Source organism: Pleurodeles waltl, chromosome 6 (genome assembly GCF_031143425.1).
Source record: "Pleurodeles waltl isolate 20211129_DDA chromosome 6, aPleWal1.hap1.20221129, whole genome shotgun sequence".
Lineage (NCBI taxonomy): Eukaryota > Metazoa > Chordata > Amphibia > Caudata > Salamandridae > Pleurodeles > Pleurodeles waltl.
Window position 1 is genome coordinate 278,105,574 of NC_090445.1, and position 1,153,433 is coordinate 279,259,006.

Sequence of the window (1,153,433 nt, forward strand, 5' to 3'; positions counted from 1 at the left end):
GAAGTCGGGCGGCGTTGTCCTTGCGAGGCCGTGCGTCGAAAGTTTGGTCTCACGGCAGGCGTCGCGTCGATTTCTCCTTGGAAGTCGGGCGGCGTTGTCCTTGCGAGGCCGTGCGTCAAAGTTTCGCACTCACGGTGGGCGTCGCGTCGATTTCTCCTGGAAAGTCGAGCGGCTTTGTCCTTGCGAGGTTGTGCGTCGAAGTCTCGATCGCCCCGAGGGCGTCGCGTCGATCAGCGTCGGTGTGCGGCGTTTTTCTCGCCGCGAAACAAGCTGTGCGTCGAAAGTTTCGGCGCACGGAGCGTCCAAGTGAAAGGAAGAAGTCTTTTTGGTCCTGAGACTTCAAGGAACAGGAGGCAAGCTCTATCCAAGCCCTTGGAGAGCACTTTCACAGCCAGACAAGAGTTCAGCAAGGCAGCAGGGCAACAGCAAGACAGCAGTCCTTTGTAGAAAGCAGACAGGTGAGTCCTTTGAGCAGCCAGGCAGTTCTTCTTGGCAGGATGTAGTTTCTGGTTCCGGTTTCTTCTCCAGCAAGTGTCTGATGAGGTAGGGCAGAGGCCCTGTTTTATACCCAAATGTGCCTTTGAAGTGGGGGAGACTTCAAAGAGTGGCTAAGAAGTGCACCAGGTTCCCTTTCAGTTCAATCCTGTCTGCCAGGGTCCCAGTAGGGGGTGTGGCAGTCCTTTGTGTGAGGGCAGGCCCTCCACCCTCCCAGCCCAGGAAGACCCATTCAAAATGCAGATGTATGCAAGTGAGGCTGAGTACCCTGTGTTTGGGGTGTGTCTGAGTGAATGCACAAGGAGCTGTCAACTAAACCTAGCCAGACGTGGATTGTAAGGCACAGAAGGATTTAAGTGCAAAGAAATGCTCACTTTCTAAAAGTGGCATTTCTAGAATAGTAATATTAAATCCGACTTCACCAGTCAGTAGGATTTTGTATTACCATTCTGGCCATACTAAATATGACCTCCCTGCTCCTTTCAGATCAGCAGCTGCCACTTCAACAGTGTATGAGGGCAGCCCCAATGTTAGCCTATGAAGGGAGCAGGTCTCCCAGTAGTGCAAAAACGAATTTAGGAGTTTTACACTACCAGGACATATAACTACACAGGTACATGTCCTGTCTTTTACCTACACAGCACCCTGCTCTGGGGGATACCCAGGGCACACATTAAGGGTGACTTATATGCAGAAAAAGGGGAGTTCTAGGCTTGGCAAGTACTTTTAAATGCCAAGTCGAGGTGGCAGTGAAACTGCACACACAGGCCTAGCAATGGTAGGCCTGGGACAAGGAAAAGGGGCTACTTAAGTGGATGGCACAATCCGTGCTGCGGGTCCACTAGTAGCATTTAATCTATATGCCCTAGGCACCTGGAGTGCACATGACTGGGGACTTATAAGTAGATTAAATAGTTCAATCAGGTATGATCCAAAGTTATCATGTTTACAGAGAGAGAGCATATACACTTTATCACTGGTTAGCAGTGGTAAAGTGCGCAGAGTCTAAAAACCAGCAAAAACAGTATCCAAAAACGAGGAGGGAGGCAGGCAAAAAGTTAGGGGTGACTACCCTAAGGCTGTCAGGTCTAACATGTGTCCCCCCCAGCTGAAAGTGGGGAGAGCTACCCGACCTCCTGGGAGCTCTCATCGCTAAGGCGGAAGTACCTGGAGAGACCATCAGCATTGGCGTGGTCAACCCCTGGGCGATGTTCCACCGTAAAGTCCATCCCCTGTAGGGAAATGGACCACCTCAGAAGTTTTGGATTCTCACCCCTCATCTGCATGAGCCATCTGAGGGGCCTGTGGTCTGTCTGAACTAGGAAGTGAGTCCCAAACAGGTAGGGCCTCAGCTTCTTCAGCGCCCAGACCACAGCAAAAGCTTCTCTTTCAATAGCACTCCACCTCTGTTCCCGTGGTAATAGCCTTCTGCTAATAAAGACTACCGGTTGATCTTGGCCCTCCTCATTTAGCTGTGCTAGGACTGCCCCTATGCCATGCTCTGAAGCGTCTGTCTGCACGATAAATTCCTGGGAGTAGTCAGGGGCCTTGAGCACGGGGGCCGTGCACATGGCTTCCTTTAGGGCGTCAAAGGCTTTCTGACAAGCCTCTGTCCAATTCACCAACCTAGGTTGCTTCTTGGACGTGAGTTGTGTCAAGGGGGACACAATGGTACCATAGCCCTTGACAAACCTGCGGTAGTAGCCGGTGAGGCCTAAAAAGGCCCTCACCTCAGTCTGGGTTCGAGGTGGTTGCCAGGCCTTGATAGTTTCGATCTTGGCCTGGAGTGGCTGCACCTTGCCACCACCTACTAGGTGTCCCAAGTACACCACGGAACCCTGCCCAATCTGGCACTTACTAGCCTTGATGGTCAGGCCTGCCTGTTGCAGGGCCTGAAGCACCTCCTTGAGGTGGAGCAGGTGTTCCTCCCAGCTGGAACTGTAGACAGCTATGTCATCCAGGTAGGCTGCACAGAAGGCATCCTTGCCAGCCAGGACCCCGTTAACCAACCGTTGGAAGGTAGCGGGGGCATTTTTCAATCCAAACGGCATCACCCGGAACTGGTAATGGCCGTCAGGGGTGGAAAAGGCGGACCTTTCCTTAGCCCCCTCAGTCAGGGCGATCTGCCAGTACCCTGAAGTAAGATCAAACGTACTCAGGAACTTGGCAGCGCCTAGCCTGTCCACGAGCTCATCAGCTCGGGGGATGGGGTGAGCATCAGTCCGTGTGACTGAGTTGAGACCCCGGTAGTCCACGCAGAACCGGAGTTCTGGCTTCGCGCCTGGGGCAGTAGCCTTGGGGACCAACACCACTGGGCTGGCCCAGGGACTACTGGACTTCTCAATAACCCCTAGCGTCAACATCTTGGAGACCTCCTCCTTGATGCTGGCCTTCACCTTATCTGACAACCTGTAAATTTTGTTTTTCACAGGGAGACTGTCACCGGTGTCAATATCATGAACACAGAGGTGGGTCAGTCCCGGAGTAAGGGAGAAGAGGGGGGAGAACTGCTCTAACAGCTCATAGCAGTCTCCTTTCTGGTTTAGAGTCAGGGAGTCAGACAGAATGACCCCGCTTACGGACCCATCACCTTCTTGGGCAGAGAGGAGGTCAGGGAGAGGTTCACTCTCCTCTTCCATTCCTTCATCTGTGACCAGAAGCATGTTGATCTCCGACCTCTCAAAATGAGCTTTTAGTCGGTTCACGTGGAGCACCCTTAGGGGGTTCCTAGGGGTTTGGAGGTCCACTAGGTAAGTGGCCTCCCCTTTCCGCTCCTTTACTTCAAATGGGCCAGACCAGCGGTCCTGGAGAGCTCTGGGCTCTACTGGCTCCATTACCCACACTTTGTCTCCAGGTTGAAACTCTACCAGAGTGGCCTTCTGGTCATACCATTGTTTCATCACCTCTTGACTGGCCTCCAGGTTACTTTGGGCCTCTTTCCAGAAGCGGGTCATCTGATTGCGGAGGGCCAACATGTAGCTGACCACGTCCTGAGGGGGTGTCTTTGGAGAGTTCTCCAATCCCTCCTTGACAATGCTTAAGGGTCCCCTGACGGGGTACCCATAGAGAAGCTCAAAGGGACTGAACCCTACCCCCCTCTGGGGGACCTCTCTGTAAGCAAAGAGAAGGCATGGTAAGAGGACGTCCCATTTACGCCTCATGGCCTCAGGGAGGCCACCAATCATGCCTTTCAGGGTCTTGTTGAATCTCTCCACAAGCCCATTAGACTGGGGGTGATAGGGTGTGGTGAACTTGTAGGTTACACCACACGCATCCCACAGATGCTTCATGTACGCGGACATGAAGTTAGTGCCTCTGTCAGACACTATCTCCTTGGGGAATCCCACACGGGTAAATATCCCCATCAGGGTTCTGGCTACCACCGATGCAGTTACGGTCCTCAGAGGGATTGCCTCTGGGTACCGGGTGGCATGGTCCACCAAAACCAGGATAAACCTGTTGCCTAAGGCAGTTTTGGGGTCCAAGGGGCCAACAATGTCGACGCCCACCCTTTCAAAGGGGGTGCCAACGACAGGAAGTGGAATCAGGGGGGTTTTAACCCTCTTTCCTGCTTTACCACTAGCCTGGCAGGTAGGACAAGCCCTGCAGAACTTGTCTGAGTGTGTCCTCATTTTGGGCCAGTGAAAGTGGTTGACAAGCCTGTTGAAGGTCTTGTCTTGTCCCAAATGTCCTGCCAGGGGAATGTCGTGAGCCAGACCCAGTAGGAAGGCTCGGTAACATTGGGGGACCACCAGCACACGTGCTGCCCCAAAGACCGGAACCCTAGGCTCACTGTAGAGGAGATCATTCTCCCAATATAGGTGGTGATTGCCAGAGGCGTCACCTGCTGCCTGGTTTAAGGCTTGTTTCCTCAACCCTTCTAGAGTGGGACACTCTTTCTGCGCCTGGCAGAATTCCTCCCTGGTGGGTCCACCCTCAACTTGCCAGCCAGCAAGCTCCGGTAAGTCACCTAGGGTGGCAATGTCTTCCCCAGTTGGCTCGGGAGTCTCCTCCTCAGGAGCCCCGTCAGCCACTGTGGGAACTTCTGGGGCCGGTTTCCCGCGCCCCTCGTCCCTCCTCTTGGCAGCTCCCTGGGCCATCGTTCCAGGCTCCAGGTGCCCTTGACTTCCCTCTCGGTCAGCCATGGACCGGGTGGTCATGCAGACCCACTCAGGTAACCCTAACATCTCCAGGTGAGATCTGAGCTCTACTTCTTTCCAAGCAGTATGCTCTAGATCATTGCCTAACAGACAATCTACAGGCATGGCAGGACTCACAGCTACTTTCAGAGTACCAGAGACCCCCCCCCACTCAAAGGGAACCCGAGCCACCGGTAGGTGACTCTCGCGGTTGTCAGCGACTATGACCTGGTGGAATGTATTCGGGATTATCTGCTCTGTGGACACCAGCTGACTCTTGATAGTAGTCATACTGGCTCCTGTGTCACGCAGAGCCTCCACCTTCTGCCCATCAATGAGGACCCACTGCCGGTACTTGGAAGTATTTTTAGGCATGTGGACCTTGGACATCATTTCTCCTTCTCCCAGGGACACTAGGGAAATTTCTACCTGCTCCCCAAAGCTAGTGGGGTCCATCTCCCCCCCGAGTGCTACACTAGTCAACCCAGGCGCCTGTCCGGTAGTGGACGGTGCCCTCTTGGGGCACTGTGGATCGCCTTTGTAGTGACCATATTGGTAACACTCCATGCATTTGGGGCTAGATTTTCCTGACCTGTCAAATGTCCCTGGTTTCTTCCCAAATTTGGAAAAGGAAGGGTTGCCACCCCCTCCCTGGGAATTCTTTTGGGGGCCTTTAGAGAGTTCCTTATCTGTAAGTTTATCTCCCCCCTCTTTCTTCTGTTGGGAACCCTGACCACCTTTGTGGGAGTCCCCCCCAGGTACCTTTTTGGACACTCTGGTGCTAACCCAGAGGTCCGCCTCCTCAGCAAGCTTCCTGGGATCAGTCAGCTTACTATCCACTAGGTGCTGGCGCAAATCGGTATAAGTAACATTAAGCATATGCTCTCTCAGGATCAAGTCATATAAACCTTTATAATCTGCTACTTTGTTGCCCCGCACCCATCCATTCAGTGCCTTACTAGAGAAATCAAAGAAATCTACCCATGTTTGTGTGGTTTGTTTGGTGCTGTCCCTGAACCTCTGACGGTATCCCTCAGGGGTCAGCCCAAACTTGGCAAGTAAAGTGGCTTTCTGGAGTGGGTATGTGTTTTGATCCGGTGGATCCAATGTGAGAAGTGTGTCCCTCCCCAATGGCGGCACATAACCCCACATAGCTACCCCCCATTGCCCTTCAGGAACCTCATGAGCCCTTAGTGCAACTTCATAAGCAGCTAACCATTTATCTATGTCATCTCCCACCACAAAACTGGGCACCACATTTTTGGGTATACGAACCTTCTTTTCTCCAGCAGGTCCTGTCTGTATGCTGCCACCATTATTGCTGGATTCAGACTGTCTTGCCTTGATCTCCAGCTCCTTGAGACTCAGTTCATGAGCCAACAATAGTTTCTTTTCAGCCAACGCTCTTTCAGCTTCCACTTGTTTGGCTGTTCTTTCAGCTTCAATCTGTTTGGCTGCTCTTTCAGCCTCAGCTTGTTTGGCTTCTCTTTCTGCCCTCTTCTCCTCCTGTTGTGCCTCAATTTTCAGTTTTGCCATTTGCAATTGGAACTCCCTTTCTTCTCTCCTTTCCTCTGCGGTCAGGCTTTGCATGGAGACACTGCCCCCTGGTCTGGAAGGGTGCACAATTGCAGTGGTAACACCATCCATAGATAGTGGAAATCCTTCTGAGGGGCCATTTTCTGGCTCCTCTTCCTCATCATCCTCTAAATGGGCTTCTGCCCAGGCCCTCAGCGCCACTTGAAAGTCCTCCTTTCTGGAGGCCCCTTGGGTGGGTACCCTTAATGCCCTGCAGAATCCTCTTAGTTGTTTGACCGTGTATGTATCCAACTGGACTAGGTCAAAGTCCCCTGTCTGAGACCCAGTCAGAGACATGTTGAGTGAGGATTTAGTTTTTGAAAATTGTCAGGAAAAAAAACGGATTTTCAAAAAGAGATAAAAACCAAGTTGACCTTCAACTGTGGGTATGTAGTGAAATACTTAGCTACTGTATGTCACTGCACAAATACAAGTCCTATCCCACCGCTGCCACCAATGTTAGAAATGGGGTTTCTGGTTGGCAGTCAGGTTACCTCCTGTCCAAGCAAAAGCCCTCACTCTAGTCAGGGTAAGTCACACACTATCCAAGATTATCCTGTGCCCACCCTCTGGTAGCTTGGCACGAGCAGTCAGGCTTAACTTAGAAGGCAATGTGTAAAGTATTTGTGCAATAAATCATACAATACCACCATATAGCACCACAAAAATACACCACACAGTGTTTAGAAAAATATATAATATTTATCAGGATAATTGTAGGTCAAAAAGAATAAAGTTGCAATGGAAAATTGTAGAAATATCACAGGGAAGTGATATAGAGTGTCTTAAGTCCTTTAGAATGCAATACAGTGTCTTTCAAGCACAAAGTACCTGGTTTCTGGTGGAAAATCTCCTCAGAGGGCCACAGGAGAAGAGATGCGTGGAAAAAGGGGTGTGTGCGTCGATTTCTCCTCAGCACACACAGACTTGCGTCGGTCTTTTCCACGCGGGGAAGTCGGGCGTCGTTTTCCGGCGCGCAGACAGTCTCTTTTTGTGGATCGCGGGGATTACCAGATGTCCCGGGTCTGTGCGGGGATTCTCCTGCTTGTTTTCCGGCTGCGCGTCGTTCTGCGGGGCTGCGCGTCGAAGTTTCGATCTCACGGTAGGCGTCGCGTCGATTTCTCCTTGGAAGTCGGGCGGCGTTGTCCTTGCGAGGCCGTGCGTCGAAAGTTTGGTCTCACGGCAGGCGTCGCGTCGATTTCTCCTTGGAAGTCGGGCGGCGTTGTCCTTGCGAGGCCGTGCGTCAAAGTTTCGCACTCACGGTGGGCGTCGCGTCGATTTCTCCTGGAAAGTCGAGCGGCTTTGTCCTTGCGAGGTTGTGCGTCGAAGTCTCGATCGCCCCGAGGGCGTCGCGTCGATCAGCGTCGGTGTGCGGCGTTTTTCTCGCCGCGAAACAAGCTGTGCGTCGAAAGTTTCGGCGCACGGAGCGTCCAAGTGAAAGGAAGAAGTCTTTTTGGTCCTGAGACTTCAAGGAACAGGAGGCAAGCTCTATCCAAGCCCTTGGAGAGCACTTTCACAGCCAGACAAGAGTTCAGCAAGGCAGCAGGGCAACAGCAAGACAGCAGTCCTTTGTAGAAAGCAGACAGGTGAGTCCTTTGAGCAGCCAGGCAGTTCTTCTTGGCAGGATGTAGTTTCTGGTTCCGGTTTCTTCTCCAGCAAGTGTCTGATGAGGTAGGGCAGAGGCCCTGTTTTATACCCAAATGTGCCTTTGAAGTGGGGGAGACTTCAAAGAGTGGCTAAGAAGTGCACCAGGTTCCCTTTCAGTTCAATCCTGTCTGCCAGGGTCCCAGTAGGGGGTGTGGCAGTCCTTTGTGTGAGGGCAGGCCCTCCACCCTCCCAGCCCAGGAAGACCCATTCAAAATGCAGATGTATGCAAGTGAGGCTGAGTACCCTGTGTTTGGGGTGTGTCTGAGTGAATGCACAAGGAGCTGTCAACTAAACCTAGCCAGACGTGGATTGTAAGGCACAGAAGGATTTAAGTGCAAAGAAATGCTCACTTTCTAAAAGTGGCATTTCTAGAATAGTAATATTAAATCCGACTTCACCAGTCAGTAGGATTTTGTATTACCATTCTGGCCATACTAAATATGACCTCCCTGCTCCTTTCAGATCAGCAGCTGCCACTTCAACAGTGTATGAGGGCAGCCCCAATGTTAGCCTATGAAGGGAGCAGGTCTCCCAGTAGTGCAAAAACGAATTTAGGAGTTTTACACTACCAGGACATATAACTACACAGGTACATGTCCTGTCTTTTACCTACACAGCACCCTGCTCTGGGGGATACCCAGGGCACACATTAAGGGTGACTTATATGCAGAAAAAGGGGAGTTCTAGGCTTGGCAAGTACTTTTAAATGCCAAGTCGAGGTGATCCCACTGAATCTAATCCTATACTCCTCAGTGGAGAATCCAAAGCCCTCAATCAGGGTACCCTTCATGAGGTCATAAGATTCTGCATCTTTTTTAGAGAGTGTGAGGAGTCTATCCCTACACTTTCCTGTGAACATTTCCCAAAGGAGAGCACCCCAGTGAGATTTGTTCACTTTTCTGGTTTCACAAGCCCTCTCAAAAGCTGTGAACCATTTGGTGATGTCATCACCATCTTCATATTTAGTTACAATCCCTTTGGGGATTTTCAACATGTCAGGAGAATCTCTGACCCTAGTTATGTTGCTGCCACCATTGATGGGTCCTAGGCCCATCTCTTGTCTTTCCCTTTCTATGGCTAGGATCTGTCTTTCCAAAGCCAATCTTTTGGCCATCCTGGCTAACTGGATGTCCTCTTCACTGGAGTTATCCTCAGTGATTTCAGAGTTGTTGGTCCCTCCTGTGAGGGAACCAGCATCTCTGACTATTATTTGTGGAGTCAGGGCTTGAGAAGCCCTGTTCTCCCTAGATAGGAGTGGTGGGGGGGAATCACCCTCCAAGTCACTATCATCATCCTCTGTGTTGCCATCCTCAGAGGGGTTGGCTCTTTCAAACTCTGCCAACAGCTCCTGGAGCTGTAGTTTGGAAGGTCTGGAGCCCATTGCTATTTTCTTTAGTTTACAGAGTGACCTTAGCTCTCTCATCTGTAGATGGAGGTAAGGTGTGGTGTCGAGTTCCACCACATTCACATCTGTATTAGACATTATGCTTCTAAAAGTTGGAATACTTTTTAAGAAACTAAAACTAGTTCTAGAATCTAATTCAAACTTTTACCAAACTTTTAACTCTAAAAGAAAATGCTAACAGGGACTAACACAAGGCCCTAGCAGGACTTTTAAGAATTTAGAAAACTTTTCAAATTGCAAAAATCAATTTCTAATGACAATTTTGGAATTTGTTGTGTGATCAGGTATTGGCTGAGTAGTCCAGCAAATGCAAAGTCTTGTACCCCACCGCTGATCCACCAATGTAGGAAGTTGGCTCTGTATGTGCTATTTCAAAGTAAGGAATAGCATGCACAGAGTCCAAGGGTTCCCCTTAGAGGTAAAATAGTGGTAAAAATAGATAATACTAATGCTCTATTTTGTGGTAGTGTGGTCGAGCAGTAGGCTTATCCAAGGAGTAGTGTTAAGCATTTGTTGTACATACACATAGACAATAAATGAGGTACACACACTCAGAGACAAATCCAGCCAATAGGTTTTGTTATAGAAAAATATCTTTTCTTAGTTTATTTTAAGAACCACAGGTTCAAATTTAACATGTAATATCTTGTTTGAAAGGTATTGCAGGTAAGTACATTAGGAACTTTGAATCATTTCAATTGCATGTATACTTTTCAAGTTATTCACAAATAGCTATTTTAAAAGTGGACACAGTGCAATTTTCACAGTTCCTGGGGGAGGTAAGTTTTTGTTAGTTTTACCAGGTAAGTAGACACTTACAGGGTTCAGTTCTTGGTCCAAGGTAGCCCACTGTTGGGGGTTCAGAGCAACCCCAAAGTTACCACACCAGCAGCTCAGGGCCGGTCAGGTGCAGAGTTCAAAGTGGTGCCCAAAACGCATAGGCTTCAATGGAGAGAAGGGGGTGCCCCGGTTCCAGTCTGCCAGCAGGTAAGTACCCGCGTCTTCGGGGGGCAGACCAGGGGGGTTTTGTAGGGCACCGGGGGGGACACAAGCCCACACAGAAATTTCACCCACAGCGGCGCGGGGGCGGCCGGGTGCAGTGTTAGAACAAGCGTCGGGTTCGCAATGGAAGTCAATGAGAGATCAAGGGATTTCTTCAGCGCTGCAGGCAGGCAAGGGGGGGCTTCCTCGGGGAAACCTCCACTTGGGCAAGGGAGAGGGACTCCTGGGGGTCACTTCTGCAGTGAAAGTCCGGTCCTTCAGGTCCTGGGGGCTGAGGGTGCAGGGTCTTTTCCAGGCGTCGGGACTTAGGTTTCAGAGAGTCGCGGTCAGGGGAAGCCTCGGGATTCCCTCTGTAGGCGGCGCTTTGGGGGCTCAGGGGGGACAGGTTTTGGTACTCACAGTCGTAGAGTAGTCCGGGGGTCCTCCCTGAGGTGTTGGTTCTCCACCAGCCGAGTCGGGGTCGCCGGGTGCAGTGTTGCAAGTCTCACGCTTCTTGCGGGGAGATTGCAGGGTTCTTTAAAGCGGCTCCTTTGGATAAAGTTGCAGTCTTTTTGGAGCAGGTCCGCTGTCCTCGGGGTTTTCTTGTCGTCGTCGAAGCAGGGCAGTCCTCAGAGGATTCAGAGGTCGCTGGTCCCTTTGGAAGGCGTCGCTGGAGCAGAGTTCTTTGGAAGGCAGGAGACAGGCCGGTGAGTTTCTGGAGCCAAGGCAGTTGTTGTCTTCTGGTCTTCCTCTGCAGGGGTTTTCAGCTAGGCAGTCCTTATTCTTGTTGTTGCAGGAATCCAATTTCTAGGTTCAGGGAGAGCCCTTAAATACTAAATTTAAGGGCGTGTTTAGGTCTGGGGGGTTAGTAGCCAATGGCTACTAGCCCTGAGGGTGAGTACACCCTCTTTGTGCCTCCTCCCAAGGGGAGGGGGTCACATCCCTAATCCTATTGGGGGAGTCCTCCATCTGCAAGATGGAGGATTTCTAAAAGTTAGAGTCACCTCAGCTCAGGACACCTTAGGGGCTGTCCTGACTGGCCAGTGACTCCTCCTTGTTGCTTTCTTTGTTCCCTCCAGCCTTGCCGCCAAAAGTGGGGGCCGTGGCCGGAGGGGGCGGGCAACTCCACTAAGCTGGAGTGCCCTGTTGTGCTGTGACAAAGGGGTGAGCCTTTGAGGCTCACCGCCAGGTGTTACAGCTCCTGCCTGGGGGAGGTGTTAGCATCTCCACCCAGTGCAGGCTTTGTTACTGGCCTCAGAGTGACAAAGGCACTCTCCCCATGGGGCCAGCAACATGTCTCTAGTGTGGCAGGCTGCTGGAACCAGTCAGCCTACACAGATAGTCGGTTAAGTTTCAGGGGGCACCTCTAAGGTGCCCTCTGTGGTGTATTTTACAATAAAATGTACACTGGCATCAGTGTGCATTTATTGTGCTGAGAAGTTTGCTACCAAACTTCCCAGTTTTCAGTGTAGCCATTATGGTGCTGTGGAGTTCGTGTAAAACAGACTCCCAGACCATATACTCTTATGGCTACCCTGCACTTACAATGTCTAAGGTTTTGCTTAGACACTGTAGGGGCACAGTGCTCATGCACTGGTACCCTCACCTATGGTATAGTGCACCCTGCCTTAGGGCTGTAAGGCCTGCTAGAGGGGTGTCTTACCTATACTGCATAGGCAGTGAGAGGCTGGCATGGCACCCTGAGGGGAGTGCCATGTCGACTTACTCATTTTGTTCTCACTAGCACACACAAGCTGGTAAGCAGTGTGTCTGTGCTGAGTGAGGGGTCTCTTAGGGTGGCATAATACATGCTGCAGCCCTTAGAGACCTTCCCTGGCATCAGGGCCCTTGGTACCAGAGGTACCAGTTACAAGGGACTTATCTGGGTGCCAGGGTGTGCCAATTGTGGAATCAAAAGTACAGGTTAGGGAAAGAACACTGGTGCTGGGGCCTGGTTAGCAGGCCTCAGCACACTTTCAATTCAAAACATAGCATCAGCAAAGGCAAAAAGTCAGGGGGTAACCATGCCAAGGAGGCATTTCCTTACACAGACCCCATTAATTTGAACTGTTTACCATCGATATACATCTTATAACAACTAATGTTGGTAACGAAACAGGTAAGTACCAGGGGCTTAAGGTTACATACCTCTCGTAAGAAGAACTGGTAAGATAAAGAGGCTAATTGATAAGAAAGGAGTCATAACAAGGAAAGGTAGAAAAGAACTCCTCGGGCCCAAAGGGCTGAATTTCGAAGAAAGAGTGAACATGGAGTAAGGAATAGGGTCCAAGGCACATCGAGTGGAGCGAGTGATCTAGGGAAAGGAGTAGCCAGCCAAGATCAAATATGGTGCAACCCCTGAACCCTTCAAGAGATAAGGTAAGCTGAAAAGTGTGGTTCCTAGAGTAAATCAAGGGAGGGATGCCACCCTAAACAGCCCTGGAAGAGTGGGTTATCCACTGTGGAATCGTGAACATAGTGGAAGTGGGGGTCTGAGTGATCTGGAATAGAGATTAGGGACTTCACCCAGTAGGGTAGCTTTGTCTTGAAATATAGTGGTGTAATAGGAAACTTTTAACCCAAAATTCCTTCAAAGAAATGTTGGGAATGTATAAGATTATATGCCTGCAGGAGACCTGGTTGTGCGAAGCACCTGAACCATTAGATGGGATCCTAATGCTTTCAAAAGTTGCAAGGTGTCTGAGCTTATGTCAGCCTTCGGGTGGGCTACTTACGCTAGTTTCAACAAAAGTAGCTGATAAAGTGACCATATTAAAGGTTAAAAGTGAATGGATATTGGCAGGTCAGGTAAAGATTTATAGTAACACCTTAACAAGATATGCATAATTGTGATAAATATATATATATATATTTAACTGCTGGAGACTTAAAGAAGATATGCACAGAATATCCTACCCAGCTGATAACTCTTCTAGGGCAGTGGTTCCAAACTTTTGACTTCTGTGGACCCCCACTTTATCATTACAGGAACCCGGGAACCCCCACTGAATCATTACTGGAATCCGGGGACCTCTCACTGAGCCATTATTGAAAGCTGGGGACCAAATCTGTTAATATTATTTAATTTTCTAAGCAGTCACGGAGCCCCTAAGGAGGCTTTGCAGACCCCCGGGGGTCCCTGGACCACAGGTTGGGAACCACTGTTCTATGGGATTTTAATTGCAAACAAAATCCAACATCTAGTGATCGAATGTACAAAGATCTGCTGTCTGTTAGCCAGGTGCCTCTGGCCATCATCCTGAGAACTGCTCAGTGTGTGATGCTGCTTTGAAAAGTCCTTAGGGTCAATAGAGCTGTTTTGTGTAAACTGTTGAGTAGATGCAAATCGTCCAGCTGTTTAGACCTTTCACATAGGCAATCAGGGTTGCCTAATTGACTATTTTGTTATTAATGCATGACATTTTTCCTCTGATGAAGGGTTTGAAGTGTTGCATACCGAGCAAAGTGATCACAGTCCCTTGTAGTTAATGTTAAGTGCAGGATAACGTGAGCAAAGACATAAAGACATCATGATGCAAGCTGAGTATCCTAGATGCATTACAACACTCATATCAGATGAAAACCTAAAGGTACTTTATGATTTTATGTTAGATCAAAAGTAGCCAGAGGTGTTGGAGGCCCAGGACGATTTTTTAACATGATATCACGACTAGTAGGACAGGTCATTATTTGTCTGAGGGGGAGATTCAGCTTCAGAGCTCGGAAGGAGAAAAGAAAGCAAGTCACTCAGTGCAGGAGGAATGATTGGTTTAATAGGGAGTGTGGGAAATTAAGGCAAAACAAAGAAAATGAGAATCAAAATCAAATCAAATCAAAAACATTTATAAAGCACGCTACTCACCCGTGAGGGTCTCAAGGCGCCAGGCGGAGGGGGTTACTGCTGCTCGAAGAGCCAGGTCTTGAGTTGCCTCCGGAATGCGAGGTGGTCCTGGGTGGACCTGAGGTTGGTGGGGAGGGAATTCCATGTCTTGGCCGCCAGGTAGGAGAAGGATTTCCCACCTGCCGTGGTGCGGCGGATGGGAGGGACGGCGGCGAATGCGAGGTTGGCGGAGCGAAGTTGACGGGTGGGCGTGTAGAAGCTGAGGCGACGGTTGAGGTATTCAGGTCCCTTGTGGAGGGCTTTGTGTGCGTGGGTGAGGAGCCGGAAGGTGATCCTTTTGTTGACGGAAAGCCAGTGCAGGTGTCTCAGGTGGGCGGAGATGTGGCTGTTGCGGGGTATGTCGAGGACGAAGCGGGCGGAGGCGTTTTGTATTCGCTGCAGATGTTTCTGGAGTTTAGCGGTGGGTCCTGCATATAGGGTGTTACCGTAGTCCAGGCAGCTCGTGACAAGGGCGTGGGTCACAGTCTTTCTGGTGTTGGCGGGGATCCAACGGAAGATCTTTCAGAGCATGCAGAGGGTGAGGAAGCAGGAGGATGATACGGCGTTGACTTGTTTGGTCATGGTGAGAAGAGGGTCCAGGATGAATCCGAGGTTGCGTGCGTGGTCTGAGGGGGTTGGTGCGGTGCCAAGGGCCATAGGCCACCAGGAGTCGTCCCAGGCGGACAGGGTGTTTCCGAGGATGAGGACTTCTGTTTTGTCTGAGTTCAGTTTCAGACGGCTGAGTTTCATCCATTCTGCAACGTCTTTCATTCCATCTTGCAGGTTGGTCTTGACACTGGTGGGGTCCTTGGTAAGGGAAAGTATCAGCTGAGTGTCGTCGGGGTAGGAGGTGATGTTGATGTTGTGTTTGCGTACGATGTCGGCGAGGGGGCTCATGTAGACATTGAAGAAAGTCGGGCTGAGCGAGGAGCCTTGAGGGACGCCGCAGATGATCTTGGTGGGGTCTGAGCGGAACGGTGGGAGGTAGACTCTTTGGGAGCGGTTGGAGAGGAAGGAGGAGATCCAGTCCAGGGCCTGTCCTTGGATACCGGTGGAGCGGAGGTGGGATATTAGGGTTCGGTGGCAGACGGTGTCGAAGGCAGCCGAGAGGTCGAGGAGGATGAGGGCGACTGTTTCTCCGTTGTCCATCAGAGTTCTGATGTCGTCTGTGACTGAGATGAGGGCGGTTTCTGTGCTGTGATTGGCTCGGAATCCGGACTGAGAGGGGTCGAGTAGGTTGATGTCTTCAAGGAAGTTGGTAAGTTGCTTGTTGACGGTCTTCTCTATGACTTTGGCAGGGAAGGGGAGGAGCGAGATGGGGCGGAAGTTCTTCAGGTCGCTGGGGTCTGCCGTAGGTTTCTTCAATAGGGCGTTGACTTCTGCGTGTTTCCAGCTCTCGGGGAAGGTGGCAGAAGCAAACGAGCTGTTGATGATGGTCTGGAGATGCGGGGCGATGATGTTGTCGGCTTTGTTGAAGATGAAGTGTGGGCAGGGGCCCGAGGGGGCACCGGAGTGGATGAAGTTCATGGTAGCTTTGGTCTCTTCCGTGCTGTTGTGAGTCGAGGCGTTGAGGGTGATGGCTGGGGTTGTAGGTTCAGTGGTGGTTGGCTGGGTCTGGTGTCCGAAGCTGTCGTGTAGGTCGGTGATCTTATGATGGAAGAAGGTGGCGAGGGAGTTGCAGAGGTCTTGTGAGGGCGTGATGGCGTTGGCGTTGGCGTTGGGATTGGAGACCTCTTTGACAATGTTGAAGAGTTCTTTGCTGTTGTGAGTGTTCTTGTCCAGTCTGTCTGTGAAGGAAGTTCTTTTGGTGGCGCGGATCAGATGGTGGTGTTCGCGGGTGGCGTTTTTGAGGGCAGATGTGTTTTCTGCGGTGTGGTCCTTGCGCCAGGCTTTCTCGAGGGTGCAGCAGGTTTTTTTAGATTCCTTGAGGGTGTCTGTGAACCAAAGAGGTTTCCTGGTGTTGGTCTGTCTTGGGAGGCGTCAGAGGGGTGCGAGGTTGTCTGCGCAGTTGGTGATCCAATGCGTGAGGCGGAGGGCTGCGTCGTTGGGGTCGGTGGAGAACGTGGGTTGGTTGTCACTGAGAGTGGAGAGAAGCTGTTCCGCAGGGATTTTGTTCCAATGTCTGCGTGGGATGGATTGTGTGCGGAGGTGGCGAGTCTCACGTCGGAAGGTGAAGTGGACACATCTGTGGTCGGTCCAGTGTATTACGGAGTAGTGGCTGAAGGATACGTGGTTGCTGGCGGAGAAGATGGGGTCGAGCGTGTGTCCGGCGATGTGGGTGGGGGTGTTCACCAGTTGCTTGAGACTGAGGTTGGCGAGGTTGTCGAGCAGGGCGGTGGTGTTGGGGTCGTTGTTCTGTTCCAGGTGGAAGTTGAGGTCACTGAGGAGGATGTAGTCCGGCGAGGCACGGGCGTGTGGGGAGATGAAGTCAGTGATAGAGTCGCTGAAGAGGGCGCGTGGTCCAGGGGGTCTGTAGATGAGAGTTCCTCTGAGGGTGGTCCTGGGGTCGGTGTGGATCTGGAAGTGCAGGTGTTCGGCGGCGAGGGGGGTGTCTTCGGTGGAGGTGGTGACGTTGATGGAGTCCTTGAAGACGATGGCGATTCCTCTACCGACATGGTTGGTGAGGTCTCTCCTGAAGATCTTGTAGCCGTCGGGGATGGCTATGGCGATGTCAGGGGGCAAAGAGGCGTTCATCCAGGTCTCAGTGATGAAGGCGACGTCCGGTGCGGTGGAGTCTAGGACGTCACATAGTTCAATGGCGTGCTTGTGGACGGATCGTGCATTGATCAGGATGCATTTGAGGTGGTTGTTGGCGCGTGGGCTGGCGGGAGGGGTGGTTACGCGGTGAAGGTGAAGGTGAGTTTGCAGGAGAGGTATGCGAAGGGTCAATGGGTGCGTTTAGGGTTGGCTTGGAAGCAGGTACGGGAGCTTGTTTAAGAAAACGGGAGATTGTTTTAGAAAACGTATGACCTTGTACTAGGTGGTAACCTCAGCTTGGCAAATATTGAATATAAGAATCTATTAAGAAAGCAGAAAAAGTATTTTATAGGTAAAAATTGGCAAACCGTGTTTGAGGTAATTGGAACTAATAACATTCAGAAGTTCTAGCAATTGTTGCATGAAGGAAGAGGATAAGGGAAATGAAATTCTTGGTAGGTGAAGATGACTGGGTTCATCACCTGGGTAATATATATGGTAGTGATGATGATGAGGTGAGTCCGAAAACAAATAGTGAGGTGGGTGATGACATTGGATTAGATTTTTCACTTAAGAGGATAAAAAAATTATTCTCTTCCTCAAGTTAACTAAGGCAACAGGACCAGACAACCTCCCGGCAGCAATATTAAAAAAATGATGTGGACTGGTGGGCAAGTTTCTGTCATGTCATCTTCCTAAAGGCTTTGGTCTTGTGGAGTTTTCATGACAGTTGGAAAGGCGATGATTAGGCCTATCTATAAGCAGGATGATGCTACAGCAAGAAACATCGGCTGATCAGCCTAGTGGATGTGAGGGAGAAAGTTTTTTTTTCCAAACTGTTATTATGCCTGATGAAGACCTGGGTGAAAGAAAATGACATTATTCCAATTGAACATTGAACATGAAATTGTGACAACAATATAGTCCAAAATCTAATTGTCTAGAAAAACCACCTGCTAATTCAGACCATACAGTATCTGGAAGTTTGGATATATGTAATTCTTTGGTATTGCTTTCACTTGTAGTATATTGACATAAATGACAAGCTTATATAGGCCCTCATTCTGACCTTGGCGGTCGGCGGAGAGGCGGCGGTCGGACCGCGAACAGACCGGCGGTATTAAAAATGGCATTCTGACCGCGGCGGTCACCGCCGCGACCGACCGCCACTTCCCCACTCCGACAGCCACGGCGGTCATGACCGAGGGGCTGGAGTCTGCGCACTCCGGTCCGGCGGTCGACCCAAGACCGCCAACGGTATCATGACCCTGCTTACCGCCGCGGTTTCTGGCGTTCGGGAACCGCCATGCGAACCATGGCGGTAGGCACTATCGGGGCCAGGGAATTCCTTCCCTGGCACTGATAGGGGTCTCCCCCACCCCCCATTGCCCCCCCGAGTCCTCCCCCCACACCCTCCACCCCCCTGCCACCCCCCAGAGGTGGTACGAACCCCCTCCCCACCCCACCCCGACATGCACATACACGCACCCCGACATGCACACACCCCCAACATGCACATATACACACCCCCTACACACACACATACACAACGGGGACACATACCCGCACACATACATGCCGACATGCGCACCCGCCGAACTACACACATTGCCCATAGGCACAGCAGCACTCCCCGCCCGCATGCACGCACTCACACACCCCCTCTACACACTCACACGCACACCCCCATGCACGCACACATCACACAACACCCCCCCACCCCCTCCCCTCACGGACGATCAACTTACCTTGTGCGTTGGTCCTCCGGGAGGTGACAGGAGCCATGGGGAGGTGACCGCCAACAGAAGACCGCCAACAGAAGACCGCCACACAGAAATGTGGGTCGTAATTCTGTGGCCGGTGTTCTGCTGGCGTGGCGGTGGAGGTTGACCAGTCTCCACTTTCCCGCCGACCGCCCGTGTGGCTGCTGGCGGTTTTCCGGCGGAACGCTCCCAGCGGTCAGAATGCGCACAGCGGCATACCGCCGCGGTCGGCGGTCTTCACCGCGGCGGTAACTCGGCGGTCTCGCGAAAAGACCGCCAAGGTCAGAATGAGGGCCACAGTCTCTTTAACCTGACTGTCAAGTCTTGGAAACCACATTTTGTCACACAAGAAATTCTTGGTTGGTGATACTTTTCTATGACTTTCATGAGACAAATCAATTACACATTTTATAAAGTATGGGATAACTATTCTAGTATGTCGTAAGAGAATACCAGACAAGGTTACAGTTAACGCTTGTACATTATGAAATGCAAGTATATATTTCTTGTTTATCCCAGGTTGAAAACATGTTGCATTATTATATTCATCCATTTATTTGTAGTTATAAGTTGTCCTATCTCTTCAATAGTGTTATCTTTCATTCACTCATTTAATAATTCTTGTTCTGAGACAGTTGCAGGAATTACTGATTTCATTATGGAACATACATACTCTTCAGCTTAATTTTCTTGTTTCACTTCAATTTCAATTGGATATCTGGACAAGTAACAATCATTCAATGCAAATAGGCATTTTTGCTTTAGGATTTCCAAAAAATAGTTGTCAATGCTTGATTGTCTGTGAGCACCACAAAAGGTTTTTCCATGCGCTAAATTATGATAATGTTCACAAGCCAAAACCACAGCCAAACTTTCTTTCTCAGGCTGAGAATCCTGTTTTTTCTATATCAGTTAAACTTCTACTAGCATGTAACACTACAAATCTCAGAATTTCTTTCCAGGTTTATGTTGTACAGGAATGGTGCATAATCCCACAGGACTAGCACCTACTATCAACTCTGTATGTAACTCTGGGTCAAAATATTTTAAGTTAGTTGCTGATGCTATATTATTTTTAATCCTCTTAAATGCATGCTCATAATCTTCATCCTGTTAGAAATGGGGTCTTTGGTTGGCAGTCAGGTTACCCTCTGTCCAAGCAAGGACCCTCACTCTAGCCGGGGTAAGTCACACACAATCCAAATTATCCTGTGCCCACCCTCTGGTAGCCTCACACTGAGCAGTCAGGCTTAACTTTGAAGGCACCAGTCCCTCTCCAGAACCAGTGGAGACTGTTATCCACTTGAGAGACTGTGGCTTTGCACTCCCCAGGATAAAGCAGTGGGCAACCCTCCCACTGGAGAGACTTGAGAGACTGTGGCTTTGCACTCCCCAGGATAATGCAGTAGGCAAACCACCCACTGGAGAGACTTGAGAGACTGTGGCTTTGCACTCCCCCAGATAATGCAGTGGGCAACCCACCCACTGTAGAGCCTTGAGAGACTGTGGCTTTGCCCTCCCCAGGATAATGCAGTGGGCAAACCACCCATTGTAGAGACTTGAGAAACTGTGGCTTTGCACTCTCCAGGATTGAACAGTGGGCATTGAGCCCCCTCGTGGATCTGGTGTCGTGCACTCATCCGGCTGAGGTGCCCCCCCTTCCCTTCCCCCTGAGGTGCCTGTTGTTTTTCTATCTGATGCCCCTGCAGTGTTCTCTCTGTTTTGATCTGGTATCGAGTGTGGGCCTCGCCCATGCATTTTGGGCCCAGTGGTCCACGGACTATAAATGGTGCAATACCTGGACTACTATTCTTGGTGTGTATTTTGTTAATAGTGTAAATATGTATGTTTTTGCGTACTGCATTTTAATAGATTACAATGGTTACACTAATTTCCTTTTGTCTTTGCATTCTTCCGGGGGAGTTGGGGAGTGTAACTATAATGTATAGATATGTATTAGTGTGTGTGTTGTAGTGGGTGTGGGTGGGGGTGTTGCGTGTCCCTGTTTTTTGCCTCCACCCTCCCCTGTGTCGTAGGTGCAGTACTCACCGTGCTCTTCGCCGCCGGCGTTCGTGCTCCTGGTACAGGAGCAGGAAGACTATTGCAGGTAAGATTTGGAGTTCCGGTTCCATGGTGTCCTCATTGAGTGTGATGAGGTGAGCATTTTCCCTTCGAAATTCCTGTTTCCACTGTGTTTTTATCCGTGGTGAATCCGCCCCGGAAAAGGTGGCGGATTGGCCTGTCATAATAGTGTGGGCGGTACATTGTCTGAATGTATACCTCATCCATTTGTGTGTTCACCATTGCTGTTGAGCTTTCACCTTCTTCTAACATTCTTTTTCTTTCTTTAGTTTTTTTTTTTTTTAAATCAACTATATTTGTGGAATTACACGATTTACACAAATATTCATTATCTTGCAGAGAAATGCACTTGTTTCTGGGTGTTTTCAAGATTTATCTGGGTTCAAAATGGCTCCCTTCATAGGAATACATTATGATGTACCTGATTTAAAAATGGCCGCCAAGATTTGCGCAATCTTGTGTTATTTGCCTGAGTTCGAAAAGGCCGCAGTATATGGCATTTGTAGTCTTGCTAGTTTCCTTTGTGAAGGCGTGTTACTTCAATTAATCTACACGCATGCAAGCACAATTGCCAATTCAGTTCACTAAGAATTGATTTTTATGAGTTTAAAACTGATTGTTGTTTGCATTCTTTTCGCTGAGTGACTGATTTCATCAGCAGTAGGTGTGCACATCAATCGGGTACATCTATTTCAGTAATTCTCCTTCACTCCTGTGTCAGACACAACGTGGTGTTCAATTGGTGCTCCATACCAATTTGTAATGTTTCTGGAACTTATAACAATGAAGCAGAAGTTGCAGGAATGGTGACGTTTATTGAACACAGGCACAGGTTTTCTAAGTGCTTCCCTGGAATAATAACTGAACCACTTTGAAAACTAACATTCCATGTGTGACTATGACATCAAACATTCTAAACTAAATTACTACATTGCAATGCATAACAATTACTGGTCAAATGTTTTATCAAAACACAGACAGAGATAGGTATCCCCACAGGGTAATGCATGATTAACACTGCCTCTTTAGAATACAGCACCAGCAGTTTAGAGAAGGCCCACAGAGAAGTAATACAGGATCTAGTGCTAGCCTTATTCTTAGAATGGAGACCTTAACACAAACAATCACTTGCATTTGGATCTGAGATCTCAATATTTCAAACATTGAGCTAAGGAAAATATTGTAAGTCCCGGTATGGCTTGCTATCCCAATGCAGCTATACCAAGCCCCCTGAATCAGCAGGAGATCACTTAGCAAAAGACAGTCAGGGTGATAGAGCGAACCGTGGTAACAATTTACCTGTGTTCGGACGCTCTTTAGGCCGATGAATCTTTTGACTAAGTGGGAACTCTCTGTACTATTAATCGATCAGTCGCATCAAATCAATAATCAATAACGTACATAAGCAATACCTTGATCAACATAACACTTAATGATTAATCCAGAATACATTTCGGCGAACCCTGACCTTTCAGTCAGGAATAACCACACCAGTTTATTGCAAAGTTAGTGAATTTATTTCCCTATATTAACAAAGCTAGCACGATATAGATGTGTCTCAACACCAAATGATAAACATAAATGAACATTAATAGCTGTCCATATTGTCGAAACAAGTGTAATCTATGTAGCATTTGAATCACAAGGCATTCGATAATGGCAATGCAAAGCACTAATACGATAATCTGTAATGAACTAATTGCGTACATTTAGTCAGCATAACAAGATCTCAAATTGCATCGTGCGATATATGGAATCCTCATCTAACTTCAAATTAGCATCGGCATGTGGGACTTCATGCAAAAACAATTTATCAACATAAATTTAGAAAACTCCTATCTAGGGATCTTATCAAAAATCAGCAGTTGGTTACCTAAAAGAAACACAATGCAATTTTACAGTTTCCTTTCATATTTACCAATTACGATCAGCATACAAGGAAGTCTTCGTCTCACAGGTACCGTTGCTCGATCAGCATGGGACGGGACAAAGGGGCAGGGGTGGACGGGGCAATTGCCTCACGGCGGCAAGTTAAGACTACTACTTCATGCAAAGGGCATTTCAAAGTTAAAGTCTCTAGGGCAAAAATCATTAAAGTCTCTTTCTCTCGACTAGAGAAAGCATCAAAGTCTCTCAAAATGGCGTCGCAGCAAAGTGGGCCATAATAGCTACGAAGTCTGCAAAATGGCGGGATGTCCAATAATGGCCACTTTCTTCTCGTGCACCTGGGTTTTATAGGCAACAGTTCGAATCCAGTAGGGTCTCCATTGGAGGGTTCATAGGTTAGCTTCAAATTGTCCAATCAAAAACGACAGTTCTCAAGCTTTTACTTAAGCATACATTATCCTTGGAGATGGGTACGCAAATCGCAACATTGTCTACCAATTAGCTCACTTTCAGAGCCTCCATTGTCCGCACCTGCAAGTCGACCTTGAATTAAAGAGAAAATATGCCATGCTGGCACGAAACTTTAAGATAAGCATGTGAACAGTTTCTGTGGAAAAGTACAGCTTCAAGCAGAAATACACGTTTAATAGCACATTGGAAAAATACGAACATCTAAACCGTGAGACCAGGCCACTAGGCCAAAGCCTCCTCTAAAGTAATGCTAAGCTAACGTAGTTCAAACAAGCAAATCGAAGCACACGTTTATGATTATGTCAGATTAGTGCAATTCTAATACACCACGTTATATATAAAGCACGCGTATAATGTTGGCAAACTACTCTGAGGGCACATTTTGTCCCCGTACAATCTTTATTAGTTCGGTTAAAGTCACACATGATTATTTCACACTACGTTTATGCGTTAATAAATCAAAACTTTCATTTTCTGCTTCATCAATCCCTCCTCTGATGACTACTTGTCATCACACAAATTATGCCCACAAATTTTATTCCATTAAAATTCTGTCAGTTCCCTTTTCCTTTTAGTTCCCCTAGTTTGTGCTTTGTATTCTTCTGCCATTCTTTTCATAATTTTCTCCTCCTTTCTTCTTTTAATTCTTTCCATAATCATTATTATTCCCCTTTTTATTCCCCAAATTCCAATTACACATATTATCACTATTAAAATTCCCTCTATTATTTTTAGCAATATTCCATTCCAAATTCCCCCAATCCAATGTCCCACTGAAGCAAGTCCTTTTCCAACCTTCTCCCACACTCCTGGTTCTTTCAGTTCCTTCAAATCTGCACTTTCTTTTGTTAGATTAGCAAGCATAGTTTTAATTTTCACACTATTGTCAGGTATATAGGTACAACAGTGTCTTGCACCAAGCATTTTGCAAACACCTCCATCCTTTGCTAAAAGAATGTCTAAAGCAAGCCTATTTTGAAGAGTCATAGCTCTTTCCGCTGCAAGTTCAGCATCTATCAGGATTATAGCACCTGAAAACTTTGTCAACATGTTATCCACTATAGTAGACAACTTTCTTATTTTGATGGAATTCAGCACAACTCCCAATGAAGGAATCATGGCTCCAAATATATCACCTACCACAGCAGCTGCGGTCTCTCTTTTCTGGATACGATGGGATCCAGATGTCTTTTGAATCATCGATAGGTCATCCAGTTGATAAACCTTTGGGAACACTATACCCAAATAACATCTTCCCCACCATCCCTTTGGAAGACGATAATAGGCATTATACCCACAAATGTAATATACACCAGGAATGACAGGGTCAAGTCCGTCCATCATGAATGTCCATTTGGCCTTAAAGATAAACGTGTGTTTACACTCACTCGCCCCTACAAAAATGTTGTCATAATAAGATTCACCTCGATATATACAAAACTTCCCTACATGCCAAGCATCTAAAGCAATTTTCCCTTGTGTCTTTATGGCAGCAAAATCATAATTATCTACTGAAGTCCTCTTATGTAACTCCTTTTCTAATTTCGCCTTCATTTGAGCCCTTCTATCATCTGTGCGATCTAAAAAGCTTATTTCTACTGCAGAGAGTGAGCAGGTAAGGTTTTCCCTATGAGCGTGAGCCGTTTCAAAAGGTAGCATTGGCTCGAAAAATTCCCTCATAATTTTTGCATCCCAATCTTTTGCAGTCTGGCTTAGCTGCGCTATTATAGGAACATAAGCAAAGGTAACATCATAATTTGAGTAAAAATACTGTATGTTAGTTTGACCATAAAACCTAGACATTACTATACTACATGTAATCCCGTATGTAAGAGGCATGTGGTGATATGTCACCCCCTCCTTCACTGATGTCGGTATCTGGGTACATACATAACAATCTTTCGCATCCATTGTCTCAACATATTCTGTTAGTAAGCGATAGAAAACATTATACGAAAGCTCTTTCCTTTCATGCAAGAGTCTCTCATCCAGTGCTAGCCTTTTCAATGCGGTTAGTTCAGTGACAGTAACAGGAGCAATAGTAGAAGCCTCAATATTCTCATTCTCACCCTTTCCATGCATTCCAAGCACAATTGCCATTATTATTAGTACACACGTAACTACCAAGCCTATACACACATATTTACAATATTTCTTTCTATTGTTTTGCGTCATGATCTGTATAGAATCAGAGAGTTAGAAGCACTTATAAATGAAACTATTTAGCAATTCAGTTACAAAGCTGAGCGAGCGCAATGTTCACACCGTCTTCTTCAAGAGGCCAGTCACTTATCGGTTAGCAGCATTTGTCTCGATTCGGCAATAACTCAGTCCTTATCGGTTTAGCAAATGTCTCAACTGGTTGTTTATTTCACGTTATATTGTAGCAAGCGATATCATTTATCACCCCTTCAATCAACACTGTCCATGAAACTTTTCTTTTCTATTGGTATCTCTTCCTCTTCTTCGTTCTCGATGCTTAGAGATACAAACTCGTCAGTCCAATCGTCATTGACTGCATATGCCCATTCAGGACCGGAATACCTTCTGTTCGGTATCCTTTTCCTTTTCAATTTTGCTTCTCTTTTCGATTCTGCCTCGCTGGTACTTTCCTCTTTTGTCAAGTCTTTTTCTTCACTCGAGGTTGGTACCACGACAGACACTTCTTTCCTTTTCTCTTTTACTTTTGGCCTTTCTCCGTCGTTCAAACCTTCTCCAGACTTTTGTTTTACTGGTGATATACTTAGTCTCCTCTTTGCACTGTGTCCATTTGATGGACCTGCGACCTTTTCTGTAGAGGTTTGAACTTTTTCGTTCTGCTCTGCCTTGTCCCCTCCTTCAGGGGAATCGATCACGTTCTCCTTTTCTTTTTCTGTATCGTCTGTTTCTGGGAAAGCCCTCCTCTGATCAGGCTCCCCTGCTTTTTCACCTTTTTCGAGCCCTTCGTCACCGTTACTTTCGTCAGGCTCTGTATCACTTTCAGCTGCTTCAGGTTCTTTGTCACCTTCAGCTGCTTCAGGCTTTTTGCTACCCTCAGCAGCTTCAGGCACTTTGTCACCTGCAGCTTCTTCGTCGCTGTCTGAACTTTCTCCTTGTTCTTCCCCAAGTGAGTCGGACTCTTCGTTCTCCAATAATATCTCTTTTTCTCCTGCTGCTGCTTGTTCGCTTTCAGTTCGCTTTTGTTCTGTCTCAGCACTCGGCACTGTTTTATCAGGCACTGGCAATTTCAGCGCTTCAACTTCCTCATCTGTGGGACACAGCACCTTCTTTGTGTGACTGGCGTGAATCCAGTTGGGAACCCCCGCACACTTCACAGCGGTAGTTGTCGTCAAGATCACTTGGAAAGGGCCTTTCCAACAGGGTTCTAGGCACGACTTCCTCACGTGCTTCTTCACCACGACCCAGTCACCTGCTTTCAGTGCGTGTCCTGGACCCTGGATCGGTGGCAAGGTGGTTGCTTCCACCTGGTGAGAGAAAGAGCGAACCACGTCAGCCAGTCCTTTGCAGTAGTCTAACACCATATCATCTGTAATATTCAAAAGCGCATTTGCGGGAACTGCAGGAAGTCTCATAGCCCTGCCCATGAGAATTTCGTGCGGAGACAATCCGGTTTTTCTATCAGGAGTGTTTCTCATTGACATTAGCACTAAGGGCAATGCATCAGGCCATTTCAAATGTGTTGATGCACATATTTTCGCCATTCTTGATTTCAGTGTACCATTCATCTGCTCCACCAGTCCTGATGCTTCAGGGCGATAGCTACAATGCAGTTTCTGCTCAATGTTCAGCGCTTCGCAAAGTAACTTTATCACCTCGTTGTTGAAGTGACTTCCCCTATCTGATTCTAAAGAGATCGGGAATCCGAAACGTGGTATCAACTCTCTCAATAATAGCTTGGCAACTGTAAGGCTGTCATTTCTACGTGTGGGGTATGCCTCAATCCAGTGACTAAAAATGCACACAATCACCAACACATATTTCAGACCTCCATGCACAGGCATCTCAATGAAGTCCATCTGCATACGACTAAAAGGTCCGCTTGCCCTACCAATGTGACTCGCGTTCACAACCGTTCCCTTTCCTGGGTTCATCTGCTGGCAAGTGACACATCGATGGCAAACTGCTTCTGCAGCTTGACGAAATCTGGGGTTAAACCAATCAGTTTTGAACAATCTTATCATGGCATCTCTCCCTAGGTGAGCTTGCCCATGATAGAACCGCGCAAGCTGTGATAAGAGACTATTTGGCAAAACAAATTTTCCCTCATGTGAAACCCATAACTCGTCTTGTCTCTTTATACATTGTGATTTAATCCAGGAATCTCTTTCATCCTCCCTGACATTATTCTGTAGTGCTTTTAGTTCCTCTATTGTATCTACGACCTTCAAGGCAAATGCTTCAGCTGGTTCGAGTTCTGGCTCACTTATTGAGTTCCATTCATCTCTCAGTAATATACAGTTCAAGGCACAAAATCTTGCGACTTGATCTGCATATGCATTTCCCAGAGAAACATAGTCCTGTCCTTTCGTGTGAGCACTGCACTTCACCACTGCAACTTCAGCTGGTACTTGAATGGCATGTAACAATTCCCTTATTCTTTCCCCGTTTTTCACTGGGGATCCTGAAGAAGTCAGGAAACCTCTCTGTGACCATAGTTGTCCAAAGTCATGCACAATCCCAAACCCGTATTGACTATCAGTGTAAATGGTGACTTTCATCAATGCAGACAGTTGACATGCTCTGGTGAGGGCTACAAGTTCTGCTACTTGTGCAGAATAGACTCCTTGAAGCCATCCCGCTTCCAAGACCCCTGTTACAGTGCATACAGCGTATCCTGCTTTTAAAATCCCCATCCCATCTCTTAGACATGAACCATCAACAAAAAGAATTTGGTCATTTTCATCAAGTTTAGTATCCTTAATGTCCGGTCGGGGTTTTGTGCAAAATTCAGTCACCTGAAGGCAGTCATGCTCGACGTCTTCAGCGTTCTCAATTTCGACATTTTCTCCAGGAAGCAAAGTTGCTGGATTCAACGTAGTGCACCTTTTCAGCTGCACATTCGGTGAGCCCAGAATAATCGTTTCATACCTTGTGAGTCTTGCTCCAGTCATGTGTTGTGTTCGGGAGCGGGTCAGAAGTATCTCAACTGAATGAGGGACCATGACTGTTACTGGGTGTCCCATCACTATTCCTTCACTCTGAGTGAGGCTGATACCAACTGCTGCTACGGCGCGCAAACACCCTGGGAGTGCTGCTGCGACCGGATCCAAAGTAGCTGAAAAATACGCTACTGGTCTGTTTACGCCACCATGGGCTTGAGTCAAGACAGACAAAGAACATGCATCACGTTCATGACAAAACAATGTGAAAGACTTTGTGTAATCAGGCATACCTAAAGCTGGAGCCCTACACATGCATTCTTTCAATTCAACAAAAGCATCCATCTCATCTCCTTTCAGCTCAATTTGATCCAAAGCATCCTTCTGGGTCAGTTTCAGTAAAGGCTTCGCTAGAGTCGAGAAGTTGGGAATCCACTGGCGACAGTAGCCCACCATTCCCAAGAATTTCCTCACCTCCTTTCTCGTCTTGGGCGGACTCATCTGAAGTACACTTGTAATCCTTTCCTTCATTATTCTCCGTGACCCTTTCTCTATCTGGTGACCCAAGTATTTCACTTTCTTCTGACAGAACTGCAATTTGGAAGGAGACACCTTGTGTCCGTTTCTTCCCAAATGGTTCAACAGGGCAATGGTATCGGCTGTGCAGCCACTTTCTGTCTTTGATGCAACCAGTAAGTCGTCAATGTACTGTACTAGGGTTGACTCGAATGGCAACTCTAACTCTTCCAAGTCTTTCTTTAGAATCTTATTGAAGATTGACGGTGACTCAGAAAACCCTTGAGAATTCGACACCAACTGTATACTCTGTCTAGGAATTTGAAACAAAAGAGAAATTGACTGTCCTCATGAAGAGGCACAGAAAAGAATGCTTGTGTCAAATCGATGACCGAGAACCATTCGGCATCGCAAGGAATTTGAAACATTATCACAGCTGGGTTCGGTACTACTGGGCAGCATTTGACTATGATGTCATTTATTTTCCTCAAGTCCTGCACGAGTCGGACCTTTCCACTTGGCTTTATTAGTCCCATTATCGGTGAATTACAGGGACTGCTTAACACTTCTTTCAGTACCCCCTGTTTCACAAATTCGTCAATGAGTTGGGCAACTTTCATGAGGGTATCTTGTGGCATGTGGTATTGTGGGGTCTGGGGAAAGATCGCATTGGGCTTTACCGTCACTTTCACTGGTTCCACTCCTTTCATCAATCCCACCTCTTTCCCTGTCATGTCCCACACTTCCTTTCCAACTGTTTCTCGTAATTCGGCTGGAATATCTTCTTCAGTTATCATCGGGAAAAGACAAATCAGAGGATACTCTTCATCCACCGTTTCCATTTCATCCCCCTCTGCACTATCCTCTTCTTCCCCATCACTGTTTGTCTGGATTGTTATTCCTTCGTTCGAACACATGATCGAACATCCCAGCTTGCACAATAGGTCTCTCCCTAACAGCGCTATTGGGCTTTAGTCACATATCACAAACTGATGTACCCCTTGATAGTTACCGATGCTGACTGGTACCGGATCTGTTATTGGGTTTGTCAGGTGCCTGTTTGCTACTCCCACCACTTGAACCGTCCTCCCTGAGAGTGGCAAATTTGGTACTTCACTACTCTTAACAGTTGAACGTGTGGCTCCCGTGTCCACCAAGAATGAAACACGATGACCCATTACTCTTCCCTCTACGTACGGACCCTTTTGATCAACTTCTAAGGACGCTGCAAGCACACAATCTCCTTCTTCTTCTGAGCTTTCACTCTCCCATACATTGTTTATTCCACTCTCACTGTGTAGTGGGAACTGTTGTACGGTGCCATTTTTACTCATTAACTGACCCGAGACCTGTGGAGGAACCATCACTTGCTGCTGACTCATTGGTGCCAAAGGTATTTGCATTTGCTGATTAGGTACCATGGGTAACTGCTGTTGCATCGGCTGCATTTGCGTCATCTGCATACGAGGCATCTGCATCTGCTGCGGCTGCATAGGTTGTAATCCCTGCAATTGATTTATGGTCTGAAAATTTGGATTTGGACCTCTCATTTTCGGTCCTCTCATTGTCTGAAATGCATTGACATCATTGTTTTGCTGACCAACACCTGCACCTGCACCTTCCTGCACCACCATCGGGCACTTGCGTTTCCAATGACCCACAATTCCGCACACGTGACACGGCATCACTTTCTTCATTGCCTGCACACCCGTCACAACAGTGTTTAAATCCGGACCATTATTCGCAAAACCTCCTCTGCCTCTGCCTCTCGCCTGTGGCTGAAATGCCATGTTTCCCTGCAACTGCGGCTGCGGTTGCGGTACCTGCTGTTGGAACCCTTGCATCCCTTGCAAACCTTGCAGACCCGTCTGAGCTGCTTTAAGTTGCATCATCATCACCTTCTCTTTCAGCTTTTTCTGTTTCACCTCAATTTCGTCGCTACAGTATTTCGCATAAGTCAAGACCTCATCAATCGGTTTAGACTGCCAACAAATCAAATGCGACTTTATCATCTGACTTATTTCTGGTCTCAGCCCTTCCACAAATCTGAACACAAAATGAAGCATATCTTTCGCCTCGATTGTTTCCGTGCCACTGTAATTCTTGAACGCCTTCAACAACCTCTCATAGTAACTATGAATCGATTCTTTAACCTCTTGGGCAGTTCGATCAATCTTCTGCCAATTCACATTTTTCGCGGCAACCTTCGTCTTCAAATGCTCAATCACCTTATAGTACAAGCTCATCACCATAGGTGATGGTGCACCCGTCTCCCTGTCTCTCTCTGGTTCACTTGTCGGCCAACCTACAGCTCTTTTGCAATCCTCCCACAAATCTGCCGGAACCACGATCTCAAAGAGAGTGTTCAGGTCTTCCCAGAGACATTTTGCAAGCTTCACAAACCTATCAGTCTGTTGATACCATTCAATCGGCTTCTCTCTCAGTTTGGGAAAATCATGCGTAAATGACTGAATGTCGCTTCTGTGCCACGGTACATGTACTAATTTTCCCCCTGCTGTCTCCCTCATTGGTAACATTGTTACTGTCTCGCTGCTTTGTGGTCTCTTCTCATTATGCTCTGTAGCACTGTCCCTCCTCTTTTCCTTTCTCTTTACCCATCTGCTTTCCCACTTGTCTAAGCACCTCCACACTTGTGCACTCTGTAGCAATTCTCTGAGGTGTGTCTTCATGCCTGCTGACCTCATGTGTTCAAAATCTGTGGTCCCAAAATCCAACCTATAGCTTCTGCTCAAGTGTTTCATCTTGTCTATGTCAACCCCGTTTCTGTCAGCTGCTTCCTGCAAGCCCTTATGTACCTTGTTCACTTCCTTCGTAATCCTGGGACATAGATACCTCAGTTCTTCTTCCGTGTAGGATTCTAGCCTATTTACACCCATAGTCCCTTCCACCAATTCTTGTGCTTCCATGTTCAACCTGACCCTATTCATATAGTCTTCTCCTTTCCCACTGGCTGAACTTTGTGTGGAATTTAAACTGTTGAACCACTGTGTCAGCTGTTGCGCATTTACCCCCATCAGTGTAGCATTCACATCGACTGCCATTGATGGTTGCGGCAGCTTTTCAGTATTCGATGTTAAAGGTATTATCAGTGGGGGGCTCGACCTCACCAGTGTAGACTGAGCACATATGGGACTAAACTCCATCAAGGATCCAGATCCATTTGGCTGAGCCGCTATAGGAGTTATCCCTGGAGTGTTCTCTATGCACCTCCTTTCTGTCCCCTTCTGTAGTATTGATCCCTGACCGCTCATGCCTAAGTTAGGCTGGCTATACAGAGGTACCGGTGGACCTACAGTAATGGGTAGTGATATCGCGTCTGGGTTCTGTCCATATCCCATGTTCTGAGGCATGTTCATCCCCATACTATGGGTCATCATTGCCGGCATGCCCATCTGACCCCCCGTCATCTGAGCATGTGCGTTTCCTCCCTGCATCTGCTTTTGAGGCATCATAAACTGAGTTGATCCAGCCTGTATCATTGTTGGGTTGTGACCATTCTGTACTCCCCTTACTGTTTGTTCTAGAACCATTCCTGCACCGTTGTCACTGCTGTAGTACCCTGGCATCTGCGGTTGATAATTTTCTGCTGGTTTCATTATGGGCACATCTGGATATATTCTCCTAACCTGCGGTATCTGCGGGGTGAACAGTAAACTCGGGTCCTTAGATCCCGATGGCGCTCCTGAACTCTGGGTTTCACTGTTCTGTACCAATGCCGGAGGGGCAGAACTGGTACTTGGACCTTGTCCATTCTCCGCATAAGGTGGTGGACGGTCGTTCAGCAATTGCATTATTAACTCCTCATCCTCTAACTCCTCTTCTCTTCTCAATTTTTCCTCGTCCTCTCTATCCTTGGAACACTTCCTGTCTGTCTTACAGGTAGCTTTCTTACCTGTCTCCTCTTCCTCCTTAGTAATTGCGGGAAACAATTTTATTCCCTGCAATACATCTGACCTCCACACCTTCTGCGCATTATCCCACCTAGCATCCGCTAGTGTCTTTTCTACCTTCCTCATCCTTGTTTCAAACTTATTCTTCTGTTGCTGTCTAGCCATTAATTCCCAGATCGCTAGAGCCTCAAACTGGGCTGGCCTTGGAGGCACCTTCATGTCTTACATCGTGAATCTCAAATTCTCTAGGATCCTTATATTGAATGTCCCATGTATCGGGAACGCTACGCTCCCATGTTTCTCTGTCAGTTTGTGCCATTGCTTTAGCCAAAGACACGGAGCTACCCCTTTTTCCTCCATTACAATGTAAGCTGGAGTACCTTCGGGCGGCGTCTCCTCTCCTACACTCGCTTTAATGTAAGACTCCCCCTTCATCGCACTCCTAAATGCTTTAAGGAATTTCATTTTCTCGTCTTTTATTTCACAAAGTTTATAATCAATAGGTCACTTTTATTCCACAAAATTCGTAATCAATAGGTGACTTTAATTCCCGGAATACTCTTCGCTTGCCTTTCCCCTTCCAATCGAGCCCCACGGACTGCGTCCAATCCGTGCGTGACCCTTCTCTCCAACCAACCTATCCCAGCGCGGCTCCTAGTGACGTCACACTCACACACACTGCGGCTGACAAAGCCTCGCGGCTAGTCTTCCTTCACTCACCTCCTCCCGTAACAACTTCTTGCATGTATCGCGAGCTACCAAAAACTAAAACAGATCTGTCGGTTTACTACAGGAAGGGTAACACAATCGCTTCAGGACCTTAGGGACCTTTCACTAGCCTCGGCCGCTATTCCGTCTTTCTCGGTCCCCACGTTCGCAAGCAAATCTGACCTGCAGACCTACTCTCGACTTGTCAATGATCTGTTCTAGTGCACTTAGAATCTTGCCAAAGCCCGAAGTCGAAGTTCCTTTCACTCCCTAACACACGTACCGACTCGTTGACCACGCCCGATCAACCTACTAAACCGCCCAGACCACAACATGGATCAACATACTCCGGAGTCTCTTGACCTCGCAGGGCCCGTCTCAACAACAACAACCACGTGGACCTTTTTTATGCACAAAGCGCCACACGCACATGAAGTTCGACGACTTCCCTACTCTCACACCCGGAGCCGCACCTCCGATATCTCTATGAAGTTCGACGACTTCTCTACTTCTACACCCGGAGTCGCACCTCCACTATCCTTAAAAAAGAAAAAAAATCCTCGCAACCTTTTCACACACCCTGCGGCAATAAGCTGTGCAAGCGCAAAACCCTAACTTCACTCATACCATCACTAGTACCGCCAACGCTGTTTCCACACCTCCGTTCTCTCCATTCGCAAGCTCCGAGATCCCGGGAAAGTCGCGGTGGACCTAGCCCATCATCATTCTGTCAATCAGTTTTATCCAAGAAAAATCTAATTCAACTTCTCGAATGAGGCCTCAAAATGCGTAACCGTTAATTCAACACCATGTATTTTAATAGTACAGGGTCCCAAAAGACGAAACCGTCCTCTGCTACCATCTACTGATAGAGCGAACCGTGGTAACAATTTACCTGTGTTCGGACGCTCTTTAGGCCGATGAATCTTTTGACTAAGTGGGAACTCTCTGTACTATTAATCGATCAGTCGCATCAAATCAATAATCAATAACGTACATAAGCAATACCTTGATCAACATAACACTTAATGATTAATCCAGAATACATTTCGGCGAACCCTGACCTTTCAGTCAGGAATAACCACACCAGTTTATTGCAAAGTTAGTGAATTTATTTCCCTATATTAACAAAGCTAGCACGATATAGATGTGTCTCAACACCAAATGATAAACATAAATGAACATTAATAGCTGTCCATATCGTCGAAACAAGTGTAATCTATGTAGCATTTGAATCACAAGGCATTCGATAATGGCAATGCAAAGCACTAATGCGATAATCTGTAATGAACTAATTGCGTACATTTAGTCAGCATAACAAGATCTCAAATTGCATCGTGCGATATATGGAATCCTCATCTAACTTCAAATTAGCATCGGCATGTGGGACTTCATGCAAAAACAATTTATCAACATAAATTTAGAAAACTCCTATCTAGGGATCTTATCAAAAATCAGCAGTTGGTTACCTAAAAGAAACACAATGCAATTTTACAGTTTCCTTTCATATTTACCAATTACGATCAGCATACAAGGAAGTCTTCGTCTCACAGGTACCGTTGCTCGATCAGCATGGGACGGGACAAAGGGGCAGGGGTGGACGGGGCAATTGCCTCACGGCGGCAAGTTAAGACTACTACTTCATGCAAAGGGCATTTCAAAGTTAAAGTCTCTAGGGCAAAAATCATTAAAGTCTCTTTCTCTCGACTAGAGAAAGCATCAAAGTCTCTCAAAATGGCGTCGCAGCAAAGTGGGCCATAATAGCTACGAAGTCTGCAAAATGGCGGGATGTCCAATAATGGCCACTTTCTTCTCGTGCACCTGGGTTTTATAGGCAACAGTTCGAATCCAGTAGGGTCTCCATTGGAGGGTTCATAGGTTAGCTTCAAATTGTCCAATCAAAAACGACAGTTCTCAAGCTTTTACTTAAGCATACATTATCCTTGGAGATGGGTACGCAAATCGCAACATTGTCTACCAATTAGCTCACTTTCAGAGCCTCCATTGTCCGCACCTGCAAGTCGACCTTGAATTAAAGAGAAAATATGCCATGCTGGCACGAAACTTTAAGATAAGCATGTGAACAGTTTCTGTGGAAAAGTACAGCTTCAAGCAGAAATACACGTTTAATAGCACATTGGAAAAATACGAACATCTAAACCGTGAGACCAGGCCACTAGGCCAAAGCCTCCTCTAAAGTAATGCTAAACTAACGTAGTTCAAACAAGCAAATCGAAGCACACGTTTATGATTATGTCAGATTAGTGCAATTCTAATACACCACGTTATATATAAAGCACGCGTATAATGTTGGCAAACTACTCTGAGGGCACATTTTGTCCCCGTACAATCTTTATTAGTTCGGTTAAAGTCACACATGATTATTTCACACTACGTTTATGCGTTAATAAATCAAAACTTTCATTTTCTGCATCATCAAGGGCAAAAACGATTTCCATTTAGAAAACAACTCCAAGAAACCTTCGGGTTCTATATCAGAAACCAATGCCTACCTGACTCACCCACTCCGCTTCCCTATCCCCTGGCATTACAGCCATAGGCCACCAACTTCTCAATCACAACAGGTATCTATAATCTCCAACGACCTTAGCCCTGTCAAAATACTGCTTCTAGAAACACCCAACATAACCGCTTATACATTCATTCTACATAGTTCATTGCACAAATAAAGATCCGTCCTTGCCCATCACGTTGACCTCACAGGGATTATTCATGACCTTGACCCTGACCATGTAGTTTTACGTGGTTCATTCTTGGTGAATGCTTATGGAGACACTGCCCAGAAAATTAAATTTATGGTTGTTTTAAGATTATCGATTTAACCCAGGGTTATTCTTCTCGGGGGTCCAGTGAAAGGGGTGTTTATACAATTCTTTAAATTGGTAGTTCACCCAGATCCATTTTGCATTGTTGTCAGAAATTACCAATTGTTTTTTTCTACAATGCCCTGGGCAGGGAAAGGCTTTTATATGATATACATAGGAAATAGCAGTGCTTAATTTGTGCTTGTAGTTTCCGGTGCGGGGCACAGGTATTTATTTTTGAGGGCCGGGGCTTATTCTTCTGCCTAAAGCATTTGCTGCGAGCAAAAGACACATATGGGAAAGACTGAGGAAGGGGAAAACGAAAAGGTGTCACAAAGGAAGAAAGTAGAAAGCTGCAAGAGTGAGCTGACGGGGGAGGGAGTGGCTTTATATGGATTGAAGAGTCCTGAGGTGGCTTCAGGATTACGCCGCCTCGGTATTCCGTGTTCCCACATTTAATTGCAGCAGCCGCGTGTTTAAGAAGAGGGCTTTGGGCACCGGCACGTTTTTATTTACAATCTAAGCACTGGGAAATAGGCTATTTTCGAGTGATTTTGGCAACTGTGCGTGAACTACTTCCAAAAGAACAATATGAATACAGATATCTAACCCATTCATAAACAATAGGACTGTTGGCGAAATAACAAGAAATAGACTCAATTCATGTTTTCTACCTAATAGGTTTTATATTAATTGATTTCAAATGCTATTTACTTTTAGAGATGCTACACGAAGTTAAATCTTGCTTTACACCTTAAAATAATAATACTTTTCTGTGGAGGAAACAATGGAAGAGGAGATGGGGTAGGGTATAGACACAAATCATTCCTTTTGTTATGTTCAATATACAATGATCATATTGTCTATGAACATTTTTTGAAAGGTTTAAATTATGATTATTTTTTCTCATAATCCTGTTTTGTATACTAGCACCTCCTAGAGGCAAGACTGGAAACTTTTTTTTAGCATCTTAATAGAGTTTTTGACAGTCAGCACCTCTTACAAAGGTGTACATGATGCATAGGTAGATCACCTGCCGAGCATGGGTACAGTCCTTCTACAATTCCCTTTTTAGGGGCGAGCGCAAAGCGCTCCATCCCCAGTAGTAATCTCTCTTTGGGCTTCCAACCATGCCCATGTCACGGCAGTCACTTTCATTGGTTTGTGGGCTTGCCTTTTAAAATCCGCTTGCTTTCATTTGTGAAAGGCATGCATACGTCATGCCTTTTCCAGTGTTTAGCCCACCTACACAGCACCGGTAAACTACTAAAAACATTCAAGGCTCGATTTTTTTCAGCATGGTTTCCAGACTACTTTATCGGTTTATTTTCCACGCAGCGCGATCATGCTGGAGGTTTCCATAGCGCGATCGCGCTCGGTTTTTCCATTTTCAATTTCAGCACGATCTCGCTGCATTAGTTTTTTCTTTTAATTTGTGTAGCAAGAAAAGTCCTGTTAGGAGTTAACAACGCTAATAGCTTTAACTCGAGCAAACGCGAGACCCGTTGCCTTGAAAATGCTTGTTTAGAAAAGAGTCAGTCAGTGTTTTGTTTCTGATAGCTGAAGGATTGGTGGAAAGTTACGGAGAATGGAAGAAAACCATAAGTTTATTTTATTACTATTTCCTCCCATTCTTAACCTATAGACAGACTCAACAGCAAAAACTCTACGGAGAAGGCAGCATCGGGCAGTTTAGGCTCAAGCAACTTACTGGTAGTTTGTGCACAGCTTCAGAAAGAAGCAGTAACAGCATATTATCTACAAAATCAGTTAGGGATATCCAGTTTACATATATTTCTGACTGTCGGGTGTGGTGAAGGTCACTGAAGCTGCATTGCCACTAGAAGGGTGTGCTTGTGCACTAGATAGTGGCTCTGTCCTATGTAGAGTGTAGCATAATACAAATGAGAATTGTGGCTATGATAACGTCTTTGTTTATTCCATGTTTCCGTTATGTTTTTTTTTTACTATAGGCATCTGATCTCTCCATTGACTGTTATTTCGGCCACATGAGCACTGTTTTAAAAGGTTAGGTGATTTTATTTTTAAAACTATTACTATGGCTACACAACTGTCAGTGTGCAGAACTTTTGAGCAGTTTCTTTGGGTATACATATTGGAAGGAGAGAGTATATGTTAGTTCCACTTAGTTAAAAACATAGGGACATATTTACAAGCCCCTTGCGCCACCCGAGTCATTTCTTTTACGCTAAGCTGGCGTTAAAGAGGTCTTTCTTCTGCACCATATTTACAAAGGGGCGCAATGCATGCATTGCGCCACTTTGTAAACCCTAGCACCACATTATGCCTACATCAGGCATAATATATGCAAGAGGGGCATTCCGATGCAGGGATGCCTGAAAAAATGGCACTGTGAAGTTTACAACATTTCACTGCATCATTTTTTTCATCATTTTTAATGCCTGCTCAGAGCAGGCGTTAAAATGACGCACCCATATGAACCTATGACCTCACTGTGCTTTGTTGCACTAGCTTACATTTTTTTTGATGCTAGTGAAGCAAAGCACCATAATAACGTAAAAAAATGTTGACGCTATTGTGCTAACAACTTGTGCACTGTATTATAATTACAGCACAACCATGGTGTCGTTAGGTGGCGGTAGGGGGTCACAAGAAAAGTTGTGCATCGGGACCGATGTGCCCCTTTCTTGAAAATCTGCCGCAGAGTATTTATGTGTTTCAGGGAATATTAAAGCTGTATAAAATGTTATACACATTTTACAGTAACTTCTGATAGTAAGATCACTACCAAAACAATGACAGCATTGAGTTAGCCTGATCTAAGACCCCTCCAGCATCTGGGGAGCAAGCTAGGTCCTGCTGCAAATATTTTTGATGCAAGGAGCCTAGGAGTCGTCACTGTTTTCCTGGAGACCTACCCAGGATTTGAGGTGCCATCAATAGGTTTGTAAATGTCCGAGGAGCCCAGCGGTTACCTTGAAGTCAGACATGAGAAATGTGACCATACCAATAATTGCAGTGACAGTATAGAAATGCATTGAAGCAAGCTTGCTGCTGCTTATGTTACTAAGGGCCAATGTTGCAGGACCTCCTTAATATCGGACCCCAGTCACAAAATCAGCCCCCGTCCTTCCAGCCTCCTGGGAAAACGTCGATGCCTACTATGTCCAGTCTCGCCCTAGTGACATGTGCTTAACTATTTTATCTATTTATTGGTAGCCTCTTCCTGACTCTTTTTATACAAAATGCAGAGACCTCAAACTTGGATAGATCTGAATAGTTCAAGAATGCTTTTACATTTCAGAGTATCATATACTTTACCATTGCCAACCAAAGACTTATCCTACCCCACCCCTTAGCCGCCCAAAAGCCCTCATCCCTCCTTCCCACACACATTTTTAGTTGGGTACACCACAGTGCTTGCTGGGAAATCTCGGCCTCACAGCCCTTCAAATCTCAACAACTAAGCTACACCTTGATGAACGCTGTGTCATTTATAGGCAAAGATACCTGAAACTAAATACACTACTGCTACACTACTACAGTACTGCTTTTGTTTCTATATATTTTAAATATTTTGGTCCGCATATAAATTGAGTCTGCTAAATGCATTTCAGAAGAGACTGGAAGCTTTTACTCTTTCTGATCCAAGTTGTGTGAATCACTTTAGCGACCTGGCATGTATTAAGCTCGTATCTAATGTCTGTATGCATGATCTAAAACGTCTATTGCGGTCTTTTGAATTGTTTATAGCATGATTATGTCTTTGAAGATATTTTGATTCTGATCGAAGAGGTGTGGATGATAAAAATTCTAATAATTTTATTTTGATTTAGAAACTGAGGCATGGAATCTAACACAGGGTTATATTTGTACAGTTCCTGCAGAATAGGCATGCATGTCATCCTTCAGCTTTGACATTTAGGGGCATATTTTTAAAAAAGTCAGCACTGCGCCACCATGTGTGTGGCACATTTAAAATACGGTGCACAATGGCGGTAGTTAGGGGACTAGCATCTGACGTTTTGACACTAGTCCAGCACTTTGCAAGATTAGCATCAAAAATTAGGACGCAAATCCTGCAAAGCACCCAGAGGCCCATTGTAAGCAATGGAAGCCTCCATTTTAACAGTGCCAAAAAAATGGCGCAAAAAAATCTCTTAGATTTCCTTGCCCCATTTTTTGGGCCCCCCTAACAAGGGAACACCCCCTTTGGGTACATTATGCTTGGCAAAGGCATAATGTAGCTCAAAGTGTTACAAAGTGGTGCAATGCATGCATTGCGCTACTCTGTAAATGTGGTGCGGCCTTTTTGGCCCTCTAACGCCACATTAGGGCCAAAAAATGACACTAATGTGGCCTTAGAATGCTGCTAGGAGCTCTTAAATATGCTCCTTAATGTTAGCGCATTAATTTGTAAGTGCCATTTTGGGTTGATGTTATGACATGCATCTGCTCTGCGTTATTGTGCACTAGGCTGCCATCATTCTCAGGGCGGATGGTGTGTTTCATTTGTTTCTCTATATTTAGCTCCAGATGATGGACAGTTGGCAGCTCCTAATCATTTCCATTCCTATGAGCTTTAAAAGAAAGACTGGCTTTAGGACGATAAACAAGGGAATGGGTTTTGTGAAACTGTGGAAACTAGTTGCAAACATCCCATTGGTTCCTCCAAAATCATCTGCCTTACCCTTAACCTTAGAGCACCCTCAATGAAAAACAAATAAACAGAAGCAGAAAAGCTGTCAGATGCAGAAAGTTTTCACTGACCAGTACAGCGTCCTAAATTGCTACAAAAAACTTTGGTACAGTTCGCTAACTCTGCAGCTATAGCAGTCTGGCAGCTCATATGAAGCAGAGTTCAGCAGTGCCAAACCTTATCTTATTTATTTATTTATTTATTTAAGAGTATTTGTAAAGTGCTGCTTTCATCCCAGAGGTAGTCCCGTGGTGCTAAACGTTGCATAGAACAAAGGATGACCATTTGAGAAATTGGAGATTATCTGTTGGAGAATAGCTAGGTTTTTTTTATGGCCTTCTCAATCTTGACTAGAGATGTAAAAGTGCAGAACTCTAGACTGATTTTGTTCCAGAGGGTAACGCCCTGGACCCTGAAGCATTATACACTTTATTTGGAATGCCTAAAGGCATATATCACCAAAGTGGCTTAACTGTAACTGCTAGATCTTAGATTTCATGGGGTATCTTTGAATGTCAATAGCAATTGATATTCCTATGGTGTTCCATGCAGTCTGAAGGCAACCTTGCATGCCCTGTGATGCCTAATTGATCCCTGATCCCTGATTTTCTAAACAGTATGCCCTCATTGACTGTCTAGAAACCAGCTACCTTTCCTTGATTTTATGCTTGTCTGTGACCATGTACAGCACTCCACTGCCTTTACGCTAGGTTTGTGCTATAGAAATGCAACATATATACAAGGGTCCACAAGGACGGGTGATCTAGATCCAGAGGGATCTTCTTATAGTAAGTATCAGGCTTCTGTGGTCCTGCTCACTCTTTTAGTATCATACAATGAGTTAAGGGGAAGAGAGGAGACCAGTTTTATGGACCGACTGGTGTCAACTGCGTGGTGTACTGATACATTAGAGCGCCTGAACACAAATGAGTCCATGGTCAATAAGGAAGCGATATGGAGGGCAAAGACAAATGTAAACACCAAATTTTCAGTGCGCATTTGTTACTGAAGAGATATTAAATGGAGGCTATTCCAAAACATATCCTGTACAGGGAATTGGAAAGCTATGTTCTTCACTGAAAAGTCACTAAGGACAGGAAATGATGCTTGGTTTTGGCGAGAAGTAAATTTTGCTGAAAAGTATTCAATGAGAGGAAATGAGCAAAACCTGCAGGTATTTACAATCTACAACAACCTTAGCCCTGTCAAAATATTGCCCCAAGAAACACCCCCACATAACCAATTATACATTCATGCTACATAGCTTAGGGCCAGATGTAGCAAAGGGTTTTTCCCATTCTGTGTCAATGGGAAAATGTGTTCGTACATATGGCCCTTATTGCCCAAATAGAGATTCATCCTTGCCCATCATGTTGACCTCGCAGGGATTATTCAAGACCTTGACCGTGACCACATAGTCTTATGTGGTTCATTCTTGGCAAATGCCTGCAGAAACACTGTCCACAAAATATAATTCATGGCTGGTTTAAGATTATCAATTTAACCCAAGGGATCCAGAATTAGTTGTATTTAAATGGGGGGAGGAGCCAAGATGGCGACCGGGATGGACGGCTAGGGAACGCGCTCCATCCCGGACTCGCTTCTAACATCCTGAAGTGCGCCCCCGGGGCGGAAACAGCACACGGGGGTGCAGGAACAGCCTCCGGGACACTGGCGCGTCTCACTGGTGCCCAGAAACGCTGCTTGAGAAGCTCCCGAACTGGAGATCGGACACCGGCGCACGTGGCGCCTGCCATTACGGGACCTGGAAGAGTCCTGGGAAGAGCCCTAAGAGCCCTAACAGCCACCGCGAACATCTAGACACGGGCGCTCGCCCTCGCACGGGGGAGCCGGCGCTCCATGCTTACCTGCGCCAAATCTACACTGCGGGGCACGAGATGCGAGCGGACGGCCCGCCCGGAACATCGCGATCCGCACCCTCAAGAGACTCCGAACGACGTGCTTGCAGGGGCGCCGGGGCATTCCTCGGCCCCTCGGTAGGCAAGAAGTGAACAGCGACGGGGCAGGGTGGGTCGCCCAGTCTGGACCCCCTGCCTGAACGGCAAGCAGAGATGAGCGCACAAGAACCCTACCCAACAATCGAAATCGGGACAACAAGTCTCTACAACACTGGACGGTAAGAGTGGGCACGGGGGGCATACCGTGGCCCACACCACGGAAAGAAATAGCACGGGCCTGCGCCCCACACCCTGCTTGCGCCCCCCTCTCTCCTCCTCCTTGCTTCCGTGTCCCCCCCCTGGACAGAACAAAGGGGTGTAAATTTGCAGGTACTGGCACCCTTCCGAGCAGCACATACCCCGAAAATCCAAAGGGGGTAGAGGTGGACTGGACTGGGGCGGAGAACAGTGTATGCCGCCCCAGGTCGCGCAAGGCAGCTAGCTTTTCCCAAAGGCATTGGGGGCCCCGGATACTGATCGTACGGGGCCATCCCCTGAGACCTATTGGCATTGGCGCACTGCCCCTCAGGCATCAACGCCGTCACTGGATACCACGCGCCCATTAGGGCCTCTACCACCAAGTCACACAGCAACAACACTGAGCAACAGCAAAACATATACAAGCCTTCACACAAAAAATAAACTTTAACAACAAATCATAGGGGCTGTCAACGAGTATGTTTGGAGGACCCCCCCTGAAATACCCCACATTCAGAGAGGAGCAAGCCGCAGGAATCCAAACACACGCAAGGCCCTATCAACGACCACACCCCCCTAATTAGAACTTGAGAAAACAGGAGCAAGCTCACTGCTCCAGCGCAAGGAGCCCGGAGTGCGACTCACGGCACAATAACCCCCAGCAAAGTTCCGCCACAACCCACTAACTCCACTTCAGACACACACAATGGCGGGCAGGCTTAAATCAGCTAAGAATCAAGATTGTGCAGTGCATGGACCAGTGCCCACTGACCAACAAACAAATCCGACCCTATAATCACTGGAGAGCACGCTTATGTCTCAATCTACGCAATTAGAGAAAGTACTTCAGGCAATTATGGACACCAAAACGTCCTTGGAAAACAGAATAGATGCAGTATCGCAGGATCTGAACCTACTCAGGGTAGACCACCGCAAACTGTTAGAAAGAGGGGTTGGCCGAACTATCTCCTACCGCTCAGGACAACCAGAAGCAGATTCAACGCTTGGACGCGGAGCTGAAAGCGCTATGAAGAAGGGCAGAGGAGGCTGAAAGCAGATCGCGCTGAAATAACATCCGTTTCTTGGGATTCCCCGAAAACACGCAGCAACAAAGTATGGAAATAACATTAGAACAGTGGCTGATTAAGGAGGTGTTAAACGGGGCCTCATCTAAGCTTTTCACAGTTGAAAGGGTACACAGAATCCCGGGCAGGCCCCCGCCACCGGGGCAACCCCCCAGGCCACTGATTGCTAGATTCTTAAACTTCCGGGACCGCGATGCTATCCTACAACAGTTCCGCAATAAAGGACCGTACAAATACAAGGAATTTACCATCAACGCCTACCCCGACTTCACTCAAGAGGTGCAAAGAAAACTTAATTCCTATGTAAAGGTCAAACAACGACTGCGCGAACTTAGCATCAAATACGCCTTAATGTTCCCAGCCAAATTGAGCGTGATATCGGAAGATCATGTGCTCATATTCACTTCTCCGGAAGACGCCTGGACATGGTTACACACTAAAGGGCTTGCACAGATGTGCGAAGACGGTGGGGAGGGAGATGAGTGGTCGCTCTCGACATCAAGGAAGCGCACTAAGAAACGCACAAAGGTTCAACCATCTGCGGAAAGAGCAAAGGTTCTGAAGGAAACCCCCCTGCTGACACAGAATAAATTTGAGTTGATAAGAGAGACTCCTGAGATCAGCATAGACTCGGACACAACCAGCTCTGTTTCAACCATAACAGGGGAGGCGAGGGGACCGAGGATCACCCCCAGAACAGCAGATGACCTTTGACTCTGTACTACAATAAACAAACCTATTTCAGGACTCAGAGATAACAGGATCGGCAGACGAGGTGGAACCTGGAAGGACGTGGGTCCTAACAGCAGGAACACTCTCTAAAACAAAGAGTATCTTTTGCATAAAACTACGTTTGCCCAGGGGTGGCCGCGTCATAGGGGTAGGGGTGGTGCCGGGTGGGGGGAGAACCTGTGGTGTCCACACGCACCGGGGGCGCACACACATAAACAATAGCAGACAGAGTCTGTGGTCTGTCGCGTGCCCTTTAAATGAGCCGCAACAGTCCGTTACGACAATACCACCACGGATATCCAGAAGGATACAGGTTTTTTATATATACATGTGTTAAGTAGTTACATAACAGTTGTTAGGAGAGTGGGGGATTCAATAGGGGGGGAGTGTAGGAACATGTTAGTCAAAATGCACACCTCGGTCACATCTCAAACAATCGGAACCACTGCGAGACGCGCACACAGTAGGCAGAACTATCAGAGGGGCAGCAAGGGGATAGCCCACAGTCCAAGGCGGAGAAAAAAGAGACAGGCTCACCTCACAACCCCTAATGGCACCACAAATTAAACGCAATAGTAATCAATATGACATAATGACTTGGAACGTGAGAGGTATGGGCACGCTGAACAAAAGATCTCGAATTTACGCACGCCTTAAGCGTTTGGGTACACATATCGCTATTCTCCAAGAGACACACTTAACAGAACCGGCTCTACGAGAGATACGCGCAAAATGGGGAGGGCAAATGGTAGGTACAACATATTCAGCATTCGCAAGGGGAGTACTGATATGGATCGCAGGGGGCGTCCCATTTCGCCAAACTGCACATAAAATAGACCCAGGGGGCAGATTCGTAGCAGTGGAGGGCCAGTTAGATGGCAGGCAGCTCTCATTGGTTGGCATATACGCCCCGAATGGTGGCACAGCAGGATTTCTGAGCACACTCACGCCGTCATTGCTAGCTAACCCACTATCCCCGGCTATATGGGGAGGGGACTTTAATAGCACTCCGGACCCCGCATTGGATAAATCCAACCCACAAGGGGGTCCGAGCACGAAGAGGAGCACTACAAGTCCATTGCAACACTGGGCAGGTGACATGAGATTACACGACATTTGGCGCATAAGACACCCCCAGCAGAGGGAATATTAATTTTATTCACCCCCGCACAAAACATACACCAGAATAGATATACTTTGGGGAACACAGGACATATCTGACCTGATAAACGAGACAGAATATCTAGCGAAAACACTGTCAGACCACTCACCACTGAGAGCAACACTAAACTGGGGTAGGAGTCAATAGGGGATCTCTACTTGGCGCTTACAAGCAGAAGCGCTACAAGACCCGGCATTTGTAGATACATTGGGCACCACACTATGCCAGTATTGGGACACAAACGCCTTCACTGCAAATTCACGGGCGGTGGAGTGGGCTGCACATAAAGCGGTGATCAGAGGCCAGTGTCTCTCCGTGGGCTGTGGAGTGAGGCGCACACTGAGTGCAGAAATTGCCAAATTAGAAAAGGAACTAAGAATTACTGAAATAGCAGTTGCCAGGGGCGAAGTTCCGTATACAATATTAAAAGCAGCCCGCACAAATTACCACGAAGCAGATAGTAGACTTCGGTGCCATGATTATAATCACCACTTAATGCGCTTGCAATCGGAAGGAGACAGATCTGGGAAAATGCTGGCATGGCTACTGCGGGAAGACAGACAACACTCTCCCATCGGCGCTATTAGAATAGATAACAACACCACGGTCACTACACAAGTAGAGATAAATGGAAGGTTCAAAGAGTTCTACGGAAAGCTATATTCTAAACGCACCTCGTGCACAGCCACACAATTTGAGTCTTTCCTGGGGAGCTCCCTATTACCGCAATTATCCCATACAGACAGGGACACACTAGAAGCCCCCCTTACAACAGGGGAAATAGACTTAGCCCTGTCGCAGATGCCCAGGAATAAAGCGCCTGGAATAGATGGCCTCCCAATAGAATACTACTCCACATATTCGTCCTGCCTAAAGCCCCAATTGCTGAAAGTGTACGAGGAGGCGTGGGCTACTGAATTACTGCCCCCCTCCCAGAGAGAAGCCATGATAGTGGTACTCCCTAAGCCGGTGCGAGACCCCACAGATGTCAAATCTTACAGACCACTCTCGTTGTTAAATTTAGACTACAAAATTCTGGGTAAGATACTGGCAAACAGGCTCGCCCCCATCATACACACCTTAATTCACGTTGACCAAAACGGCTTCATTCCGAAGCGTAACACCTTCCTAAATATCCGTAGGCTCCTGAGTGTAATGGGTGATGCTTCCCCTGATGCACACGAAGAAATGGTGCTCTCACTGGATATTGAGAAGGCGTTCGATACACTGGAGTGGGACTTCCTTCTGGCCACAATGAGACAGATGGGAATAGGCCCTAATTATATGCGCTGGGTCCGCACATTATACTCAAATCCAAGTGCTAGAGTGAAAACGGGGGGAGTGATCTCCGACAGCTTCTCAATCTCCAGGGGCACGAGGCAGGGTTGCCCCCTCTCCCCATTATTATTTGCCATAGCTATGGAGCCATTGGCGTCTAAAGTGCACACCATGGCAAATGACTGGGGCATACATAGAAACGGTACATACCACGCAATTTCGTTATATGCCGACGATGCACTAATATACACCCGGAAGGGCATGGAGTCATTGCCAGCCATAATGTCACTCCTAGCTGAGTTTGGATCGATATCTGGTTTAGCAGTAAGCTGGGAAAAATCGTGTGTGTTCCCGTTGATTAGATGGCCACCAGGGAAACAGGAAGAGATCCCAAGCGGACGCCTGAAATGGTGTTTCGAAACATTTAAATACCTAGGGGTTCAAATATATCATAAAGCAGAGGACCTCAGAGACGGCAACCTAGGGAGAGCGCTGGCCTCCATCAAGGGCTCCCTACGCTTCTGGAATAAATTACCACTATCCCCCCCAGGCAGAGTGGCGGTAGCAAACATGCTGATCCTGCCCAGGTTGCTATATTATTTTGCGGCCTTGCCAGTCACACTCCCACTAAGTTTTTTCAGTAATCTAAACACAACGCTGCTACAACTCATATGGGGAGGCGGAAGAGCGCGTGTGGCTCTAGCCACACTGCAACGACCGGTGGAGTTGGGTGGAATGGGAGCCCCAAACTTTGAATTCTACTATGCAGCAGCACAACTGCAGTGGATACAGCAATGGTTTCATAGACCAGCGACGGCCGAGTCTGTATGGCTGCAGACTCGGCTAAAAGGAACCCATCTACTGTCATGGCTGTCCGATAGACATTCCAAAACTGAAAACATCAACCCGTTGCTTGCCGTGGCGTATACTTGCTGGCGGAGATATGCCCAGAAGGGTCAGGGTGCATTCCCATACACCCCGCTAACTCCGCTGGAATGTCTCTCGGGACGGTATAGGATTGATCCGCACTCACTATCGCAGTGGCTAGAGGCGGGAATACAGACAGTGGGGGACTGCTTCGAGGACGGCAAACTAATGTCGTTCGAAGCCATCCAGGCCATCACTGCAGTGAACCCCGGTCAATTCTTAGCATACTATGCAATATGCCACGCAATCAAGAACACGTGGGGAGCTGGCGACCTAGAACCAGAGTCCTCTCCCATAATACATTATATTCTGCAAGGTGACGCACAAACCAAAGCAATATCAAGCCTGTACAAGGCACTCAGGGAATACCCGGAGCCCCATTTGGAGAGGGCCAGGAAGAGATGGAATACAGTACTCCCTATCCATGTCCCTCTCGAAGACTGGCCGAAAGCACTATCCTATGCTCGGGGTGTATCAAGGAACCCCAGATTCCGATACACCCAGTTCAACTTTCTACATCAAACGTATCTTTCACCGGCCAGGCTAAAACGGATGTTTCCGGGCACGCGCCCGACGTGCCCCAGATGCCTGGAACCATCGGCCCACTTCTACCACATGTTATGGGACTGTCCCCAAGTGCAAACAGAATGGGGAAAGGTGGTGAAGACGACAACAGAATGGACGGGGCTAACGCTGGCAGCAGACCCCAGATCTTGCTTACTGGGAGTGAGGTCCGGTGCAAAAAAGCATAGACATCTATACAAGTTTGTACACATGGCGAACTTGATGTACAAAAGATTGTTAGCAATGCACTGGAAAGCACCCAATGCCCCTGACCAGAAGACCTGGCACACCCTCACACTCCGCTGGGCCCGCACGGAGCTTCAGGTGCTAAAAAAACTGGCACGGAATGGCTAGCCACACACAGGTAGCGACACTTGGGAAACTCTGATAACCAAACTCGAGACAAAAAACGATAATAAACCCCCATGAAGGGGGCGGCAGAGCACAGCAACTGAACACCAGGACTACCACCAGAAATAACAGTATAATGTGCCCAACGGGATAAGTAAATAGCTAATGGGTATACTCCCCCCACACCTCCCAAAGTCGCGACTATTGAGAGCTAGGGCAACAGAGTAGGTGTGTAGGGGAAGGTAAAGAGGAAGAATTAGCTATATTCTTCACCTACCCATCCCGATCACATGTTAGAACGCACTCAACCACCCCTGGGAACTGACTCAAAAAAAAAAAAAAAAAAAAAAAAAAAACGGAGTACCACAATAGCCGCAAACAGGACCTCTCCGTGTAGCAACAAAATATAACACAACGAGCAAAGCAGTGGGTAATAATTTCAGAATGTAATGAATGCCATAAATGTTTCTACAGGTGTGCAGGGTGGGAGGGGGTTTGTTTAGTTTTTTGTTTGGTTCTAAGTAATTTCAATCAGATAAATATGATCCTGTAACATATTATGCTAACAGCTTGTATTGTATATCTGCTATATAAAATTAATAAAACATAAAAAATTATAATAATAATAATAATAATTGTTGTATTTAAATATCATTTGGCAGCAGAATTCTGTGCTTATAGTCCTGGATTGTGACAACCTTAAGGCTGGCGCAGTCAAGAGAAAACAAACTCTTTGTAATGAAGATAACTTGTCTTAAGTCCAGAAGAAGGTGGTTGGAAATCTATATACTTACCGAAATGTGCATTTGCTTTGAATGTGTTTTGAGGCCCCAGCCATGAAGCAACAACCACAAAAATTAACTATCTCTGTGTTGTGTTGCAAAGGACTAGATTTGGGAACAACTCGTCTGAGGTTGTTTGAGTGGGAATGAATGGTGTGTGTGCCATTGTGTGAGGTGAAAGGGGTCTGTGATGAAGAAATAATGTTTTTAGTAGGCTATCTTTTAATTTTGTTGTTAAGATTTTTGTGGCTATACCAATGCATGCAATAAGCAGCAAGTTGTAAGGGGAACAGTGCCTCTATAGGTAGGGTACACCTTGAGTGGAGTTATGTTTACTTTTCATTCTACATGGTTACTCACAGGGCTGGGCATACAAGGGTCACAAATAAGAAGACTAGGACTTACTGTAATAAAGATGCCTAGCAAGTAACCTGGGCATCATTGGGGTGAAACTTTTTGTGATGTAAATCACTATGGTTTTTTGGGAGGCCACAATGGGTGGGTGAGGTCACATCTGCTACTGCAACATGTTTGGTGAAATTAGATAACTGACAGCTATGACATGTAAATTGATTGTCATTATGAGACTTACTGCAGATGTTGAATACTTTAATCCATTACTGCACAATACACTATACTTCTCATGAGCACAATTTCATAATCAATATGTTGGGAAATGACCAAAATTTGTGTAGTATTCCCCCAGATTTCTTCCTGAACTGCTTTTGTTGGCTTTTGGACTATGCAAACTTCACTCCTGCTAACCAGCAATAAAGTGATGTATTCAACCTAAAAACATACTGAAATGAGCATACTCCTGATTGCCACGTTTAATTTAATCATACGTTCCTAGTATATTGTACCACATGTACCCAGAAATGTAGATGTTATTAGTGGGCTGCAGCACTCACTGTGCCACTCATTACAGTAGAACTTTAACCTATGTCTCTAGGCCTTCCGTTTCAGCCTTACTGTGCATTTTTAAAACTGCTAATTGGACCTGTCAAAATCACTCTTTTGACAGGCCTCAACCTTTCTTTTACTTATGTATAAATTAGTCCTAAGGTAAGAATTATTGCCCAATAAGGCAGGGTGCATTGTATTTAAAAGCAGAACATGTAGAAATTAATGATACACATGTCCTACAACTGAAAAGGGCTTAAAAGTAATTTTCACTGTGGCAAGGTTAGCTGCCCTTTACAAAAACATTCTATTACATTATAACACTTTTCGACTTGGAAGCTGCTAAAAATAGAATTGAAGGACTCATTTTAATGCTTATTGAAACGCCAATGTAATCATGTATTCAGGTTTAAAATAGCTATGTTGGAAAAAGTACTTTTAGAAAAGTTACCTCTCCCAGCCTAAACCTCTGAAGGCCTTTCTGCCTGCATTCTATTGTCACCTGACTGCTATTGTCTCCCCTGTGGTGAGGGGTGGACTGCTCCCATAGAGAGCTTTGGTGTGGGGAGGTGTTGGTCTTCTCTTGACAGGATGGTATGGGGGATGTGCCCAAGGACTATTTGAACTTAAAAGAAGCCTACAATGTCACAAGCAGATGAACCTGATAGAAAATGCGGAGGGGCTTAGAGGATCCTTGTTGGCACTAAAGTGTCAAGTCCTGTTTGAATGTCATATCCTGCTTGACAGGTAGCTGGGGCTTTTTATATGAACTTGGGTGGCGCACTTAAGATATCCCTCCCCTGTCACAGGCAAATGTGAGTTGACACTTGGGCAGGGCCTTGCTGTTGTCTCCCCAGCCGGTTAGACCCCAATCACAGTGGGCCTCTTTTGACATTATGTGTCACAGCCTGTTTGACAGGTCTACTGGGTCTACATATCACATTTGGGGGGCAGTTTAAAGTAGGGAAACTGAATGCTAAAACAATTTGTGTGCGTCAACTGTCTGGTTCCTGAAAGCTCAACTTTCTTATACTCAACTTCAGTCCATGATGTTGCTGTGGATACAAGTACTGCAGCAAACTAGATGTTGGTGTTAGATGTGGGAGGGCACTAGGATTACCATAGTACACTCCACACACACACACACCTCAGAGCCGAGGTTTAGTGTGGCCAAAGACTTCAGCTATTTGGAAATGCCCAAAGTGGGTAGGGTTAGCCCTGGGAACCTTCACCACATTAGATAAGGCATCCTCATGAGTCATTCCCATCCACTAGCTCATGCCAGGCATAAATCTGGCACCTCCAAGCACCCACTTCAGGAAACTCCTGGAACTGTGAAAAATCAGAAGGACTGCTCTGCTATCTGAAGAACCTGAAGGAAAATTAGACGTGCTTGCCTTCAACCCAGGACCCTAGATGTGACTCCAAGGGCAGTTGGCTGACATCTTGTTTGAGCTACAGGAGTAAAACAAGCTCCAGAGGCCTTTTCCTGCTTTCCAGCTGGTCATTCCCAACTGGACATGACCTAGTCCGCTCTGCTAGCCTCTGTGAAAGTAAGTCCTGACCCCCTAGTACTGTCTCCAAGGTCCTGAACCCTTAACTGAGGTGACAGTGTATTCCTTCCAGCCTAACAAAAAGCTTCACCAGACTCAACGCCGGCAACCTTCATCGAGGGCTTCACCAGATTCAGCACCAAGCAACAACCAATTGACTGCTTACCCAGACTGGACGTCAAGCATTACCCAATTAACAGCTTCACCGGATTCGATGCAACCCAGCATCCGAGCAATGCTGATAACCTGTTATCCTGTTTTGACCCCTTTCTTGGATCTAGTTGGCTGTCTGGCCCCGATGCAGACTTTCACCTCCACAAATGTTTCTATGTGGGAAGATAACTTTGTGATCAGGACAAACCTGGCTCTTGTATCTAACTTGCGCTGCATTGTGGTCGTTCTTAAATCTCACCCTTGTCCCAGTTGCCTTTGGATGGCACTTAGGGGGTCATTTTGACCCTGGCGGTCCGAGACCGCCAGGGCTAAAATGACGGAAGCACCGCCAACAGGCCCTATTACGACCGCGGCGGAAGCGCCGCAGTCGCACCGCCGGGGCCGGCGGTTTCCCGCCGTTTTAGCCCTGGCGGTGATAATCCTCCAGGGCAGCGCTGCAAGCAGCGCTGTCCTGGGGATTATGACACCCCTACCGCTAGCCTGTTTCTGGCGGTTTACAGACAGTGAAAAGCGCGACGGGTGCAACTGCACCCATCGCACGGCCGGAACACCGCCGGCTCCATTAGGAACCGACTCCTATGTTGCGGCCTCATTCCCGCTGGGCCGGCGGGCGCAAACTTGGTTTGCGCCCGCCGGCCCAGCAGGAATGTCATAATGGGGGCCGCGTGAGTGTGGCCGCATTGGCGGCCGCACAGCGGTTACCACCTGGCCAAGGTCGTAATGACCCCCTTAGTGCTATTTGGCAATATTTTAAATATAAATTTTAAAAATCTCTGGTAATTGAACTTTTGTTGTTTTGGTGTCATTTAATTCATTAAATATTCTCTGGTTTTCCAAATAGATTTGGGATTTTTCTTGTGCTGTGCATTCACTTTATTACTACTTAAGTACTGCATAAAAACTTTACACATTGCATCTAAGTTAAGCCTGGCTGCTCTGTGCCATAGCTATCAAGGGGTTGCGCATAATTGTATTCAGTGAGTTTTGTGATGCATCCTGACAAGGACTGTGATTATCATTTCAGGTGGGTTTTCACCCCATCAACTAATATCCTACTTTCTTATAAATATTAATCTCATGCCCTGTCTGTTTCTTGCCTTAAGAAGAAACAGAGAATGTTCATAGTCTACATATTTGGCTTTAGCTTACTCTGTACAACCTCACAGTGTGTTTTAGACAGTGTACCAATTGTTAATTTAACACCACCTTTGCTTCTATCTTTATATACATCTCGCTGGAACCACAACAAGTAAGTACAGCATAGATGATATTTGAGGGATAAGAGTTATACTAACATTGGCTGTTATCACTGCATGAACCCGCGATCAGTCCTCCACCTGCAAGGGGTGCATGAATAGGAGAAGGGCAGAGGCTGTGGTGCCAATGGAAGATGGTATAGGATAGAGCGAAAGAGGAGTGAAATGAGGGCTATCCCGTACTGGCTTCCTCGTCCTCTCATTGTCATTTCCATTTCTCCCAAATCTACCAATATAAGTATTATCAACAACCAAGACCTAGCAGTATGACAAAATTATGTAATGGTGGTTCTACCATTCTACTAAAGTAAGCTAGAGAGGACCCAGTGAACATTCAGTGAAGGGGGTGCATGCTGCGTAAGACAAGTGCAAGCATGCATTTTATCAGTTTATATGCTCTGAATTAGGAGCTTTTAAAGTTATTTTTAGTTATGGTATTAAGTGGCAGTGTACCTACAAAACTGATGGGAGGGAAAGCACCCACATAAGATCAAGAGTCACTACATAAGCATCTTAAATCCTTCCCTGTCACTGAGCCACCTCTATGCTTTGATAAAGGCAATTATCTATAACACCAGGCTTCTGACATTCCTAGATTCAAATTATTTTTCAGGGTATTAAAAGATAGAAACCTTCCAAAATAGAGTGACAGAGTGAATATATAACCCATACACTTATTCCACCACACCTTCCAACAGACTTTTTTGTTCTTCACTTTTATCTAAGAAATATTAAAGGAGAATAGTGTAATCTGTGAAAATAAATTAATTTCAAATCTGCCGCAGATCTTCCAAGTAAATAAATCTTAGCTGAATTTTCTACCAAAGCCATAGCATATGTTCATGGCCTTCAACCATTTTGGAACGTATCTATAACAATACTGAAAAAACAATGAAATATTTACAATGCCATTAAATGTTTAGTATGCTATATGTTCCTATCCTACATAGTCGGTAACCTGTGTATAGGTATCAGACCCCTTTGGTCATCCCCAGATACATACTTGATTAAGTGCTCAAAGAATGGTAAAACGTTTGACCGAATTGTATGGAACACATATAAAATCTTATTGCGCTATAATATTTTAACAAGATTAGGTTTTGCCCATGAAGCCAAACTCAGGAGCTTTGATGTATTCCTCTTTCAAATCAAGTATCAAGGAGCCTAATAAACAATCTACACCAGATAATAATCGACAGCTTTTCTTTTCCTTTTTTGCTCTGATGTGCTCCCAATCAAGTGGTTGGGTAATAGTTAATATGAAAGTCCTGCAGATGGTCAGAGTAAGTGACTCCCTAAACAGTATGCTCAGCCCCTTTAAGTAGTTGAAAAGCAATCCCTCCCTTGTACAGTATTAATTCAGTTTTTCTTCACATACTTCGCTAAAATGGGCCACCAGGATATGAGCTATGTAAATATTAAACCATTTGAGATAGTTCAATACTCTTCTATTCTTAATGGGGTTAGTTATACAATTTCATACAATTTCCATCCTATGATATAACATTTAAAAGTAATCATCACTGAGACATAATAAAAAGCATAAACATAAACTCATCAGTGAAATTCTGTTTGGGTTTAAGGATAAATAACTTACTTCGGTCAACAGTATATACGTGCTTGAAAGCTCAGTGCACCAGATATTGGGTGTGTTTTAGTGATATCAGCTTAGCACAATTCACATCCAAATTTCCACAATAATGACATTTTCGTGGTGAAAAATTATCCATAGTGCTCCTAGGTATAAAGGTGTGTTACTGAAAAATGACTTGCCTGTCGATGCGTTATATAGCAATATGCATTTTGCTCCATTGACAAGTCTCAATCATAGGTCTGGACAATATTTTGAGTCTGTATTGCAGGCCATAGTACATTTTAAACACATATTAAACACATTAAGCCATCCAGAAATTGAATTATGGGCCTCTTAATACACAAATCCTCTCGACCAGCATGAAGGGATTTTCTTTCTGTTGTTCTGTTTGTGCTGTGCAGGAGACAGTCACCTAGGCCACTTGTTAACTCTGTTGTGCAGGTGTTGCGTTTTGGGCCGCTTCCTTTCGCAGGCACTTGGTCTACCTGCACAAGTGAGCTACCATTTTTACCAGAAGACATGTGGAAGAGTAGATTAATAGGATATTTGCAATTACCAATTGGATTTTGCTGCATTTGTGCCTTCCAAATGTAAGCCAGTGTGTAAGAAAGAAGGCAATTTGAAAAATACCGGCTTAAACATATGCTTCGACGGGTGCCTACAAATTCAGAGATTTAAAAATAACCACTGTTCCTAAATTCCATATCTTGTGCCCATTTCAGAAATACATAGGTTTCCTTGATACCTATATTTCACTCTACATATTTCACCATATGAATTGGTCTATACTCAGTACACAATGAAAAAACATTGTACGGTGCAGGTGATTTGTTGGCTCTGGGTACCTCGGGTTCTTGGAGAACCACCAAACCCTATATATCCCCACAAACAAAATTGCCTATTGAATGTTATGGTACACTGCTTTTGTAAATCGGCCATCGTGACAAAAGGCTACAGATGAAAACACTGTCACAAATGGCTGTTTTTCCTACTTGTTTTCAATATTTCTTTATTTCGACTCAGTTTCTTTGGGTAAACCTTCTGGGATATACACATACAACTCCTTGCTGAATTCAGAGCTTTGTCCACTTTCCATAAATATATAGCTTACCTGGATCACTCATGGGTTTTACACTGTTTCCACCACAAACTGGTGGTAGGTTCAAAGCACAAAAATAGGAAAAATGGACTATCTCTTTGAAAAATGTCAAAACTGTGGTGAAAAGTTGTTTTCATTAGTTTAGCATGATCAAGAAAGCTGGGAAGATAGTGACTTAAGCACAGCAAAATTGTTTATTGATGTAATTTCTATGAAAACAGGCACTTTTATCCAGAGCAGTTTTTCCTATTTTTCCCCCAAACCTCAAAATTAGGCAATATTTTGGGTATTTTCTTGGCCCCCCAGGGGAATCCACAAACCCTTGGTACCTTTAGAATCCCCAGGATGTTTGGAAAAAAGTACACAAATTTTCCATGGATACCCTTTGTGGGTAAAACGTTATGGAGAACTAAGCATGAATTACCCCAAATAGCCAAATAATCGCTCAGTACATGGTGGGAAGGCCCAGCAGCTAAGGGGTTAAGGATAATTAGTTCATCAACCTTCTAATGCCATAAAGCCAGCTTCATGCAGCTCTTGTGCCACTGGGGTGAGGACACAGGTGAATGCAGTCACACTGTTGTTCTCTCAGAATGAACACGGAAGGCCATGAAGTAGATGTATAGTACCAAATAGGAGGCTGTCTTGGTTATATCCAGTGAGATGTACAGAAAGATACCTAAAGGGCTTTTTCATCAGAAGCCTTTCTGTGCAAGTTGATGTATAGAGGAGATGCAAGTTTGAGAGAGTCCTAAGAAAGATGGCTGCTTGGGTTGGACCATTTCTTAATCATGATAAGGCCAGCAAGACATGCCAGGTAAAGGGGTTCTGTAGACAGGGATGTCATTAGGAAACTATCCTTCAGGACATAGGACACCAGGGGATGTTTCCAGATGCCGCACTCCAGAGTGAAAGGTGTGCTATGAATGCCTAATGGTAGCAAGGGCTCCCACATCCTGCTTCAAGCACCAATGAAATTAAGCCTGACTAGTTGACTTGTAGGTATGTACGATTCCTGTAGACTAACCATCAAACTTCACAGTGTCTTACTAAATTCTACACCAAGTCATGGAGCTCAGGAGATCTGCCACATGATGTGCTTAGTTTGCAAATAAACAATTGCCCACGCCTATGTTATTGCTCAGGAGGCCACTGCATATTGCAGTACTGACAGTAACTGCCATCACTGTCAAATGCCAGTATAATCGTCACACTCCTGTAAATGTGACAGTTTGGACAATTCCAAGCCACACAAAGTAGGAAGATTAGCTTGGATGCTCTAGAATATTTTTTTACATGTGCATTTAATTGTTAAACTGATGTGCACCATACAGAAATAGACAGAGAGTGCCACCATGTGGTGGACTGTCACAAAAAAGTGCTGGTGTTAACAATTAAGTGTTGGCGATGAGCACTGGATAACACCAACACAAATTAGGCACAGGCCTCATGAAAAGACAGAGGTGCCTTTGAAAGATAAGTTTGTGGGAAAGGCTATCTGAGCAGAGGAAAATGGACTAAAAGAGAAGAAGGTAAGGACAATTATTATTTAGTCAAGGAAATGAGTGACCCAGGGTTTTGTCAAGGGCATTTAGGAGACACATCTCCTCACAAAGAGATGGACCCGTAAGAGTACAGAAGCAGGAGAGGAAAGAAATAAGGACAAACATCCAACTAGTCTTGGACGAGTTCCAGCTTCCAGGTCACAAACTTTAGAAGTTGCCAGTTAAGATAAATTGCAAAAAAAGGTCCAGGAATGCCTAAAGACTTTTTGTGAATTATTGTGAACACAACCCGCAGATCTCTTTTGGTCCAAAAGGGAATGTGTCCTTTTTGGAGAAAAGGAGAACTGGCAAGTGCCCCTTACTCCCCTTCTAGCCAGTTATGCTCTGCTGGATAATTCCATCTTATTTATATGGCTGTATTTGTTTCCTCAAACACACAACAGGTGATGGGAAAAATGCTGGCAAATAGCCTAACCACTGGCAATTGCTCAAGTTCGTATTCCAACCCATCATTTTTTGCCCAATATTCCACTTCAAATTAGACCCAGCTATATGCCAATCATCAATGGTCCTGCTTCAGTAGGAACAGCCCAGCCCAAACTGCCAAGGTAGGTCCTCTCTGAACGGAACACAAGCAACCTAAGACCAGTTTCAGCCTATTTCAGCTTCTTCAGTTGGGTGCAGCTTTGAGCAGCTTGAACTGAGTCATTAAGCAGCTTCCCACAGCAAGTTGTCCAGGTGTCCAACCCTGCTGCTTCCTCTGTACATTATATACTTTTATCACTATTAGACCTGTCTTCCCCCAATGTTTTTGCCTGCTTGCCTCCATCTTGTCTGGATTTTTGCTCTGTTGGCACTCTATGCACTTTACCATTGCGAACAAGTGCTAAAGTACACATGCTCACCCCCCTTAACATAGTTTGACTGCCATCCACCTGAGAAGCATATTTAATTCACATGTAAGTCCCTTGTAGAGTGGTATACCATACACCCAGGACCTGTAAATCAAATGCTACCAGTGGGCCGGCAGCACTTATTGTGCCACCCACTTAAGTAGCACCTTAAAACTCGTCCCAGGCTTGCCATTGCAACCTGAGGGCAGAGTCTCACTGCTATGTTGAATTGGCATTTTAAACCCCTTGTGAAGCCTTACACTCCTCTTCTATTTCATATGCCACTGCTGTGTAATTAAGAGGTAGGACATATACTTTTCGGTTTTACATGTCCTAGTAGTGAAAAACTCCCAAATTATTTTTCTCAGTACTGAGAGACCTACCCCTCCCTTAGAGTAACACTGGGGATTCCTTAATAAAATTAATAAGTTGTAATTCCTAAATCAGATGTGGTAGATATATTATGTTTGGTATCTATGAACTTGTAATGAGAAACTCTCTTTAATGGTAAAATGTAATTTATCATTACAAGTTTGAAAATGCCCCTTTTAGAAAGTTGGCATTTTCCTGCCCTTAGCCCTCTGTGCTTGCAGCCTACCTTAGGTCACATGACTGGGTCTAACTGACAGTTGAGACTTTGTGAATTCACCCCAGTCATACAATAGAGGGATTAGCAGAGCCTGAGTAGGCCGTTAACTGACTTGATGGAGGGGCGGAGCTCAGTACAGCTCAGCGTGCAACTCAATCGGCTGGGCTCTGCCACCACACAAAAGGCCTTACGACCGTGTATTGTCAGTGCAGACAGCTATGAGCCAGGGCAGGGGTTGTGGGAAACTCCTGGAACTTCAGAAAATCCTCCTGAAACCTTCTCCCAACTTCTAGGAGCAGGACACTGCTGTATATAAAATAAAAATATAAAAGTATAAAAAATAGGGCTCTCAGACCTACTTCTCAGTTCACTACTGGACCAGCAAGAGGACTCTCAGAGGACAGCCTGCTGCTGTGACCTGCTGTGCATCCTGCCAAACTGCTGCTGTACCTGGAAGGACTTCTTTGCTGCCTAGAGCTTGCTGGAACTTTCAGAGGCCAGCCCTGCTATACACCCCTGTATCACCACCTGCACCCTGGACTTCAGAAGTGACTCTAAGGGCTAGTTTAGCTGGTCTCCTTTTCTGAGATACAAGGACATAACAGGCTCCCACCATCTTAAACCTGCATCTGGACCCAGCTTGAATGAGGCCTGAACCCCCATTCCTGGACCCTTGGTTATGGTGCTAAAAGTGACCAGGTGGCCAATTTCCAAAACTCAGGACTTGCTATTCTGAACCTTAAACTTTAAAAATTCAGAACTCTGGTTCTACTAATTGGATTTTCATGGGTTTGGTGTCAAATACTTTATTAAAATGGTCCCTATTGTTCTAAATTGGTTTGCGATTTTTATTGTGTGGTGTTTTCACTGTGTTGCTGTTTGTGTATTGCATAAATACTTTGCCTCCAAGTTTCGCCTGACTGCTTTTTGTGCCAAGCTACCCAGGGTTAAGCACAGGTTAAATTAGTCCCTTTTTGTGGTTCACACTACAAAGGATTGTGGCTGTTGCTTGACCAGGGCTCGCACCCCAGTCAACCAACAGCCCAATTTCTCACAATCACCAATAATAGCTAATATCTAATAGAGCAAGGAGGGCTCACTCCTGCTTTGCTACAAACGTGTCCCACATGGATTTGGGATTTTACAACTACCTGTTGATCCATATGTACATAATATTCCCAAATTAATCAAAATGTCCTTATGCTTGCCATGGGGGTGGGGATGCTCTAGGTCCTGGGAGGATAGAAAAGCTGTTAGGGCTTTAAGGTTGGGGTGAGGCTTGAGGTCATTAAATGTCAGTCCCCACCTAATTTTCTTTATTGAGTTATGTTGGAAGTAAACTTCTCCAATGTATCCCCCAAGGGTACAGACAGATTAATTGTAGTGTAGTTTGGGATAGGGGCATGGCCCAATGCCTATGTGGGCCATGCCACCCCTTCTAAAAAAAAACTAAAAAAAAAGGTGTTAGTGGGCTTCAAAGGGAACATTGTCCTCTCTTCCACTTGGATCAGTGTGGCAGAGGAGTTATGTCCCAGAGAACCGATGAAAGTGAAACCAGTCTTTGCCTAATGGTGACGACTGGTTTCACTTTCAATTAGTGTGAGCTACAGTGCTTTATGTGCATTGCGTGTCACACAAGGGAAGCACTTCCTAATGTTATTTTTCATAAACAATATATTTCTTGTGCTAGCACCAGTGGGATTTTCTGTAGCAGTGCAAGGGGCAATGTGTTCCATCCACAACATTATGAAGTTAATGCTGTGGATGTGAAGGGTTTGTGCGCTGTCTTAAAAGTTTTCAATACAAAACTCACTATATTGTGTATGAAGCATAGTCTGTTTCAATAATGATGAAAATCTTATAGTGCCATAGAACTCTTACATTGGATGTAAGACTGCTGGGTTTGGGTGGCAGCAGCACCTGAAATCCTCAGTGGTTGGGGGCTGTTGGCCTAACCATTTCGGCTAGCAAGCAGCACTTCACCAAATCCTGAAAAATCTGAAAAGTAAAGGTGATTTGTGGCAACCTAGAAAACTTAACACTCTGACTTCTGAGGAAAGTCGCAGTTGGCAGATCCTGCCCCTTTCTCTCATTTGCACAAGTCTCACACAAGCAAAGGCAGACAAAGAGAAGTAGGTCAGTTTTCAATGCATTTACCTTAAGAACTGCACTCTATGATAAAACACATGAGCTTTGATTAGTAGGAGGATGAAACATATCACAGTTAGAATTGTGACCATAAGTGAAAAACAGATGAACAATCCCAAATCCTGGAATAAACATGTCTAAGAATTCCTACCTACACCCCTAGCTTCTAAGTGAGAGCATAACAGTGATAGCTTTTTCTATCTGTACTAGTCCATCATCTTTTAAGGGGGCTTCTTGAGTAGAGTAGTGTGGAATAAACTATCTATAATCCCCAACCATCCCTAAGAATGATCGTATGACACATTTTGACTTTGGGGGTAGTATCTTCCTGATTTCCTCGGCTTTGTCCAACTAAGGTCTGATGTTTCCATTTTCAATAACGCAGCCTAGGTAGTTAATGGAATTGCGGGCTAGGCTGGATTTTTCTGGATTAGCCTTTATGCCTGCCTCTTGGAGGTAATATCAAACAGCTGCTAACTGTTCTAAGTGTTGGTCCCATGTATGACTATATATGACTATATCGTCTAGATACGCAGCAACATATTCATGGTGAGGCTTTAGCCCCATATCCATAAGGCGTTGAAAAATTGCTCGGGCCCCATGTAACCCAAAAGGCAACTCTGTAAATTGATAAAGACCTGAAGGGGTAGAGAATGCATTTTTCTCTTTGTCTTCGTTATTTAGGGGAATCTGCCAATACCCTTTCGTGAGGTCTAAAGTAGTAATATACCGGGCATCACCTAAGCGTTCCATTAGTTCATCTACGTGGGGCATGGGGTACGTGTCAAAACTAAAAACAGCATTAAGTTGGCAGAAGTCCATTTAGAACCAAACAAACCAATTTGGTTTCGGCACTAAGAAGATTGGGGAACTCCAGGGACTATTTGAGGGTTCTAGTATCCGTGCCTCCAGCATTTCTCTTACTTATTTTTCTACCACCTTTCTTCTTGCTTCTGGACACGGTAGGGTTTTTGTTGTACTATTTTCCCTCCCTCTGTCTGGATGTGGTGGTGTAGTAAAGAGGTTTTCCCGTGAATCTTTGAAAAGACGCCTATACGCTTTTAGACAATCTCCACTATTTGTGTCCTCTGTTTCAATGATAGGTTGAGACCAAGACACGGCAGAATGTCCCTATTTTCTTCCGACAAAGGCAGAAGGGGTATCTCAAATTTTTCAGTCCTGGTAATGAGGAGGTTGGAATAACGCCCGGAGAGTTGACAGTCATCCTCTTCTCACATTTTCAACAGATTGATATGCTCTGAGTTTTTCTTGGGTGTTGGAGGTTCTCGATTTCATATGTGACTAGGGTTACCCAATAACCCTAAAAGGACCCTGCCACTTGGCCAACACTTGGTTTTCTGTGCTTGGCAGGAGAACAAGGACCTTACTACCTACCAGGAGGTCTCTTCGTCTTTTCCTATATCATATTGTTTTTTTCTGTTTTTCTTGGCTTCCTTCTAAGTGAACTATCACGTCCTCCCATATCGTGTGTAGGTTCTCTTTCAGTTGTTTGGTATAAGTAAGGATATCATGGGCTTCCTCTTCCTTTTCCTCCCATTGCTCTGCTGCCATGTCTAGGAGAGTTCTTGGCTGCCGGCCAAAGAGCAACTCAAAAGGGTAGTACCCGGTAGATGCATGCACAAGGGTTCCTATGGAAAAAAACACAAGGGGTACGTTTTTATCCCAGTCCTTCCCAGAGTCCGATATAATCTTTTTTAATGGGGTTTTGAGGGTTTTGTTGTACCGCTCGACCAGGCCGACCGTCTGTGGGTGATAGACAGGCATACATATCTGTTTTACCCCAAATAGTTGACATATCTCAGCATTCAGACGTGACATGAAGGGGGTACCCTGATGGTAAGGAGCTCCCGACGGAACCCTATCCTAGAAAAAAAAACAATCATAGCATGGGCGATGCCCTTGGTAGCCATATTGGTTTGGGGTATGGCTTCTGGGTACCGCGTAGCGTAATCAACTAAGACCTGTATATATTGATGTCCTCTGGATGAGGGCACAAGGGGTCCTACCAAATCCATACCTACTCGGAAGAAAGGAGTCTCAATGATGGGTAAGGGGAATAGCAGGCTTTACTGGGATTTACCATTTGGCATTTTGGACATGAGTTACAGTGTTTCCTTAAGTCTGAATATATTCCCGGCCAATAAAATCGACAGAGGAGATATTCTTCTGTCTTTTCCCTCCTGTAATGTACACTCCTTACCCGTCCATGTGTTAAATGCAGTACCTGTTTCCGAAAGGTGTGAGGCACGACTAGTTGGGTTTTGAGTTTTTCTTTCTGTTGAATCGCTCTATACAATAACCCGTTCTTAACCTAGAAATAGGGACCCACGTGGGGCTGGAGAAGGCAGAAGACCAGGCGTGTTTCAGGGAGGGGTCCTCCCTCTGGCATTCTCTGAACTCCCCTGAAGTGGACAGGACTCTCTTCTCTGTAGAACCAATCATATGATCAGTAGGAGGATATTTCTCATAGAATGTTCTATTTTGTATTCTCTTCTGCTGTTTTGTTAGTTTTATTTTGTCCTGACCTGGTTCTAGAGGGGATGTGGAATAAGGAGAGCCAGCCAACCACAAACTCATAGGGTCATGAGCGATTATGGATTCCAACAGACTCCGGAACCCCGATTAATCAGTCCCAATAATTTCGTCTTCCATTAGTTGCGGAATACCGCCAGCTTTGATCTTCTATTCCCTGCCTCTCCATTCAATTGTTATCTCAGCCACAGGATAGGTCTGACTATCCCCGTGTACACAGCTAATGACTATAGATTCACCCTTGATCCACTGCTCATCTGACACCAATGTCACATTGATCACTGTTTGGCTACATCCTGAATCGACCAAGGCTCAAACACCTTTGTGATTTACCATCATTTGTTTGGAATATCGAGAGGTCTTTTCACCCGACCACAAGACTCTACCTTTGGTCAATCCTATTTCCATTGGTTCCAGACTAGGGTTTTTGCGGGGACAGTTACATGCAATATGGCCCCATTCTGCACAGTTATAGCACTGAGGTGCTTGAATGGGCTCCCTGGCTGGAAAACGTCCTGCAGGATTGACCTCTTAGGGATATCGGCAAAGATGCTTCGGAGTGGAAATTGGATGAGTGTTCTTAGGAGAGGGGGTTATCCCTTTTATCGGAGCCGCTCTGAAATCAGGGGCCCTATGAAAAACATAGGCCAACTCAGTAGCGGTGGCTGCTGTAAATTCCGGACGTTGTTTGATCCAGTGTAATGATATGTGTGTTTTGACCACTGACTCCATGTTGCACTTAGCCTAGCAGCACACCATCACATTAGTGACTACCAACTTCATTTTGCCTATTGACTTTATTTTAGCATTAGCCACTGCCATGTTAAAAGCTGCAAATAGTTTTCCACTTTGTATAATGTGCTTGTGTTTTTATTTCTCGTGTTCTTTCCCACCAAGGGCTTAGGCTGATAAGAATGTACTAAACGGCAGGGGACGGTCTTGTTTTGAAGTGGCACCTTGGGATTGTGGCCAAGTCCTGACGTGTTATTTTCAAAGCTGGCCTAAAACAATCAGCATTTTTTGAATAAATGAACTTCTGCAGTGAGAGTGAGGTTCTAGAATTTTCCTCTCTTGTTTGTTCAAAGTATAAGAGGCCAAGACCAGATGGACCGGGGACAGACAGTGTTTTCAGATCTCAGGCAGGCCCAGGACGCTGGGGTGTGCCATCCTTCCCAAGAGGATAATTGATCTCTCTCTCTCCTCGATCGATTCTGGGGTCTGGCGATCTGATGCTGAATAGGAGGGAGATGAAGCAGTTGTGCCCGTGCCTCATGGTGATGCATATTTTTTAATTCATTATTTGCTTTGTATTATAATATAGATACATAAATTTGCTGTGTATATTGCAGTGGAGAATAATTTCTACATGTTTTAATTTCAGTGCTGTGACCATTTTTAAATGTGTGCTTTCAGCATGCTAATCTCCTTTTACGAACCTTGCGAAGTGAAATAATAAATGTCTTCTTTGGGCTAAGAAGCGCATTCCAGAGATTTTTGTCAGTGCCTGAGTGTTTCAGCTCAGTCATTAGTGAAGCAAAACTTCCAGTTGTGGATACTACTGGGAAGGGCTTCTAGATATTGTTCTAACAGTATGGTCTGGATCACCTCCTCCTTGGTACTTTCTGTGGGGGTCAACCACTTAAGTCCTGCTTCCTGGACACTATGGAAGAGAGTCTGGGGATTTTCTGAGAGATTCCATCTTGTTCTGCGGAACCGTAAATGATAGTTCTCCTTATCAAGGCCAACCCTTTTCAATACGGCTTTCTTCACCTCATCGTATGGTGTGGTTCCTCCTGGTTTAATGGCTTGATAGGCAGACTGTAAATCCCCAGTCAAAAGGGGAGCAGCATACCATCCACACCGTTCCTGAGGACAGCTTTCAGACGTGGCCACTTGTTCGTAATTGGTAAAAAGAAAATTTTGTAATACCAAATTCGGGACGTTCGGTGTACTCTGGTAACTGCTATGTTGTCGGTAAGTTTTTGTTGGGGGTTTTCATGCACTAACTGATTGTTAGCTATGATAGTGGCTTGAGTTTTTAATACACACTGTAGTGTTTCTCTGTCTGTCTGGGCTTCTCTTGCTTGCTCTTCCCATACTAGTTGGAGATGTTGTTGTCCGTCCGCTAGGTGAGCGATTATATCTTCCAGACACAGTATGGCCGCCATAGTTCCTTCATATTCTAGGCCAAATCCCATTTCTGACACCAATGTCACAGGTTCCTCCAGTGGGGGAAGGGGGAGGAACGCTGTTCACCTCAGGGAGGTATTCTTAAAGCGGTGCTTTGTATCTGAATGGGTACAGTTTGTCTGTTGTTGTCGTCTTCTTTTGTGGTGTTGCCTCTTGTGGTGCTTTCCTTTCCTGGAGTTCTCGACCTCTCTCCACTGTCACAGGTCCGATGGTTCAGGGAGCAAAGAAAAAAATAAGAAGAACGGGGTCAGGTATTTGTTTCTTAGCTTTACCGCTATCTTAGTAATTACTATTTCCACGCAGAGTGGAAACAAGGGGAGGGGTGTGGGGTAATAGAGCTTTGGTGTCACCCGGTTTGTGCTGATGCTTAAAAATAGTGACCCACGATACACCACTGTGATATGGTTTGTTGTGCTGTGCTAAGGTCCTGGATTGGATTATTCCCTCGGGCCTTGCCCCATGTGTTTGGGCCTTTCGTCTTTCCCTTCTTCCCTACCCTCTTTAGTACTGATCCCAAATGGCCACGCCAGCCGTCACGTATCTGGGTGAGACACGTCCCTCCTGGTACATGGCGGATCCCTCCCCATCTCCCGGATCCCTCAGCGTCAGCCTGCCACTCCTCAGCTCTTCCTTCAGTCTCTGGGTAGCTTTCCTTTCCTGATGTTGTCTTCATTTCTTGCCCATCTCTCTCGGGAATCTCCTCTCCAGCCTGCTCTTCTCCGTCTTGTTCTCCTTCCTCCGTTTTCGCATCCACCTCTCTCTCCGTGTTCGAATCCGCGTGCCCTCCTGTCTCCCCGGCAACGTTTTCTCTTCTTCGGCAACCTCAACACACACCCCTATGCGACTCAAGTTTGTCCCCCTGGGCACTGGAGAGATGGCTCAAGGCTCTTCCGCCCATTTCCATTTTCTTCGTCCAGTGACTCCCTGTCACAGTAGCCTTTTAAAATATATCTCTGTCCCGAGGAGAACAGTACCCTTTTGTCACCCCAGAATTCTTGGAGCTCTGACAGGGGCAAAGGAAAAACTTTGCAGAACTAGATGTGGGGCAGGGCAAGGAGTTTCCCCGACTTCGGAGGCTTGCACTAGATGAAAGTATTGGACCTCCTGAGTCACTCTTCAGTACACCCCTTTACCAGTAATCACTATGGAAGGAATGCATTGTTCCCTAGAGGACTGATCTGCTGCTTGAGGCCTGGCTTGTTCCCCAGAGGAGTGCCCCGCTGCTTTCAGACTACTGCCCTGCTGGTTGAGGCTTGCCTTGTTCCCCAGAGGACTGCTCTGCCACTTCAGCCCTGTCCTGTTCTCTGACAAGGAAAAATTGTCCTGCTCCATTCATTCCAGGCTAACATGAGTGACTTCAAGAGTCAATTGGCTGACCTCTTGTTCTGTACTACAGGGACACAACAAGGTCTGGATGCCTTCCGAGAACTGCACAGCTGGTTTTCTGAATTTGGACCTGACTGGACCGCCAACTTCTTGTCCATTCTATAGTAAGTCCCTGATCCCTGAGAGGTGCCTTTCCAAGTCCTGGACCCTGGGCTGGGATCAGAGTGTACTCCTCCACAAGAAAAGGTGATATCCTGAAGTTTTGGGCTCTGCACGACTGGGCTCATTTGTGCCAAGACTGTCACCTGCGATGACCACCAGCGTGAAGCTCCGGGGAACCCAACTCTTAGCGTTATGTTGACCGCCAGTGATGACCAGCAACGTGAGATTGTCACTTTACGCTACAACAACAACAGCCTGCTGTGACCACCGAAAAGGAGTCCCAATAACGACCATCAGCAACACTTGACTGGCTCTTCACGCTACAACAATGACAGCCCTCGACCCCTGGCCTGCTCTTTGCACTGCAGTGCCGACCATCTGCGGTGCTCTACTCTTCAGGGCCTTCTCCACCACAAACTAGACTCTTCGCACCAGATTTTGATAAAGCAACTTTTTCAGTGAGACTAACCTAGTCCCGGTCTCCAGCCTGCACTCCATCACCATTAGCCAGCGCTTGAGACTTTACTCTGGTCTAGCATGAGCAGAAGACCCTGAGTGGCAGTGTTGGACCTGGCCCTTTTTGGAGGGTCATCCCCAATCTTTTTTCCTCTTTCCTCCTATTTTATTTGACCAGTTTTTGTTGGTTTGAGGACTCTGGGCACTTTATCACTGCTAACCAGTGCTAAAGTGAATATGCTCTCTGCGTAAATTGTATTGGTGATTGGATTTTCCATGACTGGCAAATTTGATTTACTAGTAAGTCCCTAGTAAAGTGCACTAGAGGTGTCCAGGGCCTGTGAATCAAATGCTTCTAGTGGGCATGCAGCACTGGTTGTGCCACCCACATGAGCATCCCTGTAAACATGTATCAGACCTGCCACTGCAGTGTCTGCGTGTGCAGTCTTGCACTGCCAACTCGACCTGACAAGTGTACCCAATTGCCAGGTCCTAACCTTCCTATTTTTATACATGTAAGGCACCCATGAGGTAGGCCTTAGGTAGCCCCATGGGCAGGATGCAGTGTATGTTAAAGATGGGACATGTACTGATGTGTTTTACACGTCCTAACAGTGAAATACTGCCAAATTTGGGTTTCACTGTGCAAGGCCTATCTCTCTCATAGGTTAACAAGGGGGCTGCCTTTAAATGGAGATAGAAATATGGAGTTTGGGGTCTCTGAACTCACAATTAAAAAATACATCTTCTAGTGGAGTTGCTTTTTAGATTGTTAGTTGAAAATGCCACTTTTAGAAAGTAGGCATTGTCTTGCTTAAACTATTCTGTGACTCTACCTGTTTGGGGATTCCCTGTCTGAGTCAGTTTGACAATTGGGCTATCTGTGCATCTCCTCTAGACAGTGACACAAAGGGTGATGGGGTGTAGCCTGCATATCCCGATAAGCCATCTGTGCTAGAGTAGAGGCAGGAGTGGTCACTCACACCTGAAAGGCCTGTGTTTGCCCTCACACAATGCAGTCCCCAACCGCCTGGTGTGTGTCGGAGCCTGGCCTGGGCAAGGCAGGATCTTGTGAACAACAGAGACTTTCATACTTCAAAGGCAGAAAGGGGTATAAGTAGTGGACCCAAACCCCAGACTTTAGATTTCTTCAAGATCACTTCTGGAACCAAGAGGAACTTCTGCCTGTAGAAGAGCTGAATAGCTGGGGAGAAGTGCTGCCCTGGCCTGTGACTGTGCTTTGTTGGGCTTTCCTGTAGTTGCTGCTTCTGCCTTTGAAAGGGGAGAAAGCCTGGACTTTGTGGTATAATTCTGCTTGAGAGGAATCTCCGAGGGCTTGGACTGAGCTTGCCTTCTGTTCTGAAGTCTCAGGGCCATCAAAGACTTCCTCTGCCAGCACCTGGACTCTCTGCTGAGACTCCTGCCAAGTGGTTCCCAATCCAGTCCCTGGGTTCTTGAAAGGAGAAGCTGGTGGAAAACCAAAGAAAAAACAAATTGACTGACTTTGGATGACTCCGGATGATGCCGCTGCCGAATCCTGTGATGCCGCCTGTCAGGAAATGGCTCCCTGTTGCAGTTACCCCCCCCCCCCACTTTTTGCCTGATACTGATGCTGACTTGACTGGGAAGTGTGCTGGGACCCTGCTACCCAGGCCCCAGCACCAGTGTTCTTTCACCTAAAATGTACCATTGTTTCAACAATTGGCACACCCCTGGCACACAGATAAGTCCCTTGTAAAAGGTACCAGTGGTACCAAGGGCCCTGTGACAAGGGAAGGTCCCTAAGGGCTGCAGCAAATGTTGTGCCACCCTAAGGGACCCCTCACCTAACACATGCACACTGCCATTGCAGATTGTGTGTGTTGGTGGGGAGAAAAAGGCAAAGTCGACATGGCATTCCCCTCAGGATGCCATGCACACAAAATGCTGCCTGTGGCATAGGTAAGTCACCCCTCTAGCAGGCCTTACAGCCCTAAGGCAGGGTGCACTATACCAAAGGTGAGGGCATAGCTGCATGAGCAATATGCCCCTACAGTGTCTAAGTCTATTCTTAGACATTGTAAGTACAGTTGTGGCCATATTAAGTATATGGTCTGGGAGTTTGTCAAAAACGAACTCCACAGCTCCATAATGGCTACACTGAATACTGGGAAGTTTGGTATCAAACTTCTCAGAATAATAAACCCACACTGATGACAGTGTTGGATGTATTAAAAAACTGCACACAGAGGGCTTAAAGATGCCCCCTGTATTTTACTCAATTGTTCAGTGCAGGACTGACTGGTCTGTGCCAGCCTGCTGCTGAGAGACAAGTTTCTGACCCCATGTGGTGAGGGCAGAAATAAAGCCTGCTCTGGGTGGAGGTGCTTCACACCTCCCCCCTGCAGGAACTGTAACACCTAGCAGCGAGCCTCAAAGGCTCAGGCTTCGTGTTACAGTGCCACAGGGCACTCCAGCTAGTGGAGATGCCCGCCCCTGGACACAGCCCCCACTTTTGGCGGCAAGTCCAGGGGAGATAATGAGAAAAACAAGGAGGAGCCACCCACCAGTCAGGACAGCGCCTAAGGTGTCCTGAGCTGAGGTGACTCTTACTTTTAGAAATCCTCCATCTTGTGGATGGAGGATTCCCCCAATAGGATTAGGGATGTGCCCCCCTCCCCACAGGGAGGAGGCACAAACAGGGTGTAGCCACCCTCAAGGACAGTAGCCATTGGCTACTGCTCTCCCAGACCTAAACACACCCCTAAATTCAGTATTGAGGGGCACCCCAGAACCTCGAAATCAGATTCCTGCAACCTAAAGAAGAAGAAGGACTGCTGACCTGAAGCCCTGCAGTGAAGACGGAGATGACAACTGCTTTGGCCCCAGCCCTACCGGCCTGTCTCCCAATTTCGAAGAAAACTGCAACAGCAATGCATCCAACAGGGACCAGCGACCTCTGAAGCCTCAGAGGACTGCCCTGCACCCAAGGACCAAGAAACTCCCATGAACAGTGGCTCTGTTCAACCATCTGCAACTTTCTTGCAACAAAGAAGCAACTCTAAGGACTTCACGTTTCCCGCTGGAAGCGTGAGACTTTCCACTCTGCACCCGACACCCCCGGCTCGACCTGCGGAAAACCAACACTACAGGGAGCACTCCACGCGACTGCGAGTCCGTGAGTAGCCAGAGACAACCCCCTTAGCCCCCACAGCGACCCCTTCAGAGGAAATCTAGAGGCACCCCCTGACCGCGAATGCCTGTAACAAGGGACTCGACGCCTGGAACCAACACTGCACCTGCAGCCCCCAGGACCTGAAGGAACCGAACAGTGCAGGAGCGACCCCCAGGCGACCCTCTGCCTAGCCCAGGTGGTGGCTACTCCGAGGAGCCCCCCCTTGCCTGCCTGCATCGTTGAAGAGACGCCCAGGTCTCCCAATTACTTCCTATCTAAAACCTGACACCTGTTTGCACTCTGCACCCGGCCGCCCCTGTGCCGCTGAGGGTGTACTTTCTGTGCCTGCTTGTGTCCCCCCTGGGTGCCCTACAAAACCCCCCTGGTCTGCCCTCCAAGGACGCGGGTATTACCTGCTGGCAGACTGGAACCGGGGCACCCCTGTTCTCCATTAAAGCCTATGTGTTTTGGGCACCTCTTTGACCTCTGCACCTGACCGGCCCTGAGCTGCTGGTGTGGTAACTTTGGGGTTGCCTTGAACCCCCAACGGTGGGCTACTTTGGACCCAAATTTGAACCCTGTAAGTGTTTTACTTACCTGTGAACTTAACAATTACTTACCTCCCCCAGGAACGGTTGATTTTTGCACTGTGTCCACTTTTAAAATAGCTTATTGCCATTTTTGCCAAAACTGTACATGCTATTGTGATTATTCAAAGTATAGATTACCTGAGTGAAATACCTTTCATTTGAAGTATTACTTGTAAATCTTGAACCTGTGGTTCTTAAAATAAACTAAGAAAAGATACTTTTCTATATAAAAACCTATTGGCCTGGAGTCAGTCTTTGAGTGTGTGTTCCTCATTTATTGCCTGTGTGTGTACAAAAAATGCCTAACACTACACTCTGATAAGCCTGCTGCTCGACTACCCTACCACAAAATAGAGCATTAGAATTATCTATTTTTGCCACTATCTTACCTCTAAGGGGAACCCTTGGACTCTGTGCACACCATTTCTTACTTTGAAATAGTGTATACAGAGCCAACTTCCTACATTGGTGGATCAGCGGTGGGGTCTAAGACTTTGCATTTGCTGGACTACTCAGCCAATACCTAATCACACAACTAAATTCCAAAAATTTTCATTAGAAACAGATTTTTGAAATTTTAGCTATTTTTCTAAATTTTTAAAAGTCCTGCTAGGGCCTTGTGTTAGTCCCTGTTAGCATTTCTTTTAGAGTTTAAAAGTTTTGTAAAAGTTTGGATTAAGTTCTAGAGATAGTTTTAGATTCTTAAAAAGTATCCCAACTTTTAGAGAAATAGGCCCTCATTACAACATTGGCAGTAAATCCTGCTTACCGCCGTGCAGAAGACCTCCAACACACCGCCGCGGCCGCGGAAATCCACCACAGCTATTATGGCCCACAATTCGGAATCCGCCAAAATCTAAACACCCACACAAGTCCGCCACACCAAATGTCAGTGATAAACTGGCGAAAACAAAACCTCCACCGTCACGCCAACAGAAATACACCCACACTATCACAACCCACGAATCCACGCGGCGGTCTTTCAACCGCGGTATTCCATTGGCGGTACACACAGCCGCGCTCAAAATACACACACATTTCCAAAACACAGCCACATTGGACAACTCCAAATACACACACCTGATACACATACACACACCACTCCCACACACTCAATACAATATAAAACACACACCCACATCACCCACAAACCCTTACGACAAAAATTCACGAACGAAAGTCAGAGAGAGACAGCACCAGCAACAACACTAGCATACACAGGCACACAACACCATCACCCACAGAACTTCCACGCACCTCACACAAAACCCCGCTACATATCAGCACACTTATCACCCCACATTCCACCCCAAACATCACCTACACCACCCCATGGCACGGCAAAGACACCCCAGCTTCTCGGAGGAGGAGCTCAGGGTCATGGTGGAGGAAATCGTCCGGGTAGAGCGACAGCTATTCGGATCACAGGTGCAGCACACCTCTATTGCAAGGAAGATGGAGCTATGGCGAAGAACAGTGGACAGGGTCAACGCAGTGGGACAGCCCCCAAGAAATCGGGAGGACATCAGGAAGAGGTGGAACGACCTATGGGGAAGGTGCGTTCCGTGGTCTCAAGACACTACCTGGTGGTTCAGCGGACTGGCGGCGGACCCCCACCTCCTCCCCCACAACTAACAACATGGTCTTGCCGATTCTGCATCCTGAGGGCCTCGCAGGAGTAGCTGGAGGAATGGACTCTAGTAAGACAAATCTTAACTATTACATCCCTCACCCTACCTGCATACTATCACATACCCCCACCCTCACCCCCAGCACTCCAACTCCTCACAAATGTCCCAACATCACAAACCACCCATCCCAACATCAAACCCTGCATGCAACAACAAAGCATGGACACCCATCACTAAAGCATGCCCACTGCACATACCCAAACACCCCCCTAAACCATCATCACACGAGGTCTAACACAGGAATGCTAGGACTGGGGTACACGGTCCCCTACCCTTTGCACACCATGACACACACAGATGTAATAACCATCCTTTTATACCCCTGCAGGACCCCTACCCAACGTCACAGGACAGGAGGGTCCACACATGTCCACACCACCAACAGAGGCCCACAGTGATGGCAGCACCTCTGTCCAACTGGATCTAGATGAACAGCCCGGCCCATCGGGGACCTCTGGACAGTCGGTTCCCCTCACACAGTCACAGGCCACTACAGACCTTCCCCCTTCTGGAAACACCAGTACAGCACCCACCCAGCGGGCCCATACCTCCGTCCCCAGGACACATCAATCAGCTGTGTGTCCACCACTACAGGGAACCCAGGATAACCCACCACCCCAACAACAACAGGGACCTGGGAGCAGTAGTAGTGGGCACACGGTCCAGGGGACAGAGGCCCAGGAACATAGGGGAACTGGGAGGGCTGCTGTGCGACAGGGGGCGGACAGGCCAAGGGAACCCACTCTCCACAAGGCCCTCTCCTCCATCATGGGAGCCTACCACCACTCCCAGGAGACGATGGCAACGGTACTGGCCATGTTTCAGGAGACACAGCGCCTGCAGGAGGAACAGTATATGGGTTTCAGGGAGGAACTTAGAACCATCAACTCCACCCTGGACACCATCGTAGGGGTACTGAAGGAACTCGTGAACACCAAGAGGGACACTGTGGCACTACAAGGGGCCCCTGACACTAGCCTGGACGATGAACTGCCCACCACCTCTGCCGGCGCTAGTGGACAGGACGCCCCGCCACAGGACCACCACACCAGCACCCCACCCCCTGCAGAGGGAGAACCACCTTGCAAACAGTCCCTGAGATCCAGGAACAAGACAGAGAACGATGCCAAGACGCCCGCCAAGAAATGAGACCACCCTGATTGTCATCCTACTGTCCCATTTTGTCACCCTGTCCATACTTAAACTGCCCCAGCTCCACTTCCTATGCCCATATGGGCAGTGCACCTGTGAGACTAATAGACTGGACTCTGCCATGGACATTCCTCCACCATCACCCCTCACCATTTTACTACCCCCTCAAATATTGAGCACTTAAATAAACACCCTTAAAGCACAAAACAATCTGGAGTCTGTCTGTGATTTTGAAATAGTGTATTAGCAATTACAGTGGCTAAATGTTAATTCAAATGTAATGTCAACATACCTATGTCACACAGCTCTAGTCCATGAGGAATCAAAGCAGATGTCACACAGTGGGACCCACATCTGTGAAATCGTAAGGGAAAGTGAAAACTCAGGGACCATACACTGGGTGAAAACGACAGACAGTAGAGAGGCAGTAGTGTTAAAGTACATGTAGTAGGCAGGTCTGTACTCTTACCTGTGTCTCACTGGAAATATTGCTAGATCACGGAGTCCCTGTTGTTCATGTCTTCTTCCTCTGCTTCCTCGTCTTCACCGTCCACAAGCTCCACAGCTGCAACAACACCGCCATCTGGACCATCCTCCTGCAGAAAAGGCACCTGTTGTCACAAAGCCAAGTTGTGAAGCATACAGCAGGCCACGATGATCTGGCACACCTTCTTTGTTGAGTAGAATAGGGATCCACCTATCATATGGAGGCATCGGAACCTGGCCTTCAGGAGGCCGAAGGTGCGCTCGATCACCCTCCTAGTTCGCCCATGGGCCTCATTGTAGCGTTCCTCTGCCCTTGTCCTGGGATTCCTCACTGGGGTCAGTAGCCATGACAGGTTGGGGTAACCAGAGTCACCTGCAAATGGCGAGGGACAACTGTTAGATACACACTAACCTGTAGGGATATCACCAGACCCAGACAACCATTCCCACTGTCTTGCTTCCAGGTGCTCACCTAATAGCCACACACAGTGCCTCTGGAGTTGACCCATCACATAAGGGATGCTGCTATTCCGCAGGATGTAGGCGTCATGCACTGAGCCAGGGAACATGGCATTCTCATGGGAGATGTACTGGTCTGCCAAACATACCATCTGTACATTCATAGAATGATAACTGTTCCAGTTTCTGTACACCTGTTCACTCCTGTGGGGGGGAGGGACCAAAGCCATATGGGTCCCATCAATGGCATCTATGTTGGGGATATGTCCCAGGGTATAGAAATCACCTTTCACTGTAGGCAAATTCTCCCCCTGAGGGAAAACGATGTAGCTCCGCATGTGTTTCAGAAGGGCAGACAACACTCTGGACAACACATTGGAAAACATAGGCTAGGACATCCCTGATGCTATGGCCACTGTTGCAAGGAAATGGAGCACTGACAGCACCTGCACTTGAGGGGGGATTCCTGTGAGATGGCGGGTAGCTGACATCAGGTCTGGCTCCAACTGGGTACACAGTTCCTGGATTGTGGCACGGTCAAGCCTGTATGTGATAATCACATGTCGTTCCTCCATTGTCGACAGGCCCACCAACGGTCGGTACACCGGAGGATGCCGCCATCTCCTCACATGTCCCAGCGGACGGTGCCTATGAAGGACAACAGCGAGCACAGAGTCAAACAACTCAGAGGTACGTACCCACAGCTTACACAAAACACCATTCATACTCAAAAAGTGGCCTGTATGTGTGTTGAGTCTAGGCCTAGATATGTGTGACGCAGGTGAAATAAAGCCATGTGGGCCCCTGAAAAGGCTGCTGCCTGACCTCTAAAGTGGGACAATGGGATGTGAGGTAACTGCACTGGTGTTGTACACCGTCATGGTAGGCGGTCGAAGACCGCGGCGCAATGCTACATAGGTTAACATTGGACCCTATGGGTCCCAGGAGCCAATGACGATGTACGTCGGCAGTGACGGTACGCACCGCTGCGGACGTGACCGCCATTTTCTATCTGTTCAATCACTCGATACCTGATCTTCGACAGGAGAGGACCTACACTGCAAGTGCTGCTGTGACCTCGGTCTGGAAGAGACAATGGCTCGAGTGTCTGGGGAAAGGGCCCATGCCTTTACATCGGAGGAGTTGGAGAAACTCATGGACGGGGTCCTCCCCAGTACACGCTACTCTACGGTCCTCCAGACAAACAGGTAAGTACACTGGGAGCATGATGTATGGCCTATGCCTGTGTGGAGAGGGCTGGATGTAAGAAGGAAGGGGGAGAGTGCGGCGTACATGAAACAACGGTGAATGCATGTGCCACATGGCAAGGGTAGGGATGGGGGCCAATCACTTTGACGGTGCAGTTGGTAATAACTTTCTCTTCCCCCTGTACAAATCATGTAGGTCAGCGCCCACCAGAAAAAAGATATTTGGCGTGCCATCGCCAAGGATGTCCGGACCCTGGGGGTCTACCACAGACGGAGCACCCACTGCTGGAAAAGATGGGAGGACATTCGCCCCTGGAGCAAGAAGACGGCGGAGGCTCAGCTGGGGATGGCCTCCCATCGTGGGAGGGGTGCCCTTCGCACCATGACCCCCCTGATGTTCAGGATCCTGGCGGTGGGGTACCCGGAGTTGGATGGGCGGTTGAGGGCATCACAGCAGCCACAAGGGGGTGAGTACACTCTCATTCTGCTGACTTTGCGTGCAGTGGAGGGGTCTGGGTGGGGGAGGTGGGCTGTGGGTTTCCCTAGGCCAGGGTGAGTTCCGTAGGCAAGGTCCCTCCGTAAGGCAGGCCATGTGGCACCCCACCCCACCTCTGTAGAGTGGCAAGTACACCTAGTCATGCCCCTGTGTCATCCATGTGTGCAGATTTCGTTCATAGCCTTGTAGGCCATTTCCCAGGAATTGAACAGTGGAGCCCAACAGCGCGGCGTAGTGCAGGGGGCTTCTGTGTCTGTCATGTCCGCCAACGGTAGCGATAATGCATGCACTCAACATGTTTTTCTTCTGTCATCCCCCCCTTTTTGTGGTCTCCCTGTTCTTGTGTGCATTAGCATCATCAGGTGGAGGAGCAGTGGCACCGGAGCACCAGGGGGCTGCATCCCACATGGCCATGGAGGGCCACACTACGGACTCGGAGTTCACCAGTGGGACGGAGGGCGAGGGGAGCTCCACGGCGGGGACAGGAGCTGAGACCAGTGACACGGACTCGTCCTCTAATGGGAGCTCCCTTGTGGTGGCGGCAACATCTGTGTCCCCCCCCCCATCTACAGGTACAGCCGCCACCCCCCCTTCCAGCACCGCCCTCCCAGCAGCCCCTCAGCCTTCGCCCCGTGCCCGCTCACCCGGGAGGGTGGGCATCATCTTTGCCCCAGGGACCTCAGGCCCTGCCCCAGTCACCCCTGCTGCCCTCAGTGAGGAGGCCATTGACCTCCTCAGGTCCCTCACTGTTGGGCAGTCTACCCTTTTGAATGCCATCCAGGGTGTAGAAAGGAAGTTACAACAAACAAATGCATTCCTGGAGGGCATTCATTCTGGTCAGGCAGCCCTTCAGCGAGCTTTTCAGACTCTGGCCTCAGCACTGATGGCAGCCATTGTCCCTGTGTCTAGCCTCCCCCCTCCAACTTCCTCCACACAGACCCAATCCCCTGTCCCTCAGCCTGTCCCAAGCACACCTCTAGACCAGCATGCACACACGTCAACACACAAGGGAAGCTCAGGCAAACATAAGCACCACACATCCCACAGGCACTCACACATGCAGACACACCAACATCCACTGCCTCCACTGTGTCCCCCTCCTCCTCGTCTCCCTCCTCCCTCCCTGTCTCGTCTACACTCACACCTGCATGCACTACCTCTACAGTGTTGGAAAAGGGGTTATTGGTAAGGGCAGGTAGGTACCTACACTTAGCAATAGGCCACTAACCTCCACTAAGGTCCAGTTAGGTCTCAATAAATTAACCCCAGCTCAACCCTTGGTAGCTTGGCAATGAGCGTCAAGACTTAACTTAGGAGACAGAGTGTAAAGCATTCAAATATTACAAAACAGTAATTAAATAAAACACAGGAAACAGTTTAAAAATCCAAAACCAATTTATAAAAATAGATTATGGGGGTCATTACAACATTGGCGGTAAAAGCCGCTTACCGCGGTGCAGAAGACCGCCAATACCCCGCTGCGGCCGCGGAATTCCGCCACAGCTATTATAACACACATCTCGGAATCTGCTGAAATCTAGACACCCACACAAGTCCGCCACACCAAAGGTCAGTGTTAAACTGGCGAAAAAAAAACCTCCACCTCCACGCAAACAGAAACACGCCCATGCTATTACGACCAACGAATCCATGCGGCGGTCTTTCAACCGCGGTATTCCACTGGCGGTACACACCGCTGCGCTCAAAATACACACACATCTCCAAAACACCGCCACATTGGACAATTCCAAATACACACACCTGATACACATACACACACCACTCCCACACACCCAATACAATATAAAACACACACCCACATCACCCACAAACCCCTACGACCAAAAATTAGTCACGAAGGCCAGAGAGACAGCACAGAATAGACAATCCCACCACACAGAGGCACACAACACCATCACCCACACAACATCCACGCACAAAACACCATACACCACTACACATCAACACTGACACCGCCCCACACATCACACACACCACCCCATGTCACGCCAAAGACACCCCCGCTTTTCAGAGGAGGAGCTCCGGGTCATGGTGGAGAAAATCCTACGTGTAGAGCCACAGCTATTTGGCTCACAGGTGCAGCACACATCCATAGCCAGGAAGATGGAGCTATGGCGTAGAATAGTCGTCAGGGTCAACGCTGTGGGACAGCATCCAAGAAATCGGGAGGACATCAGGAAGAGGTTGAACGACCTACGGGGGAAGGTGCGTTCAGCGGTCTCCAGGCACAACATCGCGGTTCAGCGGACTGGCGGCGGACCCCCACCTCCTCCCCCACAACTAACAACATGGGAGGAGCAAGTCTTGACCATCATGCATCCAGAGGGCCTCGGAGGAGTCGGTGGAGGAATGGACACTGGTAAGTCAAATCTTAACTATCATATCCCCCACCCTACCTGCATGCTATCACACACCCCCACCCTCACACCCTCCCCTATCACCCAAACTCCTTACTAATGTACTAAGAACACAAACTACACATCCCAACACCAAGCCCTGCATGACACAACTAAGCATGGGCACCCATCACTAAAGCATGCTCACTGCACATTCCCATAACAACCCCTAACCATCATCACACAAGCCCCCACACAGGAATGCTCGCACTGGGGTACACGCACACCCACCCATTGCACACCATGACACACACACATGCAATAATCATGCTCTTATGCCCCTGCAGGATCACAAAGGACCGTTACCACACCGGAGGGTCCAGACAACTCTACTCCACCCACAGAAGAGGCCCACAGTGACGATAGCAGCTCTGCCCTCCTGGATCCTGATGACCAGCCCGGACCATCGTGGGCCTCGGGACAGTCGGTTCCCCTTGCACAGGCACAGCCCAACACTGACCTTCCACCCTCTGGTAACACCAGCACAGCACCCACCCAGCGGGCCCAAACCTCCATACCCAGGACAGGTCAATCAGCTGTGTGTCCACCACTACAGGGAACCCAGGATAACCCACCACCCCAACAACAACAGGGACCTGGGGGCAGTGGTAGTGGGCACACGGTCCAGGGGACGGAGGCACAGGAACACAGGGGAACTGGGAGGGCTGCTGTGCGACAGGGGGCGGACAGGCCAAGGGAACCCACTCTCCACGAGGCCCTCTCATCCATCATGGGAGCATACCACCACTCCCAGGAGACGATGGCGACGGTCCTGGTCAAGTTTCAGGAGACCCAGCGCCTGCAGGAGGACCAGTATTTGGGGTTCAGGGAGGAGCTCAGGACCATCAGCTCCGCCTTGGGCACCATCGTAGGGGTGCTGAAGGACATACAGCAGACCTTGAGGGACACCGTGGCACTCCAAGGGGCTCCTGACACTAGCATGGACGATGAACTGCCCACCACCTCCGCCGGCGCTAGTGGACAGGACGCCCTGCCACAGGACCACCACACCAGCACCCCACCCCCTGCAGATGGACAACCACCACGCAAGCGGTCCCTGAGATCCAGGAACAGGACAGAGCAAGATGGCACGACCCCGCCAGAAAATGAGGCCATCCTGATTGTCCTCCCACTGTCCCACTTTCTTACCCTGTCCATACTGAAACTGCCCCAGCTACACTTCCTATGCCCATATGGGCAGTGCACCTGTGTGATCAATAGACTGGACTCTGCCATGGACATTCCTCCACCGTCCCCCATCACCATTTTACAACCCCCCTCCATCTTTGAGCACTTCAATAAACACCCTTGAATCACAAAATAATCTGGAGTCAGTCTGTGAGTTGGTTAATTTGTATAATCAATGACAGTGTCAAAATGCGTACACTATTGTAAAGCCAACATACCCAGGGATGTGGAATTCCTACCGCCCGACGCCAGGGACATCTTGTTTGGGGTCAAGGGCAACAAGATTTTATGTTTACTTTGTCCTTGGGACAAGTAGACCCAACCCTCTGCAGCACAAACCCTTTGGCTGCCTGTTTACAGAGAGTGGAACTCTCTGCAGTTGAGGTAATGTGTTTCCAAAAGATAATGCTGTTCGAACTTGTATTTATGGTTCATTATTTGAAAACCTTCATTATTAGGGTGAGTGCTGTAAATAAATGTTTTAATGTCACACTTCACTATACACATGTTTGAAAAGTTTAGGCTATGATGCTAAGTATAATGCTCCCAGAATGCTCTCTGATTATATGCAAATGAAGTGTCATTTAGTAAAATGTTTTGATGCATGCTAGTATTTCCCAAAAATATTTCTAATGGAAAATCAGTGTAACCATTTTCAACACGATTATGGGAAGCATGAAAATAAACAAACACTGACAAAGCCAACTGATCTGACATATTTTTATAAGTCTTTTAGTTTCATCAATGCGTGTCTTGTTTTGACATGGCTTTTGTAACACTTTATTGTTGTGGGAGCTACCAGGTCCTCAACATTGTAACAAACACTGGCAAAAACCCCCCAAAACGTTTTTGAACTCTAAAAGCACATGTTGCCACCAGTGGCATAACAAAGGCCCTGCAGCCGCCCTCCAGGGGGCCCCTTCAGCACAGCACCTGCCCTGAGTGAGTCTGGAGAGGGGGCTCCTCCATGTTCTTTGCAAAGGGGCACCCTCCAGTTTCATTACGTCACTGATTGCCACTGTAGTTCCTGACACTGAACAAAACTACTTTGTGTGCCAATATGCTCCTTGTGGAAGAGAAGAATGCGATCACTCACAGTAAAGCCAGCTGAAAGAGAGAGAAATAGAAGTTTAATAAAAACAAAATGTCTTTGTTAACACCAGACCTAATTAGGGACCAAGACCCACATGTAGGTAGCTTTTTGCATGTCGCAAACAGCGACTTTCGCTGTTTGCAACGTGCAAAAAGCACATTGCGATGCACAAACCCAGTTTTGCAATTCGGTAACCTGGTTACCGAATCGCAAAACGGGTTTGTGACTCGCAATTAGGAAGGGGTGTTCCCTTCCTAATTGCGACTCGCAGTGCAATGTAGGATTGTTTTGCGAATGCGGGCGCAAACCAATCTCAGTTTGCACCCATTTCAAATGGGTGCTAACACTTTCACTCTGGGACCCCTTCCCCATTGTGAATGTCACTGTAAACATTTTTACAGAGCAGGCAGTGGTCCTGCGGACCACTGCCTGCTCTGAAAAAATGAAACGAAAACGTTTCATTTTTCGTTTTTGTAATGCATCTCGTTTTCCTTTAAGGAAAACGGGCTGCATTACAAAAAAAAAAAACTGCTTTATTGAAAAGCAGTCACAGACATGGTGGTCTGCTGTCTCCAGCAGGCCACCATCCCTGTGAGGCCGCCATTCGCAAGGGGGTCGCAAATTGCGACCCACCTCATGATTATTCATGAGGTGAGCATTTGCGAAGCCCTTGCGAATCACAGATGGTGTCAGGGACACCATCCTACATTCGGATTTGCGACTCGCAATTTGCGGGTCACAAATCTGAACCTACCTACATGTGGCCCCAAATTCTTAAAGAAAGTCACAAAAGTGCACCCATGGTATATGTCGTACCCCTATAAAATATTTGTGAACTGTATTTTAGCATGGGTAAATACGCATGTGTAGATTTGCTCATGTGAAAATCTATTGAGCATTTGCAAGTTCATTTTCCCTCCAGCCACTTTCTTTCCAACCATGGAAGAAGTTCTAATTCTGCCATTGTCAGGAGTAAATGTCCAACCTTTCTTATTATGGGAAAATATTAGAGAGAAGCTGGTGAAAATCTTTAAAACATGCAGGTTAGTAGGTTTGCAGACTCAAAGGCATTCCAGCCCTGGAACTATTGCTTACTGCTTCCTCCAGCCCCAGTATGCAGATCTGCAGAAAGGTGGAAAAATAAGGAAATTGCTACAGTAGGGATTGAAACTGCTAGTATTCAAGCCCTACTATTGTAGTAGCCCTGGCATAATCAGAGAGGCTATTATCAGAGCTCTTACATAATGAGATTGCTGCTATAATTTGGCGCCACACTACATGGCACCAAAGGGACAAGTAGATCTTTTTACAGGACAAGTAGATTTGAGAAGCAACCTGTCCCGTGGACAAGTAGATATTTTAATAAATTCCACACCCCTGATACCTATGCCACACATCACAAGTCCTTGAAGGATGCAAGCAGATGACACACGTTGGTAACCACACCTGTGAAACCGTAATGGAAATGTACAACTCAGTGACCAAATACTGCTATTAAGTAACAGACAGGATAGAGGTAGAAGTGTGAAAGTGAATGTAATGTGAAAAAATGTTTTTCTCACATGTGTGTCACTGGAAATATTGCTGTATGACTGACTCCCTGTTGTGGTTGTCTTCTTCCTCAGCTTCCTCCTAATCACTGTCCACAGGCTCCACAGCTGCCACAACACCGCCATCTGGACCATCCTCCTGCAGAAAAGGCACCTGGCGCCGCAAAGCAAGATTGTGAAGCATCGAGCAGGCGATGATGATCTGGCACACCTTCTTCGGTGAGTAGAATAGGGAACCACCTGTCATATGGAGGCACCTGAACCTGGCCTTCAGGAGCCCGAAGGTGCGTTCGATCACCCTCCTAGTCCACCCATGGGCCTCATTGTAGCGTTCCTCTGCCCTTGTCCTGGGATTCCTCACTGGGGTCAGTAGCCAGGACAGGTTGGGGTAACCAGAGTCTCCTAATAGCCACACACGGTGCCTCTGGAGTTGACCCATCATATCATGGATGCTGCTATTCCGCAGGATGTAGGCGTCATGCACTGAGCCAGGAAACATAGCATTTACCTGAGAGATGTACTGGTCTGCCAAACATACCATCTGTACATTCATGGAATGATAACTCTTCCGGTTCCTGTACACCTGTTCACTCCTGTGGGGGGGACCAGAGCTACATGGCTGCCATCAATAGCACCTATGATGTTGGGGATATGTCCAAGGGCATAGAAGTCACCTTTCACTGTAGCCAAATCTTCCACCTCAGGGAAAATGATGTATCTCCTTACGTGTTTCAGCAGGGCAGACAACACTCTGGACAGCACGTTGGAAAACATAGGCTGGGACATCCCTGATGCCATGGCCACTGTTGTCTGAAAAGGGCCACTTGCAAGGAAATGGAGCACTGACAGCACCTGCACGTCCGGGGGATTTCAGTGGGATGGCGGATTGGTGACATCAGGTCTGGCTCCAACTGGGTACATAGTTCCTGGGTAGTGGCACGGTCAAACCTGTAGGTGACGATTAAATGTCGCTCCTCCATTGTCAACAGGTCCACCAGCGGTCGGTACACCGGAGGATTCCGCCATCTTCTCAATTGTCCCAAATGACGGTGCCTAGGAAGGACAACAGTGACCACAGAGTCAACATTTTTCCAGGTATGTACCCACAGTTACACAGAAGACGACACCAAACACAAAACCCTTCCTGTATGTGTGTTGAGTGTAGGCCTAGCTATGTGTGACGCAGAAGTAAATGAAGCCATGTGGGCCCCTGAAATGGCGACTGCCTGACCTCTAAACTGGGACAATGGGATTGTGGGGTAACTGTGTTGCCGTTGCACACCGTCGCGGTAGGCGGTCGTAGACCGCGGCGCAATGCTGCATTGGTTAACATTGGACCCTATGGGTCCCAGGAGCCAATGAACAAGTGCGCCGCCGGTGATGATACGCACCACCGCGGACGTCACCGCCATTTTCTATCTGTTCAATCACTAGATCCCTGATCTTCGACAGGAGAGGACCTACACTGCAAGTGCTGCTGTGACTTCGGTCTGGAAGCGACGATGGCTGCTGCGTCTGGGGAAAGGGCCCCTGCCTTCACTTCTCAAGAGTTGGAGAAACTAGTAGACGGGGTCCTCCCCCAGTACACGCTACTCTACGGTCCTCCAGACCAACAGGTTAGTACACAGGTAGCACGTTGTATGGGCTAGGCCTGGGTGGAGAGGGCTGGTTGTAAGAGGGAAGGGGGCAGAGTTCAGGGAACATTAATGCATGTGAATGAATGTGCCACATGGCTAGGGTAGGGAGGGGGGACACTCACTTTGACGGTGCAGTTGGTAATGACTTCTCATCTTCCCTTGTGCATGTCATGTAGGTCAGCGCCCACCAGAAAAAGGACATTTGGCGTGCCATCGCCAAGGACATCCGGACCCTGGGGGTCCACCAGAGACGGGGCACCCACTGCCGGAAAAGATGGGAGGAAATTCGCTGCTGGAGCAAGAAGACGGCGGAGGCTCAGCTGGGGATGGCCTCCCAACATGGGAGGGGTGCCCGTCGCACCATGACCCCCCAACATGGGAGGGGTGCCCGTCGCACCATGACCCCCCTGATGTTCCGGATCCTGGCGGTGGCCTACCCTGAGTTGGATGGGCGCTTGAGGGCATCACAGCAGACACAAGGGGGTGAGTACAACCTAATTCTGGTTACTTGGCGCGCAGTGGAGGGGCTGTCTGAGGGAGGAGGGCTGTGGGTGTACCTAGGCCAGACAGAAATACGTAGGCTAGGCCCCTCAGTAATGCAGGTCATGTGGCACTCTACCCCACCGCAGTAGAGTGCCAAGTACAGGTATACATGCCCCTGTGGCATCCATGTGTGCAGATGTCCACCATAGCCATGTAGGCCAGATCCCAGAAATTGCATCTGTAGAGGCCAGGAGCACGGCGTAGTGCAGGGGGCTGCTGTGTCTGTATTGTCCGCCAACGGTAGCGGTATGCCATGCACCCAACCTGTCATTCTTCTGTCTTCCCCCCCCCCTTTTGTGCTCTCCCTGTTCTTTTGTGCATCAGCATCATCAGGCGGAGGTACAGTGGCACCGGAGCACGAGGGAGCTGCATCCCACATGGCCATGGAGGGCCACACCACGGACTCTGAATGCACCAGTGGGACGGAGGGCGAGGGGAGCTTCACGTCGGCCACCGGATCACCAACCAGCGACACGGACTCGTCCGCCGATGGGAGCTCCCTTGTGGTGGCCGCACCATCTGTGCGCCCCACTTCTACAGATACAGCCGCCACCTCCCCTACCAGCACCGCCCTCCCAGCAGCCCCTCAGTGTTCGCCCCGTGCCCGCTCACCCAGGAGGGTGGGCATCACCTTCGCCCCAGACACCTCAGGCCCTGCCTAAGTCACCCCTGCTGCCCTCAGTGAGGAGGCCATTGACCTCCTCAGGTCACTCACTGTTGGGCAGTCTACCATTGTGAATGCCATCCAGGGTGTAGAAAGGGAGTTGCAACACGGTAATGCATTCCTGGAGGGCATTCATTCTGGTCAGGCTGTCCTTCAGCGAACCCTGCAATCTCTGGCCTCAGCACTGATGGCAGCCATTGTCCCTGTCTCTAGCCTCCCCCCTCCAACTTCCTCCACCCAGACCCAATCCCCTGTACCCCAGCCTATCCCAAGCACACCATCAGACCAGCATGCACCCACCTCAACACACAAAAGTAGCTCAGGCAAACATAGGCACCACACAACCCACAGGCACTCACGCAGGCATCACCCACATACAGACACAGCAACATCCACTGCCTCCACTGTGTCCCCCTCCTCGTCATCTCCCTCCTCCCTCCCAGTGTCGTCTACACTCTCACCTGCATGCACTACATCTACAGCCACTAGGACTCGCACCACAACATCCAGCACAACACCCCGCTCACCTGCAATCACCACCTCCACTCCCATTTACACGTCCCCTGTGTCCTCTCCCAGTGTGTCTGTGACGCCCCCTCCCAAAGAACACAAACGCGGGCACCCACGCACCAACATCCATCCACCTCACGACAGCCTCCAGTACCTGCACATGCACCTGCACCCAAAACACCTAAAGTGACACCTCCTACAACCACCTCCTCTTCCTCCACTGCCAGACCCCCTCCAGCTACCCATCCCAGGGTACATCAGAAACTGTCCCTCTGCAAAGTTGACCTTTTTGCCCCCATCCCCCTCCAATTCATCAGTCCCGTCGTAGCGCCTCAGCCAAAAAGCCTCCAGTACCAGTGGTGCGTGTTCAAGGTATGTGGAGTGCACCGGCCACCAGGGCAGGCAGTGTGACACGGAGCCAAGGCACTGCCAGTCCACCCCCTGTAAAGGCTCTGAAGTTGGAAAGTGGCCGACGGGACCGTGTGAAGACTCCTGGAGGCAACTCACAGGGGTCCCAGGGGTATTGCAGAGTCAGCTGTGACTCCTCCAAAGGTGGGGAAGGGCCAGAAGAAGTCTGCACAGCCTGGTGTAAGCATCACGGCGGAGAAGGGCGGCATCCTTCCCGGCGGCCGGGACGCCACCGCCAGCACCGTGGTCACTGGTCAGGAGACCACCGCCACCGCCGGAGTCAGTGCCCAGGAGGGCCCAAGTATCGTCACTGGTCAGGAGAGCACCGCCGGAGTCAGTGCCCAGGAGGGCCCAAGTATCGTCACTGGTCAGCAGACCACCGCCACCGCCGGAGTCAGTGCCCAGGAGGGCCCAAGTATCGTCACTGGTTAGGAGACCACCGCTACCGCCGGAGTCAGTGCCCAGGAGGGCCCAAGTATCGTCACTGGTCAGGAGACCACCACCACCGCCGGAGTCAGTGCCCAGGAGGGCCCAAGTATCGTCACTGGTCAGGAGACCACCGCCGGAGTCACTGCTCAATAGGGCCCAAGTATCGTCACCGGTCAGGAGACCACCGCCAGAGTCATTGCCCAGGAGGGCCCCGGCAGCCACAGCCCCGCTGGGCAATGAGGGACCGTCATGCCACACACCAATGCCCAGTCCAGAGAACGTCATGCCACACACCAATGACCAGTCCAGAGAACGTCATGCCACACACCAATGACCAGTCCAGAGCCCGCCATGGCAAAGCACTGCTGAACAGTCCAGAGACCGCCATGGCAAAGCACCGCTGAACAGTCCAGATCCGCCATGGCAAAGCACTGCTGAACAGTCCAGATCCGCCATGGCAATGCACCGCTGAACAGTCCAGAGACCGCCATGGCAAAGCACCGCTGAACAGTCCAGAGACCGCCATGGCAAAGCACTGCTGAACAGTCCAGAGACCGCCATGGCAAAGCACTGCTGAACAGTCCAGAGACCACCATGGCAAAGCACCGCTGATCAGTCCAGAGACCGCCATGGCAAAGCACCGCTGAACAGTCCAGAGACCGCCATGGCAAAAAGCACCGCTGAACAGTCCAGAGACCGCAATGGCAAAGCACCGCTGAACAGTCCAGAGACCGCCATGGCAAAGCACCGCTGAACAGGGCATGCACCGCTGAACAGGGCAAGCACCGCTTAACAGGGCCTGCACCGCTGAAGAAGGAAAAGGGCGCCACATCAAGCATCGTTATCACATGTGCAGCTGGGACGGTGACGGGACAGGAACTGTCACGGGGAGACTAATCCAGTCTGGGCACCAGTCCCCCTCCAGAACCAGTGGAGGGATCCATCCACTACCTCTGTCCTTCACAGGATGAAGCACTCTGGGCACCAGTCCCCCTCCAGAACCAGTGGAGAGATCCATCCACTCCGTCTGTCCTTCACAGGATGAAGCACTCTGGGCACCAGTCTCCCTCCAGAACCAGTGGAGAGATCCATCCACTCTGTCTCTCCTTCACAGGATGAAGCACTCTGGGCACCAGTCCCCCTCCAGAACCAGTGGAGGTTGTTATGTACTTGAGAGACTGTGGCTTTGCACTCCCCAGGATGGTCCAGTGGGCAGCCCACCCACTGTAGAGACTTGAGAGACTGTGGCTTTGCCTTCCCCAGGATGGAACAGTGGGCAAACCACCCACTGTAGAGACTTGTGAGACTGTGGCTTTGCACTCCCCAGGATGGTACAGTGGGCAAACCACCCACTGTAGAGACTTGAGAGACTGTGGCTTTGCACTCCCCAGGATACATCAATCAGCATGGAGCCCCGTCGTGGATCTGGCTTTGCACTCATCCGGCTGAGGTGCCCCCCTTCCCTCCCCCCTGAGGTGCCTGTTGTATTTCTCTCTGATGCCCCTGCAGTGTTCTCTCCGTTTGTGGACAGGTATCTTGGGTGGGCCTCACCCATGCATTTTTGGACTAGTGGTGCACGGACATTGATATGTGCTTATCTGCACTACTTCTCGTAATGTATATACTTTTGAATGATTTTATAATATATCTGTATATATTTGAGACATGTATATTGCTACATTACAATGTTTGAACTGATTTTGTTTTGTCTTTGCATTCTTCTTGGGGGGTTGTGGGTTGTTACTGTGATGTTTCTAAATGCATTGGTGTGTGTGTGTTGTAGTGGGTGAGGGTGGGGGTGGGGGTGTCGCGTGTGTGTACCCCTGACTTTTGCCTCCCCTATGTCGTAGGTGCAGTACTCACCGTTGTCTTCGCCGGCGCCGGCGTTGGTCTTCGTAGATGAGTAGGAATACAAGGGCCGGTAGGATTTATAATTCCGGCTCCATGGTGTCCTCCTTCCTCGTGGGATGTGTTCAGGTGAGCGTTTTCCCAACGCAGAAACTGTTTCCGCCGTGTTTTTATCCACGGTGAATCCGCCCTGGAAAAGGTGGCGGGTTGTGATACTAGGGCAGTACATTGTCTTCCGCCTGTCTGTTGGCGGTGACCGCCGCACTGCTTGTCTGTACCGCCGTGGCGGGCGGTGTGTTAAAGTGGCTGTCTTTGTTGGCGGTTTCTGCCAGGGTCATAATTCCCTTTTTTTGTCCTCCGGGCTGTTTGCGGTATTACCGCACCTTTAACACTGTCCGCCAGGGTTGTAATGACCCCCTATATTTTTATCTTTAAAATGACACCAAAACTAAGCAAATTGGATAAGGGGAACCGGAGATATGAATTTTTAAAGAATTTCTTTTTTTTTTTGCGCCTAGAAACAAAAAGCGCCAATCGGGTCATCTGGTTGCACCTCGACCGGGGCAAAGTCAAAGTTTAAGGCCGACTGCGATGGAGCCCTGCTCGGGTACAGGACGCGGGAGGCCTCGGTTAAAAGTTTACCTTCACACTTAGGGGGTTATTACAACTTTGGAGGAGGTGTTAATCCGTCCCAAAGGTGATGGTAAAGTGACGGATATACCACCAGCCGTTTTACGAGTTCTATAGGATATAATGGACTCGTAATACGGCTGGTGGTATATCCGTCACTTTACCGTCACTTTTGGGACGGATTAACACCTCATCCAAAGTTGTAATAACCCCCTTAGGGGGTCATTACGACCTCTGCAGTCTTTTTGCAAGACCGCTGAGGGACCGCCGTGCGGAAGACCGCCTGTGCAGGCGGTTTGCCGCTCGGCGTCGTTATTCCGACTTAGAGCCGCCAACAGCCATACTTGCGGGCGGCGGGGAAGTGGAGGTTGCTCCACCTCCACGCCAACAGAACACCGCCCAGCGAATCACGTCTTGTGATTCGCCGTGGCGGTGTTCTGTTGGCGGTGTGGTGTCGGCAGAGCTGCCCCCATGGCTCCCGTCCCCTCCCGGAGGATCGACGGACCAGGTAAGTCGATCGTCCGTTAGGGGAGGGGAGTGGGGGCTGTTGTGTGTATGGGAATAAGTGCGTGTATGGCTGTGGGTATGTCTGTATGGATGTGTGCGTGTATGTTTGAATGTCGGTGTGCGTGTCTGACTGTGTGTGTGGATGTAGGCATGTATGTCGGGGTGTGTGCGTGTGTGTGTTGGTGGTGCCTGCATGCGTGTCAGGTGTGTGTGTGAGAAATGTTATGTTGGGGGTCAGGGTGGGGAGGGGGGCCCTGCCACATTTGGGGAGTGGCAGGGGTGGTGGGGGGTGTAGGGGAGGGAGTCGGGTGTGGGTGTGGGGTGACAGAGACCCCTATCAGTGCCAGGGAAGGAATTCCCTGGCACTGATAGTGCTTACCGCCATGGATTTCATGGCGGTTGAAACCGCTGGAAATCCACGGCGATAAGCCGGGTCAAAATACCGCCGGCGGTATACTGACGGCCGCCGGGCTGGAGACCCAGGTCTCCAGCCCGGCGGTCATCTCAGCCCTGACGGGTGGGACGGAGAACCGGCAGTTGACCATGGCGGTAACCGCCATGGTCATAATACACCAAGGTAAGACCGCCAGCCTGTTGGCGGTCTTACCGCCGGTTCTACGCCATCCACCAGGGTTGTAATGACCCCCATAGTCTCTTTTTCAAAGATTTTCTTCAGCGGGACGAACCTGACAGTCCAATCCGACCTCCTGGAGCCCTTCTCCGGATACGCGATGCGGGAATCCTCGGTGGAGACTTTTACCTTCGGACTTAGCCTCTTTTTCGAGGTGAAAATCCTTCGACCGGGGTAAACCTGGATCTTGATCCGACGTCCCTGGAGTCCTCCTCGGATACGCTGGCTGGAAGGTCCCGGTCAACTTTTTACCTTCGGACTTAGGTGGTCAGTACAACCTCGGCGGTCTTTTCACAAGACCGCCGAGGGACCACAGTGTGGAAGACTGCCAGTAGTGGCGGTTTGCCGCTTGGCGTATTATGACTGTTGGCTGCTCACCGTCTCTTTTCCGACGGGGAGCTGCCAACAGCCATACTGGCGGCCGGCGGGGAAGTGGAGGTTGCTCCACCTCTACCGCCACGCCAACAGAACACCGCCCACCGAATCACGTCCAGTGATTCGGCGTGGCGGTGTTCTGTTGGCGGTGTGGTGTCGGCGGAGCAGCCCCCATGGATCCCGTCCCCTCCCGGAGGATCGACAAAACAGGTAAGTCGATCGTCCGTTAGGGCAGGGGGGTGGGGGGCGTTGTGTGTTGTGTGGGTGCATGGGGGTGTGCGTCTGTGTATGTAGAGGGGGGTGTGAGTGTGTGTATGCTTGCGGGGGTGTTGCGTGTTTAGGAATGGGTGCGTGTATGTCTGTGGGTATGTCTGTATGGATGTGTGCGTGTATGTTTGAATGTGGGTGTGCGTGTCAGACTGTGTGTGTGGATGTATGCATGTATGTCGGTGTCTGTGCGTGTATGTGTGTTGGTGGTGCCTGCGTGCGTGTCGGGTGTGTATGATTGATGTCATGTTGGGGGTCGGGGTGGGGAGGGGGGTCCTGCCACCTTTGGGGGATGGCAGGGGTGGTTTGGGGTGTAGGGGAGGGAGTCGGGGTGGGGGGTGGGGGAGACCCCTATCAGTGCCAGGGAAAGAATTCCCTGGCACTGATAGTGCTTACCGCCATGGATTTCATGGCGGTTCAAACCGCATGAAATCCACGGCGGTAAGCCGGGTCATAATACCGCCGGCAGTATAGCGACACCCGCCGGGCTGGAGACCCAGGTCTCCAGCCCGGCGGGCGGAACGGGGAAGCGGCGGATGACCATGGCGGTAACCCCCATGGTCATGATACCAAAAAAAAGAACGCCAGCCTGTTGGCGGTCTTACCGCCACTTTAACACCGTCCGCCAGGGTTTTAATGACCCCCTTAGTCTCTTTTTCGGAGATTTTCTTTACCGGGACGAACCAGCAAATCAGGCCGGGTCGCGGTTGAGGCAAGCCGGCTACAGTTGCCGCGGCGGGGCGGTCCCTCTATGGAGCTTTTTTTACAAAAGTTTTCCAAACTTCTCCAAACTTCTGGGGCTTCTCCCAGATGTCCTTTTAAGGTTCTTTTGAGGTCCACAGCTCACCCCCAAGGGTCCAGAAGTTCTGAGATGGTCCATGGGGGGTGTGGGCTACAACTCCCAGAATGCACCTGGCGCAAACTCCTTTTTGGCCACTGGACAGTGGTCAGCTGGTCACTTTCTTCAGGAGTTGGTGCAGGGGACTCTGGTTAGCAATTTTTCACCTGTAGCAAACAGGGAGTCCCTCCTTGAACCAGTTGAAGCCAGGCAAAGTCCTTCTTGTGGTGAAGCCCAAGTGTGCAGCTGGTGCAGTCCTTCTGAGTGCAGGTTCCAGGTGCAGGTCAGGGGTCCAGCATGGCAGTCCTTCTTCTCCTTTGGTTCTTCCTTGTTGGAATCTGATGGGGATCTGACGTGTGGGTGCAGGTCTGCCAGTTTTATCCTTGCTCCTGGGTCAAAAGCAGGGGGTCCTGGTTCTCCAATCAGGTGCAGGGTCCTTCCCCCTGTGATGAACACTTCCTGGGAAGTGTGGCAAAAATCAATCCCAGGAGGCAACATTCTCCAAAAATCCATCATGGCTGAATCTGATTTTTGGAGGTTACATCTGGCTGAGCCCACCCACTGGTGTGGCTAAAAATCATAAACACACCCCTCTCCTGCCCTCTCCTAATCTAATCAAGGGGGCACCTAGTTGTCTGGGGTTGCAGGATGTGGGGGTGTTGCTGGTTGCTCCAAATGTCCTTCTCTGCCTTTGAAGACCAGTTTGGCAGCCCTCCCCCTTCCTGCCTCTCCATCTGCTGAGGGGAGATTCCCTCCCACAGGCACATTCCTTTGTGTGAAGCCAGGCCACTTCACACCTCATCAAGCAGCCTGGCCAGACTGCTAGAGCCTGGCCAATCAGAGCACAGCAGCAAAAACAATGCAGGGCTGAAATTGGCAACTTTTCAGGTAAAGTTTAAAACTCTTTACCTGAACATGTTATATTAAATCCCACAACTGGAAGTTGTGGGATTTATTACAACAATTAATTTGATACCAAATTCTTGGTATGCATAATTTAAGGAGACTTAAAATAAAGTCTCCCCATTCTAGCCTATGAAGGCCATTTACTACAATGAGGGAAAAACGAATTTCGCTGTTTTTACCTCACCAGGGCTTACAAAACTATTTTTATAAAGTCCCTGCTTATAGTTACAGGGCACCCAGCCCTAGGGGCACATAGGGCACACCTTAGGGGTGACTTATATGTAAAAATAAGGTAGTTTAAGACCTTGGAACTACTTTTAATTCCAAAGTCGAATTTGCATCTAACTTTAATTTAAAAGCAGCCAGCAAGGCATAGGCTGCACTACCTATGCTGTGGTCCCTAAACCTACATGCCCTACCATATACTAGGGACTTATAGGTAGGTGCACTTAGCCAATTATAATTAGCCTAGTTTGCATATCCATTTTACACAGAGCACTGGCCCTGGGACTGGTAAGCAGTACCCAGGGCACAGCCAAGAGTCAGTAAAACACCAGCAAAAAGTGAAAAATGGGGGCAAAAAGTTAGGGGGCCTCTGCAATCAGCCCTGTTTTCTCACACAAGCCCCCCCCCCCAGCCCACACGCCCAGGAGACTCAGCCCAACCCTGGGAGAGTCTTCCTGGCTTGTTAGGCGAGGAAGACAGTGAAAAAAAATAGCTGTCCCTTTGCAGGGCCTACTCTGCCTTACATCCTCCTGCCATGGTCACTCCCTCTGGGTAGTGAAGCCATCCCAACAGTGAAAGGACCCATCTCAAACTGAAACTTCCCTCTAAAGGGTCTTCCTCCTCTCTCTCTGCCAATTTGGGTAGTGAGGTGCCCACCTCCCCTACTCCTAACTTTGCTAGGGCAACACCTAACTTACCCAAAGAGGTCACCCAACACTTGACCAACCCCACCATGACCAACAGGGTCAGGGGGCCTACTTTGCTATTGGCTCTGGGGTCTGCCTCCCAGGCCAAGTACAGTGCTGCCAGGAAGGCTAGCACCCAGCAGAGGCTACTGACAGCTGTCAGTACCCAGAACCACACTCTAAGCTCTCCACTGACAGGTGGCTGAGCTGCTTTAGGGGCAACTGTGGGGTCCTGGCACCCCTCTTGCTGTCTAGAGTGGGGGGCTACCACCTCCTGTGGCAGACACCCTCCTTCCACTCTCCCTTCTGTCAGTGCAGGGGCAACACCTTGCATCTGGACAACTGCCTGACTACTCAGGACTTCCTTGGGGTCAGGTGAGGCCTCACCAGTGCCAACTCTGGGCTCCCCCCCTACTGGGGCAGAAGGCCTTTGGCTCCCTGGAACTCTCTTTAAGAGTGGCCTACCCTTCCTTTTCTTCTTTCCTTTTCTTGGGGACCCCTGTCTCCTAACTGTAGGGACTGACTCCCCAGGACTTTGGGTTGGGGGTGCGCCCTGGGGGCGACCACCCCATCTGGGACCAGACTCACCTCTGGGAGCTCATTGCCCAGGATACAACCTAGGGGGAGGTCAGCACTGACTACCACCCTAAACCAGTCAAGGATACCCTCCCTCTCTAGGGGTACTATGGCTACAGGTTTGGAGGTGACCTCCCCTGTGGCTATCCTGACTTTCCTGGTCTCTCCTGGGACATAAATGTCTGGGGTCACTAACCGGTCACTCACCATAGTGTGACTGGCACAGGTGTCTCTCAGGCCAGTGGTAGGGATCCCATTCACCTGAATGGGGTGGAAGTGCCTACTCCCACCCTCAGCGATCACCAGCTTACCATCTGGTCCTGTCTCCCAGCTCAATGCTAGGAGGACTTCATCATCTGAGGAGTCCTCCTCCATGGCTACACTGGACAGCCCAGTGCTAACCACCTTCTTAGGACAGGCTCCTCTGAAGTGACCTGTTTGCTGACAGTCAAAGCAAGCCTTACTGTCCAAGAGCTTTTTTAACCCTGGGTCTCCCTGTCTCTGCTTGTCAGAGTGGGAGTGGGATTTACTCTCCTCCTTAGGGTTCTGGGGTACAGAGGGAGTCTCTGTGGTGGGCTTACCACCTCCCTCCTTAGGTTTTTGGGGACCTGACCCCCCCCTTCTTGGAGTCTCCCCCCTGGGACTTGACAACCACCCTGGTTCTCAACCACTCATCAGCTGCCTCCCCTAGCTCTCTAGGGTTGGTCTGCTTAGAGTCCACTAGATGCTGGCGTAACCTTTCTTGGGTACAATTGGTCAAGATGTGCTCTCTCATGATCAGATTGTATAACCCCTCATAAGTATTTACTTTGTTACCAATAATCTAGCCCTCTAGTGCCTTAAGTGAGGTGTCTACAAAGTCAACCCAAGACTGGGTACTGACCTTCTGGGTGTCCCTGAACTTCATTCTATACTGCTCTGGGGTCAGACGAAACTTCTTGGCTAAGCACCTCTTCATACTAGAGTATGAATCTGCCTCCTCCCCCCTTAAGGTCAGAAGCCTATCCCTCCCTGAGTTGGGGACCAACTCCCACAAAAGGGAACCCCAGTATTGAGGCCTAACCCTTCTCATATGGAATGCCCTCTCAAAGGCCTCCAACCACTTGTCTATATCATCCCCCTCTACATAAACAGGAACCACCCCCTTGGGTAATCTGGGGCAAAACCGCCCACCCATGGACACCACAACTTCTCTGTCGCTGCCACCATCTCTTTTCTCTCTCTTTGCCCACTTTTTCTTTTCTAGGGCCAGCTTCTGTGCTTACAAAGCTATAAATGCTAGCTGGGTCTCCAGCTCTCTTTCTCTGAGGGACAGGTTCTCTCCTCCTGAAGGGACCCCCTTCCCCCAACTAGCTTTGGGACTGCCCCTAGTGACTGTATGTAATGAGGACCGGTCTTCCTCATCCTCACTTAGGCTCAGATGCCCTCCCTCCCCTGAGTGGTGAGAGCTAGCATCCTCCCCTATTTCTCCCTCCTCTGGAGCTTCCTCTGGGTCTACCTCTTGGGCCATAGCCCATGCTGTCAGGGATTTGATCAGGACATGCTTCCTGAGGTCAGTGGTTGCAGGCAACCATCTTTCAGTATACAACCCCCTAATCTGGACTACTGTCAGTGTTGGTAGGCTAGCCTAGCCAGATCAAGCTCCATGGTTCCCTAGTTTTGTGTCAACAAAAACTTTTTGCAAAAATTGGAAACAAGAATTTCGAAAAATCACAAAAATTCAATAATTGAAATTAATCCAAATTAAAAATTAAAAAACTATTTTTGCACTAGGACAATTTAAAGGATTTTTAATTTGTTTTACTTAAAACTGTAACGTGATACTGAACACAAGTACAGGATCTCACCGCTGCCACCAAAAATGTTGGAAAATGGGTTATTGGAAAGGGCAGGTAGGTACCTACACTTAGCAATAGGCCACTAACCTCCACTAAGGTCCAGTTAGGTCTCAGTAAATTAACCCCAGCTCAACCCTTGGTAGCTTGGCAATGAGCGTCAAGGCTTAACTTAGGAGACAGAGTGTAAAGCATTCAAATATCACAAAACAGTAATTAAATAAAACACAGGAAACAGTTTAAAAATCCAAAACCAATTTATAAAAATAGATTATATTTGTATCTTTAAAATGACACCAAAACGAATAAAGTCGGATAAGGGGAATCGGAGATATGACTTTTTAAAGATTTTTTTTTTTTAGCGCCTAGAAACAAAAAGGGCCAATCGGGTCTTCTGGTTGCACCTCGACCGGGGCAAAGTCAAAGTTGAAGGCCGACCGCGATGGAGCCCTGCTCGGCTACAGGCCGCAGGAGGCCTCGGTTAAAAGTTTACCTTCACACTTAGGGGGTCGTTACAACCTCGGCGGTCTGCTTTGCAGACCGCCGAGGTTGCGGGAGCCAAAATACCCCCAGAGCTGGCGGTATGGCTGGCTCCGTATTTTGACTTTTCCGCTGGCCCAGCGGAAAAGGCACATCAACATTGCCGCTGGCTCGTAATTGAGCCGGCGGCAATGCTGATGTGCAGCGGGTGCAGTAGCACCCGTCGCGCATATCACTGCCGAAAATGCCAAGTGCATGGGCAGTGCAGGGGCCCCCAGAGTCCCCTTACCGCCAGCCTCTTCCTGGTGGTGCAAACCGCCAGAAACAGGCTGGCGGTAGGGGAATCATAATCCCCAGGGCAGCGCTGCCCTGGCGGATTATCGCGACCGCGGCAGTACCGTCGCGGTCAAAATATGGGTTTTCGTACCACCAGCCTGTTGGCGGTACGAACGCCACATTAACCCTGTAATGACCCCCAGAGTCTCTTTTTCGAAGATTTTCTTCAGCGGGACAAACCTGCCAGTCCAATCCGACCTCCTGGAGCCCTTCTCCGGATACGCTATGCGGAATCCTCAGTGGAGATTTTTACCTTCGGACTTAGTCTCTTTTTCGAGGTGAAAATCCTTCGACCGGGGTAAACCTGGATCTTGATCCGACGTCCCTGGAGCCCTCCTCGGATACGCTGGCCGGAAGGTCCCGGTCAACTTTTTACCTTCGGACTTAGTCTCTTTTTCTGAGATTTTCTTTACCGGGACGAACCAGCAAATCAGGCCGGGTCGCGGTTGAGGCAAGCCGGCTAGAGTTGCCGCGGCGGGTTGGTCCCTCTATGGAGTTTTTTTTACAAAAGTTTTCCAAACTTCTCCAAACTTCTGGGGCTTCTCCCAGATGTCCTTTTAAGGTTCTTGTGAGGTCCACAGCTCACCCCCAAGGGTCCAGACGTTCTGAGATGGTCCTTGGGGGGTGCCATGTCCCTGGGAGTGAATAGTGGACTCCAAGTGCGCAGCGTAGTGCAGGGGGCTTCTGTGTCTGTCGTGTCCGCCAACGGTAGCGGTATTGCATGCACTCAACATGTCTTTCTTCTGTCTTCCCCCCCTTTTTGTGGTCTCCCTGTTCTTGTGTGCATTAGCATCATCAGGTGGAGGAGCAGTGGCACCGGAGCAGGAGGGAGCTGCATCCCGCACGGCCCTGGAGGGCGACACTACGCAGTCTGAATTCACCAGTGGGACGGAGGGCGAGGGGAGCTCCACGGCGGGGACAGGAGCTGACACAAGCGATACGGACTCCTCCTCTGATGGGAGCTCCCTTGCGGTGGCGGGCCCATCTGTGCCCACCACATCTACAGGCACAGCCACCACCCCCCAACCAGCACCGCCCTCTCAGAAGCCCCTCAGCGTTTGCCCCGTGCCGGCTCACCCATGAGGGTGGGCATCACCTTCGCCCCAGGCACCTCAGGCCCTGCCCCAGTCACCCCTGCTGCCCTTAGTGAGGAGGCCATTGACCTCCTCTGTTGGGCAGTCTACCACTTTGAATGCCATCCAGGGTGTAGAGAGGCAGTTGCAACAAACCAATGTATACCTAGAGGGCATTCATTCTGGTCAGGCAGCCCTTCAGCGAGCTTTTCAGACTCTGGCCTCAGCACTGATGGCAGCCATTGTCCCTGTCTCTAGCCTCCCCCCTCCAACTTCCTCCACCCAGACCCACACCCCTGTACCTCAGCCTATCCCAAGCACACCATCAGACCAGCATACACACACCTCAACACACAAGGGAAGCTCAGGCAAACATAAGCACCACACATCCCACAGGCACTCACGCAAGCATATCACACATGCAGACACACCAACATCCACTGCCTCCACTGTGTCCCCTTCCTCTTCGTCTCCCTCCACCCTCCCTGTCTCGTCTCCACTCACACCTGCATGCACTACATCATCAGCCACTACGTCCATCACCAGCACACCCACCACCACACCCCGCTCACGTGCAGTCACCACCCCCACTACCATTCACACGTGCCCTGTGTCCTCTCCCAGTGTGTCTGTGAGGCCACCTCCCAAGGTACACAAACGCAGCCACACACCCACCCAACAGCCATCTACCTCACGACAGCCTCCAGCCCATGCACCTTCACCCAAATTCAGCAAACTTACATCTCCTACAACCACTTCCTCTTCCTTCACTCCCAAACCCCCTCCAGCTACCCATCCCAGTGTTCCTAAGAAACTTTTCCTGGCCAACCTTGACCTCTTTCCCTCACCTCCCCCACCCCTTCAGTCTCCTAGGGCCTGACTCTCCAGGTCCCAACCTAGCACCTCAGCCTAAACATCGGCGGGACCAGTGGTGCCAGTAGTCACCGGATTCTGGAGTGCACCAGGCAGCAGGGCAGCCAGTGTGGCAAGGAGCCAGAGCACGGACAGTCCCCCACCTGTCAAGCATAAAAGGTTGGCGAGAGCCAGGCGGGAGAGGGGAAAGAAATCAGCCACCAAAGCCGTTCCCAGGGGTACAGTTGGGAGTGTAGAGACAGCTGCGACACCACCCAAGGCGGGGAAGGGGCACAGTAAAACCGGCAAGTCTGGGAAGATCAGCACAGCGGACCGCCAGCAGCAGCCCCACTGCCCAGGACAAGATTGCCAGCAGCAGCCCCGCTGCCCAGGACAAGACCGCTAGCAGCAGCCCCGCTGCCCAGGACAAGACCGCCAGCACCACCGCAGGACAGTGAGCGCCAATGATCACAACGCTACTGAGGCCACCACGGGCAGGATGAAGCACTCTGGGCACCAAGCCTCCTACAGACCCAGTGGAGATTCACATCCACTACCTCTGTCCTTGGCAGGATGAAGCACTCTGGGCACCAAGCCCCCTCCAGAACCAGTGGATAAAGGCATCCACCTCCTCAGTCCTTGGCAGGATGAAGCACTCTGGGCACCAAGCCCCCTCCAGAACCAGTGGAGACTGTTATCCACTTGAGAGACTGTGGCTTTGCACTCCGCAGGATTGAACAGTGGGCAACCCACCCACTGTAGAGACTTGAGAGACTGTGGCTTTGCACTCCCCAGGATTAAACAGTGGGCAACGCACCCACTGTAGAGACTTGAGAGACTGTGGCTTTGCACTCCCCAGGATTGAACAGTGGGCAACCCACCCACTGTAGAGACTTGAGAGACTGTGGCTTTGCACTCCCCAGGATTGAACAGTGGGCATGGGGTCCCCTCGTGGATCTGGTGTTGTGCACTCATCCGGCTGAGGTGCCCCCCCCTTCCCATCCCCCTGAGGTGCCTGTTTTATTTCTATCTGATGCCCCAGCAGTATTCTCTCCGTCTTGTTCGGGTATTGAGTGTGGGCCTCGCCCATGCCTTTTGGGCCCAGTGGTCGACGGACTATGATGGTGGAATCCCTTGGACCTGTGTTCTTGGTGTAAATGTATATATATGTAAATATCTGTGATTAATGTAATTGAACATATAACAATTATTCAACTCTTTTCCTTTTGTCCTTGCATTCTTCCAGGGGGGTGTAACTGTAATGTATCATGCTGTATTAGTGTGTGTGTTGTTGTGGGTGGGAGTGTTGAGTGTGTGTGTCACTCTATTTTCCCTCCCCCCTCCCCTGTGTCGTAGGTGCAGTACTCACCATGGTCTTCGCCGCCGGCGTTCGTGCTCCTGGTAGAGAAGCAGGAAGATAAAGGCTGGGAGTATCTGAAGCTCCGGTTCCATGGTGTCCTGATTCCTCGTGGGGTGTGTAGAGGTGAGCGTTTTCCCTTCCAAGTCCTGTTTCCACCGTGTTTTTGTTCGCGGGGAATCCGCCTTGGAAAAGGTGGCGGATTGGACTGTTGTAATGCTGTGGGCGGTACATTGTCTTCTGCCTGTCTGTTGGCGGTTACCGCCGCGGTGTTTGTTTGTACCGCCGTGGCGGTCGGAGTGTTAAAGTGACTGTCTATGTTGGCGGTTTCCGCCACGGTCGTAATTCCATTTTTTTTTACTGCCGCTTTAACACCGACCGCCAGGGTTGTAATGACCACGTTAATGTCCAGCACAAGCTTGGTGGTGGTATCATCTTTGGTGAGTACACTGTTTGGAATGGGGTACACCTTTACATCTCTTGTTTCTGTACATTCAGGACACAGAGTCAATTGCTCAGGTAGAAGGGCTGTGCACTATTCACAGGGAAGGAATATCAATGATACTATGGTTCTGGATTTCAAATACGGCTTAAGTTACTGAGTACAAGAGTCTCAAACTAGTATGACATGTGACCACTTGTTTTATGATTGCTTTTGAACGGGGGTGAAGGTTTTAAGGGGTTCACGTTTTCAAGTCAGTTATTGGCATTCTGTAGGCACTTTTTCCTACTTTGAAAAAAATATTTAAGATCTGTTACAAGTGATTACACAGTTGTACACACATTCCTCAGGCACAGAGTGTACACAGAAGTAGTTCTGATTATTGTATCATGTAAGCAGTAAATCCACCTTCTCCTTTCCTTCAGCCTCCAGAAGAATTGCCTATTAGATGAAGGAATGGTTTAAGGCCTTTAAAGAGTGCCTGGAGGGAATAGACAGTTTTTAACTTAAAGCTGATAGTAAGAGGTACCTCTGTAGGAGAGATGGGGCACGAAATATCTGAACACCTGCCAAAAGTAAAAATGCAAGGAGGTTCATAGTTAGATGGGTATCTGGAGGTGTTGGTCATACTAGAAAGACACCTTTGTATGTCTGCCAATTTATTTGTGAGATGTCAAAAGTTACTTGCTCCTAGCTATCATCAGCTGGAACTGAACCCATCCTACTGGTACATAACAACCTTCTATGCCCATCCTGGTCTGAGGAGGTACTGGCAGTTGAACTTTGGCTTATCTTTGACCCTCAAAGTCTTTCAAAGTTCAATCAGGCAGATGAGGTCTGGCCTACCTGGAGTTCTGAACATAAGTGATGATACAACACAAGAAGAACATCACCAGCAACTCAAGGCAACTGTTTGACATTGTCTGGCGTACTACAGCCTGACACTACACAACCAAAAGTGCTCCTTCTTTTCTCTGGAGGGCCTGCAAGTGGACCCTAAAAAGGCAGAATCTTGTTATGCTCAAAGCGAAAAAGAAGCTGTGGCCATCCACAGGGGTGTCACCACTTTCATCTCTACTTCTACAGAAGACGGATCAGAGTAATCAAATACCACATACCGCTTGTCACATTCTTTGCCAGCACATCCAGGCATCCCCTGCTTAGAAATGAATGGTGGGTGGTCAAAATGCAGCTGTACATCTCTGAAGTTGTATACAGGCCAAGGGCAAGCAACCCAGCCGACTTCTTGTTACATCACCCAGTGAAGCACAGAGGGAATGGCAAGGAGGAGGATGAATAGGCCCAAGACTTTGTGAAGTTAATGAGATAGTGGTGGCGGGGGCCTACCCCATCACCATGACTCTAACAGAGAGACAATCATCAACCAAAGAAGCTTGCATAAAGAAATGGATGCACTGCACAAAAAAACTCGAAAGTCCTTCTTAGACAATGCAAAGAGGTGAGACCTGCGGAAAAGCAAGTAATGACTCAACTATGGAGGGTTGGCGGGCGTAGCTATGCTGCTGAACATGGCGGCTGCTCTATGAGAGAGCTCTGCTGCCCTTGCAAGCTATCCGTGTTAAATTGTCGCTCCAATGGACCCTTGGCCAAGTTGAGCACACAGGCAGCTGCCCTTCTCACTGGCAATGCTCAGACTGCTCTGGTTTGGCATACGGTTGCCTGGGATGAAAAGGCGGTCACCTGCAGTGCTAGCCTGGCCCGGAAGGTGGAGGGGTCTGCTGCCACTTGGGGGCCCCCACTGCAACGATAAAGCTTTCTGCGGTTGCAAGGCTGGGCCAGAGGCCTCCATCCAGGAGGGTGGGGCCAGAGCCCTGAAGCTGGGATCGTGGATGATGAAGCTGGAGGCGCCTGCTTGAGGGAGTCTAACTGCTGAGGGGGCCTGTAGGCCTTGAACTGTGCCAACTGATGAGGCATTAGGGTTTTACCGGGGGCAACTGACTTGGGAATGGAGGACAGTGCGTGGTGCCTGCTAACTGGTGAGTGCCAGTGGGGAACTTCCCTCCTTCCCCCTATATAGACTGTAACAGAGGGGAGAGTGTGTGGGGGTCTGCCGCGTTTGCAACATAAGAGACAATATCCCCTTCCAAACACAAAAAGCGTACCCCAGGGAGAGGAAAGAATTGAGGAGCGGACGGAGTGTCTGACCTGGCCGTGCGGGGGTGGGGGGGCAGTGACAAGGGGACAGGACACTGGATGGTGCCCCGGAGGTAAAGCAGCACACAGGGGAGCTTGAGGGCCCCCAAGTAAGGATGATGAAGGGCTAAAGGAGTGAGGGGCTGTCCTGTCTCTTGCTAAGAGAGGAGGGGCTCCTCCAAGGCAATTTGCTGTGCGGCTGTGACCAGGCCTTGCTGGACTTCCTAAATGGAGTGGTCGGGGAGGGTGCCCAGTCCTTGATGTTTCTGCGCCTTCTGAGGGTGCACAGATATCCTGGTGGTTCTTGGTGACGGGGCCCGTGCCACAAGCCTCGCGGTCCCAGAGGAAGCCTGATTTTGGGGTTAGCTAGGCCTCGAGGGCTCCATGGAAAAGAGAGCACGCGTTTACCCTATACCCTACTGTTGCTTGGAAGGCAGCCTCGAGTGAGCTACGAAGGAGGCGCTCGACCCTGGCTGCAGTGTGGCACTTGATAAACCAATGCCTGCTGCTGCCCAACAGAAAATCAACAAATATGCTAAACATAATGTCCCTGCGGGGAGGCAGGGCCAGCGGTTCGGGGGGTGGGGTGGACCTTGCACTAATCCAACTAGACCTTCGATATTCGCATTCAAGCACATATCCATACACGCATTCACAACAACATTCATACACGCTTTCAAGCATGCATCCATACACGCATTCACAACATTCAGACACGTATTCATACACGAGTTCACAACATTCATACACGCATTCAAGCATGCATCCATACAGCATTCACAACAAAATTCATACATGCATACTCACACGCATACTCAGATGCATACACACTTACATGCAGACACGCACTTACTTCAACATTCAGACACACATACAACCATGCATTCACACATTCATGCACACACGCAGACACCAGACACTCATACATGCACAAACAACACCCCCCACTCTCCTACCACCTGCCCTGTCGGATGGTCATCTTACCTCTCCTGGGGAGAAGGTCGTATGGCAGGGAAGGGGCGCATCCACCGCCGACAGCACCCTGCCAGCAGGACACCGCCGGGCCGTATTATGGCCCTCCACCCACCAGCACGACTACTGCTGGATTTCCACCCAAAGTGTGGCGGAAATCAGGCAGTACCTGTGACATGGTGGGTGGGAGACCGCCAGCACTGGCAGTCTCCTGGCACCCGCAGCTTTGGTGGTCTTCATGGAACACTGCCAAAGTCGTAATGAGGGCCTTTATCAGCGAGGGGTGTACGTAGTCTGACTGGACTAATAGCCATGCTTTCTTTTGAGTTGGGGTTGAGTTTATTTGGGTAGAGGAGGGTTCCATCAAAGGGAGTGATACACATCACGTTGGCCTGGTTGACTAGGTAGCTAGTTGCACCACAACAGGTACTTCCAGTTCACAAAGTAAGGCAAGGGAGCTGTGGGAGTGCAGGCTGGTGGGCAGTTGAGGTGTTGTGTTTCTTTTTCAGGTGTTGGTGTTAAGCACAAGTGCACTCTACACAAACACTGGCATTGGACACAGCATTTCGACACTTGTTACATAAGGCAGACCTCACCTCACAATGGGCTAGAGGTACTAGAAAGGCGATCCCAGCTAATCTTAAACTTGTGTTGTGGAATGTAAATAGGTTATTGAACAAGGTCAAAAGAGGGACGAAACCTTAGATGGGGCTGCGGGAACAGAGGCAGACATTGTTCTTCTCCGGGAAACCCACCTCCTGGGTAACAGGTATCCCTTTCTGGCCCAAAGGCGTTATTCTCAGATTTATCATGCTGGCTTTCACAAGCGATCCAGGGGCACTGCCATTTTGGTTAGGAAACATACTCCATTGGTAATTTCCAAGGTGTAGCAGGACGGCTTGGGCCATTATGTGCAGTCATGGGCACCCTAAGTGAGCCAAAGGCATGGACTTTTGCATGGGCATGGAAGGCCCAATTTTCATGGAAAGAGGATGCCCAAAGAAACATTGCAACATAAGGATGGGATGGGCAGAATTTAGAGTCATAAACCTAGAGCCTTTCCCAGATAAGCCACGGACTCAGAGGGGCACACCGGGTCAATGCAAAGGAGGGGCACTTGGGCTGTGGGCGAGGGAGGGGGTTGCAGACATTGATTCAACAAATGCTCTGGTTCACCCTACTAAATGAATATTGCTGCCATCTTGATGTGTTGTATTATTGAACGTAAGGCTGTGTGCTGTACATGCAACATGGAACACTGATTTCACGTTGGTTGTAAAATCAATAAAATGTTTTTTTTTAAAACTATAGAGGGTTTGTGACAAACTCAGAAGCACAGGAGAAAGCCTCCTACTACTACGAGTCGGCACCTGGTAATCCCATGGAGACTGTGCAGTTGAGTAGTTGATCTGGCACACCCAGGTCACCAGGGTGCAGCAAAAGTCAAAATGAGACTCTGGACCATGAAAGGGGGTAGTTAAGAAGAAAGTGATGTGTTGCCACTCCTTCCAGACAAAAGGACATGGGGCGTGTCCAGCCCTTCTAGCGAAAAAAGAGCATTGCCCTCATTCATGGACCCACCTAAGTATGGACGTAGGGAGTTTTCCAGATGGGTGGATCTCAGCAGTATTTCGGGATAGGCACTCCAAATAGCTGGTGCTTGATATGACACCATCCACGGCATTTCCAAGGGTGAAATCCATTCTGAAGAAAGTATTTGTCATGTTTGGTCTCCCTAGCGAAATAAAGACAGATAATGGATCACCGTTCCAAGGTCAGGAATTCAAAGACTACTTGTTTGGTCTAGGGATCCATCACAGAAGGATAATACCCCGATTGGCAGAAGGATAACACCCCAATAGCCTAAGGCCAATGGGGAAGTTGAGCATTTCATGCAAACACTCAGTAAGACACTTCGGGTTGGAATGGCCCAATGGGGAGACCCAGAATACTGCCAGCACAAATTCCTAAGAGAAAAACTGATACACCCTTCACAGTACCACCACGTGTACCTATTGATCTCCTGTTTAGTAGGTCACTCCGAGACTCCATTCCTACATACCCCGAGTGGCGACCAGCCCAGTGGCGTAAGAAACACCCCCGATACCCCTGCAGTGCAGGGGGCCTCAAGCTCCAGGGAGCCCCTTCAGCAGAATGCCCTGGCCTGAGCGCTCCAAAATGACTTTGGAGGGGCGCCCCTCCATGTAATTTTCAGGGTGCCCCTGAAGTATCCTTATGCACACTGAACCATCCTCCATGGATGAGAGGGCAGCACAGGACAAAAGGAGAGCTAAGAATTACCAAACCAAGCCGGTAAAGGGGGTCAGACGCCTCCTCACTGAAAATGTGAGACTGGGTCCTTATGCGAGATTGACACGGGAGGGGGATTTGGAACACTCTTTGAAAGTGACCTGTGGCAAGTGACACAGGTGCAACGACCCGAACTTGACATGGCTTAAAAAAGTGAACATTGGCAGCAACCCTGCCATGCTCAGGGACGAAGCTTCTGAAAGCGCCTAGGGCCCAGGTGCCGAGAACACGCCAGAAGGCAAGACCAGTGTCCTGAAAGGTATACCACCATCAACCGAACATGGCAGGGAGGGGGCATAGCTTGGTCAGTATGAATGGGGAATGGGGTGTTAGCTTAAGATTTCCCGACAATACAAATTTTTCTAGCTGTTGCGTCAAGAACTTTTCAATTCTATTAAGGACACAAAGGTGAGGATTATGCTTCTCTTTCTATGATTTTAATTTTTAGCAGCCAATTAAAAAACAAAACAAAACATCACATCCTGTGGCACAGTATCACATGACCACCACAGACCCTAGCCCTATATAAACCCCTTAGGGATACAACTCCTCCTCTTTCTTTGCAAGAGTCCAATAACAGTAAAAAGTCTCATGAACAATTCCCAACAGGAGAAAGAAACTGCAAACCACACAGGACCACAACGTTCCACAGAAAGTCCAATCAACAACAGGACCAACCAAACAGCTCCAAGGCAGAGATCGCCGATGACAGGAAAAACATCAACTTCAGAAGAATCCAGAGTCACTTGTCTTCATTACCTAGAAGTGAACAAATAAATTGTGCCATAAACACTAGACTATGCCCATTGGCTTTACATATCATTTCAAAAGGGACGGGTAAAAAAAAGGAGCACAGCATGAAATTAAAACATATCAATAACATGCGTGACATAATTATACAAAACACTTTTTGAAGGGAGGGATAATCCTTGCCTCCGTGTCCTTAATAGAATTGAAAAATTCTTGACACAACAGCTAGAAAAAAATGTATTCTATGTCAGGACTGGAGTCTCCGATTATGATAGTTTAAAGCTGATATAGAACAATTGTTGCGATGTCTAAAATAGGCTTGAAGTAAAAAGCTTTAAAGGTATACTCAGGCAACCAGTCAGACTCCCTCAAAATGTCCTCTAGGCAAGATCCTAAAGAAAACGCCTCAGAAGCCATGGCGCCTCTCGCAGAGTGGGCCCCAAACCGAGCGATATCAATGCCCTCCCCACTCATAAGCCACTGCATCCATCTAGCCAGAGTGGCTGAAGATACTGGGCGGAAAGGCTTTAACAAAGACATGAATAACTGACTGCCCATATCAGAGTGAAATTCAGCTGTACTTACCTCATAAGCGTTTAAACTTTCACATAAATTATAATTATATGGGAATCTAGGATGAAATACTAACCTAGTATTACATTTGGTATGGTGAGAAATAGTAAAGGATACTCCCTCAGGAGAAAAGACTCTGCCTGACAAGTCTAAAGCCCTTATGTCAGAAACTCATTTGCATGATACCAAACACAACAACATAAAGTTTAGCAGATAGCTGCTTCCTGGACAGGTACTTGTTTGCAGGCCAAGATTCTAAAAAACTTAATACAATGTTAACATCCCAAAGGGTAGAATAACGTGGTTGAGGAGGATTAGAAAAACGAATCCCTTGAAGAAGTTGCCACACAATCGGAAGCTCACCAATAGGCATCCCTTCTATAGGACAATGACCTGCTGAGATGGCCGATCTGTAATTGTTAAAATATCTGTAGGCCATACCCAAAGCAGTCAAAGGAGACAAAATATTGAGTATCAAAGAACAATCAGCTGAGAATGGATGAACACATTGTTCACTGCGCCAAGAACGCCAACGCTTCCAAGGGGATGCATTACGCTTGTGAGTGCTAGGGGTCCAGGACCTCGCGATGAAATCATGAGAGTCGCGCGAAAGGCCTGGGAGAGACCATCGTTCCCTGAAATTCTCCACGCCACGAGACTCAGGGAGTGCAATTGTACTAGAGGATAGGGAAGACCCAGTGGATCTAGTAATAGGTTCCAATGATGCAATAGAATAACTGGAGGGGAGCAGGCCATCTCCAGAACTACAGGGAACCAAGCTTGAGCTCTCCAGAGGGGAGTCACAAGCACCAGTGCACCAGTTCTGCTCCCAGATGATGAACATGAGTCAGAACTCTGGATATCATCATGAATGGAGGGAATGCGTATCCCAGAAACTGGGAGTATGTATGCAGAAATGCACCCGTTGTCTGAGCCTCCGGATCTGGGCGGCAACTGAAAAACCGATCCAACTGCCGGTTGAGGCGAGACGCAAAGAAAGCTATTGCAAACGGGCCCCACAGACGTTGGAGAGAATAAAATATTCTCGGGTGAAATCTCCAATCGCTGGAGTCTCGAAGGTAACGAGACTGCCAATCGGCCACTGTATTGCTCTGACCCGGGAGATAATCCGCTATTTCCGAAATCCGATATTGAAGTGCCAAAAATCCTTGGCAATCTCCACTAGAAGGCGAGACCTTGTCCCACCCAGCCTACTGACATTACGGACTGCTGAAATGTTTTCCATCTGGAGAAGGATGCAACAATTTGACTTCTCCGGAGAGAGACAGCAAATCACAAAAGAACCTGCCAAGAGTTCCAAGCAATTGATATGAAGGTCCAACTCCTCCCTCGACCAATGACCCCCCGTGACTATTGAGCCGCAGTGAGCTCCCGGCCCCAGCAGCTGGCATCGGATTCAATCACGATCTCCAGGGATAAGCCAAAGATCACTCTGCCATTCCAAGCATCCATATGATTGAGCCACCAACGGATCTCGGTCCTGGCCTCGAAAGAAGAGGGCAGAATAGCTGAGGCCCTTCTGAAGATGGGAGATCGTCAGACGCTGAAGGGCCCGGTAATGAAGAGGACCATGAAATATACCCTGAATGGACAAGGAAAGGAGGCCCACCATCCGAGTTAGGCACCTCAAAGATACCATCTGTTTGGACAACAATCTCCTCAATTCCTTCTTTATGTTGCAGACTTTGGAAGGAGGAAGGATCAATTGAGCTAGGACCGAGTCTACATGAAAGCCCAGAAACTCCAACCTCTGGGAAGGAACCAAGATGGACTTCTGACTGTTGAGCATGAAGCCCAAATCCTGAAGGAGGGAAATCACCCACTCCAGATGGGTCATCAGAAGAAGAGGGCAGTGAGACATGATGATAAGGTCGTCGAGATATATGATCAGACGAACCCCTTTGGCCTGAAGGTATTCTGCTGCATCACCTTTGTGAAAGCCCAAGTTGCTGACGACAGGCCGAAAAGAAGAACCTTGTATTCATAATAACGGCCTTGCCATAGGAACTGCAGAAATCTCAGATGAGGAGGAAAAATAGGAATGGTCAAGTAAGCATCTTTTAAATCTATGCGGATCATCCAATTTTTTTCTCTTAGGATGTCCATTAGTAAGTGTATGCCCTCCATCTTGAAGTGGCAATTAACGATCCAGCCATTGGAATCTTTTAGATTTAGGACTAGATGGAAACTGCCACCCTTCCTTTCTACCAGAAAAATTGGACTGAGAAAACCGTGAGGATGAGGAGATGAGGCCACTATGGCCCCTTTGGATAGAAGCACCGTGACTTCCAGAGAGATGAACTCCTGATCTTATAGGGAAAAAAACATTTCTGACGGAAATACCCCTGAACAGGGGAATCGTAAAATTCCAGTTTGAAACCCTGAATAGACTCTAGAACCCAGGGGTCCTGTGTGATCTTTTGCCAACCGCGAACGAACAAGGCTGTCCAACCCCCCAGAATTACTTCTGAGAATTACTTCTGAGTCTCACCTGTAGTACTGGGCTTCTGATAGGTGGTGTAGGATCCCTTGGATCTTCCTCTCCTGAATCGATTGCGACCCCCACAGGACCTGGTGGGGTAGAAGGTGGAGGAGGAATCCTCATATCCTCCCCTTGGGTGTTGGTAGGAACCTCGTGGCGGCCTTGATAATAATTACAGCCAAAGGCTCGCCCTCTGTAGTGTCCGGCCCTGGAAAAAAGTGGGCGAAGAACCTTCTTTATGGAGCCTTGGGCCTTGTCAAGGTTAGCATAAGTGGAGGCGAACTTAGAAAGTTCCTTGAGAAAAGGAGATCCAAAAAGCCGACCCTGCGCCGAAGGACCTGATTCAGAAGAGGCAAGATCAGTCACTTTGGGATCTATATTGATTAAAAAGGAAGGCCGCCGCTCACTGGATATGGCGCAGTTTGCGTTTCCCAGAAAGCATAAGGCCCTCTGGGCCCAACCAACCAGAACTTCGGGATTAACAGGAGTACTCAATGCCTTAGCCTGAAAACCCAGCTCCAAAATCTTGGTGAGGGTGCCTGAGACATCCAGGAATTTGTCCTGACAACCTCGCCAGGCATGATCAATGCCCTTTTTAGGGTCTTTAGAGAATTTCTTAAGTTAGGTTACCAGGGTGGGGTCTATCTCCGGAGTCTCAGTAACTTTTGAGGGAAAATTAAGCCTAGGACAGTCAGATGACAGCTGAGACCAGACATCTTTATCAAAATAATGGAGAATGTGTGCCTGAACATACTTGGCCACTTCCGAAGGCGGAGTACAGGAGGAAGATCTTGGATGAACTATATCTTCTGGTTCAAAAGTAAGTACTTTCAAAGGCTGAGAACACGTTTGAGTATGACAGGATTTGGCCTTACGCTTATGAGGAGGAGAATCAGAGTCCCTCTCCGGTTTGTTAGAGGAAGACGAGGAATTGCAATCCCCCTTACTCTCATCTCTTAGATGAAGTGATTGTGAGGATGAGTAACCATGCTCTTTATTCAAGGATTGTACGAGTTGTTCAAAATCAGCTTGTTGAGTGTTTGCAACAGAACTTGAGTCAGTAGGATCTTGTGAAAAATGTAGCCCTTCCTGGCTGCTAGACAGTGGGACCCAGCCCTGCTGCTCAGCAAAACCCAATAGGTGATGTTCAATCGGCTGAATAGCTTGGGCCAAGGTCACGTTGACAGTGCGCTGAACACCAGCATCGAGGGCATAGACAAGGTCTTGCTCAAACGACCCCACAGAGTCATCATAAAAAGTAGCCTCCCCTGATTCTCCTTCATAGCCAGCCATGGCATAAAATTTAAGGTCACCAAAGGTGAGAGTTTTAAAATGGGCAGAGGAACTGCCAATTGGAACTTCAAATGAAGAGGGGAGGCAAGCTGATAACTTTAAAGCAGGCTGATATGCTCAGGGAAGGCCCCAAGCCAACAGTAAAAAGTGGAGGGAGGCCTGCTTACATAGAGGATATTCCACTGATAAAGTGGCATTCCAAAAAGGCAAAGGCTAGTAATTGTTATTATTGCAGCCCAAAAGTGACAGACAATTGGGCGTATGACGGAGAGCAGAGGTGAAAACCTGTAAGAGACAAAACACGCTTCTCTCTCGTGTTCCTAGCCCCAGGGGAATGAGCTGACAGAGTCAGACTCAAGCAAGCACGTGCCCAATGCAGGCAAACCAAAAATAGAAAGAGGACAGCGCGTCAAGCAAGATGCGCTGTCCTCGCTCTCCTCCTCCCACTCCACATATAATAAAAGGCGAGGGTCAAGGAAACCCTCGCGGGGAGGTAAACGCTCCCAACCGGGACGCGCGCAAGGAACGCACGATAAAGATCGGAAGCATCCGATCGCAAATCACCAAGTCGGAACAGGAGCGCGTTGCGAGCGAGCGGTAATTGAAATACACAAAATCGCTTAAAAGCAACGTGCATCCCGTAGCAAAAATAAACACATTAATATTATAATTGACACTTAACTGTCTGCGAAGCAGCAAAGAAAGAGGAGGAGTTGTATTCCTAAGGGGTTTATATAGGGCTAGGCTCTATGGTGGTCATGTGATACTGTGTCACAGGATGTGATGTGTTGTTTTGTTTTCTAATTGGCTGCTAAAAATTAAAAGTATAGAAAGAGAAGCATAATCAGAGCCTCCGGTCCTGACATAGAATCACGCTGGCACATGACGATAAAATAAATTGTAAAAAAAAAAGCAGGGTGCACAAAAAAAAGGGGCAGTGGAAAGGGAGGGAAATTTGTATTGGTTGGTGTACTAAGTGAGAGAAAACGCATTATTTAGTGACATAACCAACATTTTTTAAGTCTTTCTAAACAGAGAGAGGGACAGTGTGTGTGCGTTTTTGTCTGTGTGTGTAAAAAATCCTGGTGAAATTCGACAGATATCTCACCATACCCGACTGGAAGCACCTGTACCCAAGGATGTATCACAAAATACATTTGGGGGTGTAACTTCACCGCCCCCTCCCCCCTCGAAACTACGCCCCTGAGACAGGGAGCAACATCCCAGCATCAGATGGCCGTCAGGAGGATGAGCTGACACGGAGGATGCGAGGGTGCAGGAGTGTGTCGAGCAGGGGAAATCACTAGATTTGGTTAAAACACTAGATTGTTTGCTGGATAGAGTGAGACTTTCCGTCACCTCAATGTTTGCACTGAAGGCCGAATACGATAGGGTGAAAAAAACAGCGTAACGTTCTTCAAAAAAGGGGGAGAGTCAAAACATGGGGTAATACAAACTGTTTTTTCATGGTGGGAAAGTGCACTGGAAGCGGGGCGCTGAGGCACAAGGGCGTGTTCCTCGTTAACAGTGGACGGGAGATATGTGCTGAAATCTGCACTATATCGCACGGGGTGCCCTTTGGTTGTCCGCGGGCGGGGGCTAGTTATTCGTGTGGTGAGCTGCGATACAGAGAGACGAGCTGCGATTTAAAGTGTTGGTGACTTGTGTACGCTAAAGGTTTTAGTGGACTCGAGGTGTACAGGTGTCCTGTAGTAAAAAGAGTTTCAGCAGTAGCAAGCACGAGGTTTCCAGGAGGAGGGCTGAGGGGAGGGCACACTGTTGTTGAAGCAGCTTCCTGGTTTGAAGATGACACCAGGCGTAGCACCAACTTTCAAATAACTTCCTATTAAATAAACACCTCCCGCCGCCTCCACTCACACAGTGCGCTGAGCTCAGTAGTGGGGAGATCCTCTCGGCCAGGGGTCAAGCACCCCCCTTGTCGAGACATAGCCGGAGCTGGGCTAGTGCCCTCGAGAGACCGCGCTCCTGACTGAGCGGAAAGGCTCTTGAGACCGTCAGCCCGCCAGAGGAGCGGAGCAGCGCCTGAGTTCCGTGAGGGAGCCCTTGTTGGGCTCTCACCTCCCAAGCGGCACTTCCCTGACAGAACCGGGCACCGGACAGTAACGGCAGTTCACCCATGTCCGCGGCACGAGGAGCGGTAGGGGGGTTCCCCGCCCCACTGCCCCCACCTGGCAGCCCCCTTGCCTCCGCGCTGATGCAGGGTGCCCCGCCGGCGCAGGGCTCGCCCCCGGGGACGCTGCGAAGCCCAGCCGGACCAGGAGGAGGAGGAGGGTATCGGCCCATGTTGGGCCCCGCAGCGCACTACCAGGTAAGGCCCACGTGCGTCTCCGTCCGAAAGAGCCGTTTACCAGAACGTTTAATGTCAGTCATTGCTTCCACCTGCTTACCTGCGATTCCTCTCTGAACCCACCTACCGATGTACACTAATTGTACTGTGTGTGCGCGCCTAGCCAGTCTCCCCTCAGTGTGCCGTGACTCACTGTCCGCCCACCCTATCTGTCTGTCCCCGCTTCGGCGCAGACCCATTTCTATGTATTTGTGTTCAGCTACACGTGTTGTCGCCATCTATGCCAACCGGTGGCCTCGCTTGTGTGTGTGTGTTTTTGTTTACTACGAAAGCTCACCAACACCGCCCCAAGCCGGGCCTTCTGCATCCAAACCCATTTGCACAACATACATTAAAAGGACGCCGAAAAAAGCTAACAATACATTGATATGTTTTACTTTCGAGAAGACGGACTGTGTGTCCTGATTAGGGCCAGTGTCTACTTCTTAAGGAAGAAGTAAAACCTAAATGAATACTAGTTTCTCCTAATCCGCACGAGTGTCTTTTTAGGCGGTGCAGTGTCTCCTGAAAAAAAGTATGTTTGTTGATAACAGGGTGAGGAGCTGTGTCTCCTCACGAGTGGCATTGTCTTCTAATAAGCGAGTACCATATCCAGATGACAAACAATGACTAAAGCTGTCCAAATGTCCTACACAAAGCGCAAATCCCATAACACTTGATAATAAGCATATTACAGGATGATTGTCAGTACTTCCTACAAACAACAGTGACTCCTAAAAATAGATTACCTCCTGAAGGATAACAGGGTTTACTCTGATGACTAGTTTTCCTAAGATGTAAAGGGGAGGTCTTACAGGACTTATTTCAGACTATCAGTACACAGCATTGCAATAGTCAAAATAGAGTAGCATTAGCAACAAAGCCACTAGGTAATCTGTAGCCGAAAACTGCTCAAACCTAGATAAAGCAGTCTGGACAATCTGATAAACATGCTTTGGATGAGCCCTTCTCTGATGGGTTGCTGGATTGGCAATTCAACAGCACTAACAGACATGACTGGCCTACGTTAATGGAACACATTAGAGCACTGCATTTTGGGGTTATCTCTGTGGACCAAGAGCTCTAAAGTGACGCAGCGGTTTAAGCGCCTGTCTCTGCTCTTGGAAAAAAGACTGATTATGAAATGCTGAAATTCTCCACAAACTCCAAGGGTAGATAGATACCTGATGGGAAGAAGTTTTACACTGGTGGTTGTCAGAAATTGAGGCTCTGAGGAGAGAAGAATATCGAGACCTACGTAAAAAAAAACCTTATCATTCAAATGGGACACGCTAATGGAGGGGTTCCGAGCTCAAACTTCGGAGCCCTGGGGTGTAAGGTGTCCTGCTGTAACTCTGATCACCATACCAGGAATCTCCTGTGGGTGGGCAGCTCCACCACTGACGATTTCTAATTCCGAAATTGCTACATATAACCTGTTGGGCACAAGTACCCCACCTCACTATATAGTGTATTTCATGCCTTGTCTATTGTAGCCTAAACAAACTCTGTATGTTTATTACCTTTGAAATATGTCACTGTATTACATGGTTCAATGTGATATATCCTTATTGTATTAAAGAAATGCAATAACATTTGTATTTAAAGAAAAAGCAGAGTCTGGACTAAGAAGGAAAGAGGTGTTTGGTACAGATTCAAAGGACATACTATCCATGGTTCTGGTTTGTGTCAACTATGGCTGTAATAAGGCAATACTTACTTTTATGCATTTTTTTAAATCTGTATGTTCCAGTTATAGAGATGCAGATGAATGGGAAAGGAGGATCAGGTGCCCATACGCCAAGATTGTGTTTTCTGAAAATAAAATTCATCAATGATAAGTCAGCCAAGTTAGAGAGAAAATTCTGTCCCAAAGTTGTTGTTACATGTCAGTAAAAATCAGGTGGTTGTGAAAGGGCAGACATACTGTAGCTCTGAAGTCCAGATACGGTCCTGATCCTGAGACCTACAATTTGGGTTAATTATGCATTTTCTTCATCTCTCTCATTAAAAATATCTCCTATGGTCAGTGTGTTGCACTGGAAACTCATAACAGTTCTACTATCTCACACATTGCTCTAATCTTAACGTATGATGGCCCAGCATTGAGAAACAGAAGGCTGCAAGCAGCTATTTGATTCCTTACAATGCATTTGTCCTTTACTATTGAACTAGCTTTTGTGAGCATGAGAAGCATAATTCACTAAGAGAGCCTAAAAAAAAAAATGTGTTCCAAAACCTTATATCTGTTCATTTGTTTATAACATATGTTGTCCTCATGTTGATTGCTTGTTGTTCAAATAAATGAGACCAGTAGTCTTTCAAAGCGTAAGTATTTAGATTTTTATAGAAACTAAACTGGTAAATTAGGAATCAAGAGTTTGTTGAAAGCTGAAATCAATGAATTACGAGCTGTTGATGAGGAGAAAGTGGTTTCCCGCATCAAAGCAGAATATTTCATCAGTAAAATTGGAATGAAAAATGTTTAAATGAGGTAAACAACATGAAGGTTAGAAAAGAATATTTAAATATCAGTTTGCATAATCTCCAATATTGGTTGGTTACAGCAGTGTGGGAAAACTAGTGAGAAGCAGGAGGACTTGTTTCTGCTGGTTATTAAAACATTAAACAAATGGTATTTGCATGGCATGCCCACTGCTTGTGAAGTGGAATTTATTCCACACCATTTAAGTGATTTATATTAGGCCCAGAATAGCTGATTCTTTAGTAGCGCATGACGCAATGAAAGCTTACTTCACATACTGTGTGTGCAATGATTTAATTGAATGAATATCTATTATGTTACATGGTTTGATTATACACTAGCTTTTTGCCAATTACTTGAACCCTTTGTGCTGTTCGGTTGCCAGTGGAGGTTGTCCTCTGCAATTGGTGGCTTTTGTTTAGGATTAGCATCTAAATGTAACATTGGTAAGTTGTCTGAATACTGCTTGAATGCAGATTTACCTTAAATAAATGAAAGACAATAGACGTCTGTTTGGCAAAGCAGGAACAGTCTGTTTAATTAAACGCAACGGACCGGTAGAGTGCAGTACAATGTCGGGGTCTGATGACTGTCTCTCAAAGTTACAGAATTTTGAGAGTCTTTTTTTTAATTGTCCTGTGGCGCAGCAAAACGATTTAATGCATTCTTTGAAAAAAGGAATCCTGGCCTAGTCACAAGTCCATAAATTTGACCATCTGATAAAGTGTTCAGGTGTGTCTCGACCTTGCATGGATGTGGTGTGGGCCAGTAGGTAACTTCCAGATGTCCGGCATGGGGAGTGTGTTATCCCTGTGTGTAGTGTGTGTGGTGTGCTCTGATTGACTGTGTGTTCCGAACCTTATGTGGCATCTAACTTTATGGTGTTTTGGGAACGTGCACCCCCCTCCCTCTGCCAAAAGTATTTTATTGGGGGCAATTTCCTAGGAACTTTGTGGTGTTGCTACCTAGCTGGGGAATCAATCTGGGTCTTTCCTGTTTTGCATTTTTGTCTACGGGCTACGTGTCCCCCCACCTTGTGATCTGTGAATCAATTGCTTCAGGCCTAGGTAGCCTGCTTGACCATGTTCTTTTGGTACGGGGTTGACAGGGAGGTCATTTTGGGTGGAATCGACAAGAGCAAAACAATTGTGTTCTTATGCTGGTACATATTGTGGTGAATCCAATTTAGTTTTTATTGGGACTCAGTAATTTAGCTTAGCCCTTTGGCTTGGAGGTCTTTTAACCTACTTGGTGTGCTCTGTTTTAATCCATTAATTTTATTATTTCTTTTAAGATGGCTGCCATTCTTTATAGTTATAAAAATGTTTTGATTTGCTTTATCAATTCACACTGTGAAGGGGTCTCTATCAGCGTCATAATCAAGTTATGTACGGAGGTATTCATATCATGTCCCTTTCTCACTTATGTGTGATAGGACCATAATGTACACTTGTTGGGGATTGTTTACATAATTGCCACCACAAGTCTGCCTCCTTATCAATTGTTTGGAAACATACCTGTGCCAGGGGTCCTGCATGATCTGTATAAGTACATCTCACACAGACCAAGTTATCCGAGGGATTCCTTCTAGATGCCATCTACACTGCACGTCACCTTGCTGCAGAACTAAGCCTTTGTGTCACCACAGAGTCTGACATAGAGACCTATTTTCAAGGTAACAAGGGTTGGGGTGCGTTTCTCATGGACATGGTACTGGCAGATTAGGTTTACCTCACCTAGTTCTCATTAGGTTAGAGATTAGGTTCTCCATGCTAGGGATTTTACATCTCATGTTTATTGTAAGGTGGTGGGGGTCTTTGTGTTCACAACTCTCATATTCACAAATATGCTTCTTTTACTGTTCGTTATCCTAATCATTGCAGCTCATTAATTTTATCATAGATTGCAGTCTTTTCAATAAACCTACTGAAAGCTCTTCTGCATCTCCTTTATTGCCTGTGTGTGTCTGAGATTTGTTGGTAACAAGAGAAAATGCTAACTTCTGTTCCACCATGACTTCCCTGAGAAGTCGCAATCTAGAGTCCATGCGTAAGGCTGCTAGAAATCACCTTTTCCTGTTTGGGATTTTGGTGAGGGACTGCTTGTGAGGTGGGAGGGTTGGGCCGACAATTACAACTTGTTGTAGGAGTGACTCAGTCACCTACAAAAAAAAGTGCTATCATCCCTAAACCAACAGTCTTGTCTTGGACCGAGAGTCCAACTACACCAATATCATGACATTGTTATTATGCATATCAACCCAAAATGTTAAGAAGTCTGTTGGGTGTATTTCTGTGTAAGTGTTTTGGTAACCCCAATGGAGGGTGGTGCAAACGCAAGAGTACAGCCTTGTGATCTTCCTCCTAATCTTAATATGTTAGAGGCTGGTAAGAGTTGGTTGATATGTTTTAATGTTTTAGATTGATCAATTTGAGTACACATAAGGTAATAGTCAGTGGAGTGGGACCATTTGTTGCTAATGTTTGAGTATGCATAGGCATCAGTATTCTTACAAGTTACAGATGACCTTCCTTTACAGAATACTCATGAAGTATTTCTGGATGCAGTTACATTGATCTTCTGCTGATCTGCAGTAATTCCCAATTTATTGAATGTCTGCATACAAGTGTCTGCCATTTCTGTTGGTGAGCCATAATTCATTGCATGTCTACTCACAAATGTCTGCCGTCAGCCTAAACAAATGAGATGGGGATCCACTGCTGTTTGAGTTGGCTGTTTCGCTGCATGTCATTACAGACTTTTTATCACAAGCTTTATCTAATATTACCTATAAAAGTATTGACTGCAACTTTAAATAATCTTTCTTTTACACCATTGTGCTTGTCACATATCTTAAGCTATTGTGAAAGTAGAACTATACCATAGTTCATTTTATGGACCAAATAGTTCCATACCCTGCTGTGATGTGATGAATTGAATTAGTGACTCCATCGTTTCCTTTGAAGTACTGAGTTAACTCAACCTTCCTCTGTGCCAACCAAAGTTTTTTTATCAGTGGCATGCTGAAACATCAATTACCAGAGATAGAACGATTGACTGTCTGTAGTGATTACTGTATCCATGTCTTTTGTGATGGATGAAACCAGCATTTTGGCCTAATGTCACTCAAGAGTTGAGCTTAATAATGTACTGCGCCAATCTTTGTTCAACTCTTCTATGCAATCCTTTAGGGCCTTTACGTGTGGCTCTTGTTTTGTTGTTTGTCTATCTTTTATGCAAATATTTGAGTGTTTTATTTTGCTTGTTTTGGAAATTCGCAGTCAGTACAGTTTAGTTTTCAGTAAATGTTTCCATTTAGCTAACCTGTTTCTCCTAGTTTGCCTCGTGTATGTATATTGGCACAAATATATTTTTGTATTTTTCGTATAATTTATGTTTATAAAGTTATTATTCGATTTATAAAAATTCCAATAATATTACATGAAATTATTATATACCATATCTTCTAACATTGATGATGTACATGACAATGTGGAATTTGATTCATACCCACATTTGAATTTTACTTGCATATCTTGTATGGGAAGCATTTTGGGCCAGATGTATCATTTTATCCAATAGCGATTACCTAATTGCGATTTTTTGTGAATCACAATTAGTTAATCGCTATTGGAAAGTATGAAACTCCAGGAGTTTCATACTAAGATTCGCAAGGGTTCGCAAATGGACCTACTTCATCAATCTTCATGAGGTAGGTCGCAATTTCCGAGCCATTGTGAATGGCTATATTCACAGGGATGGTGGCCTGCTGGGCTCAGCAGACCCCCATGTCTGCGATTGATTTTCAATAAAGCAATCTTTTTTTTTTTTTTTAATGCAGCCCGTTTTCCTTAAAGGAAAACGGGATATGTTTAAAAATGAAAAGTTTTCTTGTTTCCTGCTCTTAAAAAAAAACGTTTTTGCATGCATTCACAAAGGGGAAGGGGGCCTATGGGGACCCCTTCCCCTTTGCGAAAGGGTTACCACCTACTTGAAGTAGGTGGTAACTGCGATTGTTTTTCGACTGCATTAACGGTTACAAAACAATCATACATACCTCTGCGATTCGGTATTAGGCAGGGACGCCCTTGACATGCCCCTTCCTAATACCGAATCAGAATGTAGTCGCAAATCTAATTTGCAGTTCGGTAACAAGTTACCGAAGCGCAAATTGGACTTGTTACATACCAAAATGCATTTTTGTGATCACAAGTGGCACGTTGGGCCTTTTGCGATTGCACACATGTTTGATAAGTCTGGCCCTTAGTGCCTAAATATACTTTGATTTTTGTAATTATCTTACTTAAGCAGATAAACTACTGTTTCATGTTTCTAATATCGATGTGCCTTAGCCTTGTGTGTCGTTTGGCTTTGCCCAAGTGTAAAGAGTTATGTAAATTGTTAGAAATTGGGTTTCTGGTTGGCTAGCGTATGCACCTAAGCCAGGCAGAACCCACCCACTCTAGTCAGGACACGTCCAAGATAACCCCTGCTCACCCCCTTGCCGGCCACAGTAGAGTGGTGTGTACAGGCTGTCTGAAAATTATGCACAAAGCCCAACTGTCACTCTGCCTTGACGTGGATTGAGTCAAGCTGCAAAACACCAGTCATAAGCACAGAGAACTGCTCACTTTCTAGAAGTGGCAATTCTGTGATAGTAATAAAAAAATCCACTTACACCAGTAAGCAGCATTTCTCACTACCATTACAACCATACCAAACATGCCTACGCTACCCCTCCTAAATCAGACAATACCCCCTACACATAAGGCAGGTCATTTCCAATGCAATCCTATGACAAGGCAGCACTCACAGCAGTGAGAAACCAAATAGGCTGTTTGTCACTACCAGGACAGGCCTCGCAACTAGGCACATGTCCTGCCTTCTTCATACATAGCACCCAGCCCATAGGGCTAGATAGGGCCTACCTTAGGAGTGACTTACATGTTGTAAAAGGGGAGTTCTGGGCCTGGCAAGTAAATTTAGATGCCAGGTCCCTGTGGCAGAAAACTGTGTACGCAGGCCCTGCGCTAGCATGCCTGAGACAGGTTTGAAAGGCTACTTCAGTGGGTGGCGCAAACAGCGCTGCAGGCCCACTAGTAGCATTTAATTTACAGGCCCTGGTTATAGAGATACCACTATACAAGGGACTTACAAATAAATTAGATATGCCAATTAGGTATAAGCCAATCATACCAACTTTAGAAGGGAGAGCACCTGCACTTTAGCACTGATCACTAGATAAAGTGCTCAGAGTCCTAGAGCCAACAGTGAGAGGTCAGAAAAAATAGGAGGAAGGAGGCAAAAAGTCAGGGGATGAACCTGCCACAAGGGCCAGGTCCAACATAAATCTAATGTAAGTCTTCATTTGTGGAGGTATAGAACATGTACAACAAAAGAAAGGGTAGCAAGAGTTGCATAGGTGCACTCTTTATCGAATAACACTATTTATAAACAGAGCCTTTAGGTTATTCGTAGAGAGTGCTTGGCAAGGCAAGTGAGCAGCCACACCTATGCACTCCAAGTTGAGTAAAATCCCAAGGCTTTCAAAATTGTCCTTGCAAGCTCACCAAAAAGGATCTGATAAGTTCTTATCATTCATTAAGCACAATTCTTCTTTATTTTCTTCTTCACAGATAATCTTTATCTAGCCAACATGTTAATCAGGTGGGCATAACTGCATGATTTCCTCATGGCTTGTTTTATGCATTTATTTTGTGTATCCATGAAGATAAAGAGAGCATAATTCATGGTAGGCGTTCTATTATCAAGCCAATAATAAAACAATCTCTTTCACTAGCGTGGGGTACTGAGGGCACACAGACACTGACAGCACTTACTTACAATGTAGTACTCCACCCTAGCGAAAAAACTGCTTTATTATTGAATTGACAGCACCTCTAGACTGAGATGGGACCATTGCAGCGCTGCACATTGAGCAATGAGGAGCTTGAGGGACTGTTCCCTCAAGGCTTTGGGGTGCATGGTGTGGCAACTGGCGCAGGTCTTCGCGTCGTGATCAAACTCCAGTCATCAGAGACACACCAACTGTTGGTCTGTCACTGACATTTGCCAGTGACGGGCACCACATGGCTTGAAACCAGATTTTCTCATGGACATAACTCACACACTAGGTGACAAGTCTCTGAAACTATCTCGACAAAACATGGAAAAAAGGTCAGTCAAAAAAGTCTAGGAGTAGCTTTTCTCTAGATCTGCACTGACTGGTGTGGAAAGAAAAGAACTGATGTCAGCTCTCTGGGGTAGCTCCTATATAGGTATCACGCATATCACTTCTGACACGGACAACACTGCCTCCACTTGGAGCAGAACGACACCACCTACTGGTGCGCAGGGGCACTGCTCACAAAAATATTCTGAATCCAGTTTAACGCTTGGGGATAAGTCTTAATATAAGGAATCTGCGGCTAAACGTCTCTATCAGATTGAAATTGTTATATCCTGCATACACATTGTGTTCTCCTATTCCAAGTTAATTGCTGAAGAGAGGAAAAGTTGAAGGACAATTTGGATAGGAAGAAACAATTCCGATTAGATTATTATTCTGTATTTGGCCAAATATCCAGTGGTCTTAGGCTTTTAAGGTTGGCTGACATGTCTTCTGTTTCCTGCTGCAAACTCTCTTCCACTTTGAATTGATTAGTTCGTCTGTTCCTGTTGGTACTCATCCCTTCTGGATGGTTGACTCTGAATGTAAGCAGGCAAAATGGCATCACCCAATAAAATGTTACTGTAATCAGCGAATAAGTCTTGTCGGATGGGAGGCATATCATAATTGTGAATGATTCTTACATCAAAGTTAGTGGCCAGAGGGTGATGACTCATCGCCCCACCTGATGCTGTTCTGTGGGCTGATCCTGAACGCCCTTCTATATCCATGTATTCTCCTTATTATTTTATGTATTATGAGTCAAGCAGACTTCCAAAGTGTTCTCTAGCGTATCTGATCACATGAGACTGGCATACGAACCAATAGCATTTTGCTTCATTGTTTTCAAAATACAATGCAGGAATCAAAGTAATTTGTTTTTTAAAAGTTTTAAATGTGATAGTGTATGCTTTGTTTCTTTGCTAGACGTAAAAAATGTAGACTGGATGAAACAGAGCTAGAAAGGAGGAAACAAAATGAGAGCTAGAACAACAGAAATTGTTCAATAAGGGCTAATATTGAAAAGGCAAGCATAGCCACATGTTGAAGAACATATTCATTTTAGGGAAGTAGTATGTGTATGCGAATGGGACAGATACAGAGAGGAGGCACAGTGACACCAAGCACTGCATTGGCATGCCATCACAAGTTGATTTAGCATGAAGTAGGGCTTAGATACGGTGTTTGTTAAACAGCAGTAATGTAATACATTGTTAAAAAATTATGGGGGTTATTCTAACTTTGGAGGAGGTGTTAATCCGTCCCAAAAGTGACGGAAAAGTGACGGATTTACCACCAGCCGTATTACGAGTCCATTATATCCTATGGAACTCGTAATACAGCTGGTGGTATATCCGTCACTTTACCGTCACTTTTGGGACGGATTAACACTCCTCCAAAGTTAGAATAACCCCCTATATTTTTTGTATTCCTAGCTAGAGCTCACCAAGCCCAAGAACCACGGAAAACGCACTTTCCAGTGACTTAACAAGGCACCAAATGCAAGTACATAAATCAACATCTCAGGTCAGAGGACCAGTAACTGGAGTACCACTTCTACCCCAAAAAGAAAATCAATACCAACTCTAACTCCTCATAAGCTGTCACACACACTTGCAAACTTTGAGTAGCATATTTTGTCAGTCTAAGAAAAGGAGAAACTAAACACACAGCTTGTTTAAATCTCTCAAAGCTCAGATATCATGTACACAGCGAGTTGATAAAAAAATTAACACACAGGGCAGGCTCCTGAGCTAGCCGATGAAAAATAAAACAATAGCTTGCTATTGTTTTATTTTTCATTTTTCATCTGTTGGCTCAGTCAGCAGGACAGGATGGGACTGGGCCACAGGAGGTGGGAGGAGAATACACTAAGTGAAGCCTGCCAAACACACATGCGCACTTAGGTTTCTCCAGCTGGAGAAACAGCACAGACCCCAGGACTGTGTCTGAGCAGCAGTGACTGCCGCTCAGACCAATCCTGACACTGCTTACATGTTATGTTTAGCATGTGCGCAGAACCAGGATTGCTGGGGAGCCTGTGCTGGTCTCCCAACAAATGCTGGGACACCACAAGAGCAGCGAGGCAGTAGGAGGGCGCAACAGATGACAGACATGGCAGCGCGGCGCAAGGTAAGTGTTTTCTTAAAAAATGTTTACATCGTTGTCCCCTACCTCAGCCCCCTTGAGATATGCGTCGACCGCTGCTGTAAACACATACCTCACTGCCAGCAACACCCTCCTATAAAAGTGAAACATCAAACACAGTGAAGCAACTGGACTGTAAAGTTGCGATTAATAATCTTTAATTGCAACAAAACACAGAAAAAAGCAGTCATCTTTACCTACCAACCTTGTCTCCATAGGATAACAGAAATACTTGGAAAGAACAGCATATACATCACATTATCACATCCACCAATACACAATAACTGACCTGCCAATTCACACAGTGCTACTGTGTGTCACACGATTTCGGCTTCCTTCACATGGTCACCGGTTGAGGAGCCAACATCACTGTAAACAGTGTTTTCCAGCTTGTTTTCTGAGTCGGTAAGCAGCTAGTGTCCATTAAGAAATGTGAAAACACCCCACGAAATCGGTGCCAGATGCAATTACCTTTTTTTTTGTGAGAGGGTGGGGAGATTGGTGAGGGCACAGCGCCTCTTAAGTAGCTATCTGAACGAAGCCATGCCCCCTCCAAGGCCCGCCCCTCCTTACATGAGGACTTTAATTCGTAAGTTGGCAGGTATGCGATAAACCAATGGATTGGAGGCATGGCCAGGTGCCGAACATGGTGGACATTTGATCTCTAAGCTCAGGCTTGGAGACTTAAACTTCCACCTCCCATCTCCATGCTCCAGGGTATAATTTACAACATCAGTGGGCCCTCCACAGACTGAAGGCAGCACCTGACAGTGGTGACGTTACAGGAGCTGTCCTGGCCCTCCACCTGGCCAAGCAGCTTGAGAAGTGCTGCACTCATGACATTGAGGCCTGCGCTGGCCAAACCGGAAGGCAGCCGGTTGGGTGAGCAGATACCTACCCACCAAGCTCCAGGGATGTACTGGAGCTGATTCCAGACTTTTGCCTGGCTGGGAGCTGAGGGAGGAATGAGACCATGACCCCAGACCTACCTGACACACTATCTGTGTGGGGCTACGTACAGCATAGGAGGCAGACCGTTGGGTGGGAGGGGCGTGGTGGCAAGGACTGCATACCGATCCTCCCCGATCCCCTCTAGCTTTCATTGAAGTCATGGTAGACGGGTGGTGACTGGTGCAGGGTCCGCCAGGAAACAGCCAGTGTAGGAAAGTAGCCTCTTTCTAGCTTGGTTGCCCCCACTTTTGGCCTGTTTGTCAGTCTGTTTGACTGTGTCTACAGGGATCCTGCTAACCAGAACCCCAGTAGTTATGCTCTCTCCGTTAAATTTAGTTTAACTGTTATCACTGTATTTCACACACAATTGGCACACTGGTGACCCATTATAAGTCCCTAGTATATGGTACCTTGGTACCCAGGGCATTGGGGTTCCAGGGGAGCCCAAGCAATGGGTTCTGCAGGACTGCCATTGCAGTCTGTGTGAAAAGGTGCAAGCACCCTTTCACTACCACTTTTCACTACACTTATGTCACCCCTATGGCAGGCCTTCCTGCCCAGAGGGCAGGGTGCCAAGTACCTGTGTGTGAGGGCACCCCTGCACTAGCAGAGGTGCCCCCACGAACTCCAGGCCTATTTTCCCAGACTTCATGAGTTCGGGGATGCCAATTTACCTGTGTACTGGACATAGGTCACTACCTATGTCCAGCTACATAATGGGAGCTCCGAACATAGGCATGTTTGGTATCAAACTTGTGGACTCATACCCTGAGACTTTTGCAAGCATTGGTTGTATGATTCCATGCACTCTGAGGGCTCCTTAGCAGACTATTGCCATTACAGCCTTCTGAAGGTTTCCAGGTAGCCCTTGCTGCTGCCACCTACCAGACAGGTTTCTGCCATCCTGTTGCTTGAAAAGCTCGAGCCCAGGAAGGCAGAACAAAGGATTTTCTTTTGGAGTCGGGTGTTACACTCTCTCCTTTAGGAAATAGGTGTTACAGACTTTGGAGGGGTAGCCTCCCCAGGCCACTGGAAATTCTTTGAAGGGCACATTTGGTGCCCTCCTCGCATAAACCAGTCTACACCATTTCAGGGACCCCCAGTCTCTGCTCTGGCGTGAAACTGGACAAAGGAAAGGGGAGTGACCCCATCCATCATCACCCCAGGTGTGGTGCTCAGAGCTCCTCCAGAGGGTCCCTGGTTTTCACCATCTTGGATTCAAGGTTGGTAGGGATCTCTGGGAGCATCTGAGTGGCCAATGCCAGCAGGTGATGTCAGAGCCCCCTCCTGATTGGTGGTCCCCTTCCAGGGCTATTTAGGGTCTCTCCTTTGGGTAGTTCCTGATTCAGATTGCAAAACTCCAGCAGGAATCCTCTACATCCTCCACTTCGACTTCTGACCGTCAAAACTGCATCTGGACTCTTCAGGACCCTACAAGCTGCAACAAAGAAGCAAGACACCTTCTGCAACATTGTATCGCCGGCTTCTTCCAGCAACTGCAACATTTCCCTGGTTGTGCATCCTCTGAGGACAGTCCGTCTTCAGCCTGAATCAGAAGAAAGAAGGAATCTCCCTTGGAGCAAAGGAGTCACTCCCTTTCTTCTTCAGGCACCAACTGCGACGGCGGCCGGCTGCGTGAACCCCCTCTCCTGCTGAGTTGCCTTGATCATGCATTACGGGTGGTGGGCTGAAGTGGTCCCGACAGTCCTCTCTTCCAACTGTCCAACTTGGGTGAAGGTAAGCCCTTGCCTGCCCACTCAGGACAGTACCCCCATGCACCGCATCCTTTGCAGCTGCCAAGGCTTGTTAGCATCCTTTCTCCAAGATCTTCAGGCATCTTGAAGCTCCAGCCCCCAGCACTCCTTCCTGCCACGCACAGCACTCTGAGTGGTTCTCCTGCAGCGTGGGAGCCTTTCTCGTAGTGCTGCATGGGCCTCTTTTGTGACTCTCCTGTCCTGGTCCTGTGGGTGCTGCCTGGGCTTTTGTGGGCTCTCTGTGTTGCTGATGGCCCCCTCTGGCTCCCTTTCCTGGGTAGAGTCCACCTGGCCCTTCCTGGTCCCCGTAAGCTCCACTTTCCGCTAACTGTGAGTTTTGCATGTGCCAAGGCTTGTTAGCGGAACACAACAATGCAAACCAGACTGCAATCCTCCTTCCGGCGTGGGGCATCACCTGCACCCTGCAGGAACCCAACTTAGTCTTCTTGGGTGCAGTGCTGACTCTTCTTCTTCACCGGTGGTTCACTTCTTGCACCTTCATCCTGGTGAATAGGGGCTCTGGTCCAGGAATCCACTGTTGGTATCTTGCAGTCTATTCTGGGTTTTTGCAGTATTCTTCTTTACTTCGCTGTGTGTGTTCTGGGAAACTTACTGTGATTTACTCCTGTTTTACTGGTCACTGGGTTGGGTTGTGGTACTTACCTTTGGGCTTTCCTATTACTCCCAGCTCCCCTCTACACATAACACTTACCTAGGTGGGGGACCAACATTTTCACATTCCACTTTCTTAGTATATGGTTTGTGCTCCCCCAGGCCCATTTCTTCCTATTGTGATTTTCACTAATTGCACTGTTTTCTGACTGTTTATATGTCTATTTCTGCAAACTAGTGCAAATAAATTGTGTATTACTTACCTCCTAAGAGAATATAGGGGGTTATTCTAACTTTGGAGGAGTGTTAATCCGTCCCAAAAGTGACAGTAAAGTGACGGATATACCACCAGCCGTATTACGAGTTCCATAGGATATAATGGACTCGTAATACGGCTGGTGGTAAATCCGTCACTTTTCCGTCACTTTTGGGACGGATTAACACCTCCTCCAAAGTTAGAATAACCCCCATAGTGTCTATAGTATTTTTGGTATTTGTGTCACCAAAATAAAGTCCCTTTGTTTTTGTAACACTGAGTGTTTTCATTTATGTGTGTAAGTACTAAGTGTGACTACAGTGGTACTGCATGAGCTTTGCATGTCTCCGAGATAAGCCGTGGCTGCTCATCCACATCTACCTCTGGAGAGCCTGGCTTCTAGACACTGACTACACTACACTAATAAGGGATACCTGGACCTGGTATAAGATGTAAGTACCATAGGTACCTACCACACACCAGGCCAGCCTCCTACAGCCAGTGTGGACACCGGAGGACCTGGAGGCTCCTTGCCATCGCCACCTCAGCGAGCGCTCATAGCAACAGGCGCCAGAAGTAGCCATGGGAAAGTAGTAGGCGAAAAGGGGTCACAGGTAGTGTGCAGGTGCCGCCCAGTAAAGCCTGCACCATTTATGCACTATCCCACTGTGAACCAGCACAATGAGACCTGGGCCTCAAGGCCCCTATTGCAGCATTATAGTCCCCCAGCCCCTGGCCTTCACAGGGCAAGCAACTTTTATCCCATGGTTTACAACTCAGGGTTTGGGGTCCAGGCATTATGGCAGTAAAACCTGCACAAACATGCTGACCACAACACCTCTGTGGCACCTCCTCCTGCTTCGAGAGGGACCCCAAGACTGTACGTGGATCCCTGAACTAGAACAGACTTACGTCTCTGGGGACAGTGCCTGGACCATGCAAATTGGGGACGCTATGCCCGCCGGGCCCCTCAGGTGCCAACTAATGCATGATTCGACCCTGTGCCCTGAAGCCCACTTTGGGCACCCACCAGCGCAGCAGTCAGTAACACGCATCCTCTACTAGGCCCCATACAGAGTGTTGGGACTTTAGAGGCAAACCATGAAGTAAGAGTGCTCCATTAAGACTATGCTACAGCAGGCCTCTATGCTCCGACACATGGTGGACTCATGTAAACGCACTGAGTCCCTGATAGGTAACAGCAGACAAGAATCTGCTATGTCAGATCCAGGCATAACAAAGATATTCCCCCCCCCCCCCCCCCCCCAGCTGCTTTTCAGGCCCTCTAGGACGAAATCCTCACTCTCAAAACTGACCTCCATAGCAACTTTCAAGAGGTGCTGAGGGATGTATCCGACTTAGGCTCTAGAGTAGAGGAAGTAGAGAAAGGCCTACATGAACAGGTGGATGATTGTGAAAACCTCCAACAAGTGATGCTTGTCCTTGAGCAACAACACCTGCAACTACAGAACAAATGTGAAGATCTGGAGAACAAATTGCACTGAAATAACATCCACGGAGTTCCTCTGGAGGTACAGATCATGGACCACTCCATGTATGTTCAGGACCTGTTCGACGCTATAGTAGAGGATCAGACACACCCGATTGCACAGAACATATAGGGTGACCTTGGGGCGGTTGAAAGGGAGCCTTCCCCAGATGTCCTCACGCGGGCCCATTTTTTCAAAGATAGGGAGACCCCTGTGGTGAAGATGTGAGAGAGGGTCTAGGTCTCCTTCAATGGTGCCATGTACTGCTGTTCCAGGATCTGTCACTGATCTCCCTGGCCAAACACAGGTCCTTCAGACTAGTTACAGACTTTCTGAGGACCAACAGGGTCAAGTATCAATGCGACCACAACTACCGACTCTTTTCCAGTGGTAGGGTAAGTCTAGGTCCCTCACCTTGAAGGAGGCGGCCCAGGAGACTAACACCAACCCGGTCTGCTCCAGAGCCTTACCACCAAGGTATTGTGCTTCAGCTCCCACTAAGACAGCAGGGGTTCCAGTCTTATTTAGAGATGCCCCAAAATTCCCACAAACGACAAGTCCTGACTGACGACCAAGGGATATGGCTACCGGAAGTGGGGGACTAGGAGGGTACCCCCATAACAATTGGTAACATTTACTGCCCGAATACAGGCCAGCAGACATTCTTGATTCCCATAGCTCAAAACTTTGCCGGTGCCACAGACCATCCCCTCTTAATCCGGGGAGAACCCAACTGCGTCTGACACACAATACCTGACAAGTTCAAACAGAGGGTGGAAGGTACACCAACCTTATCAGCAGCAGGTAAAGCAGTCCTTTATGAACTGGCCTGATTGAAGCATGGCGCTGTCGCCACCCATTAAAGACTCACTTCTTGGTGATACACAATACCTTTGTCATGATCAACTATCTCCTCCTGGATCAAAGACTGGTGCCCCAGGTTGAGGATATCTCCCAAGAGATAACAGCCTGGCCCAGGTTATTTTATGCTGGCCTAGCCACAATTCAGTGGGCAAACAGGGTTCCTGAAGACTAAACGACTTCCTCCTAAGAGATCCAGTGGTCTGACATGATGAGATAACAATCCAATACCTACAATTTAACCGCACCGGAAAAGTGGGATGGGTGGTGATGTAGCTGAAGTATTATTGCTACTTTGATATCACAGTGACCGTGAATATGTGTTTAAAGTTCTAACAAGTTAACTGTGAAGTGGTGCACTGAAAGCCTATATTAGGGTGCATTCACTGTAGAATAGTAATCTAAAAGTGATGTGGTATAGCCCTAAAACAATTGTTTATATGTTTGTTTATGATGTTGATTAATAATTTTCATTAAAACATTAATGAGTTTCTAAAAGGTAATGTTTGAAATGTTACATGTTAATGTTGAAAATGCAGTTTCCCATTATATTTACTGGAATGTATTAAAAAAGTTATTTTGTTTTAAATCCACTGTAACATGAACACTGACAAAACCTTTTAATGAATTAATGATTAATTCATAATGTTGAATGTTATATGTGCTTCTGATATAAATGAATGTGACATTTAAATTCACTTTAGTTAGTCAATGTGAGGCCTGCAAGGCCCTGTTTCATAAAATACTTGGAAAAATGTTTAGTTGTTCTTGCTAACATCACATTTCTTTCACTCTTCGTTGCCATAGAATGTTAGCTTGGAAATAGATGTCTTATTGTTTTATGCATAGAGAGCCTGAGAAAGTAACCTTGAAATTGAAACATTGAGAAACTGTGGACATGGAAGCTATACAATTGTTTCAAATCATACAGGAAGGGAAGATGGATGCATTTCCCATGTTGGTAATGGGAATCCTTGCTGATGTTTCAAATGACTGTCATATGATGGACTATGATTGGACAGTTTAACCTTCTGATTCCTGTGGTGTAATTGATTGTCAAATCATCATGCATTCTGGACTTTAATTTACCATTCCCTAACTGGATCAGCAGCATATCCCATCTGGACTTGGACTTGGGAGCTACAGACCTCTTTGCCCTCGGCCCGTACCTTTCCCAGTGCTCAGATGAGAAGACTTTGGATCTGTTTTAGATTTCGGCAGATGGGTTACTCCGCGACAGCGGTGACGAATATCACGTCTGCAGAAATCTAAATCAGGCCCTTAGATTTGTCTTTTGTCCCATGAGAAGACTCTTGACCGAGCTTCTGACATGCTGACACCTTTCATTCTTACTTACTTTTCTCCAACTTTGTTTAGTTTTATCTTGCCCCAAATGTTTTTTTTTCAAATTCTTTTTGTCCTTTATTTCTTTTTGTTTTTTTCTCCTTATGTATTGTAGCCCAGCACTAGCAAAGATTGGACTTTGTATATTTAAGTTATTGAGATTTATGCAGATGCTTAGAAGGACTGGCCAACATTTATTCTCAGAACACCAGGTTCTGGTACTTATATTTTCTATTGCTTTAATAGAACTCTTAGTTTGTTGGATGTTAGTTAAGCTTTGAATGTTTCCCAGACTTGGACATCAAATGGTAATCCTGTATCTTTACAGTTTTGTAGTGAGAATTGTCTACATTAATTTGAGTCTGAGCTTGTAATAAAGCTCTTAACTTTATTGCTGACTTGGATTTTTCTTGTGCGGTCACATTGGTCAAACTGTAAAATTGAAATGTTAGATTTGATTGTGCATGCTGACTCTGTCTCCACCCCTTCTTCTAGGGATTTTGATTGTGCATGCTGACTCTGCCTCCACCCCTTCCGCTAGGGTGAAAAGATTCATTGACCTCATTTGGAGCACCCCTGAGATGTTCCGGCAAATCTGGTATCAGAGGATGGTGCCTCCCTTGAGGGGGGAGTCAAAGATTATGCATAGTGTTAGGAAACTCTAGTCTTTGTCTTATTATGACATTTTTCAAACCCAGCCCAAATTCTGATCTCTTGGTTCGTTCGGAAGATTAAAGGAGTTTCAGCATTGTTCCTTGGCAGCAGATGTGTGAGTATTAATAGGGTTTGTGTTTGCATTGCTTTAGCTAAAGATTGTGGTGAAGTGTGATGTTGTGAAGAGTTTTGCAGAGTTTTCAAAGTTTTGTGTGAATGTGGCACTTTCTGCTAAGCAGTTGTTTAGGTTAATGGGTCTGTTGTGGCCTAAGATCACCGGATAATGCAGAAGTGTAGAAGACACTTGGTTAATTTATTTTCTACTTTGTCATGAGACGTCATCATCAGTGCCAATAGTATTGGTGGTTGGTATTCGTGTGGGTGGATGGTATTAGTGAATCCTGAGTGCACATGAAGGGCCGGCATCAATCGCAGTGAGATCCGCTGGTTGGGTCTCATTTGTTGTGTAATTGTGAAAACATAGTCGGAAAGCATATCTCCGTATTGTTTTTGAAGTATTTGGTTACTCTATCCTATAGTGAGCAGACAGTTGTTGGTATTTGCTCACAATGTTTTGCATTAGGTTTCGGTGAAGAGTGATTGTGAGAGAAATTGTAAAGGAGGGTGAGCTGCTGCGAGGAGTGAGACTGACGTCGCTGTGTGTCATGCTAGAATAGGTAGTTTGGTTCGAAACCGCTCATATTGGTGGACCATGTTATAGAGTTTTACACTTCTATTGGTTGTTAACATCGAAGAGAGTATTGTGGGAACAGAATTACTTCCTGATTTGAACGAAAAATAATTTGCTGAATTATTTAATTTGAATGAAAATGAAGTTTTTTAAAGCATTGAAAAACCTGACGAAAGGAGAAGTATTTGTCCGGGTTAGAGAGATAATAGGGAGCACACCTGAAGGTACTCCAGGTCGTTATGTGTTGTCTGAAGTAGGTCTTCATGCATCTGTGTGGCTTGAACAGTGGCATAGACATTTTCCGACTATGGAAAATTCAATTTGAGAAATATTGAGAATATGAGACCAATGTTAAATGAGATGAGCCAACCTCTGACACCCACACAATTTTAAGTGCTTACTACTTGGGAACACATAACCCATCAATGACAGAAAGAGAAGTATGAATGCAGAATGAATAAAGCAGTAAGAACAGTTGCAGATGCAAGTAGGGATATTCAGCAAAGAGATTGGAGAGCAGACATAATAGAGGGAACTAGATTATATCCTGCTATAACAAAGTAAGAAGTTAAAAGCACTAAACCAAAGAGTAAGAAAAAGACAGAAAAAGCAGAACAGGCACAGAGAAAAAAGATGATTGCTGAAACCTATGAGAGTGATTTGGATGATGATTTTTTAAATCAGATACTGTTAAATCGTCTGCCTCTATACAATTTGGAGGAGATAGACGTGTCAATTGAAACACTGAAGAATGTGACGTTGATGTGCCAACTGCATCAGTTGAACAAAATCCTAGTCAGGCAGTGCGGAGTGCAAATTTGATTCAAACCACACAGAGTTCTAATGTGAATCAGCTAGCACAGAATGTTAATTTGAATCAGCCTGTGCAAACTTTCAGTCCAAATCAGTCTATGCAGAGTTTAAACTCATATCAGACAGTACATGGTTTCAATACGCAGGACAAAGTTTAGTAATTGTATTGCAACGCTGCCCTCGTGGATGAGGACAGCCACCACCTCCAGACCACCGGGATCTCCGATCCTGATGGAGCTGGCAGTTGCCTGGCGGCCCAACCTCCAGGCTTGTAATATGACCGCCAGACTGATAATGACCCCCACTGTGTCCCCTGAAGTTTGGGACTTGTCAGGGAAAATTATAGAACTCATTAAAGAAGTTAAGCCTATCAAGATTACTGTGAAACCGAATGATGTGTACCCGAGTATTCCTCCGTACAACATGATACCTGATACCATTGCAGGAATTACCCCAATGATTGAGTCTTTGGTCGAACAGGGAATTCTAAGTGAGATAATGGGAAGTCCATGTAACTCTCCCATTATGAGACTACAGAAGCCCAGTGGAAAATATCTCATAGTCCAGGACCTTAGAATGGTGAATGAGATTGTTCCATGTTGTCCTGTGGTACAGAATCCACCAGTGATTTTATTCCAAATTCTATGTGAAGCAGAGCGCTTCACCATGATTGACTTGTGCAAAAAAAAAATCTCTATACTGCTGCATGAGGAGAGCCATTTTTTCTTTGCGTTTTACTTTTCTTGTAAAAGGATCTGGAGTCTCTTAAAATGCCTTTTCATTCAGTTCTGGTTCAGTATATTGACAACCTACTGGTGGTGTCAAATACTCACGAAGCTTGCAGGAAAGATACAATTGCCCTGTTGAACCAGTTAGCTGAGAATGAACATAATGTTTTCCTGACTAAATTGCAGTTCTGTAAGAAAAAAAGCTTGTTCTTGGGGCTCCACTTTGAGAAAGGTGCAAGGAAGGTGTCACAATAAAGAATCTCAGCAATTCTGAAAATGAATCCCCCAAAGGCTCCGAAAAAGTCAGGATGTTCTTGGGAATGGTTGGCTACTGTCGCCAGTGGATTCCAAATGTTTCCCTTTTGGCCAAGCCTTTGCAGAGGCTGACACACAAAGATGTGTCTGATCCGGTACCGCTGGATGACAACTGCATATGTGCCTTCACAGTGCTGAGAGAAAATCTCTTTTGTGCCCATGCTCTGGGAATGCTTTATTATAATAAATGTTTTACTTTGTACTGCTGTGAGAGGGAGTGATGCGCGCTCTCAGTTTTGACTCAAGTGCATGGAAATGCCAAGAGATTAGTGGCTTATTTTTCTGCCACTCTTGATCCTGTAGCTTTGGCTTTGCCTAGCTGTCTTAAGTCGGTTGCAGCTGCTAGTGTCCGCATTGAAAAGTGCGAAAGCATTGTCATGGGTCATCTTTTGAATGTTTTTGTGCCCTACTCCAATTAAATTTTGTTAACCGAAACTCAGCACTTGACTAGTGCGCGTCTAACCTGGTATGAACAAGTCACAATGGCTGCGCCAAACATTTCTCTTAATGCTCTACTTTGAACTCAGCAAATTTATTTCTCTTGCCTGTAAATGAGAACAATGTAAATGATTGTACTGATGAAATTGAGCATGACTGTCTAAATGTCACTGAACTATGCACCAAGCCAAGATCTGATATCCAAGATATTCCCCTACTTGAATCTGATTATGTAATGTTTGTTAATGACTCCAGTTTGAGAGACAGTGATGGACCCTGAAGCTGCCTATTCAGTCTGTACAGTCTCGGGTGTAGTTGAAGCCTCCTGGCTTCAATTAGTCTTTTCTGACCAAGTAGCTGAATTAGTTGTTCTTAGAAGAGCATGCTGTGTTTCTGAACAGCTGAAGGTTACAATTTTCACTGATAGTCAATATGGCTTTGGTGTTGTTCATGATTTTGGCCTGGTGTGGTCCCAGAGAGGCCTCTTTTTGTACCCCCATACAGAATGGAGAAAAGGTTGTGAAGTTGCTTGCATACTGCAAAGCCACTGAATATGTTACTCTCTGCAATAGTTGTGCCGATGTGGCGAGAAACTGTACATTACATTATATTGACTTTCATAGTGAGTACAGCAATGAGGTAAATATTGAGACAAGTCACAATCTTCTGTTAACTGCTATTGATTTGTGGGAAGATTTGAAGATTGCAAGAAGAAATGTCTGATGAAGAGCAGCAGAGATGAATTAGAGCAAGTTGTGTCAAAAGAGATGAAGATGGTGTTTTGGTTTAAATGATGGAAAAGTTGTGATGCCACCTAATGCTAGGCATTACCTTGGTCCAGCTCATGGTCATGATGCTATGGTCAAGATGTTTAGGCGAACTTGGTTTAATCCCAGATTCAGCTTGATGGCAGAAGCCCTTTGTCACAGATCTGTCTCATGTCAGGAGATGAATGTAGGCAAACGTACAGCAGTTACACTCAGTCACATAGATAGGTCAGGAGGTCCTTTTAATCCCTCTGGTGTCCTGGACGTAACGTTTACATCCTGGGCAGCACCGCTCGGGTGCCCAGGATGTAACCGTTACGTCCAGATAGGAGCCCTCGGGGGAAAAGCTAGCGCTCCCCCAGAGGGCCTTGCACCCCCCCTCCCCTGGGCAGGGATGGAAGGGGAATCACTTCCCCTTCACCCCACCCCGTGCCCCTCCTGTGGCATCTGATGTCATCACCACACTATCGCGTGCTGACCTAATTAGAGGCCTACCCCTCCTCGCTGGAAGCTCAGCTTCCAGCACTGAATGGAGGAGAAATGCAAAAGCATTTCTCCTCCGATCACGTGGAATGGCCGAGAGAGGCATCAAAGGAAAGGAAAGGCCTTTCCTTTCCTTTGATGTCTTTCTCAGCATTTCTGCTCCCCAATCGCCATGGGGGAAGATCGGCCTATTATAATTAGGCCAATCTTCCCCCAGTGGGGGGGCAGAAACCGCTAGACACCAGGGATAATTTCTTTTTGTTTACTTTATTTTTTTTATATGTGGGGAGCGACCCCTTGGGCAAGGGTCACTCCCCTGGGGGCAAAATTAATTGTAGACCATTTCTGCCCCCCCTGGGGGGCAGATCGGCTTATTTTTATTAGGCCAATCTGCCCCCAAGGGGGGGCAGAAACCTATAGACACCAGGGAACTTTATTTATTTATATTTATACATAAAGGGAGCGGCCCCTTGGGCAAGGGCCGCTCCCCAGGGGGGGCAATTTATTTTTAGGCCATTTCTGCCCCCCAGCGGCAGATCGGCCTATTATAATTAGGCTGACCTGCCCGGCGGGGGCAGTAACCGCTAGACACCAGGGCTAATATTTTTTTTGTTTACTTAATTTTTTTTATACCTGGGGAGCGACTCCTTAGGCAAGGGTTGCTCCCTCTCCCCTTAAGCGAGGGTCGCTCCCCTGGGGGCAAAATACATTTTAGGCTATTTCTGCCCCCCTGAGGGGCAGATGGGCCTATTTCTATTAAGCCAGTCTGCCCCCAAGGGGGGCAGAAACCATTAGACACTGTGAATTTTTTAATTTATTTATATTTATACATAAGTGGGGTGGCCCCTTGGGCAAGGGCCGCTCCCCGGGAGGGGCATTTTATTTTTAGGCCATTTCTGCCCCTCCGGGGGCAGATCGGTCTATTATAATTTGGCCGATCTGCCCCCGGGGGGAGCAGAAACCACTACAAACCACCAGGACTAAAAAAAAAAATGTTGTTTACTTAATTTTTTTTTATATGTGGGGAGCGACTCCTTAGGCAAGGGTCGCTCCCCTAGGGGCAAAATTAATTTTAGGCCATTTCTGCCTCCCTTGGGAGCAGATCAGCCTATTTGTATTACGCCAGTTTGCCCCCAAGGGGGGCAGAAACCACTAGGCACCAGGGATTTTTATTTTTTTGTGTCAATTTCATGCAGTGGGAGCGACCCCTTAGGCAAGGGTCATTCCTCTGGGGGCAAATTTATTTTAGGCCATTTCTGCCCCCCTTGGGGGCAGATCGGCCTATTTTTATTAGGCCGATCTGCCCCCAGGGGGCAGAAGCCACTTAGGCACCAGGGATTGCTGTGTGTGTTATTTTTGGGCAAGGGTCACTTCCCATGGGGACACATTACTGTTGGTCATATCGGCCCCCCTTGGGGCAGATCAGCCTATTTGTGTAAGGCCCATCAGAGACCAGGGAAGATTTGTTTTCAAAATAAGAGGGTGGGGGTATAGCCATACCGCCACCCCAACGAAATGGGGCCAAATTTGTTGTGCCCACTAGTGAGGAGATGGGGCAATTACCCCCGATCTACACCCCGCGGGGGGAGGCAGAAAGTCTACTAGATGCCAGGGAATTAAAACACAAAATAGTGGGGTGGTGTTTACCAACCATTATGGGCACGGTTATGCCCCCACCCCAACTGAACGGGGTAACAGTCTTTCAGCTCTCCCCCGCAAACTAAAATATCTTATCACATGCAAGAGGACATTTGAATTTTTGTGGTTTTGATTTTACATTTGGGCCATGAGAGCTTGGCTAACTCTCAAAATTGTCCCACTTGGAATGGTGAGGGCTGCACTTTTTGGACTTTGGGACGCTTCCATGTAGAAAAATCCACAAGACCTAGACACACCTGACACCTATATATCTGGGTAAGTTCAGGGTGGTGTGCTTCACATGCACCCTGTAACATTTTCTTACCCACAATGCCCTGCAAACCTCCAACTTTGCTGAAAATCACACATTTGTTTCTTAATTTTTGTGAAGGAACCTTTGGAATCTGCAGGAATCCACAAAATTCCTACCACCCACCATTGTCTCATCCATACCGATAAAAATTCTGCCCCACTTCTCAGCCTAGAAATGTTTTTTTTTTTTTTCGAACTGCTGCTTTGGTTCCCCCTCAATTTTGACATGTTTTTGGCTCTTCCCTGTCACAGGCACTTGGCCCACCTACACAAGTGAGGTATCATTTTTACCAGGAGACAGAGGGGAACGTTGGGTGGTAGGAAATTTGTCTGGGTGCGGTGATCCCACACAGAAATGTGGAAAAAAAGTGATTTTTTTTTTTAGCTAAATTTTAAGGTTTTCTGAAGATTCTGGGTAAGAAAACACTGGGGGATCCACGCAAGTCACACCTCCCTGGACTCCCTCGGGTATCTAGTTTTCAGAAATGTCTGGGTTTGGTAGGTTTCCATGTATGGCTGCTGAGCCCAGAATCTAAAACACAGGTGCCCTCCTGCAAAAACAGGTAGTTTTGTATTTGGTAATTTTGATGTATCCAGATAGTGTTTTGGGGGATTTCCTTTTGTGTTTTTTGGCCAAAGTTTGAGGTTTCCAAAGGATAATGGGTAACAGAACCTGGTAAGAGCCCCACAAATCACCCCATCCTAGATTTCCCTAGGTGTCTAGTTTCAAAAAATGCACAGGTTTGGTAGGTTTCCCTAGGTGCTGGCTGATATACAGATCAAAATCCACAGCTAGGCACTTTCCAAAAAACACATCAGGTTTCAATGTAAAAATGTGATGTGTTTATGTTGCGTTTCCTGTCACAGGTGTTAGGCCTACCCGCACAAGTGAGGTACCATTTCTATTGGGAGACTTGGGGGAACACAGAATAGCAGAACAAGTGTTCTTGCCCCTCTCCTTTCTCTATTTTTTTCCATCCAAATGTAAGACAGTGTGTAAAAAAGACATCTATTTGAGAAATGCCCTGTAATTTACATGTTAGTATGGGGACCCCAGAATCCAGAGATGTGCAAATAACCACTGCTTCTCAACACCTTATCTTGTGCCCATTTTGGAAATACACAAGGTTTTCTTGATACCTATTATTCACTCTTTATATTTCATAAAACAAATTGCTTTATATCCGGTATCGAATGAAAACCCATTGCAAGGTGCAGCTCATTTATTGGCTCTGGGTACGTAGGGTTGTTGTTAAACCTACAAGCCATAGATATCCCTGCAACCAGAAGAGTCTAGCAGACGTAACGGTATATTGTTTTCACAAAACTGACATTGCAGGAAAAAGTTGCAGTGTAAAACGTGGAGAAAAATGGCTAGGTTTTTTAAGCTCAGTTTCAATATTTTTTTAATTTCAGGTGTTATTTTCTGTAGGAAAACCTTGTAGGATCTACACAAATGACCCATTGCTGAATTCTGAATTTTGTCTTCTTTTCAGAAATCTTTAGCTCTCTGGGATCCAGCATGGGTTTCATACCCATTTCTGTCACGAACTGGAAGGAAGATAAAAGCACAAACAATAGTAAAAATGGGGTATGTCCCAGTAAAATGCTAAAATTGTATTGAAAAGCTGGGAAGATGGTGATTTTAGCACCACAAACCCTTTGTTGATGCCATTTTCAGGGAAAAAAATCACACGCCTTCTTCTGAAGCCCCTTTTCCCATTTAAAAAAAGAAAAACACTTTTTTCTGTCTTTTGGCTAATTTCTTGGTCTCCTTCGGGGGAACCAACAAACTCTGGGTACCTCTAGAATCCCTAGGATGTTGGAAAAAAGGACATAAATTTGGCGTGGGTAGCTTATGTGGACAAAATGTTATGAGGGCCTAAGAGCGAACTGCCCCAAAGAGCCAAAAAAAGGCCTGGCACCTGAGGGGGAAAAGGCGTGGCAGCGAAGGGGTTAACATGATGCAACTCGATTTTATTGAGTTATCCGTGTGCAATGGACTGAGATATGTCTTGGTCATTAAATGCATTTTCTCTCATTGGGTTGAGGCTTACCCGACCAGGAGAAATGAGAGTCTTACAGTAGGAAAGCTGTTGCTTCGTGAATTAGTACCTAGGATTGGATTCCCAACTTCATACCGAGGGGCACACTTCAGTAGTGAAGTCCTGAAATGACTGTGTGGGGCATTACAAGTTGAACAAGGATTACATTGCAGTTACAGGCCAGAAGAATCCAGATTAGTGGAACAAGTAATGGAACTTTGAAGTCTCAATTGGCAAATGTTTGTGCTTCCACCTCATTGAAATGGCCTTATGCTTTGACTCTTGTTTAGATGAGTTTGTGCAATAGTCCAGACTGAAAAACAGGATTGTCTCTGCATGTAATTCTCACGGGCCGTGCCATGAGATTACCAGCTGTGCCTGCGAATGCGCTTGTGAACATTGCGGATAGCATGGTAACCAATTATTGCAAAGGACTGGCTGATGTGATTCGTTCTGTCTCTCCTCAGGTTGGAGAAGCTTTAGTCCAGCCACAGCAGATATTGTGCCATGATCTGTGTCCAGATGGCTATGTGATGGTGAAAGAGCATGTTCCGCAGTTCTGCTTAGAACCGCGTTGGAAGGTTTTTTTTCCAGGTCGTGCTGGTGACTACGACAGCTGTGAAGTGTGCTGGGCTCCCTAACTGGAGCTGTGCTGCACAAACTTGCAACATTTCAGTTCCCCTTGAAGAATCAGTACCTATCCCCGTAGGGCCGGTTACAGTGAGAGAAAGGGAGCAGGTTAGTCAAGCTTTTGAGGATACACATGTAACTGAAACAGCACAGTTGTGGTCGGGGGGTCTGAGTGAGTCAACAGCAGTGGTTGGTACAGAAGGGTTGAGAGAGAAACATTTGGCTCTACAAAGCTCAGATGATAAAGAAGGACCTACTGTTGTAGCAAAAAGAGCTGTGCCTGGAGACCATTGGCCAAGTGAGCAAACCATGCCAGTCCACGAAGCTCAAAACAAAGGAGAGCGCCTTGTCAAAGATATGCAGCACCTGAATGGACATATTCTGCAGCAAATGACTGGGAGAGGGAATTTGCATTTGTTTTCACAATATGTATCCAGTTGAGCATTTTTTTTATTTGGTCTTGTTGCAGAGCTGAACTTTGAAATTTCATTGCCACTTGGCAGACTGAGACATAAAATCTTGGATTTGATTATTAGTGATTATGAACTGCGCATTGTTAAGAGACATTTGAACTTCAATTAAAGGCGTTTGATGGACTTATAGCAATTTGCTTTGCTCACAAATGAAAGGACTGGAAAAGAACTGAAAGAGACAGTTGTTAATTTTCTTGCCGCTATTTGCATTTTTACATTTGTTTTATTTATTTTTCAATTTTTATTTCTGATAATCTGTCTAAACATAGAGAACTCATTGAGTCCCCTACAAACAAGAGTAGTAAACTTAGATTTCTGTGCGAAGTAATGCAGTATGTGGGTACTGTTACCAGTATGAAATCTAAATGTGAAAGCATAAACTTTACAAACAAGAAGGAGGCATAGGCAATTTTGTCTATCTGTAATCAAATAAGTTATTAGATGAATATGAAGTATCAAGGACATTAGCAAGAGGAAAATTAGTAAGAAGAAACCACATTAATTCTCTTTCACTCTATCATCAGAGCCTCACTATAATCCAGTAAGTTGAGTGCATTTTCCCAATAGAGTATTGTGTATTAACCATTGTTCGTAAGATATTGTTTAACTTTTTCATTCAACAAAGAATTTAAGAAAATATTCGAACATAAAGACAGAATATTTCGGTAAAATATCAATTAATTTGCTTCCATACTCCAACCCAAAAACTATGATTATATGGGCATAGAAACACTTGAGCTATTGATACATAATCAACAATTTATGTCAAAATCACTTTTATCTTAAAAAAAAAGAAGAAATAACTACCAAAGTGCCTAGCTGCGGATTTTGGTCTCTAGCTCATCCAGCACCTAGCCCTAGGAAAACCTAGCAAACCTGGACATTTCTTAAAACTAGACACCTAGGGGAACCCAGGATGGAATAACTTGTGGCGCTCTCACCAGGTTCTGTTACCCAGAATCCTGTGCAAACCTCAAAATTTAACAAAGAAACCCACTTTTTTCTCACATTTCGATGCTGCAAAGTTCTGGAATCTGAGGGGAGCCACAAACTTTTTTCCACCCAGCATTCCCCCAGGTCTCCCAAAAAAAATGGTCCCTCACTTGCGTGGGTAGGCCTAGTGCCCACGACAGGAAATGCCCCAAAACACTACACACTGTAATTATCAAATACAAAACTACCTGTTTTTGCAGGGGAGAGGAACCTGTGTTTTTGGTCCTGGGCTCAGCAGCCATCTAGGGAAACCTACCAAACCCAGACATTTCTGAAAACTAGACTACAGAGAGAGTGCAGTGATGTGTGACGTGCGTGGATCCCCCAGTGTTTTCTTACCCAAAATCCTCAGCAAACCTCAAATTTAGCTAAAAAAATCTAATTTTCCCACATTTCTGGCTGGTATCACCGCACCAGCACAAATTTATTACCACCCATTGTTCCCCTCATAAAAATTATACCTCACTTTTGTAGGTGGGCCAAGTGCCTGTGGCAGGGAAGAGCCAAAAATATGTCGAAATTGAGGGAGAACCAAAGTGGGTCCGAAAGGGCAGTTTGAAAAAAAACATTTTTAGGCTGACAAGTGGGGCAGAATTTTTATCGGTATAGATGCGACAAAGCTGGGTGGTAGGAGTTTGTGGATTCCTGCAGATTCCGGAATGGTCCCTCACAAAAATGTGGGCAAAATGTGTGATTTCAAGCAACATTTGAGGTTTGCATGGCATTGTGGATAAGAAAATGGTGCGAGTGCATGTGAAGCACACCACCCTGGACTCACCTAGATTTGTAGTTTTCAGATGTGTCTAGGTCTCATAGATTTTTCGTCATGGCCGCATCCAAAAAGTACAGCCCTCACCATTCCAAGTGGGACGATTTTGAGAGTTAGACAAGCTCTCATAGCCCAAATGCAAAACCAGAACCCCATATAATCAAATGTCCTCTTGCTTGCCGCTGGGATAAGATCTTTTAGTGTGCAGGGGTAGAGCTAAAAGACGTACCCCCTTCAATTGGGGTGGGGGCTTAACCATACCCATTCTGGTTGTTAGCCGCTATCCCACTATTTTTAATTCCCTGGCATCTAGTAGGCTTTCTGCCCCCACCCCCAGGAGTAGATTGGGGGTAATTGCCCCATCTGCCCATCGGTGGGCAGAATAACTTTGTCCCCATTTATTTGGGGTGGGGGTATGGCCATACCCCCACCCTCTTTTAAAAAAAAAAAAAATCTTCCCTGGTGTCTGGTGGGCTTTCTGCCTCCCTTAGGGCCTTCCAAAAATAGGCCGAACTGCCCCCCAAGGGCGGCAGAAATGGCCAACAGTAATGTGCCCCCATGGGGAGCGACTCTTGCCCAAGGGGCTGCCCACCCAAACAAAACACACACACATTTATCCCTGGTGCCTAAGTGGTTTAGCCTAATATAAATAGGCCGATCTGTCCCCAAGGGGGGCAGAAATGGCCTAAAATAAATTTGCACCCCCACCCAAGGGAGCGACCCTTGCCTAAGGGGTCGCCCCTCATCTGTAAAAAAAAAAAAATAATAATAATCCTGGTGCCTAATGGTTTCTACCCCCCTTGGGGGCAGATCAGCCTAATTAAAATAGGCCGATCTGTCCCCAAGGCAGACAGAAATGGCCTAAAATAAATGTGCCCCCTCCAGCCCCACCAGGGGAGCGACCCTTGCCTAAGGGGTCGCTCCCCATCTGTAAAAAAATAAAAATCCCTGGTGCCTAGTGATGTTGACCTAATTAAATTAGGCTGATTTGTCCCCAAAGGGGGCAGAAATGGCCAAAAAAAAATTGCCCCCCCCTTCAAGAGAGCCACCCTTGCCTAAGGGGTCACTCCCCACATGTAAACGAAAGAAAACAATAAAAAAAAAAGATCCCTGGGGTATAGGCCCCAGAGGGGGGCAGAAAAGGCCTTTAAAAAAAAATGGCCCCCAGGTGAGCGACCCTCGCTCAAGGGGTTACTGCTCTCTATTGTTTATATGTAAAAGAAAAAAATCCCTGGTGTCTAGTGGGCATTTCTGCAGCCCGATCGCTACACGATCGGGCTGCAGAAATGCTCAAAGATACATCAAAGGGAAGAAACGGCCTTTCCTTTCATGCCTCTGCCGGCCCCCACCCCCCTGATTGGGTGATAAATGCCTTGCATTTCTCTTCCGTCCACTGCGATGGGAGCGGCCTCTGATGAGGTCAGCTCGTGAGCGTACGCTGACGTCATCAGATGTCACAGTGGAGTTGGGGTGGAAGGGGAGGCGATTCCCCTTCCATCCCTGCCCCTAGGCTCCATGAGCCAGTCCCTGGACATAACGGTTATGTCCTTGGTGCCTCAGCGATGTAGCCAAGGATGCAACCGTTGTGCCCATGGCGTGGAAGGGGTTAAGGATGGAGTGATTTTTAATGCTGGGTTAAAAACATAGAATAAAATATATCAAAAAAATTTCAATTTGAATTAGAGCTGCGTGTGTCCAGATTAAAATATTATTTGTAATTACTCAAGCAAAGAAAACATAATAGCATAGAGCCTATCAGGACGTAAGGCTTCAGTTGGATGTAACCAATTGAAGCCAAGAGTTAAACATATTATTAATTATCATAATATTATCCACTAGCAACAAATTTGCCTTTATGTTTTATAGATATGATCAGGCTGGCAGCACTGCTAGAACAATCATAATGAAACAATGTATATGTTTGCCACAAACCACAGGTAGCAGTGCAGCAGAGATTAGATCGCTGTTCCTGGCAAGTTCAAAACTGCAAATCCTACATAGGCCTGCTGTCCGTTGCAACTTCAAAGCTTCAAATCGTACATAAGCTCTCTGGCCTTGGAATTCAATGCCGGATGTGGTGCTCTGCAAAATCCTTAACAAACCTGTAAAGAGTTTTCCCATGCCAAGAGCAGGATAAGTGATGGTCTGGTTTCTTCAGATCGAACAAAGCACAATAAGCAACAAGATAGGGGCACCATAGGTTACCACAAATAATACTTTTTCAAATTCTAGGTATTATTCCTCCACAGTGAATCATATGACAAGTTTGTATTAAAAGTGTGCAACGGCATTGGTCTGCTCTCATTCTCCCGCTTAGCACACACGCCTAGTCGCAGTTTGCTTTTCCTTGAACTGCTGTTGTGCAGAGCTTGATATTTTATTGTGCTCATTGTTAGTGTGTGCTCCTCCCTTGGGGTCTTAGATTTCTTTGCTCACCTCTCTCTTCTGTGAGCTGCAATCCCCTTAGATTTTTGCTTCCTTCCAGCAAGTGCACTTGGTTGGTTGCGGATCATTTGTCAAGAGCTGAGAGCTCTTACTCTGCCCTGATGTTCTTTCTCTCTCCCCTTGTCTTCTGGAACCATCTCACTGGTTGAACTGGTGTTTTTCTAATGTATAAGGCCACAGGCGCCTATTTAGAGAGACCCACTACACTTACACTTCAGGGATGCTCTTATTCCTCCAGCATAAAACAGCGCTAGTGGGCACTTACTTTTTCTTTAACTGTTCTTCTTCTGAGCTAGATATTTTATTGTGGTTATTGATATGGTATCCTCCTCTTCTGGGGGCCTCTATTTTGATCTGTTTTTCTTCCTTTATGTCTCTCTTCTGTAAACTGCTTTCGGTGCATTTTTCCCGCGAGTGCACTTGTTTGGTTTGGGATGTTTTCTCCCGACCAGAGAACTCCTGCTTTGTACTTGTCTCCACTCCGATAACTGTCCCTATCCGTTTGTCACAAACATGGCTTTAGGAGCCAGATTCACCTTTACCAAACAGTAGGATCTATCTTTACTTGAAGTTGGTCTTGAGAAGGTTACACTGAAAGTATATAATAATGACGTCCAGACTATATTGGATTACTACTAGTGTAGGATAAAAAAATCACAGCATCATCCATTTAGTAATAAGTTCAAATGGTACAACCTCACAGATTAGCTATAATTATTTGCATTTTCACCAGTGCTTGATACAAATCATTAATGTTTTGACGCTTCTGACACATTTTACTTTATGTTTGATCTGGACTTTGCTCTCTCCTATCAAGTCTCATACACCTTTGTCTTCTATTTAAGAAGTATTTAAAATATATTTGCCTTTCTCCAGTTTGAGGCATGCTTTCCAGTGATCCACCCGAAGCCAGTTTATTTTTTGACTGTAGTTTTTTTGATGTGTAGTGCTGCAGGTGTCTATTTGGAGGCAGTTGCTGAAAAGCCATAGTAATACCGGGCTTCAGCTAATACAGAACTCAGCGGCCATTTCCTTCAAGGACTACCCCGTAAGGCGTCTATTTGTCATACCCTGGAAAAACTTTGCTAGCTTCTTGTGACCAAAAGCACCACCTTCTGTCATCAATGTATGGACAAGGCGTGGACCCCATTCAGAAGTCTTTTCCAGTCTGTTATTCTTCACAAATTATCCAAAACAATTTTTAATGTTTATTTATAAAATTTTTGCATTAGTTGTGAACCACCAAAGTTTACGCATTTCTTATATTTCTTGGAATGGAAGTAGAGTAGCAAATCAGTCATCCCAGCATATGCACCTTCCTCATTGTTTGTTAGACTCGAGTTAGAATAGTAAAGGTGAGCCCCCCGCTAATGTATGCACTTTCCCCAATTTTTGTTAGGATGGAGTTACAATAACAAGTCTGAAAATTCCAATTAATGCACTTTCCTCAGTGATTGTTAAATTAGAAATAAAAAGCAAATCTGATGATCTCAATGTATGTATGTTCCCATTGTTTTTGAGACTGGGCTTAGAAAAGTGTATGTACCCCACTCACTTTCACCCTTCCCCCTCAAGACACCCCGGACCACCACTATGGCCCTGATTACAAGTGCAGCTGCTATTTATTGCACCTGGTAATTAATGAGCCCACAGGATTCGTTATTTATGGGGTGAGATAAAAGCACCTATAAAAAGTTTCTGAGAAATCACATGCAGAATTTGGTGTTTAACGCACAAAAATCCATGTGATTTGGTAATTACAGTATGTTTTTTCCTTGTTAAATTTCAGCAGGTTTGATCTTCCGAAACTTAATGATGGTTGAGTCATTTAAAGCATCCGATTATTATCAAGAGATGAGAATCCACGTTTGGTGTCTCTGGAATCACAATTTAAAATCACAATTTATGGTGAAGTCAGATTTTAAATTTTAATTCTGAAAATGCCACTTTCCGAAAGTTGGCATTTACTTACCCTAAATCATGTAAGTAGTGTCTGCCTGTCTCTGAATACATGTCTGGGTGGATGACGTCTGGGTTCTTGTGCATTCCCTGCAGACAGCCACACACAAAGGGAGTTTATGTGTGACTGAGTGGCCATGTGCATGTTGATGTGCTGTCCTGGGCAGGATGGGAGGAAGAAGCTGACATGTACACCTGAATGGGCTTTGCAGACACTGAACATCGTGATGGGTGCTGGTGCACACTACGCACTACAGCATTGCCCCCAGCTCTATTATGAGCCTGCGTCAGTGTTGCAGGCCGTTTCCCGCTGGGCCAGTGGGAACGGTGTTTCTGCCCACTGACCCAGCGGGAAACTCTTAAAGGGGCCCGCTTTAAGGCGGCCGCACTGGCGGCAACCTGGCGGTCAGGACTTCGGCAGACGGAAAAGGCCGTCCGCCTAAGTCGTAATGACCCCTCATTGACAAACCCAAAATCCTGACAACCATTGTCGAATCAGTTGGCTTGGCCAGTGTTTCTTTATTTTCATGGTTCCCCTAATCCTGTTGAAAAGGGTTAAACTGATTTTCCATTACGAATATTTTTTTTAAATACTAGTGTGCATCAACACATTTTACTAAATGATGCTTCAAAGAAATAGTACCTAAAACTTTGCAGTAATTTATTTTCCTGCTTGCTTTTTTTCGGAGCGTTTTTTTAACAACAAAGAGTCATCAATCTCGCTTACAAGCTTCTGCAAACATTTGCATCTAATCAGAGAGCATTCTAGGAGTCTTATATGTAATCTCATATTGATAAACTTTCCAAACTTGTGTATACATTTTTTACTGGATCCACTGTCAGTAGTGCAGTCTGACCTTACAACATTTATTTAGAGAGCTCACCCTAATAATAAACATAAATGAACCATAAATTCAAGTTCGAACAGTTTTAATACAAGCGCAAATATATTACCTCAGCTGCAGACAGTTCCCTTCCCTTTAAGCTGGCACCCAAAGGGTTTTGTGCTGTAGGGGGTTGGGACGACTTTTCTGAATGACAGAATAAACATGAAAACTTATTGAACTTGACCCTGCCCTATATGTCCTAGGTGTCCTGCTATAGAAATTCAACACCCCTAGAATTATTTTGTGTGGTGTTTTCACTGTTTTAAGTGTTGCACAAGTACTTTATACATTGCCTCCTAAGTTAGCCTGCCTGCTCTGTGCCAAGTAACCAAAGGGTGAGCATAGGTTAATTTATGGTGTGTGTTTCACTTACTCTGACCAGGATTGTGGTTGCTGCGTGGACTGGGTGCATACAGCTGCCAGCTAGCAACCCAATTTCTAACAGGTATCGCAGCCATTATTCAAAAAGTCTCATCCTTCGTAATACATGAAATAACTTTCCAGTAAAAAAGAATATTTCAGCATTTTTTAAAGGTTACAAAACGTGTGACTACATTCTTGCTTTGAATTTTGATAACTATGTATAACAATGTTTGAAAGTTTCCAGTAAATCAAAATGGTTCTGCCTTAAGCAAAAATGCTAATGGTCACTGAATCTTTCATTAGTACAGTAATCCAGTACCAATACTAACTGCCAGACAATTCGCAAGGTCTTGTCTCTATTTAAATACCCTTGTATTACACAAAAAAGTGGATAAAATGCTTAAATACATCTCAGCCCTGGTAAATAATTACTCAGGGTTGCAACCCAGTCCATTGTTATTTTGAACACCATACCACCTCCGTTTGGACCAAGCCATATGCAAATCAAATTTGAAACTCCCCTAATGGTAGCAGTTCAGACCAAACTGCCAGACCAGGTCCTCAATGAACCTGAATACAAGTAATCCTGGTCCAGGTTTGCCCTGAGTGGGACTCATCAGTCCTGTGTAGCTTGGTTCCAGTGGGACAATACACATGCAAACCACATCTGCACATACCAGTCGCAAGTGGGGCGTTGCAGTAGAGTGTTAAAAAAGTGAGCAATATAATGCTTGAATTAATCGCAGTCACTGGTAATTACCCTGGGGCATCCCAGTCCATTGTTTCTTTTGCACGCCAGGCTACCTCAGTTTGAACTCAACCATATGCAATTCAGTTTTCACCCTGCTCTAATCAAAGCAGTCCTGCCTGAACGGCCAGGCCTTGCCTGAACTGGAACAAATGCAGCCAAAGACGGGTTTTGCCCTGATTGTGGCTTATCAATCGTGTGTAGCTTTGTCCCAGTGGTACACTGGGCATGGGACCCACCTCTGGGCGTCACAATGAAGTATACAGTAAAGTGATAGATAGACTGCTTGAATTAATCCTAGCCACTGAGAATTACTCAGGCTGCATCCCAGTCCCAGTCCATCTTTTCAGTTTGGACCCAGCCATATACAAATTAATCTTGACCCTGCTCCAATAGGAGCATTCAAGCATTCTTCTCACTTTCTTTTGTGTGTTTCATGTAACGCTGTAAGTTGCTCATGTTATGCCCAGCCATGGTTCCCATGCTTACTCCGGCACTGGAACCACGGTATACCGACTGATGAGCCTCAAACAGGCCTCCGTTTGCATGTGTTCCGGTTGAGGGAGGGCCTAGCCTGGCAGTTCAGGTTGGACTAGTCCTGTTGGATAAGGATCAAAACTGTTTTCAATTTAAATAGACATCATAAAGCTCAAACTAATGCTGTAGCTCCAACCAATTGAGTTCCCATCTCCAGTCTCTAGAGTTTCTGTTGAATTTGACAATCTTATTTATATCAGATTCTGGTAGATTTTAATTTCACTATTGTCCATGGCTTTGCAGAACCTGTGGAACCACCCTCCAATATAATTTACAGAACAGCAAATATAGAATTACATACTTAATATTTTGCTCTAAGGTGGCGATTCGTATAGTTGCTTAAGGACAATACAAATCTGGATTGGTAAAGTTTGGGTCCCCTGCCTTGAATTCTTCTGAAAACAATCAAAGATGTGTCATAAAGGTTACATCAATTTAGAATCTTTGGTACATGGGTTCATCCTAGAATTCATCTGTTTATTATACGAAGTGTGGCTCTAAAGGCTTTTGTCAACAGCCCTAAAGAAAAACTACCATACTTCTGGCCAGAGTCTACCAATGTTTTTGCTAAGCATATTTAAATAGTTTTATTTGGCAGCCAAAGCTAAGCTGTATGTCACCCAGAAGCGCATTATTGTCTACAACAGTGATCGTGTTTCCCACGTAAACCATTTTCAAATGTACCTTTTATATCCAAAAATCATAAGTTATGTGTAACAAATTCACCTATTCTGCATGCACGTCCAACATTTTCAGACTTTTTTTTGTTATTCTGTTTTTGCTGGTATAAGGCATTTCCACCGTGACACCACTTATCAGCACCACAGTGTGTGTTCTCTTGCCTTAAGAGGTTAGTGTTAAAATTGTTTTCTACCAATTCAGTCTATTTTGCTTCTCTTCAAGGCCATGGAAGATGCACAGAAAATGCTCATATGGCATGGAGGTTAAATGTCATATGTAGGCTATAGTGCGTATTTACACCACCCACATATACAAAAGAAAGAAATGTTTGACAGGAGTACAATTGTGCTTTGTATCAACTTCAGTAAAAAGCACTAAAGAATCACATGGCAAGGAAAAATGTCTTTGCCGTGCAGGGAAAGCCTACTTTTAAATATTCAAAACTCACACATAAGGTATTGTAGGCTACGAGGCAGGAGGCTAACATATACATATAGGGGACACTACATATTGGGGTCAGGGTGCTCTCACAGTGAAATAAAACCCAAAAGCTACTTAATTGCGTAATCTTTTAAAGACTTATCCCTGAATGGGTTTAGGTGGGTTTAAACTTTATTTCCAATCTCCACATAGGAAAATCCTAATAATTACTTAAGTTTCAAAATCCGATTTAGTGGTGAAATCACATTTTTGATAATGTAAGTGTAAAGGTAACTTTATAAAAAATATACTTTGTTGTGAATGACCTAAAACTGGCCTAAAACCAGTTGTACTACTAGCACCCTCCAGAGCTGGAGAACACATCTGTGGCTGGAAGAGCTAACCACTCTGGCTCGGAGGACAGTAGACTGAACATGAGTTGAGGAAGAGAAGATGGGTGTTAACTGCTAACCACTTAGCAGGGATTAAGCTGCCTGAAAGGGGACAGTAACAGTTGGTAGAACAAAGGGAAGAATTAACACTACTTATTTGATTTGAACTAGGTTGGACATTTTTATTGTTTTGTTTCCTTGATTTTAAAATTGATGGTAGTGCTTGAATGTAATACACACTTCTCTGCGTATAGCCTGCCTCTTGTGCCATGGACTTTAAGCAGAGATTATCTTAGAAATGTGGTATGACCTAACCAGAGTGGATTTATAAAAATTATATTGACATCACTGGCTCAAATTAATAACTCTATTCTGCAAATTGTGTTTTATCATTTTATCAATTAGATTCATATCTGAAACTCACAAACTGTACAGAGAGGTTCTTTACTATTACCCATGCGGACGGACCATACTTAAAAATACATTTCCTCCTAACTAACTTGGAAGACATTGAAGCACACATTATCATACTCTTTGGTTCTATGCCATGTCAAGCTTTAGTTCAGTGAGCTGTCCAAAACTTCCCTTTATGGATTGTGGGAACAGTTCTTGCATTACCTAACAGGTTGCTGTTTTCATGTCTGAAATCAGTTTAACTAGTGAGTTTTTATTTAGGTTTTATTTACAATATCATTTTTAGAGAATGTATATTTTTTGGTCCTGACATCCTTGGCTTGGTTTTCCCCCAACTTTTGGCTTCCAGCCTCCTGTTTTTCTGACTTTTTGTTTTTTTCTGGCATTAGGACTGTACACACTTTATCACGGCTTACCAGTGCTAAAGTGCTTGTGTTTAAACATGGTAACATTGGCTTACACCCTGTTGGACCTGGTCCTTTCTGCAGGGTCACCCGCAGACAGGTTGCCTTTTTGCCTCCACTTTTTCCTGAATTTGTTTTTGTTTGCCTTCACCACAACTAACAGTGCTAAAATGCTTGTGCTCTCTTCCTAAAACCTGATTTAATTTGCTTATACCCAATTGGAATATGTAATTTACTTGTAACTCCCTTGTAGAGTTGCACACCATATGTTCAGGGCCTGTAAATGAAATGCTACCAGTGGGCCTGCTGCACTTATTGTTCCACACACCTAACTAGCACTCTAAAACGTGTCTCCGGCGTGCCATTGCATCCGGAATGCATTGTCACATTGCCATGTTGACTAGACATTTAAAACATTAAGACATGTACTATTATGTTTTACATATCCTGGTAGTGAAAAAACTCCCAAATTTGTTTTTCACTACAATGAGGTCTAACCCTTCCATATATTAACAATGGGGATTCCTTGCTACCATTAATAAGCTGTAACTCCTAATCGAAAGGAGATGGACATGTTATGGTTGGTACCTATTGAATTGCAATGTTAAAACCTCTCTAATGGTAAAGTCTGATTTTTCGTTACAGTTTTGAAAATGTGATTTTTAGGAAGTTGATACATACAAAAGGACAAGCAAATATACCTTTGTAGGCTTGGGTAACTGCTGTCAAGAGAGTGAAAGTGCCAACAGGGGATCTATTCAGACATACATTTTAAATCATTTATTTAAATGTTTCATTAAATTATTAAGATGGGCAAAATGTCACATCCAAGCTTAATTTAGTAGTTACCTTACACAAGAAAAATAGGTCAAGAAATTCAAATGCACAGGTGTATACACAGATGTTTGATTTGATCATAGTTTCATTCCCTTAAGAATAATATGTCCTGACTATGGTCTCATTGATGATTCACTACCTAGACCGAAATGTTGACGCATAACCCAACTTTCCTTTACATTCTTGTTTATATTGATTATGAGCCCTGTATATTGGAGCTGGGCACTGCCCCACTTACACCTAAATAACCTGTGCTCTACCTTCACACAAAGGGCCTAACAACAATGTATTGTCACTGCGACCAGCTTGGAGCCAGTACAGAGGAGTCAGGAAATTCCAAGTACTTCAAAGAACCTTTCCGGTACTACACTATATTTGTGTACACTATATTTCATCAAGAAGAGATGCTGGGGTGCACCATTGCGCTCCGCGTAAATATGGTGAAGGGGGCCCAGGACCCCCTCCCTTCGGTGCAGAGCAGGTTGGGGAAGTGCCACCGTAATCTCACACAATAGCTCCCCCCCACCTATCCCTTCACCCCATTCTGCAGCTTGCCCGGCAGTAGCACCCTGACGCATCTGCCTGCTGGAACGGGCAGACTGGAAATGCCGAGCCAGCTCCTGTGGCAACACAGGAAGGTGCTGGCCATGTAGGGACCCGACGGGAGTGTCCAGGGGTGAGTTCCATGTGCCGCTCCTCTTCTGCAAGCACTGTCCTGGAGCGAAGGTGTCCGAGTGGGACCGGACACTCCTGAGGCAGGGATCCCCACTGGCAGCACTGCTGCAATCCCCAGCACAGCGGGAGAGCTGCTCATAAAGTATGCACGCTCCAGCGAGGAGCACTCCATAATTTCCCTGTGGGGCCTGGACCATGGTTTAACACAAAAGCTGCTTGTTTTGGGCTTGTGGTAGCCCCAGGAAGATCGGGTCACCAACAACATGTCACAAATGGATGGGGGCTGCAGGAGGAGGGCAACCTCCCCCCTAAGGAGTTGCCCATCATTCCCAACCAAGGTTGGGTGGGACTTGAAAATAGTAACCCCACAAGGGCTCCAATGTGTTTTGAACCTAGTCCTAGCTGGAACTTTTGTTTCAGGGTGGTGGGATTGCACCCTCTAGGGAGGAAGATCAAGGCTGCAGTCCTGGTGGCCTGAATGATGATAATAACAGGATTGTTATAATGGTGAACACCCTCTAGAGGTGAAAGGCTGTAATTACAGGAGTTTTTACAGTAATGAAGTTCTCTAGAGACTATAGTTAAAAGTGAAGCATGTTATGCTAAATGTGTTTTAAAATTCACAGACACCTTCTGGGGTGAAAGATGGTATTATATCCTAGTTAACAACCAAGTGATGTCCTTTAGGGACTGTGACAATTGTGCATCATTTTTATGTTGAATAATTCAGTGTGGATTATGACGAACCTTGGCCTGCACCTTTTAGGGGTGTGGGTAGACTGTGTAGATCATGTTGAGAATAATCCTATCAATGCCAACCACTCCAGCCTCCTTAGGCATGTTCCTTGTGGATGCTTATTTGAGTAATGAGTCTGACAGCCACAGGTGATCAAAGTAGATGTGCTTCATTGCCAGTATCGGGTGCTCTCACTCCCAAGTTACAGTCAAATATTGCATTAGACTACAAGTGAATGTTCTGCCATGTAGCTTCTTGGTTTCTATCTCCCTTTAGGAGAGAGAAGAATGATTACACAGTGTCATCCAAGAGTAATTCCATCAACTTGTGTATATTTGTGAATTGTTGCACAGTACTGAGTATTGTGTGTGTGTGTGTAATAAATGTACTTTTACTTTATCAAAAGAAAAGCACAGACTGAAAAATCACCTAAAGAGTGTTATTCTTGTGTGCCTGTGAATGGTGATTACTTGCCCACACCACCTCCCTTGAGTAAGCCTTGGACTACTCTGCAAAGCTACCTTATGAGAGTCAAGCACTACAATGGGGTGTTTGGTTCCCAGTGGTGGTCGAGTGTGGACCCATTACTTGTGCAGGCCACAGAATTAATGACTCACCCCCCAACACCTACCGCTTACCTTTATCTAAGGTACTAACCCAGAAGACAGCCAAAGTAAAGGCAACTATTAGGCAACCATAAACTGGCTTGTTCTCTGCAAGTACCGTGAAATTAATGCAGTATACTGCGGTCTGCTATATCACAAACTTTTAGTGCCTTGTAAGTCCCATGCAGATTAACCTATTATTATGGAAAATCCTACAAGGATTCTTTCCACACCAAAATTGTATTTCCTTCTAAATTCATGAAAATGCATTCAGACATTTTGGTGCTATGTCTGCCTAAAAAGTCTATAAAAATGTAATTGGTTTAAAAACGCGTTTTGGGACCCTGCACTCTTTTTATCTCTGCCTCAGCTTAACAAATCACTGTGGAACTTTGCATCATCCGCTAATGTAGAAAAAGAAATTGGTCTGCAAAGTTTTGTGGAGATTCATCAAACGGGGCCAAAGTTATTAGGAAGCAAAATTCAGAGGAATTCCTATCTCTGGGAGTCCTAAGTATAACTACAGAGGAGCTACAACAATATATATATATATATATATATATATATATATCTATCAGTTACTTTAAATATACTTACACATGAGGCATCTATGTGTTAAAAACATGTATAGCAAAGGCTGCGTAGTAAAGGCAATGCAAGGTAAAGGGATCATTGTATAGGCTGCTTTCCAGTCACAGGGCTTTGAGTATTTTCCACATTCAATCTATCAATCAATCAATCAAGATTTATATAGCGCAGCTAATCACCCAAGAGGTTATCCAGGGGCTTGCAGGTCCAAGAGGCTTATTTGAACAGCCAGGTCTTTGGGGCCATTCGAAATTCTGAAAGTAAGGTGATGGTCTGGAGGTGTGCGGGGAGGCTGTTTCAGGTTTTTGCTGCGATGTGAGAGAAGGAGCGTCCTCCACTTCTGCTTTGGTAGATGTGGGGAGTATGGGCAAGTGAAAGGGAAGCAGAGCATAGTCTTCTTAACGGTTGGTGGAAGTTCAAGCGGTGGTTAGTGTGCGCGGGTCCTCGGCTGTGTAGAGCCTTGTGTGCCTGGGTCGGAAGCTTGAATTGGCGTCTCTTCTGTATGGGAAGCCAGTGGCGTTGCCTGAGCTTCCTCTCAGCATGCCTTGATGGGGTGCCAAAAAATACTGGAACTGAGTTAAATGTGCAGGTTGGTGCCTAATATATTTTGGTGACCTCATCTCCAGAAGCTACACATGGCGCTGCTGGGCAGTCTTTTCTTAAGACATTTTTTCCAGAACATTCTAAAGCCTCAAACGAGTATTTATAAGTTGAGCAATCTGCAGGAATATTTCTCATCAGAAAGATTGTTACTGAAGGTAAGCAACGTTTATTGCGCCCGGTTTCTTCTTTATTTTGAATAAGTCGGTCAATTTCCATGCCATTTACATACATATCATATCTGTATCAGTTGCCCTTGGTGCCACAAGACATGCCACCCCTAGGCACCCTTTCTCACCGCAGGCTACGGATTATCGGGTTAATGCTTGTCTGACAGAGTAATGGTATTTATGTTGTGCTCACCTCTGCAGAAGGTCTCTCAGCGTTGATTTCTATACACCCCCGAAAAGACTTTGCTTGAACACAAGGAGCCTTGCTGCACCTCTCAAGTTTGCTAGGACATCATATTCTAGTCCTAAGCTCTCAAGCAAAGGGGCCTTTGAATGTAAGAGACTACGGGTCTCATTATGAATTTGGAAGTCTTTTGGCAAGACTGCCGAGGTGGTGGCCACAAAAGACTGCCTTGCTGGCAGCCATCCGACCGCCGTATTAAAAGTCGCACTGTGAAGTCTGCCCAAAAAACAACCAAATTTCTGAAAAGGCCAGGTCACTGGAGAATGGAAAGGAGGCGGTCCTACCACCAGCTCCACCAGCCCGACAAAAATCCTCCCATCAGATTACAAGCCACAAATCACAGCAGTGGTTCTTCCTTTACAGAATACCATTGGCTGTGCAAAACTACAGCGGTCGAAACTCACTTCTGTCAGAATACCACACCACGTTGGATAGTTTGAATACCCCACACCTGATACACATCCACACACCCGACACACTGCACTATATAACACACCCCAACACAAGCCACAGTCCTTTGCAATCAAAACGCTACACACAACCACAGACAACCAACGTCCCAAAGAGTTCAAATTAGCAAAAATAGGAACCCATTCACACGTCACTATGCACACATTTAATACCTGCACAACATACAAAACACACACATTAGTACCACACACATTCCACAACACCCATCACCCACTCACACTACAGCACCTACACCTCACCATTTACCTAACTCTGCACCCATTCACTTTGAACACAACCACACCGTCTTCACAACCACTACCATGTCACCACAAAAACACCCACGTTTCACTGATGAGGAGTTGAGGGTCATGGTGGATGAAATTGTAAGGGTAGAGTCTCACCTGTTCAGAGCACAGGTCCAACAAACATTTATTGCCAGGAAAATGGAATTGTGGCAAAGTATAGTCGACATGGTCAATTCTGTAGGCAGTTATCCACGCACAAGGGAGGACATCAGGAAGAGATGAATCGGCCTCAGGGAGAAGGTACAGTCCATGGCATCCGGGCACCAGCTAGCGGTGCTGAAGACTGGTTGTGGGTCCCCACCTCCTCCCCCTGTGTTCACATCTTGGGAGGAGAAGGTCTTGAACATCCTGCATCCTGAGGGCCTGACAGGAATACCTGGGGGAGTGAAGTCTGGTAAGTACCAACAACTTTCATGTCACACAATTGTCTTGTCCTGCATGCTCCCTTGCCGCCTATACCCACCCCAATTTACACACCACCCACTAAAAATCTGTCCTAATCACCTAATACCTCTCCCTGGCATGTCGCACATCCAATAAACTCATCTAGCCCCACGCCCTTGGAAATGGCATGTGAAGTACTGGCTAAGTATAGCACTACAACTCCCAGAATGCAATATCCCAACATACTCAACACCATTACACTGCACCAAATATTACTTGTCATGCATGTCAAACCAGTATCCTTTCTAACCCATCTTGATTGTTCTTGTGTGGAACGGTACATGGAACTCACAGCAATGCAATGGCTTACTCACACTAACATCCCAAGCAAAACACAGCTATAGCTGAATGCCCATATATAATGGCCACAGATCAAAGATCCCAAGCTGGAAATACAGGGAGTGCAGAATTATTAGGCAAGTTGTATTTTTGAGGATTAATTTTATTATTGAACAACAACCATGTTCTCAATGAACCCAAAAAACTCATTAATATCAAAGCTGAATATTTTTGGAAGTAGTTTTTAGTTTGTTTTTAGTTTTAGCTATGTTAGGGGGATATCTGTGTGTGCAGGTGACTATTACTGTGCATAATTATTAGGCAACTTAACAAAAAAAAATATATACCCATTTCAATTATTTATTATTACCAGTGAAACCAATATAACATCTCAACATTCACAAACATACATTTCTGACATTCAAAAACAAAACAAAAACAAATCAGTGACCAATATAGCCACCTTTCTTTGCAAGGACACTCAAAAGCCTGCCATCCATGGATTCTGTCAGTGTTTTGATCTGTTCACCATCAACATTGCGTGCAGCAGCAACCACAGCCTCCCAGACACTGTTCAGAGAGGTGTACTGTTTTCCCTCCTTGTAAATCTCACATTTGATGATGGACCACAGGTTCTCAATGGGGTTCAGATCAGGTGAACAAGGAGGCCATGTCATTAGATTTCCTTCTTTTATACCCTTTCTTGCCAGCCACGCTGTGGAGTACTTGGACGCGTGTGATGGAGCATTGTCCTGCATGAAAATCATGTTTTTCTTGAAGGATGCAGACTTCTTCCTGTACCACTGCTTGAAGAAGGTGTCTTCCAGGAACTGGCAGTAGGACTGGGAGTTGAGCTTGACTCCATCCTCAACCCGAAAAGGCCCCACAAGCTCATCTTTGATGATACCAGCCCAAACCAGTACTCCACCTCCACCTTGCTGGCGTCTGAGTCGGACTGGAGCTCTCTGCCCTTTACCAATCCAGCCACGGGCCCATCCATCTGGCCCATCAAGACTCACTCTCATTTCATCAGTCCATAAAACCTTAGAAAAATCAGTCTTGAGATATTTCTTGGCCCAGTCTTGACGTTTCAGCTTGTGTGTCTTGTTCAGTGGTGGTCGTCTTTCAGCCTTTCTTACCTTGGCCATGTCTCTGAGTATTGCACACCTTGTGCTTTTGGGCACTCCAGTGATGTTGCAGCTCTGAAATATGGCCAAACTGGTGGCAAGTGGCATCGTGGCAGCTGCACGCTTGACTTTTCTCAGTTCATGGGCAGTTATTTTGCGCCTTGGTTTTTCCACACGCTTCTTGCGACCCTGTTGACTATTTTGAATGAAACGCTTGATTGTTCGATGATCACGCTTCAGAAGCTTTGCAATTTTAAGAGTGCTGCATCCCTCTGCAAGATATCTCACTATTTTTGACTTTTCTGAGCCTGTCAAGTCCTTCTTTTGACCCATTTTGCCAAAGGAAAGGAAGTTGCCTAATAATTATGCACACCTGATATAGGGTGTTGATGTCATTAGACCACACCCCTTCTCATTACAGAGATGCACATCACCTAATATGCTTAATTGGTAGTAGGCTTTCGAGCCTATACAGCTTGGAGTAAGACAACATGCATAAAGAGGATGATGTGGTCAAAATACTCATTTGCCTAATAATTCTACACTCCCTGTATACTCCCCTGGTTTGGAAGGTCAGATGGATGGATCGATGGATACACATGCAGTACATCCAGATACAGGTCAGTGTCCATTGTTAACTCATCTACTGTGTTCCTAGGAGGACACTAATGTGCATGGTACAGCTCTTATTTGTGCCAGCTATCATGCCAGACAGTTCACTAGGCAACAGATGTGAACAACCATGTCAATTATCAGACATTATCAGATGCCTTCAGCTGTACAGTCACTACCAACATAGTTTACCAACATAAAACATGGTGTATGGAATTGAAGTTACAGAGTTTCATGTTGTACCGAGTTACATAGTGCATCAGCTGTCAATGTCCTTTCTGGGGATCGTGTTAAGGCACTGTCTGAATCTCAAACAACTGCTACAAAACCCCCATTGTAACATGAACTCTGTGTTCCACTCTCTCCCCAGATAACCTTGCCATTGTCACCATGGAGAGGACACCAGAGACTGTCTCCACCCCTCAAGATAAAGGCCCCAGTGAGGACAACATCCCTGGGTGTCCGGACACTCACGAACAACCTGGCCCATCTGGGACACTGGTCAGTCAACATTTGTCAGCCTCACCCTGCCCACATCAACTCCTCCCAGCCCTGTTGCATCTACATCACAGGCAACCATTCACCCCCATTTTGTGCCCCACAGTACAGGTACCTGAGTCTCATCTTGCCAGCCCTGACAAAGATGGACCTGCCTGCCACCACTAGGAGTGGGCACACTGTGCCAGGGGCCCAGGCACATGGGGGAAGAGTGTGGGAGGGATGCTGTGGGCCAGAGAATGGGGTCTAAAAGGGGCACTACTGACCAGGAAACCATCTCCCATGTCTTGGGAGCCGACCAAAGTTTCTAAGACATGATGGGCCAAGTTATCACCATGTTGGGGGAAATCCAAAAGCTGCAAAGCGACAACCACCTGGAAGTCATGCAGCAGTGGCAGGCACAAAATTCCCACTTGGCTTCTATTGCATGGGTGCTAAGAAACATTAATACCACACTGAGTAGGTTTTGTACCCAAAATCTGGCCCCTTCCACTGGCAATGATACATCAGGCCCTTCTACATGTTCAGCTGCTAGTGGAATGGAGGCCCTGCCAGGGAAAGGACTTTCCTAAGGCACCCCACCCTCTGTGATTGAAGGATTTCCCCCTCCCAGATACGTGGACGTCCAACCAGACATCCAGCAGTAGCAGATGCCAAGACCAAATCCACTTCCAGGCAGTAAACCTCTCCTGAATTGTTCCCCTTCTGTGTCAAAGGTACACCCTGTTGACTGCTCTGTAACCAATCTCCATTTTCCTATGGTGCAAGGACACTGGATATGTGTTCCCAAATGGTATAGCAGCTACCACAATGGTCATCCACCATGACTAAACCTATCACCATTTTTTGTGTGTGTTTTACGTTAATAGCCACATATGTTTTTTGTATTTCCACTATAAATCACACTTAAACACAGATCCTGTGTATGTCTCATTTATCAACCATGTACAATAGTTCTATATGACAGCTCTAGTCTAATCATGTCCCTCTGTATTGTACACCCATTGTTATGGACCTCATACGTGGACTTCATCAGCAGGAGACTCATTACAATAGGATTGTAACAGGACAGATTTCAAATAGATTGTAAACTACAACTACACACAATCAGTGACAGATATGCTAACAGCACAAAGAGCATGACTGAAAGTAGCATCAGGATGTCTGCTAAGGTGTAACACAATGCTAACCTATGTGATACAGAAGTTAGGGTCATGTAACTCTACCCACAAGGCAGGAGGCATACAGATTGGTTCTTTATATCACCTGGAAAAGCCTTATCATGTACCCATACCATAGCTTCCAAATATACATATCCCATGGTACAGACAGAGATCAGTACTGGTCTACTCATTCCTGTAAACTTTCACTTACATTGGTCACATACCTGTAGGCTTGTCATTCCCCCTATGTCAGTCCACAGTGACATGCATAATGGTTTGCGAAGTAGGAGCACACTGACAGCTAGATTCAAGGTAGAATACATACAACTGTTACCATTGTGAAGAGAGAGGCTATGCTCCTACATTTACACTTGAGCCAGACACATATCCAGACACAAATGACAGCATTTGACAATCTCCTGTAACCTACAGGTGACCTTGATTGGAAAACACTTTTCCACCCCAGTGTCCTGACAGTCTAACAATGTTAGTCACACTCCACACAATCAAGACTCATAGTACCTGGTATCAGCCATGTCCACTTCTCCTGCCCGTCTGCAATTCCCATCTGATTCTGACAATGTCTGTTGTTTGCCAAGGTTTATGAGCCAAACAGGCTAATCTGTGTTTGTAAGAGAAGAGTTATGGGACAAAGCAGAATACACTCCTCAAATCAGAGAAGTCATGTCCGCAAGTGTAACTTTTCACCTGCTATAACAATACATGATACTGTAGACCACTCTGTTCTATACACAATACATATTTTTAGTTTGCATACACAACTCATTCTTAGGCATTGGAGCTATCTACAACCCCACAGGTAATGCAAGGAAGGAGGTGACATGCTACCCACTTACTTCAGGTTGCAATTTTGAACCGCAATATTACGTCTACTTACATACCTTTTAGTCAGTTGAAGTACTGATTGATGAGATCTGCCTTAGAGTCTCCTGCTTCATCTTCCTCTGGCTCTTCATCACTTGGCAAATCTGCATGTCGACCCACAGGTTCTGCTAGCTCCTCCTCATCTTTTATAAATGGTATCTGTTGTTCCAGGGCAAGATTGTGGAGCATGCAGCAGGCAACTATTATTTGACATAACTTGTTGGGTGAGTAGAGGAGGGCTCCTCCTGATCTGTTCAAGCACCTAAATCTTGCCTTCAGGAACCCAAAGGTCCGCTCAATGGCACGCCTTGTCCTCCCATGGGCCTCATTGTAGCAGACTTCCAGTGACGTGGTTAGGTACCTCACTAGTGTCAATAACCAAGGTCGGTTTGGATAGCCAAAGTCACCTGTAAAGAAATTGGTAGAACAACACACAGAGATATGAGGGACATGCAACATTGTGATGGCAGGAGACATACATTGCAAACACACATTTCAGTTGTAACGTACCAACCAGCCAGGCCCTCTCTGTGTGGAGCTTTGTCATCAGGAGTGGGACATTGCTGTTCCGTATGATGAAGGAATCATGGACTGATCCTCGATACTTAGCACTGACTTGTGAAATGTACTGGTCTGCCATACACAACACCTGAACATTTATGGAGTGGTAGTTCTTCCTGTTCCTATACACCTGTTCATTGGCACTGGGGGGCAACCAAGGCAACATGGGTGACATGTGGTGCCAACCACATGTGGAATGTGTCCCATAGCATAAAACCCTCCCTTCACATAGGCCAAATTCACACGTTGGGGAAACCTGATGAAACTTTTCAGGTGTTTAAGCAATGCACAGAGTACATCCCTCAAAACCAGACTAAACAGGGGCTGAGACATTCCTGCAGTTAGGGACACTGTATTCTGAAAGGACCGAAGAATTGTAGCACTGACAAGATTTGAACGGTCCCCTATAGGGATTGCGAATGGTAGGCATCAGATCTGCACATTATCTACGTTTTCAAAGCACATGGGAATATCTGAGTAGGTGTACATTGGTTTCACCACATATCCTCCAGTAACACAGCATTTACTACACAGATGCACAAATTGACAACTAAACATGAAGGCAGTAATTACAGTTGTACTGCAATATATGGGGTATAGCTAATAATGCAGATAATAAAAATCTTACATACATAAAATGTGCTTGAAATGGCAGACACCTGTACTATACATATGGAAGTGACCTAAGTCTGCCAGTGGAAGTCGTAATGGGCTGTAGCTGGTCACAACCGCGGTGGAATTAGCCATTGGAAGACATTGCTGCCTAAAGCAGACTTGGGGTAATGGCGTTGTCCGCCAGTGGTGACGGTCATGTACATGGCAGACATGAGCGTCATCTTCTGCAGTATTGCTCACTTCACTCCTGACACTGCTGCCAGCAAGAGCTCCACTACGTGAGCTGCTGTGTACTGCCTCTGGGAGCTATCATGCCACGTCCAGCAGGTGATAGGACCCCAGTCTTCACCCCTGAAGAGCTGGATAAGCTTGTGGCTGAGGCCCTACCCCTGTATGAACAGCTATATGGTGCACCAGAGGAGCAGGTGAGTCCAGTGCCATACAAGTGTGTGATAGGTGTGGTGTATGATGGTGTACCTGAAATGTAAAGTAGTGAATATGTTGATGCATCCAGATGATAATTTGTAAATGAGTGTGAGTTGAGAGGATGGGAATGTTTGCCTATTTGCTGTCACTGACGTGTACTGTCCTCTACTATTGGTATGGTGCATGTGGACATGACTTTTTCTTTTTGTCTGTGTCATCCATGTAGGTCAGCACCCGTCGGAAGAAGGGAATTCGGTGTGCCATGACCAAGCAAGTGCGGACCATGGGGGTTCACAGCCGGCAGAGCACCCACTGTAGGAAGCAGTGGGAGGACCTATGTCACGGGTCGGGAAGACCGCAGAGGCCCAGCTGGGGATATCCTTCCAACAAGGAAGGGGTACCAATCAGACCTTGACCCCCCCAATGGCATGCATTTTGGCGGTGGCCTACCCTGAGGTGGATGGGCATTTGAGGGCAGCACAGTAGCCACAAGAGGGTAAGTACTAACAGAACCCAGGTACTTGCCTCTGAAAGTTTAGTGTATGATGTCTAAGTATTGCAGCTGTGACGATGTGCTAAGTGTTACAGGTATGGCGACTACTAGGAAGACATGGTACTACAGTTGCCAACATACAAACACAGATGTGGCCATTGTATTGTGCATGGGAACATGCTAATTACCTTTGTCTACCAATTAGTATGACTACATGTGGAGATGCACATGTGACTGTGTCATATGTGTGACTCTACTCACCCATACATGTTTGTAACCTGCTGTGTCTTCCTTCCCACCTAGTGTTCTCAAGTCCGTTTACCCAAATGGTAAGTTGTATAGCTCTTTGGTCTCTGACCACTCCTATTCCACTGGATCAGCTCTTTGTGCAACATTGGGTCTGACTGATGAGTAACCGGGCCAAGTAATCCTGTGTCCTGAAATAGTTGGACACTTTGGGGGTCATTACGACCCTGGCGGACGGCGGAGAAGCGGTGGTAAGACCGCCAACAGGCTGGCGGTCAAATTTTTGCAATTATGACCATGGCGGTCACCGCCATGGTCATCCGCCTCTTCTCCGTTCCGCCCGCCAGGGCGGAGACGACCGCTGGGCTGGAGACCTGGCTGACCGCCATGGATTTCATGCGGTTTGGAACCGCCATGAAATCCATGGCGGTAAGCACTATCAGTGCCAGGGAATTCCTTCCCTGGACTGATAGGGGTGTCCCCCACCCCCACTCCCTCCCCTACACCCCCCACCACCCCTGCCACCCCCAAAAGGTGGCAGGACCCCCCTCCCCACCTATACCCCCAATATCACATCACTTATACACACCCGACAAGCACGCAGGCACCACCAACACACTTACACACACACACACTGACATACATGCCAACCGCCACACACACAGTAAGACACGCACATCCACATTCAAACATACACGCACACATCCATACAGACATACCTACAGACATACACGCACTCATTCCCAAACACACAACACCCCGCAAGCATACACGCACTCACACACCCCCTCTACATACACATACACACACGCACACCCCAAGCACGCACACAACACCCAACACCCCCCCACCCGCCTCGCCTAACGGACGATCAACTTACCTGGTCCGTTGATCCTCCGGGAGGGGACGGGATCCTAGGGGGCTGCTCCGCCGACACCACACCGTCAACAGGACGTGATTCGGTGGGCGGTGTTCTGTTGACCTGGCCAGTATGGCTGTTGGCGGCTCTCCGTCCGAAAAAGGACGGAGGGCTGCCAACAGTCATGATACGCCGAGCGGAAAACCGCCACCTCTGACGGTCTTCAGCACGGCGGTCTTCACAAAAAGACCGCCGAGGTCAAAATGACCCCCTTTATGTCAATCAGGCTTTTGGTATGGGCAACTTACAACACTCCCTCTGAGGTTTGAGGAGGTGTCCCCATTGTCATGTCAGATTCATACATTGGAAAATGTGAATTTGATCAGGGTGGACATCATACAATGTGAAATTCATGATGACAATAATACATTGATATTTTATGGCATTACACTGACGTGTACAGATACCTTTTATCCTAATGTATTTGGTGTTGAGAAGGTAAGTGGCTAGACTGCTGAACACTTAGCCGGTGTATATTGCCCCTGCTACAAAGGGCAATACCATATCTATATGACTGCAACATACGCTATTTGCTGCCTACATCATGTGTCAATTGATACTTTGTGCCTGATTTGGTGTTGAAACCTCTTTTTTGCCAGACTTAGCTTAGCAAATCTGAGGCCGTTGGGACAGTTTTGGTAATAGCTCTGTTCATTTCTACCTGACTTAATGGTGTAACAGGTGTTTCATTTCATATACACATGTTGGTGTTGTGGGATATGTTGTCATTCAATTTGCTTGACTATAGGTGTATGTGTCATTCATGGGTACATTAGTAATCAGTTGTGTAAGTGTTAGTTCTGGACTCAGGTAGTAGAAATCATGTCTGGACAGTTGTTAGTGATGTAGGTGTTCAGATGCTGTAATGTAGAGGTTTCAATTCAGCATGTATGGTGGAATGCTATGAGCCCTTCATGCACATAGTTTGGGGTCCATTGTATTGTTGGTGTTATTATGCTCCCTGTGGTTGTCTGTGGATGTATCCTGTGTGCTAAGTAGGTGGTTGTTGCAGTACATAGAATTGTTGTTTATGTGACAATGAACTAGATAAGTGGGTCCAGAAACTCCTAATCAATATTTTCCTAATATTTAGATAGATGTTTCAATGACATGCTATGTCATTTTGAGATGCACACCGGGTATTCCCTATGTAGTGTCTTCATCTGAGATGTTTGCCATTGTGTAAGTTGTGTACAGAATGATAAGTTAGGCAAGTGATTGGAAAGCAACATGCTGTGTCGTATTTGAAGTGAAATGAGTTTACTTTCATGGAACATGACTACCGGTGATGGATTGGGCGGGTGTGGAGTAGGGGATGCATGATATTGTGTTGTCAACTGCATTTCCTTAGACTCATTTGATGATGGACAGTGATGCTCTGCATGGGGATAGATTGGAGAAGTATCCAATCCAACTTGTGCATGATGCTCTTGAGTTACAGCTGATTTGATGGGATGGTGATTTAGTGGTCAGATGGTTGGTTTATGTTGTGGGTGAGACTGTGGTCATATGGGAATGTTAGCAGTATCTTGTTATGACATGCTGTAGGCTCTGAATGGTTTCTAACCGGGGCTTTAGTTGACATAGATGAGTTATTACTGTTGTCAATGTTGTAATGTGTGTGTGTGTCAAGAATGTGATGACCCTCTCTATCTCTCTCTTTCTGTTCATCAGCATCAGCAGGCGAAGGAGATGGGGCACACCTGAGTGGGGAAGCTGCTGGCCACAGGACCCGAAGTGCTGAGACCACCGACACCAAGAGCCTCTGTGGCCCAGAGGGCGAGGGGAGTGCCATGGGGAGACATGATCCACGTCTTCATCATCGGAATCCTCCTCCAGTGGACATTCCATGGCAGTGGTGGACCCATCTGGGAACACCTTAATACCATCTCTGTCCGCCACCCCCTTTACTGCCACCGCCCTCCCTATAGCTCCCCACCAAGTTGGCCGTGCCAGCTCACCCAAGAAGGTAGGTGTCTCCTTTGCCACAGGGACCTCTGTCCCTGCCTTTGTAAGCCCTTCTGCCCTCAGTGAGGAGGCTTTTGACCTCCGGAGGTTGATCTCTGTGGGTCATTCGACCATCATGAATGCCATCCAGGGTATGGCAATTCAGATACAACAGAGCAATGCGTTCCTGGTAGGCGTTCACAGTAGACTGGCTGACCTACAGAGATCCTTTCAGGCTCTGGCCTCCACACTGATGGCAGTCAGTCATACTTTGTCTTCTGTACTCCCTCCACCTTCCTCTTCCTAATTCCAAACCCCTCTTCCACAGCCAAAGCAGACAGACAGACAAGCATGTATCCACCTCAACATCCAAGGGTAGCTAAGACAAACACAAGCACCACAAGACACACTTCCAGCATGCACACAAGCAACATACACCTGCACACACATCAACAGTCTCAACCTGCCTTGATACCCCCACCACCACCAGCATAACTGACACAACACCTGACACATCTGCAGCCACCACACCAACATTCACAGATTCAGCCACTACTCCTATCCTACCCACAGACAGCACAACAGCAGACCCTCAGACACCCACCCCAGTCACCACATCCGCAGACACCACGACAGCAGACATGCCTACATGCAGCACATCCACCATACCTGCAGTCAGCACCCCAACAGGCACTCACTCACCCACCCACCACGGCATCTCCCAGTACCTCCACCCCCCTCCTCCCAAGACACATAAACACCCACACTCACCCACCCAACAGACACCCACAACCCACAAGCATACCTCGCACAAACATGCACCCAAGACATCCATGCCAACACCTCTTACAACCACTCCCTCTCCCTCCACACCCAGACCCTTTTGCTATGACCATCCCCGTGTGTCTAAGAAAGCTTTTCTTTCAGAGCTTGCCTGTTTCCAAACTCCTCTCCCACCCTGTGATACCCCTAAACGTTCAGGGTCCTCCCCAAGTCCAGTCCTTCCACCTCCAAGCCCTCCCCTGCCTCCCTTGCAAGTTCCCATACCCCTCCCCCTGCCAAGAAGTCTACCCCTCCACCGAAAAGCCAGCCCGCCCCTAAACCTAAGTCCAGGCCAGGTCCAACTCCCCCCCCCCCCCCAAGTCTGATCCCAAAGACCCCCCCCCCTCCAAAACCCAATACCCCCCTCCACCGCAGACGACCCCTGAGGTGCCTGCCTGCCCCATTGATGGCCCCTTCCTGTGGAGGTTACATGGCAGTCAGGAGTCAAGTTTGGAGCACACATCTGTGCACTGTGTGCATGCAGCATGCCTGCATTGTGGACTGGCCTTTGTTAATAAGATATTGTTTTTTTAAATAATTACTTGAACCAACCAGTGGTTGGTCTCCTAGCTACATCTTTGTTATGCATTTCTTTCCCTAGTATGGAGGTGTTCCTGCCTGACACTAGTTGTGTGTGTGTGTGTGTTCTTCTTGGGCTAGGTGTGTTGTTTGTGCAGTATGTGTTGTTTTGTCCATTGTTTTTGACCGAAAGTGGTTGGGTATGTGTTCTGTCATGGACATTTGTGTGTTGAAGGGATTAGTTGTGTTGGTATTGTGTGTTGGTGTGTTGATGTGTTTGTTGGTGTGTTGTGTGGCTTTGTGTACATTGAGTGTTTGAGTGTTATGTACATGAAGTTCTTTATAGGTCTATCAGTATGTAGTTTGATTGTGTATTTGTATGTGTGTTTTGCGTGTTGGTGTGAAGTTGTGAAGTCAGTGTGATGTGTCCCTGAGTAGTCTCCCCTGTGTGTCCCTGCAAAGTGATTGTAGTTGGTGAGGATGTGATGTTTTTCTGACATGTTGTGGTGTGTGTTAGTGTGTGAGTGTGGGCTTATGCGGTGTTTCCGTGCATACCTGTGTGTGTTTGTGACGTTTGTGTGTGTGAATTTGTGTGTGTGGTGACCGTGGCATGTTTGTTGTGTATTTGCGAGCTTGTGTGTGGCTGTCTGTGAGTGTGTGTTGTTGTGCAGTTACGTGTGAGTGTCGCCCTCGCACCCCCTTTCTGAATGTGTGTTGTGTGTGTGTACCAAAATTGTTGATATACAACAGGAACAGGTAAGAGTGTGTACTTACTGTTGCTGTTGTCATTGTCGCAGATTCCGTAGTCGTTGGGGAGCAGGAGTAGCGGGAAGACGTGTAGTCCAGATTCGATGGTGACTCCAGACGACTATGGCTTCCTGAAGGTGAGCGTCTCCTTTTATACAGTTGGTTTCTGCCTGGGTTTCCTTGGTGGTGGGAACCACAGCAGAAACCTTGGCGGTGTGCAGCCTCGTAATCTGTCCAGTGGAAACATGGTCTCCACTGGCCTGTAGGTGACTAATGTCGTCCTTGGCAGTGCCGCTGGTGCTTTGGCTGTATTCTGTTGGGAATACCGCCATGGTCATAATTTGGCGGTCATCTCCGCCAGCCTGTTGGACCACTACCGCCAACATGGCGGTCCTCGGACCGCCAAACTCGTAATGAGGCCCTAATTATTCTTTTTGCCAGTGTGGTTTGTGAAGTCACCTGCATATTTTTGCTCGGTCACTGTACAACATGCATGCAGTCCCACTGTTACAGGGGTATACAGGCCTCCCTATTGTAGAGTATTTGAGCCACCCTGCACTGGAGAGTAAAAATATCACTTTGCACAGGCTGGGCTGTTCAGAGGCATTAAAAAGAAAAAGCACACCTCCATGCTGCCATTCCTTAACATCAACTAACCAGCACACTGCAGTTTCTTAAAATCAGTAGGTCTGGGAAATATTTTAATTACGCTGGCGAAATTTCCTCGTAGTAACTGAAATGTCGCACTGTGCAATTTTGTGAAGTAATTTTTAATCAAAAGACTCGTTCGCCTAGAAAATATCTCGTCAGGAAGCATTATTTCCTCTACCTCTTAAGATTTTTAACCTAAAGTGCGCGGTTGCGTGAAAAATAATGGGAGATACAGACAACCCATATTTCTCCTTAAGAGTATAATTTTGTTAAATTTTTATGGTATTTCATGAAATTTTCCAGGAAAAAAATAACACAATTTCACTCATCTCATGTTTAAAAATCAGCAGTCCCGCTTTCACTGTTTCTTCAGTATAGCAGCGAAATTCTAAATCGCTAAAAGCTGGATATTCTTTCCATTGGACGGGAGAAACACAAAAGTTCGCAAAATGTGTTCTGCTTCTCGGTGAATATTTGAAGATGTTCTTACTTCCTTGTTGTTTGAGTTCCAGCCGCAAGTTCTGAGTACAGTACATTGTGTTGGAGCCAAAGGTACATGTAGAAACGCTTCCATTGGAAACAGCCCGTTTTAAACTAGCAAAACCTGTTTTGCGATCCTCAAAAATAAATAATTCATAACATATAGGTCATGAACATTTTTTGGGGAAGTAGTTGCTAAGTGAAAACAAATCCGAATAAATTGTGTGTGGAAAAAATACACTATGAAATGCCTTGGCATTAGATGTGTAATTATCTTTTTCGTCCAATATTGTATTTTCATGACACATGCAAATCTGCGCAGTGATAAATAGATTCACAAAATGTTAAATATGTAAACACCCTCAGGCCCTCGGTTCGAGTGGCTCGGTGTTTTACTACAATGTTTATCAACCCATTAAAGTCCGAATCTGCGTGGGGGTGAAGATCTCAAATGTGACAAATTGCAACCTTTGCAGGTTTTTCCCCGTTAAAGGGGGAAAGGTGTGGCTTTTGACTCTGCTTCAGGTATTAATTACAACTGAATCTTGAGTTTTCGATACAGTTATTGCGAAACAAATCAGACACCAAATTCCACATCCGTGTTCTGGAAATGTTTGCTACTGTAAACACATTCCTTCCAGTGCAGACAGAAAGAGTGAATATTAGAAAACATATATTATCTATCGTTGTACTTGGCCAGATGCGTTTTTAGGTTCTAGCCTGGGAGTGCATGCACTTGCGCATTCGTCTCGCTTGCGAGACTGTTGTGTTCAGTAAGGGGCTTAGAGCCACTCAGTTTCTTCTCGTGGTTTCTTTTGTTTTTGCTCGTGGGCGCAGTTGTCGAAAGATGACAACTTGTTCGAAATATGCGAGACCTATTGCATTGCAAATGCTTGTTGAGGCAGAGAAGCTCAGTCAAGGTCGTCGAACTTCATAAGCCGGCATAGCAGTGTAGCATAGTGACGTAGTTCTTTTTCACCTCCAATGATCCATACTTTTTTCTCTGTTAGAACTAGTCCTAAGATCCCTCCTGTTCACAACACCTTCCCACCTCAGGAGCAGAATGCACACGCATGCCTACTGCACGTACGAACACAAACAACTTTGATCTGAAATGTTATGAAGCATACTGACCGTGTCACTAGGTGGCAGAGTATCCCAACGGTTGGCAATAGAAAGAACACACGAGTCCAAGTAAAAGAGTGAACATCAATACGAAGGTATTTTTATTCTATAATCACTTAAATGGAAATTAAACGTGTTTTCTACAATAATTCCTTGATAACCCACTCCATGGCTAATGTTTTCCACTTGAGCGCTCCTCTTTGAAGAATGTCACCATGGTTGAGATTGCTGTGAATGTATTTTTTCTGTGGCAAATAAAGCATCACTCTTGCTTACAGGCTTCTGCAAACATTTGCAACTAATCAGAGAGCACTCGGGGAGCATTATACTTGGCCTCTTATTGTTAAACTTTTCAAGTGTGTGTACTCAATTTTTTTTTACTGGAACCGCTGTCGGTAGTGCAGTGTGCCATTAAAAAAGTTTATTTACAGTGCTCACCCTAATAATGAAGGCTTTTCATTAATGAATCTTAAACAGCATTAAAAGATGGACACACATATTCCCTCAAAAGCAGACAGTTCCTTTCTCTGGCAGCTTTCTAGTGTAGCAAGTCGTATCAAACAAAGTAATGTGAAGGGTTAAAACTGTCACTTAGAGATGTCCATCAGAATATTAAATCCCTAAATCATCCTCCCCCAAATTCAAGGTCCTCTGTATTTGAACTTGATCAGAATATGGACATTTAAAGGATTTTAACTTTTTAGTGCTTGTTAGGAATGGGGTCTCTAGTTGACAGTGGTTTGCACCCTCTCCAAGTAGAGACCCTCGCTCTAGTCAGGGTAAGGGAGCCACACAGAAAATTTCGCCCTTGGACGATGTTGGGAAAATCCAGATGTACAGTGATCATAGAGCTGTGGTGGAAAAGGCGCTGCGTCGATGCTACAGGCACTGCGTTGATTCTTTCTCCACAAGGCAGGCACTGTGTCGATTCCTCAGCTGCAAGGCAGGCACCGGGACAATACTTCTGCCGCAAACCAGGCAGTGCATCAATTTTCAGCCACAGCATTCTGATGTGTTGGTTTCCGTCCTCAGGATGCCAGTTTCCACTTCCAAGGGCCGAGGAACTGGATTTGGCACCAATCGTCAAATCAGGACTCTCAGTAGAAGATCCCAGGCACTGGCAGATAAAGTCTTTGATGTCCCTCAGACTTCCTAACAGAAGGGAAGCTCAGTTCCAGCCCTTGGAGAACCTTGGAAAGCAGGATGTAGAAAGCAAATTCCAGTTCTTTCACTCCGAGGATAGAAGCAGCAAGCACTATGCCAGCATGACAAAGCAACACGCAGAGTGACAGTTCCTCCTGCAGTATCCAGCTGTTCTTCCAGGTGGAATCTCCTCCGTCCGTGTTCTAAAGTTGTGGGGTCAGGAGTCCAATACTTATACTAATTTCTGCCTTTGAAGTAGGCAAACTTCAAAGGAAAGTCTTTGTAGTGCACAAAACCCTGCCCCTGGCCCCAAACACACTCCAGGGGATTAGAGATGTTCTTTGTGTGAGGACAGGCACAGCCCTATTCTGGTGTGTCAGATCCTCCAACCACTCTAGCTCAGGAAGACCCATCAGGATATACAGGCCACACCTCAGCTCCCCTTGTGTGACTGTCTAGAGTGAATTCCCAAACAGCCCAACTGCCATACTGACCCAGACGTGTATTCCACTGGCAGGCAGAGACACAGAATGATTAAGCAAGAAAAATGCCCACTTTATGAAACTGGCATTTTAAAACTTACAATCTAAAAACCAACTTCACCAAAAGATGTATTTTTAAATTGTGTGTTGAGAGACCCCAAACTCCATATATCCCTCAGCCTCCAATGGAAAATTACACTTAAAAGATATTTCAAGGCAATCCCCATGTTAACCTGTGGGAGAGATAGGCCTTGCAATAGTGAAAAACGAATTTAGCAGTATCTCACTATCAGGACATTTAAAACACACTAGTACATGGCCTACCTTTTAAATACACTGCACCCTGCCCATGCAACTGCCTGAGCCTACTTTAGGAGTGACTTACATGTAGTAAAAGGAAAGGTTTGGGCCTGGCAAGTGGGTGCACTTACCAGGTTGAAATGGCAGTTTAAAACTGCACACACAGACATGGCTGCGGCAGGTCTGAGACAAGTTTATAGGGATACACGTGTGGGTGGAACAATCACTGCTGCAATAGTAGCATTTTATTTGCAGGACCTGGGCACACAAAGTCCACTTCACTAGGGACTTACTGGTAAATTAAATATGCCAAACATGGGTAAACCAATTATCAATACAATTTTGACAGAGAACACTTGTACTTTAGCACTGGTCAGCAGTAGTAAAGTGCCCAGGGTCCTAAAGCCAACAAAAACAGGTCAGAAAAAATAGGAGGAAGGAGACAATAAGTTTGGAGATGACCCATGCGAATGGGGACAGTACCAACAGTGCTGGCCAGAGACAGCTTTATCTTTTTCCCAAAAGCGATAGCTTCAACCGACAACATGCTTTAGAGCGGGGCAATAGGTCAGTCATATGTTGATTGGCCCAGGTAATAGCCATTTCTTGTTATTAATTCTCAGTTATGGCATATGGAGTTTTCACCACTTTACCAGCCTTCAGCCACATAATTGGTCTAGTAGTGACAGGAGTCTGCATTATAAGTGAAACACTTGAGTACACTTTTAATAGCAGTGAGCCAACTGCTGCATGGGAGGTGCAGCGCCCAACACTTGGCACCAGTCTGAAATGCTTGACTACTTAGAAAGGGTGCTTGTTTCTCATTGAAGTGCAGAAATCCTTGTAAGACATACCTGCCTCCTATTGCAGTTGTAGCCACCCCTGAAACAAGTGAATAGCTGCTGTTGGACTGCTGTAAGGCTGTAGGGTAGATAGGATTTCCCACCTCACGCCCACTGTCGCCACCTTATGGCTCACGCTATGTCATAGGGTTTGAGTTCTAAATCCCTGCCTTGCATTCGTCTGCCACTAGTGCTGCTGTAGCTGTCTTCAGCATCATCTGCAAATAGCCATGTGTGCCCCCACACACTGCTGCAAGATACCCTGATACATATTTGACAGTGCTGAGAGAACTTCAACATTTTCATGTGTGGAATGGGCTACCAAAAGACTTGGACACCTCCATGGCAGTCCACTCTGACTGATTGCATTGTGTCTAGGAAGAGGCCAACAATTAGTGGAAGACCTAGCATCAACTGGCTCTTGTGTGTCACATATTGATGAGCCCATATTAATCATACTTGGTTGATTTTTTACTGTCAGTCATAATATAAAGATTTTCTCCTCTTCACGTGCATACAACTGTTTAATTGGCCAGCACCATTTGAGCAACATAATAGTTGTTTTGTGTGTATGTTTGTTAATTAGTATGTAAGCAAGCATTTGAAGACCTGCAATGGCTTCTCGCCCATTTTTTAGTGTAGGTGTTGAGTGAGGGACTTGTGTTTCCATCTACTGTGTTTTGTTTTATGAGCATTTTTCTTGTGTAGCTTTCTTATTCATTTCCATCTCCTGGCATCTTCTGAGTTGTCTCATGTCTATGTTATCAAGCCCTCTGTACGTGTCTCTTTTTCCTATCCCCACACCTCTCGTTTTTTTCTCGTGCCCACTTACCGCCTGAGTCCATGCCATGTGTTTTTGTTCAAAGAGTGGTCACTGGCGGGGGCTGTAATAAAGGTATTGCGGGTTCAATACTTTTTAACCTTTTTTTATTTCCTAACAGGACTCTTTATGATAGTGCCTGGAATAATCTGAGTAGCCTCTGCAAGACATTCATTTTTTTTATAATCGCAACTCTCCCCATCTGTACAATATATAGTTATCCTATTTTCCTTAGATCCTGCTTAATATCACCAGTCACATTCAGTAACCTAGCCCTAAATAGGGTTTATAGTAAGTGAGTGATGTATTTGGCCCTTAGTCCTTTTTAAGGAAGAGACCTAGGGCCAGATGTAGCAAAGGGTTTTTCCCATTCTGTGTCAATGGGAAAATGTGTTCGTACATATGGCCCCTAATTTCTTCACTCTTCAAAGAGAAGTTCATCTCTTTTGTTTTCTGTAGTTGTGAAGCCAATGTTTTTTTGACTTTCAAGGTAGTTCAGCAATATAACTTTCTGGTGCTGTCATAGCTATAATCCTTCATCAAACATATGTGACTTATTCTCAAATCCTACCTTCCAATAACTCCTTACTCTAGCACCCAAAAGATCTACAAGAACGCAGAGAGAGCAATAAAGTGATCTTTGAGTTGTGAGGAGACCATTTTCTACGGAATATACTTGGGGCATGTTTTTCACCCTCATCATTTTCATTGGAAATGTATTCAATAGTTTCAAAGGGCCTGATTTAGATATTGGCAGACGAGTTATTCCATCACAATGTCGATGGACATCTTGTCCGCCGAAATCTAAATCCCATTATATCCTATGGGATTTAGATTTCAGCAGACAGGATATCCTTCACCGTTGTGACAGAGTAACTGTTGTGATGTAATATTGTTCTTATCATTATATATTACTTTACACTGTACTATTTGGGTGTTGAATTATAGGTACTGAATAATCATTTAATTAGAAAATGTTGTTTGATGTTTATTGGTATGCACATTATCACTTATGTATCTTATGTTTATCTTTTTTTTTTTTTTTTTTTTAAAAAGGGAGATAATGTTATGAGGAGAACCCACATCCATTCTTTTGCCAGCATGGTTATCCAAGTCAATTCGGAATGAGTACCTGAGAGATGGCGCGGATGCTGTCATATTTGTGGTTGCTGGGACAAGATAGAATGAAAAGTAGATATGATTTCATAAAAGCCACTAAACAACGAGAGTTACATCGGGGAGATTTAGTACGTCTGAAAACCAGTACGTTTGTAAGGAAAGGGGAGGCTTGTTATAGTGAGTATGTGAGAGTAGAGAAAACTAATGGCAATGCAGTTATGGTGGAAGGTGGTTGTTGGTGGAACATGGCTAACATTGTAAAGGCACAGGAGAGGTGTCCAGCGTAAGGTCCTGGGATGGACTCCAAGGTACCTGTGGAAAAGCGGTTACGCAAACCTACCCAAGAAAGATTTGTACCATGGAAGCTGAGGCAAGACATATGGTTTTAGGGTATTTCCATAAAGTTATTAGTATATTTTTTTTTGTGGTGTTCTTATCATTATATATTACTTTACACTGTCCTATTTGGGTGTTGAATTATAAATACTGAATAATCATTTAATTAGACAATGTTGTTTGATGTTTATTGGTATACACATTATCATTTATGTATCTTATGTTTATCTTTTTTTTTTTTTAAATGATAGATAATGGTATGATGTAATGTTGTGATATATTAATTGAATGTAACGTGTGTAAGGTTCCACCTCTGGCTTGCCCTGTGTTCGGAGGTGACAGTAGACGGCACTGCGCTGAGTCAAGATGTGGCTCTATTTGCGTGCTGAATAAGCTTGCAATTCTTACCTATATGAAGAGTTTCCTTTGCTAAGGCACCACAAACTCTTCTGCCAATATCTAAATCAGGCCATAGCCTTTCAGAACAGTTCACTCCCAAACTCAACAGTGAGTTATTCCTCTGAAGTGAAAAGCCACCTGTACAGTGGGCATCTCAGCCAGAAACTTAGTTGTGAGGAGGTTCAGCAGAGGGGCAGAACAACCCACTAGTTACTCTTTCCCACTCCTTGCCACCGTCACTTACAACGTGCCCCTTTTACGGTCAGTTGTGAGCACTCGAGGTGCAGTGAAATGGCGGAGTGACCCCTCTGGGAAGCACTGCTCATGTTTTTTGCTGGGACAGTTCAAGTCTCTCTAGTTCTGAGGTGTGATATCTTCCCACCGGTCTCATGGATCATGCCTTGTAAGACGGCGCAGTACAGCATATTTAATGTGGTCAGCAGCAGTCGTGTCATGTTCTAAAGGTGCTGTGTTGCAGCATGTCCAGAACAGCTGACACCTCATGCCGTCTGTTTGGCCCTGTTTCCCTGAAGTGTGTCGCTACTTAGAGAGAGTAGAAATACTTTTTCCCCACTTTATGTCTAAGGGGTGCAGAGGAACCTCGATGAGGAGAATAGCGTCTCTCCATGGATGCACGGATGTGATACAGCACCTGGGGGAAACCTCATCTCGGTCAGCTCGATCTCTCATATTATCGTTATGCCATAATATACATTTATACTACTGTGTGAAGTATTGATTATTTTGTATCCCTCATTTTGGTAAACTCGACCTTTCAAATTATCCTTATGCCACGTTATACCTATGTGAAGTATTGATTACTTCGTATCCTGCCGCCTACTTCATATCCTTCCATGTTCAACTTCATATCCTGCCTCCTACTTTATATGTCCTGCCAGGTTCAACATAAACAAGTACGTTTGAGACAGTTCTGCATTACTGAAGGTGAAGTCTCGGTGGGTACTCACCAGATTGAACTCACATCGTTCTGTCCATCCCCACAAAGATAAAACGGTTTTATGCTGGTCAAACGTTGCATCTTACTAATATTCTTGAAATTAACTCATTCTTTCGGTTAGTGACGTTTGAATGTACCCATTGTTTAGTCATTGGACAAGAAAGGATATTTATAATTTACATATCTTGGACCCCACATTAGTCTCTTTACACCAGAACAAAGTGTTATGTGAAAAATGACCAACTTAAGAGTGAAAATTGTATGTTAGGGAATGTTTCTAAAATAGGAAAATGTGCACATGCAAAGGTCAAAACATTGTGTCATCTGTCAACAATGTGGACATGTTGCGAAAGAAAACCAAGGTATCAGTTCCACAGGGTTGGCTGATGATGAATGTTTCGGGTTGTTTTTCTTCACAGGATAACATTTTGGGAAAGCAATGAGTGAGAGAATGGACTGAGGAGAGAGATAGTTATTTTTACCACAGGCTTGGAAGCACGATCTGGCCAGATGCTGCTGGAGTCCCTCGGTGAATAGGGCTAGTACCAAAATAAGAGACAGATTTTCAGACTTTAAATATCTACTTCTGCTTGTTCTTTAAAAAAAAAAATTCTGTGTGCAACGCATAAACGATAGCAATTTTGAGGACCCGTGTTAGTTATGCTGTCCCGTTTTATGTTCTACTTGACAGACATAATATCCATCAGTTGCTGGCAAATCAGCTTTTCAGGTTAGTTTTCGTTTTCGAAATAGCATGTGAGAAAAATAATTACAGTAGTGTGAGAAATTGAAGCAGCCTGCCTTGTTGCTTCTCTTCTACGCTTTACCTCCTTGTTACTCCTTCTTATTCCTTGTTCTTTCCCTTTGCAGCATGCCAACTAAAACAAGCATTGGCATAGCCAGTAGGTCTTGCCCTTGGGACTTTATAAGTGTTTAGCCATGCAGCACATTATTCTGTTAACAGTCCGGTCATTCCCCCACTTAATATAGTAATCTGTTGTTTATTACTATCACTGAAAACACACCTATGTTTATGGAGCCTTACACCAGGTTTTATATACATCACATCTCAACCTCCTTGTATTTATGTTACTATTATGTTGGTTAAGAAAATTCAAATGTGTGCATGTTCAGATGTTCTCAAGGAAAACCTCTGTTCCTCACAGGAGTTCTGGGAATGGGTGTCTGCTGCTTCTTTTAGGGATCCCCCACATACCATACATGTGAGTAGAGGTCTCTGTGAAAGGAAGTTTGTACATTTTAGTATCTAGTCCAGTTTATTGGTTTGTGATTCAAGTAACTGCGTCCATGAGTGAGAGAATGCAAGCATTAGGAACTTTGGGCCAGATATAGGTATATTCCAATTTGCGACTTGCAAATTGGAATGTAGGATGGTGTCCCTGACACCATCTGCGACTCGCAAGGGGGTTGCAAAGGCCCACCTCATTAATATTAATGAGGTGGGTCGCAATTTGCGACCCCCTTGAGACTCGCAGCACTCACAGGGATGGTGGCCTGCTGGAGACAGCAGACCACCATGTCTGTGAAAGTTTTTAAATAAAGCAGTTTTTTTTTTGTTATGCAGCCCGTATTCCTTAAAGGAAAACGAGATGCATTACAAAACTAAAAATGAAACGTTTTTGTTTCATTTTTTCAGAGCAGGCAGTGGTACATAGGAATTTTTTTAATGCCATTCACAAAGGGGTCGCGAATGGGTTAGCAATCATTTGAAATGGGTGCTAATTGCAATTGGTTTGCGATCACGTTCGCGGTCACAAAGCAATCTGACATTGCACTGCGACTCGCAATTGAGAAGGGGACTCCCCTTCCTAATTTTGACTCGCAAACCAGTTTTGCGATTCGGTAACCAGGTTACTGAATCGCAAAAAGGGTTTTGTGCATTGCAGAGTGCAGTTTGCACGTCGCAAACAGTGAAATTCATTTGCTACATCTGGCCCTTAATTCTTGCCAACAGCCTGAGAAAGCATGTAGAGTGCATGCACAGACCACTCAACCTTTTGATTTTTCAGGGCGGTGACACTGAGGTGGTCATTCAGAGATTGGTGGGTGGCAGAAGCAGTGTTTCTGCCCACCGGCACTCCGGTGAAGAGGGCCTTAACATTGACGCCGGCTCGGAATCGAGCTGGTGCCAATGTGGCGGTGCAGCAGGTGCAGCAGCACCCATTGCACATTTCACTGCCCATAATTCGGGCAGTGAAATGCACAATGGGGCTGTGCATGGGTGCCCCTGCACTGACCATGCCAAGTGCATGGGTCCCCAGGGGGCCCCAGGCACCCTCATTCCACCGGCTTTTCCCATGGTGGTGTAAACCGCCATGGGAAAGGCTGGCAGAATGGGACTCGTAATCCGGAGGGCAGCGCTGCTTGCAACCCTCGGGACTGCCAGGCTGCAGGCTGACTGCAGCCTGGATGTGTCGGCGGTTGGACTGCGGCGGCTCAGGCTCGGTCAGAATGGGGCAGATCAGACCGCCACTACTGCGGTGGTATGACAACTACACCGAGTCTGGCTGTCTCAAGACGGCAAGACTCTGAATGACCCCCTGAATGTTTTACGGATTTAATAGAGATGAAAGCATGTTTTGAGTTTGAGCAAAGTGATCATATCAACACCTGTGTGACTGTGGTGGGTGTGGTGGTGGAGGGTTTTGTAAGTTTGAAGAGTGTAGGTGGGTCTGTAGAGGGGGAGCCTTCAAGATGAAGCTGAGTTGAATAGTATGCTTTAGTTTCAAAGGTTTTCTTTCTCCGCGGAAAAAAGTAAAACAAAACAAAAAAAATCATAATCCGCAGTGTTACATAGAACTAGGAGTGTGTATTTTTTGAGGGGATTCCAGTAAGAGCAGTGTCATGGCATTGGAGTTCACAGTGTTGCAGTATGCATGCTTTCTGACTCCAGTAATATTACAGCATTTTGGGGGTGCCTTCACTACATGCAAGATACACAGTTGTTGGTAAAATCCAAAGAATGCAGGTGAATTTTTGTTTTAACAGTAAATCATTTGCTATTTGAGTGTTTGGGACATGCATGGGAACCTGTGGTGAAGCAGGTTTTGAGGGGCTGGGTCGGGTGGCAACTGGGAAGTGGGGGGTTCTTGTTCGTATAATGGCTTTGCTGTTTCCTGACAGTGGGGTTAGCACAAGATCGGTCGCTGAAGTGCTGCGCATTCCAGCTCTGGGCTGACAGTCCTGCAGGCACTGTGCCTGACGTGCAGTGGAGGAACGTGGGGGGTCCGAGCAAAGGGGTCTCCGTGGCCACACATAGCTGGGCTTCTGTGCTCAGCCACCACCTGCTTCCTCCCTAGTGTTTCGGAATAGTTCCTGGTGAGCACCGTCCTATCTGCACTGGCTGTGGCCAGCTACCCAGCTTTGCACCGGCAGCGAGGTGCCTGGGAACGGTCTGCTTGTGAGTGCAGTCAATGCCAACGCCTTTGTAAGTATTGACAATGCATCTTTGAAGTATCTGAGCACCGTATCTTCCACTCACTCTGCAGGAAGTGCACTGTGGTGCCACCGTGCCACGTTCCGACTGTGAGGTCACGAGGGCCCCTGAAAACAAAGGTTCTAATGTGTCATGGAGTCATCGTGAGCAGTGGAGGTGGGCCTTCAACGCTGACTGAGATAGCTCAGCATTTAAATGAAGACTTTTGAAAATTAGCTTTTTTGCTATTTGTTGATAGCCCATTCTTCACAGATTGATGGGTGCTGGTGGTGAGAGAGGGAGGGTTAGAGTGAGAGAGAGAGGGGGAGGGCTAGAGGGTGTGCGAGTTGAATGCCATGTGTTGAAAGCGATTGCAGAGCCGGAAAGAAGAAGCAGGAGGCGGAGGAGGCAGCCGCAGCCTGAGGAAAGGGAGTGAGCGGCAGTACCAGAGGAGCCTGAGAGAGCAGTGGGGGGAGTTCCTAAACCTTTTAAAAACTAAAGTACAATGGACATGAAGCAGCCGAAGTCCTTCCTGTAAAAAAATCAAAAAAACACAAACACTGTTTCGTTGGAGCAGACACAAAACAGTAATGGAATTAACAATTGAGAGAAAACATCCAGCGCTCGTTCATGCTTTTAGACACAGTAAACGAAGGGGGCTTTGTGTTGAAACAAGGAGCACAGTGCCTGTGTAGATGCAAGTTAGGCACCTGGCAGGAAAGGAACAAAGGAGAAGTCCCCCAAACCAACAGATAACCAAGCAAAGTGCAAGGTTCTGGTACTTGGCTGGTGCATTGTGGGAGGAAACAAAAGCCAAAAAGGAAGGACAAAGAACAAGGATTGCTCATTAGCAAGCAAGGATTTTTAAAGGACATTCACATAGGCAAACGAAAAGAAATAGGCAGAGTCAAACCAAAAAAAAAAGCATAGACATGAGTTTACTAAGCGACAGCGTAAGAGGTGTGTAAGCTCGAATTTAAGAGGAACTAAGTTTTCTTTATAATTTGGATCTCTGCACTTTAGTATGCTAATAGTGAGAAGACCTGTTTTGACTTTATGCAGTAAAGGCATTCTGCGGGGACATTTAACACCGTTCAGCAGGCACTTAACATTTTCATCACTACATGGAACAACTCCTTGTTAAAGAAGCACTAAGGAGAGTAAATAATATAACTGGAAATTGCAAAAATTCTCAGATGCCTTATGAACATTCTAAAGAGGAAAATTCATTTGCTACGTTTCAATACGTCAGATGCTTGAGTTGCCCCAATTTGCTGGTAAGCCAAGTATCGTGCTCTACATTCAAGAGGTCTTCACACACATCATCTCTTTCTTATTTAGTTTGATTTGCCCGATTCACAAAACGAAATCTTTCCAATAGTAATATTATCTATGAGGTACTTCTGGTATGTACTACATGTGTATTTTTTTTTTTATTTACAAAACTCTGTTTGGGAACAGATGTTCCCAAATAGTACTCAACGTTGTACTCAACTTGTGCGCCACACGGGTAGTATGTGTCCAAATGTTTTACCATAATGTCATTATTGAATGGCAAAAATGTGGGTTATTTCCTCAAACATATGTGTAGCAGAGAGACAGTAAAGGATTGGCTAACTAAGCCTGTTCGTAAAGGATAACACAAAGACCTACTCAGGAAGCACACTTGCCTTGAAGTAAGTCACACTTTACACATGGACCACGCAGTTTAATTTTCAAAAGGGAAGCCTATATTACAGTGAGTACATGAACTTTTCAACCAAAGACTAATAAAAAGAAATGTCAAGAATCAGAAATGCAAAGTTTTAAAACAGTTAATATGGCCATCGTGTTGACAACATAAAAGCATTCTTAAATAAGTAGTGGCACGGCAGGTCTATCTGATAATTGTATAACGCCGTGGGATTTTATCTAAGCACTGACAAACTAAATTGCAGTCCTAGCTGTCAATTCATGGGAATGAAAGTGAGTGTTTGGTGGTGTATTGGTGGGTATTAAAAGAGTTGGTAGACAGGCTGAAGTGAGACAAATAATAAATAACACAGGAGAGGACGAGAGAAACCTGGTGCATAAGAGAGTAAGTAAGGAAGTTTTATTCCGATTAATTGAAATGATAAACATTTTTTGAGCATCACAATAATTAAATATTCAAAATTTCAGTATTTTGTTTCTAAAAAGAATAAAAATAGAGGCGTCAGAAAGCGCCAGAATTATAAAAACAGATGATGAATTAAAACAAATAAAAAGTCTGTGGTCATAGAGAGGCCTTCTGGTGCTTCTGAAGGTACATAACCACAAATTGCGTTATCTCTCAAAGAAAAATTGCAACAAGATTTAGTGCAAAGGAGAAAATGCAAGTGCTAACGGTGCTATAAAGTGCAGGTTTATGAGTTTATAATGTCAAGTGCTGCTCAGGGGTGGTAACTTGAGACTGGTCAATCAGCTCAGGGTCTGTACCCTGAGGCTGAATGGGAGTCAGGGGTGAGTCCTCCCTCCCTCTACTCCTCCATGAGTCCTCTGTACCCTCTGCTTGGAAGTGGTTTTCAGGGTGCCCTTAGCAGCCAGCCCTAGTGGCTCTTTTGTCACCAGTGTGAACTCACTCCCCAGAAGGCAGTCTGTGGGCATCTGGGGACTAATTACCCTTCCCCTGGTCACTTCCCCACCCTACTCTAGGGATATCAGGGCCATGGGACAGACGAAGACCTTGTCCTGGCCCTGGGTTACTCTATAAACCTGACCAGTGTACTGCTCTGGGGAAACTAGCCTTTCCACTTATATGGTCTGGCTGGCCCCGATGTCCTTCAGAGCAGTGACAGGGACCCCATTCACTTTGGTCTGGTGGAAGTAACGACTTCCCCCTCAGGGATCTCCAGTCTACCCTCTGAGTTTACTCCCCGACTAAGGGAGACTAGGGCATCTTCTTTCTCCTGCCCTTGGGGATTACCTCCCCCTAAGGCCACATGAGCCACTCCTGTGGAGTTCCGACCAATGGGTGGTTTCTTTGGACAGAAAGAGTCCCACTGCTGGTGACAAGTGGAGAACAAACAAAGCATCAGGGTTGGAAATGGAGTGCCCTGGGCCACTGCCCACCAGAAACTCCCTCCTTCTCAGAAGGGACATGGGAACCCCTTCTTTCCCCCTTATCCTGATACTTGACTGTGTCTCTCTTGGCCTCCTCTCCTTCTGCTGGGAGGAATCTGAGCCACCTTTCCTGGAGTCACTTCCAGGTACTTTTTGGAACACTCTGATACTGACCCAGAGGACCACCTCCTCAGGAAGGTTCCTGGGGTCAGCAAGCTTGCTATCTACCAGGCTTTGGCTCAGCACAGTAAAACAGTTATTGAGCATGTGCTCCAAATGAAATCCTCTACCTTGCTGCCCCTTACCGAGCCCTTCAGTGCCATGCTGGCATAAATTATGAAGTCCACCGAAGTCCACTTTTGCCTTCATTTCTCAGGGGTCAACCCAAATTTGGAAAGGAGAATGACTTTCATGGGGGCATACGTGGTCTGGTCCTTTACCTCTAGTGTCAGGAGTGTGTCCCTCCCCACCGTGGGCATGTGGGTAGCAACACCATTGCAGACTTCATTGAGCCCATATCCTTAGACTCCAAGGACTACATCTTCCTTTGCAACCTATATTTCAACATTGACGACCCTGACAACAACACTGCACACCTCTTTGGTGGTATGAGCAGCCTCGCATTGACCAAAATCATCCGCGACTCTACACACACCGCAAGACACATGCTGGACACTATTTTCACCTCCAGCCACCGTGTCAAATACAGCCACGTCACAGAACTCACGTGGACCGATCACTCCATCTTCCACTTCAGCATCCCCAGCCCTTGCACCGCCACACCTAAAATGACCAGAGGCCCCCACCGAAAGTGGAACAAAATCTCAGAGACAAGCGAGACAGATCCTCCCAACTCCTCCAACCCTGCTACTGACACTAACCTTAAACAGGAAGTGAAGATCTTTTAACGCCTGGTTTACCAATTGAACCAACAGCTTCTTCTCCATCAAAAGCAACATCCAAAGAATATCCTCCGAAAAGGCCAGCTGCTACACCTAAGAGCTCAGGACATCGAAACGAGACAGCAAACAGCTGGGGAGGAAATGGCACACCAGGAAGGTCACCTCTGACAGGACAGGCTTCAAGACCTCCCTCAAACTCTACCACTGCCTGCTTAGGAGAATAAAGAAAACTGCCCTACTTGCACGTATTGAAGCCATTGCCAACAACACGAAGGAACTTTTCAACATCGTTAAGGAATTGTCCAACCCAGCTGCCAGCGAAAACAACATCACACCCTCACAGGAACTGTACGACAACCGCGCCGACTTCTTCCACGACAAGATTGCAACCATATACAGAAGCCTTGAACCCACACCTATGGACTTCTTTGCCTGATACACCATCACCTCAACCAAAACGAACTACAGACTGACCAACTGGAACCTCCTCTCCACCCAGGACACCATCTCTACCATGAAATCCATCTACTCAGGAGCTCCCACAGACCCATGCCTGCACCACATCTTCAACCTTGAAAGCCAAAGAATCAGCCAGGAACTCACCACCCTGCTCAACACTTCTGTCACCACCTTGACCAAAGTCGGGCCACTTCTCAAAAAACCCTCCGCTGACCCCCAACAAACTCAGAAACTAACGGCCAATCTCCCTGCTCCCATTCCTATTGGAAGTACTGGAAAAGATCATCAACAAGCAACTTATGACACACCTGGAGCAGACCCAGCTCCTCGATGCCTCCCAAACCGGCTTCTGTAGCAGTCACAGAAATGAAACCACCCTGATCCCGGCCACCAACAACATCTGAACACTCATCGACTGAGGAGAAACAGCAGCTCTGACCCTCCTTGACCTCTCGGCAACTTTCAACAGTGTATCCCACCACACACTGATTGAAAGGGGATGTACTCAGATGGATCTCCTCCTTCCTCACTGGAAGAACCCAAATGATCCACCTCCCACCTTTCATCTCCAAACCCAAGGAGATCACCTGCGGTGTCCCCCCAGGGCTCATCCCTCAGCCCCACTCTCTGCAATGCATATATGTCTCCGCTGGCCAACATCGTCTGATCCTATGGTCTCAACATAATTTCCGATGCAGACGACATCCAACTCATTCTCTCACTCACTCACAACCCCACGACCACCAGAACCAGCTTCCACAGATGCATAATAGGCGTCGTCGACTAGATGAAGAACAACTGCCTGCAGCTGAACACAGACAACAAAGAAGTTCTGATCTTCGGCAGCACTAGCAACACATGGAACAACTCCTGGTGGCCAGCAGACCTAGGACCCGCACCCGCTCCCTCCTCCCATCTCAGAAACCTTAGAATCATCATTGACAACAATCTCACCATGAAGTCACAGATCAACGTCATCTCCTTTGCTTGCTTCCTCACTCTGCGAATGCTACGTAAGATCTTTAAGTGGATTCCACTACATGTACTGTGACATAGGCTATCATCACCAGCCGACTGGACTATGGCAACACCCTCTATGTAGGAATCATCACACACCACCTACAGAGACTTCAGACAATACAGAATGCCACAGGCAGACTCATCCTTGGCCTTCCCCAACTAACCCACATCACACCTCACCTCAGGCAATTCCACAGGCTCTCCATGCAGGAAAGCTGCTGACTCACGCCCACAAGACTCTACACAAGCAAGGACCAGCCTACATTCACCACAGCCTGAACTTCCATCAACCGTCGAGAAGACTGCGCTCCGCCTCCCTCTCTCTTGCCCATACTCCCCACATTTACCAAAGCAGAAGTGGAGGATGCGCCTCCCACATCACAGGAAAGACCTGGAGCAGCCCCCCCGATGCAACTCCGGACCATTACCTCACTACCGGCCCTTATGACCTGGCTGTTTGAATAAGCCTCTGGGACCTGTAAGGGACTGGATACCCTATTGGGCGATTAGCCACACTTTATAAATCCTGATCGATTGCATAACTGATGGCCATAGCTACAATTAAAGACTTATCCCACAGGTAGACAACTTTTTCTTTGAATAAATAATAAAGTCCCTTTTTTGGCCTGGGACTTTGAAACCTTTCAAACTTTTTTCACTTCCTGGCTCAGCAGGACCAATCTACTTGGTAAATCTGACCAGGGTTCATTCATTGCACCTAGGTCCTTTTCTACTGTGACCATTGACCACAATTGGCACTTTGCGCTTCTTGGTGCTTTTCCCTTTTAAATGTTTGAACAATGATACCTCTGGTTTCTCTTATTCGATTTTTGTCATGTTGGTGTCATTTTGTTCATTACATTTTAGTCTATATTTGCAAATTGGAGTGTGATCTTTATTGTGTTGTGTTTTTTACCTTTAACTGCGTTGGTGCTTATAAATGCTTGACAAACGTTCATTGAGTTAAGCCTGTATGCTCTGTGCCATAGCTACTGGGGGTTAAACTCATGTTTAAGTTACTGACACTTTGACTGGCTCTAACAAGATAGTGACTTTGTTACTTGTGCTGGATGCCAATCCACCCCAACCTATGAACCACCTTCTCAGCCAAACCACAGTAGAACAGCAAAAAAACAAAACGATTCTCACAATAATGTATTGACTTGCGTCCATGATCGTCGTGAAATGTGAATGACATCACCATAACTTTCCAAAGTTGATATTAAAAAGTAGAATAGATATTGTCACATAGGGGCAGAGTATAATGCTAGCACTGATATGTAAAATGCATGCTTTGTTGACTTCAAAGAGCAAGTACACAAAGTACACAAATAGTCATGGAAGGGATGGGGGGGACATTGGGGTTTGATACAGAACACACCCAGCAACAGCCACAGCTGAAGCACTTATTCCAAGTCATTAATCTAATACTAGCACAGCCCATAGGTAAACTACACACTATTCAAAATACTTTCCCAAAGAGTCAGGAACAGGCTATGAAGCAGTGTCTCAGATCATCAGAAACAACTGTGTTGAGAGATATTCTATTGAGACGAAGGAGTGACTAAGTTGTGTTGGGAGATATATATATTGCCTCTTCCACACATGATCCTAGACATGATTGGGGAAGAGGAGCTGAAGCTAAGACCAGCAACAGCCTGCTCCGGTTCCATTTCTTTCATTGTCAAGGTACTTACTGAACTGCTGCCTTTTCAGGCTTCTGGTTTCCTCCAGAAGACCAGTAACATCATAGTAGGCATCTCCCACACCAGGCGATACATGTGGCTGCTTCTGGTCATGAGATGTATACACAGCAGTGTTCATGAGTACTACACCATGCCTTTGTCACGGCTTCCCAGACAATCATGTGAAGGAGCAGTTCTTAGATGTACCCTTTTTTACGTATGTGGTTGGAGTTGTCAACTTTACACATTTTGCAGTGCAGTCTCGAAGGCTGATTATACATCTGTTTCACAACCTAATTCACGCTTTATCAGTGTGCCCAATATCTAGGATCATAGGGAATACTTTGCGAATTTTCCTGGTGCAACATACAAGGGCTTCATATTTTGTCAGTCTTTGATTTCCAGCAAGTAGATGTTGCTGACTATGGTCTGAGCAGGAAGGTGGAGTCAGCTGTGAGTCTTCCTAAGCACCTAGGACGAGGACCTTTCGGGCATCAGTCAACACCTGTGAAGTAGCTACCCAAAGAATATGCTCATAAGGTAAAATGTCCGTTGTGCCCTGGAGTCCTTGGCTTATAGATGAGGGCTGGGTGATGGCGTAACCCTCGTTGTCCTACGTGATGTGGCTTGCAGTAAGGGTGGTGCGTGTATTCTCTTTATCAACTGCATATCAACCTGGCCCAAAGGTGGAGTGTTTCTGTGTGTCCTGCAGTTTATCCAAACATGCAGTGAAAATAAATAGCAGATGCGTATATGATGCAAACATCATTAGTGTTCACATGGATTTGTGGTATCTCCTGTGAACCAGATGCACAATGCCCACCAAGATTCATTGAAAGGGTTTATTCTCTTTCAAATATGAGTCTAAAAGATAGGTTGGACGATAGGGAAGACAGTATGGATGATGGTATGAGGTGAGGCACCTACCTGGTTCTGCCGCAGGTATACCCTGTCAGAATAATTCCAGAAATAAAGACGTGAAATGCTGTACGGTGGCAAGGGCAGGAGTGGGCAGACAACAGTACAAGGATAGACAAGAAGGTAACCCAGGGGATGAGTGCATTGCCCCTTAACTGTGGATCCATGATACATGAATGTGCAGCCTACTCAAGCTAAAAGGGTGGTTTGTCACATAAGATATGTCGTTGATGGATAGTGATGATAAGATAGGTGTGGCATGAAGGGCATTATTTGTTAGGGAGTGAGTTAAGGATACAGGGTGTAAACCTCATGCTGAGACTTCTAGCCGTGACTGAGCTGGAACTCCGCTACTGTGGGTTCCACTTTCTGAAATTATAGAAGATGTGAAAAACATACTATGTAACATACTCCAAAACACTAATCAACTCATTGACTGAACTATTGCAAAGTCTTCTAGGTAGCCTCCCTCAATAATACTTTGCACCACTAGACACGATCCTAACCTTTACTACCTGAACTATGTGCCATTTACCCAAGTGTACCCCACCTCTACTTTATGCCATCTAGCAACTGGGTTACTGTAGACAGCTATGTCTTGCCTACTGAAACCTCTAGCTAGTAATGTCGTCGCGTTAGTTAGATGTGTTGGCATCGCCTATCTCAACCACAGAACTGACGCAGTTAACCCATGTATATTGTCTTCTGAGCTATATTTACAGTCCCATGTTTGTTGATCTATGCACCATCATCAATGCTGTATGAAATATTCGTAAAGAAAATGTAGTTGCATCAGATAATTGCGCAATAAATATAAATGTTAAAACAGTGGCTTCCCCATGCTTGTTAGAACGGATGTTGTTCAAAGCAGAGGCATTAGTTTTGTCAGTTGTTTGTTATGGCATTCTAGATGCTTATGAAAGTGGCCTATATCAAATGTATGTCTGCTTACGAGTCCTTATTGAATATAGGTGAAAATCTGGAGAGGAAATAAATAAATAAAACGGTGCTAAATATCCACCTAGAAATATGCATTGAGAACATTCCCTTCTTCCTTCTAGTTTGGCACGTCAAGTTCTGTTAACGGTCGGGGGGTTGTGCAGTCTAATTAGATGTTAGTAGCAAGTGTTGAACTCACCGATCCCTTATGTCAGCCTATGAATCATGATCTCTCTATTTGTAAAGCTGGCCAGTGTTTAACAGTGGTACCTTGTGTGAGATACTCTGGCGCGTGACCTACAATAGGTTTATTATAAAAAAGAGTACTAATAAATACATGCATTTTCAGTAAAGCAGTTTGTAATGTCACTACAGAACCTAAGAAGATGTCCTTTGTATTGTTGCCTGCTATTCGTGTGTCGATTTGTTGTCAGGTTTGAAAAACAATCTTCCATGATTGACTTCTGACTGCACCGGAACTGCTGCTCATTTAGAAGTAGGACGCATAGGACTGGACGTTGATATTTGTGTGTATTGTCGAGAGGTTAGAATGTAAGTTCTCTTTGTTCCGGTTTGGCTGCCAGTCAGTCTTTTCGCGGTAGCTTTCAGGTTTGTTATGAAATGCTGGTATTGAGCCAACCGATGCAACGACTTATACTGGAAAGATCACAAGATCTGTTCTGCGTGTGTTTTTAACGAACACTGTGGAACAATGAAAGCGCTTTTCTCAGAGTGAACGTCACTTTGCAATTTGTTGGTTTGAATATTTGTGGAACTAAGACATGCTTTCTCTTTCAATAAAGACTTTGTTTTAACTTTTACAGACATAACTCATTCCCGCTCAGCCTCGTGGCGTGCTTGTCAATTACACAAGAAGACTATTTACAATACACGCTTATACTACAGCACAGCTTTACACCAAAGTTCAAGGGCAATGGGTTTGAGATGATTAACTTAAGGAACAGGAGTAGTTACCCCTAAATTAGAGAAGAAGATTTTCTTACAACCTTTCGGATTGAGAAACTTCTTAAAACGTCTAAATATGGAGCCACTTACTTCCACAGAAAGTTTCAAGCACTGGGTTTGACATTACCTAATCGGTAGATGAAAATGTCCCAGAAGTAATCTTCCTTTTTGTACTTAGGAAATCTAGGAAAACGCAGTCAACTTGATTTGAACCAAGGAGTCAACCACCAGTAGGATATGGGGCAGTTTTGCACATTCACAGTGCTAATGAGGTATCATAATGTTTAGACCCGGCATCCTTGGCCTACTAACTTGGCTTATTCCCAATTGCCATATTTAATTTACTTGTAAGCCCCTCGTAAAGTGGCACAAACCACTGTGGTTGTGAAAAGCACTAACCTATTCATAAAAGTCAAAGACAGGATGAGGACACTGGCTTTTTGACTAAATTATTCATGAAGCATGACCCAAGACATCAACAACCACCAATGTTTGCATTCCAGTAGGATTTGTATATTAGAGATAATAGCTTGAGGTAGGAGTGTGGCATAGCAGCAGCCAGTCAATACAAGCAGGCCTCATTCAGAAGACTGGGTGAATATGCAAATGTTTAAGTGAATGCTTCATGTGTAGTAAATGGACACTGCTGGTGCATCTGTCCTTCCAGAGATCCTTTCTCATCTCCCCACAAACTGCGTATGCTATAAGGGCAGGGCACACACTGATTGAAACATTTGTTCCATTATACAGTAGTAATTGTTGGAGGGCTGAAAGAGTAAGCTGGCCTGCTTCCCAACAAGGATGTAGAACTCTGCAAGCAGAGTTGTATACGTGGCTCTGAAACAATAAATCACAACAGCACTCATGTTTAATAGCTACCTGTACCTGACCTGAGCATTTGAAGACTAGAGTGATATACCTTCTAGCTCAGCTTCACAGCTACATCAAATCAAATCAAATCATTAACATTTATAAAGCGCGCTACTCACCCGTGCGGGTCTCAAGGCGCTAGGGGGGAAAGGGGGGGTTATCGCTGCTCGAACAGCCAAGTCTTTAGGAGTCTCCGGAAAGCGGAGTGGTCCTGGGTGGTCCTGAGGCTGGTGGGGAGGGAGTTCCAGGTCTTGGCCGCCAGGAAGGAGAAAGATCTCCCACCCGCCGTGGAGCGGCGGGTGCGAGGGACGGCAGCAAGTGCGAGGCCAGCGGAGCGGAGGGGGCGGGTGGGGACGTAGAAGCTGAGGCGTCTGTTGAGGTATTCCGGTCCCTTGTTGTGGAGGGCTTTGTGTGCGTGGGTGAGAAGACGGAAGGTGATCCTTTTGCTGACTGGGAGCCAATGCAGGTGTCTCAGGTGTGCGGAGATGTGGCTGTTGCGGGGTACGTCGAGGATGAGGCGGGCCGAGGCGTTTTGGATGCGTTGCAGGCGGTTTTGGAGTTTGGCGGTGGTCCCGGCGTAGAGGGTATTGCCGTAGTCCAGGCGACTCGTGACAAGGGCGTGGGTCACGGTTTTTCTGGTGTCGGCGGGGATCCAGCGGAAGATCTTGCGGAGCATGCGGAGAGTGAGGAAGCAGGCGGAGGACACGGCGTTGACTTGCTTGGTCATGGTGAGAAGAGGGTCCAAGATGAAGCCGAGGTTGCGGGCGTGGTCTGCGGGGGTCGGTGCGGTGCCGAGGGCCGTGGGCCACCAGGAGTCGTCCCAGGCGGACGGGGTGTTGCCGAGGATGAGGACTTCCGTTTTTTCAGAGTTCAGCTTTAGGTGGCTGAGCCTCATCCAATCTGCGACGTCCTTCATACCCTCTTGTAGGTTGGTCTTGGCGCTGGCGGGGTCCTTGGTGACGGAGAGTACAAGTTGGGTGTCGTCGGCGTAGGAGGTGATGATGATGTCGTGCTTGCGTACGATGTCGGCGAGGGGGCTCATGTAGACATTGAAGAGTGTCGGGCTGAGCGATGAGCCTTGAGGTACGCCGCAGATGATCTTGGTGGGTTCTGAGCGAAACGGAGGGAGGTAAACTCTTTGGGAGCGGTTAGCGAGGAAGGAGGCGATCCAGTCCAGGGCCTGGCCTTGGATCCCGGTGGAGCGTAGGCGGGTGATTAGGGTGCGGTGACAGACGGTGTCAAAGGCAGCCGAGAGGTCGAGGAGAATGAGGGCGACTGTTTCACCGTTGTCCATCAGGGTTCTGATGTCGTCTGTGACTGAGATGAGGGCGGTTTCCGTGCTGTGGTTGGTTCGGAATCCGGTTTGTGAAGGGTCGAGCAGGTTGTTGTCTTCCAGGAAGGTGGTCAGCTGTTTGTTGACGGTCTTTTCTATTACCTTGGCTGGGAAAGGTAGAAGAGAGATGGGGCGGAAGTTTTTCAGGTCGCTTGGGTCAGCCGTAGGTTTCTTTAGTAGGGCGTTGACTTCAGCGTGCTTCCAGCATTCGGGGAAGGTAGCAGAAGAAAAAGAAGAGTTGATGACGGTCTGGAGGTGCGGGGCGATGATGTCGTCGGCTTTGTTAAAGATGAAGTGCGGGCAGGGGTCCGAAGGGGCGCCGGAGTGGATAGAGTTCATGATGGATTTGGTTTCTTCCGTGTTGATGTGGGTCCAGTTGTTGAGGGTGATGTCCGGGGAAGCGGGTTCAGTGGTGTATGGTTGGGTCTGGTGTCCGAAGCTGTCGTGGAGGTCGCTGATCTTGCGATGGAAGAAAGTGGCGAGGGATTCGCACAAATCCTGTGAGGGCGTGACGGCGTTGGCGCTGGCGCTGGGGTTGGAGAACTCTTTGACGATGCTGAAGAGTTCTCTGCTGTTGTGGCTGTTTTTGTCTAGTCTGTCGGTGAAAAAGTTCCTTTTGGCAGTGCGGATCAGGTGGTGGTGTTCGCGTGTAGCGTTCTTGAGGGCGGTCATGTTGTCAGCGGTGTGGTCCTTGCGCCAGGCCTTCTCAAGGGCACGACAAGTTTTCTTTGATTCTTTGAGGGTGTCAGAGAACCAGAGAGGTTTTTTGGTGTTGGTCTGTCGATGCGTGCGTTTGAGGGGAGCAAGGTTGTCAGCGCAGTTGGAGATCCAGTTTGTGAGGTTGAGAGCTGCGTCGTTGGGGTCGGTGGTGAGGGTGGGTTGGTTGGCGGCGAGAGCGGAGAAGAGTTGCTCTTCAGGGATCTTGTTCCACTGTCGACGAGGGATGGGTTGAGTGCAAAGGTGGGAGGTCTCGCGTCGGAATGTGAAGTGGACGCAGCTGTGGTCGGTCCAGTGTAGGGCAGAGGTGTGGCTGAAGAAGACGTGTTTGCTGGCGGAGAAGATAGGGTCGAGCGTGTGTCCGGCAATGTGGGTGGCGGTTTTCACCAGTTGTTTGAGGCCGAGGTTGGCGAGGTTGTCGCACAGGGTGGTGGTGTTGGGGTCGTTGTTTTGTTCCAGATGGAAGTTGAGGTCGCCTAGGAGGATGTAGTCCGGTGAGGCGAGGGCGTGCGGGGAGATGAAGTCGGCGATGGCGTCGCTGAAAGAGGCGCGAGGTCCGGGAGGACGGTAGACGAGGGATCCTCTGAGGGTGGTCCTTGGGTCGGTGCGAATCTGAAAATGCAGGTGTTCAGCGGCGAGGGGGGGGTCTTCGGTGGAGGTGGTGACGCTGATGGAGTCTTTGAAGATGATGGCGACACCTCCTCCTACTTGGTTGGTGCGGTCTTTTCTGGAGATCTTGTAGCCTTCGGGGATGGCGGTAGCGATGTCTGGAGCAGAGGAGGCGTTCATCCATGTCTCCGTGATGAAGGCGACGTCCGGGGCTGTGGAGTCCAGGAGGTCCCAAAGTTCAACGGCGTGCTTGTGGACGGAACGAGCGTTGACCAGGATGCACTTGAGGTGGTTGATGGCGCGTGGGCTTGTGGTCGTGGTAGTTGCGTGGTGGAAGATGCGTTTGCAGGAGTTGCAGGCGAAGGGTCCATGGGTGCGTTTGGGGTGAGCTAGGAAGCAGGTTTTGGAGCGCCCTGGGTTGAGGGCGTGGAGGGTGGTGGGGTCGTAGCGGATCAGCGGGGCTTGGGGGAGCTGGGGACCAGGGGTCGTGGCGCTGGGCGCGGGCCAGGCGCAGACGGGCGCAGACGGGCTTGCCTCTGGTGCGCCTCCGGCGCGCCAGCGGCGTGCCCGCTGCGCGCGCCCGCTGCGCAGTCGCGCAGCGGCCGCCATAAGAGGTAGGAGGGGGGGGAGGGGTCAGCTGGGGGCGAATGGGAGCTGGGGGGCGGGGGCGTGCAGGAGGTCGCGGCGGGAAAGCGCGAGGGAGGGGGGGGGACAGGTAGAGTGAGAGGAGCTGGGGGAGGGGGTTTAGGGTGGAGGAGGGTGAGTGTTAGGAGGTTTGGAGATTAGGGAGAGAGATAGGAGTAGGGTTGTGAAGATAGGGGAGGGGGGGTTGTAGAGGTGGGTGAGGGAGAGAGGTAGAGTGAGAGGATAGGGAGATAGGTAGTAGAGGGGGTGGCGGGAGGGGGGGAGAGATAGAGAAATAGATAGAGAAAATAGATAGAGAAGTCGATAGATAGGGAAATAGATAGATAGACAGATAGGTAGGTAGGAGGAGGTGGAGAGTGGGGGAGTTAGATAGTGAGATAGGGAGCTAGAGAGATAGGAAGATAGGAGGAGTGAGGGAGGTAGATAGCGAACGGGTTAGCTAGGGGTGAGAGAGGGGGAGGCGAGTGAGGGAGGGGGATGAGGAAGGAGCAGGAGGGCAGGCTCGGGGGAAGAAGACGGAGGAGGTAGAAGAGCCGAAGACAGGAGAACAGAAGACAGAAGAACAGAAGACAGAAGAACGGAAGAGCAGAAGACAGAAGAACAGAAGATCGGAAGATCGGAAGAGCAGAAGAACAGAGAAGAACAGAGAAGAACAGAGAAGAACACAGAAGAACACAGAAGAACACAGAAGAACCGAGAAGAAGAACACAGAAGCACAGAGAAGAACAGAGAAGAAGAACACAGAAGACCGGAAGAACACAGAAGAACAGAAGGGAAGAACAGAAGGGAAGAACAGAAGAACACAGAAGAAGATTGCAGAGGGGGAGCGAGGAGGAAGAGACAGAGAGGAGGAAAAGAAGCAGGAGCAGGAGAGAAGGTGAGTGGCGCGGGGCAGGGCGAGGGGCTGGGAGGAGGGGGGTACTTACAGTTAGGTGGGTCTCAGGAACACAGGAACTCGGGAACTTGGAGGAGCTGCAGCGGCAGGGGGAGCGACCTACCCTTGGGTAGGTCACATAAAATTGCTAAGTAGACTTAAGGCCTGATTTAGAGTTTGGCAGAGGGGTTACTCCATTACAACGGTGACGGATATCCTGTCTGCCGAAATATGAATCCCATAGGATATAATGGTATTTAGATCCGCTCCGTGGTGGTCTCCTCGCCAGGAGTTTGGCGGACAGATGTTTCCGTCCACCAAACTCCTAATGAAACCCTAAGCAGGATAACTCCAGATTTAAGATACTCAATCATCATACGATTATGTAAGGTAGTATGAACAGTGGTGTCCCTGTGAGTTGATATGTATCAGCCATACGACACAAAAAAGTTAAAGCCGGAATCTGCCAAAAGCATAGCTAAATCAAATGCAAAAGTCTGACAGCTCCCTTGGTTACCTATTTTGTGGAACACAGTCAGTCTAACAATGATATTTAGTGACAGATCATCCAATTATGTCCCTGTGATGGGTATACTCAGGAGTTACTTAATAAAGCTGAATGCCCCTGGATCTTCAAATGCAGCATTAAAAATGCAGGAATGGAACAGCATTATTTAAATCCAGTTCAGCACCAATTGGGATTGTCCCGAATTGGTTATTTTGATACCATCATGGGCTGCTCTTTGCTGCGCAGTTAATTTTTGTTCTTTGTTGGATCTTTGCCTTTGTTATGATTAAATGATTTTTACAACTGTTGTACTGTACTATTCTTATATTGTTCAACAATGTGGTGTTCTTTCAAGTCGCTATCATGATTTTACTTCACCCTGTTTTATTTTGGAGATCATTGGTGGTATTATAGTATTGCATGCCATAAGATATATGTCAATATTTAATAATCATGAATGTCTGTTATTTATGAAACAGACTATTAATGCAATTCATGAGTTTCCCATATCAAATGCCATCTCTTCGTTCAATGTATTATTTTATTGATTGTATTTCAAAAATTGCAACTCTCAGTCTCATTGCATACAGGCACCCTGATTCTGTGTAAATATGATTGGTATCACAATTACTACTCTTTTTCATCAGATTGTTTCCCTCGAAGATAGAGGATTCTTAGTGGAACATTACCTGGGAAGCACAAAATACCAATAAGACAAAGCACAACAAAGTTCATTCAAACCTCTCTAGAACAGGGCTACCAGAGGACGCAAATGCTTGCAAGGGGTTAGATAATGCATATCATATAAAACTGCCCATTGCAGGCCACATCCCAGCACAATTCTCATTAGAAGACAGCATTCAGTGATTGCCCACATTTATCTACATGAAAAAGGATTACAGGACTTACTCAACCCAACCTAAGGGACCGCAAAAAATGATCCCCCCCCCCATCAGAAGCTATACATAGAGAAGACAATGAGATGGTGACAAAGAAAGTCCCCTGAGAATAATTTATAACATGCCTCCCAAATCTCTGTTACACTCCAAAACTCCTCACAGATCACAAGAATCATGCAGGAAGTTAAGTTGATGGGGAACAGAGTAAGTTCAAATGAAGACGTCATCAACAATTCATGCAGCAATGGTAGACACTCAAGCTGTCAGTACAGATCTGTTCACTCAGAGTGTGATGACCTTGAGGATAAGTCAAGGAGAGATAGCGTAAGGATTAGAATGCAAGAGAATACATCAATTGAAAGCAACATTGAGACATTCTGCACTGATCTCTTTTGTCACATTTAAGAAGAAAAAGAGGATTTCAGCATGCAAATTGTAAGAGTGGATAGTGTGAATCCACACTCAGTCACACAAGGAACTTGTCCCAGAGACATACTAGTGAAACTGCCTTCATCTCAGTTGAAAGACAGAAACATCCTTAGAATGGCTAGATGTGTTAAAGACATGATATTTGAAGACTGCACAATGCCTGTATTTTCAGACTTATCACAAACCATGCTAGCCAAAAGGAGAGTGATACAAAAGACTACAGGTGAATTCCAAAACTACCAGATTAGGTTCAGATGGGCCTACCCCTTACCATAAGGCTTTCTAATGAATGCTAATACCCAGGCTGATGTGACTTAAAAGGCAGAAGAGGGACGAGAGATATTGGACACTTCTCCTACAGCACCCATTGGAGAGAAAGAAGGTGCCACAAGACATTGTAAGACTATGTAAAAGCACCACTTCATATGCAAATCCAGAAACTAGAGCTACTCATTGATAGAAAGACTTGGCATGGCCAGAGTAAAGGAGGGCAGCTCCCTTAGGGATGGGAGGGAGAAGTCTGGCTACAGGTTGGAGCACATTACCAGTTCTGGGGTGTAGCAGTACCCTACCCAGAGGTTTTTCTCTATAGTGCAGGTGAGATGACAGCCTTAAAAGTGTGGCACGGATGAGAGATTTGAATCCGATGCACACACTGGAGCACAGCAGACAACCACACAACAGATATTTGGTGGGGGATGTTAAAAAAAACGTGATTAAATCAAAGCTGAGTTTGGTTTACTTGACATAAGGAGGATAACCTATCGAAACGTTAGAAAAGTCACATTCTTTTCAAATGTGCACTGGTCCTCCTCAGTGATCGTAGAGGCATAGGGCTCAGCTGTGGTGCTGTGAACTACCTCAGCAATAGGTTTTGGCATGATAGTGGTGTCAGATCACACCCCAGTAATTTGGGATCGTGGTTTGAATTATATCCTCAAAAAAACAAATTGTGATGCATTCACCACACACTGTTAAAAGGTAGCATTTTTGTGAGAAAGACTGAGTCAAACAAATGAAAAAATGTTTCACTCAGAATGACAATAGGACAGTGACATATGCAACTACATGGTGTCACGTAGGCTCTCATTATCCTAATGAGACTACTGGATTTTGAGTGGCAAGATCGTTCACTGTGTGGGGGACTAAATCTGACCCACGGTGAAGGACCCTTGTCACTCTAAATCCGGGTTTTGCTCCGGCTAACTAGCAGTGCCTTATCTTTCCCAAAAGGAAGAGACAATTGGGTAGCCGAGCGCCTGACATCTTATAGTACTTCCCAGGGAAGTCGTGGTCACTCAGGTAACAACTGGTTCTCTCATACACAGTATGGTCTCATATAGAAATGACAAAGGCAGTTTAAGTTTTAAAGATTGGTTTAATAAAACAACTGCATTTTAGATAGCAAAGCGTGAGCTGTGATAACCAGAACGACACAACACAGTAGGATTAAAATAGTAACGATGAGAGTGAAGCACACGAATAAGGCTATCATAGTGCAACTAGATTATGTTCTCTTTAAGTTATATTCTGAGCAGCACAGCATGTGAAGCTCTAAGCCTGCCTTTCAGGTTCCCCCGGGAGGACATCAACCCTCATACCTGAGCAAAGGCCTGTAATCTGCATCAGCATCTGCAACGGGGCAGTCAGCATCTAGTTGTAGGTTCCTGTCGGAATCTCCCTCTGACGTGTACTAGGACTAGGAAGTGTTTTTATAACTAACACGCAGATGTTCTAAGAAAATGTCCCTACATAAGGATGTGTATTTTCTACGAATACTGGAGACTAAACTTCTACCACGTTTACTGGCAATGTACCAGGCTGTAGCCTTGACTGAAGCACAGGGCGATCAAGAATGCATTATTTGAGAACACAGTGCTGAACTAAGCTAAACAGTGTGATAGAAGGAAATTAAAACAAGACCGTAAAACAGGTTATTGTAAAATAACAGTGCGAGGCTGAATAAAATGTATCTAGGGCAAAGTGTTCAGTGGCCTAGCATGTTAAACTAACGTGCACAAGGCTATATTGAAAATGGCTACACTACACCCTCCCCTTGTCGGTAGAAAGTGGTTTAAGCCAAAGCTAAAATGCCCTAAGCTAAAACATAAGTAAAATCCTATTCAATTTTAACAAGTTAAGAGGACACACAAGCATAGTAATTTGCAATTTAAAAATGAGCATGCAGCCAAATGCCGAATTCAAAGCATAACGTCAATTTAGAATAAGTCCAAATCAAGCTTCGATCACGGAAAGCAGGAGATTCTGCACCTCGGCAGATGACAAAACTGGAAAATCTACGCCAAAGACTATCAAGGAGCAGGTGTGTTCCAGAGCCCCAGTGTCAACCAAGGCGGCATCCCATGCAGTGCCTATAAACGAGTTAATATCAACTTCCTCCAGGAGGGGTATCTCGTAATCAGCTTCTCTAAGCAAACGCAGCCGCAGCGCGCATTTCTGGTAATGAACCCTCATCGAGAACATCAACAGATCAGCATCAACCACTGGGGGTGTTGCTGTGAGAGACAAACGTCCAGTGCATGTTCAAAAGAGCATCAACGGCACCGAAACACGGGCTGCACACAATCCAAAACAGGTCTGAATGACAAAGACCAGTTACACTCCAAATGTTCTAGGAGTGTTGCTACAAAGTGCTGCATCATGCTTTCATGATACAGCTGCGCTGATGGGAGTGCCCACATTCGTCCTTGTTGCGGCGGGACAGCCATTGCGGAAAAACAACAGCAAAATGCCGGCTAATAAAGCCAAAGTTATCGGAAATCCCCCAAAAATGCTTCCGAAAATGGAATGAATAGCCGAAGGTATTAATCCGAATATTGAAGAAAAGGTGTGAACGAAACCAATACCAACAGCTTTGAAAAAATGTGCTAATCCAGCCGTGCTGGATGCATTAAATATACATCCCACGAGTTCACCAAAGTGTCTCGGAAAGTTTGTATTTAACAGGGACTGTATTTTCGATGATGACCTTGCCACCTGAAGTGCGTAGGTCTCACGTGCAGATGTAAGGGCCACATGCTTCTGAAACAATAAAGCCTTCAGTCTGCTTAACTTGTCAAAATTCACCTTGGAAGTAGCAATGTGAGGCCAAATATCTGCTACCTTCCTAATTTTAGTGGGGGGAAACAACACGTTCCCGCAGCAAGTAACGACCTTAGTGACCGAAACAATGTAAACTATTCCAGCCCGCATACCACAACAGTCTTCACTATGAGCAGGACGTAGCTGCCGTTTGAAAGCACCTGGAACGTGCGTCTAATCAAGGGGACTGGAACTCCCTTCAGATAGCAAGCCAAGTTTGCAACCGAAGCATTTCACTCCCCATGCAAGGACAGCTGCTTACAAATCATCGAAAGGCTGACTGAAGTCTCGCATTCACTACCGCTAAGAAAGACCTCTTTCATGCCATTGAGGCATTTGTATGAGAAGGGAAGCTCCCACACCTCATGGATGTAACTATCTCCCAACTTTTCATATCTGCCTACCGGAAAAGGTTTCAAACAAGAAGTGAATTGTAATGTAGAAATAGGCAGATTAATAACCCCATGTATCAAACACTCAGCTGAGGGAATCTCGGCCACGGTAAAAGGCAATCTTTCTAACTTTTCAGTGTTGAGCATGACATAAGTCGCATCTTTCTTAGCCATTAGTTGATGTTGTTGCGTCAAATTAAAGGAAAAAATATTTCCCTGGCACTGATGTGCTGCCACGGAACGCGACCCGCTTCCAATGTCTGAAGCATCCAACCCAACTGCATAATGGACCTGTTCTGACTGTCCATGATATAAAGAAGACATATCAGGTCGTATAATGTCTATAGCAGAGGAAACAATGTTGTTAATTGTATATATCCGGTCGGACAAGGTGTGAATTCCATTATCCACAACAGCTAATGCTTTTTTCAGATTCTCCTGATCTATCTGCCTTAACCGGGCTGCAGCCTCTTGTTGAGAAAGTTTCCATATTTCATTGTATACTTCATACAAGAAACGCTTCCTACATGGTGTCTTCTGGCCTGACAAAAAGTCTTGTAAGTCAGTGTTATTAGACAGGAGAGTGAGATGTGTCTTAACTGCATCCAGCGAGGACGATTTAAGCCATTGTTGGCACAATTTTCCTACACCATATGTTGTAATTATTTCAGCATGTTCTGGTGATATATAGCGAGGGTCTGACCTACTCGTTCGGAAACCCCCCCGAGGAGGTGACAAAACGTTGATGACACCCATTGGTATCCATTGGCCACAATAACCACCCGCCTGGACGTATCAGTGAAGTGTTAACTGTACCCTTCTGGACCCATTCAATAAGCTCACTAAAGGTTGCATTTGTGTACTGTTGCCAGTTATTAAATTTTGCAGTGGCAGGTATACTGGGCATGTTCAATTCTCTGATTGTAGCTAAGCCTAAGCAACTGGTCTGTTGTACTGTTTCATTTAAAAAAAATCATTTGAACAGGAATGAGACATGCTCTAAACAATGTTTCTCTACCCTTTGTTTGCCAATTTTTTGTTCCCCAAACACTTTTCAAATCAAATTTTTTTGACCAAAATTCATAACCTTCTATTGATAACCGGGAAAGAAAGGAGTCCGAATATATAAATTTTGTGTTGGTCAACAACATTTGTTTATCCCTAGTTGGGGTTATTTTAAAATAATATGACTCAGCATTCTTTGGATGATGCCCAGAAAAATACGTGAATTTATCGGAATATGTTTTTGAACTCCCTTGTGGGGGAGTTGGGCAATGTTCCCATTGCGTATAGTCAAATATCATTTTTGGACTGCTCGCTTTATGTATGAAATGGTGCCCATAATAATTATAGCAAAACATGTCACCATAATTGTCTTTAAACTGGTAAACATCCTCATTTTCATAGACAGTATAATATTGCAATTCTGTCATCATTGAGTCAACTGTTTTCACATCCCAATCATCAGATACAATGCCTGGTATTACTATATCATTCATAGATAACTTTAGCACATACAGTATTTGAATTATTTCAGTGGGACCGTATATATATATATAAACATTACTTTATCCCACACAATCCCATCTGGAATTGGCACTGCAGAAATGTTCACAAAGGACAAGTCTCTTCGAACCTTATGTGATGAAAAATGTAGTTTCAACACCTCCTCCACCTGTTCAACCGCTGATCTCTAGGGAAGAAAATGACCATGTATCAACAGAAAAAAGGCAATAACAAACCCAATCCAAAGAAAAAATGCTAGCATAGTCAATAAAAACCACAGATAGTTCCATGGAAAAACAAAATATGTATCTTTAAGCCAATGTATCAGCTTACGTGAACCTGACAGATCAGCAGTCGAAGAGGCAAACAAGTATGATATGCCGTTGTTGTTGTCGGCAAAGTAAACAGAGGCAATTCGTGCAAAAGGTGTTGCCGTAGTCAGTGGAGGAGTTGGTGTTTCCCGCGGTGGCACACTGTAGACGGCACCATCCGTCACGTTTGTAGTCATGGTGACTTGATCAAATGTTTCTAAGTTGGCTGTTGTTAGTAGAACCAATGCAAGGTCATCATCCACCCTCCCCAAGCTCGGAGAGTCAACAGTGTTGGTATAGACAACTTGAAGCAGAACTTCTTCTCCAGTAGTGAGAGGGATTCGGGAACTACTGGACGTTCCTCTTGGTCGGCTGTGCGGAATCGGCCACATGTTGTAACTTGACATTGTCAATAGAAACAAAGCGATTTTCTTTGGCACCTGGCAACGGGGGTAGAATAACAGTTCTGGTTCCGTGTATCCCCAATACAGGGACTGGTCCACGATAAGAAGGGCCAAATTCTTTTTTCACCGCAACCTTTTCAGGCACAAGATCCCCAACCCTGGGAATCCAGCCGGTAGGTGTTACTGGCACATCCTTAATTCCTGTGGGGGCAGCACTTTTAGAAGAGTTATTTTCACAGAACTGCTGTAATTCCTGTAAAACAGTGACACGATAATTTATGTCAAAAGGTGTTTCCGCCGCCTCCACACCAGGCCCATCAAGATCCGGAACAAACATTTGTGTTCTGAACAGGCACTTATATGAAGTACGACCCCCCAGGGACCTTCTAGGCAGGTTATTTAGTGCTCTCTGAACTCCATACAGGTGGATTAGCCAACTATGACCCGTACCTATGACTCTGGCTGTTAAGGATTGCTTTAAATCACGGTTGAATCGCTCCACGACAGAATTTCCCTCGGGATGAAATGGAGACGAGTACTAGAGCTGGACCCCCAACAAAGCCATGGTGTCCCTGAATGCCCTTGAGGCAAAAGCAGGGCCCTGGTCCGAATGGAATGCCGCAACTGCATATGTACCGACAAAGACTCGCAAATCTTTAATAACAGTCCGAGCGTCAGCGGAGCGTTGTGGCCACACCCACACAAACCTGGAGCAAGAATCTACAGCGACTAGTATTTATTTGTATGCACTATCCGGTGTTAGTGGACCGCAATGATCCAATTACACACATTGTAACGGTCTGTTTGATATTAAGAGGGGTGTCTGCGGCGGGCGCTTAGCTGTTGAAACTTTAATCTGTTGACAGATGTCACAACAAAGGACATACTGCTTAGTCTTTTTATAGAGACCGGGCCACCAATAACGTGCCTGCAATAGCGAAATAGTGGCAGCCACGCCAGCATGTGCAGATGCCACTCCCTCATGCGCTGCTTTAATCAATTGTGGTCTTACATCTTTATTGGGGATGTCGCATACGCCTATGCTCGGAATTTTAACTTCAGCGTTCAGCATAATTCCCATAAATTATTGGTATTTATTGGGAAATCCCTTAGGATAGGGTGTGCCATCAACCGTAGCTTTTATGGCAGCCATAAATGCCTGTGTCTGGTTTAGAACTCGAACGAGTCACTGCAGCACTGCCGACTTTGCGGCTTCATCAGAAAAGGTATTCCCAACAAAGTGTATTCCAACGCTCTGGTGCCCAAATGTATGCACAACATGGACTTTGGGTAGCGTCTCTTTCAGGTCTGCTACCTTCCCCCACAGTAGTCTGTGTTTTATGGTGTTGCCTTTCGAATCTCTGAACCTATTCAAGCGCCAGTCATGCAGGTATTCATTAAAGGATTGGACGCAATAATATGAATCACAAACAATCAGCGTGAACTGTGTCGGATCTGAATGTTCTAGTGCCATTAGCAGAGCTTTTAGCTCAGCCAATTGTGCTGTACAATCCCTTAAGGTCTGTGTATAGTTATGTTGGGGACAGAATTTCTCCCCCTCCATGTAGCCACTCACAACCGCACATGTAGCAGAATATTGATGTTTAGTTCCAATCGCTGGTTGCGCAGAGCCATCGGTGTACATGACTACCTGATATTGATCAGTAGGCAACGTGTCAGCGGGAACTGGCTATTCAACTTCATATTGTAAAAATTCCTGAGTTTTTAACTTTGGGTCAAAAATGTAGTCTACATCAGTGGCTGTTAAAGACGTAGCCCATTGTATCCATCGTGGGTGTAATGCTTTCGCTTTCGGGATGCTAGCTTTTGTAACAGCCTCAAGGGCCAGAATAGGAGAAACAACAATAATGCGTTTTCCCTGGGCAAGAGGTCTCTCTTTAATAACCGCCATCTGCACAGCAGTGAGAATCTTCTCTGTGGGTGCAAATCGTTGTTCCGCAGCCGAATACTAGTGCGACTTGTATGCAATCGGGACTGTCTCACCTTCACTAAATGTGACATAAGTAAACCCAATGGCCCCAGCTATCACCCTGATGACCAAATGTGTCTTATTGTCCCGTGTGTATAGATGTTTCGCTGCTAGCATATCTGCTTGTAACTCCCGTAGAGTATGTGTATGTTCAATTGTCCAGAATTTTCTTGAAAAATCAGGATGTATCAATTCATTTAAAGGTTTTATGCGTGTAGCATAATCATGAATGTATGTTCTGCCAAAATTTAGAAAGCCCATCAATGATTGGAGTTTCTTAATCGTATTTGGTGGTTGCAATTGTGCACACTTTTCTAAGAATTGTGGCGCTAGGCTCTTCCCTTCATTTGACAGCTCATATCCCAGGAACAGGATGCTGAGGAAGGCAATTTTAGATTTTTTTAAATTAAATTTGTAGCCAAGTTTAGCAAACCCTACAACAATCCGGGGTACCCGTCTTAAATGTTGTAGTAACTCGTCATCCGTAAGATATATATCATCCACATATGACAACGCTTCAGGGTCCAACTCGTGTAAAATAGCAGTCACACGACCTGCAAACAGTCCTGGGCTGTTCTAATACCCCTGAGGCAAACAACTGAATTTTTTCTGGGAGCCTAGTGCGCTAAAGCTTGTTAAGTCTCTGCTTTCAGGCGCTATATTCTGGCAGAAGAATCGATTTGAGATATCCAAAGTTGTTTTATATTTTTTTCGCACAATGTTGCTCATTAGTGCAGTGCTATGCAAATTTTGTATAGCATATGTACGTGTATGTCCGTTCAAATGTCTGTAGTCTTAAGCTATTCTATATGAATGGTCTGGTTTAGCTACAGGGAATAAGGGATTATTCATCGGTGAGACACAGGGTTCGATCACCCCCTGGTATTCTAATTGTGTAAGTATTTCTCTCACCGGTGCCCTTGCTTCATGTTTTATGGGATACTACGGTTGTGGCTGAGGTTCACCTTTAATGGGAATTACATGGTATGGAGAATCCCTGTCCCACCCTACGTGATTTCTATATAACACAGGTGCCTGTGCGAGAGCCCATTTTATAGAATAGGACTCCACGAGTTCCACTGGAACAAGGGGCGAGAAGGAAGGTTTAATAACCTCCTCCCTGGCTGGGCAGGTTCGGACGAAATCAGGCGGCCAATCTTGTTCGGCCAGTAAACTATCATATATTTTAACTACACAATCCCAAAAGATCACGTGTATGGTGCGTTCAATGTCTCCTTCCAATTGTAAAGTTACTCCATACACCCTATCGGGTTCGGAGACACACATATCTGCTGTTTCTACTTGTATGAAGTCATCACTTGCTTTCACCTCCAGATGCTCTAGAAGATTCCGGTAAACTATTGTGACCTCTGCCGCGCTGTCTAGCAGTGCTAGAGCCCAGTTCTTGTTCTTCAAGAGAACCCTTTTCCTGAGTGGCATGTCTAACTGAGACTGCTGCCACTTTTTTCTTTTTAAACTGTTGTTTTTGTTGCACCGGTTTCTCTTCCTTTTTGACAGAAACCTCCGAAGAGCGTTATGATTCCTGTCTCGGTTTCACGTACTCTGTTCTCCGCTCTGATCGCCCACCTCTCTCATTTCTCTTTTCCGATGAGTGCTGAAAGGAACGAGATTGGCGTGTATCAGTATATTGATATCTATCAGGCGTTTTTATATTCTCTCTATTTCTGATATTATACCTATTTTGCGGGGTCTCCGTACGTGGAGATTTTCCCCTTTCTTTTTTAGGTGTTTGTTGTTTTTTCTCCCAGCGCTTCTTATTACCCTCAGGTTGTTGTTTTGTATTGTCTTTATTAACTGTCCCCTGAAATTGAGGTTTTAGTGGTCTAGCCCGATACTGGAATATGTTTCCGCTATTATTTTTGGCAGTTCCCGCTCCTGATCTTATTGCGGAACGTCACGAGACGCATGCGCACTGCAAGTGCAACTGCTTCCCCTTTAAGATTGCTTAGGATTATTGAAGAAACTGTGGCAAAATTGCTCATAAGTTGCATTCCTAAATCTAAGGCCAGAGCAGGCCCGTATTCATCTTGAATTTGTTTCAGCACTTCCGGTAGGTTGGCTAGTGTCGGTGTACCGTGTGCTGTTGTATAGAGCGCGGCAAATACCGTGCCCCATGTATTACACTGTTCCACTGTGGGAACCATCCCAAAGGGTAAGCACATAGTTAATATTCTATGTTTGTCCTGAGGTCCCGTATGGGGAAATACCGTCTCCAGCGTATTACTTTTTTGTGCCAGCCAAAACGGAGTCGCTCTCGTTTTGCTGGGACTTTACCCATAATAGAGTTTACAGTCACCGGATTTATACCTGGTGTAACTGCATGTGGTTGTGCTGGAGCAGCACGCGCTGGGTTTGTATTTAGTGTCTGCATCACAAATTGTACTAATCGTCTATATATTGCCGTTAATTCAGTATATAAGCGTCAAACCTCAGCTACCGCCATGTTCACAACCGCAGGATGAGGTGTATATGTGGCCTATAAAGGCCAGGGAGGACCTTCATTACTTAGTGGACCTAACCTTACTGGTAATATTGTATGGGGTAGGGCGCCATCAAGCCAATTATTATGTTCTTGATAAGATAGAGTTATCTCTAAGTATGCGTACACCCTGTACTGCCCAGGCGCGTTCGCAACTGTATATGTATGGAATGTATTTGTGTTCCCATCAACTGCTGGAAATGTGACCCAAGAATAGAATAGTTCCGTTCTATAAGCTGCATGAGCGTCCACCACAAATGTGACTGGACCTTCCTGTGCTGTAAGTCCATGTGCCAATAAATGTGTTGTAAATGGTTGTCTCATATTAAGAGCTATTTGTACAGCCTGGGGATTTGCCATTATAAAGCATCAAAGGTTCAGAGAAGGCACACCAAGACAGGGTCTTTATCCTTTTAAGGTTCAAGCTTCAACAACCACCCGCTGTAAAATAGGGTTACCTATACGGCAGTGGTGGAAATCCTCAGTACCACGGACGTCTCCGTATACGGAACTGAGGGGTCATTACATTATATAAGACCGAGATATATCAGTGGACCCGAAAATTAGAGCCTGACCAAACGTTGGCGGCACCATGTCACGTGGGCTCTTATTATCCTAATGAGACTACTGAATTTTGAGCCGCAAGATTGTTCACTGTGTGGGGGACTAAGTCTGACTCACGGTGAAGGACCCTTGTCACTCTAAATCCGGGTTTTGCTCCGGCTAACTAGCAGTGCCTTATCTTTCCCAAAAGGAAGAGACAATTGGGCAGCCGAGCGCATGACATCTTTAGTACTTCCCAGGGAAGTCGTGGTCACTCAGGTAACAACTGGTTCTCTCATACACAGTATGGTCTCATTTAGAAATGACAAAGGCAGTTTAAGTTTTAAAAATTGGTATAATAAAACAACTGCATTTTAGATAGGAAAGCGTGAGCTGCCATAACCAGAACTACACAACACAGTAGGATTAAAATAGTAACGATGAGAGTGAAGCACAAGAATAAGGCTGTCATAGTGCAACTAGATTATGGTCTCTCTAAGTTATATTCTGAGCATAGCATGTGAAGCTCTAAACCTGCCTTTCAGGTTCCCCCGGGAGGACATCAACCCTCATACCTGAGCAAAGGCCTGTAATCTGCATCCGCATCTGCAACGGGGCAGTCAGCATCTAGTTGTAGGTTCCTGGTCGGAATCTCCCTCTGACGTGTACTAGGACTAGGAAGTGTTTTTATAACTAACACGCAGATGTTCTAAGAAAATGTCCCTATGTAAGGATGTGTATTTTCTACGAATACTGGAGACTAAACTTCTATCACGTTTACCGGCAATGTACCAGACTGTAGCCTTGACTGAAGCACAGGGCGATCAAGAATGCATTATTTGAGAACCCAGTGCTGAACGAAGCTAAACAGTGTGATAGAAAGAAATTAAAACAAGACCGTAAAACTGGTTATTGTAAAATAACAGTGCGAGGCTGAATAAAATGTATCTAGGGCAAAGTGCACAGTGGCCTAGCATGTTAAACTAACGTGCACTAGGCTATATTCAAAATGGCTACACTACAATGGGATGCTTTCAAGGTGGTGCAAAGGATGTATATGACACCCAGTGATGACCAGAAGCAGATCTGAAATTCCATGCAAAACTTTGAAAAAGGTCTTATATTATCAGAACAGCACCCTGGAGCTAAGGGAACAATAGGCTCCTTAAGTCAGTGACTATATATTAAGAACAAGTTAAACACATCACTTGCTTAGAGAATCAAACAGCGGTTTTGAAACTAAAATAGTGCTTTTATGAAAAAAAGCCAAAAAAACAGATACATTACTGGCGGCCAGGTTGAAGACAAATAGGGAGAGCACTCCTATCCCCAGTGCATTTAATGAGAAAGGAATCAAAATAAGCACACGTTATGAGAAGAAGAGGGAGTTTGGAACATTTTACATAATTAAGGCATACCAAAAATAACACAAGAAAAAGAGCAACGGGAAATACTCATAACTGATGAGGAGCTCAGAAACAATATCATACTACTTCAGTTAAACAAAGCACTGGGCCTTAGCTGTATAATCTCTGAAAGATCTAATGCTGAAGAAGAAAAAAGTTACTTTACTGTACTTACAGTCCTCCAGCATTAGTATCTTTCATAGATTTACATGCCCCACTCACCGTTTATAGCTACCAGTACCTGAGGTAGATGGGTTTCAGAAGCCTGACAGTTGTGCCTCTGAGGAGAAATTGAGCTACGAGCCCATCCAACTGATTGGCTGGAATTTGGGTCATAAAATTAGGTGAATGATCGATTAGTAATCAATAGTTGTTTTCAAATTTGTTTTTAGTGTTAGTTTAATGTATTGGGATACCACTTTGTCAACATTGACTACTGAGGGCTCCTAGCCTAGAATTGGGGAATAATTCAAGCATGGGAATCTGTGAGAGAGATCCATGCTCGTAAGTAACTTCTTTCATATTTTAAGCCAAGCCTGCATAACACTGGAAAGAAGATCTCTTCGGCACTAGAGAGCGCAAATCATATGAAAAAACAATTAACCTTCACAAGATGAACATGTGGGGTTTGGTTAACAATTTAGAACGGATATATTGCTGTATGTATAAGAAAGGCTTTATTCAGGGAAACCCAGTCATAGGGCAGTGCCATCAAATCCAAGCGCAAACTGTGTTTGTTCCCTGAACAAACCAACTGATAAATGCAGTGGGTCAGTAAAAAGATTTTAAAAATCTAACATTTGTATGTCATCAATTCTGCTTCACGTCAATATGGAGAGTGTCATTCACCTGGCAATCTTGAATTCAGACAGTTGTAGCATAGCTAATTCGTTTTTGTCTTGTACATAACGTCCAATGTATAGCTAATCTCAAAACACAAATTTATAATGCCTTTGCCTGTCCACTGGAAACCCTGATACCTATTTGTGGCTCAGCTTTCTACTGTGTTTGGACATTCATTAGTTGATCAGATGATATGCCTGATTATCCAGTATACTTTGTGCTAGGGGGTCCTTGAAATTTTGAAATGTCCGTTTTATCAGTCACAGCACTTGAACATTAGTTTTTCCTGACCTTGGTTCTGTATCCTCTTTCATATTTTGCTGTACAGATGTTCGCCAACTCTACTTTTATTTATCACATTAAACAATGAACAAAGTGCATGGCAGTTATAATCCAGTTCATAATAATAGAAAACGTACAGTATCAAGAGTAGGGGAGGGGAGTAAATAATATACCAGAGATTTTCTAAAAGATTGTTGTCTCTTATGCAATGCAATTAAATCAATCATTTTCAGCCAACCGGCCCATTATGTTTGTTCTGGACATCTGGTATTTTACCCTTTGCATTAGCTGCAGCCTGCTAACCGATCCCAACTACCTGTGTACTGGTTAAAATGATAGGCAATTTTCTTTCCAATTTACCATAGTAGTTACTTTGGTACGCCTACCATGTGCATACAACTTCCGTACACTTTTCACAAAGTACAGATATGGGAAAGAGGAGTGAAAGGTATATTTGTCCCATCATCTTCTAAATTATAATATGATTTTAGATTAAATATTTTCCTAATGTTCCTAGAAGCCTGTTTCAGACATACCTTCTGCTATATAAAATGTATTGTGACACATCTGTAATTGTTAATGGGAAAGTATTATCATAAACACATTTGTAGCATATAGATTTCCTGTGATCAATGGACTTGTGGTGATATTAAAATTATGTTATCTAATAGATATGAAGCATTTTCTGCCTCAGCTCAAATGCAGTTCAAAGTGTGCATTTATGTTTGTCTCAGGCAACTCTTGATTATCTGGTTTTCATGGCACATTTTACCCCACTGGCAATTTAAGGAACTGGTTGCATGATCCTCTGGTTAAGAGGGGGAGAAACCTGACATCTCAATAGTGTGGATATTTGTGACTGGATAGATTATCACTAAACCTTTTAAATTCAGAAATCAGACCCAGAATCTACATTGATCAATCTACTGTATGTGCCCTTGATCAACTCAGAGTAAATTTCCTCTGACACTGAGAGAGCTAAACTTGTAGGATCAGTAGTGTAAGGAGGTCGAGGGCATCTCTATACAGCTTAAGCAGAAATTCACCAATTTGTATTTTTGGTGCAGGATACTCTGGATGGTACTGATGTCACAAATCATCATGCATTGTATCTGCTGCAAACTCGTAATGCGAACCCTGAAAATTCTACCAATATTGATTAGATATTACCTGCAAAAACTGACATTTTAAAAACGATCTGTTTAGCCCACTTAATGGAGAGAATTTCCCTAGTTCTGATGAAGGTAGTAGGCAACCTCCTACAACACTGACAAATTCCTGCCTACCTCCCAGAAATCATTAGACAGTTCTACTGACTTCTAATTTATCACAAGGCTAATAGCTCGAGTTTTCCTGAATCAAATGCCTAATGGAAATGAAGGTCCTGCCAGTAAAGCCTATGGAATGTTCTGTCTTGACTTTGTGACTTTGAAGGATGCAGAATATCTGTACCAGAAGAAGCGGACGCCTGCCCGAGAAAATTCCAGTATAATCATTGGAATGCTTCTTTTTTTTTTAAAATGTGTTTATTAAGTTTTTACAGGATAGAAAAGCAAACATAAAAACAATATAATATACTCATATGGAGAGAGAAATAAAAAAGAATGATTAAATAAATGGGAAAAGTTACAGTTAGGGCAGACGACAGTTTGCGTCTCGCCAAGTCAGAATAACAGAACAGTAACAATGGGGGAAAAACTGAGATGGAGTAGGGACAAGGGGTGAGGACGCAGGCATATACTAGAGGAAAACCGATAAGTGATGTGTGGCGGGATGTACAGGGATGCCATAACGCCACCATGTTGCCTGGCTAGTATATAATGGATTGAATTTAGACAGCGGGTGTGCAGCTGGTGCGTTTCATAAATAAAGAGGAGGGGTGTAATATATCCTTGGCTCTGGAGAGGGCGAAATGAATTGTGGGGGAGCATGTTCAGTGGAGTGTTAAGCCAAGGGTCTCAGCGTGACAGGGTCGCCCGGGGTGATGAGATGCACAACTTGTGACATTAGGGTATCCCATTCCAGAGAGATAGGACATCTACGGATATGATATGCTTCATCAAATCGAAGAGCTGTACCCTCTGCGGTTCCCCATTTCCTCATTGCACCCTGCCATGCTTAGAAAGATGGAGCAAGAGCAAGTGAGGCCTTCCAGTGTAGAGTGAGTGTCCTTTTAGCTAATAACAGGGCAATACTGGCAAAGTGTGTGCAAATGATGTGTTGTTTCCTGCTTTAAACATGCCAAAGGCACTAGTCTCCCTAGAATTTAAGTCCGTGAGCTTGGTGACCTCCTGCAGGATGGTATGTATGCTCTGCCAGTAAGCATGGAGGGCGGGGCAAGACCACAACATAGACCTGTAGCTATGCAGCACTCGACTGACATCTGGGGAAAGCTGGATGCGCTGTTGTGAAATTCCGGTTGAGTTGCGTGTGAGTGAGGCATGCCCGATATAAGAAATGAAAATGTATATTTTTAAATGTTGTGTTCTGTGAAACTGTATGTGGGAAGGTCAGTCACTGCGCCCACTAATTATCATTCAATGCCCTCCTTGTGTCGTCCTCCCACTTGGCGCAAAGGGGAGGCAGTGAAATACCAGTATGGGCTTGCAGCACCCTATAAAGCTGCTTAATTAGTCGTCGTCCCTCACCCATCGTGTTTATAGCTTGACTCACTGAATGGACTGCAGGTTCCTCATCTCTAGTCTCCTACAATTGGAGACAGGTATTATGAAGTTGGCGACAAATGAGGAACTACCCTGTTAGGAAACACATTTTTCCCAGAGTTGCTTGAATGTAAGAAGATGACCTTCGGAGAATAAATCTTCCACTGTATAAATAGCACAATTGTGCCAGCTTGGCAAAGCTGAGGTCGAGTAAGTGCCCAGATACTTTGGAAGTCCCACCAAGGAATGGTCCTGTTAATACACTTGGAAGTGACACTAATTTGGAGTGAACGAGGGGGGTCTGGTGTCTGATGAGGAACTAAGAGATATCTGACTGTGGGGAAGTGAGGGGTGGGGAATGGCAGCAGGTTTCACCTAAATTTCAGCAAGCAATCCATCTGGTCACCCATTGGAGTTGGGCTGCCAGAACGTACGCCCCAAAGGAAGGGGCGCTCAGTCCTCACTTTCCCATGGATAATTCCAGTTTCTGTAGAGCTATTCGGCGGTGACTGTTCCCCTCAAACGAGTGACATAAGTAAGGAATCAAGATCCCGAAAGAAGCTGCGGGTGGGATCATTAGGATGTTAGCAAAATAATACAAGAGGCAGAGCAGGATGACTAGCTACAATAGTGCAATTCTACCCGTACTGGCTAGGGGTAATTTAGTCCAAAAGGATACTAATGATTAAATGATGCCACTTAGTGAAATTATGCCATTTAGTGAACTTTGGGCCAGATGTAGCAAACACTTTGCGACTCGCAAACGGCGAAAATCGCCGTTTGCGAATTGCAAATGCACGTTTGCCATGTAGAAATGCATTTTGCGAGTCGGAACCGCTTCGGAAAATGCATTTCGGTGTTCCCTTCCTATTTGCGAGTCACAGTGGTATGCCATTCCATACGCAGTCGCAAATGGACTCGCAGTTACCATCCACTTGAAGTGGATGGTAACCCACTCGCAAACGGGAAGGGGTCCCCATGGGACCCCTTCCCCTTAGTGACTGGACCCAAAAATAATTTTTCAGAGCAGGCAGTGGTCCAATGGACCAATACCTGCCCTGAAAAATATAGAAACAAAAGGTTTTGGTTTATTTTTCAAAGTGCAGCTCGTTTTCCTTTAAGGAAAACGGGTTGCACTTCGAAAAAAAAAAACTGCTTTATTTAAAAGCAGTCACGGACATGGAGGTCTGCTGTTCCCAGCAGGCCTCCATCCCCGTGAGTGCCCTGAGTCGCGACCCACCTCATTAATATTAATGAGGTGGGTCTTTGCGACCCCATAGCGACTCGCAGAAGATGTCTGAGACACCTTTCTGCATCCCAAGTTGCGACTTGCAATTTGCGAGTCGCAGGGATTTTTTGGTTTTGCGAGAGGCCAGTCACAGCTAACATACATGGTTTGTCCTTTGTCACATGTTGCCTAACATTGTTTCCAAATGTGCCTATTAACGGCTACGGTCTCCAGGAGATTAGAAGCTAAGACCTCTTCCATCACAGAACGGGGTCATGTGACTGTGTTTGAGACTGCTCATATTCCAACATTACAATTGAATCTACATTGTGGCCTCCAGTCAGCAGACACCCAAGTTGAACAGCACATCAGTAATGCAAGACAAGGCCCACCTCCATCTTCTGCTGGCACAGATTGGCAACAGGATTGAACACTCACACATCATTCATTCACTGCCATCAAGACTGGCATAGGTAGACACTATTGGGAGGGGATATGGGAGTGCAGTAGCCTACTGCAGGACCATTCCTCAGCACATGTGCAAGAGGACACCCATCAAGTCCCAGCAACACATACGTAAAGGATAAGACAATTTGGACACCCTAAAAACATATATGATTGTTACCAAGAAAACACCATCAGTAATCCAATAAGAGAAGAGCAGCATTTTCACTATCTAGCACTTAGACTATCGAGAGGCAACTCTAGGTGACCTGAAAATCACAGATTAGAGCTTGAAGAGAAACATACCTCAATAAAATAATCCATATTTTACACGCGGAGCCGGGCAATTTACACAGCTGCTATTGATTAAGGATGCTGAATGTTAAAGGTTTACAGTCCATTTGAAGCCATTCTAAAATGTTGCCCACTTGCTGCCAGTCACTTTGATGCCCCCACAACAAATCATTTTTACATAAGTACAGAGGAAATTATAATAGTTTTTGGGGCATTTTTTATAAGTGCTTCTGAATAAATTATACTACTAGAAATCTGACCAATAGACTAGTAGTTATTTTGAAATACAATAACTGGGGGCTTCAGCATTATCAAAGTGATATGTGCTTGAAAGTAATTGTAAAAATATTTCTGATGGATACACCTACCTGTGGATTCCTCACCTAAAGAATTCTCCCCTCGCGCCAGCCTTGACGGAAATTTCTTCCAGCTCTGCACGTCGACGATGACGTCACAATCGCCCAACTCCACGCAACGCCGTATGACGTCATCCAGGCAATAAGAAGCCCTCGTCGACATGCAGACGTCAGTTCCCTTTGTTCCGTGCCTCCGAGTAACGGTTTTTCTTCGAGGCTCACAGGGAGCTACAGTTGCGGTTCGACGGTTACAATGTCGCAGCCAAGGAAATCAAGCTTTAAGCCATGTAACCAGTGCGGGGTCGGATGTCGGTTACCGATCCCCATGAGAATTTCCTCTGGTGCCTTAGCTCCGACCATGAGGTCGAGTCATGCGGCTCCTGCCAGCGCATGAACCCGAAGGCACTCAAGGAAAGGGAGGCAAAATTGTTCTTGGCCCGTTCCAAGAAAAAGAAGGAGAGGCGTTATCTGAGGGAGTCCTCTTCAAGATCCTCGAGGACTCATCATCGCCATGGTTGCTCTCGGCGCCGTCACGACTCCCGGCGCCGATCAAGTAAGGGACGGTGCAGGTCCAGATCGGCAACTCCGTCAGCTCTGCGCCGTCCGACGTGGGAGATTAGCCCGACCGTCACCCCTCCACCTCTTACGACCCCGACTTCACCCGGGTCGGTTTTTGAGGTCGAGCCTCTCCAGAGGCCAGAGGGTTCTCCTAGTCAGGAGTTACCTGGCCCTTCTACGGCGTCTATGCCGGCGCCGGTGCAGCAGCAATACCCGGCTTTCCCGACTCCGGGAGTGGATCCTGCGGCGTTTTTGAACGCCATGTTTAACATTTTTTCTACCATGGCGCCGGGTGGAGGTCAAGCAGGTCCGTCTGGCCCTTTGGCCTTTAATTTGGGCGTTCCGGCGTCTTACAAATCGACGCCTTTCACGCCATTTTTGTCTGCTGCACCTGAAGCGTCGCCGATGCCCTTGACGTCGCCTAGGAGACCTACTACACCTGCTACGGCGCCAATGAATTTGCCTCGGATCCAATCCACAGTCAAGGTTCCTGTGGAGCCGGAGGGTCCGGCATCGGACGGATCCGAGGTTCGACGCAGACGGAGATCTTCGGCGTCGGCCGACGCCTTATCAACGCCAGGTCTCGAATCTAGGCTTCGATCCAGACGTCTGGCTTTGCGCCTTCTGGAGGAGGAAGAATACAGCAGACAGCACCTGGAAGAGGGTGACATTTTGGAGCCTTCCGGTGACTATCAAGGACTTGATACTGCGAGTAGCATAGATACCTCCCCGGAGTGGGATCTAGCTTCCCCTGGAGAGTACACTGAGGAAGCTGCATCTTTCCACGTGGTAATTCGGAAGGCTGCGGACTTCTTAGATCTCCCTCTTCCAGCTGCGGAGATAAAGAGGAACCTGTTGACGGAGGTATTGCATCCAACTTCTGTGACGGCAGAGCCTCTCTTGCCGTTTAATGATGCTCTTCTTGAACCTATCAAAGACATCTGGAGAAAACCTGTGTTTACAGCTGCTGTCAACAGAGCGGTGGCACAACGCTATCGGGCGGCACCAAGTGATCCTGTTTCCCTCTCCAAGCACCCGAAACCGGAGAGCTTAGTAGTTCAGGCCTCCTGTTCATCCAGGTCCTCTCCTGGCTCATTTCCCGGAACACCTGCGGACAGGGAATCAAAGAAAATGGACCATGCTGCCAAAAAGGCCTTTTCTTCATTTAGTATGGCCTTAAAGTCAACCAACATGACCTGCATTTTGGGACGTTATATCCATGCCCTTATGGAGGAAGCAAAAGGCCATCCGAACTTGTGCCAGGAAATGTTGCAGTTGCTCAGGCGGCAGCAACCCAGGTGATCCAGTCTGGGTTAGACACTTCAGACTCAGTGGCAAGAGCTATGGGCACGACCATAGTTTCCAGACGACAATCTTGGCTGCGGTTGTCTGGCTTTTCATCAGATGTACAGGCGACTCTCCTGGATCTGCCCTTTGATGGAGAGAAGCTCTTTGGAACAAATGCGGATTCTGCTCTAGAACGATTTAAGGAGAGCAGAGCCACAGCGAGGTCGCTAGGGCTTCAGTCAGCTGCCTCATCCTCCTTTAGAGCTTATAGGAGGTTTAGGGGTTTTGGATGTGGTTCCTCCTTTCGTGGCAGATTTCAAGGGCCACAACAAACTGCAAGCACCCGGCCATACAGATCTTTCAGAGGCAGGGGCAGAGTCCGAAGAAGAGGAGCCACCCAGCAGCACTCTGCCTCTTCCTCTTCCTCGGGAGGGGTGCAGCAAGGAAAGAAGCCGTAGTCCTCCTCCACTCCCTGTCCACTTGTCTCCGGTAGGGGGGAGACTTTCCCATTTTCTTCCGATGTGGGAGGTTATAACAACGGACTCCTGGGTCATCGACATTGTGAAGAAGGGGTACGCTCTTCCCTTTCGGGAATTCCCTCCTCCCTTCCCTCCCCACCCATCCTTCTGTTTGGAAGACCACCTTCTGTTATTACAACAGGAAGTGTTGTCCCTATTGGCAAAAGGCGCAATAGAGTTGGTTCCCGAGCAGGAGAGGGTTCAGGGCTGTTATTCAAGGTACTTCCTGATCCCCAAAAAGGATGGTCGGTTGAGACCGATTCTGGACTTGAGGGCTTTGAATTGGTTCCTCAGGCAGGAAAAGTTTAAAATGCTGACCCTTTCACAGGTTCTTTTGGTGTTGAACGAAGGAGATTGGATGGTGTCTGTCGATTTGCAGGACGCATATTTTTATATTCCGATCCTCAAATCGCACAGGAAGTATCTCCGGTTTGTGGTGGGATCGCAGCAGTTTGCGGTCCTCCCGTTTGGTCTTACTTCAGCACCTCAAGTCTTCACAAAGGGGATGGCGGTGGTAGCGGCAGAGCTCAGAAGAAGGGGGATAGCGATATTTCCCTATCTGGACGATTGGTTGATCAAAGCCAAGACGCTGGAGCTCGTGCGGCGTCATCTCCAGTCGACAACTCAGTTGTTGTACGACCTGGGTTTTTCAATCAATGTGCCCAGATCTCACCTGGAGCCCTCTCAACGCCTCCTGTTCATAGGGGCAGTATTGGACACGACATTGAATCGGGCATTTCCTCTGCCCAGCGGGTTCAGAACATCCATGTGTTGATTTCAATGTTTCGAAATGGAGCAGTAGTTCCAGTCCTCAAGGTCCTTCGTCTGCTCGGTCTGTTCGCTTCTTGCATACTGCTGGTCACTCATGCATGCTGGCACATGAGGGCTCTTCAGTGGTGCGTCCGCAGGCAGTGGTTTCAGCACAAGGGAGATCTCGAGGAATCGATAAAGATCTCCAGAGACGCTGCAGTGGATCTTCAGTGGTGGACGGCGGTCGACAACCTGTCACAAGGAAGGCCGTTCTCGCTGCCACCACCAGTGGCCACAGTAGTAACGGATGCTTCCACTCTAGGGTGGGGAGCTCATCTGGAGGACCTGGAGGTCAAAGGCCTTTGGTCTCCAGTGGAACAGAGTTTTCACATCAATCTGTTGAAATTGCGGGCAGTACGTCTGGCTCTCAAGGCCTTCCTCCCCTCCATTCGCGGTCAGTCAGTCCAGATCCTAATGGACAATACTACTGCAACGTGGTATATAAACAAGCAGGGAGGAGTGGGATCGTATCTTCTCTGCAGAGAAGCTCTTCGTCTCTGGTCCTGGCTTCAGGATCACAAGATCTGCTTGGTAGCACATCATTTGGCCGGGGCTCTGAACGTGTGTGCGGACGTTCTCAGTCGATGCAACTCGGTCGACCACGAGTGGCATCTTCATCCAGATCGGGTTCTGTACATATTCCAGATGTGGGGATATCCACAGATAGATCTGTTTGCAACTCAAGAGAATGCGCAGTGCCCGCTGTTTTGCAGCCTCCAGTATCCGGTGTAAGGAGCTTTAGGGGACGCGTTTCAGATGTCCTGGAAGGGTCAGTTGCTTTACGCGTTTCCCCCCATACCCTTGTTTCCTCGAGATGTGAGGAAGATCCGCCAAGACCGAGCCCAGGTCATCTTAATAGCTCTGGAATGGCCAAAAAGGGTGTGGTATTCAGACCTTCTCAAACTCTCCCAGTGCCCTCCGCTCCTTCTCCCTTACAGGGTGTACCTCCTCTCGCAGTAGCAGGGGCAGATTCTACACCCCCACCTCCAGAGCCTGCACCTTCATGCCTGGAGATTGAACGGGGCAATCTGAGTGCTTTTTCTCTCCCACCAGAAGTGGTGGATGTTATTTTATCGGCCAGGCGACACTCCACCAAATCGATCTATGCAAGTCGTTGGGCTAAATTTGTATGCTGGTGTGGAGAGAACAGAATTGATCCCTTAAAGGCTCGTTTGTCTGACATATTGTCATTTGCTCTTTGCCTTGCACAGAAGGGTTGTGCGGTTGCCACAGTCAAGGGTTATTTATCTGCACTGTCCGCTTTTCTGTGCCTTCCTGATCAGCCTTCCTTCTTTAAATCTCCTATTGTTTTAAGATTTCTAAAGGGACTTACTAACAAATTTCCTCCATTACCATTTGTTATGCCTCAGTGGGACCTTAATTTGGTATTAACATTTTTAATGGGGTCCCCATTTGAACCAATGCATTCTTGCTCTTTGCGGTTGCTAGTTCTCAAGACTGTGTTCCTGGTGGCCATAACATCGGCCAGAAGGGTCAGTGAGCTTCAGGCTCTTAGTGTAGAGCCCCCATACCTTTCTTTCTATAGGGACAAAGTGGTGTTAAGGACCAAGGCGGCTTTCCTCCCGAAGGTTGTTACACCCTTTCACCTGGGGCAGTCTATTACTCTCCCTTCCTTTTACCCTCCACCTCATCCATCCAAGGAGGAAGAGAGGCTCCAAGATTCAGTACATATCTGTCCTCTCCCCCTGCGCTGGCACAGAAATTGCTGCCTAGTGCTAACTCAGGCACCCTTGCACTATAGTGCAAGAGTGCCTGCGGTGTAGGGAGGATTGTTTTTGTGCAGGAAGGGACACCTACACAAAAACAATCACAGGAGGTGTTTTCCTCTATGTGCGCTGCAGAATGCAGCTTACATAGACAAGGAAGAAACGGGGAGAAATAAAGATATTTATCCCCATTGCGTCACTCTTATGCCACCCCTGAGGTGGCATGGGAATCTGACACATTTCCAGACTTGTAAAGCTGGGAATGCATCAGATTCCTATGGGTTCCATGGGTTCTGTGTGGAAACACTCCAAGCAATGCCCCTTTCATGCACTGTTATGCTTGAAAGGGGTCCATATATACAAGGCTACGAAGAGCCACTCAAGGTGGCTTTGTGTGGCACACTGCGCTACCATAACGTAAACAAAATGACGCCCTGGTGGCGCAGTGTGCCACTAGGGCCTCGTAAATGAGGCCCTAAGACTTGGAAATACTGCTCGGCATATGCTTGTGCACACATGTTTGCAAGCTGCTGAGTGAACTATTTATGGATGTTTTTTAGATAGCGTCCTATTCCAGTTTCAGTTTTGTGCCAACTTTCTCATGTGATTTTCAGCAGGGAGTAATGACACAGCCAAAAGGCAGGAGAAAACAAACTATCAAATTGTTTCTTGACTTGAAAATACACCATTCTAGTCAAACAAAAACATATGAAGTCCATCAGTGCACCATCGAAACGCTTCGGCAGCTTTGGCTTTAAGCTTTAATAATTGTTTCCCGATTTTTTAAAATCCTTACATGCTGTACATTTTAAATGTTAAGATGACAGTAAAATTGTGCAGGGGAAATGTAAAAGGGACCAGTGTGTTGAACCAAAACGGGTAAAGAGTGCAATGGAACAAATAATGTACTTTCTTATCATGAATTAAGAGTGTGTCATGTTGGCATTTTGAAAATATTGACCTAGATTTCACATTTTCGTGGGGATAAAATCTCAAGCTTTCATGGAAACTGTCTTTTGCTGTTCTGCTAGTTAGCCAAGTACACGTTGTTCATATAACATCTGGGGATATTGAATCAATCTGGCCCATTTGCATAGCTGAACGTGCAGTGCTTTTTAAATGATCAATTTTACAGTTTATATATGCCTCTGAAGCAAGACCAACTATGTGTGAATAATGTTGGATTAGTTCTTCAAAATTTCCTACAGTGGGTTACATGAGAACCAGGTTGAGGTAAAGTGGTTCAGTAAGGAGAGAGCCATTGTTTGCCCATTCCTTTGCGAAGTAATTTTTTTATTGATTTTTTTATGTCCCACACATACTCGGCCTCAGGTTTATAGAAATGGACAGAAGTAAAGTTCCCTTGGCACGACATTTAAAGCGCTTCAGTTCACAGGAGTAAAGCGCACTTGGCATGGTATTCAAAGCGCTTCAGTTCACAGGAGTAAAGCACACTTGGCATGGTATTCAAGGCGCTCCAGTTAATTTAAGACGTTAGTCCGGAATGAGTGAAATTTACCAATCCATAAATGCAGGAAGATATAAAAATAATACAGCTTATATAGAAATAATGATCAGGCAAGACATTTTACAGAAATTATAAGGCATTTAACAAAAAAGGGTGAAATGCAGGATTCCAAAAATGCAAGAAGATACATGGTGACAGAAATATACAGTCATAGCGAGTTAATGTATGGCACTATCACCTTCATTAAGAGTTTGCTAGATTTTGATACAAGGCATACTGGGTGTTGGGGGGACGGGCTCTCTAATTCTAGATGGTATTTCCACTCCACTCTTCAGCTATTACAAGTTACGGAATAGAAACTAAATGGCCGGACTTGGGAATAGTTGGTACTTTGCCATTGGTTCTTCCAGATTCCATGGACATATCCACTGACATATTCCTTCTGCTGAGAACAGACTAAAGACAAGCATTAGCAATCTAATAGGTCTCCGCAATCCGAGCGCTATTGGCGTTGTCAATGACAATGTATTTTAGCAATGTGTTGTGGAGTGGATGTATGTGGTGTGTAGTGGAATTATGTAGGTTGGATTGGAATTGTTTGTTGTGGAAGTGTGGCATGAAGTTGTGTGTTGTTGATTGGAGTTATGTGTATTGGAAGTAGGTGGCATGGTGGTGTGTTACTGGAATTCCTTGCTGTCCCTGTTTTTTTTTTCACTAGAGCATTTTTTTAAAGTCCAGTACAGGCTTTCATAGTGTTTTGCATAATAGCGAAACCAGTTATAGGATGGTGTGCTGCGCAAGGACAGCACCTGCTCTCTTCAATCTTTTGTGACACTGCTCTGTAAAGAGGGGAGAATGCTGATCTGAACTGTACCGGTGGAGACTGATGTAATGTTTTGTTGTGAGTATTTTTTCCAGGTCGAGGCGGGGCTCAGTGACACTTGCCGCCATAGAACCCTTATGGCCAGTGTTGTGATTATGAGCTTGGCTTTACAAGGAATGCTGGACAACAATTATGGCCAGGGAAGAGATGCATGTTCGGACGGAGGGAAGTTTGAAACGTGTTTCACAGACGGCAGTTTATGTGGTAGATTATTAAAACAAAAATGTAGTTGCGTCACCATTGTTGGCTGACATTCAGACAATTAGAGGGAAAAAAACTGTGAATTGGAGGTTTAAACAAGACAACGGGAATGGCTTATCGATTTTAGTGCTCTGAAGCTACCTTTTTTTGTTTTACAAGATCCCAACAAAGCCCAAAACGTCAGAGCAAGGCACAGGCGTTGCTTGACAACCCTTAGATAAGCCCATCTAGGAAGGTGGTGGCTTGAGTGAAGCATGCTCACTGTCAACACTTGATATTTCACACAATCCAGCTGATTTCGGAAATCAAATAAATAAGGCTCGTATTAAATGCAATCAGCCCATATAAAAGGCAGGCCAGCCAACACCTTCTCTGCCTGCTGATGGTAAATATATCCAGAGTGAAAATAATTCTTGCTTAATTATAATAAAGCTCTGTGTCACAGTAAATGATGCTTGCTGAAACCCAACTCCCGGCTTCTGAGTTCAGATATGCTAGCGCGCCTTGTCCTTAGTAAGTAAACTTACTAGGGGACACGTATAGGTCGATGAATCTTTTGGATCGCATAGAGTATCCTAGCCAGGTGGTGACTAGTGAAAAAATTAACAACAAATCCAACCATGCATGTAATGCCAAAAGTCTAGTCTAACAATGAAACACCATCACTCACAAGAAGGTTAGTTCGTTTTATTCCCTATTGATTACAAATCTAATCAAAACCTTTATTCAATGAATCCATGATTAATTAAACTTTATTAGCATCATGAGCAATAATTCATACGGATTTTATTTATAATCTAGGTTTGGCAAATTCCTAAACATTGAATAATTCAGCAATGTAAGTCAGTCAGTAATATGTCAAAGTCACCATTTCGTCACCCTTGTCAGCCTACCTATCTCAGATTAGCATCAGCATGTGGGTCTTCATGCGAAAAACAATGTAGCCAAAACCAATAATTTGGAAAAATCTTACTAAAAGAGAAAAACATTTCTAAGCAGCTCAATTGGTACCTAGCAGGAAAAAGCACACATTAGTCAGACAAGCTATAGCTACCTATCCAAGATAGATCAGCAACGAGTCAGTCTTCGTCTCCAGGTCATCAGTCATCAGTTAGGCTTGAGCTCACAGGGAGCAAGCCCAAATTTCAACACTTCGGACAGCGTTTCCTGACGTCATCAACTTTCGCCTCCCCGTTCTGATTTCTCTTCTCGTGTCATGACTTTTTATTAGGGTCTCTCAGTCCGTCCCACAAATTGCTAATTGGTCAACCTTATCAGGGGTTATGACTCTAACCTATAGTTTTTGTTTACCGCTTGTCTTATGTTATTTCGAGCATGAAGTTCCATTAACATGATTGGTCCTTCTGTCGATGAGAACATTATCCGGCTTTTCAGGTTACAAAGTTGTTGCCCCCAGCTCTTAGTCAGTGGTTCCATTGTTCAAGTCCTGGGAAAGTACATTTAGCCTAGTCTACACATAATTGTATCAATTTGTTCTGATCGTCTCCTGTCCGCTGGCGAGTTTGCAGAATTTCTGTCAGAGCTCATTTTGAACTCTGTACAGTTCAAGGTCTCTTTTCTCCTGTTTCCAGTCCTCGGCAGTTCATTGCGTCTCCACGTTTAAGCAAGCAAGGCACAGCGCTGACCAGGCCTCTAGTTCAGCTAAGTTAAGAATACGAAACATGAAAAAACATAGGTAATATCATCAATTATGACATATTATTACATGACTCTATAGTTTTCACATTATTTTAGTACTGTTAACACACATGGTGACCACTCCCCATGGGCACACTTTACACATTCACGTTATTTTCATTTATTAGTTTAAATTGTCATTATTTCTCATTAGTATGTATACACAAATCATTAGACTATTCTCATATTAGCATATCTGCTGCAACAGTCCCTCCTCTGATGACTAAATATGTCATCACACCTTTCTTTTGGCAATCATTACAAATTACTCTCAGCTACATTTTGATCTCTTCTGTTTCTATTTTCCCTATAGATTCTTCTTCTGGGCGGTTCTTCCCTCCTCTGATTATTTTTAGCTCTTTTTAACTGAATTTTGTGCCATAATTTACAGGCACCCCATAATCCCAATATAGCAATGATCACAATCAATATTCCTTGAACGATTTTCCACAATATCCCACCCCAAATTTGACTAAACCAATTGCTGGTTGTGACAAATCCGTTTCCCACTTTTTCCCAAACTCCTGGTTCTTTCAGCTCTTTTAAATCCTTACTTGCATTAGTTAAATTAGTAAGCAGATCTTTTATTTCTTTCTCATTAGCAGGTATATAGGAACAACAGTGCTTCTCATTAATCATCTTGCAGACTCCTCTGTCTTTCGCCAATATTATGTCTAAAGCAAGCCTATTTTGAAGCGTCATAGCTCTATCCGCAGCTAATTCAGTATTTAGTAAGAGTATAGCGCCTGTAAAATTAGTTAACATATTATCTACTATAGTTGACAGCTTTCAAATCTTGTTTGCATTTAATATAACTCCTACTGAAGAAATGACTGCTCCAAAAATATCCCCTACTATTGCAGAGGCTGTTTCTCTCCTTTGTCTCACTTGGTGTAACTCAGTCATTTTCGGTATTTTCTTCAAATCATTTATTTGATAAATCTTAGGGAACACTATTCCCAAGTAACATGTCCCATACCATCCCTTAGGAAGACGGTAATAAGCATTAAGTCCACATATATAATAGATCCCAGGAATCACAGGGTCGGCACCAGTCAACATGAACGCCCATTTACTCTGAAACCAAAAACACATGCCTACATTCACTCGTCAGTGTGTGACTTTGGCCTATATATACAAAGCTTCCCTACATGTAGTTTATCTGAAGCTAAATTCCCTTGTGTTTTAATGGCAGTATAAGCATAATCATTTTTGTAAGGACTTTTCTCTAATCCTTTTTCTAGTTTTTCTTTTAGTGCTTTTCTCCTGTCATCAGTATGCCTAATTAAGCTTTTTTCCATAGGTGTTAATAAGCAAGTTAAATTGTTACGATGCGCATAATACGTGCCAAAGGTTAGTGTAGGCTAAAGAATCCTTTAACTAATACTATATCATTATCTTTAGCTACCTTACTCAAATATCTAATTATAGGAACAAAGGAAAATACTAGGTCATAATTAGAATAGAAATACTGAATATATTCTTAATTATATAATCGAGTTAGTAACAGACTACAAGTTATACCGTAAGTCAGAGGTAGACTATGGTAAGTGACCCTTTCTTCCACAGAGGAAGGAATTTGCGTTCACACAAGACAATCCTTTGCATTCATCGTTTCCACATATTCACTCAATAAACGATAAAAGACGTTAGAAGACAGCTCTCCCTTTGCGTTAGTATAATCATGCAAATATTGCTCATTTAATTTAAACTTTTCTATAGCTGTTAGTGTAGTAGTCTCATGAACAGATGTAATTTTTGCTTCTTTCATCTCATGAATTGACATTCCCACAATCATGATTATAAACAATATTCCACACACAATCGCCATTCCTACACTCAAATATCTACAGTACCTATTATGCCTAACGTTATTATCTGAACTAGCTATGATCTGTAAAGAATCAGAAAGCAGAATTTTAACTCTTAATTAATACGCAACACAAAAATAAAAAATATCCTTCTTCTCTTCATGCTTCAATTTCACATAACAGGACCCCTTTACTTCCTTTCTCAAAATCGGTTAGCAGCTGGTCATCTCCGGGTTTCTAAGTGTCATATCAGGTTTTTAATGTCTTTTCCGGTAGAATCAGTAATCTCAATTTATTTTCTTTGTTCAACAACACAGTCTATTGATTTTCTCCTTCAAGTTGCATCAAAATACTGATTTGGAACTTCTCTATCAAAACAAAAAGACATAAACTCGTTTTGCCAATCACTTGTTGCGTCGTATGTCCACTCTAGTCCCGCGTATTTTCGACTTGCCACTATCTTTCTTTTCAACCTCCTTTCTCCAGTTAGTTCACCATCGCTCAATTCATCTTTCTTTGTGGTGTCTAGTTCTTCCTCTATTGTTTCATTTATCACCAAGTCCTTTATCTTGCCTATTTGAGACTCAGGCCAGTGATCTCCTTTTCTTACTCCTTCTGTCAACAATTTCTTCACAATCGGACTTTTCTCTTTCACCTTGTCTGACGTGCCTTCTCTTGATGGACCTGCAACGGGTTCAGGAGGAGTCAGATTACTTTTGCTTTGACCTGCCTCAACTCTTTCCCCCTCAGCCTCTGACACTAGATCTCCTTGTGTTTCAGTCCTTTGTGTTTGCGTTAGCACTTCTCCTGTACATGGATCTCTTGTCACTTCTGCTGCGTTGCTTTCTCGTACTGCCTCTTGATTTTCCACACCCTCGTCTCTCACTGGGGTGATTGATCCTTCTTCCACCAGCTCTGGGTCCCCTTCCGGCTCAAACTGTTCTGGCTCTGGTTCAGGTAGAATTATTTGTTTTGCTGCTGTTGGCGTCCTCAGCAACACCTCTTCATGATCTTGAGGACTCACCACCTTTTTTGTATGGCTTGCATGTATCCAGTTAGGTAATCCTGCGCACTTCACAGCTGTGGTAGTCGTCAACACCACTTGGTATGGACCTCTCCAACGTCGCTCTAGACAAGTTTTTCACACATGCTTTTTGATCACGACCCAATCTCCGGCTCTCAGGTTGTGACCTGGGTCATGGATAGGTGGCAGGGTGCCGGCTTGTACCTGCTGAGAAAAAGATCGAATCACATCAGCTAGACCCTTGCAGTAGTCCAACACCATATCATCTGTAATATTGACAAGAGCATTTGCTGGTATTGCTGGCAGTCTCATTGCTCTCCCCATAAGAATCTCGTGTGGGGACAATCCTGTCTTCCTGTCAGGTACATTTCTCATTGGCATCAACACTAAAGGCAATGCATCTGATCATTTCAGATTTGTGGCAGTGCACATTTTGGCAGTTCTTGATTTCAGGGTACCATTCATTTGTTCTACCAATCATAATGCCTCTGGACGATAGCTGCAGTGTAGCTTCTGTTTAATGTTCAGTGCTGCACATAAGAGTTTAATCACTTCGTTATTGAAGTGCGTTCCCTTATCTGATTCTAAAGAGATCAGAAATCCGAACCTTGGTATCAGTTCTCTAAGGAGTAGTTTTGCAACTGTGAGACTATCATTTCTACTTGTGGGGTCGCTTCAATCCAATGACTAAACACACACACAATCACCAACACTTACTTCAGTCCACTGCATGCAGGCATCTCAATGAAATCCAATTGCATTCTGCTGAATGGTCCTCCTGCTCTTCCAGTGTGGCTCAAATTTACCACTGTCACTTTTCCCACGTTTAGTTGCTAACAAATCACACCTCTGTGACTTACTTCCTCAGCTGCTTGCCTACATTTCAGATTAGACCAATCAACTTTGAACAATCTAATCATAGCATCCCTTCCAATGTGTGCCTGACCATGGTAATACCGAACCATCTGAGACAGCAGGCAATTCGGCAATACCATCTGGCCCTCCATAGATACCCAGATCTCATCTGGTCTCTGTACACATTTAAGCTTGGTCCACAGCTTTTTCTCTTCATTGTCTGCATTTTCTTGCAGTTTTTAATTCCTCTAAGGTGTCAATTAATTTTAATGCAAAATTTGGACAACTGGTTTCTTCTTCTTGCATTAGTTCCCACTTATCCTTAAACAATATACAGTTCAAGGCGCAAAACCTTGCAAGCTGATCCACATATCCATTTCCCAAGGAAACGTAGTCTAGTGTTTTCTGGTGTGCACTGCATTTCACTACAGTAATCTTTTCAGGTAATTGTATCCTGTCACCATTTCGTACTGGGGTTTCACTGGAGGTCATGAACCCTCTTTGTGACCACAATTGACCAAAATCATGAACAATTCCAAATCCATATTGACTATCCGTGTATATTGTCACTCGCAGCCTGGTAAAGACATAATATGCTCTAGTACAAGCCACCATTTCTGCTACTTGTGCTGAATTTACACCAGGAAGCCAAGATGCCTCTAGGGTTCCTGTAATAGTACACACAGCCTATCATGCTCTCAAGGTGCCTGTTCCATCTCTGAAGCATGAGCCATGATCAAAATCAATTTGATCATTTTCTTCCAATCGAGTATCTCTTATATCAGGTCTAGGTTTTGTGGAAAATTCTATCACTTCAAGACAGTTGAACTGGGGGTGTAGGTGGTACCCCAAACAGAGCATCGTCTTCCAAAGCGAATTGCATTATATACTGTTACTACTTACTACTACAACTTCAGATTGTGAGCGCCATTCCCATATAACCACCTTGCTTATCCCCCTCTATACTTCCAGCCTTTAGCAGGGACAATTTACTTGGTGTATCTGACCTGCTCTCCATCTTGGTCAGCCTCAAATCTCGCCTAGGTTCCAGTATACTGCAACCTATGACTACCAAGGGCACTTTTTCAATTTTTGGTGCTGTTTTCACTTAAGTCTTTAAGAAGTCAGGCTTTAGTCTATTTTTCTAAATTGTTGTAAGATTTTATTGTGTTGTATATTTTAGTTTTTAACTGTTTTGGTACTTCTAAATGCTTTACACATTTTCGCTCATTTTAGCATGTATGCTCTTTTCCATGGCTACGTGGAGTTGAACTCAGATTTAAACTATTGAAACATTTGACTGGACCTAGTAAAATAGTGACTTTATTACTTGTGTTGGACACCAAATCCACTAGTAAACCACTTTCTCGCAGTTGGTATGATTAGTTGGATTTAAATGTTTTTAAATGTTTTTAAATTTTAAATTGAGTCATTTAAAATTCCAATGCCAAGGCAGAGTAGGTTTCTTGTGAAGTCAGGAAGGGTTGTGTACACCTTCCAGGTTACCCTTTGAAATCCAGTCAGGGTAGGGACACAACTTCACCCTAGCCATCATGTCAGAAAGATCCTCACCTCTCCACACCAAGGCCTTTTGCCCACCTTTTGGGGAAAGTACACATCACACTACAGTAAAGCCATTGACAGGCAGTAGACCTTGGACACTAGCAGAAAGGCATATTTGCCTTAGGAAGGATAATGCCAACTTTCATAAAAATGCCATTTTCAAAATAGTAATTTAAAATATGACTTGACCATTAGGTTGTTTTTTACATTTCTATTCCAATGAGTCCTTGAATAATTTTTTCTAGGTAGTCTCAAACTGTTATATTGTAATCCAGTGCTGTGGGTGAGCCAGTCTTGCTACAGTGAAACATTACTTTGGAGGTTTTTCACTGCCAGGTCATGTAAAACTGAAGTATACATTCTACTTTTTAAATACCATGCACCCTGTCGCATGGACATGTAGGGCCTAACTTAGGAAGATCTCGGCCTGGCAAAAAGGTTTATTTTGCCAGGTGGATATGTCAGTTTAAAACTGCACAACAAGATGAAAGAGCAGAACCGGTTGTCTGTCATGAGTTCCTTTAGGTAAACCTGAGGATAGATTGTTAGGGACTGATGGCGATGCGGATATAGTTGCAACCACAGATGAGGTGATGTTTAGTGATGGTGAAAAAAACTTGCCCTTAAGGGTATTAAAGGGGAATACCTTGCCTAACATTGAATAGTGGATGAATTGGATGTGGATGGAGATTTTCTTCTGAAAGATAAAAAGTATGTGCCTCCCGAGGGAAATGGCCAAACCATACTTAATGTAGCTCATTGTGGCAGTCACAAACTGGATTATTATTTGGGGTGGCTGACTGACACCCTCAAGGAATAATCACAGTTCTTGTCAGGGGGAATCCTTAATGTGACTAAATTAACCTAAGCTCAACCCCTTGGTAACAAGTATTTCTCTAGTACTAAAACAGTAAGAGTCACATAACTAAGCAACAAAAATCTCAAACTGAATTAGAAAAATATAGTAATATGTGATAAATTAAATGACACCAAAATTACAAAACCGAAAAGGAGAAGCAGAGACATTAATTTTAGAAAATGTAAGTGAAAATAGCACAATATAGTGCAACTATACAATGATAGTCTATGGTTGCTGTAGTATTGGACCTAGCTGTAATTTTGGGATGACCATGAAGGATTGTGCATCAGATACATCAAATTGCATCATCTGGTCAAAGATTTTACCTTCTTTCTTCAGTTTTAGACCATTCCTACAAATTAGGTAGGACTGGGTATTAGGTCAATATGACCTTCTTCAGGATATAGGGACTTAGTCCATCTATACCATCAGAAAATGTTGACACAATTCCTAGCAAGCTCACAGTGGTCCAACTGAACCCCTGACCTTCCCCAGGATACCAGATGGTATCAGCACCCTTGAACACGACCACTCTTCTTTCATGGAAATTGTGGTGACAGATCTACCCTTTCGTTGTTGCTATGCATGCCCTAGGTAAACACAAGAACGATATGAAAATGGCTTTTTAAACATTTATTTAAACAATCATAGTGTTGTATGGAAAGCATGAGCTGCAATTATTAGGCAGATGAAACAAAGCATTGTAATCATCATTATGTGAATGGTGAGAAAAGACAGTTCAACCATGGTAAAGTTACTATGTTGTTACACTCCTTTCTACTACCACCTACACTATTGAGAGGATAGCGGGGGTACCCTCAGTCAGATCCACTGGGATACTGTAACCATCCATATCTGGGTATGTGGTGCTAAGAAGCCGGTCTCATGTAGAGAAGGCTATCGTCCTTTGCAGGCTAAAGGTTAGGCTCATCAGGACTGCATCGCAGTCACAGTGCACCACATTCCAGGATAACCCCAGCAGAAGTGCTCCTCTGGCGAATGTAGCGCCGAGGCTTTTTATATACTGAAGTTCAGAGGAGTCATCACTGCCCATTAAGGTCTGCCTATTGTTTGCTCTTGAGAGGCATTTCATACATCGTTCAAACCTATGCAAAGTTGAGCACAGGCTGAGAGCTGGCAGACACATGATAAATAGCATTCTGACAGTTCAGGCAGATAAAGGATAACTTTCTAAAGTTATTTTTCTTTAATATTCTTTAAAAATCCAACTTCACCATGGAATTGGATTTAAATATAAAAAATAGTTGTTAAGTGTTTTTCTAGCTAGTCCCATTCATGAGATACTGTATTCATATTTTAATCTGTGCTCTGAGTTTCTACATAGGAGAGTGAAAATAGCTTTTTGGGCCTTGTCACTCTAGGGACATTGATAATAGTTTTCTACATGTCCCACTTTTAAACATCAGGGACCCTACCTTGTGGGTTACAAGGCCTACCTAGGGCTAGCTTACTAAAGGGATGATGTCACTTGGCAAAAAGGGTTACTTTAACATGTCATATTGCAGCTTTACACTGCACCAGTCTGCCTATATTACTAAGCCTGATGCAATGTTTTCTTTTGTCACACCAGTGGATGGCACAATAAGTGCTAGAATTCCACAGGTGACATTTAACTTTTCATGCCATAGGTGCACTTCCGCACCATATACTGTGGCAGTAAATATGCCAGTCAGGGATTAACCAATTTCTCCATGTCCATTAGGGAATCAGAGCACATATACTGGACAGAAGTGCCCTATTGTGCAGAGTCTAAAGGCCAGCAGTACAATAGGGTCCAACATAAGTAAACATATCTGACTGCACAGGCTGGGCAGATTTCCTTCAGTGGTCAACCCAGAATGTTTATATGAAGAGGTTGTCAAGGAGGTCTTTTTGGTGGCGGGGAATTGATAGGTTTGTAGAAGCGCTGGTAAGAGAATGTGACATTTGTTCTGATGGTGTTCCCATCTATTAATTTCAGCAATGATTAAGAACTTCCTTCTGAAGGAGAGGGACTAGGTGGCTCAGAAATGGCCCGCATCAGTTCGGTTCATTCTATCAAGGCCTCCGCTGATTTATTTTCCTTCCTTAAAAGTTGCATGTGGGACTCCTCTACCGCAGCCCATTCTAACATATCTTGAATCGTGGATTCTTTAGGAGGTGCTCCAGGACTTGTCCAGTGAATGACAATGCGACTCTTAGCCAGCATTGTCCTCAGTCTGAAAAGCTTCCTTTTCATACCTTCATACCTTTTCTTGCCCCTGCTCTTTTCAAGACACCCAATATATGGTGCTTCAGTGTGGGAGTCGTACCCCCTGGGATGTATGTACCAATTTTGTGGGCTACCTCCAACTACAAGACATTTATAATAGAGCAAAGCCAGTCCATGTGTCAGACGTCAGCCTCGTTCTGGCCACATCTGCCAGAACTCACTGAGGAGGATGGGTAAATTTTATGGAATTTTCACTGGCGCATAGTATGGCAAATGTATGTAATTCTGCTGCACTAGTTTAAAGAGCGCATTGCTGAACACTGCCTGAACCTGTCCATTCCATGTCCGTTTGCTTGCAGTTCAAATGGTCGCGCCATTTATCCAGTACCTACCAATTTTTCAAAGTGGAGCGGTCATTCCAGTCCTCAAGGTCCTTCGTCTGCTCGGTCTGTTCGCTTCTTGCATTCTGTTGGTCACTCATGGTCGCTGGCACATGAGGGCTCTTCAGCGGTGCCTCCGAAAGCAGTGGTCTCAGCACAAAGGAGTTCTCGAGGGATCGGTGAAGATTTCCAGAGACGCGGCAGTGGATCTTCGATGGTGGACTGCGGACGGCAACCTTTCCCAAGGAAGGCCATTCTCGCTGCCTCCTCCAGTGGCCACAGTGATAACGGATGCTTCCACACTAGGGTGGGGAGCTCATCTGGGAGACCTGGAGGTCAAAGGTCATTGGTCTCCAGTGGAACAGATGTTTCACATAAATCTGTTGGAATTGCGGGCGATACGTCTGGCTCTCAAGGCCTTCCTCCCTTCCCTTCGCGGTCAGTCAGTTCAGGTCCTGACGGACAACACTACCGAGATGTGGTACATCAACAAGCAGGGAGGAGTAGGGTCGTACCTTCTCTGCAGAGAAACTCGGCGGCTATGGTCCTGGGCAAGGGACCATCGGATTCACAGCTCACAGCTCCTCCTTCTGTGCCCACTGGACTCACCACTGACTGCACCTCTCTGTAGGGGACCTGCTCATCTGTCCACACTTCTGAGCTGGTCAATGAGGATCTGTCACCACCCTCTGATGGAAGATGGCACCTTTTTTTCACCTGATTGCTTCCTCCACCTCTGCCGTTGGGGCAGAGAACGTTATTTTCTATGGTCTGTGGTAGCACACAGACTTTCTGCTCTTCAAAACTCCATTGGAGTACTGGAATAAAGATGCCAAGCAACTAACCCAGATCTGCTTTACACTTTTTCCCCTTGAGCCACCCTTATTTGTCAAAATTGGGCGTGTGATGATGGTGTAGGCATCAAATCTCTTGAGAAACTGGCAGATCAGGACCAGCCAAGCTACATGTCGAACAGCGTGCGTCCCAGGATAGTCATGGCCGAAATGACCTCTGCCGTCTTTGGGTCAGTGCACCGTTTATATAATAAACCATAATACATTGGAAATACAGTTCTGATGCAATCATGTGTCTAGCTGATAGAAGATGTCTCCTCAACGGGAAATACAAGGTAGCTTATCAGGTACCGCATTTTGTAGCTTTGAACAGAAAATACTAATTATATGTCATGCAAAGTCTAACTTAACAAGCAGCGTGTTCCTTGCTTTCCTGGAATAAAAGCAAACTGATAAAATGTGTAAAAGCCATTGCAAAACACATCCCTACTAAAATGAATAAAATGTGAATATACATGAGCCGTACAGCTAAGCCAAAACATGGGTAGCCAACCCAGGTCCTAGCGGTCCTCACAACATGCCTGCAGTAGTTACCAGAGGCTAGAAAGAACAGTCTCAGCAGCTGAGAAAAGAGGTATTACTAATTTTTCCATCTCTAGAGGACTAGGAAAAGGTGCTGAGGGTTGGCCTGGAGGTTGCATCCAGAAGGGCAAGAAAACCAGGTTCATCCCATTTGCAGCTTTTTGCCATACTGACAACAAGTTCACCTGGAACTTGCCTCGTGGCTCCCTTGCCGCCCTACAACTTCCAGCCTTACGCTGCAGGTGAATATTGATATCCAAAATTCGACCAAGTCCCATGATAAAATCATTGATAGTGATAAGGCCACATACCCAGGTCAGAGAGGAAGCGACCTCGGCAAGTACTACATGCAGCTTCCTTCTGATTTTAGATTTTGGCGCCAAAATCAACGGGAGCTTGACATTGATGTATTCAACTTCCAGGGCCCTTCACTGGCTTCAGCCTTAGACCTTGCCTGCTGGGGAATTATGACTTCCAAAAGGTAGCGTTAAAAGATAGAAAGTTTGACCAGGGCAGTCTTTCTTCTGTATCCAATCTCAGTTTCATCATGGTCAGCCAGAAACTGCACAAAGGTTTTGGTCAACCACAAACTGTTTCTTCTGATTGGTGCTTTATTTTTCTAAGTCACTTTTTTTCTTTTCATGTTTTAAAAAAACATATCTCCAGCTCCCATAATACTATTTTATTAACATTGATGTCTGCTCACTACATTTTCGCTATTCTGCTGTTTGATGTAGGAATTTAAATGTGTTGTTTCTTGACTTTAAACTTGTTGGTACTGCTTAAATGTAACATACTTTTCTGGGGAAATAGCTACTGCTTGGGCTACAGCTACCAGGACTTGAGCGGGGTGTCCCTAAGACTTGTGTTGAGTTGTAACCACTATATCTATATATTTATTAAGTTGGTAAGACCACCCTCCTACCTTGAAAAGTTAATAAAGAACTTTCTGATACTTTTCTGTTAATTGTCCTTGTTTCTTTCTTGATTCTTCTTGTTTTTTTTCCTCGTTTAGGCACTTCAAAGTGGTTTTGAAAACATTATTCAAACCAATTCAGCCAAATCACATGAGTCTCCCATGTAAAACGTCTCATTACCCATAAACTGATTCGTGGGGTATAGTAATGCAAATATTTCACAGTAGAAGGGCATATCTTCGGGAAGAAGTTGGGGTGTTACACCCCTTGCCTTGAGGAATGAATTATTGGTTTGATGATGTGGTTTTGAGACTCCGTGCTGAGTGTGTCTGTGCCGAGCTACACTTCAGGTCAACCACATTTGAGGCACAGGATCATTTCCCACTGAACCTTTTGAAGTGTTTGGTTTGACCTTCCGCTAGTCCCCTTACTGCCCACCACACAGCAGGCAAAAACAGAGCAGCAGGTTTAAGTGACTTGAGAGCTAGCTGATGGCTCATCGGAACCTATGCTTTTCACTAATTCTGTCCCATCAACATCAGTTATAATTTGTTCTTTTATTTGTTGATCAATATCAGGTACTTGGAGGCCAACAGACGTCAAAATATAGTCACTAAGATGGAAAGGGAAAGAACAAGAGAAATACTAATAAGACCTTATTTAGCAGCCATTCTGCTTTTAGGTAATGGATCTTGTGCCAATCATGGCAAAACATTGCATAGGATGTACAAGAAGAAGGGACTAGAGGGCTGGCATGTAGAATTGCCCTGCAGATGGTTAAGAAGGAGTGGTTTGCAAGCGTCATGGATCATGAGTGGAGCTTAAATAGCTTAAATTCTGATTAATTGTCGTTTTTTAAATTGGTGCAATAAGCAGCATATATATCTTCATCCTCTTCCAACGATTGATCACCTGTAAGCAAATTCACGTGTAAAATAAGACAAGACAGATTGTAAAACAATCGAAAAGATCTTGAAAAGCAAATAACTTTAAACCTGTGTAACAACATGCACATGAAAATAAATACCAAATACATGTGTCGAACAGTAAAAGAACACAAATGAATAGCATCTTGTGAAATTCCAATAGACAGTTAGAAATAAAGTACATTTTTAGCTACCTTCCTTCTTGGAAACCTGTCACTGTGTTTTTGGGTCTGGGCTTTAATTAAGCATAGCATGCTTCATGGAAGTTGTAGTCTCCATTTTCTTTAGTTAACAAATGCATTTGCTAACGGTTTGTAAAGGGAAAATATAGGTCTGAATCCACAGAGCTGGACGGAGGTCAACTCGCATTTATAGGGGACAAGCGTATGTGCTTCGTTTTACTCTTATGTTTTGCTCTTTCATACCACTTAATTTATAGGCCCTGAAGAATGTCATACATCTCTTAATAGATTAGTAAGAATGGCAAACACATATTCCCCCCTTATCACGGTTAAGGTGAAGTTGTATGCCCATCGCTTTCTCTGTTTTTAATGTGCACCTCGGGGTCATTCATAAAAGTTCCGATTCTGTCCACTGAGAGGCATTTTAATCACTTTTCTTCTTCATCATTACACCCTGCTCAGCTTCACCCACACAAATAAAGCTCACGTTGGGATATTACCCTCATAAGCATTTTTCCATGAGCTCCTCTCCAGTTTTGTGAGAGTTGTAGCAAACACTTCTAACCAAGTTGATAGCAGTGTGAGGAGAAACCCGATGAGGAAGCATGCTGCCATATGGTAGTTGAGAATTGTCTGTCCTTGTAACAGAGATTTTTGTAGGTTCTGTGTGTTTCTTTTTCATTACTCTAAGAATACTAAAGAGGGCTAATATGACCCTTTAGTTGTTTGACTCAATTAAACCCATTGAATCTTGTGTGTGTTAGGATTATATTTGGGAGCAATGCAGGTTGGGTCTTTCAATGCTCCCTTTTGGTCTTTGTTGTGTTGCTGACTTTACTGTATAGGCCCTTGTTCAGTGGCAACTCAAATTTCCATGGTTATCAGCGGTGCTGCAGCAAATCAAGGATTTCAGTAAAGACACGCTGAGGCTTTTTAGCATGTTAGCGGATCCCTCTGGTGCGCTTGCTTGCCCCAAGGAGCTGAGAAAACACCCAAAAGGGTGTCTACTAGAACAAGTGGGTGCCTCAGCACTAGTTGGTACCTGCGGATATGCTCAGGACTCTGGACTAACTTCAGTAACCATTACCTCTTGAGTGCCGCAGCCCACATCGGAATGTGATCCTCTGTTTCCAATGCCAACACCATCAACTCCGGACGACGACGATCAACCCATTGTGCTGTCAGGTGCTAAGGCAGCAACACCCTGACCAAGGCCACATACTCTTTTATCTTAGCTGCAACTTCTTTACCACCCTACTGATTCTGATTCAGTGCCTCTTCTTTCTGGAAGGACTCATGTCCTTCATGAGTTACATGACACAAAGCTCTGAAAATGAAGCCTTATGATGCTTTGAGATGACATTGCCTAGCCTTATCTAGAGGACAAAAGGTAGGGAGACCACCAAGATGCTAGTGGTTTGGATACCTCACCAGACACTGGACGAGACCCCCCAGCCTCCTACCACAGAAGCCAATGCCTCCTTTGCAATAGCTATGCAGAGGGCAGCTGAGTTGAAAACCAGTGTTCTGACAGAGATGTTAGAAGCCTGGCCAGTTAAGTTCTGAGCCTCTACTCCCATTCAATGAGGCTCTTATGGTTAAGCTCTTAGGTACCTGGGTCAAAGTCTGGTCAGGCTCACCTGCCCATTGCCAGACAGCATCACCCTGCTCCGGGCGACCCAGATTTCTTAACGCTGCACCACAGTCCTGAGAGCCTTTTGGTGCAAGCTTAAGCCAGTAGAGTGAGTCCGAACTTGTTTTCCACTAGTCCCCCTGATAGGGAATCAAGAGGATAGAAACTTTTGGTAGGCATTTTTTTTCTTTACAAGTTTGGCCCTGGGCTCAGTGAAAGCCAGCTGCCTCTTAGGCCGCTTCTCTCTAGCCTTGTGGGACTCCGTGGCCCAAGTATTGCCCATGGTCCCGGAAGAAGCCTGGGCCATACTTTTCCAGGCCATTCAAGATGGTCATTATGTGGACAAATTCACCACTGGCTATGGACTAGATGCCATGGCCTCCTTCAACAAGGCTATTGGCACCAGTATGGCCATTCTTAGGGACGCCAGGATGTAGTCAATTGGCTTTTTGGGAAACATTCAGGGCAGTCTTGTAGAAAATGCTCTTCATGGCTCATGACTTTTTGGGGATAAAGCAGACTCGGCTTTAGCGCGCTTCAGAGATAGCAGCACCATACCTGCCTCATGAGCTTTTCAGCTCCTCTGCGCCGGGCACACCTGCAGTTTTGCCTCTCCATGCTATGGTAGCGGCCTCCAATGCCACCAACAGTCCCACCAGTTGAAACAACTACCCCAACCTTTTTCATGGCTACAGCCACGGTACCCACAGGAGGGGGTAACCGGGACAGTGCACGACCTAGTCTTCTACCCTTCCCACAGCTGCCACCCCTCCCAAGCCTCTTTACCACCCCTTGACAGCACATAGCCACCCCGCTCAGTGGTAGGATCCTGCACTTTCGGCCAGGGCGGCAATAACTTCAGACAGGTGGTTCCTTCAAATTGTTCAGCAGGATTACACTTTACCATTCCTCAAGACCCTACTGCTCCTTCCACTATCCCCATACTGGTTGACAGAGGACCACCTGCCACTCTTGCAGCAGGAAGTGCAGGGTATTTTGGCCAAAGAGAGGGTACCGGACCAAGGAGTTCGTTGTGGTTCTAATTCCTGCTACTTCCTGACCCTCCATCCCATTTTAGACCTTTGCCCTCTCAATTTCTTCTGGAAGAAAGGCAAGTTCAAGATGCTTACCCTAGCCCAGGTCTTATCTGCTCTCGACCCTGGAGGCCGGATGGCAGTGCTGGACCTGCAGGACGTTTATTTCCTCATTTACGTCCTGCAGGGCTGTAGGTGTTACCTGCGGGTCATGGTAGGCCATGAGAATTTTCAGTTCACTGTGCTCCATTATTGCCTTACCATACCAGCACCCCTCCGATGTTCATGAAAGTGATGGCAGTAAGAGCAACGCATCATCAGAGGTCGGCTGTTCCATTTTTTCCCTGCCTCAATGACTGGCTGGTGAAGGTGGGCTCGTCCCAGGCAGTCGTCAACCACTTGCATCCTACGGTGAACCTCTTGACATCTTTGCAGTTCACTATCAATGTGCCGAAGGAGAAGACTCCTTCGGCGACTCTCCCCGTCTTCTGAGCCATTCTGGACACAGTGCAGTTTCACACCTGCCCCCATAGCAGAGAGGCAAGGATATTCAGGCTATGATTTCAGATTCTGTTCTTTATCTCAGTGACGATTACTCTGTTGCTGCTCAGACACATGGCCTCCTGCACCATGATGGTCAAGCACAGTAGAGGGCATATGCAGGCTCTGCAGTGGGATCTGACGTTCCAGTGGGGGGCAGAGCACTAGGGTTCAGATCTTTCTGAACTGGTCCAGATTTCAGAGGAGACTGCAAAAGATCTGCAGTCGTGGCTGCAGGAAATGCAGGACCACGATTGGGTCAGCGGCAGGCTCCTACCTTTACCCCACCCAGAGGTTATGGTGGTGACTGATGCATCACTTTTGGACTGGGAAGGGAGAGATGGAGATCAGAGACATCTGGTCTTGGGCGAATGCCGATCTCCATATCAACCTTCTAGATTTGAGAGCCATTGCTGCCCTCTATCAGAGGGAAGCTAGTACAGGAGCTCACAAACAACACCACAGCCATGTGATACTGCAATAAACAGGGTGAGGTGTGGCCATGGACCCTGTGGTAGGAGGCTTTGCAACTCTGGACTTGGCAGGACTGGCAAGAGATTTTTCTGGTGACACACCACTTAGCGGACTCCCTGAATGCTAGAGTTGTGTCAAATGCACATATTTGCAGATACTTACAAATGCATTTACAAAGGAGTTTTTGACACGGAGAGCCGGAGTGAAAAATCAATGACCAAAGGTCTGTTTATTTTTGCTGCAGCAAAGAGGACAGGTTTACCACTGGCATCCCAGGCCCGAAGTAAAGTGTGCTAGCATAAAGCGTTTAACAGTGATATTTATACTCATACATCAAAGGATACATAAAATGTGTAAATAATGATATACGTCATACAGATATTTTAAGGAGTTAATCAGTTTCCACACACTGGTTCCATTCCCAGCTTTGTCCTTGCCTCCCTTCTGCAGCTGCCTGACTCCCCACATTCTTGAGACCCTTCAAAGGATTACGTGGTTCAAAGGTATAGATATCAGCCTTTCCCTCCCCAAAATACCACAGCCGAGGTCAGTTAGTTATTTGAACACACAATTATAATGAGTACAGTGCCCCAGTTAGGGAAAGAAACCAGCTGCAAGCCTATGGCGTGGAACCAGGCTTATTTTACCTAAACAAATATACATAAGATAACATATGTGATAGACAGTGCGTTCAGAGACAACAAAAGCTCAAACTTACACGTGTAAAAGAAACGAAGCAATTCAAAATGAATTCTAACAATCGACCCTTTTTGAGTTTTTTTTCTTCTGAACATAATAAACGTTTTGAATAGTTCTAAATTTCCTCATATATGTTGAATTTTACTCCTACTTCATTGAAATTTGCATTCATGGGGACATAAACAACCGATGGGTATGAGCAACCAGTATCTGTAGTGAGGATAGTGGGGTCAATAGCCATTAGGGAATTTATCTCTTCTCTCTGCATCATAGCTCGATTGGTTTCTAGTATTTTCACTGGCGGAAATTTACACAATTTTAAACAGGAACAGAGAGCAGGTAAGCACTGTACTAATAAACAACTTAATACAATAGCTATTATTATAAAAAGTATGTCTTTAAACAACCAGCCCCACCCCCCAAACCAAGACCATAACCATGATAAACTCCAATCACCTCCTTCATATTGGCCCCCCTTTTCAAATACCTGTACTGCTTCTTTTATTTTCCCAATATCCAATTCTATCTCTGATGACTTGTTGACAAAATAACAGCACTTTTGCTGGTACTGATGTTGGATTAAAACACATACTCCTCCTTGTTGTACTGTAATCAAGTCTAGGGCAAGCCGATTTTGTATCGCCAATTGGGCTGCAGAGTTTATCTCTATCTGTATACTTCCTATGGCCTCTCTGGTGGCATTAAATGCAATGGCTAATTCAGCTGACATATTCATCATTGCCAGTTGTAAATCGAAAATTCCAAATCCTGGAATAAGAACATGTAATACTTGAAATACCCAGTTCTTTCGCTCCTCCAGTATGGGTGTCCCTCGTTTGTACCTATGTGCAAAACTCCCCATGTTAAGGGGCTGGGAAGATGATATATTTGATATCACAGTAATGTTGGGTGCCAAATATGCCAGTGAACATATCCCTTCCCAGTTTAAAGGTAGTACTTTATATGCAGTTCTTCCACATACGAAGTACATGCCTCCCTGGATTTGTGAATTTATAATGCTGTATTTTATTCGGGGCAATCCTACACCCTCTGGGGTGTCATGCTCAGAATTATTGCAATATTTGTAATCTTCCCAGATTGTATTTAGCAATGATACATTTGCCCAGGGTGCAACATATGAACATCTAGCCGTCCAGAGGGGGCCAAGGAAAACCCGGGACAATATTACAGGTGAATTTTTCCCATTTCTATCTTGTTCTCTGGAGGGATCATATAACAATCCTTCTGGATCTACTAGAATCTCATTTTCTCCCACAGTCAGGTTCCAATAATTTACAGTGTAATTTTGATGAGTCCCATTAATTAACGCTGTCCAGTTTCTGTCTATTTTCTCCTCTCCTTCAAGATCCCAATTCCCTGTTTTTATATCAAATAACAAAGTGTAAACACACTGTTCAGGAGGGATCTTTCCCATGTATTTTGCCTCTGGGTTTTGCCCATAAAAATAGGTACCAAAACATATGGGAAACATTTTAAGTGTGGCATTCTCTCCAGGCATCGGGGAGAGCTTGTATTCTGCCTGGGTATTAGGAAGCACCGCACACCTAGGGTACCATTGATATTCTTGTTGGTCACATCTCCAAGTGGTATTTGGTACAAGACACACTTCCCCTCTTTCATATTCGCTTGGTGATACTGGTACTTCATAAAGGCCTATAGGATCCTCGGGGTGTCTAGACAAGTGCCGGCAAATCCAGCAGTCAGTGAGACTTAATGTCTCCGCTAATTTTCCATGAACCTTTATCAATGGATGTAAGGTAGGATTTTGCAACAATGATGCAACACCACTGGACATTATACATATTAACATAAGGGTCACTAGGTACTTCATTATTGTTTTGTAGAAATAGTTATAAGGCCACTCTTCCCTATTCTCTAGAGGGATATTTGTCCTGCCAAATGGATATATTTTCATAATTTTATTGTGCTCTCCTCCTTGGTCCTACAACCTTTCTATGATACCGTTTTACTCGTCTCAACCACCTACGCGTGTTCAAAAATATACCCACACAATTACCAAATATGTAAATGCAAAATATTGATATCACTATACTAATAATCATATACGTATAGATACAGATAAGTAAATTTTCCTTCAATGTTCACACCCACTAGGGTTCAGCACCGCCGTGCTTTCCACTCTAGCAGTTAGGCTGCACCGGTTGGTCCATGAACAAGTTTTTTCAAATACAGGACAATAGATGTTGGCTTGATCCTAGGTCCCTTATCTTCTCCTTTTCAAGTTTTAACTCCTGGTGAGTCTCAACTCCCAGTGAGTAAGTCGCAATACTTCAAAGTTCGTCTTCAGTATAGTTTGTCAGTTTCGTTCAGTGTCTCAGCAAAAATGAGGGCGGAGGCCAGCAATTTTCAACCAGATCAGTGATGTGCTTGGGTATTAAACAGAAAAAGGGCACCTTTTTTTTTTTACCGCTGGGACTACAAACCGCACCAACCCTAATGGCTGGCCGCTTCCGTAGAACTGGTACTTGGTTTTTTTCTCGCCAGTCACAGAACTGTTAACTCCATTTACCCACTGCTTGAATAGCGTTGCACAAGCTGCATCCCACTATACTTGTGTTCTCGTTGAGACAATTGTTCTGACCAATGTTCTGGTGTCGTTGCACAGGCTAGTCACCCGTGTTCCTGTTCATGCTGGAAATTTAGTCATCACAGTCATTTACAACCTCGTCGCCCAAAGTGTGCGTAACAACAGTGAGGATAGCTCGTTTTAATGCTGGTACATCAATGGCATCGGAAATGCCGGTGGCGGTGAAAGCGGGGAACTGTATTTCATGAAGGCAAGCGTGCCGTATTCTGCTGAGCAAAGGATTCCTTGGCCATTCAGAAGAGACCTCAGTTTGCAGTTCCAAGCTAGGAGCTATCAGGGTGATGTAAATGTAGCTTTTCGTAGGGGTCACCACCTTACGCACCTTCAAAATTCTGTTCATTTAGATGGGCGAGGACGCAGGTTGTATCGATGAGTTTGTTGATCTTCAAACAGTAACTCTTCGTCACTGGGCAGCTGTGTCACCTCAGGAGCAGAAGTAGCACTTGAAACCTGTGGAGGTGTTTCCTGTCTCCCTACTTTTCTGTAACCAGGAGACAATGGTAATTCTGCTGTTAGAGTACTTTGTAGTGGAATTGGTGCACGCTTACAGTGGCTAGCATGTATCCAGTTTTTCCTTCCTTCCACTTTCACCGCTGTCTGTGTTGCAAGCAGTACCTGGGCTGGCCCCCGCCACCTGGGCTGAAGACTGTTGGTTCTTTGAAAATTCTTTGTCATAAGCCAATCCCCTGGCTTAAAAGGGTGACCAGGGCCTTCAAGAGGAGTCGGTAGGCTGGCCTTGACCTGTTGGTGGATCAAACGCAAATCTTTAGTCAATTGTTTACAGTAATCTACAAACAAAGGATATTGCACTTCAGAAAGCTTCTTTGGTCGTGGTACCCCCCAGATATTGGCTGGCCTCCCCATGACAACTTCATAGGGGGATAATCGTGACTTGCTACTGGCAGTCATCCTGATGGACATTAATGCTAGGGGCAAAGCATCTGGCCATTTTAAGTTGGTCTCAGCACAAATCTTAGCTATTTTGCTCTTCAAGGTGTAATTATACCTTTCTACAAGGCCCGCTGATTGTGGGTGATTTGCAGCATGAAATCGATGTTTGATGTTAAGGGCGGTACAGACCTTCTCCATTACCTCATTAGAAAAATGACTGCCATTGTCACTCCAGACTAATCGTGGCAATGCATATCTAGGAAAATATTCTTTTAGTAATATTGTGGCGGTAGAGAGGGCACCATTGTCTTTTAATGGGTAGGCCTCTATCCATTTTGAAAACATGCATACTACCACTAACACGTATTTCAGTTTGTTACACGGTTCCATGTCTATAAAATCCATCTGTATAGCTTCAAAGGGGAGATCAGGAGGGGCAAAGTGGCCAGGGGGCGTAGGGGTCCCTTTTCCTGCATTGTGCACTGCACACACCATACAACTTTTAACCAGGTTATTAGCAGCTTTGGATATCAGAGGATTACTCCAAACATGGTCCAAAGTTGTCTTGATGCCTTGGGCACTGATGTGTGCAGGACTGTGGGCCATAGTAACCATAGCGTGTACATAACAATTAGGTAACATCCATCTTCTTCTGTCTGTGTCATCTGTGTAACAACCCTCACTGTCTAGTCTACCGTTCTTCTCCCACTGTTCCCTTTCCTCTGCTGTTGCTTCTGCTTGAATATCTCTCACACACTGCATGGTATTTTCTAATACTTCGTTCTGGGGCTCTCCCTTGATGCTACTCTCAACATATGCATTGTCAACTGGTGCTCGTGCTGTTGCTTTCGCTGTAGCATCTGCAAAAGCATTTCCTCGTCCTATATCATCAGTAATTTTTTTGTGGGCACTACACTTAATGATTGCGACCTGACGGGGCAGGCTGAGAGCATTCAAAAGTGTCACAATCAAGTTGCCATGCTGAATGGTAGTGCCATGTGACGTGATAAAGCCTCTATTCGCCCAGAGTCGCCCAAAATTATGAGCTACTCCAAACGCATATTGGCTATCAGTGTAGATGTTAACACTAAGATGTTCACTTATTTCACAAGCTCTGGTGAGGGCAATTAATTCTGCAGCCTGTGCCGAATTTTGCGGGATTCTATGAGATTCAACCACTGTTTTGACTGTGGTGACGGCATAGGCTGCAGTGGTCGTACCATCTGGTAACTTGAAGCAAGACCCATCTACAAACAGCTCTCCCTGTGGGTCAGATAGGGGAGTGTCTGTTAAGTCTACCCGTCCCTTGGTTTCTTCCTCAGTGGCAAAAATGCAATTATGATCAAATTCCACATTGTCCTGAGGGAGGGGTAGTAACGTAGCTGGGTTCAAGACATTGCACCGCTTCAAAGTAATATTTGGACTGAACAATGTTAATTCGTAACCCGTTAGAGGAGCACTGGTGAGGTGCTGCGTCTGTGTCTTGTTTAACAAAATATCAACGGCATGAGGAACCATCACAGTGAGCGGATTGCCACCAACAAACCCTTCACTTTGTTTCACCGCAGCTGCTGCAGAAGCCACTCCTCTAAGACAAGTAGGCAAAGCTTGCGCCACAGTGTCCAAGGTGGAAGAGAAGTATGCACAAGGGCGTTGTCTCCCACCTTGGTCCTGTGTCAAAACAGACAATGTACAGCCATGCTTTTCATGCACAAATAAAACAAATGGTTTGCTGTAATCCGGATTACCCAATACAGGAGCAGAGCACATCGCCTTTTTTAATTCTTGAAAAGCCTCCTCACATTTGTCAGTCCAAGGTACAGGAGAGGGCACATCTGAAAGTGTCAGAGCAGTCAATGGTTTTGCTATAAGTGAAAAATTTGGAATCCACTGTCTGCAAAAGGATGTAAATCCCAAAAATGCTCGGACTTCAGAAGGGGTGCGTGGTGCAGTCATTGTATGAACCAGTTTAATTCTGTCTGGATGTAATCTCCTTCCCTCCTTAGAGAGGAGGTGTCCTAGATAGGTGACCTCCTCTCTACAATACTGCAATTTTGGAAGGGACACCTTATGGCCCAGAGGTGCTAAATGATGTAATAATGCAACAGTATCAGTCTTACATTGTGTCATGGAATCTGAGGCAATTAAAATATCATCAATGTACTGCAACAATGCAGAGCCTAAAGGTGGATTGAATTGGTCTAATTGACGTTTAAGACATTGACTATATATGCTCGGGGACTCAACAAATCCCTGAGGAATTCTTGTCATCGCGAATGATCTACCAAAAATCGCGAAGCTAAACAAATATTGAGATTCTTCGGCAATTGGAATGCTAAAGAACGCATTCTTCAAATCGATTACGGTGAAAAAACACGCAGAGGGTGGAATCATGGTGAAAAGACTATTCATGTCTGGGACCACGGGAAACTGGGGAATTACTATTTTATTAATTTCTCGGAGATCAATAACTAATCGATATACTGTGTTATCAGTAAATGATTGCTCACCATCTAATCTATTAGCATCATTTCGTTTCTTTACAACAGGAAGGATTGGACTGTTACATGGGCTGCTCACTATTTCCTTTATGACACCTGCATGCACAAGATCAGATATGACTGCCTTGAGCCCTTTTTCGCTTGATTTAGGTAATTTGTATTGAGGAACACGAGGTAACCGGGCACCTGGTTTGATTTTTATTACAATAGGGTCGATATCCATAATGCCTACATCATTCTTGCCTTTGGCCCATAAGCGAGGGTCTATTTCCTTTAGCTCTGGGGGTAAGTCGTATTCCTGTGAGAACATGCACCGAGTTGGGGAAACACTATCCATAGTTACATAGACACCATCCATTGAACAGTGAATAACTGCATTTAATTTCTTTAACAAATCTAATGCAAACAAGTTTTCATTGCAACCTGATGTTAAAGAGAGTGGCGTGTGTACTGTAAATGGGCCTACAGTTACTCTCATAGGTGTTGAGATGGGGCTCACCACGGGGATTCCAGAAATCCCAATTGATGTGGTATGAAGCCCAGACAGGGGAGCCCCGGGGACTGCAGAATGTGCAATAGATGTTCTGGTGGCACCAGTATCTAGAAGAAACTTATGGCCCTCTCCTTCGATTTTTACATCAATGTAGGGACCATTTTGATCTACAGGAATACTTACTCGCCCCTGGCCCTGTCTGTGGCTGTCCTAATAATTGTAGGATTCAGAAAAGAAATCATCAGCATAATATTGTCGTTCAAATGCATTGTCAAAAATATTAGTGTTACGCGGAACCTGATTCTCATTCTGCGAATTCTGATCAGTTCTACCTCTTCCTCGTGCATTACCTGCCGCGTTCCCTCTATGAAGTGACATACTTTGTCTTCCTTCCAGTAATGGGCAAGTATCACGCCAATGTCCATCCTGCTTACAGTAGGCACATTGGTTGATATTTAATCGGCGGTCTTGGGGTGGTGCAGATGCACCTCGGCCTCGACCCGTCCCCTTGGTGGGCCACCCCTTTGCTGAGGGGTTGTATCCCGCTGAGGGTATGCCTGCTGTAATAATACCTTTTTCTTCAATTCTTTTACTGACTTCTCATTCTTTTCTAATTCTTCCTTGTACCTGCTCTCATAGTATTGTGCCATCTGCAAAATCTCTGCCTGTCCCTTCGTCATCCACGAACTCTCTGTTGCTTTTAATTTTTGTGATATTTCAGGTAGAAGGCCATTAACAAAGCGTTCTACAAATAGTGTGACACCTGTTACGGTGGCGAGGTCTTGACCGCTAAAATCTATGAAAGCTTGTTCAATTCTAGTAAAATAATCTGGGACATCTTCACCTATTTTCTGTTTATAAGTGGCAAGTTTTCCCCAATCCACAGTCTGAAGAGGTATAACAGTTTCTAACTTAGTCAATATCCGGTTAGGTAAATCTAAAATATCCTGATGCGGCAGGGTTCCTGGTGCCCTTTGTGCTTCTCGTGCTTCTAAACCCCCCCATGTATTTCCCAAAGTAGGTGCATCATCTACTCTTCTAATTTTATGCCAAACTTCAGGTCCCAATAAAACACCAAAAAAATAGTCAATGTCTTTGAGTGTCATGGTTGTGGTGGAAATGGCAATTCTAAGGTCCCGATAGAATCCAGCTGGATTCTTTCGAGGGTCTGGCAAGTCTTTCTTTATAGCCATTACTTCCTCCCTTTTCCATGGTATATGGACAAATTGGGCCACCGGCCCGGGAGCTGGTTGTCCGGCGGCAGCTGCTGCTGCAACTGCAGCTGCAGTGGGCATATCAGGGTGCACTTCCCTCATTGGGTACCCCTTGTCATATCTATTTAGAACATCTTCCCTGGCTATGACACAAATGCGTACTCCCTCATTTATGCTGTTACTATCAAGAATACAAGCCACACTGTCCCGCCATAATTGGTTTAATTCTTGTTCATAAGGGAGAGGGGTAGAATCTGTAATACAAGACTTCCAATCCCTCTCCAATTTTTCAATCATATACAGCAGTGCTAATTGCTGTCCAAAATGTGACATCTGTTGTATTTTGTCCATAATATCGGTGTGGGTGTAAATAGGATGTGACATCCAGTTCTCTGACTGATTCTTGATAACCCGTTTTTCCCCATCCCCAATAGTGGAGCGGGTACTAGGGGGCGAAATCGACTTAATAGGTGTGCTCCATATGGGTGAAAGTGAGTGTATGGCTGTGCACTGTCGGCGTTGTCCATTTGGGGTATTAGGGGCAGGGAACATTATTTGTAACCTTGCAGTACTGGCTGATAGTGGTGGGGCAGGTGGTGGAGGGATTAGGACTTGGGCTATTGGGGTAGCTTGGGCTAGAGGCTGTGGTGGTTGTGGCACATGCTGCTGTAGTGGTGCACCTGGATTTCCCAAATTGTGTCCTTGCCCTTGCTGCTGTTGCTGTGCCACCATCATAGGTTGGGCTACTGCAGGGGGTGTGTAAGGTGGAGGTGCAGTAGGGCTATTATCTAATAGCTGTAGCATTACCTCATCTTCCTCTAATGCATGTTTGGTTTCTGTTGGCTTTGATACATAACTTCCCTCCACCTGAGCCCTATGGACTCTATCTTCAGATTCAATCCCTTTCTGGGTTTGGGACTGGTGATAAAGGGCGGCCTTTTGCATGATGGTTCTCCTATTTTCCCTCTCTATCAGTTTATCTGATTAAATTTTTCTTTTATTGGCCTCCATTTCCCATTTTCTGTATACCTCAAACATATGTTGTCTAGCCTTTTTATGAAACAAACATTCCTGTAGGTAGGTTAGTTTCTTTAAATCAAAAGACCCATCCTCTGGCCACTGGAGGTCAGGACAATGTCTAGTATATCTGCGCCATATGCTATTATACAAATTATTCTCTAAACCATAATCCTTTAACATGTCCCACCCTGGTGTTCCCTCTTTTGGGATCGGTTGCTTTTTATCTAAACGTGGCACATGATTTCGGCGAAAACAAAGACATAACCCTTGCCAACATTTCTTATTTCCCATATCTAACCTTTTAAATTTTCAAAAGACAACACACACACCAAATTTCAAAATGCAACATGTACCAAAGAAACCCTTGTTCAAATGTGCACCAAAGAAAACCTTTTTCAAATGTGCACCGAAGAAGAAAAAAAACCCTTTTTTTCAAATATTTACCAACTTACAAATTGCTCCAGGCCTGGGCAAATTACTCAAACAAGAAAAACACGTGTAATACAAATTGTCAAATGGTACCTTGTACAAATGCAAATTTACCAAGAACTAATCATTCCCAAAAATGATAAGTTATCCAAAAACAATTATTCTCTCAAATGCAAGTTGAAGCAGACAAGTAGCCAGCGAGGAACAGTCTTACCTGACTATCTGCTTTTCCTGGATTTCTCTCCGGCCGCCCGTGTCAGACTAATCAGTCAAGATAAACACCGATGTTTTCAGGGACTTCGCTGGGACATCATGAGAAAGCGGGGAGAGGCCTGCCCGGTGGATAAGATGCAGCTGCTTTTGAAACTAAGTCTTTGTGCAGGGGCCCCTGGAATCTACACCTCCGGAACGGCGTCCCCCCACTGGCAGCACGTCTCGTGACAGAGCTACTGAAGATATCCACTGGAAGGTCCCTGTTCGGGCGCCAAATTGTCAAATGCACATATTTGCAGATACTTACAAATGCATTTACAAAGGAGTTTTTGACACGGAGAGCCGGAGTGAAAAATCAATGACCAAAGGTCTGTTTATTTTTGCTGCAGCAAAGAGGACAGGTTTACCACTGGCATCCCAGGCCCGAAGTAAAGTGTGCTAGCATAAAGCGTTTAACAGTGATATTTATACTCATACATCAAAGGATACATAAAATGTGTAAATAATGATATACGTCATACAGATATTTTAAGGAGTTAATCAGTTTCCACACACTGGTTCCATTCCCAGCTTTGTCCTTGCCTCCCTTCTGCAGCTGCCTGACTCCCCACATTCTTGAGACCCTTCAAAGGATTACGTGGTTCAAAGGTATAGATATCAGCCTTTCCCTCCCCAAAATACCACAGCCGAGGTCAGTTAGTTATTTGAACACACAATTATAATGAGTACAGTGCCCCAGTTAGGGAAAGAAACCAGCTGCAAGCCTATGGCGTGGAACCAGGCTTATTTTACCTAAACAAATATACATAAGATAACATATGTGATAGACAGTGCGTTCAGAGACAACAAAAGCTCAAACTTACACGTGTAAAAGAAACAAAGCAATTCAAAATGAATTCTAACAGTTGTTTAACTAATCCATCAATGCCTTGCGAATCACAAATGGCATATACATCTGGAGGTGGCACAGGGTATTTTCTGTGAGTGGGATGAACCCTAGCCTGATCTTTTCACCACTGCTGAGAACATGTGTTGGACCTGGCCCTTTTTGCAGGGTCAACCCCAAACTGTTTGCCTTTTTCTGACCTGTTTTTGTTGGTTTTAGGAATCTGGGCACTCTACCACTGCTAACCAGTGCTAAAGTGCATATGCTCTCCGTCAAAATTGTATTGGTGATTGGGTTATCCATGACTGGCATGTTTGTTTTACTAGTAAGTCCCCAGTAAACTGCACTAGGTCCTGTAAATCAAATGCTATTAGTGGGCCTGCAGCACTGATTGTGAAACCCGCATGAGTAGCCCCGTAAACATGTCTCAGACCTGCCACTGCAGTGTCTGGGTGGTCAGTTTTAAAATGCCAGTTCGACCTGGCAAGTGCACTCACTTGCCAGTTCCACATCTTCCCTTTTACTACATGTAGGTCACCCCTAAGGTAGGCCCAAGGCAGTCCCATGGGCAGGGTGTTTTACATGTTCTGGCAGTGAAATACTGCTAAATTTGGGTTTCACGATTGTAAGGCCTCTTTCCCCATAAGTTAACATGGGGATTGCCTTGAAATATCTTATAAGTGTAATTTTCCATTGGAAGCAGATTGAGATATGGAGTTTGGGGTTCTCCAAACGTATAATTTAAAAATACATCTTTTGGTGAAGTTGGTTTTTAGATTGTAAGCTTGAAAATGCCACTTAAAAAGTGGTCATTTTCTTGCTTAACCATTCTGTGCCTCTTCCTGTTTGTGGAATACACCTATGGGTCATGATGACAGTTGGGCTGTTTGAGAATTCACTCTAGCAGTCACACAAAGGGAGCTGAGGTGTGCCCCGCGTATCCTGACGGATCTTCCTGGGCTAGAGTGGTGGGAGGAGCTGACACTTACACCTGACTAGCGCTGTGTCTGTCCTCACACAAAGCAGTGCCAAGGCAGGAAAGGGCAGGGTCCTGTGCACTACAAAGACTTTCCTTTGAAGTTTGCCTACTTCAAAGGTAGGAATGAGTATAAGTATTGGACCTCTGAGATCACAACTTTCGATACCTTCTGGACTAAGGACATTCTGCCTGGAAGAAGATCTAGATGCTGTTGGAGGGACTGCCTGTCACTTTACTGTGCTGGCCTGCTGCTTGTTGCTTCTGTCCTGGGAGTGAAAGGACTGGACTTTGCTTTCTACAGCCTGCTTGCCTGCACCAGGAGGTGTGGTCCCCGGTGAGTGCAACAGTTGCAACCCGCAACGCAGGCCCGACACTGCTGTAGTGTCTCAAAAATCCTGCCACAACGTGAGTCCGGACTGCCGTGTCCCTGACGTCCATGACACCTGACTCCGACTTAACCCCCCTAGCACCTTTGCCCCATGGTGTGATTGCATAACCACGAAATTGACACCTCGCATCTTGACTTTCTGGATTCATCAACCCCACCGGATCATAAGGAACCAACGCCACGTCACCTCCCCTGCATCTGTAAGTGAGCGACGCATCACCTCCCCAGAAGCAGTAAGGAACCAATGCCGCACTGGCTCCAGCGACACCTCACCTCCCCGACTCCCGTGCAACATCATTGTTTTATCGTTTTCACAGGTACTGTACCTGGGGTTCATGCAAATCTGTAACCGGCCCGCACCCCCTTAAGAGTGGCATCAGACTCCGTCAAGACATCATGATAGCCCCAGTTGGGGCTATTGTATTTCTGTGCGCGATGCTGAAGTTTAATCTTTGAAAATTCATATCTTTGCTTGTGTATGTTGGATTTTTGATGTTTTGGTCTTGATTTATTCAGATAAATATTGACCATTTTCAACTAGTGTGGAGTGCATTTGTGGGGGCGTGGCCAAGAAGCCGAAGATGGCGCACGCATAATCCCCTCGCTCCGGAGGGGCCTGTAATTATCTGGGTATTGCGTGCCGGCCCCGGGGCAATCTGTGTTGGTGCCACGGTGGGCGCCAGAGGGGACCAGCCTCAGAGCCCTGTTAGGACTCTGTCATGTGGGTGTGAACTGGGCCGGCGGAGTGAAGAGCCAACGGCCTATCCCTCGGCTGGAGCCAGGGACTCGAGTGGAGGCGCGGGACGGCTCGGGACCGGAGCTGGCGGCTCCGTGCGCCGAGGGAGTGCTGGGGCGGTCCTGACCGCCAAGGAATCATGGGCAAGACAGAGAAGCGTGGCCCCAGAGTGGGTAAGCGCGGAGGGCGGCCCTACCGGCCTGGGCCTGAGTGGGCGTCGTAACATCCGGGAGCACCGTGAGCGGCTGTATCCCGCAGAGTAGCCAGAGACTGGGAAAAGGAGAGGTGGCGCGGACCCGAGTGGGACAGAGGCCGGCCTGCGGACGTGCCAGATGGATGCCGGGGGCGGCGTCGACCGCCCGGGAGCAGCGGCCATGGCAGACATGTGCTGCCCTGGAAGGTAGGGCGAGGATGGAGGCCCCACCAGCCCAAAGTCAGGGAAGGAAACCAGCGGCCTCCTGATACAAGGCGGGCAGACCAGGACCCTGTGTAGGACCGCCGGGCTCTGCTGAAGTGATGACTCGAGGAACCAGACGGGGGGCCCCGCGGGGCCCGGTCGGCCTCTGACGCGCCGGGTGAGTACCCGGGGCGGCATTATACGCCAGTGGGACAAGGCGAGGACTGAGGAGCGTGGCCTTCCAGGGAGGGGAGAGTGGCGGACGGCCCGACAGCCCAAAACAGAGGAGTAGCATCGGTGATCTCCTGGTGCACGGCGTGGCAACTGCGACACTTGGAGGGATCTTCCGCCCTGGAGGTGAGGCATATGTGGTCTCCGGACCGCGCCCCGGTAAACACCGAGCGGGGGGACACCGGGGTCACCCCAGCCACCCATGGAGGAGAGGAGACCTCAAAGCGGGCTCGGGCGGGGCACCAGCGTTCTGGGGGCGGCGCTGGTGAGTCGACATTGGCGTGGATTGGGGGAGCGGTCGTGCCGTGTCCCACAGCGCCTCATTGGGATTTGACAGGCCCCTCTCCCTGGGGAACGGGCAAGTAAAGTCGGCAAGGGGGTGATCTGGGAACCCCCTGACGAGGCCCGGAAGGGTGCAACCCCCTGCACGCACTGAGAAGGGGTGCGGTTGGGCCGGCCTGGGCCTAGAGGCGGCGGACTAACAACGAGGAGCCTCCCGTCCCCGTGGAGCTCACAGCGGACCCACTGGAAATTGGTGACTACTAGAGGGGTAACTCAGAGGGTCTGGTGGGAGGCTAGTGGGGAGCTGTAGTGCGGCCTGAACCGGGCTAATAGCGGAGGCCACGGGTGGAGGAGAGATCGCAGTAACAGTCTGGCCCCCGCCTTGGTCCCGAAGGCGCGACCCCTCATATATTCAATGTCCCCCAAGAACCGGCACAAGAGTAGAATCATGGACAGCACAACGCCCTCTGAGCGCAAAGGGGGGACCCGGAGGACTCGTCACAAATTAAAGTACAGGACACCCTAGACAAAATACTAGGGGCAATCGAAGACACAAAGACAACGCTGCGGCACAACATCAATCAGGTTGCAGTCGAAGTGGGTCTCTTGAGGGCAGACCATCACAAACTTGCGGACAGAGTCAAAGAAACGGAGACCACACTGGCGGAAATTGCACCAAAACAACAAAAAAAACAGGCCGAGGTGACATGCCTCACGGACAGAGTGGCACGCCTAGAACAAAGGGCGGAGGATGCGGAGGGAAGAAATCGGAGGAACAACGTACGAGTGGTTGGCCTCCCAGAGGGGGCAGAGGGCACGAATATGGTGGAATTCCTCGAGAAATGGCTGTGCACAGTGGGGCACCGGATCGCCTGACCTCCTTCTACACACTAGAACGAGCGCACCGGGTGCCCTCGAGGCCCCTCGCACCGGGCAGGTCCCCGAGTAGTGATTGCCAGATTACTACACTACAGAGACAGAGACATTCTTCTGCAGAGGGCCAGAGAGGCAGGCTCGTTTAAGGTATCGAATGGGGAGGTAACGCTGTTCCCAGATTTCACATTGGAGGTTCAGAACAAGCGAGCTTCATACATGGCAGTTAAGAGGGCTCTAAGGGAAGAAGGGATCCAATACTCTCTGCTTTATCCGGCCAGACTGAAAGTGATACTGGACGGTAAGACTGCATTTTTCCAATCCCCGAGGAGGCGTGGGAGTGGCTGGAGGCCCATGGGACACAACCGAGGCGCCATCCGGCCAGGAGCGGGTCCCGCCGGGGCCTGAGAGGGCAGCGGCCCAGGAGTCGCGCCTGCTTGGCGCCAACGCAGAAGCAAAAGGAAAAGGGCAGGAAGGCGGCACTGGAGGCGGCAGCCCGCATGAGCGGATAGGGGTCCCCCCCCCTGGAGGGCTCCAGAGGAGAATCAGTTGACACTGTGATGTCCTCGGCCGGGGACTCGGGCTGCTCAGCGCGGGCTCCGAGGGTAACCCCACAGACAGCGTACGACCTTGGATAACTAAGCTTACAGGAGAGCCCTGGGGCAAGGTCAAAAAGGTGAACATGAGGCCCCTTTGAACACGGCCCACCCCAACCGGAATCTCGCCCGTTCAGTCAGACTGGCGAGAACTGCAGTTAAAAGTTTGAATAAGTTGCACTGTTGCACAGTTTTCTGGGCAACCTACTGTTCGAGAGGCGCCCTGGGGAGGGGGAGTTGGGATATGCAATTGCATGTTATGATGGCACTGTGGGAGATGTGTTTTGTTTATAGCCGGTGTCCGATAGAACGCAAGGGGAAGTCGGCAACTGGGGTAGGATGGGGAAGTTACAATAAGACTGAAACACCAACATGGCAGAATACAATTTCCTAACATGGAACATCCGGGGGATGGGCACACCAACTAAAAGGCATAGAATACTGTCTTACCTAAAGAGAAGGGGCATACAAGTGGCAATGCTGCAAGAGACTCACTTAGCAACTGGAGCGGTGGAGAAGTTACGACGCAGATGGAGGGGGCAGGTGTTCGCTACGGAATACTCAGCATATGCAAGGGGAGTAATGATATGGGTATGAGCAGGGGTCCCCCTTGAGGTAGAATCATCCAACATAGATCGCGAAGGCAGATTTGTGATCCTGGAAGGGAAGCTACACAGCACTCCAATTGTCCTGAGCTGTATACACGCTCCTAATCAAGATCAGGTCCCCTTTATGACACGGTTGTCGAGTCACCTCACCCGCCAGTGGATAAGTGAACTTCTAGTCGGGGGAGACTTCAATAGTGTATTAGACATAGATATGGACAGGTCCACGCCACCGCTACAGGGTGCAGTGACCAGTAAGATAGCCAAAAAGCTGAGAGAATGGTTGGATTCTTGGGGTCTTGTGGACGTCTGGCGGGAACAACATCTGAATGACAAAGACTACTCGTACTATTCGGGCCTCCAGCGGGTCCACACCAGAATTGACAGAGAGGGATGTACAGCAGCCCTGGCACGGGGAATGACCCATTCAGAATACCTCTGACGTACTCTGTCCGATCATAATCCCTTACTACTGACATGGAGGGTGACAGAGGACAGGCCCCCCCATCCCGTCATGGAGACTGGCCCATGCGGCACTCAAGGATCAAGCGTACAGAGACGCCCTGCGACTGCACCTGGCAGACCATATTAAGTCCAATAAAGTATCTACCTCCTCTAGGTCCACGGAGTGGGAAACACTTAAAGTGGTGACAGGGGTTATTGTCTGGGACAGTCGGTCGGGGTGAGCCATACACTCGAAAGGGAACTGACTAGCCTAGAGAAGAAAATACACGAGGGGGAACTGAGACAGGGAATGGATGCACAGGAGAACGAGGAATACAACCTTGCAACGAGAACCCACTCCCAGGTCCAAGAACAACTCAGATGCCACAATATGAAAAAATATTTCGCTTCATTACAATCTGAGGAGGGCAGATCAGGGAAAATGCTAGCATGGTTGGTGAGGCCAGGGGGGGACAGTGAGCCCATAACGAGTGTGCTGGATAAGGAAGGGGAGTGTAGACTTAAGCCGGGCCCTATAAATGACGCATTCAAGGAATATTACACCCACCTGTATGGGAGGCCTAGTGAACTTAGAACGGAGGCCTTTGATAGTTTTCTACAACAGATCCCACTGACGACCTTGGCGATCGAGGAGAGGGTTAGGCTGGGGGGACCAGTGACGTTGGAGGAGGTCAGAGAAGCTATAGCGCAACTGGCCTCTGGGAAGACTCTGGGAACGGACGGCCTCCCTATGGACTTTTATAAAAAAATATGAAACACTGCTGGCCCCCCAGTTAGTGGAAATGTATACGGAAGCGTTACAACACGGGGAGCTACCGAGTACTCTGAGGGAGGCCTTGGTGGTCCCACTCCCAAAGACAAAATCCAAGGAGGCATCAGTGACCGACTTCCGCCCCTTGTCAATGCTGAACAGTGATTTTAAAATACTCAGTAAGATCATGGCCAACCGTTTGCTTTGCCACATACCCACACTCGTGCACGCAGACCAGAATGGTTTTTGTCCCGAATCGTAGTACCTCCCTGAACCTGAGGTGACTTTTCGCTATTCTACAGATGCCCAGCGAGGTGAAACCCCCATCTGGAGTTTTGCTCGCGGTGGACTTCAAGAAGGCTTTTGATTCGATCAGGTGGGATTACTTAAGTGCCGTGATGCTCTGAATGGGGCTGTGCGAGGGATGGGTAAAATGGGTGGACTTGTTATACGCGTCCCCACTAGCAAGGGTAAAGACGGGCAGGACAGTATCTGATACCTACCCAATATACAGGGGAACCAGACAGGGATGCCCCTTGTCCCCACTATTATTCGCCCTGGCCATTGAGCCCCTGGCGACCCAGATGCGACGGGATGGCGCAGGTAAGGGAGTAGAATGGGGACAATCTGAGCATGTCATCTCATTATATGCTGACGATATACTCATTTACCTTAGGGACGGTGAGGGTGGACTCCCAAGGGCCTTGAGGAAACTAGAAGATTTCGGGACACTGTCAGGACTACGCCTCAACCGATGCAAAACATTTGTGTTTGCCATATTACCAAGTTACAACCGTCCTATAACATGCCCCGGGGATGTGATCTGGGCCCCACGTACCGTCAAGTATCTGGGTATACAAGTATTCCATGATATGGGGGATCTTCGGGATGGTAACCTCAGTAGGGCACTCCGCTCCTTACGGGCCTCTGTTGGGTTTTGGCGATCCTTGAAATTAACGATAATGGCTAGAATAGCGTTATCTAAAATGATCATGCTCCCCGCCTTCTCTACTACTTCGCTAATTTGCCACTACTGATCCCATCAGCGTGGTTCCGCGAATTAAACACCCTTCTTAGGGAATTTATATGGGATGATGGCCGAAGACGCACCGCGCTCTCGACCCTTGCAGGCTGACCCATCTGGGAGGCCTGGGTGCCCCAGACTTCGAAGCCTATTATTTGGTGTCCCAATTACAGAAGGTGGCCGGATGGTTTGCCGGTACGGGACAACTGGACAGGTGTACCACCCATGTAGAAGTAGACATAAACCGGATTATTGCACGCATGACAAATAGGAAGATTACCCCCAGATGGACAGCCTGATGACAAGAGTGGCGGTGACGTACTGGAAGAGATGCGCGAGGAGGGTCGGATTGGGCCCGCCATACTCTCCGGCACTGCCGTTATCGGTTCTTGTGCTGGAAGCGGGGGGGAAGAGCCCGGGGGCACGGGACTGCGACCATGGAAGAGAGCGGGAATGGAAACAATTGGGGAACTCTTCTGAAAAGGGGTGCGGAGATCCTTTGCTGATCTCACAGGCGGAGGAGTCCCCCACGGCCAGTTCCTACTATTCCGAAAGCTGGTACATACCCTGAAAGAGCACTGGGATACGATTAATGCAGAGCCAACTACCCACAGGGTGTTACATGTCCTGTTGACATCCGGAGAGGAGACCCATCTAATTACTAAACTATACCGGGTCCAGATTGATGATGCATTGGACCCACTGCGGCCTCTAAGAGAGAGATGGGGAAGGACGTTGGTAGGAAAGTGTCGGAATGAATGGAGTAGGGAATTGGCCTACCCCCAGGTGGTCTCCCGCAACACACAACTGGGATACATTCAATACAATTATTTTCATAGGACGTACCTTACCCCACACCGACTGTCGCTAATATATGGTGGAACCCCCAAGACATGCCCCAGATGTGAGGACTTGGACGCTGACTTTGACCACATGGTATGGAGCTGTCCAGAACTCCAGCTGGGCTGGGTGGCAGTGATGGCTGACCTGTCGAGATTATTTGAGATGGACCTGTCTCCGACCCCCACTATATGGTTACTGGGTGTCAAGATAGGACTGCCACAGGGGAACGTAAGTGGTCGCTTCCAGGACCTGGCTTTGGTCCTCTATAGGAGATTGATCACGAAGGGTTGGAAAGCCCCAGGACATCCCCCACTGACTGAGTGGAGACGAGACGTGACGAAATGGTCTAGAGCCGAACTGCAGGTCCTGAAAGGCAAAGAAGCGAGAGGCCTCCGACAAAACCCCATTGCCTCAGTGTGGGAAGACGAGATGGGACTGCATAGCGAGGGGGATGGGAACACCCATGGAGGAACCAACAGGAGCAGGAGTCTAAGAGGGCAGAAGGAAGGGAGGGATGATATTACACCTGCCAGGGTGAGTCTCAAGAGAGGGACAACGAGACCAAGAGAGAAGCGGGTACAGTGGTAGCGATCGGACTAAACCGAGGGCACTGGGGCGTGTACAGGTTGGATATGAACGGCCACCTACTCTTTGAGGAGTGAGGGGAATAAGACAATAGCACCATCCCACACCCCGGTGGAACCCAAGAGAGGCTTACCCCAGCAAATGTAATTACCTACTCAACACAGTGCCATCATGTTTAAATACTGTTTAATATAAGTTAAGTCTGTTGTGTAATCATAAAAACAAAATGGTATTATAGTGCTTATGTGAGGAAAGTACAGCCAAGAGGCGATAACGCACTTGGTTCTGAGACAGTTTAACTCTGAATCATAGACATAATGTATAATGTGATGAAAATCCCAGAACATGTAACAGCCCGATGTGCTATCAACATTGTTAACTGTGAACAAGATGAGAACATGTTTTGCCATAATCTGATATGCGCCTGTAAGACAGCGATTTGTTAATAAAAATATATTTTTAACATTTTTTTAAAAAAGAAAAAAAAGTGTGGAGTGCATTTGTGATGTTTTCAATGTGTTACTTTGTGTGTATACAAATACTTTACACATTGCATCTGAGATAAGCCTGACTGCTTGAGCCATGCTACCAAGGGGATGAGCAGGTTATGTTAGCTGCGTGACTCCCTTACCCTGAATAGAGTGAGGATTCCTACTTGGACAGGGTGCAAACCATTGCCAACTAGAGACTCCATTTCTAACAATATGCAATACCAGTGCTTTGGTGTATTGGATTGTCCATGACATCTCTCGCCTGGGGACGTGTTTTGCATTCAGTGAACTTCTGGCCTTCTGTACACTTACATTTGATACCGCTCCTGCCCGACTTCTGAAGAAGATCAGGATCGATTGGGCTGAAGTTATCCTAGTGGCTTTGGAATGGGCATATACAGCATGCTCTCTCTAACCTCTGGGCATGAGCATTTGACCTTTCTCCAGACGTTGTTGACGTCATCTTGGCAGCCAGGCATCCCAACCAAATCTGTATAAGCCTGCCATTGGGATAAGTTTGTCGCCTGCTCGACCCACTTCATACCAAACTGTCCAAAGTGGTGTTGTCTGTGTTATCCCTAGGCCATCAAGGCCTTGCTGTGGGCATTGTTAAAGAGCACCTGTCAGCTCCTTTGCCCTTTATATGGATGCTGGACCGGCCCTCCTTCCTTAAATCACTTGTTGTGATGAGTTTCCTTAAAGGATTACAATATATGTTTCCCCCTTCTCCATTTGTTATGTCCCAATGGGATCTAAATTTGGTCTTCACATTCAACATATTTGCCCCATTTGAGCGTTTTCAAAATTGTTCTCTTCAACTCCTTGCCCTCATGACAATCTTTCTTGCTGCCATTAAATTAGCAAGTTACATGCCATGACTGTTAACCTGCCTTACACCACTTTCTACCCACACAAGCTGGTTCTGTGTAGAAGGAGAGACTTCATTGGCTGAATTTGAAAAGGGCTCTCAGCTTTTATATTAATCACACCAGAGAACATCGAGCGGGCAATCAACTCTTTATCAGATTAACTGTGCAAAGAAAGGCTAAGCTGTGCAGAAGAGGACCATTTCTTGCTGACTCGTGGTCTGCATTAAAATCTGCTATGCACTGCCAAAAAAGCAGCCCTCTGAAGGCTTGTGGATTCTGTTAGACCTGACAGCCTTAGGGTGGTCACCTCCACCTTTTGCCTGCCTCTCTCCACTTTTTGACACTGTTTTTGCTGGTTTTAGGACTCTGCGCACATTACCACGGCTAACCAGTGCTAAAGTGCAAATGCTCTCTCCCTTAAAACATGGTAACATTGGTTCATACCCATTTGGCATATTTGATCTACTGGTAAGTCCCTAGTAAAGTGCACTACATGTGCCCAGGGCCTGTAGATTGAATGCTACTCCTGGGCCTGCAGCACTGGATGTGCCACCCTTATAAGTAGCCCCTTAACCATGTCTCAGGCCTGCCATTTCAAGGCCTGTGTGTGGAGGTTCACTGCCACTTCGACTTGGCAGTTAAAAGTACTTGCCAAGACTTAAACTAGTTTTCCACTGCTGTGAGGCCTGCTCCTTTCATAGGCTAACATTAGGGCTACCCTCATAAACTATTTGAGTGGTAGATTTTGATTAGAAAGGGGTAACCAGGTCATATTTAGTATATTTGGCCAGAATGGTAATACCAAATCCTGCTGACTGGCGAGGTTGGATTTAATATTACTATTTTAGAAATCCCACTTTTATAAAGTGAGCATTTCTCTGTACTTAAAATCCTTCCGTGCCTTACAGCCTGTCGCCAATCCATGTCTGGGCTGGGCTGGTTGACAGCTTCCTTGTTCATTTCACCCAGACAACCACAAACACAGGATGCTCAGTCACACCTGCACACATCTGCATACTGAATGGACCTTCCTGGGCTGGAAGGGTGGAGGGCCTGACACTTACAGTTCAAAGGACAGTGGCCTGCCCTCACACAATGGACTGCAAAATCCCCTACTGGAACCCTGGCAGACAGGATTGTACTGAAAGGGGCCCTTTTGCACTTCTAACCCACTCTTTGAATTCTCCCCCACTATAAAGGCACATTTGGGTATATAAACTGGGTCCCTGACCCTACCAACTCAGACACTTCTTGGGAAGACATTCTGCACCAGAACCTGCAACCTGACAAGAGAAGCTGCCTGGCTGCCCAAAGGACTCACCTGGCCTGCTTTGCTGTAAAGGACTGCTGCCTTCCTGTTGCCCTTCTGCCTTGCTTGCCACTGGCTCTGCTGAGAAGTGCTCTTGGCTTGGCTTGGATTAAGCTTGCCTGCTGCTTTCTGAAGTCTCAGGGCCAAAAAGACTTCACCTGTTCACGAAACTCCTTGTGCAATGAAAATGGACGCAGAGCCGAACCGGAACAACAACACCCAACTTCCCGAGTGAAGAATCGAAGCAGCGTCTACCTTGCGACCAGAAAATCGATGCACAGCCTACCAGATCAGCATGCAGCCGAACCGGAATGACGCAGTCCGACTTCCTGAGTGACGAATCGATTCAGCGCCTGCTGTGCGACATCGCAATACCGGAACAACGCAACGCCTGTAACCTTTTCCCGCACGCCCATGATTTTCCTGCATCGTTCCTGGGTGTCAAAATGATCCCCGCATCGCAGTGAGGAACCAAGTCTGCGCACCAGAAATCGACACACAGCCCCTTGCAGCATCGTTTTTGTTGCGTTGAAAAATCAAACGTACACCCTATTTTTCTATACATCTCCTCCTCTGCAGTCTCCGTGTGTGTTATTTTTTACGCAAACCAGGTACTTTGTGTAAACAAGAGACATCTGTTGATTTCTAGTATTTAAGACTCTTTTTAATCCTGCAAAAGTGATATCTCAATTTGTGCTTATTGAAACTTTATCGTTTTGACCTTAATTTAATCAGATAAATATCCTATATTTTTCTAAACCTGTGTGGTTTATTTGTGTGCTGTTTTCATTGTTACTGTAAGATTTACTGTATGATTTATTGCACAAATACTTTACATATTGCCTTCTAAGTTAAGCGTGACACTCAGTGCCAAGGTACCAGCGGGTGGGCACAGGATAATTTGGATAAAAGGGAACCCGCATGAATTGTCCACATTTATGAGGAGACCAGGAAGTCGTTCAGAGGTAGTTAGTGCCCTCACATTGTCTCCCAAATCTCTTTAAAGGACTTTTAAATAGTACCATGTCATCAGTGTATGATGAGATTGAATGAAGCACACAATGCATGGGAATCCCTCACTCTTGAGAGTCTTGTTGCATGTACAGGGATAAGGGACAGCCTTGTTGTGTTCCATGTGGCAGCCTGTCCAAGCACTCGCAGTGGGTGATGAGAATAACAGGTTAACCCCTTTTAATGAAGGTTGGAGGAATTCTAAGACGGGTTAATGCTGCCAACATGGAATGCCACCCCAGAGTACCAAAAGTCTTGTGGACATCCAGAGATATACAGCCAACATATGGATAATGATCCCAAACGGCCTCCATTACACTAAAAAGCCAATGGATGTTTAAGGAGTGGTTGCATCATGGGACAAAGCCGTTCTAACTTGGATGAATCAGTTGTGGTAGCATAGGGAGTTTTCAGCAGGCTAGTATTTTACTCAGTATATTGTACTCTGTGTTTCGAATTGAGAAAAGTCTATGAGGTCTATGAGAAGTAGGTTCAGTGGGCACCTTTCCAGGATTTAAGAGAGAGATCACTAATTCTTCCCTTGTGGTGGACGGGAATCAACTTTCTTTCACAGAGGAGTTCTATAACATCTCCAGTTGGGGGATAAAATGGGTTAGTCCACTCAATGAAATGCGTTCACACTACATGTGTGAGGGAACGGAATGTGGATGAGATTTGTTTTGCTTGGAGGTCCTTCCTTGGTATGTGGTAACATACCAGATATGGCTTACTCAGGCACAACCATGGGTCCATGGCCAGCCACAGATGTTGGTGGTAGCCTACATTACATTGGCACAGCCCTTTGAGTGTAAAAGTGTAAAATATTGTCCAGAGTTGACAGTTGACCCAATACCATCCACACAGTATGTACTCACACATACCAACTGAGTGATATGGTGTCACAAATGTCATTGCTAGCTCCATGAGTGCATGTCACAGTGGAGGGAGCATTGTGTACATGTGTGATGACAGTGTACCCAGTATGTGTACACAACACATGGATCCTGAAGATTTGGGAGTGATCCTCTACAGTCCAACTACACAACTTCCTGCACTGCACAATATCTCTGGGAAGGGAAATTAGTACACAATATTTGGGCCATCCTTCACTTTAAAATTCCAACCCAATAGACATGCACCCAAGTTGCCTGGCAGGTACACATTCACACTTGTATCAAGGGTTATAGGGGTTCTTCATTGCATGCCAGGTTGTATTTGTGTGTACTGAAGAACCTTCCAGCCAAGGTTGCAGCCTCAGAGATACAGTAAGTGATAGATGTGTGGCACATTACGCAGCACACATAGGACATGGGAGTGATTTTGATGATTACTGTTCATTTGGAGAGTTACACGTCACTTGCCTGTGAGCCGTGCTTTTTCACCTTGCACCTAATTCCTGGTGTGGGATCCATGACACACGTGATGGACAGTGGGTGTCACATGGGGACACCCTCTCAATGGACATGGAACACCTCCCTTGCACACAGTGATGTTAGCCATAATTTCTGCCTGCCATGCATTGCTTTGTGCCTTTACACCATGCAACATCTGCAAAACTGGCTTTAGATGTATTCACAGTTTGCAATGCATATGTAACATGAAGCATGGTGCATGCATGTGGAACAGAGCACTGAAGTCCCTATCTGTATTGGCAGACACTGAGATGTGTATTGTATCACCCATTTCTAATTGTTCGTGGGCCTGTTAGGTACTTGAGTTTTGCCTACCTAGGCCATTTCTATATTGTCCAATCTAGAATCACTCATGATTGCGTGCTGGAATATTTATGCATCATGCACTCTGCCGGGGTATTTTGCCTGCCCATTTGTAAATATCCCACAATGGTCCATTGATGGAGTGGGTGTGTTTCCTGTTGCTGTAGAGATGGGCTGTTGCAACAGGAGGAACCAATTGCAGTCTATGGCACCCAGCCCATGTGGGAACCCAGCAACTGCACAAAATCCTTGTTTGGTCTCCTGCTGCAGTTGCTCGGTGTTGGGGGAGGGGGTGTAGCGGGGTGGAGGATGGATGATAGTATCCAGGGCAGAGGGTATGAATGAGGAGAATGATGGCTGAGAGTTTCCAGACACTCAGGCTGCCGATGTCTGGCAGGACCCCGGGCCAGGATGTGAAGTACGGCCATGAGCTTTGTGGAGGGATGTTGATGACCCTGTCCACTGTTGTCTGGAGTCTTGGTGCAATCAGGTGTAGCAGATGTACTATGGACTCTCTCCTCAGACAGTAATGGGTAATTACTTCTTCCTGCCTGAGTCCAAATAGCGGCGTTCGCTGTCGATGTATGTGCTCCCTTCTCCTGCACTGCCTCCATGGTGCAGGCGATTAAGATAGTGGTGGTGATGGTGGAGGTGACGGTGGTGGCGGTAGTGGTCTTCTTGGGGCTCCAAGCTGCAGTAGGATTAGGTCCATGGTGTCCTAGATTTTGCCTGAGTGATTTGGGTATGTTCTCATTATATATCTGTGCGAATGTGTAATTGTTACGCCAGGTCTGATGAGGCATTAATTTTTTCACACATCTGAAGTTGCAATGTCAGTGCGCTCATTATATGTTTTCTATTGAAAACGACAGAGTACAAAGCTGTGTCACTGGTCTGGGAATGATTCTGCACACTCCGTGGAAGCGTTTTGCCAGCGAGAACACAGTGAAGAAATGTTAATATCTGTGTATTTCTTTTCCCAAGTGTAGGTATTGTTTGTGTTTGCTGGAGCATGGATTTATGCATTGATTGTTATGCTATTGTGATGCATTAGAACATGTATGGACACAATGGCTGTGGAGCTGTTGTGGTGTGTTGGAGCACGTACATGAACAATGGCTGTGATGCTGTTGCAGTGCGTTGCAGAGCGTGAATGGTTGGAAAGCTGTGGTAAGTTTGAGCTTGAATGATCATAACAGCTGTAGTGCTGTTGTGGTCCTTAGAGCACGTACTGGTCCCATGATTAGCTTTTGGGCATGCAGTAGAGTGTATGGATATTATTACAACATGTACCAGTAATAAGATGTCACACCGGTGTATGTGTGTATTGTTGGTGGCTCTTGTAAAGGGACGGGGATAGTGTTAGTTGATCTTTTGAGCGGAAACTGAGTGTATATGAATTGATGTAGAATAAGGTGGTATGATAAGGTATTAATTGCAATGTATTTAGCAGTGTTTGTGTGGTGCATGACTGCTGGCATAAAAGTGATGTTTAGGTTGTCTTTTGAGCAGTGATGTGGGTTGAATGGATGGTCTTGCTTCTGTTTTATTTTGTAAGGAAAGGGGGTGTGCAGTATCCTTGCTTTATATATTAGCAGTCCTTTTGTAGCCTGGCTATGTGCTGTGATGTGAGTGGAATTCTGGAGTGAGGTAAGATTAGAATTTGGATTATGTCAGCCAGTGTCTGTGAAGACAGGAATGGCAGCTGGTATGGAGGCTGAGCAGGAACATACTTGGCTCAATTGTTATAGCATCATTTACATCCATATTATGTTGACCTGTAACCTTGCTTACTACATAAGATAGCTATGAGAATTCTGAAATCTGTACCTCCTTCTGGAATTCCTCATTTTGCTACAGGATAGGATTGCACCAAAGGATGAAATGGGGGTGCAGAAACTGCACTGTTTCCAACACATGATCTTTCCAAAGAAAGCAGTTTTTGTCTGAACAAGGAGAGTGAAGTATCCCATCACCCAATAAAAGTGATTATGCATTGACATCTATCTTTCTTCTACTGCAAATGCGATTTCAACAGCAAGGTGCCTAAACCTTTTGTGTGGAACTGTTTGTGTGCCTATATGTTTGTTGATGATGTGTCGGCCTTTGTGGTTTGATATTCATGGGTACCTGGCTATCCTGGTTTACTCTGGCATCCCTCTAGCATTCCTACATCTCTCCTCCCATGATTTATATGTCCTCCCCTGATGCCTACTTCTCTCTCATGCAGCTTATATTATCTCCTGCTTCCTCGTGGCCTATCAACCATGTACCATTTACGGCACGATATTTTTTTTCACTGGGCTCTTTCCTCGTTATTTTCGCCTTGCTCCTACCACTCCGCTCTCCTGTGTCATCTGGAACTTCGAGATGGCCTTAGAACATGATAAAACCCTATACATGCAGTCAGCTTAGCATAACTAAAGTCTCTCGTTATGTGTGTATTTTTGACTGCATGCCAGGTGGTCTATGTGCCATGGTGTCCGTAGATGTATGTGCGAGGCAGTCTGATTGTTGCTTGTCTATGTGCTTGGGAGACACAAGGTATATGCAGCTATATTGCTCTGTCTGAACCTTTTCAAGTGTATGTTGTGCGTCAATATCTGAATGGATTCTGTGCCTCTGTCTCCAGGCGCAATGTCTCCAGGCGCAATGCACTATCTGATAGCTAAACCCTTTGGTTTTGTCGGTACCTGTTTGAGGAAGTGAAGCAGGTTGTCAGTGATAATATCAAAAGCAAATAACGTCCATCTTCCTATGTTTGTTTATCTCTGGAGAATTAGGGAACAGGTGTATAGTGTTCCATATACCCGTAGATTTTCACAGCTGTCCAACTTTCTGGCTTTGTCTGACTAATGTGTATATATGTATTTTTTCTTTTTTCTTCTTAAAAATAAATGCTAATGAATAGAGGAACGCTGTGTTTTTTTCCCTTAGTTTTGCGAGTAGAGCAGTGGCCCATGTGGAATATAAATAAGAAACTGTTTGCCTTTTAAATCCGCAAATGTTATGTTATGGGTATTTGAATAGTACAGAACTCACCTGGCAGGGAATGCTGATGGTGATACAAGAGCTTTATGGGCCAAGCCAGGGCCGAGGGTGAATTAGTTTACAGTTTCCATTCTGAAGCTCTTTGTGTGGGTTGTTGGGAGAGGTGTGGGTACAATTTCGGCAGGCGACTAATGGAGTACTACAGCAAGGTGTCTATGCGGAAGATTGCTGCTTCTGTCATGTCTGTTTTGAGCGTTAGGAAGTTGTTTTCATAAGCTGGTGGCTTCGATCCTACAGGCAGAGAAATTGGTGTAGGTGTCTGGCATCTTCTAGGAGAAGGAGAATATGAGCTGGGTATCATCAGCTTAGGATATGATGCTGATTCTGTGGGCCATGATGATGCTGGTGAGTGGGGTCATGTAGCTGTTGAACAGAGCGAGCCGAGTGAGGATCTTTGTTCAGCTTTGAGGAGGAGTTTGACGGATTCTGAAGTGAAAGGGGGCAGACTGACCGACTGCGTGCAATCCACCAGGAAGGAACGTACCTCAGTTCTAATTTTATTTCAGTTTTGCACATCTACAAATCGTGTGATAGTTTGCATGTATGAATTTGACTGTCATAGCTTCAACCTACCTTCATTACGAGTTGAGACGAGCCGATTTTCTATATAGAATTCTTCTCTGCCTGATCATGAATGCCCTTGGGTTTTCACATACAGTTTTCTCAAGTATGAGAACACCAAACACAATTTTACGGATCAGAAAAAATCAGCCAGTAAAATCACTTTAGGCCTTGTCTCCTGACCTCGCTCAACTTTCTTCTTTAGTAAGAGATTATATACAGAATGAGGTATCAGATCAGTACTCATGAGGCATTGCATTGTTTGTAGTGTCAGTCTCAGTACTGCACTTCCCATAGGGGAGCCATGGTGAAATTGTTAGCCAACAGCATATAAAGTTTTGTCTGTTTGAGGCAGCTGATATCAACTACAACTTATATGAATTCAGTTGAGGAACCTCTATTTTTAAAATTTTATGAGGGTGACCACATCCGTCCTTCAGCCATTACTTTCTTGAATTATCATTTGAATCAGCATAGAAAGTAGGCCAATGAAACATTGTGCCAGCAGAAGATGGTATATGAGCATGGAACCACTGACAGCTTCGGGTTCTGATCTCCAAAACTGTTTAGACTCTCCAGGTCTGTCATTTTATGCTCAGCCCTCAGCACAGTGCTGGACTAGTGAGTGACAGTGTACCTAATATTCCTCCTATCGAGTCATGCACTAAGCTTAGATGAGGCAAGTGCCAGATTTCATGGAGATTCTGATGAAAATGTTCATGCCCAACTCTCAGCACAGGGGTCACTAGTGAGTAACCCTGTACCTACCACTCCGCCTAGCAAGTTGTGCACTAAGCTTTGATGAAGCAAGTGCCAAACTTCATGTAGATTCTGTTGAAAGTATTCAATTAATCTGCATAGTAGCAGCTCGGTATGGAGTCAGAATCAGGCAGAGTCACACACTGAACTTGTAGACAGACCAGGAAGCAGATATCTACAGTTCTGATATCTACAGTTCTGATAGGGATGTTCCATACAAAGTGGAATTCTCATTTGCGCCTCCTTATTCTAAAGTTTTCTAGTTAAGTTCCTAAAGTGTCACGAAAGAACGCTACATCACTGGAATATCACAGCTCGGGATTGCAAAACTTTAAACTCTAAGTTGGGAAGGTAGCTTTTCAAGGGTTTCTGACCCTGGTGCATTATTTTTAATAGCTAGCACTCATTTGGATTTGGAAGTACCGCTCTGTGCAGAGCTTCTGACTAGCTATATAGCTGTATTGGATTGCACCAAACAGTTACATGCCAAATGCACACAATCTCTTAACATGCCCACACTAGTGGCGTGGCCAATGAACATGGCTGACGGGAAGCGCTTCTAGTGCGCTCCCGTCCGCGGTGATATCCTGCCGTGATCCTGAGGCACCCTGGGGCTGGGGGAGCCAAGTTCCTGGATCGGGAGGACATCTGGTGGTCGAGGGCGTGTTCGGAACCTGTTTCGGGCTGCGACGGCGCGGAGACGGCGGCGCTCGCGCCGTCCTGATGGAGCGGTGTGGGCCGCGTGGCCCTAATCCTTTTTTTAGAATCGTGCAGAGAGGTCCTGGGGGACGGGAGGGATATTGAAGCCCCCCCCTCTGAGCGCACAGGGGTTGCCTTCTGCGGCCCGTACTGGAGGTGCTATAACCTGCGATTGCAACGTGAGGAACGAGGGGCCCGCCTTCTGGTCTTGCATCTGGGCTGGCCTGTGAGCCAGGAGGATCGTAGTGCTGCTGCACCTATTGGACTTGAGTGGCTGCGGGCTCGGGAGGTGTGCTGCTGTGCCCCCCCTGAAGGCCTGGAGTGATGCTGCGGCCAAGGTTCCTGGAGGTCTTCCTGGTCATCATGGTAGAGGTGTCTTGGTGTCTCCGTTTCTGCACTATCCATGGCTTCTGCTGTGCTTTGGTCCCTATTCTGACCCTGTTGGTCAAAGTTACCTGTGTGCCTCGCAACTGCTGGAGAGTCTGGTGGCCATTTGATCTTCTTGCTTGGGTGGGCACTGAACTTCCAAGGAGTGGAGTGCTGCAAATACTGTTTTGATGGAGCTCTGCTGTCAGGAATCTGAGTGGGGCGGCCCTACGCATTTGGGGCCAGTGTGGAGCAGCATGGGGCGTCACAGGCGGACGGTAACACTATGGAATAGTATACTACCCCTGTTGCTCTCCCGCAGCGAACGGCTAGATTGGAGGTGAGCGGAGATGTAACCGATACACCATTGAGTGCTGGTGAGCCGTCGCGAGCGGAGCTACTTGCGGCCATTCAGGGCTCCCGGGTGGCACTTGAGGGCAAAATAGAGACAGTTGCGGTGGAGGTCAATTTGCTAAGAGCGGCCCTGCGGAAGGTATCGACAAGGTGAAGGCGGCGGAGGGCTCCATTGTAGAGCTTCAGTCGGAGGTGGGGACACTGCAGACGCAAATGGCGCAGGCCACATCTACGGTGGGACGGCTTGAGGCGCGGCTGGAGGACACGGAAGGGAGGTCCAGGCAGAACAATATCAGGTTGCTGGGCTTTCCGGAGCGTGCGGAGGGGTCTGCCACGGAGTCCTTTGTGGAGAACTGGATCAAGGACGTATTGCAGCCGGCTGGGCTATCTAGAGTCTTTGTGGTGGAGCATGCCCATCGGGCCCTCGTTGCGCCTCTGCGGCCTGGTGCCCCGTCTAGGGCCATCATTGCACGCTTGCTTAATCACAAGGACCGAGACTGTATTCTGCGCGCTGCACGGGAGTCGGATAAGGCACTGTACGAGAACTGCAAGATCTCAATTTATCCGGACTTCACTGATAAGGTGCAGAAATCTCGTAAAGGATTTATGGAGGTCAAGGCGAAGCTCCGAGCCACGAGCATCAGATACATGCTCCTGTATCCGGCACGTCTGAAGGTCTTGTCAGGTGGCAAAGCACACATTTTTGAGCACCCTGAGGAGTTGTGGCGTTGGCTGGAGATGTGGGACAAGGTGGCCCCTAGTAGGCAGGATGGGTTTGGAGGCGTCGCCCGACGGGCCTCTGGCTCGGAGGGCCGGACTGGAGATCACATGGTTCTGGGCGCCTTGTGGAGTCTTGCCACAGGGTTGAGGTTCAGCAGGATGGCACAATGGCGGTGGTGTCTGCTGACTCGGATGGGTGCACAGCCTCAGAACAGAACTTGGAGGCGGGCAGGGGCGCCAATATGACCTGACTGTTAATTTTGTTGTGTTGTTTCTCATCGGTCCTGAGGAGGTGATGCGGGACTGGGTGGGGGCTGACCCTCAGGGGCTATTGGTGCTTGGTTCTCAGGTTCAGGGGGGTACTGAGTGTTTCCTGTTTGATGCCGGGGGGAAGTGGTCACTCCACAGTTGTGGTAGGCCATTTGGTAGGGTGGGGGTTAGGTTGCGGTCCTGGCAGCATTTACGGATTGGACTCACAATGCTGAGCAAGTAGTGGCGGGACTGGAGCGCTCGGTTACTTTTTGGAATAAGTTGCCCCTCTCTGTTATGGGTCGGGCCGCAGTAGCAAACATGGTGTTTTTGCCCCAGTGCCTTTGGTACAGAACTCCTTGTACCCACTGCCTGCTTGGCTTTTTCGACTCTTGGATAGCCTGTTGATTTCCCCAGTATGGACGGGCAGGCGAAGCAGGGTGGCGTTGTCTGTGCTGCAGTGTGACCTGGGGGGGGTGGGGGTCTGACGATCCCCAACATCAGATATTATTATTATGTAGCGCAGCTACAATGTGCAGCAAAATGGTTGTCAGAGGTTGATATTTGGGAAAATGGATTGTATGCTGGTGTGTGCGATGGGCGGTGTTTGGCGCACATTCTCATGTCTGGGGGCAGATCAGACCCTGCTGCACCTTATCTGGTGAGGACTACTGCTGGGATTTGGGAACAGGTGGTGAAGCAGGTGCTCCGGCAGGCTCCCTTTGAGAGGAAATTAAGGATATGGGATCTTTTTCCATTTCGGAATATGGCAAGGACAATGTTGATGGAGGCCTGGCGATTGGGTGGTTGTGAGGTGGTCGGTGACCTGTACCCTAATGGTGAATTTCTCTGATTTTCTGAGGCTCAGGATTTGTTTGAGTGGGGCCCTGGCCAGTTCCTGCAATATGCAAAACTTGAGAGTGTAACCCGCGAGATCTGGGATGGTTTCCTGTTGGCCCCCAGGGCCTCCTCGATTTTGATTGGTCTTCTTAATTGGGGCGATGATACGCACTTGATTGCTCGGTTCTACAGGGCACTACCGGAAGATCACCGGCCGCGATTAGCGCGGGACGTAAGGCGTGGGAAGCTGATTTGGGGCTGCCTATTGAGGATGCTGACTGGGATGCGGCCTTATCATTGGTGCGAACGGTCTCATGTAATCATAGGTTTAAATTGCTGCATTTCAGCTTTGTGCACAGGACATGTATCACTCCCAGGAAACTAAATAAAATAGACCCAGGTAGAGGGGCCTGTTGTTCTCAATGTGGTAAGCTTGGTGCTTCATTCCTGCATTTGGCATGGTCCTGTAGAGCTGTACATGTATTCTGGCAGGAGGTGACGGCAGCGATCACTGAGGCTAATGAGCTTGAATTGGAGGCCACTCCGTTGTTGTTTCTCCTGGGTGTGGTGCGCAGATGGCGGGGTAGAGGGGTTGTCTGCAGGATGGTACAGTTAGCATTAGTACTGGCCAAGCATAGAGTAGCAATTGGCTGGATGAGCGCGCTGACCCCTGCGATTTCTGACTGGCTGCAGGATCGGCAGGAATGGGGAGCAGCGGAGGAGCAACACATGCGCATAACAGGTAGCGATGAAAGGGCGCTTACTGATGTGGCTGCTTGGGGTGCACTTCTAGAACGGTTCGCTGATGAGGAGGAAGTCTGCTCTGTGAGTAGCAATGTAGGGGTGGGTGACGGGGAAACACACTCTCCCTCTTAGCACTTGTGACGACCGAATGTGGAATTGATCTATCTTGACTTGTTTATGTTATCAATGGCCTGGTCTCATTAGGATGTGGGGCCAGTTCCTGGGATTGAGGACCGGACCGGGGGATGTGGTGATGTCTTTACCGATGATGCAATGCTGTATGCGCCCTTTGGGCATCCTTATATGTCTGTGACATCTTGCTCTGCTGTAACCTGCACTGTGTTGATTTTTATGTTGGTCTGTAATTTTTCATTTGGAAAAATAAAAACAGATAAAAAAAAAAAAAACATGCCCACACTTCAGACATGTCAGTGTGGCTCGAACTCTTTAAAAACTGCTGACTAAGGAGTTTTCTTCTAACACAGAAAAGTGGATGGTAGGAATGCTTGGAAATAGTCCAACCACTGGCAATCACTCGGGGTAGCATTTCAACCCCTTTTTTGCTATCCATGCCATCTCAGATTAGACACTACCAAATGCAAATCAGCCTTCGCTTCATTCAGCTCTAGTAGGAACAGCACAGACAGAACTGCCAAGCGAGGCACTCTCCAAGCCAGAACATAAGCACTCAACACTGGTTTTGTTCTCTTCAGCCCGGTTTAGCTTGGTTTCAGTCCCACAGTGAGAACAGGACCACCCTTTGCATCTGCAGCATTTTAAGAATTCAGAAGCTCATGCTGTGTTACAACTTAAGAGGTGCGATAATATATAACACCATCTTTAGGTTCCAATGAAACTAGAAATCAAGTTGAAAACATTGGTCATTGTCCACGATACTAAATATTTGAGCTGGAAAAGAAGATAATTCAGTCCTCGTTGGGTTTTCTTCTCGGTACAGCTCAGCCTCATCAGGTGGTAGTTCCAATGTATAGTAATGTGAGATCTGGGCGAAGGGCACACTGCAGATCTTCACAGTGGTTCTGATACTATCAGGTTTGGCTTTCCCAGGTTCCCAATGTCCACTTTGCATATCCAGTCCTGACATATGCAGTGCATTCGAATAACAATGTGCAAACTTGGTAACAGTTTATGGCACCCATGTCTTCTGGTCATGACATATGCAGTTCATCGAATACCAATGCATCAACCTGGTAACAGTTTGTGACACCCAGATCGCCTGGGCTTCTACAATCAGGGAGCCATATGTAGTAATCATCTAAGAAGCTTTCAGATCCTGCCATTGATGCACTAGAAAATGCTAACCAAGTGTGAAGCAGGGGGAGCAAACCCTAATGGGTTGATTCAGACTTTTAACCCCTTTGCTGCCAGGCCTTTTCCCCCTCAGGTGCCAAGCCTTTTTTTGGCTATTTGGGGCAGTTTGCGCTTAGGCCCTCATAACGTTTTGTCCACATAAGCTACCCATGCCAAATTTGCGTCCCTTTTCTCCAACATCCTAGGGATTCTAGTGGTACCCAGACTTTGTGAGTTCCCCAGAAGGAGGCCAAGAAATTAGCCAAAATACAGTGAAAATTTCGTTTTTAAAAAATAAATGGGGAAAAAGGGCTGCAGAAGAAGGTTTGTGTTTTTTTCCCTGAAAATGGCATCAACAAAGGGTTTGCGGTGCTAAAATCACCAGCTTCCCAGCTTTCAGGAATAGGCAGACTTGAATCAGAAAACCCAATTCTGCAACACAATTTTGGCATTTTACTGGGACATACCCCATTTTTACGATTTTTTGTGCTTTAAGCCTCCTTCCAGTCAGTGACAGAAATGGGCATGAAACCAATGCTGGATCCCAGAAACCGAAACATTTCTGAAAAGTAGACAAAATTCTGAATTCAGCAAGGGGTAATTTGTGTAGATCCTACAAGGGTTTCCTACAGAAAATAACAACTGAAAAAAAAGAATATTGAAACTGAGGTGAAAAAATCTACAATTTTTCTCTACGTTTTACTCTTTAACTTTTTCCTGCAATGTCAGATTTTTGAAAGCAATATATCGTTACGTCTGCTGGACTCTTCTGGTTGCTGGGATATATAGGGCTTGTAGGTTCATCAAGAACTCTAGGTACCCAGGGCCAATAAATGACCTGCACCGGGTTTTCATTCTATACCGGGTATACAGCAATTCATTTGCTGAAATATAAATAAAAAATAGCTATCAAGAAAACCTTTGTATTTCCAAAATGGGCACAAGATAAGGTGTTGAGGAGCAGTGGTTATTTGCACATCTCTGAATTCAGGGGTGCCCATACTAGCATGTGAATTACAGGGCATTTCTCAAATAGACGTCTTTTTTATACACTCTCTTATATTTGGAAGGAAAAAATGTAGAGAACGACAAGGGGCAATAACACTTGTTTTGCTATTCTATATTCCCCCAAGTATCCCGATAAAAATGATACCTCACTTGTGTGGGTAGGCCTAGCGCCGCGCGACAGGAAATGCCCCAAAACACAACGTGGACACATCCCATTTTTTGACAGAAAACAGAGGTGTTTTTTGCAAAGTGCCTACCTGTAGATTTTGGCCTCTAGCTCAGCCGGCACCTAGGAAAACCTGCCAAACCTGTGCATTTTTTAAAACTAGAGACCTAGGGGAATCCACGATGCGGTGACTTGTGGGGCTCTGACCAGGTTCTGTTACCCAGAATCCTTTGCAAACCTCAAAATTTGGCTAAAAAAACACATTTTCCTCACATTTCGGTGGAAGAAAGTTCTGGAATCTGAGAGGAGCCACAAATTTCCTTCCACCCAGCGTTCCCCCAAGTCTCCCGATAAAAATGGTACCTCACTTGTGTGGGTAGGCCTAGCGCCCACAAAAGGAAATGGCCCAAAACACAACGTGGACACATCCCTTTTTTTTTTTTTTTTACAGAAAACAGAGGTGTTTTTTGCAAAGTGCCTACCTGTAGATATTGGCCCCTAGCTCAGCCGGCACCTAGGGAAACCTACCAAACCTGTGCATTTTTGAAAACTAGAGACCTAGGGGAATCCAAGATGGGGTGACTTGTGGGGCTCTGAGTAGGTTATGTTACCCAGAACCCTTTGCAAACCTCAAAATTTGGCTAAAAAAGCACATTTTCCTCACATTTCGGTGACAGAAAGTTCTGGAATCTGAGAGGAGCCACAAATTTCCTTCCATTCAGCGTTCCTCCAAGTCTCCCGATAAAAATGATACCTCACTTGTGTGGGTAGGCCTAGCGCCCGCGACAGGAAATGCCCCAAAACACAACGTGGACACATCCCATTTTTTGACAGAAAACAGAGGTGTTTTTTGAAAAGTACCTACCTGTAGATTTTGGCCCCTAGCTCAGCCGGCACCTAGGGAAACGTACCAAACCTGTGCATTTTTTAAAACTAGAGACCTAGGGGAATCCAAGATGGGGTGACTTGTAGGGCTCTGACCAGGTTCTGTTATCCAGAATCCTTTACAAACCTTAAAATTTGGCTAAAAAAAACAAATTTTCCTCACATTTCGGTGACAGAAAGTTCTGGAATCTGAGAGGAGCCACAAATTTCCTTCCACCCAGCGTTCCCCCAAGTCTCCCGATAGAAATGGTACCTCACTTGTGTGGGTAGCCTAGCGCCCACGAAAGGAAATGGCCCAAAACACAACATGGACACATCAAATTTTTTCACAGAAAACAGTGCCTACCTGTGGATTTTGGCCTCTAGCTCAGCCGGCACCTGGGGAAACCTAGCAAACCATCACATTTATGAAAACTAGACACCTAGGGGAATCTAAGATGGGGTGACTTGTGGGGTTCTGACGAGGTTCTGTTATCCAGAACCCTTTGCAAACCTCAAAATTTGGCCAAAAAAACACTTTTTCCTCTCATTTCAGTGACAGAAAGTTCTGGAATCTGAGAGGAGCCACAAATGTCCTTCCACCCAGCATTCCCCCAAGTCTCCCGATAAAAATGGTACCTCACTTGCGTAGGTGGGCCTAGAGCCCACGAAAGGAAATGGCCCAAAACACAACGTGGACACATCACATTTTTTCACAGAAAACAGAGGTGTTTTATGCAAAGTGCCTACCTGTGGATTTTGGCCTCTAGCTCAGCCGGCCCTAGGGGGGGGCAGAAATGGCCTAAAATAAATTTGACCCCCCATCCCCCCGGGGAGCGACCCTTGCATACGGGGTCGCCCCCCTTGCGTGACGGCGCAAAAAAAAAGATCCCCGGTGCCTAGTGGTTTCTGCCCCCCCTTGGGGGCAGATTCACCTAAAATCGGCCGATTTGTCCCCAAGGGGGGCAGAAATTGTCTAAATACAATTTACCTCTCCAGGGGAGCGACCCTTGCCTGAGGGGTCGCTCCCCATCTAAAACAAACAAACAAACAAAAAAAAAACCACTAAAACAAATTTAGCCCTGGCTCCTAGAGGTTTCTGCAGATCGCCTAATAACAATAGGCGATCTGCCCCCCCTGGGGGCAGAAATGGCCTAAAATAAATGTGCCCCTCCCCCCCCCCCCCACCAGGGAGCGACCCTTGCCTACGCAAAAAAAAAGATCCCTGGTGCCTAGTGGTTTCTGCCCCCCCTTGGGGGCAGATTCACCTAAAATCGTCCGATTTGTTCCCAAGGGGGGCAGAAATTGTCTAAATACAATTTACCTCTCCAGGGGAGCGACCCTTGCCTAAGGGGTCGCTCCCCATCTAAAACAAACAAAAAAACACTAAAACAAATTTAGCCCTGGCTCCTAGAGGTTTCTGCCCCCCCGGGGGCAGATCGCCTAATAACAATAGGCGAACTGCCCCCGGGGGGGGGGCAGAAATGGCCTAAAATAAATGTGCCCCCCCCCCCCCCAGGGAGCGATCCTTGCCTACGGGGTCGCTCCCCTAGCGTGACGGTGCAAACAAAAAATCCCTGTGCCTAGTGGTTTCTGCCCCCCTTGGGCCCAGATTGACCTAAAATCGGCCGATCTGCCCCCAAAGCGGGCAGAAATGGCCTAAATACAATTTGCCCCTCCAGGGGAGCAACACTTGCCTAAGGGGACGCTCCTCATCTGTAAAACAACAACAACAAAAATCCCCGGTGCCTAGTGGTTTCGGCCTAATTAAAATAGGCTGATCTTCCCCCCTTGGGGGCAGAAATGGCCTAAAATAAATTTGCCCATCAGGGGAACGACCCTTGCCTAAGGGGTCGCTCCTCTTACGTGAAATTCACGAACAAAAAAAAAAACTCCCTGGTGTCTAGTGGTTTCTGTCCCCTATTTTTATGAGGCCAATCTGCCCCTAAGGGGGGCAGAAATGGCCTAAATATAATTTGCAACCTATGGGAGCTACCCTTGCCTAAGGGGTCGCTCCCCACGTCTAAAACAAAAAACTAAAGAAAAACAAAACAAAAACAAAAAATTATCCCTGGTGCCTATAGGTTTCTGCCCCCACCTGGGGGCAGAAAAGGCCTTAAAAAAAAATGCCGCCCCCCTGGGAGCGACCCTTGCCCAAGGGGTCGCTCCCTCATGTCCATTTCATTTTTTGAAATAACATCCCTGGTGTCTAGTGGGCGTTTTGACAGCCGGATTGCTTTCAATCCGCCTGCCAAAACGCAGAGAGAGACTTCAAAGGGAAGGAAATAACTTTCCTTCCCTTTGAAGCCTCTCTCGGCCTCCCCCACGTGATCGGAAGAGAAATGCTTTGCATTTCTCTTCCGATCGCGTTGGAAGCTGAGCTTCCAGCGCGATGGGAGGAGGCCCTGTGACTAACAGGGGGAGTGGGGGGGGGGGTCGGGGGAGGAAGGGGATGGGATTCCCCTTTCAGCCCTGGCCTTTGGCCCTCAGGTGGAGCGCTAGCGCTTCCCCCGAGGGCCGGTCCCAGGATGTAATGGTTACGTCCATGAGGCCACACGGGCGCAGCCATGGATGTAACCATTACGTCCGTGGCGACGAAGGGGTTAAAAGGAATTAGTCACGTTTACTAGTGTCACTATTCTAGATCCTCTTCCACACAAAACCTGCCTTAGGACCCCCTCTACAAGTGGACTGGAGTGGTAGCCCTGAAGGGAGTACTGCATCAGGCAATTACAAGTGGCCAACTACAATGACCTTGCCTTGGTTTATCAGGTCTGCACAGGAAAAGGACTCTATTTGTTCAAGTGCAGTGGCCCAATATTTGGTGTGAGGTTCCTGGCTGGAATCTAAGATTCCAGACACCCCAATTTTGCCACAAAATAACAGGGAACATAGCTTGATGCCCTAAATGTCCATTACCATAATGGTAGATGTTTTTCAGTCGTCATCATGGAAAGAACCACTTTAAGTGAAAATCTTGCGGATGGAAATTCCACCATTATTTTTTTTGGGTGATGGAATTTTCTTTATTAAATGTAGGGCAGATCGTTATGCCCTGAAGGAAGCCACCCACCCGATTATGTTTTACCAGATGCAGATATCTACCTACCTGGTTAAACCTAATAAGTTTATTGTCTGATTTCATTTCCCCCCTATCCAAAGCAGAATTGAGGCACTAGACCAAGTAAATCTGGGTACTCATTTTATTGCCTCAATTTCTTCAAGAAAACGGATAGTGTATGGTTATTGTAATAGATATACCAGTGGTAATCTTCATCTTCATTTACTGGTACGGCTTGTAATTGGGGCCATAGTTGGTATACTTAGTTATCACTTAGACTCTAGCACCTGCTTGATGGTGGCCTTTCACATGAGTTAACATTCTCATAAATGCTGGCAGACAGACACCCTGGCTGTTCCATAGATGTTTCTACTTCAGTAAGTTTGTGGCTTGCAGGGTCCAGAGTTTAACAACTTTGGCAAGATGCTCAACAGCATGACAGGTCCAAATGGGGTGCTTTGATCAACAGATGTGCAACTGAAAGCATTGTCAGTGAATTCGCCTTAACAACCTCCTCTAAGTAAGGCTAGAAATTCCCTAAACTCTCAAAGATCGTAATTTGCATTCCTTCCAGAGGGAAAGAGAAAAATTCACATATCCAACACACTACTTCAGCGTATGCACCTTGTACTCAGAATAGCACAACATTTTTAAGAGACATTTTGAGTTTGGTTATTGAGTTTACACTGTGTTCCTGAATCATACTCTTTGAAATGCTTTATAATTCATCTGCAGTAATTTATTTTTTAATCCTATCCCTCCTCCTTTAGGATAGATTTTTAAAAAGTTTTTTGCGATTTTATTTGCAAGATCTGGAATATACTTATAAGTTACCTACGCCAGTGGTTCCCAACCTTTTGACTTCTGTTGACCCCCACTTTATCATTACTGGAACCCCGGGACTCCCACTGAATCATAATTGGAATCTGGGGACCCTCCACTGAGTCATTACTGAAAGCTGGGGGCCTAATCTGAATTAATATCATTAAATGTTTTAAGCAGTCGCAGATCCCCTGTGGAGGCTTTTGTGAACCCTCAGGGGTCCCCGGATCACAGGTTGGGAACCACTGACCTAGGCCATGAACCGTCATAGACAGTCTATTTATTATCGTGTGTTTAGGAATATGTATGCAACAACTAAGGCTTAAAACAGGAGGAGGATTTTATTTATTTTTAGTACTATTCCTGATACTTGAACCAATTCCTTGGTTAACCTTCCACTGTAAACTCAGCTTATTTTTCCGTTTTGTGGCCTGTAGCGTCTGGGAATGGCTCCAGGAAGTCGCATGCCCATACCAGGATTGCAAGTTGGACCTCCTCCTGGATCTGCCTACGGACCTGGTTCTCCGATGAGACACGGAATGCCGCAGATGATGATGGATCCTTTTAGAAAGCGACTTACAATGCCACAAGGCCAACAGCCTCTGCCAGGCCAACGACGCAGGTACCGATGACTAGTTTCTTCACTTCATCAAAGATGTGCAATGACCTGTATAACTAATTATTAGAAATGTGACCCAAATATGGCAATTCAATATTGGTGGATCGCAGCTAGTACCCATTGATGAATTTGAAAAAGATGAAAAATGCAAGTTGCAGTTGTGTGTAATTAAATATCAATATCATTTCAACAACTTTTCAGTGAAACAACGATCTTCCCCCATTAATTATTCTTAACAAATCCACACTCTAGGAGGTGTTGTCTCTTTTCCCAAAATGCCTGAATGCTTCTGAAAACAGGTATGTACTTTACAGTGTAAGACAGTGCCTTATCTCGTTATTTTTTACGAACACTCCTATAATGCTTCAGTTCTGCTGTCTTTCATTCTGTATATGCTTCTTCATTAAATACGGTTGCTGAAGCTTAGAAATGTATGTTTAGCGTTCTATCCCTCTCAGTTCTGGTTTACTAATATGGGAAAAGAGTAATTCTTATAGTATGTACAGATCTGCTCAGCTGTTAGTAAGTGAGCCATTATGATGTCATCCGGTATTGCGAAGAGCTCCCTTTCAAACCATTCAAACCAAGTGCCACATCTTCTACTGATTACAAAGATTTCTTTTTTGTAGATGCAGTACTTGGCAATGTTTTTAGTTAGTTAATCATTTGCAAGGTTAATTTGTTAGAGAAAATGTATTAACTAAGATAAGTAATCATTTGTCAACTGTATTGTTTATTTTATATGCATTGTTCATTCATGTAATCTAACTTGCCCTTGTGTATATAGGATCAAGGGGGGAAGTAATTATTCAAAATTTGGTTGGTCTTAAGAGTAGCTTGTTTTACATAACACAATTTCTGAAATGCTGATTGGATTCTGCCAGTGTAACTTTATTAGTACATCAATAGTGCCACTTCACACCTTGCAAAGGGCATGATTCTCTACTCCTCTTGTTTTTTTTATAAACAGCTTTTAATTGATTTTCCAAAACAGATGAATAAAAGAGCACATGAGAAAGTCCCACCATTTCCCTCAAACCCTCTGATGTTTTGGAGGACAACCTCTCGCAACATAGACTATTCCTGTTTTGCACAACAGTCCATTGCCAACTAGGGTCCAAGGTGCTATATTGTTCCAGAGTTTCTTAATATCTCTTTTGCTGAGTAGTTCCAAGTCCCAATCAAGGTATGTTCTACTCTGGGCCCTCCCAGGTCTTCCAGGATCCCCAGTATGTCCAACCAGAGGGATGGATCAATCGATCGGGCGAGTACTCACAATAGAGTATGTAAGATATTCAGCAATGATTGAAGAGCTCCATATCATGTGATAAAAGTGGGAGCAACAAGAGCATTCAGACGTGCCACACCTTTGTGCTCGTCATAACCTCCAGGCATGACATTGGTGGCATGGAGATATTTATGCTGTATAAGCTTGAGTCGTGAGAGGATGGTGAGTACCCGTGGGGCCATACATGCTTCCCGTGCATCACTGTAAGCCAGCGTGCCAACCGAGCAAGCCCATTTGGCTTTAAAGACCCCAAACAGGTCCAGGGAATTATTAACTTGTGATTTATCGATTTTGGAAATACCACTTTTCCCAAAGGCCCCCACAGGGACACTGGCCTCGAGTGGGCTATATTCAGGAGCTACTGCTTGGGTGCCACTATGCTGTGCAAGTGTGTGCGGTAGTGGCAACTACCTGTAGAACTGGTACTCATGAAATTTGAAATCCGACTGGTGTTCTGTGAAGGACCTCATCTGGGCGCTTCATCAGACATCCCCCACCTTCAATATACCGATTAGACTCCATTTGGCAAATCCCCCTAGATATGTACTATGTTCTAGCTAACAGCCTTGCCATAAAGGGGTCTCCAATGCGATTTTCCATCCCACCCGGTCCACCTGAGAGCAGACCCCCATGCTAAAAGAACCACCTGTGTGCCCTCAGGAAGTATCCGAGGGACAGGGGAACTGTACAGCATACCCATGATCGTATCATATCTCATATGGGCCACTTCTAGGCAGAAGTCAGAATCAAGCACTCCATCATTTAACTAATCGTTTACCATCAAAATCTGAGAAGCCCAGTAATATAAACCAGTATCCGCCTTAACCATCACATCATCATAGGTCGATTGTATACATTTACCCCTTGCAGTCCAGGGCGGTCCTCCAGCCTACAGAAAGGAATTAATTTTGGTAACGAGGTTATGGACCCAGGCCTGAAGGATGACCAGTGGGACATTTTACAGCACATAAAGAAAGCATATCAGGGCCAGCATCTTTAACAGAGCTTCTATGCAGAATATATTGAATGGAAGCTTGTCCCGTCTTACAAGATCCTTCTTCTGGTGAAACTTTAGTGTGCCAAGATTAAGGTGGTCATTACGATCTTGGCGGTGTGGCCCGCCATACTGGCGGTGGCAGGCAGCCCTCACTCACCGCCAGGCTGGCTCCGTCAGGCAGCCTGGCAGTGGTCGGAATCATTATCCGACAGGACAGCGGTGCTGCCCCTCGGATAATGATCCCTAATCCTCCAGCATTTCCCTGGTGGGAAAACCCACCAGGGAAAGGCTGGTGGAGGGGGTGCCCTGGGGCACCCCTGGGGGCCCATGCACTTGGCATGGGCAGTGCAGAGGCCCCTGTGCAGTGCCCCATCGCGTAGGTCGCTGCCTGATTTTCGGATAGTGATGATCTGCACGACAGGTGCAGCTGGACCCGCTGCACAGAGGCATTGGCTGCGTCTCCATGTAGAGCAACCATCAATGTCCCGGCCAGGCATTCCTCTGGGCTGGCGGGCGGAAACACTGTTTCTGCCCACAGGCCCAAAGGAATGATTTTAATACGGCTGGCAGGTATCTGGAGGCACTGGCGGTCAGTAGTTTGACCGCCAGCATGAACACAGTGGTTTAACCGCCGTGTTCATTATGAGGGCCTATGTCTGAATGTGAGGTTTTGATCTAGGGCGATATGAGCAAGATGGCACCTACATTTGGGAGGAGGTGCTTATGCTCCATTGCCATGTTCATTCTGTGTATACAGTGCCTGGGGCTTTGAAGGGGGTATACAGCCGCATTGGTCTGGATAGACCAGACAAGAAAGCACCTGAAGTAGTATACTCACCAGGACCTTAGCATACAATTTTATCTCAGTGTTGATATAAGATGATTATTGGCGGTAAAACACCAAGCAGTCTTCTGACTGGCTTGGGTTTGGATGGCAGTAGTTGCCAAATTTAGACCAGTGAGAAAACTTCTGAATTTCCTCAAAATACATATCTAGTAGGAGCGGGAGGAGGAGTGATTCAAATCTACAGTAGTACTCAACTGGGTATCCATATGGTCCCCGTGTTTTGCAGAAGTTCATCTCCTTCAGTGCTGTTTCCATCTCAGCTTGTGTGATCAGCTGCTGCAATGGCACTCTTTCAGTAGAACTCAACTGCGGCAGAGGGAAATCCGCTATAAACGGGGAAGAGTGTTCACGAGGTGGGTGCTCTCACTCCCCATAGAGTAAGTGGTAGTAGCATGCAAAGACACTTGCAATTTCTGCTGCAGTGTAGATCCAGTTACCCTCACGATACAAAATATGAGGAACAAGTCTAAGGACCAGATCTATGGTGGCTAGCCAAAACAACAGTTTACCAGATTGGCCTTTCCATTCGTACACTCTATGGAGAAACTGTCCAATGTTGACAGGCCTCTTCAAGACAGCATCGTCTCAGGGAAACTGTTGATAGCTAAGCGGCATTGAATTTCCTCATTCTGATGGCCATTGTTATCTCGTTCCAGGGCCAAGCATTAAGGTGCAAAATGGGACCGGAGGGGTAGGCGAGTGTCCAAAGGTGGACCACCACAAGGGCATGATGTGAGATGCCCATAGGTAGAATGTGGGCAGCCGTTCTATTGATCATATCCATAGCTGGTAGAAACAGTAAGTCAATAAGGGACATTGTATGGTGTGCTACTGATGATTGTGTAAAGGCATGAGACTGCAGGTTTCACACTCCCCAAGTGTCACATAAACAAAGGCCCTCCATCCAGTCTGCCAGCCGTTCTATCCTACCCTGCTTTGCTTCCCTGGGGGCTGTGGAATACATGTATGGTATCAACACATCATTAAAGTTTCTACCAACTACAGTAACCCCCTGAGGGACCCAAGCATTAGCTGTTGGTTGGCCTCAAGAGTGTCTTTAACTAGCATCTGAGAGACAAATGTGCACAACAAGTTAAGCTGATCACTGTCAAAGGATCCTTCAAGGGCCATGTACCTCCAGAGAGGGGTCTAACTTAATATAGGCAACTGCAAACAGCAGGTGTTTAAGCAAAAGATTCACTACTCCACTGGATCTCTTGGTGTACTCTGCATTATACACCCCATGTAGGAAAGTACCCTCTTTTTGGCATGGTTGCCCTCATTTTCTGCCTGATGTGTGTTTGACTGTGTTCACTGGGATCCTGCTAACCAGGACACCAGTGATTATGCTCGCTCTCCTCTAACTTTTGTCACTGTTGTAGGAAGTTGTCTGTATATACTATTTCAAAGTAAGAAATAGTGTGCACAGAGTCCAAGGGTTCCCCTTAGAGGTAAGATAGTGGCAAAAGTAGATAATTCTAATGCTCTATTTTGTGGTAGTGTGGTCGAGTTGTAGGCTTATCAGAGGGTAGTGTTAAGCATTTGTTGTACACACACACGCAATAAATGAGGGACACACACTCAAAGACTTATTCCAGGCCAATAGGTTTTTATATTGAAAAATATATTTTCTTAGTTTATTTTAAGAACCACAGATTCAAGATTTACAATAAACACTTTAAATGTAAGGTACTTCACTTAGATACTTTAGGAAGTTTGAATGACAACAATATCATGTACAGTCTTTGTAAAAATGTCAATAAGCTATTTTTAAAGTGGACACTGCATAAATCAACAGTTCATGGGAGAGCTAAGTAAAGGTTAGATTAGGAGGTAAGTAAAACACTTACAAGTCTCAGTTTTGGGGCATAGGGCGGCCCTCCGTTGGTGGTTCAAGGCAACCCCAAAGATACCACACCAGCAGCTCAGGGCCGGTCAGGTGCAGAGGTCAAAGAGGTGCCCAAAACACATAGGTGCCTATGGAGAATAGGGGAGCTCCGGTTCCAGTCTGCCAGCAGGTAAGTACCTGCGTCCTCGGGGGCAGACCAGGGGGGTTTTGTAGAGCACTGGGGGGGACACAAGTAGGCACACAAAACACACCCTCAGCAGCACAGGGGGGCCGGGTGTAGTGTGCAAAGCGGGCGTCGGGTTTTAGATAGTAAATAATGGAGAGACCCGGGGGTCACTCTAGCGGTGCAGGCAGGCACAGGGGGGGCTTCTTGGGACAGCCACCACCTTGGCAAGGCAGAGGGTCACCTGGGGGTCAGTCCTGTGTCGAAGTTCGGTTCCTTCAGGTCCTAGGGGCTGCGGGTGCAGTGCTGGTTCCAGGCGTAGGGTCCCTTGTTACAGGCAGTAGCGGTCAGGGGGAGCCTCTGGATTGTGTCTGCAGACGTCGCTGTGGGGGCTCAGGGGGGGTCTTATCTGGTTACGCACGGGCTTGCAGTCGCTGGGGAGTCCTCCCTGAGGTGTTTGTTCTCTGGATCTCGAGCCGGGGGCGTTGGGTGCAGAGTGTGAAGTCTCACGCTTCCGGCGGGAAACGCGCACTCCTTTAAAGTTGCTTCTTTGTTGCAAAGAAGTAGCTGGTTTTGAACAGGGCTGCTGTTCACAGGAGTTTCTTGGTCCTTTAGTCCAGGGCAGTCCTCTGAGGCTTCAGAAGCCTCTGGTCCCTGTCGGATGCGTCGCTGGAGCAGGCTTTCAAAGTTGGGGACAGGCCGGTAGGGCTGGGGCCAAAGCAGTTGTCATCTTCTTCCTTCTCTGCAGGCTTGTAGGTCAGCAGTCCTTCTTGTTTCTTCAGGTTTCAGGAATCTGATTTCCTGGGGTCTGGGGAGCCCCTAAATACTGAATTTAGGGGTGTGTTTAGGTCCGGGAGGGCAGTAGCCAATAGCTACTGTCCTTGAGGGTGGCTACACCCTCTTTGTGCCTCCTGCCTGTGGGGAGGGGGGCACATCCCTAATCCTATTGGGGGAATCCTCCAGACTCAAGATGGATGATTTCTCAAGGCAGGGGTCACCTCAGCTCAGGACACCTTAGCGGCTGTCCTGACTGGTGGGTGACTCCTCCTTGTTTTTCTCATTATCTCCTCCAGCCTTGCCGCCAAAAGTGGGGGCAGTGGCCGGAGGGGCGGGCATCTCCTCTAGCTGGGATGCCCTGAGGCACTGTAACAAAAGGGGTGAGCCTTTGAGGCTCACCACCAGGTGTTACAGTTTCTGCAGGTGGAGGTGAGAAGCACCTCCACCCAGTACAGGCTTTGTTTCTGGCCACAGAGTGACAAAGGCACTCTCCCCCATGTGACCAGCAACATGTCTGGTGTGTGGCAGGCTGGCAGAAACTGGTCAGCCTACACTAGAAGTAGGGTAGGTATTCAGGGTGCATCTCTAAGATGCCCTCTGGGTGTATGTTACAATAAATTGCACACCGGCATCAGTGTGCATTTATTGTGCTGAGAAGTTTGATACCAAACTTCCCTGTTTTCAGTGTAGCCATTATGGAACTGTGGAGTTCGTGTTTGACAAACTCCCAGACCATATACTCTTATGGCTACCCTGCACTTACAATTTCTAAGGTTTTGCTTAGACACTGTAGGGGCATAGTGCTCATATGCCCTCACCTGTGGTATAGTGCACCCTGCCTTAGGGCTGTAAGACCTGCTAGAGGGGTGACCTACCTATGCCACAGGCAGTGTGTGGTTGGCATGGCACTCTGAGGGGAGTGCCATGTCGACTTAGTCATTTTTCCCCCCACCAGCACACACAAGCTGTGAGGCAGTGTGCATGTGCTGAGTGAGCGGTCCCCAGGGTGGCATAAGACATGCTGCAGCCCTCAGAGACTTTCCCTGGCATAGACCTTCCCTGGCATCAGGGCCCTTTGTACCAGGGGTACCAGTTACAAGGGACTTACCTGAGTGCCAGGGTTGTGCCAGTTGTGGACACAAAGGTACAGTTTAGGGAAAGAACACTGGTGCTGGGGCCTGGTTAGCAGTGTCCCAGCACACTTTCAAATTATAACAGCATCAGCAAAGGCAAAAAATTAGGGGGTAACCATGCCAAGGAGGCATTTACTTACACAACCCCCCCCCCCCCCACCAAATGAAAGAGGATGAGACTAACCTTTCCCTAGAGAGTCTTCATTTTCTAAGTGGAAGAACCTGGAAAGGCCATCTGCATTGGCATGGGCAGTCCCAGGTCTGTGTTCCACTATAAAGTCTATTCCCTGTAGTGATATGGACCACTTCAACAGTTTAGGGTTTTCTCCTTTCATTTGCATGAGCCTTCTGAGAGGTCTGTGGTCAGTTTGAACTATGAAGTGAGTACTAAAAAGGGATGGTCTCAACTTCTTCAGGGACCAGACCACAGCAAAGGCCTCCCTCTCAATGGCACTCCAACGCTGCTCCCTGGGGAGTAACCTCCTGCTAATAAAAGCAACAGGCTAGTCAAGGTCATAATCATTTGTTTGGGACAGGACTGCTCCTATCCCATGTTCAGAGGCATCTGTTTGCACAATGAACTGCTTAGAGCAGTCTGGAGCTTTCAAAACTTACCTGAGTGCCAGGGTTGTGCCAGTTGTGTAGACAAATGTACAGTTTAGGGAAAGAACACTGGTGCTGGGAGCAGGGTCCCAGCACACTTTCAAATCATAACTTAGCATCAGCAAAGGCAAGGAGGCATTTACTTACAACTGTATACTGGTAACCCAGTATTTCACTGAAAATTGGCATACTGGTGTCACGTAGGATCTCATTATTCTAATGAGACTACTGGATTTTGAGCGGCAGAATCGCCCACGGTCTGGGTTACTAAGTCAGACCCACTGCAGGTGACACCTGTTGCGCCAATGCGGGTTTTGCTCCGGCTAACTAGCAGTGCCTCATCTCCACCCAAGGGCAGGGATGACTGGGCAGCTGAGCGCATGACATAATTGGTTTCTCAGGGAAGCCGTGGTCACTCAGGTCTCATCCGTTTCTCTCACTTACCTTAGTCTCATATATAAAATGACAAGCAGAGGCAGTATATGTTTCAATAATGGGTTTAGTAAAACAACTGCATCTTAGATAGCAAAGCATGAGCTGCAATAATCAGGGTGACACAACATGACAGTATTAAAACAGTGACAAGAAGAGTGAAGCATAAAAATAACGCTATCATATTGTCACTGCAGTTGATAGACCAACTCCTACCTAGGCTATGATAGAGCACAGCATGTTAAGCTCTAATTCTGTCCTTCAGGTTCCCCTGGGAAGGCATCATCCCCCATACCTGAGCAAAGGCCTGCAGTCTGCATTAGCATCTGTAGTGTAGCATTCGGCAATCAGCATACAATCGTGGTTCTCTGGTGGGAATCTCCCTCTAACGTATAAGGGAAAGGTAAGTGTTTTATAATAAAACAACTGATCTTCTGATAAAATGTCCCTACGTAAGGATGTGTGTTTTCTACGAATGTCGGAGACTAAACTTATACCACGTTCACCGTCAATGTACTGTGCTGTAGCCTTGGAAGAAGCACAGACTGAGCAAGATTGTCTTGTTTGAGAACAGAGTGCTGGCCTAGGCAAAAACATTTAGATAAACTGAAAATAAAACAAAACCGTAAAAGTGACTACTGTAACAATAAAATAAAGCTGAATAAAATATATCTAGGTTAGAGTGCACAGCGGCTTGGTCAAGTGAGTTAAAATAACGTGCATGGAGCTATAGCTAAAATGGCTACACAACACTGGTGCCCCCTTATAAGTCCCTAGTATATGGTACCTAGTTACCCAGGGGATTGGAATTCCAGAGGATCCTTATGGGCTGCAGCATTTCTTTTGCCACCCATAGGTAGCCCATGCAAAGGCTTCTGCAGGACTGCCATTGCAGCCTGCATTAAAAGGTGTATGCACCCTTTCACTGCCATTTACACTGCATCAGGTCACTTATAAGTCACCTCTATAGCAGGCCCTCCAGCCCTGACGGCATGGTGCAGAGTACCTGTATGTGCGGGCACCCCTGCACTAGCAGAGGTGACCCCATGACCTCCAGGACCATTTTCCCAGACTTCGTGAGTGCGGGGACGCCATTTTACGTGTGTACTGGACATAGCTCACTACCTATGTCCAGCTACATAATGGTAACTCCGAACATTAGCATGTTTGGTATCAAACATGTTGGAGTCATACCCTAATGCTTTTGCAAGCATTGGTTGCATGATTCCATGCACTCTGGGTGCTCCTTAGAGGACCCCCAGCATTGCCATTGCAGCGTTCTGAGGTTTTTCAGGCAGCTCCAGCTGCTACCACCCCTCAGACAGTTTTCTGCCCTCCTGTTGCTTGAGCAGCTCAAGCCCAGGAAGGCAGAACAAAGGATTTTCTTTGGGAGAGGGGTGTTACACCCTCTCCCTTTGGACATAGGTGTTACAGGCTTGGGGGGGGTAGCCTCCCCAAGCCTCTGGAAATGCTTTGAAGGGTACAGGTGGTGTCCTCTTGCAATATCCAGTGTACACCTGTTCAGGGACCCCCAGTCCCTGTTCTGGTGCGAAACTGGACAAAGGAAAGGGGAGTGACCACTCCCCTGTCCATCACCATCTCAGGGGTGGTGCTTAGAGCTCCTCCAGGGAGTCCCGGGGTTTTGCCATCTTGGATTCCAAGCTGGCAGGGCACTCTGGGAGCATCTGAGTGGCCAGCAGGTGACGTCAGTGCCCTCCCCTGATAGGTGCATACCTGTTTAGATTACCAATCCCCCTTTCAGGGCTATTTAGGGTCTCTCTCTTGGCTGGTTCTTCAGATTTGGATTGCAGACTCCAGCAGGAATCCTCTGCATCCTTTACTTCACCTTTTTACCGAAGAAACTGCATCTGGACCCCCCAGGAACTCTACAAATTGCAACAAAGAAGCAAAGACGACTTCTGCGTTATTGTATCTTCAGCTCCTGCCAGCAACTGCAACTGTTTCCAGGTTGTGCATCCTCCGAGGACAGCCTGTCTTCAGCCTGCACCAGAATGAAGGAATCTCCCTTTGGAGTGAAGGAGACCCTCCCCTGCTTCAGCAGGCACCCCTCTGCAGCGACGACCGGTGGTGTGGGTCCCCTCTCCTGACGAAGTGCATGGATCCAGCATCACGGTTGGTGGACTAAAGTGGTCCCGACGGTCCTGACGTCCAACTGTCCAACTTTGGGGGAGATAAGAGCTTGCCTCCCCTCGCAAGACAGTACCCCCTTGCACCGCATGTTTTCTAGTTGCCAAGGCTTGATGGCATCCTTCCACGAAGTTCTTCGTGCACCGTGTAGCTCCAGCCCCCAGCACTCTATGCTGCGACGCACAGCTTCATGATGCCACTCTACGCACTGCCCTTGCCTGGGTGGGAAACTGACTTTCGCATTCCACTTTCTTAGTATATGGTTTGTGTTCCCCCTAGGCCCATTTCTAACTATTGTGATTTTCACGATTTGCACTGCTTTCTAGCTGTTTTTACAGCTATTTCTTCATACTAGTGTACATAATTTGTGTATTACTTTACCTCCTAAGCAAGTATAGTATCTGTGGTATTTTTGGGCTTTGTGTCACCATAAAAAAGTACCTTTATTTTTGTAACACTGGGTATTTTCTTTCATGTGTGTAAGTACTGTGTGACTACAGTGGTATTGCGTGAGCTTTGTATGTCTCCTAGTTAGGCCTTGGTTGCTCATCCACACTTCCCCTGGAGAGCCTGGCTTCTAGACACTGTCTACATTTCACTAATAAGGGATAACTGGACCTTAGGTACCCACCACAAACCAGGCCAGCTTCCTACACTCTATCAATGCGAAATATAGGAAGAAAGGGGTACTTAAAGCCCATTAAAAGGGTTTCTTGCAGCATAAGGACTGCTGGCTCATGTCATACTGCAAATTTAAGAACCTCTTCCCTTTTGATACAGTCATTAGGGCTGTTCATGTTCCAAATCATAACTGTAAAGTTGTGCATCGTAGTAGAGTATAAATCAGTACCTTCACCAGTAGTGAGAGGAGAGGATTATGATCAGTGATGTGGCAGTGAAACCCATTCAACATGCTACGTATGCAAGTGGTGTGTGAGATATATGCCTTGTGGTGAGTGAGGAAAGGCTGGTCCTGTGCTGAAACTCAATGAACATGCCTCGAAACAAACACCTAAAACCCTTTCCCCCCAACAACCACATACTTACACCCCAGAAGCAACTGTCACCCTAACACTAAACAATCAAAATAAACTAGGTGAGAATTTTATCTGAAAACCTTCTTCCTTTGTCACAGCTAAGGCCCTGCTAGAAACAACTATTGAGCTTTAGGTGTGCTGCTGGCATTTAGAACTTTGAACAAGTAGGAATTAAGTTATACTGGTAGGTCTCCAGCAGGGTTCGCCAATTCAGTTGTCTGGAGTGAGGGAGATGAGTCTAATGTTCTGTTGGTTGGGCCCCATCTCCTTCTGAACTTGCAAGACCCCTAGGTCGACTGCCTCAGTCTTCTTCCCTGGGAGGAGCTTGGTGTTCTGAAGCCCCCAGAGTGGTACAGGGTTTCATTTTACTGCTCTATGTTTAATCATCCAATCACAGGCCACCTCCGGACATTAAAAAAAGAAAGAATTAGAGTTGTGGATGACTTTGCGTTTGGCAGGGTATAATAGAATGTACTGGAATTTCTTCACTCTCAGTTTTTCTGACAATTGCATAGGATTTGCATTCATATTATAGTTGTCATGTATAATCTGGGAAAAATCCAATGCAGTTTGACTGAAACCTGAGGTCCCCACTGCTCACACGCTCTGAAAGATTGCGCCTCTGTTGTTTATAGTTGAGCAGCCTTGCAACAACAGGTTGTGGCTGGGCATCTAGTGGGGTCCCCTGCCTCAGGCCCCACTCTATGACAAACTAGCTGGAAAGGCAGTCATTGGGGACCAAAGGTGAAATCTACTGTTCCAAGAACCTCTGCAGTGTCAACCCCTACACCTCCTCGGCCCAACATAGCCCAGATTGCTCCTACATACACTGTTCTCTGTGTCTTCGCCTGATCCTCCAAAGTTTCTGATACCTTTGACAACTGCAGTACTGTCAATTTGAGCTAATGCACTGTATCTTCAAGTTCAGAGATCCATCCTTTAGTCTTTGAGACTCTGTCCACTGCATTACATAGGTCTTACAGAGTACTGTACATTCCACCCTAGCCTCACCTGTCTTCGACTCTAAAACCTACCTAGAGGCTGGATGGCACTAGTATCACCCCGACTTGGAAAACCCTTTGTGTGTCTGCTAATGATCAATCTTTGATTATGCCTGCAAAGAGGCAGGCCTGTCCTGCCCCATGGTGCCTGTTTCCAAGTCGGGGGTCACTTAGTAGGCATAACCAGCATTTAGAGAAGGTACTAGTGTCGGAACACCACTCAGCAGTCAAGGTCACCACTAGCACCAGTTATGAAGGCACCAGAGAGGAGAAGAGAGATGTAGGAGGGAGGGAGGGAGATGGAGCAAAGCACACCCCGTCCCTCTGCCTTGTGATGAGGGTGTGTGCAGATTATCCACAAGTAGCTGAACACCAACTAGCCCAAAAGGAGTCAAGTAGGTGAGCCAAGAACCCTCCAACCGGTCCTCTCCACCTCCAGAGCAGGCCACCCTCCATTCACCAAGGACAAGCCACAATCAGTCCAGCCCAGGATCCCCCAACAATTCAGGGCTAAGGTTCTAGGAAAGACTGAGCTCACCCATGGGCCCTATTGTCAGCAAAGGGGGAGAGTCCCACCATAGCAGTCACAAGAGGAGGCCAGCTTCATTCAAATGTGATCCCTGTGTTGAAGGTTCCAAGAGGGACTGCAAGAAGCAAAGGTCCCCCCCTCCTCCCTATGAGAAGAGCAAACCAACACGAGGCAGAAGAGCGTTCCAGGGGAACATCTCAACCTCCACACATACCACCCTGTGCCTATCCGCTGCCTGGCTCAAAGTATCTGACAGGTGAGGTAGAGGTCCAGTGCTCCCAAGGCACCCTATCAATCCAATGCCATTCCTAGATGCTGCAATCACACACGCAGAGCCGGGGGCCCAGGATCCCATGTGGCCACTTAATCAGGGCTCCCTAAAGCCTGCATGACCTCCTGTACAGGCCCCTGGTGGGGCTTCTCCTTCAGGGGAGTTTGGACACACCTGCTGATCCTTCCTTGTCAAAGCGGCGGGCACCGTCAAGTGGAATTTAGGCTTCCTTCGGGCCTGCCTGCAGTGGTACCCTGACAACAGTCCCCAGGAAAGTGTCAGTAACCAGAAAGACAGAGGAATAGCAGTCGGGCCAGTGGAAGCTCAGGCAAGGACATCTACCATGTTTGCCAGTCAGGCCACGCCCCGCTCTCTACCTTTTTTAAGCAATAAAAGGTTTAACCTTTGGAATGGGTGCCAGACCTTTCCTTGCTTTCATACTGATGTGCCTCTGTCAGACTGTTACTTGATTTAATTCCATACTTGTTCCTTATTCTTGCTGAGTAGTTCTTATGATATTTTACTCCTGGCTTCTTGGAATATTTTTGGAAGTTGACCTTATGTTATCCGCTTGCTTATTGTGAATTATTGAATTAACTAACTGTTAGACTTGGCATCATTGGCATAGTCTTCCCTAACTTTCTGCCTCTACTTCCAAGGTTGTTTCTGTGCGCTTGACTCAGTTTTTGCTGTTTTTGTTTGCTTTGGACACTTTTATCACTGCTAACCAGTGCTAAAGTGTAAGTGTTCCCTGTATAAATTGTATGTGTACATTGGCTATCCATGATTGGCATATTTGATTTACCAGTAAGTCCCTAGTAAAGTGCACTAGAGGTGCCCAGGGCCTGTAAATCAAATGCTACTAGTGGGCATGCAGCACTGGTTGTGCCACCCACATTAGTAGCCCTGTAAACATGGCTCAGGCCTGCCACTGCAGTGTCTGTGAGTGCAGTATTAAACTGACAATTCGACTTGGCAAGTGTACCCACTTGCCGAGCCTAAACCTTCCCTTTTTATACATGTAAGGCACCCCTAAGGTAGGCCCTAGGTAGCCCCATGCGCAGGGTGCAGTGTATGTTAATAGTGGGACATGTACTTATGTGTTTTACATGTCCTGACAGTGAAATACTGCCAAATTCGGTTAACATGGGGGTTGCCTTTAAATCTGATTAAAGCCCAGATTCCCTTTTGGAGCAGATAGACATGTGAAGTTTGGGTCTCTGAACTCATAATGTAAAAATACATCTTTTAGTGAAGTTGATTTTTAGATTGTATATTTGAAAATGACACTTATAGAAAGTAGGCATTTTCTTGCTTAAACCATTCTGTCTGTGGCTCTGCGTGTTTGTGGATTCCCTGTCTGGGTCAGCTTACCTCCTGTTGCTGAAGTCCCAGAAACAACCAAGACCGCTCTCTGCCGGCACTTGGGCTTTCTGCTGAGAGTCCTGCCTGCCAAGTGGTGCCCTAACCTGTCTCGGGGCCCTTGAAATATGCAGCTGATGGAAAAGGACAGAAATCCACGCAAAGACCGGCGTGCGGGGAAACTTTCGACACACCACCCGTTTTGCGGTTGAAAAAAGACACGCCTTGCGGCTAAAATCGACACTCCACCTGCAGCGTGGCTGGGAGATTAGATTAACACAACGTGGCTGGAGAAACGACACACAACACCCGCAGCAGCTGCTGTTAACGACACAAGCCCCAACGCAGTGCGGTTTCTTGAAATCAACGCAAAGCCTGGCTGAACCAGAGGTGCTCGTCCGGAACGACGCATCACTCTCTTGCGGGGGAGAAGAAACAACGCATGCCGACCCGACCGGAGGAGGAATGACGCAAAGCTCTCGCTTGCGAGTGAGAAGTCGACGCATCGCTGGCCTTTTCTGATGCTCAGGCTTTTTTGTTTTGATGCTACCCAGGTACTTTTGTTTGCTAACAGTGGTCTCACCGTTTTCTAAAGGATTTAAGACTCTTTTGCTTTTTAAATTCAAAACTTGACTTGTATATGTTGGATTCTTGCCGTTTTGGTCTTGTTTTGTTTAGATAAATATCATCTATTTTTCTAAAACTATGTTGTGTCATTTTGTAGTGTTTTCACTGAGTCACTGTGTGTGTTGGTACAAATACTTTACACCTTATTTCTGAAGTTAAGCCTGCCTGCTCGTGCCAGGCTACCAAGGGGGCGAGCGGGGGTTAACTGAGGGTGATTCTCCTTTACCCTGACTAGAGTGAGAGTCCTTGCTTGGACAGGAGGGGGTAACCTGACTGCCAACCAAAGACCCCAGTTCTAACAATAACCAATTGTCTTTTGCTTTCTATAATTATTCTAAGCTTTAAATAAACCTTTGTGGCTTGGACTTGAACATCACAATTTATTTTAGTCGTTTTTTCCTAATAACATGTCCTGAATTATAAAGTGATTTTCCTGGCTACTATGAGGTGGAGGGAAGTCAGTCTCCTTTACAAACATACACACTAAAGGCTAAAGTCAGTCCTACAGTACATTGTTTCAAGACACTGTGATTCGAAAGGCACATGGCTTGTTAAGCTTTTTATTTCAACATTTCTAATTGAAGATTAGCACACATAGGAACAGAGTGATTTTCACCCTAATTTCCTGTTATATCAACACTTATTCTTGTGTTCAATCTTCCTGCAACAGAGGTCTTCCAACTCCTTTCATGACATCAATTTGTCCAACATCCTAGACACCATACTTGTCCTTAGGCTACCCAGGAAAAAGCCTAATAAGAGCAACCATTCTTCTCAATAATTTAAATGATGCTCCCCAATCGTGGCATGTGGAGCATTCGATTTTTTCCTTCACGTGCTCCTTTGCATGCAGACCAGTAGCCACAGTTGTTTGTTTGCCTTCCTTGATAAACGTGTTCATCATTTTCACCACCTCATTTGGTTGCGGTTAAGAAAGACCAACATAGATGTGCACAGTACCCATTGGCTCCAGAAAACCGATTATCCTTCCTGAGACAAACTGTGCCCCGTTAGCTGACCCAATGACCTTTGTCATACGCTCCAATACAAACAACTTAATTTAGATTTTGATAGAATTGTGATGGTTCCTCTTTTAAATGAATAATGTGTCCATTTTGAGTAATAATCAATAATCACGATTAAATAATGTGTTTGTGTTCCAGTAAACATCAAAACGGCCGTAAAAAAACAATAGCAATCTTCTCCAATGGCCTTCTCGCAAACGCACACTTATCAAGGGTGTCTTAGCAACTGACAAGTGCTTATTCAACAGTATACACGCCCAACAGAAATTTACAGAAGATTCCACCATGAAATAACATCCATCCATGGCCACCATTAATGCGACCCAAGAAGGTGTCCTTCATATGCACACTGTACGATATGCTTCCTCATTGAATAAGACTGAACAACTTTTTCATCTATCATTATAGTTTCCCCCTCTTCACAAAGTTCAGCACTGATTTGATTGAAAACACACATTTCCTCATACTAAGATCTACTGTTTGATGGACACTCTTCTCAAATACACCTTGCCACACCCTGATACACTGTCACTCTTCCAATTCTTCTCCCAGTCGTCCGCTTTAACAGCAAGCTTATTTTTTTAGTAGTGTAGCCAATGAATAACATAATCCGTTTCTTCTCCTAACAGAGGCATTTGAGATAAGCAGTCTGCTTTTACCATTGAACCACATGGATTATATGTAATTTAAAAACTAAACTATTGTAGTTTACAAATTAACCTCACTGATCTTGATGAAGCATAACTATTCCTTTTTCACACTTTACGTTAACTAGTGGTTTATTATCAGTATATAAAACTTACATTCTCCTGGCTGCATTATTATATACTGCCTATACGTAAGTCAAGGACTTCTATTCAATTTTGCTGGAAGGTAATGCTGCTCCTTTCAGTATGTGTAATATAAAAGCTACAGTTCTGTTCTTACCACCCACCTGGCACAGCACAACACAACACCCAATCTAGTTGTACTAGCATCCCACCACCATCTACCATTACAGAGCATGTTTTCCTGCAACAGATAGCCTTAATTTAAGTGTACCCTTAATGACCTTTGTCACACATCTAAAAATAATTTCCCTGCTAAAACATTTAGGGGGTCAATACAACCCTGGCGGTCTTTGACTGCCAGGGTTGTTTTGACGGATTTCACCACCTACAGGCTGGCGGTGAAATCCTGGGGATTACGACCGCGGTGGAAGCGCTGCGGTCGCACCGCCAGGACCGGCAGTTTCCCACCACTTTTGTCCGGGCGGGAGTAACTGCACCCGTCGCACAGCCGCAACACCGCTGGCTCCATTTGGAAGGCAGCAGTCCCAGCCTCATCACAGAGTGGGATGGGGTCAGTGAGACTGCTGACCCCACCCCACTCTGTGACGAAGTGTCACTGATTGACACTCGCCCTGGGTGCTTCAGGGCTTAAACCTGAAGCGCCCAGGGTGAGTGTCAATGGGTGACTCTTTCCTCGTCACCCAGGGGAGGGCCTCGAGGCACCTTTGCTGAGCCGAGGAGGTCACGCCCATAGGAGCTCTGACCTCCTAAGCCCAGCAAAGTTCAGCTCAGGCAGCCAGGAGTCTGCGTAAATCGCGCATGGCTCACTCCTGGCTGCCTGAGCTGAAAATGAAGAGTGTCTGTCAGGCTGGCCTTTGTTCAGCCTGACAGACACTCTTCTTGAGGGGCAAAAGGTGCAGGTGTGTGGCCCCTCAGCCCTAAAGGACGGGCCTCCACTCGGTGTAGAATTCTTATAGCCTGACGCCCAGGGCATATAGTTTGGGGTCAAGGACAACAGGTTTTCATGTTCATTTGCAAGTAGGCCCTACCCCCTGCAGCACAAACCCTTTGACTGCCAGTCTACAAAGAAGGAAATTGTCTGCAGTTGAATTAATATTTGTGTCTATAGTTAATGGTGTTTGAACTTGTATTTGTGGTTCATTAATGCAAAGCCTTTATTATTAGGGTGAGCGCTCTAAATAAACATTCTCAGGTCACACTACACTACTGACAGTGGTTTCAGTAAAAAAGTGTGTACATAAACGTTTGAAATATTTAACAATATAAGGGTATGTAAAATGCTCCCAGAATGCTGTCTGATTAGGTGTAAATGTTTGCAGTAGCTTCTGGTTCTTTGCTTTCAAAATAAAATGTTCAGAAAAAAATGCTAGTAGGAAAAAATGTTTTGCTAAATTAGTGTGAACTTTTAGATACTATTTCTTTAAAGCATCATTTAGTAAAATGTGTTGATGCATGCTAGTATTTTTTTTTTTAAATAATCATAATGGAAAATCAGTGTAACCATGTTCAACAAGATTATGGGAAACAAGAAAATAAGCAAGCACTGGCAAAACCAACCAATCTGACATTGGTGGTCAGTCTTTTGGTTTTGTCAATGTGTGTCTTGTTTTGATATGGCTTTTGTAATACTTTATTGTTGTGGGAGCTGCCAGGTCCTCAGAATTGTAACAAACATTGGCAAAAAGAAAATTAGTCTCAAAAAGCACACATTGCCATAGTAGTTGCTGGCACTGAACAAATATGCTTTGTGTGCCAATACGCTCCTTGTGGAAGAGTAGCATGCTATCACTCACAATAAAGCCAGCTGATAGACGGATAGAGAAAGAAATAGAATTTTAATAAAAACAAAATGTCTTGTTTAAGGCCAAACCTAGTTAGGGACCCAGTTCTTAAAGAAAGTCTAATTAGTGGCTTTTATGAATTCACAAGGATTCACAGATATATACCAGGAAATCGTACTCCTCAAACTGTATTTTAGCACGAGCAAATATGCATGTGTAGATTTGTTCATGCGAAAATCTATTGTGTGTTAACAGGTTTAGTTTTCCTACAACCACTTTTGCCCAACCCTATAAGAACGTCTACTTCTGCCTTTGTCAGGAGTAAATTCCTAACCTTTCTCAGTAAGGGAAAAGATTAAAAAAGAGCTTTTTAAAACCTTAAAACATGCATGTTCGTAGGTGTTCATGGTCTCAAAACACTCCAGCCCTGGAACCATTGCTTACTGCTTCCTCCAGCCCCAGTATGTAGATCTGCAGAAAGGTGGCAAAATAAGGAAATTGCTGTAGTAGGGCTTGAAATAGCTAGTTTTGTTTGCCATACTATAGTATGTGTCAGTGGTAGTACAATCATACATGACTTTGAATGTTCTAGGCCCAAAAGGGCTTTATTTTAGCTGCGTCCTGCCTACAGTCTCCTCTTTGCCAATGTAAGTCAGTGAGGAAAATCAATTCCCTAGGTTTGTTTTTTCAAAATCTTCATCTCCATCCTTCCAAGTTCAAAATGTTGTCAAGTAAGGTACATTGGACCTGCACTCAAATAACAGAAGTCAGGAGCGAGATGGGCAGGAGCACCAAACTGACCTTATAGGGCAAGGGTCAGGGTTTGCAGCAGCACAATACAACACACTGGGCAAGCCGGATGGCAGTGCACCGCAACGGACCATGGAAACCAATTGGGAGGGGACAGGGCCATGCGCATGGACAACAGCGAGCAGAGGGGAAAGAAACAAGGGCAGCAAGCTGACCATACCGGACAGACAGAAGAGACAGTTGCAGTAGAACGGACCATTCAGGGCAGGAAGGAGGGTCTGGTCCATGGACTCGAACAACAGAGGGTAGGGAGGAGGTGAATGGGACAGCAAGCTAGCTGTTATGGTCTGGTGGGAAGGGCAGTGGCAGAACAACGGCAACACAGGGCTGTAATTAGTGAGCAGGGCCTCAGACTTGGACAATGGATGGCAAGTAGGAGTGGGGGAAGAAGCAGCAAGCTTGGGTGGGGGCAGCACAATGCCCGGACAGAAATTGGAAAGGCAGGTAATTCTGCCTGTTGTTGCAACAGATAATGATTTCCAAAAGGTAAGTTGTGACATAAGTAAGGATAATGCGTTAATAAAGTTGGCATCTAATAAGGCTTGGTTGGAATGGTTGGAATTATATATGTTAATTTCCAAGTAGTGGAATTTTATTGGTTTCTATTTAATTGTCTTATTTCCCAATCTTCATACTACGTTTCGTACATGAAGGGTTTAATAGAAAGATGTAGGACATAGATCAATTAATACTTAAGCCTGGTGCAAATTAAAAGATGTTTAGGATATATAGTATTAGGGATATGGATGTCATCACATGCTTTTGAATATACCATTGTGTCATCTTCATATAACAAAACATTATGAATTGTATCAGAGAGAAGAATGCCCCAGTTGTAACCTGCCAGTCAAAGTTTAGGAGCCATGGGCTTTCTAGCAAGAGAAATAGGTATGGTGGCAGCATGCCCTAGTGACAGATGCCCCATCACACTCCCAATGACTGAGACACAGGTCTACAAGTCCTAGTTTTAGCTATTTATTCAGTATACAACAGTTGAATCCAACAGCGCAAATTAGGGCTCATCCCAAACCTAGTCATGGCAGTGAACCTATATTTTCAACTAAGGGTGTCAAAGGCCTTTTCTAGCTCCAATACCTAGCAAGCTGCACACAAACAAATAGACACATCCTCTATTGTTTCCAACTACAATAAATCCATTTTATCAGGATTGATCAGTGATGTTGGTCATTACCTTGCAGTCATTGTTGACTGTGGATAAAACCCTGTAAAATGACACCCTGAGCTGGTCTCTACCTGGTTTAGGCAAAGACACTTAGCGTGCTTCCACAGTGAAGAGGTGTTGGGTGGGGTAAAATGCAGATTTCACGAAATGTGTAAAGAGTGGAGCTAAATTAGGTACCAATAGTGAGATACAGGAGTTGCAAAATTCTATACATAATCTATCAAGACCTGGCGCATGGCCTATGGGTGTTCCTTAACTGCTCCCAAAACCTCTTACACTATGTTCAGGTCTTTCATCACTATGCTCTGGGGCAAAACCTGAACATTTCAGACCCTATTAATAGCTGGACATGAACTTGGATGAGCCATATGTTACTGTGCTATACATTCCAGTGTAATATTCATGAAATACTGAATTAATTTCAAGTTAAATATAGACTGCTATATTCTGAAAAGAAATATGGTGGCCAACGTTTGTTCCTGTCTGGTAAGAGAGGAGTATAAGAGCATTCTGCCAGTTTTGTATGACTCTGAGTGCGACCTGGCCTCATGAAATTTATATTCAAGAGACCTCAATTGTTCTATTGAAATACGTAACTTTGTTGGGCTTCTAACTAGGAGATATTGCCTGCTTCACCCCGATCTGTGCTAGTTTGGAGGCACCCCAACCGATCCTCTAACTTCTCCGATTCACATATTGGAGTTTTTATTGTCCCCACTGTAGTTTGTATATATATCCTCCAATTACAATTCTAAATGCCTTCTACTCTGTCAAGGAATATGTAGCTGTGTCATCTTTGTTTTAAAATAAATCATAGTGCCTTATTTGATGGAACCCCCTAATGGCTAGATTCTCTAGCAGGGTTGACTGCAATTTCATGTCGAGGCTTAGTGCATTTCAGTAAGCAGGAAGTTATAATCTGATACAGATTTACATAAACATTAAGTGAGGGCCACCAACTTCTTTGTCCTCTGTACAGAAGAAACCAAGCCCAACCTTTCAGGACTCCTCTCAGGCCACGGACAGCAGGTTCAATTCCCTTCTGATCCTCTGCAGATCCAGAAAATGAGTACCTAGAGGTGCTACATTTATGCCTGGCACAAGCCAGTGGGTGGAAATGACTCTTGGACATGCACTAGCCAATCCGATAAAAATTCCAGGGGAAAACCCATGCCCACATTGGCCATTTTCAAAATGGCAGAAGTCTACAGCCACCCTAAATCTGGGCTGTGGATGCTAGGTTGGTTGACATATTGTTAATTGTGGCTTATCGTCTCTCCAGTTTCTGCTCACATCAAATGTGCTCATTTCTCAGAGAAATATGTGAATTCAAATGGATGCCAGAAAGAAGTCGCCTTTGAAGGGAAGAAATAATTCTAGAATTCTACAAAAACAAGTTGCATGTGCTCATTCACAAAAGGTCCGAGAATTTGAACCAGTCAGGGTCCTGATGAGAACCTGACAGTATTAAGAGGTTCAAAACACATCGACGGATATACTTGGGGAGTTCCTTTATGGATTTATGTTGTACAGTAGACAACCAAAAACGTTATATGAATTGTTAAAGTCTACTGTAACAGGACTGGTTAAGAACCCCCAGTAGACATTGAAAGAAGAAATGCACTAACACATGTAATGACAACCTTTACATTTATTTGTTGACTGGTCAGAGGAATAAGTATCGATGTTTGTTACTTTGTGAGGTTTTATGTTTGAATTGTGTTTAATGTTTTTGAATAAGGTGGATGTGGTTCAACGGATACGTTTGTGTTCAAAATATTTTAGAATATTTGAAATCACAAGTGACTAAACATACATGTCAAGAAAATTAGTAGATTATAGCCAGGGTAATTTGTACTGTATAAAAGTGGCATTTCTAAAATAGTAATATTAAATCCAACTTTACCAGAAAGCAGGATTTCGCACTACCATTCCAACCATACCAAGCATGACACTGCCACTCCTTTCAGATCAGAAATTACCACTTAAAAGTATATAATGGAATTTTCAACCCTGCCCTATGAGGGGAGAAGTCTTCACTGTAATGAAAATGAAATAGGGTGTTTATTACCAGCAGGACATGTAAAATATAAAGGAATATGTCCTGCCTCTTACTTACAAAACACCCTGCCATATGGGCTACCTCTGGCCTTCCTTAGGGGTGACTTCTATGTAGTAAAATGGCGTTTAAGGCTTGGCAAGTAGTTTTAATGCCAAGTTGAATTGGCAGTGAAACTGCACACACAGGCCTTGAAACTGCAGGCCTGAGTCATGGTTAAGGGGTTACTTTTATGGATGGCACAATCAGTGCATTTAATTTACAGGCCCTGGGCACATATAGTGCACTTTACTAGGGACTTATAAGTTAATTAAATATGCCAATTGGGTATGAGCCAATGTTACCATGTTTTAGGGAGAGAGCAAATGCACTTTAGTACTGGTTAGCAGTGGTAAAGTGCCCAGCATCCTAAAACCAACATAAATGAGGCCAGGAAAAGAGGAGGAAGGCAAAATGTCTAAGATGACCCTTCAGAGAGGGCCATTTTCCAACACTTAATATGTGTGTTTAGAAATCTTTGGGCTTTTTTGCGTGCAAGTTTCTCTTGGGAGCTAGCTCAAAGGGACGGGCTGATTTTTCCACTTTCTTCATAGGTTTATATGATTTTTTTAAAACCAGGAAGTGAAACAGTTGAGGGTTAATTTGTGGTTAGACAAAGTGTTTTTTCTGTGTTTGTTCTGTAAGGGCTTTGAGGTCTGATATGGCGATTATACACACCACACGTGGACTATGTGTGTCTAACATTCACCTGGGCTTTCTTTGGCTTGAGGCTGTTTTTGATGCTACTCCACTGTTTCAAACTCGGTCACCAGCAAAGTAAATTCCCACTCCCTTTACATTTTGCTTTCAGTGTAGCCCTTTAGGGCATCTACTCAGTAGACATTAGTCGCAGAAGTTGGTTTGTGAATTTCTTTGGAATAATTCCTTACGGATATTTTTATTAATTGTGTCATGTTTTTCTGCAGTGTAAAAAGAAGAAAAATGGCAGATAAGATTCTTCCTCAGAGGGCAAGTAATATTTTTTTCATCCAATTGTTTCTTGCACAGTGTGTTATTGCATGTGTGAAGGTGCTAAAACACATAACAAAACTATTTATCTTTCTAGTTTAACACTGAGTCTTTGCATCATTACATTCAAAAGAAAAAAATAATTTGTACTAACAACTAGACTGAGGTTTGAGGAAAGAATATAGAGTTCTACCTGGTCTTCAGTGTAAGTAGCCACTTTTCTTAGTTGTAGGTGATATATATATTGTGTCACTCATTCATGTCCTATTTCTCTGTGTTGTGTCTGTGACACATAAAAATCCGTGAAAAGAGTTAAATAAAAATATAGAAAATGACAGATTTTTTGTTAGCATCAAACAATGTGTATTGATTAACTGCATGTTTCTCACTGATCAAATGCCATAGACTGAAGAGTAGCATTTTTCACATTGTAGTGTACCATGTGCAAATGCCATGCTTATCACTGACAGTGGAATTTCTAGGAATGTTGCCACTAGAAGGCTCATAGCATACACAACCTTACTTCCCATTTGTCATTGATTTCAAATCTTTTTTTATTTTTATAAAACAGCTTTATTGATTTTATTACTGAACAAAAAGCCAACACAGCAGAACACCACTGGCCACAATACACATCCTCTGAATGAGCACTACACAGATAAATCATTTGCACTGGACTTACAGTCCCCATATATTCAGCATAAAGTCTTGGGTGCGCTACCCCCGCTCACGCCTAGGGATCACACCCCAAGTCTTCCTCCCAGGATCCCGTCCATCTCCCCCACGGCCGCTCATATTTAGCCGGACAGCCCCGTGCTTCGTACACCAGTTTTTCTTGAGAGGGACACCAGTCCACCTCTCAGCGCCACTTCGCCAGCGTAGGGGCCGACTCCGCTCTCCAGCCTGAGGCAGTGTCCCTTTTGGCCACCAAACAAGCCATCCCTACAAAAATGCGCTCTGCCCTGCTGGAGCCCACTCACTCGAGAACCCCCAGCAGGACAGGTATGGGGGAGGGCTCCATCTCCTCCCGCGAAACCCCTGACACCTCTGCTAACACTGTGCGCCAGTAGGCAACGATCTCGGGGCATGTCCACACCATATGAAAAAAGTCTGCAGACGGGCTCGCACACCGTGGGCACTCCGCTTGCTGCCTTAGGCCGGCCGCGTGCAGCCTTCCAGGCGAGAGATATGCTGCATGAAGAAAATAAGTCTGCACCAATCTCAATCTGGAGGACATAGTCAATAGTCTCTGAGCCATCAGGGCGTCTCTCCAAAACCTCCTCCGTCATCAGACCCACCCAGTGTTCCCATCTGGCACGAAGCGTGTCAAGTGGCTGCGATATATTAGTAGTCAACATGCAGTATATACGCGGCACCCCCCTTTGCCAAGGTGTCCCATAAGTGTCTCGGTTTCCACAGGACTAAATTCTGGGAGAACCGACCCGGCCTGAAGGTGCATTTGAAGGGCATAACGGAGCTGCAAGTACTTATGGAACTGGTTCTGGCTTAGCGAGAATTGCTGTTGAAGTTCCTGGAAGGACCGCATGCGCGTGCCCGCCCAGATGTCTCCAAGAACTGATATGCCTATGGAACCCCCGGAGCGCCGAGACCTCCCTCAGCCAAGCACCGTGCCACAATGGGGTTTGTTGGGTAAGCCGACGCCACCACCCCGACGCGCGCTGCGCCGCCTGCACCCTATAAGCACCACCCTTGTCACCTCAGGAATCCCACGGGACACAGGGTCCCCATAGAGCATCCCGAACAAGTCAGGGAAACCAATGGACAGGAGCTCCAGCTGATAGGTGGGGTCTGACCATCCACCCCCCAGTCAGTTGTTAATTACCAGCAGGTTCATTGCCAAGTGATAAAGGTGAAGGTTGGACATCCCCATTCCACCCTCGTAGACATCCCGCTGGCAGACCCGACGCTCCAAGCTCAGACGGGACCTGTGCCACAAAAACTATTGTGCCGCTGCATCCATGCCGGCGAACCACCGTCTGGGTAGGTGATAAGGGAAGCTTTGAAGTAGGTAAAGAAACCGGGGGAGGACCATCATCTTATAATGCGCGATCCGCCCGAGGATATTGAGCGGAAAGGATCTACATCTCTGGAGGTCCTCCATAACCCGCCTGACCAGAGGCTTGACATTCAGAGCCCATGCCAACTCCATCAACAGAGCTATATGGATCCCCAAGTACCAAAAGCTATTTCGTTTGATAGGAATGCTGTGCTGCCAGTCGTAACAATCCCTAGAGTGGTTCAGCGGGATCAATAAAGATTTACTAGGATTAACCACTAGACCTGACGCTTCTGCGAACAGCCCCAGAAGCTGCATCACCCTGGGACCACTGCTGGCCGGGTTAGCCTTGTACAAAAAGACATCGTCCGCATACAACGCTATACGGTCCTCCCTCCTGGTGGGCCACGACCATCCCTCGACCAGGGGGTCCTCCCGAATTAGTTTTCGCCAGCAGCTCCATCTCCAAACCAAAGAGGAGCGGGGAGAGGGGACAACCCTGGTGGGTCCCCCTGTGAATAGGGAACCGATCCGAGACCGCCCCATTGACCTGCACCCAGGCTGACAGGGTAGAATAAAGAAGGCCCACTAACGCCCAGAACCGCGGCCCGAGCCCCATCCTCGCAACGACACAACATAGGTGCGACCAATCTACTGTGTCGAATGCCTTTTCAAAGTCCACCAGCAGAAGCGCTAGTGGAGGGGTAAGAAGAGCCCTGTACCAGGGCTACGTGCAAGCGACTGATACAGTGACAGGTACTTCTGGCAGGCATGAAACCGCACTGATCCTGGTGAACCAACGCGGGCAGCACCCTTTTCAATCTCCGGGCCAATACTGTAGAGAAAATCTTGAGCTCCGTATTGAGGAGTGATATGGAGCGGTAAGCTGAGCAGTCCCGCAAGGGAGGCCTAGTGTAAGGAAATGCCTCCTTGGCATGGTTACCCCCTGACTTTTTGCCTTTGCTGATGCTATGTTTTGAATTGAAAGTGTGCTGAGGTCTGCTAACCAGGCCCAAGCACCAGTGTGCTTTCCCTAACCTGTACTTTTGTATCCACAATTGGCACACCCTGGCATCCAGGTAAGTCCCTTGTAACTGGTACCTCTGGTACCAAGGGCCCTGATGCCAGGGAAGGTCTCTAAGGGCTGCAGCATGTCTTATGCCACCCTGGAGACCCCTCACTCAGCACAGACACACTACTTGCCAGCTTGTGTGTGCTGGTGAGAACAAAACGAGTAAGTCGACATGGCACTCCCCTCAGGGTGCCATGCCAGCCTCTCACTGCCTGCCTATACAGGTATAGATAAGTCACCCCTCTAGCAGGCCTTACAGCCCTAAAGCAGGGTGCACTATACCATAGGTGAGGGCACTGTGCCCCTACAGTGTCTAAGCAATACCTTAGACATTGTAAGTGCAGGGTAGCCATAAGAGTATATGGTCTGGGAGACTGTTTTACACGAACTCCACAGCACCATAATGGCTACACTGAAAACTGGGAAGTTTACATTTTATCGTAAAATACACCCCAGAGGGCACCTTAGAGGTGCCCCCTGAAACCTTAACCGACTATCTGTGTAGGCTGACTGGTTCCAGCAGCCTGCCACAACCGAGACATGTTGCTGGCCCCATAGGGAGAGTGCCTTTGTCACTCTGAGGCCAGTAACAAAGCCTGCACTGGGTGGAGATGCTAACACCTCCCCCAGGCAGGAGCTGTAACACCTGGCGGTGAGCCTCAAAGGCTCACCCCCTTTGTTCCAGCACCACAGGGCACTCCAGCTAGTGGAGTTGCCCGCCCCCTCCGGCCACGGCCCCACTTTTGGTGGCAAGGCCGGGGGAAATAATGAGAATAACAAGGAGGAGTCACTGGCCAGTCAGGACAGCCCCTAAGGTGTCATGAGCTGAAGTGACTCTAACTTTTAGAAATCCTCCATCTTGCAGATGGAGGATCCCCCAATAGGATTAGGGATGTGACCCCCTCCCCTTGGCAGGAGGCACAAAGAGGGTGTACCCACCCTCAGGGCTAGTAGCCATTGGCTACTAACCCCCCAGACCTAAACACGCCCTTAAATTTAGTATTCCCTGAACCTAAGAATTTAGATTCCTGCAACTAACAAGAAGAAGAGGACTGCTGAGCTGAAAGACCCCTGCAGAGGAAGAAAAGAAGACACCAACTGCTTTGGCCTCAGACTTACCGGCCTGTCTCCTGCCTTCCAAAGAAACCTGCTCCAGCGACGCTTTCCAAAGGACCAGCGACCTCTGAATCCTCAGAGGACTGCCCTGCTTCAAGAAAGACAAGAAACTCCCGAGGACAGCGGCACTGCTCCAAAAGAACTGCAACTTTGTTTCAAAGGAGCAGATTTAAAGACCCCTGCAACTCCCCGCAAGAAGCGTGAGACTTGCAACACTGCACCCGGCGACCCGACTCGACTGGTGGAGAACCAACACCTCAGGGAGGACCCTCCGGCGACTCCGAGTCCGTGAGTAACCAAAGTTGTCCCCCCTGAGCCCCCACAGCGACGCCTGCAGAGGGAATCCCGAGGCTCCCCCTGACCGCGACTGCCTGAACCTAAAGTCCCGACGGCTGGAAAAGACCCTGCACCCGCAGCCCCCAGCACCTGAAGGAACGGAACTTCTGTGCAGGAGTGACCCCCAGGAGGCCCTCTCCCTTGCCCAGGTGGTGGCTACCCCGAGGAGCCCCCCCCTTGCCTGCCTGCACCGCTGAAGAGACCCCTTGGTCTCCCATTGAAATCTACAGAGAACCCGACGCTTGTTTGCACACTGCACCAGGCCGCCCCCGTGCCGCTGAGGGTGTACTTTTTGTGTGGACTTGTCCCCCCCCCCCCCGGTGCCCTACAAAACCCCCCTGGTCTGCCCTCCGAAGACGCGGGTACTTACCTGCTGGAAGACTGGAACCGGGGCACCCCCTTCTCCATTGAAGCCTATGCGTTTTGGGCACCTCTTTGACCTCTGCACCTGACCGGCCCTGAACTGCTGGTGTGGTAACTTTGGGGTTGCTCCAATGGTGGGCTACCTTGGACCCAAACTTGAACCCCGTAGGTGGTTTACTTACGTGCAAAAACTAACAAACACTTACCTCCCCCAGGAACTGTTGAAAATTGCACTGTCTAGTTTTAAAATAGCTATATGTCATTTATGTGAAAACTGTATATGCTATTTTGCTAATTCAAAGTTCCTAAAGTACCTACCTGAAATACCTTTCATTTAAAGTATTGTTTGTAAATCTTGAAACTGTGGTTCTTAAAATAAACTACGAAAATATATTTTTCCATATAAAAACCTATTGGCCCGGAATTGCCTTTGAGTGTGTGTTCCTCATTTATTGCCTGTGTGTGTACAACAAATGCTTAACACTAACCTCTGATAAGCCTACTGCTCGACCACACTACCACAAAATAGAGCATTAGAATTATCTCTTTTTCCCACTATCTTACCTCTAAGGGAAACCCTTGGATTCTGTGCACACTATTTCTTACTTTGAAATAGTATATACAGAGCCAACTTCCTACAATACCCAATTGGCCTATTTATTTTACTTATAAGTCCCTAGTAAAGTGCACTATATGTGCCCGGCCTGTAGATTAAATGCTACTAGTGGGCCTGCAGCACTGACTGTGCAACCCACTTAAGTAGCCCCTTAAGCTTGATGCAGGCCTGCTATTTCAAGGTCTGTGTGTGCAGTTTCACTGCCAATTCGACTTGGCATATAAAAGTACTTGCCGAGCCTAAAACGCCCCTTTTTCTACATATAAAACACCCCTAAGGTATGTCCTAGGTAACCCATAGGACAGGGTGTTGTGTAGGCAAAAGGCAGGACATGTGTCTGTGTAGTTTACATGTCCTGGTAGTGTAAAACTCATAGGATTCGTTTTTACACTGCTGTGAGGCCTGCTCCTTTCATAGACTAACATTGGGGTTGCCCTCATACATTGTTTGAGTGGTAGCTGCTGATCTGAAAGGAGTAGGAAGATCATATTTAGTATGGCCAGAATGGTGATACAAAATCCTGATGACTGGTGACGTTGGATTTAATATTACTATTTTAGAAATCCCATTTTTAGAAAGTGAGCAGTTCTCTGCACTTAAATCTTTCTGTGCCTTACAATCCACGTCTGGCTGGTTTAGTTGACAGCTCCTTGTGCGTTCACTCAGACACACCCCAAACACAGGATACTCAGCCTCACTTGCATACATCTGCATTTTGAATGGGTCTTCCTTTGCTTTGCATGTCAAAGGACAGTAGCCTGCCCCCACACAAAGAACTGCCACATCCCCTACTGGAACCCTGGCAGACAGGATTGAACTGAAAGGGGACCTTGTGCACTTCTAAGACACTCTTTGAAGTCTCCCCCACTTCAAAGGCACATTTGGGTATATAAACAGGACCTCTGCCCCTACCAACTCAGACACTTCCTGGAGAAGAAACTGGAACCAGAACCTGCATCCTGCCAAGAAGAACTGCCTGGCTGCCCGAAGGACTCACCTGTCTGCTTTCTGTGAAGGAATGCTGCCTTGCTGTTGCCCTTCTGCCTTTCTGCTCTCTGGCTGTGGTAAAGAAGTACTCTCCAAGGGCTTGAATAAAGCTTGCCTCCTGTTCCCTGAAGTCTCAGGATCAAAAGGACTTCATCTCTAAAAGAAGGACTCCTTGTGCAGCGAAATTCGATGCAAAGCCTGCACCGCTGTGAAAATTTTACTGCACGCCAAACTGGAACACTGCAGCCCGACTTTGCATCGAGAAGATTGACGCAGCACCAGCGTAGCGACCGGAAATTCGACGTACAGCAGAATGGAATGCCACACAGCCGAACCAGAATGACGCAGCCCGACCTCAAGAGAGGAATCAATGCAGCACCTGCCGTGCAGTAGAAAATTTGGTGCAACGCCCACCAAATCGAAGCAGCTCCTGTGACTTTGTCCTGCCAGCGCAGGAAATCCACGCATCGTCCCCTGGGCGTCTGAAAACCCTGCAACCCGAAGAGGATCCACGACCAAGCGCCGGAAATCAACGCGCAGCCGTCCTTGCGTGAAAACTAAATGGTGCATCGCCGTGTGTGGCCCGAGAAATCGACGCACACCCCTTTGTTTCCACGCATCACCTCCTCTGCGGTTCCTTGCAGAGATTTTTCACGCGAACCAGGTACTTTCTGCTTCAAAGAGACTTTGTTTGCTTCTATAACACTTAAGACACTTTATATAACTTTTTAGTGATATCTCAACATTTACTTATTGCATCTTTAATCGTTTTGATCTGCATTTATCCAGATAAATATTATATATTTTTCTAAACACTGCGTGGTGTGGTTTTTTGGTGCTGTATGGTGTTATTGTATGATTTATTGAACAAATAGTTTACACATTGCCCTCTAAGTTAAGCCTGACTGCTCAGTGCCAAGCTACCAGAGGGTGGGCACAAGATCATTTGGATTGTGTGTGACTTACCCTGACTAGAGTGAGGGTTCTTGCTTGGACAGGGGGTAACCTGACTGCCAACCAAATACCTCATTTCTAACATAAATTATACTGTCTTTTAGTGTAGTATTTGTATGTGGTGTGTATTGTACTCATGTGTATAGTATTGGACGTGTTAGTTGTTTATTTGTGTTTTGTGGAATTTTATGTTGTTTAGGGTATTTATGTAGTAGAAGTATGTGTTTTGGTGAATAGATAGTGGTGATAGTTGTAGAGAATAGATAGAAAGGAAGTATGAAAGGGATAGGTCGTTTTTTGATGTAATTGTTATTGATACTGAGAAAGTGGAGCAGTAATAGTGTGAGAGCAAGAGAGAAGGAAGGTGAGAGGATGTTATAGATGTTTAAAGAGGGACCTTTTCTGTATGTTGAAGAATTGTTAGAAGAGGAGGAAAGCTTGTGCTTGAGGGAAGGAAACTTTGAAAAGGGACGTAAATAAATTGTGTGTGAATATTTGAAGTTAATGATAATAGTGAAGTGAGAATGGTGTATGAAAGAGAGAGATAGATGAGTGAGATAGAGCATAAGAGAGGGAGATAGGTATATTATTGTGCAGAAACATATACAACTTGCACGTCACACCAGGCCAGCAAGATAGCTTGCAGGAGTGATGTGCCTGCTGCACTGTGTGTGAGTAAAAGAGACGGGAGTTGACATACCGACCACAGGTCAGTTGTAAAAGCCAGTAATATGAGGATGAGGTGCCTCCTGCGCTTGGAAGTGGGGGCGGCAGTGTGTGTGTGAGCAGCAAAATAGATATACTGGGAGCAGGTCACACTTATGAATCTCAGTAACGTATGGTTGATGTGTTCCCACACACGAAAGCCAAATATATACCTTAAGTAAAGAACACACAGCGTTAGCTCTCTTGTACACAGCTGCTTTATCTCCTTTTATCATATGAAGCTTTCAGCAAGTGCTACTTCAAGGCATTAAGGGGGTCATTCTTCCCGCCGCCCGCCAAGCGGGAACTGCCAGAAGACCGTACCGCGGTCAAAAGACCGCGGCGGTCATTCTGAGTTTCCCGCTGGGCTGGCGGGCGACCGCCAGAAGGCCGCCCACCCGCCCAGCGGGAAACCCCCTTCCACGAGGATGCCGGCTCCGAATGGAGCCGGCGGAGTGGAAAGGGTGCGACGGGTGCAGTTGCACCCGTCGCGATTTTCAGTGTCTGCTATGCAGACACTGAAAATCTTTGTGGGGCCCTGTTAGGGGGCCCCACGACACCTGTTCCCGCCAGCCAGTTTCTGGCGGTCAAAACCGCCAGAACCAGGCTGGCGGGAAGGGGGTCGGAATCCCCATGCGCCGCCATGGAGGATTCTTCAGGCCAGGGGAAAACCGGCGGGAAACCGCCGGTTTCCCTTTTCTGACCGCGGCTTTACCGCCGCGGTCAGAATTGACCTGGATGCACCGCCAGCCTGTTGGCGGTGCATCCGCGGTCCCCGGCCCTGGCGGTCTATGACCGCCAGGGTCGGAATGACCCCCTAAATCTCCTGTGTTCACTTTCTCAACCACAAAAATTAAAAGGAAAGTCTGTTCCAACTTTTCCTGCGCACTTTTCAACACAACTAACCTGTAATATTTTAACAGTTAATAGCTGTGCTTCATGTCTGCTATGCCTTTTGCTATTGCTAATAAGGCGTCTTCAACTATTTTGCTACAGAAGAATATATATTTAAATTAGTGCGTGTTAGCAAATGGTTGTAATAGTTATGTTATGTGTGCTACAATGTAGCAAGTGCTTTCGTTTCAGGTTGCCTTCACTACTGAAATCAATATATTAAACTGCCAAGCTTTTTGTTGACGGTATTAAAGAAAGGCAAGAACACAATAAAGCACTGCTACATTGTTGCGCACAGAAAATAAACAAATAGAAGTATGCTCTATTTCCATTTGAAATTATAACTTCAAGTCCAAAAGCATACCACCAGTTTGTCGAAATCAAGCTTTTAATTATAAACAAATAACGTTGCCTTTAAGCTGCTTTTACACTATAAACTAATTAGAAGGTATTCACACAACAGGAAAAGTGCGCTTAAAAGTCAGGAGTAGTGTGATACATTAGAATTTCTTATCAACGTGTTGTGAAAGGAAACCGAGACGGGATAATCAAGCGCAAATAAGGCTTGGCTTAAAGATCCCTATCTTTTTGTCTGCCGCATCTGTGGGATACACATTGACTCAGTTGCCAGAAACAGCAGGAAGTGAAACTTCCTACATAGACTGTAAGTCACTACTGAAGCTGCCCAAGCCATCTAGGAAGAACGTTACGCACACTACAGTCAACGAAAAAATGAAAACTTAAACTAAACTGACATTTTAAAAAAAATTCGAAATGTATTAAAAAGCACATTAGTAGGCAAAAACGTTTTTAAATTGGGTATTACAATGGTTACAGCCAAAACAAATATTTGAATTCATTTCTAAGACAGTGCATAGTAACTATTTGTTTAGCAAATTATTGTATATATGCTACAATGTCGTAGCGCTTTCTTTCAGGTCGCCCTCACAACCAAAATCAGTGTAGTAATAAAGCGCTGCTACATTTTAGTATTATGCACCAATTCATCAAAATACAGACATGTTCCTTCCACCTAAAAAATATCTTCAACGCCCAAGCCAAAATAAAGTGCATGCACATTTAACAAATTATTGAAAACAATATAAGAGCGCTTTCTTTTAAAGTTCCCTTTAATGCACCTACTTATTCGTCCTCTCCACTTTGCAAATACAATTACCAATCCAGCGTTCCTTACAATTTCCACATTACAGTAAAATTAAAAAATACAGCTATTGGCAAAATAAGCAAAAATCAGCTAAATGCATGCTTATCAAATTATTTTAAATATGCTACAATATAAAAGTGCTTTCTTTTAATGTTCCCTTTAATGTATCGACTTTTCCATCACACTATAATATTTACAAAAAAGGTGGCTTTTCATTACGCACAAACTTATCACAATAGAAACTTGTTCCTTCTATCAAAAAAATATCGGCAATGCACAAATGCATTTTTAGAAACCCAACAAAAAAAATTTCATGCACAATCAACATAAGCAAGCAAAATGAAAAAAGTAGTTTCAAAACAAGTACTTCAACCCACTGTGGAAAGTTTACTGTAGCTAGGCGGTGCTGTGTAGACGTTACCAAACAACTAAAAGGAGGGACTAAAACCCAAATTAACCCCTACAAAAGAAGAATTTTTATAAGACAATCGAATAAACCAATGAAAATTCAATGGTCAGACTGTCAACTCACATACTGATTACTAAATGTCTTGGAGAGACAGCGCATGTAAAACTTAAAAACACATGCCCTGCTTTTTAGGGTCGAGCCTGCGTCGCATGCGCTTGTGCATGTGTTTCGCTAGCGAGACGCTTTAGGGATTAATAAGGGCTCGGAGCCCCGCCCACGTGACATCAGTGTCTTTCATTGGTTCGTGGGCTTGCCTGTTAGAATCTGCTTGATTTAATTAGTGGAAGGCACACATACGTCGTGCCTTTTCCGGTGGTTAGCCCTCCTCAAGCGCATCGACCAAGTACAGAAAACATGCGAGGCTCGCTGTTTTTCATTCGTTTTGTGGACTACTTTTTCTCTATTTTCGCAACACGATCCTGCTTGTTCATTTGGTTGCATCCGGTATTAACAGCGTGATATTGTTGCCGTAATAATTTTTCCATGCCTGTTAACGCGCCATGCCAGGTGTTTAATAAGACTGCCTTTCCTTCTCTTGCTCGCTCCCTAATAGGAGCAAATATGTTCGCCACATTTGCCAAGCCATAAAAAGTGTGTTGCCCTTTTGAAGTACTGTTCTGTGAGACGAAATAGTGTCTCTTAAATATAGATGGTTCCTGAAGATTAAATTGGAACATTTAAGACGGGATGCATATGTCACTGTTCGTGTTCTCAGCACCCAGCCACCTGTGCAGGACTCTCCTGACCATTTTAAGGAAGCGTCAGATGTTTTTTTTCAGGAGACAGTCATGGATTTTTTCAACATTACCCTCTTGCAAATCTTTACTTTTTAATCTCCAGCAATGAACGTGGATTGAGTTGGCACAGCAACAAACTAAAACTTGACTGTCTGGAATGTGGAGAGAAGGGTGCTCCTTGCAGGTCATCACAGAAGTTCTGCCAGCGTTAACTGTTCTATAAACAAACGGGCCCTGCTCAGTTGTTTTTGCTCACCTATAAGAGGAGGAGCAGGCTGTGTGTAGGCATTAGAATTTGGCATGGATGCTTTGTGGATAAACAAGATCACGTGATCACTCTGCACTGTGGTGCCTTTCCACTCAGTTCAAGCCTCTTTTCCCTGGCCTAGTTGGCATGCCAAAAATACCATTCCCTTTAAAGCCCTTCTCGGTTGTTGTCCACGTTTAATTGTACCTGGTCTGTGATCAAGGGTCCGAGGACAGGAGGACTTGCCATACGAAAGTCCGACTGATGCAGTGCAGGGTGCAGTTTCTGTTGCTTTCCAAAAAACTACGATTTTGTTAGTGTATTTTTCCTGTTTTCTTTTCACAGTTTTTTATTTAAGGGTTGCTTCTTAACGCTGCTGCACAGAGAAGTTACCATAGGCACATGCCCGCGTAAAGGGCATCCGCAACTGGTTTTCTGTATCATACCGAGATCGCCCCTTGGCAACTGTGAAAAGAGCAAAAGCTCTATTTATAATCTGTTGCTAAATCTGGATATCTGTGCTTGTCCAGAAAAGAGTCCGATAAGTAGGTGTGGTCAATACATTATTGTTTTTCCTCCATAATATGAAGGAAATAATTTGCAAATCATTTAGCAGGTCATACAGACACCAGCTCATGTTTGGTGGTCTCTCATAGTGCATCAGATGTAGCATGCATTTTCAGCACCCCGAAAAAACTCTGTATTATCTCCTGGTTGAGGTTTAGGGGTGTAATGTAGTCTGGTGGACAGAGGTTGAGATTCAAGAGCTGTCTCGAATGCCACAGTTTTCATTTCTCTTTCTTTACTTAAACTCCCTGATATTTTAATACTGTCTTATTTTACCTTTAGGTAACTGACTCAATCCTACCTTTCTGGTTGGCTGCTACTCTTTTTTTTTTTTTTTTTTTTTTCAGCTCTTGGTTTGTCAAATCGTTGAAGAACTTCTGTGGAGTTGCACCCTTGAAGACTATCTTCTCGGTTATTAATGCTTCTCCAACGACGACGGAAAAGATTCATCCATTATATTTTCTCTACTAATTTTAGTCAGAACAGTGTAATGCCTCACACGAAACATACTGATTTATGTTTTAATCTGCACACAATAAATCACAGTACTGCTGCTGGCTGTGTGCTCAGTCTGAATTGGACAGCCATGCTGTTTCTAGGGGCGAGCGCAAAGCACTCTATCCCTCTTCTAATCTTCCTTTAGGGGGATTTTAACCACACTCATGCTATGTCAGTCACTTTCATTGGTTTGTGGGCTTGCCTTTTAAAATCCGCTTGCTTTCATTTGTGAAAGGCATGCATACGTCAAGCCTTTTCTGGTGTTTAGCCCCCCTCGAGCGCACTGACCAACTACTGAAAACATACGACACTCCATGTTTTCCCCATGGTTTCTGAACTACTTTTTCTCTTTATTTTGCAGCATGATCACACTGCGTTTTACGATTGCGCTAGTTTTTTTTTCTCATTTAATGTGGCAAGAAAAGTCCACTTAGAAGTTTACAACGCTAATAGCTCTAACTCGACGCAATGCGAGACCCGTTGCATTGCAAAGGCTTGTTAAATACAGTGCACCCTCCCTTGTGGGCTGTTTAGGACCTACTTCGGGGGTGGCGTACATGTATTATAAAGGAGATTTTAGGCCTGGCCAAAGGTTTATTTTGCCAGGTTGATTTGGCAGTTTAAAACTGCACTAAAGGCAGCAATGGCATGTCTGAGACATGGTTTAAAAGCTTTAGTGGGTGGCACAATCAGTGCTTCACCTTACTATAGCATTTAATATACAGGCCCTGTAGGTTTGCAGGAGGTAGTGCGGAGAGGTTCAAATCCAACACATTCATAATAATTTACAGGTTTTAGGAGGATCATAGAACGCTGGAGATTCCAGTTGCAAACAAGTTTCAGCAATTCCACCCTTACCTGGGGTATGGTATGTTTTGTGAAATGTATTGTATAGTTAGTTTATGGAGCGGTTTTTGAACGATGTATTAAACATTCTGCTTTATGCAAGCGAAAACTAAAAGGAAAAAATCTTGCAAAGTAATTGTTGAAATTTAATAAATGCTTATTTAAATATGTATATAAAGTTTAATAAATGACAAAGGTAATTTTTAAACTAACTATGTGAATATTATTTAGTATACTAAACATTTTTTAACATAAAAAGTTTTAGTGTTTTAAAGTGTGCAAATAGCAAAGTTTGTGAAAGCAGGCATTGTGATTGTTTTGCGAACATAAAAAGTTACAGTTTCTACGTGAGAAACCTTTATGAATCAAAAACACCACAAAATGCATCACTCTTGCCTCTAGCACTCCCTGATACCGCTGCCACCATTCCTCCTTGTTTCCCTCAAATGACTGAAACTCCAACCAGGCCAGATGGTAGCTCCTCCGAGTGGACTCAGCTAAGGACTTCTCGACCAGCCTAACAACTGTCATGCCCCCCACTCCCAAATCTCCTCTGGAACAGCGTCTTGCATTTGTCTGCACCAGGAGCCAGGCTGTGAAAAATATAGCCACTGTGAATGACATTCAGTCTAAGACAAAGAAGCGTGAAATCCATGACATTTTGCTTGTTCACCAGTTCAACCACTGACATGTTATCAGTATGAAACATCACCGTCCGGTTGGCCAGCTCAGCGCCCCAAACCGCAAGTGCCACCAGGAGTGGAAAAAACTCCATGAAAGCTATGCCTCACCCCGTTCCACCCATCGCTTAGGCCACACTCCAGAACACCACCTGCCGTCTCCAAACAAACTGAAACCAGAAGCCCCCGGCCGCATCAGAGAATATTTGAACCTGCCAAACTGTATCCTCTTCCTGGAAAACCATGGAAACCCTGTTAAAGTTTGCAAGGAAAGCCTCCCATACTCTGATGTTCTCCCTCATGCTCATGGAAACACATATCCTGCGATGTGGTAACAACGCACTTGACATGGCCAGTACCATTCTCCTGCAGAAAGTCTTTCCCCTCGCACCACTCTATATGCAAAATTAAGAAAGCCAAGCAGTTGCTGCATCACTCTTAACTACACCTTGTTCAGGGCCAGGACTTATCACAGGAAGACCACAATCTCCTCCACTTTCTCTGTGGGTGGTCTCGCTGTTAGGGCCACCGTGCCCAACTCGATGCCCAAAAAGGTCAAAACCCTGCTAGGGCCCTCTGTTGCGTTCTGAGCCGAAGGAACTCCCATCTCTCCTGCCAGTGACTCAAAACACCTCAACGCCCTGGCACCTGCACCAGACCCATCCTTACCCACAAACAGGAAATCATCCAGATAATGAGACACTGCCCAATGTCCGCTCACCTTCGTGAAAACCCATTGCAGGAAAGCACTGAAAGCATTGAACAACGCACAGGAAACAGCACATCCCATAGGACACATATATGGCCACAATCATTTGGACCCCGAATAGAGAAAAATCAACTTAGTGAATGGGCAGTAGCCTGAAAGCCACCTTGGTGTCACACATTACTAACTCCAATCCCCTGCCACACTTCCGGATAAAGCAAATGGCATCATCCACTGAAGCATAAACCACCCATGTATCCTCGGGAGCAATGAAATTGTTCACTGACACACCTTCCGGCCAGGTCAAATGATGGAAAAGGCGAAACTCCCCTTTCTTTTTTATAGTCACCATTCCTAATGGCGAGATCATCAAATCCTCCATGGGCCACTTGTGAAAAGGGCCCACAATCCTCCCCTCACTGACTTCCTTACACAATTTTTCAGCCACCACACAAGGGAACTCCATGGCTGACTGTGCATTTTTGGCCCAACGCCTCCCTCTTGGCCCTTGATAACCCACCCTGAACCCCTCTCTGAAACACCACTCCATCTTCAATGCTATCTCTTGATCAGGGTATTGTCTCAGCCAAGGCTGTCAATTGTGAAGCTTAATTGGTGTAGACGTCCTTTTGCCCAAGTGCGCCCTGAGCCCCTCGCCCCCTAGATTCCCTTAATTGTTCTGCTGGACTGGCCAGCAAAAAGCACTGCATAACCAGGTGCTTCCCTCTGCACTTTGACAATTTGTGTTACATTAGCAGAGGTGTTGCAAGCAGAAACCCTTATTGAAGTGCCAGCAGGCTCTCTGGTTGAACACCAGGGGTCGCTGTGTGCCACCTCCCCCAGGGTTAACAAGACAAGGCTGAAAAGTATTGTAAATCACTGGGAGGCCACTTGCAGTATGCGTTGATAACTGACTGCTATGACGACATCCACTGCATCCAGTTTAGAATCTATGTCTCCCCAATGTTTATTAGGCTTCATACTCACCTGTGCACAAAACTCTAAATCATAACAAAGCCACACATTGCCCCCAAAGTTCATCTGTGCTTTCCGGATAACATCCATGTATTTGAAAAGAGCAGTGGCCCTATCTGGGTATTTGTCACAATAAATGCTTGCATATATTAAAAATGCACATGTCCAATTCTCCTTCGTAATGAGTACAAGGGGCCTTCATGCTAACTTCCACTCTAACTCCTTGGACTCTTCCTTCGCCTGTACATCCCTGTGTAACAGCTTAAACACGTCCATGTATTAATGCTTCCATATCCTGTTCTTTGTTTTGTAAGTGACATGAGACTCAAGCGGCATTGCCAACCCGGTGTAGGGGAGCCACTTCCTGTGCCCCCCCTTCCTTGTCTTCACTGTCCATGTCCCCTTCATTTGCTTTTCCCACTGCCTCAGCATCTGTCCCTTTGTCCACTTTTGCTGCCTCTTAAAAGCCAGCAACCGTCTTTGGCCCTGCCTCTTCAAGTACTGTCCCTTCACCTACTCCCACAGATTTGTATTTTACAAGATGTGTGCCACTCTGTGGGGCCTCCCACGTGGACCCACACTCCCCCTTACCTTTCAGACCTTCTTCCGGTTCCTTTGGCCCCTTTTGGCCATTTCCTCAACCATCTTTGAGGCTCTTTTCTTTGGTTCAGTTTGTTGTACTGGACGTCTCTAATATATCAACTGACAAGAGTGATGCACCGCTGCTGCGCCCTCTGCCCTATCATACCACCTTACTCACCTCTGTATCACGCACCACCCTTCTTCCCACTCATCGTTGTCATTATCATAATCAAGCTCCAATGCATCATCTTCCTCCCAGTCACGCATCACCTTTGCATTCTCATCATCCAACTCCCATGCTGTGCCCCCCTTCCATCTCCGGACTACTCTTCCTCTTCATTTGCCCTACGCATTCCTAAGAGCTGTCCCTACAAAGCCTCTCCCACCGGTCCTCTGTTTCCACCACCAGCCTACGCTGCTCCTTTATTCTGGCCTCAATGTCCACCGTGGACCAATCCGTGCCCATGGCAATTGTTTTCTTTGACACCAGTGTGCCCAAATCTGTCACCTGTGTGTGGACTCCCTGGGCATCCAGGATTCCCTCAGCCCCAGTCAACACTCTTTTGGGCCTCTGCCCCCTTTACTGTATGCCAGGTTCCCCCTGTGGGCCTACCACGTTTGGCCTTTCTTTTGCCACTGGGAGCCTGGCCAACTGCCCTCCCATTTCCCCTGACTGACCCAGCTGACAGGTCATGGGGCTGGGCAGCTTCATCTGACAAACCTTGTCCGTGCCCCTCATCCCCTCCACCTACAGCCTCACAAGTCTGCTCTCCTTCATGCTTCTCCCCTGCCTCAGCCTCCACAGGGCCACCCTTGTTCGCCTTCCGAAACCGCTCGCTGCCCTGCCACTTCCCCTGGGTAATTTTTTAGGCTGGCGGTGTGGACGCGCTGCGTTCCCACCCCCGCTGCCTTCCCGCCCGCTGCCTTCTTCGGAACCATTTGTTTAGCTTGCCGCAGCCCATGAAGGGTGTGTCATCCCCTCCCAGTCCTGGTTGAGGACACCAGGCCTCAAGAAGTCCATCCTACCTGTTTCACCTAAAACGCAGAGCGTGGCCTGCACTGCCTCCGCTTGCGCGCTGCCATCCATAGCAGGGCCGCGATGCTACGCCCAGCCAAACACCCAAAAAGTTCCTGCAGTGCAAGAACGTTGCCTCAGGAAGAGGTTGACCCCTCCCCATCTCACTATGTATATCCCTTTCCTAAAACCCTCCCCTACCAACCCTCACTCATCCTGTGCTTATGACGCATTCCGCGTCATGAAGAATCCTGTGGAGAGAGTAGGCTGTGCCTGTTGCTCTCCACTGGGCCCTTCATTGTCAGCATCTTCTGGCCCTCAGATGGCAGAATACCTCCCTGGTGTCTGTATAGGCCAGCGTCTAGTCCAGCAGTGGTTTAGCAGTTTGACTCTTTTACCACCACGAAATCCAAGCCAGGCTGTTCTTGCCTGTTGTGTGTTCCCGCTCAAGCAGCAGGCTGCAGCTGGTCAAGGGAAGCTCTCACATTTCTTTTTTCGCAGGCTTTGTTGGATCAATATAACCCAAGTCCACTGGGGTGAGACACAACACGTGTTGAGGAAGTCCCACAGAGAAGAGAGCATTAGGATTATGAAGACTATCTTCAGTCAGCAGGGAGCTCCCTTAGAATTATTCTCATGGCAACCATGACACAGATTGCCAAGACAGAGATTGTCAGTGACAGGTAAGAAGCTTTTCCTTATTTGCTTCAGTTAGCCAAATAAATAGTAGAATTGATACTTGCATAGTCTTAAGTGGCAAACAATGAGTTCTAGTAGTATTGAAATTAATCAACTCAGACTCTGACAGTCAAGGTCAGAAAAGGTATCTCATTCATCTCTTTAGAAGGGGTCTCCAACTTAAGCCCCTCGATAAACACGAGTTTGAGATAGCCAGGAAAAGCAATCAAGGATTCCGTGGGTACACCTGGGTACACCTTTTCTTTCAGCCTGTCAGTTCTGCGTGATAAAATGTGGAATTGAGAAGAGAATCTGTCTTGTAGTTTGTTTGAATTTTGCTCACTTTGTTTTCAAGATACGAGATCTTGTTCCGGAATCTCAAGCCTACATGGACTTACTCGCATTTGAACGCAAGCTAGACCAGACCATTGCCAGGAAGAGAATGGAGATACAGGAAGCAATCAAGAAGCCTCTAACGGTAATTTTTGACTTGTATTTGATATGGTTCTCAAAGTCTCAGTTTCACCATTCTGTCAATATAATGCAATATGTGTGAGTGTGTGTGTGTATATTTTGTGTGTGTATGTGTATGTGTGTGTGTGTGTGTGTGTGTATATATACAAATATATATATATTCACTGTTTTACGGGTCCCGCTGTCAAAACCCGAAGTGTTTGCAGTGGCTTGACTTGGCTGCAGATGGAGCAAACAGCTATGTCATGGGATTGGCACCCCGTGACATAGCAGAAGCTGGCCCTGGGGAGTGGCGGTCCCCAGGGCCATCAGTGGCTCTTCGAGGGGGAGTGTGACCCCTCTTCAACAAGGACATAGCCCCGGAGTTTAAAAAAAAATATTTACGCAGGGGGGTGGTGGTCCACAGGGAAGCGGGGGGGCACAGGCCCCCGTATATTCAGATAATCAGAAAGGAAAGCCCTAGGGAGCTGGCAGTACCCAGGGCAGCGTGGGAGGGGGCACTGCCCCCCCTGCATATTTGGAAAGGAAAGCCCTGGGGAGGTGGCGGCCCCCAGGACAGCGGGGGCCACAGGCCCCCGGATATTCATAAAGGAAAGCCCTAGGGAGGTGCAGTCTCCAGGGCACGCCCTTCCCCCCTGCATATTTGAAAAGGAAATTCCTGGGGAGATGGCGGTCCCCGGGGCAGCAGGCAGGCCGCAGGTCCCCGGGCATAGATAAAAAGGAAAGCCCTGGGGAGATGGCGGTCCCCAGGACAGCAGGAGTGCCACTGGCCCTCCCCTCATATAATAAAAACGAAAGTTCCGCCAAGGTGGCGGTATATATATCCACAAGAAGAGAGCCAAAAGTCGTGTTGCCTGCAGCCTCATAGGAAGAGAAACAGCAGCTAAGGGAGCGAACTTGGCATAAATCCAATACACCAAACTTCTCAGCACAATAAATGCACACTGATGCCAGTGTGTAATTTATTGTAAAATACACCCAGAGGGCATCTTAGAGATGCCCCCTGAAAACATGCCCGACTTCCAGTGTAGGCTGACTAGTTTTTGCCAGCCTGCCACACACCAGACATGTTGCTGGCCACATGGGGAGAGTGCCTTTGTCACTCTGTGGCCAGGAACAAAGCCTGTACTGGGTGGAGGTGCTTCTCACCTCCCCCTACAGGAACTGTAACACCTGGTGATGACCCTCAAAGGCTCACCCCTTTTGTTACAGCGCCCCAGGGCATCCCAGCTAGTGGAGATGCCCGCCCCTCCGGCCACTGCCCCCACTTTTGTCGGCAAGGCTGGAGGAGATAATAAGAAAAAGAACGAGGAGTCATCCACCAGTCAGGACAGCCCCTAAGGTGTCCTGAGCTGAGGTGACCCTTACTTTTAGAAATCCTCCATCTTGTAGAAGGAGAATTCCCCCAATAGGATTAGGGATGTGCCCCCCTCCCCACAGGCAGGAGGCACAAAGAGGGTGTAGCCACCCTCAAGGACAGGAGCCATTGGTTACTGCCCTCCCAGACCTAAACACAACCCTAAATTCAGTATTTAGGGGCCCCCAGAACCTAGGAAACTAGATTCCTGCAACCTTAACAAGAAGAAGGACTGCTGACCTGAAGTCCTGCAGTGGAGACGGAGACGACAACTGCTTTGGCCCCAGCCCTACCGGCCTGTCTCCCAACTTCGAAGAAAACTGCAACAGCAACACATCCAACAGGGACCAGCGACCTCTGAAGCCTCAGAGGACTGCCCTACATCAAAGGACCAAGAAATTCCAGAGAACAGCGGCCCTGTTCAACAATCTGCAACTTTCTTGCAACAAAGAAACAACTTAAAAGACTTCACGTTTCCCGCCAGAAGCGTGAGACTTTCCACTCTGCACCCGACGCCCACGGCTCAACCTGCAGAAAACCAACACTACAGGGAGGACTCACCGGCGACTGCGAGCCCATGAGTAGCCAGAGACGACCCCCCTGAGCCCCCACAGCGACACCTACATAGGGAATCCAGATGCTTCCCCTGACCGCGACTGCCTGTAACAAGGGACCCGACGCCTGGAACCAACACTGCACCCGCAGCCCTCATGACCTGAAGGAACCAAACTCTCCAGTGCAGGAGCGAACCCCAGGCGACCCTCTGCCTAGCCCAGGTGGTGGCTACCCCGAGGAGCCCCCCCTGTGCCTGCCTGCATCGTTGAAGAGACCCCCTGGTCTCTCCATTGCTTTCAATACAAAACCCGACGCCTGTTTACACTCTGCACCCAGCCGCCCCTGTGCCGCTGATGGTGTACTTTCTGTGCCTGCTTGTGTCCCCCCGGTGTCCTACAAAACTCCCTGGTCTGCCTCCGAGGACGCGGGTACTTACCTGCTGGCAGACTGGAACCGGGGCACCCCTGTTTCCATTGAAGCCTATGTGTTTTGGGCACCTCTTTGACCGCTGCACCTGACCGGCCATGAGCTGCTGGTGTTGTAACTTTGGGGTTGCCTTGAACCCCAAACAGTGGGCTACCTTGGACCCAACTTTGAACTGTGTAAGTGTTTTACTTACCTGTGAACTTAACAATTACTTACCTCCCCCAGGAACTGTTGATTTTTGCACTGTGTCCACTTTTAAAATAGCTTATTGCCATTTTTGTCAAAACTGTACATGATATTGTAATTATTCAAAGTTCATAGAATACCTGAGTGAAATACCTTTCATTTGAAGTATTACTTGTAAATCTTGAACCTGTGGTTCTTAAATTAAACTAAGAAAATATATTTTTCTATATAAAAACCTATTGGCCTGGAGTAAGTCTTTGAGTGTGTGTTCCTCATTTATTGCCTGTGTATGTACAACAAATGCTTAACACTGCCCTTTGATAAGCCTAGTGCTCGACCACACTACCACAAAATAGAGCATTAGAATTATCTCTTTTGGCCACTATCTTACCTCTAAGGGGAACCCTTGGACTCTGTGCACACTATTTCTTACTTGAAATAGTATATACAGAGCCAACTTCCTACAACGGGGTACTCCAGTTATTGATCAAGGCTTTGGCCAAAATGCATCTGTCGTGATTTGCAGTAAACAGTTTGACTTTGGAGTACCCTGTTTTGAACAAGGTCTCTCTTTCTGCTGTGTGTATCTCTCTCTTTCTATCGATAAATATACGTATCAGTTCCCTTTTTCCCACGCCATTGACGCTAATGTTTTTTTTCTACTCTCCGTTGTGTTACTGCTGTTTCCAGGGAGATATTTTTATTGCAACAATGTCTCTGCCTAAATCTGGCTTTAAGCCTTGTAGGGAGTGCGGGGGTCATATGTTGATGACTTACGTGCATGAGAACTGTCTTTGGTGTTTGAGTTGGAACCATGACATCAGAGGATGCTCGTCTTGTCAGAGCATGAATCTGAAGGCTGTTAAAGAAAGAAAGGCAAATCTATTTCTGTCAAAGGCAAGAAAGGAGAAGAGAGGCTGTCGAAGATCCAGGCCTCAGGAGGAATCTTCGTCACATAGATCTTCGAGATCGCACAAGAAACGACGCTGTGATGGTTCAAGGCATCACTCCCCTAGAGATGACAGCCCTCGATAGGTATCCCCGGCTTTGAGATCTTTGCGCCGCACGACTTGGGAAGTGAGTCCCACTCTCTCTCTCAACAGAAGTCACCTGAGGTGTCACCAGCTCCCGTCTTTGGTGGAGATATCGGCGTCACCTTCGAGTCCTATGGCTCAATTTTCTCCTGAATACACACAAGGTCAGGAGTTGGAAGATCAGGTGGCAGGTTAAGTTCAAACTCCACAAAGGGAACAAGAATATCTGGCCTTTTCGTCTCCGGGAACGGATCTGTCTGATTCCTTAAATGCTATGTTTAGCATTTTCAATAGAGCAATGGACCCCTCTGTTGCGCCTGCTGGACCCATGGCTCCTTTGGCATTTAATCTTGGAATACCGGTGCCGTACTGAAGAAGACACCACCTCGGTTGGACATGGCGGTGCCGTCGGTACCAATACCGACATCTCGACCTGTGTCAACTCAATCTACTATGACGTGGAGTAAGGATCCTGCACCGTCTCCGACTTCGCCTTTGCCACAGCGGGCTTTATTGACGTCGGTAAATTCTCTATCAACACTGCGCCTGGAATCAAGGCTGAGATCAAGGAGGGAAGCTTTGAGGCTGATAAAGGAACAGCAGCATTTGGAGGAACAGCAGGAGCTGGAGGAAGGAGAGATACTAGCACCTTCCCGCGACTTTCAAGGGCTTGAGACAGCAAGTGGGCTTGATACATCCCCTGAGTGGGAATTGTTATCCCCTGGGGTTATGCTTCCTCTGGAGGTTACTTCGTACCATGGAGTAATTAGAAAGGCAGCAGAACTTTTAGACTTGCCTCTGCCTGCTACAGAGTTAAAATCTAAGATTTTACCTGAGGTTCTCCATTCTTCTACCTTGTGATCAGAACCCCTTCTTCCATTTAATGACGTATTGTTGGAGCCAATATTAGATATATGGAACAAGCCTGATACTACTACTGCAGTTTCCAAATCCATAGCTAGGAGGTGCAGAGTTGCACCAGGTGACCCACAGTTTTTGAGTCATCATCCAACTCCTTAAAGCTTGGTGGTCCTGGATCATTTCCTACAACTCATGCTAATAGATAATCTAAGCATATGGAACAAAGTTGTGAGCAGAAGGCATGCATGGCTCAGAGGATCGGTGTTTTCTTCTGATGTACAGTCCACTCTAATGGATCTTCCATTTGATGGCCTCAAATTGGCCAAAAAAGGTGTGGTACACAAACCTTCTTCAATTCTGATTGTGCCCTCTTCTCCGTCTTCCTCACAGAGCAGACCTCTCGCAGTTGCAGGGGCAGGTTGTACGCCCCCACCTCCAGAGCCTGGATCTACATGTCTGAAGATCGAACATGGCAATCTGAGTACTTTTTCTCTCCCCCATGATGTGGTGGATGTCATTTTGTTAATTTGTTAAATGGTGTGAGGAGAGACACATTGATCCTTTAAAGGCCCTTCTAGCTAATGTTTTGCAATTTGCTCTTTCCTTGGTGTAACAAGGTTGCACAGTTGCTACAGTGAAGGTTATCTATCTGCACTGTTGGCTTTTATCTGTTTACCTGATCAACCCTCTTTATAGTCAGTATATAGTATTAAGGTTTCTTAAGGGTTTAACTAAGTTTCCCTCCACTCCATTTATAATGCCTCAGTGGGATTTAAATCTAGTCTTAACGTATCTGATGGGCTCACCGTTTGAACAATTGCCCATTGAGACTTCTTACGTTTAAGATTGTTTTTCTAATAGCTATCACATCGGCTAGATGTGTTAGCTAGCTTCCAGCTCTAAGTGTAAAACCCCCTTTTGCTACCTTCCTTGCTCATAAAGTGGTTTTGAGGACCAGGATGGCTTTCCTACCTAAGGTAGTGACACCTTTCCATTAAGGACAATCTATTACCCGTCCGTCCTTTTACCTTCCTCCCCATCCTTCGAAGGAGGAGGAAAGGCTGCATTGTCTAGATCCGAAGAGAGCACTTAACTTCTTTGTTGACAGGACGAAAGACTTCAGGATGGATGATCAGCTCTTCGTGGCTACGTGGGCAGGATGAAGGACAAAGCCGTCCACAAAAGAACACTATCAAGGTGGGTCATTCTTTGCATAAAAATATGTTATTCCCTAGAAGAAAAAGATCCTCCTGAGGACATTAGAGTTCATTCGACCATAGCTAAGTCTGTCACTTCTGCTTTGACTAGAGGTGTACCTGTTGTTAACATTTGCAAGGCAGCAACTTGGGCTTCCCTCCACACTTTCCCAAAACAATACTGCTTGGACTCTGAAGTGAGAAAGAACTGTCATTTTGCCCATTCAGTGCTGCAGGATTTCTTGGTATAGCCAGGCAGGCACCCACCTCCGAGTGCGGGACTGCTTTGGGATTCTACTCCAAAGGTGAGGAATCCACAGATAGATGTATCCATCAGAAGAACAAGTTACTTTCCTTTGATAACACTTTTTCTGGTGGATACAATATGTACCTGTGGATTCCTAACAGTCCCACCCACCTCTCCGTTGCCTGTTTATATATCAAGAATATTATAGGTTGAATATATTGTATACATATGTAACTCTGGAAAATTATATATTCAGAATGTATGTACTGTGTTGAGTTTGCATATGTTGTGCTTGTGATGTTGGTGTTTTCACCCGTTGACTCAAGGGCACATTAAAAAAAAGTGGAAAGAAAAGATTCACATTAAATGCTGGTGCATTGGGAGTATTCAGAAGGTGCGGAATCCACAGACCGGTACTGTATGCACCAGAACAAGCTTTACCGAAGGTAAGTAACTTGTTCATAAATGCCAAACCAATCCTTAACTCCCTTAGGGAAGGCTCTGCTGCTCTCGAGTTGCCTCCACAAGTATGTTTATCCGCAATTACTAATGCCCACTATTAACACGTTTCAGCCATCTCTGCAGCCTTGTTCACATACAGAGGCGCCTTTTTTAGGGGCTTTTTCATCACTGCATGCACAGGATCACCATAAACAATAAAAAAAATACTATGACACATCTCTTTTTCTTGTCTCGAACACTCAACATAATGTGTCAAATTCATAATTTAGAATAAAATAAAGTATTGCAACAGATGAAATCAATATGAAAAAATACATTTGGAAAAATCAGTCGAGAGAAAAGACAATTCATCACTTGTCAGTCAAGTTCAATAGTATGATAGTTTAACATACTTGAAGGATAAATCTATATTTCCCATTCACCAATTTCTTCTAATTACATGGCTTGATATTTATGTACTTACTACTATAAACAAGTAATAGCCTTTCAACTCTATAAATTTAAGAAGCAAAATAAATTAATTTAGTTCCCTCTCATTTAGTTTTGTTTCTTTAATAGAACATTAAAATGTCAAGTGTTCTCCACTGTCGTCTTATAGGGCCCCAGTGGGCTTCACCCACTCTATAAACGATGACATGTCTCTTTTCTTACATCAAATTCCCTACATAACATGTTGAATTAATTACTCAAAAAATAAAGAATAAAGACCATCAAAATGAAAAAGATCATCCTGAAGCAGTACAATATATAACTCATCATCAAAGTGCAAAACTGCGATAATGTGACATACTTTACATCATTTTGTTACTTTTTAATAATTATAGATCTAGGTGTCAAGTATTCCCAACGCCCCAGTGAACGTCCCTCAAGAATATCAAGCATAGTCACTATATTTACATTTTTCAGCCTCCTACGAATTGAGAGTCCAACTCGATCATGATCTATTTAACCCCTTTGCTGACAGGCCTTTCCCCCCTCAGGTGGCAGGCCTTTTTTTTGGTTATTTGAGGCAGTTTTCACCTAGGCCCTAATAACCTTTTACCCATACAAGCTACCCCCCCCAAATTTGCATCCTTTTTTTTCCAACATCCTAGGGATTTTAGAGCTACCCAGAGTGTGTGGGTTCCCCTGGAGGAGACCAAGAAATTAGCTAAACTACAATGAAAATTTAGTTTAAAAAAAAAAGGAAAATAGGGCTGCAGAAGAAAGCTTTTGGTTTTTGTTCCCTGAAAATTGCATCAACAAATTGTTTGCAGTGCTAAAATCACCATTGCATCTTCCAAGCTTTCAGGAACAGGTTGACTTGAATCAGAAAACCACATTTCTTCAACACAGTTTTGGCATTTTTCTGTGACATAGCCCATTTTTATTATTTTTTCTGCTTTCAGCCTACTTCCAGTTAGTGCCAGAAATGGGTGTGAAACCCATGTTGGATCCCGGGCAGCTAAACATTTCTAAAAAGTAGACAAAATTCGGAATTCAGCAAAGGGGTCTTTTGTGTAGATCCTTCAAGGTTTTCCTACAGAAAGTAACAGCTATGACAGATTTTTTAAAGCAATACACGTTACGTCTGCTGGACTCTTCTGGTGGGGGGATATACAGGGCTTGTAGGTTCATCAAGAACCCTAGGTACCCAGATCCAGTGAATGAGCTGCACCTTGCAATGGGTTTTCCTTGTATACTGGGTATACAGCAGTTAATTTGGTGAAATATAAAGCGTGAATAATAGGTATCAAGGAAACCTTTGTATTTCCAAAAATGGCACAAGATAAAGTGTTGAGAAGTAGTGGTTATTTGCACATCTCTGAATTCTGGGGTCCCCATTCTAACATGTCAATTACAGGATATGTATCAAATAGATGTCATTTTTGCACACTGTCTTACATTTGGAAGAAAAATGTAGAGAAAGACAATAGACAATAAAACGTGTTCTTCTATTCTGTGTTCCCCCAAATCTCCTGATAAAAATGGTACCTCGCTTGTGCTTAATGCCCGCGACAGGAAAGAGAACATGGACACATCACATTTTTACATTGACAGTTGACGTGTTTTTTCCAAAGTGCCTAGCTGTGGATTTTGGCCTCTAGCTCAGCTGGCACCTAGGAAAACCTAGCAAACCTGTATATTTTTGGAATTTAGACACCTAGGGGACTCCAGGATGGGGTGACTTGTGGGGCTCACACCAGGTTATATTACTCAGAATCCTTTGCAAACCTCAAAATGTGGCAAAAAACACTTTTTCCTCACATTTCGGTGCTGCACAGTTCTGGAATCTGATACGAGCCACAAATTCCCATCCACACAGCATTCCCCCAAGTCTCCCGATAAAAATGGTACCTCACTTGTGTGGGTACGCCTAGTGTTCGTGACAGGAAATGCCCCAAAACACAACAAGGACACATCACATTTTCCCAAAGAAAACTGACCTGTTTGTTGCAAAGTGCCTACCTGTGGATTTCGGCCTCTAGCTCATCCAGCACCTAGGAAAACGTAGCAAACCTGAACATTTCTGAAAACGTGACACCTAGGGAAACCCAGGATGGGGTAACTTGTGGCGCTATCACCAGGTTCTGTTACCCAGAATCCTTAGCAAAACTCAAAAAAAGTACTTTTTCTTCACATTTTGGTACTGCAAAGTTCTGGAATCTGAGGGGAGCCACAAACTTCCTTCCACTCAGCATTCCCCCAATTCTCCCGATAAAAATGGTACCTCACATGTGTGGGTAGGCCTACTGCCCACAACAGGAAATGCTCCAAAATACTACGTGGACACATCAAAATTATCAAATACCAAACTACCTGTTTTTGCGGGGGCGGCACCTGCATTTTTGGTCCTGGGCTCTGCAGCCATCTAGGGAAACCTAGCAAATCCAGACATTTCTGAAAACTAGACACCCTAAGGAGTTCAGAGAGGTGTGACTTGCGTGGATCCACCAGTGTTTTCTTACCCAGAATCCTCAGCAAACCTCAAATTTAGCTTAAAAAAATCAAATTTTTCCCACATTTCTGTGTGGGCTCACCACTCCAGCACAAATTTCTTACCACCCACCATTCCCCTCAGTGTCCCCAAAAAAATGATATCTCACTTGTGTAGGTGGGCCAAGGGCCTCAGAAAGGGAAGAGCCAAAAACATGTTGAAATTGAGGGGGAACCAAAGTGGGTCCAAAACTGCAGTTTAAAAAAAATGTTTTTAGGCTGACAATTGGGGCAGAATTTTTATCTGGAGGTTTGCAGGGCATTGTGGGTAAGAAAATGGTGCGGGTGCATGTGAAACACACCGCCCTAGACTCACCCAGATGTTTAGTTTTCAGATGTGTCTAGGTCTCGTAGATTTTTGTACATGGCAACATCCCAAAGTCCAAAACGTGCAGCCCTCACCATTCCAAATGGGACGATTTTGAGAGTTAGCCAAGCTCTCATGGCCGAAACGTAAAACCAAAACCCCAAATAATCAAATGTCCTCTTGTTTGCTGTTGGGATAAGTTTTTTTAGTGTGAGGGGGGAGAGCTGAAAGACTGTTACCTCGTTCAGCTAATACTGGTTGGTAGCCACCGCCCCACTATTTTTTTTTTATTCTTTAAATTCCGTGGCATCTAGTAGGCTTTCTGCTCCCCCGGGTAGTTGATCGGGGGTAATAGCCCCATCAGCCCACCGGTTGGCAGAACAACTTTGTTCCCATTTATTTGGGGTGGGCCATACCCCCACCCTTTAAAAAAAACTTCCCTGATGTCTGGTGGGATGGGCCTTACAAATATAGGCCTATCTGCCTGCAAGAGGGGGCAGAAATGGCTAACAGTAATGTGCCCCCATGGGGAGCAACCCTTGCCCAAGGGGCTGCCCCCCCAAACAAAACAAACACACCAATCCCTGGTGCCTAAGTGGTTTTTGCCCCCCCCCCCAATGGGGGCAGATCGCCTAATAGAAATTGGCCGATCTGCCCCTGGGGGGGTGCAGAAATGGCCTAAAATAAATTTGCCCCCCAGAGAGCGACCCGTGTCTAAGGGGTCCTATCCATCTGTAAATAAAAATAATAATAATTACATCCCTGGTGCCTAGTGGATTCTGCCCCCCACTGAGGGCATATCCGCCTAATTAGAATAGACCCATCTGCCCCCAAGGAGAGCAGAATGGCCTAAAATATATGTGCCCCCCAGGGGAGCGAGCCTTGCCTAGGGTGTCGCTCCCCATCTGTAAAAAAAAAAAAAAAAAAAAAAATCCCTGGTGCCTAGTGGATTCTGCCCCCATCGGTCTAATTAAAATATACCGACCTGCTCCCAAGAATGGCAGAATTAGCCTAAAATATATTTGCCCCCCAGGGGAGCGAGCCTTGTCTAAGGGGTCGCGCACCATCTGCAAAAACTTTTAAAAAAATCCCTGGTGCCCCGGCCTAATTTAAATAGACTGATCTGCCCCCAAGGAGGACAGAAATGGCCTAAAATATATTTCCCCCCCAGGGGAGCAACCCTTGCCTAAAGGGTTGCTCCCCTGGCTTGAAATTGGTGCAAAAAGAAAATCCTGGTGTCTAGAGGTTTCTGTACAAATAGGCCAATCTGCCCCCAAAGGGGGCAGAAATGGCCTAAAATAAATGTGCCCCCCCCGGGGAGCGACCCTTCCCTAAGGGGTCTCGACCCTTGTGTGAAACGGACGTTAAAGAAAATCCCTGTTGTCTAGTGGTTTCTGCCCCTTCACCCTCCCCCCCCCCCGCGCGGGAAGATCGGGCTTTTTAAAAAAAGGCTGGTCTGACCCCACCCCCGGGGAGGGGGGAGGGGTGGTCGGAAAAGGCCTAATATAAAAATGCCCCCCTGGGGAGCGACCCTTGCTTGTAAACACACAACAACAAACACAAAGAAACACAAAGTCCCTGGTGTCTAGTGGGCATTTGAAAGGCCTTTCCTTTCCTTTGATGCCTCTCTGCCGTCCCCCACCCCCAGATCGAAAGAGAAATGCAAAGCCTGAACTGGTTTTTATATATACATATATAAATAAATACACAGTGTATTTACATCTTAGAGTTACTTGCCACATGAGACCCCGATTAGAAAATGAACCAAGACTGTACATTCAGGCTACTAGATGCTTTTTTAACGTGCAGAATACTACATCCCATATTACAGTACAGGATTACAGTACAATGTAAATGTAAACTCATCACCTCTGATTTAGAGGAGAAGATATACAAAATGGTAGAGCATGCAGCGCCGAAACCAAATCTTCCTAAAATGTGGCATGCTATGCTTTCGTCCCCTGCACTGGCTCATAGCTTTCAATCATACTCAAAAGGTGTGTGGATGTGATGTGCGGCATAGGGATTTTCATGGAAAGTCCCCTTCCAGTACAAAATCCTATGCCTATACAATTTATAGAACACTCCCTCATAGGATGTGTGCTGTACAGTGCAACATCCATACAATGAATTAACTGTTAGTAGAAATAAGAAGATTTTTCTGATGTTGTGCCTGTCTCAAAGAGTTTTGTTTTATGCAAAACCCTGCCTAACATTTTAGTAGAATGCTTTATTTTAAAAAAGCGTGGTTGGTTATGCTTGAACACCCAAGTATCATCCATTGGACACCCCCTTGATGAAAATTAGCTGAAAGCAGAGCACAAGTTCAAGTTCACATTTATTTTGTTTAGATAGTCTTTAAAACAATAAATACATATATAAATATACAGAATTATAAAATCATACTCCCCCCCCCTCCCCAAGTGCAAAAGTGCAAGTGCATCAGCCCGATTATATTTTTTTTAAATTGGTTTTAAAAACACACAACAAACCCATAAATATGCAAGCAAGTAATAAAAGATGAACATTAAAATTTTGAAATCCCAGGGCACATGTACAATTATTCACAGCATTCAAAAGTACATTGAATTTCTCTGGTCTTAAATAGAGCACATTCAATGCAACCGGGAATTTCAGAAGTAATAGGTTTAACTGGGCATTAGGCAAAGCAGCTATTTATGGGAATAGCCTCTGGTTATGCCAAGATTCCAGCATATAATTTGCTGAGGATTTATTCATTAGATACCCTAGTTCAGGCAGCCTTGACTCTTTTTTGGAAGCTCTTTTCAAGTCACCTTTTGTAAAGAGAGAGGCCTCTGCCAATTCAAACTTTTCCAATTTTAAATCTACTCCTGGCCTGCACCGCCCATCGTAAGTCACTGTTTACAGTTTCCTTTGCACACAGGCATGATACCTTTTTGCCTCTGAGGTCCGCATTCTATCCCCAAACCTCAGGGTTGATTCATAGGCCAGGAAATTCCAAGCCTGCAAATCCCCTTCCAATCTTATTGCAGGGGCCATCAAACAATTGGGCCGACCAAACAGTTTTGTCAAACATTTGCCCTTCCCCTTCTCCCACCTTGTCTCAGAGCTTAAGACCACTAATGCAGCCCCACACAGGCCTTGAGCGGGTACCACTGCATTATAGGCAGTTACAAGCGGAGACCAAGAGGGACCACCAAATAAGTTCTTAAAGCACACCAGCCCCCCTGTAGTCGAGACTGACTGTATCTCCACAATTTCTTTATGTAGGGCCCAATTCAATTTCTTGGTAAACATAATTCCTAGATATTTATAAGATGTAACCATCTTGGGCTCCTCTCCCTCTAGCACCTAAGGTGAAGTTATTTGCAGATGATATGATTTGGTACCTCCATGCGGATTCACACAACATCGATAGAGCTTTTTCAAAGATCAACCTTTTTCAGACTTGGGGGGGTATAAAATCAATTGGTCTAAATCAGAGGCTTTCTTGTATAATGTAGAAACATCAGTCCTGCCAAAAGATATCCGGTAGTATCTTCGTCTTACAGTCCTATTAGATATTTAGGTATATATGTGTCCAGGGACTTGGCAGATTTGTTCCAGTTGAATTACGCAATGGTTTTTAAAAAGATTAAAGGATTACTCTTGCAATGGCAGGAATCTACCATGACGATTATAGGAAGGACTGCACTGATCAAAATGATGATTCTTCCATGGTTAGTTTTTGTTTTCTCTAGTGTAGTTCTGAGAGTTCCTTAAAAGTTCTTAAAGCACACCAGTCCCCCTGTAGTCGAGACTGACTGTATCTCCACAATTTCTTTATGTAGGGGCCAATTCAGTTTCTTGGTAAACATAATTCCTAGATATTTATAAGATGTAACCATCTTGGGCTCCTCTCCCTCTAGCACCTAAGGTGAAGTTATTCGCAGATGATATGATTTGGTACCTCCATGCGGATTCACACAACATCGATAGAGCTTTTTCAAAGATCAACCTGTTTCAGACTTGGGGGGGGGGTATGAAATCAATTGGTCTAAATCAGAGGCTCTCTTGTATAATGTAGAAACATCAGTCCTGCCAAAAGATATCCGGGTAGTATCTTAGTCTTACAGCCCTATTAGATATTTAGGTATATATGCATCCAGGGACTTGGCAGATTTGTTCCAGTTGAATTACACACGGGTTTTTAAAAAGATTCAAGGATTACTCTTGCAATGGCAGGAATCTACCATGACGATTATAGGAAGGACTGCACTGATCAAAATGATGATTCTTCCATGGTTAGTTTTTGTTTTCTCTAGTGTAGTACTGAGAGTTCCTTAAAAGTTTTTTCACAAGTTGGATCTACTAATCTGACAGTTCATATGGAACCACAAGAAACCTCAGTTACAGTTAGAAAAACTAACTTTTACAGTGGAAGATGGGGGTCTGGCACTCCCCAATTTTCAAATTTATTACGAGGCTACTATACTTGATTAGGCTTCAAGGGCTGCGCAAATCTTAATTTTTAACTTAATCAGATGCTGGCAGAAACACACATGCAGCTTTCTCGATTTCTTAAAATTCCCTGCTTACCAAAATGGGTAAGATATAAATTGGCGGTAATGTTGCAGTTTAGTATTCTACAAATACTGGCAAAGTACCAAATTCATAAGACCCACCCGATAATCCGAGTTAGGGATGTATGAATGATAGGCTTCAAACTTAATCTACGAGATTTCAGGCATGGGAGGAAGTAGGGATCAGGACCCTAGCGGATTTTTATACAGGGGACCATATCAAAACATGGGCACAATGTGTAATGGGACAAAGGGACATCCCAGAAAATTTTAAATTTTCTTACTGTCAAATCCAACACTTCTTACAAACAACGGAAAAAGTAATAGATAGCCCTAATGAAGCTATTGGTTAGGCTTTCTATAAAAATCAAGTAGGCATTGGCAGATGGTATGAGACACTTCAGGGTGGGCACTCAAACAAGGCAATCTCCCAACATTTGGTTAGACTAGAAAGTATTACCTGGTTTAAAATAGGAATGCAGCAATGGCGAAAATACGACAAGGTGTCTCAAAAAGCACTTAGTGGTTTTTTTTTTAAAAAATCGATCTGTATTCCAAATGGTTGCTTTATTACACCCCCTCCAGAATCAAGGAAATGCACCCGGAGGCATCAGGTCGGTGTCCACGTTGCCAAAAGACCCAGGGGGATTGGCTCCATATGTGCTTTGCATGCATCCACCTGGTAGGATATTGGGAGGCGATTTTTCAAAAGATCAGTACCATGATATCGTACGAGCTAGCCCCTAGCCCATTAGTGGCATTATGGGGTATTACACAAAGCACAAATTTGCCCAACTCTTCTAGACATATAATATTTGTGGGCACTTTGATTGCCAAATCACTGATTCTCCAGGCGTGTACCTCACCAGTGCCCCCCACGTATGCGGCATGGCAGGCAAAAATGGAGGCAACACAGGCAAAAGAAATATTGTATCCCCAACGGATTGGAGCATTTTGAAGATACCAGGGCATATGGGGGAAGATGAATAATTCAGAGAAGGAGTAGGTTTGTGGGCGGAAGCTGGGATCAAGTTACAAGATTTTTCTCATGGACATAGTGGTTTAGATACTTCTGAGACAAGGGTATTGGAACGTATGAAAGTTCCTAAAATCGATTTATAGATAATATTACAAGGTCAAGTGTTGCTTTACGTTGTAAGATTTATGTTCGATTGATTTGTGTAACGTGATCCCATCTGCAGCAAAAAAATTTTTTTTTTTAAAGATGTGACCATCTTCCTGCTCCCCAGTGACCAGTTAAACAGTTTAATATTTTTCCAAAACATCATAAATGTTGTTTTTTCTCAGGTTGACCTTCAAGTTATTTGCCTCACAATAGTTATTAAATGTGAGCAATTTATTATGAAGGCCTATCTAAGTCAAGTCAAGAATGTCCAGGTCACCTGCGCAGAGGAGGCATGAAATATGTCTAACCCCCCTTTTTTGGCATGAGGAGTTAGTATTGGCCAAGGTACCTTGGAGGGCTGCAAGAAACAAAAAACAACACAGGTGCCAGAACACATCCCTGCCTCAGCCCATTATCCAGGGGGATCCCTGCCTCAGCCCATTATCTAGGGGGAAAGCGGGGCTTGATTTGCAGCTCAGAAAACAATTATGCTGGAAAGTAAAGACCCTTTCTGATGGATACAACTACCTGTGGATTCCTCACCTAATGAATACTCCCATGGCGCCAGCATTCGACGGAAATCTTCTTACTAGTCTCTGCACGTCGACGAGGACGTCACTCTAGCCCACGCGACGCCGTCTGACGTCATACAGGCAATAAGAGGTCCTCGACGACGTGCCGACGTCAGTTCCCTTTTTTCCGTGCATTCGAAACGGTTATCTTCGAGGGAGCAACTGTTACTTTTGTGGTTACAGTGTATTTTTGCTGCGTAGTCTTTCGCTGTGGTAATAATGTCGCAGAGAAAGTCTGGATTCAAGCCTTGTCGTGAGTGTGGAGGCAAGATGTCAGTGACGGATCCTCATTCCGATTGCCTTTGGTGTTTGAGCTCCGACCACGACGTCTCGACTTGTGATTCATGCCAGCACATGAATCCAAAGGCCCTCAAGGAACGTGAGGCGAAGCTGTTTATGGCGAAATCGAAGGAGAAGCATCACAAGAAGTCTTCTTCACCAAGACATCGGCGTCATCGAGACTCCCGGCGCCGTAGAGAATCTCGGCGTCATTCAAAGGAGACTCGTTCCAGGTCTTCGGATCGGCGCCGAAGGACATGGGAGATCAGTCCCACGGTTACGCCGCATCCTTCGACGCCGTTGCCCTCTCCGGCGTCTCCAACTTCACCTGGACAGGTGTCGGTGATTGAGGTATTGGAGCCTCAGGTGTTTTCTCCGGCGTTGCAGACGTCGAGGCCGGCGTCGGGGTCGCCTCCGAGACAGGCACCCCAGTATCCGGCTTTTCCCACCCCTGGAGCCGATAGTTCCGCATTCTTGAATGCGATGTATGCCATCTTCCAACAGATGGCTCCAGGGGGTGCTCCGGCTGGGCCTTTGGCCTTTTCATTGGGTGATCCTGCGCCTCTTCGGCTGGCACCCTTTATGCCCTTTCTCCCTTTTGGGAACGTGGGCTCGGCGCCAGTGTCGGCGCCGGTGGCCGCTCCGGTGGCTTCAGAGGGATTGGCCCCGGGGATTTCCATCCCGTCGACGTCGGGATTTCGGCCTGTGACTCCGGTGGGTCCATCTGCTTCGACTGCTCTTTCGTCGGCGCCGAAGTTACCTGTGGCGCCGGACGCGGCGTCGGTGGCTTCTGAAGATCGGCGCCGATCTTCGGCGGAGGCATTGTCGACTCCGCGTATTGAACAACGGCTTCATTCGAAGAGACGTGCTCTCCGTGTATTAGAGGAGCAGGAGTACCAACGAGCCCTGGAGGAAGGAGAGCTAGAGGACTCGGGTGATGGGCTGCGTGGTCTGGAGTCGGCCAGTGGGCTGGACACTTCCCCTGAGTGGGATCTTTCGTCCCCGGGAGAATATACTGAGGAGGCTGCTTCCTTTCACGCAGTGGTACGGAAGGCAGCTAGTTTTTTGGACCTGCCTTTGCCGTTGGTGGAGGCTAAACAAAACCTTCTAACAGAGGTGCTACATCCGGCCTCAGCTGCGGCGGAGCCTCTTTTGCCATTTAATGACGCTCTGCTGGATCCGGTTTTAGAGGTGTGGAAGAGGCCGGCATCTTCCCCAGCAGTTCACAGAGCCGTGGCCAGGAGGTATCGGGCGGCTCCGACTGACCCTGGTTTTCTGTCTAGGCACCCTACGCCGGAGAGCTTGGTGGTGCAGGCCTCCTGTTCATCCAAGTCAGCGCCTGGTTCTTTCCCGACGGTGCCTGGGGACAAAGATTCAAAGAAACTAGAGGCGCAGTCCAAGAAGATTTTTTCGTCCTGCAGTCTGGCGTTGAAGGCCACCAACGCAACCTGTATCCTGGGGAGGTATATTCATGCTCTGATGGATGACATTTCCTCATCATTTACAGAGCTTCCCGAGGGTCTTTTGGATGTTGTTTCAAATGCCCAGGCTGCTGCGACCCCTGGATACGACCGACTCGGTAGCCAGAGCAATGGGCACAACTGTGGTGGCAAGGAGGCAGGCCTGGCTCCGTAACTCGGGCTTTTCTGCGGATGTACAGTCCACATTGTTGGATCTCCCGTTTGATGGGGACAAACTGTTTGGAGCCAAGGCTGATTCGGCCTTGGAACGTTTTAAGGAGAGCAGGGCCACGGCTAAGTCGTTAGGGCTCCAAGCTCCTTCTTCCACGGCCTCTTCCAGATTTTTCAGGTGGTTTCGTGGATTTGGGCGTGGCTCTTCCTCCTCTTCCTTTCGGGGAAGATATCAGCAACCTGCCTCTTCCCATCCCTATAGATCTATTAGAGGGAGAGGTAGGGTCCGCACCAGAGGAGCCTCTCAGCAGCACTGTGCCTCTTCCTCATCCTCTGGCGGGGTGCAGCAGGGGAAGCAGCCTTAGGCTTCCACCATTTCCCACTCACTCCTCTCCTGTAGGGGGAAGATTACAGCATTTTCTCACCAAATGGAAGACTGTTACAACGGACACTTGGGTTCTCAGTATTGTGGGAAAAGGCTACACCCTTCCCTTTCGGGAGTTCCCGCCCCTCATCCCGCCCCGCCCTTCTTATTGTTCAGAAGAACACCTCCTGTTGCTAGAACAGGAGGTACAAGCCCTCCTTTCAAAGGGCGCGGTGGAGTTGGTCCCAGAGCAGGAAAGGGTTCGAGGATGTTACTCAAGGTATTTCCTGATTCCCAAGAAGGATGGTCGTTTGAGACCAATCCTGGACCTGAGGATCTTGAATTGGTTCCTCAAGCAGGAAAAGTTCAAGATGCTGACCCTAGCACAGGTGCTTTTGGCGTTGAACAAGGAAGACTGGATGGTGTCTGTCGACTTGCAGGATGCTTACTTTCATATCCCGATACTCAAGTCACACAGGAAGTATCTCCGGTTTGTGGTGGGATCGCAGCACTATCAGTTTGCGGTCCTTCCGTTTGGTCTTACTTCAGCACCTCGAGTCTTCACGAAGGTGATGTCGGTGGTGGCGGCAGAACTCAGAAGGAAGGGGATAGCAGTATTCCCTTACTTGGACGACTGGTTGATCAAAGCCAAGTCCCCGGAGCTTGTGTCGCATCATCTGCAGTCAACAACCCAGTTGTTGTTCGACCTGGGTTTTTCGGTGAACGAGCCCAAATCTCACCTAGAGCCCTCTCAGCGCCTCCTGTTCATAGGGGCAGTACTGGATACAACATTGGGTCGGGCCTTTCCTCCGCCTCAGCGGATTCAAGATATTCAGGATTTGGTTCCAATGTTTTGAAATGGAGCGGTAGTTCCAGTCCTCAAGGTCCTTCGTCTGCTCGGTCTGTTTGCCTCCTGCATTCTGTTGGTCACGCATGCTCGCTGGCACATGAGGGCTCTTCAGTGGTGCCTCCGAAGGCAGTGGTCTCAACACAAAGGGGATCTAGAGAGTACTGTCAAGATCTCCAGAGATGCTGCTGTGGATTTGAAGTGGTGGATTGCAAGCAACAATCTTTCACAAGGAAAGCCGTTCCAGCAGTCGCCACCAATGGCCACAGTCATAACGGATGCTTCCACTCTAGGGTGGGGAGCTCATCTGGGGGATCTGGAGATCAAAGGTCTTTGGTCTCCAGAGGAACAGATGTTTCACATCAATCTGTTACGGGCTGTACGTCTGGCTCTCAAGGCCTTCCTCCCTTCCCTTCGTGGTCAGTCGGTACAGGTCCTAACGGACAATACTACCACGATGTGGTACATAAACAAGCAGGGAGGAGTGGGGTCGTACCTTCTCTGCAGAGAAGCTCTTCGACTATGGTCCTGGGCAAAGGACCATCAGATTTGCTTGATAGCAAACCATCTGGCCGGAGTCTTGAACGTGCGTGCGGACAGTCTCAGTCGCCAATTCTCGGCAGACCACGAGTGGCGTCTCCATCCAGATCAAGTCCGTTTAATCTTCCAGAGGGGGGGGGGTTTCCTCGGGTAGATCTGTTTGCCACTCGAGAGAACGCGCATTGTCCGTTATTCTGCAGCCTCCGATGCAGGGAGCGTTGGGGGACGCGTTTCAAATAACCTGGTGCGGCCAGTTGCTTTACGCGTTTCCTCCCATACCCTTGATTCCTCGAGTATTGAGGAAGATTCGCCAGGACCGGGCTCTAGTCATCCTAATAGCTCCGGATTGGCCAAGGAGGGTATGGTACTCCGACCTTCTCCAACTCTCAATGTGCCCTCCGCTCCGTCTCCCTTTCAGGGCAGACCTCCTCTCGCAGTCGCAGGGGCAGGTTTTACACCCCAACCTCCAGAGTCTGCACCTACATGGCTGGAGATTGAACGGGGCAACCTGAGTTCCTTCTCTCTCCCGCCTGAGGTAGTGGATGTTATATTAGCGGCCAGGCGACACTCCACTAAATCTATCTACGCCAATAGATGGTCTAGATTTGTTGCGTGGTGTGGAGAGAGGCAGATTGATCCTTTGCATGCTCATCTATCGGACGTTTTGTCTTTTGCTCTGTCTCTAGCGCAGAAAGGTTGTGCAGTGGCTACCATTAAGGGTTATTTATCGGCCTTGTCAGCCTTCATATGTCTTCCAGACCAACCATCTTTATTTAAATCCCCTATTGTTATCAGATTCTTGAAAGGTCTTCTAAATAAATATCCTCCAAAGCCATTCGTTATGCCGCAATGGGATTTGTCCTTGGTCCTGACTTTCCTTATGGGGTCCCCTTTTGAACCTATGCATTCTTGCCCCTTAAGGTATTTGGTTTTAAAAACAGTCTTCCTGATAGCTATAACATCAGCAAGGAGAGTGAGTGAGTTGCAGGCCTTATCAGTAAAGCCCCCTTATACAACTTTTTATGGGAATAAGGTGGTGTTGAGGACCAAGGCTGCTTTCCTCCCGAAGGTTGTTTCACCTTTCCATTTGGCTCAGGCAATTACTTTGTCCACGTTCTATCCTCCGCCTCATCCTTCCAAAGAGGAAGAAAGACTGCACCGTCTGGACCCAAAGAGGGCGTTGAGCTTCTTTATTGATAGAACAAAGGATTTCAGGCTGGAGGATCAGCTGTTTATTGGATACGTGGGCAAGAGGAGAGGAAAGGCAGTCCACAAGAGAACACTATCCAGGTGGGTTGTTCTTTGCATTAAAATCTGTTACTCTTTGGCAAAGAAGGATCCTCCTGAGGGCATTAGAGCTCATTCCACCAGAGCTAAGTCGGCCACTTCGGCCTTGGCCAGAGGTTTTCCTGTGGTCGACATCTGCAAGGCCGCAACTTGGTCGTCCCTTCACACTTTTGCAAAACATTACTGTTTGGATTCTGAGGTTAGAAGGGACGGCCATTTTGCACGGTCAGTGCTGCAGGATTTCTTGGTTTGACCATTTAGGCACCCACCGCCGGGCGTGGTACTGCTTTGGGACTCTATTCATTAGGTGAGGAATCCACAGGTAGTTGTATCCATCAGAAGAACGAGTTACTTACCTTCGGTAACGACTTTTCTGGTGGATACATTAGCTACCTGTGGATTCCTCACGGTCCCACCCGCCTCCCCGTTGCCTTTCTGGTCTTACCAAGTAATCCTTGAGTACGCTCCTCTTGGTCTTTGAGGGTGCAATAGATGTTGTATATATTATATTTATATATATGTATATATGTATATATCTTTGTGTATATATATTTTAAAAAGAGAGAGTTATATATATATATAAAAGATTTACAGTTATTCATGCAATGTTGTGTATTTTTACAATGTAATGGGATGTTGCCTTGCTCTTTCATTGCATTGCCTGGTTGTTCTCATGCACGTAAAAAATGATTGGTAATGACGTCGGCGTGGGCTAGAGTGACGTCCTCGTCGACGTGCAGAGACTAGTAAGAAGATTTCCGTCGAATGCTGGCGCCATGGGAGTATTCATTAGGTGAGGAATCCACAGGTAGCTAATGTATCCACCAGAAAAGTCGTTACCGAAGGTAAGTAACTCGTTCTTCAGGACCTTACATCGCTTAGGGCCATATGTACTAAAGCATTTTCCCATAGACACAGAATGGGTAAAATCCTTTGGTACATCTGGCCCTTAGTGTCACTTTATGTGATTTTGCGGTGGCGGCGCAAAGTCATGATTAATCTGCTCCAAACTGTTTTCTTTTGAAAACAACACTATCTTACACATCTTCCTTAAAGCCAGTAAACTTTGTTTTATTGTTGTCTGTTATTTTTCATTAAGCCCTCACTAGCAAACATTTGTCTGCTCACATCTCCTGTTCAGTTCACATCTTTTACAAGATGCTCTGATTTCGAATCCCTCATTCTGCTAAATACCTAATGGTATTCCTCTCAGCGTTCGTTACGACTGCTCCAGTGTCTTTCTTCCAGTTGCCGGTTATAAAGAAATGACGTCAAAGCAAGAATGTAATAATTACAGTCAAGTTCTGATGTCACAAAGCTCGCTGCCAGAACCAGCCAAAGGAAAAGGCAGGTCAGATCACAGAACATAAATCGAAACATGGCATTTGTTTATTCTGCTCATTTTTGATAGCTGTACAGTGACCAACCGAAAAAGGACATTTATGCCATCATATTTTTTGTTGCTCTCCTAAGGCAGTTAGAATCTTTCTGCATGTTTGCACACATTCCAAAGCTACTGCGCTTTAAAAAAAAACAAAAAACTGACATGTATGTAACCTGTTGTAACTTTTTTTCCAACAAATATCTAACAGCTTTTATGATGTTTCGTTTTGCACAAGATATTCTACTGTTATTCTTTATGTTTGCGAACTTGTTCTCTCTTTCTTATGAAAGAGCACACATCAAAGGTTTAAGTGTTTTGCTTTAAAGGTAATGGTGTGTCCATGTAATATAAGGAATAAGATACATCAAGCCATTCATGCTAAGGATATTACAAGTCACCTCGGAGTTCCATAACTCTAAAGAAACTAGGTATACAGCCATGTTCCTCTATATGGTCATATAATTCTTCACTGACTTGCTATGTCATTATATTGTGCGGCAGAGGGTACTTTATCCCATATATTATTTGGTTTCATGGCAAAGAATAACCCAGTCTTAGATGCCCTAGGTTCACATTTGTCTTCACTTACTGATGTCAAAAGAAATTGTGAATTTTTAAAATGTCATCTTGTCCGATATTTATGAATTGTTATAACAGAAAAATATGTACGATTTAACTTGTCATTGAATGGAATGTTTGTAGTCAAGAGACTGGCGACCAACAGCAGCTCTGTAAGTAGTCCTGCGGACAAGGTGGGGAAAATAACTGTCAATATGAGTAATATCAAAGAGTGCACTCTTTTTAAGAAAGATCCATCGAAGGAACTTAGTGGAAAAATTCAGCAGCTGAACCAACAATTCAGGAAAGTCATTTAAACCAACGTCGTCCCTATATTTTTCAACCAACTGATGTGAATCAGCCATGGCTTCTGCAATTAATTTAACCTTTGGATTTTCTGGTTTAGAATGTGTGGGAAGAAAACATTACAAAGGATACTCCGGTGGACTATGTGGGACACTAGGCAGCTTCCTAAAGATGGGATTTGAGCATGAATAGCTTTTTATGTCGTTAAGTATTGCGCTAAGAAAAATAGTAAATACAATAATATCACAGTACAATATTACACCAATTCATACAACAAACATGGCAATAAGTGGCAAATTGCCTACCGAATGGATACCTAAAAGTACCACTACTGAAACCATTAAACAACCCCCACAAGTATGGAAATGCTTATGCATAATAACAGCATATATCATTGATAGAAAGAAATACTTTACGAAGTGCTGTTAAAAAACAAATACGACTTTGCTTTCTGCCTTTGCTTAAGTTTGTGATGAGAAATTATAAATTTGGACTGTGTATCATGTTATAAACAAGCCTTGGCAAAGCCGAACGTTACCACCTGGGAAACCTATTGTCTTAGCCATTCAGTCAACTATTTAGAGATGTTTTTGTGTGCAATACAAGTAGGAAAATCAGAACGTGCCAGTAAACATGTAGCAGTCCTTTTTATCTGACTATCGTCTTGCTTATTATGTCTTTATTTCTGCAAAATCCACAGCAAAAGCGCAAGCTTAGAATCTATATCTCAAACACCTTTGCTCCAGGCAAGCCCGAGGGAGATGAAACGGAAAAGGTTGCTTCGTGGGAGCTCAGAGTGGAGGGAAAACTGCTGGATGATGTAAGGTTTCTTAATTTATTTGCTCTTTCTCCTGCTATTTTGTCCTGAAATTTCACGATCAGTCGCTGTCAGTTATTACATTTGATCGTGTTTGCTGTAATCAAAAAACTAGGGGACTTCAGACTCTGGCCAGAGAGTACTTTGTGGACCCACCCCACCTGAATAAGGAGGAGTATTTAAAAGACTGATTATGATGAAATCAAAAATGCAGAAGCATGTTGTTTATAGCTTCCGGTGTCTAAACCTTCTCAACTAGGTTTCTTTGTTTTTTTAAAGAAGAAGGCTCCTGCCATATTTGACCTATAGATACTTAAAACTATGTAACACTTTTTAAGCAGCAGTGTCTATTTGACTTTTTCCTCACACCAGCTACTACCATTGTTGAGACCTCCTGGCTTCCTATAATGATCACGATTTCGATTTTCTTATTTCGTACAGCTATGCAAAAACGGTTTCATAGCGATAAAACACCTGACCTCGAAATATAGGACCATAATCGGGAAAACAGTGAAAAAGAAATCCTGAAAACTGAAATCAGGACATTGTAAACCTTTTTACATAACCGTGTTTTCCATTTACAAAGCCATTTATAGCTGTAGGCCTTCAACAGCAACAAAAGAGTACCTGGCAAGCGTAAATGTCTTTAATATGCAGTAACTCTCAACTTCAAGTATGTAAAATCGTGTATTAGTAAACCCCAACCAAAGGGTGGGGAAAGGGAGGAACAATTTGTGGTGTGCCACAAGTTTGTAGGATCACAAAATCTTGTCCTACCCTTTCCTAGCCTAGAAACGGTCACAGATTTACATTGCCCTAGAATAACTCACCTAACTGGGTTGGAAGTGAAACGGGTCACCCACCTAAGTGGTAAGGGTGTACAGGAAGGGTTTTTTTCTTGGGAAAATGTTTTTCCTGGTAGTCAGAAAGAGACGAAAAATGTGCATTTGCACATTGACTGCCACGCAATGGTACATAATTGTACACTATACAATTATGCACTGGGGAAAATAGCAGGCTTTACAAAAATCATGGGACTAGATAGTATCCTTAGCACAGATTTTCCGATGTATTGTAAGAAATTGGAGTATTAGTTGAGGACAGTGAGATCCCACCTCAAATAATAACCAGAGTCCGTATCAGGGTGAACCACAGAAGTCACTAGATAAGCCTGTGCTTAACACTCTGGTAGCACACAGTAATCTGTCTTAACTTGAGGGCAATGTATAAAGTATTTATTGCTGTATTCAAATGGTAGTAATGTGAAAATGCAACACAGAGCTAAAAAAGGGCAAGGTGTTGCAGAATTGGACCATTTCTCAATGTATTGTACTTTGCATTAAGCTTTGCTACACACTACCTGAAAAGCAGCCTCTTGATAGCATCCTTCCTCACCGGAAGAACCCAGAGAATCCACCTTTCACCTTGGAACCTAAGAACATCATCTGCGGGGTCCCCCAGCGCTCGTCCCTCAGCCTTACACTGTTCATCCTTTACATGACCCCCTTGGTCAACATTGGCGGAACCCACAGAATGAACAGCATATCCTATGCAGACGACACCCTGCTCATCCTCTCACTATCAGAGGGCCCCTCCACCACAAAGACTGGATGAATAACAAGTGCCTAAAACTCAACACAGACTAAAGAGAAGTGGTGATCTTCAGGAACAACACATCCCATAGAACAACTTCTGGTGGACTACCGAACTAGGGGCAGCACCCACTCTGATAGACCAGGCTTGCAACATTGGCATCATCCTGGACAGCAAGCTCATCATGAAAAACCCAATCAATGCAGATCTTCCCCTTTGAGGAAAGTAGGTCGTTATACCTGGCACTTTCCCTGATTGATTTTACCTGGAGATAGGTCCCAAATAATGTTGAGTGGGATAAAATTTATCAATCTGGCACTTATAGTCAATTTTAACTACACTTGTTCTAGTCCTCCCCACATCTCACTTTTTCCCGGTAACCATGAGCAAAAGATCTCCGGCAGAGAGTGCTCCTTCGAGGCCCGTCAGGCATTGCAGTGCTGGCCTGACAACGAGCAATGCCGGATGATAAATCATGTCACCTATTGGTGAGTAAGGGCACTTGCTTCTAACAAACTAATGTGTTTTGATGACCTGGTGACTCCCCACCTAATTTGTTGCGTGGTGTCCAATATATCCGAAGAGTGTACTTTGATAGTATTGCTTTACGACCTATTGGGAGGGTGTACTCTGGACCAGACAATACCTCCCCTTTCACACTTGTAGCTCTCAAGGAAGTTACCAGCCAGCCTCTACTGAAATATGCCTAAAAAAGATTTACAGGCCTAATCCTTCCAGTCTATCAAGTTTTCACAGACCACAGTGTAGGCCTGATCAGTTTCACTATATCTCTAACAATGTGCACAGAGCATAAGAAATGTCAGCAATCCACATCTGTCTAGGGGTTGCAGTGCTCACCTACTCTACCCTTTCAAGTTCCTGGCCATCCAAAATGGAACATATAGGCCTCTATGTCATGTATCTTGCACAGTCACATATACATTTCAGCACGCACATAAAAGTATCACAAGCTGTCACTATACACAATTTATGCTGGCCAAGGGTGGGCTAAGTACACAGTTGCTGAACTTTACATGAGTATGCACCACTCTTATGACACAAGTAAAAGGGCCTGTTTGCACTACTAATTCCTACTAAACACAAAATTGGTATGCTGCAACCACTGGACTTGTGTTTGTTCATTTTAGTTAAGGGCAGTAGCCCTCTACCACTGTGGGGGTAGTGACTGGCGCCCCTCCTGGTCTAAAAAGACCATATTACCTTGAGACAGGCCCCCCCACGCATGATCCATGTTTGCGAATGACCAAATATCCTTACCGGGGAAGGGGTTCATATATCTAGCTACAGCACTCAGGGCAGTAATGCATGTCCATCAATGTGCAGGGGACTTTTCTGTCTCAACAACTAGTATTAAAGATAAGTAATTTATCCTCAAAGTTTTTCCAGAGTAATTCATTTGTTTGGTTATGTTTTTTTAATTAAGTTGTGTTGTTAAGTCATCCTTTTATTTATTTATATATATTTTGTGAGGTCATGAGCAGTGTACTTCTGGAGCACAAGTTATGGTTTTCATGGCACGTGTTATAGTTATGTTTGTGTACCTAAACATAACTGGGCAGCTTCAGAGTTTTTCAGTTTTATGTGGTGACCAAAACTGCACTGTGGTTTAAATGAATTTCGGAGGTTGTTTAAAATATATTTTAATGCTTCATTTTATCTTAACAAATTGTTCTTCAGTTATTTAATTGTTGGATGACATACTACATCTACCTTCTATACAACAAACACCAATTTCATATGGCCTTTGATCTGAGTTTTTGTGACTGTGTCCTGTAGTTATTTAAGGCAACATGGAGTGCGATCTCATTGCATGGTTCATGGAGTGTATGAGTGTAGGTTTAGAATTTGAGCTAGGTCCAAAAGATCCAGAACATTCAGCTGTTATGACAAAACATAGGACTTTAACTTTGTAATTTAGTATTCTAATTTCATCCCACATTTGCTCCACTTAACATGTTATTTTAAATCACGAAATGTTAAGGCTATGTTATGATTGTCTCTGCTCAGAAGTCCATAATGTATGTTTATAAAAAACCTAGCAAATAATACAGTGATGTTATAGTTTGAATGCACAATCTAAACACTACAGAAATTCACCAGTTGTACTAATCTTGCAATCCATAACTCAAGTTTGTCTTGACCTCACATATGACATCAAAATCTGAAGAGACATCATTGACGGCATCTAAAATGATATAATTGATGGCATCATGTTTGACATCACCAATGACATTGGCGTTGATAGTACTGTTGTAGTAACATATAGTTTTGGATCCACATAATATAATGTTGTACACTATGTCACCTTTCGTCCACAACCATCCTGCTAAGAGGTTGTTTTGGGTAACAAATAGACTTAACAATATTTTGGATTGATTTCAAGATTAACAACAACTGGTTGTTATCACTTAACCATAGTTGATGCTGCTTCCTTTGTCATTTACACCCATGTGAGAATAGAAAGGGACTTTTCTGTCTTCCAGTTGATTATATACTGAAAAGGGAAAAATATTGGACTGGTCGATGGGCTTCCAACCCATTAGAGGCACAGAATCTGCGTGTAGATCTTTGACAGATCATATTGTATTTATTCTGATTGAAGACGTTGCAGTTGCACTGATCTTAGTAGATCTGTCTGTTGCTTTTGATACTGAAGACAATCAAGTATAATTATGTAGACTTACCGAGGTGGGGATCAAGGTCACAGTTTGGAATTGTCTTAGATCATTTTTGGGTGGATGCCACTAACCCTTGAGACCAGCTACGTTTAGGTCTCTTTGCAAACAGTAAAATGACATTGTGCTGCAGGGCTTCTTGCTATAACCCTGTCTCTTCAACCTGTATGGCCAGCCCCTATTACCCATTGTTTATTCTTTCAACTGTCAACCACTTTCATACGTGGATGACACACACTTCTTAATCTAGCTGGGTCATCAAACATCCTTTTCTGCAACATGGCCACCTGTCGCTTTTAAAAGCTGTTGTCCGTCCACTGCTGAACCACCTCTAGAGCTAAATGCTGGCAAAAGAAAATGTTTATTTTTTGGGTAGTGACTCAGTTGAAATAACTGTTCATGGACCAACTTCATGGGTGGCCCCCAAGCCCTCAGTTAAAGGTAAAATTCCTTGAACTGGATCTTGATCTGCTTCACCATACTAAATGCCTTTAGGACAATTCTTCCTTGTCTCGTTAAGAAGTAGTGGGTGCCAATAGCATCATCTGCATTATGTCCGGATCGAGATATTGCAGTATCCTTTACCAAGGCCTTCCTCAGGCTTAAGTGGAAAGACTCCAGTTTATTCTGAACTATACAGAGAAGCTGGTCTTTAATCTAAAGAAATTTGACCGAATATCAGCAGCAAGAAGCCATCTGCATTCAAGCAGGCTACTGTGCTGGAGACCTAAAACATTCTATAAGGATGGTAGCCATTAGGGAGCTTGTGAGATGAAGCACTATTTTTTTTGTTTGGATCTATTTGATCGGTTCTGAACATATATATATTAATTAATGACATTGTAGTGTGTATACAGGTAAATGAAGTGGCGTACAGTAGTCTGAACAGCAGTTTTTTCATGGAGGATCTTACAGTTGCTTTCAACAAATATATGATTGCCTAGGTGATCTATTACAAGGTGTTACAGATTGTTTATTGGTGGAATCCAGAACAAAACAAGAAGAGTAAAACATAAGATATAAACGCAATAACAGAAATATGCTGTTTAAAAAGCCATTATATGGTCATTCTAATTGGTGAATGCCTATTGTGAGTTGAAGTACTATTGCCTTGAAAGATCGTTAAAATCATCAGGGCTGCCCTTACTGCACATCTCATGAATAGGCACAGTGTGGGTTGATCCTTTCCACTACTAGGCTGCCAAATTGTGAAATGACCTTTCCACGACCATAAGACAAGTTTCCAACTATCTGTCCTTCAGGAAAGCAGTTAAAATGCTCCTGTTTAATGAAATGATGTTGCTGTTCTCTGGATATTGCAGTTTCTTGTGTTTTTTCTTTAGTTTGCCTTGCTGTAGTTTTAGTGCTTAAAATCCACTGAGGTGGTGTATGCTGCGCTCGTTATGTAAATTAGTTAATTAATCAGTCAGATGTGCTTTGCTGTGAAATATTATCTGCAGGGATTGGCCTCTATGAACTTGGTGTAGAAGCAGTACTTGTAGGTGTATGCTAAGCATAATGTTTGTGAACCTAATTGTTTAATCTTAAGGAATAGTATAAATAGCATTGTATTTTGCCAAGTACAACAAAAGGTCATAAGTGATTTCTAAGACTTTGCACTCCTGCTGATACATGACTGGGGATTGCCACGCTTCAGTCCTTAGTCATGATGATTAGAATTGTGGATTTTTACATAGGAAGTCCTGCCCTACATATTCAGTGAAATCCACAACATTGTAAGCAATTGTAGTATTTCTTTCAAAACGGGGTGGTAATTAGTGTTTTTGGACTGCAGAGCCCCACCTTAAGACTGTAAGCAGCACAAAATATGCTCAACTCACAAAAGACTCCACTTATACCCCACTTTGTACGTAACCATCTCCTGAGCACTTAAAATATTCAACAAGCTTTCATTAAAAAAATATGTTTAACTGTTTATAGTTTTGGGATGTCCCTTATTCTACAGACTCTGATATCAGACAGTGGCATGTCACATAATCCACAAGAGGTAATTCTAAATTCACTATTGAAAGCTAACTGGTTTTGTTTAAAATATTGATCCTTGCATTCTTCTGACTAGATCTCTGTACTGTATTGGTGATACACAGATCCGTTTATCTTTACAGTGTTTGGTGACATGGGTATTTCATATTACCAAAATCAAAACTTTTTCGGAGACAATAGAGGAGAATAAGATCCAGTGGAAGCAGACAGTGGAAACCACCACAAATAATTCCAGCTGATTGAAACCAAACATGTTTTAATTACAATACAACTGGAAGACGAACAACAGAAAAGCTTTACAGAGTCCAATGTTTGGGGCTCTATTCTAGAAGGGCATAAGAAACAGCATACATGGATGACAACATGCACATTGTGTCACCAATCTTATAAGATGAGGAAAATCTGAATTATTATTTATTTAGTACCAGCTCCATCTGGGCGCACCACATCAGTATGCATGGTCAGTCATACATAAGACAGCTGAAAAAAGATGCCAAAAAAATATACCAAGTAATCTTCCACATCTCAGCGACCATTTACTCTTCCTAAAGCAGTGAGGTTTCCACAAAAGTGCCTTGCGCTGACAGGTTTCTGGTAGACATTTAGCACACGTGAAGGGGTAATCGACTGAATGAATGTGATTCAGGCCATAAAATCATCACCTCTGGATAATCACTTTGAAACCTGAAATGTAAAAAAAAAAAAAGTCACTGCTTTGTTTTACAATATTTTTATATTTTAGTACACATTATAAAAACTAGTTTAAAAATTAAAACAAGCACTGGCAAAGCCAATATGCCACGTGTTAGACCTGGCACTCTTGTGTAGGCCCCCAAACTATTTGCTTTCACTTCTCCTATCTTCGCTGAGCTTTAATTTGTCAAAATTGTTTTTATTAAGTTGAAAGCCAGTACAGAAAAGTGTAAGAACATATCTCAGTTGCCCGTGTCTAAACATGGTAGCTAGTAACAGTGCACAACATGTAGTGAGACAAAGAATGTCATCCCACGACCGTCATTCTTTATATGTTTCAACCATTTTCACTAAATGGGAATAAAAAAGAACACAGACAAAACTCAACTAAACAAACCTAATGTGGGTTTCGGTAGCTGGGTGCAATTCAGTAGCTGTTATCTGGTATTAATACACTGTAATAGTGTAATAACTCTTTATTAATAAGTCTCTAAGGGCTATTCCTTAGCTCGTGTCTCAAGTTCTCCTGTAGCAAAAGAAGGACAAAATCAAGAAAGATGAGTCTCAACTCTCTATAACTGAAACAAATTTAAGCCCGAACAGCGGGGGCCTCACAGATAGATATGATACTAGAAGCTCCCTTTTGCATTTGAATATGCCTGCCATCCTCCCCAATGTTGATGCCCACCAAAGGCGAGCATGCCACGGAGTGAGCTCCGGGCCTCCCTTCTTTTTCCAGGCCACCGCTTTTGCCATTTTAGCCACGCATTGCCATTTTAGCCACTCCCAGGCAGAGCCAAAGGATTGCCTTATTACTACTTGTTTGGTATTGGAGTGTGTTGTCCCATAGCCCCAAAAGGACAAATCTCACAGTGTGTGGAATCGGGTAGCATAATATATCTTTAATGTGTGTAAGATTTAATTTCCAAAAAGGGTGCATTACGGGGCAATCCCACACTATGTGACGAAAATCCCCTTGTAGCCCACACCCTGTAAGCAAAGGTCAGAGGTATCAGGAAATATCTTGTTAAATTTATTAGGGTATAGATGCCAGTCATACATGATCTTATAATGGGCTTCTCTTAGGGCCATGGATCGATTGCATTTTAAAACATCCCAATATAATTTATCCCACTGTGTATCTGAAATGTCGTTTCCCATTGTGTGCTCCCAGAAGGTGAGTTGTCGGGGTCGTACTGGGGTGAGCGTAGTAAGGTGTAGAGGTATGTTATAGTCCCCCAAAATGGGTCTGCCCGACGGACAAATTGTTGAACTGTAGTTAATTCACGTGCAACTGTTAGTTGGTTCTCAGGTTTGAGTGCCCCGTGCCGCAAATGTGTATAATGGTAAAACTCTGTGTGGGGAAGATTAAAGTGTCTTTTGCAATTGTCAAATGTTAATATGTCCCAATTGTGAAAGAGGTTGGCTAATGTAAGGCAGCCTCCTTGCCTCCACGCATCAAAAGGCCCAGCGGGAAGGCTGGGTTGTAATGTATCTACGAGGTGGCGAGGGAAAGGTCGGCCAGCCTGTTGTTTTAGTCACCTTATCCCAAACTTTTAGAGTTCTTGTCGGTGTGCTAAAGTAATCATTGTGGGGGTGGTCAGATTTTGGCTTCCAAAGTAAATCCCATATTACCCTCCCCACTATGGCACGGTCCATGTGTAACCAGTGCTTATTCGTTGCTGTAAGTGACTACTTGGTAATAACTCTTAGTTGGGCTGCTTTATAGTTTAACAGGAAGTCTGGGAGCCCATGGCCCCCGATTTTCTCAGGATTTGTAGCACTTTATATTATAATCTAGCTCGGCTTTTCTGCCAAATGAAGCGTACGAAGATTGCACGCAATGTCGGGAAAAATGATGGGGAGACTGAAATAGATTGAAAACCCTGGTTAAAATAGTAATTTTTATGGCATTGATCCTCCCTAACCATGAGATGTAGGACGGGGTTCATCTTTTCAGAACCTCTTTTATGCCCACCAGCAACTGAGGATAGTTTGCCCGAAAGAGATCATCTATTCTTGGTGTCATTTTAATACCTAAGTAGGTTGTCTACTTCCTCGCCCACTGAAAGGCCGTAGATGCTGCAAACATTTCCGTTTCTGGTAGTGGCATATTTAGGTTCAACATATATCATTTAGTGAAGTTAATTTTGACCTTTTCAAAGAGCCAGAGTTTGTCCTGGAGGGAGGCAAGCAAGGAGCCTCAGTCGGTTATTGTCAAGAGAACATCTTCAACAAAAAGTTAAATCATATTCTCTGTCGCCCCAAATGTTATCCCGTGAATGGTGGGCGACAAGCAAATACATGCTGACAAAGGTTCTACGCTAAGTGCAAACAACAAGGGGGATAAGCAGCATCCCTGTTTTGCCCCCCTTGTCAAATGGAATGGTGGTGCATTTATACCATTTACCAAGATTCTGGACTGAGGTGCAATGTAGTTAGCTCTAATCATCTTAATAAATTGATCACAAAACCCTTATCGTCAAAGAGCATGGGACATGAAGGCCCAATCGACCCGATCAAACTCTTTCTCTGCGTCTAGACTCAACAAAATGGCTGGGGCCATTTCTTATGAGCCTTCTCAATCAGATGGATCACCCTACAGATGTTGTTGTGCGTTGCGTCCTTTAACAAACCCAGATTGGTCCGGCTGGACCAAATCTGGTAGCATGTCTTCTAGTTGAGACGTGAGAATTGTGGAGTAAAGTTTTGCATCAAGGTTTAGGAAGGCTATGGTCCTGTAGGAGCTGCATTCGTGAGGGTCTTTTCCGACCTTGTAAAGGTCTCTGAAAAAATTCACAAATATCTTTGCTTTTTCCGTGTCTGAGCTGGTCAGTTTGTTTGTGGGTGACTTATATAACCTACCAAATGTGCATAACGGTCTGGCACGTGGGTGCTTATAAACTGTTTACGCAGCAGCAGTGCTACTTCACAGTGACAGTAGACCACAGCACCTTAGTAGTCACAGTGTTTCTACTCATGGGAGGATATAAACGTTCCAATGAAAAAGGTCACACAGTTGGTCAGTTTTGTTTTACTTGAAATAGGTTTATAAAGATACACTTAAGTCCAAATAATCGCGCTGCTCTTGGCTTTTCTGTTAGCACTATCCTAGTGGGACAAGATAGCAGTATTCTTAAGTCATATGATATTAACATTGAACAAATGCTTGGGAAATCCATATTGAAAGACAGATCCATGCCGATATTTAAGAAAGAGAAGACAGAGGTTTTCAAAAATATTTGAGAGAAATTATTTTCCTCATAAATTTACACCGGAATGGAGGATTATGTATTCGGTTTGAAATATCAGGACATGCATGCAGCACAAGATACCTCAAAAAGCTTGTGCAAACTCTTCGCCATGCCTAATAACTCACTGAAACAATGTTTCTCCAAATTATTCCCAAACAGGGCTGCTACCTGGCTGTTTTTTTGTTTTTACTGGCCTGGGCTGTATTTTAATGTCCACGACGGTAAAAATATTAGGGAAAAACATTAAAATACTGTATGTTTTTCTCTTTGTAAGCATGAAACTAAAAAGCAAACACTTGAAAAAAAGTTACAAACAAAAATGAAAGCTGCCCAAATAGCTTCAGAATGATGTTTTAAGCAAACAGTGGGATAACTGCCATGTTTCCAAAGAATCTTGATGATTTTACACAAAATATTGTCCACCTAGTAGCTCTTGGCTCTTCTTTACCAGCAAAACAAGAAAACAAATGGTCAGTATTTATTTTCTAAGAAATTGGGCGACCCTACGTAACTCTGAATTAATACCAGGTGTATCCTTTGAGGCAACACTGTTAATGGAACCGTGATGTCACTCTAAATGAGAACTCGTGGTGTGAATGTGTGATGAGAAACGGACAGACCACCTTAGTGGTAGATAAATGAAGAGGTTGTGAAGGCTTCCTTAACTTTCTTTGATATAAATACAGTAATAAGCCACAGTCTGATATATCCCTGCTTTAGCATGCTTTTTTATAATCTCGTCAGAATCCACATGTAGAATTCAAAATCAAACAAGCACACTGGCTACTAACCATCAATAGACATAAAAGAACTTACAGAGAATCTGAAATTATGATTTTTTCACTTTGTGTCCAGTTGCATCAGCAAAAAAGATACTGTTGAATTGCACCTCTCCAAGGTTGAGGCTAAGGGACTCAGTAAGTGCATGGATGCCACTGAACTGAGGATGTGAAAATAAAAAATAAAAAATGTGTCCCTTTTATTATTTACAAAAACACACAGATGGGTAAAGAATAAAAAAAAATGCTTTCTTTGAATTTCAGGTTGCTTATTTCTCCGGAGACTCTATTACCTGCATTGAAAGTTATTGTTAGAGTCTGATAAAATGGGAAAAGGTTTCGGGCCAATGAACTACATACCGTAGACAATAAGGGGGTGTCATAGTCGTGCCAATGCTAGGCACATGAAGGGGTTTAGAGCATATCCTGAACTATACTACGCTGTGACTGTTGTACAATTGTATGCCATTTCCAACTCTTTGACTTTATTGGATGTCAAGGACGTGTTATGCTTTTCTCATTGTAATGCTAGTCGGGACATTGATTATTTGAATCTGTCAGTGAATGCTAAGCAACTGTTAAATAAAAGGATTTCTTAAAAAATTCCTAGTTGGCAGCATGCATTCAATAATTCTAATTGAACATCAGGTACATATATTCTTTTCACCTTGTGCTGCATCAGTCTGCTAAATGCAAAACACAGCTCACAATCCCTGGTGCTGATGTCCTAATGCCAGATTTGCAATGTAATTCCCTTCTTTTCTGGGTGCTGAAACAGAGGTGAAAAGGTGAAGATTAAATGGCAGTGTGTGAGCTTAGTCACAGCATAAGGTGGATCTTTTGGAGCGCAAAGTAAAGAATTCTGATGTATGCTAATTTCTCAATCTTCATTTAAACAGGCCCTACAAAGAAGATCACTTCTATTGACAAGCTAGCTTGAATCCAGTGGCACAGGAAGCCCGAGACCCATGTCTGTTCTTTTTGCATTTGTCTCCCCAAGTGGGAAGGGTATGCCCAGACGTGGGTCCCGTGCTCACTGCACCACTGGATTCAAGCTAGCCTAGCTGATGAAGGGTGATACCCTGAAACCGGTTCTAGGATGCTTGTTTCCGGTCCAGGGAGGACTTGGCTTGGCAGTCCGGGCTGGACTGTTCCCATGAAGAACAGGGTCAAGACTGATTCGCATATGGCTGTGTCCAAACTGTGGTGGCGTGGTGAGCAAAGAAACAATGGATTAAACCCAGATCTCTGTGACTAGGGGTGAATGTTTGCATTGTTCAGCATTCCGTCCATCAGCTGTTCTTTTTACTTTTAGAAAGTTGCCATTGTCTTGTCCTAGCCATTTGTGTTTTCCGCCAGGCCAAATGACTGTGAATGGCTCTGCTGTTGAGGTTTGTGTATTCCTCCCAGACAGTGATACAAAGGAGACTAGGTGAGGACAGGATGGGCCATCCTGCTAGGATATCTGGGGCCGGAGCTGTACCCTGCCACACTTATACTTATGCTTGCCCACAGCACACAAAGGAACCTTTTTGTGGGTTGTGTTTTCAATTTCTTATTGTTTGTGTGCTGCATAAATACTTTACACATTGCCTCTTAGTTAAGCCTGATTGCTTTTCTGCCAGGCTACCAGATGGTTAAGCACATGTTATTTTAGCGACTTTTTGTGGTTCACCCTGGCAAAGATTGAGTTTATTATATGAGAGGGGCTTCCATCCCTCTCACCTAATACCCACTTTCTCACACCTCACCTTTAAAATGTGAGGGATACGATATTGGCTTTTACTTTTTGTGAATCATTAGATAAAATTATTTTAAAACGTCTAGTGGTTCATCAACTTGCGTGTGGATGCAGCTGGGGCCTTCTCTGAATATGTTTTCTTTATTGCTTGATGAGAAAACTGTTTCACGATGGGCAGCTGTTGCACCATGGCACATGAGCACATATTGCCAATCATGACAATGCTTTGTGAAAGAAAAAATATTCGAAGATTGCTGCATGTGTACACATCATAATACACTTCTGGCAATATGGTCTTTTCCTTGTAAGTTTACATTACTGTTAAAAGATAGTAAATGAAATTACCAAAAATTAAGCACAATATCTAAAAAATAAATGGGGTGAGAGGAGTGGCCTTGTGGAAGAGTACTGCTGTCAGGCCCTCTGAAAGAGGAAAAAGATTTTCTTCAGAACAAAAATCTGTGGGGTGGGGAGTAACTTTGAGTACCCTAGCAGTAGTGTGCATCTGCCAATCAAAAAACATGTAAATAAGGCACATATGATTCATAATTCTTTTGTTGCCTTTCCTTTTTAATTTTACATAGTAGCACTTTGGCCATATCCTTCAACGATCATCCAGTAGAGACAAGGCCTGAATCACAAAGTAATTTGCTTCTGTAAACCTCCATTTATGGTCGAAAATGGCTAAATTTACGCCTCTCATGAATCAATAATAGGATACCTGTTGATGTAACAGTTTAACGACTTTCTAAATGTGTACCATTACTTTATACAACTACGCAGTAGTAAACTCATAGGGTTTGGGAGGGGCAGAATTTGGTCATGGTTTACCTTAAGAGTTTGTGGATGCCTAAAACTGAGTTTGTGGCATTCACAAACTCCTCTCGGACCCTTTCTCAGCCAGGACATGATTAGCAGAGGCCAGGAGCAGCACTTCTCACAGGATGGGAACAGGGAAACACATACAACTTTAGTGGGGGCACGAAAGAGGGTTTCTTCAGAAGGAAAATAATTTCTCTGTGGGGAATAAAAAAAGTGCAATTTTGCAGCAGACATTGTTTCTGCCTTTGCAGAGTTACTCTTGCATTTAAGTCCATGTCATGCAAATAGACGATATAATTCCCACTAGTACATCTGGAAAACTAACTAGCACAGTTTTCCAGGCTTAGTTCTGGAAATGTTTGTGAATTCCTAAAAATCATATAACTACACAATTACGAGTCATATGTTTACACATGTATGAATGAGCATGTGAATTCCCAAAGGTCATATATTTTCACAAGTACAAAGAAATACGTCTACGTTTGTAAGTGTACAAATATTCTTTCTGAAGAAGGCCCATTGTCTTTGCAGTGAATTCTGACCAACCAAAAAGACCGTAGACCAGTAAAGACTGGAGGAGGGCAGTCATTAACGAACAAGGGCCCATATTTATACTCTGTTTGCACCGGATTTGCGTCATTTTTTTTTTAACGCAAATTCATATTTATACTTTGAGGCTAGACCTGTCTAGCGCCAAAGTTATGGGGTTTGAGTCATTTTTTGTACGTGAAAACCTACCTTGCACAAATTACATGCAAGGTAGGCGTTCCCATGCAAAAAATGACTCTAAGGCATGTACCCCTTATTTATCCTCTGGCGTCAAAATGACGCACAGGAGGAGGCGGGCCTTAAAACATGGCGCCGAGCTGGATTTGCGCTGTTTTTTAACGCCTGGGTCAGGGCACTGCCATGGCAGTCTTTAGGACAATAGCGTCACAATTTTTACATTATTGTGGTGCTTTGCTGCACTAGAGTCAAAAATGTTGACACTAGTGCAGCAAAGTACAGGGAGGCCCATTGATTAAAATGGGTATGTCATTTTAATGCCTGTTCTGAGTAGGCGTTGAAAATGATGAAAAAACGGTGCAGTGAAATCTAGCAAATTTCACTGTGCCATTTTTTCGGGCCTCCCTGCGTCGGAACGCCCCTCTTGCACACATTATACCTGGTGCAGCATAATGTGGCGCAAGAGTTTACAAATATGGAGCGGGAGAAAGGTCTCCTTAATGCTGTCTTAATGACGGTAGGGCAGCTCAAGTTGCCCCTCTTGCGTACATTATTCCTGGCACTGGCATAATGTGGCGCAAGGGTTTACAAAGTGGTGCCCCCACTTTGTAAATACTACGCTGGTGTAAGGCCTCTTTAACGCAGCCTTAATGACACTAGGGAAGAGCAAGTTAGCGCTAGGGCTTGTAAATATGCCCCTAAGTCACTTATGCAAATATGTAGCCAGAAATTACAACCTGTGTATTGTGTGTGTTTTAACAAAGAAGATTCTGCATTTATTTTACATTGTTTACATCTAAAAGATTACTTGAATTAGTAAGAGTAAGAGACCAAGGGGCAGATTTTCGTGAGACCCTTAGCAACCCCCTCCCGCCACCACGTGTGCGCCCTATTTAAAATACGGCACACCATGGCGCAGGGTAGGGGACAATAGCATCAATATTTTTGACGCTATTGATGTGCTGTTCAGGGTTCGCGCCAACCCTGAACAGTACATAGGTGCCCATTGTAACCAATGGTGTGCCCCTTTTTAATGCCTGCTCTGAGCAGGTGTTGAAAATGCTGAAATAATTGTGCTAAGAAATCTTTTAGATTTCTTAGCGCCATTTTTTCAGCCTCCCCTTGCATACATTATGCCTGGTACAGGCATAATGTGGCGCAAGGGGTTACAAAGTGGTGCAATTCATGCAATGTGCCACTTTGCAAATTTGGCGCTGCGATTTTGGCCTCATTTGGCCACATTAGCATCAATAAAAATGACGCTAATGTGGTGCAAGGAGGTGCTGGGCCCCCTTAAATCTGGGCCCAAGAATTTATTAGTGGGCAGTGATGTGCTTGTGAATCTGTTGCCAGTTATTGTGCAGAATGCAATACCTCCTACTATATGAAAGAAATATTGCCAGTGACCTTGAAATTTCATGACCTTATGAAGGAACTTTGGTCTCGTTCCTTTGTTTGGACATGGAATTCCTTGCTCACTTGCAATGTAGAAAGAACTTTATTCCATATATAAAAAAATAATGTAATAAGTAATAATAATGGATGACAATTGTAAACCGTTAATACTCATTTGTATCGCATTTCTTCTGACACTGTTTTAGCCACGCAGCTTTTGGAGAAGGTATATTAGTAGGCAATTTAGTTAAAGGTACTGAATGAAGATTTCAAACATATTTTGGTTTCTTTATCTATCCATACATTTCATCTAAATGATCCTTATTTGTCTTCCCTTGCCACCCTTTGTATTTTTCAGACTAGTAAACTAAAAAGGAAGTTTTCCTCTTTCTTCAAAAGCTTAGTTATTGAGTTGGATAAAGAGTTGTATGGACCAGACAACCATTTAGTTGAGGTAAGAGGTGTCAAACTAAACATAAGGTTATCTATATGTGATCCAACTGAACGATCTGTAACTGTGATATTTCAATAATCCTTCATGCTACATATTGATGTTGACAGCTCTTTTTCACAGATAAATCAGGAGAGTACAGTGTAATGTTTGATGCATCTGTGAAATTGTAAAACTGGATAGGTATGGTTTGTCTTAAAGTACATGGTTCACCGTATTTCAGTATTCATCCTAATCCATATTCAAGAGTTTAGAGTGATTATCAATAACAGTTCTAGATAACCGAAGGCGTTGGTTAAGTTTAATGAATGCATTTTGTTAGCATGTCCTGTGTTTTTATGTGATATCTAGCTAAAGGTCACTAATTCTGCCTCTTTCATAAGCTCTTTAAAAAAAATAAAAATTGTATATGAATTTGACAAGTTCAAAACATACAGATTGCATATGGTAATTGTCCTAGCGGACACCTAGTTCAATATACCATTCATCAAAATCACAGAAGATTTCAGTGCGTAAGGGCTGACTGTGTGCATTATCAGTTCAGAGTGCTCCCATGTGCTCTGATATCAGCACCATGAATTTTTAGCAATTGTACAAGTCCGGTAAAAACTTGGTTAAGTTGGCATCTACCAGTATTTGGACGATTGGCTGATCAAGGTTCCCTCCTATGTTCAAGCTTCGGCAGTGGTGCAAAACACAGCATCTCTCTCCTTTCTTCTCTAGGATAGGCAATAAATGCAAGGAAAACAGTTCTGGACCCTTCAAATTCTATATTGTTTCTGTGGGCAAACATCAGCCCTTTTCTTATATAAACTTCCAGCACATAGTGTCTCATATTTAGTGACAGAACAGGGTAGCTGTAAGGAAATTGAAAGTGCTGATAGGATGCATGTCGTTATGTATCCTTTTGTTCCTCAGTATCATCTGAAGATGACACTACTTCAAGAAGAATGAAATACTCAGCGGTGTCAAAAAAGGAGAAAATTGAAATATGTCACAAAATTAATTAAAAGGTCACATGGTGGGTAAAGGGGGACAACCTTTTAAAACGTCTGTTATTAGTTCCCACAAAGCTTCTTCTAATTTGTAAACAGATGCAAATAGTTTGAAGAGCGTAGTTGAATGGCACATGTGCCACTGGGAAATGGTTTCAGTTGGAGTCCAGTCTTCACATCAACCTTTTAGAAATCAGGGAAGTGAGATAGGCCCTCAAGACGTTTCCTCTTCAGGTTAAGAATTTTCAGTTGTTGATTCGTATGGACATCAGTACAACAATGCACTACATCTGCAAGGGGCAGGGGAAGGTTAACAAGGCTCCTCCTTTTGCCATAAGAAGCTCAGAGTCTTTAGTTATGGGCACTGAAGAACAGAGTAGACCAATATGTGGAACATGTACCTGGAATACGTATTCTGGTTCTCTATGTCATCAAATTACAGACACTCATGAGTGGGAGTTGCATGAGAGTCAACTGAATCTCATTTTCAATCAGAAAGGGACTACGGATTTGGACATGTTTGGAACATATCAAAATCCCAGGAGTCCTTGCTATGCAAGCAGTGGTTCTTGTCCAGGATCCAGGGGACAAGCGTTTGGCTTTTTCTCCAATCCCATTAATTCTCAGACTTCTTTACAGATAAGAAGGGAGTCCTGGAGGGCGACAATGATGCCCAGTGTGACTGAGACAGCTGTGGTTTTTAGAACTGTGTAACATTTTAGTACAAAATACAGTGCAACTCAAGTAGAATCTGCTTCTCTTGGCATGTTTTTAATGTCCTGATTCTACATCACGATCCTCGCTACTTCCAGCTAAAGTCTTGGCTCCTCAAGACTTAGAATTTGGTACTTTAGACATTCCTGATGACTGCAGGAAATTGTTAAAAGCTGATAGAACACCTTTCACTCTTTAGTCATACAACCTGAAGTGGAAGACGTTCTTCTTTTGGACTCAAGTCAAGAATTTGGAACCTTTAAAGATGTTGACTTACCAAATACTCCCTTAGCTGTTGCATCGAGCATAAGCAGGATTGAGGTTTTCTTCTATCAGAGTTACTTTGTCAGCAGTTTTCCATTATTTAAGCGCATCTGGTCAACCATCTTTACTCTGAGAGAGGATAATCAAGGACTTCATGAGAGCTTTGTTTCAACACTTTTCCCTAATGTCGATGAGTTCTCCGATATGGGAGCTAAACACTAAAACTATAAAAGAAACCACCCTTTGATCCTATTCACAGGTTCTCAGACCTTGCATTGTTTTTGCTGATGGGACCATGGGAAGACCTAGCAATGGCAAATTACATGCTTATTCCATGAAAGGATTGGCTGCTATAGCAGATGTATGTGCTGGAATAAGTCTTAAAGACACATGCAATGTAGCCACATGGAAACGCACTACCATCTTTCTTTGCGAGCATTACTCTATCAACAAACTTGAAGGCTGAGACAGTGGTAAGATAAACAGATTTATGCCATTTATATGCAACGGTGAACCTTATTCCCACCTTCTGCTACATATATTATAATGAAATTTGATCAAGGACTTTTGGTTAACCCTCATTTTTCTTAATTTTCATCAGCTTTTGAAAGTCTTTCACGCAACCTTACTCCACAGTCTTTTTGGAATTGGTGTCTGCAAAAATGCAGTCAGATGGTTAGAGGCTTTCTTTTATTTATGTTCTCAAAAGGTCATCCTTTCGCCATTTATGGCAGAACGCACCTCAATAAAATGTGGTGTCTGACAGGCCTCTTCCATCAGCACCATATTATTCAATACTTACCTACTACCATTAGCCTCTGTAGTTCAATCTTTTCGATTTGAGAAAATGCCGGACTACGATGATAAAACAAATTATTGTTTCCTTTTCCAAAGAACCACACAGGCCAAATCGAATTACTGGTCTTGCATGAGCACAGTTGCCTCCTATTTTTTAAAATATATTTTATTGGGATTTTCCATTGTTCAAAAAAGAAAATTCGAAGTCAACGACACAGTATAATTTGCTCATATACAGGCCGGAATAATAACATCCAGTACTAGAATTAGTGAGTGGTACATGCATTACAATTACCAATTGGAGTTCCTTCAGAACATAAATCACTTCTTAGAATAAAATATCAAAAAACATAATCGGTAAAAAGAGTATGAGGTGGGGTCAGAGGCTAAATTGCTAATGATGGAACAGTTGTGCATGGCGGGATAATATCCGACTAAAGAGTACAATGTCCGGTATCAAAGTCAGCGTGTGACAAAGGGATGTTGTGCGGGAGACATGGAGTGCTACTTCTGTGTAGTCTCGGGTGATGTGTGAGAGTGGATAGGGGAGTGCGTGTCCAGATGGCTCACACAGAAGAAGCCAGTGAGGTGGAGTCCGGTGGTTGGTCATCTGAGGGAATGAGGTGTAGAAACTGTGAAAGACATGTGTCACATGCAGGAGGGATAGAACGTCTGTGAATGCTTTGGGATTCTTCATAACGGAGAGCTGTACCCTCTGCAGCTCCCCACTATCGCTCACTACCATGTCTCTAACGGCAGCCGGTGGGTGCTTTCCGGTGTAGGTTAAGTGTTGTTTTAGCTAATAACAGGGCTGAGCTAGCAAAACGGGTATGGACAATGTGGTGTTTCCTACATTTTAAAATGCCAAGGGCGCAAGCCTCCCAAGAGTTAAGGTCAGGAAGTTTGGTGACGTCCTGTAATATGGAATGTATACCTTGCCAGAAGGTGTGAAGAGCGGGCATGACCATAACAAAGATCTGCCTCATCCGACCTACAGCGGGGGCAGGTCTATTAAGTTGTGATGGGGCTAAATAGGCATGGTGTAAAACATGAAACTGTATATTATTAAACCTCACATTTCTCGAGACATTGTGTGGGAACGCCAGTGCCCAAGCCCATTCCTTGTCATGTAACACCCTCCCTATGTCGTCTTCCCATTCAGTGTGCAAGGTGGAAGGGGCCCAATGAGATACTGATGTGACTACAGATCGCTTTGTAGAGCCACGTCAGCCATCACCCATGGCAAGTATGGTTTGTAACACAGCATGAATGAGGGGTTCTTCATCCCTAGTCTTCTACAGCCGGTTTTGTGAAAGTTGGCAACTGGTAAGGAATTGACCAGCCGGAAGGTCAAAGTTCGTCTGAAGCTGCAGAAATGAGAGCAGGTGACTGTTCAAAAACCAATCACCAGCTGTGTTGAGTGAACCATTCTGCCAGCTATGCAATGTCCCAGCAGAGTATGAGCCTGGATAGCGTGAAAGGCCTACCAGGGGAAACTCGGATCAAATGGGATGACGTCTTGTAAGAGTGACAAGCCTGCGGAGACACTTAGAGGCAATATGTACTTAGAGTGAACAAAGAGAGTCAGTTAACAACCCCGGGAGCAGGAGGCCTCTGATGACAGTGCGGGAGGGGAGTGATGACCGGTTTCACCAAGGTTTAGGCCAGCTATCCATCCGATTACCGACTGTAGTTGAGCTGCCAGGAAGTGCATGTTAAAGAAGTGGGCACGCATCACCCCCTCATCAATTGGCAATTGCAGCTTCTGCAGGGAAATCCTGCAGCGTCCATTTCCTCAATTTAATTAAATGAACAAAGAGTCAAGGTCTATAAAAATGTTCAGAATGTGGAAATGGCACCGAAGGTTGTGGGATGTGCTGCGTCCAGGGACAAGCTTGCTTTGATCCTAATGGATGAGATCTGACAGGATTTGGGCATACTGAGCAGATCATACATTTCCCAAGATCTTGTAATCTGTCCTCTAACTAGCAATGGGGCAGTAGTATGTTATATCACTAATATCCTAGTGGAGTTTGGGAATGGAGACAAGCAAGGACTCCTTGAGCGAGGATGGTAATTCACCCAGCCGTAGGTTCTGATTGTATATAGTAGCTAGACGAGGTTCAAACGTTTTGATTTACGTATTGTAATGTTCAATGGGTAGTCCGTCTGGGCCCGGGGTTTTATTCCTGGTCAAGTCCTGGATCGCCTGTTTGACATCAGCCATGGCTGTAATGGTGTCCAAGGCGATATGGATAGTTGCGTCAATGCTAGAAATAGGAAGGTGTTCAAGGAACAATTCTGTAATATCCCGGTGGTCCACACTAGATGTTTTGCACATATGGGAGTAATAACTGTGGAATGCTGTGAGGATGTCATGTTGCGTATAGAGCACTACACCAAAAGGAGAACAGAGTTCAAGGATGGGGGCTTCCCTCTGTTCCTGGCAGATCAGCCAAGCAAAGATGAGTCCCAATTTATTACCTTTCATATGAGATTTAGCCACATAGGCGGTGAAGTTGAAGCAGCTCAAGTGCTCCAAGAGAGAGGCACGCTGGTGTCTCGTAGGTTCTCATTAGGGTAATGAGGCTACTGGATTTGGCCAGTAGAATCGCCTATGTTGTGGGTACTGAGTACAATTCCACGCCAGGTGACACCTGATGATTGTGGCAACTGACCTCATGGTAAGATAGACTCCCCAGGGAATCTTGGTACATCAGATCGTATCCTGTTCTCTCAGTTACTAAGATCTCAATCAGGCAAAGACAACAGAGGCAGAATATATTTAAACAAGCATTTAATAAAATATCTGCATCTTAGATAAAAGCATATGCCTAGCAATGATGAGAATAATAAAAGATAATAATAGGAGCAGGCATGTGACTAAAAATGTAAAACACAAGAACAGTCCTACCATGCTGTCTAAAAAGGGGAGTGGATCTATAGTCCCTCACCTACCCTAAGTATGAGCACAGCATACTAAGGCTAATCTGTCCTTTGGGTTTCCCCCTGGGAGAATATCATCCCTCATACCTGAAGAAAGGGCCTGAAGTCTAAAGAGACACCGTCCCCATCTGGATCAGGGCTCGGTCGTCTAAGCAGGTAGCTGTGATGAAGCTTGCAGCCATCAGCATACAGTCGTGGTCATTGGCTGGAATCACCCTCTAACGTGTTTGGGACTAAGGGGTGTTTTATAATAAAACAACTGACATTCTAAGAAATGGTCCCCACGTATTAGTGTTTGTTTTTCCGTGAATGCTGGACACACAGCATACCACGTTTGTCGGCAAGCCTATCTTACTGTAGCCTTGGAGAAAGCACAAAGTGAACCATATGTCCCACTAAGAACACAATGCTTTCCTAGGCGAAAGAACAATAAGATAGAGAGAAATAAAACAGCACCGCAATGAAGCTATTGCTAGAAAAATCAAGCAATGCCGAATAAAATGTAAACGGGTGAAATTGCACAGCTGCAGGCCTAGTTGGCTAAAACAACTTACTCAGAACATGACTAAAATAGCTACACAACACTGGTGTTATCCTTTCCAGTACAGAAAGATGGGAAGAGTTCTGTTCAGCTTGGCGTTCCAACAGGGACTCCAGCAGCCCCTGCCAGGCAAATACCATGGGTGACAACCTTGAATGCGTCACATTCAAGGAGTTTGTTGGAGGCAGTGCCATCCTTCTCAGTATAGAAGTTACAAATGTGGGAAGTCTGAGATTCCCAGAAGGCATAGTCCTGCTCTAAGCATTCACAAGATAGATGCCAGGTGGGGGTGGAGGTTGATGGGTACCCCAGTGTAAATCTACAGTGTGGGCATCATGGTCGGAAACAACCCGACCTAGGTAGTCTGCAGTTTGTAAGCAGCCTGTGTGTGTGTGGGAGCACGGTATGTGGTCTAGTCAGACGAATAGATTGTCAGGTGGGGAATAGAAGGAATAGACACAGGTCGTACTGTTGAGGGCTGTCCAAGCATCCACCAGCATCCAGTGCCATTCCTAATCTGCAAACCGGCTCAAGTGTGTACGGAGGAGAGCATGGAAGGGGTAGGTCGGAGCAATCTAGCTGAATATTAGGGACACAGTTGTAGTCCCCTCCCAGGATCCGTTGTAGTCCCCTCCAAGGCTCCATTGTCTTCTGGGATAAAATAGCAGAAAGCATCATCCAGCAGGTGTCTTGGTCAGCGATGGGCGCATATATGCACCAGACTAAAACTGGAAGGTTATTAAGGCTGCCCTCTAGAAAAACATATTGCCCACTTTTATCAATTATAGTGTTGAGTGCCTAAAAGTGAGTCCCCTGGGCAAATCCATATTAATGTGCCCCTGGTGTATGCCGAATACGTGGTGGCATAATTGGAACCTTGTCATCGTTTTTGGAGTTGGGGCAACTTCGTAGAAGTAGTGTTTCTCTTGCAGGATGGTGCCATTTGGGAGAAGATTAAATGGAGTATTGCAGTATGCATGCTCCATACATTAAGGGTGAGGAATCTAGTGGAGATTTCAGTTGCCATTGTAGGGGTGGTGGGGCCTGGTGGCGGTGATGCAGTGCATGGGTTTTACATGCCTCAGTGTACCCCTCTGGCCACATCTGCATAAGTGTCATGTTGTGATAGCGGTGTGTGCCTTTGTGGTTCTTAGTGGGGAACATTGAAGGACAGGGGAGCAACATGTCATTTTAATCAAAGAGAGCCTTCCGCAAAAGACAGAACGGGTGTTGGTGAGAACGAATTATACTAAGTGGGGGGCAGCCATGATGTATGATAAGAGTGGGCATAACAGGCCATCCTAAAAATGAGCTAGTGCAGTGGGGCCCAATAGTATAAATGCCATGAAATATGGCAGGTGTGTCAATGCCAAACATTCACGCGAGTGGCAGGGAGCACTCTGAAATAGATGTTTCTGCTGTCTGAGGTGTCACCAACGGGAGAGCAGGCGAAGGCAGGGTGGAGACCTGGAACGAGTTCAAGTCAACATCTGTAGAGAAAATGTGGAGACCGTTGTCTATGTCTGAATGAGCAGTCTCCCCATTCAAGTGTGAAGCAGCCACCAGAGCTTGTTATCAATTCTCAATCATTTGCTCCAGATCTGGCACTGTCAGTGGGGGTGTTTGCAGTGCAAGGGAGTCTCCCCATGAGCAGATCCTGTGCCAGTGCCAGCACCTCTAGCCTGGCTTGTCTAGAGGTGCTGGCATTGGGGCATGGCAGGGAGGTGTCAGAGTTTCTGTCCAGCCATTCCCATGTCTCCTTTGGTTCAACAAAGAAATGAGTCTTGCCTTAATGTATGATTTTGAGCCTTGCGGGTTGAAGCAGGGGGTATTGAACCCCTAGTTATCTGAGACATCTCTTGGCTTTGAGAAACATGGTTTGTTGGCATTGAACTGCAATTGTATAATCCAAGAATATCCTAACATGTTTATCCTTCAGTAAGAAGGGGCCCTGCAGATGGGCCACACATAGCATGGCATCCTGGTCCCGGTAGTCAAGGAGCTTTGACAGCATGTGCTGAGGCTGCATTCCTGGAGTGGCTCGCATCATGCTGGAACGCAGTGTCCCCATTCCAGTGAGAAGAGGAATTGGGGTCTGAGAAATGAAACCAAGTGTCCAGGGATTGTAGAGGGTCTTTCTCCTCCAACTCCTCTGGAAAGCCAATTTTTCAGATATTGCTCCGACATTAGCCACCTTCAGCGTTATCGGCAAGTTCTTCAAGTGTACGGATTCGATCTTGCAGGTTATGAATAGCTTGTGCATTGTCAGAGGTTTGAGGTTGGATTATAGCTAGAGTTCGTTCCCCCTCAGCTATTCAATCCTTTAGTTTATAGTGATAATCTCTGAGAAAGGACAGTTCCGGGCAATCTCCAAGGATTTGCAAGAGTTTTCGCTGACAGCCAGAAGTTGGTATAATCTGTCCTGTGGGGGTTGCGAGGTTATAGCAGATGGGTCTTGTTGGAGGGTGTCAAAAATTGTGGAGGGAAGGGGGCCTGGTTGCAGTGTTTACAGGGTTGACACAGGCGTTTTCAGGCATCTCATGGTTCGATACGGCAGGACAGTGAAGTTATGAGAGGACTCTCCCCTATTGCAAAGACTGGCGGAGGCAGTCACTAGATCAGGTGATGGCAGCCTGAGTAAATGCGAGGACAGTGCCAGGACATTTGTTCCATGGTGGGATGAAAGTCGCTGCACCGAGGATGTCAGGAATGTTCTGTAGAGTAGTAAAGGCAGCAGAGACTGCACGTCCGGTCTTCCGTGCCCAGACGTGGACACCAAGGTCTTCAGTTCCCACAGCCCCTCCGCCTCAGGGGGCTGTTGTTAGTGGCAACTGAGGGATCAGCACACAAGAACACTCTTCACGGTCCTGTCTAGAATGAGGGCAGTGTTCATCAATGCACTTCCTATGAGTCATCCAGGAGGCCTCATTGGCTGGGGCGCAGGCTGGCTCATGAAGGTGACCCCAGGTGGAAGAAGTCCCCCGCAGAAGACGTGGAGTGTTGTCAAAGGCACATTGGTGTATCGGGGGGAGGGGGTAGGAGTCGTGGCAGGCAAGGAGGTATCAATATATATGGGCTTTCCCTGGGTCAGACAAAATGACGGGACCTGGGTGCGATCGTACCACAGCCCCGGCCCCAATATCTCTGTCTCAGTAAGTCACTCATTCAGTGCCTAGACCCCTCCTGGGATCCAGAGAATCCCCCCACCCTGCCCCTCAGCTCCCCCACCACCACCGCCCCCTGTGCAGGGGCAGGGCAGCCTTCAGTGGGCCCACGGCAACAGGTGAAAGAGCTGTAGTAGAAGGGCAAGTCACCCCTAAATACCTTCTCGTGCTAGGGTGTATAAAGATGCTGAGTCGGGGAAGAGGGTGAGCGTCCCAAAGCGGACCAGGCCCAAGAGCAGGGGGTAGGGCTGCTACGGGGGTGGCGGAGCAGTCCGCGCCGTTCCAATAGTGAATACGCCCACCTGGCTCCTACCAGGCAATATAGGCTGGGCCTCTCCGATGCACGGCTCCTTCAAGTGAGGCGCTATTTCACCAGTTCGTCAGGGGACCTCCACCGCCAAATCACAGCAGGTGAGGGCGCTCTGGTGCAGTCAGGCCCTCCGGTGACTGGTCCGCGGGCCTGTCCTGCAGAGTCAGGTATGTTGAGATGTCAGGGACTGTCCCGCAAGGCCAGGAGAGCCGGTGTGAGAGGCTGGAGTCCGGAGAGAGATCAGGGGGCCATCACATATTAGCCGGATTTAGTCACTGCACATGGGAGTTGAGGGTGAGCGCTTGAAGCTAGACCTGGCCAAGGTGGGGGGGGGGGGGCAAGGCCACCACGGAAGTGACGAGGCAGTCCGTGCCACTCCAATAATGTCCACATGCAGCCGGGCTCCCACCTGGTAATGCACGCAGTGCTCCCTCGCTTTGTTGACCCCGAAGTGTAGGTACCAGACCCCAAGTCCAGCTGGGAATCACCAGGTCTGAGCCGCCCGCTTCCGGGGAATTCAGCAGTCCGCCATTTTGTCACTGCATTGCATTCCCAGATCGAGGAGTAGTCCCCTTTGCTCGACTCTGGACCTCAGGAGCCACGACAAGCAGGGAGCCCTACTGTCTATGCTGGTCTGCACCACTGCTCAGTCGTGTGCAAATGGATGCTGAGCCCCAGGGTAGGTTTTAGCAATGATTGCAGGGTGTATAGAAGTGAGTGTTGCTAATGCACATCTGCCATCTTCGCCTGTTTGACCACGCCTCCAGCACAGTTGCCTCCTAGATGCAAACAAAGTGCCTTAAGCTCAGCAGCAAATAAAAAAAAAACTTTTTGGATAGCAAGCCATTCAGTGGTCACCGGAATGGTGGCTACTAGAGCTCCGATCAACTCTTAACCTGGAATCATCAGCCCAAAACCTTGGCTTCCTAGTGGACACTAACTCTCTTTTAAAAACCAGGTGATTTAAGAACCAGGTGAATTAGGTGGCCAGAACGTGCTTCTCAGTACTATGTACACTTCTCGGTGCTACGTACACTGAAGAAATTCCTTCCTCTGCTCTCAGACTAGGTGAGATGTACACACCAATTTCCTTACGTTTAGACTAATGTAATGCAATATATCTGGGCTCAGCTAATTATTATATACACTGGCTTAAAGCAGTCGAAAACACATCATATTCTTAATTTGCTTCCCTCATCTTCGGTTTTTATACACCTTAAACCTCGTCATCAGCTTCCTATAAAGAAACTTTCAGCTTTTAAAACTTCCCTACCGTGGACATAAAACAATCTGGATCTAGGTACCTCGGAAATATCTTCAACCTTTACCTTCAATTCGTACTCTTAGATCATCACGAAAAAAAATCTGGAGATTCCCAACATATGTAAAACTCATTGGTTTGGCCGCTCTTTTTCTTTTCTCGCAGACTTTCTCTGGAACCAGCTATCTCTAGATCTCGAACATCTATCTAATCACCTCTTGCATCTTAAAAACCTGGCTCTTCTGCTCACCCCTCCAAAAAAATAGGTTCCTTCTCTTTTCCCTTCAGTTCCAGGACACTCATGTGGGTAGTCATGCTCTCTTCAAAACTCATAATAATGATAACATGATGTAGATTTATATTGTATGTAATTTACTGCAATTATGGTCTGTATTTAAGTGTTAAACTACGACCCTTCCAATGCTAAAGAAAAAAAGATACATAGGTATAACTGCAGTGCTTCAGCATTGTTTAGTTGTGATAGCTTCCATAGATGTACATGCAACAACTTATTATAAATGTTAATATTTTGGTAAACTCTGAAAAATCTGGCACTTGTAGCTTTTGATGGGTTTAGAGATGACTGCATACCTCTCTGATTGACCATACTTTGGGTTATAAAAGGAGGTTGATAGGTTGTATGTCGTCTGTAGCTTTTCTAAGATTCTGTGTCAAGATACACTATTGTAGAATATTGGCTACCGAGTGTTCCCAGTCTGACTGTGAATCTATGAAAGATACCAATGCTAAATAACCGCAGCTAGACATAACTGTTTTCCTCTTCATACATCTGTTAGGGCCGATATCCTTTTCTGTGCAACTTTGCTACACTCCTGGTTTAGCTGGTTATAGCTCTGTTTAAAAGGAAGATGCAGATCATTTTAATATGGAACATAGACATATGTCATAAAAATCACATTTCTGATAGGGACTTCTAGCGACTGATTGCTCGTCTTTTGAATATTCCCCAGATATTAGACTGGATCAGGAAACTTTTTTTCAGTACCTCTGCGCTTCAGAAGTTGGTGCCCTGGGACTCCAAACTAGCACCATTCCAGAAATGATGTGGACAGCTATGTAGACACCTCTCCTACATGCTGTCTGTTCCTTTCTTTTTACACCACCAGACGTGGATTTGGAGTTTCCTTCGAGTCTCTCAGAAACATAGTATGCAGCAGAAGTCACCCCAAAAAACTACAGGTTTCAAGCCCTCTAGGGAATGCCGCAAACAAATATCTGTGACAGATCCCCCCAAGGTATGCTTGTGGTGCAGGGGGTTGATTCCAGGGCCAGCAGCAATTGAGGGCTGATGAATCCGAAGGCCATTTGGGAATGGGAAGTGAAACCCTTTGTTTCCAAACATGAGACAACTCTGCATCAAGGCCACTCCAAGTCACACTCCTTGTCCAAGGTTCAATCACAGTCTCATTCCTGGAGTCATTGGAACCGCTCAAGAAGCCAGTCTTTGTCACGCTCCAAACATTTTGGTAAATCTAAAAAGAAACAAAGTCAAAGGAGGATTCTGCTCTCTTGCTCCACTCCCTCTCCTGAGTGGGGGCAGCACTACTCTTCTTGATCTTGCTTCTGAAGTCGACCAACTTCGGGAGCAGTTCCAGCAACTTGTGCCGGGACAATCTGAGTTTCTAGGTCAGTCTGCTTAAGATCAAAAAACTCCATGCAGAAATGCTCCGGCTTTTCAGATACCTACAGACTCCCTCTGGTGCGCCTCAAGGTCCCAAGGATCCACAAGTCTCTTCATCTAGAGTACAATTGTCGGGTTCACCATCCAGGTCCATCTTGCCTATGGCTCCACTGTCAACTTTGCTTCTAGTCCCAAGATCTGTGCCGGACCCATGTTCCTCAAAGCCTATTTGACTCCATTGATGCTGGAGGAGGACCCAATCATTCCCTCTGGTGTAAATTCTAAGCCGAACCAACCTCAACCAAAGTTGTGCCAAAATGCATGCAAGTTGTCTCTTCCTCCATTGGAAATACCAACACCGCAGGCAAGGCAGCCCACTTTCCACTCCCTCATTGGCACCGATTGTGATGAGTGTGACCAGGGTGATAAGTTGGCTCAACTCTACAATGATGACAATTGTACAATGATTTGGGGGAGGCTAGTGGTCTTGATACTTCTCCACAGACAGTTCTTTTTTCACCCTGACCAGCCACAGAGGAATCCACTTCCTATGCTATGGTTATGCCTAGGGTGGCAAAGTTCTTGATCTCCAGCTACCCACTATGGAGCTAAAAAGCAATGTTCTTACTAGGGTCCTGCAACATGGCGAGACCTCTACTGAGCCGCTTCTCTCATTTAATGAGGCACTGATGTACAACTTATTAGGGACCTGAGCCAAACCTTGCTCTGGAGCCCTGGTTAACTGACAAACTGCCACAAAGGAAACATTTGGCGAGAGAGTCTTCACCTCCACCAGCCTAGCCCTCTGCTCCGTCAATGCCAGCTGCTTGTTTGGGTGCTACTCCCATGCCCTTTGAGATTCTGTGGTGCAAGTAATTCCTGGTGTGCCTAACAGACTTTGCTCTGTCCTGGCTGAAGCAATTCAGGATGGTAGTGATGCGGCCAAGTTCACAACTCGTAGTGGTTCAAACACCCATGATTCCATCTGCAAGCTGTGGCAACAGTGTTGCTATTCACCCCCATGCATAGCTGCAATCAACTGGGTTCTTCGGTGATGTCCAGTCCGCCCTGATGGGCATGCCCTTTGTTTCTGAACTTGCATCAATTGATCAAATTGGTTAATTAATAACAAAATCTAGGTTTAGAATGGCTGGTTGTCAGTTTGCCGACCGTCTCCTTTGCGAGTTTGGCACAGCTTGTTTCTTCAGTAGACTCCGTTTAAAATACTCCCATAATTGCTCCTGGAGTGCAGTTTGAAGCGATGCATGCTCTGTTTCTCAAGAGCCAGTTTGTAATCAGTGTTTTACAGAAGACGGATTTGCTTGAATCAACAGGAATCAATTCACTTGCTATATCGATTCCGCCAATCATGTCCACAGCGGTATGTTGTTTAAAGATGAACATCTCCAAGTGATATTGTCTCCACCCTTTATTTAAAAAAACAAAGGAGCTGCACGCAGATGTGCTTCCTCAAACTGAGGAACAACGTCAAGGGAAGGCTGTAAGGGTGGAGTCCGGCTTTGTAACTGGGGGCCAGTTTTACAAGAGTGCTGAAGTATCTGCCCTCACTAACAAAAGCAGCAAGCCAGCATAATCCACTCACTCTCGTTTCCAGCCTCCTGGGGCCAAACAGTGATTCACACTTGCACTCAACGGCAGTTTTTGTGGGGGCTGGTCTGACAAAATTGCCAGGACTGCTTTGGTTTCCCAGTAAGGCCCTGAACAGAGTGGTGATAGTCTTGATGCTACGTGGAGATGGGTGAAATAAGGGCACTGTAGGAAGTTGGCTCTGTATGTGCTATTTCAAAGTAAGGAATAGCATGCACAGAGTCCAAGGGTTCCCCTTAGAGGTAAAATAGTGGTAAAAAGAGATAATACTAATGCTCTATTTTGTGGTAGTGTGGTCGAGCAGTAGGCTTATCCAAGGAGTAGTGTTAAGCATTTGTTGTACATACACATAGACAATAAATGAGGTACACACACTCAGAGACAAATCCAGCCAATAGGTTTTGTTATAGAAAAATATATTTTCTTAGTTTATTTTAAGAACCACAGGTTCAAATTTAACATGTAATATCTTGTTTGAAAGGTATTGCAGGTAAGTACATTAGGAACTTTGAATCATTTCAATTGCATGTATACTTTTCAAGTTATTCACAAATAGCTATTTCAAAAGTGGACACTTAGTGCAATTTTCACAGTTCCTGGGGGAGGTAAGTTTTTGTTAGTTTTACCAGGTAAGTAAGACACTTACAGGGTTCAGTTCTTGGTCCAAGGTAGCCCACCGTTGGGGGTTCAGAGCAACCCCAAAGTCACCACACCAGCAGCTCAGGGCCGGTCAGGTGCAGAGTTCAAAGTGGTGCCCAAAACGCATAGGCTATAATGGAGAGAAGGTGGTGCCCCGGTTCCGGTCTGTTTGCAGGTAAGTACCCGCGTCTTCGGAGGGCAGACCAGGGGGGTTTTGTAGGGCACCGGGGGGGACACAAGCCCACACAGAAATTTCACCCTCAGCGGCGCGGGGGCGGCCGGGTGCAGTGTTAGAACAAGCGTCGGGTTCGCAATGTAAGTCAATGAGAGATCAAGGGATCTCTTCAGCGCTGCAGGCAGGCAAGGGGGGGCTTCCTCTGGGAAACCTCCACTTGGGCAAGGGAGAGGGACTCCTGGGGGTCACTCCTGCAGTGAAAGTCCGGTCCTTCAGGTCCTGGGGGCTGCGGGTGCAGGGTCTTTTCCAGGCGTCGGGACTTAGGTTTCAGAGAGTCGCGGTCAGGGGAAGCCTCGGGATTCCCTCTGCAGGCGGCGCTGTGGGGGCTCAGGGGGGACAGGTTTTGGTACTCACAGTCGTAGAGTAGTCCGGGGGTCCTCCCTGAGGTGTTGGTTCTCCACCAGCCGAGTCGGGGTCGCCGGGTGCAGTGTTGCAAGTCTCACGCTTCTTGCGGGGAGTTGCAGGGTTCTTTAAAGCTGCTTCTTGAAACAAAGTTGCAGTCTTTTTGGAGCAGGTCCGCTGTCCTCGGGAGTTTCTTGTCGTCGTCGAAGCAGGGCAGTCCTCAGAGGATTCAGAGGTCGCTGGTCCCTTTGGAAGGCGTCGCTGGAGCAGAGTTCTTTGGAAGGCAGGAGACAGGCCGGTGAGTTTCTGGAGCCAAGGCAGTTGTTGTCTTCTGGTCTTCCTCTGCAGGGGTTTTCAGCTAGGCAGTCCTTCTTCTTGTTGTTGCAGGAATCTAATTTTCTAGGGTTCAGGGTAGCCCTTAAATACTAAATTTAAGGGCGTGTTTAGGTCTGGGGGGTTAGTAGCCAATGGCTACTAGCCCTGAGGGTGGGTACACCCTCTTTGTGCCTCCTCTCAAGGGGAGGGGGTCACAATCCTAACCCTATTGGGGGAATCCTCCATCTGCAAGATGGAGGATTTCTAAAAGTTAGAGTCACCTCAGCTCAGGACACCTTAGGGGCTGTCCTGACTGGCCAGTGACTCCTCCTTGTTGCTTTCTTTGTTCCCTCCAGCCTTGCCGCCAAAAGTGGGGGCCGTGGCCGGAGGGGGCGGGAAACTCCACTAAGCTGGAGTGCCCTGCTGGGCTGTGACAAAGGGGTGAGCCTTTGAGGCTCACCGCCAGGTGTTACAGCTCCTGCCTGGGGGAGGTGTTAGCATCTCCACCCAGTGCAGGCTTTGTTACTGGCCTCAGAGTGACAAAGGCACTCTCCCCATGGGGCCAGCAACATGTCTCTAGTGTGGCAGGCTGCTGAAACTAGTCAGCCTACACAGACAGTCGGTTAAGTTTCAGGGGGCACCTCTAAGGTGCCCTCTGGGGTGTATTTTGCAATAAAATGTACACTGGCATCAGTGTGCATTTATTGTGCTGAGAAGTTTGATACCAAACTTCCCAGTTTTCAGTGTAGCCATTATGGTGCTGTGGAGTTCGTGTTTGACAAACTCCCAGACCATATACTCTTATGGCTACCCTGCACTTACAATGTCTAAGGTTTTGTTTAGACACTGTAGGGGTACCATGCTCATGCACTGGTACCCTCACCTATGGTATAGTGCACCCTGCCTTAGGGCTGTAAGGCCTGCTAGAGGGGTGACTGACCTATACTTGCATAGGCAGTGAGAGGCTGGCATGGCACCCTGAGGGGAGTGCCATGTCGACTTACTCGTTTTGTTCTCACTAGCACACACAAGCTGGCAAGCAGGGTGTCTGTGCTGAGTGAGAGGTCTCCAGGGTGGCATAAGACATGCTGCAGCCCTTAGAGACCTTCCTTGGCATCAGGGCCCTTGGTACTAGAAGTACCAGTTACAAGGGACTTATCTGGATGCCAGGGTCTGCCAATTGTGGATACAAAAGTACAGGTTAGGGAAAGAACACTGGTGCTGGGGCCTGGTTAGCAGGCCTCAGCACACTTTCAATTGTAAACATAGCATCAGCAAAGGCAAAAAGTCAGGGGGCAACCATGCCAAGGAGGCATTTCCTTACACAACCCCCCCCCCAAACGAAAGAGGATGAGACTAACCTTTCCCAAGAGAGTCTTCATTTTCTAAGTGGAAGAACCTGGAAAGGCCATCTGCATTGGCATGGGCAGTCCCAGGTCTGTGTTCCACTATAAAGTCCATTCCCTGTAGGGAGATGGACCACCTCAACAGTTTAGGATTTTCACCTTTCATTTGCATCAGCCATTTGAGAGGTCTGTGGTCAGTTTGAACTAGGAAGTGATTCCCAAAGAGGTATGGTCTCAGCTTCTTCAGGGACCAAACCACAGCAAAGGCCTCCCTCTCAATGGCACTCCAACGCTGCTCCCTGGGGAGTAACCTCCTGCTAATGAAAGCAACAGGCTGGTCAAGGCCATCATCATTTGTTTGGGACAAAACTGCCCCTATCCCATGTTCAGAGGCATCTGTCTGCACAATGAACTGCTTAGAATAATCTGGAGCTTTTAGAACTGGTGCTGAGCACATTGCTTGTTTCAGGGTGTCAAAGGCCTGTTGGCATTCCACAGTCCAGTTCACTTTCTTGGGCATTTTCTTGGAGGTGAGTTCAGTGAGGGCTGTCACAATGGATCCATATCCCTTCACAAACCTCCTGTAATACCCAGTCAAGCCAAGGAATGCCCTGACTTGAGTCTGGGTTTTTGGAGCTACCCAGTCCAGAATAGTCTGGATCTTGGGTTGGAGTGGCTGAACTTGGCCTCCACCTACAAGGTGGCCCAAGTAAACCACAGTTCCCTGCCCTATCTGGCATTTGGATGCCTTGATAGAGAGGCCTGCAGATTGCAGAGCCTTCAAAACCTTCTTCAGGTGGACCAGGTGATCCTGCCAGGTGGAGCTAAAGACAGCAATATCATCAAGATAAGCTGTGCTAAAGGACTCCAAACCAGCAAGGACTTGATTCACCAACCTTTGGAAGGTGGCAGGGGCATTCTTTAAACCAAGGGCATAACAGTAAACTGATAATGCCCATCAGGTGTGGAGAATGCTGTTTTCTCTTTTGCTCCAGGTGCCATTTTTATTTGCCAGTACCCTGCTGTCAAGTCAAAGGTACTTAAGAATTTGGCAGCACCTAATTTGTCTATGAGCTCATCAGCTCTAGGAATTGGATGGGCGTCTGTGTTGGTGACAGAGTTGAGCCCTCTGTAGTCCACACAAAACCTCATCTCTTTCTTTCCATCTTTGGTGTGAGGTTTGGGGACTAAGACCACTGGGCTAGCCCAGGGGCTGTCAGAGCGCTCAATTACTCCCAATTCCAGCATCTTGTGGACTTCCACCTTGATGCTTTCCTTAACATGGTCAGACTGTCTAAAGATTTTGTTTTTGACAGGCATGCTGTCTCCTGTGTCCACATCATGGGTACACAGGTGTGTCTGACCAGGGGTTAGGGAGAAGAGTTCAGGAAACTGTTGTAGGACTCTCCTACAATCAGCTTGCTGTTGGCCAGAGAGGGTGTCTGAGTAGATCACTCCATCTACTGAGCCATCTTTTGGGTCTGATGACAGGTGATCAGGGAGAGGTTCACTCTCTGCCTCCTGATCCTCATCTGTTACCATCAACAGATTTACATCAGCCCTGTCATGGAAGAGCTTAAGGCGGTTCACATGGATCACCCTCTTGGGGCTCCTGCTTGTGCCCAGGTCCACCAGGTAGGTGACCTGACTCTTCCTTTCTAGCACTGGGTAAGGGCCACTCCATTTGTCCTGAAGTGCCCTGGGAGCCACAGGCTCCAGAACCCAGACTTTCTGCCCTGGTTGGAACTCAACCATTGCAGCCTTTTGGTCATACCAAAACTTCTGGAGCTGTTGGCTGGCCTCAAGGTTTTTGCTTGCCTTTTCCATGTACTCTGCCATTCTAGAGCGCAGGCCAAGTACATAGTCCACTATGTCCTGTTTAGGTTCATGAAGAGGTCTCTCCCAGCCTTCTTTAACAAGAGCAAGTGGTCCCCTTACAGGGTGGCCAAACAGAAGTTCAAAGGGTGAGAATCCTACTCCCTTCTGTGGCACCTCTCTGTAAGCGAAAAGCAGACATGGCAAGAGGACATCCCATCTCCTTTTGAGCTTTTCTGGGAGCCCCATGATCATGCCTTTTAATGTCTTGTTGAATCTCTCAACTAAGCCATTAGTCTGTGGATGGTATGGTGTAGTGAATTTGTAAGTCACTCCACACTCATTCCACATGTGTTTTAGGTATGCTGACATGAAGTTGGTACCTCTGTCAGACACCACCTCCTTAGGGAAACCCACTCTGGTAAAGATACCAATGAGGGCCTTGGCTACTGCAGGGGCAGTAGTTGACCTAAGGGGAATAGCTTCAGGATACCTAGTAGCATGATCCACTACTACTAGGATGTACATATTTCCTGAGGCTGTGGGAGGTTCCAGTGGACCAACTATGTCCACACCCACTCTTTCAAAGGGGACCCCCACCACTGGAAGTGGAATGAGGGGGGCCTTTGGGTGCCCACCTGTCTTACCACTGGATTGACAGGTGGGGCAGGAGAGGCAAAACTCCTTAACCTTCTGGGACATATTGGGCCAGTAGAAGTGGTTGACTAACCTCTCCCACGTCTTGGTTTGTCCCAAATGCCCAGCAAGGGGAATATCATGGGCTAAGGTCAGAATAAACTCTCTGAACGACTGAGGCACTACCACTCTCCTAGTGGCACCAGGTTTGGGGTCTCTGGCCTCAGTGTACAGGAGTCCATCTTCCCAATAGACCCTATGTGTTCCATTTTTCTTGCCCTTGGACTCTTCAGCAGCTTGCTGCCTAAGGCCTTCAAGAGAGGGACAGGTTTCTTGTCCCTTACACAGCTCTTCCCTTGAGGGTCCCCCTGGGCCTAAGAGCTCAACCTGATAAGGTTCAAGCTCCAAAGGCTCAGTTCCCTCAGAGGGCAGAACTTCTTCCTGAGAAGAGAGGTTCCCTTTTTCTGACTGTGTTGCAGTTGGTTTCCCAACTGACTTTCCTTTTCTCTTGGTAGGCTGGGCCATTTTTCCAGACTCCAGCTCTACTTTTTCACCCTGTGCCTTGCATTGTGCTCTTGTTTTTACACACACCAGTTCAGGGATACCCAGCATGGCTGCATGGGTTTTTAGTTCTACCTCAGCCCATGCTGAGGACTCCAGGTCATTTCCAAGCAGACAGTCTACTGGGATGTTTGAGGAGACCACCACCTGTTTCAGGCCATTGACCCCTCCCCATTCTAAAGTTACCATTGCCATGGGATGTGCTTTAGTCTGATTGTCAGCGTTGGTGACTGTATAAGTTTTTCCAGTCAGGTATTGGCCAGGGGAAACCAGTTTCTCTGTCACCATGGTGACACTGGCACCTGTATCCCTCAGGCCCTCTACACTTGTCCCATTAATAAAGAGCTGCTGCCTGTATTTTTGCATGTTAGGCGGCCAGGCAGCTAGTGTGGCTAAATCCACCCCACCCTCAGAGACTAATGTAGCTTCAGTGTGACACCTGATTTGCTCTGGGCACACTGTTGATCCCACTTGGAGACTAGCCATTCCAGTGTTACCTGGATTGTAGTTTGGAGTGGAACTTATCTTGGGACAGGCCTTGTCTCCAGTTTGGTGTCCAGACTGACTACAGTTTCGACACCAGGCCTTTTTGGGATCAAAGTTTTTACCCTTGTACCCAGGATTGTTTTGTGAAGAGGCTCTGGGCCCACCCTCCTGTGCAGGTTTTTGGGGGCCTGTAGAAGACTCTTTACTATTTTTATTTTTGGCTGTCTCACCACCTTTCCCCTGGGGAGGTTTTGTGACCCCTTTCTTTTGGTCACCCCCTGTGGAAGTTTTGGACACCCTAGTCTTGACCCAATGGTCCGCCTTCTTTCCCAATTCTTGGGGAGAAATTGGTCCTAGGTCTACCAGATGCTGATGCAGTTTATCATTGAAACAATTACTTAACAGGTGTTCTTTCACAAATAAATTGTACAGCCCATCATAATTACTTACACCACTGCCTTGAATCCAACCATCTAGTGTTTTTACTGAGTAGTCTACAAAGTCAACCCAGGTCTGGCTCGAGGATTTTTGAGCCCCCCTGAATCTAATCCTATACTCCTCAGTGGAGAATCCAAAGCCCTCAATCAGGGTACCCTTCATGAGGTCATAAGATTCTGCATCTTTTCCAGAGAGTGTGAGGAGTCTATCCCTACACTTTCCTGTGAACATTTCCCAAAGGAGAGCACCCCAGTGAGATCTGTTCACTTTTCTGGTTACACAAGCCCTCTCAAAAGCTGTGAACCATTTGGTGATGTCATCACCATCTTCATATTTAGTTACAATCCCTTTAGGGATTTTCAACATGTCAGGAGAATCTCTGACCCTATTTATGTTGCTGCCACCATTGATGGGTCCTAGGCCCATCTCTTGTCTTTCCCTCTCTATGGCTAGGATCTGTCTTTCCAAAGCCAATCTTTTGGCCATCCTGGCTAACTGGATGTCCTCTTCACTGGAGTTATCCTCAGTGATTTCAGAGTTGTTGGTCCCTCCTGTGAGGGAACCAGCATCTCTGACTATTATTTGTGGAGTCAGGGCTTGAGAAGCCCTGCTCTCCCTAAGTAGGACTGGAGGGGGGGGAATTTCCCTCCAAGTCACTATCTTCATCCTCTGAGTTGCCATCCTCAGAGGGGTTGGCCTTTTCAAACTCTGCCAAAAGCTCATGGAGCTGTACTTTGGTAGGTTTGGGGCCCATTGCTATTTTCTTTAGTTTACAGAGTGACCTTAGCTCTCTCATCTGTAGATGGAGGTAAGGTGTGGTGTCGAGTTCCACCACAGTCACATCTGTGCTAGACATTTTGCTTCTAAAAGTTGGAATACTTTTTAAGAATCTAAAACTGGTTCTAGAATCTAATTCAAACTTTTACAAACTTTTAAACTCTAAAAGAAATGCTAACAGGGACTAACACAAGGCCCTAGCAGGACTTTAAAGAATTTAGAAAACTTTTCAAATTGCAAAAATCAATTTCTAATGACAATTTTGGAATTTGTCGTGTGATCAGGTATTGGCTGAGTAGTCCAGCAAATGCAAAGTCTTGTACCCCACCGCTGATCCACCAATGTAGGAAGTTGGCTCTGTATGTGCTATTTCAAAGTAAGGAATAGCATGCACAGAGTCCAAGGGTTCCCCTTAGAGGTAAAATAGTGGTAAAAAGAGATAATACTAATGCTCTATTTTGTGGTAGTGTGGTCGAGCAGTAGGCTTATCAAGGAGTAGTGTTAAGCATTTGTTGTACATACACATAGACAATAAATGAGGAACACACACTCAGAGACAAATCCAGCCAATAGGTTTTGTTATAGAAAAATATCTTTTCTTAGTTTATTTTAAGAACCACAGGTTCAAATTTAACATGTAATATCTTGTTTGAAAGGTATTGCAGGTAAGTACATTAGGAACTTTGAATCATTTCAATTGCATGTATACTTTTCAAGTTATTCACAAATAGCTATTTCAAAAGTGGACACTTAGTGCAATTTTCACAGTTCCTGGGGGAGGTAAGTTTTTGTTAGTTTTACCAGGTAAGTAAGACACTTACAGGGTTCAGTTCTTGGTCCAAGGTAGCCCACCGTTGGGGGTTCAGAGCAACCCCAAAGTCACCCTACCAGCAGCTTAGGGCCGGTCAGGTGCAGAGTTCAAAGTGGTGCCCAAAACGCATAGGCTATAATGGAGAGAAGGGGGTGCCCCGTTCCGGTCTGTTTGCAGGTAAGTACCCGCGTCTTCGGAGGGCAGACCAGGGGGGTTTTGTAGGGCACCGGGGGGGACACAAGCCCACACAGAAATTTCACCCTCAGCGGCGCGGGGGCGGCCGGGTGCAGTGTTAGAACAAGCGTCGGGTTCGCAATGTAAGTCAATGAGAGATCAAGGGATCTCTTCAGCGCTGCAGGCAGGCAAGGGGGGGCTTCCTCGGGGAAACCTCCACTTGGGCAAGGGAGAGGGACTCCTGGGGGTCACTCCTGCAGTGAAAGTCCGGTCCTTCAGGTCCTGGGGGCTGCGGGTGCAGGGTCTTTTCCAGGCGTCGGGACTTAGGTTTCAGAGAGTCGCGGTCAGGGGAAGCCTCGGGATTCCCTCTGCAGGCGGCGCTGTGGGGGCTCAGGGGGGACAGGTTTTGGTACTCACAGTCGTAGAGTAGTCCGGGGGTCCTCCCTGAGGTGTTGGTTCTCCACCAGCCGAGTCGGGGTCGCCGGGTGCAGTGTTGCAAGTCTCACGCTTCTTGCGGGGAGTTGCAGGGTTCTTTAAAGCTGCTTCTTGAAACAAAGTTGCAGTCTTTTTGGAGCAGGTCCGCTGTCCTCGGGAGTTTCTTGTCGTCGTCGAAGCAGGGCAGTCCTCAGAGGATTCAGAGGTCGCTGGTCCCTTTGGAAGGCGTCGCTGGAGCAGAGTTCTTTGGAAGGCAGGAGACAGGCCGGTGAGTTTCTGGAGCCAAGGCAGTTGTTGTCTTCTGGTCTTCCTCTGCAGGGGTTTTCAGCTAGGCAGTCCTTCTTCTTGTTGTTGCAGGAATCTAATTTTCTAGGGTTCAGGGTAGCCCTTAAATACTAAATTTAAGGGCGTGTTTAGGTCTGGGGGGTTAGTAGCCAATGGCTACTAGCCCTGAGGGTGGGTACACCCTCTTTGTGCCTCCTCCCAAGGGGAGGGGGTCACAATCCTAACCCTATTGGGGGAATCCTCCATCTGCAAGATGGAGGATTTCTAAAAGTTAGAGTCACCTCAGCTCAGGACACCTTAGGGGCTGTCCTGACTGGCCAGTGACTCCTCCTTGTTGCTTTCTTTGTTCCCTCCAGCCTTGCCGCCAAAAGTGGGGGCCGTGGCCGGAGGGGGCGGGCAACTCCACTAAGCTGGAGTGCCCTGCTGGGCTGTGACAAAGGGGTGAGCCTTTGAGGCTCACCGCCAGGTGTTACAGCTCCTGCCTGGGGGAGGTGTTAGCATCTCCACCCAGTGCAGGCTTTGTTACTGGCCTCAGAGTGACAAAGGCACTCTCCCCATGGGGCCAGCAACATGTCTCTAGTGTGGCAGGCTGCTGGAACTAGTCAGCCTACACAGACAGTCGGTTAAGTTTCAGGGGGCACCTCTAAGGTGCCCTCTGGGGTGTATTTTGCAATAAAATGTACACTGGCATCAGTGTGCATTTATTGTGCTGAGAAGTTTGATACCAAACTTCCCAGTTTTCAGTGTAGCCATTATGGTGCTGTGGAGTTCGTGTTTGACAAACTCCCAGACCATATACTCTTATGGCTACCCTGCACTTACAATGTCTAAGGTTTTGTTTAGACACTGTAGGGGTACCATGCTCATGCACTGGTACCCTCACCTATGGTATAGTGCACCCTGCCTTAGGGCTGTAAGGCCTGCTAGAGGGGTGACTGACCTATACTTGCATAGGCAGTGAGAGGCTGGCATGGCACCCTGAGGGGAGTGCCATGTCGACTTACTCGTTTTGTTCTCACTAGCACACACAAGCTGGCAAGCAGGGTGTCTGTGCTGAGTGAGAGGTCTCCAGGGTGGCATAAGACATGCTGCAGCCCTTAGAGACCTTCCTTGGCATCAGGGCCCTTGGTACTAGAAGTACCAGTTACAAGGGACTTATCTGGATGCCAGGGTCTGCCAATTGTGGATACAAAAGTACAGGTTAGGGAAAGAACACTGGTGCTGGGGCCTGGTTAGCAGGCCTCAGCACACTTTCAATTGTAAACATAGCATCAGCAAAGGCAAAAAGTCAGGGGGCAATCATGCCAAGGAGGCATTTCCTTACAGGCACAATACTATTTACCAGTGGCTCAATCTTGAGCATTGGTGCCGTCTTGTAAATATGTTCCAGTGTTTCCATAGTTCTTGGTTTGTTTCTGTCTAGGTATTTTTTGTGCCTGTGGTTCTGTGCATATGTGTGCATGAATTATTGCGGAATTTAGTGTGCTTGCTTATATTCACTTGTTTTGCTGTGCAGCTGCCTGCCAGTATGGATATATGGTGTGTGAGTGTTTGTCTGTCTCTGGATGTATGCATGTTATGTCTTTGGGTGCATGCAGTATGCCATGGCTAGGCATGCTGGTGGGCGAATGCTTGTTAATAGTGAATTTCTCTATGGTGCACCTTTTCTCACTTATCTTTAAGTTGTTCTGTTAAGACCAATACATGTCCAAATTACTCCTTACTAAATTCCAGTTACTGCATACTAGCATTAATGTTTCTGTCTCTCCTCACTGTATCCCTTAGTGGCATCGAATGGCAACAACCCAGGAGACAGATGGTTTTCAGGTGAAGAGGCCAGGAGACGTTAATGTAAAATGCACTCTTCTTCTAATGCTGGATCATCAGGTAAGAAAAGATATCTGCATTTTCACAACAACGAATTGCAAAATAGAATATGAAGGAATAAATATCCTGACAGTTATTTCCAAAATCTAAGAACTCTTTTATTTAGGTACTGATGTGAATAGGCTCCTGCAGAGACAAGGCTGGAGACTGTACATGTAAGGCTCATGCAAGGAAATTGCAGTAGATTGTAGCGGTGACCTTTGAAGAGAGAGCTTCTTGAATTTTAGGCCCCTAGTGGTCAGTGATACAGTTTTCATGTGCAGTCATGGAAGCTGGAGGGTAAGCCTTTTCTGCTTAGGGAATCTTAAGACAGGGTTGGCAAAGCTGTGATGTTACATAGCTCATGAGAAGGTTCATCCTCATGGTAAAAAAACAAACCATTACAGAAGTTGTAACAGCGGTATTTATAAGAGGAGATAGAATGCAGTTTGGAGGCAATTACGTTTAAGCCGTCTCTAGCAAATGTAGTACCCAAACTATCTCTAAAGAGTGCCAACCGTACATTCAACTTTCTTGAGGAAGCTATAAAAATTGGCGGCGGAAGGAAAGCGAATGCAAATTATTAATTTCTGAAACAAAGCGGAGACCCACAAAAAGAATACGATTCCCTTATCTGTATATTATTTTCTTATATTCATCCTTAAAAAATGGCCTTCAAGATCAGCAGCTTCAGTGTAATTTGCCAGGTTTTTACAAATATATTTTGAAGTAGAACAAGCTGGTAAAGTCGTGCAACATTCAGGATGCACCGAAGCAGTATAGGTCATAACTCTTGTTAGAAACACAAAGCTGGCAGTGTGTGTGTGGGCATCTAGAGTGTGGGCAAACGCTGTCAGTTCAAGAGAAATACCATCCTTGTGAGGACTGGTGCGTTATGAGGGTCGGTCCCCGTAGTGTTTTTTAAGTAGTTTTGAGCGAGTGTATCAAAGACTAAAAGTGCAGTTATATTTAATTTGGTGCGCCTTATAACCTTCCCTTCTATCAAAGCGCACTTCATTAGGGCAATGGCCCGTCCTCATAATTATATGTATGTCATGGGGGGCGGGGGGAGTTTGTGTGTGTGGCTTCAAAAGCAGCAGAGGGATTTATCTGTGAACAAAGTTCTGTTGAATACTTCAACTTCAAATATTTAAATCTTCTCTCCAAGTCAAGGCTCGATTTGGATTTTTCGATTGCAGTTGTTCCTCTATGGCAGTTTCATATGCAATAACGAAAACCATGGTTGTTTCATGGTGCCACCCACACCAACATTGATGTTTCCTTTTTAGGGTTGAGTGCTCAAGCGCACTGCCCTTTTTTAACCATGCTCACTCTTGCTATTCATTCTTTGTGGTGCTGGTCTTAAATGCTTCATTTTTATTGGTGCATTTTTTTGAAATGTACCTCCTTTGTGTGCTGAGTTCCCTCCCAGATGATTTCACTAAGTGAACATTTTTATTGGACATCACTCTACATCACGCTTCCTCCTGTTACAGCGTTTCATGACCCCTTCTCTAGTTTTGATTTGCCTTTCATCACAGCCGCAGTTCTTTCTAGACATTCACGCAGGGAGCCAATAACTTTCACGCTCACACTCATTGCGGCCCTGGCGCTTTGAATTGACTTGCTTATGTCAACTGATTTACTTTTCATTTTGAATTTATGTGGCAAGAAAAGTCCAGTTAGGAATTTACAATGCTAATAGCTCTCACTTGAGAAAACGTGAGACCCGTTGCACACATTGCTCTCGCGAGCTGATCTGTAGCACCCACTACTTCTCAACATTTATATCACGCACTACTTCTCAACATTTTTGGAATAGTTTACTTCATAAACGCAGAGAGCGATATGTACCCTGAACATTTCGAAGTAGCTCTGTTCAAAATGCCAATGTATAGATGTCAGTGTCCAATCCCATTGTCAACTGCTTGATGGTACTTTGAAGTGGCACCCAGCTCTGCATTCTACAGAGTGCACGAATGCCACGGGAAAGAATGCTAAAACCTTTACTAGTGTAAGAGTTTTATGCATTTATTTCATTTTGCATTATTAGCAGAATGAAAAATGTGGTTCTGCACTCAAAGTTACTTGTGTACACTTATTTGTTATTATTGCCTTTGGAACTAATTTGCTTTGACTTGTTATGCGTTGGAAAATGCCACTTCTAGAAAGTAGGCATTTTCGTGCTTAAACCATTCTGTGACTCTGCCTGTTTGTGGATTGTCTTTCTGAGTCAGTTTGACAGTTGGGCTGTCTGCACCTCTCTGTAGACAGTGACACAAAGGGGGCTGGGGTATTGCCTGATTATCCTGATGAGCCATCTATGCTGGAGGGGAAGGGGGAGTAGTCACTCACACCTAGCTGGGCTGTGCCTGCCCTCTTACAATGCAGTCTCCAACCTTCTGGTGTGTGGCTGGGGCCTGGCCTGGACACGAAAGGATCTCACAGACACTTGAGAATTTATTTTGAAGTAGGCCTACTTCAAAGGCAAAAAGGGGTATAATAAGAGCACCCAAGCTCCTAAAGATTAGATTACTTCAAGGATTCAAGAGGAACCTGTGCCTGGAGAGGAGCTGAGGACAAGTGCTGCCCTGGTCTGTGACTGTTCTAGGCTATCCTGCAGATGCTGTTTCTGCCTGTGCAAGGGGACAGAGACTGGACTTTGTTGCATTCCTGCTTGAGAAGTGACTCCAAGGGCTTGGAGTAGAGCTTGCCTCCTGTTTTGAAGCCTCAGGGACAGCAAAGGCTTCACCATCCAGATCTGAGTCTACTTGCTGTAGACTCTAGCTTGTCAGAGGGTGCCATTCTAGCTCCTGGACCCCTGAAAGTGAATTCCTTGAGAAAAAACTGTCTACCGACGACAGACAATGCTGTGTGACTTTGCAAAGGACACCTCTGCCCAGAACCATGACGCTGCTTGCCCCGAGGCAATGGACCTCACTGAGTGCGAATCAGACGAACCTGTGAGGAGAGCCGCTATCCGGGAACCGCAACGCCACCTGCCCCGAGGCCATGGACCTCGAAGAAGTTCAACGACCCTGTAGACTTCGCGTCACTGCAACAGGTGATCCTCCCTGACTTCGCTGACACTGGAGTGTCGTAAGTCCACCGTCTGTGACGGTCCAATGCCATTGTAGCACCTGCAGCCCTGTGACGTCATCGCGACCCTGTGAGGTCGCCCAAAGCATCGTAACTGCGCCAGACTTCGCATCGGCGGGAAACAGGGGACGGACTTTGCATCCGATGCCTCCTCACCTCCACCGACCTGTAGAGAGAACCCGCTGCGCAACCCCGCAGTCCTTCTGCCAGGTGTCACCGGAACCGATGAAGTATTGGACCCAGGGCGGCCGCTCTCCCTGACTCCGTGCACCGGCCTGTTTCCTACTTGTTCTGAAGGTACAGTACCTGGGGGTCGACCGACTCTGTGAACGGCGCCATTGGCTTCACATTGTAGGGAACGACTCCATTACGACGCTGTACTTTAACAACTTGCAGTGTTTTCACCTCAAATCACTGTTTTCTTGCTTTTAAGAGCTAAATTCGTATTTTAACTGTATCTTGTGGATATTTATCGTATTTGGTCTTGTTTATTTAGATAAAATAATAACTATTTTTCTAAACCTGTGTTGTCATTTTATAGTGGTTCACTGTATTACTGTGTGTGTTTGTACAAATATGTAACACATTGTCTCCGAGTTAAGCCTGCCTGCTCATGCCAGGCTACCAAGGGGGTGAGCGGGGGTTAACTGAGTGTGATTCTGCTTTAGCCTTACTAGAGTGAGGGTCCTTGCTTGAACAGGGGGTAACCTGACTGACAACCAAAGACCCCATTTGTAACAGGCTGGTGTAGAAAGAATACGTGACTTTTCTTGTGTTAGAGACATCACACATTTGTAAACGCTATAGAGCATGGTCAGGAGATTTGTTCTGTCTGTCATAATCAATATTATTTACTTCAAAGTCACAGGAATCAGTCAAATGTACACAATTAAGTTTTAAGAAGTATTTGTAGTTGCTCCTGTAGGACGGAGATTATTGCACTGGTCATGGGCTACGATTATAATAATAATGCTGGTTTGCCCAATGAAGACTATGGTTGATCCTCTTGTATTCACCTTCTGTTTTAGCCCCTCTAGTTTACATGCATGTTGGTTCTGATTGATGCTTCTAGCAATAGGTTATTCACCTTTAGTACATCTCAAGGATAGGACTGACCTATAGGGCAATCAGGCAGTGTCCTATGGGCTGGTCTGACAGGTGAATGTGTGAGCCGTTTCTTTGACTGTTTTTGGGCCTCTTATGGCCTGCTAGGCTAGTTTTTACTGTTGAGATTCATGTAATATAACAAACATTGCCTATGGAAAGATCAAATCCATGCAGTTTTCCATCCCTTGCAAAACACCTGCACATCTGTGTCTTTCCAAACTGTCATAATTTGCAAACATCGGCTATTTTGTTATATATTTAATTCATTAATGGGGGCCACTTTTATTATGGTGCCTTGGCTTATTTTCTTTCCCAGTTTGACACTGTCTATCTCCGGGCACCAGAATGAATCTAGAGAGTTTTTCAGCAATGCTCCCATGTACCGTTGGGTGATGCTTTGTGGCTTCTACCTTGGCACCTGTTTATGATCAGGAGTCCACTCCCCATAACTGAGAGGTGTGACACCAGGGAAGAATCTGCGATTAGAGTGTTGACCAGAAGGAGCATCGCCATTACATTGTAGCCACATTTACAACATTTCTGCAGAAAAGTGGAAAGTTTCCCTTCTCTGTCCTGTTAATTTGATTGGTATCAGAAAAAACATGTTTTTTTTAACCCTAAAACATGGCAACCAAGCACTCCTCTCTTAGCATTACCTTGTAAACATAGGTCTGCTTTCTAGGCCCTATTACAAACATTCTGTAATTAGAAATTCAGTTATGTTTACATACACTCAGGCCTGTCTTGTTTGTAACATGTATTAATATTATACAAAAATCGTGCCAACACAACTACCTCGTCCATATTTCCGCCTGTATCTTCACGGTGCTTACCTTTGTTGTTCTCCCAGCCACTGTCTCTTCCGCTACCACATGCCTAGAATTCCTTCAGTTTTATCCACCAGTCCTAATTGATCAATGTCTACACCAGCCTGTCAATTCCTTGTCTTGCTTCTACCTTTCTCCCTTGCACCGGTACTGCCGACCACGCCAAATCATGCTTTACCTGTCCGATTTCCCCACCATTATATGTGCACCCTGTTTGTATCTGCCTTCTCCTGTCTGCTCAGTTTCTTACTTCCCAGCACCCTCGGGTAATCTCATCAGCTTTAGCTCTTTGTCATTGTTCCCCTACTCACAGCTTCTGCTGTCCCTTCATTTCACGCTAAGCTGCTCTTAGACCCTTAGCGGCATCCTCCTACACTTTTTAGGGTCGAGCTTGCAAGTGCTCCGGCCCCTGTTGCAATCTCTCTTTGGGCTTTTAACCACGCCCATGTCACGCCCATCAGTGTGGTTTGTTTGTGGGCTTGATTTAATTACTGAAAACCATGCATACCTCATGCCTTATCCGGTGTTTAGTCCTCCTCGAGAGCACCAGTAAACTACTGAAAAACATACAAGGCTCTGTGTTTTCCGCATGGCTTCTGGACTACTTCTTTTTTTTAATTTCCTATGCAGCGCGATCTCACTGGGCAGTAGTCAATCGCTTTGCATGACATCGACCCTGTTACATGGCTAATTGGATGTTTGCCGGTTACATGGATAATTGCACTTTTTCCTTTTGTGTGTCTCCTTCACGCTCATGGTGGCTGTCGGCACGCTTATATGAAACTGTTTTACTTTTCATCATCAGTTTATGTGGCAAGAAAAGTCAGGTTAGGAGTTGACAGTATTAATAGCTCTAACTCGAGCAAATGCGAGACCCATTGCACTGCAAATGCTTGTTTCCTTTCTGCACCCTCTATTGCTCCCCTTCCAGCCTGCGGTGTGCACCCCTGCATTATGCACTGCTCCAGTTTTGCTTTCTGCACTATTCCTTTTGGTACCCTGTGCTGCTTGCTGTCTCATCTTTCTCCTGCTCACTCATGCACCCCTTGCTCACTGCACTGCTCCCTCATGCACTCCGTGCAGCCCCACTTGAACTTGCGCTGAGTCTGTCTTGTACAATGAGTAGCTCTCCGTCCATCTTGTATTGACGTCCTTAAACCCCGACCTGCTCTCCTTGTCTCCTTTGCTGCTCCCCATGTGCTTCTCCTCTTATAAGCGCACCGCTGCCGCAGCTTGCACCCTTCACTGCTCTTGTAACACTATATGCTGCTCCTCCCATACACTCAGAACAGCTGCTTCCCCTGCACTTGGTGCAGCGTTGTATTGCCCCCTAAGTTGGTTTCCACTTCCTCTTCTTTGCCCTAATATGCTCTCCTTGTATCCTGCACTGTTTTCCTCTTTTGCAAGTTGCATCCTCTCATGCACTGCACAGCTTCCCATTTGTACCTTAAGTTGCTCCTTCCCTGCACCCTACACTGTTCACCGTTTCCCCCCTCCACTGTACTTGCACCCTGCCCTGCTTCTACGTCGTACTCAGCCTTGCTCCCCCTTATAATTACATGTTGCTCCACTCGGTTATGCTGCACTGCCCCCCTTGCACCCTCTGCCGATCCTCCCTTGCAGCAAGCTCAGCACTTCACTTTTGATAATGCCAGTGTTTGGACCTTGTGTAGTTAATGTAGTGTAGTGGTCTATCCTATCTGCGTACACCTTAAGCTTTCAATCATATTTTCAGTATTCAAAAGCCAAACAGTTTGGCATTGCCAATGCGTGTTTTCTTAGCCATGCTTCACTGTGTACCAGATCACTTACCTCTCCACCACATTTTTAGGTTCGGTCTACGTTCAGGTTTAGCTGTTTTGCCGCGCTCATGGTTTTCAAAAATTCATAATGAAGTTGCATACCAATATCCAAACACTCAGGGGCTGTCGGTCTGCCATCTTCATCCCTTGGTCTGTTTTAATGCCATTCATATTTTGCTTCTGTCCATCGCGACATACCGCATGAGGCAGTGATACAGTCCCATTCATCCAGTGCCAGCTTTGCTCTCTGAGTGACAGTATGTGGCCTGATAATATGTGCACAACCGTTCGAAAAGGAGTATACTTCAGTGTCACTCCTTTATTTTATTTATTTTTGCCCAATACTTTTGCACATTCCATATGTTTGTTAACAATAATACATTTTAAAACCATTGCATGCTGCCAAGGCCAGATCCATTGTCTCTGCCAATGCTCAGTGCTGTCAGGAGTGTTAACCCCTTCAACAGCTGATACTGTCATTTGGCTAAAAACAATTTAGGAGTAGGTAATGATCCCAACCAAAACTCGCACGATATTCACTGCAGTTAAGACATTTACTGGATCCATTGATTAATCCATCAATATTAGGTATGTTCTTTGAAATACTAGATGGGGATCAGTACATTTAAGGTTTAAGAGAGGCTTACACGTCAATATGTATATCGTTTTTTGGAGTAGCAGAGTCAAGGTACACAAAATGTGAGATTTTCTTTAGTCGTAGTTTTCACTTTTCATGCCTACCGTAATGTAAGCTTTAGAAAACGCTCATGATAACGCGTCCCGTCTTAGATAATTTAATTAGTCTGGGACTCGTTTTAGGCCAATGAATCTTTTGACCCTGATTGAAGACACCTTAGGACGAGACAATTAGTCAACATGCCCTATTAATTACACTCTACTAGCAAGTTTATTAGTCTCAAAACCATAAAACACATTAGCAATGTCACAATATGGCAACTCGAATAAGATATCAGAGCAAAGATCATAAACATTAGAATATAGTACGATGTCAACATGGATTAACTTTAGCAGAGTAACATTAACATTAAGACGGTAATAAGCATTAAGTCCACATATGTAATAGATCCCTGGGATCGCTGGATCCTGTCCATTTAACATGAACGTCCACCTACTCTGAAACAAAAATACATGTCTGCACGTTCCCACAAATAAAGTGTCATGGTCAGATTTTGGCCTATATATACAAAGCTTTCCTACGTGTAGTGCATCTATAGCTAATTTGCCTTGTGTCTTTATTGCACTAAAAGCATAATCATTTGCAAACGTCAATTTCTCTAGTCCCTTTTCTATTAACGCTTTTCTTCTATCACCAGTGTGATCTAAAAAGCTCTTCTCTACAGGCGTTAGTAAGTAGGTTAGATTATTGCGATGCGCATAAGCTGTACCAAATGTCAGTGTGGGCTCAAAGAAACCCCTAACTATTTTTATACTATGATCTCTAGCTATTTTACTCAAATATTCATTTATGGGCACAAAAGAAAACACTACATCTAGATTAGAATAGAAGTACTGCATATATTCTTGATCATAAAGCCTTGTTAATAACAGACTACAACTTATCCCGTAGGTTAACGGCAAACTATGATAAGTAACCCCCTCTTGTACTGACGAAGGAATTTTCGTGCACACATAACAATTCTTCGCATCCATTGTTTCAACATACTCATTCAACAAGCAATAGAAAACATTAGTAGATAGTTCCCCCTTTGTGTTAGTTCCCTCATGCAAATATTTTGTATCCTGCTCAAATCTCTCCCATGCTGTTAGTGTAGCAGTCTCAGGAATTGTAGCATTGTTAGTCTCACTCTTATCCACTAATGGCATTCCCACAATCACAGCTATTATTACTATCGCACACACCACACCCAAAATAATATCCAACCTTCTACAAATCCTACTCCCTTTATTATTCTCTCTACAGGGAGTGCAGAATTATTAGGCAAGTTGTATTTTTGAGGATTAATTTTATTATTGAACAACAACCATGTTCTCAATGAACCCAAAAAACTCATTAATATCAAAGCTGAATATTTTTGGAAGTAGTTTTTAGTTTGTTTTTAGTTTTAGCTATGTTAGGGGGATATCTGTGTGTGCAGGTGACTATTACTGTGCATAATTATTAGGCAACTTAACAAAAAACAAATATATACCCATTTCAATTATTTATTATTACCAGTGAAACCAATATAACATCTCAACATTCACAAATATACATTTCTGACATTCAAAAACAAAACAAAAACAAATCAGTGACCAATATAGCCACCTTTCTTTGCAAGGACACTCAAAAGCCTGCCATCCATGGATTCTGTCAGTGTTTTGATCTGTTCACCATCAACATTGCGTGCAGCAGCAACCACAGCCTCCCAGACATTGTTCAGAGAGGTGTACTGTTTTCCCTCCTTGTAAATCTCACATTTGATGATGGACCACAGGTTCTCAATGGGGTTCAGATCAGGTGAACAAGGAGCCCATGTCATTAGATTTCCTTCTTTTATACCCTTTCTTGCCAGCCACGCTGTGGAGTACTTGGACGCGTGTGATGGAGCATTGTCCTGCATGAAAATCATGTTTTTCTTGAAGGATGCAGACTTCTTCCTGTACCACTGCTTGAAGAAGGTGTCTACCAGGAACTGGCAGTAGGACTGGGAGTTGAGCTTGACTCCATCCTCAACCCGAAAAGGCCCCACAAGCTCATCTTTGATGATACCAGCCCAAACCAGTACTCCACCTCCACCTTGCTGGCGTCTGAGTCGGACTGGAGCTCTCTGCCCTTTACCAATCCAGCCACGGGCCCATCCATCTGGCCCATCAAGACTCACTCTCATTTCATCAGTCCATAAAACCTTAGAAAATCAGTCTTGAGATATTTCTTGGCCCAGTCTTGACGTTTCAGCTTGTGTGTCTTGTTCAGTGGTGGTCGTCTTTCAGCCTTTCTTACCTTGGCCATGTCTCTGAGTATTGCACACCTTGTGCTTTTGGGCACTCCAGTGATGTTGCAGCTCTGAAATATGGCCAAACTGGTGGCAAGTGGCATCGTGGCAGCTGCACGCTTGACTTTTCTCAGTTCATGGGCAGTTATTTTGCGCCTTGGTTTTTCCACACGCTTCTTGCGACCCTGTTGACTATTTTGAATGAAACGCTTGATTGTTCGATGATCACGCTTCAGAAGCTTTGCAATTTTAAGAGTGCTGCATCCCTCTGCAAGATATCTCACTATTTTTGACTTTTCTGAGCCTGTCAAGTCCTTCTTTTGACCCATTTTGCCAAAGGAAAGGAAGTTGCCTAATAATTATGCACACCTGATATAGGGTGTTGATGTCATTAGACCACACCCCTTCTCATTACAGAGATGCACATCACCTAATATGCTTAATTGGTAGTAGGCTTTCGAGCCTATACAGCTTGGAGTAAGACAACATGCATAAAGAGGATGATGTGGTCAAAATACTAATTTGCCTAATAATTCTGCACTCCCTGTAGTGTTAGTCATGATCTGTAAAGAATCAGAAAGCAGAACAATATAAAGGCAAACAATCAACTGAGGAAGTTCTAAAGCAATTTTTTTTTTCTTTTTCTCAAGCAAAGTCTTTCTTTAGCAAGTATTTACAGGGTTTCTCTCACTCCCAGGATCCTTGTCAAATCAGGTAAGCAGCTTGTCAAAATCGTTTTTCAAAAGTCAATTCAGGTTAACAGTGTCACATCCGATCACCCTGCACCTCTCCCTCACTGATATCTTCTTTACTCGTAGTATCAACTTCTGCCTCTATTGTTTCATCTATGACCACTTTCTCTTTCGCAGCTTGTGGCTCTGGCCATTTATCTCCTTTAAGTGGTTTCATTCTGCTCGACTTTTCAGGATGCTGGTCAGTGTCCTCCTCTTGTGCTATGGTGTTTTCTCTTGATGGATCTTCAAGCGGCTCAGGAGGAGTCAGAATACTTTGACTTACCTCTGTTTCACCTCCTTCGCCTTCCGGGTCTGTCAGGGGTTCAACTTCAAACCTGTATCCGTCTGCTTCTGGGAGAACCTCTCTTTGTGTCGGTTCTCCTGGTGCCTCGGTTGAGATAGGCTCACCGTCACCCCTCTGGATCTTGTTTGCTAGTTGAGTGACCAAGCCGTCCTCAACGGGCTCTCTTTCAGTCTCAGTTCCCCTTTGATTACTCTCCGGCCCTGAGACTTCCTTCCCTGTAGCTCTTATTTTTGACAACTCAAGTTCCTCATCAGTTGGACACGTCACCTTCTTTGTGTGACTGGCATGTATCCAGTTTGGAACTCCTGCACATTTCACAGCAGTAGTTGTCAGTATCACTTGATACAGCCCCTTCCAACGTGGCTCCAAACACGACTTCCTCACATGTTTCTTGACAACAACCCAGTCACCGGCTTTCAGGTTGTGACCTGGATCATTTATCGGTGGCAGTGTGGTTGCTTCTACCTGGTAAGAGAAAGAGCGGACCACGTCAGCCAGACCCTTGCAGTAGTCCAACACCATATCATCCGTGATATTCACAAGAGCATTTGCAGGCACTGCGGGCAATCTCATGGCTTGGCCCATGAGAATTTCATGAGGAGGCAGTCCTGTTTTCTTGTTGGGTGTATTTCTCATTGACATTAGCACTAAGGGCAATGCGTCTGGCCATTTAAAATTTGTAGCTGCGCACATTTTTGCCATTCTCGACTTCAAGTTACCATTCATCTGCTCCACTAGTCCTGAGGCTTCAGGATGGTAGCTACAATGCAGCTTCTGTTCAATGTTCAGTGCGGCACACAAGAGCTTAACCACCTCGTTGTTGAAGTGACTTCCCCTATCTGATTCTAAAGAGATCGGAAATCCAAAACGTGGTATCAACTCCCTAAGCAGAAACTTCGCTACTGTGAGACTGTCATTCCTACATGTAGGGTAAGCTTCAATCCAGTGGCTAAAAATGCACACAATCACCAACACGTACCTCAGACCTCCACACACAGGCATCTCAATCAAATCCATCTGCATTCTGCTAAATGGACCTCCTGCTCTCCCAAGGTGGCTCAAATTCACCACGGTCCCTTTCCCCGCATTCATCTGCTGACAGATGATGCACCTGTGACAGATCACTTCTGCGGCTTGTCTGAATTTCAGATTGAACCAATCGACTTCGAACAACCTGATCATGGCGTCTCTCCCAATATGTGCTTGAACATGGTAAAACCTCGAGACTGTTTGGCAAAACCATTTTCTCCTCATCTGAAACCCACAAATCATCAGGTCTTTGTACACATTTCATTTTAAACCAGGAACGTTTCTCATCTTTGCTGGCACGTCCCTGCAACAATTTTAACTCTTCCGTTGTGTCAACCACCCTCAATGCATAACCTGTTCATGTCTCATTTTCAGTTTCAGGTAACAATTCTCACTGATCCTTGAAAGATATACAATTCAATGCACAAAACCTTGCGACTTGATCTGCGTATCCTTTTCCCATTGACACAAAGTCTTGTGAGTTAACATGAGCGCTGCATTTCACCACGGCAATTTCAAGAGGTAACTGAATTGCGTGCAACAACTCCTTAATTCTTTCACCATTTTTCACTGGAGAACCAGAAGAGGTCATGAAACCCCTCTGTGACCATAACTGCCAAAATCATGAACAATTCCAAATCCGTATCTGCTGTCAGTATAGATAGTCACTTTCAATTTGTCAGCGGCATGGCATGCCCTAGTAAGAGCAACCAGTTCGGCCACTTGAACAGAATGCACTCTTTCGAGCCAAGATGCTTCAAGGATACCGGTGATTGTACACACAGAGTATCCGGCTCTTAGTACTCCCACTGAGTCCCTCAGGCATGAACCATCAACAAAGATAATGTAATCATTTTCTTCCAATTGAGTATCTTTAATGTCAGGTCTCGGTTTGGTGCACAGTTCTGTTACCTCAAGACATTCATGTTCTACCTCCTCAGCATCATCAATATCTGTACTCTCATTAGGAAGCAAAGTTGCCGGGTTTAACACAGTATATCTTTTCAAAGACACATTAGGTGACCCAAGTATAATTGTCTCATACTTGGTCAGGCGGGTATTTGTCATATGCTGCGTCTTTGTTTGGGTAAGTAGTATTTCGACTGAGTGTGGGACCATTACCGTTAAGGGATGTCCCATCACTATACCTTCACATTGAGTAAGGCTTTGACCAACTGCTGCAACTGCTCGCAAACAACCCAGTAAGGCTGCTGCGACTGGGTCCAAAGTAGCTGAAAAATATGCTACTGGGCGGTTTGCACCTCCATGGACCTGTGTCAGGACAGACAAAGAACAAGCATTGCGTTCATGACAAAACAATACAAAAGGCTTTGTGTAGTCAGGCATACCCAAAGCTGGAGCCCTGCACATGCACTCTCTCAGTTCAATGAATGCCCTCATTTCTTTCTCGGACATAGTTAGGGTACCCGGGCCATCCTTAATCTCCTTGACAGTCAACCTTACCAAAGGCTTAGAGATAATCGACAAGTTGGGAATCCACTGACGACAGTAGCCCACCATTCCCAAAAACATCCTCACATCTCTCTTGGATGTTGGGGGATTCATCTGCAATATGGCGGTTACTCTTTCTTTGGATATTCTCCTTGACACCTTCTCAATTAGGTGGCCTAAGTACTTCACCTCTTTCTGACAGTACTGTAGCTTCTTTGGGGACACTTTATGTCCGTTCTTTCCCAAATGATTCAGTAGGGCAATAGTATCATACCTGCAGTCATCTTTTGTTTTGGATGCAATCAGCAAGTCATCAATGTAATGAACTAGAGTCGAATTAAAAGGCAATTCTAATGATTCCAAGTCCTTCTTCAATATCTGATTGAAGATGGAAGGTGATTCTGAAAACCCTTGAGGAATTCGACACCAACTGTAAACCTTGTCCAAGGATTTGAAACTGAAGAGAAATTGGCTGTCCTCATGAAGAGGCACCGAAAAGAACGCTTGAGACAAGTCCACGACTGTGAACCACTCTGCATCACATGGAACCTGGAACATAATCACGGCTGGGTTTGGCACTATGGGGCAACATTTTACCACTATCTCATTAATTTTTCTCAGGTCTTGGACGATTTGAACTTTCCCACAAGGCTTTCTCAGACCCATTATTGGTGAATTACATGGGCTGCTCATCACTTCTTTCAGGACCCCTTGCTTCACAAAGTCCGCAATTATCTGCGTCACTTGTATAAGGACATCTTGTGCCATGTGGTACTGCAGTGCCTGGGGAAACACGGCATTTTGCTTCTCATCTACTTTGACTGGTTCTACTCCTTTGATCAGTCCCACTTCCTTTCCTGTCAAGTCCCACACCTTCTCTGTCACGGTTCCCTGTAATTCTGTGGGCAAATCGGTCATTGTAAACATCGGTAAGAAGCTTATCAAAGGGTACTCCTCATCTGTAGTCTCTGTCTCTGAGATCTGACCATCATCCCCTTCGTCATCACTGTTTGTCTGCACCTCAATCCCTTCATTGGAACAGGTGATCGAACACCTTTTCTTACACAGTAAGTCTCTTTCCAGTAGGGATACGGGACTTGAATCAAAGACTACAAACCTGTGCAATCCCTGAAAGGTACCAATCTCAACTTGGACCGGCTCTGTAATCAGATTTGTCAAGAGCTGATTTGCTACTCCTATCACCTTTATAGTACGCCCTGAAAGCGGCAATTTTGGAACCTCTGCACTTCTGACTGTAGAGCGTGTAGCTCCTGTGTCAACCAGGAACGAAACCTTGTGACCCATCACCTTCCCTTGCACATAAGGTCCCCTCTGATCTACTTCAAGGGACGCTGCAAGCCTGCACTCTTCACTATCTGAACAATCATTCGACCATTCATCGTTTATTCCATTCTTACCACGCAATGGGAACTGTTGTACTGTATTATTTTGACGCATTGTTTGACCTGTGACCTGTTGAGGAAGCATCACCTGTTGCTGTCCCATCGAAGCTAAAGGCAACTGCATTTGCTGTCTAGGTACCATGGGAACCTGCTGTTGCACTTGCTGCACCTGCATTGGTTGTACACGTGGCATTTGCATCTGTTGCATGGTCTGGGGACCCTGCATCTGTACCATGTTATTCTGGAAGTTCGGATTTGGACCCCTCATTCTTGGACCCCTCACATTTTGAAATGTACCGACATCATTGCTTTGTTGAACACCACCATCCTGCACCATCATTGGGCACTCCCGCTTCCAGTGTCCCACGCCCCCGCACACATGGCATGGTAACATCTTTTTCATCCCTTGCAAGTCATTTTGAACCACAACAGTATTCAAGTCTGGACCACGGTTTACAAAACCTCCCCGACCTCTACCTCTTGGTTGCGCCTGAAACATTCCGTTTCCTTGAGGTTGCTGTTGTACCATCTGCTGTACTCCATTTCCCTGCATCCTTGCCTGAGCTGCCTTAATTTGCATCACCATCACCTTCTCTTTTAGAATGACAAAATATCACCTCTAGACCACGGTACATGAACTAGAACCCCTCCAGCTGTCTCCCTCATCGGTAACATCTTTATTGTTCCCGTGTCTGGCGCGACTTTCGCCTGCTGCTGTTCCATGCAGTCACTTTTCCTCTTATTTCTCTTCTTTGCCCATCTGCCTTCCCACTTCTCTAATGCTCCCCAAACATGCGTACTCTGTAGTATCTCTTTAAGGTGTGCCTACATTCCAGTAGACCTCATATGATCAAAATCTTTAGACTCAAAGTCTAACCTGTAACTCCTCTTCAGATGCTTAGTATTATCTAAGTCTATACCGTATTTATCTGCCAAGTTCGCTAACCTCTGGTGCACCTTACTCACTTCTTTGGTTATTTTCGGACACAGATATCTCAGTTCCGCCTCAGTGTATGATTCTAATCTGTTCACTCCCATAGTCCCTTCAACTAGCTCAGCTGCTTCCACACCCAACCTCACAAAATTCAGGTATTCCTCTCTATCTGATCGCTCTGCTGTTGCAGGAGTAGTCTGTGCAGTGTTAAGCTTGTCCAACCACCCATTCAACTGTTGCGCTGTTAGTCCTTGCAACAAGATATTTCCAGCCTGTACCATCGGGGTTTGCGACGTGTTTGCACTCATTACCTGTGAAGTCAGCATACCCAAGCCTGCTTGTCTCATGTTTTCTAAAGGAACCCAAATCGGACTGAAGCCCAACAAGGACCTAGATCCCTTGACTGTCTGTTCTCCCGGTGTCGTCCCTTGGGAATGTCCTGTGAACCCTCCTCTTATCACCTCTTGAGTCATTACTCCTTGGTCACATGCACTAGACTTTGCCTGCGCATACAATGTTACTGGCGGACCAACGGTAATCTGCAATGATATAGCGGCTGGTGCCTGTCCGTTTCCCAATCCTGGTGGAGCATTAACTCCCATAGCTTGCTGTAGGAAGTTGGCTCTGTATGCACTATTTCAAAGTAAGGAATAGTATACACAGAGTCCAAGGGTTCCCCTTAGAGGTAAGATAGTGGCAAAAAGAGATAATACTAATGCTCTATTTTGTGGTAGTATGGTCGAGCAGTAGGCTTATCAAAGGAGTAGTGTTAAGCATTTGTTGTACACACACAGGCAATAAATGAGGAACACAATTCCAGGCCAATAGGTTTTTGTATAGAAAAATATATTTTCTTAGTTTATTTTAAGAACCACAGGTTCAAATTTTACATGTAATACTTCAAATGAAAGGTATTGCAGGTAAGTACTTTAGGAACTTTGAATAATCACAATAGCATATATACTTTTCAAATAAATCACATCTATTTTAAAACTAGACACTTAGTGCAATTTTCACAGTTCCTAGGGGGAGTAAGAGTTTTAGTTCTTGCAGGTAAGTAAACCACCTACGGGGTTCACGGTTGGGTCCATAGTAGCCCACCGTTGGGGGTTCAGAGCAACCCCAAAGTTACCACACCAGCAGCTCAGGGCCGGTCAGGTGCAGAGTTCAAAGTGGTGCCCAAAACACATAGGCTTCAATGGAGAAGGGGGTGCCCCGGTTCCAGTCTGCCAGCAGGTAAGTACCCGCGTCTTCGGAGGTCAGACCAGGGGGGGTTTGTAGGGCACCGGGGGGGACACAAGTTAGCACAGAAAGTATACCCTCAGCAGCATGGGGGCAGCCGGGTGCAGTGTGCAACCACGCGTCGGGTTTCCAGTGTAAATCAATGGGAGACCAAGGGGTCTCTTCAGCGATGCAGGCAGGCAAGGGTGGCTCCTCGGGGTAGCCACCACCTGGACAAGGGAGAGGGCCTCCTGGGGGTCACTCCTGCACTGGAGTTCCGATCTTTCAGGTCCTGGGGGCTGCCAGTGCAGAGTCTTTACCAGGCGTCGGGATCTAGGGGTCAGGCAGTCGCGGTCAGGGGGAGCCTCGGGATTCCCTCTGCAGGCGTCGCTGTGGGGGCTCAGGGGGGGCAACTCTGGCTACTCACGGTCTCACAGTCGCCGGGGAGTCCTCCCTGAAGTGTTGTTTCTCCACAAGTCGAGCCGGGGGCGTTGGGTGCAGAGTAGCAAGTCTCACGCTTCCGGCGGGAAACGCAGTTGTTTTAAAGTTGCTCCTTTGAAACAAAGTTGCAGTCTTGGGTGAACAGAGCCGCTGTCCTCTGGAGTTCTTGGTCCTTCTAGATGCAGGGCAGTCCTCTGAGGCTTCAGAGGTCGCTGGTCCCTGGGGAGAGTGTCGCTGGAGCAGTGTCTTTAGAAGTGGGGAGACAGGCCGGTAGAGCTGGGGCTAAAGCAGTTGGTGTCTCCGTCTTCTCTGCAGGGTTTTTCAGCTTAGCAGTCCTCTTCTTCTTAGGTTGCAGGAATCTAGTTTCCTAGGTTCTGGGGAGCCCCATAATACTGAATTTAGGGGTGTGTTTAGGTCTGGGAGGGCAGTAGCCAATGGCTACTGTCCTTTAGGGTGGCTACACCCTCTTTGTGCCTCCTCCCTGAGGGGAGGGGGGCATATCCCTATTCCTATTCGGGGAATCCTCCATCTGCAAGATGGAGGATTTCTAAAAGTCAGAGTCACCTCAGCTCAGGACACCTTAGGGTCTGTCCTGACTGGCCAGTGACTTCTCCTTGTTTTTCTCATTATCTCTCCTGGACTTGCCACCAAAAGTGGGGGATGTGTCCAGGGGGGGGGGCATCTCCACTAGCTGGAGTGCCCTGGGGCAATGTAACACGAAGCCTGAGCCTTTGAGGCTCACTGCTAGGTGTTACAGTTCCTGCAGGGGGGAGGTGTGAAGCACCACCACCCAGAGCAGGCTTTTGTTTCTGTCCTCAGAGAGCACAAAGGCCCTCACCACATGGGGTCAGAAACTCGTCTCTCAGCAGCAGGCTGGCACAGACCAGTCAGTCCTGCACTGAACAATTGGGTAAAATACAGGGGGCATCTCTAAGATGCACTCGTGTGCATTTTTTAATAAATCCAACACTGGCATCAGTGTGGGTTTATTATTCTGAGAAGTTTGATACTAAACTTCCCAGTATTCAGTGTAGCCATTATGAAGCTGTGGAGTTCTTTTTTGACAGACTCCCAGACCATATACTCTTATGGCTACCCTGCACTTACAATGTCTAAGGTTTTGCTTAGACACTGTAGGGGCATAGTGCTCCTGCACCTATGCCCTCACCTGTGGTATAGTGCACCCTGCCTTAGGGCTGTAAGGCCTGCTAGAGGGGTGACTTACCTATGCCACAGGCAGTGTGAGGTTGGCATGGCACCCTGAGGGGAGTGCCATGTCAACTTAGTCATTTTCTCCCCACCAGCACACACAAGCTGGCAAGCAGTGTGTCTGTGCTGTGTGATGGGTCCCTAGGGTGGCATAAGACATGCTGCAGCCCTTAGAGACCTTCCCTGGCATCAGGGCCCTTGGTACCAGGGGTACCAGTTACAAGGGACTTACCTGGATGCCAGGGTTGTGCCAATTGTGGAGACAATGGTACATTTTAGGTGAAAGAACACTGGTGATGGGGCCTGGTTAGCAGGGTCCCAGCACACTTCTCAGTCAAGTCAGCATCAGTATCAGGCAAAATGTGGGGGGTAACTGCAACAGGGAGCCATTTCTTTACACTTGCTTCATCATGGGTGCTGTAACTGCCTGCAGTCCTGCGACCGAAGTGTAATTCGGGACCCCCTGTTGCTGCGGCTGGGGCAGCAATTGTGCAGTTGGCTCAATCTGCACTAATTTTGATCTCGTGTACACTGGATCAGGCGGCACCATCAAACTCGTAGTCGTCTCTAATACTGGGACATCAGGGTAAAGCCTCTGAATTGGGGGTGGCTACAACCTTATCTGCGTCTCTGGTGCAGTGGATACACTAGCACCATTCTGTATCGGAGCTGATGTGATAACATTATTTGCCTGTGCTGTGCTTGTGGTTCCCTGGTTTGGTGTCGTATTTACAGGACCTGCACTAGTACTCGGTCTATTGTCATTTATGGCGTATGGTGGCGGTCGATCATGTAACAACTGATTAAGAAACTCATCATCATCTGAATCATCTGCATCTGCCCAAGACTTCTGAGTCTCCTTTTGCTTACTAGAGCCCTTGTCTGTTTTACAAGTTGCCTTTCTCCCCTGTGTTTCGGCTTCTTGAGTTATTGCCGGAAACATCCTAACTCCGTCTATTATTTCCCTTCTCCACATCCTGGTCTCACTATCCCATCTAGTTTCCGCTAGAGTATTTTCTGCTTTCCTCATTCTCCTCTGAAATTTCTGACGCGGTTTCTGAATTGCCGCCAGTTCCCAAATTGCTAACGCCTCAAACTGAGCTGGTCTCTGAGGCGGCTTCTGCTCATTTAACACCCTCCGCAAATTTTCCAGAATCCTTATATTGAACGTTCCGTGCTCCGGAAACACCAAACATCCTTCCTTTTCTGTCATTTTGCACCATTGCTTTAGCCAAAGACATGGCGCTACTCCCTTCTCCTCCATTACGGGATAAGCCAGAGTATCCTGTGGCGGTGTAGGCTCCCCCACACTTGCAGTAATGTATGCATCTCCCCTCAAAGCACTCTTTAAAGCCTTGAAAACTTCATTTTTGCGTCTTATTTTGTTTAGAATCTAATCAGGAAGTGACTTTAATTCCCAGAACACTCTTCGCCTACCTTCTCAACCAATTGCCTCTCACGGACGGCTGCCAATCCGTGCGCGACCCCTCTCGGCAACTGACCTATCCAAGCGCGGCTCCAATGATGTCACACTCACATACACTGTGGCTGACAAAGTCTTGCGGCTTGTCTTCCTCACTCTCTATTCACACAAAACGAATGCAATATATTGCGAGCACCTTAACAATAAACTCAAATTTGCCGGTTTACTACAGGAAGGGTAACACGATCGCTTCAGAACTTTACAGAGATTTCACGTGAAGCCTTGGCCGCTACTCTCTCCTTCTCAGATCCCGCACTCGCAAGCAAATCCTACTCTCGTCAATGTTTCATCCTAGTGCACTTTAGAACTTACCAAATCTCCATCGAAGGTTTCACTCACACACTTTGACTCAAACTCGACTCGTCATCCACGCCCAATTGACCTATTAAACCGCACAAATTACAACATAAACCAAGTGTCTCATACACTTATCAATATACTGCGGAGTCTTAGACCATGCCAGGTCCGTACATCACCAACAACCACATGGCCAATTTTTTAGCACAAAGCGCCACACTCACATGAAGTTCGCCGACTTCCCTACTCTCATACTGCGGAGTACGCCCACTCCTACTAAAACTACCTGGCCTAAATTCTCACAGACCTCACAATTCACCTGCGATATGCATAAGCTGAGCAAGCGCAAATTCTACACCACACATACTATCACTAGAACACCGAGAACATACCCAACTCACTTCGGCAAGCTCCGAAATTCCAGGAAAGTCATTTGGGACTTAGGGGCACATCATACCTCCAATTTGCATTATCTCAAAAACAATTCCAAAACAACGGTCCCTCGTCCTAGGGCCCCAAAGGGACTGAACCGTCCTCTGCTACAAGAACTGATAACGCGTCCCGTCTTAGATAATTTAATTAGTCTGGGACTCGTTTTAAGCCAATTAATCTTTTGACCCTGATTGAAGACACCTTAGGACAAGACAATTAGTCAACATGCCAATCAGTAGATCAATAACCTCATCAATAATCACAATAACAAATCAATCAAGGTTAATCAATGACATTAGGAAGAATTGAAGCACACCATGACCTGTCAGTCATGAATAACCACACCAAATTTAGTAAGATTTATGATATTTATTCCCTATTGATTACACTCTACTAGCAAGTTTTCGTCTCAAAATCATAAAACACATTAGCAATGTCACAATATGGCAACTCAAATAAGATTTAATCAAAGCAAAGATCATAAACATTAGAACATAGTACGACGTCAACATGGATTAACTTTAGCAGAGTAACATTAACACATTATTCAACAAAGCATAGATTCTGTCATTTGTCTATTTGCGTCAGTTTAGTGAATTCCTTAACTAACTCGAATTAGCATTAGCATTTTGGGCTTCATGCAAAACAATTTAGCAACACAAATTTAGAAAACATCTCTCTATGGTCTCTGTCAAAAGAAACAGTTGGTACCTAGAAAGGAAAGGCAAACAAACAATTACAATTTCATCATCATATAGTTACCCTCCGTAATGGGTCAGCATACAGAGTCAGTCTTCGTCTTCAGGATATCAGTTGATTCGCCATCAGCCAGGAAACTCGGCAACGTTCAGCAAGACGGGCAATAAGAATACCTCCCTCATAAGGGGGAAAAGTATGAATCAGGCAAGGTAAAGGTGAGGATGGTTTGAAGAATTAAACAGCAAAGTCTTTAAGCAGAGTAACAGAGTGGCTGGGTCATAGCAAAAAGGCACACAAAATGGCTGATTTCTTCTTGTGTCCAAGAGTTATATTGAACTTGTTGTACAGTCCCCTAATTTCCAATTGGGCAAGGTTTGGCGCACCACTATCTCCATCCAATAGTCTACTTGTCGTCTCATTAAGATTGTCACCCCTTAACAGTTCTCACGTAGTTGATTGGCTTCTGTAATTGACGTCTCCAACGGGTAGAATGTCAGGTACAAACCGTTAGTTTCTCAGGCTCAGTCAGTAGTTCCATTGTCCATACCAGTTTAGGCGAAATTGTACCTGTTGCAAGTTTACACTGTTGCATTGGGCAAGAATGTCTCCTTGAGCAAGTCGAGTCTCATGAGAACGAATATACTACAATTACATTCATCTTCTAGCTTCTGGAAAAGTACAACTACATGTCCTTCAGCAAGTCAGCACATTGCACGTTAGAAAAACACATTTAATATGAAACCGGGCAGCTAGCCCCCGACTCATGCTAACTAAGGCCTAGTGATTAATTAGCAAAATCTTAGCATATAACTCTTAATGCTAATGCAGAATCATACATTAGTACATTAATATTTCATTATTAGTCAATTTCATTAGTCATCGTATACATTGGTGGCCACTCCCCGTGGGCACATTTCAAACACACGTTTAGTAAAAGCACAGCAATACATTTTCTATGCGGCATCATTATGCATTAATTTGTAAACATTTGATGTTAATTTTGATTATAAAACTACACTCCAACACTCACTGTTATCTGTCAGCACTGCTTACTGGTTACCGCATTCTAAAGCACTCCATGTTATCTTTGTTTATGTTTTTCTCTAGCCCCCACAATACAAACTGGACCCCCGACTGGCCCGGCTGCTTGGTGTCCATACCCAGACTCGTGCCAACATCATGCAGGCCCTGTGGCTCTACATCAAAAATAATAAACTTCAGGACAGCCATGAGAAGGAATTCATCAACTGCAACCGCTACTTCAAACAGGTGAGCAGCTCCAGCCAGGGCTCAATGTTTTTGTTTGTATATAGTTTTTCATATAGCTTGTTTATTTTTTATTGCCTTTAAATAAATACCAGCCACACAAATTGTTAAAGTACATAGAGAGAAACGGCTGACAGCAGCACATATTTTTTGCGCTAAATGGAAAAAAGCCATTAAGTATATATAGCTTCTTGATAGAATAGGAACATTTATTTTGGAGCTCTAGTAATGGGGTTTTGCCCTTAAAGAATCTTCAGCGTCTGGGCACTATACCATGAATAGAGCAAAGTACTCCAATCGGCCACTGATTTAAAAAATGGATTATCTCTTGGCCAGGGGCGCAACTAGACCTGAACTTTGTCGGGGCTAACACTCCCAGCCAGGCCCGGCTCTAGCAGTGGTGGCACCCGTGCAACATTGTTTTTTGCACCCCCTTCCCATGACCTCCTTCTCCATGAATTCCCTCACTACCACTCCCCAACAGTGTACCTCAACTCTCTATAGCCTCTCTCTGGCGCACATTTATTTTTTTATAGCGCTACTCATAGTTCACTCACACTCAGTTCGGTGATATCCATGTATATGGTCTTTGCAGCAGACACATTAACCCTCCACAATGCTTTACAATGAATCTATACTGCCACTAGACAAAATTCTGATCACTCACAAGTAGGAACATTAATCATCTGAGTTATCTTGACATTTTTATTGTTGCCTGAAAACTGCTGTATGCAAAAGGAAGTTCATGTGTTTTTAATCCTAAAGTTATTTTTAATCACAGTGCCTCTCACCAAAGTCAGCGGAAGGTGCACCATCCTAAAGCCAACCCTGCTTCCAGCAGTGGGGCTGGTCAAGCATTTCCAGAAAAGGGTTTGGAGCTAACCTCATAGCCACTATAGGAGGAAATCGAAGTGACAAATGGTGCAGATTAAACAAATTGGACAAACCTCATAGTATAACAAATATACTTTTTGTAGATTTGACACTGTTCCTAGACTTCAACTCACTGCAGTTTTAGAAAAATGCTTCTGACCCATTGTTGGCTGAAGGTGCAGTTTAAGTTTACCCAATGAGATGTTGTAAAATACTCATGGGTAAGGCTGTCCTTATGTATGGTATCAAATATTAGGCTTAGTAGCAGGTCTCAATTTGAGCCGATAGATGAAGGTGGAGCCCCTGGCACTTATTTTCAGGGTCCCACATATACTTTTCCTCATCAGACTTTGTTACAGAATAAGGGAGAGTTAAACCCAAAAGTGAAAAAGGAGAAAGAGAAAGATGACAAAATTGTGACCGAGGAAGAAAGCAAAGATGAAAAATAACCTGCAAGAGTGAGAAAAAGTGCAGGAAGTGCCAGTGGTGGGAGAAAGTGGCACACAGTAGAATTACGTGTAGGCGGTCTTGGTATTCAGTTTTCACTGCATTTTAAATTGCCGGGTACGGGCTCCTGAGCAAAATTTCAGCGTTCCCTGTCCAGATCTACTGCCTCTTGTCAAAGTCTCTTGACCACTGTCTTATCTTCAGGCTGCAGGTCAGCTTTTCAAGACATATGGCAGGTTACTCTGAAGAAAGGAAGGCATCAGGTCTCATGGTGTTCCTGGCTCCAGTCTGGTTTTCCTACTACCTACTCCTTGATTGTTCTTCAGAAGAAAAGAAGATTGAACATCCATTATGCTTACCATATAAAGGTTGAGCAGTGGCTGTTCCTGTAGGCATGTGCTGTAGAGACATGGGAAATTAGTGGAAACAATATATATTTAGTTCAATGATTACTCACTCAGGCAAACATATGTATCAGTTTAGAATCCATGCAATGACACATTTAATGAAGTCCACTAAAAATGCACGAGGTGAACAAACTATAAGTGAGCCAATATTAATTTAGGAAAAACGCAGGGATGCACTGTATTTACTGCGCTGGTGCTAAAATAGCTGCTTAGCACCAACGAAGTCACCCTTGCACCATGGTGCAAGGATAGCTGCGTTGCGGGGGAGATTGTTTTTGTGCAGGAAGGGACACCTTCCTGCACAAAAACAATCTTCAAGGATGATTTGCTCTTTCTATGTGTGCTGCAAATGCACCACACAAAGAAAGAGCAAACAATGAGGAGGAATGAAAGCATTTCTCCTTGTTGCGCTATGCTAACGCCACCCTGGGGTGGCATTAGATTTTGGCGCTGCTGTAGATTTACGATTTCTTCTAAATCTGGGACAGCGTCAAAATGCAGTTTGCACACCCCTTCCAAGCAAAGTGCTGCGTGTGAAGGTGTAGTATTTACAAGGTGGCGTTAAGCCACAAAAAGTGGCTGAACGCCACCTTGTAAATACGGCGCAGTGCACAGCGCCACCAGAGAGTCACAAATAGTGACTCTCCGGTGGCGCCAGGGGCTTGTAAATATGCCCCTCAGTTTCACACACACACTCATTCTCACTATGGCGGTCATTTTAACATTGGCGGTAATAGCCGCTGTGACGGCCTCCACCATACCACCGTGGCGGCGACCATCCGTCAGCCAGATTATGAGCACTGCCTGACTTCTGCCACAATAAGGGCAGATATCTGGCAGTGTTTATAGTGGCAGACGGTGGTGACCTGATGGTGCTAACACCAGCACCGCCCCCCCCCCCCGCCAGTAGAACGCCACTAGTTGTATTTTCAGATGCAATACGGCCTGGCGGTGTTCTGCTGGTGGGGCGCTGCTGGTGGTAGCAGTGCCCCTTCCCATTCCCTTCTAGATGACCCCCTTGCCCAAGGTAAGTAGGGCGTCTGACAGGGGAGGGGGTTGAGAGGGTGGGGAGTGTTGTGTGCGTGTGTGAATGCATCTGTGTGTTGTGTTGTATGCGTGTGAGTGAATGCGGGGGAGGGGGTGATGTGTGTGTTTGGAGGGTGAATACGTGTATCAGAAGGGGTGGGTGTATCCGAATCGGGGAGGGGGCCGAGGGGAGCTTGGATGGAGGGGGGTGGACGGTGTCAGGAGAGTGTTGGAGGGTGGGGGAGCCACCTACCAGTGACAGGTAAGGAAATCCCTGTCACCGGTAGGGCTTACCACCAGGGTTTTCATGGTGTTGCTAACGCCACGGAAACCATGGCGATAGGCCGACTCATAATGCCACCGGCAGCACTCTGTGGGCCGTCGGGTCGGAGATTGACATCTTCGGCCTGGCGGGTCATACCACCATGGCGGTTTGAGTGGTAAAGTGGCCACACTCATAATGTGGCAGTATGTACCACCAGCCTTTTGGCGGTGATACCGACACATTAACCTTGTCGGTCAAAAGACCGCCAGGGTTAAAATTAGGGTCTATGTCTCCTGCATTCTTTCGTACATTTTTACACTCACACAGACACACTCACTGCCACTCCCACTCCCATTAGCCAATCTGCTTCTGTTGTGTTAGAAAAGCTAACCCTGCTGCTTCTGCTATTCCTATCTTACCTTTTAGTGTTGGTTAATAAACACATATTCTCTATATGCTATTCAAAAATAATTATATATTGCCTTGTCAATGTTTGTTACAAGTATGATATTTTTTTTTTAACCACATTTTATTGATTTTATACATGATTCAAAACAGTTTACATTGTATTTTCTTCTTCTCCATCTTTTTGTATATCACATTAGTTTCATTTATTCGTTCACTTAAACTGGTATAGATTCAATTTTAATAAATATTATTTATTTGGTATCATCGAAATCCAACTCCCTTCCTCCCTCCCTCTTCCCACCCTAACCCCTCAGTCCGAATGCTTATTCAATGCTGGTACTTCTGCAATAGGAAATTTGGAGACTTTCAATTACTTTAATTGTGTCTCTGGGGGTAGTTTGCATGCGTAGGGGTCTGCTGAATTTGTCTGTCTGATAGCTATGTTTAGTTTTTGATGGCTGACTGCTCTGGTATGTTTGTATATGCAATTAGGGTGCTATTGTGGAGTGTTGGGGGGATGTTGTATGGTTAGTTCGGTTTTTAGTGAATCCATTATTAGTTCCCAGTTAGCTGATACTTCAGGAGGTCTGATCCCGGTTCTGGCTTCTTTTTGTAGTAGAGTGCCTTCCGCCGCAGCCCACCTGAGTAGTTCATTTTTCCAGCTTGTCAGTTTAGGGCCCCCCGGGTTTTTCCAGTTGCTGGCTATTTCTCTTTTCACCAGGGTTAGAGCTAGGTCTAGGAATCTGTCCAAGGCTTTATGTTTAGTAGAATGTGTAAATATGTGCAAGGCAGGTGTCAATTGAGCATGACACAGTTCTACCTAGTATGTGGGATAATTTTTGGCAAATCTCAGACCAATAAGGTGTCAGCATCTGGCATTCCCAAAACATGTGGTTGAATTCTGCATCTATTGTCCTACATCTTGGACAGCACTCTGTGGTTTTGTTGAAGTATTTGTTAACACAGGCGGGTGTAAGGTAGGCTTGATGCAAGACATAGAAATTAATCAGTTTAAATCTGGCATTCCGCGATGCTTTAGGTAAGTTCTGTAGTGCACGTTCCCATTCTGTTTCAGAGATATCCCTGTTAACAATTTTTTCCCATTGTTGTTTCAGGTATGTAAGGGGGCTATATTGTCCGCTCTAATCAGAGTATATAAATTGGAAATAACCCTAGTCTTGGGATTTGGGGATGCCAGATACGTGCACACATCTTGCGCTGATGGTTCAGAATTTTTTGTTCGCCAGTGGTTGCCTATGCTAGCCCTTATAGTCCCGTAAGTTAAAAAGTGTTTCGCCGGTATGTCATATTGTGCTCTAAGGGTCTCAAACGATTTCAACTTATTGTTCTCGAATAATGTGCCTAACGTATTAACCCCGGCCACCAGCCAGTCTCTAAGTTCAAGTTCAGCCCTTTTCTGAGTTATTGCTTGCAGTGCGCTGAGAGGAAGTTCTGCTGAGTAGGGAGTTTTATTTTTATTTTTGTGCAAGTATGATTTCCAGCATTTAGCTATTATTTTCACTTCTGAGCTGTCCTGCTTTTCTTCTTTTGTGGGGTTCAGCAGTATTTCAAACAGTCTCGTTTTCTGTGGCACTGAGGACTCTGCACTAGGTTGTAGCACCAGATTGTTAGAAATCCAAAGTGCCAGCCACTGTAGTTGATCCGCAATATAATATGACTCAAAGTCAGGAGTTAGACCCCCATTTGACAGCTGTCTCTGGAGCTTTATTAAAGACACCCTTTTCCTACCGCTACCCCATATAAATGAGCTTGCTACTGAGTTCATATCCCTGAAGAAGGACTTAGGAATCCATATCGGAAGGGCCGCAAAATGGTATAACAGTCTAGGTAGTACTATCATCTTAAGAATCGCGATGCGACCCATCACCGAAAGAGGGAGTGTTTGCCAGAATGCAATGCAGGATTTTATGGAGCGGAATGCTCCGCCCAGATTTCCCTCAAAAATGTCTCTAGTTTCATGGTATATTTTTACTCCTAGGTATGGAAGCCCTTCAGGTATCCATCTAACCGTTCCCAAGGTCAGTGGGGGTTGATGATGTTTCACTAGGGGGGATAGACTTGTTTTGTCCCAATTTACTTTTAGGCCTGAATGTTTTTCAAAGTTGGACAGCATTAGTTGAGCTACTGGGAGATCCCTCTGCATGTCGCCCAGAAATATCAGGAGGTCGTCTGCATATAAGGCTATGAAGTGTCTCACATTTCCGATCAGTATTCCAGGTCCTCCCTGTCCCGCCCTGGCCGCCGTAGCCAGAGGTTCATTGGCTAGAGCAAACAATAGGGGGGAGAGGGGACAACCCTGTCTCGTCCCGCGTTCCACTGCATACCTGGATGATATAATACGTCCCGTACGGACTCTAGCTGCCGGGTTAGTGTAAAGCAGTTTCACCCATGCAATATAATCAGGGCCAATTCCCATTTGGGCCATAACTTTATAAAGGAAGTCCCACTCTAGGCTGTCAAAGGCTTTTTCAATGTCTACTGCCAATATGCCCGGAGATTCAGTCGAGGAGGTTATTCCGTTCATGACTGAGAGGTGCCTGCGTACATTTCCTGCTGTGTTACGGCCTGGAATGAAGCCTGCTTGGTCTGGGTGAATGAAAGAAGGCATCAGAGGAAGGAGTCTGGTTGCTAAGGCTTTGCTGAATATCTTCTAATCGAGGTTCAACATGGAGAGGGTCCTGTATGCCCCCATCCCAGATGGATCTTTTCCGGGCTTGAGCAGCGGGACTATAATGGCTTCCCTAGTAGTTTCAGGTTAGAGGCCCTGATCCTTGGCGCATTTAAACATTTTTTTCAAGCTAGGTGCGAGTATCTCCGCAAAAGTTTTGTAAAATTCGGCAGGCAGGCCGTCAGTTCCAGGTGTTTTTCCCCTTGCCAAGTCTTTCACAGCTCCTTTGATCTCATCTGGTGTGATGTTTCCTTCTAGTGTATCAGTGGCTATTGGTTCCCAGGGTTTTAAGTTTAATGTTAATAGGTATTGCTCAGTTAGGTCTCTACTTAGGTTAGATCTTTTTTGGTATAGTGAGTCATAAAAGGCCAGAAACTGGGCATTAATCTGTTTCGGGTCGTATATTTGGGTCCCATTTCCCGTGGTTAGGCTCATTATAGGGGGGGATTTTTCTGACTGCGATATTACCCAGGCGAGCAGTTTACTCGCTTTATCTCTTTCACCATGCACTCTTGCGAGATACTGCTTATGGTCGAAGCATCTGAGACGTTCTACACAGTGTGTTACTTTTGATCTGTCTTCCTGTAGTTGGGATTGTAAATGAGGGTTTCCAGGTCTATTTTTCTCTGCTTCTCTTAATACATCTTCGGCTTTCTCAGTCTCTCCTAGTAAGGTCCTACGTATCCCTACTGTTTCAGCAATGCATCTCCCTCTTATTACTACTTTAAAGGCGTCCCATTCTATCAGTCCGCTAGTCGTGGAGTTGCTATTTTCTTCGAAATAATGTTCTATGGCTTGTCGGATATCGTCTCGGAAAGGGGGGTCTTCTAGTAATTTGGGTTTAAGTCTCCATGTTGGTATGCATGGGGTGAAAGACCCCCATCCTAATGACAGCAACTGGGGGTTTTGGTCGGATATTGTGCGAGACAAGTATTCTGTGTTTAGTACAAGTAAGTGTATGTCTGGCGAGCACAAGACGGAGTCTAGTCTAACATGGAGCTCGTGGAGGGCAGAGAAAAAGGAGTAGTCCTTGGCGCTAGGATGTAATTTACGCCAGGTGTCAATGAGGCCCCAATTTGCCTGCCATGTGGTGAACTGTTGAGCTATCTTCACTAATGGAGAGTGTGGTAGGGGAGGATGTGATCTATCTGCACTTATGTCACTTACACAGTTAAAATCACCACCCACTATTACCGGTCCTTGCAGGAATGTTGCTAGTGTACTGGATAGTCGAGTGAAGAAGTCACCCTGTCCAGTGTTAGGGGGCGTATACATTGATTAGTGTTATGTCCTTCCCCTCCAGTCTGCCCTTGATCGCTACGAATCTCCCTTCTGGGTCCACCTGGCTATCTGTCATATGAAATGGGACCCCTGCTCGAATCCAAATCAGAGTGCCCCTCGAGTATGCTGAATAAGTAGTATAAAATGCCTGACCTCTCCATCGTTTTTGTAAGGCTTTGCCCTCCTTCGATGTTAAGTGAGTTTCCTGTAACATAGCTATTTGGATACCCCTTCTCTGCAAATAAGAAGATATCTTATATCTCTTGACTAAAGAGTTCATACCCCTGATGTTCCAGGTAAGGACCTTATACGATTTTGGTGTAGCCATAGTAGGGTTTTGTGGTTCTACTGGGGGGTGATTCCTGGCAACCTAGTAGTGTGATAGGTTCCCTGGTAACTTCTTGTTCCCTGCTCCATTTTGCACTTTCTGTGGTAATTCTCGGACCGACTTTAAACCCTAGTAAATTCCCCAACATAAAAACTCCCCAACTCCCCATCCCTAGGACAAAAGTTGAACCTCTCTCGCCCAAACTTGTGTGAAATAAAGAAAAAGTCAACTGTCCAACCACGTGGGGGGTGCCTCAGTTAGCAAACCGAAGCTCAGCAAGGCGATCTCTCCTCAGCCTCCGGGTGGAAGAAGGACTGAAATTCTGCGGCTCCAGGGTTTCGATTATCGGGCGTCAGCAAGTTAGTTTCTTCTTGCATATTTTTAATTCGGTTTTAGAATCTATGAGTGTACGCCTAGTTGTCCCAGAGGTTTACATATATCATATTTCCCAGGAGTTCTGTTTGTGCTTCAAGGCTGTACTTCATATTATGGTGTCTGACGTCCCTGGGGTTACATCCGGGCCCTTTTGGTTAGGCGTGAGTGACAAATCTGATTCATGTTCCGAGTCTGATTGATTTACGTCACTATGCGTTTGCTTAGGTGAGCTCTGTTCATAACAGCTGAGGGACACAGCTGCCTCCACTGCTTTTTGACGGTCGTTTAAAATCTCCAGAGGGGATGGACTAGTGCGCCTTGTAGTGTTTCTGCTGTTAGTTTTTCCTTTAAGGTTTAGTTGGTGTTTTTCAAGGTTAATTCGTTTCTCGTTGGGATGTTGCTTGTCCATCCAGTTCCAAACCTCCTCCGCCGAGTTAAAAAACTGTGCCTGTTGTGGTTATTATTCGGAGTTTGGCCGGGAATAGCATCCCGTATTGGACCCCTAAATTTCTGAGTCTCTGTTTAGCCTCCCTGAAAGAAGCCCTCTGCCTTAACACTTCTCGCGAAAAGTCGGGGAAGATCCGAATCACTTTGGTGTCCAATAAGCAGTCTCCCTTTTTCCTACTTTGGGTGAGTAAATGGTCTCTGTCTTTATAGTGCAATAGTTTGGCCACCACCGGTCTAGCAGGAGCGCCCAGCGGAGGAGGACGTGCTGGGATTCTATGTGCTCTTTCCACTGCAAAAAATTGGGACAGTCCCTCTTTCGCTATATTTTCCTTCAGCCATTTTTCAAGGAAGTCAATCATGTTGTTTCCTTCGATTTTCTCCGGTAGTCCCGTGATTCTGATGTTATTTCTTCTCGATCTGTTTTCTACATCCTCCGCCCTCAGTTCCAAGTCTTTTATCCGTTTCTCCATTTGTCCTATTGTTTTGGAAGTGCCTTGGAGCTCTGGTCCCAGTTCATTCAGCAGTTTTTCTGTCGAGGTCACTCTGCTAGGCGCCGGTGATCGTCTCTGAGTACTGTAAGGTCCGACGCGAGGGAGTCTATTTTCATCTCAAGAGCGTTTCTGGAGGCCGCGATGGCCTCTATTACATCTTGTAGAGTAGGTTCTTTTGTGGGTTCCCCCTCTGCCGAGGAAGATCTCCCCATAACCTCCTGTTCTGGGGGTGCATTGTCTGCTATATCCCTAGTATTATCGGTTTCTCGCCTTCTATTTGGTTTGCCCATCTCTGGTGTAGTGCGGCGTTTTTGCTGGTGATCACTTGATAGTGTAAAGGTAGTATGGAGCCGATGATAGTGTTTACCTGTTTTTCCAAAATTTGCTGGATGGGCCCACCTGGGTCCGGCGCCTGGGGGGGTGGAGGCCTGTCTTTTATTGAGCCAAATGTCTTAGATTATTAAGCTGGCGAATAATCTGTGTTACTTGTCTGAATTTTGGGGTAATGCGTGTGGCCCGGCTGTATTTTTAAGTTACCCCTGTCGTCCCTTTCTTTATTCGACCGCTAGTCGATTTATCTGTTAGAAATGTCTGATTTGGATATTGTTAGGTCGGTGTCTTCTTAGTGGCCGTTTCTCACTGTTCTGGCTCGGGGAGGCATCTCTCTGCTCCGGTTCCCCGTATCACTGGTCCGGCCGATTTCCCACCCCTTCTTAAGCAGCCTCGCTAGGTTTCTGCCTCGTTACGTCAGGCCCCTTCTCACCTTTGGTTGCTTTCTCGCTATTCGGGTCTCCAGTTTACAGCGCCCCGGGCCATCTCCCCCTGGTGAGCCTATCACGGTTTACTGTGTCGGATTGCTGCGCTCTCGATCCCCTCTTGGCGCCAGGCCTCCTCACCTCCTCTTATAACGACACCGCTGTGCCGGGCCGTCTCCTCCAGCGTTGTCCATCGGTCGATTTCTTCCTTCTTTCTACTCATTCTGGCTCAGTATGGTTTGGTCTAGGTCTCCGTGTTTCTCTCAGTCAGCCGAGGTGCTGCCCCAGGGTGTTTTCCCGGCCGCCCAGGTTCCGGAGTGCATGGCCGCCGCCATCTTGTCCCCTCGAGTTTTTTTCCGATTTGCATCTAGTCCATTCGTATCGGAGCCCAATCGCCAGTTTCTGGGGGACAGAAGCCGATCATCAGTAGTCCGGGGGGCCACCACGCACTCCGCTCCTTCTGTGCGGAATCTGGAGCCGAATTGATTATTATAGCCCCGGAGGCGAGGAGAGAAAGGCGGGAGCCTCAAAAAGAAGCTGCTACCGCCATGGCGCCAAGCCACGCCCCCCGTTTGTTACAAGTATGATGTGAATGAAAAGTGCACTTTCTTAAATTAAAATAGTGGCATAGGGCTTATATTTGTTTTCACATGTGGATCAAGCAGTTACAGTATTGGAAATGAAAAAATCCACTTTCTAACACGTAATTCACAGCATCCAACTGATCTTATGAAATGCTTGGATTCTTCGGCAACCATGGATTTTATCCAGCAACACTTTGCATTTTGGGATTTTTTTTTAGACTCAACTTACAATTTTAAAAAAAAATCTGCATGTCCTGGAGTGCAGTATTGTGATGAATGGAAAGCCAGGGCTGGCTGAAGGTGTCACACGATCCTCAATCAAACACTATACCCTAAAGCTTAGGCCCTATTCTTCCCCCTCGTGCCATCCTGCATTCTCAGTCCAATCTCTCCTTTTGTACCAGCCCCATTGTTGCAGATGGAATTAAGTAGGCCTCTAATACTTCGGAAAGAGCAGGTATTCGCTGGGTGCCTTTGTAAAAATGTGTATATTCATGAGAGTTGTGTTGTTTTTATATGTGCAGAATAAAAGGTGTCCTCATGTAAGTGCTGGGTGGTGGTGAATAGTGTGAGCGAGTTCAGCATGAGAGGTGCAATTGTAGGGTGAAAAATGAAGGGTGAGTGGTGTGCCTTTGCGTGGTACAGGTCGAGGGGCGAGAGTGAAGGGTGATCTGTGATAGTGACTGGTGAGTGGAGCTAGTGCTGGGTGGTGGTGTGTCCCTATGAGTTCCAACAGACTTTTACCCCTGTGTTCAGGCAGGGAGCCTATGTGAGTGCAGGCTGAGAGGTTTGTTCGTGTGAGTGCTGGGTGAGAGGAGGGAGCGCAGGGTTAAAGGTGTGACTGCAGGCTGAGTGATGTGCTTGTTTGAGTGAGATTTCAGAGTGAGCAGTGAGAGTGACAGGAGTGCCTATGTGAGTGCACGGCGAGTGATGTGACAGTGTGAGAGTAGGGTGAGCGGAGTGACTGCAGGGTGAGTATTGAGAACTTATGAGTTTAGGTGCGGACGAAAGTGCAGAGTGGGACGAATGAATGCATGATTAGTGATGGGTTTGTTTGAGTGAGATTGCAGAGTGAGCAGTGAGTGAAGGGTGAGTGGTGTGCTCATGTGACTGCAGGATAAGTGGAGGGAGAAGGGAATGCGTGCAGTGTGGTGGCTGTGAATGCAGGGTGAGTGCTGTGCTTTTGTGAGTGCAGGGTAAGAGGAGGATGAACGGTGTGAGTGCAGGGTAACAACATGTGTGAGCTGTGAGAGCTGTGAATGTAGGGTGAGTGGTGAAAGTGGAAGGTGATTGGAATGCCATGTGCTTGCATGTTTAGCGGTGTGCTTGTCTGAGTGCAGGGTATGAGAAGGGTGAATGGCCTGAGTGAGTGTATTGTGAGCATTGTGACTGCAGTGTGATCGCTCTGAGTGCGGGGTGAGTGTGAAAGTGAAGGATGAGCGGTGAGAATGCGGAGTGAGGTGTCTGAATGGAGGATGTATTCTCAGATGCTTGGAGTAACTTAGCATGTTATTGACGGCTGGCGTAGGCTTTCATATATAAGTTAAACTATTGCTATTATGGCATCAATCAGGGATGGAGGGCGTGGAAATAATGTGCTGAACCTGCAACAAACTTTCAGTCTTGTGATTAGGGTTGCCAGCTCAGTATTTTGATGTCTCGCCCAGTACAAAAATATGCAAAATCACCTAAAGCGGGTATTTTTAGCACTTAACTGTGCATACTTCGAACACCAAATAAAAATATAAATAGAAAGCACTTTCAAATGTGTTCTAGGGATGCATTAGTGCCCCAAGACTAATAATTAAAGGAAACAAAACAGAAAGGTCATATTATAAATAAATACATACCATTTTATTTACTGTCCTATTTGGTGTCAAGGAGAGGTCTTTGCAGGGTCTTTAAACAACAAGTAGCCAGTATTTACCTTTTGGAAAGGTGGCAACTCTACTGGTGATATGCCTTTTCATGAAGTGCATTCTCCCACTGTGGCAGTAAGAGTATAATTTAAAAGAAAAGAATAGGCAGAGTGAGGACCCAGGGAATACTGAAACAAGTGAAAAAACACAAGCAAAGCCTCCTTAACCAGTTCCCAAAGGCATGTAAATGGTCTTTTAAAGACCTGTGAAAAACTCGGCTTAGCGTAGACCAGCCTCCAAAGACTGCTAATCAATGCAAAGCAGCTCAAACTACAGCAGCATGGGTTGAGGCACACGACGGGGAGGGTCAAAGCCCTTTTAGCCCTATGGGCGTTGTGCGCCTGCTCTTGGCGCCATGGAATGCAGATGGGCGTGAGAGAAAATGAATTGTTTCCTCTGTCTCACCACAGGATCCGGTTTACATTACACCTTTCTAATATATTTGAGGCTGCTTATATTCAACTCATCAATGTTAATTATAACAAGGTTAAATCATTAACCCCTTAGCTGCTGGGCCTTTTCCCCCCCAGTGCTGAGCCCTTTTTTGGCTATTTGGGGTAGTTCGCGCTTAGGGCTTCATAACTTTTTGTCCACATAAGCTAACCACGCCAAATTTGCGTCCTTTTTTTCCAACATCCTAGGGATTCTAATGGTACCCAGAGTTTGTGGTTTCCCCTGGAGGAGACCAAGAAAATAGCCAAAATACAGTGAAAATTTTGTTTTTTCCAAAAAAATGGGAAAAAAGGGCTGCCGAAGAGGCTTGTGGTTTTTTTTCTCCTGAAAATGCCATCAACAAAGGGTTTCTGGTGCTGAAATCACTATCTTCCCACCTTTCAGGAACGGGCAGACTTGAATCAGAAAACCAAATTTTTCAACACAAATTTGGCATTTTACTGGGACATACCCCATTTTTACTATATTTGGTGCTTTCAGCCTCCTTCCAGTTAGTGACAGGAATGGGTGTGAAACCAATGCTGGATCCCGGAATGCTAAACATTTCTGAAAACTAGACAAAATTCTGAATTCAGCAAGGGGTCATTTGTGTAGATCCTACAAGGTTTTCCTACAGAAAATAACAGCTGAAATAAAAAAATATTGAAATTGAGCTGAAAACAACAGCCATTTTTCTTTATGTTTTACTCTGTAACTTTTTCCTGCGATGTCAGATTTCTGAAAGCAATATACCGTTTTGTCTGCTGGACTCTTCTGGTTGCGGGATATAAAGGGCTTGTAGGTTCATCAAGAACCCTAGGTACCCAGAGCCAATAAATGAGCTGCACCCTGCAGTTGGTTTTCATTCTATACTGGGTATACAGCAATTCTTTTGCTGAAATATGAAGAGTGAAAAAGAGGTATCAAGAAAACCTTTGCATTTCCAAAATGGGATCAAGATAAGGTTTTGAGGAGCAGTGGTTATTTGCACATCGCTGAATTCCGAGGTGCCCATACTAGCATGTGAATTGCAGGGCATTTCTCAAATAGACGTCTTTTTTACACACTCTCTTATATTTGGAAGGAAAAAATGTAGAGAAAGATAAGGGGCAATAACACTTGTTTTACTATTCTATGTTCCCCCAAGTCTCCCGATAGAAATGATACCTCACTTGTGTGGGTAGGCCTAGTGCCCGCGACAGGAAATGCCCCAAAACACAACATGGACACATCCTATTTTTTTTATAGAAAACACAGCTGTTTTTTCCAAAGTGCCTACCTGTAGATTTTGGCCTCTAGCTCAGCCGGCACCTAAGGAAACCTACCAAACCTGTGCATTTCTGAAGACTAGAGACCTAGGGGAATCCAAGGAGGGGTGACTTGCGGGGCTCGGACCAGGTTCTGTTACCCAGAATCCTTTGCAAACCTCAAAATTTGGCTAAAAAAACACATGTTCCTCACATTTCTGTGGCAGAAAGTTCTGGAATCTGAGAGAAGCCACAAATTTCCTTCCACCCAGCGTTCCCCCAAGTCTCCCGATAAAAATGATACCTCACTTGTGTGGTTAGGCCTAGCGCCTGCGACAGGAAACGCCCCAAAGCGCAACGTGGACACATCCACATTTTTGGAAGAAAACAGAGGTGTTTTTTGCAAAGTGCCTACCTGTAGATTTTGGCCTCTAGCTCAGCCGGCACCTAGGGAAACCTACCAAACCTGTGCATTTCTGAAAACTAGAGACCTAGGGGAATCCAAGGAGGGGTGACTTGCGGGGCTCGGACCAGGTTCTGTTACCCAGAATCCTTTGCAAACCTCAAAAAGTGGCTAAAAAAACAAGTTTTCCTCACATTTCGGTGACAGAAAGTTCTGGAATCTGAGAGGAGCCACGAATTTCCTTCCACCCAGCGTTCCCCCAAGTCTCCCGATAAAAATGATACCTCACTTGTGTGGGTAGGCCTAGCGCCCGCGACAGGAAACGCCCCAAAGCGCAACGTGGACACATACACATTTTTGGAAGAAAACAGAGGTGTTTTTTGCAAAGTGCCTACCTGTAGATTTTGGCCTCTAGCTCAGCCGGCACCTAGGGAAACCTACCAAACCTGTGCATTTCTGAAAACTAGAGACCTAGGGGAATCCAAGGAGGGGTGACCTGCGGGGCTCGGACCAGGTTCTGTTTCCCACAATCCTTTGCAAACCTCAAAAAGTGGCTAAAAAAACAAGTTTTCCTCACATTTCGGTGACAGAAAGTTCTGGAATCTGAGAGGAGCCACAAATTTCCTTCCACCCAGCGTTCCCCCAAGTCTCCCGATAAAAATGATACCTCACTTGTGTGGGTAGGCCTAGCGCCCGCGACAGGAAACGCCCCAAAGCGCAACGTGGACACATACAAATTTTTGGAAGAAAACAGAGGTGTTTTTTGCAAAGTGCCTACCTGTAGATTTTGGCCTCTAGCTCAGCCGGCACCTAGGGAAACCTACCAAACCTGTGCATTTCTGAAAACTAGAGACCTAGGGGAATCCAAGGAGGGGTGACTTGCAGGGCTCGGACCAGGTTCTGTTACCCAGAATCTTTTGCAAACCTCAAACAGTGGCTAAAAAAACAAGTTTTCCTCACATTTCGGTGACAGAAAGTTCTGGAATCTGAGAGGAGCCACAAATTTCCTTCCACCCAGCGTTCCCCCCAAGTCTCCCGATAAAAATGATACCTCACTTGTGTGGGTAGGCCTAGCGCCCGCGACAGGAAACGCCCCAAAGCGCAACGTGGACACATACAAATTTTTGGAAGAAAACAGAGGTGTTTTTTGCAAAGTGCCTTCCTGTAGATTTTGGCCTCTAGCTCAGCCGGCACCTAGGGAAACCTACCAAACCTGTGCATTTCTGAAAACAAGAGACCTAGGGGAATCCAAGGAGGGGTGACTTGCGGGGCTCGGACCAGGTTCTGTTACCCAGAATCCTTTGCAAACCTCAAAAAGTGGCTAAAAAAACAAGTTTTCCTCACATTTCGGTGACACCAAGTTCTGGAATCTGAGAGGAGCCACAAATTTCCTTCCACCCAGCGTTCCCTCAAGTCTCCCGATAAAAATGATACCTCACTTGTGTGGGTAGGCCTAGCGCCCGCGAGAGGAACCGCCCCAAAGCGCAACGTGGACACATACACATTTTTGGAAGAAAACAGAGGTGTTTTTTGCGAAGTGCCTACCTGTAGATTTTGGCCTCTAGCTCAGCCGGCACCTAGGGAAACCTACCAAATCTGTGCATTTCTGAAAACTAGAGACCTAGGGGAATCCAAGGAGGGGTGACTTGCGGGGCTCCGACCAGGTTCTGTTACCCAGAATCCTTTGCAAACCTCAAACAGTGGCTAAAAAAACAAGTTTTCCTCACATTTCGGTGACAGAAAGTTCTGGAATCTGAGAGGAGCCACAAATTTCCTTCCACCCAGCGTTCCCCCAAGTCTCCCGATAAAAATTATACCTCACTTGTGTGGGTTGGCCTAGCGCCCGCAACAGGAATGGATCACACAAGGGTCAATGGTAGTCATTGCTTGAGGTCTACTGTTAACCCTGGAGTGATTCATTCCTGAAGCATGCACTAGGCGCAGGCACACAAGCGGGGTTGTGTTTTTATCAGGACAAGTGGGGAAACACTGGGTGGTAGGAATTTTGAGGATCCCTGCAGATCCCTGGACTTCTGCTCATTGAAATGCAAGGAAAATGTGTTTTTTAAGCACATAATGTAATTTCAAGGGGATTCTGGGTGAAGGAAAACTGGTGAGAGCCATGCAAGTCCTGCACCCTTGGACTCCCCTGGTACTAGTTTGTTAAAGTTAACCCACCACTCACACTGGTTGGTTTTAGCACCTCCAGAAATTATGGTTTCAAAGCATGATTACTTATCAAAGTATCTGAATATTGAAACCAAGCCTTCTGAAGGTGGGCCATAAAGCCGCGTCCAGGCACCAACCTCTTTATGGTCCATTCACACGCCATTCACGCACAACAAACAACCCTTTCATATCGCCAGCCTCGGGCCCAATCCAATGAATCACTCCACTCACATTAACTTACCGCTGCCAGACAAGGGCCCATCACATTCACACGCCACAGAACGGAATAAGTTTGACTACATTTTACCACCTGTCAAGTAACTGCCTCCTTCTTCCTTAACATAAAAAAAAATGCATGCGTAACAAACCTTTACTAATGACTCCTGTGACAGCCACCTGAGGCTCAGGAAGACATGTTTTTCATGCGCCTTTAACACACTCTCTGTGCTAAATCCAACTCCTTCCAGTTTGTGGATGCAATTTGGGGGTGTCCGAGTATGCCGTACAAAGCGATTCCTCGAACTGAGTGTGCATATCTACCTTTGAAACTAAGGGAGACATGCTGGGGATTTCTCATGCTGTTACCTAAAGAGAAGGTCATAGGCTACCTGCCTCCTTCTTCCTTAACATTACCAAATGCATGCGTAACAAACCTTTACTAATGACTCCTGTGACAGCCACCTGAGGCTCAGGAAGACATGTTTTTCATGCGCCTTTAACGCACTCTCTGTGCTAAATCCAACTCCTTCCAGTTTGTGGATGCAAGTTGGGGGTGTCCGAGTATGCCGTACAAAGCGATTCCTCGAACTGAGTGAGCATATCTACCTTTGAAACTAAGGGAGACATGCTGGGGATTTCTCATGATGTTCCCTAAAGAGAAGGTCATAGGCTATGGAAAAGGGTAGTGTTTGGTACATAGGGGAGTCCATGAGAACGTAGCATATGTCCCAGCCAACATTATGTGCAGTGATGTGACTATAATGCACTTATACAGCAAACTGAACATCTACTAAGTTCTGATGGAGGATGAACATGAAAAGCAGGTCAAACACTGACCTATACAAGTCATTCTCCTTCAGTGCTGGGATGGCACCAATGGGTTTGAATCCATAGGTGTAGATGATGTATATCTGTACTACCTTTACTATCTGCCTTCTACCTGTGCAATAACCCTGTGAAGGCACTCCTACCATAAGCTTTCCTTACCCATCCATGTCTCTGTCCTCATCAGAGTCCTGGCTAATCCTGTATAATAGCCAAGTGAACCTATACTAGTTTGTGGAAGCAAGTTGGGGGCTTCCAAGTATGCCCTACAAAGTGATTCCTCGAACTGAGAGAGCATATCTACCGTTGAAAGTAAGGTAGACATGCAGGTGAAGAAAGGGTACTCCGTGGCAATGTGGCATATGTTCTGTCCACTAGTATATGCAGTAGGGGGAAGACAATGCATGTGAATTGAACAGAACACCGACCACGCCAAAAGGAAGTCCATGATGAAGTAAAATTCTGTGGCTCCTTGTCTAACGAAGCAGTGGCCCATGGACGTTCGGTATCCATGCACTGCCACTGAAAGGATTACCCAACAGCAGCTCAACCTCAGTCGATTTCCCAGAACTTTGCTTTAGTATGATACAACGTAAAGCAAGTAGGGATACAGAGGCCTGGTTGTGATGGACACTGGGGACAGTAATACCGACTCTCCTGCCGCTTTCCATGCTTTGAGCACACTTTACAGCGACGACATGGAAGATCCTTTTTGGGTGTTTTAGGTATGCGATCAGCAAAGTGTCGCTCCTGCAGCCTTGCCACATCCTCCAGAACATATGAGGTGGAGGCTGCAGCTTCTTCTGTAACAGCAGTGAGGCTTTCAATTACAGACAACTGGAAGTCAAGGAAAGTCATGAGTCTTCCTGTTGTTGTCTGACGGTAAACAACATACGCATTATATGTTGCCATCTGAATCAGGTGGGTAAACAGTTTCTTGTACCAAGTGTGAGTTTTACGACACGCATTGTATGGTTGAAGAACCTGGTCGTTCTTGTCCACTCCACCCATGTACTTATTGTAATCGAGTATACAGATGGGCTTGTGGACTTCGGCCATCTGACCCCAAACCGTGATGGGAGAAGTGCTCTCATCATGAATTGTAGTGAGCACGTATACATCACGTCTATCTAGGCACTTGACTGCGAGCAGTTCGTTAGAACGCAATGCAGTACTCTGTGATTTCTGGAGCTTCTTGCAAACAAGCTCCCGCGGGAATCCTTTGCGGTTAAAACGAACTGTACCGCAGGCCACAGTGCCAGCTTTGTAGAGCTCACTGAACAGCTCTACTCCTGTATAGAAATTGTCCACATAAAGGTTATAACCTTTGTGAAGAAGTGGCTGGACAAGTTCCCATACAATCTTACCTGTGACCCCTAACACGGGAGGGCAACCTACAGGGTTTAGGGTAGAATCCTTCCCTGTCTACACTCTCAGGCTGTACACATAGCCAGTAGAGCTCTCACACAGCATGTACAGCTTTATGCCATAGCGAGCTCTTTTGCTCGCAATGTACTGTCTGAAAAGCAGCCGTCCTTTGTACAGGATCAAGGACTCATCGACTGCTATATTCTTTCCAGGAGTATATATCTCTGGAAACCTGGCAGACAAATGTTCCACGACAGGCCGAATTTTGAACAACCTGTCATGATCTGGATGGTCCCGGGGCAATGCAGCAGAATTGTCATTGAAATGCAGCATGCGCTGCAGTAGCAAAAAACGATCTCTGCTCATGTATGGTGCGAAGATGGGAGTTACCCAAACCGTGCGAGTCGTCCAGTAGGACTGCAAGGTGGGTTTCTGTACTAACCCCATTTTGAGCGTAAGGCCCAAAAATATCTTCAACTCCGCCAGCGAAGTGGGAGTCCACTGGCGTGCCCTAGAACGGGGCCCTAGAGTGCCTCCGCGCTCCCTCAGAAATTGGTCTGCACGCAAATGTGTTTGCTGCACAACTTTCTGAAGAAAGTCAACATCCAAAAACAGATAGATGTAGTCGACTGGCAAAAAGTTAGCTGTATCGACTTTACATCCAGCGTCACCAGTAAAAGGTGGATTTGGGGCTGAACCAAACAGGAGGGCTGCCAAGAGAGCTCTCTCTCTGTGCTTGCGGCAGCAAGCACGTGCTCTCTGGGTTCGGCTAACTCAATGTGGTCCCGCTGCCCAGAATGTGCTTGCGAAGGGACAGCACGGATGTCGTCATTGTCTCCTTCAGACTCACTGGAAGAGGTGTCGTCAGATGGGACTCCGCCGACTGAAAAATCACTCCCAGAATCTGCCCCATTGTCCTCTCCCTCAGATGCTGTCTCAGTGTCTGCTGTCTCAGTCTCTGAGCCTACATCAGAACTGTCCTCCATAACCCGAGCTAGGGCTTGATCAGCAGTCATCCAACGAGACGCCATCTCTGCAACTGGCTAAACTGTCCCTCTAAATTACTAGCCTACGTAGAAGGCAGATAGTCACAAAATTGCGTGTGGGTATGTTTGTTGTGTACAACAGGAAATGTCGTCACCTTACCTTCGCTTCTTCTCCAATTCTGCAGATTTTCTGAAAACACTGAAAAAAACAAAAAAAGAATGTATTACTTCACCTTACCACACACCCTGTGCAACAGTCATTTTTGGTGCTCTGCCTCCCATTACCTCCTCTTCTAATTCCCTCAGTACTACCCAGCAAAAGTGCCACTCATATCTCCATAGTCCCCCTGGCATTACATTTGTTTTAAAGCGCAGGTAACGCTTGCCTTTACTAATCCACTCAGCTACTTTATGGCAACTGCCACTACAGAAAAGACATGCATGCATGCATATATATATAGTGTGAACAAGATTCTCACCCCAATCCACGAGGTTCAAATTGACATCTTTTATTGCAAGCAACAGCCACGTACGCGTTTCGACTCTCAAGGATTCTTGATCACAGTAAATGAGTCCCTCTTTTCTTTCATTGTTTATACTTGCGATAAAACATGTCAATTTGAACCTCGTGGACTGCGGTGAGATTCTTGTTCACAAAATATTTTCGAGGTTGCTCTCCTCCATCACTGAGCACCGGCAGTGGAGTGCACTGCGCAACAGTCTTTTTAACCAATTTGTGTTGCATATATATATATATATATGTTTAGAAACAAAGTGGTTGAAGGGTTGCTGGGCGGCACACTCCACTGCCGGTGCCCAGTGACAGAGAAGAGCAATCTAGAAATTATCTAATGCCGAAAAATTTCACCGCACTCCACGAAGTACAAATAAAAGTGTATTTTATTGCAGTCAATAACCACCAACGTGTTTCAACTCACCAAGGAGTCTTGATCACGGTCCTCGTGGAGTGCGGTGAAATTGTTCACCATTATAAAACAACACACACAAGAATAACAAGCATTTACAATGTAATGGGTCTCGCATCTGCTCGAGTTAGAGCTATTAGCGTTATAAACTCCTAACCCAACTTTTCTTGCCACATAAATTGATAATTGAAAGTTAAACTCTTTCACATAAGAGAGCCGATTCACATCGTCACGGCCACCATGAGCATCATGTGAAGAGTTACACAAAAGGAAAAGAAGTTCGCTCGCAAACGTAACAGCAAAAGTGCAATTAGCCATGTACCAGGGGCGATGGCCAAGGCGGTAACAAAACCTCCCCAAGGAGGGACAAAGGTAAATCATTTTCCAATGTCATCAAAGGATTTTTGAAGGGCAAGCCCACGAACGAGTGGTAGTGATGGGCGTGAGGTGGGCGTTGTTAGAAGCCCAGATACACACCAACAAGTCAGAAAAGCAGCACATGGACGCTGCAATGCTTGTCCTGAAAAAAAAAAATATATATATATATATATATATATATATATATATATATATATATATATATATATCTATATCTATATATAGATATATATATATATATGTGTGTATACATATATACACATATATATGAGAGAGAGAAAAAACACGACACTCATGTCACAAACCTTTTTTTTTATACATGTGTGCTTGCCCTTGGCAAAGCACACATGTATAAAAAAAAAATTGGCTCCATTGATGGTCACCCTAAGGGCTGACCACCAAAAATGTGTTTGTTTTTTTTGTTTTTTACCCTGGGGGGGCGATCGGCCCCCCCAGGCAAAACTACATATTTTTATTTTTTTCCCCTGGGGTCGGCCCGTGTTCCAAGGGCCGGCCCCGCCATTTTGTTTTTTTGTTGTTGTTTTTTTTCTTTTTTCTTTTTTAATTGTGGGGGGCGCGATCGCCCCCCAAAACTGTGTAAATAATTAAATATTGCCCCCGGGGGGGGGCGGCCCGTTTACGAGGGGGCCGACCCCCCCAAAGAAGATCCCTGGTGCCTAGGGGCGTTTCCTGGCCGTGGATCGCAGCCGCGCTGCGATCCACGGCCAGGAAACGGTGCCAGGGAGGCATCGATGGAAAGGGGAGAGCCTCCCCTTTCCATCGATGCCTCCCTGGCATCTGGGGAGGCCGTTTTGGCCTTTTTTTCCCCACCAGAGAAAGAGAGAACGCTTACCTGCTTCTCTCCTTCTCTGGTGGGGAAAAACTGTGACGTCAGCGCGTCATAAGGGGGCGGGAGGGGGGTGGGATGGAGACGCGGAAGCTCTTCCGCGTCTCCTACGGTAAAAATAAAAAATAAAAAATCCTCCGGTGCGTTGCACCGGAGGATTTTTAACCCCCTCCCTGGTGTCGGCCACTGGTCGTGACCCGCACAAGGGAGGGTGTGTGGGCGTCGGCCAGTGGCCGACGCCCGCACCAAAGGGGTTAAACATTCATCTCCTTTTGTATTTGTTAGTAAAACTAAAAATACTACCACCATTTATTTAGTGTATAGTTATTACGTTTCTATGTCACACATGTTTATTACTAACCATATTTGCTTTATTTTCCAGCATTTGATCTTTCATATATTCACATGCTTGAATCATTGCCAGTCGTCAGGCTGGGAATCCCGGGTAATCTTAGATAGCTGTAAATAGTGTTAAAATGGCCATAGACCTCAACAACAGTGCTCGTTTACTAGCACATCCCCGTCATTTGAAACAATTCGAATTTCAAGCAGTGATGTGGAAGAGCTAGATCTTCTGCTCTCCCTAGAGGCCACCATAGCTCAGGTTTCTACTGCATGTTGTTTGTGAGGAAGTCCCTAAGGAGAGGTCTACTCTAACCTCTTGGTGACCTTATCCTGTTACTATTTCTGGTCTACCCTGGGACTGAACCTGCTCTACCTTCATGATTTCAGAGAACTATAAGTTGTTTTTAGGGAATAACCGCTTCCTGAGCCCAGAATACCTCTCCTTCATCACCAGCTGTCATCATGACAGACAGAAAGAAAACAAACCTATTTTGAAATCATACTCTACCTCGGGCAGAAAACGATCTATTCTAATGAGCCACATGAACAATATATTTATTGCCTTTTTCTGACTCACAAAGCTTCACCCTCTGACATTTGTAAGGCTTCCTTCAAAAACTCTGAAGGACAAGGGGAGGAGGATGGCACTATGGGGGTTATTCTAACTTTGGAGGAGGTGTTAATCCGTCCCAAAAGTGACGGAAAAGTGACGGATTTACCACCAGCCGTATTACGAGTCCATTATATCCTATGGAACTCGTAATACGGCTGGTGGTATATCCGTCACTTTACCGTCACTTTTGGGACGGATTAACACTCCTCCAAAGTTAGAATAACCCCCTATATGTCTTGGAGAGGCAGAAGAAATACCCCTTCCTAAGAGGGGTGATTCTGTGAAAAGTGCTTCACCAAGCACTTCAACAAAGGTAGTGCATAAAAGGAGACATGTATAATTTCCAGAACTGGACATATTGTCTAAAGTGCCTGCAGCTATCTCCTCACTTGAGAAACTTGGGTTTCCTCTGTAAAACTTCCCAGAAAGAAGGAACATGAATATGCACAAAAAATGCATGTAAATCTAACACCAGTGATGTCCTTTCTGGCTCCTCATCATTGGCTGGTCATGCAGAAAAGACCTTTGTCATCAGTGGAATTCTCATTGTTTCAAGTCTCGTACAGATGTGTTTTGCCTTGGCCTGAAGCTTCATCACTGTTTTTAGGGAGGGAACTGCCTGTCCCAATTGCGTGACCAGTATCTCTCCCAAGAACTGATTTATTGTACGTGGTTTCATCGAGGAGTTTGTTCTATTTACAGCAGCCCTAACCTGTAAAAGAGATGCAGGTGGCAGTAAAATCGTTTACCTCTTCCCATGATGAAACTTTGACAAGCTAGTTGTCCAAGTACGGGTACACTCTGTGAACCTTTTGTCTGAGGAAGGAAGCAACTGGTGCTAGTCATTTGGTGAATGTTTGAGGCACAAATCTGAATGGGAGCGCCTTGAATTGGTAGTGCTGCCATAACCATATGCTCTATCCATATGAAAAGGCTGCTTTTTCATGAGCATTTCTCAGAGGTCCAGAATCGGTTTTAATTGGCCTCTTTTCTTATTCATCTAAAATATTCTGGGATAACATTCCTGGTTTCTCTGGGATCTGGAGCCTTCTCTATAGCTTCCTTGAGGAGAAGTATTTCCTCTTGTAACTCCCTCTGGACAAAAAGCTTTAGGCCTCAGCCATCCTTACCTTCTTAAAACAGCTGCACCTGCTAGCTGAGGGAAGCTTGCATTGGAGATATTCATTGGTGCATCAATAATGGTGGCAGAAGATAATGAGCCTTCTTTGACAATTGCCTTTACAGCCTCCTTTTTGTCCTGCAGGATGGTGTCAAGAAGTATCAAGATGTGCCACATCTGCCAATCGCTACAGGCAACTGTTGCTAATACACTAGCAGCCTTAATGGATGTTGTAGTCATCAGACTAATCCTCCAGCCCAAATTACCTATCCATTGGATTTCAGGATTTATATCCAAAGCCCTAATCTTCATACAGTGTCAGAACAATTCAATACTACATGGTACAGCAGAGAATTGTATAGTACATTGACTCACAAAGAGGTCTGTAAACAGATAAACGTAGGGGCATGGTAATGCACTATGGAGATCACAATCTGTGCACAAACATCGGGATTCAGAAGATCAAAGTGCTACAGTGATGTGCAGTTGAATGTGCAGCTCTTAACATGGATATTGGGTTGCAAAGGTATTCAGGGTCAATTTTAAATGTTCTTTTGTGCATAAAGGCCTTACACAGACATCAAAATATCACAAGGTGCAGCAGTGCTGTATTTTCAGGCACACAGGCCAAACGTGGGCATCTAGGTAAAGGAGTGGTTCCCTCCAGGTAACAGCAAGGTGAAGCATATGGGCTGCAATGAATCATGGTGCTGCTTGCAAGGAAGGTGCAGGTTCCAGTGGGTTCTGGTAATAGGCTCCCAGTATCAGCAGGTTCTCTGTCTACCTCGTGACAAACTTTATAACACTGAGCTTTGGCTCTAGCTGATGGCAGGAACTCTGTGTCTCATTAAATAGCGGTTTTTACACAGTCCTGGGGATAAAGTCATTACCCACTAAGGGAGAAAGGAAATAATTCTGCCTCTCGTTCCTGCTTTCCTGTACACCCATGTGCAGAGTTCCTTGGGGTCAAAGAGGTCCACTAGAAATACTGCAAATGCCAGTCTTACAGAGCAGGCCCAGGTCCAGTGATTCAGTGAAACGCAAAGTTAGCCCAAGCCTTTTGTGGGTGGGGGCAGGTATGACACAGTACCTTTTCCTTTCAGTGTGCCATATCTCCACTGCAATAATTTTTGTTGAAATTGTCACTCTAGTTTGCGTATTGAGTTTAAACAACTTCTTTACCATGAAGTGCAGGATCCATGTGGAGGGGATAGGCAGCCCATCGTCTCCAAATAGGATGTGCAACATTTGCACTACCGTTCAGGTGTTTCTCTTGTCAAGCTACAATCTGACCTGCTGGAACTGTGCTTGTCGGGCCCAGTGAGCAATAAAAGACCCTTCTTTCTGTAGGATGATGATTGAAGCCAGGCAGTTTTATTGGTGAAGGAGTGGAGGTTGTCATGTAGATGGAGAGGAGGGAGACAAAAGCAATGCCACCACTCTATAACTTTAGTATATGTTGAGTTCAGGGGGACCAAATTTAAAAGTACCCCACATGGGCAACTGGTGACTTTTGAAAGTAGTGGGGTGTAAAAGTTGGGTATGACTTTTAAGTAGTGAGCGAAGCGAACAAGCTTAATAGACAAACATTGGGTCTGGTGGGGTCGTCCTCTTGGGAAAAAAATTAAAAAAGATTGGCAAATGGTGCATTTTAAAGCAAATGAATTCAGTGAGAAACAAGGCTTACAAAACAGTGGGGATGTAAAGGATTGACATATTAAACACATAAAAAGCTACCCCATATCTTACTGCATTAATATGTTCAACAGTTACAATATGTCAATTGCAACAACTTCAGGCCTTTAAAGTGTGTGCCTGCCCAATTTCTTGCACTGTATGTGGCATTGACTTTAGAAGAAAATGCTTTGGGAAGCACTCACAGCTGCTAGTTGCCATCGGTCATATAGAAATGTGTGCAAACAGGCCTTCACGAGGGATGAAAAAAGTGGGGGCTCTCTAAAAGGGAACATGTAAAATACATTTCTGTGATTAACATAGTGTGCCACCCGAACGCTATTTTGGTTTCTCTCTGAGACAATATTGCATCCAGAAATATAACACAACTGACATACATCTAAAACCTGCCAGTACTATTTGCTTTGTCAATGGTTATTATGTGTTTAACATAAATGAGTAACAACAGTGATTTGTTATAAATAATTAGCATTGGAAATCTTTCAATCCTTGAATTGTGAGACTCAATCAATCAATCAAAAAATGTCTTAAGTGCACTACTCACCCGTTAGGGTCTCAAGGCGCTGGTGGGGGGGGGGTTGCCAGTTACTGCTCAAAAAGCCATGTCTTGAGGTGCTTTCTGAAAGTTAGGCGGTCCTGGGTCTTGCGTAGGTTGGTGGGGAGGGAGTTCCAGGTCTTGGCGGCAAAGTGGGAGAAGGATCTACCGCCGGAGGTGGTGTGTTGGATGTGGGAGACTGTAGCGAGGGCGAGGTCAGCGGAGCGGAGCTGTCGAATTGGTGTGTGAAAGTTTACTTGTTCATTGAGGTAGGCCGGTCCATTGTCGTGGAGGGCTTTGTGAGCGTGGACGAGGACTTTGAAGATGATCCTTTTGCTGATGGGCAGCCAGTGTAGGGATCTGAGGTGGGTGCATATGTGTTCGTGACAAGGGAGGTTGAGTATGAGACGTGCAGCTGTGTTTTGAATTCGCTGGAGTTTTCTTTGAAGTTTGGCTGTGGTCCCAGCGTAGAGGGCGTTGCCGTAGTCCAGTCTGCTGCTGATGAGGGCATGGGTGACTGTTCTTGTTTCTAAAGGAATCCATTTGAAAGTCTTGCGTAGCATGCGAACGGTGTTGAAGCAGGAGGACGATATGGTGTTGATTTGCTGGGCTATGGAGAGAGATGAGTCTAGAACGATGCCATGGTTGCATGCGTGGGTGTTGAGGGTGGTCCGAGGGTGATGGGCCGCCAGGAGTCGTCCCATGCTGTCTTGTTGGGGCCGAAGATGATGATTTCTATTTTGTTTGAGTTAAGTTTGAGGTGGCTTGCTGTCATCCATTTGGCGATGTCGAGGAGTCCGGCGTGCAGGTTTATCTTGGCGGTGGCTGGGTTCCTGGTGAGGGAGACGATGAGCTGGGTGTCGTCTGCGTAAGAGATGATGGTGATTCCGTGGGGGGCGGAGGAACTTGGCGAGGGGGGACATGTAGATGTTGAAGAGGGTGGGGCTGAGGGAGGATCCTTGGGGGACCCCGCAGATGATCTTGGTGGCTGGAGACCGGAAGGGAGGGAGGCCAACTCTTTGGGTTCTTTCGGCGAGGAAGGAGGTGAGCCAGTCCAGGGCCTTCCGGCGTCAAAAAGGCGTGCATGGAGGGTCTTGTGGCATACAGTGTCGAAAGCTGCGGAGAGGTCTAGGAGGATGAGGGCGACGGTCTCGCCCTTGTCCACTCTGGTCCTGATGTTCTGAGACTGTGATATAAATATTATTGATGGCAGTGGAATGCAGTATTGGCCTTCAGTTATGTGCGCTTTATGTTGGATATGTATACTATTTTTCTCTGCACATTTTGTCCATCTGCAAATCTTCAATCTCATCTCTTCCTTCTTCAGCATCTTCATTTTCCACTGAATGCGCTTCCTCGCAACTTCCTCACTTCACCACCCCAATTATACTTTCTTTTACTTTTACCATGTAAATATTTGGACATCTGTGTACCCCCTTCACAAACATTTACACAGAATTTCAATTGCAACTGGATACAAGACCATTATTCTGCAGAGAGGCCAACCCACTGACGTGCACTTTCCTATGCCTTCATCCTGAGCGCAGGAGCTCTCAATCAAAGTCCCTCATAAATACCTGGAAAGACTCAAAGTATGCACTATACAGGAGTAATAAGATGCACACAAAAAATACAGAAATACAACTTGAGGAAATAGCTAACAATCGTGGGGAATGTAAGATTAAGTAAAACGTGAAATAAAAGAAGAACCAAATTGCTGACATGCTTTACCTTAACATTTTTTACATTAATTGTTCGTAAATCAATCTATTTTTTTTTTTGCATTCATGTTAAGGGCGTGAGTATAGAGCCAGTTTTAACACCATATAGCATGTAACTATCTTTACTATAAGCACATATTTCTCCCTTTGTGCTTGACTCGTATATTTGGATCAACTTTGCAGGGGAACAAAAACCCTGCTCCTCTTTTGGATCAATTTTGCAGGTGAACACATGCAGCAGCTCCACTTCTAAAGGGGCCAGCGCCCTGCAGCCATGGTCTGGGGTGTCACAGTGGGAAAGGTGAGCATGACCAGGGGTCTCAACACAATATGCATAACCCAAGATTAGCATTATAACAGTTAACATTACTGAAAACAAGGTGCCAGGTCACACATGCTTGCATCCAGTCCTACCATGTGACGAATGGGGAAGGGTGGAATCTATGCCTGTGAATGGCAGACGCTAGGCCTCACGTAGGGATGCAGACTCCATCGCTCGAAACAATGATGCTGACAGTGTCACTTGCCTACAGTGGGTACCGACATAGACTACAATGACAAAGAAGTGCTTTAGAAAGGTAAGCTCTGTGTTGTGCATCACATTGCAGAAACTATATTTACTGATTGGCTTCCATTTCCTGCTTCAAAGCGAGGTGGGGCACACAACCTGGGACAGACAGCCCAGACTTAAATGGATTGATTTGTTTAGAGATGCGATCCTATCTCCAAATAAATCGATCTATTTAATATTTTTTATACTTTTTGAAGTAAATGTAGAAATTTTAGGGGGTTGCAACCTCAGAGCCCTAATGGAGAAACCACCTCTGCTTTTAGGTTTCTGATTCTGCTATATATTGAAATTCTAAGTACATTTATTTCAGACTGACTTAAAGTATGTTTTTTTTTTTTTATAAATATGTCCAATTTACTCTTTCATATATTTTTAATAAACAGAGCTGTGATGGAGTGGTTAGTTAAATCTTCTATTTTTATGGCAAAGTTGATTTGCTTATGCACCTGGGACCGAAGGGGAAATTACTAGTCTCAGACTTTCCTGTTCAAAAGGGATAATCAGTGGGAATCAGTGGGATGTGTTGTTAAGGGATTATTTGTCTGAAATGTGTTAATCACCTTGCTGTAGCGTGTGGTGAGTGAAACGTGCTTGCGAACTATTGGAACTAAACAGGAGTCTTGTTTTTTTTCACAATAATGTGTTCAATGTCTTTGTTTTTTCTGGAATGATACTTGTTTTTATGTTGGGTTATACTGTTGTATGCTGCGTCCTAAAATAACAGTCTGTATTTGGGCTCCATTCATGGATGCTTAGGCTTCTGACAAATTTTATTTAATGGAACCAGGCAGAAACTGGGATATAATTTGGGATTGGAACACCAACTCAAAAACCACACTCTGGTTAAGTCAAAACACAGTTGAGAGAGAATCTCTGTTCAGACACTGATATCCCTGGCTTAAGTAGCAGGGAGCCCTCAAAGAAATGCATACCATGTTCAGGCAGTACCAACAATTTTAAAGTAAAGAACACAACACAGTAAAATTCCCAAACCAATTCAGAAAAATATATAAAATGTGATGAGATAAAAGACCCAAAGGTCGTCCAAAAAGTTAAATGGACCCTGAAATGTGATTTCTTTAAGGATTTCAGGCAGAAACTGCTTAGAAAAAGGCAAGCACTATGAAAAAAACAGTTTTCACTGAACTGAAACCTATGTGCACTTTCAAGCCGACCACGATGGAGCAGAGGTCAGATACACCAAGGGGTTTGTTCCAGTCAGAAGTTTTGCCTTCAGACATAGTGGGCAAGTGCTGGGAAAGCATCTCCAGGTCAGTCCTGCAGCCCCTAGCTCCTCGTGACAGGCTTCTGGGTACCCTCCAGCCTGGTGTCCTGCAAGGTTGAGTCATCTTTAGTCAACTAGTCTCTCTTGTAGTTAGAAGTCCTTCTGCTTTTTGTGTCTTAGAAGTGGGTGAACAGGATACCAACCACTTCATCCTTGGAAAGCAGTTCCAGTCCTAGGGTGCCAGCAGGATTCCGGAGTCTTCCAGTCTGTGTGTAAATCCTCTTCTTCCAGCAGGAGACAGAATTAAGGATTCTTTCTCCAGCAGGGCCTCCTTCAGGTAGAGACTTTCACAGGTCCATGAATCGTCTGAGGAGGTGCCAGATATGTCCTGTCACTAGCTACTAAGTGGAGAAATTCTACTACCCAATCCTAACTATTTTCTCACAGTCTCCCCACCTCCTTTTGTAGCGCTTCCTCTTTTCTTTACTGTAAAATTACAAAGGAACCCCTATTTCATCATGGCAGGGCCCAGCTGCCACCCAGCAAGCCTTTTTTCACCTTCTTGGCCACTCCTTTACCTGACTGGGTCACAATTGGTTTTCCATCCTACTGCCAGTGGCCACTAGCTGTCTGGGAGGATCCTGGGAATGAATAGGAGAAGACCTCCCTGGCATCTTCTAGTCAAAAGAGGCTAAAGCTGACCTTTGTTCTGCCAACTGCTCCTCTCCCTTCCCTGCTAGCGCATACCTGCTAAATGGTCAGCAATAAATACCCATTAGCCTTTTCTAGGCTCAGATGTAGACCATTGTTCTCAAGTCTCCCAGTCACGTGATGTTTATTCCTTCTCTAAATGTGTGATAAGCGTCAAACTGATTTTAAGACAGTTGGACCATGTGCAGTGTAAATTACATTTTTAGAACTTCACTTTTCTGCTTAAGAGTTATAATAACTAGATTTCTCCACTTAATCTGATATAGGAAGCATTTTTGTAGCCCTTTCCTAAACAGAGGTGGAAAATAATGATGTTAATTTCCACTTGTCCAAATAAGTAAATGTCTAGCTGGGCCCACATTTGAATTGGCTTTTACATTTTATTTCACTGTGTGGACTCTTTAACCGCAATTTGTAATGTGCCCCATTATTATATATTAGCACCCCGCAGTGTTGGCTTACGAGGCAAAATTTAGGATGACTTATAAATATATAAATAAAGGTTTCTCCTGCACAGCAAATACGTTTATCCCTGCTATGTGTTGCTGCAGCATATTTAAATTGTGCTCCATGCAGAAATATATTTTTGTCACATATGTGTGTGGAGTAAATATGCACTGCATCCCACATATGACATTTAACTTTCTAGACCATAGGCACACATTAGGCACCATTAACAGTGGACTAATAGGGAAATTAAGTAGGCCTATAATGACTTTCAGTACAATCCATTATTTAGATGGGGTACGCAGGCACATTACTACTGTTTAGGAGTTGTAAAATGCACGGAACTGCAAGGCCAGCAAAGATAGGGTTAAGAAAAGAGCAAAAGAAAATCAGGGGTAACCTTGCAGAGGAGGCAGATTTGCTATAGGCCCACACATAGGACACTTTCTGTCCTCAAGCCAAGACAGACCCTTCTGTGTTTCTCTTTTTGTTATTTTGTACCAATTTGTGATTCCTGTCATGCGTAAGGCCGTTTCAGACTTAGACTTCATTGGGTGCTCCTGTAACTTTTCTTGTGACTGATGTATCCTTGTATGGTCTGCCTCCTAAGGACAGCTCAGATTATTCAGTATTGGCCAATGAGCCACCTTTGGTTCTTGGTTCCCTTATGTTGCTATAACAATTGGTTCTGCTTGGGAAGCCCTGTTCAGCGTAACTATCACTGCCAACTTGGCACATGTACATTCAAATAGATTACAGTATAGACTATGTTGGCAACCTATGGCTATTTGGATTGCCTCTCAAACTGTTTTAGTTTGGCAACTGTAGGACTGTTCTGATACGTCATATGCTTAGCTTCGTGATAGATTTGTCTAGGACTTTTGTCCTTTGAATCCTTCCTTTGTGAAGGCTCCTTGGAGACTTCTCATACTTATTACTCCTTGCAGCTGAGATGGTGGTGTCTGGTCTGACAGTTGGCTGTTAAGTTTCTCTGGATCTCTAATACCATTCCTCTTGTGGAGTTCATTCAGGTCTTGAAAAAAAATGCCTTTCCAGATTTCCCCAGGGGCCTGACTGAGTTACCTTCTCCAGTGTGGAATCTGTTCGGATAGACTTGTGTCAAGGGTTGGATGCAACGTTCCGTCCTCCATAGCTACATTTGATTGCCTAATATAAGAGCAACCTCTTCTAATAGCCACAGTGACACCATTCATTAAGTACAACACTCTAGAAGCGACGTGTCTCTGTAGAAGAGTCCCACAAGTAGGAGGGAAAAACCCTCGACCTTAGAAACCCTATAGCCAGGAGGCAGAATCTTGGAATAAGTAGATGCAGAAAGACAGAGAGGCGGTGAACCGCCCAAGACTGAGTGGAGCTGAGCCAGACTGAGGTAATCCAATGAGAAACTTAAGCATGAAGCGAACAGTTGAAGAAAAAGAGAAATACAATCAGGGATAAATACTTTACCTGAAGGAGCAATGATTGCAAAAAAAAAATTGGGGCGTGGTCACTCAGCCAATGGAGTGAGACTGGTAGCCCGAGTACTCGGGGCAACCAGCCCCATCCGGCCAAATCCTGTCTGCTTTTGTGCCCCCTGGGGGAACAAAGTGTCACGTAATGACCCCCGAAGTGGCAAGACCCACAGACATGACCCAGAGCCTGAAAGATGTGCTTGGGGCGAACTTGACCGCGAGAGTCCAGGACGGCCATGAATGGCACAACCCCCTGAGTCATGGAGCTGTGGCGGGCGCGCAGTTGAGTCGTGCGGCTCCCGCTGTATGGCGGTCCTCTCCAGTACCGTCAGCACTGGGGACTTGCCGAATAGACAGGAGAGAGTGAGGGAATGCCTAGGAGTGGAGTTGGTGCGGCGGATCGCTGACGAAGAGGCTGACCTTGAGCTTTGGCTGCCGGAGACAGGCCTCCTGCTGCGGGAACTGTGGAGTGCCGGGCGTGGCCACGCAACTGCACGGAGGTGAGCGCGGGGGGGAGGGAGGTGAGGTGAACTGCCAGAACCAGGGAGCCTGCCGCGCCAGAAAACTGTACGGATTTGAACAGCATGATATGTGCTGACCAGTCTGGGGCCTACACTGACGGCTGGATGTGCTGGGGCTGGGCCTACCTGCCTGCTGAGGCCAGACCCAGCAACTGAATGAGCATTGTTTTGAAGGCTGTGGTTCTCCCTTAAAAGTGCTGTGGGTATAGGGCGGCGATCCAAAACCCACCCATTCCACCAAAGGGAGGCCCAGTGGACACCACATACGGCTGCTGACCGATATTGTCCAAGTTGACTCACACTTAAGTTCATTGGTGGCTTTGGATTGCATTCACATCACCAACTGTACGCAGTGACTTGGGCCTCCAGAGGTAGCGGAGGAGGCTGGATGGGAGGAGGCCCCGACACTAAAGGTCAGTCCATAGTTCGCTGACGCCTCTGGCCCCCTCTTCCCCACCCACAGGCAAGGACATCATCGCAGGCAGGGCCCCCCTGAAGAAAGAGAGCCGGGCTGAAGGAAGGGGGTCCCCCTCCTCCTGTTCTTTCTCGCAGCCATCGGTTAGGAGGGATTCATGGAACGTTGCTCTCCCTGGCCAGGTGAATTAACACTGAGGAGCCCCTTCATACGATGGAAGGACAGGTACAGCACAGTGGACGCTGAGTATTGCCGTAACATGCTGTAGTGCCTCACTGGTCTTGTGGTGACTGTGTAACCTGGGGCAGTGCTTGTTGCACCTACCACCTGGACGAGGGAGCCCAGGTGGTGCTAGAGCACTCACATAGTTGCACCGCCTGTCTGCCTTTACCCAGGACTTTGACCCCATATCATGGGCAAGAGCACAAAGAAGCGACAGGAAAATTTAGAGGGTACCCTCCGACCTGGTGCTGCCCCTGATTGCTCGACACGCATGGTGCTGGCTTCTAGTGGACAGTCTCCCTTCACTCCAATGCTGCCAAATGTGTTGCAGGCTATGGCTGCATCACTTGAGGCCCTGGAAACTAAGATAGATATGCTTTGCACCGGCTTCAGACTCCTGTGAGATGACCACTGGTGGTTGGCGGAACAAGTCATAGCAACTGAGAGGGAACTATTTGAAACTACCCCAGTGGTGGCGCACCTATTGAACTTCTGAGATCATGACTTCATCCTTCAGCAGGCCAGGCATAAGGAGCCCATCGTGGTTGAAAATCTGAAAGTATTCATCTTTCCTGACTTTTCTCTGGAGGTGCAATGCCAACGTGCTGCCTTTAACGAAGTGAAGAAGAAGATGAGGCAATTGGGGGTTTTATACTCGATGCAGTTCCCAGCTAGACTCAGGGATCACATTATATGCAGATGATCTCCTTATATTCCTCTGCGACACTGACAGAGACCTCAATGGGGCAAGAGCCCTGCTGGATTTCTTTGCCATTGATCCAAAACAAAACTCTTCCCCTTGGCCTAGGCCAACAGGCCCTGGAATTCCGTAGAGGAGTTGGAACTGGAGCTCTGCTGCCTCTCTTACTTAGGGGGTCAAGGTTTACCACCCCCTTGCAGACACCTTAGAAGGGAACTACGGAGTGCTGATTCGGAGCTTGAAAACATCTATTGCCTCCCGGAAAACGTTCCCCCTATCAGTGGCAGGTTGCATCGGTCTCCTAAAGATGGTGACCCTGCCCCGCCTCTGATACTTGTACAGATCCCTCCCATTGTGGTTGCCTTGTACTTTCTTCTCTGATCTCAACACCGTAGGCATGACCCTTACTTGGGGCACCAGGCATAGGTGGGTGGCACTTATAACATCAGCGTCCGACATTGAGAGGCAGCATGGCGGTTCCAGATGTTGTAACGTACTATTAGGCGGCCCAGCTGCAGTGGCTCGTACGATTGATAGCTAGCTTGAACTCCCCAGATGGCCACGCGGACGATTTTATGCCCTCCCTGAACAAGGTGTTGAAACTTGTTCTAAGGGCTTCCAGGTCACCAGGTTTGCCTCTACAGGTCCACAGGACAATGCTGAAATGTTGGGCAAGATGCAAGAGAAAGCCCAAAACTAAGATGCTGTACTCTCCTGCACTTTCTCTCACAGTGATCTCGCTGCTCCACCCCAGCATTGGAAAGGCCAAATTAGGGGCATCGTTCCACTAGGTCATCTCTAATGAGACTCCGCCATAATCCCCTTCGAGCACTTACAGGCAGAAATTGACCTGCCGAGAGGCCACTTCCTGACTTATGGCTTGATAATGGCTGTCTGACAGCGACACTAGGGAATGGGTCACACAACCCAAAAGCCACCTCTGCTGCACTTATGTGGTGCATGTGGCTGGCACAGTCCATGTGGTTACTTGCCTGTACTGTTATTTGCAGACCGAATCATTGCAACCCCTAGATGGCCTCCGTGCCAAATCCCTCAAAAAATATGGAGGCCATAATGGAGAGAACCCCGAGAGTCTCTAGAAATGCGAGGTTCCGCTAATTAATTATTATATACTACACAGAGCATACCTCTCTCCTGATAGGATAAATAGATACTTTGGCACCACAGACGCGGCTTGCCCTCGATGTGCAGTGGTTGACGCCCCCTTTTTGCACATGATCTGGTCATGCCCCAGTTTGTCCTCCTATTGGACCGAGGTCTTGAAACTCTTAGCGAGTGTCACGGAAAAAAAACGATTCTGACGACCCCAGCCCACGGCATACTACACTTGTTCTCTCATACCTCTAAAAATAAGGTGACTAGGAAGTTTCAGGACTTCGGTCTTATTCTAGCAAAAAGGGAGATTACCATGCGTTGGAAGGATCCTAAGGGACCCGCCTATATCTCCTGGCATAGCGCACTGGAGAAATGCGCACGATGCGAGGGAACCCTTTTACGCAGCGAGGCTCTTAGAGGCATTAGTGAGCCCGAAGTAGCTCAGGCCTGGGAGGGACTCGTGGACGCCCTGGCTGAGACAGGCACCTACTCGGGGATTCCTCGTATGCTAGTTCCCCACATACTTAGTTTTTACCCACACTGGTCACCCTCCAAAATAGTGGGGACATTGCACTAGAACCCCGGACAGAATTGCAAACATTCCCCCGGGTACGTAGGTGTAGCTGATATGCAAATAGTATGTATGAACAATCGCAAGATCTTAGATGCATTGGCTTGCCAACTGAAGGAGGGAGGAGAAGGGAAAGGAGGGTGTTAACCGTTCGTTAATCCAGATAAGCTGTGTAATATTTCAGCCACTAAGAATGTAAATATATGGAGACTATAGCATTAGTTTAAGACGTAATAAAGTCGGCTGTCCTACACTATTGATAGTGATGGGGTTAGTTGTGTATAAAATTAAGAGCTCGGTAAAATCTGTTTACAAAACAAAATAAAAAGAACTTGCAATGCAGTCTCCTTTTGATATGAAAGATGATGAGGCATCTGAGGAAATAGTAGTTATCCATCTTCAAATCGGTATGCATAATCAAATCTACCAATCATGCAGGCCACTTGTATTGGAATAAAATATAAGCATCGCCCTGTCGGTTCCTGCCTGCACTCAGACACTGAAATCCAAAAATGGGTGGTGAAGATCGGAATTCCTGATCAACTTATATATATATAGATGTATATGTATGCAGGTCTGTGAGTCAGACGCTATCTCCTCGACTCGAATTGCATGGCTTTGGTGCTGCCGTTGGGACGCTTCAGTTACACTCCTGATGGGTTGGAGTTCAGTGACAGATGAAACACCACTCTGAACACAACTGCGAGAGAGAGAGCCCACCAGGGAAACTGAGTCTGCAAGGTTCAACAACGTGTTGGTTCGATCCTTGCTTATGTTTTTCCTCTAATTCCTCTGATCACAAACGTAGTGAGGAAAACGAGACACGTTTCAACACGGGCTAGACAAACTTGCTACTTCATTCCTCTGGAGATGTCCCTAGAACCACATGAAGAACTACTGCTGAAGCCATACTTTCTGACTCTGCATCATGGTCAGCTCAGACATCCAGAGCTCAGAATACTGAATCTAGCTATCTGGCATCTGAGGTCTTACAGTTTGATTACCTGAAGCTCCTAGAGCTGTATATTCGGATCCTGCACAAGGCACGCAGGCCTACCCCAAGTGCTCTTTATGGAGCTAGGTGAAGAATATTTATCCACTATTGCATTGGTAAGCATATAGACTCTCGCATAGTCTCTGTGCAGGGCATCTGTTACTTGTTGCATTTGCATAAAGCAGGTTTGGCATATGCTTCTATCTGTCTTCATCTAGTTGCAGTAGGAGCCTATATGCAGAATAGGTAGCATTTGCCCCTTTTCAAGGTTCCTGTTATCAAAAGACTCATCCCTCCTAGGGTGCCTCCAGCACCTGCTTGGAACCTTGATGTAGTTATCACTAGACTTATGGATCCTCCTTTCCAATCTCTACACTCCTTTGGCATTCCGTGGAAGGTAGCTTTACTAAGCGCCACCACATCTCTGTGGAGAATCTGTGACCTGCAGGTTTCGGATATAGAGGAACCATTCATTCAGGGCCACAGAGACGGCCATCTTAAGGACGTAGTTAATATTCCATTCCAAGTTATTTTACTTTTTTCGTGTTAACTAAACTATTGAGTTGTTCATCTTCTTTTCATGCCCAGATTTCGTAGCTGAAAGACCATTACATACTCTGGCTGTCAAGAGGACATTCAGGTATTATATAGACAGAACCAAATATATCAGTAAAACAAAGCAACTTCTTATAACTTTGTAAAGCATCACATGGGTAAACCCTTTTCAAAGCAGACTTTGCTAAATGGATTGTTAAAATGTGTTCCAACATGCTATTTTAAGGCAAAGCGCACACTACTCGTGGCACCTAAGGCACAGCCCATTGCAGAATGGGAACTGTGATAGTTTTCTTGGGTAACATTCCTCTATCAGACGTTTGTGAGGCTACAGGCATGCGGCTGAGGGCAGGTTACCGGTACAACCGAGGAGAGAACGAATAATTCTTCTTTGATTGAGGCTTGCGCGTTCCTAGGAAGCTCATTCTCGACTATGGGATTGGTGACTGATTGACCAACTGACGTTGACGATTTGTCTTCATTTAGTAAGTGACTATCTAGCACTTGTTGTTGCACTTTTGAATAGGAGAAGTAGTAGTTACGGTCCTGATGAAGCGTCATGGGATCATCTGTTGACCATCAAGACGCAAAACATGTTGACCATATTTCGACATGATTAGGTACACTACCTTTTTTCCTCCGTGTAGAGTGTTGTGGGACATCATCCCCGTATTCACTCCCTTTGTTTTTTTTAATCTTGGCCTGAACCTTTCCCTGATTCATTAAAGTGATGTTTAAGGCTCAGAGCAAATTTTAACTCTTTCAGTCTCGTCTCTTCTATATATATATATATCTATATATATCCCTTAATAGTCGTTATTCGTTTCAGACCTAAATTTGGCAAACAATCTTCAGTTCAGTGCCATCCCTATTTTAGGGGTGGTCCGCTAGACATTGCAGCACCGGTCTGACGAGGAGATTGCCCAGCGATGAAGCTTGTCATCCTATTGGGTGCTTGAGGGCTCTCCTGATATCACTGACTGATTTCGCCCCTGTATTCCTATCACTTATTTTTGGAACAGTGTACCTTTCTACTTTACAGCAAGCCTTGGGAGACTGTACACTGGACCATCCCAACCTCCCAGTCCCTCCTCTTGTGTTAATAGCTTGTGACGCTGCCACATGGCCAAGACCACTAATTTTCACCAAATATTACTATGGGGGTTATTCTAACTTTGGAGGAGTGTTAATCCGTCCCAAAAGTGACGGTAAAGTGACGGATATACCACCAGCCGTATTACGAGTTCCATAGGATATAATGGACTCGTAATACGGCTGGTGGTAAATCCGTCACTTTTCCGTCACTTTTGGGACGGATTAACACCTCCTCCAAAGTTAGAATAACCCCCTATGTGTGCATTTAAACCAGACACAGGCTTTAGTGTCTAGGTAGTGCTGATAATATTTTTTCCAAACATTTGCATCATTTGCCAGCTAGTCACACTTATGGGACGAACTTTTTATGGTTAATGCGGAGTATATGTGTCTACAGCAACACATACTATGTAAGGAAATTGATACTATGTAACCATCTGTTTATAGCATGTAGTGTTGTAGATTCACATGTGCCCACAGTCCTTCCTAGAATTAAGTTATGATCATGGATTTCATCATAGATCCAACTACTAGGCCTTTCGACACTAAACAACACTTACACTGCTTAGTGTAAAAAACATATAAAGTGATATTTTTATCCTGGTGTATTTTGGGCTAATGGTGGTGTCACAATAGAACTTGTGGCTCGAAAACAACTTCAAAGAAAAATAATTAGCAACTATCTGCGCCTGTGACCCCATTTCTAACAGCGCCCAACATTGGAAGACCGGGGCTTGCAGAGCATGTGAATCTACAAACAAATGGTCACAGGGTAAGTAACATTTTCCCTTTTCTCAAGATTGGCGTTCTGTGTGCTGCAGTTTATGGAAATTGCTCTGCTTTTTTTTTTGGTGGACAAACATACAAACTGCCAGGATATCGCTAGTTGCTCAGTGCTTTGGTGGCTAGTACATGCCGTGGCATTATGGAAACGGTGGGGGCCTGAGCTGCTGCTCACGGGGAGGGAAGTTGCGCTAGTTGTACGGACTATAACTCTTGTAAAGTATGCAGTATAGCCCCCTTTTAATGCATCTGAATACACATATTAGATTCTTGAATTGTATTATTTTGTATGTCTCCACCACCAACAGACAACAATGCATTTCTGCCACGGTAGAACAATATTTTGTATACTTGTGCTAAAACAAATCGGTAACTCAACCTGGTGCTCCCAGAAATTAAACTGTAGAATGGGAGTATGATGGTTTAAGTACAAGTGTACTAAAGATCATGAAAATGTCTGCAGCAATGTGATCCTGCAAGTCTGCAGGGAGAATGGTCAGAAGGACAGGAAAACGACAGGTGAGGCACACGGATAAATATTCAAAGTGTTACATATTGTTCACAGGCAAAACTTTAATGTTCATTTCTAATTGTTTAATATTCACTGGATAACGTGTAAACATAACCAACTTTTTTTTAAAATCCTTTTTCACTCTCGAGAATCCTTTCTCATTAGTACTAAGTTAACAGAAATTAATGTTCTTAAATTATTTTTTCTGTGCTGGTCCTGATAGCGGATTAGTCGTTGCCTGGTCGAAAATGTGGAATTGCTTCATTGCTGACAGTGTGATTTTTCTCAAATCTTGCTTGGAAATACTAATGCGGATCTTTCTTTCTGTCCATTGATTTAGATATTCAACTGCATACGAATTAAATTCTCTGAGATCCCAATAAAGCTGGCCAGTCTACTGCAGCATCCAGATCCAATCATCATAAACCACACAATCAGGTAGGATGTCGGTTTTAGAAGGGGTGTACACCACCCACTACAACACTTGAATCACTATTTTAGTTAGTTTGAGGTATGTGTGTGTGTATATATATATATATATATATAATTCACTGAAAAAAACAAAGGCTACGGGGACGTTATAGTTAGGAAATAGAAAAAAAAACCTTCAAAATTCACTAAAAAAAACAAAGGTTACAGGGACGTTATAGTTTGGTTCAGATTTTACATGTACCAAACCATAGAAATTCAGCTGTTATAGCTATAGTTATTTCAAGTAACTATAACTCATGCCCTAAGGTAACTATAATTTGCGCCCTCGCCATGCAGTTTTCTCATCAATTTTACTGCAGATGATACAGTGATATTATCAGTGATACCACAGAAGAGGTCATGAGTGATGTAATATCTGGGGTAATTGGCGGTGCATGGTGAGTGTGCACGTAGCAGTTACCTTAAAAAACAGTTACCAGAACAAAAAGAGGGTACTTTCCGGATCAAAAGCTACCTTTCTGCCACACTTGGTGTAATTCCACCCACAGTTCAGGCTGTAGTTGTGTCTAAAAATCCCTATGGAAATTGCATGTGGAAAAGCATTTTGGGATCCCTCCTTTTCCTCGGCCCCCGCTTGATGAATCACCCCGAAACTTTTAACACAGCAGATGAACTGACTCTCGTACTAGTTTTGAAAATTTCATGAAGGTTTGTTACATGGCGCAAATGTTATTGGCAGACCTAAAACGCTTTTCCAATGGAAACTATAGCTGGCAGTAAGATATATATCCATTCCCACTCGTCATCTATAGCGGCACCAAACCAGGGATCAGAAACCCACTCATTGCAAGTACGGGGTCATTTCCAATTGTTTATTCCTGCAAATAAGCATCATATTTAAACAAATAGGTGTGATTACAAAAACGTATGTCTGATACTTTTCAGCATAACACCTTCTACCTGGTTCTTCCAATGCAGCCTCAGTAGGGTTGTAGTCTACCTTGGAAGGTTTTGGACCACTCTCCGATCGCCAGGGTCCACTGGGACCTGGTTCCTCACTTGAGTCTTTGTTGGGGTCAGGGTCTTCTGAATCGTCAGTGTCATCAAGGACTCCCAATTATGAAAGGTCCTCCTCTCTAGTGGGATTCCCAGAGTCAAAATCTTCCCTACATTCCTCTGAGGCATTTACATGTATTTTAGAAAAGATTGCCTGAGTCTCTCAAAGGTGTCAGAAGGAAGTGAGGTTTTCTCTGCAGCCTTATCCTTCCAAGAATGTTTTGGAGCGCTCATGGGCTGATACGGGCCCCAATCATCCAGATTCATGGTGCATTTCTCAGCCAATTAGAGGATCTGGTCAGAGGCTGTGGAGTGGACAAGACAGTTTTTTTTTTTTTTCGTCAGCAGGGAGGAGCAACTGTCCCTCCACTACCTCATTAACTGAGTTCTCCCTGTAAACACCGGCAATGATGATCAGGTGCTGACTGGTTATTATAATTGCCTCACAAGTGGATCTTTCCCTCTTAACACTTGCATCCAGGTAGTGGAAACAATACACTGGATTCGCCCTTGGATAAAGTGGGCTGGACTGAGGGCCTTAAGGCTCCATCGGGTCCGTTGAAGCCTCCTGAGATTACCCAGCATGAGACCGATATAAATATGGTGTGTGTGTCCCAAAGAACATCAAGGAACCAAACTAGGGTCAACTGAACTGTAAAGGATGACCTACATGCATATAAATCGGGGAAAGGTGGCACCAACCGCTTGTGTATGCGTATTTCTTCCTTCCATATCTGTAGTGGAAGAGGAAACCATTGAGATGCACACAACATCCCTTGCAGGCAGTGCAATGCCCTCTAGTAGCACCAACACTTAACCGTGTGGCCTGTGTTTGCCATCCATGCAGCCTGGCTGACCGTGCTGCTCACATAATTTCCCCTGGAGCCACATCTCGGCACTCCTTCCTTTGTGGGACAGACCCACTGTTTCCGTAGGGTCCTGGTGATTTGCTTTATTGAGGCGTCACCCGGTAGGGAAACTGGTAAATGCAATTAAGGTGAAGGAAAAGCTGTACAAATATGAGCAATATGAGCAGTGCTTGAGCAAGGAAAATCTCTGGTGATGTATAGTCTATAAAGGAAACACACATATTTGACTGCTGAGCAGCAAAGAAAGATGATGTGCTTTTCCTTGTAGAGTGTTTGAAATGCAGATTCTCGACTGTGATTGGAGGACTGTTGGCTTGTTTTTGAGACTCATGGCATATGAAGTTCTAATGCTGTTTGAATATTGGTTGCTTTGGCTGCTGAGCAAATACATGAAGATTCAGTGCACAATCTGAGACTCCAGTCTTGACATAGAATTCAGTCACATAAAGCTGCCCTGATTGAGCAGTTGAATGTACTCTGCTCTTGTTAACTGAATAAACATTTGTGAGTTCCGATGGTCTGCCCGCGGAGATGAAAGTTGTTGCTTCACATGAATTTGTCTCAGTTCAGTCAGACAGGTAGTTTAATTCCAGCAATTACTTTTTAAGGATTTCTACACTTCTGGTGCAGCACTCTTCCCATCCACCTTTTGAGTTAGGGTTCTTTTGGTGTTGACAAGGACTTGCTGTTATGCTTATACAAGTGTTAACATTGCTGTCCTTTGTGAACAGAAAAATAATATTTGAATCTAGCCAGCATTGCTTTGTCTTCAATGGCTACAGTTCGGCATACCCGGCTGCAGTTCGGCATTCCGGGGTGGGAGAGATGTTTATTTCACTCACTCAATCTGTTTTAGTATTTAAAGCTAGTCTACCTTTTTTTAAAATTATGGGAAAAACAATATTGCATTACCGTGAACTATACAATGCCAGAGTACAGAAAAACACAGCAAATGAAATTAAAGCGTGGATGTGCTAAAGGTGGTTTCTTGGACTCCCAGAGCACCAAGACGTCAACATCTTTAGAGCATCCGAGATAAAGGACCTCTCTCTTTGATACCTCCTCTGTTTGGTCCTACCCACTCAAGCAGGGTCTTTTGCCAAGGACCCTGCTCCTAGAATAAATGCCCAAGAGCCATCCAGCTTCTGAAGCTGGAGGCACATTCCAGATAAACGACAGTGGAGACATTTTTGCTCTTTCCTTATGTAAGTATATCAAACAAGTGGCTGCAAATCTCCCTGGGGACCTGGGCAAAAGTATACAGCAGTATATACACAGTGGTTCCTCCGAGATAATTTAAATAAACAATTATTATTATTATTTTTTATTAAGAAGGAAGGCAGCACGTAATTTTGCCTCAGTCGGAACTTCTGAACTTCCCGGGAATACTGAAGGTTCAAACACCGAATACTTCAATTATCAAATGTTATATAATTCATATTATTAGTTTCTTTTGAAGTATGTGTACATCAGAAGACCTTGATGGCCCTGAAATGGTAGTGTAGCCAAAGCGTCATCTTAATCAATGCGGGAAATCAGCCAGATTTTGTAGAGATTTCGTAAAAGATAACATCAATGGGATAGGTCTAAGAGTACTGGGAGAGTGTTCCACAGCAAGAGCAAGCCTGCCTGTAAGGAAAAGCTGCGACTTCCCATTCTGAATTTAGGAAATGTAGGGATCACAGGCAAGTTGGCTGTAGATGAACGCAGGAACCGGAAAGGAGCATACAGACAGATGCCTGGGCGTGTCCAAATAGGACAGGATGTACGGTGCAAAGGGCTTTGCACTGGAACCGTTCCTTAAAGGGAAATCAATAAAGAGACAAGTTAAGGGCAGCAATAAGAAAAATGGCCAGCTGAAATTAGAAGTATTTTAATGAGCTTCTGTAAATTGTCCCGCAGGCACACCTTTACAGAATTGGCATAGTACAGACAATAGCCAATAATGGCTGCTACAGCAATTCTTCTACCTTCCCCACTGAGTTAGGGAAATATTTTTCTAAGTCTTCTAAGGAAGAAAGGTGAAGATGAAACCAACAAGGATATTTGATCAGTTTTAATAATATAGCTGCCAAATGTAATGCCTAGGTTACAAACAGAGGTTTCTGACATGAGAAGCACACCATTTGTTTTGCCATGAGTTTTTATGTCTGTTAAAAACCTGCATTTTGTGGGAATTAAGTTTGAGTCATGGACTGCCTGTTGCATATTCTGGTGAAATGAAGAAACTTGCAGCTTGACAGAAGTTCAATGAACACAAAAGTTTATTCTCCAAGAAGAACTTGTGACTGCTCCACAACACAGCAGCATACACACGTCCTGGTCTACATTCTAGATCAGTAACAACATAGATAATTCATGACATAATAACATTCTCTTATCAACAACTATACTATAATAATAACTACAATCCTTATTTAACGGTGCCCATCCAAACTTCATTTGCACTCAATATGCTTTGAAAAGATGCTGCTGATGAACACAGTATGAAACAAATATTCTACCATACTGGGCCTCATTATAAATAAACAAAACAAAAAGTTTTGTCATTGTATTTCATTACAATCATGAACTTTTGAGGGGTGCTACAAACAGGAGTGATAATAGGGAATCCTCAAACATGCAAAAAATGTGGCAGAATAGAGACATTCAGATGGAAATAAAAACTCAGTTGCTTTCATATGTAATGTGAGGCTCATTGCCAAATGTGTTGATTGAATCACAAATAGTAGTTCTGATAGTTTAACTAAAGACAGCAACCTAAAGAGAATAATAGGTCGCATTTTGACCCTCAAGGAGTTAGTTTATGAATTCTTCATCAGGACAAAGTCGAAAACACATTTGGTAAGTAGAAACTCTGGATGAAAAGAGAATTGATAGTAACTATTGCTTCTGGAGAATAGACAGGAACAGAATTTTCAATTTAAAAATGTTTTTGATTATTAAAGGCAGCTAATAGATAGCTATGGCTAGTACACTAACGCTGTAGATTGTAGCCGAGTTGCGCCGGCCCTGCCCCAGATCCTATCACAGTACCTTGCTGAACTGAGGCATATAGGACTGTGAAGTAATTCAGCTAAAGGTAAAATCCTAGATGTGAAATATAGGAGCACTGAGAACTATTCACGTTCCAGATGCCTTTTAAGTGACTACAGATAACCCCTGTTACGTTAACACTTAGGTGATATTCTCACCCATCATAGGCAGTGCTTAATTTGTAAAATATTATTAAGTAGTACTAGGGCCTGCAGATTATTTTTTTCAGTAAGTCGCCACCAGTACTTGTACTGCTGGTGCTACTTGCCACCAGCTACGCCAACCTCATGCATCCATGTTTTTACTTAACATAGTTTGTGGGCCAGCTCTGTTTTAGTGTAAACACTTCATTGATACCCAGCTAACAATGATCTCAAACTAGGTTCTTACAGCACCAGAGAACTGCTCATACATACATTTAATCATGGCAGTTGTTTCAAATTAGCAGCACTCCAAGACCGTTTAACAGCATGTTTGAAGATCTGAGACTAATACCCTGCTTTCATTTAGAAGACACACTGTAGGAAATTGGGTTACTGGTTGAGTAGGGTAACACAAGCAAACTCCAAATTAACCTGTGCTTAGCCCTCTGGTAGCTTGGAAAAAACAGCCAGGCTTAACATTGGGTCATTGTGTAAAGTATTTATTCAGCACACAAACAGTAGTAAAGTGAAAAACACAACAGAAGGAAAATCCCACAGCAACTTAGCAAAATAAAGTCAAATTTAATAAATGATGAGGTGATGCCAAGATGGTGGACATGTCTTGCTGAGCTCCCAAGACCCAGTCCTGAAAATCCAACAACATCCTTGACTCTGGTGGCCATCCAGCCGTAATGACCGGAGCACGGTACCTGAGGCTTCGCCAGCAAAAAAAGGCATGACCTTGAGGGCCCAGCTGGGAGGAGCGACGGTGCCAGATGCTGCGGGGCCTGATCTGGGCTTGACTGGCAGTGAGATCGTCTGCAAGCGAATTTGGAGTGTGCGACGTCCCCACTCCAAATGATAGAGAGCAGAGGTGATATCGAGCAGGACCCCATAGGACATCGTGGCTGTATGCACAGCAACACAGCAGAAGCCAGAAGAAGGGCAGTGCTAGTTGGCAAACAACAGGACAGCCTGGAGGGTATGATGGGGTGCCGAAATCGGCACAGAACATTTGAGGAGGTGGGTGCTCTGAACTCTCCTTGCTTAGGCAGAATCTGAGGAACACTGTTAAAACAGTGACTGACGTTGAGGGCAGAATCACAGAGATGGAAGACTCTCTTCAGGCGTCACAGACCAAGATCACTGCCCTCCAGTGCATAGTGAAGGACCTTGTGGAATGCATGGAAGACGCCGAAGGATGCTCGTGTTGAAATAAAAACAGGATTGTGGGCATACCGAAGGGCAGGGATTGCCCATTGCCTTTGCAATAAATCCAAACTTGGCAACAGTCATGGATCCCAGAGGAGGATGTCTCAATGCTTGTTGGTGGAAAGAGCTCACTGCTTGCTTGTGCCTCGGGGCCACCACCACACCCAGTAATTGCCAGAACTGTTAATTTTGCAGCTAGAGATGCAATCTCATGAACAGCCCATAAGATCATCAAAGTTACATGCAAATCCTCTGCCTTGATGATATTTCCAGACTACACCCTGAAAGTGCAGCAGCAGAGGAAATCCCTTCAGGAGGTCAAACAAAAGCTGCACACTATTGACAGACCTAAAATACATGTTGCTTTTCCCAACACTGCTGAAAGTCTAAGACAAATCCTTTTTATTTGATAACCCAGAAAACGAATGAAACTGGCTGGAAGAAAGACCGATCGGTAGACCAGCCCCGTGTGCATCTATGGAAAATCCTCTGCAGACACAGATCGGAGAAAATGGGGGTGAAACATCCTCAGCAGAGTAGGCACTCCTCAGGAGGCCCAGGTGGTGGTGCAGACCCAGGTAAAGAGTGACAGAGAACCTACACTTACCACAGTGGGTGACACGGAGAACACCAGCAGACATACAACTCAACACCAAACAGGACACAATACTACATGAACAACTAGGCATGACGTACTGCCTACTAAACAGGAAATCCGTCAACTTACACCATTACAGGTTCTGACAGATGACAATGGCAGATATACTGCAATACTGGGGAATCAGGAGGGAACTCCTCTGCTGATGATGTAACAGACACTTTACAGACTGACAGTACTACTAATAGCCATACTGTTAGAAATGGGTTCTTTGGTTGGCAGTCAGGTTACCCCCTGTCCAAGCAAGGACCCTCAATCTAGTCAGGGTAAAAGAGAATCATCCTCAGCTAACCCCTGCTTATCCTCTTGGTAGCTTGGCACAAGCAGTAGGCTTAACTTCAGAGTGCTAGGTGTAAAGTATTTGTACCAACACACGCAGTAACTCAATGAAAACACTACAAAATGACACAACACAGGTTTAGAAAAATAGGAAATATTTATCTAAACAAAACCAGACCAAAACAACAAAAATCCACAGTACACAAGTCAAGTTATCAGTTAAAAAGCAAAAAGAGTCTTCATGTAGTTTTAAACACACACTAACACTGCTAGCGTGAAAATGTACCTTGGGCGTGTCAAAAATAACCCCGCTCGGCCGAGTGTGCGTCAAAAAGGGCTTGCGATGTGTCGGTTTCCCTCACGAGCGAGACCTTGCGTAGTTTCTCCTTTCGTTGGGTCGGGCGCGTCGTTTCTTCTCTGTGCAGGAGAGCGATGCGTCGATCCGTTCAGCACTCTCGGGTCCGGGCAGGCCTTGTGTTGTTTTTACACACCCAGCGGTGTTTGCGCCGGAAATCCAGCTGCACGATGACCCAAAAACCACGCAGTGCGTGTTGCAATCTCACCAGCCTCCGTCAGCGAGGCTGTGCATTGTTTATCCAGCCACGGGCGTCGATCTTCGGGTCGCGCTGCAGGCGAGTGTAGATTTTCAGCCGCGAAGCCGGCGACGCGACGATTTTTCAGCCGCAGATCAGAGTCATGTCAATCTTTTCCCTGCACGATATTCTGTGCAGGGATTTCTTCCTCTTAGGCTGCCAGCTTCTCCTTTCAGGATCCCAGGAACTGGATGGGCACCACTTGGCAGAGTAGGAGTCTCTCCAGAGACTCCAGGTGCTGGCAGAGAGAAGTCTTTGCTGTCCCTGAGACTTCAAACAACAGGAGGCAAGCTCTAAATCAAGCCCTTGGAGATCTTCACAAGATGGAAGGCATACAAAGTCCAGTCTTTGCCCTCTTGCTCTGGCAGAAACAGCAACTGCAGGATAGCTCCACAAAGCACAGTCACAGGCAGGGCAGCTCTTCTTCCTCAGCTCTTCTCCGGGCAGAGGTTCCTCTTGGTTTCTAGAGGTGTTCTAAAGTCTGTGATTTTGGGTGCCCTTCTTATACCCATTTTCCCCTTTGAAGTAGGCCTACTTCAAAGCAAAGTCTCTTCTGAATGTGAAATCCTGCCTTGCCCAGGCCACGCCCCAGACACTTACCAGGGGGTTGGAGACTGCATTGTGTGAGGGCAGGCACAGCCCTTTCAGTTGTGAGTGACCACTCCTCCCCTCCCTCCTAGCACAGATGGCTCATCAGGAAATGCAGACTACACCCCAGCTCCCTTTGTGTCACTGTCTAGTGTGAGGTGCAACCAGCCCATCTGTCAAACTGACCCAGACAGGGAATCCACAAACAGGCAGAGTCACCGAAATGGTGTAAGCAAGAAAATGCTCACTTTCTAAAAGTGGCATTTTCAAACACACAATCTTAAAATCAACTTTACTAAAAGATGTATTTTTAAATTGTGAGCTCAGAGACCCCAAACTTGAAATGTCCATCCGCTCCTAAAGGGAATCTACACTTTAATCAGATTTAAAGGTAGCCCCCATGTTAACCTATGAGAGGGACAAGCCTTCCAACAGTGAAAAACGAAGTTAGCAATATTTCACGGTCAGGACATATAAAACACATTACTATATGTCCTACCTTAACCATACACTGCACCATGCCCTTGGGGCTACCGACGGCCTACCTTAGGGGTGCCTTACATGTAAGAAAACGGAAGGTTTAGGCCTGGCAAGTGGGTACACTTGCAAAGTCAAATTTACAGTTTAAAACTGCACACACAAACACTGCAGTGGCAGGTCTGAGACATGATTACAGAGCTACTTATGTGGGTGGCACAACCAGTGCTGCAGGCGCACTAGTAGCATTTAATTTACAGGCCCTGGGCACCTCTAGTGCACTGTACTAGGGACTTACTAATAAATCAAATATGCCAATCATGGATAAGCCAATTACATACACATTTTGAGAAAACTACACCCTCATGAACTGCGATACTCATATTATTAGGCTGCACACGATTCCCACTTGAGAATCTATCACATCTTTACTCCAGCCTCCCTCCCCACGCTCCCAGGCAGAACCACTATCACAGGCATGTCAACACGAAATGGAAGGTGCAAAATGCTCATCAATAGGCATTGTAAACGGTTGGCATAATTGTGCCAGCAATACATGGAACAGGAAAATGGTCAATGGGAAAATACTGAGATACTTGTTGTGTTTTGAAAATGTTGAAAACTCAATTACATATGTGTGTGGCACGCTGCATTGGTTCAGCCTAGTTTATTTCATCAATATTGTATGTCTATAGCCTGTTTAAATCAATGTTTCCCTGTAGCATGTAACCAAATTCTATTTTTACAATGCCAGTGTTATTAGTTTTACAAGACTGTCCTAACCGGTGGCTCGACTTGAATCTGAGTAACAGATTGGGTATCCCTGCTAGTACTAGGTAATGCTGTCATTGCCATTTCAGTTTGTGCATTTGGCACCACAACCGTAGGAGCTTGCACTGTAGTACCATCACCTCCTGCTCCTATGTGAGGTCTTGAACTGGAACCATTGTTCCCGTTGCCCTAGCTATATACAGAGGTCTAGAATTCAAGAGATCATTAAGAAAATTATCCTCTCAATCAGAATTGTTGCCCTGCTTCCTTACTTCATTTATCTTGTTTTGATCATTTGTTTCTTTAACTATGGCAGGATATGCTCTTACCCTTTCTATCATATCCTCCCTCCAACATTATTTTGCGATCCCACCCTCCAGCCACTGTCTAAATTTAACCTTTTGCTTGCTTATTTCCTTTCTCTCCTTCTCTCTTTCAACTCTATTTATTTAGTGCATCAAACGGTGTAGGTCTGCTAATGTCATTAATGGTTTGTCTTAAAAAATCCAGCTTTCTAATGTTAAAGTAAATTGTAAGGCTTTATCAGATGCATTATATATTGATGCCATTCAGAAATCCAGGTATAAAGACAGAACCCAATGTCTGTCATCATTTCGTATGCAGGCATTCCATCAGCAGGTATTTTCTGACTGTCAGTAGCAAATATAATAGAAGCCTTAGGTTTCATTACATTTCCCATTATTCTTACTTAAAACTGTGAAGACCATAGCTGGACTGACCTCTTTCACCACTTCCAAGGGTCCAGGACTGGAAGGGCACCACTTGCCCTTGTAGTCGCTTTGGTAGTGCTGGGTCCAAGATGCAGGTCCAGTCCTTCTTACGCAGACAGCAGGGCAGCAAAGTAGCAGTCCTTGCAGTAGAGCAGCACAGCAGTCCTTCTGAGTCTTCCACGGTTCCAGATGTGTACTGAAGAGTTGGGTCTATTTTGCCAGATCGAAATGGCAGGTAAAACTGTACACACACGCTGCAATGGCCGGCCGGAGACATATTTAAAAGGCTACTTAAGTGTGTGGCACAATGAGTGCTGAAGACCCACTAGCAGCATTTAAGTTACAGGCCATGGATATATGTAGTAGGGTCTTACAATTACATTAAATGTACCAATTGTTTGTAAATCAATTTTACCATGTACCACTAGGAGGGAGAGCATAAGCAGGTTAGCACTGGTTAGCAGTGGTAAAGTGTGCAGAGTCCTTATGCCTGGTGTTGGACATTGTTGCTTATGCAGGGTCATCCCCAATCTTTTGCCTCCTGCCTCCTATATTTTCTGACCTGTTGCTGTTGGCTTTTGAACTCTGAGCACTTTACCACTGTTAACCAGTGCTAAAGTGCATATGCTCTCTGTGTAAATTGTATGGTTTATTGGTTTATCCATGATTGGCATATTTTATTTACTAGTAAGTCCATAGTAAAGTGCACTAGAGATGCCAGGGCCTGTAAATCAAACGCTACTAGTGGGCCTGCAGCACTGGTTGTGTCACCCACATAAGTAGCTCTGTAATCATGTCTCAGACCTGCCACTGTGTCTGTGTGTGCAGTTTTAACTGTAAATTCGACTTGGCAAGTGTACCCACTTGCCAGGCCTAAACCTTCCCTTTTCTTACATGTAAGGCACTTCTAAGGTAGGCCCTATGTAGCCCCAAGGGCAGGGTGCAGTGTATGGTTAAGGTAGGACATATAGTAATGTGTTTTATATGTCTGACAGTGAAATATTGCTAAATTCGTTTTTCACTGTTGCAAGGCCTGTCCCTCTCATAGGTTAACATAGGGGCTACCTTTAAATCTGATTAAAGTGTAGATTCCCTTTGGGAGCGGATGGACATGTGGAGTTTGGGGCCTCTGAGCTCACAATTTAAAGATATATCTTTCTGATGGATACAACTACCTGTGGATTCCTCACCTTATGAATTCATCCTTGCGTCACCATCCGACGGAAAGTCTTCTTCCTAGCTGTCCATGTCGACGAGGACGTCATAATGGCACAGTTCCACATGACTCCGTCTGACGTCAACGTGCCAATAAGAGGTCCTCGTCGGCGTACTGACGTCAGTTTTCCTTTTTTCCGTGCCTTCGACGCCAACGTTTTTTCTTCCTGGCTCGTTGATAACTGTCGCGCTTTTTGGTGGTTACAATGTCGCCTCCAAAAAAGTCCGGTTTCAAGCCGTGTAGAGAATGCAGAGGTCAGATGTCAGTGACCGACCCCATTCGGATTGTATTTGGTGCCTTAGTTCGGAGCATGATGTAGAAGGATGCTCTTCATGCCAGAGCATGAATCCAAAAGCTCTCAAAGAGCGTGAGGCGAAGCTCTCCTTGGCAAAAGTGAAGAAGAAGGGCCATAAAAAGGATTTCTCCCATGCTTCTCCCAAAAGGCATAAGAAGAGGCATCATCATGACTCTTGGCGCCGTCATGACTCGCGGCGCCGTTCGGAGTGGGTCCGGTCTCGGTCTCGGTCTTCTCGACGCCAGAAGACATGGGAGATGAGCCCTACTGTCATGCCTCAGCCCGAGAGTCCGGAGTTGTCGCCGGCGCCATCTGTATTTGAGGTCGTTCATCGTAGCCCTCAGTTTTCGCCGGCGTCGAGGGAGCCTGATGTGCAGCAGACCTCTGCTCAACAATACCCGGCTTTCCCGGCTCCAGGGACAGATCCGGCTGCATTTTTTAATGCAATGTATGCCGTGTTCCAATCCATGGCCCCTGCTGGTGCACCGGCGGGTCCCACGGGGCCATTGGCGTTTAATTTGGGCTCTCCGGCGCCGTACAAGGCTGTTCCATTCATGCCTTTCTGCCCTTCGGATACTGGTGGCTCGGCGCCGAGGGTATGCCCTGGCAGGAGTCCTCCACTTGTGACGGTGAATCCTCCTTCACGTCAACCGACTCCTTCTCCGCGCCATCCGACGTCGTTGATGTCCCCATCTAGACCGGCTCCATCGCCTTCCTGTCAACCGACTCCAAGAAGGTCATCGTTCGACTCCGTGTCGGCGCCAGCATCGGGTGAGTCTAGGAGTCATCCATCTCTTCCTGGCCCCTTTCGGGATTCGAAGTCGTCGGCGTCGATGGACTCTTTATCGACGCCGGCCCTAGAGACACATCTTCGATCTCGTAGAAAGGCATTGAGACTTTTGGAGGAGGAGGAATATAGACAGCTGGAGAAAGGAGAGATTGAGCCTTCAGGTGAGTTCCAGGGTCTTGCCACCGCAAGTGGTCAGGATACTTCCCCGGAGTGGGACATTGCGTCTCCAGGGGAGTTTACAGAAGAGGCCGCTTCCTTCCATACAGTGGTGAGGAAGGCAGCAGAGTACCTGGACTTTCCTTTGTCTGTGGCAGAGGTGAAAACTAACCTGCTCACAGAGGTACTACATCCCTCTTCATCCAGTGCTGACCCTTTGCTGCCTTTCAATGAGGCTTTAACTGAGCCTATTTTGGACTTATGGAAGAAGCCAGTAACAAATCCTGCTGTGAACAGGGCAGTGGCGAGGAGGCATAGGGGCACACCAGGAGATCCGTTTTTTCTATCACGACATCCAACTCCGGAAAGTAGTCCAGGCGTCATGTTCTGCGAAGTCTGCTCCTGGGACATTCCCTGGAGTCCCAACTGATAGGGAGTCCAAGAGGATGGAGCAGTCTTCAAAGAAGATCTTTTCATCTTGTAGTATGGCGCTTAAGGCTACTAATTCTACCTGCGTGCTGGGCAGACACGTCCACGCCCTTATGGACTCCGCTAAAGAAATGGCAAAAGAACAGCCACAGGAGATGCAGCAATCGTTTGGATCCCTTTTTATGGATGCGCAGGCTGCTGCTCAGCAAATTATACAATCTGGCCTTGATACCTCGGATTCCATAGCCAGGGCCATGGGAACATCGGTGGCTACTAGGAGGCATGCCTGGTTAAGGTCCTCTGGTTTTTCTTCAGATGTTCAATCCACCTTAATGGATCTACCATTTGATGGGGAAAAGTTGTTTGGGGACAGGGCGGACTCTGCCCTTGAACGGTTTAAGGACTGTCAGGTGACAGCTAAGTCCCTGGGCTTACAAACCTCTGCTACAACACCTTATAGACCTTTTCGCAGGTTTCGGGGGTTCACTCGAGGCTCTGCCTTTCGGAGGTCGCAGTCCTACGCCCAGCAACCTGCCAATCCGCCCTATCGTGCCTTTAGAGGGCGGGGTAGAGGTAGAGCTAGAGGTCCAGCCCAGCAGCTGTCATCTTCTTCATCCTCCTCCGGGGGACAACAGCAGAAGCAGCCCTAGTTTACCCCACTTTATCATCCATACTTCTCCTGTTGGGGAAGATTGAGTTCTTTTCTGCAGAAATGGAAGTCTATTACAACAGACTCGTGGGTGCTAAGAATTGTAGAAAAGGGCTATGCTCTTCCCCTTTCAGGAGTTCCCTCCTCCCTTTCCCCCGTCCCTCCTTTTGTTCAGAAGACCATCTTCTGTTGTTGCAACAGGAGGTTGTCACCATGTTGGCAAAGGGCGCTATAGAGTTGGTGCCGTTGCAGGAAAGGGGTCAGGGATGTTATTCAAGATATTTCCTGATTCCCAAAGTGGACGGTCATTTACAGCCGATCCTAGACTTGAGGATTTTGAATTTGTTCCTCAAGCAGGAAAAATTCAAAATGCTGACCCTAGCGCAGGTACTATTAGCGTTGAACAAAGGAGACTGGATGGTGTCTGTCGACTTGCAGGACGCGTACTTTCATGTTCCGATAATCAAGTCGCACAGGAAGTATCTACGGTTTGTGGTCGGAACGCAACACTACCAGTTTGCGGTCCTTCCGTTTGGACTTACTTCAGCACCTCGGGTTTTCACAAAGGTGGTGGCAGTGGTTGCAGCACATCTCAGAAGGAGGGAAGTAGCGGTTTTTCCCTACCTGGACGATTGGTTGATCAAAGCCAAGTCTCCAGAACTTGTGTTGTCTCATCTGCGAATGATAACCCAGTTGTTGTTCGATCTGGGTTTTTCTGTAAATGTGCTCAAATCTCACCTGGAGCCCTCTCAACGCCTCCTGTTCATAGGGGCAGTACTGGACACAACAATGTTTCGGGCCTACCCCCGCCTCAGCGGGTTCGGGACATTCAGGCGCTGATTCCGTTGTTTCAAGTTGGAGCGGCAGTTCAAGTCCTCAAGGTCTTACGCCTGCTAGGTCTGTTTGCTTCTTGCATTCTGTTGGTCACTCACGCTCGCTGGCATATGAGGGCTCTTCAGTGGTGCCTCCGCAGGCAGTGGTTCCAGCACAAAGGAGATCTCCGGGATTCAATAAAGATCTCCAAGGACACTGTAGCGGATCTTCATTGTTGGTCAGAGGACGGCAACCTTTGCCCAGGAAAACCGTTTTCACTGCCAACTCCGGTGGCCACAGTGATATCGGATGCTTCCACTCTAGGGTGGGGAGCTCATCTGAGGGACCTGGAGATCAAGAGTCATTGGTCTCCAGCAGAACAGATGTTGCATATCAATCTGTTGGAATTGCAGGCAGTACGTTTGGCGCTCGAGGCCTTCCTCCCTTCCCTTCGCGGTCAGTCAGTTCAGATCTTAATGGACAACCTTACCGCGATGTGGTATATAAACAAGCAGGGAGGAGTAGGGTCGTACGGCTCATCTGGGGGACCTGGAGATCAAGAGTCATTGGTCTCCAGCGGAACAGATGTTGCATATCAATCTGTTGGAATTGTGGGCAGTACGTTTGGCGCTCAAGGCCTTCCTCCCTTCCCTTCGCGGTCAGTCAGTTCAGATCTTAACGGACAACCTTACCGCGATGTGGTATATAAACAAGCAGGGAGGAGTAGGGTCGTACCTTCTCTGCAGAGAAGCTCTGCGGCTCTGGTCCTGGACTCAGGACCATCAGATTTGCTTAATAGCAAATCATTTGGCTGGAGTTCTGAATGTACGTGCGGACGGTCTCAGTCGTCACTTCTCGATAGATCACGAGTGGCGTCTCCATCCAGACCTGGTCCTCCACATCTTCGGGATGTGGGGTACTCCTCAGGTGGATTTATTTGCCACTCGAGAGAACGCGCATTGCCCGTTGTTCTGCAGCCACCAGTATCTGTTGCAAGGAGCATTGGGGGATGCGTTTCAGATGTCCTGGAGCGGCCTCTCACAGTCGCAGGGGCAGGTTCAACACCCCCACCTCCAGAGCCTGCACCTTCATGCCTGGATATTGAACGGGGCAACCTGAGTTCGTTTTCTCTCCCACCGGATGTAGTGGATGTTTTTCTATCGTCCAGGCGACACTCCACTAAATCCATCTATGCCGGCAGGTGGGCAAAATTTGTGGTTTGGTGTGGGGAGAATCAAAAAGATCACTTGAAGGCCCACCTTTCTGATATTCTTTTGTTTGCTCTTAGTTTAGCAAGGAAAGGCTATACGGTAGCTACGGTTAAGGGTTATTTGACGGCTCTGTCGGCGCTTCTTTGCCTTCCGGACCAGCCTTCTTTGTTTAAGTCTCCAATTGTTAATAGGTTTCTTAAAGGTTTAGTGAATAAGTTTCCTCCCACGCCCTTTCACGTGCCTCAGTGGGACTTGAATCTGGTATTGACGTTCTTGATGGGTTCGCCTTTCGAACCCATGCATTCATGTCCGTTGAGATATTTGGTCTTAAAGACTGTTTTCGTAATTGCGATCACATCTGCTAGGAGAGTTGGGGAGCTTCAAGCCCTTTCTGGTAATCCTCCTTTTACCATGTTTTTCCCTGATAAAGTGGTGCTGAAAGCCAGGGCGGCTTTTCTGCCGAAAGTTGTCACTCCTTTTCATATAGGGCAGTCTATTACCCTACCCTCGTTCTACCCTCCTCCCCACCCTTCTCAAGATGAAGAGAGGGTCCATAGGTTGGACCCTAAGAGGACGCTGAGTTTCTACCTGGAGAGGACTAAAGACTTTCGCCTGGATGATCAGCTGTTCGTAGGGTATGTTGAACAGCGAAAGGGCAGAGCGGTCCAGAAATGAATACTCTCTAGGTGGGTCATCTTGTGTATTAAGATTTGTTACTTTCTGATGGATACACCTACCTGTGGATTCCTCACCTAAAGAATTCTCCCCTCGCGCCAGCCTCGGCGGAAATTTCTTCTAGCTCTGCACGTCGACGATGACGTCACAATCGCCCGACTCCACGCGACGCCGTATGAAGTCATCTAGGCAATAAGAAGCCCTCGTCGACGTGCAGACGTCAGTTCCCTTTTTTCCGTGCCTCCGAGTAACGGTTTTTCTTCGAGGCTCACAGGGAGCTACAGTTGCGTATCGACTGTTACAATGTCGCAACCAAGAAAATCCAGTTTTAAGCCTTGTAACCAGTGCAGGGGTCGAATGTCGGTTACCGATCCCTATGAGAATTGCCTCTGGTGCCCTAGCTCCGACCATGAGGTCGAGTCATGCGGCTCCTGCCAGCGCATGAACCCTAAGGCGCTTAAGGAAAGAGAGGCAAAATTGTTCTTGGCCCGTTCCAAGAAAAAGAAGGAGAGGCGTCATCGGAGAGAGTCCTCTCAAGATCCTCGAGGGCTAATCATCGCCATGGAGACTCTCGGCGCTGTCACGACTCCCGGCGCTGATCGAGTAAAGGACGGTCCAGGTCCAGATCGGCATCTCCGTCAGCTCGGCGCCGTCCGACGTGGGAGATTAGCCCGACCGTCACCCCTCCACCTCCTACGACTCCGACTTCACCTGGGTCGGTTTTCGAGGTAGAGCCTCTTTAGAGGCCAGAGGGTTCTCCTAGCCAGGAGTTGCCTGGCCCATCTTCAGCGTCTATGCCGGCTCCGGTGCAACAGCAATACCCGGCTTTCCCGGCGCCGGGTACAGATCCTGCGGCTTTTTTGAATGCCATGTTTAACATTTTTTCCACCATGGCGCCGGGTGGAGGACAAGGAGGTCCGTCGGGCCCTTTGGCCTTTAATTTGGGTGTTCCGGCGCCTTATAAGTCGATGCCTTTCACGCCATTTTTGTCTGCTGCAGCTGAAGCGGCACCGATGCCCTTAACGTCGCCTAGGAGACCTGCTACACCTGCTACGGCGCCGATGGATTCGCCTCAGATCCAATCCACAGTCAAGGTTCCTGTGGAGCCAGAGGGTCCGGCGTCGGATGGATCCGAGGTTCGGCGCTGACGAAGATCTTCGGCGTCGGCCGACGCCTTATCGGCGGCGGGTCTCGAATCTAGACTTTGATCCAGACGTCTAGCTTTGCGCCTTCTGGAGGAGGAAGAATACAGCAGACAACACCTGGAAGAGAGTGAGATCTTGGAGCCTTCCGGTGACTTTCGAGGACTGGATACTGCAAGTGGCATTGATACTTCCCCTGAGTGGGATCTTGCTTCCCCTGGGGAGTATTCTGAGGAAGCTGCATCTTTTCATGCAGTAATACGGAAGGCTGCAGACTTCTTGGATCTTCCTCTTCCGGCTGCAGAGGTGAAGAGGAACCTTTTGACAGAGGTGTTATATCCAACTTCTGTGACGGCAGTGCCTCTCTTGCCTTTTAATGACGCTCTTCTAGATCCTATCAAAGACATTTTGAAGAAATCTTTGTCTTCTGCAGCTGTCAACAGGGTGGTAGCACGACGCTGTCGGACGGCACCAGGTGACCCTGTCTTCCTCTCCAAGCATCCAACACCAGAGAGCTTGGTAGTTCAGGCCTCCTGTTCTTCCAGGTCCTCTCCTGGCTCGTTTCCCGGAACTCCTGCGGACAGGGAATCGAAGAAAATGGACCATTCTGCCAAAAAGGCCTTTTCTTCATGTAGTATGGCCTTAAAGTCAACCAACGCAACCTGCATTTTGGAACGTTATATTCATGCCCTTATGGAGGAAGCAAAAGGCCATCTGAACTTGTCACAGGAAGTGTTACAATTGCTGATGGACGCTCAGGCGGCGGCGACCCAGGTGATCCAGTCTGGGTTAGACACTTCGGACTCAGTGGCAAGAGCTATGGGCACGTCCATAGTTTCCAGACGACAATCTTGGCTTCGTTCGTCTGGCTTTTCAACGGATGTGCAGGTGACTCTCCTGGATCTGCCCTTTGATGGCAAAAAACTCTTTGGAACAAAGGCAGATTCTGCTCTTGAACTATTTAAAGAGAGCAGAGCCACAGCGAGGTCGTTAGGACTTCAGTCGGCTGCCTCCTCCTCCTTTAGATCTTATAGGAGGTTTAGGGGTCTTGGAAGTGGCTCCTCCTTTCGTGGCAGATTCCAAGGACCCCAACAAACTGCAAGCTCCCTGCCATACAGATCCGTCAGGGGCAGGGGCAGAGTCCGTACAAGAGGAGCCACCCAGCAGCACTCTGCCTCTTCCTCGGGAGGGGTGCAGCAGGAAAAGCAACCTTAGTCCTCCACCACTCCCGGTTCATTTGTCTCCGGTAGGGGGGAGACTTGCCCATTTTCTTCCGATGTGAGAGCTTATAACAACAGACTCTTGGGTCATCGACATTGTGAAGAAGGGGTACGCTCTTCCCTTTCGGGAGTTCCCTCCTCCCTTCCCTCCCCACCCATCCTTCTTTTCGGAAGACCATCTTCTGTTACTACAACAGGAAGTGTTATCCCTATTGGCAAAAGGCGCAGTAGAGTTGGTTCCCGAGCAGGAGAGGGGTCAGGGCTGTTATTCAAGATACTTCCTGATCCCCAAAAAGGATGGTCGGTTAAGACCAATTCTGGACTTGAGGACTTTGAATTGGTTCCTCAGGCAGGAAAAGTTCAAAATGCTGACCCTTTCACTGGTTCTTTTGGCGTTGAACGAAGGAGATTGGATGGTGTCTGTCGATTTGCAGGACGCATATTTCCATATTCCGATCCTCAAATCGCACAGGAAGTATCTCCGGTTTGTGGTGGGATCGCAGCATTATCAGTTTGCGGTCCTCCCATTTGGTCTTACTTCAGCACCTTGAGTCTTCACAAAGGTGATGGCGGTGGTAGCGGCAGAGCTCAAAAGAAGGGGAATAGCGGTGTTTCCCTATCTGGACGATTGGTTGATCAAAGCCAAGACTCTGGATCTCGTACGGCGTCATCTCCAGTCGACAACTCAATTGTTGTACTACCTGGGTTTCTCAATCAGTGTGCCCAAATCTCACCTGGAGCCCTCTCAACGCCTCCTGTTCATAGGGGCAGTATTGGACACGACATTGAATCGAGCTTTTCCTCTGCCCAGCGGGTTCAGAACATCCAGGCGTTGATTCCAATGTTTCGAAATGGAGCAGTAGTTCCAGTCCTCAAGGTCCTTCGTCTGCTTGGTCTGTTTGCTTCTTGCATACTGCTGGTCACTCATGCACGCTGGCACATTATGGCTTTTCAGTGGTGCGTCCGCAGGCAGTGGTTTCAGCACAAAGGAGATCTCAAGGAATCGATAAAGATCTGCAGAGACACTGCTGTGGATCTTCAGTGGTGGGCAGCAGTCAACAACCTGTCACAAGGAATGCCGTTCTCGCTACCGCCACCAGTGGCCACAGTGGTAAGGGATGCTTCCATTCTAGGGTGGGGAGCTCATCTGGGGGACCTGGAGGTCAAAGGCCTTTGGTCTCCAGTGGAACAGAGATTTCACATCAATCTGTTGGAATTGCGGGCAGTACGTCTGGCTCTCAAGGCCTTCCTCCCTTCCATTCGCGGTCAGTCAGTCCAGATCCTAACGGACAATACTACCGCAATGTGGTATATAAACAAGCAGGGAGGAGTGGGATCGTATCTTCTCTGCAGAGAAGCTCTTCGACTCTGGTCCTGGCTTCAGGATCACAAGATCTGCTTGGTAGCACATCATTTGGCCGGGGCTCTGAACGTGCGTGCGGACGTTCTCAGTCGACGCAACTCTGTCGACCACGAGTGGCGTCTTCATCCAGATCTGGTTCTGTATATCTTCCAGATGTGGGGATATCCACAGATAGATCTGTTTGCAACTCAGGAGAATGCACAGTGCCCGTTATTTTGCAGCCTCCAGTATCCTGTGCAAGGACCTTTGGTGGACGCGTTTCAGATGTCCTCGAAGGGTCAGTTGCTTTACGCGTTTCCTCCCATACCCTTGATTCCTCAGGTTCTGAGGAAGATCCGTCAAGACCGAGCCCAGGTCATCTTAATAGCTCTGGATTGGCCAAGAAGGGTGTGGTATTCAGACCTTCTCCAACTCTCTCAGTGCCCACCGCTCTGTCTCCCTTACAGGATGGACCTCCTCTCGCAGTCGCAGGGGCAGATTCTACACCCCCACCTCCAGAGTTTGCACCTTCTTGCCTGGAGATTGAACGGGGCAATCTGAGTTCCTTTTCTCTCCCACCAGAGGTGGTGGATGTTATTTTATCGGCCAGGCGACACTCCACCAAATCGATCTATGCAAGTCATTGGGCTAAATTTGTATGCTGGTGTGGAGAGAACAGAATTGATCCCTTAAAGGCTTGTTTGTCTGACATATTGTCATTTGCTCTTTTCCTGGTGCAGAAAGGCTGTGCGGTTGCCACAGTCAAGGGTCATCTGCACTGTCGGCTTTTCTGTGCCTTCCTGATCAGCCTTCCTTGTTTAAATCTCCTATTGTTTTAAGGTTTGTAAAGGGGCTTACTAACAAATTTCCACCATCACCATTTGTTATGCCTCAGTGGGACCTTAATTTGGTATTAACATTTTTAATGGGGTCCCCATTTGAACCAATGCATTCTTGCTCTTTGCGTTTGCTAGTTCTCAAGACTGTGTTCCTGGTGGCCATAACATTGGCCAGAAGGGTCAGTGAGCTTCAGGCTCTTAGTGTAGAGCCCCCATACCTTTCTTTCTATAGAGACAAAGTGGTGTTAAGGACCAAGGCGGCTTTCCTCCCGAAGGTTGTTACACCCTTTCACTTGGGGCAGTCTATTATTCTCTCTTCCTTTTACCCTCCACCTCATCCATCCAAGGAGGAAGAGAGGCTCCACCGGCTGGATCCACGAAGAGCGCTGAGCTTCTATGTCGACAGGACGAAGGAGTTCAGGCAAGATGATCACCTCTTCGTTGGATACGTGGGGAAGAGGAAAGGTAGAGCTGTCCACAAGAGAACGCTATCCAGGTGGGTCATTCTTTGTATTAAAATTTGTTATTCTTTGGCGAAGAAAGAACCATCTGTGGGGCTTAGAGCCCATTCCACCAGAGCTAAGGCTGCTTCTTCGGCTTTGGCTAGGGGTGTTCCTGTGGCTGACATCGGCAGGGCGGCGACTTGGGCGTCCCTCCATACTTTTGTTAAACATTACTGTTTGGATTCTGAGGTTAGGAGGGATGGCCATTTTGCTCGCTCGGTGCTGCAGGATTTCTTGGTTTGACCATTCGGGCACCCACCTCCGGAGGTAGTACTGCTTTGGGACTCTGTTCTTTAGGTGAGGAATCCACAGGTGGGTGTATCCATCAGAAGAATAAATTACTTACCTTCGGTAACGCTTTTTCTGGTGGATACAGTAAATACCTGTAGATTCCTCACGGTCCCACCCGCCTCCCCGTTGCCTGACTGGTCATACCATGAAATCCATGGGTGAGCATCCTTTGTTTTGTATATATGCATATACCTGAATTATGTATATGGTTGGGGCATGTATATATACATTTCATTCACCAATTTAGATAGTTCAAGGAACACATGTTTGGACTTGTCTGACATATTTTCCTTTCATATAGAGCAATTATTGCTGTTACCTGGTTTTATCTTTATCTTTATTGTAATAAATGTTGTGATTTCATTCCATTTGATGTGGCTATGTTCTCTTTAAGGTCAATGTTCACCTGTTCGCCTCTTTGGCACGTAAAAAATGGTGATAACTGACGTCTGCACGTCGACGAGGGCTTCTTATTGCCTAGATGACGTCATGCGGCGTCGCGTGGAGTCGGGCGATTGTGATGTCATCGTCGACGTGCAGAGCTAGAAGAAATTTCCGTCGAGGCTGGCGCGAGGGGAGAATTCTTTAGGTGAGGAATCCACAGGTAGTTACTGTATCCACCAGAAAAAGCGTTACCGAAGGTAAGTAACTTATTCCTCTGGCGAAAAAAGTCCCTCCTGAAGGTATCAGGGCCCATTCTACTAGGGCTAAGTCTGCATCCTCGGCCCTAGCGAGAGGAGTTCCGTTAGTAGATATATGCAAAGCGGCAACTTGGGCGTCCCTCCATACCTTCGTAAAACATTATTGTCTAGACTCTGAAGTGGGGAGGGACGGTCATTTTGCTCGTTCGGTTTTGCAAGTTTTCCTTGGTGTAATCAGGCGGGCACCCACCACCGAGTCCGGTACTGCTTGGGACTCTATTCATAAGGTGAGGAATCCACAGGTAGTTGTATCCATCAGAAGAACAAGTTACTTACCTTCAGTAACGCTTTTTCTGGTGGATACACTAGCTACCTGTGGATTCCTCACGGTCGCTCCCGCCTCCCTGTTGCCTGCCTGATTTCACAGTTATCTTGCAGTACTTGGAAATATGTTTCTTTATATATATGTATATATTTGTATTTTAAGGTGTCTATGTAAATATATGGGTTCAATGGACAATGTTATTGTGTCTGTATATATATCTTTCTTTACGGTTTTTGATGGGTCGGTTCTCACCTGTTCGCCTCAAAGGCACGTAAAAAATGAGGTGAAACTGACGTCAGTACGCTGACGAGGACCTCTTATTGGCACGCTGACGTCAGACGGAGTCATGTGGAGCCATGCCATTATGACGTCCTCGTCGACGTGGACAGCTAGGAAGAAGACTTTCCTTTGGATGCTGACCCAAGGACGAATTCATAAGGTGAGGAATCAACAGGTAGCTAGTGTATCCACCAGAAAAAGCATTACCGAAGGTAAGTAACTTGTTCTTTAGTAAAGTTGATTTTAAAATTGTGTGTTTGAAAATGCCACTGTTAGAAAGTGAGCATTTTCTTGCTTATACCATTTCTGTGACTCTGCCTGTTTGTGGATTCCCTGTCTGGGTCAGTTTGACAGTTGGGGTGGTTGCACCTCACACTAGACAGTGACACAAAGGGAGCTGGGGTGTAGTCTGCATTTCCTGATGAGCCATCTGTGCTAGGAGGGAGGAGTGGTCACTTACACCTGAAAGGGCTGTGCCTGTCCTCACACAATGCCGTCTCCGATCCCCTGGTGAGTGTCTGGGGCCTGGCCTGGGCAAGGCAGGATTTCACATTCAGAAGAGACTTTACTTTGAAGTAGGCGTACTTCAAAGGAGAAATTGGGTATAAGAAGGGCACCTAAAACCACAGACTTTAGAACACTTCTGGAAACAAGAGGAACCTCTGCCTGGAGAAGAGCTGAGGAGAAGTGCTGCCCTGCCTGTGACTGTGCTTTGTGGAGCTATCCTGCAGTTGCTGCTTCTGCCAGAGTAAGAGGGCAAAGACTGGACTTTGTGTGCCTTCCATCTTGTGAAGAAATCTCCAAGGGCTTGATTTAGAGCTTGCCTCCTGTTGTTTGAAGTCTCAGGGACAGCAAAGACTTCTCTCTGCCAGCACCTGGAGTCTCTGGAGAGACTCCTGCTCTGACAAGTGGTGCCCTATCCAGTCCCTGGGCCTTTGAAAGGAAAGCTGGTGGAAATCCAAGGAAATTGACTTCGGACGACCTCGGACCGCCACCGCTGCTGAATCCGGTGATGCCGCCTGCAACCGACTCCGTGATCTTCCCTGGAACGCGACGACCTTCGCAGGCCAGGTGTCGCTGCAGCCCCGCTGAAGTCCACGACTCCATGGAAGTCACTGCACCACATTGTGACCGCCGCTCGAAGTGCGCAGATTCAACGTTTCGCACAGACGCCGCGATCCCCGACTTCGCGCATCAACTTGTTTTCACTCTTCACCAAAGGTACTGTACTTGGTGGTCTACGCGACTCCGTGTCCGGGCGCCGCTGGTGTCGGCTTGTTGGGAATGACTGCGTCACGACGCTGTGTTAACACCTCATTGAATCATTTTGTGTTTCTAAGTGCTATTTTTGAGTTTAATCTTTAAAAATTCATAACTTGATTTGTGTATGTCGGATTTTCATCATTTTGGTCTTGTTTTGTTTAGATAAATATTTCCTATTGTTCTAAACTGGTGTTTTGTCATTTTGTAGTGTTTTCATTAAGTTACTGTGTGTGTTGGTACAAATACTTTACACCTAGCACTCTGAAGTTAAGCCTACTGCTCTGTCAAGCTACCAAGGGGGTAAGCAGGGGTTAGCTGAGGGTGATTCTCTTTTACCCTGACTAGAGTGAGGGTCCTTGCTTGAACAGGGGATAACCTGACTGTCAACCAAAGACCCCATTACTAACACCAGCAAAAACAAAGTCAGTAAAAACAGGATTGAAGGCAAAACGTTGTGGGAAGCCACACCAAGGATGTCAAGTCTACCTTATGATCCCCCCTTGTAAAAGCAGAGAGAACTACCCACCCTCATGGCGGTTCTCATCGCTAAAGTGGAAGATCCCAGAGAGACCATCATCATTGGCATGTTCAGTTCTAGGGCGATACTCCACTATAATCCACTATAAGCTCATTCCCTGTAGGGAAATGGACCACCTCAACAGTTTGGGATTCTCAGCCCTCATACATTAGCCATCTAAGAGGTCTGTGGTCTGTCTGAACCTGAACATGAGCCCTAAACATTTATGGTCTCAACTTCTCAAGTGCCCAGACATCTGCAAATGCTTCCGTCTCTATTGCTTTTCACCGCTGTCCCCTGGGAATTAACCTCCTGCTGATGAAGCTACAGGTTTATCTAGGCCCTCTTTATTTAGCTGTGCCATTCCATGCTCTGAGGAATCTGGTTGCATGATTAACTCTTGAGAGAACTCAGAGGCCTTGTGCCCGGGTGCCTTTCACGTGGCCTCGTTCAGGGTGTCAAATGCATTTTGGCATGCCTCCTTCCAGATCACCTGTCCGGGCTGCCGCTTCAAATTCAGCTCTGCCAAGGAAGCAAAACGGTGCCATACGGATACAAATCACCTGTAGTACCTGGTAAGGCCCAGGAAGGCCTTCACCTCCGTCTGTGTCTTGGGGGCTCCCAAGCCAGAATGGTTTGAGTTTTGGCCTGGAGGGGCTGTACCTTGCCCCTTCCAATTTTTTGACCTAGCTAGACCACAAAACCTTGTCCATATAGGCACTTAGTAGCCTTGACAGTCAGGCCTCCTCTCTGCAGAGCCTAAAGCACTTAGCTGAAGTGGCACAGGTCTTCCAGTGTGGCAGGGGTGTTCTTCAACCAGAATGACATCACCTGAAACTGGAAGTGGCCTTTTCAAGTAGAGAACTCAGACCTCTCTTTGGTCCTCTAAGTTAAGGTGATCTGCCAGTACCCAGACATTAGGTAAATGTGCCGAGGAACCTGGCAGCCCGACGCGATCAATGAGCTCATCAGCTCAGGGGATGGAGTCAGCATCAGACTTAGTGACTGAATTGAGCCCCTGATAATCCACACAGAGGATGGTACTGGGAAGGGCAGCCTTGGGGACCAACACCACTGGTCTGAACCAAGGGCTTCCTGAGACCTCAATTACTCCTGGCACCAGCATTTTGGAGACCTTCTCCTTTATGCTGACTCTCACCTTGTCAGACAGCCTGTAGATCTTATTCTTTACAGTCATACTGTCCCCAGTGTCAATATAATGGGTACACCATTTAGTGAGCCCTGGGGTTAGGTAGAAGAGGGAAGCAAAGTGCCCCAACAACAGGCAGCAGTCGTGTCACAGTAGGGAGAGGCGAACATCCTCCACTGCTTCATCCTGCTCCTTGGAAGAAAGAATGTCAGGGAGAGGCTCACTCCCCTCCTCCATGCCATCATCCATCACCAACAATATGGTAATTAAGGACCTCTCAAAGTGGTGTTTGAGACAATTGATATGCGGGACCTGTAAAGGGTTCCTGGGGTGTCTTGAGGTCCTCCATGTATGTGCCATCCCCCTTGTGTTCCTTCACCTCATAGGGCCCAGATCATTGGTCCTGGAAAGCCCTGGGCCTCAGGGACTCTGTTACCCTCATTTTTTGGCCAGGGTGAAAAGTGACCATTGTGGCCTTCTGGTCATACATAACCTCCTGTCTTTGGCCTTCTTCCAGAAGTGCGTCGCCTGGGTGCAGATGGCCAGCATGTAGCTGACCACATACTTAGGGGCTCTTTTGGGAGCTTGCTTCCATTCCTCCTTTACTAGGCTGGGAGGCTGCCTGCCACTGTGACTGTGCAGCAGTTCAAAGTGGCTAAATTCAACTACCTTCTGCCATATCTCCCTGTAAACAAACAGCAGGCATGACAAGAGGGCTTCCCACTTCCACATCAAGGGCTTTGACAGCCTCATTATCATGCCTTTCAGGGTCTTGTTGAATCTTTGCACAAGCCAATTAGTCCTGGTATGATAGGGTGTTGAGCGCTTATATGTTACTCTAAGTCAATGTATATCTTTATTTCGGCTAAAAGCCATAAAAGTATCCAATAAAACAACACACAATATTCACACAATAAAATAGAAAAAGGATAAAAAGAGAAGGGTGCCATATAATACATTAAGAGGCCCTGTCACTTTCTTCTAAAATAGTTTGTAAGAGCATACAAATATAAAAACAGTGTAAGACAGGCATTAAATATTAAAGAACTAAAAACCGTTCTAACTTAGTTCCACTTAATTATCTACTTCTGCCAGAAGTGTTTTTGGCTTTGACAATCAGTCAGCAAGATTTTCTCTGGATCTTATAGTCCATGCACTTTGGAGATATCTTGCGACTGCAAATCTACCTTATCACTTATATCACTTGCCATGTATGTTACTCTACATTCGTCCCACATGGACTTCATGTAGATTGACATGAAGTTGGTACCTCGGTCAGATACTACCTCCTTGGAGAGCCCCAGTCAGGTAAGTATTTCCATCATTGTCTTGGCCAATGTGGGTGTAGTCCGTGTCCTCAGGGATATAGCCACTGGGTACCGGATGGCATGGTCCACCAATACCAGGATGAACCTGTTGCCTACGGATGTCTTGGGGTCCAGAGGCCCAACTGTGTTGATGCCCACACTTTCAAACAGGGTGCCAATGACTGGAAGGGGAGCCTTGTGCTTCCTCCTGACTTCCCACTGGCCTGGCATGAGGGTCATGACCTGCAGAATCCATATTAGGTCATCTTCATCTGGGGCCAATAAAAGTTGATGACAAGCCTGTCAAAGGTCTTGTCTTGTCCCAGATGACCTGCCAGGGTAACATCATGAGCCAGCTCCAGTAGGGAAGTCCTGTAGCACTGGGGGACCATCAACACATGGGTTGCCCCAGGCATAGAAACCTTAAGCTCACTGTACACGACACCACTGTCCCAATAAATCAGACGATCACCGTAGGCCCTCTAGAGTAGGGCACTCCTTCTGTGCTCTGTAGAGCTCTTCACTGGTAGGTCCTCTTTCCGTTTGCCAATTGGTCAGCTCAGGTAGGTTCCCAGGGTGGCAGTGTCCTCCCAGGTAAGTTCCAAGGCTTCGCCCTCGGTCTCAGCCTCCACCCAGACCATGAGAGTTTTGGGAGCTGTTATGACACTCCTTGACCTTCCTCTTTTTGGCAGGTACCTGGGCCATTCTTTCATGATCCAGATGTCCTGACTATCCTCTCGGACAGCCGGCACACCCATTCAGGCAACCTCAACATCTCTAGGTGGAATTGGAGCTCCACCTCCTTCCAGATGATATACTCTAAGTCAGCAGACAGTCCATGCCATTAATGAACTCACAGCTACCCGCAAGGAACCTGAGATCCACACTCTTCCCCCCCCCCATTTACATGGACCCAGAGCCACTGGGTGGTGACTTTCATGGTTGTGACTCTCATTGTTGCCAGCTACTACAGCCTGGTGGACTACGTTAGGCATTAACTATGCTGAGGATAACAGATGACGCCTGACGGTAGTCATACTGACTCTTGTGTCTCTCAGCTCCACCCGTTGCCTATTGATGGTGACCCACTGCCTGTACATTTTAGTGTTGCTAGCAATGTGGGCCTTTGGCACCATCTCTTTGTCACCCAGGGATACTAGGATAACCTCTGCACTTCCCCGATAATAATTAGAGCAATCTCCCCCACAAGCGCTACTCTAGCGAGCCTCTGTGGCCTCTTGGGACACTTGGCATCACCCTTGAAGTGCCCAACCTGATGGCACACAGAGCACTTGGGGTTGAGGTTCCCTGAGGACTTATGTTCAGAAAACCCATTCCTCAGCTCAGGTGTGGTGGGGATTGAGAATCCTGCCCTGTGGAACTATTTTGGGGACCTTTATGGAACTTTTTTATTTTTATTCCCCCCTCCCCCTAATTTTTCTGGTAGGGATCCTGTCTATCCTTTTGGTAATCATCTGACCCTACTCCCCCTCAATATACATTCTTGGACACTCTGGTGCTGACCGAAAGGTCGGCCTCATTAGCAAACTCTCTGGGATCCTTGGGCTTGTTGTAGCTCCACAAAACATATACTGAGCATCTGCGCTCTCAAAACAAGAGTTTCTCTAGGACTCTCTGAGCTGCTCTATCCTTCTTCTTGAGTTTGGCCATCTGCAGCCTAAACTCCCTGTCAGCCCTCCTTTCGGCAAGCTCCTTTGAGGGCAGGCCTTGGCAGGAAACACTGCTTTCAGCCCTGGAAGGGAGTTCCAATTCAGGAGACAAATTATCTCTCTTTCATGTATGCTGCACTATAACTGTGCCCAAGGGCAGTAACTGTGCCCAAGTTTTCCACTTACTCCTCCATCAAAATACTCCTCCTCCTGCTCTGGGCTTGCAAAGGGTGGTGGGTGTTGAGTTTCTTGCTGGGAGAAGAGAGATCTGAGTTACAGGAGCCTTGTGCACAAAGCACTGGATTTTGAAAAGAAAACGCTTGTGCTTTGGGAGCCAGTCCTATGTGGGAAGAGACACTGAGAAGGAGCTAAACTGCAGCATTCAGTAGGCATTGTTGTAGGTGATCAACAGTGGTGTCATAAGGGGCATTGCAGCAATCCAGCTGAGATGTGAACATGTCTTTTCTACTGTTTTTCAAACCGCAGGATGCATCCAGAAAAATATTGTTGTTGTGTCAGCCTGAAACAGAGGTAATGAAATTGCTTTTGCACGAGGAAAATAATGAGCTAATCCAATGTAATACCTTTGAACAAATTTCGTTTTGAAAGAGAGAGCTTTAGAAGACTAGTAGGATCAGGGCAGCCAAACAGCCGTGGCCTAGAATAATGTTAGTCATCAGTGGCAGCCAGTGAAAACGAAGATTCATTATGGGGGGAGAGGTCTGAAAACCTGACTGAAGGATAGAGAATTTTGCAGATTTTTAAGTAATTGTGCATCTGTTTATTCACTACCTTTTCTACCAGTTTAATGGGAAAAGGAGGTGTGTTTTCTCTTGTTGGGAACTCTTGGCAGTATTAAGCAATAGGTTGCGCAATAGGTTGCACAAATCAATAGGGACGTGTCCATTTCATCAAGCCCTATGAATAGAATGAAACAAGGACAGGCATCCTTAGGCAAGCCATAGTTATTAGAAGAAAAGATTGCATGAATTTAACCAGAGTAATTTCCGAGACTGGGCTAGGTTGGAGGATTAGCTGGACAGGGTTAATTACAGCTCTCCTCCCACCCATATTGACAATCTGGTCCGAGAAGGTTGCAAAGACTGAGCATACTGCATATAGAAATCGAGTGGTGTTATTGCAGTCTTTGGACAGTAACAAGCTTTTAATGGTGCTAAATGTGCCTCTGCAGGGGTTTTAAGAGAGGCCTTATAAGTATGTGTAATAGATGTGATGCGCTGCTGTGATAGAGTGCTGGTATTCATTAATGGCTGCTCTTTGAATTACTGTTGGGTTTAGCTAATGCTTGTGGGTGCCCTCCTGGTTGTATGTCTGAAGCTTCAAGTAAAACTCCCTTTGTGGATCTTCCTGGCTCCTGTGATCTTTGGAAACTGATCTCTCCAATTGGCGACGACTAGGTGAATCCCTTGTGCTTCAACCAGCAGGGTGGTGGATCGTTTCATGCTTGGTGGTGTGACCTGTTTGGTTTCATCGTTGCTGTACAGTGGATCCTTTTAGTACCAAAGATGTGTTACTGTGGTGAATATTAAGGGCAGTTGCATGTCTGTGAAGTGATTTCAGCTTCCCCAGTGCCATTGCTGCTGCAGACTGTGGACCGAGACTATACGTCCCTGAATTGGAGAGAGTCTCTCGGGGCCACAAAGTGCAGATGGGTGCAGATGGCCAGCATGTAGCTGACCACATACTTAGGGGCTCTTTTGGGAGCTTGCTTCCATTCCTCCTTTACTAGGCTGGGAGGCTGCCTGCCACTGTGACTGTGCAGCAGTTCAAAGTGGCTAAATTCAACTACCTTCTGCCATATCTCCCTGTAAACAAACAGCAGGCATGACAAGAGGGCTTCCCACTTCCACATCAAGGGCTTTGACAGCCTCATTATCATGCCTTTCAGGGTCTTGTTGAATCTTTGCACAAGCCAATTAGTCCTGGTATGATAGGGTGTTGAGCGCTTATATGTTACTCTAAGTCAATGTATATCTTTATTTCGGCTAAAAGCCATAAAAGTATCCAATAAAACAACACACAATATTCACACAATAAAATAGAAAAAGGATAAAAAGAGAAGGGTGCCATATAATACATTAAGAGGCCCTGTCACTTTCTTCTAAAATAGTTTGTAAGAGCATACAAATATAAAAACAGTGTAAGACAGGCATTAAATATTAAAGAACTAAAAACCATTCTAACTTAGTTCCACTTAATTATCTACTTCTGCCAGAAGTGTTTTTGGCTTTGACAATCAGTCAGCAAGATTTTCTCTGGATCTTATAGTCCATGCACTTTGGAGATATCTTGCGACTGCAAATCTACCTTATCACTTATATCACTTGCCATGTATGTTACTCTACATTCGCCACACATGGACTTCATGTAGATTGACATGAAGTTGGTACCTCGGTCAGATACTACCTCCTTGGAGAGCCCCAGTCAGGTAAGTATTTCCATCATTGTCTTGGCCAATGTGGGTGTAGTCAGTGTCCTCAGGGATATAGCCACTGGGTACCGGATGGCATGGTCCACCAATACCAGGATGAACCTGTTGCCTACGGATGTCTTGGGGTCCAGAGGCCCAACTGTGTTGATGCCCACACTTTCAAACAGGGTGCCAATGACTGGAAGGGGAGCCTTGTGCTTCCTCCTGACTTCCCACTGGCCTGGCATGAGGGTCATGACCTGCAGAATCCATATTAGGTCATCTTCATCTGGGGCCAATAAAAGTTGATGACAAGCCTGTCAAAGGTCTTGTCTTGTCCCAGATGACCTGCCAGGGTAACATCATGAGCCAGCTCCAGTAGGGAAGTCCTGTAGCACTGGGGGACCATCAACACATGGGTTGCCCCAGGCATAGAAACCTTAAGCTCACTGTACACGACACCACTGTCCCAATAAATCAGACGATCACCGTAGGCCCTCTAGAGTAGGGCACTCCTTCTGTGCTCTGTAGAGCTCCTCACTGGTAGGTCCTCTTTCCGTTTGCCAATTGGTCAGCTCAGGTAGGTTCCCAGGGTGGCAGTGTCCTCCCAGGTAAGTTCCAAGGCTTCGCCCTCGGTCTCAGCCTCCACCCAGACCATGAGAGTTTTGGGAGCTGTTATGACACTCCTTGACCTTCCTCTTTTTGGCAGGTACCTGGGCCATTCTTTCATGATCCAGATGTCCTGACTATCCTCTCGGACAGCCGGCACACCCATTCAGGCAACCTCAACATCTCTAGGTGGAATTGGAGCTCCACCTCCTTCCAGATGATATACTCTAAGTCAGCAGACAGTCCATGCCATTAATGAACTCACAGCTACCCGCAAGGAACCTGAGATCCACACTCTTCCCCCCCCCCATTTACATGGACCCAGAGCCACTGGGTGGTGACTTTCATGGTTGTGACTCTCATTGTTGCCAGCTACTACAGCCTGGTGGACTACGTTAGGCATTAACTATGCTGAGGATAACAGATGACGCCTGACGGTAGTCATACTGACTCTTGTGTCTCTCAGCTCCACCCGTTGCCTATTGATGGTGACCCACTGCCTGTACATTTTAGTGTTGCTAGCAATGTGGGCCTTTGGCACCATCTCTTTGTCACCCAGGGATACTAGGATAACCTCTGCACTTCCCCGATAATAATTAGAGCAATCTCCCCCACAAGCGCTACTCTAGCGAGCCTCTGTGGCCTCTTGGGACACTTGGCATCACCCTTGAAGTGCCCAACCTGATGGCACACAGAGCACTTGGGGTTGAGGTTCCCTGAGGACTTATGTTCAGAAAACCCATTCCTCAGCTCAGGTGTGGTGGGGATTGAGAATCCTGCCCTGTGGAACTATTTTGGGGACCTTTATGGAACTTTTTTATTTTTATTCCCCCCTCCCCCTAATTTTTCTGGTAGGGATCCTGTCTATCCTTTTGGTAATCATCTGACCCTACTCCCCCTCAATATACATTCTTGGACACTCTGGTGCTGACCGAAAGGTCGGCCTCATTAGCAAACTCTCTGGGATCCTTGGGCTTGTTGTAGCTCCACAAAACATATACTGAGCATCTGCGCTCTCAAAACAAGAGTTTCTCTAGGACTCTCTGAGCTGCTCTATCCTTCTTCTTGAGTTTGGCCATCTGCAGCCTAAACTCCCTGTCAGCCCTCCTTTCGGCAAGCTCCTTTGAGGGCAGGCCTTGGCAGGAAACACTGCTTTCAGCCCTGGAAGGGAGTTCCAATTCAGGAGACAAATTATCTCTCTTTCATGTATGCTGCACTATAACTGTGCCCAAGGGCAGTAACTGTGCCCAAGTTTTCCACTTACTCCTCCATCAAAATACTCCTCCTCCTGCTCTGGGCTTGCAAAGGGTGGTGGGTGTTGAGTTTCTTGCTGGGAGAAGAGAGATCTGAGTTACAGGAGCCTTGTGCACAAAGCACTGGATTTTGAAAAGAAAACGCTTGTGCTTTGGGAGCCAGTCCTATGTGGGAAGAGACACTGAGAAGGAGCTAAACTGCAGCATTCAGTAGGCATTGTTGTAGGTGATCAACAGTGGTGTCATAAGGGGCATTGCAGCAATCCAGCTGAGATGTGAACATGTCTTTTCTACTGTTTTTCAAACCGCAGGATGCATCCAGAAAAATATTGTTGTTGTGTCAGCCTGAAACAGAGGTAATGAAATTGCTTTTGCATGAGGAAAATAATGAGCTAATCCAATGTAATACCTTTGAACAAATTTCGTTTTGAAAGAGAGAGCTTTAGAAGACTAGTAGGATCAGGGCAGCCAAACAGCCGTGGCCTAGAATAATGTTAGTCATCAGTGGCAGCCAGTGAAAACGAAGATTCATTATGGGGGGAGAGGTCTGAAAACCTGACTGAAGGATAGAGAATTTTGCAGATTTTTAAGTAATTGTGCATCTGTTTATTCACTACCTTTTCTACCAGTTTAATGGGAAAAGGAGGTGTGTTTTCTCTTGTTGGGAACTCTTGGCAGTATTAAGCAATAGGTTGCGCAATAGGTTGCACAAATCAATAGGGACGTGTCCATTTCATCAAGCCCTATGAATAGAATGAAACAAGGACAGGCATCCTTAGGCAAGCCATAGTTATTAGAAGAAAAGATTGCATGAATTTAACCAGAGTAATTTCCGAGACTGGGCTAGGTTGGAGGATTAGCTGGACAGGGTTAATTACAGCTCTCCTCCCACCCATATTGACAATCTGGTCCGAGAAGGTTGCAAAGACTGAGCATACTGCATATAGAAATCGAGTGGTGTTATTGCAGTCTTTGGACAGTAACAAGCTTTTAATGGTGCTAAATGTGCCTCTGCAGGGGTTTTAAGAGAGGCCTTATAAGTATGTGTAATAGATGTGATGCGCTGCTGTGATAGAGTGCTGGTATTCATTAATGGCTGCTCTTTGAATTACTGTTGGGTTTAGCTAATGCTTGTGGGTGCCCTCCTGGTTGTATGTCTGAAGCTTCAAGTAAAACTCCCTTTGTGGATCTTCCTGGCTCCTGTGATCTTTGGAAACTGATCTCTCCAATTGGCGACGACTAGGTGAATCCCTTGTGCTTCAACCAGCAGGGTGGTGGATCGTTTCATGCTTGGTGGTGTGACCTGTTTGGTTTCATCGTTGCTGTACAGTGGATCCTTTTAGTACCAAAGATGTGTTACTGTGGTGAATATTAAGGGCAGTTGCATGTCTGTGAAGTGATTTCAGCTTCCCCAGTGCCATTGCTGCTGCAGACTGTGGACCGAGACTATACGTCCCTGAATTGGAGAGAGTCTCTCGGGGCCACAAAGAAGTCTTTCATGCAGGAGCCTGTGTCCAGGGCTGTGCAGGATTTGAAGAAGTTTCCCCTGTTACTCTTGAAGACCAGTTTCGAGCACTATCAGGCTATCACTCGCAGTGCAACGGCAGGAGGAGGCACGAGTGTGAGCACTGTGAGCGAGGGCATCAGGAGACGAGCGCAAGCCTGTGAGCATGGGCATCACTGGAAGCCAAGTGTGAAGAAAGCGTACATCATAGGACACAGTCACGTGACTCATACCATGTACTCACGTAACATCAGCGCCATTTTGATTGTGCTCTGTTAGCACAGAAGATGTACGAGATTCTAAGGCATACATACTCTATGATACGCACATCATATATGAGCATAATGAGTTTTGAGGAAATTTACAGCACTTGTCTGTACCAAGGTTGTAACTACTTTGTGAGTTACTGAATTTTGTTGTACTAATCCGGTGATTCGCACACCAGTTTAAGTCCTATACATAGTAAATTTAACCACACAAGGTTCTCCAGTGCATATGTAGTGCAACACTTTTGTGCTAATCCAGTGATTTACACACCAATTTAAGATATATACAGTGATGTTGATCAAACTAGGTCCTACACAGCATATTTAGTGAACATGTTTCTGTGTTGATTCAGAAACACGCATAGCTTTGTATTTAATATTAGTGTGCATCACGCTCAGGAGACTGCAAGGTACAATACAGTAAAAGTACATGTAAAGTCTTGTATTACAAGACACACTCGGCTGATACGTGCAGCACGAGTACTTAACAGTGCCTGAGATCAATTCAAGCATTCCATCTATCACTTTTTGTATTCGTTAGACTGGTGGGCTGGCGGCACGGACACGCAGCAGCACCATATAAGAAGGCCGGTATAGAAGAGACGTGTCCAGACTTTGAGCACAGGTGTGCTGGAAGTGGCGCATTGTGGAAAAAAGGGGAGGGCAAAAGTAAGATTAAAACTGATACCCAGGTGATTCCTGTAACACACAGCAAGCTTTCTTGTCAGAGGTACTGCTGGAAAATAAAGTTAAAATTACATTTCGAAAATCAAATCACAAAAACATTAAAAAGCAGACTCTGCTGTGGCAGAACCCTCAAAGTGGTGGTGGCCCTTGGGACCTATAAATACAAGGTGACACACGGGCTTCAGATCCTGGAATGCTTAACCTATGATGCACCTTGCTGCTAAAGCTTTTTGCAAGGACACACATCAGTGCCGAATAAAGAGAACAAGGAGGACATGTTCATAACTTGAATACTAGCATGCTGAAAGTGTTGCAATTGGAGGCAACAAAGTAGAGGGCAAAGATAAAGTGAAAACTGGAGCTCAGCTGACTCCTGCACTGACTGCGGCTCCCTCTCCGTGGTACTACAGGAAAAGTTTAGTATTTTTTGTCTAGCATTTATAATAAAAAACAAACGTAAAATACCATAGGGCTTATCTACAAGCCTCTTGCCCCGTCGGTGCATCACTTTTCATATGGGAAAAAGTGACACACTGTTGGCGCAAGGGCCATATGTCAAAAACATTACTCAGTAGGTTTTATTACTAACATGGACCAATCAGAGAGCACATACTTGATTTTACGTTGTTTCTAAATCGAAAACTAAATATCACATGCCAGTGGCAGCAGGTCCCTGCATGACTGAATGATTCAGCTAGAAGTACTCAGTAAGGAGAATACTGGCTTAGTGTACTAAGGGGAATATATTTACGAGATAGTGGCGCAGAGCTGTGCTAAATTGGCAGCGCCATGCTGCATCACTTCAAAAAGGCAGGGATGCGCCATATTTACTAAAAGAGGGCAGACTCCTGTGATTCCCCTGGCATTGGCACTAAATTTAGCTGCCTAGCCCCAATTCGGGCACCCTTGCACAATAGTGCACGGGTGCCTGCGTTGCAGGGAATGATTGTTTATGTTTAGGAAGATGCACCTTCCGGCACATAAACAGTAATTAATGGCATTATGCTCTTTCTATGTGTGCTGCATAATGCAGCACACATAATAAAAGCAAAAACAAGAAGAAATAAAAGTATTTCTCTTCGTTGCGCCATGGTAACGTCACCCCTGGGGTGGCGTTAGTTTTTGGCACTGCCTCAGATTTACATTTCCTTGTAAATCTGGGGCAGTGTCAAAAATCAATGGTATGCCCACAGCGACACCCATTGCACTCCCCTCTGCTGCAGAAAACTGCGTCTGACCCTATATTTACTTGGCGAACAGCTCCACAGGAGAGTTTAAGTATGCCCCTGAGGCTCAAATCGGCCGGTGGTATACGGGCCAGTGGTACTGTCTGTAGTGACGAAACTTGAGAGGCGGCAAGGACGCCATTGCCCATATGATGTTGTAACTACCATTCTTACAATAAAAATGTGAGCTTTTAATGCTGTTGCATCAGTTTTTTACTGCAAAACATACACCTGTTTACCATTTTCTCAGTTAAGCCCAGTGCTGTAGAAGCAGCGGCAGCAACTATGTTTATTATCGTTTTCTTGTAACGGGGCGGGTCCACAGGCTCTGACGAGCACTGAGTGGGAGTGCACAGCAATCTCCCTCACTGCGCATGTATGTTCGGCCAGCCTTCTCGGGCCAGCCAAACACACATGCGCAATAGGCTCTCTCCAGCCTGGCACTGTGTTGTCAGGCTGGAGAGAGCTGGCACAGGCTCCCAGTCTGTCTGGGAGCGCCCTCGCTGGGAGCCTGTGCTTGCAGTCTGCCTGCAGGAGAGATGCGGTGGTGACGATGGCGGTGGCGACAATAGAGGTACTTATTTTTATTTTTTTTATTTAATGTTTATTCCCCCTGAAGCCCCCCCACTGCGCGCCGCCACGCCCCTTCAGCGCGCTGCAAGCCGCAACTGTGTATAAGTGAGCTTGGGTGCTGACCTCTGATAAAAGCCACCGAAAAACTAAGCACCAATCATAGAGAACTGCTTTCTCAGGTGTATAGGGATGCTGAAAATTACCTGTGTCATGAGAATACCGATGAAACCAGATATAAGACAAAGGAAAGTCTAAGAATTACTTGGGTCCAAAGACCTAGCTGTGATATCAGACACAGTAACTTGTATTAAGTGATCCCAGAATTGAGAGGCAGACAGGATGCAGATATTCTAGCCACACGACTGTCTCCGCCTACCAATATGGAAAGGGTTCCCTTACAATCATTACCAGAAGATGTCAACCAAGATCTGACACAAGTCAGGAGGGAAGTGTTTCGTTGGGCAAGGAAGTTGTGTGATTAGAGTTGCTGAAATACTAATTACCACAACAAATGTGTGACATTGGTACAGTTCAGCAATTTAATTAACATGGTGTGGTAGTATTAACCATGTCCTAGAATACATCAGTGATATTCATCTATCAATGGAGATTCACAAAGTATTGTGCACTGTAATGCCTCATCTTGAGTAACAAAGACCTATGACTATAATAGTCTCATGATCATGCCTCCCTCCCAGAAAAAGGTATTAACATCGGAGTACGACTGTGCACTTACCCTCCATGATGCTTTAAAATTATTGGAGTCTTGCTCGTACTTAATTAAATGAACATCCCTTGTCGCTTTTTTGGTCGAATTGTTATGACTGATTCAAATTGACCCATCACTCGCTGTGCTTACTGTTGGTTGTGGGGTTGTAACAATCATTTTTATGGGCGAGCGCAAAGCGCTCCGTCCCATTCTGTAATCTCTCTTTGGGCTTCTAACCACACCCATGTCACGTCAGTCACTTTCATTGGTTCGTGGGCTTGCCTTTTAAAATCCGCTTGCTTTCATTTATGAAAGGCATGTATACGTCATGCCTTTTCCGGTGTTTAGCCCACCTACACAGCACCGGTAAATTACTGAAAACATTCGAGGCTCCATGTTTTCAGCATGGTTTCCGGACTACTTTCTCTCTTTATTTTCCACGCAGCGCGATCGCACTGGGGTTTACACAGTGCAGTCATGCTCGGTTTTTACGTTTTCAATTTCAGCGCGAACGCCCTGTGTTTTTTTTTCTTGTAATTTGTGTGGCAAGAAAAGTCCGGTTAGGAGTTTACAATACTAATATCTCTAACTCGAGCAAATGCGAGACCCGTTGCTTTGCAAATGCTTGTTCTATTTTGTCTCATGGTGTGACAAAGCCTTTCTTTACTACCTCTCGGTAGCACAAGGGACCATACCGTCTTTACTGTTTACTCATCGTTTTTTCCCCATGGAAGTTTTATGATCTTCATATATTGGCTTACCATGTTACTAAAAAGACCCTTTGCTCGTGAGTTTGTAACAGAGTTTTGTAAACGGTATAGAATACATACTCCTGGGTCTACTGTCCAGTGTCAGCCAGTTTCACAGATTTTTTAAATCTTTTGCCGCCTACCAAATTCGTTAATGATTGTGCCAGTGTCCGATAGTGTGTTGTACTCTGTGAGATGAGCAGCTATGCATGCTCTCAATAAGAAGCCACAGATGTACTACCTTCAGTACTTCGCCGGCTTGAAAAAAGCATGCACGCTACTAGACAATGATGGCTCTCCTTTGATTGCTTTGTAAGTATCCTGTCGCATACAGGCCAGGCACGGCCCGTCCTTTAGGGTGGTGGGGCCACCCCCCCACCTTTTGCTCCTCATGAAGAGTGTCTGTCAGGCTGAGCAAAAGTCATGCCGACAGACATTCTTCATGTTCAGATCAGGCAACCAGGAGCAGACATGTGCGATTTGTGCAGACTCCTGGCTGCCTGAGCTGAACTTTGCTGGGCTGAATACATCACAGCTCCTATGGGCGTGACCTCCTCGGCCCAGCAAAGGTGCCTCGAGGCCCTCCCCGGGTGACGAGGAGAGCGTCACCCATTGACTTCGACCTGGGCGCTTCAGGTTTAAACCCTGAAGCGCCCTGGGCGAGTGTCAATCAGTGACACTTCGTCACGGAGTGGGGTCAGCAGAATCACTGATCCCATCCCACTCTGTGACGAGGCTGGGACCACCAGTGAGGGAAGGCAGCAGTCCCAACCCTCCTGGGACCTCCGAGGCTGAAGGGTAGGTGTGTGTGTGTGATCTTTTTTAATGAATGTTTGGTGCGTGCGTGTATGTTTGAATGTTGATGAGTGTTGTTAATGGATGTGCGTTATTTTTGGAAATTTATTTTTGGTAACCAATTTCGGAATGACTTCCATTTTCCTTTCTAAAAATAATTTGTACTCAATTTAAGAATTCTTATCTCACCTGACAACAAATTGGTCCTCTGTTTAAGGTACCCTGTCTTTGCACTGTGATTTCGAAGATTAGTCACGTTCCTTGGCTTTTATCACAGATCTGAGATATGGTGACAAGGTACATTCTAGCAATATTTTGATTGTTGCTAGGACCATGTAATCCATGCAGTTGTTACAGTTGACAGTACCACTGAAGCTTGATCCCAGTAAAACGTTAATTACAAGTGTCCAAGTAATTTTCCCACAGTTATGCTCTCCCACAGTTACCATTAAAGGGGGATCCCTGTATTATCAGAGAGGACGAATGACAGAGATTATACGTTTTTGTTCAAAACCATGTAAGAATCTAATGTTTTTGCTGATTCCTGTATGATGTATTTGCTGACTCCTGTATGGCTACCTCATGCTGCCTATTATTGACTGCAAACAGTGATAAGAACACTCAAGTATTCCTCTGAAAAAGGCTTTCTTGTTGCTTTCCCTCTATTTACTTGACCCAAACAGCACTGCTAGATCAAGCCATGAAACGTCTATTACTCTCTATCATTTCATATTGTAGAAGGTACCTGGTTCGCTCCTTCTTCAAATGACCTGGGACCTCAATAAGCTGTTCCACGCTTGAGACACACTTACTCTGCTGTGAAAACCTTCTCCTAAGAAATTTAATTTGGGAATGTGATATGGACATAATGATTAAGAAATGACTTGCTAAAGACTATAGTGGAGTGTATAGGATATTATATCACAGAGGGGAAAATGTGGTGGTGGCTTAGGTGTTATTTCAAAACATCCTTTAAAAGAAGTGAACACAAGTTAGTCAACGTTAATCATTGACAACTATGACAGTTAAAACTGCAGTGTTTCACTCCAAATTTCACATTATCTTATTGGCCTGTCGGCCATCTAAAGCTACCTGTATAGAATTGGAGCTGCTAAATGAGCAGACAAAGAGCTGTTGTCAATTCCTGTTGGAGGCTGGTTATTAGTAGACTTAAGCATGCACCTACCACTAGCAGTAATGCCCCCCAAGAAAAGGTTTGGTCCAGTCAAGGTCTCAAAACATCAGCCCCTGGCTCAACCCCTGGTGGCTTGGCAACTGACAGGCAGGCTTAACTTCCGAGACAGGTATGTAAAGTATTTAAATACACGAATACAGCAAACAAGTAAGACACACCACACAATAAATATCCCACAACAATTTATAAGAATAGCAAATATTTTTATATTTAAAATGGCACCAAAATGACAAAATTCCAACATAGGGAACCGGAGTTACGAATTTTTAAAGATTAAATAAAACAAGCATTTGCAATGGAATGGGTCTTGTTAGCTCGAGTTAGAGCTATTAGCGTTGTAAATTCCTAACTGGACTTTTCTTGCCACATAAATTGAAAATGAAAAGTAAAACAGTTGACATAAGCAACCCGATTCAACGCGCCACGGCCGCCATGAGCACAAAGGAGAGACACAAAAGGAAAAAGAAGTTTGCACACAGTCAGACTTATTGGCAAAAGTGCAATTATCCATGTAACTGGGTCGATGGCCAAGGCGGTAACAAAAACGCCCCAAGGAGGGACAAACGTAAAGTATTTGCAAATGAAAACAAAGGATTTTTGAGAGGCAAACCAATGAACGAGTGATAGTGATGGGCATTTGGAGGGCATGGGCTTGCATGCTTGACCTAAAAACGAACCTGACCCTGTATAATGCAATCTGCTGTTCATGCAAAAGGCTCCAATGTCTTTGAGTTGTGTTTGTTCAATATACAACTGAAAAAATAAAATAAATAAAATCTATATTCAATTTAGATAAGGTTGTAATTATTTTTTGTTTGCATTATAGGCACTTGTATATGAATATGCTATTGAAATAAACAGGCTTGAAATTGTGGGTGTGAAGGTTGCAATGGGTGGTCTTAAAAAATTCACTACTTATAGTCAAATTATAAAATATGTGACCTTTGTGTGAAGCAAGGCATTTACAAAATCTGTCCAATTCATAACGAAACTGTATGAAATACGTTTAGTTTATCATATTTCCTTATACTTTACATGAGAAATCAAAGTAATATAATAATTGCAAAGCACAAGCTTTGAGCAACAGCAAAATAAAAGCAGACTTACTGACAAAAAGTCACAATTCGCTAAATTGAAAAGGAGAAAGTTACTTTGGGTTTGTAATTCTTATCAGTCACAAAGGCCAGTATGACGAGGGCATTCCCCAGGACAACCACTAAGACCATTACGGACATTAAAATTCCCAGTGATATCAGTGTTGCACCTGAGAACAGGTATCCATCAGTGGGAATGTAGGGAGCCAGGCTAGCTTCACCCTGAGGGGTCATGAGGCTCTTAGAGAAGAAGGTCGGGGTGATGGAGAAGCTGAGGAAAGAGAGACCACTGTCCATGGTTTGCATCTGATTATCAGGCCCCAGACATGGTCGATCAGGGAAACTGTTTCGATGATTGCTGCTCGATTTAGAATATTTAAGGAAGAAAATAATTTGCATATGTACGTCAGATAATGTAATTGATCATCACAATTCCTCTGTTTCAACAATATCAGATGGCAGACAGTACTAAAGTGGTCTCAAATGTAGTTACAATGAGTCGTGGCCTCTGCATCATGCAGTCCACTGAAGATTGGTAGCAGCTTTAGCCGGAAGAACACTTTTTATTCAAGAGAAACGTCAAGTAGCCCCCCCTCTGATGCATTTTTCATATAATTGCATGCAGTTTGCTCATTAGCGCATCACCATCTGTGGGTGCAATGCATTGAGTTATAGATGTTTACTTCCGATGCATGCGCTTTGGATCTAGAGCCTATTTTCTGTCCTGTTCACACTCTTACATGTGGTGTGGGACCTTATGCATGTTCGTTCGGTCCCAATAGATCACTACTATCTGGAGATTCACCTGTGAAAAGCAGAACTGCCTGAGTTTAATGCTGCTGCTTGGTGAGACTAAAATGACTTATTACAAGAGTGCACATATGCTTCATGAGGTGTCAACAGTAGACGAGTTCAACTCGTTTTGATGTTTAATTTATCTCATTTAAAAAATGGAAAGTAAATGAAAAGGGCTAGTGTCATTTAAGCAATACCTGCATGCAATTTGACTTTAGAAGAAGGACATAAAATGATGATGACTGTGCAAAGCAGAAGTAAGAAATAATTATTACCCGGAGAAGTGGATGGGGAGTATCAACAAAAGCTGCTGACTTTGGAACATCCTGAGATTCTGGGCAAATCACTTAACCTAGCCATGTCTACAAAAATTAAATAATAAAAGAAACAAGCGCAATTGCAGTGTGTAAAACCTCGAATTTGCCGCAGAGCACCAGGTTAAACAATGGAATTAAACTGGTAGTCATGCAAAGCGCTGGATTACTGCTCAGTGAGATCGTGCTGCATAGGAAATAAAAATAAAAGGTAGTCCAAAAACCATGTGGAAAACATGGAGCCTCTTATGTTTTCAGTAGTTGACCGGTGCACTCGAGGAGGGCTAAACACTGGAAAAGGCATGACCTATGCATGCCTTTCACAAATGAAATCAAGTGAATTTTAAAAGGCAAGCCCACGAACCAACAAAAGTATTGTGCGTGGTTAAATGCCCACAGAGAGATTACAACAGGCCAGAGCGCTTGCACGCTCAACCCTAAACTGCTTTCTAGTGCTTAGAAACCAATAGCGCCATTTGAGGACATCTGGTCACGCTTGACCGGGACACAGTCAAAGTTTGAGGTGGACCTTGATGGAGTCCTGCTCGGATACACTGAGCAGGAGGCCTCGGTCAAAATTTTACATTTGCACTTAGAAACTTTTCTGGAGCTTTTCTCTGCCGACTTTGTAAGGTTCTCCTCAGCAAACCAATTTCAATGCAGTGTCCTCGGACTGCTTTTCCGTGAAGCCCCAGTCAACTCTTAGAAGTCAGGAGCGGCGGATCTTTCAGCAGTACAAACCTGAAATCCTGGCCGGGTTGTGGTTGAAGGTAGACATGTTGGTCCACTTATGGAGCTTTTTTCAAAAGTTGCTCGAAACTTCTGGAACTTCTTCCTGAAATTTCTTTTGAGGGTTAAAAGTGTCCAAAACATAAATCCAAGGGTCTAGAAGCTCTGAGATGGTCCTTGGAAGATAAGGACTTCAGCTTTTACAATGCAGCTGTGTAAGGAAATGCCTCCTTGGCATGGTTACCCCCTGACTTTTTGCCTTTGCTGATGCCAAGTTATGATTCGAAAGTGTGCTGAGGCCTGCTAACCAGGCCCCAGCACCAGTGTTCTTTCCCTAACCTGTACCTTTGTCTCCACAATTGGCACACCCTGGCATCCAGGTAAGTCCCTTGTAACTGGTACCCCTGGTAACAAGGGCCCTGATGCCAGGGAAGGTCTCTAAGGGCTGCAGCATGTCTTATGCCACCCTGGGGACCCCTCACTCAGCACAGACACAGACAGCATGTGTGTGCTGGTGGGGAGAAAATGACTAAGTTGACATGGCACTCCCCTCAGGGTGCCATGCCAACCTCACACTGCCTATGGCATAGATAAGTCACCCCTCTAGCAGGCCTTACAGTCCTAAGGCAGGGTGCACTATACCACAGGTGAGGGCATAGGTGCATGAGCACTATGCCCCTACAGTGTCTAAGCAAAACCTTAGACATTGTAAGTGCAGGGTAGCCATAAGAGTATACGGTCTGGGAGTCTGTCATACACAAACTCCACAGCACCATAATGGCTACACTGAAAACTGGGAAGTTTGGTATCAAACTTCTCAGCACAATAAATGCACACTGATGCCAGTGTACATTCTATTGTGAAATACACCCAGAGTGCATCTTAGAGATGCCCCCTGAAAACATACCCGACTTCCAGTGTGGGCTGACTAGTTTTACCAGCCTGCCAGACACTAGACATGTTGCTGGCCACATGGGGAGAGTGCCTTTGTCACTCTGTGGCCAGGAACAAAACCTTTACTGGGTGGAGGTGCCTCTCACCTCCCCCTGCAAGAACTGTAACACCTGGCGGGGAGCCTCAAAGGCTCCCCCCCTTTGTTACAGCACCACATGGCATTCCAGCTAGTGGAGATGCCCGCCCCTCCGGCCACAGCCCCCACTTTTGGCGGCAAGGCCGGAGGAGATAATGAGAAAAACAAGGAGGAGTCACTGGCCAGTCAGGACAACCTCTAAGGTGTCCTGAGCTGAGGTAACTCTGACTTTTAGAAATCCTCCATCTTGCAGATGGAGGATTCCCCCAATAGGATTAGGGATGTGACCCCCTCCCCACCGGGAGGAGGTACAAAGAGGGTGTAGCCCCCCTCAGGGCTAGTAGCCATTTGCTACTACCTCCCAGACCTAAACACACCCCTAAATCGAGTATTTAGGGGCCCCCAGAACCTAGGAAGATAGATTCCTGCAACCTGAAGACGAAGAAGGACTGCTGACCTGAAGCTCTGCAGAGAAGACGGAGACACCAACTGCTTTGGCCCCAGCCCTACCGGCCTGTCTCCCCACTTCGAGAAAAACTGCAACAGCGATGCGTCCCCCAGGGTCCAGCGACCTCTGAAGCCTCAGAGGACTACCCTGCATCTAAAAGTACAAAGAACTCCAGAGGACAGGGGCCCTGTTCCACAGAAACTGCAACTTTGCAACAAAGAAGCAACTTTTAAAGACCACACGTTTCCCGCCGGAAGCGTGAGACTTTCCACTCTGCACCCGATGCCCCTGGCTCGACCTGCGGAAAACCTGCACTATAGGGAGGGCTCCCCGGCGACTGCGAGCCCGTGAGTAGCTAGAGTTGAACCCCTGAGCCCCCACAGCGACGCCTGCAGAGGGAATCCAGAGGCTCCCCCTGACCGCGACTGCCTGCTTCAAAGAACCCGACGCCTGGGAAACACACTGCACCCGCAGCCCCCAGGACCTGAAGGATCCAACCTCCAGTGCAGGAGCGACCCCCAGGTAGCCCTCTCCCTAGCCCAGGTGGTGGCTACCCCGAGGAGCCCCCCCCTTGCCTGCCTGCATTGCAGAAGAGACCCCTGGGTCTCCCATTGAAACCTATTGCAAACCCGACGCCTGTTTGCACTCTGCACCCGGCCGCCCCTGTGCCACTGAGGGTGTACTTTCTGTGCTGACTTGTGTCCCCCCAGTGCCCTACAAAACCCCCATGGTCTGCCCTCCGAAGTCACGGGTACCTACCTGCTGGCAGACTAGAATCAGAGCACCCTTATTTCCATTGAAGCCTATGCGTTTTGGGCACCACTTTGACCTCTGCACCTGACCAGCCCTGAGCTGCTGGTGTTGTAACTTTGGGGTTGACCTGAACCCCCAACGGTGGGCTACTTTGGACCCAACTTTGAACGCTGTAAGTGCTTTACTTACCTGCGAAACTAACCAATACTTACCTCCCCCAGGAACGGTTGAATTTTGCACTGTGTCCAATTTTTAAATAGCTTATTGCCATTTTTGCCAAAACTGTACATGCTATTGTGATGATTCAAAGTTCATAATATATTTTTCTGTATAAAAACCTATTGGCCTGGAATTGTCTTTGAGTGTGTGTTCCTCATGTATTGCCTGTGTGTGTACAACAAATGCTTAACACTACCCTCTGCTAAGCCTACTGCTCGACCACACTACCACAAAATAGAGCATTAGAATGATCTCTTTTTGCCACTATCTTACCTCTAAGGGGAACCCTTGGACTCTGTGCATGCTATTTCTTACTTTGAAATAGGACATACAGAGCCAACTTCCTACAAGCTGGACAATTCTTAAAAGTCCCTTGGACACACTCCGGGCTGGGGACGTTTGTGATAGTTGGTGCAGGCAAACTCTATTAACCTGTTGCTTTCAGGGAATCCACTCCTGAGTCCTTTTTGAAGGAAGGCAAAGTCCATAGGGCTATTGTTCCAGTGTGCAGCACGAGTAGTAATTCAGAGTGCAGTCCTCTGGGTTGCAGACCAGGGTTGCAGCAGGGCAGTCCATCTTCTTGCGGTTTCAGGCAGCACATCTGTGTTGCAGTGCAGCTCAGCCACTTTTATTCAGTCATCTTGGGGGACAAGCGGGGGCGCAGTGTCTGATGAGTTGCAGAGTGCCACCCAAAGGTATGACTGCTTCCTCCAAAGTGTGACGTTTTCTTGTCCCGTAATGCACTGCACTTTAAAATTCCCAGATGGAAGATATTCCTCCAGAGGAGCAAGATCTGGTTAAACCAACCTACAGGTTTGGCTCATTTCCATTAACACCCCTCCTCTAGACATCCACATATTTCTTTCCTGGGCCTGCTATCAATCTGTGGGGTACAGGATGAGAGGGCAGGCCTGGCTGGCATTCCTTTCTGTCCTGCTTCATTTGAAGCCCATTTTGACTTACTCAGCCCCTTTCCTGGCCTCTGCAGCTGCAGACCTCCCTCATCAGATAACCTCTGCTCAGTGCAGCCCACTTATCACCTTATCAAAGCAGCCTGGCTAATCTTGTTAAGGCTGACCAATCAAGAGAGGCCACTAGTAGGGTGGAATTTGGCAGTACAGAGAAGAAAGTTGTATAACTTATTTTCTGGAATAGTTATGTTAGATTCAACCGTGGCAAGCTGTTGAATTTATCATTACCAATCTTTTGAGTTCTTTAATGACACATTTAGCGCTTTCCTAGCAATACTTATGATTATGGAAAATATTCCCATGTTAGCCTATGGAGCCAAGGGGCATATTTAAGAGCCTCTAGCACCATTTCTACGTCACCTTAGCATAATTTTTTTTATGCTAATACTGCGTTAGAAGGACAAAAACGTTGCTCCATATTTACAAAGTGACGCAATGCTGGGATTGTGCCACTTTATAACTCTTTCTGCTAATTTATGCCTACGCCAAGCGTAATGTATGCAAAGGGGGGAAAATGAGGAAAAATGAAAGGTGCATTTTGTCCCTCACTAGGGCATATAAAACATCTTATGTCATAATGTCCCTGCTTATAGTAACATGGTACCCTGCCCATGGGTCACCTGGCGGAGACCTAAGGGGTGATCTCTATGCAACAATAAGGTAGATTATCACTTTGGAAGTACCCTTAATTCCAAAGTCGAATTTGCACACATTTTCCTTTCTAAAGACAGTCTGCAAGGCAGGGCTACATTTAAAAATGACAGCAGGCAACACAATAGTGCACACTCCAGTGCAGGAAATCTAATTGGCCTCTAAATCTCCCTGCCCTATTATATACTAGGAAAATATAGGTAGTTTGAATCCCTCTTGCCTGATTATCTAGTAGGGATTGTCATTGTAATTGTACTATTATACCATATACTTTTATTCGGAGAACTGGCCCTTGGCCTAGTTAGCAGAGCCCAGGGCACAATAAGGGTCAGTTACCACTAGTATCTGTCAGGTACATTGGGTTGAAGATGCTAAAAGGATGACTTTTTCACAGTTCCTTACAGTGATCATGGGGGATTTAATTATGCATTGTTATAAACACTCTGGGGTTCATTATGACTTTGGCGGATTGAAAAGCCCATCCGCCAAAGTCCCGATGGGTAGGTTGCCACCAGTGTGGCCGCCTCCCCGCCGGCCCCATAATGAGTTTGCTGGCCCAGCGGGAAACCACTTATAGCATTGTTGCCGGCTCGTACTAGAGCTGGCGGCAATGCTGTAGTGCATAGAGTCCACCAGCACCCATGGCAAACTTCACTGGGAGCCCCTGCCCTTCCCATGCCAAGTGCATGGACAGTGCAGGGGCCCCCCCGGAACCCCCTGCACCCCGTCTTTGCCAGTCCTTACATGGCAGGGTTACCGCCATGTAGCCGCTGGTGGGGAGGCGGATCATAATCCCCAAGGCGGCGCTGCTTGCAACATTGCCCTGGTGGATTAGGACCACCAGACCCTCCTGTGGAGGAAAACTGGTGATGCTGGCAGTCTGACCGCGGCGCTACCGCCGCCGCGTAATGTGTCGGTCGGACCAGAACCACGACTGTGTCGTTCAGTAGACCTCCAGGGTCGTAATGAGGGCGTCTTTCCCTAGCACTTAGTTTTCCAGAAAGTTTTGCTATTCGCAACAATAAACAGTTTACTTACCCATTACAAAGGCCACGTTTTAGATATAATTGTTTCAATACAATTTGTGTTCTTCAGAAAAGCCTATTGCACTTCCTTGCTCATATAATCTTGGTGTTCTGTTCAAGTGGCTAACTGATGTGACAAATGTGCAGTTTGAAACTGTTAAATTTTAGATTCTGATGGACACTTGGGGCCTGATTCTAACTTTGGAGGACGGTGTTAAACCGTCCCAAAAGTGGCGGATATACCACCTACCGTATTACGAGTTCCATAGGATATAATGGACTCGTAATACGGTAGGTGGTATATCCGCCACTTTTGGGACGGTTTAACACCGTCCTCCAAAGTTAGAATCAGGCCCTTGTACCTGCTCATTCCTCACTTGTTGAATAATTCCAGGTGTCCAACTGAATCCTGAAACTTCAGAGCTCTTGGTGGGGGGAGCAGGGGCTGTCTTTGTATAGACACTAGAGGTGACATCAAATTACATCACTGAAGCCATATAGCACCTACTGTGGTGCAATGCTGTTGGCACATTTTGTCACTTTTTCCCATACGTTTGACAAGGATCTGGAACTTTCTCACACATGTTGAGTTGTGAGGTTTTCCTCACTCACAGTTCTTCAAGTGCTGTATGAAAACTCCTCCTAAACCTTCCGGATTCAAGCCCTGTAGGGACTGTGAGGGAAAGATGCCCATAACGTACCCCCTCTGCCTTTGGTGTTTGGGGTCAGACCATGGCTCTAGATCCTGTGATTCATGCCTTAGTATGCATCCTAAGGACATCAAGGAATGAGAAGCTAAGTTGTTAATGGCCTGGGCCCTTTATGACAAGTGGAGCAGTTGTAGTTTGAGACCATGTTCCAGGTCCCCCACATTACACTCACATTAGATAAGTGGATGATGGCACTTGACCTGCAGAACACATTTCCACATTCTGGTCATATGGTCCCATTGGAAGTATTGATGTTTTGTGGTGGGTTGTCTGTTGTACCAGTTTGCGGTACTCCCATTTGATTTGATATGTGCACCTTGAGTGTTCACCAAGTTAATGGCAGTGATTGTGACCCATATCTAAAGGTCGGGCATCCAAATTTTCCCTTACCTAGACGACTAGGTGATCAAAGCCGGATCACCAGAAAGGATGACGCGCCAGCTGCAGATGGCGGTATCGCTACTGTTCTCATCTGGAGCCCTGTCAGTGCCTCCAGTTCATAGGGTCAGTTCTGGGCACTACCCTCCTCTTCACCTTTCCTTCACCTCAGAAAATTGCGCACATAGAGGAGATGATCACATTTTTTTATGAGGGTGCACAAGTTCCAGTGTGGGTTTGATGGCTTTGTAGCCATCCAGGGCAATCTGATCAATGTGGTTCATCTTTGCAAAGTTGCTGACCTTCCATTGATGAACTCTCCCACAAAGCCTACTTTTCTTCCTCTCTGCCCATCCCACTACTCTGTTTGCATGAATATGTATTTAAATTTCATAAACCTAGCTGAAAGCTACAGAGAGGTTTAGATGGAGGCATCAGTGCATGTATGCATGTAAGAACTCAGGAGTAGGATAATTCAAGATTGTGTGCAGAGCTGAGGAGAGATAGAAGTCCTCTTTCCTAAAGAGGAAGCTGTGTGCGAGGGGATTTTGACCGATATTGTCAACACTTACATAAGAAAGGCATAGTTTTTTTTTTGCCTCTCAGTTCTTCAGCTAAAATCTTTGTCCTTGCACCAACCCTAGGGTAATGTTCAATTTTTCTGCTAGGTTGAGGGAGAGTGCTGAGGGTAGTTGGGTCATGAAGTGGGTATGGCTGCTGGGATGCCTAGCCCCCCTCTTCATGATGCCATCCCTCACTCCTTTAGCTGCCCCTACCACCAGCCACCCTAATTTGCTTTCCCTCTCTACCCTGAGAAAGCAATTTCAGACCCTCCACCCCCTCATCTTTGCATTCACTTGTCCTGCGCACTCAATGTATGTTATGATATATCATAAAACATCTAACTTGCAGAACCCTCACATGACTACTATACAAAGGCTTAAACCATCACAAGTTCAGATGATCTGGAAAAACAGCACACAAACACCTGCTCAAGAAGCAAACATTAGCAAATCCCATAGGTCTGTCATTGCCCGCCAGCCTTTTGGCAACTCATTGTTTTGTCATAGTTAATGCAAAATGTTGTTCGTGAAGCCTCTGGGCCCTCATTAAATATAAAGAAAAACATTGGATAGCGGCAAAAGTATTCTTCTGTTCTCATAGAAGTACACATTACCATGGTACATCTGGCGCTGAATGAAACTACCTTGCTTGTGCTCTTTGTGAAAGGGCAAAAAGAACAGATAACAGATGGAATGCTGAACAAATCAAACATTCACCTCCAGTCACAAATCTGGTTTTAATCCATTGTCTTTTTTGCTCATCCCGCCACCTCAGGTTGGACCCAGCCATATGCAAATCAGTCTTGACCCTGCTCCCAATGGGAACAGTCCAGCCCAAACTGCCAGACCAGGTCCTGCTGGAACGTAAACAAGCATCCTGGGACTGGTTTCGCGGTATCACTCCTCATCGGCCAGGATAGCTTAAATCCAGTGTCACAGTGAGTACGGAACTCACATCTGGGCATACCATTCCCTCTTAGGACATCAAAGCAAAAAGAACAGATGATGGTGGGAACGCTGAAAAAAATCAAACATTCACCCCAGTCACAGATCTGGGTTTAATCCATCGTTTTTTTGCTCACCACACCATGCAGTTTACACAGCAATATGCAAATCAGCCTTGACCCTGCTCCCCATGGGAATAGTCCAGCCTGAACTGCCAGGCCAGGTCCTCCCTGGTCCGGAAACAAACATCCTTGGGTAGCATAGAGGGCAAAAAAATGATGGATTGGGATACAGCCCGAGCGATTGCCAGCAGCTGAGATTAATTCAGGCATTCTGTCTTATCGCCTTGTTGTTTTTGGCGTTCTGAAAGGGCAGTGTGCTGTAACTCATAGTAAAGTCAGTCAGTGGCTGAAGTGGGCTAACATTGCCCCTTGATGCATGCTGAAGTGATTGGAAAAAAAATCTGAATGACAAAATTGCTGACTAATGGATGAAAAAAAAAAACTATAAGTAATGATGATATACGTTCTTTTAGTAAGATCAAAAAGTGTTGGCTAACAAAGACTTTTAAAAATATGCTATTGTCCTGGCATTGACTGCCAGCCTCACATGAAATGCTTCCTACTATCACATCAGCCAACATTAAAACTAAAGGGAACTAAACTATCTTAACCATCAACCAGAGGTTTAAATAGGCTGATACGTTGTCCCATGTTGTATGCTCTACTGGCGAAAGCAAAATTGGAATGACACTACAGGCCTGTGGGTGAAGAGCGGTGGCTGAAAGCCCTTTTAACCTTCTGGGTGGTTGGGGCGAGCTGGTCTCGTCCTCGGCCACGGTTCCCCTGCGTTCCCCCCGTAGGCCTCCCACACACACCTCACTGTCACGGAAGGAAAGGGAATCACTTTCCCTTCCACCTCCGCCCCCCCCAGTGATGTCTGATGACGTCAGCGTGCATCACGCGCTGACCTCATCAGAGGTCAACTACCATTGTGCTGGAAGCTGGGCTTACAGCGCGACCCGGAAGAGAAATGTTAAGCACTTCTCTTCCGACTGGATGTTGGGGGCAGGCAGAAGCATGAAAGGAAGGGAAAAGCCTTCCCTTTTCTTTCTCTGTAAGCATTTCTGCAGCCCAATCGTAAAGCGATCGGCCTGCAGACATGCCCACTAGACACCAGGGAGTTTTTCTTTTTTATGTTTATAATGAAGGGGAGCGACCCCTTGGGCAAGAGTCGCTCCCCTGGGGGGCATTTAATTATTAGGCCTTTTCTGCCCCCCTGGGGGCAGAATGGCCTGTTTACATTAGGCCGATCTGCCCCTGCGTGGGGAGGGGGCCAATCTGCCTCCAAGGGGGACAGAAACCTCTAGGCATCAGGGATTTTTTTTTTAAAAATTATTTTACAGATGGGGAGCGACCGCTTAGGCAATGGGAGTGCCCCACTTGGGGCCAGATCGGCCTATTTTTGTAAGGCCCGTCTGCCCCCAAAGGGGGCAGAAAGCCCACCAGAGACCAGGGAAGATTTAAAAAAAAAAAAAAGAGGGTGGGGGTATGGCCATACCCCCCTCCCAAATAAATGGGGACAAAGTTGTTTTGCCCACTGTTGGGCAGATGGGGCAATTACCCCCGATCCACTCCGCAGGGGGGCAGAAAGCTTACTAGATGCCAGGGAATAAAAAAAAAATAGTGGGCTGGTGGCTACCAACCAGTATGGGCATGGTTATGCCCCCACCCCAAATGAAGGGGGTAACAGTCTTTCAGATCTCCCCCTGCACACTAAAACATCTTATCCCACATCAAGCAAGAGGACAATCGATTATTTTGGGTTTTGGTTTTACATTTTGGCCATGAGAGCTTGCCTAACTCTCAGAAGCGTCCCACTTGGAATGGTGAGGGCTGCACTTTTTGGACTTTGTGACGCTGCCATGTTGAAAAATCTACGAGTCCTAGACACATCTGAAAGGTAAACATCTGGATAAGTCAACGGTGGTGTGCTTCACATGCACCCCACCCTATTTTCTTACCCACAATGCTCTGCAAACCTCCAACTATGCTTGAAATCACACATTTTTCCCACATTTTTGTGCTGGAACCTCCCGGAATCTGCAAGAATCAACAAAATTCCTACCACCCAGCATTGTTGCATCTATATCGATAAAAATTCTGCCCCACTTGTCAGCCTAAAAATGTTTTTTTTCAAACTGCCCTTGTGGACCCATTTTGGTTCCCCCTTATTTTCAACATGGTTTTGGCTCTTTCCTGTCACAGGCACTTGGCCCACCTACACAAGAGAGGTATAATTTTTACCGGGAGACTGAGGCACTTTGCAAAAAACACGTCAGATTTCAATGTTAAAATGTCATGTGTCCATGTTGCGTTTTCTGTCGCGGGCACTAGGCCTACCCACACAAGTGAGGTACCATTTTTATCGGAAGACTTGGGGGAACACAGAATAGAAGAACAAGTGTTATTGCCTCTTGTCTTTCTCTAAATTTTTTCCTTACAAATGTAAGACAGTGTGAAACAAGCATTTACAATGCAATGGGTCTCGCGTTTGCTCATGTTAGAGCTATTAGTGTTGTAAACTCCTAACTGGACTTTTCTTACCAAATAAACTGAAAATGAAAAGTAATACCATTTCACATAAGAGAGCCGATTTAAAGCTCCACACCATGAGAAAAAAAAACAATTGCAATTGCGCTGAGTAAAACCCTGAATTCGCAAAGGAATGCTAAGATAAACAATAGAATTAGACTGGTAGTCCTGAAAAGCACCTGATTACAGCCCAGCAAGATCACGCTGTCTATGAAATAAAAAGAAAAAGTAGTCCAGAAACCACACGAAAACATGGAGACTTGTATGTTTTCAGTAGTTGGTTGGTCCTGTAGAGGAGGGCTAAGTACCAGAAAAGGCATCACGCATGCATGCCTTTCACTAATGAAATCAAGCAAATTTTAAAAGGCAAGCCCACGAACCAACAAAGGTGATGGGTGTGACATGGGCGTGGTTAAAAGCCCATCATAAAGAGATTACACCAGGGGCCAGAGAGCTTGTGTGCTCAACCCTAATGATGGGGACACCCTGCAAAATGTGATGAAGGGCCCCTGAGTCCCTCATATGTCACAGATATTAAGTGAACTAGTAGTGATTGGCTCGACTGAGGCTCAACTCTCCTTGTTAATTTGCTGGCTCACCCACTTTACTGTACGTATGGGATGCTCCTGATTTGTAGTGTGAAAGGCTCTCTGTTATAACAAGTAGCTCTGACCAGAGCATGCATTTTGAAGTCCATAAATGAAGTACACTTCAAAAACCAGGACCATTTGGAATTTAAGTATGGGTAAATAAATGTGCATCTCTGTTTGAAAAAGAAGACACTTTCAATACATAATACAAATTACATGTTATTACTTATAAAAGTGCCGCCTTTTTCATGCAGAAGCACAACATCCCTTTGTTTTTAGTGCTCTGGACCCCGCAAATTTGTAGCCATGTGGATTTATGCAGAGGCAATAACCAACTTGTGAAGGGGCAATGGAGACCCATGTAGAGGAGTCCGGCTCTGCAGACAATTACAGTATCAAGATACCTCTTGTGATTAATGTTCCTGCTAGGGAGAGAGATAGGAGTTTTGTCTAGGGGCAGCTTTGACTCACCATAAAGTAGCGTAGAGGGTTGATATGCCTGCTGAAAAGAACAGAAATATATTTTATGTGAATAGCTGAGTGGGTTAGTACTAGCACTTTAAAACAAATGAATGTAAGTGAAAGGGGGGCTATGGAGAGATGAGGGGCACATTTGCCAGGTGGTTGTGAGTGAATCCGAGGAGGTGGGGTGAGGGAGCCAGAAAAGAGTATCGCACAGTGCGCCACCAGGGCTAAAGTCAGCCCTGATCAGAAGTCCAAAACTGCATGGGTTGGCCTCAGAGGGGAAACGGATAAGAGTATCTGGAAGAGTGGCAGCATACACACAGATTTTAAGGGTTCAGTCAGGCAGAATAATAGCACCTGCTGGGTGTCTAGTCAGTATGGTTCTGCTGCAATGAAGGAGAGCTTTGGGTTGACGGCTGCACACTGACAGTGATTGTGGCTGTAGCGCGGCTCTCTTGCGCCATCTCTTATGTTTGCCAGACCAGGCGCCCAGGACACAGGCCCCTCCCCATCAAAACTCAACACCACAACCTCAGACACCACCCACCCATATATAAAGCTAGGTTTGGAAGTCCGTCTTAAACAGCACATGCAAAGAAATGCCGATGGCTTTGCGGACCCATTTTGGTAGGAGCAGGTAATATTATAAGGTGGACTGGTCTTTGCATCCCCGCCACTCTGCCTAAGCCGCATTTACAGGAGCACAAGAAGAGGTGACCCAGGCGCAACTCTGCACAAAGTTCAAAATACACGTCTCCAAAGTGCGAGGCTGTAAGACTCACCCCTTCCATTCACTTGACTAAATAATCACTGTTTAATTACTTTTCTATTTATCGTTCCTATTAAGGAATGAACAATTGACAATTTACGAGGACAAGAGCAGGACAGACACTGGGGCTGTGCAGGCAGCCTGTGGCAACGAGACTCCAGGAGAAAATGTTTATTTTAATCGAAGACCGGAAAAAAAGCAAGTTCTAAAATTCACATAAAAGGTTGTGCTTCCCAGAGCACCTGAAGCAGAACTCTGAATGCATCACTTATGATCTCACAGGGTCTGCAATGTGACGTCAGGAGGCCACAGTACATGCAGAGGAGAGGCTCCACTGCAAAACAGAAAAAAGCAAAAAACAGCGCGATCGCGCTGCTACAGTTTAAACATAACAAATATCTATCAGCAAAAAATGCAATTATGAACATAAAGAAGTGAAATTAATCGTGTAACAAGATCGATGGGATGCGAATCGCTGGACTTCTGCTAGCGAGATCGCACTGCGAAAATAGAGGAAAAAGTAGTCCACAAACCTGAAGATAACAGCGAGCCTCGCATGTTTTCTGTACTTGGTCGCTGCGCTCGAGGAGGGCTTGCCACCGGAAAAGGCATGCCATATGCGTGCCTTCGACTAATGAAAGCAAGCAGATTTAATTAGGGAAGCCCACGAACCAATAAAAAGCACTGACGTGAAGTTGACAGGGCTCCGAGCCCTTTTATAAATACAAAAGTCTCCCTGCTATACGCATGCGCGAGCGCATGCAAAGCAGGCTCGACCCTAAAAAAGACGTCTATTTGAGAAATGCCCTGTAATTCACTTGCTAGTATGGGGACCCTGAGATTCAGATATGTGCAAATAACCAATGCTTCTCAACACCTTGTCTTGTGCCCATTTTGGAGATTCAAAGGTTTCCTTGATACCTGTTTTTCACTCTTTATATTTCACCAAATGAATTGCTGTATACCCAGCATACAATGAAAACCCATTGCATGGTGCAGCTCCTTTATTGACTCTGGGTACCTAGGGTTCTAGATGAACATACAAGTCCAGCAGACGTAACAGTATATTGCTTTCAAAAATCTGACATCAAAGGAAAAAGTTACAGAGTAAACATGGCTGTTTTCTTCACCTCAATTTCAATAGTTTTTTATTTCAGCTGTTTTTTCTGTAGGAACGCCTTGTAGGATCTACACAAATGACTCCTTGCTGAATTCAGAATTTTGCCTATTTTAAAGAAATGTTTAGCTTTTCGGGATCCAGCAATGGTTTCACACCCATTTCTGTCACTAACTGGAAGGAGGCTAAAAGCACAACAAACTAGTAAAAATGGGGTATGTCCCAGCAAAATGCCAAAATTGTGTTGAAAATGTGTTTTACTGATTCAAGTCTGCCTGTTCCTGAAAGCTGGGAAGATGGTGATTTTAGCACTGCAAACCCTTCGTTAAATGCCATTTTCAGGGGAAAAAAACACAAGACTTCTTCTGCAGCCCTTTTTTCCAATTTTTTTTCCTTCAGGGGAACCCACAAACTCTGGGTACCTCTAGAATCCCTAGCTTGTTGGAAAAAAAGGACGCAAATTTGGCGTGGTTAGCTTATGTGGACAAAACGTTATGAGGGCCTAAACTCAACCTGCCCCAAATAGCCAAAAAAAGGCCTGGCCCCTGAGGGGGAAAAGGCCTGGCAGCAAAGGGGTTAAATAAGTATATTATTATATGTATTATGTTGGTAAAGAAAAGGTTTTGGCTATTGCGAGACCTAAAGAGAATGTTATTGTCCAGGCTCTCAAGAATATGTTATCAGATGCGAAGGTCAAAACTGTAAGTTTTCACAAGTCTATTAAAACTTAAGAGATCTTATGTAGACAGGATTAATTCGTGTAGATGGATAGCATCAAACCTATAGAAATTCTCTATCTGTTGAACTTTTGGAACAGTATGCAGCCTTTGCCACTAGAATTTTGGGATCGAAAGTATGTTTAAGGGGGATGGTAGGTAAACCTGAAGGTTCCCAAACCCCTGCTTATAGTGAGGACAGCGTGGTAGTAGACAAGTCCTACCTCTACTTACAAAGGTTTGGTTCCACTAAGCACTATTTCATTACCCACTGTACAGAAAGAAAATGACACGTCTGAGTTTATCAAAAAACAAATCTGAACCTACCTGGTGATATACAGCTGTTCGTTGCTTAGTTACTTTAAATATTTCACCATGTGCAATAAGACGACCTAGTTTGAACCTTTCTCGTTCTTCCAATTTGGGTAATTGTAGGAAGTTGGCTCTGTATATACTATTTCAAAGTAAGAAAAAATAGTGTGCACAGAGTCCGAAAGTTCCTCTTAGAGGTAAGATAGTGGCAAAAAGAGATAATTCTAATGCTCTATTTTGTGGTAGTGTGGTCGAGCAGTAGGCTTATCAGAGAGTAGTTTTAGGCATTTGTTGTACACACACAGGTAATAAATGAGGAACACACACTCAAAGACTTACTCCAGGCCAATAGGTTTTTATATAGAAAAATATATTTTCTTAGTTTATTTTAAGAACCACAGGTTCAAGATTTACAAGTAATACTTCAAATGAAAGGTATTTCACCTAGGTACTCTAGGAACTTTGAATAATCACAATAGCATGCACAGTCTTTGTAAAAATGGCAATAAGCCATTTCAAAAGTGGACACTGAAAAAATCAACAGTTCATGGGGGAGGTAAGTAAAGGTTAAGTTTGCAAGTAAGTAAAACACTTATAAGTCTCAAAGTTGGGTCCAAGGTAGCCCACCGTTGGGGGTTCAAGGCAACCCCAAAGTTACCACACCAGCAGCTCAGGGCCGGTCAGGTGCAGAGGTCAAAGAGGTGCCCAAAACACATAGGCTGACCTCACTGTCAGGTGTTAAAGTTCCTGCAGGGGGAGGTGTGAAGCACCTCCACCCAGTACAGGCTTTGTTCCTGGCCACAGAATGACAAAGGCACTCTCCCCATGTGGCCAGCAACATGTCTGGTGTGTGGCAGGCTGGCAGAAACTAGTCAACCTACACTGGAAGTCGGGTATGTTTTTAGGGGGCATTTCTAAGATGCCCCCTGGGTGTATTTTACAATAAATTGCACACTGGCATCAGTGTGCATTTATTGTACTGAGACATTTGATACCAAACTTCCCAGTTTTCAGTGTAGCCATTATGGAACTGTAGAGTTTGTGTTTGACAAATTCCCAGACCATATACTCTTATGGCTACCCTGCACTTACAATGTCTAAGGTTTTGCTTAGACACTGTAGGGGCATAGTGCTCATGCACATATGCCCTCGTATAGTACACCCTGCCTTAGGGCTGTAAGGCCTGCTAGAGGGGTGACTTACCTATGCCACATGCAGTGTGAGGTTGGCATGGCACTCTGAGGGGAGTGCCATGTCGACTTAGTCATTTTCTCCCCACCAGCACACACAAGCTGTGAAGCAGTGTGCATGTGCTGAGTGTGGGGTCCCCAGGGTGGCATAAACCATGCTCCAGCCCTTAGAGACCTTCCCTGGCATCAGGGCCCTTGGTACCCGGGGTACCAGTTACAAGGGACTTACCTGAGTGCCAGGGTTGTGCCAATTGTGGAGACAAAGGTACAGTTTAGGGAAAGAACACTGGTGCTGGAGCCTGGTTAGCAGGGTCCCAGCACACTTTCAAGTCATAACTTAGCATCAGCAAAGGCAAAAAGTCAGGGGATAACCATGTCAAGAAGGCATTTCCGTACAGTTATATTATACAAAAACAATGTCAGTATCGTCCAACTCTTATTCTGCTGTATATGTAATAAAGACAATTTAATATATATATCAGTCCTCTTATGCCTTCTTTAATTAATTTTCTTTACTTTCTTCAGTAACCTGTAAGTCTGAAACGTCCAAACTATTTTCCTATAACTCATGTCTTCAAAATAAAAAATAAGCTGTACTACTCGATAATGACTGCAAGTGGACTTTTGTGCCTGCAAGAGCATGTGCATCCTCCCAGAACAATGTGCGTGCGAAATTCTCCATTGCTTTTCACTAGCTATTTTCTGATTTCAGCTCCTCCGACAGAGTTCTATTTTTTCAATTTTTGAAAAATCATTTATACATTTTCGTTACAATCACAAAAGTAAACATGATAACAGGTGGGTAATGTTCACCTCGTTCAGAAAATAGTGCTGGAAAATAGGATGGAAAATATCATATCTGATTTGCAGATGCATGTCTTTCCCTTACAACCCATCATAACGTGATATTGCGACTATCCTGTTGAGTAAGCCATAGCTGAACCTATAGAAGGGCAGACAGCAGTATCACGTGAACGGTGTGCATCCGATAATGCTGAAGGATAATTAGACGTCCTACCTGGTTAGCACATTTCAGATCACTTTTGGAAGGCATGTAGGTGGAACCTGCTCATGCTTCGCTTCCCCCATCTCACTGCAGTGGTATGTCACAGGGCCAGATGCCTCCAGCTGCTGGCTACTTTTTGTCAGTCAAGGGAGCTTTTCTTTGTTTGCTTGCATTAATGTAAGATCCCTCTACCGTACTGTGTTCACCACACTGTAAAATGTGACTTAATTTGCAAAACACTTTATTTTTTTGTTACAGGTCCGTTCTGGCGTCAGCAATTGCCTGTAATGAAAAAAGGTACCAATGCTTGTTATTACAAGCGAGTAGCAACATAGTGCAGTTTGAGGGGGTCTCCTTACCCCAACCACACTTCTGTAAGAAGGGGAGCTGGGTCACGCCTACCAACAGCAGTGACACTTCTACCTCACAAGCTGCAACACTGGTGCCAATAAGGGCATGGCAGCCTACCCATATTTCCATCTTATCTGATGCCATTGGATGGTGCAGTCAAGGATGTGGTCGCCCGCTGATGCCTGCTCAGGTGTTGATGAAGGTACTGCCAAGAGCAAGGTGGTTCACACGTACCATCTCCTGCATCTAACAAACTGCCTCTTACACCCATGGCAAAAAGCTCTGACCAGCTGAGCTGGGAGAGTTAACAATTGCATTTTGCGTTTTTGAGTGGTGGCTTCTAACTGTAGTCGCCAGAACCCCATCCAATCGCTAGAGCTCAGCAGCTCCGAGAAGGAAGTCCTTTTTTAAGAGGATAAGCATAATGTAGCTTTGCAAAGTGCAACGTGGCAATTCAAATCTGGTATTAATTTGCAGTCTGGGACCTGTAGTTTTGTATTATTTCTTGCCACAGACAGTTGTAGTTGTTATGACTGTATGCTATAAATTCTTGAGAAAAGAACAGAGAGGAAGTGTGCTTTGGTTAAGTCCCTATTAGGCGTTTACCTTGGTGTTCTGTTATTTATATGGGCTGCCCATCAAAGCCATTTGGTACTGGGGCATAAGGTAATCCATTTATTAGACTGCAGCAGCAACATGACATGTAGCTTGCAATTGAGATCCATTGTGCGTTCATTGATACATTTACTTTGCTAACAAGAAGATATTTCAGTTGCTTGTCTGTGGCGACTGTGTTTACCAAGTGTGTGACGTTTAGTTGCTCTGACCTCAAATAAAGACTCAGGGCCTGATTTAGATTTTGGCAGAGGAGTTATTCCGTCACAACGGGGATGGAAATCCCGTCCGCCGAAATCTAAATCCCACTATATCGTAGGGGATTTAGATTTCCGCGGCCAGGATATCCATCACCATTGTGATGGAGTAACCCCTCCGCCAAACTATAAATCAGGCCCTTAATCTAATTCAATCTCCCTTTCGAGTTCATTTGTTTTGCTGCACTGACATGGTAAACTGTTGTTGGATTTAGAGCATTTTTGTTTACAAAAGAAAGACGTGGGCACTTAGTTCCAGATTTGCAACAAACTAGCGCAGTGCGGTGCTGCACGAAAATCAGCAGCGCTGTGTCAGTTTTGAAAAGCAGGGATGCGCTGTATTTGCAAGAATACAGCACACCCCTGTGTTTCCCCCTGTGTCTGCACTAATTTTAGGTACCAGTGCCAAAACAGGCATCCTTGCACCATAGTGCAAGAGTGTCTGCGCTGAGGGATTGATTGTTTATGTGCAGGAAGGTAAGGTGTCCCTCCCTGCAAATAAAGAATCTACAAAGGATGTTTGGCATTTCTATGTGTGCTGTATAATGTAGCACACATAGAAGTACCAAACGTAATTTTTGAATATTGTTTATGTGCAGGAAGGGACAACTTCCTGCACATAAACAATATTCATGGTGGTGTTGCTCTTTCTATATGTGCTGCAGAATACAGCACACATAGAAAAAGCAAAAATGAGAAATGAAAGCATTTCTCCTTGTTGCGCCATGCTAATGCCACCCCTAGGGTGGCATCAGTTTTTGGCACTGCCACAGATTTACAGATTCTTGTAAATCTGGGGAAGCGTCAAAAGGAATGGGTGTTGCGGTGGAACGCCCACAACAACACCCATTATACACCCCTCTGCTGCAGAAAACTGCATTGGGACATATATACATGGTGGTGTAAAGCCACAAAAAGTGGCTTAGCGCCGCCTTGTAAATATGCGTAATGCACAGCGCCACTGGAGCGTCACAAACATGACCCATAGCTTTTTCAGAGATGCGATAAAAGACTGGCATTTTGTCAAAATGGTCTATTCTGTAACATTTTGTAGTCAGGCCTTTTTATGCTGGCCTCTTACAACTCAAACCTTATCTTCAGACTTCTTTTCAGAACACTCTTTTTGAGGTTGAGCTTACCTCTGCTAATGCAACCTATTCAACAGGTTCACTATTTTTGTAACCCATGGTGTTCATTATGGATTTTTTGGGGGACAGCAGGGGGACATGCACAGAGTCACTCAACTGCTATAACGTACCCCTGTCAAAAGCCAGATATGTTGGATTTATCAGTGTTTATTTTGTTTTAGAGATAAACCACAAGTTCTAGAATTGAAAGAATAAAGCAGCTCTGTATACACTCCTCACACCCACTTGCAACAATAGTGATGTGCCTGGAGGGAAAGAGTTGGGTGAACACTTCTAACTATAAGTAATGCCATACCTCCAAGTGTGCATTAAAAAGGATGTAAAAAGTAATCTCAAAGTTCTGTGACCTACTCAGGGCACTCTTCCTGCAGCGTGCGTCTGTATGGTAGTAGCTGAACTCCTCAATGACTTGCAGTTTTCTTCAGTTTTACAGTTGAGGGTACATCAACAGTCACACTTTCAATTGAAAACAAGCATTTGAAATGCAATCGGTCTTGCGTTTGCTCTAGTTAAAGCTATTACTGTTGTAAACTCGTAACCAGACTTTTCTTTCCACATAAACTGAACGGCCACCATGAGCGCAAAGCAGACCCACAAAAGGAAACAGAAGTTCGCTCGCAGTGAAACGTATCGGCAAAAGTGCAATTATCCAGTAACTGGCAAAAGTTGGTCAATTATCCATGTAACCGGCAAAAGTGCAATTATCCATGTAACAGGGTAGATGTCATGCAAAACGCTCGATTACTGCCCAGCGAGATTGCGCTGCCTACGAAATAAAGAGAAAAAGTAGTCCAGAAACCATGCTGAAAACATGGAGCCTTGTATGTTTTCAGTAGTTGGCTGGTGCGCACGAGGAGGGGTAAACACTGGAAAAGGCATGACGTATGCATGCCTTTCACTCATTAAATCAAGCAAATTTTAAAAGGCAAGCCCACAAACGAACTAAACTGATGGGCATGACATGGGCATGGTGAAAAGCCCACAGAGATATTACACCAGGGACAAAGTGCTTTGCACGCTCGACCCTAAAAAGGATTGTTTTGATTTACCTAAAGTGTATGAACACGTGTGGGTACATTGGCAAAAAATTTGGCAGTCGCTTGGTGTGGGCAAGTTTTTAATCTGTAAGCCAATAATAATGCAGAACCACGCAGGGGAAAAAGTTAAGTGTGGGTAGGGGGACTTAAAAAAAGTTGTTTCCAATTGTAGCTTCCCTAGGGAATTTTGCTTACACATATTGCCAAAACTGCTGAACATGTTGTTGGAAAGTAGCCTCTTTCTAGCATGGTTACCCCCATTTTTGGCCTGTTTGTGAGTGTGTGTCAGTGTGTTTTTACTGTGTCACTGGGGTCCTGCTAGCCAGGACTCCAGTGCTCATAGATAAAAACCTATATGTCAGTGTGTTTTGCCTGTCTCACTGGGATCCTGCTAGCCAGGACCGCAGTGCTCATAGTTTGTGGCCTAATGTGTATGCCTGTGTAGTGCCTAACTCTGTCACTGAGGCTCTGCTAACCAGAACCTCAGTGCGTATGCTCTCTCTGCTTTTAAATGTGTCACTGCAGGCCAGTGACTACATTTACCAATTTCAATTAGCATACTGGACCCCCTTATAAGTCCCTAGTATACAGTACCTAGGTGCCTAGGGCATTGGGGTTCCAGGAAATCCATATGGGCTGCAGCATTTCTTTTGCCACCCAAACGGAGCTCAGACAAACCCTTGCACAGGCCTGCCATTGCAGCCTGCGTGAAATAACGCACACATTATTTCACAGCCATTTTCACTGCACTTAAGTAACTTATAAGTCACCAATATGTCTAACCTTCACTTGCTGAAGATTAGGTGCAAAGTTACTAAGTGTGAGGGCACCCTTGCACTATCAAAGGTGCCCCCACATAGTTCAGGGCCATTTCCCAGGACTTTGTGAGTGCGGGGACACCATTACACGTGTGCACTACATATAGGTCAATACCTATATGTAGCTTCACAATGGTAACTCCGTATATGGCCATATAACATGTCTAGTATCATGGAATTGTCCCCCCATTACACATCTGGTATTGGGGAGCCAATTCCATGCATCCTGGGGGCTCCACCATGGATCCCAATCCTCCTCACAGACAGGGTTCTTCCCTCCTGGCGTCTGGGCAGCCCAGTCCCAGAAAGGCAGAACAAAGCATTTCCTCTGAGAGCAGGGTGTTACACTCTCTCCCTTTGGAAATAGGTGTTACAGGCTGGGGACGGGTAGCCTCCCCAGCCTCTGGAAATGCTTTGAAGGGCACAGATGGTGCCCTCCTTGCATAAACCAGTCTACACCAGTTCAGGGACCCCTTCTCCCCTTCTCTGGCGGGAAACTGGACAAAGGAAAGGGGAGTGACCACTCCCCTGTCCATCACCACCCCAAGGGTGGAGCCCAGAGCTCCTCCAGTGTGTCCCAGACCTCAGCCATCTTGCTTTGCAAGGTGTGGGGGCATTCAGTGGCCAGTGCCAGCAGGTAACGTCAGAGACCCCTCCTGATAGGTCCTTAGCTGATAAAGTAGCCAATGCCCCTCTCAGGGCTATTTAGTTTCTCTCCTCTGGGTTCTCTTCAGATTCTGCTTGCAAGTTTCCTTCAGGAATCCTCTGCAATAACTTCAGACTCTTCTGACCTCGGATCAGCCGCAGCCTGCTCCAAGAAACACTGCAACACAGTGTCTACTAGAGACACTTTTCTTCAGTAACCTCAGCTCAAAGTCAGTAACTGCAACCGTTTCCACGGTGTGCATGCTCTGAGGACTCCCTGTCTTCATCCTGCACCAGACGGACTGAAGAAATCTCCCTTGGAGTGACAGAGTCACTCCCCTGCTCCAAGCAGGCACCTTTCAAGGCGACAACCGGTACCCAGGGACTCCTCTCACAGCGACGAGTGTGCTCCTAAGGACACAGAGGGTGGACATCATCGCCATAGACTGTCCTGAGGTCCTGCTAGCGCAATTTGGAGGAGGTAAGACCTTGCCTTCCCCGAGAACGACGGTACCCCTGTGTATTGTGTCTTCTTCGCCACCTGAGGCCTCTGTGAACTCTTTACAAAATCCCTTCGTGCACAGCCTGGTCCAGGTCACCAGTACTCCACACTGCGACACTCAACTCGCTGAGTTGTTCTCCTGCAGCGTGGGACATTTTTTTGTTGTGCTGCATCAACCGCGATTTGCACCTCCTTTGAACCCGGATCCTGTGTCTTCTGGGGGTGCTGGCTGGCATCCTTAGGGCTTTCTTCATCCTCACACAGAGTTGAGGCCCCCAGGTCCCTCCTGGGTCCATCCAGCGCCATTTTGATGAAAAACCCACTTTTGTCGTAGCCAAGGCTTGTTGGCGCCTTCCAACACGAAATCTCGTCTGCGACGATCTTTACGCCGTGGGACATCTTTTGCATCACGCAGGAACCCACTGGCATCTTCCTAGGGTGCATTTCTACAGTCTTGGACCAGCTGGGGACTCTTCTTATGCACCCTATTCTAGGTTGGCAGGGGCTCCTGTCCTTCCTGGAACTTCTTTTGACTTCTGGACTTGGTACCCTTCCTTTGCAAGTCTTCAGGTCCAGTAATCCAGCAGTTGTTCTTTGAAGACTTGGTTGGCTGCTGCAAAATCCAAAAAACGAGGTGTAGTGTGTCCTAAGGAAACTTGCAGTGCATTACTCCTACTTTTCTGGACTCTGGAGTGGGGTAATTTACTTACCTTTACTGTATTCTTACTCTCCCAGCGATTTTACACACACTACACTTGTCTAGGGGGGGAATTCGTGATTCACATTTCACTTTTTTAGTATATGGTTTGTGTTGCCCCAGACCTTTTTTCTCCCATTGCGTTCCATGGGGTTTCCTTCTGTTTGCATTGTTCTGTGACTATTTACTTGTCTAATTTTGGTGTCTAGTGTATATATTGTGTATAATACGTACCACCAGAAGGAGCATTGTCTCTAAGATATTTTTGGTACTGTGTCACCTAAATAAATACCTTTATTTTTTATAACACTGAGTATTGTCTTTTCATGTGTACAAGTACTGTCTAACATTAAGTTGTATTGCATGAGCTTTGCATGTCTCCTAGTTCAGCCTAAGCTGCTCTGCTGTAGCTACCTCTATCAGCATAAGCTGTTAGAACACCACTACTTCACTAATAAGGGATACCTGGACATGGTATAAGGTGTAAGTACTCAAGGTACCCACTACAAACCAGGCCAGCCTCCTACACGTTTACATCAGACTTGTCATGAAAGTAGAACTTCATTCACCATGCTTTTATTGGTCTGGAGTAAATGCTATGAGCTTTGAACTCCAGCCTCCTTGCTTTCTGCTCAGGTGTCATTACACCAATAGTGTATATTTGTATACTATTTATTACTAGCTGAATATACAGTGGAATACCAGGAACCCAAATGGGACCTTCACTAGCAAGATTAGGTAAATAAACGTGCATGCTTTCAAACGTTTGTTGTGTGCGTGCATGCGGGCGAGAGTGGTTGTTGAGTGGGTGCATATATGCCTGTTTTTGTGAGCAGTGTGTGTGAAAGAAAGAGTGTGTGACAGGTAGTGAGTGCCAGTGAGTGATATTTAATGTCAGGAAGTAAGTATGAGTATGAATGAGTGAGTTAGATAAAGAGTGGCCCGCTGAGATTGAATAATGAGCGTGGGCAGTGAGTGAGAAAGAGAATTAGAGGGAGTGAATAAAACAGAATGAGAGTCAATGATAATGAGTGAGACCGAGTCAGTGTGAGTATATGTAAGAGTGAGAGTGAATGAGAGAAAGTGAATGAGAGTAAGAATGAATGTGAGTGAGAATATGTTGTTATGCTTGCAAGTTATCCATTGGGCCTGGCATACTCAAGGTAATTCTTTTTATGTGGGGCACCTGAGGATAAATGCTTGCACTGGCGTGCCACACCCTGAAAGGAATGGCATATTTAATGAGTGTCTTTTCAGGGCCCATTGTCTCCAGCAAGTGTATGTGAAAATTGTGATTTAAAATGCAATGTTAAGATACAATTCTTCCAAAATCATCTCAGTGGAAAGGACTCTTCGTCCCCCCCCCCCCACATTCTCTAGGAGAATTTGGAACTTACTCCGGCCACTCATTAAAATAATGAATAAATCATTTGGCATAACATGTTGGCATCCTAATATCGGAGATATAAAAATGGACATATGTCTGTGTTATATTATTCATGCAGTTTATCTGTGTTAATTATTCAGATGTCATCAGTCTTATGCTCATGTGATATCACTTTCTGGGAAGACTGAGGGTCGAATGATGTCACCTCCTATGATGACATTAAGTTCAAAAGGTGTATGACGTTACCGCCACTACCGCTGGCATTTTGACAAAACGTCATCAGTGCAATTTTAGCAGTCCGATCTCAAGACATATTATTTATGAATTGTAGTAATACAAATTATGGACGTAATTCACCATGAACACAAAAACTGGACTTCTGCATAGGAGTGAATAAGCCTGATGCACGCAATCAGTAGTTTTATACGAAAATCGGTTTACACAAGAAGATGTTCCCCTATTATGTGCACTATTATAAGTGAATAACGTTACGAATAGGGAGAGAAAAATACAAATAATAGTGTAGGATGGGAGGTGACAAAACCAATGGCAGCCTGTGATCAAACAGGGAGAAGGGGAAAGACTGGCAAACCTCACACACATACGCCTATCTACATGCAAATTACTCACGCCCATGCATTCATAATCATGAACCTATACACCCACAATTCACAAGCACATAAACACACACATATACACACACACACATTCATAGCACATACGCAGAAATGCAGATACATTCATACATACAAGCATGCACACATACACACCAAACATTAAAGAAAACAACTTACTACTAGCTGCAGGAGTTATCTCAGGAGTCAGGAGGGAAGACTTCTGGAGGGTTGGGACTGCTGCCTCCTCTCATTGGCTGATCTCATAGAGTGGGATGGAAATCAGTGATAATTGCTGACCCCACCCCATCTGTAACAAGGTGTCACTGATTGACACTCAGGCTGGGAACGTAGGGCTTAAAACTAAAGTGGCCAGATAGGCTAAGTTCAGCTCAGGCAGCCAAGCGCCTGCGCATTTAGCACATGCATAGCACCTGACTGACTGACCTGAATATAGAAAGTGTGGGGGCGGGAGTGTTGGAGGGGGAGGTGTCCGCCTTTAAAGATAGACTGATGCTGCACAATACAGGCATTTTTTCACATCCACAGGTCTTATTTTGCACTGCTTGTAGCACAAGTAGAACAGTTGTTTATTTCTGGAAGTACTGGTGGCAGTAAAGTATAGAGCAAAATAAATATGTTTTAACCTTTTAAGCTGTTATATTTTTGAGGCTAGAGGAAACATACTAACATATCATGTTCTGCGGGGTTAGACACCACATGAATTAGCTGAATTTGAAGTTTTAGCATGACTGATCGAAAGCATAACTTTGCCTTCCCTTACTGTAAAGTTCTACCTTGAATTCAAGGTTAATTTTGGTTAGGCATGCTTTTATTTCACGTTTATTTCACGAATGTTAATTTCTGTGATTGTTTGCAAGTTATGTTATTTATTCTTTCTTTGCTTTCCAAAGTGTGGATCCAAATGACCAGAAAAAAACTGCATGTTATGACATTGATGTAGAAGTTGATGACCCATTAAAAGCCCAGATGAGTAGTTTCCTTGCCTCAACAACGAATCAACAGGAAATAGCTTCTCTGGATGTGAAGGTTTGATTTATTTGTAAATTTTTTGCATAATTTTAAATGCTTCGGTTAATCATTTTGGAATTGAGTAGTTGCATAGTAAGCAATTTATGCAATTTATAGTGAGGCTTCATATTGGTTTACTATAGGCAAATAACCACTAACATTTGTGAATCCAAATAAGAAATATATTATAGCCCTCGTCTGTCCTTATTAAGTTCTGACGTTATTATTTCCAACTTCACCGTTTTCATTTCTCCTGCCACAGCATATCAGCAGTCTCTTCCTCCACGTTGGTTCATATTTGCAGCATGAAGTTCGGAGAAATAATTCACAACAGTTAGTTCCTGAAAGCTTTGTTTTAGCAGCAGTATTTATTTTTTTAATTCACATTTATACCTAGATTCTCTCATAACCTTTGTGGCCACTGCATTAGGGATCCCAAAGATCATTTATAAAGATGGATATTCCCAATAGCTGTGTTGGAAATGGCCCTTTTTGCAGTCGCCCCCATACATTTTTGCCTTCCTCCTCCTTGTCTTCTGACCTAGTTGCTGTTGGCTTTAAGACTGTGTGCACTTTACCACTGCTAACCAGTGCTAATGTGCTTGTGCTCTCTCCTTAAAATGCAGTAACATTGGTTATCCACAATTGGCATATTTAATTTACTTATAAGTCCCTAGTAAAGTGCACTATGTGTGTCCAGGGCCTGTACATTAAATGCCACCAGTGGGCCTGCAGCACTGATTGGGCCATCCACGACAGAAGCCCTGTAACCATGTCTTAGGCCTGCCACTGTAGAGCCTGCGTGTGCAGTTCTAAACTGCCATTTCGACCTGGCAAGTGTACCCACTAGCCAGGCCTAAACCTTCCTTCTTATGACATATATCATCCCTAACGTAGGCCCCAGTTAGCCCCAAGTGCAGTGTATTTAAAAGGTAGGACATATACTTTTAAGTTTAACATGTACTTGTAGTGAAAAACTATTATATTTGTTTTCAGTACTGCAAGGCCCTTCACTCCCATAGGTTAACAATGGGGTTACCTTTAAGAAGTCTTTAACCCCTTTGCTGCCAGGTCTTTTCCCCCTCAGGTGCCAGGCCTTTTTTTTGGCCATTTAGGGCAGTTCGCACTTAAGCCCTCATAATGTTTTGTCCACATAAGCTACCCATGCCAAATGTGCGTCCTTTTTTTCCAACACCCTAGGGATTCTAGAGGTACCCAGAGTTTGTGGGTTCCCCTGGAAAAGACCAAGAAAGTATTAAAAATACAGCGACATTTTCGTTTTTTTTAAAATGAGAAGAAGAAAGGGCTACAGAAGAAGGCTTCAGTTTTTTTTCCCTGAAAATGGCATCAACAAAGGGTTTGCGGTGCTAAATTCACCATCTTCCCAGCTTTCTGGAACAGGCAGACTTGATTCAGAAAACCACATTTTTCAACACAATTTTGGCATTTTACTGGGACATACCCCATTTTTACTATTTTTTGTGCTTTTAGGCTCCTTTCAGTTAGTGACAGAAATGGGTGTGAAATCAATACTGGATCCTGGAAAGCTAAACATTTCTGTAAAGTAGACAAAAGTCTGGATTCAGCACGGGGTCATTTGTGTAGATCCTACAAGATTTCCCTACAGAAAATAACAGCTGAAATAAAAATATATTGAAATTGAGGTGAAAAAAAACAGGCATTTTTCTCCACGTTTTACTTTGTAACTTTTTCCTGTTATGTCAGATTTTCAAAAGCAATATACCGTTATGTCTGCTGGACTCCTCTGGTTGCGGGGATATATAGGGGTTGTAGGTTCATCAAGAACCCTAGGTACCCAGAGCCAATAAATGAGCTGCACCTTGTAATGGGTTTTCATTGTATACCGGGTATACAGCAATTCATTTGGTCACATATAAAGAATGAAAAATAGGTATCAAGGAAACCTTTGTATTTCCAAAATGGGCACAAGATAAGGTGTTGAGAAGCAGTAGTTATTTGCACATCTCTGAATTCTGGGGTCCCCATTCTAGCATGTGAATTGCAGGGCATTTCTCAAATAGTCGTCTTTTTTACACACTGTCTTACATTTGGAAGGCAAAAATGTAGAGAAAGACAACGGACAATAACACTTGCTCTTCTATCCTGTGTTCCCCCAAGTTTCCCGATAAAAAGGCCTAGTGCCTGTGGCAGGAAACACAACATGGACACATCACATTTTTACATTGAAATCTGACTTGTTTTTTGGAAAGTGCCTAGCTGTGGTTTTTGGCCTTTTAGCTCAGCCGGCACCTAGGGAAGCCTAGCAAACCTATACATTTTTTAATACTAGACACCTAGAGAAATTCAGAATGGGGTGACTTGCGGGGCTCTCACCAGGTTCTGTTACCTAGAATCCTTTGCAAACGTCAGAATTTGGAAAAAAACACTTTTTCCTCACATGTTGGTGCTGCAAAGTTTTAGAATCTGAAGGGGGCCACAAACTTCATTCTACCCAGCGTTCCCCCAGGTCTCCCGATAAAAATGGTACCTCACTTGTGTGGGTAGGCCTAGTGTCCGCTAGAGGAAATGCCCCAAAACACTATGTGGACACATCAAAATGAGCAAATACAAAACTACCTGGTTTTGGGGCGGGGGCATCTGTGTTTTTGGTCCTGGGCTCAGCAGCCATCGAGGGAAACCTACCAAACCCAAACATTTCTGAAAACTAGACACCAAAGGGAGTCCGGGGAGGTGTGACTTGCATGGATTCCCCAGTGTTTTCTTACCCAGAATCCTCAGCAAACCTCAAATGTAGCTAAAAAATCACATTGTTCCCACATTTCTGTGTGGGATCTCCTCACCAGGACAAATGTCCTACCACCCAACATTCCCCTTTGTCTCCTGGTAAAAATTATACTTCAATTGTGTAGGTGGGCCAAGTGCCTGTGACAGGAAAGAGACAAAAACATGTCCAAAATGAGGGGGAACTAAAGCAGGTCCAAAAGGGCAGTTTGAAAAAAAACGTTTTTAGGCTGACAAGTGGGGCAGAATTTTTATCAGTGTAGATGTGACAATGCTGGGTGGTAGGAATTTTGTGGATTCCTGCAGATTCTGGAAGATTAAATCACAAAAATGTGGGAAAAGTGTGTGATTTCCAGCAACGTTGGAGGTTTGCAGGGCATTGTGGGTAAGAAAATAGTGCAGGGTGCATGTGAAGCACACCACCCTGGACTCACCCAAATGTTTACTTTTCATATGTTTCTAGGTCTCGTAGATTTTTTCTAGATGACAGCGTCACAAAGTCCAAAAAGTGCAGCCCTCACCATTCCAAGTGGGACGATTTTGAGAGTTAGACAAGCTCTCATGGTCCAAATGTAAAACCATAACACAAAATAATCAAATGTCCTCTTGCTTGCCATGGGATAAGATGTTTTAGTGTGCGAGGGAAGAGCTGAAAGACTGTTACCCCCTTCAGTTGGGGTGGAGGCATAACCATTCCCATACTAGTTGATAGCCACCAGCCCACAATCTTTTTTTTTTTAAATTCTCTGGCATCTGGTAGGTTTTCTGTAAATCCCATAAGTAGCGACCCCTGCCCAAGGGGCTGCTCCCCCAAACAAAACACACACACACATACCAATCCTTGGTGACTAAGTGGTTTCTGCCGCCCCACCCGGGGGCAAATCAGCCTAATAGAAATAGGCCTAAAATAAATTTGCCCCCCAGGGGAGCGACCCTTGCCTAAGGTGTCACTCCCCATCTGTAAAAAAATAAAAATCCCTGGTGCCTAGTGGTTTCTGCCTCCCTTGGGGGCAGATCAGCCTAATTTAAATAAGTTGATCTGCCCTCAAGGGGAGCAGAAATGGCCTAAAATAAATTTGTCCCCCCAGGGGAGCGGCCCTTGCCTAAGGGGTCGCACTCCTTGTGTGAAATTGACTAAAAAAAAAAAACTGGTGTCTAGTGGCTCCTGCCCTTCTGGGGGCAGATCGGCCTAATTAAAATAAGCCAAGGCCTAGTAGAATATTGCCCCCCCAGGGGAGCGGCCCTTGCCAAAGGGGCCGCTCCCCTTATACACACACAAAAAAAAAAAAGAAACTCCCTGGACGTTTGGGCTACAGAAATGCTCATAGAGGCAGGAAAGGCCTTTTGTTTCCTTTCTTGTCTCTGCCTACCCCCACCTCCCGGTCGGATTCTCTTCCAGTCGTGCTGGAAGCTGAGTTTACAGCACAATGGGAAGTGACTTCTGATGAGGTTGCTGACTTCATCAGACATCACTGGGGGGTGGAGGAGGCCGATGTGGAAGTGATTCCCCTTCCATCCCTGATGGGGGGGGTGTGGGTGAGAGGTAGCGCTCCCTGTGGGCCGCGTGCAGGACGAGCTGGTATCGTGCTCTGCACACAGCAACAGTGGCCGAGGGCGAGACCAGTTCATCCAGGGCATCTTAGTGGTTAAGTGGAACTTCCAATTGGGGAAAGCTAGAAATGTGGAATTTGGTGTCTCTGGACAATTTAAAATGACAACTCATGGTGAAGTTGGATTTTAAATTGTAAGTCTGAAAATGGCACTTTTGGAATGTTGGCATTTTCTCACTTTAGCCATTCTGTGCCTCTGCCTGTCTCTGAATACACACCTGGGGTTGGTGTCAGCTGGGCTTGCTGCATTCTCTCTAGACACACAGACACAATGGGAGCTTGGGTGTGACTTATTGGGCCTTAATGGGCCATTAACTGGCTTGATGGGGGGCAGAGCTTAGCATTGCCTCGCTTACACCTGAATAGGGCTGAGCCTCTCCCCACACAAAGGGCTGCATAACCCCCTGTAGAGTGTCTGGAGCCAGGGAAGGAAGGGACTTTGTGACCTTTAAAGGCCTCTTTGAAGTCTCCCCCACTTCAAAGGTACGTTTTGGTATAAGTACTGGACCCCCATGCCCACCAAATCAGAACTCTACTAGAACCAACACTCTGCCAAGAAGAGGGACTGGTGTATGGCGAGGAGGGACTGCCACTCTGCAACTGCTTTACTGTGTTGGCCTGCTGTGTGCTGCCTCTTGCCTGCAGGAAAAAGGACTGGATCTGTTCTCTACATCCTGGAACCCAAGATCCTCTGAGGGCTGGTTGGCTTGCCCCCTGTTCTCTGCAGTCTCATGGACACCAAAGACTGTCTGCAACTCTCCAATTGCTGCTGGACTCTGCCATCTGTGAGTCCTATCCTTGCCTAAGGTGCCCCCTCCAGTCTTCGACCTCAGAAGTGGGTTCTGAAGCTGAGTTCTGCAAAAAAAAACAATGCATCATGCCCTCGATGTTGATGCTTTGCTTCATCAAAGGTATTGTTTTGGTGGACCTGGTGTGGGTTCTGTAGCTGGCCTACCCTCCAACCTTAAATAACCTTTAGACTGCTAGTGACTTCTAATCACTGTTTTCACATTTAATCTTTACAAATTCATATCTTAACTTCTACTTATTGGATTTATGTTGTTTGGTCTTGTTTTGCTCAGATAAATATTCTCTATTTTTCTAAACTGGTGTAAAGTCCTTTTTGTTGTGTTTTCACGTTGTTACTGTAATTTAAGTGTGGCAAAAATACTTTACACAGTGCCTCTTAAGTTAAGCCTGACTACTCTGAGCCCAGCTACCAGAGGGTGAGCACAGGTTAATTTAGGTTGGTTATCTGACTTACCCTGACTAAGAGTGGTCCCTACGTGGACAGGGTGCAAACCCCTGACAACTAAAGACCCAATTCTAACACTGTGTAATTAGTATGGTTACATTAGTTGACAACAGGAGTGACACTTTATTTGTTAACCACTTCGAACATGTTGACCAAAGAAACCACAATTGTTTGTCAAAAAAGGCAGATTACCAGCTTCTCTAGCAATGAATTGAGTTGCTAAGGCCTGAACACTACTTAAAACATGTTCCTATGCGCTTCTGTCAGTTGTGTTATATATGGAAAAAAATGGAAGCCTCTGACCAAATATAGACTTTAGTTGATTTGCTTTATTAATCTCCCTTCAAAGATTTCAGGTATTGGAATGTGACGTAACTTCTTTCACAAGAATTCTCCTCATATTTTATTCACTTTGGATCAGAGAGGTAACAGTGCACTCAAAAGATTCTAAAGTGATGGAGTCAGTATTGATGTACAAGATACTTTCATCTTGGGGCAACCATCATGTAACACCCAATCCTCTGCAACATTAGTCAACAGAAATCCATTTAGTTCACTAGAAATTCATAACTTCAATTGTGTCACAAATACATACACCAATTCAATGAGACACTAAGTTGTGTGAGCCTGGTGGTTCTTCCTGCACTATCTGCCCTTCTATGCCATGGATGTCAGGCTGATGTGCGGTGGGCTTTATTCCCCTAATTAACTTATATATTCAATATTTAATGTGTGGTAAAGCAATACACAACTAGTGTTCTTTTCATCAGCTTTTGGAGTGTGCATATTGTTGAGCCATGGCCAGTGGAGATTTGCATTGTGACAGTGCTGCGATAGGGGAGGGGTATTTTTGTGGAATCATTTATTTCCTTACATAGCATCCACGTGTATATGCCTATACATTTCTTTTTGCTCTTTATAGTTTGTTGTCTTTTGATACTTGTCGCCCCCACAGCTAAATTACAGTGAGTCCAAAGGAATGTGTAAATAAAGAAGAAATATATAACACCTGAAAAAACTCCATGAGACACTTGTGTAAGTACCTCAAAGTATAAAGCATCAGGTGAACACAAATCACCTGAAAAACGAAAGAACCAACGCCATCACATCCTCAGAATGCCACCACAGGAGGAATGACATACAGAATTAGCATCTCCTTATTGAAGATTATACATCAAATTTGAGAAACGATCCTCAACTAGGCTTGACCTTTTCCATGTAGTATCACATCACACCACATATACCCTGTTGAAAATGGCCCTTTTTGTAGGGTTATCCACAAACATTTTGGCTTCTGATCTTCTGTTTTTGATCCTGTGCTGAATTTTGTTTTTGCTGGCTTTAGGACTCTGGGTACCTTACCACTGCTGACGGTGCTAAAGTGCAAGTGCTGTCTGTCTAAATTGTATTGGTAATTGATTTATATATGATTATCACATTTGATTTATTAGTACATCTCTAGTATAGTGCACCCGGTGTGCCCAGGGCCTGTAAATCAAATGCTACCAGTGGGCCTGAAGCACTGATTGTGCCACCCATAATGGTAACCCTTCAAACATGTCTCAGGCCTGCCATTGCAGCGTCTTTGTGTGCAGTTTTAAGCTGCCATTTTGGCCTGGCAAGTCCACTCACTTGCCAAGTTCCTACCTTCCCTTTTTCTCTATGTAGATCACCCCAAGGTAGGCCTAAGGCAGCTCAATGAGTAGTGTGCAGTGTATCTACAAGGTAGGACATGTACTGGTGTGTTTTACATGTCCTGATAGTGAAACACTGCTAAATTCATTTTTCACTATTGCAAAGGCTATCTCTCATATAGGGTAAATTGGGGATTGCATTTAAATATCTTTGAGGTGTAATTTCACATTGGGGAAAAAATACATCGTTTGGTGATGTTGGTTTTTGAATTGTAGGATTGAAAATGCCACTTGTAGAGAATGGACATTTTCTTGCTTAACTATTCTGTGCCTCTCCCTGTCTGCTGAATGCACGTCTGGGTCACAATAACAGTTCGGCTGTTTGTGTATTCGCTCTAAACAGTCACACAAAGGGAGCTGAGGTGTGGTCTGCATATCCTGATGGGTCTTCCTGGGCTAGAGTGGTAGGGGAGGTGACACTTACACCTGAATACGGCTGTGTCTGTCCTCACATCAAACAGTCTCCAACCCCTTGGAGTGTGTCTGGGACCAGGGCAGGTAAGGCAGGGTTTTGTCCACTACAAAGACTTTTATTTGAACTTTGCCTACTCCAAAGACAGAAATGGGTATAAGTACTGGACCTCTTACTCCAGAAAGGTAGAATCCTTCTGGACTGAGGACATTCTGCCACAAAGAAGAGCTGGATGCTGTAGGAGGGACTGCCACTCTGCTTGTTGCTTTGTTGTGCTGGTCTTACTGCTTCTGTCCTGGGATGAAAGGACTGGACTTTGCTTTCTATATACTGCTTCCCAAGGTTCTCTAAGGGCTTGAACTGAGCTTGCCTCCTGTTAAGAAGTCTCAGGGACATCAAAGACTTCATCTGCCAGTGCCTGGGCTCTTCTGCTGAGAGCCCTGACTTCTGACTTGTCAATGGTGCCAACTCCAGTCCCATGGAAACGTAAGCTGCTGACCAGAAGGAGAAAATCCATGCAATGATGCAGCGTCTGTCCCATGGCCGGAGAATTGATGCAGCACCTGTCTTGTGGCTGCAGAATCGACATAGTGCCTGTTTCACCACGGCTCCATCAACACAGTGCAACTGGATTTTTTATGCATCGTCCCTGATGCATCCATTTCTCATTGACCCAGTGCTGGTGCGAGGAAAGAATCAACGCTGCACCTCCCCTGCCAGTAAGGAACTGACGCATTGCCTCTCCTGCATGGGAAGTATCGACGCATCACCTACCCTGCGCAGTAAGGAACCAATGCACTGCTTTGCTTTTTGGCACTTGACCTCCCCTGTGGCCCGCATCGTCTTTGTTTTTGACGCAACTTAGGTAATTTGTGCTAAAAAGATACACACATTGATTCTTATGGATTAAGACTCTTTTAAAACTTTAAAAAGTGATATCTCTACTTGTGTATGTTGGATGTTTGTCGTTTTGGTCTTATTTTACTCAGATAAATATTGGCTATTTTTCCGAGCTGGTGTGGAGTACTTTTGTGGTGTTTTCACAGTGTCATTGTGTGGGTGTACAAATGCTTTACACATTGCCTCTGAAATAAGCCTGACTGCTTGAGTCAAGCAACCAAGGGGGTGAGCAGGGGTTATCTTAGCTGTGTGATTCCCTTATCCTGACTAGACTGAGGGTTCCTACTTGGACAGGGTGCAAACCACTGCCACCTAAAGAACCTATTCCTAACATACCCCATATCAATATCTCTCACTCTCCAAACTGTCCTGGTGTCAACTTAATATAATCACCCCGGCTTCCAGTGGACTAGTCCTGTGTACTTGGATACTAGCCTCACGTGGGCACGTAAAAGGAGCTTAGCCTTGTTCACTTTGTGTCATTCAACTGCAGCAACACAAATGTGTATATGATATACAGAATTTTCTATCCATCAGACAGTGCTCAAAATAACTAATAAACACCTCTACTGAAACCATCGTACCTATCCCAGGTGTCCATATTGATATAGAGCTGGGCCAAAAGTGCTCCAATATGTCTGTTCTATACCTGTGACATCCTTCCCTCTAAATCTCGCATGTGAAAATACCTGCAACAAAGGAAAATTTCTATTGAAAAAGGGCTTTATTTGCACACTACATACATGCTGTATTTCCATAATACCTCCTTTGTAATTACTTTAAATTAGTCTAAGCACACGTTCAAAGTAAAAAAAAAAGTCTTTGTCAATCTTTGTTGTGTTGACATAGACTTATTTTTAACTTTGAATGTGTGCCTTGGACTATTATAAAGTTGTTGTACCCTTAGGGTTGTTGGGGGGAGTTGGGTGGATCTTCCCCACCAGGAGCACCATCATATAGATCTTTATGCAACAGATTTGGTGTGATTCTGTGAGCGCCATCACCTTCAAAACACCTGTATATTTACAACTTTGTAATTACTTAAATCCAAGTCGCCTCGCCATGAACAGACATGTGCAACTCTTTCACCTCAGAGTCAATTATTCCTGTGGTTTTCTCTCGCAACAGTATGATGAATGAAAAACTTCATATCTAGCATAAAGGAAAGTTTCAATTCAACATAGATGCGAGGATTATGCATTTCTTTCATCACTTTTTATTGTTTCACAGCAAGTTTAATGTTCATACAAAAAAAACATTGCAAACACTACAAATCCCATTAGTCCAAAACATCTCCATGGCCACCATAAACCAATAGCTACACCGTCTGAATGTCCATATAAATGCGTGTTACGGTCAGTCCTTCCTCTTTCTTCACGCTCACCCGTCAGTTAAGTCCCCTGCTTCCTTAATGATATCTGTTCACGTTACTGGGGGGTTCTGCCTTATGATATTGACTGCAATTATTAGTACTATCAGCTTGTTTCCAAAGATTGCTAACAGCTCCTTTCCTTTACAAAGTGCGGTAGGTTTTAACCCAAGCATGTACTTTTAGGACCGCTCGGGTCCTCTAGGTGGAGTGGTTTCGCATCATTCACTGGATCCGTTAGGTGCAGCGTGACCAGTTGTTAGAGCACTTTCCCAGCACTATTCGGGTACATGGCATGCTAGGGATAAGGCGTGTTTGGGCCCTGAAGTCCTTGTCTGGCCTTTAAGACCACCTGTGCCTCCCTACCAACACTCGCTGCCACCGCGCTGCAGAAAGGTTAGTAGGGCCTCTTTTTTGTTTCTTCCAATACATTTGATCTTTTCAGTTTTTCTTCTAACTCTTCTATTTCTTTTTTTTTAAGATGATAACCACCTGCCTTGCGGTTTCCACTAGCAAGATCATCCAGTCCCTTGAGCATCTGTTTGAATTGAGGGACCATTTTTCAAGAATTTTTGCATCTCAACAAACAAACCTGGGACGTTCCTAATTCTTAGACCCATAGGGATAATACCTGCTTTTAGATATTCAAGGATAATGTTAGTATAGAATTCAGTCCATTTCACTTTTTTCTTGAGATTAATTATTCTGGTCCATTCATCATCCTTTACTTTTGAAACTACTATGGGTTTATCCCCAGATATTCCTTAGCCTATTAGCTTGGTGAACTGATCATCCGTCTGCCAGATTATGACCACAGCTGGACTTCCGCCACAAGAAGGGCGGAAATCCAGCTGTAGCCATATTGGCGAATGGTGGTAAGGCGGCGCTGCTACCACCCGCACTGCCACGCCAGTAGACCGCCACCAGTCGTATCATGACATATGGACATATGATACGGCCTGGTGGTGTTCTGCTGGCGGGCGCTGATCGCAGTAGCAGCCCCCCATCCTGTTGCCTGATGGAAGACCAGCTGGATGAAGGTAAGTTGGGCTTCCAACAGGGGAGGGAGGTGGGTGTGTTGTGTGTTTGTGTGTGTGGGATTGTGTGCATGAATGTGTGAGTGTGTGTGTGAATGCGTCTGTGTGTAGTGTTGTTTGCATGGGTGTATGAATGTGTGTGAATGCGTGTAAGAATGGAAATGTGAATGCATTTCTGTATGAATGTGTGTACGGATGTGTGTGAGCATGACTGGATGTATGCGTGTATGAATGCGTGTATGCCAGTGTGAGTGAGTGAGTGGGTGTATGCATGGTTCGTATCTGCGGGTGTGTGTGTGTATAGGAGGGGTGGGGGATCGGAAGGTGGGGAGCGTGGATGGAGGGATGTGGGGGGTGTCTGAGGAGTGTTTGGGGGGTGGATGAACCTCCAACCAGTGACAGGGAAGGAATTCCCTGTCACTGGTAGGGCCTACCCCAACACCACGAAAACCATGGCGGTAGGCATGGCTCAAAATGCCACCAGCAGTATTATAGCGGTTGCCGGGCTGGAGATTGATATGTCCGGCCCGCGGCTGCTACCGCTATGGTGGTATGAATGGTAAATTGGCATTGTCATAATGTGGCAGTATGTACCGCCCGCCTGTTGGCATTACTACCGCAACATTAACACCTACTGCCAGGGTCATAATGACCCCCTTAGATCTTTATGCGTAGATGGATCAAAGATGTATTGAGTAAAGGTAAACAATTAGTTTGATAAAAACAAAAAGAATGAAAATATGAGTCAACAGAAATCACACACCATCAAACACCACATTTGCAATCAAGGATCATCAACCTCTCTACATGTAATTTATGTTCAAAGAGGTAAATAAACAAGTGTAAGGAGAAACCCCTACAGCAAATGCTGTGGTATACTAAATTACAAAATACATGGGGCCCTTGATTAAATAACGAGGAGTGGGGCAGGGGAATACCAAAAAGAACGAAAAAACACCCACCTCCTCAAAAGCTCAAAAGTCACTACATCATCAATCAAAAGACCTCTTTAATATCTGAAGATAATTTTCATTTAAGATAAGTCATCTTTTTCAACATACAATAATTTATCATTCTTTTAATTATATACGAGCAGTTGTGGGGCCGAGGCATATATGGCTGCACCTTTCCCTTTAGTCATATAAGCAACATGAATCCATTTCTCTGGACAAGTTGTGCACGAATCTAGACGACCAGCCCCCTAGTCCTCAATCATCAAAACATAGGTGCTATGATAATGAAACAAGACTCAGCACAAACTTAATTCAAAGTGTAGACGAAGGAAGACCTCCTTAGGTATCTTCTGTAGGAGGCTGGCCTGGCTTGTAGTGGGTACCAAAGGTACTTAGACCTTGTGCCAGGTCCAGTTAGCCCTTATTAGTAGAAGAGAGGAGTTTCTAGCAGCTTAGGCTGATAGAAGGTAGCTATGGCAAAGCAGCTTAGGCTGAACTAGGAGACATGCAAAGCTCCTACTATACCACTTATATCATATGCACAATATCATAAGAAAACACAATACACAGAGTTACTAAAAATAAAGGTACTTTATTTTTATGACAATATGCCACAAGTATCTCAGTGAGCACCCTCAGTAAGAAGGTAAGTAATATACACAAGTTATATGTACACAAACCCAAAACAGGTAAGTAAGAGTCAGAAAAGGTATGCAAACAGTGCAGAATTACAATAGGTTGCAATAGGCAGACATAGGTCTAGGGGCAACACAAACCATATACTCCAAAAGTGGAATGCGAATCACGAATGGACCCCAGACCTATGAGAACTCGTAGAGGGTCGCTGGGACTGTAAGAAAACAGTCAGGGTGTCCAAGATACCCCACCCCAAGACCCTGAAAAGTAGGAGTAAAATGCCCCTACTACCCCAAAAGAGCACAATAGTCGTGATAGGGGGATTCTGTAAGAACAACAAACACCAGCAGTGCACTGACAACGGATTTCCGGACCTGCAAGGCAAGGGGACCAAGTCCAATAGTCGCGACAGTGTCCGGGGGGGCAGGAGCCCAGGAAACCCCGAATGAAGGTGCAAGGAAGCTGCCTCCGGATGGAAGGAGCTTGGAGTTCTGCAAGAAAGAAGAGGACTAGGAACTTCTCCTTTGGAAGACAGATGTCCCACGTCGCAATGAAGCTTGCAGAGGTGTTCCCACGCAGAAATACTGCAAACAAGCCTTGCTAGCTGGGTGCTGCTGAGGACCAGGAAGGAACAGGATGTCGCCCCTTGGAAGAGGAGACAGAGGGGGCGCTCAGCAACTCAGAGAGCCCTCACAGAAGCAGGCAGCACCCGCAGAAGTACCCAAACAGGCACTTAGAAGAAGAGTGAACCGGAGTCCACGCGAAGTTACAAAAGAGGGTCCAACAACGTCGAGGCCAACTCAGAAGGTTGTGCACTGCAGGACAGAGTGCTGGGGACCCAGGCTAGGCTGTGCACGAAGGAAATCCTGGAATAGTGCACAGGAGCCGGAGCAGCTGCAAATCATGCAGTACACAGCTTTGCAGTCTAGCGTGGGGAGGCAAGGACTTACCTCCACCAAACTTGGACTGAAGAGCCACTGGACTGTGGGAGTCACTTGTACAGAGTTGCTGTGTTCTAGGGACCACCCTCGTCAGGATGAGAGGGGACCCAGAGGACTGTTGATACAGTCTTTTGGTGCCTGCGTTAGCAGGGGGAAGATTCCGTCGACCCATGGGAGATTTCTTCGGAGCTTCTGGTGCAGGTTGAAGGCAGGCTACCCCCAGAGCATGCACCACCTGGAAACAGTCGAGAAAGCCGGCAGGATTGGGCGCTACAATGTTGCTGGTAGTCATCTTGCTACTTTGTTGCGGTTTTGCAGGCGTCCTGGAGCAGTCAGCGCTCGATCCTTGGTAAAAGGGGAAGAGGGAGATGCAGAGGAACTCTGGTGAGCTCTTGCATTCGCTATCTGAAGAATTCCCCAAAGCAGAGACCCTAAATAGCCAGAAAAGGAGATTTGGCTACCAAGAAAGGAGGATTGCCTACCAAGAAAGGTAAGAGCCTATCAGAGGGGGTCTCTGACGTCACCTGCTGGCACTGGGCACTCAGAGCAGTCCAGTGTGCCCCCAACACCTCTGTTTCCAAGATGGCAGAGGTCTGGGACACACTGGAGGAGCTCTGGGCACCTCCCCTGGGAGGTACTGGCCAGGGGAGTGGTCACTCTCCTTTCCTTTGTCCAGTTTCACACCAGAGCAGGGCTGGGGGATCCCTGAACCGGTGTAGACTGGCTTATGCAGAGATGGGCACCATCTGTGCCCATCAAAGCATTTCCAGAGGCTGGGGGAGGCTACTCCTCCCCAGCCCTTCATACCTATTTCCAAAGGGAGAGGGTGTTACACCCTCTCTCAGAGGAAATCCTTTGTTCTGCCTTCCTGGGCCAGGGCTGCCTGGACCCCAGGAGGGCAGAAACCTGTCTGAGGGGTTGGCAGCAGCAGCAGCTGCAGTGGAAACCCCGGAAAGGCAGTTTGGCAGTACCCGGGTTCTGTGCTAGAGACCCGGGGGATCATGGAATTGTCTTCCAATACCACAATGGTATTGGGTGACAATTCCATGATCTTAGACATGTTACATGGCCATGTTTGGAGTTACCATTGTGACGCTATACATAGGTAGTGACCTATGTATAGTGCACGCGTGTAATGGTGTCCCCGCACTCACAAAGTCAGGAGAATTTGCCCTGAACGATGTGGGGGCACCTTGGCTAGTGCCAGGGTGCCCACACACTAAGTAACTTTGCACCCAACCTTCACTAGGTGAAGGTTAGACATAGAGGTGACTTATAATTTACTTATGTGCAGTGAAAAATGGCTGTGAAATAACCTGGACGTTATTTCACGCAGGCTGTAGTGGCAGGCCTGTGTAAGAATTGTCTGAGCTCCCTATGGGTGGCAAAAGAAATGCTGCAGCCCATAGGGATCTCCTGGAACCCCAGTACCCTGGGTACCTCAGTACCATATACAAGGGAATTATATGGGTGTACCAGTGTGCCAATGAGAATTGGTACATTTAGTCACTAGCTTGCAGTGACAAATTTAGAAAGCAGAGAGAGCATAAACTCTGAGGTTCTGGTTTGCAGAGCCTCAGTGATACAGTTAGGCACCACATAGGGAACACATATAGGCCACAAACCTATGAGCACTGGGGTCCTGGCTAGCAGGATCCCAGTGACACATAACAAACACACTGGCAACATAGGGTTTTCACTATGAGCACTGGGCCCTGGCTAGCAGGATCCCAGTGAGACAGTGAAAACACCCTGACATATACTCAAAAACAGGCCAAAAGTGGGGGTAACAAGGCTAGAAAGAGGCTACCTTCCTACATCTTCACATACTTGGGAAATACTGTATATATATTTCAGCAATCACATCTTCTTTGAACATAAATAATTTTATTGGTTCACTTGTGAATGTCTATTTATAGCTTCATGTGCGATAAAAACAATGCCATAGCCAACGCGTTTCGTCCCTCAGGACGTTTTCAGGGCTAAAAAACATACAAATATAAATACCCATAAATTAATGAAAAAGAAAACAGACTACACAACTAAAAAAAATGAATAAACATTAAAATTATTAAATCTATACTCCTACAATTATTTCGATGTTCAACAAATTTCTGCCGCCTACATGTTGGTTCACGTATAATTATTCACATTTTATATTTAAATTTAAACCCAAGTAAAAAAACAACAACCTACAATAAATAGATCTTCCATCAAAGTACAGTCCAAACCATAATATTCTTAAAAAACATTTGTACATCCATTACCCATACCATTATATGTTTTTATATATTTGTCTATATACATGAAATATACATGAAATGCAAAAAAACTATATTCATTCATACCACACACAGTAACTTATACCATTCCGATTGTGGCCATGAGGGGGCACTCCACTAGTATGCATATCTAATATTGTTTGGGGACTGTTCGAGTGGTTTGTGTCAGCAAAATCATTGACTGGTCAGTTCGCACTGGTCAGAATGGACTGATGCAAGTGTCTGCTGACGGATAACCTGGGGGCTGAGATCACTATCGGATGACCCGTGATATTGTCAGATTATATTGCAGATGATTACGGAGGATCATTTGCCAGGGGGTCATATTTCCTAGCTGGATGGATGAGAAATGTTCCACCTTAGCATTACTTAGGATGGAATTTTGGTGAATCCGGTTATTTTTTTAATCCTACGTGGAAACATTGCGGAATGATTTACTGGATGTAGGTTTACACGCGTGTGGGATGTGAGGCACCCAATTTGAGATAATGGGGTGATTTTAGCTTGTCAGAAGATTAGGAACAGTTTAAGAGGCAGGTTTGACTGAAGGAAAATGGTGGTCTGAGCCCTGGGCAGAGAGTTAAAGACAACCACCAGGCCTGCTGGAATAGCCAGTTTTTTCTTATTTATCTTGAGCCTTTTCTTTTGCCTCCCATTCAGAGGAATGATGGACAATTCAGCTACCTCCAAGGAACTCAAAATAGTAGCAGGGCCCTTTGCCGGCATGTTGCTGTTTGTGGCGTCCACCAGCAATGTTACGGTATTGATACAGCCAGCAGGATCCAGTTAAGATCTAGGGCCTTCTGGGGTTTTGCCCTTCTCTACTGAAGCTGACCCACTTGCGTGGTCTGATGCTTTAGGCTTTCCCTTTGTAGGGTTGATTTTTAGGTTGTCAACTAGCATAGTGAGTAACTTAGGGCCTGTGCAAAGCTTGTCCACTGTGGGGGTGCAGGAGCACGCCATGGGTCGGTCTGCTTGACGATATGCACTGACCTTGGTTTCCAGGTTTCATATTTTTGAGTCCATTCTAGTTATTGCATTTGCAAGAGTTTGCATTAGATCAACCTGGAGTTCTAATTTGTGGGACTGCCAGGATGGGGCATTTGTGGCCGCAGGAAGGGTGGAGTTAATGGATAACTGGTTGGCATCGATGGGTGGATGCCCAATTGCTCCTGATTTCTTCCCTGATTAGTTTGTGAGTTGTTCAAGGTAAAGCTTGCAGAGAGTTATGAAAACACATCCGGCTCATTGGTTTGTGGTCTAAGTGCATGGTTCATGTTGCTCATATGGTTCATTGGAACACATATAGCTGGGTCCGAAGCATGGCTCAGCCTAGTCGGCTTAGGAGCTTGATGGACCTGTGCTGTCACTACTATTGAATGAGCTGCTAAAGTCAGCGGAAACTTATTAGCTTTTGCTGGCTCTGGTAAAATAGGGGCGATTGAGACAGAGCTTGACAAAAGTTTGATAGTACAGATGTTATAAATTTCCTGTCTGAAATGCTGGCCCCCTCCTCTGCGTAACGTGGATAGAGATGCGGGTCTCGCTTTTAGTGTGGAGGAGCTTTCTGCAGGACGGATTGAAGCAGACGGTAAAAGATTATTACTATGAAGAAAGTAATGCTTGATTGAAAATAATCTTTTATTAGCCTTTGCTTTGATGGTAGGTGAAGAGGCCAGCTGTTGCGCTGTCTCCTGTACACCCCTCTTGCCTTTATTTGTTTTGCTCTGTGTCTGTCGCTTACTGGTGTTTGCTATAATACCACCTTTGCATGCTACCTTTTTGTGCCTCATACTAAAATTGCTGGTTGAAAGTATATATGGCAGCTTGCACTCTTGTAAAAGTTTGTGAAAGAGCTTATAAGAGCACTTCTGGTGCCAATTGGCTCAAACATATCTTGTGTGCCTTGTCTACTTTAGTGCCTAGCTGGCTGTGGTCCACATTGATAAAAAGTGAGACGTTTAAGCGATGTGCCAATAGCTAGTCTCTGTTTTAGAGTAGCTGCCACCTTCCCCAAACTCGGAGTCTCAATCCTTCCTACGATTCTGAGAGCGCTCTGTGCTCTGCACTCTTGGTTGTTTTGGGAAGGTGAGGGGCACGAGCAAAGTACGAATATGACAATTACTCCAATAATAGTAGCAGTCAGTTTTTGACGGAGGCCAATGGTTATACAGGCACGGGCCAAGCAGATGAGAGCAGTGTGGTGCGGTGATGGTCCCATGAAGGGTGCGGTGTGGAGAATCAAAATTTAGCATACGCGCAAGCCTGCTGGCGGCCCGGAGCTGGGTGCAAACTACACCAGCGCCTAGCAGTGGCGGCTCCTTCTCAATAGGGGTGTCGGGGGTATAAAGAAAACAATTAAACTAAAAAAAAACACTGACCTTTTATGTCAGGAGAGACGTTTCCATCTCTTCTTCGTCCTCTTCTCTTCCCCGAGTCCCGGAAGCACACATTCTTCCAGACTCCTCTCAAATTACGATGCTCCTGTCACCAGCATGATAGCAGCTTTATGATTGGTCTGAGGGGCCGGCTTCGGCACTCAGACAGGAAGTGGGACCCTATGTACTTTCTCCTCCCGGCTGTTCAATACAGAAATGCTAAGTGCGCATGGCTGTTTTACTGCATACTTATGGTGCACTCACTATTCTTCCTCCAGCCCTACCCAGCCCCAACCCGCCCTAACCTAGCTCCCAGAGGAAAAATAAAATGCTAATAACGTTGCGTTGTTATCATTTAATTTTTTCATTTTTCTTCACTGCACAAAGCAGTGGGCCGACGCTCCTCCGCTGCTTGCCATGGCCAGTATGCCGAGTGCTTAATTTGAGCTGGTGTTTCCCAGTGCTCGGCACTGGCACATAATTGCTGACACCTGCACTTGACAGCTGCCAGATGGTGGCACTGTTTTTTGTAATTTGAGGATGAGCAGAGCAACAGTTTTTTACTAATGCAATATACATTGTAAACAACTAATACCTGATACCTGAACCATTCTTATAGCTCTGGGGGCTTCAATCAGTATGAATTGTCACACTTGCAGCAGTGTTATGGGTAGGAGTTATGCAGGTACTGCCACTGGCAGCGCTGACAGTGACAGTATGTGGTGCAAGCCGCGGTGGCCTCCTGAAGAGCGCCCGTCACTTTTTTTTTTTTCTTTTTTACAAGTTAAGACACTGGGCGTTTCTGGCCTTGTTAACCTCTTTCCTGTCTCAGGCTTCTCCTCATCGACTTCTACTAAGAATGAGAGGGCTGCGTTTTTCTCAAATTATTATAAAATAACTTATCATTGCACACCAATTATTTACAAAGTTATGAAATGCTAAAAGTGAAATAGAAGGTTTATAAAACGATTTATTATTAAACAATGTGCTGTCAATTTTGTTGGATTCACGTCAGATTTAACTTTGGTACAGGACCTGCTGTGAAGTGTTCTGAAGTTCGGAACAGATCAGAAAGACTTTTTGTTCATTGAGTAGATTTATGTTTGACTTCAAAAATCTGTGTTTTTTTTAATGGTTAGTGCACAACAGTACATGTCCTACTCTTTAAATACACTGCACCCTGCCCATGGGGCTCCCTACGGCCTACCTTAGGGGTAACTTACAGGAAGTAAAAGGGAAGGTTTGGGCCTTGCAAGTGGGCCAATCAATCAATCAATTTTTATAAAGTGAAACTACTCACCCGTGAGGGTCTCAAGGTGCTGGTTGGTGGGTCTGGGCCTCATTCGAAGAGCCATGTTTTGAGGTTCTTCCTGAAAATAGTGAGAGATGGGCTTTGTCTGAGGTGCGGTGGCAGGTTGTTCCAGCTCTTAGCTACGAGGTATGCAAAAGATCTTCTCCCGGCGGTGGTTTTCCAGATGCGTGGGATGGTAGCTAGCGCCAGCTGGGCATAGCAGACGGGTCTGGTGGGGTTATGGAAAGAGACGCAATGGTTCAGGTAGGCCAGTCCGATGCTGTGAAGGGCCTTGTAGGTGTGGGTGAGTAGTTTGAAGTTGCTTTGCTTTTCTACTGGCAGCCAGTGGAGGGTCCTTAGGTTTTTCGGAAATATGTTCTTGGAGGTTCAGGAAGAGTCTGGCGGTGGCATTTTGGATGAGTTGTAGTTTCCCGATATTCTATGTTATGGTGCCGGCGTAGGGTGCGTTGCCCTAGTCGATCTTGCTTTTGACTAGGGCATGGGTGATTATTTTGCAGCAGTTGACCGGAATCGATTTGAAGATTTCACAGTGTTGGCGCAGGGTGTGCCAGCAGGAAGAGGTGACTAATTTTACCTGTTGGGTCATTGGTAGGGAAGAGTCCAGGATGAATCCTAGTTTGTGGGCATGGTCTGTCGGAGTAGGTGGTGCGCTGAGCGGTGTGGGCCACCAGGAGTCGTCCCAGGCTCAGGTGGAGCTTCCGAATATGATGAGCTCGGTCTTGTACAAGTTGAGCTTGAGGCAGCTCTCCCTCATCCAGGCGGTGACGGCTTTCATCCTGGTGTGAAAGTTCCTCTTAGCTTTGTCTGGGTCTTCAGTGAGGGATATGATGAGTTGTGTGTCATTGGCGTAGGACACGATGTTCATTTCGTAGTCTCTGACGATGGCTGCAGGCGGGGCCATGTATATGTTGAAGAGGGCTGGGCTCAGGGAGAATCCCTGAGGGACTCCGCAGCTGACTTCTGTTGGTTTGGATATGAAGGGTGGGAGCCTGACTATCTGTGTTCTTCCGGTGATGAAGGAGTGGTTCCATTACAAAGCTTTTCCGCGTATTCCTGCGCCAGGGAGTCTGGTGCATAAGGTGCTGTGAGAGACTGTGTCGAAGGCCGATGAGAGGTCGAGGAGTGCTGCAATGTGTCTGCGGTAGAGGAGTGTGCGTATGTCATCGCTGGCTGCAAGAAGAGCTGTCTCCATGCTGTGGTTGCTGCAGACATACTGGGAGGTATCCAGAGAGTTGTTGTCCTCGGGGAATTGTCGCAGCTGCAAATTTATACCTTTTTCCAGGACTTTTGCTGGGTAGTGTAGCAGCGAGATGGGTCGGAAAGTCTTGAGCTCTGATAGGTCGGCTGTGAATTTCTGTGAATTTCTTCAGGAGGGGGCGGACTTTGGCATGCTTCCAACCTTGCGGGAAGGTGGCTGTTGGGATGGAGCAGTTCAGCGTCCTGCTGAATTTGGGGGTGATAGATGCACTGGCTCTGTTGTAGATGTGGTGAGGACAGGGGTCTGTTGGAGCTCTGGAGTGAATGCTGTTCATGATGATTTCAGTCCTTCTCTGGTGAAAGTGGACCAGCTGTGGACGGTTTGGGTGGATTCTGGGGAGCTGGGTCGGTCGTAGGTTGTGACGCTGGGCGGGTTCTGCAGGAGAAAGCTGTCATAGCTGTCCTTAATCTTGCAGTGGATGAAAGTGGCCAGTTTGTCGCAGAGGCTTTGCGATGGGGGGATGTTGGTGGCCTCGGGGGGAGGATTGGTGAATTTGTTGATTATCGTGAAGAGTTCTCTTGTGTTGTCCAGGGAGGTGTTGATGCGTTCACGGAGTGCAGCTTTTATTGCGTTCTTGATGCGTTGGTGATGGGTGGCAATGGTGACTCTGAAGGAGGCGAGGTCTTCTCTAGTTGTGCTGTTTCTCCATTTCTTCTCTAGGTGTCTGCAGGTGGGTTTGGATTCTAGGAGTTCGGCGGTGAACCAGCTGGCTTTTTTGGGACGTGCTTGACCGAAGTTGATCAAAGGGGGGCTGAGGAGTTGGTGCATTCGGTGATCCAGGAGTTGAGGTTGCGTACTGCGGAGTTAGCGTCGTCGGTGGGGGTGATTTGGGGAGGGCCGTGGTGAGTTGCTCGTCGGTGTTTCTGTTTAATTTCCTGTGGGATGCCCTGGGGCACGGAGGTGGCTGTTGGGTGCGGAGATGGTGAAGTGTATGTAGTGATGGTCGGACGAGTACTGGATGGTGGTATTCTTGATGGTGATCCGATTGCCTGAAGTAAAAATGGGCTCCTGCTGCGTGCATTGGTGCAGTGATCAGTTGCCTGAAGCCGAGGGTGGTGAGATTGTTGAGTAGGGAAGTGGTGTTTCAGTCGTTGCAGTCCTCGTGGTGGAAATTCAAATCGCCCAGGAGGAGGTAGTTGGTGGACGCCAGGGCATGGGGGCTGGCGATGTCTACAATGGCGTCGATGAAGGCTGGGCGGGGGACAGGCGGTTTGTGAACCAGGGTGCTGTGGAGGGAGGAGTTGTGAGTGGCTTGGATCAGGAAGTTTAGGTGTTCCATTGTGGTGTAGTGTTCCTCCGTGTTAACTGTGATGCAGCGTGAGGACGATGGCCAGTCCTCCGCCTGGACGGGAGAGTTGGTCCGTCCTTAGGAAGTTGTAGCTATCTGGGATTGCGATGGCGATGTCTTGTCCAGAGGTAGGGTTGGTCCAGGTCTCAGTTATGAAGGCGATGTCTGGACGGGTGGAGTTGATCAGGTACCAGAGTTCGGTGGTGTGCTTATGGAGGGAGCGTATATACTCAGAAGGAGGAAGTTGATGATGTTGTGGCGGGCGTTGGTGGTTTCAGGTTTGGGGTGTTCCGGTTGTCTGTTGTGGCTGAAACTGAGGTTGCAGTTCCGGAAGGAAAAAGGTCCGTGGGTGTCCTTAGGAGATGTAGTGCAGCAGGCGCTGAGATGTCTGGTGTTAAGGCGGTGGAGGGTCTTGGCTCGTAATGGAGGGTGGCCAGAGAATGGCTGGTTGGAGATTCAGGCTTCCTGGCACTGGGTGCGGTCCGGGCTGCGGCCTCCATTAGGAAGGGGAGGGGGTCCAGTCAGCTGGGAGGGTGGGAAAAGCGCTTCGCAGGTGGGAGGGGCAACCACAGGGGCAGCAGCGACGCGGGAGGGAGAGGGGAAAAACAAGGGCATAAACAAAAGGGAACAAGAGAAAAGGAAAAACGAAGTGAAAACAGATGTAAAGGCAGAAGTATGAAGGCAGGAGTAAGGAGATGCAGAGGGACAGAAGATACTTACTTGTGGGTGAACACCAGGGATGAGGTGCAGGCAGGAGCCTGCGGGTGGAGGAGGGCCTCGAACTGAGAGTCAGGCAGACTTTCAGCTCGTTCCCTAAGGCAGAGCCAGAGGCAGCAGCAGCAGGAGAAGCTGGAGAGGGCAACAGACGCTGGCCAGGAGGTCAGTGGAGTCACTCGTACACTTGCCAGGCTGTACACTTGCCAGGTACACTTGCCTGGTCGAATTGGCAGTGCAAAACACAGACACTGCAGTGGCTGGTCTGAGACATGTTTAGAGGGCTACTCATGTTGGTGGTACAATCAGTGCTTCAGGCAAGCATTTAAGTTACAGGCCCTGGGCACAGCTGGTGCACTATAATAGAAAATTACTAGTAAATCATATGCCAGTCATTGAAAACCAATTACCAATATCATTTAGACAGAGAGCACTTGCAGCTTAGAACTAGTTAGCAGCGTAAAATGGCCAGATTATCAAAGCCAGCAAAAACGAATTACAGCACAGGATCTAAAAACAGGAGGTCAGAAGATAAAAAGAAAGTACAGGAAAACCACGCCAAGAGCTGCCAGGTCTAACACTAAGCAAAATCTAAAATGAGCAGCAATGTTGTCCACTATTCAGAGAATTTTAAAAGAAGGTGCACAGTGTCAAGTACAACAGTAACTGCTTAGCAAGAGAGGATTTCCTGCCAAATTACAATAGTTGCTTTAAACGTCAAGAGCCAGCTGATGTTCCTGTTAATATCCCAGTTCCTGATGCATCACTCTGCATCTAAGATTAAACCCCTGAATTCATGAAGTTTACAAAGCCTGGTATACCCCTATCCATTATCATAGAAATACTACAGAACAAGTAAATGGGAATGTTCTTTTTAAATTTCTTCATAGTTTGGCGACATTTAATTTCCCAGAAATATTACTGTCTGAACGGGGTGAACTATTGTTTTGAAGAAAGTTGTAAACTATTGTCTTGAAGAAAGTGGGGAGCATATTCCTTTAAAAACACACTATTGCAGAATTGAAATGATTTGATGTTATGCTTGCAAAGTGTATTAGTTAAAGGAAGATCACGAGGAACACATTTCCGGCAATTAATTACAATGAAATGTGGTCCAGAATTAGTAGTAGTTCTGTACCCTCCTGCCCCTCTTCTTTTCTCTGCTCACTACAATTTGAACAATCTGTTTTAGAGGAGCATCAGTTGCCCTACACTAACAACATTTGTTTTAGTCCCTCATTTGAGGCCAACTTATACTGTCCCCTCAAAGCCTGATCCTCTGCTGCTTCAACTTAGTGCTACCCTGTGACCGCACTGCTGAGGCAAAGCCTATTGGCGGTAAGCTAGAAAAGGGCATTCAGCACATTGCTAGGCATCCTACACAACCTTTTGCTATTCATGCCTGAACTGGCTCTCATGACCATAGAGATACACTGACAGAGAGGAGCAAATGTATCTGCTGTTGCCTAAGTTGCTCATACCCCCACCTCCTAAGATCACTTGATTTCTGCTGACAACTCCACCTCCCAGTCAGGCACTCACACCCACTTTTCCTCCTATTCCCATTACCCCCGTTTTGCATTTCCTGCTGTCCCTGAAACAATGGTGGTTATTCTTGGCAAAATGATGGCCCTCTCATAATGGTGGTAATTTCTGTTTAAATGTTAGCTCTGAAGATGATGGATGGGTGAGACACTCAATCCTGTCTCTCCATCCCTACCATTCAACAGCTTCTTACAGAGCCCTAGCTGCATCCAGAAATATGGCTGCACCTGTGTAGGAAGGTGCGGGGAGGGTGCCTTACACCGGGTGCCGGTGAGGGTGTGACGGATCTGCCCTAGCCATCCTTGACATTGCATTGGATAGCTGCGCCTGGGCCCGTGGCGCACAGGGGGCTCCGGTGTATCGTGTCTGATTCTCACCGAAGAGACGCTCCCACTCTTGGTGACTCAGTTTGCAGGGACTGAGCCAGCGGTTGGGCGTGGCCCTGCCAGAAGAATCGAGCCAGCAGCATGGTGTCTTAGGGTTTCCACGTGGCCTGTGGAAGCTTGCTGGGGCCTTGCTTGGCGCTCCTGGCTTTACCCACTTTTGCTCCCTGCCACGCCAGAGCTGGGGCTCGGGGCCACGTGTACGGAGGCGTGGCCCACTGGCAGTGGCTTACATCGCTAGAATCACAGGTGGGTAGGTCTCCGCCCGTGAGGCGCCTTAGCAGCCATGAGGGCCGTTTGGACAAGCCCCCAACAGTAGAGATTTCCAGCAGACCCTGTAATTTATCGTCAGCAGCAGAAAAACGGGGGCAGTGAGAAGGCTAGATACTCGCTAGCAAAGTCCTTGAGGCCCGTCCTGGGTCTTGAGGTCATCGTGGAGACCAACCGGAGCCTGACAGCATCACTGCATCCTGAAAGTTTTGACTCCAGCTTGCCTAATGCTGGGACACCGAGGGGCCCCACTACCCCACCGTTTGTGTGAATAATCTTTGACCCTAGAGAACTTTTCCTTTTGCCCCCGTGAGGGGCCCACACTGGTAGAGAATCAAGAGGTGACAGCGTGAAGGCTGTAAGCCCGTTTGTGACCTGGGCGAGGGGCCTTGGCCTGTCCCCTGCGCTTCCCTGACGGTGCGGGATCAACTACTTCAGGGGACATCAGCCTGCTGTGACTGTTGTTACCTGAACCATTGCAGCTCAGAGCAAAAAAGACTGGTTGCTCAGTGAGATGCCCCAGGGGCAGAAGGGATGGTGAAACAATTGCTACGGAGGGCGAGAGTGCTGATGGCCCGGTGACACACACCTTTCTTGAAATCTTATGTGACATCCTGTTCATCTTTATACTGGGGGACGCAGCGTCCCCGTCCATGCAGCTGGACTGCTACCATGCAGTTGGCCTCCCTCGCCCAGCTCAGAAATCCACCACGGATATCTTGGCCTGCATGCATTACTTAGGTATGAAAGAGAATATCCTACGGAAGGTGCAAAAACGCCATCCCCTTCAGTTCAGGGATCACGCACTGGTGCTTTACCAAGACCTGGCAACTATCACATTCCAGAAAAGGAGCGACTTCCGGCCTGTCACAGCACCCCTACGAAACGCCAGAATCCCTTATTCCTGGGGCATCCTTTCCGAATCATTATCCGCCACGGGGGTAAACTCCATCAGCTGCGGTCCATGCAGGAAGCCTGCGATATACTTGGCATCTCAAAGCCTGATATGGTGGTGCATCTAACGCAACTTCACCCACAAGGCTCCCTGAAGCTGCACCACAGATGGCCACCACAGAAAGCTCAAGCCACACACAAACCGGATCCAGCTTGCAGTGGCTATGGAGAGATAAGTTGTAATAGTAACGCTGACTGGTAACCTGGGCTGACTTCTTCTTTGTGAGCTAAGCCCATTGAAAATGGTACTTCTAAGTTTGGGCAGGATGAATGGGAGCGGGGACGGGGAGCAGGAGACTGGAGCCCCAAGTCGAACTCACTCCACAGATGGGCGACGCTGTCCCTCGGAGGACAGGCAGCATTGGCCTCCCGGTCCAGAGAGACAGCATCTCTTCGACCATATTTTGACATATGACCTGCACAAAAGACTTTTAGGCCCTCATTACAACCCTGATGGTTGGTGATAAAGCAGCAATAATACTGCCAACAGGCCGCCGGTAAAAACAAATGCCTGTCGCAAACAGTGGGAGGACCTGCGCCGCTGGGCAAGGAATAAGGTGGAGGCCCAGCTGGGGATGGCCTCCCAACGAGGAAGGAGTGTCCATCGTACCCTGACCCCTCTGATGTTCTGCATCCTGGTGGTGGCCTATCTGGAGTTGGATGGGCGCTTGAAGGCATCACAGCAGCCACAAGGGGGTGAGTACAGTTTCAGAATCATCAGAAATTGCACGTGTTGAGGTGTTATCTGGGTGGGGGATGTGGGTCTGTGGGTGCCCCTATGCCAGGACGAACATGGCAGGGTAGATTTCATAATGGGCAGGCTCGGATGCACTCCAACCCCAAAAATGCTAGTGAGCATCTATCACTGGGCAGGGTCCTGTGGCTTTCAGATGTGCTGCTATTGGCGTTAGGCATTGTACCCCATGGCCTGTTGACGAGCATTGTAACTGGTAGTGCATGGCATAGTTGCTGGCATTGACCAAGTGTATCCTCTGTCTCCCTCCCCTTTTTGTTTTGTCACCCTGTACTTGTGTGCATTAGCATCATCTGGCAGAGGAGTAGAGGAACCGGCGACGGAGGGAGCTGCATCCCACATGGCCCATGATGCTGAATCCATCGACGGTGAGGGCACCAGTGGGATGAAGGGTGAGGGGAGCACCACAGCCGAGACTGGAGGTGACAGTTCTGATAGCGACACCTACTCCGATGGAAGCTCCCTGGCGGTGGCGGACACCTCTGTGCCCACCCCAACTACAGGTACAGCCGCCACCCCCGTACCAGCACCGCCCTCCCAGCTGCCCCTCAGCGTGTTTCCCGTGACCGCTCACCCAGGAGGGTGGGCATCTCCTTCCCCCCAGGCACCACGGGCCCTGCCCCAGTCTGCCCTGCTGCCCTCAGTGAGGAGGCTATTGACCTCCTGAGATCCAACTCTGTTGGGCAGTCAACCATACTGAATGCCATCCAGGGGTTGGCAGGGCATTTGCAACAAACAAAGGCATTCCTGGAGGGCATTCACTCTGGCGTGTCGGCCCAACTCAGATCATTCCTGGCTCTGGCCAACTCACTGATAGCAGCCATTGTCCCTGTCTCTAGCCTTCCCCCTCCAACTTCCTCTATCCAGTCCCAATCCCCTCAACCCCAGCCTATCCCAAGCACACCTTCAGACCAGCATGCACCCAAATCAACACACAGAAGTGGCTCAGGCAAACACAAGCACCACACTTCATCCCACAGGCACTCACACAAGCACCCTCCAGATGAAGACACACCAACATCCACTGCCTCCACTGTATCCCCCTCCTCCTCGTTGTCCACCTCCCTCCCAGTAGCGTCTCCACTCACACCTACATGCACTACATCCTCATCCACTAACTCCATCACCATCACGCCTATCACTACATGCACCTCATTGGCAGTCACCACCCCCGCATCCATGCACACGTCCCCTGTGTCCTCTCCCACTGTGTCTGTGCCCCCTCCTCCCAAAGTATACAAATGCAAGCACACAGACACCCAACAGCCATCCACCTCACAACAGCATCCAGCCCATGCACCTGTACCCAAACACAGCAGGCAGACACCTCCTAAAACCACTCCCTCTTCCTCCACTCCCAAACCTTTGTCCTCTTCCAGCCCCAGTTTCCCTAAAAGGCTTTTCCTCTCCACCCTTGACCTATTCCATATTCCCCCCACCCCCCCTGTCCTTCACTTCGGGCCAGGGTGGGCAGAACCCAGGCCGGCACCTCAGCCACCCAGTCCACGGCCACTGTAGTTACTGCAGTTACTGCAGGTGTGAGAGGCTCCAAGGAGACACCCGTCAGCACTGCCAGTGAGCCTGCGCCAAGGGCAAGAAGGGTCCACCAGCTAGCAAGGGCAAGGAGGCACCACCAGCTAGCAAGGGCAAGGAGGCACCACCAGCTAGCAAGGGCAAGAAGGGAACACCAGCTGGCACAAGCAATGGCAATGAAAAAGGCACAGATGCCGCAGTTAGGATGGATCTGGTGCCTGGTGCTGGAGCAGCATCTAGGCAAACAACTCCAGCCATGGCACTTCAGCCGTCCTTGACTGCGGTGGAAGGGCTGGAGCCTCCCCCCACCACTGGCAGCACCGCCACCTGCACCACTGCCAGTGGCAGCAGCCCCAGTGTGCAGCCATCCGAGGCTGCAGGGGAAGGGCTGGAGCCTCCCCCCACCACTGGCAGCACCGCCACCTGTACTGCCACCTGCAGCACTGCCAGCAGCAGCAGCCCCAGTGGGCAGCCGTCCGAGGCTGAAGTCTTCCCCCCACTACTGGCAGCACCGCCGCCAGCCCCACCGCCAGCACCGCCACCTGCACCACTGCCAGCAGCAGCAGCCCCAGTGGGCAGCCATCCGAGGCTGCAGGGGAAGGGCTGGAGCCTCCCCCCACCACTGGCAGCACCGCCACCTGCACTACTGCCAGCAGCCCCAGTGGGCAGCCGTCCGAGGCTCCAGGGGAAAGGCTGGAGCCTCCCCCCACCACTGGCAGCAACGCCGCCAGCCCCGCAACTGCCACCACTGAGTAGCCGCCACCGCCGGCGGGCAGTGTGTAGTCGTGCCTACATGGGCTGTAGTTCGTCCTGACCCCAGGTGAGATACTGTGCCCTTGCACCATCCACGATTTGCATCGCTGGGCACAAGGCTCCCTCCAGAACCAGTGGAAGAAGGCATCCACTCACCCCCTCCTTGCCAGGACGAAGCACACTGGGCACAAGACCCCCTCCAGAACCAGTGGAAGAAGGCATCCACTCACCCCTTCCTTGCCAGGACGAAGCACACTGGGCACAAGGCCCCCTCCAGAACCAGTGGAAGAAGGCATCCACTCACCCCTACCTTGCCAGGGTGAAGCACACTGGGCACAAGGCCCCCTCCAGAACCAGTGGAAGAAGGCATCCACTAGAGAGACTGTGGCTTTGCACTCCCCAGGACCAAGCAGTTGGCAAACCACCCACTAGAGAGACTGTGGCTTTGCACTCCCTAGGACCAAGCAGTGGGCAAACCTCCCACTAGAGAGACTGTGGCCTTGCACTCCCCAGGACCAAGCAGTGGGCAAACAACCCACTAGAGAGACTGTGGCTTTGCACCCCCCAGGACCAAGCAGTGGGCAAACCACCCACTAGAGAGACTGTGGCTTTACACTCCCCAGGACCAAGCAGTGGGCAAACCACCCACTAGAGAGACTGTGGCTTTGTACTCCCCAGGACATGGCAGAGGGTATGTAGCCCCCACCAGGAGCAGTGGCGTTTTACCATCTTCCGGCTGAGGTGCCCCCCATACCCCTTCGCCCTGAGGTGCCTGTGTATCTTCGACCTGATGCCCCAGCAGTGTTCTCTCCGTATTGAGGCAGGAGTCAAGTGTGGCCTTTGCCTATGTGTTATGGCCCTGTGGGCCACAGACATTTTGGATTGGGCACTGTATCTCCATTTGTATATATTGTAGATACAATACAGTATCTACTGGGGGGCTCTGCCTGTCAAAGACCCCCAGGGTCCGCACCTCCTTGGCGATGGCACGCCAAATACCCTATTTCTGATGGGCGCTGACCTGTAGAAAAAGATACATAAGATAAGGCATTAGTCATACTGACCGGCCAGTTACACTCATGGCCCACCATATCCCTCCCATCCCCTTACACATAGACATTGCCCACCATACATGCAGCACTCTGCCCGGCACCCCTCAGCCACCCCACCCCTACACGAGGCTTACACACACACACAGCACTCCATACATTCATGCCCTATGCATCGTGCTCACAGTGTACTCACCTGTTGGTCTGGAGGACCATAAAGTAAATGGTACTGGGGTAGGACCCCATCCACTAGTCTCTCCAATTCCTCCGAAGTGAAAGCAGGGGCCCTTTCCCCAGACACTTGAGCCGTGGTTGCTTCCAGACACAGGTCACAGCAGCACTTGCAGTGTAAGTCCTCTCCTGGTGAAGGTCAGGTAGCAAGTGAGTGAACCGATAGAAAATGGAAGTCACGTCCGCTGCAGTGCGTACCGTCACCACCAGCATACATCAGCATTGGTCCCTGGAACCCGTAGGCCCAATGATAACCAATGAGGTGTTGCACGGCGGTCATCGACCACCTCCTGCAATGGCGCACAACGTCAGCAGAATTACCTAATTTCCACTTGTCCTTCCTCACAGGTCAGACGGCCACCATTTCAGGGGGAACAGGCTTTGGCACCTAACTGCGTCACAGCAGACATAGGCACATCAACGGACATACTCGTTCACATACTGTTTCTGTAACAACATGCAAGGCATTTTACTCTGAGGATATCTTTGAATATGACCATCTGCTCACCGTTTTTCACCCTAGAGTTCAACTGCTGAGGATGAATAAGAGATGGAGACATAACCCCTTGTACAGACCCCTGGTGGACCTTGCGACAGTGGAGGACAGGCACATTATCCTAACCTACAGACTTGATAGGGCGACAATCCAAGAACTGTGTGCCCAATTGGAGCCAGACCTGATCTCAGCTAACCGCTACCCCACTGGTATCCCCTCTCTCGTGTAGGTCCTGTCAGTGCTCCATTTCTTGGCAAGTGGGTCCTTCCAAGTGACAGTGGCCATGGCAGCAGGGATGTCACAGCCTATGTTCTCAAATGTGCTGACCAGAGTGTTGTCAGCCCTGATGAAACACATGTGCAGCTACATCGTATTCCCCTCAGGTGGAGGATTTGGCCACAGTGAAGGCTGACTTCTATGCACTGGGACATATCCCCAACATCATTGGTGCTATTGATGGTACACATATTGCCTTTGCCCCCCCCCCCCCAAGAGAAATAAACAGGTGTTCAGAAATTGAAAGAGCTATCACTCTGTGAATGTGCAGATAGTGTGCCTGGTTGACCAGTACATCTCCCATGTCAATGCAAAGTATCTTGGGTCTGTGCATGATGCCTTTATCTTGGTGAATAGCGGCATTCCGGATGTGATGTCTCAACTCCAGAGGCACAGGGTGTGGCTAGTAGGCAAGCCCATGGTCCCCACCTAGTGTCTGTTGGTATATGGGTGTGGGGTTGGCCCTAAGGGGGAGTGCCTGGCTAACAGGTATCCCTTGATATTTACAGGTGACTCTGGTTACCCCAACCTCTCATGGATACTGACCCCAGTGAGGAATGCCAGGACAAGGGCAGAGGAACGTTACAATGAGGCACATGGGCAAACAAGGAGGATCATTGAGCACACCTTTGGCCTCCTGGAGGCCAGATTCTGGTGCCTCCATTTGACAGGTGGATCCCTGTGCTACTCACCCAAGAAGGTGTGACAGATCATCGTTGCATGTTGCACAACCTGGCCTTGAGACGCCAGGTGCCTTTTCTGCAGGAGGATGAGGCTGGAGATGGTCGTGTGGCAACAACAGTGACGAAGAGGAGGCAGAGGAAGAGGATGTGGACAACTGAACAACCATAATTCAACAGTACTTCCAGTGACACACAGGTAAGACACTGTAACTTCACCTTCCATTTCAGTTTTGTGTTGGACATTGTACATGGTAGCCTGATTTTCCAAATTCAAAGGCCACTTACTGTACCCTTTGGCATCTCTATTTTCAGATATCTGTGCCCCACTCTGGCTCCTGGTGTGTTTGCTGCTGCCCATTACAGGTCATATCTATGTATACATAACTGTACAGTTGAATTGCAATGTTTACAGCTTGTTAAATGAATACATATTTCAATCAATTGACAGACTCCATACTTGTATTTCTTCCTAGGGTTTTTATCTATATGCTAATAAGGGGAGGGGGTATTTCAATGGGCTGGGTTGCTGATGGAGGAAAGTCCAGGATAGAGTCCAGTCTATTGGTATCACAGGTACATTGTCCAAGGGGGCATAGGAAGTGGAGCAATGGCAGTTCAAGGTGGACAAGGTGACAGAGTGGGACACAAGGGTGAGATTCAGGGGAGTCTTATTTCCTGGCGGGGTCTTGACAATGTTCTCTGGCTTCTGCCTGGATAGCAGGTACCTTTTGCATGGTGGTTCTCCTCCTGCAGGGGGAGGGGTGCTGGTGGCCTGTTGTTCACTCCTCCTGTCCACTAGCGTCAGTGGAGGTGGACGGCTGTTCGTCTGTGTGGCTAGTGTCAGGGGCCCGTTGGTGTGCCACTGCCTCCCTCATGGAGTTGGCCATGTCTGCCAGTACCCCTGCAGTGGTGACCAGGGTGTTGTGGATGTCCCTCAGGTCCTCCCTTATCCCCAGGTAGTGTCCCTCCTGCAGCCACTGGGTCTCCTGCAACTTGGCCAGCATCTGGCCCATGGTCTCCTGGGAATGGTGGTAGGCTCCCAGGATGTTGGTGAGTGCCTCGTGGAGAGTCAGTTCCCTGGGCCTGTCCTCCCCCTGTCGCACAGCAGTCCTCCCAGCTTCCCTGTTGTCCTGTGCCTCTGTCCCCTGAACCTTGTGCCCACTGCCACTGACCCAAGGTCCCTGATCCTTCTGTGTTTGTGGGGTTGACTGGGGTCACTGTAGTGGTGGACACACTGCTGATTGACGTGTCCTGGGGACATCGGGGTGGGCCCGCTGGGTGGGTGCTGTGGTGGTGTTTCCTGAGGGGGGAGGCTCTGTGGTGGTATGGGACTGTGCCTGGGTCACCGACTGTCCAGAGGCCCCTGATGGGATAGGTTGGTCATCCTGATCCAGGCGTGCAGAGCTGCTGTCATCACTGTGGGCCTCTTCGGGGGGGACTGGATGTTGCTGGCACCTCCTCTCCGGTGACGTTGTGTGAGGGTCCTGTGGGTATGTGAAAGCAGTGTTATTGTTACTGCGTGTGACATCTTGTGCATGGGTGTGTTTCCCCCTATGGTTGTTCTTACCAAGGCAGCTTTGGCTTGTGTGAGTTGTGATTTGGTTGGCTAAGTGATTGTCACTAGTGTGCATGCTGTGGTGATGGGTGTCCATGAGTGCTGTGATTGGTGTCCATGCATTGGTGGTGCATGCAGTGCTGGTTACTTGGATGGGTGGGTTGTGATGGTGGGGAATATGTGAGGTGGTGGGGTGATGGGGGTGAGGGTAGGGGTGAGGCTATGTGATGGCATGCAGGTAGGGGGAGGGTGAAAGTAATAAAGATTTGACTTACCAGAGTCCAGTCCTCCTGCTACTCCTGCCAGGCCCTCAGGATGCATGATTGCCAAGACTTGGTCCTCCCATGTTGTTAGTTGTTGGGGAGGAGGTGGGGGTCCACCGCCAGTCCTCTGTACAGCTATCTGGTGTCTTGCAACCACGGAACGCACCTTCCCCCATAGGTCGTTCCACCTATTCCTGGTGTCATCCCTTGTTCTGGGGTGCTGCCCCATGGCATTGACCCTGTCCACAACTCTCCGCCATAGCTCCATCTGTCTAGCAATGGACGTCTGCTGCACCTGTGATCCAAATAGCTGTGGCTCTACCCAGAAGATTTCCTCCAGCATGACCCTTAGCTCCTTCTCTGAGAACCTGGGGTGTCTTTGTGGTGCCAAGGGTGTAGTGTGAGTGGTGTGTGTGAGGGAGTGTGGGGTGATGGGTTTGTGTGTGTGCTGTGAGGTGCGTGGATGGTGTGGCTCTGGTTCTGTGGGTGCTCCTGGTGTGTCTCTTTCTCAGTTGTAAATTGTTTGTAGTGGTAAAGGGTAAAGGGTAATGTGGGTGGGTGTTTTATAGTGGTTTGTGGGTGTGGGTGTGGTGTGTGTATGTGTGTCAGGTGTGTGTATTTTGAATTGTCCGATGTGGTGGTGTTTTGTTAGGTTGTGTGTATTTTGAGTGCAGCTGTATGTACCGCCAATGGTTTACCGCGGTTGAATGTCCGCTGCGGTGATTCGTGGGTCATAATGCTGTGGGTGTATTTCTGTTGGCGTAACGGTGTGGGTTTTGGTACCACCAGTTTATCACTGACCTTTGGGCTGGTGGACTTGTGTGTGTGTCTATATAGTGTCGGATTTGTATGTGTGGGTCATAATACACGTAGCGGTATACCCCCGCAGTCGCGGTATGTTGGTGGCAGTCAGCATGGCAGTAATCGGCACTTACTGCCAATGTCATAATGAGGGCCTTAGTGTTGTTTTTGTTTGTTTGATGGGGGAGGGTTGTTTTTCTTATCCTATGCTACATTGCTCACGGCAATGATATACATCCTTAACTAAATATTATTAAGCCTGTTTACAGGTGAGCTCCTGGAGATACTCTGAGCTTCACCAAACGTCCCTATCTGGACTAGTAATAGATATGAAGGTAATTAACCTCAATGTGAGAGGTCTGAACAACCCTTCAAAGAGACAGGCTGTCTTATCCCTACTAGAGAAATCGGAGGCTGACATCTTGAATGCGGTCAAGAAAGTTCCCTAAACAATTCTGGTCATCTGGCCCTTCCAAAAAAGGGAGGGGGTAGCAATTCTTTTCTCACAGAGGTTTAATTTGAGGACCATATGATTTTACATGAGGTTAAAGGCCGCCTGCTTGCCGTACGCATACAGCTAGAAATGTTTCAGATGACATTAGTGAATATTTACACGCCTAATGAACACCAGGAGACCTTCCTACTCTCAGCCCTCACACCAGTGCTACAAATGCCGTATACATCCATCTTAGTCGGTGGGGACTTTAACATAGTTATAGATTCGATATTAGATAGGTCAGGTCAACGCTTGCGTCAAACTGGGGCTCTCTCTGCGGAGGGACACCAATGACTGGATGACTGTGGGCTGTTAGATGTATGGCGGTGCCTCTATCCCACGACGCGTGACTATACTTTTACTCGGATACACATAAAACGTATGGGCGCATCGACCACTTTCTTGCCACGCCATCCCTCAGTGGCCTGATAACAGAGGTGTCAGTCAAGCCAAGTACTCTATCTAACCATGCCCCTCTATACTTGATGCTCCGACTCCCTGTGAGTCGTGCGAAGGTTCCTCCCTGGAGGCTACGGGATAAACTCTTGTGCTCACAAGCCAATGTCCCCCACCTTAAGAAAAGGCTGGTGTCATATTTACAGACCAATGACATGGGAGCTGCCTCATTGCCGTTGGTGTGGGAAGCCCTGAAACTAGTAATCAGAGGGGAGCATAAACTTACAGTTGCCCATACACTGTAGGGAATTAGAAAAGGCGCAACTCCACCTCAAAAGACTAGGTCAGTACAAGGCAGAATATGTGGTGCTGCGCCTCAAACACAAATTCTATCTGAGCGGTAACCATGGTGGGCATGTGGTCACACATCACCTTCTCTCAAGCGCACCTGCAGGTGAGTCTCTCTGGATCCCACACCGAGGCGGAGACAGTGACCGATATGGCACAAGCATTCAAAGCCTTTTATAGCACTACATCACATTGGGGATGGAGAAACTCTCCTTAGCTACAGACAATGACCCCACTAGATATACTGACACTTGGGCCCCGCTTATTACAATACTGTCCTGGGAATTCAGAGAATTTACTTTTCAGGCTTACCTTAGAGTCCTCCGTTTGCTGCCAGATGCCACGTATCCTCACATTGTAGGTGGGATGGTGATGCATACTGTTTAAGATCAGGCTTACATCCTCACACTGCTGTATAAGGGGGTTGCTGGGACAGCACAGGAAGGGGAGGGGAGTTTGTTGAGTGTTGTATTTTGTCTTTCTTTAGTTTGTGTGATTGACCAATGCTTTAGAAGAATGTCTCCGTAGCGGCCCCAGGGTTGTTGGCATTCGGCTGTGTAACAGATTCGTTCTGAGTTCCAAACTGTTTTGCAGCTGGCCCACTGAGTTGTAGGCGTAATGCTGTGTATCATCTTGTGAGGAAGTTACACACTCACAATGCAACCTCAGTGAATAACAATAATTGTTCCTTAAATGTTAACTCCATGGCTACAGACTCTCCCTGCCACAGTGATGGTAATTCCTGGCAAAATGCTCACTTTGGCACAATGATGGTAATCACTGGTTAAAATAATGTCTGCCATAATGGTGGTAAACTCTGGAAACATGGTGACTATGGTACACTGGTGGAATTTTCTGACAATATGCTGTTCCTGGTGCCATGGTGATAGTCTTGGCAACATGCAGCTCTTGCACTGTGGTGGTATTTTCTAGCAACAGGCTGGCCCCGGCGCAGTGATGGGAATTCCTTGTAAAAAACTGGATCTGGTAGAATGGTGCCACTCTCTGGCAACATGCTGGCTCTGTCACATTGGTGGTAATTGCTAGCAGAATGCTGCACCTGGCACAATGTAGATAATCCTAGGAAACATCCTTACCCTGGCAGAATGGCGATAATCCTTTGCAAAACGCTGCCCCTGGCACAATGGTGGTAATTTCTGGCAACAAGCTGGCCCTGGCAATTGGCAGTGATAAAATGCTGGCCCTGGCACAAAGATGGGAATTCCAAGCTATTTGCACAGACTAACCCTTGCACAAAGGTTATCAAAAGGAGGTGAGGGTCATGGTCAGTCCATATCCCTGCGAGGGCGACTCGAAAGCTGTAATGAACATATTCATGTGTTAGAGGCCTGAAAAATCACCCCACTTATGGCAAACCATAGCTCTCAGCCGCTCTATGCCACAAACTGTGGCTCCGAGTGTAAACGGGCTACAGAATCCATTAGCTCAATAATGTCATCACCTGTTTAGGCATCTACTGGTGGTCATGGACATTCCCTGCCACTAGTGCACTCACCTTGCTGACTTATCCAACAGTTGTGTGTGGCCCATTTTACCAATGGTAAGCCCTCTCAGTCAACTTCACCCGTTGCATTTCCCAATTCATAGCTCCAGTCTGACACAGGACCAGCGATGGACCAGATATTGTTTCCAGTAGTGATCAGATTAGTACTTAGTAGAGGCTTGCACCAATTTAGCAAAGTGTCTTGCTAGGAAAATACAATTTTCGTGACAAAACCTGGGCTTCCCCTTAGTGGTGATGGCACAAAGCATCAGGATTTTTTCTCAGAGAAATGCAATTTTAGAATTCAAGCAGCACCAAACCAACCTTGAAGGTAGGAATCCTATTCAGAAAATAGCAAATTAGTAAAAATAAAAGAATCAATAAAATATTTAAACCAAGAGAATAAAATATCAGATCCTGGTCACAGCAATGCCGCCAAGGGTCATTCTGCTTGGGTGATAACTTACCCCAGCCACCGGGAAAGGCCTTGAAATGACAGGCTCCATAAGTCTTTGCTTGGACTCCAACTTATTGGTAGCTATGGTGCTGACATATTGGAGGCATTTCATCCTCATCCAAAATGGCTGAAAGGAACTTCTTGTTCCTTTCTGTCATCACGTATGGCCTGGGAACTAACTAGTCAAGATCATGAAGGGCAATGATTCTATAAAGCATCAGTTTCTTGATCTTTTGGTGCATGGTAGCTGAAAGCTCTTCTGGAGTGTTTGCCAGCGATTTTAGTATGTTTCTACCTGAGTGTACCCTTATTTTCTTGAATTAACAGTTGTTCTCTGTGTTTAGGACCTGTGCTTATTGTACATGTTATTCATGCCCTTCAGATTGAATTTACATTTATGTACGTGCATGTAATGTTTTTTAAAATTATGACTAGCACGTGTAGTATGGTTGACTTGCTGCCTCACTGAACCACACCCTCGCATTCTACTCAACATGCACTACAAAGGACTTGGATACATTGTAAAGACTACTGCTGCGTTGGCTGATATAGTGAAAGGATACTTTAGGTGCTAACATAGCACATAAGTCATCTGCATGCGCCGATCAGTCCTCAGCTCCAACTGTCGAGGCTGGACCTCCGGGCCAGTGACGTTAGGGGATACCACACTCCACATCCCAACATTCAACGAGTCTATAAAGTAACAGCGACAACAGAGAACTAAACACAATGTACAGAAAAAAATAGCAGTCACATAGGTTATTGTTAGAACATACACCACGATTCCATTCCAGTTAGAATCGTAAATACAGTGTCTGAAGATTTTTCCACTTTGCTCCTGGACGGCACCCGTATACACTATTATCACGTACCTTCTGTCACTCTCCAAGGCACTACAGGCATATTGCTCTTAAGTCATACACTTCCAATATCCTACCCTACCACTATTCATAGACTTTACCCCCATGCATTGGGGCAAACAACTGCTCTCACCTATACCACGATAACCACTGCGCTAAAATATCACCCAGCCCTGGCCTTCACGAAACATGCTTCCACAAGCTGCATCTATGCTCTACTTGCACTTTCCTTCTAGCAGAAAACACACCTTATTTCCCTTCATCCAACACCTTCCCTTCCATCCACTTTTAGTTGAGTAAACTAACCGCCACTGTTTCACTCAGTACACAATGGGACTAAAATCTTTAATAGGTTGCAGAGCAGTGTGCATTATCCAAAAACATCTTTATAAGGCACTCATTCCTCTTCTATAGGTTTCTTTGGAAACAACACTGTCACTTGGGATTTGTTGCTTACAGCACACTTTACACACTCAGACAGTGTTCAAGGGTCTGTCAAGCTAGGGTCACCAAAAGTCTTTACAAATTTTCTTTTTCACTGTCGTAATACATCCATGACCTTCATTTGCTAACTTCAACACTCTTCTCAAACCCTCAGGCACAACCAGTAAATCTTGCTGCCTGACAATTCCCTTCATCTCTGTCATTTCTGAAGCTACATGATGCTAAGTATTCACCTCCACAATCATTTCCAACCTTGTAGACCATGTTTTTGCAATATATTTCTTGACCAGGATGAACTCAGGGTCACAATTCACTTCCTTGAGCTTGAAAACTGACTCTTGCGGAAGACCAAAAACATTATTGACTACATATTATTCATCTACATCTTCCTAATTTTCACGCCCAACCTCAGGCAATATTAACAAGACATAAAATCTGCACTATAGCTCTTACACCTAGGCACATACTGCATTTGATACATGTACTCTGGTAAGTGATAACCTGGTGTGGCCTGAGAAGCTCCTTTGGAGCTAAAACGATCCACTAGTGCTTGTGATCTGTACAGAGAACAAACTCAGTTCCCCCACACATACATTCTGACGTGGTACCCCCCCTCCAACCAACATGCCAAGCCTTTCTTTCAGGGGTGGTAATATTGCGCTCAATCTGCAAACCCTTCAGTCGGTCATAATTACATGATTGTGCTCTTACATGTAGGAGGCTGGCCTGGTTTATAGTGGGTACCTTGGGTACTTACACCTTATACCAGGTCCAGTTATCCCTTATTAGTGAAGTAGTAGTGTTCTAGCAGCTTAGACTGATAGAGGTAGCTATAGCAGAGCAGCTTAGGCTGAACTAGGAGACATGCAAAGCTCATGCAATACCACTTATAGTTACATAGTACTTATACACAAGTAAAGACAATCCTCAGTGTTACCAAAAATAAAGGTATTTATTTGGGTGACACAGTACCAAAAACATCTTAGAGACAATACTCCTTCTGGAGGTAAGTACTATACACAATATATACACTAGACACCACAATTAGACAAGTAAATAGTCATAGAACAATGCAAACAGTAGGAACTCCTGTAGAATGCAATGGGAGAAAATGGGTCTAGGGGCAACACAAACCATATACTAAGAAAGTGGAATGCGAATCACGAATACCCCCTAGACAAGTGTAGTGTGTGCAGAATCGCTGGGAGAGTAAGAATACAGTAAAGGTAAGTAAATTACCCCACCCCAGAGCCCAGAAAAGAAGGAGTAAAGTACTGCAAGTTTCCTCAGGACACACTACACCTCGTTTTTAGGATTTTGCAGCAGCCAACCAAGTCTGCAAAGAACAACTGCTGGATTATTGCAACTGAAGACCTGCAAAGGAAGGGGGCCAAGTCCAGAAGTCGAAAGAAGTTCCAGGAAGGACAGGAGCCCCTGCCAACCCAGAAGAGGGTGCAAAAAAAGAGTCCCTGGTTAGCCGAAGACTGCAGAAATGCACCCTAAGAAGATGCCAGCAGGTTCCTGCATGATGCAAAAGATGTCCCCCGGCGTGAAGATCGTTGCAGACGAGATTTCATGTTGGAAGGCGCCAACAAGCCTTGGCTACGACAAAAGTGCGTTTTGCGTCAAAATGGCACTGGATGGACCCAGGAGAGACCTGGGGCCTCAACTCTGTGTGAGAAAGAAGAGGGGGCTCTCAGCGTTTAAGAGAGCCCTCAGGATGCCAGCCAGCACCCCCAGGAGCCGCAGGACTCGGGTTCAAAGGAGGTGTAAATCGCAGTTGATGCAGCACAAAAAAAGAATTTCCCACGCCGCCGGAGAACAACTCAGCGAGTTGAGCGTCGCAGGATGGAGTGCTGGGGACCTGGGCTAGGCTGTGCACAAAGGAATTTTGCATAAAGTGCACAGAGGCCTCAGGAAGCGAAGAAGACGCAGTACACAGGGGTACCATCGCTCTCAGGGAAGGCAAAGTCTTACCTCCTCCAAATTGTGTCAGGAGGACCTCAGGACAGTCTGTCGATGATGTCCACCCTCTGTGTCCTTAGGAGCACGCTCGTCGCTGTGAGAGGAGTCCCAGGGTCCCAGCCGTTGCCTTGGAAGGTGCCTGCTTGAAACAGGGGAGTGACTCCATCACTCTACGGGAGATTTCTTCAGTCCTTCTTGTGCAGGATGCAGATAGGGAGCCCCCAGAGCATGCACACCGTGGAAACTGTTGCAGTTGCTGACTTGGAGCTGAGGTTGCTGAAGAAAAGTGTCTCTTGTAGACACTTTGTTGCAGTTACAGCGTTTCTTGGAGCAGGCTGCGGTTAATCCGAGGTCAGAAGAGTCTGAAGTTGTTGCAGAGGATTCCTGAAGGAAACATGCAAGCAGAATCTGAAGAAAACCCACAGGAGAGACCCTAAATAGCCCTGAGAGGGCGATTGGCTACCTTATCAGGTATGGACCTATCAGGAGGGGTCTCTGACGTCACCTGCTGGCACTAGCCACTCAGAGCCCTCCACAGTGCCCCCACACCTGGGACACACTGGTGGAGCTCTGGGCACCACCCCTGGGGTGGTGATGGACAGGGGAGTGGTCACTCCCCTTTCCTTTGTCCAGTTTCCCGCCAGAGCAGGGGATAAGGGGTCCCTGAACCTGTGTAGATTGGTTTATGCAAGGAGGGCACCATCTGTGCCCTTCAAAGCATTTCCAGAGGCTGGGGGAGGCTGCACCTCCCCAACCTGTAACACCTATTTCCGAAGGGAGAGGGTGTAACACCCTGCTCTCAGAGGAAATGCTTTGTTCTGCCTTCCTGGGACTGGGCTGCCCAGACCCCAGGAGGGCAGAACCCTGTCTGTGAGGTGGCAGCAGCTGTAGCTGCAGTGCAAGCCTCAGAGAGCTGGTTTGGCAGTACTGGGGGTCCATGGTGGAACCCCCAGCATGCATGGAATTGGCTCCCCAATACCAGATTTGGAATGGGGGGACAATTTCATGATCTTAGACATGTTACATAGCCATAGCCATATTCGGAGTTACCATTGTGAAGCTACATATAGGAATTGACCTATATGTAGTGCACAGGTGTAATGGCGTCCCCGCACTCACAAAGTCCGGGGAAATGGCTCTGAACTATGTGGGGGCACCTTTGATATTGCAAGGGTGACATATAGGTGACTTATAAGTTAGTTAAGTGCAGTGAAAATTGCTGTGAAATAACGTCTGCGTTATTTCACGCAGGCTGCAATAGCAGTCCTGTGTAAAGGTTTGTCTGAGCTCCCTATTGGTGGCAAAAGAAATGCTGCAGCCGATATGGATCTCCTGGAACCCCAATGCCCTGGGTACCTAGGTACCATATACTAGGGTCTTATAAGGTGGGTCCAGTATGCCAGTTGAAATTGGTAAATGAAGTCACTGGCCTACAGTGACAAATTTAAAAGCAGAGAGAGCATAAGCACGGAAGTTCTGGTAGCAGAGCCTCAGTGACACAGTTAGGCACTACACAGGCATACACATTAGGCCACAAACTATGAGCACTGGGGTCCTGGCTAGCAGGATCCCAGTGAGACAGGCACAACACACTGACATGTAGGCTTTTATCTATGAGCCCTAGGGTCCTGGCTAGCAGGATCCCAGTGACACAGTAAAAACACATTGATATACACTCACAAACAGGCCAAAAGTAGGGGCAACCATGCTAGAAAGAGGCTACTTTCCTACATTTCATGCAGGTGCATTTGCAGTGGCTTCGAAACTCTCCTTTGGCTCAACTCCTGCACCAGACACATGATGACCCACATAATCTACACACTCTACAACAGACTTGTATTTTTATCTTCTCAAAATCATGCCTTTATCTTTCAGGACACTGATGACACTTTCATGTCATTATCTTTCACTCCCTTACCTAAAGCCAAGGTATCATACTGGAAATACGTGACCCCCCCTATCTCCTTTACCATTCTTTTTATCAGTAGATGCGTTGTCTTTTGAAATAGAGCTGTTGCCAGCTCAAATGACATCCTATTGAAAGAAAACACACCTTCCAGGGTTGCTGGTACGCCAGTGCCACAGCCAACTTAGAGAAAAACGTTGACCCCTTTAAGTAATGATGACATCTGTTATATTAGGTAAAGGATGTCCATATACCCACATGTTTTGGTTAAGGACTTGCAAGCCCATACACATCTTCAATTCCCCACACAACTTGACTGCCAAAACAACAGAAGCTACGCTCTTGAGGCTTTCATTTTTCTCAGTAAGATCTAAATATGTCAACCTATTCAGCTTCTTCCTCAAACTCTCCCTCAACGAATGGACCTTTCCTTACCTTTTGAACGCATGGAGATTTAGTGTGAGTCTTATTTCATGCACACACACCTTCAGTTCGCTCAATTGCTCTGAAACAAAAACTGAGGATAACGATCTTCCCGTTGTTCCACCTGAACATACTTTCTCTCGTTAGTGCAGATCATTTGCTGACAATGGTTTGGGTCCAAAATTATGTGCAAATCATTTAGTTCAACCCATTCCAGAAAACAGGATATATCCTTTGCCTCATATTTAGTAGCATTATCAGCAACATTTCTCGCTAAACCACTCATTGAATTCACCAATGACTTAAATTAGTTTCCTTCCGTGTGTAAATTTTTTTACTTTTGAGTTACTCAAGATCACATCATGGAATTCCGCAAACATTGATGCCTATGGTAACAGTCTGCCATCACGCGAACTTTATGATCTCCAATCATAGCATTGCAATGTTGGTCCTTCCTCCTCTTATCTTCAATCATTGAGATGTTTCCCAGGCATCCGTCACAGTCATCAGTCTCTTCCACAACCTTGCTACTGCATTCACACACTTTCATGCCATATCCAGTAGCCTTACACATTTGGGCATAATGTCCATTCTTGAATTTGAAACATATTACCCTGTTCAACCCATACGCCCCCAGCCTAGACAACCCTTCAAGTTGCTTTACTGCCACAATAGACACACCTGGCAATAAAAAATGGTATAATATTCTCACAGGAGTCTGTAGTCCAAAATGCACAGACGGAACCAATTCCATTTCTCATGATTTTTGTGAAAACTGGAAAATCATTACACATCTAAAGTAAACATGTTGGATTCTTATATAGCCAATGAAAAAATCAATAGACCCAATCCATTTGCAACAATCCCCGCCATGGAAAGGCTCGCACAGTCTCACCACTCCTTCAAAGAACTATCACCAGCTGAATATCTGGATCTTGTCAAGGCAAGCAAGCCAGCTGACTGCCCTTCTGAGTCTTGTTCTCCTGACATCTTCATATACATTCTTTTAACAACTTTAGCAGCCATCCTATTCAGAAAACTAATCAACACCTTAACCACAGAAGTTTTCCTAGAAGACTTAAGGGCTGATTATGACCTTGGCGAAAGGGGTACTCCATCACAAACGTGACTGATATCCCGTCCGCCGTATTACAAGTTACATTCTATCCTATGGAACTTGTAAAACGGCGGGCGGGATATCCATCACGTTTGTGACGGAGTATCCCAGCTGCCGAGGTCGTAATCAGGCCCTTAATGGCATATATATAACTATCTAATAAAGAAAATTAACCTGGACACTCAAGATCCTGGTAGCTACAGACCTATAGCCAACGGACCATTCCTGAGCAAACGTATAGAAAGAACAGTCTTTACCAAATGTCACAATTCACTGAAAACAATTCCCTACTTTCCAGCTTACTGGACAGAATCCAAGAGGCACTGACTCAGCCCTATGGTTGCTGCTCTCCTTCATTTGTACCTTTTAGCATCCTTGAACACAGTTGATTAAGGCACACTAATCCAAAGCCTCAAGGATGCCAGAATAGATGAGCACAGCTCTTGCTTGGATCACGTCTTGGGATCACATCCTACCTACACAATAAAACAAATATCATCAATACCCCTCCGTCCTCTTCAGAACCATACAGCATAAATACAGTAGCCCCTTAGGGCTCAATCATCTCACCTGTGCTTTTCAACATCTACTTGAAATCGTTACCAGAACTGATCACTGATTTTCTCTTCACCTGCCATAACTACGCAGACAACACACTGTTACTTCTGAGATAGGAAGATCCAAGGACATAGGTAAATTCAAAATCTTCAGTTGCCCCCAGGGCAGTGACAAGTGAATAACATGGAACCACCTCAAATTGAATGCATTCAAAATTAAAATACTTACTTGTTGTGACTGGAAAACATGACTTTCTCTGTGACTGCCTGGACAATCCAGGGGTAAGAATATCTAAGGACGTAAGAAACCTCAGAATTACCAAGGAAACCAAACTGTCAATGAATGCCCAAGTGGATAGATAGCCAAACCAAGCTTTCGTACAATGAAAACACTGCATCACATCTTCTTGCAACTAAGATTCCCCCACAGAGTCCAAGAGACAATCACTCTTGTCCTATTATAACTTGATTACACTAATGATTTGTATCATGGATCACCTTTATCAACTATGAGAAGATTATTGACAATTTGGACTCTGCTGCTAGACTCCTTGTACATGTAAAGACACAAACGCACCTCTCCTGTTCATTAAGTGCCCTTCACTGGTTAACAGTTGCCAGAAGGCCATCCTTCAAGTTGTTGTGTATCACTCACAAAGCTATACATGACAAAGGACCACTGTTCATCAGGAAGACAAATCACCAAATACATAAAACAAAGGAACCTACACTCTAGAATGGCTCCTCGCCTCAAGCATACAACAAAAAATACATGGAAGGAACATCTTACTCTGTTTAACCAGCAAATCTATAGAATTCGTTACCCAAAAACATAAGATTCACTGACAACCATCTCAGCTTCAGAAGATTAGTCAGGAGCTCGGTATTCCCTCCAGGACCACTGTACTCACAACATAAAAGTGTACCACAACAGTACGTACAAGACATTAAAACCTCTGCTGTGTGTGTGTGTGTGTGTGAATGTATAATGTGCATACATGTTTACGATGGATATGCAAATATATTGAGATATATGAGTCTATACTTTGTATAGAAGTGGCACTAGTATCTGTACGTATATGTGAGTACATGCATATATATGTATGTTTTCTATTTCCATGTTTACCTGTATTTATTGAAAAAAATATATATTAAAAAAGAACTATTCCATATGTAACCAGACATTTATGTTGATACATTACATCCATCAGTATGTCATTGTATGTAGATAATAATATGTTATGGGGCTTCCAAGCGCTAAGCCTAACGGGAGGTAAACCGCAACTGCTGAAAGTTAGAGCAGAAAATCCTTCAAAATGCTAAGGGGAAAAGAGCCATGTCTTTAGAGTTTTTCTGAAATGAAGGTGATTCTCAGTGTTCCTGATGGAAATAGGTAATGAGTTCAACACACCAGGGGCCTTAGCTTGAAAGGAGCGGCGTCCAGCTCTTGCTTGCCTAACTTGGGGAACAACGGCCAAGTTAAGCTCCATTGAACCTGATGGTCGATAAGGAAGAACAAGATTAGACAAGATAGGGACCCCTGGAATACAGGGTTTTATGAACCACGCATAGGGTCCTAATGTAGATGTGCTTCTCCGCTGAGAGGCAGTGTAATTTATGCAGATGTCTGGAAACAGAGCAAAATTTTAGGAGCGTAAATAGCAGCCTGGCTGCAGCATTTTGGGCCAGCTTAAGTCTGCTGATGATTGACTTGTTAGGCCCTAGATACAAAATGTTGCAATAATACGACTGGGATAGAACTAATACCTGGTTGATAATTTGTCAGATATTGGAGTGAAAAAAAACAAGAATAGGTTTGAGACTCCTCCGATCTGTATTGGGTTTCAAAGGCCAAGGTGTTATCCATGATAATGCCTACCTTTTTAATGGAAGGTTTAGATGTAGGAGGGGACCCGACGAAGGTAGGTCACCAGTGGTAACCCCAAAAATGGGTATCTTTACCCAATAAGAGTACTTCTGTTTTATTTGCATTCAGGCGAAGCCAGTTGGCATTCATCCACTCTGCAACAGCTAGCACTCATTTTTGGAAATCAGCCTGGTCGAGCAAGGGATTATCTGTAAAAGAGAGCATAAGCTGAGTATCATCATCTTATGATATCAACGTAATTCCAGTAGATTTGATAACCTGTGCCAACAGTTGATTGTACACTTTGAAAAGGGTACGGATTAATGTAGAGCCCTGCGGAACACCGTGCTATGGGATGTTTGTGGGAATTAAAAGTGGGGAGATGACTTGGAAGTAGCGTTCAGATAGAAAAGACGCTATCCAGGACAGTGCTGCCCTACCTATGCTGATGTCCTGTAAACGCTGCACTAAACTTTTGTGAGGTACCATTTCAAATGGAGCGCTAAAATCAAGGCTAATTACGGCCTTCATCTAGGGCTCTGCGAAGTTGCTCGGTAACCGCTAATAGTGCGGATTTTTTGCTGTGCCTTGGCCTGATACCATTTTGAGAAATATCCACGATGTGATTGTCATCCAGTTACTTTGTCAAAATGCCATTAACATGCCTCTCTGCTATCTTAGTTAGAAAAGGCAAAAGCAAGATAGGGTGGAAATTTTCTGGTTTAGAGGCATCCAAAGATGGCTTCCTCTGGAGGGGGATAACCTTGACATGTTTCCAAGGATCACATATCTTGGCTGAGGACAAAGATAGATTTATTACTTCTAAACAGAGTGTGAAGAGGAGCTCAGATTTTATTGGATCTGCGGGTGAACCAGCTTTAACTTGACTATAGAGGGTAAGCAGCTCAGGCAGACCCAGCAGGGAAAATAAGTTGAGTGCTGGCGTAGAACTTCTAGCATCAAACGGTGTTGAACCATATAACCTTGTGGCAGAGACATCTTAAGAAAAATTTGAGTAAATATCCTCTATCTTGCCGACAAAGTAGTGTGCTAACTTCTCGTATTGTGCGCTAGAGGTAAAATACAAGTTACTTACCTTGGGTAATGAAATATCTGGTAGATACATATTCGAGTTGCAGATTCCTTACCTTAGAATTTTCCCCCAGGCGTCAGACTGGATCTGGAGATTTTTTCTTCGAGCAATACCCTTGCGCGTCAGTCGACTCTGCGGGCGTCGTAGTCGCCGTGATGACGCCGGGAGTAGTACATAGACACTGCCTCAAAGCAGTGATGTCAGTTTCTTTTAACGACTTTCAACGCCAAAGCGAAGAGCGGCTAAGAACACTGAGATTGGTGCCCCAGAGCTAAGGACCTGAAGGGGGAATCCCTGTCCCTAGAAATCAGTTCACAAGCGGGGAGGATGGGTGCGTTGGTACAGAATCTGCAACTAGAATATGTCTCTACCAGATATTTTGTTACCGAAGGCAAGTAACTTGTACATCTGCTAGAGACTTCTAGTTGCAGATTCCTTACCTTAGAACAGATACCTATGCAATGCTATCCTCGGAGGTGGGCTGCGAACCAAGATCATACTAGAAAGTCCTGCAGGACCGAACGACCAAAGTAGCCGTCCGACAGACCTGACGGTCCAGGCAGTAATGTTTAGTAAATGTGTGCAGGGATGCCCACGTAGCTGCCTGGCAGATATCCAGGACAGGAACTCCGCGTGCTAACACAGTGGAAGCAGCAGTTGCTCTGGCGTAATGAGTGTGCAAGCCCTAAGGGGGTTGCTTCATGGCCAAAGTGTAGCACATCTTGATGCAAAGAAGTACCCATCAAGAGATGGTACGTTTTTGCACCGCCCTCCCTTTCTTCGCACCCACATACCCGACAAAGAGTTGATCATCCACCCGGAAATCTTTAGTACAATTAAGATAGAATGCCAATGCTCTTTTTGAGTCCAGACGGTGCAGTCTGTCCTCCTCATGGGAAGGATGTGGGGGCGCATAAAAATTAGGCACGTGATGGACTGGCCTACATGAAAAGGCGTAACAAACTTGGAAGGAAGGAAGCCGTAGTGCGCAACACCACTTTGTCAGGGTGCACCGACAAGAATGGAGGCTTGGAAGAAAGAGCTTGAAGCTCACTACCTCTGCAAGCAGAAGTGATGGCAACAAGAAAGACAGTCTTGAAAGTGAGGAGCCGTAAACGGCAATTGTGCATTGGCTCAAAGGGAGTACACATTAAGTAAGTAAGGAAAAGATTAAGGTCCCACTGAGGCATGATAAATGGAGTGAGAGGAAATAAATGGGTGAGACCTTTAAGAAATCTGTTCACAGTAGTAGATTTGAAGAGTGAGGGCTGATCAGGTAGCCTAAGAAAGGCCGAAATGGCAGATAAATACTCTTAAAGGGTGCCCAAAGCAGAGCCCTGCTGGGCCAAAGAAAGAATGAACAAAAGAACCTCAGATTGCGGAGCAGAGAGGGGATCAACGGATTTGTTGGTACACTATGCCACAAATTTATGCCAACAACAGGGATATACCATTTTGGTGGAAGGACGCCTGGCTGCCAAGATAACATCGCAGACTTCGGGCGGAAGATCAAAAGTCTTCAACTGCCGCCGCTCAATCTCCATGCATGAAGACGGAGATTGGACAGGTTCGGGTGGAGAACTGTCCCCTGTTGCTGCAACAGAAGATCCTCCCGAAGAGGTAATCTGAGTGGAGGATCGCTGGCCATGCTCAATATCTCTGAATTCCATACTCTCCATGTCCAGTCCGGAGCCACCAAGATGACTTGGGCCAGGTCGTTCCTGATCTTCTTGAGAACTCTGGGCAGAAGTGGTATAGGCTGAAAGGAGGCCGGAGTTCCACTCGAGACAAAAAGCGTCTCCGAGTGAGTGCCGCCTTGGAAACTCCAACACGCAAAACAGCTAACATTGCGCGTTCACATCTAACCAAGGCTCTCCCCACTGCTGAAAGAGACCTTGCGCCACCTCCAGATGGAGACGCCATTCGTGATGGGCTGTGCATTGACGGCTGAGTTAATCTGCTCTGGTGTCGAGAGAACCCGCCAGAATGTTGAACCACCAGGGTAATGCCCTGATGTTCCAGTCATGTCCAGAGGTGTAGTGCCAAAGCTCAAGAAGATTGATATGGAGCCCAGATTCTGCCAAAGACCAGAGGTCTCTGATTTCTGCCTCTCCCATGTGGCCACCCCCAACCCACAAGCAACGCATCTGTCACTATGGATAGATCTAACTGGGGAAGGGGGAGGTATCAGCCGTGGACCCAATGCAGATTTGAAAGCCTCCACTACAGGTCTTTCGCAGTCCCCTCTGAGATCTGGACCAGGTCAGAAAGATTCCCCTGATGCTGCGCCCACTGAAACTTCAAGTTCCACCGCAGAGCCCGCGCATGCCATCTGGCATGTGTCACTAGCAGGATGCAGGCGGCCATGAGGCCCAGCAGCATCAGAGTCAGTCTCACCAAAACCCAAGACAGAGGCTGAAAGATCGAAATCATAGCCTGGATATCTTGGACTCGCTTTTCAGGAGGATAAGCCCGAAATGGCACTGTGTCTAGAACAGCTCAGATGAAAGGGAGTGTCTTAGAGGGAATCAGGTGTGACTTCGGCACATTGATAGTGAACCCCAGCGCATGCAGGAGGCTCGCCGTAGTCTGAAAGTGGGAGACAACGTTCTGGGGTGAGTCTGCCTTCAACAGCCAGTCATCGAGGTAGTGGAAGACTGAGACCCCTAACCTGCGCAGATGAGCTACAACCACTGCCATCACTTTTGTGAACACCGAGGGGTGCTGGTAAGGCCAAAGGGGAGCATGGTAAACTGATAGTGCTCGTGACCTACCACAAATCGCAGATAACGTCTGTGGGCAGGCAGGATGGGAATATGGAAAGAAGCCATAACAGGACCCGAGCCAGGGTGAGCATTTTGAATTTCTCCTTCTTGAGGAAGTAGTTGAGATCCCGAAGGTCTAGCATAGGACGCAAGCCCTTGTCCTTTTTCAGCACCAGAAAGTAGCAGGAATAACAACCATGACCTACTTCTGGCACAGGGACCTTCTCTATGGCTCCCTTGGCCAAGAGAGCCGCGACTTCCTGGCGGAGAAGTGCCAAATGATCCTCCAGAAGTTGGCTGACTGATGGAGGCATGGCTGGTGGGGCAGTTTAGAAGGGGAGGGAATAGCCCTTTCAAACTATCTGCAAAACCCACCTGTCCGTAGTGATGGATTCCCAGTGGGGCAGTTGATGGCGAATCCTGCTGCCAACTGGATCGGAGTGAGGGGACGGACTAGGAGGGTTTGGAGGCTGCAGCGGGGGCAGGGGTGGACTGGGCAGACCTCTGATTCCCGGTCCCTGGTCACACAGCGGCTGGACAGCATGAGTAGCATGGTGGCTGGGTGGGGGACGCAGCAGGGCCCACAAAAGGGGCGAAAGGCGGACTGTTGGCGGCGAGGGGCAGCGGAAGGGCCAAGGGACCGAGCCGTGGCCCGGGAGTCCTTGAATCGCTCCAAGGCAGAGTCCGCCTTGTCTCCAATGAGACAGGAGCCATCAAAGGGCATGTCCATAAGAGACTGTTGGACATCCCCCGAAAAACCAGAAGTGTGCAACCAGGCGTAGCGTCTCGGCCAGTGTCGTAGCAACTGATCTGCCCAGAGAGTTGGTTGTGTCCAGCCCATATCGGATTGTGAACTTCGCTGCATCTCTCCCATCGTTGACAGCTTGGGAGACGATAGCACGGGCCTCCTCCAGTATCTGTAGCAGAACTTGCACCAGAAAGTAGCTGGAATAACATCCATGACCTACTTCTGGCACAGGGACCTTCTCTATGGCTCACTTGGCCAAGAGAGCCGCGACTTCCTGGCGGAGAAGTGCCAAATGATCCTCCGGAAGTTGGCTGACTGATGGAGGCATGGCTGGTGGGGCAGTTTCGAAGGGGAGGGAATAGCCCTTTCAAACTATCTGCAAAACCCACTTGTCCGTAGTGATGGATTCCCAGTGGGGCAGTTGATAACGAATCCTGCTGCCAAATGGTTCAGAGTGAGGGGACGGACTAGGAGGGTTTGGAGGCTGCAGCGGGGGCAGGGGTGGACTGGGCAGACCTCTGGTTCCCTGTCCCATGCCCACGTGGGATTCCCCGTCCCCGGTCACACAGCGGCTGGACAGCATGAGTAGCATGGTGGCTGGGTGGGGGACACAGCAGGGGCCCCAAAAGGGGCAAAAGGCGGACTGCTGGGGGCAAGGGGCAGAGGAAGGGCCAAGGGACCGAGCCGTAGCCTGGGGGGCCTTGAATCTCTCCAAGGCCGAGTCCGCCTTGTCTCCAAAGAGACAGGAGCCATCAAAGGGCATGTCCATAAGAGACTGTTGGACATCCCCCGAAAGACCAGAAGTGTGCAACCAGGCGTGGCATCTCGGCCCAGTGTCGTAGCAACTGATCTGCCCAGAGAGTTGGTTGTGTCCAGCCCATACCGGATTGTGAACTTCGCTGCATCTCTCCCATCGTTGACAGCTTGGGAGATGATAGCACGGACCTCCTCCGGTATCTGTGGCAGAACTTGCATGACTGTATCCCACAGAGAGTGGGTATAGCAGCCCAAAAGGCATGCGGTGTTCACGGACCGCAGCGCAAGACTGGAAGAAGAAAACATCTTCTTCCCAATTTATTCCACCCTTTTTGATTCCCTATCCGGGGGTGCGGAAGGAAATGCGCCTGAGGAAGAGGAAGCCTGGATGACAAGACTCCCAAGTGTGGAATGTTGAGACAGGAGTTTAGGGTCGTTCGGGCGGGCCGATGGCGGCATGTGATAGTCCTGTTTACAGGAGCCCCTGTGTTGGGTTTGGACCAAGTACCCAAAAGGACATCGGTGAGGGCTTCATTGAATGGCAAAAAGAGCTCAGATGTGGAAGCCCCTGGCTGAAACACCTGCGTCAGGAGATTGGATCTGACCTGTACAATAGGTAGCTCAAGGACCTCAGTCGCCCTACTAACCACCATAGCGTAAGTCGCTCCCTCCCCCATAACCACGGTAGGAGGGGACAGCATGTCAGCATCTGGAGAAGTGTCCAGAAGTGCCTCGCCCAGTTCCTTTGCCTACTCCAAGGATGGGTCAACCTGGTATTCATAAGGGTCCAGGGAACCTTCCAATCATTCCCTGAATTCGTGCCCATAAGGAAAAGGGTTGAATTCTGACCTGGGGTGAGCAGGCCCCATCGAAGACAGAGGCAGCATCGGCCAACCCCATTCCAACTCCGAGTCGCTGGGGATAAGGATTGGATCGACGTCGATTGTGGGCACCACTGACGTCAGAAGCGGCGACAATTGAACCGGTGCCGGGGAAGGTCTCAGTGATACGACCGTCGTCGGTGCAGATCTGCAAGCGGATTCGGAGGGGATCTTGGTGGCCGAAGCCACCAGCACGGAACCTGAAGGCCCCTCATCCGAATCCCTTGGGCCCGATGGCTCATGGCCTCATAAAACTTCTTTGATTGGGCAGGGGTCACTCCGGCTCCTGGAAATTCGGGGAAGTGTGGAGCGGACCAGAAGCAGGCTCTGAAGACAGAGTCCTCGAGCGGCGACGCTCCTCCTGCGTCACATCAGCCGAGCGACAGGGTAAAGTCAAAGGGTGACAGGACCGCTTCGACTTCTTCTTCTTACTTGTGCCCTTGGACTTGGAGAAAAAAGAATGGTGGTGGCTCCGCAAACGGTCTTGAGACCTTCCTCTCAAGCGAGACCGGGACCTACGCGGAGTCGAGCACTGGGCCACCATGAGCCTGAGGGACCACTCCCTCAAGGCTTTCGGGTGCATGGCCTGGCACTCGGAGCATGACTTCGGGTCATGGACGCCTCCAAGCACCACAAACAGGCCCAATGCGGATCCGTCACCGACATCATGCAGTGCCAGTCCTGGCACGACTTGAAACCAGTCTTCGGGGACATCTCAACGCACAAAAAACTCACCAAAAAACTTGCCAAAACAGTCGAACTCAGTCAAAAAGAGACCAGGGTAGCTCTCTTCGGATCAGCACGTGGCACGGAAAGAAAATAACTGACGTCACTGCGCTGAGGCGCCGTCTATGTACTACTCCCAACGTCATCATGATGACTACCAGGTGCAAGGGTATTGCTCTGAGAAAAAAATCTCCGGATCCAGTCTGATGTCTGGTGGAAAATTCTAAGGTAAGGAATCTGCAACTAGATAGTAGGATCGGCTGAAAGCACTGGTTTGAAAAGGCTATTCATTAGATTGAACATTTCTTTGGTACAGTTAGTACTATTCCTGATTTTGTCTACAAAATATTCAGCCTTTATTTTAGAAATTAGTTTATGGTAGGATTTGATGGCTACTCTGTATTTGATTTGTAAAAGGGGATCGTAAGCTTTCCTCCAGAAGCATTCTAAAACCTTACAATGCTTCTTTGCTGCAATGAGGGTCTCATTAAACCAGGAAACAGCATGCTCCTTCCTGCTGGAGGCCTGTCTAGTAGGAATAAAAACATCTAAGGCAGAGATAAGCCAGAATTGCAGATTATTATAGGCCATCTCTGTGTTAGGGGGAAGAGGTGGAGGATTGACTGGATAAAATCCCCGAATATTTGGATATCAAGCTTGTGCCAGGGGTGATTCCTAATCGGAGACTGGAGTTTGACACGGCAGATGAATAGTCAGGGGAATCATAGAATGATAGGTCCATGACATGGGTTGTGGAGTAGTCATTTGTATAGAACTAAGGTTGGAAAGATGGTGTCTTGAAGTTGACCGGCTGAGTGCGTGGCTCCCGATACCAGTTGAACTAATAGCAGAGCTGCAAGATCCTTTAAATAAAGATTGAGATATCCCAAGATATTAAAATTAGCTGACTTAAAAGAAATAAAATAAAATTAGCCAGAGGCACCCTAAACAATTTAGAAGGGCCAGGGGGACGATACATACAGAGCCCTGATAAGGTGAAATTACTATTTAAAGACATTTTAAAAAGAGCGCATTCACAGTCTGAGGTAGTACATTGAGACAGGCTGCAAATATATCTGTCTCTGTAGATCCCAGCAATGCCCCGTCTGCCACTTGTTCTCTTAATGTTCTTTAAATGGTAGTCAGGAGGAAGCTCTGAAGCAGGTTCTGCTACTATGACCTGGCTTAGCCAGTTCTCAGTAAGAAACAGGACATCTGGGGTGTTGTAATGGATGAAATCAAAGACACTGGCATGCTGTTTAGCCAGGGAGCGACAGTTGATGCTATACAGCTTGTACTATATCATTTGAGGAGAGCCCTAAGGTGGTAATGTGATGTTAGGTACTGATTTAGTAGCAAAACTGCATGCCTTGCAACGTTGAGGCAGCTCATCTGGGACCCACCTATGCTTATTACAAAGCAGCGCAGGGTTCCTGGGGGCACGGAGTGTCGCAGGGGAATAAGCTATTTTATGGGAGTTAAAAGAAGCACGGTACATGGCCCCTGGCATCAATCAAGCGCAGGCGATGCATACGGGCTTACCTTTGGCACAACATTGGAGCACCCATTGCATGCATCCACACTACTGAAACCATTAATTAGCGGGGAACCTCTAACAGGCTCCTCTTCGGCCCATCAGTGATTGTTTGCCATTCATCCAGTCACAGAAGGGCTGCTGCAGTATGAACCCTGGACACGGAAGTGCAAACAGTAAAATCAATAAAAACGGCGAACTAGTGCAGAAATAGTTGTTTGATAAAATCGAATCTCAAATATGCAGCCAGAAAAAGAGTATTACCCTCGAGGTACATATATATGTAGTCGAGTGTCTGCATACAGGTTTTGCTCCTAGCATAATACAGGTGTGACACAGTATGTATATGTAATTTAAGGGAAAAGTAACTATAATACAAGTGTATAACTATATTTTGATGTAAAAAACAACCTATATTTACAGTCGGTGGATACACACAACATGCATGGCTATGTCTGAACATGTAACAATTATTACTTGCATGTGCATATGGATGCAGATATATTAATTTATTCCTTGAACATCAATATTAACAAGTATAATGCTTCTATGTGGGTGTTCCATATATATTTGTATACACAGTTATATCGAAATCTGCTAAAGACTCTGCTTCTTGCCAGAGTCCAAAAAAACAGTGATCCAGGCAATGATTATGTCCAGGCTAGAACAGTGTAATGTGTTGTACCTAGGTGCATCACAGACTCATGTGAATAGACTTCAGCCAGTGCTTTCAGTAGTCTTGGCTTACAGGAGTCTGGACGTTAGTACTGGGAAACTTTATTCGAAGTAGCTAAACGCTCTACAAGTTTCATTATTATTAAATGTGGGGGTAAGTTTGTATGCTGGTATCTCTCGCTTTCTCTAAATAATATATATATATATATATATATATATATATATATATATATATACACATACACACAAAACACACACTAAAAAGCAATACATGTTTTTTTTAAAATTAATCTATATATGTAGACATAAAAAAACAAGTAATGTATGTATTTTACAAGAGATATGTGTATGTCATAGTGCATAATAAATACTTGTTTACGTAACACAAGAAGATCAGTGTGGCTTTATGCTTTTTTTCTACGGCATGTAAATCTGATTATAGGAAAGGAATATTAAAATAGATTGCAAATACAATATAAATGAAAAAAATACTATATATATATATATATATATATATATATACACACACACACACACACATATATGTTAATTTTGTGTATGTGTGTGTGTGTACATATATTACCCAATGCAGTTGCTACTATGTAGTTATAGGTAGGCCCATGTTTCCAAAGGAAAAGTATTTTTTGTTTATTTGATAACTTTTGTGCAGTTTGACAAATCTTTACAAAACCTTTTCAGGTAGGAGAAGTAAAAAAAAAAATACCACTCTTGGGCAGGCGCAAAGGAATTTTGCCAGCTTCTGGCAGCACCCAGCATGATGCTGGCTGGGGGTCCTTAGGTCTCCCTCGGTTGCCCCCATGAAAGTCAGGATTGTGAACCCCCCAGGTGGGCACCCACCAAAACTGTATTTGAAAAAAACAGCCAGTACCTGGAGCATCCCACAGAGCCACAAGCATAGAAACTGTGTGGGTGGCTTCCTGCCAGAGTCCCCAAAAAAACAGCAATCCAGGCCATGATTATGTCCAGGCTGGACTACTGTAATGTTTTGTACACAGGTGCGTCACAGACTCATGTGAATAGATTCCAGTAAGTGCAGAATGCTGCAACACGCCTTCTGCTGAATCTTCCAAAGCATGACTTTATTGGTGCCGCTCTCACTGTACTGGCTCCCACTGAAGCAGAGGTCCTCTTTCAAAGCCCTTTGCTACTGCTACAAGGCATTCGCTAACAATAGCCACGGTATCTTCAATCTTACATCAAACCCTATTTATCTAGGAACGTAATATCCACAGGTTCCATACTTATTAGCATTCCCAAAGTGAAGAGAGCTTTTTGGTGACAGCTCCTTCAGTTATCAAGTGCCCAAACTTTGGAACTTTCTCCCCCTTTCAGCTCGCCAAGCCCCTTCAGTATCCCTTTTTAGTAAGAAAAAGAAAGAAAATGGCTATTTAGATCTGGCTGACTGTGGTAGTTGCTGCATTCTTGGCTTTCAGGAATCTGGACATTTGCGCTGGGACACTTCGTTCGAAGTAGCTATACACTCTACAAGTTTCATTATTTTTAGATGTGTGAGTAAGTCTGTATGCTGGTATCTCTCTCTCTCTTTCTCTCTCGCTCTCTAAATATATATATATATATATATATATATATATATATATACAGGGAGTGCAGAATTATTAGGCAAGTTGTATTTTTGAGGATTAATTTTATTATTGAACAACAACCATGTTCTCAATGAACCCAAAAAACTCATTAATATCAAAGCTGAATATTTTTGGAAGTAGTTTTTAGTTTGTTTTTAGTTTTAGCTATGTTAGGGGGATATCTGTGTGTGCAGGTGACTATTACTGTGCATAATTATTAGGCAACTTAACAAAAAACAAATATATACCCATTTCAATTATTTATTATTACCAGTGAAACCAATATAACATCTCAACATTCACAAATATACATTTCTGACATTCAAAAACAAAACAAAAACAAATCAGTGACCAATATAGCCACCTTTCTTTGCAAGGACACTCAAAAGCCTGCCATCCATGGATTCTGTCAGTGTTTTGATCTGTTCACCATCAACATTGCATGCAGCAGCAACCACAGCCTCCCAGACACTGTTCAGAGAGGTGTACTGTTTTCCCTCCTTGTAAATCTCACATTTGATGATGGACCACAGGTTCTCAATGGGGTTCAGATCAGGTGAACAAGGAGGCCATGTCATTAGATTTCCTTCTTTTATACCCTTTCTTGCCAGCCACGCTGTGGAGTACTTGGACGCGTGTGATGGAGCATTGTCCTGCATGAAAATCATGTTTTTCTTGAAGGATGCAGACTTCTTCCTGTACCACTGCTTGAAGAAGGTGTCTTCCAGGAACTGGCAGTAGGACTGGGACTTGAGCTTGACTCCATCCACAACCCGAAAAGGCCCCACAAGCTCATCTTTGATGATACCAGCCCAAACCAGTACTCCACCTCCACCTTGCTGGCGTCTGAGTCGGACTGGAGCTCTCTGCCCTTTACCAATCCAGCCACGGGCCCATCCATCTGGCCCATCAAGACTCACTCTCATTTCATCAGTCCATAAAACCTTGGAAAATCAGTCTTGAGATATTTCTTGGCCCAGTCTTGACGTTTCAGCTTGTGTGTCTTGTTCAGTGGTGGTCGTCTTTCAGCCTTTCTTACCTTGGCCATGTCTCTGAGTATTGCACACCTTGTGCTTTTGGGCACTCCAGTGGTGTTGCAGCTCTGAAATATGGCCAAACTGGTGGCAAGTGGCATCGTGGCAGCTGCACGCTTGACTTTTCTCAGTTCATGGGCAGTTATTTTGTGCCTTGGTTTTTCCACACGCTTCTTGCGACCCTGTTGACTATTTTGAATGAAACGCTTGATTGTTCGATGATCACGCTTCAGAAGCTTTGCAATTTTAAGAGTGCTGCATCCCTCTGCAAGATATCTCACTATTTTTGACTTTTCTGAGCCTGTCAAGTCCTTCTTTTGACCCATTTTGCCAAAGGAAAGGAAGTTGCCTAATAATTATGCACACCTGATATAGGGTGTTGATGTCATTAGACCACACCCCTTCTCATTACAGAGATGCACATCACCTAATATGCTTAATTGGTAGTAGGCTTTCGAGCCTATACAGCTTGGAGTAAGACAACATGCATAAAGAGGATGATGTGGTCAAAATACTCATTTGCCTAATAATTCTGCACTCCCTGTATATGTAAAACACACACTAAACAGCAATATATATATTTTTTTTAAATTAATCTATAGATATATATATAGATATAAAGAAACAACAAATGTATGTATTTTAAATCACATATATATGTATGTCATAGTGTGTAATACGTACTTATTTACGTAACACAAGGAGATCAGTGAGGCTTTATGCTTTTTTCCTACGAAACGCATGTAAATCTGATTATAGGGAAGGCACCCATATGAATATTAGTATAGATTATAGATAAAATATAAATTAAAAAATGACTGTACATATATATATATGTTTTTTTATGATATTGCTTTTGGTATTGTGTAAAATAGAGAGGGAAATGGGGGCTGAAAACATCTCTGTGAACAAGGGAGCCTTGCCTCCTGAAACGCATAAGAGGGTTTTTTTGTTAGCTGTTTTGTTTATTCTGCCACATTAAATTTACTTTCAGTGACACGAGTGGCTGTAACTTTCTCTTCTTTTCAAGAAGTGATTTGTTGTGGAATATATATATACATATATATATATATATTAATTGTGTGTGTGTGTATTTACCCAATGTCAGTTGCCACTGTGTAGTTATAGTTAGGCCCATGTGTCTAAAGGAACACTCTGGCACAGTTTGACGAATCGTTACAGTCTAGGTAGAAAACAGAACTTTGTCCCCACCAGGTAGGAGCCGTAAAAGAATGCTGCTCTTGTGCAGGAGCAAAGGAATGGTGCTTGTTGGGGTTCCTTGGGTCTCCCTCTGTGGCCCCTATGAAAGTCATGATTGTGAGCATCTCATTGGGCACCCACCAAAAATGTATTTTAAAAAATGGCCGGAACTTGGGGCACTCCATGCAGCCACAAGCATAAAAAGGTGCGTGTGCCCCAGGTAGGCACACTAGGGCATCTTCCAAAAAAGCAAAATGAACAAATATATGAGTGGCATGACAGGCTCAGTTATTCCCTGCTCCAGACAAGGAGCACCCCATAGTGCCCTGCAGAGGGATGTTTGGTCCATTTTGAGACGCTGTTAGTGCCCCTAAAAGGCACAGGGGTGACACCATATTTTTTTGTTAAACTGTACAGGGCGTTGGAGGGAGTACAGCAGCCACCCAGCAAAATAAAATAAAAAGGATGTAGTAAGACTCCTGGGTCATTAAATCCATGACCCTAGGAGAGCTTACTATATTTTCAGAGCACTCCAAACTGTAACTCAATACTCTTTAACTGGAGGCAAAGCCCCCCTTGTGGTTTGTTCTACGGCTGCAATTTATAGCTTGACAAATGTTAAAAATAAAAGGCTTGTAGAAACTTGCATGTAACTGTACCTCATACCTAATGTAACGCGCCATGCAGTGCTGATTACCTCACATACTACCTCACTCATGACATGACATCATTAATACCATTACTGCAACATCTGAAATGACATAATTCATGACAACATTGTACATGGTGGGAGTGCAAGTTATATCTTTACAGCACAAGTCGGTCTGAAAGTTGTCAGATTTTGCATGTTTGTACTCACAATATCACTTTCTCTCCTGCTACTGTCTTTGGTGAGCTGGGATCCATGTTGGTTGTATGCTCATCAAAACTTATCGCAATGATTGTTGTATAGTTATTCCTTTGTAATGTCACAGTGCGCTACTGACCACGCCGCCAATTGCCCAGACTCAATTTTTTATTGTGTTTTTGCTTTTTCTGTGCAATACAAAAGGAAATTATAATGTTACAGTTCATTGTTGGTTCCAAAATATTCCACCATGATTCTGCTAAGTGAACATGTAATTCCTCGTCATGCTAAAGAACTCAGGGAGTGAGAAGGGAGTCATTGTTCTCAGCTCAATAATGTATTTTGATTCCATTTATCTGTGTTTTTATAGTGTCCTCTTCTCTCAGGTTTTGTTATATTTATTGCTGTCAGAGTCACCAGATCCTCGGGGTCTGTGCACGTTCCCAACACTTCCACCACAAGACAGCTCCTATACTCTGATTAGAATTGTCACAGAGTCTAAGAGAGTCCAAGTGGGGAAAAGGGGATTAGGAAGGGAACAGCTGGGAAGGAGACCTGTAGGAAGCAAAAAGGTTAAAACACACAATATAAAAATTACATCATATTAATCTATACTAGGCTATGACCCTAAGCATTGTCATTCTGAAAAAAACATGGACAACCTAAGCACAGACTTAAAATTACTAGGCTTCAAGATGACTGGATACCTGTGAGGGAATCAAGAAAGGTTAAATGCAACTTTCAAATTCAAGTACTATCCTTTGCATGAGGATCAGAAAACAATCTGAATGATTTCTAAACCATCATATGAATCATGTTTGAGAAAACATATTATGAGCACACAACATTACATCTAGAACTCTGCCCTTTTTTGTTCTCTCAAATTGCCGGAACATGAATTGCGCACATTGCAGATTTTCACATAGGTAGTAAATAACATAGAATGATTGTGCACCATGAATAACACAAATTAGACTCGAGAAATAAATCATGCGACTTGTCAACTCGAAAACCACCAAGTAAATGCCTTAGAATGGTAGCGCATAATGAATACCGTGATTTCAAACACAGAAAATTAATTGCGCGTCTTGCAAATTCGAGTACCACCATGTAACTGCCAAGGAATGGTAGCGCACAATGAATAACATGAATTAAGCACGAGAAAAGAATCGCACGTCTTGCCGATTCGAATGCCACCATGTAACTGCCAAGGAATGGTAGCGCACAATGAATATCAAGGGTTGAAGCACAAGAAAACGAATCGCACGTCTTGCCGATTTGAATGCTACCATGTAACTGCCAAAGAATGGTAGCGCACAATGAATAACATGAATTAAGCACGAGAAAAGAATTGCGCTTCTTGCCGATTCGAATGCCACCATGTAACTGCCAAGGAATGGTAGAGCACAATGAATATCAAGGGTTAAAGCACAAGAAAACGAATCGCGCGTTTTGCCGATTCGAATGCCACCATGTAACTGCCAAGGAAAGGTAAGCGCACAATGAATAACACGAATTAAGCACGAGAAAAAGAATTGTGCGTCTTGCCAATTCGAATGCCACCATGTAACTGCCAAGGAATGGTTGCGCACAATGAATATGAAGGTAAAGCACAAGAAAACGAATTGTGCGTCTTGACGATTCTAATGCCACCATGTAACTGTCAAGGAATGGTAGCGCACAATGAATAACATGAATAAAGCACGGAGAAATAATCGCGCGTCTTGCCAATTCGAAGGCTGCCTTGTAAATGCCATAAAATGGTAGCGCACAATGAATATCAAGAGTTAACATACAAGCAAAGAATTGCACGTCTTGCTGATTCGAGTATCAGCATGCAAATGCCACGAAACGACCAAGCACACATTCACACGGGCAAGAGTAAAATTGTTTATCATGCAAAGATTAGGCCCAAGAACTCAATGGTCCTCGATAACGGGGTCGGGCCCAGCCCAACCTCCGTCTTACCACCCTGATCCAGGATCACCAATTAAAGTGAAAAGGGCAAGGCCTGGAGGATTAAAGTAGGCCACCGGAACAGGAGCTCAGGAAGTTGCTGCTGCTCTGCACCGGGACCTCTGAATAATGAGCACGTGGAGCTGGTCTGGCTCCCTTATAAAGAGTCTTGACCCAGCCCACAAACCACACCCAGGCATGCTGCAGGGAAAGCTTCTAGAAGTCCCTGGAAGGGGACCACACCCTGACACAGTCTGAAAACCTGCAGCAATACATAGCATGTGGACAGTATTTATATGCATGCTGAGTCTTTAAGATTAAACCCTGCAATACAAAAAGTTTAAAACATCATATTAGCACAATGCATAAATTATTTTAGCTTGAAATTGTTGGGTTTTTGCATTCTAGTCGCCTGTAGAGCGCGCACTGCTCTGATGTTGACAATTGCATAGAATTTCAATTCCTTTGACTTCCTGTTGAGTTGGTCTTCCATATGTTTGGTCATGCCATAGCTTCTGTCTTTGTAGTTTCCCGGATATGTTGTAAAATTCATTTTAATGGGCAAGTAGTGCTGCCTATGTATTCTAATTTCCAAGTACACTACAATGTATAGATCAGAAATTTACTTTTGCATGTAATATGATGTTATATTGTTCTGGTTCGTCCAGTAGCAATCTTAATTTAAAAACAATAATAATTATTTAAAATTTTGCAACTACCACATTTCCAAAACCCTTTGCTCGTGGGCCATTAATTTTTTCTCAGGACATTTTACAAAGTGACTATGTTCTAATGTATCATTTCTATATGGGATTCCCTTAATTTGACCGGCCTCTGTAAAAAAGCCTATGATAATTCCCATGCGGTCATTTTGATTTGTGATCCTAGTTTAATGCAATTTTTGCGGTATTGATCCATGGCTCTTTTCTAGCTTTCTGAGATTACCTTTCTTGGATATTGTCCGTTCTCAAATCTCAAGCTTGTTTCGAGACTGTGGGCCTCATTACGAGGCTGGCTGGCCCCTCATCCCCCAGCTCCATTATGACTTTTCCACTGTGCTGACTGGCGGAAACCTCCATATTTGGAGGTTTCTGCCAGTCTCAGCCCAGCGGAAACAGTGTGGCGGTATTGGCCTCGACTGCACATGGAGCTGAGGCCAATGCTATCACACAGAGGGGGCCTCCGGCCCCAGCAGACAATGTGTATTCCGAGGATGCTGGGCAGGGGGGCCCTGTGGTCCCCGGCACTTGGTTTCCATCAGCCTTTTCATGACTGGGGCCCCACCATGAAAAGGCTGGGGGAAACTGGACCTGTGATTAGCACGGTGGCGCTGCATTTAGTGCCAGCGTGGCTGACCACGACTCCGACCGCCCCCATGCCACCAGGACCCATGTTCCTGGCGGCGGTCCGACTGCCAGGGTCGTAATGTGGCGGTTGAACCACCTGGAGTGTGGCGGTCTGACTTCCACCGCGAGGTTGGTGGTCTCAGGACCGTCAGCCTCGTAACGAAGCTATGTCTTTGGCACTCATTTTCTTCTAGGCAATTTCTCTTTATGAAAAACAAATTCTATGTATGGTATCCTCCATTTCATATTTACTGATGGAAGCTTTGTACGTGGGTGTCTGAGTTAGTAGATGTGGGTTTTCTATGCTGGGCGGTCTGTAACATGTTGTCTTTGAAGAATTCTATATCCAGGAATGTTACTCGGCTGCTCCTATTATTATATATAAATCTTACATTTGATTTACTTATTTTCAAGATCTCAAAATATCTGCAGATTGCGCTTGGCATGAGCAGTGTAGAGGCCCCCAATAGATCCAAAGGTCATTGTATATTAAAAATAAAAAAAGAAATAGAATAGAATAATGCACAAATCGTAGGCTAAAATGAGGTAGTGATCTCGAAATTAAATAAATGTACTTAACAAAGTGAATGTGAAAATAAGATATGGTACTGTACCTGTGTAAGGGGAGTAATGGAGACATATGGTTTATTGATGGTTGAGAATGTTTTATATATACTCTTTTGAATGAACCCAAAAATAAGTTCTTTTGATTTGAGGTTCCTGAAATGAATATATGAAATATCAGAGAACAAAAAGTTCTAAATCTGAGAAAAGAATATAATTCAAATTATTAGTAGTTTCTCTGTTTCCATTATTGTCAGGGGCATGTTACCTCTTTTTAATTCACTTGCACTGTTCTGCACTTTAGGGCTATTTGAAGACTCCGGCTGAAATACGTCGCCGTATCGACTTCTGCCAGCACATGCAGTTGCAATTTGAAAAATAATGAAATAATAAATGCATGCAAACCTAAATAGATTAGCACTCGTGTGTGCTGCCTTTTTCTTTGTGGAGCCGTATGGAGGGAAAGTGGAGGAACGCCTAACAAACACGGCTTGTGGAGGAAGTATATATTTATGTGTGTGTGTATATATATCTATATATATATAAATCTTCAAAATTAGGGACAGGGAGATTAATGGTCCAGTGTATAGCCTCCCGGGTATAACTGTTTATAAATGTGAATACAATTTTCCAAGAATAAGAAAAGGACACAGGGCAACCCTTTTGTTAGACGCAAATGCCCTCACAAATCCTGTCGGACGTCATGCTTCATCGGGCATGCTCCTCGTCAGACCGGCGCTGCAATGTCTGACGGGCCTCCCTCTAAGGGGGCTCTCTGCCGGAGATCTTCTCTTAATATTTCTGTGCCGTGGTTAAAGATGTAGGGGACAGTGCCCACCTACAGGCACTTTAGGGATAGGAGAGCAAAAAAGGGGATAAATGTAGCTCAAAACCCAAACAGGACGCCACAAATTTATTGATTGAGAAAGGGTAATGGCCAAAATAAAAACACAAATGGGAGAGTGAAAATAGAGATAATGCTCAGTCACTCTCACAGTCCAAGTGGAGACACGGGGTAAGGGACTACCTCACACCAATGTAAACAGGGTCAACATATTTCGTGTCTCAGGGGTCCGGGAGGATCCAGTGACACTTCATCAGGACCAAAAAATACTCAACACTTCTCCTATTGACTCAATCTAAAGACCTTAGTATGTCGTAAACCATCAATACTATCAAAACTCCGGTCACTTACTAAAATAAACTGCACGTCCGGCTAATCTACTGCAAGGATCCACCTGTCGGAAAAGAACAAAATAAGGAACAAACATCTACAATCAAATGTATGTCATGTAATACTATGCACACACAAAGGACAGGTGGCATACAGTGCACACTCAGTGTAGTCATGCACAGTGGTAGTGTGGGAAACAGAAGTATATTAGCTTACCGTCCCAAGTTATGGATCCAGCTCCATAGGAGTACACATGCCAAGGGGAAAGCACATTCACTATAACAATGTTCAGATGTTATTAAAACAGTAAGTGGATAATAAAACCCACAACAAGAAATCAATAGTTGGAGCAACCTCGGGATGAAACACATTGAGACAGTCCTTAGGAAGTGGCAGAAAACTAGAGCAAAGAACAGCAGGATGTAAAAAATCAAAACAGCCCATCACATTGCAATACATTATTCACGGCTGGGTCTGCACAGGCATCGCACCGTGCCATACAACGATATTAATTAGAAGCATGGTTGATAGATATACCTTTGGACTATCTGCAGTGGGTCACTAATGACAAAGTGTAAAAAGTATGTAGCACTAAACAACCCCTAATGGAGCTGCCAACTGAACCCCGAAACAAGGGTTAAAGAAATGACGAGATGGTCGTAGTAAATACGTAGTCACTTACATGTACATTGCTAAATCCCCGCACGGGACCTACCTGTGGCCGTGTTCCTGCAAGAATGCAAGGAACGTGATCGGCTTGGAAAATGAAGCCAACGTGACCCGGACGCCAATCAAACAAGTGGGATCCGGTTGGCTGTCCGTGGTCAAAGCCAAATTCTGTAAAAACTGACGATGGACTCTCGGGAGGGAAATCCCCCTCCTCAAGACATCTACCAAAATCAACAACTGACTCCTCAAACATGCCCGGGCCAGTATTGAGGCTGTATTTGCAGTCGGAAGTGTAAACAAAATAAAACAATAAATAGACAGCGAATATCAGACCCTCATAAAAAAGCCTAATGCTCATGGTGAATAACAAATTATCACAAACACCTTTTATAGTCATTATTCGGTGTGTATTAGATCATGCACACTCAAGTGAGATAAAGAAGGGGCATAATCCGGGTATCTTCATGTGGGTCACATGTAAGTTGCAATCTATAGATATAGACACTGCTAAACATTTTTTTTATAATTATAGAGAAAAATGTAAAGGAAAAAATTGAGGACGCCAAGATTGCCCGACTTCACGCGACGTCATCGAGGCAATAAGAGGTCCTCGTCTGCGTGCTGTCAGTTTTCACCATTTTTTACGTGCCTTCAAGGCGAACAGGTTACTACCGACTATACATACCTGACACAAATACATCAATGAAATATAAAACAAAACCTTTAATAAAATAGAAACATCTAAATATCAACTCTACTTAAAAAGCACATATGTGTACACATAAAGCAAATATATGTACACGCATCTACAAATAACATCAAATATATATACATACATATATATATATATATATATATATATATATACACACACATATATATACACCACTCGTTATATACACACCCTAGGATATCTTGGTAAGACCAACCAGGCAACGGGGAGGGGGGTGGGACCATGAGGAATCCACAGGTAGCTAGTGTATCCACCAGAAAAGGCGTTACCGAAGGTAAGTAACTTGTTCTTCTAATGGATACAACTACCTGTGGATTCCTCACCTAATGAATAGAGTCCCAAAGCAGTACCGCACTCGGAGACGGGTGCGTGAATGGTCACACCAAGAAATCCTGCAGCACAGACCATGCAAAATGGCCCTCCCTCTTAACCTCTGAATCCAAGCAATAATGCTTCGCAAAAGTATGGAGGGAAGACCAAGTTGCAGCCTTACAAATATCAGCCACAGGAACACCTCTAGCCAAAGCCGAAGAGGCCGACTTGGCCCTAGTGGAATGGGCTCTAATTCCAGCAGGAGGAACCTTCTTTACCAAAGAATAACACATTTTAATGCAAAGAATGACCCTCCTGGATAGTGTTCTCTTGTGGACCGTCTTTCCCTTCCTCTTCCCCACGTAGCCGATGAAGAGCTAATCTTCCACTCGGAACGCTTTCGTTCTGTCATCGTAGAAGCTCAAAGCTCTTTTAGGGTCAAGCCGATGAAGTCTCTCCTCCTCTTTCAATGGATGGGGAGGAGGATAAAAGGATTAGAGCGTAATGGACTGCCCTAAATGTAAGGGTGTAACAACCTTCGGAAGGAAAGCCGCCCTGGTCCTCAGCACCACTTTGTCCGCATGAAAGGAAGTGAAAGGGGGTTTTAGTAATCGCTTGCAGTTCACTCACTCGCCTAGCTGATGTGATGGCTACAAGAAAAACAGTTTTTAACACCAAAAACCTTAAGGGGCATGAATGTAGAGGTTTAAACGGTGAACCCATCAAGAATGTGAGTACCAAATTCACATCCCATTGAGGCATAATAAAGGGAGAGGGAGGGAACATATTAGTAAGACCTTTCAAGAAGCTTACAAGTATAGGGGATTTAAACAAGGAGGGTTGATCAGGAAGGCACAGAAAGGCCGACAGCGCTGACAAATAACCCTTAACATTCGCAACTGCACAACCCCTCTGCACCAGGGACAACGCAAATAACAAAATGTCCAACAAATGGGCACGTAAGGGATCAATTTGGTTCTCTCCACACCAAGCAACAAATTTTGCCCATCTGCCAGCATAGATTGAATTGGTGGAATGTCTCCTGGCCGATAAAACAACATCCACCACCTCTGGTGGGAGAGAAAAGGACCTCCAATTGCCTCATTCAATCTCTAGGCATGCAGGTGCAGACTCTGGTGGTGGGGGGTGAGGGCAGACCTCCTCTGCGACTGCGAGAGGAGGTCTGCCCTGTGAGGGAGACGGAGCAGAGGGTACAGTGAGAGTTGGAGAAGGTCTGTGTACCACACCCTTCGCGACCAATCCAGAGCTATCAGAATAAATTGCGCCCGGTCTTGGCGAATCTTCCTCAAAACCTGAGGAATCAAGGGTATGGGGGGAAACGCGTAAAGCAACTGGCCGTACCATGACATCTGAAACGCGTCCCCCAACACCCCTCGCACCGGATACTGGAGGCTGCAGAACGACGGACAGTGCACGTTCTCCCGAGTGGCAAACAGATCTACCTGAGGAAATCCCCACATCCTGAAGATGTAATGGATCAGGTCCGGATGGAGACGCCACTCGTGATCGGCTGAGAAGTGCTGACTGAGACTGGCCGCACGTAAGTTTTGAACTCCGGCCAGATGATTTGCTATTACTCAAATCTGATAGTCCTGAGCCCAGGACCAAAGCCGAAGAGCTTCTCTGCAGAGAAGGTACGACCCTACTCCTCCCTGCTTGTTGATGTACCACATTGCAGTAGTGTTGTCCATCAGGACCTGTATCGACTGACCACGAAGGGTGGGGAGGAAGGCCTTGAGAGCCAAACGTATCGTCCGAAATTCCAACAGATTGATGTGAAACATCTGTCCCACTGAAGACCAACAACCTTTGATCTACAGGTCCCCCAGATGAGCTCCCCACCCTAAAGTGGAAGCATCCGTTATCACCATGGTCACAGGAGGTGGCAGTGAGAACGGCCTTCCTTGGGAAAGGTTGCCGTCCACAGCCCACCATCGCAAATCCGCTGCAGTGTCTCCGGAGATCGTTATCGACTCCTCGAGATCCCCTTTGTGTTGAAACCACTGCCTGTGGAGGCACCACTGAAGAGCCCTCATGTGCCAGCGTGCATGAGTGACCAACAGAATGCATGATGCGAACAGACCGAGCAGATGTAGGACCTTGAGGACTGGAACAACCGCTCCACTTTGAAACATTGGAATCAATGCCTGGATGTCCTGAATCCGCTCAGGCGAAGGAAAGGCCCGATTCAACGTTGTGTCCAGTACAGCCCCTATGAACAGGAGGCGTTGAGAGGGCTCCAGGTGAGATTTAGGCATGTTTACCAAAAAGCCCAGATCAAACAACAACTGGGTTGTCATCTGCAGGTGACGCAACACGAGCTCTGGAGACCTGGCCTTGATCAACCAATCGTCCAGGTAGGGGAATACCGCTACTCCCTTCCTCCTGAGATGTGCTGCAACCACTGCCATCACCTTTGTGAAGACTCGAGTCGCGTAAGTAAGACCAAAAGGAAGGACCGCAAACTGATAGTGTTGCGTCCCGACCACAGACCAGAGATACGTCCTGTGCGACTTGAGAATAGGGCTATGGAAGTAAGCATCCTGCAAGTCGACAGACACCATCCAGTCTTCTTCGTTCAACGGCAAAGGCACCTGCGCTAGGGTAAGCATTTTGAACTTCTCCTGCTTGAGGAACCAGTTCAAAACCCTCAGGTGTAGGATGGGCCTCAACCGACCATCCTTCTTGGGGATCAGGAAATATCTCGAATAACAACCCTGACCCCTTTCCTGCTCTGGAACCAACTCCACTGCACCTTTTGATAATAGGGTCTGAACTTCCTGTTGCAACAACAGGAGATGGTCTTCCGTGCAAAGGGAGGGACGGGGAGGGATGGCAGGAGGAAACTCCCGAAAGGGAAGTGCATACCCTTTCTCCACAATATTGATGACCCAGGAGTCCGATGTGATCAGCATCCACATGCAGAGAAAATGAAACAATCTTCCCCATACAGGAGAAATATGGGAAGGAATGGATGGAGGACTACGGCTGCTTTCCCTGTTGCACCCTCCCGGAGGAGGAGGAAGAGGCAGGGTGCTGCTGGGTGGCTCCTCTGGTTCGGGCTCTATCCCTCCCTCTAAATGACCTATTAGGAAGAGTAGATGGTTGTTGGCCTGCAGACTGGAGTCTCCCCCGAAAGGAAGAGCCTCAACCAAACCCCCTGAACCTTCTAAATGACCTGAACGGGGTCGTGGCAGAAGCCTGCAAACCTAGGGACTTAGCCGTAGCCCTACTCTCTTTGAAGCGATATAAGGCAGAGTCAGCTTTTGAACGAAATAGTTTATCTCCATCAAATGGTAAGTCCAAAAGAGTTGTTTGCACATCCGAGGAAAAACCAGAAGACCTCAGCCGAGCATGTCTCCTGGTTACAATGGATGTCCCCATTGCTCTGGCCACTGAATCTGCAGTATCTAACCCCGACTGAGCATCAGCCAAAAGACCCCGCATGTCCTGGGGCAAATCTGGCATCTCAGCCTTAGCAGCGTCCTTCAAGGCATGAATGTATCTTCCCAACACACAAGTTACATTAGCCGACTTCAGGGCCATACTACAGGATGAAAAGACCTTCTTGGCCGACTACACCATCCTTTTCGACTCCCTGTCTGAAGGAGCCCCAGGGAACGAACCAGGAGCTGAACGTGAGGAGCAGGAAGCCTGAACCACCAGACTCTCTGGAGTGGGAGGCTTAGAGAGGAAGCCCAGATCCCCAGGGGCCACTCTGTACCATCTCGCCACTGATCTACTAACTGCCATCGAAGATACTGGTTTCCTCCAAACCTCCATAATCTGTTCAGTGAGAGCCTCATTAAACGGCAGGAGTGGCTCTGCAGCAGCTGAAGCCGGTTGTAAAACCTCTGTTTTCACCTCAGCTGCAGGTAACAGGAGATCTAAAAAGTCTGCTGCCTTTCTTACCACAGAGTGAAATGAAGCATCCTCCTCAGTGAATTCACCTGGAGAGGCCAAGTCCCACTCTGGGGAAGTATCAAGACCGCTGGCAGAGTCCAAGCCCTGAAAATCCCCCAGGGGCTCTGCGAACTCGCCTTCCTCTAGGAGCTGTCTCTGATATTCTTGCTCCTCCAAAAGTCTGAGGGCGTTCCTCCTCGAGCGCAACCTGGCCTTTATCCTTGGCGTCGATAAAGAATTAGCTGACGCTGACGACCCCGGCTGACGCTGATCTTCCGATTCTTCCGACGCTGGTTCCCTCGGCGCCATGGGAAGTCGAGCTCTCTTCGCCGGCGTCGATTGGAGTCGTGGCGAAGCCGACGGCGCCACCGGAACAGCCAAAACCACCGGTGTCGAAGGTCACCTCAGTGACGTCAAAGGCAGCCCCTTCTACCGGGCAGAAGGGCGTAAAAGGCGTCTACTTGTATGAAGCCGGAACACCCAGATCAAAAGCCAATGGACCTGAGGGACCAGCCGGTGCACCGCCAGGAGCCATGGCACTAAAGATGTTGAACATTGCGTTTAAGAAGGCCGCCGGATACGCTCCAGGAGCCGGGAAGGCAGGATACCCCTGCGGCGTCGGCACCAACTGCGACGTCGGTACCGGATCCAGCACCTCTGACTGAGAAGGTGAGAAGGCAGGACTCTGGGCAGGCTCGTCCACCTCGAACACCGACGGCGCCGGTGACGCCTGAGGACTTTGAGGCTGTGGCGTCACTGTCAGACTGACCTCCCACGTCGATCGACGCCGATCAGCTGGAGACCTCGAACGAGATCGATCTTTCTCTGATCGACGTCCGGAATCATGCCGACGCCGAGAGTAATGACGGCGCCGTTTTTGTGCGAAGATGTCGACGAAGATCTGCAATGTCGATGTTTTTCCTTCTTCTTCGACTTCGCTAAAAAGAGCTTGGCTTCACGCTCTTTCAACGCCTTTGCATTCATTTGCTGACAGGAGCCACACTCTTCCACGTCGTGTTCTGAGCTTAAGCACCATAAACGGTCATTATGCAGTTCCGGGACCAACATTCCCTGCAAGGCTTGAAGCCGGACTTCCGAGGTGGAGACATTTTAACTGGAAAGTATCTCTTCTGAGAAACAGTAGCTCCCCAAGAGTCGGGAGAAAAAATCGTTACTCGAAGGCACGGAAAAAAGGGAACTGACGTCAGCATGCCAGCGAGGACCTCTTATTGCCTCGATGACATCAGACGGCATCGCGTGAAGTCGGGCAATTGTGACATCCTCGTCGACATGCAGAGCTGGGAAGAAAATGTCAGTTGAATGCTGACGCATTGGGGGAATTCATTAGGTGAGGAATCCAAAGGTAACTAGTCTATCCACCAGAAAAGGCGGTCCGAAGGTAAGTAACTTGTTCTTATGCTGTTTTAATTGTATCCTGCCTGGTTGCTGTAGATGTGCTGAACAACAGGGCACACCTGTGGAAATAAATATGCTTTGTAGTTAAAGCGTCTGTTTCTTAGTGCAGCTTCTATGTGTGGTTTGTTTCCGATCACCATGTTCACCATGTTATCCCTGGATCATAGTCCCTTGAACGTCACTTCAGCTATGTATTGGGTGGAGGTCTGCAGGGTTACAAAAATCTTTCTTTCACAAGTAAGCATTGTTGCATTGAACTAAGTTCACTTCTGTCACCCAAGGGTGTGAAAACAAACCTTGTAGGACTGAGCCAAAGATTCAGTTTAGGCAACAGTGTGGCAAGACATTTTGTTGAGCTAGATCAACAAATCATCATATTTGTTTTATATGGTAACACATATTATGTAGACATTTCTAATTCAGTAACAGTGCGACATTCTTTCCAGTTCAACAAAACACGTCACATTGCAGTTGAAACTGCGCTGTCCCTTAGGGGCACTGCTCTAGGCAAGTAATAAGTAGCCACTTTCCTGTTTAAAACGGTTAATATGCATGATAAGGCATCTTAATTATTGTATCCAGTATGGTGCACCCCCGATGACGATGTAAGCATTTTCACAACACATTGTTTTGTTTTTAGGCATAATTTTTCACTTTGAACCCAAAGCGGTTACCCATTCATATGTCTAAATCAATTCCATCAGTCTAATACCTGTAACTTACAGGGTTCTTGTTAAATTGCATGCCTCATCTTTTTAAAATGGTTGACAGTCAGCACCCCCATTGGTGAAGTCATCCCAATCATCACAGGACTGGTATGCTATCAGAGACACTTCATCTTAGGGCCAGGTTACATTCAGAAACATATTACCTGGGTAATTTGTTTGTTTAACTTTTTCTGACATGCACTGTATTTAAGCTACTTTTATATGAACACACTATATTGAGGTCCATTTAAATCATCATATGCTTCTCTTTACTTACGCTAATGTGGGATCAACAGGTGTTGAGCACATTTTACCCATTGTGTGCTTTGGCACTGCACTCTTTTCCATGCAATGTGACATTAGAAAGTACATTTTATTACTTAATATTATTTATCATTGATTTTAGTTTGCTAGTTTCTGGGCATTGGATTACTCATTGACATATCAAAGACAATATTGTATCAGGAAAAGTACTTTTTTATATAAGGGATAAGGTTTTAGATTGCATTTAGTAACTACATCACTTAATTAGAAACAAGCTTTACTGTAATTGCATACCAGTGACTGTCTCAACTATACAGTTATCAGTGAACTAAGACTCTGTAAGTTAGCTGAGGAGGGATAACTTTTCTCTACCCATACCATTATGCTAAGAGTTGGGAGTACAGGACTCCGTTAAAATGAAGTTGTTTAATTTTTTTTTTTCTAATTATTTTAAATAGGGAAATTATATAATGAACAGTGGTTTTGCTTTTTAGGACATAACATCCATCCATTGACCCCTCTAATGAAGTGTGACCCTCGAAATATATTGAGGCCAGAAATTTCATTGGGGTGAATAAAAATTGAAATTTGGTTTTATGATGGTTTTGGATTAATCAAATTACCTGGAAAGAAATAAAGACATTCATATAGATAACACTTGTCAAGCCTTTTTTATAAATATACATATAAGGAAACGACTGAGAAGCATTTTGGTGCCAACAGCGGTGAGGTGTGTTACAGGCCCAGAGGAGGACCCATGCATTTGCTCATTCACATTGGGGTGCATTCTGAAGTGGCCTTATACTCATCTGCACAATAAACTGATAAAGTGAGTGGACGAATTATATTAAACAATTCTGGTTATATTAGGGTGTGCAAACATACAGGCTCTGTTAAAACTTCAGTTTTTACCATGACAAGTGGCATTACAAGAAATAATCACTTCTTTTACTACACTACAGTTACAAACCCTGAAATTCAAGACAGGTATGGAAACCAGTTATGGAACTCTTAGCTAAGAACTCAACCCAGCTTCTCATGCCTTATGAGACCACTAAAAACCATCACTTCCTCCTACATCTGAGCTACCCAGTCCCCCTAACAATACCTTCTAATTTTCTTTCGTACATTCAGCTGTCTGTTTAAATATATTAATGTGCTTTGCTCTTGTTCAATGTAAAGTGTGTTAGTTAATACCACCTGGCACAGCTGCACGATAGCAAACTGTTAATTAAATAAACAGAGACAAGCAAAATCAACTGTTAGTGTATTAAGATAGGACTTGATATTAAGATATCCACTTAGTACTTGTGATAGACGTGTGGCAGGTTGAAAATCATTGCTTTATTGCATTCTTGATCAGTGTGAGAAAGCAGGCTTGATGTTTTGCTTGCATAGAAATTACAAAATAGAATGCTGCAATCATACGTTGATTTCTGCAAACCTGGACTGATTGCAGACCCCTGCCCACCTAAGCATTGGTTCCATTATTGGAGAAAAACATTGAAAGTAGTAGTTATCATTCACAATTGTTTTTAGTGAAAACAAAGCCCTGTGAGATAAAATCCAACTTATGCGTTATGTGTTTTCTACCCTTAGATCCATGAGACTATTGAGTCAATCAACCAGCTCAAGACTCAAAGGGATTTCATGCTCAGTTTCAGCAGCAACCCACAGGAGTTCATTCAAGACTGGATCCGATCACAAAGGAGAGATCTCAAGGTAATGCAGCCGCTTAGAGAACCAAAAAATAACTATGACCATTTAAAGCCAGCCTTTCATCTTTCCAATATCTACGAGCTCCCCTTCATCCTGTCCATCCCGCAGGATTATGCAGGTTCTGTTTACCAGAATCATTTCGGCTAAAAATGTTCATTATCAGTGCAACAATAAAGTGTCAAACAGGACCATATAACTAATGTGTTACAAAACAACATTTATCCAACCGGAAAGCCCCCCATCAATGTCTAATCCAATTCTAACAACAGCTCCCACTGCATAGATACAAAACCACAATTACAAAATACAACATTGCAATTTACATTCATTACTCCATAAAAAATGTTTCAATAATTTATTAAATATGAAATATACTTCCTACCATATCAAAAACAGAAAGAAGGACAGAACAAAGTGCAAAAGATAAAGTGCTCGTGATTTAGAGATGAAATCGACACCAAATCTCCCACATATTTCATAACACATAATTTTGTTTTTAAAGCCTGTTGGTTGGCTATTTCTCCAAATTGAGTCAATGTTTTTTAATGTCTGGGTTCAGATCCCCATTTTTGTCCTCCACTCAATTCCAAAAAAACAATCCATGCTACAATATTATCATCGACGTTTCGACCCAATAAAAGTTCTAGGGCCAATTCCGTGCACCAAAAAGGGTCTTCCTCAGGACTATTAGGTAGGAAACATCTAAATAAAACCAAAAATCCAATCTTAAATATTGTATTGTAGTATTAATTTTAGTTCCTTTCTGTATAGGATCCACATAATTGCTCACCTAAAATCAACTACTCCTTCCAACCACCATTTTCTTAGTTCTATCCCCGGATTTCTTCAGACCTGAGAAAATATATAATAAACTCAACCGATTAGATGCTCTTCAATTAGTACATCACTTCCTACACAACTGCTTAAGGGATCTCTTACCATCATGCACAAAAATCCATTAACCAGATCCTCTTCCTCAACTGGGTAAGGCACTGTGTCCTCCCCCATCGTTATTATTTCTGCCTTAAGGTCCCTTTGAATAAAAATATATTATTCTTTCTTAGATATCATGACTCCAAAATATTGTCAGATATATCTAAGTGTATAGCTTTACAGTCACCAATACTTAAGTTTTATATTATTCTGTTGTTAAATATTTTGTAAAGGTTATAATGTCTAGACAAAATGTCTAAAACTTCCCATTATACCATACTCAAACCGCAGTTAAACTCTTAACTCTCTTATCTTAGTAGCCATCTCAGCTAATTAACCAGTGACTCCATTTTAACCATAGCTCCCAAACAACATTTTAACCATGCTAAAAATCTCATCAATAATAATACTCACACATCTTATCCACTCCGTACAGCCAGATATTATTGAAACACAACCGCGGAGTCAAATTGCCATGATACCTTATGCTAACAATCTTCCACATCCGCGCACCACCCGCCTTTGAAGCTCAAAAACGCGCGGAAGGGAAACCGCATTTAAATTAAAGAGCCGGCGTCAGTGTCTACGTGCGCAATGCTTAAAAATACGTAAGGAATGCTGATGTGCAAAGCGTCCTGCTGCTGCGAGTATAGGGGCTCATGTCTGAGTTCCTCCATATCTCTGTGACATACATTTTCATCACAACTGTAGCCCCACATCTATCATTCCACAGCTAAACAAAATACTTAAATTACAAAATACCACATCTTATTTTAGCCACAAATTGCAATCAAAGTATGTCATGATATCTGTGGAGGATATAAACCCTGCATGACTATTGACATATTTTATTATTCAGAACAAGTGTCCGAATTACTCACATAAAATCCATTAGCATAGATATTTAATTAATCTCCATGCTACTATTTAGATTATTCTGCACATTATATCGACCAAATTACCCCATCCACTCACTTGCATAGATATTTAGTTAGCCTCTATATCAATTTTTAGATTATTCTGACCTGTTAGATTCCCTAACCTCATGTCATGTTTCTCTCTCGTTATTATAAGTATCATAAAGCATAGTATAAGGCAGTGACGTCTTTTGTATCCCAACAGAGTTTCTCCAACACTCATCGACAAGAAACTCTTATCCATTCGTCAGGCCTGACGTCTGTCTATCTATCTCCTCATACTCGTTCAGACCCTGTGAAACTAAGTCCAAAAGATGAATCCATGTACATTCACGCACGTTTAAGATGTCCTCTATATCGCCCCACGTTGGTTCATGCTTATTTTCTCAATCACAAACCATCTCATTGAGTCTGCCACGTGATTCAGTGTTGTAAAATGGTCAACCAGAGGTGCCCCTTGTACCTTACATCTAATGCGGCTACAGTGTTGCAAAATGCGTACCTTTACTTTCTATCTTGTCTGTCCAATATATAATAAATCACATGGACATTTAATCACATAAATTACATTCATACTGTTACAATTAGTATGTTCCTTCAATGTCATCGATATCTGTTTATAATTAAAGATTTTTGTATCCAAGCATAATTTACATGCTTTACATGAAACACATTTATAGTGACCAGCAATCTTTGGTAAGTTCCACATAGAAAACAGAGAGAGTTTGGGAGAGTCAGCTAAGAAAGAGCTCACCACCCAATCTTTTATATTTTTTCCTCTCTTAAACGCATACATCGGGGGATCCCGAATGTCAAGCTCATCTGAAATCAAGGTCCAATATCGATTTATAATCTTTTTTATTTCAGTGCTCCTAGTGCAATACGTGGTGACACATATCATCCTATTATTAATTCCATTGGTCCGCCTTCTAGGTTCAAGTAAATTTTCCCTGTGGCAAAACCAAGCCCTCTTGCGTGCTCTCCTAACCAGACTCCTCGGGTAACCCCTCTCAGGCAATCGTCTCATAAGTTCTTCTGATTCTTCAAAATAATCCTGCTTTTGAGAACAATTCCTCTGAATGCAGAGAAATTGTCCATAAGGGAGATTATCCCTCAAACTTCGAGGATGACTGACTAGTATATTGTAACTGGGAATTTCTCTCCTGTATAAAGTAGTATATAGTTGGTTCCCTTATACGTTAATAGTTGTATCCAAAAAATTGATTTCACACGGACTATACTGTATGGTAAATTGTATATCCTCCGACCTTTCATTCAGTCACTTGTGAAATTCCAGCAAATCACTTTGGGTGCCAGTCCAAATCATTAAAACATCATCAATACATTGTTCCCATAAAGTTATATGTTCAAAATATGCATCAGTCTGTTACATATGAACTGTTTTTCATAGTTATCCATGTACAAAATTGTTACATCTGGTGCACAGGTAGCACCCATGGGAACTCCTTTAGTTTGTAGGTAAAAATCTCATTGGAAAAGGAAAACATTTGTAGTCATTGCTATCTCCAAAAGATCAACCAGGAAGCCCGTAGGGACTTGGGAGGGCTGTGGTCTACTATTCAATATCTCTCTAATCACCTGTAGTGCATGTTCTTGTGGGATATTGGTACATAAGGAAACAATACCCATTGTTACCAAAATTTGCCTCCCAGGATCAAAATTTAGATTGTCAGTCAATTTAATTGTCCCCATAGTATCCCTTAGGTATGCCTCGGTCACCTCAACTAAAGGTTTCAAGAAAAAGTCCACATATTTACAGATCAGTTCTAGAATTGAGCCACACCCTGATATGATAGGGCGACCTGGGTTTTTTTGTAGGATTGTTATGTATTTTGGGGAGTGTATAGATGGTATTATTCAAAAAGTAATATTCCAGATCTGTAAGAAAACCTAACAATAATCCCTCATCTGTCACCCTTTTAATCAAAACTCTTAACCCACTCGTAGGGTCCAAATCAAGTTTCCTATAACTACCTTCACCTGCGAGTTGCAAAATAATTTCATTCTTATAATCTGTTATATCCTGAACAACTATTGCCCCTCCTTTGTCCGCCGCCTTAATCACTATCTCTGTATTTGGCTTTAAACCCATCAAAACATCTTTCTCAGCTTTCGTGATGTTATACTTCACTTATCTGCCCTTAGAGATAAAATTCATCATATTTCTCAGGACTACTTGTTCTTGTACTTGCCTTTTCTTCCGCCTGAGACAAACAGTAGGTCGAGAGATTAACCACAGGATAAGGTTGGATGGTGTTCACCAATTGTAATGTTGCCTCTGTGTCTGTATTGCCCCGTGGCCTTCCTGTTGGAAGCAAACTTGTTTCCTGCCTCTGTATCTCACCCTTGCCCGTCCCCGTTCTCTGGATTGTCCCCGTACCATGGTCGGCTCCCTCCCCTCTGTGGGGTCCATTGACTGGTACCTAAAAAAGGACCAGATGTCATATTCTGGTAATTGAATTCTGGTTCATGTGGGGCAGTACTCGTACTAGGTTGTTCATTATCACTTTCTCCTCCGCTTGACCCTGAAGACTCGGAGAAAGTGGTATACCGTTTATACACACCACAGCCCCTGCTTGAATATCTTCCCTGGGAGTCCTGTCTGCAATATTCCTCCGTCAGGTATGGATAAGTTAAATTTTTATCGTAAAAATTGATATCTCGAGCTAATTTGTCAAGTTTATAAGCTTGCGTATAAGTATCAAAATCCTTCATCGTTCTTTCTAGATGTTCTAAGGCCTCTTTAGCCTTCACAGTCTTATTTTCCAGGATCTCTTTCTTGAGGTCCGAAATTTCCCTGGTCAATTTTTGCACTTCCTCTAACGCTGTTTCCACTCCTAGCACCATCCAGTGTCTAGAGCAATTATTTGCTACAAAACTAAAATGTTGTTTACATTTTGGGTTATCCACAAAAATTGCTGGTTCATTTCTCACCTGTAATCCTAACGGGATGGTGTTAGATTGTAAATGTTTAGTTAGTAAATGACCATGTAGGCGAGTACGCACCAATTTCTTCTCAAGTCTCTCTAGCCTATTAATCTTCTCACTCAATGTTAAGTCAATTGAGGAAGATACAGTATTTAAAATTCAGTACCAATTTGCCCCTGTATCAACCTATTTATATAATCCTCACTGTATGAAAGAGTCTCTTTTTGAAAAGTCATACTTATACGATAATCAATCTCCAAAAATCAACAAAAATATTCCAGACTTATTGACAAATTAATTATCAAACATATAACTAATGTGAGCAGTAACCAGTTTATCCTTCCAGTAGTCAAATGACAAGTTACAGTTGATCTCAAGTAGTCGTCACATACTCAGTTCTTGGTATCTGTATTATGTAGATGACCTTCATGCAATCATTCTGCTCCCCTTTCGTCATGCAACGTTTGCATAAATCCCTGATAATACACCCGGCCTCATATTTAACTCCTCTTTCACAAACTAACTTACTCACTTAAGTCCGTCTTCTTGAGCTACTTTTTCAGCAGCTCACCTACCAACTCCTAAACCAGATCTTGGCTGTTCACACCTTTCCAATCCTCCTAATGACCAATACTCTCCTACCTTCAAAACCAGTCATTTTAAACCGTAATCTGCTGTCAAGATTCATTAAACCTCAGATTCTTCTCCTTCAGGAGGGTGTAGCTATACTTGAGTTTGCATATTGTGAAAATGGCCTAAGGAACTTTGGGCCCTATCCTTGCAGCTCATAGGGTGACCAAACAAGAGAACAGGACTTTCCCACAGTCAAGACAAACACATTAACTGGTCTACCAGTTACTGGACACCTAAAGTCTACTACTCTGGGAAGTCTGGAAGCATTCCCTGCGGCTCTCTCATATCCCATGCTCACCAGTGTGAGAACTACAACCACGCCATAGTCATTACCAGCGAAGAATTATTTCTCCCAGTGAAAAATCAGTCGGAGACTGGCTATGCTATACACATTTTTACCTCTTCAGACTCTGAACATTACACCTTCCACACTAAACTGGTGTTTTTCACCATATTCTGGAAACACCAGAACACATCTGCTCAAATCATCAATAATATTCAACTGTCTCTATGAAGGCCAGTTTTTCTTTGCTGGGAATCTGCAACCTCGTGAATGATCTCAACTAGACTATTTTGGGCTTTACCCCATTTTCAATTAGCTCTTGGAACTCCACCATAACCTGCCTTTCTCTTTTGGGGTGGTAAAACCATTGGACATGTGATTGCCAGATCCTACTTTGATCTCCTGTCATGTTTCTCATCAGGCTTTGTGAATCAAGAAGCCATTCTGAAGGAAGACTACTCAATCTTTTGATTTGAGCAACTCTTAAGTCATGCCTTGTGACAGTAGCAAAATGCCATTTTCTTGCACTCTAAATGTTTGTCAGATGTGAGAAAAGTTGTGAATCCTTACGAAGAAGGATGACGTTTGACCTAGTTTGTGAACAATAGATGTAAAATGCCTAAGAGTTTGGCAGTAATTATTTTGTCTTGTTCTATGGAGGAGTGGATAAAAGTCAGCCACTAAATCCATGCTGAGACCTTAAATGCCCACAAAGAGTCAATATGACCTGAGGCCTTTTGACCATTAAAACGATTACAGTCTACGCCATCAGCTCCTCTGCTTAGTAATTTCCCTTCAGTTCTGACTTCTTTGGAAACCGCAACTGTCAATGTCACAGAACTGCTCATCACATTGCTCAAATTACTTGCTGTCCAAAACTTATTTTATGGCAGAGTTACCTTTAACAATCTACTCATTCTCTAAATTTCAAGAAATAATGTTACGTCTGAAATAATTTTACCACATTACTACAGCATCTGCTGTGCGGTTTTGGGATGAAACACAATGAAGACCTGCTTGTGATTCCAATCAAAAGCAAGCATTTGCACCGCAGTAGGTCTCACATTTGGTACTGCATTTTACCCATGTGTTTTTGTTTGGAGTGTTGTGGATACATGTGGTGATGAGTGGAATTATGTGGGTTGCATTAGAATAGCTAGTTGTGGAAATGTGTGAGGTGGTATTGCGTGGTGTGTAGTGTATTTGTGTAGTGGAATTATATGGTATGTTGAATAGATAGGGGTGAGCGTTGCAGAAGAAGAGAATCAAAACATCAGCCTGGTCACTGCACATGGCCAAGTCCTTGAGACAGTCCTTATATCTAAGGGGCTTACCTCTCCCCTATGACACATTAATGCATCTCCTAGTACATGTCTAATTTGAATGAAGCACGTTCCTCCACAAACTCCTTATAAAATATTACTGGAGTGCACTGCTGCCCAAGGGCCCACCATTACTAATAATCTATAACATTTCTGATTTTCTCCAATGCAGTGGGGGAGCATACAGTCTCTCGCTTCATTACACACACCCATGCCCGTTTAGCTCTAAGGACATACGGATCTCGTGTGCATCAGAGCTCTTTCCTGTGGTATACAAGTTGGTATAATACTGCGTGAATTGATCTCAGATGTCTGTTGGGTAGTGGGTTGAACCACCACCTGCAGTATCTCGCTGAATTATAGCCAATGCAGCCCGCTGTGACTGAGTCAGGCTGGCCAGCGTATGCCCTGGTGACTCCCCCTCCCGATATGCCAGAGCTGATGTGCATATACCCAGGAATTTAATTTCTCCAGTATTTGGGTATCTTTCATAGACTCACATCATCAGCCATCATCGGAGATTTCGTCGACGGTGCTGTCGTCGACGGGGTGATCGTCGACAGTGAAAATGTCGTTGATCACAAAGTAGATTTTCATTGCGTCGTCGACACAGTCGTCAGTGGAATCGTTGACAATGATCTTTGCAGCTTACCCGTTGATGTCGACGTTGCGCGCGTCGACGATAGAGACCTCACCTTCTTCTCTGTCGACGGTCTCTTTGAAATCTTGATGGTCTGAGCAGGTGAGGAACCTTACTTTAAACTCACCAACGTTATAGTAGAAGCTGATAATGGTGAGGAAGTCATGATCATCGGCGGCAACGGAGCTGTAAATGTCGCCGTTGCTGTAGTCGTCGATGAAGCAAAGCCTGCCGTTGACGTTGCGCTCGTCGACGGTGCCGAAATCTTAGATGCCAACTTCTTTGAGGTGGTAGCTGGAGTAGATGGCTCAGAACGAACCTTACCACCATGTTCTCTGGAAGGTAGGGGATGTTCATCAGCTCTTTCCTTGAACACATGCAGCCTCTTGACTGACTTACTGGTTTTGGGAGAGGAACTCTCCACAGACCTCTTCCTCTTCCTTGAGGCCACTGAAGTATCACTGTCCTCCTCATCAGACAAAGACTCTCTGGACTTCCGCTTTTGTAGCCAAAGAAGGAGCCTGGCTTCTCTATCTCTGAGAGTCTTGCTGGGAAATGTTCTGCAGATCTTGCATTCTTTCACTTTATGTTCAGGATGAAGACAGTAGATACAGTCCTTGTGAGAGTCTTCACAATGAAGCCTTAGTTTCCCACAGGTACTGCAGTGTCTAAATAAACCTTTTTTAGCTGTAGACAAAAATACTGCCAAAGTTAGGAATAAAAGAAAACTGGATAATATCTCCTGAAGAGAAGGTAAACTGAGCAGAGCTCAGGGAGACTCCCTTACACACAACATGGGATAGAAAATCGGAGAGACTGAGCCTCTGTGCTGAGGGTTCTAAAGGGGTGGTCTTGCCTGATTGGCTGAACTTTGGGCCTTTCCTAATGAAGCTAATAAGCTAGGAAAGTGGATGTATTTTTGCCATTGACTGCAATGAAAAAAAACAAAAGAATAAGAAAAAAGAGACATTTTTTCTACTGCTTTCTATGTACCGTGAGATTCCCACTTCGATGACGGGGAATGCTTCAAGCATGTGAATTTATGAAAGATACCAGTACTGCAAACCACAGTTACAGGTAAGTAACTTATCTTCTTCCTTATTTGCTTCCTTACATTCTGACAATTTGGAAAACATGCGTTAGCTAGTGTGTTTCGAGTTTATATATAACCCTGCATATACATTTTAGGCTCTTCTGTGCCACACGACAATTGCAAAAAAATTTAGATGACGAGAGGCTTTCACCACGTATTGGAGGATCTCACCCAATTTCAGCTTTCACAGGATTTTCTTTTGCCGGCCACCTCCAATCCAACTGAAAGTAAAAACAAGAAACTAGCACGCCACCTAAAGGTCGACATATGAGTAGTGTTTTTGAAGTGAACACTGTTCCTCTGAGCATGCGCGGAGCACATGTAGAGCACTCAAATACCTTCAGGATCTATTTGCGCTATATAAACCTTTGGGGTGGGGAGCAAAACAAGAGGGAGGAGGGTGGGATACAAAGGCAAATAGGAAGAGGATTGCAAACCAACACCAGAGGGCGGGCGGATTAAAAATAACAGAAAGTGGTAATTGTTTTAAAAAAAAAAATAACCAAGAACGGAAGACCACGTGGGGTGGGTTTCAAATGAACAAGGACAAATGGGGTAGACATACATATAATGGAGCTAGGGAGGGCTTTGAAGCTGGGGAATGGAGTTTGTGTTTGACAGAAGGTTCAACATCCTATGATTGGTGGGGGGAAGGAGGGAGGGAGGGAGGGAGCTGGCAGAAGGGGGCAATGAAGAGGATATGGAGTAATGGCTAAAGTGGCTGACTTTGAAGCTTGGGAATCACGTTCAAGCCTGCACTCCAAAACCTTCCGAGTGCAGTACAAAATTAAATAATGACACATGGCATAATGGCTAGAGCGGGCGACTTCAAAGCTTGTGAACTGCGTTCGAGCCTGTGCATCAATACCTTCGGAGTGCAGGATAAAAGTAAACAATGGCTAGAGCGGCTGACTTTGAAGCTCCAGAACCACGTACAAGCCTACGCTCCGCTACCTAAGGGAAAAAATAATAGTCCTTGAAAGGAACAGATAAGCGTCTTAAGTGTAAGAAAATAGTACTTGGCCGGTTCTCCTTAGCTAAAAACATAAGTGGCTTATCAGCTGCATGAACCAATTAGGAGGTAGCGAAGAAAAGTGACACTGGAGTCAACCTGTGATAAGCAGCAGGCGGGATCCAAGTCCTTCTACTGAGTACAGCAGGTCTTACAGACCTTTTGTTGTGTGCCCACTACGTTGGTTTTCTCTAGCATAGTCACCTACATACACATTGCCAAAAAGCACACTGTACATATGATCTACCATTACTGAGAAATTACAAATCTTTTTTGTATATTATTGCTTACACTATCTTAATTCTCCTCTTTGCTAGTGCTGCAACAATATTGGGAAAACTGCTCTTTCGTTTACAGTAATTGTACAGAAGTTGAACATTTGTACTCTGATTTTGCAATGTGCAAGTTACAAATCCCTGTCGGACATACTCCAAATCTTGGGGACTATAATGACAACATAATATTCCCCGATTGCTCACTTGCCATTATTATCACTACTGCATTTTGAATGTTGACAATACCTGTGGCCCCTTCTGTTGCTATACCTAGACCACTATCTTGCAACCCTACCCTTGCCTTTTTTCAGGCCTAACTCACACAGTTCCGCGTATTCCCTACCCACTTCGCAACAAACTGTGTGTAGTGCATCCAGGATCAATGCTCCAGTCAGTCCAGGACGGTGCTTAATTTTCCATAGAATCTGGACTGGATACAATGGATTTTTTGGGTGGAGTCTATTGCTCCAATCTCAGCTTGCATCTCCTCCTCCCACTTCCTACACGGCACACTCAGCGAGGTGACATGCCCCTCATAGTCTGGTGTCTGCTTCCTGATTGGTGGGGTTGAAATGGCTACTAGAGCACTGTCTTCCACAAGAGCATCTGTGGCAGCCATTCCGGGTTTCCTGCCTGTCATGAATGATCTTTGACTACATCATGTTTTGTTCCAGGAAGCATACCAGCAACCCCAGACGACTTTTCTCTGCTCTCTACTACTTCTGCCCTCTACTGTTCAAGGGCTAAACCCAGAAACATGTGTCTACAGATAACAGCACTACGTGCACCAACTTTGGTATAAAGATACAGCAACTTTGAAGTAAGTGCACTGCATTTACCAGGATGCAAAAGGGTGATCTGTGCTGGTATGAGAGGCAGTGTGCTCCCTCCCACCTTGTGTTTAAAAGGGTCCCTTGGGACAATGAGTTGACTAGCTCACCTGGCGTGCACTTGTGTGCCTGTGGAGTGGTACTGGGACCTGTGAAGACTTGGGCAGCATACCAGCAACCCCAGATGACTTTCCTCTGCTCTCTACTACTTCTGCTCTCTACTGATGAAGGGCCAAACTCAGAAACGCATGTCTAGAGATAACAGCACTACCTGCACCAACTTTGACGAAAAACTCAGCAACTTTGGAATAGGCATAAAGCATTTATCAGGATGCAATGGGGTGTACTGTGCTGGGAGGAGAGGCAGTGTGCCCCCTCCCTCCTCACGCTTGGATCTGGTTGACTGTGTTTTCAAAAGAGTCCCAGCATTCTTTGATGGATATGCCATTTGATGTCTCAGGATTGTTTTGGGAGAAAGCAGATGCTGCCATTGAAAGTTTTAAGTAGGGTAAAGCAACTGCTCATTCTTTAGGTTTGGCAACTCCAGTGCATCAGTTGTCACAACAGTGCCTGTTTCGGGAGTTTGGTAGAGGAAGCCTTTAGAGTCGGATATATATGAGCAGTGCAGCAGTCCAACCAGGCACTTAGAGGACGTGGTCGAGGAGCAGGTATACAGCCACCCAAACACAACGATCTGCCCAAACTCCAGGCCCCCCTTCTGCATCAACTTCAAAGTCTCTCTAAGTTGACCTTGATGCCTCTTGATCAGACTGTTGGGGGTCAGTTCACCTACGTTCTAGCCTGGAGGAGAATAACTTAAGACCAGTGGGTGCTCCAGATTGTGGCACAAGGTTACTCCGTTTCTTCTCAGATATTCCCTCTGAACATACCTCTATCACCACAATTTATTTTGGTGGACCACTCGTCAATTCTTAACACAGAAGTTCAGGCTTTGTTGTAGAAAGGGGCAATAAACAGAGTAACTCTTTTCAGAAGTAAGGACTCATTGTTACTCTAGTTATTTTCCAGTACCAAAAAATGCCGGAGGTCATGGCCCCATTTTAGATCTTCAAACCCTGAACAACGTTTAGAAGAAGGACAAGTTCAAAATGCTCATGTTGGCCCAAATTCTATCTGCCCTGTATCTAGGAGACTAGATGGTAGCGTTGGACCTACGGGATGCATATATTCATATTCCCATTCTGTCATCTTGCAGATGTCCTCTATGTTTTCAGGTGGGACACCAGCATTTTCATTTCTCTGTACTCCTATTTGGGCTGAACAGTGCACCTTGGATGTTCACAAAGGTAATGGTGGTGGTTGCAGCACATCTGTGAAGGATGAGAATACCTGTCTTTCTGTACCTCAATGACTGGCTGTTAAAGGCGGACTCCTTCAGGCAGTTCTTCAGATGACGGCTGACTTATTGATGGCTTTGGGATTTTCACACCTGACCCCTTCACAAACACTCCCTTTTATCTGACTTGTACTGTACACATTGTTTCAAGCTATACCTCCATCTCGTTGAGTCCAGGACATTCTGAATATGATCCAGATGTTTCAGCCTGCAACCTAGTTCTTGTTGAGAGTGGTTCTGAGGATTTTGTGTCTTTTGGTCTCCTGCATCCTGTTTGTGGACCATGCCAAGTGGCACATGCGGGCTCTGCAGTGCAATTTGACGTCTCAGTGGGCTCAACACCAAGGACATCTGTCAGATTATATCCAGGTGTCAGAGGAGACTGCTAAAGACCTGCAGTGGTGGTGACTAGACTGCATTTTGACCTGAGACAGACCCTTTCATTGCTTCACCCAAAACTGACCATTGTGGCAGATGCCTCTTTACTGGGTTGAGGAGGTCTTCTGGGGGACATGAAGATCAGAGAACCAATGTCTCCGGCGTAACCTTATCTTCACATACATTTTTTAGATCTTTGGGCGTTCCGATTGGCCTTAAAAACGTTTCTTCCAAGGATCAAATGGCAACAAATGCAGATACTAACAGATAGTAAAGCATGCTGTTGATAAGTTCAATTTATCAGTGGATTTAGTAGAGCAGCAGTGCTTACTTTATGACTTTAAAGAACAACCTTGCAAGACTATCCAGTATACATACATGATTACTGGGCTTCCTTTGTTTAGAAGACCTAAAACTTATGAAAACAATGACTATGGTTCCAGTAGTGGTGGCAGCATTGGGGCCTAGAATTAGCCTCTGCCTGCCTTCCCAGTTCTCCAAAACCTGGCTGTCATGCAGTCAGTGGCCCAATGCAGATCAGAGGACCTGATTACCCATCCTCACCACCTCGAGACAGAAACTGCAGAACAATAGGTAATTTGGGCCAGAGGATTGGTTTGATGGTGGCAGCCACCATTAAGGCTGCTAATGTGTTAGCAGTAATAGGCCATTACAATCACCAGAAGTCGCACATCTCACCATTCTTGACCTCATCCCAGAAGACAAAATAAAGACTGTGAAAGCAAATGTCAACTAGGAGCAGAAACATCTGCAGCCATTGTTGCTGCAATGGATGTCTCCAATGCAGACTCCGTCAGCTAGCAGGTGCAGCTGTTTTAAGAAGGCAGGCATGGCTGAGGTCTACAGCTTTTTATAGAGGTCTAAGAGAGGATCCTCATTCTGCATTTTGATTGGCTAACCTTGTTTGGGAAACATGGGCAGTGCCCTACAAAACATCAAGACAGACAGATACAGCAAAATCCCTAGCAATAATGCAGTATTGAGGCTTCTCCAATTTTCTTGGCTCATGCAAATCCCAAACCTGCAGGGGAGATTTCAGTCAATATGGAGTTCAAGGTTGAGCATATTACTCCCCACAACAACTTGGATATGTCCAAGGTGATACATCAACCAAAGAGAAAAATATGGCAGATTGGCCAGACGGAAAAGCAGTGCTTCTCAATTGCGGCCACCAGAAAAGAGCTTGACTCCCAGCAGCTGCCCCCTTGCCATCCCAATCTCAGCAGGTGGAGGCAGGAGAATTTCCCTTTTTTCTCCCCACATGGGAGTCCATAACATCGGATGAATGGGTGAGGCAGATTGTATATTCAGGACATACATTGAAATTCGTACAAAGACCACCTGTTTGCCCACTCCAAGAAAGAAAATCATAGCCATTTGAGGGAGTCGCAACCGTAAAGTCTCCACTTCCTCCTCCTCCTCCTCAAGGGCACTATAGAGGTGATCTCGAGATCCCAGAAAAAACTGGGATTTTATTCTGTATTCTTTTGATAAAGAAGAAAACAGGCTAATGGAGACTTATTATGGGCCTCTGAAAACTGAACAAGTTTCTGAAGCAGCCTCTTCATATTGTTATGCTTCAAGACCTCCTCCTGCTGTTCCAGGGAGATTAGCACAGGAAATACCCCTGTTTTTCAATGGTAGGGTAGCACTACCAATTCAAGAAGCTCCCATTTAATCTCAGATCAGTGGGTTCAATATTTACCAAGGGAAGGGCCTAGCGCCAGTCCCTGCCTTCCTCACAAAACAGGATCTCCAAGGGTATCTATACTTGGACGACTGGGTCCTTAAAGCAAATGACCCTGTGACCTCCTGCAACAATCTCTTAAGCAGGATATGCCTCATTATAAACAGCAGAAAATCTTCTATGGAGCCACACACAAAAATTGAGTTCTTGATAGCAATGTTGGACATGCAATTGGTACAGGCTTTCTCCTCCCCAGAAAGGATGATGAAGCTTCAGGCCATAGCAAAGAGCCTTTCTACCAGGCAATCAGTTACAGTCCGGCAGGTCAAATCTCTGTTGAGCTTTACATCATCCTGCATTGGCCTTGTATCCTTTTGCAGATACAAAATGAGACCCTTCCAACAAGACCTGGCTATTCAATGGAAACAAATAGACTGCTCGTGGGATGACAGGGTCCAAACCACAAGACATCTGAGGCAACACTGTTATGTTGGTGATTACTCGCGAGTCTCAATGCAGCCCTCTGTTTCCATCCTTCATCAGACAGAGCAGTACCAACATCAGATGCCTCTGGTCAGACACAGAAATGATTCTCTATATGAATGTCCTAGAGCTTTGGACCATAAGACTAGGCCTACAAAGGTTCTTACCTAGATTGGCATGTCAGATGGGCCTCATCAGGAAGGACAATAAAACAGTAACATTTTACATTGCCAAGTCATAGGAACGAGATCCCGGCCTTTTAGAAGAGATGCAACCGTTATGGGTATCACAACAATCGAACAGACTCCCTCAGCGAAATACTGTCAGACTGTCACAAGTGAGATCTCCACCAGGAGCAAGTTGACTTCATCTTCCAAAAGTATGGTCTCCCCTTTCTGGATTTGTTCTCCACCCTCCTAACAGAAAATGCAGGTGCCCAGCAGATTATGACAACCAGGAACCGTGGCAGTGCCTTTTCGATCAAAAGGTCCAATGTCTTTGCATATGCCTGTTGTTTGTTTCCTCTGACCCCCAGGGTACTAAAGAAGGCGAAGACTAATCACTGTACCCAGATTCTCATTACCAATATTGGTGTGGTCATGTCCCAGGGGCACAGGGAACTCCAGGAAAATGCAAACTTCTTCCCTTTCAGCGATACAGCTGAAAACGGCCTCCAGGCACAACAGAGAGATACTTCATTACAACCCCAAATCACTAAGCCTGACAGCACGGTTCATGACCACTGCAGAATCAGTCACTAGGATCTGCCGACGGAATGCTTAACCACACTGGCACAGGCACTAGCACAAACAACCGCAAAGATATATAATGCCAAATGGAAGCATTTTTGTGACTGGTGCAAAAGCAGAGGATCCAATTCTGTGAATATGCAGCCTCTCTAAGTACTCCTGTATTTGTTGGTCCTAGCCAAGAGTAGTCTTAAATACTCGCCAGTACATGTCCATCTCACTTTTAGATTTAGAAGAACAGAAGAAACTTAATCCACTCTGTTCTCTCAAAGGACAACAACACAGTTTATGAAAAGCCTCTTTACAGCACTTCCAACTATACAGCACCCTCCAATGCCATGGGAACTCAACACTGTGTTGAGCCAATTGATGCTTCCTTCCTTCAAGGAGATCGACAAAGTGCACCTAAAGTTTATCTCTTGAAAGGCAGCTCTTCTCCGATCACATATATAGACAAGGAGAGAAGGGGAAATGCAGGCATTCACTGTGATAGAACCCCCTTCCCTTCTTTACTAAGGACAAAGGGCCTGATTTAGATTTTGCAGATGGGTTACTCTGTCACAATGGTGACGGATATCCTGTACACCAAAATATAAATCCCATTATTTCCTATGGGATTTATATTTCGGTGGATGAGATATCTGTCACTGTTGTGACCAAGTATCCCACCCGCCAAAATATAAATTAAGCCATTTTACAGAACAAGCCTAGATTGCTACCCAAGGTCCCTACTGACTTCCACCTGAATGAGCCTGTTCTGTGCTCCTTCTTCCCAAATCACACTACATCAGCATAAGTAATTTCACTCACTTGATGTGCACTGTACATCATGTTTTACAAGGACAAGACAAACAACCTTTGCTCTTCTGACCAACTATTTGTATCCTTCAGCCACCTAAGAATAGGCTGACCCCTGGGTAAACAGAAATTGTTACATTGGCTGTCATCATGCAACACCTTTTGCCAATACAAAGCGAAGCGTCCACTTCAGGGTATGAGCACACATTCAACCAAGGGTATGGGGATGAATACAGCATTCTACCCTGGTATGCCTTTGCAAGCCATCTGCCATGCAACTACCAAGAGGAGGAGGCACACGTTCATGAAGCACTACTGCCTGAATGTGAACACAGAAGATGACTCAGCAGTGGGACGGGCAGTCCTCCTCAACCTGTTTCAATGAAGGTGAGCCTGCGTCCTGCTTTGTTGTTATTACTATAATTATTATGTGATGCTTTCTATTCATATTCACTAGTGACTATATGAAATATCCAATGCTAGAGAAGAAATTAGTTACATACCTGCAACTCAAGTTATCCGAAGTTTATATCTTTCACATATTCACATGCGACTCTCACTTCTCTCCTGCCACAGTCTCAATGAGTATATACTCTACTCATTCCTTGTGCTTTGAAATCTGAACTAAGGTGGCCTTTTGGGGGCGTAGGAGAGCTAGCACTTGCACTTCACTGGTTAAGGTTCAGTGTGTTTCAAGTGAGGTGGTTTTTACTACAAACATTGTTGAGGCCTATGGCCATTTTCACACTGTTTACAGCTGCCTAAGATACTATGGATTCCCAGCCTGATGAATAATTCAAGCATATGACTGTATGCAAGATACCAATGCTGAAGAACTGAAGTTACAGGTAAGTATTTTTGTTGTTTAAGCATCAGCATATTGATGGATCTTGATTATGTTATTTGACAGGCTGTTATGACAGGAGACAGTGCAGAACTTTGGGGATTCCACAAGGGATAGGGATCTTTTGGGACCTGGAGGTATTCATGTGAACAAACTGGTGTAGTTTGGAAAGATAGGAGAACCATTGAAGGATATTGCTGGTGAACTCCATTTGAGATTCCAGGATGCGATTGAGGGTGGGCAGTGTATCGGTATAATGAGGTTGGGGTTATTTATAGTCAAGAAGGCACTGTCTGCAATATATAAGGTAGTAGTCTCCATGCTAAAACATGATCAGAAGCCAGAATGGTAGTCATGCAGGAGATGGTGATCTTGGGTGGAGCATAGACTGCTTTTTTCAATTATCTTGCTGATGAATGATGGGCGAGCGATGGGTCAGCAGTTGGCGAGGTCATCATAGTCTAATGTAGGTTTTGTTAGGAGTGGGAGGATCTGGTATCTCTTGCCACATTTTGGAAAGATGTCTTGAGTGAGGGAGACATTGACAGTAGTTCCATGTGGTGACAGATTGTTCCCAGAGACAGCTTTGATGAAGGATGAGCATAAGCCATCTTTGTAAGAGGTGGCTTGGAGGTAATTGAGTATGTCAATGTGATCTAAAAGAGGTAGGGCTTTGCAGGCTGACCATTGTGAAATTCTATGTGGATGGTTGGGCTTAGGAGATAAAGCAGACATTGGGGGTCATTACAACCCTGGCGGACGGTGTTAAAGCGGCGGTAAGACCGCCAACAGGCTGGCGGTCTTTCTTTGAGTATTATGACCATGGCGGTTACCGCCATGGTCATCCACCGCTTCTCCGTTCCCCCTGCCAGGGCGGAGACGACCGCTGGGCTGGAGACCTGGGTCTCCAGCCCGGCGGCCGTCACAATACCGCCGCCAGTATTTTGACCCGCCTTACCGCCGTGGATTTCCAGCGGTAGGTACCGCCATGAAATCCATGGCGGTAAGCACTATGAGTGCCAGGTGATTCCTTCCCTGACACTGATAGGGGTCTCCCGCACCCCCATCCGACTCCCTCCCCTACACCCCTGCCACCCCCCAAAGGTGGCAGGGCCCCCCTCCCCACTCCGACCCCCGACATTACCTTACACATACACACCCGACATGCCCGCAGGCACCACCAACACACATGCACGCACACACACCGACATACAGGCCAACATCCACACACACAGTCAGACACGCACACCCACATTCAAACATACATGCACACATCCATACAGACATACCTACAGACATACTTGCACTCATTCCCAAAACACGCAACACCCCCGCAAGCATACATGCACTCACACACACCCCTACATACACAGACGCACACCCCCATGCACCCACACAACACCCCCTCCCCTAACGGACGATCTAATTACCTGTTCCGTTGATCCGCCGGGAGGGGACGGGAGCCATGGGGGCAGCTCCGCTGACACCACACTGCCAACAGAACACCGCCGCGCAGAATCACAGGACGTGATTAGCTGGGCGGTGTTCTGTTGGCGTAGTGGTGGAGGTGGAGCAACGTCCACTTCCCCGCCGCCCGCAAGTATGGCTGTTGGCAGCTCTCCGTCGGAAAAACAACGGAGGGCAGCCAACGGTCATAATACGCCGAGCGGCAAATCGCCACTACTGGCGGTCTTCCGCACGGCGGTCCCTCGGCGGTCTTGTTAAAAAACCGCTGAGGTTGTAATGACCCCCATTGTGTTGTTGTTGGGGGGGGGGTGTATTATTTATTTTTTTTAAGTGAAAAAGGGATTAATGGCATTGCACTTTATTTGTGAATTGCTGAAAAGTGGGTAGGGGAGGTGTTAATTCAGTGCTTGATTGCCTTGAAAAGCATTCTGCTTCTGTTGATGGTTTCATTGATGATGTTGATATAGTACTTTGGTTTGGACGATGTGACAAGCTGTCTGCATGTTGTTCACAGGGGTTTCAGTATCATGATGTCACCAGGAGCTCCGTTTTCTTTCATTTATTGTCTTTCTGCGAATGGATAATTTGTTGTCAATATGGATGTTAGAGTACCCAAGTGATTAAGGCTTTGGCTTGCACTTGGTGTTTTAACTGGGACGTAGATGTTCACATTGCTTTCCAAAAAAGTGTTGGAAGTTGATTAGAAGGGTGTTTGTTAGTGTCAGGAAATTGAGTTGATAGGGTGAGAGGTGAGTTTAAGTATTAGAATGTCTATGGAGAAGTGTTTGGAGAGTCTGAAGCTTTGGTCTTCTCTTTTTTGTTGACCTTGGTTTGTTGGTGGGAAACTCAGTAAGGAGATGGGGACGGTAATGTGTTTGGTCCAGGAAAGGTTGAGGGTGTGGCTTTTGGAGTGGTTATTTTTGTGCGAGTTACTGTAACACATTGAGTGTGTTGATGATGTTGAAGAGTGTCTTGTTTTGGTTTTAGCTCCTATTGTTTTGAAGATTGAAGTCACCTTAGAAGAAGGTGTGAGCATGTTGGATGGATGAGGTGATGTGAAGTTCTGTTAATTCATCAATGAAGACCTAGTTCTGCCTGGGAGGTCAGCAAAAGAGATGAAAGGTGGTGCTTTGAGTTGTAGAAAGTGGGAAATGCCACGTCAGCAGCTTCATGGAGTTGAGCGTTACATGCTTACTTAGAGTCCAGGACCAGGGTGCCTTATTTATGGCAGCACAAAGTCCTTCCGTCTCATGTGTGCAGTCCGTGCAATGAATACTGAACCTTGTGGGAAGGACGTCTTCGGTTTGGGAAAATGTGGGGTTGAACCATGTTTCTGTGATAGGTGAAGGCATCTGGGGCTTCATTGATGATGTTGATATAGTACTTTGGTTTGGCTGATGTGACAAGCTGTCTGCATGTTGTTCACAGGGGCTTCAGTATCATGATGTCACCAGGAGCTCCGTTTTCTTTCCTTTCTGCGAATGGATCATTTGTTGTCAATATGGATGTTAGAGTAACCAAGTGCTGAAGGCTTTGGCTTGCACTTGGTGTTTTAATTGGGACGTAGATGTTCACATTGCTTTCCAAAAAAGTGTTGGAAGTTGGTTAGAAGGGTGTTTGTTAGTGTAAGGAAATTGAGTTGATAGGGTGAGAGGTGAGTTTAAGTATTAGAATGTCTATGGAGAAGTCTTTGCAGCGTCTGAAGCTTTGGTCTTCTCTTTTTTGTTGACCTTGGTTTGTTGGTGGGAAACTCAGAAGGGAGATGGGGATGGTAATGTGGTTGGTCCAGGAAGGGTTGAGGGTGTGGCTTTTAGAGTGGTAATTTTTGTGCGAGTTGCTGTAACACATTGAGTGTGTTGATGATGTTGAAGAGTGTCTTGTTTTTGTTTTAGCTCCTATTGCTTTGAAGATTGAAGTCACCTTAGAAGAAGGTGTGAGCATGTCGGATGGATGAGGTGATGTGAAGTTCTGTTAATTCATCAATGAAGACCTTGTTCTGCTTGGGAGGTCAGCAAAAGAGATGAAAGGTGGTGCTTTGAGTTGTAGAAAGTGGGAAATGCCACGTCAGCAGCTTCATGGATTTGAGCGTGACATGCTTGCTTAGAGTCCAGGACCAGGATGCCTTATTTATGGCAGCACAAAGTCCTTCCGTCTCATGTGTGAAATCCGTGCAATGAATACTGAACCTTGTGGGAACGACGTCTTGGGTTTGGGAAAATGTGGGGTTGAGCCATGTTTCTGTGATAGGTGAAGACATCTGTGATATCTGGTGTACTACAGAGCGAGCGTTAATGTGTGTGAGATATGTAGTTTAAGGGTGTGTGTTAGCTGAATGCTGTGGGAGTGTCTTGGATGTCTGTATCTGGTTGATATTGCTGGGATTGTCAGAATGGGGTGCTGGGTGCATATGAATATATCTTACCTTATATGTTTTGTTACAATACGGGTTCTTGCCAAAGAGGTCATGCACTTGTCTGTGTCTGCCCTTTACTGGAGATGCTTGGGCAGTGGGATGCCCTGAACAGTTAACTGAACTGGGGAGTACAGAGTAATGTCCCTTCCTGTGCAGATGGTGGATGGGAAATAAGATCTGTTTCCCTGACCTCTTCTTTTAAAGATGGTTTTGTTAGGAAACTCGTGATATCACTTACTGTGCAGATGGATGATGTAAAATGCAATGAAGTCACTTCATCTGCAGATGGATGATGGGAAATCTAGTGAAATCACTTCTTCTGCAGATGAATGATAGGAAATTAGGTCCTCTTGTTTGGATTCTTTTTGTAAAGGTGTTTTTTGGTGGAAACCAGTGATGTCACTCCCTGTGCATATTGATAATGGTTAAATAATTATTGCTGAATGGGCATTTGTTGAATCTTACAAGGTGAATTGCTCTGCAGAACCACATGAACGGAAAGAATGATGTAAACAGTTCAATGTATATAAAATGGAGAACAGAAACAATTCTACATTATAATTGTTAAATCAATTTAAGGAGGCAGTGTGGCCCACTTATTACCTCCTTATATGGCCTATTAGTTGTAAATGGCAGGCTACATGATTTGGTTTGTAAGTAATTAAAGGATCATTTATCTCAGGATTAGAAGGCGAAATGTCTTATTGTCTAGGATTCAGAGTCCTGTGGAAATTCGGTTGATGTATTTAAAGTCACTCTGCAGATCTGGCACAGTTAAATTAACTGTTCAAGTATTTTAATCCATTCAGGTACCATCCCAGAGCCATAGCATTAGATGTATGTCAATTCCTCTGTTTAAGAAGGATGTATAAAGTTATTGTATTCCTAAGTAAACAGTTGGCCAAGTATCCCCTGTTTTGGGTAAGACATATGAGCTTATTCACAGGGATTAGAAAAGAGCACATAACTAACGATGAAAGCCTTTAGGACAAATTTGACCAAAGGCCATTCCTTATAACTATTTTATTGACTGTAGGAGGGCTTTTGCTCAAGTTTGATAGGTGTATCATGTGAAAACAATTGTACAGTAATGGAATGAATCTCAATTTGCTATTCTTAATAATGAAAAAATGGTCAGAGTTCAGCTATCTAATTATGGTGTCTTTTCCTAATGAAAATCCATTCATATTGGATTAATTTGTTGCCAAGTGTATTCAACTTGTAGCTGTTGAATCCGCCATGTGCACTGCCATCTGTTCAGCACCACCAGTCAGAAATATGAGGAAAACCGAGTTTGTACACTTACAAAACACCATTTGGTCTTCAGAATTTATTTTTGGCTCCTGATAATTAGAACAGATATCTATCAGTTAATCTAACAATTGTGGGTCAACAGTTATACAAAATGAAACTGGTGAGTACATTGTCAAACGATTGAAGGAGTGAAAAGCTAAGATTTTGTAAGGATTAAGTTGAATGCTTGTTTGTCATGGACCCTAAATATAGAGGCAGTAGAAATGAAATGTACCTTTGGTACTGGAGGTATAAGGAAGTTTTATACTTCATAGGTCCTGCCATTCTTGATTGTAAACATTTTAGCACCAGTAGTAGTAGTTTATTGTTCAGTTAATTAAAACTATTACAAGCAATTAAAATTGGCAATCTGTTGAAATATTAAAAAATGTATACAAGTACTATGTGTAATTAAAATAGACAGTCAATACTTTAGAACTCAGTTATGTATTGTATGGTTATCAATCCATCCTCCGATTACAAAACAGTTAAATAAGTATAAATCGACTAGACTCAGAGTGCACAGTGTCGCAGTGATGACTCAAGATCCGGGTCTCCCAATGTCAAGGAACTGGCACCACTTAAGTTGCATATTTTGTTAATAGATTTTGCCTTTGCGTGTGGTCAGTTGCCTTGGGGAGAGAGAGCCGCTGCAGGAGTATATTAACAAATTTGGCACACCTCGCCAAGACTGGTGGAGCAATATTCGTGAAACAGATAGAAGATGCATCCTGGCAAGCTCGCACACCATAAGTCAGGAAAAGTGGTCTAATCAGTAATCTTCTCTCCCGTGCTAACGAAGGGTAATAGCATAACAAATACAACCATGATTCATGTGGATAGGAACATAACCTGCACGCCCCTTTGTCTCTGCAATCCGCCCATTCAGGATTAAAATCTCTTATTGGCAGTCTCATGTGCAGTATCTGATGGAGGGTCTCTGCATTTATATTTTCCATAAAGTACAGTTGTTGTTTCTCTAGAAGGTAGGAGTTATTAAGGGGCTGGACCAGTAACAACTTATTTGCAGTTAATAGGTCTTGCTCCCTTGAAGTCTTCTTTAATTTCTGGTTGCTAGCTTTTTTTCCAGATGTTAAATGGGACGTCCTCTGTTTGGAAGACTCTTCCTTCAATCATGAGTTTTTTGTATTTCTTTACTTGGATATACCAGGGATTGCCCGTCGTTTCAGAGATGAATGTTCGGTAACCTTTTACTGATTTAGTTTGTGACCTCCTAGTCCTGATGTAGTATTTCATCATGGAGGCTTGGCAATCTAATGTTCGAGTCCCCAGCCCCAAGTCCCCAATGTGTATTGCGGTAGTTGAAAAATGTCCTGGTATGCTCTGCAGTGGGCTTTTTTCAAGGCTGAGTCCATGGCACCCAGGTAGGCATGATGGCCGTACTGTAAAGCTATAGAAGAGTCGCCTTCGTTATCCCTAATATTGGCTCTGCAACGGCACTGCTCGGTTTCCAATGCAATTGGCCAATGCCAGGTGTGATGGCAACATCCCTTTTTTTTTTCTTTTTTTTTTTAATAGCAGTTGATAAGGTTGTAAGATACGCCTGGTGAAGGTATTTAAACTGGATGGGCCTCAGCCTTACCAATATTCCCAGTACCCGGGGTGCCATACATGAATCCTGCCAGTCTGCCTCTTCCAGGGACTCCATCCACTCCTCCCACCACTCTCTCAAGGGTCCCAATAAGTCCGGGGAGTGTACCACCAGGATTTTATAGATTTGTGATATCCCTTTCTTTCCAAGGTTGACCCATCAGTGCCCGCACTTCTAGCGGATTACATTCTGGTACCTCCAGAAGATCATAATGGTAGTCAGTAAGAGCATTTTGGAGCTGGAGATACCGGAAGAATTGTGAGGCATTCAGTTGAAACTCCGACTGTAGGTCCTGGAAAGAGCGAATGTGACCCTTGTTTCCATCGTTGTGTGATGCCCAGCTGGTGCCACCTTCGGAATCCCTCCAGCCCGCCACACGTGCCAGTCACTGGCCCACCCATAAAGGGGTTTCCAGTCTAAGCCATTGATCCCAATCCAGCCACCTCCTATGTGGTGCGGATGCATTTACCAAATGCAGCCCTGGGGGGATTTGGTGGCCCAGAGGAAACGCTTTGTCAACGATGCCTGAGAATTAATCCAAGACTGCAGAATATGGACGAGGAGGTTCTGGAGGACGTAGAGGAATCTGGGGAAGATCACCATCTCAAACAATGGTAACCTGCTAATAATGATTGGAAAATATATAATTGTAACTGTGTGTTTTATTCTTTTCATTGGATTTTCCAATCATGTCGGCTCAAAGATATTGTTACAAACATCCTTTTCATCATATGGCTGGAATTCCGATGTGAACATTATTTTTTTTTTTTTTTAGACTTAATTCTAAATGGTATCAGGTCATGGACACTTGAAAAGACATCAGCTTTGTAAACTTTGGCTTTCAATGAGTTCAGTTGAATTGAACAAGAAGTAAAAGTTTATTTGATTTACTATAAGAAGACTCCAATGAACTTTTTGATTGAACGTTTACTTCTTGAAACTGTCGCATCATTAGTGAATACTTTTGGAATAGAAAGCATTTAGCATACTTCAACTTTATTTACATAGTTTACATCATGGAACAAGAACAATTAGTAAAATCATGATACTTCAGGATGTCCTGAGCATTAAACAAAACTGGGCGTGGCCCTTCCCTGAATCATGCAACAAGAACAATTAGTAAAATCATGATACTTCAGGATGTCCTGAGCATTAAACAAAACTGGGCGTGGCCCTTCTCTGAATCATGGAACAAGAACGAACTGAGACTTCTGAACCTTGAGAAGGCAAGAGCTTGGACCATGGACATACTCTGAACATCAATTATGCAACTACTATGCATTCATAAACATAAAACGTTTGGTCTCAGTCTAGAAATTCGCAAAGACTTAAATTTGTATCTCACATATCATCAAAGACTTAAATATGTCTCTCACATTTTATGCTTCCAAAAACAATGAAACTATGATTTGCTTATCTTTGAGATGTTTTCACATTTGCCACCTAGGCCTGAAAGTTTTACTCATGTAAATTGAAGCGCCTTGATTATTGGAACAAGGGCGCTTTACTCATATGAACTGAAGTGCTTTGATTGCTGTGCGCAGGGCGCTTTACTTCCAATGAACTGAAGCGCTTTGAATGTCGTGCCATGTGCGCTTTACTCCTGCGAACTGAAGCGCTTTAATTACCATGCCAAGTGCGCTTTACTCCTGTGAACTGAAGCGCTTTGAATATCGTGCTCGGGGCACTTTACCAGTGTGGCCTGAAACGCTTTGCTCGTTATGCTAAGGGGCGCTTTACCTTTTGGAATTAACAACTTCCTTCAAACTTGGATTCAGCAAGGCGTTACCGCTACGAGTACGACATCGTTTTTGAATGCACCATATAAACAAGGATACTTCGGTTGGATGATACTCTGCCATTCAGGAACTCTGCTCTTCTCCAGAGAAATCCCCACGAGGTCTGGCTGCATCGAAGTCTTCAAAATAGTGAGCAACGTGCTTGGGTGTGGCTGGGCTTTATAGGCCTGCCACACCCCAAGATGGCTGCTGCCTCCAAAAACATGGGAATTGTAGTCCCTTCGTGGAATAGCACTGATAAGTGCATCTTGTCCACCATATACCTAAACCTGCAGCTCCATGAGCTTTGCCACAGGGCAGACGATGTTGATGGCCACCTTTGGAGCAAGAGGGGATGACAAGTGGTGCGCAGAAAGCACTGCAGAGCCATACAGCAGAGTTTCGGGCGGGACCTGGACCGCGCATGGTTCTATTCCTGACATCTTTCCCACGTTAATGTTGGACAGTACCTCACTCAAGTGGGAGTTGCTTTTCCATGTCATCTCTGGCAGATCCGGACAGCCAAGGCAGCGGTATGTTTATGACAAGTGGGGCAACGGTTTCATGGGTTGGCTAGGCCTGTTCAGTATACAGATCTACATAGTACTGAGCAAAGGCAGATGCTATCTCGGTGGCCCTCCCCTCACTTACCCCAGACCCATCCATTACAGGGGGAGGGGGCCAATTCTAGTTTCGATGTCCTTGGTCACTAGCCAATTGTTTTGATTTCACTAATGACCCAGCTGACAAAAATCTCTGGAGTGCACTTCTCAGTTCAAAGAAGACATTTCTAATTATTTCACCACAAGGTTCCTAAAAGGAGATTAGCATGTTGAAAGCACACGTTTAAAAATAGTTACAGCAATGAAAGGAAAACATACCATATGATTCTCCACTGCAATGTACACAGCAAATATATGTATTTATATTATATTATATTATAATGCAAAGCAAATAATAAAGTAAAAATTAATCACTGTGGGGACGTGGCCAAGGCGTCAAGATGGCGGTTGCACTTTCTTAGTGTACCCTCCATCATCCGCCACCTACAAAACCTTCATCCGCCTGCATTAACTCCACGGGTGCTCTTCTGAGGCTCCACTATTCCACCCCAGTACCTGTTGCGAGATTTCTGAGCTTCCGCGCCCCCGCAGGGCCGGGGCTCTGTTGGTTTCGTCCCCGACCGCGGCCGCCTCTGATTAAAATGGCGGCTGGGAGGCAGGCCTGAGACACAACCCATCCGACGTGAGGGACGGCGGAGGTGACTGGGAGTGTCGGAAGGCTTGCGGCTCGACCCAGGAACAGGAAGGACACAACCCGCGAACGGAAAGCCGCGGTGGCCAGGAGAGACCGTGACGGGCCTCGGAACCCTGTGGCGGAAGAGATGCGAGTTGCGGCTGGGGAGCCGTGGAGGCTGAGCGGGACTTTGGTGAGCCCTGGGCTGGGGGCCGCAGTATCCCTTGGTCCCCCTGGCCTTTTCCCCACTCCCCGATCTGACCAGAAGACAGGGGGTGATTAGGGGCGTCCTCCGGGCTTGGTGCTGGGGCGCGAGATGGGTGGAGACTGGCAAACCCGGGTCCCTGACACCCGATAGGAGAGGATGACACGCCACGGGCCGCTGGAGGTGCTGCCGGACCATAAGGAGACCTGCTGTTGCGCGAGGGACCCTGCCGTCAAAAACCAGGACGAAGGGACACAGAGAGGGTCGCCTGGCGGGGTGCTCTCGAGTGCACAGGTGGAACACAGCGACAGAGACGCACCTGAAAAGAGGTAGGCCCGAGCGGCTGCTGCTTCCCTCTTCCCCGAGGTGCGCGATCCCCTGCGGTCGTGGAGGGGACCTGTTCGGCCAGACCCCAGTGATGAAGAAGGGGCCTGGAACACCGGCCAAAACAACTGAGAACAGGGGCCTGGCCGCAAGGGAAGTAGTACGACTTGACCTATAATAGGCCGGGGCCGGATCAGACAATGTGTAACTCCGCAGTCCCCTCAAAGAAAGAGGAAGACATTGAAAACAAGTCACTGGGCAATAAGGACAAACTGCGAGCTGAGATAAACACTGGGTCCCAAAAAAAAAAAAAAAGAGAGATTGGACTCCTGGGGCAATAGGGGATATGCCCATCGCTTACCCCCACCCTCCCCTCTGGCTCCTTTTGCAGTGACGGAGACCTGGCTTGGGGACGTCACGCTATAAACCATGAGAGGTGATCCACTCCTCTTCTCTCTAGGTTGATTTCCTCGTTCCCTGGCATTAGATATCCTCACCTGCTGGGTACCGGAGTCCCCGGGGTCATATCGGAAGGGTTAAAAGAATCGTTATCAGGATAGACCATCATCAAGAGGAAGCAGTAACAACAAATAGAGAAGAAAAACTGGACTATGTAACACTGAGTCCCCCCAAAAATCCCTAAAACGATCCGACAAGCTTAAAGTATATGATACACTATAACAAGGTGTAGTTCATCCCCTGGGGACTCTTGGTCAGCCCTACACTAAGACGAAACGACTCTGCCTCAAACATTTGATAGACCACTAAGATCCTAGTGAGGCCAAAGCTGCACCCAAACACCATGGGCAAAGACAAACCAACCAAACAAACAACGGCGCAGACTCGCACGGACCAGTTCACCACAGGCGTGGCGGGCCTCCGACCTGGCGACTCAACCCCACATGGCAATGGGGACCCGCGGACGCCATCCAGCGACCTGGCAGCAATCCTCCAAGTGATTCAGGCTTTCCAGACAGCTGTTGAATCTAAAATAGGAGAAGTTGGAGTGGATGTCGTCCTCATCCGACAGGACCTCTGTAATGCTGAGTCTAGACTCTCCATGGCGGAGGATGAGATAAATACTCTCAAAATCCAAGTCTCAATGCTGACCACACACACCTTGGAGTTGCACAGGAGTGCAGAGGACGCCGAAAACAGATCTAGATGCAATAACCTACGCATGATAGGTCTTTCTGAGGCCACAGCAGAATCGTCGTTGGCCGCGTTCCTTGAGGAATGGTTCAGATCCTGGATGCCGACAGACCACCTCACACGTGGTCTGCAATCGAACGAGCCCACAGGTCACTACGGGCAAAGCCTCCACCGGGTTCCCCACCCCAGCTGGTAATAATCCGTCTGTTCAATTTCAAAGACAGAGATCTGGTCCTGCAGGAAGCTTGATCCAGAGGAGACCTCCTCTGCAATGGGACGAAAGTCCTCCTATTCCCAGACTACACATTTGAAGTACAGCAACAACGTCGCTCATTCATGGAGGTGAAACAAAAATTAAGATCTATGGACATCCAATATCGCCTCCTATTTCCAGCGAGATTCCAGGTGATCTACAATAACAAAACCTACTTCTTTGACCAGCCGGCAACGGCGTGGACCTGGCTCACGGGAGAAACCCCACTGGATATACACAGGCCAGGAACGCGGCCGCCCCTCAGGACGATGCCAACCTACCTAAAGGGGCAGCAACCAGTGCGTAGTCAACGCACACGCTCGCGGCGAAGAAGAGGGAGACGTGGGTCCGACTCGGGCTCCCCCTCCGGGGCCCATCGTTCGGAACCACAAAACATACAATCGATAGAGAGACTGGAAACTAATCGGCCTAGTCAAAACCTACAGGACACAACCCAAGCCCAACTAGAGATGCAGGAGGACACAGACTTGTCTCGTAGCCCGGTCCTGTGATGATACTGCCCCACAAGAGACCCGTTCTGGGGATAGACTCAAGATACCAGAAAACAGGAGTGACATGCCAAATATGAACACACCCCAAATGCTATATATTTTCATATGATCCGATACTATAGAGGGGTCCACCGCCACTACCACAGCCTCACTAATTGAAAAGACACCTCACCAGTTTTAGAAGTGAGGGATTATTTATATATGGGCGACAGATGCTTCTGGGGGGAAGTATGGGGAGGGGAGGGAGTTGGGGGGCAAGGGAGTTCAGGCCTCGTTTTAAAGGCCAATGTTAGAAATTCTACACAATTGCATAGTTCACATTTGTTCATTAACGCACAGGACGAGAGGCTTAGCATTACGACTGACATAACAAGGACCCAAGACCGGCAATGGGGAGAGTCAAAGACGAACCCCCCAAATCTCACAGCCTAAGTACCAAAAGCCGGAATAATTGTTGTAAAATCCTAATTCAAACCATCCATCCCCCATGAAGCAAGTGTAGATTATATCGTGGAATACCAATGGACTCCTTGATAAGATCAAACGCACTGCAATATTCACCTTTATACATAGTCACCATCTAGAAATACTCTTGCTGCAAGGAACTCACCTCTAAGGGGATAAATGTCCCTTCCTGGCCCGTCGAGGATTTGATAGGGTGTACCATGCGGGATATACACGCGGATCACGAGGGGTAGCCATACTATTACACTGTACCTTTCCCATGACACATAGCCAGATATGGAGGGACCAGCAAGGGCGATATGCAGCCATCACCGGTAAGGTAGAAGGGGTCACATTCAACATAATCAGCGTCTACGCCCCCCCCCCCCCCTCCCTGATTGGCCCAACCCTCCAGGCACTCACCAAACTACTCTCTGATCTACCCCCTGGGCACACCATATTAGGCGGAGACTTCAGTGCAACTCCAGACCCGACCATGGATGTGGAAGGGCCAATCTCCACACATAGACGCACACTGGCACTGAAAATCAACGGATGGCTATCTGCTACAGGGCTCTGTGACGCCTGGCGGATCTGGCACCCGAGACGGAGACAATACACACACACCTCAGCAGCTCATGGCTCCCAATCCATGATAGATCTGGTGCTTCTTCCAAGCACAGACTGTACAACCCTCTCACACGTTGAGATTCTAAGTAGAGGAATTTCTGATCATGCCCCTATCCGGCTCACGTTGGGCCCGGCTCGTCCCCAGCGACGGCCTTTGTGGCAACTAAACGCATGGTACCTCCAAGATGAACAATTTCGTGAAAGGCTACACCAGATACAGGAGGAATATTCTCACTTAAACAAAGGCTCGGTCGCCTCAGAGGGTACCCTGTGGGCGGCGGGGAAAGCGGTGGTTTGAGGTATGGCCAAAAACTTGATACGTATTCAAGAGAGCGCCAAAACCCAACATATAGAGCCTAGAGCTCCGGGCGATGAGCCTTGAAAGAGACAACATAACAAACCCAAGTGAGAAATTGACACAACAAATCCGTCTAATCCAAGAGGAAAGACCGGATCAATCTCTAGAAGCGGCAAAAAAAATATGGAGGGCAAGCAGTGGGAGAATCTATAGCTGGGGAGACAAAACCGGGAAATGTTATACTGGCTGATCTCCCCCAATCAGGCCTCTAGAATTGTCCGCGAAATCTATGACAGGGACGGGATTTTAGTGAAAGGACACGCCGAAATTGCGGATGCGTTTGCCAATTATTATCACTTGCAATACCAGGTATCTACACAAACAGATCTGCAATAAGCCCGTCGACTACTAGAGGAGATCCCCCTTCTGAAATTACCCATGATAGAAACACAGCTATTAGAAGAACCCATTAAAGCGGAGGAAATTGAGATGCGATCTCGATACTGAATACCGGTAAGACCCCCGGCCCAGATTGGTTCCCTCCAAAATATTACAAAACATTTAGGAAAGACCTCACCCCACGCCTACTACGCCTTTTCGCAAAGGTGGAACAGGGCGGATCCTTTCCCCCAGAACTAGACACTGCCACAATAGTAGTGATCCCCAAAACCCAGCCCCCATCGCCACACTGCGCGGACTACAGACCAATATCGTTGATCAACACCGAAATTAAAATCTTTGCCTCTATCCTCACCACTCGCATTGAAAGAGTCCTGCCGCAGCTAGTTCACCCGGATCACTATGGGTTCATGGCAACCCACAGCACACAACACTGTATCCGCAGGCTACATGTAGCCCTGGCCGAAAGACACCGACTGCCCCGGAACCTGTCCCTCTTGCTTATAGATTTCGAGAAAGCTTTCGATTCAGTTGACTGGGGATTCCTCCTCCTGGTGCTCCGAAGAGAAGGCATGGGGAAACAATTCTGTTGCCTTATTCAAGCGCTATACACTAATCCTACGGCATGTGTACAAGTTAACGGGACCATATACCGTAGATTTGACATTCGCAGAGGTACGCGACAGGGATGTCCCTTGTCCCCCCTTCTATTTACCCTGGCCATTGAACCTCTGGCACAGATGATCAGGACTGACTCAGTATACCGAGGATGGAAATGGAGCCCATCCCATGAAGACAAGATAGCCTTATACGCAGACGATGTTCTGTTATATATGGAGGAACCGAATATAACGGGTCCCAGAAGCCTATGCCTCCTACAGAAATTTGAACAAATCTCGGGCCTTAGGATGAATCCCACCAAATCAATCTTAGTCCCGCTTACGAATATGCGTGATTGCTTTGATTGGCAACATACAATACCCATACACAGACTGAGTTTTAAGTACCTAGGCATTTGGATATCCCTCCTGCCTGAATTGTCCTGCGCGAAAAATGTATCCCCTCTGCTAACACGAGTCAAAACGGACTTGCAGAGATGGGAAACACTGCCATTAAATGTGATGGGTCAGGTGGCCTTATACAAAATGATGATCTTACCAAGGCTCCTATACATATTTCCAAACTTTCCAATCCCCATACCTCACTCTTGGTTCAAAAATCTTGAAAGCATCACAGGAAGATTTCTGTGGCTGGGCAGTAGGCACCGTGTAGCAATACAACACTGTCGGAGAGGACCACACGACGGGGGCTTGGGTGCATCAGACCCCTATATATATTATCTGGCTACCCAATTGATAGTGATCCACGACTGGTTTAATGGGGGCTGGGAAGACCCGGCGTACAGGACAGAATTGACACTCCTAGGCTTCCCACAGATCCTTCATATTCTATACGGATCACCACTTCCCGGTGACATGGAGGAGGTAACCAGGGTGGTCTTCCTGGCGTGGCGTGCAGCACTACGCTATACTCACTGGAATGCGGTTATCACTCTCCAGACTCCACTATGGAGAGGGAAGTGGTTAGGTGCCTTGGCTACGCTGGAGGGATTCGCCACCTGGGACCTAATAGGTTTCTTTAGGTACCTCCAGCTGAGACACGCTCTGAGGGTCCACTTACCTACCACAGGCCCCATACCGGACTTTAACCCAATGGAAAGCAAAATACTTATGGTAAGGCTAGAGGAGAAAGGCGTCTCTCAAATTTACCAACACTAATTAACAATGCCCCTGATAACTTAGCTACTCTCAGGACTAAATGGGAGTCATGGTCCCTGGAAGAAGTGGAATGGAGGGAGGCTCTGATGGCGCCCAAAGTATTGGCGATATCGGCAAGACTCCGCACAATACAATTCTACTATTTATATGGAGTATATATTACACCATCCAAACTACACAAAATGGGGGCACGCCTATCTGCCAAATGCCCAAGATGCCCGAGTGAACCAGCAGACTTTTTCCATATGGTATGGACCTGTCACATAATACAGAAATATTGGGAGGGAGTGCTCCGGGATATAGGAAAGGCCCTAGGACAAGAAATTCCAAAATCGGCGAAACTAATCTTATTGGGGGTAATGGAGGAGATGGGAGGGACACATGCCAAACGAGCGCTCACAGCCACGGCACTGCTGGTCGCAAAGAGGGACATTGCCGCAACTTGGACCCTCCCAGAGGGCACATCGATCCAAAAATGGAGAAGGGGTGGGGACTGGTGTGCAAACCAGGAGAAACTAGTATACAAGTCCAGAGGATGCCCAAGTACATTTGAAAGGATATGGGGACGATGGTTGGATTTATTAACATAAACTAGACAAGCCAAACAATAAATAATGTTACAGGGAGACATAAAAGGTCTACGGATTTACTGATAGGCCCAAAATTAATGAGATTGTCGATTGCAAACATTGGTACTAAACAGTTAATGGAACTCCATAATTACATGTGTCTTTTGCCTTGTGCTTTAATCTCGTTTGTATTGTATTGTTTTTCCCATCACCTTTCCCTATGCAAAAAACTATAAAAAATTGTTTATCAAAAAATTCATCACTGTAGGGCCTGCCAAGCTCTTCATCTTTCTCATGCCAGCAAGACGATGACCCCGTTCGACTGCGAGAAAGATCTCCACCCTCACGGGACAGATATCAGGCATCCGACGTCCAGGATCCTGATTGAGGCCACTCTCTCTTTCGGACTGTCGCACTGGGTCTTTTTATATCTTAAAAAAACCAAAAGAAGCTTTCTGGAAAACCCCCCTCATTTAGCAATTAAAACATGCTGGCTAGGTTAGGTATGCTTTGAAAATAACACATTGGGGTTTGGCCATAATCCCAAGATGTCGAATCAAAACAAGGCCGTTCCCTGCGGTCTGAGTATATCCTTATCAACCAAAACCCTTGGTGAGAAAGAGCACGAAAACAAGCACAGTTTACAATGTGGAAAAGTACGATCAGCTTTTAACATGGCAGTGTCTAATGTTACGATAAAGTCAATAGGCAGCTAAACTGAATACAAAATGTAGTCTGCAACTGGTGAACACTAGACAGCTAATCCAGGTGCAAAGTGGTGCAACACAAAGTCAGTGGTCAAGAATACATATTTCACTACACCAATAAATAAACTTGCCAGACTATCCCCCATATGTAGGCCCGTCGGGTAGGAGCCATCCACCATTTGTGAGCTTCCTCCAGAGACAACTGGCATAGGAAGGCCCTGTCTAGCGTCAGATGACACAGCAGTGACTCTGCCGGGAGTCCTTGCACCTCTCAGTGTAGACATTTCAAATTCAGTCGTCCGAGCCACCCACTAACACACACAGCCCCTGATATAGAATCGGGCAACCACCTCATGAAGGACTTACCAGCACCCCATAATGTTCTAGGGGTGTCCACTGATCTCCTGTTGACATCTAAAAACACCTTGAATTCCAGTTTCATATGGGAGATAAAACATGTGTCCATCAGGGACCACACGTTCAATTTCTGAACATCTGAAGGCTCTCCAGGGTGGTCTGTGCTAGGAGAGGACATAGACACATACCAGGTTACACAGGGTACCCTCCAAAAAGCCTTCCAGGATGATATACATCCATAAGTGTCCCAGGAAACCTGGGAGATCACTAGTGGCAAGTGTCTGTGAGACATGGAGAATGGCCAGCCCTCTGGACCCCTGGGAGTAATCGGTGTGAAACACTCTGGCCTCTCACTCCCCAGGCAAGAAAGGTGCAGTTGTTACCTGAAGGTGTATTTCGTGAAGCATGAGGATCATCGGAGAGTGTCAGTGCGTATACTGCAGCACTGTGCCTCTCATAATCCAGCCCTGCAAACCATTGCCATTCCATGTCATTGTCATTGCCATGAAGTTGATCATATTGACCATGGTGGGCACCATAAACAAGGGGGCTGGGAGAATGCTGCTGGTAACCCCTTCTAAAGATGACATGGGTGTGGAGCCCCAAACTGGGCCCGTCAGATGAAGTGTGTAGACACAGAGAGTTTGAGCTTGGTGGTGAGAGTAGAAACATCACACAATGGGGAAAATGAGCCCACAACACAAAATAGACCCCCCTCCCTACAACTCGCCCCTCCTAATACTTCCCACCCACAAGAAGCATCTGTTGTCCGAACCCCAAAGTTAAAAACAGAACTAACTTGGAAGTAATGTAACAAGGCAGCAAGGACCCCCAGCCCAGCCTGGCCACAGAGTTAGACAAGTGCAGACTGATACAGTTATGTTGACGTGCAGTGTACAGTCCTTTAAGAGTCAAGGGTCAAGTTCGGCACCCAGGGGTGATCTGTGGTATTTTCCAGAGACAATGCTCTGTCCTCTGACCCGTTGGCTTCATTTCCCTGCCAGTGGCTACACCCTGAGTCTATTGATCATTCAGCCTCTGCAGAGTCCTACTCTCATCGCCAGGAGTGCTTCTGGGTTTGTTCCCTAGCGGGGTTCCTGTCCCCACTGTTATGTATGTGGTGGGGTGATTGATCGCTGATCCAGAGGCTGGTGCAGAGTGAGATGGCAGTGTTCCTTAACCCATGTCCATGCCTCCTCTGGGGTTTCAAAGAAGTGTGGCCTGGAATTTGTAGATTACCCTCAACCGAGCAGGATCAAGTAGGATGTAGGAAAGAATAAGGGTGAAGTTTCTGCTTTACCTGATCATAGGATTTCTGCTGTGCTTGAACTTGGTAAGTATAATCAAGCAAAATCATGATGCAACCAACATCATAAGAAAGGTGCCCCTTCTCCCTCGCTCCCTTAAGAATCACATCCCTGTCTTTATAGTTAAGGATTCCGGATGTCATAGGCTGAGGGGGTGCCCACAGGTGGGGACTTTTGCACCATTGATCTGTGGGCCCTCTTTTTTTTTTAAACCAGATTTTATTGGTATTATATCAATTCAATGGTTCTTGTACATATTCTTCTTGTGTTACACTATTTATGATACAATAACTAATAATAAAGTCTCAGGAGTACATGATCTGGTTGGCAGTATTTGTTCAATATGCAATGCAAGTTATAATGGTAACAATATTCAACTCCAATCCCTAGCCCTTTCAACCGAGAACCATGTTCTAACATTGATACCATTTCTGCAGGGTGTCCAGCTGTGTTTGAGTAGTGCTTAGGAGTGTTCTGATGGAGCTAGGAACATTATGCATTTCTGGTTAGGATTGAGTGTGTGTTTCGGTCTGTGGCTGAGAGTTGTAAGCTGTACCTGTCTTTGTCATTTGTTGTGCGGCCCACGATGTTATTTACTGAGTGGATTCTAGTGTGTTGTCTCTGATCTGAGTGTGTCCATTATTATTTCCCAGTCCTCTGACAGTTCTGGGGGTCTGATCCCGCTCTTAGTCTCCCATTGAAGAAGCATGCCTTCTGCAGTTGCCCACTTAAGTAGTTTGTTTTTCCAGGTTATTGCTCTAGGGCCCTTGGGGTTTTTCCAGTTGGTTGCTATCTCTCTCTTAGCTAGTGTTAAGGCCAGGTCCTGGAATCTGTTTGAGGCTCTGTGTTTAGCTGAGTGAGTGAAGGCGTGTAAGAGACAGTTATTCATGGAGCAAGTCGTGTTCTTATTCAGCAGTTGTCAGTTTTTGGCAAACCTCCATCCAATAGGGTGTCAATGTGGGGCAATCCCAAAACATGTGGCTGAACTCAGCGTCCACTAATCCACATCTTGGGCAGCTCTCAGTAGATTTGTTAAAATATTTGTTTATGCGGGCAGGGGTCAAGTAGGCTTGGTACAGGACATAGAAATTTATACGTTTAAATCTAGCGTTTCGTGATGCTTTGGGGAAGTTTCTCAGGATGTGTCCCCACTCTACCTCCGGGATAACTCGATTGAGAACTTTTTCCCACTGTTGTTTAAGATAGGGTAAGGGTTCTGTGTTATCTGTTCTCATCAGGGCATAGAGCGTTGATACTACCTTAGTTTTGTTGTTTGGGGATGACAAATATGTGCAGATTATTTGTGAAGAGGGTTAAGTGTTCTTCATTCGCCAATGTTTATATATGCTGGCTTTTATAGCCCCATATGTTAGGAAATGTCTCGCCGGAATGTCGTATTCCGCTCTGATGGCTTCGAATGTCATCAATTTGTTGTCCTTGAAAAGCATGCCAACGGTGTAAATCCCGGCTTCTAACCAGTCTCCCAATTCGAGATGAGTGTTTCTCCACGTTATTGCTTGCAGGGAGTTAAGGAGAAGCTCTGCAGAGTAGGGAGTCTTAATTCTTATCTTACATAAGAAGGCTTTCCAGCACCTAGTTAGGATTTTTAGTTCTGGAGTGTCTTGCATCCCATCCCTGGGGGACCCCAGTAGTATCTCAAATAGTCTAGTCACCTGTGGGGCGGAAATTTTTGCGTTTGTTGTTGCGAGTAGTCTGTCTGAGAACCAGAGGGCCAACCTCTGTAGTTGTGCTGCTAGATAATAGGTCTCGAAGTCAGGTGCTGCCAATCCCCCATCTGTTGACTGTCTCTGGAGTTTTGTCAGAGCTAGTCTCCTCCTGCCTTTACCCCATATAAATGAGGTTACTATGGTGTTTAATTCCCTAAAAAAGGTTTTAGGAATCCAGATTGGGAGAACTGAAAAATGATATAGTAATCTCGGCAACCCGATCATATTGAGAATCGCAATTTGCCCAGTCACTGACAATGGCAGTGTTTGCCAGAATGCCATGCAGGTTTTTATGGAACGGATTGTGCCACCTAGATTACCATCTGAAATATCCCGGGAGTCGTGGTAAACTTTCACTCCTAAGTACAGGAGCCCATCTGGTATCCATCTAACCAGTCCCAGATTCAGGGGTGGTGGTTGTTGTTTTTTAAGAGGGAGCAGGCCTGTTTTGTCCCAGTTCACCTTTAAGCCTGAGTGGTTTTCGAAGTTAGAGAGCATTTGCTGTACTAGTGGTAGATCCCTTTGGATGTCTTCTAAAAATATAAGGAGGTCATCCGCATAGAGGGCTATATGGTATCTCTCGTTTCTGGCCAGGATACCTGGTCCCCCCTCCCCTGGCCGCGGCGGCCAGTGGTTCCATCGCCAGGGCAAACAGCAGGGGGGAGAGGGGGCAATCTTGTCTCGCCCCGCGTTCCACTCTGTATTTATTAGATACTATGTGCCCTGTGAGGACTCTGGCGGAGGGGTCAGTATATAGTAATTTCACCCAAGAGATGTATTCGGGTCCGATTCCAGGTTTGGACATGACTTTATAGAGGAATTCCCAATCTAGGCTATCAAAGGCCTTTTCGATATCTACTGCCAGGATACCCGAGGTCCCGGCAGTGGGAGCTACGTCCCTCATGATGGCAATTAATTTACGGATATTCCCAGCTGTATTACGCCCTGGTATGAAACCTGCCTGGTCTGGGTGTATTAGAGAGGACATCAGTGGGAGGAGTCTGGATGCCAGGACCTTGCTAAGGATTTTGTAGTCAAGGTTCAACATGGAGAGGGGTCTATAAGCGCCTACTCTTGTTGGGTCTTTGCTGGGCTTAAGAATACGGACTATGACCGCTTCTCGGGAGGATTCAGGCAGAAGGCCCTGGTCTTTAGCGCATTTAAACATCTTTTCTAATCTCGGAGAAAGGATTTCAGTGAAGGCTATATAAAACTCAACAGGGAGGCCATCTGTGCCCGGTGATTTTCCTCTAGCCATTCCTTTCATGGCTTCATTAATCTCAAGTAGCGTGACATTCTCTTCTAATGTTTCTGTGAGTACAGGTTCCCGGGGTTTTAGGTTTAGTTCCGTTAGATAGATTTCAGTTTTTCTCTATTAAGGTTGAGTCTTTTTTTGTATAAGTTCTTATAAAATTACATAAACTGGGCGTTAATCTGCTCTGGTTCAAAAAATTGGGTCCCCGTCTCCGAGATCAAGTTCATAATGGGGGGGGGAATCTTTCAGACTGCGAAACCACCCACGCGAGGAGTCTGCCCGCCTTATCCCTCTCACCATGCGCCCTTATGAGGTAGTTTTTGTAGTCAAAGCATCGAAGGCGTTCAATGCAGTGTTCTACTTCGGCTCTAAGTTCTTGCATTGGGGTTTGCAGGTGAGGGTTCTCAGGTCTATCTTTCTCAACCTCTCTTAATTTAGTCTCGGCTCGCTCTGTATCACCTAGCAAGGTTCTGCGTATTCCCACTGTCTCAGCTATACACTTACCCCTCATTACTACCTTAAAGGCATCCCATTCTATCAGTGGGTTGGATGTGGTGGCGTCATTATCTTCAAAATAGTGCAGCGCACATTGGCGGAGTTCGGTTCGGAAGGGAGCATCTTCCAACAGTTCAGGTTTGAGTCTTCACGTGGGGATGCGGGGAACGGAGGAATCCCAGTTCAGAGACAATAAGAGAGGGTTGTGGTCCGATATTGTGCGGGACAGATATTCCATGCTTGTTATTAATGTGTGTATATCAGGTGAGCAGAGGAAAGCGTCTAAGCGTACATGCAGTTCATGAAGACTAGAGAAAAAGGAGTAGTCCCTGATAGTGGAGTGTAGTTTACGCCAGGCATCAATTAGGCCCCAGTTAATTTGCCAAGTAGTGAACTGTCGTGCCGTTCTCACCAGTGGGGAGTTGGGCAGGGGAGGGTGCGATCTATCTATGTTGGGGTCACCTACACAATTAAAATCTCCCTCCACTATCACTGGGGATTGTAAGTATGATGCTAGTAAGCTGGACAGTCATGTGAAGAATTCTCCTTGATGTGTATTGGGAGCGTAAACATTAATCAAGCCCAATTCTCTCCCCGCCAGTCTGCCCTTGATCGCCACAAATCTCCCCTCGGGGTCTATAAGGTTGTCTGTCATTTGAAAGGGGACTCCCGTCTGGATCCAGATCAGAGTGCCCCTCGAGTATGCCAAGTAGGTGGTATAGTATGCCTGTCCCCTCCATCTTCTCTGCAGGGCCTTACCCTCTGTCGATGTTAAGTGGGTTTCTTGGAGCATAGCTATTTGGATTCCCCTCCTTTGCAAGTATGATGAGACCTTGTGCCTCTTAACCATTGAGTACATACCTCTGATGTTCCACGTAAGGAACTTATATGATTTTGGCGTTGTCATGTTGCTAGATTTTTCTCTCTAATCAGGTTATGTTTCAGAGGTCCTAGCTTCACTAAGTTCCCCTTCATGCTATTGTAGTCCCTGAACAGTTCTGTATTTTTCGTAAGGGTTCCCGGTAGATTAATTAGCCCCAAACAAATCTCCAAAACAGTAGTTACCCAACACCCCATCCCCAGGACAAAAGTCAAAACCTCTCTCGCCCAAACTAATATAGAAACTTTAACCTGTCCAACAACGTGGGGGATGCTCCGGGATGGAGACCGAAGCATAGCAAAGCGACCACTCCCCAACCCCGGGAAGTAAGCATACAGGGATTCCTTATCCCCAAGATTGTGTTCAGTACAGGTATTTGTTGACTGGTGGGTTACTCTGCAAGCCAGTCAAAAGTCGCGGCCCTGAGTGTAGCTGCTGCATACTGTTTCTTGTTTCAGAAATTTGTGATTCTGTAGTTATGGTTCTTGCTTGCTCGTCAGATGATGTTGTCTGAGGTTCCTGGGGTCACGTCAGGGCCCCTCTTGTCGAATGCGAGCGGAAGTTCTGATTCATGTTCTGATTCAGATTGTTCTATGTCTTCCTGGGATTGTTTAGGTGAGCCGTGCTCTGAGCAGCTGAGGGATGCAGCAGCTTCCATAGCTTTTTGGCGATCATTTAGAATTTCTAGAGGGGATGGGCTGTTTCGTCTGATGGAATTGCTGAGGTTCTATTTTCCTTTGCGGTTTGTGTGATGCTTTTCCGGGCTGTGATTTTTCTCGCTGGATGGTTGTTCATCGATCCAGCTCCATGTCTCTTCTGCTGTGTTGAAGAACTGTGTGCCAGCTGTGGTCACTATTCTTACTCTGGCTGGAAACAACATTCCATATTGGACCTCCATTTTACGGAGTCTTTGTTTGGCTTCTCTGAAGGAGGCTTTCTGTCTCTGCACTTCTCGGGAGAAGTCGGGGAAAATTCGGAACACATGGTTGTCAATCGTGCAGTCTCCTTTTTTCCTGCTTTGACTTAATAGGTATCCCTATCTCTGTAGTGGAGCAGTCTGGCTATTATTGGTCTAACAGGAGCACCCGGTGGGGGCGAGCGCGCTGGGACCCTGTGGTCTTTCTCTACCGCGAAGAACTTGGAGAGGCCTCCGTCTGCCACAGTCTCCCTCAGCCATTTTTCAAGGAAGTCTACCAGGTTAGGACCTTCAGAGCGTTCAGGTAGCCCTATGATTCTGATATTATTTCGCCGCAATCTATTTTCGGCATCCTCAGCCCTTAATTCTAGTTCTCTGATCCGTTTTTCCATCTGACGTGATATTTTGGAATTATCCTTTATCTCAGGCCGTAGTTCTTCTATCTGTTTATCTGTGGCGCTCACCTTCTCTGCCAGGCGGCGGTGGTCATCTCTGAGCACTGAAAGGTCAGACGCTAGTGAATCTATTTTTCCTTCAAGGGCAACTCTGGAGGCAGTAATGGCTTGCATCACGTCTTGTAGGGTAGGTTCGTCTGAATCTTTCCCTTCTCCTGAAGGAGGATTCCTTGGGTTCTCCCGTTCTGATAGTGTCTTGGCCGGAATGTCAATGGTGTTGTCTGTATCGCAACGTCTGCCCGTTTTGCCCATTGTTTAGGTCTGTAGGTGTGCTCGGCGAAAGCAGTTCTCTGTTAGGTGGTTATTGGCTGACTAGAGGAGGAGGTATAGTTTGCCACCGGCGTTAGTGTTTATCAATTCACCTTTTGAGTTTCTTTTGGTATGGGAGGGCAGTGTTTAGTTCATATAGGAGACTGTGTTTTGCTCCTGCGCCAAGGTGAGGACGCTATTTCCCCCTATGAATCAAAGTCTTGCACCTTTGCAAAGTTCTATATCAGCTCAGGGCTCCCTCTGATATCGTTCACTTTGTCCCTTGATCAACAGTCCAGCTTCATTGGAGACCGGGATCATCAGCTCTCCCAGGGCAATAATCAGCATCTGGGCGTTGGGCACCGTGGAATCTGGGGCCCCGCGATGAGAGGTTCCACCTCCCAGCGCCTCCCAGAGAAAGGCAGCCGGGTCTGCAGGTGCAGGTCTATTAGGGCAACTCCCACAGGGATACAAGTCAGGGGCTTCAGATGTTATATCCCCGGTCCCCAATGTAATGCTGGGTCTCCGTTCTCCCCCTCGCCACACAGGGCCGCGGGACAGCGCCGCTCACCTTGACGCGGTCGGGCTCGCCGCGTGCCGTCTGCTCACCACCCTCCGCAGCTCCCACAAGTCCCACTGCGGGTTGTTGCTGTCCGCAGCCCAGCACTCTGGAAGCGGGCCGAGCGCTCAGCAGTACGGGCAAGTTCGGGCCCTTCTTCTATTTATTTTCGTTGCGCAGTGGAGCCGTGGAGCACTCTGCGGCCGCCATCTTGCCGAGCTGTCCTCTCCGCGTTGTTTCTTGGAGTCCGTTCGTGTCGGGACTCAGAGCGGCGACCACCGGGCTCCGATATCCATTCAGAGACAGCCGGGGGGGGGGTCACCGCACCTTCCGCTGCATTTATGGTTGTCTTGGGGCAATTTGGGTTATCGTAAACCTGAGGGTGGGGAGAGAGGAGCGGGAGCCTCACAGAGAAGCTGCGACCGCCATAGCCCCAGGCCACCCTCCCTGTGGGCCCTCTTGATGATAAAGCAGGGGGACAGCCGGGTCTCATCAATCCAGGATTAGATCCATTGCTGCAGTAAAGGCTCCAGGGAAGTACTCTCTGCCCTGTTGGGAGGCCAACAGACCAAATGTTTTTTAAAGAAACCATATAAGATCATAATTTTACAATTTTTCCTATTCTGTCTTTTGACAAGTTTGCCACGAAAGTGAAATTCTGTGCACTAGATAAGGATTTTTATTTTATTACATCTTGAAAGTCTAATCCTAATTTTCTTGTGATATTAGGTTTTCCCGTTCATGATGAAAAAGGTATGGGGTTCTGCAAACTATCCCTGTAAAGTCTTACAGAGCTGGTCATTACCTAAAACACACCTCAGTTAATTAGTGTTGAGTGGGTTGCAGGATGGTTGAAGTCCACTGGGTTCTCTGTCTCATGTTGGTAAATTGACTACATCCTTAGTGCGAGAGAATCTAGAAAACCTAGTTTGGGGCTGTGTTCTGGAAAGAAGTCCAGAAAATGTATTACCCTAGTTGTGCATAATTTTGAAATATGCTATACTCCAGCCTCTTCTGAGCTCCCTTAAAATCTCTAGTGTTGCCTTGTAGAAGCTGCTTTGCATTGTCAATGTCACTGCTTCTGTGCTGCTCGAGAGGCCCTGGGATTTAAGTCTCTGAATTAGGTCGCTTTCTTCTTCGGCAAATTCTTGGGTGATGGTTACCTCTGCATGGTCTCCCCACTAACCTTGTCCATTGATCACTTTGGAGGCAGTGGGTACCTGATCCTGGTTCTTAGTTTCCAGGCTGGTCTCTCTGTTACTAACCAAGCCTAGCATCTGTGTGACCTGGGATAGGGACTTGACCAGCCGTGTTCTGCTGTGCTCTGATAAATAAGACGGAATAGGTCACTCCAGCAATAGGAAATATTCCTGGCTTTAAGAAAATCTGTGACCGTTTGAGATTTTTCCTCTTCTGGAGGGTAACTTGCAAGAGACCCGGGTATATTTTGATATTGGTGCCATCATGGACCATGTCTCAGTTACCGCTGTCCGCTTCCATTTTTCTGTTCAGTTTAGTTGGTATTTGTGTCTCCTTGTGTGATGTCTGGAAGAGGCCCTTCTGTTCATCTGGGTTTGGTTCCATATGGTATTAACAAGGCGATGCAGATTCAAAATATGTCTGAAGAGCTACTACATATATACACTGTTTCAGACTTCATTGCATTGTGAAACTCCACTAAATTGAATTTTATTGCAACACAATCTGTTTTCAAGGTCACTTTTCTTCTCCTGAAGTATTATGTTCTGTTCTTAAAGTGTGATATATTCTTGCTAAATGAATTGATGCTCTTCTTCTTTGCCATCCCTGTTTCTCCTGCATGAAGAACCTGTCACACTTCTTTCCAATATCCGTCTTCCTGTTGCAGATTTTGCTTTTCAAGTATTCCCGTAGGCTGACCGTGCCCACTTTGATGCTACAGAACATCTATGCATTGGTTTGATTTGTTTTGTTCTTTTGCTGAGATTCAGATATTGCTATGATTGACATCAACAGCACGTCTTTAAAGGTGCTGTTTCCTTTTGCTCTTTGCAGCTGCCATAACTTTAATTTCAAGCAAAGTTGTGGGGCGGGAGGGACTTCCTGCATCCCTCCTGCTGCTGTTAATCCCAAGACGTACATTTCCTACTCGGGGCCTGCTACCCAGACCCTGCCTATTCACTATTACTTTCATGGAGGGCAGGAAAACAGCTAGCTAAATGTCTTGTTGGTGGGTAAATGGATTTGGGGGCAGCCCCTATGAGAGACCCCCTCAGCCAAGTGCAAACTTTAATGTAGGTTTTGCTAGGTTTGGATTGGCCTATGTTGCCCCTTCTTGTCCAGGTTACAGCCTGTAATGCCAGGGAGTGGCAGGAAATCTAAATGTACCCATGATCCTCCTAATTGACTTATTTAATTTACTTAGAAGTCTATAGTATGTGGTGCAAAGTGTAACCGGGGCCTTAAGTTAAATATCTGTAGTGGACCACAGTACCCATTGTGCCACCAACTGCGTACAGTATAAACCTGGCCCACCAATGTAGCCTGTAAATGCAATTTTAAAAATGCAAATTCAGCCTCTTTTTTTTGACAGGCCTAAACCTTCTTTTTAAAAATGAATAAGTCACCCCTAAGTAGGCCTTGCTGCCTATGAGGCAGGGTGCATTGTATTTAAAATTAAGACATGCAAAGGTTTAATGTTGCACATGTCATTACAGTGACAATACCCCAAAAGCTGTTTTCATTGTAGTGGGGGAAAGTATTGGAATACAATATAACATTTGATATCTCCTCCTGGAAAACGGCTAATAAGTTCATTCTTGGAATTTTTTATAATATTTATTACAAGCCCAATAGATTGGTAAAGCCACATTTGTCATACATATTTTGGAAAAGGTACATTTAGAAAGTTACCTTTGTCTAAAAAAAAACCTCTGGAAGCCCATTTGCATGAGCTTCTAGCTCCCAGCCAGGAGCTGAATAGCCCCCTTGAAAAGGTATAAACTTGCCCCAGAGCTCAGTCAAAGGTTTTGGGCGTGGGGATGTGTTCTTTTCCTCTGGCAGGAGGACCATCAAGGCTGTTCCCAGGAACTTGATTAACTTCAAAGAAGCCTACCTTCCACAAAATGTTAGCCGACAATTGGCCAGGCCTCTCATTCGTCCACCTAATCAAGCAGGCACTCATGGGAGGGGAGCTCCTCCCAGAACTAGTTTAAAGTGACTACAGAGAAGGGGTTGCTAATTTTCATAGTCACACCTCCAGGGTGGACACAGAAGCTCTGCACAAGGGAACAAATGTTCTGCTGTCTTGATGTTAGATAGAGAGGGGCCCTGTGGGATTGGTTGCCGGACAGCCACCAGGAGAGGCTGCAAAAGTGGGTACGGAATCCCCATGAAACGTTTTCCATATTGGATAGGGAGTAGCAGGAGTCACCCCACCTATAGACTAGTGACAGGCATAAATGTGGCACCCCTGGGCACCCTCTTCAGAACACTACTAGACCTGTGATAGAGGGAAGGACTGTACCTGCTGTTCAGACCCATGAGGAGACCGGAAAAGCTGGGCCTGCTCCCACTTGTACCTAGGACAAGGAAGTGGACTCCAAGGGTCAGTTGGCTGACCTGGTAAGCTGTAGGAGTAGAACAAGCTGCTAGAAGCCATTTTTTCTAAATAGTTCAGTTGACTAGTTCCAAATGGACCTGCTTGGACCCTGCTGGTGCCTTCTACTGGATTGCTTCTTGTCCCCCAAGTGCTGCTCCATAGGTTCTGGGGCCCTAGACTGTGTAAAAGTGTACTCCTCTCATCATCCTAAAAGGCTGGGGACCTTGAGACATTTTGGCCCCAAAACCTCCAGAGAACCAGTACAAACTTGGCAAGTTAATCCTGCTAAGGTGCGTTGCCGCCGGGGTTGCCCACGCTCAGAGCTTTTCTGCAGCAGCAAATCTGTTTCAGTGGGATGTCAGGCCTTGTTGAGCCCTGTTCTGCTGCAGCTTGCAAACTTGCCCTGCTTGAGGAATCTGAGCTCCTAAAAAGTGACCTCAGTGCGAATATAGAAATCTTCACGAGGCTGAGGTGCCAAAAGTATCAGGCTGACGAGAGACCTTCTTTGGACATGAATTTGGATTTCTCCCTCTCTGAACTTTCTCACCAAAAGTTAGCAGCTTCACTGGGACCTCATCTGACGTCTACCCCAGACTTGTGGAGACACTCTCGGCCAAAACCTGCAGCCTTGCCCCACTGATGATTTTTGACTTCCATTTCCCGGACTGTTAGAAGGTAAAACTTCCAACTGTGGTGAACCTGGTTTCAATATCGGATCCACTCTTCATCGCAGTCAGCCTTAAATAGCATGTAGGCCCCTGTCAAGCACAACCAGGTGACCCTAGTTGGCGCTTAATGTTTTTTGGTGCTGTTTTTAAATTTAAACTTTGAAAATTCATATCACTGGTTCTCCTTACTGGGTTTTTGTAATTTTGTTCATTAAATTACTTTTATAAATTGAAGTGAGATTTTTATTGTATTTTAATACTTTTAAACTGTTTTTGTATTTCTAAATGCTTTACGCATTTTCTTAAGCCTGTCTGTTCTGTGCCATAGCTACCAGGGGTTGAGCTCAGGTTTAAATTACTTAAGCCTTTACTGGACCTAATAAGAATGATGTTATCACTTGTGGTATCCTACCATCTACCCCAACTAATAATCTGTTTTCTTGTGTAGCTATGTACATTACTACAACCCTTGTTAAAAATAAACTTCACAAGAATCAGGTTATATTCAGTTCTGTTGTATATAGATATTGCTAGTTGGTCAAATATAGGCTGTTGTTTTGTCATGAATTCACCTGGGTGCACAACTTGTGAGTTCCTGGTCGAATACAGCAGATCCTAAAAAACGTATTTTGTTATGTAGAGGTAGGCGAGTCACACTGTCCCTATAGCATCTCTCGGGCTCAGCTCAAGGTTGTTTTGGAACCTGGGGCCCATAACGAGGCGAGCTTTCATGTGACCTATGTCTGCCTGCCAACCTCTACCCAGAATGAGTCGCTAAGGCCAGAGCTGCTGAACAGTTTTGAGTCTCGCTGTCAGCTCAGCTGCCTGTCTTTCTGGGCAAATCACTTGGGGCCTAATTTAGATCTTAGTGGTAACGGTCCCGCCGTTGACTTTTCGACTGGAAACCCATCTGTCGCCGGGACGGTCCCTCCACCATATTTAGATGTTGCCAGTCCCATAGATGAAAGCCCACATTTGAACTGCCAACTCCGCCAAGAAACACTGCCTGCGTTGACAGTGGAAGAGGGTAAAGTGGCTGACAGCAAAAACAAAGACACCCTTCCCGCTTTGCAGATTTGGGTGTGCCTGTGCCTTACCGCCAAGAAAAAAGTGGTGGTCTGACCTCAATGTTTGAGTTGGCAGATTTGGGGGAAGAGGTGAACACTTACCTTTTTTCCCCATTTCATTGCTGTTAAATCAGCAATTACTCATATTTACGCCCTATACAGGGCACCACCCATGGCCACTTCCCGTTACACCTCTAGTGTGGGAGAAACAGCTCTATTAGATGACAATCTGTGCTTTCTAGCAATCACCGCCGCTCTACGGGACAAAAGAGCATAACTTTTCTGAGTCTGAAGGTCTCAGGTAAGCTTTTCTGTCAATCTGATGCCCAAATATTCTAAGCTCTTCACTCGCTATTGGGGTCCCATCAACTGTCAGGGTGTTCTTCGAAACTCGATGAGGATTGATGGCCATAAGTTTAGACTTCTCTGCATTAATTTCAATACCTCTTTGTTTGCTGAAGTCAATAAACTGATCAAGCAGATGTTAACCCCATGGGCGTGCGCAATATCAGCAGGGTATCATCTGCAAAAAGCAGAACTGGTGTACTCTCCCCTGCTAACTTAGGGGCGTCTTGCTGGCAGATAGACAAACCATTCACAACTCCATTCATATATAACAAAAAGAGGGTGGGAGCCATCTCACAGCCCAGCCTCACCCCCACTTGATGGGAATCCGCAAGGTTAGACCTCCTTGATCATTCCAACTTACCTGGGCATATGCAACAGTATGAAGTCTAATTAATCAATTTAATAGGTCGTGAGGCATCCCCAGCTTATTCAACACCACCCAGAGGATATGCTGTGGGACTAAATTGAATGCAGCTCCCAGCAGCAGGTGTATACCGTTTTAGTGGAGGGATGTCTGGCTGCCAAGATGACATCACAGACTTCGGGAGGAAGGTTGAAAGCTGACAATTACTGCCGCTCGATCTCCATTCCACAAGGTGGAGACTGGATAGGTTTTGGTGGAGAACCCTACCTGCTGCTGTGAAAGAAGATCTTTTCGAATGGGCAGCTTGATTGGAGGATTGATGACCATGCTCAGTAGTTCGGGATACCAGACTCTCCAGTCCCGGTCCGGAGTCACAAAGATGACTTGCGCCTTGTCGTTCTTGAGCACTCTGTGCAGCATTGGCAAGGGCGGAAAGGCGTACAGGACGCCTTTGCTGCCCTTGAGATGCAAGCATCTCCAAGTGAGAACTTAAGGTCCCACTGCAGAGCCTGAATATGCCAGACGGCATGCATCACCAGCAGGATGCAGGAGGCCATGATTCCCAACAGCCTCAGAGTCTGTCTCACCGAAATCCAGGATAGAGGCTTAAACATTGATATCATAGCTTGAATATCCTGGACTCTCAGTTTGTGACAATACACCCGAAATGGCACCGTGTCCAGAACAGCTTAGATGAAAGGAAGCGTCTGTGAAGGAGTCAGGTGTGACTTCGGCATGTTGGTAGTGAACCACAGTGAATGCTGGAGGTCTGCCATAGTTTGAAGATGAGATGACATCTTGGAACAAACCCACCTTCAACAGCCAGTCTTCGAGATAGGGGGAGACTGGTACTCCTGATCTCCATGGATGAGCTGCAACCACCGCCATCATTTTGGTGAATACCCACGGGGCACTTGTAAAGCCAAAAGGGAGCACTGCAAACTGAAATATGCGTCCTGTCTTAAGATGGTGGAAATGGGGGGAGGGGTTGGACGACACAAGGGTTGTCACAAAGGGGAGGGAGTAACCAGTTCCTACGATCTGCAAAAGCCACCTGTCCCATATTGTGGACTGCTGGTGGGGCAGGTGATGCCGAACCCTGCTGCCAATTGGATGCCCATGATGGAATGAGGGCGAATTAGGTGGGTTTAGAGGCTGTGGCTGCCCCGACCCAGGAGGTCTGGGGGTAATGCGCCCTCTGCTATTTAGAGGCTGTGGAGCGTGTGCTGTGCAGTGGCTGGGAGGGTATTGGTGCAGCTGGAAGCCCCTTCAGTAGCTACAAAAGGCGGATGGTGGTTATGTGGGGCCACAGAAAGACATAAGGTCCTGGCCGTAGCCTAACTGCCTTAACGAGCTTTAGTGGCAAACCTGTTTTGTCTCTGAAGAGACGGAAGCCATTAAAGGGCATATCCATCAGAGATTATTGGACATTCCCCGAAAATCTAGTCGTCCTCAACCAGGCGTGGCGCCTCCAGGCCACCGTCAATGAAACCACTCTGCCAGTGAGTCAGTTGTGTCAAGGCCATAACAGATTGTGAACTTCGCTGCATCCCTCTTGTCCTCAACAGCCTGACCGAGTATGGCCTGAGTCTCCTCTGGGACCGTTGGCAGTGCCTGCACAACCGTGTCCCACATAACGTGGAGTAGCAACTCAAAAGGCATGCAGAGTTCACAGACCAAAACACCAGGCCAGTGGAAGAAAAAATCTCCTTCCCCAAAATGCCCAGCCTCTTGGATTACCTATCCGGGAATGCAATAGGGACTGCACCAGGATTTACATGGGATGGAGAGGCTTGAACCACAAAGCTCTCTGGGGTAGGGTATTGGGTGATTAAGTTGGATCCCCTGGAGCGGCGCGATGGCAATGAGCAATCGTCGTATTCCCAGTAGCTCCTGTGCTGGGTTTGGGCCATGTCCTGAGAAGAACGTCTGCGAGGGCTTCATTGAATGGGGATAGCGGTTCTGAGGGGGGAGACTCCTGGTTGCAGAACCTCTGTCAAGACTTTAGTCTTGACTGCCACTGAGGTCAACTGAAGGTCAAGGACTTCGGCCGCACTCAGCACCACCAGAGCAAATGACACTTCCTCCGCCATAGCCATGGGTGCACGCATACCAGCATCCTGAGAAGTATCCAATCAACTGACTTTACCCGGTTCCTCACGTCAGTGCATATTAGGATCTTCATAGGGCTGGTATTGTTCAGGGTCCAGCGACTCCTCCCATTTATCCCTGATTCCTAACCCATAGGAATATGGTTCAGGCTCTGACATGGACGGCATGGCTCCAGATGGTGCCGGAAGCAGCATTGTTTGATGTCCTTCCAGCTCCATATTGGAGATGGAGATCAGAATGTGGGCGGCACCGCTGGTGTACACTGGAAACATCAGTATCGGGAGTAGCATAGGAAAATGATGAGGTTGTACAACCTGCACTGGTCCGGATCTAGAAAAGGATTATCAGACCCTAACTGGAGCCAGGGCCAAAGCGGCCGATGCGGAACCAGAAATGGCCCCTGCCAACCCCTTGAGGACCGAAGGTGCACAGGAGGTTGTCAGCCCACCCAAAAATGATGTGCATAGACTCATAAAATTCCTTCAGTTCGGTGGGGTCTCTTTGGGCTCTGAAAAGTCGGGGAGGTGAGGAGCTGGCTCTGGCTCTACCACGGAGCCAGGCCGTGATACACAATGCTCCCTCATCTTGTCAGCTGACAGATTAAGTGAAGTCAAATATCTATTCAACTTCTTCTTCTTGTGACGGAGCTTATCTGAGTGGCCCCACAACTTGAAGTACCATGAGGATCTGGAACTCCACGACCGCTCCTGGAACCTTCCTCTCAACCAGACCTTGAACGTCACAGCATCGCACGCTGAGCTACCAGGACCTTGAGGGATTGCTCCCTCAAGGCTTCTAGGTTCATGGTGCAGAAGTAGGAGCATGACTTGGGGACGTGGTCGCCCTTGAGGCCCCAAAGACAAACAAGGTGTGGGTCCTTCACCAGTCGATGGCAGGCACCACATGGCTTGAAGCTAGCCTTCTTTGACGACATCCCTGACACACCAGGAGAAGAAAAACTCAAACACTTGACAAAATATCGAAAAAGTTCAGTCAAAAACTCACTGATGGGGTAGTTCTTCTCCGGTTCTGCCTAAGCAGAGCCTTCACAGGTGCCGCAGATGTCACTTCCGGCATCAATGACACATGAAGAGCCAAACAACACCACCTACCAGCATGCAGGTGTACTGCTCACAAAAAATCTTCTGGATCCAGTCTGATGCCAGGGAAATTCTAAGGTAAGGAATCTGCAGCTAGAAGTATCTATCAGATCATTTAAAGTAATGCAACACCCAGAGCAATTTATTAAAAATAAGGCAGGTAATATATCTTCAATGAACTGCGGAAAACACTGCTGTCTGAACATCATAGGAAAAAACGGATCAATTCCTTGCGTATAATGTGAGGTGAAGGTGTGAGGAAAGGAACATATGGCATTAGCACAGACATCGTTCAAGGAAACGCCTCTGATTGCTGCCCACAAGGAAGACATCCCTATAGTAGAACATCAGGAGAAAGAAAAACCCCAGAGTTCTAGTAGGCCACAGAAATAACTATCCTAATCCAGTGACTCATAGTCAAAGAGGTAGGATGATGGCCCTTATTAGCCAGACCTATATGGCAAAAAGAAAACCCACCTTCTTAAAGGAAGACACTTTTTCAAGATAGCCATTATCTGGACTGCTTTGCTCTTGATTCAATGGGCAAAAAAACAGTAGGGCTTAGAAGGCAGCAGCAAACTCCTTCCAGTTTCAAGGATGTTGTGAATTAAGCTTTTGTCCAAAGACCTTTGGCAGATTGATTCTCCTATGTTGCCTCCCATTCCAGACTGTTGGCATCCATAGTTATTGTACAGAAGTGGTGGGGAATCCAACACTACTCCTCTATCCACATTAGATGGAGTAAGTCACCACTGCGGCTTCTGAGAAGCCGGACCCATGACTGGGACTAAGCCTTATAGTTTTGAAAGTTTGGGTCCCAGAATGAGAGAGGGTGGTAGAGCAGGTGGAACAGGTGCATACAAGCACATAGGACTAGAAGTAAAGCTGCAGCCATCTCTCCCCCTGCACCCTCAACCATTACCACTATGGGGCTTTCTGAAAGTCAAACAGATTTCCCAGGCAACCCATAAATTTCTAATGACGCAGGGGAAAGGGGGAAGTAGGAAGATACACTCTGCCTGCTGGTGTGGAACAAAGCGATGATGAACTGGAGCTCTTGTAAAGAAATCAAGCCTTTTGAAAGTTGTCTGCCTTCCATGAACGCATCCACATACGGGGCCTGGCAGGTATGGTGGATCCTCAGACTGCCACAGCTGCTGATGAGGGGTTCAAAGTTACGTCATACAGAAACCTAACTTGCTGTGCCATTACTGACAAGCTTGCATTCCCATCTTTACCCTGCTGCAATTCCTCTGCCAAAGTATGGAAGTTATGAACAAGAGACTGGACTCTATAAGTAGAGTAGGCCCCTGCCCTGGTTGCAACATTTGATGAAAAGAATGCTCCTTTTACTGCATTTTCCACCTTCTTATCAACTTGATCCGAAGGAGAAGGAACCTCCTAAATTATAGTACTGCTAGAAGCTAAGCCAGACGTTACAGAGCCAACCTTTATGTGGGCTATTCTGAAAATTCTGACAAGGGTATTTCTTCACAAGAAACCTTAGTCCAATCTCTAGACAATAACCTAATAGCTGTGTTAATGGGCAGCACCTCAGGTTCTTTTCTCACGTATACAGAGAAAAAGAAAATCCTACTCCTAAGGTTGTGATACAGTCACAAGAACAGAAAGGTTATCTTTGAGATGGGATAGAGCCTTTCTGAGCTTGGATCTCTGAATTTACCTCCCTCTCCGCTCTTCATCTTCCAAACCATCAGAATCAGGGTCTGCAGAAGGAGAAACTCTGAAGCTGAGCCTTCCAGGCAGTCTCAACTGCTTTATATGTAATTTGTTGAAGGAGGTCAAGATCCACACCAGGATCGTCCCGTGAGATAATGGTGAAGCTGAACTTACAAATTCTGACCTAGACTCAGGAACGTGCCTAGTTTGATAACTCCCTTTCCTTCTATTGTGACCTGTCACAGCAAGCAAGCAATGGAAGGACGTCAGCTGCTAGAGCAGACTAGAGGCTACAATATATTTTACAATAAACTAAATTAACAAATAAAACACTTAATTTATTTTTGGGCCAATCTATTGTGGGTGACAAAGAAAAAACAGGCAGAATGGTTACCATAGCCACACCTATATTGGCCAGGTGCCCACTACTACCTGTAGCGGCCATATTGGGTGTGTTTTTACTTTGTATGGGTGAATTCTGTAGGTGAGACGAAGTGCTCAGTTTGTTAAAACTGGGATGAGGAAGAATAAGGAGGTAGGTACTGTTTTTTACAACAAGATGAGACAAAAGAGTGACATGAAGGTTAAAAAGAGTGGCATTGAATGACTAATCTTGGTCACCTCTACAAGCAAGACCCTTGAAAGCAAAAGTGATGAAGAAATCCAGATTGGCAACTGGGAATATGTACATGAACAGAAACAGTCTTATTCTACATCAACGCAACATCTAGACTACTCAAGAGTATGCCCCGTGGAAATTGGTGCTGAAGTTATTGTAGTTACTAAGCACACAAGGATCGGCTGAGTCCTTCTTCAGCATGGAAGAAAAGGGATCCTTCAGCATGGAAAAAAAGAGATCCTTCTTTCCCGGTTTAAAGGAACTCTTTGTAAGGAAGAATTACACAGAACTATAAGTATAGGTGGACTAGCTTCAGCTGCCTTAGCCAAGATGTGAGCTGGACTAGGATCTGATGGCAAACCAGGCTTAAAAGATGTGGAAAGCTGCAAAAATAGTAGATGATAGGTCAAAATTCCTTGGAGTGACATACTGAACTCCATTTGCCACGGCAAAACTTCATTTTGAGTACAATTCAGGAAGGTTGCTGAATCAATTGAGACATATGAAGAGACAGAATCAAAGACCAGGATATGGGGAAAGGACTGGATGCTGGCTTAACAAGCTTCTTTCAACCCATGACTTTACTGTGAGCTGTGAGTTCAACCAAAAGAGGGGGGCCTTAACCACCTTATGGTTCACACCTTACAAAGGCAAGGTGGTTGTAAACGTGTGGGGTTGATCAGCTCTCTATAGTCACGCTCTTCCCACCACTTAAATACAAAAGTGGTCCCTTTCCCCAGTTGCCACAGCCTATGACGTAATGTAGGGAATTTTCTGGCTCTCATGGCCTTAGGTCAAGTAGGTCATCTGATCTGCTCCTCTTGTCAGTTCCTGGGCCTTTCTTGCCCTACGGACGTTGAGTAGTGCACTAAAGAGGCTACCATAGGAACACAGCTGCCTGCAATGGTTGGGCAGTGGCCTCTTTACAAGCTGAGGCCCCTGCTGCCAAGGGAGGGCCAGCAGACTCAACCTCTGACACCCCTGGGGCCTGCTGGTTACCCACTGCCCACTACCCCCGCCTACACCCATAGACAACCCCCAGCAGTGCCCGATATCAATGAAGGGGACAACTCTTATGGAAAACATCATTTCCTCAACTGATATCTCAGGACCATTGCCCCAGCACTCATTTATCTGTTCTGGGGCTGCTCTATGGTCCATGATGTCCACACACCAATATGGTAGCACTTCTCATACTTCCATCCCCACTGCTTCTCAAAGCCAGGCCAAGAGTTGTGATTCTTCTTCTCGCATTCTGTGGCAGCACAACCCCAAGTACCCTTCTTGCACACAATCTGCCCAAATTGTCTCCATGTAGAACTGCTCTGCTGTGGAATACAGTAGAGGGCTGTACTTCTGTCACAACAGTTCCATCCAATCAACCAACAGCAAAAAACTGTACTCCAAACATTGATGGTCAGCCTTACAAGCAGTTTCTATTACTGTTGTAACACTAGAGTGGAAGGCCAACAGATTTACAGTGAGAGCATTGCCAAGGGTCTGGCTCGGAAATTAGAGCCCATGCAGAGATGAGCACTGAAAATGTTTGCCCTGTAAATAACACAACAAACATCAAGAAAAATATAAAAAGCCACTTAAAAATTCAAGAAAGTGTATTTCATTAATATATGAAGTTTTGACAATAATAAATTACATTCTACCAATGTACAGAGAAGTACACAGTAGATCTTTGTACAAGTGGTATTCTGAACTCACATATTTGAAAGTGCTTTCATACGTGGTAATGAAGAAAAATAGTTCTAGTGAAATAAAATAATTGCCTAAGGTAACATAAGTTAAACAGGGAAACTGTGAATTATCCAAGTTTTCTGGTTTCACTTTAAAATAAGTCAGGAAATGGGTATTATTTGTCTTTCCTTATGTTAAGGTTTTGTTTTTACCTCTTTGTGCATTTTTCCTGCAGTTTTTATGTAGTGTGAAATTTACTCAAGGTACAGGACTGCTTTACATGAGCATTAGTTACTTAACACAAGGTCACATTCAGTGTTTATAGGCAGGGAGACATTAAGGACCTGATTTAGATCTTGGCAGTGTTATCACCAAGCAGTGTCAACGGCGGACCCGAGAAGACTGTCAAGCCAAGTGTGTCCCACCTGCCATATTTAGATGTTACAGTTCTGCAAGCAGACTGACTGATGAACGATTTTAGATGGAGTGAAACGGCGGCGGAACTCAATGGACTACATACAATTGCAGGGGCTTTGGAAGAGAGGAAAGTGACACACGCACACTGTCCCTTAGCCATATGTGTACCCTTGCACTACATAACACACCACATACACACAAAAACCCATTGCCATTCCAACACAACACACCCCCTATATGCCGAAAACACACATTGACATACATTCATGACACAACATACACAACCCATTGACACTGCACCCACACACGGCACAACCACAACAACCAACGCAACTACACACTCAGCTAAACAACACACTGACAAGCACAACTAAGCACAGCACTACAATGTCCACCTCACAACATTTACCTGAATGTCACATGACAAGACAACATACACAACATTGGTCTCACATGCAAGTGACACACAACAAAAACAAAACACAACCACACCACCCACTTCAGCTCTCTCCACTTCAAACAGTCAATCCACACACACATACAAAACAGATAGTACAAACCTACCCGTACAGGCCACCTTGCAAAGCGCACAAAGGGACACCAGTGTGAGTGTACCGTCATTGTGGTGCCTGCATTAATTGTACAATGAATGATGACACCACAATGAAAACTGTGAATATGCACAATATGCATATTGTGCCAGTATGTCCCCATCCATGTGTGACACCATCTTGTACCTCACATATGCTTGTCAAAGTAATTTAAAAAAAATACAGCAACATGTATATGCCTGCAGTGGTCCCGACCTCCTGTGCAATGCCCACCGAACGTACACGAAATGCGGCCTCCCTACCTTTGAGTATGGCGATGGGGTTGTGTTTTCTCTGTGGGTCATTGGCTGCAGTGACGACAGGTGTTGTCCAGTCGAAGACAGGGGTGAGGTGGGACCTTAACATAAAAATAATTGACCTAGTTGCTTGCTTTAAAGTGCTGACCTATTGGGTTAGGATATGGGCAACTCCAGAGCTGGAGCCGTACAAACTAGCACTCCAGGAGTTAATCTCCTTAGATAGGAGCCATACTACCCTCTGGTTGCGTTTTGTAAAGTCCTTGTGTAGTAAGTTGAAGCTGTATAGGGAATGGGAGGATCCCAGTATGATGGATAAGACTACTATTGAACAAATCAAGTAACTATATTGGGAATATGTGTTAGAAATGACATAGTGTGAAACGAAACCTGAAGGGCTTGTAGATACATTTTTGACCCATACACCCAGCCCCTATTTTGAAGTCTGTTTAGACATGGTGGTCTCAGCAGAGGCGAAGTCGTTGTATATTCGGTTTCAATTAGGAACACTCCCTTTAAGATCTGCGGCTAGATATAGGCCCACATTTAAGAAAAGTGGCACTTCATGTCATAAAGCAGCACTTTTCCTGCGACCCATTGCGTATCCCTTACGCCACCATGTGTGTGCCGTATTTAACCACCATGGTGTAGGGTAGGGAAAATAGCACCATAATTTTTTACGCTATTGTTGTACTTTGCAGGATTAGCACCAAAAATTCTGACGCTAATCCTGCAAAGTACATAGAGGCCCATTACAAATAAAAAATTCTGCTAAAACTGGCTCAGTGGAATCTCACTGATTCCATTGCACCATTTTTACGGGCCCCCTGCTACAGGCATAATGTGGCCAAAGGGTTTATAAAGTGGCACAATGCAGAGATTTCACCACTTTGTGAATATGGTGCAGCGTTTTTGCCACACTATTGCCACATTAAAATAAAGAAAAAGACGCTCCTGTGGTGATAGGTACCACTAGGCCCTTGTTAAATTTGGGCTGTAGTTGCTATAGGATAAGGCTACTGAAGGTAAGTAACTTGTTTATTGTGTATCATCTTTTTTCACAATTAGTTTGAGCATACACTCACTATTTTAGGACTGGGATAAGGATGATGGATGAGATAGGTAATTACTCGATTACTTAAGAGTCATCTTCGTTGCTCAGAGTTTTAGTCTTCCTCGTCACAGTCCTACATTCCCTCCGTGGGAAAAGGGGGTAGGCGATTGTTATTTGATTTTATTTCCTTTGTAGTTTCAATAAGCATGGTTAGCTTTGCCCCAACTATATTGGTCAAGTGTCAGCCACTTTGTTTGGCGGCCATATTAGGTAGGGCACATTTGTGTTCTTACATGTGATAACGCGTCCTTCTATGTCAATTTATACACATTAGGACTTGTTTTAGGCCGATGAATCTTTTGACCCAGTGGTGAGACACCGTAGAACGAGATAACTGATCAATATGTCAAGCAATATATCAATGATATTATCAACATATATCACCACAATATACTTCACTTTAGACATTGGTTAAACTGTTGGCGCAACCATGACCTTTCAGTCACGAATAACCACACCTTGATTACAATCTAATAGCAAGTGTATTAACCTCAAAACCATGAAGCAAAAGAGCATAGTCACGATATGGCAGTTGTGATAAGATTTTGACAATGCAAAGATCACAAACATGAAAGCACTAACGTAAGAGATACACAGATCAGAATGCATAGAACATCATATAATTCCCAGTTCAGCATAGCACAATGTCAGTCATTTCCGTTTGCGTCAAAGTGAACACCTAATCTAACCACTAATTAGCATTAGCATGTTGTTCTTCATGCAAAACAATTTAGAACACTAATTTAGAAAACATCTGACTAGGGACTCTATCCAAAAAATACAGCAGTTGGTACCTAGAAAGGAAATTACAATAGCAATTGTCATAATTACCCTCCTCAGGTCAAGTCAGCATACAGGATCAGTCTTCGTCTTCAGGACATCTGTTGGATCACCGTCAATCTATCTCGTCTAAGGGGCAGGGGACACTTCCCTCATAAGGAGGAAAAATGTAATGGGGCAGTCTACGGATAAGGATGGTTTATTTCAAGTCTCAAATCACCAAAGAGAGTTTCTGGATGCAATCGATATCATTCCCTACCTAGTTCTCTCGAGTCTTCTGTGTCATGGGTTTTATCCCTTTCTCGCAGTACCTTCCCCCAAAATTCTATTGGATAGACGCTACACCCCACTATCTTTAACCTATCAAATTATACATTAAGTAATGTACTTGTCACCCCACGATAATTTATAACACTTTGATTGGTCTTCATAATTGCCGTTTTTCGTAGGTGGCACATCCGGGGTTACTTCATTCTCTGGCACGTTCTTCAGGTCAAAAGTTCTCTTTTCCATGGTCGATTGTCCTTGGATGTTTCAAAAAGTGCTGCAAAAGCGTATAACACGTATACTAAGACAGCTAGTATGTGAGTGAGAAAAATCCTCACTTGCAACATAAAACAAAGAAAAGAACACATGCTGGGTCATGGCCTTTTGCAAATCAGCACACTGGAGGAACAGAAAAATATGCTTTAATATGAGAGCTACACAGCTAAGTTTTTCAGCTCACGCTAACTTAAGACTTATGAATTCTAATAATGCAACCTTCGTAGGTGTTAGTATATTCAATTAATCATAATGCAAGCAATTATTTCTTAAAGTCGACATTAGTATATGTGCACAATAATAACTTCACTCATATAAGTATGTTTAGAATACATTCAAATGAATAATATTTTATGACTATTAATGAAGCATTGTTAAGTATAAGCATTTCACATCTAAAATAGGTAATATTTAGATTACGCTCTCTCAGTCCCTCCTCTGATGACGCTCGTCATCACACAAATCTTTCTTTGATCTGTTCATTTTTTATTTTTCACCTTGCGCATAATACGCATTTCAACATCTTGCCATTTATGTGAGCTTTCCCATATTTCATTGAACATTTTCTCTCTCTCACTTTCTTCATTTCTTCTGGCTCTTTTAGTCCAATTTCTTTTTACTTTGTCATTAATTTTACATGCCCCCCATAATCCTAATAGACAAACCAGAATAATTAATAGACCCATTAATATTTTTGCAAGTACCCCATTCCAAATGTTGGTAAACCAGCTTCCAACTCAGGCAATTCCCTTTCCAAATTTCTCCCAAACACCAAGTTCTTTCAGATCCTTCAAATCTGTACTATCTCTAATAAGGTTAGTAAGCATGCTTCATGAGCAACAATGATGCTCATTAAGCATTTTGCAGACTCCTCCACTCTTTGCTAAAAGAATGTCTAAAGCAAGCCGATTTTGAAGAGTCATAGCTCTTTCTTCAGCAAGTTCAGTATCCATCAGGAGTATGGCTCCTGTAAAATTTGTCAACATGTTATCCACTATAGTAGACAACTTTTGGATTTTCATGGAATTTAAGATAACCACTACTGATGGGATTATGGCTCCAAATATATCACCAATGACAGCCGCCACTGATTCTCGTTTTTGTCTAGGATGTTGTAATTCAGCCGTTTTAGGTATTTGTTTTAAGTCATCAATCTGGTATATCTTTGGGAATACTATCCCCAAATAACATGTCCCATACCATCCCTTAGGGAGACGGTAATAAGCATTTAGCCCACAGATATAATAGATTCCAGGGATCTCTGGATCTTGTCCATTCAACATAAAGGTCCATTTACTCTGAAACAAAAACACATGTCTACATTCACTCGTTCCCACAGATTGTCTTGATCAGATTTTGCCCTATATACACAGAGCCTACCTACGTGTAATGCATCTATAGCTAATTTGCCTTGCGCCTTGATTGCAGTAAAAGTATAATCATTTGCATATGTACGTTTCTCTAATCCTTTTTCTAACTTTTCTTTCAGTGCTTTGGGTCTATCGTCTGTATGATCTAAAAAGCTTTTCTCTACAGGTGACAATAAGCAAGTCAAATTATTGCGATGTGCATAAGCAGTTCCAAATGTAAGTGTTGGCTCAAAGAATCCCCTAACTATTTTCATATCGTGCTCTTTAGCTAATTTATTTAAGAATTCAATCACAGGCACAAAGGAAAACACAACATCCAAGTTCGAATAAAAGTATTGCACATGCTCTTGATTATAGAATCTTGTTAGTAGTAAGCTGCAACTAATTCCATAAGTAAGAGGGAGACTATGATAGGTAACTCCCTCCTGCACAGACGAAGGAATTTTAGTACATACATAACAATCTTTCGCATCCATGGTTTCCACATACTCATTTAGTAAGCGATAGAAGACATTAGTAGATAGTTCTCCCTTTGCATTAGTCCCTTCATGCATATGTCTTGCATCTTGCTCAAATGTCTCCCACGGTGTTAGTGTAGTAGTAGTTTCAGGTTTTGAAGTTGCGTTAATAGTTTATTTCTCCCTCCATGGCATTCCCACAATCACTCCTACAATCATCACTGCAAACACAACACCTATTATAAGACCTAACCAACCACACACCTTACTCCCTTTGCTACTATTTGTATTGTAAGCCATGTTTGTATAGAATCAGAATAGTAGATCAACAATCAACTTGAGGATAAGCCCTTTTTTTTTTGTATATTACAGCGTCTTCACTCACTCCAGGACCCTTTTCGTCAATTCAGGTTAGCAGCTTGTCGTAATCAGGTTTCTTTAAAAGTCAAATTCAGTTTAGTGTCACTTCCGGTAGTTTCTAGAGTTTTTCTTTTTCAGTTTTCAAATTTACAAATTTAGCCAAATTTTCTTTTAATTCTTTCAGGTACCGTAGTATTGGCCTGGTACTTCTCGATCAAAACAGAATGCTAGGAATTCTTGTTGCCATTCAGAGGTTGTAGCATACGCCCATTCAGGACCTGTATATCTTCTGTTCGCGATTCTTTTTCTTTTTAATCTTAGTTCACCTTGTTGTTCTCCTTCACTCAAATCATCTGCTTGTGAGGTATCACTCTCTTCTATTATGGTGTCATTCGATACCTCCCTTATCTTAGGATGCAACTTATCTGGCCAATTATCGCCTCTATGTGTCTTTACTCGATGTTTTCCTTCAGAACGTTGGACAGCACCCTCTTCTTGTAATATGGTGTTTTCTCTTGACAGACCTGCAACTGGTTCGGGAAACTCTGACACGTTTTGATTTGTATCTACAGTTTCTCCTTCTCTTTCTTCTTCTGGTTCTATGTTGGGTTCAGATTCTAACCCGTATTCGTCTACTTCTGGAAGAACTTCTCCTTGGCTTAGTTCTCCTGCTGCCTCTACTGAGATAGGCACTCTGTCACCTCTCTCGAACTCATTGATAGTTTGAGGGACAAGGCTGTTCTCAGTGGGCTCTCCAGTAGTCTCAGTTCCTTCTTGACTGTTCTCTGACTCTGAGACTTCTCTTCCTGAAGTCGCTGTGCCGGAAACTTCAAGTTCCTCTTCAACAGGGCATGTTACCTTTTTTGTATGACTGGCATGTATCCAGTTGGGAACTCCGGCACACTTCACAGCAGTAGTAGTCGTTAATATTACTTGATACGGCCCTTTCCAACGTGGTTCTAGACACGATTTTCTCACGTGCTTCTTGACAACCACCTGCTTGTAGAGAGTGGCCTGGATCGTCAATCGGTGGCAACGTGTTAGCTTCCACCTGGTGAGAAAAAGAGCGAATTACGTCAGCCAAACCTTTGCAGTAATCCAACACCATATCATCTGTAATATTCACTAGTGCATTTGCAGGTACTGCTGGTAATCTCATAACTCTGCCCATGAGGATTTCATGGGGAGATAATCCTGTTTTCTTGTCTGGAGTGTTTCTCATTGACATCAGCACTAGAGGTAAGGCATCTGGCCACTTCATATTTGTTGCTGCACACATTTTTGCCATCCTTGATTTCAAAGTACCATTCATCTGCTCTACTAATCCTGATACTTCAGGGCGATAGCTACAATGCAGTTTTTGTTCAATGTTGAGTGCGGCACACAAAAGTTTAATCACCTCATTGTCGAAGTGTCTACCCCTATCTGATTCTATAGAAACTGGAAACCCAAATCTTGGTATCAATTCCCTGAGTAGTAGTTTTGCAACTGTAAGACTGTCATTCCTACGTGTGGGATATGCCTCAATCCAATGACTGAAAACACACACAATCACCAACACGTACTTCAATCCTCCACAAACAGGCATTTCGATAAAATCCATTTGCATTTTGTTGAATGGACCTCCAGCTCTCCCAATGTGGCTCAAAGTTACCACAGTTCCTTTCCCAGCATTCATCTGTTGACAGATGACGCACCTGTGGCAGGTGATTTCTGCGGCATGTCTGAATTTTGGATTGAACCAATCAATCTTAAAGGACCTGTTCATGGCATCTCTTCCCAGATGTGCCTGCCCATGGTAGAGCCGGGCAAACTGTGACAAAAGACTATTTGGCAAGACCAATTTTCCCTCCTCTGAAACCCATAAATCATCAGCTCTTTGTACACATTGCATTCTTTGCCAGGAACGTTTTTCTTCTTTGCTAGCACGACCTTGTAATGTTTTTAGTTCATCTAAGGTGTCAACCACTCGTAATGCTAGATTTAAACATGTATCATTTTCAGATTGTGGTAACAATTCCCATTGCTCCTTGAACGATATACAGTTCAGTGCACAAAATCTTGCGACTTGATCTGCATAGCTGTTTCCCATAGACACAAAATCTTGTGATCTAATGTGAGCACTGCACTTCACCACGGCAATTTCGAGAGGTAACTGAATCGCATGTAACAAATCTCTTATTTGTTTACCGTTTTTCACAGGGGAACCAGAGGAGGTCATAAAACCCCTCTGTGACCAGAGTTGGCCAAAATCATGCACAATTCCGAATCCGTATCTGCTGTCAGTATAGATAGTGACTTTCAAATTTACAGCTGCGTGGCATGCCTTAATAAGGGCGATTAATTCTGCCACTTGTGCAGAAAACTCTCTCTCGAGCAAGGAGGCTTCGACAATGCCAGTTATGGTACATACCGCGTAACCGGCTCTCAATGTTCCTGCAGAATCTCTTAGACAGGACCCATCGACAAACATAATGCAATCATTTTCTTTTAACTGGGTATCCTGTATGTCTGGGCGAGGTTTGGTACACAGTTCAGTCACTTCAAGACAATCATGTTCAAATTCTTCCCCATCCTTGATTTCAACATTTTCATTAGGAAGTAAAGTTGCCGGGTTCAGTACAGTGCATCTTTTAAGAGTGACATTCGGTGACCCTAGTATGATCGTCTCATACCTAGTGAGACGTGCATTTGTCATGTGTTGAGTCTTAGTTCATGTCAACAGAATTTCAACTGAATGTGGAACCATTACTGTCAGAGGGTATCCCATGACTATGCCTTCACATTGTAGAAGGCTCTGACCAACTGCTGCAACTGCACGCAAACAACCCGGTAAGGCTGCTGCAACAGGGTCCAAGGTAGCTGAAAAATATGCTACAGGGCGATTTGCATCTCCGTGGACCTGTGTTAAGACAGACAAAGAACAAGCATCACGTTCATGACAAAACAACAGAAAAGGTTTCTCGTAGTCTGGCATTCCCAATGCTGGTGCCCTGCACATGCATTCTTTTAATTCTACGAATGATTCAAGCTCCTCTTTTGATAGGGTTATAGTATATGGCTCGTCCTTGACTTCCTTTCCTGTCAGTTTTATTAACGGCTTTGAGATGATTGAGAAGTTGGGTATCCCCTGACGACAGTAGCCCACCATTCCCAAAAACATCCTGACATCTCTTTTTGTTGTTGGGGGATTCATTTGCAAAACAGCTGTTATTCTTTCCTTTGATATTCTTCTGGACCCTTTCTCAATCAAATATCCCAAGTATTTTACTTCTTTCTGACAATATTGTAACTTTCTGGGTGATACCTTGTGTCCATTCTTTCCTAGGTGATTTAGTAATGCAATGGTATCGTATTTACAACTGTCTCTGGTTTTGGATGCAATTAGCAAATCATCGATGTACTGCACAAGAGTTGAATTAAAAGGCAGCACAAGAGGTTCCAAATCCTTTTTCAATATCTGATTGAAGATGGATGGTGACTCTGAGAACCCTTGAGGAATTCTGCACCAACTGTACACCTTATCCAGGAATTTGAAACTGAATAAAAATTGGCTGTCCTCATGAAGAGGTATCGAAAAGAAGGCTTGTGATAGGTCTACTACGGTAAACCATTCAGCATCACACTGAACCTGGAACATTATTACCGCTGGGTTAGGTACCACAGGGCAGCATTTTATCACAATTTCATTTATTTTCCGCAAATCTTGCACAATTCGAACTTTTCCATAGGGCTTCTTGAAACCCATTATGGGAGAATTACATGGACTGCTCAAGACTTCTTTCAGAACTCCCTGTCTGAGGAAGTCTGCTATTATTTGTGACACTTCAATTAGGACATCTTGGGTCATGTGATATTGTGGCACTTGTGGGAAAACTGCATTTGGTTTTATCTGTACTTTGACTGGTTCCACTCCCTTTATTAATCCTACTTCCTTCCCGGTCAAATCCCACACTTTCTCTGTCACTGTTCCTTGTAATTCGACAGGTAGGTCAATCAAAGTATGCATTGGGAATAAAGTAATCAAAGGGTAGTCTTCATTTGTCCCTGCTTCTTCCTCTATGAATTGACTCTCATCTCCATCATCGTCACTATTTGTCTGTACTTCAATTCCATCGTTGGAACAGGTAATTGAACATTTTGTCTTGCACAGTAAGTCCCTTCCCAGTAGGGATACCGGACTTGAATCGCATACAACAAATCTATGTAGCCCTTGGAAGTTGCCAATTTCAACTTGTACCGGATCGGTAATTGGGTTAGTCAGGTACTGATTTGCTACTCCAACCACTCGTATAGTACGCCCTGAGAGAGGTAATCTTGGGACTTCTGCACTTCGAACTGTAGAGCATGTAGCTCCTGTGTCAACCAAGAATGAAACCTTATAGCCCATCACCTTTCCCTCTACATATGGGCCTCTCTGATCCACCTCTAGGGATGCTGCAAGCCTACACTCTTCACTGTCTGAACTATCATCTGACCAGTCCTCATTCATGACATTTTCTCCTCGTAATGGAAACTATTGTACAGTGTTGTTTTGATTTGTTACCTGGCCTGTGACCTGCTGAGGAAGCATCACCTGTTGCTGTCCCATGGGAGCCATTGGTAATTGCATTTGCTGTCTAGGCACCATAGGAATCTGCTGTTGCACTGGTTGCATTTGTATTGACTGAAAACGCGGCATTTGCATCTGCTGCATGGGCTGTACCCCTTGCATTTGTACCACATTATTCTGAAAATTCGGGTTTTGATGTCTCACTTTTGGACCTCGTGAATTTTGTAATGTACCAACATTAGTGCTCTGCTGAACTGCACCATCCTGCACCATATTCGGGCACTCCAGTTTCCAGTGCCCCACGCCCCCGCACGCATGACATGTTGACATCTTTTTCACCCCTTGAACATCATTTTGGACAACAACATTATTCATGTCCAAACCGCGGTTTACAAACCCTCGACCTCTGCCTCTTGGTTGTGCCTGAAACACACCATTCATTTGCGGTTGTTGTTGTATCATCTGCTGGACTCCATTTCCCTGTATTCCAGCATGTGTAGCCCTTATCTGCATCACCATCACCTTTTCCTTTAATTTTTTCTGCTTCAACTCGATCTCATCACTACAGTACTTTGCATACTGCAATACCTCATCAATCGGTTTAGCTTGCCAACAAATCAAATGATTCTTAATCATTTGACTAACCTCCGGTCTCAATCCTTCAACGAATCTAAACACAAGGTGATTCATGTCTTTTGGTTCAATTGTCTCAGTACCACTGTAATGCTTAAACGCTTTCAACAATCCTTCGTAATAAGCATGAATTGACTCTTTAACCTCTTGAGAGGTCTGGTCGATTTTCTGCCAATCGGTCACCTTCGGCGACACTTTTTGTTTCAAGAACTCAATTACTTTATGATAATATTTCATCACCTCTTCTGAACGTGCTCCGGTCACCTTATCTCTCGCTGGCTCCTTTGTCGGCCAATCTACTCCTCTCTTGCACTCGAGCCACAAATCAGGCGGAACAATGATCTCAAACAAAGTATTCAAGTCTTCCCATAGACACTTTGCAAGTTTCACAAACCTGTCTGTTTGTTGATACCACTCGATCGGCTTCTCTCTCAGTCTGGGATAATCATTTGTAAAAGATAAAATGTCTCCTCTAGTCCATGGCACATGTACTAAAACACCACCAGCTGTCTCTCTCATAGGCAATATTTTTACCAATTCCAGATCAGGTGATGTCCTAACTTGATTAGACCCTGGGCTATCACTCTTTCCCTTATCCCTTTTCTTTGCCCATCGGCCTTCCCACTTTTCCAATGCACCCCAATTCTGTGCACTTGGCAGCAGTTCCCTCAAATGTGCCTCCATGCCTGCAGATCTCATGTGTTCAAAATCTTTTGAATCAAAGTCTAATCTGTAACTCCTTTTTAAATGTTTAGTGTTTCCGATATCGATATTGTATTTGTCTGCTAAGTTCGCTAATATTTGTTGTACCTTGCCTACTTCCTTGGTAATCTTGGGACACAAATATCTTAGTTCTGCTTCTGTGTATGATTCCAATCTGTTTACTCCCATTGTCCCTTCCACTAACTCGGCGGCTTCCGCCCCTAGTCGTACAAGGTTCAGGTATTCATCTTGTTTTTCTTTCTCAGGTTCAACTGTAGCCACTGCAGTCTTTTGTGAAGTATAAGTTTTCTCTAACCATTCATTTAACTGCTGTACTGTAAAACCCTGCAGTGAAATGTTCCCTGCATGTATCATTGGAGAGTGTGAGGTATTCGTACTCATGGTTTGGGGAGTTAAAACTCCCAACCCTGCTTGACGCATTGCTTTGAGAGGTGCCCCTACTGGACTAAGGTCCATTAAGGGTCTCGGTGGCTCATTTACTTGCTCTCCAGGGGCCATTATCTGTGGAGTTCCCATAGGCCCTCCTCTTATCGCTTCCTGAGTCATCACTCCCTGATCACACACCCCTGTTTTACCTTGTGCGTACAAGGGTACTGGGGGACTAACAGTAATGGGTAATGATATAGCGGCGGGTGTTTGACCTGGACCCAGACCTCTTGGAGCCTCAACACCATAGGTCTGTTCCAATGTACCCGGAACAGGTACTAACGGTGGTCCCGCTACAGGGTTATACCCTGGTATCAACTGTGGTGGTGGTTGGGACATTAATTTTGGAGTCGATTCGATCTGTATTAGCTTTGGCTTCGTGTATATTGGGTCCGGCGACACTATAAAATTCGTAGTAGTTTCAAGCACTGGAACATCAGGGTAGATTCTCTTGATCTGTGGTGGAGGCTGCAACTGTATCGGCATGTCTGGTGCAGTGGGTACACTAACACCATTTTGTATCAAAGCTGTATCGCTAGTCTGTACCGTATCAGTAACTCCCTTTTCATGCGTCTGGTTCCCAGGATCCAAGCTAGTACTTGGAGCACTGTCGCTCACCGCATATGGTGGCGGACGATCATGTAACAATCTATCCATAAATTCCTCATCGTCTGAATCATCTTACTCGTCCCAAGATCTTTTATTTTCTTTAGATTTGCCTGAGTCTTTGTCGGTTTTACAAGAGGCTTTCTTTCCCTGTGTTTCTTCTCCCTGAGTTATTGCTGGGAATAACTTCAACCCGTCTACAATACCCCGTCCCCACAGTTTGCTCTCATTGTCCCACCTAGCCTCTGCATATGATTTTTCTGCCCTTCTCAGTCTTCTCTGAAACCTTTCTTGTCTATGTTAAGAGCCATCAAGTCCCAAATCGCCAAAGCCTCATATTGTGCCGGTCTCGGAGGTGGTTTATGTGTACTTAACATCCACCTCAGATTTTCTAATACCTTTGGATTAAACGTCCCATGTTCTGGGAACGCTAGACATCCTTCTTTTTCTGTTAATTTGCACCACTGTTTCATCCATAAACAAGGCGCGACACCTTTCTCTTCCATAACCGTATAAGCTGGAGTACCCTCAGGTGGCGTGGGTTCCCCATCGGTTGCAACAATATATACATCTCCCTTTAGAGCGCTCTTGAATGCTTTGACAAAATTAATTTTGCGATTCTCTTTTTTCGTATTCAATCAGAAATGGCTTAGTTCCCAGGACACTCTTCACCTGCCTTTCCCAACCTATTGTCTCTCACGGACGGCAGCCAATCCGTGCGCGACCCCTCTCGACATCTGACCTATCTCAGCGCGGCACCACTGACGTCACACTCACACACATTGCAGCTGACAAAGTCTTACGGCTTGTCCGCTCCTCACTGACCCCTACAACTCACGCAAACTAATGCAAATTATTGCGAGCACCTTAAATAACAACACAAATCTGTCGGTTTACTACAGGAAGGGTAACACGTTCGCTTCAGAACTTTACAGAGATTTCACTTGAAGCCTCAGCCGCTACTCTCTCCGTATCAGTTCCCGCATACGCAAGCAGAATTCGGCCCGCAAATTCTACTCTCGACTTGTCAATGACTCCTTCTAGTGCACTTTAGAATTTGTCAAATCTCCATCGAAGGTTTCATACATACGTTATAACTCAAACTCGACTTGTCAACCACGCCCGATCGACCTATTAAACCGCACAGATTACAACATAAACCACATTTATCTTCATACTCCGGAGTCTTAGACCTCGACAGGTCCGTACACAACAACCATCCACGTGGATAATTTTGAGCAACAAGCGCTTACATTTACATGAAGTACGCCAACTTCCCTACTCTCATACTGTGGAGTACGCCTACTCCTGCTAAACAACACTTAATTTGGCCTAATTCACACAGATTTTCCACAATCATCTGCAAAATGCATAAGCTTAGGCAAGCGCAAGAACCCTAACCACACATATTATGGCGCCGAGAACATTCCCAACTCAATTAGGCAGGCTCCGAGATCCCGGGAAAGCCATGGTGAACTTAGAAACCCATCATACTTCCAAATTGCATTATCACAGAAAAACAAATTAAATAATGAATCTCCGTCCTAGGGCCCCCCAGGGCCTAACCATCCTCTGCTACCAGAACTGATAACGCGTCCTTCTATGTCAATTTATACACATTAGGACTTGTTTTAGGCCGATGAATCTTTTGACCCAGTGGTGAGACACCGTAGAACGAGATGACTGATCAATATGTCAAGCAATATATCAATTATATTATCAACATATATCACCACAATATACTTCACTTTAGACATTGGTTAAACTGTCGGCGCAACCATGACCTTTCAGTCACGAATAACCACACCTTTATTGGAGTTTTGTGAATTTTATTCCCTATTGATTACAATCTAATAGCAAGTGTATTAACCTCAAAACCATGAAGCAAAAGAGCATAGTCACGATATGGCAGTTGTGATAAGATTTTGACAATGCAAAGATCACAAACATGAAAGCACTAACGTAAGAGATACATAGATCAGAATGCATAGAACATCATATAAGTCCCAGTTCAGCATAGCACAATGTCAGTCATGTCCGTTTGCATCTGTCAAAGTGAACACCTAATCTAACCACTAATTAGCATTAGCATGTTGGACTTCATGCAAAACAATTTAGAACACTAATTTAGAAAACATCTGACTAGGGACTCTATCCAAAAAATACAGCAGTTGGTACCTAGAAAGGAAAAGCATGTAGACAAATTACAATAGCAATTGTCATAATTACCCTCCTCAGGTCAAGTCAGCATACAGGATCAGTCTTCATCTTCAGGACATCTGTTGGATCACCGTCAATCTATCTCGTCTAAGGGGCAGGGGACACTTCCCTCATAAGGAGGAAAAGTGTAATGGGGCAGTCTATGGATAAGGATGGTTTATTTCAAGTCTCAAATCACCAAACAGAGTGACAGAGTTTCTGGATGCAATCAATATCATTCCCTACCTAGTTCTCTCGAGTCTTCTGTGTCATGGGTTTTATCCTTTTCTCGCAATACCTTCCCCCAAAATTCTATTGGATAGTCGCTACACCCCACTATCTTTAACCTATCAAATTATACATTAAGTAATGTACTTGTCACCCCACGATAATTTATAACACTTTGATTGGTCTTCATAATTGACGTTTTTCGTAGGTGGCACATCCGGGGTTACTTCATTCTCTGGCACATTCTTCAGGTCAAAAGTTCTCTTTTCCATGGTCGATTGTCCTTGGATGTTTCAAAAAGTGTTGCAAAAACGTATAAAACGTATACTAAGACAGCTAATATGCGAGTGAGAAAAATCCTCACTTGAAACATAAAACAAAGAAAAGAACACATGCTGGGTCATGGCCTTTTGCGAATCAGCACTCTGGAGGAACAGAAAAATATGCTTTAATATGAGAGCTACACAGCTAAGTTTTTCAGCTCACGCTAACTTAAGACTTATGAATTCTAATAATGCAACCTTCGTAGGTGTTAGTATATTCAATTAATCATAATGCAAGCAATTATTTCTTAAAGTCGACATTAGTATATGTGTACAATAATAACTTCACTCTTATAAGTATGTTTAGAATACATTCAAATGAATAATATTTTATGACTATTAATGCAGCATTGTTAAGTATAAGCATTTCACATCTAAAATAGGTAATATTTAGATTACGCTCTCTCACATGTATGATGAATTCTGTCGGTGAGACACAAAGTGGTTACTATTTTAGGACTGTGACGAGGTAGACTATGACTCAGAGTAATCTTATTTTAATCTGAATCCTCAGTTTAGCAGATTCCGTGAAATCAATAAAGTGAAATAAAATCTGTTTGTTGATTTTGCCTAGATTATGACAGATGTGATGAATAACCCAGAGGAAGAGAGGCAAGCAGAATTCTACCACCAGCCCTGGGCTCAAGAAGCTGTCGGAAGACACATTTTTGCTAAGGTGAGGGGCATGAACGTTTAATATATGCAACAATTAAACACTAATTGTGTAGTAGGTGACTTGTATTTCTATCGTGGACTAGAACTAAAAAAATATGATTCAGCGACATTTCCTTTCCACATTGCTATTAATTCCACAGATTCATTAATGATATGCTGCAGCCCAAAGAAACATCAAAAGTTGGCCAAACCCTTAGTGTATGCTGCCTTCCGAAAGGAGTGGACAGAAACAGCTTCAGTTAATTTTTTATGTTTTTGCATTTAAGACAGAATATTCAATCTGTGATGAAATCTGCTCCGTCCGGTTTCATCTCAGATTTTAATATTTCATGAGGTACACAGTACATCTAGTCGAGATTTCATGTGTTTTGCATCCATTTCAGATTTCATATCTTTATCTCTCTCTCATAGCTAAATGGCACTGTGGTAACAGTAATAGATCTATTTGGTTATTTACAGTGTAACATACTCACAACAGTAAGAAGAATAAACACTATTACGTAAAAAGTATTTACTGCTGCAGGACCTGTTTATCAGTGGATATAAAACAACTACACAGAATATAAAAAATCAGCAAGAAGGCATGTTTAAAAAAACGACAAAAGTAAAATGGCCATTCTAACGTGATTAAAATGTTATCTGAAACCCAACACTCATCTACTTCTGTGTGCTACACTAAGAGAGCATGATAGACAGAGCAATTTGCATTCTCAAGTTTCTTAGAGTTTCTTCGGGAGAAGAGACACTGCATACCTTGATGACAGCAGAGGCTAGAAGACAGTGTTTCCTGCAGCAGAGGTGTGAAGACAGGACGAAGGGCAAACACATGCTGCAGTAGTGGTCTTCCTCCGGGACTCAGTTTTATTGGCTTCAAGCGATATGTAGCATCTGGGAAGTGTGAAGTGTGCTGGCATAGGTGAGACTTTCTGGCAGAGGAGGTGTACACCAGCACTGGTTCATCATATTTATTCTTGATTAAAATTTGCACCACATTAAATATTCCATTGCTGTGTGTAATGTTCAACGCTACTGCAGCCGTTCATAACAACTGTGACTGCCAAATCCCACATCACTATTTCATATGACATATAAAGCATTCTATACTCTTACCACATACTCACTAAGATCCCTCACCCACACACACAACCTAGAATTAACCGTTTTCTTCTTTTAACAACAAAACTCCACGCATACCTATGCTACAAAAAGAATCCTAAGTTACACCAACGTCTACTCCATGTCCCCTTAAACTGACTGCAACACAAAACCATCAAATTTCTTAGGACAAAACGTATTTCTCACACTAGGTCTCATCGCATTCTCTCAGCCCCCAGCGTCCTCACCACAACATCACTAGGAAACTCGTGAGGAACAACTAACCCCTTACGATTTAAAGAAATTCCAGGTCATTCAACACCCAGGAACACATTACCACCATCATTTCTCTCTTCAACTACAATGCTGCCTGGAGACACACTACCTTGCCACACCGATACCCTATTAAAATTCCACACTGTTCCACTTTCCACTCTCACTGCTGTCTTGAAAACTTGAATAACATTATGAGGAGGTGGAAAACCTATACCACTGCTCCTGTTTTTTATTCTGACTAGTTAGCCAACTTGGATTTTTACTTTTGAGAAATAGCCTCTTCTAAAATCCATTTTACATTTAATTTCTTCCTTAACTCTCTCCATGTGCTTGATTATACATGTCTTCCTAATCATGGACTATTTCTTCTCCTTCATGTTTTCTAAAGCGCACAACCTCGAACCAGGAATCTGCCCCCAGAACCTTTGAAAAGGGGTACAACTAGTGTAGAATGAACAGTAGTGTGAAACACTAACAACATTGACTTGAGACATTTCCTCCACTCCAAATCTGAATTACATTCTAACTGGACAGATTCCTATAATAGTCTATTGAACCACTCATCTTGACCATTTGTGTCCTGGTGGAATATGGACATTTTCTTATGTTTAACCTCTATACTTTTCAAAAATTCCTCAAAACAGTTGCTTTCAAATTAGGAGCCACTGTCAGATATTAAACTTTCATAGATACTTTTTCCAGGGAAAACACATCATCCCAAAATCTGATGATGTTCTTAGTCTCTACGTTTTTCACCATTCTGACCTCTGACCGTTTTGAAAAGTAGTCAGTTAGAACAATCTGGAAAAGCTTACCTCAAAGGAAATGCTGCAAAAGGGCCAATTACATTAATACCCACTTGTCTCCAAGGACCTCCAGGCAGTTCCAAGAGAAGATTCTATCTTAATGGACTTAGCGGTTTTATCACTATTGGTGTATGACATCTATCCCAGTTGTCAGTAACAGCATTCATAGAGGGCTACCAGTACAATTCTGTTGCCCGTCATTTGGTCAATGACATGCTAGATGACCTTCATGACACCGATAAATAATCTCGTCTTGTAGGTAATCAGAAGGTACAGTTTTATCACACTTGGACATACAATCTGCATGTACTCTTTTGCAACCGTGAACATATTCAATCTTGTAACAGAAAATGTGTAATCTACTTAGCCTTCTTGCAGTGAACTTGGAGACAAGATATTTACTAAAGGCTTATGATTTGTCCTGATAGTATAATCTGTGCCCCAAACATAAGTTCTGTAATACCCAGAACCCTAAATACAAGATAATGGCTCTTTCTCATTAACAGAATAGTTAGGTTTAGCTTCCCTTAATCCTCTCGAATCATAAGGAGCCACCCATTCCTTCTTCCCATCTCTCTGCGTCCAACCACCTCCAATATCTACAGCACTCACTTCCACAGAAATTATGCATTCTTTGTCTGTTTCGAAAGGGTTTAAACAAGGTTCCCCTATTATTTCCCCTTTTAGTGAATTGAAAGCATTCTATTGATCAAACACTCCATTCAGATTTCACATCCTACCTCAACAAAGTCGTCCTTAAATGCTCAACTTTGGAAGCATAATGTGGAGCAAACTTTCAATAGAATTAAGTTAACCTGATGAAAGAAGACCATTGTTCCTTGGATTGTGGTATAAGTGCATTACAAATCACTTTAACCAGACATATGTGGGTGTGATTCCTACAGATTAGATGCAATGTCCTAGATACTCTACCTTGTCACTTGCAAAACAATATGTATCCATTTGAAGTGTCAACCCTTTCCTGTGCAAAGCCTACAAATATATCGACAAATGTTTATGTTCTTCCATGTCTTTCCCAAAAAACAATATGACATCATGGAAAATGACAGCACTTTTTATGCCTTCAAGTTTCTCCGTAGACATTCACCCTATTGGCAGGTCAAGTTGGGTAACCTTGAAACAGCTAAACATAATCTCTCTATTTCCGCTTTAAAAAAAAAAGATATTAGTGATACTTAGCTAGTAACGTTTAACTTATGTAAAATTGGTTAAGATCTTGCATTACTTATCTTTTATGTTTTTTGAGTATTTGATTGGCTAATCCTTGCCCCATGTATCATATCCTAAAACGTAAAGCTGACACTACTGACACTACTAAATGGTACCCCTTTGAAGTCAGCCTTCTAATGTTGGGGAACATTTGCCACTGCTTGTATGTTTGCCCACTGCCTGACAAGTGGGTTTTTACAGTTTCATCAGAGGTTCCCAATAGGTAAAAGTATCTGTGCCTCCGATACCAATACTACATTTTCAGGACAAGCTGCACCCTACCATCACTTTGATAGATAAACACGCTATGTTTATTTCCCCAGGTTGACCACTACTTCTAAAGCTGGCCAAAACACAGGTAGAGGAGTCAACACTTGCATTAAACAGACATGGACACAGCATACCACCGTAGGCTCGATGTTCGCAATCTATCGGGGATGCTGAAGGACATATTTAGTGTTTTACCAATTTGCAATCATTATTTCATTTGTGTTTTTCATTGATATACAACAGTAGAAATATATAGGTTTTTACTATTTGTTGTTGCTCCCTGTATTTTTCTGGAATTCCATTTATAGTTCCCAGTATTGCCCAAGAGTTCTCCATAGTTATTCATAGTCCATCTAATCCAGCTTACCTTACGCTTTTGTGCTTTGACTTTGCACTTTTCCACTTTTATCTTCCATTGTCAGTGTGTGGCATACCCACCAAGTACTGTACATGGGATAGATCTGCCAGGGCCTCTTTCTACTTTCCTTATACTTAGAATGAGAATCTCTGTTGCATGAATCCCTGAATGCAGAAATTACCTTCCTGTAGATTTTGTACCCACACAAGCCAATTCCATTTTTCACATCAACCTAAAGGACCTTTGGGGGGAGTACTGTTACCACAGTAACACCCAAGTCACCAGAAATATGAGCTACAGATACATCCTGTTAATTGGATTTTTACCAATCTATATTTGATTCTTTCTAATGAATTTGGCTCAATATTGGCTAAAACAGCCAATATATTAAACATAACTGCTCTTTCAAATCTGTAGAAGGCTTGCAGCTTGAGGAACGTTTTATTCTGAGACTCTTGCTGTTCAACAGGGTTATCCTGGGGCCTATTCTGGTCCTGATTGAAATAACATTCTCTTATCAGTGTAATTTCTGGAGCTACTGAATTAGAATACATAGACTGTATTCCGAGTGAAGTGAAAGTCAAATGTCTTTCCAGATATCCTTCTCAAATAGAAATCCATTATGTGAGATGTGTTGGGATATACTGTTCACTTCCAGAAGATTATGCCTGTTTTATTTACAGTGCAGATGATTTCTTGAGGCTATGATGCAGCAAACCATCACCTGAAAACATGTTGAGATATATTTGCGACAAATGGTGAAGTTGCTATGTCTTTCTAAGGTAGACAAGTTGTGCCGGATTGTGGTTAAATGGTCTCATTTGCTGGAAGAAAAAAAAAATGCAGGCTCTGTTACATAGGGCTTGGATGGTCTCTCCCAATAATGCATATTTCCACATATTAGTACCCAGAGAAAGAAGCTGTTTATTTCATTTGACGCAAGAAGTTACTGGTAGTCCTCTCTACCCATCTCTCCAGCGAAATACTTCAGTGTCTTTTTTTCATATATCATGGTATCCCATTTGTCGCAGAAGATCTATTAGAATACAGTGGACTTTTCTCCACAAAAGTGTTGAGCACATCAGGCAATTGATTCAGAGGCTTCGGACGGATACTTCTAACCTGAGATTGTGAACACCCTACGGCACCAGACTGGATTTGTAGAATTTTCTCAGTAAGCACCTTGTAAGCCAGTCAGTGGTTTTGTGTGGCTCTGTTCAATTTAGTCTTTGCCTGGAAGTGTTGCCCAAGTAACATATAACCGTCTCCCCTGCACACTGACATTAATTTATTTCTTTCTGCACCTTCAGACGCGACCCAGAACTCATTCCCTTATTTTCTTGTAACTTGTCACATCTATTTTCCTAATACGTTTCACAGTGTGCAAGGAATTATGTCCCCTGCAAAAACCATAAGATTCAAACTCTTCAGGGACTTTCACAAACAGATGTCTGTGACAGATCCCCCACCAGGTATGTCTTGGTGCCTGGGTTTGTCATGCATCTTCAAATCATGCTGGGACTGCTTTAGAATGGACCCAAGGCTATTCAGGACTGCAATGGTTGGCTGTACGTTTCATAGCACTATCAGAAGATGCAAAAAAGGCCGGTCTCACTCAAAATCAAGAATGCAGATGTGTTCTTCCTCTTGAGATCATTCCTGGGAGAGATCCTCTTCCCACTTCAATCTTTGGGTAACTCAAAATCTTAGAAAATTAAGAAGTTGAAACCTGATTCTCCTTCATCCTGTCACTCTCCTAAGGGGAAGTTGCATGGGTATCGAGTTGTCTCTCAATCTTGGTCCCGGTCCCCTACCTCAGATCAGATACTCCAACTCGTGATTTAGCCTGACTTTAGGGGCCTGTCAGCAACACTGCACCAGATCAAAGCCTTTAAAGAGGCCATGTTATGCATTTTGGCACCCTTCTGGCTCCCTCTGGCATGCCTCTGGGGCCCAAGGATCTGAGGAAACGTCCAGTCTGATTACCACTGGTGGATCTGTCCCCTGCGCTGTCTGCACCTCTTGACCCCACTGATGGATCTGCCTGATTATAGGCTGACAACGAGATCCTCACTAGTTCCTTTCCCTGCATGTCGATGCTGACACCACTGAGGCCAGAGGAAGTACTGATTGTCTTCTCAGACTTTTAAGCAAATCCAACGTGATCGCTCTCGAAGTTGCGCCTACCTCAGGCTGAACCGCATCAACTCCATTCAGACTCTGAATGAACACTCCCTTTATCCAGAAAAGTTACCTTCATGTCAGATTCAGAACATCATGATGGACTTGACGGGAATGACATGTCACAATTTCATGACAAGGAGAATCAATTTTTTAGACCTTTAAATGCCAGTGATTTAGACAATACATTGAACTCTCCATCAGGTCTCCCCACAGCGGAATTGGCTTCATTTTGCATTGTGATAAGATAAACTGTGAAAGTTTTGGACTTCCAACTCCCATTTGTTGAGGTGAAAACCAATGTCTTAATGGAACTCCTGCAACTGGGACAAACCTTCTGCAAACCTCTTCTCTTATTCAACAAAGCCCTTACAGAGACTCTGATGGGCACTTGAGAGAAGTTTGGTTCTTGTCCACCACTTATTAGGCAAGTGGCCAGAAGACACAGACCTGACCCTGGATGCCCACCCTTACTCCTTCAACATCATATGTCTGAAAGCCTAGTGGTTCAGGAATCCATGAGCACATTCAACCCAAATGTATTCGCTACTACTTCTCCTGATAGGGAATCCCTATGCATGGAGACATTCAGCAAGTAGATGTTCTCCTCAACCAGCTTAACCCTCTGCTCAGTTACGATGTTCACATGCATTGTGGGATATGGTGGAGAATTCCTTACCTACAGCATATTATCCAGGATGGACAAGACAGCAAAATATGTCATTGTATCTGGGCTGGACACCGCTGACTATTAGGCAGGGGTTAATCCATGGGCTTTTTAAGTGACATTCAGATGCCATTCAATGGCATGAGTCTCTTAGATGCAACACAGACGTGCCCTGCAATGTTAAAAAGACAGCAGAGCTACAACACGCTCCCTTAGCCTTTTCGCCCCCATGCAGCAGTTCTGCTCCTTTTGAGATTTTGGATGGGGCTTGGCACAGAGACCACACCAAGGCCCACCTCAGCAGCAACATATCCCTCAGTCCTTCCAAGTTGGAGATCTGGCTGCCTCTAGGGGCAGTGCATTGTTCATTTTCTGGCCATTGCCTTAAAACCCCATTAGATGAAGCATAGCCATCCCGTTGAAAGCAGGATATAATTTTACCTCCACAGGTGGCAGAGGATTTCATCTGACAGATGGGTGCTTCCAATAGCTCAGCAGAGATATTCTTTGTTTGCACCATAGTGACTATCAGAGGACCACTTGTCTATCTTACCAGAAAGTCCAAGCTCTTTTGGACAAAGAAGCTATCAAGAGTGTCTGACATAGTAAACAGGGACTGGATGTGACTCCTGTTATTTCCTGGAGCCAAATTGAAATGGAGAGGCCTACATCCTATTTTAGATATTCAACCTTTCAGCTTCTTTCTACGAAAGGTCAAGTTCAAGATGATCAAACTGGCCCACGTTCTTTCTGCCCTGGGACCAGACAACTGAATAGTTTTGTTAGATTTTCAAGGTGCTTGTTTTCACATCCACGTCCTACAGTCCCACTATGTTATCTGCAGTTCATTGTGGGCCACAATCATTTTCAGATCTCTGTGCTCCCTTTCAGCCACATGAGCACCCCTCAGATATTCACGGAAGTGATGCCGGGGGTCACTGCACATCTTCGGAATATAGAAATACCATTCTTCCCATACCTCGATGCAGGCTGTTGAAGACTGGCTTGCCACAGTCGGTTTTGGACCACCTTCAGACAACGGCAGTCTGCTCACATCTTTAGGGTTCTTGATCACTGTGCCAAAGTCACACCTTACTTCTTCCCAGAGGCTCTCATTCAGTGGAGCTGTTCTGGATGTAGCGTTTTTTCATGCTTTTCCACTGGCTCCTTGAGTCCAGGACGTTCAGGCTGTGATCCTGATGTGTCGATCTCTGTCCTGAGATTGATTGAGGCTCTGTGGATTATTGGCTGGCTAGCGTCTTGCATCCTGCTTGTGGAACACCCCAGAGGGCGCATGCAGGCTCTGCTGTGAGATCTGAAGTCTCAGTGGTCTCAACACCAAAAAAAACTGATTCCATTCAGGTTTCGAAGAAGACTGTGGAAGACTTCTAGTGGTGGCTGCTTAACGGTAGTTGGTCAGGTGGCAGACACTTCTCCCTACCCCACCCAGAGTTAATGTTGTGACAGATGCATTGTTCGGTTGGGAAGCCCATCTAGGAAAGGTGGAGATCACAGGACTGGTCTCCAGCGCAGACCCTTCTCCAGATCAGTTGATTGGACTGGCGGGCAATTTTCTTTCCACTGAACTCCTTTGTCCTGTCCATCAAGGGGAGGGTGGTTCAGGTTCTCACAGACAAAACCACTGCTATGGGGTACTGCAACAAACGGTGCAGAGTGGGGTTCAGGGTTCTTTGCCAGGAGACTCTTCGCCACTGGAACTGACTGAGCCACCAGGGCATCCTCCTGGTAGCAAACCACCTGGCAGGATCTTTGCGTGCCAAGGCAGATGAACTCAAGTTAGCATTGCATAGAGGATTACCAATGGCAATTACACTCAGAGGTGGTGCAAGACATCTTCAAGCAGTGTGGGCAGTCCGTGCTCGATCTTTTTGCCTGTGCTGAGATCATGCAGTGTCCAGGCTTTTGCATGTTGGAGATCCATCTGAGGCGCTTTCCGCCTAAAATGGAGTCCAGGACCCCTCTATGCCTTCCCGACTTTGCCCCTCCTGCCCACATTTCTGAAGAAGATCAGTAACGACTGGGCACAAGACATCTTAATGGAACTGGATTGGGCCAGGAGAGCATAGTACCATGAGCTCTATCGTCTTATTAGTCTCCTGCTTCAGGAGGATAGTCTGTCACAAAAACAGAGTAGAGTCCTGCATCTGGGTCTGCACAACCTTCACATTTTTGCTTGCAGATTGAGCAGCAAAAGTTAACTTCTTTTGACTTGGTTGTCCAGCTACAAAAACTATTGATGATGGATGCTGGAAGAGGTTGGTAGCTTGGTGTACCTCTGACAGCCACAACCCCTGCAAGCCAGGTTGTCAGATGTACTGCTTTTCTTTCTGTCTGTAGCTCATCAAAGACTTGCTGTGGCCACTGTTAAAGTTTAATTCTTTGCCCTGATGGCCTTTCTATGGTTACCAGATCAACCATTGTTATTTACATCTTCTGTTGTAATGTGTTCTTCAAAGGATTAACTCATGTTTCTTTGCAGACCATTTGTAAGGCCACTGTGGGATCTTAACTTTGTTCTCACATTTGATGTGTACCCCATTTGAACCAATACATAGCGGTCCTCAGTGTTTTGTAATGCTGTAAACAGTTTTCTTCATAGTGATAACGTCAGCTCATCCGGTGAGTGAGTTACAGGTGCTGTCCTTTCAGCCATATAACACTTTTTTCCAGAGAAACTGGTGCTTAGGACTTGGGCAGCAGTCCTACACAAGGTTGTAACAACAGCTTTTCAAATTGGACAGTTTCTCACTATTTCGGTTTCCTTTTCTCCACCTTATCCATCGAAGGAGAAAGAGAAAGTTCATTGCTTGGGCCCCAAGGGAGCCTTGAATTTTTATATTGATCACACCAAGAACCACTAGGTGGACGATCCAGTGGTGTTGGTGTTTGCAGGAACAAAGTAAGGTAAGACACTGCAGAAAATAACCATTTCAAGGTGTATAGTTCTCTCCATCAAACTCTGCTATGCGGTTGTAAAGCAGTACCCCGCAGAGGGCTTAAGGGCTCGTTACACTAGAGCCAAGGATGCTATAACTGTGCTGTCATGCAGACTGCCTGTCTTGGACATCTGTCAGGTAACACCGCCCTACATTGGTTCACACATTCATGAAGCACTTCTGCCTTGATAGCCAGGTCTGCTGGTGAGGGAGCATTTAGCCCATGTAAGATTTTTTGTTTCAGCCATTTCACTGATACACCACCTTAGGAGGCACTTGCTTTGGTGTCTATTAACAAGTCGTGGAATCTGTAATTATAAATTATTCATCAGAAAAAGAAGTTACTTCCTTTGGTAACATCCTTTCTGGTGGTTACTCTATCTAATCGTACACTCCTCACCGACCTTTCCACCTTGTAATTCTGTGGAATGGGCCTATTATATCTTCCATCTAAAAAGGTCCCAAGTTAGAGATCTACACACTGTCAATTCTGATCACTTAGTGGCTCTTTGTCCGACAGCACAGATTGAATTCATAAAGAAACTGATGTCAGCCACAGGGGTAGCAGATATGTTACTCCGGTGTCATTTCCAGGGCGGGATGAAGTAGACCCAGAGCCACACAATGCCACCTACTCTTGCTTGGATTTGCTGAGAGAATTCTCTGGATCCAGTCTGGTTCCTGGGGGTATTCATCAGGTGAGAAAATCTATGATTAGTGTATCCACCAGAAAGAGCATTACCAAATCAGTCTGCCTTGTGCCTACTGGACTTATTGACCTCCTGCTTTTTATTGTGCCACTGGAGAGATTCAGGATGCTGCTCCTTCATTGTTCATTCAATTCATTGTTCCTTAAAGAGCAAGTGTAATCTATTTCAAGATAAACTACTGAATTTATAACAAATCTCACCTCAAATGTTGCAATTATAACATATATCAGATGTCTCCCAAATGGTAGTGGAGTCCCTTGTCAAGGCCTTCGTTCAGTGCACATTATCCCTGAAAGGAGTGTAGAATACACAAACATCTGGAATTTTGAGTTGTCACAATGGCTATGGCTGTGATTACCCCCTCCATGCAGCGAACAGTACCTCTAATATTTACAAACACCATCACAACAATGAGGGGGCGTGTAGACAGGCTCTATTTATCAGAAGAGGCCATGCTGATGTTGTTTTGGGCTCTGGATCCGGAGTAAAAATTCACCTTATTTCACTTGGCAGGAAAAGAGATGGTGCTGATGGAAAGAATCTGATACCTTATGTCTTGTGATACATTTACTGTATATGTGCATTTATGCACATATTGATCATTCCATTGAGCACTAGAACAACGCTGGTTACAAAGAACCTGTTGCCTTAGACGCAATTGATGTTGCATATTTTAAAGCTAATAACGCCCCTTCAGCACACAAATGAGCACAAGATGCCAGGATAGCATTTATTGTCACCCCATTCTATCTGCCAAATAACTATTCTTACATGGTTCTAGTTACTCAAACAGTTTGTCTATACACAGCATTCCATTGCAAGTTGACCTTAATAAGTTAATACTAGGGCTGAGTGCTTGACCTAAATGTATGGCTTTATCTGTCATGCAGAAGGCACTATCAAGAGTTGTAGATTCCAAAATGAGCCGGGGGAAAAGCACAGAAAATCTAAAACCATGTCAAACTTGTATTACTTCTCCTGAACATTCAACGTCAAGTCCAGTCTTTGCACTACTCATTTCTACATTGGATTATCCGAGAGGGAGTGGACACAGTGGTCCTGGGTAATCTATAATCTGAAGCAATGCGCAGCAGCACACGCAGTTGCAGCACAAAGGGGCACAGAACACCGTCTTTGTGCTTTCGCCATTGGCTTCTGGGAAAACGAAGTATTCATATTTTTACGTGGAAATGTAAATATTGCCACTGTAGAGATAACGGATTATAGAGCAGCGTATGGCTTATTTACAATAGTTTAGCACACCAAGGGTATTTTGGGTATATGATGGACATAAGAACTAGAACGTAACGTAATAAAATCGGGCATCGAGGCAGAGTTCCTTCATACACTGAGACAAAAGACCATGGACCCATGGGAGCAGGCGTTCCGCCATTTAATTGATTACTTAGCAGTAGAGCTGAATCTATGCCATATAATCAAGGGGTTTATAAATTAGTTATTTTGAGATTTATTGTCTATAAATGTATTTTAAGCGGATATCCTGAACCTTGCCTGGGCGCCTGTGTTTTAGCAATACGAATACGAAAGCAGAAACTGAAGAGACTTCATCGTGTTTCTTTAAGAGTGACGAGACGGAGAGTAGACTACTGTAGGCGTCATCAGCTGTTTTTTATCTTTAATGGACACCTGCCATCCAAGGGCAGCATATCCTGCTAAGTACCCAAATGGGGGTAGAACCCTTAGATCACATCAGCATGTGAGCCAATGGGAAGCTTTCTCTGACTCCACCTTTGTCAAAGCTATATTAACGGTAGAGTGGGTCCTTGCTGTTTTGCTTATTTAGTAATCATAATATTGTTGTAATATGTAATGAACATCTTTTGAACAAAAGTAGCTTCTGTTGGTTGCACATAACAGGCAACCTTTTGTAATGGAAATCAGGCGAGGCACACACCATATGCATGGCAGGATATATATGATGTATGTGTTATTATCAGAGTAGACTCAATTCTGCAAGTCTGTACTATTCTGAAAATGTAATTGGAATGGTGTAATAGTGATTCGAATTTTTATCCAGACAGAGGCTGAGAGTAAAATAACAATGCAACAGGAGTCACACAAGTCAGTTACTAGCACTAGCAGCGTGACTTGCTGGCTTCTCTCACTGGTCAGTTCCACTGACAGCATATCCAGGTTGAGTCCTCGGTCACAGTATGTTCTTGTAGCTTGGAAAGGTGTACACATATAAAGATGTTATGTTATACTGAGAAGCATTTCGCACGTGAAATTTACCGTCACTTGAAAGGCTATAAATAAATACTTTTACATTTTCTACAATTCATACTCGTAGTCTTTGACGTTTCAGCAACAGAGGTAACTCTTGCACAAATATCAAGAACAAAGAATTTCCTATACCTATCAACAAGACTTTATACATTTTAAGTTGTTAACTAAATGTGCACTTGTGTAGATATTGCCTGAAGTTCGAAGGTTGCCAACTTCCTTATGTCATCTTCTAGGATCAATTTTGCAAATGTTCACAAAGAAGTGAAATGGAAACCAAAAAAGGACTGTGTTGCTCTAAAAGAGACTGATGCGTGTTCCTTAGTTTTACCAGTCTTAGCTCTTGCTTTAATAATTGTTAAAGCACTTTTATTTGGAACAACTAAAAGATGCAACTCACCCAAAATTTCATACAGTGCTGCAAGTGAAATTTGATAATTGTATTCAGACAACATCTTGGAGCAATATTATACTAATGTGTCATTGTCATCATTCCTGTTAAATGTATATATGAATAACCTAATTTTGTACTATGGCAACAACTGCCACCCCACTTTTTTTAATTGAACATGAAAACGTTTTTGAATTCAGTGATCAATGCAATTTAATCCAGCTTGGACTTCCTTGAACGAGGCCTTAAAAACAATGTGCACATAGTCCTCCATAATGCCTCCTTCTGATGCATAATTCTAACTTCATATTTCTGACCTTTATAATATCCCTTGTTGCCAGACTGGATCTGGAGAAATCTTCAACAGATGCTCCTTTATACTGTTATGTGGTGATGTATGGCTCTGTGGGGATTACACTGCCCAAGAATTAGCAAACAATGTACTAGGGAATAATGTCCCCTCCAAAGTCATGTGTCCAAACTGTTTCATGATTGCAGAAAGTAGATGTTGTTCACTGAGTCGCAAGAAATCTATTTATGGTGCTTGGCCTCCAGGCGCGACTTTGTGTGACAATTGTGCCTCATGAAAGGTTATTCAGGACCAACTGTCAAAGCTCTACATTGCTGAGCTGAGCAAAAGAAAAGATCGCGGCCGAAGCGTAGGTCCTACTCGAAACCACATGCCCAGTGTCAGTCTCAAGGCCGCTCTTCTGAAAAATCCACATCCCAGTCAAAGTCTAGACATAAGCAACATTGCAGTGCCGGTCTGACGAGGAGCTTTACCGATGATGAAGCATGACATCCTCTTGGATGTGTGAGGTTATTTGCTCCTAAATTTTAGGACCCCCACATGTGTTCCCTTCTTTCTAATTGGAACAGTGTATTATTTATTTTTCATAGCCTTATCGGGAGGACATACACTGGACCATAACCCCTCCCTATCCCTTTTTTTTTTTGAGTCTATAAGCGCAAGAAAGCCAAGCGGACCTCTGCCCCATTCTTTGCCTCATAGTTTAACAAGAAGTATGGGTCAAGGTACACGTTCCACCCTCCAATGTTTCAACTGACATGCCTCGAACTTCCCTGGCCATCATCGAAGCTGCAGTAGATAGTGGCCTATAAGGAGGCCATTCCGCAGCCCTTTCATGTATTTCTGGCTCAATCTGGCATGCCTTGAGGCCCTGCACTTTCGGAGGGGCCTCCAGCTAAATTTCTGCCAGCAGACCAACCCTAGGTGCAGACTGCCCTGCGCTTAATCTGTGCTGGCTTTTACTCTACACCAATGTCCTTTCCCTGTGCCGAGGCCACTTGCGCCGTTCGACAGTCCAAACCCAGACCTGTGTCGCATTATGAAATCAAAAAGGCACAAGCTATGCTACCGGATTCCAATTCAATATCTCTGACCTGATGCATTCTGTTTTTGTTTTTGATTTGGACCCAGTTGAATAATCATTTGATGCCCTTAAGTCCTCATGATGATGATGAGGAGGAGGGGGTCCAGTACCGTTTTCCTCACTATATTAGGGATTTATTATATGTAGACTTGCAAAACAGCTAGTGGGCTAGAGACATCTCCTGAAATGGAGCTAGACTTGGCACCTGGCCCATCAATGGAAGAAAGGCTTTCTGTAGGGATTCAGAGGCCAACTGAAGCATCTGAAATACTGGTGCTTACTGTAAAAATGAAGGCAAATGTATTGCTTGAGATTGTTCAACCAAGGCCTGCGTCATCAGAGCCATTTTTTGGTGTTTAATTAAGCCCTCAATGGTGCACTTCTGGCATTCTAATCTAATCGGTGCTCATGCCTGCCTGCCAGTCGACTTGTGGCTTGGTGGCATAGGCTGGCCTCAGTTAATCTGGACTTCCTAACTAAGCACCCTACACCAGAGAGTTTGATTGTGCAAGCTTCAACAAGCAAGTTTCATCCAAATTCCTTCCTGACCAGCCCTCCAGATAGGGAGTTCAAAACAATTGATACTTTTGGAAAGATAATGTTTTGTTTTGGAAGCCTTGCACTCAGATACATAAATACAGTTTGCCCTTATGGAAGGTATACCCATGCACTATGGGAAATGGTCAGAGACATCTTGCTGTCTGTCCCAGAGGATCTCAGGGCCACACTAGCATAAACAATACAGGATGGTTAGTACGCAGGCAAGTATATGTTCCAAGCGGGTTTGACAATATGGACTGCATCAGCATAGCATTTGATACCAGTGTTGTATTCAGAAGGCATGTCTGGATGCAGGCAATCAGATTTTATGGTGACGTGCACCCGTCCTTAATAGACATGCCTTTCAGTCGCTCCTGGCTGTTTGAAGAATAGGATAGAATGAGGCAAGCATACTTGCACCACAGCTTGATGTTTGGGAGCTCTTGATGTCAGCAAAGCAATTCCCTAAATCATACAGCAAGTCCAGGGGGTTACACCAGGGGCCTAGCATACAGACCTGCCTGTACCACAGCAACCAGCCCAGTCCTTTCAGGCTGTGGATTTTGTGCCAGCAAAAGCCACTCAAACCTCCAGGGACAGTAGTCCGCCAGTTCATCCTCCCCTGCTGCAGCAGGTTCCAGGAAGCTTTAGTTTGCCACCCTCAGGCACATACCTGGCTGGTGGGAGGCTCAATTTGACATTCTTGGCTGGAGATCGATTATGTCAGACAGGTGGATCCTACAAATTAGTCAAAGAGGCTAAGTAAGCCCCACCATTCATTTCCCCCACCAAATTTCCTTCCCACAACAGACAATCATTCAGGGGATCACACTGCCATCCTGATGTAAGATGGCAACCTTTTGTTTTCAAGGTGTGCCTCTGAGTAGATACCGGACTTGGAAACGTTTGGAAAATGCTACTCGTGTTACTTCCTCATTCCGAAAAAGGACGGAAGCCTAGGGTCAATTTTGGACCTTCACCCACTGAATGTCTTTCTGAGGAAGTACAAGTTCAAAATGCTCACTCTGACTCCGATCCTCTCAGCTCTGGACCTGAGAGACTAAATGGCGTCCTTGGAGTCAAACATGTATTTCCATGTACCTGTTTTGTAGTTTCAGAGTCATTACCTACGGATCACAATAACCAAGGAACACTTCCACTTTAATGTGCTTCCCTTTGACCTTACCTCAGACTCTCCGTTCACTGTGGCAGTTCTGGACATGCTAGCTTTCCCTTGGCCGAGGCAGGTCCAGGACATTCAGGTTATGATCTCAATGTTCAGGATCAGTACTGGATCTTGGTGAGGATGGTTTGGAGGTTTGGTTGTTTCCTAGCCTTGTATATCCTCCTTGCTTCAAATACTTGGTGGTGCATGTGGGCCCTGCAGTGGACCCTCAGGTCCCGTTAAGCCCAGCGTTAGTGCTGTCTCTCCTCTACCATTCACATCTCAAAGGTTACTGCATGGGAACTGCAGTGGTGGCTAAACAAATGCCAGTTTGACCTGTGACAGGCGACTCTCCCTTGCCTACACAGAGTTCCTGGTGGTGATGGGCACATCACTGCTGGGCGGGAGAGCGCCTGGTGGAGGTGGAGAGTAAAGGGCTCTGGTCTCTAGGGGTCACCCAGCTCCATCTCAGCCTTCTGGATCTTCGGGTGATCCGTCTGGACCCATCCATCAAAGCGAGGCTGGTGCAGGTCCTCAGACAACTTGACTGCCATATGGTAGTACTAATACCGACCTCACAGGCTAAACTTTCTGATGTCCTTTTATTTGTTCTTATGTTACCCCTAAGAGGGCAAAACGTTTCTGCATTGACTACACCAAGAGCTCGCATAGGCGAACAACTGTGTGGGGTTCTGGTTGAAAGAAAGGCAGGGCGGTGCAAAAGAGGATCCTGTCAAGGCGGATAGACCTTTGCGTCCAAGTCTGCTACACAGTGGCCATGAAGGAGCCGCTGAAGACCCCCAGGCTCATTCCACAGGTCCATGGCTGCTACTCTATCTTTGGAATAAGGGGTTCCTGTTCTACAAATCTGCCAGGCTGCATTGTGTCTATACGACATTACTGTCTTGACAGTCAGGCCTGGAAAGAATGTCATTTTGCCCTCTAAGGTCTGCTGGACTTTTTGGTCCTCACCAAGACTCTCCACCTTCAGGAGGTATTGCTATTGTATCTGTTCTAAAGGTGATAAATCTGCGGTTAATATTCATCAGAACAAGTTTTTTTAAATGTTTTTAATCTTTGGTAACACTTCAACTGGTGGACATTCTATCTAACAACAGATTCCTCAATGCCCTCCCATCTCCCTGTTCTGCAGAGTAGCCTCTTTTACATTTAAGAAGATCCCAAGTTAGCGATTCGGCACACTGTTTCAAATTATTGTTTTACACTCCACAAATGAAGGTACTGAAGGAGATAGATGCAAGAAACTAATGTCAGCACACTAGGATGATATCTATATGTGGCTGTGCTGTGTCAGTCACGAGGTGGTGGATAGTCGCCATGTAACCATATGGCCCCACCTACCAGCACATATGAGCAATGCTGGATGATTTCTCTGGATCCAGTCTATTTCAAAGGAATATCTCCAGAGGTAAAGAAGAGGAATCTGCGGTTAGATAGAGTATCTACCAGAAAAGAAAAAGCTTTACCAAAATAAGTTCTTTGAATTTCAACCCGTTTCTCCATGCATCAGTATCCCAAATTGTCTTGGTGAGTAAGACAATGCAACTAAACTAAATGTGGGATAGTTTAACCACTTAGCTGCTGGGCCAATCTCCCTTCAAGAAAACCCTCCACCCCTTCTTCCAGTGCTGAGCCCTTTTTTGGCTATTTTAGGTAGTTTGCACTTAGGCCTTCATAACGTTTTGTCCACTTAAGCCATCCACGCCAAATTTGCCCTTTTTTTCCACCATCCTAAGGATTCTAAGGGTACCCAGAGTTTGTGGGTTCCCCTGGAGGAGACCAAGAAATTAGCAAAAATAGAGCAAAAAATGTTTTTTTTTTTCAGACAAATGGGAGGAAAAAAGGGCTGCAGAAGAAAATGTGTTTTTTTCCCTGAAAATGGCACCGCCAAAGGGTTTGCGGTGCTAAACTCATCATCTTCCCAGTTTCAGGAACAGGCAGACTTGAATTAGAAAACCACATTTTTCACCACAATCTCGGCATTTTACTGGGACATACCCCATTTTTACTATTTTTTGTGCTTTCAGCCTCCTTCCAGTTAGTGACAGAAATGGGTGTGAAACCAGTGCTGGATCCCGGACAGCTAAACATTCCTAAAAAGTAGGCACAATTCTGAATTCAGCAAGAGGTAATTTGTGTAGATCCTTCATGGTTTTCCTACAGAGTGTAACAGCTAAAATAAAAAAAATATTGAAATTGAGGTGAAAAAATGAGCCATTTCTGTCCATGTTTTCTTCTATAAGTTTTTCCATCTGTGGCATACTAGCATGTAAATTACAGGGCATTTCTCAAATAGATTTCTTTTTTACACTGTCTTACATTTGGAAGGAACAAATGTAGAGAAAGACAAGTGGCAATAACACTTGTTCTTCTATTCTGTGTTCCCCCAAGTCTCCTGATAAAAATGGTACCCCACTTGTGTGGGTAGGCCTACTGCCCCCGACAGGAAACGAAACATGGACACATCACATTTTTACATTGAAATCTGGCAAGTTTTTTGGAAAGTGCCTAGCTGTGGATTTTGACCTCTAGCTCAGCCGGCACCTAGGGAAACCTACCAAACCTATATCTTTTTCAAAACTAGACACCTAGGGGAATTCAGAATGGGGTGACGTGAGGCTCTCACCGGGTTGTGTTACTCAGAATCCTTTGCAAACCATTAAAATTTAGCAAAAATAAAAAACACTTTTCTCTCAGATTTCGATGCTTCAAAGTTCTAGACACAAATTTCCTTCCACCCAGCATCCTCCCAAGCCTTCCGATAAAAAATGGTACCTCACTTGTGTTGGTAGGCCTAGTGCCCGCGACAGGAAACGCCCCAAAAGGCAACATGGACACATCAAATTTTTACATTACCAACTGACGTGTTTTTTAGAAGGTGCCTAGCTGTGGATTTTGGTCTCTAGTTCAGCCGGCATGTAGAAACTACCAAACCTGTAAATTTTTTTAAACTAAACACCTAAGGGAACCCAGGATGGGGTAACTTGTGGCGCTTTCGCGACGGTCTGTTACACAGATTCCTTTGCAAACCTCAAAATTCGGCAAAAACAACACTTTTCCTCACATTTCGATGATAGAAAGTACTGGAATGTGAGAGGAGCGACAAATTTCCTTCCACCCAGGATCCCCCCAAGTCTTCTGATAAAAACGGTACCTCACTTGTGTGGGTAGGCCTAGTGCCAGGAATGGATCACACAACCGTCAATGTTAGTCCTTACATGAGGGCAACTGTTGATCCTGGGGTGATCTATTCCTGATGCAGGCACAAGTTACAGGCACTCAAGTGGGGGTGGTGTTTTGATCAGGACAAATGGGGAAACACTGGGTGGTATGAATTTTGTGGATCTTCAGCATATTCCTGTAGTTTGTGTGACAGATATGCAAGAAAATAGTTTTTATTCAACATTTCACCTTCGAAGGCTATTCTGGGTAAGAAAACTTTGGGGAATCCACACAGGTCACATCTCTGTAGACTCCCCCTGGTGTCTAGTTTCCAGAATTGTCTGGGTTTAGGGACCAAAAACGCAGGTGCCTGCCTTACAAAACCAGGTTGTTTTGTGATAGATAATATTGATGACTCTGTGATACGATTTGGACGGTGGAATTTGGGGCTGAACTAAATTGGGGAGCTCCCAAGAGAGCACTCTCTCTGTGCTTGCTGCCAAATTCACCTGCTCTCTGGGTTGGGCTAACTCGCTAGTGTCCCTCTGCACAGACTGTGCTTGCGAAGGGACAGCAGTACTGTCCTCATCACCTCCCTCAAAATCACTGGAAGAGTTGTCGGAAGAATCACTCCCAGAGTCTGCGCCATTGTCCTATCCCTCAAATGCTGTCTCAGTATCTGCTCCTATGTCAGAGCTGTCCTCTACACCTGAGTTAGGGCTTGAGCAGCAGTCTTCCAACAAGACGCCATCTTACTACTGGCTAAACTCTCACTCTAAAGCACTAGCCTACGTAGACAGTCACAAATTTGCTGGTGGGTGTGTGTGTGTGTGATGCGTGCAACAGTAAAGGTCAGTCACCTTACCTTCGCTTCTTCCCTCCATCAGCACGTTCTCTCGAGACACTAAAAAAAGACACACTCTTACTTCACCTTGTCACATACCAATCGTGACAGTCTTTAGCGCCCAGTCCAACAATCATTATTGGTGCTCCCTCTCCCAAGACCTCCTCCTCGGATTGCCTTACTACCACCCAGCAAAAGTGCGCTTCATCTCTCCATAGCACCTCTCGCACATGGATTTTATTTGTATTATTGCACAGGTAATGGCTGGCTTTACTAATCCACTCAGCTATACAGATTTGATAATTTCAGTAGGCATATGAACCTTCTGCACTATTTTATGGCATCAAAACTGCCACTAGACAAAAGTCAGATCCTTTTGTAGCAGAAGCATAATCACAAGAGTTACTTGACTTTTTTATTGATGCCTTAAAGCCGCAATTGAAACACGTCAGTTGAAGTATTTGCATTGCTTTGAGGACTGCTATATATATATATATATATATCTGTGTGTGTGTGTAAAGAGCTCACTTTTATATGTGGGTGTGGTTTTCCGGGGGGGCCGTTCGCAGCCCAGAGGGAAACCACACGCATTGACAAAAGTGATCTCTCTCTATATAAATATATATATTTGATAGAGACTTCTAGTTGCAGTTTCCTTACCTTTGAATTTCCCCAGGCGTCAGACTGGATCCGGAGATTTTTCTTCGAGCAGTACCTCTGCGCGCCGTCAGGTGGCATCGGTCAACTGCGTGGGCATCGTTGGCGTCGTGCTCGCCATGATAATGTCGCAGCTGTATATAGGTGCCACCCCGGTGCACTGACGTCAGTTCTTTTCTTTCCGCACCAGCCTACGCGCAGAGCCAGAGAAGAGCATTTTTTTACTATGTCAACTTTTTTGTTGACTTTTTTGACGAGTTAGAAGATGCATCAAGGGATGGTACCGCAAGACCGTATTTAAGCCTTGCGACTCCTGTCACCGAACTATGTCGGTGACGGAGCCGCACCTCGTGTGTCTCGGATGCCTGGAGCGCAATCACGACCCGAAGTCGTGCTAAGAGTATGGGGCCATGAACCCGAAGGCTTTGAGGGAGCAGTCCTTAAAGCTCATGGTGGCACGACACTCGACTCCGCGACGCTCACGGTCCCGTTCGAGAGGAAGGTCTTGAGACCGACTGCGGAGTCACCACCATTCTTCGTCCTCCAAGTCATTGGAACATTCGGGTCACAAAAAGTCGAAGAAGGAACAAGCGTTTTTTGACTTCACCCCGTCGATCGGATGTTTCGATGCTGGAAGAGCATCGACGCTCTAGGCCTCCGTCAATGGAGCCTTCTTCTGGGTCGGCTCTGCATTTCCCAGACTTCCCGGGAGCTGGAGCCACCCCCTGCCCAACTTAAAGAATTTTACGAAGCCATGCGCCTCATTTTTGGGCGGTCCGACCCACCTTCGGGCACAGAGGAGTTGGTTGGAGTCCCCTCGGTTTCAAAGCCGTCGGCTTCGGCCTCGGCTTCGGAGGGCCCCTCCTGAACCAATCGCGGATCCGTCCCAACCCCAGTCGTGGCATGGCAACCTTACCCGGCATCGGGTCAGACATCAACGCTCCCAACGTCGGTTGGGCCCACAATCGACGTCGATCCCATACTCATATCCAATGACCCGGAGCCGGACCAACGTCTATCAACGCCTATTCCGTTCTCTATGGGCTCTCCTGGGCGCAAGTAGATAACATCCGCCAGTGGCTCTGGAGGGGGACGGGTGGCCAGACTGGATTAGTCTCCCCGTGAAAGTTCCTGTCCCGTCACTGTCTCAGCTGCACATGGGATAAGGATGCTTGATGTGGCGGTCTTTTCATTCTTACCCGGTGCATGCCCTGTTCAGCGGTGCTTTGCCATGGCGGTCTCTGGACTGTTCAGCGGTGCTTTGCCATGGCGGTCTCTGGACTGTTCATCGGTGCATGCCCTGTTCAGCGGTGCTTTGCCATGGCGGTCTCTGGACTGTTCAGCGGTGCATGCCCTGTTCAGCGGTGCTTTGCCATGGCGGTCTCTGGACTGTTCAGCGGTGCTTTGCCATGGCGGTCTCTGGACTGTTCAGCGGTGCTTTGCCATGGCGGTCTCTGGACTGTTCAGCGGTGCCTTGCCATGGCGGTCTCTGGACTGTTCAGCGGTGCATGCCCTGTTCAGCGGTGCTTTGCCATGGCGGTCTCTGGACTGTTCAGCAGTGCATGCCCTGTTCAACGGTGCTTTGCCATGGCGGTCTCTGGACTGTTCAGCGGTGCTTTGCCATGGCGGTCTCTGGACTGTTCAGCGGTGCATGCCCTGTTCAGCGGTGCTTTGCCATGGCGGTCTCTGGACTGTTCAGCGGTGCTTCGCCATGGCGGTTCTGGAACGGGCATTGGTGTGTGGCATGATGTTCCCTGGACTGGGCATTGGTGTGTGGCATGACGATCCCTAGACTGGGCATTGGTGTGTGGCATGACGATCCCTAGACTGGGCATTGGTGTGTGGCATGACGTTCCCTCATAGAGCACCGGGGCTGTGGCAGCCGGGGCCCTCCTGGGCACTGACTCCGGCGGTGGTCTCCTGACCAGTGACGATACTTGGGCCCTCCTGGGCACTGACTCCGGCGGTGGTCTCCTGACCAGTGACAATACTTGGGCCCTCCTGGGCACTGACTCCGGCGGTGGTCTCCTGACCAGTGACGATACTTGGGCCCTCCTGGGCACTGACTCCGGCGGTGGCGGTGGTCTCCTGACCAGTGATGATACTTGGGCCCTCCTGGGCACTGACTCCGGCGGTGGTCTCCTGACCAGTGACAATACTTGGGCCCTCCTGGGCACTGACTCCAGCGGTGGTCTCCTGACCAGTGACGATACTTGGGCCCTCCTGGGCACTGACTCCGGCGGTGGCGGTGGTCTCCTGACCAGTGACGATACTTGGGCCCTCCTGGGCTATGACTCTGGCAGTGGTCTCCGGACCAGTGACGACGGTGCTGGCGGTGGCGTATCCACCACCGGGAATGATGCTGCCCTTCTCCGCCGTGATAGTCACAACAGGCTGGGCAGACTTCCTCTGGCCCTTCCCCACCTTTGATGGAGTCACAGCTGACTCTCCAATCCCCTTGGGACCCCTGTGAGTTGTTTTCCCACCAGGAGTCTTCACATGGTCCCGTCGTCCACTTTCCAATTTCAGAGCCTTTACAGGGGGTGGGCTGCCAGTGCCTTGGCTCCGGGTCATACTGCCTGCCCTGGTGGCCGCTGCACTCCACATACCTTGAACAGGCACCACTGGTATTGGTGCCTTTTTGGCTGAGGCGCTACGACGGGACTGATGAATTGGAGGGGGGGTGGGGGCAAAAAGGTCAACTTTACAAAGGGACAGTTTCTGACGAACACTGGGATGGGTAGTTGGAGGGGGTCTGGGAGTGGAGGAAGAGGAGGTGGTTGTAGGAGGTGTCACTTTAGGTGTTTTGGGTGCAGGTACTGGAGGCTGTCGTGAGGTGGATGGATGTTGGGTGTGTGGTTGCCGGCGTTTGTGTACTTTGGGAGGGGGCGTCACAGACACACTGGGAGAGGACACAGGGGACGTGTAAATGGGAGTGGAGGTTGTGAGTGCAGGTGAGCGGCTTGTGGTGCTGGGTGTCCTGGTGCGATTACTGGTGCCTGTAGATGTGGTGCATGCAGGTGTGTGTGTAGACGACACTGGGAGGGAGGAGGGAGAAGAGGAGGAGGGGTACACAGTGGAGGCAGTGGATGTTGCTGTGTCTATGTGGGTGAGGCTTTCATGAGTGCCTGTGGGTTGTGTGGTGCCTATGTTTGCTTGAGCTACTTGTGTGTGTTGACTTGTGTGCATGCTGGTCTGTAGGTGTGCTTGGGATGGGCGCGGGTACAGGGGATTGGGTCTGGGTGGAGGAGGTTGGAGGGGGGAGGCTAGACACAGGGACAATGGCTGCCATCAGTGCTGAGGCCAGAGATTGCAGGGTTCGCTGAATGACAGCCTGACCAGAATGAATGCCCTCCAGGAATGCATTACCGTGTTGCAACTCTCGTTCTACACACTGGATGGCATTCACAATGGTAGACTGCCCAACAGTGAGTGACCTGAGGAGGTCAATGGCCTCCTCACTGAGGGCAGCAGGGGTGACTGGGGCAGGGCCTGAGGTGCCTGGGGCGAAGGTGATGCCCACCCTCCTGGGTGAGCGGGCACGGAGCGAACGCTGAGGGGCTGATGGGAGGGCGGTGCTGGTCGGGGAGGTGGCGGCTGTACCTGTAGAAGTGGGGCGCACAGATGGTGCCGCCACCACATGGGAGCCCCCATCGGTGGACGAGTCTGTGTCGCTGCTTGGTGATCCAGTGCCCGACGTGAAGCTCCCCTCGCCCTCCGTCCCACTGGTGCATTCTGAGTCCGTGGTGTGGCCCTCCATGGCCATGTGGGATCCCTCGTGCTCCGGTGCCACTGTACCTCTGCCTGATGATGCTGATGCACAAAAGAACAGTGAGAGCACAAAAAGGGGGGGGGGACAGAATAAGAACAGGTTGAGTGCATGGCATACCGCTACCGTTGGCGGACAAGACAGACACAGCAGTCCCCTGCATTACGCCGTGCTCCTGGCCTCTGCATATGCAATTCCTGGGATATGGTCTACATGGCTATGGTGGACATCTGCACGCATGGATGCCACAGGGGCAACTATACTTGTACTTGGCACTCTAATGAGGTGGGGTAGAGTGCCACATGGCCTGCATTACAGAGGGGCCTAGTCTACGTATTTCTGGCTGGCCTAGGTACACCCACAGGCCTCCTCCTCCACCCAGACCCCTCTACTGCGCACAAACTCCACAGAATGAGGTTGTACTCACCCCCTTGTGTCTGCTGTGATGCCCTCAAGCGCCCCTCCAACTCCGGGTAGGCCACCGCCAGGATCCGGAACATCAGGGGGGTCATGGTGCGACGGGCACCCCTCCCACGTTGGGAGGCCATCCCCAGCTGAGCCTCCGCCGTCTTCTTGCTGCAGCGGCGAATGTCCTCTCATCTTTTCCGGCAGTGGGTGCCCAGTCTCTGGTGGGCCCCCAGGGTCTGGACCTCCTTGGCGATGGCACGCCAAATGTCCCTCTTCTGGTGGGCGCTGACCTACATGACATGCACAAGGGAAGACGAAAAGTCATTACCAACTGCACCGTCGATGTGAGTGGTCCCCTCCCTTCTCAAGCCATGTGGCCCATTCATTCACATGCATTAATGTTTCCTGAACTCTGCACCCTTCCCTCTTCCAACCAGCCCTCTCCACCCAGGCCTAGCCCATACAACATGTTCCCTGTGTACTAACCTGTTGGTCTGGAGGACCGTAGAGTAGCGTGTACTGGGGGAGGACCCCGTCTACCAGTTTCTCCAACTCCTGAGCAGTGAAGGCAGGGGCCCTTTCCCCAGACGCAGCAGCCATTGTCGCTTCCAGACCGAGGTCACAGCAGCACTTGCAGTGTAGGTCCTCTCCTGTTGAAGGTCAGGTATCTAGTGATTGAACAGATAGAAAATGGCGGTGACGTGCGCGGCGGTGACGTCCGCGGCGGTGCATATCATCACCGCCGGCGCACCTGTTCATTGGCTCCTGGGACCCATAGGGTCCTATGTTAACCAATGCAGCATTGCGCCGCGGTCTATGACCGCCTACCGCGACGGTGTGCAACGCCAGCGCAGTTACCCCTCAATCCCATTGTCCCAGTTTAGAGGTCAGGCAGCCGCCATTTCAGGGGCCCACATGGCTTCATTTACTTCTACGTCACACACAGCTAGGCCTACATTCAACACACATACAGGAAGGCTTTTGTGTTTGGTGTAGTCTTCTGTGTAACTGTGGGTACATACCCGGAGGAAAATTGACTTTATCGTCGCTGTTGTCCTTTGTAGGCGCCGTCAGCTGGGACATGTGAGAAGATGGCGGACAATGGAAAAGCGACATGTAATCGTCACCTACAGGTTTGACCGTGCCACAATCCAGGAACTATGTACCCAGTTGGAGCCAGACCTGATGTCACCAATCCGCCATCCCACTGGAATCCCCCCTGACGTGTAGGTGCTGTCAGTGCTCCATTTCCTTGCAAGTGGGTCTTTTCAGACAACAGTAGCCATGGCATCAGGGATGTCCCAGCCCATGTTTTCCAACATCTTGTCCAGAGTGTTGTCTGCCCTGCTGAAACACTTAAGGAGATACATCATTTTCCCTGAGGTGGAAGATTGCCTACAGTTAAAGGTGACTTCTGGGCCCTTGGACATATCCCCAACATCATAGGTGCCATTGATGGGACCCATATAGCTCTGGTCCCCCCCCACAGGAGTGAACAGGTGTACAGAAACAGGAAGAGTTATCATTCGATGAATGTACAGATGGTCTGTTTGGCAGACCAGTACATCTCCCAGGTTAATGCTATGTTCCCTGGCTCAGTGCATGACGCCTACATCCTGCGGAATAGCAGCATTCCTGATATGATGGGTCAACTCCAGAGGCACCGTGTATGGCTATTAGGGGACTCTGGTTACCCCAACCTCTCCTGGCTATTGACCCCAGTGAGGAATCCCAGGGCAGAGGAACAGTACAATGAGGCCCATGGGCGGACTAGGAGGGTGATCGAACGCACCTTCGGCCTCCTTAAGGCCAGGTTCAGGTGCCTCCATATGACAGGTGGTTCCCTATTCTACTCACCGAAGAAGGTGTGCCAGATTATCATCGCCTGCTCGATACTTCATAATTTGGCTTTGCGACGCCAGGTGCCTTTTCTGCAGGAGGATGATCCAGATGACGGTGTTGTGGCAGCTGTGGAGCCCGTGGACAGTGATGAGGAGGAAGCTGAGGAAGAAGACAACGACAACAGGGAGTCAGTCATACAGCAATATTTCCAGTGACACACAGGTGAGAACATTTTCATTTTTACCATTACATTCACTGTCACACGTCTTCCTCTATCCTGTGTGTAATTAATTGTGATTATTTGGTAATTGAGTTGTTTCTTTCCATTACGGTTTCACAAGTGTGGTTACCAACGTGTGTCATCTACTTGCATCCTTCAAGGACTTTTGATATGTGACATTGGTATGTTGCCTTTACATCTCACAACACATTTTGACACTGTCATTGATATTACATTTTAACAAATCATAGACTGACTCCAGATTGTTTTGTGTTTCAAGGGTGTTTATTGAAGTGATCAAAAATGGAGGGGGGTTGTAAAATGGTGAGGGGTGATGGAGGAATGTCCATGGCAGACTCTAGTCTATTAGTCTCGCATGTGCACTGCCCATATGGGCATAGGAAGTGGAGCTGGGGCAGTTCAAGTATGGACAGGGTAACAAAGTGGGACAGTGGGGGGACAATCAGAGTGGTCTCATTTCCTGACGGGGGTCTTGCCATCTTGCTCTGTCCTGTTCCTGGCTCTCAGGGACCGCTTGCGTGGTGGTTGTCCATCTGCAGGGGGTGGGGTGCTGGTGTGGTGGTCCTGTGGCGGGGCGTCCTGTCCACTAGCGCCGGGGGAGGTGGTGGGCAGTTCATCGTCCTGGCTAGTGTCAAGGGCCCCTTGGAGTGCCACGGTGTCCCTCAGGGTCTGCTGTATGTCCTTCAGCACCCCTACGATGGTGCCCAGGGCGGAGCTGATGGTCCTGAGCTCCTCCCTGAACCCCAAATACTGGTCCTCCTGCAGGCGCTGGGTCTCCTGAAACTTTACCAGGACCGTCACCACCGTCTCCTGGGAGTGGTGGTATGCTCCCATGATGGAGGTGAGGGCCTCGTGGAGAGTGGGTTCCCTTGGCCTGTCCGCCCCCTGTCGCACAGCAGCCCTCCCAGTTCCCCTGTGTTCCTGTGCCTCCGTCCCCTGGACCGTGTGCCCACTACCACTGCCCCCAGGTCGCTGTTGTTGTTGGGGTGGTGGGTTACCCTGGGTTCCCTGTAGTGGTGGACACACCGCTGATTGACGTGTCCTGGGTACGGAGGTTTGGGCCCGCTGGGTGGGTGCTGTGCTGGTGTTACCAGAGGGTGGAAGGCCAGTGTTGGGCTGTGCCTGTGCAAGGGGAACCAACTGTCCTGAGGCCCACGATGGTCCGGGCTGGTCATCAGGCTCCAGTAGGGCAGAGCTGCTATCGTCACTGTGGGCCTCTTCTGGGGGTGGAGTGGTGTTGTCTGGACCCTCTGGTGTGGTGACGGTCCTTCGTGTTCCTGCAGGGGCATAAAAGCATGATTATTGCATGTGGGTGTGTGATGGTGTGCAATGGGTGGGTGAGCGTGTACCCCAGTGCAAGCATTCCTGTGTGGGGGCTTGTGTGATGATGGTTAGGGGGTTGTTCTGGGTATGTGCAGTGGGCATGCTTAGGTGATAGGTGTCCATGCTTAGTTGTGTCATGCAGGGCTTGGTGTTGGGATGTGTTGTTTGTGTTATGAATACATTAGTGAGGATTTGGGGTGATAGGGGAGGGTGTTAAGGTGGGGATGTGTGATAGCATGCAGGTAGGGTGGCGGATATGTTAGTTAAGATTTGACTTACAAGTGTCCCATCCTCCACCGACTCCTCCGAGGCCCTCTGGATGCATGATGGTCAAGACTTGCTCCTCCCATGTTGTTAGTTGTGGGGGAGGAGGTGGGGGTCCACCGCCAGTCCGCTGAACCGCGGTGTTGTGCCTGGAGACCGTTGGGCACCTTCCCCCGTAGGTCGTTCCACCTCTTCCTGATGCCCTCCCGTTTTCTTGGGTGCTGTCCCACAGCGTTGACCCTGTCCACTATTCTTCGCCATAGCTCCATCTTCCTGGCTATGGATGTGTGCTGTACCTGTGAGCCAAATAGCTGTGGCTCTACCCGGATGATTTCCTCCACCATGACCCTGAGCTCCTCCTCGGAAAAGCAGGGGTGTCTTTGGCGTGCCATGGGGTGGTGTGTGTGATGTGTGGGGCGGTGTGAGTGTTGAGGTGTGTGGTGATGTGTAGAGGTGTGTGGGGTTTTGTGCGTGGACATTGTGTTGGTGATGGTGTTGTGTGCCTCTGTGTTGTGGGATTGTCTGATCTGTGCTCTGTCTCTGGCCTTCGTGATTAATTTTTGGTCGTAGGGTTTTGTGGGTGATGTGGGTGTGTGTTTTATATTGCGTTGGGTGTGTGGGAGTGTTGTTTATATGTGTATCAGGTGTGTGTATTTGGAATTGTCCAATGTGGTGGTGTTTTGGAGATGTGTGTGTATTTTGAGCGCGGTGGTGTGTACCGCCAATGGAATACCGCGGTTGAATGACCGCCACGTGGATTCGTGGGTCGTAATAGCATGGGCGTATTTCTGTTGGCGTGGAGGTGGAGGTTTTGTTATCGCAAGTTTATCACTGACCTTTGGTGTGGCGGAGTTGTGTGGGTGTCTGAATTTCGGCGGTTTCCGAGATGTGTGTCATAATAGCTGTGGCGGAATTCCGCCGCCGCAGCGGTGTTTTGGCGGTCTTCTGCACGGCGGTAAGCGCCTTTTACCGCCAATGTTGTAATGACCCCCTATGTGTTTTGGGCCCTCCTTTGACCTCTGCACCTGACCGGCCCTGTGTTGCTGGTGCTGTGGCTTTGGAGTTGCCTTGAACCCCCAACGGTGGGCTGCCTATGCCCAGGAGACTGACTGTGTAAGTGCTTACTTACCTGAGAAACATAACCAAACTTACCTCCCCCAGGAACTGTTGATTTTTGCAGTATCCACTTTTACAATAGCTTATTGCCCTTTTAACCTAGAACCTGTGCGAAGTACCTTGCATTTTATGTACTTACCTAAAATCTTGAATCTTGTGGTTCTAAAATAAATTAAGAAAATATATTTTTCTATATAAAAACTATTGGTCTGGAGTTAAGTCTTGAGTGTGTGTTCCTCATTTATTGCCTGTGTGTGTGTGTGTGTACAGCAAGTGCTTAACACTACCCTCTGATAAGCCTACAGCTCGACCACCCTACCACAAGATAGAGCATTAGTATTATCTAATTTTGATGCTATCAACATCTAAGGGGAACCCTTGGACTATGTGCACACTATCTCTCACTTTGAGATAGTATATACAGAGTCAACTTCCTACACTGGATAATTTGGGGAAGAAGTTATTTTCTTCCAACAGTCTAGCGCTGCGGTCCGGGAACACCGCATGCCTTTTGGGCCGCTATTCCCATACTCTCTGCGATATGGTCGCGCAGGTGCTGCCTGCAGTTCCAGATGAGGCCTGATTTGTCCTGTCCCAAGCCATAACAGATGGGAGGGATGCAGCTAAGTTCATGATTCTTTGTGGACTGGATATGACCGACTCTCTGGGCAGATCGGTTGCATCGACGGTGGCATTGAGACGCCACGCCTGGCTGAGAACATATGGCTTTTCGGGGGATTTGCCTCAAAATGTAAGCGTCATGGACTGAGCCAGTATACTTGGCATTCACATGGGAGATGTACTGGTCTGCCAAACACACCATCTGCACATTCATAGAATGGTAGCTCTTCCGGTTTCTGTACACCTGTTCATTCCTGCAGGAGGGTACAAATGCCACATGTGTACCATCAATGGCACCAATGATGTTGGGGATATGTCCCAGGGCATAAAAGTCACCTTTCACTGTGGGCAAATCCTCCACCTGAGGGAACACGATGTAGCTGCGCATGTGTTTCAGCAGGGCAGACAACACTCTGGACAACACGTTAGAGAACATTGGCTGGGACATCCCTAATGCCATGGCCACTGTTGTTTGAAAAGACCCACTGGCCAGGAAATGGAGTACAGACAGGTCCTGCACTAGAGGGGGGATTCCTGTGGGATGGCGGATAGCTAACATCAGATCCGGCTCCAACTGGGCACACAGTTCCTGGATTGTTGCACGATCAAGTCTGTATGTGGCTAGGATGTGTCTCTCTTCCGTTGTCGACAGGTCCACCAGGGGTCTGTACACCGGAGGATGCTGCCATCTCATCACCTACCCCAGCGGACGTGCCCTATGGAGGAGAACAGAGAGTCATCCAACACTGAGATATCACTATGTGTTATTTGCAGAAACGTTATTAATCCGCAATGTGCCGGTATCTGTCTGTATTCCCGGCCTAGATAGGTGTGATGCAGTTAACATCCATCCCATGTGGCCTCCTGAAATGGCGGCTGCCTGACCTGTAAGGTGGGACAAAAGGATATGAGGTAACTGCGCTGGCGTTCTACACCGTCGCAGTGGGCGGTCGAAGACCAAGGCGCAATTCTGCATTGGTTAACATTGGGCCCTATGGGTCCCAGGAGCCAATGACGATATACGCCGGCGGTGACGGTACGCACCGCCGCAAATGTGACTGGCATTTTCTGTCTGTTCACTCACTTGATACCTGACCTTCAATAGGAGAGGACCTACACTGCAAGTGCTGCTGTGACCTGTGTCTGGAAGCGACGATGGCTCATGTGTCTGGGGAAAGGGCCCCTGCCTTCACTTCAGAGGAGTTGGAGAAACTAGTGGATGGGGTCCACCCCCAGTACACGCAACTGTCCAGTTCTTCCAGACAAACAGGTGAGTACACTGTGAGCATGCTGCATGGGCAATGCCTGTTTTGAGTGGTGTGGATGGAAGATACATGGGGGGGGCTGAGGCCTGCATGTGTGGATGGGGAATGTATGTGCGTCAGGACAAGGGTGAGATCTGGGGGGAGTATGACGGTCCGGACGGGTAAGTAATTTCCTTTCCCCCTGTACCATTCCTCTAGGTCAGTGCCCACCAAAAGAAGGGTATTTGGCGTGCCATAGCCAAGGACGTCCGGACCCTGGGGGTCTACCACAGACGGAGCACCCACTGTTGGAAAAAATGGGAGGACATGCGCCGCTGGAGCAAGAAGACGGCGGAGGCCCAGCTGGGGATGGCTTCCCAACGTGGGGACAGGAGAAGACAGCAGTGACAGCGACTCCTCCTCTGATGGGAGCTCCCTTGCGGTGGCGGGCACCTCTGTGCCCACCGCATCAACAGGCACAGCCGCCGCCCCCCTACCAGCACCGCTCTCCCAGCAGCCCCTCAGCGTGTGTCCTGTGCCCGCTCACCCAGGAGGGTGGGCATCCCCCTCACCCCAGGCACCTCAGGCCCTGCCCTCAGTGAGGAGGCTCTTGACCTCCTGAGATCCCCCACTGTTGGTCAATCTACCATTGTGAATGCCATCCAGGGTGTAGAGAGGCATTTGCAACAAACAAATACATACCTGGAGGGCATTCATTCTGGGCAGGCAGCCCAACAGAGAGCATTTCAGGCTCTGGCCTCAGCAATGATGGCAGCCATTGTCCCTGTGTCCAGCCTCCCCCCTCCAACTTCCTCCACCGAGACCCAATCCCCTGTACCTCAGCCTATCCCAAGCACACCATCAGACCAGCATGCACACTCATCAACACACAAGAGTGGCTCAGGCAAACATAAGCACCACACATCCCACAACCACTCACACAAGCACCATCCCCATACAGACACAGCAACATCCACTGCCTCCACTGTGTCCCCCTCCTCCACGTCCTCCTCCTCCCTCCCGGTCTCGTCTCCACTCACACTGCCTCCATCACCAGCACGCCCATCACCACACACTGCTCACGTGCACTCACCACCCCCACTACCATTAACACATCCCCAGTGTCCTCTCCCAGTGTGTCAGTGAGCCCTCATCCCAAAGTCACCCACCCACCCAACAGCCATCCACTTCACAACAGCCTCCGGCCCATGCACCTTCACCCAAATTCAGCAGACGTACACCTCCTACAACCACTACCTATTCCTCCACTCCCAAACCCCCTCCATCTTCCTGTCCCAGTGTGTCTAAAAAACTCTTCCTGGCTAGCATTGACCTCTTCCCTACACACTCCCCCCGTCCTTCCCATAGGGCCAGGCTTTCCTGGTCCCAGCCCAGCACCTCAGCCACCACATCCCCAGACACAGTGGTGCCATCAACTGAGGGTCATGGAGTGCGCCACCCATCAGGGCTGCCAGTGTGCCACGTAGCGAGGTGGGCAAGGTGAAAAAAGTGCCCACATCCCGAAGGGAGAAGCCGAAAGTACCAGCCACCAAGGGCTCAGCAAAAACCAAAGGGGATAGTGGCAAGACAACTGCGGCACCATCAAAGCTGGGGAAGGGCCAAAAGCTGAAGAGCAGGTCAGGAGAGGGCATGGTGGCACCGACTGAGGGACCAGTGTCACACTTTCTGTCCACGACCAAACCAACCTGTACGGCAGCAAACACCGCTAGCTGCCCCACCACCACAACCGCCACCTGCACCGCCAAGGACTGAGGCCCAGAGTGCTCCACGTGCAGTGTGGCCGGTACAATTCCCTCACTCTGGGCGCCAGACCCCCTCCAGAACCAGTGGAGTATCACATCCACTACCTCAGTCCTTGGCAGGATGAAGCACTCTGGGCACCACGCCCCCTCCAGATCCAGTGTAGACTGCTATCCACTTGAGAGACTGTGGCTTTGCACTCCCCTGGATAAAGCAGTGGGCAAACCACCCACTGGAGAGACTTGAGAGACTGTGGCTTTGCACTCCCCAGTATAAAGCAGTAGGCAAACCACCCACTGGAGAGACTTGAGAGACTGTGGCTTTGCACTCCCCAGGATAAAGCAGTAGGCAAACCACCCACTGGAGAGACTTGAGAGACTATGGCTTTGCACTCCCCAGGATAAAGCAGTGGGCAAACCACACACTGGAGAGACTTGAGAGACTGTGGCTTTGTACTCCCCAGGAAACAGCAATGGGCATGGAGCCTCCTCGTGCAGCAGTGGCGTCGTGCGTTCATCAGGCTGAGGTGCCCCCCCTCCTCCCCTTTAGGTGCCTATATATTTTCGATCTGATGCCCCAGCAGTGTTCTCTCCGTTTCCAGTCAGGTATCATGTGTGGGCCTCGCCCATGCATTTTGGGCCCAGTGGTCCACAGACAATGATTAGTACACTATCCGGACTTGTGTAGTTGGTGTACATATTTGTATATACTGAATTCGGAGTTTTGACTAATGGATTTTTAATGATTACAATTGTTACACTCATTTCCTTTTGTCATTGCGTTCTTCCAGGTGGTGACGGGGTGTATATGTAATGTTTCTGCATGTATTTGTGTGTATGTTGTTGTGGGTGAGGGTGGGGGTGTTGCGTGTTGCGTGTGTGTGTCACTCTCTTTCCTCCCCCCCTCCCCTGTGTTGTAGGTGCAGTACTTACAGTGGTCGCCGCCACCGCCGTTCGTACTCCTGGTAGAAGAGGAGGTAAACCAACATGGGTAACACCTGAAGTTCGGACATCATGGTGTCCTGGTTCCTCGTTGGGTGTCGAGAGGTGAGTGTTTTCCCTTCTGTGTACTGTTTCCGCTGTGCTTTTGATAGCGTTGGTTCCGCCCCGGAAAAGGTGGCGGATAGGCCTCTTGTAATACAGTGGCCGGTACTTTGTCTCCCGACTGTCTGTTGGCGGTGTCTGCCGCGCTGTTTGTTTCTACCGCCGTAGTGGGCGGAGTGTTAAAGTGGCTGTCTATGTTGGTGGTTTCCGCTACGGTCTTAATGCCATTTTTTTTCACGACGGCCTGTTTGTGGTATTACCGCCTCTTTAACACCGACCGCCAGGGTTGTAACAAGGGCCTTTATGTCTTCAAGAAGTGTTTTTTGCTGTTCATCCACTTGCATTCTCCCTGCTGGGTCACTGGTAATTTACGTCAGAATGGCGCACATCCCAAAACAGAATCTGGCAATTGGACTTTTGTTTCTTACAGTCATTAGAGAAGACTTGTGAACTCTGTTACTTAGATGGCATTCCATGTCTTACCTATGCAGATATACCCAGTGTAAGGAAATGCCTCCTTGGCATGGTGGCCCCCTGACTTTTTGCCTTTGCTGATGCTATGTTTACAATTGAAAGTGTGCTGAGGCCTGCTAACCAGGCCCCAGCACCAGTGTTCTTTCCCTAACCTGTACTTTTGTATCCACAATTGGCAGACCCTGGCATCCAGATAAGTCCCTTGTAACTGGTACTTCTAGTACCAAGGGCCCTGATGCCAAGGAAGGTCTCTAAGGGATGCAGCATGTCTTATGCCACCCTGGAGACCTCTCACTCAGCACAGACACACTGCTTGCCAGCTTGTGTGTGCTAGTGAGGACAAAACGAGTAAGTCGACATGGCACTCCCCTCAGGGTGCCATGCCAGCCTCTCACTGCCTATGCAGTATAGGTAAGACACCCCTCTAGCAGGCCTTACAGCCCTAAGGCAGGGTGCACTATACCATAGGTGAGGGTACCAGTGCATGAGCATGGTACCCCTACAGTGTCTAAACAAAACCTTAGACATTGTAAGTGCAGGGTAGCCATAAGAGTATATGGTCTGGGAGTCTGTCAAACACGAACTCCACAGCACCATAATGGCTACACTGAAAACTGGGAAGTTTGGTATCAAACTTCTCAGCACAATAAATGCACACTGATGCCAGTGTACATTTTATTGTAAAATACACCACAGAGGGCACCTTAGAGGTGCCCCCTGAAACTTAACCGACTGTCTGTGTAGGCTGACTAGTTCCAGCAGCCTGCCACACCAGAGACATGTTGCTGGCCCCATGGGGAGAGTGCCTTTGTCACTCTGAGGCCAGTAACAAAGCCTGCACTGGGTGGAGATGCTAACACCTCCCCCAGGCAGGAGCTGTGACACCTGGCGGTGAGCCTCAAAGGCTCACCCCTTTGTCACAGCCCAGCAGGGCACTCCAGCTTAGTGGAGTTGCCCGCCCCTCCGGCCACGGCCCCCACTTTTGGCGGCAAGGCTGGAGGGAACAAAGAAAGCAACAAGGAGGAGTCACTGGCCAGTCAGGACAGCCCCTAAGGTGTCCTGAGCTGAGGTGACTCTGACTTTTAGAAATCCTCCATCTTGCAGATGGAGGATTCCCCCAATAGGGTTAGGATTGTGACCCCCTCCCCTTGGGAGGAGGCACAAAGAGGGTGTACCCACCCTCAGGGCTAGTAGCCATTGGCTACTAACCCCCCAGACCTAAACACGCCCTTAAATTTAGTATTTAAGGGCTACCCTGAACCCTAGAAAATTAGATTCCTGCAACTACAAGAAGAAGGACTGCCTAGCTGAAAACCCCTGCAGAGGAAGACCAGAAGACGACTACTGCCTTGGCTCCAGAAACTCACCGGCCTGTCTCCTGCCTTCCAAAGATCCTGCTCCAGCGACGCCTTCCAAAGGGACCAGCGACCTCGACATCCTCTGAGGACTGCCCCTGCTTCGAAAAGACAAGAAACTCCCGAGGACAGCGGACCTGCTCCAAGAAAGGCTGCAACTTTGTTTCCAGCAGCTTTAAAGAACCCTGCAAGCTCCCCGCAAAAGGCGTGAGACTTGCAACACTGCACCCGGCGACCCCGACTCGGCTGGTGGCGATCCAACACCTCAGGAGGGACCCCAGGACTACTCTAAGACTGTGAGTACAAAAACCTGTCCCCCCTGAGCCCCCACAGCGCCGCCTGCAGAGGGAATCCCGAGGCTTCCCCTGACCGCGACTCTTTGAATCCTAAGTCCCGACACCTGGGAGAGACCCTGCACCCGCAGCCCCCAGGACCTGAAGGACCGGACTTTCACTGGAGGAGTGACCCCCAGGAGTCCCTCTCCCTTGCCCAAGTGGAGGTTTCCCCGAGGAACCCCCCCCTTGCCTGCCTGCAGCGCTGAAGAGATCCCTAGATCTCCCATTGACTTCCATTACAAACCCGACGCTTGTTTCTACACTGCACCCGGCCGCCCCCGCGCTGCTGAGGGTGAAATTTCTGTGTGGACTTGTGTCCCCCCCGGTGCCCTACAAAACCCCCCTGGTCTGCCCTCCGAAGACGCGGGTACTTACCTGCAAGCAGACCGGAACCGGGGCACCCCCTTCTCTCCATTCTAGCCTATGTGTTTTGGGCACCACTTTGAACTCTGCACCTGACCGGCCCTGAGCTGCTGGTGTGGTGACTTTGGGGTTGCTCTGAACCCCCAACGGTGGGCTACCTTGGACCAAGAACTGAACCCTGTAAGTGTCTTACTTACCTGGTAAAACTAACAAATACTTACCTCCCCTAGGAACTGTGAAAATTGCACTAAGTGTCCACTTTTAAAACAGCTATTTGTGAATAACTTGAAAAGTATACATGCAATTTTGATGATTTGAAGTTCCTAAAGTACTTACCTGCAATACCTTTCAAACAAGATATTACATGTTAAATTTGAACCTGTGGTTCTTAAAATAAACTAAGAAAAGAGATTTTTCTATATAAAAACCTATTGGCTGGATTTGTCTCTGAGTGTGTGTACCTCATTTATTGTCTATGTGTATGTACAACAAATGCTTAACACTACTCCTTGGATAAGCCTACTGCTCGACCACACTACCACAAAATAGAGCATTAGTATTATCTATTTTTACCACTATTTTACCTCTAAGGGGAACCCTTGGACTCTGTGCATGCTATTCCTTACTTTGAAATAGCACATACAGAGCCAACTTCCTACATTGGTGGATCAGCGGTGGGGTACAAGACTTTGCATTTGCTGGACTACTCAGCCAATACCTGATCACACGACAAATTCCAAAATTGTCATTAGAAATTGATTTTTGCAATTTGAAATTTTTCTAAATTCTTAAAAGACCTGCTAGGGCCTTGTGTTAGATCCTGTTTAGCATTTCTTGTAGAGTTTAAAAGTTTGTAAAAGTTTGAATTAGAACCTAGAACTAGTTGTAGATTCTTAAAAAGTATTCCAACTTTTAGAAGCAAAATGTCTAGCACAGATGTGAATGTGGTGGAACTCGACACCACACCTTACCTCCATCTACAGATGAGAGAGCTAAGGTCACTCTGTAAACTAAAGAAAATAACAATGGGCCCCAAACCTACCAAAATACAGCTCCAGGAGCTTTTGGCAGAGTTTGAAAAGGCCAACCCCTCTGAGGGTGGCAACTCAGAGGAAGAGGATAGTGACTTGGAGGACAATTCCCCCCTACCAGTCCTATCTAGGGAGAACAGGGTCCCTCAAACCCTGACTCCTAAAATAATAGTCAGAGATGCTGGTTCCCTCACAGGAGAGACCAACACCTCTGAAATCACTGAGGATAGCCCCAGTGAAGAGGACATCCAGTTAGCCAGGATGGCCAAAAGATTGGCTTTGGAAAGACAGATCCTAGCCATAGAGAGGGAAAGACAAGAGATGGGCCTAGGACCCATCAATGGTGGCAGCAACATAAATAGGGTCAGAGATTCTCCTGACATGTTGAAAATCCCCAAAGGGATTGTAACTAAATATGAAGATGGTGATGACATCACCAAATGGTTCACAGCTTTTGAGAGGGCTTGTGTAACCAGAAAAGTGAACAGATCTCACTGGGGTGCTCTCCTTTGGGAAATGTTCACAGGAAAGTGTAGGGATAGACTCCTCACACTCTCTGGACAAGATGCAGAATCTTATGACCTCATGAAGGGTACCCTGATTGAGGGCTTTGGATTCTCCACTGAGGAGTACAGGATTAGGTTCAGGGGGGCTCAAAAATCCTCGAGCCAGACCTGGGTTGACTTTGTTGACTACTCAGTGAAAACACTAGATGGTTGGATTCAAGGCAGTGGTGTAAGTAATTATGATGGGCTGTACAATTTATTTGTGAAAGAACACCTGTTAAGTAATTGTTTCAATGATAAACTGCATCAGCATCTGGTAGACCTAGGACCAATTTCTCCCCAAGAATTGGGAAAGAAGGCGGACCATTGGGTCAAGACAAGGGTGTCCAAGACTTCAACAGGGGGTGACCAAAAGAAAGGGGTCACAAAGACTCCCCAGCAGAAGGGTGATGAGACAACCAAAACTAAAAATAGTAAAGAGTCTTCTACAGGCCCCCAAAAACCTGCACAGGAGGGTGGGCCCAGAGCCTCTTCACAAAACAATGGGTACAAGGGTAAAAACTTTGATCCCAAAAAGGCCTGGTGTCATAGCTGTAAACAGCATGGACACCAAACTGGAGACAAGGCCTGTCCCAAGAAAGGTTCCACTCCAAACTCCCATCCAGGTAACACTGGTATGGCTAGTCTCCAAGTGGGATCAACAGTGTGCCCAGAGCAAATCAGGGTCCACACTGAAGCTACTCTAGTTTCTGAGGGTGGGGTGGATTTAGCCACACTAGCTGTCTGGCCGCCTAACATGCAAAAATACAGACAGCAACTCTTAATTAATGGGACTAGAATAGAGGGCCTGAGGGATACAGGTGCCAGTGTCACCATGGTGACAGAGAAACTGGTTTCCCCTGGCCAATACCTGACTGGAAAAACTTACACAGTCACCAACGCTGACAATCAGAGAAAAGTACATCCCATGGCAATGGTTACTTTAGAATGGGGAGGAGTCAATGGCCTGAAACAGGTGGTGGTCTCCTCAAATATCCCAGTGGACTGTCTGCTTGGAAATGACCTGGAGTCCTCAGCATGGGCTGAGGTAGAACTAAAAACCCATGCAGCAATGCTGGGTATCCCTGAACTGGTGTGTGTGAAAACAAGAGCACAATGCAAGGCACAGGGTGAACAAGTAGAGCTGGAGTCTGGAAAAATGGCCCAGCCTACCAAGAGAACAGGAAAGTCAGTTGGGAAACCAACTGCAACACAGCAAAAGAAAGGGAACCTCTCTTCTCAGGAAGAAGTTCTGCCCTCTGAGGGAACTGAGCCTTTGGAGCTTGAACCTTACCAGGTTGAGCTCTTAGGCCCAGGGGGACCCTCCAGGGAGGAGCTGTGTAAGGGACAAGAAACCTGTCCCTCTCTTGAAGGCCTTAGGCAGCAAGCTGCTGAAGAGTCCAAGGGCAAGAAAAATGGAACACATAGGGTCTATTGGGAAGATGGACTCCTGTACACTGAGGCCAGAGACCCCAAACCTGGTGCCACTAGGAGAGTGGTAGTGCCTCAGCTGTTCAGAGAATTCATCCTAACATTGGCCCATGACATTCCCCTTGCTGGACATTTGGGACAAACCAAGACGTGGGAGAGGTTAGTCAACCACTTCTACTGGCCCAATATGTCCAACATGGTTAAGGAGTTTTGCCTCTCCTGCCCCACCTGTCAAGCCAGTGGTAAGACAGGTGGGCATCCAAAGGCCCCCCTCATTCCACTTCCTGTGGTAGGGGTGCCCTTTGAAAGAGTGGGTGTGGACATAGTTGGTCCACTGGAACCTCCCACAGCCTCAGGAAATATGTATATCCTGGTAGTAGTGGATCATGCTACCAGGTATCCTGAAGCTATTCCCCTTAGGTCGACTACTGCCCCTGCAGTAGCCAAGGCCCTCATTGGTATCTTTACCAGAGTGGGTTTCCCTAAGGAGGTGGTGTCTGACAGAGGTACCAACTTCATGTCAGCATACCTAAAGCACATGTGGAATGAGTGTGGAGTGACTTATAAATTCACTACACCTTACCATCCACAAACTAATGGCTTAGTTGAGAGATTCAACAAGACATTAAAGGGCATGATCATGGGGCTCCCAGAAAAACTCAAAAGGAGATGGGATGTCCTCCTGCCATGTCTGCTTTTCGCTTACAGGGAGGTACCACAGAAGGGAGTAGGGTTCTCACCCTTTGAACTTCTGTTTGGTCATCCTGTAAGGGGACCACTTGCCCTTGTTAAAGAAGGCTGGGAGAGACCTCTCCATGAGCCTAAACAGGACATAGTGGACTATGTACTTGGCCTTCGCTCTAGAATGGCAGAGTACATGGAAAAGGCAACCAAAAACCTTGAGGCCAGCCAACAACTCCAGAAGTTTTGGTATGACCAAAAGGCTGCACTGGTTGAGTTCCAACCAGGGCAGAAAGTCTGGGTTCTGGAGCCTGTGGCTCCCAGGGCACTCCAGGACAAATGGAGTGGCCCTTACCCAGTGCTAGAGAGGAAGAGTCAGGTCACCTACCTGGTGGACCTGGGCACAAGCAGGAGCCCCAAGAGGGTGATCCATGTGAACCGCCTTAAGCTCTTCCATGACAGGGCTGATGTGAATCTGTTAATGGTAACAGATGAGGATCAGGAGGCAGAGAGTGAACCTCTCCCTGATCTTCTGTCATCAGACCCAAAAGATGGCACAGTAGATGGAGTGATCTACTCAGACACCCTCTCTGGCCAACAGCAGGCTGATTGTAGGAGAGTCCTACAACAGTTTCCTGAGCTTTTCTCCCTAACCCCTGGTCAGACACACCTGTGTACCCATGATGTGGACACAGGAGACAGCATGCCTGTCAAGAACAAAATCTTCAGACAGTCTGACCATGTTAAGGAAAGCATCAAGATGGAAGTCCACAAGATGCTGGAATTGGGAGTGATTGAGCGCTCTGACAGCCCCTGGGCTAGCCCAGTGGTCTTAGTCCCCAAACCTCACACCAAAGATGGAAAGAAAGAGATGAGGTTTTGTGTGGACTACAGAGGGCTCAACTCTGTCACCAAGACAGATGCCCATCCAATTCCAAGAGCTGATGAGCTCATTGATAAGTTAGGTGCTGCCAAATTTCTAAGTACCTTTGACTTGACAGCAGGGTACTGGCAAATAAAAATGGCACCTGGAGCAAAAGAAAAGACAGCATTCTCCACACCTGATGGGCATTATCAGTTTACTGTTATGCCCTTTGGTTTAAAGAATGCCCCTGCCACCTTCCAAAGGTTGGTGAATCAAGTCCTTGCTGGCTTGGAGTCCTTTAGCACAGCTTATCTTGATGATATTGCTGTCTTTAGCTCCACCTGGCAGGATCACCTGGTCCACCTGAAGAAGGTTTTGAAGGCTCTGCAATCTGCAGGCCTCTCTATCAAGGCATCCAAATGCCAGATAGGGCAGGGAACTGTGGTTTACTTGGGCCACCTTGTAGGTGGAGGCCAAGTTCAGCCACTCCAACCCAAGATCCAGACCATTCTGGACTGGGTAGCTCCAAAAACCCAGACTCAAGTCAGGGCATTCCTTGGCTTGACTGGGTACTACAGGAGGTTTGTGAAGGGATATGGATCCATTGTGACAGCCCTCACTGAGCTCACCTCCAAGAAAATGCCCAAGAAAGTGAACTGGACTGTGGACTGCCAACAGGCCTTTGACACCCTGAAACAAGCAATGTGCTCAGCACCAGTTCTCAAAGCTCCAGATTATTCTAAGCAGTTCATTGTGCAGACTGATGCCTCTGAACATGGGATAGGGGCAGTTTTGTCCCAAACAAATGATGATGGCCTTGACCAGCCTGTTGCTTTCATTAGCAGGAGGTTACTCCCCAGGGAGCAGCGTTGGAGTGCCATTGAGAGGGAGGCCTTTGCTGTGGTTTGGTCCCTGAAGAAGCTGAGACCATACCTCTTTGGGACTCACTTCCTAGTTCAAACTGACCACAGACCTCTCAAATGGCTGATGCAAATGAAAGGTGAAAATCCTAAACTGTTGAGGTGGTCCATCTCCCTACAGGGAATGGACTTTATAGTGGAACACAGACCTGGGACTGCCCATGCCAATGCAGATGGCCTTTCCAGGTTCTTCCACTTAGAAAATGAAGACTCTCTTGGGAAAGGTTAGTCTCATCCTCTTTCGTTTGGGGGGGGGGTTGTGTAAGGAAATGCCTCCTTGGCATGGTGGCCCCCTGACTTTTTGCCTTTGCTGATGCTATGTTTACAATTGAAAGTGTGCTGAGGCCTGCTAACCAGGCCCCAGCACCAGTGTTCTTTCCCTAACCTGTACTTTTGTATCCACAATTGGCAGACCCTGGCATCCAGATAAGTCCCTTGTAACTGGTACTTCTAGTACCAAGGGCCCTGATGCCAAGGAAGGTCTCTAAGGGATGCAGCATGTCTTATGCCACCCTGGAGACCTCTCACTCAGCACAGACACACTGCTTGCCAGCTTGTGTGTGCTAGTGAGGACAAAACGAGTAAGTCGACATGGCACTCCCCTCAGGGTGCCATGCCAGCCTCTCACTGCCTATGCAGTATAGGTAAGACACCCCTCTAGCAGGCCTTACAGCCCTAAGGCAGGGTGCACTATACCATAGGTGAGGGTACCAGTGCATGAGCATGGTACCCCTACAGTGTCTAAACAAAACCTTAGACATTGTAAGTGCAGGGTAGCCATAAGAGTATATGGTCTGGGAGTCTGTCAAACACGAACTCCACAGCACCATAATGGCTACACTGAAAACTGGGAAGTTTGGTATCAAACTTCTCAGCACAATAAATGCACACTGATGCCAGTGTACATTTTATTGTAAAATACACCACAGAGGGCACCTTAGAGGTGCCCCCTGAAACTTAACCGACTGTCTGTGTAGGCTGACTAGTTCCAGCAGCCTGCCACACCAGAGACATGTTGCTGGCCCCATGGGGAGAGTGCCTTTGTCACTCTGAGGCCAGTAACAAAGCCTGCACTGGGTGGAGATGCTAACACCTCCCCCAGGCAGGAGCTGTGACACCTGGCGGTGAGCCTCAAAGGCTCACCCCTTTGTCACAGCCCAGCAGGGCACTCCAGCTTAGTGGAGTTGCCCGCCCCCTCCGGCCACGGCCCCCACTTTTGGCGGCAAGGCTGGAGGGAACAAAGAAAGCAACAAGGAGGAGTCACTGGCCAGTCAGGACAGCCCCTAAGGTGTCCTGAGCTGAGGTGACTCTGACTTTTAGAAATCCTCCATCTTGCAGATGGAGGATTCCCCCAATAGGGTTAGGATTGTGACCCCCTCCCCTTGGGAGGAGGCACAAAGAGGGTGTACCCACCCTCAGGGCTAGTAGCCATTGGCTACTAACCCCCCAGACCTAAACACGCCCTTAAATTTAGTATTTAAGGGCTACCCTGAACCCTAGAAAATTAGATTCCTGCAACTACAAGAAGAAGGACTGCCTAGCTGAAAACCCCTGCAGAGGAAGACCAGAAGACGACTACTGCCTTGGCTCCAGAAACTCACCGGCCTGTCTCCTGCCTTCCAAAGATCCTGCTCCAGCGACGCCTTCCAAAGGGACCAGCGACCTCGACATCCTCTGAGGACTGCCCCTGCTTCGAAAAGACAAGAAACTCCCGAGGACAGCGGACCTGCTCCAAGAAAGGCTGCAACTTTGTTTCCAGCAGCTTTAAAGAACCCTGCAAGCTCCCCGCAAAAGGCGTGAGACTTGCAACACTGCACCCGGCGACCCCGACTCGGCTGGTGGCGATCCAACACCTCAGGAGGGACCCCAGGACTACTCTAAGACTGTGAGTACAAAAACCTGTCCCCCCTGAGCCCCCACAGCGCCGCCTGCAGAGGGAATCCCGAGGCTTCCCCTGACCGCGACTCTTTGAATCCTAAGTCCCGACACCTGGGAGAGACCCTGCACCCGCAGCCCCCAGGACCTGAAGGACCGGACTTTCACTGGAGGAGTGACCCCCAGGAGTCCCTCTCCCTTGCCCAAGTGGAGGTTTCCCCGAGGAACCCCCCCCTTGCCTGCCTGCAGCGCTGAAGAGATCCCTAGATCTCCCATTGACTTCCATTACAAACCCGACGCTTGTTTCTACACTGCACCCGGCCGCCCCCGCGCTGCTGAGGGTGAAATTTCTGTGTGGACTTGTGTCCCCCCCGGTGCCCTACAAAACCCCCCTGGTCTGCCCTCCGAAGACGCGGGTACTTACCTGCAAGCAGACCGGAACCGGGGCACCCCCTTCTCTCCATTCTAGCCTATGTGTTTTGGGCACCACTTTGAACTCTGCACCTGACCGGCCCTGAGCTGCTGGTGTGGTGACTTTGGGGTTGCTCTGAACCCCCAACGGTGGGCTACCTTGGACCAAGAACTGAACCCTGTAAGTGTCTTACTTACCTGGTAAAACTAACAAATACTTACCTCCCCTAGGAACTGTGAAAATTGCACTAAGTGTCCACTTTTAAAACAGCTATTTGTGAATAACTTGAAAAGTATACATGCAATTTTGATGATTTGAAGTTCCTAAAGTACTTACCTGCAATACCTTTCAAACAAGATATTACATGTTAAATTTGAACCTGTGGTTCTTAAAATAAACTAAGAAAAGAGATTTTTCTATATAAAAACCTATTGGCTGGATTTGTCTCTGAGTGTGTGTACCTCATTTATTGTCTATGTGTATGTACAACAAATGCTTAACACTACTCCTTGGATAAGCCTACTGCTCGACCACACTACCACAAAATAGAGCATTAGTATTATCTATTTTTACCACTATTTTACCTCTAAGGGGAACCCTTGGACTCTGTGCATGCTATTCCTTACTTTGAAATAGCACATACAGAGCCAACTTCCTACACCCAGTAATTGTAGCTATAGCACCGGCTTCTCCAACGAGTACTTTGTGAGCTACTGGTAGCTATCCAGTAACCTGCAAGTAGCTCTCCTGTTTGCATCACAGCCTTCTTATTAAAATGTCTTGTCTAGTTAAATTAACATATTATACCAAAATTGAAAAGAGTATTTGAAAAGAAAATGTTTATAATTGCAGAACCCATAAGCTGTTTAGAGAAAAATTGTTTAATTTCCAAAATATATTTAAATGTATTTCTGATGGATACAACTACCTGTGGATTCCTCACCTTATGAATTCTCCCATGCACCAGCATCCAACTGAAAGTCTTCTCCTCAGCCCTCCACATCGAAGAGGACATCACAATTGCACGGCACCACGCCACTCCGTCTGACGTCACTGTGCCAATAAAAGGTCGTCGCCGGCGTGCTGACGTCAGTTCCTTTTTTTCCGTGCCTTCGACTGTAACGATTTTCTCCTAGCTCTCGCTACTGTTGAAGGTGTTCTATCTTGTTACTAATTACAATCCTGTTTCTCATCACAATGTCTCCTCCTAGGAAGTCGGGATTTAAGCCATGTCAAGAGTGCGGGGGTCGCATGTCAGTTACTGACCCTCATGATGATTGCCTTTGGTGTTTGAGCTCCGAGCATGACGTCGCGGAGTGTGTATCCTGGAGCTAATCCTAAGGCTCTGAAGGAGAGGGAGGCTAAACACCTTTTGGCCAAGGCAAACAAGCGGCATAAGAGTCATCATAGGTCCTCTTCCCACACTTCGTCGAAGAAATACAAGGGGCGACATCGTCATGGCTCTCGGCATTGTTCGGCTCAGAGCCGTTCAATCAATCAATCAATGCATTTATAGAGCGCGCTACTCACCCGAGAGGGTCTCAAGGCGCTGGGGAGAGAGGGGGGGGTTACTGCTGCTCGAAAAGCCATGTCTTGAGGCGCTTCCTGAAGGCGAGATGGTCCTGGGTAGGTCTTAGGTGTGCGGGGAGGGAGTTTCATGCTTTGGCTGCCAGGTAGGTGAAGGATTTTCCTCCTGCGGTGGTTCTGCGGATGCGTGGGACGGTGGCGAGGGCGAGGCTGGCTGAGCGAAGCTGGCGGGAGGGCGTGTAGAACGAGAGGCAGCTGTTGAGGTATTCGGGGCCCATGTTGTGGAGAGCTTTGTGTGCGTGGGTGAGGAGCCTGAAGGTGATCCTCTTGTTGACGGGGAGCCAGTGCAGGTGTTTCAGGTGGGCGGATATGTGGCTGTGGCGAGGGATGTTAAGGATGAGGCGTGCGGAGGCGTGCGGAGGCGTTCTGTATGCGTTGAAGACTTTTCTGTAGCTTTGCGGTGGTCCCTGCGTATAGGGTGTTTCCGTAGTCCAGACGGCTTGTGATGAGGGCATGGGTGACTGTCTTTCTGGTTTCGGCGGGGATCCATCGGAAGATTTTTCGGAGCATGTGTATGGTGTTGAAGCATGATGACGAGACGGCGTTGACTTGCTTGGTCATAGTGAGGAGGGGGTCCAGGATGAATCCGAGGTTGCGTGCGTGGTCTAAGGGGGTTGGTGCGGTGCCCAGAGCCGTGGGCCACCAGGAGTCGTCCCAGGCGGAAGGGGATTGTCCGAGGATGAGGACCTCCGTCTTGTCTGAGTTCAGCTTTAGGCGGCTGAGCTTCATCCATTCCGCGACGTCTTTCATTCCTTCCTGAAGGTTGATTTTGGCGGTGGTTGGGTCTTTGGTGAGGGAGAGTATCAGCTGGGTGTCGTTGACGTAGGAGATTATGTTGATGTTGTGTTTGCGTGCGATGTCGGCGAGGGGGCTCATGTAGATATTGAAGAGGGTTGGGCTGAGCAAGGAACCTTGGGGTACGCCGCAGATGATCTCGGTGGGTTCTGAGCAGAAGGGCGGGAGGTAGACTCTGGGTTCTGTCGGCGAGGAACGAGATGATCCAGTCAAGGGCCTGTCCTAGGATTCCAATGGTGCGGAGGCGGGTTATTAGGGTGCGATGGCACACGGTGTCGAAGGCAGCCGAGAGGTCCAGGAGGATGAGGGCGGTTGTTTCTCCGTTGTCCATCAGAGATCCATCAGAGATCTGATGTCGTCGGTGACTGCGATGAGGGTGGTTTCTGTGCTGTAGTTGGCCCGAAATCCTGATTGGGAAGGGTCGAGCGAGTTGTTAGCTTCAAGAAAATTGGTCAGCTGCTTTTGACGGTCTTCTCGATGACCTTGGCCGGGAAGGGGAGAAGAGAGGGCGGAAGTTCTTCAGGTCATTGGGGTCAGCCGTGGGGTTTTTCAGGAGGGCGTTAACTTCCGCGTGTTTCCAGCTCTCTTGGAAGGTGGCAGATGAGAACGAGCTGTTGATGATGCTCCAGAGATAAGGGGCGATGATGGAGTCGGCTTTGTTAAAGATGTGATGGGGGCACGGGTCCAAGGGGGAGCCGGAGTGGATGGTGTTCATGGTGATTCTGGTCTCCTCAGAGCTGATGGGGGTCCAGGCGTTGAGTGTAGTGGTGGGGGCTGTTGGTTCGGTGGTGGGCGGTGGGGTATGGGTTCCGAGGCTGTCGTGTAGGTCTGCGATCTTTTGGTGGAAGAACGTAGCGAGGGAGTTGCAGAGTTCTTGTGAGGGCATGATGATGTTGGAGCTGGCGCTGGGGTTGGAGAGCTCTTTGACGATGTTGAAGAGTGCTTTGCTGTTGTGGGTGTTGTTGTCTAGTCGCTCTTTGAATGAAGTCCTTTTGGTGGAGCGGATCAGCTGGTGGTGTTCACGGGTGGCGATCTTGAGGGCTGGCATGTTTTCTGTGGTGCGTTCTCTGCGCCAGGTTTTTTCGAGGGTACAGCAGGATTTCTTGGATTCTTTGAGGGCGTCCGTGAACCACAGGGGTTTCCTGATGCTGGTCCCGCTTGGGTGGCTTTAGAGTGGAGTGAGGTTTTCGGCACAGTTGGTGATCCACTGTTTGAGGCTGAGGGCTGTGTTGTTGGCGTCAGTGGTGATGGCTGGTGGGTTTTGGTTCATTGTAGAGAGGAGCTGCTCTGTGGAGATTTTGCTCTAGTGTCTGCGGGGGATTTGTTGTGTGCGATGGTGGAGGGTCTCCCAAATGAAAGTGAAGTGGACGCATCTGTGGTCGGTCCAGTGTAGTTCAGAGGAGTGGCTGAAGGATATGTGGTTGCTGGCGGAGAAGATGGGGTAGAGCGTGTGGCCAGCGGTGTGGGTGGGGGTGTTCACCAGTTGCTTGAGTCCGAGGTTGTCGAGCAGGGTGGCGGTGTTGTTGTCGTTGTTTTAGTTCACGATCAAGGTCTCCATCTCGGCGGCGCTGTACGACGTGGGAGGTTAGACCGACAGTGACATCACAACCTCAGAGCCCTCCGGCTTCTCCGGATCCATCGGTCTTCGAGGTAGTTGCACTTCTGGAGAGTTGTCGATTTTCATCTGCTGCACAGGATTCGGATGTTCAGCAAGCGCAGATGCAACATGGAGATTAGCGGTATCCTGCCTTCCCAGCTCCGGGAGCGGATCCGGCGGCATTTTTAAATGCCATGTGTTCTATGTTCAATGCTATGGCCCCTGTTGGTGCACCGGCTGGTCCCACGGGTCCGCTAGCATTTTTGTTGGGCGCCAGTGACGTCGCCTTGAGGTCCTGCGGTTCCGATGACGTCGCCTTCTAGACCTGGGGCGCCGATCTCATCGCCCCGTCAGTTGACGCCGATGGAGCCTCAGGTGTCCACGGCGCCGTTGGGATCTGCTCCGGTGCCGGATACTGGATTAGACCAAAGTCAGCCTTCTTCTCCTCTTCCGCGCCTTCCAGTTTTGAAGCCGGTGTCATCGACGTCGGCTAATTCTATGTTGACGCCGAGGTTAGAGGCCAGGCTGAGGTCGCGTAGAAAGGCTTTGAGACTTTTGGAAGAGGAAGAGTACCAGCGGCAGTTGTTGGAAGGAGGGGAGATTGTGGAGCCCTTGGGAGAATATCAAGGGCTGGATTCAGCCAGTGGGCTTGACACTTTCCCGGAATGGGACCTTTCTTCGCCAGGGGAGCCAGCTGTGATTAGGAAGGTGGCAAATTTTTTGGATCTTCCGTTGCCTGCTGCAGAGATCAAAACAAATATTCTGACTGACATCCTGCACCCTTCTTCTAGTTCGGCGGATCCATTGCTCCCGTTTAATGATGCTCTTATGGAGCCTATCTTAGAGCTATTGAGGAAGCCTGTGTCGTCACCTGCTATCAGTAGGTCTGTGGCATGGAGGTACGGAGTGGTGCCTGGGGATCCGGGGTTCTCATCAAAACATCCTACCCTGGAGAGTCTGGTTGTTCAGGCCTCTTGTTCCACACGGTCTGCACCAGGCTCCTGCCCTGTGATTCTGTTGGACTCGGAATCCAAAAGAATGGAGCAGTCGGCGAAAAAAACGTTCTCTTCTTGCAGGATGGCCCTCAAGGCAGCGAATGCTACCTGTGTTCTTGGCAGATACGTCCATGCCCTGATGGATTCAGCTAGGGCTATGGTTCCTGACCTGCTGCAGGAAGTGCAGGGACAATTTGGTGAACTCCTATCTGATGCTCAGGCTGCAGCAAAACAGATAATCCAGTCTGGCCTGGATTCCACAGACTCGGTGGACAGGGCGATGGGTACCTCTATTGCTACCAGGAGGCACGTATGGTTGAAGTCCTCTGATTTTTCCTCTGATGTACAGACTGCTCTCTTGGACTTGCCTTTTGATGGGTAAAAACTTTTTGTTGATAAAGCTGACTCTGCCCTAAAGCGCTTTAAAGACAGTCAGGCCACAGCAAAGTCTTTGGGTCTGCAAGCCTCCTCTGCTACCCCTTTCAGGTCCTTTTGGAGGTTCATGGGGTTTGGGCGTGGAGCCGTTTGCTGTGGGAGACCCCAGTCCACAGTCCAACAGCCTACCAGCCTCCCTTATAGATCCTTTAGAGGGCGGGCGAGGGTTCGGACAAGAGCAGCCACCCAGCAGCACCCTGCATCAACCTCTTCCTCTGGAGGACAACAACAAGGGAAGCAGCCCTATTTTTCTCCCCATTTTCAACCACACTTCTCCTGTAGGGAGAAGATTACGTCTTTTTCTCCACAAGTGGGAGTTAATTACATCAGACTCCTGGGTTCTGAACATTGTGAGGAAAGGATATGCGCTCCCTTTTCAGGAGTTTCCCTGTCACTTCCCTCCCCTTCCCTCGTTTTGTGCAGAAGACCATCTCCTGTTGTTGCTGCAGGAGGTTCAGATCCTGTTGTCAAAAGGTGCGGTGGAGTTGGTTCCAGAGCAGGAAAGGGGTCAGAGTTGTTATTCAAGATTCTTCCTGATCCCCAATAAGGATGGTTGTTTGAGACCACTCCTAGACCTAAGGATTTTGAATTGGTTCCTCAAACAGGAAAAATTCAAGATGCTGACTGTGGCACAAGTACTTCTGGCATTGAACAAGGAGGATTGGATGGTGTCTGTCGACTTGCAGGATTCTTACTTTCATATCCCTATACTCAAGTCGCACAGGAAGTATCTCCGGTTTGTGGTGGGGTTGCAACACTACCAGTTTGCGGTCCTTCCGTTTGGTCTTACTTCAGCACCTCGAGTCTTCACAAAGGTGATGGCAGAAAGTCTCAGAAGGAAAGGGATATCGGTATTCCATTACCTGGAGGATTGGTTAATCAAAGCCAAGTCTCCAGAGCTTGTGTTGTGTCACTTGCAGATCACAACTCAGTTGTTCAGTCTGGGTCTTACAACAAATGTACCCAAGACTCACCTGGAGCCCTCTCGACGCCTCCTGTTCATAGGGGCAGTACTGGATACTACATTGAATCGGGCCTATCCTCCGCCTCAGCGGATTCTGGACATCCAGGCGTTGATTCCAATGTTTCAAAATGGAGCAGTTGTTCCAGTCCTCAAGGTCCTATGCCTTCTCGGTCTGTTTGCTTCTTGCATTCTGTTGGTCACTCATGCATGTAGGCACATGAGGGCTCTCCAGTGGTGCCTCCGCAAGCAGTGGTTTCAACTCAAAGGGATCTCGAGGAGTCGATAACGATCTCAAGAGACGCTGCAGCTGATCTACGATGGTGGGCTATGGACGGCAACCTTTCTCAAGGAAGGCTGTTTTCACTGCCACCTCCGATGGCCACGATCATGACAGACGCTTCCACTCTAGGGTGGGGATCTCATCTGCGGGACCTGGAGATCAAGGGTCGTTGGTCTCCAGTGGACAGACTTTTCATATCAACCTGATAGAATTGCAGGCGATACGTGTGGCTCTCAAGGCCTTCCTCCCGTCCCTTTGCAGTCAGTCAGTTCAGGTCCTGACGGACAACACTACTGCGATGTGGTATATAAACAAGCAGGGAGGAGTAGGGTCGTAGCTTCTCTGCAGAGAAGGTCTGTGACTCTGGGCCTGGCTTCGGGACCATCGGATTTGTTTGGTAGCGAATCATCTGGCTGGAGTGCTCAACGTACCTGCGGACACTCTCAGTTGACATTTTTCGGTCGATCACGAATGGCGCCTCCATCCGGATCTGGTCCTGCACATCTTTCAGATGTGGGGTCTTCCAAGGATAGATCTGTTTGCCACTCTGGAGGACGCGCACTGCCCGTCATTCTGCAGCCTCAGTATCCGTTGCAAGGAGCTTTGGGGAATGTGTTTCAGATCTCTTGGTGCAACTAGTTGCTTTACGCATTTCCCCCCATGCCCTTGATTCCTTGGGTTCTGTGGAAGATTCGCCAAGATCAGGCTCAGGTCATTTTAATAGCCCCGGATTGGCCGTGTGGTACACGGATCTTCTCCAACTCTCGCTGTGCCCTCCGCTCCGTCTCCCTCTCAGGGCTGATCCCCTCTCACAGATGCAGGGGCAGGTTCTACACCCCTACCCCCAGAGCCTGCACCTTCATGCCTGGAGATTGAACGGGGCAACCTGAGTTCTTTTTCTCTCCCACCAGATGTAGGGGATGTTATTCTATCGGCCAGGCGACACTCCACTAAGACCGTTTATGCCAGCAGGTAGGCAATATTCGTGGCTTGGTGTGGAGAGAAGCACATTTATCCTTTGCGTTCTGATATTCTGTTATTTGCTTTAGATTTAGCACAGAAGGGTCGTGCAGTTGCTACGGTTAAGGGCTATTTGGCGGCACTGTGAGCCTTTCTTTGCCTCCCGGATCAGCCCTCCTTGTTTATTGTTATTAGGTTCTTAAAAGGTTTAATTAATAGGTTTCCTCCCGCTCCTTTTCATATGCCTCAGTGGGATCTGAATCTCGTTTTAACTTTTTTAATGGGGTTACCGTTTGAACCCATTCATTCTTGCCCACTAAGGTTTCTAGTTCTTCAGATGTTTTTTCTGATAGCTGTAACCTCGGCTAGGCGGGTTGGTGAGCTTCTGATGGATACACCTACCTGTGGATTCCTCACCAAAAGAATTCTCCCCTCGCGCCAGCATCGACGGAAATTTCTTCTAGCTCTGCACGTCGACGATGATGTCACAATCGCCCGACTCCACGCGACACCACATGACGTCATCCAGGCAATAAGAAGCCCTCGTCGACGTGCAGTTGTCAGTTCCCTTTTTTCCGTGCCCGAATAACGGTTGTTTCTTCGAGGCTCACAGGGAGCTACTGTTACCAACTGACGGTTACGATGTCGCAGCCCAGAAAATCCGGCTTTAAACCTTGTAACCAATGCGGGGGTCGGATGTCGGTTACCGACCCCCACGATAACTGCCTCTGGTGCCTTAGTTCAGATCATGAGGTCGAGGCGTGCGGTTTGTGCCAGCGTATGAACCCTAAGGCGCTTAAAGAAAGAGAGGCGAAGTTATTCTTGGCTCGGTCCAAGAAGGAGAAAGAGAGGCGTCATAGGAGGGAGTCTTCGTCGAGATCCTCGAGGTCTCGCCACCCACCATCATAGTGGCTTTGGGTGCCGTCATGGATCTCGGCGCCGATCGAGCAAGGGTCGGTCCAGATCTAGATCGGCTTCTCCGTCGGCTCGGCGTCGTCCGCCGTGGGAGATAAGCCCGACCGTCACCCCTCCTCCTCCGACGACCCCGACGTCACCCGGGTCGGTCTTTGAGGTCGAGCCTCTCCAGAGGCCTGAAGGTTCTCCTGGCCAGGAGTTACCCGGACCCTCTTCGGCAGCTTTGCCGGCGCCGGTGCAGCAACAACAGTACCCGGCTTTCCCGACTCCGGGATCGGATCCTGCCGCGTTTTTGAACGCTATGTTTAACATCTTTGCTTCCATGGCGCCGGGTGGAAGTCACGCAGGTCCGTCTGGTCCTTTGGCCTACGATTTGGGTGTTCCGGCATCTTTCAAGTCGGCGCCGTTCACCCCGTTTATGTCTACTGCGTCTGAAGTGGCGCCGATGGCTACACCTGTTACGGCGCCGGTGGATTCGCCTCGGATCCCATCGACGTCTAGGATCGCTGTGGAGCCGGAGCCTCCGGCTTCGGACGGATCCGAGGCTCGGCGCCGACGGAGGTCTTCGGCTGACGCCTTGTCGACTCCAGACTTGGAGTCCAGACTTAGATCAAGGCGTCTGGCCCTCCGTCTCTTGGAAGAAGAAGAGTATGCAAGGCAACACCTGGAGGAAGGAGAAGTTGTTGAGCCCTCAGGTGACTTCCAGGGTCTAGACTCAGCTAGCGGCCTGGACACTACCCCGGAGTGGGATCTAGCTTCTCCTGGAGAGATCACAGAGGAGGCAGCTACGTTCCATAAGGTCATTCGTAAAGTTGCAGACTTTTTGGATATTACTCTTCCCACCGCGGAGGTTAAGAGAAATTTGCTGACTGAGGTCCTCCATCCAACATCTGCTTCTGCTGAGCCTCTTCTCTCATTCAATGAGGCTCTGCTGGACCCTATGAAGGATATTTAGATGACGCCTGTACCCACCGCTGCAGTCAACAGGGCGGTGGCTCGGCGTTACAGGACGGCGCCTGGGGATCCGGTGTTTCTCTCCAGGCAACCAACTCCAGAGAGCCTTGTAGTCCAAGCATCATGTTCCTCCAGATCCTTTCCTGGCTCGTTTCCTGGGGTTCCTGGTGATAGAGAGTCGAAAAAGATGGACCATACTGCTAAAAAGACTTTTTCATCATGCAGTATGGCCCTGAAATCTTCTAACGCCACATGTATACTGGGACGTTACATACATGCCCTTATGGAAGAGGCAAAGGGCCATCCTAATGTATCACAGGAGATGCTGCAACTCTTTTTGGATGCTCAAGCGGCTGCGACGTAAGTCATCCAGTCTGGTTTGGACACTTCGGACTCGGTGGCTAGGGCTATGGGCACAACCATAGTCTCTAGAAGGCAGTCTTGGCTCAGATCATCTGGATTCTCAACGGACGTGCAGGCTACGCTCCTGGATCTCCCGTTTGATGGGGAAAGGCTTTTCGGTTCTAAGACTGACTCTGCCTTAGAACGCTTTAAAGAGAGCAGAGCAACAGCTAGATCCTTGGGACCTCAGACGTCGGCCTCATCCACCTTTAGAGGCTTTCGCAGATTTAAAGGTTTTGGTCGTGGTTCCTTTCGAGGAAGACTGCAAGGACCACAACAAACTGCTTCTACCCTGCCTTACAGATCCTTCAGGGGCAGGGGCAGAGTCCGTACGAGAGGAGCCACCTTGCAGCACTCTGCCTCTTCCTCGGGAGGGGTGCAGCAAGGAAAGCAGCCGTGGTCCTCCATCATTCCCTGTCCATTCGTCTCCAGTAGGGGGGGGGACTTTCCCTTTTTCTTCCAATGTGGGAGGTCATAACATCAGACTCCTGGGTCATCGACATTGTGAAGAAGGGGTACGCTCTTCCCTTTCAAGAATTTCCTCCCACCCTCCCTCCCCGCCCATCCTTCTGTTCGGAAGATCATCTTCTCCTGTTACAGCAGGAGGTATTATCCCAGCTACAAAAAGGTGCAATCGAGTTGGTTCCCGAGCAAGAGAGGGGTCAGGGGTGCTATTCAAGATACTTTCTGATTCCAAAAAAGGATGGTCGGCTAAGACCGATTTTAGACTTGAGGATTTTGAATTGGTTCCTCAAACAGGAAAAGTTCAAAATGCTGACCCTCTCACAGGTTCTTTTGGCGTTGAACGAAGGGGACTGGATGGTGTCGATCGATTTGCAGGACGCGTATTTTCATATTCCGATCCTCAGATCTCACAGCAAGTATGTCCGTTTTGTGGTGGGATCGCAACATTATCAGTTTGCGGTTCTCCCGTTTGGTCTTACTTCAGCACCTCGAGTCTTCACGAAGGTGATGGCGGTGGTAGCGGCAGAGCTCAGAAGAAAGGGGATCGCTGTGTTTCCCTATCTGGACGATTGGTTGATCAAAGCCAATACTCCAGAACTCATGCGGTGCCATCTCCAGTCGACGACTCAATTGTTGTACGACCTGGGGTTTTCAGTCAATGTACCCAAGTCTCACCTGGAGCCCTCTCAACGCCTCCTGTTCATAGGGGCAGTATTGGACATGACATTGAATCGACCCTTTCCTCCGCCACAGCGGGTTCAGGACATACAGGTTTTGATTCCAATGTTTCAAAATGGAGCGGTAGTTCCAATCCTCAAAGTCCTTTGTCTGCTCGGTCTGTTTGCTTCTTGCATACTGTTGGTCACTCATGCACGCTGGCACATGAGGGCTCTCCAGTGGTGCGTCTGCAGGCAGTGGTTTCAGCACAAAGGGGATCTCATGGACTCAATAAAGATCTCCAGAGACACTGCAGTGGATCTTCAATGGTGGGCAGCGGTCGACAACCTGTCTCAAGGAAGGCCGTTCTTGCTACCCCCACCAGTGGCCTTAGTGGTAACGGATGCTTCCACTCTAGGGTGGGGAGCTCATCTGGGGGACCTGGAGATCAAAGGCCTTTGGTCTCCAGTAGAACAGAAATTACACATCAATCTGTTAGAATTGCGGGCAGTACGGCTGGCACTCAAGGCCTTCCTCCCTTCCATTCGCGGTCAGTCAATCCAGGTTCTAACGGACAACACGACCGCGATGTGGTATATAAACAAACAGGGAGGAGTGGGGTCGTATCTTCTCTGCAGAGAAGCTCTTCGGCTCTGGTCCTGGCTTCAAAACCACAAGATCTGCTTGACTGCACATCATTTGGCCGGAGTCCTGAATGTGCGTGCAGACATTCTCAGTCGACGCAGCTCGGTCGACCACGAGTGGCGTCTTCATCCAGATCTAGTTCTGTATATCTTTCGGATGTGGGGATATCCACAAATAGATCTGTTTGCAACTCAAGAGAATGTGCAGTGCCCGCTATTTTGCAGCCTCCAGTATCCAGTGCAAGGAGCTTTGGGGGACGCGTTTCAGATGTCCTGGAAGGGTCAGTTGCTTTACGCGTTTCCCCCCATACCCTTCGAGTTCTCAGGAAAATCCGCCAAGACCGAGCTCAAGTCATCTTAATAGCTCCAGATTGGCCGAGAAGGTTGTGGTATTCGGACCTACTCCAACTCTCTCAGTGCCCTCCGCTCCATCTCCCTTGCATGGTGGACCTCCTCTCGCAGTCGCAGGGGCAGATTCTACACCCCCACCTCCAGAGCCTGCATCTTCATGCCTGGAGATTGAACGGGGCAATCTGAGTTCCTTTTCTCTCCATCCAGATGTGGTGGAAGTTATTCTATCGGCCAGGCGACACTCCACCAAGTCAATCTATGCGAATCGTTGGGCTAAGTTTACAAGCTGGTGTGGAGAGAATAGTTTAGATCCTTTAAAAGCTGGTTTATCTGACATTTTGTCATTTGCACTCTATTTAGCACAGAAAGGTTTTTCAGTTGCCACTGTTAAGGGTTATCTGTCTGCACTATCTGCTTTTCTGTGCCTTCCTGATCAACCATCCTTCTTTAAGTCACCAATTGTTTTAAAGTTTCTAAAGGGACTCACTAATAAGTATCCGCCCACGCCATTCGTTATGCCTCAGTGGGACCTTAATTTGGTTTTAACTTTTCTTATGGGAGCCCCGTTTGAACCCATGCACTCTTGTTCTTTACGGTTCCTAGTATTTAAAACTGTTTTCCTAGTGGCAATAACATCTGCCAGAAGGGTTAGTGAGCTTCAGGCTCTAACTGGAGAAACCCCATTCCTTTCCTTCTTCAAGGACAAAGTGGTGTTGAGGACCAAGGCGGCTGTCCTACCGAAGGTTGTTACAACCTTTGACCTGGGGCAGTCAATTGCTCTCTCTTCCTTTTACCCTCCACCTCACCCAACCAAGGAGGAGGAGAGGCTCCATCGGCTGGATCCGCAAGGAGCACTGACCTTCTACGTCACCAGGACGAAGGAGTTCAGACAGGATGAACAGCTCTTCGTTGGATACGTGGGGAAGAGGAAAGGTAGAGCGGTCCACAAGAGAACGCTATCCAGGTGGGTCATTCTATGTATTAAGATCTGCTATTCTTTGGCGAAGAGAGATCCACCTATGAGGCTTCGTGCCCATTCCACCATGGCCAAGGCAGCTTCATCAGCTTTGGCTAGAGGTGTTCCTGGGACTGACATCTGCAGGGCAGCGACCTGGGCATCCCTCCATACTTTTGCCAAGCATTACTGTTTGGACTCTGAGGTCAGGAGGGATGGCCATTTTGCTCGCTCGGTGCTGCAGGATTTCTTGGTTTGACCATTCGGGCACCCACCACCGGAGGTTATACTGCTTGGGGACTCAATTCTTTTGGTGAGGAATCCACAGGTAGGTGTATCCATCAGAAGAATAAGTTACTTACCTTCGGTAACGCTTTTTCTGGTGGATACAGTTACTACCTGTGGATTCCTCACGGTTCCACCCACCTCCCCGTTGCCTGACTGGTCAAGCCAAGATCTCTTTGGGTGCGCATCCTTGGACTTGTATATATATGTATATAGCTTTCACATGCTTATGGCTGCTTTCATTGTATATACTTTTCCTTTGCAATTTAAAATAGTGAAAAGGACATTTTGGACTGGAATTGTACATATAGATGTATATTTATTTCTGTCTCGGATTGAGCATTCGAAACTGTGATTTTTATTGGGTTTTATATTAAATGTTTTTATTTTAATCTTTTCTGGATGAATGTGTACTCTTTAGGTTTAACCTGTTCGCCTCTATGGCACGTAAAAAATTGTGATAACTGACGTCTGCACGTCGACAAGGGCTTCTTATTGCCTGGATGACGTCATGTGGCGTCGCGTGGAGTCGGGCGATTGTGACGTCATCGTCGACGTGCAGAGCTAGAAGAAATTTCCGTTGATGCTGGCGCGAGGGGAGAATTCTTTTGGTGAGGAATCCACAGGTAGTAACTGTATCCACCAGAAAAAGTGTTACCGAAGGTAAGTAACTTATTCTTCAGGCTCTTTCTGTTAAATCCCCCTTTACCTTATTCTTTCCGGATAAAGTGGTGCTGAAAACCAGGGTGGCTTTCCTGCCAAAAGTTGTCACTCCTTTTCATATGGGGCAAACCATTACCCTTCCATCTTTCTACCCTCCTCCTCACCCCTCAAAGGAGGAAGAGAGGCTTCACAGTCTGGACCGTAAAAGGGCTCTCAGTTTTTATATTGAGAGGACGAAAGGCTTTCGCCTGGAGGACCAGCTGTTGATGGGGTATATTGGACAGAGGAAGGGCAGAGCAGTCCGTAAAAGAATGATCTCCAGGTGGGTCATTCTTTGTATCAAGGTTTGCTACTCGTTGGCAAAGAAGGTTCCCCCTGAGGGTATTAGAGCCCATTCCACCAGGACTATGTCTGCCACTTCGGCCCTGGCGAGGGGGGTTCCGATGGTAATTATTTGCAAGGCAGCCACTTGGGTGTCCCTCCACACCTTCGCAAAGCATTACTGCTTGGACTCGGAGGTTAGGAGGGACGGCCATTTTGCACAATCTGTATTGCAGGATTTATTGGTGTAACCAGTCAGGCACCCACCTCTGATTGCGGTACTGCTTTGGGACTCTATTTATAAGGTGAGGAATCCACAGGTAGTTGCATCCATCAGAAGAACAAGTTATTTACCTTCGGTAACGCTTTTTCTGGTGGATACAAAAGCTACCTGTGGATTCCTCACAGTCCCACCCGCCTCCCCATTACCTGTCTGGTTACACTAAGATGTTTGTTTTATAAGTGTATATACATTTTGGTGTTTATGTGTGTATATATAAATGATGGTTTTGATTCTATTGCATCATTGTGGTTTTATGTATATATGTATTTATTGGAGCTATTGTGAGGTCAGTTTTCACCTGTTCGCCTCAAAAGCACGTAAAAAATGGGTGAAACTGACGTCTGCAAGCCGGCGAGGACCTCTTATTGGCACAGTGACGTCAGAGTCGCGTGGAGCCGTGCAATTGTGACGTCCTTGTCGACTTGGAGAGCTGGGAAGAAGATTTTCCATTGGATGCTGACACATGGGAGAATTCATAAGGTGAAGAATCCACAGGTAGCTATTGTATCCACCAGAAAAAGCTTTACCGAATGTAAGTAACTTGTTCATTTGAGCGATAAATCAAGCAACATTGGGGAGCTCTATTACTAATGTTTTTACCTTGATGCCAGCGGCATTGTGAGTTGACTGTTCTGTACTACCTAATGTAGAGGTATTCCAAAGTGATAGACTTTTTTATATTATTGCTGATGTACTGAGGTGATCACTGCTAACAGCCTTGCATATTGTGGCCAATAATGTAATCTTGTCTAATGTGATCACTGTTACTATCCAAGTAATATTAGTAGCTCTGGATGATTTTCAGTGTGTATAGAAAAGATTGGAAACCCCTGCTTTAGCATCATCTGAATCTAATGTTATCTTTCAACAGGGTTCATTGTTGAAAGGCTGTAGGTGTTGCTTCTAGGGTGTGAACCAATATTGTAATAAAATCAGGTCTCGGCTCTGAACACTATGGGGGTGATTCTAACTTCGGCGGGCGGCAGAGGCCGCCCGCCAAAGTTCCCCCACCAAAATACCGCTCCGCGGTCGAAAGACCGCTGAGGGTATTTTGGGATTTGCCCTGGGCTGGCGGGCGGCCGCCAAAAGGCCGCCCGCCAGCCCAGGGCAAATCAACCTTCCCACGAGGACGCCGGCTCAGAATTGAGCCGGCGTAGTGGGAAGGTGCGACGGGTGCAGTGGCACCCGTCGCATATTTCAGTGTCTGCATAGCAGACACTGAAATACTTTGGGGGGCCCTCTTACGGGGGCCCCTGCAGTGCCCATGCCATTGGCATGGGCACTGCAGGGGCCCCCAGGGGCCCCGCGGCACCCCCTACCGCCATCCTGTTCCTGGCGGGAGACCCGCCAGGAACAGGATGGCTGTAGGGGGTGTCATAATCCCCATGGCGGCGGAGCGCGCTCCGCCGCCATGGAGGATTCTGCAGGGCAGCGGGAAACCGGCGGGAGACCGCCGGTTTCCCGCATCAGACCGCGGCCGAACCGCCACGGTCAGAATGCCCTGCGGGGCACCGCCGGTCTGTCGGCGGTGCTCCCGCCGACCCTAGAGTCAGCCGGGGTCAGAATGACCCCCTATATAATGTTTACAATCACTACATGATCATGAGCCTCAGTGCAGCCCTACAACAAAAAAACAGAATGGCTCTAAAATGCAGTTATGGAACTAATGAAAGAGTTAAGCAGTTTTTTCAATGAACTGATGTTTGTGTTCGCTGGATGCCCAGAACCATGGTGCCTCAAAATGGAGGACTCGCAATGCTCATGCCACAATAAAAACTTGCACCTCAAATGTTCTCAAACACCTAAAAGTCAGGAAGAAAGCAAACAGATGGCTTGCAACTGATAATAGAACTGCTGATCTACAAAGGAGGAGGACAGTGCTTTGAGAAACAAAGTGTGCGCTAACTGGCTTCAGCAAACAAAACCTGCATTCTCTGGTTAGGGTTAGTTCTGTTGGCAGTTAACATTTTGGATGTCTTGCTCTATAATGGGACTGGAGACTTTGAGTTGTGGCTCATCATGCAGGAGGAATCATCCTATGGATTGCCCACAGTAATAGAATGGGGCACAAAAGGCACCTCACCTCACATCCTTCATTCAGTTTGGCTAGATGGCAAGCGATCTTGGTGCTGGACCCATAACACCATTAGGGTAAAATGAAGAAAACAGAAAACGGCAAACAAACGTTCATACAGTGAGATAGTGATTTATATGTCTGTTTATAGAATCCTTGGGCTGGCAGGGGGATTTCACAGTCAAGGTCAGCATCAGCAGTGTGGACTGGCAGAGGTTTGAAGAAGCCCCACCTTATGTGTCCTAGTTCAGGCAGTAGGGCAGTATCCCACTGCTAATCAGTCAGCGCATTCGTGCTATTTCAAAACTCACCCAGCCAACCTGGGGCATTGCTTGCCTGTTCAGAGAGGAGTTTGGAAAGTTGTTGTTGTGTGGTTTCAAGCTCTGCGGTTCCTGTCATCGGGTGATGTCTGACGTATCTGCACCTCGTGTGCTTGTGGTGTTTGGAGTGTGACCAGGACTCGAAGTTGTGCTGTGAGTGCCAGACCATGAATCCGAAAGCTTTGAAGGGGCGATCCCTAAAGGTCATTGCGGGCCAGCGCTCGGCTCCTCATCACTCTTGAGAGGAAGATCCCAAGAATGCTCGCAGAGCTCCTATTCTTCCTCGTCCCACTCCAACTCCTCGGGAAGGTCGGGTAAGTCAAGGCACAAAAAGAAGTCAAAGAACAAGCATTTTTCCACTTCACCCTGTCCGTCGGTCGCTGAAATGAGGGAAAATGAGCGTTGTCGTTCCAGGTCTGCATCCTCAGAGCCTGTGCCTGGGTTGACTCCGCACCTCCCTGAGTCTCTGGGAGCTGGAGGGACCCCTGCTCAGCTCAGTGAGTTTTATGATGCCATGCGCCTCATATTTGGGCAGTACAACTCTGCCAGAGTGCCTTCAGGCCCTGCGGAGTCGGGAGGGGTCCTATCGGGTTCCGCGCTGGCAGCTTGTGCCTCATCTCTGGGGGGGCACCCATGGTTCCGTTCCTGGATCCAGACTGGTGTCGGTCGTACCACCTCGACATTCCCCGACAACGGTTTTGAAGTTGACACTCCTGACGGTACCCATGCTCACGGTCAGTGTCGACCCCATCCTCATTGCTGACTCCAACACAGAGCTGGACCAAGGTTGCGTACACCAATTCAGACTTCGACAGGGACCTTGCTCCCTAGGTCGGATCCTGATCCTTATTCTCTTGGGTTGGTGTACGGTGAGGATTGGGATGGGTAGCTGGACCCTTTAGAAGACCAGCTAGAAGTTCTCATGTACTGCTGGATGGACCTGGGTGAGGCCAGTGGTGTGGACATTTCCCCTAACACTGGCATGCTTTCCTCCCCTAACGTGGCTATGGAGGATGGAGCATCCTACTCAGTGGTAGTGCAGAGAGCAGCTGAGGTTCTGGGTCTCTAGCTACCTTTGGTGACTATCAGGACTAACCTCCTGACAGAGATGCTTCAGCCTGGGGCTTCTACATCTGAACCCCTTTTGCTCTTTAATGAAGCCCTCACTGATGTCCTGCTGGGGACCTGGTCCATGCCCAGCACAGGGGCTAACGTGAACAGGACAATTGCCTGCCTCCACAGAACTGCTCCATATGACCCTGTGTTCTTAATGCAACACCTGACCACTGAAAGCTTGGTTATCCAAGCCTTCCCATCCCCAAGTACATTTTCTTCCGCACCCCTGGATAGGGGATCCAAGAGGCTGGATAAGCATGGGAAGCAGATGTTTTCTTCCTCCAGCCTGGCATTGCGGTCTGTGAACACCACTCGCCTTTTAAGCCATTACATCCATACTTTATGGGACATAGTTGCGCAGGTGCTGCCACAGGTCCCAAAGGAGGTCCAGGCCATTCTTTCCCAAGCTGTTGCTGAAATGAGACACAGCGAAGTTCACAATATGATGTGGGCTGGATACCACGGACTCACTAGGCAGATCAGTTGCATCAACAGTGGCCTTGAGGTGCCACGCCTGGTTGAGGGCATCTGGCTTTTTGAGGGATGTCCAGTCCACCCTTATGGACTTGTCCTTTGATGCCACCCATCTCTTCAGAGACAAAGCCGACTTGGTGCTCGAGCACTTTAAGGAGTCCCGTTTTAGGGTGAGGTCCTTAGGCCTCGCAGCTGCCCCTGCCCCCCCAATTAGTCTGCTTTTCACCCCTTTTGTGGCTATGGAAAGGGTGCCCAACCACATCCGTTCCTGTCCAGCCACCATGCTGCACATGCTGCCTAGCCTCTGTGGGGACGTGGGACCCAATGTCAACGTGAATCAGGGAGCCAGCGGTGTAGCCCACCCACCACCAAGGCATTACCCCCTTGTGTAGGTCGTGGTTGTTACTCCTGCTACTTTCTGGTGCCCAAAAAGGACACGTGCCTCCACCCTATCCTGAACCTTTGGTCCCTCAATCAGTTCCTCAGGAAAGAGAAGTTCAAAATGTTCTCTCTGGCTCAGGTTCTATCTGCCCTAGACCCACGAAACTGGATGGTAGCACTGGACTTGCAGGACGCCTATTTCCGTATTCCTGTCCTGCCTGCCTCCCCACTAACGTAACTTGCAGTTCACAAGGCCACAAGTATATTCACTTCACCGTGCTCCCCTTTGGCCTTACCAGCACCCCTCAGTGTTCACCAAGGTGATGGCTGTAGTCACAGCTCATCTGCGCAGGTCAGGTGTTTCAGTCTTCCCCCTACTTTGACGACTGGCTGTTGAAGGCTGGCTGCCCTCCATGCTGTCGGCTTCCACCTCCAGACTATGGCAGACTTCCTGCATTTGCTGTGGTTCACTATAAACGTGCCAAAGTCACACCTGACTCCCTCTCAGACGCTCTATTTCTTCAGAGTTGTCCTGGACATGGTGAAGTTTCGGGCTTATCCTTACGAGTGGCGAGTCCAGGATATTCAGACTAGGATACCGATGTTTCAGCCCCCAGCCTAGATTTTGGTGAGAATGACTGGTCTCGTGGCCTCCTGCATCTTGCTGGTAACACAGTCCAGATGGCACTTGCAGGCTCTGCAGTGGAACCTGAAGTTCCAATGGGCGCAACATCAGGGGAATCTCTCTGCCATGGTCCAGATCTCAGAGGGAACCAATCAAGATCTGCAGTGGTGGCTTGTAAATCACGAATGGCTCAGAGGCAGATCTCGCTCCCTTCCTCAAGCAGATCTGACAGTGACAGATGAGTTGATCCTGGGATGGGGTGGCCACATGGGAGAGGCGGAGACTAGAGGCGTCTGGTCTCCTTCAGAGTCTGGGCTCCGCATTAGTCTTTTGGAGCTCTGGGCGGTCAGACTGCCATTGAAAGCAGTCCTTCCCTCTCTCAAAGGGAAAGTAATGCAGGTGTTCACAGACAACACCACCACCATGTGGTACTGCAACAAGCAGGGTGGGGTGGGCTTCTGGACATGGCTGGAACATCAGGGCATTTTCCCGGACTCTCTGAACGCCAGAGCGGACAAACTCAGCCTTCATTGTCAATCTTGAATGGTGTCTCCATCCAGAGGTGGCGCAAGGTCTCTTTCAGCAGTGGGGAGAGTAGACCTGTTTGCCTTCGCAGAGAACGTGCAATGTCAGTAGTTTTGCACGTTGGAGTTTCCAAGGTCTCCCGATGATGCCTTTCGTCTTGAGTGGAACTCAGGCCTCATATACGCCTTTCCACCAATACCATTTCTGCCCAGAGTTCTCAAGAAGATCAAGAATGACCGGGCCCAAGTAATCCTTGTGGCTCCGGACTGGACATGAATAGTCTAGCATCCCAAGCTATTGAGCATGGCCATCGATCCTCCGATCAGCCTGACCCTTCTGTGGGATATTCTGTTGCAGCAGCGGGGAGGGTTCTCCACCTGAACCTGTTCAGTCTCTGCCTTGCAAGGAGATTGAGCTGTGGAAATTGACAGCTTTTGGCCTTCCCCCCTGAAGTTTGTAACATTATCTTGGGAGCCAGGTGTCCCTCCACTAAAACAGTATACCCCTATTGATGGAACAAATTTGTGGCATGGTGCACAGACAAGTCTCCTATAGTTAGGTTCCTCAAGGGTCTTACTTATATGTTTCCTCCATTACCATTCATAAAGTCCCAATTGGATTTGAATTTGGTTCTTACCTTTTTAATGTGCGCTCCTTTTGAACCGCTCCCTATTTGTCCTCTCAGGCTTTTGCCGTTAAAAACAGCCTTCCTTGTGGCCATTACATCTGCCCACAGGGTGAGTGAGCTGCAGGCACTATCATCTAAGCCACCCTGCCTTTCCATCTATCCTGACAAAGTGCTGCTTTGCACCATGGCTTCTTTTTTGCCAAAAGTGCTTACGTCTTTTCATGTAAGCCAATCCGTCACCTTGCCTATTTCATACGCACCCCCTCTTCCTTATAAGGAAAAGAAGAGACTCCATAGCCTGGACCCAAGAAAAGCGTTGTTGTTCTACTTTGTTCGTAACAAAGAGTTCCAGGTGGATGATCAACTCTTTGTTTGGTATGTGGGTGCAAAGAAAGGTCGGGCAGTGCAGAAGAGAACTATCTCTAGATAGGGTCGTTCTCTGCATTAAAATGTGCTACTCATTGGCTAAAAAGCACCCCCAGAGGGTTTGCAGCTGCAACCACTGCATTAGCATGTGAAGTTCCTGTCCTGGACATCTGTCAGGCAGCAACGTGGACTTCTCTGCACACGTTCACTAAACACTACTGCCTGGACAGTCAGTTCCAAAGGGATGGGTATCCTAGTGTGATCTTGATTTGCAGACCCACCTCTGGGGATAGTATTGCTTGGATATCTATTCTAAGGTAAGCAATCTGCAACTAAAAGTCTCTATCTGGTAAACAAGTTACTTGCCTTTGGTAACGCCTTAACTTTTAAGAGACATATTCTAGTTGCAGATTCCATCCTGCCCGTTCTGCAAACTGATTTCTAGGGACAGGGACTTCCCTTTCAGGGCCCTAGTTTTGATGCACTAGTGGTCAGTGTTCTTCATGGCCCACGCTTCTGGCGTGGAAAGTTGTGAAAAAAAAACTGACGCCAGCACGCTGGAGTGGCACCTATATAGGTCTCGCAATGTCCTATCCAGCATCGCACACGTTGCTGACGAGAGAGCTGAAGCCGACCAGCGTCACCTGATGGGAATCTGTAACAAGAAAATCCCTCTACTAGATAAGGTGTTACCGAAGGTGAGCAACTTGTTCTACTGAGATACATTGATGGTTGTGTTCCCCAGCCATCAAAGCCCTGTATTCTGCTTGTTGAAAATAAAAAACACATCATCAGTGGACTGTGGATTGTCGAGCCTATTGAGTAGAAAAACTACCATGAGTGAAAAAGGGAGAAAGACTCAGCTGACTGCAAAGTTTAGATGTGGCCCTACAAACCTATGCTTGGTTGCGGTGTGCTGCCACAAAGCTATCTGGAGCCCCCATCTCACAAGGTACTTAATGAATTTGTAGCACTCACTAACCTTCACAAAAAGTTCACCTGCTTGTGCTATCTATAGCTTATATCTGCACTTCTCCTGGATGGAAATATGAGCCCGACTTTCTTACCCACGTCACAGGTCCTAAAGTTCTCCAAGCCTGCTGGAATGGGCATTGTAGGAAAGTACCATCTTGCCTGGCATGTTACCCCCATATTTACATGTATGTCAGTTTGTTTTTGCCTGTCTCACTGGGATCCTGCTAGCCAGGACCTCAGTGCTCATAGTTTGTGGCCTGAATGTACCTGTGTAGTGAATAACTGTCACTGAGGCTCTGCTAACCAGAACCAGAACCTCCATGCTTATGCTCTCTCTGCTTTTAAATTTGTCACTGTAGGCCAGTGACTTCATTTACCAATTTCAACTGGCATACTGGACACCCCTTATAAGTCTCAAGTATATGGTACCTAGGTACCCAAGGTATTGGGGTTCCAGGAGATCCCTATGGGCTGCAGCATTTATTTTGCCCCCCATAGGGAGCTCAGACACACCTTTACACAGGACTGCCATTGTAGCCTGAGTGAAATAACGCACATGTTATTTCACAGCCATTTTCACTGCACGTAAGTAACTTATAAGTCACTTATATGTCTAACCTTCACTTGCTGAAGGTTAGGTGCAAAGTTACTAAGTGTGAGGGCACCCTTGCTCTAGCAAAGGTTTCTCCCACAAAGTTCAGGGCCATTTCCCCGACTTTGTGAGTGCGGGGACACCATTACACGTGTGCACTACATATAGGTAAATACTTATATGTAGCTTCACAATGGTAACTCCGAATATGGCCATGTAACAATGTCTAAGATCATGGAATTGTTCTCCCATTCCAATTCTGGTATTGGGGTGCCAATTCCATGCATCCCTGGGGCTCCACTATCAATCAATCAATCAATCACGATATTTATAAAGCGCGCTATGTACCCGTCAGGGTTTCGAGGCGCTGGGGGGAAGGGGGGGGGGGGTGGAGGTGTGCTGCAGTTAGCGGTCGAAGAGCCAGGTTTTGAGGAGTCTCCTGAAGGTGAGGAGGTCCTGGGTCTGGCGTAGAGATGTGGGGAGAGAGTTCCAGGACTTGGCGGCGAGGAAGGAGAAGGATGGACCCCGGGTACTGTCAAACCAGCTCTCTGGGGGTGTTTCTGCAGCTGCCACTGCTGCCACCCCACAGACAGGGTTCTGCCCTCCTGGGGTCTGGGCAGCCCAGTCCCAGGAAGGCAGAACAAATAATTTCCTGAATCTCCCTTAGGAAATAGGTGTTAAAGGCTGGGGAGGGGTAGCCTCTGGAAATGCTTTGAAGAGCACAGATGGTGCCCTCCCTGCATAAGCCAGTCTACACCGGTTTAGGGAACCGGATAAAGGAAAGGGGAGTGACCACTCCCCTGTCCATCACCACCCCAGGGGTGGTGCCCAGAGCTCCTCCAGTGTGTCCCAGACCTCTGCCATCTTGAATCCAGAGGTGTCCGGGCACTCTGGAGGCCTCTGTGTGGCCAGTGCCAACAGGTGACGTCGGAGACCCCTCCTGATAGGTGCTTATCTGACTAGGTGGCCAGTCCTCCTCTGAGGGCTACTTAGGGTCTCTCCAGTGGGCTTTTCCTCAGATAACGACTTGCAAGAATTCATCAGAGTTCCTCTGCACCCCTCTCTTTGACTTCTGCCAAGGATCGACCGCTGACTGCTCCAGGACGCCTGCAAAACTGCAACAAAGTAGCAAGAACACTACCAGCGGCATTGTAGTGCCTAATCCTGCCAGCTTTCTCGACTGCTTCCAGGTGGTGCATGCTTTGGGGGCTGTCTGCGTTCATCCTGCACTGGAAGCCACAAAGAAATCTGTGGGTCGACGGAATCTTCCCCCTGCTTCAGCAGGCACCAAACTTCAGCGTCCCTGGTACTCTGGGACCCCTCTCATCCTGACGAGCGTGGCCCCCTGGAACACCCTGGTACTCTGGGACCCCTCTCATCCTGACGAGTGTGGCCCCTGGAACACAGATGATGGACCCAAGTGACCCAGAATGTCCAGTGGTCCAACTGTCCTTGCCTCCCCTCTCCAGACAGTTATCCTGTGCACCGCGTGAACTGCAGCTACCAGGGCTTCTGTGCACATTTCCAAGAATCCTGCATGCACAGCCAACCCTAGGTCCCCAGTACTCTGTCCTGCGATCTGAGTTGATCTCCGGTGTCGTGGGACCCTCTTCTTCTGCAGTGTTGAGACAACCGCTGTGTTCAGACTTATTGAACCCGTGTTCAAGGACTTCTGCGGGTGCTTCCTGCTTGTGTATGGGCTCTCTACGTTGCTGAGGGCCCCCCTCTGTCTCCTCACCCAAGTGGCGACATCCTGGTCCTTCCTGGGCCCGAGCAACACCCTTTTTCTTCAACTGCGGCTCTTGCAGCTAGCAAGGCTTGTTTGCGGTCTTTTGCCAAGGAAACACCTCTGCATCCTCCAGCACTCCGTGGGACATCTTCTGCACGAAAAAGAAGTTCCTAGCACCTTCCGTTGTTGCAGAATCTTCAGCTTCTTCCATCCGGAGGCAGCCATTTTGCACCTTCATCCGGGGTTTAGTGGGGTCCTACCCTCCGGACACTTTAGCGAATCTTGGACTTGGTCCTCTTCCTTTGTAGGTCCTCAGTCCAGGAATCCTTCAGTGCTTTGCAGTCTGTTGTGGTCTTTGCAAAATCCTTTATCACGACTTTAATGTGTTTCTGGGGAAATAGTACTTTACTCCTACTTTCCAGGGTCTTGGGGTGGGGTATCTTAGACACCCTTATTGTTTTCTTACACTCCCAGCGACCCTCTACACACTACACTAGCCTAGGGGTCCATTTGTAGTTTGCATCCCACTTTCTTAGTATATGGTTTGTGTTGCCCCTAGGCCTCATCCATCCTATTGTATTCTACAGTGTTTGCACTACTTTCTGACTGTCTTACTTAACTGATCTTTGTTTGTGTGTATATTTTGTGTATTTTACTTACCTCCTAAGGGAGTATATCCTCTGAGATATTATTGGCACATTGTCGCTAAAATAAAGTACCTTTATTTTTAGTAACCCTCAGTATTGTCTTTCTTGTGATATAGTACCTATGTGGTATAAGTGGTATAGTAGGAGCTTTGCATGTCCCCTAGTTCAGCCTAAGCTGCTCTGCTACAACTACCTCTATCAGCCTAAGCTGCTAGAACACTACTAATCTACTAATAAGGGATAACTGGACCTGGCACAAGTTGTAAGTACCATTGGTACCCCCTATAAACCAGGCCAGGCTCCTACAGGCATGTAGGAAGATGTTGTCTAAACGACAGCAGCCAATTGTAAAGGTGTTAATCATAGCGCTCATGGCCTTGGTACGAGGCCTATACCTTGAATTTATTGAATCAAATGCATCATATTTTGAACAGCACCACATCAAGTTAAAATATCTTTGCTTTTTCACAATGGTTTAAAAAAAAAAAAAAAACACTGTTTATACAGATTGACTCCCACGTACCAGTAATACTTGCATTTGTCTTTTTAGGTGCAGCAGCGAAGACAAGAACTGGAGCAGGTGCTTGGGATTCGCCTTACCTAATGAACAGTCGAAAACCTTATTTGCAGTCTATAAGCTGTGTAAACCTTTGTATTTCTAAACATCTGAGTGTCAAAGTACTTTTGTTGAATTAACTAAGCTGAAACGATTCAGAAATTACTAGTGGCTGCCCAATACTTAAACGCAGTTGGGACCACCTTAATGTGTTGCAGACGTTCTTAATTACATTCTACAAACTACGCCAGACAGGCCTTCTCAGGAAGCTGCTTTGCGAAGTGAATGAAAAACCTATGAGCCAACTGGTGTACGGCAGGATTTCCATCCATTAATAGAACATGTACATCTTCTTATTAATGTAATGGCTGCTTGTTCTTCCACATGGTGTCTCTTCAGAATAAGATGAAATGAGAAGATGTCGGTCATTTTTTTATAAACAGCAAAATAGCAGTTTTACTTAATGTTGAACATATTGTCTGCTGAAGACCTTGTTTACTCGGCTCAGTGGTGGTCAGTAAGAACTAAAGTTTTAAGAAGCATTTGCCAATGTAAATCCCTGGTTAAAGAATATTACATCACCACCTTGGTCTCTGTCAGGTCGCTGGCTGCGTTATCTATTACAGGCTGGTTAAGAAAAGGAGAAATGCAAACAATCTAAGAGCTCATCAGTGATTACTGAAAATCTTAGAAATATTTGAAAAGTCTGCCACACAAACAATGGATGCAGAGCTCCTTATCTGATGCATGAGTGAACCATCTCAGTTACACAGCACACTATTGTGTGTGTGTGTGTGTGTATGAGTGCACTTCTTACATCATGGCTGTCTGTCGAATTCATTGGATTAGCAGTCATAGATGTGTAATGGCAATTTTGACCACAATCAGCTAACTGGATTGAGCTTGAACACATTTCTAACAGGCCTACTGAACAAGTGTTCAGTGATACAGCTCCTCTATCTTATTTTCCTAAAACAATACTTTTAAAAGTCACCCCATGTGCTTTCAGGTGTATGTTTTCTGAAACGTAAAGTGGCACTGTACTCAAAAATTTTACATTTACAGCCATCCATTTAGTGAAAGCAGAGGAAGCAGTGGACCCATGGTAGAGGTTGTATAAATACTTGAGGTACAGTCACTAAGGTTCAGCACCCGTGCAAACTTTAGTTAATATTTTCTTATATTGGTCTGTATGTCGCACATTTTTTACCCTGCTATATGGCGACAAGCTTCCACACTAAAGATGCAGGACCTTTTCTGAAAACAAGCTGTCTTTTATTTGTAAATATCTGTTGACGTAGCACAGGCTTTGCCGACCACCGGCACCAAATGGTTATATTGTGCAAGTGTTTCACGGCTTTCTCTCGAAGACTTAGAGTTTCTCTGAGCTTTAGCTTTTAACTGAAACCAGGTCCGTGTTGCTGCCAACTAGATTTGAAGGCAAAGTAATGATCTTAACTCTGCGCACTGTTCTGTGAACAGAAGGGCTTTGAAGAGTAATAATTGCATTTTCCCCTCCATGATCCGTGAGTTTAGTTTTATTTAAACAATACCTGGCAAAACAATAAAGTCAGTTATGCATGCCTTGCATATTATGAACGTCGAGCTGAAATGTAGTTTAGGAAATAATGTGAGATGCTGGACAGATATCTCGTAAGATGAGCTTAATAATGAACTACTTGGTTGCACTGGTGTAAGCCATATAATTGAGCTGTTTAAATATTAGAAGTATTTATTTACCCTAAGTGCACACTTTGGGGGTTATTACAACTTTGGAGGAGGTGTTAATCCGTCCCAAAAGTGACGGTAAAGTGACGGATATACCACCAGCTGTATTACGAGCCGTATTACGAGTTACATAGGATATAATGGACTCGTAATACGGCTGTTGGTATATCCGTCACTTTTGGGACGGATTAACACCTCCTCCAAAGTTGTAATAACCCCCTATGTCTTCCCATGCTGGTCAGAATGGGCCAGATGTATGAAAAAGATTTGCACTCGCAAACGGTGCGAAACGGTAAATTTGGTTGTTTGCGAGTGCAAAACAGTGGTCTGCGATGCATGAAAGGCATTCGCAGGCCACACATAAGAAATCGCTAAAATTGCGATTTCTTGCGTTGCGACCTGGAAATTGCGAGTCGCAATTTGCGATTTGCAAATTCCAGGTCGCAAGGTGGTAACCTGGTGCAAAATTTAAAAATGCAGTTAAACTGCATTTTAAAATTTAACATGTAAAGCACACATGCCTTTTTGGCATGCGTGTACCTTACATGTTGCTAAAAATGATTTTGGGGTGCAGCAGAGGGGGCCTTAGGACCCCAGCACCCTGGCCTTTTGCATTTCCAAAATTGCGATTTCTGGTTCAGAAATCGCAATTTTGGAAATGCAAAAAATTCGCAGCTAGGGGCCAACAGGCCCATAGCTGCGAATGGGGCCGGTATCGCAACTTGCGATTTGGTAATAGCATTTGCGATTTTTAAGAAATCGCTATTACCGAATCGCAAATGTGATACATGGGGCCAGATGTAGCAAAATGCTAAATTGCGACTTGCAATTTGCGAGTCCATCCGACTCGCAAATTGCAAGTCGCAATTTGCTATGCAGTACGGTGTCTCAGACACCGACTGCGACTCGCAATGGGGTCGCAATGACCCACCTCATCAATATTCATGAGGTGGGTCGCAATTTGCGGCCCCATTGCGAGTATAGGCACTCGCTAACATGGAGGCCTGCTTACGTCAGCAGACCTCCATGTTCGTGACCTGCTTTTCAATAAAGCAGTTTTTTTTTTTTAAGTGTAGCCCGTTTTCCTTAAAGGAAAACGAGCTGCACTTAAAAAAAAAAAACGAAACCTTTAGTTTCGGTATTTTTTCAGGGCAGGGAGTGGTCCTTTGGACCACTCCCTGCCCTGAAAAAATAGTTTTGGGTCCATTCACAAAGTGGAAGGGGTCCCATGGGGACCCCTTCCAATTTGCGAGTGGGTTACCATCCACTTCAAGTGGATGGTAACTGCGACTCGATTTGAGACCGCGTACGCGGTCGCAAATGGAATTGCATCCCACTGCGAGTCGCAAATAGGAAGGGAACACCCCTTCCTATTTGCGAGTCGGAAATGCATTTTGCGAGTCGGTCCCGACTCGCAAAATGCATTTCTGCATAGGAAACTCACATTTGCGACTCGCAAACGGCAGTTTTTGCCGTTTCCGAGTCGCAAATCGTTTCCTACATCTGGCCCATGGCCCTTTGCGAGTCGGTAATAGCGATTTCTTAAAAATCGATATTACAGAATCGCAAAGGGCCGTGATGATACATCTGGCCCAATATTCTTTATTTTTAATACAGCTCTTCAATTCATCCTTATGAATGACTAGGAAAATCAAACGTTTATGCAAGTGATTTTAAACAAAGGTTAGGACATTCCTTTGTGGTTTTAAGCATGGCCTATTGGGCCAGTTAGAGGGTCTCAAGATGGAGTCTCAGGGGATCCTAATCCACTCTTGGTTGTTAGCTACTTATAAGGCTACATTGCATTTACTAGAGATAGGAGGCAAACCTTTCTGCCACGCCCCAGCACCTCTTGAGCTCCACACTTGCCTTCCCCACTGTCTTTTATTTCATGGCGTGGACAGGACTAATAGATTTGCCAGTCTCTACCTACCCTCGCCGGAGTATCTGCACTATTTTAGGCCAGCTACAACACAAAGCAGAAGTTTAGTTCAGCTTTAGTGAGAGATAGGATTTTTCTATGATATTGAAACTTCTTTATTCTTTACACCAACAATGGAAAGTATCTACTCCGGAAAAGTAGAGATGCTTGCCAGAGCTCCCACATTCCTTGTGCAGCACCGTAGCATAGCCCTGTTTGTGGCCTGCTGTACTGCTTTGTAATTCACTTCTTTCGTTTTAAGCCTTTTTGCAGAGTATTGTAGAGAACCATGTCAGTTTTTCTGTGACTAATGTTGCATCAATTGATTTACGTAAACCATTTTGCACACCTTAATTCAGTTTATTTCAGGGAGTACTGAGGTGCTTCTGTAAACATGACCTTCGAAGCATAACATGAGAGAAGCTGTATCTCAAAAACATCCTAACATATGTTAGTGGAGGAATATGCACGAGTAAAGCGTTTTTTATTTATCATACAAAGGATCTTCTTTTCGATATAGGAATTTTCTCTGCCTTATCTCGGCTTTTAAAAATAAATAGAAATAGCATTTACCGTATGGTAATAATGGTAATGGTGGATGCCATATTTCCAATGAAGACTCTTTATTTTAGCACTTACCCTGGTGCCATTCAGACATTCTTTATAGTCTAAATACTATGAAAATAGTTAAGCATTGTAGTTCCCATCAAAACATTGTTACCGTCTAATTACACACTGTTTAAGTCGATATTATTCTACTATACATTTCATTTCAGAAAGCCACCTTCTAAAGCTGTGCTAATTTTGATTGTGTAACTGTTAAATTCCCCCAAAATGCTCACATAAAAATATTCTAAAATTCATAATACCCATCCAGCTGTCCGTCCACAGAGTGGGTATTTAGAATCCAGATAGTTTCTGTAAATAGTTGGAGAGACCTCCAGTTTGCTGCCATATAGAGCTTCTTTATTTGAATTAACAGAAGCCTAACTTGTGGCTTGTAATGCAACAGATTGTCAAACTCCATAGCTTCGAGGCTTCTTCTCTGCTCAAGGTAATACATTAATAATCTGGTGGAGTATTCTCTGTTTGGTGATAGTCTTCCTTTATGATGAAAGCCTTCCTCTATGCCAAGTAGAGCCAATAATCAAAGTTTTTCTGTAGACCATGCAACTTGTTTTTTTTAATTGCATGCTGATAGCTATTAGTGTGCAGTAAATTATAGGCCACTAAAATAAAGTAATAGCCCAAAAAGTGTACCACAATAATTTTGATACCTCATTGGCTCAGAGCATAAGCTTTCAGAGGCACCTATACTTGGTGTCTCTGTAAACATTATTGAACCACTGGCTTAATAAACATGAGACGGTCATCTGACATTTGTTTGGACATGGACTACCTTATCAAATTAGACTGCATTCTCTTGGGACAATCTTTCCCCCAAAAGTGAATGATATCCACAACTTAGATATAACTTATCCGGAGCAGGACATCTTTACAATCAATCAGTAATTGGATCACTCGCTGCTGAATGTTTCTTTGGTGTTACGATATTTTGTGTTTAAAATCTTTTCACGCTCCTCTTCTATTAAACCAGCATCATCTAAGTTACTTCTCAACCATTTAATGCAAACTGAGACTGTTAGAGATTCAGAAGTCTGCCAGAAGCCCCCATGGTTGACCTCTACTTTAGAGTTGTGACTCAAATTATGCTCTTCTCTGACATACACGTGGAATATTATGTGGAAAATTTTTATTAATCATAAGTTTGAAAGGGTCGAAGAAGTGGAAGAAAGTTATTAGCAGTTGGAATTTTTAATTTTTAGAGGATGGCATTCCTTTTTGGTTAAAACACCTTGCACTCGATTCTCTTCTCGCATATATTATGATTTCTCCTTTGAAAGGTGTAAAGTGACAAGGTGTCAGTAAACTTGTGGGTGGAAGATTACAGAAAGAGTGCTCGAGAGTCCACCTCTTTGTGCACTGCTGCAGTGTTTGGTAGTATAATGAGGGTGAGTTAGCCATTGCGTGTAGGAATTAAGCCATAGTGCAGCACTTCTAAGTATTGAAAATACCTTAAAAGAAAATCAGTCTGAGAGACTGTTACAGGTTTGACTTTTTCAACTATTTCATAGTGATATCTGCTGTCAGCCTGAAAGGGTTTTTCCCCTCCAATAGAAGTTTAGAGCTTTGCTTGGCCATCTGTGGAAAAAGCGTTGAAACAAGACCATAAACATGCTACCAGAGAATTGCAATCGCCACTGATTTATCAAAAGAGATTGTGTTCAGCATAGTTTGACTCTTCTAATTTAACTGTGAGCCTGAATCTTATGCATACATAAACCGAGATCTTCAGTGTTGAGAACATGATTATTATTTCTACTGAGTTTTACTACGAAATCAGTAAATATTGCTTCTGTGCCGGGGGCGTAACGAAAAGTGACCAGCTCCCACTGCAGAATGTGATGAGGGCCCCCTGAGTTCCCCGAATTCCACAGATAATAATTTACTTTGGGCTGAATGGGACCCTTTAAAGACGTGTAGGCTCCCTTAAGAATTGCCCCTCGTGCCACAGAGGCCACAGGGGCTTGTGTTACACCCCAGAATCTTTGAATCCCATCCGTCTTTTGGTTATGCTTACAGTGAGTGTAATTATTCTACACCTTATCAGAAGTGTGAGACTCTAGCGCAACTGTCAGTTCAAAGGAATACATTTTTTTCCTCCTGAAAAGCCATTATAGAAGAAAAGTCATCTAATTGCGTGGATACAAAGCAGACACACGATCCTCCATACAATTATATTGTCAAAATAAATCAAACGACGTATCAGGTGTATGTCTGCTAGAAAACAATTGCTCGCCTTTGTACATAATACATGTACAAGTTTCACCATACACACTGAATAAAGAGCTATATCACCAACACTTACCACCATATCATGGTGCTACATGCAGTGTTAAAGAAGTATTCAGTGGATACAAATAAAATGAACATTACCATAAAGGACCCAGATAACACAAAATTTAATAACACAACATTTTTGACAAGTGCAGGGAATCGATGTGTCCCCCTTGAGAGTGCAGGAAAGTGTCAGTGTATACATGAGTCTAGTTCTTTTTTAAACAAAAATGAGAATTCCTGTGAGACATTATTCTTCTGCCTTTTGAACACCCTCTTCAAATATTTGCTTGTTGGTGCTTTGCTTAATGCATTGCTTTCCCACCTCTTTGTTGCATTGTTCATTTAAATTATGGATTTATCAGAACATAGATCCTTATGTAAATATGTGTTCCTGTTTCCCAAAAAGATGTTGCACCATGACATTTGAACATTTTAGTGGTAGTCCTAAACATTTGAGGAATTCCTCACCCTCAGCAGTTGAGGCAGTCATAAATCTCAGTTGCACACGTACTTGCTGCTCTTTATATCATTTGGCAGCAGATCCTAGGATTGAATGTACTCATCTCATATGTGATGTCCTCGTTGGCTGTTCCTGACGCCATGTGGTGAGCAGGGAATGTGATATTAGTGAAGCATTAACTTAGAATGTCTGGTAGTTAACCACATCGTGCACATCCTCTAGATCCGGCATGAGGGTCAAAATGTTTGGTACTTCTTTATCCTCACCAGGCAGGCATCCATTTACAGAAATGTGCCTAATGCTGAACCCAAATTAAATACGGACTGTTGTTGCTGTGGTGAAAGGTGCAGAAATGTAGCTGTTAACCATTCAAGTGGTACTAGCAACTTTAAGGGCTGATAACATCACCAAAGCTGCTGATACCAACTGATGCCCAGAGTGAAAGCTTGAGTCAGTAAATATGCTGAAGCCATGGGAATGAAAGAGGCAGACTATTGAGTCATGAAAAGAATCAGCATTTGGACCCTAAATGTAATATTTAGTGAAATTTGCTGTCATTAAGAAAATGACTACATTAACGACTTCGGAGCAAAATAGAGGAAGAAACTATTCACTTGACGAGATACGCTGAGAATGCAGTTTAAGAAAAAAAAAAATATTTTGCTTATTCTAGGACCTTTGCCAACCAGAAACTATCTTCCAATTTCCCGTTGCCTTGAAGGAAAGATAGCAGCAGGTTTTGCAGTACTGAACCACCACCTTTTAGTCTCTGCTAAACCATACTGACCCTCTGCAGGTCTTACATTGTGCAAGTGATCGCTCTAGTTGTGTAGCATTTTGTTTGCCACATATGCCAGATATTAAGGAAATTAATATGAAACATGTTTTAAGTAATTTTTGTGGTGTTTGCAGTTTATGCTATGAGGACCATGTTTGGTCATTCGTCAATCCGAGTTTTAGGGGGTGCCAGCACCCTGAAAATAGTCAGCGACCTCATAGTCTGTCAGTCAACCTATCTGTTAAATGGTTAAGCCACCAGCAACCTTGATTTGTTTGCCATGGGGGGCGGCTGGCTACAGGGATGTACAAATGTTAGTATGATTTCCAATAATATTATTCTAAATCTCAGTGCAAAGTTTTTGCTATGGCCATGCTACTCCAAGAGACATCTAGCTGCACAGATAATGGAGGACAACATTAAGCTACATAGGTAGAGGAATACCTAGTGACTGCATACAATGTGAGCTTAGCCTTCAGTTTTATGAATGAAAGTTAACTCCTTACTTTTTCAACGCAAACCAGCACTTCACTTACCAGGAGTCCAGCACCCCTCAAGCATGTGCCTTTGTTGTTTGATAGATGTTGGCTGAGAATTTAGATTAATACAAAGGCTTGTAGGTAGGGCATGTCTATCAAAGACCTACCTGAATTACAATTTAGGACAGTAGTTTGGATAGCGACTTTTCATTGAGATGTTAAAATGTTAGTTATCTCTTGTTAAAAAGAAGTATTCTGTGGAAAAGTGCAGAATTCTCAAAGTTTACCCCAATTTTTTTCTGTTTCATTGTAAGAACAATTCTGTTGCTGCATGTTAACTTGCTATTGACCAAATAATACTATGAAATACCCCAACTTTGCTTCTGTTTCGAAGTCCCCTTGTTTTGCGTCTACTATTGGAGCGCAGTAACACAAATGTGCCAGAGCAGTGGGTGTAATGAGTACCTGAAGACAACTTTTAAGACCCATGTGATTTAGAAGCAGAAATTGCTGTCATGAAATATGAGGTGCATGGGGAGTCTGTAAAGCAAGTCATGCATCTTCAGAATAGCTGATTTTCATGTTTTTCCTTCTAAATACCTCCCCCGGAATTTACACTAGAAGTGACACCACATATGTGAACATGCAATATTGTACACTATGCCTATGTGAATGTCTTCAGCAACCTGCCTCTGTCATGACCACGGTGAACAAAAATATGTTGGCCCCTAATCCATATTTCATTCACAGTAGCTGGTCACTTCAGCGGACCAGTTCAGGTCTTCACTTTTTCCATGGTGTATTTTCTGCTTATGGTACAGTATATTGTGTTTAAACAGTATGAATGCTTTACGGTTTTCCATACTGGAGGCAGCTGTGTTTTTAATTAGCCTTTTAGCGTTTAAGGTACAAGAGGTATGGTGTTTTTTTCATATTTACAAGATTTTGTTTTGTACTTTTTGGTTTCTTTTTAAAAAAAGTGAAAGCAAGCTTTGAATTAAATTCAGCACTGGCTTTGCATTTGTACAAACATTTTTTGATTAAAATGTTTTTGAATAAAAAGAAAGTTGTTTTAATTTGTTAAAGGCAGTTCTGGTTTTAATAACATCGATCTGACCATAATCTCCTTTCTGGTTTAACCTTATGAAAAAAAAATATTATTTTTTTCCTTTTATTACTTTCCATTAAGTGCCATATGGTAAATAGCTCGGGAAAACAGAAGACAGAATTGTGACCACACATTTTTCTCCACGACTTGTGTGTTTGGTACAACGTGGCCATCAGATGCCCAGGCCCGTTGCACACTCCTAAAAGGCTTACATGAATAAATACAATAGAAACTATTCAGCCTTCACAACCTTCATCATTTCACAGGTTCTAATTTGCTGTTGTTTTCATTTTAATTCATTACTCCAGTGTCTGTGTTAGTCAATGTCTGAACTAATGAGAATTAATGCTTTTATGGAGGCCATTATCATCCACCTGGGCATATCTAAGGGCACCTCCAGACTTCTTCCAAAACAGTAGCTAAGGCTTCAGGAGTCCCATCTCCAACCCTGGCATTTTTATTATTGCTGTTTATGAAATGCTTAAATCACCTTGATGTTAGAATGTTTGACTGCTGAGATGCAATGAAGAACTGCGTGACTTGTCTGCTTAATCATTGATCACAAAGAGGATTTGAACCATAAAAAGTATGATGACATGTCTGATGCTGATTAATAATTTATTGACTTAATCAACAAGTGGAGACCTTTCTACGGTCTTGGCGGCAAAGACCATTCATTGAGTGAGACAGTGGTGCAGCTATAATTAAATGATCGTAGTTGCATGCACCCCGTGGAGGAAATAAGTACGGCTAAATGTAATTTACATATACAAACAGGACAAGGTGTTTGTTTTTCAGAGTCTATTGTGAAACTGTGTGTGGCATTTTGTGCATGGGTGCATGAGCTGTAGGACATTGCCATTTGTTTCATTCTGCTGTTGTCCATTTCTCAGCTTCTGGTGATTGTTATGGTTGCAAACATCTTTGCCTGTTATGAGGATTTGATGCTATTCTGTGTATTGTATGGTGGAACATTCTGATTAACTTGTTCAAGATGTTTCATATGTAGGTTGGTGAGAGAATATAAATGTGTCAGTATACATTGCTATCTTGGTATAGATGTACTATTTAGGTGACAATTGCATAGATAATTATATCGTGCATGATTGTGGCAACATTTGTGTGTTACACATACGGTTGTTGCGCACTGTGTGAGAATGACAAGGTAAATATGAATTTGAGGAGTCAAAGAGCCAACTGTATGGTTTGGAGAGTATGACAGTGCCATGAGTTGTGTCTAAGGCATGCTGTCCTAATGAGATTTGTGATTAACAAACAAGTTACTTACCTTCGGTAACGCCTTATCTGATAGAGACTTCTAGCTGCAGATTCCTTGCCTAAGAATTCTCTGGCATCCACTTCGAATCCGGAATTTTTCTGCTGAGCAGTACCCTGCGCGTGCCGTTGGGTGGCGTCGTTCGGCTCCGCGTGGCGTCGACAGCGACATTGGAGCCGTCTGTGATGTCACAGTCGTCTATATAGGCACCACCCCGGTGCGCGTATGTCAGTTCTTTTCCTTCCGTGCCGGTTAAGCACAGACCTTGGAAGAGCTACCCTTTTTCTTCAACAAGTTTGTTGAGGTTTTTTGATTGTTTGAGATGACTTCGAGAAAGACAGGATTCAAGCTGTGTGGTGCATGTCATCGCACCATATCGGTCTCGGATCCACACCGAGTGTGTCTCTGGTGTCTGTATAAGGACCACGATTCGACGTCGTGTTCCGACTGTCGGGCCATGGCACCGAAGGCCTTGAGAGAGAGATCTCTCAAGCTTCTAGCGGCCTGACAGCCGTCTTCGGTCAGCGCGACTCCGAGGAGGTCACGGTCCCGCAGTAGGAGGAGGTCACGGCACCGCAGTAGGAGGTGGTCACGGCACCGCTCCTGGAGCGCCAAGTCCTCTTCCTCGGATTCAAGGTCATCGGGGCACTCAGGTAAGAGGCACAAAAAGAAGTCCAAGCGGACTTTGACTTCGCCTCAGCCGATGAGGCATCTAGGGAACGTCGACGTTCCGACCGCGGCTCCCAGGAGCCGTCACCAGGGCCGACTCTGAGTCTTCCCCCTTTTCCAGGGACCAGAGCGACCCCCGCTCAAATTAAAGAATTTTACAAGGCTATGCACCTTGTTTTTGTGTGGGCTGCACCCTTGGGTGGGTCATCGGGCCTGCGGGGTCAGCAGGGGCCCCATTGGTTCAACGTTGGCAGCTTCGGCTTCAGTGCCATTGAGGACCCCAGGATCCGATAGCAGATCCGGACTGGCGCAGATCCGGACTGGCGGCGGTCTCTCACAGTCGACCTCCTCCAGTACCGGGTCTGACGACGCTTACCCCACCACCGGCACCCACTGGTGGTGGTAGCCCCATCTTCATTCCGGATGATTCGTTGCCAGAACGACGTCGTACGATGCCGATTCCGACTTTGACGGTGCAGATTAGGCCCAGATCATTGCCTGAGCCTTATTCTGAACAGCCAGGCACAGGAGAGGAATGGGAGGGGTCTGAGGACCCTTTAGAGTGTGAACTGGAGCGTGAACAGGACTGGTATGAGGATCTAGGGGAAGCCAGTGGATTGGATACGTCTCCAGATACTGGCATGCTCCCTCCTCATAATGTGGCGACAGAGGAAGGGGTTTCTTATGCCATGGTGGTGCATAGGGCAGCTGAGGTCTTGGACCTAGACTTGCCTACGGTGCCAGTCAGGACGAATCTCCTGACAGAGGTGCTTCAGCCGGGGGTGACTACATCGGAACCGATGTTGCCCTTCAGTGAAGCCCTATCGGTTGTCCTTCTGGGAACATGGTCCAAACCCAGCACAGGGGCTCCTGTGAATAGGACAGTCAGCCACCGCCATAGACCTACTCCAAATGACTCTAGTTTCCTCACCCAACAACCCACGCCGGAGAGCTTAGTGGTCCAAGCCTCCACTTCCCGTGGTGCCTTCCCTTCCACCCCACTCCCCCCCCGCGGATAGGGAATCCAAGAGGCTGGACCAACTTGGCAAAAAAGTTGTTTTCTTCCTCCAGCCTGGCATTGAGGTCAGTAAACACCTCTTTCCTACTGGGCCGTTTTTCCCATACTTTATGGGATACGGTGGCACATGTGCTGCCCCAGGTCCCGGAGGGCGTACGGGACACTCTCACCCAGGCTGCCGAGGATGGGAGAGATGCAGCCAAGTTTACTATTAGGTGTGGATTGGACACGACCAACTCGCTGGGTAGAACGATTGCATCGACAGTGGCCCTTCGTCGCCAAGCATGGCTACGTTCTACTTGCTTTTCAGGGGATGTCCAGTCAAGTTTGATGGACATGCCTTTTGATGGCTCTCACCTTTTTGGTGAGAAGGCAGACTCTGTGCTTGAGAGGTTCAAGGATTCTCGAGCTACGGACACATCCTTGGGCCTCTCTGCACCAGCTCATCAGCAGTCTGTCTTCTGTCCCTTTTGAGGAATTCAGAAGGGGTGCTGTACCATGCCTGTCACAAGTTAGCCACTATCCTCCGGCTTCACAACATCCCGTGCGAGGGTGAAGTTGTGGTACCGTCAGACCCAGAGGGTCTGGCCAGAGGTCAGCCACCACACAGCCCCCCTCCACAGCGCCCAAGCCCTCCTAGTGTGGTTTGTCCGTCCAGTTGGAGGGAGGATTGAATTTCATCTCCCTCACCGGCAATCCGTCACATCTGACAAATGGGCTTGCAGATCATACGGAAGGGCTATTACCTCCCCTTCCAGTCTTTCCCTCCTTCTATCCCTCTGATAAAAGAAGGGCTGGTGGAGGATCATTTTGTTTTGCTCCACAAGGAAGTTACGGCTCTCTTGGTCAAGGGAGCTATAAAAAGGGTCCCGATGTCAGAAGTAGGCAGTGGTTGTTATTGCCGCTACTTTCTGATTCCACGAAAAAGAACAAGGGCCTTCGACCTATCCTGGAATTAAGGCACATCAATCTCTTCCTCAAAAAGGAAAAATTCAAGATGCTCACTCTTGCTCAGGTCTTGTCTGCCCTAGACCAGGAAGACTGGATGGTAGCGTTGGACTTGCAGGATGTGTATTTTCACACCCCATCCTGCCCGCCCACAGGCGTTACTTGCGGTTTCAGGGGGGCCACAAGCATTTTCAGTTTACCGTGCTCCCTTTCGGTCTTACCATTGCCCCTCAGTTGTTCATGAAGGTGATGGCAGTGGTGGCAGCAGGTTAGAGATTTCAGTCTTCCCCTACCTAGACAATTGGCTGTTGAAGGCTCCGACGCCCCAGGCTCTCGTCACCCACCTCTAGACGACGTCAAACCTCCTGCATTCGCTGGGGTTCACTATAAATGTGCCAAAGTCACACCTGACTCCCTCACAGAAACTCAGTTTCATCTGAGCTGTTCTGGACACAGTGCAGTATCGGGCCTATCCTCCCGAGCAGCGAATCCAGGATATTCAGGTTATGATACCGATGTTTCGGCCTCTGGCCTGAATTTCGGTGAGACAGACTCTGACGCTGTTGGGACTCATGGCTTCCTGCATCCTATTGGTCAAGCGTGCCAGATGGCATATGAGGGCCCTGCAGTGGGACCTGAAGTTCTAATGGGCACAGCATCATGGAAATCTTACCGACGTGGTTCAGATCGTGGAGGGACCAGAGCTTCTCAAAATGAGTATCAGTCCTCCAATCAGGTGCCTCTTTGGGAGGATCTTCTGTCGCAGCAGCAGGGGAAGGTTCTCCACCCGAACCTGTCAACTCTGCAGATTCATGCGTGGAGATTGAGCGGCAAGAGTTGATGGTTTATGACCTTCCACCATGGTCTGTGATGTCATTCTGGCAGCTAGGCGTCCTACCAGATAATTAGATACCGAAGGTAAGTAACATGTTCATCTGGTAGAAACACAGACTAGCTGCAGATTCCTTATGTTAGAATTCTCCACCAAGCTTCAGACTGGATCCACAAACCAGTACCTCTGCGCGTCAGTAGAGGATGTTGTGCGACTCTGTAGCGACGTCGCCCCCGGATACGATGTCGACTGAGTCCATATAGTCCCTCCCCCAACGAGCTGAAGTCAGTTTCTTCTATGACTAGAATCCGCACAACAAGGCAGAGCCACATAGAAACTGGCAATGGAACAGTGTATACACCAAAGAGGTAGATTTAAATATAATGTTACAACCACTAAATTGAAAAGCATAGCAAAAGAATGCCCGAAGTAAGACTGAAGCCAGATAGCACAGCTTGCAGAGCAGGGAGTGGGTGGGTCAATAGGGAGTCAGCAGCTAGTCTGTGCCTCTACCAGATAGGACATTCCCGAAGGTAAGTAACTTGTTCATCTGATAGAGACAATTAGCCGCTGATTGCTTATCTTAGAGTTAGATACCAAAGTAATATCAACCCAGGAGGGGATGTGAACACATCCCACCCAAGTCTCATAATAAACAACCAGTCAACTAAAGGAATAGTAGACCAGATATAAGCTAGACACAGGTGAGACAAATAAGCAGCTCACTCAGAAAGAGTGGACAACTCACAGAATATTACAAGAAGATATGATAAGTCATAGGGGTCCAAACAGGTGGCAATGAAAATAACTTTGTTGGCAGAGAACCGCAACTGGTAAGAACATGAAGTGCTCCCAAAAAGGAGCCGAAGGAGTGAGGTGCAAAAGCATCCCAATAGTAACTGCAATAGAAGGAACATAACACCCTTCAAAGGGTAAGAAAGAAAGGAAACAATGTGTATATGCTGTTTGCACCCAGATGGGTAGCGAAAACCTGCAGAAAGCGGCATGCTGGAAGTAAGATAAACTGAACAGCTGATGTAGGTGTCTAGGAGCACCAAAGGGGATATATGTGTAGGCATGAAACAGAACTGTGGGGCACAAAGAGGCAGTCTACGGAAGTCACAAAAGGTTTGCCAATGGCATGTTATAAATGGGTTAATTTGGAGAACTGAAAAAAACAGCAGATGAACCCATTCAGAGGAATAGACATGTAAAGACATGGATGTGTCATACAGAAATTGTCCAGAGATATGCATAGGACCAGGACAACACGGATGTCATAACGTAAGGCACCAGGACACCATAGGAGGGATCTGAACCCTTGATCTGTATGTGGCAGTACTACCAAAGGCTCAAGACCTGAACCTTGAGCACTGCTCTTGTCCAAGATAAGTAGAAAGAAAAGGGATGCGCAAGAGCAACAGCACAGGAGGAAAAGAAAGAGGGGAGAGAGAGTACACCCCTCAAGAAAGAAAAAACTGCCAAACATGAAAATCAAGGCCAGTGCACCAAAGGAAGTAGAGGATAGTCCAACCACCTTCTGATAAGAACCAACAGAAACTTTGCTGTACATAAAAACAGATAGACAAGGTAGAGAAATACTCCTTGAGGAGATTCCAATTACAGAAAAGGCATAAACTAGAACAATGCCAATGCAGCAAACAGAAGAAATGAATTGAAAGAACGGAAGTAAAAGCGGTAAATCTTGGAGGGACAACCAGCATAGAAGAAAGCGATCCAGTTGTTGACCAACAATAAAAACTGCAAAAAGGAGTATATAAACGCCAATCCCCAGTATGGGATCTGGACACCACACCTCAGAAGCTTGCAAAGCCAAAAGGGAATAACCAGATCAGTTGAAAACAGACAAACACAAAAACAATATGGGGAAGAAGAGGAAAACCTCCACACTGCTGAACTAGCAATGATGAAGCAATGCTAGGAGTAGACGTCTGCATTCGAAATGCCTGCATTGGGCGACAAAAGATGACAAAGAATACTTGCACAGAAAGGGATATAAAAAACTCCCAATGAGACTGGAACAGAAGGAGAGGAACTCATACACAAGTGGCTGAAGCCCAATTTAACCAGAGTCATGTGGGGGAGACAATAACATGCACAATAACCATATGAAATAATAAGGGGCATATTTATACTCGGTTTGCACAAAATGTGCGTCAAAAATGTTGACGCACATTCGGCGCAAACCTTGCCCCATATTTAAACACTGACGCCCGACCCCGCGGACGTCAAAATTCCACTGTGTGCGTCATTTCTTTGGAGCGGGAATCTTCCTTGTGTTAATGATATGCAAGGTAGGCGTTCCCGTTCTAAAAAATGACTTTAAGGCTTGTGCACCTTATTTATACCCCAGCATAATTTTGACGCACAGGAGGGGGTGGGCCTTAAAAAACGGCGCATAGCCTGGGTCAGGGCAGCTGTTAAGGGATCTGTGGGCTCAGAAGGAGTCCAGAGGTGCCCTCCCCTGCCCCCAGGCACACCCCCTGCCACCCTCGTCCAACCCTGGAGGACACCCATGGATGGGGGGACCCATCCCAGGTAAGTAAAGGTAAGTTCAGGTATGTATTTTTTTATTTTTTTTTAAAGTGGCATAGGGGGCCCTAATTTGTCCCCCCCTACATGCCACCATGCCCAATGACCATGCCCAGGGGACAGAAGTCCCCTGGCCATGGCCATTGGGCAAGGGAGCATGACTCCTGTCTTTGTTAAGACAGGAGTCATGTCAATGGGGATTGTGCGTAAAAAAAAAAGGCGCAAGTCCGGTTTGAGGCCTGATTTTTGCTTCAGACCTGACTTGCACCATTTTTTGACGCTCAACCCCCATTTTCCCCTACGCCGGCGCTGCCTGGTTTGCATCATTTTTTTTTACTCAGACCAGTCCGCAGCGCCGGCTAACATCATTCCTTAAATAAGGCGCCCGCATGACGCGTTGGAATGGCGTTAGCCGTCGGTAAAAGTTTTGACACACAACTGCGTTGGCGCAGTTGTGCATCAAGAAGTATAAATAAGGCCCTACGTTTTAAGAACGTCCCATGGGCGTGCTACACACATCCCTCATGCAAGGAGTGGAGCTAACGGATAACATCCCATTCACGACCAATGGTAGGATACAACCATTGCCCTGCCCATAGTGGACTCATGATCAGGAATCATGTCCACCGAATAGTCTGTCCATGCCCAGAGGCAGGACATACTGAAATGGAAAAATAGATATAGATAATTAAGATATACCCACATGCATAAAAACTGAGCAAAAAAGGGACTACCATCATGGCCATTCCAAAAGGTCAGAAGGGCAGTGAAGGTAGGGCCACAGTTGGTGCTCCTGACTTGGAGCAAATAACAACTAGAAAAGAGGATCTGGAGTATAAGTGGAACCCACATGTTTTACGGAACCCAACCATGGAAAATGGGCAGAATAAAACCCTCCCATAGTACCAATGGAAAAGGACATGTACAAAAACAGCAGTAGAATCCCTAGTGATTCAAGGAACCAAACTGCTCCCTTAGGAGTACCAAGCAAGTTTCCAGTAGGGAACAAAGAAGGAGGAGAGAGTAGTTAAAAGCTTACACCAATTGGTCCGAAGAGCTGAGGCTGAACACGACTCTCCGTAGAGAGCACATATATTGAGGGCGACCCACCTATAAGCAGAATACAACAGAAAACATTCCATTTAGAGGAATGAGACCCAGACCTGTTCCAAAATAATAACAAAAACTGACCACCATAGGGGGAATAACAGTGTATAATGAACAGAAAGGGTATTGGCTGGATTGAAACCCTTGTACAAAAGTGGCCTGCTCCACCAGATGCACTTAACCATGCCACTAAGAAATATCTTGATGATGGATTATAACCTCTTACTGTTTGTCAAATGACAACAAGAACACAGACCACAATGGCAATATAAACAAGCATTTGTAATGCAATTGGTCTCACATTTGCGAGAGTTAGAGCTATTGGGGTTGTAAATGACAATGTCTTTTATTTATGTGTTTTGGTTTGGAGTGTAGGGAATGTATGTGGTGTGGAGTGGAAATTTGTGGTTTGTATTTTAATTGTTGCTTGTGGAATTGTGCAGCGTTTAATTGTGTGGTGCGGGGTGAATTTGTGTAGTGGGATTATGTGGCATGGTGCATATATATGGGTGAGTGTTGCACATAATAGATGGAAAGGAAGATAGAGAGAGATTGTTTATTTATGAACTGGTGCAAGCTTCCCTTACACAGAAGGTACAATGCAAGCTTCGCTCACACAGAAGGTACAATGCAAGCTTCTCTCACAAAGAATGTACAATGCAATCTTCCCTCAAACAGAAGGTACAATGCAAGCTTCTCTCACAGAGAAGGTACAATGCAGTCTTCCCTCACACGGAAAGTACAATGCAAGCTTCCCTTACATGGAAGGTACAATGCAAGCTTTGCTCACAGAGAAGGTGCAATGCAAGCTTCTCTCACAGGGAAGATACAATGCAATCTTTCCTCACACGGAAAGTATAATGCAAGATTCCCTCACAGGAAAGGTACAATGCAAGCTACTCTCACATGCATGGTACAATGCAAGCTTCCCTCACACGGAAGGTACAGTGCAAACGTCTCTCAGAGAAGGTACAATGCAAGCTTCTCTCACACAGAAGGTAGAATGCAAGATTCCCTCACAGAGAATGTACCATGCAAGCTCCCTTACACACAACAGATACAGTACAGGCAGCAGTGCAAGCTTTCCTCACACACAGAGCAGATATTGCACAGGCAGCAGCAGGTCAAGCTTCCCTCACACACAGAGCAGATACAGCACAGGCAGCAGCAGGTCAAGCTTCCCTCACACACAGAGCAGATACAGCACAGGCAGCAGCTAGACCACTGAAGAAAGAGATAGTGCTCTACTAACGCTTTTTCTGATCTTGAATAAACCCATCTTTGGTTTTATAATAATCCAGGATAGTGTTGGCTCTAAGGGAAACACAATTCATTATTACAAATTGCACTTTACAAATGCTGCTTATCAATAAAAATCAATTCTATTTGAATAATGAACAAAAACAGAAACAGTACAAAAGGCCACTTTTTTTAAATTGAAAAATACATCTTGGGTCTGTCTCGTAAACAGTGAGGGATGACGTGGATACAAGTAACTCTCAAAAGGATACAGTTTCAAACTTGTGCAGTTGGGGGACACAAACACTTAAGAGCAATAGTATATCTAAAAAGTGGAAAATTGTGTTTGGATAGTTTCTGTCACCCAAAAGGTCTTCCAGATTAAAGACTTGCATGTGAACCTGGTTTATAATTCCATTGTTAGGAGTTCTATTTCAACACCGCCTCACACCAATTTCTAAATAAAGTTCTACCAAATCAGAGAAAGCTTTAGATTTTTCATCTGTGGGACATTCTCCTTATCAAACCCCGAAATCACAATGATCCATTTCCTTTTTTTTTAATACAAATGGGATATAAACATTTTAACAAAGCAAGAGAAGCAAGACAATGGATATGTTTAAATAAAAGGTCTTTTGACAGAGGGCCACTTCCTTAACTTGTGTGTTAAAATTCACAATTGGGGGATTTTGTACTTAGTGCAGCACTTTACTCAGTAAGAGGGTGCATGGGCCTTGTTATGTGATGCCTCTATGTTTCTGTGATTAGTTATCATACAAGCATCGTTCCCTCTCGATTCAATTATAAAGTATTTAACAGCTCAGAAACGTTAGTAATTTTATTCTGGCAGATGTCCTGCTCATGCTCGGTCGAAGCACAAACTGTTTGAATAATAGCATGGCTATGACTCGATCCAAATAGTAAAGTGCAGAAACAGTACTTATGGGAACATTTTTTTATGTTTCTTAACAAGACTAAAGAGGAACACTGAAATACAAACAGAAGGGGTGCTTGTCGCGCCGCGAGCACGAGCCGCCGCGGAGCAGCACTCTGGGGTGGCAGCGGGTCGCGGTCGGGCCGTGGGGGAAGCCTCGGCTCGGGTCAAGGGTTGCGGCACTCGCTGCGCTCCTTTTCTCCGGCCGCGGATTCCTGGACGCACGCGGCAGGGCCAGAGGACCCAAATTGGGTCCCGGCCCTTACCGCGAGTTCAGCGTTTGCCGCGAATACAGCGTTTGCCGCGCTTGACCGCCACATAAATTACATTGGGATTCTTGGTATCCACTCCTTCCACCACTTACCGGTCACAACAGGCAAAAGCCGGATGCCTGCACATGGTGGTGTTTTATGCATGCCTTTTCCCTTTCCCAGCATGCTGTTCACTTCCTCTTTTCCCTGCATGCTTTGTTTCTCGTTGTTTAGAGGCATGTTCCTTATTCTTAGTTATAACCTCTTCCCCAATCTAAGATGGTGGTGTTTCTACTTCCTGTTTTCTACTTCCTGTTTGGGGATATATAAGGGGAATTCAGCTTCTGTCTCACTGCGTTGCAACACTCCTTTGGTGGTAGTCACGCTCCGGCTGGTTTCCTCTTGTGGATCCAGTTATTCCTGACCTGTCTTCGTCTCCAGTTTTCCTGTACTCTCGGATCTTCAGTTCTAACGTCCTTGTGTCCTCCTTCTGTTTCAGGGAGTTCCTGTTGGAGGTTTTTTACCCTTTTGGGGTTTTTCCTCTGGGACTCCTTCTGGAGGGCACGGACTGTAGTGGCTTTCTGTTGTCAAACAGCACCGTGGCTACCGGAAGGGGTCGCCCCTACCTCGGCCAGAGCAGAACCTGCCGGAATCGGGGTCGTTCCCCAACTCTCATCAACTTCGATGGTAAACCGTGACAGTGCTGAGAAGAAAAGCAGAATAGTACAGCATGAGAAAAGGGATTTAGTATTATTGTATATAATATTAGTTTAGATTTTTTTGGTAATTTCATACTTAAATTCAACTTCTGACATTGAGAATTGCACTAGATTAATATTTTTACATTAACTAAGGGAGTTTCTAAAACTTAATTTACCTTTTGGTTTTTCCTTATTCATATCAATCGTTTACAAACGTTTTTCAGTCATATTATAGTCAAAGAACGAAATCTATGAGAGGTTAATGTTTTATGTAAGAAGTCAATGTGACATATACACAATGTAAAAATTGCCTTATTCTCGTTCTTAAGGACTTTCCCAATTTGAACCACTAAAGTTCTCCCTATTCCTTACGCAGAGGAGTTAATATATTTTTTCCTTTACTCTCCTAAAGTATCAGTCATTCTAATGCCAATTGAATACAAGTATTGAGTAAGCAACGGGCTTGCCTTTAATAATATCCACCAACGAATGCTCTTTACTTGTGTTGTACGCACACATTTTGTTTATCACAATTAATCGGACCATTTATAGGCTTTAACAATACTAACTAAAAAGTAGCAAAAAAAGCTTAGAATAGATATTGGAGGGTCCGAGTGTGACAAAAAGAATGATGGTTTGTTCTTTTCAGGTGTTAAACAACAGAATTAAACACCAACAGCACAAAGCAGGGGATTGTTTCATCTTAATAGAGCCGGTAACAATATGTGAGCAGATGGCCTCAGTGTCCCGCCAGACCTAAAGAACACCTAGGGTGCTGTCAGCGAACCCTATGTCACAAGGGCACATTCTGCCAGGTAACAACACAAGGGAGTTTGGTACCTGCAGTCTTGTTTTCTTGACGGTCTGAACCCTCATTTCAGCAAGCCTACATTGAAACAATTAAGATGTTAAGACTAATTCTTAGTTTCAACAGACCATTAATCATGAAGGTCCCAACGGGGACATGAACTGTCAGTGTATTCTGAAGCAAGTACCAGCACTCATAAAAACATAGCCTTATTTCAAAGGACATTCAGATGATTTAAGCCCATCCCAAAACTGAAAGACATGAGGAGGAGGCTGCAGGCCTGCTCGCAACACTTCTGTCTCGCATCTGGCACAGCTGGCGCTAGCTCCTTCCCCACCGAGGCGTCCCGAGACTGATAGCCAACAGGCAACCCCAGGGCTTTCCTCGAGCAGCGGCTTCTGTCCCCTCTCCCCAACACCTTTCCCTCCCACCCACTCCTGCTGAGGAAGCGCTCCGCAGTAGTCTATGATGTGGAACAGTTGGGACAGGAAGACGAATGAAGCAAAATTCTACTTCAAACTAAACTCCTGAAATCTTCCAATCAGTTTCTGAATCCACAGCACGGATCTATGGAAACCAGCACCAAGAGCAAAGACGCCAGAGTTGTAAAAACTGAAGGAAAACTCTGAAATTGTCTTTTTTCATAGCAAAGTGTGTCAACCATTTTTGAACATGGTACTGAAGAATTTACTATCCACTGTAAAGATAACAATACCAACTAGTCAAAAACACAAACACTCATCTGAAGTGCAACTTATGAATTCAAACAAGCAACAGCAAAGGCAAACAGATGGCTTCATCATGACGTCAATGACATCTGCGCATAATGTGCTGCAGCCATTTTAAATTGGGGGAATATACATTAAATATTGTAACAGTAGCGATTTTCTGTAGGCATCGGCAGCGCGTAAGACAATCGATTGTCTTTGCACCCGGGCAGCAGAGGCAGCAACAGACGCCCTTATAAAACAGCCTCTAACATTAATACTCAGTCTTTGAATGCACAGCACATGTAACCAGAGAAGAACATAATGTAGAGCCCTGTTAACAGAAACAGATTGGAGCCACTGAAAATATCCAGCGCTCTGGTCAAATGTTATTAGCCTTTGAAAAAAGTAATCCCTGAGCACATGCTACATTGGCACAAGTGGAAGGGTACAAGTACTAGGGCCATGCTCCAGGGGAGTGTACAACTGTGGAAAAGGTGGGACAAAGAGCAAGGATTGACCACTAGGAAGCAAAGATTTTTTAAAGACACTGAAACAAACCAGTGAAAAAGAAGAGAGCCCACAAAGAAGTATAGAATTATATACTAAAGTATATACAAGAGGTCTCGAATGCTCAACCTAAAAAGTGTAACTGTGGAAAAAAGTAGAAGATCCCTGCCATGTAGATTATTTCTCTTTTCTGTCATCTACGAAGTGTTGGTTGTGAACATAGAGTTGTAGCACAAGGTGTGAAAAGTGGCACATACAGAGATTTCGGTTTATCAGTAGTTGTGTGAGGTGTTTGCTACTTGACATTCTGGGCCATGAAACCTCCACTAGTCTGCCTGGTGGCCATCCTTTGCCTCACAGGGCTGCCACTCAGGAAGTGTGGGGCAACATCCTGTTAAATCTGACCAACCCCAGAAGAAAGAACATGGAACCTAGTGCAGCAAGTGAACAGATCACAAATGATAACTCTGAGTAATTCCCTACATCATCACCAAATAGTGCTGGTTTGTGGAGCCCTCACATATCGACCTTCCTATCCCCTCCAAAGAGAACCTAGGAAAGACTTGGTGCACCGAGATAGGATAGTACATATGACAGGTGATTATAAGATTGTGAGCAACCAGAGCAAGTAATGAACCATTGCATTTTAACAGCTGAGGCAGATTGGGCAGCAAATGTTCAGGATGAGAAAAGGATTTGTGTGGCAGGAGAGCTGCTGAATACTGAAACTTGCTTGGGCCATCTGGCTCCCGCAGTCCACTTTTTGGTGAGCCAACCATTAAGATGCAGGTGGCAAAATCATAGCAGTGCCACATGGCATGGTTCATCAACCAACCGTTGTTTTCACTTTACCTCAGATCATCCCAACACAACACATCAAATCGTGTAAAACATTTTTCCCTTCCCCCTCCCTTCAGAACCACCAACTCATTCTAGGCATAAAAAAACTGGAAACACCAGGCTTCCAGACTGTGCACCATATATATTAAAAAAACTGCTAATTTCCTGTTATTAGTACTCTTCCCTGAAACCTAATTAACCCCTAGTAACCATTAATGCTACCCCATCGTTGTCCTAATAGCCTGTAACAACTCATTAAAGTTACAATTCCCTGAACCCTGCCATCCCCACCCCCTTACTAAAACGTAAAGCTACCCTTCCCTGAACACTAAAAATACCTTACTACTCCTTAACACTACCCTTCCTGAATCCTAAAAATCCTTTACTACCCTTTAATTGTACCTTACCCTGAACCCTAAAACCACTTTTCCAGTTGATCTTTACTATCATTTCCATAGATCATTTTGGGATACATAAAGGACATACAGCAAGTCGTAACAATTGATACGTGCAGGCATCCCCAATACTGTTGTATCAAAGTTCATGACTAATCTACAAGTGATATACAATGAGAGCTGAAAACGACCTCTCGTCCCATGCCCTGTACCCCTCAATATATCCTACATCTGCATATTGACACAATCTGTTGCCCTTTTAGAGATGGAATAAGAGGAAAAACCAAAAAAAAACATTTGGTCCATGGTTGCACATTCCAGGCTGCATAGGCAAGAAGAGGCTGTTTATCGTGTGTGTGTGTGTGTGTGTGTGTAATATAGCCATCTCATCTTTGCCTTCTAGGTTCATGTGAGCTTCTCTACATATCGTCAGATTTGGGGTGTAGTGGATCCTATTTAGTTTTAATAGGAATCAGGAGTTTAACTTAGCCTTCTGGCTTGCAGGTCTGTGCCCCTGTCACGTAATGACTTTTAACCTGCTCTGTCTTAGCCCATTTATTTAATTATTTCTTTTAAAATGGCTGCCATGTTTATAGTTAGAGAAATGTTTTGATTTTATGTTATCAGTGCCACTCTGTGAAGGCGTCACTTTCAGCGTCAAAGTCAAGTGAAGTACATTGGTATTCACATCATGTCCCTTTCCCACTTACGTGTGACAGGAACATAATGTACTTTTGGAGGGATTTGTTCACATAATTGCAGCCACAAGCATGCCCCTTACCTATTGTTTGGGACCATACCAGTGTCGGGGGTCCTACAAGATCTATATAAATACATCTCACACAGACAAGGTTATCAAAGGGATTCTGACCAGATGCCATTGACTCTGTCTATGCTGCACGTCACCTTGATGCAGACCCAGCCTTTGTGTCCCCCACGAAGTTTGACCTAGAGGCCTCACTCCAAGTTAATGAGGGTTGGGGACGCTTCTCATGGATGCAGTACTGGCATATTAGGTTTATCATGCCTAGCTCTCATTAGGTTCGAGATTCATACCTAGCTCTCATAAGGTTAGAGATTAGGTTCTCCATGCTAGGATTTTTGGTTTGTTTACATCTCATCTTTATTGCAAGATGGTGGGGTCTTTGTATTCATGACTCATCTTCACAATTATGCTTCTTGCACTGTTTATTATCCTAATCATTGCAGCTCATGCATTTTACCACAGGTTGCAGTCATTTCAGTAAATATATTGAAAACTGTTCTGCATCTCCATCATTGCCTGTGTGTGAATTAGATTTATTTCTGAAGAGAGAAAGCAGTAATCTCCATTCCACCATGACTCCCCTGAGATGTCGCATTCTAGAGTCCATACATAAAGGCTGCCAGAAATCACCTTTTACTGTATGGGTTATCGGTAAGGTACTGTAACCCATACAGTAAAAGGTGATTGGTTCAGTGGCGCCCTACCACATGTAATACAACCTGTGGGATTAGGGCCCAGATTTAAGAGGCTTTAGCTCCTCGTGCCACATTAGTGTAATTTTCTATGACACTAATGTGGTCCTATGAGACCAAAATCGCTGCACCAGATTTACAAAGATGCCAATGCATGCATTGTGCCACTTTGAACCCCTTGCACCACATCATGCCTGCACCAGGCATAATATATGCAAGGGGGAGCATTCCCCCCATTAGTGGGACTGCAAAAATGGCACTGTGGAATTTGTTAGATTCTACTGCATAATTTTTAGCCGCTATATTGAACGCCTACACAGAGCAGGTGTTAAGAGGGCATACCATTATTTATAATGGGCCCCTATGTACTCTGCAGGATTAGCGCCAACATTTTGGCACTAATCCTGCACAGTCCGATACATTAAACATTGCATCAAACATTTTGACGCTATTGCCCCTACCCTGCACCATGGTGCACCGTATATTAATTACAGTGCACACATGGTGGCAGTAGGGGAGCTCAAGTGGCCGCAAGAAAAGTGGCGCTACATGTAATGTAGACTACTTTTCTTAAATCTGGCCCTAGGTCCCTTAAGTAATGACAGACCAATGTGGTCTATGTTTGCCACATACACACCACATCCTGGCACACAGGCTATGCAAGTAGCTGATGTGCGTGCAATTTACAATGAGGTAATACAACTATATAGGCAATTAGGGATGTTTACAATGCAGATTTTGAACACTGCCCCAACAAGGGTTGCACCAGCTAATCACCAATTGGCCATAACTGGGGTTAACCCACAAACAGTACATTCTGTCATGGGCAAAGTGCCCACAGGATGTGAGAACATTCTGTTCTGGATAGCACAAAAAACTAACCAGCTGGAAGCAGTGTTTCCCCATATGGGACCCCAAGATAAACATAGAATTCTCACGATGTGCATGTCATTTGGAATGGTTCCCCACCTCATGGGGTACAGTCTTCACTGCAATTTACACTACCACACATGGTACCCCGACACTTGCCAATTTACCAGAAGTGTTAAAACAAATTCAAATGAGCATGTGGCTGCTCCAGCCCTAGATTTGGGGATAAAACCGATGCATAACTTTGCCACAGTCTCCTCAATAATAATCAGTAACATTAAAGGGGAAGGAGTAGCATTGGCTATACGCCACTGGCTCTGGGTGATTCCACAACTGGAACAGGAGCAACAGCTACCAAACATTATTTCCAACACTATACTAGTGTAGGACAGGATAGTTTGGGAGCCACCCTAAAAAACCTGAAATTCAGATTACCACCCCTAAGTACAGTACTAAGCAAGCACAAGAAAGTCAGAGAGCAGACTTTGCATGCCCGGAGAGCTCTGAAAGGAGATATAGGCCCTCATTATGAACATGGCGGTCTATTTCGCACCGCCGGCGGTGGCGGTAGAAACCGCCAACAGAGGACCGGGCCGGACCGCCAAATAATGAACCAAACGAAACACACGCATCCCGGCGACCGCCAGGAAAGGAGTCACGCTGACGACGGCGGATTCCTCCCACAGGCCGTCGGAAAGGCCCAACCCGCCCATCAAATTATGAACCACCATTCCGCCGCCAGTTCCGGGGCGGGAACCACGGCCACTCAAAGCCAGGCGGAAATGAAACAAATAGAAGGAAAGACTCACTGGAGTTCCACAAAACGTGCAGCGGCAGCCATGGACAGAGAGCTGCTGATCATGCCATCCTTGCTCCTTGCCATATATCTACATGACCGAGACCGCTGACGAAGACGACAACGGTAAGTACTGCAACCTATGACACAAGGGAGGAAAGGGCACAGTTACATACCCACCGACTCTACAACACCCCCCAACCCTTCCCAGCAGCACAAGTCAGACACCCCACATCAAGAGGTACGTACCCGACCGAAGGCCACTGCAACTTGACCATAGTACATACAATAGCCCCACACCCATAAAAAATTGAAACAAACACCAGGGTGGAACTGCGTGCAGCTCAAACACAGGCCACACAGAAACTTTAATTTGTAGCTCACTGACAAAACATTGCCAACAGGGCCAATGGCCAATCCATAAAATGCACATTGTCCTTGGCCACAACTGGCCACATCTGACTCCCACAAGTGCTGGGTACTCCACTGAACGGGGCACCATATGGGAATCTAGGCACCTCACGGAAGGGAGACAGAGTGGGGTGGGGGTGGGGATTTTCAACGGGGGTGGGACTTTGACTTGCGTGAGGAGGTTGGAGGGGGGTGGGCTTCTCCTTTGAAGGGGGTGGGGGCTCTTTGGTTCGGGTGGAGCTGGGTGGCATAGGCTCTGAGCGGGCCTTCTTCTTCACCTGGGAAGGGGCACAGGAATGGGAAGGCTGGACTGGGGTGGGCTGTGATGTGGAAGGAACGCAAAGGGCAAGGAGGTGGGCACATTTGGGGACAAGACTGGGTGGGCCAGTAGGTTGGTACAGGTCTGCACGGGAGAGGAAAGGTTTCTTGGGAGCAATTGTGGTGGGCGTGGATGAGGGCATGGGAGTGGAGGCAGAGGGAGCTGATGGCTGGGTGTAGGTGTGCGGGTAGTGGGTGCAGGTGACTGCTCAGTATGCTGTGGTGTGGTGGATGTCTGATGGGTGGGTGTCTTGGTGCGTTTGTGTGTTTTGGAGGTGGGGTGGACACAGTGGGAGAAGACAGCTAGTGTGGATGTATGTTGGGTGGGTGTCTGCAAGTCTGGTGAGTGTGCTGCATGTGCCAACTACAGTAGAGGTGGTGAGTGCAGGTGTGGTGTATGGGGTGCATGTATGGCTGTCTGCTATCGTGGTGAGTGCAGGAAGAGGAGCAGTAACAGTGAGTGAAGGTGCAATGCATGAGGATGTGGATGTAGAGGGGACAGACAGGGAGGCGGAAGAGGTGGGCACACTGGGGGAAGTGGACGTTGTGTGTGCAGGTGTCTGTTGGCTGTGTGAATGCTTGTGGTGGGGGGTGTGGTGCTTGTGTTTAGAAGTGTGCTTCTTGTGTGTTGATATGCCTGTAAGCGGGTCTGATTGTGTGCTTTAGATGGGTGAAGGGAGTGGGGTGCTGGAAGGGGTAGAGGAGGTTGGAGGGGGGACAGAATGGCCAGGGAAACTGGCTGCCGTCCAAGAGGAGGCCAGAGCCTGAAAAGATATCTGTAGGGCAGACACGGCACCGTGAATGCCATCCAGATAGGCATTGGTCTGCTGCACCTCTGATGCCAGACCCTGGATGGCATTGACGATGGTTGTCTGCACTACAGAGATGGTTCTCAGGAGTTCAATAGCCTCCTCTGTGAGGGCAGCAGGGCTGACTGGGGCAGGGGAGGAGGTGCCTGGGGCGAAAGAGACGCACACCTTTCTAGGTGGGCGGGCACTGGCAACTCGGCGGGGAGGAGAAGAGAGGGCGGTGATGATATGGGTGGTGGCGGAAGATCTCACGGTAGTGGTGTGTCCACTAGGGTCCGCCACTGCCGGAGGACCCCCATCGGAGGAGGTCTCATAGTCACTAGCTCCTGTGGTAGTAGCCTCCCCCGTGGAAGTCCCCTCGCCCTCACACCCACTGGTCCCCTGAGCGTCCGTTGTCTCTGCCTCAGAGGATCCGTGGGCCACTGCCTCCCCACTTGCCGGTGCCTCAGCTCCCTCGCCTGATGTTGATGCTGTACCAAACCAACACAAGAGAACAAGGATGGGGAGGCAAAACAGGAGAGACAATTGTAAATAGCTGAATGCTGATACACAATGGCCAGACATACACCTACCCAGCAGACACACCCAACAGGCAACACCGTGCACTATGCCCATGGCCATGCCCCTGACTACTGAGCAGAATACTGACCTACACCCATCCCCTGAAATAGTATTGGAGCTGAGGTAGGTGAAACCTGACAGGGACACCCCTACACCCTTTGGGGAACATACAGTAGATAGACACCAGTCAAATTTCCTGCTATAAGCACCATGAGCCCTATCCCACACACACTCATCCTTCCAGACTGAAGTATGGTCTGTGAGTACTCACCCCCTTGTGACTGCTGTGCAGCCTTCAAACGCCCATCCAGATCTGGAAATGCCACCGCCAGGTTCCGACGACTGAGGGGGGTCAGTGCCCGACGGGCACCCCTTCCACGTGGGGAGGACTTCCCCAGCTGGGCCTCAGTGATCTATCGCGCCCAGCGCCACAGGTCCTCCTACCTCTTTCGACAGTGAGTGCTCCGCCGGTTGTAGACCCCCAGGGTCCGTACCTCCTTGGCGATGGCATGCCAATGTGCCCTCTTCTGGTGGGCGCTGACCTAGTAGGGTGACACAGAAATGGAACACAGAGGTCAGGCACCTGCAGGATGGGAACAGCTGGCAGATTGTCAAACATAGGACTGACAGTACTCTCAGACATGCAGGACAGTGGCACGCAGCATTCCATGCACCATGGCACATCCTGGCTCACAGGAGCACACATATGTGCAATCCACTCCATCCATTACTCACACAGTGCCCCCCAAACCCGGACTCACCTGTACCTCTGGCCGGCCTTAGAGTCTGTCGTACAGGGGCAGGACCCCTTCCACTAGCTTCTCCAGTTCTTCCTGGGTGAAGGCTGGGGCCCTTTCCCCTGCACCACGTGGAACATCCATAGCCAGAGGCAGGCGACAGCAGTACACAGAGTGGAGTACCTGTCCGCACGAGATCAGGGAGTCAAGTGATCAAACCATGACGAATCCGCGTACGTTCCACGGCAGTATGCACCGTTACCGCCGGCGGCGATCATGGTACACCAGGATTCCCCATTGGCATCCATGTTAGCCAATGAGGGTGCGAACAGCGGTCAACATCGCCGTACGCTGTGACGTCAACCGCTAGCAGTATTGGGTCATTTCCACAACGAAGGGGCAGAACTACAGTGGGCAGACATTTCCATCACTTACGCATCTTGAAATTCATACTACTCACAATGCAGGGCCTACTAGCCACAGGAAGCATGTAGGCCTCTATCCATTGCGTATATTAGCACACATGATTTACTCTGTTCCCTCCTAGTGATACACATGTACATCTGTCAGGTTGCAGTTATTGTACAGACACTACTGTGAACAATGCACTGCATGTATTTAGCAAAAATGCCAATGTATGTGTGCACATCACTCCTTTTTTAAACCCCTCATAGGTACCGACCCTTGTGGCGAGGAAGGGCACCATCGGTGTACAGACCACTTGTGGATATGGGGACCATGGTGGAGCTTCAGGTCATTATCACTCACAGACTCACACGTGCAACTATTCAGGACCTATGTGCATTACTGGATCCTGCACTGACTCCCAGAAATCGTAATCAGCATGCCATTCCAACTGAGGTGCAGGTGCTCTCCGCACTCCATTTCCTGGCCAACGGCTCATTTCAAGTGACAGTGGGCATGGGTGCTGGTTTCTCACAACCAATGTTCAGCCAGGTACTCACAAGTTTTCTGAATGCATTTGTACAACATCTGCAATCCTATGTGCGATTCCCTCAAAGTGCTGACCTCCCTGCCATCAAGTCTGACTTCTATGCCTTTGCAAACATTCCCCATGTCATAGGTGCCATCGATGGCACCCACATAGCTATCATCCCCCCAAGAGTGAGTGAACAGGTGTACAGAAACAGGAAGAACGTTCACTCCATGAACATCCAATTGGTATGCAGTACGCAGACCAGTACATTTCCCATGTGAATGCCATGTTTCCGGGTTCAGTCCATGATTCATTTGTTTTGAGGAACAGTAGTGTGCCACAGAAGACGGAACAACTACAAGAGGACAGAGGGTGAATCACAGGTAAGTTTGCCTGTCACTAACTGACACATTGCAGAAAACCTGCCTGTCTGACTAAGGGATATTACAATGACGACTCTGTATTGACCCTTTTTCTAGGTGATTCTGGCTATCCAAACTTGCATTGGCTCCTACATATCTCTGGGGGTTCCCCGGCCTATGGGCCTGATAAGGTGTGTAGAATAGTGGTGGCCTGCTGCATGCTGCACAACATGGCTGAGACATTCTATCCCCCTTTTGGAGGTGGAGGGTGCTATAGGTCCTGATCAGTTACCTCAGAGAGGTGAGGAGGATGATGGTGAGGATGAGGAAGGGGAAAATGTCAATTCCAGGAACCAACTGATACAACTCTACTTCCAATAACTATCTGGGACTTAGAGCGTGGTTAGTGACTGATACTGTCAGTGTGCCATGTCATATAGGAGGGATCGGTCATGATAGGCGAGACATGGACCTCTTCTGCATGGTACTGACAGACAATATATGCATTCCCTCCTTGCCTAATTTGAAACACACATTACCACCACCAAGCACAAAATGACAATAAAGTTGTTCTCTGCAAGTTGCATCCATACTTCACTTTGTTCAACATTGAAGACAGGGGACAGTGTTACAGGTGAGAAATGTGTTTTATTGGTCGAATACAGTGAATGGTGTTATATACAGTGATGGAAGTTGTAAGGGTTGGGTGTCCACAAAACCGACTTGGGGGTAGCCCTGTTGGATGTCATAGGTGGGTCTTATTTGTAGTATAGTACTTCAATTTGCCCTTAGCTAAGTGTTGTTGGTGAATGGGTGGGATGGTTGCTTTGCAGTAGTAGCAGTGTCAATTGTTGGAGTGGGGCTTGTTCTTAGCTGGGTTTCCAGTGCCATATCTTGGCCTGAGACTACGTTTGGGCGCCTGCTGTGGAGCTTCTTGGGGTGGCATGGTTGGCCTTTTGATTCCTGGGAGGGTAATTCCTGTGCTGTTTCTGCTGCTTTGGTCATCTGTTGCTGGTTATCCAGGGCTGTTGTGGGGGCCTCTTGTCCAGTGTGGGTGTCTGACTGCTTGTTGACCAACTGCAGCAGTGCTCCCACAATGGTGGCCATTGTGTTCTTTCCACTGTTCCATGGCCTGTTGGTGTTGTTGCTGCTGCATCCTCTGACTTTGCTCCAGGGTGGACACAATCTGTGCCAACCTGTCTTGGGTATGTTGGTAGGCCCCCAATACCTCTGCAATTATGTCCTGGGCTGCTGCATCCATCCGGTGTCCTGCCCCCTGACCCACTGGGGCACTTGAACTTGCCCTAGCACTCTGTGCCAGTGTCCCCTGCGCAGGTCTTGATGTGCCACTTGTAGTGGGGCCCTCACCTTCCTGCATGTTGGCAGTTGGAGATTGTGGCCTCTGTAGCTGTGTTCCATCTGTCTGTGCCGGTGTCCTGTATGCTGGCGTTCTGTGTCTGGCTCTGGTGCTCTCCGTCTTCTGGTCCTGGTTTTGTTGCAATGGATTGTGGGGTGTGTCTGGGGGTGTTTTATGGTGTTCTGGATGTGTGTCAGGTGTGTGGGTGATAGGCCTAGCTAATGTGCTAGTGCACTTGTTGCTGTTGAGCCCACTTGCCGCCCGTGGTGGTCGCAGCCACCAATGGTCGTCCGGCCTCCACTGTCCGCCGAGGTGATTTGTGCATCATTATTTGGAGAGCGGGATGGGGGTGTGCTTGGCGGTGGCAGGGTGGGGTGGGCTGGTTTTCCCACCAACAGGGTCCTAGCGGGGAGTGGTGGTCTGGGATTTTTTGGCGGGGTTGGGTTTTTCAATCATTATATGGCGGGTTTCCATTCACCTCCACTGGCAGAATTCTGTTGGTCTTTCCCGCCATGTTCATAATGACCGCCATAATCTCAGAACTAGAATAACTTTAACGGCTCCTGACAGATATACTCATTCACATCCCTCTTGTTCCTTTCAGGATGCACTGGATAGATGTAGCGAGAGACTGGTCCAGTCAGAGCATCGTCCTGACTAGGTGAAACACAAGAAAGACTCACAGCGGTCTTCACACAAGAAAGAAGACAAATCCCCAAAACAAAAGCCAAAATTTAAAAAGAAAAAGGTGGCAGCAATTTCAATTAAGCATGCCAGCAAACATGAGAACATTGCTGAAGAACTCGATGTGGGCAGTGACCCTGCTGGACAGCGCAGCTGAAGTCATTCTATGTCCCCAGAGTCTGAAAGATCATCTGGATGCAACAGCAACCAGCGACTTTCTTGCGGTCCAGACTGCAGACGGGCACGTTTTCCAACCCAACAGGGTTTACGATTTAAACATCCAAATTGAGAGAAACATAGAGCGCACCACTAGTGTAATATTCTGGGATGAACTTAATTGTGATATCCTATTGGCAGAAAGAGACTGGCCACCTGAGCAGGTCCATAAGCTCCCACTTGGGGAAGATGTCATTATGCCTTCTTTCTCTGATCTTGTTCCAGAGGCGGTAAAACAAGCCTATGCTGTTAACTGGGTGCTATATTGTGACCATGTTGGTTGGGCATAAAGATGCCCCAATATCCTGTTAAACACAAGGCCAAAGCTCCAGTGAGGGAGAGCCTCACTCAGCTTGAGAACCAGGGTGTAATTGAGCTGTGCCTCTGCAATGAATAACCTGTTATTCTCCCTTGCAAAACCAGACCATTTATATAGAATAGTCTTAGATGAAAGACACTTAAACAATCAAACATGCACATACGCAATACAAAATTTACACAACACCGCTCTTATTAACAACATAGGGGCATATTAATACTTTTTGATGCAAAACTGCACTAACGCAGTTTTGCATGAAAATGTTTAGCACCGGCTTGCGCCATTCCTGAGCGCCAGCCGGACACCATATTTATGGAATAGCACAAGCCGGTGCAAAGGGTGGGCTAGTGTAAAAATAAATGACGTTAGCCGGGTGGGGTTGGCGGTATGGCAGAAGGGGGGTTTGCACCAAAAGCATACCATTGCGCTGGTTAAAGGCAGAAAAATGCCGCTAACCAGCCTTGAGTCATTTTCTGATGCAAAACCATCCGTACCACATGCACTCTGTGCCTTTCAGGGGGCCCCAAGTTTGGCCCCCGGTAGCACTTGAATTTAAAAAAGGAAAACACTTATCTTTTGTCCCTTTGTGGTGGGTGGGGGTGTTCCTGGAGCTTGAGGAAGTCACCTGTGGACCAATTTCATCGTGTTTAACCATGGAAATTGATCCACAGGTCCCCTAACGCCTGGTCTGACCCAGGCGTTAAATAATGGTGCAAAGCAAGCTTTGCATCATTATTTAGCCCCTCCTCCCACCTGTGCGTCATTTTAGCATGGGGATGAATATGAGGCCATGGGGATAGCACCATTTTTTAGATGGGAACACCTACCTTGCATCTCATTGGTGCAGGGTAGGTTCACCCAGCTAGAAAATGGTGCAAACTCCAATATTTTGAGGTTAGGCAGGTCCAACGTCAAACTATATGTAGGAAGTTGGCTCTGTATATACTATTTCAAAGTAAGAAATAGTGTGCACAGAGTCCAAGGGTTCGCCTTAGAGGTAAGATAGTGGCAAAAGTAGATAATTCTAATGCTCTTTTTTTGTGGTAGTGTGGTCAAGCAGTAGGCTTATCAGAGGGTAGTGTTAAGCATTTGTTGTACATCCACAGGCAGTAAATGAGGAACACACACTCAGACTTACTCCAGGCCAATAGGTTTTTAAATTGAAAATATATTTTCTTAGTTTATTTTAAGAATCACAGGTTCAAGATTTATATTCAACACTTTAAATGCAAGGTACTTCACTTAGATACTTTAGGAACTTTGAATGAAAGCAATAGCATATACAGTCCTGGTAACAAAGGCAATAAGCTATTTTCAAAGTGGACACAGTATTAAAATCAACAGTTCCTGGGGGAGGTAAGTAAAGGTTAGATTAGGAGGTAAGTAAAACTTACAAGTCTCAGTCCTGGGGCATAGGCAGCACACCGTTGAGGGTTCAAGGCAACCCCAAAGTTACCACACCAGCAGCTCAGGGCCGGTCAGGTGCAGAGGTCAAAGAGGTGCCTAAAACACATATGCGCCTATGGAGAACAGGGGTGCTCCGCTTCCAGTCTGCCAGCAGGTAAGTACCTGCATCCTCTGTGGGCAGACCAGGGGGGGGGTTTCTAGAGCACTGAGGGGGACACAAGTAGGCACACAAAACACACCCTCAGCGACACAGGGGTGGCCGGGTGCAGTGTGCAAAGCAGGCGTCGGGTTTCACTTAGGAAACAATGGAGGGACCCGGGGGTCGCTCTAGCGGTGCAGGCAGGCACAGGGGGGGCTTCTCGGGACAGCCACCAACGGGACAAGGCAGAGGGTCGCCTAGGGGTCACTCCTGCGCTGAGGTTCGGTTCTTTCAGTTCCTGGGGGATGCGGGTCCAGTGTTGGTTCCAGGCGTCTGGTCCCTTGTTACAGGCAGTCGCGGTCAGGGGGAGCCTCTGGATTCTCTCTGCAGGCGTCGCTGTGGGAGCTCAGGGGTGTCGTCTCTGGTTACTCACAGGCTTGCAGTCGCCGGGGAGTCCTCCCTGAGGTGTTTGTTCTCTGGATCTCGAGCCGCGGGCGTCGGTGCAGAGTGGGAAATCTCACGCTTCCGGCTGGAAACGTGAAGTCTTTGGAAGTTCCTTCTTTGTTGTTAAGAAGTAGCTGGTTTTGAACAGGGCCGCTGTTCATGGGAGTTTCTTGGTCCTTTAGTCCAGGGCAGTCCTCTGAGGCTTCAGAGGTCGCTGGTCCCTGTCGGATGCGTCGCTGGAGCAGGTTTTCGATGTTGGAGACAGGCCGGTAGGGCTGGGGCCAAAGCAGTTGTCGTCTTCCTCCTTCTCTGTAGGCTTGTAGGTGAGCAGTCCTTGTTTCTTCAGGTTGCAGGAATCTGATTTCCTGGGTTCTTGGGTGCTCCTAAATATTAAATTTAGGGGTGTGTTTAGGTCTGGGAGGGCAGTAGCCAATGGCTACTGTCCTTGAGGGTGGCTACACCCTCGTTGTGCCTCCTCCCTGTGGGGAGGGGGGCACATCCCTAATCCTATTGAGGGAATCCTCTAAAATCAAGATGGTGGATTTCTAAAGGCAAGGGTCACCTCAGCTCAGGACACATTAGGGGCTGTCCTGACTGCTGGGTGACTCCTCCTTGTTTTTTCTCATTATCTCCCCTGAACTTGCCGCCAAAAGTGGGGGCTGTGTCCAGGGGCGGGCATCTTCACTAGCTGGACTGCCCTGGGGCATTGTAACACCAAGCTTGAGCTTTTGAGGCTCACTGCTATGTGTTACAGTTCCTGCAGGGGGGAGGTGTTAAGCATCTCCACCCAGTGCAGGCTTTGTTCCTGGCCTCAGAGAGCACAAAGGCTCTCAACCCAGGGGGTCAGAAACTCATCTCTCAGCAGCAGGCTGGCACAGACCAGTCAGTCCTGCACTGAAGGATTGAGTAAAATACAGGGAGTATCTCTAAGATGCCCTCTGTGTGCATCTTTAAATAAATCCTACACTGGCATCAGAGTGGGTTTATTATTCTGAGAAGTTTGATATCAAACTTCCCAGTATTCAGTGTAGCCATTATGGAGCTGTGGAATTCATTTTTGACAAACTCCCAGACCATATACTTAATATGGCCACACTGTTCTTACAATGTCTAAGAATAGACTTAGACACTGTAGGGGCATATTGCTCATGCAGCTATGCCCTCACCTGTGGTATAGTGCACCCTGCCTTAGGGCTGTAAGGCCTGCTAGAGGGGTGACTTACCTATGCCACAGGCAGTATTTTGTAGGCATATCATCCTGAGGGGTATGCCATGTCGACTTTGCCTTTTTCTCCCCACCAACACACACAATCTACAATGGCAGTGTGCAAGTGTTAGGTGAGGGATCCCCTAGGGTGGCACAACATATGCTGCAGCCCTTAGGTACCTTCCCTGGTCACAGGGCCCTTGGTACCACTGGTACCTTTTATAAGGGACTTATATGTGTGCCAGGGTTGTGCCAATTGTGGAAACAATGGTACATTTTAGGTGAAAGAACACTGGTGCTGGGGCCTGGTTAGCAGGGTCCCTGCACACTTCTCAGTCAAGTCAGCATCAGTATCAGGCAAAAAGTGGGTGGTAACTGCAACAGGGAGCCATTTTCCTACACTATAAATATGGAGTTCGTTTTGCGCCGAATTTGCGTAAAAGAAACAGCACAAATGGAGTATAAATATGCCCCATAGTGGGTAAAAAATACAAAACAACCCTGGACATTTCAACGGTTTCTTCTGCCCGACCTTAGCACATGAAAGTTGGGACCTGCGTGCATTCTCATTTGCCTCACAAAAATGCTTTGGTTGTTTGCCATAGGGCTATAAGAACAGTGCAGGGTTGTTCTCAGCCAGTGTAACATCAATATTGCATGATATTGACCCCGAGGCGTTGTCCTACGTGGATGACATCTATCTCACAGATGAAAACCTCAACGTTCATCTTGCCAGGGTCAATTGGATTGTTCTAAGATTCGCAGCCCTGAACTACAAATTCAGTTTTAAGAAAACTGTGTAGGAAGCTGGTCTCTTGTGTGGTGGGTACCTAAGGTATTTACACCTTATACCAGGTCCAGGTATCTCCTATTAGTGTGGTGTAGTCAGTGTCTAGAAGCCAAGCTTTTTAGAGGTAGCTGTGGATGAGCAGCCAAGGCTTATCTATGAGACAGGCAAAGCTGTAGTCACACAGCACTCCCATATGAAAGAAAACACTCAGGCCCATATTTATACTTTTTGACACAAAACTGCGCAAACGCAGTTTTGCGTCAAAGTATAGTGCCGACTTGCGTCATTCCAGAGCGCCAGCTGGGTGCCAACTTTATGGAATGCTGCAAGCCGGCGCAAAGGGTGGGCTAGCGTAAAAAAAAAGAAAAATAGACGTTAGCCGGGTGGGGGTGGCGGTATAGAAGAATGGGGTTTTGCACCAAAAAATGACTTGAGGCTGGTTAGAGGCAAAAAAATGCCTCTAACCAGCCCATCGTCATTTTCTGACACCAAACCAACCATACCACATGACTCCTGTCTTAGAAAAGACAGGAGTCCCTCTGGTGTGGGTGTGTTCCTGGGGCTTGAGGAGGGCACCTGTGGACCCATTCCATGGTGTTCAACCATGGAAATAGGTCCATGGGTCCCCTAACCCCTGGTCTGACCCAGGTGTTGAATAATGGTGCAAAGCAAGCTTTGCACCATTATGTAGCCCCTCCTCCCACCTGTGTGTCATTTTAGCACGGGGGATAAATATGGGACTAGCATCATTTTTTTTATGGGAACGCCTACCTGGCATCTCATTGACGCAAGGTAGGTTCACACATTTAAAAAATGGTGCAAACTCCAAAATGTTGGCGTTAGATGGGTCTAACGTCAAAATATAAATATGGAGCTAGTTTTGCGCTGAATTTGCATTAAAAAAATAATGCAAATTTGGTGCAAATGCTGTATAAATATGCCCCTAAATATATACACTAGCTAGCAGCAATAGGCATATAGAAAGTGATAGAAAACAGTGCAAATGCGGTTAGACAATAGTGACCATGGGGGGGGAGCCCACACCATATACTAAAACAAATTGAATATGAACACAGGACCCACACCTATTTATGTGGAATGTGTAGAGGTGAGCTGGGGGTACTAGGAAACCTCAAAGGTAAGTACCATGGTGCCCCCTAGCGACCAGGAGGAAAGGAGTAAATTACTTGATTTTCCTCAAACCACACAGAAGGAAAGTGAAAAAGAAAATACAACACCCAGACAAGACTGCAAGAAACCAGTGGTGGATTCCTATAGTGGAAGACATGTGGAAGAAGGGGACCAAGTCCAGAAGTCACAGAGGAGTCCAGGAGGAGTAGGAGCTACTACCCACCCAGCTGTGGATGCAGGAGTTGATGTGAAGGTCAGCATTGCAGCCCTAGAGTCAGTGAAAAATTCCTGAGGGATGCAGATGACATTTCACGCTGCAAGAATTGCAGTCGGGTTCTGGTGCAAGTATTCCACCAACAAGCCTTGGCAAAGGCAAATGTTGTGGTTGGCAGAAAGTGGAGCTGCCGGGGACCAGCAAGGCCCAAGAGGAGACAGGAGGGGGAGTCTCAGGGGACCCTTAGTGACACAGAGCCCACAGGAGCAGAGGCGGCTCCCACAGGATGGAGACACAGGAGGACCAGAGGAGCCCACTCAGCACTACTGGGGAAGGGTCCCACGCTGCACAAGAAGCATGCAGAGGGCTGTGCATCACAGGAAGGAGTTTTGGGGACTGGGGCTACACTCAGCCTGAATATCCCTTGGAGGAGATGCAAACAATCCTTGGTAGCTGCAAGAGATACAGTGTTTGGGGTACTGTCCTGTGTGAAAAGGCAAGGGCTTACCTCCACCAAAGTTGGACAGCTGGCACAGTGGACCAAGAGGACTAATCTGGACTACCACCCGTGATTCAGGATCCACGCAGCTCAGGATGAGAGGAGATCCACACAGCTGGTCGTCGTTGCAGTTGTTGCCTGCAGATGCAGGGGAGTGACTTCTTCACTCCAAGGGAGATTCCTTCTTCCTTCTCATGCAGACTGAAGACTTGCTGCCCTCAGAGGATGCACAGCTGGGGAAGTGTTGCAGAAGCTGGAAGGAGCCATGGAAACAATGTAGCAACCAGAGTCTTTGTCATGGATGCAGATTGTCGGTTCCTGAAGGGTCCAGTCGTGGTTCTAGTGGCTAGAAGTCGAAGTAAGGTTGCAGAGGAGTCCTGTTGGAATTTTGTAAGCCTAATCTGAAGACCCACCCAGGAGATATACCCTAAACAGCCCTAAAAGGGGGATTGGTCACCTAGCCAGGTGACCACCTATCAGTACGGGGCTCTGACATCACCTGCCTGGCCACTCAGATGCTGCCAGAGGTCCTTGCCAACCTTTGATTCAAGATGGCAGAAACCAAGGACCCTCTGGAGGAGCTCTGGGTACTACCTCTAGGGTGGTGATGGACAGGGGAGTGGTCACTCCCCTTTCCATTGCCTAGTTTCACACCAGAACAAGAACTGGAGGTCCCTGAACCAGTGTAGACTGGTTTATGCACAGAGGGCACCAAATGTGCCGTTCAAAGCATGCCAGTGGTTTGGGGAAGCTACCCCTCCCAAGCCATGCAACACCTATTTCCAAAGGTAGAGGGTTTTACCCCTCCTTTCCCAAAGGAAATCCTTTGTTCTGCCTTCCTGGGCTTGGAAGCTGTTCAAGCAGCAGGAGGGCAGAAACCTGTCTGAGGGATGGCAGCAGCTTGGGCTGCCCGGAGAACCCTGGAAGGCTGCTCAGAGCATTGCTGGTGGTCCTCTAAGGAGCCCCCAGAGTGCATGGAATCATACTTCCAATACTGGCAACAGTATTGGGGTATGATTCTGACATGTTTGAAACCAAACATGCCTAGGTTCAGAGTTACCATTATGTAGCTGGACATAGGTAGTGACCCATGTCCAGTACCCGCATAAAATGGCGTTCCCACACTCACAAAGTCCATGAAAATGGCTGAAGGCAAGCCTCTTCCAAAAGCATACCCTACTAAATATTCATACCACATCAATGCACAAAATGTTGCCTTTGCGACAATTCCTGGGGTGAGAGATCAAGTGATCCTCAACCAAGACCAGAGATTAGATCTCATCAAAGCAGCATGTGAGTGTGTTGCATATACCCATACTGGTGTTGCAGCCACAATGACACTCTTGCAGAAACGCTTCTGGTAGCCGGGTCTATTCAAGCAGACCAAGCAATATGTCCTTTGCTGTGAAATCTGCCAGCAAAGTAAGGGCTCAAACATCAAACACCCTCCACAGACATCCCTATTGGTGTCTAAAAGGCCACTACAGTGTGTGTACCTTGACCATTGTGGTCCCCTACAACCTGATAGTGCATGCAAATACATCTTAGTCCCTGTTGATTCTTGTTCTAGATTCCTGTGGGCATGGCCACAGTGGTCGGGTGAAGCTCAAACTTCTATAAAAGGCTTGCTGATCTTAATCAGTACATATGCGGTTGCAGCATTCCATGTGGACCAGGGCCCTGCTTTTGCCTCCAAGGCATTATGGGACACCATGAGTAGGATGGGTGTTGAACTCCATTACTCCTCACACTACCATCCCGAGGGTAATTTGGTCGTGGAGAGGAGGACTCGGGATCTTAATCAGTCCTTACCAGCTAGAGTATTAGGTTCAGGCCACAGTTGTCTTCATCACCTATATGGGGTCCAGAGAACACTGAATAATCTGCCAAGACGGTCCTTGGAAGGACGCACTCCTTACGAGGTCTTCTTTGGGGTACCCATGTATGTCCCAGATCTAGATGGTCCTGATATGGTGGCAGCAGACACATCTTTTGACATAAATGAATGTCTCACTGTCTTACAGGAGCTCCTGATATTTTGTGATAATTCATCCGCCAATGCTGCCACCTTAGGAATAAGGGAACTTCTACAGGCTGGATTCCTAAAGTCGGGACCTGGTTTGTGAGAAGATTGCTATGAAGAAGGAATTTGACCCATCCTATAGAGCACCGGTTCAAGTCCTGGGAATACAAGGCACCAGAACTGTTATTCTACCACCAAATCCAAGCTATTAAGCAAACAGATGTGTCTCCATTGACAACATCAAACTACACTATGTGGCCGATCTAGCAAAGTAGACCCAGAAGTCCCTTGAGTAGTTCCTGGCTCTCTCTCACTACCCAACAGTATATACCTCTTTAAAGAAGAAGCAACAATTCTTCTGGATCTACCAGCATGTACAACAATGCTACAAATTCCTCCTTGAGCATAGGGAGGGCAGAAAATGAGCTTCTGTTAATCCTGTTACCACTTCACTGACGAGAACTGTCTAACATGTGGCGGATTTCTGCTCCAATTCAACTCAAACTGACGACATTGTCTACTGTGAACCTCCACGCGAAGTGGATCCATCCACCAGTAATGCACCAATTCCTGTGTTTGCAGAGACTGCTTCTGGTTAGTTCATTGACACTGATGACTTTGCTTCAACTTCATCTGCACCTGCTATTGAAACTGTTTCAAAGACACGTAAGCTGTACATAGGGCTTAAAAATAACTATTTGGTCTATCCATGGTATTATCTGAGGATATTTCGGACATTGCTAACCTTTCTATTATGGATTGGTTTTGTGACTGTATTCTTTCTCTTGGTAAATGGTCATTATCTTCCTGAACCCTCTTCTGTCGAACCAGTGGATGAAGTTTTAACACCCTATCTTTCCTCACATAAGGTCTGAAGACACTTGTCCTTTATGAACATTTCAGTGGTACCAATTCCAGATGGGACTGTTTGGGATAAAGTTCCCTTTGGTATTGATGAGCCTACTGAGGTTATCCAAATTCCATATGTATTCAAAATTTCAATGACTGATGTAATTACACCTGGTGTTGTTTCTGATGACTGGGATGTTTAACAGTTGATTCAATGCTTGCCGAGCTCCAAGATTACACTGTATTTGAAAGTGCTAAGGTGTACATTAACACATCGAACTATGGGGAAATGTTCTGCTATAATCATTGGGGACATTACTACATGCACCAAGCAACTAGACCTAGATTAGTATTTAATTACACACAGTGGGAACACTGTTCAACACCTCCAGTGGGGAGCCCCAAAATGTATATAGACAAATTTCCATATTTTTCTGAGCATGACTCTACAAATTCAGTCATATTATTTCGAATTACCACCTTCAAAAACACAAAAGATCTTCTTAACTGACAATTGATCTATTCAGATTCCGTTGTTTCCCGACTTGCTGTTGAAGGTTATGAATACTAGAAACGTACCATTGATGTGGAAAGTGTATGGGGAACTCAAGATTGGCAAATTAAGGGAAGTGAAGCTTTGCTTAGAGCATGCCTTGCTCCCGTTCAAATGATATTTTAAATGACACAGTTCAACAAACATCCTGCCTGGGGTTAGCAAAAACAAACCAGTTGAATGTGCCCAGTATCCCCACACCAGCCATATTCACCAATTGGCAATCTTTTCTAAATGTCACAGAGGAAGAATTAAATACTACGGTTCAGGGTGATACCTATAATTCATCACTTTCCAGTCCTGGTGGGTGGTTATTGTGTCCAATAGCTGAATGGCTGTCAGGCACGTTTTGTGAATTCCTTAGGGGATTTCAAGATTAGTCTGCCAGGCCCTCGCTTTATCTCGGGTCAACACTCTGGTATAGTTACCACATACAGTGTAGGTAAACTGCCAACAATGGTTATAGACTAACACCTTAGCAGCAATTAAAGAACATCTTAATCTCCTATCAGAGCACATAGAATCGCATGATTTCTTGCTAGGTCCAAGAAAGTCCCACTCTAAATGATTCCTCGATGCCATGTACAAGGAAATCTGGAAGCTTTTGCAAATGGAAACAGCTGCACGTTTAAGGAAAAAAGATAAGGAACATATGGAAAAGGCTTCAGCTGCTGTTAATGGCATGAATACTCAGGTGACCGCCACGCCGGCGATGAAAGTAGTACTGTTGCCAGGCCAGCGGAAATGACCGCCAAATATTGACCATGGCAGTGATCCCTCCCATAGACAGCCAATGTACCACACCAACGGCCAGTGCGGTACGACCACTGAATACGGCGGTAGCTATGTTCAACAGTCCCTGAACATGCCACCTGCCCAGCCTTGCCCACAGTTACCACAAATGCCAACCCCACATCTGCACACCAACTGGGACCAACTAAGTCCTGTCTGCCATGGAAAGCCAGCTACCCAGCTATCAAAAACATGCATTTCACCCAATTAACCTAAGCTGGACCACGCAGCAATGTCTAAACTGGCATATTGTGGCATCCATTGACTAGTACCCTGCACCCAAATCCCATGCCAGGCAACAGAGAAGGTTGTCAAACACACTGTACTCACCCCCCTTGTTGGTGCTTTGATGCCCTGAAGCGCCCATCCAGCTCTGGATAGGCCACTGCCAGTATGCGGGCCATGAGGGGGGTCAGGTTCCGACGGGCACCCCTCGTGGGTGCTCCACCTGCTATTGACCCCCAGGGACTGCACGTTTGTGGCGATGGCACGCCACAACCCCTTCTTCTGATGCATGCTGACCTGTAGAGGAAACACAGAGGGACACCATGAACCAGACAATCCAGCCTGTCACATATGTGGCCTACATACTGCATCTGCATCTGCCCCTTATCAGGCACACACATGACCCGTACCTCTGCATGAACACTGCCACCAGCCATACCCTTCCCCCGAATGACACACTGCTAGCACACACATCTCCATGCAGCCATGCCGCATGCAACGTACCCATGGTGTACTCACCTGTTGGTCTGGAGGCCCATACAACTGCACATACAGGGGTGGGACCCCATCCAAGGGCCTCTCCAAATCCTCTGACGTGAAGGCTGGGGCCCTTTCCCCTGTTGCACGGGCCATGCAGGTTCCAGACACAGGTCACAGCTGCACACGCAGTGGAGATGTCGTCCTGTGGAAAGTCAGGAATCAAGTGCAGTGGTAGAAATAAAATGGCAGTCACGTCCACGGTGGTGAACACTGTCACCAACCGGCGTTGATCATCATTGATTCCCATACTTCATAGAAGGCCATGTTAGCCAATGAGGAATTGCACGGCGGTGCAGACCGCCTCCCGCCATGAAGCGAACGCCAGCAGAGGGAGTTCACCTCCACCTGTCCCTGCATACCGGACAGGCGATTGCCATTTTCTACTGCTATTACACATGTACAGATTTAAAAGTGTGTCATTGTAGTCGAATGTACACACCTAAACAATGCCAGTGTCCAACATACAAGCATGCTCTGTGTACACTGCTGTAGTGTGTTCATAGTTTGTGTTGTCACTCCCTTCTTACTTTTGGGTCCCTTAGGTACCAACCACTGCGGAGGAATAGGAGGAGCAGGCAAGCACCCGTGTACAGACCCCCTTGTGGACTTGGCCACACTGGAGGACAGGCACATCATACTCGCCTATCTTCTGGACAGGGCCACCATCACAGAGATGTGTGGACAATTGGAGCCTGACCTGCTACCTGCGATCCGTTGCACAACAGTAATAACCCCTCTTGTGCAGGTATTCTCAGTGCTTCATTTCCTGACAACTGGCTGTTTCCAGGTGACAGTGGGCTTGGCTGTAGGAATGTCACAGCCAATGTTCTCTATTGTGCTTGCAAGGATTTTAGCAGCCTTGCTCAAATACATTTGCAGCTACAGTGCATTCCCCAAAGTAGATGAATTACCCACTGTGAGGGCTGGATTCCTAGCAATGGGACATATACCACATGTGATTGGGGCCATTGACGGGACCCATATTGCTTTTGTCCCCCCAGGGCCAATGAACAAGTGTACAGAAATCGGAAAGGTTTCCACTCACTCAATGTCCAGACGGTGTGCCTTGCTGACCAGTACATCTCCCAGGTCACTGCCAAGTATCTTGGGTCTGTGCATGATGCCTTTGTCCTGAGGAACAACAGCGTCCCACAGCTGATGGCACAACTACAGAGGCACAGAGTGTGGCTTATAGGTGAGCCCGAGTCCTCACCAATGCATGTCAGTGTATGCCTTCAGGATTCATACCTCATGCCATTGTGCAGGGTTAATGTGTGTCCCTCACTTCTTGAGGGTGATTCCGGCTACCTAAACCCGTCCTGGCTCCTGACCCCTGTTAGGAATCTGAGAACAGGGGCTGAGAATAGGTACAATTATGCTGATGGGCGTACAAGGAGGATTGTTGAAAGGACCTTAGGTCTCCTGCAGGCCAGGTTCAGGTGCCTCCATCTGACAGATGGATCCCTATGCTATTCCCCTGAGAAGGTCTGCAGGATTGTTGTTTTGTGTTGCATATTACACAACTTGGCCCTCAGACGCCATGTGCCCTATCTGCAGGAGAAGGGAGGTGACAATGCAGCTGTGGCAACAGTGGGCACTGAGGACAGTGAGGAGGAGGAGGAGAAGGATGTGGACAACAGGACACATATGATACTTCAGTACTTCCAATGACACTCAGTTAAGACTGTTGAACTATACATTTCTCCACTTAAGTGTTGTGCTGTGTGAACTGGGTTCACGGCACACACATGGAAAGAATGAGTACCTAAGAAACTTAAACGAACTAGGCACCCTGGAACTTTAACTCCGCAAATTACTCTCAGAAAAAAGACAATGTGTTGGGAGGCCTAGAGGAGGCAGGAGTCCGCTGTACTATTAACGATGAAGACTGTGAATTTAACGGGAACCTGATGATGTTACAAGCTGTACTGCATATATAAGACAGTGAAATGTTAATAAAAATATATTTTTTTTAAAAAAGTGTTGTGCTGTGTGGCTGTAGCATGATGCCAGTCATTGCCTTTGCGTCCCACCTGACTGTCACCCATGCTTTCCCTTATTGCAGATGTTGCTGTGGTTACAACAGTGTAATGCTGTGATGTGTACAGACTGCGGAGACACTTTTGTAGGATGGATCAATATATTACTGGACATTTGCACAGGATCATGCAGCTCATTGCAGTTCAGTACATTGTACATTACCTTCAGTTAAAGCACTATTACTTAAGTTGTGTCCAAGGGTATTTATTAAAAATTGGTATACAATGCAAAGTGCAGTAAAGTGGGGTGATGGTTGGGAAAAGTCCAGTGTAGTGGGCCAGTCTGTTTGTTGCACAGGTCCAGTGTCCAAGGGCCCATTGGAAGGGGAGCAATGGCAGTTCTCAGTGGACAAGGTGGCACAGTGTGACACAAGGAGGACATTCAGGAGGGGCTCATTTCCTGGCACTGGTCTTGGCAACTGTCTCTGGTGTTTGTCTGGGTTGCAGGGACCGCTTGCAGGGTGGTTCACCTTCTGAAGGGGGAGGGGTGCTGGTGGCCTGTGGGCCCTGTGGCGGGGCCTCCTCCTCACTAGCTGCAGCAGATGTGGAGGGCTGGTCAGTACACTGACTTGGGGAAGGGGCCCGCTGGTGTGCTGTGTAGTCCCTCATGATGTTGGCCATGTCACCCAGCACCCCTGCAATGGAGACCATGGTGGTATTCAGGGCCTTTAATTCTTGCTTGATCTCCTGGTGGTGTTCCCCCTGCAGCCACTGGTTCTCCTACACCTGACCCATCTTGTCTTGGGATTGTTGGTAAGCCCCCAGGACATTAGTGAGTGCCTCCTGGGCAGTCCGTTCTCTGGGCCTGTCCTCCCCCTGGTGCACTGACTTCCGACCGTCCTTTCCCCTCTGTGCCTGTGTCCCCTGAACTGTGTGCCTACTCCCACTCCCACTGACCCCAGGACCCTCATTGTCTTGCCCGTGGGGTGTGGACTGGGGTCCCTGTACAGGTGGGCACACTACTGATTGACGTGTCCTGGGAACAGGTGTGGGGACATTGGGTGGCTGCGGGGGTGCTGGATTCTGAGGGGTGAGGCTCTATAGTGGCTGTGTGTTGGATGGGGTAGCCGACTGACCTGTGGTCACTGATGGGCCAGGGAGTTCATGCAGATCCAGAGTTGCTGTCATCACTGGGGGCATCTCCTGGTGGGGGACTGGGTAGCCGTGGCACCTCCTCGCCCCTGAGATTGGCTGGGGCACCTGTGGGGATGTAAGTGGTGTATTATGCTACATGTCTGTGACATATTCTGCATCACTAGCTTCCCCAGTGTTATTGCTGTTGCCCTGACACCTTTGGTTGTGTATGGTGATGGATTGTGTGATTGTTAGTTCTCCATGCTGTGCATGCATTGGTTGTGGGTGCACATGCAGGGCTGGAAGGGATTTGCATGCAGTTGGTATGGCATGCAGGGCCTGAAATTTCATTTTGCTAATTGTGGTGGTGCACTATGTGGGATGGAGTGGGGTGATGGGTGTCAGGGTGAGAGGTCATGGTGGCATGCAGGTATGGGGGGGTGATAGGTAATAAATGTTGACTCACCAGTGTCCAGTCCTCTGGTTACTCAGTGAGTCCCTCAGAATGCAGGATTACCAAGACTTGCTCCTCCCATGCTGTAAACTGGGGGGGAGGAGGTGGGGGTCCATCACCAGTCCTCTGGATGGCGAGCTGGTGCCTTGCTGCAATAGAACGCATCTTCCCCCGTAGGTCGTTTCACTTCTGCCTTATGTAGTTCCTTGTGCATGGATGTAGTCCGATGGTGTTCACCTTGTCCACGATCCTCCACCATAGCTCCATCTTTCTAGCAATGGATATCTGCTGGACCTGTGCTCCAAACAGCTGTGGCTCTACCCTGACTATTTCCTCAACCATGACCCGCAACTCCTCATCAGTGAAACAGGGGTGACTTTGTGGGGACATGGGTGTTGTGTGGTGTGTGTACGTTGTGCAGAGGGTGATGTGGTGGGGTGTGTGGTGCCTGTCAGATGAATAGGTAGTTGTGATATGTGTGTGCAGTCCTCTTTTGGAATGACATCGCAAAGTGTAGCCATCTTCTCATGTTAGCAAAGGTTTGTGGGTGGGTGTTTTATAGTGCTGTTGGTGGGTGTGTGGGGTGTGCTTATTGGTGTCAGGTGTGGATTTTTTGTTCTGGCCAATGTTGTCTTGTTTTGTATTTGGGTGGCCATTTCTGCCACAGCAATGTTCACAGCCAATGGTTTACCGCAGTTGAATGTCCGCTGTGGTGATTCGTGGGTCATTATTTGGTGGGCATAGTATTGGTGGTGTAACGGTATGGGTGTTGGTACTGACAGTTTATCACATTAAGTGGGTCTGGCGGATTTGTGTTTGTGGCTGTTTTCTGTTGGTTTTGTATGTATGTGTCATAATCTGGCAGACGGATGTCCGCCTCCGCGGCGGTATGCTGGCGGCAGTGCATCGGTATCCAGTATTTACCTCCAAGGTCATAATGAGGGCCATAGTGTCCTACAGAATGACATCATCCCTTTTACAACATGGACAAAGTCAGCTGCGTTCCATCATGCAGTTGGGTTGGACATTGCAGATTCTGAAAAACAGCTGCGTCCCATGGAAATGTATTAACAGTAGTGACTTGTTTGCTGCTTTTAATTTATCCAGGGTACAACAGATAATGGCTATGCTTAACAAAGAATATCTAACAGTATGGCTTGTGCAAGGCGTTATAAATTTGCCACATTGCCTTGATGCAGACCAAGGCTTCGTGTCCCCACGGAGTCTGACCTATACGACTCATCCCAAGGTAACAAGGGATGGGGGTGCTTCTCATGGACACAGTACTGGCATATTAGGTTTAACATCTTATCTTTATTGCAAGATGGTGGGGGTTGTTGTATTCTCTCACCTTCACAATTATGTTTCTTGCACTGTTTATTATCCTAACCATTGCACCTCATGCATCTTACCGTAGTTTTCAGTCATTTCAATAAATATATTGAAATCTCTCCTGCATCTCCTTCATTGCCTGTGTGTGAACATGACATATTGCTGAAGAAAGAAAAGAGTAATCTCCGTTCCACCACGAGTCCCCTGAGATGTCGCATTCTAGAGTCCATGTGTAAAGACTACCAGAAATCATTGTTTACTGTGTGGGTTTTTGGTGAAGTACTGCTTGTGAGCCTGGACGGTTGGCCCGACAGTTATGACTTGTGGTAGGATTGGCTTAGTCGCCTACAAAACAAAAGTGTTGTCACCCCCAAACTAGCAGTCTTGCATAGGAGCGAGAGTCCAACTACAACAGGCGTTTACGGCCTTTAGGAGTGTCTCCCTGTCAAGCATCACTGTGGGCCGAGATGTACTGCCAGTTAGGGAAAAGTTAGCATCTGACTCCACCTTAGAATGCTTGTATAGGTCTATTCTCCATTGCCATAATTCAGGGTCCGATGAAGATCTCCAGTTCATGGCTATTTGACGTTTGGCAAGAGCTATGGCCAAATCAATGAACTTGGTAGCTTTAGTTCTTGTCATAAAGCCTAAAAGACAGATTTCTGGCAAGCCAATTTATTTTTCCACATCTGCTCTGATAATCAGTGATCTCATCCCACCAGTGCCCCATAATCCTGTAGGATGAGGCTGTGTGTCAAAATGTAGCCCCTTCCAGGTGTCAGAAAAGACATACCGTAAATGACTTGCAGGGCCGCAGGTGTCAGGAATGTTCTGTGGATAAAATTAAATTGAATAATTTTGAGGCAAGCATATATCAAAACATGATGTAAATACTATAGGGCCCGATTACATTCTATATCTGTGAGCATTTTACCCAGGTCTTCATCACATTTAGCTTTCAGGAAGGTAAATCTTTTGAGTCTGGTGGCTCCAGTGACCTTATAAGCCACTGTAATTAAATATCTGTCATTTCTCATTGTGAACTGTGTCTATGTGGGTGCATCCATTTGTGGCTCCACCCTTTTTCCCATGTAAATGCATTGACTCTGGTAAATGCTGCATGGGTTAAGAATGGTCCCAAGAGAAGGTTGTGTGCTTCTATCAAAGGGCATGAGGTAGCCGGAGTCATACAGGTCACCAAATGTGGTTATCCTTACTCGGGTCCAGAATGACCACAGCAAGCCCTCTGTAGCATATGGGGTTGCACATGGCCTATGAAATAGGTATCTGTGCCAGTAATAGTGTGTCACTCGCAGTAGAATGGAGACAGATTGGGTGCCACATCTCTTCTCCAGCGCATAGTCCCAACATTCGTAGTAGGTAGTCCTCCCTTCAAATAGGTGAGTTTGAAGGAGGCACCTTAGCTGACCCATCCCCCCACACTCTGGAGCCGGGCAGCCAAGTATTAAGACTCAAAGGGCCATATTTATACTTTTTGACGCAAAACTGCGCTATCGCAGTTTTGCGCCAAAAAGATTAGCGCCGGCTAACGCCATTCTGAAGCGCCATGCGGGCGCCGTATTTATTGAATGGCGTTAGCCGGCGCTAGCAGACCGGCGCTGCCTGGTGTGCGTGGAAAAAAACCACGTACACCAGGCAGCTCCGGCGTTGGGGAAAATGGCGTTAGGGCGTCTTAAAATGGGGCAAGTCAGGTTGAGGCAAAAAAATCGCCTCTACCCGATTTGCGCCATTTTTAACGACGCCCAGACGCCATTTACATGACTCCTGTCTTAGTAAAGACAGGAGTCATGCCCCCTTGCCCAATGGCCATGCCCAGGGGACTTATGTCCCCTGGGCATGGTCATTGGGCATTGTGGCATGTAGGGGGGCACAAATCAGGCCCCCCTATGCCAAAAAAAAAAAAAAAAAAAAAAATTATACTTATCTGAACTTACCTGAATGTCCCTGGGATGGGTCCCTCCATCCTTGGGTGTCCTCCTGGGGTGGGCAAGGGTGGCAGGGGGGGTCCCTGGGGGCATGGGAGGGCAGCTGTGGGCTCATTTTGAGCCCACAGGTCCCTTAACGCCTGCCCTGACCCAGGCGTTAAAAAGAGGCGCAAATGCGGGGTTTTTTGCCCCGCCCACTCCCAGGCGTGATTTTTGCCCGGGAGTATAAATACGACGCATTTGCGTCGCAGTCATTTTTTTAGACGGGAACGCCTACCTTGCATCTCATTAACGCAAGGAAGGCGTTCACGCAAAAAAATGACGCTCATTCCTCATACTTTGGCGCTAGACGCGTCTAACGCCAAAGTATAAATATGGCGTTAGTTTTGCGCCGAATTTGCGTCGAAAAAAACGACGCAAATTCGGCGCAAACGGAGTATAAATATGCCCCAAAGTCTGGAACTCCCAGCCCTCCCGGACTAGTGGGAGATACAATGGGCCTAAGGTACTGTTCTCCTGTTTGCTCCCCACACCAGTTCTGTCAACAATGTGGCGAGCTCTTGAAAAAATGATGAGTCAACTGCAAAGGAGTAGTTGCAAAAATAATATAATATAATAGGGACAGTAACACCATTTTGGCCAAAGCCACACAGCTCATTATTGACAATCAGGATAAGCACCAAAAGCCTATGGAAGCCCTTGATGATGTCAACGCCTATCCAAGATTACTCTGTATCATGACTTGTTGATCTGTGTACACCTTGACTTAGATATTTAAACATGGTGCGTTCCACTGGAAGTCCAAAAACCGCCTGGGAGGTCAGTTGGGCAGTGCCTCATTCGGTCAGCAGAATTATGAATGAGAAACTGATCGACCACTAAACACTTTTTCAGTTCCATCAGATCTGCATACAATCTCATCTCTCTGTTGTTTTATTATTTATTTTTTGGTTATTTTTTTTGTTTTTTGCTGCAACCACGGGAGCTGACCATTTTGTACTGTCAATTTCCATAATCCATTCACTTCCCAGGCTTTGCAGGTGGAACTGTACTTCATACTGTACACCGAATGGGACACCATCCGTTGAGCACATCGATTAACCAGACCAATAATGGTGCACATATGCCTTTAAGCACCCAGCATTTCCTCAAATACAGAGGGAATGCTTTATGGATCCGTTGTATAAATAGTTCCTTTACGCAACGTTGCTCAACAGTTTGTCCAGCTCAATTCAAATCCCTTAAAATGATGGGAGGCTCACTATTCAGGTCGAACATGAGACGCATATTCTTTTGGTGAAGCAAACTCAAAATGCTGTCTCACTTCCTAGACACATAAATCTTACCACTCACATATCTTCCCTTATATTCAATCAGGTCTTTGAAATAACATTCTAATGTAATTACCTCTTTCTCATACACTTAGGCCCTCATTACGACCTTGGCGGGTGGCTGAAGTTGCCCGCCGAGATCGGACCGTCGGGTGTCCGCCAATGCAGCCGCACCCCCGCTGCGGCCATTTGGAGATCCCCACTGGGCTGGAGGGCAGAAACCTAGTTTCCGCCCGCCAGCCCAGCTGGGATCTCGGCCGCAACACAGGAGCCGGCTCCAAATGGAGCCGCAGTGTTGCGGCCGTGCGATGGGTGCAGTTGCACCCGTCGTGCTGTTCACTGTCTGCTATGCAGACAGTGAAAGGCTGCACGGGGCCCTGTCAGGGGGCCCCTGCACTACCCATGCCAGTGGCATGGGCAGTGCAGGGGCCCCACAACTCCCCGTTCCGCCAGCCTTTTCCTGGCAGTTCAAACCGCCAGGAAAAGGCTGGCGGTAGGGGGACTCGTAATCCCCTGGGCAGCGCTGCTAGCGGTCGTAATGACCTGGGAAGCACCGCCAGCCTGTTGCCAGTGCTTCCGTCATTACAACCCTGGCGGTCTTGTACCGCCAGGGTTGTAATGACCCCCTTAGAGTCTAATGTCGGGTTTAAAAAGTTTGACTTTGTTCTTCTGTTGATATTCAAAGAGATTCTTCGAATTGTGAGTAATAGTTGCACCTGAACATTCAAGTGATTCTTTCTACCACTATCTCATCTTTGGTACTCTCATTTTGCACATTGTTAGTTTGTAAAACTATTTGACTATGCTCCAAATCACTACCCTCTACATTCACTTCGTCTTTTATTTGAACCATGTTTGCCCATGCAACAACCTTGAAAGTGGTCTTTCTTCCTGGACAACATGCTTACACTTTTCCATGTAGGACGATCTTTGTTATTTGCTAAGTGCCATTTGTTACGACAACCAAAACACTTCCCTGAGATTTGAAACTTTTTCTCTGATTCATATTTCTTCTCTGGTTTGCGAATACTTGTTTTCACTATATGACTTGTATTTACCATATGTACATTATCTTCCCCCTTCTTCTTATCTTTCTTTATTGCATCTACACATTTGATTGGTTCTATCTCTTTTGGTCTAACCAACATTTCGTCAAGAGTAGGATCATCCTTTTACCATGAGTCATCCTTATACTTTTCAATATTGCACCCAAGCATTTATTGATTTCTTATTCTCTCTTCCACACTTTTAACACATTTGCAAGAGGACACTAGATTTCACAAGGCAGTTACAAAACTTTCAAAAGTGTAATCATCTCTTTGCATCCTCCTCCCAAAGTGATATCAATCTAATATTGTGCTAACCTTTGGGAGATAATGGTTATCAAGCTTTTTAATACAAACTTAAAATTCACTTAAGCCTGAAGTTTCCCTCTCCAACGAATTTGAGCTAGAAATGCTAGAGAAAGAGGGGATTATAGAAGTGGAAGGTGCTGAATGGTTGGCTCCCAAAAAAAACCTAACAGAGTAATGAAATTGTGTATAGTTTTGAGGGAGTTGAATAAATTGGAGGTGGTCAACCAGCTTCCCATTCTTTACATATCTGGGATGTTGATGTTGCTGAGTGGTGCCAGGATATTATCTCTCATTGACCTCACTTCGGCATATCATCAGATTGGGCTTCAGGAGGTGTTGAAAGATCTTACATTGTATGTTACGCAACTCAATACTTTTTATGTTAGATTGCTGTTTGGGTTGATCTCTGCAGTCTCTATTTTCCAAAGAGCCATGGAAAAAAGTATTGAAATAAGTAGCTAGAATCAAAGTCCACATGAGTGTGGGAAGGTCTTTTGAGGTTAAGTGAAATAAATATTTTGATAAAGAATAATTCAGAAACCTCAATTTAGGACATGAAATTGCTGGCAGTGGTATGAAACGTAAATGAGAGTTAGTTATTACCATACGAGAATTGATTTAACTCTTAACTAAAGGAGCACTGTTGTGTTTTCTGGTTATGGCAGAGAATTTGTTTAAAAAGGTGCAGATTTTAAGTGGGATGAATAATATGAACAGAAATTTGTTGATGTGTCAGTCTCAGCTCCCACTTTACAATGTTTTGATTGACAGTCCAAATCTACCCTTTAAGCAGTTTTAGTGCAAGGCGAAGGTCATAAAGAGAACTCCATTATATTTGTATCTCGTAGTTTAAAAGGGCCAGAGACCACTTATTTGATCATCGAGAGAGTGGCTGCTTACTGGGCAGTCAATAAACTTAGAAAAGTGTTGTAGGAATGTTAGTTTTGTATTTCAGCTGATCACAAACTGCTCAGAAAATTTTTCAATAAAAAGGACTGGATACAGTTTCTAATGGGTTAGATCCCATCAGGAATTCAAACTTTTAGTTAAGTGTATATCTGCTGTTCCCATTGTTGTACCTGATTCTTCGTCATGTTGGGTACCCAAGGTGATGGACAATTCTGAGGAAGGTAGCATGGTTGAAGAAGCGAAAGTGTGAAGTTGAAGGGGGCATTATTTTAGAGGCTGATTAGAGAAAAGTGGTTGCGGGGAATAGTGTACTGCAGGATTTCCAAAGCCTTTATTAACAAGGAGTGAAACAAGAAGCACCATGATAGTGAGAAATGCAGAGCATTTTGGTGTGTAAGAGATGAGTTAGCTGAAAACGTGGGTATTGATTCATTTAGCACATAAGGGGTTTCAAGGTATGCCAAAGACTAAGCAGAGATTAATATTGTCATATTGGTGGCCAAGAATGGATCTTTATGTAGAAAGAATTATGAGAGAATGTTTGTAGTGTGCACTTATGGATACGCCCTATGTTAAATCTATGGTGATCAGAGAGTTACCTAGTACTCCATTGAGTGACATTGTATTGGATATTTTGGGTACGGTTAATAGTGGCGGTAAAACAAGTATATATTGTGCTGGTCTTGGATATATACACACAAGATGGCCAGAAGTGTTTTTATGTGAGTGAGATTGAAGGCAAACATATTGTAAAGTGCTTTAGAAAGTAGTTCAGGTGAGATGGATATTGATGGATACTGGTGTACAATTGGTTTCCAGAGAAATGGAGGAGCTTCTGAGAAGAAATAGAATTGTTGTGTTTAAGCGTGGTGAAGACAGTGGTAAGAATGTGAGTGGAGAAAATAATGCTTTGGAAGATAATAGGAGTGATGAACAAAGTGGCAGGATTCATGTAGAAGGAAATCTTAGGTGAAGTACCAGAGCAAGGAAAACCCCTAAAGGTTTTGATGACTAAACTATGTGTCTTGAGCATGTTTCCAGTGTGTTCTGTTCCAGTGTATTCTGTAGATAATAAGGGGCAGATTTAAGAAAAGTGGGGCTGCACCTAGTGCAGCGCGACTTTCCTAGCACCAGTTAGTGCCCACCTAACGCCACCATGTGTGCGCCGTATTTAACATATGCGCACCATGTCGGTAGTTAGGGAAGTAGTTGCAAAATTGTTGATGCTAGTTTGGCGCTTTGCAAGATTAGCATAAAAAATGTTGACCTAATCCTGAAAAGCACCCAGAGGCCCATTGAAAACAATGGTAGCCTTATTTTAATGCCTGCTCTGAGCAGGTATTAAAAATGTGGATAAAAATGACACGAATAAATCTTCTATATATCTTTGCACCATTTTTTTGCCCCCCCCCCCCTCTAATGGAGGAATGCTACCCTTGCATTCATTATGCCTGGCGCAGGCATAATGTGGCGCAAGGGTTACAAAGTGGCATATTTTGACCTTGTTGGTCCACATTAGTGTAGGAATAAAATGATGCTAATGAGTCGCAAGGTGGCACAAGAGGCTCTTAAATATGCTGCTTAGTTTTTGTTTAAGTGCTATATTTGCATTGTATGCTCAATTTCATGTCATGCCTTGCGCACCTGGTCACTGGTGTGTGGAAATGTTGTTGTTTAGGGAAAGTTTAGGTGTTGTTTATATAGAGGGAAATGTGTGGCATGGTAGGTTTGGTTTGCTATATGTTAATCATTGGAGTGCTAGTAGGGAGTTAAGCTCGAGAATGGAATGTAAGTTACTGTGGGTGAAGACTTTGGTGGGAAAGGGCTGAGAGGCAGTTGGACGGCTGGGACACTTTCTCCTGCACTATTAAGACTTTTCAAATAAGCACTTCTGATTACTGTCAGTATTTCAGAAGACTTGGGGTGTCTTTACCATGGCTACCAGACATTGAACCCTAAACACCCTTACTACACCAAAAGCTACTCTTCCCTGAAACCTATTACTATCCTTTCACAGAAGAATTTCCAAAGCCCTAAAAACCCCTTACTACCATTTTATTCGACTTTCCCCTAAACCCTAAAACTCCAAACTACCCCTAATGCTACTTTTCCCTGTTCCCTAAAAATCCCTTACACTCCTTTAAAAGTACCCTTCTCTGAACTAGAAAAGACTCGACTTCTGCTTTTTGCTACCCTGAACCATGAAAATACCCTTACTACCATTTTAGGCTATGCATCCCTAAACTCTAACAACTTTTAACACCTCTTAATACTACCCTTCCCTGAACCTTAATAAAGCTTTACTATCCATTAATGCTATCCATCTTTGACCCCTATTAAGTTACTACCGCTGAAAACTATCATTTACTAAATCATAAAAAAACCTTACTAGATTTATACCGTCTTGTCCAACTAACAGTGGTTCCTACTAAAGTAGAGAGGAGCAGAGTGCCCCTTTCCCTTTGCTCCCACTACACTTACCTTTACACTATAAATCATTTTTTACACAACTATTTTTCATTGTACTTTCTATTGCAATATTTGCTCTGCAAAATTTTTAGGGGGTTCAGGAAAGGATAGCATTAAGGGGTAGTTTGAACTTTCAAAGATTCAGGAAAGAGGAAGGTAGGGTATACAAAGAGACAATTAGGCTACAGTTAGATAAATTAAAGAATGCATGTAATAAAAAATCTTTTAAAATTCAACTTTTTTGGAACTGCATGGCTAATAATGTAGACCACAGCACTATTACATCGACATACTACTTTTATGTAGTCCACATTTTAAAAGTCAACTTTATTATGAACAACTTGCTCCCCTCTCTCAGTATGTGCTAGTATAGCACAAAGTTTCTTCTCCTTGTTGGATCCCAATAATCGCTGCAGGACAAAGCGCTCGCCTCCACCAGTCCATACTTCCTCACTATCAAAAACTTCCCCACCATCCTGGGCTGCTAAGGCCTTTTTTTCCAGCTAACCAGAGCTTCCTCTCTTCCCGACTCTCCAAAATAAAGATCCACAGCACTGAAGATACAAGCACAACTTCTGCGAACAGCTGCCTGGAGAGGACCCAACATGGCACTGCTGAGATCTCCAACAACACTTTTATCATTGCTCTGATCCCAATTACTCTCCCAATCTTGGTCCTCGAGCCCTGAAAACATTTTGAAACGAGCATATAATGGGCAGAATGGACCCACCATACCCCCCCACCCTCCGCACACCTCCCCCTGGGCCACATGGAGGTGGTTCTAAAGGGACACTCATAATTTTAAACATGATAGTGCTATACTTTAAAAGCACACGTTCATGGCACTAATACTCAAAAGGAGAACTAACATGTCCCAATAGCTACTATATTTCTAAGCAAAAGGCTATCTCAAATTAATTTAGGTCACATAGTACTCATCTGGTCTACCTCTAGGGTATCTGCTGTAGGGTGTATGAAAATGCCTCTTTTTGCATGATCACCCTTATTTATTTATTTCTTTAGACAGATGCTGCTGGTTTGTTGACTCTGCACTGGGACTCTGCTAACCAGGCCGGCAGTGTATGTGTTGTGAGCCCTAAAAGATCATGAAATTGGAAACATTCTTAAATGGCACATCTAACTTATCTAGTATATGGTCTCACATGTACCTAGATATAAGTTAAATGTCACTAGTGGACTGCAGCACACCTTACACCACCATCAGAGTGGCTATAAATAACATGACTGCAGGCCTTCCACCAGTAACCTGGCTGTGCAGGTTTAAACTGCAAATGTGACTTGTCAAATTAATCCATTTTGACAGACTTAAACTCTTCTTTTAAATATTAATAACCCTCTAAGTGAGCCTTTATGCCCAGTAAGGCAGAATACATGGTATTTAAAAAGCCTAGATTTATACTTTTTGCCGCAAAGTTTTGTGGCAAAAAGTATAGCACCGTCTTGCACCATTCCACTGCGCCGGCTGGGCGCCATAATAAAGGAATGGCGCAAGCCGGCGCTAAACTTGGGCTAAGCTAGCCGGGTGGGGGTGCTGGTGGTGGTAGGAAAGGAGGGGGTTGTGTGTCAGAAAATGATGCTAGCCTGGTTAGAAGCCAAAAAAATGCCTCTAAGCAAACTAGCACCATTTCCTGGCACACAACCACCAAAACATGATTCCTGTCTTAGGAAAGACAGGACTCATGCCCACCACCCCAATGGCCAGCATAGGGGACAAGTGTCTCCTGGGCATGGCCATTGCACCCTCTGCCAAGCAGAGGACCCTAGGTTAGGGCCCCCAGTGTCACTTAAAAAAAAAAAAAAAACATACTTACCCTACTTACCTGGGATGGGGTTCCCCCATCCTCTGGTGTCCCTCTTGTGTGGGTGGGGGTGTTCCTGGGGCTTGGGGAGGGCACCTGTGGACCCATTCCATGGCTTTTAGCCCCTAACACCTGGTCTGACTCAGGCATTAAATAATGATGCAAAGTAACTTTGCATCATTATTTAGCTCCTCCTCCCACGGGGGATAAATATGGGGCTATGGGGATAGCACCATTTTTTCAATGGGAATGCCTATCTTGCATCTCAAGGTAAATGGATGCATCCAAAAAATGGTGCAAACTCCTATATTTTGACGTTAGATGTGTCTAACATCAAAATATAAATATGGAGTTAAGTTTGCACCAAATTTGCGTCATTAAAAAATGACGCAAATGTGGCGCAAACAGGATATAAATATGGCCCAAAATGTCTTAACTACATCCTGTAGCCTTGCCCCACTGACTAAATCCGACTGCAAGAAAAGAGTTTAAGACCGAAGGTAGAAGCCTTCTCCAGGACCAATCCAGAGCTGCATCCACTCGATATCCTAGGTATAAACCCTGGACTTTTTCTGCTCAAGGCTTCTCCAGCCTTTGTCGACGGCTTCACCAACACCTCGTCCTTTACCAGCATGATGTCGAAGAGCTTGTCTTCGGATCCAGCCTGTAGCCTTGCCCCACTGAAGACTGCCTTCTTGGAAATTTTGTAAGTGTAAAGGTAACTTTCTGACCAGAACTAACTTAACATCTGCAGCACTACTTTTAATTGTTTTTTTTTTTTTAAATCATATTTCCAGCTCCTCTTATTTAATTTTTGTAATTTTGGTGTCATTTTGTTCATTGCAATATTGTCTTTATTTGTAAATTGTAAAGGGATTTTATTGTCTTGTGTTTCTGAGTTTCTAACTCTGTACTTCTGCATGCTTTACACATTTTCTTAAGTTAAGTTTGTTTGTTCTGCCCTAAAGCCACCAGGACTTGAGCTCAGGTTTAAAGGTGAAACCTTTTTTGAACTAATAGGAATAATGGTTGTGGTGGGTGTTGGAAGGCAGATTCTTAGTAGGGGTAAGTACACACTTAACACTAGCGATAAGTCCAGCAATACAATGTTAGGTCCAGTCAAGTTCTCAAAACATCAGCCCCTGGCAGCTTACCAATGAACAGGTAGGCTTTACTTAGGAGACAGTCATGTTAAGCTTTTAAATACACCAATACAGTAAATAAATAAGACACAACACACCAATTAATAAAAATAGGAAATATTTTTATATATAAATTGGCACCAAAACGTCAAAACTCCAATATAGGGAACCAGAGATTTTACTTTTTAAAGATTGAATGTAAAACTAACGCTTAGAAGGAAATAGTGCTCAAACGGTTAAAAAAAGAAAAAAAAGGGTTGCACTGGACCAGGACATTGTCTGCAATGTAAGGCTTACACACTTACTTCTACAAGGGTTTCTTGAAGAAGGAAAGTGGTCCACAACCCCAATCCAAGGTTCTAGAATCTCTGAGTTGTTCCTTGGGACGCTGGGAATACAATCCCCACAGTGCGCCTGGCCAAATCCTCAAAAGTCCACTGAACGCTGTCTAGCTGGGCTCTTCTGGCAGGAGCTGATGCAGGTGACTTGGTAGCTCCTTTTTACTGGTTGTTTACAGGGAGTCCACTCCTGTTTCCTTTAGAAGATAGGCAAATTCCTCTTTTGTGAAGCCCACAGTGTGCAGCAGATGTGGTCCTTGTGAGTGCAATCCTTCTTGGTGCAGACCAGGGGTTCAGCAGGGCAGGGATCTTTGAGCTGCTTTGGGAAGAAGTCCTTCTTCTTCTTCTTCTTGTTTCCAGGCAGGGATCTTAGGGCGTCCACAATTCCAATCCAAGGGTCTAAAAGCTCTGGGTTGATCCTTGGGATGTTGGGACTACGTTTTCCAGAATGCACCTGGCCAATTCCTTCAAAGGCTACTGTAGGCAGTCCTGCTGGGGCCTTCTTGATGCAGATGGTGCAGGTGAAGCTCGATTAACCTGTTACTTTCAGGGAGTCCACTTCTGAGTCCTCTCTGAAGCAAGGCAAAGTCCTTATGGCTGTTGTCCCATTGTGCAACAGGAGCAGTACTGCAGACTGCAGTCCTTGGGGTTGCAGACCAGGGTTCCAGCAGGGCAATCATCTTTCTTCTTGAGATTTCAGGCAGCAGATCTGAGTTGCAATACAGCCCAGCCACATTTATTAAATCATCTTGGGTGACATGCAGGGGGCCTCCCCTGTCCAATGAGATGCAGGGTGCCACTCAAAAGCCTGACAGCTTCCTCCAAAGTGTGCCATTTTCTTGTCCCATAAAGCAGTGCACTTTAACATCCAAGATGGACGATTTTACTCCAGATAAGCAAGACCTCTTATAAAGATGATAAAACAGCAAAGGTATACTTCTTTTTGTTTATTTATGCTTCAAGTACACAACACCTCCAGCAGAGCTCCTCCCTTCAGCTCTCTTTCTCCTCTTCTTCCCCAGTCTCCTACATTCCACATCTGACATCACAGAACCTAAACATTCCATCCCACTCCAAGATTCACAAGACATCTTCACACATCTTTCCCCTTATAATGTTGAATTATAATATAAATAAAATAAAAACGTTATACTTTAATACCATACACCTATGCCATATTACATAAATCAGATAATGGAAATGCATCAACATTTAACTTTACACACATTCCCTAAACTCCACACCGACCCATTTTCAAGGATCACTACATTATGTTTGGTTTCTTTTACTTTATGAGGAGTTGAGTACTTACTTTCCCCTTTTTGGACTATATTTCTCTTCTTTATGACTACCCAATCCCCCACCTGTATGTGGCATTCTTTGGCACCCATTCTCCTATTATAATACATAGCAGCTTTTCTTTGTTTCCATTCCACTTTTTTCCTTACAAGCTCACGATCCACCATCACCCTTCCTTTCTCCCTTAGCCACACAGGACACTCTTTCACTCCAGGCTCCCTACCTTTCAAGGACACAAACGGTGACACTCCTGTAACTGAATGAGGGGTCGCCCTGTGAGCCCATATAATTTTTTTTAACCCGCGCATCCACGAAAGATGATTGGCTAGTGACAACTGAATATTTTCCATTACAATGCGATTCACCATCTCAACTAATCCATTAGCTTTCGGACGGAACAAAGCAACCCTTTCATGAGTTATTCCCATCCTAGCCAAGTAGTCAGTCATTTCTCTAGAGACAAATTGCACACTGTTATCCGACACAATCGTCTTAGGAATACCTTCCTCAACAAAAGCTTCTTCAAAAAAATCAATAACATTTGACATAGTCACCTGCCCTACAGCTTTGATCAAAAACCACTTGGAGTGATAGTCCATTAAAACTATTACGTACTAGCTCCTCTCACCAGGTTTACTTATAGGACCTATAAAATCTATAGCCAACTTCTCCCAAGGTTTGCTCGGAAATGGCACTGCCCTCAAAGGAGGGTGCCGCACAACTTTAGTCTTATCACTATTTGCACATGCCGTACAATTACTTACAATTTCCTCCACCTTCCGATCCATTCCTGGCCACCAAAAGAATTGTCTTACTTTTCTCTTCATCATTCCTCTACCCAAATGGCATTCGTGAGCAATCCTAATTATGTGTTTACGAACTCCAACCGGCGGAATTAACTGTTCTCTTCTCATCAATCTGCCACCTTGTAAACTCAATTGATCTTTAACTTTATAACAGCTAGACAACTCACCCTTCAATCCATCCTCATCCTTCCAATCACGCACAACTTTCTCCTCTACCTTATCCATGATTACATCTTCTCTTCTAGCAAGTTCCATTTCTTCTACACTAATCGCTACACTTCCCACAACTTTTCCAATTTCCTGCACTATAGTATCTTCCTCCTCTCTTTCTCCTACTTCCACTGGAATTCTTGATAAACAATCCGCCACTACATTTTTCTTACCTCGTAAAAATTCAATTTGGAAATTGTAACCCATTACCGTTAATAGCCATCTTGATATTCGTGGAGTGATACTTCTTTCTAAACCCTTACCAACTTTGACGATATATGTCAAGGGCTTGTGATCTGTTCTCAAGTTAAAAGGTATATCCCACACGTAAAACTTAAAATGATTGATCCCCCAGCAACATGCCAAGGCTTCTCTCTCAATAACCGAATATGACATTTCTGCACCTTGCAATCTTCTAGAAGCAAATACTACTACATACTCCACCCCATCCTTGACTTGTGTTAGAATTGCACCTATGCCCACCTTGCTGGCATCCGTAGTAATATAAGTTTTCGCTGTCACGTCGAAATGTCGTAATGTGGGCGCATGCGCAATGCATCTCTTGATATTACTAAAAGCAGCCTCACATTGCTTATCACATACATACTCTACATTTTTTTTTAATTAATCTCCTCCAGGGTTCCACCACTTCGGAGAAATTCTTTACAAATTTTGAACAACATTCCGCCAAACCAAGAAACGATTTCAGTTCATCCTTACCACTATGTACCAGAGCATTTTCAATTGCAGTTACAATACTCTTCTTTGGTTTAATTCCTTCACCACTCACAACATGTCCCAAATACGTTACCTCACGCTGTCTAATTTGACACTTTTCCATTTTTATGGTTAAACCATATTCTTCAAGTCTACTCATCACTTCCTCAAACAACAAGTCATGCTCTGTTTCATTCTTCCCCACAATCATTATGTCATCTTGAAAGCATATCACATGTTTCATATCTCCAAAAATATTTGTCATCACCCTCTGAAAAACAGAGGATGCCGAAGCCAGACCAAAAGGCATCCTTCTATACTGTAGCGGAACGCCTCCAATGGCGTAACAAAAGATGTTAAGTGTCTGGAATGCTCATGCAGCTCCATTTGATGATACGCGGATGACATATCTAGGACACTGAATATCTCACCTTTCTCTTCCATGGTTAGCATTTCAGAAATATTAGGGAGTGGTTGTCTGTCAACCCATATATTTTTATTCAAGTCTCTAAGGTCAATGCATAAACACATTTTTCCTCCATCCTTTGGTGCCACTACAATTGGCGCTAGCCACTCTGAAGCTTCAATAGGTTCAATAATTTCCCCATGCAATAATTTGTCCAACTCCTGTTTCAATGGGTCCCTCATCATGTAGGGAATATTGCGGACTTTGTGAACTACAGGTTTAGCATTGTCCTTCAATATAATCTTATGTGAAAAACCTTTCAATAAACCTAACTTGGTAGAAAATACTTTTGGATATGTTCCAATCAAATCTTGTCGAAGTACCTCACTTATTTCCTTGTTAACTTCAGTTAACATCACTGGTTCCTTCGCATTAGGATTTAAAATTATGCCCAGATCCTTTTGATGACGCCACCCTAATAAGTCTGTCCCATAATCAGTAATATACACCCTTCCATAGACAGCCCTATTCGTGAAGGTAATCATCAACCATTTCATTCCCAGAATTTCTATACGTTTTCCAGCATAACCCACAGCTTTGATATCTGGTTCTTCAAGTTGAGAATTTTGGTGCATTTGGCCATTTTGATTGATACGTCACTTTAGAAACAAGTCTGAACAAGCTCCCAGAATCTATCAGTACATTGACAGACACATTGTTCAAACTTAATTGGGCATGCATTTTTTTCAATTCATCAGTACTTTGAATTCTTATTTGCGTCTTCTCCATTGTTGAACCACCCACACATTGAACACCCGACATACTGTCCAGAGATTCCCCATTCACCGTCAAGACTATCTCACAAACATTCTCACCCATATCTTTGGTTTATTGATCAACTACATGAATTTTCTTGCCACCACTCATCTCAGATTTGAATCTACACACTTTAGCAAAGTGCCCTCTTTTTCCACAGCTTCTACATAATGCATTTCTTGCTGCGCACATTTTACTAGATGCAATATGTCCCGGAGCCCCACACCAGTAGCATTTACTCTCTCTCCAATCAAATTTTCTCTGGCCCTCGGTTCCCTCATTTTTCATTTTTCCTCCTTCTACACTCGGTTAACTCCTTCTATCCCTCATATTTTTGTTCAATTCAGACTTATTTTTTATCTCTTCAACAGTACAGTATGTTCCTTGTGACGCCTTATCAAATTCTTGCAACCACGTGGATGCATGTTCCATTCTTATTGCAATCTGAATGGCTTCTTCCAAAGACGGATCTTTCATCAACAATTTTTCTCTTATCTTTTTTTCATAAGAACATCTCACAATTTGATCTCTTATTAATGAGTCAGTCAATTGTTCAAAACGGCACAATAGTGCCGATCCTTTTAATGCTGCCACAAATTATGCCATATCCTCATCGACCTTCTGCACTCTGGAAATAAATTGTGGTGTTCCAAAACTAAATTTGTTTTAGGAATAAACTGAATGTCCAACATTTGTATTGACATATCGAACACATTCATAGGTTGCCCATCACCCATCCCCAAAGACACTTCAGGCAGATCCTCATAAATCCTTCTTCCCTCAACTCCCAAATGATACAAGAGAATAACTTGCTTCCTCACTGGGCTATAGCGATCACCCCCAATTGCCAAAATGTAAGTCAAAAACATCTTCTTCCATTGTTTCCATGGTACTGGAGGTTCACCCGAAGTTGATAGAAAACGGGGTGGTGGTGCAATGCTTTGATCCCCCATTGTACAGTATATGTCCTCAATATATTTCTCTTTTGCCTAAATAATATAATGAACACAAAAAACTAACACAATTAATTAAAATAATAAATTAATATAAGTTATTATAACAAGCTAAAAAAAATAACTAACAAAATAAACACCTTTTAGTCTTCTTTTTATTACTATTTCCTGCTATGTCCTCCGCTGTCCTCTTTCCATCTCTACTTCCTTCTTTCACTTCCTGGATAATAAAGCTTGTGTTACATCAGGTACTGTGCTGTTGTTTTAACTTTGTTCATGCAGGCAATAATTCCATGTCATTTTATAGCTGCGCAACATTTAAAGATTTTTGTGATCCTTTCTTCTTTTATAAGCCGAGTCAAAGTGAATAGCCCCGTTGTGCGGCTGCACTCGAGCCCATAGAACGCTGTTACACGATGTTGCCCTTGAGCGTATAGTAGTTTCACGCGGCCGCGCTCGAGTGTATGGCAACTGTTGCCACAACAGCGTGGCTGCGCTATTCTGCAACGGAAAGCTCACACGCGGAGAGCTGTCGGCTGCGCTTTGTTGAATTTATAAAAAAACAACAAAAAAAAAACAACTTGCTATTTTGAAACGAGCAATTAGATAAAAGCGCATCCAAAACGTTTCAGTTTTACTTTATTGGACATCCAAAACGTTTCCGTTGTAGCTTGTTAAAACGAAGCAAAGCAGCGCTGCATGCGTTTTCAAAAATATAATAACCCCAATAATAATATGTTCAAAAGTTAAAGTGAATGTTTATGAATGATGATCCTCAATAATTTTATTAGGATTTTGTTAGACTTTTCATCCTTGGCATGGTCTCCCTTAACTTTTTGCCTCTGTTCCCCAGGTTGTTGATGTGTGCTGGACTCTGATTTTACTGTTTTTGTTACTCTGGCACTTTACCACTGCTAACCAGTGCTAAAGTGCAAGTGCTCCTTTACAAAATGTGTATGTAATTGGCTTATCCATGATTGGCATACTTGATTTATTAGTAAGTCCCTAGTACAGTGCACTAGAGGTGCCCAGGGCCTGTAAATCAAATGCTACTAGTGGGCCTGCAGCACTGGTTGTGCCACCCGCATAAGTAGCTCTGTAATCATGTCTCAGACCTGCCACTGCAGTGTCTGTGTGTGCAGTTTTAACTGTAAATTCGACTTGGCAAGTGTACCCACTTGCCAGGCCTAAACCTTCCCTTTTCTTACATGTCAGACACCCCTAAGGTAGGCCCTAGGTAGCCCCAAGGGCAGGGTGCAGTGTATGGTTAAGGTAGGACATATAGTAATGTGTTTTATATGTCCTGACAGTGAAATATTGCTAAATTCGTTTTTCACTGTTGCAAGGCCTGTCCCTCTCGTAGGTTGACATGGGGGTTACCTTTAAATCTGATTAAAGTGTAGATTTCCTTTGGGAGTGGATGGACATGTGGAGTTTGGGGTCTCTGAGCTCGCAATTTAAAAATACATCTTTTAGTAAAGTTGATTTTAAGATTGTGTGTTTGAAAATGCCACTTTTAGAAAGTGAGCATTTTCTTGCTCATACCATTTCTATGACTCTGCCTGTTTGTGGATTCCCTGTCTGGGTCAGTTTGACAGTTGAGCTGGTTGCACCTCATACTAGACAGTGACACAAAGGGAGCTGGGGTGTAGCCTGAATATCCTGATGAGCCATCTGTGCTAGGAGGGAGGGGAGCAGTGGTCACTCACACCTGAAGGGGCTGTGCCTGCCCTCACACAATGCAGTCTCCAACCCCCTGGTAAGTGTCTGGGGCCTGGCCTGGGCAAGGCAGGATTTCACATTCCAAAGAGACTTTACTTTGAAGCAGGCCTACTTCAAAGGAGAAATTGGGTATAAAAAGGGCACCCAAAACCACAGACTTTAGAAACACTTCTGGAACCAAGAGGAACCTCTGCCTGGAGAAGAGCTGAATAGCTGAGGAAGAAGAGCTGCCCTGCCTGTGACTGTGCTTTGTGGAGCTATCCTGCATTTGCTGTTTCTGCCAGAGTAAGAGGGCAAAGACTGGACTTTGTGTGCCTTCCATCTTGAGAAGAAATCTCCAAGGGCTTGATCTAGAGCTTGCCTCCTGTTGTTTGAAGTCTCAGGGACAGCAAAGACTTCGCTCTGCCAGCACCTGGAGTCTCTGGAGACTCCTACTCTGCCCTGTGGTGCTCATCCAGTTCCTGGGACCCTGAAAGGCAAAGCTGGCAGCCTAAAGACAAGAAAATCCACGCACAGAGCGCCGTGCGCGGAAAGGATTGACACAAATCCGATCTGCGGCTGAAAAAAACGATGCACCGCTGGCTCCGTAGCTGAGAAACAACGCTCGCAGGAAACGCAACCGAAGAATTGACGCACGGAGCAGGAGAAACGACACACAGCTTCGCTGACGGAGGCTGCGAGATCACAACCTGCGCTGCGGCGATTTCTGATCATCGTGCGGCCGGGTTTCCGACTCACATACCGCCGTGCAGAATTATTTTTGATGCACATCCACCCGTGCGGGGTTATTTTTGACACGCACCAATTTTCACGCTAGCAGCGCTAGTGTGTGCTTAAAACTACTTAAAGACTCTTTGTGCATTTTTATTGATAACTTGACTTGTGTATTGTGGATTTTTGTCATTTTGGTCTTGTTTTGTTTAGTTCAATATTTCCTATTTTTCTAAACTGGTGTTGTGTCATTTTGTAGTGTTTTCATTAAGTTACTCTGTGTGTTGGTACAAATACTTTACACCTAGCACTCTGAAGTTAAGCCTACTGCTCTACCAAGCTACCAAGGGGGTAAGCAGGGGTTAGATGAGGGTGATTCTCTTTTACCCTGACTAGAGTGAGGGTCCTTGCTTGAACAGGGAGTAACCTGACTGTCAACCAAAGACCCCATTTCTAACAGATTTCAATAAAGTATTACAAGCACACCAAGCTATAGTCACTAAATAGACTTGCCTTCAATTTTCAGGTTCAAAGGTTTCAGTGTAGACTTGGAATGGCAATATTTCCAGGGGTGGAGGTGTCCCTTACAATTAATCTTCCCCCTGCGCAGACTGTTCCTCGTCGCCAGTATAAAGATGATAACACAGCAAAGATATACTTCTTCTTTTTCTGTATTTATGCTTCAAGTACACAACACCTCCAGCAGAGCTCCTCCTTTCAGCTTTCTTTCTCCTCTTCTTCCCCAGTCTCCTACATTCCATATCTGACATCACAGAACCTAAACATTCCATCCCACTCCCAGATTCACAAGACATCTTCACACCTGGTTAAAACACCCTACTGGTGTGGCTCATTTCCATTAACACTCCCCCTCTAGACCATCTTCAAATTGCTTTCCCTGGCCTGCTGTCTGTGAGGTACAAGGTGAGGGCAGGCCTGGCTGTCATTCCTTTCTGTCCTGCTTACTTTGAAGGCCAGTTTGATTTACCCAGACCCCTTCCTGGACTAGCCTCTGCAGCTCTCCCCCCATGAGATATCCTCTGCTCAGTGCAGGCCACTTACCACCTCATCAAAGCAGCCTGACTACTCCTGTTAAGACTGACCAATCAGGAGAGGCTACTAGCAGGCTAGATTTTAGCTTACAGAAAGGAAAGTCCTATAAGTTATTTTCTGTATTAGTTATGATAAATTAAACAGTGCCAAGCTGTTGAATTTATCATTACCAATCTTTGAGTCCTTTCATGACATTTAGCTCATTTGTAGCAATACATATGCTTAGGTGAAATATTCCCATTTTATCCTATGGAGCTGTGGGGCAGATTTATGGAAAGTGGTGCAGATTTATGGTAAGTGGCGCTGCACTGAGTGCATATTTAAAATACGGTGCACCATGGTGCAGGATAGGGGGCAATAGCATAGTCTCTCATGATGCTATTGATGTTCTTTGCAGGAGTTGCACCAAAATATTGGCGCTACTTCAGAGTACATAGGGCCCCATTCTAAAGAATGGAAGCCCCCTTTTAACACCTGCTCTCGAGCAGGCGTTAAAAGTGCCGGAAAAAATGGCACAGGGAAATCTCATAGATTTCCTTCCACCATTTGTCTGGCTCCCCTAATGGGTGTAATGCCCCCTTTGCTACATTATGCCTGGTGCAGGCATAATGTAGCGCAAAGGGTTACAGAGTGGCACGTTGCATGCATTGCGCCACTCTGTAAATACGGCGCAGTGATTTTGGCCTCTTTGAGCCACAGTAACGGAAATAATAATCACGTTAATGAGGCACTAGGGCTTTATAAATATGCCTCCAAGTATCTCCAATGACGAATAATGAAAGGGACAGTTTTCCCCTCACTAGGGCTTATAAAACATATTTTATAATGTCCCTCCTTATAGTTAAATGTCACCTCACCCCTGGGGCACAGAGGGGTGACATATGTAAAAAGAAAACAAAGGTAGATTATCACTTTGGAAGTGCCTATAATTCCAAAGTCAAATTTGCACTCATTTTACTTTTTAAAGACAGTCTGCATGGCAAAACTACCTTTAAGAATTACAGTAGGCACCACAGCATCCCACACTCCAGTGCAGGAAATCTACATGGCCTCTAAGTTTTCCTGCCCCATTATATACTAGGGACTTACAGGTAGTTTGAATCCCCCTTGCCCTGTTATCCACTAGATACTTAGAGGAGTCCTGCAATTGCCTAGAGACTTACAGGAGTCCTGCAATTGCCAGTTGTAATTGTACCACTTTACCATATTCCTTTCATTCAGAGCACTGGCCCTAGACCTGGTTAGCAGAGCCCAGGGCAACGTCAGGGTCAGCTACCACCGGTATCAGTCAGAACAATTGGAGTGAACATGCTGAAAGGATGACTTTCTCACATGGCCCTCTCCCAACGAAAGGTGATGGGTGACTAACCTACACCCTGGTAGTCCTCATCAGCTAATTGGAAAAACCTGGAAAGTCCATCTGCATGAGTACTCCTATGTTGAACTTTAAAATCCATCCCCTGTTGGGAAATTGGCCACCTCAACAATTTAGGCTTCTCCCCCCTCGTCCATGGCATGAGCCATCTGAGAGGTCTGCGGTCAGTTTGAACACGAAATTCAGTACCAAATAGGTATGGTCTCAGTTTTTTCAGGGACCAAACCACAGCAAATGCTTCCCTCTCAAAGACACTTCAGGGCATATTTATACTCCGTTTGCGCTGAATTTGCGTAGTTTTTTTCGACGCAAATTCGGCGCAAAACTAACGCCATATTTATACTTTGGCGTTAGACGCGTCTAGCGCCATAGTATGAGGAAAGAGCGTCATTTTTTTGCGTGAACGCCTTCCTTGCGTTAATGAGATGCAAGGTAGGCGTTCCCGTCCAAAAAAATGACTGCGACACAAATGCGTCGTATTTATACTCCCGGGCAAAAATCACGCCCGGGAGTAGGCGGGGCAAAAAAACCCGCATTTGCGCCTCTTTTTAACTCCTGGGTCAGGGCAGGCGTGAAGGGACCTGTGGGCTCAAAATGAGCCCACAGCTGCCCTCCCATGCCCCCAGGGACCCCCCCTGCCACCCTTGCCCACCCCAGGAGGACACCCAAGGATGGAGGGACCCATCCCAGGGACATTCAGGTAAGTTCAGGTAAGTATAAATGTATTTTTTTAAATATTTTTTTTTGGCATAGGGGGGCCTGATTTGTGCCCCCCTACATGCCTCAATGCCCAATGACCATGCCCAGGGGACATAGGTCCCCTGGGCATGGCCATTGGGCAAGGGGGCATGACTCCTGTCTTTACTAAGACAGGAGTCATGTAAATGGGGTCTGGGCGTCGTTAAAAATGGCGCAAATCGGGTGGAGGCGATTTTTTAGCGTCAACCTGACTTTTCCCCAACGCCGGCGCTGCCTGGTGTACGTGGTTTTTTTCCACGCACACCAGGCAGCGCCGGTCTGATAGCGCCGGCTAACGCCATTCAATAAATACGGCGCCCGCATGGCGCTTCAGAATGGCGTTAGCCGGCGCCAAACTTTTTGATGCTAAACTGCGTTAGCGCAGTTTAGCGTCAAAAAGTATAAATACGGGCCTTCATCTTTGCTGTCTGGGGAGTAGTTGCCTGCTAATGAAGACAACTGGCTGATCAAGACCCTCTTCATTTATCTGTGCCAGCACTGCCCCAATCCCATGCTCTGAAGCATCAGTCTGAATCACAAATTCAGTAGCAACACTGTTGCTGAACACATAGCTTTTTTTCAGTGTGTCAACGGCATTCTGACACTCTGGGGGCCACATGACTTTCTTAAGCCTCTTTTATGAAGTGAGTTCTGTTGGGGGGCACAATGGTCCCACAGTTCTGTACAAATCTTCTATAATACCCATTCAGACCAAGGAAGGTCCTTATCTGTTTCTGGGTTGTCGGAGCAGTCCAATCCAGTATGGTTTGGATTTTAGCCTGGAGATGTTGTACATGGCCTCCACCTACAAGGTGACCCAGGTACACAACTGAACACTGCCATATTTGACACTTACTGACCTTAGTAGTCAGGCCTGCCTGCTCTTGAGCCTGAAGGACTTCCTTAAGGTGGTTTAAGTGATCCTCCCTGGTGGAACTGTACAAAGCTATATCATTAAGAAAAGCTGCACTGAACTGCTCCAGCCCAGACAGGACCCTGTTCACCAACGTTTGGAAAGTAGCAGGGGCATTCTTTCAGTCAAACAGCTATACTTTAAAAACCTTCACTGAGGGCAATTTGCCAGTAGCCTAAGGTAAAATCAAATGTACTCAGGTACTTAGCAGCCCCTAACCTATCAGTGAGCTCATCAGCCCTAGGCAGAGGGTGAGCATCACTCTTTGTGACTACATTCAGTCATCTGTAGTCCACATAGAACCATGACTGGCCCATGGACTATTAGAAGGCTCAATTACCCCCAACTCTAGCATCTTAGCTGTCAGACAACCTGTACAACTTGCTTTTGACAGGTAGGCCGTTGCCAGTGTCAGTGTCATGGGCACACCAAGTGTTGAGTCCAGGGATCAGGGAGAACAGACCAGCAAAATGTCCCATCCCCTGCTTGCAGTCCCTGTGCTTGCTGTTGGTCTGTCAATTTGGGAGAAGGTTCAACTCCCTCCACTGCCAGATCTTGTACATTGTAGGAGAGGAGGTCTGGTAGTGGCTTGGTTTCCTCTTCTCCCCATTGATCTGTGACCATCAGCATGGTCATGTCAGTCCTGTCTTGGTGGAGGTTTACCCTATTGACATGCAGGACCCTGTGAGGGTTCCTGGGGTGTTAAAGTCTGCCAAATAGGTAACTTTGTCCTTCTTCTCTGTGATTGGATATGGTCCGGTCCTCTTGTCCTAGAGCCACAGGCCCCAACACCCACACCAGTTGTCCTGGTTTATACTCGGGCACAGTAGTCTTCTGGTCATACCAGAGCTTCGTGAGCTCTTGGCTGGCCTCTATGTTTCTGCTTGTTTTGTACATGTACTCGGCCATGCGAGATCTCAGGCCTAGTACATAGTCCAGCACATTGTCCTTGGCTTCCTTGAGAGCTTTTCCCAAGACTTTCACACCAGGCACAATGGGCCTCTTACAGGTTGCCTATATATTCCAATTCCAATTCCAATTCATTGGTGAAGTCAGGATTGTACTAAATATTTAACAAAAGGTACTTGTAAAAATTCACCTTTTACCTGCCTAAAGCCTTTAGAAGCCCATTCGCATGAGTTTCCATCTGTCATGAAGGCCAAGGAGCTGAATAGCTGATTGATGAGGTGAGAACTTGATCCCAAAACTGAGACAAAGGCCTTGGGTTTGGGGAGGTGTTTTGTTCCTTTCATGTGACAAGATGACCTTCAGAGCAGTGCTCTTTAATCTAAATATTTTCATAGAGGCCTACCCTATTGTCGCGTAGGCTCTCATTATTCTAATGAGACTACTGGATTTTGAGAGGCAGAATCGCCTGCGGTGTGGGAGACTGAGTCTGACCCACTACAGGTGACACCTGTCGCTCCAATCCGGGTTTTGCTCTGGCTAACTAGCAGTACCTCTACCCAAGGGCGGGATGATTGGGCAGCCGAGCGCATGCCATAACTGATTTCTCAGAAAAACCGTGGTCACTCGGGTCTCATCCATTTCTCTCAGTTACATTAGTCTCACATGCACAATGACAAAACAGAGTCAGTATATGTTTCAATAAGATTTTAATGAAGCAACTGCATCTTAGATACCAAGCATGTGCTGCAATAACCAGGACGATATAGCATGACAATATTAAAATTGTGACAAGGAGAGTAAAGCATAGAACTAATGCTACCATATTGTCACTAGAGTCGAAAGACTAATTCCTACATAGGCTATAATCGAGCACAGCCTGTTAAGCTTTAATTCTGCCCTTCAGGTTCCCCTGGAAGACATCATCCCCCATACCTGAGCAAAGGCCTGAAGTCTGCACAAGCAGCTGTAGGGAAGCATTCGGCAATCAGCATACAGTCGTGGTTCTCTGGCTGGAATCTCCCTCTAACGTGTAAGGGACAGCTGATGTTCTGAGAAAATGTCCCTACGTAAGGATGTGTTTTTCTATGAATGTCAGAGACACAACTTTTACTACGTCCACCGGCAACCTATATTACTGTAGCCTTGAAAGAAGTACAGAGTGAACAAGAATGTCTTGTTTGAGAATGTAGTACTGACCTAGGCAAAAACAGCTAGATATAGAGATATAAAACAAGACCACAAAAGTGGCTATTGTAAGAATAATAAAACAAAGTGAATAAAATATATCTAGGTTAAAGTGCACAGCGGCAGGGCTAATATGCTAAAATAACGTGCATGGAGCTATAACTAAAATGGCTACACAACACTATCACAGATAGATGTAAATAACACCTAGGCCTGCTCCCTCTTTAGATCTTCCAGCCAGCCTGGCACCAATTCCAGTGAGAGAGGATGTGCCCCCAGAATTTGAGAGCACACAGAGGAAGGTTGGTTCCTCAGGAGGGACACAGGAGCTCTGTGCAGAGAAAGAAAGGATCTAACATCTTGATTTTAGGTAGAGAAGGATACTATAGTACTTTTTTGCAGCTGGCCACACAGGAACTTCTGCAAAAGTGGGTAGGGTTACCCTTGGGAACTTGTTCCTGTTGGCTAGGGAGGGCTAGGAGTCACCCACACCCTAGTGGAAGGCATAAATGTAGCCCCCTGACCACTCTCTTTAGAATACTACTGGACCAGTGGAAGACAAAAGAAGGACTGTGCCTGCTGTTGAAATCTTTGAGGAAAACACTAAGGGCCAGACCCACTTCCACTTGTACCCAGGAAAAGAACTCCAAGGGTCTATTGGCTGACTTACTGCTGCATTGCCCATCTTTGTCATCAGCTTCCCTGCGATCTCATCCTTTGCCAACCCATCGTCTAAGAGCCTGTCTTCAGATCCACCCTGCCCACTGAAGACTCCCTTCTCTGAAAATTTAGAAAGTAACTTTCAGACCGAGAGCCAGTTGTTGCATCAGCATCTTATGCCCTACTTCTACTTGTAATTTGGAGGAGGAAACCTTACACCACTTCTTTTTCTTTTACAAAGCCTATCCTATCCTCAAATAAGAAATGGATTACACCAATGTGTCTTTCATTAGGCGTTAAGAGAATAGAACAGGCCTTGAGAATAATGAGATCTGATACAAACAAAATGATCTAAATCTGTGTTGCTAAGATCTTATACTCTGCATGGATTATACATAAGAAAGCTTTTGTGTTGAGGTTGACCAACGACCCACCGTGACTATATCAATCAATCAATCAATCAAATAAAACAAACAACTTAAGCGCACTACTCACCCGGTAGAGTCTCAAGGCGCTGGGGAGTGGAGGGGGAGGTTTCTGCTCGAAAAGCCATGTTTTAAGGTGCTTTCTGGTTAGGAGGTCCTGGGTCTTGTGTAGGTTGGTGGGGAGGGAGTTCCAGGTTTTGGTGGCGAGGTGGGAGAAGGATCTGCCGCCGGAGGTGGTGCGTTGAAAGCGGGGGACTGTAGCGAGGGCGAGGTCGGCGGAGCGGAGCTGTCGAGTTGGTTTGTGGAAGTTGATTCGTTCGTTGAGGTAGGCTGGTCCGGTGTCGTGGAGGGCTTTGTGAGCGTGGACCAGGATTTTGAAGATGATCCTTTTGTTGATGGGCAGCCAGTGTAGGGAGCTGAGGTGGGCAGAGATGTGTTCGTGGCGGGAGAGTATGAGGATTAGACGTGCGGAGTCGCTGGAGTTTTCTCTGAAGCTTGGCTGTGGTCCCTGCGTAGAGGGCGTTGCCGTAGTGTAGTCTGCTGCTTATGAGGGCGTGAGTGACCGTTCTTCTTGTATCTAAAGGAATCCATTTGAAAGTCGTGTATAGCATGCGAAGGGTGTTGAAGCAGGAGGATGATATGGTATTGATTTGTTGAGTCATGGAGAGAGATGAGTCCAGTATGATGCCAAGATTGCGTGTGTAGGTGTTGGGGGTGGTCCAATGGCAGTGGGCCACCAAGAGTCGTTCCATGCTGTCTTGTTGGGGCTGAAGATGATGATCTTGGTTTTATCGGAGTTCAATTATAGGTGGGTTGCTGTTATCCAGTTGGCGATGTCGAGGAGTCTGGCGTGTAGGTTATTCTTGGCGGTAGATGGGTTCCTCGTGAGGGAGATGATGAGCTGGGTGTCGTCGGCGTATGAAATGATGGTGAGGCCGTGGGTGCGGATGATGTTGGTGAGAGGAGCCATGCAGATATTGAAAAGGGTGGGGCTGAGGCAGGATCCCTGGGGGACCCCACAGATGGTCTTGGTGGCTGTAGACCAGAAAGGAGGGAGGGGTTCTTTCGCAGAGGAAGGAGGTGAGCCAGTCCAGGGCTTTGTGGCATACTCTGGCGTCGAATAGGTGTGTGCGGAGGGTTTGGTGGCATACGGTGTCAAAAGCTGCGGAGAGGTCTAGGAGGATGAGGGTGACGGTCTCGCCCTTGTCCAATCTGGTCCTGATGTCGTCTGTACAGACGATGAGGGCGGTCTCTGTGCTGTGGTTTTTGCAGAATCCAGACTGGGAGACGTCGAGTGTGTTGTTGTCTTCTAGGAAGCGAGACAGTTGAATGTTTACTATCTTCTCTATGACCTTTGCGGGGGAAAAGGGAGAAGAGAGATGGGTCGGTAGTTTGTGAGGTCTTCAGGGTCTGCTTTGGTTTATTTTGAGAAGTGCGTTGACTTAGGGGTGTTTCCAAATGTCTGGGAAGGTTGTGGTCTCGAAGGAACTGTTGATGACGGCCCAGAGCTGGGGAGTGATGATTTTGCTGGCCTTGTTGAGGATGTGGTGGGGGGCAAGAGTCTGTTGGGGAGCCTGAGTGGATGGAGCTCATGGTTTTGCCGGTTTCTTCGTCTTTGGTGGGGTTCCAGGTTTTCGGTAGGATGGTGCGGCATGGTGTTGTAGTGTTGGTTGTGTCGGTGGTGGTGATGGTGGGTGATGACGGTGTGAAGCTGTCATGTATGTCTGCGATCTTGCGGTGGAAGTAGTTGGAGAGGGAGTTGCAGAGGTCTTGGGAGTGTGAAGGGTCGATGGTGCAGGATTTGGGTTTGGTGAGTTCTTTGATAATGGCAAAAAGTTGCTTGCTGTTGTGTGTGTTGCTGTCTATGCGTTCTTTGTAGAAGGATCGTTTGGTGGTCCGGATGAGTTGGTGATGTTTGCGCATGGCTTATTTGAGGGCGGAGAAATTTGCTCATTGAGGGTTCTTGGCGCCAGGCTTTCTAAATTTTTCGGGATTCTCGTTTGGAAGACTGAAGTTCTGTGGTTAACCAGGGGGCGGTCTTGATGGTGCAGGTGTTTTTTTTTTTTTTTTTTTAATGGGGCAAGGGAGTCTGCGCATGTTTCTAGCCATCTTGTGAGGTTGAGGGTGGTGGCATTGGGGTCGTTGGTGCTGGGATGTGTGGCTTGAGATTAGTTGTTCCTGGAGATTTTGTTCTACTTGCGGTAGGGAGTAGGATGTTGGTGGTGGGGTTTCAGGAAGGAGAAATGGACGCAGTGGTGGTCAGTCCAGTGGAGTTCGGTGGTGTGAGTGAAGGTGATGTGGCTGCTGGAGGTGAAGATGGCGTCTAGCGTGTGTCCGGCTGAGTGGGTGGGTGAGGTGACCAGTTGCTTGAGGCAGAGGTTTGCGAGGTTGTCCAGCAGGGCCGTGGAGTTGCAGTAGTGGGTGCTTTCCAAGTGAAAGTTAAGGTCACCAAGGAGTAGGTAGTCTCTGGAGGTGAGGGCGTGGGAGCTGATAGTGTCAGCGATGGTGTCACAGAATGGGGGGTGGGGTCCTGGTGGTCTGTAGATGAGGGTTCCTCTTAGGGTGGTGTTGACGTTGATGTGTACTTGAAAGTGCAGGTGCTCTGCGTTGTCTAGGGTGTCGTTGGCGTTAGTGGAAATCTTGATGGAGTTTCTGTGTATTATGGCGATTCCTCCTCCTGGTTTGTTGGGGCGGTCTCTGCGGGTGATTTTGTATCCTTCTGGGATGGCTATGGCGATGTCGGGTTCTGATGAGGAGTTCATCCATGTTTCAGTGAGGAAGGTGATGTCGGGAGAGTTTGTGGTGAGTAGGTCCCAAAGCTCGATGGCATGCTTGTGGACGGAGTGGGTGTTAAGGAGGATGCAGTTGAGGTGATTAGGGGTTTGCTGTTGTTGTGGTGCTTGTTGGTATGAGTGTAGGAGATGTAGGATGAGTGGCATGTGAAAGGTCCGTGTGGTTTGGGGTTGGTCTGGGCGCAGGCGATGTGCCGGCCAGGGTTGAGAGCAAGAAGCTTTGTGGAGGAGTAATGGCGTTTGGGGGGGTCGGAGGAGCGTGGACCAGGGCGACGGGCACTGGGCGCGGTCCAGGTGCAGACGGGCTTGCCTCTGGTGCGCCACTGGCCGCCATTAAGAAGGGGAGGTGGGAGGGAGGAGCAGCTGGGAGGGAGTGCCCCATGAGGGCGCAAGGGGGGTTGGGCCACAGGGGATGCAGTGGCAGGGGCAGAACAAACCGGCTAGAGCCAGAAAACGAAAAAACTGGCACAATCAAAGAAATATGAAGCAGAGCAGAAAATGGACACAGGTAAAGTTGAAAACAGTGTGTAATACGAAAAACAAATTGAAAAAAAACAAAATACGATGTAGAAAGAACGAAATACACGGTACAAAGCAGATACGCCTACCACTAGGCACCAGGGACTTCTTGCAGCAAGTGTGGGGTCAGGGGCACAGAGGCAGGCTGGTGGAGCCGAGTGTACTCCTGGCCAAAGCAGGTCAAGGGTATTAGTTATCCAAGAGCTTTTGTAATGAAAAGCTTGCTGTGCACTTATTATAATTATGGCACCCTAAGACAATAGGTGCAGTCTTACATGACTGCTGATGTTTTAATAGTCTGCTCTTTTGCATTTGCAACCTCTATTTTTATGCTGTTCTTACACGCATGACTATTTGCATACTACTATTCCATTGTAATGATCTCCCAGTATATTGATGACTTCTTTATCTGAATATGTACTTTACATTGCTATGCGCCTTTTTTTTTTTTTTACTGTTAATTTTATTCTGATTAAATGATCTTTGTTGAATGTTTTTTTCTATGATGTATGTCTTTTTTAATGATTTTTTAATCCAAAATAAACAACTTATTAATTGCTTGACTTTCAGACCAAGACCAAGCAGATCTGTGTATCCAACCTGTGCTACATCACGGTCAGCCATAAACCTTACTCTTGTTTCCGTCCAGTGCTTACCAATTGCCCACAGTTGTTGCTTTGGCCTATTTAGGGATATTTGTATTCAAAACTTTGAACATTCATATTTCTGGTTCCCCTTAATGGGCTTTTACCATTTTGGTGATATTTTGTTTATGAGAATATTCTCGACTTCTATAAATTGCAGAAGTATTTTTATTATGTTGTGTTTTCTACTTTTTAACTGTTTTGGTACTTCTAAATAATATACACATTTTCTTAAGTTAAGCCTAGCTGCTCTGTGCCAAAGCTACCAAGGGTTTAGCTCAGGATTCTTGGCCATAACAAGAATCTTGACTTTATTATTTGTGGTGGTCTACTATCCATCCCAATTAATGATCCACTTTAACACACTGGGGAAAACCATAATAAAGCACAAGTCTGTGGCCATTAACCAGACCATACAGCCAACTACCATTCTGCAGGTTGTAGGCCCAGAGAAGTAGGGGCTGGTGGCCAAACCTCCCCTGTGCATGGCTGAAGGTTTTGCACTGCAAATGGGTGAAGTCTCTGCATACAGGGGTATTGGGCATCAGTGGAAAGTTGGGTGCAGGGCTTGCTGCCAGAGCTCCTGCTGCACACAGCCTATGACCATGTGTACCTGGGGTTTGGGCACTTGTGGTGTTTGGAGGAGATGGATACAGGCCCTGTGGCCATACCCCTGCTGCGTATGGCCACAGGCTGCGCCCATCTAGGGGTTGGGCTCCAGTGGGTGTTGGGCAGATGGCCTGAACAGAGGCTTATGGCCAATCCCTTGCAGCACACACCAAAAGTGGGGAGGGTCCACAGTGAGTGATTCTGTGCTTGAAGAAGGTGGGCACAGGGCCTATCTTGATGCTGGTCCTACTGACAGTCCTCCACTGTGTACGACTGTAGGCCATGCGCAGCGTAAGAGGAGGAGCACTGGCCTGGCCCTGCAGAGCAGTGGAGGTTGGGTGCTCAGGGACCTTCCAAACCACCACAGCACATGATTGAAGGCTGTTCATAGCAGGGAGTTGGTTGCAGGTTGCCCAAATGATTTGAGAATAAACTCAAATTTAAATATCCAAAGAAATCACAGAAATTCACTCTTTTACAATTAGGTATGATAAAAAGATCTTAGCTTATGTTTAAAAAAAAAAAAAATGAAATTTGTATAATAATTACTGCCTTCTGTATGCTCAATATTTGATTTAGATGGGACACTACCAGACTGTTCCTTCGACACACCCCACCTTCAGTGCACGTTTATCTATGCAGTGAGCCACATCTGCCAAAAATATGCAATGCAGCATTCCATAAAGTTAGACGTATAGAATTATAGATTGGCACCAGTGAATTACAGGGATGTTTTTCACTGAGGGTTTCTAAGTGACATCAAATACACAATGAAAGTGCCGCTTACGTTATCACTCAGAACTCCAAGGTGAAAAATATCCTAGTAATTCACTGTTAACCCAACTATAATTGTATTATATGTATGGCCCCCAAACTCATCTTCCTTGCTTTCAACTGCTATACAGAGGAGTAATGTAGAGCGATACATTCTATGGCCTTTCCTCTCTGCCCCAAATGTTAAACAATACCTTACCATAACCAGCCCTCACGACCTTCCCTACCTTCTTCAGCTGTGGTTTCTGCTTTCAGGCAAAACATAGAAGCAGCACTATGCTAACAGGCTTTCATTCTATTCTGGGCGGCCTTTGTGACGTAGCAGCTGTGGGTAACAAGTTTTGTTTTCAACTGTTGCTGCATCATAGCAGTGAGATACCAGATTTAAAATCTGGCGCACTTAATAGAAGCTTCCTATGGAAGCGCTGCATAACAAATCATTTTGTGATCAAGCTTTGCAATGTCCCTGTGTGTTCTAAATCCATTTTACATCTATGACCTACGGTGTGGAATGAAGCAAAACTATTTTTCTCCATCCACCTGCATATGGTATTTTTGGACCCTATGACCCTCATTTTACCAATTAAGTACTTACAAGGGAATGCCAGTTATGATAAAGATGCCTGCAAGGATGAAACAAAAGGGAGATGAAACAACAGCTGGGAAAGAGCTGCAAGTTGGCACTGAGGCCCCAGCAACATAATGAGAGGATGTAATTGAACAACCAATGGAAGAGGACCTACATGGTTAAGAATGATTAAACACTAAACTAGACCACATGAGTCAGTGTGGAAGAGGCACCTTGTTGGGAAAGGCTGGCTCAGTCTGAACCACAGACACACCTGGAAAACAGAAACAAACCAAGAGGAGGTACAGAAGGGAGAAAAGGAAACCCTAACCACATCTGCTATCACCAGGTCTTCATGGGTTGCCAGCTGAAAAAACAAGGGTAATCGGGAGAGGAGTAGTTCACTTGCTTAAACAATGATATGTGAATGGATTGCCTTACTAATTATAAGTTTCAGTGGGTGAAAGGAAGAGTAGAGATACTTACTTAGCAGCAGTCCTGTCCAAAAGTCCTATCATATCATTTTTCAATAGTTGAAATATAAACTTGAATAGTCATTCTCATAGCAGCTTGTTAGTGAATTTACTTTGGTTGTCAACCACCTCCAGGCTATGGCAAACCTTCTGTCGCATTTGGGGATCAATATCAACATGCTGTAGTCACACCTGACTCCTTCTAAGATGCTCCCTTTCATCTGAACCATTCTGGAGATGATTCGGTTTTATGCATTTCCCCCAGAAAGTAAAATCCAGGACATTCAGACTATGATCCCAATCTTTTAGCCTTAGTCCTGGATTTCAGTGAAGTTGACTCTGAAGCTATTGGGACTTATGACCTCCTGCATCCTGCTAATCGAGCATTCCAGGTTGCATATGGGAGGTCTGAAGTGGGATATGTAGTCTCAATGACATCAGCATCAAGGGGACCTCTCCGAACATCTCTAGATTTCAGAGGAGACTGAGAAAGATCTATAGAAGTGGTTACTGGATCGCAATTGGGTCAGCAGCAGACCCCTCTCCTTACTCTACCCATAGTTGACAGTGATGATAGATGTGTCCCTTAGGGGTTGGGATGCCTATTTGGAAGAAGTAGAGATCAGAGGCCTCTGGTCGCTGGCAGAAGCCATGTTCCATGTCAACCCCCTGCTGCCACAAGCCATCCAGTTAGCGTGGACAGCCTTCCATCCATCATAGGGAGGCTGGTACAGGTGCTTACAGACGCCACCACTGCAATGTGGTACTGCATCAAGCGGGCAAAGTGGGGTTGCTGGCCCTCTACAGGAAATTCCTGAAGGGGAACCACATGATGGGATCCTTGAATGTCAGGGCGGGTAAACTCAGCCATCACCACCTATTGTATCACAAGTTGTGGTTACACCCACAAATGGTGCAAGGTTTCTTCTGCAAATGAGGAGAACCTTGGCTCGATATGTTTACCACAAACAATACATGGCAGCACTTCTGCACATTCGTGTTTCAAAAACGTTTTTCACTAGGAGATGCATTCCGCCTAGAGTGGACCTCAGTACTCCTGTATTCAACTGATACCTCTTCTGTCCCAAATTCAGAAAATGATCAGGACCAACTGGCCCCAAGTCATCCTAGTGGCCCCGGATTGCGCACAGAGAGTATGGCATCACGAACTCCTGGGCTTGAGCATCTGTCCTCCGATCAGGCTGCCCCTTTAAGGGGACCTACTTTAGCAGCAAAAGGTAAGAATTTTGCACCTAGTCCTTCATGCATGGAGATTGGACCTTAACTTGGTCCTCACAAGTTTTGGTGCACACTCCCTTTTAGCCCCTTCACAGCTGCCCTCTGTACCTTCTTACTCTCAAGACAGAGTTCCTTGCCATAACATTAGCACTGTGAGTATGGAAGCTCTCTGTGACCGTCCTCCGTATGCCACATTATTCCCAGATAAACTGGTTCTGCTGACGAGCAACCTTATTGCAAAAAGTTGTTATGCTGTTCTACATTGGTGAAACCATCACCTTGCTGGCATTCTGTGCTTCGCCTCACCCCCTCAAAGGAGGAGAAGATACTCCATAATTTGGACCTCAAAAGAGTGCTGAGCTTTTACATTGACTATGCCAAAGAACACTGGGTGGACGATTATCTTTTTGTGGGGTTCACTGGAGCGAACAAAGACAAAGCTTTGTATAAAAGGAGCGAACAAAGATAAAGCCTTGCATAAAAGAATCATCTCCTGCTGGATCGTACTCTGCACCAAGGTCTACTATCCACTGGAAGAGCTGGAAGCTCATTCCCCCAGGGTCCAGTCTGATAGCACTGCATTGGCATGCGGAGTTCCTGGCCTGGACAGTTGCCAAGTGGGTACATGGTTGTCACTCCATACACTCACAAGACATTACTGTTGACAGCCAGATTTACCAAGAGGGATTTTTCACCTACTAGTGGCAACAAGACTTTTGAATTTGCGCCAATTCTCAGACCCACTTTCTTATAGGTGCTGCTCCTGTACATTGAAAAGGTGAAGAATATGCGGTTAGAAGTCTTTGCCAGAAAAACAGGTTAGTTACCTTTGGTAATGCTCTGTTTGGTAGAGGCTTAAATTCCTCACCAATCAACTTATCCTCTCCATTCTGTGAATTGTACTGTATCCATTAATAAGATCCCAAGTATAGGAATCTACACACTGGTTAAGCCAATTTGCTGATGGAGCTGTGCGTCTGGGTGCGGACAGCCTTGAAAGCAGCTGACGTAAGCTCAGAGGAGTTGCACCTATGTGGGCCCGCACGTAATTCTGGAGAAGAACGGCATCAGTATGGAGCCACATGGTGCCACCTACTGGCACACAGGAGTACCTCCCTAAAGTTTTCAGATCCAGTCTCACACCTGGAGAATATTTAAAAGGTGAGGAATTTGCTGTTAGATAAAGTCTATCATAAAGAGTGTTACCAAAGGTAAGCAACTTGTTCATCAAAACTGTTAATAAGATATACCCATCAGCACAAATACAGGGTTGCTTTTTCTACCTGTCCCCAGCAAGATCTAGGAAAGTAGAGAAAGACTCCCTCAATGGGTAATACATGACAGATAACAAGCTCCAGTTCGAGCTAAAAAATTAACAGCAATCCCGACCAAGTAGATGACCATTTCTCAGATTTAGAATAAGATGTGAACACTATACTGAACATGAAGAAATATTGGCACCAATAAGAAATTAATATGAACAAAATTGAGTTGGAGGGCTAAATAGGTTAGGGTGCATTAGACAACCACGCTACAACACTGAGTGGTGGAAAGTTTACTCTATCTATTTACAGGCAGATGCAAAAAAGAAACAAAACCATAGAGAACTGGCATAACTCATGTACTACTTTTGGGAAATCAAATCCAAATCTATAAAATGTCCTGGAAATTCTAAATAGAGAACAAAGTTTCCAGGACATGACACTAGCATATTTCTGGTATTCTACATCTGAACACAGGGCTAGATCAGTTCATGAGTATAGGAATTGCCATTTACTCAGCCAGAGTCTGCCCACAGAAACACTACAAAATAATGGTTGGATGGTGTCAATACAGGAGTGTTAGACTTGGCATCCTTGGCGTGATTCCCACCGCCACCCAAGTTTTTGTCTTCAACCCTTCTGTTTGCGGACTTTGTTTTTGCTGGGTTTAGAACACTGTACAATTTACCACTGCTAATTGTGCTAAAGTATTTGTGCCCTCTGGTTAAAACATGGTAAGATTGACATTTACCCATGTGGCACATTTAAGTTACCTCTAAGTCCCTAGTAAAGTGGCACTACCTGTCCCGAGGCCTGTAAATTAAATGCTACGAGTAGGCCTGCAGCACTTATTGTGCCACCCACTTAAGTAGCACTTTAAACATCTCTTAGGCCTGACATTGCAGCCTGAGTGTGCAGTTTTAAACTGACATTTCAATCTCACAAAATAAACCTTTTGCCAGATACAAACCTTCCTTTTTAATACACATGTCACCCCTAAAATAGGCCCAGAGGGCAGGGTGCAGTGTATTTAAAAGGGTGGACATGCACTTTTAAGTTTTACATGTCCTAGTAGTTTAAAAACTCCTAATATCGTGTTTTATTACTGCAAGGCCTGCACAACTCTCCCTTGGGATAACACTGGAGTTATCTTATTACATGTTTGAGTGTAATTTCGAAACGGGTACAGGTAACCAAGTTCATGTTTGGTGTCTTTGGAATTGCAATGAAGAAGCCTAACTTATGGTGAGGTCTGATTTTAAATTACAGTTTTGAAAATGCTACTGTTAGAAGCTTGGCATTTTCTTTCTTTAGCCATTTGATGCCTGCAACCTGACTCTGGGTGTAGTTGACAGCTGGGCTTTCTGTATTCCTCCCAGACAGCCGCACACAATGGGGAGCCTAAGTGCGACTGGATGGGCCATCACTGGCGGGATAAGAAGGAAGAGATGGATCTAGCCCCACTTACACTTGAATAGGCTGTGTCTTGCGTCCACTCAAAAGGCTGCATACCCCCTGTATTTAGTCTGGAGCCAGGGTAGGGAAGGCTGGTCACCTGTGCATTTCAAAGGCCTACCTCTAGAAGCTTCTCCCCACTTCAGAGACAACTGGGTGTATATACTGGATCTCAAACACCACCACTTCAGTAAACTTCTGGCCCTGTGGAAGGTTTGTGGTGCTGCTGCTGAAATGATTGGTACTCTGCTGAACTGCTACTGTAAAGGACTGCTGCCCTACTCTGCTGCCCTTTTCCCTGGGTTAGAAGGACTGAACCCACATCCCTTAAACCCAAAACCCAGAGGCCCATATTTATACTTTTTGACGCTAAACTGCGCTAACGCAGTTTAGCGTCAAAAAGTTTTGCGCCGGCTAACGCCATTCTGAAGCGCCATGCGGGCGCCGTATTTATTGAATGGCGTTAGCCGGCGCAAGCAGACCGGCGCTGCCTGGTGTGCGCGAGAAAAACCACGTACACCAGGCAGCGCCGGCGTAGGGGGAAAATGGCGCATGGGCGTCTTAAAATGGGGCAAGTCAGGTTACGTCGAAAAAATCGTCGTAACCCGACTTGCGCCATTTATTTTCGACGCCCATCCCCCATCAACATGACTCCTATCATTGTAAAGATAGGAGTCATGCCCCCTTGCCCAATGGCCATGCCCAGGGGACTTCTGTCCCCTGGGCATGGTCATTGGGCATAGTGGCATGTAGGGGGGCACAAATCAGGCCCCCCTATGCCAAAAAAAATTATTAAAAAAAAATAAAAAAATACTTACCTGAATGTCCCTGGGGTGGGTCCCTCCAGCCTTGGGTGTCCTCCTGGGGTGGGCAAGGGTGGCAGGGGGGGGTCCCTGGGGGCAGGGGAGGGCACTCTGGGCTCATTTTGAGCCCACTTGTCCCTTAACGCCATGCCTGACCCAGGCGTTAAAAAGCGGCGCAAATGCGCCGTTTTTAGCCACGCCCACTCCCGGGCGTCTCTTTTGCCCGGGAGTATAAATACCACGTAAAGGCCTGGGAGTCATTTTTTAGACGGGAACGCCTCCCTTGCATATCATTAACGCAAGGAAGGGGTTCACGCTAAAAAATGACGCACATTCCGGGAACTTTGGCGCTATTCGCCTCTAACGCCATAGTATAAATATGGCGTTAGTTGGCGTTAGTTTAGCGTCGAATTTGCGTCGAAAAAAACGACGCAAATTCGGCGCAAACGGAGTATAAATACGGCCCAGAGTGACTCCAAGGGCTAGTGGATTGGCCTCCTGATCTGATGACTCAGAGGGACACATCAAGTTACCAACAACCTTACATCTGCACCTGGACTCTACCATCTTTGATTCTACCCTGCCATGTGGTGTGATCCCAGTCCTGGACCTTTGTAAGTGGGCTTAGAATACTCAGCCAGCCTCTGTGGAGCTAGCAGATCTGACGCATCTCCTCTGCAGCACGACGCAAACCGGAACAGAACCAACACATGCCCGCTGCTGTGTGGATTGGGCCCGTTGCAAAGACCTGCATCGCCACCACAGCCTCATTGGAACTGCCACTCTGTGATGCATCTGTGGCTAAGCTCTTGCATCTCTCATCGACAGCAGCCTCGACAACTACACCCGACTCTGCATCACAGCCTTGCAACTGACACATCGTCCCAACTTTGCTCCTGCTCTTCAACACTGGACTTCACATTGCAAGCCCCATCGACAGGATTGTCAATAACGCAAGCCCTCACATCACAGCCTCGCAGCATCCCGGAACCAACCTATTGCTTCAGCTGCACGATGCATCTTCAACGTAGATCCTTGCAATGCTCTGCAAATCAGGATTTAAGGTAGCCAGCCCACACTCCATCGCGATCAGCTTGAACTTGTGGCTTTGTTCCTCTCAGGCACAACCACATATCCACAGTTGGCACTTTGTACTTTTTGCGCTATTTTCAGTAATTTCTTTTAAATTGCATATCCCCGGTTCTACAAAATAGATTTTTGTCTTTTGGTCAAGTTTTATTTATTAAAAGAAGTTATATTTTTCTAACTTGGATTGTTTTTGTGTGGTGTTTTCACTTTATTACTTTGCACATTACCTCTAGCGTAAGCCTGACTGCTCTGTGCCAAGCTACCAGAGGAGTAAGCACAGCTTAATTTAGGTTTGGCTTATGCCTCACCCTGACAAGGATTATGGTTGCTGCTTGACCAGGGTTCACACCTCCGTCAACCAACAACCCAATTTCTTACAAGAATCAACTTACATGTGTGTTTTAATATGCATTATAATTGTATACTAAATATTTGTATGGGTATTATCTTAACTTATACTAGGCGCTCCCTCATGTCTAGACAAAGCTCTTTAATGAGCTCTAACTAGAGTGAAACGTGTGTTATGAGTTGCTAAACCTTTGAATGTTGACCTGTCATACCAGGTTGGCTTAGATGGTGTTTTACCAATCCAAAGCTGTAAACTGTGCCTGGAATCATAAAATGCTTTTGTCATTTTTCAGCTTCGTGTAGATGGTGCTGTGCTAATCTTGTACCTAAACCCTCTGCTAGAAACAGGCATTTGAGATGAGCAGATTCTGAGTGTTGGGGTTTTGTAGCGTGCTCTCTATAAAGGAGCTGCTCCCAATCTAAACTTACCAGAGTTTCCTGCATCCTGGTTTGCATAATTGATATGCCGCTGAAAGAGTATTATCTTGACTTATTTTGGGTGCTTCATGTCTGGACAAAGCTATACCTCTCTGATGAACTCTAACTAGAGCAAGCCACATGTCAGAGGTTGCTTTTATTCATTGCAGGTTTGCTAGTATAGTCTTTTACCAATCCGAAGCTGTACTACTGTACCTGGAATCGTAAAAAGCTTTTGTAATTTTTCAGCTCTGTGTGAATTGCACTTTCTAATCCTGTGCTTAAAGAGTTTGTTGTGAAAATGGCAAAAGGCTTGGCCACTCTCTAGCTCGGCATGGATGGCACTGTGCTAATCCTCGGCTTAAAAACTCTGCTAGAGAATCAAGCATTTGAGTGGAGCAGATGAGGTGGTGTTTTAGGGTGCTCCATATAAAGGAGCTACTCTCCACCTAAACCTCATCACTATCCAGAGTTCCCTGCTTCCTTTTTTTCTATATATATGTGAATGTGCGTATATACATGCATACATCAATACATTTATACTTAAATACATTTTAAAAATTATTTACTTTACAATATTATTATTATATGTAATTAATAATAGTATTGTATGTAAATAATCAATTTTTAATAACCTTTATTTGTGAATTAATATCCTCCAGTGTTTTTTCTTAAAACGAGAAGGAGTGGTGCATTTGATTACAGTCTTAAGTGCTCTTGTATTTCGATCTATATGTGCTGATTTGGAGGTAATACACCTGGCTGGCAACTTAGATTGAGGAAATCCTTGGATAAGTTGCTGAGTATTTCTCACTTTAAGCCATAATTATTGTAACCTAGAGCGGCACAGCAGTTCAGTGAACATTCGTGGGACCCCCTTTTGCTGAACTGTATCCAGAGTGTGGACCCTGAGTACTCTCCAGTTCCTCTTGGCTTGAACTAAGCCAAGACCTTATTGAAGCTTTGCTTGCCTGTCCTATTGCTGTCCTTCACTACACAGCCGGAAGTAGACTGCGCCGACTGCAGTGTTCATGACGTGGATGAGCTGTTAAGAATTAGACATCATAGACACAGATGGGCAATGGATATCGGATCTCACAGCTTGGCGAGGACAACAGCTTAGCATCAACTTTTATTAATTCTGGTATTATTGCATAAATAATATAGGTATCCTATACAACAATGAAGCAAACACAATGTATTTCAATGTAATATAAAAGGCTAACTGTATAAAATGTTCATTGTTGAAGCCAGCTCTAAACATTAGAAACTAGTACTAATCTCATCACAGCATGACATCCTAGCTTTTAAATTCAAACATAGTTTAGGTGTTAATATTAGTATGATTCCAAACAATTTCAATTAAATCAAACTAGTTTTTAAATATTGCACACAGTTCTTGATATACGTAGTTTTAAAAACATCAGTCACACTTCACCTCTCTCCTTAGGGCAGTACTTTTCCAATTGTTTTCGCACAAGACTCAAAAGTCCGGCCAACCTGTTTACAGTAGAATTGATGTCCTCCTTTTAAAGCTATGCAGTGCAATGGAAGCCTAATATTCGTTTTTGAAAGTTCTACAAAGAAGCTGAAATTTATGCTGATGCAACTGAAGATATGTACATGTTACCTGACCAAGTATTTCAACACCAACAGAAGCAACATCCTTGTTGTTTTAGAAGCCCGGCCTACCCACGCCCCTTTAAACATCATTCAAACACGAGAGTTGAGAAATCAAAATTGAAGAAAGTAGTCTGTGCTCTTATTGCAAACTTAGAAGCTGAATACTAATAACTACTCAAGGTGTGTGTGTTTGTAACATAACACACTTTTCATTTAAGTTAATTTTGTTTGAGGTCTGATATCTCACAGTTGTGGTTTTCTAATTTTGTTTTAAGAAATTGTGATATCAAGGCTGCTTTTTTACCATTGCTGACCAAGAATCAAACGTGTATTGTTTAAGGAGTATACAACTGAAACCTAGATCTTGGTGCTGGCTACTCATTTTATGAAATTGCCTCTCACTCATTAGTTGAACTTTCTACTACCGGCAGGACCAGAACAAATGACGCTCCCAGGTCACTGTAGGTACTACAAGTTCTCAACCATAATGTTCTCTGCTCTAACACCCCCTACCCACCTTGTTCCCTTCAATCAACCTCCCCGCACCTTTTTATCTGCCAGATCATTCCTTTTCACAGATCTGCATAGGGTTTCTAGCTACTCATTATCACCATTAACCCTACAGATCCCCGTTACACCTATCAACCCAGCGATCCAATATACTATATTTGTGGGTGTCAAACCTTTTTGCTAGATGAATTCTGCAGCCTTTCTTTAGTATCTACTGACTCTATACTTCACAGCAGGCGGGATTGTAGATATTTTGAGGAGTCTCTTTTCCCAACTGATAAGCTGTCCTAGCGCAGTTGCCTCAAGGCACCCCCTTGTTTAGTCAATTAAGATTTCTCTCTTGAATATTAGTGATATGTCCCTTAAGCTTAAAACGGAAAAGGGTGGTTCCCTACCTTAACTCCAAATGCTCAGACACTGCTCTTATACAAGACACACATTGTTTCAAGATTGGAATCTGAAGGGGGGCTGGGTAGGAACAATGGGGTTAGTAGCAGTTGCACTGTAGGCTTCAGGGTTCGACCATTAGCACAAGCTCTAAGGAAAGTGAGGTATCAGTGCTTACACAGAGGTCCCTGCCCCATGGTCTTTTGGACAGACCTGAAAGGATGTTATGCATTGGTGAAGGTTAAAACGCTGGACAGGAGACTGCATAATAGGCAATTCTTGTTGTTTCCCTTTTCAAGTTTGTTCTTTGAAATTGGCTATATGCGATTGATTGTGGGTGGGCTGCAACCTGGTCCTCAACCCTTCTATAAACAAGCCTAGCCCACCCAAAAGAAGCAATTGAAATGATACGGCCGTTCTGAAAGCGTACTAGAAGATTATAGTTTGACTTCTCATCCATCCGACAAATAGACAGTACAGATTAATTCGACCCCCAAAGTAAATCCTCCCGTTTTGATTTTTTTACTGGATGAAGATCCTTCACTGCAAGATTTTGAAAAGATTAGCCCTCCACTTTTACAATGGTGTATGCAGGCTCGTGACAAGAAAAATCATGGGTCTCACAATCGGACATACATAGCAAAAAGTGAGGTTTCAATCTTTTCAGTGTAGACTTTGTGGGCAGCAACCAGAGCTATTTAGAGTAGTCTTCTGATGCCTGACTTCCGCATAGCCAAACTGGAATCTATTGCTGACTGTCAGGTGCTTGCCTGTACAATTCATCCACAGGCCAACTATAGACTACCAAATTCTTGCACAACTTTCCTGGCGGCCGTGGCTCTTTGAATCAGTTTGCTTATTGCAATTGTTTTACTTTTCATTTTCAATTTATGTGGCAAGAAAAGTTCAGTTAGGCATTTACAACGCTAATAGCTCTAACTCGAGCAAACGCGAGACCCACTGCATTGAAAATGTTTGTTCTATCTGACCTTTCTAGTCGTCAGTATTTTATAATTTTCCAGAACATGACCTAGAAAGTTCCCTGCACCCCGCTCTCAACATTCAATCTATTTACATCGAAAGAGGATAAAATGTAGTTATCTCTGGCTATGTACTGGCTACCTGGGTTGAGTACCAACTTGTTGGAGACATCTGGTGCTGAGTGGCAGGTTAAACATAGGTGTTTTCCAAGCTGCAGTATCGTCGTGAAAACATTTGTTGATGTAGCAGGGAACAGGCAGATTGGTTCAATCACATCCACTAACTTCAATGGTTATAACTGCTGCTTTGCTTAGGTTGTAAAAGTAGTTACGTTTTAGGTGAAAATACACCATTAATGACTGTTACAAATTGGGTTTCTGGTTGGTAAAGGTATGTCCAACCAGGAACTGCACTCCATGACACAAACATACCTTAGTTTAGCCACAGTAAAACAGTGAAAACACCACACAAAAATAATCAACAAAATATAATCCACAAAATATAATCCACACCAGGTTAAAAAAAGAGCTTAATTTAATGAACAAAATAATACCAAAACAAAAACATCATTAAGTAGACAGTGAGATATGAATTTTTAAAGATTAAAATGCAACATAGTACTTAACCCCTTCCCCGCCAGGGACGTAATGGTTACGTCCATGGCAGAGCTTCCAGGGCGATCGAAAGAGAAATGCTCAGCATTTCTCTTTCGAACACGTGGGGGAGGCCCGGAGGGGCTTCAAAGGGAAGGAAATGTATTTCCTTCCCTTTGAAGTCTCTCCGAGGGTTTCAAAAGCCGGATTGCTTGCAATCCGGCTTTTGAAACCCCACTAGACACCAGGGATTTTTTTTTTTTATATGTAATTGACAGAAGGGAGCGACCCCTTGGGCAAGGGTCGCTCCCAGGGGGTCATTTTTTTTTAAGGCCTTTTCTGCCCCCCCTGGGGGCAGATCGGCCTAATAATAGGCCGATCTGCCCCCAGGGGGGGCAGAAACCTCTAGACACCAGGGATACTTTTGTTTTTTGATTTGTTTTCTTTTGTGTTTTAGGTGTGGGATGCGACCCCTTAGGCAAGGGTCGCTCCCATAGGGGGGAAATTATATTTAGGCCATTTCTGCCCCCTTTGGGGGCAGATTGGCTTATTTTTATGAGGCCAATCTGCCCCCAAGGGGGGCAGAAACCACTAGACACCAGGGAGTTTTTTTTGTTTGTTTGTTTTTCACGTAAGGGGAGCGACCCCTTAGGCAAGGGTCGTTCCCATGGGGGGCAAATTTATTTTAGGCCATTTCTGCCCCCCATGGGGGCAGATCAGCCTATTTTTATTAGGCCGATCTGCCCCCACGGGGGGCAGAAACCACTAGGCACCAGGGATTTTTGTTGTTGTTGTGTTTTACAGATGGGGAGCGTCCCCTTAGGCAAGGGTCGCTCCCCTGGAGGGGCAAATTGTATTTAGGCCATTTCTGCCCGCTTTGGGGGCAGATCGGCCGATTTTAGGTCAATCTGCCCCCAAGGGGGGCAGAAACCACTAGGTACCAGGGATCTTTTTTTTGCGCCGTCACACAAGGGGAGCGACCTTGTAGGCAAGGGTCGCTCCCCGGGGTGGGGGGGGGGGGGTGAGGGGGGCAAATTTATTTTAGGCCATTTCTGCCCCCCCTGGGGGCAGATCGGCCTATTGGTATTAGGCCGATCTGCCCACAGGGGGGGCAGAAACCTCTAGGCGCCTGGGCAAATAGTTTTTTTGTGGTTTTTTTTTTGTTTGTTTGTTTTTTTAGAGATGGGGAGCGACGCATTAGGCAAGGGTCGCTCCCCTGGGGGGCAAATTGTATTTAGACCATTTCTGCCCCCTTTGGGGGCAGATTGGCCGATTGTAGGTCAATCTGCCCCCAATGGGTGCAGAAACCACTAGGCACCAGGGATCTTTTTTTTGCGCCGTCACGCAAGGGGAGCGACCTTGCAGGCAAGGGTCGCTCCCCGGTGGGGGGTGGGGGGGCAAATTTATTTTAGGCCATTTCTGCCCCCCTGGGGGCAGATCGGCCTATTGGTATTAGGCCGATCTGCCCCCGGGGGGGGCAGAAACCTCTAGACGCCAGGGCAAATTGTTTTTTTTGTGGTTTTTTTTTGTTTGTTTGTTTTTGTAGAGATGGGGAGCGACCCATTAGGCAAGGGTCGCTCCCCTGGGGGGCAAATTGTATTTAGACCATTTCTGCCCCCCTTGGGGGCAGATTGGCCGATTGTAGGTCAATCTGCCCCCAAGGGGGGCAGAAACCACTAGGCACCGGGGATTTTTTTTTTGGCACCAATGTCACGCAAGGGGGGGCGACCCCATAGGCAAGGATCGCTCCCGGGGGGGCAGGGGGACAAATTTATTTTAGGCCATTTCTGCCCCCACTGGGCCCGGCTGAGCTAGAGGCCAAAATCCACAGGTAGGCACTGTTTTCTATGAAAAAATGTGATGTGTCCACGTTGTGTTTTGGGCCATTTCCTGTCGCGGGCGCTAGGCCTACCCACACCAGTGAGGTATCATTTTTATCGGGAGACTTGGGGGAACGCTAGGTGGAAGGAAATTTGTGGCTCCTCTCAGATTCCAGAACTTTCTGTCACTGAAATGTGAGGAAAACATGTTTTTTTAGCCAAAATTTGAGGTTTGCAAAGGATTCTGGGTAACAGAACCTGGTCAGAGCCCCACAATTCACCCCATCTTGGATTGCCCTGGGTTTCTAGTTTTCAAAAATGCGCTGGTTTGCTAGGTTTCCCCAGGTGCCGGCTGAGCTAGAGGCCAAAATCCACATGTAGGCCCTGTTTTCTATGAAAAAATGTGATGTGTCCAGGTTGTGTTTTGGGTCATTTCCTGTCGCGGGCGCTAGGCCTACCCACACAAGTGAGGTATCATTTTTATCGGGAGACTTGGGGGAACGCTGGGTGGAAGGAAATTTGTGGCTCCTCTTAGATTCCAGAACTTTCTGTCACCGAAATGTGAGGAACATGTGTTTTTTTTAGCCAAATTTTGAGGTTTGCAAAGGATTCTGGGTAACAGAACCTGGTCCGAGCCCCGCAAGTCACCCCTCCTTGGATTCCCCTAGGTCTCTAGTTTTCAGAAATGCACATGTTTGGTAGGTTTCCCTAGGTGCCGGCTGAGCTAGAGGGCAAAATCTACAGGTAGGCACTTCGCAAAAAACACCTCTGTTTTTTTCCAAAATTTAGGATGTGTCCACGTTGCGCTTTGGGGTGTTTCCTGTCGCCGGCACTAGGCCTACCCACACAAGTGAGGTATCATTTTTATCGGGAGACTTGGGGGAACGCTGGGTGGAAGGAAATTTGTGGCTCCTCTCAGATTCCAGAACTTTCGGGCACAGAAATGTGAGGAACATGTGTTTTTTTAGCCAAATTTTGAGGTTTGCAAAGGATTCTGGGTAACAGAACTTGGTCCGAGCCCCGCAAGTCACCCCTCCTTGGATTCCCCTAGGTCTCTAGTTTTCAGAAATGCACAGGTTTGGTAGGTTTCCCTAGGTGCCGGCTGAGCTAGAGGCCAAAATCTACAGGTAGGCACTTCGCAAAAAACACCTCTGTTTTTTTCCAAAATTTAGGATGTGTCCACGTTGCGCTTTGGGGTGTTTCCTGTCGCCGGCACTAGGCCTACCCACACAAGTGAGGTATCATTTTTATCGGGAGACTTGGGGGAACGCTGGGTGGAAGGAAATTTGTGGCTCCTCTCAGATTTCAGAACTTTCCGGCACAGAAATGTGAGGAACATGTGTTTTTTTAGCCAAATTTTGAGGTTTGCAAAGGATTCTGGGTAACAGAACTTGGTCCGAGCCCCGCAAGTCACCCCTCCTTGGATTCCCCTAGGTCTCTAGTTTTCAGAAATGCACAGGTTTGGTAGGTTTCCCTAGGTGCCGGCTGAGCTAGAGGCCAAAATCTACAGTTAGGCACTTCGCAAAAAACACCTCTGTTTTTTTCCAAAATTTAGGATGTGTCCACGTTGCGCTTTGGGGTGTTTCCTGTCGCCGGCGCTAGGCCTACCCACGCAAGTGAGGTATTATTTTTATCGGGAGACTTGGGGGAACATAGATTAGCAAAACAAGTGTTATTGCCCCTTGTCTTTCTCTACATTTTTTCCTTCCAAATATAGGAGAGTATGTAAAAAAGACATCTATTTGAGAAAAGCCCTGTAATTCACATGCTAGTATGGTCACCCCGGAATTCAGAGATGTGCAAATAACCACTGCTCCTCAACACCTTATCTTGTGCCCTTTTTGGAAATACAAAGGTTTTCTTGACAGCAATTTTTTACTCTTTATATTTCAGCAAATGAATTGCTGTATACCCGGTATAGAATGAAAACGCACGTCAGGGTGCAGCTCATTTATTGGCTCTGGGTTCCTCGGGTTCTTGATGAACCTACAAGCCCTATATATCCCCGCAACCAGAGGAGTCCAGCAGACGTAACGGTATATTGCTTTCGATAATCTGACATTGCAGGGAAAAGTTACAGAGTAAAACGTAGAGAAACATTTATGTTTTTTTCACCTAAATTTCAATATTTTTCTTTTTCAGTTGTTATTTTCTGTAGGAAACCCTTGTAGGATCTACACAAATGACCCCTTGCTGAATTCAGAATTTTGTCTACATTTCAGAAATGTTTAGGTTTCTGGGATCCAGCATTGGTTTCATGCCCATTTCTGTCACTGACTGGAAGGAGGCTGAAAGCACAAAAAATTGCAAAAATGGGGTATGTCCCAGAAAAATGCCAAAATTGTGTTGAAAAATTGGGTTTTCTGATTCAAGTCTGCCTGTTCCTGAAAGCTGGGAAGCTGCTGAGTTTAGCACCGCAAACCCTTTGTTGATGCCATTTTCAGGGGAAAAACCACAAGCCTTCTTCTGCAGCCACTTTTTCCAATTTTTTTAAAAAAACAAAATTTTCCCGGTATTTTGCCAAATTTCTTGGCCTCTTTCAGGGGAACCCACAAAGTCTGGGTACCTCCAGAATCCCTAGGATGTTGGAAAAAAAGGACGCAAATTTGGCTTGGTTAGCTTATGTGGACAAAAAGTTATGCGGGCCTAAGCGCGAACTGCCCCAAATAGGCAAAAAAAGGCCTGGCACAGGAGGGGGAAAAGGCCTGGCAGCTAAGGGGTTAAAGACATAAGGCACACAATTGGCGATATCTGGTTGTGCTAGACGGGGTCAAATCCAAACGTTCAGGCAGACCACAATGGAGCGTGCATCAGATACAGTACCAGATAAGTCCTTCTGAAGTTTTACCTTCTCAAAAATTGGAGAAGAGCCCTGTTCGTACGGATGAAGTTTGCTGGGAGCAAGGAGAGTGTCGCTGGTAGTAGACTGTGGGAGCAAAGAGTTGGCTGGGCTTCAGAGATGGCCAGGCTGGAGCAGGGATGCTTGTTATGCGAAGAGACTAACTTGCAGCCACTTGCAATGATTCTTCTTGTGAGCAGTGCCATTCCAGGACAAACAGGCCGGTTTGCATTTGCGAGGAGCCTACAAGCATACATTCAGGAGCTGAAAAAACACTTTCAAGGCATCAGGGACTGAGAGGTGCCTCTTGGGTGTTAGGAGCTCATTGAAGACAGATCCAGGATTAGTGAGGAGCCTGCAATGACCCGGAGGCTCAGATCAGGAGGCCAGCAGACTAGCCCTGGGGTCGGTCTGGGGTCCTGAGTTCACGGTGAAGTGCAGGTCCAGTTCTCCTTCCACAGGCAACAGGGCAACAGGGCAGCAGGGCAGCAGGTCAGCTGGTGCTTTTAGAGCAGCAGTCCAGCAGAGTAGCAGCACAGCAGTCCTTCTTCCTGGCAGAGTATCCACAGGTCCAGGAGTGTATTGAGTTGGTGGTGATTGAGTTCAAGGTCCGATACCCAGAGGTGCCTTTGAAGTGGGGAAGAATTCAAGGAGAGGACTTTGAAGTGAACAGAGTCCCTGTACTGGCACCAGACCCCCTAGAGGGGGGTTTTGTAGCTCTTTGCGTGGGATCATGGTACTGCCCATTCAGGTGCCAGCTTCTCCCTCCAATCTTGCCCAGGATGGCCAATCAGTGACACTCAAGTTTCCTTTGTGTGTGGCTGTCTGGAGAGAATGCACAAGAGCCCAACTTTCACCCACCCAGACATGTATTCAGAGACAGGCCGCAGGCACCGGTTGATAAAAGGAAGAAAATCCCAACTTTCTAAAAGTGACATTTTTAGAATTACAATTTAAAATCCAAATTCACCCCCAGTTCTGATTTGAAATTGTGATTCAAGAGACACCAAACTTGGGGGTTCCTTCTCTTCCCAATTGGAAATTACACTTATACAATCTAATAAGACAATCCCAATGTTATCCAGTGGGAGAGATAGGCCTTACAGTAGTGAAAACATAGTTTTTCACTACTTGGACATGTGAAACTTAAATGTACATGTGCTACTTTTTTTAAACACATTGCACCCTGCCCTTGGGCTGTCTAGGGCCCACTTTAGAGGTGATGTATATGTATTTAAAATGAAGGTTTGAGTCTGCCAAGAGGGCGTACTTGCCAGGTCGATAAACAAATTACTTACCATCAGTAACGCACTATCCGGTAGACAGGATCTAGCCACAGATTTCTTACTTCAGAATCTTACCCAGACTTGACACTTAATCCCAATCCTCCACCCCTCAGCACATATGCACGTCAGAATAGGGCATAGTTCAACTCCATACGGATGTCGTCCACCGGATGTTATGTCAACAGAGTCCACAGACCATCCTCTCCAATGCGCCAATGTCAGTTTCTTCTGTGACTATTGTTCTGCGCTCAAAACGTGGATCCACATAGAGAAATGCCTATTAAAACAGAGTGCTGAAATAAAAGACACAGTTGTGTCAAATAGTCACTGAATTCTCAATTCAGGATATCAATTTCCATAACAAAATCTTTCCGACAAAAGCGGACTCAGTTTGCAGAGCTGGGGGGATCGTTTAGGAATCTGCGGCTAGATCCTGTCTCTACCAATAATGCGTTTGCTGAAGATAACTAACTTGTTCATCTTATAAAGATTCCACAGATTTCTTACTTTAGAAGCAGATAGCAAAGTCATACCCATTCCAGAGGAGGGGATGTGAACTGAGACCATTAGAAGTACAACAAAACCAGTCTAGAACAAAAGAAAAAGACTAGACATTCATATTAATTTAGGTGAGCAATAATATACTCTACTACATAAAACCCTGTTGAAGGAACCACAGGTAAATAAAGTCATAAGACATTAAACATCATGGGAATAAAATTATCCATGTTAGTATGACAAGTCTGTGTTGAAAGCCAACTCAACAATATGAATATAAAACTATTCGCACCCTTAATGGGATCTGAACCCATGCCTGCTCACCCCATTAGAACTGGTAAAAAGACCACAGTAATAAATGTCAGAAAGAAGTTGAAAGCATGGTGATAACGTTACCCAACAGTGAAAGGTTCCTCTCTTATGGATAAAGCATCAAAAGTGCTTTATTAAAAAAATAGAATACAACAACAGCAAGTATTGGAATCAAAACTTTTTTTTTTTTAAGGAAAGTTAACTATAGATAGTACAAATATCTCTAAGATACGTTATATATATATATATATATATATATAGACATAGGAGTAAAATACATAAACACCTATCTACTAAGAAGAGTAAATGTCTTACTTATAGATACAAAATAAAGCTGAGCAATCAGTCAGATCATACTGATATGACAGTATGGAACTTATAGTGGAAACCATATCACTTAGGAAAGCAACAGCAATCCGAACTGTCAGAGTAATGCAAATTGCCTAAGACACCACCATCAAGCAGTAGTAGTATAAGGTTGAATAAGATAGTAAGTATGAATAAGAAACCTTGATGACCTTGCGTAAAACAAGGTTAGTAAGTGACCCTACTATATGAATAGAGACCCATCTACAGATGATGTAGAAAAGGTCTCCCATACTTAAACCATAAAATTTAAGGCGTTCAATAATAAGAAATGACTGATTTTGTATATTCCATCTAGGGCAACACTCCACAAAGTGTGAACCAAACTTCAAACAACTAGAGTCAGTTGAAAATAGTTGTCACTTAAAAGAGCAACAATCATTTAATATAGTAATAAAAGTCTTCTACAAAAAGTAGAGGTTATGAGGCAAATACCTATTCATCCTCATGAACAAACTTATATGAACAACCTCATAGAGAGAAAAAGGTACACCATTTGAAGGAAAGTTCATGCAGAAAAAAAGGAAACCTTTAGTAATAACACAAAAGCGGCATAACAACCCAGAGAATATTAAGTACTCTTCACAATAGAGGGAATAGAATTAACCAAAAGACTACCCAGGAATAAGAAACAATAATGTGCAAAGATCATTTATAAACCAACAAATGACTACACAAAGGTGAAAGAGAGCCACCAAACTGTAATGACTATATTACATAACCTTAAGAACAGAAACATATAGGCCCATATTTATACTTTTTTAGTGCAGCATTTGTGCCGCTTTTTAACGCAAAAGTGGCGCAAACTTACAAAATTGTATTTTGTGCGTTTGCGCCGCTTTTGCATCAAAAAATTACACAAATGCAGCGCTAAAAAAGTATAAATATGGGTCATAGTGTCTTAAGGCTCACAAGACGATAACCTTCTGGTGTACAATGTACTAAATCCAGCAAACTTAGAGAACTTTTACTATCAATTATAATTAATGCCATGTATAATTTGAACATCATACAAGTACCAGGGTTAAAAGTAGAACCCATATAAACAAATAATGAAGGCTACAAGCGACCTTCTTTGAAAACACAAGAAGGAATTTTAAGACAGACACCCTCAATGGTGTATATAGTCCCATTAATGGAATATCATTCTGCTGATGAATGTCACACAAATACCAAATAGAAGTAAAAGACACTTCTACATAATAACCATAATAAATAACAGGAGTATTTAATAATGCTCCCTTATCACAAGATAAATAATATACGGAGACTCCCCTGGAGCTGCCAATATCAAAACTTCCCTAGAGATATACTATATCATGTACGTTGGAAATCATAACACTTTACAGAGGGGTCTACTTTGTACCCTCAAATAAGGTACTACTAGTTCACAAGCTGAGCTAGCCCGGCGCATCATATATACAGATATATGTTCACCAGGCATACAAAATATACTCTACCTACAGCAAGTTACATACCATGAAGGTATCAACTGTTGAGCCCAAGCTCTTCTTCAGAGTAAAAAAGAATGTAAGACCTGTATATCAGGTCTCGTTTAAGAAACAAAAAAGAAATAAACAGCGGAAGAACTGTCATTGAGAAGCCTGAAGTGAAAAGCTACCACTTCTGCACTGTGTATTGTTGAACAGGGAAAAAAGCTACAGTGCACCTGCACAATGCTAGAAAAACACCACCAAGAAAGTAGCCTTAAAGCAGTAAGCATGAAAACCCATATAGGGTCCCAAGGCAACATACACCCCAAGGAGGGCAAAAACAATAGCCTGTTATTGACACTATAAGAAAGAAAAACTCATGCCAATTTGTTGCTCCAACCCTACTGTTGCGAAAAACCTCAAAGCAGTCAGCATATGTGCCGACAAAAATGGGCACCGTCAAAAGGCAGGTCAATCAAAGTGGCGTGAACAGCCTCTGAAAATCCTGAGGTACGTAACTAGAGACTGCGACGTAGTGGCACTGAAGAGGCCATGGCCTCACCCTCAGTCAGTGGTATTCATGCCACAATGAATTAATAATTTAGTTGCCTGCTGGTTATCTCGAATCAAAGGGGCAAGATCATTCCCAGTATCATTTGGCAGTGATGGCAAGATGCGTTCCAATGAGTCTTACAATTAAAGGGAAAAACATCCAAGAACGCAAGACATTTTAAGAGAGCGCAGAGCAGAGCTAGTGAAGGAGAAGAAATGCTTGCCCAAAGTGTCAAGTATTTTGGATCGTCTGTCAAATGGAACATGAGGGAGAGAGTTGCATTTCACATGATGCAAAAACAGCCTGCACCCCAAACTGCAAGAAGTAGGATGCCGTAGGATCACCAGGGGCTGGTCGGTGTCTGTGAGAAATAGCCCTATCAGTGGGGGCACCTATATCAGGCTTAGTACAAGCCTCTAACGACATGTAATGTAGGGCTTCACTGTAAGGAAGCACCGGCTCAACCCCTGTATGGCCGTGATGGAGGACACCAATCGGAGGATCAGTATATAGTGCCATGAACAGAAGTGTCAGATCTAAAACTTCAGGAACTTTCCTCAGAAGGTCAGCTAGAGAGGAACTCACCTCTGAAGCAAGGCCAAGGGGTGAAATGAGGCTCAAAGCTGGAGAGCAGTCCAAGTCACTAGCTGCTCCTAGATCAGTCAACCAGAAATCCTCTGTAGGAGGCTGAGCATTGTGAGAAATCCCCAACTTCTGACCAGTGCGGTACCCGATGTCAGCTGGTGCCGAAAGGACACTGTCTCGACGTCTGAAGGGGAGAGGGGCACGACTTCGATTGGCACGGCCCGCACCATCACTGAAGTCAGCTGATCATATACAGACACCGAAGGTGGGAACCATGAAGGGCTGTGCATCCTGCACCGTAACGACTTTGACAGCTGAAGCAGAAGGCTCAACTGAAGGATACAGTGAACCCACTGGCCTGGACACAGTCAAGGCCTCTGGCACCTCCTTGCACCCAAAGGCACTCCAGGGGAAGGAGATTTCCCAAAATTGCCCTAAGTTGGAAGGGTATGCCCATGGGTCCCTTGTTCACTGTGCCACTGGATTCAAGCTAGCCTGGCTGATGAAGGGTGATACCCTGAAACCGGTCCCAGGATGCTCGTTTCCGGTCCAGGGAGGACCTGGCCTGGCAGTTCGGGCTGGACTGTTCCCATGAGGAACAGGCTCAAGACTGATTTGCATATGGCTGGGTCAAAACTGAGGTGGCATGGTGAGCAAAAGAACGATGGATTAAATCCAGATCTGTGACTGGGGGGGGTGAGTGTTTGCATTGTTCAACACTCCATCCATCATCCTTTTGTGTTGCTAAGATTTCCCCAAAACAGCATGAAGTAAATCATAAAATTCATGCATCTGGGTCACAGTTGTCCTGGGGAAGGGAGGGAAATGCGGAGTAGACTCTGGCCACGACCCCTCAACCGAGGAATGGTGGGAGGCTATTTGTGGTGAAGTCGGCAACTGCTGCAACTTCGACTGCTTATATCATGACTCACCACCTGAAATCGATGATGACCTTTCAAGAGAATGACTCCTTGCTTGAATATGCCTGTGAATGGACCCTATTGAGAGAAGAAGACCGTGGTCGATGGGAAGTCTGGGACAGCTCCGACAGCTGCGATGGCAGAAGCTTCATTCGATGCTCCTGCAGCACCTTCAACTGAAGTTGATGACAAGAGTTGCACTCTATGGAGTCATGGTGCTCACGCAGGCACCACATACAAATTGAGTGGGGGTCTGCGGCCAACATTTGCCATCCACAGGACCCATAGGGTTTATACCCTGAAGACAGACAGGAAAAAGCACACTGTTCTGTTGGCAAAAACACTGAAGTACGCTGAAAATGGCTTGACAAACCGTTACCTGATCCGTGTTGCAAGTGCGGAAAAGAAGGAACTGACTTTGGAGCTTTGGAGAGAAGGTTATATGAACTCCGTTGCTGTCACATCTGGTGGATTATGTCAGTACGGAGTCATGTGACACCCTCTTCTGACACACAGATGTGCTGAATCCAGTTTCATGCCTGGGGAAGATTCTAAAGTAAGAAATCTGCGGCTAGATGTGACAGTTTAAAATGGCACACAGAGGGTCTGCAATGGCAGGCCTGAGACATGTTTGAAGCGTAGCTGAAGTGGGTGGCACAATTAGTGCTGTAGGCCCACTAGCAGCATTTAATTTACAGACCCTGGGCACATGTAGTCCACTTTACTAGGGACTTAAGAAAATTAAATGTGCCAATCGTGGATATGCCAATGTTGCTATGTTTTAAGCAGAAAGCACATGCCCTTTAGCACCGGTTAGCACCGGTTAGCAGTGGTAAAGTGTAGAGTCCTAAAAGCAACAAAAACAAGGTCAGAAGGAGGAGGAAGGCAAAAGGTTTTGGGGATGACCCTGCAAAAAGGGCAAAGTCAAACAGTGCGGTTAATCATTTCAATTCTTTAAACAAATAGATTTTGTTAAGGTAAAAAAAAATCCATTATAGCAGTGAGCACCCTCAAGGTGCCTGCAATTTACTTGAATTGCGTTAGACTGTTGTCCACGTTGACAGCCAGCATCAACAACAAGAGGAGTGGTTGGGAAAGGAAACATCATTAAATGCTGCCTTGCCTGCCCCAGCTTCTTCATCTTTCAGATGCAGCTCGTACACATACATACCTGTTCTGGTGGAAGAAAATGCCCAAACTTAAGCCAATAGCCAATAATGCTGATGGGTTCACTGTATCATGAATAAAGTTATCACCAAGGCTTGCTGACTCAAATTATTGTTAACTAGCTCGTATTCCAAATAACTATCCGGTTTTGGCTCTGAGCAAATTTCAGGTTCAGAAAATGATGCCTAGGAGATTAAAACAGACACTAGGGTTTCGTACATATTTGACCACTATGCCTCCTTGGTCCAGGACTATGCCTAGAAAGAGTGATTAAAATGTGCAGGCTAGATATAGGACAGAAGCTGCTGATCTAGGGATCTCACTGACATGGCTGCCAGGACCATGAACAATGATCTGGTAATTTCCTACCACACTTGTGGGCAAGAATTATGAGGAGGGGAAGGAGGGGACAATGATTTTTATTTTTCAACTGGGGGGCGTGGCATTAAAAAGTTTGGAGACCACTGCCTTAAGGCCTTGAGAGAGGAAGAATACAGCGTATCCGATACAAAATGGCTTGCGATAATGGCACCACTTCCTGATTCATGTAACTTCTTAATTCTTACATTGAAACAAGTGCTTAGTGAAATTCCTGGGTGGGATAATCTGTTCCAATATATGTTTATAGACAACCACCCACAGTTTCTGAATAGGGGCAAATATCCATATGTACAAAAATAAGTGATTAAATCTTATTAGAAGCAGGTATTAAAAACATTATTCATGGATACACGCACTAGAGAATGGCGGAAAGGATGTGTTATCACTGAATGAGCTGTCCCCACAGGATATTGTCATTCAGTCCTGATATATATGTTGAAAGTCTGAAAACTCATTGCTGTTCTTTCTTGAGCAGGTTTCTTTCAGTGTTTAGTAGATGTTTTAATACCACCCAGTTGAAGTCAGTCAATTTGTTACACTGCACTGTAATGTGCAGACATTTTGGTTGTGCTGCGGCCACATTATAAGTTAGTTCTGTGTTTGCTGTTCAAGAATCGGCAGATATTACAGATTTTGCTGACCATGTTAGATGCAGTGTCAGAGGTTATAACACAGATGAGACATTCCTGTGTTCGTTTCTTTGGGGTATGGTTAAGAAGGGCATATCAATTGTCATTAGACAGTATTTTCATGGCTTTTTGCACTACATTTTCAGAGCATTTCTTCTCCCTGATTTTCTAAACTAAAGAGTTAGCTTGGATTCTCAGGTCCTTCAGGTTACTGCAATTTCTTCTCATCCTCAGAAACTGCCCATAGGGTACATTTTCCCTAAGATGCATGGGGTGGACATTGTTGAATTGAAGGAAGCAGTTAAGAGCTGTAGGTTTCTCATGTGTATCTGTTTTGATTTTCCGCTGTTCCACTATGATATGTAGGTCCAGGATGATTAAAACAGTGCTGATCTTTGAGGAGGTGAATCTCAAAAACGGATTATGTTCATTGAGCCAATTGAACTTTCTAGGGTCGCATTGCCATACCAGATGATAAAACCATCAACAATGCAATGTTTTCAAAGTTTGATATTAGACATAAATGGATTGGTCTTTGTCAAGATTGAGAGTTTCTAGGTGATGGACATACAGATACGCTATACTGGGAGCGAGTGTGCTTTCCATGCCAGTCCTGTGTTTTTGAAGGAAGAGAGACCTCTCAAGCTCAAAGAAATTACATACAAGGGCTGGTTTAGCACACTCAAGTACTAAATGTGTAGGGTTCTTGTACTCCCTATCAGTCTCAAACAGAACCTCTTCAAACAAATACTACTTAAATTAGAATGCCCCAAAACATTGAAAACTCACTAATCTTCAGTTGCCTCAGAGCCGTTGATCAGTGGATGACTTGGAGCCATCTCAAACTAAATGCCTCCAAAACAGAAATACTCATATGTGGTGACTGGAACAATTATGACCCACTGTGCGCCTGGCCTGACGATCTCGGACCACCTCATCAATTATCCAAGGAAGTTAAATACCTTGGAATCACCATGGACTCCAAGTTAACAATGAATGCCCAAGTGGACAAATTAGCACAAACAAGCTTCCTCACCTTGAAGACTATGACTCATCTTCCCCCACCTCGGATTTCCACACAAGGTGCAAGCTACTACCTCGCTTGTACTATCCAAACTAGATTATGCCAGTGGCCTCTACCATGGATATTCTCCATCTATTATGAAAAAAACTACAACGTATTCAGAACTCCGCAGGCAGGCTACTATTACATGTAAAGTCACAAGCCCACATCTCTCCTGACATGAGAGCACAACACTGGTTACCCGTTGCCAGAAGTTGCACCTTCAAGCTGCTTTGTATCACCCACAAAGCTATACATGGAACAGGACCGCACTTTATCAGAAACAAAATAACCAAATACATTCAACAAAGAAACCTCCGCTCAAGATTGGCACCCGCCTTAGAACACCACCATACAAGAAAAAGACTATAGGTGGTACATACTTCTCCATTTAAGCAGCCAAGCTGTGGAATTCATTACCTCCAACTATAAGAGCCACAGATAACTATCTTGTCTTCAGGAAACTACTCAAGAGTTGGCTCTTTCCTTCATAACCACCATATTCAAACAGCTATGGACTGTATATGCCTATGTTGATAAATATTTTTTATCTGTTTATGTGTATATTCTAGGTATATATAGTTCTTTAGAAAATATGTATCGCTACTATGTCATAACAATAAACTACACACACTCTTTAAACCTGTTTAATGTGTATTTACTCATGGTTTAAATATGTATATGTATTTACATATGTGCGCGCATATGTGTGTAGTCGTGTGTGTGTGTATGGAAAATGTCACTTACCCAGTGTACATCTGTTCGTGGCATTAGTCGCTGCAGATTCACATGCTGTGCGCATCCCGCCATCTAGTGTTGGGCTTGGAGTGTTACAAGTTGTTTTTCTTCAAAGAAGTCTTTTCGAGTCACAAGATCGAGGGACTCCTCCCATTTCGGCTCTATTGCGCATGGGCATCGACTCCATCTTAGATTGTTTTCCCCGCAGAGGGTGAGGTAGGAGTTGTGTATGCTATTAATAGTGCCCATGCAATGGAGTGAATACGTATGTACATAATGTAGTTTAAAGTAATATATTTACAAATTTACAAATGTTCAAGATCAACTTCTAAACGGCTACAGGCTCCCGGGGAGGCGGGTGGGCGCATGTGAATCTGCAGCGACTAATGCCACGAACAGATGTACACTGGGTAAGTGACATTTTCCGTTTGATGGCATGTGTAGCTGCAGATACACATGCTGTGCATAGACTAGAAAGCAGTTATCTCCCCAAAAGCGGTGGTTTAGCCTGTAGGAGTTGAAGTTGTCTGGAACAATGTTCGTAGTACTGCTTGGCCTACTGTGGCTTGCTGTGTTGTTAGCACGTCTACACAGTAGTGTTTGGTAAATGTATGCGGCGTAGACCATGTAGCTGCCTTACATATTTCTGTCATTGGAATATTTCCTAGAAAGGCCATGGTAGCACCTTTCTTTCTAGTTGAGTGTGCCCTTGGTGTAATAGGCAGTTCTCTTTTAGCTTTAAGATAACAGGTTTGAATGCACTTAACTATCCATCTAGCAATGCCTTGCTTAGAAATTGGATTTCCTGTATGAGGTTTTTGGAAAGCAATAAATAATTGTTTTGTTTTGCGAATTAGTTTTGTTCTGTCAATGTAGTACATTAACGCTCTTTTGATGTCCAATGTATGTAGTGCTCTTTCCGCTACAGAGTCTGGCTATGGGAAGAACACTGGTAATTCTACAGTTTGATTTAAGTGGAACGGTGATATGACTTTTGGTAAAAATTTAGGATTTGTTCGTAGAACTACTTTATGCTTGTGTATCTGAATAAATGGTTCTTGTATGGTAAATGCTTGAATCTCACTTACTCTTCTTAAAGATGTGATGGCAATTAAAAATGCAACTTTCCATGTTAAGTATTGCATTTCACAAGAGTGCATGGGCTCAAAAGGTGGACCCATGAGTCGTGTTAAGACAATGTTAAGGTTCCATGAAGGAACTGGTGGTGTTCTTGGTGGTATAATTCTCTTTAGACCTTCCATAAATGCTTTTATGACTGGTATTCTAAATAGAGAAGTTGAGTGCGTAATTTGCAGGTAAGCTGAAATTGCTGTAAGATGTATTTTAATGGAAGAGAAAGCTAGCTTTAATTTTTGCAAATGTAGTAAGTATCCTACGATGTCTTTGGTAGATGCGTGTAAGGGTTGAATTTGATTGTTGTGGCAGTAATATACAAATATTTTCCACTTATTTGCATAGCAATGTCTAGTGGTAGGTTTCCTAGCTTGTTTTATGACCTCCATACATTCCTGTGTAAGGTCTAAATGTCCGAACTCTAGGACTTCAGGAGCCAGATTGCTAGATTCAGCGATGCTGGATTTGGGTGCCTGATCTGTTTGTGTTGCGTTAACAGATCTGGTATGTTTGGCAGCTTGACATGAGGCACTACTGAGAGGTCTAGTAGTGTTGTGTACCAAGGTTGCCTTGCCCATGTTGGTGCTATTAGTATGAGTTTGAGTTTGAGTTTGTTTTGACTCAGCTTGTTTACTAGATATGGAAGGAGTGGGAGAGGGGGGAAAAGCGTAAGCAAATATCCCTGACCAACTCATCCATAACGCATTGCCCTGAGACTGATCTTGTGGGTACCTGGATGCGAAGTTTTGGCATTTTGCGTTTTCCTTTGTTGCAAATAGATCTATTTGCAGCGTTCCCCAACTTTGGAAGTAAGTATTCAGTATTTGGGGGTGAATTTCCCATTCGTGGATCTGTTGGTGATCCCGAGAAAGATTGTCCGCTAGCTGGTTCTGAATTCCTGGAATAAATTGTGCTATTAGGCGAATGTGGTTGTGAATCGCCCAATGCCATATTTTCTGTGCCAGGAGACACAACTGTGTTGAGTGTGTGCCTCCCTGTTTGTTTAGGTAATACATCGTTGTCATGTTGTCTGTTTTGACAAGGATGTGTTTGTAGCTTATTATGGGTTGAAATGCTTTCAGCGCTAGAAATACTGCCAATAGTTCTAAGTGATTTATGTGAAAGTGTTTTTGGTGAGTGTCCCATTGTCCTTGGATGCTGTACTGATTGAGGTGTGCTCCCCACCCTATCATGGAGGCATCTGTTGTTTTTACGTATTGTGGCACTGGGACTTGGAAAGGCCGCCCCTGGTTTAAATTTATACTGTTCCACCATTGAAGCGAGGTGTATGTTTGGCGGTCTACCAACACCAGATCTAGAATTTGACCCTGTGCCTGTGACCACTGTGATGCTAGGCACTGTTGTAAGGGCCGCATGTGCAACCTTGCGTTTGGGACAATGGCTATGCATGAAGACATCATGCCTAGGAGTTTCATTACTTTTTTGACTTGTATTTTTTGATTTGGATACATGGCCTGTATTACATTGTGAAATGCCTGAACCCTTTGTGGGCTTGGCGTGGCAATCCCTTGTACTGTGTTGATTGTCGCCCCTAAGTATTGCTGTGTTTGACACGGCAGAAGGTGTGACTGTGTAGTTGATTGAGAAACCTAGTTTGTGGAGGGTTTCTATGACATACTTTGTGTGTTGTGAACACCGTTCTAGCGTGTTTGTTTTGATTAACCAATCGTCTAGGTACGGGAACACATGTATTTGCTGCCTTCTGATATGTGCAGCTACGACTGCTAGGCATTTTATAAAAACTCTTGGCGCAGTTGTTATTCCGAACGGCAACACCTTGAATTGGTAGTGTACCCCCTGGAATACAAACCTTAAGTACTTTCTGTGTGAAGGATGTATCGGTATATGGAAATATGCATCCTTTAAGTCTAGTGTTGTCATGTAGTCTTGTTTGAGCAGTGGGATTACGTCTTGTAATGTCACCATGTGAAAGTGATCTGATTTGATGTAGGTATTTAATGTTCTGAGATCTAATATAGGTCTCAGACTCTTGTCTTTTTGGGGTATGAGAAAGTACAGAGAGTAAGCTCCTGTTCCTTTCTGTTGGTTTGGTACTAATTCTATTGCTTCTTTTTGTAGCAACGCCTGAACTTCTAGTCCTAGAAGATCTATATGTTGTTTTGACATATTGTGTGTTTTCGGTGGGACGTTTGGAGGGAATTTGAGAAATTCTATGCAATAACCATGCTGGATAATTGCCAGGACCCAAGTATCTGTTGTTATTTCCTCCCAATGTTTGTAAAACTTGCTTAGTCTCCCCCCCACAGGTGTTAAGTGTTGGGGATGTGTGACTTGTGAGTCACTGCTTATTTTGAGGAGTTATGGGACTTTGGAACTTTCCTCTATTTTTTTGGAACTGTCCCCCTCTATATTGTCCCCGAAAACTTCCACGCAGATATTGGCTCTGGTAAGTGGGCTTTGTTCGTGAGGTTGTGGGTTCTGTGCTTTGCCCTCGAAACTGTGTTTTTCGAAATGTGCCTCTGCTCTGTGGGGAGTAGAGTGCGCCCATGGCTTTGGCCGTGTCAGTGTCTTTCTTAAGTTTTTTGATAGCAGTGTCCACCTCCGGCCCAAACAACTGCTGTCCGTTAAATGGCATATTGAGCACAGCTTGCTGTATTTCTGGTTTAAATCCTGATGTACGCAGCCATGCATGTCTCCTTATTGTCACTGCTGTGTTGACAGTTCTAGCAGCTGTGTCTGCAGCATCCATAGCTGACCGTATCTGATTGTTGGAGATACTCTGTCCTTCTTCAACTACTTGCTGTGCTCTTTTGTGGAAATCCTTGGGCAAATGTTCTATTAAATGTTTCATTTCGTCCCAATGAGCCCTATCATATCTGGCCAACAAAGCCTGTGAATTTACAATACGCCACTGGTTTGCTGCCTGTGCCGCCACCCTTTTGCCTGCTGCGTCGAATTTGCGACTTTCCTTATCTGGAGGTAGTGCATCTCCTGAAGTATGTGAGTTTGCTCTTTTGCGAGCTGCCCCTACCACAACTGAGTCCGGTGTTAGCTGTTGTGTGATGTACACGGGGTCTGTTGGTGGCGGTTTATATTTTTCTCCACTCTTGGAGTAATGGTCCTTCCTTTTACAGGCTCCTGAAACACTTGTTTGGAATGTTTGAGCATCCCAGGTAGCATGGGAAGACTCTGGTACTGGCTGTGTGTGGACGACAGTGTATTAAATAGGAAGTCGTCTTCAATGGGCTCTGCATGTAGGCTGACATTATGAAATGCCGCTGCCCTCGACACCACTTGTGCGTAGGCTGTACTATCTTCTGGTGGCGACGGTCTAGCTGGATAACAGTCAGGACTATTATCTGACACTGGTGCATCATAAAGGTCCCATGCGTCAGGGTCATCTTGACTCATCCCTGTGTGGGTCGGGGATTGCATCATAGGTGGAGTGGCTACCGGTGATGGTTGCGGAGAGCATTGTGGAGATGGTGGCGGGGTTACTTGTTTAGCCACCTTTGCCTGTGGCTGTTTGTCTTTCTCCTGGAAGGCAAGTTTGCGTTTCATCCTAATAGGAGGGAGAGTGCTGATCTTTCCCGTTTCTTTTTGGATGTGGAGCCGTCTTTGGGTGTAGTCCGGCTCCATTGCCTCTAATTCCTGTCCAAATGTATGTTTTTTCATTTGTGAGGACAGTCCTTGTTCCTCTGTGTAGGAACTTGATTTCGGTTCCGCAGCCGGATGTTTCTGTATCGAAACCTTTTCGGCTACTTTTTTCTGTTCCGACAAAACCTTTTTTGTTTTCGGCGTCGTGGTCTCTCGGTGCCGACTCATTTCGGTGCCGCTGTCTCGGTGCCGAACCTGCTCGGAGCCACTATCTCGAGCCCGAGATTGCTGTGTGGCGGTATCTTGACCGGAGTCGGATGACTTCGCCACCAGCGTGCCCTTTTTCGGTGCCGATGATCGGTCACCTATTTTTCGGGTTAAGCCATGGCCTGTTGGCGGTGGCGTCCCCTGGGCTTTTGTTGTCTTCTCGTGGGTTTTATGTTTCAACGTCTTACTCACGGTTTTCGGCGTTTCTTCGGGATCTAGCTCGTCCGAGTCCGATTCATGGATGGAAAAGCTTTCTTCTTCCTCCTGGAAACGCCCTTGTCCTGTCGGCGCCGACGCCATCTGCAGTCTTCTTGCTCTTCGGTCTCTTAATGTCTTCCTCGACCGAAACGCTCGACAGGCTTCACAGGTATCCTCCTTGTGCTCTGGTGACAGACACAAGTTACAGACCAGATGCTGATCTGTATATGGATACTTGTTATGGCATTTTGGGCAGAAGCGGAATGGGGTCCGTTCCATCAGCCTTGAAGAGACACGTGGCCGGGCCGACCAGGCCCCGACGGGGGGGGGGGTTCGAAAAAACCCCGAAGGGCCACCGGAGCTCTTCAAAAGTCAGTGTCGATCTGTAATAACTAACCCGATACCGAACGCAAACAATACCGACGATTTTTCCGAGATTTTAACTAACTTTCCGACCCGAAACACGGAGCGAAAAGGAACACGTCCGAACCCGATGGCGGAAAAAAAAACAATCTAAGATGGAGTCGACGCCCATGCGCAATGGAGCCGAAATGGGAGGAGTCCCTCGATCTCGTGACTCGAAAAGACTTCTTCGAAGAAAAACAACTTGTAACACTCCGAGCCCAACACCAGATGGCGGGATGTGCACAGCATGTGTATCTGCAGCTACACATGCCACCGAACATATATATACAGGCACTACCCCTGCACATTGATGTCAGTTTACCACAAAGCATGTCATGCCCTTTAGCACAAACAATCAGTAAATGATAAACTGTAACAGAGTGCAGAATCTAAAATGTGACCTTCTTAGCACCTAGACCCCCACTCTACAGAATGACGAGGAAAGCTTGGTGTGAGGAATCTGCGGTAAGGTAAGATTATCCACCTTGATGTGTAATCGAGGGTTAATAACTTGCTCTTCTAAATGATGATTGAAGAAGCTTTAAGGTGCAGATTTCTCCTCTTTTGAATAATTACCAAAGCAGTAACTTACAAAAGATGGATAGTCTGAGGAGAGGACTATACACCAGGAAATCCTGCAGGACAGAGCAGCCAAATGGCTCTCTCTGCAAACCTCTGAATCAAGGCAGCTATGCCTTTTGAAAGTGTGGAGGGATGCCCATGTATCATCCTGGCAGATGACCAGTACTTGAACAGCCTTGGCTAAGGTAATAGCAGTGGCCTTGGCTCTAGCGGAATCAGGCTGATGGCTCTCAGAAGGCTCCTTCAAGGCAAAGGCATAACACATTTTATGTGAAAAACAATCCATCTGGATAAAGTCTGTACCTTGACTGCCTTCCCCTTCTTTGCAGCAGAAAACCCCACTGAGATCATCATCCACTCATTGCTCCTTTAAAAGGGCTCTCTGGGGGTCAAACCAATAAAGCATTTCCTCCTCCTTGTAGGGATGTAATCGAGAGAAAAAGGCAGAGCGTAAGATAGGCTTTCCCACATGAAAGGTGACACCACTTTTAGTAGAAAGGATGCTTGTGTCCAAATTACAAACATGTCCAAATAGGTGGTATATGGTGGTTGTAATGCAAGTACCTGCAGTTCACTGATATGGCACACTAACGTAATCGCAATGAGGTAGGGTCCAATGTTTCAATGAACAGCTGTGCATAAGCGTGAAACTTGCACATAATAAAAAGTTTGAACAAAGTTAAGATCCCACTGTGGCATAACAAAAGGTGCAGGAGGAAACATAATACATGAAGCACTTTTAAAAAATGCATCACAACTGATCACCTAAACAGCAAGGGGTGTAGAATGGCCAAGAAGGCTGACAACTTTTAAGAGTGCCCTTAGCTGGGCTAAGGACAAGGCAAATAGAAGCAGATCAGAAAGTTAGTCTGCAACAAACTAGCCCAACAGTCCTCATACCAGGCCAAAAACTCTGGCCTACATCCACAGTAGATGGACTTAGAAGACACACTGGCGAGATGACATGCACCACCTCTACCAAGAAGTCAAAACCACACAACTGGTTTTGCTCAAGCTCCACTCTTAGAGGAGTAGGTTGTAGAAATTTGAATGAAGAAGTATCCCTGTTAGGGGACTGAATTCCTTCCAGAGAGATATACATAGTAAAGGGCAAATGCTCAGAGTACTGTACTCTCAGGATTATCTAAGCCCTGTCTCTCCTGACCTTCTTCAGAACACTAAGAAGAAACAGGAAAGTGGAGACAGGAATCCCAAAAAAGGCAGAATGTACCTCCCCACAGTAGAAACTCCACAGCACAAAAGGCACTGCAGTAATAGTTCTTGATTGTAGAGAAAAGATCTACCCAAGGCATGCCCCACTAAACAGACACCTTTAACTACTTCCAAGTGCCAACGAGTTATGGTTGGGTTAGATGATGTCTGCTGACCTCATTTGTACTGATGTTCAGTCGGCCACATCTCTTGCGGTCCAGCCAGCACCACATGTACAGTGTTTCCTGGCACAGCACTGTTGACCCCCACACCAACTGCTTGAATAATATAGCAGTTATTTTTGACATGAAGGAACAGGCCTGTCTTGCATAGAAGGCAGAAAGGCCTTGAGAGACCGCTGGATAGCAATCAGCTCCAGAAGGTTGACGTGGTGCCTCTACTCCAACAGAGACTAGAGGCCTCTGATCTCTACCTTGTCCAAGTAGCCTCCCCTAAGGAGAATGGTCTGCTGCACATCAGGTTGGAAACTAGTGAAGGTGCCAGGCCCCCTTGTCTCACACCTGCACTTGCTGAGCCCACTGAATGTGGTGGTTGCAGTGGAGAGCTCTAATGTGCCATTGCATGCAGCACCAGAAGGATACACATCGCTATGAGACCAAGAAGACTCAGAACCACCCCAGCTGAAAACCAGGCCTGATCCCGAAACATCAGGATCATATCCTGAATGTCCCAGACTCACAGGAGGGGTTGAAAAGATTTGAATGCCAAAATGTTCACAATTACCCCCAGTAAAGGGAATCTTCTGCACTGGCCAGCAGGGGTATTTCAGCTTGTCAATGGAGAACCCCAGAACGTAGCAAAATGGTCATGCACAAGTGGTCTGCGACTAACTGTAACAAAGCAGTCTTTTAACAGCCAGTTGTTGAGATATAGAGAGACATGCACTTGCAACCTGCCACATCCACCGCCGTCATGTTTATGAAGATACATGGGGGCCGAACTGAGCCCAAAGGGAAGTGGCAAACTCAAAGTGTTTCTTCCCCACAATGAATCTGAAGAAACAAATGTGGGATGTCAGGATGGGCCCATGGAAGCACCTATCATGCAAGTTCAAGGGCATTATCTAGTCCACAGGGGCTAAAGCATGGAGGACCAGAGCCAAGGTTAGTAGCTTGAATTTGTCCCTCCAAAGGAAATCGTTCATTAACTGAACATCAACAATCTGCCTGAGTTCACCATTATTTTTTAAAAGAACACCTGCTGCCCCTCTTTCTCAGAGACCCTCTTGATTGCCCCTTTATCCTGTAACAGATGAACTTTTCTGACAAGAATGTAGACTTTTCTATTATAGAATGTTCTACTGAAGTCTAGAATGATCTAGAAAGTCTAGAATGATCTACTGAAGTTTGAGCAAAAACAGAAGTAACTGGAGGGGGGTTGGTGCGCATCCAAGCCTTATGGCAAATAAGGGTCCATAGCATGGCCTATGCAGTCTGGGGTGTCCCGCCCAGGCAGCAATATCAATGTTACAGCGCATGCACCTTTACCACGCATAGCCTTAACAATGCATGTTTGACAATGGATATGCCTTTACAACGAATTAAGTTGTAAAGGCATGCATGGTAAGGGCATATGTGTGGTTGTAGTGGTTAGGGCATGTGTGTGGTAAAGGAGTGGAAAAGGCTATCAGCATCGTTAGAGGAAAAGGAAAGACCTTTCTGTTTCCTCTTTGCGACCTGCCTGTTTGGAGAGCTGCCTCGTTATGAGGAGAGTGAGGTAAGTGGAATGGAAGGGGCAGTTCTTGGGGCGGGGAGGTATAGGGGTGGTTAGTGTTGGAGCAGGGGGCAGTGTTAGGACTCCGGGCGGGGGGCGTTTATGTTTTTTAAAGGGTTGGGAGTCAAGGGGAGGGCGTCATGCTGGGATCAGGTTTTATGACTCAGGGCAGGGGGGGTTCGGCTTTAGGACTTCAGGGGCACTTTTAGGGTTCAGGGCTGGGGTCGCTATGTTTTTTTTTTTTAAATAGGCTGTGGCCGGGGGCGCAGAGGTCAGTTTTTTGTGTTTAGGGCATGGGCTAGGGAAAACCTTAGCCATGTATATGCATTTTCGATACATGGTTTTACAACAAAATGTGTTGTCAAATCACACGTGGACAATGCATATTCGTTGTTAGATATCCGTGACTAAGGTTATGCGGGGTAATGGCATTAGCAATGTAAAGCATACGTGGTAAAGGCATGCGTTCCAACGGAATGCTTTGTTCCGTCATACAACCCAGGCGGAGCAATGGTAGAGACATTTTAATTTACTTTGGTGGCCGAAAACTGGCTACAAGGCTCCTGGTGAACAGTGTTGAGCGAATGAGGATGGGTCATCCAAAGCAGGTCTATGGTGCCTACATGAGGAGTGGTGGAGGGGGGGACACTTACAAATGCGCCGAGCATGGCTTCACCCACACTGCAGTTACAGAGTCTTTCAGGCTTTCACTGAAGGGCAGTAAAACCTCTAAAAATGAAGAGCCAGGTTGCAAGATTTTAGTCGTATTAGCCTTAAAGGGCAGTTATATTTCTAAAACCTACACTGCCCTGCATACCGTCAAAGCAAGAGAAGCACTTTTCTCAGTGGGACACTAGAATGCGGAGTCTAATTCAGTTTCAGGCGAGGTATCAAGATCACCTGCATTCTGGAAGATAAAGTCCATCTTCAGTACAGTGATGAGGCAGATCATCAGTCCCTTTCTTATCGTCCTCGCCATCTGGGTCACTATGAATTTCCTGTATGTATGAGTCTGAGCCAACCAAGGTGCTCGAGGTATCAGCACCAGGGCAGAGGCACTGCCCACTGCCAGAGAACCGGGCTGTGTCAGTAAAGAGAGAAGGTTCGGTTGGTGCGGACACCAGAGGATCTGTGATACCCAAAGGCACTACAGGTGGAACCGGAATCATCCAGAAGAGTTGCAGCATTGTCACCTTGTAGACCTCTGTCTGTGTAGCCATTCATGGTGTGGGAAACGTGGGGCACACCAGCCCCAACTGCAGAATAGGGTCGAAATTGGATGACTGAGTTGGAGCCTTTGAGTGCTTATTGCTTCAACCCTCTCTCAAGTTGTTGCAACTGGGGAGAGGGTCTGGGGGAGGGCTCACATCTACACAACTTCTGTTTGTGCCACAGCTTGTCCTTGGAGCTTGTCTTACACTTACCAGAGAACGGGGACCTAAATCAGGATAGTGATTTAGTACAGGCTTGCAATTTGGAGGGCGACCAGCCCTGCTTCTCATGCTTAGTGATGTAAAGCCTCACCTACCACTCTTTGACGCCATTCAGATACATAAAAGAGCACTTGGTGTGCAAATTCAAATCATGCTTTGAGCCAAGAAATTAAAAGTAGACATGTGGGTCTGTGATCGACATCTGCTTCCTCTGGTGCAGCAAGTCTTGAAACCCACAGTTTTTGCAGGAAAGAACTCTCTAGTTCACATTAAGCAAAATTGATTTGGATTTTGGTAAAACACTGCCAAAAGTTTGTAGCAGTGGTCTGGATCCACGACAAAAAAAGAAAGGGAAGAAAGGAACATACATCAGCATGCATGGGTGGTATCTATGTATGCTCCGCGCCTCGATAGAGATGGGGCAAGGTCACCATGGAGTCTGATGACACCACCACTCTCTACACGGCAGAAACTGCTGGAAAAAGTGTCCAGATCTAATCTGGCTCTGTCGGGGGATTTGTGGTTACAAGTATCGTTCAGAAAGAACTAAAAAAAAAAATCCTACAAGTGCATCACCTTCTAAGAACTACTAAAGTTGCTGTATGAGAAGGCTGCTTAATTCATCAGCTTTAGTTTTCTACAGACTTGGCATACGTATTGCTGTTCACCAACTGTTGCTCGCCAGCATTCAATGGCAGATGGATGCCACAGCAGAACCCTGGATCGCAGCTCCCCTTGCAGAAGCTTATGGCTAGTCATGATCACAGGACTTAAAGATGTCAGGGAATGATGAACCACCATCAATGCCAACAAATGTATATTTCTTCTTCAGCAGTGACCACAATTCTTGGGCCTGAAGATAGTTCCTGCAAGCTCCCTACCAATATGCAATAAATCAGCCACCACGTTTGTTAATCTACATGACAGCAGAAGCATTTGCAATCTAATAGGTCTCACATTTGCTTGAGTTAGAGCTACTGGCGTTGTAAATTCATAACTGGACTTTTCTTGCCACATAAATTGGTCAACCCTCCCTCACAATTGTGCCTTTTCCTGCCACATCATTCCAGTGGCCCTGCATACAACTAAAGCACTTCCATTTAACTTCTTCCTCTATCTGCAGCCAAAAATGAAAATGTTGCCATTTAGCATTCTAATTTAAATCTGCCATGCTAATTCCAATACAATACCACTTTAATCACCGCACCATCAGAGTTGCTGGTTGGCGAACACAGTTCCCCCCCAAAAAGACACAAGACTGCCACGGGGGAGTAACGAGAGAAATAAGCTTGAAGGGTCATCCAAACATATCAAGTGTATTCAAACAGTAACAGTGCAGTAAGGATGTTAAGTTGGCCTGAATCATGGTCATAAATGCAATAAGGAGAGATTAATAAAACATACAATTATCATGTAAACCCAATAAAGACCTTTATCAGAAATAAACTTTTGACATTAGACTGTAATGCTCAGAACCGCCCATATAGGACAGCAGAATGAAAATAGCATTTGTCAGAAACATGGTCATGTAACCATATAGTCAGCCCTCAGAGGACAACCACAGGAAAGAAAATGTCAGAAAGTAATGCAGTCTAACCATATATTTAAGCCCCTCGAGGACGTATTGCATTACACATTTTTAAGGCTAACAGGCCTACTGCAATGAAATTACAAACAAGCCCCCTAAAACACAAACTACTCCCAACTGTAAAACAAAAGTTACAATCATGAGAGCGCTTAAAAAGGCACTGAATGGTGGGAGGGGTTATTTTGGGGTTCCCACTATCATAGTGTGGGGACCTAGCGATGATGCAGACTAAAAGAGCACATTGTCGTGAACGTTTTGGGGGTTGTCCCATTGTCCTAGAACCACCACTGATTTATGCGCAAAAATTGGTTCTAAAAGTAATGGCCTGCAAAGCATTATGGGGCGAGTTTCCAGAGTGCAGTGAATATGGTAGTATCAGCTCTCCCGCTGTGTCAAGAGAGCTGCTTTGAAGATTTGTTGGTTTTTTTTTCGTGTAAAGTGTTTATCAATTAAAAGTGTTTTTGTGAAAGCTATGGAATTTGAAGGGGGAGACAAAAGAAATTACTCTGATTAGGTAGCAGTGTGAACAATGTGACCAGCGCGTCAATACCGCCAATGGAGTCTGCGCTGTTCCCACTTTGAGCACCATGACCACCATGGAGCACGAAGGTGAGAGACAAAAGAAAAAAAATAGTCTGTCCACACTGAGGTATATCAGCAATCATGTAATAATAATAAGAGACAATTGTGTCTGATTGAGGGAGAGTGAGTCAGTGGACGTTCACAGCACTTCTCCTGAATTGAAACAGATATCTTGTGCATCTTGCTTTCTGCTTCTGAATATTCATTACATTGTGTTGGCTTTAGTGTTGACTTCTCATCATTGAGATGAAGACCCAGACTGTATAGCAGGTCCATCTGCAAATCCTTAAGTACTCATTGATTAGAAGCTCTGATACACCTCCTGATAGAAATGTAGACAATCTAAAGCGCATATACAGTCCAATCAAAGATGTCAGTGTGGGATGACAAAAAAAAACGGTCAGCTGGGCCTAACGAATTTTCTTCATGTGCAAAGGCATATCCATAACTGCTTCAGTAAAAAGGCTAAAGGGGCTCCAAATCAGATTCCCTATGAGAGAGGAAACATTTGATTTCTGTATTATAAAGTGACCGCTGCCTTTTTGGAAGAGAGTTGACAGGCATAAAATAAAGAATCAAAGCTAACAAAATATAGTTGAGTGCATATTTCTTTGCAGTGAGCTTGTGGCTGAAAATAACTATTGCAACCCTCCTTTTTATGATTTCAGTATCATAACTGATAGACATAGAATGGATAGTATTGGCAGACTACCCTTGTGCTGGTCCCATGAAAAGTCTACAACATGAGGATATGGAAGGTGACTTAACAGGTTTTTCTGTAAAATCTGGGTACTCATACCAGACAAATGACACCATCTAATTGGTAGCATCTTTATTACACTGCTGCATCCATGCCAACATTGAATATATGGTGGATCTGTGGATGGCAGGATCGCAGCAGTGCATGGGTAAACACCTGAAAACATTTTTGGATCCCTTCTGGAGATTTATCTACAAGAGGAATCTGGAGAGTGTATCCATTAATCTAACATATGTAGGACAAAAATGTGTTTGCCCCAGAAAGAACAAGCACTGGCAATGCCAATAGTTCTGGCTGTAAAGGAATACTGCATGGCAATGTGAAGATTTACAGGTAGACAGCATGGGAATAGATGTGTATCTGTGTTGAAGCAAAGAACTGTAGAATAATATTGGTGTAGGTTAAAAGGTCAGGTGACAGTTCCATTGTCAAGTCAGATCTAAAAATCCATGTAAGTTAAAGACTGCTCTCCTCTCACCTGTGCTGCTGGCCGAGAAAAACACCGAAAATGATCTAGTCATCTAGGACACTTTAATATCATTACAATGTTGTGTGTGCCCCTGAAAGTACAAGCTCGGTCAGCTGGATTAATAAACAAAATGATCACAGCTTCATGTATGGTCAAGCACTTTTTTGTTGAAGCACAAAACGTCTGTCCAAACAGAACATGTACTTCTGGCTCAAAGCACGTAGGCAGAACCAAATCCCCTCTCCTGGTGATTCTCACATCACTGTCTGGCGACAGCTCTGCTGTTAAGCCAGACTATAATGAAGGATACACATGATCAGTGATTATGATTGTTGTTTATTAAAGAAAAAAAAAAACAGATCTAACCAAGGACATTTTAAACTTGACAAAAAAACAAAACTAGACAGCCGAATACTTTCATGAAGCAATCCAAGTCCATTGTGCTTATTTCCAGAGCTTTTTAATAGACATATTCTTTTCACTATCCTTCTGCATCACCTGTGAGAGAGAAAACATATTTTGAAATTAGCAGTTTTGTGTGATGTGGTGTTTGACAGAAAGAATATATACACTATTACACAGCACAGAAAAATACATTAAAAAAAAAGTTTTGAAATTCTTTGGAGTGAAAACATTATGTAATGATCTCCTGTTTATTTACAGATGCATTGCAATATTCATCAGTGTCACTGTCTGAGATGATGTGAACACATTAGGCAGATTCACATAATTTTGGACCTATATGTGCACGACTTATCAATTCTTTAAAAAATGTATATACTTGGCTTTGGCTCCACCCAGGAGTATTACTTCCTAACCTCAGGCTACTGTTTGTTTGGGTTATCTTTCCATTGTCTACGGAATGCTTGTGTGGCATTGTAAGAGGGACTATTTTAATACTCAAATGTACACCGAATGATACTAATAATGAACATATTAAAAGTATTTATTTCAGACCTGCATTCCATACAGAAACCATGTTTGTTTTGTTTTCTTCCAGTTCAGGAGCATTTACTGTTTAAGGTAGGACTCTAATTGCAACCAGACCTATTGACTTGTATTTTGCTTGTTACATGCGCTGCTGCAAACATATCTAGCTGCAGATAAAACAGCATAGGTTTCCTCCTCAGCATGCAGTTCTCCTTCATTTACGGTGACCAACTACGTCTTTGCTGGTGATGGTCAACCTAGATTGTTGTAAGCTGGTTCATACAATTTTAATCTATTTTCACATATTTGAAGTAAAAGGACAAAATTCCCTGGAATCTTAAAATGCATCATGGTCCAAAAGAGGTGAAAGAGGACGTATTTTATTTTTAAGATTGGGGAAATATTAACCCTCTCTCTTAGTACACCTGTTCAACATCTTTCATCACAGTTCAGGCCAGAGTGATGCAGAGGCAGTAACTGCACTGTCTGGAGGGTGGGCTACAATGTTTTCATGACCTTACACAAGGAAGCATTTTGAACGTTAAGAGTGTCAGGGGACTGGAACTCGTGCCCTCATCTGTCCACCCATAAACAAAATAGAAAGAAAGAAAAGTTCTTACTTCTTGGAGCTAGGTATGTGTTGACTAAAGTCCACAATAACACCAAAGGACATCACTTGTGAAATACTGAAGCTGAGCTCTGGCATCTGTCCTTACATGAGGCATGCATTCTAAAAACTAAAGTGTAAAACTGAGACATTGTTAAACGAGTGTGCATTAACAGCACTGTTCAAACAAATGAGTAGAGGGTGCCATGTCAACCACGGGGAGCAGTCAAAGCTAATTAGTGTATAAAATACCCAATTACTGGGAACCTCCAAATTTACTCTGTCCTTTGCAAGTCTAGCCTAGTAAAAATGTCTTTAAATATAAATAGGCTTTCTATTTAGTAATCAACGGTTCATGTTTTGAACACGTTATACATCTCCATTAATTAAGAAAATATATCAATTTATTCTTCTTCTTGGATGGTGATGAACCATTGCTGAAACTTTTCACTAAATTCTAGCATGCTGTGAATATATTTAGAGCACAAATATAGTCATACGTACTGCATACTGAGTGTAGTATACTCCTCGACAATACTAATAATCAATGCTTATGAGAACTTGCCCTCTGGGTAGTTTCTAGGCATTTAACTGAACTTTTATAAGAAAGAAAAAAATAATTATTAACTGAAATCCCAGGGACACTGCAAGTGCAAGAAAGTACCCAAAACATAAACAGAGACAAGTGCAAGAAATTAATCTTGATAGTGAAATAGAATCTCTTTAATTTGAGAATAAGGTATGTGCTGAATTAGAAATCTTAGAATGTGGCCTACTTGTAATGGTGTAACCAAAGAAGTTAAAAAAGCATCTCTTGTACCCATATTATTTCTGCATTTCATGCCTTCAACATATGTGCTCGATTGTGAACATACATTTAGATCTATTTCTGTATATCCTTTTGCAGGAAATGAGTCCATGTACTACCACAAAAGTGGGGAGTACTGGCCATGACAGGCCAAAATTGTTCTGTATCTATACAACAAACGAATAATTATTTTACATTAACACTACCATTAGCTTCGTTTCAGAAGGCTGTGTATGGAATGTTATGTCCAAGGCAGCTCCTCAACTGCAGTAACAAAAATGACTTGCATAGGATTCACTTTTTTTAGTCAACGATTTTATTTATAACATTTCCAAAAATGGAATATTTTGGGATGCTTTATGTAATATTCAAATCTCTACTTAACATATGTTTTTTTAACTACACCCAAGTCTTAATTATCTATCTGAAACCTGTGATACAACTATGACAATACGTTGCCCTTTGGATACGCTTACTGTATTTGAGACCCTGTATTAGCGCCATATTTCTGATAGATACTTCTACCTGCAGATATCTCAACTAATGAATATTCCATTAGTGTCAGACAGGATCCAGAAAAACTTTAGCAGTACTCCTGTGTGCCGATTGGTTACATTGTGAGGCACTCCGTGGTGACGCCATTCCGCTCCAGAAGTGATGACAGGGCCACATATAAGTGCCACCTATGGGTGCCTTTCTTCGTGTCACCAGACAGATTCAGACCTACCCCTATTCTCTTCACAAGACTGTTTTTTCAATTTCTTCTTCAATACTAGAGTAAAAGGGAAATGTCACCACCTAAGAACTAACTTGACACTGACTAGACGAAGGGAAGTCTCATGCCCGAAGGCATTCCCTCAGCAGAGCATCATCACAATCGAAGTCTTTGGATAAGTAAAAAAAAAGAAAACATAAGTCTAAGTGGGACTCTGCCCCTTTCTGCCACTCTCGAACTCCAGAGACGGCACCAGGGTATCAAAGTGTATCCCGCTCTTGCTCCCAAAGCAGTTACTCTTCAGAGTCGATTCCTACCCTTCTCCTGAGGCAGCTTGAATTTACAGAGCCGTATGAGATGCTGCAGAAAACCAGAGACTTCTATGATGCCATGCTGTCTCTCTTTGGTATGCAACTGGCTCCCTCTCCCGTGCCTTTGGGCCCCGTGGAACTGCGAGGATGAGAGGACCTCTGCTTGGGATCCTGCAGCGAGTCTGCCCGCAGTGACAGTCGGATGCTCTAGACCAGTTGGGGGTCCTGCACCGACTATGGTTGTGAAGCAGACTTGGCGCTGCAACCCATGCCACACCATGCTTAATGATGAAGTGCTTCCTTTAGTGCTTTCCAACCCAGAGAAGGCACCGTTTCGAACAAGGCTGTGCCCTGATCCACCTGGGCCATAGCCCTTTGGCAATCCTTGTGACTCCAATACATTATCCCTACCTCCTAGAAGGGCCCAAGTCATTCATAATTTGTTTGGAACGGACTGAGGTTAATGATGCAGGGGATGAGTTGGCATCTCACTATACCGATGACAACTACTATTAGGATGTTGAACATGCTAGTGGAATGGACACTTTGCCAGACACTGGGCTGGTTTCTCCATCTGGGCCTACCACAGAGGACAGTGCCTGATTTGCAAAGGCGCTGCAAAAGTGGCTGATGCCCTTGACGTCCATTTGACCACTATGGAGGTGAAAACAAATGTTCTCACCGAGGTGCTTTAACCAGGGCAAACTGGAGCAGAACCTCTTCTGCCATTTAATGAAGTCCTCACACCACCGGTCTACAGGCAGATAGCACAATGTCATCGTCCAGCTCCGGGTGACCAAACCTTCCTGATGCAGACCTCAAGACCAGAAAGCTTGGTTGTACAGACACCCACAAGCCGAAGAAATCTCAATGCCTTTCCTACCACACCGCTGTACAGAGAATCTAAGCACACTGACACATCTGGCAAGCATGTTTGCTTCCACCAGCTTGACATTACACTCAGTTACCGCCTGTCGGGGTACTACACCACTTCCTTTGGGACTCCATTGTTCAGATCCTTTCTGTTGTGCTGGATAATATATGCTGCAGCCTTGGGCAAGATGGCAGCAATGCAGCTACGATTATGATTCGCTGTGGACTGGGCTCTGCAGATTCCACTGGTTGGGTAATAGGCAAGTTTGGCCCTGAGGGGAGACACCTGGATGAGATCAACTGCCTTCTCGGGGATGCCCAGCCCACTTTGACGAGCATGCCCTTTGATGGCTCTTGCAGTTTTGGTGAGAAGGTAGCTCTGGCCCTTGAGCACTTCAAGGACAGTCAGGCCACAGTGCATTCTGTGGGCCTGTGTGGCATGTCAAGCCACGCCAGCAGAGATGCCCTCTCAGTGGCTATGGTATGAGCTTTCAATAGCGGTAAGTACTCTTTGCAGCTGGACCATCAGACTCAGCAGTCATTTTGTGGCTGCGGTCCCCACAGGCAACATGGACGACAGAAGCAGCAGGCGGTCCTATCCACCGTCCCTCCAGTTCCTGCCATCGCTAAGACTTTTAGTGTGCCCTTCGAAGGCACAGAGCCACGCTGCCGGAGGCAGGATCTGACACTTTCCATCAGGGTAGCAGGCTATCACTTCGGACAAGTGGGTCCTGCAAATTGTTCAGTCACAAATTTTCACCACCATCACAATGATCGACGGACTCTCCCTCAAGTGGCAGAAAGTGTAGGCCCTTCTAGCAAAGTAGCCATTGAGAGGGCACTAGAATCAGAAGTAGGCACTGGCTGCTGCTTTTGCTGCTATCTGGTGCTGAAGGACATATTCAAGATGCTCACTCTCGCCCAGATCTTTTATACACTGAAGGCTGAATAGCAGGATGCTTATTCTTGAGACTGGAGCTGCAGGATGCTTATTCTCACATTGCCCATCCTGCAGACCCACAGTACTATATGCGGTTCATGGTCAGACAGCAATACTTTTAGTTTGCTGTGCTCCCCTTGGGCCTCACCAGTGCCTCTCAGGTGTTCATAAAAGTAATGGCAGTGGCTGCAGCACATTTTTGAAGGTCAGGGATTCCCGTCAATCCCTACTTCAATGACTGATTGCTGAAGGCAGGTTTGCCCGACAGTTGACAGGCACCTCTAAACAGCAAACCTCTTAACATCCTTGGGGTTCACTATCCACATTGCAAAGTCACAACTCCTTTGCAGATACTCCCCTTCATCTGAGCCATTCTGGGCATGGTGCAGTTTCGTGCCTCCCTCCCGGGAGCAGAGTCTAGGAAATTCAAGCTATGATCCTGATGTTTCGGTCTCTACTTCTGTGTCAGTGAGGATGACTCTGCTGCTGGGACCGATGGACTCCTGCATCCTGCTGGTCAAGCACGCTATATGGCATATGTGGGATCTGAAGTCCCAGTGGGCACAGCATCAAGGGGACCTCTCTGATCACATCCTGCGGATAAGACTGCAAAAGACCTGCAGTGATGGCTGTTGGATTATAATTGGGTCAGTGGCAGACCCCCTCTCCCTAACCAACCCAGAGCTGACAATGGTGTCTGATGCATCACTTCTGGTTTGGGGAGGCCATCTGAAACAGCTGGAGATCAGAGGAGTCCGGTCTCTGGTGCGGGCCTGGCTCCACATTAAATCTACAGGAGTTGATCCATCTGCTTGCCGTTGAAAGACTTCCTGCTATCCGTCAAAGGGAGGTTGGTATAGGTGTTCAAGGACAACACAACTGCCATGTTGTACTGCAACTAGCAGGGTTGGGTGGGGTTGTGGACTCTGTTAAAAGGCCTCAGGGGATTTTCCTGGTGGTACATCGACTGGCGGAATCTCCAGCGTAATCTCTTGCCTTCAACACCTAGCTGACCATGAATGGCAATTACACCTGGAGGTGGTGCAGAGTATCTTCCCTGAATGGGGAGAACCTTGGCGCGGTCTTTTTGCCACCACTGAAAACGTGCAATAGCAGCACATTTGTGGGTTTTAGTTTCCAACACTGCTCTCCCTCGGAGACGCATTCCGCCTAGGGTTTAGCTGGAAACTGCTACATGCCTTTCTGTGGCTACTTCTACTGCCCCTAGTTCTGAAGAAGATCAGGATCAAAGTCCTCCTAGTAAATCGCGCAAGAGGAGTATGGTATCCAGAATTCCTGGGTATGAGCATCTGTTCTCAGATCAGGGTGGTGCTTCGGAAGGATCTTTTGTCGCAGTAAAAGGCAATGGTTCTGTATCAAAGCCTGTGCCATCTCCATCTCCATCTCCATCTCCATCTCCATGACTAGTTGACTGACAGCCAGGCTAACCTCCACCAAATTGGTATATACCTGCTGTTGGGACAAGTTTGTAGCTTGGTGTGCTTCTTGGCAGATTGACCACTGCAAGCCAAGCTTTTTCAAAGGGTTGCTTTTTGTGCTCAGCAAGGACTTGCATTTGGCACAGTTAAAGGGTACTTATCAGCTCTTTCAGCTTTCCGGATCATCTCTTTGTTTGAATCACACGTCGTGATGGGTGTTTTTTTCTTCTTCAAGGTTTGGAATGAAAATGTCACTTACCCAGTGTACATCTGTTCGTGGCATCAGTCGCAGTAGATTCGCATGTTTTGCAATAGCTCGCCATCTGGTGTTGGGCCGGAGTGTTACAAGTTGTTTTTCTTCGAAGAAGTCTTTCGAGTCACGGGACCGAGTGACTCCTCCTTTTGTCTCCATTGCGCATGGGCGTCGACTCCATCTTCGATTGTTTTTCCCCGCAGAGGGTGAGGTAGGAGTTGAATTGTAGTAATAGTGCCCATGCAATGGAGTGACTAAGTATGCACCTATTTAAGGTTGAGATGATACATATACAAATAGTTGAAGGTAACTTCCAAACTGCTACAGGCTCCCGGGGAGGCGGGTGGGCACATGCGAATCTACTGCGACTGATGCCACGAACAGATGTACACTGGGTAAGTGACATTTTCAGTTCGATGGCATCTGTCGCTGTAGATACGCATGTTTTGCATAGACTAGTAAGCAGTTATCTCCCCAAAAGCGGTGGATCAGCCTGTAGGAGTGGAAGTAGTCTGAAATAATGTTCTTAATACGGCTTGACCTACTGTGGCTTGTTGTGCGGATAACACGTCTACACAGTAGTGCTTGGTGAATGTGTGAGGCGTAGAGCATGTGGCTGCCTTACATATTTCTTGCATTGGGATGTTTCCTAGAATGGCCATGGTAGCACCTTTCTTTCTGGTTGAGTGTGCCCTTGGTGTAATGGGCAGCTGTCGTTTAGCTTTAAGGTAGCAGATTTGGATGCATTTAACTATCCATCTGGCTATACCTTGTTTTGATATTGGGTTTCCTGCATGAGGTTTTTGAAATGCAATAAATAGTTGTTTAGTCTTTCTGATGTTCTTTGTTCTGTCAATGTAATACATCAATGCTCTTTTGACATCTAATGTATGTAGTGCCCTTTCAGCTACGGTATCTGGCTGTGGAAAGAACACTGGAAGTTCCACTGTTTGATTTAGATGGAACGGTGAAATAACCTTTGGCAAAAATTTAGGATTGGTCCTTAGGACGACCTTATTCTTGTGTAGTTGTATAAAAGGTTCCTGTATTGTAAACGCCTGAATCTCGCTTACTCTTCTTAGGGAAGTAATGGCGATGAGAAATGCCACCTTCCAGGTTAGGAACTGTATTTCGCAGGAGTGCATGGGTTCAAAAGGTGGACCCATAAGTCTAGTTAGGACAACATTTAGGTTCCATGAAGGAACAGGTGGTGTTCTTGGTGGTATAATTCTCCTAAGGCCCTCCATGAATGCTTTAATGACTGGTATCTTATATAGGGAAGTTGAATAGGTAGTCTGCAGGTATGCAGATATTGCTGCAAGGTGTATTTTAATGGAAGAGAAAGCCAGGTTAGATTTTTGTAAGTGAAGCAAGTAACCCACTACATGTTCTGGAGTTGTGTGTAATGGTTGTATTTGATTAATATGGCAGTAGCAAACAAACCTCTTCCATTTACTTGCATAGCAGTGCCTGGTGGATGGCCTTCTGGCTTGTTTTATGACTTCCATACATTCTTGGGTAAGTTGTAAGTGCCCGAATTCTAGGATTTCAGGAGCCAGATTGCTAGATTCAGCGATGCTGGATCTGGGTGTCTGATCTTTTGGTTGTGTTGTGTCAACAGATCTGGCCTGTTGGGCAATTTGATGCAGGGTACTACTGATAGGTCTAGCAGCGTTGTGTACCAAGGTTGTCTTGCCCAAGTTGGTGCTATTAATATGAGTTTGAGTTTGTTTTGACTGAGTTTGTTTACCAGGTAAGGAAGGAGAGGGAGAGGAGGAAAAGCGTAAGCAAATAGCCCTGACCAGTTCATCCATAGGGCATTGCCTTGGGACTGTTTGTGTGGGTATCTGGATGCGAAGTTTTGGCATTTTGCGTTCTCCTTTGTCGCAAACAAGTCTATCTGAGGTGTTCCCCAGAGTTTGAAATAAGTGTTCAGAATTTGGGGGTGAATTTCCCATTCGTGGACCTGTTGGTGATCTCGAGAGAGATTGTCTGCGAGTTGATTTTGGATCCCTGGTATAAATTGTGCTATTAGGCGAATTTGGTTGTGAATTGCCCAACACCAAATCTTTTGTGCTAGCAGGCTTAACTGCGTGGAGTGCGTCCCCCCTTGCTTGCTTAGATAATACATTGTTGTCATGTTGTCTGTTTTGACGAGAATGTATTTGTGAACTATTATTGGTTGGAAAGCTTTTAGTGCTTGAAAAACTGCTAGAAGTTCTAGGTGATTTATATGCACTTTTGTTTGATGTACGTTCCATTGTCCTTGTATGCTGTGTTGATCGAGGTGTGCTCCCCACCCTGTCATGGAAGCATCTGTTGTTATTACGTATTGTGGCACTGGGTCTTGGAAAGGCCGCCCTTTGTTTAAATTTATGTTGTTCCACCACAGAAGCGAGAGGTAAGTTTGGCGGTCTATTAACACCAGATCTAGAAGATGACCCTGTGCTTGAGACCACTGTGATGCTAGGCACTGTTGTAAGGGCCTCATGTGCAGTCTTGCGTTTGGGACAATGGCTATGCATGAAGACATCATGCCTAGGAGTTGTATGTAGGAAGTTGGCTCTGTATGTGCTATTTCAAAGTAAGGAATAGCATGCACAGAGTCCAAGGGTTCCCCTTAGAGGTAAAATAGTGGTAAAAAATAGATAATACTAATGCTCTATTTTGTGGTAGTGTGGTCGAGCAGTAGGCTTATCCAAGGAGTAGTGTTAAGCATTTGTTGTACATACACATAGACAATAAATGAGGTACACACACTCAGAGACAAATCCAGCCAATAGGTTTTTATATAGAAAAATATATTTTCTTAGTTTATTTTAAGAACCACAGGTTCAAGTTCTACATGTAATAGCTCATTCGAAAGGTATTGCAGGTAAGTACTTTAGGAACTTCAAATCATCAAAATTGCATGTATACTTTTCAAGTTATTGACAAATAGCTGTTTTAAAAGTGGACACTTAGTGCAATTTTCACAGTTCCTAGGGGAGGTAAGTATTTGTTAGTTTTACCAGGTAAGTAAGACACTTACAGGGTTCAGTTCTTGGTCCAAGATAGCCCACCGTTGGGGGTTCAGAGCAACCCCAAAGTCACCACACCAGCAGCTCAGGGCCGGTCAGGTGCAGAGTTCAAAGTGGTGCCCAAAACACATAGGCTAGAATGGAGAGAAGGGGGTGCCCCGGTTCCGGTCTGCTTGCAGGTAAGTACCCGCGTCTTCGGAGGGCAGACCAGGGGGGTTTTGTAGGGCACCGGGGGGGACACAAGTCCACACAGAAATTTCACCCTCAGCAGCGCGGGGGCGGCCGGGTGCAGTGTAGAAACAAGCGTCGGGTTTGTAATGGAAGTCAATGGGAGATCTAGGGATCTCTTCAGCGCTGCAGGCAGGCAAGGGGGGGGTTCCTCGGGGAAACCTCCACTTGGGCAAGGGAGAGGGACTCCTGGGGGTCACTCCTCCAGTGAAAGTCCGGTCCTTCAGGTCCTGGGGGCTGCGGGTGCAGGGTCTCTCCCAGGTGTCGGGACTTTGGTTTCAAAGAGTCGCGGTCAGGGGAAGCCTCGGGATTCCCTCTGCAGGCGGCGCTGTGGGGGCTCAGGGGGGACAGGTTTTGGTACTCACAGTATCAGAGTAGTCCTGGGGTCCCTCCTGAGGTGTTGGATCGCCACCAGCCGAGTCGGGGTCGCCGGGTGCAGTGTTGCAAGTCTCACGCTTCTTGCGGGGAGCTTGCAGGGATCTTTAAAGTTGCTGGAAACAAAGTTGCAGCTTTTCTTGGAGCAGGTCCGCTGTCCTCGGGAGTTTCTTGTCTTTTCGAAGCAGGGGCAGTCCTCAGAGGATGTCGAGGTCGCTGGTCCCTTCGGAAGGCGTCGCTGGAGCAGGATCTTTGGAAGGCAGGAGACAGGCCGGTGAGTTTCTGGAGCCAAGGCAGTTGTCGTCTTCTGGTCTTCCGCTGCAGGGGTTTTCAGCTGGGCAGTCCTTCTTCTTGTTGCAGGAATCTACTTTTCTAGGGTTCAGGGTAGCCCTTAAATACTAAATTTAAGGGCGTGTTTAGGTCTGGGGGGTTAGTAGCCAATGGCTACTAGCCCTGAGGGTGGGTACACCCTCTTTGTGCCTCCTCCCAAGGGGAGGGGGTCACAATCCTAACCCTATTGGGGGAATCCTCCATCTGCAAGATGGAGGATTTCTAAAAGTTAGAGTCACCTCAGCTCAGGACACCTTAGGGGCTGTCCTGACTGGCCAGTGACTCCTCCTTGTTATTCTCATTATTTTCTCCGGCCTTGCCGCCAAAAAGTGGGGCCTGGCCGGAGGGGGCGGGCAACTCCACTAGCTGGAGTGTCCTGCTGGGTTGTCACAAAGGAGGTGAGCCTTTGAGGCTCACCGCCAGGTGTGACAATTCCTGCCTGGGAGAGGTGTTAGCATCTCCACCCAGTGCAGGCTTTGTTACTGGCCTCAGAGTGACAAAGGCACTCTCCCCATGGGGCCAGCAACATGTCTCGGTTTGTGGCAGGCTGCTAAAACTAGTCAGCCTACACAGATAGTCGGTTAAGTTTCAGGGGGCACCTCTAAGGTGCCCTCTGTGGTGTATTTTACAATAAAATGTACACTGGCATCAGTGTGCATTTATTGTGCTGAGAAGTTTGATACCAAACTTCCCAGTTTTCAGTGTAGCCATTATGGTGCTGTGGAGTTCGTGTTTGACAGACTCCCAGACCATATACTCTTATGGCTACCCTGCACTTACAATGTCTAAGGTTTTGTTTAGACACTGTAGGGGTACCATGCTCATGCACTGGTACCCTCACCTATGGTATAGTGCACCCTGCCTTAGGGCTGTAAGGCCTGCTAGAGGGGTGTCTTACCTATACTGCATAGGCAGTGAGAGGCTGGCATGGCACCCTGAGGGGAGTGCCATGTCGACTTACTCGTTTTGTCCTCACTAGCACACACAAGCTGGTAAGCAGTGTGTCTGTGCTGAGTGAGAGGTCTCCAGGGTGGCATAAGACATGCTGCAGCCCTTAGAGACCTTCCTTGGCATCAGGGCCCTTGGTACTAGAAGTACCAGTTACAAGGGACTTATCTGGATGCCAGGGTCTGCCAATTGTGGATACAAAAGTACAGGTTAGGGAAAGAACACTGGTGCTGGGGCCTGGTTAGCAGGCCTCAGCACACTTTCAATTGTAAACATAGCATCAGCAAAGGCAAAAAGTCAGGGGGCAACCATGCCAAGGAGGCATTTCCTTACACAACCCCCCCCCCCAAACGAAAGAGGATGAGACTAACCTTTCCCAAGAGAGTCTTCATTTTCTAAGTGGAAGAACCTGGAAAGGCCATCTGCATTGGCATGGGCAGTCCCAGGTCTGTGTTCCACTATAAAGTCCATTCCCTGTAGGGAGATGGACCACCTCAACAGTTTAGGATTTTCACCTTTCATTTGCATCAGCCATTTGAGAGGTCTGTGGTCAGTTTGAACTAGGAAGTGAGTCCCAAAGAGGTATGGTCTCAGCTTCTTCAGGGACCAGACCACAGCAAAGGCCTCCCTCTCAATGGCACTCCAACGCTGCTCCCTGGGGAGTAACCTCCTGCTAATGAAAGCAACAGGCTGGTCAAGGCCATCATCATTTGTTTGGGACAAAACTGCCCCTATCCCATGTTCAGAGGCATCAGTCTGCACAATGAACTGCTTAGAATAATCTGGAGCTTTGAGAACTGGTGCTGAGCACATTGCCTGTTTCAGGGTGTCAAAGGCCTGTTGGCAGTCCACAGTCCAGTTTACTTTCTTGGGCATTTTCTTGGAGGTGAGTTCAGTGAGGGCTGTCACAATGGATCCATATCCCTTCACAAACCTCCTGTAATACCCAGTCAAGCCAAGGAATGCCCTGACTTGAGTCTGGGTTTTTGGAGCTACCCAGTCCAGAATAGTCTGGATCTTGGGTTGGAGTGGCTGAACTTGGCCTCCACCTACAAGGTGTCCCAAGTAAACCACAGTTCCCTGCCCTATCTGGCATTTGGATGCCTTGATAGAGAGGCCTGCAGATTGCAGAGCCTTCAAAACCTTCCTCAGGTGGACCAGGTGATCCTGCCAGGTGGAGCTAAAGACAGCAATATCATCAAGATAAGCTGTGCTAAAGGACTCCAAGCCAGCAAGGACTTGATTCACCAACCTTTGGAAGGTGGCAGGGGCATTCTTTAAACCAAAGGGCATAACAGTAAACTGATAATGCCCATCAGGTGTGGAGAATGCTGTCTTTTCTTTTGCTCCAGGTGCCATTTTTATTTGCCATTACCCTGCTGTCAAGTCAAAGGTACTTAGAAATTTGGCAGCACCTAATTTATCAATGAGCTCATCAGCTCTTGGAATTGGATGGGCATCTGTCTTGGTGACAGAATTGAGCCCTCTGTAGTCCACACAAAACCTCATCTCTTTCTTTCCATCTTTGGTGTGAGGTTTGGGGACTAAGACCACTGGGCTAGCCCAGGGGCTGTCAGAGCGCTCAATGACTCCCAATTCCAGCATCTTGTGGACTTCCACCTTGATGCTTTCTTTAACATGGTCAGATTGTCTAAAGATTTTGTTCTTGACAGGCATGCTGTCTCCTGTGTCCACATCATGGGTACACAGGTGTGTCTGACCAGGGGTTAAGGAGAAGAGTTCAGGAAACTGTTGTAGGACTCTCCTACAATCAGCTTGCTGTTGGCCAGAGAGGGTGTCTGAGTAGATCACTCCATCTACTGTACCATCTTTTGGGTCTGATGACAGAAGATCAGGGAGAGGTTCACTCTCTGCCTCCTGATCCTCATCTGTTACCATCAACAGATTGACATCAGCCCTGTCGTGGAAGAGCTTAAGGCGGTTTACATGGATCACCCTTTTGGGGCTCCTGCTTGTGCCCAGGTCCACCAAGTAGGTGACCTGACTCTTCCTCTCTAGTACTGGGTAAGGGCCACTCCATTTGTCCTGGAGTGCCCTGGGAGCCACAGGCTCCAGAACCCAGACCTTCTGCCCTGGTTGGAACTCAACCAGTGCAGCCTTTTGGTCATACCAAAACTTCTGGAGCTGTTGGCTGGCCTCAAGGTTTTTGGTTGCCTTTTCCATGTACTCTGCCATTCTAGAGCGAAGGCCAAGTACATAGTCCACTATGTCCTGTTTAGGCTCATGGAGAGGTCTCTCCCAGCCTTCTTTAACAAGGGCAAGTGGTCCCCTTACAGGATGACCAAACAGAAGTTCAAGGGGTGAGAACCCTACTCCCTTCTGTGGTACCTCCCTGTAAGCGAAAAGCAGACATGGCAGGAGGACATCCCATCTCCTTTTGAGTTTTTCTGGGAGCCCCATGATCATGCCCTTTAATGTCTTGTTGAATCTCTCAACCAAGCCATTAGTTTGTGGATGGTATGGTGTAGTGAATTTATAAGTCACTCCACACTCATTCCACATGTGCTTTAGGTATGCTGACATGAAGTTGGTACCTCGGTCAGACACCACCTCCTTAGGGAAACCCACTCTGGTAAAGATACCAATGAGGGCCTTGGCTACTGCAGGGGCAGTAGTTGACCTAAGGGGAATAGCTTCAGGATACCTGGTAGCATGATCCACTACTACCAGGATATACATATTTCCTGAGGCTGTGGGAGGTTCCAGTGGACCAACTATGTCCACACCCACTCTTTCAAAGGGCACCCCCACCACTGGAAGTGGAATGAGGGGGGCCTTTGGATGCCCACCTGTCTTACCACTGGCTTGACAGGTGGGGCAGGAGAGGCAAAACTCCTTAACCATGCTGGACATATTGGGCCAGTAGAAGTGGTTGACTAACCTCTCCCACGTCTTGGTTTGTCCCAAATGTCCAGCAAGGGGAATGTCATGGGCCAATGTTAGGATGAACTCTCTGAACAGCTGAGGCACTACCACTCTCCTAGTGGCACCAGGTTTGGGGTCTCTGGCCTCAGTGTACAGGAGCCCATCTTCCCAATAGACCCTATGTGTTCCATTTTTCTTGCCTTTGGACTCTTCAGCAGCTTGCTGCCTAAGGCCTTCAAGAGAGGGACAGGTTTCTTGTCCCTTACACAGCTCTTCCCTTGAGGGTCCCCCTGGGCCTAAGAGCTCAACCTGATAAGGTTCAAGCTCCAAAGGCTCAGTTCCCTCAGAGGGCAGAACTTCTTCCTGAGAAGAGAGGTTCCCTTTCTTTTGCTGTGTTGCAGTTGGTTTCCCAACTGACTTTCCTGTTCTCTTGGTAGGCTGGGCCATTTTTCCAGACTCCAGCTCTACTTTTTCACCCTGTGCCTTGCATTGTGCTCTTGTTTTCACACACACCAGTTCAGGGATACCCAGCATTGCTGCATGGGTTTTTAGCTCTACCTCAGCCCATGCTGAGGACTCCAGGTCATTTCCAAGCAGACAGTCCACTGGGATATTTGAGGAGACCACCACCTGTTTCAGGTCATTGACCCCTCCCCATTCTAAAGTAACCATTGCCATGGGATGTACTTTTCTCTGATTGTCAGCGTTGGTGACTGTGTAAGTTTTTCCAGTCAGGTATTGGCCAGGGGAAACCAGTTTCTCTGTCACCATGGTGACACTGGCACCTGTATCCCTCAGGCCCTCTATTCTAGTCCCATTAATTAAGAGTTGCTGTCTGTACTTTTGCATGTTAGGCGGCCAGACAGCTAGTGTGGCTAAATCCACCCCACCCTCAGAAACTAGAGTAGCTTCAGTGTGAACCCTGATTTGCTCTGGGCACACTGTTGATCCCACTTGGAGACTAGCCATACCAGTGTTACCTGGATGGGAGTTTGGAGTGGAACCTTTCTTGGGACAGGCCTTGTCTCCAGTTTGGTGTCCATGCTGTTTACAGCTATGACACCAGGCCTTTTTGGGATCAAAGTTTTTACCCTTGTACCCATTGTTTTGTGAAGAGGCTCTGGGCCCACCCTCCTGTGCAGGTTTTTGGGGGCCTGTAGAAGACTCTTTACTATTTTTAGTTTTGGTTGTCTCATCACCCTTCTGCTGGGGAGTCTTTGTGACCCCTTTCTTTTGGTCACCCCCTGTTGAAGTCTTGGACACCCTTGTCTTGACCCAATGGTCCGCCTTCTTTCCCAATTCTTGGGGAGAAATTGGTCCTAGGTCTACCAGATGCTGATGCAGTTTATCATTGAAACAATTACTTAACAGGTGTTCTTTCACAAATAAATTGTACAGCCCATCATAATTACTTACACCACTGCCTTGAATCCAACCATCTAGTGTTTTCACTGAGTAGTCAACAAAGTCAACCCAGGTCTGGCTCGAGGATTTTTGAGCCCCCCTGAACCTAATCCTGTACTCCTCAGTGGAGAATCCAAAGCCCTCAATCAGGGTACCCTTCATGAGGTCATAAGATTCTGCATCTTGTCCAGAGAGTGTGAGGAGTCTATCCCTACACTTTCCTGTGAACATTTCCCAAAGGAGAGCACCCCAGTGAGATCTGTTCACTTTTCTGGTTACACAAGCCCTCTCAAAAGCTGTGAACCATTTGGTGATGTCATCACCATCTTCATATTTAGTTACAATCCCTTTGGGGATTTTCAACATGTCAGGAGAATCTCTGACCCTATTTATGTTGCTGCCACCATTGATGGGTCCTAGGCCCATCTCTTGTCTTTCCCTCTCTATGGCTAGGATCTGTCTTTCCAAAGCCAATCTTTTGGCCATCCTGGCTAACTGGATGTCCTCTTCACTGGAGTTATCCTCAGTGATTTCAGAGTTGTTGGTCCCTCCTGTGAGGGAACCAGCATCTCTGACTATTATTTGTGGAGTCAGGGCTTGAGAAGCCCTGCTCTCCCTAAGTAGGACTGGAGGGGGGGAATTTCCCTCCAAGTCACTATCTTCATCCTCTGAGTTGCCATCCTCAGAGGGGTTGGCCTTTTCAAACTCTGCCAAAAGCTCCTGGAGCTGTACTTTGGTAGGTTTGGGGCCCATTGCTATTTTCTTTAGTTTACAGAGTGACCTTACCTCTCTCATCTGTAGATGGAGGTAAGGTGTGGTGTCGAGTTCCACCACATTCACATCTGTGCTAGACATTATGCTTCTAAAAGTTGGAATACTTTTTAAGAAACTAAAACTGGTTCTAGAATCTAATTCAAACTTTTAACAAACTTTTAAACTCTAAAAGAAATGCTAAACAGGATCTAACACAAGGCCCTAGCAGGTCTTTTAAGAATTTAGAAAACTTTTCAAATTGCAAAAATCAATTTCTAATGACAATTTTGGAATTTGTCGTGTGATCAGGTATTGGCTGAGTAGTCCAGCAAATGCAAAGTCTTGTACCCCACCGCTGATCCACCAATGTAGGAAGTTGGCTCTGTATGTGCTATTTCAAAGTAAGGAATAGCATGCACAGAGTCCAAGGGTTCCCCTTAGAGGTAAAATAGTGGTAAAAAATAGATAATACTAATGCTCTATTTTGTGGTAGTGTGGTCGAGCAGTAGGCTTATCCAAGGAGTAGTGTTAAGCATTTGTTGTACATACACATAGACAATAAATGAGGTACACACACTCAGAGACAAATCCAGCCAATAGGTTTTTATATAGAAAAATATCTTTTCTTAGTTTATTTTAAGAACCACAGGTTCAAGTTCTACATGTAATAGCTCATTCGAAAGGTATTGCAGGTAAGTACTTTAGGAACTTCAAATCATCAAAATTGCATGTATACTTTTCAAGTTATTGACAAATAGCTGTTTTAAAAGTGGACACTTAGTGCAATTTTCACAGTTCCTAGGGGAGGTAAGTATTTGTTAGTTTTACCAGGTAAGTAAGACACTTACAGGGTTCAGTTCTTGGTCCAAGATAGCCCACCGTTGGGGGTTCAGAGCAACCCCAAAGTCACCACACCAGCAGCTCAGGGCCGGTCAGGTGCAGAGTTCAAAGTGGTGCCCAAAACACATAGGCTAGAATGGAGAGAAGGGGGTGCCCCGGTTCCGGTCTGCTTGCAGGTAAGTACCCGCGTCTTCGGAGGGCAGACCAGGGGGGTTTTGTAGGGCACCGGGGGGGACACAAGTCCACACAGAAATTTCACCCTCAGCAGCGCGGGGGCGGCCGGGTGCAGTGTAGAAACAAGCGTCGGGTTTGTAATGGAAGTCAATGGGAGATCTAGGGATCTCTTCAGCGCTGCAGGCAGGCAAGGGGGGGGTTCCTCGGGGAAACCTCCACTTGGGCAAGGGAGAGGGACTCCTGGGGGTCACTCCTCCAGTGAAAGTCCGGTCCTTCAGGTCCTGGGGGCTGCGGGTGCAGGGTCTCTCCCAGGTGTCGGGACTTTGGTTTCAAAGAGTCGCGGTCAGGGGAAGCCTCGGGATTCCCTCTGCAGGCGGCGCTGTGGGGGCTCAGGGGGGACAGGTTTTGGTACTCACAGTATCAGAGTAGTCCTGGGGTCCCTCCTGAGGTGTTGGATCGCCACCAGCCGAGTCGGGGTCGCCGGGTGCAGTGTTGCAAGTCTCACGCTTCTTGCGGGGAGCTTGCAGGGATCTTTAAAGTTGCTGGAAACAAAGTTGCAGCTTTTCTTGGAGCAGGTCCGCTGTCCTCGGGAGTTTCTTGTCTTTTCGAAGCAGGGGCAGTCCTCAGAGGATGTCGAGGTCGCTGGTCCCTTCGGAAGGCGTCGCTGGAGCAGGATCTTTGGAAGGCAGGAGACAGGCCGGTGAGTTTCTGGAGCCAAGGCAGTTGTCGTCTTCTGGTCTTCCGCTGCAGGGGTTTTCAGCTGGGCAGTCCTTCTTCTTGTTGCAGGAATCTACTTTTCTAGGGTTCAGGGTAGCCCTTAAATACTAAATTTAAGGGCGTGTTTAGGTCTGGGGGGTTAGTAGCCAATGGCTACTAGCCCTGAGGGTGGGTACACCCTCTTTGTGCCTCCTCCCAAGGGGAGGGGGTCACAATCCTAACCCTATTGGGGGAATCCTCCATCTGCAAGATGGAGGATTTCTAAAAGTTAGAGTCACCTCAGCTCAGGACACCTTAGGGGCTGTCCTGACTGGCCAGTGACTCCTCCTTGTTATTCTCATTATTTTCTCCGGCCTTGCCGCCAAAAAGTGGGGCCTGGCCGGAGGGGGCGGGCAACTCCACTAGCTGGAGTGTCCTGCTGGGTTGTCACAAAGGAGGTGAGCCTTTGAGGCTCACCGCCAGGTGTGACAATTCCTGCCTGGGAGAGGTGTTAGCATCTCCACCCAGTGCAGGCTTTGTTACTGGCCTCAGAGTGACAAAGGCACTCTCCCCATGGGGCCAGCAACATGTCTCGGTTTGTGGCAGGCTGCTAAAACTAGTCAGCCTACACAGATAGTCGGTTAAGTTTCAGGGGGCACCTCTAAGGTGCCCTCTGTGGTGTATTTTACAATAAAATGTACACTGGCATCAGTGTGCATTTATTGTGCTGAGAAGTTTGATACCAAACTTCCCAGTTTTCAGTGTAGCCATTATGGTGCTGTGGAGTTCGTGTTTGACAGACTCCCAGACCATATACTCTTATGGCTACCCTGCACTTACAATGTCTAAGGTTTTGTTTAGACACTGTAGGGGTACCATGCTCATGCACTGGTACCCTCACCTATGGTATAGTGCACCCTGCCTTAGGGCTGTAAGGCCTGCTAGAGGGGTGTCTTACCTATACTGCATAGGCAGTGAGAGGCTGGCATGGCACCCTGAGGGGAGTGCCATGTCGACTTACTCGTTTTGTCCTCACTAGCACACACAAGCTGGTAAGCAGTGTGTCTGTGCTGAGTGAGAGGTCTCCAGGGTGGCATAAGACATGCTGCAGCCCTTAGAGACCTTCCTTGGCATCAGGGCCCTTGGTACTAGAAGTACCAGTTACAAGGGACTTATCTGGATGCCAGGGTCTGCCAATTGTGGATACAAAAGTACAGGTTAGGGAAAGAACACTGGTGCTGGGGCCTGGTTAGCAGGCCTCAGCACACTTTCAATTGTAAACATAGCATCAGCAAAGGCAAAAAGTCAGGGGGCAACCATGCCAAGGAGGCATTTCCTTACATTGTAGTACCATCTTTGCTTGTATCCTTTGTGTTGGATACATGCGTTGTATGATGGTGTTGAAATTTTGAATTCTTTGTGGACTTGGAGTGGCTACTCCTTTTGATGTGTCTATTATGGCTCCTAGGTATTGTTGTACCTTGCGCGGCAGAATTTGGGATTTTGTGAAGTTGACGGTGAACCCTAGTTTGAAGAGGGTTTGTATGATATGATTTGTGTGATTTGAGCACTCTATTAACGAATGGGCCTTGATTAGCCAGTCGTCTAGATATGGGAACACATGTATTTGCTGCCTTCTTATGTGTGCAGCGACTACCGCTAGACATTTGGTAAAGACTCTTGGTGCGGTTGTTAATCCGAAAGGCAGTACCTTGAATTGGTAATGTATTCCCTTGAATACAAACCTTAGGTATTTCCTGTGCGATGGGTGTATTGGTATATGGAAATAAGCATCCTTGAGGTCTAAAGTTGCCATGTAGTCGTGTAGTTTTAGCAATGGCAATACTTCTTGTAGTGTGACCATGTGAAAGTGGTCTGATTTGATGAAAGTGTTCACTACTCTGAGGTCTAGGATTGGTCTCAGCGTTTTGTCCTTCTTTGGTATCAGAAAGTACAGTGAGTAAACTCCTGTGTTTATTTGTGTGTTTGGCACTAATTCGATTGCATTCTTTTGCAATAGTGCCTGTACTTCTATCTCCAGGAGATTGGAATGATGTTTTGTCAAATTTTGTGCTTTTGGTGGTATGTTTGGAGGGAATTGTAGAAATTCTATGCAATAACCATGTTGGATAATTGCTAGAACCCAAGTGTCTGTAGTGATTTCCTCCCATGCTTTGTAATAATGACTTATTCTTCCCCCCATTGGTGTTGTGTGGAGGGGGTGAGTGACATGTGAGTCACTGTTTAGTAGTAGGGGTTTTGGGGCTCTGAAATCTTCCTCTATTCCTAGGGAATTGCCCTCCTCTATATTGTCCCCGAAAACCTCCTCTATACTGTCCCTGGTAACTGGACGGTGTTGCTTGTGAGGTGCTGGCTTGTGTGCTCTGACCCCGAAACTCCCCTCTAAAGGGTGTTTTACGGAATGTGCTGTAATTCCCTCTGCTCTGCGGGGAGTAGAGTGCGCCCATGGCTTTGGCAGTGTCCGTGTCTTTGAGTTTCTCAATCGCTGTGTCCACTTCTGGACCGAACAGTTCTTTTTCGTTAAAAGGCATATTGAGAACTGCCTGTTGAATCTCTGGTTTAAATCCAGACGTTCGGAGCCATGCATGCCTTCTGATAGTTACAGATGTATTAATTGTCCGTGCAGCTGTATCTGCAGCGTCCATGGAGGAGCGGATCTGGTTGTTGGAAATGGTCTGTCCCTCCTCAACCACTTTTTTTGCCCTATTTTGTAAGTCCTTGGGCAGATGTTCAATGAGATGTTGCATCTCGTCCCAATGGGCTCTGTCATAGCGCGCAAGTAGTGCCTGGGAGTTCGCGATGCGCCACTGGTTTGCAGCTTGTGCTGCGACTCTATTACCAGCTGCATCGAACTTGCGGCTTTCTTTATCTGGGGGTGGTGCATCTCCAGATGTGTGGGAGTTGGCCCTTTTCCTAGCTGCTCCTACAACGACAGAGTCTGGTGGCAGCTGTGTAGTGATGAAAACCGGGTCTGTAGGAGGCGCCTTATACTTTTTTTCCACCCTTGGTGTGATTGCCCTACTTTTGACCGGCTCCTTAAAGATTTCTTTTGCGTGCCGGAGCATACCAGGGAGCATAGGCAGGCTTTGGTATGAGCTGTGGGTGGAGGAGAGTGTGTTGAATAAAAAATCATCCTCGACCTGTTCTGAGTGGAGGCTTACGTTGTGAAATTGTGCTGCTCTAGCCACCACTTGAGAATACGCGGTGCTGTCCTCTGGTGGAGATGGCTTCGTAGGGTATGCCTCCGGACTGTTATCTGACACTGGGGCGTCGTATAGGTCCCATGCGTCTTGATCTTGGTCACCCTGGCTCATGGTGGTGTGAGCTGGGGAGTGTGATGGAGTTTGTGCTGGTGAGACGTTAATCACGGGCGGAGGAGAGGGTGGTGGGGTAACTTTTCACCACTTTTGGTTGTGGTGTCTGTTCAGTTTGGAACTCCAACCTTCTCTTTCTTCTAATAGGGGGAAGGGTGCTTATTTTTCCTGTCCCCTGCTGTATGAAAATACGCTTTTGCGTATGGTCCACATCAGTTGATTGTAGCTCTTCCTCAAACCTATGCTTTTGCATTTGGGAGGTTAGCGAGTGCTCTTCTGTATAAGAGCCTGAAGCTGGGTCGGTTGCAGTTTGTTTCGGGCCCGAAACCCTGTCTGCGTCCTTTTTCGGCTCCGAGGTGACTTTTTTCATTTTCGGGGCCGAAACCTGTCGGCGCCGATCTTCTTCGGGGCCGCTGTCTCGGCGTCGAGCCGTGTCTACACCGGCATCTCGGTGTCGATGCTTGTCTCCAGCACTTTCTCGGTCCCGAGAAGGCTGCGTGCCGGTGTCTCGACCGGAGTCGGACGATCTCGGCACTGTTTGGGCCTTTTTCGGTGCCGACGGTCGGTCACCGAATTTATGGGTGGAGCCATGGCCTGGTGGCAGTGGCGTCCCCTGGGCCTTGTAAATCTTCCTCTGAGTGGTTTTCGACGTCTTACTCATGGTTTGTGTATCGTCGAATCCTTCGGAGTCTGAGTCTTGGATCGAGAAGGTACCTTCCTCTTCTTGTTCCTCGAACTCTCGGTGGGCTGTCGGCGCGGACGCCATCTGAAGTCTTCTGGCTCGACGGTCTCGGAGTGTTTTTCGGGACCGGAACGCACGACAGGCCTCGCAGGTGTCTTCACTGTGCTCAGGTGACAGGCACAGGTTACAGACCAAGTGTTGGTCTGTATAGGGGTATTTATTGTGGCATTTGGGGCAGAAACGGAACAGGGTCCGTTCCATCGGCGTTCTTCAGCACGCGGTCAGGCCGACCAGGCCCCGACGGGGGATCGAAAAAACTACCCCCGAAGGGCACCGGAGCTCTTCGATCCTTCGACGCGGTGTTGAATCTAACTACGCCGATCCCGAACGCAACAATACCGACGAAAATCTTCCGAAATTAGCTATCTTTCCGTTCCGAAACTCGGAGCGACAGGAACACGTCCGAACCCGATGGCGGAAAAAAACAATCGAAGATGGAGTCGACGCCCATGCGCAATGGAGACAAAAGGAGGAGTCACTCGGTCCCGTGACTCGAAAGACTTCTTCGAAGAAAAACAACTTGTAACACTCCGGCCCAACACCAGATGGCGAGCTATTGCAAAACATGCGTATCTACAGCGACAGATGCCATCGAACCATGTATTTCCATCCTCTCCATTTATTATGCCTTGGCGGGACCTCAACTTGTACACTTCTTTTAAACCACAGCATAGCACTCGAATTTGGCTTCTCACCCTCAAAACAGTTTTACTTGTCGCTGTAACATCAGCATTGCCGGTCAGCCTGCTACAAACGTTCTCCATCAACCCGCCATACACACACAGTATTTCCAGAAACTGGTTCTGAGAACCTGAACCTCTTTTTTTGTTAAAGTATGGACTCCTTTCCACTTTGGCCAAAGTATTAACTTTTCAACGTTCTTCGCCCCGCCTCACATCTCCAAAGAGGAGAAAAGACTCCATTGGTTAGAACCTAAAAGAACTCTCAGCTTTTATACTGACCATACCAGGGAACATTATGTAGACAATCAGCTCTTCGCTGTATTTGCTAGGGATGAAAAAGGGCAAGGCAGCACAGAAAAGGACAATTTCAAGCTGGATTGTGCTCTGCAGCAAAATCTGCTATGTATTGGCCAAGAAGCAGACACTGGAAGGTATGCAAGCTCATTGTGTTGGCACAGAGTGCCTCTTCTGGATATCTGCAAAGCTACTACAACGGTGTCATTCCACATGTTCCCAAAGCACTACTGTCTATGCAGCCAGGTTCATCGAGAAGGGCACTTTGCCAGCTCTGTCCTGCAGGACTTATTTTTGGTTTGAACCAGTTCACAGGCCCATTACCTGGAGATACTGCTTTGGTATCTATTCAAAAGGTGAGGAATCTGGGGCTAGAAATCTACATCAGAAAAACAAGTTACTTACCTTTGGTAATTATCTTTTTAGTAGATAATCTATCTACCTGCAGATTCCTCTCCAACTCTCCCACCTCCCTGTTCTGTCAACTGGACTCTTTTTACATCCAAAAGGTTCCCAAGTCTAGAGATCTGCACACTGGTTAAAGCCAAGTTGTGGTTGGGCTCTGCTTCTGGGGGTGCGGACAGTCTAGAAAGCAACTGACGTCAGCGTGCATGGGTGGTGGTTATATGTAAATCCGCTCATCACTTCCAGAGCAGAACATCATCAGCGAGGAACCACACAATGTCACCCATGGTTCCACATGAATAATGCTAAAGAGGTTCCAGATTCAGTTTGATGCCAGCGAATATTCAAAAAGATGAGGAATCTGCAGTTAGATAATCTACCAGAAAGAGCATCACAAAAGGTAAGTAACCGGTTGTTCATTAACACAATTCCTACTCAAGTCTAATGGCCCTAAGTCTGATGGATAGACAAAGTCCACACATCCCAGACATGGGACAGATGAGATGAAAATGGGCTGTAGAGAAGAGCAGAATGGACCAGGTCACATCTAGATGCAGGTAAAAAAGGTGGAGGAGGTAGAAAACCAATTGAGGAGCAGCAAGTTGTGGATCTAGCCAAATGTACACAATGTAAATTAATATGCCATTATGGCTCATCCTTTAGTGAGCTTATCTAACAACTGTTGCTAAAGACCTGAATGTACACTGGTAAAGATCATAAGACACCACATGCTATATGGAATTACAACCAGTGACTGAGGGTGAATGAGCTTTTGCTTTTCTCTCTGTAGATCTGGAAGCCAGCTAAAACCATCACCAGGCATACATGAAAAAGGGGTCACTGTGGTACTCAATTTGTTACTGTGTCCATGTGACATTTTGAAGCGTTCTTTGCCAGGAGAGTATTGTGTCACTCACTGGCAAACAGCTCTTTGGTATTCATTACTGTTGACCTGAGACTTATGCAGTTTTTTTAGTCATTGTGTGTGCCATAACAAACTCACATTACAAATTCCACACTGAGCACCTTGATGCAAATTACCTTGGCTACAGCCATCTCGAAATCTTCTTGCGTCACGTGCACTCTCCTCTCTCTCAATGCATACATCCCAGCTTCGGTACAGACACCCTGAAAATAAAAAGTAAATGTTTTAACAACTGAATTGTACAAGGGATCAGTTCAAGAGAGAATGCTGTTCGTTTTTTAATGCAAAAACTATTTTGTGCAAACACCAAATGACCATAACAAGTGAATGATGTTATGACAGAACTGGTTCCTCGTACTACTGGTGGAGATGGGGGCAACAGGGGCAAAAGGATTCTGGCATCATACCTGTATAACCTCATTCAAATTAATTCATAAAACAAGTGTGTTGGACCTGGCTTTTTGACGGGGACATCCCCAAACTTTTTGCCTCCTTCCTCCTATTTTTTCTGACCTGTTGTTGTTGGCTTTTGACCTCTGAGCACTTTACCACTGCTAACCAGTGCTAAAGTGCATATGCTCTCTGTGTAAATTGTACTATTGATTGGTTTATCCATGATTGACTATTTAATTTACCTGTAAGTCCCTATTAGAGTGCACTACATGTGCCTAGGGCATGTAGATTAAATGCTACTAGTGGGCCTGCAGCACTGGTTGTGCCACCCACCTCAGTAGCCCCTTAACCTTGTCTCAGGCCTGCCATGGCCAGGCCTGTGTGTGCAGTTTCACTGCCACTTCGACTTGGCATTTAAAAGTACTTGCCAAGCCTAGAACTCCCCTTTTTCTACATATAAGTCATCCCTAATGTGTGCCCTAGGTAACCCCTAGAGCAGGGTGCTGTGTAGGTAAAAGGCAGGACATGTACCTGGGTAGTTATATGTCCTGGTAGTGTAAAACTCCTAAGTTCGTTTTTACACTACTGTGAGGCCTGCTCCCTTCATAGGCTAACATTGGGGCTGCCCTCATACACTGTTGAAGTGGCAGCTGCTGATCTGAAAGGAGCAGGAAGGTCATATTTGGTATGGCCAGAATGGTAATATAAAGTCCTGCTGACTGGTGAAGTCGGATTTAATATTACTATTCTAGAAATGCCACTTTTAGAAAGTGAGCATTTCTTTGCACTAAAAACGTGTTGTGCCCTTCAATCCACGTCTGGCTAGGTTTAGTTGACAGCTCCTTGTGCATTCACTCAGACACACCCCAAACACAGGGTACTCAGCCTCACTTGCATACATCTGCATTTTGAATGGGTCTTCCTGGGCTGGGAGGGTGGAGGGCCTGCCCTCACACAAAGGACTGCCACACCCCCTACTGGGACTCTGGCAGACAGGATTGAACTGAAAGGGAACTTGGTGCATTTCTTAGAGACTCTTTGAAGTCACCCCCACTTCAAAGGCACAACTTAGTATAAAACAGGGCCTCTGCCCTACCTCATCAGACACTTGCTGGAGAAGAAACCTGAACCAGAAACTACATCCTGCCAAGAAGAACTGCCTGGCTGCTCAAAGGACTCACCTGTCTGCTTTCTCCAAAGGACTGCTGTCTTGCTGTTGCCCTGCTGCCTTGCTGAACTCTTGTCTGGCTGTGAAAGTGCTCTCCAAGGGCTTGGATAGAGCTTGCCTCCTGTTCCTTGAAGTCTCAGGACCAAAACGACTTCTTCCTTTCACGTGGACGCTCCGTGCGCCGAAAATTTCGACGCACAGCTTGTTTCGCGGCGAGAAAAACGCCGCACACCGACGCTGATCAACGCGACGCCCTCGGGACGATCGAGACTTCGACGCACAACCTCGCAAGGACAAAGCCGCCCGACTTCCAAGGAGAAATCGACGCGACGCCTACCGTGAGTGCGAAACTTTGACGCACGGCCTCGCAAGGACAACGCCGCCCGACTTCCAAGGAGAAATCGACGCGACGCCTGCCGTGAGACCAAAATTTCGACGCACGGCCTCGCAAGGACAACGCCGCCCGACTTCCAAGGAGAAATCGACGCGACGCCTACCGTGAGATCGAAACTTCGACGCGCAGCCCCGCAGAACGACGCGCAGCCGGAAAATAAGCAGGAGAATCCACGCACAGACCCGGGACATCTGGTAATCCTCGGGATCCACAAAAAGAGACTGTCTGCGCGCCGGAAAACGACGCCCGACTTCCCCGCGTGGAAAAGAACGACGCAAGTCTGTGTGTGCTGAGCGGAAAACGACGCACACACCCCTTTTTCCACGCATCTCTTCTCCTGTGGCCCTCTGAGGAGATTTCCCACCAGAAACCAGGTACCCTGTGCTTGAAAGACACTTCATTGCTTTTTAAAGACTTAAAGACTCTTAATATCACTTTTCAGTGATATCTTTACAAATTCGTATTGCAACTTTGATCGTTTTGACCTACAATTATCCAGATAAATATTCTATATTTTTCTAAACACTGTGTGGTGTATTTTTGTGGTGTTATACTATGGTGTTGTATGATTTATTGCACAAATGCTTTACACATTGCCTTCTAAGTTAAGCCTGACTGCTCGTGCCAAGCTACCGGAGGGTGAGCACAGGCTGATTTTGGATTGTGTGTGACTTACCCTGACTAGAGTGAGGGTTCTTGCTTGGACAGAGGGCAACCTAACTGCCAACCAAAAACCCCATTTCTAACATTGGTGATCAGCGGTGAGGATAGGACTTGTGTTTGTGCAGTGACATACAGTAGCTAAGTATTTCACTACCTACCCACAGTTGAAGGTCAACTTGATTTTTCATCTCTTTTGACTTTTGGTCTCTGATGTCCCCCTGGATATACTATTGATATTTTGGACTTTGGATTTTGGTTTTTGCTGGTAAGATCCTATCAGAATGGGATCGCTTACCTACTTATTCTTTTTGCCTACTGACCACCGCACTAAGGCTGACCTAAGGAAGCTTTGCAGAGAATGTGGCCTTCCTGTAGCAAAGAGATCTACTAAAGCAGAGATGCTACATGCCTACATAGTCTGGGAGGAAGACAGATGGGCAGAGAGAGAGGCAGCAAGAAACCAAATGACTAAGTACCCCTCAGAGGAGGAGGAGGACTACTCACATGAGGAGGAAGACGACTCAGATGAGGAAAGAGACCCAGTGAAAAAAGAATGGCTCATGGCTCAAGCACGGTGGATGGAAGAGCTAGATGAGTTTCTTGAAAAGGCGGAGGCAGCAAGTCTCTTAGCCCTGGAAGAAGAAAAGATTGCAGCTCAAGAGCTGAGCTGTAAAGAGCTGAAACTGGAGGCCGGAAGGGCTGAGTCCAGTTCAGATGGTGGCAGCAAAAATCTTGCATCTAGTACTGCTGAAGAAGGGCACAAGCCCAGAGATGTGGTGCCCAACTTGAAGAAGGGAGTTGACACACCCCAGGCAGTTCAAGGGTATGAGGTAGTTCCCGTTATGCACAGGGTCCCTGAGAAGGATTGGGGAACTGGCACAGGGAGTCATATTCCTACTGGGGGGAGGGACACTTTACTGACTCTAGCAGAGAGTGACAGAGGAAAGGGTTCCCCCCTGGTGGACGTCCTGGATATAGAGTGTAGAGACATCCCAGAAGAGTTTGGGTTGAGTGTCAGGGACAGACAGAAACTGTCTCACCAGTCTCAAGAGGGTGATGTAGAGTGCTTTTCCAAGGCTGAGTTACTAGGTGGTTGGGTGAAGGGTACTGTGGTTAATACATGTGAAGGGCAGAGTGATGTAATTGCTGGAGAGCATATGTCTGGTCCTTATTTTCCAGAGCTACGCCAACACCAGGTGGAGTGTGAGTTCTCTGACCCCAGGGAACTTACAGTGGAGGCAGACTTTTTGGTGAGTACCAGAGAGTCTGAAGAGGCATTTGGGGGTGCTCCTGAAGGGAGTGGTCTAGGTGGTTCCCGACCAAGTGAGGTGGGAGAGGATTGTAGTGTCCCAGGTAGGTCTCAGAGCCTAACCTGTACCGTAGGGCTACCTTTGGAGGGAAGCCCCGCAGTGTCAGAAGAACTTGGGGGGATGACTGTAGACAGCATCCCAACAGTTCTGGTGTCTGGCAGTACCACTCCTAGTGAGGGGGTGCAGAAGTCCAGACATAGGGTTGAGAGGGGGTGGCCGACCCCAGTGGAGGATCTTGAAAGTCAGGGGTCAGCTCTGAGAGCAGAGCCCCCCAGGAATGACCCAGGTGAGACCGTTTCTGGTTTGGGGGAAACCCAGACTCTGCCGGATGGGCAGAGGTCGGGAGACCTGCGCCAACCAGACTCTTGTGTGGCCCTTGGGGACGGCGTGTCCCTTGTGGGGGGTGAGAGTGCCCCCCAGGAAGTCCTGGCATGCCAGGCAAAGATTCAACCTCAGGGTGGTGACTCTGGGTTGGATAACCGGGTTCAGAGGTTAAACTTTGACCTGGTGGGGGGTAGATGTGCCCCCCAGAAAGTCCTGGAATGCCAGGCAATGGCTCAACTTCAGGGTGGTGACTCCGGGTTGGCTTACCCGGTGAAGAGGTCAAACTCTGACCGGGTGGGAGGTAGGTGTGCCTCCCAAGAAGTCCTGCTGTGCCAGGCGATTGTCCAACCTCAGGGTGTTGACTCTGGGTTGGATGGTCAGGTTCAGAGGTCAAACTCTGACCTGGTGGGGGGTAGGTGTGCCCCCCAGAAAGCCCTGGTATACCAGGCAATGGTTCAACCTCAGGGTGGTGACCCTGGGTTGGAGAACCAGGCTCAGAGGTTAAACTCTGACCTGGTGGGAGGTAGGTGTGCCTCCCTGAAAGTCCTGGCCTGCCAGGCAATGGTTCAACCTCAGGGTGGTGGCTCTGGGTTGGATATCCAGGTTCAGAGGTTAACCTCTGACCTGGTGGGGGGTAGGTGTGCCCCCCAGAAAGCCCTGGTGTACCAGGCAGTTGTCCAACCTCAGGATGGTGACCCTAGGTTGGAGAACCAGGTTCAGAGGTTAAACTCTGACCTGGTGGAGGGTCAGTGTGCCCTCCAGGAAGTCCTGGCGTGCCAGGCGATTGTTCAACTTCAGGGTGGTGACTCTGAGTTGAATGGCCCAGTTCAGAGGTTAAACTCTGACCTGGTGGAGGGTCAGTGTGCCCTCCAGGAAGTCCTGGCGTACCAGGCAATTGTTCAACTTCAGGGTGGCGACTCTGAGTTGAATGGTCAGGTGCCGAGGTTAAACTCTGACCTGGTGGGGGGTAGGTGTGCCTCCCAGAAAGTCCTGGTTTGCCAGGCAGTGATCCAGTCTGAGGGTACAGACCCTGGGCTGGAAGACCAGGTTCAGGGTGTCCCCCCGGACCTGGAGAGAGGGGCTACTGATAACAGTGCCCCTACCCTATTGTCTTCTGAGGAGGCCACTCCTAGTTGGAGGGTGCTGGACCCCAGAAGGGAGGGCAGGGGGAGGGAAGCCTCACCCCGGGCCCTAGTCCAACCTGAAGGTACAGACCCCAGGTTGGAGGGCCAGTTGCAGGTTAACAGCCCTGCACTGGTGGAGGAATGGTACAGGGCGACTTCTATAAGCACCCTAACCATGGTGGACTCTGGGGGTACCGCTCCAGGAGGGAGGGTACAGAGCCCCAGAGGGGAGGACCAGGTTCAGGCTGTCATCCCTGACCTGGTGGAAGGGAGAGTGGTTAAAGGGTGCCCAGCACCTGGGGCTACCGCCCCCCACTCTCCACAGCCACAGTGGTGGGAGAGCTTTGAGAGGCCTGGGGCCTGGCTCTCATCCCTGACAACTGTCAGTAACCACAGTGGCTTGCTGTCCGGGTGGACAGAGTTATCCCTGGGGAGGGGACAAGTGTCACACCCCGGGGATAGAATGGGCAACACCACTGTGTTGGTCCTGGTGGTACTATCCTGCTCCTGGGATACATCTGTGAGCAATGTAAGGTTAGGTGCTGCACAGATGGGATCCGCAGGAAAGGAGAAAGGTTCCCCATGGACGGGCTTAGTGGGCCCTGAGAGTATGGACAGAGGGATCCAATTGGAGTCAGGAAGGCGAAGAACTGGAGCATGCCCCTGCTGTTGTGGGCCTGGGTCCTTGTTCTGTCGCCTCAAACAGGGAAGTACATCAGGATAGTGATTGTTCTCCCCTGGCTTTAGGCTGGTGGGGGGTCATGTTGGACCTGGCTTTTTGACGGGGACATCCCCAAACTTTTTGCCTCCTTCCTCCTATTTTTTCTGACCTGTTGTTGTTGGCTTTTGACCTCTGAGCACTTTACCACTGCTAACCAGTGCTAAAGTGCATATGCTCTCTGTGTAAATTGTACTATTGATTGGTTTATCCATGATTGACTATTTAATTTACCTGTAAGTCCCTATTAGAGTGCACTACATGTGCCTAGGGCATGTAGATTAAATGCTACTAGTGGGCCTGCAGCACTGGTTGTGCCACCCACCTCAGTAGCCCCTTAACCTTGTCTCAGGCCTGCCATGGCCAGGCCTGTGTGTGCAGTTTCACTGCCACTTCGACTTGGCATTTAAAAGTACTTGCCAAGCCTAGAACTCCCCTTTTTCTACATATAAGTCATCCCTAATGTGTGCCCTAGGTAACCCCTAGAGCAGGGTGCTGTGTAGGTAAAAGGCAGGACATGTACCTGGGTAGTTATATGTCCTGGTAGTGTAAAACTCCTAAGTTCGTTTTTACACTACTGTGAGGCCTGCTCCCTTCATAGGCTAACATTGGGGCTGCCCTCATACACTGTTGAAGTGGCAGCTGCTGATCTGAAAGGAGCAGGAAGGTCATATTTGGTATGGCCAGAATGGTAATATAAAGTCCTGCTGACTGGTGAAGTCGGATTTAATATTACTATTCTAGAAATGCCACTTTTAGAAAGTGAGCATTTCTTTGCACTAAAAACGTGTTGTGCCCTTCAATCCACGTCTGGCTAGGTTTAGTTGACCGCTCCTTGTGCATTCACTCAGACACACCCCAAACACAGGGTACTCAGCCTCACTTGCATACATCTGCATTTTGAATGGGTCTTCCTGGGCTGGGAGGGTGGAGGGCCTGCCCTCACACAAAGGACTGCCACACCCCCTACTGGGACTCTGGCAGACAGGATTGAACTGAAAGGGAACTTGGTGCATTTCTTAGAGACTCTTTGAAGTCACCCCCACTTCAAAGGCACAACTTAGTATAAAACAGGGCCTCTGCCCTACCTCATCAGACACTTGCTGGAGAAGAAACCTGAACCAGAAACTACATCCTGCCAAGAAGAACTGCCTGGCTGCTCAAAGGACTCACCTGTCTGCTTTCTCCAAAGGACTGCTGTCTTGCTGTTGCCCTGCTGCCTTGCTGAACTCTTGTCTGGCTGTGAAAGTGCTCTCCAAGGGCTTGGATAGAGCTTGCCTCCTGTTCCTTGAAGTCTCAGGACCAAAAAGACTTCTTCCTTTCACGTGGACGCTCCGTGCGGCGAAAATTTCGACGCACAGCTTGTTTCGCGGCGAGAAAAACGCCGCACACCGACGCTGATCAACGCGACGCCCTCGGGACGATCGAGACTTCGACGCACAACCTCGCAAGGACAAAGCCGCCCGACTTCCAAGGAGAAATCGACGCGACGCCTACCGTGAGTGCGAAACTTTGACGCACGGCCTCGCAAGGACAACGCCGCCCGACTTCCAAGGAGAAATCGACGCGACGCCTGCCGTGAGACCAAAATTTCGACGCACGGCCTCGCAAGGACAACGCCGCCCGACTTCCAAGGAGAAATCGACGCGACGCCTACCGTGAGATCAAAACTTCGACGCGCAGCCCCGCAGAACGACGCGCAGCCGGAAAATAAGCAGGAGAATCCACGCACAGACCCGGGACATCTGGTAATCCTCGCGATCCACAAAAAGAGACTGTCTGCGCGCCGGAAAACGACGCCCGACTTCCCCGCGTGGAAAAGAACGACGCAAGTCTGTGTGTGCTGAGCGGAAAACGACGCACACACCCCTTTTTCCACGCATCTCTTCTCCTGTGGCCCTCTGAGGAGATTTCCCACCAGAAACCAGGTACCCTGTGCTTGAAAGACACTTCATTGCTTTTTAAAGACTTAAAGACTCTTAATATCACTTTTCAGTGATATCTTTACAAATTCGTATTGCAACTTTGATCGTTTTGACCTACAATTATCCAGATAAATATTCTATATTTTTCTAAACACTGTGTGGTGTATTTTTGTGGTGTTATACTATGGTGTTGTATGATTTATTGCACAAATGCTTTACACATTGCCTTCTAAGTTAAGCCTGACTGCTCGTGCCAAGCTACCGGAGGGTGAGCACAGGCTGATTTTGGATTGTGTGTGACTTACCCTGACTAGAGTGAGGGTTCTTGCTTGGACAGAGGGCAACCTAACTGCCAACCAAAAACCCCATTTCTAACAAAGTGTGTCTGAGAGTATAGTACACTTTTAAGGCAATCACTAATGTACCATCGTACAAGTTTTATTCCATTCGCCTGTGGTTATGGGCTTTGGGATATCTTCTTCCCACCCGCCCTTTGCACAGTACTCAACCTGTGGTCTATCGTCTTTGAGGGCTCAAAATAGAAGGGATACAAGGCGTCTGGAAGACCCCAGTTCCTGCACTGCCCCTAGTATATAGGCCTCTCAAGGCATTGTCTGGAAGCCAGGCCACAGTCTCCTTGCTACACTGGCCAGGACAGCGAACTTGAAGAACTGTTCTGAGTCCAACGCAACAGCTCACACGCTTCAGGAAAGATGAGGCAGTTGTCAGCTGGGGACAGATCCTTGAGCGTCTCACAACCCTTCTGCCTCCACTCGGCTAGGGACAACAAGCGGCTGAGGGTCGCAAACTGGGGTACTATCCACTCTATCAGGATTTTCCTAGAGAAGGGTGTCGCATGCAGTAACCTCTTGACTGCACCTGCCCATGCCTGAGTGACATGCTGAATGGGTAAAATACATTGTACCGTCTTCCCAGCAGCAATATAGTACATCCCTGGGGTTCCCACCAGATACCACTTCTCCCATTTGTCACCTTCTGCACACCACCATGCCCCATGTTGTAACTGCAATGCCAGACAGTACAGCTCAAGGTCTGGCAGCACCAGGCCCCCGTGCTTAGTGTCCAGCTAAAGAATTTGTAGGCCCACCCGGCTGCGCTTGCTCGCCCAGACTACTGCTACCATGAGGCTATTGAGCTCTATTAAGGTGCTAAGAGGGAGCAGACATTGCTAGTTCTGTAGTATAGAAAGGCATCTCAGGAACGCCACCATCTTTGCCAAGGAGATATGACCTGCCACTGATGGCGCCAATATTTGCCAGAACGCCATAAATGCTGTCAGCCCAACCACAACTTTCTATCCATACTGAGTGAGAACTGCTTCTCTTCCATGTGCATCACCTGAATACTCCAATATTTGAACGTCACCAGTTCCCATCGCAGCTCAACCTGTGGCAGGGCCTCTAAGGGCTTACTTTCCAGTCCTGCCAATGGGAATATTAACAATTCACTTTGGATCACCCAGCGGTCAGACGCCACACCAAATTCCTACAGCTCCTCTAAAAGACACGGCACAAATTGTGGGCTGCTCCAGCTAGACAAGGTCATCGTAAGCATATAGAGAGATTATGTGGTCCATTGTGCACACATGTATGGCCCAACTCTGCTGTACAGCCTGCAGGCAAATGTCTAGGGGCTTCATCGCCACGGCAAATAGTAATGGGGAGAGTGAGCACCGCTGCCTTGGACCAGGCTCTAGAGTTCAGGCCATTGAGACAGAGGCATCTGATCTTTCTCTTGCCAAATGGGTCGTGTGAGAAATGGGGTCTTTGGTTGGCAGTCAGGTTACCCCCTGTCCAAGCAAGGACCCTCACTCTAGTCAGGGTAAATCACACACAATCCAAATGATCCTGTGCCCACCCTCTGGTAGCTTGCCACTGAGCAGTCAGGCTCAACTTAGAAGGCAATGTGTAAAGTATTTGTACAATAAATCATACAATAGCACAATATAGCACCACAAAAATACACCACACAGTGTTTAGAAAAATATATAATATTTATCTGGATATCTGCAGGTCAGAACGATCAAAGATGCAATAAGAAAATGTAAGGATACCACTGAAAAGTGATATAAAGTGTCTTAAGTCTTTTAAAAGCAAACAAAGTCTCTGTCAAGCACAAAGTACCTGGTTCGCGTGAAAAATCTCTACAAAAGGGACGCAGAGGAGGAGAAGCGGGGAAACAAAGGGGTGTGCGTCGATTTCTCGGGCCGCACACGGTCGATGCGTTGTTTAGTTTCCATGCAGGGACGGCTGTGCTTCGATTTCCGGCGCTCGGTGGTGAATGTTCTTCGGGTTGCGGGGTTTTCAGACGCCCCGGGGTCTGTGCGTGGAATCCTGGGGTTGTGACAAGCTCTGCTTTGTTCCGGTGGGCGGTGCAGGGAAATTTCTCCCGCACGGCAGGCGCTGCGTCGACTTCTCTGGAAGTCGGGCTGCGTTGTCCCAGGTCGGCTGTGTGTCGATCTGGTGGGCCGTGCGTCGAAGTTCCAGTCGCATCGCAGACGGCGATCTTTTCCTAGCGAAGTCGAGCGGCGTCGTTCCGGTTCAGCGTGCGGTGAATTTTTCACTGCGGGACAGGCTGTGCGTTGTTTTTGGCAAGCTGTGCGTCGAATTGTTGCCGCACAAGGAGTCCAGTTGCAAGAGAGGTGTCTTTTTGGTCCTGAGACTTCAGGGAACAGGAGGCAAGCTCTATCCAAGCCCTTGGAGAGCACTTTTTCACCACAGCCAGGGAGCAGCAAGGCAGCAGTCCTTCACAGAAAGTAGTCAGGTGAGTCTTTTGGGCAGCCAGGCAGTTCTTCTTGGCAGGATGCAGGTTCTGGTTACAAGTTTCTTCTCCAGGAAGTGTCTGAAGTGGTAGGGCAGAGGCCCTGTTTTTATACCCAAATGTGCCTTTGAAGTGGGGGAGACGTCAAAGAGTGGCTTAGAAGTGCACCAGGACCCCTTTCAGTTCAATCCTGTCTGCCAGGGTCCCAGTAAGGGGTGTGGCAGTCCTTTGAGTGAGAGCAGGCCCTCCACCCTCCCAGCCCAGGAAGACCCATTCAAAATGCAGATGTATGCAAGTGAGGCTGAGTATCCTGTGTTTGGGGTGTGTCTGAGTGAATGCACAAGGAGCTATCAACTAAACCCAGCCAGACGTGGATTGTAAGGCACAGAAAGATTTAAGTGCAGAGAAATGCTCACTTTCTAAAAGTGGTATTTCTAAAATAGTAATGTTAAATCCAACTTCACTAGTCAGCAGGATTTTGTATTACCGTTACCATTCTGGCCATACTAAATATGACCTTCCTACTCCTTTCAGATCAGCAGCTACCACTCCAACAATGTATGAGGGCAGCCCCAATGTTAGCCTATGAAAGGAGCAGGCCTCACAGTAGTGTAAAAACCAATTTAGGAGTTTTAAACAACCCGGACATGTAGACTACACAGGTACATGTCCTGCCTTTTACCCACACAGCACCCTGCCCTAGGGGTTACCTAGGGCACACCTTAGGGGTGACTTATGTGTAGAAAAAGGGGAGTTTTAGCATTGGCAAGTACTTTTAAATGCCAAGTCAAATTGGCAGTGAAACTGCACACACAGGCCTTGCAATGGCAGGCCTGAGACAAGGTTAAGGGGCTACTTAAGTGGGTGGCACAATCAGGGCTGCAGGCCCACTAGTAGCATTTAATCTACAGGCCCTGGGCACATATAGTGCACAGTACTAGGATCTTATAAGTAAATAGTCCAATTGGATCATACCCAATGTTACCATGTTTAAAGGGAGAGAGAGCATATGCACTTTAGCACTGGTTAGCAGTGGTAAAGTGCGCACAGTCTAAAAACCAGCAAAAACAGTGTCCAAAAAGTGGAGGGAGGCAGGAAAAAAGTTAGGGGTGACCACCCTAAGGCTGTCAGGTCTAACAGGTCGCATTAAGCAGGGAGACCTATTTAACAAAGACCTGGCTGAAGGCCCTCCACTTCAGGATCTCCCAGATATAGTCCCAATCCAGGTTATCACATGCCCTCTCAATATGCAGGGCAATCAGGGCTCTATCTCAATATCTTGTATGGAGTGCATGAGGTGAATCAACCTACGTAGGTTAACGAGGGTGCTGCGTTGCGGGATAAAGCCACAGTGATCATCATGGATCTTATGGGGGACTCACTGCCTTCCATTAGCTAGGGCTTTCGCCAGTACTGTAACATCCGGCTGGACCATGGCCAACGGGCAGTACGAGCCTAGTTGCAATGGATCACGCTCTGGCTTAAGTAACATGATTGTAAGAGCTTCTTGCATAGACTTTGGTAAGCTGCGCCTCTGCTGGGTCTCCCTGAATGCCTTCAAGAGTATATCAGCGAGCAAGCCTAAGTAACTCTGGTAGATCTCATAGGGAAGACCGTCAGCGCCCAGAGTTTTACAGTGAGGCATACACTTCACGGACACCAAATACTTTCCTTGTGAGGTCTACGTCTAAAGCGTCTGCCTGCTCCCATTTTTTTTTTTTTTTAAACTCTGTTTTATTGAGTTTATAATAACAAAGATAAAAACAAAAGAAAGAAACAAGCAGTGCATTGTCATACGAGAAATCAGAATGCCCACTGTTCTCCTGAGCGGAGGATGATGATACCTGTAAACAAAAACATGGAGCATACCCATCAGACCAGCAGTGTCTCCTCCCCACTTCCCTTCCGCAAGGGCCTCCCCTGTAACCAAATCGTTTATACCTCATCATACCCACGATACACTATTACCACAATTGGTTGTCAACTATATGGCCGGCATAACATCCTGCAGTCAAGGATCCTCATCCGAGCTCCAGTTAGAGCTGGAATCTTGGGTCCCAGAGTAACCAGGTGGGAATCCTCTCCCCAATTTATTAACCCATTCAACATCTTTGACGCCACAGGGGCCACCGGGAATCCAGACCAGACCTCATGGGCCACACTCTCAATCTTGGCATTTTGCAAGAACTGGACAGCCCTCAATCCAAACGTATCTTGCGTCTCCTGAAAGGAAATAAACTCATCACTGGGATATAAATCACCCGCCACCAAGCAGCGACCCATTCTCAAAGCCTCCACTGACATAAAAGGATCTATGACTCGAAAGGGGGCCAGACTCAAGATTTTCAGTTCCCTATCAAAGGGGGCACTCCGTAGTATCCTCTTAACCGCCTGTTCTCAGATACCAGCGATGTTCTTAACCAGGTAGGGGACAGGAGTCACCGACCTCCCACCCGACATTAATACGTGCACCAATGCCTCATCTCCCTACATGCCAGCCAACAGCCGCTTCTCTCAATTATCCGTCTGCATATTAATAGAATCTAATATTAGGGAGTGCCAACCGTCCATCTTCCATATCCCTTTGTAACGTATACAACGCTACCCTGCTACGACCCAAACCAAGGAGATCAACAAGCTATCCAGATGATGAAAAAGTCGAGCTGTCAGTGGAAACAAAGAATTCTGTACCAGGTAAAGACACCATGGCAAGAACACTATCTTGGCCACTGCTGCCCTTCTTATCACGGAGAGAGGCAGCTTATTCCAGAACACTACAGAACGCTTCAATCCCTTCACCACCCGTTCCACATTGTGCTTCAGGTGTGCAGTCACTGTATGTGCAACCCATATACCCAGATACAAGAAACTTTCAAGCTCCCACCGGAGTCCCACCTCAGGGAGATCCTCAGACAGGACGTCACACAGTGAACCCAGGGGAAACAGCAGTGACTTCTTCCAGTTTACCGGTAGCCCAGATATAGCCCCAAATTCATCCATTAACTGCAATAAAAGAGGGACCGAGCCACCCGGCTCCCTGTGGTACAGCAACGCATCATCAGCATAAAGGGAGACAGCCTGTGTGGCCCGTCCCACTTGAACACCCCAGGGCCCCAATTTCTCACACAGCCAGGCTGCCAGCGGCTCGACTGCTAAAGCAAACAGAAGCAGTGACAATGGGCAACCCTGCCTAGTACAATACGGATCGTCCAAACATCAGAGAGATCACCGCTCACCCGAACACGTGCAGTGGGAGCAGCGTACAATAGACACACCAAAGCGCAAAACTGAGTGCCAAATCCCATTCCCTGCAGAACTGCTGATAAGTACTCCCACTCCACAGTGTCAAAAGCCTTCTCTAGATCTAGTGATACCAAAACCAATTTGTCTACTGCACCCCCCCCCCCTTTTCATGTCAAACATGTGCCAAACACCGTAAGTTGTACTGCGACCGGGGATGGACCTGCACTGATCCTCTTGTACCAGGCCCCGGATCACTCCACGCAGTCGAGTAGCTAAAATCTGACACAGGATCTTGACATATATATTAAGAGGATGATATGAATAAGGGTCATCAGGGTCCCCTCCAGGATTAAGCATTAGACAGACAACACCCTGTTGCCTGGTCTCAGTGAGAATACCCACATCCTGAGCCTCCCCAAACACTGCCAACAACTTCTCCCCCAGCAGAAGAGGAAATGTTTGGTACAGTTCAATCAGGAAACCATCCCCACCAGGCGACTCAGACTTAGACAACGGCTCCAATGCCGCACCCACCTCTTCACCTGTTATCTCAGCCTCAAGCCCCTCCATACACTACAGAACATACAATCCGGCTCCGGACGGGGAAGTCTCAACCAGCCAATAAACTCACCTAATCTAATGTCTGAGACAGGTGGACCAGCCCTGGACACATCCTGCAAATGCTCTACTAAAACCTGAAAAATTTCCCTGCGGTTAGTGACCTGTACTCCCTCTGCATTCCTAATACGCAGGACGGGAGGAGAGTCAACCTCCCGCTTAAGGAGCCATGCCAACAGTTTACCGGCCTGGTCCCCCTCCCAGTGAAGATGCTGTCTATACAATCTAAGGGTAACCGTATCCAGTGTGTCCCAGCAGTCACTAACCTTCTTAAATAGCCGAAGCTGCTCCTGCTCAACCTCTGGAGTTACCGGTGGCTGATGCTGTGCTATCTCCAGTTCACATCCCCAACCTGTGAGCTCCTGTTCCATTTGTTTGTGCACCCCACATGTGCCAATACACACTCCCCTTAAAACCGCCTTCATGGCATCCCACTCCAAGCCCCTTGAGTTTGTCGTACCCCAATTCTGATCCAAATAATCCTTAAGGGCTGCCGCCATTTTCTCACGAGTCATCCTCCATTAGAAACAAAGGAGGCATACACCACCCACAAGACACTTTAGCATCAGCTCCCCATAACACATGCATCAGCACTGGTGCATGATCAGACAAGAACCTCTCTAAATGCTTGACATCCAACACCTGTGAACAAGTCAGTCTGCCCAAGAGGAACCGATCCAACCGGCTATATATATTGTGTGTTTTAGAGTGACAGGTGAATTCCCTCACCTTTGGATGCAGTTCTCTCCATCAATTCCAGAGGCCTAAACTATGCATAATCTCTATGAGAGATCTCGTCATCAATGGCTTGGTTCCCCACTTAGTAGGAGAATGATCCAGCTCACCATCCAATATGGAATTATAATCTCCAACCCATATCAAAGGGGAGGCACCCCCTCTCCCAAAGGTTCACGTATGGTGTCATAAAATGAGGGATCATCTATATTAGGTGCATAAGTATTTAGAATGGTAAGAGGCCTTCCATCCAGAGTGCCATGTAAATGTATATACCTCCCTTCCACATCAGCTTTGCTGTAGATTTGTGTAAACGGGAACCTTGGGGCAATCCAGATCAACACTCACCTTGCATAGGAGGAAAAGGATGCAGAGAACACCTGACCCCGCCATGTTTTAGTCAGCTTATGCGATTCCTCTACTGTCAAATTAGTTTCCTGCAGACACACAATATGAACCCTATGTCGTCTTAGATAGGAATGCATTCTGTAGCAAGTAGTGTAGCTCTTTAGACCCCTAACATTCCATGTCTGTATATTAATAGGTCGACCCATGTAAAGATTGCACATCCACCCCTCCCACTAGGGCCCCTCATCCAGCCCCACGCCAAAAATAAGGCAAGACCAATCCCATCCACCCATCTCACATTCATCAATGCACTGCCATAATAAACTTCAAACTGTAGAGAACTTGCACAAACTTTGCACCCCTAAACCCCTGTACCCACCCCGGATGAACAGTAAATAATACATTTCAAAATATACTGTAAATCCATACATACGTACGCTGCCAGGACAACAGCCCAAACCCCAACACCCAAAAAGCCTACCACAACTGTCGAAGTGAACACCCCCTGTCCCCACCAGCATACGCTGTGCCTTCCACCCCATCCAGATACCATCTAGGTTAAACATTTCCCCCCTCGACCATATAGTAGACAGACATAAATCCCCTTGAAACAACTTCTGAATGAGGTTCATATCGTCAGTCAAGCAGGGCGCGGACCGCAGACCATTTACGCGGACCCCAACTGAGCCGCACAGGCAGTATTCCTGGAAAGGTCCACATATTCAAGAATAAACAGATAGCATCCCATCCTCCATGTCTGATGGGCCAGGGAGCACCACCGCTTGCTCAGGATCGACCACCGCCATAGTACTATCTTGCTGTACTTCAATTCTGCCACGAGAGTCAACACATCTCTGCACAGAGACCCGGAACGAGCCCTCTCCACGCCTCCTCCAGTCTGCACTATCCACTCCAGAAGTACGAGCCGAACCACCTCCAGACCTCCCAGAAGAACCCGGGCCAACCCTGTCCCTATCTCCAGCCATCACCAGACATCCTCAGGATGCTCAAGGAACTGTGTTTTACCTCCAGAGATCACCTTCAGCCGTGCCGGGTACAGTAACATGTATCTGATGTTCATGGCACTAAGCTTGGCCTTCACCTCCAGAAATCCTTTTCAGGATGACTGGACCTTGTTCGTATAGTTTGGGAAGATGGAGATCCTGCAATTCTCGAAGACCGCCCTTTCGGTCTCAAGGGCGGTCCTTAGGATACAGTCTGTCTTTATTGTTCAGGAGGCATGCTATGATGGCCCTCTTTGGGACCCCAGACCGGGGAGGAGCAGCCAAAGCCCTATGAGCACGCTCCACAACAAACACCCTGGACAACCCCTCCGGCTGCAGTACATCTTTGATCCATTGTTCAACAAAGCTTTCCACCAAGGAGCCTTCCGCCCGCTCCGGGTAGCCAAGGAGACGCATATTGTTCTGCCAAGATCTGCACTCTGAATCCTCCAGCTGTGCCTCTAATGTTCCGACAGTGGATGTGATCTGAGCTATCTGCTTGCGCAACGTGCCCACTTGTGTTTGTGTCCACAAGAGACCCTTCCGCCACCTTGACCTTTTCAGATACATTGCGAAGGTCAGCTCGCAGAAGGTTAGCCTCCACAGCCACAGTCTCTATCTTCCCCTCCAGAGCCACTCTGGATTCCTGTATGGCAGCCAACAGCTCTGCAGCAACAGCTCTGCACGTGTGGGCTCCCCCCTGTGGCCAGCTCCTCCAATGCCTCTCCCAAGCAATTTGGGGGTCTGAGGAGACAGCATAAACCAGCCACTTGATCCGGGGGCCAGCAAAAAGCTGCGACCGCTCACAAGGCAACGACGAGCCCAGTGATCGCATGCAGTGCGCTAACGCAAGGCCAGGCCCGACACCGCGCTACAGGATACCGTGAGCCCCACCTGGGACGTAAAGATAGGAAGGGGCCCACCAATGTCTTCAGGGGACCTCCGAGCTCCGTTGCAGGGGGGTGCACTGCCTTCTGGCACCCAGGATCCATGTAGAAGAAATAGGGCGTCGGAGCGCACTAAAGACGTGTCCCGCCAGCCATCCTGGTTGGGCCACACCCCCCTCGCCTGCTCCCTACTTAAGGTTGGAAGGGGGTTCCGGCCCAAAAAAATTCATAACCACCCCAACCCCATCCTTCCCTCCCTCACCTGAGTACCTGGATTCCTCTAAAGGGTAGATAGATGATGGTACAATTCATTGTTGATCACTGGCTGCGTGATCACAAGATCACCCTGATGGCCTGCTACAGCCATGATTATGGGCGGGTCTCTCTCACATCGCAAGAGTCAAGCCAGTAGCCTACCAGGCTTATTGCCCGCTCTATGCAGCCTCGGTCTATAGTCTGTCAAGGTGAATTTGTTCTATGGTGTTTTGCACTGCCTGCATCTCTGCCTCGGAAGATGGGTTGTCTACCACTACCCACTATAGGTGGGACAGTTTCTGCTCATGCCCCTTAAGATTACCTTGCAGTTGGCACCTTCGCCCATAGTTATTCGTGAGGCATTCCCTAAATAGGATGAATTTAGATGTGTCCCATTTCAGTGCTCTTGTGGAGGCTAACCCCCAGTTCTCAGCAAAATAACCAGTGATCACAGAGCTAATCTCTGTACAAAAGGCAGTGTCCCTGAGGGTTTCTGGTTGAAGCTGCCAAAAGTAGGTAGTGGAAACAGGCCCAAAAGTACGTAATGAGTAGTGGCATGTGATCCAACAAAAATCTGCCCAGATGTTCTACTACCTGTACATGCTATCACACCTCCAGCAAAACTAATGTTCAGTCTGCTATGCATTTGATGGACTGCTGAATAGTAGGTAATCTCATTGTTAGTGGGGTAGAGAGCTCTCCAGACATCCATGCAGTCCATCAATGTCATACATTTTGATAGCACGCCTGCCATGCTTGGTTTTCCCAACCCTCACAGGGATCTCCTGTCAAGTTGACCATCTAGGATACAATTGAAATTACTACTCTCCCAGACCAAGGGGACTCTTGTGTATAGGGCCAAGAGGTTCTGTAACTTCCAAAATAAGCTCCTGTCATCATGTTTAGGGGGAATATACATTTATAGGTACACTTCCCTTCCAAGAGCCCCTATATCAGGACATATCGTCCTTTCATGTCAACCTGGGTCTCTCTATGTTGGAATGGTATTACCGGGGCTATCCATATAGATGTGGCACTGGCGTATGTTGAGTAAGTGGAGGAGTACAAATGACCTCACCATTCCCTCTTCCTTTTGGCAGCTTCCTGGTCAACCATATGGGTCACCTGCAACATGGCCACACTCGCCCAGTGGCGTCCCAAGTGTGCACTCTATAGCGCTTAGTGCAATCGTGTAGGCCCCTGGTGTTTAAGATGAGCTTCACTGTACCTGCCATTTGTGTGTGCACTCCCACCACTGTTGCTTCAATTCCCTCAGACAGGGGCCCCGCGGACCCTTCTCCTTTTGGCACTATGTATACCATCTTGTACTGCTCTGAAGGACATGCGTGACGCCCCAACCATACCTCATATCATACATAAACATAAACAAGAACAACTCAATTCCAAGCAAACCCCATTCCCTCCATCTGGCTAAACACCTAAAACCTGCAATCGTGGTCTCCCCACACCCATGGTATTCAAAACAGATTCCTCGCTACCCTACCCCTCAATATCATGTCAAAAAAACATTTGTACGGTTCTTAAACTACTGTGTCCTTAAATGACCAGGGAAGAGCACACTGCCAAGAGCTGCACCAGGAACAGAGTGTAGTTTCATCAAAACAGATGTGAAGGTTGAATTGTAATTCAATGTTAATAAGCTGTAACACAATGCAGAGCACATTACTGAACATGCACATTAAGAAACTGTTTTTTATAATAAGCTTGGCTCTTCTTTTCTGTTGAAAATGTCAGCTATGCATTTCTCTTTTTGTACAGCTATTGTTAACCAGTGTTGCAAATCTCTCCAGCTTTACTGATTTGGTTTCATTTATATAAACTTTTAAACCAATACTGACTTATTGAAAAACTGAGTGAATCAAAAAATATACCAAAGACTACAAGTGAACAGATGCAATATTACAACATAATGTCATTTAGGAAAGACAGAAAAGTCCAGAAACTCGCAACAGATTCTTTCTGTTTTAGAATTCACAAAGAGTGAGTGGTACAAGAACAAGGTAACACCAATACAAAGTAATCAGGTGTTGGACTTTTTTGCTTATGCAGGGTCATCCCCAATCCTTTTGCCTCCTGCCTCCTATTTTTTCTGACTTGTTGCTGTTGGCTTTTGAACTCATGCACTTTAGCACTGGTTAGCAGTGGTGAAGTGCTCAATGCTCTCTGCGTAAAATTGTATGTAATTGGTTTATCCATGATTGGCATCTTTGATTTACTAGTAAGTCCCTAGTAAAGTGCACTACAGGTGCCAGGACCTGTAAATCAAATGCTACTAGTTGGCCTGCAGCACTGGTTGTGCCACCCACATAAGCAGCTCTGTAATCATGTCTCAGACCTGCCACTGCAGTGTCTGTGTGTGCAGTTTTAACTGTAAATTCGACTTGGCAAGTGTACTCACTTGCCAGGCCTAAACCTTCCCTTTTCTTACATGTCAGAAACCCCTAAGGTAGGCCCTAGGTAGCCCCAAGGGCAGGGTGCAGTGTATGGTTAAGGTAGGACATACAGTAATGTGTTTTATATGCCTGACAGTGAAATATTGCTAAATTCGTTTTTCACTGTTGCAAGGCCTGTCCCTCTCATAGGTTAACATGGGGGCTACCCTTAAATCTGATTAAAGTGTAGATTCCCTTTGGGAGCGGATGGACATGTGGAGTTTGAGGTCTCTGAGCTCACAATTTAAAAATACATCTTTTAGTAAAGTTGATTTTAAGATTGTGTGTTGGAAAATGCCACTTTTAGAAAGTGAGCATTTTCTTGCTTATACCATTTCTGTGACTCTGCCGGTTTGTGGATTCCCGGTCTGGATCAGTTTGACAATCGAGCTGGTTGCACCTCACACTAGACAGTGACACAAAGGGACCTGGGGAGTAGTCTGCATTTCCTGTTGAGCAATTTGTGCTTGGAGGGAGGAGTGGGCACTCACACCTGAAAGGGCTGTGCCTGTCCTCACACAATGCCATCTCCGACCCCCTGGTGAGTGTCTGGGGCTTGGCCTGGGCAAGGCAGGATTTCACATTCAAAAGAGACTTTACTTTGAAGAAGGCCTACTTCAAAGGAGACATTGTGTATAAGAGGGGCACCCAAAACCACAGACTTTAGAACACTTCTGGAAACAAGAGGGAAATCTGCCTGGAGAAGAGCTGAAGAGAAGTGCTGCCCTGCCTGTGACTGTGCTTTGTGGAGCTATCCTGCAGTTGCTGCTTCTGTCAGAGTAAGAGGGCAAAGACTGGACTTTGTGTGCCTTCCATCTTGTGAAGAAATCTTCAAGGGCTTGATTTAGAGCTTGCCTCCTGATGTTTGAAGTCTCAGGGACAGCAAAGACTTCTCTCTGCCAGCACCTGGAGTCTCTGGAGAGACTCCTGCTCCGACAAGTGGTGCCCTATCCAGTCCCTGGGTCCCTTGAAAGGAAAGCTGGTCCGCTGAAGTCCGCGACTCCGTGGAAGTCGCTGCACCATGTCGTGAGCGACACCGCTCGAAGTTCGTGGATTCAACGTTTCGCACAGGCGCTGCGATCCCCAACTTCGCACATCGACTTGTTTTTACTCTTCACCAAAGGTACTGAACTTTGGGGTCAACGCGACTCCGTGCCCGGCATCGCTGGTTTCGGCTTGTTGGGAACGACTCCGTCGCGCCGCCGTGTTAACACCTCATCGAAGCATTTTGTGTTGCTAAGCGCTATTTTTGAGTTTAATCTTTAAAAGTTCATAACTTGACTTGTGTATGTCGGATTTTTGTCGTTTTGGTCTTGTTTTGTTTAGATAAATATTTCCTATTTTACTAAACTGGTGGTGTGTCATTTTGTAGTGTTTTCATTGAGTTACTGTGTATGTTGGTACAAATAATTTACACCTAGCACTCTGAAGTTAAGCCTACTGCTCTGCCAAGCTACCAAGGGGGTAAGCAGGAGTTAGCTGAGGGTGATTCTCTTTTGCCCTGACTAGAGTGAGGGTCCTTGCTTTAACAGGGGGTAACCTGTCAACCAAAGACCCCATTTCTCACATCAGGGTAATAAGATCTATTGTCGTGGTCATTCTTTTTTAGTCCTAAATCATGGTTAAAAGTAAATTACATTAAAAGACACAAGCATTTGCAATGCAATGGGTCTCGCATTTGCTCGAGTTAGAGCTATCGGCGTTGTAAATTCATAACTAAACTTTTCTTGCCACAAAAATTGGTCAACCCTGCCTCATAATTTGGTGTTTTCCAGCCACATAATTCCAGTGGCCCTTCATATTCTTCCTCCATCTGCAGCCATAAATGAAAATGTTGCCATTTGGCATCCTAATTTAAATCTGCCATGCTAATTACAACAGAATACCACTTTCACTACTCCATCAGAGTTTCTGGCTGGCTAACACAATTCCCAAAATACGTCAACCACAGAGAAATAACGAGAGAAAAGGGTCACCCAAACATAAGAGTGTTCCAACAATCATAGTGTAATAAGGATGTTAAATTAGCCTGAATCATTATCATAATTGCAATAAGGAGAGATTAATAAAACCTATACAATTATCAGATAAACCCAATAAAAACCTTTATCAGAAATAAATGTTTGGCATTAGACTGTAATGCTCAGAGCAGCTCCCAGAGGACACCATAATGAAAATAGCATTTGGGGGCGACATTTCCTGAGTGCTTTGCATATTGTAGTACTGGCTCTCCCACTCTACTGGGAGAGCCGTGTTGTGGATTTCTATGTTTTTTTACATAAAGCATTTATCAATTATAAGTGTTTTTGGGAAAGCTATGGAGTGTGAAGGGGACAGCCAAAAGAAATGACTGAATAAGACAACTGAGTGAACAATGTGACCAGCGCTCTAATACCGCCGATGGGGTTTGCACTGTGAGGGCCATGGCTGCCATAAAGCATGAAGGGGAGAGACAAAAGAAATAAATAGTTCACCCACACTGAAGTATATCGGCAGTCGTGCAACTATCCATGTAACAGGGTCAGTCTGCAAGGCAGTAACAAAACCATCCCAAGGAGGGACAAATGTAAAGCAATTACCAATAACATCAAGAGATTTTTGAAAGGCAAGCCCACGAATGAGTGAAAGTGATGGGCTTGAGTGGGCGTGGTTAAAAGCCCACAATGCTTACAACAGTTCAAAGCGCTTGCGCGCTTGACCTAAAAAGCATTACGACATGGTCAACGCTGGCCTCGTCAGTGCTTTTTCCCCATTTTTACATTCATCCATACTGCACAGCAGCCATATAACATGGATTAAAAAAAACGACAATGCCAAATAACAGCAATTTAGCTGTGTCACTTTTTTTTTTTTTTTAAACTATGTTGTACAGCTGTGCAGCATGGTTGGAAGTAAATTAGAAAAAAAGTAAAATAAAAGCATTATGACTCGGTCAATGCTGGCCATGTCATAATTTATTATTATTTTATTTTATTTATTTTTTAACTTTCAAGCATGCAGCATGGCTGCTGTGCAACGTGGCTAAAAAACAACTTAGCCAATAGATCTCGCATAGGTGAGTCCTATTGGCTTTGACAATGCTTTTTGATAGAAGGTGGTGCTTATGGACTATTGTGGACGCTGCTCTTAGCATAGTCTTGATAAGGAACCCAGATGTAGCACTATTACTTTCACTCTCACGAGTGGTGCATGTTTGTTCCACTCTACTGCAGACAGTCGAAAGTCCACTGTAAAAAAGGAACATTTACTTCAATACTATACCACATTTTGTTTAAACAAATAACAAAACAGACAAAAACAAAAGAATATAAATGAATACAAATGAAGGCTGCAAGTGTTAAAAAGGACAGGTCTGAATCCGCCCCTTTTTTAATCTCTGTATTCACGCACAGTTTTATCTTGGATGTCGAAAGGAAAGTAACTGCATGGAATGAAAAGGATTGGTAATACAGCGGGAGAGTCAGAAATAAAGGGGTGGCGTCCTGGAAATCCCAATCCTTCTTCACCGTTTGCTATCACTCTACAAGGCGGGCAACTCACAAAATCAATGCAAAACGTAATAATCTTATCACACACTGCACCAGAGAGTCTGGTGCATTTGGGGACAGGTTAACAAATCATATACCTCTAAACATGGAGATAGAAGGGAAGTGCTTTAAACAAAAAGAAAAACAGGGGGACGTTAGTTGTAAAGCAGATCCAGCTGATACCCTGCAGTGCTAAGTATTGAAAATATTCATAATATTTTAGATTGCGTATATGAATGTTCAAGGCATGTAAATCTTGTAAGCAATGAATAAATAGGCTTTAATTTCAAGGTTAGGCGAAAATACATTTGTGTCACATGTACAATGCACTGCGAACACAAAAGCAGAATTAAATAGTCACAGAATTTAGTAAATTTTTAATTCAGACCTGCGAGCACAGTATTTTCTAGGCATAACATGTATGGAACCAAAGCAGGGATACTAGCAGCAAAACTACCCATGTTAGATTACTGACATTGACATCATGTGAACTTAAATATATGACATAAGACTGCTAAATCTAGCTACACATTTATATAAAATGGTACACTGAACACAATCAAAGCATCTGTAATTGTGCCAGATACTTCATCAAATAGAAAATGTTTTTACATGTTGCATAAAGGAGTCAGGCATGTACTTCTTACCTTAACCTCTGCTCCAGAAGCGCCTGGCATAAGTTCTGCAATTTTACGCAAGTTTATACCCCTTGTCAGATTCATTTTTCTTGAATGAATCTTTAAAATATCCAGACGTGCCTACAAATAAAATAATGCATTAAAAATAAAAATCGCAAACACTATGTTGCCAGAGACAAAAGAAACAAAAGCCTAACTGTACACAGAGCAATTTCGAGCATTTTGTCTGAAATGTTTATACTTGTTACTGAGGAATTAAGGTAGGAAGCAGCCTTGAGAGGACGTGATAGCTCATAAAAAACAATCAGTGGTTCAGGTCGTGTGGCACCATTAGTTTTAACAGCACTTGTACAGCACTGGACCTTTTCTAGATGTAGATGAAATGTAAACCATTCCTCCTAAGGATGGAAGTCTTCAGTTAAAAAAAAAAAGCATTAATGAAAAACCTGCCTTAAACTACAATGCCTTTACAACTACTTGTTTGGGACTTTTATCTGCCGAAAGAGGTGAACTGTCCAGACCAGATTTAGATTTTGAGTTGCACATTATTTATTACAAAGTACGTGGAGAGAGCTCCATCTTGGGGATTTTTTAAGCTTTCAGGTTATCGAGGAAAACTTCGGCAGTCATCGTGATTGCTACTGGGGATGGGGGTTACTCTCTCTCTGGAACCACTTAAATCTACTGCCACCACGCATGTTACATGCTTCCACGCTTTGGAGTTTTGGTGTGGAGTCGAGAAAAAGGTTTTCTGTGCCTGCCATAGTGGAAAAGTCGGAAAATAACTTTAGGATTTATAAACCTGCAGCCATAAAAACGATTAAGTGACAATCTGCACATGAAATTTCATAAATAAATGTCGGTTTCCAGCACCATATTTAAGAGGACTATGCCATAATTACAAAAAATCTTTGGGAGAGGTGGAGGATATGGAGTTTTCCTTTAACTAACGTTCGTTCTTCATCCGCTTGCGAGGAATCATTAAAGAATACAACCACCTCCACTGGAAGCTTTTTGTGAGCGGCAAAACGCCAAAGCAATGGGGATACAAGTTTGAATAGTACTGGCCTAACCTGGATCATCAAATTATATTTTCAACTATCACAGTTAACCAGGCCCTTGTTGACTAAGTCTTCTACGCATGGGCTGTGCAATAGGTGCAAAAATCCTCAATGATCTCCAGGTTGACAAAGAAATCATCATCCTGTCTGCCAACGCATCCACATTCGCATGGTTCTTCATTGACAAGCTGGCAGATGCCCTCCTTCAACAAGCACCTTGTTGACAGCCTCTATCTACTGAAGCCTATGCCTGTTGACTATTGCTCTATGTATATGACATCTTCACAACAGTCTTCAACAAGGACCTTGAAGATAGATTTTCCTTCATGCTTTAAGGATGGGCAGGTTACAATGCACCTGCTGGTGACACAAGATATCTCCAGTTAAGGAAAACAAGGAACATATTCCTTGAGGATGACAGCCAATCATATGGTGAGAAGGAAGAAACCAGGGAGACGGGGAAGTCAACCCTACACATGAATTTGACACTATCATTCTGTGGGAGGCAGCTCACGCAGGATGAAGAAGACTACTTTGCACTCTATTGTGCTATGTCATTAAAGCAGATTTGCTATACTGCATAAGATCTAAATGTCTATGAAATTCCACCATTCAATCCAATATGTGATGGTGAAGTACTGCCGCCGAGCCCACCTTTGCCTTTAGAAGTCAGGTTTTCACCACGCATGTATCTGGAAAAACAAATACTCAGGAGGCAGCAAGATTTGAAGTGTATGGTGCAGAGAGGGAAATTCCGTGACTGTCATACCAGATGAAGGCAGTGAGGACAATCCACCTAGAATGTCTCCCTAATTCCACAACCCTTCTTCCTACTACAGTCTGGATTTACAGAGTCATGGAGATAACTAGCATCTACAAAGTCTAATCCGTCTATGTGATCCAACAGGAGGAAGAGTTGCTCTGATCTCGGAGATAAATTAAATGAATCGCCTGGAGAGTAATGCAAGCACCTGGAAAATTAATGACCCATCCCCTAACACATTGAATAGATCCTTCAAGTCACTGTGTGCCAACTGCACTATTAACTCACCAGAATAGTGGTATAAATCCTAAGCAGTACATGAAGTACCGGAGGACAATATAATGGGTTGAAGTGGAAATATTTTTACAATTAATTTCTATCATAGGCTGATGCTGTTCTGCTTCCTAAGAGGCAAACGCCACTTCAGAGAAAATTACAAATTAACCCATTGTGGGACATTAAAGGAAAACATAAGAGGGAGCCTGCAATGATGTTTAATATTATCAAGATACTGATAGGGAAGTATAACGCAAAATAAGACTTTGGAGGAGACCGGTACCTTTAAAAATTGCTTATTAAGTTGTTCCTCAGTATTAGCATGTTAGCTCCCCCTACAATGTACAACACTGCTCCAACACCTCACACCAAGGGGTATGAGGTACTTTATCATATCTAACAAGGAGGCCCAGCTGCAGCTAGTTCAGGGACAGAACAGCAGGATGATCTACCGCCTCTGTATGCTTGTGTACTGCATGAAGCAGAATGGTGCTTGGCTCAGTGTTTCAGCCATCCCACGACTTGGCACAGATTGAGCCTGGTGCTCGCTGTGCTCAACAACACTGTGGCAGCCATCATAGACTGGGTTTGAAAAATATTGGGATGAAAGGTCTCAAATTCTGCACAACGTAATTTAAAGCAAGCCTGACACAGACAGACAGACAGACAGACAGACAGACAGACAGACAGACAGACAGACACTCCTCCCACAAGAATGTGTAAAATGATACTGCTCATCACAGTTTGAGCCTAGGTCCACATAATAATTATAATACGGTACCAAGGGTATTTTTTTTTAAGGTTTTAAGGTTTTTATTGGAACCAACCTTCATTTGCATGGTCGCACTCCTGTGTGATACACAGGACAGTGCCCCAGACAGCTGGTATTTTAGTAGTGGCTACTGATTCATTCCTGATATTTGCCACTTTACAATGTGGACTTGAAAATTAAATGGCAAAATGTTCCCACTCATATTGCAGGATACCCAGATATCAGTACCCATATAACAGTATTTGTGCTGTGGACTGATCCAAAATGTGAATGACACTTGCAACAAAAACAATGAAGGGGGCTGATCCATCGCTCCACTCTGTGTGATGGGCTTTGGGTTTATCCAAGCTGAAAAATACACTACCTGCAAATAATGGATGAAGAGGACTGAACCAGTCACTCTATAAATGTTCTTATTTTATTTTTATTTTTTACACGAGTTTGGAGATACAGTTTAAGCTCCATCTCCTCCCGACTTAAAAATGAACACTTCAGAATACACCGATTCCTTCTTGCAACCCTTAGTACGCAACTTAAAGTCATATATCCAAGACACTAGGCATCTTTTGTGTCAATTAGAAGACATTACTGGTCAAAGCAGTGCAAATATGTTAGTTTTGACGTAAACTCGTTGTACACATCAATCCCTTCGGAAAAGGGAGTAGAAGCCTTGACTGCTATATTATCCTGTAGAGAGGCAACTTTATTTGAACATACCAACATACTTCTAGATCTTACTAGATTGGTTCTGGAAAATAATGTCTTTTTACATGACGGGAATTGGTACAGACAAGCTCAAGGAGTGGCCATGGGGGCAAATTTTTACAGTCTACACAAACCTGTACCTGGGACATTTTGAGAAACATCATCTGTGGTCAGATTGCCCATCTAACATCTTGCAACACATACTATACTAGGGGAGATACATTGATGATATACTTATCTGGACAGGTACTATGTCCGACCTGAACATTCTAAACTGTCATCTAAATAAAAACAGTTACAACCTTGTGTTCACACATCATGTTGGCATAGATCGAATTGAATTTTTGGATGTTATTTTACACACAGCACACAATAATATCCTGTCTAGAATATACAGAAAACCAACGGCATGCGATTCTATTTTACATGCCCTCAGTGCACATCCCTGCGCCCAAATCAATGCCATTCCATATGGGAAAATGACTAGAATCAGATGTAACTGTAGTGAGCATACGATCTTCATACAGGAACTAAACTTATTGGAATAACATTTTCTCAATAGAGGATATTCAGGTCAGGTCATCTCCCTAGCAAAGAAAAGTATAATTTTTTCAAAAACGGAAGACTTTACTTATCCATAGGAAGAATACCAAGAGGGATAAAGAATGACTCTCCATGATCACCAGATATAGGGGGTTATTCTAACTTTGGAGGAGTGTTAATCCGTCCCAAAAGTGACGGTAAAGTGACGGATATACCACCAGCCGTATTACGAGTTCCATAGGATATAATGGACTCGTAATACGGCTGGTGGTAAATCCGTCACTTTCCCGTCACTTTTGGGACGGATTAACACCTCCTCATAAGTTAGAATAACCCCCATAGTCCTGCCAATATACTAGTTTTTCGTATACTTAAACGACACTGGCACTTATTACGTTTGGACACCCATTTAAGCAGAATATTGGGTAAGAATTCATCCTTAATACATAGTACTGCAAAATATACTGTGCCCCAGCTATGTCACCCCACTAACACAGGTCAAACCTATGACATGGGCATCAAATAAACTTACTGGCTTCTTCAAATGTGGGTGCTGCATTTCCTGCCAGTTTGCTGTCAACAGAACGACCACTTTCTCATATAACACAAGCAAGATGTACCAGATGAACGAGTTACTTACCTTCGGTAACGACTTTTCTGGTGGATACATTAGCTACCTGTGGATTCCTCACCTAATGAATACTCCCATGGCGCCAGCATTCGACGGAAATAATCTTCCTAGCTTCTGCACGTCGACGAGGACGTCAGGAATCCACAGGTAGCTAATGTATCCACCAGAAAAGTTTTTACCGAAGGTAAGTAACTCGTTCTTCTGATGGATACAACTACCTGTGAATTCCTCACCTAATGAATGGAGTCCCAAAGCAGTACCGCGCCCGGTGGTGGGTGCCTGTATGGTCAAACCAAGAAATCCTGCAGCACTGAACACGCAAAATGGCCATCCCTTCTGACCTCAGAGTCCAAGCAGTAGTGCTTCACAAAAGTGTGAAGGGACGACCAAGTTGCGGCCTTACAGATGTCAACCACAGGAACACCCCTAGCCAAAGCCGAAGTGGCCGACTTAGCCCTGGTGGAATGAGCTCTAATACCATCAGGAGGATCCTTCTTTGCTAAAGAGTAACAGATTTTAATGCAAAGAACAACCCACCTGGAGAGTGTTCTCTTGTGGACTGCCTTTCCTCTCCTCTTGCCCACGTATCCGATAAACAGCTGGTCCTCCAGCCTGAAATCCTTCATTCTGTCAATGTAGAAGCTTAACGCCCTCTTTGGGTCCAAGCGATGTAGTCTTTCTTCCTCCTTTGAAGGATGAGGCGGAGGATAGAACGTGGACAAAGTGATTGTCTGGGCAAAATCGAAGGATGAAACAACCTTCGGAAGGAAAGCAGCCTTGGTCCTCAACACCACCTTATCCGCATGAAAAGTTGTATAAGGGGGTTTTACTGATAAAGCCTGCAACTCACTCACTCTCCTTGCAGATGTTGTGGCCACCAGGAAAACTGTTTTAATAACTAAGTACCTTAAGGGGCAAGAATGCATAGGCTCAAAAGGGGACCCCATAAGGAAAGTCAGGACCAAGGACAAATGCCATTGTGGCATAACGAATGGTTTTGGAGGATATTTATTTAGAAGACCCTTCAAGAATCTAAGAACAATAGGAGACTTAAACAGTGATGGTTGGTCTGGCAGACAAATGAAGGCTGACAAGGCAGACAAGTAACCTTTAATAGTAGCCACTGCACAACCTTTCTGCGCTAGAGACAAAACAAAAGATAAAACATCTGACAAATGAGCACGTAAGGGATCAATCGGTCTCTCTCCACACCATACCACAAATTTAGACCACCTATCAGCGTAGATAGTTTTAGGGGAGTGTCGCCTGGCCCCTAAGATAACATCCACTACATCAGGTGGGAGAGAGAAGGAACTCAGGTTGCCCCGTTCAATCTCCAGGCATGAAGGTGCAGGCTCTGGAGGTTGGGGTGTAAAACCTGCCCCTGCGACTGCGAGAGGAGGTCTGCCCTGAGAGGGAGACGGAGCGGAGGGCACATTGAGAGTTGGAGAAGATCGGAATACCACACCCTCCTTGGCCAATCCGGAGCTATTAAAATTACTAGGGCCCGGTCTTGGCGAATCTTCCACAATACTCGAGGAATCAAGGGTATGGGTGGAAACGTGTAAAGCAACTGGTCGCACCAGCTTCTCTGAAACGCGTCCCCCAAAACCCCCTGCACCGGATACTGGAGACTGCAGTATAATGGACAATGCGCGTTCTCCCGAGTGGCAAACAGATCTATTCGAGGAAACCCCCACATCTGGAAGATCAACCGAACTTGATCTGGATGGAGACGCCACTCGTGGTCGGCCGAGAAATGGCGACTGAGACTGTCCGCACGTACATTCAAGACTCCGGCCAGATGATTCGCTACCAAGCAAATCTGATGGTCCTTTGCCCAGGACCATAGTCGAAGAGCTTCTCTGCAGCGAAGGTACGACCCTACTCCACCCTGTTTGTTTATATACCACATCGCGGTAGTATTGTCCGTTAGGACCTGAACAGACTGACAGCGAAGGGATGGGAGGAAGGCCTTGAGAGCCAGACGTACAGCCCGCAACTCCAACAGATTGATATGAAAAATCTGTTCCTCTGGAGACCAAAGCCCTTTGATCTCCAGATCCCCCAGATGAGCTCCCCACCCTAGAGTGGAAGCATCCGTTATTACCGTGGTCATTGGTGGTGACTGCGCGAACGGCTTCCCTTGTAAAAGATTGTTGCCCGCAATCCACCACTTCCAGTCCGTAGCAGCATCCCTGGAGATCTTGACAGAACCTTCGAGATCTCCTTTGTGTTGAGACCACTGCCTTCGGAGGCACCACTGAAGAGCCCTCATGTGCCAGCGAGCATGCGTGACCAACAGTATGCAGGAGGCAAACAGACCGAGCAGACGAAGGACCTTGAGGACTGGAATGACCGCTCCATTTCGAAACATTGGAACCAACTCCTGAATATCTTGAATCCGCTGAGGCGGAGGAAATGCTCGATCCAATGTTGTATCCAGTACTGCCCCTATGAACAGGAGACGTTGAGAGGGCTCTAGGTGAGATTTGGGCACGTTCACCGAAAAGCCCAGGTCGAACAACAACTGGGTTGTTGACTGCAGATGATGCAACACAAGCTCCGGGGACTTGGCTTTGATCAACCAGTCGTCCAAGTAAGGGAATACTGCTATCCCCTTCCTTTTGAGCTCTGCCGCAACCACCGACATCACCTTCGTGAAGACTCGGGGTGCTGAAGTAAGACCGAACGGGAGGACCACAAACGGATAGTGCTGCGACCCCACCACAAACCAGAGATACTTCCTGTGCGACTTGAGTATCGGGATATGAAAATAAGCATCCTGCAAGTCGACAGACACCATCCAATCTCCATTGTTCAACGCCAAAAGCACCTGAGCTAGGGTCAGCATCTTGAACTTTTCCTGCTTGAGGAACCAATTCAAGATCCTCAGGTCCAGAATTGGTCTCAACCGACCATCCTTCTTGGGAATCAGGAAGTATCTTGAGTAACAACCTCGACCCCTTTCCTGCTCTGGGACCAACTCCACCGCGCCCTTTAATAGGAGGACTTGAACTTCCTGTTCTAGCAACAGGAGATGTTCTTTTGAACAATACGATGGGCGGGGCGGGATGGGGAGCGGAAACTCCCGAAAGGGAAGGGTGTAGCCTTTCCCCACAACGCTGATAACCCAAGTGTCCGATGTAATAGTCTGCCACTTGTGAAGAAAGTGTGGTAACCTTCCCCCTACAGGAGAGGAGTGAGTGGGGATTGGTGGAAGCCTAAGGCTGCTTCCCCTGCTGCACCCCTCCAGAGGATGAGGAAGAGGCAGAGGCAGAGTGCTGCTGAGAGGCTCCCCTGGTGCGGACCCTGCCCCTCCCTCTAATTGATCTAAAGGTGAGAGAAGAGGCAGGTTGCTGGAATCTCCCCCGAAAGGAAGAGGAGTGTAGGAAGTTGGCTCTGTATGCACTATTTCAAAGTAAGGAATAGTATGCACAGAGCCCAAGGGTTCCCCTTAGAGGTAGGATAGTGGCAAAAAGAGATAATACTAATGCTCTATTTTGTGGTACTGTGGTCGAGCAGCAGGCTTATCAAAGGAGTAGTGTTAAGCATTTGTTGTACATACACACAGGCAATAAATGAGGAACACACACTCAGAGACAAATCCAGCCAATAGGTTTTGTTATAGAAAAATATATTTTCTTAGTTTATTTTAAGAACCACAGGTTCAAATTCTACATGTAATATCTCATTTGAAAGGTATTGCAGGTAAGTACTTTAGGAACTTTGAATCATTACATTAGCATGTATACTTTTTACATAAAACACAATAAGCTGTTTTAAAAGTGGACACTTAGTGCAATTTTCACAGTTCCTGGGGGAGGTAAGTTTTTGTTAGTTTTGTCAGGTAAGTAAATCACTTACAAGTCTCAGGTTTGGGTCCAAGGTAGCCCACTGTTGGGGGTTCAGAGCAACCCCAAAGTTACCACACCAGCAGCTCAGGGCCGGTCAGGTGCAGAGGTCAAAGAGGTGCCCAAAACGCATAGGCTGCAATGGAGAGAAGGGGGTGCCCCGGTTCCGGTCTGCCAGCAGGTAAGTACCCGCGTCTTCAGAGGGCAGACAAGGGGGGTTTTGTAGGGCACCGGGGGGGGACACAAGTCCACACAAAAAGTACACCCTCAGCGGCACTGGGGCGGCCGGGTGCAGTGTAGAAACAAGCGTCGGGTTTTCAATGGTTTCTTATGCGAGATCAAGGGATCTCTTCAGCGTTGCAGGCAGGCAAGGGGGGGGGGGGGGGGGGCTCCTCGGGGTAGCCACCACATGGGCGAGGGAGAGGGCCTCCTGGGGGTCACTCCTGCACAGGAGTTCCGTTTCTTTAGTTGCTGGGGGCTGCGGGTGCAGGGTCTTTTCCAGCCGTCGGGAAATGGAGTTCAGGCAGTCGCGGTCAGGGGGAGCCTCGGGATTCCCTCTGCAGGCGTCGCTGTGGGGACTCAGGGGGGACAACTTTGGTTACTCACGGACTCTGAGTCGCCGGAGGGTCCTCCCTGAGGTGTTGGTTCTCCACCAGTCGAGTCGGGGTCGCCGGGTGCAGTGTTGCAAGTCTCACGCTTCTTGCGGGGAGTTGCAGGGGTCTTTAAATCTGATCCTTCGAAACAAAGTTGCAGTCTTTTTGGAGCAGTACCGCTGTCCTCGGGAGTTTCTTGGTCTCTTGGAAGCAGGGCAGTCCTCTGAGGATTCAGAGGTCGCTGGTCCTGGAGAAAGCGTCACTGGAGCAGGGTTCTTTAGAAGGCAGGAGACAGGCCGGTAGGACTGGGGCCAAAGCAGTTGGTGTCTTCTTTCTTCTTCTGCAGGGGTTTTCAGCTCAGCAGTCTTCTTCTTCGGTAAGTTGCAGGAATCTAAAATCTTAGGTTCAGGAGAGCCCTTAAATACTAAATTTAAGGGCGTGTTTAGGTCTGGGGGGTTAGTAGCCAATGGCTACTAGCCCTGAGGGTGAGTACACCCTCTTTGTGCCTCCTCCCGAGGGGAGGGGGTCACATCCCTAATCCTATTGGGGGAATCCTCCATCTGCAAGATGGAGGATTTCTAAAAGTCAGAGTCACCTCAGCTCAGGACACCTTAGGGGCTGTCCTGACTGGCCAGTGACTCCTCCTTGTTGTTTTCTTTGTTTCCTCCGGCCTTGCCGCCAAAAGTGGGGACCGTGGCCGGAGGGGGCGGGCAACTCCACTAGCTGGAGTGTCCTGCGGTGCTGTGACAAAGGGGTGAGCCTTTGAGGCTCACCGCCAGGTGTTACAGCTCCTGCCTGAGAGAGGTGTTAGCATCTCCACCCAGTGCAGGCTTTGTTACTGGCCTCAGAGTGACAAAGGCACTCTCCCCATGGGGCCAGCAACATGTCTCTAGTGTGGCAGGCTGCTGGGACCAGTCAGCCTACACAGATAGTCGGTTAAGGTTTCAGGGGGCACCTCTAAGGTGCCCTCTGGGGTGTTGTTTACAATAAAATGTACACTGGCATCAGTGTGCATTTATTGTGCTGAGAAGTTTGATACCAAACTTCCCAGTTGTAGGAAGTTGGCTCTGTATGTGCTATTTCAAAGTAAGGAATAGCATGCACAGAGTCCAAGGGTTCCCCTTAGAGGTAAAATAGTGGTAAAAAGAGATAATACTAATGCTCTATTTTGTGGTAGTGTGGTCGAGCAGTAGGCTTATCCAAGGAGTAGTGTTAAGCATTTGTTGTACATACACATAGACAATAAATGAGGTACACACACTCAGAGACAAATCCAGCCAATAGGTTTTGTTATAGAAAAATATCTTTTCTTAGTTTATTTTAAGAACCACAGGTTCAAATTCTACATGTAATATCTCATTCGAAAGGTATTGCAGGTAAGTACTTTAGGAACTTTAAATCATAAAAATTGCATGTATACTTTTCAAGTTATTGACAAATAGCTGTTTTAAAAGTGGACACTTAGTGCAATTTTCACAGTTCCTAGGGGAGGTAAGTATTTGTTAGGTTAACCAGGTAAGTAGGACACTTACAGGGCTTAGGTTCTTGGTCCAAAGTAGCCCACCGTTGGGGGTTCAGAGCAACCCCAAAGTTACCACACCAGCAGCTCAGGGCCGGTCAGGTGCAGAGTTCAAAGTGGTGCCCAAAACACATAGGCTTCAATGGAGAAGGGGGTGCCCCGGTTCCAGTCTGCCAGCAGGTAAGTACCCGCGTCTTCGGAGGGCAGACCAGGGGGGTTTTGTAGGGCACCGGGGGGGACACAAGCCCACACAGGAATTTCACCCTCAGCGGCGCGGGGGCAGCCGGGTGCAGTGTAGAAACAAGCGTCGGGTTTGTAGTGTTAGTCTATGGGAGATCTAGGGATCTCTTCAGCGCTGCAGGCGGCAAGGGGGGGGGTTCCTCGGGGAAACCTCCACTTGGGCAAGGGAGAGGGACTCCTGGGGGTCACTTCTCCAGTGAAAGTCCGGTCCTTCCGGTCCTGGGGGCTGCGGGTGCAGGGTCTCTCCCAGGCGTCGGGTTTTGGATTCAAGGAGTCGCGGTCAGGGGAAGCCTCGGGATTCCCTCTGCAGGCGGCGCTGTGGGGGCTCAGGGGGGACAGGTTTTTGTACTCACAGTATCAGAGTAGTCCTGGGGTCCCTCCTGAGGTGTTGGATCTCCACCAGCCGAGTCGGGGTCGCCGGGTGCAGTGTTGCAAGTCTCACGCTTCTTGCGGGGAGCTTGCAGGGTTCTTTCAAGGCTGCTGGAAACAAAGTTGCAGCCTTTCTTGGAGCAGGTCCGCTGTCCTCGGGAGTTTCTTGTCTTTTCGAAGCAGGGGCAGTCCTCAGAGGATGTCGAGGTCGCTGGTCCCTTTGGAAGGCGTCGCTGGAGCAGGATCTTTGGAAGGCAGGAGACAGGCCGGTGAGTTTCTGGAGCCAAGGCAGTAGTCGTCTTCTGGTCTTCCTCTGCAGGGGTTTTCAGCTAGGCAGTCCTTCTTCTTGTAGTTGCAGGAATCTAATTTTCTAGGGTTCAGGGTAGCCCTTAAATACTAAATTTAAGGGCGTGTTTAGGTCTGGGGGGTTAGTAGCCAATGGCTACTAGCCCTGAGGGTGGGTACACCCTCTTTGTGCCCCCTCCCAAGGGGAGGGGGTCACAATCCTAACCCTATTGGGGGAATCCTCCATCTGCAAGATGGAGGATTTCTAAAAGTTAGAGTCCCTTCAGCTCAGGACACCTTAGGGGCTGTCCTGACTGGCCAGTGACTCCTCCTTGTTGCTTTCTTTGTTCCCTCCAGCCTTGCCGCCAAAAGTGGGGGCCGTGGCCGGAGGGGGCGGGCAACTCCACTAAGCTGGAGTGCCCTGCTGGGCTGTGACAAAGGGGGGAGCCTTTGAGGCTCACCGCCAGGTGTCACAGTTCCTGTCTGGGGGAGGTGTTAGCATCTCCACCCAGTGCAGGCTTTGTTACTGGCCTCAGAGTGACAAAGGCACTCTCCCCATGGGGCCAGCAACATGTCTCTAGTGTGGCAGGCTGCTGGAACTAGTCAGCCTACACAGATAGTCGGTTAAGTTTCAGGGGGCACCTCTAAGGTGCCCTCTGTGGTGTTTTTTACAATAAAATGTACACTGGCATCAGTGTGCATTTATTGTGCTGAGAAGTTTGATACCAAACTTCCCAGTTTTCAGTGTAGCCATTATGGTGCTGTGGAGTTCGTGTTTGACAGACTCCCAGACCATATACTCTTATGGCTACCCTGCACTTACAATGTCTAAGGTTTTGTTTAGACACTGTAGGGGTACCATGCTCATGCACTGGTACCCTCACCTATGGTATAGTGCACCCTGCCTTAGGGCTGTAAGGCCTGCTAGAGGGGTGTCTTACCTATACTGCATAGGCAGTGAGAGGCTGGCATGGCACCCTGAGGGGAGTGCCATGTCGACTTACTCGTTTTGTCCTCACTAGCACACACAAGCTGGCAAGCAGTGTGTCTGTGCTGAGTGAGAGGTCTCCAGGGTGGCATAAGACATGCTGCAGCCCTTAGAGACCTTCCTTGGCATCAGGGCCCTTGGTACTAGAAGTACCAATTACAAGGGACTTATCTGGATGCCAGGGTCTGCCAATTGTGGATACAAAAGTACAGGTTAGGGAAAGAACACTGGTGCTGGGGCCTGGTTAGCAGGCCTCAGCACACTTTCAATTGTAAACATAGCATCAGCAAAGGCAAAAAGTCAGGGGGCAACCATGCCAAGGAGGCATTTCCTTACACCAGTTTTCAGTGTAGCCATTATGGTGCTGTGGAGTTCGTGTAAAACAGACTCCCAGACCATATACTCTTATAGCTACTGTAAGAAGTTGGCTCTGTATGTGCTATTTCAAAGTAAGGAATAGCATGCACAGAGTCCAAGGGTTCCCCTTAGAGGTAAAATAGTGGTAAAAATAGATAATACTAATGCTCTATTTTGTGGTAGTGTGGTCGAGCAGTAGGCTTATCCAAGGAGTAGTGTTAAGCATTTGTTGTACATACACATAGACAATAAATGAGGTACACACACTCAGAGACAAATCCAGCCAATAGGTTTTTGTATAGAAAAATATATTTTCTTAGTTTATTTTAAGAACCACAGGTTCAAATTCTACATGTAATATCTCATTCGAAAGGTATTGCAGGTAAGTACTTTAGGAACTTTAAATCATAAAAATTGCATGTATACTTTTCAAGTTATTGACAAATAGCTGTTTTAAAAGTGGACACTTAGTGCAATTTTCACAGTTCCTGGGGGAGGTAAGTTTTTGTTAGTTTTACCAGGTAAGTAAGACACTTACAGGGCTCAGTTCTTGGTCCAAGGTAGCCCACCGTTGGGGGTTCAGAGCAACCCCAAAGTCACCACACCAGCAGCTCAGGGCCGGTCAGGTGCAGAGTTCAAAGTGGTGCCCAAAACACATAGGCTAGAATGGAGAGAAGGGGGTGCCCCGGTTCCGGTCTGCTTGCAGGTAAGTACCCGCGTCTTCGGAGGGCAGACCAGGGGGGTTTTGTAGGGCACCGGGGGGGACACAAGTCCACACAGAAATTTCACCCTCAGCAGCACGGGGGCGGCCGGGTGCAGTGTAGAAACAAGCGTCGGGTTTTCAATGTTAGTCTACGAGAGATCTCGGGATCTCTTCAGCGCTGCAGGCAGGCAAGGGGGGGGTTCCTCGGGGAAACCTCCACTTGGGCAAGGGAGAGGGACTCCTGGGGGTCACTTCTCCAGTGAAAGTCCGGTCCTTCAGGTCCTGGGGGCTGCGGGTGCAGGGTCTCTCCCAGGCGTCGGGACTTTAGGTTCAAAGAGTCGCGGTCAGGGGAAGCCTCGGGATTCCCTCTGCAGGCGGCGCTGTGGGGGCTCAGGGGGGACAGGTTTTGGTACTCACAGTATCAGAGTAGTCCTGGGGTCCCTCCTGAGGTGTTGGATCGCCACCAGCCGAGTCGGGGTCGCCGGGTGCAGTGTTGCAAGTCTCACGCTTCTTGCGGGGAGCTTGCAGGGTTCTTTAAAGCTGCTGGAAACAAAGTTGCAGCTTTTCTTGGAGCAGGTCCGCTGTCCTCGGGAGTTTCTTGTCTTTTCGAAGCAGGGGCAGTCCTCAGAGGATGTCGAGGTCGCTGGTCCCTTTGGAAGGCGTCGCTGGAGCAGGATCTTTGGAAGGCAGGAGACAGGCCGGTGAGTTTCTGGAGCCAAGGCAGTTGTCGTCTTCTGGTCTTCCGCTGCAGGGGTTTTCAGCTAGGCAGTCCTTCTTCTTGTAGTTGCAGGAATCTAATTTTCTAGGGTTCAGGGTAGCCCTTAAATACTAAATTTAAGGGCGTGTTTAGGTCTGGGGGGTTAGTAGCCAATGGCTACTAGCCCTGAGGGTGGGTACACCCTCTTTGTGCCTCCTCCCAAGGGGAGGGGGTCACAATCCTAACCCTATTGGGGGAATCCTCCATCTGCAAGATGGAGGATTTCTAAAAGTCAGAGTCACCTTGTAAGGAAATGCCTCCTTGGCATGGTTGCCCCCTGACTTTTTGCCTTTGCTGATGCTATGTTTACAATTGAAAGTGTGCTGAGGCCTGCTAACCAGGCCCCAGCACCAGTGTTCTTTCCCTAACCTGTACTTTTGTATCCACAATTGGCAGACCCTGGCATCCAGATAAGTCCCTTGTAACTGGTACTTCTAGTACCAAGGGCCCTGATGCCAAGGAAGGTCTCTAAGGGCTGCAGCATGTCTTATGCCACCCTGGAGACCTCTCACTCAGCACAGACACACTGCTTGCCAGCTTGTGTGTGCTAGTGAGAACAAAACGAGTAAGTCGACATGGCACTCCCCTCAGGGTGCCATGCCAGCCTCTCACTGCCTATGCAGTATAGGTAAGACACCCCTCTAGCAGGCCTTACAGCCCTAAGGCAGGGTGCACTATACCATAGGTGAGGGTACCAGTGCATGAGCATGGTACCCCTACAGTGTCTAACCAAAACCTTAGACATTGTAAGTGCAGGGTGGCCATAAGAGTATATGGTCTGGGAGTTTGTCAAACACGAACTCCACAGCACCATAATGGCTACACTGAAAACTGGGAAGTTTGGTATCAAACTTCTCAGCACAATAAATGCACACTGATGCCAGTGTACATTTTATTGTAAAATACACCCCAGAGGGCACCTTAGAGGTGCCCCCTGAAACTTAACCGACTATCTGTGTAGGCTGACTAGTTTTAGCAGCCTGCCACAAACCGAGACATGTTGCTGGCCCCATGGGGAGAGTGCCTTTGTCACTCTGAGGCCAGTAACAAAGCCTGCACTGGGTGGAGATGCTAACACCTCCCCCAGGCAGGAATTGTCACACCTGGCGGTGAGCCTCAAAGGCTCACCTCCTTTGTGCCAACCCAGCAGGACACTCCAGCTAGTGGAGTTGCCCGCCCCCTCCGGCCAGGCCCCACTTTTGGCGGCAAGGCCGGAGAAAATAATGAGAATAACAAGGAGGAGTCACTGGCCAGTCAGGACAGCCCCTAAGGTGTCCTGAGCTGAGGTGACTAACTTTTAGAAATCCTCCATCTTGCAGATGGAGGATTCCCCCAATAGGGTTAGGATTGTGACCCCCTCCCCTTGGGAGGAGGCACAACGAGGGTGTACCCACCCTCAGGGCTAGTAGCCATTGGCTACTAACCCCCCAGACCTAAACACGCCCTTAAATTTAGTATTTAAGGGCTACCCTGAACCCTAGAAAATCAGATTCCTGCAACTACAAGAAGAAGGACTGCCTAGCTGAAAACCCCTGCAGCGGAAGACCAGAAGACGACAACTGCCTTGGCTCCAGAAACTCACCGGCCTGTCTCCTGCCTTCCAAAGATCCTGCTCCAGCGACGCCTTCCAAAGGGACCAGCGACCTCGACATCCTCTGAGGACTGCCCCTGTTTCGAAAAGACAAGAAACTCCCGAGGACAGCGGACCTGCTCCAAGAAAAGCTGCAACTTTGTTTCCAGCAGCTTTAAAGAACCCTGCAAGCTCCCCGCAAGAAGCGTGAGACTTGCAACACTGCACCCGGCGACCCCGACTCGGCTGGTGGAGATCCGACACCTCAGGAGGGACCCCCGGACTACTCTGATACTGTGAGTACCAAAACCTGTCCCCCCTGAGCCCCCACAGCGCCGCCTGCAGAGGGAATCCCGAGGCTTCCCCTGACCGCGACTCTTTGAACCTAAAGTCCCGACGCCTGGGAGAGACCCTGCACCCGCAGCCCCCAGGACCTGAAGGACCGGACTTTCACCGGAGAAGTGACCCCCAGGAGTCCCTCTCCCTTGCCCAAGTGGAGGTTTCCCCGAGGAATCCCCCCCTTGCCTGCCTGCAGCGCTGAAGAGATCCCGAGATCTCTCATAGACTAACATTGCGAACCCGACGCTTGTTTCTACACTGCACCCGGCCGCCCCCGCGCCGCTGAGGGTGAAATTTCTGTGTGGACTTGTGTCCCCCCCGGTGCCCTACAAAACCCCCCTGGTCTGCCCTCCGAAGACGCGGGTACTTACCTGCAAGCAGACCGGAACCGGGGCACCCCCTTCTCTCCATTCTAGCCTATGTGTTTTTGGGCACCACTTTGAACTCTGCACCTGACCGGCCCTGAGCTGCTGGTGTGGTGACTTTGGGGTTGCTCTGAACCCCCAACGGTGGGCTACCTTGGACCAAGAACTGAACCCTGTAAGTGTCCTACTTACCTGGTAAAACTAACAAAAACTTACCTCCCCTAGGAACTGTGAAAATTGCACTAAGTGTCCACTTTTAAAACAGCTATTTGTCAATAACTTGAAAAGTATACATGCAATTTTGATGATTTGAAGTTCCTAAAGTACTTACCTGCAATACCTTTCGAATGAGATATTACATGTAGAATTTGAACCTGTGGTTCTTAAAATAAACTAAGAAAAGATATTTTTCTATAACAAAACCTATTGGCTGGATTTGTCTCTGAGTGTGTGTACCTCATTTATTGTCTATGTGTATGTACAACAAATGCTTAACACTACTCCTTGGATAAGCCTACTGCTCGACCACACTACCACAAAATAGAGCATTAGTATTATCTATTTTTACCACTATTTTACCTCTAAGGGGAACCCTTGGACTCTGTGCATGCTATTCCTTACTTTGAAATAGCACATACAGAGCCAACTTCCTACATTGGTGGATCAGCGGTGGGGTACAAGACTTTGCATTTGCTGGACTACTCAGCCAATACCTGATCACACGACAAATTCCAAAATTGTCATTAGAAATTGATTTTTGCAATTTGAAAAGTTTTCTAAATTCTTAAAAGACCTGCTAGGGCCTTGTGTTAGATCCTGTTTAGCATTTCTTTTAGAGTTTAAAAGTTTGTAAAAGTTTGAATTAGATTCTAGAACCAGTTGTAGATTCTTAAAAAGTATTCCAACTTTTAGAAGCAAAATGTCTAGCACAGATGTGACTGTGGTGGAACTCGACACCACACCTTACCTCCATCTTAAGATGAGGGAGCTAAGGTCACTCTGTAAAATAAAGAAAATAACAATGGGCCCCAAACCTACCAAAATACAGCTCCAGGAGCTTTTGGCAGAGTTTGAAAAGGCCAACCCCTCTGAGGGTGGCAACTCAGAGGAAGAGGATAGTGACTTGGAGGAAAATTCCCCCCTACCAGTCCTATCTAGGGAGAACAGGGTCCCTCAAACCCTGACTCCTAAAATAATAGTCAGAGATGCTGGTTCCCTCACAGGAGAGACCAACACCTCTGAAATCACTGAGGATAGCCCCAGTGAAGAGGACATCCAGTTAGCCAGGATGGCCAAAAGATTGGCTTTGGAAAGACAGATCCTAGCCATAGAGAGGGAAAGACAAGAGATGGGCCTAGGACCCATCAATGGTGGCAGCAACATAAATAGGGTCAGAGATTCTCCTGACATGTTGAAAATCCCTAAAGGGATTGTAACTAAATATGAAGATGGTGATGACATCACCAAATGGTTCACAGCTTTTGAGAGGGCTTGTGTAACCAGAAAAGTGAACAGATCTCACTGGGGTGCTCTCCTTTGGGAAATGTTCACAGGAAAGTGTAGGGATAGACTCCTCACACTCTCTGGACAAGATGCAGAATCTTATGACCTCATGAAGGGTACCCTGATTGAGGGCTTTGGATTCTCCACTGAGGAGTACAGGATTAGGTTCAGGGGGGCTCAAAAATCCTCGAGCCAGACCTGGGTTGACTTTGTTGACTACTCAGTGAAAACACTAGATGGTTGGATTCAAGGCAGTGGTGTAAGTAATTATGATGGGCTGTACAATTTATTTGTGAAAGAACACCTGTTAAGTAATTGTTTCAATGATAAACTGCATCAGCATCTGGTAGACCTAGGACCAATTTCTCCCCAAGAATTGGGAAAGAAGGCGGACCATTGGGTCAAGACAAGGGTGTCCAAGACTTCAACAGGGGGTGACCAAAAGAAAGGGGTCACAAAGACTCCCCAGGGGAAGGGTGATGAGACGACCAAAACTAAAAATAGTAAAGAGTCTTCTACAGGCCCCCAAAAACCTGCACAGGAGGGTGGGCCCAGAGCCTCTTCACAAAACAATGGGTACAAGGGTAAAAACTTTGATCCCAAAAAGGCCTGGTGTCATAGCTGTAAACAGCATGGACACCAAACTGGAGACAAGGCCTGTCCCAAGAAAGGTTCCACTCCAAACTCCCATCCAGGTAACACTGGTATGGCTAGTCTCCAAGTGGGATCAACAGTGTGCCCAGAGCAAATCAGGGTCCACACTGAAGCTACTCTAGTTTCTGAGGGTGGGGTGGATTTAGCCACACTAGCTGTCTGGCCGCCTAACATGCAAAAATACAGACAGCAACTCTTAATTAATGGGACTAGAATAGAGGGCCTGAGGGATACAGGTGCCAGTGTCACCATGGTGACAGAGAAACTGGTTTCCCCTGGCCAATACCTGACTGGAAAAACTTACACAGTCACCAACGCTGACAATCAGAGAAAAGTACATCCCATGGCAATGGTTACTTTAGAATGGGGAGGGGTCAATGGCCTGAAACAGGTGGTGGTCTCCTCAAATATCCCAGTGGACTGTCTGCTTGGAAATGACCTGGAGTCCTCAGCATGGGCTGAGGTAGAGCTAAAAACCCATGCAGCAATGCTGGGTATCCCTGAACTGGTGTGTGTGAAAACAAGAGCACAATGCAAGGCACAGGGTGAACAAGTAGAGCTGGAGTCTGGAAGAATGGCCCAGCCTACCAAGAGAACAGGAAAGTCAGTTGGGAAACCAACTGCAACACAGCAAAAGAAAGGGAACCTCTCTTCTCAGGAAGAAGTTCTGCCCTCTGAGGGAACTGAGCCTTTGGAGCTTGAACCTTATCAGGTTGAGCTCTTAGGCCCAGGGGGACCCTCAAGGGAGGAGCTGTGTAAGGGACAAGAAACCTGTCCCTCTCTTGAAGGCCTTAGGCAGCAAGCTGCTGAAGAGTCCAAAGGCAAGAAAAATGGAACGCATAGGGTCTATTGGGAAGATGGACTCCTGTACACTGAGGCCAGAGACCCCAAACCTGGTGCCACTAGGAGAGTGGTAGTGCCTCAGCTGTTCAGGAAGTTCATCCTAACATTGGCCCATGACATTCCCCTTGCTGGACATTTGGGACAAACCAAGACGTGGGAGAGGTTAGTCAACCACTTCTACTGGCCCAATATGTCCAACATGGTTAAGGAGTTTTGCCTCTCCTGCCCCACCTGTCAAGCCAGTGGTAAGACAGGTGGGCATCCAAAGGCCCCCCTCATTCCACTTCCAGTGGTGGGGGTTCCCTTTGAAAGAGTGGGTGTGGACATAGTTGGTCCACTAGAACCTCCCACAGCCTCAGGAAATATGTATATCCTGGTAGTAGTGGATCATGCTACCAGGTATCCTGAAGCTATTCCCCTTAGGTCGACTACTGCCCCTGCAGTAGCCAAGGCCCTCATTGGTATCTTTACCAGAGTGGGTTTCCCTAAGGAGGTGGTGTCTGACAGAGGTACCAACTTCATGTCAGCATACCTAAAGCACATGTGGAATGAGTGTGGGGTGACTTATAAATTCACTACACCATACCATCCACAAACTAATGGCTTAGTTGAGAGATTCAACAAGACATTAAAGGGCATGATCATGGGGCTCCCAGAAAAACTCAAAAGGAGATGGGATGTCCTCTTGCCATGCCTGCTTTTCGCTTACAGAGAGGTGCCACAGAAGGGAGTAGGATTCTCACCCTTTGAACTTCTGTTTGGTCATCCTGTAAGGGGACCACTTGCTCTTGTTAAAGAAGGCTGGGAGAGACCTCTCCATGAGCCAAAACAAGACATAGTGGACTATGTACTTGGCCTTCGCTCTAGAATGGCAGGGTACATGGAAAAGGCAACCAAAAACCTTGAGGCCAGCCAACAGCTCCAGAAGTTTTGGTATGACCAAAAGGCTGCACTGGTTGAGTTCCAACCAGGGCAGAAAGTCTGGGTTCTGGAGCCTGTGGCTCCCAGGGCACTCCAGGACAAATGGAGTGGCCCTTACCCAGTACTAGAGAGGAAGAGTCAGGTCACCTACTTGGTGGACCTGGGCACAAGCAGGAGCCCCAAGAGGGTGATCCATGTAAACCGCCTTAAGCTCTTCCACGACAGGGCTGATGTCAATCTGTTGATGGTAACAGATGAGGATCAGGAGGCAGAGAGTGAACCTCTCCCTGATCTTCTGTCATCAGACCCAAAAGATGGTACAGTAGATGGAGTGATCTACTCAGACACCCTCTCTGGCCAACAGCAAGCTGATTGTAGGAGAGTCCTACAACAGTTTCCTGAACTCTTCTCCTTAACCCCTGGTCAGACACACCTGTGTACCCATGATGTGGACATAGGAGACAGCATGCCTGTCAAGAACAAAATCTTTAGACAGTCTGACCATGTTAAGGAAAGCATCAAGGTGGAAGTCCACAAGATGCTGGAATTGGGAGTAATTGAGCGCTCTGACAGCCCCTGGGCTAGCCCAGTGGTCTTAGTCCCCAAACCTCACACCAAAGATGGAAAGAAAGAGATGAGGTTTTGTGTGGACTACAGAGGGCTCAATTCTGTCACCAAGACAGATGCCCATCCAATTCCAAGAGCTGATGAGCTCATTGATAAATTAGGTGCTGCCAAATTTCTAAGTACCTTTGACTTGACAGCAGGGTACTGGCAAATAAAAATGGCACCTGGAGCAAAAGAAAAGACAGCATTCTCCACACCTGATGGGCATTATCAGTTTACTGTTATGCCCTTTGGTTTAAAGAATGCCCCTGCCACCTTCCAAAGGTTGGTGAATCAAGTCCTTGCTGGCTTGGAGTCCTTTAGCACAGCTTATCTTGATGATATTGCTGTCTTTAGCTCCACCTGGCAGGATCACCTGGTCCACCTGAGGAAGGTTTTGAAGGCTCTGCAATCTGCAGGCCTCTCTATCAAGGCATCCAAATGCCAGATAGGGCAGGGAACTGTGGTTTACTTGGGACACCTTGTAGGTGGAGGCCAAGTTCAGCCACTCCAACCCAAGATCCAGACTATTCTGGACTGGGTAGCTCCAAAAACCCAGACTCAAGTCAGGGCATTCCTTGGCTTGACTGGGTATTACAGGAGGTTTGTGAAGGGATATGGATCCATTGTGACAGCCCTCACTGAACTCACCTCCAAGAAAATGCCCAAGAAAGTGAACTGGACTGTGGAATGCCAACAGGCTTTTGACACCCTGAAACAAGCAATGTGCTCAGCACCAGTTCTCAAAGCTCCAGATTATTCTAAGCAGTTCATTGTGCAGACTGATGCCTCTGAACATGGGATAGGGGCAGTTTTGTCCCAAACAAATGATGATGGCCTTGACCAGCCTGTTGCTTTCATTAGCAGGAGGTTACTCCCCAGGGAGCAGCGTTGGAGTGCCATTGAGAGGGAGGTCTTTGCTGTGGTTTGGTCCCTGAAGAAGCTGAGACCATACCTCTTTGGGACTCACTTCCTAGTTCAAACTGACCACAGACCTCTCAAATGGCTGATGCAAATGAAAGGTGAAAATCCTAAACTGTTGAGGTAGTCCATCTCCCTACAGGGAATGGACTTTATAGTGGAACACAGACCTGGGACTGCCCATGCCAATGCAGATGGCCTTTCCAGGTTCTTCCACTTAGAAAATGAAGACTCTCTTGGGAAAGGTTAGTCTCATCCTCTTTCGTTTGGGGGGGGGGTTGTGTAAGGAAATGCCTCCTTGGCATGGTTGCCCCCTGACTTTTTGCCTTTGCTGATGCTATGTTTACAATTGAAAGTGTGCTGAGGCCTGTTAACCAGGCCCCAGCACCAGTGTTCTTTCCCTAACCTGTACTTTTGTATCCACAATTGGCAGACCCTGGCATCCAGATAAGTCCCTTGTAACTGGTACTTCTAGTACCAAGGGCCCTGATGCCAAGGAAGGTCTCTAAGGGCTGCAGCATGTCTTATGCCACCCTGGAGACCTCTCACTCAGCACAGACACACTGCTTGCCAGCTTGTGTGTGCTAGTGAGAACAAAACGAGTAAGTCGACATGGCACTCCCCTCAGGGTGCCATGCCAGCCTCTCACTGCCTATGCAGTATAGGTAAGACACCCCTCTAGCAGGCCTTACAGCCCTAAGGCAGGGTGCACTATACCATAGGTGAGGGTACCAGTGCATGAGCATGGTACCCCTACAGTGTCTAACCAAAACCTTAGACATTGTAAGTGCAGGGTGGCCATAAGAGTATATGGTCTGGGAGTTTGTCAAACACGAACTCCACAGCACCATAATGGCTACACTGAAAACTGGGAAGTTTGGTATCAAACTTCTCAGCACAATAAATGCACACTGATGCCAGTGTACATTTTATTGTAAAATACACCCCAGAGGGCACCTTAGAGGTGCCCCCTGAAACTTAACCGACTATCTGTGTAGGCTGACTAGTTTTAGCAGCCTGCCACAAACAGAGACATGTTGCTGGCCCCATGGGGAGAGTGCCTTTGTCACTCTGAGGCCAGTAACAAAGCCTGCACTGGGTGGAGATGCTAACACCTCCCCCAGGCAGGAATTGTCACACCTGGCGGTGAGCCTCAAAGGCTCACCTCCTTTGTGCCAACCCAGCAGGACACTCCAGCTAGTGGAGTTGCCCGCCCCCTCCGGCCAGGCCCCACTTTTGGCGGCAAGGCCGGAGAAAATAATGAGAATAACAAGGAGGAGTCACTGGCCAGTCAGGACAGCCCCTAAGGTGTCCTGAGCTGAGGTGACTCTAACTTTTAGAAATCCTCCATCTTGCAGATGGAGGATTCCCCCAATAGGGTTAGGATTGTGACCCCCTCCCCTTGGGAGGAGGCACAACGAGGGTGTACCCACCCTCAGGGCTAGTAGCCATTGGCTACTAACCCCCCAGACCTAAACACGCCCTTAAATTTAGTATTTAAGGGCTACCCTGAACCCTAGAAAATCAGATTCCTGCAACTACAAGAAGAAGGACTGCCTAGCTGAAAACCCCTGCAGCGGAAGACCAGAAGACGACAACTGCCTTGGCTCCAGAAACTCACCGGCCTGTCTCCTGCCTTCCAAAGATCCTGCTCCAGCGACGCCTTCCAAAGGGACCAGCGACCTCGACATCCTCTGAGGACTGCCCCTGTTTCGAAAAGACAAGAAACTCCCGAGGCAGCGGACCTGCTCCAAGAAAAGCTGCAACTTTGTTTCCAGCAGCTTTAAAGAACCCTGCAAGCTCCCCGCAAGAAGCGTGAGACTTGCAACACTGCACCCGGCGACCCCGACTCGGCTGGTGGAGATCCGACACCTCAGGAGGGACCCCCGGACTACTCTGATACTGTGAGTACCAAAACCTGTCCCCCCTGAGCCCCCACAGCGCCGCCTGCAGAGGGAATCCCGAGGCTTCCCCTGACCGCGACTCTTTGAACCTAAAGTCCCGACGCCTGGGAGAGACCCTGCACCCGCAGCCCCTAGGACCTGAAGGACCGGACTTTCACCGGAGAAGTGACCCCCAGGAGTCCCTCTCCCTTGCCCAAGTGGAGGTTTCCCCGAGGAATCCCCCCCTTGCCTGCCTGCAGCGCTGAAGAGATCCCGAGATCTCTCATAGACTAACATTGCGAACCCGACGCTTGTTTCTACACTGCACCCGGCCGCCCCCGCGCCGCTGAGGGTGAAATTTCTGTGTGGACTTGTGTCCCCCCCGGTGCCCTACAAAACCCCCCTGGTCTGCCCTCCGAAGACGCGGGTACTTACCTGCAAGCAGACCGGAACCGGGGCACCCCCTTCTCTCCATTCTAGCCTATGTGTTTTTGGGCACCACTTTGAACTCTGCACCTGACCGGCCCTGAGCTGCTGGTGTGGTGACTTTGGGGTTGCTCTGAACCCCCAACGGTGGGCTACCTTGGACCAAGAACTGAACCCTGTAAGTGTCCTACTTACCTGGTAAAACTAACAAAAACTTACCTGCCCTAGGAACTGTGAAAATTGCACTAAGTGTCCACTTTTAAAACAGCTATTTGTCAATAACTTGAAAAGTATACATGCAATTTTGATGATTCGAAGTTCCTAAAGTACTTACCTGCAATACCTTTCGAATGAGATATTACATGTAGAATTTGAACCTGTGGTTCTTAAAATAAACTAAGAAAAGATATTTTTCTATAACAAAACCTATTGGCTGGATTTGTCTCTGAGTGTGTGTACCTCATTTATTGTCTATGTGTATGTACAACAAATGCTTAACACTACTCCTTGGATAAGCCTACTGCTCGACCACACTACCACAAAATAGAGCATTAGTATTATCTATTTTTACCACTATTTTACCTCTAAGGGGAACCCTTGGACTCTGTGCATGCTATTCCTTACTTTGAAATAGCACATACAGAGCCAACTTCCTACACACCTCAGCTCAGGACACCTTAGGGGCTGTCCTGACTGGCCAGTGACTCCTCCTTGTTGCTTTCTTTGTTCCCTCCAGCCTTGCCGCCAAAAGTGGGGGCCGTGGCCGGAGGGGGCGGGCAACTCCACTAACCTGGAGTGCCCTGCTGGGCTGTGACAAAGGGGTGAGCCTTTGAGGCTCACCGCCAGGTGTCACAGCTCCTGCCTGGGGGAGGTGTTAGCATCTCCACCCAGTGCAGGCTTTGTTACTGGCCTCAGAGTGACAAAGGCACTCTCCCCATGGGGCCAGCAACATGTCTCTAGTGTGGCAGGCTGCTGGAACTAGTCAGCCTACACAGACAGTCGGTTAAGTTTCAGGGGGCACCTCTAAGGTGCCCTCTGTGGTGTATTTTACAATAAAATGTACACTGGCATCAGTGTGCATTTATTGTGCTGAGAAGTTTGATACCAAACTTCCCAGTTTTCAGTGTAGCCATTATGGTGCTGTGGAGTTCGTGTTTGACAAACTCCCAGACCATATACTCTTATGGCCACCCTGCACTTACAATGTCTAAGGTTTTGTTTAGACACTGTAGGGGTACCATGCTCATGCACTGGTACCCTCACCTATGGTATAGTGCACCCTGCCTTAGGGCTGTAAGGCCTGCTAGAGGGGTGTCTTACCTATACTGCATAGGCAGTGAGAGGCTGGCATGGCACCCTGAGGGGAGTGCCATGTCGACTTACTCGTTTTGTTCTCACTAGCACACACAAGCTGGCAAGCAGTGTGTCTGTGCTGAGTGAGAGGTCTCCAGGGTGGCATAAGACATGCTGCAGCCCTTAGAGACCTTCCTTGGCATCAGGGCCCTTGGTACTAGAAGTACCAGTTACAAGGGACTTATCTGGATGCCAGGGTCTGCCAATTGTGGATACAATGGTACATTTTAGGTGAAAGAACACTGGTGCTGGGGCCTGGTTAGCAGGGTCCCAGCACACTTCTCAGTCAAGTCAGCATCAGTATCAGGCAAAAAGTGGGGGGTAACTGCAACAGGGAGCCATTTCTTTACACAAGCCCCCCCCAGCCCACAGGCCAGGAGACTCAGCCAACGCTGGAAGAGTCTTCCTAGTCTGTCAGGCGAGGAAGAGTAGAGGAAATGGCTGGTTTGTTGCAGGGCCTACTCTGCCTTACATCCTCCTGTTCAGGTCATTCCCTCTGGGGAACTGACCCACTTCCACAGTGATAGGACCTAGTCTGAACTGCCTCTTGTCTGTGCTTTTTATGTCTTCACCCATTCTCTCTATTTTGAGGTCAGAGGTATCCACCTCTGCTAATCTTATCTTAGCCAGGGTCACCCCTAGCTTACCCAAAGAGGTTACCCAGAGCTGGAGTAACCCCACCATGACCAACAGGGTCAAGGGGCCTAACTTGTTATTTGGCATGGGGTCAGACCACCATGCCAAGGATAGTGCAGCCATAAAGGCTAACACCCAGCAGAGGCCACTGACAGCTGTCAGTGCCCAGAACCACACCTTTAGTTCTTCACCTACAAGGGAAGGGGCTAAGTTACAGGCTTCTTTGGGTTCAGGGTGCCTGTCTGCTGTATTAGAGTGGGGGGTTACCACATCTTGTAGTAAACACCCTTCTTCCACTCTTTCTTCTGTTAGCTGAGGAGCCACCCACTCAGGCTTAACAGTTGCCTGACTAGCCAGGACTTCTTGTGGGTCAGGCTGGACTTTATCAGAGCCATTTTTGGAGTTCTCCCCTACTGGAGCAGAATCTCTTTGGCTTGCTGGAACCTTGGCTAAAGGTTGTCCACCTTTCCTACTCTGTTTCCTTTTCTTTTTCTTCTGGGGCCTACTTGCATTTACTGCAGAGGCAGGCACTCCAGAATCCTTGGGAGAGGACTGGCCCTGGACCAGTTCTTCTCTTAGGCTCTGACTAACCTCTGGGTAGTCATTTCCAAGGAGACAATCAAGGGGGAGGTCTGTACTGACTACCACCCTTCTCCAGCTAAAAGTTCCACCCACTTCTATGGGCACAAGAGCCACAGGCCTATTAGTGACCCTGTCTGGGCTAACTCTTACTCTGGCCATCTCACCTGGGATGTACTGGTTTGAGGGCACCAGCCTGTCATGCACAATAGTGTGACTGGCACAAGTGTCTCTCAGGGCAGTGGCTGGGATTCCATTCACCTGTAGGTGGTGGAAGTGTCTACTTCCCTCTGGAATCTCCAACTCACCTGTTGGGCCCATTTTCCAGTTGAAAGCTATGAAGACCTCCTCATCTGAGGAGTCATCTCCAATGGCTACACTGGTTACCCCTGGAATTTTGTTCTGGGGTTTGTTTTTGGGACAAGAAGTGTCCTTGGTGTGGTGCCCAGACTGTTTACAGTTGTGGCACCATGCCTTAGTGGCATCCCAGTTCTTACCCTGGTACCCACCTTTGTTTTGGGTTGTGTCTTGGGGCCCACCCACCTGTTCTGGTTTTTGGGGGCCTACAGAGGACTCTTTTTCTTTGTTTCTAGTGTCACCCACTTTCTCCTGGGGAGTTTTTGTAACCCCTTTCTTTTGGTCACCCCCAGTGGAAGTTTTGGTTACCCTAGTCTTGACCCAGTGGTCTGCCTTCTTTCCCAATTCTTGGGGAGAAATTGGACCTAGGTCTACCAGATACTGATGCAACTTTTCATTGAAGCAGTTACTTAAAATGTGTTCTTTCATAAACAAATTATAAAGCCCAACATAGTCACACACTTCATTTCCAGTTAACCAACCATCTAGTGTTTTTACTGAGTAGTCTACAAAATCAACCCAGGTCTGGCTCGAGGATTTTTGAGCCCCCCTGAATCTAATTCTATACTCCTCAGTGGAGAATCCAAAGCCCTCAATCAGGGTACCCTTCATGAGGTCATAAGATTCTGCATCTTTTCCAGAGAGTGTGAGGAGTCTATCCCTACACTTTCCAGTGAACATTTCCCAAAGGAGAGCACCCCAGTGAGATCTGTTTACTTTTCTGGTTACACAAGCCCTCTCAAAAGCTGTGAACCATTTGGTGATGTCATCACCATCTTCATATTTTGTTACAATCCCTTTGGGGATTTTTAGGGTGTCAGGAGAATCTCTGACCCTATTTAAGTTGCTGCCACCATCGATGGGACCTAGACCCATCTCTTTTCTTTCCCTTTCTATGGCTAGGAGCTGCTTTTCCAAAGCCAATCTTTTGACTATCCTGGCTAACAGGGGGTCATCTTCACTGGAGTTATCCTCAGTGATTTCAGAGGTGTTGGTCTCTCCTGTGAGGGAACCAGCATCTCTGACTATTATTTTTGGAGTTAGGGTTTGAGGGACCCTGTTCTCCCTAGATAGGACTGGTAGGGGGGAATTTTCCTCCAAGTCACTATCCTCTTCCTCTGAGTTGCCACCCTCAGAGGGGTTGGCCTTTTCAAACTCTGCCAAAAGCTCCTGGAGCTGTATTTTGGTAGGTTTGGGGCCCATTGTTATTTTCTTTATTTTACAGAGTGACCTTAGCTCCCTCATTTTAAGATGGAGGTAAGGTGTGGTGTCGAGTTCCACCACAGTCACATCTGTGCTAGACATTTTGCTTCTAAAAGTTGGAATACTTTTTAAGAATCTACAACTGGTTCTAGAATCTAATTCAAACTTTTACAAACTTTTAAACTCTAAAAGAAATGCTAAACAGGATCTAACACAAGGCCCTAGCAGGTCTTTTAAGAATTTAGAAAACTTTTCAAATTGCAAAAATCAATTTCTAATGACAATTTTGGAATTTGTCGTGTGATCAGGTATTGGCTGAGTAGTCCAGCAAATGCAAAGTCTTGTACCCCACCGCTGATCCACCAATGTAAGAAGTTGGCTCTGTATGTGCTATTTCAAAGTAAGGAATAGCATGCACAGAGTCCAAGGGTTCCCCTTAGAGGTAAAATAGTGGTAAAAATAGATAATACTAATGCTCTATTTTGTGGTAGTGTGGTCGAGCAGTAGGCTTATCCAAGGAGTAGTGTTAAGCATTTGTTGTACATACACATAGACAATAAATGAGGTACACACACTCAGAGACAAATCCAGCCAATAGGTTTTTGTATAGAAAAATATATTTTCTTAGTTTATTTTAAGAACCACAGGTTCAAATTCTACATGTAATATCTCATTCGAAAGGTATTGCAGGTAAGTACTTTAGGAACTTTAAATCATAAAAATTGCATGTATACTTTTCAAGTTATTGACAAATAGCTGTTTTAAAAGTGGACACTTAGCGCAATTTTCACAGTTCCTGGGGGAGGTAAGTTTTTGTTAGTTTTACCAGGTAAGTAAGACACTTACAGGGCTCAGTTCTTGGTCCAAGGTAGCCCACCGTTGGGGGTTCAGAGCAACCCCAAAGTCACCACACCAGCAGCTCAGGGCCGGTCAGGTGCAGAGTTCAAAGTGGTGCCCAAAAAACATAGGCTAGAATGGAGAGAAGGGGGTGCCCCGGGTCCGGTCTGCTTGCAGGTAAGTACCCTCGTCTTCGGAGGGCAGACCAGGGGGGTTTTGTAGGGCACCGGGGGGGACACAAGTCCACACAGAAATTTCACCCTCAGCAGCGCGGGGGCGGCCGGGTGCAGTGTAGAAACAAGCGTCGGGTTTTCAATGTTAGTCTACGAGAGATCTCGGGATCTCTTCAGCGCTGCAGGCAGGCAAGGGGGGGGTTCCTCGGGGAAACCTCCACTTGGGCAAGGGAGAGGGACTCCTGGGGGTCACTTCTCCAGTGAAAGTCCGGTCCTTCAGGTCCTGGGGGCTGCGGGTGCAGGGTCTCTCCCAGGCGTCGGGACTTTAGGTTCAAAGAGTCGCGGTCAGGGGAAGCCTCGGGATTCCCTCTGCAGGCGGCGCTGTGGGGGCTCAGGGGGGACAGGTTTTGGTACTCACAGTATCAGAGTAGTCCTGGGGTCCCTCCTGAGGTGTTGGATCGCCACTAGCCGAGTCGGGGTCGCCGGGTGCAGTGTTGCAAGTCTCACGCTTCTTGCGGGGAGCTTGCAGGGTTCTTTAAAGCTGCTGGAAACAAAGTTGCAGCTTTTCTTGGAGCAGGTCCGCTGTCCTCTGGAGTTTCTTGTCTTTTCGAAGCAGGGGCAGTCCTCAGAGGATGTCGAGGTCGCTGGTCCCTTTGGAAGGCGTCGCTGGAGCAGGATCTTTGGAAGGCAGGAGACAGGCCGGTGAGTTTCTGGAGCCAAGGCAGTTGTCGTCTTCTGGTCTTCCGCTGCAGGGGTTTTCAGCTAGGCAGTCCTTCTTCTTGTAGTTGCAGGAATCTAATTTTCTAGGGTTCAGGGTAGCCCTTAAATACTAAATTTAAGGGCGTGTTTAGGTCTGGGGGGTTAGTAGCCAATGGCTACTAGCCCTGAGGGTGGGTACACCCTCTTTGTGCCTCCTCCCAAGGGGAGGGGGTCACAATCCTAACCCTATTGGGGGAATCCTCCATCTGCAAGATGGAGGATTTCTAAAAGTCAGAGTCACCTCAGCTCAGGACACCTTAGGGGCTGTCCTGACTGGCCAGTGACTCCTCCTTGTTGCTTTCTTTGTTCCCTCCAGCCTTGCCGCCAAAAGTGGGGGCCGTGGCCGGAGGGGGCGGGCAACTCCACTAACCTGGAGTGCCCTGCTGGGCTGTGACAAAGGGGTGAGCCTTTGAGGCTCACCGCCAGGTGTCACAGCTCCTGCCTGGGGGAGGTGTTAGCATCTCCACCCAGTGCAGGCTTTGTTACTGGCCTCAGAGTGACAAAGGCACTCTCCCCATGGGGCCAGCAACATGTCTCTAGTGTGGCAGGCTGCTGGAACTAGTCAGCCTACACAGACAGTCGGTTAAGTTTCAGGGGGCACCTCTAAGGTGCCCTCTGTGGTGTATTTTACAATAAAATGTACACTGGCATCAGTGTGCATTTATTGTGCTGAGAAGTTTGATACCAAACTTCCCAGTTTTCAGTGTAGCCATTATGGTGCTGTGGAGTTCGTGTTTGACAAACTCCCAGACCATATACTCTTATGGCCACCCTGCACTTACAATGTCTAAGGTTTTGTTTAGACACTGTAGGGGTACCATGCTCATGCACTGGTACCCTCACCTATGGTATAGTGCACCCTGCCTTAGGGCTGTAAGGCCTACTAGAGGGGTGACTTATCTATATCTGCATAGGCAGTGAGAGGCTGGCATGGCACCCCGAGGGGAGTGCCATGTCGACTTACTCGTTTTGTTCTCACCAGCACACACAAGCTGGCAAGCAGTGTGTCTGTGCTGAGTGAGGGGTCTCCAGGGTGGCATAAGACATGCTGCAGCCCTTAGAGACCTTCCTTGGCATCAGGGCCCTTGGTACCACGTACAAGGGACTTATCTGGATGCCAGGGTGTGCCAATTGGGGAATCAAAAGTACAGGTTAGGGAAAGAACACTGGTGCTGGGGCATGGTTAGCAGGCCTCAGCACACTTTCAATTCAAAACATAGCATCAGCAAAGGCAAAAAGTCAGGGGGTAACCATGCCAAGAAGGCATTTCCTTACACAACCCCCCCCCCCCCCCAAACGAAAGAGGATGAGACTAACCTTTCCCAAGAGAGTCTTCATTTTCTAAGTGGAAGAACCTGGAAAGGCCATCTGCATTGGCATGGGCAGTCCCAGGTCTGTGTTCCACTATAAAGTCCATTCCCTGTAGGGAGATGGACCACCTCAACAGTTTTGGATTTTCACCTTTCATTTGCATCAGTCATCTGAGAGGTCTGTGGTCAGTTTGAACTAGGAAGTGAGTACCAAAGAGGTATGGTCTCAACTTCTTCAGGGACCAAACCACAGCAAAGGCCTCCCTCTCAATGGCACTCCAACGCTGCTCCCTGGGGAGTAACCTCCTGCTAATGAAAGCAACAGGCTGGTCAAGGCCATCATCATTTGTTTGGGACAAAACTGCCCCTATCCCATGTTCAGAGGCATCTGTTTGCACAATGAATTGCTTGGAGTAATCTGGAGCTTTTAGAACTGGTGCTGTGCACATAGCTTGCTTCAGGGTGTCAAAGACCTGTTGGCATTCTACAGTCCAGTTTACTTTCTTGGGCATTTTCTTGGAGGTGAGTTCTGTGATGGCTGTCACAATGGATCCAAATCCCTTCGCAAACCTCCTATAGTACCCAGTCAAGCCAAGGAATGCCCTGACTTGAGTCTGGGTTTTTGGAGCTGCCCAGTCCAGAATAGTCTGGATCTTAGGCTGGAGTGGCTGAACTTGGCCTCCACCTACAAGGTGTCCCAAGTAAACCACAGTTCCCTGCCCTATCTGGCATTTGCAGATTGCAAAGCCTTCAAAACCTTCTTCAGGTGGACCAGGTGATCCTGCCAGGTGGAGCTGAAGACAGCAATATCATCAAGATAAGCTGCACTAAAGGATTCCAACCCAGCAAGGACTTGATTCACCAACCTTTGGAAGGTGGCAGGGGCATTCTTTAAACCAAAGGGCATAACAGTGAACTGATAATGCCCATCAGGTGTGGAGAATGCTGTCTTTTCTTTTGCTCCAGGGGCCATTTTGATTTGCCAGTACCCTGCTGTTAAGTCAAAGGTACTTAGGAATTTGGCAGCCCCTAATTTGTCTATTAGCTCATCAGCTCTAGGAATGGGATGAGCATCTGTCTTGGTGACAGAGTTGAGACCTCTGTAGTCCACACAAAACCTCATCTCTCTCTTTCCTTCTTTGGTGTGAGGTTTGGGGACTAAGACCACTGGGCTAGCCCAGGGGCTGTCAGAGTACTCAATTACTCCCAATTCCAGCATCTTGTGGACTTCTACCTTGATGCTTTCCTTAACTTGGTCAGACTGTCTAAATATTTTGTTTTTGACAGGCATGCTGTCTCCTGTGTCCACATCATGGGTACACAGGTGTGTCTGACCAGGGGTTAGGGAAAAGAGTTCAGCAAACTGCTGCAGGACCTTCCTACAGTCAGACTGCTGTTGGCTAGAGAGGGTGTCTGAGTAGATCACTCCATCCACGGAGCCATCTTTAGGGTCTGATGAGAGGAGATCAGGGAGAGGTTCACTCTCAGCCTCCTGGTCCTCATCTGTCACCATCAACAGATTTACATCAGCCCTGTCATGGAAGAGCCTAAGGCGGTTCACATGGGTCACCCTCTTGGGGCTCCTGCTTGTGCCCAGGTCCACCAGGTAGGTGACCTGACTCTTCCTCTCTAGTACTGGGTAAGGGCCACTCCATTTGTCCTGAAGTGCCCTGGGAGCCACAGGCTCCAGAACCTAGACTTTCTGCCCTGGTTGAAATTCAACCAGTGCAGCCTTTTGGTCATACCACAACTTCTGGAGTTGTTGGCTGGCCTCAAGGTTTTTACTTGCCTTTTCCATGTACTCTGCCATCCTTGAGCGAAGGCCAAGCACATAGTCCACTATGTCCTGTTTAGGCTCATGAAGAGGTCTCTCCCAGCCTTCTTTAACAAGAGCAAGTGGTCCCCTTACAGGGTGGCCAAACAGAAGTTCAAAGGGTGAGAATCCTACTCCCTTCTGAGGCACCTCTCTGTAAGCGAAAAGCAGACATGGCAGGAGGACATCCCATCTCCTTTTGAGTTTTTCTGGGAGCCCCATGATCATGCCCTTTAATGTCTTGTTGAATCTCTCAACAAGGCCATTAGTTTGTGGATGATATGGTGTAGTGAATTTATAAGTCACCCCACACTCATTCCACATGTGTTTTAGGTAGGCGGACATGAAGTTGGTACCTCTGTCAGACACCACCTCCTTAGGGAAGCCCACTCTGGTAAAGATACCAATGAGGGCCTTGGCTACTGCAGGGGCAGTAGTCGACCTAAGGGGAATAGCTTCAGGATACCTAGTAGCATGATCCACTACTACTAGGATGTACATATTTCCTGAGGCTGTGGGAGGTTCTAGTGGACCAACTATGTCCACACCCACTCTTTCAAAGGGGACCCCCACCACTGGAAGTGGAATGAGGGGGGCCTTTGGATGCCCACCTGTCTTACCACTGGCTTGACAGGTGGGGCAGGAGAGGCAAAACTCCTTAACCTTCTGGGACATATTGGGCCAGTAGAAGTGGTTGACTAACCTCTCCCACATCTTGGTTTGTCCCAAAGGCCCAGCAAGGGGAATATCATGGGCTAAGGTCAGAATAAACTCTCTGAAACCCTGAGGCACTACCACTCTCCTAGTGGCACCAGGTTTGGGATCTCTTGCCTCAGTGTACAGGAGCCCATCTTCCCAATAGACCCTATGTGTTTCATTTTTCTTGCATTGGACTCTTCAGCAGATTGCTGCATGAGGCCTTCAAGAGAGGGACAGGTTTCTTGTCCCTTACACAACTCTTCCCTTGAGGGTCCCCCTGGGCCTAAGAGCTCAACCTGATAAGGTTCCAGCTCCATAGGCTCAGTTCCCTCAGAGGGCAGAACTTCTTCCTGAGAAGAGAGGTTCTCTTTTTCTTGCATTGTTGCAGCTGGTTTCCCAGCTGACTTTCCTTTCCTCTGGGTAGGCTGGGCCTTTCTTCCAGACTCCAGCGCTACTTTTTCACCCTGAGCCTTGCACTGTGCCCTTGTCTTGACACACACCAGTTCAGGGATACCCAGCATGGCTGCATGGGTTTTCAGTTCTACCTCAGCCCATGCTGAGGACTCCAGGTCATTTCCAAGCAAACAGTCTACTGGGATATTTGAGGAGACCACCACCTGTTTCAGGCCATTGACCCCTCCCCACTCTAAAGTTACCATAGCCATGGGATGTACTTTAGTCTGATTGTCAGCGCTGGTGACTGGATAAGTTTGTCCAGCCAGGTATTGGCCAGGGGAAACCAGTTTCTCTGTCACCATGGTGACACTGGCACCTGTATCCCTCAGGCCCTCTACACTTGTCCCATTAATTAAGAGCTGCTGCCTGTATTTTTGCATGTTAGGGGGCCAGGCAGCCAGTGTGGCTAAATCCACCCCACCCTCAGAGACTAATGTAGCTTCAGTGTGACACCTGATTTGCTCTGGGCACACTGTTGATCCCACTTGGAGACTGGCCATTCCAGTTTTAGCTGGATGGGAGTTAGAAGTGGTATCTTTCTTGGGACAGGCCTTGTCTCCAGTTTGGTGTCCAGACTGACTACAGCTACGACACCAGGCCTTCTTGGGATCAAAGTTTTTACCCTTGTACCCAGAATTGTTTTGTGAAGAGGCTCTGGGCCCACCCTCCTGTGCAGGTTTTTTGGGGCCTGTAGAAGACTCTTTACTATTTTTGTTTTTGGCTGTCTCACCACCCTTCCCCTGGGGAGGTTTTGTGACCCCTTTCTTTTGGTCACCCCCTGTGGAAGTTTTGGACACCCAATGGTCCGCCTTCTTTCCCAATTCTTGGGGAGAAATTGGTCCTAGGTCTACCAGATGCTGATGCAGTTTGTCATTGAAACAATTACTTAACAGGTGTTCTTTCACAAATAAATTGTACAGCCCATCATAATTACTTACACCACTGCCTTGAATCCAACCATCTAGTGTTTTTACTGAGTAGTCTACAAAGTCAACCCAGGTCAGCCTCGAGGATTTTTGAGCCCCCCTGAATCTAATCCTATACTCCTCAGTGGAGAATCCAAAGCCCTCAATCAGGGTACCCTTCATGAGGTCATAAGATTCTGCATCTTTTCAAGAGAGTGTGAGGAGTCTATCCCTACACTTTCCTGTGAACATTTCCCAAAGGAGAGCACCCCAGTGAGATTTGTTCACTTTTCTGGTTACACAAGCCCTCTCAAAAGCTGTGAACCATTTGGTGATGTTATCACCATCTTCATATTTAGTTACAATCCCTTTAGGGATTTTCAACATGTCAGGAGAATCTCTGACCCTATTTATGTTGCTGCCACCATTGATGGGTCCTAGGCCCATCTCTTGTCTTTCCCTTTCTATGGCTAGGATCTGTCTTTCCAAAGCCAATCTTTTGGCCATCCTGGCTAACTGGATGTCCTCTTCACTGGAGTTATCCTCAGTGATTTCAGAGAGGTTGGTCCCTCCTGTGAGGGAGCCAGCATCTCTGACTATTATGCTTGGAGTCAGGGCTTGAGAGGCCTTGTTCTCCCTAGATAGGACTGGTGGGGGGGAATCACCCTCCAAGTCACTATCATCATCCTCTGAGTTGCCATCCTCAGAGGGGTTGGCTCTTTCAAACTCTGCCAACAGCTCCTGGAGCTGTAGTTTGGAAGGTCTGGAGCCCATTGCTATTTTCTTTACTTTACAGAGTGACCTTAGCTCCCTCATCTTAAGATGCAGGTAAGGTGTGGTGTCGAGTTCCACCACATTCATATCTGTACTAGACATTATGCTTCTAAAAGTTGGAATACTTTTTAAGAAACTAAAACTAGTTCTAGGATCTAATTCAAACTTTTACCAAACTTTTAAACTCTAAAAGGAAATGCTAACAGGGACTAACACAAGGCCCTAGCAGGTCTTTTAAGAATTTAGAAAAATTTCAAATTGCAAAAAAATTTCTAATGACAATTTTTGGAATTTGTCGCGTGATCAGGTATTGGCTGAGTAGTCCAGCAAATGCAAAGTCTTGTACCCCACCGCTGATCCACCAATGTAGGAAGTTGGCTCTGTATGCACTATTTCAAAGTAAGGAATAGTATGCACAGAGTCCAAGGGTTCCCCTTAGAGGTAAGATAGTGGCAAAAAGAGATAATACTAATGCTCTATTTTGTGGTAGTGTGGTCGAGCAGTAGGCTTATCAAAGGAGTAGTGTTAAGCATTTGTTGTACATACACACAGGCAATAAATGAGGAACACACACTCAGAGACAAATCCAGCCAATAGGTTTGGTTATAGAAAAATATATTTTCTTAGCTTATTTTATGAACCACAGGTTCAAATTCTACATGTAATCTCTCATTTGAAAGGTATTGCAGGTAAGTACTTTAGGAACTTTGAATAATTACAGTAGCATATATACTTTTCACATAAAACACAAATAGCTGTTTTAAAAGTGGACACAGTGCAATTGTCACAGTTCCTGGGGGAGGTAAGTTATTGTTAGTTTTAGCAGGTAAGTAAATCACTTACAAGTCTCAGGTTTGGGTCCAAGGTAGCCCACCGTTGGGGGTTCAGAGCAACCCCAAAGTTACCACACCAGCAGCTCAGGGCCGGTCAGGTGCAGAGGTCAAAGAGGTGCCCAAACCACATAGGCTATAATGGAGAGAAGGGGGTGCCCCGGTTCCAGTCTGCCAGAAGGTAAGTACCCGCGTCTTCGGAGGGCAGACCAGGGGGGTTTTGTAGGGCACCGGGGGGGACACAAGTCAGCACAAAAAGTACACCCTCAGCAGCGCGGGGGCAGCTGGGTGCAGTGTGCAAACACGCGTCGGGTTTTCAATGATGTTCAATGAGAGATCAAGAGATCTCTTCAGCGTCGCAGGCAGGCAAGGGGGGGCTCCTCGGGGTAGCCACCACCTGGGCAAGGGAGAGGGCCTCCTGGGGGTCACTCCTGCACAGGAGTTCCGTTCCTTTAGGTGCTGGGGGCTGCGGGTGCAGGGTCTTTTCCAACCGTCGGGAAATGGAGTCAGGCAGTCGCGGTCAGGGGGAGCCTCGGGATTCCCTCTGCAGGCGTCGCTGTGGGGGCTCAGGGGGGACAACTTTGGTTACTCACGGTCTCGGAGTCGCCGGAGGGTCCTCCCTGAGGTGTTGGTTCTCCACCAGTCGAGTCGGGGTCGCCGGGTGCAGTGTTGCAAGTCTCACGCTTCTTGCGGGGAGTTGCAGGGGTCTTTAAATCTGCTCCTTGAAACAAAGTTGCAGTTCTTTTTGGAGCAGTGCCGCTGTCCTCGGGAGTTCCTTGTTTTTCTTGAAGCAGGGCAGTCCTCTGAGGATTCAGAGGTCGCTGGTCCCTTGGAAAGCGTCGCTGGAGCAGGTTTCTTTGGAAGGCAGGAGACAGGCAGGTAGGACTGGGGCCAAAGCAGTTGGTGTCTTCTGTTCTTCCTCTGCAGGGGTTTTTCCGCTCAGCAGTCTTCTTCTTCTTGTAGGTTTCAGGAATTTAAATCTTTAGGTTCAGGGAAGCCCTTAAATACTAAATTTAAGGGCGTGTTTAGGTCTGGGGGGTTAGTAGCCAATGGCTACTAGCCCTGAGGGTGGGTACACCCTCTTTGTGCCTCCTCCCAAGGGGAGGGGGTCACATTCCTATCCCTATTGGGGGAATCCTCCTTCTACAAGATGGAGGATTTCTAAAAGTCAGAGTCACCTCAGCTCAGGACACCTTAGGGGCTGTCCTGACTGGCCAGTGACTCCTCCTTGTTTTTCTCATTATCTCTCCTGGACTTGCCGCCAAAAGTGGGGGCTGGGTCCAGGAGGCGGGCATCTCCACTAGCTGGAGTGCCCTGGGGCATTGTAACACGAAGCTTGAGCCTTTGAAGCTCACTGCTAGGTGTTACAGTTCCTGCAGGGGGAGGTGTGAAGCACCTCCACCCAGAGCAGGCTTTATTTCTGTCCCCAGAGAGCACAAAGGCTCTCACCGCATGGGGTCAGAAACTCGTCTCTCAGCAGCAGGCTGGCAGAGACCAGTCAGTCCTGCACTGAACAATTGGGTAAAATACAGGAGGCATCTCTAAGCTGCCCTCTGTGTGCATTTTTTAATAAATCCAACACTGGCATCAGTGTGGGTTTATTATTCTGAGAAGTTTGATACTAAACTTCCCAGTATTCAGTGTAGCCATTATGGAGCTGTGGAGTTCGTTTTTGACAGACTCCCAGCCCATATACTCTTAAGGCTACCCTGCACTTACAATGCCTAAGGTTTTGCTTAGACACTGTAGGGGCATAGTGCTCATGCACATATGCCCTCACCTGTGGTATAGTGCACCCTGCCTTAGGGCGGTAAGGCCTGCTAGAGGGGTGACTTACCTATGCCACAGGCAGTGTGAGGTTGGCATGGCACCCTGAGGGGAGTGCCATGTCGACTTAGTCATTTTCTCCCCACCAGCACACACAAGCTGGCAAGCAGTGTGTCTGTGCTGAGTGAGGGGTCCCTAGGGTGGCATAAGTCATGCTGCAGCCCTTAGAGACCTTCCCTGGCATCAGGGCCCTTGGTACCAGGGGTACCAGTTACAAGGGACTTACCTGGGTGCCAGGGTTGTGCCAATTGTGGAGACAATGGTACATTTTAGGTGAAAGAACACTGGTGCTGGGGCCTGGTTAGCAGGGTCCCAGCACACTTCTAAGTCAAGTCTGCATCAGTATCAGGCAAAAAGTGGGGGGTAACTGCAACTGGGAGCCATTTCTTTACAATGTGGCACTACCTCATACATGAACACTTCGCAGGCAGGACCCTCTGTGTTTAGAGTTCATTCCAATATGGCCGCCATACCTTTGGTCCTTTTTCTATGTCCAAGTGAGTATACTTAGGCTCAATACAGAACACTCCAATATGGCTGCCGTACTTTTTGTCCTCTTTCTACTTCCAAACTAACATATTTATGCTTTACTGACATGTTCCCATGATTCTTTCCACCACACCTAGAGAGTACTACGCATGTGTCAACACCAGGACAGTGCGCGCTCTACGGGCATCTAGAATGAAAAAAACCAACACTCGCAAGATAATGAAAATGTCACTTACCCAGTGTACATCTGTTCGTGGCATCAGTCGCTGGAGATTCACATGTTCTGCATAGCTCGCCATCTGGTATTGGGTCGGAGTGTTACAAGTTGTTTTTCTTCGAAGAAGTCTTTCGAGTCACGGGACCGAGTGACTCCTCCTTCTGTCTCCATTGCGCATGGGCGTCGACTCCATCTTCGATTGTTTTCCCCGCAGAGGGTGAGGTAGGAGTTGTGTTGTAGTAATAGTGCCCATGCAATGGAGTGACTAAGTATGTACCTATTTAAGGCTAAAATAATATATATACAAATATACAAAGTTGAAGCTAACTTCCGAATTGCTACAGGCTCCCGGGGAGGTGGGTGGGCACATGTGAATCTCCAGCGACTGATGCCACGAACAGATGTACACTGGGTAAGTGACATTTTCAGTTCGATGGCATCTGTCGCTGTAGATACACATGTTCTGCATAGACTAGTAAGCAGTTATCTCCCCAAAAGCGGTGGTTCAGCCTGTAGGAATGGAAGTGGTTTGAAATAATGTTCTTAACACGGCTTGACCTACTGTGGCTTGCTGTGCGGATAGCACGTCTACACAGTAGTGCTTGGTGAACGTGTGTGGCGTAGACCATGTGGCTGCCTTACATATTTCTTGCATTGGGATGTTTACTAGAAAGGCCATGGTAGCACCTTTTTTTCTGGTTGAGTGTGCCCTTGGTGTAATGGGCAGTTGTAAAGAAATGGCTCCCTGTTGCAGTTACCCCCCACTTTTTGCCTGATACTGATGCTGACTTGACTGAGAAGAGTGCTGGGACCCTGCTAACCAGGCCCCAGCACCAGTGTTCCTTCACCTAAAATGTACCATTGTATCCACAATTGGCACACCCTGGCATCCAGATAAGTCCCTGGTAACTGGTACTTCTAGTACCAAGGGCCCTGATGCCAAGGAAGGTCTCTAAGGGCTGCAGCATGTCTTATGCCACCCTAGAGACCCCTCACTCAGCACAGACACCCTGCTTACAAGCCTGTGTGTGCTAGTGAGAACAAAATGAGTAAGTCGACATGGCACTCCCCTCAGGGTGCCATGCCAGCCTCTCACTGCCTATGCAGTATAGGTAAGACACCCCTCTAGCAGGCCTTACAGCCCTAAGGCAGGGTGCACTATACCATAGGTGAGGGTACCAGTGCATGAGCACTGTGCCCCTACAGTGTCTAAACAAAACCTTAGACATTGTAAGTGCAGGGTAGCCATAAGAGTATATGGTCTGGGAGTCTGTTTTACACGAACTCCACAGCACCATAATGGCTACACTGAAAACTGGGAAGTTTGGTATCAAACTTCTCAGCACAATAAACGCACACTGATGCCAGTGTACATTTTATTGTAAAATACACCACAGAGGGCACCTTAGAGGTGCCCCCTGAAACTTAACCGACTATCTGTGTAGGCTGACTAGTTTTAGCAGCCTGCCACAAACCGAGACATGTTGCTGGCCCCATGGGGAGAGTGCCTTTGTCACTCTGAGGCCAGTAACAAAGCCTGCACTGGGTGGAGATGCTAACACCTCCCCCAGGCAGGAATTGTCACACCTGGCGGTGAGCCTCAAAGGCTCACCTCCTTTGTGCCAACCCAGCAGGACACTCCAGCTAGTGGAGTTCCCCGCCCCCTCCGGCCAGGCCCCACTTTTGGCGGCAAGGCCGGAGAAAATAATGAGAAAAACAAGGAGGAGTCACTGGCCAGTCAGGACAGCCCCTAAGGTGTCCTGAGCTGAGGTGACTCTAACTTTTAGAAATCCTCCATCTTGCAGATGGAGGATTCCCCCAATAGGGTTAGGATTGTGACCCCCTCCCCTTGGGAGGAGGCATAAAGAGGGTGTACCCACCCTCAGGGCTAGTAGCCATTGGCTACTAACCCCCCAGACCTAAACACGCCCTTAAATTTAGTATTTAAGGGCTCCCCTGAACCCTAGAAAATTAGATTCCTGCAACTACAAGAAGAAGGACTGCCCAGCTGAAATCCCCTGCAGCGGAAGACCAGAAGACGACAACTGCCTTGGCTCCAGAAACTCACCGGCCTGTCTCCTGCCTTCCAAAGATCCTGCTCCAGCGACGCCTTCCAAAGGGACCAGCGACCTCGACATCCTCTGAGGACTGCCCCTGCTTCGAAAAGACAAGAAACTCCCGAGGACAGCGGACCTGCTCCAAGAAAAGCTGCAACTTTGTTTCCAGCAGCTGTAAAGAACCCTGCAAACTCCCCGCAAGAAGCGTGAGACTTGCAACACTGCACCCGGCGACCCCGACTCGGCTGGTGGAGACCCGACGCCTCAGGAGGGACCCCAGGACTACTCTGATACTGTGAGTACCAAAACCTGTCCCCCCTGAGCCCCCACAGCGCCGCCTGCAGAGGGAATCCCGAGGCTTCCCCTGACCGCGACTCTTTGAACCCAAAGTCCCGACGCCTGGGAGAGACCCTGCACCCGCAGCCCCCAGGACCTGAAGGACCGGACTTTCACTGGAGAAGTGACCCCCAGGAGTCCCTCTCCCTTGCCCAAGTGGAGGTTTCCCCGAGGAATCCCCCCCTTGCCTGCCTGCAGCGCTGAAGAGATCCCGAGATCTCTCATAGACTAACATTGAAAACCCGACGCTTGTTTCTACACTGCACCCGGCCGCCCCCGCGCTGCTGAGGGTGAAATCTCGGTGTGGACTTGTGTCCCCCCCGGTGCCCTACAAAACCCCCCTGGTCTGCCCTCCGAAGACGCGGGTACTTACCTGCAAGCAGACCGGAACCGGGGCACCCCCTTCTCTCCATTCTAGCCTATGTGTTTTGGGCACCACTTGGAACTCTGCACCTGACCGGCCCTGAGCTGCTGGTGTGGTGACTTTGGGGTTGCTCTGAACCCCCAACGGTGGGCTACCTTGGACCAAGAACTGAACCCTGTAAGTGTCCTACTTACCTGGTAAAACTAACAAAAACTTACCTCCCCCAGGAACTGTGAAAATTGCACTAAGTGTCCACTTTTAAAACAGCTATTTGTCAATAACTTGAAAAGTATACATGCAATTTTTATGATTTGAAGTTCCTAAAGTACTTACCTGCAATACCTTTCGAACAAGATATTACATGTTAAATTTGAACCTGTGGTTCTTAAAATAAACTAAGAAAAGATATTTTTCTATAACAAAAACCTATTGGCTGGATTTGTCTCTGAGTGTGTGTATCTCATTTATTGTCTATGTGTATGTACAACAAATGCTTAACACTACTCCTTGGATAAGCCTACTGCTCGACCACACTACCACAAAATAGAGCATTAGTATTATCTATTTTTACCACTATTTTACCTCTAAGGGGAACCCTTGGACTCTGTGCATGCTATTCCTTACTTTGAAATAGCACATACAGAGCCAACCTCCTACAGCAGTTGTCGTTTTGCTTTAAGGTAGCAGATTTGGATGCATTTAACTATCTGTAGGAAGTTGGCTCTGTATGTGCTATTTCAAAGTAAGGAATAGCATGCACAGAGTCCAAGGGTTCCCCTTAGAGGTAAAATAGTGGTAAAAATAGATAATACTAATGCTCTATTTTGTGGTAGTGTGGTCGAGCAGTAGGCTTATCCAAGGAGTAGTGTTAAGCATTTGTTGTACATACACATAGACAATAAATGAGGTACACACACTCAGACAAATCCAGCCAATAGGTTTTTATATAGAAAAATATCTTTTCTTAGTTTATTTTAAGAACCACAGGTTCAAATTCTACATGTAATATCTCATTCGAAAGGTATTGCAGGTAAGTACTTTAGGAACTTCAAATCATCAAAATTGCATGTATACTTTTCAAGTTATTCACAAATAGCTGTTTTAAAAGTGGACACAGTGCAATTTTCACAGTTCCTAGGGGAGGTAAGTATTTGTTAGGTTAACCAGGTAAGTAAGACACTTACAGGGCTCAGTTCTTGGTCCAAGGTAGCCCACCGTTGGGGGTTCAGAGCAACCCCAAAGTCACCACACCAGCAGCTCAGGGCCGGTCAGGTGCAGAGTTCAAAGTGGTGCCCAAAACACATAGGCTAGAATGGAGAGAAGGGGGTGCCCCGGTTCCGGTCTGCTTGCAGGTAAGTACCCGCGTCTTCGGAGGGCAGACCAGGGGGGTTTTGTAGGGCACCGGGGGGGACACAAGCCCACACAGAAATTTCACCCACAGCGGCGCGGGGGCGGCCGGGTGCAGTGTAGAAACAAGCGTCGGGTTCGCAATGTTAGTCTATGAGAGATCTCGGGATCTCTTCAGCGCTGCAGGCAGGCAAGGGGGGGGTTCCTCGGGGAAACCTCCACTTGGGCAAGGGAGAGGGACTCCTGGGGGTCACTTCTCCAGTGAAAGTCCGGTCCTTCAGGTCCTGGGGGCTGCGGGTGCAGGGTCTCTCCCAGGCGTCGGGACTTTAGGTTCAAAGAGTCGCGGTCAGGGGAAGCCTCGGGATTCCCTCTGCAGGCGGCGCTGTGGGGGCTCAGGGGGGACAGGTTTTGGTACTCACAGTATCAGAGTAGTCCTGGGGTCCCTCCTGAGGTGTTGGATCGCCACCAGCCGAGTCGGGGTCGCCGGGTGCAGTGTTGCAAGTCTCACGCTTCTTGCGGGGAGCTTGCAGGGTTCTTTAAAGCTGCTGGAAACAAAGTTGCAGCTTTTCTTGGAGCAGGTCCGCTGTCCTCGGGAGTTTCTTGTCTTTTCGAAGCAGGGGCAGTCCTCAGAGGATGTCGAGGTCGCTGGTCCCTTTGGAAGGCGTCGCTGGAGCAGGATCTTTGGAAGGCAGGAGACAGGCCGGTGAGTTTCTGGAGCCAAGGCAGTTGTCGTCTTCTGGTCTTCCGCTGCAGGGGTTTTCAGCTGGGCAGTCCTTCTTCTTGTAGTTGCAGGAATCTAATTTTCTAGGGTTCAGGGTAGCCCTTAAATACTAAATTTAAGGGCGTGTTTAGGTCTGGGGGGTTAGTAGCCAATGGCTACTAGCCCTGAGGGTGGGTACACCCTCTTTGTGCCTCCTCCCAAGGGGAGGGGGACACAATCCTAACCCTATTGGGGGAATCCTCCATCTGCAAGATGGAGGATTTCTAAAAGTTAGAGTCACTTCAGCTCAGGACACCTTAGGGGCTGTCCTGACTGGCCAGTGACTCCTCCTTGTTTTTCTCATTATTTTCTCCGGCCTTGCCGCCAAAAGTGGGGCCTGGCCGGAGGGGGCGGGCAACTCCACTAGCTGGAGTGTCCTGCTGGGTTGGCACAAAGGAGGTGAGCCTTTGAGGCTCACCGCCAGGTGTGACAATTCCTGCCTGGGGGAGGTGTTAGCATCTCCACCCAGTGCAGGCTTTGTTACTGGCCTCAGAGTGACAAGGGCACTCTCCCCATGGGGCCAGCAACATGTCTCGGTTTGTGGCAGGCTGCTAAAACTAGTCAGCCTACACAGATAGTCGGTTAAGTTTCAGGGGGCACCTCTAAGGTGCCCTCTGGGGTGTATTTTACAATAAAATGTACACTGGCATCAGTGTGCATTTATTGTGCTGAGAAGTTTGATACCAAACTTCCCAGTTTTCAGTGTAGCCATTATGGTGCTGTGGAGTTCGTGTTTGACAAACTCCCAGACCATATACTCTTATGGCTACCCTGCACTTACAATGTCTAAGGTTTTGTTTAGACACTGTAGGGGTACCATGCTCATGCACTGGTACCCTCACCTATGGTATAGTGCACCCTGCCTTAGGGCTGTAAGGCCTGCTAGAGGGGTGTCTTACCTATACTGCATAGGCAGTGAGAGGCTGGCATGGCACCCTGAGGGGAGTGCCATGTCGACTTACTCGTTTTGTCCTCACTAGCACACACAAGCTGGCAAGCAGGGTGTCTGTGCTGAGTGAGAGGTCTCCAGGGTGGCATAAGACATGCTGCAGCCCTTAGAGACCTTCCTTGGCATCAGGGCCCTTGGTACTAGAAGTACCAGTTACAAGGGACTTATCTGGATGCCAGGGTCTGCCAATTGTGGATACAAAAGTACAGGTTAGGGAAAGAACACTGGTGCTGGGGCCTGGTTAGCAGGCCTCAGCACACTTTCAATTGTAAACATAGCATCAGCAAAGGCAAAAAGTCAGGGGGCAACCATGCCAAGGAGGCATTTCCTTACACTATCCATCTGGCTATACCTTGTTTTGATATTGGGTTTCCTGCATGAGGTTTTTGGAATGCAATAAGTAGTTGTTTAGTCTTTCTGATGTTTTTCGTTCTGTCAATGTAGTACATTAATGCTCTTTTGACATCTAATGTATGTAGTGCCCTCTCAGCTACGGAATCTGGCTGTGGGAAGAACACTGGTAGTTCCACTGTTTGATTTAGGTGGAACGGTGAAATAACCTTTGGTAAAAATTTAGGATTAGTCCTTAGGACGACTTTATTTTTGTGTAGTTGTATAAAAGGTTCTTGTATTGTAAACGCCTGAATTTCGCTTACTCTTCTTAGAGGTGTAATGGCGATGAGAAATGCAACCTTCCAGGTTAGGAACTGTATTTCGCAAGAGTGCATGGGTTCAAAAGGTGGACCCATGAGTCTTGTTAAGACAACATTTAAGTTCCAAGAAGGAACAGGTGGTGTTCTTGGTGGTATAATTCTTTTAAGCCCTTCCATGAATGCTTTAATGACTGGTATCCTATATAGGGAAGTTGAATAGGTAGTCTGCAGGTATGCAGATATTGCCGCAAGGTGTATTTTAATGGAAGAGAAGGCTAGGCTAGATTTCTGTAAGTGAGGCAAGTAACCCACTACATCCTTTGGAGTTACGTGTATAGGTTGGATCGGATTATGATGGCAGTAGCAGACAAACCTCTTCCATTTACTTGCATAGCAGTGCCTAGTGGACGGCCTTCTGGCTTGCTTTATAACTTCCATACATTCTTGGGTAAGTTGTAAGTGTCCGAATTCTAGGATTTCAGGAGCCAGATTGCTAGATTCAGCGATGCTGGATCTGGATGTCTGATCTGTTGGTTGTGTTGTGTTAACAGATCCGGCCTGTTTTTCGATTGCCGTGTCCACTTCTGGTCCGAACAGTTGTTTTTCGTTGAATGGCATATTGAGCACTGCCTGCTGTATCTCTGGTTTGAACCCAGACGTTCTTAGCCATGCGTGCCTTCTAATGGTCACAGATGTATTAATTGTTCTTGCAGCTGTGTCTGCTGCGTCCATAGAAGATCGTATCTGGTTATTTGATATGTTCTGTCCTTCCTCAACCACCTGCTTTGCCCTTTTTTGAAGTTCCTTGGGTAGATGCTCGATGAGGTGTTGCATCTCATCCCAATGGGCTCTGTCATAGCGCGCAAGTAGTGCTTGAGAGTTAGCGATGCGCCACTGGTTTGCAGCTTGTACTGAGACTCTTTTCCCAGCTGCATCGAACTTGCGGCTCTCTTTATCTGGGGGTGGTGCATCCCCAGGTGTGGGGGAGTTGGCTCTTTTCCGAGCTGCTCCCACTACGACGGAATCTGGTGGCAGCTGTGTGGTGATGAAAACAGGGTCTGTAGGAGGTGCCTTATATTTCTTTTCCACCCTTGGCGTTATTGCCCTACTTTTGACCGGCTCCTTGAAGATTTCCTTTGCGTGCCGAAGCATACCTGGCAGCATAGGCAGGCTTTGGTAGGAGCTGTGGGTGGAGGAGAGGGTGTTGAATAAAAAGTCATCCTCGACTTGTTCTGAGTGGAGGTTTACGTTGTGGAATTGTGCTGCTCTAGCCACCACTTGAGAATATGCTGTGCTGTCTTCTGGTGGTGAGGGCTTTGTTGGATATGCCTCCGGACTGTTGTCCGACACTGGGGCGTCATATAAGTCCCAAGCATCTTGATCCTGGTCACCTTGGCTCATGGTGGTGTGAGCCGGGGAATGTGACGGAGTTTGCGTCGGTGAGACATTAATTACAGGTGGAGGAGAGGGTGGCGGAGTCACCTTTTTCACCATCTTTGTTTGTGGCGCCTGGTCTGTTTGAAACTCCAGTCTCCTTTTGTTCCTAATAGGGGGAAGGGTGCTTATTTTTCCTGTTCCCTGCTGTATGAAAATACGTTTTTGCGTATGGTCCACTTCGGTGGATTGCAGCTCTTCCTCAAACCTATGCTTTCGCATCTGAGAGGACAGTGATTGCTCCTCTGTATAAGAGCCTGGACCTGGGTCGGTTACGGGTTGTTTCGGCACCGAAACCCTGCCTGTATCTTTTTTCGGCTCCGAGGTGGCTTTTTTCTTTTTTGGAGTCGAAACCTCTCGGCGTCGATCTTCGTCGGTGCCGCTGTCTCGGCGTCGAGCCATTTCTACACCGCTATCTCGGTGTCGTTGCTTCTCTCCAGCACTTTCTCGATCCCGAGAAGGCTGCGTGCCGGTGTCTCGACCGGAGTCGGACGATCTCGGCACTGTTTGGGCCTTTTTCGGTGCCGATGGTCGGTCACCGAATTTATGGGTGGAGCCATGGCCTGGTGGCAGTGGCGTCCCCTGGGCCTGGTCACTTTTCTTATGTGTTGTTTTCGACGTCTTACTCACGGTTCTTTGATCGTCGAATTCCTCGGAGTCCGATTCGTGGATCGAAAAGGATTCTTCTTCCTCTTGTTCCTCGAACTCTCGGTGCGCTGTCGTCGTGGACGCCATCTGAAGTCTCCTGGCTCGACGGTCACGGAGTGTCTTTCGGGACCGGAACGCGCGACAGGCTTCGCAAGTCTCCTCACTGTGCTCAGGTGACAGGCACAGGTTACAGACCAAATGTTGGTCTGTATACGGGTATTTGTTGTGGCATTTGGGACAAAAACGGAACGGGGTCCGTTCCATCGGCGTTGTTGGACACGCGGTCGGGCCGACCAGGCCCCGACGGGGGATCGAAAGTACCCCGAAGGGCACCGGAGCGCGTCGATCTTCTAGTGGACGGCCTTCTGGCTTGCTTTATAACTTCCATACATTCTTGGGTAAGTTGTAAGTGTCCGAATTCTAGGATTTCAGGAGCCAGATTGCTAGATTCAGCGATGCTGGATCTGGATGTCTGATCTGTTGGTTGTGTTGTGTTAACAGATCCGGCCTGTTGGGCAATTTGATGTGGGGTACTACTGATAGGTCTAGCAGTGTTGTGTACCAGGGTTGCCTTGCCCAAGTTGGTGCTATTAAAATGAGTTTGAGTTTGTTTTGACTCAATTTGTTTACCAGATAAGGAAGGAGAGGGAGAGGAGGAAAAGCGTAGGCAAATATCCCTGACCAGTTCATCCATAGGGCATTGCCTTGGGACTGCCTGTGTGGGTATCTGGATGCGAAGTTTTGGCATTTTGCGTTCTCTCTTGTTGCAAACAAGTCTATTTGAGGTGTTCCCCAGAGTCTGAAGTAAGTGTTTAGAACTTGGGGGTGAATTTCCCATTCGTGGACTTGTTGGTGATCTCGAGAGAGATTGTCTGCAAGTTGATTCTGGATCCCTGGAATAAACTGCGCTATTAGGCGAATGTGGTTGTGAATTGCCCATCGCCATATCTTCTGTGCTAGAAGACTCAACTGCGTTGAGTGTGTCCCCCCCTGTTTGTTTAGATAATACATAGTTGTCATGTTGTCTGTTTTGACAAGAATGTATTTGTGAGTTATAATTGGTTGGAAAGCCCGTAATGCTTGAAAAACTGCTAGCATTTCTAGGTGATTTATATGCAGTTTTGTTTGATGTACGTTCCATTGTCCTTGTATGCTGTGTTGATCGAGGTGTGCTCCCCACCCTGTCATGGAAGCATCTGTTGTTATTACGTATTGTGGCACTGGGTCTTGGAATGGCCGCCCTTTGTTTAAATTTATACTGTTCCACCATAGAAGCGAGAGGTAAGTTTGGCGGTCTATCAACACCAGATCTAGAAGGTGACCCTGTGCTTGTGACCATTGTGATGCTAGGCACTGTTGTAAGGGCCTCATGTGTAGTCTTGCGTTCGGGACAATGGCTATGCATGAAGACATCATGCCTAGGAGTTGTAATATCATCTTTGCTTGTATTGTTTGTGTTGGATACATGCGTTGTATGATCTTGTTGAAATTTTGAATTCTTTGTGGACTTGGAGTGGCTACTCCTTTTGTTGTGTCTATTATGGCTCCCAGGTATTGTTGTACTTTGCACGGCAAAATGTTGGATTTTGCAAAGTTGACGGTGAAACCTAGTTTGTAGAGGGTTTGTATGATTTGATTTGTGTGTTGTAAGCACTTTGTTAGTGAATTGGTTTTGATTAGCCAATCGTCTAGATACGGGAATACATGTATTTGCTGCCTTCTGATGTGTGCAGCCACTACTGCTAGACATTTTGTAAAGACTCTTGGTGCGGTTGTTAAACCAAAAGGCAATACTTTGAATTGGTAATGTATTCCTTTGAATACGAACCGTAGGTATTTTCAGTGAGATGGATGTATTGGTATATGGAAATACGCGTCTTTGAGGTCTACGGTTGTCATGTAGTCCTGTAGTTTTAGCAATGGTAACACCTCTTGTAGCGTGACCATGTGAAAGTGGTCTGATTTGATGTAGGTGTTTAATATTCTGAGGTCTAGGATTGGTCTCAGTGTTTTGTCCTTTTTTGGTATTAAGAAGTACAGTGAATAGACTCCTGTGTTTGCTTGTGTGTTTGGTACTAATTCGATTGCATTCTTTTGCAATAGTGCTTGAACTTCTATTTCCAGAAGTTCGGAATGTTGTTTTGACAAATTCTGTGCTTTTGGTGGTATGTTTGGAGGGAATTGTAGGAATTCTATGCAATAACCATGTTGGATAATTGCTAAGACCCAAGTGTCTGTAGTTATTTCCTCCCATGCTTTGTAATAATGACCTATTCTTCCCCCCACTGGTGTTGTGTGGAGGGGGTGAGTGACATCTGAGTCACTGCTTGGTTGTAGGGGTTTTGGGGCTTTGAAATTTTCCTCTATTCCTAGGGAATTGCCCTCCTCTGTATTGGCCCCGAAAGCCTCCCCTGTACTGTCCCTGGTAGCTGGACGGTGTTGCCTGCGAGGTGCTGGCTTGTGTGGCCTGACCCCGAAACCCCCCTCTAAAGGGTGTCTTGCGGAAGGTGCTGTAGGTTCCTCTGCTCTGCGGGGAGTAGAGTGCGCCCATGGCTTTAGCAGTGTCAGTGTCTTTTTTAAGTTTTTCGATTGCCGTGTCCACTTCTGGTCCGAACAGTTGTTTTTCGTTGAATGGCATATTGAGCACTGCCTGCTGTATCTCTGGTTTGAACCCAGACGTTCTTAGCCATGCGTGCCTTCTAATGGTCACAGATGTATTAATTGTTCGTTGTCCGTTCCATCGGCGTTGTTGGACACGCGGTCGGGCCGACCAGGCCCCGACGGGGGATCGAAAGTACCCCGAAGGGCACCGGAGCGCGTCGATCTTCGATGCGGTGTCGAGTCTAACTACGCCGATCCCGAACGCAACAATACCGACGAAAATCTTCCGAAATGTACTTACTTTCCGTTCCGAAACTCGGAGCGACAGGAACACGTCCGAACCCGATGGCGGAAAGAAAACAATCGAAGATGGAGTCGACGCCCATGCGCAATGGAGACAGAAGGAGGAGTCACTCGGTCCCGTGACTCGAAAGACTTCTTCGAAGAAAAACAACTTGTAACACTCCGACCCAACACCAGATGGCGAGCTATGCAGAACATGTGTATCTACAGCGACAGATGCCATCGAACTGTAATTTATGCATGGTGATGATATGTTATTGTTTAACCTTTTGCATTGCAGAATTCCATCCAAAAGATTCATTTTTAAGGTGCTTATAAATACTGTACATTTGCAATGTATTGCTGCAGACATTCAGAGTGTGTTAGGGTGTGGTCCCTTTCCAGGGCCTTCTAGAGACTTTCCCTGCAACATGCCTGGGCGTGGTTCTAGGCTGGGCCAAGACTCTATAAAAGAGAGTCAGCCCAACTTCCAGTGCTCACTATTCAGAGGTCCCGGTGCAGAGCAGCAGCTTCTTCCTGAGCTCCTGTCCCGGCAGCCTATTTGGATTTTCCAGTCTTCTGCACTCATCTTTCATTGGTGATCACTGTTTCCAGGCGGTAAGACGGTGTTTGGATATTTTCCAACACCGTAATTGAGAATTTTCATATTCTTGATTTTAATTCTTAAATGAATAACAGATTACTTGTACGCTGCCATTTTTTTGACATTTGTATGGTGGTTTGCAAATAGGTAGGACGCGCAATTTATTCCATAAAGATTTGACTTCGTTATTACATTGTTGTTCATTGCGCGCTGATATTTCTTGACATTTACATGATGTTTTACGAGTTGGCAAGGCGTGCAACTCGTTTCATGAGCATTTAATTGTGTTGTTCATTGCGCGCTACCTTTTCTTGACATTTACATGGTGGCTCACTTCTCGTGTGTAATTCATGCTGTTCATTGTGCGCTACCATTTTCTGGCATTTACATGGTGGAATTCGAATCGGCAACATGCGCGATTCTTTCCTTGAGTGTTTTTTCATGTTATTCATTCTGCGCTACCATTTCTTGGCATTTGCATCGACAAGACGCGCAATTTTTTTCCTGAGTGCTTTTCATGTTATTCATTGTGCGCTACCATTTCTTGGCATTTGTATGGTGGCATTTGAATCGGCAAGACGCGCGCGCAATTCTTTCCTCGTGTATAAATAATGTAAATTACTGTGCGCTACCATTCTAAGACATTTTCTTGGTAGCATTTCAAGTTGACACGTCGCGTGATTTATTCCTTGTGTGATTTCATGGTGCACAATCCTTTACGGTGTTTAATACTCATATAAAAATCTGCAATGTGCGCAATTCACTTTCCAATGTTTTTTCTGAGATGAACACAACAATACCAGAGTTCTAGATGTAATGCTGTGTGTTCCTGATATGTATTCTTAAAAGGAGATTCATATGGTAGTTTAGAAATTGCTCAGAGTGTTTCCTGATTCTCATGCTAAAGAAAGTACTTGAATCTGAAAGTCCTATTTAACTTTTCCTGTTTCCTCCTCAGGTATTCGGTCATCTAAAGCCTAGTCAGTTTTAGGACTATTCTAGGGTTGTTCATGTTTTTTCGGAAAAGACGAAGCTTAGAGTTGTAGCATGGTACTGATTTCATGAGATGTAATTTTGATGTTGTGGTTTAACCTTTTGCTTCCTATAGGTCTCCTTCCCAGCTGTTCCCGTCCTAATCCCCTTTTCCCCACTTGGACTCTCTTAGACTCTGTGATAAATCTAATCAGAGTATTGGAGCTGTCTTGTGGTGGAAGTGTTGGGAACGTGCACAGACCCCGAGGATCTGGTGACTCTGACAGCATGGACCACTTATCAGGTAACTGGGAGAAAGCTCACGCTTATCCAATGCAGGCCTTTAGTAAGCTCTATGACCCCCAAATCAGAAGCTTTTTAGTACGTGCACACTACCATGCTAGTGACTTATTTTTTACATGCTTGATTATGCCCTTATTCGTGCTTGGTACATAGTATACGGGAGCAAGACTTTAAATTATAATTCGTACTTGGGTAACCTTTCCCCAAGATTACATACAGGCTTTACAAGTTCATACGTGATTATTAACTAGAGACAATTTATACATGTTTATAATCGTGCTAGGGATTTACCTTTTCATATCTTTCATAGTTTATGATGCCCCAACGTGTCCTCTTTCACACTATATGCTTATTAAAATTTATTTTTAATTGGACTAGGGTACTCTATTCCTGAGGTTGCTACGATTTTAAACATGCTTATATACAAGTTTGTCAATAACTACTAGGGATAAGGCTTTATCCTCAAATTGGACCTTTTTCTTTGTTCCAACAGAGAATGGGACTTATCATGGTCTGTTGCACTATTACTTGTACCTAAAGATTTTGAAAACTGGATCCTACTTATGCAGACAATGCTACAGAACAAACTACTTTTGAACCACGCTGCTTCTATAAAATACCCGAATGCAGGTATTTGCATTAGACCTTCATTTTTCGCTCTTACCAGAGTGTCCTTATATATGTTTTTGGCTCAGTATAAATTATTTAACCATGGAGCCTCTTTATCTTCCAACTTCCACGTGAGGTTGCTAATTCATTGCTTTAATATTTATTACAGCTTACTCATCTTTGACGTTATCTTAGTACAGAGGGACCTTACGTTTCGTCCGACCAGGTAGGTTTACGCTATACCTAGACCTGACATATTGGCTATTGTCTTTACATCGGGCATCATACTACTCATTCTTCAATTTGGTTATGGTTTCACAAATAATTCCTGGAATGCATTATATGCAAACTTTTATAAGCTGTCATACTTAGGATTCACATGTGGTGTTACTATTTTTCCTCTTTATGAACAGGGGACCCTTGGTACTACACAAATCCATGCATGGTGCTTAGTATTACCTTTATAATGCATGGCACGTTTGATTTGCACGTTGTGCTGTCATGTCCATATATCGTTAAATGTTTTTTATTTTTTTATAAGTACTTGTATCCATTATTTGCAGCCTTGAAAAAGTCACTGTGTGACGAAACATGTGTTGGCTGTTTACTGGACCTCATACGAGCTGTTACTATATGTACTGTGTGTACATTTTTGGATACAAATAAACCAAGAAGATTACAAGGAAAAATAATTGATATTGTGCTGCAGTTTCTACTGTGTACTTAAGAATGTGTTTTTAAATACTATAATATATTTAGCGATTTACCTAACCTGCTATATAATTTTTTGATTGAGTGCTGTGGTTCTTATTTAATTATTAACAATGAACACTTCATTAAGTTTATCTGTCATGTCAGTTAGTTAGTTAGGTGTGCTTCTGAGAAGAAGGGATACTGGAAAAGCCTGGCAGTTTAGTAACAGGACAACATGCCACTCCAATCTGCAACCAGAGAAGGCTCCTCAACCTTGGATTATAGTTAGCAGACTCTATTATGCTAGAATGCCAAGTAATAGGCCTGATGTATCAAACGGAGTTAGTCATTCTATGTCTATGAGGAAATGTGTTACTACACAAATGTCAAAGTTCAGTTCCATTTGCTGCTGCTTAAAAGGACATCAAGAGAAACTAATTCAGCACTTGCTTACATTAACCAAAATAATCCAAAATGTACATGAGTATGTAATAAGGTACCTCTTCATTGGGAGGTGGGAACTCAATCTTTCGGTCAATTCGCCCTGGCCGCAGCAATGCTGAATCCAAAATATCAATTCTGTTAGTGGCCATGATAACCTGTAAGCCAATAAAAAAAGATTAACATAGAATTACAGCAACAATGCAATGTGAATGTTGGTTCAATCTCACTGTATTTCTCTAGTGAGCTAATACTGAGAATTGATCAAAACCGATCTGGTATCTATGATTAACCCCTTAGCTGCTGGGCCTTTTCCCCCCCAGTGCTGAGCCCTTTTTTGGCTATTTGGGGTAGTTCGCGCTTAGGGCTTCATAACTTTTTGTCCCCATAAGCTAACCACGCCAAATTTGCGTCCTTTTTTTCCAACATCCTAGGGATTCTAATGGTACCCAGAGTTGGTGGTTTCCCCTGGAGGAGACCAAGAAAATAGCCAAAATACAGTGAAAATTTTGTTTTTTCCAAAAAAATGGGAAAAAAGGGCTGCCAAAGAAGGCTTGTGGTTTTTTCCCTGAAAATGCCGTCAACAAAGGGTTTCTGGTGCTGAAATCACTATCTTCCCACCTTTCAGGAACGGGCAGACTTGAATCAGAAAACCAAATTTTTCAACACAAATTTGGCATTTTACTGGGACATACCCCATTTCTACTATATTTGATGCTTTCAGCCTCCTTCCAGTTAGTGACAGGAATGGGTGTGAAACCAATGCTGGATCCAGGAATGCTAAACATTTCTGAAAACTAGACAAAATTCTGAATTCAGCAAGGGGTCATTTGTGTAGATCCTACAAGGTTTTCCTACAGAAAATAACAGCTGAAATTAAAAAAAATATTGAAATGGAGCTGAAAACAACAGCCATTTTTCTTTATGTTTTACTCTGTAACTTTTTCCTGCGATGTCAGATTTCTGAAAGCAATATACCGTTTGGTCTGCTGGACTCTTCTGGTTGCGGGGATATAAACGGCTTGTAGGTTCATCAAGAACCCTAGGTACCCAGAGCCAATAAATGAGATGCACCCTGCAGTTGGTTTTCATTCTATACTGGGTATACAGCAATTCATTTGCTAAAATATGAAGAGTGAAAAAGAGGTATCAAGAAAACCTTAGCATTTCCAAAATGGGATCAAGATAAGGTTTTGAGGAGCAGTGGTTATTTGCACATCGCTGAATTCCGAGGTGCCCATACTAGCATGTGAATTGCAGGGCATTTCTCAAATAGACGTCTTTTTTTACACACTCTCTTATATTTGGAAGGAAAAAATGTAGAGAAAGATAAGGGGCAATAACACTTGTTTTGCTATTCTATGTTCCCCCAAGTCTCCCGATAAAAATGATACCTCACTTGTGTGGGTAGGCCTAGTGCCCGCGACAGGAAATGCCCCAAAACACAACATGGACACATCCTATTTTTTTTATAGAAAACACAGCTGTTTTTTCCAAAGTGCCTACCTGTAGATTTTGGCCTCTAGCTCAGCCGGCACCTAGGGAAACCTACCAAACCTGTGCATTTCTGAAAACTAGAGACCTAGGGAAATCCAAGGAGGGGTGACTTGCGGGGCTCGGACCAGGTTCTGTTACCCAGAATCCTTTGCAAACCTCAAAAAGTGGCTAAAAAACAAGTTTTCCTCACATTTCGGTGACAGAAAGTTCTGGAATCTGAGAGGAGCCACAAATTTCCTTCCACCCGGCATTCCCCCAAGTCTCCCGATAAAAATGATACCTCACTTGTGTGGGTAGGCCTAGCGCCCGCGACAGGAAATGCCCCAAAACAGAACGTGGACACATCACATTTTTTCATAGAAAACAGTGCCTACCTGTGGATTTTGGCCTCTAGCTCAGCCGGCACCTGGGGAAACCTAGCAAACCAGCACATTTTTAAAAACTAGAAACCCAGGGGAATCCAAGATGAGGTGACTTGTGGGGCTCGGACCAGGTTCTGTTACCCAGAATCCTTTGCAAACCTCAAAATTTGGCTAAAATAACACGTTTTCCTTACATTTCGGTGACAGAAAGTTCTGGAATCTGAGAGGAGCCACAAATTTCCTTCCACCCAGCGTTCCCCCAAGTTTCCCGATAAATATGATACCTCACTTGTGTGGTTAGGCGTGGTGCCTGCGACAGGAATAGATCACACAACGGTCAATGTTGGTCCTTACGTGAGGCAGCTGTTGACCCTGGGGTGATCCATTCCTGACACAGGCACTAGGTGTAGGCACTCAAGTGGGGTAGTGTTTTTATCAGGACAGGTGAGGAGTCACTGGGTGTTAGGAATGTTGTGGATCCCAGCATATTCTTGTAGTTTGTGTGACAGAAATGCGAGAAAAATAGAGGTTTTTTTTCAACATTTCAGCTTTGCAGGGTATTCTGGGTAAGAAAACTTTGGGGAATCCACACAAGTCACACCTCTGTGGACTCCCCCGAATGTCTAGTTTCCAGAAATGTTTGGGTTTAGTGTGTTTCTCTATATGGCCGCCGAATCCAGGACCAAAAACACAGGTGCCTGCCTTACAAAACCAGTTTGTTTTGCCATAGACAATTTTGATGTCTCCACAATATGATTTGGGTGGTGGAATTTGGGGCTGAACTAAATTGGGGAGCTCCCAAGAGAGCACTCTCTCTCTGCTTGCCGCCGCATTCACCTGCTCTCTGGGTTGGCCTAACCCACTATTACCCAGTTGCACGAACAGCTTGCGAAGGGACAGCAGGACTGTCCTCATCACCTCCCTCATAATGTACTGGAAGAGGAGTTTTCGAATGGGACTCCTCTGACTGAAATATCACTCCCAGAGTCTGCGCCATTGTCCTATCCCTCAGATGCTGTCTCAGTATCTGATGTCTCAGTCTCTGATCCTATGTCAGAGCGGTCCTCTATAACCCGAGTGCAGGCAGCAGTCATCCATCAAGATGCCATCTCTGCTATTGGCTAAACTGTTGCTCTAAAACACTAGACTACGTAGACAGTCACAAAATCGATGGTGTGTGTGAGATACGTGCAACAGTAGAGGCCACCTTACCTGCGCTTCTTCCCTCAATCAGCACGTACTTTCAAGACACTCAAAAAACACCTTGTCACATACCATTCGTCACAGTCTTTAGCACCTCCTGCGCCCAGTCCAACAATCATTATTGGTGCTCCCACTCCCTCCTCCTCGGATTCCCTCATTACCACCCAGCAAAAGTGCCCTTCATCTCTCCATAGACTTTACTAATGTACTCAGCTATTTACATAAAATACAGATGTGCTCTTTGCAGTAGGCATATAAACCTTCTGCGCTTCTTTATGCACTAAAACTGCCACTAGACAAGTCGGACCCTTTTCCCCCCCAGGGAAACCACACACATATTGACAAAAGTGATATATATATGACAGCCAACCACCTGAAACTCAACTCAAGCAAAACCGAAATAATCCTCTTTGGCCCACACAAAAACACCTGGGACCCCCCATGGTGGCCCACCACGCTAGGCCCTGCACCCACCCCCGCCAACCACGCACGCAACCTCAGCATCATCCTAGACTCCTCCCTCTCGATGACTCAACAAATCAACGCTCATACCTCCTCATGCTTCAACAAACTCCGTATACTGAAAAACATTCAAATGGATCCCCACAGAGACCAGAAAAACTGTCACTCACGCACTCATCAGCAGCAGGCTTGATTACGGAAACGCCCTCTACGCCGGCACCACTCTAAAACTCAAGCGCAAACTACACGCATCCAGAACTCAGCAGCACGACTCATCCTCGACCTCTGCCGACACGAACACATCTCTCCACACCTCAAATCCCTCCACTGGCTCCCCATTGACAAAAGGATCACCTTCAAGATCCTCATCCTCGCACACAAATCACTCCACAACACAGGCCCTGCCTACCTCAACGAGAGTCACCTTCCACACCCCCACACGAAACGTCCGCTCAGCTGACCTCTCTCTCGCCTCTGTCCACCGCATCAAACACACCACCACCGGAGGCAGATCCTTTTCTCCTACCTTGCACCCAAAACCTGGAACGCACTCACAACCCACCTTCGCAAGACCCAAAACCTACTTCTTTTCAGGAAGGGCCTCAAAACCTGGCTTTTTGAACAGTGAACGTCCCAGCCACTTTCCCTCCCCCCGCCCCCCCCCCCCCCCCAGCGCCTTGAGACCCTCACAGGTGAGTAGCGCGCTTTATAAATCTCTTTGATACAGATCTACATACATATATATATATATATATATATATATATATATATATATATACACACACACACACACATAGATATATATATACATATATACATAGATATACATATATACATAGATATATATATACATATATTTTTTTTTTGTTGTTGTATGGTTTCCTTGGGGGTCAAAATGGCCCCCAGGGAAACCCTACAACATCTAAAAAAAAAAAATGCCCCCACAGGGGGTCACCCTGCCCACGGGCGACCCCCTGTCATTTCATTTTTTTTGTTTTTTTTTTAAATCCCCTGGGGGGCACCTACCTTTTCTTTTAACAAAAAAAATTATGCCGGGGGGGGCGGGCGTTTTCCGCCCCCCAAAAGTGAAATCCCTGGTGTCTAGTGGGGTTTCCTGGCCCCCGATCGCAGCTGTGCTGCGATCGGGGGCCAGGAAACCGTTTGAAAAGGCCTCGTAAGAAAGGGGAGACTCTCCCTGTAAGGAAATGCCTCCTTGGCATGGTTGCCCCCTGACTTTTTGCCTGTGCTGATGCTATGTTTACAATTGAAAGTGTGCTGTGGCCTGCTAACCAGGCCCCAGCACCAGTGTTCTTTCCCTAACCTGTACTTTTGTATCCACAATTGGCAGACCCTGGCATCCAGATAAGTCCCTTGTAACTGGTACTTCTAGTACCAAGGGCCCTGATGCCAAGGAAGGTCTCTAAGGGCTGCAGCATGTCTTATGCCACCCTGGAGACCTCTCACTCAGCACAGACACACTGCTTACCAGCTTGTGTGTGCTAGTGAGGACAAAACGAGTAAGTCGACATGGCACTCCCCTCAGGGTGCCATGCCAGCCTCTCACTGCCTATGCAGTATAGGTAAGACACCCCTCTAGCAGGCCTTACAGCCCTAAGGCAGGGTGCACTATACCATAGGTGAGGGTACCAGTGCATGAGCATGGTACCCCTACAGTGTCTAAACAAAACCTTAGACATTGTAAGTGCAGGGTAGCCATAAGAGTATATGGTCTGGGAGTCTGTCAAACACGAACTCCACAGCACCATAATGGCTACACTGAAAACTGGGAAGTTTGGTATCAAACTTCTCAGCACAATAAATGCACACTGATGCCAGTGTACATTTTATTGTAAAATACACCACAGAGGGCACCTTAGAGGTGCCCCCTGAAACTTAACCGACTGTCTGTGTAGGCTGACTAGTTCCAGCAGCCTGCCACACCAGAGACATGTTGCTGGCCCCATGGGGAGAGTGCCTTTGTCACTCTGAGGCCAGTAACAAAGCCTGCACTGGGTGGAGATGCTAACACCTCCCCCAGGCAGGAGCTGTGACACCTGGCGGTGAGCCTCAAAGGCTCCCCCCTTTGTCACAGCCCAGCAGGGCACTCCAGCTTAGTGGAGTTGCCCGCCCCCTCCGGCCACGGCCCCCACTTTTGGCGGCAAGGCTGGAGGGAACAAAGAAAGCAACAAGGAGGAGTCACTGGCCAGTCAGGACAGCCCCTAAGGTGTCCTGAGCTGAGGTGACTCTGACTTTTAGAAATCCTCCATCTTGCAGATGGAGGATTCCCCCAATAGGGTTAGGATTGTGACCCCCTCCCCTTGGGAGGAGGCACAAAGAGGGTGTACCCACCCTCAGGGCTAGTAGCCATTGGCTACTAACCCCCCAGACCTAAACACGCCCTTAAATTTAGTATTTAAGGGCTACCCTGAACCCTAGAAAATTAGATTCCTGCAACTACAAGAAGAAGGACTGCCTAGCTGAAAACCCCTGCAGAGAAAGACCAGAAGACGACAACTGCCTTGGCTCCAGAAACTCACCGGCCTGTCTCCTGCCTTCCAAAGATCCTGCTCCAGCGACGCCTTCCAAAGGGACCAGCGACCTCGACATCCTCTGAGGACTGCCCCTGCTTCGAAAAGACAAGAAACTCCCGAGGACAGCGGACCTGCTCCAAGAAAAGCTGCAACTTTGTTTCCAGCAGCTTTAAAGAACCCTGCAAGCTCCCCGCAAGAAGCGTGAGACTTGCAACATTGCACCCGGCGACCCCGACTCGGCTGGTGGCGATCCAACACCTCAGGAGGGACCCCAGGACTACTCTAAGACTGTGAGTACAAAAACCTGTCCCCCCTGAGCCCCCACAGCGCCGCCTGCAGAGGGAATCCCGAGGCTTCCCCTGACCGCGACTCTTTGAATCCTAAGTCCCGACACCTGGGAGAGACCCTGCACCCGCAGCCCCCAGGACCTGAAGGACCGGACTTTCACTGGAGGAGTGGCCCCCAGGAGTCCCTCTCCCTTGCCCAAGTGGAGGTTTCCCCGAGGAACCCCCCCCTTGCCTGCCTGCAGCGCTGAAGAGATCCCTAGATCTCCCATTGACTTCCATTACAAACCCGACGCTTGTTTCTACACTGCACCCGGCCGCCCCCGCGCTGCTGAGGGTGAAATTTCTGTGTGGACTTGTGTCCCCCCCGGTGCCCTACAAAACCCCCCTGGTCTGCCCTCCGAAGACGCGGGTACTTGCCTGCAAGCAGACCAGAACCGGGGCACCCCCTTCTCTCCATTCTAGCCTATGTGTTTTGGGCACCACTTTGAACTCTGCACCTGACCGGCCCTGAGCTGCTGGTGTGGTGACTTTGGGGTTGCTCTGAACCCCCAACGGTGGGCTACCTTGGACCAAGAACTAAGCCCTGTAAGTGTCTTACTTACCTGGTTAACCTAACAAATACTTACCTCCCCCAGGAACTGTGAAAATTGCACTAAGTGTCCACTTTTAAAACAGCTATTTGTCAATAACTTGAAAAGTATACATGCAATTTTTATGATTTAAAGTTCCTAAAGTACTTACCTGCAATACCTTTCGAATGAGATATTACATGTAGAATTTGAACCTGTGGTTCTTAAAATAAACTAAGAAAAGATATTTTTTCTATACAAAAACCTATTGGCTGGATTTGTCTCTGAGTGTGTGTACCTCATTTATTGTCTATGTGTATGTACAACAAATGCTTAACACTACTCCTTGGATAAGCCTACTGCTCGACCACTCTACCACAAAATAGAGCATTAGTATTATCTATTTTTACCACTATTTTACCTCTAAGGGGAACCCTTGGACTCTGTGCATGCTATTCCTTACTTTGAAATAGCACATACAGAGCCAACTTCCTACACTCCCCTTTCTTACGAGGCCTTCTGAAACTGTTTCTGGCCCCCGATCGCAGCACAGCTGCGATCGGGGGCCAGGAAACCCCACTAGACACCAGGGATTTCACTTTTGGGGGGTGGCCCCCCCGGAAAACGGGCCTTTTCAAACGGTTTCCTGGCCCCCCGATCGCAGCTGTGCACAGCTGCGATCGGGGGCCAGAAATAGTTTCAGAAGGCCTCGTAAGAAAGGGGAGAGTCTCCCCTTTCTTACGAGGCCTTTTCAAACGGTTTCCTGGACCCCCCGATCGCAGCTGTGCTGCGATCGGGGGGGCCAGGAAACCTGAAAGTGTTTCCTGGCCCCCTATCGCAGCACAGCTGCGACCGGGGGCCAGGAAACACTTTCAGGAAGGCCTCGTAAGAAAGGGGAGACTCTCCCCTTTCTTACGAGGCCTTCCCGAATGTGGAAAAGGCCGTTTTCCCCACCTGAGGATTTATTAATGCCCTTCCTGGTGTCGGCCACTGGTCGTGACCCGCACCAGGGAGGGTGTGTGGGCGTCGGCCAGTGGCCGACGCCCGCACCAAAGCGGTTAATGGTCTTCCCAACAGTCAAGTATGTTTCTCTTTCTTCAGACTGACAGCTATAAGTTCGTTGTTGAGCATTATGTGCATGTTTCATGTTGCAAGAAATCTAATCTTATAATGATTTTGACACTAAGGGCCTCATTACCAGTTTGGCGGGACCAATCGCCAAGCCCGTGGGGAGGGGACCGCAACAGGAGGTCTTCCCCTATGGACCTATTACAAGGTTTCCACCAAAATGACCAGTGCTAACCTCCTCATCAGGAGGTTTCTGTCGGTCAGCCTAATGGAAATAGTGCAATGACATTGGCCTCGGCTCCCCAGATAGCCAATACCAATGCCATCGCACAGAAGCACCAGGCGCCCCTAGCACTCTGAACGCGCGCTGTGTGAACAATTATTTCAAAATAAATACTTCATTATGTAGAAGTTGGAAACATTTCAAGTCACACCAAATAAAAAAAAAAAGTATATGATATTCACTTTCATGCTCAAATGAAAGATCAGAAATACTCCTTCTCTACTTGTCTTTTACACTACCCAAATATAAAGATTCCTCCACTGGTGCACCACCTGCAGCTAAAAAAGATTTTTGCTTTCACATGATGCTGAATCAAAAGAGCAGAGACAAAAGAAAAATATTTGTGAATTGCCTGAAAATACACAGAGTATGTATGTGCCATGAAGAAGGTGGCCCAAAAGCACTCTATGTATGCACATATATATGTATTTATTTATTTCAAATATGTGGTGGAAAACATGAGATTGGTGAGACAACTAAAGCAGCCTCTAGGCCAAACCAAAAGTGTGGAAATATGCACATCCCCCAGTCACTGCCTCAGACAGTACCTCTACGTCCTTTCCAGGAATAATGACTGAAGGTTGAATTAATTAAACATGGTCTATCATACCATATTCAAACTAATCTGCAAGAGAAATGCCCCATAGTTTCCCATTTGTATGTGATGTCAAAAAAGCACTACCTCTTAAAGCTCTACAGAGACATTTTAAAAAATATCTGACCTTGCTCTGGTCTTCATCAAATTTTAAAAACAGACAAATCTACAAGACAAGCAACTTTTGTCATTATTATGAAAGAAAAACGATCTGCCAGCATTCAGTAGTTGAATGAAAAAATGCCCTCCATGATTACTAAGGAGTGGCACCCCCTTTAGCAGCAACAAATTTCCTTGTAAAAGATGCATCTCACACTGTATAAAATGAAGCCTGGCTCACTCCTACTTGTAAAACTGATCTACCTAGTCATGTCTGAAACATCAGTTTATGCACAGCTCTCCCCAGTTCCCACTACATACTTTGACTGGTCCATTCCAAAACTCAGATTTTTATCTTATTTTAGCCATTTAGTGGTACATTTCCTGGCTTGTTTTGGATTTCTATCCTGCTGCATTATCTACTTTTGTCTATGTTTTAGATGGTGAACAGGTATCCTTGCATTTTCCTCTAGAATGCGCTTGTGAAAAGAGAACTTCATGGTGGACTACATGATTGGGAGGTGTCCAGGTCTCATGGCTGTGAAGCATGTCCAGGTCTTTGGCTCTCCTTCATAACCTTTTGATAGCTGGTGTGAGGTTATTGAGGTCAAATGCAATGTTTGTTCCAGTAGTCATTTGATTACATTATGTACTATTTTCCAAACCTACGTGGTGCAGCAGAGTTCTTTTTGGAGAGAAGGTGTTCCTTCACAAAAGGAATACATATTCAGGCTTTTCTTAATAACAGAATTATTAACTCATTTGCAGATTTGGCAGACTTTTTACAATCTCCAAGAAAATCATGGTCTGATCTTTCAGTAAATTCTCTGGGATGGTTGCAGCCCACATCCCAAATCTCAATAATGGGCAATCATCTTAAGCTTTCACATTTCTCAATGTGGAGTGACATACTTCTTACTGTGTAGAAATTACTTTAAAACCCTTCCTCGGCTGATGAACTACACCAATTCTTTCTCTGAGACCATCACATTTTTAGCTGACCTAGGTATGATAGGTTAACACATACCTGAATGCTCAAGACCAAGTTAACTACCTGTATATAAAATTATAAATGTTGTCAACTTCCACATAAGCAGCAGACTTCCTTAGCAGCAGCTGATTCAAATGACCTCATTTGATTTGGAAGGAGAAACAGCATTAATGTACTTCATTTACAGATAGTAATTCACCCTCTACATTAGTTATTCAGAATTCTGATAAATCACAGAAAGAGTCATGGTTGGCCAGTTTGAATTGAGGTGACCTACCGCAACTTCTCTTTCTTTGATTTATCAAAACAAGTCATATCATTACAAACTGACCATATACCTTTACGATTCTGTAAATGTTAAATCTTCAGAGGATACTATGTAGAGGAAGGATCCACTATTTGTTTACAGCATTGCAGGCTAGTACAAATAGTGACTTCATTTGTGTTAATTTATTTTCTCAATCCATCTTCAATCCTATTCTTCTTGTTAAGAATCTTCAGTTTTCCACCTCCTCCCCCAACTTCACAATCCATGGATTTGGATGAATAGCTTCTTAACTCATCTACACATGTAGTGATTCAGTCTTCTAGAACGCAGCAGTCTTCCATGACTGTACTAATACAACTGAAAATTGTACAAGTATGTACTTCATTGGGTGACTTATGTGCTGGAAAGTCACTAGGTTGAATGAAAGCATCAAGGCACCTCTTAGCAGGGACTGACAGAACACTAGCTCATAACACAAACTGAAGACCGTAAGCCATATCTGTTACTAGTTTGATAATTAATGCAACCAAGAAGCCAATGCAGATGCTTTAAGAATAATGTGACATTAATACAACACACCTTAATATTTTTAGTAGCTTCAAATCCATCTAGCTGGTTAAGCAGCTCAAGCATTGTCCTTTGTACTTCACTGTCACCACCAGATCCACCTTCCAGTCTAGAAGAGCCTATGGAGTCGATTTCATCCATGAAAATAATTGAAGGAGCATGCTCTCTAGCCATCACAAACAGCTCGCGGACCATACGAGCCCCTAGGGGTTAGAACAAATAATGTAAGAAGAAAAATAAATAAGAGAAATAGAAATTACTCTGAACACTTACAAGCCTTTAATGCATGCATTGTAAATATGGGGCTAAGCTAACCAGGTTTAGAACAGCAGTTACAAAATGTGTATGAGTATTACACAACAGACACTTATACAGACACACCTATTGCCCTTGCCTCCGATCATTTGCTTTCTCAAGGAAGAGAGGAAAAACTTGAAAACAGAAGGATTTGAGGAAAATAAAAGAAAATGTTCTAAACACATACAAAAGTTCCCTTTCAGCTGCAGATATTTTTTTCACACTGGGTCCCTTGCTAACTGTCGACAATAAATGTTGGCTATGCTGCTGACATAGTTAATAGTAGGAACATTAAAAAACAAGCATTTGCAATGCAATAGGTTTCGTATTTTCCTAAGTTAAAGCTATTGGCATTGTAAATTCAGAGCTGGACTTTTCTTGCCACATAAATTGGTCAACTCTGTCTCATAATTTCGTCTTTTCCTGACATGTTTTTGTGGTCACTGGCAGCTACTGACATCAGAAATCACAAGCCCTTGAGAAGAGAAAGAACAAAACTGCACTACCTTGCAATGAGTAAACGTCTGAATAGAAATTTGAAAAAAGGCTGGAAAAGTATTTTCTTCTCATTTTAACAGAATGAAAAGTCTTTCAAGCATTATTGCCTCCCATAGCAGAGCAGCCTGAGAAGATTTATGGCCCCAATAAAGGAGATAAGAAATGGCCTGTGTGCCATGTCATGAGTGCTGGCAGGGAGGGGCCCTGGAAAGAGAGAGATGCGATGCGAGGCTAAGCAAGTTTCACATGAATGCTTCTAGGTTTAGATACATTCTACCAGACAGGGCATATTGTGACTTTCGTGAGCAGTGGGCTAAACCACTGGGTGATTCTTTTGTAAAATAAGCTTATTTTAGGAGCCAGAGGTAAACCAGGACAGCACTGAAATAAAGCCAAAACAAATGTCAGCAACATAGGAGGCAATGGGAGGAATGGAATTCTGCAATAAAACGCAGGTAGCTACCAGCCTAAAACACCCACAGGGAAGGGGACGCACCAAAGAAATAACAAAAATAGTCAGTCACAGCAACGGATAAAGAAACCAAAGTGGAATATTATAGAAGTTAGTCACTCCTCTGGAACAGAAAAAGGAGTGGGAAAAAGAGAGAACGGACCACTAGCGGGCAAGAATTTTTAAAGGACACTGCAACTAATAAATTAAATCGCTTTAAGCCATAAGAAGTATATTAAAAGTATACACGAGGTCGAACGCTAACGCTCGACCTAAAAATGACACTCAAAAGCTTGTAAATATTAATGCCCCAAAACCATCCTAAAACTATATTGTTTGGGCCTCGACAATTTATTTAAATCCTACCTTCTCCAATGAATTTCTGCACCAGCTCAGATCCAGAAACTCTGATAAAGGTGCAGTCAGTGTGATGAGCCACTGCTCGTGCAAGAAGAGTTTTTCCTGTTCCGGGGGGTCCATAAAGTAAAACACCCTGAAATTGTAACAGTTACATTTATATTATTAAATTGAACAGATTATCACTTTAGTCGAAAAAGTCTTGCTTGAAGTAAAGTTGAATCTTGTCCTTATTTAACTAACCTCATTGTTATTCTCAAAAAAATGTATGACTAATAATCACATTACCAGCAATTCCTTAACAAATTTGCAAGCTTCAGAATAAACATGTTGCATTCTAAGCATCAAACAGTTTCCGATTTTAACTTTAAACAGAAGCACTGCTGGGAAACCATTTCTCAAGGAGAATAATGCCACAGCATAGGGCCAAATGAACTATAAATGGAGTCTCAAAATGTAATATTTACGATGTCAAGCAATTTGATAAAACACTCAGGTCTGGAAACATTAGCTGTCAAATCAAGCAAACAAACAAAAAGAGCTGAGCAATAAAGCCACAATTTTAGTTACTGTGCATGTCACAATCATGGCACCCAATCTCTTCCATGAGTTTTGAGTGCACACATGTATTTCGCATGAGCAGAAGAGCTATGAAAGAGAATGATACACTCTGAGGTACAACGAAAGTGCATGTGCTCAATGCCAACACCCGTTAGCAATATGGATGCTATTTCTCTATAGAAACTGATGCAACAAATCTTGGTCTTTTGGCTTTATCCACAATTACTCTCTCAATTACTTGGTCTCATGCTATTGTTTATACTGTGCATCATTTTTGATCTACTGCCACAGCAACTCTGACTCCTGTTGCTCAGACGATATGTTAGTCAGTGTTAAGTATGCATTGGTTCTATTTCTGGTCACTCTCCCTTTTTAAGATGACTCAGAGTGTCTCAGCTTTAGGCTACACACACTCTGCATCCATTTGTGCGATTCACAAGCATCACACCCTTGCTTTACCTTTCTTGGTCGATACACTCCGCTTGTCCTTAGTACTCTGCTTGCTTTCTCTAAATTTAACACACTGAGCATGCGCAAACCTTCAGTTTATTTGTGGAGGTACTCTCACTCACTGACATGAAATAATTGGAAGGAGAGTTTTTTGGGGGTATTCAAGATCCTCTGCTACGTTTTACATTTGCTCTACAACTGAGCTCATCATGGGTAGCTTTGTATTTGATGTCTGCTATTGGGACTCTTGAATATTAATTTCTCAGGATTGCTATACTGCTCAAATATTTGCTCCTTTACCTCTTGATTGTGCCCCTTTTCCCACCACAGATCTACACCAGTCTCAACCAGAAGTGTGTTCTGACATATTAGAGGACATGACTGCAGAATGCATCATACAGAGTTCCAATTGTGAAGCTGATAACTTCTATTTTTAAGAAGTCCATACTGTAACAGGACTCAGACAAATATTAGAATTGCCCAAACGAGAAATCAACCACCTATCATCAATACTAGACAACACTAATTAATGTGAGATCCCCGAGCAAAAACAGAAATCATATCTATGGCCCACTGGCAGATTTCATAAATGAAACTCGGCTTGGCAAACATAAGCAAGGAAGAAATACCTGGCTGATACCCAACCTTCTTCAAAAATAAAAATACACCAAACAGGAATGTGAGCCAGTAATGGTCCACAACAAGACCATGCCTGTATGCGACACCAAGGAGTCGTCATGGAATGTAAATCAATCATAGCTAAAGGCTCCCCATCCGCAACCTTCAACCCTCCAATCCTCCCCACACATACAATTTATCAACCTCCTCCATACAACACTGTTTACGAGGAATGCCCTTCTGGACTCAATTGCCGCCATAATTGTGAACCAAAAGAAAACGTGTATGCTGGGGACTTCAACATCTGGTTTGACAAGCCAACCCTACTATGGCAGACCTCCTGCCTCCCCTCCAAAATGTTATCACTCTGCCATTAGCCACCAGAACAATCCACTAAGTTTGCCAGATACACAATGCTATATTTGCCCTAAGAAGTATTATCTCTGACTCTGAAAACATTCACCAAACCCATTCACTTTTTGCCAATGTCCAAGCCAATCAAACATTCTCTAAGGCTGAATATAAAAATGGCTGCCAGAAACTGGAAGAAATTCAGTGTGAACTCATTCCGAGAATCCCTCTGGTCCTCACCACTTACTGCATTGGAAATATAAAAAAAAAAACCAGTTGTGGTGGTCCTAAAAAAAGCACATATGCATCTGCAACGTAGCAGAAGGACAGCTTGTTGGTTTAAATGAAATGGAAAAGTACAAAACAGAAACCAGATCACTCATACAGACTTTAGTGAGGAGCACTCAACATAGACAATAAACAAATGACTAAGGGCAAAATCTACAGAATAGCCATTAAAAAGGCTCAGGCATCATACCAGGCACAAAGCATCACAGAGGCTACATGACCAACAAAAAATCTCTTAATAGCCAACAAATTTCATGAACCTAGCAGCACTTCAATAAAGATTAAGCTCATCCAAGAACTGTGCAATACAATAGCAAACCACTCCATCAAGAAAACCGCCAACCTTGAAACCTTTTTCTCTCTAAACTGAGAAGCATTCTCTCAGATGGTCCTCCTTCAAACTGAACAATCCGTATAATTCAATAAGCTCAAACTTTTCATCTCAAAAAGAAACCCATGACCTAACTAGAGCTATACCCAATCGCTAGTTTGCCAGCGAACCCCTGCCCACCAAACATCTTAAAATCATTCCTACTGGAGTCCTCTACAGTGAAAGAACTAATCTCCTCCTCTTTGTGTTCAACAACGTGGTAGCTGCTCTACTGCTACTAGACTCATCATTAGCTTTCGGTATCTTTAACCACCAACTACTAGTCAAGACACTTTGACTTTACTAAAGAATCATTTCAAACTTCACTTCTCAAAAACAGAAATACTCATGTAGATCTTGACAAAACTATAACCCAATACCTACTTGAGTCTAAGAAATGGGACAGCCCTCAACTATTTCGACTAAAGTGATAATCTTTCAGTAATTACGGACTCTGGCCTCTTACCCATTAACAAGGCAACACAGTGAAAAGAAACTAATTCAACATGATGATATTTCAACAACCCATCTACCACTAAATAGTGCTCCCACAAAGAATACAGGCACCGATGGATCTGATGATACAAAGGCTGGGTTATGCAACCAAACCAGTACATTGGACTCACTAGAAAATCAATTAGCAAAGTTCAAAAATACAGAGCACAGAGGATAGAATTTTCTCAACTTAAACAAACAGAGCCAAGTTACCTGGCCTCAAAACATACAATGGTTAGCAGTGGCCAGAAGAATATCCTTCCAAGGCCTGAGCGCTGCACACCGGTTTATCTCTGGGATGAAACATACCTTTTTACAATCAAACCTTGTACTTTACACCCAGGGCAGAAACCAGAGATCAAAGAATTGACCCACTGCTGCTAGTTCCTACTTACCATGAATAGGAAGAAGCTTCTTCTCAGAGACGCACATACGGGAATAAACCGTCTGAGAAATTCAGATCAATCAACAATCATGTGTAATTCAGACAGGCCATAACCAAGGCTTGGTCCCTCCAGGCCACAACTCTCACTTGTTAATACATGCTGCCTGCAGTCCTATCCTCAAACTTATTTGGGCCTCAAAGACAAGATAATGTGCTACAGAAACCTAGTAATAGAATACAAGGAATGGTTGCACCAACCTCATGGGTCAGATCGTATCTTGAGATATTAAATCAGAACAGGTTCCCTTTCTGGTGCAGAGGTTTATTGGACCCCCAGTAAACCAATTACCTTTTCCTTCGAAACCTTGAAGCTTTTTATAAACTATATACAAAGGATTACACATAAGCACTGATGGCCCAAATTAGCATTTTAAAGATACTACCTAGATTTAGAACAGCAACAGAGCTAGGTCCTTCCCTCAAATATGGTATTTTAAGTAAATTGATGATACATTTCGTGATTTAGCATGAGAGTACCTTTGGTTGAGCAATTCCCAATGCTTCAAACAGTTCAGGGTGCTTGACAGGAAGTTCAATTACTTCCTTAATTTCTTTTATTTGCTTGTCTAGACCGCCAATCATTTCATATGTTGAATCAGGAACTTTTTCAACCATCATCAAGGACACAAGAGGATCCACTTTATTTGGAAGAATTTTGTGAAGGGTGTAACTGTCATTCCTCAAGGCAACGCGGCAGTTTGGTGTTACCTATTTAAAAACACAATGTTAGTATTCCACAGAACTAAAATATATACATATAAACAAAATACACATCCTCGATCAATTACGGCAAATAGTATAGGCTGCCCTGGGGGGAGGGCAAGGGTTTGGAGGGAGGAGATGGAAGGACCAAACAGCGAGTCATAAAAAAATAACTGGTTGTTTTACCTTGGGCAGTGAGCAAACTATTATACACTGCGTTTCTACCCCCTATTATTCAAATACATTTTAAGGGATCAAATCAAGCTAATGCGGATATACAGACCTCTAGGTCCAAGAGGTAGGTTCATAGCTTCTATTTATGAAGCCATGGCTATGGCCCATCTCAGGGCAAGGAATGTCAATTTGCTGAAAGACTTTCATTTGCATGCGGCCGTCGCCTCAGATAAAACTGCCTAAGATTTACGCAAATGTTTTAATTTTGAATCTGCTCCAGCACATACATGAGCCCACGCATATGGCCAGCAGTAACATCCAAGAACAGATATATGCGGGTGAGAAGGCAGAAGAGTAATGTCACCATATTGAACTTACATGGATGGACCATAAGGCTATCTTTTTCGTATTAATTGCAAGAAGTGGCAGGTGGTTACGATTACCAGTGCCAAATGGAAGCAGACTTATAAAACAGACACTTAAACATTATAAAGTACTTATTATAGAGGCACAGGCAAATTAATACTAGCAAAGGATCCTTGAAGATAGAGTCTAAAAAAAAAAAAAAGAGGTGTTTTCTTTCTATACGACTTTGGTTGACCCAGAGACCACCTCCACAGCGGGTGGGGCATCTAAAACATTGTGTTCGGAATTAGCATTTCTTTTTTATTGGGAAGATTGAGCATCTTACTGCCTCCTTCTCTTTCAATAATGCTGAGACCATCAATTAACCCGCTCCCTAGCCCTCTTGCTTCTACTTTAGGACCATGATCTAAGATTGGTCTGATTACAGAAGTTAGTTTGTCAGCTACTCTCACAACTATGAGGTCAGGTTCCCCAATGGATGCCCTGCAAAACGTTTCAAGATCTTGCCTTAGCAACAGTGATTACTTCTCTCTGTAATGGATCGTGCCATTGGCCAAGCTGCAGACTTCTGTAAATTTGCAGTTGTTATTCCTCTATAAAAGAAACGTATCACACATCCACAAATCTTGGTTAATTATTGCTCGATCTCTCTTTTGCCTGTTATGGCCAAATGTATGGAGAGTCATGTTAGTACACTTCTATCTCAACACACTGATGAGAGTGTGGTGCTCAATAGATTCCAGTCTGGCTTTTGCCCTGGTTTTAGTACAGAGAATGTGCTGACGGCCACATTCAATGACATCAGAATGATCTTAAAAAATGGTGGCTCAGTAGCCCTTTTACTTGTTATGGTGGACATACTCTGGAAGGCTCAGAGTTGGTTGGAACCTTTTTCGGTCAGAGGACACAGACTGTTCATTTTTGCCCTGTCCAGTCTGCTCCTTGTTATCTGAACTGTGGCATCCCACAGGGCTCGTTCTTTAGCGGAACTTTGTTCAACATGTATGTGACGTCTTCAGCCAAACTCTTCTCTTCCTTTGGGTTTCAATTCAATTTAAATGCCAATGACACCCACATTATGCTGTGGCTTGAGAGAGGTCATTTGCGTTCATACAAGACCAATTTAAATGCTGCCTCACATCAGTGGACCACTTCATGGATGTTAACTCCTGGAGGATAAACACAGATGTGATAGAGGTCGTGGTGTATGAAAAGCTGTCTATGTGGTCACCTACTTGGTGGCCTCAAGGCGTGGTACATCAGAAACCAGTCCACATAACTTGGGTGTCACTATGATGTGAATTTAAGGTTTGGACCGCACATGAACAAGCTTACATCTACAGGTTTTCATCTGTTGCAGAGCTGAGAAAGGTCTCCCCTTTTGTGCAAAGTACCTTTTTGAGAACTGTGGTACAGACACTTATTATTAGTCATTTAGATTACTGCAATCCCCTTATTTCTGGGCATTCCTGTCTAATGGCTACAGCATCTTCAATTAATACAGAATACGGCAGCCAGGTCTGCGAAGATTAGTTAGGATGACCCACCATTGTTCTACCCTTGAACTGGCTCCCTGTGGCCAAACATTGCACATTTAAAGCTCTCTGCTACACCCAAAAGCAATTTACAGGGTAGGTCTGCCAAACTATAACAGATTTATTTATCAAATATCTCTGTATCACACATCTTTGTTCCTCAGAGGGACGAATTATTGTTCTGCCAAGGTGATCCATATAAATGCAGACAAAATGTGCAGACAGCATGCCTTAATCAAAACTGTGAAACAAGAAAAGGTGCAATCTGGAATAGATTTTTTCGCACTGGCCTCGATCACATGATCGTACCATGGTCAAAAGTCTATATATAATGACTAACCATAGAAAACAGTCTACAAAACAGTTAGAGGGCTATGAGGGCAGGCGCCATACTGGAACTATCAACAGCTAATGACCTGTATGTACATCCTCAGTGGTTCATCCATATATAAATAAGACATACTTGATAAGCACAACAATATATATCTTGGAAAGCCTTGGATTTCCCTACACTATTTTACATAGACAAACAGAGAATCGGTAGTATATATCTGCCATTGAGTTCTCAGCATCAGAATTTGGAGTTTGAATTGTCTCCCTTATAACTGGATACCAACAGTGAGGAGAAAACTACACAGTCCTCGTTTTATCACTATTCATTTCTTATTTTTCATGGTTTTTTATTCTCACATCCCAATGTGAATAAATAATAGCTGTAAGGAAATGCCTCCTTGGCATGGTTGCCCCCTGACTTTTTGCCTTTGCTGATGCTATGTTTACAATTGAAAGTGTGCTGAGGCCTGCTAACCAGGCCCCAGCACCAGTGTTCTTTCCCTAACCTGTACTTTTGTATCCACAATTGGCAGACCCTGGCATCCAGATAAGTCCCTTGTAACTGGTACTTCTAGTACCAAGGGCCCTGATGCCAAGGAAGGTCTCTAAGGGATGCAGCATGTCTTATGCCACCCTGGAGACCTCTCACTCAGCACAGACACACTGCTTGCCAGCTTGTGTGTGCTAGTGAGGACAAAACGAGTAAGTCGACATGGCACTCCCCTCAGGGTGCCATGCCAGCCTCTCACTGCCTATGCAGTATAGGTAAGACACCCCTCTAGCAGGCCTTACAGCCCTAAGGCAGGGTGCACTATACCATAGGTGAGGGTACCAGTGCATGAGCATGGTACCCCTACAGTGTCTAAACAAAACCTTAGACATTGTAAGTGCAGGGTAGCCATAAGAGTATATGGTCTGGGAGTCTGTCAAACACGAACTCCACAGCACCATAATGGCTACACTGAAAACTGGGAAGTTTGGTATCAAACTTCTCAGCACAATAAATGCACACTGATGCCAGTGTACATTTTATTGTAAAATACACCACAGAGGGCACCTTAGAGGTGCCCCCTGAAACTTAACCGACTGTCTGTGTAGGCTGACTAGTTCCAGCAGCCTGCCACACCAGAGACATGTTGCTGGCCCCATGGGGAGAGTGCCTTTGTCACTCTGAGGCCAGTAACAAAGCCTGCACTGGGTGGAGATGCTAACACCTCCCCCAGGCAGGAGCTGTGACACCTGGCGGTGAGCCTCAAAGGCTCACCCCTTTGTCACAGCCCAGCAGGGCACTCCAGCTTAGTGGAGTTGCCCGCCCCCTCCGGCCACGGCCCCCACTTTTGGCGGCAAGGCTGGAGGGAACAAAGAAAGCAACAAGGAGGAGTCACTGGCCAGTCAGGACAGCCCCTAAGGTGTCCTGAGCTGAGGTGACTCTGACTTTTAGAAATCCTCCATCTTGCAGATGGAGGATTCCCCCAATAGGGTTAGGATTGTGACCCCCTCCCCTTGGGAGGAGGCACAAAGAGGGTGTACCCACCCTCAGGGCTAGTAGCCATTGGCTACTAACCCCCCAGACCTAAACACGCCCTTAAATTTAGTATTTAAGGGCTACCCTGAACCCTAGAAAATTAGATTCCTGCAACTACAAGAAGAAGGACTGCCTAGCTGAAAACCCCTGCAGAGGAAGACCAGAAGACGACTACTGCCTTGGCTCCAGAAACTCACCGGCCTGTCTCCTGCCTTCCAAAGATCCTGCTCCAGCGACGCCTTCCAAAGGGACCAGCGACCTCGACATCCTCTGAGGACTGCCCCTACTTCGAAAAGACAAGAAACTCCCGAGGACAGCGGACCTGCTCCAAGAAAGGCTGCAACTTTGTTTCCAGCAGCTTTAAAGAACCCTGCAAGCTCCCCGCAAAAGGCGTGAGACTTGCAACACTGCACCCGGCGACCCCGACTCGGCTGGTGGCGACCCAACACCTCAGGAGGGACCCCAGGACTACTCTAAGACTGTGAGTACAAAAACCTGTCCCCCCTGAGCCCCCACAGCGCCGCCTGCAGAGGGAATCCCGAGGCTTCCCCTGACCGCGACTCTTTGAATCCTAAGTCCCGACACCTGGGAGAGACCCTGCACCCGCAGCCCCCAGGACCTGAAGGACCGGACTTTCACTGGAGGAGTGACCCCCAGGAGTCCCTCTCCCTTGCCCAAGTGGAGGTTTCCCCGAGGAACCCCCCCCTTGCCTGCCTGCAGCGCTGAAGAGATCCCTACATCTCCCATTGACTTCCATTACAAACCCGACGCTTGTTTCTACACTGCACCCGGCCGCCCCCGCGCTGCTGAGGGTGAAATTTCTGTGTGGACTTGTGTCCCCCCCGGTGCCCTACAAAACCCCCCTGGTCTGCCCTCCGAAGACGCGGGTACTTACCTGCAAGCAGACCGGAACCGGGGCACCCCCTTCTCTCCATTCTAGCCTATGTGTTTTGGGCACCACTTTGAACTCTGTACCTGACCGGCCCTGAGCTGCTGGTGTGGTGACTTTGGGGTTGCTCTGAACCCCCAACGGTGGGCTACCTTGGACCAAGAACTGAACCCTGTAAGTGTCTTACTTACCTGGTAAAACTAACAAATACTTACCTCCCCTAGGAACTGTGAAAATTGCACTAAGTGTCCACTTTTAAAACAGCTATTTGTGAATAACTTGAAAAGTATACATGCAATTTTGATGATTTGAAGTTCCTAAAGTACTTACCTGCAATACCTTTCGAATGAGCTATTACATGTAGAATTTGAACCTGTGGTTCTTAAAATAAACTAAGAAAAGATATTTTTCTATATAAAAACCTATTGGCTGGATTTGTCTCTGAGTGTGTGTACCTCATTTATTGTCTATGTGTATGTACAACAAATGCTTAACACTACTCCTTGGATAAGCCTACTGCTCGACCACACTACCACAAAATAGAGCATTAGTATTATCTATTTTTACCACTATTTTACCTCTAAGGGGAACCCTTGGACTCTGTGCATGCTATTCCTTACTTTGAAATAGCACATACAGAGCCAACTTCCTACATTGGTGGATCAGCGGTGGGGTACAAGACTTTGCATTTGCTGGACTACTCAGCCAATACCTGATCACACGACAAATTCCAAAATTGTCATTAGAAATTGATTTTTGCAATTTGAAAAGTTTTCTAAATTCTTAAAAGACCTGCTAGGGCCTTGTGTTAGATCCTGTTTAGCATTTCTTTTAGAGTTTAAAAGTTTGTAAAAGTTTGAATTAGATTCTAGAACCAGTTTTAGTTTCTTAAAAAGTATTCCAACTTTTAGAAGCATAATGTCTAGCACAGATGTGAATGTGGTGGAACTCGACACCACACCTTACCTCCATCTACAGATGAGAGAGCTAAGGTCACTCTGTAAACTAAAGAAAATAGCAATGGGCCCCAAACCTACCAAAGTACAGCTCCAGGAGCTTTTGGCAGAGTTTGAAAAGGCCAACCCCTCTGAGGATGGCAACTCAGAGGATGAAGATAGTGACTTGGAGGGAAATTCCCCCCCTCCAGTCCTACTTAGGGAGAGCAGGGCTTCTCAAGCCCTGACTCCACAAATAATAGTCAGAGATGCTGGTTCCCTCACAGGAGGGACCAACAACTCTGAAATCACTGAGGATAACTCCAGTGAAGAGGACATCCAGTTAGCCAGGATGGCCAAAAGATTGGCTTTGGAAAGACAGATACTAGCCATAGAGAGGGAAAGACAAGAGATGGGCCTAGGACCCATCAATGGTGGCAGCAACATAAATAGGGTCAGAGATTCTCCTGACATGTTGAAAATCCCCAAAGGGATTGTAACTAAATATGAAGATGGTGATGACATCACCAAATGGTTCACAGCTTTTGAGAGGGCTTGTGTAACCAGAAAAGTGAACAGATCTCACTGGGGTGCTCTCCTTTGGGAAATGTTCACAGGAAAGTGTAGGGATAGACTCCTCACACTCTCTGGACAAGATGCAGAATCTTATGACCTCATGAAGGGTACCCTGATTGAGGGCTTTGGATTCTCCACTGAGGAGTACAGGATTAGGTTCAGGGGGGCTCAAAAATCCTCGAGCCAGACCTGGGTTGACTTTGTTGACTACTCAGTGAAAACACTAGATGGTTGGATTCAAGGCAGTGGTGTAAGTAATTATGATGGGCTGTACAATTTATTTGTGAAAGAACACCTGTTAAGTAATTGTTTCAATGATAAACTGCATCAGCATCTGGTAGACCTAGGACCAATTTCTCCCCAAGAATTGGGAAAGAAGGCGGACCATTGGGTCAAGACAAGGGTGTCCAAGACTTCAACAGGGGGTGACCAAAAGAAAGGGGTCACGAAGACTCCCCAGCAGAAGGGTGATGAGACAACCAAAACTAAAAATAGTAAAGAGTCTTCTACAGGCCCCCAAAAACCTGCACAGGAGGGTGGGCCCAGAGCCTCTTCACAAAACAATGGGTACAAGGGTAAAAACTTTGATCCCAAAAAGGCCTGGTGTCATAGCTGTAAACAGCATGGACACCAAACTGGAGACAAGGCCTGTCCCAAGAAAGGTTCCACTCCAAACTCCCATCCAGGTAACACTGGTATGGCTAGTCTCCAAGTGGGATCAACAGTGTGCCCAGAGCAAATCAGGGTCCACACTGAAGCTACTCTAGTTTCTGAGGGTGGGGTGGATTTAGCCACACTAGCTGTCTGGCCGCCTAACATGCAAAAATACAGACAGCAACTCTTAATTAATGGGACTAGAATAGAGGGCCTGAGGGATACAGGTGCCAGTGTCACCATGGTGACAGAGAAACTGGTTTCCCCTGGCCAATACCTGACTGGAAAAACTTACACAGTCACCAACGCTGACAATCAGAGAAAAGTACATCCCATGGCAATGGTTACTTTAGAATGGGGAGGGGTCAATGGCCTGAAGCAGGTGGTGGTCTCCTCAAATATCCCAGTGGACTGTCTGCTTGGAAATGACCTGGAGTCCTCAGCATGGGCTGAGGTAGAGCTAAAAACCCATGCAGCAATGCTGGGTATCCCTGAACTGGTGTGTGTGAAAACAAGAGCACAATGCAAGGCACAGGGTGAAAAAGTAGAGCTGGAGTCTGGAAAAATGGCCCAGCCTACCAAGAGAACAGGAAAGTCAGTTGGGAAACCAACTGCAACACAGCAAAAGAAAGGGAACCTCTCTTCTCAGGAAGAAGTTCTGCCCTCTGAGGGAACTGAGCCTTTGGAGCTTGAACCTTATCAGGTTGAGCTCTTAGGCCCAGGGGGACCCTCAAGGGAGGAGCTGTGTAAGGGACAAGAAACCTGTCCCTCTCTTGAAGGCCTTAGGCAGCAAGCTGCTGAAGAGTCCAAAGGCAAGAAAAATGGAACACATAGGGTCTATTGGGAAGATGGGCTCCTGTACACTGAGGCCAGAGACCCCAAACCTGGTGCCACTAGGAGAGTGGTAGTGCCTCAGCTGTTCAGAGAGTTCATCCTAACATTGGCCCATGACATTCCCCTTGCTGGACATTTGGGACAAACCAAGACGTGGGAGAGGTTAGTCAACCACTTCTACTGGCCCAATATGTCCAACATGGTTAAGGAGTTTTGCCTCTCCTGCCCCACCTGTCAAGCCAGTGGTAAGACAGGTGGGCATCCAAAGGCCCCCCTCATTCCACTTCCTGTGGTGGGGGTGCCCTTTGAAAGAGTGGGTGTGGACATAGTTGGTCCACTGGAACCTCCCACAGCCTCAGGAAATATGTATATCCTGGTAGTAGTGGATCATGCTACCAGGTATCCTGAAGCTATTCCCCTTAGGTCGACTACTGCCCCTGCAGTAGCCAAGGCCCTCATTGGTATCTTTACCAGAGTGGGTTTCCCTAAGGAGGTGGTGTCTGACAGAGGTACCAACTTCATGTCAGCATACCTAAAGCACATGTGGAATGAGTGTGGAGTGACTTATAAATTCACTACACCTTACCATCCACAAACTAATGGCTTAGTTGAGAGATTCAACAAGACATTAAAGGGCATGATCATGGGGCTCCCAGAAAAACTCAAAAGGAGATGGGATGTCCTCCTGCCATGTCTGCTTTTCGCTTACAGGGAGGTACCACAGAAGGGAGTAGGGTTCTCACCCTTTGAACTTCTGTTTGGTCATCCTGTAAGGGGACCACTTGCCCTTGTTAAAGAAGGCTGGGAGAGACCTCTCCATGAGCCTAAACAGGACATAGTGGACTATGTACTTGGCCTTCGCTCTAGAATGGCAGAGTACATGGAAAAGGCAACCAAAAACCTTGAGGCCAGCCAACAACTCCAGAAGTTTTGGTATGACCAAAAGGCTGCACTGGTTGAGTTCCAACCAGGGCAGAAAGTCTGGGTTCTGGAGCCTGTGGCTCCCAGGGCACTCCAGGACAAATGGAGTGGCCCTTACCCAGTGCTAGAGAGGAAGAGTCAGGTCACCTACCTGGTGGACCTGGGCACAAGCAGGAGCCCCAAGAGGGTGATCCATGTGAACCGCCTTAAGCTCTTCCATGACAGGGCTGATGTGAATCTGTTAATGGTAACAGATGAGGATCAGGAGGCAGAGAGTGAACCTCTCCCTGATCTTCTGTCATCAGACCCAAAAGATGGCACAGTATATGGAGTGATCTACTCAGACACCCTCTCTGGCCAACAGCAGGCTGATTGTAGGAGAGTCCTACAACAGTTTCCTGAGCTTTTCTCCCTAACCCCTGGTCAGACACACCTGTGTACCCATGATGTGGACACAGGAGACAGCATGCCTGTCAAGAACAAAATCTTCAGACAGTCTGACCATGTTAAGGAAAGCATCAAGATGGAAGTCCACAAGATGCTGGAATTGGGAGTGATTGAGCGCTCTGACAGCCCCTGGGCTAGCCCAGTGGTCTTAGTCCCCAAACCTCACACCAAAGATGGAAAGAAAGAGATGAGGTTTTGTGTGGACTACAGAGGGCTCAACTCTGTCACCAAGACAGATGCCCATCCAATTCCAAGAGCTGATGAGCTCATTGATAAGTTAGGTGCTGCCAAATTTCTAAGTACCTTTGACTTGACAGCAGGGTACTGGCAAATAAAAATGGCACCTGGAGCAAAAGAAAAGACAGCATTCTCCACACCTGATGGGCATTATCAGTTTACTGTTATGCCCTTTGGTTTAAAGAATGCCCCTGCCACCTTCCAAAGGTTGGTGAATCAAGTCCTTGCTGGCTTGGAGTCCTTTAGCACAGCTTATCTTGATGATATTGCTGTCTTTAGCTCCACCTGGCAGGATCACCTGGTCCACCTGAAGAAGGTTTTGAAGGTTCTGCAATCTGCAGGCCTCTCTATCAAGGCATCCAAATGCCAGATAGGGCAGGGAACTGTGGTTTACTTGGGCCACCTTGTAGGTGGAGGCCAAGTTCAGCCACTCCAACCCAAGATCCAGACCATTCTGGACTGGGTAGCTCCAAAAACCCAGACTCAAGTCAGGGCATTCCTTGGCTTGACTGGGTACTACAGGAGGTTTGTGAAGGGATATGGATCCATTGTGACAGCCCTCACTGAGCTCACCTCCAAGAAAATGCCCAAGAAAGTGAACTGGACTGTGGACTGCCAACAGGCCTTTGACACCCTGAAACAAGCAATGTGCTCAGCACCAGTTCTCAAAGCTCCAGATTATTCTAAGCAGTTCATTGTGCAGACTGATGCCTCTGAACATGGGATAGGGGCAGTTTTGTCCCAAACAAATGATGATGGCCTTGACCAGCCTGTTGCTTTCATTAGCAGGAGGTTACTCCCCAGGGAGCAGCGTTGGAGTGCCATTGAGAGGGAGGCCTTTGCTGTGGTTTGGTCCCTGAAGAAGCTGAGACCATACCTCTTTGGGACTCACTTCCTAGTTCAAACTGACCACAGACCTCTCAAATGGCTGATGCAAATGAAAGGTGAAAATCCTAAACTGTTGAGGTGGTCCATCTCCCTACAGGGAATGGACTTTATAGTGGAACACAGACCTGGGACTGCCCATGCCAATGCAGATGGCCTTTCCAGGTTCTTCCACTTAGAAAATGAAGACTCTCTTGGGAAAGGTTAGTCTCATCCTCTTTCGTTTGGGGGGGGGTTGTGTAAGGAAATGCCTCCTTGGCATGGTTGCCCCCTGACTTTTTGCCTTTGCTGATGCTATGTTTACAATTGAAAGTGTGCTGAGGCCTGCTAACCAGGCCCCAGCACCAGTGTTCTTTCCCTAACCTGTACTTTTGTATCCACAATTGGCAGACCCTGGCATCCAGATAAGTCCCTTGTAACTGGTACTTCTAGTACCAAGGGCCCTGATGCCAAGGAAGGTCTCTAAGGGATGCAGCATGTCTTATGCCACCCTGGAGACCTCTCACTCAGCACAGACACACTGCTTGCCAGCTTGTGTGTGCTAGTGAGGACAAAACGAGTAAGTCGACATGGCACTCCCCTCAGGGTGCCATGCCAGCCTCTCACTGCCTATGCAGTATAGGTAAGACACCCCTCTAGCAGGCCTTACAGCCCTAAGGCAGGGTGCACTATACCATAGGTGAGGGTACCAGTGCATGAGCATGGTACCCCTACAGTGTCTAAACAAAACCTTAGACATTGTAAGTGCAGGGTAGCCATAAGAGTATATGGTCTGGGAGTCTGTCAAACACGAACTCCACAGCACCATAATGGCTACACTGAAAACTGGGAAGTTTGGTATCAAACTTCTCAGCACAATAAATGCACACTGATGCCAGTGTACATTTTATTGTAAAATACACCACAGAGGGCACCTTAGAGGTGCCCCCTGAAACTTAACCGACTGTCTGTGTAGGCTGACTAGTTCCAGCAGCCTGCCACACCAGAGACATGTTGCTGGCCCCATGGGGAGAGTGCCTTTGTCACTCTGAGGCCAGTAACAAAGCCTGCACTGGGTGGAGATGCTAACACCTCCCCCAGGCAGGAGCTGTGACACCTGGCGGTGAGCCTCAAAGGCTCACCCCTTTGTCACAGCCCAGCAGGGCACTCCAGCTTAGTGGAGTTGCCCGCCCCCTCCGGCCACGGCCCCCACTTTTGGCGGCAAGGCTGGAGGGAACAAAGAAAGCAACAAGGAGGAGTCACTGGCCAGTCAGGACAGCCCCTAAGGTGTCCTGAGCTGAGGCGACTCTGACTTTTAGAAATCCTCCATCTTGCAGATGGAGGATTCCCCCAATAGGGTTAGGATTGTGACCCCCTCCCCTTGGGAGGAGGCACAAAGAGGGTGTACCCACCCTCAGGGCTAGTAGCCATTGGCTACTAACCCCCCAGACCTAAACACGCCCTTAAATTTAGTATTTAAGGGCTACCCTGAACCCTAGAAAATTAGATTCCTGCAACTACAAGAAGAAGGACTGCCTAGCTGAAAACCCCTGCAGAGGAAGACCAGAAGACGACTACTGCCTTGGCTCCAGAAACTCACCGGCCTGTCTCCTGCCTTCCAAAGATCCTGCTCCAGCGACGCCTTCCAAAGGGACCAGCGACCTCGACATCCTCTGAGGACTGCCCCTACTTCGAAAAGACAAGAAACTCCCGAGGACAGCGGACCTGCTCCAAGAAAGGCTGCAACTTTGTTTCCAGCAGCTTTAAAGAACCCTGCAAGCTCCCCGCAAAAGGCGTGAGACTTGCAACACTGCACCCGGCGACCCCGACTCGGCTGGTGGCGACCCAACACCTCAGGAGGGACCCCAGGACTACTCTAAGACTGTGAGTACAAAAACCTGTCCCCCCTGAGCCCCCACAGCGCCGCCTGCAGAGGGAATCCCGAGGCTTCCCCTGACCGCGACTCTTTGAATCCTAAGTCCCGACACCTGGGAGAGACCCTGCACCCGCAGCCCCCAGGACCTGAAGGACCGGACTTTCACTGGAGGAGTGACCCCCAGGAGTCCCTCTCCCTTGCCCAAGTGGAGGTTTCCCCGAGGAACCCCCCCCTTGCCTGCCTGCAGCGCTGAAGAGATCCCTACATCTCCCATTGACTTCCATTACAAACCCGACGCTTGTTTCTACACTGCACCCGGCCGCCCCCGCGCTGCTGAGGGTGAAATTTCTGTGTGGACTTGTGTCCCCCCCGGTGCCCTACAAAACCCCCCTGGTCTGCCCTCCGAAGACGCGGGTACTTACCTGCAAGCAGACCGGAACCGGGGCACCCCCTTCTCTCCATTCTAGCCTATGTGTTTTGGGCACCACTTTGAACTCTGTACCTGACCGGCCCTGAGCTGCTGGTGTGGTGACTTTGGGGTTGCTCTGAACCCCCAACGGTGGGCTACCTTGGACCAAGAACTGAACCCTGTAAGTGTCTTACTTACCTGGTAAAACTAACAAATACTTACCTCCCCTAGGAACTGTGAAAATTGCACTAAGTGTCCACTTTTAAAACAGCTATTTGTGAATAACTTGAAAAGTATACATGCAATTTTGATGATTTGAAGTTCCTAAAGTACTTACCTGCAATACCTTTCGAATGAGCTATTACATGTAGAATTTGAACCTGTGGTTCTTAAAATAAACTAAGAAAAGATATTTTTCTATATAAAAACCTATTGGCTGGATTTGTCTCTGAGTGTGTGTACCTCATTTATTGTCTATGTGTATGTACAACAAATGCTTAACACTACTCCTTGGATAAGCCTACTGCTCGACCACACTACCACAAAATAGAGCATTAGTATTATCTATTTTTACCACTATTTTACCTCTAAGGGGAACCCTTGGACTCTGTGCATGCTATTCCTTACTTTGAAATAGCACATACAGAGCCAACTTCCTACAATAGCAGAATGATAGAGAGAATAGGTTGTCCCAAAAAGTAACCAACGAAGACAAATCAAGCAATTCATTTTCAACTGCAGCAAAAAATGATAACTTCTTAAATATCACTCTTCTAAGCAATATCTGTTCAAATTTCAGGATGGCATAACATCTAAAAAAAAATAATAATTAACTGCCAAAAATAAAGAGCCATTCAACAGTAAGTTCAAATATAAACCTGTTACACACCAATAGCTCTCCAGTTGAAATAGATATAGAAATAGGTGAAGGCTCGTAAGAGGACAGGTGATAGTACAAAACACAGACAAGCAGGCATGATAAAGGGGAAAGAAAACAGAAAATTACAAACAGCATAACACTGAGTAGACAGTTTTCAGGTCTTGAATGCAGCTTCAAGTTTACAGTCAGAAGAATTTTAACTGCTTAACCACTTAGGTGTCCAAAGTTAAGTTACTTAAACTTTCCCAGAGTCAAATGTCTCTTTAAAACAAAATGCATTCTTATTCTTCTGCCCTGGTTGTCAAGTAGATTATTCAGTTTTTGAGTACCTGATTGTTAGGACATGTAATGGAGAGAAGATAGCTTGATCCATAAATGAAATAAAACCCATCTAGATGTTTCGTGCTAGTATTACTACATACTGAACTGTCTAGCAAACCAGTTGCTTCCATGTCCGAAACCCCAAGACATCTTGCACCACTCTGCACTATGTCAACAGTAAGTCCAGTTTTATGCGCCCTTCCTCCTAAGGCTATGTTAAAAGAACCAGAAATGGGCAAACAGGTTATCTTACAAAATCGTAAGCTAGTCCCAGGACTGCAACATCATACTTACAAAGAGCACAAGTTGGCTGGATCCGTAATAGGAGGCATTACCACCTGGCTACACAAACAAGACTCCCTTCAGCAATGAGAAGCCTGGAACCAACCATGTGGAAAGTTGCTAAACGTGCTACAAAGACATACTAAACAAAGAATGGGCCCTATTTAAAAGGCAATGACATTGGAACCAATACTAAGTGGGTCTCACACAGTAACTGTTCCCACCCCTCAAAATAACATGGACCAATAAATTAACTTAAATAAAAACTGTTCTTGGGGATTAAGTAATAGGATACAGAAGACAAGTGACCTTTTAAGGATATTACCACTTAAATATCACTTCATTAAAACAGTCATAAATATGTACTGGGGAACAGAGTTTGCAAATGAAGGGCACTAAAATATGTACTGCGTTGTGCACTGAAAGTAGTAACAAGATCAGTACAGACTGAACACTAGACACAATATTTAGATGTTTTTTGTGAAAGGTACTTCTTTTGGATTGACAGTTAAGTTTTCTGGAATATGGACATGATATTTAGCAAGTGATTGTACCGCAGAAGTACAACTATCAATTTAGCTTAAGTAAAGTAAAAAATCATCTAAGGATTGGTATGAAAGTGGTAATATCAATAAAAGGTTATGACCTTTCTAAATCATATTCTTGTATATTCAATAACAGTTTTCCTTCTAAGTTGATAACATAAACACTGCTTTATCGATTCATTAACTGTATCACTGCCATTAAATGTCAACAATCAGAACCTCAAATGAACGGTACTACCCAATTATTGGCATGATTGTACTATCTACAGAATACACAAATCATAAGGTAGAGGCTTAACTTTACTTACATCATTGATGTCAATGTTTTTGTCAACATCCACCACAAACTTTCCCTCAGGGTGAACCTAGATGAAGAGGAAGAATCATTTAATGTTATAATATTCTGTATTTAAGGACAAAGAAAACCATCATATTTCTACAAACGTAACTAGATCATTTTCACTTGAAGTCTGACAACGTCTTATAGCTGATCTCTAAGTCAACTGGCTGTACCTTTGCAATGATTAGCATCCAACTCCATCTTGCTGCCCATTTCTCTGGGCATCCTTCCCCTTCTGGCATTTGTGTCAGTGATACTCTTGCCTCTTAATGGTTCTTTCCTGCGCTACATTCCCCTCCCACTACCCAGCTGCCTCCTTCTGTCGGCCACCTCCTTAAGACCTATACGCTGTTTATTAAGTAAAGTCTTTTAGCGACTGCTCCACTGCTGTTAAACATTCCTACTTCAATCACCGCCCCAGTGCTATTTCCTACTTGCTCCTCCTCTGTGCCCAATCTAACCATTTCATTCCCAGTAAAGTTGAGATTCAACAGCATCCCTTCTGAGCTTCTTGCCCGGTCAGTATTGTTAACAGATAGTAAAGTATTAATTCACTTTACATACTGATTTTCACTCATTGTAAACTGAACTCCATATCACAGAAATTTTAGCCAACACCAGTTAAATATAGCCTAATGAAAACAAGGATTTGAATGGAAACACTGAACAAATGTGAAAAAGTACCATCAAAAGGGCTCAATAGGGATGGGTTACCTACATTTTCAAACATTTGTGTCATCCACATTTAAATTGGAGATTTTTACTACAGATTCCTTGTGACTTTTTGAATTACATTGGATTAACATTTCGCTCTTAATGAAATTATGCTAAAATGAGCAAGCCTTGATAAAGTCCCTTGTGGGACGAAACACGTGTCGGCTGAGTTCGGATGAACTGGACAATCCTTCTTTCTATCTGGATGAAGACCATTCTTTTCCGCTTCCTAATCTTCAAAGTGGATAGTTTCCACCCCTACAACCACTCTTGTTTTGGACTTTGAATGATCATAGTAGGGGATAATCCATTTATCAGTAGATTTTATATCTGTGTAATGCTTTGACGAACGTTGTTTCTCTATTAACAAATTCTCATGTAAACAAATTTGTGATACATCAAAATTTATGATTTATGTATTAAAAGTTTTCTTGAGTTCTTAACTTTTCAGACAGTACACTCGGTATTGATACCACTTCAGTGAAAACTTCTCATGTTTAAATGTGTATGACTATTGGAATTTCCTACAATAGAGGGATACTTTTTTGTGTGTGCTCCATTCTTATTTATTCGCAATGGTAAGGAACATTCCCAGTCACCAGAGCAAAGCCATGTGGGAGCAGTGCATCTCCGGGCCAGATGCGGTGGCAACCAGATTGGAACCAAGTTCTGGGAAGTGATCAGTGATGAACACGGTATCGATACGACTGTCAGCTATCACAGAGACAGTGACCAGCAGCTCGAGAAAAATCAATATCTATTACAAGAAGGTATCTGGTAACAAATAAGTCCCCTGAACAGTACTGGTAGATCTGGAGCCTGGCACAATGGATTATGTCGGATCTGGACCATATGGTCAGACTTTTGGACCTTACATATTTATTTAACTGGGCCAAAGGTCACTAGACAGAAGGGGCAGAGCGAGTGGACTCTGTATTAGGCGTGGTAAGAAAAGAATCGGAAAGTGTGACTGCCTATAAGGTTTCTAGTTGACCCATTATTTTGGTGGTGGCATTGGTTCGGGCATTGGAACCCGTCTGATTAGCAAAATAAGGGAAGAATACCCAGACTGTAAAGTATCTGATGCTGTGGTGGAACAATACAATGCCACACTGTCCACCAGTTGGTTGAGAACACGGAGACCTTTTGCATTGACGACGAGGCATTTTTGACATATGCGTTTGCACTGAAGCTCACACCCCCATACCTAGGAGGACCTCATTCATTTGGTCGCAGTCATTATTGAGTGGAATAACAACTTGCTGTCGCTCCCGAGGCCAGCTTAATGCTGATTTGAGAAAGCCGCGTAATGTGCAAAATAAAAATAGTAGCAACTTTTTTTAGTGGATCCCGAATAACGTAAAAAAAGCAGTCTCTGATATTCCAGCACAATACATACCAAGGAACAATTTAGTATTTTGTCACCATAAAAAAAAAAAAAAAAAAGAAAACAAAAATATACAGCAATGTTCAGCAAATTATGATGTTCCTTGTAATAATACATGAGCAACAGTAGAGCAATAACTAGTAAGTTGCATACATCAATGCTTCCATAACCATTGGCCAGATAACACACATGCTCTTCAAAATGAAATAACGGGTCTGAAGTCTTTTGCTGATATTCTCTGCTACTAAATCTGGAATGAGAAAGGTATTCTCTCAAAATGAGGCTTCAACCCCTCACATTAAACCAAACCTTCAGTAGCACTGAATCAACACTGCAATATTATTAAGAAGAGGAATTGGGATCACTAGTTGTGTTTGCTATTTGGCTTTTGCCAATGCAAAGCAATTGGACATTGTTGGTCATCATTAGCAAAACGACAAAAAATATATAAATACTTCGCTGAACATTATCAGCAATAACAAAAATAAATTCAAATAAAATGATGTATATGCATGCATTCATTATTATGCATGCCCATAACCATCATGACGCTACTGATAAAGCTATGTGATGTTGTATGCATGTGTCACAATGCATGTGCATGCATATATCTGAAATGGTAGCCATTTTTTCTTTTAGTTTACCATTTCAACATGATTAACGCCCTTGGATCAGTAAATAAAAACATACAAATATTTTTTTTTAAACCCATCAATAACTAAAAGGATTGCAGAAGTACGTTTTTACAAAGGAATAGCCCACCAGCAAATTGCTTGGACCAACTAAACAGGTAATACAAAGTGCATTAAAAACACACAGCAGGACAAGATGGCTATTGGGAGCAACAGGGGAAGAAGGGTTAATTAAATAAATAAATAAAAATGCAGAGCTGGTTGGGGAGGCAAGGGACAGATGAGCTGCGGCTGGGAAAACAAGAAGAAGAAGAAGAAGAACGGGAACGGGAGCAGTAGCTGTGTGAAGGGGAAGCAGGTTTCAGAGAACTGAGAGTACAAGAAAACTCCCATGGAGAGCCAAAAGCAAAAAAAAGTAGTTACCCAAATCTAAATAGCGGAAGGCCACAAGTCATTTAATCAAAACGTTTAAAAAAAACATGCTCCAGAAGCAGAAGAAACTAGTAATAGGGAGGATGCTACTGAACAAAAAGTTGGAAAATGAGAAAAAGTCATTTAATCAAGAGCAAAGTGCTGCCACAATATTTAAAAACACTGGAGACAACAGGTCTTCAGCAACAGCATGATTAAGTTTTCTGTACAGGAGATCTAGAAACAGGCCATAGAACTGAAGCCTAACTGACTTCTCATGATATTACAACACTTAATGAAAAACCAAATGTATGGAGTCTGCACACCTACATACCTTTACCAGAACTTTCTTCTTGTCCATGGCTCGCACCACTTCACCAACATAGGATCCCTGTTCTTGAAGAAGTTGAAGCTCCTCTCGCAACAGGCGCACTAAATAAGAAAACACACAGCAAATTCTGAGACCATAGGCATCACTCCGAATGTTTTAGCGCTTTGCTGGAAATTAATTTGTTGACAATTTAATTCTAATTAATGTCTGGATTTCAAGACAAAAGTCCAAAGTCGTCTTCATGGTGAAGTACCTGCAAATTGCAAGACTCTACCTAAGGAGAGTGGGATGGGATAATTTACCAGCAAAGACTGCAGATGGGGGTGCACAGGTTTAGGTATGAACCACAGGTGAATCAAAGGAATAGGAAAACTGTTTGGCAGTGCAAAACATATGTCCTACCTAAATCGTGACAGCCAGCTCCATCAATAGTAAATGAGTGACATTAATTTTGGATTCAATTTAAAGACAAAATGGATTACAGCCCAGCCAAACAATATTGAGTGCACATAACACCTAACTCGCATAAATAAACCAAAACTGTTAGTTTAAAAATAACCACAAAATGGGTTAACAATTATTTCAAGGTCAAGGTGATCTTAGAGCTTTTCAAATACTTGATATTAGTGTTTAGCTAAAGGAAAATGCTCTTAAAAACATTCGCCCCTTGCACAGTAAATTACAGGATATTCAGGAAGATAATAGATGTAAAACTACTACTAGGTTTAACCTGAAACTTTAAAAAATAAGATTTTCAACAAAAAACAAATATCACTGTACCTTTGGCATTAAGTTCATTTCGTTGAGCTTGTAACCGTCGAAGATTCTGACTCTTATCATTGACAACCAGCTGTTAGAAGGTAAGGCGTCAGAAAACGATCAGTAACAGAATTCAGAACCGGAATGTCGACATCTTAAGTGCATATTAAAATGAACAGTGTAATCTATGAAACACTCGTTTACAGGTTTAACCATGATGTTGGGCAACTCTCTCCCATCATCATTGGGATTGTAAGAGCCCTTGACAATTTTCTGTTTAAAAAATAAAATAAAACGCTGAATATATTGCTTTAGCTAGATCTTCTAGATAATTTTTTCTTTAAACTCTGACCTTTTCCTAATAATGTATCTTGCCATGGACTCTGTAGCGCCAGGACACTCCTCAAATCAGCTTATAAATCCACTCGCTGATTAATTTCATTCATTCATTCATTCAGTATTGGGTTGCATTTGGTGTACACAAAATGAACAATATACTTACCTTCGGTAACGCATTATCTGGTAGAGACTCGATCTAGCTGCAGATTCCTTACCTTGGAATTTCCTGGCATCAGCTTGGAATCCAGAATTTTTGCTGAGCAGTACCCTGCGTGGGCCGCCAGGTTGCATCGTTCGGATTTGCGAATCATTGTCTTCGAAGCAGTCTGTGACGTCACGGTCGCATATAAAGGCACCAACCCGGTGTGCGTACGTCAGTTCTTTTACCCACAAACTTCGATGCCAGAAGTGCAGAGCCATGGATAGAACTAACAGTTTGTGCAAAAAACTAGGGCCCGGAAAGGAACGATCCCTGACCCAATTAGATATATCTGCAGAGCAATAAGGCATGGGTGGGTGTAAGGAATCTACAGCTAGATTGAGTTTCTAGATAATGCATTTCCGATGGAAAGTAACTTGTTCATCTGATAGAGACGTCTAGCTGCAGATTCCTTACCTTAAAATACATACCCAAGCCATAACCTCCTGGCGGTGGACTGCAGATAAATCTTCTCACACTAGAAAGTCCTGTGGGACTGAACGGGCAAAGTGTCCATATCTCCGGATCTGATTGACCAGGCAGTAGTGTTTTGCAAACTGGTGCAAGGATGTCCACGTTGCTGCCTGACAGATATCCAGGACTGGAACACCTTGTGCTAGAGCGTTGGTAGCAGCTTTGCCCCTGGTGGAATAAGCCCTCAGGAGGCTGCTTCTCGACCAGTGCCTAGCAGATCTTAATGCAGAGAACGGCCCTGCATGAAATGGTTCATTTCTGCACTGCCCGACCCTTCTTTGTGCCCATGTACCCCACAAAGAGTTGGACATCCACCCAGAACTCTTTTGTGTGGTCAAGGTAGAACGATAATGCTCTTTGTGGGTCCAGTAGGTGGAGTTGCTCCTCTTCCTTAGAAGGATGAGGTGGAGCAAAGAAGATGGGCAGGGTGATAGTCTGACCCAGATGAAATGGGGTCACCACCTTGGGAAGGAAAGAGGCCCGTGTTCTGAGAACCACCTTGTCTGGAAACATAGTGCGATACGGTGGCTTAGATGAAAAAGCTTGCATCTCACTCACGATCCTGGCAGATGTCACTAGGAAGGCTGTCCTGATGGTGAGCAGCCGGAGGGGACAGTTGTGTAAAGGCTCAAAGGGAGGACACAGGAGAAATGTGAGGACAAAATTTCAGTCCCAATGAGGCGTAACAAAGGGAGTAGGGGGAAACATATTTAGAAGCCCTTTAAAAAATCCACGTGCAATAGGAGACTTGAAAAGTGAAGGCTGGTCAGGCAGCCAAAGGAACGCCGATAAGGCAGAAAGACAGCCTTCAAGAGTACCCAAGACAGAACTCTGCTGGGCAAGGGATAGTATAAAGAGAAGGATCTCAGAAGGAGAAGCAGAAAGAAGATCAATAGACCTTTCTGCACAATAATATACAAAGCTTTTCCAACAGCAGGCGTATACAGTCTTAGTGGATCAATGTCTGGCTGCAAAAATAACTTCACAGACTTCAGGAGGAAGATCAAAAGCAGTCATCTGCCGCTGCTCAATCCCCAAGCATGAATGCGCAAAGCTGACAGGTTCGGGTGGAGAACCTTCCCCTGCTGCTGTGACAGCAGATCTTCCAGAAGGGGGAAGCCTGACCGGAGGATCGATGCTCCTTTTCAGAAGCTTGGGATACCAGACTCCCCCAGCCCAGTCTGGAGCCACTAGGATTACTTTGGCCCAGTCGTTCTTGATCTTCTTGAGAACTATGGGAAAAAGTGGTGTGGTGGAAAGGTGTACAGAAGGCCTGAACTCCACTCGCGACGAAACGTGCTGCTGGGAGATTGCTGCCTTGGAAACTCCAACTGGCAATTCTGCAAACATTGAGCGTTCTCTGCAGAGGTGAATGGATCTAACCAAAGCTCTCCCCATTGCTGAAAGAGTCCTTGAGCTAGGCCTTTACGGCTGAGTTCGTCTGCTGAACCATCACGTTATGCCCTGCTGTTTCAGCCATGCAGAGCCTTTTGACAAAGGGTCCCGCCCTGCTTGTTGGGGTACCACACTGCTGTAATGCTCTCTGTGAACACCTGCACTATCTTCCCTTTTGCAACAGGAAGAAAGGCCTTTAATGCCAGTCTGTTCGCCCTGAGCTCCAGTAAATTGATATGGAGTCCGGATTCCGCCAGAGACCAGGGACCTCTGATCTCCACCTCTTCCAGCTGCCCCCCATCCCAGAAGTAATGCATCTGTCACTACTGTGAGATTTGGTTGAAAAGGGACAGGAGCCTGCCTCTGACTCAATCACAGTTCACTAACCACCACTGCAAGTCTTTTGCAGTTCTCTTTGAGATCTGAACCGTGTTGGTGAGATTCCACTGATGCTGTGCCCACTGGAACTTCAGGTCCCACTGCAGAGCCCTCATATGTCATCTGCCATGTTTGACTACCAGGATGCAGGAGGCCCAGCATCCTTAGAGTCTATCTCACCAAAATCCAGGATATAGGCCAAAACATATCCTGGACTCGCTGCTCTGGAGGATAAGCCCAAAACCGCACTGTATCCAGAACAGCCCTGATGAAAGGGAGCTTCTGAGAGGGAGTCAGGTGTGACTTTGGCACATTTACACTGAACCCCAGCGAAGGCAGGAGGTTTGCCGTAGTCTGAAGGTGGTTAACGAGAGCATGGGGCGTAGGAGCCTTCAACTACCATTTGTCGAGGTAGGGGGAAGATTGAAATCCCTAACCTGCGCAGATGAGCTGCTACCACCACCATCACTTTTGTGAACACCCGAGGGGCACTGGTGAGACCGAAGGGAAGCACAGTAAAGTAAAAGCGCTCGTGGCGCACCCTGAACCGCAGGCAGGATGGGGATGTGAAAATATGTATCCTGCAAGTCCAGCGCTACCATCCAGTCTCCTTGGTCTAGGGCAGACAAGACCTGAGCTAGAGTGAGCATCTTGAATTTCTCCTTTTTGAGGAAAAGATTGACGTCCCGCCAATCCAGAATGGGCATCTGAAAGTAGCAGGAATAACAAATACTGCTCACTTCTGACATCGGGACTATTCTATAGCTCCCTTGGCCAAGAGACCGTAACGTCCTCGCGGAGCAAGACTAAATGATCCTCCATTAGCTGTTCTTTTAATGGAGGTACTGAGGGAGGGAAAGACTGGAAGGGAAGGGGATAGCCTTTCTGTAAGATCTGCAAGACCCATTTGTCCGATGTTACGGACCACCAGTGAGGGAGATAAAATTGAATCCTCCCTCCAACTGGACGCTTGTGGTCTAGCAGAATCATATTAGGAGGACGTGGGTGCTGAGGAGGAAGAGGTTGGTGGACTACTTCTGGCCAGACCCTCTGGGTCTGAAGGTACCCCAACCTCGTCAAGGATACTGACCTGGAGGAGGATGCGGCTGGTCTGTGGATGGCATTGTACCCCACCCCTTCCAAAGCCTTGAAAGAGAAGAAAGGCAGAACGCTGGCGAGGAGGTGCCGAGAGGCCCAAGTTCCTGGCCGTAGCCCGATAATTCTTGAAGCACTCTAGTGCCAAATCTGCCTTTTCACCGAATACGCATGAGCCATCTAAGGACATGTCCATTAGGTTTGCCTGGACATCCCCTGAAAGGTCAGACATACGTAGCCAGGTGTGGCAACAAGGGGCCACCGTCGATGAAATCGCCCTACCCAGCGAGTCAGTTGTGTCCAAACCACACCTTATTGTAAATTTCGCTGCATCTCTCCCATGTTTAACAGCTTGTGTGAGTGTCCCGCACGCCCTCGGGACCTGGGGCAGCACCTATGTCACCATATCCCATAAAGTATGGGAAAAACACCCCAATAGGCATGAGGTGTTTACAGACACGAATGCCAGGCTGGAGAAAGAAAACATTTTCTTTCCAAGTGGATCCAGCCTATCCAGGGGAGCGGAAGGGAAGGCACCATGGCAAGTGGAGGCCTGGAATACCAAGCTCTCCGGGCTGCGGCGTTGGGTAAGGAAACCAGGATCACATGGAGCTGGGTGATGGCGGTGGCCTATTGCCCTATTTACAAGAACCCCTGGGTTGGCTTTGGACCACGTCCCCAGCAGGACATCAGTGAGGGCTTCAGTAAAGGGTAATATCGGTTCTGATGTGGAAACCCCTGGCTGAAGCATCTCAGTCAGGAAGTTAGTCCTGACTGGCACAGTATGCAAATCCAGGTCCAAGACCTCAGCTGCCCTACACACCACCACAGTATATAATGCTCCCTCCTCTGCAGCCACAGTAGGTAGTGAGAGCATGCCAGCATCTGGAGAGGTGTCCAGTCCGCTGGCTTACCCTAGTTTCTCATACCAGCCCACTTTCTCCAAACCATACTCTGTAGGATCCTGTGAGACCTTCCATTCCTCACCTGTGTCTGGTTGCTCATAATAAGATCTAGGCAATGATCTGTACCCTGTTGGCGCGGTTGAAATCTGAATCTGCGCTGTTCCAGATCATCAGGTATGAGGATAGGGCTTGTACCGCCGGTGGTGCAGGGACCTCTGACGTCAGGAATTTGATGGGGCCACTGCCGACCCTACGGGGACCAAAGGCATCCCAGCAGGGCCAGCCCGCTCGAATACGAGAAGCATGGCCTCATAAAACTCCTTGAGTTGAGCGGGGCCGCTCCAGCTCCTGGAAAGGCTTGAAGTCAGCCCTGGCATCGGTTCCGAAGAACCCTGCCAGGAATTTCAATGTTCTCAAGTCGCTTCCTGGGTTGAAGCGAAATCTGCTCGGACGACTTCTTCTTTTTGTGCCTTTTCTCTGAGTGCTTGGAGGACCTCGAGTGCGAAGAAGAGGACTTCCTGGAGCAATCCTGTGACATCCTCCTCGATCGGGACTGTGACCTCCTAGGAGTTGCACCAACCGAAGTCTCTGAAGCCACCATGAGCTTCAGAGACCGGCAGCTGGAACATGACTGAGTCGTGGTCTCGGTCAAGGCACCATAGACATACCTGGTGGGGGTCCGTCACAGACATGGAGCGAGGGAAGGCACCACATCTTTCTCAATGTCATCCTGCACAGACTTCAAAAAGAGAGTCGACAAAAAGGTTGAAACAGGCCTGTCAAAAAAAGACAGAAGGTAGCTCGATTCCAGATCTGCGCTTAACCTGCAGAGAAGGAAAAGAGCTGACCTATGTGCGCCGGGGTGGTGCCTTTACAGGCGTCCGTGATGTCACAGACTGCTCCAATGGCACCACCGATGTCACGCAGATCCGAACGACACCACCCCATGGCGCGTGCAGGATACTGCTCAGCAAAAATTCAGGATTCCAAGTTGCCGCCAGGAAATTCTAAGGTAAGGTATCTGCAGCTAGAAGTCTCTATCAGATATCTGTTTACAATTTAATTTTAACTGTTGTTGCCTTTTACTGTGTTTATTTTATAATGTGGCACTACAAAAAATAAGTAAATTAAGAAAGTTCTTAAATTAGTTCAAATAAATAATTAACAGTTTGGATACTGAAGAAAACGTCATTACAGCGTTAAATTATTTACCCCGAACAGCAGTATATTAAGAGTATTCTAACTAAGCAAGAAGTAACCAAAATATATACTGGGATAGGACACAAGAGAAAAACAATTATTTTCATTTATGAAATATGGAGTTCTGCTGACCCCATGTGGATGGTCTAAGAACAACAGACCTCAATAAGGAAAAGTTTGCATTTTCAAAACTTAATCGATGACCAGCGCTTTTACTCTATATCACCAAAGGTAGGTCACACATAAAAGCATAAGTAACTGCAACTAACATTGATAAGGAGTTAACTAACTGGTAGGTCTTCTTTGGGCAAGTGCGTTTTTTCTTGAGAGAAGCAAAACGTGTTAGTAGTTTTTATAGTTTATGTTCTTTGGATATCTGCTGCGTGAGATGCATATCTATGCCAGAGAGGTAAAGAGAACCGGATTCTCTTCCAGCTAATTCAAAAACTAGCTTTGAAAAAGACAAAAGTAAAAATCATTCTTCACTATTAGGTGCGCTTGTAAGTCTGGTTCTGTAGATGGGTGAATGCGAGAATGAGTCAATCGTTGAGTGAATGAGAATGTGGACAGATGGATGAAAAGGTGAATCAGTACTACAAGGTTAATTAACTGCTTCGTGTATATACGATTTTATGTGTTGCTGTGTGGTATTGTGGTGTGCTAACATTTTGTCTTGATGTACTGATGTGGTGGGGTCAGATCCCATTTGTGGGGGCCAAAGGGAAGGCAGGGACTCCTGGGCCACTACTTTGACTGTTGAGAACATTTGACACTGTTGTTCTAGGGTCGGTCCTACTAAGGTACTGCAAATTGAGCCAAGTACATCATTTCTTCAGTTAATTCTCAGGGTAGCGAGGGTGAGCAGTAAAAGGCACATTAGTGTGGTAGAGTGGGGGGGCAATAGTTTAGAACTCAAACAACAGACAAAATAACATACTGTCCAGGCCATTGCTGATCTTAGTAAAAAGAAAGTGCTATAATATCACAGTAAAACGAAATACTAAAAAATTCAACTGGGACTCAGCTTCGGAGTTGCGATCCCAGCTACAATTCCTAGTCAAGTGTTACACCCAATAAGGTGTCTTGTCCTGATGTAGGGAAATAATAGGAATATATTTTATAGACATATACAGAAATTTAAAATCCAAAACCCCAATACAAATATTTCAGTTAAGGGATAGTTTTAAGACCTATGTAAGTAGTGTATAACATTGTTCGGTCTTACTTTATGGATAGATTTTCCTCCAACAGTCCCCATTCTAAAAAGCTCTCACAAGGTCTATGGTGACTTATACACAAGTTTAGGCACAGGTGCAGTTCACTAGTTGTTACCTTATAGGATAGTTTGTAAATCAGTTCACTGTTAGTGCCAAAAGAGGTCAAAGAGTCAACAGCTAGTGTTCTCAGGACAGATTTAACTCTGTGCGATCAGGTCAGTCTTTCACATTTTGAATTTACTTTTCCAGCTCAAAGTAACGCAGACTTGTGCTACATTGACGGGTGTGCTCCTTGGACCTTCAGAGTTGGCTTCAGTGATACAGGATCCTAGTGGTGGACTTGCTTTGTACTGAAACCACTGGCAATGGAGCAGCGTAACAGGCCTGCTTTGCAGGCACCAATCCTCAGCAGTTGCAACCTTCAGGCTGGTTTCAGATGCTCACCTTTGGTAGTTGTTAGTAGTGCTTTCACATCCGCGACAACAGAGACTTCCTCAGGAGGTACATTAACGCAAGGCCTTAGGGCACACTACAGGAGTGCCTGCTTCATGTTTGAGCTTGCTTACTACAAGAATTACAATGAGAGCCACCTCACAATAAGGATCAGCTCCGACTTCACTCTCAATGGTACCTTCTTCTGGTGCCTCCTTCAGCCGCGAACTCATAGGCTTCTCCTCCTGCAGGACAAGACACTATTCATCCCTCTAAGAGTAGGCAGGCAAATCTTTATGTTTTAGACAAACACTAGCTAAGGTTTCACAGCAGCACTTCACATACTGAAGTATTCCCTTCCCTGGTCAAGAAGAACTTGCAACTGGAACAATGTGGGGAGGTTTGGGCCCCCCTTTTATGCACGTTTTCCAGATAAGGGGAGTTAAGGGACATTAATACACTGCTTAAGGATTTGAAACCAATTTTTTGTGGTCTTATTCAAACGTCATTTTCTGGCTGTACTGCAGAAGCAGCTGTGTGCACGGAGTTACCTCCCACAGCAGCAAGTGATATGGCTGGCTCCTAACAGAAATAACCAAAACAAGAGCAAAAGTGGGTTGCCTCTTTCCTCTCAGGCCGCACGCAGAGCATCTGCCTTCCTCCCTTCACTTCTACACCCAAGAACATCACCTGTGGCATACCCCAAGGATGCCGCCTCATCTCAACATTGTTGAACATCTACATGATTCCCCCCCGACATCATCAGATCCTATGGACTCAATATAATCTCCTACGCTGAGGACACTCAACTAATCCCCTCACTCATTTAAGACTCCCACAACACCAAAGCCAACTTCCACAACACCATGGCCAATGTAGCGACATGGATGGAAACATCTACCTCAAACTAAACACTGACAAAACAAAAGTCCTGATCTTCGAGAACATCTCTGCATGGGACTACAGCTGGTGGTCAGCACAACTCGTACCAACGCCCTCTCCATTAGACCATGCACGAAACCTCGGCATCACCCTCGACTGACAACTATTCATGAAGGGCAAGCACACACTTGAAATCAGGGAACTGATTGAAGCGACTCATCTTGATTGCCTCTTCATTACAGAAACCTGGGCTAAAGAAAACTCCAACCCAGATTTCCTGTTGGACTCCCCTCCAGGTCACTCTTTTCCCAGACTAGATAGGCTGGAGAAGAGAGGAGGTGGGATTCCGGTAATCTTTAGGAGTAATTTTTATTGTTCAATGGAGGAGCTTAACACGAGCCAGGCCATTTGTGAAGGAGCCTTTTTTAAGCTGCGCGTTCAGTATACTATCCTTTTTGAGGGACTATTAATATATAGACTGCCTGGCCCCAAGAAGGATTTAATTTTGGCCTGGCCCTCTATACTTGAACCGCTTGCCCTGTCTCCCAAGGCAATTGTCTTGGGTAACTTTAATCTCCACTTAGAAGATACGTCAGATTCAGTTACCTGTAAGTTTTTGGGCCTGATGACGAGTCTGGAATGGGATATCTCTGATTTGGCCCCGTCACATTGCGCGGGGCACACGCTGGATGTCATTATCATTCGGCAGGGCAATGGTAACAGGTTAGACAACAGGGCCCTTGACTGAACAGATCATCACCTACTGACCTTTAAGGTAGCCGGTATGGAAGAAACTATTAAAACACCCCTTGCGCCTAGATTTAGTAGACCATGGTATAAGGTGCAGGAGACTAATCTGGCCAGGGCTCTTAAGTCAGGTTGGGAACAGGCAAAAGCACAGGGCCTCTCTAGATTAGAGGTCTTTGAAACGGGAATTAGAGCGGCCGTTGACACATTAGCTCCTCTCGTCTTACTTGAACCTGATATCTTCAGCGGATATTATTCGCAGAAGAGTAGACCAGGGGGAAGGCGCCATCCTTGTCCTACCTGACCTGTCCACGGCTTTCAATACTATATCCCTGCAATGCCTTATTCAGCAATTGAATCAGGCAGGAGTTAGAGATAGAGCACTTGATATCCTCAAGTCTTTCCTTACCAACAGATCTATCACGGTGTCCTGTGGGGATTATAGGGCAACCCCCTTTCAATTAGCCATTGGCCAGTTTAGTGCGCTCTTTCGGCTTTCAAATTGTGTCATACGCGGAAGAAACGCAGCTGATTATTCCGGTCTCTCACAATTGGGATGAGACCACTGATAGATTCCAGCAATGTATGAGAGAGAGCAATAGCTGGATGAGCAGCAATTGGCTCAAACTTAACGGGGAAAAGACGGAAATCATTTTTGGGGGGATTGGATAGTAAGCTATGGAGTCCCAGCTGGTGGCTGGAGTCTTGCAGGGAGTGCCCGGTTCTGCACACTTCGGCTAGAAATCTGGGCACTGTATTTGATAGCTCCCTTTCATTTGAGCAACAAGTTAACCAGACGGTTAAAGGCTGCTATTAGGCATTAAGATCCCTTAAGAAAATCTTTCCCTTTCTTCATGAAAATCTGAAAATTGTGGTGATTCTGGCACTGGTAATGTCTAAACTGGACTATTGTAATGCCTTAATTTTGAATATCAGTAAATCCGCACTTCATGAACTTCAACTTATCCAAAACGCGGCTGCCCGCTTCATCTTATACCTACCGCGCTAGGCATCTGCTAGCAGCTGCCTCAAACAACTCCATTGGCTTCCGGTGGAAAAACAGATTAAGTTTAAGTCTCTATGCTTAACATATAAGGCCCACCACCAAAAGGGTTGTGAATACCTAAGATCAGTTCTTCAACACTACCAACCGGCTCACGACGCTCAGATCTTCATTCAGACAACTTATTTCGGTACCCCATTGTCACAGGGTTAGGTGGGGAGGACAAAGCTTTTTCTGTGGGGGCAGCCAGACTCTGGAACTCCCTACCCCTTGCAATCAGGCATACAGAGACTTATTTTAGCTTTAGAAAGAAAGTGAAAACTTGGCTGTTCTCCCATTAGGTTGGGATTCTATAGAATGGCCCGGGGGTCTGACTACGTACTTCATTGGTGTTACTACGACTCACTGTTACTAATTAGCACTTTGATGCTACGCCCGGAATGTGATCTACAAATGACTTACAATACAATAAAATGAAGGGACAAGTAAACGTAGTCGTCTCCTCCTGCTTATAGTCCTCTGTATGCTCCGCTGAATCTTCAAATGGATCCTTACCGACCCCAGAGAGATAGTCACGCACACCATACTCATCAGCCGCATTGACTATGCCAAAGCTCTCTACGCCGGATTGTCCTCCCAGCTACTTAAAAGACTCCAGACTCTACAGAACACCGCAGCCAGACTAATCCTCAACCTCCCCAAGCGCTCAAGCATCACCCTACACATCAGGAGCCTCCACTGGCTCCCAGTCCAGAAGAGATGCCAATTCAAAATCCTCACACTAGCATATAAGGCTCTCAACAATCTAGGGCCGCCCTACATCAACCATTGACTAAGCTATGTCCCAGCAAGACAACTGCACTCCGCCTCACTGAACCTCACATACACACCTGCATCCATTGCATCCACAGAGGCCGCAACTTCTCCTACACAGCAGCCAAGTCCTGGAACAGCCTGCCCCTCCACCTTCAAACAGTTCCCTCCCTGGCAGACGTCAGAAGGAGACTCAAGATGTGGCTTTTTGATGGAGACAAGGCACCCTCGGCACCCAGATACCCTTAGGGGTGATAGATCTGCGCTTTACAAATGCTATGATTGAAGTATGAGATCTCTGTATCTGCCTGTTACCAGCCTTACTGAAGCGGCAATCAGGGAAGGACAAAAGGGCATGCTTAACAGAGAAACTCCCACCTTTAAGAACACCAACTATGGATCCACCTCTAAATCCTACCATTTACCAAATGGCAGAGCTCAAGAAGAACAAAAGTAGTCGTCCCTTGTTAAAACAATCTCATTGAATTTGTAAGTGTAGTCCTGTCTCCATCCTCCCTCTCTTCAGTGTCTGGATCGTCGCCTTCTAGCAATAGGAATGTAGTCAATACACTTCCACTATCTGAGGAAGCTGTATCTACCCTCCAGCCTTTGCCATACTTAACCAGGGGCCATCCAAAATGGATCCCATTGGTCCCAGCACTCAGACTCTAATCATAAACAGAATGTGTGTATCATACAGGTGCTATACACTCACCTTACAAACAGATACACTTGAAACATACACCGAATATTAGCACCACAGTCTGTGTGTCACAATTAAATGGCAAAATTATCACGAATTGGTCAATAGACAACAGTCTTCTTTGAAACAGGAAAAAGGGTCTTGTCAGAATGATTAATCCTCAACACTCAGTATGCTACCACCACTGCTTTATCCTGTGCCCCTTCAGATCATAGCGCAGTTTCTGGACTCTGGTATCACCACAGACGGGCCAATACCCTGCACATACATTAAACAAGGATTTGTGCAGGGCCACCTAAAGTCAGTTCACCAATTTCATTTGCAGTTGGGTCACTCCAGGCAGGGGTGAAAAAGCTGTATCCCAAGCAACATACATTACACCCCAATAGGTATGTGTAAGGAAATGCCTCCTTGGCATGGTTACCCCCTGACCTTTTGCCTTTGCTGATGCTATGTTTTGATTTGAAAGTGTGCTGAGGCCTGCTAACCAGGCCCCAGCACCAGTGTTCTTTCCCTAACCTGTACTTTGTTTACACAATTGGCACACCCTGGCATCCAGGTAAGTCCCTTGTAACTGGTACCCCTGGTACCAAGGGCCGTGATGCCAGGGAAGGGCTCTAAGGGCTGCAGCATATCTTATGCCACCCTGGGGACCCCTCACTCAGCACAGACACACTGCTTGCCAGCTTGTGTGTGCTGGTGAGGACAAAACGAGTAAGTCGACATGGCACTCCCCTCAGGGTGCCATGCCAACCTCACACTGCCTATGCAGTATAGATAAGTCACCCCTCTAGCAGGTCTTACAGCCCTAAGGCAGGGTGCACTATACCATAGGTGAGGGCACCAGTGCATGAGCACTGTGCCCCTACAGTGTCTAAGCAAAACCTTAGACATTGTAAGTGCAGGGTAGCCATAAGAGTATATGGTCTGGGAGTCTGTCAAACATGAACTCCACAGCACCATAATGGCTACACTGAAAACTGGGAAGTTTGGTATCAAACTTCTCAGCACAATAAATGCACACTGATGCCAGTGTACATTTTATTGTAAAATACACCCCAGAGGGCACCTTAGAGGTGCCCCCTGAAACCTTAACCAACTACCCGTGTAGGCTGACTGGTTTTAGCAGCCTGCCACACTCGAGACATGTTGCTGGCCACATGGGAGAATGCCTTTGTCACTCTGTGGCTAGTAACAAAGCCTACACTGGGTGGAGATGCTTATCACCTCCCCCTTGCAGGAGCTGTAACACCCGGCGGTGAGCCTCAAAGGCTCACCCCCTTTGTTACAGCACCACAGGGCATTCCAGCTAGTGGAGTTGCCCGCCCCCTCCGGCCACGGCCCCACTTTTGGCGGCAAGGCCGGAGGAGATAATGAGAAAAACAAGGAGGAGTCACTGACCAGTCAGGACAGTCCCTAAGGCAACCTGAGCTGAAGTGACTGACTTTTAGGAATCCTCCATCTTGCAGATGGAGGATCCCCCAATGGGGATAGGAATGTGACCCCCTCCCCTTGGGAGGAGGCACAAAGAGGGTGTAGCCACCCTCAGGGCTAGTAGCCATTGGTTACTGCCCTCCCTGACCTAAACACACCCCTAAATTCTGTATTTAGGGGCTCCCCTGAACCTAGGAACTCAGATTCCTGCAACCTAAGAAGAAGAGGACTGCTGAGCTGAAAAACCCTGCAGAGAAGACAGAGACAGCAACTGCTTTGGCCCCAGCTCTACCGGCCTGTCTCCCCCCTTCGGAAGAAAACTGCTCCAGCGACGCTTTCCCCAGGACCAGCGACCTCTGAATCCTCAGAGGACTGCCCTGCTCTAAAAGGACCAAGAAACTCCTGAGAACAGCGGCCCTGTTCACCCAAGACTGCAACTTTGTTTCCAAAGAAGCAACTTTAAAGACAACTGCATTTCCCGCCAGAAGCGTGAGACTTGCAACTCTGCACCCGACGCCCCCGGCTCGACTAGTGGAGAACAAACACTTCAGGGAGGACTCCCCGGCGACTAAGAGACCGTGAGTAGCCAGAGTTGCCCCCCCTGAACCCCCACAGCGATGCCTGCAGAGGGAATCCCGAGGCTCCCCTGAGCGCGACTGCCTGACTCCCAGATCCCGATGCCTGGAAAAGACCCTGCACCCGCAGCCCCCAGGACCTGAAAGATCGGAACTCCAGTGCAGGAGTGACCCCCAGGAGGCCCTCTCCCTTGCCCAGGTGGTGGCTACCCCGAGAAGCCCCCCCCCTTCCCTGCATCGTTGAAGAGACCCCTTGGTCTCCCATTGATTTCAAATACAAACCAGACATGTGTTTGCACACTGCACCCGGCCGCCCCCGTGCTGCTGAGGGTGTACTTTCTGTGCTAACTTGTGTCCCCCCCTGGTGCCCTACAAAACCCCCCTGGTCTGCCCTCCGAAGACGCGGGTACTTACCTGCTGGCAGACTGGAACCGGGGCACCCCCTTCTCCATTGAAGCCTATGCGTTTTGGGCACCGCTTTGAACTCTGCACCTGACCGGCCCTGAGCTGCTGGTGTGGTAACTTTGGGGTTGCTCTGAACCCCCAACGATGGGCTACCTTGGACCCAAATTTGAACCCCGTAGGTGGTTTACTTACCTGCAAGAACTAACAATAACTTACCTCCCCTAGGAACTGTGAAAATTGCACTGTGTCTAGTTTTAAAATAGCTATATGTGTTTTATTTGAAAAGTATATAGGCTATTGTGATTATTCAAAGTTCCTAAAGTACTTACCTGCAATACCTTTCATGCAAAGTATTACATGTAGAATTTGAACCTGTGGTTCTAAAAATAAACTAAGAAAATATATTTTTCTATACAAAAACCTATTGGCCTGGAATTGTCTCTGAGTGTGTGCTCCTCATTTATTGCCTGTGTGTATGTACAACAAATGCTTAACACTACTCCTTTGATAAGCCTACTGCTCGACCACACTACCACAAAATAGAGCATTAGTATTATCTCTTTTTGCCACTATCTTACCTCTAAGGGGAACCCTTGGACTCTGTGCATACTTTTCCTTACTTTGAAATAGTGCATACAGAGCCAACTTCCTACAGTATGCATCTGTTTTAATTCATAATTAGGGGTTTCCATCTGGTGTGTTACAGTCTAGTGTTTTTTTGTAATTTTATGTTTTTTTGTGTCTTGTGATTATATTGGTGAGGTTTGATGTATTGGGTTGCTAATATAGTGGTTAGTTTGTTACTATAATATTGGACACTTATTACCCAAATACTGATGGGGATCAGTTAAGCACGGAATTGTATCAGAAACCAAGGGCACATTTGCAAGCCTGGGTCATAAACCTGCATCTTTCCTTGGAACAACGTTATGTGGCATATTTGACATCAAACAACAGCCTACTTTTAATTTAATATTTTAAGTTGTACTTTGCAAGGATGAGAAGACATGTCAACTATCCCTTAACAGACCTTTCGTATCGGATGTTGTAGAGCCATAACAACCGCATCACCACACAATAAACAAAACAACAAAAAAAACTGACCACCCCAAGAAATAAAAACAGTGTTTTATTTAGGGAAGGTTATCCCGAGGAGTTTATAATATAAACTTGGATCACATGTGTATATAGAAGCTCATACTAAGGATAAGGACAAGCATAGACCGAAGAAACTGAAGATTCAGGAAGCCTTTGCCAATGGGCCACAGCACCAAACTCTTGTTCCAGCCCTTCATAGGCTCCCTGCAGTTATAGGCAGCACTGTCAGCAGATGAGACTGCTACAAACCCCTGCCCAACCTCCTGTTCCCATGTGGCGACTACAGCCTGTTACACTGGAGGAATCAGCATTTCGCGGATTGACCGAACAACAAATCACTAACTACCTGTTCAGTGGAATGGGATGCATTTAAACTTGCTTCATGTGGCCATTGCCTGGGGCTCAGCTGGGGCATGCACAAACAGCTGGATAAATAGGTGTTCGCTTAGGAACAGCAGCTATTACACCATGAATCAGAAGTAGCATGGAATTCCAATACTATATCACAGTTAGAGGCCAAGCGTAAAACTCACTCAAAACTTCTTGAAAGATTGAGATACTTAAATTATGCTGCACACTCAGCTAACACACATGCAAAGTCGGATACAGCGGGGTCCCTACTTGCCTGATTAATATGCCAAGAGAATTCCCCAAACCTGATTATGTTCATCTGCGCACAGTCGGGCACTCTGTTATATGCACAGGATGCAATTCACAATGCATTCCAAATACATTATGGGTCATAATATAATTCTGCCTCGCCCCTATATCAGGTGATATTGACCTGTTCCTTGCCGATTTGCCTCTACCTCAAATCACAGACGACCAATGTTTGGAACTAGAGGGCCCTATAACGCTCCCTGGCATACAAGATACCATCCCCTCACTTGCTAATGGCAAATGCCTGGCCCGGATGGGTTGCCGGCTGAATTTTATAAGGCATACTCTACTCAACTTGCCGCCCATTTGTTTCCTTTAAATGAGGAAGCCCTAAATCTAGCACGTTTACCCCCTACACTCCGGGAGGCCACATTGGTCTCCCTGCTAAAGCCGCATAAAGCCCCTACTGATCTACACTCCTATAGATCGTTAGCACTCTTAAATACGGACTATAAAAGATATTGGCCAAAATTGTTGCAACACGACTGGCCCCACTGGTGCCTGTACTGTTACATGAGGATCACAACAATTTTGTACCCTGTTGCACAACATCCCTTAACATACCCGATTTGTCCGTATATTGAGATGTACCCCTCGTCGCTGGCCACAAGCAAGTTGCCTTGTGATAGACCTAGGGAAAGAATTTGACTTGTTGGAATGGCCTTTTCTTTTTGAAGTCCTACCAAAATATGGATGGGGCCCTCTTTTTCTCTAGCTAGTGAGGTTATTATAAACAGTCACAACAGCCCGGACTAAGATCGGACACCATGTATCATTACAGATTTAGATTGGAAGGGGTATGGAACAGGGGAGTCCTTTATCCCCCTTATTCTTTGCCCTAGTGATGGAGCCTCTAGCAGTCGCAATCTGGATGAGAATACTTCAGGGGGATGGGATCCATGCCATGTCTTTATATGCAGATGACCTAGCGGACTTTCCCAAGGATATAATACCCATGTTTGATGTGCATGCGAAGGTCTCCATGTCTTCCATTATCACCCTGCATAACTGATCTAGACGCAATTCCTGTCACCCCTAGACTAGTGTGGCAGCCGAGTACATTTAGATATCTTGGCAGTAAGGTATACCCTACTAGCTTGGATCTCTTTAATGGGAATTTAATGCTTGCACCGACAGCTCTGCACAGCCAGATGGTGTTCTGAAAGATACTGCCACTGACAGTGATGGGAAGGGTAGCCCTTGTTAAAATGATAATCCTACCCTGGCTGTTATATTACTTTGTGAATCTGCCACTATATATATATATATATATATATATCACAGCCTCCTTTTTTCGCTCCTTCATGTAGAATACCTCCCGCTGTAGAGTGGCCCTTCCTAAACTCTACTGCCCAATGAACCTGGGTGGGTTATCACTACCAATCCTAGAGCACTAATTTCTGGCTGCGCAACTAGAATGAGTGACTCGCTGGTTCTCATCCCAACATCAATCAGATACTGCTACAGACCTGCCAGCTTGGTCACATTATAAACTGCTCCATTTATTCCACCCTTGTACCAAATCTCCAGCACCATAACCTATATTATTGAGCCTAGCACACCGCTGCTATCGTAGGTGTTGTTACCTTACTAGGAACATTACTCCATATGCACCGGACATACCACTACTGGGAACTCCCCGTGGCACATGTTTTACATCAGCCACAGAATGTGTTTCCTGGCAAGAAGTAGGAACACACACCCTAGGGGATCTCTATGCTGATGGCATGCTCCACACTCACTATACACTGATGGGAGACCACTGATCTACTCCCAGGAACCTTTCTATTACATAACACTCAAACACACAATGCAGTGTGCATGGGAGGATCTGACAAGGGAGCCCCAAAGACATCTCACATTACAATACCTACATGTGTTTGGGAAGGCGCCTGGTGCACTGGATGGCGGACTCTTTACGGCTCCTCACGTCTGGTCCTCTTACAAATCTTCGCAGGCAATGGGAGGCGTACAATGGGGGTGGGGGTCCTTCACTGATAAGGAGTGGGCAACTGTTAGAAACCCCCATGCATGTCCCAAGATATGCAATTCCGCATCATACAATATTATGTCACACAGAGGACTTATCTCACGCCTGATAAGGTTAACAGATACTTCAGTCACACTGACACTTCCTGTCCTCATTGTCGGAGAGTGGGAGTGGATCTACTACAAATGATGTGGTTGTGCCCAAATCTATAATCGCTACTGGACCTCAATTCTGAATTGCTTAGCAAACTGTATGGGCCGGCCTATACCGCAGAAACGGGAAGCATGAATTTTGGGATTGTTCCCCAGGGGTAAAAAACTGAAAGCCACTTCCTGTTTTCTGGATACTGGCCTAATCCTGGCTAAACGCCTCATAACTTGTAAACGGCAATCCCCTGATCCGCCGACATGAGGCGTGGGTACAATCGCTAACTGTCTGGGTAAGAATGGAGGGTACAGCTCTTCGTTGTGAAGATACACTAGGGCTACATAAGTACCAGCTTGCATCTCAATGGGAGTTAATCCTAACAGACCTTTGCACCCCATTAATCCATACACCACACAGTCCTGACATTCCGATGCAAGCGGTGGCAACCTGCGACAGCGTTTTCCACATAATGAACCGCAACCCCGCCTGTACGGGGATACTGGACAGGCAGTGCCCCAGACTGCACGCTAATACACGAGAAATAGACCATGCTGAGTGTATGCGTTGGAGATGCTGGATATAAAAATATGGTAACTCAACAATTGTCAAACTGCATTTATTGTGTGATGTCGTGGATATGCTTTGTCGGAAACCCCTCCCCTCATTTATCAAAACTGTAATATGGTGTAAATTGCACGTGTGGTTTATAAATGGTCTTGTCATGATAACTGTATGCATCGCTACATAAATGCAATCTTTTTTTTTTTTTTATTAGTATTTAAAGAAACTAGAATAACTTTTGCAAAAAAAATGGCCCTACTGAAATAGAACGTTAACAAATATAGTGTACTTACTTAGCTGCTTACACCGTTCTTCAAGTACACATTTATCACGAGAGTTATTGCTTTTATAGGGGGAAAGCCTTATATTCCAGATCAATTGTGCATTCAACAATTAATATTTGCTAGTGCTGCTGCAAATGAATGCACATCAGGCACTGCAATAGAAGCAATGCCCAGTAGGGGGATAACATATAGTGATTCTTTAACAGCGGGTCAGTGAAAGAGAAGTACTCCAACAGGGTTGATCCTCCAACCCCAATTTATTCTGACTGAAGCCCGATTTTAGCCCATTAGTCAAACAAACATTTTTTTTTTTTTAGAACTCTTCATTGAACAGTTCCTCAATTGACAATAAAGCAGTTCAACAAAGTACAAAGCGATCAACATAGAGCACAACACTTACATGCATATCACAGTTGCCATGTCAAGGCATACCCAGGCACTTAGCTAACAGCCCCCTCCCCCGATAATTGCAGATACAAGAAGAGTACATATTGGACATTCACAATATCAATTAGTCAACATTAAGCTATTTCGTGAAGATAGCCTGCCCAAAACATTTACAAAGAAAAACTAACTTTTGGTGAAAGTTTTAAGACTTTTGATTTGTTTCCACAATCTAAACAAGAAGGTGGCTATAACAGTGATTAAGGAAAGTGCTGAGATGCTGCTAATTTCATTCAATCATTTATCACACTAAAGCTGACCTACACAGAATGGAGATGCAATCAAATGTTTTCATCTGAAATTAAGAGCACATTTTTGTACTTTGTAGAAACTGGCACTCAAAGTAAATAAATAATGAAGTATAATTTATTATTATACATGGTGCAATATTCATACAACACAATTACCTGCAGATCTTCAATTTTAGATAAATAATATTGTCGGAGGCCAGTTCCACCTTTTGTTTCATCCATATCCATCTAAAAAACCAAAAAAAATAAAGAATTGTGAGGATGTGACTGAGAAAACATATTTCTTTCATTTGAAATGCCTTAGTAACAGTGCAAAAGTGTATTACGATGGCTTGAGATTCATTGAGTTTGCCTAATAACATAAATTTTAGAAAATATTCCTTTATGATCACATTCCATGTCTCCTGCCCTTTGTAGCTTTTATCCTTTGCATTGTGGGCCTATAAATATAAATAAATGCGGCAGTTACAGCTTCCTCTAGAACACAGCACTCCGGAATTCTAAGACACACACCTTTTCATGGACTTCTATTAATTCATTTTCAAATTTAGAACACTAAAAATTACCAAACCTCTATATCACTGAAATTTGTATTCAACAAAAAAATGGTCCTTGAGGTTTTGACATGGTATTTATCTTGCTATCCTTAACTTTATTGTAATGAGGTTTCCTTTTAACCAAACTATTCTGTACTCTATATGCAAGGATCATTTGAGACTCACTACTGCACATTACATCACAGGATACACAAACAATGTAGACTGTCCACTCCTTCTTGATGGGCCCATTTCCTTCTTTTGGCCTGTTGTCTTCCTGTCCTACAACGACTGGGCAGAGTGATACTGGCAGCCTTTTATGTGGACTACTGGAGAGGCAAATAATCCACTGAGAAGATCTCTATATTGGAATTTCTCGATAATCCTTGATTTACTTTTTTTTCCCACATATCTTGGCCTGGTCAGAGTCAACTGTCTTAGCAATATGGCAAATTCCTCCTTCAGTTTTGGCACTTGTCCCAAAACTGTAAATACAGACAGACATCTCTGAAGTTGTGAACTAAAACCAGGCATATACACTTCTTCGAGATTTGGGCAGGGTTCAAGAAAAACTGGTGCACCACCCAGCTCCTCTCGGATTTTCTGGCAGTTGAGGTGTCAGCTAGGAAGGACAGATCGAGTAACATCAGAGTCATCCTTAATGGTTGGGAAGACGAGTCATTCTACTGGACCTTTCTGCTGTTTTTTTCTACTGTACAATGTCTGTGATTCGAAAGACTGATACTATAGTGAAATCACCACATTTTTTCTTTGGAAAGGGTGTTCAAATACGGTCCTTTCTGCTTTTTAAGTCTGAGAGGCTGAGTCTGTAATTTAGGGTCTTTCAGGGCTACTCCCCTCTCACCTATGTCTTTTAATGTGCACGTAAGCTGGCACCCCAGCTAATAATGTCTTTCGGACACAGGATGATTTTGTACACCAACAATATTCAGCTTATCATACTTGAAAGAAGACTATACTTCCACTCCGGAATTAAGAAAGTGGTCATCAGCCATCCAGCAAACTAGGCAATAACTTTCTACTCAAAGCCTGATGCGACTCTGCTCTAGTACGGGCTACTTCCTATTCCTCCGAAGAAAGTGAAATAACTGGTGGGTCCCACTGGCTCAAGATTCCTCCATGACGTCCAAGATCAACGCAATTTCAAGTTCATGCTTTCATGTCCTCCACATCACCAGAAATGTTTTGTTGTTTAATTAAAAACATACCCATGCTTGATAATGATCTTGTGTATACTATTGCACCCAGAGTATTTTAACAACATAAGGGGTGCACAATAATTTATTTACTTACAAAGGCTGTTGCAAAGGGATGTTCAGAGTGTATTTAAATGTTCCAACACATCATTTGAGCTCGTTATACTCAATTACAATTAGTCATATAACATGTTCCGTCTTTAAATGGGCACTCAATTCAATGTAAATTAATTTTAGTTAAAAAAAGAAAAGAAAGGAAAAAAATAATAAAAAAAAAAAAACACAATAATCAGCCGCAAATAAATACAGTTACAATACAAAAGAGCACATATTTTTAAAAAATTAATTCACAGAGTAAAGAGAAGAAAGATAAAGTATAAACTACAATCCATTTCCTGTTACAAGAGTGCCTTACAAGTTATCATGTCATCCTACATATCAAGCTTCAGATGCTCCCTTGCAATTTCATTATCTTATTCCAATATTATCTATTAAACTGCATCGGTAAATATGCTGCCAACTACTTCAGGGTACTAATGTTTTCTAAAGATTTTTTCTCTGATCTTTAATGCTATTTAATACATGTTGACATAAGCACGTCATCATAAAGTCTCAATAGCGCCTTTTTACAGGCCACAATACCTAATTTTTTCCAGGTTTAGACTAATAATTGCTTACATTCTCTTTGTCACCATATAATCAAGAAATTAACTATATATATATTCTGTCAAGACATTTGTGCACATGTAGGTTTTTCCCATACTATTCCCTGCTTTATCTTCCCTATTTACAGCATAAGTCGCTAAAGGTAATTTGCCTAATCTTGGTGATAGGCACCGAGTTGCGAATTAGTAATTTGCCCATGTCTCTACCCAGCAGTCGTCTATTGGTCGACAGCAGTTGTAAGTATGTGTAGGCATAGTAGATCTGGGAACCATGTCTGCCACGACCAAATTTAAGCCATTAGTATTCTGTGGCACTTCAGGCCAATCAGTGTAACAGAAGGACTGGCTTAAATACATACGAAAACTCTGCCCCCTTCTGTCCCACAAATGACCGTGGCTCCAGAAACCTGTAGGAGTATTTGGCATTTTTTGATCGATGGAGACTATTTCTCGGTCTACCCGGTATACAGATCACCCACCACCACTACTGTACTCAGGCCTTCTGCTCTGTTACTCCCAATTCCAGGCAGCTGTTTCTTCATTATTTTAGATCTTCAGTTTGGCAGTCCAGCTCCAATTTTCCACCATGAATTCTGGCCCAAAGGTGTGGAGAAGCCTCTTTTATACCATCCATAGGCCTCTAGCTGAAAGTGTAACCCAAATGGGCACTCTAGTGAAAGGTTTTTTAACCACCCATGTCCTCTGATATCGGGCTGTCATGGCATTCCAGCTCTCAAATGCAGATGCATACTCCACCTGCACAGGCCTGCAAATATGCAATCGGTCAACCTAAATACTGCCCTTCCTGTCCACGGACAGAGACCACTGACTGTGCAGCCCTTCCTTACGATGACCGTGCAAGTCAAGTTATATTTAATTCTGGTTTGTGCACCAAGGTAAATGAAGGCAAGGTTTGAGAGTGTCTTCCCAAAAAGGGTTGGGAGACAGAACCTTTGCCAAGACTTTCACCAGTTCATCCGTTCTTGTTCCTCCTCTGGTCTCTCTCCCTTGAAAGTAATCTAACAATTCTGATTCTACAGGAACTCCCCTGCTGCCCATCTAGTTGGTAGCCACACAGTAGAGCATAATCCGGTGGATTATGGCTTAGCCGCTTCAGGGAGGACATCACAGATCTACTTCTGTGATGACTTACTGAGCTGTGCCACTGCTGCTTCTATGTAGGAGTCATTACCTTTCTAGTAGATTCCTGTATTATTTCCTTGGTTTGCACCTTCTGCCTATTCTGATCGGGTGGTGCTTGGATTGGTGTTTCTGTATCCTGCCGAGTACCTGTAGGGAGATGGGTTCTGGTTGCAGTACCACCCAGACTTTTGCCTGTTTTTTAGATGCAACTTCTACTGAAGTCCACTGGGTTCCTGCTAACCAGGTCCCCAGTGCCAGTTGTCCTTCCCAAAAACAATATACCTGTCCACTTGATCCCCAAGTGACCTGGCCCTTCAGCCCCCTATAAGCCCCTAGTAAATGGTATCCCTGGTACCTAGTGCATGGGTACTGAAGAGGGTGCCTCAGAGATGCAGCACAATTTGTGCCACCTTATGCAGACTGCCATTGAGGCTGCTTGACAAGGTGCTTCCAAAACTGAAAACATGACATGGCACACAGCCTGTGTGCCATGTCCCCTAACATTGCATGCAATATGTACAAGTCATCCCTCTAGCAGGCCTTACAGTCCCAAGGCAGGGTGTATTTATTTACATGCAAGGGCATATTTGCATTAGCAAATATGCCCCTACTATAGGTCTGTCGATTCCTAGACATAGTAAGTGTACAGGGAAGCCATTTTAATTGCATGTGCTGGACACTGGTCACTACCAGTTCCCCAGCTACAAGATGGTTTTTCTGAATCCTGGGATTTTTGGTATCAAACAACTCAGAATAATAAACCCTCACTGATTCCACTGACAGATTTATTAAGAAAAGCACAAACTGGGCACCTCAGAGGTGCCCTCTGAAAACCTAACAACTGCTAGTGTGCTGACTGACTGGACCTGACCAGTTCAGCCACCAAAGACCCGTTTCTGGCTCCCCAAAGTGAGAGCCAGGACTCTTGAGAGTCTGAGACAAAGGTCTGACCTTCTCTCCCAGACAGTATGGACATTCCAGGGTGGGGAGCTTCAAATGACTTGCAGCCTTTGTAATGCAACGAAGGTCTCTACACATGGTGGAGATGACCAACTCCCCTGTCCTGACCACATTATTGACAACAGCACAGGTGGGAAAATTAGCTAAATAAGGAGGAGTGCCCACTTCATGCCAGCCCCATCCCTCAGGTGGATGAGCTGAAGTGGAAACTACTTTTCAAATTCCTCCATCTTGCCTGGAAGGAATTAGGACACTAGGGTTGGGGTTATGCCCCCTTCTCAGTGGTCCATGGCAGTGGCAGAGCCGAAATGCTTCAGCGTGTTTTATTGTTGGTTTTTACAAGATGGACTTTTGGTAAAGTAATAAAGCACAATGTTTTGATGCAGCGGAAGATGGGCCAGTTTCTCAATGTTTCTTTTATAATTTTTAACTGAGTGCGGTGTCGTCAAGGCCATTGCGCTTTATCTTTTAGTATTAAGACACTTTTCAAAACTGTTTAACCAGATAGAGGAGGGGTTTGTGCTGAGGAAGAGTGTGTATTTCCAGCCGCAGGTGGATCAGTTAGGTGCTTGCTAGTTTGTCCCTTGTCTTGACATCTTGTAGCGATTGTTATGTTATGTTTATGCTACATTTGTTCTCGCTTCAGGTCTTCTGTCGTACCAGGCGTCTCTTGATGCAGTTCAAGACCCATGTGAGATTCCAGCATCTCATCCTGACATTTTCAATTTGGCCCGTCACCAACTGCACAGTAATATTTAAAAAAAAAAAAAAGTATCTGGCCTACGTTTATCGTTTTTCTTTATTAGAGCTTTTGCCTCTCTGTTGTTTGTCGTTCCAAGGCTCATCCTTTCCTGGTCTCTCATGCTCTGGCTCAGTGAAGGCCTGGCACTGCCTTTTTATCGCCGGTTTATAGTCACAGGGTGAACCAGGAACCTGTTCCATCCGCAGGTTCCAACTGTTGCATGGTGTAGCCTCTACTTATAGCGGTTTTACCAGGAGCAAAGTTCCGACCTTGGCTGTTCCCAGATGTGTCCAGACTCATAAACTGCACCTGTGCATTTGGACTTTGGATGTCTCCCCTTTGCTCATCACAGGCCGGTTTTGTTACTCTGTCTCATTCATCTGCTGTTTCTCGCCTTCGATTGAAGTCCACAACCTTTTCAATTGCAATGATGGTGCCAAGCTTAAAAATTGCATCTACCATCTTGGTGGCTTAGCTCTGCTCCCAGTGTATAATTTTAGATGCTTTCATGCATAACAAGTACATATGCAATTTCCTAAACATCATCATCAGCCCAATGTTAAAACAAGCATTTGCAATGCAACAAGTCTCACATTTGCCGGAGCTGGAGCTATTGGCATTGTAAATTCATAACTGGACTTTTCTTGCCACATAAATTGGTCAACCCTGCCTTATATTTGGTCCTTTCCTGCCACATAATTTCAGTGGCCCTGCATATAACTAAAGCACTTCCATTTACCTTCCTCCTCTATATGCAGCCCAAAATGGTGATGATATTAATTGGGGTCCCCACTAACTTAGTGTGGAGACCAAAGAGTGGACTGTGGTGAACATATTGAAGGTGGTCTCAGTGTCCTAGGACCATCACAGGCTGAGTTATGAGCAAACATGTTTTGCAAAAGAATGCCATGCAAAGTGTTATTGGCAGCAAATATTGTAATATGTTGACTGTAATGCTCAGAACAGCCCCCAGAGGACATCACAATAAAAATATAATTAGTAAGAAACATGGTCATGTAACCATATAATTAGCCCCTAGCGGGTATAACCACATGGAAACAGAATGGCACAAAGAAATGTAGTGCAACCGTATACTTAGCCCCTAGTGGGCGCAGTGCCTTACACATTTTCAGGCCTAGCAGGCCTACTGCAATACTAAGACTAAGAACACAAACTACTCCAAGCTGTAAAACAAAAGTTCCCAGCCATAAGAACTTAAAAATGGACCAAATGGTGGGAGAGGTTATTATTTTGGGGTACCCATAGATTACCTAAACATAAAAAGTGTGTCATGCTGAATGTTTTGGTGGTGGTCCAACTGTCCTAGGAACCCCACAGACTGAGTTATGGGCAAAAATGTTCTGAAAAAGAATGCTTGCAAAGCATTATGGGGTGACTTTTCCCGAGTGCAGTGAATATTGTAGTATCGGCTCGCCTGCTGTGCAGGGAGAGCAGTGTTGCAAATTTCTGTGTTTTTTTACGTAAAGCATTTGTCACTTACAAGTGTTTGTGGGAAAGCTATGGAGCGTGAATGTGAGAGACAAAAGAAATGACTGATTAGGTAACAGTGTGAACAATGTGACCAGCGCTCCAATACTGGTGATGGAGTTTGTGCTGTGAGGGTCATGGCTGCCATTGAGCATGAAGGGGGGAGACAAAAGAAAAAAAGAAAAAAGTTCAGACGCTAAACTATATTGGCAATTGTGCAATTATCCATGTAACAGGGTCAGTCTGCAAAGCGATAACAAAACCGCCCCTAGGCAGGACAAACTTAAAGCAATTACCAATGACATCAAGAGATTTTTGATAGGCAAGCCCACGAACAAGTGAAAGTGTTGAGCGTGAGGTGGGTGTGGTTAAAAGTCCACAATACTTACAACAGGTCAAAGTGCTTGTACACTCAACCTAAAAAGGACACATTTGCCTTCAAAAGTGCAAACTCAGAGACCTTTTATCCAACGCTCAACTATACACAAATTGTTTCTCAGTTAAAAAAAAAAAAGTAAAATATGGCTTCTCGGTAACCTTTGTTTTCACTATCAAAGGCACGCATAATATATTTGCCAAAAATAAAACCTTTTAATGTATGCCTTGAGACAGCTGAATGAGGCACCCTGCATTGGAAAGGAGAAATAAATTAGGTGTTGCAATTGGAATGCGCACCTAACAACTGTGTAGTTTTGTGTTAATATAATATATGAAAATGGGTTTTATTACACTATAGGCGCTGTAAAACCACAGTGCTTTCTCTAACTTCCCAGACAGCAAGTTCAACGGTGTTGCAGTGACTTTTCTCTGAAAAAAGCTCTTTTTAGATCTAGCCTGGACAGCAGTTTGTTTCAAATGCTATTTTTATTATGGTGTCTTCTAGGGGCTGTTCTAAGCACTACTGCCAAGATACTACCATATTTGCTGCATTCGGAAACTCACTGCACGATGTGCTCTTACTCTCTAGGTCATCTCTGGATCCCCACACTAGGTTTGGGTGAGGGGACTTCAAAATAATAACATAAAAAAATAACAACAATATTTTCATCTTTTTCTGCAGATAAAGGAATAAGGTAAATGGAAGTGCTTTAGTTATATGCATAGCAACTTGAATTATGTGGGGGAGAGGACCAAATTACGTGTCAGGGTTGACTAATTTATGTTGCACGAAAAGTTCAGTTATGAATTTACAATGCCAATAGCTCTAAATCAAGCATATGAGAGATGTATTGTACTGCAAATGCCTGTTTTTTGATGTTTCTCCCCATAAAACTCAGGGACCCCAGAGGCTCGTCATTGAGCCCTACATTTTTTTACATCTATGTAGCACCACAGGCAGATCTTATTCAGTCTTTTGGTCACTTCTGTTGTGCTGTATTCTAAACATACTCAGTGCACTATGTTCGCTGGGTGGACCCAAGGGCTCCCAACAGGCTTAATTTATAAAAGATGTATTTGTTGTGGCCAGGCAGATGCAGTGGAACGTAAAAATAACTGGAGCACTTGTTTTTGGTCATACTAGCTCATTCTGTTTTTTTTCCCCCCGGAATCTTTTTATTGTTATTTAGTAATATCATGACAGAGTAATACAGTATTGGTTGCGATACGGTAGATAAGTACAGCTGTTATACAGTTTGCAAGCTTGTGGGCCTTATCAGCAAGGGTATGTATGTAAACATCAAATATAGAAGATTAATATAGTAATTACTGAACTTGTGCTCCACCCATTACAATCATTAATATCTACTGAAGCTGTAACATCAACGAATCTTTTAGTGATTGGGTGGTCACCAGGGTCTAAACACAGATCAACAATTATCTTGTTACTCTGTTGTTGCTCTGTGTGACAGTAAACGCAATTGTATACTTACATATAAATGCCGATCCTAGAATAGTAACAAGTGAAACAATAACATGTAATAACAAAGGAGTACTTTGAATTTAAAAATTCAATATCAATATTACAATGCCTTCGTGTATGTGGAGTTCCCCGAATGATGTGCAGAAGTATCTGCGCGTGTAACATGCAAGTTAGATCCAAGTGCTCAGTATCGTCGTTGCCCCAATCCAAATGTTTGGTATGGAAGTACAGTAAATGCGAAGTGTATCAGTAACATTTACAGGGTATCTTCAGTGATTTATGATCACTGGATTGCTCTAAGAGGCTAGTGTGTCTCTGCTGGGTCAGAGTCCGTCTCCGCAGCACGTAGAGAGGATGACATCATTTCCCAACTGTCTGAGAGGGGGTATTTACGCAACCCTAACGCATCCTCCTGTTTCAGCGCCACTCCCTCAGCCCCCACCCAGGTCAGGAAGGATGGTTGGTGCTTCAGCAGCTTTCTATCTGCGGGTTATTAACCGTTTGGCTGTTATAAACCCCAGGTCTAAAAATCGTGCGGTAGCCCTGTGGCGGGGGGTTCTAGGAAGCAAACCCAACTCCCATGTAGGTAACAGTGTGAGCGATGTGCATATTGACAGACAAGCGACAACAGCTCCCCAATAACTGTGCAATAGGGGGCAGCACCATAACATGTGCAGGACATCTGCGTCCAAATGTTTGCAACGGGGGCAGGCTGCATCACAGCGAAAGAAGTATCTGTTAATACGTGCTGGTGTAATATATGCCCTGTGAATAATGTAGACTTGTAGGAGTCGAAATCTGGAGTTGCGGGGAATGGTTGTGTGGCTAGATAGAACTGCGTGTCTGTGAAGGGCGCACCAAAGTCTCTCTCCCACGCAGCACACAACGTTCCGTGTTCATGGGAGATATGAGTTTGCAGTGCTTCTGTAAACCACTTGATTAGATGTCTGCCCTGTCCCATGATCTAGACAAATTTTTAAACTATCCTCTTCAATTAGCTTTTGTCTGGTATTTAGTCTGTGTTCTCTCTCAGGACAACCATCTGGTTCAGGAACATAACATCTTCCTGAAAATGATTAAAAAAAAAAAAAAACACAACAACATTGCTCTTCAACTTTCTGACCTTTGGTGATCCTTAATTCAATTAGAAAATAACTATCAAACACGAACCCTTAACGCCACAGAAGGCAACACCTACCAATCACAGTTGTTGCTGGATATATACAAGTACTGGCAAAGCCAATAGGTCTTGGCTGTGCAAGGCATTAGCTATGTCATTGTTTCAGCCATGGTGTACAGCAGTGTGGCTGCTGTACAGCATAGCTGAAAGTTATTCTATATTTAAAAAAAATTCAAAATGATGTGGCCAGCGCTGGCTGTGTCATGGCACTTTTTAGGGGAGAGCGCAAAGCGCTCCGTCCCGTGTTGTAATCTCTCTTAGGGCTTCTAACCACATCCATGTCAAATCAGTCACTTTCATCGGTTTGTGGGCTTGCCTTCTAAAATCCGCTTGCTTTCATTAGTGAAAGGTATGCATAAGGTCATGCCTGTTTAGCCCTCCTCAAGCGCACCAACCAACTACTGAAAACATATGAGGCTCGATGTTTTCCGTCCGGTTTCTGGGCTACTTTTTTCTCTTTATTTAGCAGCGTGATCTCGCTGGGCAGTAGTCGAGCGCTTTGCATAACACCAATCCGGTTACATAGGTAATTGCACTTTTGCCGGTTACATGGATATTTGCACTTTTGCCAATAGGTTTCACTGCAAGTGAACTTTTATTTCCCTTTGTGTGTCTGCTTTGCGCTGATGGCGGCTGTCAGCTCGCTTATGGACAACTTTTACTTTTCAGTTTATATGGCAAGGAAAGTCCAGTTATGTGAAACGGTTTTACTTTTCATTTTCAATTTATGTGGCAAGAAAAGTCTGGTTTGGAGTTTACAATGCTAATAGCTCTAACTCGCACAAACACGAGACCCACTGCATTGCAAATGCTTATTCTTTATTGCGAGAGGACTAGTGGAGGTTAAAAGAAGGTGTGAAAGTGGGGTGGAAAAGCACTACGGTGCCGCCAGCCATGTCCACGTCATAGCACTTTTCTTTTGTTATGGTGGGTGGGGACAAACAAGGAAAACAAAAAGGTGAAATGGAGGGGGGCATAGCACTCTTTTTGTTATTAACACGAACAACAGAGGCAGGGTGGACGAATGGAAGGAGCAAGCATCAACGGGAGGGGGTGAGGGCAAGCAACACAGTCAATAATGGAAGGAGGAGTCAGCTGGGGGCAAGGATCATGAGCAACAATGGAAGAAACGGCGGTGGAGGCAAGCTACACAGCAACAACAGACGTAGGGAACAAGGGAAGGCAACAAGGAAGGACAAACGTAAAGCATTTCCCCAATGATAAAGGGTTTTTGAAAGGCAAGCCAGCGAACGAGTGATAGTGAAGGGTGTGCGGTGGGCAAAAGCTGACAGATAGATTTCAATAGGCCAGAGCGCTTGTGCGCTCGAACTAAAAAGGGAAGGAGGGGGCAAGCAACAAGGACAACAATATAAAAGGAGTGGGAGGGGACAAGCAACATGGGCAAAAACAGAACGAGGGAAGGTGCATAGAAGCAAGACAAACAGACATCTGAGGTTGAAGAAGTATGAGAGAGCCAGCAAAATAGAAAACTGCAGAGTGTAGGCAACAGAGTTTGGTTTCTGAAGACTGGCTGCAAAGACAATGGTCACTGAAGAGGGAAGTGTAAACATCAACTTCCACGGTAAACTAGGAAATAACCATCAGTAGATTGGTTTTACTAGAAAACATACAATTGTATTTGATTAAATAATATTTAGAATCATAAGACATACTTACTGAACAGACGCACATGCTGGAGCTCCCCACAGTGCTGTGCTTGACTCAACCGCATGCATTTACTCATGCACTGAGTGTTTAAAGCGGTTAAAATTGATTCACAGATTAATGCGGTGACCTCTTTTGAAACCATTCCGAACTGAGTTTGGGTGACACTGTGATTACCTCGGGGTTTCGAAACCCATGTTTTGAGGATCCATTCCTGAACATATTTTTTGGGCTATTACTGCATTAGTACTATCCAATGGGTGTTTTCCATTTCTTGTCCTGATGATGACCCTGTCTTAAGAACCTTAGAGGGCGAAAACTCTGACACAATAATAGTGTACTGTGTTTATATAATTCAGGAGTTTATAACTCTGTGCTAGGGTTTAGATCAAACAACTCCCCAGGCACTATTTATTTGTATATAAGGTAGAGCATTAGCACACTTATTACTCGCTTTCAGTGCACTGTTGCATTGTTGGGGGAACACCACTTCAATATCAAATGTTCATAATAACAGAGCTCAATGAGTTTGTTTTCCTACGATTCTAAATGCTATTTAAACTAATGAAATGTTATGATTTCTGTTAAAACCAATCCAGTGATGGTTATATGCTAGCTTACCGTGGAAGTTGAGGTTTACACTTCCCCCTTCAGGGACCACTGTTTATTTTATTATTATACTACCCTGTTCCCAGGGTTACCCCTTATTTTATGAATATGACTGCAGATAGAAGCATAGATAAGACAGCCTGTAGAGGACAAATAGCCAAGACAGGTTTCAAGGATGGACAACAGAGAAACTACAAAAGATAGATCGCAGAGACAAGCAGAAGAGCACAGACCACACTGCAGAGGCAATCTAGGAGTAGGGCAGGTAATCTCTCTTCTGTTTGTGCACAACATACAGAACTGTGCTTGTTAAACTGGCAAGGGGATTCTGTTTCTTGTACATATTTTCTGTTTCTTGTCATTGATTTTTTTTTATTATTATTACAGAACACACTTCTGCAAGCTTGCAGGCAAGAGACGTAGTTAAGAAATTCACCGTACATCATCACACAACTCACTGCATACGTATCAGCAACAAACTATAAAGATATGTTGTCCTATTATTTTAGCTGCTATTTTACAATTAATTTGACTTATAAAAAGTATATAAAAGAAGCCAATAGAACGTTTTGAATTATTTGTCAATAGCAATGTGTGCATGAGCCACAAATCTGTGTTGTGATAATGTAACATCTTATTTCTACTCCTCTCTCCACCCTACCAATGTTATGGTTGGTCCTACACCCTCCGTGCAATTCTTCCTCACACTCTTATCTCATAGGGTGTGCCGCAGCACAGGTCACAGATGGCTGGGTCTGCCTCAGCCTACAGCATTACTGCCTCTCTGTGGAAAGCTGTGATGAGCACTGGATCTCTTTTACCCTTCTCTTGACCACAGATTGCTTGAACAGAGGATGGGAAGTTTTTACTTTAAATTGCGTTCAAAGGCTGCTCAGAACTTTGTTTATTTTAATAGACTGCACCAGTGCTTTAAATGGACAGGTACTGTCCGGTACTGAGTACCTGCACTGACTGAATTTTAAATTGAGAGTACTAGCACTTCTCAGCACTGCTGTAATATATTTAATAGGATGGTACCGGCACTTCTCAGGAGCAAGCACACTCTAAATGTCAGCAACTGCAAGAACAGAAAGGCAAAAATGTATATAATCCGCAATAAACAGCACATTCAACAGCTCGGCCACCAACGAAATAGCACTCTAGTGACACAGGAAGCAACGTCCACGCTGCACACCATTTCACCTCCGGCTGCTGGGCACCTGAGGGGTCTGGTTTCTTGTTCCACCTGGCGCGATGTTTGAAAGCCAGTGTATATTCCAGCCCCCCCCCCCAAACTCCAACTTCTTGCCTTGAGTGGTGAAGTCTAAAAATGGCACCCAGTAAGAGCCACACAAAGGCACTTGAGAGCTCACTTAATATGGGGGAGGAGACATAAAAGGGAAGCAGTTGGAATCACATGCACTCTCCTGGAGAGCTTCACAAAAAAGATAGAGTACCTAAAAAGTGAGCACTGGTGGAAGAATAGCAAGAGCCAATCAGAGAGGTGGCAAATGAGCTATGGTCCATGGGAAGGAGAAAGACAAGTTGAATGAGCTAAGACAATGTCAGCGAAAAGAAGGAAAACAAGTGTGAGTGACAAAACTCGCAAGCAATGGGGAAACTGCATTCCTAGGTCAGCTTTCAAAATATCCCCAATACTACTTTTGTTACCAAGTTAACTCTCAGGACATAACTGTGTAAATATTAAATAAATATAGTGTTCTCTACCTGCGATCCTAGTGTAAAATGGAGCAAAACCTGAGCCATGTCCCCCCAACTGCTCTTCAAAAATAGTATCACATGAGAGGCAAAGAATGCACATTTTATCTCAAAGACTTGCTGTTTTATACCCCAAAATACAGTTGTGGTTCACAGCATCAAACTATAGCCTATATGTAAAAGATAGTCCAAATATCAACCACATCTCCAGACGAAAGTGAGAAGAACTCTGGTAGTGTGGTGGAATTAATTAAATGTGCATTTAGAATTTTAAAAAACTGACTGGATGCAGAAATTGAAGAATCTGATAAACAGAATATGTACAATTAAAAATCATCTATAAGGCATACCATCAGAAAATGTTAACACCCTTTTACTTGTCATGTAGGAATTTACCGTCACCCACGCGACACTGACTCATTCAGTAAACTTCAAACTGGCAAAAACATGAAAATAGACCGCCTTGATATTGAAGACTCGTATCAGAATGTATCCATAGTAATTTTTTATAATAAAAATAAAAAAAATATGAAGCCACAACGGGTATATTTCCACGTTTATTCAACCGCCAAATGTCTTATGTTTGAATGTCCATTTAACTGTAGCCATTGACAGTACAATATAGCCACCTGAAATCAGTTGTATGATAAAACAGGTCAAACAACTTTACTGCTGCACTTATTTAAACATCATTAGGAAATCGTATGTTTTTTTTTTTTTTTTTTAACTCCCCTGTCAGTCTGCACAACTATTGACCTAGCTTGCATTATTGACAGTAGTGAGAATCGTCTAGAAAAAAAACAAAAAACTATTTTCTGTATTTTTCCATGTTTAAAAATAAATACAGACAGGGAAATAGATAATTTTCAGTCTGTATTTATCTGCAAACTGGGAGACTTGGTTATATATAAGCTTAGTCAAATCAAAAGTTTGCGCCTGCCACCAGAATAACTCCTACATATATACAAAAAAAAAAAAAAAAAAATTATAAATAGTACAAATTTTGTTTTAGTCTCGGAAATAAATGTTAATAGCCTACAAAAGCATTCGCACTAATAATTATCACAAAGTATTTATCAAACCTTCAAAATCAAAAACATACACTATACTTCTCCATCGCTTTCTAAATAAGAAGCAATTTCCTGAAGTCTTTCATCGGCTACAAAACCCCTAACAACGTATATCAGAACTAGAATTAAATTAGTAACAGCACCTTAACACAAAATATGTAAATCCTAGAATCCAAACAAACAAGCTCTAGTGTTAAGGTCAGCAGCATTATCTAGTAAGCATACTGTTTGGTGCAGAATACATTTCATCCTAATAAAATTAGTTCCTACATTATCCTGGAAAGACTGTGTAGCATTATGAGACCTACAATATCACAGATGAACAAGTTCATTTTACAACTTATATAATGAATCAACATCGAGTTTCTCTGTATTTTATTTTACTAGGTATTTTTCCCAACAAACAAAACTGAATTGAATTGTAATTTATCTGGCACGTCTTGAGTCGTCAGTCTCAACTTAAGGGTGCCAGCTTCATTACTACATTCACAATTGTTGACGTAGTGATAAACGTCATTCCCACTTATCAGAGGCATTTACATTGCGGGATGGTCGCCAATCTTTTATTTTAACCGAAACATTCAGTTCTCTCTGTTCGAAACAGAATACGCGCTGCGAAGTAGCCTTGTGTGACTTGGCACCTCAAACCCCGGCTCCATCATAGAGTGCTGTCTCATCGGTTCCAAGTCCTATTCGCTAAGCAGGGCCCGACCTAAGCATTGTGGGCTCGTGTTCGCTCGGGGTTCGAGACTGGTAGCAATGTCGAAGAACACAAAGCTGTAAATACTCTCACACTATCGCGTTGGCTAAAAAATGGTCACAACACCAGCCTTCTCACCTGCTCTGGCCCCTCCATCGTCATCTTGTACTCCCCGGGAGGAGCCATCTTGCACCCAGAGCAATCGATTTCCGGCAGCATCATAGAGTATGGGTTACGAAATTGTAGAGCGTCTCCTTTCATGTGAGATGACTTCCGGTGAGCGGTGACAGTGCCGCATACATTTTGACGACAGCAGAAATCGCACAGACCGCGCATGCCCAGTCCTGATCAAACGTAATGGGTAGGTTGTGAAAACAAAAGAAAGACCAACGTTAAGAAACGTCTGCCTTAGGTACGTAACAGTGGTGTCCATCTTTGAAGTGCAAGCATTTTCTTGTAAAATGTAAAGCGAGCAATTTTAATATGTAGTTTTGTATTCTATGTCAGGACCGGAGGCGAGGATTATGCAGAATCTTTCTTCACTTTTAATGACAGCAGGTTCAAAGTTAACAAGAAAAAACTACAACTCCCATGAGACCCACTCCCATGGCAACCAATGTCCAATCACACTGCCGTCCAACCGAATGTATAAATATCCCAATGCCCTGATGTTCTTCCTCTTTCTTCACTGCTCTCTGTCAGATAAGTGTCACCTTCTCTGTCTCTGAGTTGTTGAGCTAAGAACTGTACGGTTTTAAAACGATTTGTATTTCATAACTGTTGTTCGCGCGTGCGTTGTCTTTGTTGCTACGGCAACACCAACGCGCGGTTAGGCTTTTCAGCCAGAGCGCGATCAAAGAAATAATCTAGGTCGGGTCCACCAGAGGGCGCTCTTTCGCGCGTTTAGAGGTGCTCACGAGCGTTTTTTCTTAGCTTTTTGAGTCGCGTTTGCGCTCGCACGCTTCAGATTAGCGCGTTGGGGTTTAAAGTGAGTCCCTGGTCACTTTAAACCCTCCCAACCCCCGCGGACACCGCGTCAGTGGTTTTTCTCTTGTGGGCCGTCTACTTGAATGGGCGTTTCGCTCGTGACGACTCGAATTCTCTGTCACTGCAGGAGCGCGGGGGGGCTGCCCGTCAAGATTTAAAGGGCGTTTCTTCCTGCAAATTCCCTACATGTCCCTCAACGAGCGCAACGCTTTCCCCACCCTGTCCCCGGGAGAGGGCTCATCCCAGAGGGCCTTGGCTCCTTAGATGGACCTCCTGCTGACGCAGGCTATTCATAGGGCTCTAGGGCCCTTGCAAGACAGCGTGGCCAGGTTGTCGGACCACATGTTTAGGGGAACAGGGATGGGGCTGATGGGGACTGACCTACAGGGAGAGGCAGTCCCCAAGAAACCTCGCAAGCGTGTCGCGGGGCACCTGGAAGGATTCGGTCGTCTGACTGAATCCTTCCGTAAGAGTGCGCGCACGCTACAGCAACTACCCTGCCGGGAGGGGTTGGAGCCCGGCGAGACCGGTGAAGTGACTCACAACAGATCGGACCCGGCCCAGGGGTCCCCCAAGCGGGTCGCGAGGGACACGGATGGGGACTCTTCCTCTGATGAGGATCAGGAAGCGGGGCGTCCTTGGCGCCAGTCTTCTAACTTATCAGACCCGCCCGAGACGGAGGACTCAGAGGAGGAAATGTTCCACCCTGAGGAGTTATACCATCCCCGCTCTTCGGAGTGGCACCCGGATAAGAGGGTGGCAGACTATGTGGCCAGCAAAATTCGCCAGCCCCTGGAGAAGGAGGTTCGGGCTAGATTGCGGGCGGAATGCCCACGCCCGACTCTTCCGGATCGAGTGGCGGCTACCCCTGATCTGGATCCCAAACTGTGTACTTTCTTCGGGAAGTACGTCAAGGACCCGAAGAAGGGTATCGATCGTTCCTGGAGGGGATGCCAGGATAAGTTATTGGATGTCCTGGGTCCCCTCACGCAGATCATACAGCTCGCTGAATGGGCTAAGCGATCCAATTCTCCCCTTCCCACGGATATCATGGCGGGGTGGGCCCAGAGGGCGGTCTGCTTGTTGGGGAACGCGAATTGCGCTCTCTGTGCGGAGAGGAGAAGATCATTACTTATTAAAATAGACCCTAAACTAGGAGAACTCTCCAACTCAGAGGCAGGGGCGGTGGCCCAAGGGAACTTGTTTGGAGATCCTTTCCTGAAGGAACTGAGCAAGTTCGTAGCAACCTTCTCGGCGCTCGATAAGGCGCAGAGCTCAATTAAGAAAATCTTTCCTGGAAAGGTTTTCGGCGGGGCCGGACGAGGCAGGGGCTGCTCCTCCGGACGTGCTTTCCAGCAAGGCCCCTCGCCCTACCCACCGCGGAACAACGGATGGAGGGATGGCCGTCAGGGTACCTTCTTCCCCAACCGGGGTAGAGGGAAATCCAAGAGATCCGCCAGTGGTGGAGCTAACGCCCCCGGAGGCGTTAACGGTGAGTGTTACCCTTTTTTCCCCTCGCACTCTGGGAGGGCGGCTACGCTTCTTCGCCCACAAGTGGGCCTCCTTGACGTCAGACGCTTGGGTGCTGCAGACGGTCACGGGGTTCCCCATAGAATTTTTGGGGACTCCAGTTCAGGACTCTCTTCCACGGCCCTTGGTTTTCTCGGACGCGGAAGCAGCTTTGATAAACGCGGAAGTTCAGGAGCTCCTTCAGAAGGAGGCTATTCACCCATCGACGATCCACCCCAGGGGTTTCGTGAGCAATCTGTTCCTTGTGGAAAAGAAGGACAAAGGGTTTCGTCCCGTTATCAATCTCAAGTCCTTCAACGAATGGGTGGTGTACCGCCACTTCAAAATGGAGGGCATTCACATGCTCCGGGATCTCTTACTGCTTGGGGATTGGATGGTACGGTTGGATCTCAAGGATGCCTACCTTACGGTCCCCATCTTTCCTCCTCATCGCCGGTTCCTGCAGTTCATCTGGAGGGGTCAGGCATTCGAGTTCGCTTCCCTGCCATTCGGCCTGTCGTCGGCCCCGTGGTGCTTCACGAAGCTACTCAAGCCAGTCGTAGAATACCTGCGGGCTCTGGGGATTCGCTTGATTATTTACCTCGACGACATCCTCTTGATGGATCAGTCGCGCTCGCAGCTCGTATCCAATGTGAGCATAACTATTCAACTTCTACAGGATCTGGGCTTCTTGATCAACTCACAGAAGTCGGAACTGCTTCCTTCGCAGTCGATGACCTTTCTGGGGTTTCTCATCGATTCCCAGGCAGCCTCCCTCAGTCTCCCGGGCCCGAAGGTCAAGAAGATCAAGAAGGAGCTGTCCACGGTCTTGAGACGGGACAGAATCTCCCTGAGGCAACTGGCCAGGGTGGTGGGGCTCCTCTCCTCCTCGATCCAGGCCATCTTCCCGGGCCCTCTTCATTACAGGGCCCTGCAACGCCTCAAGGCCCATCAACTACAGAGGGGTCTTTCGTATTCGTAGCTGATAGCTTTGTCCCAGGAGGCGCGGACGGAGATCCAGTGGTGGCTAGACCACATGGAAGCGTGGAACGGCAAAGCAATATTCGGGGTCGCCCCCGATCTGATCATAGAGTCGGACGCCAGTCGTTTCGACTGGGGAGCTCGTTGTGGGGACATCTCCTTCGGGGGCCGCTGGACCCAGCAAGAGCTCGATCTCCACATCAATTGTCTGGAACTCCTGGCGGGTTCGTTTGCGATCAGACCCCTGACGCGGGACAAGGTTTCTTGCTGCGTGCTGCTAAGGATGGACAACGTCTCAGCGGTTCAGTATATCAACCGCCTGGGGGGGACCCGCTCGAGGGCCCTAGCGGAGTTGGCAAAAGATTTTTGGCATTTTTGCCTCCAGCGTCAGATCTCGGTCACAGCGGAGTATCTTCCGGGGTCCCAGAACATCCTGGCGGACTGGAACTCCAGGTACCTGGAGGATCCCAGCGATTGGCGTCTGGACAGAGCGGTGTTCCTAGCTCTGTTGGAGCGATGGGGTCCTTGTACAGTGGACCTATTTGCGTCCAGGTGGAACACTCAGCTTCCTCACTATTTCAGCTGGCGCCCGGATCCGGGGGCGAGCGCAGTCGATGCTTTCCTTCAGAACTGGGGCCGAGATCAGAAATATGCGTTTCCCCCCTTCCTTCTGATTCCGAGAGTAACAGCTCAGGTTCGTCGCCAGGGGGGCGACAGTCATTCTGATAACACCGCTCTGGCAGTCTCAAGTGTGGTTCCCAGCGCTTCTGGAACTATCTTGCGATCTTCCCATTCGGCTTCCTGTTCGTCCGAACATACTGTCGAATCCAGAGGGGCAATTCCACCCGTTAGCTCTTCAAGGCCATCTCTCTCTAGTGGCCTGGCGGATTTCAGGGAACGCTGGGCAGACCACAGACTTTCACGAGAAGCTGAGGATTTCATCAGACAAGCATGGGCCCCTAGTACTTGCAAGAGGTACAGATCAGCCTGGAACGGCTGGGCTCGTTGGTGTCTGGCAAGGCACTTCGATCCCTTGGGGGCCCAGATTACCGATATCTTGAATTTTCTGGCTGGCCTAGCGGCTTCTGGCCAATCCTATTGCTCAGTAAATTCTTTTCGTTTTGCGATTTCAGCAGGACACCCTCCGATTGATGATCGCCCCGTAGGGGAACACCCGTGGGTGTGCAAGCTATTGAAGGGCATCCGCATGGCCAAGCCGCCGGAACCCAGGTACACCTCCCTGTGGGATGTCGATCAGGTTTTACGATTCTTGATCGCATGGCCGGATAATCAATACCTGTCACGTAAACAGTTATCGGCCAAACTCGCGATCTTGCTCTGTCTCATCTCATGCAAACGGGTCTCTGATGTCAGGGCTCTAGATGTATCCGCTAGAGTTTTTTTGCCGGAGGGGGTTACTTTCACGATTTTGCGACGTACAAAGTCTAGTACCAGGTCAGTAACCTATCCTGCTTTTGAGCATACACCAAAGCTATGCGTGGTTAGATGCTTGAGGAGATATGAAGAGGTGACGGCGGAACTTCGGCCGTCGGGGGAGAGGCAATTGCTCATCTCCATCAGGAAACCTTTCAGGGCAGTCTCCTCCCCTTCTATCGCCAGGTGGGTCCGGTGGATCCTGTCGGAATCGGGTGTTAATGTCCAGCTATTTGGAGCTCACTCCACCCGAGGTGCTATGGCCTCTAAAGCTATCCAGGTAGGCGGTAGGTTGGAGGACATTATGAATGCGGCCGATTGGTTCTCCGAGTCGACTTCTAAAAAATTCTATTTTAAACCTATTCATGAAGCCGCTTCGTTGGTGGTGAGTAAGCTTTGAACATGCATAATCCTCGCCTCCGGTCCTGACATAGAATGAGAAATTTCCTAGCTAGCGTGAAGGAAAGTTTCAATTCTATTAAGGACACAGAGGCGAGGATTATCCCGCCCGCCACGGTGGCCATGGCGCCCGCCCCGGAGCGAATTTTATCCATTGAAAGGTGGTATATTCAGTTTTCCTTATGTATATTCAAATTGCGATGTCATGTATTTTACCTAATTTTGGTAATATGAGCTTGTTTGCTTTATCAGTCAGGGAACTACGAGTTCGTTTGTATGTTTTGTTGACTTTGCGGATTCGATTGCTTACCTATTACTATTTACTTTGTTCTTAGGAGTGACTCCTGCGACTACATAGTGGTGGTCCACGTCAGTTCGCAGTGAAGACGAGGAAGAACGTCACGGCATTGGGATATTTATACATTCGGTCGGACGGCAGTGTGATTGGACATTGGTTGCCATGGGAGTGGGTCTCATGGGAGTTGTAGTTTTTTCTTGTTAACTTTGAACCTGCTGTCATTAAAAGTGAAGAAAGATTCTGCATAATCCTCGCCTCCGTGTCCTTAATAGAATTGAAACTTTCCTTCACGCTAGCTAGGAAATTTCTCATTCTACTAATATATGACAAAAGCGAATTTCAGTTCGAAAGTGTTTTCATTTATCATAATGTGCTGAAATATGTAAAGGTTATTTTTTGTCTCCACTGGTGTTAACAATACTATTGAGTGGGGTAATCCACAATGTGTGGCAGTAATTAAAAAAATTCTAGCTATGGCGGCAAGAATTTTTCAGTTCTATTAAGGACACGGAGGCGAGGATTATGCTTCTCTTTCAATGCTTTTAAATTTCAGCAGCCAATAAGAAAACAAAACAAAAACATCCTGTGACACCATATCACATGACCATCATAGAGCCTAGCCCTATATAAACCCATAAGGAACAGAACACCTCCTCTTTCTTTGTGAGATTCCAATAACAGTAAAAGTCTCAAGAACAATCCTCAACAGGAGAAGAAAACTGCAAACCACACAAGACCAACACTCCACCGAAAGCCCAATCAATGACGAGACCAACCAAACAGCTCCAAAGCAGAGAACTCAGATGACAAGGACACATCATCTTCAGAAGAATCCCCGTCTCTGTGTCCTTAATAGAACTGAAAAATTCTTGGTGTGACTGGATTTTTTTTTAATTACATGTCAGGACCAGAGGCTCTGATTATGCTAGAATAGAGCTGATCTAGAACAACTGTTGCGATGTCTAAAATAGCCTTGTAGTAAAAAGCTTTAAAGGTAGATTCAGAAGACCAGTCAGCCTCTCTCAAAATGTCCTCTAGGTGGGATCCCAAAGAAAATGCCTTAGAAGCCATGGCGCCTCTTGCAGAGTGGGCCCCAAACTGAGCGATATCAATGCCCGCCTCACTCATCAGCCACCTCATCCATCTAGCCAGAGTGGCGGAAGATACTGGGTGGAACGGCTTTAACAAAGAAATTTATAATTGACCACCCATATTAAAGCGAACCTTTACTTATCTCATAAGCCTTTAAACATTGCACAACACATAATTTGGGATTATCAGGGAAACTAGAATAAAAAACAGACCTAGTATTACATTTGGTACGGCGAGAAATATTGAAGGAGACTCCCTCAGGAGAAAAAACTCTGCCTGACAGGTCTAAAGCCTTAACGTCAGAAACTTGTTTGCAGGACACCAAACACAACAATAAAGTAAGTTTAGCAGCTAGCTGCTTCCTGGACAGGTACTTGTTGGCAGTCCAGGATTCTAAAAAACGTAATACAATGTTAACATCCCAAAAGGTAGTATAACGTGGTTGAGGGGGATTATAAAAATGAATCCCTCGAAGATTACACACAATCGGCAGCTCGCCAATAGGCTTTCCTTCTAAAGGAAAATGACCTGCTGAAATGGCCGATCTGTAATTGTTAACAGATCTGTAAGCCATACCTGAAGCAGCCAAATGAGACAAAAAATGGAGTATCAAACAACAATCGCTGAGAATGGATCAACACTCCGTTCACAGCACCAAGAACGAAAGCGTTTCCAAGCGGATGCCTAACACTTGTGCAGGCTAGCAGCCCAGGATCTTGCGATAAAATCTTGAGATTCATGCGAAAAGCCTGGGAGAGACCATTGTTCCCTGAAATTCTCCACACCACCAGAGTCAGGAAGTGAGATTGTACTAGAGGATGGGGAAAACCCAGCGGGTCTAGTAATAGGTTCCAACGATGTGGAAGAATAACTGGCAAGGGGCAGGCCATCTCCAGAACTACAAGGAACCAAGCTTGAGCTCTCCAGGTGGGAGTCACAAGCACCAGTTCTGCTCTCTGACGACGAACCTGAGTCAGAACTCTGGATATCATCATGATTGGAGGAAAAGCGTATCCCGGAAACTGGGACAATGTCTGCAGGAATACATCTGATGCTAGAGCCTCTGGATCCGGGCGCCAACTGAAAAACCAATCCATTTGCCGGTTAAGTCGAGACGCAAATAGATCTATCGCAAATGGGCCCATAGATGTTGGAGAGAATGGAATATTCTCGAGTGAAGTCTCCAATCGCTGAACTCTCGAAGATAATGAGACTGCCAATGGGACACTGTATTGCTCTGACCCGGAAGATACTCTGCTATTACTGAAATCCGATGCTGAAGGCAGAAGTGCCAAAAATCCTTGGCAATCTCCACTAGAAGGCAAGACTTTGTCCACCTAGCCTAGTGACATAATGGACTGCCGAAAGGTTGTCCATCCGGAGGAGGATGCAACAATTCGACTTCTCTGGAGAAAGACTGTGAATCGCAAAGGAACCCACCAAGAGTTCCAAGCAATTGATATGAAGATCCAACTCCTCCTTCGACCAACGACACCCAGTGACTATCGAGCTGCAGCCAGCTCCCCAGACCCAGTGGCTGGCATCGGATTCGATCATGATCTCCGGAGACAGGCCAAAGATGGCTCTGCCATTCTAAGCCTCCATATGACTGAGCCACCAACGGATCTCGGTCCTGGGCTCGAATGAGAGGGGAACTATGGCAGAATAGCTGTGGTCCATCTGAAGATGGGAAATCTTCAAATGCTGAAGGGCCTGGTAATGAAGAGGACCCAGAAATATAGCTTGAATGGACGAGGCAAGGAGGCCCACCATCCATGCTAGGCACCTTAAAGATACCATCTGTTTGGACAATAATTTCCTCAATTCCTTCTTTGTGTTCCAGACTTTGGAAGGAGGAAGGATCAATTGAGCTAGTACTGAGTCTACATGAAAACCCAGAAACTCTAGCCTCTGGGAGGGAACCAAGAGGGGCTTCTGACTGTAGAGGACGAAGCCCAAATCCTGTAGGAGGGAGATTGCCCACTCTAACTAGGTCATTAGGAGAAGGGGGCACTGAGCCATGATGATAAGGTCGTCGAGATATATGATCAGACGAACCCTTTTGGCCCGAAGGAATTCCGCTACTGGGCGCATCACTTTCGTGAAAGCCCAAGGAGCTGACGATAGGCCGAAAGGAAGGACCTTGTACTCGTAACAACGGCCTTGCCAAAGGAACAGCAGAAATCTCTGATGAGGAGGGAAAATAGGAATGGTCAAATACGCATCCTTTAAATCTATGCAGACCATCCAATCTTTTTCTCATTGGATGTCCATAAGTGAATGCCCTCCATCTTGAAGTGTCAATAAACGATCCAGCCATTGAAATCTTTTAAATTCAACACCAGATGGAAACTGCCGCCCTTCTTTTCTACCAGAAAAATCAACTGAGAAAACTGTGAGGATAAGGCGAGGAGGCCACTATGGCCTCTTTGGATAGAAGCGCAGAGACTTCCAGAGAGATGAACTCCTGATCTTGTAGGGAAAAAAACATTTCTGGGGGAAAAAAACCCTGAACAGGAGAGTTGTAAAATTCCAGCTTGAAACCCTGAACGGCCTCTAGAACCCAGGGGTCCTGCGTGATCTTTTGCCAATTGCAAACAAACAAATCTGTCCTACCCCCCCAGAATAACATCTGAACATGAAATGAATCTCACCTGTGGTACTGGGCTCCTGATAGGTGGTGTAGGTTCCCTTGGATCTTCCGTTCCTGAATCAATTACAACTCCCACATGACCTGGTGGGGTAGAAGGTGGAGGAGTAGTTCTGATATCCCCCCCTGGGATGTTGGTAGTAACCTCAATGGGGGCCTTGATAATAATTACGGCTGAAGCCTCGCCATCTGTAGGGTCCTGCCCTGGAAAAAAGTGGTAGAATGACCTTCTGTATGGAGCCTTGGGCCTTGTCAAGATTGGCACAAGTGGACACGAACTTAGAGAGTTCCTTGAGAAAAGGAGATCCAAAAAGCAGACCCTGTGCCAAAGGACCCGACTCAGACGAGGCCAAATCAGTCAGTTTGGGATCCATCTTGATTAAAATGGAGCAACACCACTCACTCGATATGGCGCAGTTAGCGTTTCCCAGAAAACATAAGGCCCTCTGGGCCCAACTAACCAGCACTTCGGGATTAACAGGAGTACCCGATGCCTTAGCCTGAAAACCCAATTCCAAAATCTTGGTGAGGGGATCTGAGACATCCAGGAGTTTGTCCTGACAACCTCGCCAGGCACAATCAATGCCCTTTTTTGGGTCTTTAGAGAATTTCTTAAGATAGGTTACCAGGGTAGGGTCTATCTCTGGAGTCTCTGTAACTTTTGAGGGAAAATCAGGCCTAGGACATTCAGATCTTCGCCGAGACCGGACATCTTTATCAAAACAATGGTGAATGTGTGCCTGAACATACTCAGCCACTTCGGAAGGTGGAGTCCAGGAGGAATTCTAGGATGAATGATATGTTCCGGTTCAAAAGTAAGCACCTTCAAAGGCTGCGAAGACACTGAAGAATGGCGGGATTTGGCCTCACACTTCCAAGGAGGAGAATCAGAGTCCCTATCCAGGATATTAGAGGAAGACAAGGCATCCGAATCCCCTTTACTCTCATACCTTAGATGAAGCGATTGTGAGGATGAGTAACCATGCTCTTTATTCAAGGATTGAGCAAGTTGTTCAAAATCAGCTTGGTGAGGTTTTGCCACAGAACATGCGCCTGTATCTTGTGAAAATGGCAGCTCTTCCTGGCTGCTAGACTGCGGGACTCAGCCCTGCTGCTCAGCAAAACCCAATAAGTGATGCTTAATTGTCTGAATAGCTTGAGCCAAGGCCACATTGACAGTGTGCCCAACACCAGCATCAATGTCATGCTCAAATGACCCCACGGAGTCATCATAAAAGGTACCTTCCCCCGATTCTTCTTCATAGCCAGCCATGGCACAAAAAGTCAGGTCACCAAAAGTGAAAGCTTTAAAACGGGCAGAATAACTGCCAATAGGAACTTCAAATGAAGTGGGGAGGCAAGCTGATACTTTTAAAGCAGGCAAATAAACCCAGGGAAGCCCCCAAGCAAACAGTAGCACGTGGAGGGAGGTCTCCTTACACAGAGGAAAAAACTTCCACTAATAAAGTGGCATTCACAAGGCAAAGCCTATTAATTATAATTATTACAGTCCAAAAGCCAAATACAATCGTGCGTACAATTGAGAGCAGAGCTGAAAGCCTGTAAGAGACGAAACACGCGTCTCTCTCGTGTTCTTAGCTCCAGGGGAAATGAGCCGTCAGGAATAGACTCATGCACGCACGTGCGCGATGCAGGCACCTAAAAAAATAAAAAGAGGACAACACATCAAGCAAGACGCGCTGTCCTCGCTCTCCTCCTCCCACTCCACATCTTAGACAAAGTGAGGGGCAATAAAAACTCTCGCGAGGAGGAAAAACACTCCCACACAGGACGTATGCATGTGACGAGCTATTAAAATCAGGAGTATCCGATAAGGGAAAACACAAAAAGTCAGACAAAAAAGGAGTGCGTTGCGGGGGAGCGCAAATTGAAAACACAAAAACGCTCGAATGTGACGTGCTCCCTGTGGCAATAAAACACACATAAGCGTATAAATATAAGAGTAGACACTTAACTGGCTGCGAAGCAGCAAAGGAAGAGGAGAGGTTCTATTCCTTATGGGTTTATTTAAGGCTAGGCTTTAAGATGGTCATGTGATATGGTGTCAGGATGTGATGTTTTTTTTTTTTTCTTATTGGCTGCTGAAAATTAAAAGCATAGAAAGAGAAGAATAATTGGAGGCTTCGGTCCTGACTTAGAATTCAAACCTGATGTGGGGTTGGGTGTTTTTATCGAATAAAAAATACCACCCTTCCAATTTCCAGAAAGTGCACAAAGTACTACAAGAAGGCAGAATTAACATCTATTCTGTGCGACCATGGACTGAGGTTATAGCTACTGAGTTTTCAGCTTGCTTATATGTGGCATTTACATGTTTGCAGGGTATGTGTGACATTTCAATGACTTATATGTAAAACTTTACATAGCAAGTTTCCCATGCATGATGAGTGTGACACACTCACCTGGTTCCAACCATGGAGGCGATGCCGGACCTCTTATCAACCCCCCAGGGCAGCTCACGATCAAGAAACCCTAAACCGTTATGTCATTCACTGCCCTCAAGGAGAAGGGGATTGAGGCAAAATAAGAAAAGATAGACTTGTGACACTGGTCCTGCTCTGCTGCGTCGCAAAACTGCGTAAGAGGTTCTGCACTCCCTGGACCTTTTGTGTTGGTGTGGATGTAGTATACTGGAAATAACAAGAAGAATAGTTTTCCAACAGTTCTCAGCATACAATATTACGTAGTTATTCACAACACTGTACACTTACAGGCTTCACCACAAGTACTTCATGAGAGGAGGTATAAATAAAGATTTAAGGTTGGAGTTTTCAGCACTCCCAAGATTCATTTTACATTCAGTTCTCTGTACAAGTTTATATACATATATAACATTCGCTAATAAGTTCTGTCTCGTTCTTATTACAACAATTTGTCAAGAATTACTGGTGGGATGATTTCAGTTCTGATATAATTCAAGTCTGGAGCGCCCACCCTGTAAAGGAGTTCAGAGCGCTAAGCTATTGATACACATGTAGTGTCCGATTACCAGATAACAAGCTTTTGTCACATACTCACCTGGTTCCACCCGTAGAGGTGACACTAGAACTGATGCTAAACCTCCACTCCCTCTTAAGATGACGTAGAACCTAGGGACGATACACATAAATCCACCGGCTTCCAGAGGAGGGAGGTGGGAAGGGACAAAATAAGAAAAAGAATCATGTGGTACAGGTTCTACTCAGCAACGGTACTACTCTGCTTTTCAGGATGCAACACTCCTAGGACCTTTTGGGCAGGTGAAGGTAAACATTTATGGGACCAGCATCTCAGGTTTCGTGAAGACGCAATACACTGGCAACAACTAGAAGAGGCAATTATCATCAATACATTAACAAACCTTCACACAATTTACAATGCACTGCTTCAATAACCAACACTTAGGAGTTTCTTAAAAATCAGAGCATAAGAGCAGAATAACCAGATTCTCGGATGAGAATCTTCAGAGTCTCTTAAGGAAGAACTTAATATACTAATTGGAGCCTATGACACTCCCATTGTAAACTCAAAACAAAGAATGGAGTTACTGGCACTCCCAAGGTTATCCTCGGTACATGGATTGGAGTCGAGGACACTCCCAAGGATTACTAGAAACAAAGTTTCTCTCAATACATAGTTTGGAGTTTACACAAACTCTCAAGGTATGCTAGAGATCAGGTTATACTCGGAAATAGGTTAACTCGGTATTTAGGTTAGAGTTACTGACACTCTCAAGGTTGTACTTGGTACATAGGTTGCATTCGGAACAGGGTTCTACTGGGAAGAAGGTTATACAGGAAGCAAGTTTACACTCAGAGCAAGGTTATACTCAACATAAGGTTATACTCACCACAAGGTTGGAGTTACTAACACTCTCAAGGTTGTACTCGGTACATAGGTTACACTCGGAATATGGTTATATTTGAAACAGGGTATACTCGAAGCAAGGTTATACTCGGAACAAGGTTATACTGGGAACAAATTTATACTCGGCACAAGGGTGGAGTTACTGACACTCCCAAGCTATGTTAGAAAAGAGGGTTACACTCAGTACGTAGGTTGAAGTTTCAAGGTTCATTCAGAATTCTATCTCGAGTCCATGAGCAACACAGTTCAAGTGCCAAGGTTTAGAGAGAGGTCCAGTGCAAGGACAAGCAAGGAGCTCTGAAGGAAAATTATGTAGGAGTGGGAGCAAAGTCTGGAGTCTTGAAGAGGTTGGCAGACAGGCCTGCTACTACTATAAATGATTAGTACGCACTAACCTGAAGTAGAAGTACTTAACCTTGTCTAGTTCTTTTACAAGAGTTTGATGATGGCAGGTGGATTGTTGAAAGAAGCTCAAGAGGAGGCAAAATCATAGCTCATGCAGAGAGGCACTGGCAGCGTCGCAGAAGTCAGGATCTCAGAATCATCAGGAAGGCTTGGAAGACTAGAGCACTGGGAGGTCTGGGTCACTCAGAAGGTGAGTGCAGGGACAAGGCTTGAGCAAGGCTATTGCGGGGAAGGTCTGGGCGACTCGGGAGATGAGTAGAGGAATGAAGCTTAAGCTGGACAGGAAGATCCTGGGGACTCTGGAGGTGAGTGAAAGGATGTAGCTTATGCAGGACAGGTACGAGGTTAAGCCCCAACGCAGATTTAGAGGAGGTATATTTTACAGGAAGTATGGAGTGTTACAGAAGAGCACATGTCCCATGTGGAAACGTGGAATTCTTCCAATGAACCTAGGAAAAATCATATGTTGCATACAACAGACATGAGGCCTAACAGGCAGGAAACACAAATGGTAATTGACAACAATAACAAGTACAACTGAATCTCAAGTGCATGATGGTACAATTCAATGGTTCACAGTGGAAACATGGCTATTCTAAATAGACATGTGATATCTGCAGGTGCTAACTAGACTAAACTTGCATAGCAACAGAAAAGAAGGGACAAAGGCTCATTCTTTCTGGGGAAGGGGGAGCCATGGAATACTCCAGATGGAAATGTGCCACAGGGCAAGGAACAATATGAGCCCAGCAAGTAATATCCACTGCACATAGGGAGCAAGATGGAATCATGTCTGCTTTCTCTCTTCAGAACTCAGTCTTATAGATAGTCTTAGGCTTAATATATGGATTAGTGTGCACTAACATGTGATCAAGTACTTAGCCTTCTCTCTTCTACTTAAAACTGGAATCCAGAGAAATTCTTTGTAGCTGTTGCACAGGGAGCTGAAGAGGAAGAGGAATTGCAACACTGGAAGCAAAGACGACAGAAGCATCAATGACGTCAGGATCACAGGAGCTGCAGGGAGGTTGCGATCAGGAAGACTAGATCGCAAGAGGAATCCAGTCAACTCAGGAGATGAGTGCAGTGATGATGCTTGCTCAGGACAGTGGGTGGCAAGTGATGTGGGTGAAGGTGTTGTAGACAGTCCTGTAGCTGGCTACAGGTGGGCAGTCCAAGCAAAGTGCAAGAATGTAGGTTGTGGGGTGGCACATCGCAGGCACTGTGCCTCTTCGTTCAGTCCCATTCAGTGCAACTGTACCGGGGTCCGGTAGAATCCATTCAGAAATTTGAAAAAAGGATGAGACTGAGGCCCTCATTCTGACATTGGTGGTAAATCCCACTTACCCCCATGCTGACTGCTGCCAACTTACCGCTGCCAAGGTGGATATCTGTTCACCATATTATGACACACACACCAATCCTTCAGTGTTCAGCCACATACACAAATCCGCCACACCAAAGGTCAGTGATAAACTGGCAGTATCAAAACCCACACCGTTACATCAACAGAATTATGCCTACCACATTATGACCCACGAATCACCACAGTGGCCATTCAACGGCGGTAAACCATTGGCGGTACATACCGCTGCGCTCAAAATGGACACCCACAGACAAAACAACACCACATTGGGCAATTCAAACCACACACACCTGACACCTATATACACACCACACCCACATACCCACATCACTATAAAACCCACACCCACAGAACCCACAACCCTTTACGACTACAAAGCATTGCCACCAGAGAGACAACAAAACCACAGACACAACCAGAGCCACACACTATACACACCTATACACCACTCATACACCCCACATCACACACCCCAACACATTACCCAACACACCTTCACCTACACATCTCACACAACACCCATAGCACCAAAAGGACACCCCCATTTCACAGAGGAGGAGCTAAGGATCATGGTGAAGGAAATCATCAGGGTAGAGCCCCAGCTATTTGGATCACAGGTGCAACAGATATCGATAGCTAGGAAGATGGAGCTATGGAGGAGAATTGTGGACAGGGTCTACGTCGTGGGACAGCACCCAAGAACTAGGGATGACATCAGGAAGAGGTGGAACGACCTATGGGGGAATGTACGTTCCATTGCAGCAAGACACCGGCTCGCTGTACAGAGGACTGGTGTTGGACCCTCACCTCCTCCCCCACAACTAACAGCATGGGAGGAGCAAGTCTTTGCAATCCTGCACCCTGAGGGCCGGGCCGGAGTCGAAGGAGGACTGGGCTTTGGTAAGTCAACTCTCTACTTCTATCACCCCCTACCTACATGCCATCAGATACACCCACCCTCACTCCCATCACTCCACCACCTCCCACGCACCCCACTATCACATCTCACTCATTCCAATGCCAAGCCCTCCATGCTCTACCAATGCATGGGCACCCCTCACATCCCTGCATGGACACTCATCACTAAAGCATGCACACTATAGAGAACTAATCATCCCACCATACACCAACCTACACAAGTGAAAGCTTGTCAGCCAATGTCAATGGAGATGAGGTGCCAACAATATCCAGTCCCCCAATAGAAGGGGCCCACAGTGATGACAGCAACTCTGGTCATCAGGATCTGGATGACCTACCTGGCCCATCAGGGACCTCTGGACAGCTGGTTACCCAGGCCCAGTCACACACCACCACAGAGCCTCCCCATCAGGAAACACCACCATAGCACCCACCCAGCGTACCCACAGCTCTGTCCCCAGAACACATCAATCAGCAGTGTGTCCACCTCTACAGAGACCCCAGGCCACATCTCATACCTAGGCAATCAGGGACCTAGGGTCAGTGGCAGTGAGCACACGGTTCAGGGGACAGAGGCACAGGCCACCAGGGAAACTGGGATAAGTTCTGTGCGCCAGCGGGAGAACAGGCCCAGGGAACCGATTCTCCAGGAGGCACTTGCAGAGATCCTGGGAGCCTATCAACCTTCCCAGTACATGATGGGCCAGATCCTGGACAATGTGCAGAAGAAAAGGCGGCTGCAGGAGAGACAGTACCAGGGGATCAGGGAGGACTTGCAGGCCATCAACAACACCTTGATATCCATAGGAGGGGTGTTGGCAGACATGGCCAATATTATGAGGGAGGCAGTCACACAACAGCGGGCCCCTGCCACTAGCCAGACATCTGAACAGTCTTCCACCTCCGCTACCGCTAGTGGACAGGAGGCCCGCCACAGGACTCACAGGCCACCAGCACCCCTCCCCCTGCAGAAGGAGAACCACCCTGCAAACGTTCCCTGCGATCCAGACAGAAGCCAGAGTCACTTGCCAAGACCCCGCCAGGAAATGAGACTCTCCTGATTGTCACCCTTGTGTCCCACTTGGTCACCTTCAACTGCCATTGCTCCCCTTCCTATGTCCCCTTGGAAAATGCACCTGTGCTACAAACAGAATGGAACAATACCCTGGACTTTCCTCCATATCAACCCATCCCATTGCACTCGCCCCTCTATATTTTAACACTTCAATAAATACCCTTGGGAAAAAAGAAGTTTGGAGTATGGCATACATATCAATTAAGTATTCATTGAAACAGGTACAAACATTGCAATTCAACTATACAGAAAATGAGCGTAGATTAATTACCTGTAGCTGGCTGCAGCGATCACACCAGGAGTATATGTGAGGCCACCAACATCTGCAAAATGAATTGCCAGAGGGAACAGTAAGTGGGCATAGAGGTGGGAAATATCAGCATGCCTGTGCCACAGAAATTCAAACAATTTTCATTGAAATGTGAAGTAACACTGTCCTACCTGTGTGTCATTGGAAGTATTGTCTGAACACTGATGTTCTGTTGTCCTCATCCTCTCCCTTTGCCTCCTCATCCTCACTGGCCACAGGGTCCACTGCTGACACCTGAGCATCTCCAGCCTCCTCCTGCTGCAGGAATGGGACATGGCGTCTGAGGGTTAGGTTATGCAACATGCATCAAGCCACCACTATCTGGCAGACCTTCTTCGGCGAGTAGCACAGGGATTCAACTGTCAGATGGGGGCACCGGAACCTGGCCTTCAGGACGCCAAAGGTCCTTTCAATCATCCTTCTGGTTCGCCCCTGGGCCTCATAATAACGTTCTTCTGCCCTTGTCCTGGCATTCCTCACAGGTGGCAGCAGCCATGATAGGTTTGGGTAACCAGAGTCACCTGAAATATTGAGGGGCAACATTTAACCACACACTATCCCATATGGCCCACACCTTACCCATACACCAACATCTACTGGGTGGGAACCAGGGCTCGCCTATTAGCCACACCCTGTGCCTCTGTAGTTGGGCCATCACATTTGGGATGCTGCTATTCCTCAGGACAAAGACATCATGCACCGACCCAGTATACTTAGCATTGACGTGGGAGATGTACTGGTCCGCCAAGCACACCATTTGTACATTCATAGAGTGGAAACTCTTCTGATTTCTGAACACCTATTCATTCTGACGGGGGAGTGGACGACAAATGCTATATGTGTTCCATAAATCGCCCCAATTATGTTGGGGATATATCCCATTGCATAGAACTCAGCCTTCACTGTGGCCAAATCTTCAACCTGGGGGAAAACAATGTAGCTGCATATGTGTTTAATCAGGGCAAACTACACTCTTGTCAGCACTATTGAGAACATTGGTTATGACATTCCTGCTGCCAAGCCCACTGTCACTTGGAAAGAACTAGTTGCCAGGAAATGGGGCACTGATAAAACTTGCACAAGAGGGGGGATCCCAGTGGGGTGACGGATAGCAGGTATAAGGTCAGGCTCCAATTGGGCATACAGCTCAGTGATTGTGGCCCTGTCAAGTCTATAGGTGAGTATTATGTAACTGTCCTCCAGTGTTGCCAAGTCCACCAGGGGTCTGCACACAGAGTTATGTCCCCATCTCCTATTCATCCACAGCGGTAGGAATCTATGAGGCAAAAGAATGAGGAGCCGGTCACAAACTGAACAATGGAGCTACAACAGAACTTTGCATGCTGTTAACTTGTAATGGGTCAGTGTTATTTGTCCATTATGTCCTGATTTCACCAGTGATGCAGCAATTTTCCAGGGCCTGTCCCACCCCTGAAATGGTGTCCGCCTGTCCTGTGTGGAGGGACAGGTGGAAGTGAGGTAATTCTGCTGACGTTGGGCGCCATTGCGGGAGGCCGTCGGGAACTGGCGTGCAACTCCTCATTGGTCAACATTGGACCCTATGGGTTACAGTGGCCAATGGTGATCTGTGCTGCTGTGACCTGTGTCTGGAACCTACACCCCACACCATGTGACCGGCGAAAGTGCCCCAGCCTTCACTTCGGAGGAGTTGGAGAGACTGGTGGATGGGGTCCTACCCCAGTACGGACTGCTGTATGGGCCTCCAGACCAACAGGTGAGTACACTGTGGGCACAATGCATTTGGCATGAATGCATAGAGTGGTGTGTGTGAAGCCCTCGTGTAAGGGGGGTGGCTGGATGTCCTCTGGGCGGCGTAAAGGTTGTGTACTGGGCCATGTGTGTGCCAATAGTGATGGAAACGGGTATGGTGGGCCATATGTGTAAGAGGCAGGACTGTTTATGTAATTCAATTTTTCCTGTGTGTATTGCCTCTGCAGGTCAGCACCCATCAAAAGAAGGGTGTATGGCGTGCCATCGCCAAGGAGGTGCGGCCCCTGCAGGTCTATGGCAGGCGGAGCACCCACTGTCGCAAACGGTGGGAGGACCTGAGACACTGGGCACGGAAGACGGCGGAGGCCCAGCTGGGGATGGCCTCCCAACGAGGAAGGGGTGCCCATAGAAACCTGACCCCTCCTGATGGCCCGCATACTGGCAGTGGCCTATCTTGAGCTGGATGGACGCTTGAGGGCATCCTCAGCCACAAGGGGGTGAGTACAGTACCCATCATTACAATTCACGCATGGTAGGGTGGTATCCGGTTGGGGGATGTGTGTCAGTGGGTACCCCTAGGCCAGGCATGACATTGAGGCGTAGGTCCCCTGGTGGCTAGGTTTCAGAAGGGAAAATCTTGCTATCTAGCTCGTAGGCATCCACAACTGGTCAGGGCTGCGTGGGTCCCAGGTATGCTGCGTTTGACGGTGTGTGCTGCTCCTTGGCTGCTAGCTATTTCTCTGCTAGTGCTAGGGCATATTGAGCAGGCCTGTTCCCTGTGTGTGAGGGTGCTGTGTACACCAACGGTGGTGTTGGTGCAACCATTGACCCAGTGTATCCTTTGTCTCTCCCCCCCTTTCTGTTTTGTCATCCTGTCCTTGTGTGTATTAGCATCATCTGGCAGAGGAGCAGAGGCACCGGTGATGGAGGGAGCTGCATCCTACAGGACCCAGGAGGCAGAGTCCACCAATGCTGAGGGCACCAATTGGATGGAGGGCGAGGGGAGCACCACGTCGGAGACTGGAGGGGACAGTTCTGACACAGACACCTCCTCTGATGGAAGCTCCCTGGTGGTGCAGACACTTCTGTGACCACCCCAGCTGCCACCCCCATACCAGCACTGCCCTCCCAGCAGCCCCTCAGCGAGTTGCCAGTGCCCGCTCACCCAGGAGGGTGGGCATCCCCTTCGCCCCAGGCACCTCAGGCCCTGTCCCAGTTAGCCCTGCTGCCCTGAGTGAGGAGGCTATTGACGTCCTGAGATCCATCTCTGTAGGGCAGTCAACCATTGTGAATGCCATCCATGGGCTGGCAGCCCAGATGCAACAGACTAATGCATTCCTGGAGGGCATTCACCCTGGATTGGCAGCCCAACAGAGATCGATCCAGGCTCTGGCCTCCTCTCTGATGGCAGCCATTGTCCCTGTTTCTACCCTCCCCCCTCCAACTTCCTCTGCCCCGTCCCATTCTCCTCAACCCCAACCCATCCCAAGCACACAGCCAGTTGAGCATGCACACAAGACAACACTTAAGAGTGGTACAGGCAAAGACAAGCACCACATTTCATCCCACAGGCACTCACACAAACACCATCCAGATGCAGAGATACCAACATCCACTATTTCTACTGTCTCACCCTCCTCCTCCTCCCCCACCTCCCACCCAGTTCCGTCCACACTTACACCTGCATGCACTACATCATCATCCACTACCAGCATCATCACCACACCAAGCAGAACACACACCTCACTGGCAGAAACCTCCACAACAGCCATGCACATGTCCCCTGTGTCCTCTCCCACTGTGTCTGTCCCCCCTCCTAAGGTACACAAACACAAGCACTCAGACACCCAATAGCCATCCACCTCACAACAACATACAACCCATGCACCTGCACCAAAAAGCAGCAGACAGACACCTCCAACAACCACTCCCTCTTCTTCTACTCCCTCTCCTTCTCCCTCTTCCCACCCCAATGTCCCTAAAAACTGTTCCTATCCACCATTGACCCTTTCCCTACCCCCTCCCTGTGCTGCAGGTATGAGCAGGGTAGGAAAAACCCTGCCAAGCACCTCAGCTACACAGTCCACGGGCCCAGTCGTCACCACACCCACTTGTGGTGGAAAAGGATCCAGGCCACATGTCCTGAAGGTGAAGAAGCCTGCACCAGGCAGCCTCAGGGGAAAGGAGCCTTCCCCAGCTGCCAGTAAGACCAAGGATCCTGCACCAGCAGGCAAGAAGGGAAAGGAGCCTGCCCCAGCTGCCAGGAAGGCAAAGGAGCCTGCCCCAGCAGCCTTGAAGACCAAGAAGCCTGCACCAGCAGGCAAGAAGGGAAAGGAGCCTGCCCCAGCTGCCAGGAAGAGCAAGGAGCCTGCACCAGCAGGCAGGAAGACCAAGGGGCAGGAACTGTGACAGAGCCCCCACCACCAACCATAGTTGTGCAGCCGCCCGAGGCTGCAGGGGATGGGCAGGAGCCTCCCCCCACCACCAGCAGCAGCACCACCACTGAGCAGCCATCCAAGGTTGCAAGGGATGGGCAGGAGCCTCCCCCCACCAGCAGCACCACCACAACTGTGCAGCTGTCACCGCCGGTGACCTTGCACTCCCCAGGATCAAGAACACAGGGCATGTTGCCCCCTCCAGAACCAGTGGGTAAGACACCCACATGCCCAAAACTCCCCAGGATCAAGAGCACAGGGCATGATGCCCCCTCCAGAACCAGTGGGCAAGACACCCACTCGAGAGACTGTGGCACATCATTCCCCAGGACCAAGACCAAAGGGCATGTTTCCCCCTCCAGAACCAGTGGGTGAGACACCCATATGAGAGACTGTGACCTTGCCCTCCACAGGACCAAGCACAGGGCATGTTGCCCCCTCCAAAACCAGTGGTCTTGTAACATCTCCCGGCTTAGGTGCTCCCCATCCCCCGTTCCCCTGAGGTGCCTGCCTATTTACCAACTGATGCCCCTGCAGTGTTCTCTCGGTGTTGAAGCAGGTGACATGTGTGGTCTTGGACTTTGGCCTGTGGCCATGTGGAATATGCAATTAATGGACTGGGCTGTGTCCCTTTTTCTGTACATATGTTGATATCTATTATCTTACCTAACGTATTTTTCATGCTATGTTGATCTCATTTCATTCACTTTTGCGAAATCGTTTTGTCCTTGCATTATTTATCCAAGTTACAGGGTAAAATTGTTTTTGTAATGCAGCTGATTGTGTGTATGGTGTGTGTGTCTGGGGTGTGTATGATGCGTGTGTGTGTCACTCTTGTTTTCCCCCCCTCCCTTGTGTGCTAGGTGGCTGTACTCACTGTTGTTGTCTTCGCCAGCGTTTGTGTTCGTGGTGGAGCAGAACATAGAAGATCATGGGGAATACATGCAGTTTAGGCTCCATGATGGCGTGGTTGTTCCCTGTGTCTCAAATGGTGAGTCATTTCCCTTCTGAGCTCAGTTTCAGCCAGGCTTTTGATGTCGTTGGGACCGCCCTGGAAAAGGTGGTGGTTTCTTGGGTCATAATGTGGTGGGCGGAGCATTGACTTCTGCCTGGCTGTAGGCGGCTACCGCCGTGGTGGCTCTTGTTTCCGCCCTGGCGGTCGGTGTGGTACATTGGCTGTCTATCGGCGATCTTTCCGCCATGGTCATAATTTGGCGGTAGTTACCACCAACCTGTTGGCGGCATTACCGCCACTTTATCACAGACCGCCAGGGTCGTAATGAGGGCTTGAGTCTGTATTGTATTTGGGTGAGAGGTCTGGTCACAGCAGTACAACCATTGTGTTTCTGAAATGGGGGAGTGAGGCTGAGTTTCCATGCCAGGAAAGCTGCAGGGACACATGTCAGTGTCTTTCCTGCATTGTAGCATATATTAGGGTGACTAATTTACCAGGGATTGGTTTGTTAGTATGTGTTCTAAGGTGTGCAGCGTGGGGCGTGTCGCTGGGAATGTGTCGTGCATCACGCGGCATGTGGCACGTGGAGGGTTTCCCGTGCAGAGGGCAGATGGCTAGCAGTAATCTCAGAGGGGAGGCAGGAATTGATCTACTGGATAGAGGTCACCAAAGGCGGAGAGGCCACACTGAAGGGCTCGCCCCCTAGCGCCCTCCTTTTGCAGCGGTGGAAGCATGGGGTTTTGCACAATCGCCATAGAGGGGTCGAATATGCAGGGGAGCTGGACGCGTCAGTGCGGGCTGTCAAACGCCCAGGAGGCACAGGTCACTGTGTCGATCTCAGCGCATAGAGGTTTATAGGGTTGATATAGCACAGTGGTTAAAGGGGAAAGGGCTGCCTGATCAGCCTTCACAGCTGTATGAGGCTAGAACCAAGTAAGGTAAAGCCAAAAGTGTAAATATTGGGCTTGTGCGCAGTGTGCATATAAACAGAAGTCCGGCCCATTCAGGCTACCTTGTTGGAAAGACAGAGTGGGCATCTCCCACTGGATACAAGGCTGCTTGCCCACCCAAGCCAATGAGACCAAGCTGGAACGCAGTTGCTTCATGAATTGTGCGATGAGAGAAAGGGGGAAGTTGAGGAAGAGATATAGGAATTTGGACAAGACAACCATTTTAGCAATTGCTGTCCTCCAGGCCATAGAGTGGGGTAGTCGGGACCAGACAGGAATATGCTCCTCGATCCAGGTCTTGGCCTGTCCGTAGTTTGCCTGCCATAGTTCATCTAGGTCTCTGATGATCCAAATGCCCAAATACCTAAATCGCCCATCAGCTCACTGGAAGGGGTATTGTAGGAAGGTGGCCTGGTGTGTGGCAAGTACCTATGGCACTTATACCTTATACCAGGTCCAGGTATCCATCTCAGTGAAGTGTAGGCAGTGTCTAGAAGCCAGGCTCTCTAGAGGTAGCTGTGGATGAGCAGCCAAGGCGTATCTAGGAAACATGTAAAGCTCATGCAATACCATTACAGCCACACAGTACTTACACACAAGAAAGAAAACACTTGGCTGTACAAAAGTAAAGGTACTTTATTTTTGGAACACAGTATCAGAAAATACTAGAGCGGCAACCCTCCAATCGGAGGTAAGTAAATACACTATATATATATATATATATATATATATATATATACACTAATAATAAACAGTAAGAGACATAAAAAGGTCAGAAAACAGTGTAAAGTAGCAATATCCAATAGTTGCTCTAGGGGGAGCCCAAACCATATACTAAGAAAGTGGAATGCAAACAAAGGGCCCCAACCTAGGTAAGTAAATTGTGTAGAGGGGAGTACTAGGAAACCACGCAGGTAAGTAATGCAGTACCCCCCAGTGACCAGGAATGCAGTAGTAAAACACTGGATTTCCACAAAACCACCCTGTAACAGGGTCACAGTAATGGAGGCTCACAGGCGATATTGTAATATATGTGGTTTATTGAGTTTTTGGAGGAAATAATATTTCTATAATTCTTTTCCTTGCTCTGTGGTCTTTCTATTTGTTTTTCTTTTCTTCTCTGTATTCTCACACGGTCTTCACTCTCTTTAGTCTTCTTTTCCCAGATGGTGACTCGGGAGGCGCATGGAGAGAAAGAAGAATACAAGAACGTTGGTTGGTAGGTAAGTATTACGACTAATATTTTTTCTCTTTCCCTCCCTTCTTTCCTTGTCTGTCTGGCTCTCCCCTCCTTTGTATTTTATTTTCCTTTCTTTGCTGACTTTTCATTTTTCCCTTTCTGTACTATTTTCTCTTTTCGTGTTTTCTTCCTTTTCCTATCTCTTTATCTTCTTATTTATCTTGCTAGGCTCTCTTGTGCCCTCTCTCTCTCTCTCTTGTTGTATGTCTGCTCACAAACAAGTAGTCTACTTGATCCTTGTTTGTCCACCCTTTGTAGCCCTGGTCCAATGTGTATCAGAACAAACAAAGCCCTCCATATGGGTTACCAAACCAAACAAATAATAACGGCATACCGAGAACCTGTGGCTCCCTCTGTTGTTTTAAAAAAAAAAACAAAGAACCAAAAGAGAAAAAAATCAAACGGAAACAGAAATATATTCTAGCACTCAGCTACTCCCCCCCTCCCACCGATCCCGATTTAAGACTCCCCGTCCTGTTAACGGACCATACCTGTCTAGGCCACGCTCTTCCCAGAGCGTGGCCGGTCTGTGCGCCTCGCTGCCTCCTGTTCAACCCACCGGGCGTCGGAAAGGTCGTTGTGCTGTTGCCCTCTTTGTCTTCCTGGTTCCGGCATCATCTCCTCTGCTCTGCTCCATTGTGGTTTCGGCACGTCAACGTCGTCAATACCGAGAGAATCCGTCGACTCTCCGGACGAGGTAGCAGTGGGTTTAAAACCCCTCCTTCAGCTGAATGCGCCTCCTCATTTGTTGCCGGGGTGATTTCTTCCGGATCACCCTCTCTCGATCCGGAAATGCCCCTGGGGTATTGCTGGGCCGTATCTCCGATGATCGGCACAGCACACACCCCAAAGGATGAAAAGAAGAAAATGAAGGCACCCAGAACAGCCCGCAAGGAACCAGCAGTGGAAAACCGAAGATGGAGACCTATGGAGAGTGGGGACCAAGTCCAGAAGTGTCTGTGGAGTCCAGGGGGAGTAGGAGATACTACCCACCCAGAAGTACCTTTTCGAGTTGGTCGACGAAGAAGGAAGACAGGTCAGCACTGCAGCACAGTAGCTGAAAAAGAGTTCCTGATGCATGCAAAAGGTGTCCCCCGCTGGAAGTTGGATTGCAGATGGGTGTCGGTGACGGATTTCCTCCAACAAGCCTTGGCAAAGGCAAACTCGCGGGTGGAGGAAAAGAGGTGCTGCTGGGCCCCAGCAAGGTCCAGGAGGACTCTACCCAGGAGGGGAAGTCACAGGGGACCCTCCGCATCGCAGAAGGCCCACAGTAGCAGAGGCAGCACCCACAAGTGTCCCACAGGACAGGGACACAAAAGTTGCTGAAGCAGCCCACGTAGCACCACAGATGTTGCTCCCACGTCGCTGGAGGAGCACGCAGAGGCCCACAAGTTGCAGGAGGGAGTGCTGGGGGCTAGAGCTACATGTCTCCTGAAGTTCCCCTTGGAGGTGAAGCAACAAGCCTTGGCAGCTGCAAGGGATGCAGTGCATGGGGGTACTGTCGTGCGTGGAGTGGGAAGGACTTACCACCACCAAAGTGCGACAGTTGGTCGAGAGGACCAAGAGCGACTCTCTGGACCACCACCCATGATGCAGGACCCACACCACTCAGGATGAGGGGGGATCTAGGCAGCCAGTCGTCGATGCAGCCAGGTACCTGTAGTTACAGGGGAGTCATGCCTTCACCCTAAGGGAGATTCCTCCTTCTTCTCGTGCAGGCTGAAGAGTTGTAATCTTTTTAGGATGCACAGCCGGGGAAATGTTGCAAAGCTGGCAGGAGTTCCGGATACAATGTTGCAGAAGAGTCTTCCTCATGGATCTGCAGCTTGCAGGTTCCTGGAGGGTCCAGTCACAGTTACTGAAGCCAGAAGCCAAAGCAGAGGTTGCAGAGGCGTCTTGATGGAGTCTTGCAAGCTGAATCTGAGGCCCCAACCCAGAGGAAGAACCTATATAGCCCAAAGAGGGGGTTTGGGGTCACATGTACGAAATTCAGGTTTTTCGCAAGACTTGATGTACAACAGTGTCAATGACACTGTTTGCGATTCCCAATGGGGTCGCAAATGACCTACCTCATGAATGTTCATGAGGTAGGTCGCAATTTGCGACCCCTTTGAGAATGGCCGCCCTGACAGGGATGGTGGCCTGCTGGCGAAAGCAGACCACCATGTATTGTAACTGCTTTTAAATAAACCCGTAAAAAAAAAAAAATGCAGCCCGTTTTCCTTAAAGGAAAAAGAGATGTATTTTAAAATAAAAAATGAAAAGTTTTCTTTTCATTTTTTCACTGCCTGCTCTGAAAAAATATTTTCGTAGCCATTCACAAAGGGGAAGTGGTCCCATGAGGACCCCTTCCCATTTGCGAATGGGTTAGCACCAGTTTGAAACTGGTGCTAACTGTGATTGTTTTGCAACCGCATTCACGGTCACAAAACAGTCATACCTACTTGTCATGCCCCTTCCTAACACCGAATCGCAAAACACAAACTGTGATTCGGTAACAAGTTACCAAATCGCAGTTTGGGTTTTGTACATCCCAAATAGCATTTTTCAAGTCGCAAACGGCCTGATTCGCCATTTGCGACTTGAAGAATGCTTCGTACATCTGGCCCTAGGTCACCTAACCAGGTAACTACCTGTCAGAGGGTGCCTCTGACGTCACCTGCCTGGCCTGGCCGCTCAGATGCTCCCAGAGTTCCCTGCCAACCTTGGAATCAAGACGGCAGAACCCATGGAGCCTCTGGAGGAGATCTGGGCACCACCCCTGGGGTGTTGATGGACAGGGGAGTGGTCACTCCCCTTTCCATTGTCCTGTTTCACGCCAGGGCAGGGACTGGGAGTCCCTCAACTGGTGTGGAGTGGTTTATGCATGGAGTACACTAAATGTGCCCTTCAAAGCAAAACCAGTGGCTTGGGGAGGCTACCCCTCCCAAGCCAATCACACCTACTTCCAAAGGGAGAGGGTGTTACATCCTCTCCCAAAGGAAATCTTTTGTTCTGTCTTCCTGGGCTTGATCAGATGAAGCAGCAGGAGGGCAGAAACCCATCTGAGGGGTGGAAGCAGCTGGGCTGCCTGTGAAAACCCCGTAAGACTGGTGGTAGCAATGCTGGGGGTCCTCTAAGGAGCCCCCAGATTGCATGGGATCATTCTTCCAATACATGTAACAGTATTGGGGTATGATTCCAACATGTTTGATACCAAACATGCCCAGGTTCGGAGTTACCATTATGTACCCGGACATAGGTAGTGACCTATGTCCAGTACACACGTAAAATGGCATCCCAGCACTCACGGAGGACAGTAGAATGGAGCTGGAGTTCCTGGGGGCACCTCTGCTAGTGCAGGGGTGCCTTCACACACAGGTACCTGCACCCTGTTCTCTGGGCTGAGAGGGCCTACTGTAGGGGTGACTTACATTGACGTGGTGCAGTGACCTGTAATGAAACTGGGTGCATGCACCCGGTTCACGCAGACTACAATGGCAGGCCTGCAGAACCCTTTGCATGGGCTCCCTATTGGTGGCAGAATAACTGCTGCAGCCCATAGGGATCCCCAGGAACTTCAATGCCCTGGGTACCTAGGTACCATACACTAGGGACTTACAGGGGGCACCAGTATGCCAATTGTAGGGACAAAAACTTACCAGCAACCAAATTTAGAGGGGAGAGCACAGTCACTGGGGTTCTGGTTAGCAGGATCCTAGTGAACACATTCAAACACACTGACAAACAGGCCAAAAGTGGGGGTAACCAAGCTAGAAAGAGGCTACTTTCCTAAAGGTAGTCAGACTCGAATGTTTGCATGCTCGAGGTGAGGTGGAGTAGGGTGGATTTGGCCCTGTTTATATTAATGCCTGGATATTCGCGAAACCTTATCACTTCTCGTATTATTGGAGATAAATTTGTTTGTGGTTCTCTTACATATAGCATAATATCATCTACATACATTAATACTAGAATTTGCCTGGTGGTGAAGTTGAGCCCCCTGTGGGCATGGTGCGGTTGCAGTCTGGAAGCCAGTGGGACAATCGCTTTAGAAAATAAGAAAAGTACCTGGGTAGCGTCAAAATAACACGCATGGGCGAGTGTGCGTCAGAAAAGGCTAGCGATGTGTCGATTTCCCACCCGCAAGCGAGACCGTGCGTCATTTTCCTCCTCTGGTCGGGTCGGCGTGCGCCATTTTTTTTCTCTGCAGGAGAGCGATGCGTCGATCCGGGCAAGTACTTGGGTCTGGGCAGGCTTTGCATTGTTTTTCCACGCCCAGCAAGGTTTGCGTCAAAAATCCTGCCGCACAGTATCAGCAAAACCGTGCTATGTGGGTTGCGACATTATCATCCTCTGTCAGCGGGTGTTGCGTGTCATTTCTCCAGCTACGTGCATCGATAATCCAGCCCGATAAAGTTGGAGCGTCGATTTCTGCGGCGAAGCCGGCGGCGCTTTGTTTCTCAGCCACGTCTCAGAACGTGCGTCAAAATTTTCCCCGCACGGCGGTCTGTGCGTGGATTTTCAGTCTTGGTCTGCCAGATTCACCTTCCAAGGCCCCAGGAACTGGATAGGCACCACTTGGCAGGGCAGCAGTCTCAGCAGAGAGTCCAGGTGCTGGCAGGAGAAGTCTTTGATGGCCCGGAGACTTCAACAAGCTCAGGACAAGCCCTTGGAGATTTCTTCACAAGCAGGAATGCACAACAAAGTCCATTCTCTGTCCCCTTGCACAGGCAGAAGCAGCAACTGCAGGATAGCTCCACTAAGCACAGTCTCAGGCAGGGCATCACTTCTCCTCAGCTCTTCAGCTCTTCTCCAGTCAAAGGTTCCTCTTGATGTCCAGAAGTGATCTAATTTTCAGGGGTTTCGGGCCCCTTCTTATACCCAGTTCTGCCTTAGAAGTAGGCCTACCTCAAAGGAAAGTCTCTCTTGTTTGTGAAATCCTGCCTTGCCCAGGCCAGGCCCCAGATGCACACCAGGGGGTTGGAGACTGCATTGTGTGAGGGCAGGCACAGCCCTTTCAGGTGTAAGTGACCACTCCTCGCCTGCCTCCTAGCACAGATGGCTCATCAGGATATGCAGGCTACACCCCAGCTCCCTTTGTGTCACTGTCTAGAGAGAGGTGCAGACAGCCCAACTGTCAAACTAACCCAGACAGAGAATCCACAAACAGGCAGAGTCACAGAATGGATTAAGTAAGAAAATGCCTACTTTCTAAAAGTGGCATTTTCAAACACACTATCTTAAAATCAACTTTACTAAAAGATGTATTTTTAAATTGGGAGCTCAGCGACCCTAAACTCCACATGTCCATCTGCTCCCAAAGGGAATCTACACTTTAATCATATTTAAAGGTAGCCCCCATGTTAACCTATGAGAGAGATAGGCCTTGCAATAGTGAAAAACCAATTTGGCAGTATTTCACTGTCAGGACATATAAAACACATTAGTATATGTCCTACCTTAAACATACACTGCACCCTGCCCATGGGGCTACCTAGGGCCTACCTTAGGGGTGTCTTACATGTAAGAAAAGTGAAGGTTTAGGCCTGGCAAGTGGGTACACTTGCCAAGTCGAATTGGCAGTTTAGAACTGCACACGCAGGCACTGAAGTGGCAGGTCTGAGCCACGTTTACAGGGTTCCTAATGTGGGTGGCACAACCAGTGCTGTAGGCTCACTAGTAGCATTTGATTTACAGGCCCTGGGCACCACTAGTGCACTGTACTAGGGACTTACCAGTAAATCAAATATGCCAATCGTGGAAATCCAATTACACATACATTTTACATAGGAGCACTTGCACTTTAGCACTGGATAGCAGTGGTAAAGTGCCCAGATTAACAAAAACAGCAAAAACAGAGTCTAGCACACATTAACAACATGGGAAACAGAGGCAAAAAGTTAGGGGAGACCATGCCAAGGATGCCAAGTCTAACAATAACTTTGAGGATTTTATCCATGCGGAAGAGGTGCTCTCTCAAGGCAGCCTGTGAGCCTTCCACATTGGAGGTACAGGTTTCCAGATAATCAAGGTGGTAGTCATGCTTGTCTAGTTAAACCATCACCGACGATGACTCAGCACCCCTCATTGAGTACCTCAACCTCCGACTCCAGACTGATGCCAACATTACAATGCAAGGTACCCTTGCATAGAGACCACCAGGACCACGCCCAGCCTTCTGCGATGCCATTGCCAGCCTCACTGTCCCCTCACCATCGACACCCTCCTCTACGTCCTACTCGGTGATCTCAATTTCCACCTTAATCACCCCAAAAACACCAATTCCACTTCCCTCCCGGAGAACCTCAGCAACATCGGCCTCACCCAACTGGTCACCAAACCCACGCACAAAGCGAGACACACACTGGGCGCCATCTTTACTTCTAGCCACAGAATCAGTTTCACCCACATGAGTGAACTCACTTGGACCAACTACGTCATTGTCCACTTTACCATCTCCAGCTTCCAGCACACCATCTCCAAGCACCTCAGCCCCCCTCACCTCCCCCACCGAAGCTGGGGAAAGGTAGCCAAGACCCTATGGGCACAGGCCCTAGGCACGGAACAGCCCAAGCCCATGGCAGACCTCAACCAGCCCATCCAAAACTTCACCACCAGGATCACCAAATCCACTGACAGTGTCGCCCCACTGAAACCAGCTAAAACCAACAACACCTTCAAGCCAGCGAGATGGTAGACTCTAAAATTCATAAACTCCAAACACGACTGCCACCATCTGGAGAAACAATGGTGCATGACCAAGGACCCCTCCGACAGAGCAGTCTACAAGGCAGCCCTCCATAACTACCACCACTGCATCAGGGAAGCAAAACAAGCAGCGATCACCATCTGCATTGACACTGCAGCCAACCACACAAAATAACTCTTTAGAATCATCAAGGAATTCTCAAATCCTATAGACACAGAGACCACAATCCACCCATCCCAGGAACTCTGTGACACCCTCTCAGACTAGTTCTACAGCAAAATCACCACCATATACAACAATTATGACTCCCATCCCTCCACCTCAAGCCTAGACAACATCTACCAAGCAGCGAACACCAACCACAAGATAACCTTCTGGTCTCTGATTACTACACAAACCATTGAAACCATTATGTCATCCATCCACTCCAGGGCACCCATTGACCCCTGACCCACCGGCTTTTTAACCTCGGAGCCAATACTATGATTACAAAACTAACCCACATCCTCAACACCTCCATCTCCACAGCAACCTTCCTGGACGAATGGAAGCGAGCAGAGGTCAGACCCCACCTAAAGAAACCCTTTGCTGATGCCAGCGACCACAAAAACTACAGGCTGATCTCCCTGCTCCCCTTCCCAACCAAAGAGCTCAAAATGGCCATCAACCAACAGCTCACCGACTACCTCGAATGAAACGACGTTAAAGACATCTCACAATAAGGATTCTGGGCCAACCACAGCACTGAGACTGCACTGATCTCTACCACGGATGACATCAGGACCCTCCTCGACCAAGAAAAGTCAGCCGCTCTGAACCTTCTGGACCTCTCTGCAGCACCTGATACAGTCTCCGGCTACACTCTCCGAAACAGACTTCACAACATAGGCATTCATCAAAATGCCCTTAAGTGGGTCGCCTCTTTCCTCTCAGGCTGCACGCAGAACATCCACCTTCCTCCCTTCACTTCTACACCCAAGAACATCATCTACGGCATACCCCAAGGATCCTTCCTTTGTCCAACCCTGTTCAACATCTATATTACCCCCCTTGCAGACATCGTCAGATCCTAAGGACTCAATATAGTCTTCGACGCCGACGACACTCAACTAATCCTCTCACTCACTGAAGACCCCAACAGTGGCAAAGCCAACTTCTGCAACGCCATGACCAATGTAGCAACATGGATTAAAAAAATAGCTGGCTTAAACTAAACAATGACAAAACGGAAGTCCTGATCTTCAGGAAGAACACCTCTAAATTGGACCACAGCTGGTTTCCAGCAGGACTCGGACCAAAGCCCTCTCAATCAGACGACACACAACACTTCGGCATTATCCTCAACTGTCATCTATCCATGAATCGACTAGTAAACTTAGTCACATCCTCCTACTTCTACATCCTCTGTATCCTCTGCTGAATCTTCAAATGGATCCCTACCGACACCAGAAAGACAGTCACGCATTCCCCGGTCACCAGCTGCCTTGACTATGGCAATGCTTTCTATGCCTGAGTGTCCTCCCAGCTATTTAGAAGAATCCACACTCTACAGAACACCACAGCCTGACTCATCCTCAACCTCCCCAGGTGCTCAAGTATCACCCCACACCTCAGGGACCTTCACTGGCTCCCCGTCCAGAAGAGATGCCAATTCAAAATCCTCACACTTGCATCCAAGGCTCTCCACAACATAGGGCCGTCCTACATCAACCATTAACTGAGCTTCTACATACCAGAAAGACAACTACACTTCAGCATTGCTAAACCTTGCACATACCTCCTACATCCTTTGTAGCCGCAGTGGAGGCTGCTTTTTTTCCCTACACAGCAGCCACGTCCTGGAACAGCCTGCCCCTCCACCTCTGAACAGCCCCCTCCCTGGCAGACTTCAGAAAAAGATTCAATACGTGGCTTTTCAATGGAGACACAGTACCCTCAGCACCCAGATACCCTTACAGGTTATAGTGCTGCACTTTACAAATGCTATGATTGACTGATTGATTGAAGACTTTCAATTATACCATAATTATATAATTGGAGAAACACCCACAGATCAATATCTGCCACGCACCTGTGTACACCTTGTTGTCCTCTCACTTGCAAAACAACGTAAACTATAGCTTGCCACTTATCCATGCACTGCTTGTTCACTTGTATCTTCAATCACTAATATTATGTTGAATTATAGTTCTCATAACAACACTTTGATCTCTGATGACTTTATTTTTTCAAACACAGTGCACAGTAGAGTGGAAAGTTGTAGTTAATGTTGTTTTGCAAGTGAGAGGACAACACTGTATACGCAGGTGCGTGGCAGATATTGATTTCTGGGTATTTTTTAACCTTTGCTTTTTTTTATGGAATATGCATATACATTACATATATTATTTATATGTATACATGTATATATATTCACTGAAAAAAACAGGTTACAGGGACGTTATAGTTAGGCTGACGATATACACATACAAAACCATAGAAACTCAGCAGGTATAGTTATACTTATGTTAAGAAACTATAACTCTTGTCCTAAAGTTACTTAATGGCACAAGTTAAAGTGTATTTTCCGGGTGTGTCTGCAAAGAATACGCGTCCATAGATATATATAGTTTTCTTTCTTTAAAAAGCCTCAAGCTACTGAACAGATTTACACTAAATTACAAACAGGACTCTTTCTAGACCAAGATCTACCTTTCTGCAACATTTGGTGTAATTCTGTTCAGTGATTCAGGCTAAAGATGTGCCTAAAAACTGCAAAATCCCCATAGACATTGCATGGGGAAAAAGCATTTTGGGACCCTCCCCCTTTTCTTCGCCCCTGCTTGATGAATGACACCAAAACATTCCGGACAGCAGCTAAAGTAACTGGTACACTATTTTTTTAACTTTCGTGAAGATCACCAAATGGCGCCAAAGTTATTAGCAAAACAAAAAAACGTTTTGTCTATGAGAAAAGTTGGTCCTAACTATAACCACCTGCTGGCTATCGACTGGCTATATTTACTGAACAAAACACAAATACAGTGATGTTGTAATTACATTTGGTAATAATATCCTACTTTACATAAAGAAACATTGAGAAATTCACTGAAAAAACAGCGTTAACGTGATATTATAATTAGGGGAGAATATTAGTTAAAATATAACATTTAAATTGAAAAAGCACACTGAAACTCAGTTTTAGTAAACTGAAGAAGGTATAACTAGTGTTCCCACCATGCGCAGTGTTATCAACAATGATATAAATTCAGATTTCAAAAGTGATCTTATCAATGATATCATAAATGACTTCATGATTGATGTAATATTTGAGGCCATGAGCAGCCGCGCCCTGCTCCCAACGCCCCTCCCGGCAACCAAACACTGGCCCCTGTAGTCCTTTTTGTTAAAAAAGAGAGGCTCTTGGGAGGCAGCACATCCTCCTTTGCTCCACTGAGACTCTCTCAGGAGCACAGGGTGCTGTGCTGGCTCCTAAGAAACCCCATCAGGATTGGAATGCCCTAAAAAGCATTTTGTTCAAATTTGACCCCAGGTGGAGTCCCTTGTGGAACTTCCCTATAAGGGCTAGGGAATGAGGGTATCCCTGACCTGCCCCCTTATACCTAAAGCTATGTATTAGAGGCTGCAACATTTCTGTTTGTGTTGAGGTCAGCCAATCAGAAGTGCTCTTGCAGGACTTGCAGGAGCTTCTTACTCCAGCAAGAGCAAGATAGTTGATGGAAAAAAAGGTCCTTGGGCCAATCAGATCGCTCCATTATTTGAAGTAGCTTGCCCGTGGAAATTTCTTAAGACTCTCATGTACACAACAATCCAGATTTCTATAAGACATGAACCTTCATTTCTCGAAAGATACTGAAAGAATTTACACAAAACCACAAGAAGCATACTTTCTGGGTAAGGATCTATCTTTCTGCCAAAGTTGGTATTATTCCATTCAGCCGTTTTCGCTGTAGCACTGTCTAAAATTCTACATTGAAATTGCATGGGAAAATTGCAGTGTGCCCCCTCCCTCTTTCCTGGGCCCTCCTTGAAGGATCACCCCAAAACGTTCAAGGAAGAAGCTAACAAACTCCAACAAAACCAAAATCATCACCTTCGGCCCCAACAAAACTATATGGGATGACTCCTGGTGGCCCACCGCCCTAGGATCCCCACCAACGCCCGCAAACCACGCACGCAACCTCGGCATCATCCTGGACCCTTACCTCTCCATGACCCAGCAAATCAATGCCATCACCTCCTCGTGTTTCAACACCCTCCGCAAAACCTTCAAATGGATTCCCATAGAGACCAGAAAGACCGTCACCCATGCACTCATCATCAGCAGGCTAGACTACGGAAACGCCCTCTACGCCGGCACCACACTCAAGCTCAAGCGAAAACTCCAGAGGATCTAGAACGCAGGCGCCCGCCTCATCCTAGACCTCCCACGCCATGAACACATCTCCTCATACCTCAGATCCCTTCACTGGCTTCCGATCAACAAGAGGATCACCTTCAAAATCCTCATCCACGCACACAAATCCCTCCACAACACTGGACCAACCTACCTCAACGAAAGAGTGAACTTCCACACTCCGACTCGCCACCTCCGCTCTGCCGACCTCGCACTCGCCACAGTCCCCTTGTATCCAACTCTCCACCACCGGAGGCAGATCCTTCTCCTACCTCGCCCCCAAAACCTGGAATTCCCTCCCCACCAACCTCCGCAAGACTCAGAACCTCCTGCTCTTCAGAAAACACCTCAAGACATGGCTTTTCAAACAGTAATTGGCCTCCCCTTTCCTCACCCCCTGGTTACCCCTCCTCCCCCAGCGCCTTGAGACCCTTATGGGTGAGTAGCGCGCTCTATACATTTTTTGATTGATTGATTGAATAAGGTGGATGAACTATGTTTTGGAAAGTTTTATGAAGATTCCTTAAATGGCGTCATACTTTTCGCACCCACCACCTGTGTTCTAACATCCCCCTGTATGGGTACAGCACAGACTTTAGGGCAGTGCAACTAGTGCCACCATACTGGACTCCAAGCTTGGGAGCACCATTTCTGCTCCAATCACATCCCTGAAAAGATGACAGAGTCTTATTGGCAACCACCACTGCTGTGTATTTATAGACATCTGCTTATTGTGAGCCACCTGGGAGGAAGAGAAAAGCTATTCTTGCCCATGGTTCATTTGATTATTGACTATTGGCAGAGCATTAAAGGTCAGACAGCCTCATATTAGAAGTAAATAATTATTATATTTGGAAAAGCCTTGGTTCAGTTAGAGTTGGCATCTGGTGGACCAATACTTAAATGTTCCAACCGACACAAAATGTAGGAAAATCACTTAAAGCCAGTATTTTTTCCCCTTATTTGTACACACTTTTAACAGTAAATATAAGAAGAAAGGCATGTTAAACTGTCTTCAAGAGCCTTAATGATCCTTGACTGATAATTAAAGTAAGCAAAGAGAGAAAGGTGTGTTAAAAATTATTACACACAATTATATATAGTTTAAATGTCGGAATGTTTGCAGAATTTAAAAATGTGAACAAATGACTGATATTTATCTCTGAGAAAGCTGGCAACCCCAGTTCCTATGCTTCTTTTTATGCACTGCTGCCCCTGCTTTATCGTTTGGTCAAGTCCATTGATGCAGCAGGTGCAGTAGCATCAAGGCCCAAGGATTCCTGACTAACTATTGCTGTATTATATAATTCAAACAAATAAGTGCTGACTTTAGGCAAAATAAGAGCAGCCTGTGTGACTGACATTTTTCAGGGGATAATAAGAATGGCATGACAACACCGCTGGCTAACACACTTAATGGAGAGATCTGTGATTAGTCCAGTTACAGTTTTGATCATGATCAGGCAGCATAGAGGTTTAACGTTCCCGCAACGAAGCACAATGTGTAGAATGCAGACCATACATTTGTATTTTGTGTAGATAGCTCAGTGGGCTACTGCTTTTAATCACAGAGATCATTTTGGTATTTGGAGTTTGTGTGCTGCAAGCCTCCTAATATAGCACATTGACCTATGAACTGGTATCAATGCGCTGCATGCAAATTTCAAGGCATAGGTTTAGAACTTTATTGTTTTTTGCCTCTTCACAAGCCCAGAGGCAGACTCACTATCAACCACAAGAACACCATCAGCTGCACCATATCCATAGACATGTTATCCTCCAACATGGAACACCTGTTGTTAAAGCCCCTGTCATAGGCAACTTCATTCTAAGTAGCACTTTCTTTTACAGACCATCAGGATCACGCACCAACTTCATCAACACCTGCACCATATCCATAGACATGTTATCCTCCAACATGGAACACCTGTTGTTAAAGCCCCTGTCATAGGCAACTTCATTCTAAGTAGCACTTTCTTTTACAGACCATCAGGATCACGCACCAACTTCATCAACACCATTACAGACTTCATCGCGCCACTTACCCTCCATGTTGGCAATTACATTCTACTCAGAGACTTGTCTCGGGCTGACCAAACACACATGAGCACTGTGCTCTCCAGCCCGGCACTGTATTGCAGGGCTGGACAGAGCAGGCACAGGCTTCCAGTCTGCCTTGGAGCGCCCTGGCTGGGTGCTCCGAGCCAATCCTAATGCTGCTCTGAGCAGCGTCAGGATTGGCCACAGGGCAGGCTGGGAGCCTGTGCCTGCAGCAAAGGAGTGGCACGGTGGTGGCGGCAGCGGCGGCGATGCAGGTAAGTGTTTGTTTTTAAATTAATCCTTCCCCTGAGCCCTGCACGCCTCTACAAATCACCACGAGCCACTCCAGTGCTCCCACCCTGGTCCAACACACATTCACCACCACCAGACGAGCCTATTGAAACTGGAAGAGCATAACTGACAAGAACTTGATCACTGATGACCTGAACACAGCAACTGCCTCCCCAAAGCCATAAAGAATTTCAACAATTGGATCACATTCTTTGTGGACTCCTCCACACCCAGCCCCCCCCCCCCCCCCCCCAAACACAGCAATACAACAATATCTGGACCCCAGGCAAGTTGGTAGATGGAGGAAAGCTGATGAAATGCCACTGCAAATGACTGTTCTAACTGTTCTAAAGAACAAGGGTGACCTAAAAGGAATTAGAAACCTTAGGTAGTAATATGCTACAAGGAACAGGGGTCCCTAAACAAAAATGAGTTGTAAGAAATACACTTGGAATATAACTATAGCCCAGGGAACATAGAGATACTATCATTAAAACACTCTTCTATTTTATTAGAACATTAAGGGGGTCAATATGAGTTTGGTGGGATGCCCAGCGGGAAACAGGGCCTTTACATTGACACCGGCTCTTAATGGTCAGTAATTCGGGCAGTGAAATGCACGATGGGGCTGTGCATGGAGGCCTCTGCACTGCCCGTGAAGGGCAGTGCTGGGGCTTCCGGGGGACCCTGTGTCACCCATTCCACTAGCCTTTCCCTGGCGGTGTAAACCACCAAGAAAAGGCTGGTGGAATGGGACTCATAAACCCCAGGGCAGCGCTGCACTGTCGTATTTGTCAGATTTGATCTGTCGGATTTGAAACGCTGAGACCGCCAGGCTGCCTGGTGGCAGCAGCCTGGAGGTGGCAGCGTTTCCACCGTGGCGTCTCCACCAGGGTCATAATATGGCGGGCGGACCGCCAGTCCTGCGGCAGACCGCCCGCTATCCGTGAGGGCCTTAGTTTTAAAGTAAGGGTAGTACCCTTACAAGGGTGCACATGTATAGGTACAAAACATATTAAAGGCAAACAAAGAGTGACAAACACTTCCAACAATAATAGTCACAGTTTTCCTAAGCACACTACTGCCCTAAATAATCAAAAACATATGTACACTGGGGGCAGAGTGCTTTTGTCTGCGATGTTTTGATCCATACAAATACAAGGATCATCATCAGATCAATATAATGGTTGCCTGGAGCCGCATAACTAGATCACATAAAATCTTTTAGACGGGAAACAATAGCATATCAAAACTTCTCAATGTCCAAATGAGTGAGGGCCCAGGCATAGTGACACTGTATTGTACGCCAATTCACTAAACATAGTTGCAAGGTGCACTGTGACAGGAGTGTACATAATACCAGATCTAATATATTCAGCTGGTGTGTCATCCATAAATTACATAACATATGGGCCCTGGTAAGTTCAATAGAAAGTACAGCCACTCGAAAAAGGGGCAGTAGAGTGATTGAACTGGCACACTCGTGCCTCCCGCCATATGTCACCTCTGCATGCAATAATATAGTCTGGGGTGCTCATAGATGGAGCTGTGGTCCTCAATTGCCATCGGACTGCAAACAACTGGACCCAAATGTCAAGTGAGCCAGGACAATGCAGGCAGGAGCACATTCATATTACCACGAAATGATCCAGACCACCAAATGTGCTGCTCTGGCAGACTGCATCAGTGCCAGCACCAAGAGAAGCAAAAGACATTTTTGCCATTGTGAAAGATTTCACATCCTCATTGGCTGCCTCCAATTGGATCACCCCCTCGCAGGAGCTCTGCAAAAATCTCTATCAATTCTTTAGCAACAAAATCATCACCATTTGCAGCAACTTCAGCCCACAACCGAACCTGACAAATCTTACCAAATGCCTCCCAAAGAACCAATGATAACCACTTTGCCAATCATCATCTCAGAAGAAACTGCCACCACTATGAAGTCCATCCTCTCAGGGGCCCCATTGGATCCCTGCCCTTACCATGCCTACCGAGAGGACTGCATCCCACTAGTGCCACAATCACACCCATTCTGAATGCCTCCACCTCTTCCGTGACCTTCCCAGATGCTTTGAAGCACGCACCCGTTCTCCCATTGCTGAAGAAAACATGTGTGGACCCTTCAACCCTTGCAAACTACAGACCAATTTCCTTTCTACCATTCCCAGCTAAGGTCTTAGAGAAAATCATCAACAGACAACTCGCCGGGCTAGTGGAATTATGCTGCCACAGAGGGTCAAATTCTGCGGCAGTGTTGACTAAATTATCAGCAAGAAAATGCAAATTATGTGGTGCAATGCAGCACATTTTGCCATGATATTACTTCATTATTTTGACACTTTTACACATGGAAACACTTGGTAACACTGTCAGGCCAGATATTTCACTTTATTAGTACCAATTTAAGATCCAAATACAGCAATAAGCTTTGCATTATTTAAAGTAGAATGTTTGCCGAGTGATGAGTGCAATTCTTCAGGACACGCCCAGAGAACACAGAGCAGCAGCAGCAAGCGCAAGTGCACGTAGAGCACGAAGTGGAGCAAAGTGTACTGAGCCTCAGGGAGCCCCAGGACACAGCATGGAATAAAGGAAGGAAGGAAGCACTGCAGAGTGGAAACTGGAGTCGGGATGGACCAGGAGTGAGAAGCTGTTCTTGCTGGAGGCACAAGACAGGAGATAGGAGGCAGATCGCGGACTGCAGAACTGCAGGCACCAAAGACACTGCTGGCCAGGCAGGCCTCGCTACAACATGCCAGACCCGAAGAGGTCGCTCGGGGGCTGTGGCGAGGCTAGTATTGAATGATGAGGCCCAGCCCATTAAGCTGGCAATCTGAAATGGGCCGCAGCACACCAGCCTTTGAAGGTGCTATGGGGGTGAGGGGAGAGCTCCCACCACACCATTGTGCCTTATACTGTGCTCTACGCGTCCCACCTGCTCCATCCGTCTCTCCACTGCTCCTTGATGCTTCCCTCTCCACCCGCCCTGGGTCTCCCCATATTTTTCTCCACCTCCGCTAAGGCTGCCCCCCTCATTTGACGATGCTAGCTACTGGCCTGCAACTTTTTAGCAGTACTCCGTCAAAGCATTAATCTTTATTGTCTCAACTATCAGTGATGCCAGATCTGTAAGAGCTAGTGATGTCGCCATGTCAGCCTCCAAAACAGGAGGTAAAGATTTCAGCCTCCCTGCTTAGTTTAGAGAGGCTTTTATCTTCTGTTTTAAATTTGTTGTAAAAATTTGTAGGGCTGGGTCGGACTTTTGGATACAGTGATTGCCATATTAAAAGAACTGACTGATAGAAAGATAAGGAATTTGGGTCCAAATGTAACAAAAAAGGCATTTGCGATTCGGAAATAGCGATTTTTAAGAAATCGCTATTTCTGATTTGCAAAATGCAATGTATCATATTTGCGATTCGGTAATAGCGATTTCTTAAAAATCATAAATGATATTACCGAATCGCAAATTGCGATAAAGACCCCATTCGCACCTATGGGCCTGTAGGCCTATATTTGCGATTTTTTTGCATTTCCCAAATTGCGAATTCCTAACTGGAATTTGAAAATTAGGAAATGCAAAACCCCAGGGTGCGGGGGGCCTAAGGCCCCCTCTGCTGCACCCCAAAAAAATATTTCAGGACATGTAAGGTGCACACATGCCAAAGGGGCATGTGTGCATTACATGTCAATTTTAAAAATGCATTTTTAATGCATTTTTAAAATTTGCACATGGTTACTACCAGGTTCAACTTGGTGGTAATAGCGATTCCTTAATGCCCAATTCGCATTAAGGAATTGCTTGTTACATGTGGTTTAGAAATCTCAAATAAGGATTCCTTATTTGCGATTTCTTATTTAGAGAATCAGAATTTGCGATTCTCTAAACAGGCTCGCAAATTCCTTTCATAAATACTGAAAGGCATTTTTGCATTTGCAAATGGGCATTCGCACCGTTTGCGAAGAAAAAAAGGCTTGATACATCCGGCCCTTGATGCTGATCTCATATCCATGTTAGTGGTAGCCGCTCCTTCAATTAAAAATAGTGCACACAACAAAGCAAGGCCCAATCGGGAACACCGTCATGTAGTGCGAGCAATAAAGAACCCCCGTGGTGGAAAGTCCAGCTGGCTTCATGAGATACATCTTTGACTCTGACACAGTGGGTCGGACAGATACTAGGTCCATTGACAAAAATGTATGTAAAGGAAAAGATGTCTTCTCAAGTTTTAAATCATGTCCCAAACAAGACTCAAAGGTGGAGGAGCCTGGTTCACCCATGCTAAACCGTAAAGGCAAGCAGAATAACAGAAGGCGTATGAAACATCATAATCGTAGGTTTTCAAAGACAGTGCACAGGAACTACATTTCAGAGAGAAGATAGATCCACCTCTAAGGCCAGTAAAGTCTCCAAGGTCAGAAGGGCAGCTGTACATCTCTCAGGCGGGCAACCTGGCAGAGTTCTCCTCACATTCACCCTCATGTCCATTGAGGAGCACAGACTGATTAGTGGCAGTCATTCCAATGGGCCAGCCCCCCCCACTTCATCTTCTTTGAATCCAGCCAAGTCCAGAAGCGCAAAGGCTCCAGTAGATTTGTGGAAGTGAAAACATACTCAGCATATAGGTGACCCCTCTTCATTGAGTTTTATTACACCTTTTGACTCTGACCTAATTATGAACAGACCTGCCCTACTCTCTAAATTTAATCCAAAGCAGGGATATCAACCTGGTATCTTTGTCTTTTGTGAAGGGTGGGCCTAATTAAAGGTATCCTTTTTCTCTAAAATTATTGTTACTACCATCTTACGAAACGTTAAAAGTTTACAATGCAGAGGTATAGGATGAAGGGTGGGGGTTTGCAAACATGAATTATTCCCAGGGTGATAAACAGGGTAAGGGGTGCCCTCCCCTTCATTTTGGAGGAGAAATATGACCACGGCTGTTCAAGGTTTGCAAATGCACCTAGAAAAAGATGGCACATGGTTGGCACATAGGGATGTCTCTTGATGTTCTGAACTGAGCATTTATGATGATACACAAAGTTGAAATTGTGTGCCAGGAGTTTTAAACAGTGCCTGTTTTTCTAATTGCTCCTTGCCACCTTATAATTAGCAATGAATTAAAGGTTGTCTCCTGGAATGCAGCGGGATTAAAGAATAATGGAGATAAATTGTAATTCTTAAGTTCTCTAAAACCGGATGTGATCTGCGTCCAGGAGTCATGGTGTGACGAGGAATTTCACTGTGTAGATTATTTTACTTTGGATTGTAAAGCCATGTATTGTGTTGGCTCTTATTATAACATTGAGACTGCTGGATTTGGGCAGCAGTACCACCTGATTGTGGGGAACTGAGTCCAATCCCACACTGTGAGACATTCTGATTTCTCAGGGAAATCATGGTGGAACAGATCTCATCCTTTTCTCCCAGTTACATTCATATCACATGCAAAGACAAACAGAAGCAGAAAACTGGTTTGTTGTATTTTATTGAATCAACTGCATTCTAGATAAAATGGCATGTACTGCAATGATTATGATAATGAAACATAATAATAGCAGAGCAGTGACAAAGAAAGTGAAACATAAGAAAAGTCCCAAGATAGTGTCAAAATGATAAGTATTAGAATTCCTACCTATGCCAATAAAGTACTATGGCCCATATTTATACTTTTTGACGCTAAACTGCGCTAACGCAGTTTAGCGTCAAAAAATTTAGCGCCGTCTAACGCCATTCCGAAGCGCCATGCGGGCGCCGTATTTATGGAATGGCGTTAGCCGGCGCAAGCAGACCGGCGCTGCCTGGTGTGCGTGGAAAAAAACCACGTAGACCAGGCAGCGCCGGCGTAGGGGGAAAATGGCGCTAGGGCGTCTTAAAATGGCGCAAGTCGGGTTGACGCTAAAAAATCGTCTTAACCCGATTTGCGCCATTTTTTCGACGCCCAGGCGCCATTTAAATGACTCCTGTCTTAGTAAAGACAGGAGTCATGCCCCCTTGCCCAATGGCCATGCCCAGGGGACTTATGTCCCCTGGGCATGGTCATTGGGCATAGTGGCATGTAGGGGGGCACAAATAAGGCCCCCCTATGCCACCCAAAAAAAATTGAAAAATATAAAAAATTATACTTACGTGAACTTACCTGAATGTCCCTGGGGTGGGTCCCTCCATCCTTGGGTGTCCTCCTGGGGTGGGCAGGGGTGGCAGGGGGGGTCCCTGGGGGCAGGGGAGGGCACCTGTGGGCTCATTTTGAGCCCACAGGCCCCTTAACGCCTACCCTGACCCAGGCGTTAAAAAGTGGCGCAAATGCGGGGTTTTTTGACCCGCCACCTCCTGGGCGTGATTTTTGCCCGGGAGTATAAATACGACGCATTTGCGTCGCCGTCATTTTTTTAGACGGGAACGCCTTCCTTGCATCTCATTAACGCAAGGAAGGCGTTCACGCTAAAAAATGACGCTCTTTGCCCATACTTTGGCGCTAGACGCGTCTAACCCCAAAGTATAAATATGGCGTTAGTTTTGCGCCGAATTTGCGTCGAAAAAAACGACGCTAATTCGGCGCAAACGGAGTATAAATACTGGCCTATATTAGAGCACAGCAGTGTTAGCCCTAATCCACCCTTCAACACCCCTGGGAAGACACCATCCCCCATACCTGAATATGGTAGTAGCAAAGAGGGCTGTTGCCCTACCAAGAGTCTTCTCCCACATAGGCGGAAAAGATGTCAAGTCTCAGCAGAAAGCTGCAATGAAACAACAGCATACAGTGGCAATTTCTGGCTGGAACGTCCCTCTAAAGTATAGGGGCAGAGAGCTGTTTGATAATAAAACAAGTGGTGTTCTAAGAAAACTGCCCTAACGTAAGAGTGAAGTCTCAGAGATTGTGGTGTTCCACTTTGTACAGACAAAAATATGGTGTACAGCCTTGAGCAAAGCACAGAAACGAAAATGTCAGGCTAAAAGGAATAAAAACAGTTTATAGCAGAATGAAGCTTCTGTTTAGAAAATAAAATGAATTAAAATGAATTATCACTATGCTAAAGGAGACAAACTGCAGGCCTATGGAAAAAATAATGTGCCCATAAAATACTGCTAAAATAACCTCACGACCCCCTCCCCTTGTTGGTTCAAAGTGTAGAGGTCTGCCTAGGTGTACTATGTTAAAAAATAAGCTAAAATATGTACATAAATGTCCAAGTTGACAAGTAAAGCACACTGAAGCAGGCCATATTAAAAATGGTCAATGTAGAATGTAGTAATGTCAGTAATAAAGGCTGTGCGTGGTTCAGGTCCCACCCGAAACTCCGCTGTGCGTATTTGCGGCGCTTCATGCTCACCACTTGTCATCCCCACTTGTTCTAGAAGTCGCCTGCCCTGTGGTAAAGCTCATGTAGCTGCAGGGTCAGGACATTAGTGGACAAGATGCACTTATCAGTGCTATTCTATGAATGGATTACAATTCCCAGGTTTCTAGAGGCAGCAGCCATCTTGGGGTGTGGCAGGCCTATAAAGCCCAGCCACACCCAAGCACATTGCACTCTATTTTGAAGACTTCGATGCAGTCAGACCTCGTGGGGGTTCCTCTGAAGATGAGCAGATTTCCTGCATGGAAAATTCACAGCAAATCGGAGTATCCTTGTTTCCATAGTGAATTCAGATACGAGTAGGTCGTACTCGTAGCGGTAATGTCTTGATGAGCAGATGTTACTTCCAAAAGTAAAGCGCCCCTTAGCACAACGAGCAAAGCACTTTCAGTCCAAAGAGTAAAGCGATCTTGGCACGACGATAAAAGTGCTTCAGGCCAAACAAGTAAAGTGGCCTTGGCGTGACGATCAAAGCGACCACATGAGTAAAGCGCCTCTTGGCACAACGAGCTAAGCGCTTCAGGCCACATGTGTAAAGCGCCCTTGGCACGATAATCAAAGCGCTTCAGTCCACATGAGTAAAGCGCCCTTGGCACGACAATCAAAAGTGTTTCAGGCCACACGAGTAAAGCAACCTTGGTACGACAGTCAAAGTGATTCATGCCACATGAATAAAGTGCCCCCTTAGCACAACGAGCAAAGTGTTTCAGGTCACTAGGGTAAAGCGCCCTTGGCACAACAATCAAAGCGTTTCAGGCCACATGAGTAAAGCGGTCTTGGCACGAGGATCAAAACGCTTCAGGCCACATGAGTTAAGTGCCCCTTAGCACAACGAGCGTAGCGCTTCAGACAAAGCAAGTAAAAGCGCTCTCTGGCATAATGAACAAAGCGCTTCATGTATGATGATCAAAGCGCTTCATGAACAACAAACAAGGCGCTTCTGCCCAACGAACAAAGCGCTTCAAGTTCAATGAGTAAAACTTTCAGGCCTTAATAGTAAATGTGAAAACGTTTTGGAGATAAGCAAGTTATAGTTTCATTGTTTTTTGGGAAGCATAATATGTGAGATACATATTTAAGTCTTTGAGAATTTCTAGGCTGAGATCAAACGTTTATGTTATGAATGCATAATTGTTACATGATTGATATTCAGAGTATGACCATAGTCCAAAGCTCTTGCCATCTCTAGGTTCAGAGGTTGCAGTTTGTTCTTGTTCCATGATTCAAAGAAGGGGCTATGCCCAATTCACAAACTCAATCTGATACCACGGAGACGCCTTTATTCAAGAGTCTATTGGTGAGTTTATACTGTTATGAATGAGAACATGCATATTTGTTCCAAACGTTTCTTTTCAGATCTCTCTCCCTGCAGTTCCGTACCCTAATTCCCTTCCCCCTGCCTTGATTCATCATAAGTCTGTGCTCTGATAGCTTTCTGAGTTGGTGACGCCGGGAGGTGGGCCTTTTGTTCAGCAGCATGCAGATCCAGAGGAAAGGGCACTGTGACAGAATAGTGAGCCCACAAGTTTATACTTTTCTCTTGGTCTGTACGCGAGCTGTGCACAATGGCCACCTTAGACACCCTTATGCAAGTAGTCACTCAAATGCAAAGAGATTTGACAGACTCAAAAAATGTTACAGCCGATTTAACAAAGTAACCCAGTTACAGAGTAAGGTGGATAGTTCTGAATCTGAGTCTCGTCCTACGCTTTCCACACCTACTAACATAGCTGTGAACGTGTCAACACAGATTCCTCTAGCTGCACCAGAAAGGTTTTCTGGGGACCCCAATAAGGTTCAAGTTTTTCTCACACAGGTGGAACTACATTTTACGTGTCATCCCAGCGCCTTTCCAGACGCACAATCTAGAATTGCATTCCTTATATCCTATCTGAATGGTGATGCAGCTACTTGGGCAGTGCCTTTAGTCCGATTAGACAGTCCCCTTTTGTATAATAGGCATTGTTTTGTAGAAGAATTTGAAAAGGTATTTGACAGGCACGCAATAACTATGTCTGCAGACAAAGAGTTACTAGAATTACGCCAAGGAAACAAAGACTTGATAGCGTATTTGTCACAGTTCAACCGGTTAATAGTGGAAACCGCTTGGCCAGAGGAAAAAAGGTCAGTAGTATTTTATCAAGGGCTAAAAGACGAACTGAAAGACGTATTGGCTCAAGTTGAACCGCAACCGGAAACTTGTACTGATTTAATTAATCTAACCCTGCGGCTAGATCATAGACTCTTAGAAAGAAAAGGAGAAAGGAAAAAATGGGAAAAACCCAATTGGTGAATGGAAAGGTCCAGACACCTTCAGTTGTCCTCGGATCCTATTATAGAACTGATGGATATCGTAACTGTTCGCCCATCATTGATCAAAGAGGAGAAAGACATGCAGCGAAGAAATGGACAGTGTCTGTATTGTGGAAAAAAGGGTAATTTCGTAAAGGAATGTCAAAAGAAACCCAAAGGTAAAATTGATCCAACATTTGTGACAAAGAAAAAGATAGCGATTGCTTTGGAAAATTCACAGGAAAAACTAAAGTGCCCAAGAAAAAACAAAGGGGACCTCTTGGGCAAATTGACAATCCCTTCAGTGTGTTCTTGCACAAATTGTTATGTCAAACATTTTCGAATTCTAGCACAACTGACTGTACAGGGAAAAAGACATAGGGGGTCATTACAACATTGGCGGTAAAAGGCGCTTACCGCCGTGCAGAAGACCGCCAACACACTGCAGCGGAATTCTGCCAAAGCTATTATGACACACATCTCGGAATCCGCCGAAATTCAGACACCCACACAAGTCCGCCACACCAAAGGTCAGTGTTAAACTGGCGAAAACAAAACCTCCACCTCCACGCCAACAGAAACACGCCCATGCTATTACGATCCACGAATCCATGCGGCGGTCTTACAACTGCGGTATTCCATTGGTGGTACACACCGCTGCGCTCAAAATACACACACATCTCCAAAACACCGCCACATTGGACAATTACAAATACACACACCTGATACACATACAAACACCACTCCCACTAACCCAATACAATATAAAACACACACCCACATCACCCACAAACCCCTATGACAAAAAATCAGAGACGAAGCCCAGAGAGATAGCACAGATTAGACAATCCCACCACACAGAGGCACACAATACCATGACCCACACTACTTCCACGCACAAAACACCACACACCACTACATATCACCACACTCATCAACACATACACCACCCCACACATCACCCACACCACCCCATGTCACGCCAAAGACACCCCCGCTTCTCCGAGGAGGAGCTCCGGGTCATGGTGGAGGAAATCCTACGGGTAGAGCCACAGCTATTTGGCTCACAGGTGCAGCACACATCTATAGCCAGGAAGATGGAGCTATGGCACAGAATAGTCGACAGGGTCAATGCTGTGGGACAGCATCCAAGAAATCGGGAGGACATCAAGAAGAGGTGGAACGACCTACGGGGGAAGGTGCGTTCTGTGGTATCCAGACACAACATTGCGGTTCAGCGGACTGACGGCGGACCCCGACCTCCTCCCCTACAACTAACAACATGGGAGGAGCAAGTCTTGACCATCATGCATCCAGAGGGCCTCGGAGGAGTCGGTGGAGGAATGGACACTGGTAAGTCAATTCTTAACTTTCATATCCCCCACCCTACCTGCATGCTATCACACACCCCCACCCTCACCCCCTCCCCTATCACTCCAACTCCTCACTAATGTACTAATAACACAAACCGCTCATCCCAACACCAAGCCCTGCATGACACAACTAAGCATGGTCACCCCTCACCAAAGCATGCTCACTGCACATACCCAGAACACCCCCCAACCATCATCACACAAGCCCCCACACAGGAATGCTTGCACTGGGGTACATGGTGAGCCACCAATTGCACACCATGACACACACACATGCAATAATCATGCCCTTATGCCCCTGCAGGATCACTAAGGACCGTCACCACCCCAGAGGGTCCAGACAACTCCACTCCACCCACAGAAGAGGCCCACAGTGATGATAGCAGCTCTGCCCCACTGGATCCTGATGACCAGCCCGGACCATCGTGGGCCTCGGGACAGTCGGTTCCCTTTGCACAGGCACAGCCCAACCCTGACCTTCCAACCTCTGGTAACACCAGCACAGCACCCACCCAGCGGACCCAAACCTCCGTACCCAGGACAGGTCAATCAGCGGTATGTCCACCACTACAGGGAACCCAGGATAACCCACCATCCCAATAACAACAGGGACCTGGGGGTAGTGGTAGTGGGCACACGGTCCAGGGGACAGAGGCACAGGAACACAGGGGAACTGGGAGGGCTGCAGTGCGACAGGGGGCGGACAGGCCAGGGGAACCCACTCTCCACGAGGCCCTATCCTCCATCATGGGAGCATACCACCACTCCCAGGAGCCGATGGCGACAGTCCTGGTCAAGTTTCAGGAGACCCAGCGCCTGCAGGAGGACCAGTATTTGGGGTTCAGAGAGGAGCTCAGGACCATTAGCTCCGCCTTGGGCACCATCGTAAGGGTGCTGAAGGACATACAGCAGACCTTGAGGGACACTGTGGCACTCCAAGGGGCCCCTGACACTAGCCAGGACGATGAACTGCCCACCACCTCCGCGGGCACTAGTGGACAGGACGCCCCGCCACAGGACCACCACACCAGCACCCCACCCCCTGCAGACGGACAACCACCACGCAAGCGGGCCCTGAGATCCAGGAACAGAACAGAGTAAGATGGCAAGACCCCCGCCAGGAAATGAGACCACCCTGGTTGTCCTTCCACTGTCCCACTTTGTTACCCTGTCCATACTTAAACTGCCCCAGCTCCACTTCCTATGCCCAGATGGGCCGTGCACCTGTGAGACTAATAGACTGGACTCTGCCATGGACATTCCTCCACCATCACCCCTCACCATTTTACAACCCCCCTCCATTTTTGAGCACTTCAATAAACACACTTGAACCACAAAACAATCTGGAGTCAGACTATGATTTGGTAATATGTATTATCAATGACAGTGTCAAAATGCGTTTCTACTTGTAAAGGCAAAATACCTATGTCACACATCACAAGTCCTTGAAGGATGCATGCAGATGACACACGTTGGTAACCACACCTGTGAAACCGTAATGGAAAGGAACAACTCAGTTACCAAATAATGCTATGAAATTACACACAGGATAGAGGAAGACATGTGACAGTGAATGTAATGTGAAAAAAAAATATCTCACCTGTGTGTCACTGGAAATATTGCTGTATGACTGACTCCCTGTTGTCGTTGTCTTCTCCCTCAGCTTCCTCCTCATCACTGTCCACAGGCTCCACAGCTGCCACAACACCACCATCTGGACCATCCTCCTGCAGAAAAGGCAGCTGGCGTCGTAATGCAAGATTGTGAAGCATCGAGCAGGCGATGATGATCTGGCACACCTTCTTCGGTGAGTAGAATAGGGAACCAGCTGTCATATGGAGGCACCTGAACCTGGCCTTCAGGAGGCCGAAGGTCCGTTCGATCACCCTCCTAGTCCGCCCATGGGCCTCATTGTAGCGTTCCTCTGCCCTGGTCCTGGGATTCCTCACTGGGGTCAATTGCCAGGACAGGTTGGGGTAACCAGAGTCCCCTAATAGCCATACACAGTGCCTCTGGAGTTGACCCATCATATCAGGGATGCTGCTATTCCGCAGGATGTAGGCATCATGCACTGAGCCAGGGAACATAGCATTAACCTGGGAGATGTACTGGTCTGCCAAACAGACCATCTGTACATTCATGGAATGATAACTCTTCCGGTTCCTGTACACCTGTTCACTCCTGCGGGGGGGGGACCAGAGCTACATGGGTCCCATCAATAACACCTATGATGTTGGGGATATGTCCAAGGGCATAGAAGTCACCTTTTACTGTAGCCAAATCTTCCACCTCAGGGAAAATGATATATCTCCTTATGTGTTTCAGCAGGGCAGACAATACTCTGGACAGCACGTTGGAAAACATAGGCTGGGACATCCCTGATGCCATGGCCACTGTTGTCTGAAAAGACCCACTTGCAAGGAAATGGAGCACTGACAGCACCTGCACGTCAGGGGTGATTCCAGTGGGATGGCAGATTGGTGACATCAGGTCTGGCTCCAACTGGGTACATAGTTCCTGGATTGTGGCACGGTCAAACCGGTAGGTGACGATTACATGTCGCTCCTCCATTGTCAACAGGTCCACTAGCAGTCGGTACACCGGAGGATTCCGCCATCTTCTCAAATGTCCCAGCTGACGGCGCCTAGGAAGAACAACAGCGACCACCGAGTCAATTTTTAGCAAGGTATGTACCCACAGTTACACAGAAGACAACACCACACACATAACCCTTCCTGCATGTGTGTTGAGTGTAGGTCTAGCTATGTGTGACGCAGAAGTACAGGGAGTGCAGAATTATTAGGCAAGTTGTATTTTTGAGGATTAATTTTATTATTGAACAACAACCATGTTCTCAATGAACCCAAAAAACTCATTAATATCAAAGCTGAATATTTTTGGAAGTAGTTTTTAGTTTGTTTTTAGTTTTAGCTATGTTAGGGGGATATCTGTGTGTGCAGGTGACTATTACTGTGCATAATTATTAGGCAACTTAACAAAAAAAATATATATACCCATTTCAATTATTTATTATTACCAGTGAAACCAATATAACATCTCAACATTCACAAATATAAATTTCTGACATTCAAAAACAAAACAAAAACAAATCAGTGACCAATATAGCCACCTTTCTTTGCAAGGACACTCAAAAGCCTGCCATCCATGGATTCTGTCAGTGTTTTGATCTGTTCACCATCAACATTGCGTGCAGCAGCAACCACAGCCTCCCAGACACTGATCTGAGAGGTGTACTGTTTTCCCTCCTTGTAAATCTCAAATTTGATGATGGACCACAGGTTCTCAATGGGGTTCAGATCAGGTGAACAAGGAGGCCATGTCATTAGATTTCCTTCTTTTATACCCTTTCTTGCCAGCCACGCTGTGGAGTACTTGGACGCGTGTGATGGAGCATTGTCCTGCATGAAAATCATGTTTTTCTTGAAGGATGCAGACTTCTTCCTGTACCACTGCTTGAAGAAGGTGTCTTCCAGGAACTGGCAGTAGGACTGGGAGTTGAGCTTGACTCCATCCTCAACCCGAAAAGGCCCCACAAGCTCATCTTTGATGATACCAGCCCAAACCAGTACTCCACCTCCACCTTGCTGGCATCTGAGTCGGACTGGAGCTCTCTGCCCTTTACCAATCCAGCCACGGGCCCATCCATCTGGCCCATCAAGACTCACTCTCATTTCATCAGTCCATAAAACCTTAGAAAAATCAGTCTTGAGATATTTCTTGGCCCAGTCTTGACGTTTCAGCTTGTGTGTCTTGTTCAGTGGTGGTCGTCTTTCAGCCTTTCTTACCTTGGCCATGTCTCTGAGTATTGCACACCTTGTGCTTTTGGGCACTCCAGTGATGTTGCAGCTCTGAAATATGGCCAAACTGGTGGCAAATGGCATCGTGGCAGCTGCACGCTTGACTTTTCTCAGTTCATGGGCAGTTATTTTGCGCCTTGGTTTTTCCACACGCTTCTTGCGACCCTGTTGACTATTTTGAATGAAACGCTTGATTGTTCGATGATCACGCTTCAGAAGCTTTGCAATTTTAAGAGTGCTGCATCCCTCTGCAAGATATCTCACTATTTTGGACTTTTCTGAGCCTGTCAAGTCCTTCTTTTGACCCATTTTGCCAAAGGAAAGGAAGTTGCCTAATAATTATGCACACCTGATATAGGGTGTTGATGTCATTAGACCACACCCCTTCTCATTACAGAGATGCACATCACCTAATATGCTTAATTGGTAGTAGGCTTTCGAGCCTATACAGCTTGGAGTAAGACAACATGCATAAAGAGGATGATGTGGTCAAAATACTCATTTGCCTAATAATTCTGCACTCCCTGTAAATGAAGCCATGTGGGCCCCTGAAATGGCGGCTGCCTGACCTCTACACTGGGACAATGGGATTGTGGGGTAACTGCATTGGCGTTGCACACCGTCGCGGTAGGCGGTCGTAGACCGCGGCGCAATGCTGCATTGATTAACATCGGACCCTATGGGTCCCAGGAGCCAATGAACAAGTGTGCCGGCGGTGATTATACGCACTGCCGTGGACGTCACCGCTGCGGATGTCACCGCCATTTTCTATCTGTTCAATCACTAGATACCTGACCTTCGACAGGAGAGGACCTACACTGCAAGTGCTGATGTGACCTCGGTCTGGAAGCGACGATGGCTGCTGCGTCTGGGGAAAGGGCCCATGCCTTCACTGCTCAGGAGTTGGATAAACTAGTGGACGGGGTTCTCCCCCAGTACACGCTACTCTATGGTCCTCCAGACCAACAGGTAAGTACACAGGGAGCACGTTGTATGGGCTAGGCCTGGGTGGAGAGGGCAGGTTGTAAGAGGGAAGGAGGCAGAGTCCAGGGAACATTAATGCATGTGCCAAATGGCAAGGGTAGGGAGGGGGAACACTTACATCTACGGTGCAGTTGGTAATGGCTTCTCTTCTTCTCTTGTGCCTGTCATGTAGGTCAGCGACCACCAGAAGAAGGACATTTGGCGTGCCATCGCCAAGGACGTCCGGACCCTGGGGGCCCACCAGAGACGGGGCACCCACTGCCGGAAGAGATGGGAGGACATTCGCTGCTGCAGCAAGAAGACTGCGGAGGCTCAGCTGGGGATGGCCTCCCAACGTGGGAGGGGTGCCCGTCGCACCATGACCCCCCTGATGTTCTGGATCCTGGCGGTGGTCTACCCTGAGTTGGATGGGCGCTTGAGGGCATCACAGCAGACACAAGGGGGTGAGTACAACCTCATTCTGCGGACTTTGCACGCAGTGGAGGGGTCTGGGTGGGGGAGGAGACCTGTGGGTGTACCTAGGCCAGGCAGAAATACGTAGACTAGGCCCCTCAGTAATGCAGCCCATGTGGCACTCTACCCCACCGCAGTAGAGTGCCAAGTACAGGTATAGATGCCCCTGTGACATCCATGTGTGCAGATGTCCACCATAGCCATGTAGGCCACATCCCAGGAATTGCATCTGCAGAGGCCAGGAGCACAGCGTAGTGCAGGGGGCAGCTGTGTCTGTATTGTCCACCAACGGTAGCGGTATGCCATGCACTCAACCTGTTCTTCTTCTGTTTTCCCCCCACCCTTTGTGTGCTTTCCTTGTTCTTTTGTGCATCAGCATCATCAGGAGGTACAGTGGCACTGGAGCACGAGGGAGCTGCATCCCACATGGCCATGGAGGGCCACACCACGGACTCAGAATGCACCAGTGGGATGGAGGGCGAGGGGAGCTTCACGTCGGCCACCGGATCACCAACCAGCGACACGGACTCGTCCGCCGATGGGAGCTCCCTTGTGGTGGTGGCACCATCTGTGCGCCCCACTTCTACAGGTACAGCCGCCACCCCCCCTACCAGCACCGCCCGCCCAGCAGCCCCTCAGTGTTCGCCCCATGCCCGCTCACCCAGGAGGGTGGGCATCACCTTCGCCCCAGGCACCTCAGGCCCTGCCCCAGTCACCCCTGCTGCCCTCAGTGAGGAGGCCATTGACCTCCTCAGGTCACTCACTGTTGGGCAGTCTACCATGGTGAATGCCATCCAGGGTGTAGAAAGAGAGTTGCAACACGGTAATGCATTCCTGGAGGACATTCATTCTGGTCAGGCTGTCCTTCAGCGAACCCTGCAATCTCTGGCCTCAGCACTGATGGCAGCCATTGTCCCTGTGTCTAGCCTCCCCCTCCAACCTCCTCCACCCAGACCCAATCCCCTGTACCCGAGCCCATCCCAAGCACATCTACAGACCGGCATGCACACACGTCAACACCCAAGGGAAGCTCTGGCAAACATAGGCACCACACAACCCACAGGCACTCAAACAAGCATCACCCACATGCAGAGACACCAACACACACTGCCTCCACTGTGTCCCCCTCGTCGTCGTCTGCCTCCTCCCTCCCAGTGTCGTCTACACTCTCACCTGCATGCACTACATCTACAGGCACCAGGAATCGCACCAGGACACCCAGCACCACAACCCGCTCACCTGCACTCACCACCTCCACTCACACTTACACGTCCCCTGTGTCCGCTCCCAGTGTGTCTGTGACGCCCCCACCCAAAGTACACAAACGCCGGCAACCACACACCCAACATCCATCCATCTCACGACAGCCTCCAGTACCTGCACTCAAAACACATAAAGTGACACCTCCTACAACCACCTCCACTTCCTCCACTCCCAGACCCCCTGCAACTACCCATCCCAGTGTTCGTCAGAAACTGTCCCTCTGCAAAATTGACCTTTTTGCCCCTATCCCCCTCCAATTCATCAGTCCCGTCGTAGCGCCTCAGCCAAAAAGCCTCCAGTACCAGTGGTGCCTGTTCAAGGTGTGTGGAGTGCACCGGCCACCAAGGCAGGCAGTGTGACCCGGAGCCAAGGCACTGGCAGCCCACCCCCTGTAAAGGCTCTGAAATTGGAAACTGGCCGACGGGACCGGGTGAAGACTCCTGGAGGCAAAACAACTCACAGGGGTTCCAGGGGGATTGCAGAGGCAGCTGTGACTCCTACAAAGGTGGGGAAGGGCCAGAGGAAGTCTCCACAGCCTGGTGTGAGCATCACGGCAGAGAAGGGCGGCATCCTTCCCGGCGGTCGGGACGCCACCGCCAGCACCGTCGTTACTGGTCCGGAGACCACCGCCAGAGTCATAGCCCAGGAGGGCCCAAGTATCGTCACTGGTCAGGAGACCACCGCCGGAGTCATAGCCCAGGAGGGCCCAAGTATCGTCACTGGTCAGGAGACCACCGCCACCGCCGGAGTCAGTGCCCAGGAGGGCCCAAGTATCGTCACTGGTCAGGAGACCACCGCCGGAGTCATAGCCCAGGAGGGCCCAAGTATCGTCACTGGTCAGGAGACCACCGCCACCGCCGGAGTCATAGCCCAGGAGGGCCCAACTTTCGTCACTGGTCAGGAGACCACCGCCGGAGTCAGTGCCCAGGAGGGCCCAAGTATCGTCACTGGTCAGGAGACCACCGCCACCGCCAGAGTCAGTGCCCAGGAGGGCCCAAGTATCGTCACTGGTCAGGAGACCACCGCCGGAGTCAGTGCCCAGGAGGGCCCCGGCTGCCACAGCCCCGCTGGGCAATGAGGGAACGTAATGCCACACACCAATGCCCAGTTCGCAGAACGTCATGCCACACACCAATGCCCAGTCCAGAGAACGTCATGCCACACACCAATGCCCAGTCCAGAGACCGCCATGGCAAAGCACTGCTGAACAGTCCAGGGACCGCCATGGCAAAGCACTGGTGAACAGTCCAGGGACCGCCATGGCAAAGCACTGCTAAACAGTCCAGGGACCGCCATGGCAAAGCACTGCTGAACAGTCCAGGGACCGCCATGGCAAAGCACCGCTGAACAGTCCAGGGACCGCCATGGCAAAGCACCGCTGAACAGGGCATGCACCGGGGAAGAATGAAAAGGCCGCCACATCACGCATCGTTATCCCATGTGCAGCTGGGACAGTGATGGGACAGGAACTGTCACGGGGAGTCTAATCCAGTCTGGGCACCAGTCCCCCTCCAGAACCAGTGGAGGCTGTTATCTACTTGAGAGACTGTGGCTTTGCATTCCCCAGGATGGTCCAGTGGGCAAACCACCCAGTGTAGAGACTTGAGAGACTGTGGCTTTGCTCTCCCCAGGATTGAACAGTTGGCAACCCACCCACTGTATAGACTTGAGAGACTGTGGCTTTGCACTCCCCAGGATGGTCCAGTGGGCAAGCCACCCACTGTAGAGACTTGAGAGACTGTGGCTTTGCACTCCCCAGGATTGTACAGTGGGCAACCCACCCACTGTAGAGACTTGAGAGGCTGTGGCTTTGCACTCCCCAGGATTGAACAGTGGGCAACCCACCCACTGTATAGACTTGAGAGACTGTGGCTTTGCACTCCCCAGGATACATCAATGGGCATGGAGCCCTGTCGTGGATCTGGCTTTGCACTCATCCGGCTGAGGAGCCCCCCCTTCCCTTCCCCCTGAGGTGCCTGTAGTATTTCTATCTGATGCCCCAGCAGTGTTCTCTCCGTTTGTGGGCAGGTATCTTTTGTGGGCCTCGCCCATGCATTTTTGGACTAGTGGTGCACGGACATTGATCTATGCATATCTGCACTACTTCTCGTAATGTATATACTTTTAACTGATTTAATGATAAATCTGTACATTTTTGAGACATGTATATTGATACATTACAATGTTTGAACTGATTTTGTTTTGTCTTTGCATTCTTCCAGGGGGGTTGTGGGTTGTTCCTGAGATTTTTGTAAATGCATTGGTGTGTGTGTTGTACTATGCGAGGGTGGGGGTGTTGCGTGTGTGTCCCCCTAACTTTTGCCTCCCCCATGTCGTAGGTGCAGTACTCACCGTTGTCTTCGCCGGCGCCGGCGTTGGTCTTCGTAGATGAGTAGGAATACAAGGGCCGGTAGGATTTGTAATTCGGGCTCCATGGAGTCCTCCTTCCTCGTGGGATGTGTTCAGGTGAGCGTTTTCCCATTGCAGAAACTGTTTCCGCCGTGTTTTTATCCACGGTGAATCCGCCCCAGAAAAGGTGGCGGATTGGTGGGTTGTGATACTATGGACAGTACATTGTCTTCCGCCTGTCTGTTGGCGGTGACCGCCGCGCTGCTTGTCTGTACCGCCGTGGCGGGCGGTGTGTTAAAGTGGCTGTCTTTGTTGGCGGTTTCTGCCAGGGTCATAATTCCCTTTTTTTGTCCGCTGGCCTGTTTGCGGTATTACCGCACCTTTAACACCGTCCGCCAGGGTTGTAATGACCACCATAATGTACAAGTTCTAATTGGTTCAGGGGCACCAGGATATTTTGTGGACCAACAAACTGCACTAGACTTGCATATACCCAGTGTCAAGAAGAAGGTTCCTGAAGTTGTTTATGCAGTTGATGGTAGTGAATTGGCAGGAGGCCCCGTTACTAAACAAACCTCACGAATGCAAATGATTTGGAAAGATGATGGGAATCTGAACCACTGTGAGATAATTTGCTTCGATATAATCCAAGCACCCCAATATGGTTTTATCTTAGGAATGCCGTGGTTAATGTTGCACAATCCATGCATAGACTGGCGCAACTAAGTTTTGCGTTTTTCTTCTTCCTCTTGTTTAAAAAAATGTCTTCAACTAAGACGAGAAAAAGAAGGAAATCTTCACCACTCTATTGCTACTGCAGTCGAGAAGGAAATTGATCTGGCACCACAGTATTCAGAATATACTGACGTTTTCTGTGAAAAGAAAGCAAGTTCCTTACCACCTCACAGGCTGTACGACTGTCAGATCGACCTTTTACCTGGCGCTAATATACCAAATTGTAGAATCTATGCATTATCAGAGAAAGAAAATCAAGTCCCACGAGAATACCTTGATCAATGCTTAGCAAACGAGCTAATTCGGCCATCACGATCTCCAGCGGCTTCTCCGCTGTTTTTCGTATCCAAAACTAAGGGACAATTGAGACCTTGTATTGACTTTAGAGCGATAAACAAGATCACTGTTAAAAATAAATATCCACTACCTCTCATACCAGTCTTGTTAGACCAGGTAAAATCCGCTGTTATTTACACCAAACTTGACTTACGAGGTGCTTATCACCTAGTTCGAATTCGAGAGGGAGATGAGTGGAAAACAGCTTTTAAGACTCGTTATGGTCTCTTTGAGTATCTAGTGATGCCGTTTGGTCTCTGTAATGCCCCAGCAGCTCTCCAATATTTCCTAAATGATGTTCTGAGAGAATACCTAGACATCTTTATCATCGTTTATATTGATGATATATTGATCTATTCAAACTCTGAAGAAATACATGAAGAACATGTAAAAAAGTTATTAAATACTCTACTAAACCATAATTTGTTTTGTAAATTAAGTAAATGCGAATTCCATACCAAAGAGGTTGAATTTTTGGGAGTCATTTTAACACCTGACGGCATGCAAATGACTGAAAGAAAAATTCAAGCTGTATCAGAATGGCCCACTCCAAAATCAGTATGTGACATCCAATGTATTTTGGGTTTTGCAAATTTTTATCGACGCTTCATTCATCACTTCTCCCAAAAGGTAGCATCAATTACCAAATTGCTAAGGAAAAAGGCCATCTTCAACTGGTCCCAAGAGACAGAGGAAGCATTTCAAGACTTAAAAAAGGCCTTTACTTCAGGTCCCATTCTAGCTCATCCCAATGTAGACGAACCATTCATTGTGGGAGCCAATGCAAACGATGTTGCTGTTGGGGCCATCCTGTCCCAACATCACCGAGAAACTGGACGATTGCACCCCATAGCATATGTGTCAAGAAAACTGAATGAAGCAGAACAGAATTTACACCATAGCAGAAAAATAATTACTAGCAATTCGCAATGCTTTCAAAGAATGGAGACATTATCTATTGGGAGTACAACACACCATAACTGTATACTCTGACCATAGACACTTACAATTTATGAGCTCTGCCAGGCTACTAACTCCCAGGCAACTGAGATGGATGTTATTCTTTGCACAATTTGATTTCATAGTGACTTTTAGACCGTAAGGCTGATGCATTGTCTAGACAAGATTCTTCGATCACACATACTAAACAAAAACCCATGCCTATTATAAGGCCTTCAAAAGTGTTGTGTTTAATAGCAGCCCAGAAGTTCTTTGATCTCATTTGTAATCATTTTCACATCACCAAGTGGCAAGAGTGGTTACAACAAGACACCAAAAAGGTCCATTCAACAAGGCCTACCTTTACACGAATCTCGAGTATTCCTGCCTACTGAGGAGTTAAGAGAGACAGTTTTTCATTGGTTGCATAGTCATCCTCTGGCAGGCCATCCAGGTCCTCAAAAAACACTAGAACTCAGGTATTTTTGGTGGCCTGCATTTGTTCATGACTTACAGCAAATGCTACAATCATGTGAAGTATGTGCAAGATGCAAAAGCAAACATAGCAAGCCTAAAGGTCTATTGATACCTCTACCCATTCCCAATCATCCATAGGAACATATCTCTATGGAGTTTATTACTGGTCTTCCTCAAGTGAAGCAATTTTCAACCATTTTAGTGGTGGTGGATAGTCTTACCAAATATGCTCATTTCATTGCATGTGAAGGTCTCCCAACATCCGACATCTTAGCAACTATCATCTTAGAAAACATTGTTCGCCTTCATGGACTCCCAAGAGTCATCCTCTCTGATAGAGGACCACAATTTTCTGCACGTTTTTGGCAGCAGTGGTGCAAGGCTTTACGAATTGATTCGACTTTATCCACTAGTTATCATCCACAAACGGATTGTCAAACAGAGAGACTGAACCAAACTCTAAAACAATACTTACGATGTTATGCAACAAAGTCTCATAAAACCTGGCTGGATCTCTTGTGGCTTGCAGAACTGGTTTATAACAACTCTCACCACTCTTCAATAAACTAAACTTCTTTCTATGGTTTATATGGGCGTCATCCGCACATTTAGCCAGTTACGCTACCTGCTTCTACTCAAACCACTCCAGCAGTCATGGACATGTTAACACACATGAAAAAAGTACATTCACAGTTGCAAACAAATCTACACCAAGCAAAGACAAAATATAAAATGCAATATGACAAAAAACACCAGCCTGGTCCTCAGTATACAGACAAACATAGAGTTTGGTTATCCATGAAAAACTTTGTATTCAAAACAAAAAATATGTTTCATCTAAGATCATAGGGCCCTATGAAGTTCTGCGACAAGTGAACCCTGTAACATATTAAATAAAATTGCCATTGTCCTTGAAAATTCATCCGGTGTTTCACACTTCACTTCTTAAACCTGCTTCTCCCTCAAGTGTCACACAACCTGCTCCTCTATTAGTCCAAGGTCATTGGGAGTATGAGGTGCAATCTATCTTAGACTCCAGATATCGTGGGTCTTCCCTTTGGTACTTAGTGTCCTGGAAGGGATACGGACTGGAAAATGACTCATAGGAACCTGCAAGACATATCCATGCACCACGTTTGGTGCGACGCTTTCATTTCCTCCATCCTGATAAGCCGGGCCCTGGTCCCACCCAAAACTCCGCTGCGCGTATTTGCGGCACTTCATGCGCACCACTTGTCATCCCCTCTTGTTCTAGAAGTGGTTATCAGCGTTGCCTGCCCTGTGGTAAAGCTCATGTAGCTGCAGGGTCAGGACATAGGTGGACAAGATGCACTTATCAGTGATATTCTATGAATGGACTACAATTCCCAGGTTTCTAGAGGCAGCGGCCAAGCACATTGCTCACTATTTTGAAGACTTTGATGCAGTCAGACCTCGTGGGGGTTCCTCTGAAGAAGAGCAGATTTCATGCATGACAGATTGATAGCAAATCAGAGAATCCTTGTTTCCATGGTGAATTCAGGGACAAGTAGGTCGTATTTGTTGTGGTAAGATCTTGATGAGCCCAATATTGAAGGGAGTTGTTACTTCCAAAAGTAAAGCGCCCCTTAGCACAACGAGCAAAGCGCTTTCAGTCCAAAGAGTCAAGCGCTCCTGGCATGACGATAAAAGCGTTTCAGGCCAAACGAGTAAAGCGGCCTTGGCGCGACGATCAAAGCGCTTTGGACCACATGAGTAAAGCGCCCCTTAGCACAACGAGCAAAGCGCTTCAGGCCACACGTGTAAAGCGCCCTTGGCATGATAATCAAATCGCTTCAGTCCACACGAGTAAAGCGCCCTTGGCAAGACAATCAAAGGTGCTTCAGGCCACATGAGTAAAGCGCCCTTGCCACGACAATCAAAAGTGTTTCAGGCCACACGAGTAAAGCGACCTTGGCACGACGGTCAAAGCGCTTCATGCCACATGAGTAAAGCGCCCCCTTAGCACAACGAGAAAAGCGTTTCAGGTCACAAGAGTAAAGCGCCCTTGCCACGACAATCAAAGCGTTTCAGGCCACATGAGTAAAGTGGTCTTGGCACGAGGATCAAAACGCTTCAGGCCACATGAGTAAAGTGACCCTTAGCACAACGAGCGTAGCGCTTCAGACAAAGCAAGTAAAAGCGCTCTCTGGCATAATGAACAAAGTGCTTCATGTATGATGATCAAAGCGCTTCATGAACAACAAACAAGGTGCTACTGCCCAACGAACAAAGTGCTTCAAGTTCAATGAGTAAAACTTTCAGGCCTTAGTAGTAAATGTGAAAACATTTTGGAGATAAGCAAATTATAGTTTCATTGTTTTTTGGGAAGCATAATATGTGAGATACATATTTAAGTCTTTGAGAATTTCTAGTCTGAGATCAAACGTTTATGTTATGAATGTATAATTGTTACATGATTGATACTCAGAGTATGACCATAGTCCAAAGCTCTTGCCATCTCTAGGTTGAGACTTTGCAGTTTGTTCTTGTTCCATGACTCAAAGAAGGGGCTACGCCCAATTCACAGAGACGCCTTTATTCAAGAGTCTATTGGTGAGTTTATACTGTTATGAATGAGTATATGCATATTTGTTCTAACCGTTTCTTTTCAGATCTCTCTCCCTGCAGTTCCCTACCTTAATTCCCTTCCCACCGCCTGGCTTCATCATAACTCTGTGCTCTGATAGCTTTCTGAGTTGGTGATGCCGGGAGGTGGGCCTTTTGTTCAGCAGCGTGTAGATCCTGAGTAAAGGGCACTGTGACAAGTAATCTTATTGACAAAAGAAAGCCGAATCTCAACATTATATCAAAAGTCATTGACAGTTAGAAAATTGCCAACTGTATCCAGGACAATTGAATGAAGGAAGGATCCCATTTCAGCATGTGTTAATGCAACCAAATCAGTGCCAAGGAAAACCAAAGAACACTTGTGTTCCAAAGCCTCAGCTCCAGCCAAGGTGGCAGCATTCCGTGTAGTACCAGATGTTAAAGTGGCAAGAGCCACTTCATCCACAAAAGGGCGACTCATAGGAGGCTTTCCATAGCCAACGCACTGTCAACGCGCATGTATGGTAATGAGCCCTCAGTGAGAACATCAAAAGATCAGCGTCCAGTGAAAGTAAGTCACGTATAAAGACACAATTGCAGTGCACATTCGAAAAGGCACTAAAGGCAACCAAACATGGGCTGCACACAATCCAGGACCAGTATAAACAACAAAGACCAGTTGTACTCCAGTTCTTCAAGGAGTGGTGCTCCAAAATAGTGCGTCATGCGTTCACAACATAGTTGTGCTGGTGTAAGTGGCATCAGTCCTCCTTGTTGAGAAGGGGCAGCCATTGCGTATAAAAAACAGCAACAGCAAAAAGTTACCAATTAAGGCCAAAGTAATTGGGAATCCCCCGCAAAAGCCTGAAAATATTGAGTGTGTGGCTGAAGGTATTATACCAAATATAGACAAGAAGGTGCTGATAAAGCCAAAACCAACAGCCATAAGGAAAAGTACAATCACAGCAGTATTGAATATTCGTCCCACGAGTTTACTGAAGTGTCTCGGAAAGTTTGTATTTAAAAGGGACTGTATCTCGGCAGATGATCTTGCTACTTGGAGTGCATATGTCTCAAGAGCAGATGTCAGCACTACATGTTTCTGAAACAATAGAGCTTTTAGTGTGCTTAGCTTTGCAAGATTTACACTAGAAGTAGCAATATGAGGCCAAATGTCTGCTACTTTCGTCTGTTGCGTGGGGGGAAAAAGGACGTTACCGCAACAAGTTACAATTTTGGAAACCAAACCTACATAGGAAATTCTGGCTCGGATTCCACAACAGCTCTCACTCCTCAGAAGCAAATAACTTCCATTTCAGAGCACATGGAATGCTGGTTGAATCAAAGGGACAGAACTCCCTTCAGATAACAGGCCAAATTCGCTGCAGAAGCATTACAATCTCCGTGCAAGGACAGCTGTTTGCGAACAAATGAATGGCTCACTGAGGTCTAGCATTCGCTACCGCTAAAACCTCTTTCATGCCATTGAAACATTTGTATGAGAAGGATAGCTCCCACACCTCATGAATGTAACTATCTCCTAGCCTTTCATATCTGCCCACAGGAATGTGTTTCAAACAAGATGTGAATTGGAGTGTTGAAGTAGGCAGATTGATAACCCCGTGAATTAACCGGACTGCAGATGGTATTTCTGCCACAGTAAAAGGCAACTTTTCTAACTTTTCGATGTTCAGCATAACATAAGTCGCTTCCTTCTTAGCCATTATTTGTTGTTGTTGAATCAAACTAAAGGTGGCAAACAGGTCTTTTGCTCTGACGTAATGCCATGGAACGCAACAATTTTTCAATGTCTGTAGTGTCCAACTTAACTGTATAATAGACCTAAGTTGACTCTATCCATGTTGTAAGGATGACATATCAGTTTGCATAATGTAAATTACAGGAGAAATTATGTTGTTAAGAATGTATATACGGTCAGACAAGGTGTTAATCCCAATATCTACAACAGCTAATGCTTTCTGTAAGTTTTCCTGATCTATTTGCCTTAACCAGGCAGAGGTTGTAAATTGCATATTAGAAGCACTTTATGCGTGGCCTTCTGGGCGCCTAACAGAAAATCTTGTAAATCTGTATTAGCTGACAGGAGACTGAGGTGTTCTTTTACAGCGTCTAGTGAGGAACTTTTTAGCCATTGCTGGCATAATTTTCCTACACTGTATGTTGTCACAATACCCGAAGTTCTGATGAGATATAGCGAGGGTCTGGACTGTTCGCTCTAAAACCCCCCGTGGAGTTTACAAAACTCGCATGGCAACTATTTGTGTCCACTGGCCACAATAACCACCCACCAGGACTTGAAAGTGTTGTGTTCAATGTACCATTTGTAAAATTTTGCAGAAGAGGGAATACTCCGAGCATTCAATTCTTTAATTCTTGCCACGCGTAGGCAACCCGTTTGCTGCACAGTGTAATTTAAAAATATAGGGGGTGATTCTAACCCTGGCGGTTGGTGTTAAAGCGGCGGCCAACCCGCCAACAGGCTGGCGGTAAAAAATATGGGATTCTGACCCTGGCGGGAACCGCCACCACAGACAGCCACTTTAACACTCCGACCGCCACGGCGGTACAAACAAACAGCGCGGCGGTCACCGCCAACAGCCAGGCGGCAGACAATGTACCGCCCACACTATCACAACTCACCAATCCGCCACCTTTTCCGGGGCGGGAGCACCGCCGATAAAAACACGGCGGAAACAGACTACGGACGGGAAAACGCTCACCACTACGCACTCCAGGAGGAAGGAGGACAGCATGGAACCCGAATTAAACATCCTACCTGCTCTCGTCTACCTTCTCATCTACCACGAGTACGAAGTCCGGCGCAGACGACAACGGTGAGTACTGCACCTACGACACACGGGAGGGGTGAGGACGAAAGGTTACGGGCACACACATATGCGACCCCCACCCCCCCCCAACTATGTACACACCAATGCAGAGCAACAAGTCACAGTGACACCACCCAAACACCCCTGAAAAATGCTAGGACATAATCAAATTTGGAATAAATATTTATGTACCAAAAAGCTCCTGAATAATATCGTACAACCATGAAAGATATTCACAACAAAACTAATGACATACACATCAGTGTATAACTGAAGTAACAAGTCCTGCACATCCTACGAATTCATCATGTCCGTGGGCCAAAGTTTTGAGAAACAAGGGCAAAGCCCACACAGGAGACCTGAGTCCTTTGGAGAGAACACTGCAGGGGCATCAGATGTAAAAACTACAGGCACCTCAGGGGGAAGGGAAGGGGGGGGGGCACCACAGCCACATGAGTCCACGACGCCAGATCCACGAGGAGCCACCATGCCCACTGTACCATCCTGGGGAGTGCAAAGCCACAGTCTCTCAATGTCTCTACAGTGGGTGGGCTGCCCACTGGACCATCCTGGGGAGTGCAAATCCACAGTCTCTCAATGTCTCTACAGTGGGTGGGCTGCCCACTGGACCATCCTGGGGAGTGCAAAGCCACAGTCTCTCAATGTCTCTACAGTGGGTGGGCTGCCCACTGGACCATCCTGGGGAGTGCAAAGCCACAGTCCATCAGGTGGATGACAGTCTCCACTGGTCAAGGAGGAGGCATGGTGGGCACAGTGAACCATAAACAGTGATTGAGACAGCGGTGCCCAGCGGAGCGGTGCTTGAGATGAAGGGCCCAGCGGAGCGGTGCTTGAGATGAAGGGCCCAGCGGAGCGGTGCTTGAGAAGAAGGGCCCAGCGGAGAGGTGGAGAGACAGCGGTGCCCAGCGGAGCGGTGCTCGAGATGAAGGGCCCAGCGGAGCGGTGCTTGAGAAGAAGGGCCCAGCGGAGAGGTGGAGAGACAGCGGTGCCCAGCGGAGCGGTGCTTGAGATGAAGGGCCCAGCGTAGCGGTGCTTGAGATGAAGGGCCCAGCGGAGCGGTGCTTGAGAAGAAGGGCCCAGCGGAGAGGTGGAGAGACAGCGGTGCCCAGCGGAGCGGTGCTTGAGATGAAGGGCCCAGCGGAGCGGTGCTTGAGAAGAAGGGCCCAGCGGAGAGGTGAAGAGACAGCGGTGCCCAGCGGAGCGGTGCTTGAGATGAAGGGCCCAGCGGAGCGGTGCTTGAGATGAAGGGCCCAGCGGAGAGGTGGAGAGACAGCGGTGCCCAGCGGAGCGGTGCTTGAGATGAAGGGCCCAGCGGAGCGGTGCTTGAGATGAAGGGCCCAGCGGAGCGGTGCTTGAGAAGAAGGGCCCAGCGGAGAGGTGGAGAGACAGCGGTGCCCAGCGGAGCGGTGCTCCAGATGAAGGGCCCAGCGGAGCGGTGCTTGAGAAGAAGGGCCCAGCGGAGAGGTGGAGAGACAGCGGTGCCCAGCGGAGCGGTGCTTGAGATGAAGGGCCCAGCGGAGCGGTGCTTGAGATGAAGGGCCCAGCGGAGCGGTGCTTGAGATGAAGGGCCCAGCGGAGCGGTGCTTGAGAAGAAGGGCCCAGCGTAGAGGTGGAGAGACAGCGGTGCCCAGCGGAGCGGTGCTTGAGATGAAGGGCCCAGCGGAGCGGTGCTTGAGATGAAGGGCCCAGCGGAGCGGTGCTTGCGATGAAGGGCCCAGCGGAGAGGTGGAGAGACAGCGGTGCCCAGCGGAGCGGTGCTTGAGATGAAGGGCCCAGCGGAGCGGTGCTTGAGATGAAGGGCCCAGCGGAGCGGTGCTTGAGATGAAGGGCCCAGCGGAGCGGTGCTTGACAGGAAGGGCCCAGCGGAGCGGTGCTTGACAGGAAGGGCCCAGCGGAAAGGTGGCGAGACAGCGGTGCCCAGCGGAGCGGTGCTTGAGACGGCGGGGCCCTGTTCAGCGGTGCTCTTCTACACCGCGGGCCCTGTTCAGCGGTGCCTATCTCCACGGCGGGGCCCTGTTCAGCGGTGCTCTTCTGCACCGCGGGCCCTGTTCAGCGGTGCTCTTCTGCACCGCGGGCCCTGTTCAGCGGTGCCTATCTCCACGGCGGGGCCCTGTTCAGCGGTGCTCTTCTGCACCGCGGGCCCTGTTCAGCGGTGCTCTTCTGCACCGCGGGCCCTGTTCAGCGGTGCCTATCTTCACGGCGGTCCCTGTTCAGCGGTGCTCTTCTCCACGGCGGGCCCTGTTCAGCGGTGCTCTTCTGCACCGCGGGCCCTGTTCAGCGGTGCCTATCTCCACGGCGGGGCCCTGTTCAGCGGTGCTCTTCTGCACCGCGGGCCCTGTTCAGCGGTGCTCTTCTGCACCGCGGGCCCTGTTCAGCGGTGCCTATCTCCACGGCGGGGCCCTGTTCAGCGGTGCTCTTCTGCACCGCGGGCCCTGTTCAGCGGTGCTCTTCTGCCCCGCGGGCCCTGTTCAGCGGTGCTCTTCTGCACCGCGGGCCCTGTTCAGCGGTGCTCTTCTCCACGGCGGGCCCTGTTCAGCGGTGCCTATCTCCACGGCGGGGCCCTGTTCAGCGGTGCTCTTCTGCACCGCGGGCCCTGTTCAGCGGTGCCTATCTTCACGGCGGGCCCTGTTCAGCGGTGCTCTTCTCCACGGCGGGCCCTGTTCAGCGGTGCTCTTCTGCACCGCGGGCCCTGTTCAGCGGTGCTCTTCTCCACGGCGGGGCCCTGTTCAGCGGTGCTCTTCTGCACCGCGGGCCCTGTTCAGCGGTGCTCTTCTGCCCCGTGGGCCCTGTTCAGCGGTGCTCATCCAGCAGGTCAAGGGAGCCAGACCTGGCCTGGACTCCCGGCTCAGTCGCCCTCGGACCGTGACGTTTCTGGACCCTTCGGGGACGGACTCCTGGCCTCCTTAGTGTCCTCCTTCCCAGCTGGGATGTGGCATGTGGGGTCCACCTTCTCCGCGCTCCTGCTACCCTTCCGCTCCTTTGATGGGGCTCTCGGGCCCTTGCCTCCCCTAGATGGTGTGGGTGGTGAAGTGGCCGCACATTGCTCCTTGGGGGCAGCCCTGTCGGTCCTCGCACGGCGGCCCTTGTTTTTGCGGGTCCTCTTGCCGGGGGGGGGGGGCTGGACGTGTCCTTGCTGCTGATCGATGTGTCACTGCTGGCAAAGGGTGGGCTCCAGAACCCATGCACAACAGTGACACCCGAAGCTGGGCTGGTGGTGGCTGCGGTGCTCTTGGGACTCTTTGAAGATGGATGGGGGAGCTCATCGGGGGGAAAGAGGTCAAGGTTAGCCATGAAAAGTTTTTTAGGGCCAAGGTAAAGGGTAGGAGAAGTGGAGATGGAAGTGGAGGTAGAGGAGGTGGTTGTAGGAGAGTCAGGTGTGCTGTCATTGGGTGAAGGTGCTGGTGCTGTAGGCTGTCGTGAGGTGGATGGCTGTTGGGTGGGTGGCTGCCTGCGTTTGTGTGTCTTGGAAGAGGGGGTGACAGACACAGTGGGAGAGGACACAGGGGACGTGTAAATGGCAGTGGGGGTGGTGACTGCACGAGTGTGGACTGTACTGGAGGGTGAGGTGGTGATGGAAGCACTGGCTGATGTTGGGGTGCATGCAGGTGTGAGTGTAGACGTCACAGGGAGGGAGGAGGGAGACAAGGAGGAGGGGGACACAGGGGTGGCAGGGGCTGTTGGCATGTCTGCATCTGGGTGTTGCTTGGGTGAGTGTTTGTGGGATCTGTGGTGCTTGTGTTTGGATGAGCTGCTCTTGGGTGTTGAGGTGTGTGCAGGCTGGTCTGATGGTGTGGATGGGATAGGCTGAGGAACAGGAGACAGAGAAAGGCTGGAGGCAGTAAGAAGAGGGAGGCTGGAAACAGGGACAATGGCTGCCGTCAGTGCTGAGGCCAGAGCAGTGAACGCTCGTTGATGGGCAGCCTGACCCGAATGAATGCCCTCCAGGTACGCATTGCTCTGTTGCACCTCCCTTTGCACACCCTGGATGGCATTCAAAAGGGTCGTCTGCCCAACAATGAGCGTCCTTACCAGGTCAATGAGCTCCGCACTGAGGGCAGCAGGGGCAACAGGTGCAAGGGCTGAGGTGCCTGGGGCGAAGGAGACGCGCGCCTTCCTGGGCGAACCGGCACGGAGCGAAGACTGAGGGGCTACTGGGAGGGCGGGGCTGATGTGCTGGGTGGCGGCTGTACCTGTAGAGGCGGGGGGCACGGATGTTGCCGCCACCGCTAGGGAGCTCCCATCCGAGGACGTGTCGCTTTCGCTGCTCTCACCAGCGGTCCCCGTCGTGGTGCTCCCCTCGCCCTCCGGATCACTGGTGCCCTCGGTGTCTGTTCCTGGGCCCACCGGGGCCTTGTGTCCTGCAGCTCCCTCGTGCTCCGATGCCAAATCTCCTCCGCCTGATGATGCTAATGCACACATGCACAAGAAGATGAAGAGAAAGGGTGGGGGGAGAAAAAAGAAGCCCAGGTTGAGTGCATGCAATGTCAACACCGTTGGCGGAGAGGACAGACACAGGAGCCTAATGCACTAAGCCGCGCATTCGGGGTACACTACTCAGTACTACTGACTAGGACAACAGGCCAAGAGACGTTAAACGCGCACATGGGAGATGCTGGACCTTCAATGGCTGTACTTGTCACCCTACCAAGGTGGGGGCCGGGGGCACAGGGCCATGCCTAAGGGAGAGGACTACACTACAGAAAGCGCCCTGGCCTAATGTCACCCACAGCCCTCCTCCCCCACCCAGACGCCTCCACTGCGCAGAAAGATAGGAGAATGTGCTGATACTCACCCCCTTGTGTCTGCTGTGATGTCTTAAACGCCCATCCAATTCTGGGTAGGCCACCGCCAGGATCCGGGACATCAGGGGGGTCATGGTGCGACTGGCACCCCTCCTAGGTTGGGAGGCCATCCCCAGCAGTGTTTCTGCGGTCTTCCTTGTTCCGCGGCGGATGTCCTCCCACCTCTTGCGGCAGTGGGTGCCCCGTCTGTTGTGGACCCCCAAGTTCCGGACTTCCTTGGCGATGGCACGCCAAATCTCGATCTTCTGATGGGCGCTGACCTATTTGACATGTACAGGGTGGAAAGGAGGAAATCATCAATGACCTGCATGTTAGATGTGATTGGCCCCCCCCACCAACTTTGCCATATGGCACATGCTCTCATCTGTCGGGCGTTGCACTCCTCATTCGCCCCCCACCCCACCAACTTACATCCACCCCAATCCACACAGGCATAGCCCATTCCATGTGCACCCGGTGTACTCACTTGTTGGTCTGGAGGACCGTAGAGTAGCGCATACTGGGGGAGGACCCCATCCACGAGCTTCTCCAACTCTTCAGACGTGAAGGCAGGGGCCCTTTCCCCAGTCGCAGCAGCCATTGTATCTTCCAGACCGAGGTCACAGCAGCACTTGCAGTATAGGTCCTCTCCTGTGGATGATCAGGTCTCGAGTGATTAAGCAGATAGAAAATGGCGGTCACGCCCGCGGCGGTGCGTACCGCGGCGGTGCGTACCGCGACCGCCGGCGCACTTCGTCATTAGCTCCTGAAACCCATAGGCTTCAATGTTAACCAATGCGGCTTTGCGCCGCGGTCTTCGACCGCCTACCGCCACGGTGTGCCCCGCCAGCGCATTGACCTCACATCCCATTGTCCCACTTCACAGGTCAGGCAGCCGCCATTTCAAGGGCCTACATGGCTTAATTTTGACTGCGACACACAGGCCTAGGCCTTGCATTGCCACACATACACGCCTTTCAACCCATTGCCATTCTTTAACTGTGCAAGCTGTCTGTACGTACCTGTGGTTTGGCTGACTCTGTGCTCCATGTTGTCCTTCCTAGGCACCGTCCGCTGGGACTTGGGATGAGAAGGAGGAATCCTCGCGTGTACCGACCGCTGGTGGACCTGTCGACAATGGAAGAACGCCATATAATACTTCGATACAGACTTGACCGTGCCACTATCCATGAACTCTGTGCCCAGCTGGAGCCAGCCCTGATGTCCCCCATCCGCCAACCCACAGGGATTCCCCCTCTGGTGCAGGTTTTGTCAGTCCTCCATTTTTTGGCAAGTGGGTCATTCCAGACCACAGTGGCCATGTCATCTGGAATGTCTCAGCCTATGTTTTCAAAGATTTTGAGTGGAGTGTTGTCTGCCCTGATGAAACTCATGCGGAGCTACATCATTTTCCCAGAGGAGGGTGACTTGCCTACAGTGAAGGGTGATTTCTATGCCCTTGGACATATCCCCAACATCATTGGTGCCATTGATGGGACCCATGTGGCTTTGGTACCCCCAAAAGACGATGAGCAGGTGTACCGAAACAGAAAAAGTTATCATTCGATGAATGTCCAGGTGGTCTGTTTGGCTGACCAGTACATCTCCCATGTAAATGCCAAGTTCCCAGGGTCAGTGCATGACGCGTATGTGATGCGAAATAGCAGCATCCCCTATGTGATGGAGCAGCTACAGAGACAACGTGTGTGGCTAATAGGTGACTCTGGTTACCCCAACCTGCCTTGGCTACTGACCCCAGTAAGGAATCCCCGGACCAGGGCAGAGGAACGGTACAATGAGGCCTATGGGCGAACTAGGAGGATCATCGAAAGGACCTTTGGCCTCCTGAAGGCCAGGTTTAGGTGCCTGCATATGACTGGGGGATCCCTGATGTACTCACCAAAGAAGGTGTGCCACATCATCGTGGCCTGCTGTATGCTTCACAATCTGGCATTGCGACGTCAGGTTCCTTTCCTGCAGGAGGATGGTGCAGATGGTGGTGTGGAAGTAGCTGTGGAGCCTGCGGAGAGTGAAGAGGAGGATGACTCAGAGGACGACACAGACAACAGGGACAGAGTAATAGCACAGTATTTCCAGTAGCACACAGGTAATGATCACCCATGCCATTTTACATTTCCTGAAAGCCTCCTGCATCTCAACTTTGTCGGTTTCCCCCCAGACCTATGAACATGATGTTTGATTTTCCCTTCCCTTTTCTGTGCTGTATGAGCCACTGCGTGACCTCGGCTTGGTTGGCCCATGGACTAATGCTAAGTTACCTCGGTATGTGTAATTCACAATGTTCACAATACGTAATTGATATGTAATGTGTCATACATTTGTAAATAAGACAGGCTGAGTCCTGATTGATTTCAGTGCAATGTGTGATTTATTATTAGTGCATAGATATTGGTACATGATAGTGAAACAGTGATGGGTGGGGGTGGAGTAATGTCCATGGCGGAGTCCAGTTCTCAGTCTCACAGGTGCCTTGTCCATATGCCTGTGGCAGGATGGAGCAGGGGCAGTTCAAGGTTTGACAGGGTGGCAATGTGGGACAGTGGGAGGACTTCAGGAGGTATGTGATGCTGGCGGGGGACTTGACATCCTACTCTGTCGGTTTTTTGGATCTCAGGCTCCTTTTGCGGGGCGGTTGTTCTTCAGCAGGAGGTGGGGTTCTGGTGGGCTGTCGTTGTGGTGGGGCCTCCTGTCCACTAGCGCCGGCGGAGGTGGTAGGCTGTTCCTGGCTAGTGACAGGGGCCCTGTGTGATGCCACATGGTCCCGAAACGTGTCCTCTATGCGGTTCAGGGCCTGGACTATGCTCCCCATAGCGGTTGAGATGTTGCTGAGTTGGTCGCTGAACCCCATGTAGCGTTGCTCCTGCTGTGCCTGGATCTCCTGGAACCTGGCCAGTACCGTCGCCATCGTCTCTTGTGAGTGGTGGTAGGCAGCCATGATGGTGGTGAGGGCCTCTTGGAGAGTGGGTTCCCTGGGCCTCTCCTCCCCCCCCTGTCGCACAGCAGCCCTCCGAGTTGCCCTGTTTCCCTGGGCCTCTGTCCCCTGGACGGTGTGCCCACTCCCACTGCCCCCAGGTCCCTGTTGTTGTTGGGTTGGTGGGTTACCCTGGGGGCCCTGCAGTGGTAGACACACCGCTGCTTGACCTGTCCTAGAGACAGAGGCATGGGCCCGCTGGGTGGGAGCTGTGCGGTTGTTCCCAGAGGGGGTTGGGTCTGCAGTGGCCTGTGTCTGGGTGAGGGGAACCGACTGCCCAGAGGTCCCCGATGGTCCGGGCTGGTCGTCAGGTTCCAGGTCAACAGAGCTGCTGTCATCACTGGTGGCCTGTTCCGGGGGTGGGATGGACATTTCTGGTCCCTCCTGACCGGTGTGTTGTCGTTCGGGTCCTGCATGGGGTAAGAGGGTATGGTTATTGTTTCTGTGTGTGCATTAGCTTGCGTTTTATAGGTGCCCTTGTCCCCCAGTGCTGGCATTCCCTTGGGGGAGGTGTTGTGAGGGTGTTTTGTGGGGGGGGGTGATGGGTATGTGCAGTGGTCATGCTTAGGTGATGGGTGTCCATAGTTTGGGGGGTGGCATGCAGGGGTTGGTGTTGGGTGGGTTGTGCTGGGGAGACATTCTCAGGGAGGATGTGTGCTGGGGGGTTGGGGGTGAGGGTGGGGGTTAGCATGCTGGGGGGGGGGGTGAAGTGGTTGGCCTTGTACTTACCAGAGTCCATCCCTCCGTGTACTCCAGCGAGGCCATCAGGATGCAGGATGTTGAGTACCTCTTGCTCCCATGTTGTGAATTCGGGTGGAGTGGGTGGGGGTCCCCCGCCAGTCTTCTGCACTGCGATGTTGTGTCGCGAGACCATCGAGCGCACCTTCCCCCGTAGGTCGTTCCATCGTTTGCGGATGTCCTCTCTATTTCTGGGATGCTGTCCCACCGCGTTGACCCTGTCCACGATCCGCTGCCAGAGCTCCGCCTTCCTTGCTATGGTGGTGTGCTGGACCTGTGAGCCGAAGAGCTGGGGTTCCACTCTTATGATCTCCTCCACCATGACCCGGAGTTCTTGGTCCGAAAAGCGTGGGTGCCTTTGTGGTGCCATGGGGTGGTGTGTATGAGGTGTGGGGTGGTGTATGTGATGATGTGTGTGTTGGTGTGTGGTGCTTTGTGCTTCTATGTGGTGTGTGTGATGTTGCGGTGTGCCTCTGTGTGTCTGGCTATCTATTCTCTGATGTGTCTCTCTCTCTCCTTCATCTCTGGTTTTTGTTGGTAGGGGTTTGTGGGTGATGTGGGTGTGTGTTTTATATGGTATTGGATGTGTGGGAGTGGTGTGTGTATGTGTTTCAGGTGTGTGCCTTTCAAATTGTCCAATGTGGTAGGGGTTTGTAAAGGTGTGTGTATTTTGACCGCGGCGGGGTCTACCGCCAATGGAATACCGCGGTTGAATGACCGCCGCGTCGATTTGCGGGTCATAATGGGATGGGCGTATTTCTGTTGGCGTGGCGGTGGAGGTTTGGTCTTCTCCAGTTTACCGCTGGCCGCTGATGTGGCGGACTGCAGTGGAGGGCGGATTTTCTGAGGTTTTGCAGTTGTGGGTCAGAATGTCCGTGGCGGCTGACCGCGGCCGCAGCGGTATTGTGGCGGCCTTCTGACCGGCGGTAAGCGGCTTTTACCGCCGAGGTCAGAATGACCCCCATAATTTGTAAAGGTATCTGGCATGCTCTAAATAAAGCTTCCCTTTCCTGTATTTGGCAATTTGTAGTTCCCCAACACTCTTTAAGTCAGTCGACTTCATCCAATATTAATAGCCTTCTATAGCCAACCGGGAAACAAAGGAATCCACATAAATCAATTTTGTGTCTGTTAACAGTACATTGTGCATTTCCTCTGAAGGCAATTTTAAATAATTAGATTCAGCATTTTTAACATTATGCTAAGAAAAATATGTAAACTTTTCCATATGTGTTTTAAAACTCCCCACTAGTGAGGTAGAACATTGTTCCCATTGTGTGTAATTAAAAACAGTCTTTAGGGTGCTAGCTCTAAGAATAAAATGGTGTCCATAATAATTAGAACAGAACAGAACAGAACTCCATAATTTTCTTTTGTTCGGTAAATGTCTTCACTTTCATATACAGTAAAATACTCTAGTGCAGAAAGCATAGAATCAAGTGATTTTACATCCCAGTCATCAGCAACAACCCCAAGTGTTATCACATCATTCACTGAAAGTTTGAAAATGTATGGAATTTGAAGAACCTTAGTCAGAGCAAATATATCAAAAGATACTTTATCCCAAACAATACCATCAGGAATTGGTATAGCTGAAATGTTCACTAGGAAAAAGTCTTGACGGACCTTATGTGAGGAAAATGTGGTATCAGGACCTCATCCACCAGTTCGACTGCAGAGCGCTCAGGATGGTAATGCCCATGTATCCGTAAGAAAAAGATGATAACAAACCCAATCCAAAGAAGTAAGGCAGAAGCGGAGAACTAGCAGAAGTCTCCCTCCGTGGTTCGTAGTAAACAATTGTATCAGTTTTAGTTGCATTTAAGTAGTATTGCTCATTATTTTGGTCATTTCTTGTCGCAGATGAGGATAGTGGTACTAATGAAAGCTCATTTTCCACCCTCCCCAAGCTTGGGGAGGTGTCAGCATTGCTGCTTAAAATCTGTAGAGGAACTTCCTGGCCTGTAGTGAGAGGATTTCGGAAACTACCCAGGAGTACTCTAGGTCTGCTGTGTAGGATCGAACACATGGTGTAACTTGACATTATCAATGAAGACAAAGTGGTTTTCTTTTGATCCAGGCAGCGGCGGTTGAATAACAGTTCTGGTACCGTGTATTCCCAGGACTGGAACTGGTGTACAATATTAACGTTTTTTATTGTCCCTTGTGTGTAAGTGTTTTGCTTCAAGCATGTCTTGTTGCAATGCTCTGAGAATGCGTGTGTGTTCAACTGTCCATTATTGACTTGAAAGATTGCGGTGTATTAATGCATTGTGCCTAATCTGCAATGTAAGTTCTGCCTTAAGTTTGAAAAGTCCAACAATGACTGGAGCTTTTTTATGGTATTTGGTGGTTGCAATTTTGCGCATTTTTCTAGAAAGTGTGGCACTAGGCTCTTGCCTTCATCTGATAACTCGTATCCCAAAAGTAGGACACTGAAAAAGGCAATATTTGTTTTCTGTATACAAATTCAGCAGATCCCACAACTATGCGGGCCACCCGTTTTAGATGACGAAAAAGATAATCATCTGTTAAGTAGATGTCATCAACAAAGGACAACACTTCAATGTCAATATTGTGTAAAATGGATGTTACACGTGCTGAGAACAGTGTAGGGTGTAGTGGGGTGCAGGGCGCTCCTCCTCGCATTTCGGTAAATGCTTAAATTCTACCTGATTCATCTTATGACGGGCTAGTGCAGAAGGTCTCATTACTAATCTCAAAATATCTGGATACGGATCTTGTTCCATATGTGATCCTAGTAGGGAATCTAACTTGTAAAATATCTAGTTACATGCTAAACCAATGAGATGTTGGAAACAGGAGGCATGGCGAATCCCCTCTATCACTTTCCCCACTAAGATAAGAACAGATCAGAAATGTTAGAAATGGGGTCTCTAGTTGGCAGTCAGTTTACACCCTGCCCAAGTAGGGGCCCTCACTCTAGTCAGGGTAAGGGAGATACACAGCTCAGATAATCCCTGCCTACCCCATTGGTAGCTTGGCACAAGCAGTCAGGCTTATGTCAGAGACAATGTGTAAAGTATTTGTACCAAAACACACAGTAACACAGTGAAAACATCACAAAAGGACTCCACACAAGTTAAGAAAATAGCCATTATGTATCTTAATCAAACAAGACCAAAATGACAAAAATCCAACACACACAAGCAAAGATATGAATTTTTAAAGTAAAAAGAGTCTTAACTCATAGAAATCAATGGATGCGTTGTTTTAGCACAAAGTACCCAGTATGTGTCAAAAATAAAGCCACACGGGTGACAGTGCGTCGGAAAAGCAAGCGGTGCATTGATTTCTTACTCGCACTTGAGGCTGTGTGTCAATTCTTTCTCCGCAGGGAAGGGATGCATTGATTTCTGGACAAGTAGCCTAAGGTCTGTGTGGTTATGTGGAAGATTTTGACAACCAGGGTCCATGTGTGGAAATTTTTGACACGCTGTGTGAAGGGTCCGCAATGAGGACAGGTGCTGCGTTGATTCTTCACCCATGGTACATATGTGGCATAGATTTTTCTGACATACACACAGCAAAATGTGAATTGTCCCACGCAGGTTACCAAGGTCTGGATTTGGCACCACTTAGCAAGTCAGGACTTTCAGCAGAAGAGCCTTACAACTGGCAGAAGAAGTCTTTAATGTCTCTGAGACTTCATAAAAGGGGCAAGCTCAGTCCAAGCCCTTGGAAAAACTTCACAAGCAGGATTTCAGAAAGCAAAGTCCAGTCCTTTCACTCTCAAGGAAGAAGCAGCAGCAGCAGACAAGCAAGGCAAAGCAACAGCCAGGGTGGCAGTTCCTCTGCAAGCATCAAGCACTTCTCCTTGGCAGAGGTTCCTCTTGATCCAGAAGTAATCTAAAGTTGTGGGATCAGAGGCGGGGCCACGCAAAATGGCCGACGGGACGCACTCCGAGTGAGCTCCTCCGTCCCGGCCAGTCCTGCATTGATCCTGGTGTGCTCGGTGGAGTTGGAGCCCCCCCGTGGGCACGGCTCGGTGCCGTGAAGGTAGAGGCTCCTGGATTGGCAACCCTGCTGGGCTCCCCTTCCCCAGATCCCGTACATATTGTGGGCCCATGCTGGGCTGCGAGCCTTGCAGCTGGACAGGGCGCGGGAGTGCCTGTACCGCACCCTTCCCTCGGCGGACTTTCTTCCCCATTCCTGGGGTTGATGGCTGGTTTGTGGGCCCCCCCGGATGTGATAGGGGGGCTTAAATCTGTTGCCTGCCATTTTGGGGGCCACCATTTCCCACTTCCCACGGGTGGCACCCTGTTCCCTGCTGGCCTCCTGCAGAGCCGGGGAGGTTCCTTCGGCTCAGGGCCTTGATCCTGTTTGGGCCCGGATTGGCACTGGATGGGTGCAATTTTGGAGGCGCGGAGGAGGTGCTGGCTGGGCAGTTTTGGAGCGTGACCTGAGCGCTCCGGCTGGTGAACTGGACTTTGGCCCTTGTGGGGAGAGCCGGGATGCCCTGCTGGTGAGCTGCCTGGAAGGGTGCACTTCGGCCCTGTCAGTGGGGCCCATTGGAGTCTCGAGTGACCATCCTGCTGTGGGGAACATCTGCTGGGCTTTTTGGGCCCCTGGACCTTGGACGCCCTGTGTGCTGTGGTTCTCTGGTTAGTTGCTCCGGGCTCTGGGGGATCTGACCCCTGTGCTGCACTGTTGGGGGTGTGGCCCTGGACTGTGTACTACTGCCATCCTTGAAATAAGGTACTGTGGATCTGTATTTCCTATTGTTGACTGGTCGGTGAGATGGGGAGGCATCGACAGTCGACGGCCTCACAGGGCAATACTATGAAGTAATATATACGGCCGTCTCGGGCTTGCAGCGCCAAACTCGTGTGGGGGGTCCTGGAGGGGTTCCGGTGGCGCCCGCCCCAGCGGAGGAGCCCTCTCGCGCTGAGCTACTGGCTGCAATACAGGGCTCCCGTGTGGTCCTTGAGGGGAAAATCGAGGCTGTGGCTGTGGAGGGGAATCTTCTTTGGACAGACCTTTGCAAGGTCTCTGACAGGGTTAGGTGGTGGAGGGGTCCATTGTGGACCTACAGGCGTAAGTAACCACTCTACGCAAACAGATGGCACAGGTCACTTCCACGGTCTGGATGTTGGAGGCTAGGCTGGAGGACTTGGAGGGAAGATCCCGTAGGAACAACGTGCGTCTCTTGGGTTCCCGGAGCGGGCGGAGGGTTGCTCGACGGAGGGCTATGTGGAACGATGGATCATGGATGTGCTGAAGCCTGAGGGTCTGTCCAGGGTGTTTGTGGTGGAGCAAGCGCACCAGGCTTTGGTCACCCCTCCCAGTCCTGGGGCACCTCCGAGAGCTATCATCGCGCACCTCTTAAATTACAAAGATAGGGACAGTATCCTGTAGGCTTCCCGAGAGACTGAAAGGGCTGTCTTTGAAAATAGCAAGATCTCTATCTATCCGTACTACACGAACAAGGTTCAGACCTCCAAGAAAGGTTTTCTGGAGGTGAAGGCGAAGCTAAGTGCCACGAATATCAGTTATATGTTGCTATATCCGGCGCGACTGAAGGTGCTTTCTGGGGGCAAGTTGCACTTCTTTGACCATCCTTCGGAGGTCTGGAGATGGTTGGACATATGGGACAAGGCGGGCACGGGACGCTCTGTGAGGTCCACCAGGGGGGCTGCTCGTACATCTGGTGTGGATGATACGGACTGGAGGAAACGTGGGGAGAGCCAGACCCAGATTTTTGCTCAGGGTACTTCCGGTGCCGATGGCAGGGTCGAAATTCAACAGGACGGTACCATGGCTGTTGTGGTCCCTGAGATGACTGATAAAAGTACTGATCCATCGGACGTTCGTATGGAATCGGTTTCTGTTGATACCTGAAACTGTTTTGCTCCTTGGTGGTGCTATCTAATTGGGAGCCCTGGGGGTTTGGACCTGTGTCTGAGGGGTGCGCTCCAGGTGGTCTGGGGTTCGGACTCCCTGGGTTGCGAGGTTGCCAGGGGGTAATACATGGTGCATATTAAGAAAATGGGGGGGGGGGGTGTTCTTGTTTTTGCCTATAACTGATAAGATCCCTGAACACGTTGATTTTTGTTAACGGGATAGGGGTGTTCACTTCCACTGTTGTAGTAGGGTGTGGGTTATTGGGGATTTGGCTGTTGTCCTGGCAGCACACATACACATGGATCTACAGTATGTTTTGAGGTTTCTGTTTTACTGTTTATCCGGGGTGGGTTCTGTAGGCTGGGGTTTATTAGTTAGTGCATATGTGCATATGGTTGTTTGTCGTATCAGCAGTGTGTGGATGAGTGTGGGACATGTTGTGTGGACTTACACTGCTTTCTCTACTCTGGAGGGGGGAGGAGAAGTACAAGGGACAGAGTTTTTGCACCATAAACATGGGAAGACAACTTAACATACTGACATGGAATGTCAGGGGGTTGAAAGCATATACTATGCGTTACAGGGTGCACTCTTTCCTAAGGCAGCACAAGATTTATATAGCCTGTCTCCAGGAGACGCATTTGATGGAGGAGGAGTCATAGAAATTGGCTAAGAAGTAGCAGGGGCAGGTGTTCTCCTCGTCCTACTCATCCTATGCCAGGGGTGTGATGGTCTGGATTGCGCCGGGTGTCCCATTTGTGTATACTTACAGTGAAGCAGATGTGGATGGAAGATATATACTTGTGCAGGGCGCGTTGGATGGGTTGCCTCTTACTGTTCTCAATACCTATGCCCCTAATGGAAATGACCGAACGTTCTTTGATAATATTCCTGAGATCCTGGGGGAGGGTGTTGGAGAACCCCTAATAATTGTATTTTGGATGGTGAGGTCTCCCACAGAAGTCATGCACAATTTGGGGCTTTGGGATGGATGGAGGGAACTACACCCTGCGAGGAGGGAATACACTTGTCACTCTAAGACGCATAATAAATACAGTCGTCTGGACCGTTTCCTCTTGGGTGTTCTCACTCGCTCACAGGTGGGTGACGTTAGGCATTGAGGGAGGTTTTTATCTGATCATGCACCAGTTTTGCTGCAAATGCAGTGGGGATCTGATGTGGAGGTTAGATGCAGTTGGCGTGTGCCTACACATTTTCTGATGGATGCATGCTGTCATAAAGGAAATAGCTGTGGCCCTTGAAGACTATATGGATCACAATTGGGGGGTGAAAGACTCCCGGGGAGTGGAGTGGAAGGTCCTGAAGGCTGTGTTGAGAGGAATCTGCATAGGTACGGTCTGTGGTGTACGCAAGCAGATAGAGCAAGAGCTTTCCAGTACTGAGAAGCAGCTGGAGGAAATGCAACATTGTGTAGAATTAACTGGGGAGATAGTTCCCGAACAGCTCAGCTTGTATAAGGTTAGTAGCTGCTGGGAGACATTGGATAGAGTCACACTCAGGTCATATAGACAGTGCCTTCATAGGGAGGGTGATAAATCTGGTAAATTACTTGCGTGGATCCTTAAACAGTAGGTTGAATCTCCTCCCATTTTCGCATCAGGGACACTGACATCTTTCGAGTCTTGGTGGAGCACTTGTGGAGGGTGTCCTGTGCCGGAGTACCGGTATCGGATTCTGAGTTAGAAGGGTTTCTGCACTGGATGTGTTTGCAGCAACTGGCATTGGAACATAAGGAGAGTCTAGATGCCAAGATAACGGTGGAGGAAGTGACGAAGGCTGTGGAGGCGCTCTCGAAGGCTAAATCTCTGGGTGGGGATGGTTTTCCAATTGAGCTGTATCAAACGTTTCCCCTTCAGCTGAGAGAGAAGTCGTTGGAAGTGTTTGAGGAGGCTTGGTGCGGGGTGTGCTTCCTGAATCCATGCGTCAGGGCGTCGTCTGTTTAATGCTTAAGACTGGCGGGGACCCTTGTGACCCCTCTTCTTATCGCCCGCTTACCATGCTGAATAGCGATATAAAAATGTATGCAAAATACTGGCTACTCGGCTACGTGGAGTGATTCAGGGATTGGTGCATGAAGATCAATGTGGTTTCATACCTGTCCGTAGCACGACTCATAATGTACGTTGCTTAACACATGTCCTGCATGAAACTATGGGTGTTGGGGAAGACTTAGCGCTGGTGTCGTTGGACCTAGAGAAGGCGTTCAACACGGTTGAGTGGGGTTATTTACTGGTGGTGTTGCAGGGAAATGGGATTTGGCCCTCATTTTTGCTCTTTGGTTTGTATACTGCACCTACTGCGTGCGTCCGGGTGGGCGGGGAGCTCTCGGACTCCGGGATAATCGGGAGGGGTACCAGGCACGGCTGTCCTCTTGCCCCGCTTCTGTTTGCCTTGGCGGTGGCGCCGCTCGCGGTTTGGCTGCGTGGGGAACTGGCCCCTTGGGGTGTGCAGGTGGGACGGGTCACTCACATTGTTTCGCTGTATGCTCATGACGTGTTGTTATATCTTCGGGAGCCTGGAGTTTCGGTGCCTCTCTTGTTGCGATTACTGGAAGAGTTTGGGGTTATGTCTGGGCTTTGGGTAAATAGGAGAAAGTCGCTTCTGTTTCCCTTGGGGTCCTTGATTGGTGCTCTGTTGGAGGACTTGCAGGTGGTGGGGCTTAGGTGGGAGATCGAAAGTTTTGGATACCTGGGCATCTGGGTCACTCATACGGTGGACGTGCATTTGAAGCACAATGTTGAGCGGGTTGTGACCGGGCTGGAGCGTGTTGTCTAGTTTTGGAATAGGCTGCCTCTCTCAGTTATGGGGAGGGCGGCGGTGGCCAAGATGGTGTTTCTGCCGCAGTGCCTCTATCTTGTGCATAATTCTTTGTTTCCGTTGGCGGCTCCACTATTCAGACGGCTGGATAGCTTGTTGATCTCATTGGTCTGGGCCGGGCGTCGTAGTAAAGTGGCCCTGTCCACACTGCAGAGGGAGATGGTGGACGGAGAGTTGTCTGTTCCGAATATCAGGCACTATTATTATGCAGCACACCTGCAACATGCTGCAAAGTGGATGTCTCCGTCTGATAACTGGGAGAAACGACTCTTGTCGGGTATAATGGGAGGAGTGGAATTGGTGCATGCCTTGATGTCGGGAGGTCATTCAGAGGCTGCTGCCCCATACCTGGTTAAGACCACTGCTTGGATTTGGGAGCAGGCAGTCAAGAAGGTGATTCGCCATTCTTTGTTTGACAGGGAGTTGAAGGTCTGGGATTTAGCCCCTTTCAGGAACATGGATACTGTAATGTCAATGGAGCCTTGAAGAGCCGGAGGTTGCTTATTATTGGGTGATTTGTACCCCAATGGGGAGTTTATCTCCTTTCAGGAGGAGCAAGATACGTTTGGCCCTGGGCAGTTTCTGCACTATGCCAAGCTGGAGAGTGTGGCTCAACAGATTTGGTCTGGATTTCTGATAGCTCCTGCTGCATTGCAGGTGTTGAACGGATTGATAAACTGGGGTTAGGACTATCACTTGATTACCCAGTTCTATAAAGCGCTCATGGGGGATCAACCAGGGTTGGAGTGTGTGGCATGTAGGGCATGGGACCGAGAACTGGAGGACCCTTTGGAGGATGCGGAATGGGATATGGCTCTATTGTTGGTGTGCACGGTCTCCTGTAATAACAGATCTAAGCTCTTGCACTCTAACTTTGTTCACCGTGTGTATCTCACACCTGCCCGCCTCAACAAGATTGACCAGACAAAGGAGGTTGGGTGTCCTAGATGTGGGCAGATGGGTGCGACCTTTCTCCACATGGCTTGGTCCTGTAGTGAGGTGCAACATTTCTGGCAGGAGGGGGTCTGGATAGCAGAAAGGGTCACAGAATTGGGGCTCGAGGCGACTCCACTGTCCTGTCTTTTAGGTGTGATGCGTAGATCCAAAGGCAAGCGTATCCCACATCGACTCGCACAGCTTGCATTGGTGTTGGTTATACGAAGAGTGGCTATCAGCTGGATGAGTGTTCGGTGTCCTACTATTCCTCTCTGGACCCGTGATGTACTGGAGTGGGGTGTTGCTGAAGAGCAGAATATGAGAATGACACGCAGGGAGGAGGGTGCCTTAAGAGATATAATGGTTTGTGGGACGTTAATGGAACGCTTCTTTGGTTCAGAGGAGTCCAGTTCTGATTGTAGCACTGAAAATGAGGGTTGAAGCGTGGGTTGTTGTGTGAGTCGGGAGATGGGACAACCAACTGTGGATTATTATGATGTTGTATCTATGGTATTATGAGGAATTGGTTACACAGCATATCCTTTGCAAAGGGGGTTGGAGGGTATCCAATGTTGTACTGCTTGGCTTTGATCAGGGTGTTGCTATATATTTCATGCCTCTTTTCTGACTCTGGGGTGGTGTTAACTCTCTGATGTTTCGCACTGGTTTGCACTGCACTGCGTTTTTCTACTCATTTGTTGTTCTTTCAAACAAAATTCAATAAAACAGAATTAAAAAAAAAGTTGTGGGGTCAGCAATCCAATACTTATACTCATTTCTGACTTTGAAGAAGGCAAACCTCAAAGGAAAGTCTTTGTAGTGCACAAGACCCTGCCTTCTCCTTGCCTTCCCCCAGGCACACACAAGGGGATTGAAGAGTATATTGGGAGAGGACAGGTACAGCCCTTTCAAGTGCAGGTGTCAGTTCCTCCCTCCCACTCTAGCCCAGGAAGACTCATCAAGATATGCAGGACATACCTCATCTCCCTTTGTGTCACTGTCTAGAGTGAATTTAAAAACAGCCCAACTGCCAGTCTGACACAGACGTCTATTCAGCAGAAAATACCCACTTTCTAAACGTGACATTTTGCAACAGACAATCTTAAACCTGACTTCACCAAAAGGTGTATTTTTAAATTGTGAATTCGCAGACCCCATACTCCACATCTCTATCTGCTCCCAATGGGAAACTGCACTTAAAATATATTTGAAGGCAATCCCCATGTTAACCTATTGGGGAGATAGGCCTTGCAATAGTGAAAAACGAATTTAGCAGTACTTCACTATCAGGGCAAGTAAAACACAACAGTACATGTCCTACCTTTTAAATACACTGCACTCTGCCCATGGGGCTACCTAGGGGTGACTTACATGTAGTAAAAGAAAAGGTTTGGGCCTGGCAAGTGGGTACACCTGCCAGATCAAATTAGCAGTACATCACTGCACACACAAGACACTGCAGTGGCAGATCAGAGGCATGTTTACAGGGCCCTGGCAACACATAGTGCACTTTGCTAGAGACTTAGCAGTAAATCAAATATGCCAATCATGGATAAACCAATCACCAACACAATTTAGCCAGAGAACATATGCACTTTAGCACTGGTTAGCTGTGGTAAAGTGTGCAGAGTCCTAAAGCCAACAAAAACAGGTCCGAAAAAATATGAGGAAGGAGGCAAAAGGTTTGGGGATGACCTTGCAGAAAGGGTCAGAACCAACAGTTACTCTTCCTTGATTTTTTGAAAAATAATGAATATATCATCACAAATGGGAGACTTCCGTTCGATATCCCTACACACTACACATGTAAATCCACAAGGTGAGGTGCAGTTCTTGGCTGTGGTAGTTGCCTGTTCAACCTGACTCCCCTTCCGGTTCCTTTGCTAAATATAAATATAAATGCTCTAGTGAGAATACAATACATGTGATCAGATATGGGTGGCCTTAAGATTGGCAGTTACTAGTGGACAGACAAGAACTTTCTGGACTATAGTAGCGAAGGCATGTGGAACTATAGTTTAATCTCTTCCTGTGCCTGTCAAGGAAACTAGTTGGGTTGCATTTATTCCTTAACTGTATGTGACAAATGACAAGGAGAGGGGATATAACATTCCTGAAATCTGCACTGACACGTATGATCCTCCCTCAGAAAAAGAAATCGAGCTTGCTATTTGAGGGATGCGTTCCTCTGCTGCAATAGGATGTGATGAAGTCCCCATCTCTGTTTTAAAGCAAGAACCATCCTTGTGGAGTAAAAATCTGTACCTGGTTTTTAATAGCTGCTATATGACCAGACGAATCCCTCCCTTTTGGACTGGGGGTATTACAGTCCCACTTTTGATGGAAAGGTGATCGTAACGTGCCTGAGAACTATCGACAGCCCTCTTAGATGCAGTGGACAAATTGTCTCCTAACCCAGTTAAATGAATGAGAAGAAGAGAATTATATAATCCCCAAGGAGCAAACTGGGTTCCCGGAGAAATCAAGAAACACTTGATAACATAATGGCTCTTCAGTTAGTTAATGAAAAATATGTAAAAATGAGCAGCGGTGTGACCTATGTGGCGTTCATAGATTTCTCCACAGCTTTCGATAAAGTGGATAGATCCTTGCTATGGAGTAAACTATTAAAATTGGGTATGCCATGCACCCTGTTTAACCTAATCATTACGCTTCCTTTCTCCACATGGTCTAGAGTTCTGCTGGGTGGGGATCCTGGTCTATCTAAGAAAATTCCAAATCAAAATGACCGAAAACAAAGGTGTCTACTTGCCCCTATACTCTTCTCCCTATATATTTCTGATCTTCCTGCCTGTCTCTGGCAGAACGAGGGCATAACACAGTTGATTGGCGATAATCGTTGGCCTGCCTTTTGTATGCAGACAACATTATAATTCTGGATCTAACTCCTAAGGGCCTAAATAGTAGCCTGCAGGCTTTGCAACAATATGTGGTTAGACACCATTTAAAGATTGACATCTCGAAGAGGAAAACTTTGGGGCACTTTTAAGAAAAGTGGTGCTACACCTAGTCCAGCGCCACTTTCCTTGCGCCTCTTACCGACACCATGTGTGCTCCGTACTTAAAATACAGCGCACCATGGCGCAGGGTAGGGGGCAATAGTGTTATTTCTTTTTTACACTATTGATGTATTCTGCAGTAGGAGTGCCAAAATGCTACTCCTGCAGAGTACATAGTGGACCATAATAAATAATGATATGCCCCTTTTTAATGCCTGCAATGAGCAGGCGTTAAAAGTGCCGAAAACAATGGTGCAAGGAAATCTCTTAGATGTTTTTTGCACGTTTTTTCGGCCCCCTAGCGGGGGCATGCCCCCCTTTCATACATTATGCCTGGCACAGGCATAATGTGGTGCAAGGGTTTACAAAGTTGCGCAATGCATGCATTGAGCCTCTTTGTAAAATGGTGCGGGGAAAATGACACTTTAGCGCCGCCTTAGCGTAAAAAAAATTAATGACGGCATGGAGGCACTAAGGTGGCGCTAGGGGCTCTTAAATCTGTCCCTTAGTGTTTCAATGGTAACAGGAAACTTAAGTGTCCTAACTTTCCTTGGGTCTTGGGCACCCGAAAACTAGAAAGGGTTAATTCTTACATGTTTTTGGGGAAGATAATGTGTGGTAACCTTAGAAATATGGCCCACATTGAGAACAATATGAGTAAAGCCCAGGCTAAGTGTTTGGGCGCAATTTATAGGGCTACTGGCCAAATTCATTTTTCTTATCTCCTTGAGATTTATATAGAAAAACTCCCCCTCTCTTTACCTTATGGTTTGAAGCCAATTGAAATTGATAAATGGGGATTGTTAAATATAATGGAAGGACATCTACTGAGAAATATTGCCTCTGTTAATCCTGCGTTATCAGAGGCAACCCTATGGCTGGAATTGGGCCTGGGAAGAGTGCTTGGCCAGGGTCTTGTGGGGGTGATATGCTAGATTGCCTGCTTAGGGAGGAGTAAAGAGAACTCTCTAAGATCTCTCAAGATGAAAGAAATCTTATTTGATAAAAAAGATCACTAGTTTATAGAAACTTCCTCTTCGTGGTCAATCGGCTCCAAATTGATCCCAGCTTGGTGTTCACAGTAACAGGGACACAATTAAAAGCCACCCTGAAGCAAGCCACTTGGGTGCTAAGTTTTCGCTTAAATATGGAGGCATGTCAAAAAAGAAAGGGCTTGCCAAATATTATTGACTCCCTTACAAATATTGAAGCACAACTATTTATCAATTGGAATTTGCCCCATTGTGTGCGGCGCTTCTGGGTTATGTTTAGATGGGGTTTGCTTTCACTGAATTCTCTTAAGACAAAATGGTACCTTAGCTCTCCAGTTTGTAATCTATGTCACAATGGGACTCACAAAGGGCTGAGGCCTATCTTTCTGCAACAGTCCATTCAATCGGTCCCTGATGCAGTACAGTCACTTTATGCGCCCTTATATGAACAATTTTGTTATAGAATTTTTAACTTTTTTAGTTTTTTTTTTTTCAACTTTGTGTTGATCTTATTGTAATCATGTGAATGTCAATTTATCATGAATTGGGACTTTTAGGCAAATTTTGTGTTTTATGGAATTATAAGTGTATGTTTACTTTTTCAATATGTTTTTATGTGGACTTCTTGGGAGATCCTTATCATAAATAAAATAAAACGGAAGTGAAACTACAGCAAATGGCAGTTGAAAGACAACCACCTTTTGCAAAGGATTTTCCACTATATAGAGACACTTGCCACTACTAGTGGCAGCTGCCACTGAACAGGGGTGGCGGGCAGGGACAGAGTGCAAAGGGACAGGGGGAGGAGGTTAAAAAAATGTATTTTAAAAAACACTTACCTTCGAGGGGAGACACGTTTGTCTCCCCTCTGTCCTCTTTCTCATCCCGGCTACACATGCTCCCAGCCAATCACAATGCAGCATCGTGATTGGTCTGAATGGCCTGCTTCGCCACTTGGACTAGCAATGGGAGCCTGTGCATGTTCTCTACCCGGCTTTGCTATACAGCCGGGTAGAGAACATGCAAAGTGCGCATGTCTTTTTGGCCAGCCAAACTTTGTGTGCACATAGCCCTCCCCGGGCCACCTTCCTCCAGCCCAGCCCTGCCCCTCCCTACAAGAAAAAATAAAATGATAATAACGTAATGTATGTTATCATTTTATTTTTCTGTTTTGAATAAACCAGTGGGCGAGGAAGCCACCCCTGCTCGCCACACTTTTGGTAACGTTTAATCCATTTGAGCTAGAAACAATTTTTTGTCAATAATTTGCAGCTTATGCATCAGATAACGGATTATGTGGCAAACACGGCACATCCATATGTGAAAAGTGCTGCAGCCGCAGCCCCGCATAATTCCAGAGGCCCTGGACATAAGCACAGGGTTCTTATTACGTAGTCGGGAGCCAAATGGGAGCTGTGCTTCATCGAGCTTGCTGCTAAAGTGATGTAACTGGTCTGGACAGAGCACAACTTGTTTATTTTCCACTAGAGGGCGCTGATTACTAGCATGTTGGTCGTTGACAGAGTCGCAAGCCATAAACACTATTCCGGCAATAATGTGATCGAATAACAGAGGGGAACGTAATGCAAATTAAGTATGTTATAAACACAACAGACTAAGCTCGAGTGAAAGGGAATGGATACAGACAGGACACAAAAAATTGAAAGAAAACAAGGAAGAGTGGGAGATATTGAGGAGAGTACCTGAAAAAAAGCAAAGTTAATAAAAGTAAAAATAAAATAAGCAAAAATATATTTTGGTCTCAAAAACCTCACATTACCATAGTAGTCCCTGGCATTGAACAGAATAGCCAACAGTGCTTGCACGTGTGTGGATGCATGTGCGGTCGTCTTAAAATATTTTTGCAATAACATTTTAAACAAACATTCAAAGTAGGTTCCCCTTTGTGTGCAATGCATACGTCAAGGCACCCATCTTAGAATGGATTGTAAGCACATTTACAGAGGTAGCATTCTCAAGAAGTACTTGCGAAGGACGCAGCGTACTGAAGTGGTTGCGAGTTCCCAGTAGGGGTGCCTGGACCCTCGCAGTATGTAGATTATATAAACAATAAAAAATTAAAACATAATGCACTCAGTTGCCCACAGGTCTCTTGATCTTAAAATGTTAAGGGACCAAAGATCAAAGACTGGTACTTTGAATGGTTATTCCTCATTACCATTTAATTGGCCTTCTCATCGCGGTCCTTACACTTGAGAGCAAGTTTCAACCTCTGCATAGGCAAATAATGACCCCCCAAAGAATATAACCAACCAATTCAAAGCCAATGGATCCGACTTTCATAGGGTAAAGAACGTAAACACAGCCATGCACAATCGGTGTGATGGTGGTAATGTTGAGAGTAATGGTGTTGGTAGTGGTGATCAACGGTCGTGGTAACAGTCATTTTTTCACAAATTTGTTTATTGGTATTTTTCAACTTTACTTTGCTTCATGTTTCTACATTTGTTTATGTTTCATACAACATGGCATGTGTTCTTAAATCGTTACATAACTGGCATTGTATATATTATGCATTGCTGCAACATATCATTTGAAATACATTTGTAATTATTCAGTTATACATTTCCGTTGTTATGACATCCAAAATTATCGCATCATGTTGTACCTGTTACTTGCTGTGTTTTAACTTTGTCAACCCTTTATAGATTTGCAGGAGTGAGAGCCCCATAGGGTTTCTGATGTTTATCAGCATGCTCGTACAGTGTATGTTGGTTTAAAATTATTTCTAGTATGTGTGTTCAATTGGAGTAATCTGATTAGGTACAAAGAGGAGAAAAGGAAAGGAATCATGAGCTTCGTATATATGCTAATTTGAGAGTGAGGGGGAAGGTGCAGAACAATAAGAGAGAAAAAGATTAACATTCAACAATTGCCGGCAATGGACACTTATGTAGAATACACTTATGTGATTATTTCCAGTCGGGATGGGATTATATTGTTGCGGAGCAGTTTTTTAATAGGAGGCTTGGGTCAGGTATCAGGTTAAGCAAGCATTGTCATTTTTAATTCCAGTGTCAGGGTATATCTGGCTAACTTTTCTTATTCAGTTCCCCCATGCATTGTGTTTTCTTGTCAGGAGGGCGTACACCTACATTACTCCACTCCCTCTTCTGATGGGTGCATTCCCTCACCACGCAGCCGCAGCAACATTCCCTCCCAGCTAGCAGACAATGGTAACTGTCTCAGCCCCAAAACCTCTTCCCGCGCCAGTGCTGTGCCTTCAGCTCCCGCCCACACCTCGAAAGATCGTTTCCAGGCCTGTGTCGGTGGTGGGTCAGGTGATTTCCATCTGCGGGTCACTAATCGTTTTGCTACTATAAGTCCCAGGTCTGCGAAGCGTACTTCTGCTCTATGTTGCTTGCTTCTGGGAAATAAACCTAATATGCACGCTTCTCACGTAAAGGGAATTTGTAGTGCTATACAGTCGGATAGGCTTTCCTTTACTGCTCTCCAGTAGGAGCTCAAGGTAGGGCAGGACCAGAGCACGTGTAGCAGGTCTGCTCCAATTACCTGGCATCTGGGGCAGGCTGCATCTGTGCGAGCAAAGTATCTATTCACTCGAGCCGGTGTGAGGTATGCTCTATTCACTATGTAGTATTGGATTAAGTGGAATCGGGAATTGCGGGGTACGTTAAGGTGGCCTGAAAGGGCAGCTTTCCATTGTGGTATTGTGATTGATACGCCTGAGTCTGTTTCCCATGCCATACGCAGCGCTCCGTTGTCAAGAGCGGTTTGGGATCTCAAAGCATCTGCTAGCCAGCTAATTAAATGATGCCCTCGGCCTATCACCTGTAAGTATTGAATCAGTAAGTGAGTGGGTGGAGCCACAGAGATGTCGCCCCATTTGCCTCTATCAGGGAGCGGTGCAATAAGAATTGGCCTGGTGGTAGCCCCATTTCTTGAAGCCTGGCAAAGGGGAGCAGCTGGGAGTCTTCGTACAGGTCTCCCAGTGTGTCTATTTCTATTTCATGCCATGCGTGCAGTTCGGATTCTGACGTGATTCTGGAACCTCTTGGTGTGCCTAATATCGCCAAGGCCGGTGCAAAGGGAAGCTGCGTATTTGTAAGGCAAAGTGAGCGACGAAAGCATTTGTGAGCCACCCTAAGAAAGAGTTTCCGGGGTGTTTGTGTCTGCGTGAGTGGGTGAAATAAATGTTGTATCCATGGCCTGCTTTCTGATGCCGTGTCTATACGCTGAAGATCTGCCAACCATCTGACTATCCTTTGAAGTTGAGCCGCTAGGTAGTATTGTTCCAGGTTAGGGACTGCTAGTCCGCCCTTATCTGGTGGCAGGTACAGTTTCTTTAAGGCAACCCTACAGCGGCCATTGTTCCAAATAAATTCCATCAGTCCTGTCTCCAGAGCCCTGAAGAAACCAGGAGGAACATAGTGCAGAAGATTAGTGAAGAAGTATAGAAGTCGGGGCAGGACCACCATTTTCAGGAGTGCTATCCTTCCTGCTACTGACAACGGTAGTGTTTTCCAGAAGATCATTTGGGATTTAACCGAGGACACTGCTCTTACAAGGTTGCCCTCAAATATGTCTTCCTCACGGTGGTATATTCGTATACCCAAGTATATGAATGTATGGGGTTGCTATGGGACTGGATTTCCGGCAATAATAAGTCCCGGGTCAGAGAGACCCGGGTCGAATGGGAAGAGGCAGAATTTAGACCAGTCGACTCTCAGGCCAGATGAGAGGGCGAATTGTTGTAGGAGTAAACCAGCCTCAGGAGGGATTCGCGTAATGTCTCGGAAGTATAAAAGAAGGTCATCAGCATATAGTGAGATTATGTGAGTATCATCTCCTAACGGAATACCCCAGCCATCTCCCGCTCTGCGCATGGCTATTGCCAGAGGCTCCATAGCGAGTGAGAACAGCAGTGGTGAAAGGGGGCAACCCTGTCTCGTACCCCTGCCCACTCTAATTGGTTCCGCTATTTCAGACCCCAGTTTCACTTGGATTAGTGGTCTGGTATATAATAGCTTAGTCAGGCGAGTGAAGAATGGTCCCGCACCGAATTGTCGAAGGACTCCGAACAGATAGGGCCATTCCAAGGAGTCAAAGGCCTTTTCCAGGTCTAAAACGAGACAGCCCAGTTTCGCGTATTGCATAACTCGGAATAACCTTCTAATGTTGTGGGAGGTGTCTCTGGCCGGGACGAAGCCATTCTGGTCCGAGTGTATCAGGCCTGGTACAGCCGGTGCAAGGCACATCGGCAGTAATTTGGCTAATATTTTATAATCGGTATTCAACATTGCCAATGGTCTATATGAACCCATGTCTACCGGGTTACCTCCAAGTTTAGAAAGGGAGACCAGCACTGCCTCTCTCTGAGTGGCTGAGAGATGGCCTTCTCGCTCAGCTGTCTTGTAGAGTTTAAGTAATTTGGGTGCCAGATGCACAGCGAAGGCTTTATAAAAGTCAACTGGGAGTCCGTCTGGGCCTGGTGTTTTGCCAGATGCGAGCTCGCGGATACTAGATCGAATTTCTTCAAGGTCTAGGGGCACTTCAAGGGCTTCGGCTTGTTCATACTCTATGTGTGGTAGTACTACTCTGGTGAGAAAGTCTAAGCTGGGGTTGTTGTCCGAGGTTGCTCTCGAGGCATAAAGTGCCTCGTAGTGCCTTGCAAATTCAGTTTGTATCTCCTGTGGCGTGTTTAGTAGTTCCCCTGTTTGTGAGAGGATTTCCAATATTGGTTTCCTCTCATAGTCCTGTTGAATCAGCCAGGCCAGGAGCTTGCCTGCTTAATCAGCAGATGTGTGAGTTCTTGCAGAGTGTATGGAGTAATTCAAACAACGCAGACGCTCTAGTAGTGATAGATGTTCAGCGCGCATTGCTGGCAGTCTCGAGTGATCAGGCTGGTTGTTGGTTGCTTCCCTCTCTGGTTGTATTAGATCCCGCTCTATTTCAGTCAGTTCCCGTTCAACAGAGCGGCGCAGGCTGCACTGGGTGCCCAGACATTGTCCTCGTATGAAAACCTTAAATGTGTCCCATTCTATCAAACCCGAGGAGGCCGTGCCGTCATTTTGTTTGAAAAATTCTGGGATTACAACGCTTAACGATGCTCGGAAAGCGGAGTCTTCCAGCAATTTCGGCCTCAACCTCCATGTGGGAATAGCCGCGCGGGGGGAACCCCAGCACAAGCAATTAGGGGATTGTGGTCAGAATGCGTGCGCCGTAGGTATTCAGAATCTATCACTATCATGGCGTGATTCATGGTGCAGATTATTCTGTCTAGGCGAACGTGCAGGGAGTGTGTTGCAGAGTAAAAGGAGTAAACCCTGTCCATCTTATGTCGCTCTCTCCACACACCATTTGCCATTGTTGGGTCCAGTTCACTGGGCCCTTTGAGGCCGCTACCACTGGCGATTTAGGCAGCGGGGGGTAGGAGCCGTCCATTGTCACATCAATTACACTATTGTAGTCCCCTCCGAGAAGCCATGGAAGGCCACTCCAACCCGCCAATTGGTGGGAAAGCCTGTGAAGGAAAGTGGTTTGGTCTGTGTTTGGGGCGTATGTTGATCCCAGTACAACCATATGACCTGCAAGTTTTCCTCTAACTAGCACAAATCTGCCCTGTGGGTCTACGATCTGCTCCTCTACCTTAAAGGGTGTGCCAGCTCTAATCCAAATTAGCGCACCTTTAGCGTATGCTGAGTGTCCTGTCGCATGTAATTGTCCTCTCCAGCGCCGACGTAGTCGGGGGACCTCGAGGCTCGTTATGTGTGTCTCCTGTAGGAGAGCTATGTGAACAGAATGACGTTTGAGGTAGGAGTAAATAGCGTATCGCCGTTTGGGGGTGTGAATACCTCTCACGTTCCAGGTGATTGTTGTGTATGTGGAAACTCTGGACTATCTGATATAACTCCCTGCCCTGTCCTTTCAAGTCGTAACTCGTCATTATTTTCCCTTTTTTGGCTAGGTGTAAAGGATTCAGTAAATGCCGGCCGACAAAACCAAAACATAACTAATGCCATTGGAGCAGATAGACAACAGGTCACCGCCCAAACCAACCAACAGAAATGACAATGTGTCAACACACACCTGAACATTATTTGTCTCCACTGGTAGGAGCTTGGGGGTAGGTCAATGTTAGACCAAAAAGAGGAGAGGGGGGAGTGTCTCGGGTGTGCACCTTATCTGGTCTGGATGTGGCAGATAAAAGTGGGAAGATAGGGGGCATGTAAGGGGGGGCTCCCCCTCCCCCGGGTCCAGTGTCCAGGGGCCGGGGGCCAGGGACCCGATGCTCATATTATTGGTTGTTGGCTATTGTGTGTGCTCAGGGAGTAGGCCAAATGTTTCACATCTCTTAAATTACGCCAGTATGAGTGTCAATGGCTTGGTGACTCCTGCTGTGCATAGTTTCTAAGCATTGTTCTAAGCTTCTTTTTTTTTCCCCCCCTCTTTTTAAAAAAAACAAACTTTGTCAGCAGTTGCCGGTGTTACGGAGGGGCCTCCCGCATGATCTGGTCCCAGTAGCTGATCCGGCGTGGGGGGCGGTCACTGTTTGGTTGAGAAAGTTCTGTGTCGGATCCCAAAGGTAGGGGTGATGCACTTATCGTTGCTGCTGTGTGAATCGCTTCTCTTCTCTCCTGAATTAGTTGTTCTAAGTCTGGAGCACATTTTGTTAAGTCAGTGCGGATTGAGTTCTCCTCCGATCCCTCCTGATGTGGCTGCGCCTGGGTCTAGGTGGTGGTCCCGCTCGTTCTGACGCTCCACCAGGTGACAGCCCAGATGTCTCAAGCCATTCCCATGCTGCCTCCGGGGTGGAGAAGAAGTGTGTTTTTCCTCCTGTCACAACACGTAGCTTGGCTGGAAATAACAGAGAGTAAGTCAGGTCTAGGGAGCGCAGCTTGCGCTTCAAGGGCAGGTAGGAGGCTCTATCTCTTTGTACCGCTAGGGTATAATCAGGAAATAGCAAGATCTGCACGTTGTCTATTTGGGGGGGTGGGCCGGCTCTCACCGCTCTTAGTATAATGTCCCTATCTGCGTAGTGGAGTAGGTGAATGATGAATGGACGTGGAGTGTTGCCCGGCGGTCTTGGATGGGCTTGGATGCGATGTGCGCGTTCCACAGAGAAGAAAGGAGTTAGTTTGCCCTCCGGTACCAATCCCCGCAGCCAGCTCTTGGAGTAGGTCACAGGGTCACGATCTTCAATGCCTTCTGGTAGATTCACTACCCGAATGTTGTTTCTTCTAGAGCGGCCTCCTGCGTCTTCGACTCAGCGTTCTAGTGCTGTGACCCTGGCTTGCATGTCTTCCATTCCTGTCTTCAATTGGGCAGTCGTGGGTATTAATTCGTTTACTGTGGCCTCGATCTCTTTGGTTCTATCTGTGAGATTGCGATGGTCTGCGTGGAGAAGGACAAGGTCGCCCGCTACTTTGTCAATTTTGGCTTCCAGTGACGTACGGGCGCGTTCCAGTGAGTCTCCGATGCGTTCCACTGCTGCCAGTACTGCGTCAAGTTTTTGGCTGTCTTGGTTTGGCGAGTCTTGTATTTTCCCAGTTCCTGCTCCCGAGCGCAGTCGGCCCGTTCCGGCCATGGTCCCGTTTATTTGAGGAGGGAGGAGTGAAGGTACTGGTTAGTCTCAGGCCGTTGATAACCGTTTAGTCGGATACCGTATAAGCTTTGCGCTCTGGTTTAGTTTAGTCTAGGCTGACAAGGGGGGGTTAGGTAAGTAGTTTGCCAACGGGATCACACAGTTCTGTTCTAAGTCGCGCCTTCCGTGCTCACCACCGCTCTGTGATAATGTTCTCCCCTGGTGGCCTACCTAGTAAGGAATCGCAGTTTGTGACACTTCCAGCGTAGAGGTTTGCGTGTCCTTGTTCGTTAGTTTGCACTTGATCTTTGGTGGCTTTTCTGTTCACCGGATGCTGGAAGGACGTAGACGGGCCCGCTTGTCTAGGGGATGACAACCCCCTTGCGACAGCACGAGCAGCCCGGTTAGGTGGTTCGAATGACTCCCTTGAGTTCACAGGAGATTTTGCTTGTTTATCACTTTGAGGCGCCTGGGCGCCCGGGGGGGGGAAATCTTCTTTTGCGCAAGGTGTTGGCAGCATAGGGCACGGGCAGGCCACTTGTTCTCTTTCTTACTTGATTGCCAGGTGGGTGTTGCCTCCTTCCTCTATGTCAATTTCACTGGTCTCCAGGGGGGGTTTCCCGGTGAGATTTAGGCCCATATTTTGGCCCAAGACTGCATTGCTTGTTTACACCTTTTGGCTTAGCTTGCTTCACGGTCTGGTCCTTTTATATGGTGGTTTTGTGATGGGACGCTCGTCCCCACGGGTTGCCCAAGCTTGCATCTGCCTCTCACGCGCAGTTCGGGGGGGTCCTCCACTCAGGCCCAGGGTGCCCAGGCCGCCCCAAATGTCCCCTCTTCCTCGGGTGCCCCGTTCCGACTCCCAACATCAGATCGCAGCCCGTGCGGACACGTTCATTTACTCGGAGCGTGCCGCCTCTCACCTGGAAGCCACTGTGTCTCGTAGACTGGTCACGGCCCACGCGGTCGCAAAGCCGGCTCAGGCGCCTTTTTATCCTAGGGGGCCACCGGATCCTCAAGCATTCGAATCACACGCCTGTAGTGCGGTCCTCGGGGGCGGGATGTCGTTGCCCTGCTGTAGGCCCTCAGGTTTCCGTTCTTTATCACCTTGTAGCTCCGCTCCGATCCCGGGCCCTCGCGTGTTGTCCTCACGATCGCGGGCCGCTTCGACTCACGGCTTAGGGTCCGGGCATAGCCTGGTAAGGGCCGCTTTGGTTTCTTCTTCTTCTTCTGACCCGCGAGGGTGTAGTGCTATCCAGTTATTGTAGAGCGCCAGGAATCCACCGCCGGCAGGCCCGGCACCCCAGATCCGCAGAGCCCGATCCTACTCCCAGGCTCCAGACGGAGTCCTTCCAGTCAGAGGGGTCCCGTGTCACATGTCGCCTCCTCCTTGCAGCCGCTCCAGTTCGCGGTTCAGGGGTCGGGTGTGACCCGCTGGGTCGCAAGGCCACTTCTGTACATATTTAGAGAGTTCCTCGCTCCTAGGCCCAGGGCCCAGGGCTCCGGCTTCCAGCGCGGCCTTCGTGGCCACAGCGCCGATTCACCTCGGCGGGGCGCCGAGGGTCCGCTCATGGCGCTTTCGGTTCATCAAGCCTCACCTGTTCCATTTCGAGCCTCGGGGGAGTGGGATGCCCCCCTGCCCACCTTAATTTGAGTCAGATTATCCAGACGTGGTGCGGAGCTCTAAAAGCTCACGTCCGCCATGTTTGGCAGCTTGGCCATGCCCCCCGTCGTGGTAATAGTCATTGTAACATTTTCTAGCGTTCGTGACAATAATTTTTAATTCTATTAAGGACAGGGAGGCAAGCATCATGCTTCTTCTTCTATGCCTTTTATTCTCAGCATCCAATAAGATAGAAGTTTTTACAAATACAACATTTCCCATCAAACCATAATATAACCACATGACTAACCATAGAGCATGGCCCTATATAATCTGAGTACGTCATACCACGTCCTCTTTCTTTGCATCTCTGACACAGTTAATTCACTGGATCTGAACAATCCAAACAAGAACAGAGAACCTTAGTCCCAAGGAAAAAACACTCTCCGGAATCCAAGGAATCAGGACATAAAACCAAAGAACAGATGGAAGATAAGCAGTTGTCCTATTGACCTATGAAGAAAACAATGGAGAAGGACAAGCCATAAACTCTGTCTCCGGTAACAAGGAAGACAATCATAAAACCATTCGTCAGTAAAATTGTCAAAGGAGGGAAAAATTCAAACATAACAACAATATGTATAGATAAACATAGGAATATAAAACATTAATACCATTGAATGACATTACATGATGGGATGATCCCCACCTCCGTGTTCTTTATAGAATTGAAAATTCTTGTTGGGAATGCTAGAAAATTTTACATTCTATGTCAGGACCGTGGGCTCCGATTATGCTTGTTTAAAGCTGTGCCATCACTAGTGAAAATATATACATATTAGGTTTGTAATAAAACATTTTAAAAGTAGATTCTGATGACCAATCAGCGGCACTTAAGCTATCCTCTAAACGTGATCCCAAAGAAAAAGATTTTGAGGCATTGCGACTCTGGTCGAATGAGCACCAAATTTAGACACATCTATTCCCGCTTCCGACAGAAGCCATCTCATTCATCTTGCCAAAGTAGCAGAAGAAACAGGACAAAAAAGCCTCTGTAAGGCTATCAACAGCTGACCCAGCTTGTCTGAACGCAATTCAGCTGTACTTACCTCATAATCCCTGAAACATTGCACCACACACAGTTTAGGGTTATCCGGAAAGCGGGATAAGATACCAACCTGGTATTACAATTCATACTTTGGGAGATAACAAATGATACTCCCTCTGGTGAAAAACGTCAGTCTGCCAAGTCTAAGGCTCTCATACCTGGGACTCTTTTACATGAAATAAGACAAAGTAGCATAGTCAATTTAGTCGACAACTGCTTCTTGGACAGATATTTGTTGCTTGGCCAAGTGTCTAAAAACCGAAGGACCACATTAACATCCCAAAGTTCTGAATATTTAGGAAGAGGGGGAGTCAACATCCTAATGACCCGTAGCAATTTGCTTACAATGGATAATTTGACCCACAGGCTTCCCCTCTATAAATGGGTGTCCAGTAGAAAATACCGAACAGACATTGTTGATGGAATTATACGCCATGCCTGACGCTGCCAAGGAGGAAAGAAAATTCAGTATCATGGTGCAATCTGTGTTAAAGAGATCTGCAACCCATGAATTGCACCAACAACACCAGCGTCCGTAAGCAGAGGTGTATCGTTTGTGGGTACTAGGAGTCATGCTTGATTAATGTAGTCTTGAGCCACTCTCGAAAGACCTGGGAGACTCCACATTTGCCTGAAAGATGCCAGACTACTAGAGACAGATGGCCTGTTTGAATCATTGGATGTGGATGGCCCACTGGGTCCAGGAGTAGATCCAGCACCATGGTATGAGGACTGGAGGAGCACAGGCTAGTTCCAGTATAGTCAGAAACAACACTTGAGCCCTCCAAAGGCGAGTGATCACCACCATTTCTGCTTCTTGTCGTCGCAATTGAGCTAGTACCCTGAGAATCATCACAAATGGGGGAAAGGCATAGGAGTGGAAAAGACTCCAATCTTGATGAAAGACATCTGTCACCCCCACCCCCGGATCGGGATGCCAGCTAAAATATGTTGGAAGCTGTATGTTCAAACGTGACACGAACTGGGCGATATTGCAGGGACCCCATTTGTGCATTAGAGATCTGAAGATCTTCGAGGGAAGTCTCCAATCGCTGGCATCTCTCAGATGTTGAGAATGCCAGTCTGCTTCCACATTTTGTTGACCCGAAAGGTATTCCGTCACTGAAACGTTATTCTGGAGACAAAAATGCCAGAAATCTTTGGCAATCTCCGTTAGGAGCCTGGATCCCGCTGAGCTTGTTCACATATCGAACTGCTGATATGTTGTCCATGTGGAGGAGAATGCAGCACCTCGCTGAGCCTGAATTGAGAAAGAACCCGCCAAGAGTTCAAGGCAATTGATATGTAGAGATAATTCTCAACTTGACCACTGACCTCCTGTGGACATGTGTCCACAACAGGCTCCCCAGCCCCAAAGGCTGGCATCTGATTCTATAGTCATCTCCAGCGTTGAAGGAAAAATGGCCCTGTCGTCCCACGCTTCCATGTGGCTCAACCACAAGGAGATCCCAGTTCTTGCATCCTTGAAAGAAGGACATGTTGAGAATATAATCAAAAGGAAGAATGGAGCACATATCGTTGATTTACTTACAGTAATGATTAACACCCTGAGTCCTTTGATTCTATTTAAATTTCAATAGACAACCATGGTACAATTTGAATACATAATAAATTCTAAATTATAGGCTACACTATTTGAAATTCACATTTAATACAAACAGAAACACACCTATACAAATAAGACTAATAATCAAAATAACAACAGAAAATTGAAGAGATAAATAACACCAATTTGACACAACTCGTCTGTAAAGTCCATAACATTGAACTCCAGAGATTTAAGAATCAAAGAACACGCAAGTCCAAATAGTCCGTGACAAGGGTGTATGTTGTCCCATATGTTGACTTGAAGCAATGCAGTTTCTTAATGTCCAATGCAAAATAATTTGCTGCAGAATCCGAACCAAGTTCAGCCGACACGTGTTTCGTCCCTGAAAGGGACTTTCTCAAGGCTCGTCCCTTCGCATTTGATATGAACTTTTCAAAATCTGTTTATCCAGTAGGGTACTGTGGTGCTACACATCTGTACTTATTTAATTTCATGTTGAGAATATGGCAGACCCATGTTCAGATGCTGGATCTTCAATCATTGAAGGGCTCTGTAGTGAAGAGGACCTGTAAAAATTGCTTGGATGGAGGAAGCAAAGCAGGCCCACTAGACCGGCTAGAGATCTCAAGGATATAGGCCATCATTATGACAGAGGCAGTAATGACCGCCTACCGGCGCAGCGACGGCCGCCACAAGACCATCGCCATGGCTACCTACTGTCCGCCCTATTATGACGGTAGCCGGAATCCCACCATAAGGATGGCCGAATTCCGGCTGCGGCCATGGCGGTGGCGGAAAAGGTAGTGGGGGAGGGGGAGACCCCTATCAGTGTCAGGGAAGGAATTTCCTGGCTCTGATAGTGCCTACCACCACGGTTTTCGTGGTGGTAAAAAAGCAACGGAAACCATGGCGGTGGGTGGGGTCATATTACCGTGGGCGGCCTAGTGACGGCTGCCGGGCTGGAGACTGTAGTCTCTAGCCCAACGATCGTTGCCACTGTGGCGGTCGGTGTGGTACATTGGCGGTTTGGCTTTTGCCAAACTACCAATGTCATAATATGGCAGTATGTACTGCCAGCCTGTTGGCGGTACTACCGCCACTATGCCACCGACTGCTGGGGTCATAATGACCCCCTCAGTCTTCTAGGACAATGCTAACCTCAACTCCCTTTTGATGTTCTTCACCTTCAGCGAAGGGAGAACTAGTTGAGCTGACCGGGACTTCACTTGAAAACCCAGAAATTCTATGGATTGGGTTGGGACAAGAATGGATTTTTGGACATTGATAACAAATCCCAGCTTCTGGAGGAGAGATATCGACCACTCCAGATTCAGAGTGGTCATCTGTGGACATTGAGACATAATGATTATGTTTTCCAGATGTATAATGAGATGAACTCCCTGGGATCTCAGGGCTTCTACTACAGCCTATTATCTTTGTGAAGCACCATGGTGCTGCTGATAGGCCGAAGGATAGAACCTTGATTTCGTAATACTCGTCCTTCCACTGAAATTGAAGGAAGCGCCTGTGAGGTCAAAATATTGGGATGGACAGAAAAGCATCCTTTAAATCTAAACGTACCATCCAATCCCCTACTTGGTGAATGTCACGTAACAAATGGATCCCCTCTATCTTGAAATGACGGTAAAGGGTCTATTGGGTGAACTCTCGAAGTATGAGAACTAATCTTGAGCCTCCTTCTTTCTTTTCAACCAGACAAATGGAACTTAGGAAGCCCAGGGAGTGTCGATTGAACTCCTCTATTGCATTTTTTAAGAGGAGCAATTGAATTTCAGAATGAATGAAAGTCTGATCTAGTTGGGAAAAACCCAGCATGCGCGGAGGAGTTGACTGTAAGGTGTTTTAGAAAAACTCCAGTCTGAAACCTTGGACAGTCTCGAGAACCCATGGATTGCGAGAGATATTTTGCCAAATGTGAAAATAGAACTGGGTCCGTTCACCTAAAGACACTTCTGTCCATGGAATAATTCTCAGCTGAGGGATAGAGTCCTGGATGGAATATGAGGAGCCTCTGTATCTTCCTCTCCGGAAATGATCTTTGAATGTATGCCTGGTGGGGTAGAAGGTGGAGCCTTGTTCCTGATCACCACCTCTACCTCTTTGGAAGTTATCTCTTGGTGAGCCTTGGTATTTGTGTCCAAATGCTCTCCCCCGGAAACATATAGCCCTTCGAACAAGTGGTCTTAGAACATTTTTGATCGAACCCTGGGCTTTGTCCCAGTTGGATATGATGTTTCAGTGGTGCAAAAGCCTTCACTAAGGCATCATTGAAGGTCTGGCGCACCCCTGCGTCCAAGATCTGGACCAGATTTTGTTCAAATGACCTAGATTACCCATCATCATAATAGTAACTCTCCTCACCTTCCTGGTATTCTTCATACATTATGTCTCTCCCAATTTCGATATCCAATAAAGCCAAATTTAAATGGTCACAAAAAGGGGCACACTACCAGAGTAAGAGAGCCCCTAGGAGAAATCAAGGGGGAACAAGAATAGGCCTTACTGTAGTTTCACCCCAAAGTCAGGTCAGCATGTAAGATGTTTTGAAAGTGGAAGGAGGACCTGACACAAGATAGCTCTGGGCAACGCCTCTGTTAAATTATTACAACCCTCGGTGAACTCAGACACACCAGGGCGTCACTGGGAGCAGTACTGTCTTGGGGGACTAGAAACGCTGCACACTCGACTCAACTAGAAAGGGAACAAAGCCTGCGCGTCAGTTGCCAGGTTGTGCATGTGCGTTGTGTTCCAATGCAAATCTCCAAAGCGGCACACCGCTCCGTTAGGGGGGCAGAGAAAGAACCTGATGAAACACATTGCGAGTGTGGAAAAAAAACACTCACATTAATGGAAAATTTGCGTTTACGCACACAGAAATAAACGCTACAGTATCGCTGCATTGAAATATCGCTATCACAAACTATTGCTAGAGATAATAAAATAATGGAGAATGCACTTAACTGGCTGTGGAGTAGCAAAGAAAGAGGAAGTGGTTTGACATGCTCAGGTTTTATAGGGCCATGCTCTATGGTTAGTCATGTGGTTATAATGGTTTGATGGGAAATGTAGCATTTATAACAACTTCAATCTTATTGGCTGCTGAGAATAAAAAGCATAGAAAGAGAAGCATAATCGGAGCCTCTGGTCCTGACATCGAATGTAATGGTGGTGGTAGTGATGGTAGTAGTAAAGGCGATGGAAGTAATGATTCACACTCAACCTTTAACAAAAGCATTCTATACAAAGGCTACATCAGGATACAAAACAAATGATCCATATACAATGCATGTGATAAAGAATTCATTGTGTGCTGATTTGTATTTTTCAGAAGTAAAATGGTCTCAGTTCATACACTGCAGTGCATGCCGTCTATAGGAGGCAGAATGAAAAACCAAGCAGCCAAGAGAAAGTGATACTCGTCTTGGTGGAGTTGAAGCCCACTCTATAATATATTGAATTGGTAATGATATGCAATGCAGATGTGCTGTCTGTTATTCCAGGCCTAAAAATGTTTCAGTTCTGCCTAAGGAATAGTCTGTTTTTCCTTTTATACTTACTCCACCTCGTGTGACCTCATAACATGAACTTAGGCACTGCCCCCTCTGTTAGTTTTTGTCTCCAATTGTTACGCAGGTAACTACCAAAGCCCCCAAAGTGGATCCTTTATGGCTATATGGAAAATGTACTCAATTTTGTGGCTAGAGTTTTGACACACCTTTACTAGCTGACCTTCATCTAAATCATAGAGAGTCGAAATAAGCTTGAATATGTACGTAGCCAATGCTTGTCTTGTGCAGGGCATTTTGTGAATATGTGCTTGGCTAGAAGCATTAGCATTTCCAATTGCTCAATCTGGAGGAAAAAATCTTTATTCAGTATAAAAATGCCGACTATGGGGAACTTTAGGGCTCCAAGAGAAGTAACTCAGATTCACAGCCTGAGCTTCAGCAAAATTTCAAAAAGAAAAAACAGGACCCTGAGACTGCAGATAAATTAACCAGTGGCTGAGAAACTCAGTTGAGTTTCCTGGAAACAAATGATCACCTGTGATCAAAAACACAAGTGGTTTCTGATTGTTGATGGATATAGAAGAAAGACAGCTAGTTATCTAAGCAAAATGTTAACATCCCCCTCCCCCGCCACACCAAAAAATATCCAGAGAATGTATTTATGGTCACTGGTGGCGTGTGACTGTGAGCCATGTCAAAAAATCCTTGCTATATTTAATGCTCCTATGTTCCTTTGTCGGAGTGTAAAGACGGCCTTGATTGGCCAGAAACTTTCAAAGAAACAGGCCTGACAAGAACACAATGGAACAATAGAGTGACCAATAAACCCAAGATCTCTACACGAGCTGCTAGATACCACAGAAATGCCTGAATGGATTTAAGTGGAGAAAGAGGGATCAGTACTCCTCATGTTGTCTGGGACGGTGCTGGAGGGGGTGAACAGCAAGGGGTGAATACCACACTTCACTCAAAGAATGGTGCCCAATATACTGTGGGCAACAGAAAGACAAAGTAATTTCTACTTGACCTTCACTCCAGTGGAGCATAGAAGCACAAAAAACAAACATTGACTGTGAAAACCAGGGAGACGGCTTATGCATAGGTATGCCAAAAGGAGCATTTATGTGGGACTACCCTGTCCCAATGCAGTTCATTTTTAACAAGAAGTGACATTGCCTTTGACATGACATAATTTTACAACCAGGGAGACGGCTTATGCATAGGTATGCCTAAAGGAGCATTTATGTGGGACTACCCTGTCCCAATGAAGTTCATTTTTAACAAGAACTGACATTGCCTTTGACATGACATAATTTTACAACATAAGGCAGATTTGACTAGAGCTTTCAGGGGTTGAGGTCAGGTTTAAATTATGGAAACATTTGACTGGACCTAACAAATTGTGACTTTATTTCTTGTGGTGTGGCACCAATCCACCCAACTAATAAACCACTTTCTCACAATAAGATTTTAAAACCTTTTTTAAATGTTTGCTATTTTTACATTGACTTTACATCAATACAATCACAAGAATAATTATTATGTGTGGGATAGCTGAGGAGTTCTAAAACAATAATTAAATGGTCAGGGTGGATAGGAGGTGTTACAGCTGGTGAATGAAATGTTATTTATAGTTGTGAATTCTTTCCTAAAGTGCAGGGTTTATGGAGTGATGCAGTTCTTTGTTGAAATTAAGTTCCAAACACTTGGGTGCTCATTCCAAGGGCCTATGAACTCTAAGGGGAGATACGGGATCTAGAATCAACTATTCTGGTTGGTATCGTTCTGTGAGTTACCTGGGATTACAAGTTGTTTTCTCAATAATGGAAAATAACATGTGAACCCATTAATATTGGGTACAATTCTGCATGTTTTCCCACTTCACGGAAAAACAATAGGCCCGAATCTATGAACATTTACCTGCTTGGATCAGGTGGTAAATGCTCCAGGGCCTTTTGCCTTTGGCCCCGGGTGGGCATAGGAGGACCTGGTCGCGCAGGAAGGATCGTATTCTTTCTGTTCAGGTGAGGTAAACTTCTTCTGTATTCCCATGCTGAAATAGGCGGGCGGACATACACACCATCTACCTGCAGCCCCTAAAGCTGATGGTCCCGGATCTGGTGTCTCGTGTCTTGTCCTTCAGGACCCAGTTATTATAGCCCCTAAACCCCTCAAAACTTGTAGTTGCCCAGATTCTGAGTGATCATTACCATAGTCAGGAGATCAATGACTTTGGGGTCATTTCTTATTAGTTGGCTTTATTTTAGGGTAAGCTCTGCTAGGGCCATAATTCTACACCCAGTCCATTGTTTCACCCCGAGACGTCTTCATGCTTTCATTCTTAGTAGGGTTTTACTCTCCTACCTTGAACCGGAGTTAACCTTTAAGCCCCTCCTCCACCCCTCAGATGAGATGAGGTTATACATCTTGAATGCATTTATGTAATGTAGGTAAAAAAAGTCTGCAAACCTAGGTTGCTATAAAAAAAAAAACTCAAAACCCACCTCTAGTGGAGACATTTTCTGTTAAAATAAGTCGAGTTGGACATTGTTTTCCTGCAAAAACGACCCAAGGAAGACGTTTTGCCTGCAGGGCAGTTGGCCCTTTCTAAGCGTTTTAGTAACTTCACCAAAGTACAAACTTTGCAGCTCACATTAACATTTCAGTCCATCCCTGCTGTAAGATTCCTTTCCAGTATTTTTCTTTCGCTTCAGTGATCTGAAGAGTGGGATTCCTAATATCTGTGTCTGTCATTTTTTTTTATTAACCGGAAATTCGAGTGTACATTTCCTAAAAGTGAGGTTAATGTGATAATGCCACGTAGTTCTTGGCGGCATGACCTATTGTCATTAGTTGACCTGGATGTGCACTAACCACTTCCTCTGGCGAGGCCAGAGGATATAAATAAATGGGGGACAGACCGCACGAGGTCTTCTGCCCAAATAGAGAGCGCGGTGTGTGTGTGTCACAGTTAAGTAGGAACACAGCTGATGTCTGCAATATGTGGAAAAGGCTCTCTTACTGCAGGGCGCAGGGAGTGATGAATTTACATCCTATGTCAACTGTCTTTCTTAAGGAAACTTCCAGTGCTTCTCTCCAAGTAGTGAAAATTTAATCTATACTCTATGTATTCACCCAGACATAATATGTTCGTGCAAGGCCACTTTACCATCCTTCTTTCGTTTACTGCAAGCCTTGAAGCTCATGTCGCTACAGTCTGGCACACGAGAAGCTAGTAATAAGGCCTCGCCGTCCTTGTACTACACCACTGGATTTTTGTGGTTTCTGGGTGTAACAGGTAGAGCACACTATACATTATTATGCGAAAAACACATGCCCCGAAACATTTTTCCCTGGTGTACCAAACTGTTTTCTGTCTACAGTCTGTTGAACTCTAGTAATCAGACGCGTGATTTCTATCATGGTCGCGACTAATTATAAGTCTCTGTCTATGGACCACAGGGAGTGATGTACACGCCCGCAGACCAGTGCCAAGTACCCAGGCACAATTATACAATTCAGGCTCTTTATCGTGTTAGAAGTACTAGTTTTGGAGTATAAGTATTGTGATCCAGATTTACAAAGGATTTTCAAGTCATATTTGTCATAATTGTGCCTGAAAAAAAGATGTAACTTCTGCAGCGATCGAAGTGCCTGAGAACAAGCTATTGTATTTTAATTTTGTTCGTCTTTCACTTTTAGGTAACTGCATATTAAATAAAGCATACCTGAAATGAAAACTAAATGCAAGTTAAACTAAACAATGGGAAATGCAATATTACACTCAAGGGTGTCAATTCACCAAAATGCCAGGGATAGCGGATCGGCTTGCGGTGCTTAATGGGAGGGGGCACGTTTGGTGGTGGTGTGAGGAAGGGGTTGGGGGGAATTAATCAAAAAAACCAAAAATTATCTATGTCGTTGATGCCTTCACCATTGCGCTGCTTCCTCTCCTGCGCAGACTGCAGGCACAGGCTCCCAGCCTGCCCTACAGCCAATCCTGAGTGTATGGGGGTGGTGGTGACACTCCTCCACCATAGCGGAGGAGCCGTACTTGACTTACACTCTGTAACATACACACACCCTGACCCGCAAGCACGCACACAACTTTTATTTAAAATAATTTTTTACTTACCGCAGCTGCAAGGGAGGGTCATATTCCTGCTGATTGTAGTCTTTTATTACACTAATAGTGAATGATAGTTTGTTTTTTTAATATTCACTCATAGTGTAGTAAAGAAATTACAGAATGCGAGGAAAGTGTAGGCCCAGCGTCCCTAAGGGCGTGCTGCCGTGTGTTCCTGGCATTGATTTTGCCATTTTGAGGCCAGAATTCGCAAGGGACAGGCCAGGGGTCCTAGATGGGACCTCTAGAAGCCCCTAAAGGGCATCCATGAGTACACCTAGTTTAAGATAGGCAGCCACATGATGTGCCAAAGATTTAGGTTTAAGATTTAAAAAAGTGCTTTCAAAATACAGATTTTAGTTAATATGCAGACTGGAACTAATATAAACATTTGTATCAGTGTTCACTAAGAGCACCCACTCCACAGCTGAGCTGGTAATTATGCTACCTCTCAAAAAGAATCATTTTTTGTCTTCACTAAGCTTCAAATGATTCCATCAACTAAAGCGAATACTGGCTTCCAAACCGCCTTTACATTTGCAGCTTAACCAATTCTACACATTTACGTTTCTTTCAGGCAGCAGTCACCCTGGCAAGAAGGCATGTTTCTTGTTTAGCTGTTGATAGCGCGTCCCAATCTCAATAATTTACTCACTATGGGACTCGCTTTAGGCCGACGGATCTTTTGACCCTGATTGAAGTCTCCTTGGAACGAGATTACTACTCAACATGTCAATCAATAAATCAATAACCCCGTCAATAATCACAATACCAAGTTAATCAAAGTAATCAATGGCATTAATAAGACTCGGAAACCACTATGACCTTTCAGCCATGAATAACCACACAGACTTTTGTAAGATTGGCGATATTTATTTCCTATTGATTACAATTCTAATAGCAAGTTTATTAGTCTCAATACCAAGAAGCTCATCAACATTGTCATAATTTGGCAACTCGAATAAGACTTCATCAAAGCAAAGATTATGAACATTAGAACATAGCACGGCGTCAACATGAATTACCTTAGCAGAGCATCATTAGCGCATTATTCAACAAAGCATAGGTTCAGTAATTCGTCTATTTGCGTCATTCAGTGAACTCCTTAACTAACCTCGAATCAGCATCAGCATGTTGGGTTTCATGCAAAACAACTTAGCAACACCAATTTAGAAAATATCTAACTATGGTCTCTGTCCAAAGAAGCAGTTGGTACCTAGAAAGGAAAGGCATATAGACAATTATAATTTCGTTATTATATAGTTACCCTCCATAATGGGTCAGCATACAGAGTCAATCTTCATCCTCAGGACATCAGTTGATTCGCCATCAGCCAGGAACTCAGCAAAGTTCAGCAAGACAGAGTATAAAGGGTACTTCCCTCATAAGGAGGTAAAGTATAAACGGGCAAGATAAGTAGAATAAGAATGATTCAAAGTATCATACGACAAAGTCTTTAGGCAGAGTGACAAAGTGTCTGGATAACGGCAAGAATGGCTTCTCCGGAACTCCCTTCTCCTGGTGTCAAAGGTTTTTATCCCTTTTATGTTGTACAGTCCCCTAGTTCCTAATTGGGTGAGTTTGGCGCCCCATTATCTCCATCCAATGGTATACCAGTCATGCCATCAAAAATCATTACCTCATAACAGTTCTCACGTAGTTTATTGGTTCTTGTGATTGACGTCTCCAACGGGCAAAATGTCCGGTATGATTTCATGTTCATGTGGTCCTCTCACATCCCTAGTCAGTAGTCCCATTGTCTATACCGGTTTAGGCGACCTTGTACCTGTTACGAGTCTACACTGTTGCATTCGGCAAAAATGTCTCCTTGAGCAAGTCGAATTTCATGAGAACGGATCCACTACGGTTACATACATCCTCTAACTTTTGGAAAAGTACGAGTAAATGTCCTTCAGCAAGTCAGCACATTGCACGTTAGAAAAACACATTTAATATGAATCCAGGCAGCTAGGCCCCGACTCATGCTAACTAAGGCCTAATGATTTATTAGCAAAACCTTAACACATATAACTCATAATACTAGCATCAAATCATACATTAATACATTAATTCTTCATTATTAGTCAATTTCATTAATCATCGTATACATTGGTGGGCACTCCCCGTGGGCACATTTCAAACACACGTTTAGTAAAAATATATTAATACATTTTCTATGCAGCATTATTACGCATTAGTTCATACACATTTCATGTTAATTTTCATTATAAGAGCTATGCTCTCACACTGTCTGCTCCTCCCTCGGCTTTATAGGACAGGAGACTTTCTCCCTTCCACTTCACATAAGGCACCTCAACTGTCGGAATTAACCAACCTGAGACGGTTGTTAATTAACAAAAAGTACGGGAACTGTTTTTGTTAAATTAAAAAAGTATGGGTGCGTTGTGCCTCACAGATCCCACCCACTTTGACCTCTGAACTGATGTTATCAGGTAATTCAGAGTAACAAAGATGTAAATACAGGTGTATACGAGCAACACAGGTGCTTCAATTACTTACTTACTTTACACATACATATTGTGTAGCCTCCTTTACAATCATAGCTGTTAAACAATTATACAATCCCAATGGTGCATCACAAGGGTTCTTGGATATCCTATACAAAAAATATGTTGAATGCCCCAGTTACACCTGAAAGATCTAAACTTAAGTGTTGCCAAAAGTGTGAGAAATGTCAACAATAACCCCAGCCTTGAAAAAAGAGATGAAGTGTAGGGTGAAGGACATGTTAATGATAAACATTCTAGCTAAAAGAAAAAGCTTTTAAAATTAAAATAACAAATATATTTTTCTGTCTAAGCTAAACCTGAATATTTTAAGCAGTTCTAAAATGCTCTTATGTAGGGTTAGGAAAACTGGCATAAGTAGGCACACTACCGTCTTAATTTAGAGTGGCATAGGTTGTACCTGTTTTTGTAGATATGTGTTATGAACAACCCACATAGGTGTATATTCAACCAATGTAAGTGTGCAACTTCGCCTGACATGAATTACACATTTCTGTCATAAACTGGGGGCTATTCCTTGCACCTCTGTTTTTTTATCTACTGGCAAATAAAGTAACAGACATGGCAGCTGTATTTTGAATGATATTTACAATATTTTAGATTATCCAGGTAGCGCTGTATAACTATAAACCAAACAGGATGGAACAGCTGCCTGGATCACCAATGTTCTCCCTTTAAATAAGAGGCAGGGAATAATTTTCCTTAAGCTCTTCAGAAGGGGCCAACATGTACCAGAGATCACGTTGCCATATGGGCAGAAGGTATGGGCAGCACTGATAATAACACTAACATTTTAAGCCATAGTAGCAGGGACTGGAATGATCACCAATATTCTCCCTTTAATTAAGAGGCAAGGAATAATATTCCTTAAACTCTTCAGAAGGGGGCAATGTGTACCAGAGATCTTGCTGACATATGGGTAGAAGGTATGATCAGCACTAATAATAACACTGACACCAAAGACCCAGTAAGTGTCAAACGGGGGTCCAGGTTTAAGATGAATCCTTAGAATTAACACTTCCAATTTCTAATACCAATGGTCATTGAACATGCAACTGAAGCAGTACGCTTCTGAAGTTTAAGGGAAATGTCTGTGTTACTAGCTGAAAACCTGTAAAGCCAAAAGAGCAAATTAAAGAAACTGAAGGGACTAAATAAACACTGAAGAATTCCACAACATACACAATAATTCCAAAATAATAAATATCCAGTGTCTTTATTTTCAAAAAGCAAAATTACTTTAACTTATGTACAACTAAATTGTAAGCACAAAATCACAAAAGTACACAATCAAATGGAGACCTGTTCAAATGGAGACCGGTTGAGCACCACCTGAACTAGAGATCCGTTTAAGAAGATCTCTTAGAGTAAAGAAGTGAATAGCCACCTCCCTGTGGGGTTTGTCTAGGAATTCACAAGATCAATTTCATCTTATTGTAGTTGTAGTTCCCAATGTAAACCCTATTCCTATGCATTTATAAGTGAGTTCACAATCTAATACCCCTTCATAGTGCATTTGTCAAAGAGTTCTCAAAGTAAAACCTGGCTCTCAGACTATTGAAGCAGAGAAGTCTAAGGCTAACCCAGGGAGGTGTTGTGGATTACATACGTCAATTACCAACTAATGAGTTTTAAAGGGAATTATGTTAATTCACACACAGCTAAGTACTATACCCAGAATTAGAAATAGTTACCAGATTTCAGGTGGAATCAGCAAAATTGGTACCCCTCCTATATATATTTATATATCAATCAATCAATCACAGTCTTGTATAGCGCACTATTCACCCATAGGGTCTCAAGGCGCTGCCTTGAGCCTCACAGACTATGTGGGTCATTCTGACCCTGGCGGTAAAAACCGCCAGGGCCAACGACCGCGGGAGCACCGCCAACAGGCTGGCGGTGCTCCCTTGGGCATTCTGACCGCGGCGGTACAGCCGCGGTCAGAAACGGAAAACCGGCGGTGTACCGCCGGTTTTCTGCTGCCCTGGGGAATCCTCCAGGGCAGCGCAGCTTGCTGCGCCGCCATGGGGATTCCGACCCCCATACCGCCATCCTGTTCCTGGTGGTTTTGGCCGCCAGGAACAGGATGGCGGTATGGGGTGTCGTGGGGCCCCTGGGGGCCCCACCAAGATTTTCAGTGTCTGGCATGCAGACACTGAAAATCGCGACGGGTGCAACTGCACCCGTCGCACCCCTTCCACTCCGCCGGCTCCATTCGGAGCCGGCATCCCCGTGGAAGGTTGTTTCCCGCTGGGCTGGCGGGCGGCCTTCTGGCGGTGGCCCGCCAGCCCAGCGGGAAACCCAGAATACCCGCGGCGGTCTTTTGACCGCGCAGCGGTATTCTGGCGGTTCATGCCGCCGGCCGGGGTCAGAATGACCCCCTATATGCCTCACAGACTAACCAGAGTGCAAATCAAATGATGCACTCTAAAAATATCAAAGGGGGGCAACTAACCCTGTTATTGTAGTCAGTACTTCTTATCGCTGAGGTGGCAATTGCATTAGGCTTTATTCCTAAAAAATAACAATGTCTTATATGGGCCTGTTGGAAAACATGAGGCTTTTCACAGTTAAAAGGGTAAGAATACAGGCAAATAATTTAAAAAGTATAATGAGAGGGCTATCACCTTTGTAACCATATTGATTAATCAATAAAGTGTTTCTGTTGGTCTAAACATTAATTAAATAAA

The 1,153,433-nt window shown here is 46.3% G+C and overlaps 3 protein-coding genes and 1 pseudogene across 3 annotated transcripts; 3 read left to right on the forward strand and 1 right to left on the reverse strand.

Annotated features, from left to right (window-relative positions):
- Window positions 1–113,981: 113,981 nt before the first annotated feature.
- SMARCD2 (SWI/SNF related BAF chromatin remodeling complex subunit D2) lies at window positions 113,982–745,791 on the forward strand. The gene is made up of 13 exons (XM_069238057.1): window positions 113,982–114,623; window positions 284,509–284,693; window positions 308,369–308,411; window positions 326,992–327,114; window positions 350,856–350,975; window positions 367,034–367,129; window positions 392,450–392,551; window positions 415,065–415,226; window positions 455,597–455,694; window positions 525,191–525,326; window positions 600,524–600,646; window positions 672,498–672,599; window positions 742,996–745,791. The coding sequence occupies exons 1-13, from the start codon at window positions 114,432–114,434 to the stop codon at window positions 743,047–743,049; spliced, it is 1,536 nt and encodes a 511-aa protein (XP_069094158.1). The 5' UTR covers window positions 113,982–114,431; the 3' UTR covers window positions 743,050–745,791.
- Window positions 745,792–864,854: 119,063 nt separating this feature from the next.
- LOC138299626 (26S proteasome regulatory subunit 8) lies at window positions 864,855–1,040,046 on the reverse strand. Its single transcript, XM_069238058.1, has 12 exons — window positions 1,039,844–1,040,046; window positions 1,024,307–1,024,378; window positions 1,004,541–1,004,610; window positions 1,003,764–1,003,861; window positions 1,000,254–1,000,310; window positions 985,118–985,348; window positions 981,072–981,198; window positions 979,472–979,662; window positions 968,737–968,835; window positions 913,970–914,080; window positions 889,569–889,655; window positions 864,855–865,036 (listed from the first exon to the last, which is right to left on the reverse strand). The coding sequence occupies exons 1-12, from the start codon at window positions 1,040,039–1,040,041 to the stop codon at window positions 864,983–864,985; spliced, it is 1,395 nt and encodes a 464-aa protein (XP_069094159.1). The 5' UTR covers window positions 1,040,042–1,040,046; the 3' UTR covers window positions 864,855–864,982.
- LOC138302213 (tubulin beta-2 chain-like) lies at window positions 1,000,991–1,002,430 on the forward strand (annotated as a pseudogene).
- Window positions 1,040,047–1,040,417: 371 nt separating the features above from the next.
- LOC138299627 (uncharacterized) lies at window positions 1,040,418–1,045,613 on the forward strand. The gene is made up of 2 exons (XM_069238059.1): window positions 1,040,418–1,042,184; window positions 1,045,351–1,045,613. Exons 1-2 carry the CDS (start codon window positions 1,040,957–1,040,959, stop codon window positions 1,045,371–1,045,373), a joined length of 1,251 nt encoding a protein of 416 aa, XP_069094160.1. The 5' UTR covers window positions 1,040,418–1,040,956; the 3' UTR covers window positions 1,045,374–1,045,613.
- Window positions 1,045,614–1,153,433: the final 107,820 nt, after the last annotated feature.

Excerpts from the sequence above, each read along its gene's own strand:
- LOC138299626 (XM_069238058.1), bottom strand. The coding sequence starts at position 1,040,041 with ATGCGCGGTCTGTGCGATTTCTGCTGTCGTCAAAATGTATGCGGCACT. Across the intron at positions 1,004,611-1,024,306 it reads CTAAAATTGAAGATCTGCAG|CTGGTTGTCAATGATAAGAG; the intron begins GTAATTGTGTTG and ends ACCTTCTAACAG. Across the intron at positions 968,836-979,471 it reads AAGCTACTAAAAATATTAAG|GTTATCATGGCCACTAACAG; the intron begins GTGTGTTGTATT and ends ATTGGCTTACAG.
- LOC138299627 (XM_069238059.1), top strand. The coding sequence starts at position 1,040,957 with ATGGACCTCCTGCTGACGCAGGCTATTCATAGGGCTCTAGGGCCCTTG. Across the intron at positions 1,042,185-1,045,350 it reads CGCCCCCGGAGGCGTTAACG|GAGTGACTCCTGCGACTACA; the intron begins GTGAGTGTTACC and ends CTTTGTTCTTAG.
- SMARCD2 (XM_069238057.1), top strand. The coding sequence starts at position 114,432 with ATGTCCGCGGCACGAGGAGCGGTAGGGGGGTTCCCCGCCCCACTGCCC. Across the intron at positions 392,552-415,064 it reads TTCTAATGCTGGATCATCAG|CCCCCACAATACAAACTGGA; the intron begins GTAAGAAAAGAT and ends GTTTTTCTCTAG. Across the intron at positions 600,647-672,497 it reads CACAAAGGAGAGATCTCAAG|ATTATGACAGATGTGATGAA; the intron begins GTAATGCAGCCG and ends GATTTTGCCTAG.